Source organism: Cyanistes caeruleus, chromosome 36, assembly GCF_971803275.1.
Source record: "Cyanistes caeruleus chromosome 36, bCyaCae1.hap1.1, whole genome shotgun sequence".
In the NCBI taxonomy this organism is placed as follows: domain Eukaryota; kingdom Metazoa; phylum Chordata; class Aves; order Passeriformes; family Paridae; genus Cyanistes; species Cyanistes caeruleus.
In genome coordinates this window covers 614,124-1,566,623 of record NC_141737.1, presented here as the reverse complement: position 1 = coordinate 1,566,623, position 952,500 = coordinate 614,124, and the positions used below count along the sequence as shown (strand labels likewise).

General features: G+C 55.4%; 37 protein-coding genes, 4 long non-coding RNA genes and 4 other non-coding genes across 67 annotated transcripts in view; 19 read left to right on the top strand and 26 right to left on the bottom strand.

Moving 5' to 3' along the window:
• The window catches only part of LOC111942327 (uncharacterized), a 31,712-nt gene extending 7,386 nt beyond the window's left edge, over nt 1-24,326 (bottom strand). The window contains exons 1-10 of the mRNA XM_086871557.1: nt 24,258-24,326; nt 16,533-16,914; nt 15,226-15,428; nt 13,608-14,145; nt 7,403-7,669; nt 5,292-5,390; nt 3,485-3,511; nt 2,768-2,794; nt 1,911-1,937; nt 793-819 (exon numbers count right to left, since the gene is read on the bottom strand). Of these exons, the coding sequence (XP_086727683.1) occupies nt 793-819; nt 1,911-1,937; nt 2,768-2,794; nt 3,485-3,511; nt 5,292-5,390; nt 7,403-7,669; nt 13,608-14,145; nt 15,226-15,428; nt 16,533-16,914; nt 24,258-24,326 (1,666 nt within the window). The remainder of the gene's footprint in view (nt 1-792; nt 820-1,910; nt 1,938-2,767; nt 2,795-3,484; nt 3,512-5,291; nt 5,391-7,402; nt 7,670-13,607; nt 14,146-15,225; nt 15,429-16,532; nt 16,915-24,257) is intronic.
• A 4,319-nt stretch (nt 24,327-28,645) lies between these two features.
• On the bottom strand, nt 28,646-35,007 carry LOC111940593 (uncharacterized). The gene is given in 6 exon segments (XM_086871556.1): nt 28,646-28,765; nt 29,040-29,195; nt 29,509-29,934; nt 29,937-30,241; nt 30,243-33,740; nt 34,880-35,007. Coding segments are annotated over 5 exon segments (4,497 nt in total). The 5' UTR covers nt 33,733-33,740; nt 34,880-35,007.
• A 146-nt stretch (nt 35,008-35,153) lies between these two features.
• On the bottom strand, nt 35,154-47,493 carry LOC147647570 (scavenger receptor cysteine-rich domain-containing group B protein-like). Its single transcript, XM_086871650.1, has 11 exons — nt 47,465-47,493; nt 46,768-46,839; nt 45,557-45,610; nt 45,272-45,304; nt 44,554-44,877; nt 43,748-43,809; nt 43,397-43,504; nt 41,675-41,870; nt 40,144-40,458; nt 37,789-37,914; nt 35,154-35,324 (listed from the first exon to the last, which is right to left on the bottom strand). The coding sequence occupies exons 2-11, from the start codon at nt 46,832-46,834 to the stop codon at nt 35,278-35,280; spliced, it is 1,332 nt and encodes a 443-aa protein (XP_086727776.1). The 5' UTR covers nt 46,835-46,839; nt 47,465-47,493; the 3' UTR covers nt 35,154-35,277.
• Nucleotides 47,494-47,705: 212 nt separating this feature from the next.
• Nucleotides 47,706-66,735, top strand: LOC111922193 (scavenger receptor cysteine-rich type 1 protein M130-like). The gene is made up of 21 exons (XM_086871555.1): nt 47,706-47,792; nt 51,778-51,816; nt 52,346-52,669; nt 53,186-53,195; nt 53,435-54,429; nt 55,688-56,017; nt 56,594-57,045; nt 57,572-57,581; nt 57,660-57,701; nt 58,013-58,096; nt 58,208-58,240; nt 58,332-58,364; nt 58,521-58,553; nt 58,741-59,076; nt 59,864-60,181; nt 61,160-61,287; nt 62,509-62,727; nt 63,005-63,458; nt 64,363-64,683; nt 65,278-65,379; nt 65,457-66,735. The coding sequence occupies exons 1-21, from the start codon at nt 47,720-47,722 to the stop codon at nt 65,555-65,557; spliced, it is 4,437 nt and encodes a 1,478-aa protein (XP_086727681.1). The 5' UTR covers nt 47,706-47,719; the 3' UTR covers nt 65,558-66,735.
• A 2,473-nt stretch (nt 66,736-69,208) lies between these two features.
• Nucleotides 69,209-70,002, top strand: LOC147647569 (uncharacterized). Of its 2 annotated transcripts, none has more exons than XR_015281496.1 (5): nt 69,209-69,248; nt 69,349-69,444; nt 69,629-69,660; nt 69,749-69,782; nt 69,861-70,002. It is a non-coding gene; the product is annotated as an uncharacterized LOC147647569 (long non-coding RNA). The 2 variants fall into 2 exon arrangements; XR_015281495.1 differs by having other exon boundaries at nt 69,829-69,876.
• A 230-nt stretch (nt 70,003-70,232) lies between these two features.
• On the bottom strand, nt 70,233-73,782 carry LOC147647568 (uncharacterized). 2 transcript variants are annotated; one of them, XM_086871639.1, is made up of 3 exons: nt 73,755-73,782; nt 70,457-72,290; nt 70,233-70,276 (listed from the first exon to the last, which is right to left on the bottom strand). In XM_086871639.1, exon 2 carries the CDS (start codon nt 72,280-72,282, stop codon nt 70,696-70,698), a length of 1,587 nt encoding a protein of 528 aa, XP_086727765.1. In that variant the 5' UTR covers nt 72,283-72,290; nt 73,755-73,782; the 3' UTR covers nt 70,233-70,276; nt 70,457-70,695. The 2 variants fall into 2 exon arrangements, with proteins under 2 accessions (XP_086727765.1, XP_086727766.1); XM_086871640.1 differs by lacking the exon at nt 73,755-73,782 and having other exon boundaries at nt 70,574-73,702.
• A 1,136-nt stretch (nt 73,783-74,918) lies between these two features.
• TRNAS-GCU (transfer RNA serine (anticodon GCU)) lies at nt 74,919-75,000 on the bottom strand. Its single transcript has one exon. It is a non-coding gene; the product is annotated as a tRNA-Ser (tRNA).
• Nucleotides 75,001-77,350: 2,350 nt separating this feature from the next.
• Nucleotides 77,351-77,422, top strand: TRNAM-CAU (transfer RNA methionine (anticodon CAU)). Its single transcript has one exon. It is a non-coding gene; the product is annotated as a tRNA-Met (tRNA).
• A 5,055-nt stretch (nt 77,423-82,477) lies between these two features.
• On the top strand, nt 82,478-82,551 carry TRNAT-AGU (transfer RNA threonine (anticodon AGU)). Its single transcript has one exon. It is a non-coding gene; the product is annotated as a tRNA-Thr (tRNA).
• A 232-nt stretch (nt 82,552-82,783) lies between these two features.
• Nucleotides 82,784-82,855, bottom strand: TRNAE-CUC (transfer RNA glutamic acid (anticodon CUC)). Its single transcript has one exon. It is a non-coding gene; the product is annotated as a tRNA-Glu (tRNA).
• Nucleotides 82,856-86,457: 3,602 nt separating this feature from the next.
• JOSD2 (Josephin domain containing 2) lies at nt 86,458-96,158 on the bottom strand. Its single transcript, XM_086871554.1, has 5 exons — nt 96,117-96,158; nt 94,182-94,390; nt 93,114-93,239; nt 89,133-89,327; nt 86,458-87,057 (listed from the first exon to the last, which is right to left on the bottom strand). The coding sequence occupies exons 1-5, from the start codon at nt 96,156-96,158 to the stop codon at nt 86,958-86,960; spliced, it is 672 nt and encodes a 223-aa protein (XP_086727680.1). The 3' UTR covers nt 86,458-86,957.
• Nucleotides 96,159-96,432: 274 nt separating this feature from the next.
• ASPDH (aspartate dehydrogenase domain containing) lies at nt 96,433-109,076 on the bottom strand. The gene is made up of 8 exons (XM_086871674.1): nt 109,040-109,076; nt 106,214-106,271; nt 104,652-104,793; nt 102,415-102,499; nt 100,645-100,794; nt 98,957-99,189; nt 96,658-96,809; nt 96,433-96,554 (listed from the first exon to the last, which is right to left on the bottom strand). The coding sequence occupies exons 2-8, from the start codon at nt 106,266-106,268 to the stop codon at nt 96,517-96,519; spliced, it is 855 nt and encodes a 284-aa protein (XP_086727800.1). The 5' UTR covers nt 106,269-106,271; nt 109,040-109,076; the 3' UTR covers nt 96,433-96,516.
• Nucleotides 109,077-120,291: 11,215 nt separating this feature from the next.
• Nucleotides 120,292-127,772, top strand: LOC147647565 (uncharacterized). Its single transcript, XM_086871553.1, has 4 exons — nt 120,292-120,370; nt 125,479-126,738; nt 126,838-126,953; nt 127,713-127,772. The coding sequence occupies exons 1-4, from the start codon at nt 120,292-120,294 to the stop codon at nt 127,770-127,772; spliced, it is 1,515 nt and encodes a 504-aa protein (XP_086727679.1).
• Nucleotides 127,773-128,110: 338 nt separating this feature from the next.
• On the bottom strand, nt 128,111-143,512 carry LRRC4B (leucine rich repeat containing 4B). Its single transcript, XM_086871627.1, has 2 exons — nt 143,158-143,512; nt 128,111-130,212 (listed from the first exon to the last, which is right to left on the bottom strand). Exon 2 carries the CDS (start codon nt 130,138-130,140, stop codon nt 128,125-128,127), a length of 2,016 nt encoding a protein of 671 aa, XP_086727753.1. The 5' UTR covers nt 130,141-130,212; nt 143,158-143,512; the 3' UTR covers nt 128,111-128,124.
• Nucleotides 143,513-145,877: 2,365 nt separating this feature from the next.
• On the bottom strand, nt 145,878-176,811 carry SYT3 (synaptotagmin 3). Its single transcript, XM_086871552.1, has 12 exons — nt 176,770-176,811; nt 173,091-173,247; nt 168,059-168,470; nt 165,191-165,354; nt 164,063-164,090; nt 162,738-162,826; nt 161,217-161,806; nt 157,124-157,244; nt 154,264-154,435; nt 150,134-150,263; nt 147,790-147,861; nt 145,878-145,981 (listed from the first exon to the last, which is right to left on the bottom strand). Exons 2-11 carry the CDS (start codon nt 173,242-173,244, stop codon nt 147,793-147,795), a joined length of 1,929 nt encoding a protein of 642 aa, XP_086727678.1. The 5' UTR covers nt 173,245-173,247; nt 176,770-176,811; the 3' UTR covers nt 145,878-145,981; nt 147,790-147,792.
• A 5,167-nt stretch (nt 176,812-181,978) lies between these two features.
• Nucleotides 181,979-185,802, bottom strand: LOC147647563 (uncharacterized). Its single transcript, XM_086871683.1, has 2 exons — nt 185,728-185,802; nt 181,979-183,410 (listed from the first exon to the last, which is right to left on the bottom strand). Exon 2 carries the CDS (start codon nt 183,405-183,407, stop codon nt 182,649-182,651), a length of 759 nt encoding a protein of 252 aa, XP_086727809.1. The 5' UTR covers nt 183,408-183,410; nt 185,728-185,802; the 3' UTR covers nt 181,979-182,648.
• On the bottom strand, nt 183,405-285,934 carry SHANK1 (SH3 and multiple ankyrin repeat domains 1). The gene is made up of 25 exons (XM_086871550.1): nt 285,856-285,934; nt 269,124-269,362; nt 264,126-264,329; nt 262,449-262,520; nt 261,123-261,231; nt 259,315-259,472; nt 255,958-256,125; nt 252,351-252,467; nt 250,978-251,055; nt 249,341-249,407; nt 246,762-247,038; nt 244,148-244,326; nt 231,557-231,670; nt 229,205-229,280; nt 214,883-214,965; nt 210,515-210,639; nt 205,655-205,790; nt 202,817-202,900; nt 201,217-201,236; nt 199,251-199,299; nt 196,871-196,992; nt 193,507-193,606; nt 191,728-191,883; nt 189,499-191,584; nt 183,405-186,270 (listed from the first exon to the last, which is right to left on the bottom strand). Exons 2-25 carry the CDS (start codon nt 269,343-269,345, stop codon nt 185,724-185,726), a joined length of 5,349 nt encoding a protein of 1,782 aa, XP_086727676.1. The 5' UTR covers nt 269,346-269,362; nt 285,856-285,934; the 3' UTR covers nt 183,405-185,723.
• A 3,537-nt stretch (nt 285,935-289,471) lies between these two features.
• On the bottom strand, nt 289,472-345,683 carry TBC1D17 (TBC1 domain family member 17). Of its 8 annotated transcripts, XM_086871612.1 has the most exons (18): nt 345,628-345,683; nt 342,899-342,982; nt 341,190-341,252; nt 338,470-338,539; nt 331,440-331,623; nt 326,431-326,512; nt 322,955-323,065; nt 320,324-320,431; nt 318,080-318,201; nt 314,143-314,237; nt 310,380-310,469; nt 305,858-305,958; nt 303,154-303,244; nt 298,278-298,369; nt 296,184-296,375; nt 292,921-293,146; nt 290,618-291,192; nt 289,472-290,546 (listed from the first exon to the last, which is right to left on the bottom strand). In XM_086871612.1, the coding sequence occupies exons 1-18, from the start codon at nt 345,652-345,654 to the stop codon at nt 290,286-290,288; spliced, it is 2,574 nt and encodes an 857-aa protein (XP_086727738.1). In that variant the 5' UTR covers nt 345,655-345,683; the 3' UTR covers nt 289,472-290,285. The 8 variants fall into 8 exon arrangements, with proteins under 8 accessions (XP_086727738.1, XP_086727736.1, XP_086727737.1 ...); XM_086871610.1 differs by having other exon boundaries at nt 289,472-291,192; XM_086871611.1 differs by having other exon boundaries at nt 289,472-291,192; nt 305,861-305,958.
• A 1,517-nt stretch (nt 345,684-347,200) lies between these two features.
• AKT1S1 (AKT1 substrate 1) lies at nt 347,201-364,670 on the top strand. The gene is made up of 4 exons (XM_086871659.1): nt 347,201-348,569; nt 351,990-352,070; nt 356,419-356,546; nt 360,843-364,670. The coding sequence occupies exons 1-4, from the start codon at nt 347,672-347,674 to the stop codon at nt 360,966-360,968; spliced, it is 1,233 nt and encodes a 410-aa protein (XP_086727785.1). The 5' UTR covers nt 347,201-347,671; the 3' UTR covers nt 360,969-364,670.
• Nucleotides 364,671-364,873: 203 nt separating this feature from the next.
• Nucleotides 364,874-381,874, bottom strand: NOSIP (nitric oxide synthase interacting protein). 2 transcript variants are annotated; one of them, XM_086871671.1, is made up of 8 exons: nt 381,624-381,873; nt 381,412-381,517; nt 379,733-379,814; nt 375,178-375,313; nt 373,635-373,720; nt 370,802-370,995; nt 367,919-368,027; nt 364,874-365,223 (listed from the first exon to the last, which is right to left on the bottom strand). In XM_086871671.1, the coding sequence occupies exons 1-8, from the start codon at nt 381,691-381,693 to the stop codon at nt 365,152-365,154; spliced, it is 855 nt and encodes a 284-aa protein (XP_086727797.1). In that variant the 5' UTR covers nt 381,694-381,873; the 3' UTR covers nt 364,874-365,151. The 2 variants fall into 2 exon arrangements, with proteins under 2 accessions (XP_086727797.1, XP_086727799.1); XM_086871673.1 differs by lacking the exons at nt 364,874-365,223; nt 367,919-368,027 and adding an exon at nt 368,035-369,056 and having other exon boundaries at nt 381,624-381,874.
• A 766-nt stretch (nt 381,875-382,640) lies between these two features.
• On the top strand, nt 382,641-445,827 carry PRR12 (proline rich 12). Its single transcript, XM_086871549.1, has 15 exons — nt 382,641-382,773; nt 390,439-390,551; nt 399,012-399,173; nt 400,796-404,246; nt 404,769-404,835; nt 409,254-409,783; nt 414,550-414,934; nt 420,200-420,316; nt 424,984-425,114; nt 426,541-426,872; nt 431,875-432,000; nt 435,275-435,372; nt 437,077-437,205; nt 438,907-439,002; nt 444,787-445,827. Exons 1-15 carry the CDS (start codon nt 382,688-382,690, stop codon nt 444,925-444,927), a joined length of 5,964 nt encoding a protein of 1,987 aa, XP_086727675.1. The 5' UTR covers nt 382,641-382,687; the 3' UTR covers nt 444,928-445,827.
• Nucleotides 445,828-449,760: 3,933 nt separating this feature from the next.
• Nucleotides 449,761-484,840, bottom strand: LOC111922613 (uncharacterized). 2 transcript variants are annotated; one of them, XM_086871619.1, is made up of 21 exons: nt 483,677-484,840; nt 480,220-480,293; nt 478,485-478,616; nt 476,618-476,697; nt 471,159-471,273; nt 466,331-466,414; nt 463,715-463,819; nt 463,445-463,604; nt 463,281-463,375; nt 460,719-460,868; nt 460,429-460,577; nt 460,069-460,210; nt 459,841-459,978; nt 457,737-457,913; nt 455,032-455,187; nt 451,887-451,988; nt 451,677-451,779; nt 451,517-451,576; nt 450,403-450,615; nt 450,104-450,267; nt 449,761-450,024 (listed from the first exon to the last, which is right to left on the bottom strand). In XM_086871619.1, exons 1-19 carry the CDS (start codon nt 483,792-483,794, stop codon nt 450,473-450,475), a joined length of 2,283 nt encoding a protein of 760 aa, XP_086727745.1. In that variant the 5' UTR covers nt 483,795-484,840; the 3' UTR covers nt 449,761-450,024; nt 450,104-450,267; nt 450,403-450,472. The 2 variants fall into 2 exon arrangements, with proteins under 2 accessions (XP_086727745.1, XP_086727744.1); XM_086871618.1 differs by having other exon boundaries at nt 450,104-450,230.
• On the top strand, nt 460,503-463,788 carry LOC147647560 (uncharacterized). 2 transcript variants are annotated; one of them, XR_015281493.1, is made up of 4 exons: nt 460,503-460,592; nt 460,761-460,818; nt 463,250-463,618; nt 463,705-463,788. It is a non-coding gene; the product is annotated as an uncharacterized LOC147647560 (long non-coding RNA). The 2 variants fall into 2 exon arrangements; XR_015281492.1 differs by having other exon boundaries at nt 460,761-460,853.
• Nucleotides 484,841-489,155: 4,315 nt separating the features above from the next.
• SCAF1 (SR-related CTD associated factor 1) lies at nt 489,156-516,098 on the top strand. The gene is made up of 10 exons (XM_086871548.1): nt 489,156-491,164; nt 492,954-492,999; nt 494,461-494,519; nt 496,225-496,283; nt 497,939-498,063; nt 501,246-504,458; nt 506,283-506,365; nt 508,051-508,308; nt 512,755-512,883; nt 515,602-516,098. The coding sequence occupies exons 1-10, from the start codon at nt 491,039-491,041 to the stop codon at nt 515,833-515,835; spliced, it is 4,332 nt and encodes a 1,443-aa protein (XP_086727674.1). The 5' UTR covers nt 489,156-491,038; the 3' UTR covers nt 515,836-516,098.
• Nucleotides 516,099-520,900: 4,802 nt separating this feature from the next.
• MYBPC2 (myosin binding protein C2) lies at nt 520,901-611,010 on the top strand. 4 transcript variants are annotated; one of them, XM_086871606.1, is made up of 30 exons: nt 520,901-520,949; nt 526,318-526,470; nt 528,634-528,651; nt 529,770-529,847; nt 532,651-532,799; nt 535,963-536,080; nt 539,671-539,719; nt 540,759-540,818; nt 544,312-544,511; nt 547,581-547,713; nt 551,474-551,598; nt 552,420-552,525; nt 556,179-556,345; nt 560,462-560,627; nt 565,233-565,339; nt 566,500-566,529; nt 567,192-567,331; nt 571,307-571,466; nt 572,871-572,975; nt 576,509-576,697; nt 578,747-578,881; nt 581,747-581,914; nt 584,218-584,306; nt 587,248-587,440; nt 595,473-595,612; nt 598,663-598,822; nt 604,872-605,008; nt 607,998-608,184; nt 610,398-610,423; nt 610,908-611,010. In XM_086871606.1, the coding sequence occupies exons 1-29, from the start codon at nt 520,931-520,933 to the stop codon at nt 610,406-610,408; spliced, it is 3,492 nt and encodes a 1,163-aa protein (XP_086727732.1). In that variant the 5' UTR covers nt 520,901-520,930; the 3' UTR covers nt 610,409-610,423; nt 610,908-611,010. The 4 variants fall into 4 exon arrangements, with proteins under 4 accessions (XP_086727732.1, XP_086727733.1, XP_086727731.1 ...); XM_086871607.1 differs by having other exon boundaries at nt 610,398-610,428; XM_086871605.1 differs by lacking the exons at nt 607,998-608,184; nt 610,398-610,423; nt 610,908-611,010 and adding an exon at nt 606,939-607,187.
• Nucleotides 611,011-621,379: 10,369 nt separating this feature from the next.
• On the bottom strand, nt 621,380-638,752 carry FUZ (fuzzy planar cell polarity protein). The gene is made up of 11 exons (XM_086871663.1): nt 638,340-638,752; nt 638,135-638,256; nt 636,952-637,030; nt 635,462-635,530; nt 634,786-634,890; nt 633,108-633,335; nt 630,183-630,278; nt 628,712-628,794; nt 627,398-627,456; nt 625,862-625,954; nt 621,380-623,357 (listed from the first exon to the last, which is right to left on the bottom strand). Exons 1-11 carry the CDS (start codon nt 638,427-638,429, stop codon nt 623,191-623,193), a joined length of 1,191 nt encoding a protein of 396 aa, XP_086727789.1. The 5' UTR covers nt 638,430-638,752; the 3' UTR covers nt 621,380-623,190.
• A 158-nt stretch (nt 638,753-638,910) lies between these two features.
• Nucleotides 638,911-694,425, top strand: MED25 (mediator complex subunit 25). Its single transcript, XM_086871547.1, has 20 exons — nt 638,911-639,010; nt 639,139-639,297; nt 640,152-640,197; nt 643,566-643,690; nt 647,189-647,287; nt 653,288-653,408; nt 654,844-655,003; nt 656,739-656,863; nt 656,972-657,062; nt 660,438-660,631; nt 665,436-665,570; nt 667,614-667,699; nt 671,328-671,385; nt 673,196-673,303; nt 677,225-677,413; nt 679,302-679,391; nt 680,231-680,290; nt 681,451-681,657; nt 684,835-685,036; nt 690,670-694,425. Exons 2-20 carry the CDS (start codon nt 639,164-639,166, stop codon nt 690,777-690,779), a joined length of 2,340 nt encoding a protein of 779 aa, XP_086727673.1. The 5' UTR covers nt 638,911-639,010; nt 639,139-639,163; the 3' UTR covers nt 690,780-694,425.
• A 4,921-nt stretch (nt 694,426-699,346) lies between these two features.
• Nucleotides 699,347-705,538, bottom strand: LOC147647557 (uncharacterized). The gene is made up of 2 exons (XM_086871689.1): nt 704,940-705,538; nt 699,347-702,740 (listed from the first exon to the last, which is right to left on the bottom strand). Exons 1-2 carry the CDS (start codon nt 705,014-705,016, stop codon nt 702,269-702,271), a joined length of 549 nt encoding a protein of 182 aa, XP_086727815.1. The 5' UTR covers nt 705,017-705,538; the 3' UTR covers nt 699,347-702,268.
• Nucleotides 705,539-710,763, bottom strand: LOC147647556 (uncharacterized). Its single transcript, XM_086871546.1, has 3 exons — nt 710,751-710,763; nt 705,734-707,053; nt 705,539-705,582 (listed from the first exon to the last, which is right to left on the bottom strand). Exons 1-2 carry the CDS (start codon nt 710,761-710,763, stop codon nt 705,855-705,857), a joined length of 1,212 nt encoding a protein of 403 aa, XP_086727672.1. The 3' UTR covers nt 705,539-705,582; nt 705,734-705,854.
• A 162-nt stretch (nt 710,764-710,925) lies between these two features.
• On the bottom strand, nt 710,926-714,126 carry LOC147647555 (myeloid-associated differentiation marker homolog). The gene is made up of 2 exons (XM_086871670.1): nt 713,126-714,126; nt 710,926-712,508 (listed from the first exon to the last, which is right to left on the bottom strand). Exon 2 carries the CDS (start codon nt 712,498-712,500, stop codon nt 711,631-711,633), a length of 870 nt encoding a protein of 289 aa, XP_086727796.1. The 5' UTR covers nt 712,501-712,508; nt 713,126-714,126; the 3' UTR covers nt 710,926-711,630.
• A 112-nt stretch (nt 714,127-714,238) lies between these two features.
• On the bottom strand, nt 714,239-718,244 carry LOC147647554 (uncharacterized). The gene is made up of 8 exons (XM_086871688.1): nt 718,108-718,244; nt 717,345-717,464; nt 716,750-716,832; nt 715,780-715,912; nt 715,035-715,192; nt 714,870-714,931; nt 714,692-714,773; nt 714,239-714,520 (listed from the first exon to the last, which is right to left on the bottom strand). Exons 2-8 carry the CDS (start codon nt 717,403-717,405, stop codon nt 714,452-714,454), a joined length of 648 nt encoding a protein of 215 aa, XP_086727814.1. The 5' UTR covers nt 717,406-717,464; nt 718,108-718,244; the 3' UTR covers nt 714,239-714,451.
• A 2,339-nt stretch (nt 718,245-720,583) lies between these two features.
• LOC147647553 (epithelial membrane protein 3-like) lies at nt 720,584-727,816 on the top strand. Of its 2 annotated transcripts, none has more exons than XM_086871686.1 (5): nt 720,584-721,136; nt 721,242-721,326; nt 722,161-722,263; nt 723,767-723,907; nt 726,342-727,816. In XM_086871686.1, the coding sequence occupies exons 1-5, from the start codon at nt 721,048-721,050 to the stop codon at nt 726,587-726,589; spliced, it is 666 nt and encodes a 221-aa protein (XP_086727812.1). In that variant the 5' UTR covers nt 720,584-721,047; the 3' UTR covers nt 726,590-727,816. The 2 variants fall into 2 exon arrangements, with proteins under 2 accessions (XP_086727812.1, XP_086727813.1); XM_086871687.1 differs by having other exon boundaries at nt 726,013-727,816.
• An 8,278-nt stretch (nt 727,817-736,094) lies between these two features.
• On the top strand, nt 736,095-762,395 carry LOC147647552 (glutamate receptor ionotropic, NMDA 2D-like). Its single transcript, XM_086871545.1, has 13 exons — nt 736,095-738,142; nt 739,371-739,963; nt 741,663-741,777; nt 744,091-744,302; nt 746,002-746,158; nt 747,435-747,588; nt 751,688-751,813; nt 752,441-752,670; nt 754,517-754,677; nt 757,541-757,728; nt 759,389-759,618; nt 760,944-761,404; nt 762,311-762,395. Exons 1-13 carry the CDS (start codon nt 737,735-737,737, stop codon nt 762,393-762,395), a joined length of 3,120 nt encoding a protein of 1,039 aa, XP_086727671.1. The 5' UTR covers nt 736,095-737,734.
• Nucleotides 762,396-762,410: 15 nt separating this feature from the next.
• On the top strand, nt 762,411-764,681 carry LOC147647551 (uncharacterized). Its single transcript, XR_015281497.1, has 2 exons — nt 762,411-762,881; nt 762,957-764,681. It is a non-coding gene; the product is annotated as an uncharacterized LOC147647551 (long non-coding RNA).
• A 288-nt stretch (nt 764,682-764,969) lies between these two features.
• LOC147647550 (voltage-gated potassium channel KCNC1-like) lies at nt 764,970-781,086 on the bottom strand. 2 transcript variants are annotated; one of them, XM_086871634.1, is made up of 5 exons: nt 780,469-781,086; nt 774,003-774,951; nt 770,299-770,508; nt 768,691-768,727; nt 767,593-767,705 (listed from the first exon to the last, which is right to left on the bottom strand). In XM_086871634.1, exons 1-4 carry the CDS (start codon nt 780,979-780,981, stop codon nt 768,711-768,713), a joined length of 1,689 nt encoding a protein of 562 aa, XP_086727760.1. In that variant the 5' UTR covers nt 780,982-781,086; the 3' UTR covers nt 767,593-767,705; nt 768,691-768,710. The 2 variants fall into 2 exon arrangements, with proteins under 2 accessions (XP_086727759.1, XP_086727760.1); XM_086871633.1 differs by lacking the exon at nt 768,691-768,727 and having other exon boundaries at nt 764,970-767,705.
• A 622-nt stretch (nt 781,087-781,708) lies between these two features.
• On the bottom strand, nt 781,709-796,840 carry LOC147647549 (cathepsin D-like). Its single transcript, XM_086871662.1, has 9 exons — nt 796,758-796,840; nt 794,311-794,428; nt 793,133-793,256; nt 792,496-792,614; nt 790,629-790,828; nt 787,335-787,457; nt 785,065-785,230; nt 784,249-784,347; nt 781,709-782,784 (listed from the first exon to the last, which is right to left on the bottom strand). The coding sequence occupies exons 1-9, from the start codon at nt 796,838-796,840 to the stop codon at nt 782,623-782,625; spliced, it is 1,194 nt and encodes a 397-aa protein (XP_086727788.1). The 3' UTR covers nt 781,709-782,622.
• Nucleotides 796,841-797,877: 1,037 nt separating this feature from the next.
• GYS1 (glycogen synthase 1) lies at nt 797,878-838,193 on the bottom strand. Of its 4 annotated transcripts, none has more exons than XM_086871623.1 (17): nt 838,010-838,193; nt 836,419-836,536; nt 833,867-834,048; nt 829,921-830,112; nt 825,686-825,871; nt 824,343-824,487; nt 819,747-819,864; nt 816,402-816,522; nt 815,277-815,383; nt 812,403-812,462; nt 812,207-812,285; nt 809,935-810,048; nt 808,236-808,362; nt 808,037-808,132; nt 803,606-803,769; nt 801,203-801,283; nt 797,878-798,405 (listed from the first exon to the last, which is right to left on the bottom strand). In XM_086871623.1, the coding sequence occupies exons 2-17, from the start codon at nt 836,534-836,536 to the stop codon at nt 798,226-798,228; spliced, it is 2,070 nt and encodes a 689-aa protein (XP_086727749.1). In that variant the 5' UTR covers nt 838,010-838,193; the 3' UTR covers nt 797,878-798,225. The 4 variants fall into 4 exon arrangements, with proteins under 4 accessions (XP_086727749.1, XP_086727750.1, XP_086727751.1 ...); XM_086871624.1 differs by lacking the exon at nt 838,010-838,193 and adding an exon at nt 837,374-837,486; XM_086871625.1 differs by lacking the exon at nt 838,010-838,193 and adding an exon at nt 837,233-837,271.
• RUVBL2 (RuvB like AAA ATPase 2) lies at nt 837,567-846,245 on the top strand. Of its 2 annotated transcripts, none has more exons than XM_086871637.1 (15): nt 837,567-838,199; nt 838,888-838,936; nt 839,194-839,249; nt 839,337-839,478; nt 840,657-840,786; nt 841,529-841,595; nt 841,715-841,821; nt 842,583-842,676; nt 842,753-842,876; nt 843,033-843,127; nt 843,445-843,563; nt 843,644-843,763; nt 844,362-844,491; nt 845,285-845,399; nt 846,145-846,245. In XM_086871637.1, exons 1-15 carry the CDS (start codon nt 837,966-837,968, stop codon nt 846,168-846,170), a joined length of 1,608 nt encoding a protein of 535 aa, XP_086727763.1. In that variant the 5' UTR covers nt 837,567-837,965; the 3' UTR covers nt 846,171-846,245. The 2 variants fall into 2 exon arrangements, with proteins under 2 accessions (XP_086727763.1, XP_086727764.1); XM_086871638.1 differs by having other exon boundaries at nt 838,179-838,269.
• On the bottom strand, nt 846,229-857,232 carry PNKP (polynucleotide kinase 3'-phosphatase). Its single transcript, XM_086871642.1, has 16 exons — nt 857,007-857,232; nt 856,289-856,335; nt 854,726-855,004; nt 853,686-853,765; nt 853,548-853,605; nt 852,734-852,841; nt 852,574-852,645; nt 850,367-850,415; nt 849,940-850,010; nt 848,383-848,475; nt 848,179-848,272; nt 847,507-847,568; nt 847,277-847,386; nt 847,044-847,131; nt 846,879-846,940; nt 846,229-846,418 (listed from the first exon to the last, which is right to left on the bottom strand). The coding sequence occupies exons 1-16, from the start codon at nt 857,122-857,124 to the stop codon at nt 846,289-846,291; spliced, it is 1,521 nt and encodes a 506-aa protein (XP_086727768.1). The 5' UTR covers nt 857,125-857,232; the 3' UTR covers nt 846,229-846,288.
• A 1,994-nt stretch (nt 857,233-859,226) lies between these two features.
• Nucleotides 859,227-866,267, bottom strand: KCNA7 (potassium voltage-gated channel subfamily A member 7). Of its 2 annotated transcripts, none has more exons than XM_086871647.1 (3): nt 865,198-866,267; nt 863,649-865,094; nt 859,227-860,066 (listed from the first exon to the last, which is right to left on the bottom strand). In XM_086871647.1, the coding sequence occupies exons 2-3, from the start codon at nt 864,159-864,161 to the stop codon at nt 859,227-859,229; spliced, it is 1,353 nt and encodes a 450-aa protein (XP_086727773.1). In that variant the 5' UTR covers nt 864,162-865,094; nt 865,198-866,267. The 2 variants fall into 2 exon arrangements, with proteins under 2 accessions (XP_086727773.1, XP_086727774.1); XM_086871648.1 differs by having other exon boundaries at nt 863,649-865,445; nt 865,560-866,267.
• An 816-nt stretch (nt 866,268-867,083) lies between these two features.
• Nucleotides 867,084-881,771, top strand: SNRNP70 (small nuclear ribonucleoprotein U1 subunit 70). The gene is given in 12 exon segments (XM_086871651.1): nt 867,084-867,170; nt 867,684-867,841; nt 868,551-868,613; nt 868,943-868,997; nt 869,104-869,168; nt 869,311-869,373; nt 870,636-870,717; nt 877,936-878,037; nt 879,849-879,936; nt 881,074-881,506; nt 881,508-881,592; nt 881,595-881,771. Coding segments are annotated over 11 exon segments (1,293 nt in total). The 5' UTR covers nt 867,084-867,170; nt 867,684-867,694; the 3' UTR covers nt 881,705-881,771.
• LOC147647545 (uncharacterized) lies at nt 876,048-877,600 on the top strand. The gene is made up of 2 exons (XR_015281491.1): nt 876,048-877,318; nt 877,481-877,600. It is a non-coding gene; the product is annotated as an uncharacterized LOC147647545 (long non-coding RNA).
• Nucleotides 881,772-883,700: 1,929 nt separating the features above from the next.
• Nucleotides 883,701-895,562, top strand: LIN7B (lin-7 cell polarity scaffold B). The gene is made up of 6 exons (XM_086871696.1): nt 883,701-883,763; nt 884,331-884,449; nt 885,196-885,267; nt 886,768-886,977; nt 893,626-893,786; nt 894,909-895,562. Exons 1-6 carry the CDS (start codon nt 883,724-883,726, stop codon nt 894,928-894,930), a joined length of 624 nt encoding a protein of 207 aa, XP_086727822.1. The 5' UTR covers nt 883,701-883,723; the 3' UTR covers nt 894,931-895,562.
• A 1,609-nt stretch (nt 895,563-897,171) lies between these two features.
• On the top strand, nt 897,172-942,927 carry PPFIA3 (PPFI scaffold protein A3). The gene is made up of 30 exons (XM_086871544.1): nt 897,172-897,237; nt 900,629-901,575; nt 903,870-903,971; nt 905,167-905,331; nt 906,227-906,301; nt 907,267-907,341; nt 910,349-910,519; nt 912,477-912,623; nt 914,213-914,347; nt 916,277-916,360; nt 917,574-917,705; nt 919,762-919,824; nt 919,955-920,034; nt 920,588-920,711; nt 921,361-921,539; nt 924,126-924,348; nt 925,495-925,739; nt 926,450-926,598; nt 927,813-927,906; nt 929,123-929,204; nt 930,918-931,118; nt 933,120-933,182; nt 933,873-933,899; nt 935,169-935,344; nt 936,921-937,018; nt 937,995-938,170; nt 938,927-938,995; nt 940,446-940,608; nt 941,778-941,841; nt 942,730-942,927. The coding sequence occupies exons 2-29, from the start codon at nt 900,670-900,672 to the stop codon at nt 941,837-941,839; spliced, it is 4,266 nt and encodes a 1,421-aa protein (XP_086727670.1). The 5' UTR covers nt 897,172-897,237; nt 900,629-900,669; the 3' UTR covers nt 941,840-941,841; nt 942,730-942,927.
• A 610-nt stretch (nt 942,928-943,537) lies between these two features.
• Nucleotides 943,538-949,006, bottom strand: HRC (histidine rich calcium binding protein). Its single transcript, XM_086871649.1, has 7 exons — nt 948,926-949,006; nt 946,456-947,508; nt 946,271-946,371; nt 944,930-944,998; nt 944,728-944,782; nt 943,797-943,833; nt 943,538-943,665 (listed from the first exon to the last, which is right to left on the bottom strand). Exons 2-7 carry the CDS (start codon nt 947,498-947,500, stop codon nt 943,629-943,631), a joined length of 1,344 nt encoding a protein of 447 aa, XP_086727775.1. The 5' UTR covers nt 947,501-947,508; nt 948,926-949,006; the 3' UTR covers nt 943,538-943,628.
• Nucleotides 949,007-952,500: the final 3,494 nt, after the last annotated feature.

The window sequence follows — 952,500 nt, the reverse complement described above, 5'->3', positions numbered from 1 at the left end:
TAAATATATATTTTTATTTATATTATTTATTCATCGAAATACTTATTTATATTATTAATTCTAAATATTCTTAATTCTAAATATTCTTATTCTAAATAAGAATTCTAAATATTATTAATTCATTAATAATATTAATGAATTCTATTCATTAGAATAGAAAATTCTAAATTCTAAATATTATTAATTCATTATTCTAAATATTATTAATTCATTATTATAGAATTAATAAATAATAAAGTAATGAAAAATAAATTAATAGATTATGAATGTATTCTTATTCAATCGTTGTTTGGTAAATAGTAACGATTAATTGATTTAATTAATTATGAAGAATAAATAATAATTAATAGAAAATAATTAATCTAATAATTTATAGTTGATTATAATATAAAATAATATATTATGCTAATTTTATTAATCTTTAATATTTTTCTTAAAAGAATGATTCATAACAACATAATTATCCTATTAATACTAATAAATAATTAATTATTACTAATATCATCGAGTTATAATTTTCTAAGGAGTCGACCAAATACAAGAGATATTTATTACTTAATAAATTAATATTATTTAGTAAATATTTCTGCCATTAATAGAATTAATTGTTCCCATAAATAGAACGAATATATAATAATTATAATAATAGTAATAGTAATAGCAATAATATGGAATTAATTAATTGCTGAATTAATAACTCCTTAATTAATCAGCGGAATCAACAATTCCTGAGGGATTTGCCTCCAAAATCCCGGAATTTTTTCCCAAATCTCGCGGATTTGGAATTTTTACCCCTCTGCAATTTTGCAATCTCCTCCTCTGGAAAAGAACAGAGCAAAAATCACTCATTAACCACTAATAAATCATTAGTCCTGATTAATTAATTATTACACGATTATTTACTATTTATAACTTAATTATTAATAAATATAAATATTTTATTTAATAAGAATAAATGTTATTAATAATAAGAATTAATTGCTGCAAGCTCATAAAGAAATATCTCCGAATTATTTGAAATATTAGAGGCTATTAATTAGTCCCCGTGATAATTCTGTTATGCCTAATAAAGAATTAATTAAAAAATAAATACATGAAATAATATAATAATAATAGTATTAATAATAGTAATAGTAGTAATAGTAGTAATAGTAGTAATAGTAGTAATAGTAGTAATAGTAGTAATAGTAGTAGTAGTAGTAGTAGTAGTAGTAATAATAATAATAATAATAATAATAATAATAATAATAAAAAAAAAAAATTAATTTACTGAATCTAATAATTGCCAGAATTCTGGTAAATAATTAATCCAAGTCTAATTAAACTAATTCAAATTAATCAAATAACAATATTTAAATTAATCGAATCAATAATTAGTGCAATAAACAATTGGTGCAAGTCTAATCATTAGTGTCTAATAATTAATCAAAATTTAATAAGCAATTAATCCAAGTCAAAGAAATGTCCAGTCTGAGTAGCATGAATAATTAGTCTAATAAACAATTATTCTAATAATTAGTGCCACTCTAATAAACTAACAGTTTAAAGCTTATAAAAAATTGGTTGAAGGCTAATAACTAATTAATTAGAGGCTAATAAATCATTCATTAGGTGCTAATAACTAATAATTATAGTCTGATAGCTAATTAGCGGCTAATAACGGATGAATTAGAGGCTTATATATCATTAATGAGATGCTAATAATAAATAATTAGCTTCTGATATCTAATTAGAAGTTAAAAAATCATTAATTAGATGCTAATAACTAATTACAGATTCATAAATCATTAATGAGATGCTAATAAGGAATACTTTGAGTCTGATAGCTAATTAGGTGCTAATAACTATTTAATGAGACGCTAATCATTAGTTGGCGGTTGATCATTAATTAATTAATCATTAATTATTACCCAGCTCCATCTTGAGCTCCTCGATCTCTGCAGGAAATGAGAACCGGAAGTGACGAAATCCCCTTTTCCCGCTTTCCCCGGGGGATTTCCGGGAATTCCGGGGGAATTTTGGGAATTTCGGGAGATTTCTGGGAATTCTTGGAGATTTTTGGGAATTCCGAGGGAATTTTGGGAATTCCGGGGGATTTCCGGGAATTCCGGGGGAATTTTGGGAATTCTGAGGGATTTCCGGGAATTCTGGGGGATTTTTGGGAATTCTGACGGGATTTCTGGGAATTCCGGGGGAATTTTGGGAATTCCGGGGGATTTCTGGGAATTTTAAGGGGATTTCTGGGAATTTCAAGAGGATTTCCGGGAATTTTAAGGTAATTTCTGGGAATTCTGGGAGATTTCTGGGAATTCCGGGGGATTTTTGGGAATTCCGGGGGATTTCCGGGAATTTTAAGGGAATTTCTGGGAATTTCAAGGGGATTTCCGGGAATTTCAAGGGGATTTCCGGGAATTTTAAGGGGATTTCTGGGAATTTCAAGGGGATTTCCGGGTGTTTTAAGGTAATTTCTGGGAATTCTGGGAGATTTCTGGGAATTCCGGGGGAATTTTGGGAATTTCAAGAGGATTTCCAGGAATTTTAAGGGGATTTCTGGGAATTCTGGGAGATTTCTGGGAATTCCGAGGGATTTTTGGGAATTCCGGGGGATTTCCGGGAATTTTAAGGGAATTTCTGGGCATTTCAAGGGGATTTCTGGGAATTTTAAGGTAATTTCTGGGAATTCTGGGAGATTTCTGGGAATTCCGAGGGATTTTTTAGGGATTCTGGTGGGATTTGGGGATTTTAGGGACGGAAATTCTCCGCTCACCCTCCTGGATCTCCCGCTGGTTTTTTCCTGGGAAAAACGACAGGAAATGGAAATTACAAAAAATTCCAGGAGCAGCAAAAAATCCTTTGGAATTCTTTGGAATTCCAAGATTTATTTTATGTGATTTTTCTATATTTGATTTTAATTTTTATTTTCTTTTATTTTACTTTATTTAATAGTATTGTATTTTAGTTTATTTAATTTTGCATTATTTTTCTTTGTTTATTTTATTTTATTTTATTTTATTTTACTTTATTTTATTTTATTTTATTTTATTTTATTTTATTTTATTTTATTTTATTTTATTTATTTTATTATTTTACTTGATTTTAAATAATAATGATAATGATAATAATGATAATGTTAATAATAATAATAATAATAATAATAATAATAATAAAATAATTCAGTAATAATAATTCAATAATAATAACATTTTAAAAGACATTAATATTATTTAAGAATAATAATATTTTATAAATAAATATTATTTCATATCCATATTTAATTCAAGATATATCGAATAATATTTCATCCATAAATAAATATTAATTTTATAAATAATAAAATTCATATCAATTAATAATTCCAATTCCGGCCAAAATCCCTCCTCAAACCTCCCCAAATCCCGGCTGAAGCCTTAATTGGGGATCTTAATTAATGACCGGCACTTCTTCAAGTAATGAATTAATTAATGAATGAAAGAATTGCACTCACGCTCCTGAGCCAGGATCCGGCTGTTCCCTGGGAGAGAAGGGGTAATTAATGGGTAATTAATGGGTAATTAATAGAGAGTTAATGGGTAATTAATGGGTAATTAATAGAGACTTAATGGGTAATTAATGGAACATTAATAGAGAGTTGATGGGTAATTAATGGAACATTAATAGGTAATTTATAAGCTATTAATTGAGAATTAATGGATCATTAATGGGTAATTAAGGGGTCAATAATGGTCCAATAATGGGTTATTAATAGAGTTAATGGGTAACTAATTTGTAATTAATGGGTAATTAATGGACAATTAATGGCTTATTAATGCGTCATTAACGTGTAATTGAAGGGTTATTAATGAGTAACTACTGTGTTGTTAATGGGCTCTTAATGAGCAATTAGGGGTATATCAAAAGGTAATTAATTGGCAATTAATGGGTTATAAAAGAGTATTTATTTCGTTATTAATTGGTTATTATATGGTATTAATGTGTAATTAATGGATCATTAATGAGTTATTAGTGGGTAATTAATCGGTAGGTAATAGGTTATTGACGGGTAATAAATGGGGAAGTTATTGATAATTTATGTAATTAATGGATAATAAATGGGTAACTAATGGTTAATTAGCCGGTTTTTAACGGGTAATTAATGCGTAATTAATCGTTTTTTAATGGGTTAGTAATGGGTAAAATTTGGGTAAATGATGGTTAATGAATTGGTAATTAATTGGTAATCAATGGGTAATTACCGGGTGTTGAATGGATAATGAATGGGTCGGGGGGAATTTTTTTGGGAATTTGGGGGGAAATTTTTGGGAATTTTTGGGGAATTTTGGGGGAATCTTTGGGGATTTTTTTGGGAATTTTTTGGGAATTCTGTGGAGTTTTGGGGGAATTTTTAAGGAAATTTTTGTGGAATTTTTTGTGAATGTTTTTGGGAATTTTGGGGGGGTTTTTTTTAATTTTCGGGGAATTTTTAGGGAATTTTAGGGGAATTTTGGGGGATTTTTTGGTGGGATTTTTGGGAATTTGGAGGGTAATTTTTTGCGGAATTTTGGAGAATTTTTTTTGTGGAATTTTTTGGGAATGTTGGGGGAATTTTTGTGGAGTTTTGGGTGAATTTTGCGGATTTTTGGGGTAATTTCTTAGAAAATTTTTGTGGAATTTTTTTGGATTGTTTAGGGGAATGTTTTGGGGAATGTTTTTGGAATTTTAGGGAAATTTTTGGGGGGAATTTTTTGGAAATTTTTTGGGAAATTTTTTTGAATTTTTGGGAAATTTTTTGGGAACTTTTAGAGAGTTTGGGTGGAAATTTTGGGATTTTTTTTGGAATTTTCGAGTAATTTTTTGTGTATTTTTTAGGAAATTTTTGTGGAATTTTTTTGGAATTTTTGGGGAATGTTTGGGGATTTTTTTTTAATTTTGGGGAATTTTGGGGTATTTTTGGAATTTTAGGGAATTTTTTTAAAAATTTTTTGGGAATTTTTGGGGGGAATTTTTGGGGATTTTTTTTTGGGAACTAATTTTTTGGGAATTAATTTTTGGGGAATTTTTTGAGAATTTTGTGGGAATTTGGGGGAGTTTTTGGGAATTTTTTGGGAATCAATTTTTTGGGAATTTTGGGTGATTTTGGGGGGAGTTTTGGGGGAATTTTGGGGAACTTTTGGGGGAATTTTGGGGGATTTTTTTGGGAATTTTTGGGGATTTTTTTTTTTAATTTTGGGGAAAATTTTTTGGAATGTTTTGGGGATGTTTTGGGGATGTTTTGGGGATGTTTTGGGGATGTTTTGGGAATTTTTGTGGCTCACAGCGCAGTCGGAGCGCGGCCGCCAGCAGCAGGAACAGCGCCAGGGTGAGGAGCAGCGCCAGGGCCGGGATCCAGGGGGAGGCGGCCGGGAAAAATTCCTCTGGAAAAGGAATCCCGGGAATTCACTGCAGAAACCGGGAATTCCCAACACCCCCCGAACTGGGAATTCCCTCCAAAAACTGGGAATTCCCAACCCCAAACTGGGAATTCCCAACCCCAAACTGGGAATTCCCTCCAAAAACTGGGAATTCCCAACACCCCCCGAACTGGGAATTCCCTCCAAAAACTGGGAATTCCCAACCCCAAACTGGGAATTCCCAACCCACCCCCAAACTGGGAATTCCCTCCAAAAACTGGAAATTCCGAACCCCAAATTGGGAATTCCCTCCAAAAACTGGGAATTTCCAACCCCAGACTGGGAATTCCCTCCAAAAACTGGGAATTCCCACCCCCAAACTGGGAATTCCCTCCAAAAACTGGGAATTCCAGCCCCAAACTGGGAATTCCCAACCCCAAACTGGGAATTCCCTCCAAAAACTGGGAATTCCCTCCAAAAACTGGGAATTCCCTCCAAAAACTGGGAATTCCCAACCCCAAACTGGGAATTCCCAACCCCAAACTGGGAATTCCCTCCAAAAACTGGGAATTCCAGCCCCAAACTGGGAATTCCCAACCCCAAACTGGGAATTCCCTCCAAAAACTGGGAATTCCCAACCCCAAACTGGGAATTCCCTCCAAAAACTGGGAATTCCCAACACCCCCCAAACTGGGAATTCCCTCCAAAAACTGGGAATTCCCTCCAAAAACTGGGAATTCCCAACCCCAAACTGGGAATTCCCTCCAAAAACTGGGAATTCCCAACCCACCCCCAAACTGGGAATTCCCTCCAAAAACTGGGAATTCCCAACCCCAAACTGGGAATTCCCTCCAAAAACTGGGAATTCCAGCCCCAAACTGGGAATTCCCTCCAAAAACTGGGAATTCCCAACCCCAAACTGGGAATTCCCACCCCCAAACTGGGAATTCCCTCCAAAAACCGGGAATTCCAGCCCCAAACTGGGAATTCCCAACCCCAAACTGGGAATTACCTCCAAGAACTGGGAATTACCTCCAAGAACTGGGAATTCCCAACCCCCTCCTAAATGAGAATTACCTCCAAAAACCGGGAATTCCAGCCCCGAACTGGGAATTTTAAATGTCTAAAGTGGGAATTTTCTATCCCTAAACTGGGAATTTCTGGTCTTTAAAACCGGAATTCCATCCCCAAACTGGGAATTTCCCATCCCGACTGATCCCTTATCCCACGGAAAACCATCCCGGCCAATTTGGGATCTTCCCACCCCTCAAAACCCCAGGAAAACCCAGGAAATCCCCGGGAAAAGCCAGAAAAATCCCAGGAAAAAGCCAGGAAATCCCAGGAAATCCGAGGAAAAATCCCAGAAAATCCCAGAAAAAAAACAGGAAAACCCAGGAATTCCCAGGAAATCCCAGGAAACCCCAAGAAAAAGCCAAGAAATCCCAGGAAAAAGCCAGGAAACCCCAGGAAACCCCAGGAAACTCCAGGAAATCCCAGGAAAACCCAGGAAATGCCTGGAAAACCCAGGAAATCCCAGAAGAAACCCAGAAAATTCTAAGAAATCCCAGGAAAATCACAGGAAATCCCAGGAAATATCAGGAAAAACCCAAGAATTCCCAGGAAATCCCAGGAAAACCCCAGGAAAACCCAGAAAAAACCCAGAAAATCCCAAGAAAAAACCAAGAATTCCCAGGAAATCCCAGGAAAAAATGAAAATCCATGAAAAACCAAGGAAATCTTGGTAAAAACCAGGAAATCCCAGGAAATATCAGGAAAAAACCAAGAATTGCCAGGAAATCCCAGAAAAAAACCAGAAAATCCCAAGAAAAAACAAAAAAATCCCAGGAAATCTCAGGAAAACCCCAAGAAAAACCAGGAAATCCCAGGAAAAAACAGGAAATCCCAGGAAAAAAACAAGAAACCCCAGAAAAAAACCCAGAAAATCCCCAAAAACCCCAACCCCTATCAGATTTTCCCGCTAAAATCCATATTCCCAAAATTCCAGAGGGAGAATTCCCACCGTTCCAGGCTCTCACCGGCGATGACCACGGCGGATTCGGTGTCCGAGCTGCTCCAGGGCTCCAGAATCCGACAGGCCGCGGCGTTCCCGGCTCCCGGCCGGAGCAGCACGGAGCTGCCGCCTTTCCCGGAATCCCGAGGCTCCGGAATTCCCGACAGGTTGCGGCCGTTGCCGTCGCTCCAGAGCAGGCGAATGTTGGGAATGTTCCGCTCCGAGAGGCAGCGCAGGCGGATCCCGGCTCCGTCCCGGCCCTCCAGGATCAGCAAAGGCTCGTGGAGGTTCCCTGGAAAATCCCGGAGTTCCCGATCAGACACGGCTGGGAGAGCCTGGGATCGATATTCCCGAATTTTCTGGGATCGATATTCCCGAATTGTCTGGGATCAATAACCCATGGATTGTTTGGGATCGATATTCCTGAATTGTATGGGATCAATAACCCATGGATTGTTTGGGATCGATATTCCTGAATTGTCTGGGATCGATCACCCATGGATTGTTTGGGATCGATATTCCTGAATTTTCGGGGATCAATAACCCAGGATTGTTTGGGATCGATATTCCTGAATTTTCGGGGATCAATAACCCATGGATTGTTTGGGATTGATATTCCCGAATTGTCTGGGATTGATAACCCAGGATTGTTTGGGATCGATATTCCTGAATTGTCTGGGATCAATAACCCATGGATTCTTTGGGATCGATAATCCTGAATTGTCTGGGATCAATATTCCCAAATTGTCTGGGATTGATGTTCCTGAATTGTCTGGGGTTGATAACCCATGGATTGTTTGGGATTGATATTCCCAAACTGCCTGGGATTGATATTCCCGAATTGTCTGGGATCGACATTCCCGAATTATCTGGGATCGATAACCCAGGATTGTTTGGGATCGACATTCCTGAATTGTCTGGGATCGATATCCTGGGATTGTTTGGGATCAATATTCCTGAGTATTCTGGGATTGATATTCCCGAATTGTCTGGGATTGATATTCCCAGATTTTCTGGGATCGACATTCCCGAATTGTCCGGGATCGATAACCCAGGATTGTTTGGGATCAATGTTCCTGAATTGTCTGGAATTGATATCCTGGGATTGTTTGGGATCGATATTCCCAAATTTTCTGGGATCAACATTCCTGAATTTTCTGGGATTGATAACCCATGGATTATTTGGGATTGATATTCCCAAACTGCCTGGGATTGATATTCCCGAATTGTCTGGGATCGACATTCCCGAATTATCTGGGATCGATAACCCAGGATTGTTTGGGATCGATATTCCTGAATTGTCTGGGACTGATATTCCCAAATTTTCTGGGATTGATATCCTGGAATTAACTGGGATCGGTATTCCCAAATTTTCTGGGACTGATATCCCAGAATTTTCTGGGATCGGTATCCCGGGATTGTTTGTGTTTAAAATTCCCGAATTTTTGTTTTCAATATCCCTGGAATTATTTGGGTTTGATATTCCAGGATTTGTTTTCAATATCCTGGATTTTTTTGGGGCTCCATATCCCAGAATTTCTGGGTTCAGCATCCCGGAATTGTTGGGATTTAACATTCCTGGAATTTCCTGGATTTAACATTCCTGGAATTTCCTGGATTTAACATTCCTGGGGATTATTTGGGTTCAATATTCAGGATTTTTTTGGATTTGACATTCCCGAATTTCAGAGCTTCCATATTACCAAACCATTGGGAATCCCGGAATTCTTTGGGAACACCTCCGTTATTCCCGAATTTTTTGGGTTCCGTATTCCAGGATTTTTTTTCCCCCGACATTCCCGGGATTTTTTTGGGTTCTTTTCCCATCCGAGCGATTCCCGATCCCAAAAACTCACCTTCCACGGGACGGAATCCGCGGGAATGGAGCGCGGAGAGAACCGGGAGCAGCAGCGGGATCGGAATTCCCGATCCCATTCCTGATCCCATTCCTGATCCCGATCTGATCCTGATCCTGATCCCGATCCTGATCCGATCCTGATCCTGATCCGATCCTGATCCTGATCCGATCCTGATCCCGATCCGATCCTGATCCTGATCCGATCCTGATCCGATCCTGATCCGATCCTGATCCCGATCCGAATCTGATCCTGATCCTGATCCTGATCCTGATCCTGATCCGATCCTGATCCTGATCCGATCCTGATCCTGATCCGATCCTGATCCCGATCTGATCCTGATCCCGATCCTGATCCTGATCCCAATCCTGATCCCGATCCTGATCCTGATCCTGATCCTGATCCAATCCCGATCCGAATCTGATCCTGATCCCGATCCAGATCCTGATCCTGATCCAATCCTGATCCTGATCCCGATCCGATCCTGATCCTGATCTTGGTCCTGATCCCGATCCCGATCCGATCCTGATCCCAATCCCGATCCCGATCCGATCCCGATCCCGATCCTGATCCTGTGGGGAAGAAGAAATTCCAGGGATTGGGGTCGGGAATTCCTTGGGAAGGGCTTGGGGTGGGTGTGGAGAATCCCGGGAAAAGTTGGGAAATGGGAGAGGGGAAAGCGGGAATGGGATGGGAGAGGGAAAATGGGAAAGGGGAAAAAAGGGGGGAAAAGGGGGAAAAACGGGAAAAAAGAGGGGAAAAGATAAAGGGAAAAACGGGAAAAGGGAAAAGGGGGAGAAGGAAAAACGGGAAAAGGGGAAGGATCCAGGAAAGTTCCGGATTTCCCACCGGATCCAAACTCCAAACCCACAAATCCGATGAAATCCCTGGAAAAGCAGCCGGCTTCCAGGGAGGGAGGGAGGCGCCCGCCGGATTCCCACCGGAATTCCCAAAAATCCACCGGGATCAAGGGAATATTCCCAAAAATCCACTGGGATCCAGGAAATATTCCCAAAAATCCACTGGGATCCAGGGAAATATTCCCAAAAATCCACCGGGATCCGGGAAATATTCCCAAAAATCCACCAGGATCAGGGAAATATTCCCAAAAATCCACCGGGATCCAGGGAAATATTCCCAAAAATCCACTGGGATCAGGGAAATATTCCCAAAAATCCACCGGGATCAGGGAAATATTCCCAAAAATCCACCGGGATCCGGGGAAATATTCCCAAAAATCCACCGGGAACAGGGAAATATTCCCAAAAATCCACCGGGATCAGGGAAATATTCCCAAAAATCCACCGGGATCAGGGAAACGCTCCCAGCCGGAGCCGCCGCCCGCTCCGGGAACCTTTGGACCCGGAATTCCCGGATTTTTCCAAGGGTCACCCAGCAGAGAAAAGTGGGAAGGGCCCAGGATTTGTGGAATTTGCCTTAAAAATTCCCCGGGATTGGGGAAAAGTCGGGATTTTTTTTTTTTTTTTTTATTTTCCCCAGGAAAAGCGCTCGGAATTTTCCGGGGTTTTTGTGGGAAATCGGCCTCTGGAATTTAGGGATGCCAAAAAAGTGGGAATGAGGAATTTTTGGTGTTGATTCGGTGGGAAAAAAAATTGGGATTTTGATCCTTTCAATCCTTAAAAATTCCTTTAAAATTCCATAAAAATTCCCTTTAAATTCCATAAAAATTCCCTAAAAATTCCTTAAAAATTCCCTTTAAATTCCTTAAAAATTCCCTAAAAATTCCTTAAAAAATCCCTTTAAATTCCTTAAAAATTCCCTAAAAATGCCTTAAAAATTCCCTTTAAATTCTTTAAAAATTTCCTTTAAATTCCCTTTAAATTCCCTTTAAAATCCTTTAAAATTCCCTAAAAATTCTTTTAAAATTCCATTATAATTCCTTAAAAATTCCCTTTAAATTCTTTAAAACTTCCATTTTAATTCCTTAAAAAATCCCTTTAAATTCCTTAAAAATTCCCTTTAAATTCACTTTAAATTCCCTTCAAATTCTTTAAAAATTCCCTTTAAATTCCTTAAAAATTCCCTAAAAATTCCTTAAAAAATCCCTTTAAATTCCTTAAAAATTCCCTAAAAATGCCTTAAAAATTCCCTTTAAATTCTTTAAAAATTTCCTTTAAATTCCCTTTAAATTCCCTTTAAATTATTTTAAAATTCCCTTTAAATTCCCTTTAAATTCTTTAAAAATTCCCTAAAAATTCCTTAAAAATCCCCTAAAAATCCCCATTAAATTCCTTCCAAATTCCCGAGCGGCCCCAGGGGATCCCAAGAAAAACGGGATCAGACCCTGCACAAGGAGATTTGGAGGAATTCCCAAGGAATGAATGAATTCCCATGGAATCCTTCTGGAATTGGGCATTTCCCGGGATAAACCCTCGGGAATTTAACCCCCCCAGGTTGATCATTAACCCAAATCCAACGGGAATTCCTCAATTCCCGCATTTTTCCATCTTTTCCCACCATTTCTGGCAATTCCCACCTTTTCCTGACACTTTTTCCCATCATTATCCCGCCGTTTTTCCCAAATTTTCCACTTTTTTTTTGTCTTTTCCCTACCATTTTCCCGTCTCTTTTCCACAATTTCCGTCATTTTCCACCCTTTCTCCTCCCTTTTCCCACATTTTTTCCCTCTCTTTCCCACTTTTTCCTCCCTTTTCCCACCTTTCCCCTCATTTTCCCCACCTTTTCCTCATTTCTCCCAAATTTTCCCACTTTTTTCCCACCTTTTCCTCATTTTTCCCACTTTTTTCCCTTTTTTCCCATCATTTTCCTCCCTTTTCCCACTTTTCCATCTTTTCCCCACCTTTTTTTCCTCTATTTCCCGCCTTTTTTCCTCCTTTTTCCCACTTTTCCCTCCCTTTTCCCACATTTTTCCCTCATTTTTCCCACCTTTTCCTCATTTTTCCCAATTTTTTTCCCACCTTTTTTCCCTCTTTTTCCCACCTTTTCCTCATTTTCCCCGCCTTTTTTCCCATCTTTTCCTCATTTTTCCCACTTTTCCCCCTCTTTTCCCGCCTTTTTCCCTCTTTTCCCGTTTCCCGCCAATTTCCCCGCCCCTCCCCCACCCCGCCAGCCCCAAACTGGGAGAAAAAAAACACCAAAAAGACAAAAAATAAAGAAAAAAAAGGCAAAATCCCGGGAATTTTATTGAATTATCCCAGGTGTGTCCAGCACCTGGCCAGGTGTGTCCAGCCCATCTCCAGGTGTCTCCAGGTGTTTCTATCCCATCTCCAGGTGTTTCCCTCACCTGTCCAGGTGTTTCTATCCCATTCCCAGGTGTCTCCAGGTGTCTCCATCCCATCTCCAGGTGTCTCCACCCCATCTCCAGGTGTATCCAGCCCATGTCCAGGTGTTTCCCTCACCTGTCCAGGTGTTTCTATCCCATCTCCAGGTGTGCCCAGGTGTGTCCATCCAATCTCCAGGTGTGTCCAGGTGTTTCTATCCCATCTCCAGGTGTTTCCCTCACCTGTCCAGGTGTATCCACCCCATTCCCAGGTGTCTCCAGGTGTTTTTATCCCATCTCCAGGTGTTTCCATCTCCCCCCAGGTGTTTCTATCCAACTTCCACCTGTTTCCCTCACCTGTCCAGGTGTCCCCACCTCACTGCTGGGGGACCCAGAGTCACCTGTGGGGCTCACCTGTCCCCACTCACCTGTGGAGCTCACCTGTCCCCACTCACCTGTGGGGCTCACCTGTCCCCACTCACCTGTGGGGCTCACCTGGCTGCTCTCACCTGTGGGGCTCACCTGTCCCCACTCACCTGTGGGGCTCAGCTGTCCCCCGTCACCTGTGGAGCTCACCTGGCTGCTCTCACCTGAGGGGGATCCCTGGCTGCTCTCACCTGTGAGGCTCACCTGTCCCCTCTCGCCTGTGGGGCTCACCTGTCCCTGCTCACCTGTGACTCTCACCTGTCCCCACTCACCTGTGGGGCTCACCTGTCCCCACTCACCTGTGGGGCTCACCTGTCCCCACTCACCTGTGGGGCTCACCTGTCCCTGCTCACCTGTGGGGCTCACCTGGCTGCTCTCACTTGTGGGGCTCACCTGTCCCCGCTCACCTGTGGGGCTCACCTGTCCCCGCTCACCTGTGGGGCTCACCTGTCCCTGCTCACCTGTGGGGCTCACCTGTCCCCGCTCACCTGTGGGGCTCACCTGTCTCCACTCACCTGTGGGGCTCACCTGTCCCTGCTCACCTGTGGGGCTCACCTGTCCCCACTCACCAGTGGGGCTCACCTGTCCCCGCTCACCTGTGGGGCTCACCTGTCCCACCTCACCTGTGACTCTCACCTGTCCCCCCTCCCCCCCCTCAGCCCTCACCTGTCCCCCCTCACCTGTGGGGTTCACCTGTCCCCCCTCACCTGCCCAGGGCCTGCCCAGGTACCTGAGCACCTCCCCGGGGGGGCAGCGCCTGGCGGGCCGGGGGTGGAGCAGCCCCCGCAGCATCCGGAGCGCCGCCTCCCCCAACCCCCGCCAGGTGCGCGGGGGCCGGGCCGGGGCCTCACCTGGGCAGGTGCGGCCGTGCCAGGTGCGGAAGCGGCGGAAGGCGGGGTCGGAGCGCTCAGGTGAGGCCCAGGGGAAGGAACCGGTGAGGAGCGCGAAGAGCAGAACGCCGAAGGCCCAGGTGTCCAGCGCGGGCCGCAGGCGGAGCTCACCTGAGCGCAGGTGACACAGCTCAGGTGCGGCGTAGGGGGCGGCGCCCGGCGCGGGCCGCACCTGCCAGCCCTGGACCCGCGTCAGGCCGAAGTCGCCCAGCTTGACCAGGTGACACTCGGGGTCAAAGGTCAGGACGTTGTCCAGCTTCAGGTCGCGGTGAACCAGGGCGTGGCCGTGCAGGTAAGACAGGGCTGAGGACACCTGGGCGGCGCAGCGCTTCACCTGGGGCTCCGGGAGACCCACCTGGGGACAGGTGACACAGCTGGGGTCACCTGGGGTCACACCTGGGGTCACACCTGGGGACAGGTGACACAGCTGGGGTCACCTGGGGTCACAGCTGGGGTCACACCTGGGGACAGGTGACACAGCTGGGGTCACACCTGGGGACACAGCTGGGGTCACACCTGGGGACACAGCTGGGGTCACACCTGGGGACACACCTGGGGACAGGTGACACAGCTGGGGTCACCTGGGGTCACACCTGGGGTCACACCTGGGGACAGGTGACACAGCTGGGGTCACCTGGGGTCACAGCTGGGGTCACAGCTGGGGTCACACCTGGGGACAGGTGACACAGTTGGGGACACACCTGGGGACACATCTGGAGGCACCTACGGGGTCACTCAGGGTCACCTGGGGACAAGGACACACCTGGGGACACTCAGCAGTGTCTCCCACCTGTGCTGTGTCACCTGAGAGGTCACCTGGGGGGTCACCTGTGCACACCTGCCCTCCCACCCAGGTGTGCATGGCTCTCCCCTTCCCTCACCTGTCCTCACCTGTCCCCCATCCCCACACCTGTCCCTCTGTCCCTCACCTGTCCCCCACCTGTCCCTCTGTCCCTCTCCTGTCCCCCTTTCCCATCACCTGTCCCACCTGTCCCTCACCTGTCCTTCCATCCTCTCACCTGTCCCACCTGTCCCTCTGTCCCTCACCTGTCCCTCTGTCCCTCACCTGTCCCCCATCCCCTCACCTGTCCCCCATCCCCTCACCTGTCCCTCTGTCCCTCACCTGTCCCCCATCCCCTCACCTGTCCCTCTGTCCCTCACCTGTCCCCCATCCCCTCACCTGTCCCCCATCCCCTCACCTGTCCCTCTGTCCCTCACCTGTCCCCCATCCCCTCACCTGTCCCTCTGTCCCTCACCTGTCCCCCATCCCCTCACCTGTCCCCCATCCCCTCACCTGTCCCTCTGTCCCTCACCTGTCCCCCATCCCCTCACCTGTCCCCCATCCCCTCACCTGTCCCTCTGTCCCTCACCTGTCCCCCATCCCCTCACCTGTCCCTCTGTCCCCCCCCAGTCCCACCTGTCCCAGGTGACTCACGCCAGGTGTGAGGAGCCCGCACAGGTCCCCGGCAGGTGCGAGCTCCTGGGCGAAGCCGAACTCGGTGGGGGTCTCGAAGGCGAGCGGCAGCACCTGCAGACAGGTGCGCGCCCCCCGCAGGCACAGGTGAGTGCAGAACTCGCGCAGGAACGCGCACCTGGCCGTGCGCTCCTTGGACAGCAGCTTCAGAGCCACCCGCGCACCTGCACAGGTGAGGCTGGGTCAGGGACACACCTTGGGGACAGGGGACACACCTGGGACACACCTGGGGACACACCTGGGGACACACCTGGGGCATGGGGACACACCTGGGGACAGGGGACACACCTGGGACACACCTGGGGACAGGTATGGACACACCTGGGACACACCTGGGGCATGGGGACACACCTGAGACACACCTGGGGGCTGGGGACACACCTGGGGACAGGTATGGACACACCTGGGACACACCTGGGGCATGGGGACACACCTGGGGACGGGTATGAACACACCTGGGACACACCTGGGGACACACTTGGGACACACCTGGGGACAGGTATGGACACACCTGGGACACACCTGGGGACAGGGGACACACCTGGGACACACCTGGGGACAGGTATGGACACACCTGGGACACACCTGGGACACACCTGGGGACAGGTATGGACACACCTGGACACACCTGGGACACACCTGGGGGCTGGGGACAACCTGGGACACACCTGGAGCATCTGGGACAGGTAACACACCTAGGGAGAGGGACAAGTAACCACACCTGGGTCAGGGACACACCTGGGAACAGGTAACCACACCTGGGGTCAGGTACAGCCACATCTGGGGTCAGGGACACACCTGGGACAGGTAACCACACCTGGATCAGCTGGGGCAGGTACAGCCACACCTGGCTCAGGTAACCTGGGACACCTGGGGACACCCAGGAGACAATGACCCAGGTGATCTCCAGGTGCACTCAGGTGTGCCCAGGTGTGTCCCCAGGTGTGTCCCCAGGTGTCCCCAGGTGTGCCCAGGTGTCCCCAGGTGTCCCCAGGTGTGCCCAGGTGTCCCCAGGTGTCCCCAGGTGTGTCCAGGTGTGTCCCCAGGTGTGCCCAGGTGTCCCTAGATGTCCCCAGGTGTGTCCAGGTGTGTCCCCAGGTGTCCCCAGGTGTGTCCCCAGGTGTCCCCAGATGTCCCCAGGTGTGTCCCCAGGTGTGCCCAGGTGTCCCCAGATGTCCCCAGGTGTCCCCAGGTGTCCCCAGGTGTGTCCCCAGATGTCCCCAGGTGTCCCCAGGTGTGTCCCCAGGTGTGCCCAGGTGTCCCCTCACCTCCGTGCCGGGGCCGTGCCAGCAGCACGCGTCCGTAGGTTCCGGTTCCCAGTTCTCCCAGTACGTCCCAGTCCCGCGTCAGCTCCTGCTGGGGCAGCTCCCGCCCCACGCGCCCCATCAGCGCCTGCAGCAGCCGCTCCTGCGCCCGCGCCACCTCCTCCTCATCTTCATCATCCTCATCCTCATCATCCTCATCTTCATCTTCATCCTCATCTTCATCTTCGTCCTCCTCTTCCTCATCCGCCTCCTTCTCCGCACCCTCAGCTTCCTCCCCCGCTTCTTTCGCATCCTCCGCGTCCCCCTTTGCATCTTCCTCCTCCTCCTCCTCTTCCTCCTCTTCCTCCTCCCCCTCTGCACCTTCCTCCTCTTCTTCCTCCTCCCCCTTTGCATCTTCCTCCTCCTCTTCCTCTTCTTCCTCTTCCTCCCCCTTTGCTTCTTCCTCCTCCTCTTCCTCCTCCTCTTCCTCCTCTTCCTCCTCCCCCTCTGCACCTTCCTCCTCTTCTTCCTCTTCCTCCTCTTCTTCCTCTTCCTCCTCTTCCTCCTTCCCTTTTTCCTCCTCCTCCTCCTCTTCCTCCTTCCCTTCTTTCTCTTCCTCCTCCTCTTTCACTTCTTCCTCTTCCTCTTCCTCCTCCTCCTCCTCAGCGGCGCCTTCGTCCTCATCAGCTGGCGAGGGAGTCTCCATGGCCTGCGCACCAGTATGGACCAGTATAAACCAGTATGCACTGGTGTACAGCAGTATAGACCGGTATAGACCGGTATGGACCAGTATGGACCAGTATGGACCAGTATAGATCAGTATAAACCAGTATGGACCAGTATGGACCAGTATGCACTGGCGTACACTGGTATAGACTGGTATAGACCAGTATGGACCAGTATGGACCAGTATGGACCAGTATGGACCAGTATGCACTGGTGTACAGCGGTATAGACCGGTATAGACCAGTATGGACCAGTATGGACCAGTATGGACCGGTATGGACCAGTATGGACCGGTATGGACCAGTATAAACCAGTATGCACTGGTGTACAGTGGTATAGACCGGTATAGACCAGTATGGACCAGTATAGACCAGTATAGACCAGTATAGACCAGTATGGACCAGTATGGACCAGTATGGACCAGTATGCACTGGTGTACACCGGTATAGACTGGTATAGACCAGTATAGACCAGTATGGACCAGTATAAACCAGTATAGACCAGTATGCACTGGTGTACACTGGTATAGACTGGCATAGACCAGTATAGGCCAGTATGGACCAGTATGGACCAGTATAAACCAGTATGAACCAGTATGGACCAGTATAAACCAGTATGCACTGGTGTACACCAGTATGGACCAGCATAGATCAGTATAGACCAGTACAGACCAATAAAAACCAGTGTAAACCAGTATAAACCAGTGCAGACCAGTACAGATAGGTAAAGACCACTATAGACCAGTATAAACCAGTATGTACTAGTGTGCAGTGGTATGGACCGGTATAGACCAGTACACACCAGTATGGACCAGTATGGACCAGTATAGACCAGTATAAACCAGTATGCACTGGTGTACACTGGTATAGACCAGTATAAACCAGTACAGACCAGTGTAAACCAGTATAAACCAGTATGCACTGCTGTACAGTGGTATAGACTGGTATAGATCGATATAAACCAGTATGGACCAATATAAACCAGTATAAACCAGTATGCACTGGTGTACAGCGGTATAGACCAGTATGGACCAGTATAGACCAGTACAGATCAATAAAAACCAGTGTAAACCAGTATAAACCAGTATAGTTCAGTACAGACCAGCACACACCATTATAGATTGGTATAGACCAGTATAGACCAGTATAAACCAGTACAGACCAGTATAAACCAGTATGCACTGCTGTACAGTGGTATGGACCGATATAGATCAGTATAGACCAGTATGGACCAGTATAGACCAGTATAAACCAGTATGCACTGGTGTACAGCGGTATAGACCAGTATGGACCAGTATAAACCAATATAAACCAGTGTAAACCAGTATAAACCAGTACAGACCAGTATAGATCGGTATAGACCAGTATAGACCAGTACACACCAGTATAGACCAGTATAGACCAGTGTACAGTGCAAACCTGCATGCACCAGTATAAACCAGTATACACCAGTGTAAACCAGTATAAACCAGTATGCACCAGTATACAGTGGTATGGACTGGTATACACCAGTACAGACCAGTGAAAACCAGTACACACCAGTATAAACCAGTATACACCAGTATAAACCAGTATAAACCAGTATAGACCAGTATGAACCAGTATACACCAGTGTAAACCAGTATAAACCAGTATAGACCAGTATGAACCAGTATAGACCAATATACACGAGTATAAACCAGCATACACCAGCACAGCCCAGTATAACCCAGCACAGCCCAGTATAACCCAGTACAGACCAGTATAACCCAGTACAGCCCAGTATAACCCAGTACAGACCAGTATAACCCAGTATAACCCAGTATAACCCAGTACAGACCAGTATAACCCAGTATAACCCAGCACAGAGCAGTATAACCCAGTACAGACCAGTATAACCCAGTACAGCCCAGTATAACCCAGTACAGCCCAGTATAACCCAGTACAGACCAGTATAACCCAGTATAACCCCAGTATATCCCAGTCCATCCCAGTTCAATCCCAGTTCAATCCCAGTTCAATCCCAGTTCAATCCCAGTCCATCCCAGTTCAATCCCAGTTCAATCCCAGTTCAATCCCAGCTCAATCCCAGTTCATCCCAGTTCATCCCAGTTCAATCCCAGTCCATCCCAGTTCATCCCAGTTCATCCCAGTCCATCCCAGTCCATCCCAGTTCATCCCAGTTCATCCTAGTTCATCCCAGTTCAATCCCAGTTCAATCCCAGTCCATCCCAGTTCATCCCAGTCCATCCCAGTTCAATCCCAGTCCATCCCAGTCCATCCCAGTTCAATCCCAGTTCTATCCCAGTTCTATCCCAGTCCATCCCAGTCCATCCCAGTTCCATCCCAGTTCAATCCCAGTCCATCCCAGTCCATCCCAGTCCATCCCAGTTCAATCCCAGTTCATCCCAGTCCATCCCAGTTCATCCCAGTTCAATCCCAGTCCATCCCAGTCCATCCCAGTCCATCCCAGTTCAATCCCAGTTCAATCCCAGTCCATCCCAGTTCAATCCCAGTCCATCCCAGTTCAATCCCAGTTCAATCCCAGTCCATCCCAGTCCATCCCAGTTCAATCCCAGTTCTATCCCAGTTCTATCCCAGTCCATCCCAGTCCATCCCAGTTCCATCCCAGTTCAATCCCAGTCCATCCCAGTTCAATCCCAGTTCAATCCCAGTTCATCCCAGTTCAATCCCAGTCCATCCCAGTTCAATCCCAGTTCAATCCCAGTCCATCCCAGTCCATCCCAGTCCCTCCCAGTCCATCCCAGTTCATCCCAGTCCATCCCAGTTCAATCCCAGTCCCTCCCCTCCCCCCCCCGCACCTGTTCCCCTCCCCCCGCTGCCCCCCCCCGCTGTCCCCGGTGCCACCTGGCCCTGACCCGGCTGCTCCGAGTGTCCCCAAGGGTCCCCAAAGGGCCCCCAAAGGTCCCCAAAGGGTCCCCAAAGGGTCCCCAGCTGTCCCGGGGGGGCCCCGAGTGTCCCCAAGGGTCCCCAAAAGGTCCCCAAAGGTCCCCACAGGGTCCCCAGCTGTCCCTGGGGTGGCCCCGAGTGTCCCCAAAGGTCCCCAAAGGGTCCCCAAAGGGTCCCCAGCTGTCCCTGGGGTGGCCCCGAGTGTCCCCAAGGGTCCCCAAAGGTCCCCAAAGGGTCCCCAAAGGGTCCCCAGCTGTCCCTGGGGTGGCCCGAGGATCCCCAAAGGTCCCCAAAAGGTCCCCACCTGGCCCTGCTCCAGCTGCCCCGGGGGGCCCAGGTGGCCCTGAGGGGACCCAGCTGTCCCCGAGCGTCCCCAAAGGGCCCCCAGCTGTCCCCAGAGGGCCCCCAGCTGTCCCCAGAGGGTCCCCAGCTGTCACCGGAGTGCTCCGAGCGTTCCCCACCTGTCCCCGGGCTGGCCCAGCTGTCCCCAAGGGGTGCCCCAAGGGTCCCCACCTGTCCCCAAAGGGTGCCTCAGGGTCCCCAAGGGTCCCCAGCTGTCCCCAAGGGGTGCCCCAAGGGTCCCCAGCTGTCCCCAAGGGTCCCCCACCTGTCCCCGGGGTGTCGCAGCATGGCCCAGCTGTCCCCAAGGGTCCCCAAGGTCCCCCAGCTCCCCCAAGGTCCCCCAGCTGTCCCCAAGGGTCCCCCACCTGTCCCCAGGGTGCCTCAGGGTCCCCAGGTGTCCCCAGGGTGGCCCAGCTGTCCCCAGGGGTCCCCCAGCTGTCCCCAAAGGGTGCCCCAAGGGTCCCCAGCTGCCCCCACGGTCCCCCAGGGTGGCCCAGCTGTCCCCAAGGGTCCCCAGCTGTCCCCAGGGTGTCTCACCCGTGCCGGAGCTGGCGCTGGCCGCTGTCCCGTGTCCCTCTGTCCCCGTGTCCCTCTGTCCCCGTGTCCCGCTGTCCCCGTGTCCCGCTGTCCCGTGGTCTCCGAGTCCCGCTGGCCCCTGTCGCGGTGTCCCCGTGTCCGTCTGTCCCCTGTCCCTCTGTCCCTCTGTCCCCTGTCGCGGTGTCGTGACTCAGAGTTTCCCGTGGCCGCGGCGCCACCGCCCCGCCGAGCTCCTGTCACCTGCGAGGGGACAGCGACAGCGAGGGGACAGCGAGGGGACAGCGAGGGGACAGCGAGGGGACAGCGAGGGGACAGCGAGGGGACACGGGGGGGACAGCGAGGGGACACGGGGGGGACAGCGCGGGGACAGCGAGGGGACAGCGAGGGGACACGGGGGGGACACGGGGGGGACAGCGCGGGGACAGCGAGGGGACACGGGGGGGACAGCGAGGGGACAGGAGGGGACAGGAGGGGACACGGGGGGGACAGCGAGGGGACACGGGGGGGACACGGGGAGGACACGGTGGGGACACGGGGGGGACACGGTGGGGACACGGGGGGGACAGCGAGGGGACACGGGGGGGACACGGTGGGGACACGGGGGGGACACGGGGGGGACACGGGGGGACACGGGGGGGACAGCGAGGGGACAGGAGGGGACACGGGGGGACAAGGGGGGGACAGCGCGGGGACACGGGGGTGACACGGGGGGGACACGGGGGGGACAGGAGGGGACACGGGGGGGACACGGGGGGGACAGCGCGGGGACAGCGAGGGGACACGGGGGGGACAGCGAGGGGACAGGAGGGGACAGGAGGGGACACGGGGGGGACAGCGAGGGGACACGGGGGGGACACGGGGAGGACACGGTGGGGACACGGGGGGGACACGGTGGGGACACGGGGGGGACAGCGAGGGGACACGGGGGGGACACGGTGGGGACACGGGGGGGACACGGGGGGGACACGGGGGGACACGGGGGGGACAGCGAGGGGACAGGAGGGGACACGGGGGGACAAGGGGGGGACAGCGCGGGGACACGGGGGTGACACGGGGGGGACACGGGGGGGACAGGAGGGGACACGGGGGGAGACTGGGATGGACTGGGAGGCACCCGAAGGGCACTGGGATATACTGGGAGGGGATTTGGGGACACTGGGATGGACTGGGATATACTGGGATATACTGGGAGGGGATTTGGGGACACTGGGATGGACTGGGATATACTGGGAGGGGATTTGGTGACACTGGGATATACTGGGATGGGATTTGGGGGAACTGGGATATACTGGGAGGGGATTTGGGGACACTGGGATATACTGGGAGGGGATTTGGGGACACTGGGATATACTGGGAGGGGATTTGGGGGAACTGGGAGGAACTGGGACGGTGTCACTGGGGCCGTACTGGTCCATACTGGTCTATACTGGTCCATACTGGTGTCCCCCAAGCCTGTGCCAAGGACTGGGCTCGTCCCAGCACCTCCCAGTGCCCCCCCAGTTCATCCCAGTTCATCCCAGTATAAACCCAGTTCATCCCAGTATAGCCCCAGTACATCCCAGTTCATCCCAGTATAACCCCAGTTCATCCCAGTATAGCCCCAGTTCATCCCAGTGCCCTCCCCAGTTCATCCCAGTATAAACCCAGTACATCCCAGTATAAACCCAGTACATCCCAGTATAAACCCAGTTCATCCCAGTATACCCCCAGTACATCCCAGTTCATCCCAGTTCATCCCAGTATAGCCCCAGTACATCCCAGTTCATCCCAGTTCATCCCAGTGCCCCCCCAGTACACCCCAGTTCATCCCAGTTCATCCCAGTTCATCCCAGTATAGCCCCAGTACATCCCAGTTCATCCCAGTTCATCCCAGTGCCCCCCCAGTTCATCCCAGTGCCCCCCCAGTTCATCCCAGTATAGCCCCAGTACATCCCAGTTCATCCCAGTATAGCCCCAGTTCATCCCAGTTCATCCCAGTATAACCCCAGTACATCCCAGTATAGCCCCAGTTCATCCCAGTTCATCCCAGTGCCCCCCCAGTACATCCCAGTATAGCCCCAGTCCCTCCCAGTGCCGCTCCCTCCCCTCCCCCCCCGCACCTGTCGTGGTCGCTGCCCTTCCCCCGTAATTAATCCCTGCGCTAATTAACCCCTGCGGGCAGCTCAGCGTCCCCGCTCATTAATCACCCCCGGGTCATTAATCACCCCCGGGTCATTAATCATTCCCGGGTAATTAATCATTCCCGGGTCATTAATCTTCCGCGGGTCATTAATCACGCCCGGGTCATTAATCACGCCCGGGTCATTAATCACCCCGGCAATCAATCAATCAATCAATCATCGCTAATTAGCGCAGCCACAGGTGGCCGGGGGGGGGAGGGGCGGGCCCGAATTCCTCCCGGGTCACAGCGGGCCCGGCCCAGCGCTCCCAGTTCCGACCAGTCCGGACCAGTTCAGACCAGTTCGGACCAGTTCAGTGTGCCCAGCGCTCCCAGTTCCGACCAGTTCCGACCAGTCCGGACCAGTTCAGACCAGTTCAGTGTGCCCAGCGCTCCCAGTTCAGAGCAGTCTGGACCAGTTCGGACCAGTTCAGTGTGCCCAGAGCTCCCAGTTCCGACCAGTCCGGACCAGTTCGGACCACTTCAGACCAGTTCAACCCAGTGCTCCCAGTTCAGACCAGTTCGGACCAGTCCAGACCAGTTCAGTGTTCCCAGTGCTCCCAGTTCAGACCAGTTCAGTGTTCCCAGTGCTCCCAGTCTGGACCAGTTCAGACCAGTTCAGACCAGTTCGGACCAGTTCAGCCCAGTGCTCCCAATTCGGACCAGTTCGGACCAGTTCAGTGTTCCCAGCGCTCCCAGTCTGGACCAGTTCAGACCAGTCCGGACCAGTCCAGACCAGTTCAGTGTTCCCAGCGCTCCCAGTCTGGACCAGTCTGGCCCAGTTCAGACCAGTCTAGACCAGTTCAGTGCTCCCAGCGCTCCCAGTCCAGACCAGTCCAGACCAGTTCAGTGTTCCCAGCGCTCCCAGTCTGGACCAGTTCGGACCAGTTCGGACCAGTCTGGCCCAGTTCAGTGATCCCAGCGCTCCCAGTCTGGACCAGTTCGGACCAGTTCGGACCAGTCTGGCCCAGTTCAGTGTTCCCAGCGCTCCCAGTCTGGACCGGTTCAGACCAGTTCGGACCAGTCTGGCCCAGTTCGATGCTCCCAGTTCAGCCCAGTCCCCCCCGCCCCTCCCCCCCCGCCCCTCCCCCCCCGCACCTGTTCCCGCACCTGTCGGGGCCGGTAATGAACGCCCGAGCCAATTAACCCTGCCCTGTCATTAATCATCCGGGTAATTAACCCTGCCCTGTCATTAATCATCCGGGTAATTAACCCTGCCCTGCTCATTAATCACCCGAGCCAATTAACCCTGCCCTGCTCATTAATCACCCGAGCCAATTAACCCTGCCCTGTCATTAATCACCCGAGACAATTAACCCTGCCCTGTCATTAATCATCCGGGTAATTAACCCTGCCCTGTCATTAATCACCCGAGCCAATTAACCCTGCCCTGCTCATTAATCACCCGAGCCAATTAACCCTGCCCTGTCATTAATCACCCGAGCCAATTAACCCTGCCCTGCTCATTAATCACCCGAGCCAATTAACCCTGCCCTGTCATTAATCACCCGAGCCAATTAACCCTGCCCTGCTCATTAATCACCCGGGTAATTAACCCTGCCCTGTCATTAATCACCCGAGCCAATTAACCCTGCCCTGTCATTAATCATCCGGGTAATTAACCCTGCCCTGTCATTAATCACCCGAGCCAATTAACCCTGCCCTGTCATTAATCACCCGAGCCAATTAACCCTGCCCTGCTCATTAATCACCCGAGCCAATTAACCCTGCCCTGTCATTAATCATCCGGGTAATTAACCCTGCCCTGTCATTAATCATCCGGGTAATTAACCCTGCCCTGTCATTAATCACCCGAGCCAATTAACCCTGCCCTGCTCATTAATCACCCGAGCCAATTAACCCTGCCCTGCTCATTAATCATCCGGGTAATTAACCCTCCCCTGCTCATTAATCACCCGAGCCAATTAACCCTGCCCTGCTCATTAATCATCCGGGTAATTAACCCTGCCCTGTCATTAATCACCCGAGCCAATTAACCCTGCCCTGCTCATTAATCACCCGAGCCAATTAACCCTGCCCTGTCATTAATCATCCGGGTAATTAACCCTGCCCGGTGATTAATCACCCGAGCCAATTAACCCTTCCCTGTCATTAATCACCCCCCGGTAATTAACCCTGCCCTGTCATTAATCATCCGGGTAATTAACCCTGCCCTGCTCATTAATCACCCGAGCCAATTAACCCTGCCCTGTCATTAATCATCCGGGTAATTAACCCTGCCCTGCTCATTAATCACCCGGGTAATTAACCCTGCCCTGCTCATTAATCACCCGAGCCAATTAACCCTGCCCTGCTCATTAATCACCCGAGCCAATTAACCCTGCCCTGTCATTAATCACCCGAGCCAATTAACCCTGCCCTGTCATTAATCATCCGGGTAATTAACCCTGCCCTGCTCATTAATCACCCGGGTAATTAACCCTGCCCTGCTCATTAATCACCCGAGCCAATTAACCCTGCCCTGCTCATTAATCACCCCCCGGTAATTAATCATGCCCGGGTAATCAATCATTCCCCATTTAAATTAATTATCTCCGGGTAATTAACCATAATTCCCGGTAATTAGTCACGCCCGTAATCAATCCCGCCGCTCATTAATCACCCCCGGGTAATTAATCATTCTCGGGTAATTAATCTTCCGCGGGTCATTAATCACGCCCGGGTCATTAATCTTCCGCGGGTCATTAATCACGCCCGGGTCATTAATCATTCCCGGGTCATTAATCACGCCCGGGTCATTAATCACGCCCGGGTCATTAATCACCCCGGCAATCAATCAATCAATCATCGCTAATTAGCGCAGCCACAGGTGGCCGGGGGGGGGAGGGGCGGGCCCGAATTCCTCCCGGGTCACAGCGGGCCCGGCCCAGCGCTCCCAGTTCCGACCAGTCCGGACCAGTTCAGACCAGTTCAGTGTGCCCAGAGCTCCCAGTTCGGACCAGTCCGGACCAGTTCGGACCAGTTCAACCCAGCGCTCCCAGTTCGGACCAATTCGGACCAGTTCGGACCAGTGGTCCCAATTTGGATCACTTTGGACCAGTTCAGTGTGCCCAGTGCTCCCAGTTCAGTGTTCCCAGTTCAGCCCAGTGCTCCCAGTTCAGCCCAGTGCTCCCAGTTCACACCAGTGCTCCCAGCCCAGCGCTCCCAGTTCAGCCCAGTGCTCCCAGTTCAGTGCTCCCAGTTCAGCCCAGTGCTCCCAGTTCAGTGCTCCCAGTTCAGCCCAGTGCTCCCAGTTCAGTGCTCCCAGTTCAGTGTTCCCAGCTCAGCCCAGTGCTCCCAGTTCAGCCCAGTGCTCCCAGTTCACACCAGTGCTCCCAGTTCAGCCCAGTGCTCCCAGTTCAGTGCTCCCAGTTCAGTGTCCCAGTCCAGCCCAGTGCTCCCAGTTCAGTGCTCCCAGTTCAGCCCAGTGCTCCCAGTTCAGCCCAGTGCTCCCAGTTCAGCCCAGTGCTCCCAGTTCAGTGCTCCCAGTTCAGCCCAGTGCTCCCAGTTCAGTGTTCCCAGTTCACACCAGTGCTCCCAGTTCAGTGCTCCCAGTTCAGCCCAGTGCTCCCAGTTCAGCCCAGTGCTCCCAGTTCAGTGCTCCCAGTTCAGCCCAGTGCTCCCAGTTCAGTGTTCCCAGTTCAGCCCAGTGCTCCCAGTTCAGCCCAGTGCTCCCAGTTCAGTGTTCCCAGTTCAGCCCAGTGCTCCCAGTTCAGCCCAGTGCTCCCAGTTCAGCCCAGTGCTCCCAGTTCAGTGCTCCCAGTTCAGTGTCCCAGTTCAGCCCAGTGCTCCCAGTTCACACCAGTGCTCCCAGTTCAGTGTTCCCAGTTCAGCCCAGTGCTCCCAGTTCAGCCCAGTGCTCCCAGTTCAGTGTTCCCAGTTCAGCCCAGTGCTCCCAGTTCAGCCCAGTGCTCCCAGTTCAGCCCAGTGCTCCCAGTTCAGTGCTCCCAGTTCAGTGTTCCCAGTTCAGCCCAGTGCTCCCAGTTCAGTGTTCCCAGTTCAGCCCAGTGCTCCCAGTTCAGTGCTCCCAGTTCAGCCCAGTGCTCCCAGTTCAGCCCAGTGCTCCCAGTCTCTCCCAGTGCCCCGGGCCTGGCCGGGTGGGGGAGGGGCCGTGGCGCGGGGCCCGGGTGGGGGAGGGGCAGGGACAGGTGCGGGGGGCCCGAAATAACCGGGGGGGGGGGGAGGGGAGCTGGGGGCACTGGGGGGAACTGGGGGGAACTGGGAAGGGAGCCCAGGGAACTGGGAGGGGGTCTGGGAGCACTGGGATATACTGGGATGTACTGGGAGGGGGTTTAGGGGGCACTGGGATGTACTGGGAGGGGGTTTAGGGGGCACTGGGATGTACTGGGAGGGGGTTTAGGGGGCACTGGGATGTACTGGGATGTACTGGGAAGGGGTTTGGGAGCACTGGGATATACTGGGATGTACTGGGAAGGGGTTTAGGGGGCACTGGGATATACTGGGATATACTGGGAGGGGGTTTAGGGGGCACTGGGATGTACTGGGAGGCACTGGGATATACTGGGAGGGACTGGGAAGGACTGGGAGGGGGTTTGGGAGCACTGGGATATACTGGGATATACTGGGAGGGGGTTTAGGGGGCACTGGGATATACTGGGAGGGGGTTTGGGAGCACTGGGATATACTGGGAGGGACTGGGAGGGGGTTTGGGAGCACTGGGATATACTGGGATATACTGGGAGGGGGTTTAGGGGGCACTGGGAGGCACTGGGATGTACTGGGACGGAGTTTGGGAGCACTGGGATATACTGGGACGTACTGGGAGGGGGTTTGGGAGCACTGGGATATACTGGGACGTACTGGGACGGAGTTTGGGAGCACTGGGATATACTGGGATATACTGGGAGGGGGTTTAGGGGGCACTGGGATGTACTGGGAGGCACTGGGAATGGCTGTGAGGGGACTGGGAGGAGATTGAGGGGGCACTGGGATATACTGGGAGGGACTGGGAGGGGATTTCAGTGTACTGTGAGGGGACTGGGATGGACTGGGCCATACTGGGGGTTACTGGGGCCATACTGGGAACAACTGGGGCCATACTGGTGCCATACTGGGGGTTACTGAGGCCATACTGGGGGTTTCTGGGGCCGTACTGGGAACGACTGGGGCCATACTGGGAATCACCGGGGCCATACTGGGGGTTACTGGGGCCATACTGGGAACACTGGGGGTTACTGGGGCCATACTGGGAACAACTGGGGCCACCATACTGGGAATCACCGGGGCCATACTGGGACCAACTGGGGCCATACTGGTGTCACACTGGGGGTTACTGGGGCCATACTGGGAACGACTGGGGCCATACTGGGATGGACTGGGCTATACTGGGGCTAGACTGGGAATCCCTGATGCCATACTGGGAACACTGGTGCCATACTGGGAACAACTGGGGCCATACTGGGACCAACTGGGGGTTACTGGGGCCATACTGGGAATGACTGGGGCCATACTGGTGCCATACTGGGCTATACTGGGGCCATACTGGGGGTTACTGGTGCCATACTGGGAACACTGGTGCCATACTGGGAACGACTGGGGCCATACTGGGACCAACTGGGGCCATACTGGGAACGACTGGGCCCATACTGGGAACGACTGGGGCCATACTGGTGCCATACTGGGCTATACTGGAGCCATACTGGGGGTTACTGGTGCCATACTGGGAACGACTGGGGCCATACTGGGACCAACTGGGGCCATACTGGGAACGACTGGGGCCATACTGGGAACGACTGGGGCCATACTGGTGCCATACTGGGCTATACTGGGGCCATACTGGGAATCACCGGGGCCATACTGGGAACACTGGTGTCATACTGGGGGTTACTGGTGCCATACTGGGCTATACTGGTGCCATACCGGGAACACTGGTGCCATACTGGGAACGACTGGGGCCATACTGGTGCCATACTGGGCTATACTGGGGCCATACTGGGGGTTACTGGGGCCGTACTGGGAACGACTGGGGCCATACTGGGACCAACTGGGGCCATACTGGGAACGACTGGGGCCATACTGGGAACGACTGGGGCCATACTGGTGTCACACTGGGGGTTACTGGTGCCATACTGGAAGATAAAACTGCCCCCCCCACCCCTTGGCCCCTCCCCCTCCCGGAAACAACAAAACCAAAGGGGAAGGGGGGAGGGGCGCCTTTATTGACACGGGGGAGGGGCGGGAACGGCCTCAGGTGAGGCCAGGTGAGCTCAGGTACCCCCAGGTGTCCCCCAGGTACCCTCAGATACCCCCAGACACCACTCAGGTGTCCCCAGGTACCCCTCAGGTACCCCCAGGTGTCCCCAGGTACCCCCAGGCCCCGCCCACCCACAGTCCCAGGTGTGCAGTTGCCCCCCCCCCGGCATTTGGGGGTCTCCAGGTGAGACCTGGGCACCTTCAGGTGGGTCCTGGGCACCTCCAGGTGAGACCTGGGCACCTCCAGGTGAGACCTGGGCAGCTCTGATGTCACCAGGAGGACATCGGTCACCTCCATGGTCTCCAGGTGGGACATGGGCACCTCTGACATGTCCAGGTGGGCCCTGGGCAGTTCCAGGTGGGCCCTGGGCAGTTCCAGGTGGGACCTGGGCACCTGTGTGGTCTCCAGGTGGACACTGGGAACCTCCTCAGAAGTCTCCAGGTGGGCCCTGGGCAGCTCTGATGTCTCCAGGTGGGCCCTGGGCACCTCCAGGTGAGATCTGGGCACCTCCAGGTGGGTCCTGGGCACCTCCAGGTGGACACTGGTCATCTCCAAGGTGTGTCCAGGTGGACACCAGGCACCTCTGACATGTCCAGGTGGGCCCTGGGCACCTCCAGGTGGGCCCTGGGCACCTCCAGGTGGGTCCTGGGCACCTCCAGGTGGGCCCTGGGCACCTCCAGGTGGGTCCTGGGCACCTCCAGGTGGGCCCTGGGCACCTCCAGGTGGGCCCTGGGCACCTCCAGGTGAGACCTGGGCACCTCCAGGTGGGCACCGGGCACCTCCAGGTGGACATTGGTCATCTCCAAGGTGTGTCCAGGTGGCCAGAGGGCACCTCCAAGGTGTGTCCAGGTGGACACCGGGCACCTCCTAGGGCGGGTCCAGGTGCACCTCTGTGGGCTCCAGGTGGCCACCGGGCACCTTTGATGTGTCCAGGTGCAGACCGGGCACCTCCAGGTGGACATCGGTCACCTCACAGGGCTCCAGGTGGGCACCGGGCACCTCCAGGTGGACATCGGTCATCTCCAAGGTGTCTAGGTGGGCGCCGGGCACCTCCAGGTGGTCAGAGGGGATCTCTGAGGTCTCCAGGTGGACATTGGTCACCTCCAGGTGGTCAGAGGGGACCTCTGAGGTCTCCAGGTGGGCGCTGGGCACCTCCTCCATGGTCTCCAGGTGGACGCTGGGCAGCTCTGAGCTCTCCAGGTGGACATCGGTCACCTCCACGGTCTCCAGGTGGACACTGGGCACCTCCTCCATGGGCTCCAGCTGGATGCTGGTCATCTCGGTGGCCTGGAGGTGGACACCGGTCACCTCAGGTGGCGGTGGCAGCACCTGGAGCTGGACATTGGTCACCTCAGTGGCCTGGAGCTGGACATTGGTCACCTCAGTGGCCTGGAGATGGACACCGGTGCCACCTGAGGGTGGTGGCAACACCTGGAGCTGGACATTGGTGACACCTGAGGTGAGCGGCAGGGCCTGGAGATGGACAGTGGGGACTTCGGTGGCCTGGAGATGGACACTGGGGACCTCGGTGGCCTGGAGATGGACGTTGGGGACCTCGGTGGCCTGGAGATGGACATTGGGGACCTCGGTGGCCTGGAGATGGACGTTGGTCACTTCACCTGCACGGAGCTGGACATTGGGGACCTCAGGTGGTGCTGGCAACACCCGGAGCTGGACATTGGTGATGTCCGAGGGCACCGGCAGCACCTGCAGCTGTACCCCTGTGACACCTGTGACACCTGTGACACCTGTGACACCTATACCTGGGACACCTGACACACCTGTGACCCCTGACACCCCTGTCACACCTGTGACACCTGTGGCACCTACACCTGTCACCGCTGTCACATCCCTGCCTTGCACCTGGACTTTGGGGACCTCTGGGGCCACCGGCACTACCTGGAGCTGGACACCTGTGACACCTGTGACACCTGTGACACCTGACACACCTGTGACCCCTGATAAACCTGTGACACCTGATAAACCTGTGACCCCTGATAAACCTGTGACACCTACACCTGTGACACCTACACCTGTGACCCCTGACACACCTGTGACACCTGATAAACCTGTGACACCTGACACACCTGTCACATGTGCCACACCTGTCATGCCTGTCACACCTGTGACCCCTGACACACCTGTGACACCTGTGACCCCTGACACACCTGTGACACCGGTCACACCTACACCTGTCACACCTATACCTGTGACACCTGTGACCCCTGACACACCTGTGACCCCTACACCTGTGACACCTGTGACACCTGTGACACCTGACACACCTGTGACCCCTACACCTGTGACACCTGTGACACCTGACACACCTGTGACACGTGAAACACCTGTGACCCCTGTGATGCCTGTCACCCCTGTCACCCCTGTCACACCTGTCACACCTGTCACCCCTGTCACTCCTGTCACACCTGTCACACCTGTCACCCCTGTCACACCTGTCACTCCTGTCACTCCTGTCACCCCTGTCACACCTGTCACTCCTGTCACCCCTGTCACACCTGTCACACCTGTCACCCCTGTCACACCTGTCACTCCTGTCACCCCTGTCACACCTGTCACACCTGTCACTCCTGTCACCCCTGTCACACCTGTCACACCTGTCACCGCTGTCACCTCCGCCACCTGCAGCCTCACCCCCGTCCCCGCCCCCCCCCTCCCGCTCCCTGGCACCACCAGGACGCTCTGCCAGCCGCGCTGTCCCCTCCCCACCTGCGCCAGGTGCGCGGGGGCGGGGCCGGCCAGCAGCAGCACCTTGCGCTGGGCGGGGCCCCCGGGCAGGATCCGCAGCCCCTGCGGCGCCGGCAGCACCAGGTACGCCGCGGCCGGCGCAGGTGAGGCGGCGTCGGGCGCGCGGCCGTGCGTGCGCAGGTGCCGCCGCAGGTAAGCGGCCACGGCGAAAGCTTTGGGGCAGGCGGGGCAGCGGAAGGGCCGCGCCGCCGAGTGCGTGCGCCGGTGCAGGTGCAGGTTGGAGGAGTGCGTGAAGCTCTTGCCGCAGGTGCCGCAGGTGTAGGGCCGCTCCCCCGTGTGCACCCGCAGGTGCTGCCGCAGGTTGGCCGCCTGCGCGAAGCCCTTCCCGCAGGTGCCGCAGGTGTGCGGGCGCTCGCCCGTGTGGGTGTGGCGGTGCCGCCGCAGGCTGGACGAGTTCTTGAAGGCCTTGGGGCAGGTGGGGCAGCGGTAGGGCCGCTCACCTGAGTGCTGCCGCAGGTGGTACTGGTAGTGCGACGCCCACTTGAAGGTGAGGCCGCACTGGGCGCACCTGAAGGCGCGCAGCCCCGTGTGCACGCGCAGGTGAGTCTGCAGCAGCGAGGAGCGCTTGAAGCTCTTGCCGCAGGTGGCGCAGGTGTAGGGCCGCTCACCTGTGTGGTCGCGCAGGTGGTAGCGCAGCCCCGAGGAGCCCTTGAAGGCTTTGCCGCACTCGCCGCACCTGTACGGCCGCTCGGGCGGCGCCGCGGCGGCGGCCGCCTCACCTGGCGGGGGCGGGGCCGCGCACCTGAGCCGCTCGTGGCCGGGCAGGTGCCGCGCCAGCCCCGAGCCGTTCTTGAAGCTCTTGCCGCAGGTGAGGCAGCGGTGGGGCGGGGCCGCCGGCACCTCTTGCTCGGCGCAGGTGACCCCCAGCGGCCTCCAGAGCGGCTCAGGTGAGGCGGCGTCGGGGGCGGGGTCCCGCAGGTGCCGCCGCGGGCAGGCGCGCGAGGGCGCGGCGCAGGTGGGGCACTGCGGGGCGGGGCCGTGCGTGCGCCGGTGCAGGTGCAGGTTGGAGGAGTGCGTGAAGCTCTTGCCGCAGGTGCCGCAGGTGTAGGGCCGCTCCCCCGTGTGCACCCGCAGGTGCTGCCGCAGGTTGGCCGCCTGCGCGAAGCCCTTCCCGCAGGTGCCGCAGGTGTGCGGGCGCTCGCCCGTGTGGGTGTGGCGGTGCCGCCGCAGGCTGGACGAGTTCTTGAAGGCCTTGGGGCAGGTGGGGCAGCGGTAGGGCCGCTCACCTGAGTGCTGCCGCAGGTGGTACTGGTAGTGCGACGCCCACTTGAAGGTGAGGCCGCACTGGGCGCACCTGAAGGCGCGCAGCCCCGTGTGCACGCGCAGGTGAGTCTGCAGCAGCGAGGAGCGCTTGAAGCTCTTGCCGCAGGTGGAGCAGGTGTAGGGCCGCTCACCTGTGTGGCCCCGCAGGTGGTAGAGGAGGGCGGAGGAGCCCTTGAAGGCTTTGGGGCACTCGGGGCATTTGTAGGGTCGCTCACCTGTGTGGCTGCGCAGGTGATGCGCCAGGCGCGAGGACCAGCGGAAGGATTTGCCGCATTCCCGGCAGGTGAAGGGGTGCTCGGGGGCACCTGCGGGGGGCGTCGCGCCCGCCATGGCCACACCTGAGGGGGACACGAGCACAGGTGAGAGCCCAGAGCTGGGACAGGTGAGAGCCCAGAGCTGGCATAGGTGAGAGCCCAAACCTGGCACAGGTGAGAGCCCAAACCTGGGACAGGTGAGAGGCCAGAGCTGGGACAGGTGAGAGCCCAGAGCTGGGACAGGTGAGAGCCCAAACCTGGCACAGGTGAGAGCCCAGATATGGAACATGGGGGACAGGTGAGACCCCGAGATGAGACACAGAGTCAGGTGAGAGCCCAAACCTGGGACTGGTGAGAGCCCAGAACTGATACAGGTGAGACCTCAGACCTGGCACAGGTGAGAATCCAAACCTGGCACAGGTGAGAGCCCAGAGCTGGCACAGGTGAGCGCCCAAACCTGGGACAGGTGAGAGCCCAGATATGGAACATGGGGGACAGGTGAGACCCCGAGATGAGACACAGAGTCAGGTGAGAGCCCAAACCTGGGACAGACAAAAGCTCAGACTGAAACATGGGCAGCAGGTGAGAGTCCAGGTGGGAGCCACAGGGTCAGGTGAGAGCCCAGACCCAAAACACGGGGCCAGGTGAGAGCCCAGACCCAAAACACGGGGCCAGGTGAGACCCCAGACCCAACACTGCAGGGACCTGGGGACAGGTGAGACCCCAAACCCGACACAGGGGGGCCAGGTGAGACCCCAAACCCCCCCCGGAGGGGCCAGGTGAGACCCCAGACCTGACACAGGGGGCCAGGTGAGACCCCAGACCCATCCCAGGCACGCAGCTGAGACCCCAGACCCAAAACATGGGGCCAGGTGAGACCCCAGACCCGACACAGGGGACCAGGTGAGACCCCAGACCCAAAACATGGGGCCAGGTGAGACCCCAGACCCGACACAGGGGACCAGGTGAGACCCCAGACCCATCCCAGGTGCGCAGCTGAGACCCCAAACCCGACACGAGAGCGGCCAGATGGGGGCGTGGCCAGGGCGCAATAAACCACGCCCCTCCACACAGGCCCCGCCCCTCACCGACCTCAGGCCCCGCCCCCTTTCCCCTCAGCCCCTGCAGGCCCCACCTCCTCCAGGCCCGCCCCGCGCAGGCGCCGCCGCCGCGGCCCCGCCGCTTCCTCCTCCTCCTCCTCCTCTCCCCCGCTCCCCGCTCACCTGCCGGGCTCCCGGAGGCTCTACCGGGGCCAGACCGGGGCAGGACCGGCTTAGAACCGGGGCAGGGCCGGGCCCGGCGCCGCCGCCGCCGCCGCGCAACGCCCGGGCCGCGCCGCTTGGCCAAGCCACGCCCCCTCCGCCTCACGAGGCCACGCCCCTTCACATTCCCGCCTTCGCCGCCTCTCTGAGGCCACGCCCCCTCCGCGGCCAGGCCACGCCCATTCCGCCCTCCCGCGCGCGGTGCGTGCTGGGTAATGTAGTCGGGCTGTACTGGTTCTTACTGGTTCTTACTGGTTTTTATTGGTTTTTATTGTTTTTCACTGGTTTTTACTGGTTTTTACTGGTCTTGGGGGGTATTTCACGGTAGTTCCGAGGTGATTTGGGGGTGTCCCGGGCTCCTACAGCTCAGGGGAGCGCGGGGGCTGCTCTGGCAGCAGGGGCTCACCTGGGGAATGGGGGAGGGGTCGGGGGGGGCAGGAATTTGGGGGGTCCCCAGAACCTCCCCAAAACCCTCCGGACCCCCCCAGGACACCCCAAATTCCCCGGGATCCCCCCAAATCCACCCCAAATCCACCCCAAATTCCCCAAGATCCCGCCAGAACCCCCCAAATCCACCCTAAATTCACCGGGATCCCCCCAAATCCACCCCAAATTCCCCAAATCAACCCCAAAATCCACCCCAAATTCCCCCCAAATCCATCCCAAATTCACCGGGATCCCCCCCAAATTCCCCAAGAACCCCCCAAGACCCCCCAAATCCACCCCAAATTCCCCAAATCCCCCCCAAAATCCACCCCAAATTCACTGGGATCCCCCCCAAATTCCCCAAGAACCCCCCAGGACCCCCCAAATCCACCCCAAATTCCCAAAATCCCCCCCAAAATCCACCCCCAGACCCCCCCAGGGATCCCCGGAATTCCCCAAATCCCCCCCGGGACCCCCCAAAACTCCCCCCAACCCCCCCCGAGACCCCCCCAGCACCCCCCGAGGGGATTTGGGGGTCCCTGGTGGATTTGGGGGGGATTTGGGGAATTTGGGATGGATTTTGGGGGATTTGGGGAAGATTTGGGGGTGGATTTGGGGGTCCCAGGTGGATTTGGGGAAGATTTGGGGGATTTGGGGTGAATTTGGGGGATTTGGGGGTGGATTTGGGGGTCCCTGGGGGATTCTGGGGGGTCCCTGGGGAATTTGGGATGGATTTGGGGGGTCCTGGGGGGATTTGGGGTGGATTTGGAGGGAATTTGGAGGATTTGGGGAAGATTTGGGGGTGGATTTGGGGGTCCCAGGTGGATTTGGGGGGGATTTGGGGGGGATTTGGGGAAGATTTGGGGGTGGATTTGGGGGTCCCAGGTGGATTTGGAGGGGATTAAGGGGAATTTGGGATGGATTTTGGGGGGTCCTGGGGGGATTTGGGGTGGATTTGGAGGGAATTTGGAGGATTTGGGGAAGATTTGGGGGTGGATTTTGGGGGGTCCCAGGTGGATTTGGGGGGGATTTGGGGGATTTGGGATGGATTTTGGGGGGTCTCTGGGGAATTTGGGGTGAATTTGGGGGTCCCTGGGGAATTTGGGATGGATTTGGGGGGTCCTGGGGGAATTTGGGGGGGATTTGGGGGATTTGGGGAAGATTTGGGGGTGGATTTTGGGGGGTCCCTGGGGAATTTGGGGTGAATCTGGGGGTCCCAGGTGGATTTGGAGGGGATTAAGGGGAATTTGGGATGGATTTTGGGGGGTCCCTGGGGAATTTGGGGTGAATTTGGGGGTCCCTGGGGAATTTGGGATGGATTTGGGGGGTCCTGGGGGAATTTGGGGGGGATTTGGGGGATTTGGGGAAGATTTGGGGGTCCCAGGTGGATTTGGGGGAGATTAAGGGGAATTTGGGGGTGGATTTGGGGGTCCCAGGTGGATTTGGGGTGGATTTGGGGGATTTGGGGGTGGATTTGGGGGGTCCCAGGTGGATTTGGGGTGAATTTGGGGGATTTGGGGGTGGATTTGGGGGTCCCAGGTGGATTTGGGGGGGATTTGGGGGATTTGGGATGGATTTTGGGGGGGCCCCGGGGGAATTTGGGATGGATTTTGGGGGGTCCTAGGGTGGATTTGGGGGGGTCCTGAGGGGGCTCAGGAGCTTCTGAGGGGTCACCTGAGGGATTTTTGGGGGGCTTTTGGGGTCACTTGGGGGGTTTTGGGGTCACCTGAGGGATTTTTGGGGTCACCTGAGGGATTTTGGGGGGGTTTTGGGGTTTTTTTGGGGGGGTTTTGGGGTCACCCCGGGGGTTTTGGGGGGGTTTTGGGGTCACCTGGGGGTTTTTGGGGTTTTTTGGGCGGGATTTTTGGGGTTTTTGGGGTCACCCGGGGGATTTTGGGTTTTTTGGGGGGATTTTGGGGGGTTTTGGGGGGGTTTTTGGGGTCACCCGAGGGATTTTGGGGTTTTTTTGGGGGGTTGGGGTCACCTGAGGGATTTTTGGGGGTTTTTGGGGGGGTTTTGGGGTCACCTGGGGGTTTTTGGGGTTTTTGGGGGGATTTTGGGGTCACCTGGGGTTTTTGGGATTTTTTGGGGTCACCCCGGGGATTTTGGGGGTTCTGGGGGGGTTTTGGGGTCACCTGAGAGATTTTGGGGTCACCTGTGGGGTTTGGGGGGGTTTTGGGGGTTACCTGGGGTTTTTTGGGGGGTTTTGGGGGTGTTTTGGGGGGGTTTTGGGGTCACCCGGGGGATTTTGGGGGTTTTTTTGGGGGATTTTTGGGGGTTTTTGGGGGGTTTTTGGGGTCACCTGAAGGATTTGGGGGTCACCTGTGGGGTTTGGGGGGGTTTTGGGGGTTACCGGGGTTTTTTGGGGGGGTTTTGGGGTCACCCGGGGGATTTTTGGGGGGTTTTGGGGTTTTTTGGGGTCTCCCGGGGGGTCCCGGCCGTACCTGTGCGGCGCCAGCCCCGGCGGGGCGGGGCACACCTGGCGCACAGGTAAAGGCCCAGCAGGGCCCCGCAGAGCCCCGCCCCCACCCCCAGCAGAGCCTCCAGCACCGAGCAGGAGCCGGGAACGGCTGGACAGGTGAGACAGGTGAGTGACAGGTGAGTGACAGGTGAGTGACAGGTGAGACACGGACAGGTGAGACAGGTGAGACAGGTGAGACGGACAGGTGAGACATGGACAGGTGAGAGACAGGTGAGACAGGTGAGACAGGTGAGACAGGTGAGACAGGTGAGACAGGTGAGATATGGACAGGTGAGACAGGTGAGACAGGTGAGACAGGTGAGACATGGACAGGTGAGACACAGACAGGTGAGACAGGTGAGACGGACAGGTGAGACATGGACAGGTGAGACATGGACAGGTGAGACATGGACAGGTGAGACACGGACAGGTGAGACATGGACAGGTGAGACACGTGAGTGACAGGTGAGTGACAGGTGAGACAGGTGAGACAGCTGAGACGGACAGGTGAGAGACAGGTGAGACAGGTGAGACAGGTGAGACACAGACAGGTGAGACGGACAGGTGAGACAGGTGAGACAGGTGAGACATGGACAGGTGAGAGACAGGTGAGACAGGTGAAGTGGACAGGTGAGACAGGTGACGGGTGGGACAGGTGAGACACAGACAGGTGAGACAGGTGAGACAGGTGAGACGGACAGGTGAGACATGGACAGGTGAGACAGGTGAGACAGGTGAGACAGGTGAGAGACAGGTGAGAGACAGGTGAAACATGGACAGGTGTGAGACAGGTGAGACAGGTGAGACACGGACAGGTGAGACAGGTGAGTGACAGGTGAGTGACAGGTGAGACAGGTGAGACAGGTGAGACGGACAGGTGAGAGACAGGTGAGACAGGTGAGACAGGTGAGACACAGACAGGTGAGAGACAGGTGAGACAGGTGAGACAGGTGAGTGACAGGTGAGACAGGTGAGGAACAGGTGAAGTGGACAGGTGAGACAGGTGAGACAGGTGAGACAGGTGAGACACGGACAGGTGAGACAGGTGAGACAGACAGGTGAGACATGGACAGGTGAGACAGGTGAGACACGGACAGGTGAGACAGGTGAGACAGACAGGTGAGACATGGACAGGTGAGACAGGTGAGACACGGACAGGTGAGACATGGACAGGTGAGACAGGTGAGACACGGACAGGTGAGACATGGACAGGTGAGACATGGACAGGTGAGACACGGACAGGTGAGACAGGTGAGACAGGTGAGACATGGACAGGTGAGACAGGTGAGACATGGACAGGTGAGACATGGACAGGTGAGACATGGACAGGTGAGACACGGACAGGTGAGACAGGGACAGGTGAGACAGGTGAGACACGGACAGGTGAGACATGGACAGGTGAGACAGGTGAGACACGGACAGGTGAGACAGGTGAGATATGGACAGGTGAGGAACAGGAGAAGTGGACAGGTGAGACACAGACAGGTGTGATAGGTGAGTGACAGGTGAGTGACAGGTGAGACGGGTGAGACATGGACAGGTGAGACAGGTGAGAGACAGGTGAGATGGACCGGTGAGACAGGTGAGACGGGTGAGACACGGACAGGTGAGAGACCGGTGAGATGGACAGGTGAGAGGTGAGACAGGTGAGATAGGTGAGACAGGTGAGACATGGACAGGTGAGGGACAGGTGAGACAGGTGAGACAGGTGAGACAGGTGAGACACAGACAGGTGAGAGAGGTAAGACATGGACAGGTGAGACAGGTGAAGTGGACAGGTGAGACACGGACAGGTGTGACAGGTGAGATCCAGCCAGGTGAGTGACAGGTGAGTGACAGGTGAGTGACAGGTGAGACAGGTGAGATCCAGCCAGGTGAGTGACAGGTGAGAGACAGGTGAGTGACAGGTGAGTGACAGGTGAGAGACAGGTGAGAGATGGACAGGTGAGACAGGTGACGGGTGGGACAGGTTGGACAGGTGAGACATGGACAGGTGAGGCACAGGTGGGGCAGGTGAGGGGTAGCAGAGGCAGGTGAGGAAGGCAAGGGTGAGGGAGAGGTGAGATGGGCAGGTGAGACAGGTGAGGTACAGCCAGGTGAGGAACAGGTGAGACAAGGACAGGTGACAGGACAGGTGAGGGACAGGTGAGGGTACAGGTGACAGGACAGGTGAGACACAGGTGAGGGACAGGTGAGGGTACAGGTGACAGGACAGGTGAGACACAGGTGAGGGTACAGGTGACAGGACAGGTGAGACACAGGTGAGGTTCCACCTCCCCCACCTGGCCCAGCAGACCCCACCCTCAGCCAGGTGAGCACAGCTGAGCCCCTCCCTCACCTGGCAGCTCCTCGCAGGCCACGGCGGCGGTCACACCTGTGGGGCAGGTACCTGCCTGCAGCCCCCGGCACTCGAGCAGCAGCTCCTCGCTCCCCCGGCAGGTGAGCCCGGCCAGCCACGCCCCCCCCGGCAGGTGCGGCCCCACAGGTGCGCTGAGGGCGGGGCCGCAGCCCAGCTGCCGGCACAGCACCTGAGCCTCGGGCAGCCCCCAGGTGAGGCCGCACACCTGCAGCCAGGTGCGGTTCAGCCTCACCTGCACCTGCCCCGCGCAGGGCCCGGGGCCGCCCAGCAGCCGCACCTGGGGGGGGTCGGGACCTGCGGGAGGGGGAGGGGTGAGGCACACCTGGGCACACCTGGGCACACCTGGGTACACCTGGGATATACCTGGGCACACCTGGGCACACCTGGGCACACCTGGGATATACCTGGGTACACCTGGGCACACCTGGGCACACCTGGGTACACCTGGGTACACCTGGGCACACCTGGGATATACCTGGGCACACCTGGGCACACCTGGGCACACCTGGGTACACCTGGGATATACCTGGGCACACCTGGGATATACCTGGGTACACCTGGGCACACCTGGGCACACCTGGGCACACCTGGGATATACCTGGGTACACCTGGGCACACCTGGGCACACCTGGGTACACCTGGGGTACACCTGGGCACACCTGGGCACACCTGGGCACCCACCTTGGCCCCTGCAGAGCTCACCCGTTACCTGAGCACACCTGAGCCCCCCCCCCATTCTCCATCACCTGAGGCTCACCTGTCCCCCCCCCCCCGTGCCCCACCTGGGGCTCACCTGAGCTCACCTGAGCTCACCTGAGCACACCTGAGCCCCACCCAAACACACCTCAGCACACCTGAGCTCACCTGAGCTCACCTGAGCGCACCTGAGCCCCACCCAAACACACCTCAGCACACCTGAGCGCACCTGAGCCCACCTGAGCCTCACTCGAGCTCAGCTGAGCCCCACCCAAACACACCTGAGGACACCTGAGCCCCACCCAAACACACCTGATCTCACCTGAGCCCCACCTGATCTCACCTGATCTCACCTGAGCCCCATCCAAGCTCACCTGAGCTCACCTGAGCCCCACCTGATCTCACCTGTCCCACCCGAGCTCACCTGTCCCACCCGAGCTCACCTGATCTCACCTGAGCCCCACCCGAGCTCACCTGAGCACACATGAGCCCCACCCAAACACACCTGATCTCACCTGTCCCACCCGAGCTCACCTGTCCCACCCGATCTCACCTGAGCCCCACCCGAGCTCACCTGTCCCACCCGAGCTCACCTGAGCCCCACCCGATCTCACCTGAGCCCCACCCGAGCTCACCTGAGCCCCACCCGAGCTCACCTGAGCCCCACCCGAGCTCACCTGTCCCACCCGAGCTCACCTGAGCCCCACCCGAGCTCACCTGTCCCACCCGAGCTCACCTGTCCCACCCGAGCTCACCTGAGCCCCACCCGAGCTCACCTGTCCCACCCGAGCTCACCTGTCCCACCCGAGCTCACCTGAGCAGACGACGCCGGCGTCCTCGCTGTGGCCGCAGTTGTGCTCCCCCCAGGTGTGCAGGTGGCACTGGCTCAAGGTGAGCTCCTCACCTGTGCAGTGCGTCCCGTCCAGCCAGATCGGGTCCCGCCCCTGCCCGAAGTGGGCGTGGCCAGGTGCGGCCAGGGCGGTGCCGCAGCCCAGGTAACGGCAGATCACCTGTGCAGGTGAGAGCTGTGAGCCTGGCACAGGTGTGAGCCCGGCCAGGTGTGAGCCCAGCCAGGTGTGAGCCCGGCACAGGTGTGAGCCCGGCCAGGTGTGATCCCAGCACAGGTGTGAGCCTGGCACAGGTGTGAGCCTGGCACAGGTGTGAGCCCGGCACAGGTGTGAGCCCGGCCAGGTGTGAGCCTGGCACAGGTGTGAGCCCGGCCAGGTGTGAGCCCGGCCAGGTGTGAGCCTGGCACAGGTGTGAGCCTGGCACAGGTGTGAGCCCGGCCAGGTGTGAGCCCGGCACAGGTGTGATCCCAGCACAGGTGTGATCCCAGCACAGGTGTGAGCCTGGCACAGGTGTGAGCCTGGCACAGGTGTGATCCCAGCACAGGTGTGAGCCCGGCCAGGTGTGATCCCAGCACAGGTGTGATCCCAGCACAGGTGTGATCCCAGCACAGGTGTGAGCCCAGCAGAGGTGTGAGCCCGGCACAGGTGTGAGCCCGGCACAGGTGTGAGCCTGGCACAGGTGTGAGCCTGGCACAGGTGTGAGCCCGGCACAGGTGTGAGCCCGGCACAGGTGTGAGCCTGGCACAGGTGTGAGCCTGGCACAGGTGTGAGCCCGGCCAGGTGTGAGCCTGGCACAGGTGTGAGCCCGGCACAGGTGTGAGCCCGGCACAGGTGTGAGCCCGGCCAGGTGTGAGCCCGGCACAGGTGTGATCCCAGCACAGGTGTGATCCCAGCACAGGTGTGAGCCTGGCACAGGTGTGAGCCTGGCACAGGTGTGAGCCTGGCACAGGTGTGATCCCAGCACAGGTGTGAGCCTGGCACAGGTGTGATCCCAGCCAGGTGTGAGCCCGGCCAGGTGTGAGCCCGGCCAGGTGTGAGCCTGGCACAGGTGTGATCCCAGCACAGGTGTGAGCCCGGCACAGGTGTGAGCCCGGCCAGGTGTGAGCCTGGCACAGGTGTGAGCCCGGCACAGGTGTGAGCCCGGCCAGGTGTGAGCCTGGCACAGGTGTGAGCCTGGCACAGGTGTGAGCCCGGCACAGGTGTGAGCCTGGCACAGGTGTGAGCCCGGCACAGGTGTGAGCCTGGGTGTGTCCCAGGTGAGCCCCAGGTGTGTCCCAGGTGTGATCACCACCCCCAAGTGTGTCCCAGGTGTCCCCAGGTGTGTCCCAGGTGTGTCCCCAGGTGTGTCCTGGGTGTGTCCCAGGTGTGTCCCCAGGTGTTCCCCAACCCCAGGTGTATCCCCAGGTGTGTCCCAGGTGTCCCCACCCCCAGGTATGTCCCAGGTGTGTCCCAGGTGTGTCCCCAGGTGTTCCCCACCCCCAGGTGTGTCCCCAGGTGTGTCCCAGGTGTGTCCCCAGGTGTTCCCCACCACCAGGTGTGTCCCCAGCTGTGTCCCAGGTGTGTCCCAGGTGTGTCCCCAGGTGTTCCCCACCCCCAGGTGTGTCCCCAGCTGTGTCCCAGGTGTGTCCCAGGTGTGTCCCAGGTGTGTCCCCAGGTGTTCCCCACCCCCAGGTGTGTCCCCAGCTCACCTGTGCATCCGCCATGTCCCAGGTGTCGTCGCAGACCGAGCCCCACCTGTGCTTGTGCAGCACCTCCACCCTGCCCACACACCTGGAGGAGCCGTTCACCAACCGCACCTGGGGACACACCTGGGGTCACCTGGGGACACCTGGGGACACCTGGGGACACCTGGGGACAGCTGGGGACACACCTGGGGACACCTGGGGACACACCTGGGGTCACCTGGGGACAGCTGGAGACACCTGGGGACACACCTGGGGACACCTGGGGACACACCTGGGGTCACCTGGGCACACCTGGGACACACCTGGGGACACTTGGGGACACCTGAGATCACCTGGGCACACCTGGGGCCTTACCTTCAGCTGTGTCTGGGTGTCCACCTGTGGATTCACCTGGGGCTGCATCAAGGGATCCGCACCTGGGGGGGGAACACGGGAACACCTGAGCGCACCTGGGGTCACCTGGGGTCACCTGAGCGCACCTGGGGACACACCTGGGGTCACCTGAGCTCACCTGAGCTCACCTGGGGTCACCTGGGGTCACCTGGGGTCACCTGAGCGCACCTGGGGACACCTGGGGTCACCTGGGGTCACCTGGCCCTGCTCAACTGAGCTCACCTGTCCATACCTGAGCTCACCTGAGCTCACCTGGGGTCACCTGGGGTCACCTGAGCGCACCTGGGGTCACCTGGGGTCACCTGAGCTCACCTGGGGTCACCTGGGGTCACCTGGGGTCACCTGAGCTCACCTGGGGTCACCTGAGCGCACCTGGGGTCACCTGGGGTCACCTGAGCTCACCTGGGGTCACCTGGGGTCACCTGGGGTCACCTGAGCTCACCTGGGCTCACCTGGGGTCACCTGGGGTCACCTGGCCCTGCTCAACTGTTCCCCCCGTCCCCTCACCTGTCCCCTCACCTGTCCCCACCTGTCCCCTCACCTGTCCCCTCACCTGTCCCCACCTGTCCCCTCACCTGTCCCCTCACCTGTCCCCACCTGTCCCATCACCTGTTCCCTCACCTGTCCCCACCTGTCCCCTCACCTGTCCCCTCACCTGTTCCCCCGTCCCCTCACCTGTCCCCTCACCTGTCCCCTCACCTGTCTCCACCTGTCCCCTCACCTGTCCCCACCTGTCCCCTCACCTGTCCCCACCTGTCCGGGCTCACCTGCGCACACGACCCCCGCGTCCTCTCCGTGGTGGCAGTTGTGCTGTCCCCAGGTGTGGGCGGGGCAGAGCTCCAGCGCCGCCTCCGAGCCCTCGCAGGTGACCTCGTCCAGCCAGATGGGGCCCTCACCTGGCCCGAACTCACCTGAGCCCGCCAGCGCCAGGGCGGGGCCGCAGCGCACCTGGCGGCAGCTCACCTGCGCGTCCGGCAGCTCCCAGCCGTCGTCGCACACCGTGCCCCACCTGCCCGCGTGGAACACCTCGACGCGCCCCGCGCACCTGTGCGGGCCCCCGGCCAGGCGCACCTGGCCCTCCTGGGGCGCACCTGGGACACGCAACGGGGACAGGTGAGCACACCTGGGGCTCACCTGGGGCTCACCTGGGCACCAGGACCTCACCTGGGGGCACCAGGGGCTCACCTGAGGGTGCCAGGGGCTCACCTGGGCACCAGGAGCTCACCTGGAGCTCACCTGGGCACCAGGGGCTCACCAGGGCTCACCTGGAGCTCACCAGGGACTCACCTGGAGCTCACCTGGGGGCACCAGGGGCTCACCAGGGCTCACCTGGAGCTCACCTGGAGCTCACCAGGGGCTCACCTGGAGCTCACCTGGAGCTCACCTGGGCACCAGGGGCTCACCTGGAGCTCACCTGGGCACCAGGGGCTCACCTGGAGCTCACCTCAGGGTACCTGGGGGCACCTGGGGGTGTCACAGACTCACCTGAGGGTGCTGGGGTCGCACCTGGGGGCACACCTGGAACACAGAACATGGACAGGTGAGCTCACCTGGGCACCCCAGGAACTCACCTGGGGCTCACCTGGAGCTCACCTGGGCACCAGGGGCTCACCTGGGGCTCACCTGGGGGCACCTGGGGGTGTCACGGACTCACCTGAAGTTGCCAGTGTCGCACCTGGGGGCACACCTGGAACACAGAACATGGACAGGTGAGCTCACCTGGGCACCTGGGGCTCACCTGGAGCTCACCTGAGGGCGTCAGGGGCTCACCTGGGGGTCCTGGGGTCGCACCTGAGGGCGGCATTGCTGCACCTGGGGGCACACCTGAACATGGAACACGGACAGGTGAGCTCACCTGGGCTCACCTGAGGGTGCCAGGGTCCCCTCACCTGTCCCCATCACTTGTCCCAACCCCCCTCACCTGTCCCAACCCCCCTCACCTGTCCCAACCCGCTTCACCTGTCCCAACCCCCTCACCTGTCCCAACCCCCTCACCTGTCCCCATCACCTGTCCCACCCCCATCACTTGTCCCAACCCCCATCACCTGTCCCAACCCCCTCACCTGTCCCAACCCCCTTCACCTGTCCCAACCCCCCTCACCTGTCCCCATCACCTGTCCCACCCCCATCACCTGTCCCAACCCCCCTCACCTGTCCCAACCCCCCTCACCTGTCCCCATCACCTGTCCCACCCCCCTCACCTGTCCCAACCCCCCTCACCTGTCCCAACCTCCCTCACCTGTCCCACCCCCCTCACCTGTCCCAACCCCCTCACCTGTCCCAACCCCCTTCACCTGTCCCAACCCCCCTCACCTGTCCCAACCTCCCTCACCTGTCCCACCCCCTTCACCTGTCCCAACCCCCTCACCTGTCCCAACCCCCTTCACCTGTCCCAACCCCCTCACCTGTCCCACCCCCCTCACCTGTCCCAACCCCCTCACCTGTCCCCCTTCACCTGTCCCAACCCCCTCACCTGTCCCACCCCCCTCACCTGTCCCAACCCCCTCACCTGTCCCCCCTCACCTGTCCCACCCCCCTCACCTGTCCCAACCCCCCTCACCTGTCCCAACCTCCCTCACCTGTCCCCCCTCACCTGTCCCCATCACCTGTCCCACCTCCCTCACCTGTCCCAACCCCCCTCACCTGTCCCAACCCCCTTCACCTGTCCCCATCACCTGTCCCAACCCCCTTCACTTGTCCCACCCCCCTCACCTGTCCCAACCCCCTTCACTTGTCCCACCCCCCTCACCTGTCCCAACCCCCCTCACCTGTCCCAACCTCCCTCACCTGTCCCCCCTGACCTGTCCCCATCACCTGTCCCAACCCCCTCACCTGTCCCAACCCCCTCACCTGTCCCACACCCATCACCTGTTCCCCCCCACCTGTCCCCCCTCACCTGTCCCACCCCCCTCACCTGTCCCCCCTCACCTGTCCCCCCTCACCTGTCCCCCCTCACCTGTCCCCCCCCCAGTCCCACTCACCGCAGAGCCACAGGTGCAGGAGCAGCCCCAGGTGAGCCCACAGGTAAAGGGGACCCCAAATCCTCATGGCAGCTGAGACAGGTGAGGACAGGTGGGGACAGGTGGGAACAGGTGAGGGGTCAGGACAGGTGAAGGGTCAGGACAGGTGAGGGGCCCCCCAGTGGATTAAAGTCCCCCCACACCTGAGCCAGGTTTCCCTCCCCAGGTGTCCCCAGGTACCCCCAGGTGTGTCCCCAGGTGTCCCCAGGTGTCCCCAGGTGTCCCCAGGTGTCCCCAGGTACCCCCCAGGTGTCCCCAGGTGTCCCCAGGTGAGCTTTACCTGCTCTCTCTCCCCCCCAGGTGTCCCCAGGTGTCCCCAGGTGTCCCCAGGTGAGGTTTACCTGCTCTCTCTCCCCCCCAGGTGTCCCCAGGTGTCCCCGGGTGTCCCCAGGTACCCCCCAGGTGTCCCCAGGTGTCCCCAGGTGTCCCCAGGTACCCCCCAGGTGTCCCCAGGTGTCCCCAGGTGTCCCCAGGTGAGCTTTACCTGCTCTCTCTCCCCCCCAGGTGTCCCCAGGTACCCCCCAGGTACCCCCCAGGTGTCCCCAGGTGTCCCCAGGTGTCCCCAGGTGTCCCCAGGTGAGCTTTACCTGCTCTCTCTCCCCCCCAGGTGTCCCCAGGTGTCCCCAGGTGTCCCCAGGTGTCCCCAGGTGAGCTTTACCTGCTCTCTCTCCCCCCCAGGTCCCTCCCGGGCCGTTCCCGCTTTTTTTTTTTTTTTTTTTTTTTTTTTTTTCCCGGGAACGGCTCTGACGCAACCGCGCCCCTCCCCCCTCCCCTCCCCCCACCCCCGGAGAGGGGGGGGGGGGGGTCACCTGAGGTGGGGGGAGGGGCGGGGGTCACCTGAGGTGGGGGGAGGGGCGGGGGTCACCTGAGGTGGGGGGAGGGGCGGGGGTCACCTGCAGGCTCCGGAGCGGCCATGGCGGCTCCAGGTGCGCTCAGGTGCGCCCGGGGGGGGCTCGCGCTCACCTGGGGGCTGCTCTACCTGGCAGGTGAGTGACGTCATCGGGGGGGAGGGGAGGGGGAGTCCCGGGTTTTGGGGGGGGAGGGGGGGGGTTCGATCCCAAAAAATTGAGGAATTTTATTCGGAAAAATTGAAGGATTTTGGGGCCGAAATTGAAGGATTTGATCCCAAAAAATCGAGGGATTTGATCCCAAAAAATTGAGGGATTTGGGGCCGAAAAATTGAAGGATTTTATCCAAAAAAATCGAGGGATTTGATCCCAAAAAATCGAGGGATTTGATCCCAAAAAATCGAGGGATTTGGGGCCGAAAAATTGAAGGATTTTGGGCCAAAATTGAAGGATTTTATCCAAAAAAATCGAGGGATTTGATCCCAAAAAATTGAGGGATTTGGGGCCGAAAAATTGAAGGATTTTGGGCCAAAATTGAAGGATTTTATCCCAAAAAATCGAGGGATTTGGGGCCAAAATTGAAGGATTTTATCCAAAAAAATCGAAGGATTTGATCCCAAAAAATTGAGGGATTTGGGGCCGAAAAATTGAAGGATTTTGGGCCAAAATTGAAGGATTTGATCCCAAAAATTGAGATTTTTTTTTTTTCAAAAAATTGAAGGATTTTGGGCCGAAAAATTGAAGGATTTGATCCCAAAAAATTCAGGGTTTTTTTTTTTTTCAAAAAATTGAAGGATTTTGGGGCCGAATTTGAAGGATTTTATCCCAAAAAATTGGGGGATTTAGGGTCGAAAAATTGAAGGATTTTGGGCCAAAATTGAAGGATTTGATCCCAAAAAATTGAGATTTTTTTTTTTTTTTTCAAAAAAATTGAAGGATTTTGTGGCCGAATTTGAAGGATTTGATCCCAAAAAATTGGGGGATTTAGGGTCGAAATTGAGGGATTTGGGGCCGAAACTGGGAGATTTTATCCCAGAAAATTGAGGGATTCTATCCCAAAAATTTGAAGGATTTGGGGCTGAAATTGAAGGGTTTGATCCCAAAAAATCGAAGGATTTTGGAGCCAAAATTGAGGAGTTTGATCCCAAAAAATCAAAGGATTTTGGAGCCAAAATTGAGGGGTTTGATCCCAAAAATTTGAAGGATTTAGGCTTGAAATGAAAGGATTTTATCCCAAAAAATGGAGACGTTTAGGGCTGAAATTGAAGGATTTTCCCAAAAATCGAGGGATTTCCCCCAAAATTGTGGGATTTAGGTCCAAAACACAGCGACTTTGCCCAAAAATCGACATTTTTGCCCCCAAATCGGCCAATTTTGCCAAAAAAAAATCCTCATTTTTTGCCTCCCGATCGATGATTTTGGACCCAAATCACAGAAATTTCCCCCAAAATTTGAAGCTTCTGCCCCAAAATTGCAGAATTTTACCTCAAAATCGCCTTTTTTGCCCTCAAATCCTCAGGTTTTACCCGAAATTCCAGGGATTTTCCATAAAATTGTCGGATTTCACCTCAAAATGGAGGAAACTGACCCCAAAATTGTGCGATTTGACCCCAAAATTGAAGGATTTGATCCCAAAATCGACATTTTTGGCCCCAAATGGAAAAGATTTCCCCTCAGATTTTGGGATTTGGCCCCGAATTTTAAGATTTTCTCCCCAAATTCTGCAATTTTAACCCAAAAATCACCATTTTTTTACCTCCCAAATCCCGGAATTCTCCCCAGATTCCCCCTCCCCCTTTCCCCCGTCATTCCCAACCCTCCAAAATTCGGGATTTTCCCCCATTCCCGCCCCCTTTTTTTTTTTTTTTCCGGGAATTCTGGGGCGGCCTCGTCCTTTGAGGCCGGGATCGATTTTTGGGGGCAAATTCCCGGATTTTGGCGCATTCTGGGATTGCGCCACCAGGGGCGACCTTCGGCTTTTCCCCATTTTCCCAATTTTCCCCCCAGAATTCCCCGCTTTTCCCCTCCCCCCTTCTCCCTTCGCATTTTTCCCCAATTTTTCCCCATTTTTCCCCCATTTTTCCCAAATTTTTCCCAATTTTTCCCAATTTTTCCCTGATTTTCCCCAATTTCTCCTCTCCTTTTTCCCACATTTCCCCCATTTTCCCGATTTCCCCCCAATTTTTCCCTCCTTTTCCCCATTTTTCCCCATTTTTCCCCAATTTCCCCCCAATTTTTCCCAATTTTTCCCCATTTTCCCCAATTTTTCCCCATTTTTCCCATTTTTCCCCATTTTTCCCGATTTTTCCCCATTTTCCCCCAATTTTTCTCCAATTTTCCCCTGATTTTTCCCAATTTCTCCTCTCCTTTTTCCCACATTTCCCCCATTTTCCCAATTTCCCCCCAATTTTCCCAATTTTTCCCCGTTTTCCCCAATTTTTCCCAATTTTTCCCCATTTTCCCCAATTTTTCCCCACTTTTCCCAATTTTTCCCCATTTTTCCCATTTTTCCCCACTTTTCCCCATTTTCCCCATTTTTCCCAATTTTTCCCAATTTTCCCCAATTTCTCCTCTCCTTTTTCCCACATTTCCCCCCATTTTCCCGATTTCCCCCCCAATTTTCCCCATTTTTCCCCATTTTTCCCAATTTTTCCCTCCTTTTCCCAATTTTTCCCCATTTTCCCCAATTTTTCCCCATTTTCCCCATTTTTCCCAATTTTTCCCTCCTTTCCCCATTTTTCCTCATTTTCCCCATTTTTCCCCAATTTTCCCAATTTTTCCCCATTTTTCCCAATATTTCCCCATTTTCCCCCAATTTCACCCCAATTTTCCCAATTTTTCCCCATTTTTTCCCCATTTTCCCAATTTCCCCCCAATTTTCCCCATTTTTCCCCATTTTCCCCAATTTTTCCCCATTTTTCACCATTTTTCCCCAATTTTCCCAATTTTTCCTAATTTTTTCCCTATTTTTCCCAATTTTTCCCAATTTCCCCCATTTTCCCATTTTTTTCCCATTTTCCCCAATTTTCCCAAATTTTCCCTCCTTTTCCCAATTTTTCCCCATTTCCCCCAATTTTTTCCCCATTTTTCCCCATTTTTCCCCATTTTTTCCCCATTTTTCCCCAATTTTCCTTCTCTTTTTCCCCATTTTCCCAAATTTCCAAACATTTTCCGCAATTTTCCCCTTTTCCCCCAATTTTCCCAATTTTCCATTTTTTTCCCCATTTTTCCCAATTTTCCACGAATTTTACCCAGTTTTTCGGGTTTCCCCCTCCTTTTTCTCAGATTTTCCCCCTTTTCCTAATTTTCCCTAATTTTTCCTGTTTTTTCCTAATTTTTCCTGATTTTTCCTGAGTTTTCCTGATTTTTCCTGATTTTTCCCAATTTTTCTTATTTTTTTCTTAATTTCTCCTAATTTTCCCTAATTTTTCCTGATTTTTCCCAATTTTTCTCAATTTTTCCCAATTTTCCCAATTTTCCCTAATTTTTCTCAATTTTTCCCAATTTTTCCTGATTTTTCCTGATTTTCCCAATTTTTCCCAACTTTTCCCAACTTTTCCCCAATTGTTTCTAATTTTTCCCAATTTTTCCTAAATTTTCCCAATTTTTCCTAAATTTTCCCAATTTTCCCTAATTTTTCCTAATTTTTCTCATTTTTTCCTGATTTTTCCTAATTTTTCCTGATTTTTCCTAATTTTTCATCATTTTTCCCGATTTTTCCCATTTTTTCCCAACTTTTTCCAATTTTTTCCCCAATTGTTTCTAATTTTTCCCCAATTTTTCCTGATTTTTCCTGATTTTCCTGATTTTTCCAATTTTTTCCCAATTTTTCCCAATTTTTCCAATTTTTTCCCATTTTTTTTCCCAATTTTTCCGAATTTTTTCCCAATTTTTCCCAATTTTTCCCGATTTTTCCCGATTTTTCTGAATTTTTTCCCAATTTTTCCCAATTTTTCCCAATTTTTCCCAATTTTTCCCAATTTTTCCTGATTTTCCCAATTTTTCCCAATTTTTCCCAATTTTTCCCGATTTTTCCCGATTTTTTTCCCAATTTTTCCCAATTTTTCCCGATTTTCCCCGATTTTTCCCCCTGTCCCCTCACCTGTCCTTTCCCTCTCCCCAGGTGTGCTGTGCTCAGCTGAGCCGGGACAGCCGCGCTCAGGTGAGGGGGGTGGGGCGGAACGCACCTGGGCAGGTGACACAGCTGGGGACACCTGGGGACACCTGGGGACACACCTGGGACACCTGGGGACAGCTGGGAACACCTGGGGACAGCTGGGGACACCTGGGGACACCTGGGGACACCTGGGGACAGCTGGGGACACACCTGGGGACACCTGGGGACACCTGGGGACACCTGGGGACACACGTGGGGACACCTGGGGACACACGTGGGGACACCTGGGGACACCTGGGGACACCTGGGGACACACCTGGACACAGCTCGGACACACCTGGGGACACCTGGGGACACAACTGGGGACACCTGGAGACACACCTGGGGATACCTGGGGACAGCTGGGGACAGCTGGGGACACCTGGGGACACCTGGGGACACACCTGGGGATACCTGGGGACACCTGGGGACACACCCGGGACACACCTGGGGACACACCTGGGAACTCCAGCACACACCCGTGCCACACCAGTCCCCCCCAGGTGAGCTCACCTGTCCCCGTTGCGTGTCCCAGGTGCGCCCCAGGAGGGCCAGGTGCGCCTGGCCGGGGGCCCGCACAGGTGCGCGGGGCGCGTCGAGGTGTTCCACGCGGGCAGGTGGGGCACGGTGTGCGACGACGGCTGGGAGCTGCCGGACGCGCAGGTGAGCTGCCGCCAGGTGCGCTGCGGCCCCGCCCTCTGGGCGCCAGGTGCGGCGCAGTTCGGGCGGGGCTCAGGTGAGATCTGGCTGGACGAGGTCACCTGCGCCGGGAACGAGACTCACCTGGCCGAGTGCCACGCCCAGCCCTGGGGACACAACGACTGCTTCCATGGAGAGGACGCGGGGGCCGTGTGCGCAGGTGAGGGGATGGGGGGACAGGTGGGACAGGTGAGGGGACAGGGGGGACAGGTGAAACAGGTGGGACCGGTGAGGGGAAAGGGGGAACAGGTGAGCACGGACAGGTGAGGGGACAGGTGAGCACCAGTGAGCATGGACAGGTGTGCTCAGGTGTGTCACAGGTGTGCTCAGGTGTGCTCAGGTGTGTCACAGGTGTGCTCAGGTGTGCTCAGGTGTGTCACAGGTGTGTCACAGGTGTGTCACAGGTGTGTCACAGGTCTGCTCAGGTGTGCTCAGGTGTGCTCAGGTGTGTCAGGTGTGTCGCAGGTGTGTCACAGGTGTGCTCAGGTGTGTCACAAGTGTGTCACAGGTGTGCTCAGGTGTGTCACGTGTGTCACAGGTGTGTCACAGGTGTGCTCAGGTGTGCTCAGGTGTGTCACAGGTGTGTCACAGGTGTGCTCAGGTGTGTCACAGGTGTGTCACAGGTGTGTTCAGGTGTGTCACAGGTGTGTTCAGGTGTGTAACAGGTGTTTCACAGGTGTGTTCAGGTGTGGCACAGGTGTGTCACAGGTGTGCTCAGGTGTGTCACAGGTGTGTCACAGGTGTGCTCAGGTGTGTCAGGTGTGTCAGGTGTGTCACAGGTGTGTCACAGGTGTGCTCAGGTGTGTCACAGGTGTGTCACAGGTGTGCTCAGGTGTGTCAGGTGTGTCAGGTGTGTCAAAGGTGTGTCACAGGTGTGTTCAGGTGTGTCACAGGTGTGTTCAGGTGTGTAACAGGTGTTTCACAGGTGTGTTCAGGTGTGGCACAGGTGTGTCACAGGTGTGCTCAGGTGTGTCACAGGTGTGTTCAGGTGTGTAACAGGTGTTTCACAGGTGTGTCACAGGTGTGTCAAGTGTGCTCAGGTGTGTCACAGGTGTGCTCAGGTGTGCTCAGGTGTGTCACAGGTGTGTCAGGTGTGCTCAGGTGTGTCACAGGTGTGCTCAGGTGTGTCACAGGTGTGTCAGGTGTGTCACAGGTGTGCACAGGTGTGCCCAGGTGCGCTGTGTGCAGATAGAGACAGCTGTGCTCACCTGTGGGGGGAGGAGCTGCAACCTGAGGTTACCTGGGGAACACCTGGGGGTACCTGGGGACACCTGGGGGTACCTGGGGAACACCTGGGGGCACCTGGGGGTTACCTAGAGGTACCTGGGGATTACCTGGGGTTATCCAGGAACACCTGGGGGTACCTGGGGGAACACCTGGGGGTGCCCGGGTTACCTGTCCTGAGGAGCTCAGGTGTTGCAGACTCTCTGGAGCCGGAGCCGCCTCACCTGCGCCTGGCCGGGGGCCGGCACCGCTGCGCGGGCAGGGTGGAGCTGCTGCACCTGGGCAGGTGGGCCGGGGTCTGCGGCCACACCTGGGGCCCGCGGGAGGCTCAGGTGGTCTGCAGGTACCTGGGCTGCGGGACCCCCCTGGCCGACGCACCTGGGGACGCACCTGGGGACGCACCTGGGGACGCACCTGGGGACGCACCTGGGGACGCCCCCGGGGACGCACCTGGGGACGCACCTGGGGACGCACCTGGGGACGCACCTGGGGACGCACCTGGGGACGCACCTGGGGACGCACCTGGGGACGCCCCCGGGGACGCCCCCGGGGACGCACCTGGGGACGCACCTGGGCAGGTGTGGCTGGAGCAGGTGAGCTGCGAAGGCACCGAGAGGGACCTGAGGCACTGCAGGGCGGGGCCCTGGCGGGAGCGCACCTGCGAGCAGGGGGGCGTGGCCAGCGTGGCGTGCTCAGGTGGGTGTGACGTCATCAGCACCTGCATGTGTGTGTCTGTGTGTGACGTCATCCTCACCTGCGGGGGGGGGGACGTCATCCTCACCTGCGGGGGGTGTGTGACGTCATCCTCACCTGCGGGGGGGGTGTGACGTCATCCTCACCTGCGGGGGGGTGACGCAGGTGGGGGGGGATGGGCCAGGTGTGCTCAGGTGGGTCTGAGAGCTTCACCTGCCCAGGTCACACCTGAGCCCTCTCCCCATCCTCTCACCTGTCCAAATTCAGCCCCTCTCCCCAGGTAACCTGGGCCCTCACCTGAGCCCTTCCTCACCTGCCCGGGTCACACCTGACCCCCCCCACCCTCCTCTCACCTGTAACCCCTCACCTGCCCACACCTGACCCCCCCTGCTCTCACCTGAGCCCCCTCCCCTCCTCTCATCTGAGCCCCTCCCCTGCTCTCACCTGACCCCCCTCACCTGCCCAGCTCTCACCTGAGCCCTTCCTCACCTGCCCAGGTGTCACCTGACTCCTCCCCATCCTCTCACCTGAGCCCCCCCTCACCTGCCCGGGTCACACCTGACCCCCCCCCCCTCACCTGAGCTCCCCTCACCTGCCCACACCTGACCCCCCCTCACCTGCCTGGGTCACACCTGATCCCCCTCACCTGCTCTCACCTGACCCCTCTCACCTGCCCACACCTGACCCCCCCCTCCTCTCACCTGAGCCCCCCCCTCATCTGCCCACACCTGACCTCCCTCACCTGCCCAGCTCTCACCTGAGCCCCCCCTCCCCAGCTCTCACCTGACCCCCCTCACCTGCCCAGCTCTCACCTGAGCCCTTTCTCACCTGCCCATACCTGACCCCCCCTCCCCTCACCTGAGCCCCTCCCCAGCTCTCACCTGACCCCTCTCACCTGCCCAGCTCTCACCTGAGCCCTTCCTCACCTGCCCACACCTGACCCCCCCCTCCCTTCACCTGAGCCCCTCCCCAGCTCTCAGCTGGTCTCCCCCTCCTCTCACCTGCCCACACCTGAGCCCTCCCCAGCTCTCACCTGAGCCCTCTCACCTGCCCAGGTCACACCTGACCCCCCTCCCCAGCTCTCACCTGAGCCCTCTCACCTGCCCAGGTCACACCTGAGCCCTCCCCAGCTCTCACCTGAGCCCCTCCCCAGCTCTCACCTGACCACCCTCACCTGCCCAGGTCACACCTGAGCCCCCCTCACCTGCCCACACCTGACCCCCCTCCCCAGCTCTCACCTGAGCCCCTCCCCCTCCCCCAGGCTCCGCGCTGGCCACGCCCCCCCAGGTGCGCCTGGCCGCGGGCCCGCACAGGTGCGTGGGCCGTGTGGAGGTGTTACACCTGGGCAGGTGGGGCACGGTGTGCGACGACACCTGGGCGTTCCCCGCGGCCGCCGTGGTGTGCCGCTACCTGGGCTGCGGACAGGTGATCGCGGCCCCGCCCCGCGCGCGCTTCGGGCCCGGCCGCGGCCCCGTGTGGCTGGACGGGCTCACCTGCACAGGTGAGGAGGCCGCGCCCTCCGAGTGCCGCCACAAAGGGTGGGGAGTGCACACCTGTGAGCACAGCGAGGACGCCGGAGTGGTGTGTGCAGGTGAGGGGGACAGGTGGGGACAGGTGAGGGGGGACAGGTGGGACAGGTGAGGGGGGACAGGTGAGGGGGGACAGGTGGGAAAGGTGGGACAGGTGTGCGCAGGTGAGGGGGGACAGGTGGGACAGGTGAGGGGGGACAGGTGAGGGACAGATAAGACATGTGAGGACAGGTGAGATAGGTGGGACAGGTGAGACAGGTGAGGGGGGACAGGTGAGGGACAGATGAGACAGGTGGGACAGGTGAGATAGGTGGGGCAGGTGGGGACAGATGAGACAGGTGGGGCCAGGTGGGCTCTGACCAAAGCCCCTCACCTGTTCCCACCCTCACCTGTCTCCCTCTCACCTTTGTCCTCTCACCTGTTCCTCCTTTCCCCTCACCTGTGCTTACCTGTCCTACAATCCTCACCTGTCCCCACCTGTCCCCTCACCTGTCCCCACCTGTCCCCTCACCTGTCCCCTCACCTGTCCCCTCACCTGTCCTACAATCCTCACCTGTCCCCACCTGTCCCCTCACCTGTCCTACAATCCTCACCTGTCCCCACCTGTCCCCTCACCTGTCCCCACCTGTCCCGGGCAGGTTCCGGCCTGGCTGACCTGACTCACCTGCGCCTGGCCGAGGGCCCGCACAGGTGCGCCGGGCGGCTGCAGGTGCTGCACGAGGGGCGCTGGGGCGGGGTCTGCGGCCTCACCTGGGCGCTGCCCGCCGCCCACGTCACCTGCCGCTACCTGGGCTGCGGCCCCGCCCTGCGGGCCGGCCAGGTGAGCGTCGGGAGGGAGGAGCTCACCTGGGTGGAGTCGCTCAGGTGTAACGGCAGCGAGTGGAGCCTGCTCGAGTGCCAGGTGAGGCTGTGGGGCGCCCCCTACTGCCCGCACGCCACCCTCACCTGTGCGCAGCCAGGTGAGTCACCTGTGGGAGCCTGCCGCGGCACACCTGGGGACACCTGGGGACAGCTGAGACACACCTGGGCGTACCTGGGGATACACCTGGGGACACCTGGGGGTACCTGGGGATACACCTGGGGACACCTGGGGACACACCTGGGGACAGCTGGGGACACCTGGGACACACCTGGGGGTACCTGGGGATACACCTGGGGACAGCTGGGGACACCTGGGACACACTTGGGGATACCTGGGGACAGCTGGGGACACCTGGGGACACCTGGGGATAACTGGGGATACACCTGGGGATAACTGGAGATACACCTGGGGACACCTGGGGACACACCTGGGGACACCTGGGGGTACCTGGGGACACACCTGGGCACACCTGGGGACAGCTGGGGACACCTGGGCATACCTGGGCACACCTGGGGCACACCTGGGACACACCTGGGGACACCTGGGCATACCTGGGCACACCTGGGCACACCTGGGACACACCTGGGGACACCTGGGCACACCTGGGACACACCTGCCCAGCCCCCCTGTGGGCTCAAGTGAGGACCCAGCGCCACCAGGTGAGTCCCTGACACCCCCAGGTGTCCCCAGGTGTCACCAGGTGAGCCCCAGGTGTCCCCAGGTGAGCTCCAGGTGAGCTCCAGGTGAGCCCCAGGTTTCACCAGGTGAGGCACCAGCCCACACCTGGCTGAGGTGGGTGTGGCCCCGCAGGTGAGCGCACCTGCCCACGCTTTGTGTTCCAGGTGAGGCCCTGACACCTTCAGGTGTGACCACGGTGCCCTCAGGTGAGCTCCTGGCACACCCAGGTGAGCCCCTGGTGACCAGGTGAGCTCCTGGTGCCCTCAGGTGAGCCCCTGGTGCCCTCAGGTGAGCTCCTGGCACTCCCAGGTGAGGCCCAGGTGAGCCCCTGGTGACCAGGTGAGCTTCTGGCACTCCCAGGTGAGCTCCTGGCACTCCCAGGTGAGGCCCAGGTGAGCCCCTGGTGCCCTCAGGTGAGCTCCTGGCACACTCAGGTGAGGCCCAGGTGAGCCCCTGGTGCCCAGGTGAGCCTCTGGAGCGGCCAGGTGAGCTCACCTGTCCATGTTCCGTGTTCCAGATGAATCCCAGCTGCATCCAGGTACGACCCTGGCACCCCCAGGTGTGCCCCAGGTGTCTCCAGGTGTGCCCCAGGTGTCTCCAGGTGAGCTCCTGGCACCCCCAGGTGAGGTGGGGCTGCTGCTCAGTGCCCACACCTGGCTGGGGCGGTGTTCCCTGCCCAGGTGAGCTCACCTGTCAGTGTTCCGCATTCCAGGTGTGCCCCCAGGTGCGAGCCCGGAACCCTCAGGTGAGCTCCTGCTGCCCAGGTGAGGCCCTGGTGCCCAGGTGAGTTCCTGGGGTGCCCAGGTGAGTTCACCTGTCCGTATCTCATGTTCCAGGTGTGCCCCCAAGTGCGACCCCGGCACCCTCAGGTGAGTCTGTGACACCCCCAGGTGAGCCCCTGGAGCCCAGGTGAACCCCAGGTGAGCCCCAGGTGAGGTCCTGGTGCCCATGCGAGCTCCAGGTGAGCTCCAGGTGAGGTCCTGGGGTGCCCAGGTGAGCTCACCTGTGCATGTTCTATGTTCCAGGTGTGCCCCCAGGTGCAACACTGGCACCCTCAGGTGAGTCTATGTCACCCCCAGGTGCCCCCAGGTGAGCTCCAGGTGAGCCCCAGGTGAGCTCCTGGTGCCCAGGTGAGCCCCTGGCACCCTCAGGTGAGCCCCTGGTGCCCCCAGGTGAGGTCCTGGTGCCCAGGTGAGCTCCAGGTGAGCCCCAGGTGTGCTCACCTGTCCCCGTTGCGTGTCCCAGGTGCGCCCCAGGAGGGCCAGGTGCGCCTGGCCGGGGGCCCGCACAGGTGCGCGGGGCGCGTCGAGGTGTTCCACGCGGGCAGGTGGGGCACGGTGTGCGACGACGGCTGGGAGCTGCCGGACGCGCAGGTGAGCTGCCGCCAGGTGCGCTGCGGCCCCGCCCTCTGGGCGCCAGGTGCGGCGCGGTTCGGGGAGGGGGCGGGGCCCATCTGGCTGGACAGGTTGAGCTGCGCAGGTAACGAGGCTCACCTGGCCGAGTGCCCCTCCCGGCCCTGGGGCGTGCACGCCTGCAGCCACCGGGAGGACGCCGGAGCCGTGTGCGCAGGTGAGGGGACAGGTGAGAGATCAGGGGCGGGACAGGTGAGAGAACCTGGGGACACCTGGGGACACCTGGGGACACCTGGGGACACACCTGGGACACACCTGGGGCTCACCTGGGACACACCTGGGGGTGGGATCACACCTGGGACACACCCAGGACACACCCAGGACACACCTTGCTGAGGATACACCTGGGACACACCTGGGGACACACCTGGGGACACACCTGGGGACACACCTAGGGCTCACCTGGGGCTCACCTGGGGACACACCTGTCCCTGCCCCACACCCCTGCCCCTCACACCTGTCCCACACCTGTCCCCGCCCTCACACATGTCCCACACCTGTTCCTCACCTGTTCCTCACCTGTCCCCACCCCCACACCTGTCCCTCACCTGTTCCTCACCTGTCCCACACCTGTCCCCACCCCCACACCTGTCCCCACCTGTCTCACACCTGTCCCCACACCTGTCCCGTCACCTGTCCCACACCTGTTCCTCACCTGTCCCACACCTGTTCCTCACCTGTCCCCACCCCCACACCTGTCCCCACCTGTCCCCACCTGTCTCACACCTGTCCCCACCCCCTCACCTGTCCCTCACCTGTTCCTCACCTGTCCCACACCTGTCCCTCACCTGTCCCCACACCTGTCCCACACCTGTCCCCACCCCCTCACCTGTCCCTCACCTGTTCCTCACCTGTCCCACACCTGTCCCCGCACCTGTCCCACCCCCAGGTGACCCCCAGGTGACCCCCCCATCTGACCCCTCCCCCTCTCCCCTCCCCCCCAGCTCCCGGCGCAGACGCGGCTCCCCAGGTGCGGCTCTCAGGTGCGCCCGACAGGTGCGCGGGGCGCGTGGAGGTGCTGCACGCTCACCTGTGGGGCACCGTGTGCGACGACGGCTGGGGCCTGCGGCAGGCTCAGGTGCTCTGCGCTCACCTGGGCTGCGGCCACGCCCTGGAGGCGCCGGGGGCCGCCAGGTACGGCCCGGGGGCGGGGCCCATCTGGCTCGATGACGTCACCTGCACGGGAAAGGAGCGAGACTTCTTCAGGTGCGCCCACCGCACCTGGGGGGAGAACAACTGCCGGCACGGGGAGGACGCGGGGGTGGTGTGCGCAGGTGAGCCCCGACAGGTGTGTGCAGGTGAGCCCTGACAGGTGTGAACAGGTGTGAACAGGTGTGTGCAGGTGTGTGCAGGTGAGCCCCGACAGGTGTGCGCAGGTGAGCCCCGACAGGTGTGCACAGGTGTGAACAGGTGTGCGCAGGTGAGCCCCGACAGGTGTGTGCAGGTGAGCCCTGACAGGTGTGAACAGGTGTGAACAGGTGTGTGCAGGTGTGCGCAGGTGAGCCCCGACAGGTGTGAACAGGTGTGTGCAGGTGTGTGCAGGTGTGTGCAGGTGTGTGCAGGTGAGCCCCAACAGGTGTGCGCAGGTGTGAACAGGTGAGCCCTGACAGGTGTGTGCAGGTGTGTGCAGGTGAGCCCTGACAGGTGTGTGCAGGTGTGAACAAGTGAGCCCCAACAGGTGTGAACAGGTGTGCGCAGGTGTGTACAGGTGTGAACAGGTGAGCCCCGACAGGTGTGAACAGGTGTGTGCAGGTGTGCTCAGGTGAGCCCTGACAGGTGTGTGCAGGTGTGCACAGGTGAGCCCTGACAGGTGTGTGCAGGTGTGAACAGGTGAGCCCTGACAGGTGTGCACAGGTGTGAACAGGTGAGCCCCGACAGGTGTGCACAGGAGTGAACAGGTGTGCACAGGTGAGCCCTGACAGGTGTGTGCAGGTGTGCGCAGGTGTGAACAGGTGTGAACAGGTGTGCACAGGTGTGCGCAGGTGAGCCCCGACAGGTGTGAATAGGTGTGCGCAGGTGAGCCCCGACAGGTGTGCTCAGGTGTGCACAGGTGTGTCCAGGTGTGCTCAGGTGTGTCCAGGTGTGCTCAGGTGAGGCAGGGGCTCCTTTAAGACAGGCACCGGGCTCTCACCTGTGCACCCCCCACAGGTAACTCCAGCCCAGGTGAGCCTCACCTGTGCACCCCCCACAAGTAACTCCAGCCCAGGTGAGCCTCACCTGCTGCCGGGCTCTCACCTGTGCACCCCCCACAGGTAACTCCAGCTCACCCGAGGTGCGGCTGGCGGCCGGGCCGCACCTGTGCGCAGGTAGGGTGGAGGTGCTGCACGAGGGGCGCTGGGGGACGGTCTGCGACCACGGCTGGGACCTGAGGGACGCCCAGGTGAGCTCAGGTGGGGACAGGTGAGCCCAGGTGGGGACAGGTGAGCTCAGGGGGGGACAGGTGAGCCCAGGTGGGGACAGGTGAGCTCAGGGGGGGACAGGTGAGCCCAGGTGGGGACAGGTGAGCCCAGGTGGGGACAGGTGAGACTGGGGCGGGACAGGTGAGCCCAGGTGGGGACAGGTGAACTCAGGTGTGTCACTGGGCTTACCAGGTGTGTGTTTACCTGTCCCCAGGTGTGGTTTAGGGTCCCCCAGGTGTGGTTTATCGCTCTCAGGTGTGTTTACCTGTCCCCAGGTGTGGTTTAGGCTCACCCAGGTGTGTTTACCTGTTCCCAGGTGTGGTTTATCGCTCTCAGGTGTGTTTACCTGTCTCCAGGTGTGGTTTATCCCACCCAGGTGTGGTTTATCGCTCTCAGGTGTGTTTACCTGTCCCCAGGTGTGGTTTATCCCACCCAGGTGTGGTTTATCGCTCTCAGGTGTGTTTACCTGTCCCCAGGTGTGGTTTATCCCACCCAGGTGTGTTTACCTGTCCCCAGGTGTGGTTTATCCCACCCAGGTGTGTTTACCTGTCCCCAGGTGTGGTTTATCCCACCCAGGTGTGTTTACCTGTCCCCAGGTGTGGTTTATCCCACCCAGGTGTGTTTACCTGTCCCCAGGTGTGTTTTATCCCACCCAGGTGTGTTTACCTGTCCCCAGGTGTGGTTTATCCCACCCAGGTGTGTTTACCTGTTCCCAGGTGTGGTTTATCGCACCCAGGTGTGTTTACCTGTCCCCAGGTGTGGTTTATCACACCCAGGTGTGTTTACCTGTCCCCAGGTGTGGTTTAGGCTCACCCAGGTGTGTTTACCTGTCCCCAGGTGTGGTTCAGACCCACCCAGGTGTGTTTACCTGTCCCCAGGTGTGGTTTATCCCACCCAGGTGTGTTTACCTGTCCCCAGGTGTGGTTTATCCCACCCAGGTGTGTTTAGGGTCCCCCAGGTGTGGTTTAGGCTCACCCAGGTGTGTTTACCTGTCCCCAGGTGTGGTTTATCTCACCCACGTGTGTTTACCTGTTCCCAGGTGTGGTTTAGGGTCCCCCAGGTGTGTTTACCTGTCCCCAGGTGTGGTTTAGGCTCACACAGGTGTGTTTACCTGTCCCCAGGTGTGGTTTAGGTTCACCCAGGTGTGCTTACCTGTCCCCAGGTGTGGTTTATCTCACCCAGGTGTGTTTACCTGCCCACAGGTTATCTGCCGCCAGCTGGGCTGCGGGGAGGCGCTGGCGGCTCCTGGCCACGCCCACTTCGGGCAGGGCTCGGGACAGGTGTGGCTGAGCGACCTCACCTGTTCGGGCCGTGAGCGACACCTGGGGCACTGCCCCGCCCCCCCCTGGGGCAACAACACCTGCGGGCACGAGGAGGACGCGGCGGTGGAGTGCGCAGGTGAGGACAACAGGTGGGAACAGGTGTGGACAGGTGAGAACCACAGGTGAGAGCCACAGGTGTGGACAGGTATGGACATCTGTCCATCCCTCACCTGTCCATCCCTCACCTGTCCCTCACCTGTCCCTCTCTCACCTGTCCCTCACCTGTCCCTCACCTGTCCATCCCTCACCTGTCCATCCCTCACCTGTCCCTCACCTGTCCCATCCCTCACCTGTCCCTCACCTGTCCCACCCCTCACCTGTCCCATCCCTCACCTGTCCCTCACCTGTCCCACCCCTCACCTGTCCCTCACCTGTCCCTCACCTGTCCCTCTCTCACCTGTCCCATCCCTCACCTGTCCCTCACCTGTCCCTCACCTGTCCCTCACCTGTCCCTCTCTCACCTGTCCCTCTCTCACCTGCAGCCCCTCACCTGTCTGTTCCCACCCGCTCTCCAGAGCCCCTCCAGGTGCGCCTGGTGGCGGGGCCGGGCAGGTGCGCGGGCCGCGTGGAGGTGTTACACCTGGGCAGGTGGGGCACGGTGTGCGACGACACCTGGGACCTGCAGGCGGCCCGGGTCACCTGCCGGCACCTGGGCTGCGGCCCCGCCCTCAGCGCACCTGGCGGTGCCCGCTTCGGGCCCGGCCGCGACCCCGTGTGGCTGGACCAGGTGCGCTGCTCAGGTGAGGAGCTCACCTTGGACAGGTGCGAGCTGCGCCAGTGGGGAGAGCACGACTGCGGCCACGAGGAGGACGCGGGGGTGGTGTGTGCAGGTGAGTCCTGCAGGTGTGTGCAGGTGTGTGCAGGTGTGCGCAGGTGTGCGCAGGTGTGCTCAGGTGTGCGCAGGTGAGTCCTGCAGGTGTGCTCAGGTGTGCGCAGGTGAGCCCTGCAGGTGTGCTCAGGTGTGTGCAGGTGAGTCCTGCAGGTGTGAACAGGTGTGTGCAGGTGAGTCCTGCAGGTGTGAACAGGTGTGTGCAGGTGAGTCCTGCAGGTGTGAACAGGTGTGTGCAGGTGAGTCCTGCAGGTGTCCTCAGGTGTGCTCAGGTGTGCGCAGGTGAGTCCTGCAGGTGTGCGCAGGTGTGTGCAGGTGTGTGCAGGTGTGAACAGGTGTGTGCAGGTGAGTCCTGCAGGTGTGCGCAGGTGTGAACAGGTGTGCTCAGGTGTGCTCAGGTGTGAGCAGGTGTGTGCAGGTGTGAACAGGTGTGTGCAGGTGAGTCCTGCAGGTGTGCTCAGGTGTGAACAGGTGTGTACAGGTGTGCTCAGGTGTGTGCAGGTGTGTGCAGGTGTGAACAGGTGTGCGCAGGTGAGTCCTGCAGGTGTCCTCAGGTGTGCTCAGGTGTGTGCAGGTGAGTCCTGCAGGTGTGCGCAGGTGTGAACAGGTGTGAACAGGTGTGTGCAGGTGAGTCCTGCAGGTGTGTGCAGGTGTGCGCAGGTGTGCCCAGGTGTATCCCAGGTGTATCCCAGGTGTGCCCAGGTGTACCCAGGTGTGCCCAGGTGTGCCCAGGTGTATCCCAGGTGTACCCAGGTGTGCCCAGGTGTGCCTAGGTATATCCCAGGTGTACCCAGGTGTGTCCAGGTGTACCCCAGGTGTACCCAGGTGTGCCCAGGTATATCTCAGGTGTACCCCAGGTGTACCCAGGTGTACCCAGGTGTGCCTCACCCCTCCCCCTCCCGCAGGTCCCGACCCCCCCCAGGTGCGGCTGCTGGGCGGCCCCGGGCCCTGCGCGGGGCAGGTGCAGGTGAGGCTGAACCGCACCTGGCTGCAGGTGTGCGGCCTCAGCTGGGGGCTGCCCGAGGCTCAGGTGCTGTGCCGGCAGCTGGGCTGCGGCCCCGCCCTCAGCGCACCTGTGGGGCCGCACCTGCCGGGGGCGGAGCCTCACCTGGCCGGGCTCACCTGCGACGGCTCCGAGTCGCAGCTCCTCGAGTGCCTGCGCGGGGGGGCGGGGCCCGGCACCTGCACAGGTGGGGCCGCCCAGGTGCGCTGCGCCATGCCCGCAGGTGAGTGGGGGGGGGGAGGGGACACGGGTGAGGGGGGAGGGGCCTCAGCTGTGGGGGAGGGGCTCCAGGTGAGCCCCAGGTGTGGGGGGAGGGGCCAAAGGTGTAGGGGGAGGGGCTCCAGGTGAGCCCCAGGTGTGGGGGGAGGGGCCAAAGGTGTGGGGGGAGGGGCTCCAGGTGAGCCCCAGGTGTCAGGGAGGGGCTCCAGGTGTGGGGGAGGGGCCTCAGGTGACCCCAGGTGTGGGGGGAGGGGCCAAAGGTGTTGGGGGAGGGGCCAATGATGTGGAGGGAGGGGCCTCAGGTGTGGGGGGAGGGGCCTCAGGTGACCCCCAGGTGTGGAGGGAGGGGCCTCAGGTGTGGGGGAGGGTCTGAAGGTGAGCCTCAGGTGTGGGGGGAGGGGCCCAGGTGAGCCAGGACAGGTGGGACAGGTGAAGGTGGGACAGGTGAGAAGGGTGGGACAGGTAAGGACAGGACAGGTGAGAAGGGTGGCACAGGTGAGAAGAACCAGGACAGGTAAAGCCAGGCCAGATGAGAAGAACCAGGCCAGGTAAGGACAGGTGCGAAGCCTCCCCCCGACCCCTCACCTGTCCCCCCCAGGTGCGGCCCCCAGCTGCGCTTACCTGGTGGCGCTGCTGGTGCTGCTGACGTCGGTGGGCGGGGCCCTGCTCTGGCTCACCTTGAGGGCCAGGTGTGTCCCAGGTGAGTCCAGCCCCCGCCCCGCCCCCTCCCCCAGGTGCCAGCCAGGCCACCCCAGGTAACGGCAGGTGTGTCCCCAGCTCACCTGGACACCCCCAGGGCCCCCAGCGCCATTTACCTGCCCAGGAGAGCCTCACCTGGTGAGGCCGAGGCGCTGCAGCTGATGGACGACGCCCCCTGAACTCACCTGGTGCAGCTCACCTGGAGCTCACCTGGAGGAGCCTAGAGATCACCTGGAACCCCTCACCTGGAACCCCTCACCTGGTGGAGCTCACCTGGTGGAGCTCACCTGGGACTCACCTGGTGGAGCTCACCTGGAACCCCTTATCTGGAATCTTCACCTGGAACTGCTCACCTGAGCCTCCTCACCTGGCCAGTCTCACCTGGAACCCCTCACCTGGAATCTTCACCTGGCAGAGCTCACCTGGAGCCCCTCATGTCTCACCTGGCTGCTCTCACCTGAACCTCACCTGGAATCACTCACCTGGAACCCCTTACCTGGAATCTTCACCTGAACCTCCTCACCTGAACCTCACCTGGAACCCCTCACCTGGAACTGCTCACCTGGAACTGCTCACCTGGAACTGCTCACCTGGAACCCCTCACCTGGAACTGCTCACCTGGAACTGCTCACCTGGAACTGCTCACCTGGAACCCCTCACCTGGAACTGCTCACCTGGAACTGCTCACCTGGAACTGCTCACCTGGAACCCCTCACCTGGAACTGCTCACCTGGAACTGCTCACCTGGAACTGCTCACCTGGAACCCCTCACCTGGAACTGCTCACCTGGAACTGCTCACCTGGAACTGCTCACCTGGAACCCCTCACCTGGAACTGCTCACCTGGAACTGCTCACCTGGAACTGCTCACCTGGAACCCCTCACCTGGCTGCTCTCACCCGGAACTGCTCACCTGAGCCTCCTCACCTGGCCTCTCTCATCTGGAACCTCTCACCTGGAATCTTTACCTGGAGCTGCTCACCTGGCTGCTCTCACCTGGAGCTGCACACCAGGAACCCCTCACCTGGCAGAGCTCACCTGGAATTCCTCACCTGGAATTCCTTACCTGGAATCTTCACCTGGAACCGCTCACCTGGCTGCTCTCACCTGGAACCCCTCACCTGGAATCTCTCACCTGGAACCCCTCACCTGGCTGCTCTCACCTGGAACCCCTCACCTGGAACCTCTCACCTGGAACTGCTCACCTGGCTGCTCTCACCTGGCCGCTCTCACCTGGCCGCTCTCACCTGGCCGCTCTCAGCTGGCCCCTCCCCCACCGCCCCTCCTTGGCAGTACCTGAGGGTCTCAGGTGTCCCCGCACACCTGGGCAGGTGAATAAATCCAAAATGGCGTCTGGAGCCTCCAGGTGTGCACGTGGAATTGTTTTGAGTTGCGCCCAGGTGGGACAGGTGGGGATTTCAGGTGTTCCAAGCTCCCCAGGTGGGACAGGTGTGGTTGGGAGGGTCCCGACTCCCCAGGTGTGAATTTTGGGGTCCCACATCCCCCCAGGTGGGACAGGTGTGAATTTTGGGAGGTTCCCAACTCCCCAGATGTGAACTTTGGGAGGTTTCCGACTCCCCAGGTGTGAATTTTGGGGTCCCACTTCCCCCAGGTGTGACAGGTGGGAATTTTGGGAGGGTCCCAACTCCCCAGGTGTGAATTTCAGGTGTTCCCAACCCTCCAGGTGTGACAGGTGTGGATTTTGGGAGGTTCCTGACCCCCCAGTTGTGACAGGTGTGGAATTTTGGGGGTCCCGTGTTCTCCAGGTGTGAATTTTGGGAGGTTCCCGACCCCCCCAGGTGTGAATTTCAGGTGTTCCCGACCCCCCCAGGTGTGACAGGTGTGGATTTTGGGAGGTTCCCACTCCCCCAGGTGTGAATTTCAGGTGTTCCAAACCCTCCAGGTGTGACAGGTGTGGATTCCAGGAGAGTCCTGACCCCCCAGGTGTGAATTTTGGGAGGTTCCCAACTCCCCAGGTGTGAGTTTCAGGTGTTCCCGACCCCCCAGGTGGGACAGGTGTGAATTTTGGGAGGGTCCTGACCCCCCAGGTGTGACAGGTGGGGATTTTTGGGGGGTCCCACTTCCCCCCAGGTGTGACAGGTGTGGATTTTGGGAGGTTCCCACTCCCCCAGGTGTGAATTTCAGGTGTTCCCAACACCCCCAGGTGGGACAGGTGTGGATTTTGGGAGGTTCCCGACTCCCCCAGGTGTGAATTTCAGGTGTTCCCGACCCCCCCAGGTGGGACAGGTGTGGATTTTGGGAGGTTCCCGACTCCCCCAGGTGTGAATTTCAGGTGTTCCCAACACCCCAGGTGCGACAGGTGTGGATTTTGGGGGTTCCTGTGTCCTCCAGGTGTGAATTTGGGAGGGTCCTGACCCTCCAGGTGGGACAGGTGTGGATTTTGGGAGGTTCCCACTCCCCCAGGTGCGAATTTCAGGTGTTCCCGACCCCTCCAGGTGTGACAGGTGTGGATTTTTGGGGGTCCCGTGTTCTCCAGGTGTGAATTTGGGGGGTCTCCCACGCTCCAGGTGTGGATTTTGGGAGGGTCCCAACCCCCCCAGGTGTGAATTTCAGGTGTTCCCGCCCCCCCAGGTGGGACAGGTGTGGATTTTGGGAGGTTCCTGACTCCCCCAGGTGCGAATTTCAGGTGTTCCAAACCCTCCAGGTGTGACAGGTGTGGATTTTTGGGGGTCCCGTGTTCTCCAGGTGTAAATTTGGGGGGTCTCCCACGCTCCAGATGTGGATTTTGGGAGGGTCCCAACCCCCCCAGGTGCAAATTTCAGGTGTTCCCGACCCCCCCAGGTGTGAATTTCAGGTGTTCCAAACCCCCCAGGTGGGACAGGTGTGAATTTTGGGGGTTCCTGTGTTCTCCAGGTGTGACTCAGGTAAGATTGGCGATGACGTCATCAATTAGCGATCCTTTAATGAACGATCCAGGTGTGCCCCGCCCCCTCCCCCCCCAGCGCTACAAGTACCGCCCAAAAAGGTGAGCCCAGGTGAGCTCAGGTGAGCTCAGGTGAGCTCCAGGTGTGCTCAGGTGAGCCCCAGGTGTGATCAGGTGAGCCCCAGGTGAGTTCAGGTGAGCTCAGGTGAGCCCCAGGTGTGCTCAGGTGAGCCCAGGTGAGCTTCAGGTGAGCCCAGGTGAGCTCAGGTGAGCCCCAGTTGAGCCCCAGGTGAGTTCAGGTGAGCTCAGGTGAGCCCCAGGTGTGCTCAGGTGAGCCCAGGTGAGCTTCAGGTGAGCCCAGGTGTGCTCAGGTGAGCCCCAGGTGAGCCCCAGGTGAGCTCAGGTGAGCTCCAGGTGAGCCCAGGTGTGCTCAGGTGAGCTCCAGGTGAGCCCAGGTGAGCCCCAGGTGAGTTCAGGTGAGCCCCAGGTGTGCTCAGGTGAGCCCAGGTGAGCCCCAGGTGAGCTCAGGTGAGCCCCAGGTGAGCCCCAGGTGAGCTCAGGTGAGCCCCAGGTGTGCTCAGGTGAGCCCAGGTGAGCCCCAGGTGAGCTCAGGTGAGCCCCAGGTGTGATCAGGTGACCCCCAGGTGTGCTCACCATCATCCAAGGGGACAAACCCAGGTACTGAGAAGGCCCCGCCCACCCAGGTGTGCACCTGGAGCACCCCAAAAATCCATCCCGAGCTCAGGTGAGGGCTCAGGTGAGTCCTGGCAGGTCTGGGGTCACACCTGGCCACAGGTGAACCCCGGGGGTCTCCCAGTTCTTCATCCGCTGTCGGTGACGTCACAGCTCAGGTGTGACCACGCCGGGGCCTCACCTGGAGCCCAGGTGCTGCAGTTCGGGGTTCACACCTGGAGTTCAGGTGCTGCAGTTCGGGGTTCACACCTGGAGTTCAGGTGCTGCAGTTCAGGGTTCACACCTGGAGCTCAGGTGTGGCAGTTTGGGGTCCACACCTGGAGCCCAGGTGTGGCAGTTCGGGGTTCACACCTGGAGCCCAGGTGCTGCAGTTCGGGGTCCACACCTGGCTCAGGTGTTGCAGTTTGGGGTCCACACCTGGCTCAGGTGTTGCAGTTTGGGGTCCACACCTGGCTCAGGTGTTGCAGTTTGGGGTCCACACCTGGCTCAGGTTCTCTCACCTGGAGCTCAGGTGTTGCAGTCCAGGTGTTACAGTTTGGGCTCCACACCTGGAGCCCAGGTGTGGCAGTTCGGGGTTCACAACTGGAGTTCAGGTGTTGCAGTCCGGGTGTTATGGATCAGGGTCCACACCTGGCTCAGGTTCTCTCACCTGGAGTTCAGGTGTTGCAGTCCAGGTGTTGCAGTTTGGGGTCCACACCTGGCTCAGGTACCCCCACCTGTCCAGGTGCTGAAGCTTTTTGGAGCCCACACCTGTCCTGGCTCACAGGTACAGGACCCCCTCACCTGGGGCTCAGGTGTTGCAGTTCAGGGTCCACACCTGGAGTTCAGGTGTTGCAGTCCAGGCGTTGCAGTTTGGCCTCCACACCTGGCTCAGGTGTTGCAGTTTGGGGTCCACACCTGGTTCAGGTGTTGCAGTTTGGGGTCCACACCTGGAGCTCAGGTCTTACAGTCCGGCTGTTACAGTTTGGGGTTCACACCTGGCTCAGGTTCTCTCACCTGGAGCTCAGGTGTTGCAGTTCAGGTGTTGCTGCTGCAGCTTTTTGGGGTCCACAGGTGATTTTGGGGGGCTCCACACCTGTCCTGGCTCACAGGTACCGAATCCTCCACCTGAAGCTTCATCCACCAGGTGCTCCAGGTGTTCCAGCTGCAGGTGCTGCAGATTTTTGGGCTCCACACCTGGCCTGGCTCACAGGTACTGGCTCCCCTCACCTGGGGCTCAGGTGTTGCAGTCCAGGTGTCACTGCTGCCGTTTTTTGGGGTCAAAACCACAATTTTGGGGGGCTCCACACCCGTCCTGGCTCACAGGTGCTGGCTCCCCTCACCTCAGGGGCTCAGGTGTCGCGGTGCACGCGCCGGTGCTGCAGCAGGTTGGACGGGTGCGCGAACCCCTTGGCGCACACCCCGCACTTGTAGGGCGTCTCCCCCGTGTGCACCTTCTCGTGCACCGCCAGGTACGCCAGGTCCTTGAAGAACTTGTGGCTCACAGGTATCGAATCCTCCACCTGGGGCTCAGGTGTTGCAGTCCAAGCGTTGCTGCTGTCATTTTTTTGGGGTCAAAACCACAATTTTGGGGGGCTCCACACCTGTCCTGGCTCACAGATATCGAATCCTCCCCTCACCTGGGGCTCAGGTGTTGCAGTCCAGGTGTCACTGCTGCCGTTTTTTGGGGTCAAAACCACAATTTTGGGGGGCTCCACACCCGTCCTGGCTCACAGGTGCCGGCTCCCCTCACCTGAGGGGCTCAGGTGTCGCGGTGCACGCGCCGGTGCTGCAGCAGGTTGGACGGGTGCGCGAACCCCTTGGCGCACACCCCGCACTTGTAGGGCGTCTCCCCCGTGTGCACCTTCTCGTGCACCGCCAGGTACGCCAGGTCCTTGAAGAACTTGTGGCAGTGCCCGCACTGGTGCGGCCTCACCTGGCTGTGCACCCGCCGGTGCTGCAGCAGCAGCGAGGGCCGGGCGAACGCCTTCCCGCACGCCTCGCAGCCGTAGGGCCGCTCGCCCGTGTGCGCCCGCTGGTGGATGGCCAGGTAGGACGACTGCTTGAAGGCCTTGCCGCAGGTGCGGCAGGCGAAGGGGCGCTCGCCCGTGTGCACGCGCTCGTGCGAGGCCAGCGCGTTGCTCTGCTTGAAGGCCTTGCCGCAGAGGCCGCAGCGGAAGGGCCGGTCGCCGGTGTGCACGCGCTCGTGCACCTTCAGCGAGTGGCCGTAGGTGAAGCGCTTGCCGCAGACGCCGCAGGCGTGCGGCTTGTCCCGGCAGCGCTGCCGCCGGTGCAGCAGCAGCGCGTTGGCCGCCGGGAAATCCTTGCCGCACTCGCCGCAGCGGAAAGGTTTGTCGCTCACCGCCGCCAGGTGGGTGAGGGCGTGGCGCTGGCGCTCGTAGGGCGTCTTGAAGGCTTTGGCGCACCTGGGGCAGGTGAAGGGGCGCTCGCCGCTGTGGATGCGGCGGTGCTCCTGCAGGTTGGAGGAGCGCTTGAAGCGCTTCCCGCACAGCTCGCAGCGGTGCGGCCGCTCCTCCGTGTGCACCAGCCCGTGGCTCTTGAAGTCCGAGTGGCGCTTGAAGGTGGCCTGGCACAGGTGGCAGGTGTAGGGACGCGCCTCGGTGTGCACCACCTGGTGGCTCAGCAGCTCCCAGGCGCGTTTGAAGCCCTTGTGGCACGCCGGGCACTGGAAGGGTTTGTCGGCCACGATCACCCGGCGGATCTCCAGGTGAGCGGCGCCCTCAGGTGTTTCTTCTTCATCCTCATCCTCCTCCTCCTCCTCCTCACCCGGCACCAGCTTGGCCGTGGAGTAGACGCCGCGCTCGTCGATGAGGTGGACGAAGGCCCCGCCCGCTTCGGGTGAGGGGTGGGAGCTCACCTGGTCCCAGGGGCTCAGGTGGGAGGGGCCCGGCTCGTCCGGCGCCGGGCGGGGCCGCAGGTAAAGGCGGGGCCGGCGAGGAGCGGGGAGAACCTGGAGGGATCCAGGTGGGTCTTCCTGGGCTGCGTCTTCATCCTCGCCGGGGTCTTCCTCACCTGGGTCTTCATCCTCACCTGGGTCTTCATCACCTGGGTCTTCTTCATCTTCACCTGCTTCTTCCTCACCTGGCTCCTCCTCACCTGGTTCTTCCTCACCTCCATCTTCATCCTCACCTGGGTCTTCAACCTCAGCTGCTTCTTCCTCACCTGGTTCCTCCTCACCTGGATCTTCCTCCTCACCTGGCTCCTCCTCCTCACCTGGCTCTTCCTCCTCACCTGGCTCCTCCTCCTCACCTGGCTCCTCCTCCTCCTCCTCGGACAGGGCTGGAATGTTCCGGGCACAGGGGGGGTCCCGGCCCCGCAGCCCCTCCATGGCCACGCCTGGGGAAGGGGTGAGTAAGGGGTGAGTAAGGGGTCAGTAACAGGTGAGTAAGGGGTGAGTAAGGGGTGAGTAAGGGGTCAGTAACGGGTGAGTAAGGGGTGAGTAAGGGGTGAGTAAGGGGTGAGGAACGGGTGAGGAACGGGCGAGGAACGGGTGAGTAATGGGTGAGGAACAGGTGAGGAATGGGTGAGTAACGGGCAAGGAACGGGCGAGTAACGGGTGAGTAAGGGGTGAGTAATGGGTGAGTAAGGGGCAAGGAACGAGTGAGGAACGGGCGAGGGACGGGTGAGGAACGGGTGAAGAACAAGTGAGTAAGGGGTGAGTAACGGGCGAGGAACGAGTGAGGAACAGGTGAGTAACGGGTGCGTAACGGGTGAGGAACGAGTGAGGAACGGGTGAGGAACGGGCGAGTAACGGGTGAGTAAGGGGTGAGAAACGGGTGAGGAACAAGTGAGGAACGAGTGAGGAACGGGCGAGTAACGGGTGAGGAACGGGTGAGGAACGGGTGAGTAATGGGCGAGTAACAGGTGAGTAATGGGCGAGTAACGGGTGAGGAACGGGTGAGTAACAAGTGAGTAACGGGTGAGGGGACAGGGAATTCCCAGCAGGATTTGGGGATCCAAACAACCCAAGGAAGGACCAAAACCAACCCAAAACCCTCGGGAATTCCAAGGAATTTGAGCGGAAATCCCAAAATCCCAGATCCCAAAAGCGCTGCGGGATTTTCCCGTGCCGGGAGGGAAAGGAATCCCAGAGGGAGCCGGGCCGGGATCGGAATTCCGGGAATTCCGGGAATTCCGACGCCACCGAGGAGGCCCCAAAATCCCCAAATCTGGGATCAGAATTCTGGGAATTGGGGAGGAAAATTCCCGGTTTTTGGGTCACCCGGCTGATCCCGGCAAATAAATGAGATTGTGAATATGCAAATGAATCATTTGCATCTCATTAGCGGGGCGGGGAGGGGATTCCTGGGAAAAGGAGCCCCGGGAATTGGGAATTCCCTTCCTGGGAGCCCTGGGATGGGTTCGGGGTCCCCTCAGGGATCCCAAAATTCGGGATTTGGGATCTGCCGGGAAAGCCCCAAAATTTAGGATTTAGGATCCACCTGGGAATGCCCCAAACTGGGATTGGGGATCCCCTGGGGACCCTCCCAGTTCATCCCAGTTCAATCCCAGTTCATCCCAGTCCATCCCAGTTCAATCCCAGTTCATCCCAGTCCATCCCAGTTCAATCCCAGCTCAATCCCAGTTTATCCCAGTCCATCCCAGTTCAATCCCAGTTCATCCCAGTCCATCCCAGTCCATCCCAGTTCATCCCAGTTCAATCCCAGCTCAATCCCAGTTCAATCCCAGTTCATCCCAGTTCAACCCCAGTTCAATCCCAGTTCAATCCCAGTCCCCCCCAGTCCCTCCCAGTTCAATCCCAGTTTATCCCAGTCCCTCCCAGTCCCCCCCAGTTCTCACCGGGCGCCGCCGCCGCCCCCGGAGCCTTTTCCGGCCGCGCTCGCGCGCGATGACGTCACCTCCGGAAAAAAGGGGGCGGGGCCAGGGCGGGAACTGGGCGGGATTGGGGGGGGACTTTAAAAGGGGAATTTTTGGGGGAGGGGGATTCCAAAATTGGGGTGTTCTGCCCCAAAAAGCAGCTCCGGACAGGCTGGGGCTGGGATTGGGGAATTTGGGGTCACCCCCCGAAAAAAGGGGAATTCCGGATTTTTCCCCCAAAAATCAGCTCCTGACCAGGGTGGGATTCCAGGATTGGGGTCGCCCCCAAAAAGGGGAATTTTCAGGAGAAAGGGGTTCCAAAATTGGGGTGTTCTGCCCCAAAATCAGCTGCGGACAGGGCTGGGATTGGGAAATTTGGGGTCACCCCCAAAAAAAAGGGAATTCCGGGATTTTTCCCCCAAAATCAGCTCCGGACAGGGCTGGGATTGGAGAATTTGGGATCACATCAAGAAAAGGGAATTCCGTGTTTTTTCCCCCAAAAATCAGCTCCGGACCAGGGAGGGATCCCAGGATTGGGGTCACCCCCAAAAAAAGGGAATTCCGGGATTTTCCCCCAAAAAAGCAGCTGCGGACAGGGCGGGGATTGGGGAATTTTGGGTCATCCCAAAAATAACGGGATCCCACCCCAAAAAACGGGGATTTTCTCCCCAAAACCGCATTTCCCAAAAGGGAATTTTAAGGAGAGAGGGGTTCCAAAATTGGGGTGTTCTGCCCCAAAAAGCAGCTCCCAGCAGGGCTGGGATTGGGGAATTTGGGGTCACATGAAGAAAAGGGAATTTCGGGTTTTTTCCCCCAAAAATCAGCTCCTGATCAGGGTGGGATCCCAGGATTGGGGTCACCCCCCAAAAAAGGGAATTCCGCGGTTTCCCCCCCAAAATCAGCTGCGGACAAAGCTGGGATTGGGGAATTTGGGGTCACATGAAGAAAAGGGAATTTCGGGTTTTTTCCCCCAAAAATCAGCTCCTGATCAGGGTGGGATCCCAGGATTGGGATCACCCCCCAAAAAAGGGAATTCCGCGGTTTCCCCCCCAAAATCAGCTGCGGACAAAGCTGGGATTGGGGAATTTGGGGACCCCCCCCCAAAAAAAGCCAATTCCGGGTTTTTTTCCCCCAAAACTGGGATCCCGACGAGGGTGGGATTCGAACCCACGCGTGCAGAGCACAATGGATTAGCAGTCCATCGCCTTAACCACTCGGCCACCTCGTCCGCGGCTGCGCGGCCGCGCCCGGCCGCCAAGGGGAGCGCGAGGGGGGCGTGGCCAGCGTGAGGGGGCGTGGCCAGCGTGAGGGGCGTGGCCTGGACGGGGCTCCACCTCCAAATCCGCGGGTTCGAATCCCGGCCCCGCCAAATCGCGGGAGGGGGAGAAATTTGGGGGGGTTGGAGGGGGAGGGGGGTTCTGCCCCTCCCCCACCCTCAACCGAACCCCCTTTTCACGCTGTTTCCCCTAAATTTCCTTTTTTTCGGGTTTTTGATTCCCCTGGTTTTCCAGGGTTTTTTTATTCCCTGGTTTTCTCTCAATTTCCGCGTTTTTCCCTCCGTTTTCTCTTCTTTTTTCTCAATTTTTCTCCTTTTTTCCCATTTTTTTCCCCCTTTTTCCCCCACATTTCTCCTTTCTCCCCTATTTTTTTCTCCCAATTTTCTCCTTTTACCCCTGATTTTCTCTATTTTTCCTCAATTTTCTCTTTTTTTCCCCCCAATTTTCTCTTTTTTAACCAGTTTTTTTCCCCCAATTTTCTCCGCACTCCTCATTCTCTCTCTTTTTCCACAATTTTCTCCATTTTCCCCCCATTTTTCTCTTTTTTAACCAAATTATTTTATTTTTTCCCCCAATTTTCTTCTTTTTTTACCCAATTTTCTCATTTTCCCCCCAATTTCCTCCCTTTTTTACCAAATTTTCTAATTTTCCCCACAATTTTCTTCTTTTTTCCCCCGATTTTCTTCTTTTCCTCCCAAATTTTCTCCTTTTTACCCAATTTTCTCCCTTTTTCCCAATTTTCTCGATTTTTTCCCCAATTTTCTCCTTTTCCGCCCTGATTTTCTCTTTTTTAACCCATTTTTTCCTTTTTTTCCCCCAATTTTCCCCCCAATTTTCTCCTCTTTTCCCCAATTTTCTCATTTTTTCCCAATTTTTCTCTTTTTTAACCAAATTATTTTCCTTTTTCCCCACTTTTCTCATTTTTCCTCCAATTTTCTTCTTTCTCCCAATATTCTCTATTTTTTCCCCAATTTTCTCTTCGATTTTTCCCAATTTTTAATTTTTTTAACCAAATTATTTTCCTTTTTTCCCCAATTCTCTCCTTTTTTCCCCCCATTTTTCTCTTTTTTAACCAAATTATTTTAATTTTTCCCCAATTTTCTCTTTGTTTTTCCCCAATTTTTAATTTTTTCCTGATTTTTCTCTTTTTTAACCAAATTATTTTCCTTTTTTTTCCCAATTTTCTCCTTTTTTCCTCCAATTTTCTCCTTTTTATCCCCAATTTTCTCTTTTTAAACCCATTTTTTCCTTTTTTTTCCCAATTTTCTCATTTTTTCCCCATTTTTCTCTTCGTTTTTTCCCAATTTTTTAATTTTTTCCTCAATTTTCTCTTTTTTAACCAAATTCTTTTCCTTTTTTCCCAATTTTCTCCTTTTCCGCCCCAATTTTCTCTTTTTTAACCCATTTTTTCATTTTTTTCCCCCAATTTCCCCCCCAATTTTCTCATTTTTTCCCCATTTTTCTCTTTATTTTTTCCCAATTTTTAATTTTTTCCACATTTTTCTCTTTTTTAACTGAATTATTTTCCTTTTTTTTCCCAATTTTCTCCTTTTTTCCTCCAATTTTCTCTTTTTAAACCCATTTTTCCTTTTTTTTCCCCAATTTTCTCATTTTTTCCCCAAATTTCTCTTCGTTTTTTCCCAATTTTTTAATTTTTTCCTCAATTTTCTCTTTTTTAACCCATTTTTTCCTTCTTTTTCCCCAATTTCCCCCCAATTTTCTCCTTTTTTCCCCAATTTTCTCTTTGTTTTTTCCCAATTTTTAATTTTTTCCCCCATTTTTCTCTTTTTTAACCAAATTATTTTCCTTTTTTCCCCAATTTTCTCCTTTTTCCCCCCGAAATTTCTTTTTTTTTCCTCCAACTCCCCCCTCGCTTTTCCCCTCAAAAAAAAAAATTCTGATTTTTTTCTTCCAGTTTTTCTCTTTTCCCCTCATTTTTTCCCTTTTTCCCCTCAACTTTTCCTCCTTTTTTTCCCTCTCTCGCATCCCGGAATTTCCTAAATCCTCCCCTCCCATCCAAAACTTTTTAATAAAAATAAATTAAATATTAAAAAAAAAATGCAAAATTAAAAAAAAAAAAAATCAAAAAGGTGGAAAAAAAACGGGAAAAAAAATGAAAAAAAACCTAAAAAAAACCCCTCAAAAATAAATTTAAAATTGAAATTAAATTTAAAATACGGGGGGAAAAAAATCAAAATAAAAAAGCGGCGCCACCCAGGGGAGAAAACCCGAGATTTTTTTAGCAGCGATGACGTCATGAGAGGTTAATTAGGTGATAATTAATGAGGTTTTGGCAGGAGCAGCAGAGTGGCGCAGCGGGAGCGTGCTGGGCCCATAACCCAGAGGTCGATGGATCGAAACCATCCTCTGCTAAATCCCATTTTTTCCGATTTTTTCCCGCTTTTCCCCATTTTTTTCCCGTTTTTCCCCATTTTTTCCCGTTTTCCTCTCAATTTATCCCTTTAATTTCAATTTTCCCCCCCAATTTATCCCTTTAATTTCATTTTTTCCTCTCAATTTATCCCTTTAATTTCAATTTTCCCGATTTTTTCCCCATTTTTCCCTCTTTTTTTATACTTTTAATTTCATTTTCCCTCTTTTTTTCCCATTTTCCCTCAATTTATTCCATTAATTTCATTTTTTCTACTCAATTTATCCCTTTAATTCCATTTTTCCCATTTTCCCCTCACTTTATCCCTTTAATTTCATTTTTCTCTCTTTTTTCCCCATTTTCCCCTTATTTTTCCCCTTTAATTTCAGTTTTCTCCCTCAATTTATCAATTTAATTTCATTTTCCCCTCCTTTTTCCCATTTTCCCCTCATTTTATCCCTTTAATTTCAATTTTCCCTCGTTTTTTCCTGTTTTCCCCTGAATTTATCCATTTAATTTCAATTTTTCCCCTCAATTTATCCCTTTAATTTCAATTTTTCCGATTTTTTTCCCACTTTTTCCTCTTTTTTTCCCATTTTCCCCTCAATTTATCCCTTTAATTTCAATTTTTCCGATTTTTTTCCCACTTTTCCCGATTTTTTTCCCGTTTTCCTCTCAATTTATCCATTTAATTTCATTTTTCCCCCCAATTTATCCCTTTAATTTCATTTTTCCCCCCAATTTATCCATTTAATTTCAATTTTTCCCGATTTTTTTCCCACTTTTTCCGATTTTTTCACATTTTTCCCCCGAATTTATCCCTTTAATTTCATTTTTTCCCTATTTTTCCCCATTTTTCCCCTCACTTTATCCCTTTAATTCCATTTTTCCCTCATTTTTTCCCATTTACACCTTATTTTTCCCTTTAATTTCATTTTTTCTACTCAATTTATCCCTTTAATTCCATTTTTCCTTTTCCCCTCACTTTATCCCTTTAATTTCATTTTTCTCTCTTTTTTTCCCATTTTCCCCTTATTTTTCCCCTTTAATTTCAGTTTTTCCCCCCAATTTATCCCTTTAATTTCATTTTTCTCTCTCAATTTATCCCTTTAATTTCATTTTTTCCTCATTTTTCCCCATTTTTCCCCTCGATTTATCCTTTTAATTCCATTTTTCTCCCTCAATTTATTCCTTTAATTTCATTTTTCCCTCATTTTTTCCCATTTTCCCCTCAATTTATCCCTTTAATTTCATTTTTCCCGATTTTTTTGCCATTTACCCCTTATTTTTCACTTTAATTTCATTTTTTCCCCCCAATTTATCCATTTAATTTCATTTTTTCTGCTCAATTTATCCCTTTAATTTCATTTTTTCCCCTCAATTTATCCCTTTAATTTCAATTTTTCCGATTTTTTTCCCGTTTTTCCCCATTTTTTCCCGTTTTCCTCTTAATTTATCCATTTAATTTCAATTTTTCCCCCTCAATTTATCCCTTTAATTTCATTTTTCCCGATTTTTTCCCAAATTTCCCCTCAATTTTCCCCCTTTTCCACCCCAAATTTTCGATTTTCCCCCTCAATTTTCCCATTTTCCCTCAATTTTCCCTCAATTTTCCAATTTTCCCTCAATTTTCCCATTTCCCCTCAATTTTGGATTTTCCCCTCAATTTTCCCATTTTTCCCTCTTTTCCCCTCATTTTTTTCCGTTGAAATTCGGGTTTTTTTTGGTCGGGAAAAAGGAAAAAAAAAAAGGCGAAAAAATGGAAAATAATTGGAAAAACTGAAGAAAAGCGATGGAAATAAAGAAAAAAAAAATGTTTAAAAATAACGGAAAAAAATGTTTAAAAAACTGTGAAAAAATAAAATAAAACCAGGAATAATATGTAATAAACATAATAAATATAATAAATATAATAAAATTAATATTGAATAATAAACATAATAAAGATAATAAATATAATAAATATAATAAAATAAATATTAATATAATATAATATAATATAATATAATATAATATAATATAATATAATATAATATAATATAATATAATATAATATAATATAATATAATATAATATAATATAATATAATCAAAATAAAATAAAGTAAAATAAAATAAAATAAAATAAAATGAAATGAAATAAAATAAAGTAAAATAAAATAAAACAAAACCAAATAAAATAAAATAAAATAAAATAAAATAAATAAAGCAAATGAAATGAAATGAAATGAAATAAAATAAAATAAAATAAAATAAAGCAAAATAAAACAAAATAAAAGAAAATGTAATATAATATAATATAATATAATATAATATAATATAATATAATATAATATAATATAATATAATATAATATAATATAATATAATATAATATAATATAATATAATCAAAATAAAATAAAATAAAATAAAATGAAATAAAGTAAAATAAAATAAAATAAAACAAAACAAAACAAAACAAAATAAAATAAAATAAAGCAAAATAAAGCAAAATAAAGCAAAATGAAATGAAATGAAATGAAATAAAATAAAATAAAATAAAATAAAATAAAATAAAATAAAATAAAATAAAATAAAATAAAATAAAATAAAATAAAATGAAATAAAATAAAGTAAAATAAAATAAAACAAAACAAAACAAAATAAAATAAAATAAAATAAAATAAAATAAAATAAAATAAAATAAAATAAAGCAAAATAAAGCAAATGAAATGAAATGAAATGAAATAAAATAAAATAAAATAAAATAAAATAAAATAAAATAAATTAAAATAAAATAAAATAAAATAAAATAAAATAAAATAAAATAAAATAAAATAAAATAAAATAAAATAAAATAAAATAAAATAAAATAAAATGAAATAAAGTAAAATAAAATAAAACAAAACAAAATAAAATAAAATAAAGCAAAATAAATCAAAATAAAGCAAAATAAAGCAAAATGAAATGAAATGAAATGAAATGAAATGAAATAAAATAAAATAAAATAAAATAAAATAAAATAAAATAAAATAAAATAAAATAAAATAAAATAAAATAAAATAAAGTAAAATAAAATGAAATAAAATAAAGTAAAATAAAATAAAACAAAACAAAACAAAACAAAACAAAACAAAACAAATAAAATAAAATAAAATAAAATAAAATAAAATAAAATAAAATAAAATAAAATAAAATAAAATAAAATAAAATAAAATAAAATAAAATAAAATAAAATAAAATAAAATAAAATCAACTCCGCGGGTGCCGCCGGGACTCGAACCCCTGACTCGAACCCGGGTCTCGGCCTTGCGGGGCGGGGCCGATCCCGCTGCGCCACCGCGGGGGGGGGGGGGCGCGGGGGCGGCTGGGACCCCCATAAAGGCACGCGGGGAGACTGGAGGGGGAATTTTGGGGTCACCAAAAATCCGGGGGGGATTTTGGGGAAAATTCGAGGGTTTTTGGGGTCTTTGCGGGGATTTTCGGGGGGTGAGGGGGTGTTAGGAGGATTCTGGGGAAGTCCTGGGGAGATTTTGGGGGGATTTAGGGGGATCTGGGGACATTTTTGGGGGTGAGGGGATTTCAGGGGGATTTTGGGAGGATTTTAGGGAATCCCTGGAGAGATTTTGGGGGCGATTTGAAGGTTTTTGGGGGGATTTTCGGGGTCTTTGGAGGATTTTCGGGGGGTGAAGAAGTTTTAGGAGGATTTTGGGTGGATTTTGGGGGGATGAGAGGGTTTTAAGGGAATTTTGGAGAATTCCTGGAGAGATTTTGAGAGGGATTTGAAGGTTTTTGGGGGAATTTTCGGGGGGTGAGGTGGTTTTGGGGGGGATTTTGGGGGGATTTGGGGGGTTGAGGGTGTTTGGGGAGAATTTTGGGGGGGTTTCGGGGTGTGAGGGAATTTCAGGGGGATTTTGGGGAATCCCTGGGGAGATTTGGGGGCGATTTGAGGGTTTTTGGGGGCATTTTCTGGGGGTGAGGGGATTCCAGGGGCATTTTTGGGGGGATTTTGGGGAATCCCAGGAGTGATTTTGGGGGGATTTGATGTTCTTTGGGGGGGATTTTCGGGGTCTTTGTGAGGATTTTGGGGGGTAAGGGGGTTTTAGGAGGATTTTGGGGAGTATTGAGGGGTTTTAGGGGGATTTTGGGGAATCCTTGGGGAGATTTTGGGGGGATTTGAGGGGTTTGGGGGGGATTTTGGGGAATCCTTGGGGAGATTTTGGGGGGATTTGAGGGGTTTTAGGGGAATTTGCGGGGGTCGAGGGGCTTTAGAAGGATTTTTGGGGGGATTTTCGGGGTCTTTGGGAGGATTTTCGGGGGCTGAGGGGGTTTTAGGAGGATTTTGGGGGGAATTGAGGGATTTTGGGGGGATTTGAGGGGTCTTTGGGGGAATTTTCGGGGGGTGAGGTGGTTTTGGGAGGGGTTTTGGGGGGATTTGGGGAGGTGAGGATGTTTTGGGAGGATTTGGGGGGGATTTTGTGGGGTGAGGATGTTTTGGGAGGATTTTGGGGGGATTTTGGGGGGATTTTGTGGGGTGAGGATGTTTTGGGAGGATTTTGGGGGGATTTTGGGGGGATTTGGGGAGGTGAGGTGGTTTTGGGGGGGGATTTGGGGGGGATTTGGGGGGGTGAGGATGTTTTGGGAGGATTTTGGGGGGATTTTGGGGGGATTTGGGGAGGTGAGGTGGTTTTGGGGGGGGATTTTGGGGGGATTTGGGGAGGTGAGGTGGTTTTGGGGTGGGATTTTGGGGGAATTTTCGGGGGGTGAGGTGGTTTTGGGGGGGGATTTTGGGGGGATTTTGTGGGGTGAGGATGTTTTGGGAGGATTTTGGGTGGATTTTGGGGGGATTTCACCACTCGGGGGGGTCCCGGGACACGCGAGGAGAGAGTGGGGGAGGGGATTTGAGCTGGAATTCGGGCGTTTTTGGGGGGCGGGGTCCCCTGAACCGGGGGTTTTGGGGTCTCCCCTTTTTGGGGGGAGGGGAAATGGGGGGGTTTGGGGGTCTCCCCGTTTTTGGGGAGGGGTGGGGGAGGGGCTGGGGGGGTGATGGGGGTTGAGGGCGGCGCGGAGAGCGCGCGGGCGCCGTGGCTTAGTTGGTTAAAGCGCCTGTCTAGTAAACAGGAGATCCTGGGTTCGAATCCCAGCGGTGCCTCAGCTCTGTCGCGGCCATATCGCGACAGCACCGCCCGGTTTTATTTTTATTATTATTTTTCTAAGTTTTTTTTAAATTCATCACATCACCCGTTTAATTTTTTTAAATCAAATAAATTCCTTTCACGCTAAATATGGGGGAGAAGGAAAAGAGGGCCCGCGAGGCGTTGGAAAAAAGGGGAAAAGGGGAAAAAAAAATTAATAAATATAAAATAAATCAGGCCAGTTTTTATTTCCCTGACCGGGAATCGAACCCGGGCCGCGGCGGTGAGAGCGCCGAATCCTAACCACTAGACCACCAGGGAGAGCCGCGAGCGCCACAGCGCCGGCGCCACCAGAGGCGCAAAGCCGCGTCCTGATTGGCTAGCCAGGCTCTGACGGGCTGTCAATCAAGCTGGAGAACCAATCAGAGCGCGTCTCGGGGGCGGTCGCGCCGCCGCCTCAGGTTTCCCGCCTCACCGCGCTGTGCCCTGTGGGGGGAGAATTTCGGGGGTTTTGGGGTAGAATTTGGGGGTTTCTTTGTAGGATTCGTGTGTTTTGAAGGGAATTGGGGGATCTTTGAACGAAATACGATGATTTTGGGGCAAAACTTGGGTATTTCGGGTGTTAATTCGAGGATTTTGAACTCCGACAGCGACGAATCCTACCCACTAGAACACCAGGGAGACCCGAGAGCGCCATTGCGCCGGCGCCACCAGAGGGGCAACGCCGAGTTCTGATTGGCTAGACAAGCTCTGAGGGGGTGTCAATCAAGCTGGAGAACCAATCAGAGCGCGACTCGCTGCCGCCTCAGGTTTCCCGCCTCACCGCGCTGTGCCCTGTGGGGGGAGAATTTCGGGGGTTTTGGGGTAGAATTTGGGGGTTTCTTTGTAGGATTCGTGTGTTTTGAAGGGAATTGGGTGATCTTTGAGCGAAATACGGTGATTTTGGGGCAAAACTTGGGTATTTCGGGTGTTAATTCGAGGATTTTGAGCTGCTCCGAGCTGACTGTCTGGGCGGGTGAGGAGAGGGTGTCAATCACAGTGGAGAGCCAATCAGAACGCCGTTGTGGGGTGGTCACGCCCTCCGCCTCAGGTTTCCCGCCTCTCCCGTCCGGCAATGCGCGGAGGAAATTTGGGGATTTTTGGGGTGAAATTCGGAGATTTTGGTGAAAATTTCGGTGTTTTAGGGGTGGAATTCTCGGGTTTGGGGGGGAAATTCGGGGATTTGCGTGCGAAAGGCGGAGATTTTGGGGAGAAATCCGGGGATTCTGAGCCGCACTCTCCGAACACCGCGCCGCGCGCTGATTGGCTGCGCGTGATGAACGCAGCTGTCAATCAAAGCGGAGAACCTATCAGAATACAATTGCGATGCTTGGTAACGCCCCCGTCCCGGCTTTCCCGCCCCCGGCGCTGAGGGGGAGAAAAGCGGGAATTTTGGGGTTAAATTTGGGAATTTTGGGGTTAAATTTGGGGATTTTGGGGTTAAATTTGGGGATTTTGGGGCGGAATTCGGGAATTTTGGGGATAAATTTGGGGCTTTTGGGGCGGAATTTGGGGATTTTGGGGCAGAATTTTGGAATTTTGGGGTTAAATTCGGGAATTTTGGGGCGGAATTTGGGGATTTTAGGGCGGAATTCGGGAATTTTGGGGTTAAATTCGGGAATTTGGGTGCGGAATTCGGGAATTTTGGGGTTAAATTTGGGAATTTTGTGTTAAAATTTGGGAATTTTGGGGCGGAATCTGGGAATTTTGGGGTTAAATTCGGGAATTTGGGTGCGGAATTCGGGAATTTTGGGGTTAAATTTGGGAATTTTTGTGTTAAAATTTGGGAATTTTGGGGTGGAATCTGGGAATTTTGGGGTTAAATTTGGAAATTTTGGGGTTAAATTTGGGAATTTTGTGTTAAATTTGGGAATTTGGGGGCGGAATTCGGGAATTTTGGAGTAAAATCGGGGAATTTTGGGGTGAAAATCAGGGATTTGGGGTGGAATTGGGGCATTTTGGGGATGAAATTTGTGGATTTGGGGTGAAAATCAGAGATTTGGGCTGGAATTTGAGGATTTTGTGGCAAAATTTGGGGATTTTGGGGTGAAATTTGGGGATTTTGGGGCAAAATTTGGGGATTTTGGGTGAAATTTGGGGATTGTGGGGTAAAATTGGGGATTTTGGGGTGAAATTTGGGGATTTGGGGTGAAATTTGGGGATTTTGGGGTGAAAATCAGGGATTTAGGCTGGAATTTGGGGATTTGGGGTGAAACTTGGGGGGTTTGTGGCAAAATTTGGGGATTTTGGGGTGAAAATCAGAGATTTGGGGTGAAACTTGGGAATTTTGGGGTGAAAATCAGGGATTTAAACTGGAATTGGGGCATTTTGGGGTGAAATTTGTGATTTTGTGGCAAAATTTGGGGATTTTGGGGTGAAAATCAGGGATTTGGGGTGAAATTGGGGATTTTGGGGATGAAATTTGTGGATTTGGGGTGAAAATCAGAGATTTGGGCTGGAATTTGGGGATTTTGTAGCAAAATTTGGGGATTTGGGGGATGAAATTTGGGGATTTTGGGGATTAAATTTGGGGGTCTGGGGTGAAATTTGAGGATTTTGGGGTGAAATTTGGAGATTTTGGGGCAAAATTTAGGGATTTTGGGGTGAAAATCAGGGATTTGGGGTGGAATTGGTGGATTTGGGGTGAAATTTGGGGATTTTGGGGATGAAATTTGGGGATTTTGTGGCAAAATTTGGGGATTTGGGGTGAAATTGGGGATTTTGGGGATGAAATTTGTGGATTTGGGGTGTAAATCAGGGATTTGTGGTGAAATTTGTGGATTTTGTGGCAAAATTTGGGGATTTTGGGGTGAAATTTGGGGATTTTGGGGGCAAAATTTAGGAATTTGGGCTGGAATTGGACCATTTTAGGGAGGAATTTAGGGATTTTGGGGATTAAATTTGAGGATTTGGGGTGAAATTTGGTGATTTTGGGGTGAAATTTGGGGATTTTGGGGATTTGGGGTGAAATTTGAGGATTTGGGGTGAAATTTGGTGATTTTGGGGTGAAATTTGGGGATTTTGGGGATGAAATTTGGGGATTTTGGGTTGTAAATCAGGGATTTGTGGTGAAATTTCTGGATTTTGTGGCAAAATTTGGGGATTTTGGGGTGAAAATCAGGGATTTGGGGTGAAATTTGGGGTGAAATTTGGTGATTTTGGGGTGAAATTTGGGGATTTTGGGGTGAAAATCAGGGATTTGGGGTGAAATTTGGGGATTTTGGGGTGAAAATCAGGGATTTGGGGTGAAATTTGAGGATTTGGGGTGAAATTTGGTGATTTTGGGGTGAAATCTGGCGATTTCCAAACCACCACGAGGACACAAAGCTCCCAACCATCGCTTCTGTTCCCTTTCCCTCCGGAATTGCAAAGCAGAGACAGCCCAGGACCCGCAGAAACACCCGGAACAACCCCAAAACTGCACGGGGGTCACCCAGGGGTCACCCAGGGGTCACCCGGGGGTCACCCAGGGGTCACCCAGGGGTCACCCAGGTGTCCTTCAGGTGTCACTTGGTGCCACTCAGGTGTTCAGGTGTCACTCAGGTGTCCATCAGGTGTCACTCAGGTGTCACCCAGGGGTCACCCAGGGGTCACCCAGGTGTCCCTCAGGTGTCACTCAGGTGTCACCCAGGGGTCACCCAGGTGTCACCCAGGGGTCACTTGGTGCCACTCAGGTGTTGTTCAGGTGTCACTCAGGTGTCACTCAGGTGTCAGGTGTCACTCAGGTGTCCTTCAGGTGTCACTCAGGTGTCAGGTGTCACTCAGGTGTCATTCAGGTGTTGTTCAGGTGTCACTCAGGTGTCACTTGGTGCCACTCAGGTGTCAGGTGTCACTCAGGTGTCCATCAGGTGTCACCCAGATGTCATTCAGGTGTCACTCAGGTGTCAGGTGTCACTCAGGTGTCACTCAGGTGTCCATCAGGGGTCACTCAGGTGTCACTCAGGTGTCACTCAGGTGTCCCGCAGGTTTTGTTCAGGTGTTGTTCAGGTGTCACCCAGGTGTCACTCAGGTGTCAGGTGTCATTCAGGTGTCGTTCAGATGTCGTTCAGGTGTCACCCAGGTGTCGTTCAGGTGTTGCTCAGGTGTCCTTCAGGTCTTGTTCAGGTCTTGTTCAGGTGTCACTCAGGTGTCACTTGGTGTCACTCAGGGTTCAGGTGTCACTCAGGTGTCACCCAAGTGTCCCTCAGGGGTCACTCAGGTGTCACTCAGGTGTCAGGTGTCGCTCACATGTCGTTCAGGTGTCACCCAGGTGTCGTTCAGGTGTTGTTCAGGTGTCCCTCAGGGGTCCCTCAGGTGTTGTTCAGGTGTCACTCAGGGGTCACTCAGGTGTTGTGCAGGTGTCACCCAGGTGTTGTTCAGGTGTCACCCAGGTGTCCCTGAGGTGTCACTCCGGGCTCAACCACGTCCCCTCCTCCTCCACCTCCCGCGGCACCACCAGGAACAGCTCCGAGCTCCCCTCATCCAACACCCGCTGCAGGAACTCCCTGCAGGTGACACCCCCGGTGAGACCCCCAGGTGAGACCCCCCAGGTGAGACCCCCCAGGTGACACCCCCAGGTGAGACCCCCCGGTGAGACCCCCAGGTGAGACCCCCCAGGTGACACCCCCCAGGTGAGACCCCCCAGGTGACACCCCCAGGTGAGACCCCCAGGTGAGACCCCCAGGTGAGACCCACAGGTGGCACCCCCTGGTGAGACCCCCAGGTGAGACCCCCAGGTGAGACCCCCCGGTGAGACCCCCCAGGTGAGACCCCCCCAGGTGACACCCCCAGGTGACACCCCCAGGTGACACCCCAAGGTGAGACCCCCAGGTGACACCCCCAGGTGAGACCCCCAGGTAACACCCCCCAGTGAGACCCCCAGGTGAGACCCCCAGGTGAGACCCCCCAGGTGAGACCCCCCAGGTGAGACCCCCCCGGTGAGAACCCCAGGTGAGACCCCCAGGTGAGACCCCCCAGGTGACACCCCCAGGTGACACCCCCAGGTGAGACCCCCAGGTGAGACCCCCAGGTGACACCTCCAGGTGAGACCCCCAGGTGACACCCCCAGGTGAGACCCCCAGGTGACACCCCCAGGTGACACCCCCCAGGTGACACCCCCCAGGTGACACCCCCAGGTGAGACCCCCAGTGAGACCCCCCAGGTGAGACCCCCCAGGTGAGAGCCCCCAGGTGAGTCCCCAAGGTGAGACCCCCAGGTGAGACCCCCAGGTGAGACCCCCCAGGTGAGACCCCCCAGGTGAGACCCCCCCAGGTGACACCCCCCAGACCCCCAGGTGAGACCCCCAGGGGAGACCCCCAGGTGACACCCCCAGGTGACACCCCCAGGTGAGACCCCCCAGGTGACACCCCCAGGTGAGACCCCCAGGTGAGACCCCCAGGTGACACCCCAAGGTGACACCCCGTGGTGACACCCCCCAGGTGAGACCCCCCAGGTGAGACCCCCCAGGTGAGACCACCCAGGTGACACCCCCCGGTGAGACCCCCCCAGGTGACACCCCCCAGACCCCCAGGTGAGACCCCCAGGGGAGACCCCCAGGTGACACCCCCAGGTGACACCCCCAGGTGAGACCCCCCAGGTGACACCCCCAGGTGAGACCCCCAGGTGAGACCCCCAGGTGACACCCCAAGGTGACACCCCGTGGTGACACCCCCCAGGTGAGACCCCCCAGGTGAGACCCCCCAGGTGAGACCCCCCAGGTGAGACCACCCAGGTGACACCCCCCGGTGAGAGCCCCAGCACCCGGGAGCCCACCTGAGAGCCCACCTGACCCCACCTGACCTCACCTGAGAGCCCCCCTGATCCCACCTGAACTCACCTAATCCCACCTGACCCCACCTGAACTCACCAGAGCCCACCTGACCCCACCTGAGAGCTCACCAGAGCTCACCTAAGCCCACCTGGGAGCCCACCCGAGCCCACCTGAGCTCACCTGTGACACACCTGAGCCCACCTGAGCTCACCTGGGAACTCACCTGAGCCCACCTGATCCCACCTGAGCTCACCTGGGAACTCACCTGAGCCCACCTGAGCCCACCTGGGAACTCACCTGAGCCCACCTGAGCCCACCTGACCTCACCTGTGACACACCTGTGACACACCTGAGCCCACCTGATCCCACCTGAGCTCACCTGTGACACACCTGTGACACACCTGATCCCACCTGATCCCACCTGACCTCACCTGACCTCACCTGTGACACACCTGTGACACACCTGAGCCCACCTGAGCCCACCTGTGACACACCTGAGCCCACCTGTGACACACCTGTGACACACCTGTGACACACCTGATCCCACCTGACCTCACCTGTGACACACCTGAGCCCACCTGATCCCACCTGAGCTCACCTGGGAACTCACCTGATCCCACCTGACCTCACCTGTGACACACCTGTGACACACCTGATCCCACCTGACCTCACCTGTGACACACCTGTGACACACCTGATCCCACCTGACCTCACCTGTGACACACCTGATCCCACCTGAGCTCACCTGTGACACACCTGTGACACGCCTGTGACACACCTGATCCCACCTGAGACCCCACCCGTTCTCACCTGAGCTGGGGCTCGCTGCCGATGGCGGTGGGCGTGGCCAGTTTGGAGTCCAGGTTGTAGAAGGTGTGGCCCAGGCGCCGCACGCTGAGCCAGTGGGGCCGGGCCAGCGGCAGCTGCAGCGCCCCCAGGCGGGGCCGCGAGGGAACGTTCAGCAGGAACCCGAGCACCGGGGACACCGAGAGCCGCTCCAGGGGGCTGGGGACACCCGGACACACCCCTAATTAACTGGGGTTCGTTAATTAACACCCCTAATTAACTGGGGTTTGTTAATTAACACCCCTAATTAACTGGGGTTCGTTAATTAACACCCCTAATTAACTGGGGAGGGAACGTTCAGCAGGAACCCCAGCACCGGGGACACCGAGAGCCGCTCCAGGGGGCTGGGGACACCCGGACACACCCCTAATTAACTGGGGTTCGTTAATTAACACCCCTAATTAACTGGGGTTAATTAATTAACACCCCTAATTAACTGGGGAGGGAACGTTCAGCAGGAACCCGAGCACCGGGGACACCGAGAGCCGCTCCAGGGGGCTGGGGACACCCGGACACACCCCTAATTAACTGGGGTTCGTTAATTAACACCCCTAATTAACTGGGGTTCGTTAATTAACACCCTGAATTAACTGGGGTTCGTTAATTAACACCCCGAATTAACTGGGGAGGGAACGTTCAGCAGGAACCCGAGCACCGGGGACACCGAGAGCCGCTCCAGGGGGCTGGGGACACCCGGACACACCCCTAATTAACTGGGGTTCGTTAATTAACACCCCTAATTAACTGGGGTTTGTTAATTAACACCCCTAATTAACTGGGGTTCGTTAATTAACACCCCTAATTAACTGGGGGTAATTAATTAACACCCCTAATTAACTGGGGTTCGTTAATTAACACCCCTAATTAACTGGGGTTCATTAATTAACAACCCTAATTAACTGGGGTTCGTTAATTAACACCCCTAATTAACTGGGGTTCGTTAATTAACACCCCTAATTAACTGGGGAGGGAACGTTCAGCAGGAACCCCAGCACCGGGGACACCGAGAGCCGCTCCAGGGGGCTGGGGACACCGAGACCACACCCCTAATTAACTGGGGTTCATTAATTAACACCCCTAATTAACTGGGGTTCGTTAATTAACACCCCTAATTAACTGGGGTTCGTTAATTAACACCCCTAATTAACTGGGGAGGGAACGTTCAGCAGGAACCCGAGCACCGGGGACACCGAGAGCCGCTCCAAGGGGCTGGGTACACCCGGACACACCCCTAATTAACTGGGGTTCGTTAATTAACACCCCTAATTAACTGGGGTTCGGTAATTAACACCCCTAATTAACTGGGGAGGGAACGTTCAGCAGGAACCCCAGCACCGGGGACACCGAGAGCCGCTCCAGGGGGCTGGGGACACCGAGACCACACCCCTAATTAACTGGGGTTCGTTAATTAACAGCCCTAATTAACTGGGGTTCGGTAATTAACACCCCTAATTAACTGGGGAGGGAACGTTCAGCAGGAACCCCAGCACCGGGGACACCGAGAGCCGCTCCAGGGGGCTGGGGACACCGAGACCACACCCCTAATTAACTGGGGTTCGATAATTAACACCCCTAATTAACTGGGATTAACTAATTAACACCCTGAATTAACTGGGGAGGGAACGTTCAGCAGGAACCCGAGCACCGGCGACACCGAGAGCCGCTCCAGGGGGCTGGGGACACCCGGACACACCCCTAATTAACTGGGGTTCGTTAATTAACACCCCTAATTAACTGGGGTTCGTTAATTAACACCCCTAATTAACTGGGGTTTGTTAATTAACAGGGGGGGACACCAAGACAACACCCCAAATTAATTGGGGAGGGGGTGTTAATTAACAAGTTGGGGATGCCCAGACCACACCCCAAATTAATTTGGGTTAATTAATTAACACCCCAAATTAATAGGGGCTAATTAATTAACACCCCAAATTAATAGGGGGCATTAACGGGGGGGGGGAGGCACTGAGACCACACCCCAAATTAACTGGGGTTCATTAATTAACACCCCAAATTAATTGAGGTTAATTAATTAACACCCCAAATTAATAGGGGAGGGGGCATTAATTAATGGGGGGACACCGAGAGCCGCTCCAGGGGGCTGGGGACACCGAGAACACACCCCTAATTAACTGGGGTTCGTTAATTAACACCCCTAATTAACTGGGCTTAGTTAATTAACACCCCGAATTAATAGGGGAGTGGGCGTTAATTAACGGGGGGGAGGCGCTGAGACCACACCCCAAATTAATTTGGGTTAATTAATTAACACCCCAAATTAATTGGGGAGTGGGTGTTAATTAACGGAGGGGGCGCTGAGACCACCCTCCTAATTAACTGGGGTTCATTAATTAACACCCCAAATTAATTTGGGTTCATTAATTAACACCCCAAATTAATAGGGGGGGAGTTAATTAACAGGGGGACCACCGAGACCACACCCCTAATTAATAAGGGTTCATTAATTAACACCCCAAATTAATAGGGGTCAATTAATTAACACCCAAAACTAATTGGGGAGGGGGTGTTAATTAACAGGGTGGGAACATCACGACCACACCCAAAATTAATTGGGGAGGGGGCGTTAATTAACGGGGGGGGGGCACTGAGGGTCGTGGCAGAGTTGGGGGAGGGGAGGGGGCAGAGATTGGGGGGTGGGGGGGGCTGGAATTGGGGTGGGGGTGGCTGGGGATTTGGGGAGGGGTCTCAAGTGATCGGTTTGGATTTGGGGAGGGGTCTCAAGGGGTCTGGGGATTTGGGGAGGGGTCTCAAGGGGTCGGTTTGGATTTGGGGAGGGGTCTCAAGGGGTCTGGGGATTTGGGGAGGGGTCTCAAGGGGTCGGTTTGGGTTTGGGGAGGGGTCTCAAGGGGTCGGTTTGGATTTGGGGAGGGGTCTCAAGGGGTCGGTTTGGATTTGGGGAGGGGTCTCAAGGGGTCGGTTTGGATTTGGGGAGGGGTCTCAAGGGGTCTGGGGATTTGGGGAGGGGTCTCAAGGGGTCGGTTTGGGTTTGGGGAGGGGTCTCAAGGGGTCGGTTTGGATTTGGGGAGGGGTCTCAAGGGGTCGGTTTGGATTTGGGGAGGGGTCTCAAGGGGTCGGTTTGGATTTGGGGAGGGGTCTCAAGGGGTCTGGGGATTTGGGGAGGGGTCTCAAGGGGTCTGGGGATTTGGGGAGGGGTCTCAAGGGGTCGGTTTGGGTTTGGGGAGGGGTCTCAAGGGGTCGGTTTGGGTTTGGGGAGGGGTCTCAAGGGGTCGGTTTGGATTTGGGGAGGGGTCTCAAGGGGTCGGTTTGGGTTTGGGGAGGGGTCTCAAGGGGTCGGTTTGGGTTTGGGGAGGGGTCTCAAGGGGTCGGTTTGGGTTTGGGGAGGGGTCTCAAGGGGTCGGTTTGGGTTTGGGGAGGGGTCTCGGATCGATCGTGGGCACTGCAGGCACTGAAATGGGTGGGGGGGAGAGATTTGAGAGGTGCCAAATTTGGGTCTGGGGTCTCAGAGAAGTCACAGATTTGGGTGGGGGGTCCCGGGAGGGGTCCAGAATTTGGGTCTGGGGTCTCGAGGCTCCATCCCAAATTTGGGGAGGGGTCTCATTGGCTTTTGTCCCAACATACCCCAGGAGAAAGGAGAGATTTGTGAGTTTCCTATTGGGTTGAGGGTCCAGAATTTGGGTCTGGGGTCTCGGTGAAGCCCCAGATTTGGGTGGGGGGTCCCGGGAGGGGCGCAGGATTTGGGTCTGGGGTCTGTGGGAATTTGGGGAGGGGTCTCATTGGCTTTTGTCCCAACACACCCCAGGAGAAAGGAGAGATTTGAGAGGTCCCAAATTTGGGTTGGGGGTCTCAGAGGGATCCCAAATTCGGGTCTGGGGTCTCGGTGAAGCCCCAGATTTGGGTGGGTGGTCCCGGGAGGGGCGCGGGATTTGGGTCTGGGGTCTGTGGGAATTTGGGGAGGGGTCTCACCGCCGCTTGTCCCACCAGACGGCCGCCAGCCCCAGCGTGGCCAGCGCTGCCATCACCACGTTGATGTCGTAGTTGCCCGTGCCCAGGGGGCTCCGGTGGGGGTTGGGCCGCGAGTTGGGGGCCAGCCTGGGGGAGACCCCTCCCCAAATTAACCCCTGAGACCCCTCCCCAAATTAACCCAAACATCCGAGACCCCTCCCCAAATTAACCCCAAGACCCCTCCCCAAATTAACCCCTGAGACCCCTCCCCAAATTAACCTTGAGACCCCTCCCCAAATTAACACAAACACCAGAGACCCCTCCCCAAATTAACTCGAGACCCCTCCCCAAATTAACACAAACACCCGAGACCCCTCCCCAAATTAACCCCTGAGACCCCTCCCCAAATTAACCCCGAGACCCCTCCCCAAATTAACCCCCAAGACCCCTCCCCAAATTAACCGGAGACCCCTCCCCAAATTAACCCGAGACCCCTCCCCAAATTAACCCCTGAGACCCCTCCCCAAATTAACCCCGAGACCCCTCCCCAAATTAACCCAAACATCCGAGACCCCACCCCAAATTAACCCCTGAGACCCCTCCCCAAATTAACCTGAGACCCCTCCCCAAATTAACCCAAAGCCCCGAGACCCCTCCCCAAATCCAGGAAACCCCCCCCGGGACCCCTCCCCAAATTCAGGACCCTTTCCCCCATCCCCGAGGCCCCCTCCCCACCCCCAGAGACCCCCTCCCCAAATTCAGGAAACCCTCCTGAGACCCCTCCCCAAATTCAGGAAAACCCCCTGAGACCCCTCCCCAAATTCAGGAAACCCCCATGAGACCCCCAGACCCCTCCCCAAATTCAGGAAACCCTCCTGAGACCCCTCCCCAAATTCAGGACCCCTTCTCCCATCCCCTGGGACCCCTCCCCAAATTCAGGAAAACCCCCCCAGGGACCCCTCCCCAAATTCAGGACCCCTTCCCCCACCCCCCGGCCCCCCTCCCCCACCCCTGGAGACCCCTCCCCAAATTCAGGACCCCTTCCCCCACCCCCCGGGCCCCCTCCCCGAATTGGGTCTGGGGTCTCACCGGCGGCAGATGCCGTCGGCCGCGGCTTTGCTGAGCCAGGGCCGCTGCAGGAGGTTGTTGAGGGCGTGCAGGGCGCAGAGCTCCAGGCGCTGCCGCTCGTGGTACAGCCCCCCCGAGACCCCCGACCCAAATCCCGCCCCCGGACCCCCCCCCAAATCCCCCCGCGCCCCCGAGAGCCCCCCCGGCTCCGGTGGGGGGGAGGGGGAGGCCTGGGGGGCTGCGGGGAGAGAGGGGAGGGGTCTCAGGCAGCTCCCGGAGCTGCCAAATTGGCTCGAAGCCTCCTCTGAGACCCCTCCCCAAATTTGTGGTGTCACACAAATCCCCCCCCCGGGACCCCAAAATTCTCACAAATTCCCCCCGGGACCCCCAAATCCCCCCTCAGGACCCCCCAAAATCCTTCCCAGAGACCCCCAAAATCCTTCCCAGAGACCCCCCCAGGATCCCCAAAATCCCCCCCAGACCCCTCCCCAAATTAGTGGTGTCCCTCAAATTCCCCCCCAGGACCCCAAAATTCCCACAGAATCCTTCCCAGAGACCCCCAAATCCCCCCCAGGACCCCAAAATTCCCACAAAATCTTCCCAGAGACCACCCAGGGTCCCCAAAATCCCCCCCAGACCCCTCCCCAAATTCGTGGTGTCCCCTCAAATCCTCCCCGGGACCCCAAAATTCCCCCAAAATCTGCCGGGACCCCCAAATTCCCCCTCAGGACCCCCAAAATCCTTCCCAGAGACCACCCAGGACCCCCAAAATCCCTCCAGACCCCTCCCCAAATTCGTGGTGTCCCACAAATCTTCCCCCAGGACCCCAAAATTCCCACAAAATCCTTCCCAAAGACCCCCAAATTCACCCGGGACCCCCAAATTCCCCCTCAGGATCCCACAAAATTCACCCAAAATCCTTCCCAGAGACCCCTAAATTCACCCGGGACCCCCAAAATCCTTCCCAAGGAACCCCCAGGATCCCCAAAATCCCCCCAGACCCCTCCCCAAATTCATGGTGTCCCACAAATCCCCCCTCAGGACACCAAAATTCCCACAGAATCCTTCCCAGAGACCCCCAAATCCCCCCCAGGACCCCAAAATCCTTCCCAGGGAAGCCCCAGGATCCCCAAAATCCCCCCCAGACCCCTCCCCAAATTCGTGGAGTCCCACAAATCCCCCCCAGGACCCAAAAATTCACCCGGGACCCCCAAATTCCCCCTCAGGATCCCACAAAATTCCCCCAAAATCCTTCCCAGAGACCCTCAAATTCACTCGGGACCCCCAAAATCCTTCCCAGGGAACCCCCAGGGTCTCCAAAATCCCCCCCAGACCCCTCCCCAAATTCATGGTGTCCCTCAAATTCCCCCCCAGGACCCCAAAATTCCCACAAAATCCTTCCCAGAGACTCCCAAATCCCCCCCAGGACCCCAAAATTCCCACAAAATCTTCCCAGAGACCACCCAGGGTCCCCAAAATCCCCCCCAGACCCCTCCCCAAATTCGTGGAGTCCCACAAAGCCCCCCCAGGACCCCAAAATTCACCCGGGACCCCCGAAATTCCCCCAAAATCCCTCCCAGAGACCCCCAGGATCCCCAAAACCCCCCAAAATCCCCCCCATATTCCATCAAATCTCCCTCAGAACCCCCAAATTTCCGCAAAATCCCTCCCAGAGACCCCCAGGGCCCCCAAAATTCCAGGCACCCCCAAATTCTCCCCCCAGATCTCTTCAGGACCCCCAAGCCCTCCCACAAGACCCCCCCAAGTTTCTTCAAATCCCCCCAGGACCCCCCGATCCCCCCAAGGCCTTCCCAGCCCTTCCCCCTCACGGGCCCTCGGCGCGGCCTTCGCCTCCCTCCCCCCCAAACCCCCTCCTGCCCCCCAAAAAACCCCTCCGAGCCCCTCCTGCCCCCCCCAAGCCCCCCCAGAACTCCTCAGGACCCCCCAAAATCCGGCCCCGGCTTCCCCTTCCTCACCCAGCTCGTCCTCCGGGGCCATGGCGGCCACTGCCCCCTCAGGCCGCAACTACAACTCCCGTCATGCTCCGCACAACACTGACCAATTAGAGCACGCCGACCTCCTCCCCATGGCGCCTCGCGCGCGGCGCTAGCCAATCAGCGCCTCGACCTTCCTCCCATAACGCTTTGCTCCCCGCCTCCGCCAATCAGCGGAGAGAACCCTTCCTCCCGTCGCGCCCCGCGCGAGGTCTCCACCAATCACATCGCGCCCCTCTCCCTGCCGCCATGACAAGAAGGGCGCCACCACCACCGGGCCCAGGCAGGCTTTTTATTGTCCCCAAAGTGTCCCCAAAATGTCCCCGAGGTGGGGGAAGGGGAGAGGTTTCCGGTGCTCCGGCTCAGCAGAACTTGACGCAGCCGCCGTGTCCGGTGCAGTCTGCGGGGAGGGGACAGCGTGAGGGAGGGGAGGACGCTGAGGGGACACCGAGGTGACACCGAGGTGACACTGAGGGGACACTGAGGGGACACAGGTGACACACCCTGCAGGCTGATCCAGAAGCTCTGCAGGGTGGCCCTGCCCGTGACGTCGCCGTGGCCCGCGGGGTTGCGGCGGCTGCTGGTGACGGTGAGGGCGCGGCCGCCATCGGTCACCGCTGTCACCTCCACCTCCAGCAGGTGCCAGTCCGGGACACTGAGGGGACAATGGGGACAATGAGGGGACACTGAGGGGACAGTGGGGACACGGCCACCATCGGTCACCGCTGTCATCTCCACCTCCAGCAGGTGCCAGTCCGGGACACTGAGGGGACACTGAGGGGACATTGGGACAGTGGGGACACTGAGGGGACACTGGGGACACTGAGGGGACACTGAGGGGACAATGGGGACACTGAAGGGACAGTGAGGGGACAGTGGGGACACTGAGGGGACACTGAGGGGACATTGGGACAGTGGGGACACTGAGGGGATACTGAGGGGATGGGGGGTGACAATGAGGGGACATTGGGGACACTGAGGGGACGGGGGGGTGACAATGAGGGGACAGTGAGGGGACATTGGGGACACTGAGGGGACATTGGGGACACTGAGGGGACGGGGGGTGACAATGAGGGGACACTGGGGGTGGCACAGGGAGGTGACACACAGGTGACACTCAGGTGACACAGAGGTGACACTCAGGTACCCCCCCAGGCGTGACACGGGTGACACAGGTACCACACAAAGTGCCACAGGTGTCACACCCCCCCAGGTGACAAAAACGACCCCCAGGTACCCCCCAGGTGACAGAAGTGACCCTCCAGGTGACAAAAGTGACCCCCATGTCCCCCCAGGTGCCCCCATGTCCCCCAGGTGACAAAAGTGACCCCCCAGGTGACACAAGTGTCCCCCATGTCCCCCCAGGTGACACAAGTGACCCCGAGATGCCCCCAGGTACCCCCAGGTGACACAAGTGTCCCCCCAGGTGACAAAAGTGACCCCCATGTCCTCCCGGATACTCCCCATGTCCCTCCAGGTGACACAAGTGACCCCCAGGTGACCCCCAGGTGCCCCCCAGATACCCCCAGGTGACACAAGTGACCCCCAGGTGACACAAGTGACCCTGAGATGCCCCCAGGTGCCCCCCAGGTGACACAAGTGTCCCCCCATGTCCCCCCAGGTGCCCCCCGTGTCCCCACCTGGGCTGGGCCAGCAGGCGGGCGGTGACGCGCTCGAAGCCCAGGTACCCCCAGGTGATCCCCAGGTGACCCCCAGGTGACCCCCAGGTGACACAAGTGGCCCCCAGGTGACCCCCAGGTGACCCCAGGTGACACAAGTGACCCCCAGGTGACACAAGTGGCCCCCAGATGACCCCCAGGTGACCCCCAGGTGACACAAGTGTCCCCACCTGGGCTGGGCCAGCAGGCGGGCGGTGACGCGGTCAAAGCCCAGGTACCCCCAGGTGACCCCCAGGTGACCCCCAGGTGACCCCCAGGTGACACAAGTGACCCCCAGGTGACACAAGTGACCCCCAGGTGCCCCCCGTGTCCCCACCTGGGCTGGGCCAGCAGGCGGGCGGTGACGCGGTCAAAGCCCAGGTACCCCCAGGTGATCCCCAGGTGACCCCCAGGTGACACAAGTGACCCCCAGATGACCCCCAGATGACCCCCAGGTGACCCCCATGTCCCCCCAGGTGACACAAGTGTCCCCCATGTCCCCCCAGGTGACACAAGTGTCCCCACCTGGGCTGGGCCAGCAGGCGGGCGGTGACACGGTCGAAGCCCAGGTACCCCCAGGTGACCCCCAGATGACCCCCAGGTGACCCCCAGGTGACCCCCAGGTGACACAAGTGACCCCCAGGTGACACAAGTGTCCCCACCTGGGCTGGGCCAGCAGGCGGGCGGTGACGCGCTCGAAGCCCAGGTACCCCCAGATGACCCCCAGATGACCCCCAGGTGACCCCCAGGTGACCCCCAGGTGATCCCCAGGTACCCCCAGGTGACACAAGTGTCCCCACCTGGGCTGGGCCAGCAGGCGGGCGGTGACGCGCTCGAAGCCCAGGTACCCCCAGGTGATCCCCAGGTGACCCCCAGATGACCCCCATGTCCCCCCAGGTGACACAAGTGGCCCCCAGATGACCCCCAGGTGACCCCCAGATGACCCCCATGTCCCCCCAGGTGACACAAGTGTCCCCACCTGGGCTGGGCCAGCAGGCGGGCGGTGACGCGCTCGAAGCCCAGGTACCCCCAGGTACCCCCAGGTACCCCCAGGTGACCCCCAGGTGACCCCCATGTCCCCCCAGGTGACACAAGTGACCCCCAGGTGACACAAGTGACCCCCAGGTGACACAAGTGTCCCCACCTGGGCTGGGCCAGCAGGCGGGCGGTGACGCGGTCGAAGCCCAGGCTCGGCGCGGCCAGCGCGGCGGCCGCCATGGCGTTGCTGTTGTTGGGGGCCAGCGCGCACAGCGGCCGCAGCGGCCCCCGGTACAGCTCCGTGAGCGTCCCCGCGGCCACCGCGGCCACCAACTGCTCCCGCAGCTGGCCCTGCGGCCGCAGGCTGGCCGGGGACACCGTCAGGGACACCGTCAGCGACTGCGGGGACACGGGGACAGTCGGGGACAGGGGGACAGTGAGGGACAGTGAGGGACAGTGAGGGACAGTGAGGGACAGGGGGACAGGGGGACAGTGAGGGACAGTGAGGGACAGTGAGGGACATGGGGACATGGGGCCACCAACTGCTCCCGCAGCCGGCCCTGCAGCCGCAGGCTGGCCGGGGACACCGTCAGGGACACCGTCAGCGACTGCGGGGACACGGGGACAGTCGGGGACAGTCAGGGACAGTGAGGGACAGGGGGACAGTGAGGGACAGTGAGGGACAGGGAGGGACAGGGAGGGACATGGGGACAGTGAGGGACAGGGGGACAGTGAGGGACAGGGGGACAGGGGGACAGTGAGGGACAGTGAGGGACAGTGAGAGACATGGGGACATGGGGCCACCAACTGCTCCCGCAGCCGGCCCTGCGGCCGCAGGCTGGCCGGGGACACCGTCAGGGACACCGTCAGTGACTGCGGGGACACGGGGACAGTGAGGGACAGGGGGACAGTGAGGGACAGTGAGGGACAGGGGGACACGGGGACAGTGAGGGACAGGGGGACATGGGGACAGTGAGGGACACGGGGACAGTGAGGGACAGATGGACATGGGGACAGTGAGGGACAGTGAGGGACAGTGAGGGACAGGGGGACAGTGAGGGACAGGGGGACATGGGGACAGGGGGACAGTGAGGGACAGTGAGGGACAGGGGCACATGGGGACAGTGAGGGACAGGGGGACAGTGAGGGACAGGGGGACAGTGAGGGACAGTGAGGGACAGGGGGACATGGGGACAGGGGGACAGTGAGGGACAGTGAGGGACAGTGAGGGACAGAGGGACAGTGAGGGACAGTTAGGGACCAATGGACATGGGGACAGTGAGGGACATGGGGACAGGGGGACAGGGAGGGACAGGGGGACACTGAGGGGACAACTGGACATCAGCTGGACATGGGGACAGCAGTGACAAGGTCAGGATCTCTCCCCAGTGTCCCTACACAGTCCAGCCTGGCGATGTCCCCAATGTCCCCAATGTCACCTGCAGTGTCCCCACGCAGTCCAGCCTGGCGATGTCCCCAGTGTCCCCAGTGTCCCCGATGTCCCCGATGTCCCCAATGTCACCTACAGTGTCCCCAATGTCACCTGCAGTGTCCCCGCCCGGTCCAGCCTGGCGATGTCCCCAGTGTCCCCAGTGATGTCACCTGCAGTGTCCCCACGCAGTCCAGCCTGGCGATGTCCCCAGTGTCCCCAATGTCACCTGCAGTGTCCCCAATGTCACCTGCAGTGTCCCCGCCCGGTCCAGCCTGGCGATGTCCCCAATGTCCCCAGTGTCCCCGATGTCCCCAGTGTCCCCAATGTCCCCAGTGTCCCCGATGTCCCCAATGTCACCTGCAGTGTCCCCGCCCGGTCCAGCCTGGCGATGTCCCCAATGTCCCCAGTGTCCCCAGTGTCACCTGCAGTGTCCCCGCCCGGTCCAGCCTGGCGATGTCCTCGCAGCCCCACAGGGCCCCCCTGGGCACGTACAGGGTGTGGCCCCCCTGTGCCACCGCGGCCCGGAGCCGCCGCTCGGTGTCCGCGTCCGCCAGCGCCGACGGGGACCCCACCTGGGGACACGGGGACAGCATTGGGGACACGGGGACAGCATTGGGGACAGCATGGGGACAGCATGGAGACATGGGGACATCATGGGGACAGCATTGGGGACATGGGGACATCATGGGATATCATTGGGGACATCATGGGGACAGCATTGGGGACATGGGGACATCATGGGGACATGGGGACAGCATTGGGGACAGCATGGGGACATCATCGGGGACATCATGGGGACAGCATTGGGGACACGGGGACAGCATTGGGGACATCATGGGGACATCATGGGGACATGGGGACATCATGGGGACAGCATTGGGGACATGGGGACATCACTGGGGACATCGTGGGGACATCATCAGGGACATGGGGACAGCATTGGGGACAGCATCGGGGACATCATGGGGACATGGGGACATGGGGACAGCACTGGGGACATGGGGACATCACTGGCGACAGCACTGGGGACAGCACTGGGGACATGGGGACATCATGGGGACATGGGGACATCATTGGGGACAGCACTGGGGACATGGGGACATTATGGGATATCATTGGGGACATCATCGGGGACATCATGGGGACATCATGGGGACATCATGGGGACATGGGGACATCATGGGGACAGCACTGGGGACATGGGGACATTATGGGATATCATTGGGGACATCATCGGGGACATCATGGGGACATCATGGGGACATGGGGACATCACTGGGGACATCCTCAGAGACATGGGGACATCATCAGGGACACGGGGACATTATGGGGACATTATGGGGACATCATGGGGACATGGGGACATTATGGGGACATGGGGACATTATGGGGACATCACTGGGGACATCAGGGGACATCACTGGGGACATGAGGACCACCGGAGACCCCAGCTGGGACATGGGGACATGACAGGAGAAAAAGGGGACATCATGGGGACAACATCGGGGACACGGCGGGGGTTGGGGACATCGGGGACACCGGTATTGGGGTCAATGGGGACATTGGGGACACTGGGTGGCATTGGGGACATTGGGGACATTGGGTGGTATTGGGGACATCAGGGGACATTGAGGGCGCTGGGGACATTGGGTGGCATTGGGGACATTGAGGGCATTGGGGACATTGGGGACATTGGGTGGCATTGGGGACATTGGGTGGGATTGGGGACATTGGGGACATTGGGGACATTGGGTGGGATTGGGGACATTGGGGACATTGAGGGCATTGGGGACATTGGGTGGCATTGGGGACACTGGGTGGGATTGGGGACACTGGGGACATTGGGTGGGATTGGGGACATCAGGGGACATTGAGGGCGCTGGGGACATTGGGGACATTGGGGGGACATTGGGGACACTGGGTGGGATTGGGGACATTGGGGACATTGGGGACACTGGGTGGCATTGGGGACATTGGGTGGGACTGGGGACATCAGGGGACATTGAGGGCGTTGGGGACACTGGGTGGGATTGGGGACATCGGGAGACACTGAGGGCATTGGGGACACTGGGGACACTGTACGGGTGGCCCAGCCCCTCCCCCCCGCGGTGTCCCCGCGGTGTCCCCGCGGTGTCCCCGCGGTGTCCCCGAGGTGTCCCCGCGGTGTCCCCGCGGTGTCCCCGAGGTGTCACCATCAGGTCCGCGTGCTGCAGGATGTCCTCGCCGTGCTCCTGGACCACGCAGGGATGGGCCACCTCCACCACCAGGTGCACCCCGCTGGGGACAGGGGGACAGCGGTGGGGACATGGGGACAGCGGTGGGGACATGGGGACAGCATTGGGGACAGGGGGACAGCGGTGGGGACAGGGGGACAGCGTTGGGGACATGAGGACAGGATTGGGGACAGGGGGACAGCGGTGGGGACATGGGGACAGCGGTGGGGACAGGGGGACAGCGGTGGGGACATGGGGACAGCGGTGGGGACAGGGGGACAGCGGTGGGGACATGGGGACAGCGGTGGGGACAGGGGGACAGCGTTGGGGACATGGGAACACTGGGGACAGCGTTGGGGACATGGGGACATGGGGATGGACATGGGGATGGACATGGGGACAGCGTTGGGGACATGGGGACAGGACTGGGGACATGGGGACAGCGTTGGGGACATGGGGACATTGGGGACATGGGGACAGTGTTGGGGACAGGGGGACATTGGGATGGACATGGGGACATGGGGACAGTGTTGGGGACATGGGGACAGGACTGGGGACATGGGGACAGCGTTGGGGACATGGGGACAGTGGTGGGGACATGGGGACAGTATTGGGGACATGGGGGCAGCGTTGGGGACGTGGGGACAGGACTGGGGACATGGGGACAGTGTTGGGGACATTGGGGACAGCGGTGGGGACACTGGGGACATGGGGATGGACATGGGGACATGGGGACAGGATTGGGGACATGGGGACATTGGGGACAGCGTTGGGGACATGGGGACATGGGGACAGTGTTGGGGACATGGGGACAGCATTGGGTACATGGGGACACTGGGGACAGCGTTGGGGACATGGGGACACAGGGATGGACATGGGGACATGGGGACAGCGTTGGGGACATGGGGACAGCAGTGGAGACATTGGGGACAGTGTTGGGGACATTGGGGACAGTGTTGGGGACATGGGGACATGGGGACATTGGGGACAGTGGTGGGGACATGGGGACACGGGGATGGACATGGGGACATGGGGACAGCTTTGGGGACATGGGAACACAGGGACATGGGGACAGTGGTGGGGACACTGGGGACACGGGGATGGACATGGGGACATTGAGGACACTGGGGACAGTGATGGGGACACAGGGACAGCAGCAGGGACATGGGGACATTGGGGACACGGGGACAATACTGGGGGATTTGGGGACATTTGGGGTGAATTTGGGCCATTTTGGGATGAATTTGGGTCATTTTGGGGTGAATTTTGGCCGTTTTGGGGTGAATTTGGCCATTTAGGGGTGAATTTGGGTCATTTTGGGGTGATTTTGGCCGTTTTGGGATGAATTTTGGCCGTTTTGGGGTGATTTTGGCCATTTTGGGGTAAATTCGGGCCGTTTTGGGGTGATTTTGGCCATTTTGGGATGAATTTGGGTTGTTTGCAGTGAATTTTGGCCGTTTTGGGGTGAATTTGGCCATTTTGGGGTGATTTTGGGTCATTTTGGGCTGATTTTGGGTCATTTGGGGTGATTTTGGCCGTTTTGGGGTGATTTTGGGTCATTTTGGGGTGATTTTGGGTCATTTTGGGGTGATTTTGGTCGTTTTGGGGTGATTTTGGGTCATTTTGGGGTGATTTTGGGTCATTTGGGGTGATTTTGGGTCATTTTGGGGTGATTTTGGGTCATTTGGGGTGATTTTGGGTCATTTTGGGCTGATTTTGGTCGTTTTGGGGTGATTTTGGGTCATTTGGGGTGATTTTGGCCGTTTTGGGCTGATTTTGGGTCATTTTGGGGTGATTTTGGGTCATTTTGGGGTGATTTTGGCCGTTTTGGGCTGATTTTGGGTCATTTTGGGTGAATTTGGGTCATTTTGGGGTGAATTTTGGCCGTTTTGGGGTGAATTTGGGTCATTTTGGGGTGATTTTGGGTCATTTTGGGTTGATTTTGGGCCATTTTGGGGTGATTTTGGGTCATTTTGGGGTGATTTTGGCCGTTTTGGGGTGATTTCGGGCTGTTTTGGGGTGATTTTGGGTCATTTTGGGGTGATTTTGGGTCATTTTGGGCTGATTTTGGGCCATTTTGGGCTGAATTTTGGGTCATTTGTGGTGATTTTGGGTCATTTTGGGGTGATTTTGGGTCATTTTGGGGTGATTTTGGGTCATTTTGGGCTGATTTTGGGTCATTTTGGGGTGATTTTGGGTGATTTTGGGTGTCTCACGTGGCGGGCAGCTGCCGCAGGTCGGTGAGGCGCAGGGCGGGGGGCAGCGGCTCCAGGGCCCCCCCGCGCCGGGCCCAGACAAAGGCCAGGGCCAGCCCCAGGGAGGGGCCCTGGGACAGGAGCTGGGAGGCCAAAAACTGTCCTGGGGACATTGGGGACATCGTGTGTCACCTCCCTGTGTCACCTCCTGTCACCTCCTGTGTCACCTCCCCTGTGTCACCCCAGGGCCAGCCCCAGGGAAGGGCCCTGGGACAGGAGCTGGGACGCCAAAAACTGTCCTGGGGACATTGGGGACATCGTGTGTCACCTCCTGTCACCCGGTGTCACCTCCTGTGTCACCTCCCCTGTGTCACCCCCGGGGACAGCCCCAGGGAGGGGCCCTGGGACAGGAGCTGGGAGGCCAAAAACTGTCCTGGGGACATTGGGGACATCGTGTGTCACCTCCCCGTGTCACCTCCTGTCACCTCCTGTCACCTCCTGTCACCTCCTGTGTCACCCCCTGTGTCACCTCCTGTGTCACCTCCTGTCACCTCCTGTCACCTCCTGTGTCACCTCCTGTGTCACCACCTGTGTCACCCCCGTGTCACCTCCTGTCACCTCCTGTGTCACCTCCTGTGTCACCCCCTGTGTCACCCCCTGTGTCACCTCCTGTGTCACCTCCTGTCACCCCCTGTGTCACCTCCTGTCACCCCCTGTGTCACCTCCCCTGTGTCACCTCCTGTCACCTCCTGTCACCTCCTGTCACCTCCTGTGTCACCTCCCCTGTGTCACTTCCTGTCACCTCCTGAGTCACCCCCTGTGTCACCTCCTGTGTCACCCCCTGTGTCACCCCCTGTGTCACCTCCTGTCACCTCCCCTGTGTCACCCCCGGGGACAGCCCCAGTCCCCCCAGTGTCCCTTCCCAGTTCAATCCCAGTTCAATCCCAGTTCCCTCTGAAACCGCCCCAAACCTCCCCAAAATCACCCCAAAATCACCCCCAGTTCAATCCCAGAATAACCCGGTTCAATCCCAGTTCAATCCCAGTTCAATCCCAGTTTATCCCAGTCCATCCCAGTCCATCCCAGTTCAATCCCAGTCCATCCCAGTTCAATCCCAGTTCAATCCCAGTTCAATCCCAGTCCATCCCAGTCCATCCCAGTTCATTCCAGTTCATCCCAGTCCATCCCAGTTCAATCCCAGTCCATCCCAGTTCAATCCCAGTTCAATCCCAGTTCAATCCCAGTCCATCCCAGTCCATCCCAGTTCATTCCAGTTCATCCCAGTCCATCCCAGTTCAATCCCAGTTCAATCCCAGTTCATCCCAGTCCATCCCAGTTCATCCCAGTCCATCCCAGTCCATCCCAGTCCCCTCCCAGTTCAATCCCAGTTCAATCCCAGTTCATCCCAGTCCATCCCAGTCCATCCCAGTTCAATCCCAGTCCCTCCCAGTCCATCCCAGTATAACCCAGTTCAATCCCAGTTCAATCCCAGTCCATCCCAGTTCAATCCCAGTTCAATCCCAGTCCCCCCCAGTCCATCCCAGTCCATCCCAGTCCATCCCAGTTCCCCCAGTTCCCCGTACCCAGTTTTCCGTATCCCAGGATCCCGACCCGCCGGGGCTGCGGCTGCTCCGCCATGGCCTGGGGGCAGCAATTAGCGCTAATTAACACCAATTAGCGCTCATTAACCCCCAAACCGCCCTAATTAACCCCAAAACAGCCCTAATTAACCCCAAACTGCCCTAATTAACCCCAAAACAGCCCTAATTAACCTGCACACCGCACTAACTAACCCCCAAACTGCCCTAATTAACCCCAAAACCGCCCTAATTAACACCAAAACAGCCCTAATTAACCCCCAAACCGCCCTAATTAACCCCAAAACAGCCCTAATTAACCCCCAAACCGCCCTAATTAACCCCAAAACAGCCCTAATTAACCCCCAAACCGCCCTAATTAACCCCCAAACCGCACTAATTAACCCCAAAACAGCCCTAATTAACCCCCAAACCGCACTAATTAACCCCCAAACCACACTAATTAAGCCCCAAACCCCACTAATTAACCCCAAAGCACCCTAATTAACCCCCAAACCGCCCTAATTAACCCCAAAACAGCCCTAATTAACCCCAAACCGCCCTAATTAACCCCCAAACCACACTAATTAAGCCCCAAACCGCCCTAATTATCCCCCAAACCGCCCTAATTAACCCCAAAAACAGCCCTAATTAACCCCCAAACCGCACTAATTAACCCCAAAACCGCCCTAATTAACACCAAAACAGCCCTAATTAACCCCCAAACCGCACTAATTAACCCCAAAACAGCCCTAATTAACCCCCAAACCACACTAATTAAGCCCCAAACCCCACTAATTAACCCCAAAGTACCCTAATTAACCTGCACACCGCACTAATTAACCCCCAAACCGCATTAATTAACCCCCAAACCGCACTAATTAACTTCAAATCCTCCTAATTAACCCTAAAACCACCCCAATTAACCACCAAATCTCGATAATTAAACCTCAAATCCCCCTAATTAACCCCAAAACCCACTGATTAACCCCCAACGCCTCTAATTAACACCTAAAACCCCCTAATTAAACCCCAACCCCCCCTAATTAACCCCAACCCACCCCAATGAACCCCCAAACCGCACTAATTAAGCGCAAAACGCCCTAATTAACCCCAAACCACCCTAATTAACCCCCAAACCGCACTAAATAACTTCAAATCCCCCTAATTAACCCCCACACTGCCCTAATTAACCCCCAACCCCTCTAATTAACACCTAAAACCCCCTAATTAACCCCCAACCCTCCTAATTAACCCCAACCCGCCCCTAATTAACCCCCCAATTACCACCCCCGCCCTAATCACCCCTTAATTAACGCCCCCCACCCCCCCAATTAACCCCGCACCCCTTCATTACCGCCCAAATTAACCCCAAACTCACTAATTAGCAGCAAATTAACTCCAAACTCACTAATTAGCGGCAAATTAACCCCTAACTCCCTAATTAGCACCCAAATTAACCCCAAACTCACTAATTAGCACCCAAATTAACCCCAAACTCACTAATTAGCGCCCAAATTAACCCCAAACTCCCTAATTAGCACCCAAATTAACCCCAAACTCACTAATTAGCGCCCAAATTAACCCCAAACTCACTAATTAGCACCCAAATTAACCCCAAACTCACTAATTAGCACCCAAATTAACCCCAAACTCACTAATTAGCACCCAAATTAACCCCAAACTCACTAATTAGCGGCAAATTAACCCCAAACTCACTAATTAGCACCCAAATTAACCCCAAACTCACTAATTAGCGGCAAATTAACCCCAAACTCACTAATTAGCACCCAAATTAACCCCAAACTCACTAATTAGCGCCCAAATTAACCCCAAACTCCCTAATTAGCACCCAAATTAACCCCAAACTCACTAATTAGCACCCAAATTAACCCCAAACTCACTAATTAGCACCCAAATTAACCCCAAACTCACTAATTAGCGGCAAATTAACCCCAAACTCACTAATTAGCACCCAAATTAACCCCAAACTCACTAATTAGCGGCAAATTAACCCCAAACTCACTAATTAGCGCCCAAATTAACCCCAAACGCCCTAATTAGCACCCAAATTAACCCCAAACTCACTAATTAGCACCCAAATTAACCCCAAACTCACTAATTAGCCCCCAAATTAACCCCAAACTCACTAATTAGCACCCAAATTAACCCCAAACTCACTAATTAGCACCCAAATTAACCCCAAACTCACTAATTAGCACCCAAATTAACCCCAAACTCACTAATTAGCGCCCAAATTAACCCCAAACTCACTAATTAGTACCCAAATTAACCCCAAACTCCCTAATTAGCACCCAAATTAACCCCAAACTCCCTAATTAGCACCCAAATTAACCCCAAACTCACTAATTAGCACCCAAATTAACCCCAAACTCACTAATTAGCCCCCAAATTAACCCCAAACTCACTAATTAGCACCCAAATTAACCCCAAACTCCCTAATTAGCACCCAAATTAACCCCAAACTCACTAATTAGCACCCAAATTAACCCCAAACTCACTAATTAGCCCCCAAATTAACCCCAAACTCACTAATTAGCACCCAAATTAACCCCAAACTCACTAATTAGCCCCCAAATTAACCCCAAACTCACTAATTAGCACCCAAATTAACCCCAAACTCACTAATTAGCACCCGAATTAACCCCAAACTCACTAATTAGCCCCCAAATTAACCCCAAACTCACTAATTAGCACCCAAATTAACCCCAAACTCACTAATTAGCACCCGAATTAACCCCAAACTCACTAATTAGCACCCAAATTAACCCCAAACTCACTAATTAGCGCCCAAATTAACCCCAAACTCACTAATTAGCGGCCGTTCCCCTCCCCCACCGGCCCCGGGCGCCCTTTGCCCCCCCCCGCCCCTCCCCCACCCCCACTCCGGGAACTTCCGGGGGGGGGAGGGGCGGGGGGAGGGACCAAGTCAAGGTTTTGGGGAGGGGTCCCCAAATTTTGGAATGCTCCATTTTTTGGGGGTGGTCGCTCCTTTGGGACCCCAAATTTTGGGGGGGGGGTCTCATTTTTTGGGGGGGGGTCGCACCCCTGGGACCCTTTTTTGGGGAGGGGTCCCCAAATTTTGGAATGGTCCAATTTTTTGGGGGGGTCGCACCTATGGGACCCCAAATTTTGGGAAGGTTCCATTGTTTGGGGGGAGGGGCGCTCCTTTGGGTCCCGTTTTTGGGGGGTTCCATTTTTTGGGGGGGGGATTCGCTCCTTTGGGTCCCTTTTTTGGGGAGGGGTCCCAATTTTTTAGGGAGGTTCCAAATTTTCGGGGGGGGGGTCGCACCCCTGGGACCCTGTTTTGGAATGGTCCAATTTTTAGGGGGGAGGGTCGCTCCTTTGGGACCCCAAATTTTGGGGGGGGGGGGTCTCATTTTTTGGGGGGGGTCCCACACCTGGGATCCGTTTTTGGGGAAGGGTCCCCAAATTTTGGAATGGTCCAATTTTTTTGAGGGGGGGGTCGCACCTTTGGGACCCCAAATTTTGGGAAGGTTCCATTTTTTTGGGGGAGGGGCGCTCCTTTGGGTCCCGTTTTTGGGGAGGGGTCCCCAAATTTTTTAGGGGTGTTCCATTTTTTGGGGGGGGTCGCAGCCCTGGGACCCTTTTTTGGAATGGTCCAATTTATTTGGGGGGGGGTCGCTCCTTTGGGACCCCAAATTTTGGGGGGGGGGGTCTCATTTTTTGGGGGGGGTCGCTCCTTTGGGATCCTTTTTTGGGGAGGGGTCCCCAAATTTTGGAATGGTCCAATTTTTTGGGGGGGTCGCACCTATGGGACCCCAAATTTTGGGAAGGTTCCATTGTTTGGGGGGAGGGGCGCTCCTTTGGGTCCCGTTTTTGGGGGGTTCCATTTTTTGGGGGGGGGATTCGCTCCTTTGGGTCCCTTTTTTGGGGAGGGGTCCCAATTTTTTAGGGAGGTTCCAAATTTTCGGGGGGGGGGTCGCACCCCTGGGACCCTGTTTTGGAATGGTCCAATTTTTAGGGGGGAGGGTCGCTCCTTTGGGACCCCAAATTTTGGGGGGGGGGTCTCATTTTTTGGGGGGGTCGCTCCTTTGGGATCCTTTTTTGGGGAGGGGTCCCCAAATTTTGGAATGGTCCAATTTTTTTGGGGGGGGTCGCTCCTTTGGGACCCCAAATTTTTGGAAGGTTCCATTTTTTTGGGGGGGGATTCGCTCCTTTGGGTCCCGTTTTTGGGGAAGGGTCCCCAAATTTTTTGGGAGGTTCCATTTTTGGGGGGGGTCGCACCCCTGGGACCCTTTTTTGGAATGGTCCAATTTTTTGGGGGGGGGTCGCACCTCTGGGACCCCAAATTTTGGGGGGGGGTCTCATTTTTTGGGGGGGGGTCGCACCCCTGGGACCCTTTTTTGGGGAGGGGTCCCCAAATTTTGGGATGGTCCAATTTTTTGGGGGGGTCGCACCTTTGGGACCCCAAATTTTTGGAAGGTCCCATTTTTTTGGGGGGGGATTCGCTCCTTTGGGTCCCGTTTTTGGGGAAGGGTCCCCAAATTTTTTGGGAGGTTCCATTTTTGGGGGGGGTCGCACCCCTGGGACCCTTTTTTGGAATGGTCCAATTTATCTGGGGGGGTGTCGCACCTTTGGGACCCCAAATTTTGGGGGGGGGGGTCTCATTTTTTGGGGGGGGTCGCTCCTTTGGGATCCTTTTTTGGGGAGGGGTCCCCAAATTTTGGAATGGTCCAATTTTTTGGGGGGGTCGCACCTATGGGACCCCAAATTTTGGGAAGGTTCCATTGTTTGGGGGGAGGGGCGCTCCTTTGGGTCCCGTTTTTGGGGGGTTCCATTTTTTGGGGGGGGGATTCGCTCCTTTGGGTCCCTTTTTTGGGGAGGGGTCCCAATTTTTTAGGGAGGTTCCAAATTTTCGGGGGGGGGGTCGCACCCCTGGGACCCTGTTTTGGAATGGTCCAATTTTTAGGGGGGAGGGTCGCTCCTTTGGGACCCCAAATTTTGGGGGGGGGGGTCTCATTTTTTGGGGGGGTCGCTCCTTTGGGATCCTTTTTTGGGGAGGGGTCCCCAAATTTTGGAATGGTCCAATTTTTTTGGGGGGGGTCGCTCCTTTGGGACCCCAAATTTTTGGAAGGTTCCATTTTTTTGGGGGGGGATTCGCTCCTTTGGGTCCCGTTTTTGGGGAAGGGTCCCCAAATTTTTTGGGAGGTTCCATTTTTGGGGGGGGTCGCACCCCTGGGACCCTTTTTTGGAATGGTCCAATTTTTTGGGGGGGGGTCGCACCTCTGGGACCCCAAATTTTGGGGGGGGGTCTCATTTTTTGGGGGGGGGTCGCACCCCTGGGACCCTTTTTTGGGGAGGGGTCCCCAAATTTTGGGATGGTCCAATTTTTTGGGGGGGTCGCACCTTTGGGACCCCAAATTTTTGGAAGGTCCCATTTTTTTGGGGGGGGATTCGCTCCTTTGGGTCCCGTTTTTGGGGAAGGGTCCCCAAATTTTTTGGGAGGTTCCATTTTTGGGGGGGGTCGCACCCCTGGGACCCTTTTTTGGAATGGTCCAATTTATCTGGGGGGGTGTCGCACCTTTGGGACCCCAAATTTTGGGGGGGGGGTCTCATTTTTGGGGGGGTCGCACACCTGGGACACTTTTTTGGGGAGGGGTCCCCAAATTTTGGAATGGTCCAATTTTTTTTTGGAGGGGGGTCGCACCTTTGAGAACCCAAGTTTTTGGGGGGGGGGGGTCGCACCCCCAGCTCCCATTTTCGGGGTCCCATCCCCACCCCAGATCCCATTTTTTCGGGGGGGGGGGGGTGAATTCCCGCTCTCCGCGCTGTTCCGGTTGCCATGGGTACCGCCCCTTCTGTTACCATGGGAACCGCTGTTCCCGCTGTGTTCACCCCTCCCCGCGCCTCTCCCGTTACCATGGGAACCGCTCTTCCCGCCCCTCTCCCGTTACCGTGGCAACCGCTGTTCCCGCCGCGTTCACCCCTCCCCGCCCCTCTCCCGTTACCATGGCAACCGCTCTTCCCGCCCCTTTCCTGCTGCCATGGGAACCGCTGTTCCTGCCACTCCCCGCGCCGCTCCCGTTACCATGGCAACCACCGTTCCTGCAGCCGCGCCTGCTCCCTCCGTGCCGCCGTCGCCATGGCAACGCCGCAGTGCCCTCCCCCTCCCCCCGCGCAGTTTCCATGGCAACGGCGCATCCGCAGCGCGCTCCCCCCGTTCCCATGGCAACGGGAACAGCGGGGGGAGGGGACGCTCCCCCCCCCGGGATTTGGGGGGGGGTTGGAGGCGTTTTTGGGGCATTTTGGGAATATTTGGGAAATTTTGGCGGGGATTCGGGCGATTTTGGGGTATTTGGGGGTTATTTTGGGGGGATTCGGGTGGGTTTGGGGTATTTTGGGTTTATTTGGGTTATTTTGGGGGGGGTTCGAGTGGTTTTGGGGCGTTTTCAGGATATTTTGGGCTGGCTTTGGGGGATTTGGGGAGAATTTTGGTGGTTTTGGGCATTTTAAAGGGATTTTTAGGGGGGGTTTGGGCAGCTTTTGGGTATTTTGGGGTGGTTTTGGGTTTTTTTTGTGTTTTCTGGGGATTTTAGGGTAATTTTGGGCTGTTTTGGTGCAGTTTTAGCGAGTTTTTGGGGTAATTTTGGGATATTTTAGGTGTGGCTTTTGGGGAGTTTTTGGGGTAATTTTGGGGGGATTTTCCTGGAGTTTGGGGCCGTTTTTTAGGGTTTTTTTTGGTATTTTTTGGGTGTTTTGGGATAATTTGGGGTGGTTTCAATGAGGGTTTGGGGGGGAATTTTTGGGGGTAATTTGGGGTATTTTTGGTGCTGTTTTCCAGCATTTTGGGGGGATTTTTGATGTGGATTTTGGGGTATTTTTGGGGTATTTTTGGTGCTGTTTTGAAGTTTTTTTTGGCGAGATTTTCGGGTAGTTTTGAAGTGGATTTGATGTCGGTTTTGGGGCGATTTTGGGGTATTTTCGAAGCGGTTTTTTTGGGTGAAGTTTTGGGGTGTTTTGGGGGTGATGTTGGTGTGGTTTTGGCGACGTTTTGGGGGCGTTTCTGGAACATTCTCCGGTCCAGGGTCATTCACACCGGCAAAAAAAACCCCCAAATTCATTAAAAACCACCCGAACCCACCCAAAACCACCCAAAATCACCCCAAAACCGACCCAAAATCACCCAAATCCATCCCAAACCATCCCCAAGCCACCCAAACCCACCCTCCACCCTCCTAAAACCAGCAAAAAAAAACCAAAATCAGCCAAAAACCACCCCAAAACCACCCAAAACCACCCAGCTGAACCCAAAATCACCCCAAACCCATAAAAAACATCCCAAAATCACCCCAAAATCACCCCAAAACCATCCGAAATTGAGCCAAAGCCGTCCAAAATCTCCCCAAACCATCCCTAAAACCACCCCAAAACGCCTCAAACCCATCTGGAATCAGCCAAAACCACCCCAAAGCACAAAAAAATCACCCCAAAACAACCCAAATCCACCCCAAACCCACCCCAAACCTGGCTTAAACCACCCCAAACCCATCCTAAACCACCCCAAACCCCCAAAAATCACCCAAAACCCCTTAAACCCACCCCAAACGTGTCCTAAATCAACCCAAAACCCCTTAAACCCACCCCAAACCTGGCTTAAACCACCCCAAACCCCCAAAAATTCACCCAAAATCCCACTAAAAACACCCCAAACCTGTCCTAAATCACCCCAAAACCCCTTAAATCCTCCCCAAACCTGGCTTAAATCACCCCAAACCCATCCTAAACCACCCCAAACCCCCAAAAAATCACCCCAAACCCCCTAAAATCATCCAAACTCACCCCAAACCCATCCTAAACCACCCTAAAACCCCTAAAACCACGCTGAATCTGTCCTAAAGCACCCAAACTCTCAAAAAATCACCCCAAACCCCAGTAAAACCACCCCAAACTTGTCCTAAATCACCCCAAAACCCCTTAAACCCACCCCAAACTTGGCTTAAATCACCCCAAAAAGAACCCAAAACTATCCTAAAACACCCAAACCCCCAAAAAATCACCCCAAACCCCACTAAAACCACCCCAAACCTGGCTTAAACCACCCCAAACCCCAAAAAAATCACCCAAAACCCCTTAAACCCACCCCAAACCTGGCTTAAATCACCCCAAAACCCCTTATACCCACCCCAAACCTGGCTTAAATCACCCCAAAAAGAACCCAAAACTATCCTAAAACACCCAAACCCCAAAAAAATCACCCAAAATCACCCCAAACCCATCCTAAAACACCCCAAAACCCCTCAAACCCATCCCAAACCTGTCCTAAATCACCCAAAACCCCTTAAACCCATCCTAAATAACCCCAAACCCCTCAAACCCATCCTAAACCTGTCCTAAATCACCCAAAACCCCTTAAACCCATCCTAAATAACCCCAAACCCCTCAAACCCATCCTAAACCTGTCCTAAATAACCCCAAACCCCTCAAACCCATCCTAAACCTGTCTTAAACCCCCCAAAAACATCCTAATCCACCCCAAAACCCCTCAAATTCTTCCTAAACCACCCTAAAACCACCCAAAACCCCCAAAACCTCACCCCAAACCCGTCCTAAACCACCCCAAAACCCCCAAAACCTGTCTTAAACCCGGCTTAAATCACCCTAAACCCATCCTAAACCATCCAAATCCCCCCAAACCCTCCCCAGACCCCCCAAAATCCCCTGGAATTCCCGAATTTCCCCCCGAAATCCCCAAATTTTGCCCCGGAATTCCCAAATTTTCCCAAAATTCCCAAATTTTCCCTGGAATTCCCGAATTTTCCCCAAAAATTCGCAAATTTCCCCTGAATTTCCTCCCAAAATTCCCGAATTTCCCCCAAAATTCCCCCCGGAATTCCCAAATTTTCCCCCAAATTTTCCCCCGAATTTCTGATTTCCCCTGGAATTCCCGAATTTCCCCCAAAATCCCCAAATTTTCCCCAGAATTCCCAAATTTTCCCCCCAAAATCCCCAAATTTCCCCCAAAATCCCCAAATTTTCCCCAGAATTCCCAAATTTTCCCCCCAAAATCCACAAATTTCCCCCCAACTTCCCAAATTTCCCCCAGAATTTCTGATTTTTTTCTCCCAGAATCCCCAAATTTCCTCCAAATTTCCCCCCAAAATTCCCAAATCTTCCCCCAAAATTCCCGAATTTCCTCCCAAGTATTCCCGATTTCCCCCAGAATCCCCAAATTTCCCCTGAATTTCCCCCGGAATTCCCAAATTTCCCTCCAAAATTCCCAAATTTCCCCGTTTTCCCCCAAAATCCCCGGATTTTCCCCCCAAATTCCCAAATTTTCCCAAAATCCCCGAATTTTTCCCGGAATTCCCAATTTTTCCCAAAAAATTCCCAAATTTCCCCCCAAAATCCCCGATTTTCCTCCAAATTTCCCCCCAGAATTCCCAATTTTCCCCCCAAAATTCCCCAAATTTCCCCCCAAAATCCCCGAATTTTCCCCCAAAATTCCCCCCAAAATTTTCCCCAAATTTTCCCCAAATTCCCGGATTTTCCCCCAAAATTCCCAAATTTCAAAAAAAAATTCCCAAATTTCCCCTGAATTTTCCCCCCAAAATCCCCGAATTTTCTCCCGAAATCCCCAAATTTTCCCCCAAAATTCCCCCCAAAATTCCCCAAATTTTTCCAAAATTCCCCAAAATCCCCGGATTTTCCCAAAATTCCCAAATTTTCCCCAAATTCCCGGATTTTTCCCCAAAATTCCCAAAAAAAATTCCCAAAATTTCCCTGAATTTCCCCCCCCAAAATCCCCGAATTTTCCCCCCAAATTTCCCTCCAAAATTCCCGGATTTTTCCCCAAATTTCCCCCCAAAATTCCCAAATTTCCCTGGAATTCCCAAATTTTAAAAAAAATCCCCAAATTTCCCCTGAATTTCCCCCCCAAAATCCCCAATTTTCCCCCCCAAAATCCCCGATTTTCCCCCAAAATTCCCCGAATTTTCCCAAAATTCCCAAATTTTCCCAAAATCCCCGAATTTCCCCCCCAAAATTCCCCCCAAAATTCCCAAATTTTCCCAAAATTCCCGGATTTTCCCCCAAAATCCCCAAATTTCCCAAAAAAATCCCCAAATTTCCCCTGAATTTCCCCCCCAAAATCCCCGAAATTTCCCCCAAAATTCCCCCGAAAATTCCCCAAATTTTCCCAAAATTCCCCGAATTTTCCCAAAATCCCCGAATTTCCCCCCAAAATTCCCAATTTTCCCCCCAAAATCTCAGAATTTTCCCCCAAATTTCCCCACAAAATTCCCCTATTTTTCCCCCAAAATTCCCAAATTTTTCCAAAATTCCCGGATTTCCCCCCAAAATCCCCGGATTTTCCCGCCGGAATTCCCGGATTTTTCCCGCCGGAATCCCCGGATTTTTCCCGCCGGAATTCCCGGTTTTCCCGCCGGAATTCCCGGTTTTCCCGCCGGAATTCCCGGATTTTTCCCGCCGGAATTCCCGGTTTTCCCGCCGGAATCCCCGGATTTTTCCCGCCGGAATTCCCGGTTTTCCCGCCCCTCTCCCGGCGCCGTTGGAAACACCCGCGGGATTTTTATTAAAGTAGGAAAATTTGCGATTTTCGCTTTTTTCGGCCGCGGCGAATTAAAAAATTCCCCTCCCCCACCCCCGGCCCCGCCCCTCCCCCACCCCCGGCCCCGCCCCTCCCCCACCCGTGGGAACCTCGCTGCCCCTCCCCCCCCCTCCCCCCCCCCAAAAAACCCCAAATTTTGGGGTCCCCCCCCCCAATTTTGGGGCGAAATTTGGGGTTTTTGGGTCAATTTTTGGGGTCCAAATTCGGATTTTTTGGGTCAAATTTCGGGTTTTGGGGTCGAATTTGGGGTTTTGGGGTCAAATTTTGGGGTTTTGGGTCAAATTTGGGGGGTTTTGGGGTCCAAATTCGGATTTTTTGGGTCAAATTTGGGGTTTTGGGGTCAAATTTAGGGATTTTGGGGTCCAAATTTGGATTTTTCAGGTCAAATTTTGGGGTTTTGGGTCAATTTTGGTGGTTTTGGGGTGAAATTTGGGTTCCAAATTTGGATTTTTTGGGTCAAATTTTGGGGTTTTGGGGTCGAATTTGGGGTCCAAATTTGGATTTTTTGGGTCAAATTTGGAGTTTTGGGGTTGAATTTGGGGATTTTGGGGTCGAATTTTTGGGTTTTGGGGTTTTGGGGTCAAATTTTGGGGTTTTTGGGGTCCAAATTCGGATTTTTTGGGTCAAATTTTGGTGGTTTTGGGGTCAAATTTTGGGGATTTTGGGGTCAAATTTGGGGTTTTGAGGTCAAATTTTGGGGTCTTGGGGTCAATTTTTGGGGTCCAAATTCGGATTTTTTTGGGTCAAATTTGGGGGTTTTGGGGTTGAATTTGGGGATTTTGGGGTCAAATTTTTGGGTTTTGGGGTCCAAATTCTGATTTTTCGAGTCAAATTTTGGGGATTTGGGTCAATTTTGGGGTTTTGGGGTCAAATTTGGGGGGTTTTGGGGCCCAAATTCGGATTTTTGGGGTCAAATTTTGGGGTTTTAGTGTTGAATTTTGGGGGTTTTGGGGTTGAATTTGCGGATTTTGGGGTGAAATTTTGGGGATTTCGGTCAAGTTTTGGGGTTTTGGGGTCAAATTTTGATTTTTCGGGTCAAATTTTGGGGATTTGGGTCAATTTTGGTGGTTTTGGGGTCAAATTTGGGTTCAAAATTTGGATTTTTTGGGTCAATTTTGGGGTTTTGGGGTCAAATTTTAGGGTTTTGAGGTCAAATTTGGGAGGTTTTGGGGTCCAAATTCGGATTTTTTGGGTCAAATTTGGGGGTTTTGGGGTCAAATTTTGGGGTTTTGGGGTCGAATTTGGGGATTTTGGGGTCGAATTTGGGGGATTTGGGGTCCAAATTCTGATTTTTCGGGTCAAATTTTGGGGATTTTGGGGTCAATTTTGGGGGTTTTGGGGTTGAATTTGGGGTCCAAATTTGGATTTTTTGGGTCAAATTTGGAGTATTGGGGTTGAATTTGGGGATTTTGGGGTCAAATTTTGGGGGTTTCGGTGTCCAAATTCGAATTTTTTGGGTCAAATTTTGGGGTTTTAGTGTTGAATTTTGGTGGTTTTGGGGTCGAATTTGGGGTCCAAATTCTGATTTTTTGGGTCAAATTTTGGGGGTTTTGGGGTCAAATTTTGATTTTTTGAGTCAAATTTTGGGGATTTGGGTCAATTTTGGGGTTTTGGGGTTGAATTTGGGGGATTTGGGGTCCAAATTCTGATTTTTTGGGTCCAAATTTGGGGTTTTAGGTTCCAATTTTAGGAATTTGGGACAATTTTGGGGCTTTGGGGTGAAATTTTGAGGTTTTGGGGTGAAATTTTGGGGGATTTGGGGTCAAATTTCAGGGATTTGGGGTCCAAATTCGGACTTTTTGGGTCAAATTTTGGGGGATTTGGTGTCATATTTTGATTTTTCGGGTCCAAATTTGGGGTTTTGGGGTCAAATTTTGGGGTTTTGGGGTCCAAATTTTGATTTTTCGGGTCAAATTTTGGCCTTTTGGGGTCAAATTTTTGGGTCAAATTTTGGGGATTTTGGTGTCAAATTTTGGTGTCAAAATTCTGATTTTTTGGGTCAAATTTTGGGGTTTTGGGGTCGAATTGGGGGGGATCAGGGGTCCAAATTCTGATTTTTTGGGTCAAATTTTGGGGATTTCAATCAAATTTTGGGGTTTTGGGGTCAAATTTTGATTTTTGGGGTCAAATTTTGGGGTTTTGGGGTTAAATTTGGCCTTTTGGGGTCAAATTTTGGGGTCAAATTTTGGGGTTTTGGGTTCAAATTTTGGGATTTTTGGCTTCCAAATTCAGATTTTTTGGGTCAAATTTTGGGGCTTTTGGTCAAATTTGGCCTTTTCGGGTCAAATTTTGGGTTCAAATTTGGGGTTTCGGGCTCCAAATTTTGGGGGTTTGGGTCAAATTTGGGGTTTTGGGGTCAAATTTGGACTTTTAAGGTCAAATTTTGGGAGTTTTGGGGTCAAATTTTGGGGTTTTGAGGTTGAATTTGGGGGATTTTGGGGTCCAAATTGGGATTTTTTGGGTCCAATTTTGGGGTTTTGGGGTCAAATTTGGGGTTTCAGGCTCCAATTTTGGGGACAAATTTTGGGGTTTTGGGTCAATTTTTGGGATTTTGGGGTCCAAATTCGGATTTTTGGGGTCGAATTTGGGGTTTTAGGCTCCAATTTTGGGAATTTGGGTCAATTTTGGGGTTTTGGGGTGAAATTTGGCCTCTTGGGATCAAATTTTGGGGTCAAATTTTGGGGTTTTGGGGTCAAATTTTGGGAGTTTTGGGGTTGAATTTCGGGGATTTGGGTCAAATTTTGATTTTTTGGGTCAAATTTCAGGGATTTGGGGTCCAAATTTGGACTTTTTGGGTCAAATTTGGGGTTTTAGGCTCCAATTTTGGGGTTTTGGGTTCCAAATTCGGATTTTTTGGGTCAAATTTTGGGGATTTTGGTCAAACTTGGCCTTTTGGGGTCAAATTTTGGGTGTCAGGCTCCAAATTTTGGGGTTTTGGGGTCCAAATTCTGATTTTTCGGGTCAAATTTCAGGGATTTGGGGTCAAATTTGACGTTTTGGGGTTGAATTTTTTGGGTCAAATTTGGGGGACTTGGGGTCCAAATTCTGATTTTTGGGCTCAAATTTTGGGGGTTTGGGGTCAAATTTGGGGTTTTGGGGTCAAATTTGGGGTTTTGGGGGTAAAATTTGGATTTTTTGGGTCAAATTTTTGGGATTTGGGTCAAATTTGGGGTTTTGGGGTCAAATTTTTGGGTAAAATTTCGGGGTTTTGGGGTTAAATTTGGAGTTTTGGGGTTCAATTTCGGGAATTTCGGGGTCAAATTAGGGGGGTTTGGGGTCCAAATTCTGATTTTTTGAATCCAAATTTGGGGGGTTTGGTGTCAAATTTTGATTTTTGGGGTCAAATTTGGAGAACTTGGGGTCAAATTCTGATTTTTTGGGGCCAATTTTGGGGATTTGGGGTCAAATTTTGGGGTTTTGGGGTCAAATTTTGGGGTTTTGGAGTTGAATTTGGGGGGTTTGGTGTCAAATTATGACTTTTGGGGTCAAATTTGGGGTTTTGGGGTCACATTTGGGGTTTCAGGCTCCAATTTTTTGGGTTTCGTGCTTGAGTTTGGGGTTTTGGGGTCAAATTTGGACTTTTGGGTCCAATTCTGGGGGTTTTGGGGTCAAATTTTGGGTCTCGAGCTCCAATTTTGGGACTTTCAGGGTCAAATTTGGGGTTTTTGGGTCAAATTTGGAATTTTGGGTTCAATTTTCAGAGTTTTGGGGTCGAATTTGGGATTTTGGGCTCAAATTTTCGGGTTTTGGGCTGAAATTTTGGGATTTTGGGGTCAAATTTTGGGAATTTCGGGGTCAAATTTGGACTTTTGGGTTCAATTTTTGGGTTTTGGGGTCAAATCCGGACTTTTGGGTTCAATTTTTGGGGTCAAATTTTGGGATTTTGGGGTCACATTTGGAGGTTCAGGGTCCAATTTTGGGGTTTTGGGGTTGAATTTGGGGGGGTTTGGTGTCAAGTTTTGACTTTTGGGGTCAAATTTGGGGTTTTGATCTCCAGTTTTGGGGATCTGGGTGAAATTTGGACTTTTGGGGTCAAATTTTTGGGTAAAATTTTGGGGTTTTGGGGTTCAATTTTGGGAATTTCGGGGTCAAATTAGGGGGGTTTGGGGTCCAAATTCTGATTTTTTGAATCCAAATTTGGGGGGTTTGGTGTCAAATTTTGATTTTTGGGGTCAAATTTGGAGAACTTGGGGTCAAATTCTGATTTTTTGGGTCCAATTTTGGGGATTTGGGGTCAATTTTGGCCTTTTGGGGTCAAATTTGGGGTTTTGGGGTCACATTTGGGGTTTCAGGCTCCAATTTTTGGGGTTTCGTGCTTGAGTTTGGGGTTTTGGGGTCAAATTTGGACTTTTGGGTCCAATTCTGGGGGTTTTGGGGTCAAATTTTGGGTCTCGAGCTCCAATTTTGGGACTTTCAGGGTCAAATTTGGGGGTTTTGGGTCAAATTTGGAATTTTGGGTTCAATTTTCAGAGTTTTGGGGTCGAATTTGGGGTTTTGGGCTCAAATTTTGGGATTTTGGAGTCAAATTTTGGGAATTTGGAGTCAAATTTTGGGAATTTCGGGGTCAAATTTGGACTTTTGGGTTCAATTTTTGGGTTTTGGGGTCAAATCCGGACTTTTGGGTTCAATTTTTGGGGTGAAATTTTGGGATTTTGGGGTCACATTTGGAGGTTCAGGGTCCAATTTTGGGGTTTTGGGGTTGAATTTGGGGGGGTTTGGTGTCAAGTTTTGACTTTTGGGGTCAAATTTGGGGTTTTGATCTCCAGTTTTGGGGATCTGGGTCAAATTTGGACTTTTGGGGTCAAATTCTGGGGTTAAATTTGGAGTTTTGGGGTTCAATTTTGGGAATTTTGGGGTCAAATTAGGGGGGTTTGGGGTCCAAATTCTGATTTTTTGAATCCAAATTTGGGGGGTTTGGTGTCAAATTTTGATTTTTGGGGTCAAATTTGGAGAACTTGGGGTCAAATTCTGATTTTTTGGGTCCAATTTTGGCCTTTTTGGGTCCAATTTTGGGGATTTGGGGTCAAATTTGGCCTTTTGGGGTCAAATTTTGGGGTTTTGGGGTCACATTTGGGGTTTCAGGCTCCAATTTTTTGGGTTTCGTGCTTGAGTTTGGGGTTTTGGGGTCAAATTTGGACTTTTGGGTCCAATTCTGGGGGTTTTGGGGTCAAATTTTGGGTCTCGAGCTCCAATTTTGGGACTTTCAGGGTCAAATTTGGGGTTTTTGGGTCAAATTTGGAATTTTGGGTTCAATTTTCAGAGTTTTGGGGTCGAATTTGGGATTTTGGGCTCAAATTTTCGGGTTTTGGGCTGAAATTTTGGGATTTTGGGGTCAAATTTTGGGAATTTCGGGGTCAAATTTGGACTTTTGGGTTCAATTTTTGGGTTTTGGGGTCAAATCCGGACTTTTGGGTTCAATTTTTGGGGTCAAATTTTGGGATTTTGGGGTCACATTTGGAGGTTCAGGGTCCAATTTTGGGGTTTTGGGGTTGAATTTGGGGGGGTTTGGTGTCAAGTTTTGACTTTTGGGGTCAAATTTGGGGTTTTGATCTCCAGTTTTGGGGATCTGGGTGAAATTTGGACTTTTGGGGTCAAATTTTTGGGTAAAATTTTGGGGTTTTGGGGTTCAATTTTGGGAATTTCGGGGTCAAATTAGGGGGGTTTGGGGTCCAAATTCTGATTTTTTGAATCCAAATTTGGGGGGTTTGGTGTCAAATTTTGATTTTTGGGGTCAAATTTGGAGAACTTGGGGTCAAATTCTGATTTTTTGGGTCCAATTTTGGGGATTTGGGGTCAATTTTGGCCTTTTGGGGTCAAATTTGGGGTTTTGGGGTCACATTTGGGGTTTCAGGCTCCAATTTTTGGGGTTTCGTGCTTGAGTTTGGGGTTTTGGGGTCAAATTTGGACTTTTGGGTCCAATTCTGGGGGTTTTGGGGTCAAATTTTGGGTCTCGAGCTCCAATTTTGGGACTTTCAGGGTCAAATTTGGGGGTTTTGGGTCAAATTTGGAATTTTGGGTTCAATTTTCAGAGTTTTGGGGTCGAATTTGGGGTTTTGGGCTCAAATTTTGGGATTTTGGAGTCAAATTTTGGGAATTTGGAGTCAAATTTTGGGAATTTCGGGGTCAAATTTGGACTTTTGGGTTCAATTTTTGGGTTTTGGGGTCAAATCCGGACTTTTGGGTTCAATTTTTGGGGTGAAATTTTGGGATTTTGGGGTCACATTTGGAGGTTCAGGGTCCAATTTTGGGGTTTTGGGGTTGAATTTGGGGGGGTTTGGTGTCAAGTTTTGACTTTTGGGGTCAAATTTGGGGTTTTGATCTCCAGTTTTGGGGATCTGGGTCAAATTTGGACTTTTGGGGTCAAATTCTGGGGTTAAATTTGGAGTTTTGGGGTTCAATTTTGGGAATTTTGGGGTCAAATTAGGGGGGTTTGGGGTCCAAATTCTGATTTTTTGAATCCAAATTTGGGGGGTTTGGTGTCAAATTTTGATTTTTGGGGTCAAATTTGGAGAACTTGGGGTCAAATTCTGATTTTTTGGGTCCAATTTTGGCCTTTTTGGGTCCAATTTTGGGGATTTGGGGTCAAATTTGGCCTTTTGGGGTCAAATTTTGGGGTTTTGGGGTCACATTTGGGGTTTCAGGCTCCAATTTTTTGGGTTTCGTGCTTGAGTTTGGGGTTTTGGGGTCAAATTTGGACTTTTGGGTCCAATTCTGGGGGTTTTGGGGTCAAATTTTGGGTCTCGAGCTCCAATTTTGGGACTTTCAGGGTCAAATTTGGGGTTTTTGGGTCAAATTTGGAATTTTGGGTTCAATTTTCAGAGTTTTGGGGTCGAATTTGGGATTTTGGGCTCAAATTTTCGGGTTTTGGGCTGAAATTTTGGGATTTTGGGGTCAAATTTTGGGAATTTCGGGGTCAAATTTGGACTTTTGGGTTCAATTTTTGGGTTTTGGGGTCAAATCCGGACTTTTGGGTTCAATTTTTGGGGTCAAATTTTGGGATTTTGGGGTCACATTTGGAGGTTCAGGGTCCAATTTTGGGGTTTTGGGGTTGAATTTGGGGGGGTTTGGTGTCAAGTTTTGACTTTTGGGGTCAAATTTGGGGTTTTGATCTCCAGTTTTGGGGATCTGGGTGAAATTTGGACTTTTGGGGTCAAATTTTTGGGTAAAATTTTGGGGTTTTGGGGTTCAATTTTGGGAATTTCGGGGTCAAATTAGGGGGGTTTGGGGTCCAAATTCTGATTTTTTGAATCCAAATTTGGGGGGTTTGGTGTCAAATTTTGATTTTTGGGGTCAAATTTGGAGAACTTGGGGTCAAATTCTGATTTTTTGGGTCCAATTTTGGGGATTTGGGGTCAATTTTGGCCTTTTGGGGTCAAATTTGGGGTTTTGGGGTCACATTTGGGGTTTCAGGCTCCAATTTTTGGGGTTTCGTGCTTGAGTTTGGGGTTTTGGGGTCAATTTTGGACTTTTGGGTCCAATTTTGGGGGTTTTGGGGTCAAATTTTGGGTCTCGAGCTCCAATTTTGGGACTTTCGGGGTCAAATTTGGGGGTTTTGGGGTGAAATTTGGAATTTTGGGTTCAATTTTCAGAGTTTTGGGGTCGAATTTGGGGTTTTGGGCTCAAATTTTGGCATTTTGGAGTCAAATTTTGGGAATTTGGAGTCAAATTTTGGGAATTTCGGGGTCAAATTTGGACTTTTGGGTTCAATTTTTGGGTTTTGGGGTCAAATCCGGACTTTTGGGTCCAATTTTTGGGGTTTTGGGCTCAGATTTTGGGGGGGGGGGGGGATCCCCAAATCTTCCATTTTTTGGGAGGCTCCAAATTTCAATTTTTGGGGGGGGGTTCCCCATTTTTGGGGTCTCCGATTTTAATTTTGGGGGGGGTTTCCCCATTTTTGGGCTCTCCGATTTTATTTTTGGGGGGGGTTTCCCCATTTTTGGGCTCTCCGATTTTAATTTTGGGGGGGTTTCCCCATTTTTGGGCTCTCCGATTTTAATTTTGGGGGGGTTTTCCCCATTTTTGGGGTCTCCGATTTTAATTTTGGGGGGGGTTTCCCCATTTTTGGGCTCTCCGATTTTAATTTGGGGGGGGGGGGGTCCCCAAATTCCCTCCCGAATTTTTTTTGGGGTGTGGGGGAGGGGTCAACTCCGAGTCCGCAGAAGGGGGGGGGGGGGAGGGGAGGGTCCCGCGCACCCCAAATTTTTTTTGGGGGGGGGGGGGGTGGGGTCAGTCCAAGTCCGTCTTCTTTTTTTGGGGGGGTGGGGGGGGTCCCACCCCCATTTTTGGGGGTCCCACCCCCATTTTTGGGGGGCTCCTCTTCAGTCCCGCACTTGAGGGGGGGGGTCCCGCACCCCAAATTTTTTTGGGGGGGGGTGGGGTCAGTTCCAAGTCCGTGGGGGTTTTTTTTTTGGGGGGGGGGGGTCTCACCCCCATTTTTGGGGGTCTTCAAGTCCATCCTTCGGGGATTTTGGGGGGGTCCCCCCATTTTTTGGGGGTTTCCCCTCATTTTTTGGGGGGGGGTTTCCTCCATCTCCACAGTTCCAGGGGGGGGTCCCCTAAAATTTTTTTTGGGGGGGGGGGAGGGGTCCCCCAAATTTTTCTGGATTTTTTTGGGGGGGTTTCCCCCCAATTTTTTTAGGGTTTCCTCCATTTTTTTAAGGGTTTCCCCCGCTTTTTTTTTTTGGGGGGGGGGGGGGGTTTCACCACATTTTTGGGGGGTTTCCACACATTTTTTTTTTTAGCTTTTCTTCATCTTTTTTTCCAGGAGTTCCTCCCACATTTTGGGGGGGGGGGGGGTTTCCCCATTTTTTGGGGTTTTTTTCCCCATTTTTGGGGGTTTTTTTCCCCCATTTTTGGGGATTTTTTTCCCCCCCATTTTTGGGTTTTTCCCCCCCATTTTTTGGGAGTTTTCCCTCATTTTTTGGGGGTGCCTCCCCCACATTTTCCAGCGTTTTCCCCCCCAAAATCTCCAAGAGTCTCCCAACATTTTTCCAAAGTCTCTCCGCATTTTCCGGAGCCTCCCCCGACTTTTCCTGGAGCGATTCCCGCGTTTTCCTGGATTTTTTCCAGAGTCTCTCTGCGTTTTCCCGGAGTCTCCCCCCATTTTTCCGGAGTCTCTCCACGTTTTTTTGGAGCCTCCACGAATTTTTCTGGAATTTCCTGGAACTTTTCCGGAATTTCCTGGAATTTTCCCGGAGTTTCCTCCCATTTCTCCGACGTCTCTCCGCATTTTCCTGGAGTTTCCTCCCATTTTTCCGGGATTTTCCCCTCATTTCTCCGGAGTCCTCAATTTTTGGAGTTTCCCCCCATTTTCCTGGAGCGTCTCCACAATTTTTTAGAGTTTTCCCTCATTTTTTTGGAGCCTCCCCGGATTTTTCTGGAGTCTCCCTCCATTTTTCCAGCATCTCTCCACATTTTTTGGAGTTTCCTCCATTTTTCCGGAGTTTCCCTTCATTTTCCTGGAATTTCCTCCCATTTTTCCGGAGTTTCCTCCCATTTTTCCGGAGTTTCCCTTCATTTTTTGGTGTTTTCTCTCATTTTTCCGGAGTCTCCCCCATTTTTCCAGAGTTTCTCCCCATTTTCCTGGAGTTTCCACTCATTTTTCCTGGAGTTTCCCTTCATTTTCCGGAGTTTCCTCCCATTTTCCAGAGTTTCCCTTCATTTTCCAGAGTTTCCTCACATTTTTTTGAGTTTTGCCTCATTTTCCTCAATTTCCCTCCATTTTTCCAGCGTTTCTCCACATTTTTTGGAATTTCCTCCCATTTTTCCAGAGTTTCCCCCCATTTTTCCATCATCTCCCCCATTTTTTGGAGTTTCCTCCCATTTTTTTGGAGTTTCCCCTCATTTTCCGGAGTTTCCTCCCATTTTTTGGTGTTTCCCTTCATTTTTCCGGAGTTTCACCCCATTTTTCCAGCGTTTCCCCCCCATTTTTCCACCATCTCTCCACATTTTTGAGTTTCCCCTCATTTTCCGGAGTTTCCTCCCATTTTTTGTGTTTCCCTTCATTTTCCGGAGTTTCACCCCATTTTTCCAGAGTTTCCTCCCATTTTTCCAGCATTTCTCCACATTTTGGAGTTTCCTCACATTTTTCCAGAGTTTCCTCCCATTTTTTGGAGTTTCCCCTCATTTTACAGAGTTTCCCCCATTTTTTTCCAGAGTTTCCTCCCCATTTTTCCGGAGTCTCCCTCCCTTTTTTCAGCATTTCTCCACATTTCGGAGTTTCCTCACATTTTTCCAGAGTTTCCCCCCATTTTTCTGGAGTTTCACCCCATTTTCCAGAGTTTCCCCCATTTTTCCAGTTTCCCCTCATTTTCCGGAGTTTCCTCCCATTTTTTGGAGTTTCCTCTCATTTTTTGGAGTTTCCCCCCAATTTTCCGGAGTTTCCTCACATTTTTCCAGAGTTTCCCCCATTTTTCCGGAGTTTCCTCTCATTTTCCAGAGTTTCCTCCCATTTTTTTCCAGGGTTTCCTCGCATTTCTCCGGAGTTTCCTTCCATTTTTCCACCATCTCTCCACATTTTCCCGGAGTTTCACCCCATTTTTGGGAGTTTCCCCCCATTTTTCCAGAGTCTCCCCCATTTTCCTGGAGTTTCCCTTCATTTTTCCAGAGTTTCACCCCATTTCCCGGAGTTTCACCCCATTTTTCCACCATCTCTCCACATTTTTCTGGAGTTTCACCCCATTTTTCCAGAGTTTCCCCTCATTTTCCGGAGTCTCCCCCATTTTTTGGAGTTTCCCCCATTTTTCCGGAGTTTCCTCACATTTTTGGGAGTTTCCCCCCAATTTTCCAGAGTTTCCTCCCATTTTTCCGGGGTTTCACCCCATTTTTGGGAGTTTCCCTTCATTTTTCCAGAGTTTCACCCCATTTTCCGGAGTTTCCTCTCATTTTTTGGAGTTGTCCCCCATTTTCCGGAGTTTCCTCTCATTTTTTGGAGTTTCCCCCATTTTTCCATAGTTTCACCCCATTTTTCCGGAGTTTCACCCCATTTTTGGGAGTTTCCCTTCATTTTTCCAGAGTTTCCTCTCATTTTCCAGAGTTTCCCCTCATTTTTCTGGAGTTTCCTCCCATTTTTCCGGGGTTTCACCCCATTTTCCGGAGTTTCCTCTCATTTTTTGGAGTTGTCCCCCATTTTCCGGAGTTTCCCCCCATTTTTCCAGCCTCTCCCCCATTCCTCCAGAGTTCTCCCCTCCCTCTCCGCTCCCCATCCCCCCAAAATCCTCCACACCGCCAACACCCCCCCCCAAAAAACCCCCAAAAAAACCCCAAAAAAACCCCAAAACCCCCCCAAAAAAACCCAAAAACCCCCCTAAATCTGCGTCTCCTGCACGTTCTCCTTGGACGGGCTCTTGAACAGCAGCGGCTCGTGCACCGAGTTGAGCAGCGGCGTCTTCCCGCAGCCCAGCGCCGCCGCCGGCCCGCCGTAGTGCGCGGCCAGCGCCGCGTACCTGTCCAGGTGCTCCCTCTCCAGAGCCGGCAGCGCCAGCCGGTTGTCCCCGCCCGTCCCGGCGCTCCCTCCGGCGCCGCCGCCGCTGCCGCCCGCGGGGCCGCCGGCCAGCTCGTCCTCCACGTTGACGATCTCCACGGCGCGGGCGGGGCCGCCGCGGTGCTTGTGCCGCTGGTGCTGCTTGCGGAGCTTGTAGAAGGCCACCAGCATGACGGCGGCCATGAAGGTGATGGCCACGAAGCAGCCGATGATGATCTTGGTGGTCTTCAAGACGTCGTCCAGATCTTGGAGACCCCCTCCGGCCGCCGCCGCGCCGGCCGCCGCCGTGATGGGCACGGTGAAAGGTTTGCCGGTGGCGCGGGTGGCCGGGGCGGCCGTGGAGGCGCCGGCCGGTTCCCAGCCGGCGGCGGTGGGCGCCGCGGGGGTTTGGGGGGCTTGCTCGTCGCCGCCGGCGCCCTCGGTGGTCTCCACGGTGACGGTGGTGAAGTAGGTGTAACCGGTGGCGGCGGCGGCGGCGGCGGCGGCGGCGGCGGCGTCGGCGGCCGAGACGTTGAGCGTGGCGGTGGCCGTGGTGTTGCCGGCGGCGTTGGTGACCATGCAGGTGTACTGCCCGGTGTCCTGCACGGTGACGTTGGTGAAGTTGAGCGTGCCGTCGTGCAGCACCGAGATCCTCACCCGGTACGAGCCGTGCGTCATCAGCGTCCCGTTGGGCGTCAACCAATTCACCGACGTCATGGCCGTGCCCGTCCGGCACTTCAGCTCGGCCGCCATGCCCTCGGTGACGTTGAGGTCGGCCGGCGGCTCCACGATGACCGGCGCGTAGCAGGTGAAGTGGCCCGGCTCCAGCTCGCCCAGGTAGCGGCCGCGCAGCGCCGGCGGCGCGTGGCAGCGGGCGCAGCAGCTGGTGTTGCTGGGCACCGTCTCCCGCAGCCACCAGCTGAGCCACAGCACGTCGCAGTCGCAGCGCCAGGGGTTGTGGTGCAGGTGGACGCGCTCCAGCCGGTGCAGCGGGGCGAAGAGGTCGTGGGGCAGCGAGGCCAGGTCGTTGTGCGCCAGGTTCAGCTCCTCCAGCGCCTTCAGGTCGTCGAAGGCGTTGCGCTCCACCGCCGCCACCCGCGCGTGCATCAGCCACAGCTTCCTCAGGCTCCCCAGGCCTTGGAAGGAGCCCGGCCGCACCCGGCCCAGGCGGTTCCCGGAGAGCTCCAGCTCCTCCAGCCTCACCAGCGCCGTCAGGTTGGGGATCTCCTTCAGGTTGCACATGCCCAGGTTGAGGTAGCGCAGGTTGACCAAGCCCTCGAAAGCCGCCTCCGAGATGTACTCCAGCCGCTTCAGCTCGCCCAGGTCCAGCCGCCGCAGCGAGGGCACGCGGTTGAAGGCGTAGCTGGGGATGCTCTCGATGGGGTTGTTCCTCAACCACAGCTCCCGCAGCTTGGACAGGTACTCGAAGGCCTGCGTGGGCACCGTGGTCAGCCGGTTGTCGAACAGCTCCAGCGTGTTGAGGTTGGGCAAGCCGTTGAAGGCTCCCACCTCCACCTTCCGCACCAGATTCCTGCTGAGCTGGAGGATCTCCAGGTGCCGCAGGTGCTTGAAGGTGTCGGTGCGGATCACCTGGATGTGGTTCTCCTGCAGGTTCAGGTAGCGGGTGTTGACCGAGATGCTCTGCGGCACCTCCAGCAGCTCCCTCCTGGTGCAGATCACCCGGCTGGCCTGGTTGCTGCAGGTGCAGGCGGCCGGGCAGGGCGTGGGCGCCGCCGCCGCCGCCGCCGGCGGCCAGGAAGCGGCGGTGGCCGGTAGCCGGGCCAGGGCGGCCAGCAGCAGCAGCAGCGGCAGGACGGGAGCCGGGAGCCGCCGGGACGGGCGCCGGGGCGGCCGCGCCATTCCCTCACGGAGGAGCCCGGGCGGCGCCGCCGGGGGCCAGGGGCATCGCCGGCTTCAGCGGCCCGGGTGGTGCTGGAGAAAAAAACGGGGGGCGGGGCGGGGGGGGGAGAAAAGTGGGGAGGGGGAGTCACTGCGGGGGGGCTTGGGGGGAGATTTGGGGGGGTTGGGGGCGGTTTGGGGGGGTTGGGGGGAGATTTGGGGGGGTTGGGGGCGGTTTGGGGGGGTTGGGGGGAGATTTGGGGGGGTTGGGGGTGGTTTCGGGGGGTTGGGGGGAGATTTGGGGGGGTTGGGGGCGGTTTGGGGGGGTTGGGGGCGGTTTGGGGGGGTTGGGGGGAGATTTGGGGGGGTTGGGGGAAGATTTGGGGGGTTTGGGGGAGATTTGAGGGGTTTGGGGATTCCCAGGAGGAGATTTGGGGGGTTTGGGGGAGATTTGGGGGGGTTGGGGGGAGGTTTGGGGGGTTTGGGGGCGGTTTGGGGGGTGTTGGGGGGAGGTTTGGGGGGTTGGGGGGAGATTTGGGGGGGTTGGGGGGAGATTTGGGGGGGTTGGGGGGAGATTTGGGGGGGTTGGGGGAGATTTGGGGGGGTTGGGGGCGGTTTGGGGGGGTTGGGGGGGGATTTTGGGGAGGTTTGGGGGAAGTTTGGGGGGATTTAGGGGTTCCCAGGGGGAGATTTGGGGGGTTTGGGGGAGATTTGGGGGGGTTGGGGGGAGATTTGGGGGGAGATTTGGGGGGGTTGGGGGGAGATTTGGGGGAGGTTTGAGGGGTTTGGGGATTCCCAGGAGGAGATTTGGAGGTGTTGGGGGGATTTGGGGGGTTTGAGGGAATTTGGGGGTTTCCAGGGGGAGATTTGGGGGTTTGGGGGTCCTCAGAGGGAGATTTGGGGGGATTTGGGGGTTTCTAGAGGGAGATTTGGGGGTTTGGGGGGAGATTTGGGGAGGTTTGGAGGGATTGGGGGTTCCCAGGGGGATTTGAGGGGAGATCTGGGGGGTTTGGGGGGATTTGGGGGGTTTGGGTGTCCCTAGGGGGAGATTTGGGGGTTCCCAGGGGGAGATCTGGGGGGTTGGGGTTTCCTAGGGGGATTTGGGGGGAGATTTGGGGGGTTTGGGGGAGATTTGGAGGGATTTGGGGGAGATTTGGGGGGGATTTGGTGGGGATTTGGGGGTGTTGGGGAGAGATTTTGGGGGTTTGGGGGAAGTTTGGGGGGATTTAGGGGTTCCCAGGGGGAGATTTGGGGGGTTTGGGGGGGAGATTTGGGGGGGTTGGGGGGAGATTTGGGGGGAGATTTGGTGGGTTTGGGGGGGATTTTGGGGAGGTTTGGGGGAGATTTGGGGGGGTTTGGGGGTTCCCAGGGGGAGATTTGGGGGGTTGGGGTTTCCTAGGGGGATTTGGGGGGGGGATTTGGGGGCTTTGGGGGGGTTGGGGGAGGTTTTGGTGGGGATTTGGGGGGTTTGGGGGGAGATTTGGGGAGGTTGGGGGAGGTTTGGAGGGATTGGGGGTTCCCAGGGGGATTTGGGGGGAGATTTGGGGGGTTTGGGGAGGTTTGGGGGTTTGGGGGTCCTCAGAGGGAGATTTGGGGGGATTTGGGGGTTTCTAGAGGGAGATTTGGGGGGTTTGGGGGGGATTTGGGGGGGTTGAGGGAAAATTTGGGGAGATTTGGGAGGTTTGGGGGGATTTGGGGGGATTTGGGGGTTTTGGGGGGGACTTGGGGGGTTTGGGGGGGATTTGGGGGTTCTGAGGGGGAGATTTGGGGATTCCCAGGTGGAGATTTGGGGATTTGGGGGAGTTTGGGGAGAGATTTGGGGGGTTTGGGGGGGGGTTTAGGGGGGTTGGGGGTGATTTGGGGGGGGTTTGGGGGGGTTCCCAGGGGGAGATTTTGGGGATTTGGGGGAGATTTGGGGGAGATTTGGGGGTTCCCAGGTGGGGTTTGGGGGGTTTGGGGGGAGATTTGGGGGGTTTGGGGGTTGTTTGGGGGTTTCTAGGGGAAGATGTGGGGGTTTGGGAGGAGATTTTGGGGGGTTGGGGGGGATTTGGGGGTTCCCAGGGGGAGATTTGGGGGGGTTTGGGAGAGATTTGGGGGTTTGGGGGTCCCCAGGAGGAGATTTGGGGATCTCCAGGGGGAGATTTTGGAGGTCTGGGGGAGATTCGGGGTTCTGGGGGTCCCCAGAGGTCCCCAGTGGGACAAAAGTGGCTCAGGGGGGTCCCAGGATGGCTCAGGAGGGTCTGGGGGTCTCAGGGGGGACCCCAAAACCTCCTGGGGAGATTTGGGGGTCCCCAGGAGGAGATTTGGGGGGTCTGGGGTCCCCAAGGGGTCAGGAAGGTTTTGGGGGGGGGGGTCCCTGAGGGGGCTGAATGGTTTGGGGGGTCCCGGGGGGGTTTTGGGGGTCCGGGGGGGTTTTGGGGGTCCCCAGGGGGGTTTTGGGGGTCCCCGGGGGGGTTTTGGGGGTCCCGGGGGGATTTTGGGGGTCCCCGGGGGGGTTTTGGGGGTCCCGGGGGGGGGGTTTGGGGGGAGGGTCCCCGAAAGCTCCGAGATTTTTTTTTGGGGGGGGGTTGGGGGGGGAGGGGCGGGGATTTGGAGCCCCCCCCCCCCCCAAAATCGCGCTCACGCGGGCGTGCAAAGCCCTCCCCCCCCTCCCCCTTTCCCGGCCTTACACGCGCGCCCCTCCCCCCCCCAAAAAATCCCCCCCCCCCCCAATCCCCGCGCGCGCGTGCAAAGCCCCCCCCCCCCCCCAATCCCCTCCCCCACCCCCCCCATCCCCTCCCCCACCCCTGTCCCCTCCCCCCCCAGCCCCGGCCTTACCCCGCACCCCCCCCGGGCCTCGCCGGGGCCGCGCAGCTCCGGCCGCCCCTCCCCCACCCCCTCCCTCCCCCTCCCCCCTCCCCCCTCCCCCTCCTCCTCCTCCTCCGCCCCCTCCCCCTCCCCCGCTCCTTCCTGCCCTCCCCCCCTTCCCCTTCCTGCTCCCCCTCCCCCCGATCCCCGCCCCTCCCCCAGCGCTCCGCGCGCGCCGCCGCAGCCGCGGGACCCCCCCCGGGACCCCCCCCGGGACCGACCGGGACCGACCGGGACCGACCGGAACCGACCGGGACCAACCGGGACCCCCGGAACGGATCCAGAGCCCCTCCGGGACCCCCCCGGGACCGACCGGGACCGACCGGGACCCCCCGGGACCCCCGGAACGGCTCCAGAACCCCCCGGGACCGACCGGAACCAGCCGGAACCACCCGAGACCCCCAGAACGGATCCAGACCCCCCCCAGAACCCCCCGGAACCGACCGGGACCAACCGGAACCACCCGGGACCCCCGGAACGGCTCCAGAGCCCCCCCGGGACCGACCGGAACCGGCCGGGACCCCCAGAACGGCTCCAGATCCCCCCCGGGACCCCCCGGGACCAACCGGGACCGACCGGGACCCCCAGAACGGCTCTAGAGCCCCCCGGGACCGACCGGAACCAACCGGAACCAACCGGGACCGACCGGAACCACCCGAGACCCCCAGAACGGATCCAGACCCCCCCCAGAACCCCCCGGAACCAACCGGAACCGACCGGGACCCCCGGAACGGCTCCAGAACCCCCCAAAACCCCCCCGGAACCAACCGGAACCAACCGGAACCGACCGGGACCCCCGGAACGGCTCCAGACCCCCCCTGGAATCAACCGGGACCCCCCCGGGACCCCCGGAACGGCTCCAGGACCCTCAGAACCCCCCAAAACTCCCCCGAGACCCCCCAGAACGACTCCAGGACCCTCAGAACCCCCCCGGACCCCCCAGAACCCCTCGGAACGGCTCCAGGACCCCCCAAAATCCCCGAGACGGCTCCGAGACCCCCCCAAAATCCCCCAAAAGACCCCCGGGACCCCTCGGATGCTCAAGACCCCCCCAAAAATCCCCTGAGCACCCCAAGACACCCCAAAATCCACTCGGGACCCCCAAAACCCCCCAAGGCACCCCAAAATCCACTCGGGACCCCCAGAAAACTCTGAGACCCCCCCCCAAACACCCCCAAAACTCCCTGGGACCCCCAAAATCCACACGGGGAGCCCCAAAAACCCCAAGGGGAGCCCGAAACGACCCCAGGAGCCCAAAAATTCCACCTGGAGACCCCCAAAATCCACCTGGGGACCCCAAAATTCCACCTGGGGACCCCAAAATGCACCTGGAGACCCCAAAATCCACCTGGGGACCCCAAAACTTCACTGAGGAACCCCAAAATCCACCTGGAGACCCCCAAAATCCACTGAGGAACCCCAAAATCCACCTGGAGACCCCAAAACTCCACTGAGGAACCCCAAAATCCACCTGGAGACCCCCAAAATCCACCTGGGTATCCCCAAAATGCACCTGGGGACCCCAAAATCCACCTGGGGACCCCAAAATGCACCTGGGGACCCCAAAACTCCACTGAGGAACCCCAAAATCCACCTGGGGACCCCAAAATCCACCTGGAGACCCCCAAAATCCACCTGGAGACCCCAAAATCCACCTGGAGACCCCCAAAATCCACCTGGAGACCCCAAAATCCACCTGGGGACCCCAAAACTTCACTGAGGAACCCCAAAATCCACCTGGAGACCCCAAAACTCCACTGAGGAACCCCAAAATCCACCTGGAGACCCCCAAAATCCACCTGGGTATCCCCAAAATGCACCTGGGGACCCCAAAACTCCACTGAGGAACCCCAAAATCCACCTGGAGACCCCAAAATCCACCTGGGGACCCCAAAATCCACCTGGAGATCCCAAAATGCACCTGGGGACCCCAAAACTCAACTGAGGAACCCCAAAATCCACCTGGAGATCCCAAAATCAACTTGAAATCCCAAAATCCACCTGGAGACCCCCAAAAAACTCATCAGAATCTCAAAATCCACCCGGGCACCCCCCAAAATCCACCTGGGGACCCCAAAATCCACCTGGAGACCCCCAAAATCCACCTGAGGGACCCAAAGTCCCCCTTGAGATCCTAAAATCGACCTGGGAATCCCCAAAATCCACCTGAGGAGTCCAAAACTCAACTGAGGAACCCCAAAATCCACCTGAGGGACCCCAAAATCCACCTGGAGATCCCCAAACTCAACTGAGGGACCCCAAAATCCACCTGGAGACCCCCAAAATCCACCTGGGTATCCCCAAAATGCACCTGGGGACCCCAAAATCCACCTGGGGACCCCAAAATCCACCTGGAGATCCCAAAACTCAACTGAAGAACCCCAAAATCCACCTGGAGATCCCAAAATCCACCTGGACACCCCAAAATCCACCTGGAGATCCCCAAACTCAACTGAGGAACCCCAAAACCACGTGGAGACCCCAAAATCCACCTGGAGACCCCAAAATCCACCTGAGGGACCCCCAAAAACTCATCGGGATCTCAAGATCCACCTGGGGATCCCAACCTGGAGACCCCAAAATCCACCTGAGGATCTCCAAAACCACATTGGGACCCCAAAATCCACTTGGAGATGCCAAAATCCACCTGGGGATACCAAAACTCAACTGAGGAACCCCAAAATCCACCTGAGAGACCCCCAAAAAACTCATCGGAATCTCAAAATCCACCTGGAGATCCCAAAAACTCAACTGAGGAACCCCAAAACCACCTGGAGACCCCCAAAATCCACCTGGGGACCCCAAAACTCAACTGAGGAACCCCAAAATCCACCTAGAGATCCCAAAATCCACCTGGAGGCCCCAAAATCAACTTGAAATCCCAAAATCCACCTGGAGACCCCCAAAATCCACCTGGAGACCCCAAAATCCACCTGGGGATCCCCAAAATCCACCTGGAGATCCCAAAATCCACCTGGGGAACCCAAAATCCACCTGGAGACCCCAAAATGCACCTGGGGACCCCAAAACTCCACTGAGGAACCCCAAAATCCACCTGGACACCCCAAAATCCACCTGGGGACCCCCAAAATCCACCTGGGGAACCCAAAATCCACCTGAGGGACCCAAAATCCACCTTGAGATCCTAAAATCGACCTGGGGATCCCCAAAATTCACCTGAGGAGTCCAAAACTCAACTGAGGAACCTCAAAACCACCTGGAGACCCCAAAATCCACCTGGAGATGCCCAAACTCAACTGAAGAACCCCAAAATCCACCTGGGGACCCCAAAACTCAACTGAGGAACCCCAAAATCCAACTGGAGACCCCAAAATCAACTTGAAATCCCAAAATCCACCTGGAGACCCCCAAAAAACTCATCGGAATCTCAAAATCCGCCCGGGCACCCCCAAAAATCCACCTGGACACCCCAAAATCCACCTGAGGGACCCCCAAATCCAACTGGAGACCTCCAAAATCCAACTGAGGGACCCCAAAATCCACCTGAGGGACCCAAAATCCACCTGGGGAACCCAAAACTCCACTGAGGAACCCCAAAATCCAGCTGGAGATCCCAAAATCCACCTGGAGATCCCAAAATCCACCTGGGGATCCCAAAAGCCACCTGGAGATCCCAAAATCCACCTGGACACCCCCAAAAATCCACCTGGAGATCCCAAAATCCACCTGGACACCCCAAAATCCACCTGGGGATCCCCAAACTCAACTGAGGAACCCCAAAATCCACCTGGACACCCCAAAATCCACCTTGGGATCCCAAAATTCACCTCGAGATCCCAAAACCCACCTGGAGATGCCCAAACTCAATTGAGGAACCCCAAAATCCAGCTGGAGATCCCAAAAACTCATCGGGATCCCAAAATCAACCTGGGGACCCCAACCTGGAGACCCCAAAATCCAACTCGAGATCCCAAAATCCACCTGAGGATCTCAAAACTCAAGTGAAGAACCCCAAAACCACCTGGGGACCCCCAAAATCCACCTGGAGACCCCCAAAATCCACCTGGGGACCCAAAATCCACCTGGAGACCCCAAAATCCAACTCGAGATGCCAAAAACTCATCAGGATCCCAAAATCCACCTGGAGACACCAAAATCCACCTGGGGAACCCACCTGAGACCCCAAAATCCACCTGGAGACCCCAAAACTCAACTGGAGACCCCAAAATCCACCTGGAGACCCCAAAAATCCAACTGGAGACCCCAAAATCCACCTGAGGGACCCCCAAAATCCACCTGGGTATCCCAAAATCCAACTCGAGATGCCAAAAACTCATCAGGATCCCAAAATCCACCTGAGGGACCCCCAAAAACTCATCAGGATCCCAAAATCCACCTGAGGGACCCCGAAACCACACTGGGACCCCAAAATCCACCTGGACATCCCAAAAACTCATCGGGATCCCAAAATCCATCTGGAGACCCCCAAAAAACTCATCGGAATCTCAAAATCCACCCGGGCACCCCCAAAAATCCACCTGGACACCCCAAAATCCACCTGAGGGACCCCCAAAATCCACCTGGAGACCCCCAAAATCCAACTGAGGGACCCCAAAATCCACCTGGGGAACCCACCTGAGGACCCCAAAATCCACCTGGGGATCCCAAAACTCAACTGAGGAACCCCAAAATCCACCTGGAGATCCCAAAATCCACCTGAGGACCCCGAAATCCACCTGGAGACCCCAAAACTCAACTGAAGAACCCCAAAATCCACCTGGAGATCCCAAAATCCACCTGGAGACCCCCAAATCCACCTGGAGATCCCAAAAACGCATCAGGATCCCAAAATCCACCTGGAGACCCCAACCTGGAGACCCCAAAATCCACCTGGAGACCCGAAGTCCACCTGAGGACCCCAAAATCCACCTGGGGACCCCAAAATCCACATTGGGAACCCCGAAATCCCTCTGAGGACCCCAACCTGGAGATCCCAAAATCCACCTGAGGGACCCCCAAACTCAACTGAGAAACCCACCTGAGACCCCAAAATTCACCTGGAGATCCCAAAATCCACCTGGAGGCCCCCAGAATCCACCTGGAGACCCCAAAATCCACCTGAGGGACCCAAAATCCACCTGGAGACCCCCAAAAAATTCACCCAGGGATCCCAAAATCAACTTGAAATCCCAAAATCCACCTGGAGACCCCCAAAAAACTCATCGGAATCTCAAAATCCACCCAGGCACCCCCAAAAATCCACCTGGACACCCCAAAATCCACCTGAGGGACCCCAAAATCCACCTGAGGGACCCAAAGTCCCCCTTGAGATCCTAAAATCAACCTGGGGATCCCCAAAATCCACCTGAGGAGTCGAAAACTCAACTGAGGGACCCCAAAATCCACCTGGGGAACCCAAAATCCATCTGAGGGACCCAAAATCCACCTGGGGAACCCAAAACTCAACTGAGGAACCCCAAAACCACCTGGAGACCCCAAAATTCACCTCGAGATCCCAAAACCCACCTGGAGATGCCCAAACTCAATTGAGGAACCCCAAAATCCAGCTGGAGATTCCAAAAATCCACCTGGAGATCCCAAAACTCCACTGAGGAACCCCAAAATCCACCTGGGGAACCCAAAATCCACCTGGGGAACCCACCTGAGACCCCAAAATTCACCTGGGGGACCCAAAACTCAACTGGAGACCCCAAAATCCACCTGGAGACCCCAAAAATCCAACTGGACACCCCAAAATCCACCTGAGGATCCCAAAATCCACCTGGAGACACCAAAATCCAACTGGGGAACCCAAAACTCAACTGGAGACCCCAAAAATCCAACTGGAGACCCCAAAATCCACCTGAGAGACCCCCAAAAACTCATCGGAATCTCAAAATCCACCTGAGGACCCCCAAAAATCCACCTGGGGAACCCAAAATCCACATTGGGAACCCCGAAATCCCTCTGAGGACCCCAACCTGGAGATCCCAAAATCCACCTGAGGGACCCCCAAATCCACCTGGAGATCCCAAAAACGCATCAGGATCCCAAAATCCACCTGGGGAACCCAAAATCCACCTGAGGGACCCCCAAACTCAACTGAGAAACCCACCTGAGACCCCAAAATCCACCTGGGGATTCCAAAATCCACCTGGAGGCCCCCAGAATCCACCTGGAGACCCCAAAAAATTCACCTGGAGGCCCCCAAAACCACATTGGGAACCCCAAAATCCAACTGGAGATCCCAAAATCCAACTGAGGGACCCAAGGTCCACCTGGAGGCCCCCAAAACCACATTGAGAACCCCAAAATCCACCTCGAGATCCCAAAGCTCAACTGAGAAACCCCAAAATCCACCTGGAGACCCCCAAAAACTCATTGGGATCCCAAAATCCACCTGAGAGACCCAAAATCCACCTGGACACCCCAAAATCCACCTGAGAGACCCAAAATCCACCTGGGGAATCCAAAACTCAACTGAGGAACCCCAAAATCCACCTGGAGACCCCCAAAAAATTCACCCGGGGATCCCAAAATCAACTTGAAATCCCAAAATCCACCTGGAGACCCCCAAAAAACTCATCGGAATCTCAAAATCCACCCGGGCACCCCCAAAAATCCACCTGGACACCCCAAAATCCACCTGAGGGACCCCCAAAATCCACCTGAGGGACCCCCAAAATCCACCTGAGATCCCAAAATCCACCTGGAGACCCCAAAATGCACCTGGGAAGTGTGAAAAGGGGCGGGGCCAGAGCTGGGCACACCTGGGGACACCTGGGCACACCTGGGGACACCTTTGCACACCTGTACACACCTGGGGACACACCTGTGACCCCTCTTTGCACACCTGGGCACACCTGGGCACACCCGTGCACACCTGTGCCCCCCCTGTGTACACCTGGGACCCCCGAACACACCTGGGACCCCGCTTTGTACACACCTGTGCACACCTGAGCACACCTGTGCACACCTGTACACTCCTGTGACCCCCACTGCACACCTGTGCACACACCTGAGCCCTACCGTTACACACCTGTACACACCTGTGCACACCTGTACACTCCTGTGACCCCCACTGCACACCTGTGCACACACCTGAGCCCTACTGTTACACACCTGTACACACCTGTGCACACCTGCACGCACCTGTGGCCCCTCTCTTGCACACCTGTGCACACACCTGAGCCCCACTTTTGCACACCTGTGCACACACCTGTACACACCTGTGCACACCTGTACACACCTGCGCACACCTTTGCACACCGTACACACCTGTGACCCCCTCTTTTCCCCCTTTACACACCTGTACACACACCTGTGCACACACCTGTACACACCTGTACACACCTGTGACCCCATTTTTCCCCCCTTTACACACCTGCGCACACCTTTGCACACCTGTACGCACCTGTGGCCCCTCCCTTGCACACCTGTGCACACACCCGAGCCCCACTTTTGCACACCTTTGCACACCTGTACACACCTGTGCACACCTGTACACACACCTGTGCACACCTTTGCACACCTGTTCTGTTCCCCCCTTGCACACCTGTACACACCTGCACACACCTGTACACACCCTTGCACACCCTTGCACACCTGTACACACACCTGAGCCCCACTTTTACACAGCTTTGCACACCTGTGCACACCTTTGCACACCTGTACACACCTGTTCCCCATTGCACACCTGTGCACACCTTTGCACACCTGTGCACACACCTGTGCCTGCCCCCTTGCACACCTGTGCACACCTGTGCACACCTGTGCACACACTTGTACACACACCTGTTCCCCCCCTTGCACACCTGTACACACCTGTACACATGTACACACCTGTACACACCTGTACACACACCTGTTCCCCCCCTTGCACACCTGTGCACAACTGTACACACCTGTACACACACCTGTGCCCCCCCTTGCACACCTGTACACACCTGTGCACACACCTGTACACACCTGTACACACACCTGTGCCCCCCCTTGCACACCTGTGCACACACCTGTTCCCCCCCCTTGCACACCTGTGCACACCTGTACACACACCTGTGCCCCCCCCTTGCACACCTGTGCACACCTGTACACATGTACACACCTGTACACACCTGTGCACACACCTGTACACACACCTGTACACACCTGTACACACACCTGTACACACACCTGTTCCCCCCCCTTGCACACCTGTACACACCTGTACACACACCTGTTCCCCCCATTGCACACCTGTACACACCTGTACACACACCTGTACACACACCTGTACACACACCTGTGCCCCCCCCTTGCACACCTGTGCACACCTGCACACACCTGTGTACACACCTGTACACACACCTGTACACACCTGTACACACACCTGTTCCCCCGCCCTTGCACACCTGTACACACACCTGTGCACACACCTGTGCCCCCCCCTTGCACACCTGTGCACACACCTGTTCCCCCATTGCACACCTGTGCACACCTGTGCACACACCTGTCCCCCCCCCTTGCACACCTGTACACACCTGTACACACCTGTGTACACACCTGTACACACACCTGTTCCCCCGCCCGTGCACACCTGTACACACCTGTGCACACACCTGTGCCCGCCCCTCCCCCTCGGGGCTCTCCCCCAGGCCCGGGGGGTCCCCACAGGAATTTTTGGGGGGGATCGGGGCCAGGCCTCGCCCCCCCCCCCCAAAAATGGGGACCCCCAAACGACCCCCCCAAAACGGGGACCCCCTAAACCCCCCCCAAACGACCCCCAAAATGGGGACCCCCTAAACCCCCCCCAAAAAACGGGACCCCCAAAATGGGGACCCCCAAACTGACCCCCCCAAAATGGGACCCCCAAAATGGGGACCCCAAACTGACCCCCCAAAATTCACAGCCCCAAACTGACCCCCCAAAAAACGGGGACCCCAAAACGGGGACCCCCAAAATGGGGACCCCAAACTGACCCTCCCCCCCAAAATTCACAACCTCAAACGCCCCCCCCCCAAAAATGGGGACCCCCTAAACCCCCCCTCAAAAAACGGGACCCCCAAAATGGGGACCCCCAAAACGACCCCCCAAAATTCACAACCTCAAACGACCCCCCAAAAACGGGGACCCCAAAACGGGGACCCCCAAAACGGGGACCCCCAAAAATGGGGACCCCAAACTGACCCTCCCCCCCAAAATTCACAACCTCAAACGACCCCCCCCAAAAATGGGGACCCCCTAAACCCCCCCCCAAAAAAATGGGGACCCCCAAAATTCACAATCCCAAAACGACCCCCCCAAAATTCACAGCCTCAAACTGACCCCCCAAAAACGGGGACCCCCAAAATGGGGACCCCCAAAACGACCCCCCCAAAATTCAGAGCCTCAAACTGACCCCCCCCAAAATTCACAGCCTCAAACTGACCCCCCAAAATTCAGAGCCTCAAAAGACCCCCCAAAAATGGGGACCCCCAAAATTCACAATCCCAAAACGACCCCCCCCAAATTCACAGCCTCAAACTGACCCCCCAAAATTCAGAGCCCCAACCTGACCCCCCCCAAAACGGGGACCCCAAAACGACCCCCCCAAAATTCACAGCCTCAAACTGACCCCCCCAAAACGGGGACCCCAAAACGACCCCATGGAAGCGACCCCCCCCCCGAGAACCCCCAAAAGGAGCCGGGGCCGAACTGGGATGGACTGGGGGGGTCTGGGGGGGACTGGGGGGGAACTGGGGGGGACTGGGATGGGCTGGGATGGACTGGGAGGGGACTGGGGGGAGGATGCGGAGGGACTGGTCCATACTGGTCCATACTGGTCCATACTGGGAGGGACTGGGAGGGGGATGCGGGGGGGCCGGGGCCGAGCCGGGAGGGGGGATGGGGGTTACTGGTCCGGACTGAGAGGGGGGAAGGGGGTTACTGGGAGGGGAGGGGGGTTACTGGTCCATACTGGGAGGGGGGAGGGGGGTTACTGGGAGGGGGGATGGGGGTTACTGGTCCATACTGGGAGGGGGGAGGGGGGTTACTGGGAGGGGGGATGGGGGTTACTGGTCCATACTGGGAGGGGGGAGGGGGGTTAATGGCGGGGGGAGGGGGGTTACTGGTCCAGACTGGGAGGGGATGGGGGGTTACTGGGAGGGGGGAGGGGGGTTACTGGTCCGTACTGGGAGGGGGGAGGGGGGTTACTGGTCGGGACTGGGGAGGGGGAGGGGGGTTACTGGTCCGTACTGGGGGGGTCCCACTCACCGGGCCGGGCCTCAGCATCGCTCCAGCGGCCGCCGGGGCCCCGCGCCCCCGCCCGCGCTCGGCTCCGCTCGGCTCCGCCTCGGGAGGGTTCGGCCCCTCTTCGGGAGCGTTCGGGCTCGGTTCGGCTCCGCTCGGTGCGGCCTCGGGAGGGTTCGGGCTCGGTTCGGCTCCGCTTCGGCGCGGTTCGGCTGCGTTCGGCCCCTCTTCGGGAGGGTTCGGCTCCGCTTAGGGAGGGTTCGGCTCCGGTTCGGCTGCGCTCGGGCTCGGGCTCGGCTGCGCTCGGCTCCGTTAGAGCTCGGGTTCGGCTCCGTTCGGTTCCGTTCGGCTCCGCTCGGGCTGGGGCTCGGCTGCGCTCGGCTCCGTTAGAGCTCGGGTTCGGCTCCGCTCGGGCTCGGGTTCGGCTCCGTTCGGCTCCGCTCGGGCTCGGGTTCGGCTCCGTTCGGAGCGGGGATGGGGAGGGGGGACACGGGGGGCGGGGACAACGGCAACCCCGCCCCCCCGCGCGGCACCGCCCCCCGCGCGCCCCCTGTCCCCAATGTCCCCCCCGTGTCCCCAATGTCCCCCCCGTGTCCCCAGTGTCCCCCCCGTCCCCAATGTCCCCTCAGTGTCCCCAATGTCCCCCCCGTGTCCCCAGTGTCCCCCCCCGTGTCCCCAATGTTCCCCCCTGTCCAGATGTCCCCTCAGTGTCCCCAATGTCCCCCCCGTCCCCAATGTCCCCTCAGTGTCCCCCAATTTCCCAACCCCCTCCCGTGTCCCCAATGTCCCCTGGGATGTCCCCAATGGCCCCAACGCCCTCAGTGTCCCCCTGTCCCCCTGTCCCCCTGTCCCCCTGTCCCTCTGTCCCTCTGTCCCCATCCCTGTCCCTCTGTCCCCATCCCTGTCCCCCTGTCCCCTGTCCCCCTGTCCTCTGTCCCTCTGTCCCCATCCCTGTCCCCCTGTCCCCCTGTCCCCCTGTCCCCTGTCCCCCTGTCCCTCTGTCCCTCTGTCCCCCTGTCCCCCTGTCCCTCTGTCCCTCTGTCCCCCTGTCCCCCTGTCCCTCTGTCCCCCTGTCCCCCTGTCCCCCTGTCCCCTGTCCCCATCCCTGTCCCCATCCCTGTCCCCCTGTCCCCATCCCTGTCCCCCTGTCCCTCTGTCCCTCTGTCCCTCTGTCTCCCTGTCCCTCTGTCCCTCTGTCCCTTTGTCCCTCTGTCCCTCTGTCCCCTGTCCCCTGTCCCCATCCCTGTCCCCATCCCTGTCCCCCTGTCCCCCTGTCCCTCTGTCCCCCTGTCCCTCTGTCCCTCTGTCCCCATCCCTGTCCCCCTGTCCCTCTGTCCCCCTGTCCCTCTGTCCCCATCCCTGTCCCCCTGTCCCTCTGTCCCCCTGTCCCCCTGTCCCCTGTCCCTCTGTCCCTCTGTCCCCATCCCTGTCCCCCTGTCCCTCTGTCCCCCTGTCCCCCTGTCCCCATCCCTGTCCCCCTGTCCCTCTGTCCCCCTGTCCCTCTGTCCCCATCCCTGTCCCCCTGTCCCTCTGTCCCCCTGTCCCCCTGTCCCCTGTCCCTCTGTCCCTCTGTCCCCATCCCTGTCCCCCTGTCCCTCTGTCCCCCTGTCCCCCTGTCCCCATCCCTGTCCCCCTGTCCCCCTGTCCCCATCCCTGTCCCCTGTCCCCCTGTCCCCTGTCCCCCTGTCCCCTGTCCCCGATGTCACGAGGCTCAGGCCGCTCTGTATTTTTTTTTGGGGGGGGGGAGGGGGGGGTTTATTTTGGGGGGGCTTTTATGGCTTTGGGGACCCCCCCGGCCCCACGCGGACACACAGCGGGGGGAGGGGACACGGAGGGGACACCGCGGGGACACCGGGGGGGCTCCGGGGGTCCCCGGCTCCCTCTGGGGACAAACGAACACGGTGGGGGAGGGGAGGGGGGGCGGGGGGATTTGGGGGGGACGCACACGGTGGGGGGGGGAGGGGGGCGACAGAACCGGGGACCCTTTTTGGGGAGGGGGGGGAGGGGACAAGGGACAAGCCCGGGCTCCTTTTGGGGTCCCTTTTTTTTGGGGGGGGGGGGGACACCCGGGGTCCCTTTTTTGGGGTCCCATTTTGGGGAAGGGGACAACCGGGGTCCTTTTGGGGTCCCTTTTTTGGGTCCCATTTTGGGGGAGGGGACACCCGGGGTCCTTTTGGGGTCCCTTTTTTGGGTCCCATTTTGGGGGAGGGGACACCCGGGGTCCTTTTGGGGTCCCTTTTTTGGGGTCCCTTTTTGGGGTGGGGGGGAAACCCGGGGTCTTTTTTGGGGTCCCTTTTTTGGGGGGTGAAAACCCCGGGGTTCCTTTTTTGGGGTCCCTTTTTTGTGGGGAGACACCCGGGATCCCTTTTTTGGGGTCCCTTTTTTTGGGGTCCCCTTTTGGGGTGGGGGTGACAATCCCGGGCTCCCTTTTTTTTGGGGTGGGGGGGGTGACAATCCCGGGGTCCTTTTTTGGGGTCCCTTTTTTTGGGGTCCCTTTTTTGTGGGGAGACACCCGGGATCCCTTTTTTGGGGTCCCTTTTTTGGGGTCCCTTTTTTTGGGGTCCCCTTTTGGGGTGGGGGCGACAAGGGACATCCCCGCGCTCCTTTGGGCCCGCCCCCCACAACGAACACGTGACACAAAGGGGGGGGTGGGGGGGACCCCTTTTCTGGGGGGGCCCCCCCAAAACACCAACGAGGGGGGGGGGTTGGGGGGGTCCCTCCCCTCCCCCCCCCCCCGGTTTGGGGGTTCACAGTGGGGGGGGGCGGGGCCCCCCCGTGTCTCGGGGGCCGGGGGGGGCCGGGGGGGCCCCTATGGCTTCGGGCCCCGATGGCCCCGGAGGCGCCGGCCCTGCGGAGAGAGCGGCGGCTCCCAGTACGGACCAGTACGGACCGGTATGGACCGGTATGGACCGGTACGGACCGGTATGGACCGGTATGGACCGGTACGGACCGGTATGGGCCAGTACGAACCGGTATGGGCCAGTATGGACCGGTATGGGCCAGTACGGACCAGTATGGGCCAGTATGGACCGGTATGGGCCAGTACGGACCGGTATGGGCCAGTACGGATCAGTACGGACCGGTATGGACCAGTACGGACCGGTACGGACCAGTACGGACCGGTACGGACCAGTACGGACCGGTATGGACCAGTACGGACCGGTATGGACCAGTACAGACCGGTATGGGCCAGTACGGACCGGTATGGACCAGTACAGACCGGTATGGGCCAGTACGGACCGGTATGGACCAGTACGGACCGGTATGGACCAGTACAGACCGGTATGGGCCAGTACGGACCGGTATGGACCAGTACAGACCGGTATGGGCCAGTACGGACCGGTATGGACCAGTACGGACCAGTACAGACTGGTATGGGCCAGTACGGACCAGTACAGACCGGTATGGGCCAGTACAGACCGGTATGGGCCAGTACAGACCGGTATGGACCAGTACGGACCGGTATGGACCAGTACAGACCGGTATGGACCGGTACAGACCGGTATGGACCAGTACGGACCGGTATGGGCCAGTACGGACCGGTATGGACCAGTACAGACCGGTATGGGCCAGTACGGACCGGTATGGGCCAGTACGGACCGGTATGGACCAGTACGGACCAGTACAGGCCAATATGGACCAGTATGGACCGGTACGGGCCAGTATGGGCCAGTACAGACCAGTATGGACCAGTACGGGCTGGTATGGACCAGTACAGACTGGTACAGACCAGTATGGACCGGTATGGACTGTTATGGAATGGTATGGACCAGTATGGACCAGTATGGACTGTTTTGGACCAGTATGGACCAGTACGGACTGGTATGGAATGGTATGGACCAGTATGTACCGGTATGGGCCAGTACGGACTGGTATGGACCAGTACAGACCAGTATGGACCAGCATGGACTAGTACAGACCAGTACGGACCAGTATGGGTTAATATGGACCGGTACAGACCAGTATGGACCAGTATGGAGTGATATGGACCAGTACAGGCCGGTACGGACCAGTATGGACCAGTATGGACCAGTATGGAGCACTATGGAAATGGAAACTCCCAGTCCCTCCCAGCCCCCCCCCCAATCCATCCCAGTTCCCCCCAGTCCATCCCAGTCCATCCCAGTCCATCCCAGTCCATCCCAGTCCCTCCCAGTTCATCCCAGTTCATCCCAGTTCAATCCCAGTCCATCCCAGTCCATCCCAGTCCCTCCCAGTCCCTCCCAGTTCATCCCAGTTCATCCCAGTTCAATCCCAGTCCATCCCAGTTCAATCCCAGTTCAATCCCAGTCCATCCCAGTTCAATCCCAGTTCCATCCCAGTTCAATCCCAGTTCAATCCCAGTTCAATCCCAGTTCAATCCCAGTCCATCCCAGTTCATCCCAGTCCCCCCCAGTCCCCCCCAGTTCCCCCCAGTCCATCCCAGTCCATCCCAGTTCAATCCCAGTTCAATCCCAGTCCATCCCAGTTCAATCCCAGTTCCATCCCAGTTCAATCCCAGTTCAATCCCAGTTCAATCCCAGTCCATCCCAGTTCCCCCCAGTCCCCCCCAGTCCATCCCAGTCCATCCCAGTCCATCCCAGTCCCCCCCAGTTTATCCCAGTTCAATCCCAGTCCATCCCAGTCCCCCCCAGTCCCCCCCAGTTTGGCTCTCACAGCTCACTGGGGGCCCAGGGACTCCCCCAGGGCCGGTTTGTCCCGCGGCGTCGCCTTGGTCAGAGCCTTCTCCTGGGGCGGACGGACGGACAGACGGACAGACGGACGGACAGACAGAGGGACAGACGGACAGACGGACAGAGGGACGGGGATGGGATGGGATGGGGACAGACGGACAGACGGACAGACGGACAGAGGGACGGGGGGACAGAGGGACAGAGGGACGGGGGGACAGGGGGACGGGGATGGGATGGGGACAGACGGACCGGCGGACAGACGGACAGACGGACAGAGGGACGGGGATGGGACAGAGGGACAGGGGGACAGACGGATGGGGATGGGACAGGGGAACAGGGACAGACACATGGACAGGACAGACGGACAGGGACAGGGATGGGACAGGGATGGGACAGGGACAGGGATGGGACAGGGACAGACGGACAGGACGGACAGACAGGGGGACAGACGGACAGACAGACGGGGACAGGGATGGGGACAGGGACAGATGGATGGACAGGGACAGGAACAGACGGACGGACAGGGGGACAGACGGACAGATGGATGGACAGGGACAGGGACGGGACAGGGATGGGACAGGGACAGACGGACAGGACGGACAGACAGACAGGGGGACAGACGGACAGACAGACAGACAGGGGGACAGACAGACAGACGGGGACAGGAACAGGGACAGACGGACAGGACAGGGGGGCAGACGGACAGGACAGACAGACAGACGGACAGACAGACGGGGACGGGACAGGGACAGACGGACGGACAGGGGGACAGACAGACAGGGGGACAGACGGGGACGGGACAGGGACAGACGGACGGACAGGGGGACAGACAGACGGACAGACAGACGGGGACGGGACAGGGACAGACGGACGGACAGGGGACACTGTCAGGGATCCCGAGGTCTCCTTTGGCTTCCCGGGGTCCCCTGCGGGATCTGGGGGGGGGTCCCTGGGGGGTTCTGGGGGTCCTCAAGGGGATCTGGGGGGTCTCCTATGGGGTCCTTATGGGACCTGGGGGGTTCTGGGGGTCCTCAAGGGGATCTGGGGGGTCTCCTATGGGGTCCTTATGGGACCTGGGGGGTTCTGGGGGTCCCTGCGGGATCTGGGGGTCCCCGATGGGGTCCTTATGGGACCTGGGGGGTTCTGGGGGTCCCCTATGGGGTCCTTACGGGGTCTGGGGGAGTCCAGGGGGTCCCCAATGGGATCCGGGGGGTTCTGGGGGTCCTCAAGGGGATCTGGGGGGTCTCCTATGGGATCCTTACAGGATCTGGGGGGTTCTGGGGGTCCCCAATGGGATCTGGGGGTCCCTGTGGGGTCCCTGTGGGATCCTTACGGGATCTGGGGGGTCCCTGGGGGTCCCCAATGGGATCCGGGGGGTTCTGGGGGTCCCTGATGAGATCTGGGGTTTCCCATGGGGTCCTTATGGGATCTGGGGGGTTCTGGGGGTCCCTGGGGGTCCTTATGGGATCCTTATGGGATCCTGTGGGATCCTCATGGGATCTGGGGGGGTTCTGGGGGTCCCTGGGGGTCCCTGTGGGATCTGGGGGGTCCCTGGGGGTCCCTGTGGGATCTGGGGGTGCCTGGGGGTGCCTGTGGGATCGGGGGGTCCCTGCGGGATCCTGTGGGGTCCCTATGGGTTCAGGGGGTTCTGGGGGTCCCTGTGGGATCTGGGGGGTCCCCTATGGGATCCTTATGGGGTCTGGGGGTTTCTGGGGGGATCTGGAGGTCCCTGCAGGATCCTGTGGGGTCCCTGTGGGATCAGGGGGGTCCCTGTGGGATCGGGGGGTCCCTGTGGGATCTGGGGGGTCCCTGGGGGTGCCTGGGGGTCCCTGTGGGATCAGGGGGGTCCCTGTGGGATCGGGGGGTCCCTGTGGGATCAGGGGGGTCCCTGGGGGTGCCTGGGGGTCCCTGTGGGATCTGGGGGATCCCTGGGGGTCCCTGTGGGATCTGGGGGTCCCTGTGGGATCTGGGGGGTCCCTGAGGGTCCCTGTGGGATTGGGGGGGTTCTGGGGGTCCCTGGGGGTCCCTGTGGGATCTGGGGGGTGCCTGGGGGTCCCTGGGGGTCCCTGTGGGATCGAGGGGGTCCCTGGGGGTCCCTGGGGTGCCTGTGGGACCGGGGGGTCCCTGCCGGATCCTGTGGGGTCCTTACAGGTTCAGGGACTCCCTACGGGATCCTTACGGGATCTGGGGGGGCGGGATTTTGGGATCTGGAGAGCTCCTATGGGATCCTGGGGGTTTCTGAGGGGTCCCGAGGGGTTTTTGGGGGTCCCGAGGGGGTTTTTGGGGGTCCCGAGGGGGTTTTGGGGGGTCCCGGGGTGGGCTCTGACCTCCACCAGGGTGTGCCAGTGCTCGATGGGTTTGCGGGGGTTGGCCAACATCTGCGCCCAGTGCTCGCGGCCGGGGCCGTCGGCGTCGCTGCCCACGCGGCACAGCCCGATCACCTCGTTGTGCCCGATGCTGGGAGGGGGTCAGGGGGGTCACGGGGACCCCAAAAACTCCCCAAATCACCCCAAAATACCCCAAAAAAATCCCAGTCTGAGAGACCCCAAAACGACCCCAAAATCCCCCAAAATGACCCCAAATTCAGCTCCATCCACAGCCCGATCACCTCGTTGTGCCCGATGCTGGGGAGGGGTCGGGGGGCTCAGGGGGACCCCAAAAACTCCCCAAATCACCCCAAAATACCCCAAAAAAATCCCGTTCTGAGAGACCCCAAAACGACCCCAAAATCCTTCAAAATGACCCCAAAATCCCTCAAAATGACCCCAAATTCAGCTCCATCCACAGCCCGGTCACCTCGTTGTGCCCGATGCTGGGGAGGGGTCGGGGGGCTCAGGGGGACCCCAAAAACTCCCCCAAATCACCCCAAAATACCCCAAAAAAATCCCATTCTGAGAGACCCCAAAATGACCCCAAAATCCTTCAAAATGACCCCAAAATCCCTCAAAATGACCCCAAATTCGACCCCGTCCACAGCCTGATCATCTTCTCATGCCCAATGCTGGGAGGGGTCAGGGGGACCCCAAAACCACCCCAAATCACCCCAAAAATACCCCAAAAAATCCCGTTCTGAGAGACCCCAAAACAACCCCAAAATCGCCCAAAACAACCCCAAATTCAGCCCCGTCCACAGCCCGATCACCTCGTTGTGCCCGATGCTGGGAGGGGGTCAGGGGGTCAGGGGGACCCCAAAACCACCCCAAATCACCCCAAAAATACCCCAAAAAAATCCCGTTCTGAGAGACCCCAAAACGACCCCAAAATCCTTCAAAATGACCCCAAAATCCCTCAAAACCACCCCAAATTCAGCGCCATCCACAGCCCGATCACCTCGTTGTGCCCGATGCTGGGGAGGGTTCAGGGGGGTCACGGGGACCCCAAAAACTCCCCAAATCACCCCAAAAATACCCCAAAAAAATCCCAGTCTGAGAGACCCCAAAACGACCCCAAAATCCCTCAAAATGACCCCAAATTCAGCTCCATCCACAGCCCGATCACCTCGTCGTGCCCGATGCTTGGAGGGGTCAGGGGGGTCAGGGGGACCCCAAAAACTCCCCAAATCACCCCAAAAATACCCCAAAAAATCCCATTCTGAGAGACCCCAAAACGACCCCAAAATCCTTCAAAACGACCCCAAAATCCCTCAAAACAATCCCAAATTCAGCCCCGTCCACAGTCCAATCACCTCGTTGTGCCCGATGCTGGGAGGGGGTCAGGGGGTCAGGGGGACCCCAAAAACTCCCCAAATCACCCCAAAATACCCCAAAAAAATCCCATTCTGAGAGACCCCAAAATCCCTCAAAATGACCCCAAAATCCCTCAGAATGACCCCAAATTCAGCTCCATCCACAGCCCGATCACCTCGTTGTGCCCGATGCTGGGAGGGGTAAGGGGGCGTCAGGGGGACCCCAAAAACTCCCCAAATCACCCCAAAATACCCCAAAAAAATCCCAGCCTGAGAGACCCCAAAACAATCCCAAAATCCCTCAAAATGACCCCAAAATCCCTCAAAATGACCCCAAATTCAGCGCCATCCACAGCCCGATCACCTCATTGTGCCCGATGCTGGGAGGGGGTCAGGGGGGTCAGGGGGACCGCAAAACCACCCCAAATCACCCCAAAACACCCCAAAAAAATCCCGTTCTGAGGGACCCCAAAACGACCCCAAAATCCCTCAAAACCACCCCAAATTCAGCCCCGTCCACAGCCCGATCACCTCGTTGTGCCCAATGCTGGGGAGGGGTTCGGGAGTGTCAGGGGGACCCCAAAAACTCCCCAAATCACCCCAAAAATACCCCAAAAAATCCCAGTCTGAGAGACCCCAAAACGACCCCAAAATCCCTCAAAACGACCCCAAAATCCCTCAAAATGACCCCAAATTCGACCCCGTCCACAGCCTGATCATCTTCTCATGCCCAATGCTGGGGAGGGGTCAGGGGGGTCAGGGGGACCCCAAAAACTCCCCAAATCACCCCAAAAATACCCAAAAAAAATCCCGTTCTGAGAGACCCCAAAACAACCCCAAAATCCCTCAAAACGACCCCAAATTCAGCCCCATCCACAGCCCGATCACCTCGTTCTGCCCGATGCTGGGGAGGGTTCAGGGGCGTCAGGGGCACCCCAAAACAACCCCAAATCACCCCAAAATACCCCAAAAAATCCCATTCTGAGGGACCCCAAAACAACCCCAAAATCCCTCAAAATGACCCCAAATTCAGCTCCATCCACAGCCCGATCACCTCGTTGTGCCCGATGCTGGGAGGGGGTCGGGGGCGTCAGGGGGACCCCAAAAACTCCCCAAATCACCCCAAAAATACCCCAAAAAAATCCCATTCTGAGAGACCCCGAAATGACCCCAAAATTCCTCAAAATGACACCAAAATCCCTCAAAACGACCCCAAATTCAGCTCCGTCCACAGCCCGATCACCTCGTTGTGCCCGATGCTGGGAGGGGTCGGGGGGGTCAGGGGGACCCCAAAAACTCCCAAAATACCCAGAAAAAATCCCCAAATCACCCCAAAATACCCCAAAAAAATCCCATTCTGAGGGACCCCAAAACGACCCCAAAATCCCTCAGAACGATCCCAAACACCCCAAAACCCCCCAAAATTCCTCATAACGACCCCAAATTCCCCCAAATTCTCCTCAGAACCCCCAGGACCCCCAAAAGCCCTCCCAGTACAAACCAGTACAAACCAGTTCAACCCAACGATGGTGACGCTCTCATGGTGGACATCAACCAGGGGGGTCCCATCGCTCCAGGGTGACCCCAAACACCCCAAATCCCCCCAAAATCCCCCAAAATCTCCCCAAATCACCCCCAAATTCTCCTCAGAACCTCCAGGACCCCCTAAAGCCCTCCCAGTACAAACCAGTTCAACCCAACGATGGTGACGGTCTCGTGGTGGACATCAACCAGGGGTGTCCCATGGCTCCAGGGTGGCCCCAAACACCCCAAAACCCCCCAAATTCCCCCAAAATCCCTCCCAAACATCTTCAGGACCCTCACAAGACCCCAAAAGACCCTCCAAAGACCCCCCAGGATCTCCCAGTACAAACCAGTTCAACCCAACGATGGTGACGCTCTCGTGGTGGACGTCAACCAGGGGTGTCCCATTGCTCCAGGGTGACCCCAAACACCCCAAAACCCCCCAAAATCCTCCAGAATGGCCCCAAATCATCCCCAAACCTCTTCAGGACCCTCGAAAACCCTCCCAGTACAAACCAGTTCAACCCAACAATGGTGAGGCTCTCATGGTGGACATCAACCAGGGGTGTCCCATGGCTCCAGGGTGACCCCAAACACCCCAAAACCCCCCAAATCCCCCCAAAACCCCCAAAATCTCCCCAAATCACCCCCAAATTCTCCTCAGAACCCCCAGGACACCCAAAAGCCCTCCCAGTACAAACCAGTACAAACCAGTTCAACCCAACGATGGTGACGCTCTCGTGGTGGACATCAACCAGGGGTGTCCCATGGCTCCAGGGTGATCCCAAACACTCCAAAACCTCACAAAACCCCCCAAATCCTCTCCCAAACCTCCCAGAATGGCCCCAAATCATCCCAAACCTCTTCAGGACCCTCTAAAGCCCTCCCAGTACAAACCAGTTCAACCCAACGATGGTGAGGCTCTCATGGTGGACATCAACCAGGGGTGTTCCATGGCTCCAGGGTGACCCCAAACACCCCAAATCCCCGAAATTCCCCCCAAAACCTCTCCCAAACCTCCCAGAATGGCCCCAAATCATCCCAAACCTCTTCAGGACCCTCTAAAGCCCTCCCAGTACAAACCAGTTCAACCCAACGATGGTGACGCTCTCATGGTGGACATCAACCAGGGGTGTTCCATGGCTCCAGGTTGACCCCAAACACCCCAAAACCCCCCAAATCCCCGCAAATCCCCCCAAAACCCCCATAATAACCCCCCAGAATGTCCCCCCGCCCCCCGGCGCGCACCAGTCGTAGTCGACGACGGCGATGGTGAGGCTGACGTGGTGCACGCTCTCGTGGGGGACGTCGAAGACCAGCGCCTCGTTGTAGTTGGGGTTCAGGGTGTTCTTCTTGATGGACGTCTTGCGCTTCTTCAGCCGCCGGCCCTCGGCCATCAGCGAGGCCTTCACGTAGGGGTCTGGGCGGGGGGGACGGCGCCGTGTGGGACACTCGGGAACCACGGAGCGGCCGGCGGTGACCCACGGGCCCCAGAACATCCCATAATAACCCATGGAGCCCCATAGAACCCCAGAACATCCCATAATAACCCATGGAGCCCCATACAACCCCGGAACATCCCATAATAACCCATGGGCCCATAGAACCTCACAGCATCCCATAATAATCCACAGAACCCCGGAGCATCCCATAATAACCCACGGACCCCATAGAACCTCACAGCATCCCATAATAACCCATGGAGCCCCATAGAACCCCAGAACATCCCATAATAACCCACGGGCCCCAAAGGACCCTGGAACATCCCATAATAACCCATTGAACCCCGGAGCATCCCATAATAACCCACGGATCCCATAGAACCTCACAACATCCCATAATAATCCATGGATCCCATGGAACCCCGGAGCATCCCATAATAACCCACAGAACCCCAGAACATCCCATAATAACCCACGGGCCCCAGAACATCCCATAATAACCCATGGAGCCCCATAGAACCCCGGAGCATCCCATAATAACCCACGGAACACCTGAACATCCCATAATAACCCATGGAGCCCCATAGAACCCCAGAACATCCCATAATAACCCACAGAAAACCTGAACATCCCATAATAACCCATGGGTCCCAGAACATCCCATAATGACCCATAGATCCAATGGAACCCCTGGAACATCCCATAATAACCCTCAGGCCCCAGAACATCCCATAATAACCTATGGAGCCCCGGAACATCCCATAATAACCCATGGAGCCCCATAGAACCCCGGAACATCCCATAATAACCCATGGAACACCTGAACATCCCATAATAACCTATGGAACCCCGGAGCATCCCATAATAATCCATGGAGCCCCATAGAACCCCAGAACATCCCATAATAACCCATGGAGCCCCATAGAACCCCAGAACATCCCATAATAATCCATGGAGCCCCATAGAACCCCAGAACATCCCATAATAACCCATGGGCCCCAGAACATCCCATAATAACCTATGGAGCCCTGGAACATCCCATAATAACCCATGGAGCCCCATAGAACCCCAGAACATCCCATAATAACCCATGGAGCCCCATAGAACCTCACAGCATCCCATAATAATCCACAGAACCCTGGAACATCCCATAATAACCCATGGAGCCCCATAGAACCTCACAGCATCCCATAATAATCCACAGAACCCTGGAACATCCCATAATAACCCACGGACCCCATAGAACCCCAGAGCATCCCATAATAACCCACGGGCCCCAAAGGACCCTGGAACATCCCATAATAACCTGTGACACACCTGTGACACACCCAGTGACACACCCCTGACACACCTGTCCCCACCTGTCCCCACCCGTGACACACCCAGTGACACACCCAGTGACACACCAGTGACACACCTGAGCACACCTGACACACCCGTGACACACCTGTCCCCACCTGTCCCCACCCGTGACACACCCAGTGACACACCTGTCCCCACTGGTGACACACCCAGTGACACACCTGAGCACACCTGTCCCAACCCCTGACACACCTGTCCCCACCTGTCCCCACTGGTGACACACATGGTAACACTCCTGAGTAGCCGGTGACACACCTGTCCCAACCCGTGACACACGCAGTGACACACCTGACACACCTGTGACACACCTGAGCACACCTGAGCACACCTGTGACACACCTGACACACCTGTGACACACCCGGTGACACACCTGTCCCCACCCGTGACACACCTGTGACACACCTGTCCCCCCGTGACACACCTGTCCCCACCCGTGACACACCCGTGACACACCTGTCCCCACCCGTGACACACCTGTCCCCACCCATGACACACCCGTGACACACCTGTCCCCACCCGTGACACACCCGTGACACACCCGTGACACACCTGTCCCCACCCGTGACACACCTGTCTCCACCCGTGACACACCCGTGACACACCTGTCCCCACCCGTGACACACCTGTCCCCACCTGTGACACACCTGTCCCCCACCTGTGACACACCTGTCCCCACCCGTGACACACCTGTCCCCACCCGTGACACACCTGTGACACACCTGTCCCGACCTGTGACACACCTGTGACACACCTGTCCCGACCTGTGACACACCCGTGACACACCTGACACACCTGAGCACACCTGACACACCTGTCCCCACCCGTGACACACCTGTCCCCCCGTGACACACCCGTGACACACCTGTCCCCCCCGTGACACACCTGTCCCACCCGTGACACACCTGTCCCCACCCGTGACACACCTGTGACACACTTGTCCCCACCCGTGACACACCTGTGACACACTTGTCCCCACCCGTGACACACCTGTTCCAACCTGTGACACACCTGTGACACACCTGTCCCGACCTGTGACACACCTGTGACACACCTGACACACCTGTGACACACCTGTCCCCACCCGTGACACACCTGTGACACACCTGTCCCCACCTGTGACACACCTGTCCCCACCCGTGACACACCCGTGACACACCCGTGACACACCTGTCCCCCCCGTGACACACCCGTGACACACCTGTCCCCCCCGTGACACACCTGTGACACACCTGTCCCCACCCGTGACACACCCGTGACACACCTGTCCCCACCCGTGACACACCTGTCCCCACCCGTGACACACCTGAGTAGCCGGTGAGGTCCATGGCGCGCAGGTTGGAGGCGCGGATGACGGTGACCGTCAGGCGCCCGGCCGTGGGCAGGTAACAGAGAGAGAAATTCACCTCCCCCAGCTCCGCCTTCTCCTGCACGACACCCACAGGTGGGACAGGTGGGGACAGGTGGGGACATGTGGGGACAGGTGGGGACAGGTGGGACAGGTGAGGGGACAGGGACAGGTGGGACAGGTGGGACAGGGACAGGGACAGGGACAGGGACAGGGACAGGTGGGGACAGGTGGGACAGGTGGGACAGGGACAGGTGGGACAGGTGGGACAGGTGGGACAGGAACAGGTGGGACAGGTGGGGACAGAGGGACAGGTGGGGACAGGGACAGGGACAGGGACAGGTGGGGACAGGTGGGGACAGGTGGGACAGGTGGGACAAGTGGGACAGGGACAGGTGGGACAGGTGGGACAGGTGGGACAGGTGGGACAGGTGGGGACAGGTGAGGGACAGGTGGGGACAAGGACAGGTGGGGACAGAGGAACAGGTGAGGACAGGTGGGGACAGGTGGGGACAGAGGGACAGGTGGGACAGGGACAGGTGGGACAGGTGGGGACAGGTGGGACAGGGACAGGTGGGACAGGTGGGACAGGTGGGGACAGGTGGGACAGGGACAGGGACCGGGACAGGGACAGGGACAGGTGGGGACAGGTGGGGACAGGTGAGGACAGGTGGGGACAGGTGGGGACAGAGGGACAGGTGGGGACAGGGACAGGGACAGGGACAGGTGGGGACAAGGACAGGTGGGGACACAGGGACAGGTGGGGACAGGTGGGACAGGTGGGGACAGGTGAGGGACAGGTGGGGACAAGGACAGGTGGGGACAGAGGGACAGGTGAGGACAGGTGGGGACAGGTGGGGACAGAGGGACAGGTGGGACAGGGACAGGTGGGACAGGTGGGGACAGGTGGGACAGGGACAGGTGGGACAGGTGGGACAGGGACAGGTGGGACAGGTGGGACAGGTGGGGACAGGTGGGGACAGGTGGGGACAGAGGGACAGGTGGGGACAGGGACAGGGACAGGGACAGGTGGGGACACAGGGACAGGTGAGGACAGGTGGGGACAGGTGGGGACAGAGGGACAGGTGGGGACAGGGACAGGGATAGGTGGGACAGGTGGGACAGGTGGGGACAGGTGGGGACAGGTGAGGGGACAGGTGGGGACAAGGACAGGTGGGGACACAGGGACAGGTGAGGACAGTTGGGGACAGGTGGGGACAGAGGGACAGGTGGGGACAGGGACAGGGATAGGTGGGACAGGTGGGGACAAGGACAGGTGGGGCAGGGACAGGGACAGGGACAGGTGAGGCACAGATGAGGGGACAGGGACAGGTGGGACAGGGACAGGTGAGGACAGGTAGGGACAGGTGACAACACACAGACAGGAGAACACAGGTGAGGAGGAACAAGGACAGGTGAGGGTGACAGGTGACACAGCGTCACCGCGAGGTCACAACCTGGGGCCAAAGCTCCTCCAGGTGGGACCTCAGGCAGCTCCTCCAGCAGCACCTGCGCCCTCACCTGTCCCCTGACCCTTTTCTGAGGAGTTTTGGGGTCTTTTAGGACCTTTTTGAGGTTCCCCGAGTCCAGAGTCCACTCACCCCTGCCCCCTCCTGGACATCCCTCAGGTGAACATCTCCAGAAGGTTCTCCAGCACCACCTGTCCTCCTCACTTATCCCGTGACCCTTTTTTATGGTGTTTTGGGTTCTTTTAGGACCTTTTTGAGGTTCCCCGACTTCAATGTCCACTCACCCCCATCCCCTCCTGGACATCCCTCAGGTGGCACCTCCAGTGAACATCTCCAGAAGGTTCTCCAGCACCACCTGCTCTCTTCCTGTGACCCTTTTACCCATTTTTATGATGTTTTGGGTTCTTTTAGGACCTTTTTGAGGTTCCCCGAGTCCAGTGTCCACTCACCCCTGTCCCCTCCTGGATGTTCCTCAGGTAAACATCTCTAGAAGGTTCTCCAGCACCACCTGTCCCTTCTCATGACCCTTTTACCCATTTTTATGGTGTTTTGGGTTCTTTTAGGATCTTTTTGAGGTTCCCTGACTTCAACGTCCACTCACCCCCATCCCCTCCTGGACATCCCTCAGGTGGCACCTCCAGTGAACATCTCTAGAAGGTTCTCCAGCACCACCTGTCCCCTCTCACGACCCTTTTCTGAGGAGTTTTGGGTTCTTTTAGGACCTTTTTGAGGTTCCCCAAGTCCAGAGTCCACTCACCCCCGTCCCCTCCTGGACGTCCCTCAGGTGAACATCTCTAGAAGGTTCTCCAGCACCACCTGTCCTCCTCACCTATCCTGTGACCCTTTTTTGTGGAGTTTTGGGTTCTTTTAGGACCTTTTTGAGGTTCCCCGAGTCCAGTGTCCACTCACCCCCGCCCCCTCCTGGATGTTCCTCAGGTAAACATCTCTAGAAGGTTCTCCAGCACCACCTGTCCCCTCTCATGACCCTTTTTAGAGGAGTTTTGGGTTCTTTTAGGACCTTTTTGAGGTTCCCCGAGTCCAGAGTCCACTCACCCCCGTCCCCTCCTGGACATCCCTCAGGTGGCACCTCCAGTGAACATCTCTAGAAGGTTCTCCAGCACCACCTGCTCTGTTCCATGACCCTTTTACCCATTTTTATGGTGTTGTGGGGTCTTTTAGGACTTTTTGGAGGTTCCCTGACTTCAGTGTCCACTCACCCCTGTCCCCTCCTGGACATCCCTCAGGTGGCACCTCCAGTGAACATCTCTAGAAGGTTCTCCAGCACCACCTGTCCTCCTCACTTATCCTGTGACCATTTTTAGTGGAGTTTTGGGTTCTTTTAGGACCTTTTTGAGGTTCCCCAACTTCAGCATCCACTCACCCCCATCCCCTCCTGGACATCCCTCAGGTGAACATCTCTAGAAGGTTCTCCAGCACCACCTGCTCTGTTCCGTGACCCTTTTACCCATTTTTTATGGTGTTTTGGGGTCTTTTAGGACTTTCTTGAGGTTCCCTGAGTCTAGAGTCCACTCACCCCCATTCCCTCCTGGACATCCCTCCAGGTGAACATTTCTAGAAGGTTCTCCAGCACCACCTGTCCTCCTCACTTATCCTGTGACCATTTTTAGTGGAGTTTTGGGTTCTTTTAGGACCTTTTTGAGGTTCCCCAACTTCAGCATCCACTCACCCCCATCCCCTCCTGGACATCCCTCAGGTGAACATCTCTAGAAGGTTCTCCAGCACCACCTGCTCTGTTCCGTGACCCTTTTACCCATTTTTTATGGTGTTTTGGGGTCTTTTAGGACTTTCTTGAGGTTCCCTGAGTCTAGAGTCCACTCACCCCCATTCCCTCCTAGACGTCCCTCAGGTGAACATTTCTAGAAGGTTCTCCAGCACCACCTGCTCTCTTCCTGTGACCCTTTTACCCATTTTTATGGTGTTTTGGGTTCTTTTAGGACCTTTTTGAGGTTCCCCGACTTCAATGTCCACTCACCCCTGTCCCCTCCTGGACATCCCTCAGGTGAACATCTCTAGAAGGTTCTCCAGCACCACCTGCCCCTTCTCACAACCCTTTTTAGTGGAGTTTTGGGTTCTTTTAGGACCTTTTTGAGGTTCCCTGACTTCAATGTCCACTCACCCTCCTGGACATCCCTTAGGTGGCACCTCCAGTGAACATCTCTAGAAGGTTCTCCAGCACCACCTGTCCCCTCCCATGACCATTTCTAGTGGAGTTTTGGGTTCTTTTAGGACCTTTTTGAGGTTCCCCGAGTCCAGAGTCCACTCACCCCCGTCCCCTCCTGGACATCCCTCAGGTGAACATCTCTAGAAGGTTCTCCAGCACCACCTGTCCCCTCTCATGACCCTTTTTAGTGGAGTTTTGGGTTCTTTTAGGACCTTTTTGAGGTTCCCTGACTTCAGTGTCCACTCACCCCCGTCCCCTCCTGGACGTCCCTCAGGTGAACATCTCTAGAAGGTTCTCCAGCACCACCTGCGCTGTTCTATGACCCTTTAACCCATTTTTAGTGGAGTTTTGGGTTCTTTTAGGACCTTTTTGAGGTTCCCCAACTACAACGTCCACTCACCCCCGTCCCCTCCTGGATGTCCCTCCAGATGGGCACCTCCGGCCTGGCCTCGGCCGCCTCCAGCAGATTGTCCAGCACCACCTGCCCGATCAGGTCGTGCCTGGAGAATCGGTCGAAGTCGTAGACGCTGAAGTGCAGCCGCCGCGCCGGCAGCTCGGCGAAGGGCACCCCGAAGCTGAAGGTCTCGTCCCACTCGGGGTTCAGCGTCCGGCGCAGGACCTTGGTCTGGAACTTCTTCTTGCGGTCGGGCAGCAGGTAGATCTTCACGTAGGGGTCGGAGAAGCCGTTGGAGTCCTTGGCCGGGAGGTCGCGGGCGCGGAGGACGCGCACCAGCAGCTGCTGGGAGCCGTAGGAGTAGCGCAGGGAGACGCTGAGGCGGCCGCAGGAGGGGCCGGAGCGGCCGCAGGGGTCGCCGGGGTCACCTCCGGCGGCGCCGGGGCCACCGCGGCCGTCGGCGGCGGCGTCGTAGAGCTCGGGCTGGATCTGGCCCAGGTGAGCCGGGACCTCCTCGGGGACGGGGGGCAGCGAGGAGCTGGGGGGGACAACGGGGGCAGGGTCAGGGGGGAACTGGGGTTTGGGGACAATTTGGGGGATTTGGGGTCAGAGATGGTTTTGGGGTGAAGGACTTGGAGGATTTGGGGGATTTTGGGAATTTTGGGGTGGATTTGGGGTCAGAGACGGTTTTGGGATGGAGGATTTGGAGGATTTGGGGGATTTTGGGATTTTGGGGTGGATTTGGGGTTCAAGACGGTTTTGGGATGGGAGATTTGGGGGATTTGGAGATGATTTTGGGTCAGAGATGGTTTTAGGATGGAGGACTTGGAGGATTTGGGGATTTTGGGGATTTTGGGGTGGATTTGGGGTTTGGGGATTTGGGAATTTTGGAGAGAATTTGGGGTCAGAGACGGTTTTGGGATGGAGGATTTGGAGGATTTGGGGGATTTTGGGAATTTTGGGGTGGATTTGGGGTCAGAGACGGTTTTGGGATGGAGGATTTGGAGGATTTGGGGGATTTTGGGAATTTTGGGGTGGATTTGGGGTCAGAGACGGTTTTGGGATGGAGGATTTGGAGGATTTGGGGGATTTTGGGATTTTGGGGTGGATTTGGGGTCAGAGACGGTTTTGGGATGGAGGATTTGGAGGATTTGGGGGATTTTTGGGTGGATTTGGGGTTCAAGACGGTTTTAGGATGGGAGATTTGGAGGATTTGGGGGATTTGAGGGATCTGGAGACGATTTGGGGTCAGAGACGGTTTTGGGATGGAGGATTTGGGGGATTTGGAGATGATTTGGAGTTTGAGATGGATTTAGGATGGAGGGCTTGGAGGATTTGGGGGATTTGAGGAACTTTGAGAGGATTTGGGGTCAGAGACGGTTTTGGGATGGAGGATTTGGGGGATTTTGGGGGATTTAGGGGGGATTTGAGGGATGATTTGGGGTCAGAGACGGTTTTGTGATGGGAGGTTTGGAGGATTTGGGGTGGATTTGGGGAATTTGGGGGATTTGGGGTTTTCGGGGCCACCGCGGCCGTCGGCGGCGGCGTCGTAGAGCTCGGGCTGGATCTGGCCCAGGTGAGCCGGGACCTCCTCGGGGACGGGGGGCAGCGAGGAGCTGGGGGGGACAACGGGGGCAGGGTCAGGGTCAGGGGGGAACTGGGGTTTGGGGACAATTTGGGGGATTTGGGGTTCGAGATGGTTTTGGGATGGAGGATTTGGAGGATTTGGGGGATTTTGGGGTGGATTTGGGGCTTGGAGTTTGGGAATTTTGGGGTGGATTTGGGGTTTGGGGATTTGGGAATTTTGGAGAGAATTTGGGGTCAGAGACGATTTTGGGATGGAGGATTTGGGGGATTTGGGAATTTTGGGGCGGATTTGGGGTCAGAGACGGTTTTGGGATGGAGGATTTGGGGGATTTAGAGAGAATTGGAGGTTTGAGATGGTTTTAGGATGAAGGACTTGGAGGATTTGGGGGATTTGAGGAACTTTGAGAGAATTTGGGGTCAGAGATGGTTTTGGGATGGAGGATTTGGGTTATTTGGAGATGATTTGGGGTTTGAGATGGTTTTGGGATGGGAGATTTGGGGGATTTGGAGATGATTTGGGGTCAGAGATGGTTTTAGGATGAAGGACTTGGAGGATTTGGGGGATTTGAGGAACTTTGAGAGGATTTGGGGTCAGAGATGGTTTTGGGATGGAAGATTTGGAGGATTTGGGAAGAATTTGGGGTCAGAGATGGTTTTAGGATGGAGGGATTTGGAGGATTTGGGGGATTTGAGGATTTTGGAATGGATTTGGTGTTTGGGAATTTGGGAATTTTGGAGAGAATTTGGGATTCGAGACTGTTTTGGGATGGAGGACTTGGAGGATTTGGGGGATTTGAGGAACTTTGAGAGGATTTGGGGTCAGAGACGGTTTTGGGATGGGAGATTTGGGGGGATTTGGAGATGATTTGGGGTCAGAGACAGTTTTGGGATGGAGGATTTGGAGGATTTGGGGGATTTGGGGATTTTGGGGTGGATTTGGGGTTTGGGGATTTGGGCATTTTGGAGAGAATTTGGGGTTCGAGATGGTTTTGGGATGGAGGATTTGGGGGATTTGGGGGATTTGGGAATTTTGGGGTGGGTTTGGGGTCAGAGACAGTTTTGGGCTGGAGGATTTGGGGGATTTTGGGGGATTTAGGGGGGATTTGAGGGATGATTTGGGGTCAGAGACGGTTTTGTGATGGGAGGTTTGGAGGATTTGGGGTGGATTTGGGGAATTTGGGGGATTTGGGGTTTTCGGGGCCACCGCGGCCGTCGGCGGCGGCGTCGTAGAGCTCGGGCTGGATCTGGCCCAGGTGAGCCGGGACCTCCTCGGGGACGGGGGGCAGCGAGGAGCTGGGGGGGACAACGGGGGCAGGGTCAGGGTCAGGGGGGAACTGGGGTTTGGGGACAATTTGGGGGATTTGGGGTTCGAGACGGTTTTGGGGTGGAGGATTTGGAGGATTTGGGGGATTTTGGGGTGGATTTGGGGCTTGGAGTTTGGGAATTTTGGGGTGGATTTGGGGTTTGGGGATTTGGGAATTTTGGAGAGAATTTGGGGTCAGAGACGATTTTGGGATGGAGGATTTGGGGGATTTGGGAATTTTGGGGCGGATTTGGGGTCAGAGACGGTTTTGGGATGGAGGATTTGGGGGATTTAGAGAGAATTGGAGGTTTGAGATGGTTTTAGGATGAAGGACTTGGAGGATTTGGGGGATTTGAGGAACTTTGAGAGAATTTGGGGTCAGAGATGGTTTTGGGATGGAGGATTTGGGTTATTTGGAGATGATTTGGGGTTTGAGATGGTTTTGGGATGGGAGATTTGGGGGATTTGGAGATGATTTGGGGTCAGAGATGGTTTTAGGATGAAGGACTTGGAGGATTTGGGGGATTTGAGGAACTTTGAGAGGATTTGGGGTCAGAGATGGTTTTGGGATGGAAGATTTGGAGGATTTGGGAAGAATTTGGGGTCAGAGATGGTTTTAGGATGGAGGGATTTGGAGGATTTGGGGGATTTGAGGATTTTGGAATGGATTTGGTGTTTGGGAATTTGGGAATTTTGGAGAGAATTTGGGATTCGAGACTGTTTTGGGATGGAGGACTTGGAGGATTTGGGGGATTTGAGGAACTTTGAGAGGATTTGGGGTCAGAGACGGTTTTGGGATGGGAGATTTGGGGGGATTTGGAGATGATTTGGGGTCAGAGACAGTTTTGGGATGGAGGACTTGGAGGATTTGGGGGAATTGGGGATTTTGGGGTGGATTTGGGGTTTGGGGATTTGGGCATTTTGGAGAGAATTTGGGGTTCGAGATGGTTTTGGGATGGAGGATTTGGGGGATTTGGGGGATTTGGGAATTTTGGGGTGGGTTTGGGGTCAGAGACAGTTTTGGGCTGGAGGATTTGGGGGATTTTGGGGGATTTAGGGGGGATTTGAGGGATGATTTGGGGTCAGAGACGGTTTTGTGATGGGAGGTTTGGAGGATTTGGGGTGGATTTGGGGAATTTGGGGGATTTGGGGTTTTCGGGGCCACCGCGGCCGTCGGCGGCGGCGTCGTAGAGCTCGGGCTGGATCTGGCCCAGGTGAGCCGGGACCTCCTCGGGGACGGGGGGCAGCGAGGAGCTGGGGGGGACAACGGGGGCAGGGTCAGGGTCAGGGGGGAACTGGGGTTTGGGGACAATTTGGGGGATTTGGGGTCAGAGACGGTTTTGGGGTGAAGGACTTGGAGGATTTGGGGGATTTTGGGGAATTTTGGGGTGGATTTGGGGCTTGGAGTTTGGGAATTTTGGGGTGGATTTGGGGTCAGAGACGGTTTTGGGATGGAGGATTTGGGGGATTTGGGGGATTTTGGGGTGGATTTGGGGTCAGAGATGGTTTTGGGATGGAGGATTTGGGGGATTTGGGGGATTTGGGGTGGATTTGGGGTCAGAGATGGTTTTGGGATGGAGGATTTGGGGGATTTGGGAATTTTGGGGTGGATTTGGTGTTTGGGGATTTGGGAATTTTGGAGAGAATTTGGGGTCAGAGACGGTTTTGGGATGGGAGATTTGGGGGATTTGGAGATGATTTTGGGTCAGAGATGGTTTTAGGATGGAGGACTTGGGGGATTTGGGGGAATTGGGGATTTTGGGGTGGATTTGGGGTTTGGGGATTTGGGAATTTTGGGGTGGGTTTGGGGTCAGAGATGGTTTTGGGATGGAAGATTTGGGGGATTTGGGGGATTTTGAGGTGGATTTGGGGTCAGAGACGGTTTTGGGATGGAGGATTTGGGGGATTTGGAGATGATTCGGGGTTTGAGATGGATTTAGGATGGAGGGCTTGGAGGATTTGGGGGATTTGGAGATGATTTGGGGTTTGAGATCGTTTTGGGATGGAGGACTTGGAGGATTTGGGGGATTTGAGGAACTTTGAGAGGATTTGGGGTCAGAGACGGTTTTGGGATGGGAGATTTGGGGGATTTGGAGATGATTTGGGGTTTGAGATGGTTTTAGGATGGGAGATTTGGAGGATTTGGAGAGAATTTGGGGTTCGAGATGGTTTTAGGATGGAGGACTTGGAGGATTTGGGGGATTTGGGAATTTTGGGGTGGATTTGGGGTCAGAGACCCTTTTGGGATCGAGGACTTGGAGGATTTGGGGGATTTGGAGATTTTGGGGTGGATTTGGGGTTTGGGGATTTGGGAATTTTGGGGTGGATTTGGGGCTCGAGACGGTTTTAGGATGGGATATTTGGGGATTTCGGGGATTTGAGGGATCTGGAGATGATTTGGGGTCAGAGATGGTTTTGGGATGGAGGATTTGAGGGGATTTGGAGAATTTGAGGATTTTGGGGAGGATTTGGGGTCAGAGACGGTTTTGGGATGGAGGATTTGGAGGATTTGTGGAATTTGGGGGATTTGGGGGGGTCAGAGACCCTTTTGGGTTGAGGAATTCGGGGTTCAAAGACCCCGAGGAGATGAGGGGAGAAGATTTTGGGATGATTTGTGTTTGGAGACCCCTCTCCCCCCTCCCCAAATCCCCCCCAAATCCCCCCCAAAATCCCCCCAAATCTCCCCCAAATTCCCCTAAATCCCCCCAAATCCCCCCAAACCCCCCCAAATCCTCCCCAAATCCCACAAAATCCCCCCAAATCCTCCCCTAAATCCCCCCAAATCCTCCCCAAAATCCCCCCAAATCCTCCCCTAAATCCCCCCAAATCCTCCCCAAATCCCCCCAAATCCTCCCCAAATTCCCCTAAATCCACCCCAATCCCCCCCAAACCCCCCCAAAATCCCCCCAAATCCTCCCCAAACCCCCCAAATCCACCCAAATCCCCAAAAATCCCACCCAAACCCCCCCAAATCCCCCCAAAGCCCCTCAAATCCCCCCCAAATCCTCCCCAAATGCCCCCAAATCCTCCCCAAATTCCCCAAATCCTCCCCTAAATCCCCCCAAAATCCCTCCCAAATCCCCCCAACTCCCTCCCAAATCCTCCCCAAATCACCTAAACCCCCCCAAATCCCCCTAAATTCCCCCAAATCTGCCCCAAATCCCCCCAAATCTTCCAAATCCTCCCCAAAACCCCCCCAAATCCTCCCCAAATCTTCCAAATCCCCCAAAATCCCCCCAAATTCCCCCAAATCTTCCCCAAATCCTCCCCAAAATCCCCCATAATTCCCCCAAATCCCCCCAAATTCCCCCAAATCCCCCCAAATCCCCCCAAATTCCCCCAAATCCTCCCCAAAACCCCCCAAATCCCCCCAAATCTTCCAAATCCCCCCCCAAAATCCCCCCAAATCCCCCCCAAATTCCCCCAAATCCCCCCAAAACCCCCCCAAATTCCCCCCAAATCTTCCAAATCCCCCCCAAATCCTCCCCCAAATCTCCCCCAAATTCCCCCAAACCCCCCCAACTCCTCCCCAAATCCCCCCAACTCCCCCCCAAATCCTCCCCAAAATCCCCCCAAACCCCCTCAAATCCCCCCAAATCCTCCCCAAACCCCCTCAACTCCCCCCCAAATCCCCCCCAAAATCCCCCCAACTCCCTCCCAAATCTCCCCAATCCCCCCAAAATCCCCCCAAATCGCCCCAAATCCCCCCCAAATCTCCCCCAAATCCCCCCCAAATCCTCCCCAAAACCCCCCAAAATTCCCCCAAATCCCCCCAAATCCCCCCAAATTCCCCAAAATCCTCTCCAAATCCCCCCAAATCCCCCCCAAATCGCCCCAAATCCCCCCCAAATTCCCCAAAATCCTCCCCAAACCCCCCCAAATCCCCCCAAACCCCCCCAAATCCCCCCCCCAACTCCCCCCCAACTCCCCCCCAAACCCCCCCAAAACCCCCCCTTACCTGCCGCCCATCCCCCCCACCAGCTGCTGGGAGGGGGCGCTGGGCAAAGCCGCCCCTCCCCCCCCCCCGCCCTCCCCCCCAAATTCGGGGGGTCCCTGGCAGGGCAGGGGGGTCCCGGCGGGGGGAGGGGGCGCCCCCAGAGCCCTTCCCCCCCCCCCGATCTCAGGGCAGGGCCCCATGTCCAGGTAGCAGCGCTCGGGGGGGGGCTCGGGGTCCCCCCTGTCGGGCAGGGGGTCCCCAAAAGGGACCCCCCCGGGGGTCTGGGGGGGGTCCTTCCTTTGGGGGACCCCCCCGGGACCCCCCTTGTGGCGCCAGGGCAGCCAGCAGAGCTTCCAGGAGACGAAGAGCGAGACCCCCAGGAGGACCAGGCCGCAGAAGGTGACGATGACGGAGAGGAGGCTGACGGAGACCTCTGGAAGGTTCCGGAAAATTCCCGTGGGAAAATTGGGGGGAAAGGAGAAAATTGGGGAGATTTTATGGTGGGGAATAAAAAAATTTAAATTTTTTTGTTGTGGGGAATAATAAAATTTAAATTTTTTGTTGTGGGGAATAAAAAAATTTTAAATTTTTTGTTGTGGGGAATAACAAAATTCGAAATTTTTTCTTGGGGGAAATAAGGAAATTTAATTTTTTTCTTGTGGGAAATAAAATTTAAAATTTTCTTGTGGGAAATAATAAAATTTTAAATTTTTTGTTGTGGGAAATAAGGATATTTAAATTTTTTGTTGTGGGGAATAAAATTTAAAATTTAATTATATCATATATAATATTTATTATTATTAAATAATAAATTATTTATATATATATAAATATATATTATTAATTATCTTTAATAACATATTAAATTATTATTTAATATATTATTAAATATAAAAAATTTATTATATTATATATATAAAAATTATATAAAATTTTTTTTACAAATAAAATTATTTGTGGGAAAAAAAAAAATTAAAAATTTTTCTTGTGGGGAATAAGGAAATTTAAAAATTTTTCTTGTGGGAAATAATAAAATTGAAATCTTTTTCTTGTGGGAAATAAGAAAATTTAAAATTTTTCTTGTGGGAAATAAAATTTAAAATTTTTGTTGTGGGGAATAAGGGAATTTAAATTTTTTCTTGTGGGACATAAAATTTAAAATTGTTTTTGTGAGAAATAAAAAAATTTGAAATTTTTTGTTGTGGGGAATAATAAAATTTGAAATTTTTCTTGTGGGAAATAAAAAAAATTTAAATTTTTTGTTGTGGGGAATAAAATTTGAAATTTTTTCTTGGGGGAAATAAGGAAATTTAATTTTTTTCTTGTGGGAAATAAGGAAATCTAAATTTTTTGTTGTGGGGAATAAAATTTAAAATTTTCTAGTGGGAAATAATAAAATTTAAAATTTTTCTTGTGGGAAATAAGAAAATTTAAAATTTTCTTGTGGGAAATAATAAAACCTTAAATTTTTTTTGTGTGGAATAAAAAAATTTTAAATTTTTCTTGTGGGAAATAAGGAAATTTAAATTTTTCTTGTCGGAAATAATAAAATCTAAATTTTTCTTGTGGGAAATAAAAAAATTTAAATTTTTTTGTTGTGGGGAATAAGGGAATTTAAATTTTTTCTTGTGGGAAATAAAATTTAAAATTGTTTTTGTGAGAAATAAAAAAATTTGAAATTTTTTGTTGTGGGAAATAAAAAAATTTAAAAATTTTTCTTGTGGGAAATAAGGAAATTTAAATTTTTCTTGTCGGAAATAATAAAATTTAAAATTTTTCTTGTGGGAAATAATAAAATTTTAAATTTTTTGTTGTGTGGAATAAAAAAATTGTAAATTTTTTCTTGTGGGGAATAAGGGAAATTAAATTTTTTCTTGTGGGGAATAAAAAAATTTAAATTTTTCTTGTGGGAAATAAAATTTAAAATTTTTGTTGTGGGAAATAAAAAAAATTAAAATTTTTTCTTGTGGGGAATAAGGGAAATTAAATTTTTCTTGTGGGAAATAAAAAAATATTAAATTTTTTCCTGTGGGAAAAAAAAATTTAAAATTGTTTTTGTGGGAAATAAAAAAATTTGAAATTTTTTCTTGTGGGAAATAAGGAAATTTAAATTTTTCTTGTCGGAAATAATAAAATCTAAATTTTTCTTGTGGGAAATAAAAAAATTTAAATTTTTTTGTTGTGGGGAATAAGGGAAATTAAATTTTTTCTTGTGGGAAATAATAAAATTTTAAATTTTTTGTTGTGGGGAATAAAAAAATTTGAAATTTTTTCTTGGGGGAAATAAGGAAATTTAATTTTTTTCTTGTGGGAAATAAGGAAATTTAAAAATTTTTATTGTGGGAAATAAGAAAATTGGAAAAATGGGGAAATAAGGAAATTTAAATTTTTCTTATGAGAAATAATAAAATTTAAATTTTTCTTGTGGGAAATAATAAAATTTTAAAATTTCCCCGAGGGAAATAAACGGTGGGGAATTTTTTTTAAAAAAAAGGGTCTGAAATGCAGGAAAATGCAGAAAAATCGGCATAAAACACCCAAAATTCAACCAAAATCACCCAAATCCACCCAAAATTCACCCAAATTCAACCAAAATTCACCCAAATTCACCCAAATTCACCCAAATTCACCCCAAATTCACCCAAATTCACCCAAATTCACCCAAATTCACCCAAAATCACCCAAATTCACCCCAAATTCAACCAAAATTCAACCAAAATCACCCAAATCCACCCAAAATTCACCCAAAATTCACCCAAAATTCAACCAAAATCACCCAAAATTCACCCAAATTCACCCAAAATCACCCAAAATCACCCAAAATCACCCAAATTCACCCAAAATCACCCAAAATTCAACCAAAATCACCCAAAATCCAACCCAAATTCACCCAAATTCACCCCAAATTCAACCAAAATTCAACCAAAATCACCCAAATCCACCCAAAGTTCACCCAAATTCACCCAAATTCACTTCAAATTCACCCAAATTCACCCAAATTCACCCAAATTCACCCCAAATTCACCCCAAATTCACCCAAGTTCACCCAAATTCACCCAAAATTCACCCAAAATTCACCCAAATTCACCCCAAATTCAACCAAAATTCACCCAAAATCATCCAAATTCACCCTAATTCACCCAAAATTCACCCAAAATTCAACCAAAATCACCCAAAATTCACCCAAATTTACCCAAAATTCACCCAAAATTCAACCAAAATCACCCAAAATTCACCCAAAATTCACCCAAATTCAACCAAAATCACCCAAATTCACCCAAAATTCACCCCGAATTCACCCCAAATTCACCCAAAATCACCCAAAATCACCCAAAATCCACCCGAATTCACCTAAATTCACTCCAAATCCACAAGAAATTCATAAAAATCCACCCAAAATTCACCCAAATCGACCCCAAATTCACCCAAAATTCACCCAAATTCAGCCAAATTCACCCCAAATCCTCACAAATTCACAAAAATCCACCTAAAATTGACCAAAACCGACCCAAATTCAGTCAAATTCACTCCAAATCCACCCCAAATTCACAGAAATTCACAAAAATCCACCAAAATTTACCCGAAATTCACCCAAATCGACCCAAAATTCACCCAAATTCACCCCAAATCCATCGAAATTCACCCAAAATTCACCCAAATTCACCCAAAATTCACCCAAATTCAGCCCAAATCCCCAGAAATTCACAAAAATCCACCCAAAATTGACCAAAAATGACCCAAAATTCACCCAAAACGACCCAAAATTCACCCAAATTCAGCCCAAATCCCCAGAAATTCACAAAAATCCACCCAAAATTGACCAAAAATGACCCAAAATCCACCCAAAACGACCCAAAATTCACCCAAATTCAGCCCAAATCCCCAGAAATTCACAAAAATCCACCCAAAATTGACCAAAAATGACCCAAAATTCACCCAAAACGACCCAAAATTCACCCAAATTCACCCCAAATCCCCAGAAATTCACAAAAATCGACCCAAAATTGACCCAAATCCACCCAAATTCCCCCCAAATTCCCCCCCAGGGACCCCAAATCTCCGGGGTGCCCCAAACCTGGGGGGGTTTTGGGGGATCCCAAACTTGGGGGTCTGAAATTTGGGGGAAGCGGGAAGGTCCCATTGCAGCTGTCCCCAAATGTCCCCAGGTGTGTCCAGGTGTGTCCAGGTGTGTCCTCAGCTGTTCCCAGGTGTGTCCCCAGGTGTCCCCAGGTGTGTCCAGGTGTCCCCAGGTGTGTCCAGGTGTGTCCTCAGGTGTCCCCAGGTGTGTCCAGGTGTGTCCAGGTGTCCCCAGGTGTCCCCAGGTGTGTCCAGGTGTGTCCTCAGGTGTCCCCAGGTGTCCCCAGGTGTGTCCCAGGTGTCCCCAGGTGTCCCCAGGTGTGTCCAGGTGTGTCCCCATGTCCCCAGCTGTCCCCAGGTGTGTCTCAGGTGTCCCCAGCTGTCCCCAGGTGTCCCCAGGTGTCCCCAGGTATCCCCAGGTGTGTCCCCAGGTGTCCCCAGGTGTCCCCAGGTGTGTCCCCAGGTGTCCCCAGCTGTCCCCAGCTGTCCCCAGGTGTCCCCAGGTATCCCCAGGTGTGTCCCAGGTGTGTCCCCAGCTGTCCCCAGGTGTCCCCAGGTGTGTTCAGGTGTGTTCAGGCGTGTCCCCAGCTGACCCCAGGTGTCCCCAGGTGTGTTCAGGTGTGTTCAGGCGTGTCCCCAGCTGTCCCCAGGTGTCCCCAGGTGTGTTCAGGTGTGTTCAGGCGTGTCCCGGTGTCCCCAGGTGTGTCCCGGTGTCCCCAGGTGTGTCCCCGTGTCCCCAGCTGTCCCCAGGTATCCCCAGGTGTGCCCAGGTGTGTCCCGGTGTCCCCAGGTGTCCCCAGGCGTGTCCCCAGGTGTGTCCCCAGCTGTCCCCAGCTGTCCCCAGGTGTGTCCCGGTGTCCCCAGGTGTCCCCAGCTGTCCCCAGGTGTCCCCAGGTGTCCCCAGGTGTGTCCCCAGCTGTCCCCAGCTGTCCCCAGGTGTGTCCCGGTGTCCCCAGGTGTCCCCGCGGTGCCGTACCGGTGTCGGCCGGCCGCGGGTGCCCGCGGTGCCGCAGCAGGTCGGTGAACTCGAGGCAGCGCGCGTGGGGCGGGCGGGCGCGGGGGGCGAAGCAGAGCTCGTGCACCAGGCGCAGGGCGCTGCGGCAAACGTCCTCCTCGTAGTCCCCGGACATGGCCTGGGAATGGGGGAAAAAACGGGGAAATTGGGAAAAAACGGGGGAAAAATCATGGAAAAAATGGGGGAAAAATCATTGAAAAAATGGGGGAAAAACAGGGGAAAAAAATCCTGAAAAAATGGGGAAAATTGGATGAAATATGGATAAAATATGGATAAAATATGGATAAAATATGGATAAAAATACAGGGTGTAAATGTTCTCCTCGTAGTCCCCGGACATGGCCTGGGAATGGGGGAAAAAACAGGGAAATTGGGAAAAAACGGGGGAAAAATCATGGAAAAAATGGGGGAAAAAATCCTGAAAAAATGGGGACAATTGGGGAAAATATTAATAAAATATGGGTAAAATATGGATAAAAATACAGGGTGTAAATGTTCTCCTCGTAGTCCCCGGACATGGCCTGGGAATGGGGGAAAAAACGGGGAAATTGGGAAAAAACGGGGCAAAAATCATGGAAAAAATGGGGGGAAAAAATCCTGAAAAAATGGGGAAAATTGGGGAAAATTTAGAAAAAATATGGGTAAAATATGGATAAAAATACAGGGTGTAAATGTTCTCCTCGTAGTCCCCGGATATGGTCTGGGAATGGGGGAAAAAAGGGGAAAATTGGGAAAAAATGGGAGAAAAATCATGGAAAAAATGGGGGAAAAATAGGGGAAAAATTCCTGAAAAAATGAGAAAAATTGGGGAAAATATGGATAAAATACGGATAAAATATGGATAAAATATGGATAAAAATACAGGGTGTAAATGTTCTTCTCGTAGTCCCCGGACATGGGCTAAAAATTGGGGAAAAACGGGGAAAATTGGGAAAAAATGGGGGAAAAAAAAAGGGGGGAAAATAGAGAAAAAAATGAGGAAAAAATGGGGGAAAATGTGGGAAAAAATAGGCAAAAAAATCCTGAAAAAATGGGGAAAATTGGATAAAATATGGATAAAATATGGATAAAATATGGATAAAAATACAGGGTGTAAAAGTTATCCTCGTAGTCCCCGGACATGGCCTGGGAATGGGGGAAAAAACGGGGAAATTGGGAAAAAACGGGGGAAAAATCATGGAAAAAATGGGGGAAAAAATCCTGAAAAAATGGGGAAAATTGGGGAAAATATTAATAAAATATGGATAAAATATGGATAAAAATATAGGGTGTAAATGTTCTCTTTGTGGACCCCGGACATGGCCTGGGAATGGGGGAAAAAACGGGGAAATTGGGAAAAAACGGGGGAAAAATCATGGAAAAAATGGGGGAAAAAAATCCTGAAAAAATGGGGAAAATTGGGGAAAATATTAATAAAGTATGGATAAAATATGGATAAAAATACAGGGTGTAAATGCTCTTCTCGTAGTCCCCGGACATGGGCTAAAAATTGGGGAAAAACGGGGAAAGTTGGGAAAAAATGGGGGAAAAAATAGGGGGGAAAATAGAGAAAAAAATGAGGAAAAAATGGGGGAAAATGTGAGAAAAAATAGGCAAAAAAATCCTGAAAAAATGGGGAAAATTGGGGAAAATACGGATAAAATATGGATAAAAATACAGGGTGTAAATGTTCTCCTCGTAGACCCCGGACATGGCCTGGGAATGGGGGAAAAACCGGGGAAATTGGGAAAAAATGGGAGAAAAACGTGGGAAAAATGAACTCGTGTTTCCCGGATATCGCGGGAAAAATTGGGAAAAATTGGGAAAAATCTGGATCAAACACAGGTATAAAAATGGCATAAACATTTCCCTTGTAGTCCCTGAACGTGGCTGAAAAACGGGTTGAAAACGAGAAAAATTGGGAAAAAAACGTGGAGAAATTTCCCGGTCGTGATCCCCGCGGACGGGGGAGGAAAAACGGGATAAAAAAAAATGGGAAAAATGTGGGAAAAACATCCAGGTGTGGGCGGGGCCAGAAATGCACACCTGGGCACACCTGGGCACATCTGGCACAAGCCGCTTCCATTCTAGCCCCTCATCCTTTAAGCCACGCCCCCCTTTTAGCCCCTCCCATTTAACCCCTGCCCCTTTAAGCCCCTCCCATTTAAGCCCCGCCCCTTTCAGCCCCTCCCATTTAAGCCATGCCCATTTAAGCCCTGCCCCTTTAAGCCCCTCCCCTTTCAAATTCCACCCTTTTAAGCCCCTCCCCTCTGACCCCACCCCCTTAAGCCCCTCCCCTTTTATATCCCACACTTTTTAAGCCCCTCCCCTTTCACATCCCACCCCCTTTAAGCCCCTCCCACCAGACCCCTCCCCTTCAAGCCCCTCCCCCTTGACCCCACACACTTAAGCCCCTCCCCCTTGGTACCACCCAATTTAAGGCCCTCCCCCTTTGGCCCCACCCCTTTAAGCCCCTCCCTCTTTCACCCCTTTAAGCCCCGCCCACTTTATCCCCTTCTTTTAAGCCCCTCCCCCTCTAGCCTCACCCATTTTAGCCCCTCCCCTTTACCTTTCACCCCTTTAAGCCCCACCCATTTGTTCCCCTCCTTTTTAAGCCCCTCCCCTCGAGCCCCACCCCTTTTATCCCCACCCCTTAAACCCCACCCCTTTAAGCCCCACCCCTTTAAGCTCCTGCCACTCAACCCCACCCCTTTAAGCCCCTCCCCTTCCAAGCCTGTCCCCCTCTATCCCCACCCTTTTTAGCCCCGCCCCTTAAACCCCCCCATTCAATCCCCTCCCCTTTAAGCTCCTCCCACTCAACCCCACCCATTTTAGTCCCTCCCCTTTTACCCGTCACCCATTTAAGCCCCGCCCATTTAAAAATCCTCCCCTTCCAAGCCCCTCCCCCTCAAGCCCCAATTTTAGCCCCTCCCCTTTTAACTTTCAGCCCTTTAAGCCCCTCCCACTCAACCCCACCCCTTTCAGCCCCTCCCCTTCACCTTTCACCCCTTTAAGCCCCTCCCCTTCCAAGCCCCTCCCCCTCCATCCCCACCATTTTTAGCCCCACCCCTTCCCCCCACCCCTTTAAGCCCCTCCCTTTTAAGCCACTCCCACTCAACCCCACCCATTTTAGTCCCTCCCCTTTTCACTTTAACCCCTTCAAGCCCCTCCCCTTTTTGGCCCCACTCCTTTATACCCCTCCCTCAAACCCCTCCAATTTAAGCCCCTCCCCTTTAAGCCCCTCCCCCTTTTACATCCCACCCATTTTAGCCCCTCCCCTCTGACCCCACCCCATTTTAAGCCCCTCCCCTCCACCCCACCCCAGTTAAGCCCCTCCCCTTTAGGGCCCACCCCTTTAAGCCCCCTCAAATCCCTCCCATTTAAGCCCCTCCCCTTTAAGCCCCTCCCCTTGACCTCCCCTCATTTAAGCCCCTCCCCCTTTCACACCCCACCCATTTAATCCCCTCCCCTCCGACCCCACCCCATTTAGGCCCCTCCCCTTTTGGCCCCACCCCTTTAAGCCCCTCCCCCTTTCACACCCCACCCCTTTGAGTCCCTCCCCCTTTCACACCCCTCCCCTTAAGCCCCTCCCCCTTTCACACCCCGCCCATTTAAGCCCCTCCCCTTCAAGCCCCGCCCCCTTCCATCCCTCCCCCGCTCACCTTTGGGGTCTCCCGACTTTTGGGGGGCTCAGAGGGGCCCGGGGGGGGGGAGGGGGGGGCGGGGCCGGGCCATGGAGGGCGGGGCCTGGGGGGGACCCCTCGCGTCACCTGAGGGGGGGGGAGGGGAGACAAAAGTGAGGGGGAGGGGCCCAGGTGGGACCCCCAAATCTGCCCCACACACCTGAACCCCCCAAAATCCGCCCCACAAAATTCCCACCCCAAAATCCAGACCCCAAACCTGCCCTGCTCACCTGAACCCCCAAAATCTGCCCCCCAAAATCTGCCCTACACACCTGAACCCCCCCAAAATCTGCCCCCCAAAATTCCCACCCCAAACCTGCCCCACACACCTGAACCCCCAAAATCTGCCCCCCCAAATCTGCCCCACACACCTGAACCCCCAAAATTTGCCCCCCAAAATCCCCACCCCAAAATCTGCCCCACACACCTGAACCCCCAAAATCTGCCCCACTCACCTGAACCCCCCAAATCTGCCCACCAAAATCCCCATCCCAAATCCGCCCCACACACCTGAACCCCCAAAATTTGCCCCCCAAAATCCAGACCCCAAACCTGCCCTGCTCACCTGAACCCCCAAAATCTGCCCCACACACCTGAACCCCCCAAAATCCAGATCCCAAACCTGCCCCACACACCTGAACCCCCCAAAATCCGCCCCACACACCTGAACCCCAAAATCCAGACCCCAAACCTGCCCTGCTCACCTGAACCCCCAAAATCTGCCCCCCAAAATCCCCATCCCAAACCTCCCCCACACACCTGAACCCCAAAACCTGCACCCCAAATCTCACCTGAACCCCCCAAAATCGCCCCCATCACCTGCCCCCCCTTCACACCTGCACCCCAAAACCTGCACCCCAACACCTGCACCCCAAATCTCACCTGCACCCCAAAATCACCCCCACCTCTGCCCCCCCACACCTGCACCCCAAATCTCACCTGCACCCCAAAATCGTCCCCATCACCTGCCCCCCTTCACACCTGCACCCCAAAATCACCCCCACCTCTGCCCCCCCAACCTGCACCCCAACACCTGCACCCCAAATCTCACCTGCACCCAAAATTTCCCCATCACCTGCCCCCCTTCACACCTGCACCCCAAAATCGCCCCCATCACCTGCCCCCCCACACCTGTCCCTCACACCTGTCCCCCCCAAAACCGCCCCCCAAACCCTCCCCCACACACCTGCACCCCAACACCTGCACCCCAAATCTCACCTGCACCCCAAAATCACCCCCACACCTGCCCCCCCAAAATCTGCACCCCAAAATCGCCCCCATCACCTGCCCCCCCACACCTGTCCCTCACACCTGTCCCCCCCAAAACCGCCCCCCAAACCCTCCCCCGCACACCTGCACCCCAACACCTGCACCCCCCCCACACCTGCCCCCCCCAGCCCTGCCCCCCATCACCTGCCCCCCCAGAAACCGCCCCCCAAAATCCGCCCCCCGCCCCCCCCGGACCCCGCGGTCCCTCCGGCCGGGCCCCGCTCACCTGCCGGCCCGAGCGGAGCCGAACGGAGCCGAACCTCGCCGAGCGGAGCCGAACCGGCCCGAACGAGCGCGAGCGGAGCCGAACCGGCCCGAACGGAGCCGAACCGGCCCGAGCTACCCCGAGAGTCCCCGAGCGGAGCCGAACGGAGCCGAACCGGCCCGAACCGGCCCGAGGGAGGACGGGAAGAGCCGATGGGAGCCGAGAGAGGCCGAGCGGGGCCGGCAGGTGCCGAGGGGGCTTCGGCTCCGCCCACCGGCGGCGGGGGGAGGGGGCTGCGGGGAGGGGGGGGTTATGGGGGGATGTTGGGGGGGATGTGGGGGGATTTTGGGGGTCGTTTTGGGGGGATATGGGGGGGCTGTGGGGGGATTTTGGGGGGTTTATAGGGGGGACTATGGGGGGGATATGGGGGGATTATGGGGGGTCCTTTTGGGGGGGTTTTGGGGGGGTCTAGGGGGGATTATTGGGTGGATTTTGGGGGTCGTTTTGGGGGGATATGGGGGGGCTGTGGGGGGATTTTGGGGGGTTTATAGGGGGGACTATGGGGGGGTCTATAGGGGAATCATGGGGGGTCCTTTTGGGGGGATTTTGGGGGGTTTTGGGGGATTATTGGGGGGATTTGGGGGGTTTATGGGGGGCACTATGGGGGTCTATAGGGGAATTATGGGGGGTCCTTTTGGGGGGATTTTGGGGGGTTTTGGGGGGATTATTGGGGGGGATTTGGGGGGTTTATGGGGGGCACAATGGGGGGTCTATAGGGGAATTATGGGGGGTTCTTTTGGGGGGATTTTGGGGGGTCTAGGGGGTCTAGGGGGGATTATTGGGGGGCTATGGGGTTCTGTGGGGGGTTTATGGGGGGCACAATGGGGGGTCTATAGGGGAATTATGGGGGGTCCTTTTGGGGGGATTTTGGGGGGTTTTGGGGGTCGTTTTGGGGGGATTATTGGGGGGATTTGGGGGGTTTATGGGGGGCACAATGGGGGGTCTATAGGGGAATTATGGGGGGTCCCTTTGGGGGGATTATTGGGGGGATTTGGGGGTCTATGGGGGGACTATGGGGGGTCTATAGGGGAATTATGGGGGGTCCTTTTGGGGGGATTTTGGGGGTCGTTTTGGGGGGTCTAGGGGGGATTATTGGGGGGATTTGTGGGGTTTATGGGGGGCACAATGGGGGGTCTATAGTGGAATTATGGGGGGTTCTTTTGGGGGGATTTGGGGGGTTTTGGGGGTCGTTTTAGGGGGATATAGGGGGGTCTATGGGGGGGTTTATGGGGGGCACAATGGGGGGTCTATAGGGGAATTATGGGGGGTCCTTTTGGGGGGATTTTGGGGGGATTATTGGGGGGTTTTGGGGGTTTTTATGGGGGCACAATGGGGGGTCTATAGGGGAATTATGGGGGGTCCTTTTGGGGGGATTTTGGGGGGTCTGGGGGGATTATTGGGGGGATTTGGGGGGTTTATGGGGGTCTATAGGGGAATTATGGGGGGTCCTTTTGGGGGGATTTTGGGGGGTTTTGGGGGGTCTTTATGGGGGGCGAGGGGCGATTATTTGGGGGACTGTTGGGGGATTATGGGGGGGATTATTGGGGGGGCTATGGGGGAACTGGGGGGCGTGGCTCAAAGGAAGGGACGTGACCCCAAGGGGGCGTGTCCCTAAAGAAGGGGGCGGGGCACCTAAAATAGGGGGGTGGCCCCATAGAAGGAGGTGACACCCCAAAGAAGGGGCGTGGAAAAGGGGGCGTGTCCTCAAATAAACAGGCGTGTCCTCAAGGGAGGGGGCGTGTCCTCAAAGAAGGGGCGTGTCCCTAAATAATAGGGCGTGTCCCCAAGGGAGGGGGCGTGTCCCCAAAGGAGGGGGTGTGTCCCCAAACGAGGGGGCGTGTCCTAAAAGAATGGGCGTGTCCTCAAAGAAAGGGCATGTTCCCAAAGGAGGGGGCGTGTCCTCAATGAAGGGGGCGTGTCCTCGAAGGACATGTCCTCAAAGAGGGGGCATGTCCCCAAGGGAGGGGGCGTGTCCTCAAAGAGGGGGCGTGTCCCCAAAGGAGTGGGCGTGTCCTCAAACAGGAGGCATGTCCCCAAGGGAGGGGGCGTGTCCTCAAAGAGGGGGCGTGTCCTCAAAGGAGGGGGCGTGTCCTCAAAGGAGGAAGTGTGTGCTTAAAGGAGGGGGTGTGTCCTAAAATAGGGCTCGTATCCTAAGAAAGGGGCGTGTCACCAAGGGAAGGGGCGTGTCCTCAAGGAGGGGGCGTGTCCTCAAAGAAGGGGATGTGTCCTCAGAGGGGGCGTGTCCTCAAATGAGGGGGCATGTCCCTAAAGGGGGGGGCGTGTCCTCAGAGGAGGGGGCGTGTCCCCAAAAAGGGGGTGTGTCCTCAAAGAAGGGATGTGTCCCCACAAAAGGGGGCGTGTCCTCAAAGGAGGGGGCGTGTCCCCAAAGGAGGGGGTGTGTCCTTAAGGGAGGGGGCATGACCTCAAAGGGGGCGTGTCCTCAAAGGGGGCGTGTCCCCAAATAGGGGGGCGTGTCATCAAAGGACAGGCATGTCCTTAAAGGAGGGGGCGTGTCCTCAAAGAAAGGGCGTGTCCCCAAAGGAAGGGGGTTGTCCCCAAAGGAAGGGGGCGTGTCCCTAAATAAAGGGGCATGTCCTAAAATAAAGGGGCGTGTCCCCACAGGAGGGGGCGTGTCCCCACAAAAGGAAGCGTGTCCTCAAAGAAGGGGGCGTGTCTTCAAAGGGGGGCGTGGCCAACTCCTCCTGCAGGAGACACCTCCGGGCGGCCAGGGGGCGCTGTCGTCACGTGAGGGGGGCGTGTCCACCAAAGGGCCACGCCCACCCCTCCTTGCACACTCGGCCCCGCCCCTCCCCCAGCCTTTGCATACTCACTTTGCACACTCGGGGGGGGCGGGGCTTGAGGGGGGGAGAGAGGGGCGGGGCTTCCTTGGTGGTTAATATTGGCAAAGAAAACTCCAGAACCGCCGGTGCTCGTTCATTCGTTCATTAATTACTGAATTAATTACCCCGTAATTACACCCGAGCCGCTGCGCGGGGGGAGGGGAAGGGGGGGGGGAGGGGCGAGGAGGAGGTGGGGGAGGGGCAGCTCGGCAGCGTTTTGGGGGGAGGGGTTTAAGGTTTTTTTATTTTTGTGGTTTTTTTTCCTTTCTCTATGGGTGGGGGAGGGGGTTCGAGGTGGGGTGGGGGAGGGGCGTTGGCGGGGGGGGAGGCGGGGCGGGGGGGCGTGGCTCCGCTCCCGCCCCTCCCCCCCACCCCTTTCGCTTTCCGCGGGTCACAGTGAATCGGGGGTGCGCCCCTCCCCCACCCTGGGCGGGGTTCGGGGGGGGGGGATTGGGGGGGAGGGGTTGGGAAGGAGGGGTGGGGGGAGGGGCGCTGGAAGACATTCGAGTGGGGGGTCGTTGCCTTGGGGGGGGGGAGGGGTTTTTTGGGGGTGGGGGGAGGGGCGACGACCCTGAGAGAGCCCTTTGAGAGCCCGGCCTGGCCGGGGGGAGGGGCCCGTGAGCATGCGGGGCACGGGCGGGGGGAGGGGCGGGGGGGGGGGAGGGGCGGCGGGCACGCGCGTGTGCAAAAGTGGTTGGGGGAGGGGGGGAGGGGGGGAGGGGCGGGCGCGGCCGGGCGCGCGCGAGGGAGGGAGGGGTGGGGGAGGGGCGGCGGGCACGCGCGTGTGCAGAAGTGTGTGTGGGGGGGAGGGGGGGGTGTGCGAGGGGGGTGTGGGGGGGAGGGGCGAGTGTGTGAAAGGCGAGTGTGCAAGGGGGTGGGGCTGAGTGTGTGATGAGTGTGCAAGGGGGTGGGGCTGAGTGTGTAACGAGTGTGCAAGGGGGTGGGGCTGAGTGTGTGACGGGTGTGCAAGGAGGGGGTGAGTGTGTATGGCGAGTGTGCAAGGGGATGGGCGGGTGTGTGACAAGTGTGCAAGGAGGGGGTGAGAGTGTGATGAGTGTGCAAGGGGGTGGGGCTGAGTGTGTGAAAGGCGAGTGTGCAAGGGGTGGGGCTGAGGGAGGGGCGTGTGTGCAAGGGGGTGTGGCTGAGTGTGTAACGAGTGTGCAAGGAGGGGGTGAGTGTGTGGCCAAGTGTGCAAGGGGGTGTGGCTGAGTGTGTGAAAGGCGAGTGTGCAAGGGAATGGGCGAGCGTGTGACGGGTGTGCCAAGAGAAGGCCGAGTGTGTAACGAGCGTGCAAGGAGAGGGCCGAGCACACACGCGTGGGCGTGCAAGGCCAAGCCGTGAGCGTTCAAGGCGCTGACCCTGCGAGTGTGCAAGGGGGGGCACGAGAAAGGGGGGAGAGGGGCAACCACGCCACCTTGCACACGCGCGTGCCCCGGGGTAGGGGGGCAGGGCTCAGCCCCATGCCCGCGCCTTTGCACGCCCGCTCACACCCCCACCTCCCCTTGCACACTCAGGGGCTCCCGTTGCACGCCCGGCGCCTCTTGCACGCCTGGCTCCTGCGGCGCCTTCGCCTCCCCTTGCACGCCCGCCGCCTCTTGCACGCTCAGCAGCTCCGCTTGCACGCCCGGCTCCCACTGCACGCTCGCGTCCTGCCCTTGCACGCTCAGCTCCGCTTGCACACCCATCTCCACGTCCCACCGCACGCTCGGGGCCGCTTGCATGCTCAGCTCTGCCTCCCCTTGCACACTCGGCTGCCATTGCACGCCCGGCTCCTGTTGCACGCTCAGCTCCCGTTGCGCGCTCAGCTCCATGTCCTGCGGCACGCTCGGCTCCCATTGCACGCCCGGCTCCTGTTGCACGCTCAGCTCCCGTTGCACGCTCGGCTCCCATTGCACACTCATCTCCCGTTGCACGCTCAGCTCTGCCTCCCGTTGCACGCCCGGCTCCCATTGCACGCCCGGCTCTCGTTGCACACTCATCTCCCGTTGCACACCCGGCTCCCATTGCACGCCCGGCTCTCGTTGCACGCTCATCTCCCGTTGCACACTCGGCTCCCATTGCACGCCCATCTCCAGCTGCCGCCGCACGCTCAGCTCCTGTTGCACACTCAGCTTCCTCTGGATCTCCACCTCTCGTTGCACGCTCAGCTCCTGTTGCACGCTCAGCCTCCTCTGCGCCTCCAGCTCCCGTTGCACGCTCAGCTTCCGCGGCACGCTCAGATCCCGCCGGGCTCCCATGTCCATCTCCTGTTGCACACTCAGCTCCCGTTGCACGCTCGTGTCCCAGCGGATGCCCACGTCCACGTCCCGGCGCCCGCTGTCCACGTCCCGTTGCACACTCAGCTCCCGCCGCACGCCCCGGCGCGCGCCCCGGAGCCCACCCGCGCCCACCGGCACGCCCGGATCGCCTTGCACACTCGGATCTCCTTGCACACTCGGATCTCGGGGTACGCCTGGATCCCGTGGAACACCTGGATCCCGTCACATTCCCGTGTCCGGATCCCCTTGCACACTCGGATCCTGTGGAACACCTGGATCCCTTTGCACACCTGGATCCCTTTGCACACCTGGATCCCACCACATTCCCGTGTCCGGATCCCCTTGCACACTCGGATCCTGTGGCACACTTGGATCCCATGGAACACCTGGATCCCTTTGTACACCTGGATCCTGGGGCACACCTGGATCCTGTGGCACACTTGGATCGTGTGGCACACCTGGATCCCTTTGCACACCTGGATCCCGTCACATTCCCATGTCTGGATCCCCTTGCACACCTGGATCCCGTCACATTCCCATGTCCAGATCTCCTTGCACACTCGGATCTCGTGGCACACTCAGATCCCGTGGAACACCTGGATCCCTTTGCACACCTGGATCCCACCACATTCCCATCTCCAGGTCCCGTGCCACACTCGGATCGCCTTGCACACTCGGATCCCATCACATTCCCATGTCCAGATCCTGTTGCACACCTGGATCCTGTGGCACACTCGGATCCTGTGGCACACCCAGATCCCGTTGCACACTCGGATCCCGTTGCACACTCAGATCCCACCACATTCCAATGTCCAGATCCCCTTGCACACTCGGATCCCATCGCATTTCTGTGTCTAGATCCCCTTGCACACCGGGATCCCATTGGACACCGAAATCCCCTTGCACACCTGGATTCCTTTGCACACTCGGATCCCATCACATTCCCATGTCCAGGTCCCATTGAATCCCCACATCTGGATCCCCTTGCACACTCGGATCCCGTGGCACACTCGGATCCCATCACATTCCCATGTCCAGATCCCTTTGCACACTCAGATCTTGTGGCGCACCTGGATCCCTTTGCACACCTGGATCCCGTCACATTCCCATGTCCAGATCCCTTTGCACACTCGGATCCTGTGGCACACTTGGATCCCCTTGCACACTCAGATCCCATTGCAGCCCCACATCTGGATCGCCTTGCACACTCGGATCCCGTGGCACACTCAGATCCCGTGGCACACTCGGATCCCATCACATTCCCGTGTCCAGATCCCCTTGCACACTCGGATCCCATTGCACGCTCGGATCCTGTTGCACACCTGGACCCCGCTGCATTCCCATGTCCAGATCCCATTGCACACTCGGATCCTGTTCCACACTTGGATCCTCTTGCACGCTCGGATCCCCTTGCACACCTGGATCCCGTGGCACACCTGGATCCCCTTGCACACTCAGATCCCATCACATTCCCATGTCCAGGTCCTGTTGCACACTCGGATCCCGTTGCACACTCAGATCCCATTGCAGTCCCGTATCTGGATCCCGTTGCACACCTGGATCCCCTTGCACACTCGGATCCCATCACATTCCCATGTCCAGGTCCCCTTGCACACTCGGACCCTGTTGCACACTGAGATCCCCTTGCACACCGAGATCGCTTTGCACACTGAGATCCCGTTGCACACTGAGATCTCTTTGCACACCTGGATCCCGTTGCACACCTGGATCCTGCGGCACACCTGGATCCCATTGCACACTCGGATCCCGTTACACACCGAGATCTCTTTGCACACTCAGATCCTATTGCACACTCGCCTCCCCCCTCTCCCCCTCTATCCCCCACACCAGGGGGTCTCACCCCGGTACCTGGGGGTCTCACCCCCACACCTGGGGGTCTCTCCCGGGTACTTGGGGGTCTCACCTCGGTACCTGGGGGTCTCACCCCGGTACTTGGGGGTCTCACCCCCACACCTGGAGGTCTCTCCCCGGTACTTGGGGGTCTCTCCCCGGTACTTGGGGGTCTCACCCCGGTACCTGGGGGTCTCTCCCGAGTACTTGGGGGTCTCTCCCGGGTACTTGGGGGTCTCACCCCAGTGCCCAGGGGTCTCTCCCCCACACCTGGGGGTCTCTCCCGGGTACCTGGGGGTCTCACCCCGGTACTTGGGGGTCTCTCCTCGGTACCTGGGGGCCTCACCCCCACACCTGAGGGTCTCACCCCCACACCTGCACCTCTCCCCCCGGCACCCACCGCCCCCTCCCCTCCCTCCGCCCCTCCCGCGGGGCCTGGCGGCGCCTCCATCACCTCTCGAGGAAGAGGCGGAGGGCGCGGTCGATGTTCATGCGGTGCCCCACGCGGGTGACGCCCAGGTCGATGTAATCCTCCTTGGTCAGCGCCGGCAGGTGAGTCCCGTCGATCTCGTTGTGCAGGAAGCGCGCGCGGTGCTCGCCCAGGTTCAGCGACTCCAGCCAGTCCGCCACGTCGAATTTGCTCCAAAAAGCCAAAGGTTTGGCTCCGAAAGGTTTCCCGGGGGCGGCGGCGCGGGGAGGGGAGAGCGAGCGGGCCGGGGAGGCGTCCGGGAAGGCGCCGCGCAGCTCCAGGTATCCTCCGTACAGGTGAGCCGCAGGTAAGGTGGGCAGGGAGGCGGGGCGGGGGGCGGGGCTGCCGCGGCGTTCCGAGGGGGGAGGGGCGGGGCTGGGGGCGCGGCGGAGGGGGGGGCGCACGTCCAGGTCCCCCCCCACGGCCACGCCCACCCCGCCGGGTTTGGGAGGGGGCGGCCAATGGGGGAAGAGGGCGGCGGTGGGGAGGGGTTTGGAGGAGGTGGGGGGAGGGGCGGAGTCCGGGAGCCTGTGGGGGGAGGGGGGGGAGGGGTTAGTGGGGGTGGGGGGAGGGGGGAGTGAGACCCTCTCCCCTCTCCCCTCCCCCCATCACGCGAGGGGTGATCAGGTGAGAGCGGGGGGGGGGACAGGTGAGGGGGGTGGGGATGGGGGGACAGGTGTGATGACACAGGTGTGACGGGACAGGTGTGATGGGACAGGTGTGACAGGTGTGAAAGGTGTGACGGGACAGGTGTGCCAGGTGTGAAAGGTGTGCCAGGACAGGTGTGCCAGGACAGGTGTGCCAGGACAGGTGTGACGGGACAGGTGTGATGGGACAAGTGTGACGGGTGTGAAAGGTGTGACAGGACAGGTGTGACAGGACAGGTGTGACAGGTGTGAAAGGTGTGACGGGACAGGTGTGACGGGACAGGTGTGACAGGACAGGTGTGACAGGTGTGAAAGGTGTGATGGGACAGGTGTGCCAGGTGTGATGGGACAGGTGTGACAGGACAGGTGTGACAGGTGTGAAAGGTGTGACGGGACAGGTGTGACAGGTGTAAAAGGTGTGATGGGACAGGTGTGCCAGGTGTGATGGGACAGGTGTGACAGGACAGGTGTGACAGGTGTGAAAGGTGTGACGGGACAGGTGTGACAGGTGTGAAAGGTGTGATGGGACAGGTGTGACGGGACAGGTGTGCCAGGTGTGACGGGACAGGTGTGCCAGGTGTGATGGGACAGGTGTGACAGGTGTGACAGGACAGGTGTGCCAGGTGTGATGGGACAGGTGAGTGGGATGGGAATGTGGGGACAGGTGTGACAGGACAGGTGTGGCGGGACAGGTGTGCCAGGTGTGATGGGACAGGTGTGCCAGGTGTGATGGGACAGGTGTGCCAGGTGTGATGGGACAGGTGGGACAGGTGTGACAGGACAGGTGTGCCAGGTGTGATGGGACAGGTGGGACAGGTGTGACAGGACAGGTGTGCCAGGTGTGATGGGACAGGTGAGTGGGATGGGAATGTGGGGACAGCTGTGATGGGACAGGTGTGCCAGGACAGGTGTGCCAGGTATGACAGGGGAGGTGTGACAGGTGTGACTGGACAGGTGTGCCAGGTGTGATGGGACAGGTGTGCCAGGACAGGTGTGCCAGGTATGACAGGGGAGGTGTGCCAGGTGTGACGGGACAGGTGAGTGGGATGGGAATGTGGGGACAGGTGTGAGGGGACAGGTGTGATGGGACAGGTGTGACAGGTGTGATGGGACAGGTGTGACAGGACAGGTGTGCCAGGTGTGATGGGACAGGTGTGACAGGTGTGACAGGACAGGTGTGCCAGGTGTGATGGGACAGGTGAGTGGGATGGGAATGTGGGGACAGGTGTGACGGGACAGGTGTGACGGGACAGGTGTGATGGATGCCACAGGTGCAATGCCCAAGTCCATGCAACAGCTGCCACTGGTGTGCACCAGGTGTGCCACAGGTGTGCCACAGGTGTGTCACAGGTGTGTCACAGGTGCCACAGGTGTGCCACAGGTACACTCCCCCCCAAGCCCATGCAGCGGTGCCAGGTGTGCCACAGGCGTGCCACAGGCATGCCACAGGTGTGCCACAGGTGTGTCACAGGTGCCACAGGTGTGCCACAGGTGTGTCACAGGTGTGTCACAGGTGTGCCACAGGTACACTCCCCCCCAAGCCCATGCAGCGGTGCCAGGTGTGCCACAGGTGCCATCAGTGCCCCAAATCCATGCAGAGAGCGCCAGGTGTGTCACAGGTGTGTCACAGGTGTGTCACACTCAGATCCATGCAGCAGGTGTGCCACAGGTGTGTCACAGGTGTGATGGCCCCAGATCCATGCAGCAGGTGTGCTCAGGTGTGATGGCCCCAGATCCATGCAGCAGGTGTCACAGGTGTGTCACAGGTGTGATGGCCCCAGATCCATGCAGCAGGTGTGTCACAGGTGTGTCACCCCCAGATCCATGCAGCAGGTGTCACAGGTGTGTCACAGGTGTGCTCAGGTGTGCCACAGGTGTGTCACAGGTGTCACCCCCAGATCCATGCAGCAGGTGTGTCACAGGTGTGTCACAGGTGTGATGGCCCCAGATCCATGCAGCAGGTGTGTCACAGGTGTGTCACAGGTGTGCTCAGGTGTGTCACCCCCAGATCCATGCAGCAGGTGTGTCACAGGTGTGTCACAGGTGTGCTCAGGTGTGTCACAGATGTGTCACCCCCAGATCCATGCAGCAGGTGTGTCACAGGTGTGTCACAGGTGTGCTCAGGTGTGTCACAGGTGTGATGGCCCCAGATCCATGCAGCAGGTGTGTCACAGGTGTGATGGCCCCCCCAGTCCATGCAGCAGCTGCAGCGGGTGCAACAGGTGCCAGGTGTGTCACAGGTGCCAGGTGTGATGGATGTCCAGGTGTGATGAATGTCCAGGTGTGATGGATGTCCAGGTGTGATGGGTGTCCAGGTGTGATGAATGTCCAGGTGTGATGGTACCCCATACGTGACAGGTGCCACGGATGTCCCAGGTACCCCAGGTGTGCCCCAGGTGTGATGGATGCCCCAGGTGTGATGGATACCATGGATCAGGTGTCCCAGGTGTGCCCCAGGTGTGACAGACACCCACCCCTGGTGTGATGGACACCCCAGGTGTGATGGACGCCCCAGGTGTGATGGACACTCCACGTGTGACAGGTGTGATGGACACCCCAGGTGTGCCCCAGGTATGACAGGTACCAACCCAGGTGTGACCCCACTCCAGGTGTGACCCTGCCCCAGGTGTGACCCCTCCCCCTCTCACCTGTGACCCCTCCCCAGGTGTGACCCTTTCCCAGGTGTGACCCCACCCCAGGTGTGACCCCACCCCCAGGTACCACACCCACCCCAGGTATGACCCCACCCTCAGGTGTGACCCCTCCCCCTCTCACCTGTGACCCCACCTCAGGTGTGACCCCACTCCAGGTGTGACTCCACCCCCTCACCTGTGCCCCCTCCCCCTCTCACCTGTGACCCCACCCCAGGTGTGACCCCACTCCAGGTGTGACCCCACCACCAAGTGTGACCCCACTCCAGGTGTGACCCCTCCCCAGGTGTGACCCCACCCCCTCACCTGTGACCCCACCCCAGGTGTGACCCCTCCCCCTCACCTGTGACTCCTCCCCAGGTACCACACCCACCCCAGGTGTGACCCCATCCCCCTCATGTGTGACCCCACCCCCTCACCTGTGACCCCACCCCAGGTGTGCCCCCTCCCCCTCTCACCTGTGCCTTCCCCCGAACCCTCCTCCTCCTCCTCCTCCTCCGTCGTGTCCCGCGCGGCTCCACCCGCTGCCCATCCCCCCGCGGGGGTGGGGGTGGGGCGGGGGGGTCTCCTCCCACTCGGGGCGCCCCCTCAGCGCCCCCCTCCCCCGGGGGCGCCTCTCGGGCCCGTCCTGGGGGGGTCCCTCGGCCGCCTCGGGGGGGTGGTCGCTGCTGCTCCGGCTGTCCACCTCCTCGATCCCGGAGTCCGTCACCACCTCGGGACCCTCGGGGGGAGGGGGTCCGGCCCCCCCCGACAGCACCCCCGACACCCCCCCGACCCCTCCCCCTCCGCGGGGCCGGGGGTCGTGGGCGGCGCCCCCCGGCCCGCTCTGGGTCAGCGTGGCCACCTCGCTGTCGTAGGAGGTCAGGCTGGAGGCGGCCGAGTCCCCCGGGGGCGGGGGCGGCGGAGGGGGGGGTCCCTCGCCGGGGTGGGCGGGGGTCTCGAAGCTGTTGGCGAATTCCAGCGGCGGGGGGAGGGGCTCGGCCAGCAGCAGCTCCTCGTCGCCGTCCACCGAGGGGGCGGGGGGGGGCAGAGCCAGGAGACCCCCGCCCCCACCCCCGGCCGAGCCCCCGACCCCCGGAGCCCCCCCCGCCAAGGGGGCGGAGCCGTCGGCGAAGCGGACGCGACCCTCGTGGTGGGGGTGGGGGTGGGGGGCGTGGGGGTGGGGGGGTCCCCAAGGTTCGGCCGGGGATTGGGGGCGGCCCGAGCGGCGGGGGCTGCCCGGGGGGGCCGGCAGTTTTTGGGGAGGGGGCGTTTTGGGGAGGGTGGGGGTGCCGGCGAGGTGCTGTAAGGAGGAGACCCCCCCCAATAAAGGGAGGGAGCGGACCCCTCCCCCTCCCCCTCCCCCGCCACCCCCCCCCAAGGAAGGGAGGAGGGGAGAGGGGGCGGCGGCGTTGGGGGGAGGGGCGTGGAGGGGGGGGAGACCCCCGTGGAGCCCCCCCAGGGGGGGGAAGGGGGAGGGGGGCAGCACGCGGCAGCCGCCGGGGGGGGCGGGGGAGGCGGCGGGGGGGGGAGGGGCGGGGGCCCGGCTCAAGCTGGGATGGAGCGGGCTCAGACTGGGATGGGCGGGGCCGAGCGCGGGGTGGGCGGGGCCGAGCCCGGGGTGGGCGGGGCCCAGGGTGGGGTGGAGCGGGCTCAGGCTGGGATGGAGCGGCGACAAACTGGGATGGAGCGGCGACAAAGCGGGGGCGGCGCCGGGGTGTCCCAGCGAGGCGCTGCCCATACTGGGGTGCCCCGGGGCCATACTGGGATGGACCGGGGCCATACTGGGGTGCCCCGGGGCCATACTGGGGTGCACCGCGCCCATGCTGGGGTGCCCCGCGCCCATGCTGGGGTGCCCCGGGGCGGCTCCCGGGTGGATGGTGGCCGAGCCCGGGTGCAGCGGGGGAGGGGGCGCGCCGCCCCCCGCCCCCACGCTGCTGAAAGCGCTGCCCCTCCCCCCACCCCCTCCCCTCCCCCCCCCCGCCCCCCGATAACCGCGGGTGGGGGCGGGGAAGGGGTCTCCCCCCGCCCCTCCCCCCCCCCCCGCCGCGAACATCCCCTCGTCGATGCTCTTGGAGTGACGCAAGCGGGGGGCGGGGGGACCCCCCCCGGAGACCCCCCCGACTCCCCCCCTCTCCTCCTCCTCCTCCTCGGTGCTGAGGAAGAGCGCGGAGCGCCGCCCCGCCCCCCACTCGCGCCGCGCCGCCCCCACCAGCGCCGCCCCGAACTGCGAGGTGAAATCCAGCCCCGCCCCCACCCCGCCGGCGGGGGGAGGGGCGGCGGGACCCCCGCCCACCTGCGCCCCTCCCCCCGCCCCTCCCCCCGCCCCTCCCCCCTCCGGGGGTCCCCCCGCGCCGCCCCCTCCCCCCCCGCCCCCCGCCTCAGCCTCGACGCTGCTGCCGCGGCTGCTGCGGCCCGAGCTGCTGGTGGAGGGCGCCTTGACGACTATCGTGGGTATCGCGATAGAGCTCTTGTCGGCCCCTCCCCCACCGCCCCCCGACCCCCCTTCCTCCACCTTGGTCTGCTTCACCAGGGGGCCCTTCCGGCGCAGGGGTTTGGGGGGTCCCCCCACCCCCACCACCCCTCCCCCCACGCCCCCTCCTCCTCCTCCTCCTCCTCCCCCCCCGCCCCTCCCCCCCCGCCCCCGCGGGGTCCCCCGCCCCCCCCCAGGTTGTAGAGGCGCCAGGGGCCGCCCCCCCCTCCCCCACCCCCCCTCGGGCTGGGTGGGGGAGGGGCGGTGTAAGGGGGTTCCGGGGGGGAGGTGGTGGGGGGAGGGGGGATCTCGTCCGAGCCCGGCACCGAGAGGCTGCGGCTGAATTTCCCCGCGGGGGGGGCCAGGTAGGGCTTGTCCTCCTCGGGGGCACCTGCGGGGGGAAAAAAAAATAGAGGGGGGAGGGGAAAGGGTTAAAAAAATTTGGGGGGAGAAACCCCTGAAAAAAAAAAAAAACCCAAAAAAAACCCGGTGGAAAAGTCGTAAAAATAAAAAAAAAAAAAAAACCAGCAAAAACCCAGGGGAGGGGAAAGGGTTAAAAAAATTTGGGGGGAGAAACCCCTGAAAAATAAAAAAACCCAAAAAAACTGGTGGAAAAGTCGTAAAAATAAAAAAAACCCGGCAAAAAACAGCAAAAACCCAGGGGAGGGGAAGGGGTTAAAAAAATTTGGGGGGAGAAACCCCTGAAAATAATAAAAAAAAAAACCTGGTGGAAAAGTCGTAAAAATAAAAAAAAAAAAACCAGCAAAAACCCAAGGGAGGGGAAAGGGTTAAAAAAATTTGGGGGGAGAAACCCCTGAAAAAAAACCAAAACCCAATAAAAACCCGGTGGAAAAGTCGTAAAAATAAAAAAAATCCGGCAAAAAACAGCAAAAACCCAGGGGAGGGGAAAGGGTTAAAAAAAATTGGGGGGAGAAACCCCTGAAAAAAAAAAAACCCAAAAAAACTGGTGGAAAATTCGTAAAAATAAAAAAAACCCGGCAAAAAACAGCAAAAACCCAGGGGAGGGGAAAGGGTTAAAAAAATTTGGGGGGAGAAACCCCTGAAAAAAAACAAACAAAAAAAACCCGGTGGAAAAGTCGTAAAAATAAAAAAAAAACCCATTAAAAAACCTCAAAAAACCTCAAAAATCCCACGAAAAAAACCCCAAAATCCCCTAAAAAACCCCCAAAAAGTCCTCAAATGCACTCCAAAAAAACTCAAAAAAAACCCCAAGAATTTACCTAAAAACAGCCCAAAATCCAAGAAAATCACCCCAAAAAATCTCATCAGAAAACCCCGAAAATCCCCTAAAAAACCCCAAAAGGTCCTCAAATGAACATCAAAAAACTCCAAAAAATTACCCAAAAACACCCTAAAATCCAAGAAAATTACCCCATAAATCTCATTAAAAACCACCAAAAATCCCCTAAAAAAACCCCAAAAGGTCTTGAAATGAACATCAAAAAAACTCAAAAAAATTACCCAAAACCACCCCAAAATCCAAGAAAATCACCCCAAAAAATCTCATTTAAAAACCACCAAAAATCCCCTAAAAAAACCCCCCAAAAATCTTGAAATGCACTCAAAAAAACCTCAAAAAAAACCCCTGAAAAATTACGCAAAACTGCCCCAAAATCCAAGAAAATCACCCCAAAAATTCCCATCAAAAAAACCCCCAAAAAACCCCATAAAAAAAAGACCAAAAATCCCTTAAAAACCCCCAAAAAATCCTGAAAAAAATTATCCAAAAACCCCCCAAAAAGCCCCAAAATTCAAGAAAATGCGGCCAAAAAAATCCCAGGAATTTGAGGGATCAAAACCCCCCTGGAAACCCCCAAAAAATAAAAAAAAAGTCCCAAAATCCACCTGGAAACCCCAAAAAAACTCCTAAAGACCCCCAAAAAACGCCCCAAAACCACCCTGGGGACCCCAAAAATCGCTCCAGGGACCCCAGAGGGCCCCGGGGGGATTTTGGGGGGTCCCTGCACCCCAAAAAGGGGCGCCCAGCACCCACCGATGGATTTCTGGCGCAGCATCAGCCCGTGGGGGGGGCCCGTGGGGAGGAAGGGGCGGTCGAAGCCCCCCGGACCCATCCGGTGAGCCTCGAAGGGACCCTGGGGGAGCGAAAAAGGGGTTGGGGGACCCCAAAAATCAATTCGGGAACCCCAAAAACCTCTAAAAACCAACATGGGAACCCCAAAAACCAACCCAGGAACCCCAAAAACCAACCCGGGAACCCCAAAAACCTCTAAAAACCAACCCGGGAACCCCAAAAACCAACCTGGAAACCCCCAAAAAACCCCAAAAACCAACATGGGAACCCCCAAAACCCCAAAAACCAACCCGGGAACCCCAAAAATCAACCCAGGAACCCCAAAAACCTCTAAAAACCAACCCAGGAACCCCAAAAACCCACCTGGGAACCCCAAAAACCTCTAAAAACCAACCCAGGAACCCCAAATATCAACCCAGGAACCCCAAAAATCAATTCGGGAACCCCAAAAACCTCTAAAAACCAACATGGGAACCCCAAAAATCAATTCGGGAACCCCAAAAACCTCTAAAAACCAGCACAGGAACCCCAAAAACCAACCCCGGAACCCCAAAAATCAACCCAGGAACCCCAAAAACCCACCTGGGAACCCGAAAAACCTCTAAAAACCAACCTGGGAACCCCAAAAACCTCTAAAAACCAACCCAGGAACCCCAAAAATCAACCCAGGAACCCCAAAAATCAATTCGGGAACCCCAAAAAACCTCTAAAAACCAACCTGGGAACCCCAAAAACTTCTAAAAACCAACATGGGAACCCCAAAAATCAATTCGGGAACCCCAAAAACCTCTAAAAACCAACCTGGAAACCCCCAAAAAACCCCAAAAACCAACCCGGGAACCCCAAAAACCAACCTGGAAACCCCAAAAAAACCCCAAAAACCAACCCGGGAACCCCAAAAACCAACCTGGAAACCCCAAAAAAACCCCAAAAACCAACCTGGGAACCCCCAAAAAACCCCAAAAAACCAACATGGGAACCCCAAAAACCCCAAAAACCAACCCGGGAACCCCAAAAATCAACCCGGGGAACCCCAAAAACTCCCAAAAAACCAACCTGGGGACCCCAAAAACCATCCCCAAATTTTCCCCAATTTTTGCCTGAATTTCCCCAAAATTTCCCAAAATTTCCCCCAAATTTTCCTCAAAATTCACCTGATTTTGCCCAAAATTCACCCAAATTTCCACCCAATTTCCCCAAATATTCCCCAATTTTTGCCTGATTTTTTCCCAATTTTTCCTGATTTTCCCCCAATTTTTATCCTATTTCCCCCAAAATTTTCCCCCAAATTTTCCCCAAAATTCGCCCAATTTTTGCCCAAATATTCCCCAATTTTTGCCCAATTTACCCCAAATTTTCCCCAATTTTCTCCAAATATTCCCCCATTTTTTTTCCAAAATTCACCCAAATTTCCACCCAATTTTCCCCAAATATTCCCCAATCTTTGCCCGATTTCCCCCCAATTTTCCCCAATTTTTTTGCCCAAAATTCCCCAAATTTTCCCCCAATTTTCCTCCAATTTTTCCCCAATTTTCCCCCAAATATTCTCCAATTTTTACCCGATTTTTTCCCAATTTTCCCCAAATTTCCCCCAAAATTCACCCAACTTTTGCCCAAACATTCCCCTATTTCCACCCAATTTTCCCCAAATATTCCCCAATTTTTGCCTGATTTTTTCCCAATTTTTCCTGATTTTCCCCCAATTTTTATCCAATTTCCCCCAAAATTTTCCCCCAAATTTTCCCCAAAATTCACCCAATTTTTGCCCAAATATTCCCCAATTTTTCCCCAATTTTCTCTAAATATTCCCCCATTTTTTTTCCCAAAATTCACCCAAATTTCCACCCAATTTTCCCCAAATATTCCCCAATCTTTGCCCAATTTCACCCAAATTTTCCCAGATTTTTTACCCAAAATTCCCCAAATTTTCCCCCAATTTTCCTCCAATTTTTCCCCAATTTTCCCCCAAATATTCTCCAATTTTTACCCGATTTTTTCCCAATTTTCCCCAAATTTCCCCCAAAATTCACCCAACTTTTGCCCAAACATTCCCCAATTTTCCCCCAATTTTCCCCCAAATATTCCCCAATTTTTGCCCGATTTCCCCCAAATTTTCCAATTTTTTGTTCCCAAAATTCACCCAAATTTCCACCCAATTTTCCCCAAAAATATTCCCCAATTTTTTCTCGATTTTCTCCCAATTTTTGCCTGATTTTCCCTCAATTTTTTCCCAATTTCCCCCCAATTTTCCTCCAAATTTTCACCAAATATTCCCCAATTTTTACCCGATTTTTTCCCAATTTTTGCCCAAATTTCCCCCAAAATTCACCCAATTTTTGCCCAATTTCCCCCCAAATTTTCACCAAATATTCCCCAATTTTTACCCGATTTTTTCCCAATTTTTCCTCAAATTTCCCCCAGAATTCACCCAATTTTTGTACAAATATTCCCCAATTTTTGCCCGTTTTTCCCCCAATTTTCCTCCAATTCCCCCCAATCTCCCCCCACATTTTCACCAAATATTCCCCAATTTTTACCCAATTTTTTCCCAATTTCTCCCCAAATTTCCCTCAAAATTCGCCCAATTTTTGCCCGAATATTCCCCAATTTTTGCCCAATTTTTCCCCAAATATTCCCCAATTTTTGCCTGATTTCCCCCAAATTTTTCCCCAATTTTTACCCGTTTTTCCCCCAAATTTTTCCCAATTCCCCCCAAATATTCCCCAATTTTTACCCAATTTTTTCCCAATTTCCCCCCAAATTTTCCCCAAAATTCACCCAATTTTTGCCCAAATATTCCCCAATTTTTGCCCGATCTTCCCCAAATTTTACCCAATTTTCCTCCAATTTTTGCCCGATTTCCCCCAAAATTTTCCCCAAAATATTCCCCAACTTTTGCCCAATTTTCCCCCAATTTTTCCCCAAAATTCACCCAATTTTTGCCCCAATTTTTCCCCAATTTCCGCCCAAATATTCCAAATTTTCCCCAATTTTTTTCCTGATTTTTTCCCGATTTCCCCCAAATTTCCCCCAAATTTCCCCCAATTTTTCCCCAAATATTCCCCAATTTTTTCCTGATTTTTTCCCAATTTCCCCCCAAATATTCCCCAATTTTCCCCCAATTTTTACCCAATTTTTGCCCGATTTCCCCCCAAATTTTCACCAAATTTCCCCCAATTTTTACCCGATTTTTCCCCTTTTTTCCCCAAATTTCCCCCAATTTTTGCCCGATTTCCCTCCAATTTTCCCCCAAATATTCCATATTTTTTTTCCCCATTTTTTTCCCCATTTCCCCCCAAATTTCCCCCAATTTCGGGGGTCCCACCTCGGCCCCGAAGAATCCTTTGGGGCGCCCCCCCTTGCCCAGGGGGGGTCCCAGGGGCGCCCCCGGCCCCTCCCCCGCGCTGATGCTCTGCTGCGCCGCCGCCAAAATCTCGTCCAGTTTATCTGGGGAGGGGGAGGGGAGCAATTTGGGGAGGGGTCTCCACCCGGGACCCCCAAAATCCCCACATGGGACCCCCAAAATCCCCCCCAGGACCCCAAAAATCCCCCCAGGACCCCCCAAAATCTCCCCAAAAAGCCCCGAAAAAGCCCCAAAATCCCCCCCAAAATCCCCCCAAACATCTCCAGGACCCCCCCAGAAGACCCCCCAAAATCCCCCCAAGAACCCCCCAAAATCCCCAAGACCCCCCTAGAACCCCCCAAAACCTCTCCAGGACCCCCAAAATCCCCCTCAGGACCCCCTGAAAGACCCCCAGGAATCCCAAAATCCCCCCCAAATCCCACCAGGACCCCCAAAATTCCCCCAAATTCCTCTCAAACACCTCCAGGAGCCCCCCAGAAGACCCCCCAAAATCCCCCCAGGACCCCCCAAAATACCCCAAGACCCCCCCCAGAACCCCCCCAAAACCTCTCCAGGACCCCCAAAATCCCCCTCAGGACCCCCTGAAAGACCCCCAGGACCCCCAAAATCCCCCCCAAATCCCACCAGGACCCCCAAAATCCCCCCAAATTCCTCTCAAACATCTCCAGGACCCCCCCAAAAGACCCCCCAAAATCCCCCCAGGACCCCCCAAAATCCCCCAAGATCCCCCCCCAGAATCCCCCAAAACCTCTCCAGGACCCCCAAAATCCCCCTCAGGACCCCCTGAAAGACCCCCAGGACCCCCAAAATCCCCCCCAAATCCCACCAGGACCCCCAAAATCCCCCCAAATTCCTCTCAAACACCTCCAGGAGCCCCCCAGAAGACCCCCCAAAATCCCCCCAGGACCCCCCAAAATACCCCAAGACCCCCCCCAGAACCCCCCCAAAACCTCTCCAGGACCCCCAAAATCCCCCTCAGGACCCCCTGAAAGACCCCCAGGAACCCCAAAATCCCCCCCAAATCCCACTAGGACCCCCAAAATCCCCCCAAATTCTTCTCAAACACCTCCAGGAGCCCCCCAAAAGACCCCCCAAAATCCCCAAGAGGACCCCCCAAAATCCCCCAAGACCCCCCAGAACCCCCCCAAAACCTCTCCAGGACCCCCAAAATCCCCCTCAGGACCCCCTGAAAGACCCCCAGGAACCCCAAAATCCCCCCCAAATCCCACCAGGACCCCCAAAATCCCCCCAAATTCCTCTCAAACACCTCCAGAACCCCCGCAGAAGACCCCCCAAAATCCCCCCAGGACCCCCCAAAATCCCCCAAGACGCCCCTAGAACCCCCCAAAATCTCCCCAGGACCCCCAAAATCCCCCTCAGGACCCCCTGAAAGATCCCCAGGACCCCCAAAATTCCTCTCAAACATCTCCAGAACCCCCCCAGAAGACCCCCCAAAATCCCCCCAGGACCCCCAAAACCCCCCAGGACCCCCCTAGAACCCCCCAAAACCTCTCCAGGACCCCCAAAATCCCCCTCAGGACCCCCTGAAAGACCCCCAGGAACCCCAAAATCCCCCCCAAATCCCACCAGGACCCCCAAAATCCCCCCAAATTCCTCTCAAACATCTCCAGAACCCCCCCAGAAGACCCCCCAAAATCCCCCCAGGACCCCCCAAAACCCCCCAGGACCCCCCAAAATCCCCCTCAAATCCCACCAGGACTCCACAAAGCCCCCCAGGACCCCCCAAAATCCCCCCAAATCCCACCAGGACCCCCTCAGACCCCCACCAAAAATCCCCCAGGACCCCCAAAAACCCCTCAGGACCCCACAGAACACCCCAAAACCTCTCCAGGACCCCCCAGATCCCCTCAGGACCCCCCAAAATCTCCCCAGGACCCCCCAAAATCCCCCTCAAATCCCACCAGGACCCCCCAAAATCTCCCCAGGACCCCCCAAAATCCCCCTCAAATCCCACCAGGACCTCCCAATTCCCTGAAAAGCCCCCCAGGCACCCCCCAAAAGCCCCCCAGACCCTCCTGGCCCTCCTCAAACCCCCCCAAAATCCCCCTCAGGACCCCCCAAAACCACCCAGGACCCCCCAAAACCCCCCAGGACCCCCCAGAATTCTCCCTGAGACCCCCAAAATCCCCCCCAGGACCCCTCACACCACCGAGACCCCTCCCCAAAGCCCCTCTAAGACCCCCCCAAATCCCTCCCAAACACCCCCAGGACGCCCCAAAATTCCCCCCAGGACCCCCAAAATCCCCCTCAAATCCCACCAGGACCCCCAAAATTCTCCCCAGGACCCCCAAAATCCCCCCCGAGACCCCTCCCCACTCACTGAGGGCCATCTGATAAACCGTCCTCTTCTTCTCGGTGGTCGAGGAGGGGTCGAAATCTGGGGGGGGGAGGGGAGGGGTCGTGGGGGGGTTCCATGGGTGGGGGAGGGGGGAGCAGGGGATTTTGGGGGGATTTTGGGGGAATTTGGGGGGGTTTGAAGGGAATTTGGGGAGGTTTGAGGGGGATTTGGGGGAGATTTTGGGGAATTTTGGGGTTCGAGGGGGATTTTGGGGGGATTTGGGGGGGATTTTGGGGAGGATTTGGGGAGATTTGGGGGAATTTTGGAAGTTCAGGAGGGTTTAGGGTCAGATTTGGGGGAATTTGGGGGATTTTGGGGAGGATTTTGGGGATTTTGGGGGGATTTTGGGGTCAGATTTTGGGGGTTTTGCCGGGGGAGGGGGCGATGAGTGTGCAAAGGGCTGGGCGTGCAATCGACGAGCGTGCAAGAGGCTGGGGGGGGTCGGATGAGCGTGCAAGGCCCCGGGGTGGGGCTGTGAGTGTGCGATGAGTGTGCAAGGGGCGTAAAAACCCCGCGAAGGGTTTTTGATGAGCGTGCAAGGCCCCGTGAGTGTGCAATGAGTGTGCAAGGGGTGTAAAAACCTTGTAAAGGGTTTTTAATGAGCGTGCAAACCCCCTGAAGGGTTTTTGATGAGTGTGCAAGGGTCGTGCAATGGGCTTAAAAAACCCACAAAGGGTTTTTAATGGGTGTGCAAGGGGCGTGCGATGGGTGTGCAAATCCTGTAAAGGGTTTTTAATGGGCGTGCAAGGCCCTGTGAGTGTGCAAGGGAGGTGCAAACCCCACAAAGGGTTCTCGATGAGTGTGCAATGAGTGTGCAAGGGGTGTGCAAGGGGCGTAAAAAACCTCATAAAGGGTTTTTAATGAGTGTGCAAGGCCAGTGCCAATCCTTGCACAAGTGTGCAATGAGTGTGCCATGAGTGTGCAAAGGGTGTGAGAACCCCATAACGGGTATTTAATGAGTGTGCAATGAGTGTGTAATGAATGTGCAAGGAGTGTGCAAGGGGGAGTAAAAACACCGCGAAGGGTTTTTAATGAGTGTGCAATGAGTGTGCAAGGGGCGTGCAAACCCCGTAAAGGGTTTTTAGTGATAGTGCAAACCCCACGAAGGGTTCTCAATGAGTGTGCAATGAGCGTGCAAGGCCCCAGGAGGACCCAAGAGTGTGCAATGAGTGTGCAAACCCCACAAAGGGTATTAAATGAGTGTGCAAGGGCTGTGCAATGAGTGTGCAAGGGGTGTAAAAACCCCATGAAGTGTTTTCAATGAGCGTGCAATGAGTGTGCAAGGCCCCAGGAGGACCCACGAGGGTGCGATGAGTGTGCAAGGGGTGTAAAAACCCCATGACGGGTTTTTAATGAGTGTGCAAGGCGCACGAAGGGTTCTCGATGAGTGTGCAAGGGGTGTGCAATGAGTGTGAGAACCCCATTATAGGTATTTAATGAGTGTGCAATGAGTGTGTAATGAATGTGCAAGGAGTGTGCAAGGGGGAGTAAAAACACCGTGAAGGGTTTTTAATGAGTGTGCAATGAGTGTGCAAAGGGCTTAAAAACACCACAAAGGGTTTTTGATGAGTGTGCAAGGAGTGTGCAAAGGGTGTAAAAACCCCACGAAGGGCTTTTGATGAGTGTGCAATGAGTGTGCAAGGGGTGAGTGTGCAATGAGTGTGCAATGAGTGTGCAAGGGGCACTCACCACTCCGCTTCTTCCAGGGGGAGACTGGGGAGACACGAGAGGCGTTAGGGGGGGACTGGGGGGGATTTGGGGCAAAATTCGGGGATTTGGGGAAAATTCGGGAAAATTTGGGAAAAATTTGGGGGAAAATTGGGAATTTTGGGGGAAAAATTTGGGAAAAATTCGGGAAAAATTCGGGAAAAATTTTGGGGAAAATTGGGGGGAAATTGGGAATTTTGGGGGGTTTTGGGGGAAAATTTGGGGATTTTGGGGGAAAAATTTGGGGATTTTGAGGGAATTCTGGGAAGATTTTGGGGAAAAATTGGGGATTCTGGAGAAAATTTGGGGATTTTGGGAAAAATAGGGGATTTTTGATTAAATTTGGGAAATTTTGGGAGAAAAAATTTGGGAAAATTTTGGGATTTTGAGGGAATTTTGGGAAGATTTGGGGGAAAATTTGGGGATTTTGGGAAAAAATTGGGGATTTTGGGGGAATTTGGGAAAATTTTGGGGGATTTTGGAGGAAAATTTGAGGGTTTTGGGGAGAAAATTTGGAGATTTTGGAGATTTTGAGAAAATTCTGGGAAGATTTTGGGAGAAAAATTGGGAATTTGGGGGTTTTAGGGAAAAATTGGGGATTTTTGATTAAATTTGGGAAATTTTGGGGGGATTTTGGGGGAAATTTGGGGATTTTGAGGGAATTTTGGGAAAAATTGGGGATTTGGGGGGATTTTTGAGGGAATTTCAGGGGATTTGGGGGAAATTTGGGGGAAATTTGGGGATTTGGGGGGAAAAATTCTGGATTTTGGGGATTTTTGAGGAAATTTGGGAAATTTTGGGGGGATTTGGGGAGGTTTTGGGAGAAAATTTGGAGTTTTGGAGGGAATTCTGGGAAGATTTTTGGGGAAAATTGGGAATTTTGGGGGAAAATTTGGGGAATTTGGGGGAGATTTGGGGATTTTGGGGATTTTCAGGGATTTTGCGGGAAATTTTGGGAGATTTTGGGGGGATTTTTGGGATTTTTTGGGGGGGATTTTGGGAGGTTCCCGAAATCCCGAGGGGGGTCCGGAGACCCCCCCCCACTCACCCTTCTCCACTGCGGGGCCGGAGGTCAAAGGTCAAAGGTCAAAGGTCAAAGGTCAGCAAAGAGGTTTCCCCCCCCCCCTTCCCCCACCCTCTCCGGGACCCCTCCCCAAATTCCTCAGTGACCCCAAAATCCTCCTGGGACCCCCAAAATCCTCCCCAGGACCCCCCCAAATCTCCTCGAGACCCCCCAAAATCCTCCCCAAATTCCTCTGGGACCCCAAAATCCCCCCGGGACCCCCAAACCCCCCCAGGACCCCCCAAAACCTCCTCAAATCGCCCCCAAAACCCCCAAGACCCCCCCAGGACCCCCCAAAACTTCCAGGGACCCCCCCAAAAACCCCCCTAAGGACCCCCCAGACCCCCCAAATCCCTCCCAAACCCCCCCGGGACCCCCCAAAACCCTCCCAGGACCCCTCAGACCCCCCCAGGACCCCCCAAACCCTCCTGGAACCCCCCAAAATCCCCCCCAAAACCCCCTGAGGACCCCCCAAATCCCCCCGGGACCCCCCAAAACCCCCCCAGGACCCCCCGGGACCCCCCAAAATGCCCCCCAGGACCCCTCAGGACCTCCCAAAATCCCCCCCAAACCCTTCTGGAACCCCCCAAAATCTCCCCCCAAACCCCCTCAGGACCCCCCAAATCCCCCCCAAAACCCCCCAGACCCCCCCCCTCCGGGACTCCCCGGGACCCCCAAAACCCCCCAGACCCCCCCCGGGACCCCCCAAAACCCCCCAGACCCCCCCCCGGGACCCCCCAGACCCCCCCCCGGGACCCCCGGGACCCCCGCCCCTCACCCATCTCCTCCAGCTCTGACGTCATGGACTTGGAGCGCAGGGAGATGGCGGGGGCGGGGAGGCGCCGCGGCTGGGGGGGGGCGGCTGCGGGGGGAGGGGGCGTCAGACCCCGGGACCCCTCCCCAAATTAACTGAGGGTCCTGAGACCCCTCCCCAAATTAACTGAGACCCCCGGAATTAACTGAGACCCCTCCCCGAATTAACCGCGACCCCCGGGACCCCTCCCCGAATTAACTGAGGGTCCTGAGACCCCTCCCCAAATTAACTGGGACCCCTCCCCAAATTAACTGAGACCCCCAGAATTAACTGAGACCCCTCCCCGAATTAACCGAGACCGCTGGGACCCCTCCCCAAATTAACTGAGACCCCCGGAATTAACTGAGACCCCTCCCCAAATTAACCGCGACCCCCGGGACCCCTCCCCAAATTAACCGCGACCCCCGGGACCCCTCCCCGAATTAACTGAGAGTCCTGAGACCCCTCCCCAAATTAACTGAGACCCCCGGAATTAACTGAGACCCCTCCCCAAATTAACTGAGACCCCTCCCCAAATTAACTGAGAGCTCCCAGAATTAACTGAGACCCCTCCCCAAATTAACCGCGACCTCCGGGACCCCTCCCCAAATTAACCGCGACCCCCAGAATTAACCGCGACCCCTCCCCAAATTAACTGAGAGTCCTGAGACCCCTCCCCAAATTAACCGCGACCCCCGGGACCCCTCCCCGAATTAACTGAGAGTCCTGAGACCCCTCCCCAAATTAACTGAGACCCCCGGAATTAACTGAGACCCCTCCCCAAATTAACTGAGACCCCTCCCCAAATTAACTGAGAGCTCCCAGAATTAACTGAGACCCCTCCCCAAATTAACCGCGACCTCCGGGACCCCTCCCCAAATTAACCGCGACCCCCAGAATTAACCGCGACCCCTCCCCAAATTAACTGAGAGTCCTGAGACCCCTCCCCAAATTAACCGCGACCCCCGGGACCCCTCCCCGAATTAACTGAGAGCCCCCAGAATTAACTGAGACCCCTCCCCAAATTAACCAGGACCCCTCCCCAAATTAACCGTGACCCCCGGGACCCCTCCCCAAATTAACTGAGAGTCCTGAGACCCCTCCCCAAATTAACTGAGACACCCCCACAATTAACTGAGACCGCTGGGACCCCTCCCCGAATTAACTGAGAGTCCTGGGACCCCTCCCCAAATTACCTGAGAGGCCCCCAAATTTACCGAGACCCCCGGGACCCCTCCCTGAATTAAGTGAGACCCCCAGGACCCCTCCCCAAATTAACCGGGACCCCTCCCTGAATTAACTGAGACCCCCGGGACCCCTCCCCAAATTAACTGAGACCCCCCCAGAAGTAACCGAGACCGCCGGGACCCCTCCTCAAATTTACCGAGACCCCCCAGAATTGCCTGAGAGTCCTGAGACCCCTCCCCAAATTAACTGAGACCCCCAGAATTAACTGAGAGCCCCAGGACCCCTCCCCAAATTAACTGAGACCACCGAGACCCCTCCCCGAATTAACTGAGAGTCCTGAGACCCCTCCCCGAATTAACTGAGACCCCCATAATTAACTGAGAGCCCCAGGACCCCTCCCCAAATTAACTGAGAGTCCTCAGAATTGCCTGAGAGCAGCAGGACCCCTCCTCAAATTAACTGAGACCCTCCCCAAATTAACTGAGAGCCTCGGGACCCCTCCCCAAATTAACTGAGACCCTCCCACAATTAACTGAGACCACCGGGACCCCTCCCCAAATTAACTGAGACCCTCCCACAATTAACTGAGACCACCGGGACCCCTCCCCAAATTAACTGAGAGCCTCGGGACCCCTCCCCAAATTACCTGAGACCCTCCCCAAATTAACTGAGACCACCGGGACCCCTCCCCAAATTACCTGAGATACCCCAGAATTAACTGAGAGTCCTGAGACCCCTCCTCAAATTACCTGAGACCCCCCCAAGGTGTCCAGGACCCCTCCCCATTTACCTGAGACCCCTCCTCAGGTGTCCAACCCCCCCTGCCAGGTACCTGAGCCCCCCCAGGAACACCCCAGGTGTCCCCAGGTGTGTCCCCAGGTGTCCCCAGGTGTCCCCAGACACCCTCAGACACCCCCAGGTGTGGCCAGGTGTGTCCCCAGGTGTCCCCAGGTGTCTCCAGGTGTCCCCAGGTGTGTCCCCAGGTGTCCCCAGGTGTCCCCAGACACCCTCAGACACCCCCAGGTGTGGCCAGGGGTGTCCCCAGGTGTCCCCAGGTGTCTCCAGGTGTCCCCAGGTGTGTCCCCAGCTGTCCCCTGGTGTCCCCCAGGAACACTCCAGGTGTCCCCAGGTGTCCCCAGGTGTCCCCAGGTGTCCCCAGGTGTCCCCAGACACCCTCAGACACCCCCAGGTGTGGCCAGGTGTGTCCCCAGGTGTCCCCAGGTGTCTCCAGGTGTCCCCAGGTGTGTCCCCAGCTGTCCCCTGGTGTCCCCCAGGAACACTCCAGGTGTCCCCAGGTGTCCCCAGCTGTCCCCAGGTGTGTCCCCAGCTGTCCCCAGCTGTCCCCAGGTGTCCTCAGGTGTCCCCAGGTGTCCCCAGCTGCCCCAGGTGTCCCCAGGTGTGTCCCAGGTGTGTCCCCAGGTGTCCCCAGCTGTCCCCAGCTGTCCCCAGGTGTCCCCAGCTGCCCCAGGTGTCCCCAGGTGTGTCCCCAGGTGTGTCCCCAGGTGTGTCCCCAGGTGTCCCCAGATGTCCCCAGCTGTCCTCAGGTGTCCCCAGCTGTCCCCAGCTGTCCCTGGCTGTCCCCAGCTGCCCCAGGTGTGTCCCCAGGTGTCCCCAGGTGTCCCCAGGTGTCCTCACCCCTGCGCCGGGGTCCCTCGGGGGGTTCCGGGTGTCGCGTCACCATCACCACCTTGAGCACGAGGCTGTTCCCGCCCTGCCGGATCATGTTCACCACCTGCCGGTGCCCCACCTTCACCACGTTCTGACCGTTCACCTGGACAGACAGGTGTGACAGGTGAGACATCACAGGTGTGACAGGTGTGTGACACACACAGGATCATGTTCACCACCTGCCGGTGCCCCACCTTCACCACGTTCTGACCGTTCACCTGGGCAGGTGAGACAGGTGAGACATCACAGGTGAGACATCACAGGTGAGACATCACAGGTGTGACAGGTGTGACAGGTGTGACAGGTGTGACATCAGAGGTGTGACATCAAAGGTGTGACAGGTGTGACATCACAGGTGTGACAGGTGTGTGACATCACACAGGTGTGACAGGTGTGTGACATCACAGGTGTGACATCACAGGTGTGTGACATCACAGGTGTGTGACATTACGGGTGTGTGACCTCACAGGTGTGTGACATCACAGGGGTGTGACATCACAGGTGTGACATCACAGGTGTCACACCAGGGACCTGGGACAGAGCACAGGGGACACACCCAGACACAGCTGGACAGGTGATCACACACACCTGAGCACACCTGAGCACACCCGTGCAGGTCATCACACACACCTGAGCACATCTGGACACACCTGGACACACCTGAGCACACCTGGACACACCTGAGCACACCTGAGCACACCTGAGCACACCCGTGCAGGTCATCACACACACCTGAGCACACCTGAGCACACCTGAGCTCACCTGTGCAGGTCATCACACACACCTGAGCACACCTGAGCACACCCGTGCAGGTCATCACACACACCTGAGCACACCTGTGCGGGTGTTTACACACACCTGCGCACACCTGGACAGGTGATCACACACACCTGAGCACACCTGGACAGGTGATCACACACACCTGAGCACACCTGAGCACACCTGGACACACCTGAGCACACCCGTGCAGGTGATCACACACACACCTGAGCACACCTGGACATGCCTGAATGTGAAACTACACACCTGGAGTTACACACCTGGGCACACCTGAACACACCTGAGCACACCTGGACAGGTGATCACACACACCTGAGCACACCTGAGCACACCTGTGCACACCTGCAGCTGTGGTTACACATCCACAGACACCTGGCACACCTGGAGTTACACACCTGTGCACACCTGAACACACCTGTGCACACCTGGAGTTACACACCTGTGCACACCTGGCACACCTGGAGTTACACACCTGTGCACACCTGGAGTTACACACCTGTGCACACCTGGCACACCTGGAGTTACACACCTGTGCACACCTGGAGTTACACACCTGGCACACCTGGAGTTACACACCTGTGCACACCTGGCACACCTGGAGTTACACACCTGTGCACACCTGGCACACCTGGAGTTACACACCTGGCACATCTGGAGTTACACACATGGCACACCTGGAGTTACACACCTGCACACCTGGAGCTACACACCTGCACATCTGGAGTTACACACCTGGCACATCTGGAGTTACACACCTGTGCACATCTGGAGTTACACACCTGCACACCTGGAGTTACACACCTGCACACCTGGAGTTACACACCTGTGCACACCTGGAGTTACACACCTGTGCACACCTGGAGTTACACACCTGGCACACCTGGAGTTACACACCTGTGCACACCTGGAGTTACACACCTGGCACATCTGGAGTTACACACCTGTGCACACCTGGAGTTACACACCTGGGCACACCTGGAGTTACACACCTGTGCACACCTGGAGTTACACACCTGGGCACACCTGGCACTCCTGGAGTTACACACCTGTGCACACCTGGAGTTACACACCTGTGCACATCTGGAGTTACACACCTGAGCACATCTGGAGTTACACACCTGAGCACATCTGGAGTTACACACCTGTGCACACCTGGAGTTACACACCTGAGCACATCTGGAGTTACACACCTGTGCACAACTGGAGTTACACACCTGTGCACACCTGGAGTTACACACCTGCACACCTGGAGTTACACACCTGTGCACATCTGGAGTTACACACCTGCACACCTGGAGTTACACACCTGGCACACCTGGAGTTACACACCTGTGCACACCTGGAGTTACACACCTGCACACCTGGAGTTACGCACCTGTGCACACCTGGAGTTACACACCTGTGCACACCTGGAGTTACACACCTGGGCACACCTGGCACACCTGGAGTTACACACCTGTGCACACCTGGAGTTACACACCTGGGCACACCTGGAGTTACACACCTGTGCACATCTGGAGTTACACACCTGCACACCTGGAGTTACACACCTGTGCACACCTGGAGTTACACACCTGCACACCTGGAGTTACACACCTGGCACACCTGAACACACCTGTGCACATCTGGAGTTACACACCTGGGCACACCTGGCACTCCTGGAGTTACACACCTGCACACCTGGAGTTACACACCTGCACACCTGGAGTTACACACCTGTGCACACCTGGAGTTACACACCTGTGCACACCTGGAGTTACACACCTGGCACACCTGGAGTTACACACCTGTGCACACCTGGAGTTACACACCTGGGCACACCTGGCACACCTGGAGTTACACACCTGTGCACACCTGGAGTTACACACCTGGGCACACCTGGAGTTACACACCTGTGCACATCTGGAGTTACACACCTGCACACCTGGAGTTACACACCTGTGCACACCTGGAGTTACACACCTGCACACCTGGAGTTACACACCTGGCACACCTGAACACACCTGTGCACATCTGGAGTTACACACCTGGGCACACCTGGCACTCCTGGAGTTACACACCTGTGCACACCTGGAGTTACACACCTGTGCACATCTGGAGTTACACACCTGAGCACATCTGGAGTTACACACCTGAGCACATCTGGAGTTACACACCTGTGCACATCTGGAGTTACACACCTGAGCACATCTGGAGTTACACACCTGTGCACAACTGGAGTTACACACCTGTGCGCACCTGGAGTTACACACCTGCACACCTGGAGTTACACACCTGCACACCTGGAGTTACACACCTGTGCACACCTGGCACACCTGGAGTGACACACCTGCACACCTGGAGTTACACACCTGTGCACATCTGGAGTTACACACCTGCACACCTGGAGTTACACACCTGGCACACCTGGAGTTACACACCTGTGCACACCTGGAGTTACACACCTGCACACCTGGAGTTACACACCTGGCACACCTGGAGTTACACACCTGTGCACACCTGGAGTTACACACCTGCACACCTGGAGTTACACACCTGGCACACCTGGAGTTACACACCTGCACACCTGGAGTTACACACCTGGCACACCTGGAGTTACACACCTGCACACCTGGAGTTACACACCTGCACACCTGGAGTTACACACCTGTGCACATCTGGAGTTACACACCTGTGCACACCTGGAGTTACACACCTGGCACACCTGGAGTTACACACCTGCACACCTGGAGTTACACACCTGTGCACATCTGGAGTTACACACCTGGCACACCTGGAGTTACACACCTGCACACCTGGAGTTACACACCTGTGCACATCTGGAGTTACACACCTGTGCACACCTGGAGTTACACACCTGTGCACATCTGGAGTTACACACCTGTGCACACCTGGAGTTACACACCTGTGCACATCTGGAGTTACACACCTGTGCACACCTGGAGTTACACACCTGGCACACCTGGAGTTACACACCTGTGCACACCTGGCACACCTGGAGTTACACACCTGTGCACACCTGGAGTTACACACCTGGCACATCTGGAGTTACACACCTGTGCACATCTGGAGTTACACACCTGTGCACAGCTGGAGTTACACACCTGTGCACATCTGGAGTTACACACCTGCACATCTGGAGTTACACACCTGTGCACACCTGGAGTTACACACCTGTGCACATCTGGAGTTACACACCTGCACACCTGGAGTTACACACCTGAGCACACCTGGAGTTACACACCTGTGCACACCTGGCACACCTGGATTTACACACCTGCACACCTGGAGTTACACACCTGTGCACATCTGGAGTTACACACCTGCACACCTGTGCAGGTGTTTACACGCACCTGAGCACACCTGTGTGCACTCACACACACGAGGGGGGTCCCGTGGGTGCCCCCAGGTGTGTCCAGGTGTGTCCAGGTGTGTCCAGGAGCCTCCCGGTGTCCCCAGGTGTGTCCAGAGGGTCCCGGGGGGAGGTTTGGGAGTGCCCAGGTGTGTCCCCAGCTGTCCCCAGCTGTGTCCCAGGTGTGTCCCCATGTCCCCAGCTGTCCCCAGGTGTCCCCAGGTGTCCCAGGTGTGTCCAGGTGTGACCCCAGCTGTCGCCAGTTGTCCTCAGGTGTGTCCCAGGTGTGTCCAGGTGTGTCCCCAGTTGTCCCCAGGTGTGTCCAGCTGTCCCCAGCTGTCTCCAGGTGTCCCCAGGTGTGTCCAGCTGTGTCCAGGTGTGTTCAGGTATCCCAGGTGTATCCCTGGCTGTCCCCAGGTGTGTCCCTGGTTGTCCCCAGGTGTCCCCAGGTGTGTCCAGCTGTCCCCAGGTGTCCCCAGCTGTCTCCAGGTGTCCCCAGGTGTCCCCAGCTGTGTCCAGGTGTGTTCAGGTGTCCCAGGTGTGTCCCTGGCTGTCCCCAGGTGTGTCCCTGGTTGTCCCCAGGTGTGCCCCAGGTGTCCCCAGGTGTGTCCCCAGCTGTCCCCAGGTGTCCCCAGCTGTCCCCAGCTGTCCCCAGGTGTGTCCCCAGGTGTCCCCAGCTGTGGGCGTGGCCTCACCTCGATCAGGAAGTCGCCCATGCGCAGTCCCGCCCTCCAGGCCACGCCCCCCTCATCCACGGACTCCAGGTACTGCAGGGCGGGGAATGCCGGGGTGGGGGTGAACTCCTCGATGGGGGTCTGCGCTGTGGGGGGAGGGGGCGTCAGAGACCCCCCAAAAACACCCAAATCCCACCCAAAAAAATTCACAAATTTAAAAAAAAATTTTAAAAAAAATTAAAAAAAATTTTCAAAAAAAAATTTTAAAAATTGTCCCCGAAAAATGAGAAATTAAATGAAAATTAATGTTGAAATTTGAAATTAAAGCTCCCAAAATGTTCCCCAAAATAATAAAATAATCCCAAAATTCCACCCAAAAAATTCCCGGGTTTTTAAAAAAAATTTAAAATAATTTTAAAAAAAATTTTAAAAAAATTTTAAAAATTGTCCCGGAAAAATGAGAAATTAAATGAAAATTAATTGTGAAATTTAAAATTAAAGCTCCCAAAATGTTCCCAAAAAATTAAAATAATCCCCAAATCCCAACCCAAAATTCCCAGATTTTTAAAAAAATTTTTAAAAAAATTAAAAAAAAAAATTTTAAAAATTGTCCCCAAAAAAAGAGAAATTAAATGAAAATTAATATTGAAATTTAAAATTAAAGCTCCCAAAATGTTCCCCCCAAAAAATAAAATAATCCCCAAATCACACCCCAAAAATTCCCGGGTTTTTAAAAAAAATTAAAAAAAAAAATCAAAAAAATTGCCCCCGAAAAATGAGAAATTAAATGAAAATTAATAATGAAATTTAAAATTAAAGCTCCCAAAATGTTCCCAAAAAATTAAAATAATCCCCAAATCCCACCCCAAAAAATTCCCGGATTTTTAAAAAAAATTAAAAAAAAAAATCAAAAAATCGCCCCCGAAAAATGAGAAATTAAATGAAAATTAATGTTGAAATTTAAAATAAAAGCGCCCAAAATGTTCCCCCAAAAAAATAAAATAATCCCAAAATCCCATCCCAAAACATTCCCAATTTTTAAATAAAAATTTTAAAAAAATTTTAACCAAATCACACCCCAAAAAATTCCCGGATTTTTAAAAAAAAATTTAAAAAAAATTTAAAAAAAATTAAAAAAAAAATCAAAAAAATTGCCCCTGAAAAATGAGAAATTAAATGAAAATTAATAATGAAATTTAAAATTAAAGCTCCCAAAATGTTCCCAAAAAATTAAAATAATCCCCAAATCCCAACCCAAAAAATCCCCAAATCCCACCCCCAAAAAATTCCCAAATTTAAAAAAAAATTTTAAAAAAATTTAAAAAATTAAAAAAAAAATTATCCCTGAATAATGAGAAATTAAATGAAAAATAATATTGAAATTTAAAATTAAAGATCCCAAAATGTTCCCAAAAAAATAAAATAATCCCAAAATTCCACCCCAAAAATTCACGGTTTTTTTAAAAAAATTTAAAATAATTTTTAAAAAAATTTTAAAAAAAATTTAAAAATTGTCCCCGAAAAATGAGAAATTAAGTGAAAATTAATATTGAAATTTAAAATTAAACATCCCAAAATGTTCCCAAAAAATTAAAATAATCCCCAAATCCCAACCCAAAAAATCCCCAAATCCCACCCCCAAAAATTCCCAAATTTAAAAAAAAATTATAAAAAAGTTTTAAAAAAAACTTTCAAAACTGCCCCTGAAAAATGAAAATTTAAATGAAAATTAATATTGAAATATAAAATTAAAGACCCCAAAATGTTCCCAAAAAATTAAAATAATCCCCAAATCCCACCCCAAAATTCCCTGATTTAAAAAGAAAATTTTTTAAGAAAATTTAAAAATTAAAAAAAAAAAAAAAATTAAAAAAAAATTTTAAAAATTACCCCCGAAAAATGAAAAATTAATATTTTTAATTAATTAAAATGTTCTACTTTTGAAAAATAAATAATAAGAATTAAAATTAATAAAAATATAATATAATATAATATAATATAATATAATATAATATAATATAATATAATATAATATAATATAATGTAATATAATATAATATAATATAATATAAATGCAGGTTAAAATTAACATTTTAATTAATTAGAGTTAATATTTCATTAATATAAGTAATGAAAATTAATATTGAAATTTAAAATAAAAGCCCGAATCGCCCCGAAAATGTTCCCAAAAAATTAAAATAATCCCCAAATCCCAACCCCAAAAAATTCCCAAATTTTAAAAAAAAAATTTAAAAAATGTTAAAAAATATTAAAAAATTATTTAAAAAAAAATTTAAAAAAAATTTTAAAAAAAATTTTAAAAAAAATTTTTAAAAAAATTTTAAAAATCGCCCCCGAAAAATGAGAAATTAAATGAAAATTAATGTTGAAATTTAAAATAAAAGCTCCCAAAATGTTTCCCCCCCAAAAAATTAAAATAATCCCAAAATCCCTTCAAAAAATCCCAAAATCCCAAAATAAATTCTCCCCCAAATCCCCAAAATTTCCCCTAAAAATTTCAATAAAATTCCCCAAATCCAACCCCAAAATTCCCAAAATTTCCCCAAAAAATTTAAATAAAATTCTCAAAATTCTCCCCCAAATCCCCAAAATTTCCCCTAAAAAATCTCAATAAAATTCCCAAAATTCTCCCCAAAAATTCCCAAAATTCCCCCCAAAAATTTCCATAAAATTCCCAAAGTTCTCCCCCAAAAACCCAAAATTTCCCCTAAAAAAATCTCAATAAAATTCCCCAAATCCACCCCCAAAATTCCCAAAATTTCCCCAAAAATTTTCAATAAAATTCCCAAAATTCTCTCCAAAAATTCCCAAAATTCGCCCTAAAAATTTCAATAAAATTCCCAAAATTCTCCCCAAAAATTCCCAAAATTTCCCCCAAAAAATTTCAATAAAATTCCCCAAATCCTCCCCAAAAAACCCAAAATTTCCCCCCAAAAATTTCAATAAAATTCCCAAAATTCTCCCCAAAAATTCCCAAAATTCCTCTGGGGCCACCCAGGGACCCTCCAGCACCCCCCAAGTGTCCCCAAGTGTCCCCAAAGTCCCCCCAAGTGTCCTGAAATGTCCCCAAGGAAGGTTCTCAAAGTGTCCCCAATGTCCCCAAATGTCCCCAAAGTCTCCAAGGTCCCCCCACTCTCCCAATGTCCCCCCTGTCCCAAATGTCCCCAAGGTCCCCAATCACCCGCATTGTCCCCAATGTCCCCTCGATGTCCCCCTGATGTCCCCAATGTCCCCCTGATGTCCCCCCAATGTCCCCCCAATGTCCCCAATCCCCCGATGTCCCCAATGTCCCCAGTGTCTCCCCAAGGTCCCCCCGATGTCCCCAATGTCCCCAATGTCCCCTCAGTGTCCCCAGTGTCCCCTCACCCTTGGCCCCCCGCAGCACGAAGCTGAAGCCCTCGCTGTCCCCAGTGTCCCCAGATTTCCCCAATGTCCCCAATGTCCCCTTGATGTCCCCAATGTCCCCAGTGTCCCCGATGTCCCCCCAGTGTCCCCAGATGTCCCCAATGACCCCAATCCCCCCCAGTGTCCCCAATCCCCCTGACATCCCCAGTGTCCCCAATGTCCCCAATGTCCCCCCAAGGTCCCCGATGTCCCCAGTGTCCCCTCAGTGTCCCCTCAGTGTCCCCTCAGTGTCCCCTCACCCTTGGCCCCCCGCAGGACGAAGCCGAAGCCCTCGCTGTCCCCAGTGTCCCCAATGTCCCCATTGTCCCCAATCCCCCCCAATGTCCCCAATGTCCTCAGTCCCCCCAATCCCCCCCAATGTCCCCCCAGTGTCCCCCGATGTCCCCTCAGTGTCCCCTCACCCTTGGCCCCCCGCAGCACGAAGCCGAAGCCCTCGCTGTCCCCAGTGTCCCCAATGTCCCCATTGTCCCCAATCCCCCCCAATGTCCCCAATGTCCTCAGTCCCCCCAATCCCCCCCAATGTCCCCCCAGTGTCCCCCGATGTCCCCTCAGTGTCCCCTCACCCTTGGCCCCCCGCAGCACGAAGCCGAAGCCCTCGCTGTCCCCAATGTCCCCGATGTCCCCCCGATGTCCCCAGTGTCCCCAATGTCCCCCCGGTGTCCCCAATGTCCCCAATGTCCCCAATGTCCCCAATGTCCCCTCAGTGTCCCCCCAATGTCCCCGATGTCCCCTCAGTGTCCCCAATGTCCCCAATGTCCCCTCAGTGTCCCCTCACCCTTGGCCCCCCGCAGCACGAAGCCGAAGCCCTCGCTGTCCCCAATGTCCCCAATGTCCCCGATGTCCCCAATGTCCCCCCGGTGTCCCCAATGTCCCCAATGTCCCCGATGTCCCCAATGTCCCCCCGGTGTCCCCAATGTCCCCTCAGTGTCCCCAATGTCCCCAATGTCCCCGATGTCCCCTCACCCTTGGCCCCCCGCAGGACGAAGCCGAAGCCCTCGCTGTCCTTCTTCTGCAGCAGCACCGTCTTCTCCTTGATGATGTAATCACTGGGGACATCGGGGGAACATTGGGGACATTGGGGACATTGAGGGGACATTGGGGACATTGGGGACATTGGGGACATCGGGGACATTGGGGACATCGGGGACATTGGGGACATTGGGGACAGTGGGGACATTGAGGGGACATTGGGGACATTGGGGACATTGGGGGGATCGGGGACATTGGGGACATTGGGGACATTGGGGACAGTGGGGACATTGGGGGGACACCGGGGACATTGGGGACATTGGGGACATTGGGGACATCGGGGACATTGGGGACATTGGGGACAGTGGGGACATTGAGGGGACATTGGGGACATTGGGGACATTGGGGACAGTGGGGACATTGAGGGGACATTGGGGACATTGGGGACATTGGGGGGATTGGGGACACCGGGGACATTGGGGACATTGGGGACATTGGGGACATTGGGGACAGTGGGGACATTGAGGGGACATTGGGGACATTGGGGACATTGGGGGGATTGGGGACATTGGGGACATTGGGGACATTGGGGACAGTGGGGACATTGGGGGGACATTGGGGACATTGGGGACATTGGGGACACCGGGGACATTGGGGGGACATTGGGGGCATTGAGGGGACATTGGGGGGACACCGGGGACATTGGGGACATTGGGGGGACATTGGGGGCATTGGGGACATTTGGGACATCGGGGACATTGGGGACATTGGGGGGATTTGGGACATTGGGGACATTGGGGGACATTGGGGACACCAGGGACAATGGGGACATTGGGGACATTGGGGGGATTGGGGACATTGGGGACATCGGGGGACATTGGGGACAATGGGGACATTGGGGGGACATTGGGGACATCGGGGACATTGGGGACATTGGGGACATTGGGGACATTGGGGGGATATTGGGGACATTGGGGGACATGGCAGAGATGGGGATGTTGAGGTGGATTTGGGGACATTGGGGCAGATTTGGGGACATTTGAGGCAGATTTGGGGACACCCGGGTGACACAAGGTGGGGACATCGATGGCCCGTGAGGTCACGTGGCCGCCGCGTCCCCTGCCAGCCCCTCCCCCCACACCCGTGTCCCCTCCCCCACCCCCTGTCCCCTCCCCCACCCCCCCCGTGCCACCCCAGGGGACAAACAGCGACAAAGGGACACGAGGGGACACTGGGGGGGACATTTGGGGACATTGGGGGGGTCCTGGGGGGGGACATTTGGGGTCCTGGGGGGACACGAGGGGACATTTGGGGACATTGGGGGGATCCTGGGGGTGACATTTGGGGTCTGGGGGTGACATTTGGGGACATTGGGGGGTCTGGGGGTGACATTTGGGGACATTGGGGGGATCTGGGAGGACACGAGGGGACATTGGGGGTCTGGGGGTGACATTTGGGGTCCTGGAGGGGACATTTGGGGACATTGGGGGGTCCTGGGGGGGACATTTGGGGGGGTGACACAATGGGGACACCCAGGGGGACACTGGGGGGTCTGGGGGTGACATTTGGGGTCCTGGGGGGGACATTTGGGGACACTGGGGGGTCTGGGGGAACACGAGGGGACATTGGGGGGTCTGGGGGCAACATTTGTGGTCCTGGAGGGGACATTTGGGGTCCTGGGGGTGACATCTGGGGTCTGGGGGTGACATTTGGGGACATTGGGGGTCCTGGAGGTGACATTTGGGGTCTGGGGGGTCTGGGGGAACATTTGGGGTCTGGGGGTGACATTTGGGGTCCTGGGGGTGACATTTGGGGTCCTGGGGGGTCTGGGGGTGACATTTGGGGTCTGGGGGGTCTGGGGGTGACATTTGGGGTCCTGGGGGTGACATTTGGGGTCCTGGAGGGGACATTTGGGGACATTGGGGGGTCTGGGGGTGACATTTGGGGTCCTGGGGGGGGCATTTGGGGACACTGGGGGGTCTGGAGGGGACATCTGGGGACATTGGGGGTCTGGGGGTGACATTTGGGGACATTGGGGGGTCCTGGGGGAGGGGGGGACATGGGGAGGGGTCCCGGGGACATTTGGGGTGACACCGGGACCCTGCTGGGGACAGGGGGGGATGGGCTGGGGGGGGGTCCCGGTACCGGGGGGGTCCCGGTGACACGGGGGGGGTCCCGGGGGGGTGGTCCCGGTACCGGGGAGGTCCCGGAGGGTCCCGGGGGAGGGGGTCCCGGTCCCGGGGGGGTCCCGGTGACACGGGGGGGGTCCCGGGGGGTGGTCCCGGTCCCGGGAGGGTCCCGGGGGGGGTGGTCCCGGTCCCGGGGTCCCGGTCCCGGTCCCGGGGGGGTCCCGGTGACACGGGGGGGGTCCCGGGGGGGTGGTCCCGGTACCGGGGGCTCCCGGTGACATTGGGGGGGTCCCGGGGGGGTCCCGAGAGTGACACGGGGGGGGTGGGGGGGTCTCTCCCCACGACCCCTCCCCACATGGGACAGGGATGGATGGGGGGGGGGTCCCGGAGGGTCCCGGGGGAGGGGGTCCCGGTACCGGGGGGTGGTCCCGGTACCGGGGGGGTCCCGGTGACATTGGGGGGGGTCCCGGGGGGTGGTCCCGGTCCCGGGAGGGTCCCGGGGGGGGTGGTCCCGGTCCCGGGGTCCCGGTCCCGGTCCCGGGGGGGTCCCGGTGACACGGGGGGGGTCCCGGGGGAGGGGGTCCCGGTCCCGGGGGGGTCCCGTGGGGGTCCCGAGAGTGACACGGGTGGGGGCGGGGGGGTCTCTCCCCACAACCCCTCCCCACAATGCCGGTGCCGGAGATCCCGCTGCGAGCGGGGGGTGGGGGATGGGCGGGGGTCGGCTCCCGGTCCCGGGGGGGTCCCGGGGGGGTCTCCCCGTACCTGTAGATGTACCAGACGCTGCGGCGGGGGGGTCCCAGCAGGGGCCAGCTGGACGAGAGCGGGGGCGCGGGGGAGGGGGCGGCGGCGCGGGGGGAGGGGGCGCGGCGGCGGGACATGGTGGGGGAGGGGAGGGGGGCGCGGCCGCATCGCCGCAGCCCCCCCGGGGAATTGGGGAGGGGGTCGGGCCCGGGGGGCGCCGCGGCCGGGCCGGGAGGGAGGGAAAGGCTCCGGCTCCGGTTCCGGCTCTAGGACCCGGTTCTGGTTCTGGGAGCGGCCGCGACGGCGGCCGGGCAGGGACAGAGCGGAGAGGGGCAGGAATTGGGGAGGGGGCTGGAATTGGGGAGGGGGCCGGAATTGGGGAGGGGGCAGGAATTGGGGAGGGGGCCCGGAATTGGGGAGGGGGTGCAGGAATTGGGGAGGGGGCTGGAATTGGGGAGGGGGCTGGAATTGGGGAGGGGGCAGGAATTGGGGAGGGGGCCCGGAATTGGGGAGGGGGTGCAGGAATTGGGGAGGGGGCTGGAATTGGGGAGGGGGCTGGAATTGGGGAGGGGGCCCGGAATTGGGGAGGGGGCTGGAATTGGGGAGGGGGCAGGAATTGGGGAGGGGGCCGGAATTGGGGAGGGGGCCGGAATTGGGGAGGGGGCAGGAATTGGGGAGGGGGCCGGAATTGGGGAGGGGGTGCAGGAATTGGGGAGGGGGTGCTGGAATTGGGGAGGGGGTGCAGGAATTGGGGAGGGGGGCTGGAATTGGGGAGGGGGTGCAGGAATTGGGGAGGGGGTGCAGGAATTGGGGAGGGGGCCGGAATTGGGGAGGGGGCCGGAATTGGGGAGGGGGCCCGGAATTGGGGAGGGGGCTGGAATTGGGGAGGGGGCAGGAATTGGGGAGGGGGCTGGAATTGGGGAGGGGGCTGGAATTGGGGAGGGGGCCCGGAATTGGGGAGGGGGTGCAGGAATTGGGGAGGGGGCTGGAATTGGGGAGGGGGTGCAGGAATTGGGGAGGGGGCTGGAATTGGGGAGGGGGCCGGAATTGGGGAGGGGGCTGGAATTGGGGAGGGGGCTGGAATTGGGGAGGGGGCCGGAATTGGGGAGGGGGCTGGAATTGGGGAGGGGGCCCGGAATTGGGGAGGGGGCTGGAATTGGGGAGGGGGCCCGGAATTGGGGAGGGGCCCGGAATTGGGGAGGGGGCCGGAATTGGGGAGGGGGTGCAGGAATTGGGGAGGGGGCTGGAATTGGGGAGGGGGTACAGGAATTGGGGAGGGGGCCGGAATTGGGGAGGGGGCCCGGAATTGGGGAGGGGGTGCAGGAATTGGGGAGGGGGTGCAGGAATTGGGGAGGGGGCCGGAATTGGGGAGGGGGCTGGAATTGGGGAGGGGGTGCCGGAATTGGGGAGGGGGTGCAGGAATTGGGGAGGGGGCCGGAATTGGGGAGGGGGCCGGAATTGGGGAGGGGGCTGGAATTGGGGAGGGGGCTGGAATTGGGGAGGGGGTGCAGGAATTGGGGAGGGGGCTGGAATTGGGGAGGGGGCTGGAATTGGGGAGGGGCAGGCTGGGAATACTGGGGGTACTGGGAGGATTTGGGGAATGGGATTTGGGGATACTGGGGAATACTGGGGGAATTTGGGGAGGGGGATACTGGGGATACTGGGAGGATTTGGGGAGGGGGATACTGGGGGATACTGGGGGTGCTGGGCGAGTTTGGGGAGGGGGATTTGGGGGTACTGGGGATACTGGGGGAATTTGGGGAGGGGGATACTGGGGACACTGGGGAGGGGGATACTGGGGGTGCTGGGGATACTGGGGGATACTGGGGAATTTGGGGAGGGGGAGGGGGATACTGGGGGAATTTGGGGAGGGGGATACTGGGGGATACTGGGGGATACTGGGAGTGCTGGGGGTGCTGGGGGTGCTGGGGGAATTTGGGGAGGGGGATTTGGGATACTGGGGACACTGGGGGTACTGGGAGGATTTGGGGAGGGGGATACTGGGGGATACTGGGGGATACTGGGAGTGCTGGGGATACTGGGGGATACTGGGAGGATTTGGGGAGGGGGATTTGGGGGTGCTGGGGGTACTGGGAAGATTTGGGGAGGGGGATACTGGGGGTACTGGGGAGGGGGATTTGGGGGTACTGGGAGTGCTGGGGGGAATTTGGGGAGGGGAATTTGGGGAGGGGGGAGGGGCGGCACAAGGAGCCGGCGGGGCAGCGGAGCGAGAACTGGAGCGGGACCAGTACGGGACTGGGAGAGACTGGGAGGGACTGGGATGAACTGGGATGGACTGGGATGGACTGGGATTGAACTGGGATGGACTGGGATTGAACTGGGATGGACTGGGATGGACTGGGAGAGACTGGGATGGACTGGGATGGACTGGGATTGAACTGGGATGAACTGGGATTGAACTGGGATGGGCTGGGATGAACTGGGATTGAACTGGGATGGACTGGGAGGGACTGGGATTATACTGGGATGGACTGGGAGGGACTGGGATGGACTGGGATGGACTGGGAGGGACTGGGAGGGACTGGGATGAACTGGGGGGGACTGGGAGGGACTGGGGGGAACTGGGATGGACTGGGGGGGACTGGGATGGACTGGGGGGGACTGGGGGGGACTGGGATGAACTGGGATTGAACTGGGATGGACTGGGATGGACAGGGGTTATACTGGGATGGACTGGGATTGAACTGGGATTGAACTGGGATGGACTGGGATGAACTGGGATTGAACTGGGATGGACTGGGAGGGACTGGGATGAACTGGGATGGACTGGGTTGAACTGGGATTGAACTGGGATGAACTGGGACAGGACGAGCACAAGGACCAAGGGCACTTCCCGCTCCCAGTACGGCACCAGTACACACCAGTACACACCAGTACACACCAGTACAGCTCCCAGTGTGCTCCAGTCCATCCCAGTTCAATCCCAGTTCAATCCCAGTATAACCCAGTCTGTTCCCAGTTCAATCCCAGTCCCCTCCCAGTCCATCCCAGTTCAATCCCAGTTTAATCCCAGTATAACCCAGTCTGTTCCCAGTCCATCCCAGTCCATCCCAGTTCATCCCAGTATAACCCCAGTCCCCTCCCAGTTCAATCCCAGTTCATCCCAGTCTTTCCCAGTTCAATCCCAGTTTAATCCCAGTATAACCCAGTCTGTTCCCAGTTCAATCCCAGTTTAATCCCAGTCCCTCCCAGTATAACCCCAGTCCATCCCAGTCCATCCCAGTATAACCCCAGTCCCCTCCCAGTTCAATCCCAGTTCAATCCCAGTTCAATCCCAGTTCAATCCCAGTTCATCCCAGTCCATCCCAGTTCATCCCAGTTCAATCCCAGTTTAATCCCAGTATAACCCAGTTCAATCCCAGTCCATCCCAGTCCATCCCAGTCCATCCCAGTCCATCCCAGTTCATCCCAGTTCAATCCCAGTTTAATCCCAGTCCATCCCAGTTCAATCCCAGTCCATCCCAGTCCATCCCAGTCCATCCCAGTCCATCCCAGTCCCATCCCAGTCTCTCCCAGTCCATCCCAGTTCATCCCAGTCCATCCCAGTCCATCCCAGTCCATCCCAGTCCAGCTCCCCGCAGCCCCTGAGCACAGGGGGGGACACGGGGGGGGTGACACGGAGACACCCCCAGCCCCAAAACTGCCCCAAATCCACCCAAAATGCCCCAAAATTCCCCAAATCCGCCCCAAAACTCAAAAAACTGCCCCAAAACTGCCCCAAAATTCAAAATCTGCCCCAAATCTGCCCCAAAATTCCCAAATCTGCCCCAAATTGGCTCCAAAACTGCCCCAAAATTCCAAAATCAGCCCCAAAACTGCCCCAAAATTCAAGAACTTCCCCAAAATTGCCCCAAATTGGTCCCAAATCAGCCCCAAAAATGCCCCAAAATTCCAAATCTGCCCCAAAAATTCCAAATCAGCCCCAAAATTCCCCAAATTCCCCCAAATCGACCCTGAAACTGCCCCAAAATTCCAAAACTTCCCCAAATCTTCCCAGATTGGCCCCAAATTTCCCCAAATCGGCTCCAAAATTCCAAATCTGCCCCAAAACAGCTCCAAAAATGCCTCAAATCTGCCCCAAAATTCCAAATCTGCCCCAAATCTCCCCTAAAGTGCCCCAAAAATTCCAAATCAGCCCCAAATCTTCCCAGATTGGCCCCAAATTTCCCCCAAACTGCCCCAAATCGGCTCCAAAATTCTAAAACTGTGTCAAAAGTGCCCCAAAATTGCCCCGAATTGGGCCCAAATCAGCCCCAAAAATGCCCCAAAATTCCAAATCTGCCCCAAAACAGCTCCAAAAATTCCTCAGAATTCAAGAACTCTGCCAAAACTGCCTCAAATCTGCCCCAAAATTCCCAAATCTGCCCCAAATTTGCTCCAAAACTGCCCCAAAATTCAAAATCTCCCCCAAAATTGCCCCAAATTGATCCCAAATCAGCCCCAAAAATGCCCCAAAATTCCAAATCTGCCCCAAAAATTCCAAATCAGCCCCAAAACTGCCCCAAATTCCCCCAAATTGACCCTGAAACTGCCCCAAAATTCCAAAACTTCCCCAAATCTTCCCGGATTGGCCCCAAATTTCCCCAAATCTGCCCCAAATCTGCTCCAAAATTCTAAAACTGTGTCAAAAGTGCCCCAAAATTGCCCCGAATTGGTCCCAAATCAGCCCCAAACTGCCCCAAAATTCCAGATCTGCCCCAAATCTTCCCGGATTGGCCCCAAATTTCCCCCAAACTGCCCCAAATCGGCTCCAAAATTCCAAATCTGCCCCAAAACAGCTCCAAAAATGCCTCAAATCTGCCCCAAAATTTCCAAATCAGCCCCAAATTGGCTCCAAAAATGCCCCAAAATGCAAAAACTGCCCCAAAACTGCCCCAAAATTCCAAACCAGCCTCAAAACTGCCCCAAATTTCCCCAAATCGACCCCTGAAACTGCCCCAAAAATTCCAAATCAGCCTCAAATCTTCCAGGATTGGCCCCAAATTTCCCCCAAACTGCCCCAAATCGGCTCCAAAATTCTAAAACTGTGTCAAAAGTGCCCCAAAATTGCCCCGAATTGGTCCCAAATCAGCTCCAAACTGCCCCAAAATTCCAAATCTGCCCCAAAACAGCTCCAAAAATTCCTCAAAATTCAAGAACTCTGCCAAAACTGCCTCAAATCTGCCCCAAAATTCCCAAATCTGCCCCAAATTTGCTCCAAAACTGCCCCAAAATTCAAATTCTCCCCCAAAATTGCCCCAAATTGATCCCAAATCAGCCCCAAAAATGCCCCAAAATTCCAAATCTGCCCCAAATCTCCCCTAAAGTGCCCCAAAAATTCCAAATCAGCCCCAAATCTTCCCAGATTGGCCCCAAATTTGCCCCAAACTGCCCCAAATTGGTCCCAAATCAGCCCCAAAAATGCCCCAAAATTCCAAATCTGCCCCAAAGCAGCTCCAAAAGTGCCCAAAAAATCTGAAACTGCTGCAAATCTGCCCCAAAATCGACCCCAAAATTCCAAATCTTCCCAGATTGGCCCCAAATCCCCCCAAATCAGCCCCAAATTTCCATAAATCTGCCCCAAATCTGCCCCAAAATTCCAAAACTGCCCCAAATCTGCCCCAAATCTCCCCAAAATCCCCTCAAATTTCCCCCAAACTGCCCCAAATCCCACTCAAAATTCCAAAACTGCCCCAAATCTGCCCCAAATTTACCCCAAATCCCCCAAACTGCCCCAAACCCCCCCAAATTTACCCAAATTTACCCCAAATCCCCCCAAATGTCCCCAAAATTCCCCTAAATCCACCCAGATTTACCCAAATTTACCCAAAACTGCCCCAAATCCCCCCAAATCCTCCCAAATCCCCCAAATCTGCCCCAAATCCCCCCAAATTTACCCCAAATTCCTCCAAATCTCCCCCCAAACTGCCCCAAATCTCCCTCAAAATTCCAAAACTGCCCCAAATTAACCCCAAATCCCCCCAAAATCTTCCCCAAACTCCCCCAAATCTCTCCCCAAACTGCCCCAAATCCCCCCAAAACTGCCCCAAAATTCCAAAACTGCCCCAAATCCCCCCTAAGTCCCCCCAAATCCCCCCCAAATCTCCCCCAAATCCTCCCAAATTTACCCCAAATCCCCCCAAATCTTCCCAAATCTCCCCCAAAATCTCCCCAAATGTCCCCAAAATCTGCCACAAATTTACCCAAATCCCCCCAAATCTCTCCCCAAAATTCCAAATCAGCCCCAAATCTCCCCTAAATCCACCCAAATCTCCCCAAATTTACCCAAAACTGCCCCAAATTTACCCCAAATCCCCCCAAATCTCCACCAAATGCCCCCAAATCCCCCCAAATGTCCCCAAAATCTGCCACAAATTTACCCAAATCCTCCCAAATCAGCCCCAAATCCCCCCAAATTCCCTCTAAATTTACCCCAAATCCCCCCAAACCTGCCCCAAATCCCCCCAAATCCCCCCAAAATTCCAAACCTGCCCCAAATCCCCCCAAATTTATCCCAAATCTCTTGTAAATCCCCCCAAATCCTCCCAAATCCCCCCAGAACTGCCCCAAATCCCCCAAATTTACCCAAAACTGCCCCAAATCCCCCCAAATTTACCCAAAACTGCCCCAAATGCCCCCAAATCCTCCCAAAACTGCCCCAAATTTACCCCAAATCCCCCCAAAACTGCCCCAAATTTACCCCAAATCCCCCCAAATCTCCCCAAATCCCCCCAAATTTACCCCCAAACTGCCCCAAATCCCCCCAAATCCCCCCAAATCTCCCCCCAAACTGCCCCAAATCTGCCCCAAATCTGCCCCAAAATTCCAAAACTGCCCCAAATCCACCCCAAATCCCCCCAAATCTGCCCCAAATCCCCCCAAATCTGCCCCAAATCCCCCCAAAACTGCCCCAAATCTGCCCCAGATTTACCCAAAATTTACCCAAATCCTCCCAAATCTCTCCCCAAAATTCCAAATCAGCCCCAAATCTCCCCTAAATCCACCCAAATCTCCCCAAATTTACCCAAAACTGCCCAAAATTTACCCCAAATCTCCCCAAATCTCCACCAAATGCCCCCAAATCCCCCCAAATGTCCCCAAAATCTGCCACAAATTTACCCCAAATCCCCCCAAACCTGCCCCAAATCCCCCCAAATCTCTTGTAAATCCCCCCAAATCCCCCAAAAACTGCCCCAAATCCCCCCCAAATTTACCCAAAACTGCCCCAAATCCCCCCAAATTTACCCAAACTGCCCCAAATGCCCCCAAATTTACCCAAAACTGCCCCAAATGCCCCCAAATTTACCCAAAACTGCCCCAAATCTGCCCCAAATTTATCCCAAATCTCTTGTAAATCCCCCCAAATCCTCCCAAATCCCCCCAAAACTGCCCCAAATCCCCCAAATTTACCCAAAACTGCCCCAAATGCCCCCAAATCTGTCCCAAATCCCCCCAAATTTACCCAAAACTGCCCCAAATCCCCCCAAATCCCCCCAAAACTGCCCCAAATTTACCCAAATCTGCCCCAAATCCCCCCCAAATTTCCTAAATTTACCCCAAATCCTCCCAAATGTCCCCAAAATTCCCCAAAATTCCCCTAAATCCACCCAAATTTACCCAAATTTACCCAAAACTGCCCCAAATTTATCCCAAATCTCTTGGAATTCCCCCAAATCCTCCTAAATCTCCCCCCAAACTGCCCCAAATCTGCCCCAAAATTCCAAAACTGCCCCAAATTAACCCCAAATCCCCCCAAAACTGCCCCAGATCCCCCCAAATTTACCCCAAATTTACCCAAATCCCCCCAAATCTCTCCCCAAAATTCCAAATCAGCCCCAAATCTCCCCTAAATCCACCCAAATCTCCCCAAATTTACCCAAAACTGCCCCAAATTTACCCCAAATCCCCCAAATTTACCCCAAATCCCCCCCAAATCCCCCCAAAACTGCCCCAAATCTGCCCCAGATTTACCCAAAATTTACCCAAAATCCCCCCAAAATCTCCCCAAATCCCCCCAAAATTCCAAAACTGCCCCAAATTTCCCCAAATCTGCCCCAAATCCCCCCAAATTTAACCCAAATTTACCCCAAATCCCCCCAAATTTACCCCAAATCCCCCCAAATTTACCCCAAAACTGCCCCAAATCTCCCCAAATTTACCCCAAATTTACCCCAAATCTCCCCAAATTTACCCCAAATCTCCCCAAATTTACCCCAAATCTCCCCAAATCTGCCCCAAATCCCCCCCAAATCTGCCCCAAATCCCCCCAAATTTACCCCAAATCTCCCCAAATCTCCCCAAATCTGCCCCAAAACCTCCCAAATCTCCCCAAAATCTGCCCCAAATTTACCCCAAAAGTGCCCCAAATCCCCCCAAATCTCCCCAAAATCTGCCCCAAATTCACCCCAAAATCTCCCCAAATCTCCCCAAATTTACCCCAAATCCTCCCAAATCTCCCCAAATTTACCCCAAAAGTGCCCCAAATCTCCCCAAATTTACCCCAAAAGTGCTCCAAATCCCCCCAAATTTACCCAAATCTCCCCAAATTTACCCCAAATCTCCCCAAATTTACCCAAATCTCCCCAAATCTGCCCCAAATCTCCCCAAATTTCCCCAAAATCTGCCCCAAATTTACCCCAAAACTGCCCCAAATCTCCCCAAATTTACCCCAAATCCCCCCAAATCCCCCCGAATTCGCCCCGAATTTTCCCAAAACCGCCGGAATTTGCCCCAAACCGCCCCCGTCCCCTCCCCCACTCACCCCGGGTCCTGCGGCCCCATCCGAGCCCCCCCCGCGCCCCGCGGCCGCTGCGCCCCGAACCGGAGCGGGGGGAGGGGCGGGGAGGGGGAGGGGCCGGGGGGGTCCCCGGGGGGGGGAGGGGACATTGAGGGGGGAGGGGCCGGGGGGTCCCCAAGGAGGGGGGAGGGGACATTGGGGGGGGGAGGGGCCGGGGGGGTCCCCGGGGGGGGGAGGGGACATTGGGGGGGAGGGGACATTGGGGGGGGGAGGGGCGGGGAGGGGGAGGGGCCGGGGGGTCCCCGGGGGGGGGAGGGGCGGGGGAGGGGGAGGGGCCGGGGGGGTCCCCGGGGGGGGAGGGGCCGGGGGGGTCCCCAGAGGGGGGAGGGGCCGGGGGGAGGGGACATTGAGAGGGGAGGGGGGTGGGGGAGGGGCCGGGGATGTCCCAGAAAAGGGGGGAGGGGCAGGGAGGGAGGGGGGAGGGGTCAGGGGGGTCCCCAGAGGGGGGAGGGGCCTGGGGGGAGGGGACATTGAGGGGGGGGGTGGGGGAGGGGCCGGGGGGGGTCCCCAGAGGGGGGAGGGGCCGGGGGGAGGGGACATTGGGGGGGGAGGGGGAGGGGCCGGGGGGGTCCCCAAGGAGGGGGGGAGGGGAAGGGGGGAGGGGTCCCAAACCGGGACAGGCCCCGGGGGGCGCCCCTCCCCCACCCCCCCCCAGCCCCTGCCCCTCCCCCACCCGCGGGGAGGGGAGATTGGGGGGAGGGGGGATTTTGGGGAGATTTTGGGAATTTTTGGGGAATTTGGGGGAATTTTGGGTAATTTGTGAGAATTTGGGGGATTTTGGGGAATATTGGGGGGATTTTGGGAATTTTTGGAGAATTTTGGGGGGATTTTGGGGGGAATTTTGGGGGGATTTTGGGAAATTTGTGGGAATTTGGGGGATTTTGGGGGGATTTTGGGGGGAATATTGGGGGGATTTTGGGAATTTTTGGGGAATTTGGGGGGATTTTGGGGGGATTTTGGGAAATTTGGGAGAATTTGGGGGATTTTGGGGGGAATATTGGGGGGATTTGGGAATTTTGGGGAATTTGGGGGGATTTTGGCGGGATTTTGGGAATTTTTGGGGAATTTGGGGGGGATTTTGAGAGATTTTGGGGGGGATTTGGGGAATTTTGGGGGATTTTGGGGAATTTTGGAGTATTTTGGGGAATATTGGGGGGATTTTGGGAATTTTGGGGAATTTGGGCGGGAATTTGGGAATTTTGGGGAATTTGGGGGAATTTTGGGGGAATTTGGGGAATTTTGGGGAATTTTGAGGGGAATTTGGGGCAATTTGGAAATTTTGGGGGATTTTGAGGGGATTTTGGGAAGGATTTGGGATATTTGGGGGAATTTGGGGACTTGGAAATTTAGGAGGAATTTTTGGGAATTTTTTGGGGAATTTTGGGGGATTTTGGGGGGTTCTGAGTTGAATTTGAAGCCGATTTTGGGCGGATTTTGGTGAAATTTGGAGGATTTGGGGCAAATTTGGGTCAAATTTGGGCGATTTTTGGGCAATTTGGGGGAATTCAGGAGGAATTTGGGGAAAATCCATGAAAAACTCGGGAATTTTGGGGGGAATTTGGGGGAATTTGGGGGAATTTTGGGGAATTTGGGGAAATTTTGGGATTTTTTTGCCATCTCCAGGATTTTAAGGCTCAAATTCGGGATTTTTTTCCAATTTTTACCAAATTTCTAAATTTTTGGGGGGTTTTTTGGGTTTTTTGGGATGTGGAAAATTCGGGGTTGTTTTTTTTGGGAATTTTTGGGAATTTTGGGAATTTTTGGGGGAATTTTTGGGGGTTCTGAGTTGAATTTGAAGCCGATTTTGGGCGGATTTCGGTGAAATTCGGAGGATTTGGGTCAAATTTGGGTCAAATTTGGGGGAATTCAGGAGGAATTTGGGGAAAATCCATGAAAAACTCGGGAATTTTGGGGGAATTTGGGGGAATTTGGGGGAATTTTGGGGAATTTTGGGGGAATTTTGGGAAATTTTGGAGGAATTTGGGGGAATTTTGGGAAATTTTGGGATTTTTTTGCCATCTCCAGGATTTTAAGGCTCAAATTTGGGATTTTTTCCCAATTTTTGCCAAATATTTTAATATTTTTTGGGGTTTTTTGGGGTTTTTTTGGGTTTTTTGGGATGGGGAAAATTCGGGGTGGAATTTTTTGGGATTTTGGGAATTTTGGGGAATTTTGGGGGGAATTTTTTGGGGTTCTGAGTTGAATTTGAAGCCGATTTTGGGCAGATTTCGGTGAAATTCGGAGGATTTGGGGCCAATTTGGGTCAAATTTGGAGGATTTGGGGCAAATTTGGGGCAAATTTGGAGGATTTGGGGCAAATTTGGGCGATTTTTGGGCAATTTGGGGAAATTCAGGAGGAATTTGGGGGAAATCCATGAAAAACTCGGGAATTTTGGGGGAAATTGGGGAAATTTTGGGGGAATTTTGGGAATTTTGGGGGAATTTGGGGGAATTTGGGGAAATTTTGGAATTTTTTTGCCGTCTCCAGGATTTTAAGGCTCAAATTCGGGGTTTTTTTCCAATTTTTGCCAAATATTTTAAAATTTTTGGGGGTTTTTGGGATGGGGAAAATTCGGGGTTGATTTTTTTGGGATTTTTGGGAATTTTGGGAATTTTTTTGGGGATATTTTGGGGTTTTTGGGGTCTCACCTGGGGGCGTCGAAGCTGTCGTAGGATCCCACGGTGTAGTGACGGAACAGGCGCTTGGCTTTGTCACTGCGCGACTCTGGGGGCGAATTCGGGCGTTTTGGGGGAAATTCGGGGCTTTTTGGGGTTTTTTGGGGTTTTTTGGGGTCTGAGGGGTTCAGGAGGGGTTGAGGGATTTGGGATTTTGGAGATTATTGGGTTTTTTGGGGGGTTTTTTTGGATTTTTTGGGGGTTTTGGGGGGATTTTGGGGGGAATTTTGGGGGGAATTTTGGATTTTTTTTGGTTTTTTCGGGTCTTTTTGGGGGGATTTTGGGGGTTTTTGGGGGGGATTTGGGGTGATTTTGAGGGCATTTTGGGGTTTTTGGGGGGATTTTGGGGGAAATTTTGGGGGTTTTTGGGTTTTTTGGGGTTTTTGGGGTCTGAGGGGTTCAGGAGGGGTTGAGGGATTTGGGATTTGGGGGATTTTTTTTGGAATTTTGGGGTTTTTTGGGTTTTTTGGGGTTTTTGGTGTCTGAGGGGTTGGGGAGGGGTTGAGGGATTTGGGATTTTGGGGATTTTTTTTGGAATTTTGGGGTTTTTTGTGGGTTTTTTGGGATTTTTTGGGAGTTTTTTGGGGATTTTTGGTGTTTTTGGAGGGATTTTTTTTTGTTTTTTGGGGTTTTTTTGGGGCAAATTCGGGCGGTTTTGGGGGAAATTCGGGGCTTTTTGGGGTTTTTGGGGTTTTTTGGGGTCTGAGGGGTTGGGGAGGGGTTGAGGGATTTGGGATTTGGGGATTTTGGGGGTTTTTTTTGGGTTTTGGTGGATTTTTTGGGGGTCTTTTGGGATTTTTTTGGTTTTTGGGGGGATTTTTGGGGGATTTTGGGTTTTTTGGGGTTTTTTGGGGGTTTTGGGGTTTTTGGGGTTTTTTGGGGTCTGAGGGGTTCAGGAGGGGTTGAGGGATTTGGGATTTTGGGGATTTTGGGGGGAATTTTGGGGTTTTTTGGGGATTTTTTGGGAGTTTTTTGGAATTTTTGGGGTTTTTGGGGGGATTTTTTTTGGGTTTTTGGGGATTTTTGGGGGGATTTTGGGGGAAATTCGGGGCTTTTTGGGGTTTTTTTGGGTTTTTTGGGGTCTGAGGGGTTGGGGAGGGGTTGAGGGATTTGGGATTTGGGGGTTTTTGGGGGAATTTTGGGGATTTTTGGGGATTTTTGGGGGTTTTTTGGGGATTTTTTGGGGGTTTTTGGGGGGATTTTTTTTTGTTTTTTGGGGAAATTCGGGGCTTTTTGGGGTTTTTGGGTTTTTTTGGGGTCTGAGGGGTTGGGGAGGGGTTGAGGGATTTGGGATTTTGGGGATTTGGGGGGAATTTTGGGGATTTTTGGGGTTTTTTGGGGTTTTTGGGGGGATTTTTTTTGGTTTTTTGGTTTTTTGGGGGGGGATTTTTGGGGGAATTTTGGGGTTTTGGGGTTTTTTGGGGTTTTTGGGGTCTGAGGGGTTCGGGAGGGGTTGAGGGATTTGGGATTTGGGGATTTTGGGGGGAATTTTGGGATTTTGGGGGGTTTTGGGAGGTTTTTTGGTGGTTTTTGGAGGGGGTTTTGGGGGAATTTGGGGATTTTTTTGGGATTTTTTGGGGTTTTTTGGGGGATTTTTGGGTTTTTTTGGGGGTTTTTTGGGATTTTTTTGGGTCTTTTTGGGGGGATTTTGGGGGGATTTTGGGGGGAATTTTGGGGTTTTGGGGTTTTTTGGGGTTTTTTGGGGTCTGAGGGGTTCGGGAGGGGTTGAGGGATTTGGGATTTGGGGGATTTTTTTGGGAATTTGGGGGTTTTTTGGGATTTTTTTGGATTTTTGGGGGATTTTTGGGGATTTTTTGGGTTTTTTGGGGTTTTTTTGGGGGAGATTTTGGGGGGAATTTTGGGGTTTTGGGGTTTTTTGGGGTTTTTTGGGGTCTGAGGGGTTCGGGGGATTGGGAGGGGATTGAGGGGAACTCGGGAAATTTGGGATTTTTGGGGTTCCAGGGTTGATTTTGGGGTTCCAGGGATGATTTTGGGGTTCCAGGGATGAATTTGGGGTTCCGGGAGGGATTTTGGGGTTCCAGGGGTGATTTTGGGATTCCAGGAGGGTTTTTGGGGGTCCCAGGGGTGATTTTGGGGATTCCAGGGGTGATTTTGGGGTACCAGGGGGTTTTGGGGTACAGGGAGGGTTTTGGGGGTCCCAGGGATGATTTTTGGGGTACAGGGAGGGGTTTTGGGGGTTCCAGGGGTGATTTTTGGGGTACAGGGAGGGGTTTTGGGGGTCCCAGGGATGATTTTTGGGGTACAGGGAGGGGTTTTGGGGGTTCCAGGGGTGATTTTGGGGTGCAGGGAGGGTTTTTGGGGTACCTGTCTTTCCCTCGGGGGTCCGGGGCGGAACCTCCTCCACGCACTCGGACGGGAACCACCCGACCCGGCCTCGGGCCTGGCCCTCCCAAAATCCCCCCTCGCCCACGCTCAGCACTGCGGGGGGAACCCCAAAAATCAGCGACACCCCAAAAAGCACAAAAACCCGAAATTCCCACTCAAAACGCCCCAAAAACCCGAAATTCCCACTCAAAACCCCAAAAACCCGAAATTCCCACTCTGAACCCCCCAAAATCCCCAAAAACCCGAAATTCCCACTCAAAACACCCCAAAAACCCGAAATTCCCACTCAAAAACCCCCAAAAACCCGAAATTCCCACTCAAAACACCCCAAAACCCCCGAAATTCCCACTCAAAACCCCCCAAAAACCCGAAATTCCCACTCAAAACCCCCCAAAAACCCGAAATTCCCACTCAAAAACCCCCAAAAACCCCGAAATTCCCACTCAAAACCCCAAAACCCCGAAATTCCCACTCAAAACCCCCCAAAAACCCGAAATTCCCACTCTGAACCCACCAAAAACCCGAAATTCCCACTCTGAACGCCCCAAAAACCCCGAAATTCACACTCAAAACCCCAAAAACCCGAAATTCACACTCAAACCCCCCCAAAAACCCCGAAATCCTCCCTCTGAACCCCCCAAAAACCCGAAATTCCCACTCAAAAACCCCCAAAAACCCCAAAAACCCGAAATTCCCACTCAAAAACCCCCAAAAACCCGAAATTCCCACTCAAAAACCCCCAAAAACCCGAAATTCCCACTCTGAACCACCCAAAAATCCCAAAATCCCCCCTCGCCCACGCTCAGCACTGCGGGGGGAACCCCAAAAATCAGCGACACCCCAAAAACCCCAAAAACCCGAAATTCCCACTCAAAACGCCCCAAAAACCCGAAATTCACACTCAAAACCCCCCCAAAATCCCAAAAACCCGAAATTCCCACTCAAAAACCCCCCAAAACCCGAAATTCCCACTCTGAACGCCCCAAAAACCCCGAAATTCACACTCAAAACCCCAAAAACCCGAAATTCCCACTCAAAAACCCCCAAAAACCCGAAATTCCCACTCAGAACCCCCAAAAACCCCAAAAACCCGAAATTCCCACTCAAAAACCCCCCAAACCCCGAAATTCCCACTCAAAACCCCCCCAAAATCCCAAAATACCCCAAAATCCTCCCTCAGAACCCCCCAAAACCCCGAAATTCCCACTCAGAACCCCCAAAAACCCCAAAACCCCGAAATTCCCACTCAAAAACCCCCAAAAACCCCGAAATTCCCACTCAAAACCCCCCAAAATCCTCCCTCGGAATCCCCCAAAATCCCAAAATTCCCCCTCAGAACCCCCCAAAAATCCCAAAATTCCCCCTCAGAACCCCAAAAATCCCAAAATTCCCCCTCAGAACCCCTAAAAATCCCAAAAATCCCAAAATTCCCCGTCAGAACCCCCCAAAAATCCCAAAATTCCCAAAATTCCCCAAAATCCTCCCTTGGAACCCCCCAAAAAATCCCAAAATTCCCCCCCCAAATTCCCAAAAATCCCAAAATTCCCCAAAATTCTCCCTCAAAATCCCAAAATCCCAAAATTCCCCATCAGAACCCCCCCAAAATCCCAAAAATCCCCAAATTCTCCCTCAGAACCCCCAAAATCCCCAAATTCCCCCTCAGAACCACCAAAAGTCCCAAAATCCCCACGCAGAACCCCCAAAAATCCCAAAATTCCCCCAAATTCCCCCTCGGAACCCCCCAAAATCCCAAAATTACCCCCCCAAATTCCCAAAAATCCCAAAATTCCCCAAAATTCTCCCTCAAAATCCCAAAATCCCAAAATTCCCCAAAATCCCCACCCAAAATCCCAAAAATCCCAAAATCCTCCCTTGGAACCCCCCAAAATCCCAAAATTCCCCCTCAGAACCCCCAAAAATCCCAAAATTCCCCAAAATTCCCACTCAGAACCCCCAAAAATCCCAAAATTCCCCCAGAACCCCCCAAAAATCCCAAAACTCCCAAAATTCCCCCTCAGAACCCCCAAAAATCCCAAAATTCCCCCTCAGAACCCCCAAAAAACCCCGAAATTCCCACTCAAAACTCCCAAAAATCCCAAAATTCCCACTCGAAACCCCCCAAAAATCCCAAAATTCCCCAAAATCCTCCCTCAGAACCCCCCAAAATCCCAAAATACCCCAAAATCCTCCTCGGAATCCCCCAAAACCCCAAAATCCTCCCACAAAACCCCCAAAAAACCCAAAATTCCCCCTCAGAAACGCCAAAAATCCCAAAATACCCCAAAATTCCCACTCAGAACCCCCCAAAAATCCCCAAAATCCCAAAATTCCCCTCAGAACCCCCAAAAATCCCAAAATTCTCCCTCAGAACCCCCAAAAAACCCCAAAAATCCCACTCAAAACGCCCCAAAAACCCCAAAATTCCCACTCAGAACCCCCCAAAAATCCCAAAATTCCCCCTCAGAACCCCCAAAAATCCCAAAATACCCCAAAATTCCCACTCAGAACCCCCCAAAAATCCCAAAAATCCCAAAATTCCCCCTCAGAATCCCAAAATTCCCCAAAATTCTCCCTCAGAACCCCCCAAAAATCCCAAAAATCCCAAATTTCCCACTCAGAACCCCCAAAAATCCCAAAATTCACACTCAGAACCCCCCAAAAACCCCAAAATTCCCACTCAGAACCCCCAAAAATCCCAAAATTCACACTCAGAACCCCCCAAAAACCCCAAAAACCCGAAATTCCCACTCAGAACCACCCAAAACCCCCAAAATTCACACTCAAAACTCCCCAAAAAACCCCAAAATTCCGACTCAGAACACCCAAAAATCCCAAAAATCCCAAAATTCCCACTCAAAACCCCCCAAAATCCCCGAAATTCCCACTCAAAACGCCCCAAAAATCCCAAAATTCCCACTCAGAACCCCCCAAAAACCCCAAAATACCCCAAAATCCTCCCTTGGAGCCCCCCAAAATCCCAAAATTCCCCCCCCAAATTCCCAAAAATCCCCAAAATTCCCCAAAATTCTCCCTCAAAATCCCAAAATCCCAAAATTCCCCATCAGAACCCCCCAAAAACCCCAAAAATCCCACTCAAAAACGCCCCAAAAACCCCGAAATTCCCACTCAGAACCCCCAAAAATCCCGAAATTCCCCATCAGAACCTCCCAAAAATCCCCAAAATCCTCCCTTGGAACCCCCAAAAAATCCCAAAATTCCCCCTCAGAACCCCAAAAAATCCCAAAATTCCCCAAAATCCCCACCCAAAATCCCAAAAATCCCAAAATTCCCACTCAGAACCCCCCAGAAACCCCGAAATTCCCCCAAATCTTCCCTTGGAACCCCCAAAAATCCCGAAATTCCCCCTCAGAACCCCCCCAAAATCCCAAAATTTCCCAAAATCCCCCCAAAAATCCCAAAATTCCCCAAAATTCTCCCTCAGAACCCCCCAAAAATCCCAAAAATCCCCCTCGGAACCCCCCAAAATCCCAAAATTCCCACTCAGAAACTCCCTAAAAACCCCAAAATTCCCCAAAATTCCCCTCACAACCCCAAAAATCCCAAAATTCTCCCTCAGAACCCCCAAAAATCCCAAAATTCCCCAAAATTCTCCCTCAGAAGCCCCCAAAAAATCCCAAAATTCCCACTCAGAACCCCCAAAAATCCCAAAATTCCCACTCAGAACCCCCCAAAATCCCAAAATTCACACTCAGAACCCCTAAAAATCCCAAAAATCCCAAAATTCCCACTCAGAACACCCCAAAATTCCCAAAATTCCCCAAAATCCTCCCTTGGAACCCCACAAAAAATCCCAAAATTCCCCCCCCAAATTCCCAAAAATCCCAAAATTCCCCAAAATTCTCCCTCAAAATCCCAAAATCCCAAAATTCCCCATCAGAACCCCCCAAAAATCCCAAAATTCTCCCTCAGAACCCCCAAAATACCCCAAATTCCCCAAAATCCCCACCCAAAATCCCAAAAATCCCAAAATCCTCCCTTGGAACCCCCCAAAATCCCAAAATTCCCCCAGAACCCCCCAAAAACCCCAAAAATCCCAAAATTCCCCCTCAGAACCCCCAAAAATCCCAAAATTCCCCAAAATTCTCCCTCAGAACCCCCAAAAATCCCAAAATCCCCACTCAGAACCCCCAAAATCCCCAAAATTCTCCCAGAACCCCCCAAAAATCCCAAAATTCCCACTCAAAAACCCCCCAAATCCTAAAAATCCCCAAAATCCCCGCTCGGAATCCCCCAAAACCCCAAAATCCTCCCACAAACCCCCCAAAAATCCCAAAATTCCCACTCAAAACCCCCCAAAATCCCAAAATTCCCCAAAAACCCCAAAATGAGAAATCCCCAAAATGAGAAATCCCCACCCCCCAAAAAAACCCAAAAAACCCCAAAAGCCCCAAATTCCCCCCAAAAAAACCCCAAAAACGGCCCCAAAGTTTTGGGGGATTTTTGGGATTTTTGGGGAATTTTTTGGGGCAAAATCCCGGGAATTTTGGGGAATTTTTTGGGATGGGAATCCCGGGAATTTTTGGGAATTTTTGGGGCAAAATCCCGGGAATTTGGGGAATTTTTGGGGCAAAATCCTGGGAATTTGGGGAATTTTTTGGGGCAGAATCCCGGGAATTTGGGGAATTTTTGGGGCAAAATCCCGGGAATTTTGGGGAATTTTTTGGGGCAAAATCCCGGGAATTTGGGGAATTTTTTTGGGCAAAATCCCGGGAATTTGGGGAATTTTTTGGGGCAAAATCCTGGGAATTTTGGGGATTTTTGGGGCAAAATCCCGGGAATTTGGGGAATTTTTTGGGGCAAAATCCCGGGAATTTTTGGGAATTTTTGGGGCAAAATCCCGGGAATTTTGGGGTTTTTTTGGGGCAAAATCCCGGGAATTTTGGGAATTTTGGGGGGCAAAATCCCGGGAATTTTTGGGAATTTTTTGGGGCAAAATCCCGGGAATTTGGGGAATTTTTTGGGGCAAAATCCCGGGAATTTTGGGGATTTTTGGGGCAAAATCCCGGGAATTTTGGGGTTTTTTTGGGGCAAAATCCCGGGAATTTGGGGAATTTTTGGGGGCAAAATCCCGGGAATTTGGGGAATTTTTGGGGGCAAAATCCCGGGAATTTGGGGAATTTTTGAGGCAAAATCCTGGGAATTTGGGCAATTTTTGGGGGCAAAATCGCGGGAATTTGGGGAATTTTTTGGGGCAAAATCCCGGGAATTTTGGGTTTTTTGGGGGGGCAAAATCCCGGGAATTTGGGGAATTTTGGGGGGCAAAATCCCGGGAATTTGGGGAATTTTTTGGGGCAAAATCCCGGGAATTTGGGGAATTTTTTGGGGCAAAATCCCGGGAATTTGGGGAATTTTTTGGGGCAAAATCCCGGGAATTTGGGGAATTTTTTGAGGCAAAATCCCGGGAATTTGGGGAATTTTTTGGGGGCAAAATCCCGGGAATTTGGGGAATTTTTTGAGGCAAAATCCCGGGAATTTGGGGAATTTTTTGAGGCAAAATCCCGGGAATTTTGGGGGTTTTTTTTGGGGCAAAATCCCGGGAATTTGGGGAATTTTGGGGGCAAAATCCCGGGAATTTGGGGAATTTTTTGGGGCAAAATCCCGGGAATTTGGGGAATTTTTGGGGGCAAAATCCCGGGAATTTTGGGTTTTTTTTGGGGGCAAAATCCCGGGAATTTGGGGAATTTTTTGGGGCAAAATCCCGGGAATTTGGGGAATTTTTGGGGGCAAAATCCCGGGAATTTTGGGGTTTTTTTGGGGGCAAAATCCCGGGAATTTGGGGAATTTTTTGGGGGCAAAATCCCAGGAATTTTAGGGTTTTTTTCGGAGCGGAATCCCAGGAATTTTGGGAATTTTTTGGGGGTGAGATTCCCGGATTTTTGGGGGTTTTTTTGGGGCAGAATCCCGGGAATTTGGGTTTTTTTTGGGACAGGAAATCGCGATTTTTTGGGGTTTTTTTTGGGGCAGAATCCCTGAAATTTGGGGAATTTTTGGGGAGGGGAATCCTGGGAATTTTTGGGAGCGGGATCCCGGGATTTTTGGGGATTTTTTGGGGCAGGATCCCAGAATTTTTGGGAATTTTTTGGGACAGGAAATCGCGATTTTTGGGGTTTTTTGGGAGCGGGAATCCCGGGATTTTGGGGAATTTTTTGGGACAGGATCCCAGAATTTTGGGGGCGTTTCGGGGCGGTTTTTGGGGGTGTTGGGGGTGGTTTTGGGGCTGTTTTTTTGGGGTATTTTGGGGTGCATTCCCGGAATTTTTGGGGCTGTTTTGGGGCAGGATCCCAGCATTCTTGGGGGCGTTTTGGGGCATTTTTGGGGGTGTTTTGGGGCATTTTTGGGGGTGTTTTGGGGCATTTTTGGGGTGTTTTGGGGCATTTTTTGGGGGTGTTTTGGGGTATTTTTGGGGGTGTTTCAGGGTGATTTTTGGGGGTGTTTCGGGGTGCATTCCCGGGATTTTTGGGGTTTTTTTGGGGCCTCCTCCCGCGATTTTTGCGGGAATTTTGGGGCTCTATCCTGCGATTTTTGGGGATGTTTGGGGGTATTTTTGGGGCTGTTTCGGGGCGGTTTTTGGGGCTGTTTTGGGGTGCATTCCCGGGATTTTTTGGGGCTGTTTTAGGGCAGGATCCCGGTATTTTTGGGGCTGTTTCGGGGCGGTTTTTGGGGGTATTTTGGGGTGTATTCCCGGGATTTTCGGGCTTTTTTTGGGGGCCTCATCCCACATTTTTTGGGGCTGTTTCTGGGCGGTTTTTTGGGGTATTTTTGGGGGCGTTTGGGGGTATTTTCGGGGACGTTTAGGGGTATTTTTGGGGACGTTTGGGGGTATTTTTGGGGGTGTTTGGGGGTATTTTTGGGGCTGTTTCGAGGTGCATTCCCGGGATTTTTTGTGTCTGTTTCTGGGCGTTTTTTTGGGGCGTTTGGGGGTATTTTTTGGGGGTGTTTGGGGGTATTTTTGGGGGTGTTTGGGGGTGTTTTTGGGGCTGTTTCAGGGTGCATTCCCGGGATTTTTTGGGGGTGTTTTGGGGCATTTTTGGGGGTGTTTCGGGGTGGTTTTTGGGGCTGTTTTGGGGTGCATTCCCGGGTTTTTCGGGGTTTTTTTTGGGCCACATCCCGCGATTTTTGGGGCTGTTTCTGGGCAGTTTTTGGGGGTATTTCGGGGCGGTTTTTGGGGCTGTTTCGGGGTGCATTCCCGGGATTTTTTGGGGGTGTTTGGGGGTATTTTTGGGGGTGTTTCAGGGTGATTTTTGTGGCTGCTTCGGGGTGAATTCCCGGGATTTTCGGGGTTTTTTTGGGGCCTCATCCCACATTTTTTGGTGCTGTTTCTGGGCGTTGTTTGGGGGCATTTTTGGGGGTGTTTTAGGGTGATTTTTGGGGACGTTTTGGGGTGCATTCCCGGGATTTTCGGGGTTTTTTTTTGGGCCACATCTCGCGATTTTTGGGGCTGTTTCGGGGCGGTTTTTGGGGGTATTTCGGGGTGCATTCCCGGGTTTTTCGGGGTTTTTTTTGGGCCACATCCCGCGATTTTTGGGGCTCTTTTGGGGCAGTTTTTGGGGGTGTTTGGGGGTGTTTTTGGGGCTGTTTCAGGGTGCATTCCCGGGATTTTTTGGGGGTGTTTGGGGGTATTTTTGGGGGTGTTTTGGGGTATTTTTGGGGGTGTTTCAGGGTGATTTTTGGGGCTGTTTCGGGGTGCATTCCCGGGATTTTCGGGGTTTTTTTGGGGCCTCCTCCCGCGATTTTTGCGGGAATTTTGGGGCTCTATCCTGCGATTTTTGGGGATGTTTGGGGGTATTTTTGGGGCTGTTTCGGGGCGGTTTTTGGGGCTGTTTTGGGGTGCATTCCCGGGATTTTTTGGGGCTGTTTTAGGGCAGGATCCCGGTATTTTTGGGGCTGTTTCGGGGCGGTTTTTGGGGGTATTTTGGGGTGTATTCCCGGGATTTTCGGGCTTTTTTTGGGGGCCTCATCCCACATTTTTTGGGGCTGTTTCTGGGCGGTTTTTTGGGGTATTTTTGGGGGCGTTTGGGGGTATTTTCGGGGATGTTTGGGGGTATTTTTGGGGCTGTTTCGGGGTGCATTCCCGGGATTTTTTGGGGGCGTTTGGGGGTATTTTTGGGGACGTTTAGGGGTATTTTTGGGGACGTTTGGGGGTATTTTTGGGGGTGTTTGGGGGTATTTTTGGGGCTGTTTCGAGGTGCATTCCCGGGATTTTTTGTGTCTGTTTCTGGGCGTTTTTTTGGGGCGTTTGGGGGTATTTTTTGGGGGTGTTTGGGGGTATTTTTGGGGGTGTTTGGGGGTGTTTTTGGGGCTGTTTCAGGGTGCATTCCCGGGATTTTTTGGGGGTGTTTTGGGGCATTTTTGGGGGTGTTTCGGGGTGGTTTTTGGGGCTGTTTTGGGGTGCATTCCCGGGTTTTTCGGGGTTTTTTTTGGGCCACATCCCGCGATTTTTGGGGCTGTTTCTGGGCAGTTTTTGGGGGTATTTCGGGGCGGTTTTTGGGGCTGTTTCGGGGTGCATTCCCGGGATTTTTTGGGGGTGTTTGGGGGTATTTTTGGGGGTGTTTCAGGGTGATTTTTGTGGCTGCTTCGGGGTGAATTCCCGGGATTTTCGGGGTTTTTTTGGGGCCTCATCCCACATTTTTTGGTGCTGTTTCTGGGCGTTGTTTGGGGGCATTTTTGGGGGTGTTTTAGGGTGATTTTTGGGGACGTTTTGGGGTGCATTCCCGGGATTTTCGGGGTTTTTTTTTGGGCCACATCTCGCGATTTTTGGGGCTGTTTTGGGGCGGTTTTTGGGGGTATTTTGGGGTGCATTCCCGGGTTTTTCGGGGTTTTTTTTGGGCCACATCCCGCGATTTTTGGGGCTCTTTTGGGGCAGTTTTTGGGGGTGTTTGGGGGTGTTTTTGGGGCTGTTTCAGGGTGCATTCCCGGGATTTTTTGGGGGTGTTTGGGGGTATTTTTGGGGGTGTTTTGGGGTATTTTTGGGGGTGTTTCAGGGTGATTTTTGGGGCTGTTTCGGGGTGCATTCCCGGGATTTTCGGGGTTTTTTTGGGGCCTCCTCCCGCGATTTTTGCGGGAATTTTGGGGCTCTATCCTGCGATTTTTGGGGATGTTTGGGGGTATTTTTGGGGCTGTTTCGGGGTGCATTCCCGGGATTTTAGGGGCTGTTTCGGGGCGGTTTTTGGGGGTATTTTGGGGTGCATTCCCGGGATTTTCGGGGTTTTTTTGGGGGCCACATCCCGCGATTTTTGGGGCTGTTTCGGGGTGCATTCCCGGGATTTTTTGGGGGTGTTTGGGGGTATTTTTGGGGGTGTTTCAGGGTGATTTTTGGGGCTGTTTCGGGGTGCATTCCCAGGATTTTCAGGGTTTTTTTGGGGCCTCCTCCCGCGATTTTTGCGGGAATTTTGGGGCTCTATCCTGCGATTTTTGGGGATGTTTGGGTGTATTTTTGGGGCTGTTTCGGAGCGGTTTTTGGGGCTGTTTTGGGGTGCATTCCCGGGATTTTTTGGGGCTGTTTTGGGGCAGGATCCCAGCATTTTTGGGGATGTTTTGGGGCATTTTTGGGGGTGCTTCAGGGTGATTTTTGGGGCTGTTTTGGGGCGGTTTTTGGGGCTGTTTCGAGGTGCATTCCCGGGATTTTTGGGGCTGTTTCGGGGTGCATTCCTGGGATCTTTGGGGTTTTTTTTTGGGCCACATCCCGCGATTTTTGGGGCTGTTTCTGGGCAGTTTTTGGGGGTGTTTGGGGGTGTTTTTTGGGGGTGTTTCAAGGTGCATTCCCGGGATTTTTTGGGGGTGTTTTGGGGTATTTTTGGGGCTGTTTCAGGGTGATTTTTGGGGCTGTTTTGGGGTGAATTCCCGGGATTTTCGGGGTTTTTTTGGGGCCACATCTCGCGATTTTTGGGGGTGTTTGGGGTGTTTTTGGGGCTGTTTTGGGGTGCATTCCTGCGATTTTTTGCAGCTGTTTTGGGGCAGGATCCCGGTATTTTTGGGGCTGTTTCGGGGTGGATTCCCGAGATTTTTGGGGCTGTTTCGGGGCGGTTTTTGGGGCTGTTTTGGGGCATTTTTGGGGCTGTTTCGGGGTGCATTCCCGGGATTTTTGGGGCTGTTTCGGGGCGGTTTTTGGGGGTATTTCGGGGTGCATTCCCGGGTTTTTCGGGGTTTTTTTGGGGCCCCATCCCGCGATTTTTGGGGGTGTTTCGGGGTGCATTCCCGGGATTTTTTGGGGGCGTTTGGGGGTATTTTTGGGGGTGATTCAGGGTGATTTTTGGGGATGTTTCGGGGTGAATTCCCGGGATTTTCGGGGGTTTTTTGGGGCCTCATCCCGCGATTTTTGCGGGAATTTTGGGGCTCTATCCCGCAATTTTTTGGGGATGTTTGGGTGTATTTTTGGGGCTGTTTTGGGGCGGTTTTTGGGGCTGTTTTGGGGTGCATTCCCGGGATTTTCGGGGTTTTTTTGGGGCTCTATCCCGCCATTTTTGGGGCTGTTTCGGGGCATTTTTGGGGCTGTTTTGGGGCGGTTTTTGGGGCTGTTTTGGGGTGCATTCCTGCGATTTTTTGCAGCTGTTTTGGGGCAGGATCCCGGTATTTTTGGGGCTGTTTCGGGGTGGATTCCCGAGATTTTTGGGGCTGTTTCTGGGCGCTTTTTGGGGCTGTTTCGGGGCGGTTTTTGGGGGTATTTCGGGGTGCATTCCCGGGTTTTTAGGGGTTTTTTTTGGGCCACATCCCGCAATTTTTGGGGCTGTTTCTGGGCAGTTTTTGGGGGTGTTTGGGGGTGTTTTTGGGGCTGTTTCAGGGTGCATTCCCGGGATTTTTTGGGGGTGTTTGGGGGTATTTTTGGGGGTGTTTCAGGGTGATTTTTGGGGCTGTTTCGGGGTGCATTCCCGGGATTTTCGGGGTTTTTTTGGGGCCTCCTCCCGCGATTTTTGCGGGAATTTTGGGGCTCTATCCCACAATTTTTTGGGGTGTTTGGGTGTATTTTTGGGGCTGTTTCGGGGCGGTTTTTGGGGCTGTTTTGGGGTGCATTCCCGGGATTTTTTGGGGGTGTTTCGGGGCATTTTTGGGGGTGTTTTGGGGCATTTTTTGGGGGTGTTTTGGGGCATTTTTTGGGGGTGTTTTGGGCCTTTTTTTGGGGGTGTTTGGGGGTATTTTGGGGTGCATTCCCGGGATTTTCGGGGTTTTTTTGGGGCCTCATCCCACTATTTTTGGGGCTGTTTCTGGGCGTATTTTTGGGGTATTTTTGGGGGCGTTTTTAGGTATTTTCGGGGATGTTTGGGGGTATTTTTGGGGCTGTTTCGAGGTGCATTCCCGAGATTTTTGGGGGTGTTTCGGGGCATTTTTTGGGGGTGTTTGGGGGTATTTTTGGGGCTGTTTCGGGGTGGATTCCCACGATTTTTGGGGCTGTTTCGGGGCGGTTTTTGGGGCTGTTTTGGGGCATTTTTGGGGCTGTTTCGGGGTGCATTCCCGGGATTTTTTGGGGGCGTTTGGGTGTATTTTTGGGGCTGTTTTGGGGCGGTTTTTGGGGCTGTTTTGGGGTGCATTCCTGCGATTTTTTGCGGCTGTTTTGGGGCAGGATCCCGGTATTTTTGGGGCTGTTTCGGGGCATTTTTGGGGGTGTTTTGGGGCATTTTTTGGGGGTGTTTGGGGGTATTTTTGCGAGTGTTTCAGGGTGCATTCCCGGGATTTTCGGGGTTTTTTTGGGGCCTCATCCCACTATTTTTGGGGATGTTTCTGGGCGTATTTTTGGGGTATTTTTGGGCGTGTTTTTAGGTATTTTCGGGGATGTTTGGGGCGTTTTTGGGGCTGTTTCGAGGTGCATTCCCGGGATTTTTGGGGCTGTTTCGGGGCATTTTTTGGGGGTGTTTGGGGGTATTTTTGGGGCTGTTTCGGGGTGGATTCCCGGGATTTTTGGGGCTGTTTCGGGGCATTTTTGGGGCTGTTTCGGGGCATTTTTTGTGGCTGTTTGGGGGTATTTTTGGGGGTGTTTAGGGGTATTTTTGGGGCGGTTTCGAGGTGCATTCCCGGGATTTTTGTGTCTGTTTCTGGGCGTTTTTTGGGGGTATTTTTGGGGGTGTTTCGGGGCGGTTTTTGGGGGTATTTCGAGGTGCATTCCCGGGATTTTTGGGGCTGTTTCGGGGTATTTTTTGGGGCTGTTTTGGGGTGCATTCCCGAGATTTTTGGGGGTGTTTTGGGGCGTTTTTGGGGCTGTTTCGAGGTGCATTCCCGGGATTTTTTGGGGGCGTTTGGGGGTATTTTTGGGGACGTTTGGGGGTATTTTTGGGGGTGTTTGGGGGTATTTTTGGGGCTGTTTCGAGGTGCATTCCCGGGATTTTTTGTGGCTGTTTCTGGGCATTTTTTGGGGGTATTTTTTGGGGGCGTTTGGGGGTATTTTTGGGGGTATTTTGGGGGATTTTTGGGGGTATTTTTGGGGCTGTTTCGAGGTGCATTCCCGGGATTTTTTGTGTCTGTTTCCGGGCGTTTTTTGGGGGCGTTTGGGGGTATTTTTTGGGGGCGTTTGGGGGTATTTTTGGGGGTGTTTGGGGGTACTTTGGGGGCTGTCTGACCCACCCTTGATGCGCTCGCCCTTGCTGAGGCTCAGCTCGCCCTCGCCCTGGGCCTGGTACGGCCGCACCGCCAGGAACGTCCGTCCGGGCACGGCCGAGTAAAGTTTGCGTTTCACCCCCCGAGACCCCAAAGTGCCCCCGGGGGTCCCCCCCGGGCCGGGGTCGCGGCTGAGGCCGCTGGAGCTGGAGGGGGACAAGGGGGGGGACACGAGTGAGACCCCCGGGAAGGGCAGCGGGGGGCGAAATTGGGGTCTGGGGGTCTCAAATTGGGGTTCTGGGGTCTCAAAATGGGGTCTGGGGGTCTCAAATTGGGGTTCTGGGTCGAAAATTGGGGTCCTGGGGTCTCAAATTTGGGTCCTGGGATCCCAAATTGGGGTCTGGGGGTCTCAAATTGGGGTCCAGGGTCTCAAATTGGGGTCCAGGGTCTCAAATTGGGGTCCGGGGGTCTCAAATTGGGGTCCTGGGATCCCAAATTGGGGTCTGGGGGTCTCAAATTGGGGTCCTGGGTTGAAAATTGGGGTCTGGGGGTCTCAAAATGGGGTCTGGGGGTCTCAAATTTGGGTCCGGGGGTCTCAAATTGGGGTCCGGGGGTCCCAAATTGGGGTCCTGGGATCCCAAATTGGGGTCCCGGGGTCTCAAATTGGGGTCCTGGGGTCCCAAATTGGGGTCCCCGAGCCCAAATTTGGGTCCCGGAGCTCCGATTTGGGGTCTTGGAGTCCCAAATTGGGGTCTCGGGGTCTCAAATTGGGGTCCTGGGGTCCCAGATTGGGGTCCCCGAGTCCCAAATTGGGGTCCTGGAGTCTCAAATTGGGGTCTTGGGGTCTCAAATTGGGGTCCTGGGGTCTCAAATTTGGGTCTGGGGTCTCAAATTTGGGTCTGGGGGTCTCAAAATGGGGTCCGGGGGTCCCAAATTGGGGTCCGGGGGTCTCAAATTGGGGTCTGGGGGTCCCAAATTTGGGTCCGGGGGTCCCAAATTGGGGTCCTGGGGTCTCAAATTTGGGTCCCGGTGCTCCGATTTGGGGTCCTGGGTCCCAAATTTGGGTCCCGGAGCTCTGATTTGGGGTCTTGGGGTCTCAAATTGGGGTCTCGGGGTCTCAAAATGGAGCCCTGGGGTCTCAAATTGGGGTCCTGGGGTCTCAAATTGGGGTCCTGGGGTCTTAAATTGGGGTCTGGGGCGCTCAAATTTGGGTCTGGGGTCTCAAAATGGGGTCCGGGGGTCCCGAATTGGGGTCCCCGAGTCCCAGATTTGGGTCCCAGGGTCTTGATTTGGGGTCCCAAAGACCCAAATTTGAGTCCCGCACCCCCAAAAAGGGGTCTTAGCCCCCAATTCAAAGCTCACAGCCCCCCCAAATCTCTTCAGGACCCCCCAAATCCCCCCCAAATCCCCCCGAGACCCCCCCCAAATCCCCCCAGGTGTCCTCTCCATACCTGGGCCACCCTTGGGGCTCCTCCAGGTGCCTTTTCTGGGGGTCCCGGACCCCAAATCCCCCCAAACCCCCCCCAAATCCCCCCAAAACCCCCCGAGATCCCCCCAAAATCCCTCAGGACCCCCCCAGGTTCCCCCCAGGTGTCCCCCCCGTACCTGGACCACCCTTGGGGCTCCTCCAGGTGCCTTTTCTGGGGGTCCCGGCCCCCAAATCCCCCCCGAGACCCCCCCAAATCCCCACAGGACCCCCCGAGATCCCCCCAAATCCCCCCGAGATCCCCCCAAATCCCCCCAGGTTGCCCCCAGGTGTCCTCTCTATACCTGTGCCACTCTTGGGGCTCCTCCGGGTGCCTTTTCCAGGGGTCCCGGACCCCAAATCCCCCCCGAGACCCCCCAAATCCCCCCGAGACCCCCCAAATCCCCCCGAGACCCCCCCAAATCCCCCCCGTACCTGGGCCTGCCCCTCGGTTGCCTCCGGGGCTCCTCCTGGTGCCTTTTCCAGGGGTCCCGGACCCCAAACCTCCCCCAAACCCCCCCAAATCCCCTCAGGACCCCTCGAGACCCCCCCCAAAACCCCCCGAGATCCCCCCAAATCCCCCCAAGAGCCCCCCAAATCCCCTCAGGTTGCCCCCAGGTGTCCTCTCCATACCTGGGCCACCCTTGGGGCTCCTCCGGGTGCCTTTTCTGGGGGTCCCGGACCCCAAATCCCCCCAAACCCCCCCCAAATCCCCTCAGGACCCCCTGAGACCCCCCCAAATCCCCACGAGACCCCCCAAATCCCCCCAGGTGTCCTCTCCATACCTGGGCCACTCTTGGGGCTCCTCCGGGTGCCTTTTCTGGGGGTCCCGGACCCCAAATCCCCCCCAAACCCCCCCCAAATCCCCCCGAGACCCCCCCAAATCCCCTCAGGACCCCCTGAGACCCCCCCAAATCCCCCCGAGACCCCCCCAAATTCCCCCAAATCCCCACAGGACCACCCCAAATCCCCCCAAACCCTCCCCAAATCCCCCCGAGACCCCCCCCAAATCCCCCCAGGAGTCCTCTCCATACCTGGGCCACCCTTGGGGCTCCTCCTGGTGCCTTTTCAAGGGGTCCCAGACCCCAAATCCCCCCTGAGACCCCCCCAATCCCCTCAGAACCCCCTGAGACCCCCCCAAATCCCCCCGAGACCCCCCCAAATCCCCCCCCGTACCTGGGCCTGCCCCTCGGTTGCCTCCGGGGCTCCTCCGGGTGCCTCCCCCGGGAGGGGGATCGGGCGCGGGCCCCTCGGGGGGAGCTGGAGCTGCGCAGGGTCCCCGAGGGGGGCCGGGGGGCCGGGGGGGCTCCGGGGGGACCCCTCAGGACCCACTCGGGCAGGGCCCCCCCCCCGGTGTCGCTGTTGGCCCGGAGGAGGCGCTGGGGGGGGAGGGGGAGCCCCCGGAGCCCCTCCCGGCGGCGCCCGGCGAACTGGGGGCTCTCCTGGAACGGCACTGGGGGGGCGTCAGGGGGGGTCTGGGGGGGTCTGGAGGGGTTTGGGGGGGTCCGGGAGGGGTTTGGGGGGGATTTGGGGGGGTCTGGGGGGATTTGGGGGGTCTGGGGCTCTCCTGGAACGGCACTGGGGGGGCGTCAGGGGGGGTCTGGGGAGGTCTGGGGGGGTCTGGGGGGGTCTGGGAGGGGTTTGGGGGGGATTTGGGGGGGTTTGGGGGGGATTTGGGGGGTCTGGGGGGATTTGGGGGGTCTGGGGCTCTCCTGGAACGGCACTGGGGGGGCGTCAGGGGGGGCTTGGGGGGGATTTGGGGGGTCTGGGGGGTCTGGGGGGATTTGGGGGGGTCTGGGGCTCTCCTGGAACGGCACTGGGGGGGCGTCAGGGGGGCTCTGGGGGGGTCTGGGGGGGTCTGGAGGGGTCTGGGGGGGGTTTGGGGGGGGGGTTTGGGGGGGTCTGGAGGGGTTTGGGGGGGATTTGGGGGGATTTGGGGGGGATTTGGGGGGGTCTGGGGGGATTTGGGGGATCTGGGGCTCTCCTGGAACGGCACTGGGGGGGCGTCAGGGGGGGTCTGGGGGGATTTGGGGGGGTCCGGGAGGGGTTTGGGGGGGATTTGGGGGGATTTGGGGGGATTTGGGGGGTCTGGGGCTCTCCTGGAACGGCACTGGGGGGGCGTCAGGGGGGGCTTGGGGGGGATTTGGGGGGTCTGGGGGGTCTGGGGGGATTTGGGGGGGTCTGGGGCTCTCCTGGAACGGCACTGGGGGGGCGTCAGGGGGGCTCTGGGGGGGTCTGGGGGGGTCTGGAGGGGTCTGGGGGGGGTTTGGGGGGGGGGTTTGGGGGGGTCTGGAGGGGTTTGGGGGGGATTTGGGGGGATTTGGGGGGGATTTGGGGGGGTCTGGGGGGATTTGGGGGATCTGGGGCTCTCCTGGAACGGCACTGGGGGGGCGTCAGGGGGGGTCTGGGGGGATTTGGGGGGGTCCGGGAGGGGTTTGGGGGGGATTTGGGGGGATTTGGGGGGATTTGGGGGGTCTGGGGCTCTCCTGGAACGGCACTGGGGGGGCGTCAGGGGGGGCTTGGGGGGGTCTGGAGGGGATTGGGGGGGGGTTTGGGGGGGTCCGGGAGGGGTTTGGGGGGGATTTGGGGGGTGGGGAGGGTTTTGGGGGGGTCTGGGGGGATTTGGGGGGTCTGGGGCTCTCCTGGAACGGCACTGGGGGGGCGTCAGGGGGGGTCTGGGGAGGTCTGGGGGGGTCTGGGGGGGTCCGGGAGGGGTTTGGGGGGGATTTGGGGGGTCTGGGGCTCTCCTGGAATGGCACTGGGGGGGCGTCAGGGGGGGTTTGGGGGGGTCTGGGGGGGTCTGGGGGGATTTGGGGGGGTCCGGGAGGGGTTTGGGGGGGTTTGGGGGGGATTTGGGGGGTCTGGAGGGTTTTGGGGGGATTTGGGGGAGATTTGGGGGAGCTGGGGGGATTTGGGGGGTCTGGAGGGGTTTGGGGGGATTTGGGGGGTCTGGGGGGGTTTGGGGGGGTTTGGGGGGATTTTGGGGGGTCTGGGGGGGTTTGGGGGGATTTTGGGGGGGATTTTGGGGGATTTTGGGGGGGTTTGGGGGGATTTTGGGGGGATTTTGGGGGGATTTTGGGGGGGGTCTGGGGGGATTTTGGGGGGATTTTGGGGGATTTTGGGGGGGTTTGGGGGAAGGAAGGGCCGGACCCCCCCCCCCCCCCCCGCGTTCCTCCCATCTCCCCTCCCCCCCGTCCCCAAAGCTCCTCTGTGCCCCGCCCCAGTCCCGTGTCCCCCAAATGTCCCCAGATCCCCCCGGTGTCCCCAAATCCCCCCGGTGTCCCCCCGATGTCCCCCCCGGTGTCCCCAAATCCCCCCGGTGCCCCCCCCGGTGTCCCCTCAGTGTCCCCTCAGTGTCCCCCCAATATCCCCAATGTCCCCCCGGTGTCCCCGCTGTCCCCCCGAGGTCCCCCCAATGTCCCCAAATCCCCCCGATGTCCCCAACACCCCCCCCCCAGTGTCCCCCCGGTGTCCCCCCGGTGTCCCCGATGTCCCCCCAATGTCCCCCCGATGTCCCCTCAGTGTCCCCCCGATGTCCCCCCGCTGTTCCCCCGGTGTCCCCCCGCTGTCCCCTCAGTGTCCCCCCGCTGTCCCCCCGCTGTCCCCTGTCCCTGTCCCCTGTCCCTGTCCCCTGTCCCTGTCCCCTGTCCCTGTCCCTGTCCCCTGTCCCCTGTCCCTGTCCCCTGTCCCTGTCCCCTGTCCCTGTCCCCTGTCGCTGTCCCCTGTCGCTGTCCCCTGTCCCTGTCCCCGCTCACCCACGTCGCTGTCCCGGTGGTTCTTGATGAGCTCCCCCAGCTCGAAATTCCCGGCGATCACCGCGACCTGCGGGACGGACAGACGGACACCGGGACAGACAGACGGACACGGGGACAGGGGACGGACAGACGGACACGGGGACAGACGGACACGGGGACACGGGGACACGGGGACACGGGGACAGGGGACAGACGGACACCGGGACAGACAGACGGACACCGGGACAGGGGACGGACAGACGGACACCGGGACAGACGGACACCGGGACACGGGGACAGACGGACACGGGGACGGACAGACGGACACCGGGACAGACGGACAGAGGGACAGACAGACACCGGGACACCGGGACAGACGGACACGGGGACACCGGGACACGGGGACGGACAGACGGACACCGGGACAGGGGACAGACAGAGGGACACGGGGACAGGGGACGGACAGAGGGACACCGGGACACGGGGACAGACAGACGGACACGGGGACAGGGGACAGACAGAGGGACACGGGGACAGACAGAGGGACACGGGGACAGACAGACGGACACGGGGACAGGGGACAGACAGGGGGACACGGGGACAGACAGACGGACACGGGGACAGACGGACACCGGGACAGGGGACAGACGGACACGGGGACAGGGGACAGACAGACGGACACGGGGACAGACGGACACGGGGACACGGGGACAGACAGAGGGACACGGGGACACGGGGACAGACAGAGGGACACGGGGACAGACGGACACGGGGACAGAGGGACAGACGGACACGGGGACAGAGGGACAGACGGACACGGGGACAGACGGACACGGGGACAGACAGGGGGACACGGGGACAGGGGACAGACAGACGGACACCGGGACAGACAGACGGACACGGGGACAGGGGACAGACAGGGGGACATGGGGACAGACAGGGGGACACGGGGACAGGGGACAGACAGACGGACACGGGGACAGACGGACACGGGGACAGGGGACAGGGGACAGACAGGGGGACACGGGGACAGACGGACACGGGGACAGAGGGACAGAGAGAGAAGGAGAGAGGGACAGGGGGACAGAGATGGGGACACTCACACGGGGGGTCACCCCCTCTGCAGTGTCCCAAATGTCCCCAGTGTCCCCAGTGTCCCCAATGTCCCCAATGTCCCCAATCCCCCCAATGTCCCCAATGTCCCCAATCCCCCCAATGTCTCCAGTGTCCCCAGTGTCACCTGGAACGGCGTCTGCCCCAAATGTCCCCAGTGTCCCCAGTGTCCCCAGTGTCCCCAATGTCCCCAGTGTCCCCAGTGTCACCTGGAACGGCATCTGCCCCAAATGTCCCCAATGTCCCCAGTGTCCCCAATCCCCCCAGTGTCCCCAATGTCCCCAATGTCCTCAGTGTCCCCAGTGTCCCCAGTGTCCCCAGTGTCCCCAATGTCCCCAGTGTCCCCAGTGTCCCCAGTGTCCCCAGCTGTCCCCAATGTCCCCAGTGTCCCCAGTGTCCCCAATGTCCCCAATGTCCCCAGTGTCCCCAGTGTCCCCAGTGTCCCCAGTGTCCCCAGCTGTCCCCAATGTCCCCAGTGTCCCCAGTGTCCCCAATGTCCCCAGTGTCCCCAGTGTCCCCAGTGTCCCCAGTGTCCCCAGTGTCACCTGGAACGGCGTCTGCCCGCTGTTGTTCTTCACCTCCTTGTTGGCCCCTCGGTACAGGAGGATGCGGGCGCAGCTCTCCTGGGGGGGTGGGGGACACACGGGGACACCGATGTCACCCGAGTGTCACCGGTGTCCCCAGAACTCTGGAATGTCCCCATTTCCACACGTCCCGAAACACCAAAATCACCAAAATCACCAAAATCACCAAAATCACCAAAATCACCGAATCCCAAAACCCCAATGTCCCCAGATGTCCCCAAACGTTCTCAATGTCCCCATTGTCCCCAATGTCCCCAATGTCCCCGATGTCCCCAATGTCCCCATTGTCCCTGATGTCCCCAATGTCCCCACTGTCCTCAATGCCCCCGATGTCCCCATTGTCCCCAAACGTTCTCAATGTCCCCATTGTCCCTGATGTCCCCAAATGTCCCCAATGTCCCCGATGTCCCCAATGACCCCAATGTCCCCAATGTCCCCGATGTCCCCATTGTCCCCAATGTCCCCGATGGCCCCGATGTCCCCGATGTCCCCAGTGTCCCCAATGTCCCCGATGTCCCCATTGTCCCCAATGTCCCCGATGTCCCCAATGTCCCCATTGTCCCCAGTGTCCCCAAATGTCCCCACTGTCCCCAATGTCCCCATTGTCCCCATTGTCCCCATTGTCCTCATTGTCCCCATTGTCCCCAGTGTCCCCAATGTCCCCACTGTCCCCAATGTCCCCGATGTCCCCATTGTCCCCAGTGTCCCCAATGTCCCCACTGTCCCCAATGTCCCCGATGTCCCCGATGTCCCCGATGTCCCCAATGTCCCCAATGTCCCCAATGTCCCCAATGTCCCCGATGTCCCCAATGTCCCCGATGTCCCCGATGTCCCCATTGTCCCCAATGTCCCCAGCTGTCCCCGATGTCCCCGATGTCCCCACCTTGTTGTAGAGGGCGCAGATGTGCAGCGCGGTGTTGCCGGACGCGTTCTGCGCCCCAGTGTCCCCAATGTCCCCACTGTCCCCGATGTCCCTGATGTCCCCAATGTCCCCATTGTCCCCAATGTCCCCAATGTCCCCAATGTCCCCATTGTCCCCGATGTCCCCGATGTCCCCAGTGTCCCCACCTTGTTGTAGAGGGCGCAGATGTGCAGCGCGGTGTTGCCGGACGCGTTCTGCGCCCCAATGTCCCCAGTGTCCCCATTGTCCCCAATGTCCCCGATGTCCCCGATGTCCCTGATGTTCCCAATGTCCCCACTGTCCCCAATGTCCCCAATGTCCCCGATGTCCCCGATGTCCCTGATGTCCCCGATGTCCCCAATGTCCCCGATGTCCCCGATGTCCCCAATGTCCCCGATGTCCCCGATGTCCCCGATGTCCCCGATGTCCCCACCTTGTTGTAGAGGGCGCAGATGTGCAGCGCGGTGTTGCCGGACGCGTTCTGCGCCGCCGCCTCGGCCCCGTAGAACAGCAAATGCTCCAAGTGCTGCGAGTGGCCGTGCTGGCACGCCTGGGGACAGTGGGGACATCAGAGGGGACACTGGGGACATCGGGGACAGTGGGGACATCGGGGACAGTGGGGACATTGGGGACATTGGGGACATTGGGGGGGTTGGGGTCATTGGGGACATTGGGGACATTGGGGACATTGGGGGGGTTGGGGACATTGAGGACAGTGGGGACATAGGGGGGATTGGGGACACTGGGGACATCAGAGGGGACAGTGGAGACAGTGGGGACATTGGGGACATTGGGGACAATGGGGACAGCAGGGGAAGTTGGAGGGATTTGGGGACATTGGGGACATCGGGGCCAGTAGGGGACATTGGGGACATCAGAGGGGACATTGGGGGGATTGGGGACAATGGGGGGACATTGGGGACACTGGGGACATTGGGGACATTAAGGACAGTGGGTCATGCTCCAAGTGCTGTGAGTGGCCGTGCTGGCACGCCTGGGGACAGTGGGGACATCAGAGGGGACACTGGGGACATCGGGGACATTGGGGACATTGAGGGGATTGGGGACATTGGGGACATTAGGGGGATTGGGGACATTGGGGACATTGGGGACATTGGGGACAATGGGGACATTGTGGGGGATTGGGGACATTGGGGACATTGGGGACATCAGAGGGGACATTGGGGACACTGAGGACATCACGGACCTCAGCGGGGACATCTGGGGACGTCAAGGGGAATTGGGGACAGCGGGGACATGTGGGGTGTTGGGGACATTTGGGGATGGGGGGGACATCGGGGACCTCAGCAGGGACAGCGGGGACATCTGGGGACAGTGGGGACATCCAGGGGGAACTGGGGACATACTGGGGACATCGGGGACATCTGGGGATGGGGGAACAGCTGGGACCTTGGGGACATCGGGGACAGCTGGGGATGGGGGGACAGCTGGGACCTTGGGGACATCGGGGACATCTGGGGCATTGGGGGTGTTGGGGACATCGGGGACCTTGGGGACATCGGGGACATCGGGGATGTCGGGGGGATTTGGGGACATCCGGGGATGTGGCTGATGGGGTGACACGGTGACATGGCAGAGTGACACCTGACACCGGCGCGGTGATGGCAGTGACACGGTGACAATGTGAGACGGTGACAATGTGAGATGGTGACAATGTGAGACGGTGACACGGTGACAATGTGAGACGGTGACAGGCTGTCACGGTGACACGGTGACAATGTCAGACGGTGACAATGTGAGACAGTGACAGGCTGGCATGGTGGCATGGTGACACGGTGACAATGTGAGACGGCGACGGGCTGGCACGGTGACAGGGTGACAATGTGAGATGATGACAGGCTGTCACGGTGACACGGTGACAATGTGAGACGGTGACAATGTGAGACGGTGACAGGCTGTCACGGTGACACGGTGACAATGTCAGACGGTGACAATGTGAGACGGTGACAGGCTGGCATGGTGACACGGTGACAATGTGAGACGGCGACGGGCTGGCACGGTGACAGGGTGACAATGTGAGATGATGACAGGCTGTCACGGTGACACGGTGACAATGTGAGACGGTGAGAATGTGAGATGGTGACAGGCTGTCATGGTGACACGGTGACAATGTCAGACGGTGACAATGTGAGACGGTGACAATGTGAGACGGTGACACGGTGACAATGTGAGACGGTGACAATGTGAGACGGTGACAGGCTGTCACGGTGACACGGTGACAATGTGAGATGGTGACAATGTGAGACGGTGACAGGCTGTCACGGTGACACGGTGACAATGTGAGATGGTGACAATGTGAGACGGTGACAATGTGAGACGGTGACAGGCTGTCACGGTGACAATGTGACAATGTGAGACGGCGACGGGCTGGCACGGTGACATGGTGACAATGTGAGACGGTGACAATGTGAGACGGTGACAGGCTGGCACGGTGACAATGTGAGACGGTGACAATGTGAGATGGTGACAGGCTGTCATGGTGACACGGTGACAATGTGAGATTTTGACAGGCTGGCACAGTGACAGCAGGATTGGGTGACACGGTGACAACGTGACAGCGACAGTGTGGCAATTTGTACAGGGTGACACGATGACACAGTGACAATGTGACATGGTGACAATGACACGGTGACGCGGCTGTCACCTGGTGTATCTCCTGCCAGCCGTTCTCATCAGCCATGCCGATGTCACACGGTGATGATGTCACACAGTGATGATGTCACATAGGGATGGTATAATGGGATAATGGGGTGACACAATGACACAGTGACACTGTGACGGTGACAGGGCTGTCACCTGGTGTATCTCCTGCCAGCCGTTCTCGTCAGCCGTGCCGATGTCACATCGTGATGATGTCACACAGTGATGATGTCACACAGGGATGGTATAATGGGATAATGGGGTGACACAATGACACAATGACACGGTGACGCGGTGACGGTGACATGGCTGTCACCTGGTGTATCTCCTGCCAGCCGTTCTTGTCAGCCGTGCCGATGTCACACGGTGATGATGTCACACAGTGATGATGTCACACAGTGATGATGTCACACAGGGATGGTATAACGGGATAATGGGATAATGGGGGTGACACAATGACACAATGACACGGTGACAATGACACGGTTACAGGGCTGTCACCTGGTGTATCTCCTGCCAGCCATTCTCGTCAGCCGTGCCGATGTCACACGGTGGTGATGTCACACGGTGATGATGTCACACGGTGATGATGTCACACAGGGATGGTATAACGGGATAATGGGATAATGGGGTGACACAGTGACACAGTGACACGGTGACAATGACACGGTGATGGTGACATGGCTGTCACCTTGTGTATCTCCTGCCAGCCGTTCTCATCAGCCGTGCCGATGTCACACGGTGATGATGTCACACAGGGATGATGTCACACAGGGATGATGTCACACAGGGATGGTATAACGGGATAATGGGGTGACACAGTGACACAATGACACGGTGACACGGTGATGCGGTGACTGACACGGCTGTCACCTGGTGTATCTCCTGCCAGCCGTTCTCGTGAGCTGTGCCGATGTCACACAGTGATGATGTCACACAGTGATGATGTCACACAGGGATGGTATAATGGTATAATGGGATAATGGGGTGACACAATGACACAGTGACACGGTGACGCGGTGACGGTGACAGGGCTGTCACCTGGTGTATCTCCTGCCAGCTGTTCTCGTCAGCCGTGCCGATGTCACACGGTGATGATGTCACACAGTGATGATGTCACACAGGGATGATGTCACACAGGGATGGTATAACGGGATAATGGGGTGACACAATGACACAGTGACACGGTGACGCGGTGACATGGCTGTCACCTGGTGTATCTCCTGCCAGCCGTTCTCGTCAGCCGTGCCGATGTCACACGGTGATGATGTCACACAGTGATGATGTCACACAGGGATGATGTCACACAGGAATGGTATAACGGGATAATGGGGTGACACAATGACACGGCGACGCGGTGACGGTGACAGGGCTGTCACCTGGTGTATCTCCTGCCAGCCGTTCTCGTCAGCCGTGCCGATGTGCGCGCGGTTGTACAGCAGCAGCTCGCAGCACCGCGGGTCCCCGCCCACCATGGCCGTGTGGTACAGGGGGGTCAGGCCCCGACGGTCCTTGTAGTTCGGGGACCCCCCCAGGTCCAGCAGCGCCTGCGGGTGACACTGGTGACACCCTTGGGACACCCCTGGGACACCCTGGGACGCCCTGTGACACCCCCAGACCTCCCCTGTGACACCCCCAGACCCCCCCTGTGACACCCCAGGCCCCCCAGTGACACCCCCAGACCCCCCCAGTGACATCCCCAGACCCCCTGTGACACCCCCAGACCCCCAGTGACACCCCCAGACCCCCAGTGACACCCCCAGACCCCCCTGTGACACCCCCAAACCCCCTGTGACACCCCCAGACCCCCAGTGACACCCCCAGACCCCCCTGTGACACCCCCAGACCCCCCTGTGACACCCCCAGACCCCCTGTGACACCCCCAGACCCCCCCAGTGACACCCCCAGACCCCCGCAGTGACACCCCCAGACCCCCCAGTGACACCCCCAGACCCCCTGTGACACCCCCAGACCCCCCAATGACACCCCCAGACCCCCCCTGCGACACCCCCAGACCCCCTGTGACACCCCCAGACCCCACCCTGTGACACCCCCAGACCCCCTGTGACACCCCCAGACCCCCCTGTGACACCCCCAGACCCCCAGTGACACCCCCAGACCCCCCCTGTGACACCCCCAGACCCCCTGTGACACCCCCAAACCTCCCCTGTGACACCCCCAAACCCCCTGTGACACCCCCAGACCCCCTGTGACACCCCCAGACCCCCTGTGACACCCCCAAACCTCCCCTGTGACACCCCCAGACCACCCTGTGACACCCCCAAACCCCCTGTGACACCCCCAAACCCCCTGTGACACCCCCAGACCCCCTGTGACGCCCCCAGACCCCCCTGTGACACCCCCAGACCCCCCCTGCGACACCCCCAGACCCCCTGTGACACCCCCAGACCCCCCTGTGACACCCCCAGACCCCCTGTGACACCCCCAAACCTCCCTGTGACACCCCCAGACCCCCAGTGACACCCCAAGACCCCCCCAGTGACACCCCCAGACCCCCTGTGACAACCCCAGACCCCCCCTGTGACACCCCCAAACCTCCCTGTGACACCCCCAGACCCCCAGTGACACCCCCAGACCCCCCAGTGACACCCCCAGACCCCCCTGTGACACCCCCAGACCCCCTGTGACACCCCCAGACCCCCAGTGACACCCCCAGACCCCCTGTGACACCCCCAAACCTCCCTGTGACACCCCCAGACCTCCCCTGTGACACCCCCAGACCCCCCCAGTGACACCCCCAGACCCCCCTGTGACACCCCCAGACCCCCCCGTGACACCCCCAAACCTCCCCAGTGACACCCCCAGACCCCCCCAGTGACACCCCCAGACCCCCTGTGACACCCCCAGACCCCCAGTGACACCCCCAGACCCCCCAGTGACACCCCCAGACCCCCCTGTGACACCCCCAGACCCCCTGTGACACCCCCAGACCCCCCCTGTGACACCCCCAAACCTCCCTGTGACACCCCCAGACCCCCAGTGACACCCCCAGACCCCCCAGTGACACCCCCAGACCCCCCTGTGACACCCCCAGACCCCCTGTGACACCCCCAGACCCCCCCAGTGACACCCCCAGACCCCCTGTGACACCCCCAGACCCCCCCGTGACACCCCCAGACCCCCCCAGTGACACCCCCAGACCCCCAGTGACACCCCCAGACCCCCTGTGACACCCCCAGACCCCCCCAGTGACACCCCCAGACCCCCTGTGACACTCCCAAACCTCCCCAGTGACACCCCCAGACCCCCTGTGACACCCCCAGACCTCCCCAGTGACACCCCCAGACCCCCTGTGACACCCCCAGACCCCCCCAGTGACACCCCCAGACCCCCTGTGACACCCCCAGACCCCCCCAGTGACACCCCCAGACCCCCCCTGTGACACCCCCAGACCCCCCCTGTGACACCCCCAGACCCCCTGTGACACCCCCAGACCCCCCCAGTGACACCCCCACACCCCTCCATGGCAACCCCGTGTCCCCTCTGCTCTGTGGGTGTCCCCAGCTGTCCCCAGGTGTCCCCAGGTGTCCCCATGTCTCCAGGTGTGTCCCCAGATGAGTCCAGGTATCCCCAGGTGTCCCCAGGTGTGTCCAGATGTGTCCCCCCATGTCCCCAGGTGTCCCCAGCTGTCCCCAGGTGTCCCCAGGTGTCCCCAGGTGTGTCCAGGTGTGTCCAGGTGTGTCCCCAGCTGTCCCCAGGTGTCCCCAGGTGTGTCCAGCTGTCCCCAGGTGTGTCCAGGTGTCCCCAGGTATGTCCAGGTGTCCCCAGGTGTCCCCAGGTGTGTCCCCAGCTGTCCCCAGCTGTCCCCAGGTGTCCCCAGGTGTGTCCCCAGGTGTCCCCAGGTGTCCCCAGCTGTCCCCAGGTGTCCCCAGGAGTGTCCCCAGGTGTCCCCAGGAGTGTCCCCAGGTGTCCCCAGCTGTCCCCAGCTGTCCCCAGGTGTCCCCAGGTGTCCCCAGGTGTCCCCAGGTGTGTCCCCAGGTGTCCCCAGGTGTCTCACCAGCAGCGCCGGGTACCGCCGCGTGCACACCGCCCGGTGCAGCGCCCTCCCCCTGTCCCCCCATGTCCCCAGGTGTGTCCAGGTGTGTCCCCAGGTGTGTCCCCAGCTGTCCCCAGGTGTGTCCCCAGCTGTCCCCAGCTGTCCCCAGGTGTGTCCCCAGGTGTGTCCCCAGGTGTCCCCAGCTGTCCCCAGGTGTCCCCAGGTGTGTCCCCAGGTGTTCCCCAGGTGTCCCCAGGTGTGTCCCCAGGTGTCCCCAGGTGTCCCCAGCTGTTCCCCAGCTGTCCCCAGCTGTCCCCAGCTGTCCCCAGGTGTCTCACCAGCAGCGCCGGGTACCGCCGCGTGCACACCGCCCGGTGCAGCGCCCTCCCCCTGTCCCCCCATGTCCCCAGGTGTCCCCAGCTGTCCCCAGGTGTGTCCCCAGGTGTGTCCCCAGGTGTCCCCAGGTGTCTCACCAGCAGCGCCGGGTACCGCCGCGTGCACACCGCCCGGTGCAGCGCCCTCCCCCTGTCCCCCCATGTCCCCAGGTGTCCCCAGGTGTCCCCAGGTGTGTCCCCAGCTGTCCCCAGGTGTCCCCAGGTGTCTCACCAGCAGCGCCGGGTACCGCCGCGTGCACACCGCCCGGTGCAGCGCCCTCCCCCTGTCCCCCCATGTCCCCAGGTGTCCCCAGGTGTCCCCAGGTGTGTCCCCAGCTGTCCCCAGGTGTCCCCAGGTGTCTCACCAGCAGCGCCGGGTACCGCCGCGTGCACACCGCCCGGTGCAGCGCGGTGGCTCCGTCGCGGGCGCGGAAATCCAGGTGAGCCCCGCCCAGGCAGAGCAGCCGGATGATCTCAACCTCACCTGGGCCCTCGCGCTGCGCCGCCAGCGTCAGCGGCGTCTCTGGGGACAGCGGGGACACCGTTGGGGACAGCGGGGACACCGATGGGGACACGGGGACAGTGATGGGGACAGCAGGGATGGTGATGGGGACACGGGGACAGCGATGGGGACACAGGGACAGAGTTGGGGACGTTGGGGACAGTGATGGGGACATTGAGATAGCGATGGGGACATTTGTGACATTGGGGACACAGGGATGGCATTGGGGACATTGGGGATGGTGTTGGGGACATTGGGGACAAGTGATGGGGACATTGGGAACACAGGGATGGCACTGGGGACATTGGGATGGTGTTGGGGACATTGGGGACAGTGATGGGGGCATTGGGGACACAGGGATGGCACTGGGGACATTGGGATGGTGTTGGGGACATTGGGGACAGTGATGGGGACATCGGGGATGGTGTTGGGGACATTGGGGACAGTGATGGGGACATTGGGGACAGTGATGGGGACATTGGGAACACAGGGATGGCACTGGGGACATTGGGATGGTGTTGGGGACATCGGGGATGGTGTTGGGGACATTGGGGACGGTGATGGGGACATTGGAGATGGTGATGGGGACATTTGGGACATTGGGGACGGTGATGGGGACATTTGGGGACATTGGGGACACAGTTGGGGACATCGGGGATGGTGTTGGGGACATTGGGACAGCGATGGGGACACGGGGACAGAGTTGGGGACATTGGGGACAGTGATGAGGACACAGGGATGGCGTTGGGGACATCGGGGATGGTTTTGGGGACACAGGGATGGTTTTGGGGACATCGGGGATGATGTTGGGGACATTGGGGACAGTGATGGGGACATTGGGGACATTGGGGACAGTGTTGGGGACATCAGGGATGGCAATGGGGACACGGGGACGGCATCGGGGACATTGGGGACATCGGGGGCCTTGGGGACATTGTGGGGACATTTGGGACACCCGGGGGGCCTTGGGGACCTCTGGGGACATTGGGGGGGGGGGTTTGGGGACATTTGGGGACATTGTGGGGACATTGGGGGTGTCCCCAGGAATTTGGGGGTGTCCCTGAGGATCTGGGGGGGGCCGTGCCTGGGAATTTGGGGGTCCCGGGGGTGTTTTTGGGGTTCCCGGGGGTGTTTTTGGGGGTCCCAGGGCCGTTTTTGGGGTTCCCGGGGGTGTTTTTGGGGTTCTCGGGGGTGTTTTTGGGGTTCCCGGGATGATTTTTGGGGTTCCCGGGGGTGTTTTTGGGGTTCCCGGGGGTATTTTTGGGTGTCCCGGGATGATTTTTGGGGTTCCCGGGGGTGTTTTTGGGGGTCCTGGAGCCATTTTTAGGTGTCCCAGGGTGTTTTTTGGGGTTCCCAGGGGTATTTTTGGGGGTCCTGGAGCCGTTTTTGGGGGTCCCGAGTTGTTTTTGGGGTTCCTGGGGGTGTTTTTGGGGTTCCTGGGGGTATTTTTGGGGGTCCCTGGGGCCATTTTTGGGGGTCCTGGGGGTATTTTTGGGGTCCCGGGGGTGTTTTTGGGGTTCCTGGGGCCGTTTTTGGGGTTCCTGGGGCCGTGTTTGGGGGTCCCAGGGGTTTTTTTGGGGTTCCTGGGTGTATTTTTGGGGTTCCCGGGGGTGTTTTTGGGGTTCCCAGGGTGATTTTTGGGGTTCCCGGGGGTGTTTTCGGGGGTCTCACCCCCCGAGTCCGAGTCGTGGTAGTTGGGGTCCAGCCCCAGCTCCAGCAGCCGCGCCACCTTCTCCGCCGAGCCGTGCTGGACGTAGTCCAGAAACTTCCGCAGCCCCGTCTGGGGACAGCGGGGACGTCAGGGGGGACATCGGGGACATCGGGGGGGTCAGGGGGGACATCGGGGACATCGGGGACATCAAGGGGACATCGGGGACATCGGGGGGGGTCAGGGGGGACATCGGGGACATCGGGGGGGTCAGGGGGGACATCGGGGACATCGGGGGGGGTCAGGGGGGACATCAGGGACATCGGGGGGACGTCAGGGGGGACATCGGGGACATCGGGGGGGGACATCAGGGGGGACATTTGGGGACATTGGAGGGGGTCGGGGGAGACATCGGGGACATTGGGGGGTCAGGGGACATCGGGGACATTGGGGACATCGGGGACATCAGGGACATCGGGGACATCGAGGGGATATTGGGGACATCGGGGACATCAGGGACATCGGGGACATCGAGGGGATATTGGGGACATCGGGGACATCAGGGGGACGTCGGGGACATTGGGGGGACACCGGGGGGGTCGAGGGGGACATCGGGGACATCGGGGGGAGGTCAGGGGGGACATCAGGGGGACATTGAGGACATTGGGGGGGTCAGGGGACACCAGGGGACATCAGGGGGACATCGGGGACATTGGGGACACTGGGGGGTCGGGGGGGACATTGGGGACATTGGGGGGGTCAGGGGACATCAGGGGGACATCGGGGGGACATCGGGGACATTGGGGACACTGGGGGGTCGGGGGGGACATTGGGGACATTAGGGGGGTCAGGGGACATCAGGGGGACATCGGGGGGGTCAGGGGACACTGGGGACATTGGGGACATCGGGGGGGTCAGGGGACATTGGGGACATCGGGGACACCCAGGGACTCCGGGGAGGGGCGGGGCCATGCAGGCTGGGGGGTGTGGCCTGGCAGGAGAGGGGCGTGGCCAAAAGACAAAGGGGCAGAGCCATCATGTCAGGGGTGTTACCAATGCCCGAAAGGGGCGTGGCCACGCCAAAAGGGGGCGTGGCCACTGGTACTCTTGAAGGGGGCGTATCCAAAGAATTCGAGTGGGTGGGGGCGGGGTCAATGGCCGAAGGGGGCGTGGCCTACATGGGGGTGTGAGCAGAGCCTGGGAGGCGTGGCCACTTCTGCGGGGAAAGGGGCGTGGCCAGAGCGAGGAGAGGGCGTGTCCAGGAAATTGGGGCGTGGTCAAGAATGGGAGAGGCGTGTTCAGGAGGTGGAGGGGGCGTGGCCAGGGCGGAGGGGGCGTGTCCCACCCACCTTGGTGTGGAGCTTGGCCAGCTGCTTCTCGTCCAGGTTGGTTTGTTTGTACACCCGGGTCTTGTACCGGAACTGGGGGCGGGGTCAGCACCAGGGCCACGCCCCCCCCCACGCGTGCGGGGGACACGCCCCCCGCCCTGCCCAGACCACGCCCACCCCGTGGGAAATAACATAGAGCCACCCTAAGCCACGCCCACCCCACGAGGACACACCCTAAACCTGTTCCAAGCCACGCCCACCCTGCAGGACACACCCTAAACCTGTAACAAGCCACGCCCACCCACGGGACACGCCCGTTTAAACCCCTCCCCCTTTCTGACCACGCCCCCAATTTATCTCTTTTCCCCCCAAATTTCCCCCCTTTGGCCCCTCCCCAAATTTATGCCACACCTGAGGCCACGCCCACATGACCGCACCCAAACCCTGACCACGCCCACAGGACCACACCCAAACCCTGACCACGCCCACCCCACATCATTTTAACCCAAAATCCGCCACTTTAACCCAGATTCTCCTTCATAAACCCCACCCCAAACCCTGACCACGCCCACAGGACCACACCCAAACCCTGACCACGCCCACCCCATCTCATTTAAACTCAAAATCCGCCACTTTAACCCAAATTCTCCCTCATAAACTCCACCCCAAATGGAGACCACGCCCCCCAGGGACCACACCCACGGTGACCACACCCCCAGGACCACACCCAAACCCTGGACACGCCCATCCATCATCATTTTAACCCCAAATCCGCCACTTTTACCCAAATTCTCCCTCATAAACCCCACCCTAACCCCAAACCACGCCCCCCCAGACCACACCCAAACCCTAACCACGCCCTCAGGACCACATCCAAACCCTGGGCACGCCCACCCATCATAATTTTGACCCCAAATCTGCCACTTTTAATTCAGTTCTTGCCTTTCTCCCACCTAAACCCAAACCACGCCCCCCAGGGACCACACCCGTGGTGACCACGCCCACAAGGCCACACCCAAACCCTGAACACGCCCACTCCATGTAATTATAACCCCAAATCCACCACTTTTACCCAAATTCTTCCCCAAAAACTCCACCCCAAATGGAGACCACGCCCACAGGACCACACCCAAACCCTGGCCACGCCCATAGGACCACACCCAAACCCGACCACGCCCACCCCACCTCATTTTAACCCAAAACCCGCCACTTTAAACCAAATTCTCCCTCATAAACCCCACCCCAAATGGAGTCCACGCCCACAGGACCACACCAAAACCCTGACCACGCCCCCATGACCACACCCAAACCCTGACCACGCCCATCCAGCATCATTTTAACCCCAAATCCACCACTTTTACCCAAACTCTCCCTCATAAACCCCACCCTAACCCCAAACCACACCCCCCGGACAACACCTAAACCCTGACCACGCCCTCAGGACCACACCCAAACCCTGACCACGCCCACCCCACATCATTTTAACCCAAAATCCGCCACTTTAACCCAAATTCTCCCTCATAAACCCCACCCCAAATGGAGACCACGCCCACAGGGCCACACCCAAACCCCGACCACGCCCACCCCACCTCATTTTAACCCAAAATCCGCCACTTTAACCCAAATTCTCCCTCATAAACCCCATCCCAAATGGAGTCCACGCCCCCCCAGGACCACACCCTCGGTGACCACGCCCACCTCCAGGTAGGGCACGCCCTGGTCGAAGCTCTGGGGGTAATCGCGGAGCGGCCGCTCCTCGTCCAGGAACTTGGCGTCGCGGCCGGCGGCCGCGGGCTGGAAGAGGCCGTAGTTGAGGCCGTCGTGGAGGCCCTCGGTCAGCGCGCACAGCAGCTGCTGCTTGGCCGCCCACACCGCCGCCCCCGGGTCGAAACGCAGGCACTTCTGGGGGGGAATCCCAAAAAAAAAACCGGGGTTCAGGGTGGGGGAATCCCGAAAATTCAATGCTGGGAATTTTGGGGTGAGGGGAAGCGAAAAAATCCCTGTGTTTGAGGGTGGATGAATGAGGAAATGGCCCCAAATTGACTCAAAATGACCCAAAATGATGCTGGGATGAGCCCAAAAATGGGAATCCCAAAGATTTTGGGGAGTTTAGGGTGGGGGAACCCCAAAAATTCAATGCTGGGAATTTTGGGGTGAGGGGAAGCAAAAAAATCCCCGTGTTTGAGGGTGGATGAATGAGGAAATGGCCCTAAATTGACTCAAAATGACCCAAAATTGACTCAAAATGACCCTGGGATGATGTAAAAAATGGGAATCCCAAAGATTTTTGGGGTTTGGGACAGGGGAACCCCAAAAATTCAATGCTGGGAATTTTGGGATGAGGGAAACCCAAAAACCCCAAAGTTGAGGATGAATGGGTGAGGAAATGGCCCCAAATTGACTCAAAATGACCCAAAATGATGCTGGGATGATGTAAAAAATGGGAATCCCAAAGATTTTTGGGGTTTGGGACAGGGGAACCCCAAAAATTCAATGCTGGGAATTTTGGGATGAGGGAAACCCAAAAATCCCTGTGTTTGAGGGGGAATGGGTGAGGAAATGGCCCCAAATTGACTCAAAATGACCCAAAATGACTCTGGGATGATGCAAAAAATGGGAATCCCAAAGGTTTGGGGGAATTCAGGATGGGGGAACCCCAAAAATGGGAATCCCAGGAATTTTGGGGTGAGGGAATCCCAAAAATCCCCAAAGTTGAGGATGTGGAGGCCCTCGGTCAGCGCGCACAGCAGCAGCTGCTTGGCCGCCCACACCGCCGCCCCCGGGTCGAAACGCAGGCACTTCTGGGGGGGAATCCCAAAAAAAAACCGGGGTTCAGGGTGGGGGAATCCCGAAAATTCAATGCTGGGAATTTTGGGGTGAGGGGAAGCGAAAAAATCCCTGTGTTTGAGGGTGGATGAATGAGGAAATGGCCATAAATTGACTCAAAATGACCCAAAATTGACTCAAAATGACCCAAAATGATGCTGGGATGATGTAAAAAATGGGAATCCCCAAGATTTTTGGGGTTTGGGACAGGGGAATCCCAAAAATTCAATGCTGGGAATTTTGGGATGAGGGAAACCCAAAAATCCCCAAAGTTGAGGATGGATGGGTGAGGAAATGACCCCAAATTGACTCAAAATGACCCAAAATGACCCTGGGATGATGTAAAAAATGGGAATCCCAAAGATTTTTGGAGTTCAGGGTGGGGGAACCCCAAAAATTCAATCCTGGGAATTTTGGGGTGAGGGAAACCCAAAAATCCCCAAAGTTGAGGATGCGCAAGTGAGGAAATGGCCCCAAATTGACTCAAAATGACCCAAAATTGACTCAAAATGACCCTGGGATGATGCAAAAAATGGGAATCCCAAAGATTTTTGGGGTTTGGGACAGGGGAACCCCAAAAATTCAATGCTGGGAATTTTGGGATGCGGGAAACCCAAAAGTTCCCAGATTCAAGGGTGAATGGGTGAGGAAATGGCCCCAAATTGACTCAAAATGACCCAAAATGACTCTAGGATGGGCCCAAAAATGGGAATCCCAAAGGTTTGGGGGAGTTCAGGATGGGGGAACCCCAAAAATGGGAATCCCAGGAATTTTGGGGTGAGGGAATCCCAAAAATCCCCAAAGTTGAGGATGTGGAGGCCCTCGGTCAGCGCGCACAGCAGCAGCTGCTTGGCCGCCCACACCGCCGCCCCCGGGTCGAAACGCAGGCACTTCTGGGGGGGAATCCCAAAAAAAAACCGGGGTTCAGGGTGGGGGAATCCCGAAAATTCAATCCCGGGAATTTTGGGGTGAGGGGAAGCGAAAAAATCCCCGTGTTTGAGGGTGGATGAATGAGGAAATGGCCATAAATTGATTTAAAATGACCCAAAATGACCCTGGAATGATGTAAAAAATGGGAATCCCAAAGATTTTGGGGAGTTCAGGATGGGAGAACCCCAAAAATTCAATCCTGGGAATTTTGGGATGAGGGAAACCCAAAAATCCCTGTGTTTGAGGGGGAATGGGTGAGGAAATGGCCCCAAATTGACTCAAAATGACCCAAAATGTCCCGGGGATGAGCCCAAAAATGGGAATCCCAAAGATTTTGGGGAGTTCAGGGTGGGGGAACCCCAAAAATTCAATGCTGGGAATTTTGGGATGAGGGAAACCCAAAAAATCCCCAAAGTTGAGGATGAATGGGTGAGGAAATGGCCCCAAATTGACTCAAAATGACCCAAAATTGACTCAAAATGACCCAAAATGATGCTGGGATGATGCGAAAAATGGGAATCCCAAAGATTTTTGGGGTTTGGGACAGGGGAATCCCAAAAATTCATTGCTGGGAATTTTGGGATGAGGGAAATCCCAAATATCCCAAGGTTGAGGATGAATGGGTGAGGAAATGGCCCCAAATTGACTCAAAATGACCCAAAATGACCCTGGGATGATGTAAAAAATGGGAATCCCAAAGATTTTGGGGAGTTCAGGGTGGGGGAACCCCAAAAATTCAATGCTGGGAATTTTGGGATGAGGGAAACCCAAAAATCCCCAAAGTTGAGGATGAATGGGTGAGGAAATGGCCCCAAATTGACTCAAAATGACTCAAAATTGACTCAAAATGACCCTGGGATGATGTAAAAAATGGGAATCCCAAAGATTTTTGGGGTTTGGGACAGGGGAATCCCAAAAATTCAATGCTGGGAATTTTGGGATGAGGGAATCCCAAAAGTTCCCAGATTCAAGGGTGAATGGGTGAGGAAATGGCCCCAAATTGACTCAAAATGACCCAAAATTGACTCAAAATGACTCTGGGATGATGCAAAAAATGGGAATCCCAAAGGTTTTTGGGGTTTGGGACAGGGGAACCCCAAAAATTCAATGCTGGGAATTTTGGGGTGAGGAAAACCCAAAAATCCCCAGGTTTGGGGTGTTTGGTGTGAGAAAATCGCCCCAAATCTTCCCAAAATGACCCCAAAAAACCCCTGGGAATTTTTTGGAATTTTTTCCCAATTTTTTTTCCTTTTTCCTCCCGATTTTTTTGGGTGGAAAATCCCAAATTTTTTGAGACCATTTCCCCAATTTTTTTCCAACATTCCCCAATTTTTTTTTTTAATTTTCTCCCAATTTTTTTCCTTTTTCTCCCCTATTTTTTTGGGTGGAAAATCCCAAATTTTTTGAAGCCTTTCTCCCAGTTTTTAGGATTTTTCCCTCCATTTCTTCAGTCCCCCCAAATTTTTTTTCAAAGATATTCCCAATTTTTTTAGGGGAATATTCCTGATCTTTCCCCAAATTTTTTCCAATATTTCCTAATTTTTTTTGGAATTTTCTCCCAATTTTTTTCCTTTTTTCCCCCAATTTTATTTTGGTTTTTGGGGAGGATTTCCCAATTTTTGGGGGAAAATTTCCCGATTTTTGGGAAGAATTTCCCAATTTTTTGGGGAGAATTTCCCACTTTTTTGGGGAGAATTTCCCGATTTTTTGGGGAGAATTTCCCAAATTTTGGGTTGAATTTCCCGATTTTTTGGGAAAAATTTCCCGATTTTTTGGGGTAAATTTCCCGATTTTTTTGGGGGGGAATTTCCCAATTTTTTTAAGAGAAATTCCCGATTTTTTGGGGGTTGAATTTCCCGATTTTTTGGGAAGAATTTCCCGATTTTTTTGGGGAGAATTTCCCACTTTTTTGGGGAGAATTTCCCAATTTTTTGGGGTGCCTTTCCCACTTTTTTGGGGAGAATTTCCCAATTTTGGGGGAAGAATTTCCCGATTTTTTGGGGAGAATTTCCCAATTTTTTGGGAAGAATTTCCCACTTTTTTGGGGAGAATTTCCCGATTTTTTGGGGAGAATTTCCCAATTTTTTGGGGTAAATTTCACAAATTTTTTAAGAGAATTTCCCAATTTTTTGGGGGTGCCTTTCCCGATTTTTTGGGATGCATTTCCCAAATTTTGGGGTGAATTTCCCGATTTTTTGGGGTAAATTCCTGGATTTTTTTGAGAGAAATTCCTGATTTTTTGGGGGGAATTTCCCAATTTTTTTAAGAGAAATTCTTGATTTTTTGGGGGTGCCTTTCCCGATTTTTTTGGGAAGAATTTCCCACTTTTTTGGGGAGAATTTCCCAATTTTTTTGGGAGAATTTCCCACTTTTTTGGGGAGAATTTCTCAATTTTTTGAGGAGAATTTCCCAATTTTTTGGGGAGAATTTCCCAATTTTTTGGGGAGAATTTCCCAATTTTTTGGGGTAAATTTCACAATTTTTTTAAGAGAATTTCCCAATTTTTTGGGGTGACTTTCCCGCTTTTTTGGGGAGAATTTCCCAAATTTTGGGGGGAATTTCCCAATTTTTTTAAGAGAAATTCCTGATTTTTTGGGGGTGCCTTTCCCGATTTTTTGGGGAGAATTTCCCAAATTTTTGGGGTAAATTCCTGGATTTTTTGAGAGAAATTCCTGATTTTTTGGGGTGAATTTCCCAATTTTTTGGGGAGAATTTCCTGATTTTTTTGGGGGAATTTCCCGCTTTTTTTAAGAGAAATTCCTGATTTTTTAGGGTGCCTTTCCCGATTTTTTGGGGAGAATTTCCCAATTTTTTGGGGAGAATTTCCCAATTTTTTGGGGAGAATTTCCCGATTTTTTGGGAAGAATTTCCCAATTTTTTGGGGTGGAATTCCCCATTTTTTTAGGGTGAAATCCGGCGTTTTTCTTGCTGTTCCCTCACCGTCTGGTGCAGGTCGGGGATGCCGATGCGGAAAACCATCATGCTGAAATGGGCGTCGTCGGGGGCCGGGGGGGGTCTCGGGGGTCCCCGAGGGGTTCGGGGGGGTCCGGGGTTGGTTCCGGGGGGGCCCTCGCGGGAACTCCCCGAATCCGAGTCGCCCTCGGGGTATTCGGAGCCTCGGCCCCCCTCCTCCTCCTCGCTGGAGGCCGGAGTGCGCGGCATCGCGTCACCATCCCAGGCTGGGGGAGAAACAGAGACCAAAAATTGGGAAATCCGCGAAATTTGGGTCAAAATCCACAAAATCTGCCTCAAAATCCACAAAATCTGCCTCAAAATCCACAAAAAATGGCGCAAAATCCACAAAATTTGGCTCAAAATCCACCCAAAGCAGCCCAAAATCCCCCAAAGTGTCTCAAAACCCCCCAAATTTGGCTCAAAATCCCCAAAATTTGGCTCAAAATCCCCCAAAAGTGGCTCAAAATCCTCACAAAGCAGCTCAGAATCCCCTAAATCGCCTTAAAATCCACAAAACCAGCTCAAAATACCCAATAGTGGCTCAAAATTCCCAAAATTTGGCTCAAAATCCCCCAAATTTGGCACAAAATCCCCCAAATCTCCTCAAAATCCCCCAAACCGGCTCCAAATCCCCAAAATGGCTCAAAACTTCCCAAAATTTGGCTCAAAATTTCCCCAAAGTGGCTCCAAATCCCTCAAAAGTGTCTCCAAATCCCCCCAAAAGTGGCTCCAAATCCCCCCAAATCCCCCCAGGAGTGTTGGGGGTGGGGGAGGGGAGGGCATCGCGTCACCATCCCAGGCTGGGGGAGAAACAGAGACCAAAAATTGGGAAATCCGCGAAATTTGGGTCAAAATCCACAAAATCTGCCTCAAAATCCACAAAATCTGCCTCAAAATCCGCAAAATTTGGCTCAAAATCCACCCAAAGCAGCTCAAAATCCCCCAAAATGGCTCAAAATCCACAAAATTTGGCTCAAAATCCCCCCAAATCTCCTTAAAATCCCCCAAAGCGGCTCCAAATCCCCAAAATGGCTCAAAATAACCCAAAATGGCTCAAAATTCCTAAAATTTGGCTCAAAATTCCCCAAATTTGGCTCCAAATCCCCAAAATTTGTCTCAAAATCCCCCAAAGTGCCTCAAAATCCCCAAAATTTGGCTCAAAATCCACAAAATCTGCCTCAAAATCCCCCCAAATCTCCTCAAAATCCCCCAAAGTGGCTCAAAACCCCCAAAATTGGCTGAAAATCCCCCAAAAGTGGCTCCAAATCCCCCCAAATCCCCCCAGGAGTGTTGGGGGTGGGGGAGGGGAGGGCATCGCGTCACCATCCCAGGCTGGGGGAGAAACAGAGACCAAAAATTGGGAAATCTGCGAAATTTGGGTCAAAATCCACAAAATCTGCCTCAAAATCCACAAAATCTGCCTCAAAATCCACAAAATTTGGGTCAAAATCCCCCCAGATTTGGCTCAAAATTCCCAAAATTTGGCTCCAAATCCCCCCAAATCTCCCTAAAATCCCCCAAACCGGCTCCAAATCCCCCCAAATTTGGCTCAAAATAACCCGAAATGGCTCAAAATTCCCCACATTTGGCTCAAAATCCCCAAAATTTGTCTCAAAATTCCCCCAAAGTGGCTCAAAATCAACAAAATTTGGCTCCAAATCCACAAAAGTCGCTCAAACTCCCCCAAATTTGGCTGAAAATCCTCCCAAAGTGGCTCAAAATCCCCCCAAAAGTCGCTGATAACCCCCAAAATTTGGCTCAAAATCCTCCCAAATCTCCTCAAAATCACCAAAGCGGCTCAAAATAACCCAAAAGTGGCTCCAAATCCCCCCAAAATGGCTCAAAATCCACAAAATTGGGCTCAAAATCCCCAAAATTTGGCTCGAAATCCCCCCAAATCTCCTCATAATCACCAAACTGATTCAAAATCCCCCAAAGTGGCTCAAAATCCCCAAATTTGGCTCAAAATTCCCCAAAAGTGGCTCCAAATCCCTAAAATTTGGCTCAAAATCCCCCAAAGTGGCTCAAAATCCCCAAATTTGGCTCAAAATCCCCTCAAATCTCCTCAAAATCACCAAAGTGGCTCGAAATCCCCAAAAGTGGCTCAAAATCCCCCCAAATTGGCCCAAAATCCACAAAATTTGGCTCAAAGTCCCCCCAAAGCGGCTCCAAATCCCCAAAAATGGCTCCAAATTCCTCAAATTTGGCTCCAAATCCCCAAAATTTGGCTCCAAATCCTCCCAAATCTCCTCAAAATCACCAAAGTGGCTCAAAATAACCCAAAAATGGCTCCAAATCCATAAAATTTGGCTCAAAATCCCCCAAATTTGGCTCAAAATCCCCAAAATTTGGCTCCAAATCCCCAAAAATCTCCCTAAAATCACCAAAGTGGCTCAAAATAACCCAAAAATGGCTCCAAATTCCTAAAATTTGACTCAAAATCCCCAAAAGTGGCTCAAACTCCCCAAAATTTGGCTCCAAATCCCCAAATTTGACTCAAAATTTCCCAAATTTGACTCAAAATCCCCAAAATTTGGCTCCAAATCTCCTCAAAATCACCAAAGTGGCTCAAAATAACCCAAAATGGCTCAAAATCCGCAAATTTGGGTCAAAATCCCCCAAAATCTCCTCAAAATTCCCAAAATTTGACTCAAAATCCCCCCAAATCTCCTCAAAATAACCCAAAATGGCTCCAAATCCCCAAAAGTGGCTCCAAATCCCCCAAAACTGGCCCAAAATCCACAGAATTTGGCTCAAAATCCCCAAAAATGGCTCCAAATTCCCCCAAATCTCCCTAAAATCACCAAAGTGGCTCAAAATAACCCAAAAATGGCTCCAAATTCCCCAAATTTGGCTCCAAATCCCCAAATTTGACTCAAAATTTCCCAAATTTGACTCAAAATCCCCAAAAATCTCCTCAAAATCCCCCAAATTTGGCTCAAAATCCACAAAATTTGACTCAAAATCCCCAAATTTGGCTCAAAATCGAATCAAATCTCTTCAAAATCCCCCAAAGTGGCTCAAAATAACCCAAATTTGGCTCCAAATCCTCAAACTTTTGCTCAAAATTCCCCAAAAATGGCTCCAAATCCCCAAAATTTGGCTCAAAATTCCCAAAATTTGGCTCCAAATCCCCAAAATCTCCTCAAAATTCCCCAAATTTGGCTCCAAATCCCCCAAAATTTGGCTCCAAATCCCCAAATTTGACTCAAAATCCCCAAAAATCTCCTCAAAATCCCCAAATTTGGCTCAAAATCCACAAAATTTGACTCAAAATCCCCAAAAATCTCCTCAAAATCCCCAAATTTGGCTCAAAATCCACAAAATTTGACTCAAAATCCCCAAATTTGACTCAAAATTTCCCAAATTTGGCTCAAAATCTCCCCCAAAGTCGCTCAAAATCCACAAAATTTGGCTCCAAATCCCCCAAATCTCCTCAAAATAACCCAAAATGGCTCAAAATCCCCCCAAATTGGCCCAAAATCCACAAAATTTGGCTCAAAGTCCCCCCAAAGCAGCTCCAAATCCCCAAAAATGGCTCCAAATTCCCCAAATTTGGCTCCAAATCCCCAAAAATCTCCCTAAAATCACCAAAGTGGCTCAAAATAACCCAAAAATGGCTCCAAATTCCTAAAATTTGACTCAAAATCCCCAAAAGTGGCTCAAACTCCCCAAAATTTGGCTCCAAATCCCCAAATTTGACTCAAAATTTCCCAAATTTGACTCAAAATTTCCCAAATTTGACTCAAAATCCACAAAAGTCTCTCAAAATCCCCAAAATTTGGCTCAAAATCCCCAAATTTGGCTCAAAATCGAATCAAATCTCTTCAAAATCCCCCAAAGTTGCTCCAAATTCCCCAAATTTGACTCAAAATTTCCCAAATTTGGCTCCAAATCCCCGCAAATCTCCTCAAAATCACCAAAAGTGGCTCCAAATCCCCCCAAATTGGCCCAAAATCCACAAAATTTGGCTCAAAGTCCCCCCAAAGCGGCTCCAAATTCCCAAAATTTGGCTCAAAATCCCCCCAAATCTCCTCAAAATCACCAAAGTGGCTCAAAATAACCCAAAATGGCTCAAAATCCCTCCAAAAATGATTAAAAATCCCCAAAATGGCTCAAAATCCCTAAAATTTGGCTCCAAACTCCCCAAAATTTGGCTCCAAATCCCCGAAAATCTCCCTAAAATCACCAAAGTGTCTCAAAATAACCCAAAAATGGCTCCAAATTCTGAAAATTTGACTCAAAATCCCCAAAAGCGGCTCAAACTCCCCAAAATTTGGCTCCAAATCCCCAAATTTGACTCAAAATTTCCCAAAGTGGCTCAAAATCCCCCAAATTTGGCTCAAAATCCACAAAATTTGGCTCAAAATTTCCCAAATTTGACTCAAAATCCCCGCAAAAGTCGCTCAAAATCCCCAAAATTTGGCTCAAAATCCACAAATTTGGCTCAAAATCGAATCAAATCTCTTCAAAATCCCCCAAAGTGGCTCAAAATTCCCCAAATTTGGCTCCAAATCCTCCCAAATCTCCCTAAAATCACCAAAGTGGCTCAAAATAACCCAAAAATGTCTCAAAATCCCCAAAAGTGGCTCAAAATCCCCCCAAATTCGCCCAAAATCCACAAAATTTGGCTCAAAGTCCCCCCAAAGCGGCTCCAAATCCCCAAAAATGGCTCCAAATTCCCCAAATTTGGCTCCAAATCCCCGAAAATCTCACTAAAATCACCAAAGTGGCTCAAAATAACCCAAAAATGGCTCAGATTTCCCAAATTTGGCTCCAAATCCCCAAAAGTTGCTCAAAATTCCTAAAATTTGGCTCCAAATTCCCAAAATTTAGGTGAAAATCCCCAAATTTGGCTCCAAATCCCCAAAATCTCCTCAAAATCCCCAAAATTTGTCTCAAAATCCCCGAAAATCTCCTCAAAATCACCAAAGTGGCTCAAAATAACCCAAAAATGGCTCCAAAGTCCTAAAATTTGGCTCCAAATCCCCAAAATTTTGCTCAAAATTCCCCAAAAGTGGCTCCAAATCCCCCAAATCTCCTCAAAATCCCCAAAATGGCTCAAAATTTCCCAAATTTGACTTAAAATCCCCAAAAGTCGCTCAAAATCCACAAAATTTGACTCAAAATCCCCAAATTTGGCTCAAAATCGAATCAAATCTCTTCAAAATCCCCCAAAGTGGCTCAAAATCTTCGAAATTTGTCTCAAAAACCCCAAAAATCTCCCTAAAATCACCAAAGCTGCTCAAAATAACCCAAAAATGGCTCCAAATTCCTCAAATTTGACTCAAAATCCCCCAAAGCAGCTCAAACTCCCCAAAATTTGGCTCCAAATCCCCCCAAATCTCCTCAAAATCACCAAAGCTGCTCAAAATAACCCAAAAATGGCTCCAAATCCGCAAATTTGGCTCAAAATCCCCCAAATTTGGCTCCAAATCCCCAAAATTTGGCTCAAAATCTCCCAAATCTCCTCAAAATCACCAAAGTGGCTCAAAATAACCCAAAATGGCTCAAAATCCCCAAAAGTGGCTCCAAATCCCCCCAAAGTGGCTCCAAATCCCAAAATTTGGCTCAAAATCCACAAATTTTGCTGAAAATCCCCCAAAATCTCCTCAAAATCCTCAAAATTTGGCTCCAAATCCCCCCAAATCTCCTCAAAATCACCAAAGCTGCTCAAAATAACCCAAAAATGGCTCCAAATCCGCAAATTTGGGTCAAAATCCCCCAAAATCTCCTCAAAATTCCCAAAATTTGACTCAAAATCCCCCCAAAGCGGCTCCAAATCCCCAAAAGTGGCTCCAAATTCCCCAAATTTGGCTCCAAATCCTCCCAAATCTCCTCAAAATCACCAAAGCGGCTCAAAATAACCCAAAAATGGCTCCAAATTCCTAAAATTTGGCTCCAAATCCTCAAACTTTTGCTCAAAATTCCCCAAAAGTGGCTCCAAATCCCCCAAATCTCCTCAAAATTCCCCAAATTCGCTCAAAATCCCCAAATTTGGCTCAAAATTCCCCAAATTCGCTCAAAATCCCCAAAATTTGGCTCCAAATCCCCAAATTTGGCTCAAAATAACCCAGTGGCTCAAATTCCCCAAAAATGGCTCAAAATCCCCAAAATTGGCTCCAAATCCCCCCCAAATTCCCCCAAATCCCCCCCAAAATTCCCCCCGAAGCCCCCAGACCCATTTGGGACCCCTCACACCCCTCAGAAATGCGTGTGGAGCCCCCAGACCCATTTCTGACCCCTCCCCCCTCACTCGAAGCCCCCAGACCCATTTGGGACCCCCACACAAAGCCCCCAGACCCATTTTTAACCCCCCATCCCCTCGCACACACATTTGAAGCCCCCAGACCCATTTCTGACCCCCCCAAGCCCCCAGACCCATTTCTGGCCCCCTGAAGCCCCCAGACCCATTTCTGACCCCCCCCGAAGCCCCCAGACCCATTTCTGACCCCCCCCCGAAGCCCCCAGACCCATTTCTGACCCCCCCCCGAAGCCCCCAGACCCATTTCTGACCCCTTCCCCCTCACACGAAGCCCCCAGACCCATTTTAACCTCACAGACACGTGTGAAGCCCCCAGACCCATTTCTGACCCCCCCGAAGCCCCCAGACCCATTTCTGGCCCCTCCCCAAAGCCCACAGACCCATTTCTGACCCCCCCGAAGCCCCCAGACCCATTTCTGGCCCCTCACCAAAGCCCACAGACCCATTTCTGACCCCCCCCCTGAAGCCCCCAGACCCATTTGGGACCCCCCGAAGCCCCCAGACCCATTTCTGACCCCCCCACGGAGCCCCCAGACCCATTTCTGGCCCCTCCCCCCCAGACCCATTTCTGGCCCCTCCCCCGAAGCCCCCAGACCCATTTCTGGCCCCTCCCCCCCAGACCCATTTCTGGCCCCTCCCCCGAAGCCCCCAGACCCATTTCTGGCCCCTCCCCCCCAGACCCATTTCTGGCCCCTCCCCCCCAGACCCATTTCTGGCCCCTCCCCCCCAGGCCCGGCCGGGCTGTTTTGGGGGCAGAATTGGGGGTGACACTGAGGGGACGGGGAGGGGACACCGGGGGGGGACACCAGGGGACACTGGGACCCTGGGGGTGACACCGGGGTGACACCGGGACCCCTCTCGTGTGACACTGGAATGACACCGGGTGACACTGAGGTGACACTGGGGGACACCGGGGGTGACACCAAGGACTCCAAGGGTGACACCAGGGGGACACCGAGACCCTGGGGGTGACACCGGGGTGACACCGGGACCCCAGGGGTGACACCAGGTGACACCGGGACCCCTCTCGTGTGACATCAGGTGACACTGAGGTGACACTGGGGGGGACACCGGGACCAAGGGTGACACTGGGGGTGACACTGAGACCCCTCATGTGACACTGGGGGGGACACTGAGACCCTGGGGGTGACACCAGGTGACACCAGGACCCCTCTCGTGTGACACCGGGTGACACTGGGGGACCCTGGGGGACCCTGGGGGTGACACCAGGTGACACCGGGAACCCCAAGGGTGACACTGGGGAACACTGGGGGACAGTGGGGGGACACTGAGACCCCAAGGGTGACACTGGAGTGACACCGGGTGACACTGGGGGACCCCAGGGGTGACACCAGGTGACACCGGGACCCCTCTCGTGTGACATCAGGTGACAGCGGGGGACACTGGGGGGGACACTGGGACCCCTCAGGTGACACTGGGACCCCTCGTGTGACACTGGAATGACACCGGGTGACACCGGGTGACACCGGGTGACACTGGGGGACACCAGGGGTAGCACCGGGTGACATTGGGGGTGACACTGGGACCCTGGGGGTGACACTGGGGGTGACACCGGGGGTGACACCAGGGGACACTGGGACCCTGGGGGTGACACCAGGTGACACCAGGACCCCTCTCGTGTGACATCGGGTGACACCGGGTGACACTGCGGGACACTGGGGGACACCAGGGGTAGCACCGGGTGACACTGGGGGTGACACTGGGACCCTGGGGGTGACACTGAGGTGACACTGGGGGACACCGGGGGGGACACCAGGACCCTGGGGGTGACACCAGGTGACACCGGGACCCCTCTCGTGTGACATCGGGTGACACTGGGGGACACTGGGGGGGACACCGGGACCCCAGGGGTGACACCAGGTGACACCAGGACCGCTCTCGTGTGACATCAGGTGACAGCGGGGGACACCGGGGTGACACTGGGACCCCAGGGGTGACACTGGGACCCCTCGTGTGACACTGGAGTGACATTGGGTGACACCGGGTGACAGCAGGTGACAGTGGGGGTAGCACCAGGTGACATTGGGGTGACACTGGGACCCCAGGGGTGACACTGAGGTGACACTGGGGGACACCGGGGGGGACACCAGGACCCCAGGGGTGACACCAGGTGACACCAGGACCCCTCTCATGTGACATCGGGTGACACTGGGGGACACTGGGGGGGACACCAGGACCCCAGGGGTGACACCAGGTGACACCAGGACCCCTCTTGTGTGACATCGGGTGACAGCGGGTGACAGCGGGTGACAGCGGGTGACACCAGGTGACAATGGGGGACACTGGGGGACACTGGGGGACACCGGGGGTAGCACCGGGTGACATTGGGGTGACACTGGGACCCCAGGGGTGACACCGGGTGACACCGGGACCCCTGTCGTGTGACATCAGGTGACACTGAGGTGACACTGGAGGACCCTGGGGGTGACACCAGGTGACACCAAGGACTCCAAGGGTGACACCGGGACCAAGGGTGACACTGGGGGTGACACTGGGACCCCTCATGTGACACCAGGGGACACCGAGACCCTGGGGGTGACACCAGGGGTGACACCGGGACCCCTCTCGTGTGACACTGGGTGACACTGGAGGACACTGAGACCCCAAGGGTGACACCGGGTGACACCGGGGGACACCGGGGGTAGCACCAGGTGACATTGGGGTGACACTGGGACCCTAGGGGTGACACATAGGTGACACTGGGGGACACCAAAGACTCCAAGGGTGACACCAGGGGGACACCGAGACCCTGGGGGTGACACCGGGGGTGACACCGGGACCCCTCTCGTGTGACATCAGGTGACACTGGGGGACAGTGGGAGGACACTGAGACACCAAGGGTGACACTGGGTGACACCGGGTGACACTGGGGGACCCTGGGGGACACTGGGGGTGACAGCAGGGGACACCAAGGACCCCAAGGGTGACACTGGGACCCCTCATGTGACACTGGAGTGACACCGGGTGACACTGGGGGTAGCATCAGGTGACATTGGGGTGACACCGGGACCCCAAGGGTGACACTGGGTGACACCAGGGGACACCAGGGGTGACACTGGAATGACACCGTGTGACACCGGGTGACACTGGGGGTGACACTGGGGGTAGCACCGGGTGACACTGGGGGTGACACTGGGACCCCGGGAGTGACACTGAGGTGACACCAGGACCCCTCTCGTGTGACACCAGAGGACACCGGGTGACACTGGGGGACCCTGGGGGTGACACCAGGGGACACCAAGGACCCCAAGGGTGACACTGGGACCCCTCGTGTGACACTGGGTGACACCGGGGGACACTGGGGGACACTGGGGGGAGCACCAGGTGACATTGGGGTGACACCGGGGGTGACACCGGGACCCCTCTCGTGTGACATCAGGTGACACTGGGGGACACCGGGGGTGACACCAGGTGACACCGGGACCCCAGGGGTGACACCGGGGGACACCGAGACCCTGGGGGTGACACCAGGCGACACCAAGGACCCCAAGGGTGACACTGGGACCCCTCTCGTGTGACACTGGAATGACACCGGGTGACACCGGGTGACACTGGGGGTAGCACCAGGTGACATTGGGGGTGACACCGGGACCCTGGGGGTGACACTGGGGGTGACACTGAGACCCCTCATGTGACACCCGGGGACACCGAGACCTTGGGGGTGACACCAGGTGACACCGGGACCCCTCTCGTGTGACACCGGGTGACACCGGGTGACACTGGGGGACACTGGGGGTGGGTGACACCGGGTGACACCGGGACCCCTCTCGTGTGACACCAGAGGACACCGGGTGACACTGGGGGACCCTGGGGGTGACACCAGGGGACACCAAGGACCCCAAGGGTGACACTGGGACCCCTCGTGTGACACTGGGTGACACCGGGGGACACTGGGGGACACTGGGGGTAGCACCAGGTGACATTGGGGTGACACCGGGGGTGACACCGGGACCCCTCTCGTGTGACATCAGGTGACACTGGGGGACACCGGGGGTGACACCAGGTGACACCGGGACCCCAGGGGTGACACTGGGGGACAATGAGACCCTGGGGGTGACACCAGGTGACACCAAGGACTCCAAGGGTGACACTGGGACCCCTCTCGTGTGACACTGGAATGACACCGGGTGACACCGGGTGACACTGGGGGTAGCACAAGGTGACATTGGGCTGACACCGGGTGACACTGGGGGTGACACTGAGGTGACACCGGGGGACACCGAGACCCTGGGGGTGACACCAGGTGACACCAAGGACCCCAAGGGTGACACCGGGACCCCTCTCGTGTGACATCAGGTGACACTGGGGGACAGCAGGGCTAGCACCGGGTGACATTGGGGGTGACACTGAGGTGACACTGGGGGACATGGGGGGTGACACCAGGGTGACATTGGGGTGACACCTGGGTGACCCCAGGGGTGTCACCGGGACCCCAGGGGTGACACTGAGGTGACACTGAGGTGACACTGGGGGACACAGGGGGACACTGGGGTGACACCGGGACCCCTCAGGTGACACCAGAGGTGACACCAGGACCCCGGGGGTGGCACCAGGTGACACCAGGAGCCCTCAGGTGACAGCGGGTGACCCCAGCAGTGACACCGGGACCCTGGGGGTGACATTGGGTGACACCGGGTGACACCGGGGGTGGCACCAGGAGCCCCCAGGTGACACCAGGGTGACCCCAGAGATGACACCGGGACCCTGGGAGTGACACCAGAGGTGACACCGGGTGACACCGGGGGTGGCACCAGGACCCCGAGGGTGACATTGTGACCCCCAGGGGTGACCCCGGGGGTGACACCGTGTGACCCTGGGGGACACTGGGGGACACTGGGACCCCTCAGGTGACACTGGGACCCTGGGGGTGACATCAGGGGTGACACTGGGGGTGACACCGGGACCCCGAGGGTGACACTGGGACCCTGGGGGTGACATTGAGGTGACACCGGGACCCCTCAGGTGACACCAGGAGCCCCCAGGTGACACCAGGGTGACCCCAGAGATGACACCAGGACCCTGGGGGTGACATTGAGGTGACACCGGGACCCCTCAGGTGACACCGGGTGACAACGGGACCCTGGGAGTGACACCAGGGGTGACATTGGGGTGACACCAGGACCCCGGGGGTGGCATTGGGGTGACACCAGGATCCCAAGGGTGACACTGGAGGTGACACCGGGACCCCTCATGTGACACTGGGTGACACCGGGGGTGACACCAGGTGACATTGGGACCCTGGTGGTGACACTGGGGGTGACACCGGGACCCTGAGGGTGACACTGAGACCCCGAGGGTGACACCGAGGGTGACACCAGGACCCTGGGGGTGACACCGAGGGTGACACCAGGGGTGACGTTGACACCGGGACCCCTCAGGTGACACCAGGACCCTAAGGGTGACATTGGGGTGACACCGGGACCCCGAGGGTGACACCAAGGGTGACACCAGGACCCAGGGGGTGACACCGGGGGTGACATTGGGAGCCCAGGGGTGACACTGGAGGTGACACCGAGACCCTAGAGGTGACACCGAGGGTGACACCGGGTCCCTGGGGGTGACACTGGGACCCCTCAGGTGACACTGGGTGACACCGGGGGTGACACTGGGGTGACACTGGAGGTGACACTGGGGTGACACTGGGACCCTGGGGGTGACATTGGGTGACACTGGGGGTGACACCAGGACACAGGGGTGACGCTGGAAGTGACACTGTGACCCTGGGGGTGACATTGGGTGACACCAGGGGTGACACCAGGACCTCTTAGGTGACATCGGGGGTGACACCGGGAACCAGGGTGTGACACCGAGGGTGACACCAGGACCCTGGGGGTGACACCGGGGGTGACACCGGGGGTGACACTGGGACCCCAAAGGTGACACCGGGACCCCTCAGGTGACACAAGGACCCCAGAGGTGACACTGGGGGGACCCTGGGGGTGACACTGAGATCCTGGGGGTGACATTGGGTGGCACCAGGGTGACACCAGGACCCAGAGGTGACACTGGGGGGACCCTGGGGGTGACACTGAAACCCTGGGGGTGACACTGGAGGTGACACTGGGACCCCTCGTGTGACACCGGGTGACACTGGGGTGACACCGAGAGCCTGGGGGTGACACCGGGGATGACACAGAGGTGACACTGGAGGTGACACCGGGGGTGACACCGGGGGTGACACCGGGGTGACACTGGGGGGACACCGGGGGTGACATTGACACCAGGACCCCTCAGGTGACACCGAGATCCTGGGGGTGACACCGGAGGTGACATTGGGGTGACACCGGGACCCCGGGGGTGACACTTGGGGTGACACTGAGGGTGACACTGGAGGTGACATTGGGTGACACTGGGGGGACACTGGTGGTGACACCAGGGGTGACATTGACACCGGGACCCCAAGGGTGACACCGAGATCCTGGGGGTGACACTGGGGGTGACATTGGGGTGACACCGGGACCCCTCGTGTGACACCAGGACCCAGGGGGTGACACCAGGGGTGACACTGTGACCCCCCTGTGTGACACCAGGTGACAGCGGGGATGACACTGAGACCCAGGGGGTGACACCAGGGGTGACATTGGGGTGACACTGGGACCCCTCAGGTGACACCGGGACCCCTCAGGTGACGTTGAGGTGACACCAAGACCCTGGAGGTGACACTGGGGGTGACACTGAGGGTGACAATGGGGTGACCCTGGGGGTGACACCAGGGGTGACATTGACACTGGGACCCCTCAGGTGACACCAGGACCCCTAGGGTGACGTTGAGGTGACACCGAGACCCTGGAGGTGACACTGGGGGGACACTGGAGGTGACATTGGGGTGACACCGGGACCTGTCAGGTGACACCGGGACCCGTCAGGTGACACTGGGACCCGGGGGGTGACATTGGGGTGACACTGGGACCACTCAGGTGACACCGAGGGTGACACTGTGACCTCCCGTGTGACACCGGGTGACACCGGGGGTGACACCGGGACCCCTCGAGGGACATTGGGGTGACACCAGGGGTGACACTGGGACCCTGGGGGTGACACCAGAGGTGACATTGGGGTGACACCGGGACCTGAGAGGTGACACTGGGACCCTGGGGGACCCATCGGGGTGACACCAGGGTGACACCAGGGGTGACATTGGAGTGACACCGGGACCCAGGGGGTGACACTGGGGGACCCTGGGGGTGACATTGGGGTGACACCGGGACCCATCAGGTGACACCGAGACCCTGGGGGTGACACAGGGGTGACACCGGGGGTGACATTGGGGTGACACCGGGACCCTGGGGGTGACATTGGGGTGACACTGGGGTGGCACCGGGACCCTTGGGGTGACATTGGGGTGACACTGGGACCCATCAGGTGACACCAGGGGTGACACTGGGACCCTTGGGGTGACACCGGGGTGACACCGGGACCCTGGGGGTGACATTGGGGTGACACTGGGGTGACACTGGGGGTGACATCAGGACCATTGGGGTGACACTGGGGTGACACTGGGACCCTGGGGGTGACACTGGGACCTGTCAGGTGACACCAGGACCCTGGGGGTGACACTGGGGTGACACTGGGGTGGCACCGGGACCCTTGGGGTGACACTGGGGTGACACTGGTACCCATCCGGTGACACCGGGGGTGACACTGGGGTGACACCGGGGGTGACACTGGGACCCTTGGGGTGACACTGGGGGTGACACCGGGACCCTTGGGGTGACACTGGGGTGACACCGGGACCCTGGGGGTGACACCGGGGTGACACCAGGGGTGACACTGGAGGTGACATCGGGGTGACACCAGGACCCTTCGGGTGACACTGGGGTGACACCAGAGGTGACATCGGGGTGACACCGAGGTGACATCGGGGTGACACTGGGACCCTGGGGGTGACACTGGGGTGACACCGGGACCCTTGGGGTGACACCGGGGTGACACCGGGGTGATATCGGGGGTGACATCGGGGTGACACCGGGACCCTTGGGGTGACACCGGGGTGACATCGGGGGTGACATCGAGGTGACACTGGGACCCTGGGGGTGACATCGGGGTGACACCGGGACCCTTGGGGTGACACCGGGGTGACATCGGGGGTGACATCGAGGTGACACTGGGACCCTGGGGGTGACATCGGGGTGACACCGGGACCCTTGGGGTGACACTGGGGTGACACCGCGGCCTCTCCCATTTTTGGGGAGGGGGAGGGGAACCTGACACCGCCCCTCCCCCACCCCAAAAGTGTCCCCAAGTGTCACCGGGGGGGGGGGGGGGGAGGGGCAGGGGAGGTGACACCGCCCCTCCCCCACCCCAAAAGTGTCCCCAAGTGTCACCGGGGGGGGGAGGGGCAGCGACCCAAATCGAGGCCAAAACGAGGCCGCGCCGCCCCTCCCCCACCCCCGGCGGGACACGGGGGGGTAATTAACGGGGGGGCCTTAATTAGGGAGGGGGGGACCTTAATTAGGGAGGGGAGGACCTTAATTAGTGATGGGGGGACCTTAATTAGGGATGGGGGGACCTTAATTAGGGAAGGGGGGACCTTAATTAGGGAAGGGGGGGACATTAATTAGGGAAAGGGGCCATAATTAATTAGGGAAAGGGGGTCGTAATTAGAGAGGGGTTCTTAATTGGGGAGGGTCGTTAATTAGGGACAGGTCTTTAATTAGAGAGGGGCTCAGAATTGGGGAGGGTCGCTAATTAGGGACAGGTCTTTAATTAGAGAGGGGCTCAGAATTGGGGAGGGTCGCTAATTAGGGACAGGTCTTTAATTAGAGAGGGGTTCTTAATTGGGGAGGGTCGCTAATTAGGGACAGGTGCTTAATTAGAGAGGGGTTCTTAATTGGGGAGGGTCGTTAATTAGGGAGGGGGCCTTAATTGGGGAGGAGGCCTTAATTAGAGAGGGGGCCTTAATTAGGGAGGGGTCGTGAAATTGAGGAAGGGGCGCTTAATTGGGGAGGGGTCCATAATTGGGGGCAAGTCCTTAATTAGGGAGGAGTCATTAATTAGGGAAGGGTCCTTAATTGGGGAGGAGACCTCAATTAGAGAGGGGGACTTAATTGGGGAGGGGTCGTTAATTAGGGACAAGTCCTCGATTAGAGAGGGGTCCTTAATTGGGGAGGGGTCCTTAATTAGGGAGGAGTCACTAATTAGGGAGGGATCCTTAATTGGGGTGGAGACCTCAATTAAAGAGAGACCCTTAATTAGGGAAGGGATCTAAATTGGGGAGGGGTCCTTAATTAGGGACAAGTCCTTAATTAGAGAGGACTCCTTAATTACAGAAGGGTCCTTAATTAGGGGGTGGACCCTAAATTGGGGAGGGGTCGCTTAATTAGGGTGGAGACCTCAATTAGGGAGGGGTCCTTAATTGGGGAGGGGTCGTTAATTAGGGACAAGTCCTCGATTAGAGAGGGGTCCTTAATTGGGGAGGGGGTCACTTAATTAGGGACAAGTCCTTAATTAGAGAGGACTCCTTAATTACAGAAGGGTCCTTAATTAGGGGGTGGACCCTAAATTGGGGAGGGGTCGCTTAATTAGGGTGGAGACCTCAATTAGAGAGGGGTCCTTAATTGGGGAGGGGTCCCTGAATCTCCTAATTAGAGAGGAGCCCACAATTAGAGCGGGGTCCTTAATTGGGGAGGGGTCCTTAATTAGGGAAGGGTCCTTCATTAGGGAGGAGTCCTTAATTAGAGCGGCGGGTCATTAATTAGGGGGAAAAAGGGGGGGGGGTCGCCAAATTGAGGGGAGGGGTCCTTAATTAGTGAGCCGGGCCTTTTAATTAGCGCCCGCCTCTTGATTGGGGAGGGGGCGCGGGATTTGGGGAGGGGTCTGGAGGAGGGGGGGGGGAAGGGGTGGGGGGCGGGGTTTGGGTCACGCCCATCCCCCCCCTCCCCCCACGTGTCACTGCAGCGACCCCTCCCCCCCTCCCCAAATTCACGCGCCCGCCCCTCCCCCCCCTCCCCATTTTTCGCACGCCCACCCCTCCCCCCCCCCAAAAAAAAACCCCGCGACCCCTCCCCCCAATTTTCCCACCCCTCCCCCACCCTCCCCCTCCCCCCCCCCCCCTCCACGCGGCCCCGTTCCACCCCTCCCCCCACCCCCCCCTCCCCCGGCGCGCGGCCCCGATTCCGCGACCCCTCCCCCCCCCCCCAAAAAAAAAAAAACCCCCTCCCCCCCCATCGGCGACCCCTCCCCAAATTCCTCCGCGCGCGCCCCACCCCCACCCCCCCCCCCAAAAAAAAAAACCCCCTCCGTCCTCCCCTCCCCCACCCACCCACCGCCGATTGGATGGGGGGGGGGGGGAGGGGGGGGGCTCCAGGTGAGCGCGACCCCTCCCCAGGTGAGCCCGGACCCCTCCCCCCACCCACCCTCCCCCTCCCCCCCCCGGGCCAGGTGAGCGGGGACCCCTCCCCTCCTCCCCTCCCCCCCCCCCCCCGCCGGTACCTGCCGGGGGCTCCGCGAGCGGCGGGGGCGGCCGAGAAACGGCGGAGCTGGAGCGGCGGCTCCGGGCCCCGCCCACCCTCAGGCCACGCCCACAAACCCCCCCCCCTCCCCTCCCCTTCCTCCCCCTCCTCCTCCTCCTCCTCCTCCTTTAGGCCACGCCCACAAAAGGCGGCGAGCGGCCAATGGGAAAAGCCCGGCGGGTTCTGCCTCCCCCTCCCCCCTCGCTCCACGAGAAGCCACGCCCACCTTTGGACACGCCCACGGAGCGAAGATACGCCCAGTGGGTGGGTGGGTGACACGCCCATCGAGCGAAGCCACGCCCCCCAAAAGGGGCGGGGCACGCCCACCGAGTGAAGCCACGCCCACTGAGGGAGGGGGTGCAGGGAATGAGGTGGTGAGGCCACGCCCACCCCGTATAGCCACGCCCCCCGTGAAGTAGGACACGCCCCGAATGATGCGACGAGGCCACGCCCACCCGTAAAAGCCACGCCCACCCCGTAAAAGCCACGCCCACCCCTTAACGCCACGCCCCCCGAGGGAGGTAATGTCAGAAATGAGGGGTGAAGCCACGCCCCCAGTGGAGTAGGACACGCTCGAATGATGCGATGAGGCCACGCCCACCCCTTAGAGCCACGCCCACCCCTTAAAGCCACGCCCCCTGAATGAGGGAGGGGATGAGGCAGTGAAGCCACACCCACGCCGCGAAGCCACGCCCACGTCGTAACAGCCACGCCCCTGAGTGGAGTAGGACACGCCCCGAATGTGCTGAGGCCACGCCCACCCCGGAAAGCCACGCCCCCTGAGTGGGCAAGGATATGTCCAGAATGAGGTGGTGAAGCCACGCCCTCCCGTATAGCCACGCCCACCCCCTTAAAGCCACGCCCCCGAGTGAGGGAGGGGATGTCAGGAATGAGGTCGTGAAGCCACGCCCACCCCGTAAAGCCACGCCCCCTGAGTGGGCAAGGAGACACCCAGAATGATGTGGTGAAGCCACGCCCACCCCTGAAAACCGCGCCCACCCCGTAAAGCCACGCCCCCTGATGGAGGGTATGGTCATAATGAGGTTGTGAAGCCACGCCCACCCCGTGAAGCCACGCCCACCCCAGAAAACCACGCCCCGTGGCTGAGAACACGCCCAGAATATGGTAAAGCCACGCCCACTCCATATAGCCACGCCCCCGAGTGGAGTAGGACACTCCCATTGAGAAAAGCCACGCCCCCGAGTGACCGAGGCCACGCCCACCCCATATAGGCCACGCCTCCGAGGTAGGAAGACACACCCACCCTGTAAAGCCACGCTCCTGATTGGCTGAGGACACACCCACAATGAGGGCATAAAGCCACACCCACCCCGCGAAGCCACGCCCCCAGGGTGTGGCTGAGGACACGCCCAGAATGAGGGGGTGAAGCCACGCCCCCGGGTGGATTAGACCACGCCCACTGGCCAAAGCCCCACCCCTGAGTCAACAAGGGCACGCCCACCCTGCAAAAGTCACGCCCCCTCCGTGGCCACGCCCACTAAGCCATATAAGGGCAGGCCACGCCCACAAACAGGGCGAACCACGCCCCCTTTCAGGCCACGCCCACCGCTCAGCGAAAGACCACGCCCACCACAGCTTGGCCACGCCCCCTCCGTGAGGCCATACATGTATTTATTTATTATAAATTAAATATTTCATTACATTAATTTATTAAATTGATTTATTTAACTTATTAATTAGTTATTAATTCGTTAAAAAGAAAACATTTTATTGCAAATAAAATATTTATTTCTAAATTTATATCCGAGTCCATAAAACAAATTTTTATTTTTAATATGGGAAAAAAAAGTGGTTTTTATTCATTTAACAGTTAATTAACGACGATTAATTAATATCTAGAAGGTATTAATGGTCAGCTAATTAATAAGTGCATTTATTTACATATAATATATAAAATTAATTTCAATTAAAATTTTTATATGAAGCAAATCTGTATCAAAATTAAGATTTATTAATATAAAGTTTATTTCTATGAAACGCTTAATTAATATCTAGAAAGTATTAATGGCCAGCTAATTAATAATTAAACCTATTTGCATCAAATATATTTAGATTTAATTAATTTTAATTAAAAATTTTGATAAGAAACTGATCCATATAATAAGAATTATTAATATAAAATTTATTTCTACCAAAATAAAATTTAATATCTGATTAATTTAATAATTATCTAATAAACATCTATTTAGTTTAATACCTAATTAATTTAATTAATTTAATTTTATCTAATAAATTAATTAATTTATCTATCTAATTTATAGATCTAATTTTATCTAATTTATATATCTAATTATTAATTAATTTATCTAATAAATTAATTTAATTTTATCTAATAAACATTTAATTTATTTAATATGTAATTAATAAAGTTTAATATCTAATTAACATCCAGAAATTTTTAATGTAAAGTTAATTAATAACTACACCTATTTATATCAAATATATTTAGATATATTTAATTATAATTAAAATATTTTATGCAAAAGAATTAAGATTTACTCATATAAAAAATGCTTAATTACTCATTAATTTATGCTAATTAACATGCAGAATATTCCAATTATATCGTCATAATATTAATATTAATTAGCTAATTAACGCATATTAATTACAACACTGTCCTTGTGTCCAGTTGGCCACGCCCCCAAGACTCCCCCAGCAGTTAATTGGTTAATTTGTTAATTAACTCCCAGTTCCCTCCCACTGCTCCCTTAATTGGTTAATTAGTTAATTGGTTAATTGGTTAATTAACTCCCAGTAACCCCTCCCAGTGCTCCCAGTAACCACTCCCAGTGCTCCTTTAATTGGTTAATTGGTTAATTGGTTAATTGGTTAATTAACTCCCAGTGACCTCTCCCAGTGCTCCCAGTTACCCCTCCCAGTGCTCCCTTAATTGGTAATTGGTTAATTAGTTAATTGGTTAATTAACTCCCAGTGCCCTCCCAGTGCTCCCAGTTCTCTCCCAGTGCTCCTTTAATTGGTTAATTGGTTAATTGGTTAATTAACTCCCAGTGACCTCTCCCAGTGCTCCCAGTTACCCCTCCCAGTTAATTGGTTAATTAGTTAATTGGTTAATTAACTCCCAGTGCCCTCCCAGTATCCCCAGTTCCCTCCCAGTGCTCCCTTAATTGGTAATTGGTTAATTGGTTAATTAACTCCCAGTGACCTCTCCCAGTGCTCCCAGTTACCCCTCCCAGTTAATTGGTTAATTAGTTAATTGGTTAATTAACTCCCAGTGCTCCCAGTGCCCTCCCAGTGCCCTCCCAGTATCCCCAGTGCCCTCCCAGTTCCCTCCCAGTTCCCTCCCAGTTCCCTCCCAGTATTCCCAGTATCCCCAGTTCCCTCCCAGTGCCCTCCCAGTTCCCTCCCAGTATCCCCAGTATCCCCAGTGCCCTCCCAGTTCCCTCCCAGTGCCCTCCCAGTATCCCCAGTGCTCCCAGTTCCCTCCCAGTTCCCTCCCAGTATCCCCAGTGCCCTCCCAGTTCCCTCCCAGTTCCCTCCCAGTATCCCCAGTTCCCTCCCAGTATTCCCAGTATCCCCAGTTTCCGCCGAACCCCAAACATCCCCAGACCCCGGCGGGTTCCAACAACTTTAATGGGGCACAACAAGGGGGGGACAAAACCAGTTCAGGCTCCCAGTTTGTCCCAGTTTGGGTTCCCAGTTTGGGCTCCAATCCCAGTTTGTCCCAGTTTGGGCTCCCAGTTTGGGCTCCAATCCCAGTTCGGGCTCCAATCCCAGTTCACACTCCAATCCCAGTCTATCCCAGTTCAGGCTCCCAGTCTGTCCCAGTTTGGGTTCCCAGTTTGGGTTCCCAGTTTGGGTTCCCAGTTTGGGCTCCAATCCCAGTTCACACTCCAATCCCAGTCTGTCCCAGTTTGGGCTCCCAGTCTGTCCCAGTTTGGGTTCCCAGTTCACACTCCAATCCCAGTTTGGGCTCCAATCCCAGTCTGTCCCAGTCTGTCCCAGTTCAGGCTCCCAGTCTGTCCCAGTTCGGGCTCCCAGTTTGTCCCAGTCTGTCCCAGTTTGGGCTCCCAGTCTATCCCAGTCTGTCCCAGTTCGGGCTCCCAGTCTGTCCCAGTTTGGGTTCCCAGTTTGGGCTCCAATCCCAGTTCACGCTCCAATCCCAGTCTGTCCCAGTTCGGGCTCCCAGTTTGTCCCAGTTTGTCCCAGTCTGTCCCAGTCTGTCCCAGTTCAGGCTCCCAGTCTGTCCCAGTCGCTCCCAGTTGCTCCCAGTCCATCCCAGTTTGGATTCCCAGCAGTCCCAGTCCATCCCAGTCCGTCCCAGTCCATCCCAGCTGTCCCAGTCCATCCCAGTCCGTCCCAGTTTGGGTTCCCAGCTGTCCCAGTTGCTCCCAGCCTGTCCCAGTTTGGGTTCCCAGTCACTCCCAGTCACTCCCAGTCCATCCCAGTCACTCCCAGTCGCTCCCAGTCGCTCCCAGTTTGGGTTCCCAGTCCATCCCAGTTTGGGTTCCCAGTTGCTCCCAGTCTCTCCCAGTTTGGGTTCCCAGTCTCTCCCAGTTTGGGTTCCCAGTTGCTCCCAGTTTGGGTTCCCAGCCGTCCCAGTCGCTCCCAGTCGCTCCCAGTCTCTCCCAGTTTGGGTTCCCAGTCGCTCCCAGTTTGGGTTCCCAGTCCATCCCAGTCTCTCCCAGTCCGTCCCAGTTTGGGTTCCCAGCTGTCCCAGCCGTCCCAGTTGCTCCCAGTTGCTCCCAGTCTGTCCCAGTTTGGGTTCCCAGTCTCTCCCAGTTTGGGTTCCCAGTCTGTCCCAGTTTGGGTTCCCAGCTGTCCCAGTCGCTCCCAGTCCATCCCAGTTTGGGTTCCCAGTCACTCCCAGTTTGGGTTCCCAGCTGTCCCAGCCGTCCCAGTTGCTCCCAGTTGCTCCCAGTCCATCCCAGTTTGGGTTCCCAGCCGTCCCAGTCCATCCCAGTTTGGGTTCCCAGTCCATCCCAGTTTGGGTTCCCAGCTGTCCCAGTCACTCCCAGTCTGTCCCAGTTTGGGTTCCCAGCCGTCCCAGTCGCTCCCAGTCTCTCCCAGTTGCTCCCAGTCCATCCCAGTTTGGGTTCCCAGCCGTCCCAGTTGCTCCCAGTCCATCCCAGTTTGGGTTCCCAGCCGTCCCAGCCGTCCCAGTCCATCCCAGTTTGGGCTCCCAGTTGCTCCCAGTCCATCCCAGTTTGGGCTCCCAGTCCGTCCCAGTTGCTCCCAGTCCGTCCCAGTTTGGGCCGGCTCAGGGCCGGGTTTCGGGGGGCGGCTCCGGGGGCCCCCCCAGCCCCAGCAGCTCCCGCAGGGCCGGGGGCAGCTCCTGGGGACAGAGGGGGTCACCTGGGGGTCACTTTGGGGTCACTTTGGGGTCACTTGGGGGTCACCTGGGGGGTCTGGGGTCACCTGGGGGTCACTTTTGGGGTCTGGGGTCACTTTGGGGTCACTTGGGGGTCACCTGGGGGTCACTTTGGGGTCACTTTTGGGGTCTGGAATCACTTTTGGGTTCACCTGGGGGGGCTGGGGTCACTTTTGGGTGGTCTGGGGTCACTTTGGGGTCACCTGGGGGGGGCTGGGGTCACTTTGAGAGGTCTGGGGTCACCTGAGGGGGGCTGGGGTCACCTGGGGGTCACCTGGGGGTCACTTTTGGGGTCTGGAATCACTTTTGGGTTCACCTGGGGGGAGCTGGGGTCACTTTTGGGGTCTGGGGTCACTTTGGGGTCACTTTGGGGGGTCTGGGATCACTTTTGGAGGGTCTGGGGTCACCTGCGGGTCACTTTTGGGGTCTGGGGTCACTTTGGGGGGTTTGGGGTCACCTGGGGGTCACCTGGGGGAGCTGGGGTCACCTGGGAGTCACTTTGGGGTCACTTTGGGGTCACGGGTCACTTTTGGGGGGTCTGGGGTCACCTGGGGGTCACTTTGGGGTCACTTTGGGGTCTGGAATCACTTTTGGGTTCACCTGGGGGGGCTGGGGTCACTTTTGGGTGGTCTGGGGTCACTTTGGGGTCACCTGGTAGGTCTGGGATCACTTTTGGAGGGTCTGGGGTCACCTGGGGGTCACTTTGGGGTCACTTTTGGGGTCTGGGGTCACTTTGGGGTCACCTGGGGGGTCTGGGGACACCTGGGGGTCACTTTTGGGGGATCTGGGGTCACTTTGGGGTCACTTTTGGGGTCTGGGGTAATTTTTGGGGTCACCTGAGGTGTCTGGGGTCACCTGCGGGTCACTTTTGGGGTCTGGGGTCACTTTGGGGGGTTTGGGGTCACCTGGGGGTCACCTGGGGGGGGCTGTGGTCACCTGGGAGTCACTTTGGGGTCACTTTGGGGTCACTTTGGGGTCACGGGTCACTTTTGGGGGGTCTGGGGTCACCTGGGGGTCACCTGGGGGTCACTTTTGGGGTCTGGGGTCACTTTGGGGTCACATGGGGGGGTTTGGGGTCACTTTGGGGTCACCTGGGGGGGGTCTGGGGACACCTGGGGGGGCTGGGGTCACTTTTGGGGGATCTGGGGTCACTTTTGGGGTCACCTGGGGGTCACTTTTGGGGTCTGGGGTAATTTTTGGGGTCACCTGGGGTGTCTGGGGACACCTGGGGGTCACTTGGGGGTCACTTTTGGGGCCACCTGGGGGGGGTTGGGGTCACTTTTGGGGCCATTTTGGGGACACTTTGGGGCAGATTTGGGACACTGAGGACACTTTGGGGACATCTGGTGACATCTGGGGACATTTGGTGACATTTGGGGACACTTTGGTGACATTTAGTGACATTTGGGGACATCTGGGAACATTTGGTGACATCTGGGGACATTTGGTGACATTTGGGGACATTTGGGGACACTTTGGGGACATTTGGTGACATCTGGGGACATTTGGGGACATCTGGGGACAGCGGGCTCTCACCATGGTGGCCGCCAGCTGCAGGAAGATCCCTCTGGGGACACTTTGGGGACACTTTGGGGACATTTGGGGACACTTTTGGGACATTTGGGGACACTTTTGGGACATTTGGTGACATTTGGGGACATTTGGGGACATCTGGGGACAGCGGGCTCTCACCGTGGTGGCCGCCAGCTGCAGGAAGATCCCTCTGGGGACACTTTGGGGACACTTTGGGGACATTTGGGGACACTTTTGGGAGATTTGGTGACATTTGGTGACATTTGGGGACATTTGGGGACATCTGGGGACAGCGGGCTCTCACCGTGGTGGCCGCCAGCTGCAGGAAGATCCCCTCGGCCCTGCTCAGCACCTCCCCCGCCTCCAGCGCCACCGCAGGGGACACCTGGGGACAGCAGGGCCACCCCCGTGTCCCCAACCCCGTCCTGGTGTCCCCAACCCCGCCCTGGTGTCCCCAACCCTGTCCTGGTGTCCCCAACCCCGCCCTGGTGTCCCCAGGGCCACCCCCGTGTCCCCAACCCCATCCTGGTGTCCCCAACCCTGTCCTGGTGTCCCCAACCCCATCCTGGTGTCCCCAACCCTGTCCTGGTGTCCCCAACCCCTCCCTGGTGTCCTCAGGGCCACCCCCGTGTCCCCAACCCCGCCCTGGTGTCCCCAGGGGTCCCCAACCCTGTCCCCAACCTTGTCCCGGTGTCCCCAGTCCTGTCCTGGTGTCCCCAAACCCTCCTTGGTGTCCCCAGCCCTGTCCCCAAGCCCATCCCGATGTCCCCACCGTGTCCCCAACCCCATCCTGATGTCCCCAGCCCCCTCTTGGTGTCCCTGACCTTGTCCCCATCCCCACCCCAGTGTCCCCACCGTGTCCCCAACCCTGTCCTGATGTCCCCAGACCCTCCTTGGTGTCCCCAAACCTGTCCCCAACCCCGTCCTGATGTCCCCAAATCCTTCTTGGTGTCCCCAACCCTGTCCCAGTGTCCCCAACCCCATCCTGATGTCCCCAACCCCCTCTTGGTGTCCCTGACTTTGTCCCCATCCCCACCCCAGTGTCCCCACCATGTCCCCGACCCCGTCCTGATGTCCCCAACCCTGTCCCGGTGTCCCCAGGGCCACCCCCATGTCCCCAACCCTGTCCCCAACCCCATCCCCAGTGTCCCCAACCCTGTCCCAGTGTCCCCAACCCCATCCTGATGTCCCCAAACCCTCCTTGGTGTCCCCAACCCTGTCCTCAACCCCGTCCAGATGTCCCCAACCCCATCCCGATGTCCCCAACCCTGTCCCCATCCCCACCCCAGTGTCCCCACCATGTCCCCAATCCCATCCTGATGTCCCCAACCCTGTCCCCAACCCCGTCCTGATGTCCCCAAGCCCACCCCAGTGTCCCCACAGTGTCCCCAGTCCCATCCTGATGTCCCCAACCCTGTCCCAATGTCCCCAGCCCCCTCTTGGTGTCCCTGACCTTGTCCCCATCCCCACTCCAGTGTCCCCACCGTGTCCCCGACCCCGTCCTGGTGTCCCCAGACCCTCCTTGGTGTCCCCAAACCTGTCCCCAACCTCATCCTGATGTCCCCAAACCCTCCTTGGTGTCCCCAACCCTGTCCCAGTGTCCCCAACCCCGTCCTGATGTCCCCAGTCCCCCAGTCCCTTCTTGGTGTCCCCAACCCTGTCCCCAACCCCACCCCAGTGTCCCCACTGTGTCCCCAACCCTGTCCTGATGTCCCCAAGCCCACCCCAGTGTCCTCACTGTGTCCCCAACCCTGTCCTGATGTCCCCAAATCCTTTTTGGTGTCCCCAACCCTGTCCCAGTGTCCCCAACCCCATCCTGATGTCCCCAAGCCCACCCCAGTGTCCCCAAACCTGTCCCCATCCTCACCCCGGTGTCCCCACCATGTCCCCAACCTCGTCCTGATGTCCCCAACCCCGTCCTGATGTCCCCAGCCCTGACCCCAACCCTGTCCTGATGTCCCCAACCCCTTCTTGGTGTCCCCAACCCTGTCCCCAACCCCATCTTGATGTCCCCAATCCCATCCTGATGTCCCCAACCCTGTCCTGGTGTCCCCAGGGCCACCCCCATGTCCCCAACCCTGTCCCCAACCCCATCCCCAGTGTCCCCAACCCTGTTCCAGTGTCCCCAACCCCATCCTGATGTCCCCAACCCCGTCCTGATGTCCCCAAGCCCACCCCAGTGTCCCCACAGTGTCCCCAGTCCCATCCTGATGTCCCCAACCCTGTCCCAATGTCCCCAGCCCCCTCTTGGTGTCCCTGACCTTGTCCCCATCCCCAGCCCAGTGTCCCCACCGTGTCCCCAACCCCATCTTGATGTCCCCAATCCCATCCTGATGTCCCCAACCCTGTCCCCAACCCCACCCCAGTGTCCCCCCCGTGTCCCCAACCCCGTCCTGATGTCCCCATCCCCACCCCAGTGTCCCCACTGTGTCCCCAACCCTGTCCTGATGTCCCCAAATCCTTCTTGGTGTCCCCAACCCTGTCCCAGTGTCCCCAACCCCATCCTGATGTCCCCAAACCCTTCTTGGTGTCCCCAGCCTTGTCCCCAACCCCACCCCAGTGTCCCCACCATGTCCCCAACCCCGTCCTGATGTCCCCAACCCTGTCCTGGTGTGTCCCCAACCCCATCCCAATATCCCCAATCCCATCCTGATGTCCCCAACCCCTTCTTGGTGTCCCCAAACCTGTCCCCAATCCTGTCCTGGTGTCCCCAAGCCCATCCCGATGTCCCCAACCCTGTCCCCAACCCTATCCTGATGTCCCCAACTCCATCTTGCTGTCCCTGACCTTGTCCCCATCCCCACCCCACTGTCCCCACCGTGTCCCCTACCCCATCCTGATGTCCCCAACCCCATCCCAGTGTCCCCAATCCCATCCCCAGTGTCCCCAACCCTGTCCCCGGTGTCCCCAACCCCATCCTCATGTCCCCAGCCTTTTCTTGGGTGTCCCCAACTCTGTCCCCGACCCCATCCTGATGTCCCCAACCCCCTCTTGGTGTCCCCAGTCCTGTCCCCAAGCCCATCCCAGTGTCCCCAAGCCCATCTCGATGTCCCCAGCCCCACCCCAGTGTCCCCCCCGTGTCCCCACCCTGTCCCCAACCCCAGCCCAGTGTCCCCCCCGTGTCCCCACCTTGTCCCCAAGCCCACCCCAGTGTCCCCCCCGTGTCCCCACCTTGTCCCCAGCCCCACCCCAGTGTCCCCCCCGTGTCCCCACCTTGTCCCCAGCCCCAGCCCAGTGTCCCCCCCGTGTCCCCACCTTGTCCCCAACCCCACCCCAGTGTCCCCCCCGTGTCCCCACCCTGTCCCCAACCCCACCCCAGTGTCCCCCCGTGTCCCCACCTTGTCCCCAACCCCACCCCAGTGTCCCCCCCGTGTCCCCACCTTGTCCCCAACCCCACCCCAGTGTCCCCCCCGTGTCCCCACCTTGTCCCCGTCGCTGTCCTCGCTGTCCGTGTCCCCCTGGGCCGCGTCGCCGTCGCTGTCGCTGTCCCCGGGGTGTCCCCAGGTGTCCCCGGGGTGTCCCCAGGTGTCCCCAGCGCTGTCCCCGAGCAGCTCCAGGAGGGCACAGGTGACCAAGAGGTGGAAATTGGGGCAGGGCAGCCCCGTCCAGAGCACCTGGGGACATCAGGGACAGGGTTGGGGACACCTGGGGACACCTGGGGACACACCAGGGGACACCTGGGGACACCTGGACAGGGTTGGGGACACGCCTGGGGACACCTGGGGACACCTGGGGACACACCTGGGACACCTGGGGACATCAGGGACAGGGTTGGGGACACCTGGGGACACCTGGACAGGGTTGGGGACACACCTGGGGACACCTGGGGACATCAGGGACAGGGTTGGGGACACCTGGGGACACCTGGGGACACACCTGGGACACCTGGGGACATCAGGGACAGGGTTGGGGACACCTGGGGACACCTGAGGACACCTGGGGACATCAGGGGACACACCTGGGGACACCTGGGGACATCAGGGACAGGGTTGGGGACACCTGGGGACACCTGGGGACATCAGAGACAGGGTTGCGGACACCTGGGGACACCTGGACAGGGTTGGGGACACACCTGGGGACAGCTGGGGATACTTGGGGACATCAGGGACAGGGTTGGGGACACCTGGGGACACACCTGGACACAGCTGGGGATACCTGGGGACACTTGTGGACACCTGGACAGGGTTGGGGACACACCTGGGGACACCTGGGGACACACCTGGGGACACCTGGGGACACACCTGGGGACACCTGGGGACATCAGGGACAGGGTTGGGGACACCTGGGGACACACCTGGGGACACCTGGGGACACCTGGACAGGGTTGGGGACACACCTGGGGACACCTGGGGACACTTGGGGACACCTGGGGACATCAGGACAGGGTTAGGGACACCTGGGGACGCCTGGGGACATCAGGGACAGGGTTGGGGACACCTGGGGACACCTGGGGACACCTGGGGACACCTGGGACAGGGTTGGGGACACCTGGGGACACCTGGGGACATCTGGGGACACTTGGGGACAACAGGATGGGAAAAAAATGTCCCCCCAAAAAATCCCAAATTATCCCCCAAAAAATCCCCAAAAATCCCCCAAAAATCACCCAAAAATATCCAAAAAATTCCCAAATGATCCCAAAAAACCCCCAATGATCCCAAATGGTCCCCAAAAATCCCAAAAAATCCCAAATGGTCCCAAAAAATCCCAAATGATCCCCAAAAAAACCCCAAAAAAATAAAAAAAAATCCACAAAAAACCCCCAAAAATGGCAAAAAAATCCAAAAAATCTCCAAAAAAATCCCCAAAAAATCCCAAAAATCCCCCAAAAATCCCAAATGATCCCAAATGATCCCCAAAAATCCCAAAAAATCCCAAATGGTCCCAAAAAATCCCAAATGACCCCCAAAAAACCCCCCAAAAAATCCAAAAAAATAAAAAAAAAATCCACAAAAAATCCCCAAGAAATCAAAAAAAAATCCAAAAAATCTCCAAAAAAATCCCCAAAAAATCCCAAAAAATCCCCCAAAAAATCCCAAATGATCCCAAAAAATCCCCAATGATCCCAAATGATCCCAAACGATCCCAAATGATCCCAAAAAATCCCAAATGACCCCCAAAAAACCCCCAAAAAACATCCAAAAAAATAAAAAAAAATCCACAAAAAATCCCAAAAAATCCCCAAAAAATCCCCAAAAAAATCCCAGACGATCCCAAATGATCCCAAAAGATCCCAAATGATCCCAAATGATCCCAAAAGATCCCAAATGATCCCAAATGGTCCCAAAAAATCCAAAAAATCCCCCAAAAATCCAAAAAAATTCCAAAAAATCTCCAAAAAAATCCCCAAAAAATCCCCCAAAAATCCCAAAAAATCCCCAAAAAATCCCCAAAAAATCCCCAAAAAATCCCAGACGATCCCAAATGATCCCAAAAAATCCCAAATGGTCCCAAATTATCCCAAATGATCCCAAAAGATCCCAAATGATCCCAAAATCCCCCAAATCCCCCGGTACCTCCCAGAGCCGCCGCGTCCCCTCCAATCCCAGTTGCCGCTGGAACCTGAACTGGAGCCACTGGGAGCAGCACCTGCGGGGCCCCCGCGCCTCTGGGGGGGATTTGGGGGGGTCTCAGGGGGGGAAACCCCAAATTTGGGGTCCCCGAGCCCCTCCCAAACACAAATTTGGGGTTTTCCTTTTTTTGGGAATTTTTTCCCATTTTTAGGGATTTTTTTCCCATTTTTTTTTTGTTTTTTTCTCTCATTTTTTGGGGTTTTTTTCTCAATTTTCTCGTGGTTTTTCCCAAATTTTTGGGTTTTTCCCCATTTTTGGGGTCCCCAAGACCCTTCCAAACACGAATTTGGGGTTTTCCTTTTTTTGGGAATTTTTTCCCATTTTTAGGAATTTTTTCCCATTTTTTTTTGGTATTTTTCTCACATTTTTTGGATTTTTTTCTCAATTTTTTTCATTGTTTTTCCCAAATTTCTTGGATTTTTCCCCACTTTTGGGGTCCCCAAGCCCCTCCCAGACAAAAATTTGGGGTTTTCCTTTTTTTGGGAATTTTTTCCCGTTTTTTGGCGATTTTTCCCCATTTTTAGGGATTTTTTTCCCATTTTTTTTTGGTTTTTTTCTCTCATTTTTTTGGTTTTTTTCTCCATTTTTTCATTGTTTTTCCCAAATTTTCAGGTTTTTCCCCACTTTTGGGGTCCCCAAGCCCCTCCCAGACAAAAATTTGGGGTTTTCCATTTTTTTTTGATTTTTTCTCATTTTTTTGATTTTTTTCCCATTTTTAGGATTTTTTTCCCATTTTTTTTGTATTTTTCTCTCATTTTTTTGATTTTTTTCTCCATTTTCTCGTGGTTTTTCCCAAATTGTTGGGTTTTTTCCCCATTTTTGGGGTCCCCGAGCCCCTCCCAAACACAAATTTGGGGTTTTCCTTTTTTTGGGAATTTTTTCCCATTTTTAGGAGATTTTTTTCCCAATTTTTAGGAATTTTTTCCCTTTTTTTTTGGTTTTTTTCTCGCATTTTTTGGGGTTTTTTCTCCATTTTCTCGTGGTTTTTCCCAAATTTTTGGTTTTTTTCCCCATTTTTGGGGTCCCTGAGCCCCTCCCAAACACAAATTTGGGGTTTTCCTTTTTTTGGGAATTTTTTCCCAAATTTTTTTTATATTCCTGTATTTTTTGGGGTTTATTTCCCCATTTTTTTTCATTTTTTCCCATTTTTTGGGTTTTTTTCCCAAATTTTGTTATTTTCCCCCCAAATTTTTGATTTTTCCCCTCAAATTTTGTGATTTCCCCTGAATTTTTACAATTTTTCCCCAAACTTTATTACTTTTGACCGAAATTTTTGGATTTTCTTCCTAAATTTTACTATTTTCTCCTCCAATTTTGGTTTTTTTCCCCCAAATTTTGATTTTTTCCCCCAATTTTTGCTACTTTTTCCCAATTTTTACAATTTTTTCCCAATTTTTTGGGGTTTTTTCCCAAATTTTGTGATTTTCCCCCCAAATTTTTGATCTTTCCCCCCAAATTTTGAGTTTTTTTCCCAAATTTTTGGATTTTCCCCCCAAATTTTTGATTTTTCCCCCCAAATTTTGAGTTTTTCCCCGCAAATTTTTGGATTTTCCCCCAAATTTTGGGATTTTCTCCCCAATTTTTGCTATTTTTTCCCAATTTTTTGGGTTTTTTCCCAAATTTTGTGATTTTTCCCCCCAAATTTTTGATTTTTCCCCTCAAATTTTTGATTTTTCCCCCCAAATTTTGCATTTTCTCCCCAAAATTTTTGGATTTTCCCCCCAATTTTTGCTATTTTTCCCAATTTTTTGTTTTTTTTTTCCCCCCAAATTTTCCATTTTCCCCCCAAATTTTTTCATTTTTCCCCCAATTTTTGCTATTTTTTCCCAAATTTTGGGTGTTTTTTCCCAAATTTTTGGGTTTTCCCCCCAATTTTTGCTATTTTTTCTCCAATTTTTACAATTTTTTTCCAATATTTTTGTTTTTCCCCCAAATTTTTGAGTTTTTCCCCCCAAATTTTACATTTTCCCCCTAATATTTTGTTTTTTCCCCCCATTTTTTTTTATTTTTTCCCAAATTTTGGGTTTTCCCCCCAAATTTTGAGTTCTTCTCCCCAATTTTTGCTATTTTTCCCAATTTTTTGTGTTTTTTTCCCAAAATTTTGTGATTTTCCCCCCAAATTTTTGATTTTTCCCCCCAAATTTTACATTTTCCCCCAAATATTTTGTTTTTTCCCCCCATTTTTTTTTATTTTTTCCCAAATTTTGTGATTTTCCCCCCAAATTTTGAGTTTTTCCCCCCAAATTTTCCATTTTCCCCCCAAATATTTTGATTTTTCCCCCAATTTTTGCTATTTTTTCCCAATTTTTGGGTGTTTTTTTCCCAAATTTTTGATTTTTCCCCCCAAATTTGGGTTTTTTCCCCCTGATTTTTTTTATTTTTTCCCAAATTTTTGATTTTTCCCCCCAAATTTTGCTGTTTTTTCCCAAATTTTTGATTTTTCCCCCCAATTTTTTTTATTTTTTCCCAAATTTTGGGTTTTTCCCCCCAATTTTTCAATTTTTCCCCAAATATTTTGATTTTCCCCCCAATTTTTGCTATTTTTTCCCAATTTTTGGGGGTTTTTTCCCCAAATTTTTGGGTTTTTCCCCCAATTTTTTTTATTTTTTCCCAAATTTTGGGTTTTTCCCCCCAAATTTTGCTGTTTTTTCCCAAATTTTTGATTTTTCCCCCCAATTTTTTTTATTTTTTCCCAAATTTTGAGTTTTTCCCCCCAATTTTTTTTATTTTTTCCCAAATTTTTGATTTTTCCCCCCAATTTTTTTTATTTTTTCCCAAATTTTGAGTTTTTTACCCCAAATTTTTCAATTTTTCCCCAAATATTTTGATTTTTCCCCCCAATTTTTGCTATTTTTTCCCAAATTTTTGATTTTCCCCCCCAAATTTTTGGTTTTTTCCCCCAATTTTTTTTATTTTTTCCCAAATTTTTGATTTTTCCCCCCAAATTTTGCTGTTTTTTCCCAAATTTTTGATTTTTCCCCCCAATTTTTTTTATTTTTTCCCAAATTTTGAGTTTTTCCCCCCAATTTTTTTTATTTTTTCCCAAATTTTGAGTTTTTTACCCCAAATTTTTCAATTTTTCCCCAAATATTTTGATTTTTCCCCCCAATTTTTGCTATTTTTTCCCAAATTTTTGATTTTTCCCCCCAAATTTTGGTTTTTTCCCCCCAATTTTTTTTATTTTTTCCCAAATTTTGGGTTTTCCCCCCCAAATTTTGCTGTTTTTTCCCCAAATATTTTGATTTTCCCCCCAATTTTTGCTATTTTTCCCAATTTTTTGGGTTTTTTTCCCAAATTTTGTGATTTTCCCCCCAAATTTTGAGTTTTTCCCCCCAAATTTTGAGTTTTTCCCCCCAAATTTTTCAATTTTTCCCCAAATATTTTGATTTTTCCCCCAATTTTTGCTATTTTTTCCCAATTTTTGGGTGTTCTTTCCCCAAATTTTTGATTTTTCCCCCCAAATTTTTGGGTTTTCCCCCCAATTTTTTTTATTTTTTCCCAAATTTTGGTTTTTTTCCCCCAATTTTTTTTATTTTTTCCGAAATTTTGAGTTTTTCCCCCCGATTTTTTTTTTTTTTCCCAAATTTTGGGTTTTTCCCCCCAATTTTTCAATTTTTCCCCAAATATTTTGATTTTCCCCCCAATTTTTGCTATTTTTTCCCCAATTTTTGGGGGTTTTTTCCCCAAATTTTTGGGTTTTTCCCCCAATTTTTTTTATTTTTTCCCAAATTTTGGGTTTTTCCCCCCAAATATTTTGTTTTTCCCCCCGATTTTTTTTATTTTTTCCCAAATTTTTGATTTTTCCCCCCAATTTTTGCTATTTTTTCCCAAATTTTTGGATTTTCCCCCCAAATTTTTTTTATTTTTTCCCAAATTTTGATTTTTCCCCCCAAATTTTTGGGTTTTCCCCCCGATTTTTTTTATTTTTTCCCAAATTTTGGGTGTTTTTTCCCCAAATTTTTGAGTTTTTCCCCCCAAATTTTGCTGTTTTTTCCCAAATTTTTGTTTTTTTCCCCCAATTTTTTTTATTTTTTCCCAAATTTTATTTTTTTCCCCCCGATTTTTTTTATTTTTTCCCAAATTTCGGTTTTTTCCCCCCAATTTTTGCTATTTTTTCCCAAATTTTTGATTTTTCCCCCCAAATTTTACATTTTTTTTCCCAAATTTTTGATTTTTCCCCCCAAATTTTTGGTTTTTCCCCCCGATTTTTTTTATTTTTTCCCAAATTTTGTTTTTTTCCCCCGATTTTTTTTATTTTTTCCCAAATTTTGTTTTTTTCCCCCCGATTTTTTTTATTTTTTCCCAAATTTTGAGTTTTTTACCCCCAATTTTTCAATTTTTCCCCAAATATTTTGATTTTTCCCCCCAATTTTTGCTATTTTTTCCCAAATTTTTGATTTTTCCCCCCAAATTTTGGTTTTTTCCCCCCAATTTTTTTTATTTTTTCCCAAATTTTGAGTTTTTCCCCCCAAATTTTGCTGTTTTTTTCCCCAAATATTTTGATTTTTCCCCCAATTTTTGCTATTTTTTCCCAATTTTTTTGGTTTTTTTCCCAAATTTTGTGATTTTCCCCCCAAATTTTGAGTTTTTCCCCCCAAATTTTGAGTTTTTCCCCCCAATTTTTCAATTTTTCCCCAAATATTTTGATTTTTCCCCCAATTTTTGCTATTTTTTCCCAAATTTTTGATTTTTCCCCCCAAATTTTGAGTTTTTCCCCCCGATTTTTTTTATTTTTTCCCAAATTTTGATTTTTCCCCCCGATTTTTTTTTATTTTTTCCCAAATTTCGGGTTTTTCCCCCCAAATTTGGTGTTTCTCACCCAGCAGGGGGCTCAGCCCGGGGTTCAGCACTCGCACCAGCGCTCCCACTTCTCCCAGCTTCCTCTTCAGCCCCGGCCCGAAGTTCTCACCCTGGGGGAAAAACCAGGAGAAATTGGGAATTTTTCCCAAAATTTGGGATTTTCCCCCCAAATTTGGGATTTTCCCAACCAATTTTGTGATTTTTTCCCAATTTTTGGGAATTTTTCCCCAATTTTTGGGAATTTTTCCCCAATTTTTTTGATTTTTTCCTTAATTTTCGGGATTTTTTCCCCCAATTTTTGGGATTTTTTCCCCAAAATTTGGGATTTTCCCCCCTGATTTTTGGGAATTTTCCCCCAAATTTAGGGAATTTTTCCACAATTTTTGGGATTTTTTCCCCAGTTTTGGGAATTTTCCCCCAATTTTTGGGATTTTTTTCCCCAAATTTGGGATTTTCCCCCAATTCTGGGAATTTTTCACAAATTTTTGGGAATTTTACCCCTAATTTTGGGATTTTTACCCCCAAATTTTGGGACTTTTTTCCTGGATTTTTGGGATTTCCCCCCAATTTTTGGGATTTTTCCCCCAAAATTTGGGATTTTCCCCCCTGATTTTTGGGAATTTTCCCCCAAATTTAGGGAATTTTTCCACAATTTTTGGGATTTTTCCCCAAATTTTGGGAATTTTTCCCCAATTTTTGGGATTTCCCCCCAATTTTTGGGGATTTTTTCCCCCAAATTTGGGAATCTTTCCCCCCAAATTTGGGATTTTTTTCCCCTAAAATTTGGGATTTTCCCAACCAATTTAGGGATTTTTCCCAATTTTTGGGAATTTTCCCCCAAATTTGGGATTTTCCCCCCTGATTTTTGGGAATTTTCCCCCAAAATTTGGGATTTTTTCCCCCAATTTTTGGGATTTTTCCCCAAATTTGGGATTTTTCCCCAAAATTTGGGATTTTTTTCCCCAAAATTTGGGATTTTCCCTGAAATTTTTAGGATTTTCCCCCAATTTTTGGGATTTTTCCCCCCAAATTTGGGATTTTTTTCCCCCAAAATTTGGGATTTTCCCAACCAATTTAGGGATTTTTTTTCCCGATTTTTGGGAATTTTCCCCCAATTTTGGGGAATTTTTCCCAAAATTTGGGATTTTCCCCCCTGATTTTTGGGAATTTTCCCCCAAATTTGGGATTTTTTCCCCAATTTTTGGGATTTTTTCCTCAAATTTGTGATTTTTCCCCCCAAAATTTGGGATTTTCCCTAAAATTTTTGGGATTTTCCCCCAATTTTTGGGAATTTTTTCCCCCAAATTTGGGATTTTTTCCCCCAAAATTTGGGAATTTTCCCCCCTGATTTTTGGGAATTTTCCCCCAAATTTTGGGATTTTTTTCCCCAATTTTTGGGAATTTTCCCCCCAAATTTTGGGAATTTTCCCCCCAAATTTTGGGAATTTTTCCCCGGATTTTTGGGATTCTCCCCCCAAACTTTGGGAATTTTTTCCCCAAATTTTGTGATTTTTCCTCTGGATTTTTGTGATTTTTTCCCCCAAATTTTGGGATTTTTCCACCAATTTTTGGGATTTTCCCCCAGATTTTGTGATTTTTCCCCCAGATTTTTGGGATTCTCTCCCCCAAACTTTGGGAATTTTTTCCCCAAAATTCGGGATTTTTCCCCCAAATTTTGTGATTTTTCCCTCCAAATTTTGTGATTTTTCCTCCGGATTTTTGGGATTTTTTCCCCCAAATTTTGGGATTTTCCCCCGAATTTTGTGATTTTTCCCCAAAAATTTTGGGATTTTCTCCCCCCAAAATTTTGGAATTTTCCCGCCCGGATTTTTGGGATTCTCCCCCCAAACTTTGGGAATTTTTCCCCCAAATTTTGTGATTTTTCCTCTGGATTTTTGTGATTTTTTCCCCCAAATTTTGGCATTTTTCCACCAATTTTTGGGATTTTCCCCCCAAATTTTGGGAATTTTCCCCCCCAAATTTTGTGATTTTTCCTCCGGATTTTTGTGATTTTTCCCCCAAACTTTGGGAATTTTTTCCCCAAAATTCGGGATTTTTGCCCCCAAAATTCAGGATTTTCCCCCCCAAATTTCAGGATTTTTTCCCCCCAAATTTTGGAATTTTCCCCCCCAAATTTTGTGATTTTTCCTCCGGAATTTTGGGATTTTTTCCCCCAAATTTTGGGATTTTTCCACCAATTTTTGGGATTTTCCCCCCCAAATTTCAGGATTTTTTTTCCCCCTAAATTTTGTGATTTTCCCCCCCAAATTTTGTGATTTTCCCCCCAAATTTTGGGAATTTTTCCCCCGGATTTTTGGGATTCTCCCCCCAAACTTTGGGAATTTTCCCCCCAAATTTTGTGATTTTCCCTCCAAATTTTGTGATTTTTCCTCCGGATTTTTAGGATTTTTTCCCCCAAATTTTGGGATTTTTCCCCCAAATTTTTGTGATTTTCCCCCCAAATTTCAGGATTTTTTTCCCCCTAAATTTTGTGATTTTCCCCCCAAATTTTTGGGATTTTCCCCCCCAAATTTTGTGATTTTTCCTCCGGAATTTTGGGATTTTTTCCCCCAAATTTTGGGATTTTTCCACCAATTTTTGGGATTTTCCCCCCCAAATTTCAGGATTTTTTTTCCTCCTAAATTTTGTGATTTTCCCCCCAAATTTTGGGAATTTTTCCCCCGGATTTTTGGGATTTTCCCCCAATTTTGGCAGTTCCTCACCACCATCTCCATGAGGCTGCAGAAGGCCCAGAAAGCTTCGACCTCCTCGGGGCTGACGCTGACCAGGGGGGTCAGGACCTCGCTCATCCCCCTCACGTACCCTGTGGGACCCCAAAATCCCCCAAAATCACCCCAAAATTAACATTGCCCAAAAAAAATCCTCATTTTCTACCCCAAAATCACCCAAAATCACCCCAAAATCCCCCAAAATCCCCCCAAAATTAACATTTCCTAAAAAAAATCCTCATTTTTTACCCCAAAATCCCCCAAAATCACCCCAAAATTAACATTTCCTAAAAAAAATCCCGATTTTCTACCCCAAAATCACCCAAAATCACCCCAAAATTAACATTTCCTAAAAAAAAATCCCGATTTTCTACCCCAAAATCCCCCAAAATCCCCCCAAAATTAACATTGCCCCAAAAAAATCCTCATTTTCTACCCCAAAATCCCATTTTTCCCCAAAAAAATCCCAATTTTCTACTCAAAAATACCAAATTTTCCACCCCAAAATCCCAATTTTCCAAAAAAAATCCATTTTTTCCCCCTAAGAAATCCATTTTTTTACCCAAAAATCTCAATTTTCCCCCAAAATTTCCAATTTTCCACCCCAAAATCCCCCAAAATCCCCCCAAAATTAACATTTCCAAAAAAAATCCCATTTTCCCCCCAAAATCCCAATTTTCTCCCAAGAAATCTCATTTTTCTACACAAAAATCCATTTTTTCCCCCAAAAAATTCATTTTTTTCACCCAAAAATCCCAATTTTCCCCCAAAAATTTCCAATTTTCCACCCCAAAATTAACATTTCCCCCAAAATCCCCATTTTCTACCCCAAAATCCCATTTTTCCCAAAAAAATCTCATTTTTCCCCAAAAAAATCCATTTTTCTCCCCCTAAAAAATCCATTTTTTTACCCAAAAATCCATTTTTTCACCCCAAAATCCCAATTTTCCCCAAAAATATTAAATTTTCCACCCCAAAATCCTGATTTTTCACCCCAAAATTAACATTTCCTAAAAAAATCCCAATTTTCTACCCCAAAAATCCCAATCCAAAAAATTCCCCAAAAAATCAAAATAAATCCAAAAAATCACAAAAAATCCCCAAAAAATGCCCAAAAAATCACCAAAATTCCCAAAAAATTCCCAAAATTCCCAAAATTCACGGAATTCTCCCCAAAACTCACCGAGGTCGAAGTTGAACACGCAGAAGGTCATGAGGACACCTCAAATCCCCCCAAAATAACCCAAAAAATCCAAAAAAATCCCAAAAATTCCCCAAAAAATCCCAAAAAATCCAAAAAAATCCCAAAAATTCCCAAAATTCCCCAAAATTCCCAAAATTCCCGGAATTCTCCCCAAAACTCACCGAGGTCGAAGTTGAACATGCAGAAGGTCATGAGGACACCTCAAATCCACCCAAAATCCCCCAAAAAATCAAAAAAAACCCAAAAATGCCCCCAAAAATTCCCAAAATAATAAAAAAAAAATCCTAAAAATTCTTAAAAATTCCCAAAATTCCCCAAAATTCCCAAAATTCCCAGAATTCTCCCCAAAACTCACCGAGGTCGAAGTTGAACATGCAGAAGGTCATGAGGACACCTCAAATCTCCCCAAAATCCCCCAAAAAATCAAAAAAAATCCAAAAAAAATCCCAAAAAAATCAAAAAAAATCCCCAAAAATTCCTAAAAATTCTTAAAAATTCCCAAGATTCCCCAAAATTCCCAAAATTCCCGGAATTCTCCCCAAAACTCACCGAGGTCGAAGTTGAACACGCAGAAGGTCATGAGAACACCTCAAATCCCCCCAAAAATCCCCCCAAAAAATCCCCAAAAATCCAAAAAAATTCCCCAAAAAATCAAAAAAAACCCCAAAAAAATGCCAAAAAATTTCCTAAAAATTCCCAAAATTCCCAAAATTCCCCAAATTCCCGGAATTCTCCCCAAAACTCACCGAGGTCGAAGTTGAACATGCAGAAGGTCATGAGGACACCTCAAATCCCCCCAAAATACCCCAAAAAATCCAAAAAAAATCCAAAAAATTCCCCAAAAAATAAAATAAAAAATCAAAAAAATCCAAAAAATTCCTAAAAATTCCCAAAATTCCCCAAATTCCCAAAATTCCCGGAATTCTCCCCAAAACTCACTGAGGTCGAAGCTGAACATGCAGAAGGTCATGAGGACACCTCAAATCCCCCCAAAAATTCCCCAAAAAATTAAAAAAAATCAAAAAAAAAATCCAAAAAAATCCCAAAAAATCCCAAAAAATGCCAAAAAAATCCCCAAAATTTCCCAAAAATTCCCAAAATTCCCAAAATTCCCAAAATTCCCGGAATTCTCCCCAAAACTCACCAAGGTCGAAGTTGAACATGCAGAAGGTCATGAGGACACCTCAAATCCACCCAAAATAACCCAAAAAATCCAAAAAAAATCCAAAAAAATTCCCCAAAAAATAAAAAAAAAAATCAAAAAAAATCCAAAAAATCCCCAAAAATTCCTAAAAATTCCCAAAAAATTCCCAAAATTCCCCAAATTCCCGGAATTCTCCCCAAAACTCACTGAGGTCGAAGCTGAACATGCAGAAGGTCATGAGGACACCTCAAATCCCCCCAAAATAACCCAAAAAATCAAAAAAAAATCCAAAAAAATTCCCAAAAAATCAAAAAAATCCAAAAAAATCCCAAAAAATCCCCAAAAATTCCCAAAAATTCCCAAAATTCCCCAAATTCCCGGAATTCTCCCCAAAACTCACCGAGGTCGAAGTTGAACACGCAGAAGGTCATGAGAACACCTCAAATCCCCCCCAAAATCCCCCAAAAAATCCAAAAAAAATCCAAAAAAATTCCCCAAAAAATAAAAAAAAATTCCTAAAAATTCCCAAAAAATCTCAAAAAATTCCCAAAAAATTCCCCAAATTCCCAAAATTCCCCAAATTCCCGGAATTCTCCCCAAAACTCACCGAGGTCGAAGTTGAACATGCAGAAGGTCATGAGAACACCTCAAATCCCCCCCAAAATCCCCCAAAAAATCCCAAAAAAATCCAAAAAAATTCCCCAAAAAATAAAAAAAATCCCAAAAAATTCCTAAAAATTTCCTAAAAATTCCCAAAATTCCCAAAATTCCCAAAATTTCCGGAATTCTCCCCAAAACTCACCGAGGTCGAAGTTGAACATGCAGAAGGTCATGAGGACACCTCAAATCCACCCAAAATACCCCAAAAAAATCCAAAAAAAATCCAAAAAATTCCCCAAAAAATCAAAAAAAAATCCAAAAAAATTCCCCAAAAAATAAAAAAAAATCGAAAAAAATGCCAAAAAATTCCAAAAAATTCCAAAAATTCCCCAAAATTCCCCAAACTCCCAAAATTCCCGGAATTCTCCCCAAAACTCACTGAGGTCGAAGTTGAACATGCAGAAGGTCATGAGGACACCTCAAATCCCCCCAAAAATCCCCAAAAAATGCAAAAAAATCCAAAAAAATTCCCCAAAAAATAAAAAAAAATCAAAAAAATTCCCAAAAAATTCCTAAAAATTCCCCAAATTCCCAAAATTCCCGGAATTCTCCCCAAAACTCACCGAGGTCGAAGTTGAACATGCAGAAGGTCATGAGGACACCTCAAATCCCCCCAAAATAACCCAAAAAATCCCCAAAAAATCCACAAAAAATTCCTAAAAAATCCCAAAAAATTCCTAAAAATTCCCAAAATTCCCCAAATTCCCAAAATTCCCGGAATTCTCCCCAAAACTCACCGAGGTCGAAGTTGAACATGCAGAAGGTCATGAGGACACCTCAAATCCCCCCAAAAATTTCCCAAAAAATCCAAAAAAAATCCAAAAAAATTCCCCAAAAAATAAAAAAAAATTCCTAAAAATTCCCAAAAAAATCCTAAAAATTCCCAAAATTCCCCAAATTCCCAAAATTCCCGGAATTCTCCCCAAAACTCACCGAGGTCGAAGTTGAACATGCAGAAGGTCATGAGGACACCTCAAATCCCCCCAAAAATCCCCCCAAAAAATAAAAAAAATCCAAAAAAATTCCCCAAAAAATAAAAAAAAAATCCAAAAAAATCCCAAAAAATTCCTAAAAATTCCTAAAAATTCCCAAAATTCCCAAAATTCCCCAAATTCCCGGAATTCTCCCCAAAACTCACCGAGGTCGAAGTTGAACACGCAGAAGGTCATGAGAACACCTCAAATCCCCCCCAAAATCCCCCAAAAAATCCAAAAAAAATCCAAAAAAATTCCCCAAAAAATAAAAAAAAATTCCTAAAAATTCCCAAAAAATCTCAAAAAATTCCCAAAAAATTCCCCAAATTCCCAAAATTCCCCAAATTCCCGGAATTCTCCCCAAAACTCACCAAGGTCGAAGTTGAACATGCAGAAGGTCATGAGGACACCTCAAATCCCCCCAAAATACCCCAAAAAATCCAAAAAAAATCCAAAAAAATTCCTAAAAATTCTTAAAAATTCCCAAAATTCCCCAAAATCCCCAAAATTCCCGGAATTCTCCCCAAAACTCACCGAGGTCGAAGTTGAACATGCAGAAGGTCATGAGGACGTCGCGGAGCAGCGAGGGAGGAACCGAGGGGGGGCTCCGGGCCAGGTCCCGCTCTGGGGGGAGATTTGGGGAAATTTTGGGGAATTTTGGAGAATTTTGGGGAATTTTTGGGAATTTTGGGGAATTTTGGAAAATTTGGGGGAATTTTGGGGAATTTTGGGGAATTTTGGGGAATTTTGGGGAATTTTTGGGGAATTTTTGGGGAATTTTGAGGGAATTATTTTTGGGATTTTTTGGATGATTTTTGGCATTTTGGGGCATTTTTGGGGGAATTTTTGGGAATTGTTAGGAATTTTGGAGAATTTTGGGGAATTTTGGGGAATTTTGGGGGATTTTTGGAGATTTTTGGGGATTTTGGGGGGATTTTTGGGGTTCTTTTTATTTTTGGGGATTTTTTTTCCTTTTTGAGAATTTTGGGGGAATTTTTTTGATTTTTGGATGATTTTTGGGATTTTGGCACATTTTTGGGGGCATTTTTGGGGAATTTTGGGGAATTTTGGAAAATTTTGGGGAATTTTTGGGGAATTTTTGGGGATTTTTGGGGATTTTTGGGAGATTTTTGGGGATTTTTTTTCTTTTTTTTGAGAATTTTGGGGGAATTTTTTTGGATTTTGGGGCATTTTTGGGGGCATTTTGGGGAAATTTTGGGGAATTCTGGAAAATTTTGGAAAATTTTGGGGAATTTTGCAAAATTTGGGGGAATTTTGGAAAATTTTGGGGAATTTTGGGGGATTTTGGGGATTTTCGGGAGATTTTTTTTGATTTTTGGGGATTTTTTTTCTTTTTTTTGAGAATTTTGGGGGAATTTTTGGGGATTTTGGGGCATTTTTGGGGCATTTTTGGGGGCATTTTTGGGAATTTTGGGGAATTTTGGAAAATTTTGGGGAATTTTTGGGAATTTTTGAGGATTTTCGGGAGATTTTTTTTGATTTTGGGGGATTTTTTTTCTTTTTTTTGAGAATTTTGGGGGAATTTTTTTGGATTTTGGGGCATTTTTGGGGGCATTTTGGGGAAATTTTGGGGAATTCTGGAAAATTTTGGAAAATTTTGGGAAATTTTGGAAAATTTGGGGGAATTTTGGGGGAATTTTGGAAAATTTTGGAAAATTTTGGGGAATTTTGGGGAATTTTGGGGATTTTTGGGAGATTTTCGGAGATTTTGGGTGATTTTTATTCTTTTTTTTGAGAATTTTGGGGGAATTTTTGGGGATTTTGGGGCATTTTTGGGGGCATTTTTGGGAATTTTGGGGAATTTTGGGTAATTTTTGGGGTAATTTTGGGTCAGTTTTGGGTGAATTTGAGGTCAGTTTTGGGTCAGTTTCAGGTGATTTTGGGGTCAATTTTGGGTCAATTTTGGGCCAGTTTTGGGTCACTTTTGGGGTAATTTTGGGGTCAGTTTCGGGTGATTTTGGGGGCAGTTTTGGGGTCAGTTTTGGGTGATTTTGGGGTCAATTTCAGGAGATTTTTGGGGCAGTTTTGGGGTAATTTTGGGTCACTTTTGGGTCAATTTGAAGTCACTTTTGGGTCCATTTTGGGTCAATTTTTGGGGCCATTTTGGGTCAGTTTTGAGGGCATTTTTGGGGTAATTTTAGGCTCAGGTTTGGGGTCAGTTTTGGGGCAATTCTGGGGTAATTTTGGGTCATTTTTGGGGTAATTTTGGGTCAGTTTTGGGTGATTTTGGGGTCAGTTTTGGGTCAGTTTCAGGTGATTTTGGGGTCAATTTCAGGTAATTTTGGGTCATTTTTGGGTGATTTTGGGTCAGTTTTGGGTGATTTTGGGGTCAGTTTTGGGTCAGTTTCAGGTGATTTTGGGGTCAATTTCAGGTAATTTTGGGTCATTTTTGGGTGATTTTGGGTCAGTTTTGGGTGATTTTGGGGTCAGTTTTGAGTGATTTTGGGTCAGTTTTGGGTAATTTTGGGTCAGTTTTGTGGTAATTTTGGGGCAATTTTGGGTCAGTTTTGGGTGAATTTGGGGTCAGTTTTGGGTCAGTTTTGGGGTAATTTTGGGTCATTTTTGGGTCAGTTTTGGGGTAATTTTGGGTCATTTTTGGGTCAGTTTTGGGGTAATTTTGGGTCACTTTTGGGGTCACTTCTGGGTCAGTTTCAGGTCCATTTTGGGGTAATTTTGGTCACTTTTGGGTCACTTTGAAGTCACTTTTGGGTCCATTTTGGATCAATTTTTGGGGCCATTTTGGGGTAATTTTGGGTCAGTTTTGGGTCAGTTTCAGGTGCATTTTGGGATAACTTCGAGTCACTTTTGGGGTAATTTTGGTGAGTTTTGAGGGCATTTTTGGGGTAATTTTAGGTTCAGGTTTGGGGTCAGTTTTGGGGTAATTTTGGGTCATTTTTGGGGTAATTTTGGGTCAGTTTTGGGTGATTTGGGGGGCAATTTTGGGTCATTTTTGAGTGATTTTGGGGTCAGTTTTGGGTCAGTTTTGGGTCATTTTTGGGGTAATTTTGGGTCAGTTTTGGGTGATTTGGGGGGCAATTTTGGGTCATTTTTGAGTGATTTTGGGGTCAGTTTCAGGTGCATTTTGGGGTAATTTTGGGTCACTTTTGGGGTAATTTTGGTGAGTTTTGAGAGCATTTTTGGGGTAATTTTAGACTCAGGTTTGGGGTCAGTTTTGGGGCAATTTTGGGGCAATTTTGGGTCAGTTTTGGGGCAATTTTGGGTCAATTTTTTGGGCAATTTTGGGGTAATTTTGGGTCAGTTTTGGGTGAATTTCGGGAGATTTTGGGGTCAGTTTTGGGTCAGTTTTGGGTCATTTTTTGGGTGATTTTGGGGTCAGTTTTGTGGTAATTTTGGGGCAATTTTGGGTCATTTTTGAGTGATTTTGGGGTCAGTTTTGGGTCAGTTTCAGGTGATTTTGGGGTCAGTTTTGGGTCAGTTTCAGGTGATTTTGGGGTCAGTTTTGGGGTAATTTTGGGTGAGTTTTGGGGTAATTTTGGGTGAGTTTTCGGGTAATTTTGGGGTAATTTTGGGTGAGTTTTGGGGTAATTTTGGTGAGTTTTGGGGTAATTTTTGGCCAGTTTTGGGGCCAGTTTTGGGGTAATTTTGGGTGAGTTTTGGGGTAATTTTGGGGTAATTTTGGGTGAGTTCTGGGGTAATTTTGGGTGAGTTCTGGGGTAATTTTGGTGAGTTTTGGGGAAATTTTGGGTGAGTTTCGGGGTAATTTTGGGTGAGTTTTGGGGTAATTTTGAGGTAATTTTGGGGTAATTTTGGGTGAGTTTTGGGGTAATTTTGGGGTAATTTTGGGTGAGTTTTGGGGTAATTTTGGGTGAGTTTTCGGGTAATTTTGGGTGAGTTTTCGGGTAATTTTGGGGTAATTTTGGGTGAGTTTTGGGGCCAGTTTTGGGGCCAGTTTTGGGGTAATTTTGGGGTAATTTTGGGTGAGTTTTGGGGTAATTTTGGGTGAGTTTTGGGGTAATTTTGGGGTAATTTTGGTGAGTTTTGGGGTAATTTTGGGCCAGTTTTGGGGCCAGTTTTGGGGTAATTTTGGGGTAATTTTGGGTGAGTTTTGGGGTAATTTTGGGTGAGTTTTGGGGTAATTTTGGGTGAGTTTTCGGGTAATTTTGGGTGAGTTTTCGGGTAATTTTGGGGTAATTTTGGGTGAGTTTTGGGGCCAGTTTTGGGGTAATTTTGGGTGAGTTTTGGGGTAATTTTGGGTGAGTTTTGGGGTAATTTTGGGTGAGTTTTGGGGTAATTTTGGTGAGTTTTGGGCTCTCACCCAGCTGTTCCTGGTACCCCCTCAGGATTTTGTTCCTCCGCAGCTGCCCCGGGCTCAGCGAGCGCCACTGGAGCTTCATCCGGAAATAATCGTCCCTGGAACCCCAAAAAACGGCTCGGGAACCCCAAAAAACGGCTCGGGAACCCCAAAAAACATCCCTGGAACCCCAAAAAACATCCCTGGAACCCCAAAAACAGCCCAAAAACATCCCTGGAACCCCAAAAAACGGCTCGGGAACCCCAAAAACGGCCAAAAACCGTCCCTGGAACCCCAAAAAACGGCTCGGGAACCCCAAAAACCATCCCTGGAACCCCCAAAAACGGCTCGGGAACCCCAAAAACCATCCCTGGAACCCCAAAAAACGGCTCGGGAACCCCAAAAAACGTCCCTGGAACCCCAAAAAACTGCTCTGGAACCCCAAAAACAGCCAGAAAACATCTCGGGAACCCCAAAAAATGGCTCGAGAACCCCAAAAAACGTGCCTGGAACCCCAAAAAACGGCTCGGGGATCCCCAAAAACAGCCAAAAACGTCCCTGGAACCCCAAAAAACGTCCCTGGAACCCCAAAAACGGCCAAAAAACGTCCCTGGAACCCCAAAAATGTCCCTGGAACCCCAAAAAACGGCTCGGGAACCCCAAAAACAGCCAAAAAACGTCCCTGGAACCCCAAAAAACGGCTCGGGAGCCCCAAAAAACATCCCTGGAACCCCAAAAACAGCCCAAAAACGTCCCTGGAACCCCAAAACCAGCCAAAAAACGTCCCTGGAACCCCAAAAAACGGCCAAAAAACGTCCCTGGAACCCCAAAAACGTCCCTGGAACCCCAAAAAACGGCTCGGGAACCCCAAAAACAGCCAAAAAACATCTCGGGAACCCCAAAAAACGGCTCGGGAACCCCAAAAAACGTCCCTGGAACCCCAAAAAACATCTCGGGAACCCCAAAAAACGGCTCGGGAACCCCAAAAAACATCCCTGGAACCCCAAAAACCATCCCTGGAACCCCAAAAAACGGCTCGGGAACCCCAAAAAACGTCCCTGGAACCCCAAAAACAGCCCAAAAACGCCCCTGGAACCCCAAAAAATGTCTCTGGAACCCCAAAAACTGCCAAAAAACGGCTCGGGAAACCCAAAAACTGCTCTGGAATCCCCAAAAACAGCCAAAAAACGTCCCTGGAACCCCAAAAAACGTCGCTGGAACCCCAAAAAACGTCCCTGGAACCCCAAAAACTGCTCTGGAACCCCAAAAACAGCCAAAAAACGTCCCTGGAACCCCAAAAACAGCCAAAAAACGTCCCTGGAACCCCAAAAACAGCCAAAAAACGTCCCTGGAATCCCAAAAACGTCCCTGGAACCCCAAAAACAGCCAAAAAACGTCCCTGGAACCCCAAAAAACGGCTCGGGAACCCCAAAAAACGGCTCGGGAACCCCAAAAACAGCCAAAAAACGTCCCTGGAACCCCAAAAACGGCCAAAAAACGTCCCTGGAACCCCAAAAACGGCCAAAAAACGTCCCTGGAACCCCAAAAAACGTCCCTGGAACCCCAAAAGCTGCTCTGGAACCCCAAAAACAGCCAGAAAACGTCCCTGGAACCCCAAAAAACGTCCCTGGAACCCCAAAAGCTGCTCTGGAACCCCAAAAACAGCCAGAAAACATCTCTGGAACCCCAAAAACGGCCAAAAAACGTCCCTGGAACCCCAAAAACGGCCAAAAAACGTCCCTGGAACCCCAAAAAACGTCCCTGGAACCCCAAAAGCTGCTCTGGAACCCCAAAAACAGCCAGAAAACGTCCCTGGAACCCCAAAAAACGTCCCTGGAACCCCAAAAGCTGCTCTGGAACCCCAAAAACAGCCAGAAAACATCTCTGGAACCCCAAAAACGGCCAAAAAACGTCCCTGGAACCCCAAAAACGGCCAAAAAACATCTCGGGAACCCCAAAAACAGCCAAAAATGTCCCTGGAACCCCAAAAACAGCCCAAAAACGCCCTTTAGGACCCCCAAAATCACCCCAACCCCCCCCAAACCCCTCCCAAACCCCCCTTAGGACCCCCCAAACCCTCCCAAAATCACCCCAAACCCCCCCAGACCCGCTTTAGGACCCCCCAAAATCACCCCAACCCCCCCCCAAATCTCCCCACCCCCCTTTAAGACCCCCCAAACCCTCCCACAATCACCCCAAACCCCCCCAAATCCCCCTTTAGGACCCCCCAAACCCTCCCAAAACCTCCCCAAAACCCCCGAAAATCACCCCAAATCCTCCCTTAGGACCCCCCAACCCCCCCCAAACCCCCTTTAGGACCCCCCAAAATCACCCCAACCCCCCCCCAAATCTCCCCAAACCCCCCTTTAGGACCCCCCAAACCCTCCCAAAATCACCCCAAAACCCCCCAAAATCACCCCAAACCCCCCTTAGGACCCCCAAAACCCCCCAAATCCTCCCTTAGGACCCCCCAAACCCCCCCCCGCCCCCCCAAACCCCCTTTAAGACCCCCCAACCCCCTTAGGACCCCCCAAACCCTCCCAAAATCACCCCAAACCCCCCCAAACCCCTTTTAGGACCCCCCAAAATCACCCTTAGGACCCCCCAAAAACTTCCCAAAACCCATTTAGGACCCCCCAAACCCCCCAAATCCTCCCATAGGACCCCCCAAACCCTCCCAAAATCACCCCAAACCCCCCCAGACCCCTTTTAGGACCCCCCAACCCCCCAAAAACCTCCCCAAACCCTCCTTAGGACCCCCCAAAACGCCCTTAGGACCCCCCCAAATCCCCCCAAAACCTCCCCAAAACCCCCCAAAATCACCCCAAATCCTCCTTAGGACCCCCCAAATCTCCCCAAACCCCCTTTAGGACCCCCCAAACCCTCCCAAAATCACCCCAATCCCCCCCCAAACCCCTTTTAGGACCCCCCAAACCCCCCTCAAACCCCCCTTAGGACCCCCCAAAATCACCCCAACCCCCCCCAAATCTCCCCACCCCCCCTTTAGGACCCCCCAAAACCATTTAGGACCCCCCAAACCCCCCTTAGGACCCCCCAAATCCCCCTTAGGACCCCCCAACCCCCCTCAAACCCCCCTTAGGACCCCCCAAAATCACCCCAACCCCCCCCAAATCTCCCCTCCCCCCTTCAGGACCCCCCAAACCCTCCCAAAATCACCCCAAACCCCCCCAGACCCCCTTTAGGACCCCCCAACCCCCCAAAAACCTCCCCAAACCCTCCTTAGGACCCTCCAAAACCCCCTTAGGACCCCCCCAAATCCCCCCAAAACCTCCCCAAAACCCCCCAAAATCACCCCAAATCCTCCCTTAGGACCCCCCAACCCCCCCCAAACCCCCTTTAGGACCCCCCAAAATCACCCCAACCCCCCCCCAAATCTCCCCAAACCCCCCTTTAGGACCCCCCAAACTCCCCCCAGACCCCCAAACCCCCCTTAGGACCCCCCAAATCTCCCCAAACCCCCTTTAGGACCCCCCAAAACCATTTAGGACCCCCCACCCCCCAAACCCCTCCCAAACCCCCTTTAGGACCCCCCAAACCCCCCTTAGGACCCCCAAACCCCCCTCAAACCCCCCTTAGGACCCCCCAAAATCACCCCAACCCCCCCCAAATCTCCCCACCCCCCCTTTAGGACCCCCCAAAACCATTTAGGACCCCCCAAATCCCCCTTAGGACCCCCCAAACCCCCCTTAGGACCCCCCAAACCCCCCTCAAACCCCCCTTAGGACCCCCCAAAATCACCCCAACCCCCCCCCAAATCTCCCCAAACCCCCCTTAGGACCCCCCAAAACCATTTAGGACCCCCCAAACCCCCCTTAGGACCCCCAAACCCCCCCCAAACCCCCCTTAGGACCCCCCAAAATCACCCCAACCCCCCCCCAAATCTCCCCTCCCCCCTTTAAGACCCCCCCCAACCCCTCCCCCCCCCCCTTCCCCCGCTGACCTTTGACCCCCGGGGGTCCCCGGGGCGATTTGGGGGCTCCCCGGGGGTCTCTGGGGGTCCCCCCCCGGTTCCAGCCCCAGCAGGAGCCGCCAGCCCCGAGCCCGAACCTCGGCGCTCAAACCCTGGCACGGACGGACGGACAGACGGACGGACGGACAGACGGACAGAGGGGAGATTGGGGGGGGATTTTTGGGGAGATTTTGGGGGGATTTTGGGATTTTGGGGGGATTTGGGGGGATTTTGGGGACATTTGAGGTCATTTGGGGGAGATTTTGGGGATTTTTGGGGAGATTTGGGGGTATTTGGGGGGAAATTTAGGGGATTTGGGAGGATTTTGGGGGATTTGGGGGGATTTTGGGGAGATTTGGGGGGATTTGGGGCAGTTTTGGGGGGATTTGGGGGATTTTGGGAGGATTTGGGGAGATTTTGGGGAGATTTGGGGGGAAATTTGGGGACATTTGAGGTCATTTGGGGGAGATTTTGGGGAGATTTGGGGGGATTTTGAGGGATTTTGGGGAGATTTGGGGGGATTTTGGGGGATTTTTTGGGAGATTTGGGGATTTTGGGGAGATTTGGGGGGATTTTGGGGGATTTTGGGGGATTTTGGGGAGATTTGGGGAGATTTGGGGAGATTTGGGGAGATTTTGGGGGATTTTGGGGGATTTTGGGGAGATTTGGGTGGATTTGGGGGGGGATTTGGGGGGATTTTGGGGACATTTGAGGTCATTTGGGGGAGATTTTGGGGATTTTTGGGGATTTTTGGGGAGATTCGGGGGATTTTTGGGGAGATTTTGGGGATTTGGGGGGAAATTTAAGGGATTTGGGGGATTTTGGGGGATTTTTGGGGATTTTTGGGGGATTTGGGGAGATTTGGGGGAGATTTTGGGAGATTTGGGGGATTTTGGGGAGATTTGGGGGATTTGGGGCAGTTTTGGGGGGATTTTTGGGGAGATTTGGGGGAGATTTTGGGGGAAATTTAGGGGATTTGGGGGGATTTTGGGGGATTTTGGGGAGATTTGGGGGGATTTTGGGGAGATTTGGGGGGATTTTGGGGGATTTTGGGGAGATTTGGGCAGATTTTGGGGAGATTTGGGGGGATTTTGAGGGAGATTTGGGGGATTTTTGGGGAGATTTGGGGAGATTTGGGGAGATTTGGGGAGATTTGGGAGATTTGGGGGATTTGGGGCAGTTTTGGGGGGATTTTGTGGGATTTTGGGGAGATTTGGGGGAGATTTGGGGGGATTTTGGGGGCTTTGGGGACATTTGAGGTCATTTGGGGGAGATTTGGGGGATTTTTGGGGATTTTTGGGGAGATTTGGGGGGATTTTGAGGAATTTTGGGGGAGATTTGGGAGATTTGGGGGATTTGGGGCAGTTTTGGGGGGATTTTGGGGGATTTTGGGAGGATTTTGGAGGATTTTGGGGGAGATTTGGGGGGATTTTGGGGAGATTTGGGAGGATTTGGGGGGATTTTGGGGGAGATTTGGGGGATTTGGGGGGAAATCTGGGGGATTTGGGATTTAGGGGGATTTTGGGGAGATTTGCGGGGATTTTGGGCACATTTGAGGTCATTTGGGGGAGATTTGGGGGGATTTTCGGGGATTTTTGGGGATTTTGGGGATTTTGGGGAGATTTGGGGATTTTTGGGGAGATTTGGGGGGATTTTGGGGACATTTGAGGTCATTTGGGGAAGATTTTGGGGATTTTGGGGGATTTTGGGGAGATTTGGGGAGATTTGGGGGGAAATTTGGTGACATTTGAGGTCATTTGGGGGGATTTTGGGGGAAATTTAGGGGATTTGGGGGGATTTTGGGAGATTTGGGGGGATTTTGGGGATTTTGGGGGATTTAGGGGGAGATTTGGGAGATTTAGGGGGAGATTTGGGGATTTTGGGGAGATTTGGGAGATTTTGGGGGAGATTTGGGGGGATTTTGGGGAGATTTAGGGGAGATTTGGGGGGATTTTGGGGAAATTTGGGAGATTTTGGGGACATTTTGGGGACATTTTGGGGATTTTAGGGGATTTTGGGGGAGATTTGGGGGGATTTTGGGGGAGATTTGGGGGATTTTGGGGGATTTTGGGGATCTGGAGATCATTTCGGGGACATTCTGGGGACATTCTGGGGACATTTCGGGAATATTTGGGGACATTTGGGGTGGCTGAGAGGGTTTGGGGTCAATTTTGGGGTCCCACCCCTGGCCACGCCCACCCGAGGCCACGCCCACCACAAAGCCCCGCCCCTCACCCCGCGGAAGATTCGCTCCCGCAGCACTTCCGGGTCCAGGCCACGCCCCCATTCCGCGCCAGCCAATGGCGGGCCCCGAACCGGAGAGGGGCGGGGTCCCAGCGTCACCTGAAAGAGGTGGGGTCGATCAAGCCACGCCCTCACTGAAACCCCGCCCCCAAGTACCGCGAGATCTCCGAAATCTCCTCAAAACTTCCCCAAATTCCCCCAAACCGCCCAAAAACTGCCCCAAATCCCCCCAAAATCTCCTTCAAAACCCCCAAAATCTCCTCAAAACCTCCCCAAAACTGCTCAAAATCCCCCCAAAACCGCCCGAAAACCCCCCTAAACCTCCCCAAAACTGCCCCAAATTTCCCTTAAAACCCCCAAAATATCCCCAAACCTCACCAAAACTGCCCAAAAACCCCCAAAACCTCCCCAAAACCTCCCCAAATTTCCCTCAAAACCCCCAAAATTCCCCCAAATCCCCTTCAAAACCCCCAAAACCTCCCCAGATCCCCCAAAATCCCTTAAAATCCCCCCCAAAACTGCCCCAAATCCCCCCAAAATCCCCTTCAAAACCCCCAAAACCTCCCCAAATCCCCCCAAAATCCCCCAAAATCCTCCCAAACCTCCCCAAAACTGCCCAAAATCCCCCAAAATCCCCCCAAACCTCCCCAAATCCCCCCAAACCTCCCCAAAACTGCCCCAAATCCCCCCAAAATCCCTTAAAATCCCCCCCAAAACTGCCCAAAATCCCCCCAAATCCTCCCAAACCTCCCCAAAACTGCCCAAAATGCCCCAAAATCCCCCCAAACCTCCCCTAAATCCCCCAAACCTCCCCAAAACTGCCCAAAATCCCCCCAAAATCCCCCCAAACCTCCCCAAAACTGCCCAAAATCCCCCAAAATACCTTAAAATCCCCCCCAAAACTGCCCAAAATCCCCCCAAATCCTCCCAAACCTCCCCAAAACCGCCCCAAATCCCCCAAAATCCCCTTCAAAGCCCCCAAAACCTCCCCAGATCTCCCAAAATCCTCCCAACCCCCCCAAAACTGCCCCAAATCCCCCAAAATCCCCTTCAAAACCCCCAAAACCTCCCCAAACCTCCCCAAAATCCCCCCAAACCTCCCCAAAACTGCCCCAAATCCCCCCAAAATCCCCTTCTAAACCCCAAAACTTCCCCAAATCCCCCCAAAATCCCCCAAAATCCTCCCAAACCCCCCAAAACTGCCCAAAATCCCCCAAAATCCTCCCAAACCTCCCCAAAACTGCCCAAAATCGCCCAAAATCCCCCCAAACCTCCCCAAATCCCCCCAAAATCCCCTTCAAAGCCCCCAAAACTGCCCCAAATCCCCCAAAATCCCCTTCAAAACCCCCAAAACTTCCCCAAATCCCCCCAAAATCCCCCCAAATCCTCCCAACCCCCCCAAAACTGCCCCAAATCCCCCCAAAATTCCCCCAAACCCCCCCAAAACTGCCCCAAATTTCCCTCAAAACCCCCAAAATTCCCCCAAATCCCCTTCAAAACCCCCAAATCCCCCCAAATCCCCCCAAAACCCCCCAAAACTGCCCCAAATCCTCCAAAACCCTCCCAAATTGCCTCAAAACCGCCCAAAATCCCCCAAAACCTCCTAAAAATCCTCCCAAACCCCCCCAAAACTGCCACAAATCCCCCCAAAATCCCCTTCAAAACCCCCAAAACCTCCCCAAATCCCCCAAAATCCCTTAAAATCCCCCCAAAACTGCCCAAAATCCCCCAAAATCCTCCCAAAACCTCCCCAAATCCCCCCAAAATCCTCCCAACCCCCCCAAAACTGCCCCAAATCCCCCAAAATCCCCCCAAACCTCCCCAAATCCCCCCAAAATCCCCTTCAAAGCCCCCAAAACTGCCCCAAATCCCTTAAAATCCCCCCAAAACTGCCACAAATCCCCCCAAAATCCCCTTCAAAACCCCCAAAACCTCCCCAAATCCCCCAAAATCCCCCAAAATCCTCCCAACCCCCCCCAAAACTGCCCCAAATCCCCCAAAATCCTCCCAAACCTCCCCAAAACTGCCCAAAATCCCCCAAAATCCCCCCAAACCTCCCCAAATCCCCCCAAAATCCCCTTCAAAGCCCCCAAAACTGCCCCAAATCCCCCAAAATCCTCCCAAACCTCCCCTAAATCCCCCCAAACCTCCCCAAAACTGCCCAAAATCCCCCAAAATCCCCTTCAAAACCCCCAAAATCCCCCCAAACCTCCCCAAAACTGCCCAAAATCCCCCCAAAACCCCCCTAAACCTCCCCAAAACTGCCCCAAATCCCCCCAAAATCCCCCAAATCCCCCTCAAACCCCCCCAAACCTCCCCAAAACTGCCCAAAATCCCCCCAAAACCCCCCTAAACCTCCCCAAAACTGCCCCAAATTTCCCTCAAAACCCCCAAAATATCCCCAAACCTCCCCAAACCTCCCCAAAACTGCCCCAAATCCCCCCAAAATCCCCCAAATCCCCCCAAACCTCCCCAAAATCCCCCCAAATCCCCCAAAATTCCTTAAAATCCCCCCCAACCCCCCCCCTGCGGCCCCACCCCTTTAAGCCCCGCCCCCTCCGGTCCCTCCCCGTTAAGCTCCGCCCCCTTTAAGCCCCTCCCCTTTAAGCCCCGCCCACTCACGCAGGTGAGGACCTCGAAGGGGGGCTCGGGCTCGGGGGTCTCCCCCCGGGGCCCCCCCAAAAGGCGGCTGAGCCCCCCCAGGGTGGCGGCGTAGGGACCCTGCAGCAGCCGCTGGGGAGATTTGGGGGGTCAGGGACCCCAAAAACAGCCCCGGGACCCCCAAAAATCATCCTGGGACCCCCAAAAACAGCCCCGGGACCCCCAAAAATACACCCGGGACCCCCGTAAACACCCCCGGGACCCCCAAAAACAGCCCTGGGAACCCCGAAAACAGCCCCGGGACCCCCAAAAACGGCCCCGGGACCCCCGAAATCATCTCGGGACCCCCAAAAATCATCTCGGGACCCCAAAAAATCATCCTGGGACCCCCAAAAACAGCCCTGGGACCCCCGAAAACACCCCCGGGACCCCCAAAAATCGCCCTGGGACCCCCGAAAATCATCCTGGGACACCAAAAACAGCCCCGGGACCCCCAAAAATCAACTCGGGACCCCCAAAAGTCATCTCGGGACCCCCAAAAACACCCCCGGGACCCCCAAAAACAGCCCTGGGACCCCCAAAAACACCCCCGGGACCCCCAAAAATCACCCCGGGACCCCCGAAAATCATCTCGGGACCCCCAAAAACACCCTGGGACCCCCAAAAACAGCCCCGGGACCCCCAAAAACAGCCCCGGGACCCCCAAAAATCATCCTGGGACCCCCAAAATCAACACCGGGACCCCCAAAAACACCCCGGGACCCCCAAAAATCATATCGGGACCCCCAAAAACAGCCCCGGGACCCCCAAAAACACCCTGGGACCCCCGAAAATCATCCTGGGACCCCCAAAAACACCCCCGGGACCCCCAAAAACACCCCCGGGACCCCCAAAAACACCCCCGGGACCCCCGAAAATCACCCTGGGACCCCCAAAAACACCCCCGGGAACCCCGAAAATCATCTCGGGACCCCCAAAAACATCCCCGGGACCCCCAAAAACACCCCCGGGACCCCCAAAAACAGCCCTGGGACCCCCAAAAACAGCCCTGGGACCCCCAAAAATCACCCTGGGACCCCCAAAAACAGCCCCGGGACCCCCAAAAACAGCCCCGGGACCCCCAAAAATCATCCTGGGACCCCCAAAATCAACACCGGGACCCCCAAAAACAGCCCCGGGACCCCCAAAAACACCCCCGGGACCCCCAAAAACACCCCCGGGACCCCCAAAAACAGCCCTGGGACCCCCAAAAATCATCCTGGGACCCCCAAAAACAGCCCCGGGAACCCCAAAAACACCCCCGGGACCCCCAAAAATCACCCTGGGACCCCCAAAAACACCCCCGGGAACCCCGAAAATCATCTCGGGACCCCCAAAAGTCATCTCGGGACCCCCAAAAACATCCCCGGGACCCCCAAAAACAGCCCTGGGACCCCCAAAAACAGCCCTGGGACCCCCAAAAACAGCCCTGGGACCCCCAAAAAATCATCTCGGGACCCCAAAAACACCCCTGGGACCCCAAAAAACACCCCCGGGACCCCCAAAATCCCCCTCCCCCAAATTTTGGGGACCCCCCCCCCATATTTTGGGGTCTCCCCAAGTTTTGGGGACCCCCCCAAATTTTGGGGACCCCCCTGGATTTGGGACCCCCCCCCCTATTTTAGGGACCCCCCCATATTTTGGGGACCCCCCAAATTTTGGGGAACCCCCCCCCATATTTAGGGACCCTCCCAAATTTTAAGGACCCCCATTTTGGGGTCCCCCCCAAATTTTGGGACCCCCCCCCAAATTTCGGGGTCTCCCCAAGTTTTGGGGACCCTCCCAGATTTTGGCACCCCCCTCCCCAAATTTTAGGGACCCCCCCCATATTTTGGGGTCCCCCCCGAGTTTTGGAACCCCCCCCCCAATTTTTGGGGTCTCCCGGACTTTTGGGGACCCCCCCCCCCAAATTTTTGGGTCCCTCCCAGATTTTAGGGACCCCTCCCAAATTTTGGGGTCTCCCCGAGTTTTGGGACCCCCCCCCCATATTTAGAGACCACCCCCAAATTTTAGGGACCCCCCCTATTTTGGGACCCCCCCAAATTTTAGGGACGCCCCAATTTTAGGGATCCCCCCCCAAATTTTAGGGACCCTCCCGGATTTAGGGACCCCCCCCAAATTTTAGGGACCCCCCCCTATTTTGGGATCTCCCGGATTTTGGGACCCCCCCCAAATTTTAGGGACCCCCCAATTTTGGGACCCCCCCCATATTTAGAGACCCCCCCCATATTTTAGGGACCACCCCCAAATTTTAGGGACCCCCCCTATTTTGGGATCTCCCGGATTTTGGGACCCCCCCCATATTTAGAGACCCCCCCCATATTTTTGGGTCCCTCCCCCCAAATTTTGGGACCCCCCCCAAATTTTGGGACCCCCCCCAAATTTTAGGAACCCCCCCCCCCTATTTTGGGATCTCCCGGATTTTGGGACCCCCCCCCAAATTTTAGGGACCACCCCCCAAATTTAGGGACCACCCCAAATTTAAGGGACGCCCCAATTTTAGGGATCCCCCCCCAAATTTTAGGGATCCCCCCCCAAATTTTAGGGACCCTCCCGGATTTAGGGACCCCCCCCAAATTTTAGGGACCCCCCCCTATTTTGGGGTCTCCCGGATTTTGGGACCCCCCCCAAATTTTAGGGACCCCCCAATTTTGGGACCCCCCCCATATTTAGAGACCCCCCCCATATTTTAGGGACCACCCCCAAATTTTAGGGACCCCCCCCCTATTTTGGGATCTCCCGGATTTTGGGACCCCCCCCCAAATTTTAGGGACCCCCCCCATATTTTGGGGTCCCCCCCGAGTTTTGGAACCCCCCCCCCAATTTTTGGGGTCTCCCGGACTTTTGGGGACCCCCCCCCCCAAATTTTTGGGTCCCTCCCAGATTTTAGGGACCACCCCCAAATTTTGGGGTCTCCCCGAGTTTTGGGACCCCCCCCCCATATTTAGAGACCACCCCCAAATTTTAGGGACCCCCCCTATTTTGGGACCCCCCCCAAATTTTAGGGACGCCCCAATTTTAGGGATCCCCCCCCAAATTTTAGGGACCCTCTCGGATTTAGGGACCCCCCCCAAATTTTAGGGACCCCCCCCCCTATTTTGGGATCTCCCGGATTTTGGGACCCCCCCCCGAATTTTGGGGTCCCCCCCATATTTAGGGACCACCCCCCATATTTTGGGGTCCCTCCCCCCATCTTTGGGGACCCTCCCAAATTTTAGGGACCCCCACAAATTTTAGGGACCCCCCCCAAATTTTAGGGACCCCCCCCCCAAATTTTGGAGACACCCCCCCCCCATATTTTTGGGTCCCTCCCCCCAAATTTTAGGGACCACCCCCCATATTTTAGGGACCACCCCCCATATTTTGGGGTCCCTCCCCCCATCTTCGGGGACCCTCCCGGATTTTGGGACCCCCCCCAAATTTTGGGGACCCCCCCCCAAATTTTGGGGTTCACTCACGGTGACCAGGCCGGGCTCGGGGGGGGTCTCGGGGGGGTCCTCGGGGGTCGCCAGGAGCAGCAGCCGGGGGTCCCCGGGACACCTGCGGGGAATTTGGGGAGGGGGCTCCCGAAATTGGGGAGGGGACCCCAAAATTCGGGGAGGGGGACCCCAAAATTCGGGGGGGGACCCCAAAATTTGGGGAGGGGTCTCGAAATTTTAGGGTGGGGGGCACTGGAATTTGGGGAGGGGTCTCAAGGGATATTTTGGGGGGGAAAAATTTGGGGAGGGGTCTCTGGGATTTTGGGGTGGGGAATTTGGGGAGGGGTCTCCCAAAATCTGGGGAGGGGTCTCGAAATTTTGGGGTGGGGGCGCCAGGATTTGGGGTGGGGGAAATTTGGGGAGGGGTCTCTGGGATTTTGGGGGGATTTTTGGGGAGGGGTCTCAGGAATTTGGGGAGGGGTCTCTGGGATTTTGGGGGGGATTTTTGGGGAGGGGGCTCCCAAAATTCGGGGGGAGGGGACCCCAAAATTCAGGGAGGGGTCTCGAAATTTGGGGGGCGAAAATTCGGGGAGGGGTCTCTGGGATTTTGAGGGGGGGCAGAATTTGGGGAGGGGGCTCCCAAAATTGGGGAGGGGGCTCCCGAAATTGGGGAGGGGGCTCCCAAAATTCCTGGGAGGGACCCCAAAATTCGGGGGGGGGACCCCAAAATTCGGGGAGGGGTCTCGAAATTTTGGGGTGGGGGCGCCAGGATTTGGGGTGGGAGGAATTTGGGGAGGGGTCTCTGGGATTTTGGGGAGGGGTCCCCGGGACACCTGTGGGGAATTTGGGGAGGGGGCTCCCGAAATTGGGGAGGGGGACCCCAAAATTCGGGGGGGACACCCCAAAATTCGGGGGGGGGTCTCAAAATTTTGGGGTGGGGGTCCCTGGAATTTGGGGAGGGGTCTCTGGGATTTTGGGGGGGATTTTTGGGGAGGGGGCTCCCAAAATTCGGGGGGGGGACCCCAAAATTCGGGTGGGGGACCCCAAAATTCGGGGAGGGGTCTCTGGGATTTTGGGGGGGGGCAGAATTTGGGGAGGGGGCTCCCAAAATTGGGGAGGGGGCTCCCAAAATTCGGGGGGGGGGCCCCAAAATTTGGGGAGGGGTCTCGAAATTTTGGGGTGGGGGGCACTGGAATTTGGGGAGGGGTCTCAAGGGAGATTTTGGGGTGGGGGAATTTGGGGAGGGGTCTCAGGAATTTGGGGAGGGGTCCCCGGGACACCTGCAGGGAATTTGGGGAGGGGGCTCCCGAAATTGGGGAGGGGGCTCCCAAAATTCGGGGGGGGGCCCCAAAATTCGGGGAGGGGTCTCGAAATTTTGGGGTGGGGGCGCCAGGATTTGGGGTGGGGGAAATTTGGGGAGGGGTCTCTGGGATTTTGGGGGGATTTTTGGGGAGGGGTCTCAGGAATTTGGGGAGGGGTCTCTGGGACACCTGCAGGGAATTTGGGGAGGGGGCTCCCGAAATTGGGGAGGGGGCTCCCAAAATTCGGGGGGGGGACCCCAAAATTCGGGGAGGGGTCTCGAAATTTTGGGGTGGGGGGCACTGGAATTTGGGGAGGGGTCTCTGGGATTTGGGGAGGGGTCTCCGGGATTTAGGGTGTTTTTGGGGTGTTTTTTGGGCTGTTTTGGGTGTTTTTGGGGTGTTTTTTGGGCTGTTTTGGGGGTGTTTTTGGGGAGGGGTCTCAGTGCTATTTTTGGTGGTTTTGGGGGTGTTTTTGGGCTGTTTTCAGGGTGTTTCGGGGGTGTTTTCTGGGTGTTTTCGGGCTGTTTTGGGGCTGTTTTTGAGGTGTTTTTGGGGTGTCTTTGGGGAGAGGTCTGAGGTAATTCTGGGCTGTTTTCGGGCTGTTTTTTGGGGTGTTTTGGGCTGTTTTCGGGGTGTTTTTTGGGGTGTTTTCAGGGTGTTTTCAGGGTGTTTTGGGCTGTTTTTGGGGGTATTTTTGGGGTGTTTTTGGGGAGGGGTCTCAGGTAATTCTGGGCTGTTTTCAGGGTGTTTTTGGGCTGTTTTCAGGGTGTTTTTTCGGGTGTTTTCGGGGTGTTTTTGGAGTGTTTTTTGGGGTGTTTTTGGGCTGTTTTTGGGGGTATTTTTGGGGTATTTTTGGGGAGGGATCTCAGGTAATTCTGGGGTGTTTTCAGGGTGTTTTTGGGGTGTTTTCCAGGGTGTTTCGGGGGTGTTTTCTGGGTGTTTTGGGGCTGTTTTGGGGCTGTTTTTGGGCTGTTTTTGGGGTGTTTTTGGGGAGAGGTCTGAGGTAATTCTGGGCTGTTTTTTGGGGTGTTTTGGGCTGTTTTCGGGGTGTTTTGGGGTGGTTTTGGGGGTGTTTTCAGGGTGGTTTTTGGACGGTTTTTGGGCTGTTTCAGGCTGGTTTTGGGGTGATTTTGGGCTGTTTTTGGGGTATTTTTGGGGTGTTTTCGGGGCTGTTTTTGGGGCTGTTTTTGGGGTGTTTTCCGGGTGGTTTTTGGACAGTTTTTGGGCTGGTTTTGGCTGTTTTTGGGGTATTTTCGGGCTGTTTTCGGGGTGTTTTGGGGTGTTTCTGGGGGTGTTTTCAGGGTGGTTTTTGGACAGTTTTTGGGCTGTTTCGGGCTGTTTTTTGGGGTGTTTTTCAGGCTGTTTTTGGGCTGGCTTTGGGCTGTTTTTGGGCTGTTTTCGGGGTGTTTTTGGGGGTATTTTCGGGGTGTTTTTGGGGGTATTTTCGGGGTGGTTTTTGGGCTGTTTTGGGCTGGTTTTGGGCTGTTTTTCAGGTGTTTTTGGGCTGGTTTTGGGGCTGTTTTCAGGGTGTTTTAAGGCTGTTTTCGGGGTGTTTTTCGGGCTGTTTTTGGGGCTGTTTTTGGGCTGTTTTCGGGGTGGTTTTGGGCTGTTTTCAGGGTGTTTTTAGGCTGTTTTGGGGGTGTTTTTGGGCTGTTTTTGGGGTGTTTTTGGGGGTATTTTCAGGGTTTATTTGGGCTATTTTCAGGTGTTTTTGGGGTATTTTTGGGGCTGTTTTTCAGGAGTTTTCGGGCTGGTTTTGGGGCTGTTTTTGGGCTGTTTTGGGGGTGGTTTTGGGCTGTTTTGTGCTGTTTTGGGGTGTTTTGGGGCTGGTTTTGGGGTGTTTTTGGGGGTGTTTTCAGGGTGGTTTTTGGAAGGTTTTTGGGCTGTTTCAAGGGTGTTTTTGAGCTGTTTTTGGGGTGTTTTCGGGGTGTTTTTGGGCTGTTTTTGGGGTGTTTTTGGGGGTATTTTCGGGGTGTTTTTGGGCTGTTTTTCAGGCTGTTTTTGGGGTGATTTTGGGCTGTTTTTGGGGTATTTTTGGGCTGGTTTTGGGCTGTTTTTCGGGGTGTTTTGGGGCTGTTTTTGGGCTGTTTTCGGTCTGGTTTTGGGCTGTTTTTCGGGTGGTTTTTGGGGCTGTTTTTGGGCTGGTTTTGGGTGTTTTTGGGCTGTTTTTCGGGTGTTTTTGGGCTGTTTTTGGGGGTATTTTCAGGGTGGTTTTTGGGCTGTTTTTGGGCTGTTTTTCAGGTGTTTTTGGGGTATTTTTGGGGTGTTTTCAGGGTGTTTTCGGGCTGTTTTGGGGGTGTTTCGGGGTGTTTTAGGGTGGTTTTTGGGCTGGTTTTGGGCTGTTTTTCGGGTGGTTTTTGGGGCTGTTTTTGGGCTGTTTTTCGGGTGTTTTCAGGCTGTTTCTGTGGCTGTTTTTGGGCTGTTTTTGGGGCTGTTTTGGGGCTGTTTTTGGGGTGTTTTTGGGGGTATTTTCAGGGTGGTTTTTGGGCTGTTTTTCAGATGTTTTTGGGGTATTTTTCGGGTGTTTTCAGGGTGTTTTTGGGCTGTTTTGGGGGTGTTTTCGGGGTGTTTTGGGGGTGTTTTTTGGGCTGTTTTTGGGCTGTTTTCAGGGTGTTTTTGGGCTGTTTTTGGGGGTATTTTTCGGGTGTTTTTGGGCTGTTTTGGGGCTGTTTTTTGGGTGGTTTTTGGGGTATTTTTGGGGTGTTTTCAGGGTGTTTTCGGGCTGTTTTGGGGCTGTTTTTGGGGCTGTTTTTGGGCTGTTTTCAGGGTGTTTTCGGGCTGTTTTGGGCTGTTTTTCGGGGTGTTTTGGGGCTGTTTTTGGGCTGTTTTCGGTCTGGTTTTGGGCTGTTTTTCGGGTGGTTTTTGGGGCTGTTTTTGGGCTGGTTTTGGGTGTTTTTGGGCTATTTTTCGGGTGTTTTTGGGGTGTTTTTGGGGGTATTTTCAGGGTGGTTTTTGGGCTGTTTTTCAGATGTTTTTGGGGTATTTTTCGGGTGTTTTCAGGGTGTTTTTGGGCTGTTTTGGGGGTGTTTTCGGGGTGTTTTGGGCTGGTTTTGGGGGTGTTTTTGGGGGTGTTTTTGGGGCTGTTTTTGGGGTGGTTTTGGGCTGTTTTCAGGGTGTTTTCAGGGTGTTTTCGGGCTGTTTTTCAGGTGTTTTCAGGGTGTTTTTGGGCTGTTTTTGGGCTGTTTTTGGGGGTATTTTTGGGGTGGTTTTGGGCTGTTTTCGGGGTGTTTTTGGGGGTATTTTCGGGGTGGTTTTTGGGGCTGTTTTTGGGCTGTTTTTCAGATGTTTTTGGGGTATTTTTCGCGTGTTTTCAGGGTGTTTTCGGGCTGTTTTGGGGCTGTTTTTGGGGCTGTTTTTGGGCTGTTTTTCAGGTGTTTTCGGGCTGTTTTGGGGGTGGTTTTGGGCTGTTTTGGGGCTGTTTTTCGGGTGGTTTTTGGGGTATTTTTGGGGTGGTTTTGGGCTGTTTTCAGGGTGTTTTTGGGCTGTTTTGGGGGTGTTTTTGGGGCTGTTTTTGGGCTGTTTTCAGGGTGTTTTTGGGGTATTTTTGGGGTGTTTTTGGGGTGTTTTCGGGCTGTTTTTGGGCTGTTTTTCAGGTGTTTTCGGGCTGTTTTTGGGGGTGTTTTTGGGCTGTTTTTGGGGTATTTTTGGGGTGTTTTCAGGGTATTTTGGGGCTGTTTTTGGGCTGGTTTTGGGCTGTTTTCAGTGTGTTTTTGGGCTGTTTTTGGGGTGTTTCGGGGTGTTACTCACGGGCGCAGGCGGGATCCCAGGACCCTGCGGATTTTCCGGAGCCCCCCCCGGGGGAGGTGCAGGGGGGGAGGGGCGGGACCCCCGTCCCGGGGCAGCAGCAGCAGAAAGGGGGGGCTCAGCCCGGGGGGGCCCCGGCGCAGCCCCAGCAGCTCCCCCAGGGCCAGCGAGAAACCCCCGGCCCAACCTGAGGGAAGGACGGGAAAATGAGGGAAAACGGCAAAAAAACGGGAAAAAACGGCAAAAAAATGGGAAAAAATGGCCCAGAAATGGCAAAAAATGGCAAAAAATGGCCAAAAGTGACCCAAAACCAGCCCAGAAATGGCCCCGGCCCAACCTGAGAGAAGGACGGGAAAATGAGGGAAAATGGCCCAAAAATGGGAAAAAACAGCAAAAGAATGGGAAAAAAAGGCCCAGAAATGGCAAAAAATGGCAAAAAATGGCCCAAAAATGGTGAAAAATGGCCCAGAAATGGCCAGAAATGACCAAAAATGGCAAAAATGGACCCAAAACCAGCTCAGAAATGGCCCAAAGTAGGACAGACGGACATGGACAGACGGAAAGTGAACGGAAACAGCACAAAAATGGGAAAAAATGGCCCAAAAATGGGAAAAAACGGCAAAAAAATGGGAAAAAAGGGCCCAGAAATGGTCCAGAAATGGCCCAAAAATGGCCCAAAAATGGCCAAAAGTGACCCAAAACCAGCCCAGAAATGGCCCCGGCCCAACCTGAGGGAAGGACGGGAAAATGAGGGAAAACGGCAAAAAAATGGGAAAAAACGGCAAAAAAATGGGAAAAAACGGCCCAGAAATGGCAAAAAATGGCAAAAAATGGCAAAAAATGGCCCAAAAATGGCCCAAAAATGGCCAAAAGTGACCCAAAACCAGCCCAGAAATGGCCCCGGCCCAACCTGAGGGAAGGACGGGAAAATGGCCCAAAAATGGGAAAAAACGGCAAAAAAATGGGAAAAAATGGCCCAGAAATGGCAAAAAATGGCAAAAATTGGCAAAAAATGGTGAAAAATGGCCCAGAAATGGCCAGAAATGACAAAAAATGGGAAAAAACGGCCCAAAACCAGCTCAGAAATGGCCCAAAGTGGGACAGACGGACACGGACAGACGGAAAATCCCCAAAAAAATCCCCTAAAATTCCCCAAAATTCCCCAAAATCCCCAAAATCCCCAAATTCCCCAAAAATTCCCCAAAATTCCCCCCAAATTCCCCAAAATTCCCCAAAATCCCCCAAAATTCTCCCAAAATTGCCCAAAATCCCCCAAAATCTCCCAAAATTCCCCCCAAAATCCCCAAAATCTTCCCAAAATTCACCAAAATCTTCCCAAAATCTTCCCAAAATTCCCCAAAATCCCCCAAAATTCCCCAAAATCCCCCCAAATACCCCAAAAATCCCAAAAAAATCCCCCAAATTTCCCCAAAATTCCCCAAAAATTCCCCAAAAATCCCCAAAATTCCCCAAATTTCCCCAAAATCTCCCAAAATTCCCAAATTCTTCCCCAAAATTCCACCCAAAAATCCCCCAAAAATCCCCAAAATTCCCCAAAATTCCCCAAAATTCCCCAAAATCCCCAAAATTCCCCAAAAATTCCCCCAAAATTCCCCAAAATCCCCAAAACTCCCCCAAAATCCCAAATTCTCCCCCCAAATTCCCCCCAAAAATCCCAAAAAAACCCCAAAATCCCCCCAAATTTCCAAATTCTTCCCCAAAATTCCACCAAAATCCCCCAAAATTCGCCCAAAATTGCCCAAAATCTCCCAAAATCTCCCAAAATTCCCCCAAAAATCACCAAAATCTTCCCAAAATTCCCAAAATCTTCCCAAAATTCCCCCAAAATTCCCCAAAATCCCCCCAAATCCCCCAAAAATCCCAAAAAAATCCCCCAAATTTCCCCAAAATTCCCCAAAAAATCCCCAAAATTCCCCAAAATCCCCAAAACTCCCCCAAAATCCCAAATTCTTCCCCAAAATTCCCCAAAATCCCCCAAAATTCCCCAAATTTCCCCAAAATCCCCCAAAATTCCCAAATTCTTCCCCAAAATTCCACCCAAAAATGCCCCAAAACTCCCCCAAAATCCCAAATTCTTCCCCAAAATTCCCCAAAATCCCCCAAAATTCCCCAAAATCTCCCAAAATTCCCAAATTCTTCCCCAAAATCCCCCAAAAATCCCCAAAAATTCCCCAAAAATCCCCAAAAATTCCCCAAAAATCCCCAAAAATTCCCCAAAATTCCCCAAAATCCCCCAAAATTCCCAAATTCTCCCCCAAAATTCCCTCCAAAAATCCCAAAAAAATTCCCCAAAAATCCCCAAAAATTCCCCAAAATCCCCAAAACTTCCCAAATTCTTCCCCAAAATCAGCCCAAAAATTCCCAAAACTCCCCCAAAATCCCAAATTCTCCCCCAAAATTCCACCCAAAAATCCCCAAAAAATCCAAAAAAATCCCAAAAATCCCCCCAAAATTCCCCAAAAATTCCCCCAAATCCCCAAAACTTCCCAAATTCTCCCCCAAAATTCCCCCCAAAAATCCAAAAAAAATCCCCAAAATTCCCCCAAATCCCAAAAAAAATCCCCAAAATTCCCCAAAATCCCAAAAAAATCCCCAAAATTCCCCAAAATCCCCCAAATTCCCCAAAAATTCCCCAAAATTCCCCAAAATCCCCAAAACTCCCCCAAAATCCCAAATTCTCCCCCCAAATTCCCCCCAAAAATCCCCCAAATTCCCCAAAATCCCCCCAAATTTCCAAATTCTTCCCCCAAATTCCACCAAAATCCCCCAAAATTCGCCCAAAATTGCCCAAAATCTCCCAAAATCTCCCAAAATTCCCCCAAAAATCCCCAAAATCTTCCCAAAATTCCCAAAATCTTCCCAAAATTCCCCCAAAATTCCCCAAAATTCCCCAAAAATCCCCAAATCCTCCAAAATTCCCACAAAATCTTCCCAAAATCCCCCAAAATACCCCACAATTCCCAAATTCTTCCCCAAAATTCCCCCAAAAATCCCCAAAAAATCCCCAAAATTCCCCAAAATTCCCCAAATTCTCCCAAAATTCCCCCAAATCCCCAAAACTCCCCCAAAATCCCCCCAAAATCCCCCAAAAATCCCCCAAAAATCCCCCAAAATTCCCCAAAATCCCCCAAACTTCCCAAATTCTTCCCCAAAATTCCACCCAAAAATCCCCAAAATTCCCCAAAATTCCCCAAAATTCCCCAAAATTCCCCAAAAATCCCCAAAATTCCCCAAAATCCCCCAAAATCCCCCCAAATTCCCCAAAATCTCCCAAAATCCCCCCAAAATCCCAAATTCTCCCCCAAAATTCCCCCCAAAATCCCAAAAATTCCCCAAAAATCCCCAAAAAATTGCCCAAAATTCCCCAAAAATTCCCCAAAATCCCCCCAAAATCCCCCAAAATTCCCCAAAATTCCCCAAAATCTCCCAAAATTCCACCCAAAAATCCCCCAAAAATCCCCAAAAAATCCCCAAAATTCCCCAAAATTCCCCAAAATCTCCCAAAATTCCCAAAAATCCCCAAAACTCCCCCAAAATACCCCAAAAACCCCCCAGAAATCCCCAAAATTCCCCAAAAATTCCCCCCCAAAATCCCAAAAATATCCCCTAAAATTCCCCAAAAATTCCCCCAAATCCCCCAAATTCCCCAAAAAATCCCCTAAAATTCCCCAAAATTCCATGAAATCTCCCCAAATTCCCCAAAATTCCCCAAAATCCCCAAAATCCCCCCAAAATTCCCCAAAAAATCCCCAAAAATCCCCAAAAATTCCCCGAAATTCCACCCAAAAATTCCCCAAATTCCCCAAAATTCCCCAAAATCCCCCAAACTTCCCAAATTCTTCCCCAAAATTCCACCCAAAAATCCCCCAAAATTCCCCAAATTCCCCAGAAATCCCCCAAAGTTCCCCAAAATTCCCAAAACTCCCCCAAAATCCCAAATTCTTTCCCAAAATTCCCCCCAAAAATCCCCCCAAATCCCCCCAAAATTCCCCCCAAAAATCCCAAAAAAATCCCATAAAATTCCACCCAAAAATTCCCCAAAATTCCACCCAAAAATTCCCCAAAAATCCCCCAAAAATCCCAAAAAAATCCCCAAAAATCCCCAAAATTCCCCAAAATCCCCAAAATTCCCCAAAATCTCCCAAAACTCCCAAAAAAATCCCCCAAAATTCCCCAAAATTCCCCAAAAACTTCCCAAAATTCCCAAAATCTTCCCAAAATTCCCCCAAAATTCCCCCAAAATCCCCCCAAAATTCCCCAAAAATCCCCAAATCCTCCAAAATTCCCCCAAAATCTTCCCAAAATCTTCCCAAAATTCCCCAAAATCCCCCAAAATTCCCCAAAATCCCCCCAAATACCCCAAAAATCTCCAAAAAATCCCCCAAATTTCCCCAAAATTCCCCAAATTCTCCCAAAATTCCCCAAAATCCCCAAAATCCCCAAAACTCCCCCAAAATCCCAAATTCTTCCCCAAAATTCCCCAAAATCCCCCAAAATCCCCCCAAATTCCCCAAAATCTCCCAAAATTCCCAAATTCTTCCCCAAAATTCCACCCAAAAATGCCCCAAAAAATCCAAAAAAATCCCAAAAATCCCCCAAAAATCCCCAAAATTCCCCAAAATTCCCCAAAATCTCCCCAAAATCCCAAATTCTCCCCCAAAATTCCCCCCAAAAATCCCAAAAATTCCCCAAAAATCCCCAAAAAATTGCCCAAAATTCCCCAAAAATTCCCCCAAATCCCCCCAAAATCCCCAAAAATTCCCCAAAATTCCCCAAAATCTCCCAAAATTCCACCCAAAAATCCCCCAAAATTCCCCAAAATTCCCCAAAATTCCCCAAAAAATCCCCAAAATTCCCCAAAATCCCCAAAACTCCCCCAAAATCCCAAATTCTTCCCCAAAATTCCCCAAAATCCCCCAAAATTCCCCAAAATCTCCCAAAATTCCCAAATTCTTCCCCAAAATTTCCCCCCAAAAATCCCCCCAAAAATCCCCCAAAAATCCCCCAAAATTCCACCCAAAAATCCCCCAAAATTCCCCAAATTCCCAAATTCTTCCCCAAAATTCCACCCAAAAATCCCCCAAAAATCCCCAAAATTCCCCAAAAATCCCCCAAAATTCCCCAAAATCCCAACAAATTCCCAAAAATTCCCCAAAAATTCCCCAAAATCCCCAAAACTCCCCCAAAATCCCAAATTCTCCCCCCAAATTCCCCCCAAAAATCCCCCAAATTCCCCAAAATCCCCCCAAATTTCCAAATTCTTCCCCCAAATTCCACCAAAATCCCCCAAAATTCGCCCAAAATTGCCCAAAATCTCCCAAAATCTCCCAAAATTCCCCCAAAAATCCCCAAAATCTTCCCAAAATTCCCAAAATCTTCCCAAAATTCCCCAAAATCCCCCAAAATTCCCCAAAATCCCCCCAAATACCCCAAAAATCCCCAAAAAATCCCCCAAATTTCCCCAAAATTCCCCAAAAAATCCCCAAAATTCCCCAAAATCCCCAAAACTCCCCCAAAATCCCAAATTCTTCCCCAAAATTCCCCAAAATCCCCCAAAATTCCCCAAATTTCCCCAAAATCTCCCAAAATTCCCAAATTCTTCCCCAAAATTCCACCCAAAAATGCCCCAAAAAATCCAAAAAAATCCCAAAAATCCCCCAAAAATCCCCCAAAATTCCCCAAAATCCCCCAAAAATCCCAAAAAAATCCCCCAAATTTCCCCAAAATTCCCCAAAAATTCCCCAAAAATCCCCAAAATCCCCAAAACTCCCCCAAAATCCCAAATTCTTCCCCAAAATTCCCCAAAATCCCCCAAAATTCCCCAAAATCCCCCAAAATTCCCAAATTCTTCCCCAAAATCCCCCAAAAATCCCCAAAAATTCCCCAAAAATCCCCAAAATTCCCCAAAATCTCCCAAAATCTCCCAAAATCTCCCAAAATCCCCCAAACTTCCCAAATTCTTCCCCAAAATTCCCTCCAAAAATCCCAAAATTCCCCAAAGATCAAAAAAAAATTCCCCAAAAAATCCCCCAAAATCCCCAAAACTCCCCCAAAATCCCAAATTCTCCCCCAAAATTCCCCCCCAAAATCCCAAAAATTCCCCAAAAATCCCCAAAAAATTGCCCAAAATTCCCCAAAAATTCCCCAAAATCCCCCCAAAATCCCCAAAAATCCCCAAAAAATCCCCAAAATTCCCCAAAATTCCCCAAATTCTCCCAAAATTCCCCAAAATCCCCAAAACTCCCCCAAAATCCCCCAAAAATCCCCCAAAAATCCCCTAAAATTCCCCAAAAATTCCCCAAAAATTCCCCAAAATCCCCCAAACTTCCCAAATTCTTCCCCAAAATTCCACCCAAAAATCCCCCAAAATTCCCCAAAAAATCCCCAAAATTCCCCCAAATTCCCCAAAATCTCCCAAAATCTCCCAAAATCCCCCAAAATCCCAATTTCTCCCCCAAAATTCCACCCAAAAATCCAAAAAAAATCCCCAAATTCCCCAAAATCCCCAAAACTCCCCCAAAATCCCAAATTCTCCCCCAAAATTCCACCCAAAAATCTCAAAAAAACCCCAAAAATTCCCCCAAATTCCCCGAAATCTCCCAAAATTCCCCAAAAATCCCCCCAAAATCCCCAAAATTCCCCAAAATTTCCCCAAAATCCCCCCAAAATGCCCCAAAATTCCCCAAAAGAATCCCAAAAAATTCCCCAAAATTCCCCAAAATCCCCAAAATTCCCCAAAATCTCCCAAAATTCCCCAAAATCCCCAAAACTTCCCAAATTCTTCCCCAAAATCAGCCCAAAAATTTCCAAAACTCCCCCAAAATCCCAAATTCTCCCCCAAAATTCCACCCAAAAATCCCCAAAAAATCCAAAAAAATCCCAAAAATTCCCCAAAAATTCCCCAAAATTCCCCAAAAATTCCCCAAAATTCCCCAAAATTCCCCAAATTCCCCAAATTCCCCAAATCCCCCAATTTTCCCCAAATGTTCCCGAAATTCCCGGCTTTCGGTACCGGGGTCGGGGCGGGGCCGGGGGGGGCTCAGCACGGCCCAGTCGGGTTCGAAGCCGGGGTCGGGGGGGTCCTGCGGAAATCCCGGAATTTGGGGAAAATTTGGGAATTTTGGGGAATTTGGGGAATTTTGGGGGAATTTTTGGGGATTTTGGGGAATTTTGGGAAGATTTTGGGGGAATTTTGGTGAATTTTTGGGAATTTTGGGGGGATTTTGGGGGAATTTTTGGGGGATTTTGGGGGATTTTGGGGGGATTTTGGGCAATTTTGGGAAGATTTTGGGAGATTTTGGGCAATTTTGGGGGAATTTTGGGGAATTTTGGGGAATTTTGGGGAGATTTTGGGGAATTTTGGGGAATTTTGGGGAGATTTTGGGCAATTTGGGGGGAATTTTGGGGCAATTTTGGGGGAATTTTGGGGGATTTTTTGGGATTTGGGGGGAATTTTGGGGGATTTTTTGGGAATTTTGGGGGATTTTGGGGGAATTTTGGGGAATTTGGGGGGATTTTGGGAAGATTTTGGGGGATTTTGGGGAATTTTGGGGGAATTTTTGGGGATTTTGGTGGAATTTGGGGAGATTTTGGGGAATTTTGGGGGAATTTTTGGGGGATTTGTTCGGATTTTGGGGAATTTTGGGGAATTTTGGGGATTTTGGGGAGATTTTGGGGAATTTGGGGGGATTTTGGGAAGATTTTGGGGGATTTTGGGGAATTTTGGGGAATTTTGGGGGAATTTTGGGGGAATTTTGGGGGGATTTGTTCGGATTTTGGGGAATTTTGGGGAATTTTGGGGATTTTGGGAAGATTTTCGGGGGATTTTGGGGGAATTTTGGGGAATTTGGGGAATTTTGGGGAATTTTGGGGGGATTTTGGGGGAATTTTGGGGGATTTTGGGGGATTTTGAGGGAATTTTGGGGGAATTTTGGGGGATTTTGGGAAGATTTTGGGAGATTTTGGGGAATTTTGGGGAATTTTGGGGAGATTTTGGGCAATTTTGGGGGAATTTTTGGGGATTTTTGGGGGAATTTTGGGGGAATTTTTGGGGATTTGTTCAGATTTTGGGCAATTTTGGGGAATTTTGGGGGATTTTTGGCAATTTTGGGGGAATTTGGGGGGAATTTTGGGGAACTTTGGGAAGATTTTGGGAATTTTGGGAAGATTTTGGGGGAATTTTGGGCAATTTTGGGGGGAATTTGGGGGAATTTTGGGGGGAATTTTGGGGATTTTGGGGAATTTTGGGGAATTTTGGGGGAATTTGGGGGATTTTGGGGGATTTTGGGGAATTTTGGGGAATTTTGGGGAATTTTGGGGGATTTGGGGGAATTTTGGGGGAATTTTGGGGGAATTTTGGGGAATTTTGGGGGAATTTGGGGGAATTTTGGGGAATTTGGGGGGATTTTGGGAAGATTTTGGGAAGATTTTGGGGATTTGGGGGGAATTTTGGGGAATTTTGGGGAATTTTGGGGAATTTTGGGGGAATTTGGGGGGAATTTTGGGGGAATTTTTGGTGAATTTTGAAAAGATTTTGGGGATTTTGGGGAATTTTGGGGAATTTTGGGGGATTTGGGGGGAATCTGGGGAATTTTGGGGGATTTGGGGGAATTTTGGGAAGATTTTGGGGGAATTTTGGGCAATTTTGGGGGAATTTTGGGGAATTTTTGGGAATTTTTGGGAATTTTGGGGGAATTTTGGGGGATTTGGGGGGATTTTTTGGGAATTTTGGGGGATTTTGGGGGAATTTTGGGGGAATTTGGGAAGATTTTGGGAATTTTGGGAAGATTTTGGGAAGATTTTGGGGGAATTTGGGGGGAATTTTGGGGGAATTTGGGGGAATTTTGGGGGATTTTGGGGAAATTTGGGGGGAGTTTGGGGGAATTTTGGGGAATTTTGGGGAGATTTTGGGCAATTTTGGGGGAATTTTGGGGGAATTTGGGGGGATTTTGGGGGAATTTTGGGGGATTTTGGGGAATTTTTGGGGAATTTTGGGGGAATTTTGGGGGAATTTTTGGGGATTTGTTCGGATTTTGGGGAATTTTGGGGAATTTTGGGGATTTTGGGGAGATTTTGTACAATTTTGGGGAGATTTTGGGCAATTTTGGGGGAATTTTGGGGGATTTTGGGGAATTTTGGGGAATTTTGGGGGAATTTTGGGGGAATTTGGGGGGATCTGGGGGGATTTTGGGGGAATTTTTGGGGAATTTGGGGGGATCTGGGGGGGATTTTGGGGGAATTCGGTGGAAATTTGGGAAAATTTGGGAATTTGGGGGGAATTTGGGGGGAATTTGGGGCAATTCGGGGAAAATTTGGGAAAATTTGGGAATTTTAGGGAATTTTAGGGAATTCTGGGGGGATTTTGGGGGAATTTTGGGGTTTTGGGGGGGATTTTGGGGCATTTTGGGGGAATTTTGGGGAATTTTGGGGAATTTTTTGGGATTTTGGGCAATTTTGGGGGTTTTTGGGGGGGATTTTGGGGGGAATTTGGGGGATTTTGGGGGATTTTGGGGTTTTTTGGGGTTTTTTGGGGGATTTTGGGGTTTTTTGGGGGAATTTTGGGGGTTTTGGGGGGAATTTTGGGGGTTTTTTGGGGGATTTTGGGGTTTTTGGGGGGGATTTTGGGGATTTTGGGGTTTTTTGGGTTTTTTTGGGGGATTTTGGGGTTTTTTGGGGGGGATTTTGGGGATTTTGGGGATTTTTGGGGGATTTTGGGGGTTTTTGGGCTCTCACCGCGTCACCGGGGGGCTCCCAGGGCCCCTCCAGGGGTTCCCATTGCAGCACCAGGTCCTGCGGCTGCCAGAAACCAGCACGGACCAGTATGAACCAGTATAAACCAGTATAAACCAGTATAAACCAGTACAGATCGGTACAGACCAGTACAGACCAGTCTAAACCAGTATAAACCAGGATAAAGCAGTATAAACCAGCACGGACCAGTATAAACCAGTATAAACCAGTAAGGACCAGTGGCTGCCCATCCCAGTTCAATCCCAGTTCATCCCAGTTCCATTCCCAGTTCAATCCCAGTATAACCCAGTTCCCCCCAGTTCCCCCCAGTCCCCCCCCAGTCCCCTCCCAGTTCATCCCAGTCCCTCCCAGTTTATCCCAGTTCTATTCCCAGTCCATCCCAGTCCATCCCAGTTTATCCCAGTCCCCCCCAGCCCCCCCCAGTTCACCCCAGTTCATCCCAGTCCCTCCCAGTTCAATCCCAGTCCATCCCAGTTTATCCCAGTCCCCCCAGTTCCATTCCCAGTCCCCCCCAGTCCCTCCCAGTTCAATCCCAGTTCCCCCCAGCCCCCCCAGTCCCCCCAGTCTCACCCCCCAGCCCCCCCAGTTTATCCCAGTCCCATTCCCAGTCCATCCCAGTTTATCCCAGTCCCCCCAGTTTCATTCCCAGTCCCCCCCAGCCCCCCCAGTCCCCCCCAGTTTATCCCATTCCCCCCAGCCCCCCCAGTCTCACCCCCCAGTCCCATTCCCAGTTCCCCCCAGTTCATCCCAGTTTATCCCAGTTCAATCCCAGTTTATCCCAGTTCAATCCCAGTTTATCCCACTCCCCCCCAGTCCCCCCCAGCCCCTCCCAGCCCCTCCCAGTCCATCCCAGTTCCATTCCCAGCCCCCCCAGCCCCCCCAGTCCCATTCCCAGCCCCCCCAGTCTCACCCCCCCGTCCCCCCCAGTCCCCCCCAGTTCAATCCCAGTTCCCCCCAGTTCCCCCCAGTCCCTCCCAGTTTATCCCAGTCCCATTCCCAGTTCAATCCCAGCCCCCCCAGTCCCTCCCAGCCCCCCCAGTCTCACCCCCCAGCCCCCCCAGTCCCCCCCAGTTTATCCCAGTTCAATCCCAGTCCCCCCATTCCCCTCAGTCCCCCCCAGCCACCCCAGCCCCCCCCATTCCCCCCCAGTCCCCCCAGTCCATCCCAGTCCCCCCAGTCTCACCCCCCAGTCCCCCCCAGTTTATCCCAGTTCAATCCCAGCCCCCCCAGTCCCCCCCAGTTCCATTCCCAGTCCCCCCCAGTTTATCCCAGTTCAATCCCAGTTCATCCCAGTCCCCCCAGTCCCACCCCCCAGTCCCATTCTCAGTCCCCCCAGTCTCACCCCCCAGTCCCCCCCAGTTTATCCCAGTTTATCCCAGTTCAATCCCAGTCCCCCCAGTCCCCCCCAGCCCCCCCATTCCCCCCAGTCCCCCCAGTCTCACCCCCAGCCCCCCCCAGTTTATCCCAGTTCAATCCCAGTTCAATCCCAGTTTATCCCAGTCCCCCCAGTCCCCCCCAGTTTATCCCAGTCCCATCCCAGTCCCCCCCAGTTCCATTCCCAGTCCCCCCAGTCCCCCCCAGTTCAATCCCAGTTCAATCCCAGTTCAATCCCAGTCTCCCCCCGTCCCCCCCAGTTTATCCCAGTTCAATCCCAGTTCAATCCCAGTTTATCCCAGTCCCCCCAGTCTCACCCCCCTCAGCACTCGGAGGTTTCCCCTCAGCAGCCGCGGGGGCAGGGACACGGGGACAGCGACCCCGGGCAGGGCCAGCAACACCTGGGGACAGCGGGGGGGACACGGGGTCAGCGGCACAGGGTCACCCTCAGCGGCACTGTCACCGTGTCACCGTGTCACCCCCAGTGGCACCGTGTCACCCTGAGTGTCACTGTGTCACTGTGTCACCCTCAGCGGCACTGTCACCGTGTCACCGTGTCACCCTGAGTGGCACCGTGTCACCCTCAGTGGCACCGTGTCACCCTCAGTGTCACCGTCACCGTGTCACTGTGTCACCGTGTCACCCTCAGCGGCACTGTCACCATGTCACCGTGTCACCCCCAGTGGCACCGTCACCGTGTCACTGTGTCACCGTGTCACCCTCAGTGGCACTGTCACCGTGTCACCGTGTCACCCCCAGTGTCACCGTCACCGTGTCACCCTCAGTGTCACCGTGTCACTGTGTCACCGTGTCACCCTCAGTGGCACCGTGTCACCCTCAGTGGCACCGTGTCACTGTGTCACCGTGTCACCCTCAGAGGCACCGTGTCACCCTGAGTGTCACCCTCAGCGGCACTGTCACTGTGTCACCGTGTCACCCCCAGTGTCACCGTCACCGTGTCACCCCCAGTGGCACCGTGTCACCCTGAGTGTCACCGTGTCACCCTCAGTGGCACCGTCACCGTGTCACTGTGTCACCGTGTCACCCTCAGTGGCACCGTGTCACTGTGTCACCGTGTCACCCCCAGTGGCACTGTCACCATGTCACCGTGTCACCCTCAGCGGCACTGTCACCGTGTCACCGTGTCACCCCCAGTGGCACCGTGTCACCCTGAGTGTCACAGTGTCACCCTCAGTGTCACCGTCACCGTGTCACCCCCAGTGTCACCGTGTCACCCTCAGTGTCACCCTCAGTGGCACCGTGTCACTGTGTCACCGTGTCACCCTCAGTGGCACCGTGTCACCCTGAGTGGCACCGTGTCACCCTCAGTGGCACCGTGTCACCCTCAGTGGCACCGTCACCGTGTCACCCTCAGTGGCACCGTGTCACTGTGTCACCGTGTCACCCTCAGTGGCACCGTGTCACCCTGAGTGGCACCGTGTCACCCTCAGTGGCACCGTGTCACCCTCAGTGGCACCGTCACCGTGTCACCCTCAGTGGCACCGTGTCACTGTGTCACCGTGTCACCCTCAGTGGCACCGTGTCACTGTGTCACCGTGTCACCCTCAGTGTCACCCTCAGTGGCACCGTGTCACCCTCAGCGTCACCGTCACCATGTCACCCTCAGTGTCACTGTCACCGTCACCGTGTCACCCTCAGTGTCACCGGCACCGTGTCACCCTCAGTGGCACCGTGTCACCCCCAGTGTCACCCTCAGTGGCACCATGTCACCCCCAGTGTCACCCTCAGTGTCACCGTCACCGTGTCACCCCCAGTGTCACCCTCAGTGGCACCGTCACCATCACCGTGTCACCCTCAGTGTCACTGTCACCGTGTCACTGTCACCATCACCGTGTCACCCTCAGTGTCACTGTCACCGTGTCACTGTCACCAGCACCGTGTCACCCTCAGTGTCACCGGCACCGGCACCGTGTCACCGGCACTGTGTCACCCTCAATGGCACCGTGTCACCCTGAGTGTCACCCTCAGTGGCACCGTCACCGTGTCACCCTGAGTGGCACTGTGTCACCCTCAGTGTCACTGGCACTGGCACCATGTCATCCTCAGTGTCACCCTGAGTGTCACCGCCACCGTGTCACCCTTAGCTGCACCGTGTCACCCTGAGTGTCACCCTCAGTGGCACCGTCACCCTCAGTGTCACCCTCAGCGTCACCGTGTCACCCTCAGTGTCACTGTCACTGTCACCATGTCACCCTCAGTGTCACTGTCACTGTCACCATGTCACCCTCAGTGTCACTGTCTCTGTCACTTTGTCACCGTCACTGTGTCACCAGCACCGTGTCACCGGCACCGTGTCACCCGGAGTGTCACCGGCACTGTCACTGTGTCACCGTGTCACCCTGAGTGTCACTGTTTCACCAGCACCATCACCATGTCACCATCACTGTCACTGTGTCACTGTCACTGTGTCACTGTGTCACCGTCACCGTGTCACCGTGTCACCATCACTGTCACTGTGTCACTGTCACTGTGTCACTGTCACTGTCACTGTGTCACTGTCACTGTGTCACTGTGTCACTGTCACTGTGTCACTGTCACTGTCACCGTGTCACTGTGTCACTGTCACTGTCACTGTGTCACTGTCACTGTGTCACTGTCACTGTCACCGTGTCACCATCACCGTGTCACTGTGTCACCGTCACCGTGTCACTGTCACTGTGTCACTGTGTCACTGTCACTGTGTCATTGTCACTGTGTCATTGTCACCGTCACTGCGTCACTGCCACCAGCACCAAAAGTGTCACCGTGTCACTGTCACCTGTCACCTGTCACCTGTCACTGTCACCTGTCCCTGTCACCTGTCCCTGTCACCTGTCCCTGTCACCATCACTGTCACTGTCCCTGTCACCGTCACCTGTCACCGTCACTGTCACCACCCCCCCCCAACGCGGCGACACCCGGGGGGACGAGGGGAGGTGACAATGGGGGGGGGAGGTGACAATGGGGGGAGGGGGGAGGTGACAATGGGGGGAGGGGGGAGGGGACAATGAGGGGGGTCCCGGGGGTGGGGGAGGGGAGGCCTCACCCTCCCACCCGCCGCCGCCTCCTCCATGCCGCTCCCGGCGCTTCCGCTTCCGGCCACGCCCCTTTCCTGTCCCATCCGACCAATCAGAGCCGCCGCTTCGCGCCCCTCCCCGCGGAAACCACGCCCATTACCCCGCCGGGTTAGTCCACGCCCACTCCGCCCGCCAACCAATGGGAGACGCGGAGGTCACGTCGATCAAAAATAAACCACGCCCACATTTTCCCGCCGCCCAGCCCTGAGCGCGCTCCCATTGGTTGTTGAGCGGATTGGTCACGCCCATTCCGTGACGTGGCCACGCCTCTTCCGCTGCCGCCATCTTGGGGGCGGCCCCGGGGCCGCCGAGCGGTTCCGGTGGTGCCGTGACCCCCCCCCGGACCCGGGACCCCCAAAAACCGCCCCGGGACCCCCCAAAACCGCTCCGGGACCCCCGAAATCCGCTCCGGGACCCCCAAAAACCCCCCGGGACCCCCAAAATTCCCTTTTTTTCCCCCAAATCCGCGCGTGATCCCCCCGGGACCCTCAACCCCTCCCCCCCCCAAATTCCTTCGGACCCCCCCAAATCCCCCCGGGACCCCCAAAACCCTCCCCAAACCCCCCCGGGACCCCCAAAATCCTCCCCAAACCCCCCCGGGACCCCCAAAATCCCCCCCAAACCCCCCCGGGACCCCCAAAATCCCCCCCAAACCCCCCCGGGACCCCCAAAACCCTCCCCAAACCCCCCCGGGACCCCCAAAACCCTCCCCAAACCCCTCCGGGACCCCCAAAATCCCCCCCAAACCCCCCCGGGACCCCCCAAAATCCCCCCCAAACCCCCCCGGGACCCCCAAAATCCCCCCCAAACCCCTCCGGGACCCCCAAAATCCCCCCCAAACCCCCCCGGGACCCCCAAAATCCCCCCCAAACCCCCCCGGGACCCCCAAAATCCTCCCCAAACCGCCCCGGGACCCCCAAAATCCTCCCCAAACCCCCCCAAACCCCCCCCGGGACCCCCAAAATCCCCTTAAATCCCCCCCAATTACCCGAAACCCCCCCCCAAATCCTCCCATAACCCCCCAAAACCCCTCAGGACCCCCCTAAACCCTCCCTAAACTCCCCCAAATCCCCCCCAGGACCCCCAAATCCCCCCTAAACTCCCCCAAATTCTCTCTAAATCCCCCCCAAATCCTCCTAAACCCCCCCTAAACTCCCCCAAATCCCCCCTAAACTCCCCCAAATCCCCTCTAAATCCCCCCCAAATCCTCCTAAACCCCCCCTAAACTCCCCCAGGACCCCCCAGGACTCCCCAAATCTCCCCAGGACCCCCCAAATCCTCCCCAAATCCCCCCCAGGACCCCTCAAATCCCCCCTAAACTCCCCCAAATTCTCTCTAAATCCCCCCCAAATCCCTCCAGGACCCCTCAAACTCCCCCAAATCCCCCCAGGACCCCCCCAAATCCTCCCCAAACCCCTCCCAGGACCCCCCAAATCCTCCCCAAACCCCTCCCAGGACCCCCCAAATCCTCCCAGGACTCCCCAAATCCCCCCCCAAACCCCTCCCAGGACCCCCAAATCCCCCCCAGGACCCCCCAAATCCTCCCCAAATCCCCCCCAAACCCCTCCCAGGACCCCCCAAATCCCCCCAGGACCCCCCAAATCCCCCCAAATCCCTCCCAAACCCCTCCCAGGACCCCCCAAATCCTTCCCAAACCCCCCCCAAATCCCCCCAGGACCCCCCAAATCCTCCCCAAACCCCTCCCAGGACCCCCCCCAAATCCCTCCCAGGGCCCCCCAAATCCTCCCCAAATCTCCCCAGGACCCCCCAGGACCCCCCATATCCTCCCCAAACTCCTCCCAGGACCCCCCAGGACCCCCCAAATCCTCCCCAAACCCCTCCCAGGACCCCCCAAATCCCCCCAGGACCCCCCAAATCCCCCCTAAACTCCCCCAAATCCCCTCTAAATCCCCCCCAGGACCCCCCAAATCCCCCCAAATCCTCCCCAAACTCCTCCCAGGACCCCCCAAATCCTCCCCAAATCCCCCCAGGACCCCCCAAATCCCCCCCCAAATGTGTTCCCCTCCCCCTCCCGGCTGGGCCGCGCTGCTGGCGGCGGCCGAGGGGTTCCGGGGGGGTCCCGGGGGTCCCGACGTGGCCATTTTGGGTTTTTGGGGGGCTCAGGGAGGGGTCCCCACTTTGATTCATCACGGCCCGGGACCCCTGGGTGAGGCCACCCGAAAATTCCTGCCCCAAATCGCTGCGGCCCACCGGGAGCTGAACCCCCAAAATCCCCCCCAAAATCCTCAAAATCCACCCCAAAATCCACCCCAAAATCCTCAAAATCCCCCCCAAAATCCTCAAAATCCACCCCAAAATCTTCCCCAAAATCTTCCCCAAAATCTTCCCCAAAATCCCCCCCAAAATCCCCAAAATCCCCCCCAAAATCTTCCCCAAAATCCCGATTTTTTCCCCCAAATTCCCCCCCAAAATCCCCAAATTTTCTCCCCAAATCCCCCCCAAAATCCCCAAATTTTCCCCCAAAATCCCTCCCAAAATCCCCAAATTTTCCCCCAAAATCCCTCCCAAAATCCCCAAATTTTCCCCCAAAATCCCTCCCAAAATCCCCAAATTTTTCCCCAAATTCCCTCCCTCCATCCTCTCCTAAATCCCCAAAATCCCCCCCAAAATCCCCCCCAAAATCCCAAAAATCCCCCCCAAAATCCCCCCCAAAATCCCAAAAATCCCCCCCAAAATCCCCCCCAAAATCCCCAAATTCCCCCCCAAATCCCCCCCTTAAATCCCCTCCCAAATCTCCGAATTTCGCCCCAAAATCCCGCCCGGGGCGCCCCAAAATCCTTCAAAACGCCCCCAAATCCCGGCCGGGACCCCCCGAAATCCCAAAGCCCCCCCGGGACCCCCCCCGGGGGGAGGAGGAGGAAGGGGGGGGCGGCTCCCAGTGACGTCACTGGTGAGGGGGGAGGGGAAACGGGGGGGATTTTGGGGGGATTTGGGGATTTTGGGGGGATTTGGGGATTTTGGGAGGGTTTTGGGGGGTCCTGGGGGGATTTTGGGGGGGTTTGGAGGGTTTGGGGAGGGTTTTTGGGGGTTTGGGGGGAATTTGGGGGGGTCCTGGGGGGGTTTCGGGGGGGTTTGGGGAGGGTTTTGGGGGGTTTGAGAGGGATTTTGGGGGGGTTTGGGGGGGATTTTAGGGGGTCCTGGGGGGATTTTGGGGGGTTTGAGAGGGATTTTGGGGAGGTTTGGGGGGTTTTGGGGGGTCCTGGGGGGATTTTGGGGGGATTTGGGGGGAATTTGGGGATTTTGGGGGGGTTTGGGGGGGTTTTGGGGGGTCCTGGGGGGGTTTGGGGGGGTTTTGGGGGGGTTTGGGGAGGGTTTAGCGGGTCCTGGGGGGATTTTGGGGGGTCCTGGGGGGGATTTTGGGGGGTTTGAGAGGGATTTTGGGGAGGTTTGGGGGGGATTTTGGGGGGTCCTGGGGGGATTTTGGGGGGATTTGGGGGGTCCTGGGGGGATTTGGGGGGGTTTTGGGGATTTTGGGGAGGTTTGGGGAGGATTTGGGGGGGTTTTGGGGATTTTGGGGGGGTTTGGGGAGGGTTTTGGGGGGTCCTGGGGGGGTTTGGGGAGGGTTTGGGGGGTCCTGGGGGGATTTTGGGGGGTCCTGGGGGGATTTTGGGGGGGTTTTGGGGATTTTGGGGGGGTTTGGGGAGGGTTTTGGGGGGTCCTGGGGGGATTTTGGGCGGGATTTGGGGGGAATTTGGGGATTTTGGGGGGGTTTGGGGAGGGTTTGGGGGGTCCTGGGGGGATTTCGGGGGGTCCTGGGGTTTTGGGGGGATTTTGGGGGGGTTTGGGGAGGGTTTTGGGGGTCCTGGGGGGATTTTGGGGGGTCCTGGGGGGATTTTGGGGGGAATTTGGGGATTTTGGGGGGGTTTGGGGAGGGTTTGGGGGGTCCTGGGGGGATTTTGGGGGGATTTGGGGGGAATTTGGGGATTTTGGGGGGGTTTGGGGAGGGTTTAGGGGGTCCTGGGGGGATTTTGGGGGGATTTGGGGGAAATTTGGGGATTTTGGGGGGATTTTGGGGGGTCCTGGGGGGATTTTGGGGGGGTTTGGGGGGAATTTGGGGATTTTGGGGGGGTTTGGGGAGGGTTTTGGGGGGTTTGGGGGGGATTTTAGGGGGTCCTGGGGGGATTTTGGGGGGTCCTGGGGGGGTTTTGGGGGGTCCTGGGGGGATTTTGGGGGGATTTTGGGGGGTTTGAGAGGGATTTTGGGGAGGTTTGGGGGGGTTTGGGGAGGGTTTGGGGGGTCCTGGGGGGATTTTGGGGAGGTTTGGGGGGATTTTGGGGGGTCCTGGGGTTTTGGGGGGATTTGGGGAATTTGGGGAGGGTTTTGGGGGGTCTTGGGGGGATTTTGGGGAGGTTTGGGGAGGGTTTTGGGGGGTTTGGGGGGGATTTTGGGGGGTCCTGGGGGGATTTTGGGGGGAATTTGGGGATTTTGGGGGGGTTTGGGGAGGGTTTGGGGGGGTCCTGGGGGGATTTTGGGGGGATTTGGGGGGAATTTGGGGATTTTGGGGGGGTTTGGGGGGGTTTTGGGGGGTCCTGGGGGGATTTTGGGGGGATTTGGGGAGGGTTTTGGGGGGGATTTGGGGAATTTGGGGAGGGTTTTGGGGGGATTTGGGGGTGAATTTGGGGATTTTGGGGGGGTTTGGGGGGTCCAGGGGGGATTTTGGGGGGTCCTGGGGGTTTTGGGGGAAATTTGGGGATTTTGGGGGGGGTTTGGGGAGGGTTTTGGGGGGTCCTGGGGGGGTTTCGGGGGGGTTTGGGGAGGGTTTTGGGGGGTTTGAGAGGGATTTTGGGGAATTTGGGGAGGTTTGGGTGGATTCTGGGGGGTCTTGGGGGTTTTGGGGGGAATTTGGGAGGGTTTGGGGGGGATTTTAGGGGGGATTTTGGAGATTTGGGGAGGGATTTTGGGGGGATTTTGGGGGGTCTGGAGGTGATTTGGGGAGGATTTGGGGTCTTTTGGGGTTCTCAAGGGAATTTTGGGGTGCCTGGAGAGGATTTTGGGGAGGATTTGGGGTCTTTTGATGGGAATTTGGGGGTGTCTGGAGGGAATTTTGGGGTTCTCGAGGGAATTTTGGGGTGTCTGGAGAGGATTTTGGGGAGGATTTGGGGTCTTTTGATGGGAATTTGGGGGATTTTGGGGGGTCTGGAAGGGATTTGGGGGGAATTTGGGGAATTTTGGGGGGTCTGAAGGGGATTTGGGGGAATTTTGGGGGGATTTTGGGGAATTTTGGGGTTCTCGAGGGAATTTTGGGGGGTCTGGAGAGGATTTTGGGGAGAATTTGGGGAATTTTGGGGGGGAATTTGGGGGATTTTGGGGGGAATTTGGGGAATTTTGGGGTGTCTGGAGGGGATTTTGGGGAGGATTTGGGGTCTTGGGGGGGAATTTGGGGGATTTTGGGGGGAATTTGGGGAATTTTGGGGAATTTGGGGGATTTTGGGGAGAATTTGGGGAATTTTGGGGTGTCTGGAGGGGATTTTGGGGAGGATTTGGGGTCTTTTGATGGGAATTTGGGGGATTTTGGGGAGAATTTGGGGGATTTTGGGGAATTTGGGGGATTTTGGGGGGAATTTGGGGGATTTGGGGGATTTTGGGGGGAATTTGGGGAATTTTGGGGTGTCTGGAGGGGATTTGGGGAGGATTTGGGGGATTTTGGGGTGTCTGAAGGGAATTTTGGGGAGGATTTGGGGTATTTTGATGGGAATTTGGGGGATTTTGGGGAATTTGGGGGGAATTTGGGGAATTTTGGGGGTTCTGGAGGGGATTTGGGGAGGATTTGGGGTCTTTTGGGGTTCTCAAGGGAATTTTGGGGTGTCTGGAGGTGATTTGGGGAGGATTTGGGGTCTTTTGGGGGGAATTTGGGGGATTTTGGTTCTGTTTTTGTCTCTGGGGGGAGGGGTCCCGGTGACATTTTGGGGTCCCTGTGACATTTTGGGGTGCCGGTGACATTTTGGGGTCCCTGTGACATTTTGGGGTCCCTGTGACATTTTGGGGTGCCGGTGACATTTTGGGGTCCTGGTGACATTTTGGGGTCCTGGTGACATTTTGGGGTCCCGGGGACATTTTGGGGTGCCGGTGACATTTTGGGGTCCTGGTGACATTTTGGGGTGCCGGTGACATTTTGGGGTGCCCTGTGACATTTTGGGGTCCCGGTGACATTTTGGGGTCCTGGTGACATTTTGGGGTCCCTGTGACATTTTGGGGTCCCGGTGACATTTTGGGGTCCTGGTGACATTTTGGGGTCCCTGTGACATTTTGGGGTCCCGGTGACATTTTGGGGTGCCCTGACCCCGCCCCCCGTGTCCCCTCCCCCCCCCAGGGCTGTTCCTGATGGACGAGGAGTGGGGGAGGGGTCCCGAGGACGACCCCGAGCCCGAATCGGAGCCCGAGAGCCCCGACGGTGGGGGAGGGGCGGGGAAATCGGGGGGGGGGGCGAAATTTGGGGTCTGGGGGCGAAATTTGGGGTCTGGGGGCGAAATTTGGGGTCTGGGGGTGAAAATTTGGGGTTTGGGGGGCGAAATTTGGGGTCTGGGGGCGAAATTTGGGGGAAAATTTGGGGTCTGGGGGTGAAAATTGGGGATTTTTGGGGGATATTTGGGGTTTTAGGGGTTAAATTTGGGGTTTGGGGGTGAAAATTTGGGGATTTTTGGGGGAAATTTGGGGTTTTGGGGTGAAATTTGGGGGTCTGGGGGTGAAAATTTGGGGTCTGGGGGCGAAATTTGGGGTCTGGGGGGCAAAATTTGGGGTCTGGGGGCGAAATTTGGGGTTTGGGGGGGAAATTTGAGGATTTTTGGGGGAAAATTTGGGATTTTTTTGGGAAATTTGGGGTTTTGGGGGCGAAATTTGGGGTCTGGGGGGGAAATTTGGGGTCTGGGGGCGAAATTTGGGGGGAAAATTTGGGGTTTGGGGGGCAAAATTGGGGATTTTTGGGGGAAAATTGGGGATTTTTTGAGGAAATTTGGGGTTTTGGGGGCGAAATTTGGGGTTTGGGGGGAAAATTTGGGGATTTTGGGGGAAATTTGGGGTCTGGGGGCGAAATTTGGGGTTTTGAGGGTGAAATTTGGGGTTTTAGGGGTTAAATTTGGAGTCTTAGGGATTAAATTTGGGTTTTAGGGGTGAAATTTGGGGTTTTTGGGGGTGAAATTTGGGGTTTTAGGGGTTAAATTTGGGGTCTGGGGGCGAAATTTGGGGTCTGGGGGCAAAATTTGGGGTTTGGGGGCGAAATTTGGGGGGAAAATTTGGGGTCTGGGGGCGAAATTTGGGGTCTGGGGGCGAAATTTGGGGGTTGGGGGCAAAATCTGGGGGAAAATTTGGGGTTTGGGGGGGAAAATTGGGGATTTTTGGGGGAAATTTGGGGTTTTGGGGGCGAAATTTGGGGTTTGGGAGTGAAATCTGGGGGGAAAATTTGGGGTTTGGGGGGCAAAATTTGGGGTTTTGAGGGTGAAAAGTTGGGGATTTTGGGGGAAATTTGGGGTCTGGGGGCGAAATTTGGGGGTTAAATTTGGGGTTTGGGGGGGAAAATTGGGGATTTTTGGGGGAAAATTGGGGATTTTTTAGGGAAATTTGGGGTCTGGGGGTGAAAATTGGGGATTTTTGGGGGATATTTGGGGTTTTAGGGGTTAAATTTGGGGTTTTAGGGGTTAAATTTGGGGTCTGGGGGTGAAAAGTTGGGGATTTTGGGGGTGAAATTTGGGGTCTGGGGGCAAAATTTGAGGGAAAATTTGGAGTCTGGGGGTGAAAATTGGGGATTTTGGGGGGAAATTTGGGGTTTGGGGGGAAATTTTGGGGTCTGGGGGCGAAATTTGGGGGAAAATTTGGGGTTTTTGGGGGTGAAAATTGGGGTTTTGGGGGAAAAATTCGGGGTTTTAGGGGCAAAATTTGGGGTTTTAGGGGTTAAATTTGGGGTTTGGGAGGTGAAATTTGGGGGATTTTTTGGGGGAAATTTGGGGTTTGGGAGGTGAAATTTGGGGTTTGGGGGTGAAAATTTGGGGATTTCTGGGGGAAATTTGGGGTTTGGGGGGCAAAATTTGGGGATTTTGGGGAAAATTTGGGGTTTGGGGGTGAAAATTGGGGATTTCTGGGGGAAATTTGGGGTTTTGGGGGCGAAATTTGGGGGGAAAATTTGGGGTTTGGGGGGGAAAATTGGGGATTTTTGGGGGAAAATTGGGGATTTTTGGGGGAAATTTGGGGTTTTGGGGGCGAAATTTGGGGTTTGGGGGGCAAAATTTGGGGTTTTGAGGGTGAAAATTTGGGGATTTTGGGGGAAATTTGGGGTCTGGGGGCGAAATTTGGGGGGAAAATTTGGGGTTTGGGGGTGAAAATTGGGGATTTTTGGGGGATATTTGGGGTTTTAGGGGTTAAATTTGGGGTCTGGGGGCGAAATTTGGGGTTTTGGAGGTGAAATTTGGGGTTTTTGGGGGAAAATTTGGAGTTTTAGGGGTTAAATTTGGGGTTTTAGGGGTTAAATTTGGGGTCTGGGGGTGAAATTTGGGGTTTTTGGGGGAAAATTGGGGGTTTTGGGGGGAAATTTGGGGTTTGGGAGATAAAATTTGGGGTTTTGGGGGGAAAATTTGGGGATTTTGGGGCGAAATTTGGGGTTTGGGGGCCAAAATTTGGGGTCTGGGGGGCAAAATTTGGGGATTTTGGGGGAAATTTGGGGTTTGGGGTTAAATTTGGAGTTTTAGGGGTTAAATTTGGGGTTTTGAGGGTGAAATTTGGGGTTTTGGGGGCAAAATTTGGGGTTTTAGGGGTTAAATTTGAGGTTTTGGGGTTAAATTTGGAGTTTTAGGGGTTAAATTTGGGGTCTGGGTGTGAAAATTGGGGATTTTGGGGGAAAATTGGGGGTTTTGGGGGAAAATTTGGGGTTTTTGGGGTGAAATTTGGGGATTGGGAGGTGAAATTTGGGGTTTTGGGGGGAAATTTGGGACATTTTGGGGGGATTTTTAGCAGAATTTGGGGAGGATTTTTGGGACAATTTGAGGGGATTTGGGGAGATTTTTGGGGTGGAATTTTGGGGTGATTTCAGCAGATTTTGGGGGGATTTTGGGGGGATTTGAGGAGATTTTTGGGACATTTTGAGGGGATTTTTAGCAGATTTTGGGGGAATTTTGGGACATTTTAGGGGTGATTTTTAGCAGAATTTGGGGGGATTTTTGGGACATTTTTAGGGGATTTTAGGGGGATTTTGGGGGGATTTTTGGGACATTTTTGGGGTATTTTTAGCAGATTTTGGGGGGATTTTGGGTGGATTTTGGGGGGATTTTTGGGACATTTCGGGGGGATTTTAGGGGGATTTTTAGCAGAATTTGGGGTGATTTTAGGAGATTTTTGGGGGATTTTAAGGGGATTTTTGGGACATTTTGGGGGGATTTTTGGGACAATTTGAGGAAATTCTTGGGACAATTTGAGGGATTTTGGGGGGATTTTTGGGGTGATTTTAAGAGAATTTTGGGGTGATTTTAGCAGATTTTGGGTGGATTTTTGGGACAATTTGAGGGAATTTGGGGGGGATTTTGGGATGGTTTTAAGAGGATTTTGGGAGGATTTTTGGGACATTTTTGGGGGATTTTTAGCAGATTTTGTGGGGATTTTTGGGACAATTTGAGGGGATTTGGGGGGGATTTTGGGATGATTTTAAGAGGATTTTGGGGGGATTTTTCGGACATTTTGGGGGGATTTTTAGCAGAATTTGTGTGGATTTTTGGGACATTTTGGGGGGATTTCAGCAGATTTTGGGGGGATTTTTGGGACATTTTGGGGGGATTTTGGGGGGATTTTTAGCAGATTTTAGGGGGATTTTGGGGGGATTTTTAGCAGAATTTGGGGGGATTTTTGGGACATTTTGGGGGGATTTTGGGGAGATTTTGGGGGGATTTTGGGGGGATTTTTAGCAGATTTTGGGGGGATTTTTAGCAGATTTTGGGGGGATTTTTAGCAGATTTTGGGGGGATTTTTAGCAGATTTTAGGGGGATTTTTAGCAGATTTTAGGGGGATTTTTAGCAGATTTTGGGGGGATTTTTGGGACATTTTGGGGGGATTTTTAGCAGATTTTGGGGTGATTTTTAGCAGATTTTTGGGGGATTTTAGGGGGATTTTGGGGGGATTTTTGGGACATTTTTGGGACATTTTGGGGGGATTTTTAGCAGAATTTGGGGGATTTTAGGGGGATTTTGGGGGGATTCTTAGCAGAATTTGGGGTGATTTTTAGCAGATTTTAGGGGGATTTTAGGGGGATTTTGGGGGGATTTTTGGGACATTTTAGGGGCATTTTTAGCAGATTTTTGGGGGGATTTTAGGGGGATTTTGGGGGGATTTTTGGGACATTTCGGGGGGATTTTGGGGGGATTTTGGGACAATTTGAGAAGATTTTTGGGACATTTTGGGGGGATTTTTAGCAGATTTTTAGCAGAATTTGGGGGGATTTTTGGGACATTTTGGGTGGATTTTGGGTGGATTTTTGGGACATTTTGGGTGGATTTTTGGGACATTTTGGGTGGATTTTTGGGACAATCTGAGGAAATTTTTGGGACAATTTGGGTGGATTTTGGCTGGATTTTTGGGGTGATTTTTAAGATGATTTTGTGGTGTTTTTAACACATTTTGGGCAGATTTTGGGGTGATTTTAACACATTTTGGGCAGATTTTGGGGTGATTTTAACCCATTTTGGGCAGATTTTTTGGCATTTCCAGCACCTTTTCCCCCCGGGATTTTTTTGGGGGGGTTCTGACCCCTTTCCCCTCCCCCCAGAGAGCCCCCCCGAGGAAGGACCCCCCCAAATTTTGGGGGGTCCCCCCCTGGCTCGGTCCCTGCCGGTGTCGGTGCCCAGCTGGGCCCTGAGAGCCCCCCCCGGACCCCGAGGGGGCTCCGCACACAAGGTGGGGGGGGAGGGGATCTGGGGGGGTCCTGGGGGGGTCTGGGGGGGATTTGGGGGATCCTGGGAGGGGTTTGGGGGGGTCCTGGGGGGATTTGGGGAGGATTTGGGGGGGTCTGGGGGGGATTTGGGGGGGTCGGGGGGGGATTTGGGGGGTTTGGGGGGGGATTTGGGGGGGATTTGGGGGGGTCTGGGGGGGATTTGGGGAGGATTTGGGGGGGTCTGGGGGGGTCCTGGGGGAATTTGGGGGGGTTTGGGGGGGATTTGGGGGGGTTTGGGGGGAATTTGGGGGGGTCTGGGGGGGATTTGGGGGGATCTCATTGGGATTTGGTGGGGCTTGGGGGGCTTTGGGGGGTCCTGGGGGGATTTGGGGGGATCTCATTGGGATTTGGGGGGGTCTGGGGGGGATTTGGGGGGTCCGAGAGGGATTTGGGGGGATTTGGGGGATCTCATTGGGATTTGGGGGGTCCTGGGAGGGGTTTGGGCGGGTCCTGGGGGAATTTGGGGGGGTCTGGGGGGGATTTGGGGGGGTTTGGGGGGAATTTGGGGGGGTCTGGGGGGGATTTGGGGTGTTTGGGGGGGTCTGGGGGGGATTTGGGGGGGTCTGAGAGGGATTTGGGGGGTCCTGGGAGGGGTTTGGGGGGGTCTGGGGGGGATTTGGGGAGGATTTGGGGGGGTCTGGGGGGGATTTGGGGGGGTCTGGGGGGGTCTACGAGGGATTTTGGGGGGATCTCATTGGGATTTGGGGGGGTCTGGGGGGACTTGGGGGGTCCTGGGGGAATTTGGGGGGGATTTGGGGGGGTCTCATTGGGATTTGGGGGGGATTTGGGGGGGTCTGAGAGGGGTTTGGGGGGGATTTGGGGGGTCCTGGGGGAATTTGGGGGGGATTTGGGGGAGTCTGGGGGGGATTTGGGGGGGTCTACGAGGGATTTTGGGGGGGTCTCATTGGGATTTGGGGGGTCCTGGGGGGATTTGGGGGGGTCTGGGGGAATTTGGGGGGAATTTCGGGGGGTTTGAGGGGGATTTTGGGGGGATTTGGGGGATTTTGGGGAGATTTTGGGGGGGTTTGGGGGGCCTGAGAGGGAGTTTGGGGGTCTGAGGGGGATTTGGGGGATTTTGGGGAGATTTGGGGGGGCCTGGGAGGGGTTTTGGGGGGGTTTGGGGGGATTTGAGTGGATTTTGGGGGGATTTGGGGAGATTTGGGGGGATTTGAGTGGATTTTGGGGGGATTTGGGGAGATTTGGGGGGTCTGTGAGGGGTTTTGGGGGGATTTAAGGCGTTTTTGGGGAGGTTTTGGGGGGATTTGAGTGGATTTTGGGGGGATTTGGGGAGATTTGGGGGGATTTTGGGGGGTCTGAGATGGATTTTGGGGGAATTTGGGGGGATTTTGGGCTTTACAACCCCCCAAAAAACCCCAAATTTTGATGTTTTTATGGGGATTATTTAGGATTATTTTGGGATTTAAATAGAATTATTTAGGATAATTTTGGGGATTATTTAGGATTATTTTGGGCAATTATTCAGGATATTTTAATGGGATTATTTAGGATAATTTTGGGGATTATTTAGGATAATTTTGGGGGATTATTTACAATTATTTTGAGGATTATTCAGGATATTTTGAGGATTATTTAGGATAATTTTAGGGATTATTCAGGATTATTTTAGGGATTATTTAGGATAATTTTAGGGTTCAGAATCCCCCAAAAAACCCCAAATTTCAGGGTTTAAAGGGAATTATTTAGGGTAATTTTGGAGATTATTTACGATTATTTTGGGATTTTAATGGGATTATTTAGGATAATTTTGGGGATTATTTAGGATATTTTTGGGATTATTTAGGACAATTTTGGGGATTATTTAGGATAATTTTGGGGGATTATTCAGGATATTTTTGGGATAATTTAGGACAATTTTAGGGATTATTTAGGATTATTTTAGGGATTATTTACAATTATTTTGAAAATTATTTAGGATAATTTTTGGGATTATTTAGGATAATTTTTGGGATTATTTAGGATAATTTTAGGGATTATTCAGGACAATTTTGGGGATTATTTAGGATAATTTTGGGGATTATTTAGGACAATTTTGGGGGATTATTCAGGATATTTTTGGGATAATTTAGGATAATTTTAGGGATTTTTTTAAGATAATTTTAGGGTTCAGAACCCCCCAAAAAACACCAAATTTTGATGTTCTTATGGGGATTATTTAGGATTATTTTGGGATTTAAATAGAATTATTTAAGATAATTTTAGGGATTATTTAGGATAATTTTGGGTGATTATTTACAATTATTTCGAGGATTATTCAGGATATTTTTGGGATAGTTTAGGATAATTTTGGGGATTATTTAGGATAATTTTAGGGATAATTTAGGACAATTTTAGGGATTTATTTAGGATAATTTTAGGGATAATTTAGGACAATTTTAGGGATTTTTTTAAGATAATTTTGGGGTTCAGAACCCCCCAAAAAACACCAAATTTTGATGTTCTTATGGGGATTATTTAGGATTATTTTGGGATTTAAATGGAATTATTTAGGATAATTTTGGGGATTATTTAGGATAATTTTTGGGGATTATTTTGGATATTTTAGGGATAATTTAGGATAATTTTAGGGATTATTCAGGACAATTTTGGGGATTATTTACAATTATTTCGAGGATTATTCAGGATATTTTTTAGATAATTTAGGATAATGTTAGGGATTATTTAGGACAATTTTAGGGATTATTCAGGACAATTTTGGGGATTATTTAGGATAATTTTGGGGGATTATTTAGAATATTTTAGGAATTATTTAGGATAATTTTAGGGATTATTTAGGATAATTTTAGGGATTATTCAGGACAATTTTGGGGATTATTTAGGATAATTTTGGGGATTATTTAGGATAATTTTTAGGGATTATTTAGAATATTTTTGGGATAATTTAGGACAATTTTGGGGATTATTTAGGATAATTTTGGGGGATTATTCAGGATATTTTTGGGATAATTTAGGATAATTTTAGGGATAATTTAGGATAATTTTAGGGATTATTCAGGACAATTTTAGGGATTATTTAGGATAATTTTAGGGTTCAGAACCCCCCAAAAAAACCCAAATTTTGATGTTTTTATGGGGATTATTTAGGATTATTTTGGGGATTATTTACTATTATTTTGGCCATTATTAAGGATATTTTTGGAATAATTCAGGATAATTTTTGGGGATAATTTAAAATAATTTTAGGGATTTTTTAGGATAATTTTAGGGTACAGAACCCCCCAAAAAACCCCAAATTTTGATGTTTTTATGGGGATTATTTAGGATTATTTTGGGATTTAAATGGGATTATTTAGGATAATTTTAGGGATTATTCAGGACAATTTTGGGGATTATTTAGGACAATTTTGGGGATTATTTAGGATAATTTTTAGGGATTATTTAGGATATTTTTGGGATAATTTAGGATAATTTTGTGGATTATTTAGGATAATTTTTAGGGATTATTTAGAATATTTTAGCAATTATTTAGGATAATTTTTGCCGATTATTTAGGATAATTTTGGGGATTATTTAGGATAATTTTTGGGGATTATTTACAATTATTTCGAGGATTATTCCGGATATTTTTGGGATTATTTAGGACAATTTTGGGGATTATTCAGGACAATTTTGGGGATTATTTAGGATAATTTTAGGGATTATTTAGGATAATTTTGGGGATTATTTAGGATAATTTTTAGGGATTATTTAGGATATTTTTGGGATAATTTAGGATAATTTTGGGGATTATTTAGGATAATTTTAGGGATTATTCAGGACAATTTTGGGATAATTTAGGATAATTTTAGGGATAATTTAGGATAATTTTAGGGATTATTCAGGACAATTTTGGGGATTATTTAGGATAATTTTAGGGTTCAGAACCCCCCAAAAATCCCCAAATTTTGATGTTTTTATGGGGATTATTTAGGATTATTTTGAGATTTAAATGGGATTATTTAGGATAATTTTGGGGATTATTTACAATTATTTTAAGAATTATTTAGGATAATTTTGGGGATTATTTAGGATAATTTTGTGGAATATTTAGGATAATTTTTGGGGATTATTTAGGATAATTTTGTGGAATATTTAGGACAATTTTTGGGGATTATTTAGGATATTTTTGGGATAATTTAGGATAATTTTAGGGATTATTCAGGACAATTTTGGGGATTATTTAGGACAATTTTAGGGATTTTTTTAGGATAATTTTAGGGTTCAGAACCCCCCAAAAAACCCCGAATTTTGTGTCCCCCCAGGCCCCCCCGGACCTGGAGCGAATCGCGGCCTCCATGAGAGCCCTGGCGCTGCGGGGAGGGGGCGACGGAACCGAAATGTTTGGGGACCTCCCCCGACCCCGGCTGCTGGCAGGAGACCCCCAGTGACCCCCAAAAATCCAATGGGGACCCCCAAAAAATTCCCCAGAATCCAAAAGGGGGGAAAAGGGGGAAAAAAAAGCAAAAAAAAAATGGGAATTTTGGAGGAAATTATCCCCCAAAAAAATCCCAAAATTTATAGAAAAATCAGAAAAAAAATCCCGAATTCTGTAGAGAAATTGCCTTAAAATGACCCCAAAAAAGGAACTAAAATTGGAAGAAAAATCCCCAAAAAAATCCCAAATTCTGTAGAAAAATTGCCTGAAAATGACCCCAAAAAAGGAACTAAAATTGGAATAAAAATCCCAAAAAATCCCAAAATTTACAGAAAAAAATTCCTAAAAAAAACCAAAAAAGGAACCAAAATTGGAAGAAAAATCCCCCAAAAATCCCAAATTCTGTAGAAAAATTGCCTTAAAATGACCCCAAAAAAGGATCTAAAATTGGAAGAAAAATCCCCAAAAAATCCCAAATTCTGTAGAAAAATTGCCTGAAAATGATCCCAAAAAAGGAACTAAAATTGGAAGAAAAATCCCCCAAAAAATCCCAAAATTTGCAGAAAAAATCCCAAAATCCAAAAGGGGGAAAAAGGGGGAAATAGTGAAAAAAAATGGGAATTTTTGAGGAAATTATCCCAAAAAAATCCCCAAATTTATGGAAAAATCAGCCAAAAAAAGTCAAAAAAAGGAACTAAAATTGAAAGAAAAATCCTCAAAAAAACCCCAAAATTTACAGAAAAATCAGAAAAAAAATCCCAAATTCTGTAGAAAAATTGCCTGAAAATGACCCCAAAAAAGGAACTAAAATTGGAAGAAAAATCCCCCAAAAAACCCAAAATCTGCAGAAAAATCCTCGAAAAACCAAGCAAAATTTACAGAAAAAAATCGCCCAAAAATCCCCAAATTTGCCCAAAAAAATCCCTCCAAAAAATCCCAAAATTTACAGAAAAATCCCCAAAATCCAAAAGGGGGAAAAAGGGGGAAAAAAGCAAAAAAAATGGGAATTTTTGAGGAAATTATCCAAAAAAAATCCCAAATTCTGTAGAAAAATTGCCTTAAAATGACCCCAAAAAAGGAACCAAAATTGGAAGAAAAATCCCCAAAAAAATCCCAAAATTTACAGAAAAAATTCCTAAAAAAACCCAAAAAAGGAACCAAAATCTACAGAAAAATTAAAAAAAAAATCCTAAAATTTGTAGAAAAATTGCCTTAAAATGACCCCAAAAAAGGAACTAAAATTGAAAGAAAAATCCCCCAAAAAATCCAAATCTACTAAAAAAATCTGCTTAAAAATTAATTAAAATTCATATAAAAAACAATTAAAATCTACAAAAAAATTCCCAAAAAACTCCTAAAATCTACCAAAAAAACCCCCAAAATTCAACCAAAATCCACCCAAAAAATTCAAAAAAATTCAATCAAAATCCATCAAAAAAATCCCAAACAACCACAAAAATTCAATCAAAATCCACCCAAAAAATCCCCAAAATTCAACCAAAATCCATCCAAAAAAATCCCCAAAAACCCCAAAAATTCAACCAAAATCCACCGAAAAAACCCCCAAAATTCAACCAAAATCCATCAAAAAAAGCCCCAAAAACCCCAAAAATACAATCAAAATTCACCCAAAAAACCCCAAAAATTCAACCAAAATCCATCCAAAAAATCCCCAAAATTCAATCAAAATTCACCCAAAAAACCCCAAAAATTCAATTAAAATTCACAAAAATACCCCCAAAAATTCAACCAAAATCCACCCAAAAAATTCAAAAAAATTCAACCAAAATCCACCCAAAAAACCCCAAAAATTCAACCAAAATCCACAAAAAAACCCCAAAAATTCAATCAAAATCCACCCAAAAACCCCCAAAAATTCAACCAAAATCCACCCAAAAAACCCCGAAAATTCAAACAAAATCCACCCAAAAAACCCCAAAAATTCAATTAAAATTCACAAAAAAAACCCCAAAAATTCAACCAAAATCCACCCAAAAATCCCCCAAAATTCAACCAAAATCCATCAAAAAAAGCCCCAAAAACCCCAAAAATACAATCAAAATTCACCCAAAAAACCCCAAAAATTCAACCAAAATCCATCCAAAAAATCCCCAAAATTCAATCAAAATTCACCCAAAAAACCCCAAAAATTCAATTAAAATTCACAAAAATACCCCCAAAAATTCAACCAAAATCCACCCAAAAAATTCAAAAAAATTCAACCAAAATCCACCCAAAAAACCCCAAAAATTCAACCAAAATCCACAAAAAAACCCCAAAAATTCAATCAAAATCCACCCAAAAACCCCCAAAAATTCAACCAAAATCCACCCAAAAAACCCCGAAAATTCAAACAAAATCCACCCAAAAAACCCCAAAAATTCAATCAAAAGCCACCCAAAAATTCAACCAAAATTCACCCAAAAAACCCCAAAAATTCAATCAAAAGCCACCCAAAAAACCCCAAAAATCCCCCAAATTCCCCCAAATCTCGAGGCCTCAAAATGAGAATTTTTTGCCCCCTCCTGGAATTTTGGAGAGGATTTTCTGCAGAAATTTGGAATTTTCACCCCAAAAATTTTGGGGTTTTGGATGAAATTTGGGGATTTTCCCAAAATTTGGGGGTTTCAGCTCAAAAATTTGTGATTTTCTGCTGAAATTCAGGAATTTTTCCCCAAAATTTGGGGTTTTCAGTAGAAATTTTGAGTTTTCACCCCAAAAATTTGGGATTTTTACCCCCAAAATTTGGGATTTTCCCCAAAAATTTGGGATTTTCTGGTGAAATTTGGGGATTTTCCCCAAAATTTGGCTTTTTTACCCCAAAAATTTGGGATTTTCTGCAGAAATTCGGGAATTGTCCCCAAAAATTTGGGGGTTTCAGATGAAATTTGGGGATTTTCCCCAAAATTTGGGGGTTTAACCCCAAAAATTTGGGATTTTCTGCAGAAATTTGGGATTTTTCCCCCAAAATTTGGGATTTTCTGGTGAAATTCGGTGATTTTTCCCAAAATTTGGAGTTTTCATCCCAAAAATTTGGGATTTTCTTCAGAAATTTGGGGATTTACCCCCAAAATTTGGGATTTTTGCCTGAAATTTGGAGTTTTCACCCCCAAAATTTGGGATTTTCATGCCAAAAATTTGGGATTTTCAGCTGAAATTCAGGGATTTTTCCCAAAATTTGGCGTTTTCACCCCAAAAAATTTGGGGTTTTTACAGAAATTCGGGAATTTACCCCCAAAATTTGGGATTTTTCGGCTGAAATTTGGGAATTTTCCCCCAAATTTGGGGGGGTTTGAACAAGGGGATCCCCCAAAATCCTCGAGGGGTCCCCAAAAAATCCCAATGGGGGGTGGGGGGTGGGGGGGACCCCCCGAATTTTTGGGGGGAGCCCCTCCCCCCACCAAGTGTCTTATTTTGGGGGGGGGTCCCTCCCCTCCCCCCCTCCCCCCCCCAATTTGCACAAAAAATTCGGGGACCCCTCCCCAAAAAACGGGGGGGGTTCCCCTTTAAGAGGCGTGGCTTAAAAATGGGGGGGCGGAGCCACGCGGAGTTTGATTGACAGCTCCGTGTTTGGCGCGCCCCCCCTTTATTTTGTACCAGATGTGGGCGGGGCTTTAGCAGGCCCCGCCCCCTTTATTTTTGTCCAAAGCTGATTGGGTGCTGCCCGCCGAGGCCACGCCCCTTTTTTTGCCAATAAACGACGTTCGCGTTTTGAGCGCTGATTGGTTGAGGAGCGGGAGGGGGGGCGTGGCTTAAAGCGGCGACGCGCGGGCCCCACCAAGCAGGGAATTAAAAGGGAAACGCCCCAAAATTCCTTAAAATTCCCCAAAATTCCTTAAAATTCCCCAAAATTCCTTAAAATTCCCCAAAATTCCCCAAATTACCGAGGTTTTGGGGGGTCCCAGAAATTTTAGGAGGTTCAGGAAGAAGAAAAAAGTTTATTTTGGGGTGGAAAAAGTTTATTTTGGGGTGGAAAAAGTTTATTTTGGGGGGAAGAAATGAGATTTGGGGTTTTCAGAGGGGTTTTTTTTGGGGGGGGTAAAAGGGATTTTTGGGGGGGGGTTTTGGGTGGGATTTTTGGGGGGATTTTGGGATTTTTTGGGGGGATTTAGGGATTTTTTGGGGGGATTTTGGGATTTTTTGGGGGGATTTTGGGATTTTTTTTGGGGTGGTTTTGGGATTTTTGGGGGTTTCTTCTAGGCCTGCATCACCGGCCGGGATTTTTTGGCTTCCAGGGAGACCCCGGCCCCAGCGAAGCCGGTCCCGCCCTAAGGGGGGAGAAATTGGGGTGAGGGGAGACCCCAAAATCGGCCCCAGATCCCAAAATCGGCCCCAAAACCTTTGGGATCCCCGAAATCCTCCTCGAATCCTGCTGAACCCCCCAAAAAACCTCCTCAAAACCCCCCAAAATCCCCCCAAATTCACCCCAAACCCCTCCCAGCCCCCCAAAATCCTCCTGGAGCCCCCCAAAATTTCCCCAGATCCCACAAAATTCCCTGGAGTCCCTTAAAATCCCCCCCAAAATCCCTCTCAGACCCCTCCAAAACCCCCCAAAATTCCCCTCAGACCCCCCAAATCACTCTCAGACCCCCAAAATTCCCCCCAAATCCTCCCCAAATCCCCCCCAAACCTCCCCAAATTCCCCCCAAATTCCACTCAGACCCCTCCAGATTCCCCAAATCCCCACAAATCCCCCCAAAATGCCCCCAAATCCCCCCAGAACCCCAAAATCCCCCCAAATCTCCCCAAAATTCCCCCCACACCCCTCCAGACCCCCCCAATCCCACCCAAACCCCTCCCAGATCCCCCAAAATCCCCCCAAACCTCCCCAAATTCCACTCAGACCCCTCCAGATCCCCAAAATCCCCACAAACCACCCCAAAATCCCCACAAATCCCCCCAAAATCCTCAGACCCCCCAAAATCTCCACAAATCCTCCCCAAATTCCCCCAAATCTCCCAAAATCTTCCCCAAACCCCTCTCAGATCCCCCCAGACCCCCCAAATCCTCCCTGAACTCCTCTCAACCCTCGAAACCTCCCCAAAATACCCCCAACCCCTCCCAAAATCCCCCCAAATTCCCCAAAATCCCCCCAGACCCCTCCAAACCCCCCCAAAACCCCTCTCAGACCCCCAAAATTCGCCCCAAATCTCTCCAAACCCCCTCTCAAACCCTCCCAAAATCCCCCTCAAACCCCTCCCAGATCCCCCAAAATTCCCCCAAATCCTCCCCAAATCCCCCCCAAACGATCCCAAATTCCCCCAAAATCCCTCCAAACCCTCCCAAAATCCCCCCAAATCCCCCCAAAATCCTCCCAAAATCCCCCCAAACCCCTCTCAGACCCCCCCAGACCCCCCAAATCTCCCCAAATCCCCCCAAATCCCCCCAAAATCCCCCCAATCCCTCCCAAAATTCCCCCAAACCCTTCTCAGACCCCCAAAATCCCCCCAAACCCTCCCAAAATCCCCCAAATTCCCCCCAAAACCCCCCCAAACCCCCCCAGACCCCCCAAATCCTCCCAAATCTCCCCCAAATTCCCCCCAAATCCCTCCAATCCCGTCCAAAATCCCCCCAAAACCCCCCCAAACCCCTCCCAGATCCCCCAAAATCCCCCCAAATTCTTCCCAAACCCTCCCAAATCTCCCCCCAAATCCCCCCAAATTCCCCCCAAAATCCCCCCAAATCCCCCCAAACCCCTCTCAGACCCCCCAAAATCCCCCCAAACCCTCCCAAAATCCCCCAAATTCCCCCCAAAACCCCCCCAGACCCCCCAAATCCTCCCAAATCTCCCCCAAATTCCCCCCAAAATCCCCCCAAACCCTCCCAAAATCCCCCCAAATTCCCCCTAAACCCCTCTCAGACCCCCAAAATCCCCCCAATCCCTCCCAAAATGTCCCCAAATTCCCCCCAAAACCCCCCCAAACCCCCCCCAGACCCCCCAAATCCTCCCAAATCTCCCCCAAATTCCCCCAAAAATCCCCCCAATCTCTCCCAAAATCCCCCCAAACCCTCCCAAAATCCCCCAGAATTCCCCCCAAACCCCTCCCAGATCCCCCAAAATCCCCCCAAATCCTTCCCAAATCCCCCCCAAATGATCCCAAATTCCCCCAAAATCCCTCCAAACCCCCCAAAATCCCCACAAATCCCCCCAAAACCCTCTCAGACCCCCCCAGACCCCCCAAATCTCCCCAAATCCCCCCAAATCTCCCCCAAAATCCCCCCAAATCTCCCCCAAAATCCTCCCAAACCCTCCCAAAATCCCCCCAAACCCCTCCCAGATCCCGCCCAAAATCCCCCCAAATCCCCCCAAACCCCTCTCAGACCCCCAAAATCCCCCCAAACCCTCCCAAAATCCCCCCAAATTCCCCCAAAATCCCTCCAAAACCCCTCCCAGATCCCCCCAAATCCCCCCAAAATCCCCCCAAACCCTCCCAAAATTCCCCCAAATTCCCCCCAAAACCCCCCCAGACCCCCCAAATCCTCCCAAATCTCCCCCAAATTCCCCCAATCTCTCCCAAAATCCCCCCAAAACCCCTCCCAGACCCCCCAAATCCTCCCAAATCTCCCCAAACCCTCCCAAAATCCCCCCAAACCCCTCTCAGACCCCCAAAATCCCCCCAAATCCTTCCCAAACCCTCCCAAATTCCCCCCAAATCCCCCCCAACCCCTCTCAGACCCCCCAAAATCCCCACAATCCCTCCCAAAATCCCCCAAATTCCCCCCAAAACCCCCCAGACCCCCCAAATCCTCCCAAATCTCCCCCAAATTCCCCCCAAAATCCCCCCAAACCCTCCCAAAATCCCCCCAAATTCCCCCAATCTCTCCCAAAATCCCCCCAAATTCCCCCAAAATCCCTCCAAAACCCCTCCCAGACCCCCAAAATCCCCCCAAACCCTCCCAAATTCCCCCCAAATCCCCCCCAACCCCTCTCGGACCCCCCCCGAGCCCCCCGAGCCCCCAGACCCGCTGCAGGACGATGATGTCGTCGTCGGCGAGGGCGGCTCCGCTCAGGGGGTCCCGCATGTCCTTCCTGATGAGCCGGTCAACGCTGGCCAGAGTGACCACTGCCCCCCTGGGGGTCACACAGGGGTCAGGGGTCACCCAGGGGTCACCCAGGGGTCACCCAGGGGTCACTCATGTCCTTCCTGATGAGCCGGTCAACGCTGGCCAGAGTGACCACTGCCCCCCTGGGGGTCACACAGGGGTCAAAGGTCACCCAGGGGTCACCCAGGGGTCACTCAGGGGTCACTCATGTCCTTCCTGATGAGCCGGTCAACGCTGGCCAGAGTGACCACTGCCCCCCTGGGGGTCACACAGGGGTCAAGGGTCACCCAGGGGTCACTCAGGGGTCACCCAGGGGTCACTCATGTCCTTCCTGATGAGCCGGTCAACGCTGGCCAGAGTGACCACTGCCCCCCTGGGGGTCACACAGGGGTCAAAGGTCACCCAGGGGTCACCCAGGGGTCACCCAGGGGTCAGGGGTCACCCAGGGGTCACCCAGGGGTCACTCATGTCCTTCCTGATGAGCCGGTCAACGCTGGCCAGAGTGACCACTGCCCCCCTGGGGGTCACACAGGGGTCACTCAGGGGTCAAAGGTCACCCAGGGGTCACCCAGGGGTCACTCATGTCCTTCCTGATGAGCCGGTCAACGCTGGCCAGAGTGACCACTGCCCCCCTGGGGGTCACACAGGGGTCACACAGGGGTCACTCAGGGGTCAGGGGTCACCCAGGGGTCACTCATGTCCTTCCTGATGAGCCGGTCAACACCGGCCAGAGTGACCACTGCCCCCCTGGGGGTCACACAGGGGTCAAAGGTCACCCAGGGGTCACTCAGGGGTCACCCAGGGGTCACTCAGGGGTCAGGGGTCACCCAGGGGTCACCCAGGGGTCACCCAGGGGTCACTCATGTCCTTCCTGATGAGCCGGTCAATGCTGGCCAGAGTGACCACTGCCCCCCTGGGGGTCACACAGGGGTCAAAGGTCACCCAGGGGTCACCCAGGGGTCACACAGGGGTCAGGGATGGGTCAGGGGTCACCCAGGGGTCACTCATGTCCTTCCTGATGAGCCGGTCAACGCTGGCCAGAGTGACCACTGCCCCCCTGGGGGTCACACAGGGGTCACTCAGGGGTCACTCAGGGGTCACTCAGGGGTCAGTGGTCACTCAGGGGTCACTCAGGGGTCACTCACGATGGCCGCAGCACGGCGCAGGGCGTGGCGTTGCCCAGGGGGTCACCGGTCAGCGCGCACACGTAGCGGTCACTCAGGGGTCAGGGGTCACTCAGGGGTCACTCAGAGGTCACTCAGAGGTCACTCAGGGTCACTCAGGGGTCACTCAGGGGTCAGGGGTCACTCAGGGGTCACTCAGGGTCACTCAGAGGTCACTCAGGGTCACTCAGGGGTCACTCAGGACATTCAGGGTCACTCAGGGTCACTCAGTGGTCACTCAGGGGTCACTCAGGGGTCACTCAGGGTCACTCAGGGGTCAGGGGTCACTCAGGGGTCACTCAGGGTCACTCAGAGGTCACTCAGGGTCACTCAGGGGTCACTCAGGACATTCAGGGTCACTCAGGGTCACTCAGTGGTCACTCAGTGGTCACTCAGGGGTCACTCAGGGGTCACTCACGATGGCCGCAGCACGGTGCAGGGCGTGGCGTTGCCCAGGGGGTCACCGGTCAGCGCGCACACGTAGCGGTCACTCGGGGGTCAGGGGTCACTCAGGGGTCACTCAGGGGTCACTCAGGGGTCACTCAGGGTCACTCAGGGGTCAGGGGTCACTCAGGGGTCACTCAGGGTCACTCAGGGGTCACTCAGGATCACTCAGGGGTCAGTGGTCACTCGGGTCACTCAGTGGTCACTCAGGGTCACTCAGTGGTCACTCAGGGGTCACTCAGGGGTCAGGGGTCACTCAGGTGTCACTCAGGGGTCACTCAGGGGTCACTCAGGGTCACTCAGGGGTCAGGGGTCACTCAGGGGTCACTCAGGGGTCACTCAGTGGTCACTCAGGGGTCACTCAGGACATTCAGGGTCACTCAGGGGTCACTCGGGGGTCAGGGGTCACTCAGGGGTCACTCAGGGGTCACTCAGAGTCACTCAGGGGTCACTCAGGGGTCAGGGGTCACTCAGGGGTCACTCAGGGTCACTCAGGGGTCACACAGGGGTCACACAGGGGTCACTCAGGGGTCACACAGGGGTCACTCAGGGGTCAGGGGTCACTCAGGGGTCACTCAGGGGTCACTCAGGGGTCACTCAGGGGTCACTCAGGGTCACTCAGGGGTCACTCAGTGGTCACTCAGGGGTCACTCAGGGGTCACTCAGGGTCACTCAGGGGTCACTCAGGGGTCACTCAGGGGTCACTCAGGACATTCAGGGTCACTCAGGGGTCACTCGGGGGTCAGGGGTCACTCAGGGGTCACTCAGGGGTCACTCAGGGGTCACTCAGGGTCACTCAGGGGTCAGGGGTCACTCAGGGGTCACTCAGGGGTCACTCAGTGGTCACTCAGGGGTCACTCAGGACATTCAGGGTCACTCAGGGGTCACTCGGGGGTCAGGGGTCACTCAGGGGTCACTCAGGGGTCACTCAGAGTCACTCAGGGGTCACTCAGGGGTCAGGGGTCACTCAGGGGTCACTCAGGGTCACTCAGGGGTCACACAGGGGTCACACAGGGGTCACTCAGGGGTCACACAGGGGTCACTCAGGGGTCAGGGGTCACTCAGGGGTCACTCAGGGGTCACTCAGGGGTCACTCAGGGGTCACTCAGGGTCACTCAGGGGTCACTCAGTGGTCACTCAGGGGTCACTCAGGGGTCACTCAGGGTCACTCAGGGGTCACTCAGGGGTCACTCACGATGGCCGCAGCACGGCGCAGGGCGTGGCGTTGCCCAGGGGGTCGCCGGTCAGCGCGCACACGTAGCGGTCACTCGGCTCTCGGGCCAGCAGCTGCCCCGGGCTCAGGCCGGGCTCGGCCGGAGTGAAGTGGACACTGACCAGCTGGGCCAGGCGGAGCTTCCGGCCGGACATCGGGCACCGGACGCTGCGGTCCTGGCGCAGGGAATGACCGGAAATGACATCACAAAATGTCCCAAAATATCCCAAAATATCCCAAAAGTATCCCAAAATGTCATCCAAAATATCCCAAAAATATCCCAAAATTGTCCCAAAATATCATCCTAAAAATGTCCCAAAATATCCCAAAAATGTCCCAAAATGTCCCAAAAATATCCCAAAAACATCCCAAAATATCATCCTAAAAATACCCCAAAATATCCCAAAATTGCCCCAAAAATGTCATCCAAAGTATCCTAAAATATCCCAAAATTGTCCCAAAAATATCCAAAAATGTCCCAAAATATCCCAAAATATCCCACAATTGTCCCAAAATGTCCAAAAATATCATCCTAAAATGTCATCCCAATATATCCCAAAATATCCCAAAAATGTCCCAGAATTGTCCCAAAATATCCAAAAATGTCATCCCAAAAGTGTCCCAAAATGTCCCAAAATTGTCCCAAAAATGTCATCCAAAGGATCCCAAAATATCCCAAAATTGTCCCAAAAATATCCAAAAATATCCCAAAATATCCCAAAATTGTCCCAAAATATCATCCCCAAAATATCCCAAAATAGCTCAAAATATCATCCCAAAAATGTCCCAGAATTGTCCCAAAACATCCAAAAATAGCCCAAAAGTGTCCCAAAATGTCCCAAAAATATCCAAAAATGTCATCCCAAAAATGTCCCAAAATGTCATCCCAAAATATCCGGAAATATCCCAAAAATGTCTCAAAATTGACCCAAAAATGTCCCCAAACTGTCCCAAAATATCCAAAAATATAATCCTAAAATGTCATCCCAAAATATCCCAAAATATCCTAAAAATATCCCAAAAGTGTCCCAAATTTGTCCCAAAATATCTAAAAATATCATTCTGAAATGTCATCTCAACATATCCCAAAATTGTCCCAAAAATGTCCCAAAAGTGTCCCAAAATGTTCCAAAAATATCCAAAAATATCCCAAAATATCCCACAATTCTCCCAAAACATCATCCCCAAAATATCCCAAAATATCATCCTAAAAATATCCCAAAAATGTCCCAAAATTGTCCCAAAATATCCCAAAATTGTCCCAAAATATCATTCCAAAAATGTCCCAAAAATGTCCAAAAAATGTCCCAAAATTGTCCCAAAATGTCCCAAAATAACATCCCAAAAGTGTCCCAAAAATGTCCCAAAAATGTCCCAAAATTGTCCCAAAAATGTCATCCAAAGTATCCCAAAATACCCCAAAATTGTCCCAAAAATATCCAAAAATATCCCACAATTGTCCCAAAATATCCAAAAATGTCCCAAAAGTGTCCCAAAACGTCCCAGAATTGTCCCAAAAATGTCATCCTAAAAATATCCCAAAATTGTTCCAAAATTGACCCAAAATATCCCAAAAATATCCCAAAATATCCCAAAATTGTCCCAAAAATGTCAAAAATGTCATCCCAAAATATCCCAAAATATCATCCTAAAAATACCCCAAAATATCCCAAAATGTCCCAGAATTGTCCCAAAAGATCCCAAAATTGTCCCAAAATGTCCCAAAATGTCCCCAAATCCCCCAGAAATCCACCCAAGACCCCGGCCCTGGGCAGGGGTCACTCAGGGGTCACTCAGGGGTCAGTCAGGGGTCACTCAGGGGTCAGGGGTCACTCAGGGTCACTCAGGGGTCAGGGGTCACTCAGGGGTCACTCAGGGGTCAGTCAGGGGTCACTCAGGGGTCACTCAGGGGTCAGGGGTCACTCAGGGTCACTCAGGGGTCAGGGGTCACTCAGGGGTCAGTCAGGGGTCAGTCAGGGGTCAGGGGTCACTCAGGGGTCACTCAGGGGTCACTCAGGGGTCACTCAGGGGTCACTCAGGGGTCACTCAGGGGTCAGGGGTCACTCAGGGGTCACTCAGGGGTCACTCAGGGGTCAGGGGTCAGTGGTCAGTGGTCACTCACGGGTCTCTGGAGCCGCTCGGCCGCAGCCTCAGGGGTCAGCGAGGGGATCAGTCAGGGGTCACACAGGGGTCACTCAGGGGTCACTCAGGGGTCACTCAGGGGTCACTCAGGGGTCACACAGGGGTCACTCAGGGGTCACTCAGGGGTCAGCGAGGGGATCAGTCAGGGGTCACTCAGGGGTCACTCAGGGGTCACACAGGTGTCACTCAGGGGTCACTCAGGGTCACTCAGGGGTCACTCAGGGGTCACACAGGTGTCACTCAGGGGTCACTCAGGGGTCACTCAGGGGTCACTCAGGGGTCACTCAGGGGTCAGGGGTCACTCACGGGTCTCTGCAGCCGCTCGGCCGCAGCCTCAGGGGTCAGCGAGGGGATCAGTCAGGGGTCACTCAGGGGTCACTCAGGGGTCACACAGGGGTCACACAGGGGTCACACAGGGGTCACTCAGGGGTCACACAGGGGTCACTCAGGGGTCAGGGGTCACTCAGGGGTCACTCAGGGGTCACTCAGGGGTCACTCAGGGGTCACTCAGGGGTCACTCAGGGGTCACTCAGGGTCACTCAGGGGTCACTCAGGGGTCACTCAGGGGTCACTCAGGGGTCACTCAGGGTCACTCAGGGGTCACTCAGGGGTCACTCAGGGGTCACTCAGGGGTCACTCAGGGGTCAGGGGTCAGTGGTCAGTGGTCACTCACGGGTCTCTGCAGCCGCTCGGCCGCAGCCTCAGGGGTCAGCGAGGGGATCCAGAAGCTCGGGAGGGGCCCGGAGGGGGAGGGGCCGCCTGGGGGGGGAGGGGAGGGGGAGACACTGAGACCCCAAAATCGCCAAAATTCACCCCAAAATCCACCCCGGAAATATCCAAAATTCACCCCAAAATCTGAGCCTAAATCCCCCCAAACCCTCCCCAAACCCCCCCAGGACCCCCCAAACCCCCCCAGGACCCCCCAAAATTCCCAGAGGACCCCAAAATCCCCCCAGAACCCCCCAAACCTCCCCAGGACCCCCCAAACCCCCCCCCAAAATTCCCTGAATTTGCCCCCCAAATCCCCCCAGGACCCCCCCAAATCCCCCCCAGGACCCCAAAATCCCCCCAAATTTCCCCGAATTTGCCCCAAATCCCCCCCAAACCCCCCCCAATCCCCCCGGGACCCCCCAAACCCCCCCCCAAAATTCCCTGAATTTGCCCCCAAAATCCCCCCAGGACCCCCAAACCCCCCCCAGGACCCCCCAAAATCCCCCCCAGGACCCCCCAGAACCCCCTCAAACACCCACAGGACCCCCCAAACCCCCCCAGGACCCCCCAAACCCCCCCCAACCCCCCCCCCAGGACCCCCCAAATCCCCCCCAGAACCCCCAAAATTCCCCCAAAATTCCCCGAATTTGCCCCCAAACCCCCCCAAGGACCCCCCAAGCCCCCCCCAGGACCCCCCCAAACCCCCCCAAATCCCCCCCAGGACCCCTCAAACACCCCCAGGACCCCCCCAAACCCCCCCAGGACCCCCCAAATCCTCCCCAAACCCCCCAGGACCCCTCCCAAACCCCCCCCAAACCCCCCAGAACCCCCCAAACCCCCCCCAAATCCCCCCAGGACCCCCCAAACCCCCCTCAAATCCCCCCCAGAACCCCCAAAATCCCCCCAAAATTCCCCGAATTTGCCCCAAATCCCCCCCAAATCCCCCCCAAATCCCCCCAGGACCCCCCATTATCCACCCAGGACCCCCCAAATCCCCCCCAAATCCCCCCAGGACCCCCCCAAATCCCCCCCAAACCCCTCCCAGGACCCCCTCAAACACCCACAGGACCCCCCCAAACCCCCCCAGCACCCCCCAAAATCCCCCCCAATCCCCCCAATCCCCCCCAAAATCCCCCCAGGATCCCCCAAATCCCCCCCAAATCCCCCCAGGACCCCCCAAACCCCTCCCAGGACCCCCCCAAACCCCCCCCAGGACCCCCCAAACAGCCCCAGGACCCCCCAAAATCCCCCCAGGACCCCCCAAATCCCCCCCAGGACCCCCCCCAGGACCCCCAAACCCCCCAAATCCCCCCCAGGACCCCTCAAATCCCCCCCAAAATTCCCCGAATTTGCCCCCAAACCCCTCCCAGGACCCCCCAAATCCCCCCCAGGACCCCCCAAAATCCCCCCCAGGACCCCCCAAACCCCCCCAAAATCCCCCCCAGGACCCCCCAAACCCCCCCAGGACCCCCCAAACCCCCCCAGGACCCCCAACCCCCTCTCACCGCCGCCGTTCCCGGGGGTCTCCCCCTTCCCCAGGGGGGTCTCGGCCTCCAGGAAGCCCCGCAGGGCTTTGGCCGCCCCCTCCCCCCTGAGCTGCTCCCGCTCCCGGCGCCGCTGCTCCCGCTGCCGCTGCCAGGCCTGCACCCCAAAAACGGCTCGGGGACCCCCAAATCCCCGCGGGGACCCCCAAAAACCTCCCCAAATTCTGGGTTTTACTCAAAATCCCCACGTTTTTATCCCAATTTTCCGGGTTTTTATCCCAAATTTTGGGGTTTTTATCCCAAATTCCCACGGTTTTATCCCAAATTCCTGAGCCCCCTCTAGGCCTGAACCCCAAAATCCCCTCAGGGACCCCAAAATCCCCTCGGGGACCCCCAAAAACCTCCCCAAATTCCGGGGTTTGACCCAAAATCCCCACGTTTTTATCCCAAATTTTGGGGTTTTTATCCCAAATTCCCACGGTTTTATCCCAAATTCTTGAGACCCATCCAGGCCTGAACCCCCAAATCTCCTCAGGGACCCCAAAATTCCCTCAGGGACCCCAAAATCCTCTTGGGGACCCCCAAAAACCTCCCCAAATTCCAGGGTTTTACTCAAAATCCCCACGTTTTTATCCCAAATTTTGGGGTTTTTATCCCAAATTTTGGGGTTTTTATCCCAAATTTTGGGGTTTTATCCCAAATTCTTGAGATGTCTCCAGGCCTGAACCCCAAAATCGGCTCAGGGACCCCCAAATCCCCGCGGGGACCCCCAAAAACCTCCCCAAATTCTGGGGTTTTGCTCAAAATCCCCACGTTTTTATCCCAAATTTCCGGGTTTTTATCCCAAATTTCCGGGTTTTTATCCCAAATTTCAGGGTTTTTATCCCAAATTTTGGGTTTTTATCCCAAATTCTTGAGCCCCCTCCAGGCCTGAACCCCAAAATCCCCTCGGGGACCCCAAAATCCCCGCGGGGACCCCCAAAAACCTCCCCAAATTCTGGGGTTTGACCCAAAATCCCCACATTTTTATCCCAAATTTTGGGGTTTTTATCCCAATTTTTGGGGTTTTTATCCCAAATTTTGGGGTTTTTATCCCAAATTCCAGAGCCCCATCCAGGCCTGAACCCCAAAATCCCCTCAGGGACCCCAAAATCCCCTCGGGGACCCCCAAAAACCTCCCCAAATTCCGGGGTTTTACTCAAAATCCCCACGTTTTTATCCCAAATTTTGGGGTTTTTATCCTAAATTTTGGGGGTTTTATCCCAAATTTTGGGGTTTTATCCCAAATTCCTGAGCCCCCTCTAGGCCTGAACCCCAAAATCCCCTCGGGGACCCCCAAAATCCCATCAGGGACCCCCAAATCCCCGCGGGGACCCCCAAAAACCTCCCCAAATTCCGGCCTTGGACCCAAAATCCCCACATTTTTATCCCAAATTTCGGGGTTTTTATCCCAAATTTCGGGGTTTTTATCCCAAATTTTGGGGGTTTTATCCCAAATTCTTGAGATGTCTCCAGGCCTGAACCCCAAAATCCCCTCAGGACCCCCAAATCCCATCAGGGACCCCCAAAAACCTCCCCAAATTCCGGGGTTTTACTCAAAATCCCCACGTTTTTATCCCAAATTTTGGGGTTTTTATCCCAAATTTCGGGGTTTTTATCCCAAATTTTGGGTTTTTATCCCAAATTCCTGAGCCCCCTCCAGGCCTGAACCCCAAAATCCCCTCGGGGACCCCCAAAAACCTCCCCAAATTCCAGGGTTTGACCCAAAATCCCCACGTTTTTATCCCAAATTTTGGGGTTTTTATCCCAAATTTTGGGGTTTTATCCCAAATTCCTGAGCTCCCTCCAGGCCTGAACCCCAAAATCCCCTCGGGGACCCCAAAATCCTCTCGGGGACCCCAAAATCCCCTCGGGGACCCCCAAAATCCCATCAGGGACCCCCAAATCCCCGCGGGGACCCCCAAAAACCTCCCCAAATTCTGGGTTTTGACCCAAAATCCCCACGTTTTTATCCCAATTTTTGGGGTTTTTATCCCAAATTTTGGGGTTTTTATCCCAAATTCTTGAGACCCCTCCAGGCCTGAACCCCAAAATCCCCTTGGGGACCCCAAAAACCTCTCAGGAACCCCCAAATCCCCGCGGGGACCCCCAAAAACCTCCCCAAATTCCGGGGTTTGACCCAAAATCCCCACGTTTTTATCCCAAATTTCCGGGTTTTTATCCCAAATTTTGGGGTTTTTATCCCAAATTCCTGAGCCCCCTCCAGGCCTGAACCCCAAAATCCCCTCAGGGACCCCCAAATCCCCGCGGGGACCCCCAAAAACCTCCCCAAATTCTGGGTTTTGACCCAAAATCCCCACGTTTTTATCCCAAATTTCAGGGTTTTTATCCCAAATTTTGGGGTTTTTATCCCAAATTTTGGGGTTTTTATCCCAAATTTTGGGGTTTTTATCCCAAATTCCTGAGCCCCCTCCAGGCCTGAACCCCAAAATCCCCTCGGGGACCCCAAAATCCCCTCAGGGACCCCAAAATCCCCGCGGGGACCCCCAAAAACCTCCCCAAATTCCGGGGTTTTACTCAAAATCCCCACGTTTTTATCCCAAATTTCGGGGTTTTTATCCCAAATTTTGGGGTTTTTATCCCAAATTTTGGGGTTTTTATCCAAAATTCCTGAGCCCCATCCAGGCCTGAACCCCAAAATCCCCTTGGGGACCCCAAAAACCCCTCAGGGACCCCCAAAAACCTCCCCAAATTCCGGGCTTTGACCCAAAATCCCCACGTTTTTATCCCAAATTTTGGGGTTTTTATTTTGGGGGATTTGGGGGAATTTTGAGGAATTTTGGGGAGATTTTGGGGGATTTTGGGTAATTTTGGGAGATTTTTTTTGAATTTTGGGGGAATTTTGGGAGATTTTGAGGAATTTTGGGAGATTTTGGGGAATTTTGGGGAATTTTGGGGGATTTTTGGGAGATTTCGGGGTGGATTTGGGGGGATTTTTGAAGGAATTTGGGGGGATTTTTTTGGGATTTTGGGGGAATTTCGGGGGATTTTGGTGGATTTGGGGTGATTTTGGGGATTTTGGGGGTTTTTGGGTGATTTTGGGGTGATTTGGGGGATTTTTGGGGGGATTTTGGGGGATTTTGGGGGATTTTGGGGGGATTTGGGAGAATTTTGGGGAATTTTGGGGGGATTTTGGGGAGATTTTGGGAATTTTGGGGGGGAATTTTAAGGGATTTTGGGGGAATTTTGGGGGATTTGGGGGAATTTGGGGGGATTTTGAGGGATTTTGGGGAATTTTAAGGGATTTTGGGGGCATTTTGGGGGATTTTGGGGGATTTTAGGGAATTTTGGGAGGATTTTTTTGAATTTTGGGGGAATTTTGGGAGATTTTGAGGAATTTTGGGGAATTTTGGGGAATTTTGGGGGATTTTTGGGAGATTTCGGGGTGGATTTGGGGGGATTTTTGAAGGAATTTGGGGGGATTTTTTGGGATTTTGGGGGAATTCCGGGGGATTTTGGTGGATTTGGGGTGATTTTGGGGATTTGGGGGGTTTTTGGGTGATTTTGGGGTGATTTGGGGGATTTTTGGGGTGATTTTGGGGGAATTTGGGGGGATTTTGGGGGGATTTGGGAGAATTTTGGGGAATTTTGGGGCTATTTTGGGGAGATTTTGGGAATTTTGGGGGGGAATTTTAAGGGATTTTGGGGGGATTTTTGGTAATTTTGGGGGATTTGGGAGGATTTTGGGAGATTTTGGGGGAATTTTGAGGAATTTTGGGGAGATTTTGGGGCATTTTGGGAGATTTTGGGGGAATTTTGGGGAATTTTGGGAATTTTGGGGAATTTTGGGGAATTTTGGGGGATTTTTGGGAATTTTGGGGGATTTTTGGGAGATTTCGGGCTGGATTTGGGGGGATTTTTGAAGGAATTGGGGGAGATTTTTTTTGGAATTTTGGGGGATTTTTGGAGGGATTTTGGGGGAATTTTGGGCATTTCAGGGATTTTGGGCGATTTTGGGGGATTTTGGGGGGATTTTTTCAAAATTTTGGGGGGATTTTTTTGGAATTTGGGGGGATTTTTTGGGATTTTGGGGAAATTTCGGGGGATTTTGGTGGATTTGGGGTGATTTTGGGGGTTTTGGGGTGTTTTGGGGGATTTTGGGGGTTTTTGGGTGATTTTTGGGGTGATTTTCGGGGATTTTGGGGGATTTTGGGGTGATTTTGGTGGTTTTTGGGGTGTTTTGGGGGTTTTTGGGGTGATTTTGGGGGTTTTTGGGGTGATTTTGGGGGTTTTGGGGTGTTTTGGGGTGATTTTGGGGCGTTTTGGGGTGATTTTGGGGTGTTTTGGGGTGATTTTGGGTGATTTTGGGGTGTTTTGGGGTGATTTTGGGGGTTTTTGGGGTGATTTTGGGGGTTTTTGGGGTGATTTCAGGGATTTTGGGGTGTTTTGGGGCGTTTTGGGGTGATTTTGGGGTGTTTTGGGGTGATTTTGGGGTGATTTTGGGGGTTTTGGGGCATTTTGGGGTGATTTTGGGCTGTTTTTGGGGTGATTTTGGGGGTTTTGGGGCGTTTCCCACCTTGTTTTGCCGGGCTATTTTGCATTTCTGCTGCAGCAGGAAGGTGACGATGGCCTCGCGCTCGAACAGGAACCCGTCGGGGCTGCCGGAATTCGGGGGGGTCAGGGGGGGACCCCAAATCTGGGGGGGTTTGGGGTGGATTTGGGGCGGTTTTGGGCTGTTTTGGGGTTGTTTTGGGGCTGTTTTGGGCTCAGTTTTGGGCTGTTTTGGGGTTGTTTTGGGGCTGATTTTGGGGCAGTTTTGGGCTGTTTTGGGGTTGTTTTGGGGCTGTTTTGGGGCTGATTTTGGGGCAGTTTTGGGTCCATTTTAGGGCTCATTTTGGGCTGTTTTGACTCCATTTTGGGGTTGGTTTTGGGCTGTTTTGGGGCTGATTTTGGGCTCAATTTTGGGCTGTTTTGGGGCTGATTTTGGGGTCAGTTTCGGGCTGTTTTGGGGTTGTTTTGGGGCTGTTTTGGGGCTGATTTTGGGGCAGTTTTGGGTCCATTTTAGGGCTGATTTTGGGTCCATTTTAGGGCTCATTTTGGGCTCTTTTGACTCCATTTTGGGGTTGGTTTTGGGCTGTTTTGGGGCTGATTTTGGGGTCAGTTTTGGGCTGTTTTGGGGTTGTTTTCGGGCTGTTTTGGGGCTGATTTTGGGCTCAATTTTGGGCTGTTTTGGGGCTGTTTTGGGGCTGATTTGGGGCTCAATTTTGGGCTGTTTTGGGGCTGATTTTGGGCTCAATTTTGGGCTGTTTTGGGGTTGTTTTCAGGCTGTTTTGGGGATGATTTTGGGCTCAATTTTGGGCTGTTTTGGGGTTGTTTTCAGGCTGTTTTGGGGATGATTTTGGGCTCAATTTTGGGCTGTTTTGGGGTTGTTTTCGGGCTGTTTTGGGGCTGATTTTGGGCTCAATTTTGGGCTGTTTTGGGGTCAGTTTTGGGCTGTTTTGGGGCTGATTTTGGGCTCAATTTTGGGCTGTTTTGGGGTTGTTCTGGGGCTGTTTTGGGGCTGATTTTGGGGTCAATTTTGGGCTGTTTTGGGGCTGATTTTGGGCTCAATTTTGGGCTGTTTTGGGGTTGTTCTGGGGCTGTTTTGGGGCTGTTTTGGGGCCAGTTTTGGGCTGTTTTGGGGCTGATTTTGGGGTCAGTTTCGGGCTGTTTTGGGGTTGTTTTGGGGCTGATTTTGGGCTCAATTTTGGGCTGTTTTGGGGCTGTTTTGGGGCTGATTTTGGGCTCAGTTTTGGGCTGTTTTGGGGCTGATTTGGGGCTCAGTTTTGGGCTGTTTTGGGGCTGTTTTGGGGCTGATTTTGGGCTCAGTTTTGGGCTGTTTTGGGGTCAATTTTGGGCTGTTTTGGGGCTGATTTTGGGGTCAATTCTGGGCTGTTTTGGGGTTGTTTTCGGGCTGTTTTGGGGTCACTTTTGGGCTGTTTTGGGGCTGTTTTCGGGCTGTTTTGGGGCTGATTTTGGGCTCAATTTTGGGCTGTTTCAGGGTTGTTTTCGGGCTGATTTTGGGCTCAATTTTGGGCTGTTTTGGGGTTGTTTTCGGGCTGTTTTGGGGCTGATTTTGGGGTCACTTTTGGGCTGTTTTGGGGTTGTTTTCGGGCTGTTTTTGGGCTCAGTTTTGGGCTGTTTTCGGGCTGTTTTGGGGCTGATTTTTGGCTCAATTTTGGGCTGTTTTGGGGCTGTTTTGGGGCTCTCACTCACGTCACCACAGGATCCCTGCAGGGCTGCAGGGACAAACAGCAACAATCGAAATCCTTGATGGCGTCGCGGCCCACACGAACCCGCTGCGTCCCGTAACCCGAAGCCGCTGCAAAAACAACCCAAACACCATCACCACCACCCCCAAAAACTCCTCAAAACACCCCAAAACACCCCAAAAAACCCCAAAAAACCCTCCCGCCCTCAGCCGCCACCTGTGTCCTTCTTCCTCTCGTGGTAGCTGTACACGGCCCCCGCCGTGCAGTTCTTGCCGTGCCGCGTCATGGCAGCGCCAAGAGCTCCTAAAACCCCTAAAACAACAAAAAAATACAAATTCCAGGGGTTTTCGGGAGGTTTTTTGGGGGGTCCTGAGGGGGTTTTGGGCCCGAGCCTCCCTCAGCGCCCGCTCCGGCGCTGAGGCGGAAGCCGGAAGTTGGGAGGCGGAAACCGGAAGTTGGGAGGCGGAAACCGGAAGTGGCCGAGCGGAAACGCGCGCCGCCTCAAAGGGTCCGGGTTGGGGGGGGGGGAAGCGGCGTTTTGGTTCCGCCCCGTGGGAAGGGATTGGTTTGGGCTCCCAGTATCCACCAGTTTGTCCCAGTATCCCCTTGCAGCGCCTCTTCCTCGCTTTTTCCAAGGAGAATTCCAACCCCGCCCCTTTAGGGGTAAAGCCACGCCTCTTTTTCGTGTATAAGCAATGCAGGGCCACGCCCTTACCCCGCCCCTCCCCGCGCTCCCTTCCCCTATAGAAAAGCCACGGCCACGCCCCTTTCCACGCCCCTTTCTCCCTATAGATTCTCTCTGGCCACGCCCTCTCAGGGCTCCCGCCACAGCGTGGCCACGCCCCATTTCCATATATGGAAACAAATGACTCCGCCCCCTTCACCGCCTATAGACGCTACTTGGCCACGCCCCCTCCGGGCTCCCGCCACTGTTTGCCCCGCCTCTTTTCCCATATATGGCGGCGCTTAGCCCCGCCCCCTCCCTCGCGCCGTTGCCATTGTCCTTTAGCCCCGCCCCTTTTCCCTTTTACGGCCACGCCCCCTCCCGTTTCCTATTGGCTGCTCTTCCGCCCCGCCCCTCCCGCCGCGCTCCCGCCGCCGCGCGCTCCCCCCTCCCCTCCCTTCGCGCGGTGCACTGTGGGAGGAAGCGGCGGCGCGCGGCCCCGCTCCATCATGGCGGCTCCGTGAGCGCCTCTCCCCGCCCGGCCGCCCCCCCCCGGCCTCCCCCCCCCCGGTCCCCTCGATCCCCTCCCGGTCCGGCCCCGGGGGGCGCCGCCCCCATGGACAGGAACTACCCGGCCGCCGGGTTCGGGGATCCGCTGAGCGCCGGGCCCGGCTGGAGCTACGAGCGCTCGGCCAAGGCCAGGTGAGGGGAGGGGGGGGGCGGTTTGTGAGGGGAGAGGGAACGGCGGGAACGGCGGGGGGGCGGCTCTGAGGGGGGATGGGGGGAGGGGGTCGCGGTTTGGGGGTTCGGGGGGGTTTGGGGGGTGGGGGAGGGAATTTGGGGGGTCCCCGGTGGGGTGGGGGGTACGGGGAGGGGAGCTGGGGTCCCGTTATACCGGGAATTTTGGGGTGTACGGGGAATTTTGGGGTGCTGGGATCCCGTTATACCGGGAATTTTGGGGTGTACGGGGAATTTTGGGGTGTCTGGTCCCGTTATAACAGGAATTTTGGGGTGTCTGGTTCGGTTATAACAGGAATTTTGGGGTGTAGATGGAATTATTGGGGTGTCTGGTCCCGTTATAGCGGGAATTTTGGGGTGTAAATGGAATTTTGGGGTGCTGGGGTCCCGTTATACCGGGAATTTTGGGGTGTACATTGAATTTTGGGGTGTCTGGTCCCACTATACTGGGAATATTGGGGTGTCTGGTCCTGTTCTAATGGGAATTTTGGGGTGTAGATGGAATTTTGGGGTGTCTGGTCCTGTTTTAATGGATATTTGGGGGTGTACATTGAATTTGGGGTGCTGGGATCCCATTGTAATGGGAATTTTGGGGTGTAGATGGAACTATTGGGGTGTCTGGTCCTGCTCTAATGGGAATTTTGGGGTGTAGGTGGAATTTTGGGGTGTCTGGTCCCGTTATACCGAGAATTTTGGGGTGTAGATGGAATTTTGGGGTGTCTGGGTCCCGTTATACCGGGAATTTTGGGGTGTACATTGAATTTTGGGGTGCTGGGATCCCGTTATAACGGGAATTTTGGGGTGTACATTGAATTTTGGGGTGTCTGGTCCTGTTTTAATGGAAATTTTGGGGTGTAGGTGGAATTTTGGGGTGCTGGGATCCCGTTATAACAGGAATTTTGGGGTGTACCGGGAATTTTGGGGTGTCTGATACCGTTAGACCGGGAATTTTGGGGTGTAGATTGAGTTTTGGGGTGTCTAATCGCATTTCACTGGGAATATTGGGGTGTCTGGTCCCGTTATAATGGGAATTTTGGGGTGTAGATGGAACTATTGGGGTGTCTGGTCCTGTTCTAATGGGAATTTTGGGGTGTACATTGAAGTTTGGGGTGCTGGGATCCCGTTGTAACGGGAATTTTGGGGTGTCCCAGCAATACTGGGGTGCTGGGATCCCATTATACCGGGAATTTTGGGGTGTCCTGGCTCTGTTGGGCTGTTGGGATCCCGTCATACCGGGAATTTTGGGGTGTATGTGGAATTTTGGGGTGCTGGGATTCCGTTCTAATGGGAATTTTGGGGTGTAGATGGAATATTGGGGTGTCTGGTCCTGTTCTAATGGGAACTTTGGGGTGCTGGGGTCCTGTTATGACGGGAATTTTGGGGTGTAGGTGGAATTTTGGGGTGTTTGGTCCTGTTCTAATGGATATTTGGGGTGTACATTGAATTTTGGGGTGCTGGAATCCCGTTATACCGGGAATTTTGGGGTGTAGATGGAATTTTGGGGTGCTGGGATCCCGTTATAATGGGAATTTTGGGGTGTCTGGTCCCGTTAGAATGGGAATTTTGGGGTGTAGATGGAATTTTGGGGTGTCTGGTCCCGTTAGAATGGGAATTTTGGGGTGTACATTGAATTTTGGGGTGTCTGGTCCTGTTCTAATGGGACTTTTGGGGTGTAGATGGAATAATTGGGGTGTCTGGTCCTGATTTAATGGGAATTTTGGGGTGCTGGGGTCCCGTTGTGACGGGAATTTTGGGGTGTACGTGGAATTTTGGGGTGTTGGGATCCTGTTATAGTGGGAATTTTGGGGTGTAGATGGAATAATTGGGGCGTTGGGTTCCGTTATTCTGGGAATTTTGGGGTGTCTGGTCCCGTTATACCGGGAATTTTGGGGTGTAGATGGAATTTTGGGGTGCTGGAATCCCGTTATAACGGGAATTTTGGGGTGTAGATGGAATTTTGGGGTGTCTGGTCCTGTTTTAATGGATATTTGGGGGTGTACATTGAATTTGGGGTGCTGGGATCCCATTGTAATGGGAATTTTGGGGTGTAGATGGAACTATTGGGGTGTCTGGTCCTGCTCTAATGGGAATTTTGGGGTGTAGGTGGAATTTTGGGGTGTCTGGTCCCGTTATACCGAGAATTTTGGGGTGTAGATTGAATTTTGGGGTGTCTGGGTCCCGTTATACCGGGAATTTTGGGGTGTACATTGAATTTTGAGGTGCTGGGATTCCGTTCTAACGGGAGTTTTGGGGTGTAGATGGAATTTTGGGGTGTCTGGTCCTGTTCTAATGGGAATTTTGGGGTGTACATTGAATTTTGGGGTGCTGGGATCCCGTTATAACAGGAATTTGGGGGTGTAGATGGAATTTTGGGGTGTCTGGTCCCGTTATACCGGGAATTTTGGGGTGTACATTGAATTTTGGGGTGCTGGGATTCTGTTCTAATGGGAATTTTGGGGTGTACATGGAATTTTGGGGTGTCTGGTCCTGTTTTAATGGATATTTGGGGGTGTACATTGAATTTTTGGGTGCTGGGATCCCGTTATAACAGGAATTTTGGGGTGTAAATGGAATTTTGGGGTACTGGGATTCTGTTCTAATGGGATTTTTGGGGTGTACATTGAATTTTGGGGTGTCTGCTCCCGTTATACCGGGAATTTTGGGGTGTAGATGGAATTTTGGGGTGTCTGGTCCTGTTTTAATGGATATTTTGGGGTGTAGGTGGAATTTTGGGGTGCTGGGATCCCGTTATAATGGGAATTTTGGGGTGTACAGGGAATATTGGGGTGTCTGATACCGTTGTACCGGGAATTTGGGGGTGTAGATTGAGTTTTGGGGTGTCTGGTCCCACTACACTGGGAATATTGGGGTGTCTGGTCCCGTTATACCGGGAATTTTGGGGTGTACGTGGAATATTGGGGTGCTGGGATCCCGTTATAACGAGAATTTGGGGGTGTACGGGGAATTTTGGGGTGTCTGGTCCCGTTACAATGTGAATTTTGGGGTGTAGATGGAATTATTGGGGTGTCTGGTCCTGTTCTAATGGGAATTTTGGGGCGTACATGGAATTTTGGGGTGCTGGGAGTCTGTTAGATTGGGAATTTTGGGGTGTAGATGGAATTTTGGGGTGTCTGATACCATTATAATGGGAATTTGGGGGTGTACATTGAATTTGGGGTGTTGGGATCCCGTTACAATGGGAGTTTTGGGGTGTACATTGAATTTGGGGTGCTGGGATCTCCTTACACCGGGAGTTTTGGGGTGTCCCAGCCCTGCTGGGGTGCTGGGATCCCGTTACAATGGGAATTTTGGGGTGTACATTGAATTTTGGGGTGTTTGGTCCCATTATAACAGGAATTTTGGGGTGTAGATGGAATTTTGGGGTGTCTGGTCCTGTTTTAATGGATATTTGGGGGTGTACATTGAATTTTGGGGTGCTGGGATCCCATTGTAATGGGAATTTTGGGGTGTAGATGGAATTATTGGGGTGTCTGCTCCCATTATAACGAGAATTTTGGGGTGTACGTGGAATTTTGGGGTGCTGGGTTTCTGTTCTAATGGGAATTTTGGGGTGTACATGGAATTTTGGGGTGTCTGGTCCCGTTTTAATTGGAATTTTGGGGTGTAGATGGAATTTTGGGGTGTCTGGTCCCGTTTTAATTGGAATTTTGGGGTGTAGATGGAATTTTGGGGTGTCTGGTCCTGTTTTAATGGATATTTGGGGGTGTACATTGAATTTTGGGGTGCTGGGATCCCGTTGTAATGGGAATTTTGGGGTGTACATTGAATTTTGGGGTGCTGGGATCCCATCACAATGGGAATTTGGGGTGTAGGTGGAATTTTGGGGTGTCTGGTCCTGTTTTAATGGATATTTTGGGGTGTACATTGAATTTTGGGGTGCTGGGAGTCTGTTAGATTGGGAATTTTGGGGTGTAGATGGAATTTTGGGGTGCTGGGATCCCGTTATAACGGGAATTTTGGGGTGTCTGGTCCCGTTACAATGTGAATTTTGGGGTGTACATTGGATATTGGGGTGTCTGGTCCTGTTCTAATGGGAATTTTGGGGTGTACATTGAATTTGGGGTGCTGGGATCTCGTTACAATGGGAGTTTTGGGGTGCTGGGGATGGCAGCACTGGGATTTGGGGTGTTCAGGATTTGGGGTGTTCAGGATTTGGGGTGTTCTGGATTTGGGGTGTTCCAGGATTTGGGGTGTTCAGGATTTGGGGTGTTCTGGATTTGGGGTGTTCAGGATTTGGGGTGTTCCCAGATTTGGGGTGTACCAGGATTTGGGGTGTTCAGGATTTGGGGTGTTCAGGTTTTGGGGTGTTCAGGATTTGGGGTGTTCAGGATTTGGGGTTTTGGAGGATTTGGGGTGTTCAGGATTTGGGGTTTTGGAGGATTTGGGGTGCTCCAGGATTTGGGGTGTTGGGATCCTGTTGTATCGGATTTTGGGGTTCCGGAGGATTTGGGGTGTTCAGGATTTGGGGTGTTCAGGATTTGGGGTGTTCTGGGATTTGGGGTGTTCAGGATTTGGGGTGTTCAGGATTTGGGGTGTTCCAGAATTTGGGGTGTTCAGGATTTGGGGTGTTCTGGATTTGGGGTGCTCAGGATTTGGGGTGTTCAGGATTTGGGGTGTTCAGGATTTGGGGTGTTCAGGATTTGGGGTGTTCAGGATTTGGGGTGTTCTGGGATTTGGGTGTTCAGGACTTGGGGTGTTCTGGGATTTGGGGTGTTGGGATCCTGTTGTATCGGATTTTGGGGTTCTGGAGGATTTGGGGTGTTCAGGACTTGAGGTGTTCAGGACTTGAGGTGTTCGAGGATTTGGGGTGCTCCAGGATTTGGGGTGTTCAAGATTTGGGGTGTTGGAAGATTTGGGGTGTTCAGGATTTGGGTGTTGCAGGATTTGGGGTGTTCCCGGATTTGGGGTGCTCCGGGATTTGGGGTGTTCAGGATTTGAGGTGTTCAGGATATGGGGTGCTCCGGGATTTGGGGTGTTCAGGATTTGGGGTGTTCAGGATATGGGGTGCTCCGGGATTTGGGGTGTTCAGGATTTGGGGTGTTCCAGGATTTGGGGTGTGCAGGATTTGGGGTGTTGGGATCCTGTTGTATCGGATTTTGGGGTTCCGGAGGATTTGGGGTGTTCTGGGATTTGGGGTGTTCGGGGATTTGGGGTGTTCTGGGATTTGGGGTGTTCTGGGATTTGGGGTGTTCTGGGATTTGGGGTGTTCAGGATTTGGGGTGCTCCGGGATTTGGGGTGTTCAGGATTTGGAGTTCTGGAGGATTTGGGGTGTTTAGGATTTGGGGTGTTCGAGGATTTGGGGTGTTCCCAGATTTGGGGTGTTCCCGGATTTGGGGTGCTCCAGGATTTGGGGTGTTTGGATCCTGTTGTATCGGATTTTGGGGTTCTGAAGGATTTGGGGTGTTCAGGATTTGGGGTGTTCCCAGATTTGGGGTGTTCAGGATTTGGGGTGTTCAGGATTTGGGGTGTTGCAGGATTTGGGGTGTTCAGGATTTGGGGTGTTCAGGATTTGGGGTGCTCAGGATTTGGGGTGTTCAGGATTTGGGGTGTTGGGATCCTGTTGTATCGGATTTTGGGGTTCTGGAGGATTTGGGGCGCAGCAGGAGCTGAGTGTGTCACACCTGTGTGTGTCACACCTGTGTGTGTCACACCTGTGTCTGTGTCACACCTGTCTGTGTCACACCTGTGTCACACCTGTCTGTGTCACACCTGTCTGTGTCACACCCATGTCACACCTGTGTGTGTGTGTGTCACACCTGTCTGTGTCACACCTGTGTGTGTCACACCTGTGCCTGTGTCACACCTGAGTGTGTCACACCTGTGTGAGTGTGGCTGTGTCACACCTGAGTGTGTCACACCTGTGTGAGTGTGGCTGTGTCACACCTGTGCCTGTGTCACACCTGTGTGTGTCACACCTGTGTGAGTGTGGCTGTGTCACACCTGTGCCTGTGTCACACCTGTGTGTGTCACACCTGTGTGTGTCACACCTGTCTGTGTCACACCTGAGTGTGTCACACCTGTGTGAGTGTGCCTGTGTCACACCTGTGCCTGTGTCACACCTGAGTGTGTCACACCTGAGTGTGTCACACCTGTGTGAGTGTGGCTGTGTCACACCTGTGCCTGTGTCACACCTGTGTGTGTCACACCTGTGCCTGTGTCACATCTGTCTGTGTCACACCTGAGTGTGTCACACCTGTGCCTGTGTCACACCTGAGTGTGTCACACCTGAGTGTGTCACACCTGTGCCTGTGTCACACCTGTGTGTGTCACACCTGTGCCTGTGTCACACCTGTGTGAGTGTGGCTGTGTCACACCTGAGTGTGTCACACCTGTGCCTGTGTCACACCTGTGTGTGTCACACCTGAGTGTGTCACACCTGTGCCTGTGTCACACCTGTGTGTGTCACACCTGTGCCTGTGTCACACCTGTGTGTGTCACACCTGAGTGTGTCACACCTGTCTGTGTCACACCTGAGTCTGTAACAATTGTGTGTGTCACACCTGTGTGTGTAACAACTGTGTCACACCTGTCTGTGTCACACCTGACTGTAACAATTGTGTGTGGCTGTGTCACACCTGAGTGTGTCACACCTGTGCCCGTGTCACACCCGTGTCGTGCCTGTGTGTGGCTGTGTCACACCTGTGTGTGTCACACCTGAGTGTGTAACAACTGTGTGTGGCTGTGTCACACCTGAGTGTGTCACACCTGTGTGTGTCACACCTGTCTGTGTCACACCTGTGTCACACCTCTCTGTGTCACACCTGAGTGTGTCACACCTGTGTGTGTGTGTGTGTCACACCTGTGTCACACCTCTCTGTGTCACACCTGTGTGTGTCACACCTGTCTGTGTCACAGCTGTGTCACACCCATGTCACACCTGTGTGTGTCACACCTGTGTCTGTGTCACACCTGTCTGTGTCACACCTGTCTGTGTCACACCTGTGTCACACCTGTGTGTGTCTGTGTCACACCTGTGTCACACCTGTCTGTGTCACACCTGTCTGTGTCACACCCATGTCACACCTGTGTGTCTGTGTCACACCTGTGTCACACCTGTCTGTGTCACACCTGTCTGTGTCACACCTGTCTGTGTCACACCCATGTCACACCTGTGTGTGTCTGTGTCACACCTGTGTCACACCTGTGTCACATCTGTCTGTGTCACACCTGTCTGTGTCATACCCATGTCACACCTGTGTGTGTGTGTGTGTCACACCTGTGTCACACCGGTCTGTGTCACACCGGTCTGTGTCACACCTGTCTGTGTCACACCAGTCCCTATCCCTGGCCTGGCGTACGGGGGAGTTTTGGGGCAGGTGACAATCCCGTGTGCCACCCCCCATGTCCCCAGTGGGTGTGGGGAGGTGACACCTGTGACACCTGTCACCCTAAAGGGTGTGGGGAGGTGACACCTGTGACACCCCTGTGTGTCCCCAATGGCTGTGGTGTGGGGGAGGTGACACCTGTGTACCCAGAGGGTGGGGGGGGGTGACACCCGTGTCCCCAAAGGGTGTGGTGGGTCCGGGGGAGGTGACACCTGTGTCCCCCACACCAGTGTGGCCCGTGCCACTCTCATGTGACACCGCTGTCCCCTCTTGTGTCCCCAGCCTGGTGTACGGGGGCTCGCGAGGGTCACACCCCGACCCCGACCTGCTGCACCGGCAGCCCTACGGAGCCCCCCACCCGCTGCAGGGCTATGCGGCCAACCACCACCCGCCAGGTACGGCTGTCACCTGTGTGTCACCTGTGTGTCACCTCCTGTCACCGCCTGTCACCTCCTGTCACCTCCTGTCACCTCCTGTCACCCCCCTGTCATTTCCTGTCACCCCCCTGTCACTTCCTGTCACCCCCTTGTCACTTCCTGTCACCCCCCCGTCACCCCGACCCACCCTAACCCCAGCTCCCTGTGTCACCTTGTCACTGCCGCCTGTGTCACCCTGGGACGTTCGGTCCCCTCACGTTTCCCGCTCTTTTTCTCCCCTCACATTTCCCGCTCTTTTCTCCCCTCACGTTTTCCCGCTCTTTTTCTCCCCTCACATTTCCCGCTCTTTTCTCCCCTCACATTTCCCGCTCTTTTCTCCCCTCACGTTTCCCGCTCTTTTCTCCCCTCACGCTTTCCTTTTTTTTCTCTTACATTTCCCACTCTTTTCACCTCACATTTCCACCCTTTTCCCCTCACATTTTCCACCCTTTTCTCCCCTCACATTTCCTACCATTTTCTCCCCTCACGTTTTCCCTCTTTTCTCCTCGTATTTTCTACCCTTTCTCTCACATTTCCACCCTTTTTCCTTACCATTTTCCACCCTTTTCTCAGCTCGCATTTCCCGCTCTTTTCACCTCACATTTCCACCCTTTTCCTTCCGTGTTTCCCGCTCTTTTCTCCCCTCACGATTCCCGTCCTGTTTCTCCTCACCTTTTCCGCCTTTTTCCCCTCATGTTCTTTGCTGCTTTCACTTCATGTTTCCACCCTTTTCCCCTCACATTCCTGCTTTTTTCACCTCACATTTCCACCCTTTTCCCTTCCCATTTTCCACCCTTTTCTCCCCTCACATTTCCTACCATTTTCTCCCCTCACGTTTTCCCTCTTTTCTCCTCGTATTTTCTACCCTTTCTCTCACATTTCCACCCTTTTTCCTTCCCATTTTCCACCCTTTTCTCAGCTCACATTTCCCGCTCTTTTCACCTCACATTTCCACCCTTTTCCCTTCACATTTCCCGCTCTTTTCACCCCTCACGATTCCCATCCTGTTTCTCCTCACCTTTTCCGCCTTTTTCCCCTCATGTTCTTTGCTGCTTTCACTTCGTGTTTCCACCCTTTTCCCCTCACGTTTCCCACTCTTTTCACCTCACATTTCCACCCTTTTCCCCTCACATTTTCCACCCTTTTCTCCCCTCACATTTCCTACCATTTTCTCCCCTCACGTTTTCCCTCTTTTCTCCTCGTATTTTCTACCCTTTCTCTCACATTTCCACCCTTTTTCCTTCCCATTTTCCACCCTTTTCTCAGCTCGCATTTCCCACTCTTTTCACCTCACATTTCCACCCTTTTCCTTCCGTGTTTCCCGCTCTTTTCTCCTCTCACGATTCCCATCCTGTTTCTCCTCACCTTTTCCGCCTTTTTCCCCTCATGTTCTTTGCTGCTTTCACTTCGTGTTTCCACCCTTTTCCCCTCACATTTCCTGCTCTTTTCCCCTCACATTTCCACCCTTTTCCCTTCCCATTTTCCACCCTTTTCTCCCCTCATGATTCCCACTCTCTTCTCCCCTCACATTTTCTGTTCTTTTCCCGTCATGTTTTCTACTCTTTTCACCTCACATTTCCACCCCTTTCCCCTCACGTTTCCCGCTCTTTTCTCCCCTCACATTTCCCACTCTTTTCCCCTCACATTTCCCACTCTTTTCCCTTCACATTTTCCACTCTTTTCCTCTCACATTTTCCACCCTTTTCCCCTCACATTTTCCACTCTTTTCACCTCATATTTCTCGCCCTTTTTTCCCCTCACATTTTCTGCTCTTTTCCCGTCACGTTTTCTACTCTTTCCCCCTCACATTTTCCACTCTTTTCCTTTCACATTTTCCACTCTTTTCCTTTCACATTTCCCACCCTTTTCCCCTCACATTTCCACTCTTTTCCTCTCACATTTTTCAATCTTTTCCCCTCACGTTTCCCACTCTTTTCCCCTCACATTTTCTGCTCTTTTCCCATCACGTTTTCTACTCTTTTCACCTCACATTTCCACCCCTTTCCCTTCACATTTCCCACCCTTTTCTCCCCTCACGTTTTCCTTCTCTTTTTTCCTTGTGTTTTCTACCCTTTTTACCTCACATTTCCCACTCTTTTCCCCTCACATTTCCCACTCTTTTCCTCTCACATTTTTCACTCTTTCCCCCTCACATTTGCTGACCTTTTCCCCTCACATTTTCTGCTCTTTTCCCATCACGTTTTCTACTCTTTTCCTCTCACATTTCCACTTTTTTCCCTTCACGTTTCCTGCTTTTTTCTCCCCTCACAATTCCCGTCTTGATTCACCTCACCTTTTCCTCCTTTCTCCCCTCACGTTTTCCCGCTCTTTTCCCCCTTGTATTTTTTACCCTTTTTACCTCACATTTCCCACTTTTTCCCCTCACATTTTTCACTCTTTTCCCCTCACATTTTCCACTCTTTTCCCCTCACATTTTCCACTCTTTTCCTCTCACATTTTTCACTCTTTTCCCCTCACATTTTTCACTCTTTTCCCCTCATATTTTCCACTCTTTTCCCCTCACATTTCCCACTCTTTTTCCCTCACATTTCCCACTCTTTTTCCCTCACATTTCCCACTCTTTTCCCCTCACATTTTCCACTCTTTTCCTCTCACATTTTTCACTCTTTCCCCCTCACATTTGCAGACCTTTTCCCCTCACACTTTCTGCTCTTTTCCCGTCACGTTTTCTACTCTTTTCCTCTCACATTTCCACCCCTTTCCCTTCACGTTTCCTGCTTTTTTCTCCCATCACAATTCCCGTCTTGTTTCCCCTCACCTTTTCCTCCTTTCTCCCCTCACGTTTTCCCGCTCTTTTCTCCCCTCACGTTTTCCCGCTCTTTTCCCCCTTGTATTTTCTACCCTTTTCCCCTCACATTTTCCACTCTTTTCCCCTCACATTTTCCACTCTTTTCCCCTCACATTTTCCACCCTTTTCCCCTCACATTTTCCACTCTTTTCCTTTCACATTTTCCACCCTTTTCCCCTCACATTTCCACTCTTTTCCCCTCACGTTTCCCACTCTTTTCCCCTCACATTTTCTGTTCTTTTCCCATCACGTTTTCTACTCTTTTTACCTCACATTTTCCACCCTTTTTCCTTCACGTTTCCCGCTCTTTTCTCCCCTCACGTTTCCCGACCTTTTCTCCCCTCACCTTTTCCCTCTCTTTTCTCCTTATATTTTCTACCCTTTTTACCTCACATTTTCCACCCTTTTTCCTTCACATTTTCCACTCTTTTCTCCTCACATTTTCCACCCTTTTCCCGTCACATTTTCCCCCCTTTTCTCCTCTCACAGTTCCCGTCTTGTTTCCCCTCACCTTTTCCACCTTTTTTGCTTCACATTTGCCGCTTTTCTCCCCTTACGTTTCCCGCCCTTCTTCCATCACATGTCCCATCCTTTCCTCTTCGCATTTCCCACTCTTTTCCCCTCACATTTCCCACTCTTCTCCACTCACATTTCCCACTCTTCTCCCCTCACATTTCCCACTCTTTTCCCCTCACATTTTCCACTCTTTTCCCCTCACATTTTCCACTCTTTTCCTCTCACATTTTTCACTCTTTTCCCCTCACATTTGCTGACCTTTTCCTCTCACATTTTTGCTCTTTTCCCTTCACGTTTTCTTCTCTTTTCCTCTCACATTTTCCACCCTTTTCCCCTCACATTTCTCGCCCTTTTTTCCCCTCACATTTTCCACCCTTTTCCCCTCACATTTGCTGCCCTTTTCCCCTCTCATTTCTTGCCTTTTTTTCCCTTCACATTTTCTGTTCTTTTCCCATCACGTTTTGTACTCTTTTCACCTCACATTTCCACCCCTTTCCCTTCACATTTCCCGCTCTTTCCTCCCCTCACCTTTTCCCTCTCTTTTCTCCTTATATTTTCCACCCTTTTTCCTTCACATTTTCCACTCTTTTCTCCTCACATTTTCCACCCTTTTCCCGTCACATTTTCCACCCTTTTCTCCTCTCACAGTTCCCGTCTTGTTTCCCCTCACCTTTTCCACCTTTTTTGCTTCACATTTGCCGCTTTTCTCCCCTTACGTTTCCCGCCCTTCTTCCATCACATGTCCCATCCTTTCCTCTTCGCATTTTCCACTCTTTTCCCCTCGCATTTCCCACTCTTTTCCCCTCACATTTCCCACTCTTTTCCTCTCACATTTTCCACCCTTTTCCCCTCACATTTCCCACTCTTTTCCCCTCACATTTTCCACTCTTTTCCCCTCACATTTTCCACTCTTTTCCCCTCACATTTCCCACTCTTTTCGCCTCACATTTCCCACTCTTTTCCCCTCACATTTTCCACTCTTTTCCTCTCACATTTTTCACTCTTTCCCTCTCACATTTTCCACTCTTTTCCCCTCACATTTTCCACTCTTTCCCCTCACATTTCTCGCCCTTTTTCCCCCTCACATTTTCTGCTCTTTTCCCATCACGTTTTCTACTCTTTTCCTCTCACATTTCCACCCCTTTCCCTTCACGTTTCCTGCTTTTTTCTCCCATCACAATTCCCGTCTTGTTTCCCCTCACCTTTTCCTCCTTTCTCCCCTCACGTTTCCCGCTCTTTTCTCCCCTCACGTTTTCCCTCTCTTTTTTCCTTGTATTTTCTACCCTTTTTACCTCACATTTTCCACCCTTTTTCCTTCACATTTTCCACTCTTTTCCCCTCATATTTTCCACTCTTTTCCTCTCACATTTTTCACTCTTTTCCCCTCATATTTTCCACTCTTTTCCCCTCACATTTCCCACTCTTTTTCCCTCACATTTCCCACTCTTTTCCTCTCACATTTTCCACTCTTTTCCCCTCACATTTCCCACTCTTTTCCCCTCACATTTTCCACTCTTTTCCTCTCACATTTTTCACTCTTTCCCCCTCACATTTGCTGACCTTTTCCTCTCACATTTTTGCTCTTTTCCCATCACGTTTTCCACTCTTTTCCTCTCACATTTTCCACCCTTTCCCCTCTCATTTCTCACCCTTTTTTCCCCTCACATTTTCTGCTCTTTTCCCATCATGTTTTCTACTCTTTTCACCTCACATTTCCACCCCTTTCCCTTCACATTTCCCGCTCTTTTCTCCCCTCACGTTTTCCTTCTCTATTTTCCTTGTATTTTCTACCCTTTTTACCTCACATTTCCCACTCTTTTCCCCTCACATTTCCCACTCTTTTCCCCTCACATTTCCCACTCTTTTCCCCTCACATTTTCCACTCTTTTCCTCTCACATTTTTCACTCTTTCCCCCTCACATTTGCTGACCTTTTCCTCTCACATTTTTGCTCTTTTCCCATCATGTTTTCCACTCTTTTCCTCTCACATTTTCCACCCTTTTCCCCTCACGTTTCCCACTCTTTTCCCCTCACATTTTCCACCCTTTTCCCCTCACATTTCCCACTCTTTTTCTCTCACATTTTCCACCCTTTTCCCCTCACATTTTCTGTTCTTTTCCCATCACGTTTTCTACTCTTTTCACCTCACATTTCCACCCCTTTCCCTTCACATTTCCCGCTCTTTTCTCCCCTCACGTTTTCCCGCTCTTTTCTCCCCTCACGTTTCCCGCTCTTTTCTCCCCTCACGTTTCCCGCCCTTTTCTCCCCTCACGTTTCCCGCTCTTTTTCTCCCCTCACGTTTCCCGCTCTTTTTCTCCCCTCACGTTTCCCGCTCTTTTCTCCCCTCACGTTTCCCGCTCTTTTCTCCTCCTTTTCCCCCATTTCTCTCCCTCCCACCTTGCCATCCCAGCCCACCCCTGTGTCCCTGTCACCCCTTTGTCCCCTGTGTCACCCTGTCCCCCCACTGTCACCCCTTTGTCCCCTGTGTCACCCTGTCCCCATCATGTCACCCCTTTGTCCCCTGTGTCACCCTGACCCCATCGTGTCACCCCTTTGTCCCTGTGTCACCCTCACCCCCCCACTGTCACCCCTTTGTCCCTGTGTCACCCTGTCCCCATCATGTCACCCCTTTGTCCCTGTGTCACCCTGTCCCCCCCACTGTCACCCCTGTGTCCCCTGTGTCCCCACGCTGTCCCCAATGTCCCCAATGTCCCAGTGTCCCCAATGTCCCCAATGTCCCCAATGTCCCCAATGTCCCCAATGTCCCCAACGTCCCCAATGTCCCCATGATGTCCCCAGGTCTGTCAGGGCTGTTTGACACCGGGCTGCACCACGCTGGGGGTGCGGCTCCCGATGCCTCGGTGATGAATCTGATACCACAGTGTCCCCAATGTCCCCAATGTCCCCACTGTCCCCAATGTCCCCAATGTCCCCAATGTCCCCATGATGTCCCCATGTCCCCAATGTCCCTGATGTCCCCAATGTCCCCGATGTCCCCGATGTCCCCAATGTCCCCATGATGTCCCCATGTCCCCGATGTCCCCAATGTCCCCAGGTCTGTCAGGGCTGTTTGACACCGGGCTGCACCACGCTGGGGGTGCAGCTCCCGATGCCTCGGTGATGAATCTGATACCACACTGTCCCCAATGTCCCCATGATGTCCCCAATGTCCCCAATGTCCCCAATGTCCCCAATGTCCCCGATGTCCCCAATGTCCCCAATGTCCCCAGGTCTGTCAGGGCTGTTTGACACCAGGCTGCACCACGCTGGGGGTGCAGCTCCCGATGCCTCGGTGATGAATCTGATACCACACTGTCCCCAATGTCCCCAATGTCCCCAATGTCCCCAATGTCCCCGATGTCCCCAATGTCCCCAATGTCCCCATGATGTCCCCAGGTCTGTCAGGACTGTTTGACACCGGGCTGCACCACGCCGGGGGTGCGGCTCCCGATGCCTCGGTGATGAATCTGATACCACACTGTCCCCAATGTCCCCAATGTCCCCAATGTCCCCAATGTCCCCAATGTCCCCACTGTCCCCAATGTCCCCAGTGTCCCCAATGTCCCCAATGTCCCCACGATGTCCCCAATGTCCCCAATGTCCCCAATGTCCCCACGATGTCCCCAATGTCCCCAATGTCCCCAATGTCCCCAATGTCCCCATGATGTCCCCAATGTCCCCAATGTCCCCAATGTCCCCATGATGTCCCCAATGTCCCCATGATGTCCCCAGGTCTGTCAGGGCTGTTTGACACCGGGCTGCACCACGCTGGGGGCGCAGCTCCCGATGCCTCGGTGATGAATCTGATACCACACTGTCCCCAATGTCCCCAATGTCCCCGATGTCCCCATGATGTCCCCATGTCCCCAATGTCCCCAATGTCCCCGATGTCCCCAATGTCCCCAATGTCCCCAATGTCCCCAATGTCCCCAATGTCCCCGATGTCCCCAATGTCCCCAATGTCCCCGATGTCCCCAATGTCCCCGATGTCCCCAATGTCCCCAATGTCCCCGATGTCCCCAATGTCCCCAATGTCCCCAGGTCTGTCAGGGCTGTTTGACACCAGGCTGCACCACGCTGGGGGTGCAGCTCCCGATGCCTCGGTGATGAATCTGATACCACACTGTCCCCAATGTCCCCAATGTCCCCAATGTCCCCAATGTCCCCAATGTCCCCATGATGTCCCCAATGTCCCCAGGTCTGTCAGGGCTGTTTGACACCGGGCTGCACCACGCTGGGGGTGCGGCTCCCGATGCCTCGGTGATGAATTTGATACCCCAATGTCCCCAATGTCCCCAATGTCCCCATGATGTCCCCATGTCCCCAATGTCCCCAATGTCCCCAATGTCCCCAATGTCCCCAGTGTCCCCGATGTCCCCAATGTCCCCAATGTCCCCAATGTCCCCACTGTCCCCAATGTCCCCAGTGTCCCCGATGTCCCCAATGTCCCCAATGTCCCCAATGTCCCCAATGTCCCCACTGTCCCCAATGTCCCCAGTGTCCCCGATGTCCCCAATGTCCCCAATGTCCCCAATGTCCCCATGATGTCCCCAGGTCTGTCAGGACTGTTCGAGACCAGGCTGTCCCCAATGTCCCCAGTGTCCCCAATGTCCCCAATGTCCCCAATGTCCCCAGGTCTGTCAGGGCTGTTTGACACCGGGCTGCACCACGCCGGGGGTGCGGCTCCCGATGCCTCGGTGATGAATCTGATACCACACTGTCCCCAATGTCCCCAATGTCCCCAATGTCCCCATGATGTCCCCATGTCCCCAATGTCCCCAATGTCCCCGATGTCCCCAATGTCCCCATGATGTCCCCAATGTCCCCAGGTCTGTCAGGGCTGTTTGACACCGGGCTGCACCACGCCGGGGGTGCAGCTCCCGATGCCTCGGTGATGAATCTGATACCCCAATGTCCCCAATGTCCCCAATGTCCCCAGTGTCCCCAATGTCCCCATGATGTCCCCAATGTCCCCAGGTCTGTCAGGGCTGTTTGACACCGGGCTGCACCACGCTGGGGGTGCGGCTCCCGATGCCTCGGTGATGAATCTGATACCACACTGTCCCCAATGTCCCCAATGTCCCCAATGTCCCCAATGTCCCCAATGTCCCCAGGTCTGTCAGGGCTGTTTGACACCGGGCTGCACCACGCTGGGGGTGCGGCTCCCGATGCCTCGGTGATGAATTTGATCTCGGCTCTGGAGTCCCGGGGTCCCCAGCCCGGCCCCTCGGCCTCGTCGCTGCTCTCCCAGTTCCGCACCCCGTCCTGGCAGACTGGTGAGACTGGGAGCGCCCTGGGGGGGAATTTGGGGGGGTTTGGGGGGGTTTTTGTTCCTGGTTGGGATTTTTTGGGGGTCTTTTTATTCCTGGTTTGAATTTTGGGGGGGTTTTGGGGGTCTTTTTATTCCTGGTTTTAATTTTGGGGGGGTCTTTTTATTCCTGGTTGGGATTTTGGGGGGATTTTTGTTCCTGGTTTGAATTTTTTGGGGGGATTTTTATTCCTGGTTTTGAATTTTAAAACCAGGTTTTATTCCTGGTTGGGCTTTTGGGGGGTTTGGGGGGTCTTTTTGTTCCTGGTTGGGATTTTTTGGGGCGTCTTTTTATTCCTGGTTGGGATTTTGGGGGGGTTTTGGGGGGATTTTTATTCAAGGTTTTAGTTTTAGGGGGGTCTTTTTATTCCTGGTTTGAATTTTGGGGGGGTTTTATTCCTGGTTGGGATTTTGGGGGGGATTTGGGGGTCTTTTTGTTCCTGGTTTGAATTTTGGGGGGGATTTGGGGGGTCCTTCTCTGGTTTTTATTTACCCACTGACCCCAAACTGTCCCCACTGACCCCAAACTGTCCCCATTGACCCCAAACTGTCCCCAAATCACCCCAAACTGTCCCCACTGACCCCAAACTGTCCCCACTGACCCCAAACTGTCCCCACTGACCCCAAACTGTCCCCATTGACCCCAAACTGTCCCCATTGACCCCAAAGTGTCCCCAAATCACCCCAAACTGTCCCCATTGACCCCAAACTGTCCCCATTGACCCCAAAGTGTCCCCATTGACCCCAAAGTGTCCCCATTGACCCCAAACTGTCCCCATTGACCCCAAACTGTCCCCACTGACCCCAAACTGTCCCCATTGACCCCAAACTGTCCCCACTGACCCCAAACTGTCCCCAAATCACCCCAAACTGTCCCCAAACTGTCCCCATTGACCCCAAAGTGTCCCCATTTACCCCAAAGTGTCCCCACTGACCCCCAGGGGATCCCAAATCCCCCCAAACTGTCCCCAAATCCCCCCCAAACTGTCCCCAAATCTCCCCAAACTGTCCCCATTGACCCCAAACTGTCCCCAAATCCCCCCAAACTGTCCCCAAACCCCCCAAACTGTCCCCATTGACCCCAAACTGTCCCCACTGACCCCCAGGGGATCCCAAATCACCCCAAACTGTCCCCAAACTGTCCCCACTGACCCCAAACTGTCCCCAAATCCCCCCCAAACTGTCCCCATTGACCCCAAACTGTCCCCACTGACCCCCAGGGGACCCCCAAACTGTCCCCAAATCACCCCAAACTGTCCCCAAACTGTCCCCACTGACCCCAAACTGTCCCCAAATCCCCCCCAAACTGTCCCCACTGACCCCAAACTGTCCCCAAATCACCCCCAGGGGATCCCAAATCACCCCAAACTGTCCCCAAATCCCCCCCAAACTGTCCCCACTGACCCCAAACTGTCCCCAAATCACCCCCAAACTGTCCCCATTGACCCCAAAGTGTCCCCAAATCCCCCCAAACTGTCCCCAAATCCCCCCAAACTGTCCCCAAATCCCCCCAAACTGTCCCCAAATCCCCCCAAACTGTCCCCAAATCCCCCCAGACCCCTCTCACCCCTGTCTCCCCTCTCTCCCCAGCCATGCACACTCCAGCCCCGGCCGAACTCTTCATCTCGGGCGCCCTCCCCGCATCCGGAACCTTCCCTTCCTCCTCTGCCCTGGGTCCCTACCAGCACCCGGCCTCCTTCGGCAGCCGCAGCTTCCCGGTGGGATCCCCGCTCAGCCTCCCCGAGGCCGCCTTCAGCCCCGGCTCCAACGGGCTGCTGTCCCCGCACGAGCCCCTGCTGCACATCAAGCCCAGCCAGCCCTCGGTGCCCTCCTCGCTGGGCTTCGAGCGCCTGGGCTCGGCCGTGCTGGGCTCGGCGTTGCCGGCCCAAACGCCGCCCTACCGCCCGGCGCCCGCTTCCTCGCAGTTCAACCTGCTGTCGGCGCCGCTGCCGGCCGAGCAGCCGCCGCAGCTCTACAACGCGCCCGTGTTCGGCGGTTCTGGAGGAGGAGGAGGAGGTGGAGGTGGTGGAGGAGGTGGAGGAGATCGCGCCATATCGCGACAGGACAGCGTGATCAAGCATTACCAGCGACCCGGCGGGGGTCAAGCGCAGCTGGCGCCGGCGCCGGGGCTGCAGCACTACCTGAGCTGCGGCGCTTCGTACCAGCAGGTAGCGGCGCACCGCGCCCCGCTGTCCTGCAGCCCGCTGGGGGAGCAATCGCCGGCAAGCTCCGAGGGATCGCAGCAGAACCCCAAGAACCCGCCGGCGGCTCCTCGCGCCGAGCCCGCTTACCGGCCCATCATCCAGTCGCCGGCTTATTCCGGTAACGGCAACGGCGGGGCGGCCGGCGGCGGGGCGGGCGCTAAATCCAAGAGTTACTCGGCGTCGCGGCAGCCGCCGCCGCCGCGTTCCACCAACACGCCCAAGTGTCAGAGCGGCTACACGCCCAGCACGCCAAAAGCCAGCTCCGTCATCGCCAGCCAGTCGCCGGCTTACTCGCCGGGCCAGCCGCCCCAAAGCCTGCTGGCCATGGGGGGAGCTCCGGCCTACAGCGCGGCAGCGGCGGCGGCGGCGGCGGCGGCGCCCCAAAGTTTGGCGGGGGCCGCGCAGCCCTCGGCGGGGTTCAGCGGCGGCCAAGGCGGGGAGCTGGCGGGGAAAAGCGGCGGCTACCAAGGCGGAGGGCAAAGCGGCGGGCAGAGCGGGCTACAAGGCTGCGGTACCTACTCGCCCGAGCAGCTGCAGGCCTTGCCCTACGGCGTGCAGCCCGAGGGGGGACAGGCCGGGGCTTACGGACCCCCGGCTCCCTCGCAGGGTTTGCCCACGGCCAGCCCCTCGTTGAGTTACAGCACCGGGCACTCTCCGGCCATGCCGGGGCCGCCGTTGCCCTACGGGGGTTTGGGGGGGTCCAGCCCTTCTCCCATCATCCGGCCGCTGCAGTCGCCGCCGGCCGGGCGGCCGCAGAGCGGGGCGTCCCCGGGGCAATCCCAGAAATATTTGGGCTCGGTGCTGTCGCCGTCTTTCATGGCGCCGCAGGGATACGGAGCGGCCGGAGGGATGGAGCGGCCGCCGGCCGCCCCCGGAGCGCCGCCGCCGGCTTTCGGCAAAGGAGGGAAGGGAGAAGCGGAGCTGCTGGCGGCGGAACGCAGCGAGGACGAGGATTTCCTGATCCAGCACCTCCTGCAGGCGCCCAGCCCGCCCCGAGAGGGTTTGGGGGGATGCGAGGAGCGCCCCAAAAGCATGGCCGGCTACGGAGGGGCGCTGGGCAAGGAGGAGCGCTACCAACTGCAGAGCGTCATCCGGCCCAACTCCAACCTGGAGGCTCCGCTGGAGCTGGCGCTGCTGAAGGAGAAGAAAAAACCGGAGAGAGGCAAAGAATTCCGGGGGGCCGGCGGCGGAGGGGCCGGAGGAGGGGGCGAGGGGCTGGCGGCCACCTCGGTGGTCCACTACGGCCACCAGCCGCCCCCGACGCTGGAGTCGTACGAGCTGAAGAAAGCTCCGGAACATTTATCGGGGGGCAAGGAGTTGGGGCAGCCGCCGCCGCCGCCGCCGCCGTCGCACTCGTACCTGCCCAAAACCCCCGAGCACGGGCGGTTGGTGGGTGAGGGTCCTCCCCTGGAGCCCCACAACCTCCTGCTGGACCCCTCCCCTGAATTAGGGGGGTCTCTGCTGCCCTCGGTGCTGACCCACACGCAGAGCCAGCTGCACGGGCGGCCCAAGGGCAGGCTGGACGTTCACCTGCTGGAACAGCAGAGGATGCCTCCTCCTCCTCCTCCTCCTCCTCCTCCTCCTCCGCCTCCTCCTCCTCCTCCTCCGCCGCCCCCCGCGCCCCCCTCGGCCGCCCCGGCCCCTCCGGCCGCCCCCTCCCCGCAGCTGCTGCTGGAAGCTCACCTGCACCAGGTGCGCTCGCAAGGGCTGGACCCTCAGGCCCCGCCGCCGCTTCCCCCGGACTCCATGGAGGTGTTGCCCCCTCCCCAAGAAATCCAGGATTTCCTGGAGCCCCCGCTGGGTTTGGAACCTCACCTGGGGCAGAGCGCCGGGGTCCAAGGCGCGGCCGGACACCTGCTGGACCCCGAGGCCGGGGTGCCGGCCGTGGCCAGCGAAGCCAAGGATCAGTTTGCCGAAGGGGGGAGCCCGGCCGGGGGCAAGGGGCGTTTCGTTCCCCTCACCTCCATCTGCTTCCCGGACGCTCTGCTGCAGGACGAGGATCGCGGCTTCTTCCCCGGCATGGAGGACATGTTCGGGCCGCCGCCCGAGGATTTCCCCAAGGCCGGCGAGGAAGAGGAGGAGGAGGACGGCAGCAACGCCGGGGCCGGGCTGGAAGGGCGAGGAGAAGGCCTGAAACCCCCTCCTCCGTACGACATGGGGCAGAGCTACCCCTCCTTCTGCCCCCAGGACGGAGGAGCCGGCGGGGACCCCCCTCAGCTGGGCTTGGAGCCCCCCAAACACGAGCTGCCCTCGACGGTCAACGCGGAGCCGCTGGGTTTGATCCAGAGCACGGGCGAGGGGGGTCCCAAACCCCCTCCTCCTCCTCCTCCTCCTCCTCCTCTCAGCACCCCTTTATTCTGCTCCTCCAAACCCAAAAAGCTGCTGAAAACCTCCTCCTTCCACCTGCTGAGGAAGAGGGACCCCTTCCCGCCCCCCAAAAAAACCTACGCGCAGGAGTACGAGTTCGAGGACGACGAGGACAAGGCGGACGTGCCGGCCGACATCCGCCTCAACTCGCGGCGTCTCCCCGACCTCCTCCCCGACCTCATCTCCAGCTGCCGCCGGCCCCCGCTGACGCCCATGGGCGACATCGATTTCTGTCCCCACCCCGGAGCTCACGCCGCCCCCAAAAAGAGAGGGAGGAAACCCACCAAGCCCAAGAGGGAAGGACCCCCCAGGCCGCGGGGGAGGCCGAGGATTCGGCCCCTGGAGCCGCCCGGTTTCCCCGACGGAGCCAAGAGGCCGAGGGGGAGAGGGAGAGGAAGGGGGAAGAAGGGAGGAGAGGAGGGAGAAGGGATGGAGCCGCTGAAGCCGCTCAAGGTGAGAGGGGTTGGGGGGTTTGGGGTGCTTGAAATGGTCCTAAAATTGCCCAAATTTGGGTTATTTGTGGTCTGGGGGCCCTGAGGATGAGGATTTGGGGGGATTTGGGGAGGTTTGAGGGCTCCAAATGGTCCCAAAATGCCCCAAATTTGGGTTATTTGTGGTCTGGGGACCCTGAGGATGAGAATTTGGGGAGGTTTGAGGGGGTTTGAGGGCTCCAAATGGTCCCAAAATGCCCCAAATTTGGGTTATTTGTGGTCTGGGGGCTCTCAGGGGAGAGGGAGAGGAAGGGGGAAGAAGGGAGGAGAGGAGGGAGAAGGGATGGAGCCGCTGAAGCCGCTCAAGGTGAGAGGGGTTGGGGGGTTTTGGGGAGGTTTGAGGGGTTTATTCTGCTCCAAATGGTCCTAAAATGACCCAAAATTGGGTCTGGGGGCTCTTGGGGTGAGGATTTGGGGGGTTTTGAGGGGGTTTGAGGGCTCCAAATGGTCCTAAAATGACCCAAATTTGGGTTATTTGTGGTCTGGGGGCTCTCGGGGGAGAGGGAGAGGAAGGGGGAAGAAGGGAGGAGAGGAGGGGGAAGGGATGGAGCCGCTGAAGCCGCTCAAGGTGAGAGGGGTTAGGGGGTTTTGGGGAGGTTTGAGGGGGTTTGAGGGCTCGAAATGGTCCTAAAATGACCCAAAATTGGGTCTGGGGGCTCTTGGGGTGAGGATTTGGGGGGTTTTGAGGGGGTTTGAGGGCTCCAAATTGTCCCAAAATGTCCCAAATTTGGGTTATTTGTGGTCTGGGGGCTCTCAGGGTGAGAATTTGGGGAGGTTTGAGGGGTCCAAATGCCCCTAAAATGACCCAAAATTGGGTCTGGGGGCTCTTGGGGTGAGAATTTTGGGATTTTAGGGGGGTTTGAGGGCTCCAAATGGTCCTAAAATGTCCCAAATTTGGGTTATTTGTGGTCTGGGGGCCCTGAGGATGAGAATTTGGGGAGGTTTGAGGGGGTTTGAGGGCTCCAAATGGTCCCAAAATGTCCCAAATTTGGGTTATTTGTGGTCTGGGAGCCCTGAGGATGAGAATTTGGGGAGGTTTGAGGGGGTTTGAGGGCTCCAAATGGCCCTAAAATGACCCAAAATTGGGTCTGGGGGCTCTTGAGGTGAGGATTTGGGGGGTTTTGAGGGGATTTGGGGGGTTTTGGGGAGGTTTGAGGGCTCCAAATGATCCCAAAATGCCCCAAATTTGGGTTCTTTGTGGTCTGGGGGCTCTCAGGATGAGAATTTGGGGAGGTTTGAGAGCTCCAAGTGATGCTAAAATGACCCAAAATTGGGTCTGGGGGCTCTCGGGATGAGAATTTGGGGGGTTTTGAGGGGATTTGGGGGGTTTTGAGGGGGTTTGAGGGCTCCAAATGGTCCCAAAATGCCCCAAATTTGGGTTATTTGTGGTCTGGGGGCTCTTGGGGTGAGAATTTGGGGGTTTTGGGGAGGTTTTGACCCCATTTCCTCCCCATAAATCAACTGGGAGGGGTCAGAGGGGCTCCAGTACAAACCAGTACAAACCAGTATGAACCAGTACAAACCAGTATGAACCAGTATGAACCAGTACAAACCAGTACAAACCAGTGACCCCCATAGATCAAACTGGGAGGGGTCACAGAGGGGTCAGAGGGGTTCCAGTATAAACCAGTACAAACCAGTATGAACCAGTGACCCCATAAATCAAACTGGGAAGGGTCACAGAGGGGTCAGAGGAGTTCCAGTACAAACCAGTATGAACCAGTACAAACCAGTACAAACCAGTACAAACCAGTACAAACCAGTACAGACCAGTACAAACCAGTATGAACCAGTATAAACCAGTGACCCCATAAATCAAACTGGGAGGGGTCACAGATGGGTCAAAGGGGTTCCAGTACAAACCAGTACAAACCAGTACAGACCAGTACAAACCAGTACAAACCAGTACCCCATAAATCAAACTGGGAGGGGTCAGAGGGGCTCCAGTACAAACCAGTATGAACCAGTACAAACCAGTATGAACCAGTGACCCCATAAATCAAACTGGGAGGGTCACAGAGGGGTCAGAGGTGTTCCAGTATAAACCAGTATGAACCAGTACAAACCAGTACAAACCAGTAACCCCCATAAATCAAACTGGGAGGGTCACAGAGGGGTCAGAGGGTTTCCAGTATAAACCAGTATGAACCAGTATGAACCAGTGACCCCCATAAATCAAACTGGGAGGGGTCATGGAAGGGTTCCAGTACAAACCAGTACAAACCAGTACAAACCAGTACCCCCATAGATCAAACTGGGAGGGGTCATGGAAGGGTTCCAGTACAAACCAGTACAAACCAGTACAGACCAGTATAGACCAGTATAGACCAGTGACCCCCATAAATCAAACTGGGAGGGGTCAGAAGGGTTCCAGTATAAACCAGTACAAACCAGTACAAACCAGTACAGACCAGTATGAACCAGTGACCCCCATAAATCAAACTGGGAGGGGTCATGGAAGGGTTCCAGTACAAACCAGTACAAACCAGTACAAACCAGTACCCCCATAGATCAAACTGGGAGGGGTCATAAATGAGTCAAAGGGGCTCCAGTATAAACCAGTATGAACCAGTATAAACCAGTATGAACCGGTAACCCCCATAGATCAAACTGGGAGGGGTCAGGGGGGTTCCAGTATAAACCAGTATGAACCAGTACCCCCATAAATCAAACTGGGAGGGGTCACAGAGGGGTCAGAGGGGCTCCAGTACAAACCAGTACAGACCAGTATGAACCAGTAACCCCCATAAATCAAACTGGGAGGGGTCAGAGGGGTTCCAGTACAAACCAGTACAAACCAGTACAAACCAGTGACCCCCATAAATCAAACTGGGAGGGGTCATGGAAGGGTTCCAGTACAAACCAGTACAAACCAGTATGAACCAGTAACCCCCATAGATCAAACTGGGAGGGGTCAGAGGGGTTCCAGTATGAACCAGTACAAACCAGTACAAACCAGTACAGACCAGTAACCCCCATAGATCAAACTGGGAGGGGTCAGAGGGGTTCCAGTACAAACCAGTATAAACCAGTACAGACCAGTAAGAACCAGTACAGACCAGTACCCCCATAGATCAAACTGGGGGGGGTCACAGAGGGGTCAGAGGGGCTCCAGTACAAACCAGTACAAACCAGTATAAACCAGTACAAACCAGTACAAACCAGTACAGACCAGTAACCCCATAAATCAAACTGGGAGGGGTCATGGAAGGGTTCCAGTACAAACCAGTATGAACCAGTACAAACCAGCGACCCCATAAATCAAACTGGGAGGGGTCAGAGGGGTTCCAGTATAAACCAGTACAAACCAGTATGAACCAGTAACCCCATCAATCAAACTGGGAGGGGTCAGAGGGGCTCCAGTACAAACCAGTACAGACCAGTATGAAGGGTTCCAGTACAAACCAGTATAAACCAGTACAGACCAGTACCCCATAAATCAAACTGGGAGGGTCACAGAGGGGTCAGAGGGGCTCCAGTACAAACCAGTACAAACCAGTATGAACCAGTACAAACCAGTGACCCCATAAATCAAACTGGGAGGGGTCATGGAAGGGTTCCAGTACAAACCAGTACAAACCAGTATGAACCAGTACAAACCAGTGACCCCATAAATCAAACTGGGAGGGGTCATGGAAGGGTTCCAGTACAAACCAGTACAAACCAGTACAAACCAGTACCCCCATAGATCAAACTGGGAGGGGTCATAAATGAGTCAAAGGGGCTCCAGTATAAACCAGTATGAACCAGTATAAACCAGTATGAACCGGTAACCCCCATAGATCAAACTGGGAGGGGTCAGGGGGGTTCCAGTATAAACCAGTATGAACCAGTACCCCCATAAATCAAACTGGGAGGGGTCACAGAGGGGTCAGAGGGGCTCCAGTACAAACCAGTACAAACCAGTATGAACCAGTAACACCCATAAATCAAACTGGGAGGGGTCAGGGGGGTTCCAGTACAAACCAGTACAAACCAGTATGAACCAGTACAGACCAGTGACCCCCATAGATCAAACTGGGAGGGGTCACAGAGGGTTCAGAGAGGTTCCAGTACAACCCAGTACAAACCAGTACAAACCAGTACAGACCAGTGACCCCATTTTCTCCCCATAAATCAAACTGGGAGGGGTCACAGAGGGGTCAGAGGGGCTCCAGTACAAACCAGTACAAACCAGTATAAACCAGTGACCCCATAAATCAAACTGGGAGGGGTCATGGAAGGGTACCAGTATAAACCAGTACAAACCAGTACAAACCAGTACAGACCAGTACAGACCAGTACAGACCAGTACAGACCAGTGACCCCCATAGATCAAACTGGGTGGGGTCACAGAGGGGTCAGAGGGGCTCCAGTATAAACCAGTACAGACCAGTACAAACCAGTATGAACCAGTGACCCCATAAATCAAACTGGGAGGGGTCAGAGGGGCTCCAGTATAAACTAGTATAAACCAGTACAGACCAGTACCCCATAAATCAAACTGGAAGGGGTCACAGAGGGGTCAAAGGGGTTCCAGTACAAACCAGTATGAACCAGTACAAACCAGTGACCCCATAAATCAAACTGGGAGGGGTCAGAGGGGCTCCAGTACAAACCAGTACAAACCAGTACAGACCAGTACAAACCAGTGACCCCCATAGATCAAACTGGGAGGGTCACAGAGGGGTCAGAGGGGTTCCAGTACAGACCAGTACAAACCAGTACAGACCAGTATGAACCAGTGACCCCATCAATCAAACTGGGAGGGGTCAGAGGGTGTCAGAGGGGTTCCAGTACAAACCAGTACAAACCAGTATGAACCAGTAACCCCCATAAATCAAACTGGGAGGGGTCAGGGGGGTTCCAGTACAAACCAGTGACCCCATAAATCAAACTGGGAGGGGTCAGAGGGGCTCCAGTACAAACCAGTACAAACCAGTACAAACCAGTACAGACCAGTACAAACCAGTACAAACCAGTAACCCCCCCCTTTTCTCCCCGCAGATCAAACTGGCCGTCTCCAAAGCCGACACCGCCCCTCCCCCTCCTCCCTCCGCCCCTCCCCCGCTGCCCCCCACCCCCTCCCCCTTCCCGGGGGTCTCGGAGCCGCCCCCGGACCCCTCGCAGAGCCGGATGAAGCAGAAGCTGCGCGAGGTGGAGGAGAAGCAGCCCGAGATGAAGTCGGGGTTCATGGCCTCCTTCCTGGACTTCCTGAAATCCGGGAAGCGCCAGACCCTCCCCCCCAGCCCCTCCAAACCCCCCAAAAGCGGCGGGGGACCCCCCAACTTCCCCCCGGCGGTGCTGGGGGGGGCTCTGGAGGCGGGGGAGGGCGAGGGGCTGGTGATGGCGTGTCCTTCGCCCTGCAAGCGCCTGGACGAGGAGCTGAAGAGGAACCTGGAGACGCTGCCCAGCTTCTCGTCCGACGAGGAGGATTCGGTCAGCAAGAACCAGGACCTGCAGAAGAGCATCAGCTCGGCCATCTCGGCCCTGGATGAGCCCCCCGAGCGCAGGGAGCCCGAGCCCCACGGTGAGCTGCCAGGACCTGGGGGAGCTGGGGGGGTATTGAGCTGCCAGGACCTGCAGAAGAGCATCAGCTCGGCCATCTCGGCCCTGGATGAGCCCCCCGAGCGCAGGGAGCCCGAGCCCCACGGTGAGCTGACAGGACCTGGGGTGGGTACTGAGCTGACAGGACCTGGCAGGGCTGGGGGGGTCACAGGACCTTGGATGGTACTGAGCTGACAGGACCTGGGGGAGCTGGGGGGCACTGTGAGCTGCCAGGACCTGCAGAAGAGCATCAGCTCGGCCATCTCGGCCCTGGATGAGCCCCCCGAGCGCAGGGAGCCCGAGCCCCACGGTGAGCTGACAGGACCTGGCAGGGCTGGGGGGGTCACAGGACCTTGGGTGGTTCTGAGCTGCCAGGACCTGGCAGGGCTGGGGGGGTATTGAGCTGCCAGGACCTGCAGAAGAGCATCAGCTCGGCCATCTCGGCCCTGGATGAGCCCCCCGAGCGCAGGGAGCCCGAGCCCCACGGTGAGCTGACAGGACCTGGGGTGGGTACTGTGAGCTGACAGGACCTGGGGGAGCTGTGAGGGGCACTGTGAGCTGACAGGACCTGGGGGAGCTGGGGGGCACTGTGAGCTGACAGGACCTGCCAGGACCTGGGGGCACTGTGAGCTGACAGGACCTGGGGGAGCTGGGAGGGTCACAGGAGCTGGGGGGCACTGTGAGCTGACAGGACCTGGCAGGGCTGGGGGGGTATTGAGCTGCCAGGACCTGCAGAAGAGCATCAGCTCGGCCATCTCGGCCCTGGATGAGCCCCCCGAGCGCAGGGAGCCCGAGCCCCACGGTGAGCTGACAGGACCTGGGGGAGCTGGGGGGCACTGTGAGCTGCCAGGACCTGGGGGAGCTGGGGGGCACTGTGAGCTGCCAGGACCTGGGGGAGCTGGGGGGCACTGTGAGCTGCCAGGACCTGGGGGCACTGTGAGCTGCCAGGACCTGGCAGGGCTGGGGGGGTCACAGGACCTTGGGTGGTACTGAGCTGACAGGACCTGGGGGAGCTGGGGGGGTATTGAGCTGCCAGGACCTGCAGAAGAGCATCAGCTCGGCCATCTCGGCCCTGGATGAGCCCCCCGAGCGCAGGGAGCCCGAGCCCCACGGTGAGCTGACAGGACCTGGCAGGGCTGGGGGGGTATTGAGCTGCCAGGACCTGCCAGGACCTGGGGTCACTGTGAGCTGCCAGGACCTGGGGGCACTGTGAGCTGACAGGACCTGGGGGAGCTGGGGGGGGCACTGTGAGCTGACAGGACCTGCCAGGACCTGGGGGCACTGTGAGCTGACAGGACCTAGCAGGGCTGGGGGGGTCACAGGACCTTGGGTGGTACTGAACTGACAGGACCTGGGGGAGCTGGGGGGCACTGTGAGCTGACAGGACCTGGGGGAGCTGGGGTCACTGTGAGCTGCCAGGACCTGGGGTGGGTACTGAGCTGACAGGACCTGGCAGGGCTGGGGGGGGTCACAGGACCTTGGATGGTACTGAGCTGCCAGGACCTGGCAGGGCTGGGGGGGTATTGAGCTGCCAGGACCTGCAGAAGAGCATCAGCTCGGCCATCTCGGCCCTGGATGAGCCCCCCGAGCGCAGGGAGCCCGAGCCTCACGGTGAGCTGACAGGACCTGGGGTGGGTACTGAGCTGACAGGACCTGGGGGAGCTGGGGGGTACTGTGAGCTGACAGGACCTGGGGTGGGTACTGAGCTGACAGGACCTGGGGGAGCTGTGAGGGGCACTGTGAGCTGACAGGACCTGGGGGCACTGTGAGCTGACAGGACCTGGGGGAGCTGGGGGGCACTGTGAGCTGACAGGACCTGGGGGCACTGTGAGCTGACAGGACCTGGGGGAGCTGGGGGGCACTGTGAGCTGACAGGACCTGGGGGCACTGTGAGCTGACAGGACCTGGGGGAGCTGGGGGGCACTGTGAGCTGACAGGACCTGGGGGAGATGGGGGGCACTGTGAGCTGACAGGACCTGGGGGCACTGTGAGCTGACAGGACCTGGGGGAGCTGGGGGGCACTGTGAGCTGACAGGACCTGGGGGCACTGTGAGCTGACAGGACCTGGGGGAGCTGGGAGGGTCACAGGACCTGGGGGGGTACTGAGCTGCCAGGACCTGGCAGGGCTGGGGGGGGCACTGTGAGCTGACAGGACCTGCCAGGACCTGGGGGCACTGTGAGCTGACAGGACCTGGCAGGGCTGGGGGGCACTGTGAGCTGCCAGGACCTGGGGGAGCTGGGGGGCACTGTGAGCAGCCAGGACCTGGCAGGGCTGGGGGGCACTGTGAGCTGACAGGACCTGGCAGGGCTGGGGGGCACTGTGAGCTGACAGGACCTGGGGGAGCTGGGAGGGTCACAGGACCTGGGGGGATACTGAGCTGACAGGACCTGGGGGAGCTGGGAGGGTCACAGGACCTGGGGGGGTACTGAGCTGCCAGGACCTGGCAGGGCTGGGGGGCACTGTGAGCTGACAGGACCTGGGGGAGCTGGGGGGCACTGTGAGCTGACAGGACCTGGGGGGGGAAACACTGCGCTGACAGGACCTGGGGGGCACAGGGAGCTGCCAGGACCTGCCAGTGGCCATCCAGGGGTATGCAGGGAGCTGCCAGGACCTGCGGGGAACTGCCAGGGGTTCACAGGGACCTGCCAGGTCCTTCCAGGGGTTCATAGTGATCTTCCAGGACCTGTGGGAGGTTCACAACATCTATCCGAGGTTCATGGGGACCTGCTGGGGTTCATAGTGACCTGCCAGGACCTTCCAGGGGTTCATAGGGACCTTCCAGGACCTGTAGGAGGTTCATTACAACCTATTAGGACTTCACAGTGACCTGCCAGGACCTTCCAGGGGTTCACAGTGACCTGCCAGGACCTTCCAGGGGTTCATAGGGACTTCCAGGGGTTCACAGTGACCTGCCAGGACCTTCCAGGGGTTCATAGGGACCTTCCAGCACTTGTAGGAGGTTCATAGTGACCTGCCAGGACCTGCCAGGGACACAAAGTGATCTTCCAGGGGTTCATAGTGACCTTCCAGTACCTGTGAGGGGTTCATAGTGACCTTCCAGGACCTGTGGGGGGTTCACAGTGATCTGCCAAGGGTTCATAGTGACCTTCCAGGGGTTCATAGTGACCTGTCAGGACCTGTGGGGGGGTTCATAGTGACTTGTCAGGACCTGTGGGAGGTTCACTGTGCCCTTCCAGGACCCTAACCCCCCCTTTCCCCCCTCCCCAGCCGCCCTTCCACCCGAGGAGCCCCCCCCGAGCCGCCCATCCAGGACCTGCCAGGGACACGTAGTGACCTGCCAGGACCTGTGGGGGTTCATAGGGACTTATCAGGGGTTCATAGGGATGTGCAAAGGGTTCATAGTGACCTGCCAGGACCTGTGGGGGGTTCATAGTGACCTTGTTGGGGTTCATAGTGACCTGCCAGGACCTGTGGGGGGTTCATAGTGACCTTCCAAGGGTTCACAGTGACCTTCCAGGACCTGTGAGGGGTTCATAGTGAACTTCCAGCACCTGTGAGGGGTTCATAGTGACCTGTCAGGACCTGTGGGGGGGGTTCATAGTGACCTTCCAGGACCTGTGGGGGGTTCCTAGTGACCTTCCAGGTGTTCATAGTGACCTGTGAGGACCTGCCAGGGACACAAAGTGACCTTCCAGGGGTTCATAGTGACCTTCCAGGACCTGTCAGGGGTTCATAGTGACCTTTCAAGGGTTCATAGTGACCTTCCAGGACCTGTGAGGGGTTCATAGTGACCTTCCAGGACCTGTGAGGGGTTCATAGCGACCTGCCAGGACCTGTGAGGGGTTCATAGTGACCTTCCAGGACCTGTAGGAGGTTCACAGTGACCTGTCAGGACCTTTGGGGGGGTTCATAGTGATCTTCCAGGACCTGTGAGGGGTTCATAGCGACCTGTCAGGACCTGTGGGGGGTTCCTAGTGACCTTTCAAGGGTTCATAGTGACCTTCCAGGGGTTCATAGTGACCTGTCAGGACCTGTCAGGGGTTCATAGTGCCCTTCCAGGACCTGTCAGGGGTTCATGTGCCCTTCCAGGACCCTAACCCCCCCTTTCCCCCCTCCCCAGCCGCCCCTCCACCCGAGGAGCCCCCCCCGAGCCCCCCTCCGGCCCCTGCGGAGCCCCCCCAGCCCGAGCCGCCCTTCCAGGACCTGCCAGGGACACATAGTGACCTGCCAGGACCTTTGGAGGGTTCATAGGGACTTATCAGGGGTTCATAGGGATGTGCAAAGGGTTCATAGTGACCTGCCAGGACCTGTGGGGGGTTCATAGTGACCTTATTGGGGTTCATAGTGACCTTCCAGGACCTGTGGGGGGTTCATAGTGGCCTTCCTGGGGTTCATAGTGACCTTCCAGGACCTGTGAGGGGTTCATAGTGACCTTCCAGGGGGTCATAGTGACCTTCCAGGACCTGTGAGGGGTTCATAGTGACCTTCCAGGGGGTCATAGTGACCTTCCAGGACCTGTGAGGGGTTCATAGTGACCTGTCAGGACCTGTGGGGGGGGTTCATAGTGACCTTCCAGGACCTGTGAGGGGTTCCTAGTGACCTTCCAGGACCTGTCAGGGGTTCATAGTGACCTTTCAAGGGTTCATAGTGACCTTCCAGGACCTGTGGGGGGTTCATAGTGACCTTTCAAGCGTTCATAGTGCCCTTCCAGGACCTGTGAGGGGTTCCTGGTGACCTTCCAGGACCTGTGGGGGGTTCATAGTGACCTTTCAAGGCTTCATAGTGCCCTTCCAGGACCTGTCAGGGGTTCACCGTGCCCTTCCAGGACCCTAACCCCCCCTTTCCCCCCTCCCCAGCCGCCCCTCCACCCGAGGAGCCCCCCCCGAGCCCCCCTCCGGCCCCTGCGGAGCCCCCCCAGCCCGAGCCCCCCGTCCCTCCCAGCCCCGGGGCCGGCCCGGGGGGGGTCCCGGGGGGCTCCCCCAGCCCGGGGGGGGTCCCGGGGGGCTCCCCCAGCCCCGGGCCCGAGGCGGGGGCGGCTCGGCCGCTGCACCTGGCGCAGAAGCAGGGCTCGGCCGCCGTCTGCGGGGACACCAGCGACGAGGAGGAGAGCGGGGGAGAGGGCATCTTCAGGGAGAGGGACGAGTTCGTGGTGCGGGTGGAGGATATCCCTGCGCTCAAGGTGGGGTTTGGGGGGGTTTGGGGGGTTTTGGGGGGGTCTGGGATTGAGTGGGGGTCTCTGGGGGTCTGGGGGTGTCTGGGAGGAGAGCGGGGGAGAGGGCATCTTCAGGGAGAGGGACGAGTTCGTGGTGCGGGTGGAGGATATCCCCGCGCTCAAGGTGGGGCTGGGGGCGGTTTGGGGGGTCTGGGGGTGTTTTGGGGAGTCTGGGATTGAGTGGGGGTCTCTGGGGGGTCTGGGGGGAGAGGGCATCTTCAGGGAGAGGGACGAGTTCGTGGTGCGGGTGGAGGATATCCCCGCGCTAAAGGTGGGGCTGGGGGCGGTTTTGAGGGGTCTGGGGGTGTTTTGGGGGGGGTTTGGGGGGTTTTGGGGGGTCTGGGATTGAGTGGGGGTCTCTGGGGGGTCTGGGGGGAGAGGGCATCTTCAGGGAGAGGGACGAGTTCGTGGTGCGGGTGGAGGATATCCCCGCGCTAAAGGTGGGGTTTGGGGGCGGTTTGGGGGGTTTTGGGGGGGTCTGGGGGGTTTTGGGGGGTCTGGGGGCGATTTGGGGGGTCTGGGGGCGATTTGGGGTGTCTGGGATTGAGTGGGGGTCTCTGGGGGGTCTGGGGGGAGAGGGCATCTTCAGGGAGAGGGACGAGTTCGTGGTGCGGGTGGAGGATATCCCCGCGCTAAAGGTGGGGTTTGGGGGCGGTTTGGGGGGTTTTGGGGGGGTCTGGGGGGGCTTTGGGGGGTCTGGGGGGAGAGGGGGGTCTGGGGGGAGAGGGCATCTTCAGGGAGAGGGACGAGTTCGTGGTGCGGGTGGAGGATATCCCCGCGCTCAAGGTGGGGTTTGGGGGGGTTTGGGGGGTTTTGGGGGGGGTTTGGGGGTCTGGGGGCGATTTGGGGTGTCTGGGATTGAGTGGGGGTCTCTGGGGGGAGAGGGGGGTCTGGGAGGAGAGCAGGGGAGAGGGCATCTTCAGGGAGAGGGACGAGTTCATGGTGTGGGTGGAGGATATCCCCGCGCTAAAGGTGGGGTTTGGGGGCGGTTTGGGGGTTTTTGGGGGGTCTGGGGGTGTTTTGGGGGGGGTTTGGGGGGTCTGGGGGTGTTTTGGGGGGTCTGGGGGCACTGGGAGGAGAGCGGGGGAGAGGGCATCTTCAGGGAGAGGGACGAGTTCATGGTGCGGGTGGAGGATATCCCTGCGTTAAAGGTGCGGCTGGGGGCGATCTGGGGGTTTTTGGGGGGTCTGGGGGTGTTTTGGGGGGGCTTTGGGGGGTCTGGGGGGAGAGGGGGGTCTGGGGGGAGAGGGCATCTTCAGGGAGAGGGACGAGTTCGTGGTGCGGGTGGAGGATATCCCCGCGCTAAAGGTGGGGTTTGGGGGCGGTTTGGGGGGTTTTGGGGGGGTCTGGGGGGTTTTGGGGGGTCTGGGGGCGATTTGGGGTGTCTGGGATTGAGTGGGGGTCTTGGGGGTCTGGGGGCACTGGGAGGAGAGCGGGGGAGAGGGCATCTTCAGGGAGAGGGACGAGTTCGTGGTGCGGGTGGAGGATATCCCCGCGCTAAAGGTGGGGTTTGGGGGGGTTTGGGGGGTCTGGGGGTGTTTTGGGGGGTCTGGGGGGTTTGGGGGGGTCTGGGGGCGATTTGGGGGGGTCTGGGAGGGACTGGGACAGACTGGAGGAGCGTGGAAGGCACTGGGATGGAACTGGGAGGGAACTGGGATGGAACTGGGATGGAACTGGGAGGGACTGGAGGGAACTGGGAGGGACTGGGACAGACTGGGAGTGAGTGGGAGGAACTGGGAGGGAACTGGGGGCACTGGGAAGGAACTGGGATGGAACTGGGACAGACTGGAGAAGGAGTGGGGGGCACTGGGATGGAACTGGGGGGGAACTGGGAGCACTGGGATGGAACTGGGATGGAACTGGGAGGGAACTGGGAGGGAACTGGGACAGACTGGGAGAGGAGTGGGAGGGACTGGGAGGGAACTGGGGGGGAACTGGGAGACCGTGGGGGGCACTGGGAGGGAACTGGGACAGACTGGGAATGAGTGGGGGGCGCTGGAAGGGAACTGGGGGCACTGGGAGGGAACTGGGACAGACTGGGGAGGAACTGGGGGGCACCAGGAGGGAGTGGGGGGCACTGGGATGGAACTGGGGGGTGCTGAGGGGGCACTGGGAGGGAACTGGGGGGCACTGGGATGGAACTGGGATGGACTGGGACAGACTGGGGAGGAACTGGGGGGGCACTGGGAGGGACTGGGAGGGAACTGGGACAGACTGGGAATGAGTGGGGGGCACTGGGATGGAATTGGGGGGGAACTGGGGGGTGCTGGGGGGGCACTGGGAGGGGACTGGGAGCACTGGGATGGACTGGGATGGAACTGGGATGGAACTGGGATAAACTGGGATTGAACTGGGATGGAACTGGGATAAACTGGGATTGAACTGGGATGGACTGGGATGGAACTGGGGGGCACTGGGGGGGCACTGGGACAGACTGGGAGCACTGGGATGGACTGGGATGGAACTGGGATGGAACTGGGGGGAACTGGGAGCACTGGGATAAAACTGGGGGGAACTGGGATGGAACTGGGGGGGCACTGGGAGGGAACTGGGATGGACTGGGAGGGACTGGGATGGAACTGGGATGGAACTCGGATGGAACTGGGATGGAACTGGGAGGGACTGGGAGCACTGGGAGGGAGTGGGGGGCACTGGTGTGAACTGGTTCTGACTGGGAGATTTTGGGGGTCTCTGATTTTGGGGGGGCTCTCCCAACTGGGGGATTTGGGGTGAATTTTTGGGGTTCAGGACCCCCCAAACCCCATTTTTGGGGGAATTTTGTGGGATTTTGGGGGGGATTTTGAGGATTTTGGGGGGAATTTTGAGGGAATTTGGGGGGGATTTTGGGGGTCTCGCTCTGGGGGATTTGGGGGGGATTTGGGGTGAATTTTTGGGGTTCAGGACCCCCCCAAACCCCATTTTTGGGGGAATTTGAGGAGTTTTGAGGGAAATTTTGAGGAATTTCAGGGGGATTTTGGGGGGATTTTGGGGGGATTTGAGGGATTTTGATGAATTTGGGGAGGATTTTGGGGGGGATTTTGGGGGTCTCTGTAATTTTGGGGGGGCTCTCCTGACTCTGGGGGATTTGGGGTGAATTTTTGGGGTTCAGGACCCCCCAAAACCCCATTTTTGGGGAAATTTGAGGGATTTTTAGGGGAATTTTGAGGGATTTTGGGGGGGATTTTGAGGATTTTGGGGAGGATTTTGGGGGTCTCTGATTTTGGGGGGGCTCTCCTGACTCTGGGGGATTTGGGGGGAATTTTTTCGGGTTCAGGACCCCCCAAAACCCCATTTCTGGGGGGGATTTGGGGAGGATTTTGATGAATTTAGGGGGGATTTTGGGGAGAATTTTGAGGGATTTTGGGGGGGATTTTGGGGGTCTCGCTCTGGGGGATTTTGGGGGGGATTTGGGGTGAATTTTTGGGGTTCAGGACCCCCCGAATTTCCCCCAGCTGCCTCTGCAGACGGGCCTGAGACCCCTTTTTTATGGGATTTTGGGGGGGATTTTGGGGGTCTCTGTAATTTTGGGGGGGGTCTCGCTCTGGGGGATTTGGGGGGAATTTGGGGTGAATTTTTGGGGTTCAGGACCCCCCAAACCCCGTTTCTGGGGGGGATTTTGGGGGGGATTTTGAGGGATTTTGAGGAATTTGGGGGGGATTTTGGGGGGGATTTTGAGGATTTGGGGGGGATTTTGGGGGTCTCGCTCTGGGGGATTTGGGGGGGGTTTGGGGTGAATTTTTGGGGTTCAGGACCCCCCAAAACTCCATTTTGGGGGGAATTTTGTGGGGTTTTGAGGAATTTTGGTTGAATTTTGGGGGGGATTTTGGGGATTTTGGGGGGGATTTTGGGGGTCTCTGTAATTTTGGGGGGGGTCTCGCTCTGGGGGATTTTGGGGGGGATTTGGGGTGAATTTTTGGGGTTCAGGACCCCCCAAACCCCATTTTTGGGGGAATTTGAGGGATTTTTAGGGGAATTTTGAGGGATTTTGGGGGGAATTTTGAGGGAATTTGGGGGGGATTTTGGGGGTCTCGCTCTGGGGGATTTGGGGGGGATTTGGGGTGAATTTTTGGGGTTCAGGACCCCCCAAACCCCGTTTCTGGGGGGGATTTTGGGGGGGATTTTGAGGGATTTTGAGGGATTTTGAGGAATTTGGGGGGGATTTTGGGGGGGATTTTGAGGATTTTGGGGGGAATTTTGGGGGTCTCGCTCTGGGGGATTTGGGGGGGGTTTGGGGTGAATTTTTGGGGTTCAGGACCCCCCGAATTCCCCCCAGCTGGCTCTGCAGACGGGCCTGAGACCCCTTTTTTATGGGATTTTGGGGGGGATTTTGGGGGTCTCTGTAATTTTGGGGGGGGGTCTCGCTCTGGGGGATTTGGGGGGAATTTGGGGTGAATTTTTGGGGTTCAGGACCCCCCAAACCCCGTTTCTGGGGGGGATTTTGGGGGGGATTTTGAGGGATTTTGAGGAATTTGAGGGGAATTTTGGGGGGGATTTTGAGGGAATTTGGGGGGGATTTTGGGGGTCTCACTCTGGGGGATTTGGGGGGGATTTGGGGTGAATTTTTTGGGGTTCAGGACCCCCCAAACCCCCATTTTTGGGGGAATTTGAGGGATTTTTAGGGGAATTTTGAGGGATTTTGGGGGGGATTTTGAGGATTTTGGGGGGGATTTTGGGGGTCTCTGATTTTGGGGGGGCTCTCCCGACTCTGGGGGATTTGGGGTGAATTTTTGGGGTTCAGGACCCCCCAAACCCCGTTTCTGGGGGGGATTTTGGGGGGGATTTTGAGGGATTTTGAGGAATTTGAGGGGAATTTTGGGGGGGATTTTGAGGGAATTTGGGGGGGATTTTGGGGGTCTCGCTCTGGGGGATTTGGGGGGAATTTGGGGTGAATTTTTGGGGTTCAGGACCCCCCAAACCCCATTTTTGGGGGAATTTGAGGGATTTTTAGGGGAATTTTGAGGGATTTTGGGGGGGATTTTGAGGGAATTTGGGGGGGATTTTGGGGGTCTCGCTCTGGGGGATTTTGGGGGGAATTTGGGGTGAATTTTTGGGGTTCAGGACCCCCCAAACCCCATTTTTGGGGGAATTTGAGGGATTTTTAGGGGAATTTTGAGGGATTTTGGGGGGGATTTTGAGGGAATTTGGGGGGGATTTTGGGGGTCTCGCTCTGGGGGATTTTGGGGGGGTTTGGGGTGAATTTTTGGGGTTCAGGACCCCCCGAATTTCCCCCAGCTGGCTCTGCAGACGGGCCGGGAGCCGCCCCCCATCTGGAGGGTGCAGAAAGCTCTGCTGCAAAAATTCACCCCCGAGATCAAGGACGGGCAGCGGCAGTTCTGCGCCACCAGCAACGTGAGTGGGACCCCCAAAACGCCCCAGAAACACCCCAAAAACACCCCAAAAATACCAGGGGGGACCCCAAAAAACACCTGGGGGGACCCCAAAAACCACACCCAGAAAAACAGCCCAAAAACACCCGGGGACCCCAAAAAATACCCCAAAAACACCTCAGAAACAGCCCAAAAACACCCGAAAACAGCCCAAAAACACCCCAAAAATACCAGGGGGACCCCAAAAAACACCCCCAAAAACACCCGGGGGGACCCCAGAAACCACACCCAAAAAAACAGCCCCAAAAACCACTCAGGGACCCCAAAAAGCACCCTAAAAACACCCGGGGGGACCCCAAAGACCACACCCTAAAAAACAGCCCCAAAAAACACTCGGGGACCCCAAGAAACACCCCAAAAACCACCAAGGAACCCAAAAAACACCCCAGAAACAGCCCAGAAACACCCGGGGGGACCCCAAAAAAACACCCAGAAAAACAGCCCCGAAAAACACCCGGGGACCCCAAAAAACACCCCAAAAACACCTCAGAAACACCCCAAAACCAGCCCAAAAACACCCGAAAACACCCCAGAAACACCTGGGGGGACCCCAAAAAACACCCCCAAAAAAACAGCCCCAAAAAACACCCGAGGACCCCAAAAAACACCCCAAAAACCACCAAGAAACACAAAAAACACCCCAAAAACACCCCAAAACACCCCAGAAACAGCCGAAAACACCCGAAAACACCCCAGAAACACCCCAAAAATACCAGGGGGACCCCAAAAACCACACCCAAAAAAACAGCCCCAAAAAACAGCCCCAAAAACCACCAAGGAACCCCAAAAAACACCCCAGAAACACCCCAAAACACCCGAAAACACCCCAGAAACGCCCCAGAAACACCCCAGAAACACCCGAAAACACCCCAGAAACACCCGGGGGACCCCAGAAACACCCGGGGGGACCCCAAAAAGCAGCCCCAAAAACCACCAAGGAACCCCAAAAAACACCCCAAAAACACCCCAAAACACCCCAAAAATACCAGGGGGACCCCAAAAAACACCCCCAAAAAAACAGCCCCAAAAAGCAGCCCCAAAAACCACCAAGGAACCCAAAAAACACCCCAAAAACACCCCAAAAACAGCCCAAAACACCCCAGAAACAGCCGAAAACACCAGAAAACACCCCAAAAACACCCGAAAACACCCCAGAAACAGCCCAAAAACACCCCAAAAATACCAGGGGGACCCCAGAAACACCCCCAAAAAAAACAGCCCCAAAAACCACCAAGGAACCCAAAAAACACCCCAGAAACAGCCCAAAACACCCGAAAACACCCCAGAAACGCCCCAGAAACACCCCAGAAACACCCGAAAACACCCCAGAAACACCCGGGGGGACCCCAAAAAGCAGCCCCAAAAACCACCAAGGAACCCCAAAAAACACCCCAAAAACACCCCAAAACACCCCAAAAATACCAGGGGGACCCCAAAAAACACCCCCAAAAAAACAGCCCCAAAAAGCAGCCCCAAAAACCACCAAGGAACACAAAAAACACCCCAAAACACCCCAGAAACAGCCGAAAACACCCCAAAAACACCCCAAAAACACCCAAAAACACCCCAAAAACACCCCAAAAAACACCCCAAAACACCCCAAAAACACCCCAAAAACAGCCGGGGGGACCACAAAAAAAACACCCTAAAAAACAGCCCCAAAAAACAGCCCCAAAAACCACCAAGGAACCCAAAAAACACCCGGGGGGACCCCAGAAACACCCCAAAAACAGCGGGGGGGACCCCAGAAACACCTGGGGGGACCCCAAAAAAAAACACCCAGAAAAACGGCCCCAAAAAACAGCCCCAAAAATACCAGGGGGACCCCAAAAAACACCCCAGAAACACCCCAAAAACACCCCAAAAACACCCCAAAACAGCCCAGAAACACCCAAAAACACCCCAAAAACAGCGGGGGGGACCCCAGAAACACCTGGGGGGACCCCAAAAAACAGCCCCAAAAAAACAGCCCCAAAAAACACCAAGGAACCCAAAAAACACCCCAGAAACAGCCCAAAAACACCCCAAAAACAGCCGAAAACACCCCAAAAACATCCGAAAACACCCCAAAAACACCCCAGAAACACCCCAAAAACACCCGAAAACACCCCAGAAACGCCCCAGAAACATCCCAGCTATTTTGGGGTGGATTTTGGTTATTTTGGGGCCCCTGGGATGATTTTGGGGTGATTTTTGGGGTTTTTGGGGTCCCTGGGATGATTTTGGGGTGAATTTGGGTATTTTGGGGTGGATTTTGGGGGTCCCTGGGGTGATTTTGGGGTCCCCCTGAGCCCCTTTCCCGCCCCCCGCAGTACCTGGGCTATTTTGGGGTGGATTTCTGGGTATTTTGGGTATTTTGGGGTGATTTTGGGGGTTTTTGGGGTCCCTGGGATGATTTTGGGATGATTTTGGGGGTTTTTGGGGTGGATTTTGGGGTCCCTGGGGTGTTTTTGGGGTGATTTTGGGGGTTTTTGGGGTCCCTGGGGATGATTTTGGGGTGATTTTGGGGGTTTTTGGGGTGGATTTTTGGGTATTTTGGGGTCCCTGGGATGATTTTGGGGTGGATTTTTGGGTATTTTGGGGTGGATTTGGGGGGTTTTTGGGGTCCCTGGGATGATTTTGGGGTGATTTTGGGGGTTTTTGGGGTCCCTGGGATGATTTTGGGGTGGATTTTGGGGGTTTTTGGGGTGGATTTTGGGGGTTTTTGGGGTCCCTGGGGTGATTTTGGGGTGATTTTGGGGTTTTTTGGGGTCCCCCTGAGCCCCTTTCCCGCCCCCCCGCAGTACCTGGGCTATTTTGGGGTGGATTTGGGCTATTTTGGGGTGGATTTTGGGGGTTTTTGGGGATTTAGGGGTCCCTGGGATGATTTTGGGGTGGATTTGGGCTATTTTGGGGTGGATTTTTCGGTAATTTGGGGTGATTTTGGGGGTTTTTGGGGTGGATTTTTGGGTATTTTGGGGTGGATTTTGGGGGTTTTTGGGGTCCCTGGGATGATTTTGGGGTGATTTTGGGGGTTTTTGGGGTCCCTGGGATGATTTTGGGGTGGATTTTTGGGTATTTTGGGGTGATTTTGGGGGTTTTTGGGGTCCCCCTGAGCCCCTTTCCCGCCCCCCGCAGTACCTGGGCTATTTTGGGGTGGATTTTTGGGGATTTTGGGTATTTTGGGGTGGATTTTGGGGTTTTTGGGGTCCCTGGGATGATTTTGGGGTCCCTGGGATGATTTTGGGGTGGATTTTGGGGGTTTTTGGGGTCCCTGGGGTGTTTTTGGGGTGATTTTGGGGGTTTTTGGGGTGGATTTTGGGGGGTTTTGGGGTCCCTGGGGTGATTTTGGGGTGATTTTGGGGGTTTTTGGGGTCCCTGGGATGATTTTGGGGTGATTTTTGTGGGTTTTGGGGTCCCTGGGGTGATTTTGGGGTCCCTGGGGTGATTTTGGGGTGATTTTGGGGGTTTTTGGGGTCCCTGGGGTGATTTTGGGGTGGATTTTGGGGGTTTTTGGGGTCCCTGGGATGATTTTGGGGTGGATTTTGGGGGTTTTTGGGGTCCCTGGGGTGATTTTGGGGTGATTTTTGGGGTTTTTGGGGTCCCTGGGATGATTTTGGGGTGATTTTGGGGGTTTTTGGGGTCCCCCTGAGCCCCTTTCCCGCCCCCCGCAGTACCTGGGCTATTTTGGGGTGGATTTTGGGTATTTTGGGGTGGATTTTGGGGGTTTTGGGGGATTTAGGGGTCCCTGGGATGATTTTGGGGTGGATTTGGGCTATTTTGGGGTGGATTTTTCGGTAATTTGGGGTGATTTTGGGGGTTTTTGGGGTGGATTTTTGGGTATTTTGGGGTGGATTTTGGGGGTTTTTGGGGTCCCTGGGATGATTTTGGGGTGGATTTTTGGGTATTTTGGGGTGATTTTGGGGGTTTTTGGGGTCCCCCTGAGCCCCTTTCCCGCCCCCCGCAGTACCTGGGCTACTTTGGGGTGGATTTTTGGGTATTTTGGGTATTTTGGGGTGGATTTGGGGTATTTTGGGGTGGATTTTGGGGGTTTTTGGGGTCCCTGGGATGATTTTGGGGTCCCTGGGATGATTTTGGGGTGGATTTTGGGGGTTTTTGGGGTCCCTGGGATGATTTTGGGATGATTTTGGGGGTTTTTGGGGTGGATTTGGGCTATTTTGGGGTGGATTTTGGGGGTTTTTGGGGTCCCTGGGATGATTTTGGGGTCCCTGGGGTGATTTTGGGGTGATTTTGGGGGTTTTTGGGGTCCCTGGGATGATTTTGGGGTCCCTGGGATGATTTTGGGGTGATTTTGGGGGTTTTTGGGGTGGATTTTGGGGGTTTTTGGGGTCCCTGGGATGATTTTGGGGTGATTTTGGGGGTTTTTGGGGTCCCTGGGATGATTTTGGGGTGATTTTTGTGGGTTTTGGGGTCCCTGGGATGATTTTGGGATGATTTTGGGGGTTTTTGGGGTGGATTTGGGCTATTTTGGGGTGGATTTTGGGGGTTTCTGGGGTCCCTGGGATGATTTTGGGGTGATTTTGGGGGTTTTTGGGGTGGATTTTGGGGGTTTTTGGGGTCCCTGGGATGATTTTGGGGTCCCTGGGGTGATTTTGGGGTCCCCCTGAGCCCCTTTCCCGCCCCCCGCAGTACCTGGGCTATTTTGGGGACGCCAAGCACCGCTACCAGCGGCTGTACGTGAAGTTCCTGGAGAACGTCAACAAGAAGGATTACGTGAGGGTGTGCTCCCGGAAACCCTGGCACCGCCCGCTGGCCCTCAGGTGAGGGACACACCTGGGGACACCTGGGGACAGCTGGGGACAGCTGGGGACACACCTGGGGACAGCTGGGGATACCTGGGGACACACCTGGGGACAGCTGGGGATACCTGGGGACACACCTGGGGCAGCTGGGGGCAGCTGGGGACAGCTGGGGACACACCTGGGGACACCTGGGGCAGCTGGGGACACACCTGGGGATACCTGGGGACAGCTGGGGACACACCTGGGGACACACCTGGGGCAGCTGGGGACACCTGGGGACACCTGGGGATACAGCTGGGGACACACCTGGGGACAGCTGGGGACACCTGGGGACACCTGGACACATCTGGGGACACCTGGGACACCTTGGGGACACTTTGGGAACACCTGGGACACACCTGGGGATACCCGGGGGCACCTGGGGATAGCTGGGGACACACCTGGGGACACCTGGACACACTTGGGGACACCTGAGCACACCTGGGACACACCTTGGGGACACCTGGGACACACCTGGGGACACCTGGGGACAGCTGGGGACAGCTGAGGACACCTGGGGACACCTGGACACACCTGGGGACAGCTGGGGACACACCTGGGGACAGCTGGGGGCAGCTGGGGATACCTGGGGATGGCTGGGGACACCTGGGGACACACCTGGGACACACCTGGGACACACCTGGGACACACCTGGGGACACCTGGGGACAGCTGGGGACACACCTGGGACACACCTGGGGACACCTGGGACACACCTGGGGACACCTGGGGACACTTTGGGAACACCTGGGACACACCTGGGGACAGCTGGGGATACCCGGGGACACCTGGGGACACCTGGACACACTTGGGGACACCTGAGCACACCTGGGACACACCTTGGGGACACCTGGGACACCTGGGACACACCTGGGGACACCCTGGGGACAGCTGGGGACACCTTGGGGACACCTGGCCACACCTGGCCACACCTGGGACACACCTGGGGACACCTGGGACACCTTGGGGACACTTTGGGGACACCTTGGGGACACCTTGGGGACACCTGGGCACACCTGGGGACACCTGGGACACAGCTGGGAGCACTTGGGGACACACCTGGGGACACCTGGACACACCTGGACACACCTGGGGACACCTGGGAACACCTGGGGACACCTGGGGACACTTTGGGAACACCTGGGGACACCTGGGAGCACTTGGGGACACTTTGGGAACACCTGGAACACACCTGGGAGCACTTGGGGACACCTGGGACACACCTGGGACACACCTGGGGACACCTGGGGACACCTGGGACACACCTGGGCACACCTGGCCACACCTGGGGACACCTGGGGACACCTGGACACACCTTGGGGACACTTTGGGGACACCTGGGACACACCTGGGGACACCTGAACCCCACCCCCCCCTCATTTAACCTTTCCTCTCCCCTCCCCCAGGAGACAAAACCACCCCAAACCCAGCGCCCCCAAACCCCCTCCCCCCCCCAGATCCGACCCCGCGGAGAAAGCCCCGAAACCCCCAAAAACCGAGAAAAACCCCAAAAGCGAAAAACCCCAAAAAGCGGAGAAACCCCCCAAAAACGAGCCCGCCCCTCCCCCCCCCGCGCCGGCCGCGGGGCCCCCCCGGGCCCCCCCCGGCCCCCCCCGGGCCAAGGCCAAGCCCCCCAAGGTGAAGGCGGAGCCGCCCCCCAAGAAGAGGAAAAAGTGGCTGAAGGAGGCGGCGAGCAGCTCGGAGTCAGAGTCCAGCCCGGACCCCCAGAGCGAGGAGGGTGAGGGGGCAGGGGGAGGGGGGGGGTTTGGGGGAGGGGGGATTTGGGGAGGGGGATTTGGGGGATTTGGGGAGGGGGATCAGGATTTGGGGAGATTGGGGGATTTGGGGAGGGGGATTTGGGGAGGGGGATCAGGATTTGGGGAGGGGGATCGGGATTTGGGGAGATTGGGGGATTTGGGGAGGGGGATTTGGGGAGGGGGATCAGGATTTGGGGAGGAGGATTGGGGAGATTGGGGATTTGGGGAGGGGGATCAGGATTTGGGGAGGGGGATCAGGATTTGGGGAGGGGGATTTGGGATACAGAATTTGGGGAGGGGGATCAGGATTTGGGGAGGAGGATTGGGGAGATTGGGGATTTGGGGAGGGGGGAATTTGGGGAGGGGGATCAGGATTTGGGGAGGGGGATTTGGGGAGGATTTGGGGAGGGGGATCAGGATTTGGGGAGGGTGAGGGGAGATTGGGGGATTTGGGGAGGCGGAGGGGAGATTGGGGGATTGGGGATTTGGGGAGGGGGATCAGGATTTAGGATGAGGAATTTGGGGAAGGGGATTTGGGAAGGGGGATCAGGATTTGGGGAGGGGGATTTGGGATGGGGGATTTGGGGAGAGGGATTTGGGGAGGGGGATCGGGATTTGGGGAGGGGGATCAGGATTTGGGGAGGGGGATCGGGATTTGGGGAGGGGGGATTTGGGAGGCGGAGGGGAGATTGGGGGATTGGGGATTTGGGGAGGGGGATTGGGGAGATAGGGGGATTGGGGAGGGGGATTTGGGGAGGGGGATCGGGATTTGGGATGGGGGATTTGGGGAGGGGGATCAGGATTTGGGCAGGGTGAGGGGAGATTGGGGGATTGGGGAGGGGGATTTGGGGATTTGGGGAGGGGGATTTGGGGATTTGGGGAGGGGGATCGGGATTTGGGGAGGGGGATCGGGATTTGGGGAGGGGGATCGGGATTTGGGGAGATTGGGGGATTGGGGAGGGGGATCGGGATTGGGGAGGGGGATTTGGGGAGGGGGATTTGGGATACAGAATTTGGGGAGGGGGATCGGGATTTGGGATGGGGGATTTGGGGAGGGGGATCAGGATTTGGGGAGGGGGATCAGGATTTGGGGAGGGGGATCAGGATTTAGGATGAGGAATTTGGGGAAGGGGATTTGGGAAGGGGGATCAGGATTTGGGGAGGGGGATCGGCGTTTGGGATGGGGGATTTGGGGAGAGGGATTTGGGGAGGGGGATCGGGATTTGGGCAGGGGGATCAGGATTTGGGGAGGGGGATTTGGGGATTTGGGGAGGGGGATCAGGATTTGGGGAGGGGGATCGGGATTTGGGGAGGGGGGATTTGGGAGGCGGAGGGGAGATTGGGGGATTGGGGATTTGGGGAGGGGGATTTGGGGAGGGGGATTTGGGGAGGGGGATCGGGATTTGGGAGGGGGGATTTGGGAAGGGGGATCAGGATTTGGGAAGGGGGATCAGGATTTGGGGAGGGGGATTTGGGGAGGGGGATCGGGATTTGGGGAGGGGGATCAGGATTTGGGGAGGGGGATCAGGATTTGGGGAGGGGGATCGGGATTTGGGGAGGGGGATTTGGGGGGATTTGGGGAGGGGGGATTTGGGAGGCGGAGGGGAGATTGGGGGATTGGGGATTTGGGGAGGGGGATTTGGGGAGGGGGATCAGGATTTGGGGGATTTGGGGAGGGGGATCAGGATTTGGGGAGGGGGATTTGGGATACAGAATTTGGGGAGGGGGATCGGGATTTGGGGAGGGGGATTTGGGAAGGGGGATCAGGATTTGGGGAGGGGGATCAGGATTTGGGCAGGGGGATTTGGGGATCAGGATTTGGGGAGGGGGATCAGGATTTGGGGAGATTGGGGATTTGGGGAGGGGGATTTGGGGAGGGGAATCAGGATTTGGGGAGGGGGGATTTGGGGAGGGGGATCGGGATTTGGGCAGGGGGATTTGGGGAGGGGGATCAGGATTTGGGCAGGGGGATTTGGGGAGATTGGGGGATTGGGGAGGGGGATTTGGGGAGGGGGATCAGGATTTGGGGAGGGGGAGGGGAGATTGGGGGATTTGGGGATTGGGGATTTGGGGAGGGGGAGGTCAAATTTGGGGAGGGGGATCGGGATTTGGGCTGGGGGATTTGGGCAGGGGGATTTGGGATACAGAATTTGGGGAGGGGGATCCGGATTCGGGGAGGGGGATTGGGGAGATTGGGGGATTGGGGAGGGGGATTTGGGGAGGGGGATTTGGGATTTAGGATGAGGAATTTGGGGAGGGGGCTCAGGATTTGGGATACAGAATTTGGGGAGGGGGATCGGGATTTGGGGAGGGGGATCAGGATTTAGGATGAGGAATTTGGGATGGGGGATTTGGGATTTGGAATTTGGGGAGGGGGATCGGGATTTGGGGAGGGGGATTTGGGGAGATAGGGGGATTGGGGAGGGGAATTTGGGGAGGGGGATCAGGATTTGGGGAGGGGGATCAGGATTTGGGGAGGGGGATCAGGATTTAGGATGAGGAATTTGGGGAAGGGGATTTGGGAAGGGGGATCAGGATTTGGGGAGGGGAATTGGGATTTGGGCTGGGGGATTTGGGGAGGGGGATCGGGATCAGGATTTGGGATTTGGGGAGGGGGCTCAGGATTTAGGATGAGGAATTTGGGGAGGGGGCTCAGGATTTGGGATTTGGAATTTGGGGAGGGGGATCGGGATTTGGAATTTGGGGAGGGGGATCGGGATTGGGGAGGGGGATCAGGATTTGGGATACAGAATTTGGGGAGGGGGATCGGGATTGGGGAGGGAGCCCTAAAATTGGAGGTGAGAACCCTGAAAAGGGGGCGTGGCTCTCCCTTAAGAGGGCGTGGCTACCCCAAAATGATATCACTCCCTTAAGGGGGCGTGGCCATCCCTTAAAGCAATATGGCTCCTTTAAAGGGGCGTGGCCATCTCTTAAAGCAATATGACTCCTTTAAAGGGGCGTGGCCATCCCTTAAAGTGCTATAACTACTTTAAAGGGGCGTGGCCATCCCTTAAAGCAATATAACTCCTTTAAAGGGGCGTAGCCCTCCCTTAAAGGGGCGCGGCCATTCCTTAAAGTGCTATAACTCCTTTAAAGGGGCGTGGCCCTCCCATAAAGGGGCGCGGCCATCCCTTAAAGTGCTATAACTCCTTTAAAGGGGCGTGGCCCTCCCATAAAGGGGCGCGGCCATCCCTTAAAGTGCTATAACTCCTTTAAAGGGGCGTGGCCCTCCCTTAAAACGACATGACTCTTTTAAAGGGGCGTGGCCATCCTTTAAAGCAATATAACTCCTTTAAAGGGGCGTGGCCATCCCTTAAAGCAATATGACTCCTTTAAAGGGGCGTGGCTATCCCCAAGGGGGCGTGGCCATCCCTTGAAGTGATATAGCTCCTTTAAGGGGGCGTGGCCTTCCCTTAAAGGGGCGTGGCCATCCCTTAAAGCAATATAACTCATTTAAAGCGGCATGGCCCTCCCTGAAAGGGGCGTGGCCATCTCTTAAAGTTATATCAGTCCTTTAAAGGGGCGTGGCCATCCCTTAAAATGCTATAACTCCTTTAAAGGGGCGTGGCCATCCCTTAAAGCAATATAACTCCTTTAAAGGGGCGTGGCCATCCCTTAAAGCAATATAACTCATTTAAAGCGGCATGGCCCTCCCTGAAAGGGGCGTGGCCATCTCTTAAAGTGATATCAATCCTTTAAAGGGGCGTGGCCATCCCTTAAAGCAATATAACTCCTTTAAAGGGCGTAGCCCTTCCTTAAAGGGGCGTGGCCATCACTTAAAGTGCTATAACTCCTTTAAAGGGGCGTGGCCATCCCTTAAAGTGCTATAACTCCTTTAAAGGGGCGTGGCCATCCCTTAAAGTGCTATAACTCCTTTAAAGGGGGCGTGGCCATCCCTTAAAGCAATATAACTCCTTTAAAGGGGCGTAGCCCTTCCTTGAAGGGGCGTGGCCATCCCTTAAAGCACTATAACTCTTTAAAGGGGCGTGGCCCTCCCTTAAAGCGATATGACTCCTTTAAAGGGGCGTGGCCATCCCTTAAAGCGATATGACTCCTTTAAAGGGGCGTGGCCATCCCTTAAAGTGCTATAACTACTTTAAAGGGGCGTGGCCATCCCTTAAAGTGCTATAACTCCTTTAAAGGGGAGTAGTCCTCCCTTAAAGGGGCGTGGCCATCCCTTAAAGTGCTATAACTCCTTTAAAGGGGCGTAGCCCTTTCTTAAAGGGGCGTGGCCATCCCTTAAAGCAATATAACTCCTTTAAAGGGGCGTAGCCCTTCCTTGAAGGGGCGTGGCCATCCCTTAAAGCAATATAACTCCTTTAAAGGGGCGTAGCCCTTCCTTAAAGGGGCGTGGCCATCCCTTAAAGTGCTATAACTCCTTTAAAGGGGCGCGGCTCTCTTAAAAGGGCGTGTCCCTCCTTAAATGGGCGTGGCTCTCTTAAAGGGGCGTGTCCCTCCCTTAAAGTGCTATAACTCCTTTAAAGGGGGCGTGGCCATCCCTTAAAGCAATATAACTCCTTTAAAGGGGCGTAGCCCTTCCTTAAAGGGGCGTGGCCATCACTTAAAGTGTTATGACTCCTTTAAAGGGGCGTGACTCTCTTAAAAGGGCGTGTCCCTCCTTAAATGGGCGTGTCTCTCTTAAAGGGGCGTGTCCCTCCCTTAAAGTGCTATAACTCCTTTAAAGGGGGCGTGGCCATCTCCTTTAAAGGGGCGTAGCCCTTCCTTAAAGGGGCGTGGCCATCCCTTAAAGCAATATAACTCCTTTAAAGGGGCGTGGCTCTCTTAAAAGGGCGTGTCCCTCCTTAAATGGGCGTGTCTCTCTTAAAGGGGCGTGTCCCTCCCTTAAAGGCGCCGCGCTCCTTTTCCCCACCCCTCCCCAACCCCGGCGGGGGGTGGGGGGAAGGGAGGGGCTGCGGTGTCCCGTTGTGGGCGGGGCTCTTTGGGCGTGGCCCCTCCCCTAAAGGGGCGTGTCCGGTGGCGCAGAGCGGGCCCCGCCGGGGCGGCTGCTGAACACGAGGGCGATGAAGGAGATGTACCGCAGCTACGTGGAGATGTTGGTCAGCACCGCCCTGGACCCCGACATGATCCAGGCCCTGGAGGACACCAACGGTGAGAGAGAAACCCCCCCAAAAATAAAAATAAAATGAAAAAGTGCACCCCGAAAAATGGGGGGGGAACGACCCGAAAAAACGCCCCGAAAAAACGCGGGGATCGCCCCAAAAAAAATCCCAAAAAATACCAAAAAAAAAAAAAAAATCAAATAGACACCAAAAAAAACACCCCAAAAAAAAACCCCAAATAAATACCCCGAAACTTGTGGGGAACAACCCAAAAAATACCCCAAATAAACACCCTGAAACTTGTGGGGAACAACCCAAAAACACCGCAAAAAACTTGTGGGGAACAACCCAAAAAACCCCCAAAAACCATGGGGATTTCCCCAAAAAACACCCCAAAAAACTGCAGGGAACACCCCAAATAAACACCCCAAAACATGTGGGGAACGACCAAAAAATCACCCAAAAACATGTGGGAAACAACCCAAAAAAACCCAAATAAACACCCCGAAACTTGAGGGGAACAACCCAAAAAAAAGCCAAATAAACACCAAAAAAACCACCCCAAAAAAACCCAAATAAACACCCTGAAACTTGTGGGGAACAACCCAAAAAAAACCCAAATAAACCACGGGGATCGCCCCAAAAAACACCCCAAAAAACTGCGGGGAACACCCCAAATAAACACCCCGAAACTTGTGGGAAACAACCCAAAAAACCCCAAATAAACACCCCGAAACTTGTGGGAAACAACCCAAAAATACCCCAAAAAACCACGGGGATCACCCCAAAAAACACCCCAAAAAACTGCGGGGAACACCCCAAATAAACACCCCAAAACTTGTGGGGAACAACCCAAAAAATCACCCAAAAACATGTGGGAAACAACCCAAAAAAACCCAAATAAACACCCCGAAACTTGTGGGAAACAACCCAAAAATACCCCAAAAAACCACGGGGATCACCCCAAAAAACACCCCAAAATGTGTGGGGAACAACCCAAAAAAAAACCCCAAAAAAACAACAAAAAAAAACCAAACCCAAATAAACACCAAAAAAAACAACCCAAAAAAACCCAAATAAACACAAAAAAACCCACCCCAAAAAAACCCAAATAAACACCCCGAAACTTGTGGGGAACAACCCAAAAAACACCCCAAAACTGCGGGGATCGCCCCAAAAAACACCTCCAAAAACCACCCCGAAACGTGTGAGGATCGCCCCAAAAACCGCGGGAATCGCCCCAAAAAAACACCCAAAATAACCGTGAGGATCACCTGAAAAAAAACCCCAAAAAAACCAAAAAAAGGCCAAAAAAAACCCCCCCAAAAAACCCAAAAAAGCCCCAAAAAGTCCAAAAAACCCCCCAAAGAAACACTAAAAAATCCAAAAAAAAACCCCCAAAAAACACCAAAAAATCCCTAAAAAAACCCCAAAAAAATACCAAAAAATCCCTAAAAAAAACCCCAAAAAACCCAAAAAAACCTCCCAAAAAATACCCCAAAAAACCCCAAAAAATCCAAAAAACCCCCACAAAAAACTCCTAAAAAATCTCCCAAAAAAAGCTAAAAAACCCCAAAAAACCCAAAAAAAATCCCTTAAAAAAAAACCAAAAAAAAACCCAAAAAATCGCAAAAAAATCCCCCAAAAATCAAAAAAAATCCCCCAAAAAATCCAAAAAAACCCCAAAAAAATCCCTAAAAAATCAAAAAAAACCCAAAAAATCCAAAAAAATCAAAAAAATTTTAAAAAAACCCAAAAAAACCCTAAAAAATCCAAAAAAATCAAAAAAAAAACCTAAAAAATCCCCCCCAAAAAATCCCCAAAAATCCCTAAAATATCCCAAAAAAACCCCTAAAAAATCCCAAAAAATCCCCAAATAATAAAAAAAAAGTCAAAAAATCCCCAAAAAAGTCACAAAAAAATCCCCCCAAAAAATCCCAAAAAATCCCGAGAAAACCCGTAAAAAATCCAAAAAAATCCCTAAAAAATCCCTAAAAAGTCCCAAAAAATCCCAGAAAAATCCCAAAAAATCCCAAAAAAATCCCAAAAAAATCCCAAAAAAATCCCCAAGAAATCCCTAAAAAATCCCTAAAAAATACCTAAAAAATCCCTAAAAAATCTCAAAAAACCCCAAAAAAATCAACTTAAAATCCCGAAAAAATCCTCAAAAGATCCCTAACAAATCCCAGAAAAATCCCCCAAAAAATCCAAAAAAATCCCAAAAAAACCCCAAAAAAATCCCCAAAAGATCCCAAAAAATCCCAAAAAATCCCAAAAAAATCCCCAAAAGATCCCAAAAAAATCCCCAAAAAATCCCTAAAAAATCCCCAAAAAATCCCTAAAAAATCCCCAAAAAATCCCTAAAAAATCCCCAAAAAATCCCCAAAAAATCCCTAAAAAATCCCTAAAAAATCCCCAAAAAATCCCCTAAAAATCTCTAAAAAATCCCCAAAAAAACCCTAAAAAATCCCAAAAAAATCCCCTAAAAAATCCCAAAAAAACCCCAAAAAACCCCAAAAAAATCCCAAAAAATCTCAAAAAAATCCCCAAAAGATCCCCAAAAAATCCCCAAAAAATCCCTAAAAAATCCCTAAAAAATCCCCAACAAATCCCAGAAAAATCCCTCAAAAAATCCAAAAAAATCCCAAAAAAACCCCAAAAAACCCCAAAAAAATCCCAAAAAATCTCAAAAAAATCCCCAAAAGATCCCAAAAAAATCCCCAAAAAATCCCTAAAAAATCCCCAAAAAATCCCTAAAAAATCCCAAAAAAATCCCTAAAAAATCCCCAAAAAATCCCCAAAAAATCCCTAAAAAATCCCAAAAAATCCCCTTAAAAATCCCTAATATGTCCCAAAAAATCCCAGAAAAATCCCCCAAAGAATCCAAAAAAATCCCAAAAAACCTCCCAAAAAATCCCAAAAAAATCCCCAAAAAAGTCCCAAAAAAATCCCCAAAAAATCCCAAAAAATTCCCTAAAAAGTCCCAAAAAATCCCAAAAAAATCCCTAAAAAATCCAAAAAAATCCCTAAAAAATCCAAAAATTCCCCCAAAAAATCCCCAAAAAATCCCCTAAAAATCTCTAAAAAATCCCCAAAAAAACCCTAAAAAATCCCAAAAAAATCCCCTAAAAAATCCCAAAAAATCCCCCAAAAAAATCCAAAAAAATCCCTAAAAAATCCAAAAAAACCCCCAAAAAATCCAAAAAAATCCCAAAAAAATCCCAAAAAATCCCTAAAAAATCCCAAAAATACCCAAAAAATCCCAAAACCCCCTAAAACCTCCCCGAAACCCCGGTGACCCCCCGCTGGCGCTGTGCCCCCAGATGAGCTGTACCTGCCCCCCATGCGCAAGATCGACGGGATCCTCAACGAGCACAAGAAGAAAGTGCTCAAGAGGGTGACCCTGAACCCCAGCCTGCAGGTGAGGGGGGCTGCGGGTGGGGAGGGGTCCCAGGAGGGGGCTGGGGGCTTTGGGGAGGGGTCCCGGGGGTTTGGGGGGCTGGGGAGGGGTCTCTGGGGGGGCTGGGGGGTTTGGGGAGGGGTCTCTGGGGTTTGGGGAGGGGTCTGGGGGGCTGGAATGGATCCCAGGAGGGGTTTGGGGAGGGGTCCCAGGGGTTTGGGGGGCTGGGGAGGGGTCTCTGAGGAGGTTGGAGGGTTTGGGGAGTGGTCTGGGGGGGCTGGAATGGATCCCAGGAGGGTTTGGGGAGGGGTCCCAGGGGTTTGGGGGGTTTGGGGAGGGGTCTCTGGGGTTTGGGGAGGGGTCTGGGGGGCTGGGATGGATCCCAGGAGGGGTTTGGGGAGGGGTCCCTGGGGTTTGGGGAGGGGTCCCAGGGGTCTGGAATGGATCCCAGGAGGGGTTTGGGGAGGGGTCCCAGGAGGGGTCCCAGGGGTCTGGAATGGATCCCAGGAGGGGTTTGGGGAGGGGTCCCTGGGGTTTGGGGGGCTGGCGAGGGGTCTCTGGGGGGGTTGGGGGGTTTGGGGAGGGGTCTGGGGGGTCTGGAATGGATCCCAGGAGGGGTTTGGGGAGGGGTCCCTGGGGTTTGGGAGGTTTGGGGAGGGGTCTCTGAGGAGGTTGGGGGGTTTGGGGAGGGGTCTGGGGGGTCTGGAATGGATCCCAGGAGGGGTTTGGGGAGGGGTCCCAGGGTTTGGGGAGGGGTCCCAGGGGTTTGGGGGAATTTGGGGAGGGGTCTGGGGAGTCTGGAATGGATCCCAGGAGGGGTTTGGGGAGGGGTCCCAGGGTTTGGGGAGGGGTCCCAGGGGTTTGGGGAGGGGTTTGGGGGGCTGGGGAGGGGTCTCTGGGGGGTTTGGGGAGGGGTCTCTGGGGGGTTTGGGGAGGGGTCTCTGGGGGGTTTGGGGGGCCTGAGAGGCCCAGGTGATCCCAGGGGTGACCTGAAGTGACCCCGGGGTGACCCCAGGGTGATCTGAGGTGGCCCCCGGTGACACCGTGGGTACCTGAGCTGACATCAGGTGACCCCAGGTGACCCCAGGGTGACCTGAAGTGACCCCAGGTGGCCCCAGGGTGACCCCAGGTGGCCCCAGGTGACACTTTGGGTACCCGAGGTGACCCCAGGTGATCCCAGGGGTGACCTGAAGTGACCCCGGGGTGACGTGAGGTGACCCCAGGGTGGCCCCAGGTGGCCCCAGGGTGACCCCAGGTGGCCCCAGGGTGACCTGAGGTGGCCCCAGGTGACACCGTGGGTACCTGAGGAGACATCAGGTGACCCCAGGTGACCCCAGGGTGACCTGAAGTGACCCCAGGTGACCCCAGGGTGACCTGAAGTGGCCCCAGGTGACCCCAGGGTGACTCCAGGTGACCTCAGGGTGACCCCAGGTGACACTTTGGGTATCCCAGGTGGCCCCAGGTGACCTCAGGGTGGCCCCAGGTGACACTTTGGGTACCCGAGGTGACCCCAGGTGGCCCCAGGTGACCTCAGGGTGACCCCAGGTGGCCCCAGGGTGAGCCGAGGTGACCCCAGGTGACCCCAGGGTGACCCCAGGTGGCCCCAGGGTGAGCCGAGGTGACCCCAGGTGACCCCAGGGTGACCTGAAGTGGCCCCAGGGTGACCCCAGGGTGACCCCAGGTGGCCCCAGGTGGCCCCAGGTGACCCCAGGTGTCCCACCCCAGGAGGCCCTGCACACCTTTCCCCAGCTGCACACCGAGCCCGCCGAGTCCCTGGTGCGGCTGCGCCCGGGGGGAGACCCCTACAACCGCAAGACCCTCAGCAAGGTCAAGAGGAGCGTGGGGAAACCACAGGTGAGGGGCTGGGGGTCACCTGAGGGGTCTGGGGGTGTCCTGGGGGTGTCCTGGGGGGTCTGGGGGTCACCTGAGGGGTCTGGGGGTGTCCTGGGGGTCACCTGGGGGGTCTGGGGGTCACCTGAGGGGTCTGGGGGTCACCTGGGGTGTCCTGGGGGTCACCTGAGGGGTCCCAGGTGGGGTTTGGGGGGTCCCAGGTGGGGTTTGGGGGTCCCCTACAACCGCAAGACCCTCAGCAAGGTCAAGAGGAGCGTGGGGAAACCACAGGTGAGGGGCTGGGGGTCACCTGGGGGGTCTGGGGGTCACCTGAGGGGTCTGGGGGTGTCCTGGGGGTCACCTGAGGGGTCCCAGGTGGGGTTTGGGGGGTCCCAGGTGGGGTTTGGGGGTCCCCTACAACCGCAAGACCCTCAGCAAGGTCAAGAGGAGCGTGGGGAAACCACAGGTGAGGGGCTGGGGGTCACCTGGGGGTCACCTGGGGGGTCTGGGGGTCACCTGGGGTGTCCTGGGGGTCACCTGGGGGGTCCCAGGTGGGGTTTGGGGGGTCCCCTACAACCGCAAGACCCTCAGCAAGGTCAAGAGGAGCGTGGGGAAACCACAGGTGAGGGGCTGGGGGTCACCTGGGGGTCACCTGGGGGGTCTGGGGGTCACCTGAGGGGTCTGGGGGTGTCCTGGGGGGTCTGGGGGTCACCTGGGGGGTCCCAGGTGGGGTTTGGTGAGACCCCTACAACCGCAAGACCCTCAGCAAGGTCAAGAGGAGCGTGGGGAAACCACAGGTGAGGGGTTTGGGGGTCACCTGGGGGTCCTGGGGGTCACCTGAGGGGTCTGGGGGTCACCTGGAGGATCCTGAAGGTCACCTGAGGGGTCCCAGGTGAGTTTTGGGTGGTCCTGGGGGTGTCTTGGAAGTCATCACAGCGGTCACAGGTGAGTTTTAGAGGGTCTCAGGGGTGTCCCAGGTGTGTTTGGGGTGTCCCAGGTGTGTTTTGGGGTGCCCCCAGGTGTGTTTTGGGGTGTCCCAGGGTGCCCCAGGTGTGTTTTGGGGTGTCCCAGATGTGTTTTGGGGTTTCCCAGGTGTGTTTTGGGCTATCCCAGGTGTGTTTTGAGGGATCCCAGGTGTGTTTGGGGTGCCCCAGGTGTGTTTTGGGGTGCCCCAGGTGTGTTTTGGGCTATCCCAGGTGTGTTTTGAGGGATCCCAGGTGTGTTTGGGGTGCCCCAGGTGTGTCTGGGGTGCCCCAGGTGTGTTTTGGGGTGTCCCCAGGTGTGTTTGGGGTGTCCTCAGGTGTGTTTGGGGGTGTCCCCAGGTGTGTTTTGAGGGATCCCAGGTGTGTTTTGGGGTGCCCCAGGAGTGTTTGGGGTGTCCCTGGGTGTGTTTTGGGCTATCCCAGGTGTGTTTTGGGGTGCCCCAGGTGTGTTTTGGGCTATCCCAGGTGTGTTTTGAGGGATCCCAGGTGTGTTTTGGGGTGCCCCAGGTGTGTTTTGGGGTGCCCCAGGTGTGTTTCGGGCTGTCCCACGTGCCCCAGGTGTATTTTGGGGCGCCCCAGGTGTGTTTTGAGGGATCCCAGGTGTGTTTTGAGGTATCCCAGGTGTGTTTGGGGTGCCCCAGGTGTGTTTTGGGGCGCCCCAGGGGTCCCAGGTGTGTTTTGGGGTGCCCCAGGTGTGTTTTGGGGCGCCCCAGGGGTCCCTGACCCCCCGTGTGCCCCTCAGGAGTTCAAGGTGGAGGTGGAGAAGTCGTTCCTGTACACCCTGTACCACTCCCTGCACCACTACAAGTACCACACCTTCCTGCGCTGCAAGGACGAGGTGAGGCCACGCCCCCTGCCCTGAGCCACGCCCCCCCGCACCTGAGCCACGCCCCCTGTCCCCCCCCCGTCCTCCCCCCCATCCCCTGGTGTCACCCCATGTCACCTGCACCTTCCTGCGCTGCAAGGACGAGGTGAGGCCACGCCCCCTGCCCTGAGCCACGCCCCCCCGCACCTGAGCCACGCCCCCCACCTGAGCCACGCCCCCTGTCCCCCCCCTCTGTCCCCTGGTGTCACCCCATGTCACCTGCACCTTCCTGCGCTGCAAGGACGAGGTGAGGCCACGCCCCCTGCTCTGAGCCACGCCCCCCGCACCTGAGCCACGCCCCCTCACCTGAGCCACGCCCCCGCACCTGAGCCACGCCCCTGTCCCCCCCCCCTCTGTCCCCTGGTGTCACCCCATGTCACCTGCACCTTCCTGCGCTGCAAGGACGAGGTGAGGCCACGCCCCCTGCCCTGAGCCACGCCCCCTCACCTGAGCCACGCCCCCGCACCTGAGCCACGCCCCCTGTCCCCCCCTCTGTCCCCTGGTGTCACCCCATGTCACCTGCACCTTCCTGTGCTGCAAGGACGAGGTGAGGCCACGCCCCCTGCCCTGAGCCACGCCCCCCGCACCTCAGCCACGCCCCCGCACCTCAGCCACGCCCCCTGTACCCCCCCATCCTCCCCCCCATCCCCTGGTGTCACCCCATGTCACCTGCACCTTCCTGCGCTGCAAGGACGAGGTGAGGCCACGCCCCCTGCCCTGAGCCACGCCCCCCCGCACCTGAGCCACGCCCCCCCACCTGAGCCACGCCCCCTGTCCCCCCCATCCCCTGGTGTCACCCCATGTCACCTGCACCTTCCTGTGCTGCAAGGACGACGTGAGGCCACGCCCCCTGTCAATCACCTGGGCCACATCCCTGTCAATCACCCCCACCACGCCCCTGGCAATCAGCTGGGCCATGCCCCTGTCACTCAGGCCACGCCCCTGTCAATCACCTAGGCCACACCCCTGTCACTCAGGTCACGCCCCTGTCAATCACCTAGGCCACACCCCTGTCACTCAGGCCACACCCCTGTCAATCACTCAGGCTACATGCCTGTCAATCACCTGGGCCACGCCCCTGTCAATCACTCAGACCACGCCCCTGTCACTAACTCGGGCCATCCCCTCACACCCGGGCCACGCCCCTGTCACTCACATCACGCCCCTGTCAATCACCAGGGCCACATCCCTGTCAATCACCTGGGCCACGCCCCTGGCAATCACTCAGACCCCGCCCCTGTCACTCAGGCCACACCCCTTTCAATCACTCAGGCCACACCCCTGTCAATCACCCAGGCCACACCCCTGTCAATCACTCAGGCCACACCCCTGTCAATCACTCAGGCCACGCCCCTGTCAATCACTCAGGCTACACTCCTGTCACTCACCCCGGCCACGCCCCTCACACCCGGGCCACGCCCCTGACACTCACCTGGGCCATGCCCCTGTCAATCACTCAGGCCACGCCCCTGCACCTGTGCCCCTCCCCCTGCTGGTGCTGGTGCTGGCAGTCACTCAGCGGTCACTCAGTGGTCACTCAGTGGTCACTCAGTGGTTTCTCAGTGGTCACTCAGTGGTCACTCAGTGGTCACTCAGCGGTCACTCAGTGGTCACTCAGTGGTCTCTCAGTGGTCACTCAGTGGTCACTCAGTGGTCACTCAGTGGTCACTCAGTGGTCACTCAGCGGTCACTCAGCGGTCACTCAGGGGTCACTCAGGGGTCACTCAGTGGTCACTCAGCGGTCTCTCAGTGGTCACTCAGCGGTCACTCAGCGGTCACTCAGTGGTCACTCAGTGGTCTCCCAGTGGTCACTCAGTGGTCACTCAGTGGTCACTCGGTCACTCAGTGGTCACTCAGTGGTCTCTCAGTGGTCTCTCAGTGGTCACTCAGCGGTCACTCAGTGGTCTCTCAGTGGTCTCTCAGTGGTCACTCAGTGGTCACTCAGTGGTCACTCCCCTCGTTGGTGATGTGTCCGTGCTGCTGAGCCGGGTGTCCACACACTGACCATTCCTACTGACCACACACTGACCATCACCCCTGACCCACTGACCACACACTGACCATCACCTGTGTCCCACTGACCACTCACTGACCATCACCTGTGTCCCACTGACCACACACTGACCATCACCTGTGTCCCACTGACCACACACTGACCATCACCTGTGTCCCACTGACCACACACTGACCATCCCTGACCCACTGACCACACACTGACCATCACCCCTGACCCACTGACCACACACTGACCATCACCTGTGTCCCACTGACCACACACTGACCATCACCTGTGTCCCACTGACCACACACTGACCATCCCTGTCCTACTGACCACACACTGACCATCCCTGACCCACTGACCACACACTGACCATCCCTGACCCACTGACCACACACTGACCATCACCTGTGTCCCACTGACCACACACTGACCATCACCTGTGTCCCACTGACCACACACTGACCATCACCTGTGTCCCACTGACCACACACTGACCATCACCTGTGTCCTACTGACCACACACTGACCATCACCCCTGACCCACTGACCACACACTGACCATCACCCCTGACCCACTGACCACACACTGACCATCCCTGTCCCACTGACCACACACTGACCATCACCTGTGTCCCACTGACCACACACTGACCATCACCCCTGACCCACTGACCACACACTGACCATCCCTGTCCCACTGACCACACACTGACCATCACCTGTGTCCCACTGACCACACACTGACCATCACCCCTGACCCACTGACCACACACTGACCATCCCTGACCCACTGACCACACACTGACCATCACCTGTGTCCCACTGACCACACACTGACCATCACCCCTGACCCACTGACCACACACTGACCATCACCCCTGACCCACTGACCACACACTGACCATCACCTGTGTCCCACTGACCACACACTGACCATCCCTGACCCACTGACCACACACTGACCATCACCTGTGTCCCACTGACCACACACTGACCATCACCTGTGACCCACTGACCACACACTGACCATCCCTGACCCACTGACCACACACTGACCATCACCCCTGACCCACTGACCACACACTGACCATCACCTGTGTCCTACTGACCACACACTGACCATCACCTGTGTCCTACTGACCACACACTGACCATCACCTGTGTCCTACTGACCACACACTGACCATCACCTGTGTCCCACTGACCACACACTGACCATCACCTGTGTCCTACTGACCACACACTGACCATCACCTGTGTCCCACTGACCACACACTGACCATCACCTGTGTCCTACTGACCACACACTGACCATCACCTGTGTCCCACTGACCACACACTGACCATCACCCCTGACCCACTGACCACACACTGACCATCCCTGACCCACTGACCACACACTGACCATCACCCCTGACCCACTGACCACACACTGACCATCACCTGTGTCCCACTGACCACACACTGACCATCACCTGTGTCCCACTGACCACACACTGACCATCACCCCTGACCCACTGACCACACACTGACCATCACCCCTGTCCTACTGACCACACACTGACCATCACCTGTGTCCCACTGACCACACACTGACCATCCCTGTCCCACTGACCACACACTGACCATCACCTGTGTCCCACTGACCACACACTGACCATCACCCCTGTCCCACTGACCACACACTGACCATCACCTGTGTCCCACTGACCACACACTGACCATCACCTGTGTCCCACTGACCACACACTGACCATCACCCCTGACCCACTGACCACACACTGACCATCACCTGTGTCCTACTGACCACACACTGACCATCACCTGTGTCCCACTGACCACACACTGACCATCACCTGTGTCCTACTGACCACACACTGACCATCACCTGTGTCCCACTGACCACACACTGACCATCACCCCTGACCCACTGACCACACACTGACCATCACCTGTGTCCCACTGACCACACACTGACCATCCCTGTCCCACTGACCACACACTGACCATCACCTGTGTCCCACTGACCACACACTGACCATCACCTGTGTCCCACTGACCACACACTGACCATCCCTGACCCACTGACCACACACTGACCATCACCTGTGTCCCACTGACCACACACTGACCATCACCTGTGTCCCACTGACCACACACTGACCATCACCTGTGTCCTACTGACCACACACTGACCATCACCTGTGTCCCACTGACCACACACTGACCATCACCTGTGTCCCACTGACCACACACTGACCATCACCTGTGTCCCACTGACCACACACTGACCATCCCTGACCCACTGACCACACACTGACCATCACCTGTGTCCTACTGACCACACACTGACCATCACCTGTGTCCCACTGACCACACACTGACCATCACCCCTGACCCACTGACCACACACTGACCATCACCTGTGTCCCACTGCCCACACACTGACCATCACCTGTGTCCTACTGACCACACACTGACCATCACCTGTGTCCCACTGACCACACACTGACCATCACCCCTGACCCACTGACCACACACTGACCATCACCTGTGTCCCACTGACCACACACTGACCATCACCTGTGTCCTACTGACCACACACTGACCATCACCTGTGTCCCACTGACCACACACTGACCATCCCTGACCCACTGACCACACACTGACCATCCCTGTCCTACTGACCACACACTGACCATCACCTGTGTCCCACTGACCACACACTGACCATCCCTGTCCTACTGACCACACACTGACCATCCCTGTCCCACTGACCACACACTGACCATCACCTGTGTCCCACTGACCACACACTGACCATCACCCCTGACCCACTGACCACACACTGACCATCACCTGTGTCCCACTGACCACACACTGACCATCCCTGTCCCACTGACCACACACTGACCATCACCTGTGTCCCACTGACCACACACTGACCATCACCCCTGACCCACTGACCACACACTGACCATCACCTGTGTCCCCACTGACCACACACTGACCATCACCTGTGTCCCACTGACCACACACTGACCATCACCCCTGACCCACTGACCACACACTGACCATCACCTGTGTCCCCACTGACCACACACTGACCATCACCTGTGTCCTACTGACCACACACTGACCATCACCTGTGTCCCACTGACCACACACTGACCATCCCTGACCCACTGACCACACACTGACCATCACCTGTGTCCCACTGACCACACACTGACCATCCCTGTCCCACTGACCACACACTGACCATCACCTGTGTCCTACTGACCACACACTGACCATCACCTGTGTCCCACTGACCACACACTGACCATCACCTGTGTCCCACTGACCACACACTGACCATCACCTGTGTCCCACTGACCACACACTGACCATCACCCCTGACCCACTGACCACACACTGACCATCACCTGTGTCCCCGCTGACCGCTGCCCGTGTCCCCTCACTGACCGCTGCCCATGTCCCCGCTGACCGCTGTCCGTGTCCCCTCACTGACCGCTGCCCGTGTCCCCTCACTGACCACTGCCCGTGTCCCCTCACTGACCGCTGTCTGTGTCCCCTCACTGACCGCTGCCCGTGTCCCCGCTGACCACTGCCCGTGTCCCCGCTGACCGCTGCCCGTGTCCCTGCTGACCACTGCCCATGTCCCCACTGTCCGTGTCCCCGCTGACCGCTGCCCGTGTCCCCTCACTGACCGCTGTCCGTGTCCCCGCTGACCGCTGTCCGTGTCCCCGCAGACGACGGCCATCGAGGGCCGCGCCGAGGACCTGGGGCAGGAGGAGGTGGTGCAGCGCTGCATGCGCAACCAGCCCTGGCTCGAGCGCCTCTTCGACTCCTTCAGCGACCTCCTGGCCCAGGCGCGCGCCAAGTGCGCCTGACGCCCCCGAAACACCCCGAAAACACGGGGAACCCCCCCGAAACACCCCAAAACCACCCCCGAAACACGGGGAACCCCCCCAGAACACCCCAAAAACACCCCAAAAACATGGGGAACCCCCCCAGAACACCCCAGAAACACCCCAAAAACACGGGGAACCCCCCAAAAACAGCCCAAAAACACGGGGAACCCCCCCAGAAACACCCCAAAAACACCCCAAAAACATGGGGAACCCCCCCAGAACACCCCAAAAACATGGGGAACCCCCCCAGAAACACCCCAAAAACACAGGGAACCCCCCCAGAAACACCCCAGAAACATCGGGAACCCCCCCAGAAATACCCAAAACATGGGGAACCCCCCCAGAAACACCCCAAAAACATGGGGAACCCCCCAGAAACACCCCAAAAACACCCCAGAAACACGGGGAACCCCCCCAAAACACCCCAAAAACACCCCAAAACACGGGGAACCCCCCTGAAACACCCCAAAAGCACCCCGAAAACACGGGGAACCCCCCCAGAAACACCCCAAACCTGGGGACCCCCCAAAAACACGGGGAACCCCCCCAAAAATACCCAAAAACATGGGGAACCCCCCCGAAACACCCCAAAAACATGGGGAACCCCCCCAGAAACACCCCAAAAACACGGGGAACCCCCCCAGAAATACCCCAAAAACACCCCAAAAACATGGGGAACCCCCCCGAAACACCCCAAAAACACCCCAAAAACATAGGGAACCCCCCCGAAACACCCCAAAAACACCCCAAAAACACGGGGAACCCCCCAGAACACCCCAAAAACACAGGGAACCCCCCCAGAAACACCCCAAACCTGGGGACCCCCCAAAAACACGGGGAAACCCCCCCGAAACACCCCAAAAACACGGGGAACCCCCCTGGAACTCCCCCCAGAACACGGGGGGGACCCCCAGAACACCCCAAAACCTGGGGAACCCCCCTGGAACTCCCCCCAAAACCACGGGAACCCCCCCCAGAACACCCTAAAACCTGGGGACTCCCCCCAGAAACACCCCAAAACCAGGGGACCCCCCCAAAACACCCCAAAAACAGGGGGAACCCCCCCAGAAACACCCCAAAACCCGGGGACCCCCCCATGAAAAGCTGGGATGGAAGTTCCCGCAGGGATGGGGATGGAGCCGGCCCTGCCTCCCCCTCCCCAAAATGGGGGGGGGGGACACCCCAAAATATTCGGGGGGAGTCACCCCAAAATAAGGAGGAGTCGTCCCTAAAATAGGGGGGGGACACGCCCCAAAATCTGGGGGGAGTCACCCCAAAATGTGGGGGGGTGGACCCTTAAAATATGGGGGAGTCACCCCAAAATGTGGGGGGGACTCACCCCAAAATCTGGGGGGGTGGACCCCTAAAATCTGGGGGGGGACACCCCAAAATCTGGGGGATGGACCCCAAAATCTGGAGGGGAGTCACCCCAAAATCTGGGGGAGTCACCCCAAAATATGGGGGAATCACCCCAAAATCTGCTGGGGGATGGACCCCAAAATCTGGCGAGGAGTCACCCCAAAATATGGGGGAATCACCTCAAAATATGGGGGGGACACCCCAAAGTCTGGGGGGTTGGACCCCAAAATATGGGGAGGGACACCCTAAAATCTGGGGGAGTCACCCCAAAATATGGGGGGGATGGGCCCCAAAGTCTGGGGGGGATGGACCCCAAAATATGGGGGAGTCACCCCAAAATCTGGGGGGGTGGACCCCAAAATCTGGAGGGGACACCCTAAAATCTGGGGGGGATGGACCCCAAAATCTGGGGGAGTCACCCCAAAATCTTGAGGGGAATCACCCCAAAATATGGGGGAGACACCCCAAAATCTGGGGGGGAGTCACCCCAAAATATGGGGGAATCACCCCAAAATCTGGGGGGGGTGGACCCCAAAATATTGGGGGAGCCACCCCAAAATCTGGAGGGGAGTCACCTCAAAATATGGTGGAGTTACCCCAAAATCTGGGAGGGGTGGACCCCAAAATCTGGGGGAGTCACCCCAAAATCTGGGAGGGGTGGACCCCAAAATCTGGGGGAGTCACCCCAAAATCTGGCGAGGAGTCACCCCAAAATATGGGGGAATCACCCCAAAATATGGGGGGGACACCCTAAAATATGGGGGAGTCACCCAAAAATCCGGGGGGGAGTCACCCCAAAATATGGCGAGGAGTCACCCCAAAATCTGGGGGGGGTGGACCCCAAAATCTGGAGGGGAGTCACCCCAAAATTTTGGGGACCCCTCCCCAAAACCGCAGCGGGACCATCCCAAAATCTCCCTGGGAATGGGGGGGAGGGGATCCCGGGATTTGGGGTGCCCTAAAATTTGGGGGGGGACCCCCCCTTAAAAATCCCGGGGGGGGGGCGTCCCCAAAGGAGGGGGAGTGGGAGGGAAATCCCTGAAGGGTGGGAGAGCACCCCAAAAACGGGGGCACCCCAAAAAACGGGGGCACCCCAAAAAAACCGGGACCACCCCCCCAAAAATTGGGGGACACCTCCCCCTCCCCCACCCACCACAAATCTGGGGATCCCCCTCTTTTTGGGGGGGCACCTCTTTATTCGGGACCCCCCCCCAAAAATGGTTTTGTGTCCCGACCCCCACCCCAAAAAAAAAGGGGGGGGCCCCCCAAAAATGCCCCTCCCCCACCCCTATTTATATATATGTATAAATGTCTATTAGCCCCCCCCATCTCTGCCTGGGGGGGGAGGGGCGATTTTGGGGGTGGGGGGGGGTCCCTAATTTGGGGTGTGGGGGAGGGGACCCCCCCCCTCAAGCCGATTTTTTGGGGGGGCGTGGTTTGGCCAAAATTTGCCCCTCCCCCCCCTCACCGGGACCACCCCTCATTCCCCTCCCCCCCCCCTTCTGGAGGGGGAATTTGTATATAAATTTGGGGGGGGGGGAGGGGCAGAAATGAGGGGGAGGGGCTCTGCCAAAATGGGGGGGAGGGGTCCCCAAAATCACCATCAGCCCCCTCCCCCTTCCCCTCCCCCCTCCGCCCCTCCCCCCACCGAGCTATTTATTGCCAAGTCGCCCCCACCCCCCACCCCCGGATGAATTTGGGGAGGGGGGGGGCGTTAAAAGGGAGTGGAAAAACTCTCCCCTCCCCCCACCCTGGGGTTTTTTTTTTTTGGGGGGTGGGGGGAGGGGTGGGAGGACCCCTCCCCTCCCCCCCCCTCCTTTATCCCACCCCTCCCCTCCCCCCCCCCCGGGATTTTGGGGAGGGGGCTGTAAATAGTGTACATGGTCAAAGTCTCTATGTATCATATTGTATTTGCCCCCCCAAACCCCTCCCCCCACCCCCCGGGGGGGGTCGCATTTGCCCCCCCCTCCCCCACACCCCCCCCGGGGCAGTTTCCCCTCCCCCACCTCCCGGGGCATTTATACCCCTCCCCCCCTCAATTTGCCCCCCCTGGGTGGGGTCGAATTTCCTCCCCTCCCCCCCTCCCAGGTATCCAAAACAGCCCCTCCCCCACCCTTGGGGGGGGGGGGGGAATTTACCCCCCACCCCCCCCCACCCTCAATTTTGGGGGGGGGGGGGGCTTCTCTCCTCCCCTCCCCATTTTTTTTTGTTCATTTCGGGGTTTTTTTTAATTATTATTATAATTATTATTATATATATTTGGGGGGGGGGGAGGGGCGCCCCTTTCCCCCCCCTCCCCCCGATCCGCCCCTCCCCCCCCCTTTTTTCCCCTCCCCCCCCCCCCCGCGGGGTTTTTTTTGGGGGGGGGGCGGGGTTTGAGGGGTTCTTTCCCCCCCCCCCTCTCCCCGAAACCCCCTCCCCATTTTCTACGGTGTATCGTGACGGGCGTGTCGTGGGTGTTGCCGAGACCTTTTTATCGTTCCCGAGGCTCCGCGAGTTTTTTTGGGGTGAAAACGGGGGAATTTGGGGTTTGGGGGGGGGGGAGTGTGGGGTCAGATTTTTGGGGGGATTCGCTCAAATTTTGGGGGGTCAAATTTGAGGGTCCCGTCGCTGGCCAAGGGGGGTTCGGAATTTGGAGAGATGGTGGGAATTGGGTTCAGATTTTGGGGGGTTTACAAGAGTTTGGGGGTCTGATTTTTGGGGGGGGGGGGGTTCACACAATTTTGGGAGGGGATTAAAATTTCACAGTTCGTATTTGGGAGGGTTCGGATTTTGGGGGATTCTCAGGATTTGTGGAGAGGGAGGCCCGGGATTCCCAAAATACACAAACACACACCCAAGCAAGGACCCCAAAATTCCTGAGGGGAGCAAACAGAGACTGAACCACCCAAAACACTTTTCTCGCCATTTTTTCCCTTTTTTACTCTCATTTCCCACCCTTTTCCCCTCAAGTTTCCTCTCACATTTCCCTTCACTTTCGGCCTCACATTGCCTGCTTTTTTTTCCCCCGCTTTTACACCCGTTTTCCCTTCCATTTCCCATCTTTTTCCCCTCATTTTTTTTCCCTTTCCTCCCCTTCCGTTTCATACCTTTTCTTCCTCTCGTTTCCCGTCCTTTTCCCCGTCCATTTCCTGCCTTTTCTCCCCTCACGCTCCCCGCCATCTTGTCCCCTCACGTTTTCCCGCCCTTTTTCTCCCCTCACGTTTTCCCGCTCTTTTCTCCCCTCACGTTTTCCCGCCCTTTTTCTCCCCTCACAATTCCCACCCTTCTCACATTTCCCACTCAAAATTCTCACTTTCTCCCCCAAAATCTCCCTGCAATTTAACATAAATTGCCTCCAAAACGACGCACTTTGCTCGTACCCGTGTGGTGCAGCCGTTTTCTTACAGTCAATTAAAGCAGGTTACTCTCTTTAAAAAAGCTAATACAGGTCTAAGTAATACATACAAAATGTATTTTTAATACATATAATTTATATTTATAATATATATAACTCGTTTATATTTACATATGTAAAATATATACATAAGGGAATGAACTTTTTAGAGCTGTAGTTGGTACTAAAAGCCACACCGAATCATCTCCAAGCGTTTTGAGCCCTCAGGATTCTCCTCTCTGGCCCTCAACATTTCAAATTCTGAGATTGAATCATCTCCAAGCGTTTTAGACAGTTTGAGCACCCGGGATTCTCCTCTCTGGCCCTCAATATTTTAAATTCTGTGACAAAAGCAAAGCCCAAATGAGCCCCGGGGATGATGAGAACGGGGGGGATTCGCCCCACCACCAAAGCTCTGACCTTTCTTGAGCTCCAAGCGGGCACATCCAGAGCCATAAAACTGCATTTTCCTTCTAAAATGGCGTGAAAAACAATCCCAGCAGCTTCCCCAGGCCTGGGGGGCGTCTCTCCACCTTTCATTTTGAGTCTGGGGGAGGCACGAGGAGAAGGCCTGAGGAGGAGGCCTGAGCAGGAAGCCTGAGGAGGGCGGGCAGCTCCGCCATTTTGGGGCGGGCCAGGAGCCCGGGGTTAATCCCGACCGCGCCTCGGGTGGAGGTTTTGGGAATCCCAAAAAGGGAAAAGGAGTTTTGGGAAATCACCTCGGGAAAGGAGGGCGGGCTTTCCACAGCCGAGGAGGATCCGGCGGGTGTCGGCGTCCCCCGTCGCGGCTCAGCGGCACCAGCGGCACAGCCCGCGCAGGAACCCGCGCGGTGGCCGCCGCCGCTGCCTCAGGGAGTCGAGAAGCAAAGCGGTCTGAGCCGCCAGGCAGCGGATGGAGGCGTCCCTGTCCAGCGTCTTCATCCGGTCCAGGGCTCCAGGAGGAAGGGAGAGAGCACGGATGAGACCCCTCAGAAACCAATGAGATCCCTCAAAAAACCCTGAGACCCCTCAGAGACCCCCTCAGAAACCCGTGAGACACCTCAGAAACCTCTCAGAGATCCCTGAGACCCCTCAGAGACCCCTCAAAAACCACTGAGACTCCTCTGAAACCCCTCAGAGACCCCCTGAGACCCCCAGAAACTCCTCAGAGACCCCAGAGACCCCTCAGAGACCCCGAGACCCCTCAGAGACCCCTGAGATCCCTCAGAGACCCCTGAGACCCGTCAAAAACCTCAGAGACCCCTCAGAGACCCCTCAGAAACCACTGAGACCCCTCAAAAAAACCTCAGAGATCCCCTGAGACCCGTCAAAAACCTCAGAGACCCCTCAGAGACCCCTCAGAACTCTCAGAGACCCCTCAAAGACTCCTGAGACTCCTCAGAGACCTCAGAGACCCCTCAGAGACCCCTGAGACCCCTCACAGACCCCTCAGAAACCACTGAGACCCCTCAAAAAAACCTCAGAGACCCCTGAGACCCCTCAGAGACCCCTCAGAACTCTCAGAGATCCCTGAGACCCCTCAGAGATCCCCTGAGACCCCCAGAGACCCCTCAGAACTCTCAGAGGCCCCTCGGAGACCCCTGAGACCCCTCAGAGACCCCTCAGAAACCCCTCAGAGACCACTCAGACCCCTCAGAAACCACTGAGACCCCTCAGAGACCCCTCAGAGAACCCCGAGACCCCTCAGAGACCCCTGAGACCCCCCAGAGACCCCTCAGAAACCCCTCAGAGACCACTCAGAGACCACAGAAACCACTGAGACCCCTCACAGACCCCTCAGAGATCTCTCAGACCCCTCAGAGACCCCCCAGAGACCCCTGGCTCCCCACTCACCCAGCAGAACCTCAGCCAGAGTCTCCTCACTCCTCTCCGTCAGGTGCCGCGCCGCCATCCCTGCACCCACAAATCAAAGGTGGCCACCAAAACCACCCGCGTGGCCACCAGGGGAGACCCCCCCCGCGTCCCAAGAGGAGCCCGAGGTTCGTGGACTCACCGACGAACCTGAGGGCCGCTTCTCTCACCGGAGCCTGCGGGTTGAGCAGGTAGGGCTGGCCGGCCCACACGAAGCGCTCGGCCCCGCCGCTGCGCTTGGCCAGCTGAGGAGAGAACGAGGCCGCGGCCACCTCAGCCGCGCCTCAGTGGCCTCACTCCCTCCGGCGAGGGACGGCGACAGAAATCGCCTCAGCCCCCGAGGTGTCCTCACCAAACACTCGGCCATCCTCCACGTCTGCTCGGTCTCCGCCAGCTCCTTCAGCTCCTTCCACCTGAGGAGCTCCGCCACGGCCATCACGGCGTCCTTGGAGGCCTGAGGGAGGCGAGCCGTGAGGGGAGAGGGGGTAGGCCTCGCCCCTGAGGGTCAGCCATGTTTCTGAGGGTCAGGCTGCTGATTTTTTTATTTTTTTTTTTTCTTTCTAAAAAATATTTTTTTTAAAATATTTAAAATATTTTTAAAAAATATTTTTGTTTCTCTATTTTTTTTTTTTTCGGTATTTTTATTTTTTTTTTCCTTGGGTTTATTTTGGATTGGGGTTTTTTTGGGGTTCGTCCTTGGTGGGGAGCTCTGCTTATCTCAGTTTTTATGATTCGAAAAAAAAACTCTAAAGAGCTCGTTAAAATCTTGTTTTTCGTGTTTATTAAAAGGTGATCACAAAAATTAATAAGTGTCTCCAGGCTACACGAGGTTAATCTTTGCAATTGTACAAATTTCTACAATTTGTACATTTTTTTTTCTTCTGATGGTACAAACAAGGCCTTGTGGCACACTTCATGTCTGATAAACCAAATGGCCCCGAAATGCACATATATTTTAATAATATAATTAATTTAACAACTAATTGTAATTAAATAATTATTATAAATAATATACAAAATCTATATTATTAATAATTATTAATTATTAATTAATTATTAATTCTATAAATAATTAATTTATCATTATATATACTATATTATGTAATAATGTATATAGCATGTAATTATATCTTATAATTATATATAATTTATATATTTAATTATAATTAAAGAATATAATTAATTTAATAATTAATAATATGAAATTCACGGGCGGGTTTTCACGGTGATACACGAAAATAAATATTAAAGTTAAATAATAATATGAATTTAAATAATAATATGAAATTCATGGGCGTGTTTTCGTGGTGGTACATGAAAATAAATGTTAAAGTTAAATAATAATAAATGTTGAAGTTAAATAACAATACTAAATTAAATAATAATATGAAATTCACGGGCGGGTTTTCACGGTGATACACGAAAATAAATATTAAAGTTAAATTATTATTATTTATCATACATTATTATTTAACTTCACATTATTATTTAACTTCATATAGTTATTTAACTTCACATTATTATTTAACTTTAACATTTATTTTCATGTGTCACCTCATGATTTTCATATTATTATTTAACTTCACATTATTATTTAACTTTAACATTTATTCTCATGTATCACCTCATGAATTTCATATTATTATTTAACTTCATATTATTATTTAACTCCATATAATTATTTAACTTCACATTATTATTTAACTCCACATTATTATTTAACTCCACATTATTATTTTACAGCTGAATTTCATAAAGAAGGGCCCAGAAAATCTGAATTTCCAGGCCGTACCTTGGCCACGCCGGGGGCCTGGTCGCTCATGTGCAGCACCAGCTGCAAACACAGCCGTGAATTTCACATTATTATTGAACTTTAACATTTATTTTCATGTGTCACCCTGTGAATTTCATGTTATTATTTAACTTCATATTATTATTTAACTTTATATTATTATTTAACTTTAACATTTATTTTCATGTGTCACCCCATGAATTTCATGTTATTATTTAACTTCATATTATTATTTAACTTTATATTATTATTTAACTTTATATTATTATTTAACTTCATATTATTATTTAACTTTATATTATTATTTAACTTTATATTATTATTTAACTTTATATTATTATTTAACTTCATATTATTATTTAACTTTATATTATTATTTAACTTCATATTATTATTTAACTTTAACATTTGTTCTCATGCATCACCATGAAAACACAGCCGTGAATTTCATATTATTATTTAACTTTAACATTTATTTTCATGCATCACCTCGTGAATTTCATATTATTATTTAACTTCACATTATTATTTAATTTTAACATTTATTCTCATGTGTCACCTCATGAATTTAATATTATTATTTAACTTCATATTATTATTTAACTTTAACATTTATTCTCATGCATCAGCTCGTGAATTTCATATTATTATTTAATTTTAACATCTATTTTCATGCGTCACCTCGTGAATTTAATATAATTATTTAACTCCACATTATTATTTAACTCCACATAATTATTTAACTTTAACATTATTATTTAACTCCACATTATTATTTAACTCCACATTATTATTTAACTCCACATTATCATTTAACTCCACATTATTATTTAACTCCACATTATTATTTAACTCCACATTATTATTTAACTCCACATTATTATTTAACTCCACATAATTATTTCACTCCACATTATTATTTTACAGCTGAATTTCATAAAGAAGGGCCCAGCTCATGTGAATTTCCAGGCCGTACCTTGGCCACGCCGGGGGCCTGGTCGCTCATGTGCAGCACCAGCTGCAAACACAGCCGTGAATTTCACATTATTATTGAACTTTAACATTTATTTTCATCTGTCACCTCGTGAATTTCACATTATTATTTAACTTCATATTATTATTTAACTTTAACATTTATTTTCATGCGTCACCTCGTGAATTTCACATTATTATTGAACTTTAACATTTATTTTCATCTGTCACCTCGTGATTTTCACATTATTATTGAACTTCATATTATTATTTAACTTTAACATTTATTCTCATGTGTCACCATGAAAACACGCTCGTGAATTTCATATTATTATTTAATTTTATTTTATTATTTAACTTTATATTATTATTTAATTTCATATTATTATTTAATTTCATATTATTATTTAACTTTAACATTTATTCTCATGCATCATGATGAAAACACACCCGTGAATTTCATGTTATTATTTAACTTCATATTATTATTTAACTTCATATAATTATTTAACTTCATATTATTATTTAACATTTATTTTCATGTGTCACCTCGTGAATTTCATATTATTATTTCATTTTAACATTTATTCTCATGCGTCACCTCGTGAATTTAATATTATTATTTAACCTCATATAATTATTTAACCTCATATAATTATTTCACTCCACATTATTATTTTACAGCTGAATTTCATAAAGAAGGGCCCAGCTCATGTGAATTTCCAGGCCGTACCTTGGCCACGCCGGGGGCCTGGTCGCTCATGTGCAGCACCAGCGGCACCAGAACGTTCCAGGAGTTTCTGCGGACGGCGCTGCCGTCGCTCCAGGCCGTTTTGCCCAGCAGCTCTCGGAAGAGGCGGATGGAGCGCTCCCGCACGCGCTCCTGCTCCTGGCGAGGGACAGGGGATAAAAACAGGGCTGAGGGCTGAGGGGCTGGGGGTCTGCAGGGCACCAGAGGCCAGGGGAGCTCCCAGGGGGGGTTTGGGGTGGCCTCAGGTGTGTTTGGGGTGTCCTCAGGTGTGTTTTGGGGTTCCCCAGGTGTGTTTTGGGGTGCCCCAGGTGTGTTTTGGTCTGTCCCAGGTGTGTTTGGGGTGCCCCAGGTGCGTTTTGGGGTGTCCTCAGGTGTGTTTGGGGTGTCCCAGGTGTGTTTGGGGTGTCCCCAGGTGTGTTTGGGGTGTCCCTGGGTGTGTTTGGGGTGTCCCCAGGTGTGTTTGGGGTGCCCCAGGTGTGTTTTGGGGTGTCCTCAGGTGTGTTTTGGGGTGTCCCAGGTGTGTTTGGGGTGTCCCAGGTGTGTTTTGGGGTGTCCCAGGGTGCCCCAGGTGTGTTTTGGGGTGTCCCAGGTGCGTTTTGGGGTGTCCCAGGTGTGTTTGGGGTGTCCCTGGGTGTGTTTTGGGGTGCCCCAGGGTGCCCCAGGTGTGTTTTGGGGTGTCCCAGGGTGCCCCAGGTGTGTTTTGGCGTGTCCCAGGGTGCCCCAGGTGTGTTTTGGGGTGTCCCAGGTGCGTTTTGGGGTGTCCCAGGTGTGTTTGGGGTGCCCCAGGTGTGTTTGGGGTGTCCCCAGGCATCCCAGGTGTGTTTTGGGGTGTCCCAGGTGTGTTTTGGGGTCTCCTCAGGTGTGTTTTGGGGTGTCCCAGGGTGCCCCAGGTGTGTTTTGGGGTGCCCCAGGTGTATTTTGGCGTGTCCCAGGGTGTCCCAGTTCTGTTTTGGGGTGTCCCAGGTGTGTTTTGGGTGTCCCAGGTGTGTTTTGAGGGATCCCAGGTGTCTTTTGGGGTTTCCCAGGTGTGTTTGGGGTGTCCCAGGGTGCCCCTGGTGTGTTTTGGGGTGTCCCTGGGTGTGTTTGGGGTGTCCCCAGGCATCCCAGGTGTGTTTTGGGGTGCTCCAGGTGTGCTTGGGGTGTCCCTGGGTGTGTTTTGGGCTATCCCAGGTGTGTTTGGGGTGTCCCCAGGTGTGCTTGGGGTGCCCCAGGTGTGTTTGGGGTGCCCCAGGTGTGTTTTGGGCTGTCACTGGTGTGTTTTGGGGTGCCCCAGGTGTGTTTGGGGTGTCCCAGGTGTGTTTTGGGGTGCCCCAGGTGTGTTTGGGGTGTCCCAGGTGTGTTTGGGGTGCCCCAGGGTGCCCCAGGTGTGTTTGGGGTGTCCCAGGTGTGTTTTGGGGCACCCCAGGTGTGTTTGGGGTGCCCCAGGAGTGTTTGGGGTGTCCCTGGGTGTGTTTTGGGCTATCCCAGGTGTGTTTGGGGTGTCCCAGGTGTGTTTGGGCTGTCACTGGTGTGTTTTGGGGTGTCCCAGGTGTGTTTGGGCTTCCCCTTGGGTGTGTTTTGGGTGTCCCAGGTGTGTTTTGAGGGATCCCAGGTGTGCTTGGGGTGCCCCAGGTGTGTTTTGGTCTGTCCCAGGTGTGTTTGGGGTGCCCCAGGTGTGTTTGGGGTGTCCCCAGGTGTGTTTTGGGGTGTCCCTGGGTGTGTTTTGGGGTGCCCCAGCTGTGTTTGGGGTGTCCCAGGTGTGTTTTGGGGTGTCCCTGGGTGTGTTTTGGGGTGTCCCAGGGTGTCCCAGGTGTGTTTGGGGTGTCCTCAGGTGTGTTTGGGGTGTCCTTGGGTGTGTTTGGGGTGTCCCCAGGCATCCCAGGTGTGTTTTGGGGTGCTCCAGGTGTGCTTGGGGTGTCCCTGGGTGTGTTTTGGGGTTTCCCAGGGTGCCCCAGGAGTGTTTGGGGTGTCCCAGGTGCGTTTTGGGGTGTCCTCAGGTGTGTTTGGGGTGTCCCAGGTGTGTTTGGGGTGTCCCAGGTGCGTTTTGGGGTGTCCCAGGTGTGTTTGGGGTGCCCCAGGTGTGTTTGGGGTGTCCCCAGGCATCCCAGGTGTGTTTTGGGGTGTCCCAGGTGTATTTTGGGGTGTCCCATGTGTGTTTTGGGATGTCCCTGGGTGTGTTTTGGGGTGTCCCAGGGTGCCCCAGGTGTGTTTTGGGGTGTCCCTGGGTGTGTTTTGGGGTGTCCCAGGGTGCCCCAGGTGTGTTTTGGGGTGTCCCATGTCTGTTTTGGGGTGTCCCCGGGTGTCCCAGGGGTGTTTTGGGGTGTCCCTGGGTGTGTTTTGGGCTATCCCAGGTGTGTTTTGGGGTGTCCCAGGTGTGTTTGGGGTTTCCCAGGTGTGTTCGGGGGTGCCCCAGGTGTGTTTTGGGATGCCCCAGGTGTATTTTGGGTGTCCCCAGGGGTCCCAGGTGTCTTTTGGGGTTTCCCAGTTGTGTTTGGGGTGTCCCAGGCGTCCCAGGTGTGTTTTGGGGTACCCCAGGTATGTTTGAGGTGTCCCAGGTGTGTTTGGGGTTTCCCAGGTGTGTTTTGGGCCATCCCAGGTGTGTTTTGGGGTGTCCCAGGTGTGTTTTGGAGGCTTCCCGTGTGATCCAGAAGCCAGGAAGAAGCCAGAGGAGCTCCCAGGGCTGCCGGGCTCCCACATCACAACCTTACCGCGTCGAAGAGCCGCCAGAGGTTCTGCACCACCTTGGCAACCACGGGGCTGGCCTCGCTGCTCCTCAGCTGGCCCAGCACGTTCAGGCAGGTGTCCATGGCCATCACCGAGACGTCCCAGGACCAATGCCAAAGGAATTTCAGCAGCTCGGGGAGGAGGCCTCTCATTTTCCTTGCCTGCGTAAAAAAGAGTTTCTGTTGTTCTGTGAGAGCTTCCGTCGCTGGAGGAGGCGAAACAGAAGAGTGGATTCGAAATCACAGCAGCAGAGGTTTTTATTCCTGAGGAGCCTTTATTTCGGGGTTTTCAGCCCCTTTTATGAGGTGTTCTGATAAAGGTTTAACATGATTGGTAAGAGGAACAAGAGAAAAACACATTCGGAACATTTCTGGGCTGCTGTTTTGGGAAACAAAACCCTATTTACAAAACAGTAACCCTTTCCCGTCATTTTCTCCCCTCACGTTTTCCCGCCATTTTCTCCCCTCACGTTTTCCGCCATTTTCTCCCCTCACGTTTTCCCGCTCTTTTCTCCCCTCATGTTTTCCGCCATTTTTTCCTCTCACAATTCCACTTTTTCTCCTCTCACATTTCTCATTTTTTACCTGTTTTCAACCCTTTCTTCCCCTCACGTTTTCCCGCTCTTTTTCTCCCCTCACGTTTTCCCGCCCTTTTCTCCCCTCATGTTTTCCGCCATTTTTTCCTCTCACAATTCCACTTTTTCTCCTCTCACATTTCTCATTTTTTACCTGTTTTCATCCCTTTTCTCCCCTCACGTTTTCCCGCTCTTTTTTCTCCCCTCACGTTTTCCCGCCCTTTTCCCCCTCACGTTTTCCGCCATTTTCTCCCCTCACGTTTTCCCGCCCTTTTCTCCCCTCATATTTCTCTTTCCCCCCTCACGTTTTCCCGCTCTTTTCTCCCCTCACGTTTTCCCGCTCTTTTTCTCCCCTCACGTTTCCCGCCCTTTTCTCCCCTCACGTTTTCTGCCATTTTTTCCTCTCACATTTCCACTTTTTCTCCTCTCACATTTCTCATTTTCTGCCTGTTTTCAACCCTTTTCTCCCCTCACGTTTTCCCGCTCTTTTTCTCCCCTCACGTTTTCCCGCTCTTTTCTCCCCTCACGTTTTCCGCCATTTTCTCCCCTCACATTTTCCTGCCCTTTTCTCCCCTCATGTTTTCCGCCATTTTTTCCTCTCACAATTCCACTTTTTCTCCTCTCACATTTCTCATTTTTTACCTGTTTTCAACCCTTTCCTCCCCTTACGTTTCCCACCCTTTCCTCCCCTCACGTTTTCCTGACCTTTTTTCCCCCTCATATTTCCCTTTCCCCCCCTCACGTTTCCCGCTCTTTTCTCCCCTCACGTTTTCCCGCCCTTTTCTCCCCTCATGTTTTCCGCCATTTTTTCCTCTCACAATTCCACTTTTTCTCCTCTCACATTTCTCATTTTTTACCTGTTTTCAACCCTTTTCTCCCCTCACGTTTCCCACCCTTTCCTCCCCTCACGTTTTCCTGCCCTTTTTTCCCCTCATATTTCCCTTTCCCCCCTCACGTTTCCCGCTCTTTTCTCCCCTCACATTTTCCCGCTCTTTTTTCTCCCCTCACATTTTCCACCATTTTCTCCCCTCACGTTTTCCCGCCCTTTTCTCCCCTCATGTTTTCCACCATTTTTTCCTCTCACAATTCCACTTTTTCTCCTCTCACATTTCTCATTTTTTACCTGTTTTCAACCCTTTTCTCCCCTCACGTTTCCCACCCTTTTCTCCCCTCACGTTCCCCATTTTCTCCCCTCACGTTTCTCATTTTTTACCTGTTTTCAACCTTTTTCTTCCCTCATGTTTCACACTCTTTCCTCCCCTCACATTCCCCACCATTTTCTCCCCTCACATTCCCCACCATTTTCCCCCCCTCACATTTTCTCCCCTCACATCCTTGAGACACAAAACTTTCCCAAAAAACACTTTCCCTTGGGAACCACCTCTGGACAGGCTGGAAACTCCCTCAGGCTCAGAAAATCACGGCTCCCCATGGGAAGCACCAGGCCACAGCACTGCAGGGAATCCGGAACATTCCAAGCGCCACATCCTGCCCCTGCCAGCGGCCTTGCTCACCGTCTCGGCACCCTCCGACAGCGTCACCAGGGCCCTGAGCACCAGAGGAACCATCTCAATCCTTGAAGACCTCAGAAGATTCAGGCTCTTGTACAACGAGCCCACTTTCTTCTCCAGCACGTCTCCAGAGGCCAACATCTGGAAGGAAGCAGCAGAGAGCCCGGGCGGAGCTGGCGTGGAAAACAAAAAACCCCACGTGGAGTTTTGGAATTTCAGCTGGTGACTCACAGCCAAGAAAGCGAAGCAGGACTTCTGCTGCTGAGTGAAGACTTCCTTCTGGTGGTCCCAGAGTTTCATGTGCAGCTCCTTCAGAACCTTCTCCAGAGACTGGCGCACGGAGAACATGGCCTCCCACAGACAGACTTTATCGCTGCGAGGCAGGGCAAGGTCAGCATGGCTGCCTCGGTCACCCCAGCACAGCTCGGGCAGGGTTTGGGGCGCCTGGGGAGCTCTCCGTGGGGCTGGGAGAAGCTTTGGGAAGCGTGGTGGGATGGAGGGCGGCTTTTGGGGGTTCCTCGGGCCCGGCAGCCGGAGAATCTCGGGGTTCCCACACAGGGAAGAAGCGCTCCAGGCTGTCATGGCCGGTACCTGAGTATCGGCGCGGCCTCCAGAGCTGTGGTGACGACCAGCCCGGGCCACAGGTCGGCCATGAGGGCGAGCAGGGCATGGAAGCAGCGAGCAGTTGTGGCGTTTTTCTCGTCGCAGTAGGTGAAGATGTGTCTCACCACCTTTGGCACCTGGAGGGAGCGCAGGTGAGGGCGGTGCTCGCTCAGGCAGGTGTGGGGAAGCCTCGAGGCGGCTTCACACCCCTGGATTTGGGAGGGAGGGAGGCAGGAACGCGGCTCGGGAGCGGGGCAATCCCGCCACAGGCCGCTTACATCCACCAGCCACAGCTCAGGGGATTTCATGGCCACCTCCAGGAACTCCATTGGCACCCGCTTGTCCAGGAGGCTGGAGCGTCCCAGGATCTCGATGGCGGTGAGGATGATGTCTGTCCTCTCAGCAGGCCTGAGGTATCTCCCAAAGGCCTGTGGTGGGAAGGAAGGGAGCAGAGGCTGCTGACCCTGACCCAAAACTGCTCAGCCCTGGGCAGGGGAGGATGAGGAGGGCCCCGGGGCAGGGAGGAAGGCTGGGGCCCTACAGAGACACCAGGGTTTGCTGGTGGCCGGCAGGGCTGGGGAGCTGCTGCTGGGCCACCACAGAGATCCCTGCTGGGGACAGCGGGAACCCTTCGCTGCCCCTCTCTCCCCTCACGTTCCCCACCATTTCCTCCCCTCATGTTTCCTGCTCTTTTTCTACTCACATTTTCTGCCATTTTCTCCCCTCACGTTTTCCCGCTCTTTTCTCCCCTCACGTTTTCCCGCTCTTTTCTCCCTTCCCATTTCCTGACCTTTTCCCCTCACACTCCCCACCTTTTCTCCTCACATTTCCACCCTTTTCCCCTCACATTTTCCATCCTTTTCCCCTCACATTTCCCACCCTTTTCTCACCTCACATTTCCTGCCCTTTTCTCCCCTCACGTTTCCTGACCTTTTCCCCTCACATTTCCACCATTTTCCCCTCACATTTCCATCCTTTTCCCCTCACATTTTCCACTCCTTTCCCTCACATTCCCACCCTTTTCCCCTCACATTTCCACCCTTTTTTCCCCCTCACATTTCTTACTTTTTTCCCCTCACATTTCCCACCCTTTTTCCTTCATATTTCCTGTTCTTTTCCTCTCACATTTTCTACTCTTTTCTCCTCACATTCCCACCCTTTTCCCCTCACATTTCCCGCTCTTTTCTCCCCCTCACATTCCCACCCTTTTCCCTTCACATTTCCACCCTTTTTTCCCCTCACATTTCTCCCTCTTTTCCCCTCACATTCCCACCCTTTTCCCCTCACATTCCCCACCCTTTTCCCCTCACATTTCTCACTCTTTTCTCCTCACATTTCCACCCTTTTCCCTTCACATTTCCTGACCTTTTCCCTTCACATTTCCTGACCTTTTCCTCTCACATTTCCACCCTTTTTCCCCTCACGTTTCCCGCCCTTTTCTCCCCTCACGTTTCCTGACCTTTTCCCCTCACATTTCCATCCTTTTCCCCTCACATTTTCCACTCCTTTCCCTCACATTTCCCCCTTTTCCTCTCACATTTCCACCCTTTTCCCCTCACGTTTCCCGCCCTTTTCTCCCCTCACATTTCCTGACCTTTTCCCCTCACATTCCCCACCCTTTTCCCCTCACATTACTCACTCTTTTCTCCTCACATTCCCACCCTTTTCCCTTCACATTTCCTGACCTTTTCCTCTCACATTTCCACCTTTTCCCCTCACGTTTCCCGCTCTTTTCTCCCCTCACATTTCCCGCCCTTTTCTCCCCTCACGTTTCATGACCTTTTCCCCTCACATTTCCACCATTTTCCCCTCACATTTCCATCCTTTTCCCCTCACATTTTCCACCCTTTTTTCCCCCTGACATTTCTCACTTTTTTCCCCTCACATTTCCCACCCTTTTTCCTTCATATTTCCTGCTCTTTTCCTCTCACATTTTCTACTCTTTTCTCCTCACATTCCCACCCTTTTCCCCTCACATTTCCACCCTTTTTTCCCCTCACATTTCTCCCTCTTTTCCCCTCACATTCCCCACCCTTTTCCCCTCACATTTCTCACTCTTTTCTCCTCACATTTCCACCCTTTTCCCTTCACATTTCCTGACCTTTTCCTCTCACATTTCCACCCTTTTTCCCCTCACGTTTCCCGCCCTTTTCTCCCCTCACGTTTCCTGACCTTTTCCCCTCACATTTCCATCCTTTTCCCCTCACATTTTCCACTCCTTTCCCTCACATTTCCCCCTTTTCCTCTCACATTTCCACCCTTTTCCCCTCACGTTTCCCGCCCTTTTCTCCCCTCACATTTCTCACTTTTTTCCCCTCACATTTCCCACCCTTTTTCCTTCATATTTCCTGCTCTTTTCCTCTCACATTTTCTACTCTTTTCTCCTCACATTCCCACCCTTTTCCCCTCACGTTTCCCGCCCTTTTCTCCCCTCACGTTTCCCGCCCTTTTCTCCCCTCACGTTTACTGACCTTTTCCTCTCACATTTCCACTCCTTTCCCTCACATTCCCACCCTTTTCCCCTCACGTTTCCCGCCCTTTTCTCCCCTCACGTTTCCCGCCCTTTTCTCCCCTCACGTTTACTGACCTTTTCCTCTCACATTTCCACTCCTTTCCCTCACATTCCCACCCTTTTCCCCTCACGTTTCCCGCCCTTTTCTCCCCTCACGTTTCCCGCCCTTTTCTCCCCTCACGTTTCCCGATCTTTTCTCCCCTCACATCCCCACCCTTTCCCCCTCACACTCCCCACCCTCCATTCCTCTCCACCCTCATTTTCTCCATTCCCCCGCCCCTCCGCACACGCAAACAGGTGACAACAGCACAGGTGACAACACCCTCACCTGAACCGTCCAGCTGCTGGGCATATCCAGGTAGGAAGCGATCTCCGCTTCCCAGAACGCCGGGAGCTCCGCGTGCACCTCTGGCAGCTTGGTGCCTGAAGAGAAGGGACGGCAACATGGAGGACGCGCGGAACTTTCCAGAATTCCCTCAGCCAATTCCTTACGTTTCTGCCGGGAGAGGAAGGTCATGAGCGAGCAGAGGATCTCCACCACCGTCCCGCTGCTCTCCTCTTTCCTCAACAACTTCAAGAAGAGATGGCCCAGCAGCTTGCCCAGCGCCGGGATCTCTCCGCCGGCAGCGCCGCTCTCCTCCTCCCCACCCGTCTGCAGGAAAACGGGTGAGTGAAAAATTAAAAAAAAAAATAAATTTAAAAAATGAAAGGTGTGGGATTTGAGGTTTGAAGGTGTTTTTGGGGGGGTCCAGGGCCTTTTACCTGCACGATGGAAGAGTCGGACAGAAAACGGCTCAGCACTTTAATCCTGCCCATCACTCTTTCCTGCACGGCCGCGGTGTCGAAGAAGAAATACTCCAGCAAAACCTGGCCAAAAATAAAAAATAAGTTGGGATTATAATAAATAATAATAATAAATAATGATAAATAGTATTAATAATATTAAATAATAGTAAATATTAATATACTAAATATATATAATTAATATATATATGCTATACTATAAATACATATATATAGTTATATATATAATTTATATACATTATTATATTATATATATAATATATATATTATATTTAATATATATAATACAATATATATATAATATAAATAATATATACATATAATATATATAATATATATATAGTTATATATATAATTATACTAAATATATAATAAATATTATTATATATATTTATTAGATATTATTATATTTGGTAATTAAATATTAAAATAATATTGAAATAATATTAAATAGTATTAAATAGTATTAAATAATATTAAATAGTATTAAATAATATGAAATAATATGAAATAATATGAAATAATATGAAATAATAAATAAATAACAAATAATAAAAAATTGTTGGGATGAGACACAAAAAAACTTCTTTGAGGTTTTTTTATATTATCCAATTAACAAATGGCAATAAATTATTTTTGTTAGCGGCCCTGTGTGCTGAACTGTGGCGTTTTCTATCCAATGGAAATAAAACTTCAGGGGGTTTGGGGGTGCTGGGACCCCCCTGAGGGGATTTGGGGGGGCTGGAACCCCCCTGAAGGGTTTTTGAGGGGAGATTTGGGGGGCTGGGACCTCTCCTGAGGGGATTTGGGGGGGCTGGGACCCCCTTGAGAGGGTTTTGGGGGGGCTGGGACCCCCTTGAGGGGTTTTGGGGGGAGATTTGGGGTACTGAGACCCCCCTGAGGGGATTTGGGGGGGCTGGGACCCCCCTGAGGGGTTTTGGGGGAGGTTTTGGGGTACTGAGACCCCCCTGAGGGGGTTTTGGGGGGAAATTGGGGGGGCTGAGACCCCCCTGAGAGGGTTTTGGGGGCAGATTTGGGGTACCGGGACCCCCCTGAGGGGATTTGGGGGGGCTGGGACCTTCCTGAGGAGGATTTGGGGGGGCTGGGACCCCCCTAAAAAGGTTTTGGGAGGGCTGGGACCCCCTTGAGGAGGTTTTGGGGGGAGATTTGGGGTACTGGGACCCCCCTGAGGGGATTTGGGGGGGCTGGGACCCGGACCCCCCCTGAGGGGTTTTGGGGGAGGTTTTGGGGTGCTGTGACCCCTCTGAGGGAGTTTGAGGGGTACTGGGACCCCCCTGAGGGGGTTTTGGGGGAGATTTGGGGTACTGAGACCCCCCTGAGGAGGATTTGGGGTGCTGAGACCCCCCTAAAAAGGTTTTGGGAGGGCTGGAACCCCCCTGAGGGGATTTTGGGGGGAGATTTGGGGGGGCTGGGACCTCTCCTGAGGGGATTTTGGGGTACTGAGACCCCCCTGAGGATGTTTTTGGGGGGGTTTTGGGGTGCTGTGACCCCCCTGAGGATGTTTTTGGGACGTTTTGGGGTGCTGTGACCCCCCTGAGGAGATTTTGGGGGTTTTTGGGGTGCTGTGACCCCCCTGAGGATGTTTTTGGGGTTTTGGGGTGCTGTGACCCCCTGAGGAGGTTTTTGGGTAACTGTGACCCCCCTGAGGATGTTTGGGGGAGGTTTTGGGGTGCTGTGACCCCCCTGAGGAGATTTTGGGAGATTTTGGGGTGCTGTGACCCCCCTGAGGAGATTTTGGGGTGCTGTGACCCCCCTGAGGAGATTTTAGGGGTTTTTGGGGTGACTGTGACCCTCCTGAGGAGATTTTGGGGGAGGTTTTGGGGTGCTGTGACCCCCCTGAGGAGATTTTGGGGGTTTTTGGGGTGACTGTGACCCCCCTGAGGATGTTTGGGGGAGGTTTTGGGGTGCTGTGACCCCCCTGAGGAGATTTTGGGGGTTTTTGGGGTGACTGTGACCCCCCTGAGAGGGTTTTGGGGTGACTGTGACCCCCCTGAGGATGTTTTGGGGGAGGTTTTGGGGTGCTGTGACCCTCCTGAGGAGATTTTGGGGGAGGTTTTGGGGTGACTGTGACCCCCTGAGGATGGTTTTGGGGTTTTGGGGTGCTGTGACCCTCCTGAGAGGGTTTTGGGGTGCTGTGTTCCCCCGGAGGATGTTTTGGGGGGGGTTTTGGGGTGCTGTGACCCCCCTGAGGAGATTTTGGGGGGGTTTTGGGGTGCTGTGACCCTCCTGAGGATGTTTTTGGGGGAGGTTTTGGGGTGACTGTGACCCCCTGAGGACGTTTTTGGGGTTTTGGGGTGCTGTGACCCCCTGAGGATGTTTTTGGGTAACTGTGACCCCCCTGAGGATGTTTGGGGAGGTTTTGGGGTGCTGTGACCCCCCTGAGGAGATTTTGGGAGATTTTGGGGTGACTGTGACCCCCTGAGGAGGTTTTGGGGTGCTGTGACCCCCCTGAGGAGATTTTGGGGGTTTTTGGGGTGCTGTAACCCCCCTGAGGATGTTTTTGGGGTCTCTCCAAAGCCCCCCCGTGTCCCTCCCAGCAGCTCCAGGTCTCACCTCCAGCACATCCTGGAGAACGGCGCCGGCGCGGGGAGAGCCCAGCAGCATCTCCTGCAGCATGGTGTCCATGGCCTGCAGCGTCTGCCGGGAAACAACAGCTCAAATCATCAAATTCGGGGTGAAAAACACCCAAAAACTCCAAAAATCAGCAAATTCGGGGTGAAAAACACCCCAAAAACTCCTCAAATCAGCAGATTCGGGGTGAAAAACACCCAAAAACTCCAAAAATCATCACATTCGGGGTGAAAAACACCCAAAAACTCCAAAAATCAGCAAATTCGGGGTGAAAAACACCCAAAAACCTCCTGAAATCACAGATTTGGAGTGAAAAACACCCAAAAACTCCAAAAATCAGCAAATTCGGGGTGAAAAACAACCCAAAAACTCCTCAAATCAGCAAATTCGGGGTGAAAAACACCCAAAAACTCCTCAAATCAGCAGGTTCAGGGTGAAAAACACCCAAAAACTCCAAAAATCATCAAATTTGGGGTGAAAAACACCCAAAAACTCCTCAAATCATCAAATTTGGGGTGAAAAACACCCAAAAACCTCCTGAAATCACAAATTTGGGGTGAAAAACACCCAAAAACCTCCTCAAATCATCAAATTCGGGGTGAAAAACACCCAAAAACTCCTCAAATCAGCAAATTTGGGGTGAAAAACACCCAAAAACTCCAAAAATCATCAAATTCGGGGTGAAAAACAACCCAAAAACTCCTCAAATCACAGATTTGGAGTGAAAAACACCCAAAAACTCCAAAAATCAGCAGATTCGGGGTGAAAAACACCCAAAAACTCCAAAAATCAGCAAATTTGGGGTGAAAAACACCCAAAAACTCCTCAAATCATCAAATTTGGAGTGAAAAACACCCAAAAACTCCAAAAATCATCAAATTCAGGGTGAAAAACACCCAAAAACCTCCTGAAATCACAGATTTGGGGTGAAAAACACCCAAAAACTCCTCAAATCGCAAATTTGGGGTGAAAAACACCCAAAAACTCCTCAAATCATCAAATTTGGGGTGAAAAACAACCCAAAAACTCCTCAAATCATCAAATTTGGGGTGAAAAACACCCAAAAACTCCTCAAATCATCAAATTTGGGGTGAAAAACACCCAAAAACTCCTCAAAACGCAAATTTGGGGTGAAAAACAACCCAAAAACTCCTCAAATCATCAAATTTGGGGTGAAAAACACCCAAAAACTCCTCAAATCATCAAATTTGGAGTGAAAAACACCCAAAAACTCCTCAAATCATCAAATTTGGGGTGAAAAACACCCAAAAACTCCAAAAATCATCAAATTTGGGGTGAAAAACACCCAAAAACTCCTCAAATCATCAAATTTGGGGTGAAAAACACCCAAAAACTCCTCAAATCATCAAATTTGGGGTGAAAAACAACCCAAAAACTCCTGAAATCCCAAATTTCGGGTGAAAAACATCCAAAAACTCCAAAAATCATCAAATTTGGAGTGAAAAACAACCCAAAAACTCCTGAAATCCCAAATTTCGGGTGAAAAACACCCAAAAACTCCAAAAATCATCAAATTTGGAGTGAAAAACACCCAAAAACTCCTCAAATCATCAAATTTGGGGTGAAAAACACCCAAAACTCCTCAAATCACAAATTTGGGGTGAAAAACACCCAAAAACTCCTCAAATCAGCAAATTTGGGGTGAAAAACACCCAAAAACTCCAAAAATCATCAAATTTGGGGTGAAAAACACCCAAAAACTCCAAAAATCATCAAATTCGGGGTGAAAAACAACCCAAAAACTCCTCAAATCACAGATTTGGAGTGAAAAACACCCAAAAACTCCAAAAATCAGCAGATTCGGGGTGAAAAACACCCAAAAACTCCTCAAATCAGCAAATTTGGGGTGAAAAACACCCAAAAACTCCTCAAATCATCAAATTTGGAGTGAAAAACACCCAAAAACTCCAAAAATCATCAAATTCAGGGTGAAAAACACCCAAAAACCTCCTGAAATCACAGATTTGGGGTGAAAAACACCCAAAAACTCCTCAAATCGCAAATTTGGGGTGAAAAACACCCAAAAACTCCTCAAATCATCAAATTTGGGGTGAAAAACACCCAAAAACTCCTCAAATCATCAAATTTGGGGTGAAAAACACCCAAAAACTCCTCAAATCATCAAATTTGGGGTGAAAAACACCCAAAAACTCCTCAAAACGCAAATTTGGGGTGAAAAACAACCCAAAAACTCCTCAAATCATCAAATTTGGGGTGAAAAACACCCAAAAACTCCTCAAATCATCAAATTTGGAGTGAAAAACACCCAAAAACTCCTCAAATCATCAAATTTGGGGTGAAAAACACCCAAAAACTCCAAAAATCATCAAATTTGGGGTGAAAAACACCCAAAAACTCCTCAAATCATCAAATTTGGGGTGAAAAACACCCAAAAACTCCTCAAATCATCAAATTTGGGGTGAAAAACAACCCAAAAACTCCTGAAATCCCAAATTTCGGGTGAAAAACATCCAAAAACTCCAAAAATCATCAAATTTGGAGTGAAAAACAACCCAAAAACTCCTGAAATCCCAAATTTCGGGTGAAAAACACCCAAAAACTCCAAAAATCATCAAATTTGGAGTGAAAAACACCCAAAAACTCCTCAAATCATCAAATTTGGGGTGAAAAACACCCAAAACTCCTCAAATCACAAATTTGGGGTGAAAAACACCCAAAAACTCCTCAAATCAGCAAATTCGGAGTGAAAAACACCCAAAAACTCCTCAAATCATCAAATTTGAAGTGAAAACACCCAAAAACTCCAAAAATGATCAAATTTGGGGTGAAAAACACCCAAAAACTCCTCAAATCATCAAATTTGGGGTGAAAAACACCCAAAAACCTCCTGAAATCAGCAAATTTCGGGTGAAAAACACCCAAAAACTCCTCAAATCATCAAATTTGGGGTGAAAAACACCCAAAAACTCCTCAAATCAGCAAATTCGGAGTGAAAAACACCCAAAAACTCCTCAAGTCATCAAATTTGGGGTGAAAAACACCCAAAAACCCCTCAAATCATCAAATTTGGGGTGAAAAACACCCAAAAACTCCTCAAATCTCAAATTTGGGGTGAAAAACACCCAAAAACTCCTCAAATCATCAAATTTGGGGTGAAAAACACCCAAAAACTCCTCAAATCATCAAATTTGGGGTGAAAATAAATATTAATAAATAATAATAAATAGAATAATAAACTTTAATAAATGATCAATTGAATAATAAGTGTTAATAAATAATAATAAATAGAATAATAAACTTTAATAAATGATCAATTGAATAATAAGTGTCAATAAATAATAATAAATAGAATAATAAACTTTAATAAATGATCAATTGAATAATAAGTGTTAATAAATATTAATAAATGGAATAATAAACTTTAATAAATGATCAATTGAATAATAAGTGTTAATAAATAATAATAAATAGAATAATAAACTATAATAAATGATCAATTGAATAATAAGTGTTAATAAATAATAATAAATAGAATAATAAACTTTAATAAATGATCAATCGAATAATAAGTGTCAATAAATAATAATAAATAGAATAATAAACTTTAATAAATGATCAATCGAATAATAAATGATAATAAATAATAGTAAATAGAATAATAAATAATAATAAATGATAATAGAATAATAAATGATGATCAATCGAATAATAAATGTTGATAAAAAATAATAAATAGAATAATAAATAATTATAAATTATAATGGAGAGGATAATAATTGATAATAAATAAATTAAACCGTAATAGGTAATAATAAATTGAATAATAAATAATAATAAATGATAATAAATAGATTAATAAATAATAATAAATTATAATAGCGAGAATAATTAATAATAATAAATGATAATAGGTTGAATAATAAATTATAATAAATGATAATAAATGATAATAAATAAGTTAAACCGTAATAGATAATAATAAATAGAATAATAAATGATAATAAGCAACAATAAAAGGAAAAAAAAATTATAATAAATGATAATAAATAATAATAAATTAGAATAAATGAGAATAAATAGAATAATAAATAATAATAAATGATAATTAATGATAATAGATAATAAATAGAATAATAAATAGAAAAATGAATGATAATAAATGATAATAAATAGAAAAATAATTGATAATAAATATTAAATAGAATAATAAATGATAAATAATGATAATAAATAATAATAAATTAGAATAAATGAGAATAAATAATAATAAATAGACTAATAAATGAGAATAAATAATAATAAACAGAATAATGAATAAGAAATAATAATAAATAGAACAATAAATAATAATAAATAATAAGTAGAATAGTAAATGATAATAAGTAAGAATAAATAGAGTAATAAATTACAATAAATGATAATTAATAATAATAAACTATATTAAATAATATTAAATAGAATAATAAATAATAATAAATAGAATAATCAATAAAATAATAAATTATAATAATAAATAGAACAACAAATAACTATAAATAGAATAATAAAATAATAAATGATAATAAATAATAAATAGAATAATAAACAATAATAAGTAGAATAATAAAAATAATAAATAAAATAATAAATAATAATAAATTATGATAAATAATAATAAATATAATAATAAATTATAATAAATGAGAAGTAATAATAAATAGAATAATAAAGAGAATAATGAATGAAAATAACTGATAAAATAATGACAATAAATAACAATAAATGTTAATAAATAGAGTAAGAAATAATAAGAAATAATAAGAAATAATAAGAAATAATTATTAAGTACCCTTGTGTAGAGGTGCCCTTCCAGGACCTGCATCTGCTCCCGGGGCCGCAGGAAGAAGGCGCTGTCGAAGCAGGTCCTGAGCGCCGCCCGGCCTTCCGGAACATTCCCCAGGGAGCTGTGGGTCAGAACCAGGACCTTGGGTCAGAACCTTCCCGGCCTTCCAGAACCTTCCCGGCCTTCCAGAACATTCCCCAGGGAACTGAGGAGAGACAGCAGAACCTTCGGGTCAGGTCAGAACCTTCCCGGCCTTCCAGAACCTTCCCGGCCTTCCAGAACATTCCCGGCCTTCCAGAACATTCCCCAGGGAGCTGAGGAGAGACAGCGGCACCGCGGGTCAGAACCTTCCCGGCCTTCCAGAACCTTCCCGGCCTTCCAGAACCTTCCCCAGGGAACTGTGGGGAGACAGCGGCACCGCGGGTCAGAACCTCAGAACCTTCCCGGCCTTCCAGAACATTCCCCAGGGAGCTGTGGGGAGACAGCGGCACCGCGGGTCAGGTTAGAACCTTCCCGGCCTTCCAGAACCTTCCTGGCCTTCCAGAACCTTCCCGGCCTTCCAGAACCTTCCCGGCCTTCCAGAACATTCCCGGCCTTCCAGAACCTTCCCAGCCTTCCAGAACCTTCCCAGCCTTCCAGAACATTCCCAGCCTTCCAGAACATTCCCCAGGGAACTGTGGGGAGACAGCGGCACCGCGGGTCAGGTCAGAACCTTCCCGGCCTTCCAGAACATTCCCAGCCTTCCAGAACATTCCCCAGGGAGCTGTGGAGAGACAGCGGGACCGCGGGTCAGAACCTTCCCGGCCTTCCAGAACATTCCCGGCCTTCCAGAACATTCCCAGCCTTCCAGAACATTCCCCAGGGAGCTGAGGAGAGACAGCGGCACCGCAGGTCAGAACCTCAGAACCCTCCCGGCCTTCCAGAACATTCCCCAGGGAGCTGTGGGTCAGAACCGGGACCTTCGGGTCAGGTCAGAACCTTCCCGGCCTTCCAGAACCTTCCCGGCCTTCCAGAACATTCCCAGCCTTCCAGAACATTCCCCAGGGAGCTGTGGGGAGACAGCGGCACCGCGGGTCAGAACCTTCCCGGCCTTCCAGAACCTTCCCGGCCTTCCAGAACCTTCCCGGCCTTCCAGAACATTCCCCAGGGAACTGAGGAGAGACACCGGGACCACGGGTCAGAACCTCAGAACCTTCCCGGCCTTCCAGAACCTTCCCGGCCTTCCAGAACATTCCCCAGGGAGCTGTGGGTCAGAACCAGGACCTTGGGTCAGAACCTTCCCGGCCTTCCAGAACCTTCCCTAGGGACCTTCGGGTCAGAACCTTCCCGGCCTTCCAGAACATTCCTGGCCTTCCAGAACCTTCCCCAGGGAACTGTGGGGAGACAGCGGGACCGCGGGTCAGGTCAGAACCTTCCCGGCCTTCCAGAACCTTCCCGACCTTCCAGAACATTCCCCAGGGAGCTGTGGGGAGACAGCGGCACCGCGGGTCAGAACCTCAGAACCTTCCCGGCCTTCCAGAACCTTCCCCAGGGAACTGTGGGGAGACAGCGGGACCGCGGGTCAGGTCAGAACCTTCCCGGCCTTCCAGAACCTTCCTGGCCTTCCAGAACCTTCCCGGCCTTCCAGAACCTTCCCCAGGGAGCTGCGGGGAGACACCGGGACCGTGGGTCGGAACCGGGACCTTTGGGTCAGAACCAGAACCAGAACCGGTTTTGGGTCGGTACCAGAACATTTTGGGTTGGAACCGGAACCAGAACCTGTTTTGAGTCGTTACCAGAACCAGAACCTGTTTTGGGTTAGAACCGGAACCGGTTTCGGGTCAGAACTGGAACCAGAACCTGTTTTGGATCAGAACTGGTTTTGGGTCAGAACCGTTTCGGGTCGGAACCAGAACCATTTTTGGATCAGAACCAGTTTCAGGTCAGCACCGTTTCGGGTCAGAACCGGTTTGGGGTCAGAACCAGAACCTTTTGGGTTAGAACCAGAACCTTTTGGGTTAGAACCATTTCCAGAACCATTTTTGGATCAGAACCAGAACCGGTTTCGGGTCAGAACCAGAACCATTTTTGAGTCAGAACCGTTTTTGGATCAGACCCAGAACCATTTCGGGTCAGAACCAGAACCGTTTTTGGATCAGAACCAGCACCGTTTCGGGTCAGAACCAGAACCGCTTTTGGATCAGAACCAGAACCGTTTCGGGTCAGAACCAGGACCGTTTCGGAAGGTTCGGAACCGGAACCGTTTCGGATCAGACCCAGAACCATTTTGGATCAGAACCATTTTGGATCAGAACCATTTTGGATCAGAACCAGCACCGTTTCAGGTGGGAACCGTTTCGGGTGGGAACCAGAAGCATTTCGGAAGGTTCGGAACCGGAACCGTTTCGGGTCAGACCCAGAACCGTTTTTGGGTCAGAACCATTTTGGATCAGAACCAGCACCGTTTCGGGTGGGAACCGTTTTGGGTCAGACCCAGAACCGTTTTTGGGTCAGAACCGGAACTGTTTCGGGTTGGAACCAGAACCTTTTGGGTCAGAACCGTTTCGGGTCAGAACCAGAACCGGTTTTGGATCAGAACCGTTTCAGGTCAGAACCGGAACCATTTCGGGTCAGACCCAGAACCATTTTGGATCAGAACCATTTTGGATCAGAACCAGCACCATTTCGGGTGGGAACCGTTTCGGGTCAGAACCATTTCGGGCCAGAACCGTTTTTGGGTCAGAACTGGAACCGGTTTTAGGTCAGAACCATTTCGGATCAGAACCATTTTGGATCAGAACCAGAACCGGTTTTGGGTCAGAACCATTTCAGGTCAGAACCATTTTGGATCAGAACCAGAACCACTTTTCGGTCAGAACCAGAACCATTTTTGGGTCAGAACCGGAACCGGTTTCGGGTCAGAACTGTTTCAGGTAGGAACCAGAACCGTTTCGGGTCGGAACTGTTTCGGATCAGAACCATTTCGGGTCAGACCCAGAACCATTTTGGATCAGAACCATTTTGGATCAGAACCAGCACCATTTCGGGTGGGAACCGTTTCGGATCAGAACCATTTCGGGTCAGAACCGGTTTTGGGTCAGAACCGGAACCTTTTCGGGTCAGAACCAGAACCATTCCGGGTGGGAACCGTTTCGGGTCAGACCCAGCGCGGTTCTGGGTCAGAACCAGAACCGTTTCGGGTCAGACCCAGCGCGGTTCTGGGTCAGAACCAGAACCATTCCGGGTCAGACCCAGCACGGTTCCGGGTCAGAACCAGAACCATTCCGGGTCAGACCCAGAACCATTCCGGATCAGAACCAGAACCGTTCCGGGTCAGACCCAGCACGGTTTCAGATCAGAACCGGAACCGTTCCGGGTCAGACCCAGCACGGTTCTGGGTGAGCGCGGTTCCGGGTGCGTACCTGAGCCTGGGAACCGTTTCGGGTCAGACCCAGCACTGTTCCGGGTCAGAACCAGAACCATTCCGGGTCAGACCCAGAACCGTTCCGGGTGGGCGGTTCCGGGCCGTACCTGAGCCTGGGAACCGTTTCGGATCAGAACCAGAACCATTTTGGGTCAGAACCGGAACTGTTCCGGGTGAGCGGTTCCGGGCGTGTACCTGAGCCTGGGAACCGTTCCAGGTCAGACCCAGAACCATTCCGGATCAGAACCAGAACCGTTTCGGGTCAGACCCAGCACGGTTCCGGGTCAGAACCAGAACCATTCCGGGTCAGACCCAGCGCGGTTCCGGGTCAGACCCAGCACGGTTCCGGGTCAGAACCAGAACCATTCCGGGTCTGACCCAGTGCGGTTCCGGGTCAGACCCAGCGCGGTTCCGGGTCAGACCCGGTGCGGTTCCGGGTGAGCGGTTCCGGGTCAGACCCAGCACGGTTCCGGATCAGAACCAGAACCATTCCGGGTCAGAACCAGAACCATTCCGGGTCAGACCCAGCACGGTTCCGGGTCAGAACCAGAACCATTCCGGGTCAGACCCAGCACGGTTCCGGGTCAGAACCAGAACCATTTCGGGTCAGACCCAGCACGGTTCCGGGTCAGAACCAGAACCGTTTCGGATCAGAACCAGAACCATTTCGGGTCAGACCCAGCACGGTTCCGGGTGGGCGGTTCCGGGCCGTACCTGAGCCTGGGAACCGTTTCGGATCAGAACCAGAACCGTTTCGGGTCAGAACCGGAACCGTTCCGGGTCAGACCCAGCGCGGTTCCGGGTCAGAACCAGAACCATTCCGGGTCAGACCCAGCGCGGTTCCGGGTCAGAACCAGAACCATTCCGGGTCAGACCCAGCGCGGTTCCGGGTGAGCGGTTCCGGGTCAGACCCAGCACGGTTCCGGGTCAGAACCAGAACCATTCCGGATCAGAACCAGAACCGTTTCGGGTCAGACCCAGCGCGGTTCCAGGTGAGCAGTTCCGGGTCAGACCCAGCGCGGTTCCAGATCAGAACTGGAACCGTTCCGGGTGGGCGGTTCCAGGTGAGCGGTTGCGGGCCGTACCTGAGCCTGGGAACCGTTCCAGGTCAGACCCAGAACCATTTCGGGTCAGACCCAGAACCGTTCCGGGTGAGCAGTTCCGGGCGTGTACCTGAGCCTGGGAACCGTTTCGGATCAGAACCAGAACCATTTTGGGTCAGAACCGGAACCATTCCGGGTGAGCAGTTCCGGGCGTGTACCTGAGCCTGGGAACCGTTCCAGGTCAGACCCAGAACCATTTCGGGTCAGACCCAGAACCATTCCGGATCAGAACCAGAAGCGTTTCGGGTCAGACCCAGCACGGTTCCGGGTCAGACCCAGCATGGTTTCGGATCAGAACCAGAACCATTTTGGGTCAGAACCAGCGCGGTTCCAGGTGGGCGCGGTTTCGGGTCAGACCCAGCACGGTTCCGGGTCAGAACCAGAACCATTCCGGGTCAGACCCAGCACGGTTCCGGGTCAGACCCAGCACGGTTCCGGGTGAGCGGTTCCGGGTCAGACCCAGCGCGGTTCCGGGTGAGCGGTTCCGGGTCAGAACCAGAACCATTCCGGGTCAGACCCAGCACGGTTCCGGGTCAGAACCAGAACCATTTTGGGTCAGACCCAGCGCGGTTCCGGGTGGGCGGTTCCGGGTCAGACCCAGCACGGTTCCGGGTGAGCGGTTCCGGGTGAGCGGTTCCGGGTCAGACCCAGCACGGTTCCGGGTCAGAACCAGAACCATTCCGGGTCAGACCCAGCACGGTTCTGGGTGAGCGGTTCCAGGTCAGAACCAGAACCGTTCCGGGTCAGACCCAGCACGGTTCCGGGTGGGCGGTTCCGGTTCAGACCCAGCGCGGTTCCGGGTCAGACCCAGCACGGTTCCGGGTGAGCGGTTCCGGGTCAGACCCAGCACGGTTCCGGGTCAGACCCAGCACGGTTCCGGGTGAGCGGTTCCGGGTCAGAACCAGAACCGTTCCGGGTCAGACCCAGCACGGTTCCGGGTGGGCGGTTCCGGGCCGTACCTGAGCCCGGCCAGGGCCAGCATGGCGAGCGGCCGCACCCGGCTGCAGATCTCGTACCTGGGCTCCAACCTCAGCAGCACCTGCGGGGATCGGGCAGCTTTGGGGGGTTTGGGGAATTTTGGGGGGATTTTGGGGGGTTTGGGGGGATTTGGGGGATTTGGGGGGGTTTGGGGGTGATTTGGGGGGTTTGGGGGGGTTTGGGGGGGTTTGGGAGGGTTTGGGGGGATTTTGGGGGGATTTGGGGGATTTTGGGGGGATTTGGGGGGTTTGGGGTGGTTTTGAGGTGATTTGGGGAGGTTTTGGGGGGATTTTGGGGGGATTTGGGGGATTTTGGGGGGATTTGGGGTGGATTTGGGGGGTTTGGGGTGGTTTTGGGGGGATTTTGGGGGGTTTGGGGTGGATTTGGGGGGTTTGGGGGGGTTTGGGGAGGATTTGGGGGGTTTGGGGTGGTTTTGAGGTGATTTGGGGAGGTTTTGGGGGGATTTTGTGGGGTTTGGGGGATTTGGGGGGGTTTGGGGGGGTTTGGGGGGTTTGGGGTGGATTTGGAGGGATTTTGGGGGGTTTGGGGAGGTTTTGGGGGGTTTGGGGGGATTTGGGGGGGGTTTGGGGGGTTTGGGGTGGTTTTGAGGTGATTTGGGGAGGTTTTGGGGGGATTTTGGGGGGATTTGGGGGATTTTGGGATGGTTTGGGGTGGTTTTGGGGGATTTTGGGGGGTATGGGGTGGTTTTGGGGGTTTTTTTCTTTCTGCCACCTGAGGAGGTCCTGATGTCACCTGGGGGGTCCCTGAGGTCACCTGGGGGGTCCCTGATGTCACCAGGGGGGGGTTCAGGATCACCTGGGGGGGTCTCAGGGTCACCTGAGGGGGTCTCAGGGCCATTTGGGAGTCTCAGGGTCACCTGGGGGGGTTCAGGGTCACCGAGGGGGTCCCTGATGTCACCTGGGGGGTCCCTGATGTCACCTGGGGGGTCTCAGGGCCATTTGGGGGTCTCAGGGTCACCTGGGGGGTCCCTGATGTCACCTGAGGGGTCCCTGATGTCACCTGGGAGGTCCCTGATGTCACCTGGGGGGGTCTCAGGGTCACCTGGGGGGGTCTCAGGGCCATTTGGGAGTCTCAGGATCACCTGGGGGGGTCCCTGAGGTCACCTGGGGGGTCTCAGGGTCACCTGGGGGTCTCAGGGTCACCTGGGGGTCCCTGATATCACCTGGGGGGGGGTCCCTGATGTCACCTGAGGGGTCTCAGGGTCACCAGGGGGGGTCTCAGGGTCACCAGGGGGGGGTCTCAGGGTCACCTGGGGGGGGTCTCAGGGTCACCTGAGGGGTCTCAGGGTCACCTGGGGGGTCTCAGGGCCATCTGAGGGGTCCCTGATGTCACCTGGGGGTCTCAGGATCACCTGGGGGGTCCCTGATGTCAGCTGGGGGGGTCCCTGATGTCAGCTGGGGGTGTCCCTGATGTCACCTGGGGGGGGTCCCTGATGTCACCTGGGGGTCCCTGATGTCACCTGGGGGGGTCTCAGGGTCACCTGGGGGTCTCAGGGTCACCAGGGGGTGTCCCTGATGTCACCTGGGGAGGTCCCTGATGTCACCTGGGGGGGGTCTCAGGGCCATCTGGGGGTCTCAGGGTCACCAGGGGGGGTCTCAGGGTCACCTGGGGGTCCCTGATGTCACCTGAGGGGTCCCTGATGTCACCTGGGAGGTCCCTGATGTCACCTGGGGGGGTCTCAGGGCCATCTGGAGGTCTCAGGGTCACCTGGGGAGGTCCCTGATGTCACCTGAGGGGTCTCAGGGTCACCTGGGGGTTCAGATGTCACCTGAGGGTGTCCCTGATGTCACCTGGGGGTCTCAGGGTCACCTGGGGGTCCCTCCTCACCTGCACCACCTCCCCCAGCCGCTGCCCGTGGCAGAAGCGGCGCAGCTCCCGGCAGCAGCCGCCGCTGCGGGCCTGGCGGCACAGGGAGCAGACACCGAGCAGGAACCGCAGCTTCCGCTCCTCGTCCTGCAGCTGGGGGGACACGGGGACAGGAGGGGACAGCCGGAGCTGGGGGGGGACACGGGGACAGGAGGGGACACCTGGAGCCTCAGGGTGACACGGGGACAGGAGGGGACACCTGGAGCCTCAGGGTGACAGGGGGACACGGGGACAGGAGGGGACACCTGGAGCCTCAGGGGGGACACGGGGACAGGAGGGGACACCTGGAGCCTCAGGGGGGACACGGGGACAGGAGGGGACACCTGGAGCCTCAGGGGGGGACACGGGGACAGGAGGGGACAGCCGGAGCCTCAGGGGTGACAGGGGGACGGCCGGAGCTCGGGGGTGACACGGGGACACGGGGACAGGAGGGGACACCTGGAGCTCTGGGGGGACACGGGGACACGGGGACAGGAGGGGACACCTGGAGCTCTGGGGGGGACACGGGGACAGGAGGGGACACCTGGAGCTCTGGGGGGGACACGGGGACAGGAGGGGACAGCCGGAGCCTCAGGGGGACACGGGGACACGGGGACAGGAGGGGACACCTGGAGCTCTGGGGGGACACGGGGACAGGAGGGGACACCTGGAGCTCGGGGGGGGACACGGGGACAGGAGGGGACACCTGGAGCTCGGGGGGGGACACGGGGACAGGAGGGGACACCTGGAGCCTCAGGGTGACAGGGGGACAGCCGGAGCTCGGGGGGGACACGGGGACAGGAGGGGACACCTGGAGCTCAGGGGTGACAGGGGACACGGGGACAGGAGGGGACACCTGGAGCCTCAGGGTGACACGGGGACAGGAGGGGACACCTGGAGCCTCAGGGGGGGACACGGGGACAGGAGGGGACAGCCGGAGCTCGGGGGGGACAGGGGGACAGGAGGGGACACCTGGAGCTCGGGGGGGACACGGGGACAGGAGGGGACAGCCGGAGCCTCAGGGGGACACGGGGACAGGAGGGGACACCTGGAGCCTCAGGGGTGACAGGGGGACACGGGGACAGGAGGGGACAGCCGGAGCTCGGGGGGGACACGGGGACAGGAGGGGACACCTGGAGCTCTGGGGGGACACGGGGACAGGAGGGGACAGCCGGAGCTCTGGGGGGGACACGGGGACAGGAGGGGACACCTGGAGCCTCAGGGTGACAGGGGGACACGGGGACAGGAGGGGACACCTGGAGCTCTGGGTGACAGGGGGACACGGGGACAGGAGGGGACACCTGGAGCCTCAGGGTGACAGGGGGACACGGGGACAGGAGGGGACACCTGGAGCCTCAGGGTGACAGGGGGACACGGGGACAGGAGGGGACACCTGGAGCTCTGGGGGGGACACGGGGACAGGAGGGGACACCTGGAGCTCTGGGGGGACACGGGGACAGGAGGGGACACCCGGAGCTGTGGGGGTGACGGGGGACAGCCGGAGCTGTGGGGGTGACAGGGGACACCCGGAGCTCGGGGGTGACAGGGGACACCCAGAGCTGTGGGGTGACAGGGGGACAGGAGGGGACACCCGGAGCTCAGGGGTGACAGGGGGACAGGAGGGGACAGCCGGAGCTGTGGGGTGACAGGGGACAGCCGGAGCTCGGGGGTGACAGGGGACACCCGGAGCCTCAGGACACCCCAGCCCCGGGGTTACCTGCTCGGGGCTGCTGAGGAAGCTCTGGATGAAGCTCAGGGCTCCCCGGGCGTGAGCAGGAGCCCAGGCGGCGTCTGCAGCGTGGGGAGAGGAGACGGCTGAGGAGAGCAGGGCAGGAGCTGCAGCCCCTCGGGTGTGCCCCTTCCTCGGCCTCGGCATCTTCCTCATCCTCAGAACCTTCCTCATCCTCAGCATCTTCCTCATCCTCGGCATCTTCCTCATCCTCACAACCTTCCTCATCCTCAGAACCTTCCTCATCCTCAGCATCTTCCTCATCCTCGGCATCTTCCTCATCCTCACAACCTTCCTCAGCCTCAGAACCTTCCTCATCCTCGGCATCTTCCTCATCCTCACAACCTTCCTCAGCCTCGGCATCTTCCTCATCCTGAAACCCTTCCTCGGCCTCAGAACCTTCCTCATCCTCAGAACCTTCCTCATCCTGAAACCCTTCCTCATCCTCACAACCTTCCTCATCCTCGGCATCTTCCTCATCCTCACAACCTTCCTCAGCCTCGGCATCTTCCTCATCCTGAAACCTTTCCTCATCCTCACAACCTTCCTCATCCTCGGCACCTTCCTCATCCTGAAACCCTTCCTCAGCCTCGGCATCTTCCTCATCCTGAAACCCTTCCTCATCCTGAACCCCTTCCTCATCCTCAGCACCTTCCTCATCCTGAACCCCTTCCTCATCCTCAGCATCTTCCTCATCCTGAAACCCTTCCTCATCCTGAACCCCTTCCTCATCCTCAGCACCTTCCTCATCCTGAACCCCTTCCTCGGCCTCAGAACCTTCCTCATCCTCAGCACCTTCCTCGGCCTCAGAACCTTCCTCATCCTCAGAACCTTCCTCATCCTCAGCATCTGTCTTCATCCTGAAACCCTTCCTCAGCCTGAGAACCTTCCTCATCCTCAGAACCTTCCTCATCCTGAAACCCTTCCTCGGCCTCAGAACCTTCCTCATCCTGAAACCCTTCCTCATCCTCAGCATCTTCCTCATCCTGAGAACCTTCCTCATCCTGAAACCCTCCTCATCCTGTTCCTCATCCCGTCCCCTTCCTCATCCTCGCACCTTCCTCATCCTGAGAACCTTCCTCATCCTGAGAACCTTCCTCATCCTGAGAACCTTCCTCAGCCTGAACCCCTTCCTCATCCTCAGAACCTTCCTCGGCCTCAGAACCTTCCTCATCCTCACAACCTTCCTCATCCTGAAACCCTTCCTCAGCCTCGGCATCTTCCTCAGCCTCGGCACCTTCCTCATCCTCAGCATCTTCCTCATCCTCAGAACCTTCCTCATCCTGAACCCCTTCCTCGGCCTCAGAACCTTCCTCATCCTCAGAACCTTCCTCATCCTCAGCACCTTCCTCATCCTCAGAACCTTCCTCATCCTGAACCCCTTCCTCGGCCTCAGAACCTTCCTCATCCTCAGCACCTTGCTCATCCTGTTCCCTTCCTCATCCTCAGCATCCGTCTTCATCCTGAACCCCTTCCTCGGCCTCAGAACCTTCCTCATCCTCGGCACCTTTCTCATCCTCAGCACCTTCCTCATCCTGAACCCCTCCTCATCCTCTCCCGTTCCTCATCCTGTTCCCCTTCCTCATCCTGGACACCTTCCTCATCCTGAGAACCTTCCTCATCCTCAGCATCTTCCTCATCCTCAGCACCTTCCTCAGCCTTGGCACCTTCCTCATCCTCGCACCTTCCTCATCCTGAGAACCTTCCTCATCCTCAGCACCTTCCTCATCCTCAGCACCTTCCTCATCCTGAGAACCTTCCTCATCCTCAGAACCTTCCTCATCCTGAGAACCTTCCTCATCCTGAAACCCTCTCCTCATCCTCGGCATCCCTCCCAGCCCTGAGATCCCATTTACCTGATCCCAGTACGGAACCGGTTCAGGGATCCAGTCCCAGCCCTGAGATCCCAGTTCAGAATCCTGATCCCAGTTTAGAATCCTGATCCCAGTTCAGAATCCTGATCCCAGTTCAGAATCCTGATCCCAGTATGGAACTGATCCCAGTATGGAACTGGTCCCAGTTCAGAATCCTGATCCCAGTATGGAACTGGTCCCAGTTCAGAATCCTGATCCCAGTATGGAACTGGTCCCAGTTCAGAATCCTGATCCCAATATGGAACTGGTCCCAGTTCAGAATCCTGATCCCAGTACGGAACTGGTCCCAGTTCAGAATCCTGATCCCAGTTCAGAATCCTGATCCCAGTATGGAACTGGTCCCAGTTCAGAATCCTGATCCCAGTTCAGAATCCTGATCCCAGTATGGAACCGGTCCCAGTTCAGAATCCTGATCCCAGTATGGAACCGGTCCCAGTTCAGAATCCTGATCCCAGTATGGAACCGGTCCCAGTTCAGAATCCTGATCCCAGTTCAGAATCCTGATCCCAGTATGGAACTGGTCCCAGTTCAGAATCCTGATCCCAGTTCAGAATCCTGGTCCCAGTTCAGAGTCCTGATCCCAGTATGGAACCGGTCCCAGTACGGAACTGGTCCCAGTTCAGAACCCTGATCCCAGTACGGAACTGGTCCCAGTTCAGAATCCTGATCCCAGTATGGAACTGGTCCCAGTTCAGAATCCTGATCCCAGTATGGAACTGGTCCCAGTTCAGAATCCTGATCCCAGTACGGAACTGGTCCCAGTTCAGAATCCTGATCCCAGTTCAGAATCCTGATCCCAGTATGGAACTGATCCCAGTACGGAACTGGTCCCAGTTCAGAATCCTGATCCCAGTACGGAACTGGTCCCAGTTCAGAATCCTGATCCCAGTACGGAACTGGTCCCAGTTCAGAATCCTGGTCCCAGTTCAGAATCCTGATCCCAGTTCAGAATCCTGATCCCAGTACGGAACTGGTCCCAGTTCAGAATCCTGATCCCAGTTCAGAATCCTGATCCCAGTATGGAACTGGTCCCAGTTCAGAATCCTGATCCCAGTACGGAACTGGTCCCAGTTCAGAATCCTGATCCCAGTACGGAACTGGTCCCAGTTCAGAATCCTGATCCCAGTATGGAACTGGTCCCAGTTCAGAATCCTGATCCCAGTTCAGAATCCTGATCCCAGTATGGAACTGATCCCAGTATGGAACTGGTCCCAGTTTAGAATCCTGATCCCAGTTCAGAATCCTGATCCCAGTATGGAACTGGTCCCAGTTCAGAATCCTGATCCCAGTTTAGAATCCTGATCCCAGTATGGAACTGGTCCCAGTTCAGAATCCTGATCCCAGTTCAGAATCCTGATCCCAGTATGGAACTGATCCCAGTATGGAACTGGTCCCAGTTTAGAATCCTGATCCCAGTTCAGAATCCTGATCCCAGTATGGAACTGGTCCCAGTTCAGAATCCTGATCCCAGTTTAGAATCCTGATCCCAGTTCAGAATCCTGATCCCAGTATGGAACTGGTCCCAGTTCAGAATCCTGATCCCAGTACGGAACTGGTCCCAGTTCACTCACCGCGCCGCAGCGGCCGCGCCGTCGTCACCTCGCCGGGTTCCTCCGCAGCTCCTCTCTCCTGAGGCGTCCCCACCTCCTCCCAGGCCACCCTGGGCCTTCTCGGGGGTCTCTTCTCCATTTTACAGCCAAACCCAGAAAGGATCCGGGTGTAAAGAACCGGAAAAGTTCTGTCAGGTGAATACCTGAGGGTTGGTTCCGACCCAACAAAACCTGGGAGCTGTTGCCAGGGGAGGGTGGCGTGTCACAACCGGCCCTTTGTGACATTGTCCCCAAGATGCCACCAAAAGCAACACTCGGATTCCCCTCTGGCTCCTGCTGAGGGATGGAGAGGAGAACCGAGGGTAAAAAACAGCCCCAGGTTGAGTTAAAAACGATTTGATTAAAACAACAATAAAACAAAGCAAAGCGTGTGGATGAGAGGGGAGAGCGAGGCCTGTGGTGACGCAGAGACACCCGGCACAAGCGGAAAATTCAACAGGAAAAGGCGGATTTGAGAGGGGGAAGAGTGAGGGGGGAAAAGGGAGGGATCAGGAGGGGAAAAAAAGTGGGAAATGTGAGGGGGGAAAGGGCGGAAAAAGTGAGGTAAAAATGGGAAACGTGAGGGGAGAAAATGGTGGGAAACGTGAGGGGAGAAAAGAGCGGGAAACGTGAGGGGAGAAAAGAGCGGGAAACGTGAGGGGAGAAAAGAGCGGGAAACGTGAGGGGAGAAAAGAGCGGGAAACGTGAGGGGGAAAGGGTGTGGAGTGTGAAGGGAAAAGGGTGGGAAACGTGAGGGGAAAAGGGTGGAAAGGTGAGGTAAAAATGGGAAATGTGAGGGGAGAAAAGGGAGGGATCAGGAGGGGAAAAAAAGTGGGAAATGTGAGGGGGAAAGGGTGGAAAGGTGAGGTAAAAATGGGAAATGTGAGGGGAGAAAAGAGCGGGAAACGTGAGGGGGAAAAGGGTGTGGAGTGTGAGGGGAAAAGGTGGAAATGTGAGGTAAAAATGGGAAATGTGAGGGGAAAGGGTGGGAAATGTGAGGGGGAAAGGGTGGAAAGGTGAGGTAAAAATGGGAAACGTGAAGGGAGAAAAGGGCAGGAAACGTGAGGGGAAAAGGGTGGTAAACATGACAGGGAAAAGGGTTGAAAACAGGTAAAAAATGCGGGAAACGTGAGGGGAGAAAAGGCGGAATTTTGAGAGGAAAAAATGGCGGAAAATGTGAGGGGAGAAAAGAGCGAGAAACGTGAGGGGGAAAGGGTGTGGAGCGTGAAGGGAAAAGGGTGGGAAACGTGAGGGGAAAAGGGTGGAAAGGTGAGGTAAAAATGGGAAATGTGAAGGGAGAAAAGGGTGGGAAACGTGAGGGGGAAAGGGTGTGGAGTGTGAGGGGAAAAGTGTGGAAAAAAATGAGGTAAAAATGGGAAGTGTGAGGGGACAAAATGGTGGGAAATGTGAGGGGAGAAAAGGGAGGGATCAGGAGGGGGAAAAAAGTGGGAAATGTGAGGGGGAAAGGGCGGAAAAGGTGAGGTAAAAATGGGAAATGTGAGGGGAGAAAAGAGCGGGAAACGTGAGGGGGAAAAGGGTGTGGAGTGTGAGGGGAAAAGGGTGGAAAGGTGAGGTAAAAATGGGAAATGTGAAGGGAGAAAAGGGCAGGAAACGTGAGGGGAAAAGGGTGTGGAGTGTGAGGGGGAAAGGGTGGAAAAAAATGAGGTAAAAATGGGAAATGTGAGGGGAAAGGGTGGGAAATGTGAGCAGGAAAGGGTGAAAAGGTGAGGTAAAAATGGGAAGCGTGAGGGGACAAAATGGTGGGAAATGTGAGGGGAGAAAAGGGAGGGATCAGGAGGGGAAAAAAAGTGGGAAATGTGAGGGGGAAAGGGTGGAAAGGTGAGGTCAAAAATGGGAAACGTGAAGGGAGAAAAGGGCAGGAAACGTGAGGGGAAAAGGGTGGTAAACATGACAGGGAAAAGGGTTGAAAACAGGTAAAAAATGCGGGAAACGTGAGGGGAGAAAAGGCGGAATTTTGAGAGGAAAAAATGGCGGAAAATGTGAGGGGAGAAAAAGGGCGGGAAACGTGAGGGGGAAAAGAGCGAGAAACGTGAGGGGGAAAGGGTGTGGAGCGTGAAGGGAAAAGGGTGGGAAACGTGAGGGGAAAAGAGTGGAAAGGTGAGGTAAAAATGGGAAATGTGAGGGGAGAAAAGGGTGGGAAACGTGAGGGGGAAAGGGTGTGGAGTGTGAGGGGAAAAGGGTGGAAAAAAATGAGGTAAAAATGGGAAGCGTGAGGGGACAAAATGGTGGGAAACGTGAGGGGAGAAAAGAGCGGGAAACGTGAGGGGAGAAATGAGCGGGAAACGTGAGGGGGAAAGGGCGTGGAGTGTGAAGGGGAGAAAAAGGTGGGAAATGTGAGGGGAAAAGGGTGGAAATGTGAGGTAAAAATGGGAAATGTGAGGGGAGAAAAGGGAGGGATCAGGAGGCGAAAAAAAGTGGGAAATGTGAGGGGGAAAGGGCGGAAAAAGTGAGGTAAAAATGGGAAATGTGAGGGGAGAAAAGGGTGGGAAACGTGAGGGGAGAAAAGGGTGTGGAGTGTGAGGGGAAAGGGTGGAAAAGTGAGGTAAAAATGGGAAGTGTGAGGGGAAAGGGTGGGAAATGTGAGGGGAGAAAAGGGAGGGATCAGGAGGGGAAAAAAAGTGGGAAATGTGAGGGGGAAAGGGTGGAAAGGCGAGGTAAAAATGGGAAACGTGAGGGGAGAAAAGGGCAGGAAACGTGAGGGGAAAAGGGTGGTAAACATGACAGGGAAAAGGGTTGAAAACAGGTAAAAAATGAGAAACGTGAGGGGAGAAAAGGTGGAATTTTGAGAGGAAAAAATGGTGGAAAACCTGAGGGGAGAAAAGAGCGGGAAAACGTGAGGGGAGAAAAGAGCGGAAAACATGAGGGGGAAAGGGTGTGGGTGTGAAGGGAAAAGGGTGGGAAACGTGAGGGGAAAAGGGTGGAAAGGTGAGGTAAAAATGGGAAATGTGAGGGGAGAAAAGGGTGGGAAACGCGAGGGGGAAAGGGTGTGGAGTGTGAGGGGAAAGGGTGGAAAAAAATGAGGTAAAAATGGGAAGCGTGAGGGGACAAAATGGTGGGAAACGTGAGGGGAAAAGGGTGGAAAGGTGAGGTAAAAATGGGAAATGTGAGGGGAGAAAAGGGAGGGATCAGGAGGTAAAAAAAAGTGGGAAATGTGAGGGGGAAAGGGTGGAAAAAGTGAGGAAAAAATGGGAAATGTGAGGGGAGAAAAGAGCGGGAAACGTGAGGGGGAAAGGGTGTGGAGTGTGCGGGGAGAAGGGTGGAAAGGTGAGGTAAAAATGGGAAGCGTGAGGGGACAAAATGGTGGGAAATGTGAGGGGAGAAAAGGGAGGGATCAGGAGGGGAAAAAAAGTGGGAAATGTGAGGGGGAAAGGGCGGAAAGGCGAGGTAAAAATGGGAAACGTGAGGGGAGAAAAGAGCAGGAAACGTGAGGGGAGAAAAGAGCGGGAAACATGACAGGGAAAAGGGTTGCAAACAGGTAAAAAATGAGAAACGCGAGGGGAGAAAAGGTGGAATTTTGAGAGGAAAAAATGGCGGAAAACGTGAGGGGAGAAAAAGGGCGGGAAAACGTGAGGGGAGAAAAGGGCGGGAAAACGTGAGGGGGAAAGGGTGGAAAGGTGAGCTAAAAATGGGAAATGTGAGGGGAGAAAAGGGTGGGAAACGTGAGGGGGAAAGGGTGTGGAGTGTGAGGGGAAAGGGTGGAAAAAAATGAGGTAAAAATGGGAAATGTGAGGGGAAAGAGTGGGAAATGTGAGGGGGAAAGGGTGGAAAGGTGAGGTAAAAATGGGAAATGTGAAGGGAGAAAAGGGCAGGAAACGTGAGGGGAAAAGGGTGGTAAACATGACAGAGAAAAGGGTTGCAAACAGGTAAAAAATGAGAAACATGAGGGGAGAAAATGTGGAATTTTGAGAGGAAAAAATGGCGGAAAACGTGAGGGGGGAAAAAGGGCGGGAAAACATGAGGGGAGAAAAGAGCGGGAAACGTGAGGGGAGGAAAGGTCAGGAAATGTGAGAGAAAAAGGGAAAACTGCAAGACAAATGAGAGGAGCTCAAGGGTTTTATGGTCAGGGTCCCACTTGGGCTCAGCGGTTCAAAATGTTTCTGTGTTACTGCACCGTAATGGGGGGATTTAGAGGTGTTGGAAGGGACTTGGGGTGTAAATGGGGGAATTTCGGTGTGAGAAGGAGAAATTTGGTGTGCAGGGAGGGAATCTGGGGGCTTGGGAGTAAGATTTGGGGTTCAAAAGCAGCTCCATGAGGTCGAAAAGCACGATAAAGTGTTAAATTTGGATTTGGCAGGGGGGGAAAAAGAAAGGGAGGGGGGCAGAAAAGGAAGTTTTGGGCTGGGGAGCAGTTAGGGGGGCTCAGAGCCCATGAGGGAGGTTTCAGGGTGGGAATTGGGGGGATCCCCCCTTTTTTACCGTGCATCGTGAACATGTCATGGATGTCACCGAGATCCTTTAATTGCTCCCGAGGCTCCACGAGTTTCTTTTCTAGGGGGGCGGAATTTGAGGGGTCGGCAGAGGCGTAGGGGGTGTTTGGGAGAGGTCGTGAGGGCGGAATTTGGGGGGAAAAGAGGCAGGACCGGAGGATAATTTGGGACCGGAGGGGGTCTTACAAATTCCGGGCAATCACGGCAATAGAAGGAATCAAATTTTGGGAAGCTCCGACCCTCCAAATCCCAAATCTCCTTTTAGAGCTCTCCAAAACCAGAACTCCCTCAAAAAAATCCTTTCGCGCGGCCCTTAAATACCCGCCCCGCCCAGGAGGCGTGGTCTCTCCCTAATTTATGCAAGCCCCGCCCCTTGCTCTGCGCATCTTCCCTATGAGGGGGCGTGGTCAAGGAGAGGGCGAGGTTTAAGGTGAGGCGGCGTGGTTTAATATGAGTGGGCGTGGTTAAGGAGGGGGCGTGGCCACGCTGGCGTCGTCGCCTGGCAACGGCGCGCGGCGCGGGTCCTCCCCCCCGGTAGGCGGCGCTACCCGTCGTGCCCCGCGCGGCGCCGCCCCCCAGCGGAGGGAGCGGAGGGAGCCGCGGTAAAATGGCGGCGGGGCCCGGGCGGGGGTCGGGGGGGATCGGGGCGGTTTTGGGGGGTCCTGAGGGGGTCTGGAAGGGCGAGGGGAGCCGGGAGGGGGAGCTCGGGGTGGGGAGAGGGGGTTGAGGGGGGTCGGTGGCGGTTTGGGGCGGGATTTTGGGGGGTTTGGGGGTGGGGGGTGTGAGGGGAGGGGGCGTGAGGGGAGGGGAGGTGTGAGGGGATTTGGGGGGGATCGAGGGGATTTGAGGCGGGAAAAGGGGGGATTTGAGGGGGGATCGGGAGATTTGGGGGAAAAAAGGAGGATTTGGGGTACGGGGAGGGGATTTGGGAAGGAAAATGAGGATTTTTTTTGGGGGGGGGTGCGGGGTTAAAAGGATTTGGGTTAAAAAAAGGCGATTTTGGGATGCGGAGATTGGGGTTTGGGGGGCGGGGGGGAGGAATTTGGGGGTGAGGGGAGGAGATTTGGGGTGAGGGGAGGGAATTTTGGCTGGGAAATTGAGGATTTTTGAGGAAAAACCGAGGATTTTGGTGGTGAAATTGAGGATTTTGGGGGTGAAATTGAGGATTTTGAGGGTAAAATTGAGGATTTTGAGTTAAAAATTGAGGATTTTGGGGCAAAATCGATGATGATGGGGGTGAAATTGAGGATTTTGAGGTAAAACCGAGGATTTTGGGGGTGAAATTGAGGATTTTGGGGGTGAAATTGAGAATTTTGAGGGTAAAATTGAGGATTTTGGGGGTGAAATTGAGGATTTTGAGGTAAAATTGAGGATTTTGAGGGAAAAATTGAGGATTTTGGGGCAAAATCGATGATATTGGGGGTAAAATTGAGGATTTCAGGGGTGAAATCGATGATTTTTGGGGTAAAATTGAGGATTTTGGGGTTGAAATTGAGAATTTTGAGGTAAAATTTAGGATTTTTGGGGTAAAATCGATGATTTTGGTGGTGAAATTGAGGATTTTTGGGGTAAAATCGATTTTGGGGTGGGAAATTGAGGATTTTTGAGGTAAAACCGAGGATTTTGAGGGTAAAATTGAGGATTTTGAGGGTAAAATTGAGGATTTTGAGGTAAAAATTGAGGATTTTGGGGCAAAATCGATGATATTGGGGGTAAAATTGAGGATTTCAGGGGTGAAATCGATGATTTTTGGGATGAAATTGAGGATTTTTGGGGTAAAAGCGATGATTTTGGGGGTGAAATTGAGAATTTTGAGGTAAAATTGAGGATTTTTGAGGTAAAACCGAGGATTTTGGGGGTGAAATTGAGGATTTTGAGGTAAAATCGATGATTTTGGGGTAAAACCGATGATTTTGGGGGTGAAGTTGAGGATTTTTGTGGTAAAATCGATGATTTTGGGGTGAAATCGATGATTTTTGAGGTAAAACCGAGGATTTTGGGTGGGAAATTGAGGATTTTTGGGGTAAAATTAGGGATTTTGGGGTAAAACCGATGATTTTGGGGGTGAAATTGAGGATTTTGGGGTTGAAATTGAGGATTTTGGGTGGGAAATTGAGGATTTTGAGGTAAAATTAGGGATTTTGGGGTAAAATCGAGGATTTTTGGGATGAAATTGAGGATTTTTGGGGTAAAAGCGATGATTTTGAGGTGAAATTGAGGATTTTGGGGTTGAAATTGAGAATTTTGAGGTAAAATTTAGGATTTTTGGGGAAAAATCGATGATTTTGGTGGTGAAGTTGAGGATTTTTGGGGTAAAATTGAGGATTTTGGGGTAAAATCGATGATTTTTGGGTTAAAACTGAGGATTTTTGGGGTAAAATTATGGTTTTTGAGGTAAAAATCGAGGATTTTGGGGTAAAACCGATGATTTTTGGGGTAAAACCGATGATTTTGGGGGTGAAATTGAGGATTTTTGGGTAAAATTAGGGATTTTGTGGTAAAATCGATGATTTTTGGGGTAAAATTGAGGTGTTTGGGGTAAAACTGAGGATTTTGGTGGTAAAATCGATGATTTTTGGGTTAAAACCGAGGATTTTTGGGGTAAAATTACGGTTTTTGAGGTAAAAATCGAGGATTTTGGGGTAAAATCGATGATTTTGGGGGTGAAATTGAGGATTTTTTGGGTAAAACCGATGATTTTGGGGGTAAAATTGAGGATTTTTGGGTTAAAACCGTGGATTTCGGAGGAGAATTTCGATGCAAAAATTGAGGATTTTTGGGGGGTAAAAAGGAAATAAACCCCGGGAAAAGCAGGAAAAGGGGGATGGAAGATGAAGAACGGAGATTTTTGGGGTAAAATCCCCTTTTTTCCCCATTTCCAGGCCGTCGCCGTCCCATGGAGGAGGAGGAGAAGCCCCCCCGGGGGGGGGAGGACCCGGCAGGGCCGGGCGAGGACGGGGGGGGACCTGGGGGGGCCCCCCCAGAACCTGAGGGGTCCCTGAGACCCAGCCAGGGGCTGCTGGTGAGACTGGGAGGGGCTGGGACCCCCCCCGAGGGGATTTTGGGGAGCTGAAACCCCCCAGATGGATTTTGGGGTCATTTTTGGGGGGCTGGGACCCCACTGAGGGGATTTTGGGGGGGATTTGGGACCCTCAGGATGGATTTTGGGGGGATTTGTTACCCCCTGAGGGGATGTTGGGGTCAATTTTGGGGGGCTGGGACCCCGCTGAGGGGATTTGGGGGGGGTTTGGGACCCCCCCTGAGGGGATTTTGGGGGGCTGGGACCCCCCTGAGGGATTTTGGGGTCATTTTTGGGGGGCTGGGACCCCCCCGAGGGGATTTTGGGGGGATTTGGGACCCCCCAGATGGATTTTGGGGTCATTTTTGGGGGGCTGGGACCCCCCTGAGGGGATTTTGGGGTCAATTTTGGGGGGCTGGGACCCCCTGAAGGGATTTTGGGGGGATTTGAGACCCCCTGAAGGGATTTTGGGGGGGTTTGGGACCCCCATGAGGGGATTTTGGGGGGTGTTTGGGTCCCTTCCGATGGATTTTGGGGGGATTTGGGACCCCCTGAGGGGATTTTGGGGTCATTTTTGGGGGGCTCAGAGCCCCCTGAGGGGATTTTGGGGGATTTGGGACCCCCCAGATGGATTTAGGGGTCAATTTTGGGGGGCTGGGATCCCCCTGAGGGGATTTTGGGGTCATTTTTGGGGGGGTTTGGGACCCCCTGAGGGGATTTTGGGGAGCTGGGACCCTCTTGAGGGGGTTTTGGGGGGGCTGGGACCCCCCTGAGGGATTTTGGGGGGGTTTTTGGGTGATTTTGGGGTGGGTTTGGGTGGTTTGGGGTGGTTTTTTGGGGTGTTTTGGGGTGTTTTGGGGTGTTTTTGGGGTGTTTTTGGGGTGTTTTGGGGTGTTTTTTGGTGTTTTTTGGGTTTTTTTGGGGTGTTTTTGGGTGTTTTGGGGGTTTTTTGGGTGTTTTTTTGGGTGTTTGGGGTGTTTTTGGGGTGTTTTGGGGTTTTTTGGGGTGTTTTGGGTGTTTTTGGGTGTTTTGGGATGTTTTTTTGGGTGTTTTTCGGTGTTTTTGGGTGTTTTGGGGTGTTTTTGGGGAGGTTTGGGATGATTTTGGGAGGTTTTGGGTGGTTTTGGGATGATTTTGGGTGTTTTTTGGGTGTTTTGGGGGTTTTTTGGGTGTTTTTTTGGGTGTTTGGGGTGTTTTTGGGGTGTTTTTGGGAGGTTTGGGATGATTTTGGGGTGATTTGGGGAGGTTTGGGATGATTTTGGGAGGTTTTGGGTGGTTTTGGGGTGTTTTGGGGTGTTTTTTGGGTTTTTTGGGTGTTTTGGGGTGTTTTTGGGTGTTTTTTGGGGTGTTTTGGGGTGTTTTTTGGGTGTTTTTGGGTGTTTTTGGGGTGTTTTGGGGTGTTTTGGGGTGTTTTTGGGGTGTTTTTTGGGTGTTTTGGGGTGTTTTGGGGTGTTTTTGGGGTGTTTTTGGGTGTTTTGGGGTGTTTTTGGGTGTTTTTTGGGGTGTTTTGGGGTGGTTTTGGGTGTTTTTTGGGGTGTTTTTGGGGTGTTTTTTGGGTTTTTGGGGTGTTTTTGGGTGTTTTTGGGGTGTTTTGGGGTGTTTTGGGGTGTTTTTTGGGTGTTTTTGGGTGTTTTTTGGGTGTTTTGGGGTGTTTTTGGGGTATTTTTCGGGTGTTTTTTGGGTGTTTTTGGGTGTTTTGGGGTGTTTTGGGGTGTTTTGGGTGTTTTTGGGTGTTTTGGGGTGTTTTTTGGGGAGCTTTGGGATGATTTTGGGGTGTCCCCTCCCCCCACAGAAGGCCCTGCAGCGCCTGGTGAGCGGCGGCTTCGTCTGGGGACAAGGTGAGGGGTCCTGGTGTCACCTGGTGTCACCTGGGGGGTCCCTGATGTCACCTGGGGGGTCCCTGATGTCACCTGGTGTCACCTGGGGGGGTCTCAGGGTCACCTGGGGGGTTTTAGGGTCACCTGGGGGGGTCTCAGGGTCACCTGGGGGGTCCTGATGTCACCTGAGGGGTCCCTGATGTCACCTGAGGGGTCCTTGATGTCACCTGAGGGGTCCTGGTGTCACTTGGGGGGGTCTCAGGGTCACCTGAGGGGTCCCTGATGTCACCTGGGGGGTCCCTGATGTCACCTGGGAGTCCCTGATGTCACCTGAGGGGTCCCTGATGTCACCTGGTGTCACCTGGGGGGGTCTCAGGGTCACCTGGGGGGGTCCCTGATGTCACCTGGGAGTCCCTGGTGTCACCTGGTGTCACCTGGGGGGGTCTCAGGGTCACCTGGGGGGTCCCTGATGTCACCTGGGGGTCCCCATTGCCTCTGGGTGCACCCCCAGTCCCCCCCAGTCCCTCCCAGTCCATCCCAGTCCCCCCCAGTCCCCCCCAGTCCCTCCCAGTCCCCCCCAGTTCAATCCCAGTCCCTCCCAGTCCATCCCAGTCCCTCCCAGTCCATCCCAGTCCCCCCCAGTCCCCCCCAGTCCCTCCCAGTCCCCCCCAGTTCAATCCCAGTCCCTCCCAGTCCATCCCAGTCCATCCCAGTCCATCCCAGTCCATCCCAGTTCAATCCCAGTTTATCCCAGTCCCCCAGTCCCATCCCAGTCCCCCCCAGTCCCCCCCAGTCCCTCCCAGTCCCTCCCAGTCCCTCCCAGTCCATCCCAGTCCATCCCAGTCCCTCCCAGTCCCTCCCAGTCCCCCCAGTCCCCCCCAGTCCCCCCAGTTCTCATTGTCTGTCTCTGCAGAGCACCCCTGGAAGCCCCCCAGTCCCCCCCAGTTCCCTCCCAGTTCAATCCCAGTCCCCCCCAGTCCCTCCCAGTCCATCCCAATCCAATCCCAGTTCAATCCCAGTCCCTCCCAGTCCCTCCCAGTCCCCCCAGTCCCCCCAGCTCTCATTGTCTGTCTCTGCAGAGCACCCCTGGAAGCCCCCCAGTATCCCCCAGTTCAATCCCAGTCCATCCCAGTCCCCCCAGTTCTCATTGTCTGTCTCTGCAGAGCACCCCTGGAAGCCCCCCAGTATCCCCCAGTTCAATCCCAGTCCATCCCAGTCCATCCCAGTCCCTCCCAGTCCATCCCAGTCCATCCCAGTTCAATCCCAGTCCCTCCCAGTCCCCCCAGTTCTCATTGTCTGTCTCTGCAGAGCACCCCTGGAAGCCCCCCAGTATCCCCAGTCCCTCCCAGTCCCTCCCAGTCCCCCCAGTTCTCATTGTCTGTCTCTGCAGAGCACCCCTGGAAGCCCCCCAGTATCCCCCAGTCCATCCCAGTCCCTCCCAGTCCCCCCAGTCCCCCCAGTTCTCATTGTCTGTCTCTGCAGAGCACCCCTGGAAGTCTCCGCGGCAGCGCCGGTGCTGGGGAGCCCGGCCCGAGGCCCCGGTGAGTGACCAGTTCAGACCAGTTCAGACCAGTTCAGACCAGTTCAGACCAGTTCAGACCAGTTCAGACCAGTTCAGACCAGTTCAGCCCAGTATGGCCCAGTTCAGCCCAGTATGGCCCAGTTCAGCCCAGTATGGCCCAGTTCAGCCCAGTATGGCCCAGTTCAGACCAGTATGGCCCAGTATGGCCCAGTATGGCCCAGTATAACCCAGTTCATCCCAGTTCATCCCAGTATGGCCCAGTTCATCCTGATTCCATCCCAGTTCATCCCAGTTCATCCCAGTTCAGCCCAGTATAACCCAGTTCATCCTGATTCCATCCCAGTTCATCCCAGTATGGCCCAGTATGGCCCAGAATAACCCAGTTCATCCCAGTTCAGCCCAGTATGGCCCAGTATGGCCCAGTTCAGCCCAGTATAACCCAGTTCATCCCAGTATGGCCCAGTTCAGACCAGTTCAATCCCAGTTCATCCCAGTATGACCCAGTTCATCCCAGTATGGCCCAGTTCAATCCTAATCCCATCCCAGTTCAATCCCAGTTCAATCCCAGTTCAATCCCAGTCCATCCCAGTTCATTCCCAGTATGGCCCAGTTCATCCCAGTTCATCCCAGTTCAATCCCAGTTCAATCCCAGTCCATCCCAGTCCATCCCAGTCCCTCCCAGTTCATCCCAGTCCATCCCAGTCCATCCCAGTCCATCCCAGTCCATCCCAGTCCATCCCAGTCCATCCCAGTCCCTCCCAGTTCATCCCAGTCCATCCCAGTCCATCCCAGTCCATCCCAGTCCATCCCAGTCCATCCCAGTTCAATCCCAGTCCATCCCAGTTCAATCCCAGTCCCCCCCAGTTCATCCCAGTTCAATCCCAGTTTATCCCAGTCCCTCCCAGTCCATCCCAGTCCCTCCCAGTCCATCCCAGTCCATCCCAGTCCATCCCAGTCCATCCCAGTTCAATCCCAGTCCATCCCAGTCCATCCCAGTCCATCCCAGTCCATCCCAGTCCATCCCAGTTCCCCCCAGTTCAATCCCAGTCCATCCCAGTCCATCCCAGTTCCCCCCAGTTCAATCCCAGTTCAATCCCAGTCCATCCCAGTCCATCCCAGTCCATCCCAGTCCATCCCAGTTCAATCCCAGTCCATCCCAGTTCAATCCCAGTCCCCCCCAGTTCATCCCAGTTCAATCCCAGTTTATCCCAGTCCCTCCCAGTCCATCCCAGTCCCTCCCAGTCCATCCCAGTCCATCCCAGTCCATCCCAGTCCATCCCAGTTCAATCCCAGTCCATCCCAGTCCCTCCCAGTCCATCCCAGTCCATCCCAGTCCATCCCAGTCCATCCCAGTCCATCCCAGTCCATCCCAGTCCATCCCAGTCCATCCCAGTCCATCCCAGTTCAATCCCAGTCCATCCCAGTCCATCCCAGTCCATCCCAGTCCATCCCAGTCCATCCCAGTCCATCCCAGTTCAATCCCAGTTCAATCCCAGTCCATCCCAGTCCATCCCAGTTCAATCCCAGTTCAATCCCAGTCCATCCCAGTCCATCCCAGTCCATCCCAGTCCATCCCAGTCCATCCCAGTTCATCCCAGTCCATCCCAGTCCATCCCAGTCCATCCCAGTCCATCCCAGTTCAATCCCAGTCCATCCCAGTCCATCCCAGTCCATCCCAGTTCCCCCCTGACCCAAATCCGGGTTTTTTCCCCCCAAATTCGCAGCTCGGGGAGGCCTCGGGGGCCCCGGGGGCGGCTCTGGAGCAGCAGCTGCAGCTCAGCGGGTGAGTGGGGACCCCAAAAACCCCGGGGGGACCCCAAAATCACCCGGGGGACCCCAAAAACACCGGGGGACCCCAAAAACACCGGGGGGACCCCAAAATCACCCAGGGGACCCCAAAAACCCCGGGGGGACCCCAAAAACCCCGGGGGGACCCCAAAATCACCGGGGGGACCCCAAAAACACCCAGGGGGGACCCCAAAAACCCCGGGGGGACCCCAAAATCTGAGTGGGGACCCCAAAAACACCGGGGGGACCCCAAAATCTGAGTGCAGACCCCAAAAATCCGGGGGGATCCCAAAAACCCCAGTGGGACCCCAAAAACACCCAGGGGGACCCCAAAATCTGGGGGTTCAGTTTTAGGGGATTCCCCAAACCCCAGGGTTGATTTTTGGGGTCCCAGGGTGATTTTGGGGTCCCATGGTGATTTTGGGGGTCCCACGGTGATTTTGGGGTCCCCTCCGGGGGTCCCATGGTGATTTTGGGGTCCCTTTTTGGGGGTCCCAGGCTGATTTTGGGGTCCCTTTTTGGGGGTCCCAGGCTGATTTTGGGGGTCCCTTTCGGGGGTCCCATGGTGATTTTGGGGTCCCAGGTTGATTTTGGGGGTCCCTTTTGGGGTCCCAAGCTGATTTTGGGGTTCCTTTCGGGGGTCCCATGGTGATTTTTGGGGTCCCATGGTGATTTTGGGGTCCATTTCGGGGGTCCCAGGATGATTTTTTGGGGTCCCAGGCTGATTTTGGGGTCCCATGGTGATTTTGGGGTCCCAGGCTGATTTTGGGGGTCCCTTTTGGGGTCCCATGGTGATTTTTGGGGCCCCATGGTGATTTTGGGGGTCCCAGGCTGATTTTGGGGGTCCCAGGGTGATTTTGGGGTCCCTTTCGGGGGTCCCATGGTGATTTTGGGGTCCCATGGTGATTTTGGGGGTCCCAGGCTGATTTTGGGGGTCCCAGGGTGATTTTTGGGGTCCCAGGGTCATTTTTTGGGGTCCCAGACTGATTTCGGGGGTCCCAGACTGATTTCGGGGGTCCCAGGGTCATTTTTTGGGGTCCCAGGCTGATTTTGGGGGTCCCTTTTGGGGTCCCAAGCTGATTTTGGGGTCCCTTTCGGGGGTCCCACGGTGATTTTTGGGGTCCCATGGTGATTTTGGGGTCCCCTCCGGGGGTCCCAGGTTGATCTTGGGATCCCAGGCTGATTTTGGGGGTCCCCATGGTGATTTTGGGGTCCCTTTCGGGGGTCCCACGGTGATTTTGGGGTCCCCTCTGGGGGTCCCAGGCTGATTTTGGGGTCCCCTCCGGGGGTCCCATGGTAATTTTGGGGTCCCTTTCGGGGGTCCCAGGCTGATTTTGGGGTCCCAGGGTCATTTTTTGGGGTCCCAGGCTGATTTGGGGGTCCCTTTTGGGGGTCCCATGGTGATTTTGGGGTCCCCTCCGGGGGTCCCAGGCTGATTTTTGGGGTCCCATGGTGATTTTTGGGGTCCCCATGTTGATTTTGGGGTCCCACGGATTTTGGGGTCCCCTGCGGGGGTCCCAGGGTGATTTTGGGGTCCCTTTCGGGGGTCCCATGTTGATTTTGGGGTCCCATGATGATTTTGGGGTCCCTTTTGGGGGTCCCACGGTGATTTTGGGGTCCCCTGCGGGGGTCCCGGCCGTGTCCCCGCAGTGGGGAGGGGTCTCCCGAGGACGAGGAGCTGGAGTTGGTGGCCGAGGTTCGCCTGGCGGATCTGGGGGGGCTCGCGGCCGCCTCGGGGCTCCTGCGCCGGGACCGGCCCTGGAGGGTCCCCAAAGGTGGGGAGGGGTCCCGGGGGGGTTTTGGGGGGTCCTGGGGGGATTTGGGGGGTCCCGGGGGGGTTTTGGGGGGTCCTGGGGGGGTTTTGGGGGGAATTTGGGGGGGATTTTGGGGGGATTTTGGGGGGTCCTGGGGGATTTTGGGGGGTTTGGGGAGGGGCTCCTGCGCCGGGACCGGCCCTGGAGGGTCCCCAAAGGTGGGGAGGGGTCCTGGGGGGGTCCTGGGGGGATTTTGGGGGGGATTTGGGGGGATTTTGGGGGGTCCTGGGGGGATTTTGGGGGGTCCCGGGGGGATTTTGGGGGGGATTCGGGGAATTTGGGGAGGGTTTTGGGGGATTTGGGGGGTTTGGGGAGGGGCTCCTGTGCAGGGACCGGCCCTGGAGGGTCCCCAAAGGTGGGGAGGGGTCCCGGGGGGGTCCTGGGGGGATTTTGGGGGGATTTTTGGGGGGTCCCGGGGGGGTTTTGGGGGGGTCCCAGGGGATTTTGGGAGGGATTTTGGGGGGTCCTGGGGGGATTTTGGGGAGTCCCGGGGGGGTTTTGGGGGGTCCCGGGGGGGTTTTGGGGGGATTTTGGGGGGTCCTGGGGGGATTTTGGGGGGTCCCGGGGGGGTTTTGGGGGGTCCCAGGGGATTTTGGGAGGGATTTTGGGGGGTCCTGGGGGGATTTTGGGGGGTCCCGGGGGGGTTTTGGGGGGATTTTGGGGGGTTTTGGGGGGGTTTTGGGGGGTCCCGGGGGGGTTTTGGGGGGATTTGGGGGGTCCTGGGGGGATTTTGGGGGGTCCCGGGGGATTTTGGGGGGTCCCGGGGGGGTTTTGGGGGGTCCCAGGGGGGTCCTGGGGGGAATTTGGGGGGTCCTGGGGGGATTTTGGGGGGTCCCGGGGCGGTTTTGGGGGGTCCTGGGGGGATTTTGGGGGGTCCTGGGGGAATTTGGGGGGGTTTTGGGGGGGGTTTTGGGAGGATTTTGGGGGGTTTGGGGAGGGGCTCCTGTGCTGGGACCGGCCCTGGAGGGTCCCCAAAGGTGGGGAGGGGTCCCGGGGGGGTCCCGGGGGGGTTTTGGGGGGTCCCGGGGGGGTTTTGGGGGGTCCTGGGGGGATTTTGGGGGGATTTTTGGGGGGTCCTGGGGGTTTTGGGGGGATTTTGGGGGGTTTGGGGAGGGGCTCCTGCGCCGGGACCGGCCCTGGAGGGTCCCCAAAGGTGGGGAGGGGTCCTGGGGGGGTCCTGGGGGGATTTTGGGGGGGATTTGGGGAATTTGGGGAGGATTTTGGGGGGTTTGGGGAGGGGCTCCTGTGCCGGGACTGGCCCTGGAGGGTCCCCAAAGGTGGGGAGGGGTCCCGGGGGGATTTGGGGGGTCCTGGGGGGGTCCCGGGGGGGTTTTGGGGGGTCCTGGGGGGATTTTGGGGGGTCCTGGGGGGATTTGGGGGGTTCTGGGGGGGTCCTGGGCGGATTTTAGGGGAATTTGGGGGGGTTTGGGGGCGATTTTGGGGAGATTTTTGGGAGACTTTGGCAGAATTGGGGAGGATTTTGGGTCAAAACCTCGGGATTTTGGGGTAAAACCTGGGGATTTTGGGGTAAAATCTCGGGATTTTGGGTTAAAACCTCGGGATTTTGGGTGTAAACCTCGGGATTTTGGGTTAAAACCTCGGGATTTTGGGTTTAAACCTCGGGATTTTGGGGTAAAACCTCGGGATTTTGGGTTAAAACCTGGGGATTTTGGGTTAAAACCTCGGGATTTGGGTTAAAATCTCGGGATTTTGGGTGTAAACCTCGGGATTTTGGGTTAAACCTGGGGATTTTGGGTGTAAAACCTGGGGATTTTGGGTTAAAACCTCGGGATTTTGGGTTAAAACCTGGGGATTTTGGGGTAAAACCCTGGGATTTTGGGTCAAAACCTCGGGATTTTGGGTTAAAACCTCGGGATTTTGGGTTAAAACCTGGGGATTTTGGGTGTAAAACCTCGGGATTTTGGGTCAAAACCTCGGAATTTTGGGTTAAAACCTGGGGATTTGGGTTAAAACCCCGGGATTTTGGGTTAAAACCTCGAGATTTTGGGTTAAAACCTCGGGATTTTGGGTTTAAACCTCGGGATTTTGGGTTAAAACCCCGGGATTTTGGGTTAAAACCTCGGGATTTTGGTGTAAAACCCCGGGATTTTGGGTTAAAACCTGGGGATTTTGGGTTAAAACCTCGGGATTTTGGGTTAAAACCTCGGGATTTTGGGTTAAAACCTCGGGATTTTGATGTAAAACCTCGGGATTTTGGGTTAAAACCTCGGGATTTTGGGTTTAAACCCCGGGATTTTGGGTTAAAACCTGGGGATTTGGGTTAAAACCCCGGGATTTTGGGGTAAAACCTCGGGATTTTGGGTTAAAACCTGGGGATTTTGGGTTAAAACCTCAGGATTTTGGGTTAAAACCTCGGGATTTTGGGTTAAAACCTCGGGATTTTGGGTTTAAACCTCGGGATTTTGGGTTAAAACCCCGGGATTTTGGTGTAAAACCTCGGGATTTTGGGTTAAAACCTTGGGATTTTGGGTTAAAACCCCGGGATTTTGGGTTAAAACCTCAGGATTTTGGGTTAAAACCTGGGGATTTTGGGTTAAAACCTCGGGATTTTGGGTGTAAACCCCGGGATTTTGGGTGTAAAACCTCGGGATTTTGGGTTAAAACCTCGAGATTTGGGTTAAAATCTCGGGATTTTGGGTTAAAACCTCGGGATTTTGGGTTTAAACCCCGGGATTTGGGTTAAAACCCCGGGATTTTGGGTTAAAACCTCGGGATTTCGGTGTAAAACCTCGGGATTTTGGGTTAAAACCTCGAGATTTGGGTTAAAACCTGGGGATTTTGGGTTAAAACCTCGGGATTTTGGGTTAAAACCTGGGGATTTTGGGTTAAAACCTCGGGATTTTGGGGTAAAACCCCGGGATTTTGGGTTAAAACCTCGGGATTTTGGGTTAAAATCTTGGGATTTTGGTGTAAAACCTCGGGATTTTGGGTTAAAACCTCAGGATTTTGGGTTAAAACCTGGGGATTTTGGGGGATTTTGGGTTAAAACCTCGGGATTTTGGTTAAAACCTCGGGATTTTGGGTTAAAACCCCGGGATTTTGTGGGATTCTCTCCCCAGTTTCCCAGGGCAGGGGGAGGGGGTCTCACTCTGTTTCCCCCCTCCCCAAATTTCCCCCCCCAGGCCACCTCCCCGGCTCCTCCTCCCGCCGCTGCCGCGTCCCCCCCTCCCCCCCCGGCCCCCCCGCCGGCGCCCCCCCTCCCCCTCCTCATCCTCACCGCCCCCCCCGCCGCGCCCCTCCCCCCACCCCCACCCCCCCCCGCCCCCGCCGCCCCCGGGGACCCCGAGCGGCCGCTCCGGGGGGTCCGGGGGGACCCCAACAACAACAACAGCGACCCCCCCAACCTCCCCCCGCCCCTCGGGACCAACCCTCCCGCTCCCACCCTCCGGAAAAAGCCGATTCTTCCTCTTCCTCCTCTTCCTCTTCCTCCTCCTCCTCCTCCTCCCGCTCTTCCTCCGCCTCTTCTTCCTCTTCCTCCTCCTCCTCCTCCTCCTCGGGCCCCCCGCCCGTCTCCGCCCGGCCCCGCTCGCCTTCCCTGGATATTTATGATCCTTTCCACCCCACGGACGAGGAGAACCCGGCTTTGGGGGGCGCCGCCGGGAACCCCCCGGAATTCGGCTACGGCAACGCCGGCAACGCCGGCGGCACCGGCAACGCCACCGGAACCGCCGCCGGCACCGGCACCGGAACCGGAACCGGCGCCGCCTCCTCTTCCTCGCCGGGCAAAGAGGCCGAAGGGCGGCAGGACCAGAAGTACGACCCCTTCGACCCCACGGGCTCCAACCCCAGCTCGTCCCCCAGCAGCCCCGAGGAGGAGGAGGAGGAGGAGGAGGAGGAGGAGGAAGAGGAAGAGGAGGAGGAAGAGGAAGAGGAGGAAGAGGAGGAGGAGGAGGAGGAAGAGGCGCCGGCGCTCGCCGACGTTTCCCACAGCATCCGAGAGACTTTGGCCGGCATCTACGACGACAACAGCCTGAGCCAGGACTTCGAGAAAGATCCGGAACCGGGACCCCCCAAAACTCCCCCCAACCCGCCCGGCGCCGACTCCACGCTGCCCGAGGAGGAGGAGGAGGAGGAGGAGGAGGAGGAGGAGGAAGAGGAAGAGGAGGATGAGGAGGAGGAAGAGCGGGACGAAGGCTCCTCCGCCCCGCCGGAGCCGCGCCGCCGCGTCTTCGTGGTGGATCTGGGCGGCAAAGGCCGCGCCGAGAGCGAGGCTCACCCCAAATTCGACGGCAAACTCTCGCTGGAGGTGGTGACCCCCGGCAACCCCAAACCTCCCCAAATCCCGCCGGCCCCGCCCCAAAAAACCGCCGGATCCGGCGGCGGCGGCGGCGGCGGCGGCTCGGGCGCGGCGGCCAAAGCGGCGCGGCACCGCGGCCGCCGGGAGTGGAACGCGCCGGGGGACTCGGAGATCGAGGAGGGCGAGATCGTGCAGCCGGAGGAAGAGCGCTTCAGCCCTCCCCGCGCCTTCCGCGGCGCCGCCGGCGGCGTCACCGGCACCACCGCCGCCCGCGGCCGCGCCGCCGAGCCCCGCGCCGCTCGCCTCCCCGAGGGCGGCGACGATTTCCTGTCGCTGCACGCCGATTCGGACGAGGAAGGCGATTTCGGCGCCGAATCCCAACCGGATCCGCGGTGGAAAAGCGGCGCCGGCGGCGCCGGCACCGGTTCCGACCTGCGGCGGAAAATCCTCAGCCAACGCCGGCTGCGCGCGCCGCCGTCGCCGCGCTCGCCCTCGGCCGCCTCGCGGAAGAAACCCAAACGCTCCCGCGAACGCGCCGGCGGCACCGGCGGCACCGGTTGGGCCAAGAAAGCTCCGGAAGCGATGCCGAAACCCAAAGAGCGTCACCGCCGCCGCGCCTCCCGCTCCCGCTCCCGCCGGCGCTCGTGGTCGCGGCGCTCCCGCTCGCGCTCCAAGCGGCGCTGCCGCCGCTCGGGCAGCTCGGCGCGCTCGCGGCACAAGGAGAAACACCGCGGCGAGAAGAAGAAGAAGAAGCAGCGCTCGCGCTCGCGGGATCGCCGGGCGGCGCGGCGCGACGGCAAAACCGACAAGAGCGGCGGTGGCGACGCGACGTCGTCGTCGCGGCGTCGCGAGGCCAGGGCGGTGGTGCCGCCCTCGGTGCAGGAGTTGAACGATTCGGATCTTTTCGCCATCAAAAGGACCATCACGGTGAGCCGGCGCGGCGGGGCGACGCCGGAAGCCAAACGCGAGGTTCTCTACGATTCCGAAGGGTTGAGCTTCGAGGGTTTCTCGGACCGCGAGCACGCCGAGGCGCCGGCGCGGAAAAACGAGGCGCGGCCGGAGAGCGGCAAGAAGGAGAAGGAGCGGAAACGCGGGCGCGGCGAGGAACGAGCGACGACAACAACAGCAACAACGAGGGAAAAATACAAGAAAAAATTCAAGGAATACCCGGAAAACACCGAGAAAAACAAGGAGAAACAACGGGAAAAATCGGCGAGGAAAGCCAAGGCGGCGGCGGCGGCGGAAACGGCGGCGCCGAAAGCGGCGGCGACGGCGGCGGCGCCGCGGAAGGTGAAGCTCCAATCCAAGGTGTCGGTGTTGATCCGGGAAGGCGTCAGCTCCACCACGGCGGCGGCGGCGGCGGCGGCGGCGGCCGGGAAGGAAAGCGGCGGCGCCGGCATCGCGGTGAAATTCGCCCGCGACGCCGAGAGCCGCGCTCCCTTCTTAAAAACCGAAGAGAAACAAGCGGAAAAAACAACCCAAAAAACCGAGGGGACCCCCGGCGGCGCCAAAACCCGCAAGGCGAAACCCCCCAAAACCAAGGGAGGGGCGAAGAAGACGAAGGCGAAGACCAAGGGCGAAACTCGCAAGAAGAGGAAAACCAAAACCAAAACGGCGCTGAAGAAATCCAAGGCCGACAGCTGCAGCCAAAACCCCTCCACCCCCACCCTGCGCCTCCCCCAAAAAGCCGAAACCCTCTGGTCCGGCTCGGAAAAATCCGCCGGGGGTACCCCCAAACCCCCAAGCCCGACGGTTGTGACCCCGAAACAAGCGGCGGCGGTTGTTGCCGCGGCGGCGGCGGCGGCGCCGGCCGAGCGGGAGTTGACGCCGGATTCGCAGACGGTGGACAGCAGCTGCAAGACGCCCGACGTGTCCTTCCTCCCCGAGGAGGAGGAGGAGGAGGAGGAAGGGGCCGGAGGAGCCCAACAGGCGGCCGGGGAGGAAGGGACAGGCGGAGGGGAGGCGGCGGGAGGGGAGCCGGAGGCCGACAGTCGGTGCCCGGGGAAGGAGGAGGCGGCGAGGCCGGCGGTGCCGGCGGTGCCGGGGGGATGGAGCCTGCAGGGAGGAGTGGATTGCGCCGCCAGCGGGGTGTTGGCACGTAGGTGACGGGGTGGTGACGGGGTTTTTGGGGTGTTTTTGGGGGTTTTGAGTTTTTTTGGGATTTTTTTGGGGTTTTTTTGGGGTTTTTTTGGATTTTTTGGGGGATTTTTTTTATTTTTTGGGGTGTTTTTTGGGGTGGTTTGGGTGGTTTTGGGGTGGTTGGGGTGGTTTTGGGGTGTTTTTGGGGGTTTTGGGGTTTTCTGGATTTTTTGGGGATTTTTTTGGATTTTTGGGGGATTTTTTTGGGGTTTTTTGGATTTTTTTGGGGTTTTTTTGGGTTTTTTTTTTTTATTTTTCGGGGATTTTTTTTATTTTTTGGGGTGTTTTGGGTGGTTTTGGGGTGTTTTGGGGTGTTTTTGGGGGTTTTGGGGTGTTCTGGGGTTTTTTGGGATTTTTTGGGGGTTTTTTGGATTTTTTGGGGATTTTTTTGGGGTTTTTTTTTATTTTTTGGGTTTTTTTTTTATTTTTTGGATTTTTTTTGGGTGTTTTGGGGTGTTTTGGGTTTTTTGGGGATTTTTTTGGATTTTTTTGGGGTTTTTTTGGGTTTTTTTTTGATTTTTGGGGGGATTTTTTTTTTTTTTGGGTGTTTTGGGGTGTTTTTTGGGGTGGTTTGGGTGGTTTTTGGGGGTTTTGGGGTGTTTTGGGGTGTTCTGGGGTTTTTTGGGATTTTTTTGGGGGAATTTTTTGGGGATTTTTTTGGGGTTTTTTGGGGATTTTTTTTTTGTTTTTTTGGGGTTTTTTTGGATTTTTTGGGGGATTTTTTTTATTTTTTGGGGTGTTTTGGGGGGTTTTGGGGTGGTTTTGGGGTGGTTTGGGGGTTTTTGGGGGTTTTTGGGGTGTTCTGGGGTTTTTTGGGGATTTTTTTGGGATTTTTTTGGGGTTTTTTTTTATTTTTGGGGGGATTTTTTTTTTATTTTTTGGGGTGTTTTGAGGTGTTTTGGGGTGTTTTTTGGGGTGGTTTGGGTGGTTTTGGGGTGGTTGGGGTGTTTTTGGGGGTTTTGGGGTTTTTTGGGGTTTTTTTGGAATTTTTTTTTATTTTTTTTTTTATTTTTTTGGGGTTTTTTTTGATTTTTTGGGGTTTTTTTTATTTTTTGGATTTTTTTGGGGTGTTTTTTGGGGTGGTTTGGGTGGTTTTGGGGTGTTTTGGGGAGGTTTTGGGGTTTTGGAGTATTTTGGTTGTTTTTGGGCTGTTTCGGGGTGTTCCGGGGTGTTTTTGGGCGGTTCCGGGGTGTTTTTGGGCTCTTTTTGGGCTGGTTTTGGGCTGTTTTGGGCTGTTCCGGGGTGTTTTTGGGGTGTTCAGGGGCTGTTTTGGGCTGTTTCGGGGTGTTTTTGGGCTGTTTTGGGCTGTTTTTGGGTGTTTTGGGGCTGTTCCGGGGTGTTCCGGTGTGTTTTTGGGCTGTTCCGGGGTGTTTTTGGGCTGTTTTGGGGTGTTTTTGGGCTGTTTTCGGTGTGTTCCGGGGTGTTTTGGGCTGTTTCAGGGTGTTTTGGGCTGTTTTGGGGCTGTTTCAGGGTGTTTTGGGCTGTTCCGGTGTGTTTTTGGGCTGTTTTTGGCTGTTTTGGGGCTGTTCCGGGGTGTTCCGGTGTGTTTTTGGGCTGTTCCAGGGTGTTTTGGGCTGTTCCGGGGTGTTTTGGGCTGTTTTGGGGTGGTTTTGGGCTGTTCCGGGGTGTTTTGGGCTGTTTCAGGGTGTTTGGGGCTGTTTCGGGGTGTTTTTGGGCTGTTTTGGGCTGTTTCAGGGTGGTTTTGGGCTGTTTTGGGGCTGTTCCGGGGTGTTCCGGGGTGTTTTTGGGGTGTTCAGGGGCTGTTCCGTGTGTCCCCCGGCAGTGACGGCGTTGTTGTTCAAGATGGAAGAGGCCAACCTGGCCAGCAGGGCCAAGGCGCAGGAGCTGATCCAGGCCACCAACCAGGTGGGGAGGGGACCCCAAAATCCGGGGCTGGGACCCCCAAAATCCGGGTCTGGGACCCCCAAAATCCGGGGCTGGGACCCCCAAAATTGGGGAGTGGGATCCCCAAAATCCGGGGGGTGGGACCCCCAAAATTGGGGGGTGGGATCCCCAAAATCCGGGGGTGGGACCCCCAAAATCCGGGGCTGGGACCCCCAAAATCCGGGGCTGGGACCCCCAAAATCGGGGGGTGGGATCCCCAAAATCGGGGGGTGGGACCCCCAAAATTGGGGGGTGGGACCACCAAAATCGGGGGGTGGGACACCCAAAATCGGGGGGTGGGACCACCAAAATCGGGGGTGGGATCCCTAAAATTGGGGGGTAGGACCCCAAAATCCGGGGCTGGGACCCCCAGAATTGGGGGGTGGGATCCCCAAAATCGGGGGGTGGGGCCCCCAAAATCGGGGGGGAGAGGGGGCGGGGGGAGCCCTAAAATTTTGGGGTGGGATCCCCAAAATCCGGGGCTGGGACCCCCAAAATTGGGGAGTGGGACCCCCAAAATCGGGGGGTGGGATCCCCAAAATCGGGGGGCGGGGCCACCAAAATCGGGGGGCGGGGGGAGCCCTAAAATTGGGGGGGGAATCCCCAAAATCCGGGGCTGGGACCCCCAAAATCCGGGGCTGGGACCCCCGAAATTGGGGGGGAGAGGGGGCGGGGGGAGCCCTAAAATTGGGGGGTGGGACACCCAAAATCGGGGGGTGGGATCCCCAAAATTAGGGGGCGGGGGAGCCCTAAAATAGGGGAGGGGGATCCACAAAATCCGGGGCTGGGATCCCCAAAATCGGGGGGAAGAGGGGGCGAGGGAAGCCCCAAAATTGGGGGCTGAGAACCCCAAAATTGGGGGGTGGGATCCCCAAAATCGGGGGGGAGAGGGGGCGGGGGGAGCCCTAAAATTGGGGGGTGGGACACCCAAAATCGGGGGGTGGGATCCCCAAAATTGGGGGGTGAGAACCCCAAAATCCGGGGCTGGGACCCCCAAAATCGGGGGGTGGGATCCCCAAAATCTGGGGCTGGGATCCCCAAAATCGAGGGGAAGAGGGGGCAGGGGAAGCCCCAAAATCAGGGGGTGGAATCTGCAAAATCCGGGGGTGGGACCCCCGAAATTGGGGGGTGGGATCCCCAAAATTGGGGGGCGGGGGAGCCCTAAAATCGGGGAGGGGGACCCCCAAAATTGGGGGGTGGGATCACCAAAATTGGGGGGTGGGACCCCCGAAATTGGGGGCTGAGAACCCCAAAATCGGGGGGTGGGACCCCCGAAATTGGGGGGTGGGACCCCAAAATTGGGGGGTGGGACCCGCAAAATCGGGGGGTGGGACCCCCAAAATTGTGGGGGAGGGGAAACTGGGACCCCCCCCCCCCAAACCGGGGTGGGGGGGGATGGGGGAGGGGATTGTCCAGGTACCCCAAAAAAAAGGCTGAGACCCCCCCAAAAATTACAGGGACCCCCCCAAAAATTACAGGGACCCCCCAAAATTACGGGGACTCCCCCAAAAATTACGGGGACCCCCAAAATTTACGGGGACCCCCCCCAAAATTTACGGGGACCCCCAAAAATTACAGGGACCCCCCAAAATTACGGGGACCCCCAAAATTTATGGGGACCCCCCAAATTTACAGGGACCCCCCCCCCCAATTTTATTTTTTGGCAGATCCTGAGCCACACCAAGGCCGCCCCTCCCCCCCTGGGCCCCCCCGGGGCCCCCCCGGGACCCCCGGGCCCCCCCCACGCCCCTCCCCCCTTCCTGCTGCCCCTCGGGGGGGGCCCCCCCGCGCCCCCCACCCCCACCCTGCCCGGCTTGGGGGGCGCGGGGGGGCCCGGGGGGGGCGCGGGGGGAGCCCCCCCCCTGTACGGAGCCGCGGCCGGAGGGGACAGGAGGGACAGCGAGGGCAGGGGGGACAGCGACAAGGTCAGGGGGGGCACTTGGGGGGTCCTGGGGGGCGTTTGGGGGGCATTTGGGGGGTCCTGGGGGTGTTTGGGGGGGCGTTTGGGGGGTCATAGGGGGCATTTGGGGGGTCCTGGGGGGTCCTGGGGGGCGTTTGGAGGGTCCTGGGGGGCACTTGGGGGGTCCTGAGGGTGTTGGGGGGTCCTGGGGGTGTTTGGGGGGCTCAGGAGGGACAGCGAGGGCAGGGGGGACAGCGACAAGGTCAGGGGGGGCACTTGGGGGGCACTTGGGGGGTCCTGGGGGGCGTTTGGGGGGGTCCTGGGGGGCGTTTGGGGGGTCCTGGGGGGCACTTGGGGGGTCCTGGGGGGCATTTGGAGGGTCCTGGGGGGCACTTGGGGGGACAGTGAGGGCAGGGGGGACAGCGACAAGGTCAGGGGGGGCACTTGGGGGGTCCTGGGGGTGTTTGGGGAGGATTTGGGGGGTCCTGGGGGGTGTTTGGGGGGTCCTGGGGGGTCCTGGGGGGCGTTTGGGGGGTCCTGGGGGGCGTTTGGGGGGTCCTGAGGGTGTTTGGGGGGGTCCTGGGGGGTATTTGGGGGGTCCTGGGGGGTCCTGGGGGTGTTTGGGGGGTCCTGGGGGCGTTTGGGGGGTCCTGGGGGGCGTTTGGGGGGGTCCTGGGGGTGTTTGGGGGGTCCTGGGGGGGTTTGGGGGGTCCTGGGGGGTGTTGGGGGGGTCCTGGGGGGTCTTTGGGGGGTCCTGGGGGGTGTTTGGGGGGCGTTTGGGGGGTCCTGGGGGGTCTTTGGGGGGCTCGGGAGGGACAGCGAGGGCAGGGGGGACAGCGACAAGGTCAGGGGGGGCACTTGGGGGGTCCTGGGGGGCATTTGGGGGGGTCCTGGGGGGTCCTGGGGGTGTTTGGGGGGTCCTGGGGGGCACTTGGGGGGTCCTGGGGGGCGTTTGGGGGGTCCTGGGGGGCATTTGGAGGGTCCTGGGGGGCACTTGGGGGGTCCTGAGGGTGTTGGGGGGTCCTGGGGGGTATTTGGGGGGGTCTTTGGGGGGCACTTGGGGGGACAGTGAGGGCAGGGGGGACAGCGACAAGGTCAGGGGGGGCACTTGGGGGGTCCTGGGGGGCGTTTGGGGGGTCCTGGGGGGCGTTTGGGGGGTCCTGGGGGGTGTTTGGGGGGTCCTGGGGGTGTTTGGGGGGGTCCTGGGGGTGTTTGGGGGGGTCCTGGGGGGACAGTGACAAGGTTGGGGGCACTGGGGGGGTGATGGGGGTCACAGGGGTGGGGGGAGGGGCTGCTGGGGTTACCCCAGGTTGGTTCAGATGACCCCTGAGTGACCCCCACGTGACCCTGAGTGACCCCTGAGTGACCCCCGCGTGACCCTGAGTGACCTCTGTGTGACCCCTGAGTGACCCCTGCGTGACCCTGAGTGACCCCTGAGTGACCCCGTGACCCTGAGTGACCTCTGTGTGACCCCTGAGTGACCCCCACGTGACTGAGTGACCTCTGTGTGACCCCCATGTGACCCTGAGTGACCCATGTGTGACCCCTGTGTGACCCCACGACCTTTGCGTGACCCCGTGACCCCTGAGTGACCTTGTGACCCCTGAATGACCCCATGACCCCTGTGTGACCCCATGACCTTTTCGTGACCCCTGAATGACCCCCGTTTAACCCCTGCAGTACCTGAAGAAGCTGCACACGCAGGAGCGGGCGTGTGACCCCTGTGTGACCCCTGTGTGACCCCATGACCCCTCAGTGACCCCGTGACCCCTGAATGACCCCGTGACCCCTGAGTGACCCCTGTTTAACCCCTGCAGTACCTGAAGAAGCTGCACACGCAGGAGCGGGCGTGTGACCCCGAGTGACCCCATGACCCCTGAGTGACCCCATGACCCCTGAGTGACCCCATGACCCCTGAGTGACCCCGTGACCTTTGCGTGACCCCATGACCCCTGAATGACCCCTGTTTAACCCTTGCAGTACCTGAAGAAGCTGCACACGCAGGAGCGGGCGTGTGACCCCGAGTGACCCCATGACCTTTGTGTGACCCCGTGACCCCTGAGTGACCCCGTGACCCCTGAATGACCCCGTGACCCCTGAGTGACCCCTGAATGACCCCTGTTTAACCCCTGCAGTACCTGAAGAAGCTGCACACGCAGGAGCGGGCGTGTGACCCCGAGTGACCCCATGACCTTTGCGTGACCCCATGACCCCTGACTGACCCCGTGACCCCTGAATGACCCCTGAATGACCCCTGTTTAACCCTTGCAGTACCTGAAGAAGCTGCACACGCAGGAGCGGGCGTGTGACCCCTGAGTGACCCCGTGACCCCTGTGTGACCCCGTGACCCCTGAGTGACCCTGTGACCCCTGAATGACCCCTGAATGACCCTCGTTTAACCCCTGCAGTACCTGAAGAAGCTGCACGCGCAGGAGCGGGCGTGTGACCCCTGAGTGACCCCTGTGTGACCCCATGACCCCTGTGTGACCCCGTGACCCCTGACTGACCCCGTGACCCCTGAGTGACCCCGTGACCCCTGAATGACCCCTGAATGACCCCTGTTTAACCCCTGCAGTACCTGAAGAAGCTGCACACGCAGGAGCGGGCGTGTGACCCCTGAGTGACCCCGTGACCCCTGAGTGACCCCGTGACCCCTGTGTGACCCCTGAGTGACCCCATGACCCCTGAGTGACCCCATGACCCCTGTGTGACCCCTGTGTGACCCCATGACCTTTGCGTGACCCCGTGACCCCTGAATGACCCCTGAGTGACCCCGTGACCCCTGAGTGACCCCGTGACCTTTGCGTGACCCCATGACCCCTGTGTGACCCCGTGACCCCTGAATGACCCCCGTTTAACCCCTGCAGTACCTGAAGAAGCTGCACACGCAGGAGCAGGCGTGTGACCCCGAGTGACCCCATGACCCCTGTGTGACCCCGTGACCCCTGAGTGACCCCGTGACCCCTGAATGACCCCTGTTTAACCCTTGCAGTACCTGAAGAAGCTGCACACGCAGGAGCGGGCGTGTGACACTGAGTGACCCCATGACCCCTGTGTGACCCCGTGACCTTTGCGTGACCCCGTGACCCCTGAGTGACCCCCGTTTAACCCCTTGCAGTTCCTGAAGAAGCTGCACACGCAGGAGCAGGCGTGTGACCCCGAGTGACCCCATGACCCCTGTGTGACCCCATGACCTTTGCGTGACCCCGTGACCCCTGAGTGACCTTGTGACCCCTGAGTGACCCCATGACCCCTGAGTGACCCCGTGACCCCTGAGTGACCCCTGAATGACCCTTGTTTAACCCCTGCAGTACCTGAAGAAGCTGCACACGCAGGAGCGGGCGTGTGACCCCGAGTGACCCCTGTGTGACCCCTGTGTGACCCCATGACCCCTGAATGACCCCGTGACCCCCGAATGACCCCTGTTTAACCCTTGCAGTACCTGAAGAAGCTGCACACGCAGGAGCGGGCGTGTGACCCCTGTGTGACCCCATGACCCCTGTGTGACCCCGTGACCCCTGAGTGACCCCATGACCCCTGACTGACCCCATGACCCCTGAGTGACCCCTGAGTGACCCCTGTTTAACCCTTGCAGTACCTGAAGAAGCTGCACACGCAGGAGCGGGCGTGTGACCCCGAGTGACCCCATGACCTTTGCGTGACCCCATGACCTTTGCGTGACCCCATGACCTTTGCGTGACCCCTGAGTGACCCCGTGACCCCTGAGTGACCCCTGTTTAACCCCTGCAGTACCTGAAGAAGCTGCACACGCAGGAGCGGGCGTGTGACCCCGAGTGACCCCTGTGTGACCCCATGACCCCTGAGTGACCCCATGACCCCCGAGTGACCCCGTGACCCCCGAATGACCCCTGTTTAACCCTTGCAGTACCTGAAGAAGCTGCACACGCAGGAGCGGGCGTGTGACCCCCGAGTGACCCCATGACCTTTGCGTGACCCCGTGACCCCTGAATGACCCCGTGACCCCTGAATGACCCCTGAGTGACCCCCGTTTAACCCCTGCAGTACCTGAAGAAGCTGCACACGCAGGAGCGGGCGTGTGACCCCTGTGTGACCCCGTGACCCCTGAGTGACCCCATGACCCCTGTGTGACCCCATGACCTCTGTGTGACCCCGTGACCTTTGCGTGACCCCGTGACCCCTGAATGACCCCTGTTTAACCCTTGCAGTACCTGAAGAAGCTGCACACGCAGGAGCGGGCGTGTGACCCCGAGTGACCCCATGACCCCTGTGTGACCCCATGACCCCTGTGTGACCCCGTGACCCCTGAATGACCCCTGTGTGACCCCGTGACCCCTGAATGACCCCCGTTTAACCCTTGCAGTACCTGAAGAAGCTGCACACGCAGGAGCGGGCGTGTGACCCCTGTGTGACCCCTGTGTGACCCCGTGACCCCTGTGTGACCCCGTGACCCCTGAGTGACCCCTGAATGACCCCTGTTTAACCCTTGCAGTACCTGAAGAAGCTGCACACGCAGGAGCGGGCGGTGGAGGAGGTGAAGCTCGCCATCAAACCCTTCTACCAGCGCAAGGACATCACCAAGGACGAGTACAAGGACATCCTGAGGAAGGCCGTGCACAAGGTGGGGCCGGAATTGGGGAGAAAAAGGGGGAAAACGGGAAAAAACGGTGAAAAAATGGGAAAAATCGGTGAAAAAATGGGAAAAATCGGACAAAAAATGTGCAAAATGTGCCCAAAAATGGGTAAAACGTCCCCAAAATGGACATCCTGAGGAAGGCCGTGCACAAGGTGGGGCCGGAATTGGGGAGAAAAAGGGGGAAAACGGGAAAAAACGGTGAAAAAATGGAAAAAATCGGTGAAAAAATGAGAAAAATCGGATAAAAAATGGGTGAAATGCACCCAAAAATGGGGAAAATCAGCCCAAAATGGAGAAAATCAGCCCAAAATGGCCATCCTGAGGAAGGCCGTGCACAAGGTGGGGCCGGAATTGGGGAGAAAAAGGGGGAAAACGGGAAAAAACGGTGAAAAAATGGGAAAAATCGGCGAAAAAATGAGCAAAATTGGACAAAAAATGGGGAAAATGTGCCCAAAAATGGGGAAAACGTCCCCAAAATGGCCATCCTGAGGAAGGCCGTGCACAAGGTGGGGCCGGAATTGGGGTGAAAAAGGGGAAAAACAGGAAAAAACGGTGAAAAAACGGGAAAAATCAGTGAAAAAATGGGAAAAATCGGCGAAAAAATGGGAAAAATCGGCGAAAAAATGAGCGAAATTGGACAAAAAATGGGGAAATTATCCCCAAAATTGAGAAAATTGGCCCAAAATGGAGAAAATCAGCCCAAAATGGACATCCTGAGGAAGGCTGTGCACAAGGTGGGGCCGGAATTGGGGAGAAAAAGGGGAAAAATGGGAAAAAACGGTGAAAAAATGAGCAAAATCGGATAAAAAATGGGGAAATTATCCCCAAAATAGAGAAAACTGGCTCAAAATGGAGAAAATTGGCCCAAAAATGAGCAAAATGTGCCCAAAAATGGGGAAAACGTCCCCAAAATGGCCATCCTGAGGAAGGCCGTGCAGAAGGCGGGGCCGGAATTGGGGTGAAAAAGGGGAAAAACGGGAAAAAACGGTGAAAAAGTGGGAAAAATCGGCGAAAAAATGGGAAAAATCGGTGAAAAAATGAGAAAAATCGGATAAAAAATGGGGAAAATGTGCCCAAAAATGGAGAAAATTGGCCCAAAATAGAGAAAATCAGCCCAAAATGGCCATCCTGAGGAAGGCCGTGCACAAGGTGGGGCCGAAATTGGGGAGAAAAAGGGGAAAAATGGGAAAAAACGGTGAAAAAATGGGAAAAATAGGTGAAAAAATGGGGAAATTATCCCCAAAATAGAGAAAACTGGCCCAAAATGGAGAAAATTGGCCCAAAAATGAGCAAAATGTGCCCAAAAATGGGTAAAACGTCCCCAAAATGGCCATCCTGAGGAAGGCCGTGCACAAGGTGGGGCTGAAAATGGGGAGAAAAAGGGGAAAAATGGGAAAAAACGGTGAAAAAATGGGAAAAATCGGACAAAAAATTCCCAAAAAATCCAAAAAAAATCCCAAAAAATCCCAAAAAATTCCCAAAAATTCCAAAAAAATTCCCAAAACTTTTTATTTATCCCCAATTTCTTTTTTTTCCCTCCCCTCCCCAGATCTGCCACAATCCCAAAAAATCCCCCCCAAATCCCCAAAAAGATCCCCAAAAAAACGCTGAAAAATCCCCCAAAAATCTCCAAAAAATGCCCCAAAAAACCCTAAAAAATCCCCAAAAAATGCCAAAAAAACCCCCAAAAAATTCGTAAAAAATCCCCCAAAAAATATCCAAAAAATCCCAAAAATCCCAAAAAAAATCTCAAAAAATTCCTAAAAATTCCCCAAAAAACCCCCCAAAAATCCCCAAAACATTCCCAAAAAACGCCCAAAAAATCCCAAAAAATCCCCAAATATTCCCAAAAAATCCAAAAAAAATTCCTAAAAAGTCCCCAAAAAACCCCAAAGAAATCCCCAAAACATTCCCAAAAAACGCCCAAAAAATCCAAAAAAAATCCAAAAAATAACCTAAAAAATTCCCAAAAAATCCCCAAAAAATCTCAAAAAATTAGCAAAAAACCGCTAAAAAAATCCCAAAAAATTCCCAAAAGTTCCCCAAAAAATCCCAAAAAATCCCCAAAAAATTCCCAAAAAAAACCCCCATAAAATCCAAAAAAATTCGCAAAAAATCCCAAAAAAATACCCAAAAAACCAAAAAAAAAATCCCAAAAATTCCCCAAAAAAATCTCAAAAAATTCCTAAAAATTCCCCAAAAAACCCCCCAAAAATCCCCAAAACATTCCCAAAAAAACGCCCAAAAAATCCCAAAAAATCTCCAAAAAAACCCTAAAAAATTCCCCAAAAATCCCCAAAAAATCCCCAAAAAACCCCCAAAAGATCCTAAAAAATTCTCCAAAAATCCCCCAAAAAACCCCCCGAAAACCCCAAGAAATCCCCAAAAAAACCCCAAAAAATCCCAAAAAATCCCCGAAGAAATCCCCAAAAAACCCCCCAAAACCCCCCAAAAAATCCTGCAAATCCCACCAAAAATTCCCAAAAAACCCCCAAAAAATAAATAAAAAACTCCCCAAAAAACTCCCCAAAAAATTCCAAAAAAACTCCTAAAAAATTCCCAAAAAATCCCAAAAAAATCCCAAAAAATCCCAAAAAATCCCAAAAAAATCCCAAAAAAATCCCCAAAAAATCCCAAAAAAAATCCCATAAAATCTCCAAAACTTTTTATTTATCCCCAATTTCTTTTTTTCCCCCTCCCCAGATCTGCCACAGCCGCAGCGGCGAGATCAACCCCGTCAAGGTGAACAACCTGGTGTGCGCCTACGTCCAGCGCTACAAATACTTCCGGAAGCGCGGCCGCAAGGGGGGAGGGGCGGGCGGGGGAGGGGCGGCAGGACCCCCCCCCGAAGATTCCGGGGGACCCCCCACTCAAGGTGGACCCCCGAAAGATTTAGGGGATAAACCCCCCCCAATCCTTCCCCTCCCCCCGCTGTAAATACCCCAAAAATCCCCTCCCTCCCCCCTCCCCCGGATAAAAAATGGTATCGCCCATTTTAGCATGGATTTTGGACAGCCCCTCCCCCCCACCCGTAAAAAATCCCGGTTTTTTCCCCAAAATTCCCGTTTTTTCCGAGCTGGAATTTCCTCCTTGGAGTTTTTTTTTTTCCTCCCCACCCTCCCCCACCCCCTCTCATCCCATCCCCCACACCCCCAAAAAACAAATTAATTCTGTGATAAAATCGCCTTTAGCCACGCGGAGCCGCTGTCCTGATTTCGGGGGAATCGGGGCTGGGGGGGGCACGAGAGTTGGGGGGGAAAAGTGGAAAAATTGGGAGGGGACGCCTGGAAAAAATTGGGGGGGAAAGGTGTGAAAATTGGGTGAAAAATCTGCAAAAATTGGGGTGGGAAACGGTAAAAATTGGGATTAAAAACCCCAAAAATTGGGGTGGGAAACGGTAAAAATTTGGATTAAAAACCCCAAAAATTGGGGTGGGAAACAGTAAAAATTGGGATTAAAAACCCCAAAAATTGAGTTTAAAAACACCAAAAATTCGGGTAGGAAACCCCAAAAATTTGGGTGGGAAACGGCAAAAATTTGGATTAAAAAGTCCAAAAATTGGGTGAAAAATCTGCAAAAATTGGGGTGGGAAACCCCAAAAATTTGGGTGGGAAACGATAAAAATTGGGATTAAAAACCTCAAAAATTGAGTTTAAAAACACGAAAAATTGGGTGAAAAAACTCCAAAAATTGGGGTGGGAAACGGTAAAAATTGGGATTAAAAACCCCAAAAATTGAGTTTAAAAACACCAAAAATTGGGGTGGGAAACGGCAAAAATTTGGGTGGGAAACCGTAAAATTTGGATTAAAAAGTCCAAAAATTGAGTTTAAAAACACCAAAAATTGGGTGAAAAGTCTCCAAAAATTGGGATTAAAAACCCCAAAAATTGGGTGAAAAATCTGCAAAAATTGGGGTGGGAAACGGTAAAAATTGGGATTAAAAACCCCAAAAATTGAGTTTAAAAATACCAAAAATTGGGTGAAAAATCTCCAAAAATTGGGTGAAAAATCTCCAAAAATTGGGATTAAAAACCCCCAAAATTGGGGTGGGAAACGGCAAAAATTGGGATTAAAAACCCCAAAAATTGAGTTTAAAAACACCAAAAATTGGGATGGGAAACGGTAAAAATTGGGATTAAAAACCCCAAAAATTGAGTTTAAAAACACCAAAAATTGGGGTGGGAAACCCCAAAAATTTGGGTGGGAAACGGTAAAAATTGGGATTAAAAACCTCAAAAATTGAGTTTAAAAACACCAAAAATTGGGGTGGGAAACCCCAAAAATTTGGGTGGGAAACGGCAAAAATTTGGATTAAAAAGTCCAAAAATTGAGTTTAAAAACACCAAAAATTGGGTGAAAAATCTCCAAAAATTGGGGTGGGAAACGGCAAAAATTGGGATTAAAAAGTCCAAAAATTGGGTGAAAAAACCCCAAAAATTGAGTTTAAAAACACCAAAAATTGGGGTGGGAAACGGTAAAAATTGGGATTAAAAACCCCAAAAATTGAGTTTAAAAATACCAAAAATTGGGTGAAAAATCTCCAAAAATTGGGTGAAAAATCTCCAAAAATTGGGTGAAAAGTCTCCAAAAATTGGGGTGAAAAGCTGCAAAAATTGGGGTGGGAAACGGTAAAAATTGGGATTAAAAACCCCAAAAATTGAGTTTAAAAACCCCAAAAATTGGGGTGGGAAACGGCAAAAATTTGGGTGGGAAACGGCAAAAATTGGGATTAAAAACCCCAAAAATTGGGGTGGGAAACGGCAAAAGTTTCGGTGGGAAACGGCAAAAATTGGAATTAAAAACCCCAAAAATTGAGTTTAAAAACTCCAAAAATTGGGAAAAAAATCTCCAAAAATTGGATTAAAAACTCTAAAAATTGCGGTGGGAAATTCCAAAATTTGGGTGAAAAATCTCCAAAAATTGGGGTGGGAACCCTCAAAATTTAGGGTGAAAAATTCCAAAAATTGAGGTGGGAAACGGCAAAAATTGGGGTGAAAATGCCAAAAATTTGGGGTGAAAACTCCAAAAATTGGGGTGGGAACCCTCAAAATCCTGGATGAAAAATTCCAAAAATTGGGGTGAAAAGCCGCAAAAATTGGGGTGGAAAATGGTAAAAATTCGGATTAAAAACTCCAAAAATTTGGTGAAAAATCTCCAAAAATTGAGGTGAAGATCTCCAAAAATTGGGGTGAAAAATCTCAAAAAATTTGGATTAAAAACTCCAAAAATTGGGTGAAAAAATCTCCAAAAAAATTGAGGTGGGAAACTCCAAAATTCGGGTTGAAACCCCCAAAAATTTGGGTTGAAAATGTCCAAAAATTTGGGTTGGACCCCCCCCAAAAATTGGGGTGAAATCTCCAAAATTTGGGGTGAAAATGTCCAAAATTTGGGTTGAAAATGTCCAAAAATTTGGGGTGAAATCTCCAAAAATTGGGGTTGGAACCTCCAAAAATTGAGGAGAGACCCCAAAAATTTGGGTTGGACCCCCCCAAAATTTGGGGTGAAATCTCCAAAAATTTGGGGTGAAAATGTCCAAAATTTGGGGTGAAAATGTCCAAAATTTGGGGTGAAATCTCCAAAATTTGGGGTGAAAATCTCCAAAATTTTGGGTGAAAACCTCCAAAATTTGGGGTGAAAATGTCCAAAATTTGGGGTGAAAATCTCCAAAAATTTGGGTTGGACCCCCCCAAAAATTGGGGTGAAACCTCCAAAATTTGGGGTGAAAATCTCCAAAATTTGGGCTGAAAATGTCCAAAATTTGGGGGTGAAAATGTCCTAAAATTGGGGGTGAAAATCCCTAAAATTGAGGTGAAAAACCCCCAAAAATTTGGGGTTGAAACCCCAAAAAATTTAGGTTGAAAATGTCCAAAAATTTAGGTTGGACCCCCCCAAAATTTGGGGTGAAAATCTCCAAAATTTGGGGTGAAAATGTCCAAAATTCGAGGTTGGAACCTCCAAAAATTGAGGAGAGACCCCAAAAATTTGGGTTGGACCCCCCCAAAAATTGGGTTGAAAATGTCCAAAATTTGGGGTGAAAACCTCCAAAATTTGGGGTGAAAATGTCCAAAATTTGGGGTGAAAATCTCCAAAATTTGGGCTGAAAATGTCCAAAATTTGGGGGTGAAAATGTCCTAAAATTGGGGGTGAAAATCCCTAAAATTGGGGTGAAGAAAACCCAAAAATTTGGGGTTGAAACCCCAAAAAATTTGGGTTGAAAATGTCCAAAAATTTGAGTTGGACCCCCCTAAAAATTGGGGTGAAAACCTCCAAAATTTGGGGTGAAAATGTCCAAAATTCGAGGTTGGAACCTCCAAAAATTGAGGAGAGACCCCAAAAATTTGGGTTGGACCCCCCCAAAAATTGGGGTGAAATCTCCAAAAATTTGGGGTGAAAACCTCCAAAATTTGGGGTGAAAAGCTCCAAAATTTGGGGTGAAAATCTCCAAAATTTGGGTGAAAATCTCCAAAATTTGGGGTGAAAACCTCCAAAATTTGGGGTGAAAATGTCCAAAATTTGGGGTTGAAAATGTCCAAAATTTGGGGTGAAAATCTCCAAAATTTGGGGTGAAAATGTCCAAAATTTGGGGTGAAAATGTCCAAAATTTGAGGTGAAAATCTCCAAAATTTGAGGTTGGAACCACCAAAAATTTGAGGAGAGACCCCAAAAATTGGGGTTGTACCCCCCCAAAAATTCATGTTGAAAATGTCCTAAAATTGGGGGTGAAAATCCCTAAAATTGGGGTGAAAAAAACCCAAAAATTTGGGGTTGAAACCCCAAAAAATTTGGGTTGAAAATGTCCAAAAATTTGGGTTGGACCCCCCCCAAAAATTGGGGTGAAACCTCCAAAATTTGGGGTGAAAATGTCCAAAATTTGAGGTTGGAACCTCCAAAAATTGAGGAGAGACCCCAAAAATTGGGGTTGGACCCCCCCCAAAAATTGGGGTGAAAATCTCCAAAAATTGGGGTGAAATCTCCAAAAATTGGGGTGAAATCTCCAAAAATTTGGGGTGAAAATCTCCAAAATTTGGGGTGAAAATGTCCAAAATTTTGGGTGAAAACCTCCAAAATTTGGGGTGAAAATGTCCAAAATTTGGGGTGAAAAGCTCCAAAATTTGGGGTGAAAATCTCCAAAATTTGGGGTGAAAACCTCCAAAATTTGGGTTGAAAATGTCCAAAAATTTGGGTTGGACCCCCCTAAAAATTGGGGTGAAACCTCCAAAATTTGGGCTGAAAATCTCCAAAATTTGGGGTGAAAACCTCCAAAATTTGGGCTGAAAATGTCCAAAATTTGGGGTGAAAATGTCCAAAATTTGGGGTGAAAATCTCCAAAAATTGGGGTTGGAACCTCCAAAAATTGAGGAGAGACCCCAAAAATTTGGGTTGGACCCCCCCAAAAATTGGGGTGAAATCTCCAAAAATTTGGGGTGAAAACCTCCAAAATTTGGGGTGAAAACCTCCAAAATTTGGGGTGAAAATGTCCAAAATTTGGGGTGAAAATCTCCAAAATTTGGGTGAAAATCTCCAAAATTTGGGGTGAAAATCTCCAAAAATTTGGGTTGGACCCCCCCAAAAATTGGGGTGAAATCTCCAAAATTTGGGCTGAAAATCTCCAAAATTTGGGGTGAAAACCTCCAAAATTTGGGGTGAAAATGTCCAAAATTTGGGGTGAAAATCTCTAAAATTTGGGGTGAAATCTCCAAAAATTGGGGTTGGACCCCCCCAAAAATTGGGGGTGGGGCTGAGACCCCCCGAAATTGGGGGAGGGGGGAGGGGAGGGGGTTTGGAACCCCCCAAAAATGTGGGGGAGGGGGAGAATCGAGGACCTGGAATGTTCCATTGGAGGAGGGGGGTGGGGGAGGACGGGGATTCCCCCCTCCCTCCCTGTGAGTGGGAGCGGCTTGGAGGGGGCGTGGCGTGGAGGGGGCGTGGCTTAGAGGGGGCGTGGCTTGGAGTGGGCGTGACCAAATGGGGTTTAAAAGGGGGGTCCGGGGGGGGAGGGGACATTTGGGACCCCCCCCCCTGAATCGCCGCCATGCCCGAGGCCAAGGCTGGTAATTAACGGGGGGGGGGGTAATTAATTAATTAACGGCGGGAATTAATTCTGGGGGTAGGGATTTATTTAATTTCTTTATTTTTATTTTGTTCTTATTTTATTTCTATTCTTATTATATTTTTTTATTTTTATTTTATTTTATTTTTATTTTTTTGTTTTATTTTTATTTTTTATTTTATTTTTATTTTCTTTTATTTTGATTTTATTTTGATTTTATTTTGATTTTTTTTTTAATTCTTATTTTTATTTTTTCATTTCATTTTGATTTTATTTTTATTTTATTTTTTAAATTTAATTTTATTTTTATTCTATTTTATTATTTTATTTTTATTTTAATTTATTTTTATTTTTATATTTGATTTTGATTTTGATTTTATTTTTTAATTTAAACTTCATTTTTATTTTACTTTCTTTTATTTTTATGTTGGTTTTTTATTTTTTATTTATTTTTATTCTTATTCTTATTTTATTTTTAATATATTTTTATTTTATTATTTTATTTTATTATTTTATTATTTTATTTTTATTTTTATTTTTAATTTTAATTTTTATTTAATTTTATTTTTTATTTATTTATATTTTGTTTTATTTTTATTTTTATTTTATTTTATTTTGATTTTGATTTATTTTTATTCCATTCATTTTGATTTTATTTTATTTTTATTTCTTTTATTTTGATTCCTTTATTTTGATTCCTTTTATTTAATTAATTCACCGTTGTTAATTATCGTGGTAATTAATTAGTTGGGGGGGCTAATTTAATTAATTAAATTAATTTTTAAAATTTATTTAATTTATATAATTTACTTTATTTTATCTATTTAATTTATTTATTCTATTTATTTAATTTGCTTATTTAATTAAATTTATTTAATTTAATTTACTTAACTTATTTAATTAACTTTATTTAATTTAACTTCCTTAATTAATCAACTTTATTTATTCAACTTCTAAATTTACTTTAATTTTTAAAAATTTAATTACTCCATTTAATTCCCTTATTTACAATTTCTCTAATTGACCTTCAATTAATTTATTCACTCATTAATCCACTCAATTAATTAAATTAATTCCACCTTTAATTACCGGAGTGGGGGGGAAAAAATTAATTCCCATAATTAATTCCCTTAATGAATTCTCCATTAATTACCTCGGCAGCAATTAATTAACGAGCAGAGATTAATTAACAGAGAGGGAATTAATTACCGGGGGGTGGGGGAGGGGCGAAACCTGAGCCGGACCCGGGGGGGGGAGGGGAATTTTGGGGTGGGGGAGGGGAATTTTGGGATAATTTTGGCGCGAGAATTTTTGGGGGGGGGTCAAAATTTGGGGGGGGGGGAATTTGGGAGAATTTTTGGGAATTTTGGGACAATTTTTGGGGTGAGAATTTGGGATTTTGGGACAAATTTGGGGGATTTTGGGTCAATTTTTGAGGGATTTTTGGTGAATTTTGGGGGGATTTTGGGGCAAATTTTGGGGGGTTTTGGATAAATTTGGGGGATTTTGGGTCAATTTTGGGGTGAGAATTTTGGGGGATTTTTGGGACAAATTTTGGGGATTTTGGGTCAATTTTGGGGGGAAAATTTGGGATTTTGGGGCAAATTTTGGGGAATTTTGGGACAATTTTTGGGATTTTGGGACAAATTTGGGGGATTTTGGGTCAATTTTGGGATGAAAATTTTGGGGAATTTGGGGCAATTTTTGGGGTGGGTTTGGGACAAATTTGGGGGATTTTGGGTCAATTTTGGGATGAGAATTTTGGGGGGATTTGGGAAAATTTTTGGGGTGGATTTGGGATAAATTTGGGGGGTTTTGGGACAAATTTGGGGGATTTTGGGTCAATTTTGGGGGGATTTTTGGTTAATTTTGGGGGGATTTTGGGGCAAATTTGGGGGTGGATTTGGGATAAATTTGGGGGATTTTGGGTCAATTTTGGGATGAGAATTTTGGGGCATTTTTGGGACAAATTTTGGGGATTTTGGGTCAATTTTGGGGGGAAAATTTGGGATTTTGGGGCAAATTTTGGGGAATTTTGGGACAATTTTTGGGGTGAATTTGGGATAAATTTGGGGGATTTTGGGTCAATTTTGGGATGAGAATTTTGGGGGGATTTGGGGCAATTTTTGGGGTGGATTTGGGATAAATTTGGGGGATTTTGGGTCAATTTTGGGATGAGAATTTTGGGGGGATTTGGGGCAATTTTTGGGGTGGATTTGGGATAAATTTGGGGGGTTTTGGACAAATTTGGGGGATTTTGGGCCAATTTTGGGGTGAAAATTTGTGATTTTGGGACAAATTTTGGGGAATTTTTGGACAAATTTGGGGGATTTTGGGTCAATTTTGGGGTGAGAATTTTGGGGGATTTTTGGTGAATTTTGGGGGGATTTTGGGACAAATTTTGGGGGATTTTTGGGACAATTTTGGGGGATTTTGGGTCAATTTTGGGATGAGAATTTTGGGGGGATTTGGGACAATTTTTTGGGGTGAATTTGGGATAAATTTGGGGGATTTTGGGTCAATTTTGGGGTGAAAATTTGGGATTTTTGGACAATTTTGGGGGATTTTGGGTCAATTTTGGGGTGAGATTTTGGGGGGATTTGGGAAAATTTTTGGGGTGAAAATTTGGGAATTTTGGACAATTTTTCGGGATTTTGGGTCAGTTTAGGGGTGAGAATTTGGGATTTTGGGACAAATTTGGGGGATTTTGGGTCAATTTTTTGGGGATTTTGGGTCAATTTTGGGGTGAGAATTTTGGGTGGATTTTGGGACAAATTTTGGGGAGTTTTGGACAAATTTGGGGGATTTTAAGTCGATTTTTGGGGCAAATTTTAGGGGATTTTGGGACAATTTTTGGGGTGAAAATTTGGGATTTTGGGACAAATTTTGGGGAATTTTTGGACAAATTCGGGGGATTTTGGGTCAATTTTGGGGTGAGAATTTTGGGGGATTTTTGGGACAATTTTGGGGGATTTTGGGTCAATTTTGGGATGAGAATTTTGGGGGGATTTGGGACAATTTTGGGGGGGTTGGGACCATTTTTGGGGTTTTATGTCAATTTTTAGGAGTTTTATGTCAATTTTTAGGGGTTTTATGACAATTTTGGGGGGATTTGGGACCATTTTGGGGGTTTGGGGACAATTTTTGGGGGGTTTTATGACAATTTTGGGGTTTTATGTAAGTTTTTGTGAATTTTATGTCAATTTTTGGGGGGTTTCTGACAATTTCGGGGGATTTTATGTCAATTTTGGGATTTTATGTCAATTTTGGGGGAGTTTTACGACAATTTTGGGAGGATTTGGGACCATTTTTAGGCTTTTCTGTCAATTTTGGGGGTTTTATGACAATTTTTGTGTATTTTATGTCAATTTTGGGAGTTTTATGACAATTTTGGGTGATTTTATGACAATTTTTAGGGTTTTATGTCAATTTTTGGGGATTTTATGTCAATTTTGGGAGTTTTATGACAATTTTGGGTGATTTTATGACAATTTTTAGGGTTTTATGACAATTTTTGGGGATTTTATGTCAATTTTGGGGGATTTTATGACAATTTTGGGGGATTTTATGACAATTTTTAGGGTTTTATGTCAATTTTGGGGAGTTTTATGTCATTTTTTGTGTATTTTATGTCAATTTTTTGGGATTTTATGACAATTTTGGGGGGTTTGGAAAAATTTTTGGGGACTTTATGACAATTTTTAGGGTTTTATGTCAATTTTTAGGGGTTTTATGACAATTTTGGGAATTTTATGACAATTTTTGGGTATTTCTGACAATTTTGGGGGATTTTATGACAATTTTGGGGATTTTATGACAATTTTGGGGGGATTTTGGGTCGGTTTTGGGGATTTTATGACAATTTGGGGGGATTTAAGGCAATTTTGGGTGATTTTATGACAATTTTTAGGGTTTTATGTCAATTTTTGAGAGTTTTATGTCAATTTTGGGGGATTTTATGTCAATTTTGGGAGTTTTATGACAATTTTGGGGGATTTTATGACAATTTTTAGGGTTTTATGTCAATTTTTGGGGATTTTATGTCATTTTTTGGAGGTTTCTTTCAATTTTGGGAGGATATGGGACCATTTTGAGGGTTTTACGTCAATTTTGGGAATTTTATGTCAATTTTTGGGTATTTTATGAGAATTTTTGGGTATTTCTGACAATTTTTGGGGATTTTTATGACAATTTTGGTGATTTTATGTCAATTTTTGGGGATTTTATGTCAATTTTGTGTATTTTATGACAATTTTGGGGGGTTTATGACAATTTTTGGGTATTTCTGTCAATTTTGGGGGGTTTTATGTCAATTTTTGGGGTTTTATGTCAATTTTGGGGGGTTTCTGACAATTTTGGGGGGTTTTATGAATTTTTTTTGTGGTTTTATGACAATTTTTGGGGTTTTATGTCAATTTTGGGGGGGTTTATGTCAATTTTTGGGTATTTTATGACAATTTTTGGGTATTTCTGACAATTTTGGGGGATTTTATGACAATTTTTAGGGTTTTATGTCAATTTTTGGGGATTTTATGTCAATTTTGGGAGTTTTATGACAATTTGGGGGGGTTTCTGACAATTTTTGGGGGTTTTATGAATTTCTTTGGTGGTTTTATGACAATTTTGGGTGATTTTATGACAATTTTTAGGGTTTCATGTCAATTTTTGGGGATTTTATGTCAATTTTGGGAGTTCTATGACAATTTTGGGGGAGGTTTTGGGACCATTTTAGGGGATTTCTGGCAATTTTTACTGATTTCATGTCAATTTTTTGGGTTTTCACGCCAATTTTTGGATATTTCCACCAACTTCCAAAACCACAATTTATTTTTTTTTTTGGGGGGGGGAGGGAGGGGCAGGACCCACCTTAAAAAACCCCAAAAAAACCCCAAAAATTCCATTTTTTTCCCTTTAAAACCCCCCAAATTTTTTTTTTTTAAATTTTTTTTTATTTTTAGCTTGGAGTGGGGGATGGGCTCGGGGTGGGGGAGGGGTTTGGGGGTGTCCCCATTCCCCCCCACCCCAAAAATCCGTCACCCGACCCCCTCCTGTCACCCGAACCCTCCGCCTGTTTTATTTTTGGGGGGGTCGTGACCCCAAACCTCACCTTAAATAGACCCCCCCACCCCTCCCCCACCCCAAATTTGCCCCCCCTGGTATTTCCCACCCCTCCCCCCACCCCCCCCCAGAGTTATTTTTATCCCCTCCTCAAATTTAAGATTTTATTTTTAATTTATTTTTTATTTGTGGGGGGGAGGGGAGGATTTGGGGGGGGGGGGGGGTTCCACCCCTCCCCCACCCCCTCCCCTCCCCCCCACATTTTTTGGGGTTTTTTTGGTTTTTTTTGGGTTTTTTTCCCCCTCCCCCAGCTGCCAAAAAAGAGGCGAAAAAGGAGAAAAAAGAGGAGAAAAAAGAGAAAAAAGAGGAGAAAAAAGAAGAGGAGAAAAAAGAGGAGAAAAAAGAGGAAAATGGGCAAAAAGAGGGAGAGGCGGTGGGGGAGGGGCAGGCGGAGCCCCCCAAAGGTGAGGGGGAGGGGGGGATTTGGGGGGGTGGGGGAGGGGATTTGGGGCGATTTTGGGGGTTTTTTGGGGGATTTTTTGGGGTTATTTTGGGGGAATTTTGGATGTGGTTTTTGGGCATTTTTGGGGTATTTTTGGGGGATTTTTGGGGCATTTTTGGGGGATTTTTGGGGTATTTTTTAGGGATTTTTGGGGTATTTTTTGGGCATTTTTGGGGTATTTTTGGGGGATTTTTGGGGCATTTTAGGGGAATTTTTGAGGTATTTTTGGGGAATTTTTGGGGTATTTTTTGGGCATTTTTGGGGCATTTTAGGGGAATTTTTGAGGTATTTTGGGGGAATTTTTGAGGTATTTTTTGGGCATTTTTGGGGCATTTTAGGGGAATTTTTTGGGCATTTTAGGGGAATTTTTGAGGCATTTTTTGGGCATTTTTGAGGTATTTTTTGGGCATTTTTGAAGTATTTTTTTGGCATTTTTGAGGTATTTTTTTGGAATTTTTGGAGGAATTTTTGAGGCATTTTTGTTGAATTTTTTGGCATTTTTGGGGTATTTTTTTGGAATTTGGGGGTATTTTGGGGGAATTTTTGAGGTATTTTTTTGGCCAATTTAGGGGCATTTTTATGGAATTTTTGGGGCATTTTTGGGGTATTTTGGGGGGAATTTTTAGGAAATTTTTGAGAATTTTTAGGGGCATTTTTAGGGTTTTTTGGGGGCATTTTTGGGGTATTTTTGAGGTATTTTTCTGGAATTTTTGGAGGAATTTTTGAGGCATTTTTGGGGGTGGTTTTGGAGAATTTTGGGGGTATTTTAGGAGAATTTTTGAGGCATTTTTGGGGTATTTTTATGGAATTTTTGGGATATTTTTGAAGCCTTTTTGGGGCATTTTTTGGGGTATTTTGGGGGTATTTTTGGGGCATTTTAAGAGAATTTTTGAGGGGTTTTTGGGGTTATTTTTGAGGCATTTTTGATTAATTTTGGGCCATTTTTGGGGTATTTTTTGGCCATTTTTTGGGTTATTTTTGATGAATTTCGGGACATTTTTTGGGATATTTTTGGTGTATTTTAGGCCATTTTTGGTGTATTTTTTGGGTTATTTTGGGCCATTTTTGGTGATATTTTTGGGGCTTTTTTGGGCCATTTTTGGGGTATTTTTTGGGGCATTTTTGGGGCACTTTGGGGCATTTTAGGAGAATTTTTGAGGGTTTTTTGGACATTTTTGGTGTATTTTGAGCCACTTTTGTGGTTATTTTTTGAGGTATTTTTGATGTATTTTGAGCCATTTTGGGGGGATTTTTTGGGTTATTTTTGATGAATTTTGAGTCTTTTTTTGGGTTATTTTTGAGACTTTTTTATGTATTTTGAGCCATTTTTTGGGTTATTTTTGAGGCATTTTTGGTGCATTTTGGGCCAGTTTTGGGGATATTTTTGATGCATTTTGGGTCATTTTTAAGGTTATTTTTGGTGTATTTTGGGCCATTTTTTAGGTTATTTTTGGTGTATTTTGGGCCATTTTTTGGGTCATTTTTGATGCATTTTGGGCCATTTTTTTTGGATATTTTTGGTGTATATTGGGCCATTTTTGGGGTATTTTTGGTGCTTTTTTTTCGTGTATTTTGGGCCATTTTGGGTAATTTTTTGGGATTTTTTGGGGGTATTTTTGGGATATTTTGGGCCATTTTTGGGTAATTTTTTGGGGATATTTTTGGGGTATTTTTGGGGTATTTTGGGCCATTTTTTTGGTTATTTTTTGGGGTATTTTTGGGGTATTTTTCGTGTATTTTGGGCCATTTTGGGTAATTTTGGGGGGATTTTTTTGGGGTACTTTTTGTGTATTTTGGGCCATTTATTGGTTATTTTTTGGGGTATTTTTTGGGTATTTTGGGGGTATTTTTGGGGTATTTTGGGCCATTTTTGGGTAATTTTTTGGGGTATTTTTGGTGTATTTTGGGCCATTTTTGGGTAATTTTTTGGGGTATTTTTGGGATATTTTGGGCCATTTTTGGGTAATTTTTTGGGGATATTTTGGGTATTTTTGGGGTATTTTGGGCTCCAGGTAACGATTTTTGGTTGGGATTTTTTGGGGGGGGTCTGGGGGGGGGGGGGGGTCACGATAAATTTTTGGGGTCCCCCCTTTGACCCCTCCCCCTTTTTTTATTCCCCTTCCAGAGCCCAAAGACGATTTAGGTGAGTCCCGCCCCTCCCCCCACCCAAAATTTTTGGGTTTTCCCCTCCCCCCACCCAAAATTTTTGGGGTTTTCCCCTCCCCCACCCAAAATTTCAGGGTTTTTCCCCTCCCCCCACCCAAAATTTTGGGGTTTTTTCCCCTCCCCCCACCCAAAATTTCGGGGTTTTTTCCCCTCCCCCACCCGAAATTTTGGGGTTTTCCCCTCCCCCACCCAAAATTTCGGGGTTTTCCCCTCCCCCCACCCAAAATTTTGGGGTTTTTCCCCTCCCCCCACCCAAAATTTTCTGTTTTTCCCCTCCCCCACCCAAAATTTCGGGGTTTTTTCCCCTCCCCCCACCCAAAATTTTTGGGGTTTTCCCCTCCCCCACCCCAAATTTTCTGGTTTTTCCCCTCCCCCCACCCAAAATTTTAGGGTTTTTCCCCTCCCCCACCCCAAATTTCTGGGTTTTTCCCCTCCCCCCACCCAAAATTTCGGGTTTTTCCCCTCCCCCCACCCAAAATTTCGGGTTTTTCCCCTCCCCCACCCAAATTTCGGGGTTTTCCCCTCCCCCACCCAAAATTTTGGGTTTTTCCCCTCCCCCACCCCAAATTTTTTGGGTTTTCCCCTCCCCCACCTAAAATTTTTTGGTTTTTCCCCTCCCCCACCCAAAATTTTGGGGTTTTTTCCCCTCCCCCCACCCAAAATTTCGGGTTTTTCCCCTCCCCCACCCAAAATTTTTGGGTTTTTCCCCTCCCCCCACCCAAAATTTTTGGGTTTTTCCCCTCCCCCACCCAAAATTTTGGGTTTTTCCCCTCCCCCACCCAAAATTTCGGGGTTTTTCCCCTCCCCCACCCAAAATTTCGGGGTTTTCCCCTCCCCCACCCCAAATTTTTTTGGTTTTTCCCCTCCCCCACCCAAAATTTCAGGGTTTTCCCCTCCCCCCACCCAAAATTTCGGGGTTTTTCCCCTCCCCCCACCCAAAATTTTCGGGTTTTCCCCTCCCCCACCCAAATTTTTGGGTTTTCCCCTCCCCCACCCAAAATTTTGGGTTTTTCCCCTCCCCCACCCAAAATTTTTTGGTTTTCCCCCTCCCCCCAATTTGGGGAGGGGTCTCTGACCTTTCCTCGCCCCCCCCAGATGAAATCAACCCCCCCGAACCCCGAGATCCCGACGGGCTCTTCCTCAGCAAACCCCAAAATGTCCTGGTGGAGAGCGGTGAGGGGGGAGGGGCGGCTTGGGGGGATTTGGGGGGGATTTTGGGGGTCCTGGGGGGGATTTGGGGGGTCCTGAGGGGTCCTGGGGGGGATTTTGGGGGTCCTGGGGGGATTTGGGGCAGATTTGGGGGGTCCCGAGGGGGATTTGGGGGGTCCTGAGGGGTCCTGGGGGGGATTTGGGGGGTCCTGAGGGGGATTTTGGGGGCCCTGGGGGGGATTTGGGGGGTCCTGAGGGGGTTTGGGGGGGGTCCTGGGGGGGTTTGGGGAAGACCTGGGGGGTTCTGGGGTGATTTTGGGGGGTCCTGGGGGTCCTGGGGGGATTTGGGGGGTCCTGAGGGGATTTGGGGGGGTCCTTGGGGGGATTTTGGGGGGTTTGGGGGGGATTTGGGGGGTCCTGGGGGGATTTTGGGGGGTTTGGGGAAGACTTGGGGGGTCCTGGGGGGGATTTTGGGGGGTCCTGGGGGGATTTTGGGGGGTTTGGGGGGGATTTGGGGGGTCCTGGGGGGATTTTGGGGGGTTTGGGGAAGACTTGGGGGGTCCTGGGGGGGATTTTGGGGGGTCCTGGGGGGATTTTGGGGGGTCCTGGGGGGATTTTGGGGGGTTTGGGGAAGACTTGGGGGGTCCTGAGGGGGGATTTTGGGGGTCCTGGGGTCCTGGGGGGGATTTTGGGGGGTCTTGAGGGGGATTTGGGGGGTCCTGGGGGGATTTTGCGGGGTCCTGGGGGGATTTGGGGGGTCCTGGGGGGATTTTGGGGGGTCCTGAGGGGATTTTGGGGGGTTTGAGGAAGACTTGGGGGGTCCTGAGGGGGATTTGGGGGGTCCTGGAGGATTTGGGGGATCCTGGGGGGATTTGGGGGGTCCTGGGGGGGATTTTGGGGGGGTCCTGGGGGGATTTTTGGGGGGTCTTGAGGGGATTTTCGGGGGTCCTGAGGGGATTTTGGGGGGTTTGGGGAAGACTTGGGGGGTCCTGGGGGGATTTTGGAGGTTCCCGGGTGATTTTCAGGGTTCCCGGGGTGATTTTCGGGGGTTCCCGGGTGATTTTTGTGGTTCCCGGGTGATTTTCGGGGGTTCCCAGGTGATTTTCGTTGTTCCCGGGTGATTTCTGGGGGTTCTCGGGTGATTTTCGGGGTTCCCGGGTGATTTTTGGGGGTTCCTGAGGGGATTTTGGGGGGTTTGGGGAAGACTTGGGGGGTTCTGGGGGGGATTTGGGGGGTCCTGAGGGGATTTTTGGGGGTTTGGGGGGGATTTGGGGGGTTCTGAGAGGGATTTTGGGGGTCCTGGGGGTCCTGGGGGGGATTTTGGGGGGTCCTGAGGGGATTTGGGGGGGATTTGCGGGGTCCTGGGTGGGAATTTAGGGGGTCCTGGGGGGGATTTTGGGGGGTCCTGGGGGGATTTTTGGGGGTTCCCAGGTGATTTTTGGGGTTCCCGGGAGATTTTTTGGGGTTCCCAGGTGATTTTCGGGGGTTCCCGGGTGATTTTCGTTGTTCCCGGGTGATTTCTGGGGGTTCCCGGGTGATTTTCGGGGGTTCCCGGGTGATTTTCGGGGTTCCCGGGTGATTTTTTGGGGGTTCCTGGGTGATTTTTGGGGATCCCGGGTGATTTTTGGGGGGTCCTGAGGGGATTTTGGGGGGTTTGGGGAAGACTTGGGGGGTTCTGGGGGGGATTTTGGGGGGTCCTGAGGGGATTTGGGGGGTCCTGGGGGTGATTTCTGGGGGTTCCCGGGTGATTTCTGGGGGTTCCCGGGTGATTTTCGGGGGTTCCTGAGGGGATTTTGGGGGGTCCTGAGGGGATTTTTGGGGGTTTGGGGGGGATTTGGGGGGTTCTGAGAGGGATTTTGGGGGTCCTGGGGGTCCTGAGGGGATTTTGGGGGGTTTGGGGAAGACTTGGGGGGTCCTGGGGGGGATTTGGGGGTTCCCGGGTGATTTTTTGGGGTTCCCGGGTGATTTTTGGGGGTTCCTGAGGGGATTTTGGGGGGTCCTGAGGGGATTTTGGGGGGTCCTGGGGGGGATTTTGGGGGGTCCTGGGGGGATTTTGGGGGGTCCTGGGGGGGATTTTTGGGGGTCCCGGGGGGATTTTGGGGGTTCCCGGGTGATTTCTGGGGGTTCCTGGGTGATTTTTTGGGGGTTCCCGGGTGATTTTCGTTGTTCCCAGGTGATTTTTGGGGTTCCCGGGTGATTTTTTGGGGTTCCCAGGTGATTTTCGGGGGTTCCCGGGTGATTTTCGTTGTTCCCGGGTGATTTCTGGGGGTTCCCGGGTGATTTTCGGGGTTCCCGGGTGATTTTTGGGGGTTCCTGGGTGATTTTTGGGGATCCCGGGTGATTTTTGGGGGGTCCTGAGGGGATTTTGGGGGGTTTGGGGGGGATTTGGGGGGTCCTGGGGTGATTTTTGGGGTTCCCGGGTGATTTTTTGGGGTACCCGGGTGATTTTTGGGGGTTCCCGGGTGATTTTTGGGGATCCCGGGTGATTTTTGGGGGTTCCTGAGGGGATTTTGGGGGGTCCTGAGGGGATTTTGGGGGATCCTGGGGGGGATTTTGGGGGGTCCTGAGGGGATTTGGGGCGGTTTGGGGGGGATTTTGGGGGTCCTGGATGATTTGGGGGGTCCTGGAGGGGTTTGGGGGTTCCTGAGGGGATTTTGGGGGTTCCCGGGTGATTTCTGGGGGTTCCTGGGTGATTTTTTGGGGTCCCGGGGTGATTTTTGGGGTTCCCAGGTGATTTTCGGGTGTTCCCGGGTGATTTTCGTTGTTCCCGGGTGATTTTTGGGTGGTCCCCATTGACTCATCCTTTATTTTGGGGTGGGGTCCGCAGGGGGGGACGTGCTGGTGGTCGCCCGCGTGGACGGGGCGCAGCTCCCAGTTAAACCCAGCATCAAATGGTTCAAGGGCAAATGGGGGGAACTGGGAGCCAAGAGCGGGGCCCGGTTCCAGTTCCGGGAGAGCTGCGAGAAGGAGACAAAGGTGGGAACTGGGATGGACTGGGATGGACTGGGATGGACTGGGATTGGATTGGGATTGAACTGGGATGGACTGGGATGAACTGGGATTGAACTGGGAGCCAAGAGCGGGGCCCGGTTCCAGTTCCGGGAGAGCTGCGAGAAGGAGACAAAGGTGGGAACTGGGATAGACTGGGATGAACTGGGATAAACTGGGATTGGATTGGGAGGGACTGGGATAAACTGGGATGGACTGGGATGGACTGGGATTGAACTGCGATGAACTGGGATTGAACTGGGATGGACTGGGATTGAACTGGGATGGACTGGGATGGACTGGGATGGACTGGGATTGAACTGGGATGGACTGGGATTGAACTGGGATTGAACTGGGAGCCAAGAGCGGGGCCCGGTTCCAGTTCCGGGAGAGCTGCGAGAAGGAGACAAAGGTGGGAACTGGGATGGACTGGGATGGACTGGGAGAGACTGGGATGGACTGGGATGGACTGGGATGGACTGGGATGGACTGGGATGGACTGGGATGGACTGGGATAAACTGGGATGGACTGGGATGGACTGGGAGGGACTGGGAGGGACTGGGATGGACTGGGATGGGAACTGGGATGGACTGGGATGGACTGGGATAAACTGGGATAAACTGGGATTGAACTGGGATGGACTGGGATGGACTGGGATGAACTGGGATTGAACTGGGCGTGGTCTCCGCTGTCTCGGCCTTCCTGTCCCCAGTGTCCGCCTGTGCCCCGGTGTCACCTGTGCCCATGTCACACCTGTCCAGGTGTTCACGGTGTCCCTTCACCCGTCCAGGTGTTCATTCCCAATCTCACCTGTCCAGGTGTTCACCTTCCAGCTGTTCCAGGTGTTCACAGTCTCTGTCTCACCTGTCCAGGTGTTCACAGTCTCTTGTCTCACCTGTCCAGGTGTTCATTCTGTCTCACCTGTCCAGGTGTTCATTCTGTCTCACCTGTCCAGGTGTTCACAGTCCCTCACCTGTCCAGGTGTTTACCATCTCTGTCTCACCTGTCCAGGTGTTCATTCTCTGTCTCACCTGTCCAGGTGTTCATTCTGTGTCTCACCTGTCCAGGTGTTCATTCTCTATCTCACCTGTCCAGGTGTTCATTCTCTGTCTCACCTGTCCAGGTGTTCACCTTCCAGCTGTTCCAGGTGTTCATTCTCTGTCTCACCTGTTCCAGGTGTTCACAGTCCCTCACCTGTCCAGGTGTTCATTCTCTGTCTCACCTGTCCAGGTGTTCACAGTCCCTCACCTGTCCAGGTGTTCACCATCTCTGTCTCACCTGTCCAGGTGTTCACAGTCCCTCACCTGTTCCAGGTGTTCACAGTCCCTCACCTGTTCCAGGTGTTCACAGTCCCTCACCTGTCCAGGTGTTCATTCTCTGTCTCACCTGTCCAGGTGTTCACAGTCTCTGTCTCACCTGTCCAGGTGTTCACCATCTCTGTCTCACCTGTCCAGGTGTTCACAGTCTCTTGTCTCACCTGTCCAGGTGTTCACCATCTCTGTCTCACCTGTCCGGGTGTTCACAGTCTCTTGTCTCACCTGTCCAGGTGTTCATTCTCTGTCTCACCTGCCCAGGTGTTCACCTTCCAGCTGTTCCAGGTGTTCATTTTGTCTCACCTGTCCAGATGTTCACAGTCCCTCACCTGTCCAGGTGTTCACAGTCCCTCACCTGTCCAGGTGTCTCACCTGTCCAGGTGTTCATTCTCTGTCTCACCTGTCCAGGTGTTTCACCTGTTCCAGGTGTTCACCGTCTCTGTCTCACCTGTCCAGGTGTTCACAGTCTCTTGTCTCACCTGTCCAGGTGTTCACGGTGTCCCCTCACCTGTCCAGGTGTTCATTCTCTGTCTCACCTGTTCAGGTGTTCATTCTGTGTCTCACCTGTCCAGGTGTTCACAGTCCCTCACCTGTCCAGGTGTTCATTCCCTGTCTCACCTGTCCAGATGTTCACAGTCCCTCACCTGTCCAGGTGTTCATTCCCTGTCTCACCTGTCCAGGTGTTCACAGTCCCTCACCTGTCCGGGTGTTCACAGTCTCTTGTCTCACCTGTCCAGGTGTTCATTCTCTGTCTCACCTGTCCAGGTGTTCATTCTCTGTCTCACCTGTCCAGGTGTTCATTCTGTCTCACCTGTCCAGGTGTTCATTCTCTGTCTCACCTGTCCAGGTGTTCATTCCCAATCTCACCTGTCCAGGTGTTCATTCTCTGTCTCACCTGTCCAGGTGTTCATTCTCTGTCTCCCCTGTCCAGGTGTTCACCTTCCAGCTGTTCCAGGTGTTCACAGTCTCTCTCACCTGTCCAGGTGTTCACGGTCTCTCTCACCTGCCCAGGTGTTCACCTTCCAGCTGTTCCAGGTGTTCACAGTCTCTTGTCTCACCTGTCCAGGTGTTCACAGTCCCTCACCTGTCCGGGTGTTCACAGTCTCTTGTCTCACCTGTCCAGGTGTTCATTCTCTGTCTCACCTGTCCAGGTGTTCACCTTCCAGCTGTTCCAGGTGTTCACAGTCTCTCTCACCTGTCCAGGTGTTCACCTTCCAGCTGTTCCAGGTGTTCACAGTCTCTCTCACCTGTCCAGGTGTTCACGGTCTCTCTCACCTGTCCAGGTGTTCACCTTCCAGCTGTTCCAGGTGTTCACAGTCTCTGTCTCACCTGTCCAGGTGTTCACCTTCCAGCTGTTCCAGGTGTTCACCGTCTCTGTCTCACCTGTCCGGGTGTTCACAGTCTCTTGTCTCACCTGTCCAGGTGTTCATTCTCTGTCTCACCTGTCCAGGTGTTCACCTTCCAGCTGTTCCAGGTGTTCACAGTCTCTCTCACCTGTCCAGGTGTTCACAGTCCCTCACCTGTCCAGGTGTTCACCATCTCTGTCTCACCTGTCCAGGTGTTCACAGTCTCTTGTCTCAGCTGTCCAGGTGTTCACAGTCCCTCACCTGTCCGGGTGTTCACAGTCTCTTGTCTCACCTGTCCAGGTGTTCATTCTCTGTCTCACCTGTACAGGTGTTCATTCCCAATCTCACCTGTCCAGGTGTTCATTCTCTGTCTCACCTGTCCAGGTGTTCACCTTCCAGCTGTTCCAGGTGTTCACAGTCTCTCTCACCTGTCCAGGTGTTCACCTTCCAGCTGTTCCAGGTGTTCACAGTCTCTTGTCTCACCTGTCCAGGTGTTCACCTTCGAGCTCTCCATCTCCAAGGTGGTCCCCGGTGACCGGGGCGATTATCGCTGTGAGGTCACGGCCAAGGACAAGAAGGACAGCTGCTCCTTCAACATCGACGTCGAGGGTATGCCCCAAAAACCCCCAAATCACCCCCAAATCACCCAAAAACTCACCTGGGAACCCCAAAATCAACCTGGGGACCCCAAAATCCACCCCAAAACTCACCTGGGGACCCCAAAACTCACCTGGGGACAGGGGTGAGGTCACAGCCAAGGACAAGAAGGACAGCTGCTCCTTCAACATCGACGTCGAGGGTGCACCCCAAAAACCCCCAAAATCACCCCAAAATCCACCTGGAGACCCCAAAACACACCTGGGAACCCCAAAATCAACCTGGGGACCCCAAAATCCACCCCAAAACTCACCTGGGGACCCCAAAACTCACCTGGGGACAGGGGTGAGGTCACGGCCAAGGACAGCTGCTCCTTCAACATCGACGTTGAGGGTACGCCCCAAAAACCCCAAAAATCACCCCAAAATCACCCCAAAATCACCCCAAAACTCACCTGGGGACCCCAAAATCCACTTCAAAACTCACCTGGGGACCCCAAAACTCACCTGGGGACAGGGGTGAGGTCACAGCCAAGGACAGCTGCTCCTTCAACATCGACGTCGAGGGTACACCCCAAAAACCCCCAAATCACCCCAAAATCCACCTGGGAACCCCTAAATCCACCTTGGGGACCCCAAAATCCACTTGGGGACCCCAAAATCCACCCCAAAACTCACCTGGGAACCCCAAAACTCACCTGGGGACCCCAAAACTCACCTGGGGACAGGGGTGAGGTCATGGCCAAGGACAGCTGCTCCTTCAACATCGACGTCGAGGGTACACCCCAAAAACCCCCAAATCACCCCAAAATCCACCTGGGAACCCCTAAATCCACCTTGGGGACCCCAAAATCCACTTCGGGACCCCAAAATCCACCCCAAAACTCACCTGGGGACAGGGGTGAGGTCACAGCCAAGGACAAGAAGGACAGCTGCTCCTTCAACATTGATGTCGAGGGTACGCCCCAAAAACCCCCAAATCACCCCAAAATCACCCCAAAACTCACCTGGGACCCCAAAATCCACCTGGGGACCCCAAAATCCACCCCAAAACTCACCTGGGAACCCCAAAACTCACCTGGGGACAGGGGTGATGTCACGGCCAAGGACAAGAAGGACAGCTGCTCCTTCAACATTGATGTCGAGGGTACGCCCCAAAAACCCCCAAATCACCCCAAAATCCACCTGGGAACCCCTAAATCCACCTTGGGGACCCCAAAATCAACCTGGGGACCCCAAGATCCACCCCAAAACTCACCTGGGGACCCCAAAACTCACCTGGGAACCCCAAAACTCACCTGGGGACAGGGGTGAGGTCACGGCCAAGGACAGCTGCTCCTTCAACATCGATGTCGAGGGTGCGCCCCAAAAACCCCCAAAATCACCCCAAAATCCACCTGGGAACCCCTAAATCCACCTTGGGGACCCCAAAATCCACTTCGGGACCCCAAAATCCACCCCAAAACTCACCTGGGGACCCCAAAACTCACCTGGGGACAGGGGTGAGGTCACAGCCAAGGACAAGAAGGACAGCTGCTCCTTCAACATCGACGTCGAGGGTACGCCCCAAAAACCCCCAAAATCACCCCAAAATCTACCTGGAGACCCCTAAATCCACCTTGGGGACCCCAAAATCCACCTGGGGACCCCAAAATCCACCCCAAAACTCACCTGGGGACCCCAAAACTCACCTGGGGACCCCAAAACTCACCTGGGGACAGGGGTGAGGTCACGGCCAAGGACAAGAAGGACAGCTGCTCCTTCAATTTCCATGTCGAGGGTGCACCCCAAAAACCTCCAAAATCACCCCAAAATCCACCTGGGGACACCAAAACTCACCTGGGAAACCCAAAATCCACCTGGGAACCCCAAAATCCACCCCAAAACTCACCTGGGGACAGGGGTGAGGTCATGGACAAGGACAGCTGCTCCTTCAACATCGACGTCGAGGGTACGCCCCAAAAACCCCCAAATCACCCCAAAATCACCCCAAAATCACCCCAAAACTCACCTGGGAACCCCAAAATCCACCTGGGAACCCCAAAATCCACCCCAAAGCTCACCTGGGGACCCCAAAACTCACCTGGGGACAGGGGTGAGGTCACGGCCAAGGACAGCTGCTCCTTCAACATCGACGTCGAGGGTACACCCCAAAAACCCCCAAATCACCCCAAAATCCACCTGGGAACCCCTAAATCCACCTTGGGGACCCCAAAATCCACTTGGGGAACCCAAAATCCACCCCAAAACTCACCTGGGGACCCCAAAACTCACCTGGGGACAGGGGTGAGGTCACAGCCAAGGACAAGAAGGACAGCTGCTCCTTCAATATCGACGTCGAGGGTACGCCCCAAAAACCCCCAAATCACCCCAAAATCACCCCAAAATCACCCCAAAACTCACCTGGGAACCCCAAAATCAACCTGGGGACCCCAAAATCCACTTCAAAACTCACCTGGGGACCCCAAAACTCACCTGGGGACAGGGGTGAGGTCACGGCCAAGGACAAGAAGGACAGCTGCTCCTTCAACATCGACGTCGAGGGTACGCCCCAAAAACCCCCAAATCACCCCAAAATCACCCCAAAATCACCCCAAAACTTACCTGGGAACCCCAAAATCCACCTGGGAACCCCAAAATCCACCCCAAAACTCAGCTGGGAACCCCAAAACTCACCTGGGGACAGGGGTGAGGTCACGGCCAAGGACAAGAAGGACAGCTGTTCCTTCAACATCGACGTCGAGGGTACGCCCCAAAAACCCCCAAAATCACCCCAAAATCACCCCAAAATCACCCCAAAACTCACCTGGGAACCCCAAAATCAACCTGGGGACCCCAAGATCCACCCCAAAACTCACCTGGGGACCCCAAAACTCACCTGGGGACAGGGGTGAGGTCACAGCCAAGGACAAGAAGGACAGCTGCTCCTTCAACATCGATGTCGAGGGTACGCCCCAAAAACCCCCAAAATCACCCCAAAATCCACCTGGAAACCCCAAAACTCACCTGGGAACCCCAAAATCAACCTGGGGTCCCCAAAATCCACCCCAAAACTCACCTGGGGACCCCAAAACTCACCTGGGGACAGGGGTGAGGTCACGGCCAAGGACAGCTGCTCCTTCAACATCGACGTCGAGGGTACACCCCAAAAACCCCCAAATCACCCCAAAACTCACCTGGGAACCCCTAAATCCACCTTGGGAACCCCAAAACTCACCTGGGAACCCCAAAATCAACCTTGGGACCCCAAAATCCACTCCAAAACTCAGCTGGGGACAGGGGTGAGGTCACGGCCAAGGACAGCTGCTCCTTCAACATCGACGTCGAGGGTGCGCCCCAAAAACCCCCAAAATCACCCCAAAATCCACCTTGGGGACCCCAAAATCCACCTGGGGACCCCAAAATCTACCCCAAAACTCACCTGGGGACCCCAAAACTCACCTGGGGACCCCAAAATCCCCCTGGACACCCCCAAAACCCCCCCTGGATGCCCCAAAATCCACCGGGGACCCCAAAAACTCCTCCAGGACCCCCCCCCCCCGAATTTGGGGTTCAGGGTTGGGGGTCCCGGGGGGTCTCACACCCCTCTCCCCCCCCCCACAGCCGGACGCCCCTCGGGCTCGGACAACGTCCTGCAGGCCTTCAAGAGATCGTGAGTGTGGAGACCCCTCCCCAAAATCCCACCGGGGACCCCCAAAATCCCACCTGGGACCCCCAAAATCCTGCCTGGGACCCCAAAAACCTCCTCAAAATCCCACCTGGGAGCCCCAAAATCCCACCTGGGAGCCCCAAAATCCTGCCTGGAACCCCCAAAAACCTCCTCAAAATCCCCCCCAGGACCCCAAAAAACTCCTCGGGACCCCCAAAATCCTGCCTGGGACCCCAAAAACCTCCTCAAAATCCCCCCCAGGACCCCAAAAAACTCCTCGGGACCCCCAAAATCCTGCCTGGGACCCCAAAAACCTCCTCGAGACCCCCAAAAACCCCCCAAAAAATCCCCAAAAATCAAAAAAAATCCCCAATAATCCCCAAAAATAAAAAAAAATCTCCAAAAATCCCCAAAATTCCCAAAAAATCCCAAAATCCCAAAATCCCCCCAAAATCTCCCAAAATTCCCCCAAAATCCCCGAATCCCTCTTAGACCTCATCAAAATCCCTTCAAAACCTCCCCAAAATTCCCAGAAATCCCCCCAAAAATCCCCCAAAAAATAAAAAAAATCTCCAAAAATCCCCAAAAAATTCCCAAAAAATCCCAAAATCCCCAAATCCCCCCAAAATCCCCCCAAATTCCCCCAAAATCCCCGAATCCCTCTTAGACCTCATCAAAATCCCTTCAAAACCTCCCCAAAATTCCCAAAAATCCCCCCAGAAATCCCCCCAAAAATCCCCCCAAAAATCAAAAAAAATCCCCAAAAATCCCCAAATCCCAAAATCCCCCCAAAATCCCCCAAAATCCCCCAAAATCCCCCAAAATCCCCCCAAAATCCCTGAATCCCTCTTAGACCTCATCAAAATCCCTTCAAAACCTCCCCAAAATTCCCACAAATCCCCCCAAAAATCAAAAAAAAATCATAAAAAAATCCCCCCAAAAATCCAAAAAAATCGCCAAAATTCCCCAAAAATCCAAAAAAAATCCCCCAAAATCCCCAAAAATCCCCAAATCCCCCCAAAAATCCGGGTCCCCCCTCCAGGGACGACTCCAAGGATGAAATGGCCGGAGAGCTGGACTTCAGCGGGCTCCTGAAAAAGAGGTGAGGAGGAGGAGGAGGAGGGGAGGAAGAGCAGGAGGAGGAAGAGGAGGAGAAGGAGGAGGAGGAGGAGGAGGAAGAACAGGAAGAGGAGGAGGAGGAAGAGCAGGAGGAGGAGGAAGAGGAGGAGGAGGAAGAGCAGGAGGAGGAGGAAGAGGAGGAGGAAGAGCAGGGGGAGGAAGAGAGGAGGAAGAGGAGGAGTAGGAGGAGGAGGAGGAGGAGGAAGAACAGGAGGAGGAGGAAGAGCAGGGGGAGGAAAAAGAGGAGGAAGAGGAAGAGGAAGAGGAGGAGGAAGAACTGGAGAAGGAGGAGGAGGAGGAGGAAGAGGAGGAGGAGGAAGAGAGGAGGAAGAGGAGGAGCAGGAGGAGGAGGAGGAAGAGCAGGGGGAGGAAGAGGAGGAGGAAGATGAAGAGGAGGAGGAGGAGAAGAAGGAGGAGGAGGAAGAGGAGGAAGAGGAAGAGGAGGAGGAGGAAGAACAGGAGAAGGAGGAGGAGGAGGAGGAAGAACAGGAAGAAGAGGAAGAGGAGAAGGAGGAGGAAGAGGAAGAGGAGGAAGAGGAAGAGGAGGAAGAGCAGGAGGAAGAACAGGAGGAGGAAGAGGAGGAAGAGCAGGAGGATTAGGAGGAAGAGGAAGAGGAAGAGGGGAGGAAGAGTAGGGGGAGGAGGAGGAGGAGGAAGAAGAGGGGAGGAAGAACAGGAGGAGGAGGAAGAGCAGGAGGGTTGGGGTTGGGATGAGGATGATGAAGATGAGGATGGGGATGGGACGAGGATGATGAAGGAACGAGGATGAGGATGATGAAGACGAGGATGGGGATGATGAGGATGATGAAGATGAGGATGATGATGATGATGAGAATGACGAAGATGAGGATAAGGATGATGATGATGAGGATGATGAAGGAACGAAGATGAGGATGGAGATGATGATGAGGATGATGAGGATGGGGATGGGACAAGGATGATGATGAAGATGAGGATGGGGATGATGATGAGGATGATGAAGATGAGGATGATGAGGATGATGATGGAGATGAGGATGGAGACGATGAGGATGATGAAGATGATGATGAGGATGGGGAGGATGATGATGAAGATGAGGATGGGGATGATGAAGAGGATGAGGATGATGAGGATGATGGGGATGGAATGAGGATGAGGATGATGAGGATGATGAGGATGAAGATGAGGATGATGATGGAGATGAGGATGGGGATGATGAAGATGAGGATGAGGATGATGATGATGATGATGAGGATGATGAAGATGAGGATGGGGATGATGAAGAGGATGAGGATGATGGGGATGGAACGAGGATGAGGATGATGAGGATGAAGATGATGATGAGGATGATGATGGAGATGAGGATGGGGATGATGATGATGAGGATGAAGATGATAGGGATGATGATGATGATGATGAAGGAACAAAGATGAGGATGGGGATGGAACGAGGATGATGATGAAGGTGATGAAGATGATGAAGATGAAGATGGGGATGATGATGATGAGGATGATGATGAGGATGATGAAGATGGGGATGTGCATGGGACGAGGATGATGATGGAGATGAGGATGGGGACGATAAGGATGATGAAGATGACAATGAGGATGATGAGGATGATGATGAAGATGAAGATGAGGATGGGGAGGATGATGATGAAGATGGGGATGGGGATGATGATGAGGATGATGAAGATGAAGATGAAGATGAGGATGGGGATGATGAAGGAATGAGGATGGGGATGATGAAGATGACGATGAGGATGATGAAGATGAGGATGAGGATGATGAAGGAATGAGGATGTGGATGATGAAGATGACAATGAGGATGATGATGATGAGGATGACGAGGATGATGATGGAGATGAGGATGGAGACGATGAGGATGATGAAGATGACGATGAGGATGGGGAGGATGATGAAGGAATGAGGATGGGGATGATGAAGATGACGATGAGGATGATGAAGATGAAGATGATGAGGATGAGGATGATGATGATGGAGATGAGGATGGGGAGGATGAGGATGAAGATGAGGATGGGGATGATGATGAGGATGATGATGAAGATGAGGATGGGGAGGATGATGAAGGAATGAGGATGGGGATGATGAAGATGACAATGAGGATGATGAAGATGATGATGATGAGGATGATGAAGATGAAGATGAGGATGGGGATGACGATGACGAGGATGATGATGGAGATGAGGATGGAGACGATGAGGATGATGAAGATGACGATGAGGATGGGGAGGATGATGAAGGAATGAGGATGGGGATGATGAAGATGACGATGAGGATGATGAAGATGAAGATGATGAGGATGAGGATGATGATGGAGATGAGGAGGATGATGATGAAGATGGGGATGGGGATGATGATGAGGATGATGATGAAGATGACGATGAGGATGGGGATGATGATGAAGGAATGAGGATGGGGAGGATGAAGATGACGATGAGGATGATGAAGATGAGGTTGAGGATGATGATGATGGAGATGAGGATGGAGATGACGATGAAGACGATGAGGATGGGGATGGGACGAGGATGAGGATGAAGATGAGGATGGGGATGAGGATGATGAGGATGATGATGAAGATGACGATGAGGATGGGGAGGATGATGATGAGGATGATGAAGATGAGGATGGGGAGGATGATGAGGATGACGAGGATGATGACGGAGATGAGGATGGAGATGATGAGGATGATGAAGATGAAGATGATGAGGATGATGATGGAGATGAGGATGGAGATGATGAGGATGATGAAGATGAAGATGATGAGGATGGGGAGGATGATGATGAGGATGGGGATGATGATGAAGACGATGAGGATGGGGATGGGACGAGGATGAGGATGAAGATGAGGATGGGGAGGATGATGATGAAGATGAGGATGGGGATGAGGATGATGAGGATGATGAAGATGAGGATGGGGAGGATGATGATGAAGATGGGGATGGGGATGATGATGAGGATGATGAAGATGAAGATGAGGATGGGGATGATGATGGAGGAATGAGGATGGGGATGATGATGATGAAGATGAGGATGGGGAGGATGATGATGAAGATGGGGATGCGGATGATGATGAGGATGATGAAGATGAAGATGAGGATGGGGATGATGATGAAGGAATGAGGATGGGGATGATGGGGATGACGATGAGGATGATGAAGATGGGGATGAGGATGATGATGAGGATGGGGACGATGAGGATGATGAAGATGACGATGAGGAGGATGATGATGAAGATGGGGATGGGGATGATGATGAGGATGATGAAGATGAAGATGAGGATGGGGATGATGATGATGAAGGAATGAGGATGGGGATGATGGGGATGACGATGAGGATGATGAAGATGAGGATGGGGAGGATGATGATGAGGATGGGGATGATGATGATGAAGATGAGGATGGGGATGAGGATGATGAGGATGATGGAGATGACGATGAGGATGATGAAGATGAGGATGAGGCTGATCCCCCGCAGGGAGGAGCAAGCGGAGGAGACGAGGAGGAAGAAGAAGGACGATGAAGAAGACACCATCCCCCCCGAGATCTGGGAACTGCTCAAGGGCGTCACCAAGAAGAGCGAGTACGAGCGCATCGCCTTCCAGTACGGCATCACCGACCTCCGCGGCATGCTCAAGCGCCTCAAGAAGATCAAGGTGGAGCCCAAGAAGAGTGAAGGTGGGAAAATCCGGGAATTCGGGAATTTTGGGGAATTTTTGGGAATTTTTTGGGAATTTTTTTGAATTTTTTTGGATTTTTTTAAAATTTTTTAAGGATTTTTTTGGGGGTTTTTTGAGTTTTTTTGAGGGTTTTTGGGAATGGGAGCGGCTCAAGCACCTCAAGAAGATCAAGGTGAAGCCCAAGAAGAGCGAAGGTGGGAAAATCCGGGAATTTGGGGATTTTGGGAATTTTTGGGAATTTTTTGGATTTTTTTTAGGATTTTTTATGAATTTTTTGGAATTTTTTGGGATTTTTTTTTTTATTTTTTATGAATTTTTTATGAATTTTTGGGAGATTTTTTAAGGGTTTTTGGGGGATGGGAGCGGCTGAAGCGCCTCAAGAAGATCAAGGTGGAGCCCAAGAAGAGCGAAGGTGGGAAAATCCGGGAATTCGGGAATTTTGGGAATTTTTTGGGAATTTTGGGGAATTTTTGGGGATTTTTTTTAATTTTTTAAGGATTTATTGAGCAATTTTTGGGGTTTTTTTGAGGGTTTTTGGGAATGGGAGCGGCTGAAGCACCTCAAGAAGATCAAGGTGAAGCCCAAGAAGAGCGAAGGTGGGAAAATCCGGGAATTCGGGAATTTTGGGGAATTTTTTGGGATTTTTTGGAATTTTTTTTGGAATTTTTTGGAATTTTTTGGGATTTTTTGGGATTTTTTTTTTTATTTTTTATGAATTTTTTATGAATTTTTGGGAGATTTTTTAAGGGTTTTTGGGGGATGGGAGCGGCTCAAGCGCCTCAAGAAGATCAAGGTGGAGCCCAAGAAGAGCGAAGGTGGGAAAATCCGGGAATTCGGGAATTTGGGGAATTTTTTGGGAATTTTTGGGAATTTTTGGGAATTTTTTGGGATTTTTTTGGAATTTTTTGGAATTTTTTGGGATTTTTTTTGGAATTTTTTAGGATTTTTTTAGGATTGTTTTATGAATTTTGAGGGAATTTTGGGGGGATTTTTTGGGGTTTTTTGAGGTTTTTTGGGAATGGGAGGAGCTCAAACACCTCCAGAAGATCAAGGTGGAGCCCAAGAAGAGCGAAGGTGGGAAAATCCGGGAATTCGGGAATTTTGGGAATTTTTGGGAATTTTTGGGGAATTTTTTAAGATTTTTTATGAATTTTTTGAGCATTTTTTGGGGGTTTTTTGAGGTTTTTTGAGGGTTTTTGGGAATGGGAGCGGCTCAAACACCTCAAGAAGATCAAGGTGGAGCCCAAGAAGAGCGAAGGTGGGAAAATCTGGGAATTCGGGAATTTTTAGGAATTTTTTGGGATTTTTTGGGAATTTTTTTGGAATTTTTAATAATTTTTTAGGGAATTTTTTAGGATTGTTTTTTTGAGGTTTTTGGGGTTTTTTGGGGGGATGGGAGCGGCTCAAGAGCCTCACCTGAGCTCACCTGAGCACATCTGGGGCTCACTTGAGCTCACCTGGGGCTCACCTGAGCCCACCTGGAGCTCACCTGAGCACATCTGGAGCTCACCTGAGCTCACCTGAGCTCACCTGAGCACATCTGGAGCTCACCTGAGCTCACCTGAGCTCACCTGAGCACATCTGGAGCTCACCTGAGCTCACCTGAGCTCACCTGAGCACATCTGGGGCTCACTTGAGCTCACCTGGGGCTCACCTGAGCTCACCTGAGCTCACCTGAGCTCACCTGGTGCTCACCTGAGCACATCTGGGGCTCACCTGAGCTCACCTGAGCCCACCTGAGCTCACCTGAGCTCACCTGGAGCTCACCTGAGCTCACCTGAGCCCACCTGGTGCTCACCTGAGCTCACCTGAGCCCACCTGGAGCTCACCTGAGCCCACCTGAGCTCACCTGAGCCCACCTGGAGCTCACCTGAGCACATCTGGAGCTCACCTGAGCCCACCTGGTGCTCACCTGAGCCCACCTGGTGCTCACCTGAGCACATCTGGAGGTCACCTGAGCCCACCTGGAGCTCACCTGAGCTCACCTGAGCCCACCTGGAGCTCACCTGAGCTCACCTGGTGCTCACCTGAGCACATCTGGAGCTCACCTGAGCCCACCTGGAGCTCACCTGAGCACATCTGGAGCTCACCTGAGCCCACCTGGAGCTCACCTGAGCTCACCTGAGCACATCTGGAGCTCACCTGAGCTCACCTGAGCCCACCTGGAGCTCACCTGAGCACATCTGGGGCTCACCTGAGCTCACCTGAGCACATCTGGAGCTCACCTGAGCCCACCTGGAGCTCACCTGAGCTCACCTGAGCTCACCTGAGCTCACCTGGTGCTCACCTGAGCCCACCTGGAGCTCACCTGAGCACATCTGGAGCTCACCTGAGCTCACCTGAGCCCACCTGAGCACATCTGGAGCTCACCTGAGCTCACCTGAGCTCACCTGAGCCCACCTGGAGCTCACCTGAGCACATCTGGAGCTCACCTGAGCCCACCTGGAGCTCACCTGAGCTCACCTGAGCCCACCTGGAGCTCACCTGAGCACATCTGGGGCTCACCTGAGCTCACCTGAGCACATCTGGAGCTCACCTGAGCCCACCTGGAGCTCACCTGAGCTCACCTGAGCTCACCTGAGCTCACCTGGTGCTCACCTGAGCCCACCTGGAGCTCACCTGAGCACATCTGGAGCTCACCTGAGCTCACCTGAGCCCACCTGAGCACATCTGGAGCTCACCTGAGCTCACCTGAGCTCACCTGAGCCCACCTGGAGCTCACCTGAGCACATCTGGAGCTCACCTGAGCCCACCTGGAGCTCACCTGAGCCCACCTGGTGCTCACCTGAGCTCACCTGAGCCCACCTGGAGCTCACCTGAGCACATCTGGGGCTCACCTGAGCTCACCTGAGCACATCTGGGGCTCACCTGAGCCCACCTGGAGCTCACCTGAGCTCACCTGAGCACATCTGGAGCTCACCTGAGCCCACCTGAGCTCACCTGAGCTCACCTGAGCACATCTGGAGCTCACCTGAGCCCACCTGAGCTCACCTGAGCTCACCTGAGCCCACCTGGAGCTCACCTGAGCCCACCTGGAGCTCACCTGAGCTCACCTGTGCATCCCCAGCCTTCATCCGGAAGCTGGACCCGGCCTACCAGGTGGACAAGGGCAACAAGATCCGGCTGATGGTGGAGCTGAGCAACCCCGACCTGCCCCTGAAATGGTACAAGAACGGTCAGCTGATCAAACCCAGCAACAAGTGAGTGCCCAGGTGTGCCCAGGTGTGCCCAGGTGTGCCCAGGTGTGTCCAGGTGTGACCCCAAACAGCCCCAGGTGCCCCTGAAATGGTACAAGAACGGTCAGCTGATCAAACCCAGCAACAAGTGAGTGTCCAGGTGTGCCCAGGTGTGCCCAGGTGTGCCCAGGTGTGTCCCCAGACCCCCCCAGGTGTGTCCAGGTGTGCCCAGGTGTGCCCAGGTGTGCCCAGGTGTGCCCAGGTGTGACCCCAAACAGCCCCAGGTGCCCCTGAAATGGTACAAGAACGGTCAGCTGATCAAACCCAGCAACAAGTGAGTGCCCAGGTGTCCCCAGGTGTGTCCAGGTGTGCCCAGGTGTGCCCAGGTGTGCCCAGGTGTGCCCAGGTGTCCCCCCAGGTGTCCCAGGTGTGTCCTAGGTGTGCCCAGGTGTGCTCAGGTGTGCCCAGGTGTCCCCAGGTGTAGCTCAGGTGTGCCCAGGTGTGCCCAGGTGTGCTCAGGTGTGTCCCCAGGTGTCCCCAGGTGTGTCTCAGGTGTGCCCAGGTGTCCCCAGGTGTGCCCAGGTGTGCCCAGGTGTGCTCAGGTGTGTCCCAGGTGTGTCCCAGGTGTGTCCCAGGTGTCCCAGGTGTCCCCAGGTGTGTCCCAGGTGTCCCCAGGTGTGTCCCAGGTGTCCCCAGGTGTGCTCAGGTGTCCCCAGGTGTGCCCAGGTGTGCCCAGGTGTGCTCAGGTGTCCCCAGGTGTGTCCCAGGTGTGCCCAGGTGTGCTCAGGTGTGCTCAGGTGTCCCCAGGTGTGTCCCAGGTGTCCCAGGTGTCCCCAGGTGTGTCCCAGGTGTGCCCAGGTGTGCTCAGGTGTCCCCAGGTGTGTCCCAGGTGTCCCCAGGTGTCCCCAGGTGTGTCCCAGGTGTCCCCAGGTGTGCCCAGGTGTGCTCAGGTGTGTCCCAGGTGTGCTCAGGTGTGCTCAGGTGTGCCCAGGTGTGCTCAGGTGTGCTCAGGTGTGTCCCCAGGTGTCCCCAGGTGTCCCCAGGTGTCCCCAGGTGTGTCCCCAGGTGTCCCCAGGTGTGTCCCCAGGTGTCCCCAGGTGTGCCCAGGTGTGTCCCAGGTGTGTCCCCAGGTGTGTCCCAGGTGTCCCCAGGTGTGCCCAGGTGTGCCCAGGTGTCCCCAGGTGTCCCCAGGTGTGCCCAGGTGTGCTCAGGTGTGTCTCACAGGTACGTGTTTGAGAACGTGGGCCTGAAGCGCATCCTGACCATCAATAAATGCTCCCAGACACCCCCAGGTGTGCTCAGGTGTCCCCAGGTGTGCTCAGGTGTGTCCCCAGGTGTCCCAGGTGTGCTCAGGTGTGCTCAGGTGTGCTCAGGTGTGTCCCCAGGTGTGTCCCAGGTGTCCCCAGGTGTGCTCAGGTGTGCCCAGGTGTGTCCCAGGTGTGTCCCAGGTGTCCCCAGGTGTCCCCAGGTGTGTCCAGGTGTGTCCCAGGTGTGTCCCAGGTGTCCCCAGGTGTGCCCAGGTGTGCCCAGGTGTGCTCAGGTGTCCCCAGGTGTGCCCAGGTGTGCTCAGGTGTGTCCCCAGGTGTCCCCAGGTGTCCCCAGGTGTGCCCAGGTGTGCTCAGGTGTGTCCCCAGGTGTCCCCAGGTGTGCTCAGGTGTGTCCCAGGTGTGTCCCAGGTGTCCCCAGGTGTCCCCAGGTGTCCCAGGTGTGCCCAGGTGTGCTCAGGTGTGTCTCACAGGTACGTGTTTGAGAACGTGGGCCTGAAGCGCATCCTGACCATCAATAAATGCTCCCAGACACCCCCAGGTGTAGCTCAGGTGTCCCCAGGTGTGCCCAGGTGTGCTCAGGTGTCCCCAGGTGTGCCCAGGTGTGCTCAGGTGTGTCCAGGTGTGCCCAGGTGTGCTCAGGTGTGTCCAGGTGTGTCCCCAGGTGTGCCCAGGTGTGCCCAGGTGTGTCCCAGGTGTCCCAGGTGTCCCCAGGTGTCCCCAGGTGTGTCCTAGGTGTGCCCAGGTGTGCCCAGGTGTGTCCCAGGTGTCCCAGGTGTCCCAGGTGTCCCCAGGTGTGTCCCAGGTGTGCCCAGGTGTGTCCCCAGGTGTGCCCAGGTGTGCCCAGGTGTGTCCCAGGTGTGCTCAGGTGTGTCCCAGGTGTCCCCAGGTGTCCCCAGGTGTGCCCAGGTGTGCCCAGGTGTCCCCAGGTGTGCCCAGGTGTCCCCAGGTGTCCCCAGGTGTGCCCAGGTGTGCTCAGGTGTGTCCCCAGGTGTCCTTAGGTGTGTCCCAGGTGTGCCCAGGTGTCCCCAGGTGTCCCCAGGTGTGCCCAGGTGTGCCCAGGTGTGCTGACAGGTGTCTCACAGGTACGTGTTTGAGAACGTGGGCCTGAAGCGCATCCTGACCATCAATAAATGCCCCCAGACACCCCCAGGTGTAGCTCAGGTGTGCTCAGGTGTGTCCCAGGTGTGCTCAGGTGTCCCCAGGTGTGTCCCCAGGTGTGCTCAGGTGTGTCCCCAGGTGTCCCCAGGTGTCCCCAGGTGTCCCCAGGTGTGCTGACAGGTGTCTCACAGGTATGTGTTTGAGAACGTGGGCCTGAAGCGCATCCTGACCATCAATAAATGCCCCCAGACACCCCCAGGTGTGTCTCAGGTGTGCCCAGGTGTGCTCAGGTGTGTCCAGGTGTGTCCCCAGGTGTCCCCAGGTGTGTCCCAGGTGTGCCCAGGTGTGTCCCCAGGTGTGCCCAGGTGTGTCCCAGGTGTCCCCAGGTGTGCTCAGGTGTGCCCAGGTGTGTCCCAGGTGTCCCCAGGTGTCCCCAGGTGTGTCCCAGGTGTGTCCAGGTGTCCCCAGGTGTGTCCAGGTGTGCTCAGGTGTGTCCCCAGGTGTCCCCAGGTGTGCTCAGGTGTGCCCAGGTGTGCTCAGGTGTGTCCCCAGGTGTCCCAGGTGTGTCCCAGGTGTCCCCAGGTGTGTCCCCAGGTGTCCCCAGGTGTGCCCAGGTGTGCTCAGGTGTGTCTCACAGGTACGTGTTTGAGAACGTGGGCCTCAAGCGCATCCTGACCATCAATAAATGCCCCCAGACACCCCCAGGTGTAGCTCAGGTGTGCTCAGGTGTGCTCAGGTGTGTCCAGGTGTGTCCCCAGGTGTCCCAGGTGTCCCCAGGTGTGTCCCAGGTGTGCCCAGGTGTGTCCCCAGGTGTGCCCAGGTGTGCCCAGGTGTGTCCTAGGTGTGCTCAGGTGTGCCCAGGTGTGTCCCAGGTGTCCCCAGGTGTGCTCAGGTGTGCCCAGGTGTCCCCAGGTGTCCCCAGGTGTGTCCCAGGTGTCCCCAGGTGTCCCCAGATGTCCCCAGGTGTGCCCAGGTGTGCCCAGGTGTGCCCAGGTGTGCCCAGGTGTGTCCCAGGTGTCCCCAGGTGTGCTCAGGTGTGTCCCCAGGTGTCCCCAGGTGTGCCCAGGTGTGCTCAGGTGTGTCTCACAGGTACGTGTTTGAGAACGTGGGCCTCAAGCGCATCCTGACCATCAATAAATGCCCCCAGACACCCCCAGGTGTAGCTCAGGTGTGCCCAGGTGTGTCCCAGGTGTGCTCAGGTGTGTCCCAGGTGTCCCCAGGTGTGTCCCCAGGTGTCCCCAGGTGTGCCCAGGTGTCCCCAGGTGTGCTCAGGTGTGTCTCACAGGTACGTGTTTGAGAACGTGGGCCTGAAGCGCATCCTGACCATCAATAAATGCTCCCAGACACCCCCAGGTGTGCTCAGGTGTCCCCAGGTGTGCTCAGGTGTGCCCAGGTGTGCTGACAGGTGTGTCTCACAGGTACGTGTTTGAGAACGTGGGCCTCAAGCGCATCCTGACCATCAATAAATGCTCCCTGGCCGACGACGCCGCCTACGAGTGCCGGGTGAACGACGAGAAGAGCTTCACCGAGGTGTTCGTCAAGGGTCAGTGACACCTGGGGACACCTGGGGACACCTGGGGGGGGCTGGAAACACCTGGGGACACCTGGGGGGACACCTGGGGGGACATGGGGACACACCTGGGGACACCTGGGGACACCTGGGGGGACATGGGGACACACCTGGGGGGGGCTGGGGACACCTGGGGGGATATGGGGACACCTGGGGACAGCTGGGGGGGTCAGTACTCACCTGGGACACCTGAGGGGACATGGGGACACACTTGGGGGGTGCTGGGGACACCTTCAGACACCTGGGGGTGGCTGGGGACACCTGGGGACACAGCTGGGGACAGCTAGGGGGGGTCAGTACTCACCTGGGACACCTGGGGGGTCATGGGGACATGGGGGGACACCTGTGGACACACCTGGGGGGACACCTGGGGACATCTGAGGGGGGGTTTTGGGGTGGCTTGGGGACCCCCTGGAGTCACCTCACCTGTCCTCACCTGTCCTCACCTGTCCCTCACCTGTCCCCTCACCTGTCCCTCACCTGTCCTCACCTGTCCCCTCACCTGTCCCTCACCTGTCCTCACCTGTCCCCTCTCACCTGTCCCTCACCTGTCCTGTGTCCCCTCACCTCTCACCTGTCCCCTCACCTGTCCTCACCTGTCCCCACCTGTCCCCTCTCCTCTCACCTGTCCCCTCTCCTGTCCCATGTCCACACCTGTCCCCTCTCACCTGTCCCCTCACCTGTCCCCACCTGTCCCCTCACCTCTCACCTGTCCCCTCACCTGTCCCCTCACCTGTCCCATGTCCACACCTGTCCCCCTCACCTGTCCCTCACCTGTCCGCACCTGTCCGCAGAGCCGCCGGTGACGATAGTGAAGGGTCCCGAGGACCAGCAGGTGCTGGTGGGCGAGCGAGCGGTGCTGGAGGCCGAGGTGTCCGAGGAGGGCGCCCAGGTCATGTGGTACGGACGGACGGACGGACGGACGGGCGGGTGGACATCTGGGTGTCCGTGTGTCCATCTGTGTCTGTGTGTCCGGCCGTGTGTCCATCTGTGTGTCCGTGTGTCCATCCTGTGTGTCTGGCCGTGTGTCCGTGTGTCCATCCGTGTCCGTGTGTCCGGCCGTGTGTCCGTGTGTCCATCCTGTGTGTCTGGCCGTGTGTCCGTGTGTCCATCCGTGTCCGTGTGTCCGGCTGTGTGTCCATGTGTCCGTGTGTCCATCTGGGTGTCCGTGTGTCCGGCCGTGTGTCCATCTGTGTGTCCGTGTGCCCGGCCGTGTGTCCGTGTGTCCATCTGTGTCCATCCTGTGTGTCCATCTGTGTGTCCATCTGTGTGTCCGTGTGTCCATCTGTGTGTCCATCTGTGTGTCCATGTGTCCATCTCTGTGTCCATGTGTCCGGCCGTGTGTCCGTGTGTCCATCCTGTGTGTCTGGCCGTGTGTCCGTGTGTCCATCCTGTGTGTCCGGCCGTGTGTCCGTGTGTCCATCCGTGTCCGTGTGTCCGGCCGTGTGTCCGTGTGTCCATCTCTGTGTCCGTGTGTCCGGCTGTGTGTCCATGTGTCCGTGTGTCCATCTGGGTGTCCGTGTGTCCGGCCGTGTGTCCATCTGTGTGTCCGTGTGCCCGGCCGTGTGTCCATGTGTCCGTGTGTCCGGCCGTGTGTCCGTGTGTCCATCTGTGTCCATCCTGTGTGTCCATCTGTGTGTCCATCTGTGTGTCCGTGTGTCCATCTGTGTGTCCATCTGTGTGTCCATGTGTCCATCTCTGTGTCCGTGTGTCCATCTCTGTGTCCGTGTGTCCATCTGTGTCCATCCTGTGTGTCCATCTGTGTGTCCATCTGTGTGTCCGTGTGTCCATCTGTGTCCGTGTGTCCGGCCGTGTGTCCGTGTGTCGATCTGTGTCCATCCTGTGTGTCCATCTGTGTGTCCGTGTGTCCATCCTGTGTGTCCATCCTGTGTGTCCATCTGTGTGTCCGTGTGTCCATCCTGTGTGTCCATCCTGTGTGTCCATCTGTGTCCGTGTGTCCATCCTGTGTGTCCAGCCGTGTGTCCGTGTGTCCATCTGTGTCCATCCTGTGTGTCCATCTGTGTCTGTGTGTCCATCCTGTGTGTCCATCTGTGTCTGTGTGTCCGGCCGTGTGTCCGTGTGTCCATGTGTCCATCTGTGTCCGTGTGTCCATCTGTGTCCATGTGTCCGGCCGTGTGTCTGTGTGTCCATCCTGTGTGTCCAGCCATGTGTCCGTGTGTCCATCTGTGTCCATCCTGTGTGTCCATCCTGTGTGTCCATCTGTGTCCGTGTGTCCAGCTGTGTGTCCATCCCCTGTGTCCATCCTGTGTGTCCGTGTCTCCATCTGTGTCCATCCTGTGTGTCCGGCCGTGTGTCCGTGTGTCCATCTGTGTCCATCCTGCGTGTCCGCGTGTCCGGCTGTGTGTCCATCTCCAAATCCACCCCATGTCCACCCCACGTCCACCCTGTGTCCACCATGGGTCCACCCCACCTCCACCCCATGTCCACTCTGTGTCCACCCCATGTCCACCTCATGTCCATCTCCAAATCCACCCCATGTCCACCATGTGTCCACCCCACGTCCACCTCGTGTCCACCCCATGTCCACTCTGTGTCCACCTCGTGTCCATCTCCAAATCCACTCCACGTCCACCATGTGTCCACCTCGTGTCCACCCCATGTCCATCTCCAAATTCACCCTGTGTCCACCATGCATCCACCTTGTGTCCACCCCGTGTCCACCTTGTGTCCATCTCCAAATCCACCTTGTGTCCACCATGTGTCCACCTTGTGTCCATCTCCAAATCCACCCCATGTCCATCATGTGTCCACCCCGTGTCCACCCCACGCCCACCGGGTGTCCACCCCATGTCCACCCTGTGTCCACCCTGTGTCCACCTTGTGTCCATGTCCAAATCCACCCTGTGTCCACCCCACACCCACCTTGTGTCCACCTGTGTCCACCCTGTGTCCACCTCGTGTCCACCCCATGTCCATCTCCAAATTCACCCTGTGTCCACCCTGTGTCCACCATGCATCCACCTTGCGTCCAGCCCATGTCCACTCTGTGTCCACCTGTGTCCACCCCGTGTCCACCTTGTGTCCATCTCCAAATCCACCCCATGTCCACCATGTGTCCACCCCACGCCCACTGGGTGTCCACCTTGTGTCCACCTGTGTCCACCCCATGCTCACCTTGTGTCCACCCCACACCCACCTTGTGTCCACTCTGTGTCCACCTGTGTCCACCCCGTGTCCACCCCACGCCCACCGTGTGTCCACCCCACACGCACCCCGTGTCCACCCCGTGTCCACCCCGTGTCCACCCCACACCCACCGTGTGTCCACCATGTGTCCACCCCGTGTCCACCCCACGCCCACCGTGTGTCCACCCCGTGTCCACTCTGTGTCCACCTTGTGTCCATCTCCAAATCCACCCTATGTCCACCCCGTGTCCACCCCACGCCCACCTTGTGTCCACCTGTGTCCACTCTGTGTCCACCCCGTGTCCACCTTGTGTCCATCTCCAAATCCACTCCACACCCACCATGTGTCCACCTGTGTCCACCCCGTGTCCACCCTACACCCACCATGTGTCCACCTGTGTCCACCCCGTGTCCACCTGTGTCCACCCCACGCCCACCTTGTGTCCACCTGTGTCCACCCCACGCTCACCTTGTGTCCATCTCCAAATCCACCCTATGTCCACCTGTGTCCACCCCATGCCCACCTTGTGTCCAACCCACGCCCACCGTGTGTCCACCCCGTGTCCACCCCGTGTCCACCCCACGCCCACTGGGTGTCCACCCCGTGTCCACCCCACGCCCACCTTGTGTCCACCTGTGTCCACCCCGTGTCCACCCCGTGCCCACCCCGTGTCCACCCCGTGTCCACCCCACGCCCACCGTGTGTCCACCCCGTGTCCACTCTGTGTCCACCTTGTGTCCATCTCCAAATCCACCCTATGTCCACCTGTGTCCACCCCACGCCCACCTTGTGTCCACCTGTGTCCACTCTGTGTCCACCCCGTGTCCACCTTGTGTCCATCTCCAAATCCACCCCATGTCCACCATGTGTCCACCTTGTGTCCATCTCCAAATCCACCCTATGTCCACCCCGTGTCCACCCCACACTCACCTTGTGTCCACCTGTGTCCACCCCGTGTCCACCCCGTGTCCACCTGTGTCCACCCCACACCCACCCTGTGTCCAACCTGTGTCCACCCCACGCTCACCTTGTGTCCATCTCCAAATCCACCCTATGTCCACCTGTGTCCACCCCACGCCCACCTTGTGTCCACCTGTGTCCACTCTGTGTCCACCCCGTGTCCATCTTGTGTCCATCTCCAAATCCACCCCATGTCCACCATGTGTCCACCTTGTGTCCATCTCCAAATCCACTCCATGTCCACCTGTGTCCACCCCACGCCCACCGTGTGTCCACCCCGTGTCCACCCCGTGTCCACCCCGTGTCCACCCCACGCCCACCGTGTGTCCACCTGTGTCCACCCCGTGTCCACCTGTGTCCACCCCGTGTCCACCCCACACCCACCCCGTGTCCACCCCATGTCCACCCCGTGTCCACCCCGTGCCCACCGTGTGTCCACCCCTCAGGACGAAGGACGGCGTGGAGCTGACCCGCGAGGACGCCTTCAAGTACCGCTTCAAGAAGGACGGCAAGAAGCACTTCCTGATCCTCAACGAGGCCACCAAGGAGGACACCGGCCGCTACCGCATCCTCACCAACGGCGGCGAGGCCGAGGCCGAGCTCATCGTGGAAGGTGGGACCTCCTGGGACCTCCTGGGACCTTCTGGGAGCTTCTGGGACCTCCTGGGACCTTCTGGGAGCTCCTGGGAGCTCCTGGGACCTTCTGGGACCTCCTGGGACCTCCTGGGACCTTCTGGGAGCTCCTGGGAGCTCCTGGGACCTCCTGGGACCTTCTGGGACCTCCTGGGACCTCCTGGGACCTTCTGGGACCTCCTGGGACCTTCTGGGAGCTTCTGGGAGCTCCTGGGACCTTCTGGGAGCTCCTGGGACCTTCTGGGAGCTTCTGGGACCTTCTGGGAGCTCCTGGGACCTTCTGGGACCTTCTGGGAGCTCCTGGGACCTTCTGGGAGCTTCTGGGAGCTTCTGGGAGCTCCTGGGATCTTCTGGGACCTTCTGGGACCTCCTGGGACCTCCTGGGACCTTCTGGGAGCTCCTGGGACCTTCTGGGACCTTCTGGGAGCTCCTGGGACCTCCTGGGACCTTCTGGGAGCTTCTGGGAGCTCCTGGGACCTCCTGGGACCTCCTGGGACCTTCTGGGACCTCCTGGGACCTCCTGGGACCTTCTGGGAGCTTCTGGGACCTTCTGGGACCTTCTGGGAGCTCCTGGGACCTCCTGGGACCTTCTGGAGATGTTTGAGGGACACCTTGGAGAAGGTTCTGGAGATCTCCAGAAGGTCCAGGGGGATCTGGAGGGTCCTGGGACCTCCTGGGACCTCCTGGGACCTTCTGGGAGCTCCTGGGACCTTCTGGGACCTCCTGGGACCTTCTGGGACCTCCTGGAGATGTTTGAGGGACACCTTGGAGAAGGTTCTGGAGATCTCCAGAAGGTCCAGGGGGATCTGGAGGGTCCTGGGAGCTCCTGGCACCTCCTGGGACCTCCTGGGACCTCGTGGCACCTCCTGGGACCTCCTGGAAGCTCCTGGAGATGTTGGAGGGACACCTTGGAGAAGGTTCTGGAGATCTCCAGGAGGTCCAGGGGGATTTGGATGGTCCTGGAAGGTTCTGGAGATGTTGGAGGGTCACCTTGGAGAAGGTTCTGGAGATCTCCAGGAGGTCCAGGGGGATTTGGATGGTCCTGGAAGGTTCTGGAAGCTCCTGGGAGCTCCTGGAGATGTTGGAGGGTCACCTTGGAGAAGGTTCTGGAGATCTCCAGAAGATCCAGGGGGATCTGGAGGGTCCTGGGACCTTCTGGGACCTCCTGGGACCTTCTGGGAGCTCCTGGGAGCTCCTGGGATCTTCTGGGACCTCCTGGGACCTCCTGGGACCTCCTGGGACCTTCTGGAGATGTTTGAGGGACACCTTGGAGAAGGTTCTGGAGATCTCCAGAAGATCCAGGGGGATCTGGAGGGTCCTGGGACCTCCTGGGACCTCCTGGGACCTTCTGGGAGCTCCTGGGACCTTCTGGGACCTTCTGGGAGCTCCTGGAAGCTCCTGGGACCTTCTGGAGATGTTTGAGGGACACCTTGGAGAAGGTTCTGGAGATCTCCAGAAGGTCCAGTGGGATCTGGATGGTCCTGGCACCTCCTGGGACCTCCTGGAGATGTTTGAGGGACACATTGGAGAAGGTTCTGGAGATCTCCAGAAGGTCCAGGGGGATCTGGATGGTCCTGGCACCTCCTGGGACCTCCTGGGACCTCCTGGGACCTCCTGGGACCTCCTGGCACCTCCTGGAAGCTCCTGGAGATGTTTGAGGGACACCTTGGAGAAGGTTCTGGAGATCTCCAGGAGGTCCAGGGGGATTTGGATGGTCCTGGAAGGTTCTGGAAGCTCCTGGGAGCTCCTGGAGATGTTTGAGGGACACCTTGGAGAAGGTTCTGGAGGATTTTGATGGTCCTGGAAGCTCCTGGAGATGTTGGAGGGTCACCTTGGAGAAGGTTCTGGAGATCTCCAGAAGGTCCAGGGGGATTTGGATGGTCCTGGAAGCTTCTGGAGATGTTTGAGAGACATCTTGGAGAAGGTTCTGGAGATCTCCAGAAGGTCCAGGGGGATCTGGAGGGTCCTGGGACCTTCTGGGACCTCCTGGAGATGTTTGAGGGACACCTTGGAGAAGGTTCTGGAGATCTCCAGAAGGTCCAGGGGGATTTGGATGGTCCTGGAAGCTTCTGGAGATGTTTGAGGGTCACCCTGGAGAAGGTTCTGGAGATCTCCAGGAGGTCCAGGGGGTTCTGGAAGGTCCTGGGAGCTCCTGGCACCTCCTGGGAGCTCCTGGAGGTGTTGGAGGGTCACCTTGGAGAAGGTTCTGGAGATCTCCAGAAGGTCCAGGGGGATCTGGAGGGTCCTGGGACCTTCTGGGACCTCCTGGGACCTCCTGGGACCTTCTGGGACCTCCTGGGACCTTCTGGGACCTTCTGGGATCTTCTGGGACCTTCTGGGACCTCCTGGGACCTCCTGGAAGCTCCTGGAGATGTTTGAGGGACACCTTGGAGAAGGTTCTGGAGATCTCCAGGAGGTCCAGGGGGATCTGGAGGGTCCTGGGACCTCCTGGGACCTCCTGGGACCTTCTGGGACCTCCTGGGACCTTCTGGAGATGTTTGAGGGATACCTTGGAGAAGGTTCTGGAGATCTCCAGGAGGTCCAGGGGGATTTGGATGGTCCTGGAAGGTTCTGGAAGCTCCTGGGAGCTCCTGGAGATGTTTGAGGGTCACCCTGGAGAAGGTTCTGGAGATCTCCAGAAGGTCCGGGGGGATCTGGAGGGTCCTGGGACCTTCTGGGACCTTCTGGGACCTCCTGGGACCTCCTGGGACCTTCTGGGACCTTCTGGGACCTTCTGGGACCTCCTGGGACCTCCTGGAAGCTCCTGGAGATGTTTGAGGGTCACCTTGGAGAAGGTTCTGGAGATCTCCAGGAGGTCCAGGGGGATTTGGATGGTCCTGGAAGGTTCTGGAGATGTTTGAGAGACATCTTGGAGAAGGTTCTGGAGATCCCAGGAATCTTCAGGAGAATTTGGGAGATCCAGGGCATCTCAGGAGGTTCTCCATGGGTTCCTCTGGGTTCCCCTGGACATTTATGGATTCCCATGGACATTTTTGGTGTCCACGATGATTTTGGGGTCTCCTGACCCCCCATTTCCCCCCCTCAGAGAAGCAGCTGGAGGTCCTCCAGGGCACCTCAGGAGGTTCTCCATGGGTTCCTCTGGGTTCCTCTGGACATTTATGGATTCCCATGGACATTTTTGGTGTCCACGATGATTTTGGAGTCTTCCCAAGTAGCTCCTGAAGGTTCTCCAGGGCATCTCAAGAGGTTCTCCATGGGTTCCTTTGGGTTCCTCTGGGTTCCCATGGACATTTATGGATTCCCAAGGACATTTTTGGTGTCCACGATGATTTTGGGGTCTTCCTAAGTAGCTCCTGAAGGTTCTCCAGGGCATCTCAAGAGGTTTTCCATGGGTTCCTCTGGGTTCCCTTGGACATTTATGGACTCCCATGGATTCCCATTGACATTTTTGGATTCCCAAGGACATTTTTGGTGTCCACGATGATTTTGGGGTCTCCTGACCCCCCATTTCCCCCCCCCAGAGAAGCAGCTGGAGGTCCTCCAGGGCATCTCAGGGGGTTCTCCAGATGTTCCTATGGGTTCTCCATGGGTTCCTCTGGGTTCCCCTGGACATTTTTGGATTCCCAAGGACATTTTTGGTGTCCACGATGATTTTGGGGTCTTCCCAAGTAGCTCCTGAAGGTTCTCCAGGGCATCTCAAGAGGTTCTCCATGGGTTCGTATGGGTTCTTCATGGGTTCCTCTGGGTTCCTCTGGACATTTATGGAGTCCCATGGACATTTTTGGATTCCCATGGACATTTTTGGTGTCCACGATGATTTTGGAGTCTTCCTAAGTAGCTCCTGAAGGTTCTCCAGGGCATCTCAAGAGGTTCTCCATGGGTTCCTTTGGGTTCCTCTGGGTTCCCATGGACATTTATGGATTCCCAAGGACATTTTTGGTGTCCACGATGATTTTGGGGTCTTCCCAAGTAGCTCCTGAAGGTTCTCCAGGGCATCTCAGGAGGTTCTCCAGATGTTCCTATGGGTTCTCCATGGGTTCCTCTGGGTTCCCATGGACATTTATGGATTCCCAAGGACATTTTTGGTGTCCACGATGATTTTGGGGTCTCCTGACCCCCCGTTTCCCCCCCCCAGAGAAGCAGCTGGAGGTCCTCCAGGGCATCGCCGACCTGACGGTGCAGGCCACCGAGCAGGCGGTCTTCAAGTGCGAGGTGTCGGACGAGAAGGTGACCGGCCGCTGGTTCAAGAACGGCGTGGAGGTCCGGCCGTCCAAGCGGATCCACATCTCCCACACGGGCAGGTGAGGAGCAGGAGACATCCCGGGAAAAACCTGGGGGGGTTTGGGGACATCTGGAGAAGGTTTGGGGACACCTGGGGGGGTTTGGGGACATCTGGGGGGGGTTTGGGGACATCTGGGGGGGGTTTGAGGACATCTTGAGGGGGTTTGGGGACATCTGGAGAAGGTTTGGGGACATCTGGAGAAGGTTTGGGGACACCTGGGGGGGTTTGGGGACATCTGAAAGGGGGGTTTGGGGACACCTGGGGGGGGTTTGGGGACATCTGGGGGGGTTTGGGGACATCTGGAGAAGGTTTGGGGACATCTGGAGAAGGTTTGGGGACACCTGGGGGGGTTTGGGGACATCTGGGGGGGGTTTGGGGACACCTGGGGGGGTTTGGGGACATCTGGGGGGGGTGTGGGGACATCTGGGGGGGTTTGGGGACATCTGAGAGGGGGTTTGGGGACATCTGGGGGGGGTTTGGGGACATCTGGGGGGGTTTGGGGACACCTGGGGGGGGTTGGGGACATCTGGGGGGGGTTTGGGGACACCTGGGGGGGTTTGGGGACACCTGGGGGGGGTTGGGGACACCTGGGGGGGGTTGGGGACACCTGGGGGGGGTTTGGGGACACCTGGGGGGGTTTGGGGACATCTGGGGGGGGGTTTGGGGACATCTGGGGGGGGGTTTGGGGACATCTGGGGGGGGTTTGGGGACATCTGGGGGGGGTTTGGGGACACCTGGGGGGGGTTTGGGGACATCTGGGGGGGGTTTGAGGACATTTGGAGAAGATTTGGGGACATCTGGGGGGGGTTTGGGGACATCTGGGGGGGTTTGGGGACACCTGGGTGGGGGTTGGGGACACCTGGGGGGAGGTTGGGGATATCTGGGGGGGGTTTGGGGACATCTGGAGGGGGTTTGGGGACATCTGGAGGGGGTTTGGGGACATCTGAGAGGGGGTTTGGGGACACCTGGAGGGGGTTTGGGGACATCTGGGGGGGGTTTGGGGACACCTGGGTGGGGGTTGGGGACACCTGGGGGGGGGTTGGGGACACCTGGGGGGGTTTGGGGACATCTGGGGGAGGTTTGGGGACATCTGGAGGGGGTTTGGGGACATCTGGGGGGGGTTTGGGGACACCTGGGGGGAGGTTGGGGACATCTGGGGGGGGTTTGGGGACACCTGGAGAAGGTTTGGGGACATCTGGGGGGGGTTTGGGGACATCTGGAGGGGGTTTGGGGACATCTGGGGGGGGGTTTGGGGACATCTGGGGGGGGTTTGGGGACATCTGGGGGGGGTTTGGGGACACCTGGGGGGGGTTTGGGGACAGCTGGGGGGGGTTTGGGGACACCTGGAGAAAGTTTGGGGACATCTGGGGGGGTTTGGGGACATCTGGGGGGGGTTTGGGGACACCTGGGGGGGTTTGGGGACATCTGGAGAAGGTTTGGGGACATCTGGAGAAGGTTTGGGGACACCTGGGGGGGGTTTGGGGACACCTGGGGGGGTTTGGGGACACCTGGGGGGGTTTGGGGACACCTGGGGGGGGTTTGGGGACACCTGGAGAAGGTTTGGGGACACCTGGAGGGGGTTTGGGGACATCTGAGAGGGGGTTTGGGGACACCTGGGTGGGGGTTGGGGACACCTGGGGGGGGTTTGGGGACAACTGGGGGGGTTTGGGGACATCTGGAGGGGGTTTGGGGACACCTGGGGGGGTTTGGGGACAACTGGGGGGGGTTTGGGGACACCTGGGGGGGTTTGGGGACATCTGAGAGGGGGTTTGGGGACACCTGGGGGGGGTTTGGGGACATCTGGAGAAGGTTTGGGGACACCTGGGGGGGTTTGGGGACACCTGGGGGGGGTTTGGGGACATCTGGGGGGGTTTGGGGACATCTGGAGAAGGTTTGGGGACATCTGGAGAAGGTTTGGGGACATCTGGAGAAGGTTTGGGGACACCTGGGGGGGTTTGGGGACATCTGGGGGGGGTTTGGGGACACCTGGGGGGGTTTGGGGACATCTGAGAGGGGGTCTGGGGACACCTGGAGGGGGTTTGGGGACATCTGAGAGGGGGTTTGGGGACACCTGGGGGGGTTTGGGGACATCTGGGGGGGGTTTGGGGACACCTGGGGGGGTTTGGGGACATCTGAGAGGGGGTTTGGGGACATCTGGGGGGGGTTTGTGGACACCTGGAGAAGGTTTGGGGACATCTGGGGGGGGGTTTGGGGACATCTGGAGAAGGTTTGGGGACATCTGGGGGGGTTTGGGGACATCTGGGGGGGGTTTGGGGACACCTGGGGGGGTCTGGGGACATCTGGGGGGGGGTTTGGGGACATCTGGAGAAGGTTTGGGGACACCTGGGGGGGGTTTGGGGACACCTGGGGGGGGTTTGGGGACATCTGGGGGGGGCTTGGGGACACCTGGGGGGGGTTTGGGGACACCTGGGGGGAGGTTGGGGACATCTGGGGGGGGTTTGGGGACATCTGGGGGGGGTTTGGGGACACCTGGGGGGGGTTTGGGGACACCTGGGGGGGTTTGGGGACATCTGGGGGGGGGTTTGGGGACACCTGGAGAAGGTTTGGGGACACCTGGAGAAGGTTTGGGGACATCTGGGGGGGCTTTGGGGACATTTTTCAGGATTTTGGGATTCCTGGGTGGGGATTTTTGGGAATTTTGGGTTCATTTTTAGGGATTTTGGGGTTCCTGGGTTCTATTTTTTGGATTTTGGGAATTTTGGGTTCATTTTTGGGGTTTTTGGGATATTTGGGGTTGAATTTTTTGGGAATTTTGGGGTTCCCGGGTTTGGATTTTTGGGAATTTTGGGGTTCCTGGGTTTGGATTTTTGGGAATTTTGGGTTCATTTTTTTGGGATATTTGGGTTCATTTTTGGGAATTTTGGGATATTTGGGTTCGTTTTTTGGGGGATTTTGGGGTTCCTGAGTTCAGATTTTTGGGAATTTGGGATTCCTGGGTTCGGTTTTTTGGGAATTTGGGACCCCTGGGTGGGATTTTTTGGGAATTTCAGATACCTGGGTGGGATTTTTGGGACCCCTGGGTGGGATTTTGGGGACCCCTGGCTGTTTCTGGGTGGGATTTGGGACCCCTGGTGGGAATTTTGGGGGAATTTGGGACCCCCAGGTGTTTCTGGATGGTTTTTTGGGGACCCCTGGGTGGATTTTTGGGTGGGATTTGGGGACCCCCGGCAGTTTTTGGGACCCCCGGGTGGGTTTTTGGGACCCCCGAGTGGATTTTTGGGACCCCTGGGTGGGATTTTGGGGACCCCTGGCTGTTTTTGGGTGGGAATTTGGGACACCTGGATGGGAATTTTGGGGTTTTTGGGACCCCTGGGTGTTTTTTTGGGACCCCTGGGTGGGTTTTTGGGACCCCTGGGTGTTTTTTTGGGACCCCTGGGTGGATTTTTGGGCCTGGGTGTGGATTTAGGCCCCCTGAGTGGGTTTTTGGGACCCCCGGGTGGGTTTTGGGGACCCCTGGCTGTTTTTGGGTGGGAATTTGGGACCCCTGGGTGGGAATTTTGGGGTTTTTGGGACCCCTGGGTGTTCCTGGGTGTGGATTTGGGGACCCCTGATGGTTTTGGGTGGGATTTGGGACCCCTGAATGGATTTTTGGGACCCCTGGATGGGAATTTTGGGGGAATTTGGGACCCCTGGGTGTTTCTGGGTGGGTTTTTGGGCCCCCCGGGTGGGTTTTTGGGCCCCCTGGGTGTTTCTGGGTGGGTTTTTGGGCCCCCTGGATGGGATTTGGGACCCCTGGATGGGAATTTTGGGGTTTTTGGGACCCCTGTGTGGATTTTTGGGACCCCTGTGTGGATTTTTGGGACCCCTGGGTGGGATTTTGGGACCCCTGGGTGTTTTTTGGGACCCCTGGGTGTTTCTGGATGGTTTTTTGGGCCCCCTGGGTGGGTTTTTGGGGGCCCCCGGCTTTTTTTGGGTGGGAATTTGGGACACCTGGGTGGGAATTTTGGGGTTTTTGGGCCCCCCGGGTGGATTTTTTGGCCCCCCGGGTGTTTTTTTGGGCCCCCCGGGTGGATTTTTGGGCCCCCTGGGTGGGTTTTTGGGCCCCCTGGATGGATTTTTGGGCCCCCTGGGTGGATTTTTGGGCCCCCTGGATGGATTTTTGGGCCCCCTGGGTGGATTTTTGGGCCCCCTGGGTGTTTTTTTGGGCCCCCTGGGTGGGTTTTTGGGACCCCTGGGTGTTTCTGGGTGGGTTTTTTGGCCCCCTCGGTGGATTTTTGGGCCCCCTGGGTGGGTTTTTGGGGTCCCCTGGGTGTTTCTGGGTGGATTTTTGGGCCCCCTGGGTGGGTTTTTGGGACCCCTGGGTGTTTCTGGGTGGATTTTTGGGACCCCTGGGTGGGTTTTTGGGACCCCTGGATGGGAATTTTTGGGGAATTTGGGACCCCTGGGTGTTTCTGGGTGGATTTTTGGGCCCCCTGGATGGGATTTGGGCCCCCTGGGTGGGTTTTTGGGACCCCTGGGTGTTTCTGGGTGGGTTTTTGGGACCCCCGGGTGGATTTTTGGGACCCCTGGGTGTTTCTGGATGGTTTTTTGGGACCCCTGGGTGTGGTTTTTGGGGTCCCCCGGCGGTTCTGGGCCCCCCCGAACGCTGCTGGCGGCCCCCCAGGATCCACAAGCTGGTGATTGACGACGTGCGGCCCGAGGATGAGGGCGATTACACCTTCGTCCCCGACGGCTTCGCCCTCACCCTCTCGGCCAAGCTCAACTTCCTCGGTGGGGCGGCTCGGGGGGCACTCGGGGGGCACTTGGGGGGCGCTGGGGGTGCTGGGGGGTGTTTGGGGGGCGCTGGGAGCACTTGGGGGGCGTTTGGGGGGCGTTTGGGGGGCGCTGGGGGGCACTTGGGGTCACTTGGGGGGCACTGGGGGGTGTTTGGGGGCACTTGGGGGGCACTTGGGGGGCGTTTGGGGGGCGCTGGGGGGCACTTGGGGGGCACTGGGGGTACTTGGGGGGGCACTGGGGGGTGTTTGGGGGCACTGGAGGGGCGTTTGGGGGGCACTGGGGGTGCTGGGGGGTGTTTGGGGGCACTTGGGGGGCACTTGGGGGTCACTTGGGGTCACTTGGGGGGCACTGGGGGGAACTTGGGGGCACTTGGGGGGTGTTTGGGGGCACTTGGGGGGAGCCAGGGGGCACTTGGGGGGTGCTGGGGGGCACTGGGGGGTGCTGGGGGGTGTTTGGGGGGCGCTGGGGGGCACTTGGGGGGTGCTGGGGTTGTTTGGGGGGCACTTGGGGGGCACTTGGGCGGCTTGGGGGTCACTTGGGAGGCACTGGGGGTCACTTGGGGGTCACTTGGGGGGCACTTGGGCGGCTTGGGGGTCACTTGGGGGTCACTTGGGGGGCACTGGGGTCACTTGGGGTCACTTGGGGTCACTTGGGGGGCACTGGGGGTCACTTGGGGGTCACTTGGGGGTCACTTGGGGGTCACTTGGGGGTCACTTGAGGGTCACTGGGGGGCACTTGGGGTCACTTGGGGGTCACTTGGGGGGCACTGGGGGTACTTGGGGGTCACTTGGGGGGCACTTGGGGTCATTTGGGGGTCACTTGGGGGCACTGGGGTCACTTGGGGGTCACTTGGGGGTCACTTGGGGGTCACTTGGGGGTCTCTTGGGGGGTACTGGGGTCACCTGGGGGTCACTGGGGTCACTTGGGGGGCACTTGGGGGTCACTGGGGTCACTTGGGGTCACTTGGGGGTCACTTGGGGTCACTTGAGGGTCACTTGGGGGTCACCAATGACGTCACCGGGGGAGGGGTTTAAATGACGTATGGGGGGAGGGGGTTCTGGATTACGTCATCGGGAGGGGGTGGATGACGTCATCGGGGAGGAGTTTGGGGGTCTCTGACGTCACTAACCCTTCCCCCCGCCCCTCCCCCACAGAGATCAAGGTGGAGTACGTGCCCAAACAAGGTGAGGGGGGAGGGGACACCTGGGGGGGGGAGGGGACAGGTGGGGGGACACCTGAGGAGGGGGAGGGGACACCTGAGGGGGGGGAGGGGACACCTAGGTGGGGGAGGGGACACCTGGAGGGGTCAGAGGACACCTGGGTGGGGGAGGGGACAGGTGGGGGGACACCTGAGGAGGGGGAGGGGACACCTGAGGAGCTCAGAGGTCACCTGAGGAGGGGGAGGGGCCAGGGGACACCTGAAGAGGTCAGGGGTCACCTGAGAGGGGGGAGGGGACACCTGAGTGGGGGAGGGGACACCTGAGGGGGGGGAGGGGACACCTGAGAGGGGGGAGGGGACACCTGGAGGGGGTCAGAGGTCACCAGAGGAGGGGTCACCTGAGGAGGGGGAGGGGCCAGGGGACACCTGAAGAGGTCAGGGGTCACCTGAGAGGGGGGAGGGGACACCTGAGAGGGGGGAGGGGACACCTGAGAGGGGGGACGGGACACCTGAGGAGGTCAGAGGTCACCTGAGGAGGGGTCACCTGAGGAGGGGGAGGGGCCAGGAGACACCTGAAGAGGTCAGGGGTCACCTGAGTGGGGGAGGGGACACCTGAAGGGGGTCAGGGGACACCTGAGGAGGGGGGAGGGGCCAGGGGACACCTGTGTCAGCCCCACCTGTCCCCAGAGCCCCCCAAGATCCACCTGGACTGCTCGGGGCGGGACACGGAGCAGACGCTGGTGGTGGTGGCCGGCAACAAACTGAGGCTGGACGTGCCCATCTCGGGGGAGCCGCTGCCCACGGTCACCTGGAGCAAGGACGGACAGGTGAGCACACCTGAGTGTCACCTGTGTCACCTGTCTGTGTCACCTGTGTCACCTGTGTCACCTCCTGTGTCACCTCCTGTGTCACCTGTGTCACCTGTGTCACCTGTGTGTGTCACCCCATCTCGGGGGAGCCGCTGCCCAGCGTCACCTGGAGCAAGGACGGACAGGTGAGCACACCTGTGTCACCTGTCTGTGTCACCTGTGTCACCTGTGTCACCTGTGTCACCTGTCTGTGTCACCCCATCTCGGGGGAGCCACTGCCCACCGTCACCTGGAGCAAGGACGGACAGGTGAGCACACCTGAGTGTCACCTGTCTGTGTCACCTGTGTCACCTGTGTCACCTGTGTCACCTCCTGTGTCACCTGTGTCACCTGTGTCACCTGTGTCACCTGTCGGGGTCACCTGTGTCACCTGTGTCACCTGTCTGTGTCACCTGTGTCACCTGTGTCACCTGTGTCACCTGTGTGTGTCACCCCATCTCGGGGGAGCCACTGCCCACGGTCACCTGGAGCAAGGACGGACAGGTGAGCACACCTGTGTCACCTGTCTGTGTCACCTGTGTCACCTCCTGTGTCACCTGTGTCACCTGTGTCACCTGTGTGTGTCACCTGTGTCACCTGTGTGTGTCACCTGTGTGACCTCCTGTGTCACCTGTGTCACCTCCTGTGTCACCTGTGTCACCTGTCTGTGTCACCCCATCTCGGCGGAGCCACTGCCCACCGTCACCTGGAGCAAGGACGGACAGGTGAGCACACCTGTGTCACCTGTGTCACCTCCTGTGTCACCTGTGTCACCTGTCTGTGTCACCTGTGTCACCTGTGTCACCTGTGTCACCTGTGTCACCTCCTGTGTCACCTGTGTCACCTGTGTCACCTGTGTCACCTGTGTCACCTGTCTGTGTCACCTGTGTCACCTGTGTCACCTGTGTCACCTGTGTGTGTCACCCCATCTCGGGGGAGCCGCTGCCCACGGTCACCTGGAGCAAGGACGGACAGGTGAGCACACCTGAGTGTCACCTGTGTCACCTGTGTCACCTGTGTCACCTGTGTCACCTGTCGGGGTCACCTGTGTGTGTCACCTGTGTGTGTCACCCCATCTCGGGGGAGCCGCTGCCCACGGTCACCTGGAGCAAGGACGGACAGGTGAGCACACCTGAGTGTCACCTGTGTCACCTCCTGTGTCACCTGTGTGACCTGTCTGTGTCACCTGTGTGACCTCCTGTGTCACCTGTGTCACCTGTCGGGGTCACCTGTGTCACCTGTGTCACCTGTGTGACCTGTCTGTGTCACCTGTGTCACCTCCTGGGTCACCTGTCTGTGTCACCTGTGTCACCTGTGTCACCTGTGTCACCTGTGTGTGTCACCCCATCTCGGGGGAGCCGCTGCCCAGCGTCACCTGGAGCAAGGACGGACAGGTGAGCACACCTGAGTGTCACCTGTGTCACCTGTGTCACCTGTCTGTGTCACCTGTGTCACCTGTGTCACCTCCTGTGTCACCTGTGTCACCTGTGTCACCTGTCTGTGTCACCTGTGTCACCTGTGTCACCTGTGTGTGTCACCTGTGTCACCTGTGTGTGTCACCTGTGTCACCTCCTGTGTCACCTGTGTGTGTCACCTGTCTGTGTCACCTGTGTCACCTGTGTGTGTCACCTGTGTCACCTGTGTCACCTGTGTGTGTCACCTGTGTCACCCCCGGAGCGCTGTGACCAGTCTGTCCTCACCTGTCCCAGGTGTTCTCAGGTGTTCCCAGGTGTTCCCAGGTGTTCCCAGGTGTTCTGTCTCACCTGTCCCAGGTGTTCCCAGGTGTTCTCAGGTGTTCTCAGGTGTTCTCAGGTGTTCCCAGGTGTTCCCAGGTGTTCTCAGGTGTTCCCAGGTGTTCTCAGGTGTTCTCTCTCACCTGTCCCAGGTGTTCCCAGGTGTTCCCAGGTGTTCTCAGGTGTTCCCAGGTGTTCTCAGGTGTTCCCAGGTGTTCTGTCTCATCTGTCCAGGTGTTCCCAGGTGTTCCCAGGTGTTCCCAGGTGTTCCCAGGTGTTCCCAGGTGTTCTGTCTCACCTGTCCCAGGTGTTCCCAGGTGTTCCCAGGTGTTCTCAGGTGTTCCCAGGTGTTCTCAGGTGTTCCCAGGTGTTCTGTCTCACCTGTCCAGGTGTTCCCAGGTGTTCCCAGGTGTTCCCAGGTGTTCCCAGGTGTTCCTAGGTGTTCTCAGGTGTTCCCAGGTGTTCCCAGGTGTTCTCAGGTGTTCCCAGGTGTTCCCAGGTGTTCCCAGGTGTTCCCAGGTGTTCCCAGGTGTTCCCAGGTGTTGTGTCTCACCTGTGCAGGTGTTCTCGGTGTCGGAGGGGCGTGTCCGTCTGGAGGAGAAGCACGGGCTCAGCAGCCCCCACCTGTCCCAGGTGTTCCCAGGTGTTCCCAGGTGTTCTCACCTGTCCCAGGTGTTCCCAGGTGTTCCCAGGTGTTCCCAGGTGTTCCCAGGTGTTGTGTCTCACCTGTCCAGGTGTTCCCAGGTGTTCCCAGGTGTTCTCAGGTGTTCCCAGGTGTTCCCAGGTGTTCTCAGGTGTTCCCAGGTGTTCTCAGGTGTTCTCAGGTGTTGTGTCTCACCTGTCCAGGTGTTCTCTGCCCTCGAGGGGCGTGTCCGTCTGGAGGAGAAGCACGGGCTCAGCAGCCCCCACCTGTCCCAGGTGTTCCCAGGTGTTCTCAGGTGTTCTCAGGTGTTCCCAGGTGTTCCCAGGTGTTCTCAGGTGTTCTCAGGTGTTCCCAGGTGTTCCCAGGTGTTCCCAGGTGTTCTCAGGTGTTCCCAGGTGTTCCCAGGTGTTCTCAGGTGTTCTCAGGTGTTCTCAGGTGTTCTCTCTCACCTGTCCAGGTGTTCCCAGGTGTTCCCAGGTGTTCCCAGGTGTTCCCAGGTGTTCTCAGGTGTTCTCAGGTGTTCCCAGGTGTTCCCAGGTGTTCTCAGGTGTTCCCAGGTGTTCCCAGGTGTTCCCAGGTGTTCCCAGGTGTTCTCACCTGTTCTGTCTCACCTGTGCAGGTGTTCTCGGTGTCGGAGGGGCGTGTCCGTCTGGAGGAGAAGCACGGGCTCAGCAGCCCCCACCTGTCCCAGGTGTTCCCAGGTGTTCCCAGGTGTTCCCAGGTGTTCCCAGGTGTTCTCAGGTGTTGTGTCTCACCTGTGCAGGTGTTCCCAGGTGTCGGAGGGGCGTGTCCGCCTGGAGGAGAAGCACGGGCTCAGCAGCCCCCACCTGTCCCAGGTGTTCCCAGGTGTTCCCAGGTGTTCCCAGGTGTTCTCACCTGTCTGTCTCACCTGTGCAGGTGTTCTCAGGTGTTCCCAGGTGTTCTCAGGTGTTCTCAGGTGTTCTCTCTCACCTGTCCAGGTGTTCTCAGGTGTTCCCAGGTGTTCCCAGGTGTTCCCAGGTGTTCTCAGGTGTTCTCTCTCACCTGTCCCAGGTGTTCCCAGGTGTTTCCAGGTGTTCTCAGGTGTTCCCAGGTGTTCTCAGGTGTTCCCAGGTGTTCCCAGGTGTTGTGTCTCACCTGTGCAGGTGTTCTCGGTGTCGGAGGGGCGTGTCCGTCTGGAGGAGAAGCACGGGCTCAGCAGCCCCCACCTGTCCCAAGTGTCCCCAGGTGTCCCCAGGTGTTCCCAGGTGTTCTCAGGTGTTCTCTCTCACCTGTCCAGGTGTTCCCAGGTGTTCCCAGGTGTTCCCAGGTGTTCTGTCTCACCTGTCCCAGGTGTTCTCAGGTGTTCCCAGGTGTTCTCAGGTGTTCTCAGGTGTTCTGTCTCACCTGTCCCAGGTGTTCCCAGGTGTTCCCAGGTGTTCCCAGGTGTTCCCAGGTGTTCTCACCTGTCTGTCTCACCTGTGCAGGTGTTCTCGGTGTCGGAGGGGCGTGTCCGTCTGGAGGAGAAGCACGGGCTCAGCAGCCCCCACCTGTCCCAGGTGTTCCCAGGTGTTCCCAGGTGTTCCCAGGTGTTCTCACCTGTCTGTCTCACCTGTGCAGGTGTTCTCGGTGTCGGAGGGGCGTGTCCGCCTGGAGGAGAAGCACGGGCTCAGCAGCCTGCTGGTGGAGAGCGCCGAGCGCGGTGACGAGGGGCGCTACGAGATCCGCGTCACCAACCCCGCCGGGGAGGACACGGCCGCCATCACCATCCGCGTCGTGGGTCAGCACCTGAGCACACCTGGGCACACCTGGGGGGCATGGGGGACGTGGGGACACACCTGGGGGGACGTGGGGGGACATGGGGACACACCTGGGCACACCTGGGGGACATGGGGGGACGTGGGGACACACCTGGGGGAACGTGGGGGGCATGGGGACACACCTGGGGGGACATGGGGGGGCATGGGGACACACCTGGGCACACCTGGGCACACCTGGGGGGATGTGGGGGGACCTGGGGACACACCTGGGCACACCTGGGGGGCATGGGGACACACCTGGGGGGCATGGGGACACACCTGGGGGGCATGTGGGGACGTGGGGGGACGTGGGGGGACCTGGGGACACACCTGGGCACACCTGGGGGGCATGGGGACACACCTGGGGGGCATGGGGGGACGTGGGGGGACATGGGGACACACCTGGGCACACCTGGGGGGCATGGGGACACACCTGGGGGGCATGGGGGGCATGGGGGGACATGGGGGGGCATGGGGGGATACCTGGGGATACCTGGGGATACCTGGGGACACACCTGGGCACACCTGGGGGGACGTGGGGGGACATGGGGACACACCTGGGCACACCTGGGGGGCACGGGGGGACACGGGGGGACATGGGGACACACCTGGGGACACACCTGGGCACACCTGGGGGGACGTGGGGGGACCTGGGGACACACCTGGGCACACCTGGGGGGCATGGGGACACACCTGGGGGGCATGGGGGGACGTGGGGGGACATGGGGACACACCTGGGCACATCTGGGGGGACGTGGGGGGACATGGGGACACCTGGGGACACACCTGGAGGACACAGGTGAGCTCAGGTGTGTCCCAGGTGAGCTCAGGTGTGTCACAGCTGAGCTCAGGTGTGCCCAGGTGAGCTCAGGTGTGCCCAGGTGAGCTCAGGTGTGTCACAGCTGAGCTCAGGTGTGCCCAGGTGAGCTCAGGTGTGTCACAGGTGAGCTCAGGTGTGCCCAGGTGAGCTCAGGTGTGCCCAGGTGAGCTCAGGTGTGTCACAGGTGAGCTCAGGTGTGCCCAGGTGAGCTCAGGTGTGTCCCAGGTGAGCTCAGGTGTGTCACAGCTGAGCTCAGGTGTGTCCCAGGTGAGCTCAGGTGTGCCCAGGTGAGCTCAGGTGTGTCACAGCTGAGCTCAGGTGTGTCCCAGGTGAGCTCAGGTGTGTCACAGCTGAGCTCAGGTGTGTCCCAGGTGAGCTCAGGTGTGTCACAGCTGAGCTCAGGTGTGCCCAGGTGAGCTCAGGTGTGCCCAGGTGAGCTCAGGTGTGTCACAGCTGAGCTCAGGTGTGTCCCAGGTGAGCTCAGGTGTGTCCCAGGTGAGCTCAGGTGTGCCCAGGTGAGCTCAGGTGTGTCCCAGGTGAGCTCAGGTGTGTCCCCTCCCCGCAGACGTCCCCGACCCCCCCGAGGCCGTGCGCGTCACTCAGGTGGGCGAGGACTGGGCCGTGCTCGTCTGGGAACCCCCCAAGTTCGACGGGGGACAGCCGGTGACAGGTGAGGGACACACCTGGGCACACCTGGGCACACCTGGGGACACCTGGGGACACCTGGGGGGGCACCTGGGGACACCTGGGAGGGGCTGGGGACACCTGGGGGGGCACCTGGGAGGGGCTGGGGACACCTGGGGGACACCTGGGGACACCTGGGGGGACAGGTGAGACCCCTGGGGGACACCTGGGGACACCTGGGGGGACCTGGGGGACAGCCAGTCACAGGTGAGACCCCAGTGAGACCCCACACCTGGGGGGGGAGTCGGTCACAGGTGAGACCCCACACCTGGATTTAACTGGGGGGACCTCACCTGTCCCCTCACCTGTCCCCTCACCTGTCCCCTCACCTGTCCCCTCACCTGTCCCTCACCTGTCCCCTCTCACCTGTTCCTCACCTGTCCCCTCACCTGTCCCCTCACCTGTCCCTCACCTGTTCCTCACCTGTCCCCTCACCTGTCCCCTCACCTGTCCCCTCACCTGTCCCCTCACCTGTCCCTCACCTGTCCCCTCTCACCTGTTCCTCACCTGTCCCCTCACCTGTCCCCTCACCTGTCCCTCACCTGTCCCTCACCTGTCCTCACCTGTCCCCTCACCTGTCCTCTCACCTGTCCCCACACCTGTCCCTCACCTGTCCCCTCACCTGTCCTCACCTGTCCTCACCTGTCCCCTCACCTGTCCCCTCACCTGTCCTCACCTGTCCCTCACCTGTCCTCACCTGTCCCTCACCTGTCCTCACCTGTCCTCTCACCTGTCCCCTCACCTGTCCTCACCTGTCCTCACCTGTCCCCTCACCTGTCCTCTCACCTGTCCTCACCTGTCCTCTCACCTGTCCCCTCACCTGTCCTCACCTGTCCTCTCACCTGTCCCCTCACCTGTCCTCACCTGTCCCTCACCTGTCCTCACCTGTCCCTCACCTGTCCTCACCTGTCCTCTCACCTGTCCCCTCACCTGTCCTCACCTGTCCCTCACCTGTCCTCACCTGTCCCTCACCTGTCCTCACCTGTCCCCTCACCTGTCCCTCACCTGTCCCTCACCTGTCCCCACCTGTCCTCACCCATCTCACCTGCCCCACACCCACCCCATACCTGCCCGACACCTGCCCCACACCTCTCACACCCACCCCACCCACCCCCATCTCACCTGCCCCACACCTGCCCCGCCCCACCCCACACCTGTCCCCACCTGTCCCCACCTGCCCCACACCCATCTCACCTGCCCCACACCTCTCACACCCCGCACCTGTCCCCGCCCCGCCCCACACCCATCTCACCTGTCCCCACATCCACCCCACACCTGCCCCACACCTCTCACACCCCACATCTGCCCCATCTGCCCCACACCTGCCCCACACCCATCTCACCTGCCCCACATCCATGTCACCTGTCCCCACACCTGCCCCACACCCATCTCACCCATCCCACACCTGCCCCACACCTGCCCCACACCTCTCACACCCCGCACCTCTCCCACCCACCCCACCTGCCCCACACCCATCTCACCTGCCCCATCTGCCCCACACCTGTCCCCACCTGCCCCACACCTCTCACACCCACCCCACCCACCCCACACCTGCCCCATCTGCCCCACACCTGCCCCATCTGCCCCACACCCATCTCACCTGTCCCCACACCTCTCACACCCAACACCTGCCCCACACCTGCCCCACCCCCGCCCCACACCTGCCCCACACCCATCTCACCTGTCCCCACCTGCCCCACACCTCTCACACCCCACCCCTGCCCCACACCCATCTCACCTGTCCCACACCCACCCCACACCCATCTCACCTGTCCCACACCCACCCCACACCCATCTCACCTGCCCCACACCCGCCCCACCCCCGCCCCACCCCCGCCCCACACCTCTCACACCCCACACCTGTCCCCGCCCCGCCCCACACCCATCTCACACCTGCCCCACATCCACCCCACACCTGCCCCACCTGCCCCACACCCGCCCCACACCCATCTCACCTGTCCCCACCTGCCCCAACCCCCCCCACATCCATCTCACCTGCCCCACATCCACCCCATACCTGCCCCACACCCGCCCCACATCTCTCACACCCCACACCCCTCACACCCCACCACCCATCTCACCTGCCCCACACCTGCCCCACCCCCTGCCCCACACCCATCTCACCTGTCCCCACCTGCCCCACACCCATCTCACCTGTCCCCACCTGCCCCACACCCATCTCACACCCAACACCTGTCCCCACCTGCCCCACACCCATCTCACCTGCCCCACATCCACCCCACACCTGTCCCCACCTGCCCCACACCCGCCCCACCTGCCCCACACCCATCTCACCTGCCCCACCCCTGCCCCACACCTGTCCCACACCTCTCACACCCCGCACCTCTCCCACCCACCCCACCTGCCCCACACCCATCTCACCTGCCCCACATCCACTCCACACCTGTCCCCACCTGCCCCATCTGCCCCACCCCCACCCCACACCCATCTCACACCCCACACCTGCCCCACACCCATCTCACCTGCCCCACACCTGCCCCACACCTGCCCCACACCTGTCCCACACCTCTCACACCCCACACCTGTCCCCGCCCCACACCCATCTCACCTGTCCCCACCTGCCCCAACCCCCCCCACATCCATCTCACCTGCCCCACATCCACCCCATACCTGCCCCACACCCGCCCCACCTGCCCCACACCCACCCCACACCCATCTCACCTGCCCCACATCACCCACCCCACACCTGCCCCACCTGCCCCACCCCCGCCCCACACCCATCTCACCTGTCCCCACCTGCCCCACACCTCTCACACCCCACCCCTGCCCCACACCCATCTCACCTGTCCCCACATCCACCCCACACCTGCCCCACACCTCTCACACCCCGCACCTCTCCCACCCACCCCACCTGCCCCACACCCATCTCACCTGCCCCATCTGCCCCACACCCACCTCACACCCATCTCACACCTGCCCCACACCTCTCACACCCCACACCTGTCCCACACCCATCTCACCTGCCCCACACCCGCCCCACACCCATCTCACATCTGCCCCACATCCACCCCACACCTGCCCCACCTGCCCCACACCTACCCCACACCTCTCACACCCCACACCTGTCCCCACCTGCCCCACACCCATCTCACACCTGCCCCACATCTCTCACACCCCACACCCCTCACACCCCACCACCCATCTCACCTGTCCCCACCTGCCCCACACCCATCTCACCTGCCCCACCCCCGCCCCACACCTCTCACACCCCACACCTGCCCCACACCCATCTCACCTGCCCCACACCTGTCCCCACCTGCTGCCCCACCCCTGCCCCACATCCACCCCACACCTGTCCCCACCGTCCCCACACCTCTCACACCCCACACCTGCCCCACACCCACCCCACACCCATCTCACACCCACCCCACACCCGCCCCACACCCATCTCACCTGCCCCACACCCGCCCCACCTGCCCCACCCCCGCCCCACACCCATCTCACCTGTCCCCACCCCCGCCCCACACCTGTCCCCGCCCCGCCCCGCCCCTGGGGCAGGTTACCTGGTGGAGAGGAAGAAGAAGGGCTCCCACCGCTGGATGAAGCTCAACTTCGAGGTGCTGCCGGCGCTGAGCTTCGAGTCCACGCGCATGATCGAGGGGGTCCTGTACGAGATGAGGGTCTTCGCCGTCAACGCCATCGGGGTCTCGGCCCCCAGCCTCAACACCCCCCCCTTCATGCCCATCGGTGAGCTGGGGGGGTCTGGGGGGGTTTGGGGGGGGCTGGGGGGGTCTGGGGGAGGTTTGGGGGGGGATTTGAGGGGTCCTGGAGGATTTGGGGGGGAATTTGGGGGGGATTTGGGGGGGATTTAGGGGGGGTTTGGGGGGGATTTGGGGGGGATTTGGGGGGGTCTAGGGGGGATTTGGGGAGGAGTTGGGGGGGAGTTGGGGGGGGTTTGAGGGTTTTTGGGGGGGATTTAGGGGGGGTTTGGGGGGGATTGGGGAGGAGTTGGGGGGCGTGGGGAGGGGGCAGGAGGGGGTTGAGGGTGTTTAGGGGGGCTTTGGGGGGGCTTTGGGGGGGTTTTGGGGGGGATTTGGGAGGGGTTTGGGGGGGTTTGGGGGGTGTGGGGGGGATTTGGGGGGGTTTGGGGGGGAGTTGGGGGGTTTTGGGGGATTTGGAGGAGGATTTGGGGGGGTTTTGGGGGGGTTTGGGGGGGATTGGGGAGGAGTTGGGGGGTTTGGGGGGGTTTTGGGGGGTTTGGGGGGGATTTGGGGGGTTCGGGGGGGATTTGGGGGGGATTTGGGGGGATTGGGGAGGGGTTAGTGGGGATTTGGGGAGGATTTGGGGGGGTTTGGGGAGGATTTGGGGGGGTTTGGGGGGATTTTGGGGGGGCTTGGGGGGGTTTGGGGGGGGATTTGGGGAGCATTTGGGGGGATTGGGGGGATTTGGGGAGGGGTTAGGAAAGGATTTGGGGGGTTTTGGGGGGGTTTTGGGGGGATTGGGGGGATTTGGGGGGTTTTGGGGAGGATTTGGGGGGTCCGGGGGGATTTGGGGGGGTTTGGGAGGTTTGGGGGGGTTTGGGGGGGAGTTGGGGGGGATTTGGGGAGGATTTGGGGGAAATTTGGGGGGTTTGGGGGGGATTTGGGGAGGAGTTGGGGGGTTTGGGGGGGATTTGGGGGGATTTGGGGAGGATTTGGTGAGGATTTGGGGGCTTTGGGGGGGTTTGGGGGGATTTTGGGGAGGATTTGGGGGGTTTGGGGGGGAGTTGGGGGGATTTGGGGGGTCTGGGGGGATTTGGGGGGGATTTGGGGGGGTTTTGGGGGATTTGGGGGATTTGGGGAGGATTTGGGGGGGTTTGGGGGGATTTTGGGGGGGTTTGGGGGGTTTTGAGGGGGTTTTGGAGGGGGTTTGGGGGAGGATTTGGGGGGGATTTGGGGAAATTTGGGGGATTTTGGGGGGGTTTGGGGGGGATTTGGGGAGGGTTTGGGGGGGTTTGGGGGGGGATTTGGGGAGCATTTGGGGGGATTGGGGGGATTTGGGGAGGGGTTAGGAAAGGATTTGGGGGGTTTTGGGGGGGTTTTGGGGGGATTGGGAGGATTTGGGGGGTTTGGGGGAGGATTTGGGGGGTTTGGGGGGGTTTTGGGGAGGATTTGGGGTGTCCTGGAGGGATTTGGGGAGGGGTTAGGGGGGATCTGAGGGGATTTGGGGGGGTTTAGGGAGGGTTGGGGGGGATTTGGGGGGATTTGGGGGAGGATTTTGGGGTCCTGGAGGGATTTGGGGGGATTTGGGGGGTCCTGCAGGGATTTGGGGAGGGGTCCTAGGAGACCTCTGGAGACATCTGGGGGGTCCTGAGGGGGATTTGGGGGGGATTTGAGAGAATTTGGGGAGATTTGGGGGGGATTTGGGGAGGATTTGAGGGAATTTGGGGGAGATTTGGGGGGGATTTGAGGGAATTTGGGGGAGATTTGGGGGGGATTTGAGAGAATTTGGGGAGGATTTGGGGGAATTTGGGGGAGATTTGGGGGGGATTTGAGGGAATTTGGGGAGATTTGGGGGGATTTGGGGAGGATTTGAGGGAATTTGGGGGAGATTCGGGGGGTCCCGAGGGGGATTCGGGTGAGATTCAGGTGAGATTTTGATTTTTGGGCTGAATCCCATTGAATTTTGTGACAATCCCGCGGATAATTTTGGGGATTCCTGGGATATTTTTTTTTTGGGGGGGGTTCAGGGGATATTTTTTGGGGGGTCCCCAAATCTGATTTTGGTTTTTTTTTGGGGGGGGGTCTCTCCCCGAAGCCCCCACGAGCGAACCCACTCACCTGAGCCTGGAGGACGTCACCGACACCACGGCCACCCTCAAGTGGCGCCCGCCCGAGCGCCTGGGGGCGGGGGGCATCGACGGCTACCTGGTGGAGTGGTGCCGAGAGGGGGGTAAGGGGCACCCCAAAAAATCGGGGGGACCCCAAAAATTTGGGGGGACCCCAAAAAAATCCGGGGGAGATCCGAAAAAATTCGAGGGAGATCTGAAAAGTTTGGGGGAATCTGGGAAATTTGGGGGGGAATCGAGGGGTGCCTGGTGGAGGGGGGGGGCCCTGAAATTTGGGGGGGGTCCAAAAATTTGGGGGGGGTCCAAAAATTTGGGGGTCCCCAAAAAAATCGGGGGGACCCCAAAAAAATTCGAGGGAGATCCGAAAAGTTTGGGGGAATCTGGGAAATTTGGGGTCGTCCCCAGCCCCAAAACCACAAAATGTGGAGCTGCCCCTGCCCCATAGCTCGGTCCCTGCCCCATAGCTCGGTGTCTCCTGCCCCATAGCCCGGTCCCTGCCCCATAGCCCGGTCCCTGCCCCATAGCTCGGTCCCTGCCCCATAGCTCGGTGTCTCCTGCCCCATAGCTCGGTCCCTGCCCCATAGCTCGGTCCCTGCCCCATAGCTCGGTCCCTGCCCCATAGCCCCCAGCCCCATAGCCCGGTCCCTGCCCCATAGCCCGGTCCCTGCCCCATAGCTCGGTCCCTGCCCCATAGCTCCCAGCCCCATAACCCCCTGCCCCATAGCCCCCTGCCCCATAGCCCGGTCCCTGCCCCATAGCTCGGTGTCTCCTGCCCCATAGCTCGGTCCCTGCCCCATAGCCCCCTGCCCCATAGCTCGGTCCCTGCCCCATAGCCCGGTCCCTGCCCCATAGCCCCCAGCCCCATAACCCCCTGCCCCATAGCCCGGTCCCTGCCCCATAGCCCCCTGCCCCATAGCCCGGTCCCTGCCCCATAGCCCCCTGCCCCATAGCTCGGTCCCTGCCCCATAGCCCGGTCCCTGCCCCATAGCCTGGTCCCTGCCCCATAGCTCCGTCCCTGCCCCATAGCTCGGTGTCTCCTGCCCCATAGCCCCCTGCCCCATAGCCCGGTCCCTGCCCCATAGCCCCGTGCCCCATAGCCCAGTCCCTGCCCCATAGCCCGGTCCCTGCCCCATAGCCCGGTCCCTGCCCCATAGCTTGGTCCCTGCCCCATAGCTCGGTCCCTGCCCCATAGCTCGGTCCCTGCCCCATAGCCCCCAGCCCCATAGCCCGGTCCCTGCCCCATAGCCCAGTCCCTGCCCCATAGCCCCCAGCCCCACATCTCCTGCCCCATAACCATCTGCCCCACATCTCCTGCCCCACAGATTCCACCTGGACCCCCGCTAACACGGAGCTGGTGGAGCCCCCAGCCCCATAACCCCCAGCCCCATAACCCCCAGCCCCATAACCCCAGTGTCTCCTGCCCCATAACCCCCAGCCCCATAACCCCCAGCCCCATAACCCCCAGCCCCACATCTCCTGCCCCACAGATTCCACCTGGACCCCCGCTAACACGGAGCTGGTGGAGCCCCCAGCCCCATAACCCCCAGCCCCATAACCCCCTGCCCCACATCTCCTGCCCCACAGATTCCACCTGGACCCCCGCCAACACGGAGCTGGTGGAGCCCCCAGCCCCATAACCCCCAGCCCCATAACCCCCAGCCCCATAACCCCTGGTTCTCCTGCCCCATAACCCCCCAGCCCCACATCTCCTGCCCCACAGATTCCACCTGGACCCCCGCTAACATGGAGCTGGTGGAGCCCCCAGCCCCATAACCCCCTGCCCCATAACCCCCTGCCCCATAACCCCAGTGTCTCCTGCCCCATAACCCCCAGCCCCACATCTCCTGCCCCACAGATTCCACCTGGACCCCCGCTAACACGGAGCTGGTGGAGCCCCCAGCCCCATAACCCCCAGCCCCACATCTCCTGCCCCATAGATTCCACCTGGACCCCCGCTAACATGGAGCTGCTGGAGCGCTGCGGGCTCCCAGCCCCATAACCCCCAGCCCCATAACCCCCAGCCCCACATCTCCTGCCCCACAGATTCCACCTGGACCCCCGCTAACACGGAGCTGGTGGAGCCCCCAGCCCCATAACCTCCAACCCCATAACCCCCAGCCCCACATCTCCTGCCCCATAACCTCCAACCCCACATCTCCTGCCCCACAGATTCCACCTGGACCCCCGCTAACACGGAGCTGGTGGAGCCCCCAGCCCCATAACCCCCTGCCCCACATCTCCTGCCCCACAGATTCCACCTGGACCCCCGCTAACACGGAGCTGGTGGAGCCCCCAGCCCCATAACCCCCTGCCCCACATCTCCTGCCCCACAGATTCCACCTGGACCCCCGCTAACACGGAGCTGGTGGAGCCCCCAGCCCCATAACCCCCTGCCCCACATCTCCTGCCCCACAGATTCCACCTGGACCCCCGCTAACACGGAGCTGGTGGAGCCCCCAGCCCCATAACCCCCTGCCCCATAACCCCCAGCCCCATAACCCCAGTGTCTCCTGCCCCATAACCCCCAGCCCCACATCTCCTGCCCCACAGATTCCACCTGGACCCCCGCTAACACGGAGCTGGTGGAGCCCCCAGCCCCATAACCTCCAGCCCCATAACCCCCTGCCCCACATCTCCTGCCCCATAACCATCTGCCCCACATCTCCTGCCCCACAGATTCCACCTGGACCCCCGCTAACACGGAGCTGGTGGAGCCCCCAGCCCCATAACCCCCAGCCCCATAACCCCAGTGTCTCCTGCCCCATAACCCCCAGCCCCATAACCCCAGTGTCTCCTGCCCCATAACCCCCAGCCCCACATCTCCTGCCCCACAGATTCCACCTGGACCCCCGCTAACACGGAGCTGGTGGAGCCCCCAGCCCCATAACCCCCAGCCCCATAACCCCCAGCCCCATAACCCTGGGTTCTCCTGCCCCATAACCCCCAGCCCCACATCTCCTGCCCCATAGATTCCACCTGGACCCCCGCTAACACGGAGCTGGTGGAGCGCTGCGGGCTGACGGTTCGGGGGCTCCCCACGGGGGAGAAGCTCCTGTTCCGCGTGGTTGGGGTGAACATCGCGGGGCGCAGCCCCCCGGCCACCATGGCCCAGCCCGTCACCATCCGCGAGATCGTGGGTGAGACCCCCGGGGGGACCCCAAAATTCCGGGGGGAACTGGGGGGGGAACCCCAAAATTCTGGGGGGAACTGGGGGGGGAAACCCCAAAATTCTGGGGGGAACTGGGGGGGGAAACCCCAAAATTTGGGGGGGAATTCGGGGGGGAAACCCCAAAATTCTGGGGGGAATTGGGGGGGGAAACCCCAAAATTCTGGGGGGATTTGGGGGGAAACCCCAAAATTCTGGGGGGATTTTGGGGGGGACACCCCGGAATTTTGGGGGGATTTTGGGGGGGACACCCCAAAATTCTGGGGGGAACTGGGGGGGGAAACCCCAAAATTTGGGGGGGATTTGGGGGGGACACCCCAAAATTCTGGGGGGAAACCCCAAAATTCTGGGGGGAATTGGGGGGGAAACCCCAAAATTCTGGGGGGAAACCCCAAAATTTGGGGGGGATTTGGGGGGGACACCCCAAAATCCTGGGGGGAAACCCCAAAATTCCGGGGGGAATTGGGGAGGAAACCCCAAAATTTGGGGTGGATTTGGGGGGAAACCCCAAAATTTGGGGGGGATTTGGGGGGGACACCCCAAAATTCTGGGGGGATTTGGGGGGAAACCCCAAAATTTGGGGGGGAATTGGGGGGGAAAACCCCAAAATTCTGGGGGGATTTGGGGGGGACACCCCAAAATTCTTGAGGGATTTGGGGGGGACACCCCAAAATTCCGGGGGGAATTGGGGAGGAATCCCCAAAATTTGGGGGGGATTTGGGGGGGACACCCCAAAATTCTGGGGGGAAACCCCAAAATTTGGGGGGGATTTGGGGGGAAACCCCAAAATTCTGGGGGGATTTGGGGGAAAACCCCAAAATTCTGGGGGGACACCCCAAAATTCTGGGGGGAATTGGGGGGGGACACCCCAAAATTCTGGGGGGAATTGGGGGGGACACCCCAAAATTCTGGGGGGAATTGGGGGGGACACCCCAAAATTCTGGGGGGAAACCCCAAAATTTGGGGGGGATTTGGGGGGGACACCCCGGAATTCTGGGGGGATTTTGGGGGGGACACCCCGGAATTTTGGGGGGTGGGGGATGGGGGGAAATGGGGGGGGTTTGTAAGTGGGGGGGTCCCTAAAATCAGGGGGGGTAAATTAAAGGGGGGGTCCCTAAAATGAGGGGGGGTCCCAAAAATAGCGGGGAGCCCAAAAATGGGGATGGGAAGCCAAAAATGGGACCCCAAAAATGAGGAGGGGACCCCAAAAATGGGGAGGGGACCCCAAGAATGGGAGGGGTCCCAAAAATGGGGGGAGGAACCCAAAAACGGGACCCCAAAAATGAGGAAGGGACCCCAAAATTGGGATCCCAAAAATGGGGAGGGGACCCCAAAAATGGGGAGGGGACCCAAAAACGGGACCCCAAAAATGGGGGGAGAAACCCAAAAATGGGACCCCAAAAATGGGGAGGGGACCCCAAAAATGGGGGGAGAATCCCAAAATGGGACCCCAAAAATGGGGAGGGGACCCCAAGAAGGGGAGGGGACCCCAAGAATGGGAGGGGTCCCAAAAATGGGGGGAGGATCCCAAAAACGGGACCCCAAAAATGGGGAGGGGACCCCAAAATTGGGGAGGGGACCCAAAAACGGGACCCCAAAAGTGGGGAGGGGACCCCAAAAATGGGGAGAGGACCCCAAGAATGGGAGGGGTCCCAAAAATGGGGGGAGAAACCCAAAAACGGGACCCCAAAAATGTGGAGGGGACCCCAAAAATGGGGGGAGAATCCCAAAATGGGACCCCAAAAATGGGGAGGGGACCCCAAAAATGAGGAGGAGATGCCAAACATGAGGAGAGGACCCCAAAAATGGGAAGGGGATCCCAAAAACGGGACCCCAAAAGTGAGGAGGGGACCCCAAGAATGGGGAGGGGATCCTAAAAACGGGACCCCAAAAATGAGGAAGGGACCCCAAAATTGGGATCCCAAAATTGGGGAGGGGAACCCCAAGAATGGGAGAGACCCCAAAAATGGGGAGGGGACCCCAAGAATGGGGAGGGGACCCAAAAACGGGACCCCAAAAATGGGGGGAGAAACCCAAAATGGGACCCCAAAAATGGGAAGAGAAACCCAAAAATGGGACCCCAAAAATGGGGAGGGGACCCCAAAAATGGGGGGAGGAACCCAAAAACGGGACCCCAAAAATGAGGAAGGGACCCCAAAATTGGGGAGGGGAACCCCAAGAATGGGAGAGACCCCAAAAATGGGGGGCGGGGGCTTCTGCCCCATAGATTCCACCCCCCCCCCCACCCCCCAAATATCTCCCGACCCCCCCCAGAGCGCCCCAAAATCCGCCTGCCCCGGCACCTGCGGCAGACGTACGTGAGGAAGGTGGGGGAGCAGGTGAACCTCGTCATCCCCTTCCAGGTGAGAGCGGCACCCCAAAATCTATAGGGACGGCTCTGCCCCATAGATTCATCGGGGTGATTCAGCCCCATAGATTCATCGGGGTGATTCAGTGCTATAGGGACGGCTCTGCCCCATAGATTCATTGGGGTGATTCAGTGCTATAGGGACGGCTCTGCCCCATAGATTCATCGGGGTGATTCAGCCCCATAGATTTATTGGGGTGATTCAGCCCCATAGTTTTATCGGGGTGATTCAGCCCCATAGTTTTATCGGGGTGATTCAGCCCCATAGATTCATCGGGGTGATTCAGCCCCATAGATTTATCGGGGTGATTCAGCCCCATAGATTCATTGGGGTGATTCAGCCCCATAGATTTATCGGGGTGATTCAGCCCCATAGATTCATTGGGGTGATTCAGCCCCATAGATTTATTGAGGTGATTCAGCCCCATAGATTCATCGGGGTGATTCAGCCCCATAGATTTATCGGGGTGATTCAGCCCCATAGAGACGGCTCTGCCCCATAGATTCATTGGGGTGATTCAGCCCCATAGATTCATCGGGGTGATTCAGCCCCATAGATTTATTGGGGTTACTTGGCCCCATAGGGACAGCTCTGCCCCATAGATTCATCGAGGTGATTCAGTGCTATAGGGACAGCTCTGCCCCATAGATTTAATGGGGTGATTCAGCCCTATAGGGACGGCTCTGCCCCATAGATCCATCGGGGTGATTCAGCCCCATAGATTTAATGGGGTTATTGGCCCCACAGGGACGGCTCTGCCCCATAGATTCATTGGGGTGATTCAGTGCTATAGGGACAGCTCTGCCCCATAGATTCATCGGGGTGATTCAGCCCCATAGAGACGGCTCTGCCCCATAGATTCATTGGGGTGATTCAGCCCCATAGATTTATTGGGGTGATTCAGCCCCATAGATTCATCGGGGTGATTCAGCCCCATAGATTTAATGGGGTGATTCAGCCCTATAGGGACGGCTCTGCCCCATAGATTCATTGGGGTGATTCAGTGCTATAGGGACGGCTCTGCCCCATAGATTCATCGGGGTGATTCAGTGCTATAGGGACAGCTCTGCCCCATAGATTCATCGGGGTGATTCAGCCCCATAGATTTAATGGGGTGATTCAGTCCTATAGGGACAGCTCTGCCCCATAGATTCATCGGGGTGATTCAGCCCCATAGATTTATTGGGGTGATTCAGCTCTATAGGGATGGCTCTGCCCCATAGATTCATTGGGATGACTCGGCCCCATAGATTCATCGGGGTGATTCAGTGCTATAGGGACGGCTCTGCCCCATAGATTCATCGGGGTGATTCAGCCCCATAGATTCATCGGGGTGATTCAGCCCCATAGAGACGGCTCTGCCCCATAGATTCATTGGGGTGATTCAGCTCTATAGGGACGGCTCTGCCCCATAGATTCATCGGGGTGATTCAGCCCCATAGATTTATTGGGGTGATTCAGCTCTATAGGGATGGCTCTGCCCCATAGATTCATTGGGATGACTCGGCCCCATAGATTCATCGGGGTGATTCAGTGCTATAGGGACGGCTCTGCCCCATAGATTCATCGGGGTGATTCAGCCCCATAGATTCATCGGGGTGATTCAGCCCCATAGGGACAGCTCTGCCCCATAGATTCATCGGGGTGACTCGGCCCCATAGTTTTATCGTGGTGATTCACCCCATAGATTCATCGGGGTGATTCAGCCCCATAGATTTATTGGGGTGATTCAGCCCCATAGATTTATTGGGGTGATTCAGCCCCATAGTTTTATCGGGGTCATTCAGCCCCATAGATTCATTGGGGTGACTCGGCCCTATAGGGACGGCTCTGCCCCATAGATTTAATGGGGTGATTCAGTGCTATAGGGACGGCTCTGCCCCATAGATTCATTGGGGTGATTCAGCTCTATAGGGACGGCTCTGCCCCATAGATTCATTGGGGTGATTCAGCTCTATAGGGACGGCTCTGCCCCATAGATTCATTGGGGTGATTCAGCCCTATAGGGACGGCCCAGCCCCATAGATCCCACAGGGAGCTCTTAGCCCCACAGCCCCATAGATCCCATAGACCCCATAGGGATAACTGAACCCCACAGCCCCACAGATCCCACAGCCCCACAACCCCATAGATCCCACAAATCCATAGATTCCACAGCCCCACAGATCCATAGATCCCCACAGCCCCATACACCCCACAACCCCACAGCCCCATAGATCCCACAAACCCATAGATCCCACAGCCCCCACAGCCCCATAGATCCCATAGATCCCACAGCCCCATAGATCCCATAGATCCCACAGCCCCATAGATCCCACAGATCCCACAGCCCCATAGATCCCACAGCCCCATAGATCCCATAGATCCCACAGCCCCATAGATCCCATAGATCCCATAGACCCCACAGCCCCATAGACCCCCCAGCCCCATAGACCCCATTGATCTCACAGCCCCATAGACCCCATAGACCCCACAGATCCCCTAGACCCCACAGCCCCATAGATCCCACAGCCCCATAGACCCCATAGATCCCACAGCCCCATAGACCCCACGGCCCCACAGATCCCACAGCCCCACAGCCCCATAGATCCCATAGACCCCACAGCCCCATAGACCCCCCAGCCCCATAGACCCCAAAGATCCCACAGCCCCATAGACCCCACAGCCCCATAGACCCCACGGCCCCACAGATCCCACAGCCCCACAGCCCCATAGATCTCACAGCCCCATAGACCCCACAGCCCCATAGACCCCATAGATCCCATAGACCCCATAGATGTCACAGCCCCATAGACCCCCCAGCCCCATAGACCCCATTGATCCCACAGCCCCATAGATCCCATAGACCCCCCAGCCCCATAGACCCCATAGACCCCATAGACCCCCCAGCCCCCCACCCCCACCTCTCAACAAGCCCCTCCCCCTTTCCCCGCAGGGCAAGCCCCGCCCCCAAGTGACGTGGACGAAGGAGGGCGGGGCCCTGGGCGAGGACGTGCACGTGCGCACCTCGGAGCGCGACAGCGTGTTCTTCATCCGCGCCGCCGCCAGGGGGCACTCGGGGCGCTACGGGCTGAGCGTGCGCATCGAGGGCATGGAGGACACGGCCGACATCAGACTGCGCGTCGTTGGTAACTGGGATAAACTGGGATAAACTGGGATGGGTTACTGGGAGCACTGGGGTTGGTTACTGGGAGCACTGGGAGCACTGGGATTGGTTACTGAGAGCACTGGGATTGGTTACTGGGAGCACTGGGATTGGTTACTGGGAGCACTGGGAGCACTGGGAGCACTGGGAGCACTGGGAGCACTGGGATTGGTTACTGGGAGCACTGGGAGCACTGGGAGCACTGGGAGCACTGAGAGCACTGGGATTGGTTACTGGGAGCACTGGGAGCACTGGGATGGGTTACTGGGAGCACTGGGAGCACTGGGATGGGTTACTGGGAGCACTGGGAGCACTGGGAGCACTGGGAGCACTGGGAGCACTGGGATTGGTTACTGGGAGCACTGGGAGCACTGGGAGCACTGGGAGCACTGGGATTGGTTACTGGGAGCACTGGGGGCACTGGGCTGAGCGTGCGCATCGAGGGCATGGAGGACACGGCCGACATCAGACTGCGCGTCGTTGGTAACTGGGATAAACTGGGATGGGTTACTGGGAGCACTGGGAGCACTGGGAGCACTGGGATTGGTTACTGGGAGCACTGGGATTGGTTACTGGGAGCACTGGGAGCACTGGGATGGGTTACTGGGAGCACTGGGATTGGTTACTGGGAGCACTGGGATTGGTTACTGGGAGCACTGGGAGCACTGGGCTGAGCGTGCGCATCGAGGGCATGGAGGACACGGCCGAGATCCGGCTGCGCGTCGTTGGTAACTGGGATAAACTGGGATAAACTGGGATGGGTTACTGGGAGCACTGGGAGCACTGGGATTGGTTACTGGGAGCACTGGGAGCACTGGGCTGAGCGTGCGCATCGAGGGCATGGAGGACACGGCCGAGATCCGGCTGCGCGTCGTTGGTAACTGGGAGGGACTGGGAGGGACTGGGAGGGACTGGGATGAGATTGAGAGGGACTGGGATTGGATTGAGAGGGACTGGGATGAGATTGAGAGGGACTGGGAGGGACTGGGATGGGATTGAGAGGGACTGGGATGGACTGGGATTGAACTGGGATGGGATTGAGAGGGACTGGGATGGACTGGGATGGACTGGGATGGACTGGGATAAACTGGGAGCACTGGGATGGGTTACTGGGAGCACTGGGAGCACTGGGAGCACTGGGATGGGTTACTGGGAGCACTGGGAGCACTGGGATTGGTTACTGGGAGCACTGGGAGCACTGGGCTGAGCGTGCGCATCGAGGGCATGGAGGACACGGCCGAGATCCGGCTGCGCGTCGTTGGTAACTGGGATGAACTGGGAGGGACTGGGATGGACTGGGATGGGTTACTGGGAGCACTGGGATTGGTTACTGGGAGCACTGGGAGCACTGGGAGCACTGGGATTGGTTACTGGGAGCACTGGGAGCACTGGGCTGAGCGTGCGCATCGAGGGCATGGAGGACACGGCCGACATCCGGCTGCGCGTCGTTGGTAACTGGGATAAACTGGGATGGACTGGGATGGACTGGGATGGACTGGGATGGACTGGGAGCACTGGGATTGGTTACTGGGAGCACTGGGAGCACTGGGATGGGTTACTGGGAGCACTGGGAGCACTGGGAGCACTGGGCTGAGCGTGCGCATCGAGGGCATGGAGGACACGGCCGAGATCAGACTGCGCATCGTTGGTAACTGGGATGGACTGGGATGGACTGGGATGGACTGGGATGGGATTGAGAGGGACTGGGATGGACTGGGATTGAACTGGGATGGACTGGGATGAGATTGAGAGGGACTGGGAGGGACTGGGATGGGATTGAGAGGGACTGGGATGGACTGGGATTGAACTGGGATGGACTGGGATGGACTGGGATGGACTGGGAGCACTGGGATTGGTTACTGGGAGCACTGGGATTGGTTACTGGGAGCACTGGGAGCACTGGGAGCACTGGGATTGGTTACTGGGAGCACTGGGAGCACTGGGCTGAGCGTGCGCATCGAGGGCATGGAGGACACGGCCGAGATCAGACTGCGCGTCGTTGGTAACTGGGATAAACTGGGAGGGACTGGGATTGGTTACTGGGAGCACTGGGATGGGTTACTGGGAGCACTGGGGTTGGTTACTGGGAGCACTGGGAGGGACTGGGATTGGTTACTGGGAGCACTGGGATTGGTTACTGGGAGCACTGGGAGCACTGGGAGCACTGGGAGCACTGGGATTGGTTACTGGGAGCACTGGGAGCACTGGGATTGGTTACTGGGAGCACTGGGAGCACTGGGATTGGTTACTGGGAGCACTGGGATTGGTTACTGGGAGCACTGGGAGCACTGGGATTGGTTACTGGGAGCACTGGGAGCACTGGGATTGGTTACTGGGAGCACTGGGAGCACTGGGATGGGTTACTGGGAGCACTGGGATTGGTTACTGGGAGCACTGGGAGCACTGGGGTTGGTTACTGGGAGCACTGGGAGCACTGGGATTGGTTACTGGGAGCACTGGGAGCACTGGGATGGGTTACTGGGAGCACTGGGAGCACTGGGAGCACTGGGATTGGTTACTGGGAGCACTGGGATTGGTTACTGGGAGCACTGGGATTGGTTACTGGGAGCACTGGGATTGGTTACTGGGAGCACTGGGATTGGTTACTGGGAGCACTGGGATTGGTTACTGGGAGCACTGGGAGCACTGGGCTGAGCGTGCGCATCGAGGGCATGGAGGACACGGCCGAGATCCGGCTGCGCGTCGTTGGTAACTGGGATAAACTGGGAGGGACTGGGATGGACTGGGATGGGATTGAGAGGGACTGGGATGGACTGGGATTGAACTGGGATGGACTGGGATGAGATTGAGAGGGACTGGGAGGGACTGGGATGGGATTGAGAGGGACTGGGATGGACTGGGAGGGACTGGGATGGGACTGGGATGGGTTACTGGGAGCACTGGGAGCACTGGGATTGGTTACTGGGAGCACTGGGATTGGTTACTGGGAGCACTGGGAGCACTGGGAGCACTGGGATTGGTTACTGGGAGCACTGGGAGCACTGGGATTGGTTACTGGGAGCACTGGGATGGGTTACTGGGAGCACTGGGATTGGTTACTGGGAGCACTGGGAGCACTGGGAGCACTGGGAGCACTGGGATTGGTTACTGGGAGCACTGGGATGGGTTACTGGGAGCACTGGGAGCACTGGGATTGGTTACTGGGAGCACTGGGATTGGTTACTGGGAGCACTGGGAGCACTGGGGTTGGTTACTGGGAGCACTGGGATTGGTTACTGGGAGCACTGGGAGCACTGGGGGCACTGGGATGGGTTACTGGGAGCACTGGGATTGGTTACTGGGAGCACTGGGATTGGTTACTGGGAGCACTGGGAGCACTGGGCTGAGCGTGCGCATCGAGGGCATGGAGGACACGGCCGAGATCCGGCTGCGCGTCGTCGGTAACTGGGATAAACTGGGATGGACTGGGATGGACTGGGAGGGACTGGGATTGGATTGAGAGGGACTGGAATGGGACTGGGATGGACTGGGATGGACTGGGATTGAACTGGGATGGGATTGAGAGGGACTGGGATGGACTGGGATGGACTGGGATAAACTGGGAGCACTGGGATGGGTTACTGGGAGCACTGGGAGCACTGGGAGCACTGGGATGGGTTACTGGGAGCACTGGGAGCACTGGGAGCACTGGGATTGGTTACTGGGAGCACTGGGATTGGTTACTGGGAGCACTGGGAGCACTGGGCTGAGCGTGCGCATCGAGGGCATGGAGGACACGGCCGACATCCGGCTGCGCGTCGTTGGTAACTGGGAGGGACTGGGAGGGACTGGGAGGGACTGGGAGGGACTGGGATGGACTGGGATTGAACTGGGATTGAACTGGGATTGAACTGGGATGGACTGGGATGGACTGGGAGGGACTGGGATTGAACTGGGATGGACTGGGATGGACTGGGATGGACTGGGATGGACTGGGAGGGACTGGGATTGAACTGGGATGGACTGGGATGGACTGGGAGGGACTGGGATTGAACTGGGATGGACTGGGATGGACTGGGATGGACTGGGATGGACTGGGATTGAACTGGGATTGAACTGGGATTGAACTGGGAGCACTGGGAGCACTGGGATTGGTTACTGGGATGGACTGGGAGCACTGGGAGCACTGGGAGCACTGGGATTGGTTACTGGGAGCACTGGGATTGGTTACTGGGAGCACTGGGAGCACTGGGATTGGTTACTGGGAGCACTGGGATTGGTTACTGGGAGCACTGGGATTGGTTACTGGGAGCACTGGGAGCACTGGGAGCACTGGGATTGGTTACTGGGAGCACTGGGATTGGTTACTGGGAGCACTGGGAGCACTGGGCTGAGCGTGCGCATCGAGGGCATGGAGGACACGGCCGACATCAGACTGCGCGTCGTTGGTAACTGGGATAAACTGGGATGGACTGGGATTGAACTGGGATGGACTGGGATGGACTGGGATTGAACTGGGATGGACTGGGATGGACTGGGAGGGACTGGGAGGGACTGGGATGGGATTGAGAGGGACTGGGATGGACTGGGAGGGACTGGGATGGGACTGGGATGGGTTACTGGGAGCACTGGGAGCACTGGGATTGGTTACTGGGAGCACTGGGATTGGTTACTGGGAGCACTGGGAGCACTGGGATTGGTTACTGGGAGCACTGGGATTGGTTACTGGGAGCACTGGGAGCACTGGGATTGGTTACTGGGAGCACTGGGAGCACTGGGATGGGTTACTGGGAGCACTGGGATTGGTTACTGGGAGCACTGGGAGCACTGGGATTGGTTACTGGGAGCACTGGGAGCACTGGGATTGGTTACTGGGAGCACTGGGAGCACTGGGAGCACTGGGATTGGTTACTGGGAGCACTGGGATTGGTTACTGGGAGCACTGGGAGCACTGGGCTGAGCGTGCGCATCGAGGGCATGGAGGACACGGCCGAGATCAGACTGCGCGTCGTTGGTAACTGGGATAAACTGGGATGGACTGGGATGGACTGGGATGGGAACTGGGATGGACTGGGAATGGTTACTGGGAGCACTGGGAGCACTGGGAGCACTGGGATTGGTTACTGGGAGCACTGGGAGCACTGGGAGCACTGGGATTGGTTACTGGGAGCACTGGGATTGGTTACTGGGAGCACTGGGAGCACTGGGATGGGTTACTGGGAGCACTGGGATTGGTTACTGGGAGCACTGGGGTTGGTTACTGGGAGCACTGGGATTGGTTACTGGGAGCACTGGGAGCACTGGGATGGGTTACTGGGAGCACTGGGAGCACTGGGCTGAGCGTGCGCATCGAGGGCATGGAGGACACGGCCGAGATCAGACTGCGCGTCGTTGGTAACTGGGATAAACTGGGAGGGACTGGGATGGACTGGGATTGAACTGGGATTGAACTGGGATTGAACTGGGATGGACTGGGATGGACTGGGAGGGACTGGGATGGACTGGGATGGACTGGGAGGGACTGGGATGGACTGGGATGGACTGGGATGGACTGGGATGGGATTGAGAGGGACTGGGATGGACTGGGATTGGTTACTGGGAGCACTGGGAGCACTGGGATTGGTTACTGGGAGCACTGGGAGCACTGGGATTGGTTACTGGGAGCACTGGGATTGGTTACTGGGAGCACTGGGAGCACTGGGATTGGTTACTGGGAGCACTGGGAGCACTGGGATTGGTTACTGGGAGCACTGGGATTGGTTACTGGGAGCACTGGGAGCACTGGGATTGGTTACTGGGAGCACTGGGATTGGTTACTGGGAGCACTGGGAGCACTGGGATTGGTTACTGGGAGCACTGGGAGCACTGGGATTGGTTACTGGGAGCACTGGGATTGGTTACTGGGAGCACTGGGAGGGACTGGGATGGACTGGGATTGGTTACTGGGAGCACTGGGAGGGACTGGGATTGGTTACTGGGAGCACTGGGATTGGTTACTGGGAGCACTGGGATTGGTTACTGGGAGCACTGGGATTGGTTACTGGGAGCACTGGTCAGTTTTTGGGGTTATTTTGGGTCAGTTTTGGGTCAGTTTTTGGGGTTAATTTGGTCAGTTTTGGGCAGTTTTGGGTCAGTTTTGGGTCAGTTTTTGGGGTTAATTTGGGCAGTTTTGGGTCAGTTTTTGGGGTTAATTTGGGCAGTTTTGGGTCAGTTTTTGCTGAGTTTTTTGGGGTTATTTTATCCAGTTTTGGGTCAGTTTTGGGCAGTTTTGGGTCAGTTTTGGGTCAGTTTTTGGGGTTATTTTATCCAGTTTTGGGTCATTTTTTGGGTCAGTTTTGGGTCAGTTTTTGGGGTTATTTTGGCCAGTTTTGGGTCAGTTTTTTGGCCAGTTTTGGGTCAGTTTTTGGGTCAGTTTGGGTCAGTTTTGGGTCAGTTTTTGGGGTTATTTTGGGCCGTTTTGGGTCAGTTTTCGGTCAGTTTTTGGGGCCGTTTTGGGTCAGTTTTTTTGGGTTAATTTGGCCAGTTTTGGGTCAGTTTTGGGTCAGTTCTGGGTCAGTTTTGGGTCAGTTTTTGGGTCAGTTTTTGGGGTTATTTTATCCAGTTTTGGGTCAGTTTTGGGTCAGTTTTGGGTCAGTTTTGGGTCAGTTTTTGGGGTTATTTTGGGCAGTTTTGGGTCAGTTTTGGGTCAGTTTTTGGGGTTATTTTGGACAGTTTTGGGTCATTTTTTGGGGTTATTTTGGCCAGTTTTGGGTCAGTTTTTGCTGAGTTTTTTGGGGTTATTTTGGCCAGTTTTGGGTCAGTTTTTGCTGAGTTTTTTGGGGTTATTTTGGCCAGTTTTGGGTCAGTTTTTGCTGAGTTTTTGGGGTTATTTTGGGCAGTTTTGGGTCAGTTTTTGCTGAGTTTTTTGGGGTCCCCCAGAGCGCCCGGGGCCCCCCCGGAAGGTGCAGGTGAAGGAGGTTTGGGGTCACTTTGGGTCAGTTTTTGGGGTTATTTTGGCCAGTTTTGGGTCAGTTTTTGGGTCAGTTTTTGGGTCAGTTTTGGGTCAGTTTTGGGTCAGTTTTGGGTCAGTTTTGGGTCAGTTTTGGGTCAGTTTTGGGTCAGTTTTTGGGGTTACTTTGGCCAGTTTTGGGTCAGTTTTTGCTGATTTTTTGGGGTTATTTTGGCCAGTTTTGGGTCAATTTTTTTGGCCAGTTTTGGGTCAGTTTTGGGTCAGTTTTGGGTCAGTTTTTGCTGAGTTTTTGGGGTTATTTTGGGCAGTTTTGGGTCAGTTTTTGGGTCAGTTTTGGGTCAGTTTTTGCTGAGTTTTTGGGGTTATTTTGGGCAGTTTTGGGTCAGTTTTTGGGTCAGTTTTGGGTCAGTTTTTGCTGAGTTTTTGGGGTTAATTTGGCCAGTTTTGGGTCAGTTTTGGGTCAGTTTTGGGTCAGTTTGGGTCAGTTTTGGGTCAGTTTTTGGGGTTAATTTGGTCAGTTTTGGGTCAGTTTTGGGTCAGTTTTTGCTGAGTTTTTTGGGGTTATTTTGGCCAGTTTTGGGCCAGTTTGGGGTCAGTTTGGGGTCAGGTTTTGGGGTTATTTTGGGTCATTTTTTGGGGTTATTTTGGTCAGTTTTGGGTCAGTTTTTGCTGAGTTTTTGGGGTTATTTTGGCCAGTTTTGGGTCAGTTTTGGGTCAGTTTTTGGCCAGTTTTGGGTCAGTTCTTGCTGAGTTTTTGGGGTTATTTTGGGTCAGTTTGGGGTCATTTTTTGGGGCAGTTTTGGGTCAGTTTTTGCTGAGTTTTTGGGGTTATTTTGGCCAGTTTTGGGTCAGTTTTTGCTGAGTTTTTTGGGGTTATTTTGGCCAGTTTTGGGTCAGTTTTTGCTGAGTTTTTGGGGTTATTTTATCCAGTTTTGGGTCAGTTTTTGCTGAGTTTTTGGGGTCCCCCAGAGCGCCCGGGGCCCCCCCGGAAGGTGCAGGTGAAGGAGGTTTGGGGTCACTTTGGGGTCAGTTTTTGGGGTTAATTTGGGCAGTTTTGGGTCAGTTTTTGGGGTTAATTTTGGGTCAGTTTTGGGTCAGTTTTTGCTGAGTTTTTGGGGTCCCCCAGAGCGCCCGGGGCCCCCCCGGAAGGTGCAGGTGAAGGAGGTTTGGGGGTTCAATGCCCTCCTGGAGTGGGAGCCCCCCGAGGACGACGGCAACGCCGAGATCACCGGCTACACCGTCATGAAGGCTGACAAGAGAACCATGGTGAGGGGCTGGGACCCCGAAATCACCTCAGGGGACCCCAAAAACACCCAAAAACACCCCGGGGACCCCAAAAACACCTCGGGGACCCCAAAACACCCTGGGGACCCCAAAAACACCCAAAAACACCCCGGGGACCCCAAAAACACCTCGGGAGAGCCCCAAAACCCCAAAAAACCCCTCAGGGACCCCCAAAAACAACCCAGAAAACCCCAAAAACACCTCGAGGACCCCAAAAACACCCCGGGAGACCCCCAAAACCCCAAAAAACCCCTCAGGACACCCCAAAACCCCCTCAGGACCCCCCAAAAACCCCTGAGGACCCCCCAAACCCCCTCAGGACCCCCAAACCCCCTCAGGACCCCCAAACCCCCTCAGGACCCCCCAAACCCCCCTCAGGATCCCCCCAAAAACCCCTGAGGACCCCCCAAACCCCCTCAGGACCCCCCAAAAGACCCCCAGACCCCCTGAGGACCCCCCAAAACCCCCTCAAGACCCCCTCAGGACCCCCCAAAACCCCCTCAGGACCCCCCAAAAGCCACTGAGGGCCCCCCAAAACCCCCTCAGGACCCCCAAAACCCCCTCAAGACCCCCTCAGGACCCCCAAATCCCCCTCAGGACCCCCAAAAAACCCCTGAGGACCCCCCAAACCCCCCTCAGGACGCTCAAAACCCCTTGAGGACCCCCCAAAAACCCCTTGAGGACCCCCCAAAAACCCCTCAAGACCCCCTCAGGACCCCCCAAAAGCCCCCCAAAGCCCCCCAACACCCCTCTCCCGTGCCCAGGAGTGGTTCACGGTGTACGAGCACAACCGGCCGCTGCGCTGCACCGTGACCCCCCAAACCCCCTCAGGACCCCCCAAAAACCCCCTCAGGACCCCCCAAAACCTCTTGAGGACCCCCCAAAAACCCCTCAGGACCCCCCAAACCCCCTCAGGACGCTCAAAACCCCCTCAGGACCCCCCAAACGACCCCCAAACCCCTTGAGGACCCCCAAAAGACCCCCAAACCCCCATCTCCAGGAGTGGTTCACGGTGTACGAGCACAACCGGCCACTGCGCTGCGCCGTGACCCCCCAAACCCCCTGAGGACCCCCCAAAACCCCCTCAGGACACCCCAAAAAAATACCCAGACCCCCCTAAAACCCCCTCAGGACCCCCCAAAACCCCTCAGGACACCCCAGAAACCTCTCAGGACCCCCTAAAGACCCCCCAAAACCCCCTCAGGACCCCCCAAAAACCCCTCAGGACACCCCAGAAACCTCTCAGGACCCCCTCAGGACACCCCAAAAACCCCTTGAGGACACCCCAAACCCCCTCAGGACCCCCCAAAACCCCCTCAAGACCCCCTCAGGACCCCCCAAACCCCCTCAGGACCCCCCAAAACCTCTTGAGGACCCCCCAAAAACCCCTCAGGACACCCCAGAAACCTCTCAGGACCCCCTAAAGACCCCCCAAAACCCCCTGAGGACACCCCAAACCCCCCTCAGGATCCCCCAAAACCCCTTGAGGACCCCCCAAAACCCCTCAGGACCCCCAAACCCCCTCAGGACCCCCCAAAAACCCCTGAGGACCCCCCAAAAACCCCTTGGGGACCCCCCAAAACCCCTCAGGACCCCCTCAGGACCCCCCAAAAGACCCCCAGACCCCCCCAACACCCCTCTCTGGTCGGCAGGAGTGGTTCACGGTGTACGAGCACAACCGGCCGCTGCGCTGCACCGTGACCCCCCAAACCCCCTCAGGACCCCCCAAAAACCCCCTCAGGACCCCCCCAAAACCCCCTCAGGACCCCCCAAAACCCCTTGAGGACCCCCCAAAAACCCCTCAGGACCCTCCAACAACCCCCAAACCGCCCCCAGGACCCCCCAAAAGACCCCCAAAGCCCCCCAACACCCCTGTCTGGTCGGCAGGAGTGGTTCACGGTGTACGAGCACAACCGGCCGCTGCGCTGCACCGTGACCCCCCCAACCCCCTCAGGACCCCCCAAACCCCCCTCAGGACCCCCCAAAACCCCCTCAAGACCCCCTCAGGACCCCCCAAAAACCCCTCAGGACCCCCTCAGGACCCCCCAAACCCCCTCAGGACCCCCCAAAAACCCCTCAGGACCCCCTCAGGACCCCCCAAACCCCCTCAGGACACCCCAAAAACCCCTCAAGACCCCCTCAGGACCCCCCAAACCCCCTCAGGACACCCCAAAACCCCCTCAGGACCCCCCAAAAGCCCCCCAAACCCCCTCAGGACCCCCCAAAAACCCCTCAGGACCCCCCAAATCCCCCTCAGGACCCCCAAAAAACCCCTGAGGACCCCCCAAACCCCCCTCAGGATCCCCCAAACCCCCTCAGGACGCTCAAAACCCCTTGAGGACCCCCCAAAAACCCCTCAAGACCCCCTCAGGACCCCCCAAAAGACCCCCAAACCCCCATCTCCAGGAGTGGTTCACGGTGTACGAGCACAACCGGCCGCTGCGCTGCGCCGTGACCCCCCAAACCCCCTGAGGACCCCCCAAAAACCCCCTCAGGACCCCCCAAACCCACCTCAGGATCCCCCAAAACCCCTCAGGACCCCCCAAAACCTCTTGAGGACCCCCCAAAACCCCCTGAGGACCCCCCAAAACCCCCTCAGGACCCCCCAAAACCCCTTGAGGACCCCCCAAAACCTCTTGAGGACCCCCCAAACCCCCTCAGGACCCCCCAAAACCCCCTCAGGACCCCCCAAAAGCCACTGAGGGCCCCCCAAAACCCCCTCAGGACCCCCCAAAACCCCCTCAGGACCCCCCAAAACCCCCTCAAGACCCCCTCAGGACCCCCAAAACCCCTTGAGGACCCCCAAAACCCCCTCAGGACCCCCCAAAACCCCCTCAGGACCCCCCAAAACCCCCTCAGGACCCCCCAAAAGACCCCCAAACCCCCTCAGGACCCCCCAAAACCCCTCAGGACCCCCCAAAACCCCTCAGGACCCTCCAACAACCCCCAAACCGCCCCCAGGACCCCCCAAAACCCCCTCAGGACCCCCCAAAAGACCCCCAGACCCCCCCAAACCCCTCTCTGGTCGGCAGGAGTGGTTCACGGTGTACGAGCACAACCGGCCGCTGCGCTGCACGGTGTCGGAGCTGGTGATGGGTAACGAGTACCTGTTCAAGGTGTTCAGCGAGAACCTGTGCGGGCTGAGCGAGACACCGGGGCTGTCCTGCAACACCGCCGTCATCCCCAAAGCCGGTACAGCCCATCGGGGGGGTTTCTGGGTGTTTTTTGGGTGTTTTTTTGGTGTTTTTTGGGTATTTTTTCGGTATTTTTGGAGGATTTTTTGGGTGTTTTTAAAGTATTTTTTGGGTGTTTTTTTGGTATTTTTTTGATATTTTTGGGTGTTTTTTGGGTATTTTTTGAGGATTTTTTGGGTGTTTTTTGGGTGGTTTTTGGGTGTTTTTTTAGGATCTTTTGGGTGTTTTTTGGGTATTTTTTGAGGATTTTTCGGGTGTTTTTTGGGTATTTTTTCGATATTTTTTGAGGATTTTTTGTGTATTTTTGGGTGTTTTTTGGGTGTTTTTTGGGTGTTTTTTGGGGATTTTTTGGGTGTTTTTTGGGAGTTTTTTGAGGATTTTTTGGGTATTTTTAAAGTATTTTTGGGGTGTTTTTTTGGTTTTTTTTGGTAATTTTGTGTATTTTTGTGTATTTTTTGGGTGATTTTTGGGTGTTTTTTTGGTGTTTTTTGGATATTTTTGGGTGTTTTTTCGGGATTTTTTGGTGGTTTTTGGGTGTTTTTTTGGGTATTTTTTGGGTATTTTTTGGGTATTTTTTGGTGTTTTTTGGGTGTTTTTTGAGATGGTTTTGGGTGATTTTGGGGGGGTTTGGGTGTTTTGGGGCTGTCCTGCAACACCGCCGTCATCCCCAAAGCCGGTACAGCCCATCGGGGGGGTTTGGGGGGGTTTGGGGGTGGTTTTGGTGTTTTTTGGGTGTTTTTAGGGTGTTTTTTGAGGATTTTTTGGGTATTTTTTGGGTGTTTTTTGGGTGTTTTTTGGGTGTTTTTTGGGGTTTTTTTGGGTGTTTTTTGAGGATTTTTTTGATATTTTTGGGTGTTTTTTGGGTGTTTTTTGAGGATTTTTTGTGTATTTTTGGGTGTTTTTTGGGTGGTTTTTGGGTGTTTTTTGGGTGTTTTTAGGGTGTTTTTTGGGTAATCTTTGGGTGTTTTTTGGGTATTTTTTGGGTGTTTTTTGGGTATTTTTTCGGTATTTTTTGAGGATTTTTTGGGTATTTTTTAAGTATTTTTGGGGTGTTTTTTTGGTATTTTTTGGGTGTTTTTTGGGGATTTTTTGGGTGTTTTTTGGGAGTTTTTTGGTGTTTTTTGGGTGTTTTTTGGGTATTTTTGGGGTATTTTTTTGGTATTTTTTGAGGATTTTTTGGGTATTTTTAAAGTATTTTTGGGGTGTTTTTTTGGTATTTTTTTGGTATTTTTGTGTATTTTGGGGTATTTTTTGGGTGTTTTTTGGGTGTTTTTCCGGTATTTTTTGGGTGTTTTTTGAGGATTTTTTTGGTGTTTTTTGGGTATTTTTTCGTTATTTTATGGTATTTTTTGGGTGTTTTTTGGGTGTTTTTTGGGTATTTTTTGAGGATTTTTTTTGTATTTTTGGGGTATTTTTTTGGTGTTTTTTGGGTGTTTTTTGAGGATTTTTTGGGTGTTTTTTGGGTGTTTTTAGGGTATTTTTTGAGGATTTTTTGGGTGTTTTTTGGGTATTTTTTGGGTGTTTTTTGAGGATTTTTTGGGTGTTTTTTGGGTCTTTTTTGGGTGTTTTTTGGGTATTTTTTGGGTGTTTTTTGAGATGGTTTGGGGGGTTTTGGGTGATTTTGGGGTGTTTTTTGGGGTATTTGGGTGTTTTGGGGCTGTCCTGCAACACCGCCGTCATCCCCAAAGCCGGTACAGCCCATTTCAACGCGCTTTGGGTGTTCTGGGGGGGTTTCAGGGGTTTTGGTATTTTTTTGGTATTTTTTTGGTGTTTTTTGGGTGTTTTTTGGGTGTTTTTTGAGGATTTTTTTGGTGTTTTTTGGGTGGTTTTTTGGTGTTTTTAGGGTATTTTTTGGGTGTTTTTAGGGTGTTTTTTCGGTATTTTTTGAGGATTTTTTGGGTATTTTTTAAGTATTTTTGGGGTGTTTTTTTGGTATTTTTTGGGTGTTTTTTGGGGATTTTTTGGGTGTTTTTTGGGAGTTTTTTGGTGTTTTTTGGGTATTTTTTTGGTGTTTTTTCGGTATTTTTTGAGGATTTTTTGGTGTTTTTTGGGTGTTTCTTTGGGTATTTTTTGGGTATTTTGGGTATTTTTTGGTGTTTCTTGGGTGTTTTTTGAGGTGGTTTTGGGGGTGTTTGGGTGTTTTGGGGCTGTCCTGCAACACCGCCGTCATCCCCAAAGCCGGTACAGCCCATCGGGGGGGGTTTGGGGGGTTTTTGGGTGGTTTTTGGGGGTTTTTTGAGGATTTTTTGGGTGTTTTTTGGGTGTTTTTTGGGTATTTTTGGGTGTTTTTTTGGTGTTTTTTGGGTGTTTTTTGGGTGTTTTTTGGGTATTTTTTGGGTGTTTTTTGGGTGTTTTTTGAGGATTTTTTGGTGTTTTTTGGGTGTTTTTTGTGTGTTTTTTGGGTATTTTTTGGGTGTTTTTTTGGTGTTTTTTGAGGATTTTTTGGGTGTTTTTTTGGGTATTTTTGGGTATTTTTTCGGTATTTTTTGAGGATTTTTTGGGTACTTTTTGGGTGTTTTTGTGTGTTTTTTGGGTATTTTTTGGGTGTTTTTTGGGTGTTTTTCCGGTATTTTTTGGGTGTTTTTTGGGTGTTTTTTGGGTGTTTTTCCGGTATTTTTTGGGTGTTTTTTGAGGATTTTTTTGGTGTTTTTTGGGTATTTTTTCGTTATTTTATGGTATTTTTTGGGTGTTTTTTGGGTGTTTTTTGAGTATTTTTTGAGGATTTTTTTGGTATTTTTGGGGTATTTTTTTGATGTTTTTTGTGTGTTTTTTGAGGATTTTTTGGGTGTTTTTTGGGTATTTTTTGCGTGTTTTTTGAGATGGTTTGGGGGGTTTTGGGTGATTTTGGGGTGTTTTTTGGGGTATTTGGGTGTTTTGGGGCTGTCCTGCAACACCGCCGTCATCCCCAAAGCCGGTACAGCCCATTTCAACGGGTTTAGGGTGTTTTGGGGGGGTTTTTTGGGTGTTTTTTGGGTGTTTTTTGGGTATTTTTTGAGGATTTTTGGGGTATTTTTAAAGTATTTTTGGGGTTTTTTTTGGTATTTTTTGGGTATTTTTGGGGTTTTTTGGGTATTTTGGGGTATTTTGGGGTATTTTTGGGGTATTTTTGGGGTGTTTTTTAAGTATTTTTGGTGTGGTTTTTTGGTATTTTTTTGGTATTTTTGGGTGTTTTTGGGGTATTTTTTTGGTGTTTTTCGGGTGTTTTTTGGGTATTTTTCAGGGGGTTTTTTGGGCATTTTTGGGGTATTTTTGGGTGTTTTTTGGGTGCTTTTTGGGTGTTTTTTGGGTGTTTTTTGAGGATTTTTTGGGTATTTTTGGGGTATTTTTTTGGTGTTTTTTGGGTATTTTGGGTATTTTTTGCGTGTTTTTTGGGTGTTTTTTTAGGATCTTTTGGGTGTTTTTGGGGGGTTTTTTGAGGATTTTTTGGGTGTTTTTTGGGTATTTTTGGGTATTTTTTCGGTATTTTTTGAGGATTTTTTTGGTATTTTTGGGGTATTTTTTTGATGTTTTTTGTGTGTTTTTTGAGGATTTTTTGGGTGTTTTTTGGGTATTTTTTGGTGTTTCTTGGGTGTTTTTTGAGATGGTTTGGGGGGTTTTGGGTGATTTTGGGGTGTTTTTTGGGGTATTTGGGTGTTTTGGGGCTGTCCTGCAACACCGCCGTCATCCCCAAAGCCGGTACAGCCCATCTGGGGGGTTTGGGGGGTTTTTGGGTGTTTTTTGGGTATTTTTTGGGTGTTTTTTATGTGTTTTTTTGGTGTTTTTTGAGGATTTTTTGAGGATTTTTTGGGTGTTTTTTCAGGATTTTTTGGGTGTTTTTAAAGTTTTTTTTGGGTGTTTTTTTGGTATTTTTTTGATATTTTTGGGTGTTTTTTGGGTGTTTTTTGGGTATTTTTTGAGGATTTTTTGGGTGTTTTTTGGGTGTTTTTTGGGTATTTTTTTGGTGTTTTTTGAGGATTTTTTGGGTGTTTTTTGGTGTTTTTTGGGTGTTTTTTTAGGATCTTTTGGGTATTTTTTGGGTATTTTTTGAGGATTTTTTGGGTATTTTTTGGGTGTTTTTTGGGTGTTTTTTTGGTGTTTTTTTGGTGTTTTTTGGGTGTTTTTTGGGTGTTTTTCGGGGGTTTTTGGGGGTTTTTCGGGTGTTTTTTGGGTGTTTTTTTGGTATTTTTTTGATATTTTTGGGTGTTTTTTGGGTGTTTTTTGGGTATTTTTTGGGTATTTTTTTGGTGTTTTTTGGGTGTTTTTTTAGGATCTTTTGGGTGTTTTTTGGGTATTTTTTGAGGATTTTTTGGGTGTTTTTTGGGTATTTTTTGGGTATTTTTTGGTGTTTTTTGGGTGTTTTTGAAGGATCTTTTGGGTGTTTTTTTGGGTATTTTTTCGATATTTTTTGAGGATTTTTTGGGTACTTTTTGGGTGTTTTTGTGTGTTTTTTGGGTATTTTTTGGGTGTTTTTTGGGTGTTTTTTGGGTATTTTTTGGGTGTTTTTTGAGATGGTTTTGGTGTATTTTTGGGGTGTTTGGGTGTTTTGGGGCTGTCCTGCAACACCGCCGTCATCCCCAAAGCCGGTACAGCCCATCTGGGGGGGTTTGGGGGATTTTTGGGTGGTTTTGGGTGTTTTTTGGGTGGTTTTTTGGTATTTTTTGGGTGTTTTTTGAGTGTTTTCTGGGTGTTTTTAGAGGATTTTTTGGGTGTTTTTAAAGTATTTTTTGGGTGTTTTTTTGGGTATTTTTTTGGTGTTTTTTGGGTATTTTTTGGGGTTTTTTTGGGTGTTTTTTGGGTATTTTTGGGGTATTTTTTCGGTATTTTTTGAGGATTTTTTGAGGATTTTTTGGGTATTTTTTAAGTATTTTTGGGGTGTTTTTTTGGTATTTTTTTGGTATTTTTGTGTATTTTTGGGTATTTTTTGGGTATTTTTTGGGTGTTTTTTGAGTGTTTTTCCGGTATTTTTGGGGTGTTTTTTGGGTGTTTTTTCGGCATTTTTTGAGGATTTTTTGGGTGTTTTTTGGGTATTTTTTCGTTATTTTATGGTATTTTTTGGGTGTTTTTTGGGTGTTTTTTGAGGATTTTTTTGGGATTTTTTGGGGTGTTTTTTGGGTGTTTTTTCGGGTTTTTTTGAGGATTTTTTTGGTATTTTTTTGGGGTATTTTTTTGGTGTTTTTTGGGTGTTTAAGTATTTTTTGGGTGTTTTTTTTGTGTTTTTTGGGTGTTTTTTGGGTGTTTTTGGGGTAATTTGGGGTGTTCTTTGGGTATTTTTTTGGGTGTTTTTTGGGGTATTTTTTTGGTGTTTTTTGAGGATTTTTGGGTATTTTTGGGTATTTTTTGGGTGTTTTTTGAGATGGTTTTGGGGGTGTTTGGGGGTTTTGGGGCTGTCCTGCAACACCGCCGTCATCCCCAAAGCCGGTACAGCCCATCGGGGGGGTTTGGGGGGTTTTTCGGTGTTTTTTGGATATTTTTTGGGTGCTTTTTGGGTGTTTTTTGGGTGTTTTTTGGGTGTTTTTTCGGTATTTTTTGAGGATTTTTGGGGTGGTTTTTGGGTATTTTTTGGGTATTTTTTGAGGATTTTTTGGGAGTTTTTTAAGTATTTTTGGGGTGTTTTTTTGGTATTTTTTGGGTATTTTTGGGTGTTTTTTGGGGTATTTTTGGGGTGTTTTTTAAGGATTTTTTGGGTGTTTTTGGGGTGTTTCTTGAGGATTTTTTGAGGATTTTTTGGGTGGTTTTTGGGTGTTTTTTGGATATTTTTGGGGTGTTTTTTGGGTATTTTTTGGGTGTTTTTTGGGTGTTTTTTGGGTGTTTTTTGGGGTGTTTTTGGGGGATTTGGGGTGTTTTGAGGGGATTTGAGGTGATTTTGGGCTGATTTTTTGGGTCTTTTGAGGCGTTTTTGAGGCGTTTTTTGGGTGAGATCAAAGGGAATTGGGCCAGCCCCGTGACCCCGAAAAAACCCCAAAAAAACCCCAAAAAACCCCCAAATTTCAACCCAAACTAATTTTTTTTTTTAATTTTTTTTTTTTGGGGTGTCCCTGCCTGTTTTTGGGGACCCCCCCCACCCCCAGAGCTGCGTTTGAAGCCCCCCCAGTTCCAGGAGCGGGATCTGCGCTCGGCGCCGCAGTTCCTGACGCCGCTGGTGGATCGCAGCGCCGTGGCCGGCTACTCCACCGCCCTCAACTGCGCCGTCAGGGGACACCCCAAGGTCTGGGGGGACCCCCTGGGCATGAACACCCCAAAAAACGGGGTCCTGGGGGGTCCTAGGGCATGAACACCCCAAAAAACGGGGTCCTGGGGGGTCCTGGGGGGTCCTAGGGCATGAACACCCCAAAAAACAGGGTCCTGGGGGGTCCTGGGGGAGTCCTGGGGGGGGATTTGGGGGATATTTGGGGTCCTGGGGGGGTCCTGGGGGGGTCCTGGGGGGGTCCTAGGGCATGAACACCCCAAAAAACGGGGTCCTGGGGGGTCCTAGGGGGGGATTTGGGGTTTCTGGGGGGGGATTTGGGGTCCTGGGGGGAGATTTGGGGTCCTGGGGGGGTCCTAGGGCATGAACACCCCAAAAAACGGGGTCCTGAGGGCAGATTTGGGGGAGATTTGGGGGAGGTTTGGGGGAGGTTTGGGGTCCTGGGGGGTCCTGGGGGGGTCTTTGGGGGAGATTTGGGGGTTCTGGGGGAGATTTGGGGGGGATTTGGGGGTCCTGGGGGGGTTTTTGGGGGGAGATTTGGGGGTCCTGGGGGAGATTTGGGGGTCCTGGGGGGGTCCAGGGGGGAGATTTGGGGTCCTGGGAGGTCCTGGGGGACCCCGTGGGCATGAACACCCCAAAAAACGGGGTCCTGGGGGGTCCTGGGGGGGGATTTGGGGGAGATTTGGGGGTCCTGGGGGGGTCCTGGGGGGGTCCTGGGGGGGTCCTAGGGCATGAACACCCCAAAAAACGGGGTCCTGGGGGGCTCTTAGGGGCGTCCTGGGGGAAGATTTGGGGTCCTGGGGGGGATTTGGGGGAGATTTGGGGTCCTGGGGGGGATTTGGGGGGGTCCTGGGGGGGAGATTTGGGGGTCCTGGGGGGGATTTGGGGGAGATTTGGGGTCCTGGGGGAAGATTTGGGGGGGTCCTGGAGGGGATTTGGGGTCCTGGGGGGGATTTGGGGGAGATTTGGGGGAGATTTGGGGGGATTTGGGGGGGTCCTGGAGGGGATTTGGGGTCCTGGAGGGATTTTGGGGTGTCCCAATAACACAGAACCCCAGGTGTGGGAGTTTTTGGGGTGTTTGGTTTTGGGGTGTTTTCAGGGTGTTTTTAGGGTGCTTTAGTTGGTTTTTGGGGTGTTTTTGGGGTGATTTTGGTGTGTTTTGGTTGATTTTTGGATGATTTTGGGGTGTTTTTGGGTGATTTTGGGGTGTTTTGGTTGATTTTTGGTGTATTTTGGGTGATTTTGGTGTGTTTTGGTTGATTTTTGGATGATTTTGGGGTGTTTTGGGGTGATTTTGGGATGTTTTGGTTGATTTTTGGGTGATTTTGGGGTATTTTGGGGTGATTTTGGTTGATTTTTGGGTGATTTTGGTGTGTTTTTGTGTGTTTTTGGTGTGTTTTTGGGTGATTTTGGGGTGGTTTTGGTTGATTTTTGGTGTATTTTGGGTGATTTTGGTGTGTTTTGGTGTGTTTTGGGGTGTTTTAGTGTGTTTTGGGGTGTTTTGGTTGATTTTTGGGTGATTTTGGGGTGTTTTGGGGTGATTTTGGGATGTTTTGGTTGATTTTTGGTTGATTTTTGGGTGTTTTGGTGTGTTTTGGTTGGTTTTTGGGTGATTTTAGTGTGTTTTTGTGTGTTTTGGGGTGATTTTGGGGTGTTTTTGGGGTGTTTTTGGTTGATTTTTGGTTGATTTTTGGGTGATTTTGGGGTGTTTTGGTGTGTTTTGGTTGGTTTTTGGGTGATTTTGGTGTGTTTTTGGTTGATTTTTGGCTCTTTTGGGGTGATTTTGGGGTGTTTTAGTGTGTTTTGGGTGATTTTTGGCTGTTTTGGCGTGATTTTGGGGTGATTTTGGGGTGTTTTCGTTGATTTTAGTGTGTTTTTGTGTGTTTTTGGTGTGTTTTTGAGCGATTTTGAGCAACACTCACCTGTCCAGGTTTAACCCCTCGTCTCCCAGCCCAAAGTGGTGCGGCTGAAGAACCAGGGCTGGGCTCCAGCTGAGAACCCCGGGAAGGGATTTTGGGGTGGTTTTTGGGTGTTTTTGGGGTGTTTTGGGTGTTTTTGGGTGGTTTTTAAGTGTTTTTGGGGTAATTTTTGGGGTGTTCTGGCTGCTTTTTGGGGTGTTTTGGTCGGTTTTGGGGTGTTTCGGGTGTTTTTTGGTTGGTTTTTGGATGTTTTTAGGGTGCTTTAGTTGGTTTTTTAGGTGTTTTTTGGGGTGTTTTGGGTGTTTTTTGAGTGTTTTTGGGGTGTTTTCAGGGTGTTTTTGGGGTTTTTTTTTGGTTTTGGGGTGTTTTTGGTTGGGTTTTGGGTGGTTTTTAAGTGTTTTTGTGTGTTTTTGGTGTGTTTTGGGATGTTTTGGGGTGATTTTGGTGTGTTTTGGGGTGATTTTGGTTGATTTTTGGGTGATTTTGGTGTGTTTTGGTTGGTTTCTAGTGTGTTTTTGGGTGATTTTGGGGTGTTTTGGGGTGATTTTTTGTTGGTTTTTAAGTGTTTTTGGGGTGATTTTGCTTGATTTTGGGGTGATTTTGGTGTGTTTTGGGGTGATTTTGGGGTGTTTTAGTGTGTTTTGGGGTGATTTTGGTTGATTTTTGGGTGATTTTGGGGTGATTTTGGGTGATTTTGGTGTGTTTTGGTTGATTTTTGGATGATTTTGGGGTGTTTTGGGGTGATTTTGGGATGTTTTGGTTGATTTTTGGGTGATTTTGGGGTGTTTTGGTTGGTTTTTGGGTGTTTTTGGTGTGTTTTGGGGTGATTTTTCAGTGTTTTGGGGTGATTTTGGGGTGTTTTGGTTGATTTTTGGGTGATTTTGGGGTGTTTTGGTTGGTTTTTGGGTGTTTTTGGTGTGTTTTGGGGTGATTTTTCAGTGTTTTAGTGTGTTTTGGGGTGTTTTGGGGTGATTTTGGGTGATTTTGGTGTGTTTTTGTGTGTTTTAGTGTGTTTTTGGTGTGTTTTTGTGTGTTTTTTGAGCGATCTTGAGCAGCACTCACCTGTCCACATTTAACCCCTCGTCTCCCAGCCCAAAGTGGTGTGGCTGAAGAACCAGGTGGCCATCGGGGAGGACCCCAAGTTCCTGGCCCGGCACAGCCAGGGGGTGCTGACCCTCCTGATCCGCAAGCCGGGGCCCTTCGACGGCGGCACCTACGCCTGCCGCGCCGTCAACGAGCTGGGCGAGGCCCTGACCGAGTGTCGCCTGGAGATCCGCGGTGAGGGGGGACCCCAACACTCCCCGGGGGGAACTGGGGGGGTTTCAGGCAATTTGGGGCAGTTTTGGGAAACTTTGAGTCAATTTGGGGCAGTTTTCGGGGAGTTTGGGGCAGTTTTGGAGCAGTTTTGGGGGGTTTTAGTCAATTTGGGGCAGTTTTGGGAAACTTTGAGTCAATTTGGGGCAGTTTTCGGGGAGTTTGGGGGAGTTCTGAGGGTGTTTTGGGGCAGTTTTGGGGGAGTTTCAGGCAGTTTTGGGAAACTTTGAGTCAATTTGGGGGAGTTTGGGGGGGTTTGAGTCAATTTGGGGTCATTTTGGGCAACTTTGAGTCAATTTGGGGCAGTTTTGGGGCAGCTTTGGGGCAGTTTGGGACAATTTGGGGCAGTTTTGGGAAAGTTTGGGGGGGTTTGAGTCAATTTGGGGGAGTTTTGGGAAACTTTGAGTCAATTTGGGGCAGTTTTGGGGGAGTTTGGGGCAGTTTGGGGGGAGTTTGGGGGGAGTTTGGGGGGGTTTGGGGACACTTTGGGGGAGTTTTGGGAAACTTGGAGTCAATTTGGGGCAGTTTTGGGGAGTTTGGGGGGGTTTGAGTCAATTTGGGGTCATTTGGGGGCGGTGAGGGGGGACCCCAACACCGCCCGGGGGGAAACTGGGGGGGTTTCAGGCAATTTGGGGCAGTTTGGGGGGGTTTCAGTCAATTTGGGGCAGTTTTGAGGGAGTTTGGGGGCTTTGAGTCAATTTGGGGCAGTTTTGGGGCAGTTTTGGGGGAGTTTGGGGCAATTTGGGGGAGTTTGGGGGGGTTTGAGTCAATTTGGGGGAGTTTGGGGGGGTTTGAGTCAATTTGGGGGAGTTTTGGGGCAGTTTTGGGGCAGTTTTGGGGGAGTTTGGGGAAACTTTGGGGCAGTTTTGGGGGGGGTTGAGTCAATTTGGGGTCATTTTGGGGCAGTTTTGGGGGAGTTTGGGGGAGTTCGGGGGAGTTTGGGGAAGTTTGAGTCAATTTGGGGTCATTTTGGGAAACTTTGAGTCAATTTGGGGCAGTTTTGGGGCAGTTTTCGGGGAGTTTGGGGCAATTTGGGGGAGTTCTGAGGGTGTTTTGGGGCAGTTTTGGGCAGTTTTGGGGTAGTTTGGGGGGCTTTGAGTCAATTTGGGACAGTTTTGGGGCCGTGCGGGGGGACCCCAACACCGCCCGGGGGAGTTTAGGGGGGTTTGGGGGGGTTTGAGTCAATTTGGGGAAGTTTTGGGGCAGTTTGGAGGAGTTCTGAGGGTGTTTTGGGGCAGTTTTGGGCAGTTTTGGGGGAGTTTGGGAGGCTTTGAGTCAATTTGGGGGGGTTTGAGTCAATTTGGGGTCATTTTGGGGAACTTTGAGTCAATTTGGGGCAGTTTTGGGGCAGTTTTGGGGGAGTTTCAGAGAATTTGGGGGAGTTTGTGGCAGTTTTGTGGCAGTTTTGGGGGAGTTTCGGGCAGTTTTGGGCAACTTTGAGTCAATTGGGGGCAGTTTTGGGGCAGCTTTGGGGCAGTTTGGGACAATTTGGGGCAGTTTTGGGAAAGTTTGAGGGGGTTTGAGTCAATTTGGGGGAGTTTTGGGGGAGTTTGGGGCAGTTTTGGGGGGGTTTCAGTCAATTTGGGGCAGTTTTGGGGGAGTTTTGAGGGAGTTTTGGGGGGGTTTGAGTCAATTTCGGGTCATTTTGGGAAACTTTGAGTTAATTTGGGGGAGTTTGGGGGGGTTTGAGTCAATTTCGGGTCATTTTGGGAAAGTTTTGGGGGAGTTTGGGACAATTTGGGGCAGTTTTGGGGGAGTTTGGGGAAACTTTGAGGGAGTTTGGGGCAGTTTGGGGAAAGTTTGTGGGGGTTTGAGTCAATTTGGGGTCATTTTGGGGCAGTTTTGGGGGATTTTGGGGCAGTTTTGGGAAACTTTGAGCCAATTTGGGGTCATTTTGGGGCAGTTTGGGGCAGTTTTGAGAACCTTTGGGAGAGTTTGGGGCAGTTTGAGGAAATTTTGAGAAACTTTGGGACAATTTTGGGGCAGTTTGGGGTAGTTTGGGGGGAGTTTGAGGCAGTTTTGGGGGAGTTTGGGGCAGTTTTGGGGGAATTTGGGGCAGTTTTGTGGTGGTTTGAGGGAGTTTGGGGCAGTTTTGTGTCACTTTGGGGGAGTTTTGGAAAACTTTGGGGAAGTTTGAGGATCTCAAGCCCCCCCCTCAATTAATTCTCTCTCCACAGTGCCCCAGTGATGGCAACACAGAATGGTGAGGTGGGCATTTAATTAAGGGGGAAATATTAATTATTAATTATTAATCAGAGTGGTTTTAATTAGGGGGCTTGATTGGGAAGTTTAATTGGGGTATTTCTAGTTGGGGGGGGTTTGATTGGCTGGATTAATTGGGGGGGGTTTAATTGAGGGGTTAAATAGGCCTTTACTTGGGTTTAGCTGTGTTTTAACTGAGGGTTTTAATTAAAGAGTTTTAATTGATGGGTTTGATTGGGGTGGGTTAAGTGGAGATGTTAAATTTGGGGTCTAATTAGAGGCGTTAATTTTGTAGGGTGGGGGGGGAATCTTTAATTGAGGGAGTTAACTGCTGACCTTGGGGTCTTGAATCCGGGAGTTTGAATCAGGAGATCTTTAATTAGGGGGTATTTAATGGGAGGGTGTTTAATTACTGGGGGGAGGTCGCTTTTGAGGGGTTCCCCGTTATTTTTGGGGTTTTTTCCCACCTTTGCCACCTGCACCAGGCCAGCACAATCCTGCACAGCCAGAAACCCGTGATGGCGAGGAAAAAGAGGCCGCCCAGTACCCCTGGAACCCCCAGAAAAATAAATTATCTGAGCAATCCCACAGAGTCTGCAACTCATTTTGGGGAGGGGGCACCCGAGGAATTGAGGAGGGCATCTCCTACCTTTTTACCGCTTGTTTTCTTCCCTGTTCCTTCCGTGTTTCTTGGCTCTTTTTCCACTCGTAGTTCTTGCTCTTTTCTCCCCTCACGCTTCCCGCCCTTTTTGTCCCCTCACGCTTCCCGCCCTTTTTGTCCCCTCACGCTTCCCGCCCTTTTTCCCCTCACAATTTTGCTCTTTCTCCCCTCACAATTTTGCTCTTTTCCCCCTCACAATTTTGCTCTTTTTCCCCTCACAATTTTGCTCTTTCTCCCCTCACAATTTTGCTCTTTCTCCCCTCACAATTTTGCTCTTTCTCCCCTCACAATTTTACTCTTTTTCCCCTCACAATTTTGCTCTTTCTCCCCTCACAATTTTACTCTTTTTCCCCTCACAATTCCTGCTCTTTTTCCCCTCACAATTTTGCTTTTTCCCCTCACAATTTTGCTCTTTCTCCCCTCACAATTTTGCTCTTTCTCCCCTCACAATTTTACTCTTTTTCCCCTCACAATTCCTGCTTTTTTTCCCCCTCACAATTTTACTCTTTTCCCCCTCACAATTCCTGCTTTTTTTCCCCTCACAATTTTGCTCTTTTTCCCCTCACAATTTTGCTCTTTCTCCCCTCACAATTTTGCTCTTTTCCCCCTCACAATTTTGCTCTTTCTCCCCTCACAATTTTACTCTTTTTCCCCTCACAATTTTGCTCTTTCTCCCCTCACAATTTTGCTCTTTTCCCCCTCACAATTTTGCTCTTTTCCCCCTCACAATTTTGCTCTTTTCCCCTCACAATTTTACTCTTTTCCCCTCACAATTTTACTCTTTTTCCCCTCACAATTCCTGCTTTTTTTCCCCTCACAATTTTGCTCTTTCTCCCCTCACAATTTTGCTTTTTCCCCTCACAATTTTGCTCTTTTTCCCCTCACAATTTTGCTCTTTTTCCCCTCACAATTCCTGCTTTTTTTCCCCTCACAATTTTGCTCTTTTCCCCCTCACAATTCCTGCTTTTTTTCCCCTCACAATTTTGCTCTTTCTCCCCTCACAATTTTGCTTTTTCCCCTCACAATTTTGCTCTTTTTCCCCTCACAATTTTGCTTTCTCCCCTCACAATTTTACTCTTTTTCCCCTCACAATTTTGCTTTCTCCCCTCACAATTTTACTCTTTTTCCCCTCACAATTTTGCTCTTTTTCCCCTCACAATTCCTGATTTTTTTCCCCTCACGCTTCCCGCTCTTTTCCCCCTCACAATTCCTGCTTTTTTTCCCCTCACAATTTTACTCTTTCTCCCCTCACAATTTTACTTTTTTCCCCCTCACAATTTTGCTCTTTCTTCCCTCACAATTTTGCTTTTTCCCCTCACAATTCCTGCTCTTTTTCCCCTCACAATTTTGCTCTTTCTCCCCTCACAATTTTGCTCTTTTTCCCCTCACAATTTTGCTCTTTCTCCCCTCACAATTTTGCTCTTTTCCCCCTCACAATTCCTGCTTTTTTTCCCCTCACAATTTTGCTCTTTTTCCCCTCACAATTTTGCTCTTTCTCCCCTCACAATTTTACTCTTTTTCCCCTCACAATTCCTGCTTTTTTTCCCCTCACAATTTTGCTCTTTCTCCCCTCACAATTTTGCTCTTTTTCCCCTCACAATTTTGCTCTTTTTCCCCTCACAATTTTGCTCTTTCTCCCCTCACAATTCCTGCTTTTTGTCCCCTCACAATTTTGCTCTTTTCCCCTCACAATTTTGCTCTTTTTCCCCTCACAATTTTGCTTTTTCCCCTCACAATTTTGCTCTTTTCCCCTCACAATTTTGCTTTTTTCCCCCTCACAATTTTGCTCTTTCTCCCCTCACAATTTTGCTCTTTTTCCCCTCACAATTCCTGCTCTTTCTCCCCTCACAATTTTGCTCTTTTTCCCCTCACAATTTTGCTCTTTCTCCCCTCACAATTTTGCTCTTTCTCCCCTCACAATTTTGCTCTTTTTCCCCTCACAATTTTGCTCTTTTCCCCCTCACAATTTTGCTCTTTTTCCCCTCACAATTTTGCTCTTTTCCCCCTCACAATTTTGCTCTTTTTCCCCTCACAATTCCTGCTTTTTTTCCCCTCACAATTTTGCTCTTTCTCCCCTCACAATTTTGCTCTTTCTCCCCTCACAATTTTGCTTTTTCCCCTCACAATTTTGCTCTTTTCCCCTCACAATTTTGCTCTTTCTCCCCTCACAATTTTGCTCTTTTTCCCCTCACAATTTTGCTCTTTTTCCCCTCACAATTTTGCTCTTTTTCCCCTCACAATTTTGCTCTTTTTCCCCTCACAATTTTGCTCTTTCTCCCCTCACAATTTTGCTCTTTTTCCCCTCACAATTTTGCTCTTTTTCCCCTCACAATTTTGCTCTTTCTCCCCTCACAATTTTGCTCTTTCTCCCCTCACAATTTTACTCTTTTTCCCCTCACAATTCCTGCTTTTTTTCCCCTCACAATTTTGCTCTTTCTCCCCTCACAATTTTGCTCTTTTCCCCCTCACAATTTTGCTCTTTTTCCCCTCACAATTTTGCTCTTTTTCCCCTCACAATTTTACTCTTTTTCCCCTCACAATTCCTGCTTTTTTTCCCCTCACAATTTTGCTCTTTCTCCCCTCACAATTTTGCTCTTTCTCCCCTCACAATTTTGCTTTTTCCCCTCACAATTTTGCTCTTTTCCCCTCACAATTTTGCTCTTTCTCCCCTCACAATTTTGCTCTTTTTCCCCTCACAATTTTACTCTTTTTCCCCTCACAATTTTACTCTTTCTCCCCTCACAATTTTGCTCTTTTCCCCTCACAATTTTGCTCTTTTTCCCCTCACAGTTTTACTCTTTTTCCCCTCACAATTCCTGCTTTTTTTTCCCCTCACAATTTTGCTCTTTCTCCCCTCACAATTTTGCTCTTTTCCCCCTCACAATTTTACTCTTTTTCCCCTCACAATTCCTGCTCTTTTTCCCCTCACAATTTTGCTCTTTTTCCCCTCACAATTTTACTCTTTTTCCCCTCACAATTCCTGCTTTTTTTCCCCTCACAATTTTGCTCTTTCTCCCCTCACAATTTTACTCTTTTTCCCCTCACAATTTTGCTTTCTCCCCTCACAATTTTACTCTTTTTCCCCTCACAATTTTACTCTTTTTCCCCTCACAATTTTGCTCTTTTTCCCCTCACAATTCCTGATTTTTTTCCCCTCACGCTTCCCGCTCTTTTTCCCCTCACAATTCCTGCTTTTTGTCCCCTCACAATTTTGCTCTTTTCCCCTCACAATTTTGCTCTTTTTCCCCTCACAATTTTGCTCTTTTTCCCCTCACAATTCCTGCTTTTTTTCCCCTCACAATTTTGCTCTTTTTCCCCTCACAATTTTGCTCTTTTCCCCCTCACAATTTTGCTCTTTTCCCCCTCACAATTTTGCTCTTTTCCCCTCACAATTTTGCTCTTTTTCCCCTCACAATTTTACTCTTTTTCCCCTCACAATTCCTGCTTTTTTTCCCCTCACAATTTTGCTTTCTCCCCTCACAATTTTGCTCTTTCTCCCCTCACAATTTTGCTCTTTTCCCCCTCACAATTTTGCTCTTTCTCCCCTCACAATTTTGCTCTTTTTCCCCTCACAATTTTACTCTTTTTCCCCTCACAATTCCTGCTTTTTTTCCCCTCACAATTTTGCTCTTTCTCCCCTCACAATTTTACTCTTTTTCCCCTCACAATTCCTGCTCTTTCTCCCCTCACAATTTTGCTCTTTTCCCCTCACAATTTTGCTCTTTCTCCCCTCACAATTTTGCTCTTTTTCCCCTCACAATTTTGCTCTTTCTCCCCTCACAATTTTGCTCTTTTTCCCCTCACAATTTTGCTCTTTTTCCCCTCACAATTTTGCTCTTTTTCCCCTCACAATTTTGCTCTTTTCCCCCTCACAATTTTACTCTTTCTCCCCTCACAATTTTGCTCTTTTTCCCCTCACAATTTTGCTCTTTCTCCCCTCACAATTTTGCTCTTTTTCCCCTCACAATTTTGCTCTTTTTCCCTCACAATTTTGCTCTTTCTCCCCTCACAATTCCTGCTTTTTTTCCCCTCACAATTTTGCTCTTTCTCCCCTCACAATTTTGCTCTTTCTCCCCTCACAATTTTGCTTTTTTCCCCTCACAATTTTGCTCTTTTTCCCCTCACAATTCCTGATTTTTTTCCCCTCACGATTCCCGCTCTTTTTCCCCTCACAATTCCTGCTTTTTGTCCCCTCACAATTTTGCTCTTTTCCCCTCACAATTTTGCTCTTTTTCCCCTCACAATTTTGCTCTTTTTCCCCTCACAATTCCTGCTTTTTTTCCCCTCACAATTTTGCTCTTTTTCCCCTCACAATTTTGCTCTTTTCCCCCTCACAATTTTGCTCTTTTCCCCCTCACAATTTTGCTCTTTTCCCCTCACAATTTTGCTCTTTTTCCCCTCACAATTTTACTCTTTTTCCCCTCACAATTCCTGCTTTTTTTCCCCTCACAATTTTGCTTTCTCCCCTCACAATTTTGCTCTTTCTCCCCTCACAATTTTGCTCTTTTCCCCCTCACAATTTTGCTCTTTCTCCCCTCACAATTTTGCTCTTTTTCCCCTCACAATTTTACTCTTTTTCCCCTCACAATTCCTGCTTTTTTTCCCCTCACAATTTTGCTCTTTCTCCCCTCACAATTTTACTCTTTTTCCCCTCACAATTCCTGCTCTTTCTCCCCTCACAATTTTGCTCTTTTCCCCTCACAATTTTGCTCTTTCTCCCCTCACAATTTTGCTCTTTTTCCCCTCACAATTTTGCTCTTTCTCCCCTCACAATTTTGCTCTTTTTCCCCTCACAATTTTGCTCTTTTTCCCCTCACAATTTTGCTCTTTTTCCCCTCACAATTTTGCTCTTTTCCCCCTCACAATTTTACTCTTTCTCCCCTCACAATTTTGCTCTTTTTCCCCTCACAATTTTGCTCTTTCTCCCCTCACAATTTTGCTCTTTTTCCCCTCACAATTTTGCTCTTTTTCCCTCACAATTTTGCTCTTTCTCCCCTCACAATTCCTGCTTTTTTTCCCCTCACAATTTTGCTCTTTCTCCCCTCACAATTTTGCTCTTTCTCCCCTCACAATTTTGCTTTTTTCCCCTCACAATTTTGCTCTTTTTCCCCTCACAATTCCTGATTTTTTTCCCCTCACGCTTCCCGCTCTTTCTCCCCTCACAATTCCTGCTTTTTTTCCCCTCACAATTTTGCTCTTTCTCCCCTCACAATTTTACTCTTTCTCCCCTCACAATTTTACTCTTTTTCCCCTCACAATTTTACTCTTTTTCCCCTCACAATTTTGCTCTTTCTCCCCTCACAATTTTGCTTTTTTTCCCCTCACAATTTTGCTCTTTCTCCCCTCACAATTTTGCTCTTTTTCCCCTCACAATTTTGCTCTTTCTCCCCTCACAATTTTGCTCTTTTTCCCCTCACAATTTTGCTCTTTTTCCCTCACAATTTTGCTCTTTTTCCCTCACAATTTTGCTCTTTTTCCCTCACAATTTTGCTCTTTTTCCCCTCACAATTTTGCTCTTTTTCCCCTCACAATTTTGCTCTTTTTCCCCTCACAATTTTGCTCTTTTTCCCCTCACAATTTTGCTCTTTTTCCCCTCACAATTTTGCTTTTTCCCCTCACAATTCCTGCTTTTTTCCCCCCTCACAATTTTGCTCTTTTCCCCCTCACAATTTTGCTCTTTTTCCCCTCACAATTTTGCTTTTTCCCCTCACAATTCCTGCTTTTTTTCCCCTCACAATTTTGCTCTTTTTCCCCTCACAATTTTGCTTTTTCCCCTCACAATTTTACTCTTTTTCCCCTCACAATTTTGCTCTTTCTCCCCTCACAATTTTGCTCTTTTTCCCCTCACAATTTTGCTCTTTTTCCCCTCACAATTTTGCTCTTTCTCCCCTCACAATTCCTGCTTTTTTTCCCCTCACAATTTTGCTCTTTCTCCCCTCACAATTTTGCTCATTTTCCCCTCACAATTTTGCTCTTTTTCCCCTCACAATTTTGCTTTTTCTCCCCTCACAATTTTGCTCTTTCTCCCCTCACAATTTTGCTCTTTTTCCCTCACAATTTTGCTCTTTCTCCCCTCACAATTTTGCTCTTTTTCCCCTCACAATTTTGCTCTTTTTCCCCTCACAATTTTGCTCTTTCTCCCCTCACAATTCCTGCTTTTTTTCCCCTCACAATTTTGCTCTTTCTCCCCTCACAATTTTGCTCTTTCTCCCCTCACAATTTTGCTTTTTTCCCCTCACAATTTTGCTCTTTTTCCCCTCACAATTCCTGATTTTTTTCCCCTCACGCTTCCCGCTCTTTCTCCCCTCACAATTCCTGCTTTTTTTCCCCTCACAATTTTGCTCTTTCTCCCCTCACAATTTTACTCTTTCTCCCCTCACAATTTTACTCTTTTTCCCCTCACAATTTTACTCTTTTTCCCCTCACAATTTTGCTCTTTCTCCCCTCACAATTTTGCTTTTTTTCCCCTCACAATTTTGCTCTTTCTCCCCTCACAATTTTGCTCTTTTTCCCCTCACAATTTTGCTCTTTCTCCCCTCACAATTTTGCTCTTTTTCCCCTCACAATTTTGCTCTTTTTCCCTCACAATTTTGCTCTTTTTCCCTCACAATTTTGCTCTTTTTCCCTCACAATTTTGCTCTTTTTCCCCTCACAATTTTGCTCTTTTTCCCCTCACAATTTTGCTCTTTTTCCCCTCACAATTTTGCTCTTTTTCCCCTCACAATTTTGCTCTTTTTCCCCTCACAATTTTGCTTTTTCCCCTCACAATTCCTGCTTTTTTCCCCCCTCACAATTTTGCTCTTTTCCCCCTCACAATTTTGCTCTTTTTCCCCTCACAATTTTGCTTTTTCCCCTCACAATTCCTGCTTTTTTTCCCCTCACAATTTTGCTCTTTTTCCCCTCACAATTTTGCTTTTTCCCCTCACAATTTTACTCTTTTTCCCCTCACAATTTTGCTCTTTCTCCCCTCACAATTTTGCTCTTTTTCCCCTCACAATTTTGCTCTTTTTCCCCTCACAATTTTGCTCTTTCTCCCCTCACAATTCCTGCTTTTTTTCCCCTCACAATTTTGCTCTTTCTCCCCTCACAATTTTGCTCATTTTCCCCTCACAATTTTGCTCTTTTTCCCCTCACAATTTTGCTTTTTCTCCCCTCACAATTTTGCTCTTTCTCCCCTCACAATTTTGCTCTTTTTCCCTCACAATTTTGCTCTTTCTCCCCTCACAATTTTGCTCTTTTTCCCCTCACAATTTTGCTCTTTTTCCCCTCACAATTTTGCTCTTTCTCCCCTCACAATTCCTGCTTTTTTTCCCCTCACAATTTTGCTTTCTCCCCTCACAATTTTGCTCTTTCTCCCCTCACAATTTTGCTCTTTCTCCCCTCACAATTTTGCTCTTTTTCCCCTCACAATTTTGCTCTTTTTCCCCTCACAATTTTGCTCTTTTTCCCCTCACAATTTTGCTCTTTTTCCCCTCACAATTCCTGCTTTTTTTCCCCTCACAATTTTGCTCTTTCTCCCCTCACAATTTTGCTCTTTTTCCCCTCACAATTCCTGCTTTTTGTCCCCTCACAATTTTACTCTTTTTCCCCTCACAATTCCTGCTTTTTTTCCCCTCACAATTTTGCTCTTTCTCCCCTCACAATTTTACTCTTTTTCCCCTCACAATTTTGCTTTCTCCCCTCACAATTTTACTCTTTTTCCCCTCACAATTTTACTCTTTTTCCCCTCACAATTTTGCTCTTTCTCCCCTCACAATTTTGCTCTTTTCCCCTCACAATTTTGCTCTTTCTCCCCTCACAATTTTGCTCTTTTCCCCTCACAATTTTGCTCTTTCTCCCCTCACAATTTTGCTCTTTTTCCCCTCACAATTTTGCTCTTTCTCCCCTCACAATTTTGCTCTTTTCCCCCTCACAATTTTGCTCTTTCTCCCCTCACAATTTTGCTCTTTCTCCCCTCACAATTTTACTCTTTTTCCCCTCACAATTTTGCTCTTTCTCCCCTCACAATTTTACTCTTTTTCCCCTCACAATTCCTGCTCTTTTTCCCCTCACAATTTTGCTTTTTCCCCTCACAATTTTGCTCTTTCTCCCCTCACAATTTTACTCTTTTTCCCCTCACAATTCCTGCTTTTTTTCCCCCTCACAATTTTACTCTTTTCCCCCTCACAATTCCTGCTTTTTTTCCCCTCACAATTTTGCTCTTTTTCCCCTCACAATTTTGCTCTTTCTCCCCTCACAATTTTGCTCTTTTCCCCCTCACAATTTTGCTCTTTCTCCCCTCACAATTTTACTCTTTTTCCCCTCACAATTTTGCTCTTTCTCCCCTCACAATTTTGCTCTTTTCCCCCTCACAATTTTGCTCTTTTCCCCCTCACAATTTTGCTCTTTTCCCCTCACAATTTTACTCTTTTCCCCTCACAATTTTACTCTTTTTCCCCTCACAATTCCTGCTTTTTTTCCCCTCACAATTTTGCTCTTTTCCCCCTCACAATTTTGCTCTTTCTCCCCTCACAATTTTGCTCTTTTTCCCCTCACAATTTTGCTCTTTCTCCCCTCACAATTTTGCTCTTTTCCCCCTCACAATTTTGCTCTTTCTCCCCTCACAATTCCTGCTTTTTTTCCCCTCACAAATTTACTCTTTTTCCCCTCACAATTCCTGCTTTTTGTCCCCTCACAATTTTGCTCTTTTCCCCCTCACAATTTTGCTTTTTCTCCTCACAATTTTGCTCTTTTTCCCCTCACAATTTTGCTCTTTTTCCCCTCACAATTTTGCTCTTTTTCCCCTCACAATTTTGCTTTTTCCCCTCACAATTCCTGCTTTTTTCCCCCCTCACAATTTTGCTCTTTTCCCCCTCACAATTTTGCTCTTTTTCCCCTCACAATTTTGCTTTTTCCCCTCACAATTCCTGCTTTTTTTCCCCTCACAATTTTGCTCTTTTCCCCCTCACAATTTTGCTCTTTCTCCCCTCACAATTTTGCTCTTTCTCCCCTCACAATTTTGCTCTTTTCCCCCTCACAATTTTGCTCTTTTTCCCCTCACAATTTTGCTCTTTTTCCCCTCACAATTTTGCTCTTTTTCCCCTCACAATTTTGCTCTTTTTCCCCTCACAATTTTGCTCTTTCTCCCCTCACAATTTTGCTTTTTTCCCCCTCACCTTCCTCTCCCTTTCCCCCTCATTTTCCCTTCGTGTTCCCCCCTCACATTTCTCCGTCGCACCCCAAAACAAGCTCCGTAAATTCAACGCGTTTAATTCTCCAGGTCAGCGCCGTGGCTCTCGGGGGGTTTGGGGTGGTTTTTGGGGGTCTCGGGGGCGTTTTTGGGGTGGGTTTTGGGGGTCTCGGATTTTTGGGGGTCTCGGGGGGGTTTGGGGTGGTTTTTGGGGTGGTTTTTGGGGTGGTTTTTGGGGTCTCAGGGGGGTTTGGGGTGATTTTTGGGGCTCTCAGGGGGGATTTTTGGGGTGATTTTTGGGGGTCTCAGGGGGGTTTGGGGTGGTTTTGGGGGGTCTCAGGGGGGTTTGGGGTGGTTTTGGGGGGTCTCGGGGGGTTTGGGGTGGTTTTTGGGGGTCTCGGGGGATTTTTGGGGTGATTTTTGGGGGTCTCAGGGGGGTTTTGGGGTGGTTTTTGGGGCTCTCGGGGGTTTGGGGTGATTTTTGGGGGTCTCGGGGGCGTTTTTGGGGTGATTTTTGGGGGTCTCAGGGGGGGGTTTTGGGGTGGTTTTTTTGGGTGGTTTTTGGGGTGGTTTTTGGGGTGACTTTTGGGGGTCTCAGGGGTGATTTTTGGGGGGTCCCGGGGGTGATTTTTGGGGTGATTTTTGGGGGGTCTCAGGGGTGATTTTGGGGGTGATTTTGGGGCCTCTCAGGGGTGATTTTTGGGGTGATTTTGGGGTGATTTTTGGGGGGTCTCAGGGGTGATTTTGGGGTGATTTTTGGGTGATTTTTGGGGTGATTTTTGGGGTGATTTTTGAGGTGATTTTGGGGGGTCTCAGGCGCAGCCCAGCGCGCTCAGGACCCTCAGGGCCGTGGGGTTCAGGGGGGGTTTTGGGGTGATTTTGGGGTGATTTTTGGGGGTGTCAGGGGTGTTTTTTGGGGTGATTTTGGGGCCTCTCAGGAGTGATTTTTGGGGTGATTTTGGGGTGATTTTTGGGGTGATTTTTGGGGGTCTCAGGGGTGATTTTTGGGGTGATTTTGGGGTGATTTTTGGGGGCTCTCAGGGGTGGTTTTTGGGGTGATTTTTGGGGTCTCAGGCGCAGCCCAGCACACTCAGCACCCTCATTGCCGTGGGGCTGAGGGGGTCCCGGGGGTGATTTTGGGGGGTCTCAGGGAGGTTTTTGGGGTGATTTTGGGGTGATTTTGGGGGTGATTTTTGGGTGATTTTTGGGGGCTCTCAGGGGTGATTTTGGGGTGACTTTGGGGGGTCTCAGGGAGGTTTTTGGGGTTATTTTTGGGTTGATTTTTGGGGGCTCTCAGGGGTGATTTTGGGGGGTCTCAGGGGTGATTTTGGGGGTGAATTTTGGGGTGATTTTTGGGTGATTTTTGGGGTGATTTTTGGGGCCTCTCAGGGGTGATTTTTGGGGTGATTTTGGGGGGTCTCAGGGGTGATTTTGGGGTGATTTTTGGGGGTCTCAGGGGTGATTTTGGGGTGATTTTTGGGGGTCTCAGGGGTGATTTTGGGGTGATTTTGGGGGTGATTTTTGGGTGATTTTGGGGGGTCTCAGGGGTGATTTTGGGGGGTCTCAGGCGCAGCCCAGCACACTCAGCACCCTCATTGCCGTGGGGTTGAGGGGGTCCCGGGGGGTCCCGGGGGTGATTTTTGGGGTGGTTTTGGGGTGATTTTTGGGGATCTCAGGGAGGTTTTTGGGGTGATTTTTGGGGTGTCAGGGGTGATGTTGGGGTGATTTTGGGGGGTCTCAGGGGTGATTTTGGGGTGATTTTGGGGGTGATTTTGGGGTGATTTTTGGGGGGTCTCAGGCGCAGCCCAGCACGCTCAGGACCCTCATTGCCGTGGGGTTCAGGGGGTCCCGGGGGGTCTCAGGGAGGTTTTTGGGGTGATTTTGGGGTGATTTTGGGGGGTCTCAGGCACAGCCCAGCACGCTCAGGACCCTCATTGCCGTGGGGTTCAGGGGGTCCCGGGGGGTCCCGGGGGTGATTTTTGGGGTGATTTTTGGGGGTCTCAGGGAGGTTTTTGGGGTGATTTTTGGGGTGATTTTGGGGTGATTTTTGGGGTGATTTTGGGGTGATTTTTGGGGGTCTCAGGGGTGATTTTTGGGGTGATTTTGGGTGATTTTGGGGTGATTTTTGGGGGTCTCAGGGGTGATTTTGGGGTGATTTTGGGGCCTCTCAGGGGTGATTTTGGGGTGATTTTGGGGGTGATTTTTGGGTGATTTTGGGGGGTCTCAGGGGTGATTTTGGGGGGTCTCAGGCGCAGCCCAGCGCACTCAGCACCCTCATTGCCGTGGGGTTCAGGGGGTCCCGGGGGGTCCCGGGGGTGATTTTGGGGTGATTTTTGGGGTGATTTTGGGGTGATTTTTGGGGTGATATTTGGGGTGATTTTTGGGGTGATTTTGGGGTGATTTTTGGGGTGATTTTGGGGTGATTTTGGGGGGTCTCAGGGGTGATTTTGGGGGGTCCCGGGGGTGATTTTGGGGTGATTTTTGGGGTGATTTTTGGGGGTGATTTTGGGGGGTCTCAGGGGTGATTTTGGGGTGATTTTTGGGGGTCTCAGGGAGGTTTTTGGGGTGATTTTTGGGGTGATTTTTGGGGTGATTTTGGGGGGTCTCAGGGGTGATTTTGGGGTGATTTTTGGGGTGATTTTTGGGGGGTCTCAGGCGCAGCCCAGCACGCTCAGCACCCTCATTGCCGTGGGGTTCAGGGGGTCCCGGGGGGTCCCGGGGGTGATTTTGGGGTGATTTTTGGGGTGATTTTTGGGGGTGATTTTGGGGGGTCTCAGGGGTGATTTTTGGGGTGATTTTGGGGGGTCTCAGGGGTGATTTTTGGGGGTCTCAGGCACAGCCCAGCACGCTCAGCACCCTCATTGCCGTGGGGTTCAGGGGGTCCCGGGGGGTCCCGGGGGTGATTTTTGGGGTGATTTTGGGGTGATTTTGGGGGGTCTCAGGCACAGCCCAGCACGCTCAGCACCCTCATTGCCGTGGGGTTCAGGGGGTCCCGGGGGGTCCCGGGGGGCAGCAGCAGCAGCAGCAGCAGCTCGGGCCGGAGCAGGCAGCAGCCGGTGTGGGTGGGCAGCGAGACGTAACACAGCCTGAGCCCGGGGGGGCACCCTGGGGGCACCCCAAAATCAGACTGTACCCCAAAACCTCATCAAACCCCCCCTGTGACACAGCCTGAGCCCGGGGGGGCACCCTGGGGGGCACCCCAAAATTACTGTGTACCCCAAAATCCCCAAAACCCCCCCTGGAACACAGCCTGAGCCCGGGGGGGCACCCTGGGGGCACCCCAAAATTATTGTGTACCCCAAAATCCCCAAAACCCCCCCTGTGCAACCCTGGGGGCACCCCAAAATTATTGTGTACCCCAAAACCCCCCCTGTGACACAGCCTGAGCCCGGGGGGGCACCCTGGGGGCACCCCAAAATCAGACTGTACCCCAAAACCCCCCCTGGAACACAGCCTGAGCCCGGGGGGGCTCCCTGGGGGCACCCCAAAATCAGACTGTACCCCAAAACCTCATCAAACCCCTCCTGTAACAGAGCCTGAGCCCGGGGGGGCACCCTGGGGGCACCCCAAAATTATTGTGTACCCCAAAACCCCCCCTGGAACACAGCCTGAGCCCGGGGGGGGCACCCTGGGGGCACCCCAAAATCAGACTGTACCCCAAAATCAGACTGTACCCCAAAATCCCCCCTGTGACACAGCCTGAGCCCGGGGGGGCTCCCTGGGGGGCACCCCAAAATTATTGTGTACCCCAAAATCCCCAAAATCCCCCCTGGAACACAGCCTGAGCCCGGGGGGGCTCCTGGGGGCACCCCAAAATCAGACTGTACCCCAAAATCACCCCCAGACCCCCCCAGCCCCCAAAATCACCCCTTGGAGCACCCCCAGCCCCCAAATCACCCCCCAGACACCCCCAGATCCCCAAGTGCCCCCCCAAACCCTCCCCAGCCCCCCAAATCACCCCCCAGACCCCCCAAATCACCCCCCAGACACCCCCAGACCCCCGAATCACCCCCAGCCCCCCCAAATCACCCACTGAGCACCCCCAGCCCCCCAAAATCACCCCCCAGACACCCCCAGCCCCCCAAATCACCCCCAGACCCCCAAATTACCCCCCCCAGACATCCAAAATCACCCCCCAGACCCCCCAAATCACCCCCCAGACACCCCCAGACCCCCAAATCACCCCCTGGAGCACCCCCAGCCCCCCAAAATCACCCCCCAGACCCCCCCAAATCACCCCCCAGACCCCCCAAATCACCCCCAGACCCCCAAAATCACCCCATTGAGCACCCCCAGACCCCCAAACCCTCCCCAGACCCCCAAAATCACCCCCCCGAGCACCCCCAGACCCCCCAAATCACCCCCCCAGCCCCCCAAAATCACCCCCCAGACCCCCTAAATCACCCCCCCGAGCACCCCCACACCCCCAAATCTCCCCCAGACCCCCCAAAATCCCCCCCCCTGGAGCACCCCCAGACCCCCAAAATCACCCCCCAGACACCCCCAGACCCCCAAATCCCCCCCTGGAGCACCCCCAGACCCCCAAAATCACCCCCCAGACACCCCCAGACCCCCAAATCACCCCTTGGAGCACCCCCAGACCCCCAAGTGCCCCCCCAAACCCTCCCCAGCCCCCCAAAATCACCCCACTGAGCACCCCCAGCCCCCCAAATCATCCCTTAGCCCCCCAAATCACCCCCCAGACACCCCCAGACCCCCAAATCACCCCCCAGACCCCCTAAATCACCCCTTGGAGCACCCCCAGACCCCCAAATCATCCCCCAGCCCCCCAAAATCACCCCCAGACCCCCCCAATATCACCCCCCAGACCCCCTAAATCACCCCCCCGAGCACCCCCACACCCCCAAATCACCCCCAGACCCCCAAATCACCCCCCAGACCCCCAAAATCATCCCCTGGAGCACCCCCAGCCCCCCCAAATCACCCCCCAGACCCCCTAAATCACCCCCCCGAGCACCCCCACACCCCCAAATCACCCCCAGCCCCCCAAAATCATCCCCCAGACCCCCCAAAATCACCCCCTAGACCCCCAAAATCCCCCCCCGAGCACCCCCAGCCCCCCAAATCACCCCCCAGACACCCCCCAGACCCCCAAATCCCCCCCTGGAGCACCCCCAGCCCCCCAAATCACCCCCCAGCCCCCCCCAAAGCCCCCCAAAATCACCCCTTGGAGCACGCCCAGCCCCCAAATCACCCCCCAGCCCCCCAAATCACCCCCCAGACACCCCCCAGACCCCCAAATCACCTCCTGGAGCACCCCCAGCCCCCAAATCACCCCCCAGCCCCCCAAATCACCCCCCAGACCCCCCAAAATCACCCCCTAGACCCCCAAAATCCCCCCCCCGAGCACCCCCAGACCCCCAAATCACCCCCCAGACCCCAAAATCACCCCCCAGACCCCAAAATCACCCCCCAGACCCCCAAAATCATCCCCTGGAGCACCCCCAGCCCCCCCAAATCACCCCCAGACCCCCTAAATCACCCCCAGACCCCCTAAATCACCCCCCAGCCCCCCCAAAATCACCCCCCCAGCCCCCCCCAAATCCCCTCGGGGACCCCAGCCCCCCATTTCCCCCCCCCTCACTCACCCCTGCCCCCCAGCTCGGGGCAGTATCGGGGGGCCAGGAGCTTCCGCAGCTTCCGGAGGGCGTCAGCTCGGAGATGGGGGGGCAGAGACCCTCCTGGGGGGCCCCAAAAATCGGGGAGGGGTCCCCAAAAAATCGGGGAGGGGTCCCCAGAAAAACGGGGGGGTCCCCAAAATTTTTTGGGGTTTTTTTGGGGTTTTTTTGGGGGGGTTTGGAGCGAATTTGAAAGGATTTTTGGGGGGTTTTTGAGGGGATTTTGGGGAGATTTTGGGAATTTGGGGAGGGGGCTCGGGGGTTTTGGGAATTTGGGGAGGGGGCTCGGGGGTTTTGAGGGGTTTGGGGTGGGGTCAGAGGTCAGGTTTTGGGGTTTTGGGGGTTTTTTGGGGGGATTTTGGGGGGATTTGGGAATTTGGGGAGGGGGCTCGGGGATTTTGGGGGGGATTTTGGGAATTTGGGGAGGGGGCTCAGGGGATTTGGGGGGGATTTGGGGAGGGGGCTCGGGGTTTTTGGGGGGATTTTGGGGGATTTTGGTAATTTGGGGAGGGGGCTCAGGGGTTTTGGGGGTTTTTGGGAATTTGGGGAGGGGGCTCGGTGACTTGGGAGGATTTGGGGGGATTTTGGGGTTTTTTGGGGGGATTTTGGTGGATTTTGGGAATTTGGGGAGGGGGCTCAGGGGTTTTTGGGGGGATTTAGAGGGGATTTTGGGGGGATTTGGGGAGGGGGCTCAGGGGATTTTGGTGGATTTTGGGAATTTGGGGAGGGGCCTCGGGGTTTTTGGGGGGGATTTTGGGGGGATTTGGGGAGGGGGCTCGGTGATTTTGGGGTTTTGGGGGGATTTGGGAATTTGGGGAGGGGGCTCGGGGGATTTTGGGAATTTGGGGAGGGGGCTCGGTGATTTTGGGGTTTTGGGGGGATTTTGGGACTTTGGGGAGGGGGCTCAGGGATTTTGGGGGGAATTTTGGGGGGAATTTGGGGAGGGGGCTCGGGGGTTTTGGGGGGATTTTGGGGGGATTTTGGGAATTTGGGGAGGGGGCTCGGTGATTTTGGGGGATTTTGGGAATTTGGGGAGGGGGTTTGGGGGTTTTGGGGGTTTTGGGGTTTTTTGGGGGGATTTTGGGGGGATTTTGGGAATTTGGGGAGGGGGCTCGCTGATTTTGGGGGGAATTTTGGGAATTTGGGGAGGGGGCTCGGTGATTTTGGGGTTTTGGGGGGATTTGGGAATTTGGGGAGGGGGCTCGGCGGTTTTTGGGGGGATTTTGGGGAGGGGGCTCAGGGGATTTTGTGGGGATTTTGGGGGGAATTTGGGGAGGGGGCTCGGGGATTTTAGGGGGAATTTGGGGAGGGGGCTCAGGGTTTTTGGGGGGAATTTGGGGAGGGGGCTCGGGGGATTTGGGGGAATTTGGGGAGGGGGCTCAGGGTTTTTGGGGGGATTTTGGGGGGATTTTGGGGGGATTTTGGGGAGGGGGCTCAGGGGATTTTGGGGGGATTTGGGGGGATTTTGGGGAGGGGGCTCAGGGTTTTTGGGGAGGGGTCTCCTACCCTGCCCCGCCCCTTTGGCGACCCCGCTCTGGGTCTGGCCCCGATGGATCAGGAGGTACCTGGGGGGGGGGGGGAAAGAACTTGGGGACCCCTCCCCAAATTGGGGGGTCCCTCCCCAAATCCCCCTCCCCAAATTGGGGGGTCCCTCCCCAAAAGCCCCCTCCCCAAATAAAAGGGACACACCTTCAGACCCCTCCCCAAATTGGGGGGTCCTTCCCCAAATCCCCCTCCCCAAATAAAGGGGTTCAGGACCTCTCATTCATTCAGCCCCCTCCCCAAATTCGGGGGGTCCCTCCCCAAATCCCCCTCCCCAAATAAAGGGGTTCGGGACCTCTCATTCATTCAGCCCCCTCCCCAAATTCGGGGGGTCCCTCCCCAAATCCCCCTCCCCAAATTGGGGGTCCCTCCCCAAATCCCCCTCCCCAAATAAAAGGGGTTCAGGGCCTCCCATAGGTTTGGACCCCCTCCCCAAATTGGGGGGTCCCTCCCCAAATCCCCCTCCCCAAAACAGGGGGTTCAGGGCCTCTCACACCTTCAGCCCCCTCCCCAAATTGGGGGTTCCCTCCCCCAAATCCCCCTCCCCAAATTTGGGGGGTCCCTCCCCAAATCCCCCTCCCCAAATTCGGGGGTCCCTCCCCAAATCCCCCTCCCCAAATAAAGGGGGTTCAGGGCCTCCCATAGGTTCAGACCCCTCCCCAAATTCGGGGGTTCCCTCCCCAAATCCCCCTCCCCAAATCGGGGGGTCCCTCCCCAAAACCCCCTCCCCAAATAAAAGGGCTTCAGGACTTTCCATTGGCTCAGACCCCTCCCCAAATCGGGGGGTCCCTCCCCAAATCCCCCTCCCCAAATCGGGGGGTCCCTCCCCAAATCCCCCTCCCCAAATTCAGGGTTCCCTCCCCGAATCCCCCTCCCCAAATTCAGGGTTCCCTCCCCAAATCCCCCTCCCCAAATTTGGGGTTCCCTCCCCAAATCCCCCTCCCCAAATCGGGGGCTCCCTCCCCGAATCCCCCTCCCCAAATCGGGGGCTCCCTCCCCGAATCCCCCTCCCCAAATCGGGGGCTCCCTCCCCAAATCCCCCTCCCCAAATCGGGGGCTCCCTCCCCAAATCCCCCTCCCCAAATCGGGGGCTCCCTCCCCAAATCCCCCTCCCCAAATTGGGGGGTCCCTCCCCGAATCCCCCTCCCCAAATCGGGGGTTCCCTCCCCGAATCCCCCTCCCCAAATTCGGGGGTCCCTCCCCAAATCCCCCTCCCCAAATTCAGGGTTCCCTCCCCAAATCCCCCTCCCCAAATTCGGGGGTCTCCCCCAGACTCACCCCAGCACCTCGGGGGGCAGCGGGGGGGGGCGGGGGCAGCCCCGGAGCTGCTCCAGGACGGGACCCCAAAAATGGGGCACGAGCTGGGGGGAGGGGAGGGGTCCTGGGTGGGGGAGGGGATTCGGGGGGTGGGGGAGGGGATTTTGGGGGTGGGGGAGGGGATTTGGGGGTGGGGGAGGGGATTTTGGGGGGATTTGGGGGGGTCAAGGATGGATTTGGGGGTGGGGGAGGGGATTTGGGGGGGTCAGGGATGGATTTGGGGGTGGGGGAGGGGGATTTGGGAGATTTGGGGGGGTCAGGGATGGATTTGGGGGGGGGTCAGGGATGGATTTGGGGGTGGGGGAGGGGGATTTTGGGGGGGAGGGGGATTTTGGGGAGGGGGAGGGGACGGATTTGGGGGTGGGGGAGGGGGATTTGGGGGTGGGGGAGGGGATTTTGGGGGGTTTGGGGGATTTTGGGGAGGGGGAGGGGACGGATTTGGGGGTGGGGGAGGGGATTTGGGGGGAGGGGGATTTTTGGGGGGACAGATTTAGGGGGGAGGGGACAGATTTTGGGGTGGGGGAGGAGATTTTGGGGTGGGGGAGGAGATTTTGGGGTGGGGGAGGGGGATTTTGGGGGTTCAGGGATGGATTTTGGGGTGGTTTGGGGCAGTTTTGAGGGAATTTGAGGAAGTTTTGGGGCAGTTTTGGGGGAGTTTGGGGGAATTTGGGTCACTTTGGGTCAGTTTGGGTCAGTTTGGGTCACTTTGGGTCACTTTGGGTCAGTTTTGGGTCACTTTGGGTCACTTTGGGTCACTTTGGGTCACTTTGAGGCACTTTTGGGTCACTTTGGGTCAGTTTTGGGTCACTTTTGGTCAGTTTTGGGTCACTTTTGGTCAGTTTTGGGTCACTTTGGGTCAGTTTTGAGTCAGTTTGGGTCACTTTGGGTCACTTTGGGGCAGTTTGGGTCACTTTGGGGCAGTTTTGTGTCAATTTGGGTCACTTTGGGTCAGTTTGGGGTCTGTTTTGGGTCACTTTGAGGCACTTTTGGCCAGTTTTGGGTCACTTTGGGTCAGTTTTGTGTCAATTTGGGTCACTTTGGGTCAGTTTTGGGTCAGTTTTGTGTCAATTTGGGTCACTTTGGGTCAGTTTTGGGTCACTTTTGGGTCACTTTTGGTCCGTTTTGTGTCAATTTGGGTCATTTTGGGTCACTTTGGGTCAATTTTGGGTCACTTTGGGTCACTTTGGGTCACTTTGGGTCAGTTTTGGATCAATTTTGGGTCAGTTTGGGTCAGTTTGGGTCAGTTTTGGGTCAGTTTTGTGTCAATTTGGGTCACTTTGGGTCAGTTTGAGGCACTTTCGCCCAGTTTTGTGTCACTTCTGGCCCGTTTTGTGCCATTTTTTTGAGGAATCTTTAGGAATTCAGATATTTACAATTCGAGGAGGGGGATTTGGGGCAGCCCCCTCCCCAAATTAACCCTTCCAGCGCTGACCTGAGCGAGCAGGAGCTGCAGGGAGGGGCGGGGGCCGCAGAGCAGAGCCAGCAGCGCCCCCGGCCGCAGCCGCAGCAGCAGCAGCCGGTGAGGGACCTGCGGGGGAAATGGGGCAAATTCTGGGCATTTCGGGAAAATTGGGGGAAATTGGGAAATTTCGGGAAAATTGGGGGAGTTTGGGGCAGTTTTGGGGGAGTTTGGGGCACTTTGGGGTCAGTTTTGGGGGAGTTTTGGGGGAATTTTGGGATTTTTGGGGAGAATTTCGGGCTTTTGGGGGGGAATTTGGGGAAATTTGGGGGAGTTTGGGGAAATTTGGGGGAGTTTGGGGCAATTTTGGGGAAATTTGGGGGAATTTGGGGGGAATTTCGGGCTTTTGGGGGGGAGTTTGGGGAAATTTGGGGGAATTTGGGGCAATTTTGGGGGAATTTGGGGAGGTTTGGGTCAGTTTTGGGGGAGTTTTGGGGAAATTTGGGGCAATTTTGGGGGAATTTGGGGAGTTTTGGGGAGTTTTGGGGCAGTTTTGGGGAAATTTGGGGGAATTTGGGGAAAATTTGGGGATTTTTGGGGGGAATTTCGGGCTTTTGGGGGGGAGTTTGGGGAAATTTGGGGGGAGTTTGGGGAAATTTGGGGGAATTTGGGGCAATTTTGGGGGAATTTGGGGAGGTTTGGGTCAGTTTTGGGGGAGTTTTGGGGAAATTTGGGGCAATTTTGGGGGAATTTGGGGAGTTTTGGGGAGTTTTGGGGCAGTTTTGGGGAAATTTGGGGGAATTTGGGGAAAATTTGGGGATTTTTGGGGGGAATTTCGGGCTTTTGGGGGGGAGTTTGGGGAAATTTGGGGGGAGTTTGGGGAAATTTGGGGGAATTTGTGGCAATTTTGGGGGAATTTGGGGAGGTTTGGGTCAGTTTTGGGGGAGTTTTGGGGAAATTTGGGGCAATTTTGGGGGAATTTGGGGAGTTTTGGGGAGTTTTGGGGCAGTTTTGGGGAAATTTGGGGGAATTTGGGGAAAATTTGGGGATTTTTGGGGGGAATTTCGGGCTTTTGGGGGGGAATTTGGGGAAATTTGGGGGAGTTTGGGGAAATTTGGGGGTGTTTGGGGCAATTTTGGGGGAATTTGGGGGAGTTTGGGGGAGTTTGGGGGGAATTTGGGGGAGTTTGGGGGCAGTTTTGGGGGAAATTTGGGGAAATTTGGGGGAATTTGGGGAAAATTTGGGGATTTTTGGGGGGAATTTTGGGCTTTTGGGGGGGAATTTGGGGAAATTTGGGGGAGTTTGGGGCTTTTTGGGGGAATTTGGGGAGTTTTGGGTCAGTTTTGGGGGAGTTTGGGGCACTTTGGGGTCAGTTTTGGGGGAGTTTTGGGGAAATTTGGGGGAATTTGGGGAAAATTTGGGGATTTTTGGGGGGAATTTCAGGCTTTTGGGGGGGAATTTGGGGAAATTTGGGGGAGTTTGGGGAAATTTGGGGGTGTTTGGGGCAATTTGGGGAAAATTTGGGGATTTTTGGGGGGAATTTCAGGCTTTTGGGGGGAATTTGGGGAAATTTGGGGGAGTTTGGGGCTTTTTGGGGGAGTTTTAGGAAATTTGGGGGAATTTGGGGGGAATTTCGGGCTTTTGGGGGGGAATTTGGGGAAATTTGGGGGAGTTTGGGGAAATTTGGGGGTGTTTGGGGCAATTTTGGGGGAATTTGGGGGAGTTTGGGGAAATTTGGGGGGAATTTGGGGCACTTTGGGGTCAGTTTTGGGGGAGTTTTGGGGAAATTTGGGGGAATTTGGGGAAAATTTGGGGATTTTTGGGGGGAATTTCAGGCTTTTGGGGGGGAATTTGGGGAAATTTGGGGGAGTTTGGGGCTTTTTGGGGGAATTTGGGGAGTTTTGGGTCAGTTTTGGGGGAGTTTTGGGGGAGTTTGGGGCACTTTGGGGTCAGTTTTGGGGGAGTTTTGGGGGAATTTGGGGGAATTTTGGGGAAAATTTGGGGATTTTTGGGGGGAATTTGGGGCTTTTGGGGGGGAATTTGGGGAAATTTGGGGGAGTTTGGGGCAATTTTGGGGGAATTTGGGGAATTTTGGGACAGTTTTGGGACAGTTTTGGGGGAATTTGGGGAAAATTTGGGGGGAGTTTGGGCAGTTTGGGGGAGTTTTAGGAAATTTGGGGGGAGTTTGGGGCAATTTTGGGGGAATTTAGGGAAATTTGGGGGAATTTGGGGGAGTTTTGGGGCAATTTGGGGGGAATTTGGGGGAGTTTGGGGCAGTTTTGGGGGAGTTTTGGGTCAGTTTTGGGTGGTTTTGGGGTCAGTTTTGGGTAATTTTGGGGTCATTTTTGGGCCATTTTTGGGTAATTTTGAGATCAGTTTCGGGCCAGTTTTGGGTCAATTTCAGGTGATTTTTGGGTCATTTTTGGGTGGTTTTGGGGTCAATTTTGGGTAATTTTGGGGTCAGTTTGGGGTCAATTTTGGGTAATTTTGAGATCAGTTTCGGGCCAGTTTTGGGTCAATTTCCAGTGATTTTGGGGTCAGTTTTGGGTAATTTTGGGGTCAGTTTTGGGTGGTTTTGGGGTCAGTTTTGGGTCAGTTTTGGGTAATTTTGGGGTCAGTCTTGGGTCAATTTTGGGTGATTTTGGGGTCAGTTTTGGGTAATTTTGGGGTCAGAATTGGGTCAATTTTCAGTGATTTTGGGGTCAGTTTTGGGTCAGTTTCGGGTGATTTTGGGGTCAGTTTTGGGTCAGTTTTGGGTGATTTTGGGGTCAATTTTGGGTGATTTTGGGGTCAGTTTTGAGTCAATTTCAGGTAATTTTGGGGTCAGTTTTGGGTCAATTTCCAGTGATTTTGGGGTCAGTTTTGGGTCAGTTTTGGGGTCAGTTTTGGGCCAGTTTCGGGTGATTTTGGGGTCAGTTTCGGGGGGGCGGGGCCAGTGCTGCGATCACGTGACCTCACCTGCGGGCTGCTATTGGGCAGGAACACCGGCAGGTCCCGCGCCGCCGGGCCCTTCCCATTGGCTGCCCCCGATGACGTCACCAGCAGCGCGCGCAGGGGGGCGGAGTCAGCGCCCGGCAGCGCCCCCCAGCGGGGGGTGCCCAGCAGAGACCCCCCGAAGCCCCCAGACCCAAAATAGAGGCAGCCCAAATCCGTCTGCGCCGCCCCCGCGAAACGCTGCAGCCGCTCCTGGGGGAGGGGAGGGGTCAGGGAGAGACCCCCACCCAAATTGGGGAGGGGGGGAGGGGTCAGGGAGAGACCCCCACCCAAATTGGGGAGGGGGGAGGGGTCAGGGAGAGACCCCCACCCAAATTGGGGAGGGGGGGAGGGGTCAGTGAGGGACCCCCACCCAAATTGGGGAGGGGGGGAGGGGTCAGTGAGGGACCCCCACCCAAATTGGGGAGGGGTCAGTGGGGACCCCCACCCAAATTGGGGAGGGGGGAGGGGAAAGGTTGGGGGACCCCCACCCAAATTGGGGAGGGGGGAGGGGTCAGTGAGGGACCCCTGAAATGGGGGAGGGGTCAGTGAGAGACCCCCACCCAAATTGGGGAGGGGTCAGTGGGGACCCCCACCCAAATTGGGGAGGGGGGAGGGACCCCCGAAATGGGGGAGGGGTCAGTGAGGGACCCCCACCCAAATTGGGGGAGGGGGGAGGGGTCAGTGAGGGACCCCCACCCAAATTGGGGAGGGGGGAGGGGTCAGCGAGGGACCCCCACCCAAATTGGGGAGGGGGGAGGGGTCAGTGAGGGACCCCCACCCAAATTGGGGGAGGGGGGAGGGGTCAGTGAGAGACCCCCACCCAAATTGGGGAGGGGTCAGGGAGGGACCCCCACCCAAATTGGGGGAGGGGTCAGTGAGAGACCCCCACCCAAATTGGGGAGAGGGGGAGGGGTCAGTGAGGGACCCCCACCCAAATTGGGGAGGGGGGGGAGGGGTCATTGAGGGACCCCTGAAATGGGGGAGGGGTCAGTGAGAGACCCCCACCCAAATTGGGGGAGGGGGGGAGGGGTCAGTGAGAGACCCCCACCCAAATTTGGGAGGGGGGGAGGGGAAAGGTTGGGGGACCCCTCCCCAAATTGTGGGAGTGATGGTTAAAGCATGGAGACCCCTCCCCAAATTATGGGGACCCCTCCCCAAATCACTGCAGAACCCCCTGAGACCCCTCCCCAAATCGTGGGAACCACCCCCAATATATGGAGACCCCTCCCCAAATTGTGGAGACCCCTCCCCAAATCACTGGAACCATCCCCAGAGGGGTCCTGGGGGAACTCTGGGGGTCCTGGGGGGGATTTGGGGGTCCTGGGGGGGATTTGAGGGTCCCAGGGGGAGATTTGGGGGTCCCAGGAGGGGATTTGGGGGTCCCAGGGTGGATTTTGGGGGGATTTGGGGGTCCCAGGAGGGGATTTAGGGGGGATTTGGGGGTTCCAGGGATGAATTTGGGGTCCTGAGGGAATTCTGGGGGTCCTGGGGGGGGATTTGGGGGTCCCAGGGGTGGATCTGGGGGGGATTTGGGTGGATTTTGGGGGTCCCAGGGTGGATTTTGGGGGGATTTGGGGGTCCCAGGGTGGATTTTGGGGGGATTTGGGGGTCCCAGGGTGGGTTTTGGGGGTGATTCGGGGAATTTGGGGAGGGGTCTCACCTGCAGGGCGTCGCGGGGCGTGGCCGGGGGGAGGGGGCAGCAGGGGGGGCCCAGCCCCCAGCCCCATTGGGGTTTGAGGAGGGCGTCAATGAGAGCGAAACAGCTCTGGGGGAGGGGGGCACAGCTGGGACCCCCCAAAAACACCCAAATACCCCCCGGGACCCCCCAAATACCCCCCAAATACCCCCCAGGACCCCCCAAAACCCACCCGGGACCCCCCAAATACCCCCCAGGACCCCCCAAAACCCACCCAGGACCCCCCAAATACCCCCTGGACCCCTCAAATCCCCTCCAGGACCCCCCCAAACCTCTCCAGGATGCCCAAATCCTTCTGGGACCCCCCAAAACCCCCCAAATCCCCCCAGGACCCCCCAAATCTCCCCAGGACCCCCAAAACCCCTCTGGGACCCCCCCAAACCTCTCTGGGGCCCCCCCAAACCCACCCAGGTCGCCCCAAACCCCCCCAGGACCCCCCAAATCCCATCCAGGACCCCAAAATCCTCTCCAGGTTCCCGAAAACCTCTCTGGGACCCTCCAAAACTCCTCCAAGACCCCTCAAAACCCACCCAGGACCCCCCCAGGACCCCCCAAATCCCCCCAGGACCCCCCAAATCCCCTCAGGACCCCCCAAAACCCCTCTGGGACCCCCCCAGGACCCCCCGGGACCCCTCCTCACCCTCAGGTCGCGCTTGAGCCGCTCCACGTTGCGGACGGGCACCAGCTCATCCAAGCCCAGCACCAGCACCTGCGGGACTGGGATGGACTGGGAGGGACTGGGAGAGGGACTGGGATGGACTGGGAGGGACCGGGAGAGGGACTGGGAGGGACTGGGAGGGACTGGGAGAGGGACTGGGAGGGGCTGGGAGCACTGGGATGGACTGGGATGGAACTGGGGAGCACTGGGAGAGGGGCTGGGGGCACTGGGAATGGGGCTGGGAATGGGGCTGGGGGCACGGGGGGACTGGGAATGGGGCTGGGACAAACTGGGATTGAACTGGGATGGACTGGGATGGACTGGGATTGAACTGGGATGGACTGGGATTGAACTGGGATGGACTGGGATGGACTGGGATGAACTGGGATGGACTGGGATTGAACTGGGATGGACTGGGATGGACTGGGATGAACTGGGATGGACTGGGATTGAACTGGGATGGACTGGGAGGGACTGGGATGGACTGGGAGGGACTGGGATGGACTGGGATTGAACTGGGATGGACTGGGATTGAACTGGGATGGACTGGGATGGACTGGGAGGGACTGGGATGGACTGGGATTGGACTGGGATGAACTGGGATGGACTGGGAGGAACTGGGATGGACTGGGATTGAACTGGGATTGAACTGGGATTGAACTGGGATGGACTGGGACGAACTGGGATGGGCTGGGATTGAACTGGGATGGACTGGGATGGACTGGGATTGAACTGGGACAAACTGGGATGAACTGGGATGGACTGGGATGGACTGGGAGGAACTGGGAGGGACTGGGATTGAACTGGGATGGACTGGGATGGACTGGGATTGAACTGGGATGGACTGGGATGAACTGGGATTGAACTGGGATGGACTGGGATTGAACTGGGATGGACTGGGATTGAACTGGGACGAACTGGGATTGAACTGGGATTGAACTGGGACAAACTGGGATTGAACTGGGACAAACTGAGATTGAACTGGGATTGAACTGGGATAAACTGGGATTGAACTGGGATAAACTGGGATGGACTGGGATTGAACTGGGATTGAACTGGGACAAACTGGGATTGAACTGGGACGAACTGGGATGAACCGGGACAAACTGGGATTGAACTGGGATTGAACTGGGACAAACTGGGATTGAACTGGGATGAACCGGGACAAACTGGGATTGAACTGGGATAAACTGGGATTGAACTGGGACAAACTGGGATGAACTGGGATGGACTGGGACAAACTGGGATTGAACTGGGACAAACTGGGATTGAACTGGGATGAACCGGGACAAACTGGGATTGAACTGGGATGAACCGGGACAAACTGGGATTGAACTGGGACAAACTGGGATTGAACTGGGACAAACTGGGAGTTGCGTGCTGGTTCATGCTGGGGTGGGGGGAGGGGCAGCGCTCCGTACTGGGAACACTGGGGCCATACTGGTCCATACTGGGAGGGGGCGGGGTCTCACCATGGCGCCGAAGGCGGAGTCGAGGATCCGGGTGGGGGCGGGGCCGGGGGGGGCGGGGCCGAGCAGGATCAGGGAGATGCTGCAAATTCCCGCCAAAATTCACTCCAGATGACCCCAAATTCCCCAAAATGACCTCAAATTCCCCAAAATGACCCCAAAATTCCTCAAAATGACCCCAAATTCCTCAAAATGACCCCAAAATTCCTCAAAATGACCCCAAAATGACCCAAAATTCCTCAAAATGACCCAAAATGACCCAAAATTCCTCAAAATGACCCCAAATTCCCCAAAATGACACCAAAATGACCCAAAATTCCTCACAATGACCCCAAAATTCCTCAAATTTCCTCAAAATTACTTAAAATGACCCCAAAATTCCTCAAAATGACCCAAAATGACCCAAAATTTCTCAAAATGACCCCAAAGTTCCTCAAAATGACCCCAAAATGACCCCAAAATTCCCCAAAATGACCCAAAATTCCTCAAAATGACCCCAAATTCCTCAAAATGACCCCAAAATTCCTCAAATTTCCTCAAAATTACTTAAAATGACCCCAAAATTCCTCAAAATGACCCCAAAATTCCTCAAAATGACCCCAAAATTCCCCCCAAATCGCCTCAAAATCCCCAAAACTCTTCAAAAATCCCCAAATTCTCCAAAATTCCCCCAAATTCACCAAAAATTTCCCCAAAATTCCCCCCAAATCCCCTCAAAATCCCAAAAAAAACATCAAAATCCCCAAATTTCCCCCAAATTCCCTCAAAATCCCCAAAAATCTTCAAAAATCCCCAAATTCTCCAAAATCCCCCCAAATTCACCAAAAATTCCCCCCAAATTCCCCCCAAAATTCCCCGAATCCCTCCCAAATCCCCTCAAATTCCCTCGAAATCCTCAAAAATCCTCAAATTTTCCCCAAATCCCCCAAAATTTCCCCAAAATCCCCCAAAATCCCCTCAAAATCCCAAAAAAAATCATCAACATCCCTGAAAATCTTCAAAAATCCCCAAATTTTCCCCAAAAATTCCCCGAATCCCTCCCAAATCCCCTCAAATTCCCTCGAAATTCTCAAAAATCCTCAAATTTTCCCCAAACTCCCCAAAATTTTCCCCCAAATCCCCAAAAATCCTCAAAATTCCCCCAAAATTCGCCCAAAATTCCCCCCTGACCCCGTCTGACCCTCACCTGTTGCCGTAGTTTGCCCAGGTCACGTGCGCAGTGGGCGTGGCCGCCTCCCGAAGCTCCGCCCCCTCCACCGCCCCGAACAGGTGAACCCCGTGCAGGGCCCCGACCAATGAGAACGGGACCTGGGGGGCGGGGTCAAAGGTCACGTGATGGGGGGCAGGGGTCAAGGGTCACATGGGGAGGGGTAAAAGGGGCGTGGCCTCACCTGGGGGCGGGGCGGGCGGCAGAACAGGGGGAGCCCGCTGGCCGTGGCCAGGCACAGCAGGCAGGGGGCGCCCTCCTCATCCTCGGGCATGGGCACGCCCCCTTTTTCCCCTCAGGACACGCCCCTTTTCTCCGTTAAGCCCCGCCCCTAAGCCCCACCCGCTGCCACACCCTTCTAAACCACGCCCCTTTTAGATTCCCGCCCTCTTAAGCCCCGCCTCCCTGTCCCGCCCCTCAGCGCCCGCCGCGGCCTCAGCTCAGTTCCCGCCGTTCGCCGCCATGGCCCGCGCGGGGCACGCCGGGAGCGCCGCGGTTGCCCCGGCAACGGTGGGGCGTGGCGGGGCTTTTGCTGCAACGCCATTGGTTAAAGCCCGGTTGCTGCGGCAACGGCGGGAAGGGCGGGGCTTCCCCGCAACGCGATTGGTCGATGAGCGGTTGCCGCGGCAACGGAGGAGGGGCGAAGCTTCCTCTGCAACGTGATTGGTTAAAGCGCGGTTGCCCCGGCAACAGTCAGGCGGGAGGGGGCGTGACCCCAGCCCCTCGCCGCTGATTGGCTACGTCTCGCCGTTGCCGCGGCAACGCGGGGTTTCCCCGCCCTTCCCCGCACGCGCTGTCGGGAGATCACGTGAGGGGGGAAGGAAAACACTTCCGGTCCGGCGGGACCCGCTGCCGGTATTGGGGGTGGGGGTGTCCCGGGTGGGTTTTGGGGTCCCGGGTGGGTTTTTGGGCCCCAAATTTGGGATTTCTGAGGGAAATCGGGGGTTGAAATTGAGTTTGGGGGCGTTCTCGGTGTTCTCCAGCCCGTCCGGAGCCCCCTGAGGGGCGATGGTGGTGCCGGCGCTGGAGCCCCCCGCGCCCCCCGCCATGGTGGCCGACGTCGTGTTCGTCATCGAGGGCACCGCCAACCTCGGGCCGTACTTCGAGTCCCTGCGCAAGCATTACCTGCTGCCCGCCATCGAGTGAGGAAAAAAAAACCCCCGGGACCCCTCCCCAAAGCCCCGGGACCCCTCCCCAAACCCCCGGGACCCCTCCCCAAATCCTCCCCGAACCCCCGGGACCCCAAACCTGAGCCCCGGTTTTGGGTTTGAGTCACCGGGAGCCTCCCGAGAGCCACAAAAGTTTTGGAATCCGGCCCGGGTCTATCGGGGAGACCCCACTGAGGAGCCCCACTGTGGTTCATGAGCATTTTGGGGTCCTAAACCCACTCAGGACCCTCCAAAAACACCTCAGGACCCCCCAAAACCCTTCAAGATCACCCCCAAAACCACTCAGAATGCCCTAAAACCCTTCAGGACCCTCCAAAACTCCTCAGGACTCCCCAAAAACACCTCAGGACCCCTCAAAAACCCCTCAGGACCCCTCAAAACCCCTCAGGACCCTCTCAAAACCCTTCAGGACCCTCCCAAAACTCCTCAGGACCCCCCAAAAGCCCCTCAGGACCCCTCAAAACCCCTCAGGACCCCCCAAAACCCCTCAGGACCCCCCCAAAATCTTTTTGGACCCCCCCAAATCCCTTCAGAGTCCCCCAGAACCTCTCAGGACCTTCTTAAACCACTTAGGAGCCCCCCAAAACCACTCAAGACCCCCCCCAAAGCTCCTCAGGACCCCCCAAAACCTTCAGGACCCCCCAAAACCCCCCAGGACCCCCCCAAAACCTTTCAGGACCCCCCAAAACCCCTCAGGACCCCCCCAAACCCCTCAGGACCCCCAAAATCTCTCAAACCCCCTCCCAAACCACTCAGGACCCCCCAAATCCCCCTCAGGACCCCCCAAAATCTCAGAGCCCCCCCAAACCCCTCTCCTCCTCCTCCAGGTACTTCAATGGGGGCCCCCCGGCCGAGACCGACTTTGGGGGTGACGTGAGTGGGGTTTGGGGGGTCTGGGGGGGTTTTGGGGGGTCCTGGGGGGGTCCTGGGGGGTTTTGGGGGGTCCTGGGGGGGTTTGGGGGGGTCCTGAGGAGTTTTGGGGGGTCCTGAGGGATTTTGGGGAGGTTTTGGGGGGTCCTGAGGGGTTTTGGGGGGGTTTTAAGAGGTTTTGGGGGGATCTTGAGGGGTTTTGAGGGGTGTTCTGAGGAGTTTTGGGGAGGTTCTGAGTGGTTTTGGGGGGTCCTGAGTGGTTTTGGGGTGTTCCTGATGGGTTTTGGGGATGTTTTTGGCGCTCCTGGGAGATTTTGGGGAGGTTCTGAGAACATTCCCGTGGGTTTTTCCATCCTGGGGTTGCCCTGGGAGGTTTTGGGGGGTCCTGAGGAGTCCTGGGGGGGTTTAAGAGGTTTTGGGGGGGTCCTGAGGAGTTTTGGGGGGTCCTGAGAGGGGTTTGGGGGGTCCTGAGGGGTTTTGGGGAGGTTTTGGGGGGTCCTGAGGAGTTTTGGGGGGTCCTGAAGGGTTTTAGGGGGGTTTTGAAGGGATTTTGGGGGGTCTTGAGAGGTTTTGGGGAGGTTTTGGGATGTCCTGCGAGATTTTGGGGAGGTTCTGAGAACATTCCCGAGGATTTTTCCATACTGGGGTTACCCTGGGAGGTTTTGGGGGGTCCTGAGGGGATTTGGGGAGGTTTTGAAGGGATTTTGGGGAGGTTTTGAGAGGTTTTGGGGGTCCTGAGGGGTTCTGGGGGGGTCCTGAGGGGTTTTGGGGGGGTCCTGGGGGGTTTTGGGGAGGTTCTGAGAGGTTTTGGGGGGTCCTGAGTGGTTTTGGGGTGTTCCTGATGGGTTTTGGGGCTGTTTTTGGATCTCCTGGGAGATTTTGGGGAGGTTCTGAGAACATTTCTGGGAGTTTCATCCTCCCCTGAGGCCTCTGGGGTTGCCCTGGGAGGTTTTGGGGGGTCCTGAGGGGTTTTGGGGGGGTTTTGAATGGATTTTGGGGAGGTTTTGAGAGGTTTTGGGGTGTCCTGAGGGGTTTTAGGGGGGTTTTGAATGGATTTTGGGGAGGTTTTGGGGTGTCCTGCGAGATTTTGGGGAGGTTCTGAGAACATTCCCGTGGATTTTTCCATCCTGGGGTTGCCCTGGGAGGTTTTGGGGGGTCCTGAGGGGTTTTGGGGGGTTCCTGAGGGGTTTTAGGGGGGTTTTGAAGGGGTTTTGGGGGGGTTTTGGGGGGTCCTGAGGAGTTTTGGGGGGTCCTGAGGAGTCCTGGGGGGTCTTGAGAGGTTTTAGGGGGGTTTTGAAGGGATTTTGGGGGGGTTTTGGGGGGTCCTGAAGGGGTTTGGGGAGGTTTTGAGAGGTTTTGGGGGGTTCTGAGTGGTTTTGGGGGTGTCCTGAGGGGTTTTGGGGGGGTTTTGAAGGGATTTTGGGGGGGTTTTTAGAGGTTTTGGGGGTTCCTGAGGGGTTTTGGGGGGGTCCTGAGGAGTTTTGGGGGGTCCTGAAGGGTTTTAGGGGGGTTTTGAAGGGATTTTGGGGGGTCTTGAGAGGTTTTGGGGAGGTTTTGGGATGTCCTGCGAGATTTTGGGGAGGTTCTGAGAACATTCCCGTGGATTTTCCCATCCTGGGGTTGCCCTGGGAGGTTTTGGGGGGTCCTGAGGGGTTTTGGGGGGTCCTGAAGGGTTTTATGAGGGTTTTGAAGGGATTTTGGGGGGGTTTTGAGAGGTTTTGGGGGGTCCTGAGGGGCTTTTTGGGGGGTCCTGAGGAGTCCTGAGGGGTCTTGAGAGGTTTTGGGGAGGTTTTGAAGGGATTTTGGGGAGGTTTTGGGGTGTCCTGAGGGGTTTTGGGGAGGTTTTGGGGGGTCCTGAGGAGTTTTGCGGGGGTCCTGAGGAGTTTTGGGGGGTCCTGAAGGGTTTTAGGGGGGTTTTGAAGGGATTTTGGGGGGTCTTGAGAGGTTTTGGGGAGGTTTTGGGGTGTCCTGCGAGATTTTGGGGAGGTTCTGAGAACATTCCCGTGGATTTTCCCATCCTGGGGTTGCCCTGGGAGGTTTTGGGGGGTCCTGAGGGGTCCTGGGGGGGTTTTGAAGGGATTTTGGGGAGGTTCTGAGAGGTTTTGGGGCTCCTGAGGGGTTTTGGGGGGTCCTGAGGGGTTTTAGGGGGGTTTTGAATGGATTTTGGGGAGGTTTTGGGGGGTCCTGAGGAATTTTGGGGAGGTTTTGGGGTGTTCCTGATGGGTTTTGGGGATGTTTTTGGATCTCCTGGGAGATTTTGGGGAGGTCCTGAGGACATTTCTGGGAGTTTTATCCTCCCCTGAGGCCTCTGGGGTTGCCCTGGGAGGTTTTGGGGGGTCCTGAGGGGTTTTGGGGGGTCCTGAGGAGTTCTGGGGGATCTTGAGAGGTTTTGGGGAGGTTTTGGGGTGTCCTGCAAGATTTTGGGGAGGTTTTGAGAACATTCCCATGGGTTTTTCCATCCTGGGGTTGCCCTGGGAGGTTTTGGGGGGTCCTGAGGGGTTTTGGGGGGTTCTGAGGGGTTTTAGGGGGGTTTTGAAGGGGTTTTTGGGGGGTTTTGGGGGGTCCTGAGGAGTTTTGGGGGGTCCTGAAGGGTTTTATGAGGGTTTTGAAGGGATTTTGGGGGGGTTTTGAGAGGTTTTGGGGGGTCCTGAGGGGTTTTGGGGGGTCCTGACGAGTCCTGGGGGGTCTTGAGAGGTTTTAGGGGGGTTTTGAAGGGATTTTGGGGGGGTTTTGGGGGGTCCTGAAGGGGTTTGGGGAGGTTTTGAGAGGTTTTGGGGGGTTCTGAGTGGTTTTGGGGGTGTCCTGAGGGGTTTTGGGGGGGTTTTGAAGGGATTTTGGGGGGGTTTTTAGAGGTTTTGGGGGTTCCTGAGGGGTTTTGGGGGGGTCCTGAGGAGTTTTGGGGGGTCCTGAAGGGTTTTAGGGGGGTTTTGAAGGGATTTTGGGGGGTCTTGAGAGGTTTTGGGGAGGTTTTGGGATGTCCTGCGAGATTTTGGGGAGGTTCTGAGAACATTCCCGAGGATTTTTCCATACTGGGGTTACCCTGGGAGGTTTTGGGGGGTCCTGAGGGGATTTGGGGAGGTTTTGAAGGGATTTTGGGGAGGTTTTGAGAGGTTTTGGGGGTCCTGAGGGGTTCTGGGGGGGTCCTGAGGGGTTTTGGGGGGGTCCTGGGGGGTTTTGGGGAGGTTCTGAGAGGTTTTGGGGGGTCCTGAGGGGTTTTGGGGTGTTCCTGATGGGTTTTGGGGATGTTTTTGGATCTCCTGGGAGATTTTGGGGAGGTTCTGAGAACATTTCTGGGAGTTTTATCCTCCCCTGAGGCCTCTGGGGTTGCCCTGGGAGGTTTTGGGGCGCCCCCAGCCGCGTTCTGCCCTCAGTTTGGGGGTACCCAGTACAGCCTGGTGGTTTTCAACACGGTGGACTGCGCCCCCGAGTCGTACGTGCAGTGCCACGCGCCCACCAGCAGCGCCTACGAGTTCCTCACCTGGCTGGACAGCATCCAGTGAGGGGGGAATTGGGTCTGGGGGGGAAATTTGGGGTCTGGGGGAAAAAATTCGGGGTTTGAGGGTTAAAATTTGGGGATTTAGAGTAAAAATTTGGGGTTTGAAGGTGAAAATTTGGGGTCTGGGGGAGGAGATTTGGGGTCTGGGGGGGAAATTTGGGGTCTGGGAGGGGGGATTTGGGGTCTGGGGGGTGAGATTTGGGGTCTGGGAGGGAAATTTGGGGTCTGGGGGAAAAAATTTGGGGCTTTAGAGTCAAAATTTGGGGTCTGGGGGGAGAAATTTGGGGTCTGGGGGGGAATTTGGGGTCTGGGGGCAAAAATTTGGGGATTTAGAGTAAAAATTTGGGGTCTGGGGGGAGAAATTTGGGGTCTGGGGGGGAATTTGGGGTCTGGGGGCAAAACCTCAGGATTTTAGGGTGAAAATTTGGGGTTTCAGGGGGGGATTTGGGGTCTGGGGGGGAAAATTTGGGGTCTGGGGGAGGAGATTTGGGGTCTGGGGGGGGAAATTTGGGGTCTGGGGGTGGAAATTTGGGGTCTGAGAGCAAAAATTTGGGGATTTAGAGTAAAAATTTGGGGTCTGGGGAGGGAAATTTGGGGTCTGGGGGGGGGGATTTGGGGTCTGGGGGGGGGAATTTGGGGTCTGGGGGGGGAATTTGGGGGTTTAGAGTAAAAATTTGGGATCTGGGGGTGGAAATTTGGGGTCTGGGGGGGGAATTCGGGGATTTAGAGTCAAAATTTGGGGTCCGGGGAGGGAAATTTGGGGTCTGGGGGTGGAAATTTGGGGTTTGGGGGGGGAATTTGGGGTCTGGGGGGAGAAATTTGGGGTCTGGGGGGGGGGGGAATTTGGGGTCTGGGGGGAGAAATTTGGGGTTTCAGGTGAGGATTTGGGGTTTGAAGGTGAAAATTTGGGGTTTGGGGGGAGAAATTTGGGGTTTCAGGGGGGAATTTGGGGTCTGGGGGTGGAAATTTGGGGTCTGGGGGGGAGATTTGGGGTTTGAAGGTGGAAATTTGGGGTCTGGGGGGGAAATTTGGGGTCTGGGGGGGGAATTTGGGGTTTGAAGGTGAAAATTTGGGGTCTGGGGGGAGAAATTTGGGGTTTGGGGGGGGAATTTGGGGTCTGGGGGGGGGATTTGGGGTCTGGGGGGGGGGAATTTGGGGGTTTAGAATAAAAATTTGGGGTCTGGGGGTGGAAATTTGGGGTCTGGGGGAAAAAATTTGGGGTCTGGGGGGAGAAATTTGGGGTCTGGGGGTGGAAATTTGGGGTCTGGGGGAAAAAATTCGGGGTTTGAGGGTTAAAATTTGGGGATTTAGAGTAAAAATTTGGGGTCTGGGGGGGGAATTTGGGGTCTGGGGGTGGAAACTTGGGGTTTTGGGGGGAGAAATTTGGGGTCTGGGGAGGGAAATTTGGGTCTGGGGGGGGAATTTGGGGTCTGGGGGAAAAAATTTGGGGACTGGGGGGGGGAAATTTGGGGTCTGGGGGTGAAATTTGGGGTCTGGGGGAAAAAATTCGGGGTTTGAGGGTTAAAATTTGGGGATTTAGAGTAAAAATTTGGGGTTTGAAGGTGAAAATTTGGGGTCTGGGGGAGGAGATTTGGGGTCTGGGGAGGGGGATTTGGGGTCTGGGGGGAGAAATTTGGGGTCCGAGGGGGGAGATTTGGGGTCTGGGGAGGAAATTTGGGGTCTGGGAGGGGGGATTTGGGGTCTGGGGGAAAAAATTTGGGGATTTAGAGTAAAAATTTGGGGTCTGGGGGGAGAAATTTGGGGTCTGGGGGGGGAGATTTGAGGTCAGGGGGCAAAAACTCAGGATTTTAGGGTGAAAATTTGGGGTTTCAGGGGGGGATTTGGGGTCTGGGGGGAGAATTTGGGGTTTGGGGGGGGAATTTGGGGTCTGGGGGGGGAAATTTGGGGTCTGGGGGTGGAAATTTGGGGTCTGAGAGCAAAAATTTGGGGATTTAGAGTAAAAATTTAGGGTCTGGGGAGGGAAATTTGGGGTCTGGGGGGGGAGATTTGAGGTCAGGGGGCAAAAACTCAGGATTTTAGGGTGAAAATTTGGGGTCTGGGCGGGGAAATTTGGGGTCTGGGAGGGGAATTTGGGGTCTGGAGGTGGAAACTTGGGGTCTGGGAGGGGAATTTGGGGTCTGGGGGTGGAAATTTGGGGTCTGGGGGGAGAAATTTGGGGTCTTGGGGGGGGAATTTGGGGTCTGGGGGGAGAAATTTGGGGTCTGGGGGTGGAAATTTGGGGTTTCAGGTGGAAATTTGGGGTTTGAAGGTGAAAATTTGGGGTCTGGGGGTGGAAATTTGGGGTCTGGGGGGGAATTTGGGGTTTGGGGGTGGAAATTTGGGGTTTGGGGGGGGAGATTTGGGGTTTAGGGTGGAAATTTGGGGTCTGGGGAAAAAATTCGGGGTTTGAGGGTTAAAATTTGGGGATTTAGAGTAAAAATTTGGGGTCTGGGGAGGGAAATTTGGGGTCTGGGGGCAGAAACTCAGGATTTTAGGGTGAAAATTTGGGGTCTGGGGGTGAAATTTGGGGTCTGGGGGTGGAAATTTGGGGTCTGGGGGGGAGATTTGGGGTCTGGGGGTGAAAATTTGGGGTCTGGGGGGAAAAACTCAGGATTTGAGGGTGAAAATTTGGGGTCTGGGGGAGAAATTTGGGGATTTAGAGTCAAAATTTGGGGTTTGGGGGGGGGAATTTGAGGTTTGGGGGGGGGAATTTGAGGTTTGGGGGGGGAATTTGGGGTTTGGGGGAAAAAATTTGGGGTCTGGGGGGGAAAATTTGGGGTCTGGGGGCAAAAACTCAGGATTTGAGGGTGAAAATTTTGGGTCTGGGGGTTAAAATTTGGGGTTTGAGGGTGAAAATTTGGCGTTTGAAGAGGAAATTTGGGATTTTAAAGAGGAAATTTGTGGTTTTAGAGTAGAAATTTGACGTTTCAGATGAAGATTTTGGGGTTTGAGGAATAATTTGAGATTTTAAAGTAAAAATTTGAGGTTTTAAAGTAGAAATTTTGTGTTTGAGGTGAAGATTTTGGGGTTTGAGGAATAATTTGAGATTTTAAAGTAGAAATTTGGGATTTTAAAGTAGAAATTTGGGATTTTAAAGTGGAAATTTGGGATTTAAAAGTAGAAATTTGATGTTTTAGATGAAGATTTTGAGGTTTTGAGCCATAATTTGGGATTTTAAAGTAGAAATTTTATGTTTTAGGTGAAGATTTTGGGGTTTAAGGAATAATTTGAGATTTTAAAGTAGAAATTTGGGATTTTAAAGTAGAAATTTGATGTTTTAGATGAAGATTTTGAGGTTTTTGAGCCATAATTTAGAATAAATTTGACAAACAAATTTTTACCAACCACAATAAACCCAGAAACCCAAAAATCCCCAATTTCCCAACCAAACCAGATTTTTGAGAGGGGTAAAAAAATAATAAAAAATTAAAAAAAAGGGGGTTGGGGCAGCTGTGGGGGAGGGGTTTGAAGCCCCCTCCCCAAATTTCTCCCCCCCAGGTTCGTGGGAGGGGGCGGCGAGAGCTGCAGCCTGATCGCCGAGGGGCTCAGCACCGCCCTGCAGCTCTTCGACGACTTCAAGAAAATGAGGGAGCAAATGTGAGAGCTTTGGGGCATTTTGGGGATTTTTGGGGATTTTTGGGGATTTTTGGGGATTTTTTGGGATTTTTTTGGGATTTTTTTGGGATTTTTTTTGATTTTTTTTTGATTTTTTTTGATTTTTTTAGGATTTTTTGGATTTTTTATGATTTTTTTATGATTTTTTTAGGAGCAAATGGGAGAGGTTTGGGGCATTTTGGGGACTTTTGGGGACTTTTAGGATTTTTTGGGGATTTTTTGGGATTTTTTTGGGATTTTTTTGGGATTTTTTTTGATTTTTTTAGGGTTTTTTTAGGATTTTTGATGATTTTTTTTTTATTTTTTATTACGTTTTTTAGGATTTTTAGGATTTTTTTAGGAGCAAATGTGAGAGGTTTTGGGGCATTTTGGGGACTTTTGGGGACTTTTAGGATTTTTTGGGATTTTTGGGGGATTTTTTTTGGATTTTTTTAGGGTTTTTTTATTTTTTATGATTTTTTTAGTATTTTTTATGATGTTTTTAGGATTTTTAGGATTTTTTTAGGAGCAAATGTGAGAGGTTTTGGGGCATTTTGGGGATTTTGGGGAATTTTTGGGATTTTTTGGGATTTTTTTGGGATTTTTTTTGAATTTTTTTTGATTTTTTTTGATTTTTTTAGGATTTTTTGGATTTTTTATGATTTTTTTATGATTTTTTTTAGGAGCAAATGGGAGAGGTTTGGGGCATTTTGGGGACTTTTGGGGACTTTTAGGATTTTTTGGGGATTTTTTGGGATTTTTGTGGGATTTTTTTGGGATTTTTTTTGGATTTTTTTAGGGTTTTTTTTTATTTTTTATGATTTTTTTAGTATTTTTTATGATGTTTTTAGGATTTTTAGGATTTTTTTAGGAGCAAATGTGAGAGCTTTGGGGCATTTTGGGGACTTTTGGGGACTTTTAGGATTTTTTGGGGATTTTTTGGGATTTTTTGGGATTTTTTTAGGGTTTTTTTTTATTTTTTTTTTTTTTTGATTTTTTTAGGATTTTTGGGGATTTTTTAGGATTTTTAGGATTTTTTTAGGAGGAAAAGGGAGAGGTTTGGGGCATTTTGGGGACTTTTGGGATTTTTGGGAATTTTTTGGGATTTTTTGGGATTTTTGGGATTTTTTTGGATTTTTAGGGGATTTTTTTAGGGGTTTTTTTGATTTTTTTTTATTTTTTTAGGTTTTTTTTAATTTTTTATGATTCTTTCAGGAGCAAATGTGAGAGGTTTGGGGCATTTTGGGGACTTTGGGGATTTTTGGGGAATTTTTGGGGATTTTTAGGGATTTTTTTGGATTTTTTTTTTATTTTTTTAGGGATTTTTTAGGGATTTTTTAGGCGTTTTTTGGATTTTTTTAGGGGATTTTTTGATTTTTGATGATTTTTTTAGGACTTTTAGGATTTTTTTGGACCAAATGTGAGAGGTTTTGGGGCATTTTGGGGACTTTTGGGGACTTTTGGGGACTTTTAGGATTTTTTGGGATTTTTTGGGATTTGGGGTTTTTTTTGGATTTTTTTAGGGTTTTTTTATTTTTTATGATTTTTTTAGTATTTTTTATGATGTTTTTAGGATTTTTAGGATTTTTTTAGGAGCAAATGTGAGAGCTTTGGGGCATTTTGGGGACTTTTGGGGATTTTTGGGAATTTGGGATTTTTTTGGAATTTTTTTGGGATTTTTTTTGGATTTTTTTTTATTTTTTTAGGGATTTTTTTTATTTTTGATGATTTTTTTAGGATTTTTAGGATTTTTTTAGGAGCAAATGGGAGAGGTTTGGAGCATTTTGGGGATTTTTGGGGAATTTTGGGGATTTTGGGGATTTTTTTGGGAATTTTTTAGGGGTTTTTTTGGATTTTTTTTTTATTTTTAGGGGTTTTTTTTTTATTTTTTAGGGTTTTTTTAGGAGCAAATGTGAGAGGTTTTGGGGCATTTTGGGGACTTTTGGGATTTTTGGGGATTTTTTGGGATTTTTTTGGGATTTTTTTGGGATTTTTTTTGATTTTTTTTTTATTTTTTAGGGTTTTTTTTTATTTTTTATGATTTTTTTAGTATTTTTTATGATGTTTTTAGGACTTTTAGGATTTTTTTGGACCAAATGTGAGAGGTTTTGGGGCATTTTGGGGACTTTTGGGGACTTTTAGGATTTTTTGGGATTTTTTGGGATTTTTTGGGATTTTTTTTTGGATTTTTTTTGGATTTTTTTTGGATTTTTTTGGGAATTTTTTAGGGGTTTTTTTGGATTTTTTTTTTATTTTTAGGGGGTTTTTTTTGATTTTTTAGGAGCAAATGTGAGAGGTTTTGGGGCATTTTGGGGGATTTTGGGGAATTTTTGGGGATTTTTTGGGATTTTTTGGGGATTTTTTTGGGATTTTTTTGGGATTTTTTTAGGGTTTTTTTTTATTTTTTATGATTTTTTTAGTATTTTTTATGATGTTTTTAGGACTTTTAGGATTTTTTTGGACCAAATGGGAGAGGTTTTGGGGCATTTTGGGGGATTTTGGGGCATTTTGGGGACTTTTGGGATTTTTTGGGATTTTTTGGGATTTTTTTTGGATTTTTTTTTGATTTTTTTTTATTTTTTTTGGATTTTTTTGGATTTTTTTTTTAGTTTTTTAGGGGTTTTTTTGATTTTTGATGATTTTTTTAGGATTTTTAGGATTTTTTTAGGAGCAAATGGGAGAGGTTTGGAGCATTTTGGGGATTTTTGGGGAATTTTGGGGATTTTGGGGATTTTTTTGGGAATTTTTTAGGGGTTTTTTTTGATTTTTTTTTTTATTTTTAGGGGTTTTTTTTTATTTTTTAGGATTTTTTTAGGAGCAAATGTGAGAGCTTTTGGGGCATTTTGGGGGATTTTGGGGATTTTTGGGGATTTTTTGGGATTTTTTGGGGATTTTTTTGGGGATTTTTTTGGGATTTTTTTAGGGTTTTTTTTTATTTTTTATGATTTTTTTAGTATTTTTTATGATGTTTTTAGGACTTTTAGGATTTTTTTGGACCAAATGGGAGAGCTTTGGGGCATTTTGGGGACTTTTGGGGATTTTTTGGATTTTTTGGGATTTTTTTGGAATTTTTTGGGGATTTTTTGGGATTTTTTTTGGAATTTTTTAGGGTTTTTTTTGGATTTTTTTTTATTTTTAGGGGGTTTTTTTTGATTTTTTATGATTTTTTTAGGAGCAAATGGGAGAGCTTTGGGGCATTTTGGGGACTTTTGGGATTTTTTGGGATTTTTTGGGATTTTTTGGGGATTTTTTGGGATTTTTTGGGATTTTTTTTGGGATTTTTAAGGGGTTTTTTTGAGGTATTTTAAGGATTTTTAAGGGATTTATTTGAGATATTTTAGGGAATTTTAAGGGTTTTATTTGAATTTTTTTAGGGAATTTTGGGGTGGTTTTTAGGGATTTTTAAGGGGTTTTTTTGGGGTTTTTTAAGGATTTTTAAGGGATTTATTTGAGATATTTTAGGGATTTTTAAGGGGTTTTTTTGGGGTATTTTAGGGATTTTTAAGGGTTTTATTTGAATTTTTTTAGGGATTTTTGGTGTGGTTTTTAGGGATTTTTAAGGGTTTTATTTGAGATATTTTAGGGAATTTTAAGGGTTTTATTTGAATTTTTTTAGGGATTTTTGGGGTGGTTTTTAAGGATTTTTAAGGGATTTATTTGAGATATTTTAGGGATTTTTAAGGGGTTATTTTGGGGTATTTTTAGGGATTTTTAAGGGATTTATTTGAATTTTTTTAGGGATTTTTTGTGTGGTTTTTAGGGATTTTTAGGAGTTTTATTTGAGATATTTTAGGGATTTTGAAGGGTTTTATTTGGGGTTTTTTAGGGATTTTTAAGGGTTTTATTTGAGGTATTTTAGGGATTTTTGGGGGATTTTTTTGAGGTTTTTTAGGGAATTTTTGGGCGAATTTTTAAGATTTTTTCAGGGTTTTTTTAGGGGTTTTTGGGGATTTTTTGTGTGGTTTTTAGGGATTTTTAAGGGATTTATTTGAGGTATTTTAGGGATTTTTAAGGGTTTTATTTGAGGTATTTTAGGGATTTTTGGGGGATTTTTTTGAGGTTTTTTAGGGAATTTTTGGGCGAATTTTTAAGATTTTTTCAGGGTTTTTTTAGGGGTTTTTGGGGATTTTTTGTGTGGTTTTTAGGGATTTTTAAGGGATTTATTTGAGGTATTTTAGGGATTTTTAAGGGTTTTATTTGAGGTATTTTAGGGATTTTTGGGGGATTTTTTTGAGGTTTTTTAGGGAATTTTTGGGTGAATTTTTAAGACTTTTTCTTGGTTTTTTTAGGGATTTTTGGGGATTTTTGGGGTGGTTTTTAGGGATTTTTAAGGGTTTTATTTGAGGGATTTTAGGGATTTTTAAGGGATTTATTTGAATTTTTTTAGGGATTTTTTTGTGTGGTTTTTAGGGATTTTTAAGGGTTTTATTTGAGATATTTTAGGGAATTTTAAGGGTTTTATTTGAATTTTTTTAGGGAATTTTGGGGTGGTTTTTAGGGATTTTTAAGGGGTTTTTTTGGGGTTTTTTAAGGATTTTTAAGGGATTTATTTGAGATATTTTAGGGATTTTTAAGGGGTTTTTTTGGGGTATTTTTAGGGATTTTTAAGGGTTTTATTTGAATTTTTTTAGGGATTTTTTGTGTGGTTTTTAGGGATTTTTAGGAGTTTTATTTGAGATATTTTAGGGATTTTGAAGGGTTTTATTTGAGGTATTTTAGGAATTTTTGGGGGGATTTTTTTTGAGGTTTTTTAGGGAATTTTTGGGTGAATTTTTAAGATTTTTTCAGGGTTTTTTAGGGATTTTTGGGGATTTTTGGGGTGGTTTTTAGGGATTTTTAAGGGTTTTATTTGAGGGATTTTAGGGATTTTTAAGGGTTTTATTTGAGGTATTTTAGGGATTTTTGGGGGATTTTTTTGAGGTTTTTTAGGGAATTTTTGGGCGAATTTTTAAGATTTTTTCAGGGTTTTTTTAGGGATTTTTGGGGATTTTTGGGGTGCTTTTTAAGGATTTTTAAGGGATTTATTTGAGATATTTTAGGGATTTTTAAGTGGTTTATTTTGGGGTATTTTTAGGAATTTTTTGTGTGGTTTTTAGGGATTTTTAAGGGTTTTATTTGAGATATTTTGGGGATTTTTAAGGGATTTATTTGGGTTTTTTTAAGGATTTTTTGTGTGGTTTTTAGGGATTTTTAAGGGTTTTATTTGAGATATTTTAGGGATTTTTAAGGGTTTTATTTGAATTTTTTTAGGGATTTTTGGGGTGGTTTTTAAGGATTTTTAAGGGATTTATTTGAGATTTTTTGGGGATTTTTAAGGGGTTTTTTTGGGGTATTTTTAGGGATTTTTAAGGGATTTATTTGAATTTTTTTAGGGATTTTTTGTGTGGTTTTTAGGGATTTTTAAGGGTTTTATTTGAGATATTTTAGGGAATTTTAAAGGTTTTATTTGAATTTTTTTAGGGATTTTTTGTGTGGTTTTTAGGGATTTTTAGGAGTTTTATTTGAGATATTTTAGGGATCTTTTGGGTGAATTTTTAAGATTTTTTCAGGGTTTTTTTAGGGATTTTTGGAGTGCTTTTTAAGGATTTTTAAGGGATTTATTTGAGATTTTTAAGGGTTTTTTTGGGGGTATTTTTAGGGATTTTTAAGGGATTTATTTGAATTTTTTTAGGGATTTTTAAGGGTTTTATTTGAGGTATTTTAGGGATTTTTTGGGGTAATTTTCAAGGGTTTCCTTCAGAATTTTTTGTACGATTTTAATCCGGTTTTTTTTCTTTTTTTCCCTATTCCCCCACCCCATTCCCAATCGAATTCCTTGATTTTAATTTTTTCCCCCTTTTTTTTTAACTTTTAACTAAATCAATTAATTTAATTTTAATTAATTTCCCTTTAATTCAATGAATCCCGGTTTTAATTTTTTTTTTTCCCCATTCGAATTTTTTTTTTTCCTTAAATAAATTTGAATTTATTTTATTTTTTTTTATGGAATGATTTTTGGAGCAGAGGACAAACCCACAAAGTTTGTGTCCTGATCTGTAACTCCCCTCCTTACCTCCTCCCCGCCGTGGAGAGCACGACCTACTCCGGGTACAGCACCGAGAGCCTGGTGCAGAGGATCGCCGAGGTGAGAAGGGAAAAATGAAATTAAAATTGGGTTAAAAGTTAAAAATGAAAATTTTAAAGGTTGGAGATTTTTGGGGGATTTTTTGGGGTTTTTTGGGATTTTTTTGGGATTTTTTTGGGATTTTTTGGGATTTTTTGGGGGGATTTTTTTTGAGATTTTTGGGGATTTTTTGGGGATTTTTTGAGATTTTTTGGGGATTTTTTTGGGATTTTTTTGAGATTTTTTGGGGTTTTTTTGGGGATTTTTTTGGAATTTTTTTGAGATTTTTTTGGGATTTTTTTTTTATTTTTTGGGGATTTTTTGGGGGTTTTTTGAGGATTTTTTGGGATTTTTTGGGGGATTTTTTGAGATTTTTTGGGGATTTTTTTGGATTTTTTTTGAGATTTTTTGGGGATTTTTTTGAGTTTTTTGGGGATTTTTTGGGATTTTTTGGGGGTTTTTGGGGATTTTTTTAGGGGTTTTTTGGGGGTTTTTGGGATTTTTTTGGAGATTTTTTGGGGGTTTTTTGGGGATTTTTTGGGGATTTTTTTGGGTTTTTTGGGGATTTTTTTAGGGTTTTTTGGGGGATTTTTTGGGGATTTTTTTGTGATTTTTTGGGATTTTTTTGAGATATTTTGGGGATTTTTTTGAGATTTTTTGGGGATTTTTTGGGGATTTTTTTGAGATATTTTGGGTGTTTTTTTGAGATATTTTGGGGATTTTTTTTATTTTTTAGGGAATTTTTGGGGGGATTTTTGGGGTTTTTTGAGGTTTTTTGGGGATTTTTGTGGAATTTTTTTGGGGTATTTTGGGGATTTTTTGGGGATATTTGGGGATTTTTTGGGGATATTTTTGAGATATTTTGGGGATTTTTTTGGGGGATTTTTTTGGATTTTTTTGAGATATTTTGGAGATATTTTTGAGATATTTTGGGGATTTTTTTGTGATATTTTGGGGGATTTTTGGGGATTTTTTGAGATATTTTAGCATTTTTTTGAGATTTTTTGGGGATATTTTTGGGGGTTTTTTTGAGATATTTTGGGGATTTTTTTTGGGATATTTTGGAGATTTTTTGGAGATATTTTGGGGATTTTTTTTATTTTTTAGGGAATTTTTGGGGGGATTTTTTTGGGGATATTTTGGAGATTTTTTGGGGATATTTTTGGGTGTTTTTTTGAGATATTTTGGGGATTTTTTGGGGATTTTTTTGAGATAGTTTGGGGATTTTTTGGGGATTTTTTTGAGATATTTTGGGGATTTTTTGGGGATTTTTTTGAGATATTTTGGGGATTTTTTGGGGATTTTTTTGAGATATTTTGGGGATTTTTTGGGGATTTTTTTGGGATTTTTTGGGTGTTTTTTTGAGATATTTTGGAGATTTTTTGGAGATATTTGGGGATTATTTTTTTTTTTCAATTTTCCCTAACCCTGTGTTTTTTGCCCCATTTTTCCCCAGCGTGGGATCCACTTCTCGGTGGTCTCCCCGCGGAAGCTTCCGGCGCTGCGGGCGCTGTTTGAGAAGGGGGCTCCCCCCGGCAGCCTGGAGCCCCCCCAGGGCAAAGAGTGCGGCCAGGACCCCCGGCACATGGTGCTGGTCAGGGGGGTGGCACTGCCAGGTACCCTGGGGACATCTGGGGACACTGGGGACATTGGGGACATTGGGGGTGTTGGGGACATTGGGGGTGTTGGGGACATTGGGGGTGTTGGGGTCACTGGGGTCATTGGGGTCACTGGGGTCATTGGGGTCATTGGGGTCACTGGGGTCATTGGGGTCACTGGGGGGACAGGACCCCCGGCACATGGTGCTGGTCAGGGGGGTGGCACTGCCAGGTGGGGACACTGGGGACATCGGGGACACTGGGGTCACTGGGGTCACTGGGGTCACTGGGGGGACATTGGGGTCACTGGGGTCAATTGGGGACATTGGGGTCACTGGGGTCATTGGGGGTGTTGGGGTCATTGGGGTCACTGGGGTCATTGGGGTCACTGGGGTCATTGGGGACATTGGGGTCATTGGGGTCACTGGGGTCATTGGGGTCACTGGGGGGACAGGACCCCCGGCACATGGTGCTGGTCGGGGGTGGCACTGCCAGGTGGGGACATTGGGGACATTGGGGTCACTGGGGTCATTGGGGTCACTGGGGACATTGGGGACATTGGGGTCACTGGGGTCATTGGGGTCACTGGGGTCATTGGGGTCACTGGGGTCACTGGGGGGACAGGACCCCCGGCACATGGTGCTGGTCAGGGGGGTGGCACTGCCAGGTACCCTGGGGACATCGGGGACACTGGGGACATTGGGGACGTCGGGGTCATTGGGGGTCATTGGGGTCACTGGGGTCATTGGGGACATTCGGGACATTGGGGGTCACTGGGGTCATTGGAGACATCGGGGACATTGGGGACATTGGGGACGTTGGGGGGATTGGGGACATTGGGGACACTGGGGACATCGGGGTCACTGGGGTCATTGGGGTGACAGGACCCCCGGCACATGGTGCTGGTCAGGGGGGTGGCACTGCCAGGTGGGGACACTGGGGACACTGGGGACATCACAGGGGACACTGGGGACATTGGGGGTGTTGGGGTCATTGGGGGTGTTGGGGACAGTGGGGTCATTGGGGACATTGGGGGTGTTAGGGTCACTGAGGTCACTGGGGTCACTGGGGACATTGGGGACATTGGGGGGCCAGGACCCCCGGCACATGGTGCTGGTCAGGGGGGTGGCACTGCCAGGTGGGGACACTGGGGTCATTGGGGTCATTGGGGTCATTGGGGACATTGGGGTCATTGGGGTGTTGGGGACATTGGGGTCATTGGGGACACTGGGGGTGTTGGGGTCACTGGGGACACTGGGGACACTGGGGACATTGGGGACATTGGGGGTGTTGTGGTCACTGGGGTCACTGGGGACACTGGGGTCATTGGGGTCACTGGGGTCATTGGGGGGACATTGGGGTCACTGGGGTCAATTGGGGACACTGGGGTCACTGGGGTCATTGGGGACACTGGGGACATTGGGGACATTGGGGTCACTGGGGGGACATTGGGGTCACTGGGGACATTGGGGTCACTGGGGTCATTGGGGGGACACTGGGGTCACTGGGGTCATTGGGGGGACACTGGGGTCACTGGGGACATTGGGGGGACATTGGGGACATTGGGGACATCGGGGGGATTGGGGACATTTTGGGGTCATTTGTGACATTTTGTGTCCATTTAGAACATTTTAACCTCCATTTTTCCCCCATTTCCCATCATTTTCTAATATTTCTTTTTCCATTATTTTTTTTTTTTTTTTTTGGGGGTGCCCCCCACCCCAATTTCGGGGTCCCCCCCCCCCCTCCTCAGGCAGCACCAGCGGCTCCTCCTCGCTGCCCCCCAAAACCTCCAGCGCCCCTCCCCCGCTGCCCCCCAGCGCCCCCCAACTGCCCCCCACCCCCCCCCAGCCGCCCCCAGGACCCCAGCCCTACCAGGTAACCCCAAAATCCGGGATTTTGGGGGGGGGGGGGTTATTTTTTTGGGGGGGGGGGTGTCCCCAAAAGTGGGGGTGACCCCTCCCTGTGCCCCCTCCCCAATTCCAGGTGCCCCCCCCGGGGGCGCTGAACGCGGCGCAGGCGGCGGCGCAATCGGCCGTGGAGGCGGCCAAGAGCCAGAAGAGCCTGGCGGGGAGATGTGAGGGACTGGGGGGGTCTGGGGGGGACCCCAAAATGGTTTGGGGTTTGGGGAGGGGGTTTGGGGAGGGGTCTGGGATTTGGGGTTTGGGGTTTGGGGTTTGGGGTTTGGAGGTGGCCAAGAGCCAGAAGAGCCTGGCGGGGAGATGGGAGGGACTGGGGGGACCCCAAAATGGTTTGGGGTTTGGGGAGGGGTCTGGGGGAGGGGGTCTGGGGTTTGGGATTTGGGGTTTGGGGAGGGGGTTTGGGGTTTGGGGTTTGGAGGCGGCCAAGAGCCAGAAGAGCCTGGCGGGGAGATGTGAGGGACTGGGGGGACCCCAAAATGGTTTGGGGTTTGGGGAGGGGGTTTGGGGTCTGGGGAGGGGGGAGGGGGGAGAGGGAAGGGGTTTGGGGTCTGGGGTTTGGGGTTTGGGATTTGGGATTTGGGGTTTGGGAGGGGGCAGAGGGAGGGGGTCTGGGGTTTGGGGTTTGGGGAGGGGGGGATTTGGGGAGAGGGAGAGGATTTGGGGAGGGGATTTGGGGAGGGGGTTTGGGGAGGGGTCAGGGATTTGGGGTTTGGGGTTTGGGGTTTGGGGTTTGGGGTTTGGGGAGGGGGAGGCGGCCAAGAGCCAGAAGAGCCTGGCGGGGAGATGTGAGGGACTGGGGGGGTCTGGGGGGGACCCCAAAATGGTTTGGGGTTTGGGGAGGGGGTTTGGGGTTTGGGGTTTGGGGAGAGGATTTGGGGAGGGGGAAGAGGGAGGGGGTTTGGGGAGGGGGTTTGGGGTTTGGGGTCTGGGGTCTGGGGTTTGGGGTTTGGGGTTTGGGGAGAGGATTTGGGGAGGGGGTTTGGGGTCTGGGGTTTGGGGGTTTGGGGGTTTGGGGTCTGGGGTTTGGGATTTGGGGTTTGGGATTTGGGGAGGGGGTTTGGGGTTTGGGGAGGGGGAGGCGGCCAAGAGCCAGAAGAGCCTGGCGGGGAGATGTGAGGGACCGGGGGGGTCTGGGGGGGACCCCAAAATGGTTTGGGGTTTGGGGAGGGGGTTTGGGGTTTGGGGTTTGGGATTTGGGGTCTGGGGTTTGGGGAGGGGGTTTGGGGTTTGGAGGCGGCCAAGAGCCAGAAGAGCCTGGCGGGGAGATGTGAGGGACCGGGGGGACCCCAAAATGGTTTGGGGTTTGGGGAGGGGGTTTGGGGTCTGGGGTTTGGGGTCTGGGGTTTGGGGTCTGGGGTTTGGGGAGGATTTGGGGTTTGGGGTTTGGGGTCTGGGGTTTGGGGGTTTGGGGAGGGGGTTTGGGGTCTGGGGAGGGGGTTTGGGGTTTGGGGTTTGGGGTCTGGGATTTGGGGAGGGGGTTTGGGGTTTGGGGAGGGGGGAGAGGGAGGGGGTTTGGGGTTTGGGGAGAGGATTTGGGGAGGGGGTTTGGGGTTTGGAGTTTGGGATTTGAGGTTTGGGGAGGGGGGATTTGAGGAGGGTTCTGGGGTTTGGGGTTTGGGGAGGGGGTCTGGGGTTTGGGGAGGGGGTTTGGGGGTTTGAGGTTTGGGGAGGGGGTTTGGGGTCTGGGGTTTGGGATTTGGGGTTTGGAGGCGGCCAAGAGCCAGAAGAGCCTGGCAGGGAGATGGGAGGGACTGGGGGGGTCTGGGGGGGACCCCAAAATGGTTTGGGGTTTGGGGAGGGGTCTGGGGAGGGGGAGAGGGGTCTGGGGTCTGGGGTTTGGGGTCTGGGGTTTGGGGTTTGGGGAGGGGGTCTGGGGTCTGGGGATTGGGGAGGATTTGGGGTTTGGGGTCTGGGGTCTGGGGTCTGGGGTTTGGGGTCTGGGGTTTGGGGTCTGGGGTTTGGGGAGAGGATTTGGGGAGGGGGTCTGGGGTTTGGGATTTGGGGTTTGGGGAGGGGTCAGGGATTTGGGGTTTGGGGTTTGGAGGCGGCCAAGAGCCAGAAGAGCCTGGCGGGGAGATGTGAGGGACTGGGGGGACCCCAAAATGGTTTGGGGAGGGGGTTTGGGGTCTGGGGTCTGGGGTCTGGGGTTTGGGGTTTGGGGTTTGGGGTCTGGGGTCTGGGGTTTGGGGTTTGGGGGCAGAGGGAGGGGGTTTGGGGAGGGGGTTTGGGGTTTGGGGAGAGGATTTGGGGAGGGGGTCTGGGGTTTGGGGGTCCGGGGTTTGGGATTTGGGGACGGGGTCTGGGGTTTGGGGAGGGGGGAGAGGGAGGGGGTTTGGGGAGGGGGTTTGGGATTTGGGGTTTGGGGTTTGGGAGGGGGCAGAGGGAGGGGGTTTGGGGTTTGGGGTCTGGGGATTGGGGAGGGGGTTTGGGGTCTGGGGTTTGGGGTTTGGGGAGGGGGGGATTTGGGGAGAGGGAGAGGATTTGGGGAGGGGGTTTGGGGAGGGGGTTTGGGGAGGGGTCAGGGATTTGGGGTTTGGGGTTTGGGGTCTGGGGATTGGGGAGGGGGTCTGGGGTCTGGGGTTTGGGGTTTGGGGTCTGGGGTCTGGGATTTGGGATTTGGGGAGGGGGTTTGGGGTTTGGGGTCTGGGGTCTGGGGATTGGGGAGGGGGGAGAGGGAGGGGGTTTGGGGTTTGGGGAGAGGATTTGGGGAGGGGGTTTGGGGTTTGGGGTTTGGGGAGGGGGAGGCGGCCAAGAGCCAGAAGAGCCTGGCGGGGAGATGGGAGGGACTGGGGGGACCCCAAATAATTTGGGGAGGGGGTTTGGGGTCTGGGGTTTGGGGAGGGGGGAGGGGGGAGAGGGAAGGGGTTTGGGATTTGGGGTCTGGGGTCTGGGGTTTGGGATTTGGGGAGAGGATTTGGGGAGGGGGTTTGGGGAGGGGTCTGGGGTCTGGGGTTTGGGGAGGGGGAGAGGATTTGGGGAGGGGTCAGGGAATTTGGGGAGGGGTCTCAACCCCATTGGAATTTGGGGGGGGGGGATCAAACCATTTTTGGGGGGGGACAGGGGGGTCTCAGAGGAGTATGGGGGGAGGGGCTCAAACCATTTTTGGGGGGGGGTCTCAGAGGAATTTGGGGTGGATCAAACCATTTCTGGGGGGGGTCTCAGAGGAATTTGGGGTGGATCAAACCATTTCTGGGGGGGGTCTAAGAGGAATTCGGGGTGGATCAAACCATTTCTGGGGGGTATCTCAGAGGATTTTGGGGTGGATCAAACCATTTTAGGGGGGTCTCAGAGGAATTTGGGGTGGATCAAACCATTTTTGGGGGGTGTCTAAGGAATTTGGGGTGGATCAAACCATTTTTGGGGGGGATCAAACCATTTTTGGGGGGGATCAAACCATTTTTGGGGGGGATCAAACCATTTCTGGGGAGGGGGTGGATCAAACCATTTCTGGGTGGGGGGGGGTCTCAGGAATTTGGGGAGGGGTCAGCACCCCCCTGACCCCTCCCCCCCCCCGTTTTTCTCCCCCCCAGTCCCCTCCCTGCCCCCCCTGCAGCCCCCCTTCAGCCAGACCCCCCCCCAGCCCCTCCCCCCGGGCCCCATCGCGCCCCTCCCCCCCAAGCTGCCCCCCCCCAGCCAGCCCGGCCCCTCCCCCACCCCGGGGCTGCTGCCCCCTCCCCCCCCCAACCCCGGCCCGGGACCCCCCCAGAGCGGAGCCCCCCCCATGGTGAGTCCGGGGGGGGAGGGGAACTGGGGGGAAATGGGGGAAAAATGGGGATTTTGGGTAAAAAACGGGGATTTGGGGGGAAAAAAATTGAATTTTGGGGTTAAAAATGGGATTTTTGGGTAAAAAAATGGGGATTTGGGGGGAAAAATGGGATTTTGGGGGAAAAAAAATGGGATTTTTGGGTAAAAAATGGGATTTTTGGGTAAAAAAATGGGGAATTGGGGGGAAAAAATGGGGATTTTGGGGGGAAAAATGGAATTTTTGGGGGAAAAAATTGAATTTTTGGGGGTTAAATGTTGATTTTCGGGGGTAAAAATGGGGATTTTGGGGTAAAAATGGAGAATTTTGGGTAAAAATGGGGATTTGGGGTAAAAAATGGGGATTTTTGGGGGTTAAAAGTTGGATTTTTGGGGGTTAAATGTCGATTTTTGGGTAAAAAATGGGGATTTTGGATAAAAAAAGGGGAATTGGGGGGGAAAATTGAATTTTTTGGGGTTAAAAATTGGATTTTTGGGGTTAAAAGTTGGATTTTTGGGGGTTAAATGTCGATTTTTGGGTAAAAAATGGGGAATTTGGGTAAAAAATGGGGAATTTTTTGGGGGGGAAACAGGGATTTGGGGGAAAAATGGGGAATTTGGGGGAAAAAAATTGAATTTTGGGGTTAAAAATGGGATTTTTGGGGATAAAAATGGGGATTTGGGGGAAAAAAAATGGGGGTTTGGGGGAAAAAATGGGATTTTTGGGTAAAAAATGGGGATTTTTGGGTAAAAAAATGGGGAATTTGGGGGGAAAAATGGGGATTTTGGGGGGAAAATGGGGATTTTGGGTAAAAAATGGGGATTTTGGGGGTTAAAAGTTGAATTTTTGGGGGTTAAATGTCAATTTTTGGGGGTAAAAATGGGGATTTTGGGGTAAAAATGGAGAATTTTGGGTAAAAATGGGGATTTTGGGTAAAAAACGGGGATTTGGGGGTTAAAAGTTGAATTTTTGGGGTTAAATGTTGATTTTTTGGGGAAAAAATGGGGATTTTGGGGTAAAAAATGGGGAATTGGGGGGGAAAATTGAATTTTTTGGGGTTAAAAATTGGATTTTTGGGGTTAAAAGTTGGATTTTTGGGGGTTAAATGTCGATTTTTGGGTAAAAAATGGGGAATTTGGGTAAAAAATGGGGAATTTTTTGGGGGGGAAACAGGGATTTGGGGGGAAAAATGGGGAAATTGGGGGGAAAAAATTGAATTTTGGGGTTAAAAATGGGATTTTTGGGGATAAAAATGGGGAATTTGGGTAAAAAAATGGGGATTTTGGGGTTAAAAATGGGATTTTTGGGTAAAAAAATGGGGAATTGGGGGGAAAAATGGGGATTTTGGGGTAAAAAATTGAATTTTTTGGGGGTTAAATCCCCATTTTGGGGTAAAAATGGGGTTTTGGGTAAAAAAATGGGGATTTTTGGGTAAAAAATTGGATTTTTGGGTAAAAAATGGGGATTTTGGGGTAAAAGATTGAATTTTTTGGGGGTTAAATCCCCATTTTGGGGTAAAAAATGGGATTTTTGGGTAAAAAAATTGGGTTTTTGGGTAAAAAATGGGGATTTTTGGGTAAAAATGGGAATTTTTGGGGGTGAAAATGGGATTTTTGGGGTTAAAAATGGGATTTTTGGGGGTTAAATGTCGATTTTTGGGTAAAAAATGGGGATTTTGGGGTAAAAAATGGGGAATTGGGGTTAAAAATTGAATTTTTTGGGGTTAAATCCCCATTTTGGGGTTAAAAATGGGATTTTGGGTAAAAAATGGGATTTTGGGGGAAAAAATGGAATTTTTGGGGGTTAAAAGTTGAATTTTTTGGGGGTTAAATGTGGATTTTTGGGTAAAAAATTTGGATTTTGGGTAAAAAATGGGGATTTTGGGGTAAAATGGGGATTTTGGGGGGAAAAATGGAATTTTTGGGGTAAAAAATGGAATTTTTGGGGGTTAAATGTGGATTTTCGGGGGTAAAAATGGTGATTTTGGGGTAAAAAATGGGATTTTGGGGGGGAAAATTGAATTTTTGGGGGTTAAAAGTTGAATTTTTGGGAGTTAAATGTCGATTTTTGGGTAAAAAATGGGATTTTTGGGGGTTAAATGTGGATTTTTGGGGGTAAAAATGGAATTTTTGGGTAAAAAAATGGGGATTTTGGGTAAAAAATGGGGAATTTGGGTAAAAAATGGGGAATTTGGGGGGAAAAATGGGGAATTTGGGGTAAAAAAATTGAATTTTGGGGTTAAAAATGGGATTTTTGGGGATAAAAATGGGGATTTGGGGGGGAAAATGGGGATTTTGGGTAAAAAAATGGGATTTTTGGGGTAAAAAATGGAATTTTTGGGGGTTAAAAGTTGAATTTTTTGGGGGTTAAATGTGGATTTTTGGGGGTAAAAATGGGAATTTTGGGTAAAAAATGGGGATTTTGGGGTAAAATGGGGATTTTGGGTAAAAAATTGAATTTTTGGGGTAAAAAATATAGTTTTTGGGGGTTGAATGTTGATTTTTGGGGGTAAAAATGGGGATTTTGGGGTAAAAATGGAGAATTTTGGGTAAAAAATGGGGATTTGGGGTGAAAAATGGGGATTTTGGGGGTTAAAAGTTGAATTTTTGGGGGTTAAATGTCAATTTTTGGGGGTAAAAATGGGGATTTTGGGGTAAAAAATGGGGAATTGGGGGGGAAAATTGAATTTTTTGGGGTTAAAAATTGGATTTTTGGGGTTAAAAGTTGGATTTTTGGGGGTTAAATGTCGATTTTTGGGTAAAAAATGGGGAATTTGGGTAAAAAATGGGGATTTTTTTGGGGGGAAATGGGGATTTGGGGGGAAAAATGGGGAATTTGGGGGGAAAAAATTGAATTTTGGGGTTAAAAATGGGATGTTTGGGGATAAAAATGGGGATTTTGGGTAAAAAAAATGGGGATTTGGGGGTTAAAAGTTGAATTTTGGGGTTAAAAATTGAATTTTTTGGGGTTAAATGTGGATTTTTGGGGGTAAAAAATGGGGATTTTGGGGTTAAAAATTGAATTTTTGGGGGTTAAAAGTTGAATTTTTGGGGGTTAAATGTCGATTTTTGGGTAAAAAATGGGGATTTTGGGGTAAAAATTGAATTTTTGGGGTTAAAAATGGGATTTTTTGGGGTTAAATGGGGATTTTTGGGGGTAAAAATGGGGATTTTTGGGTAAAAAATGGGATTTGGAGGGAAAAAAATGGGGAATTTGGGTAAAAAATGGGGAATTTGGGGGGAAAAATGGGGAATTTGGGGTAAAAAAATTGAATTTTGGGGTTAAAAATGGGATTTTTGGGGATAAAAATGGGGATTTTGGGTAAAAAATGGGGATTTTGGGTAAAAAATGGGGATTTTTGGGTAAAAAATGGGGATTTTGGGTAAAAAATGGGGATTTTGGGGGAAAAAATTGAATTTTTCGGGGGTAAAAATGGGGATTTTGGGGTAAAAAATGGGGAATTTGGGAAAAAAATTGGATTTTGGGGGGTTAAATCCCCATTTTGGGGTAAGAAATTGAATTTTTTGGGGGTAAAAAATTGGATTTTTGGTGTTAAAAATTGAATTTTGGGGTTAAATGTCGATTTTTGGGTAAAAAATGGGATGTTTTTGGGTTAAATGTCAATTGTTGGGGGTAAAAATGGGACTTTGGGTAAAAAATGGGGATTTTGGGTAAAAAATGGGGATTTTGGGGGGGAAAAATGGAATTTTTGGGGTAAAAAATTGGATTTTTGGGGTTAAAAATTGAATTTTTGGGGGTTAAAAGTTGAATTTTTGGGGGTTAAATGTCGATTTTTGGGTAAAAAATGGGGATTTTGGTAAAAAAATGGGAATTTTATTTTGATGATTTTACCCCAATTTTGATGATTTTAATCCCAATTTTATCGATTTTAACCCCAATTTTATCGATTTAAATCCCAATTCTGATGATTTTAATCCCAATTTTATCGATTTTAATCCAAATTTTATCGATTGTAATCCGAATTTTATCGATTTTAATCCCAATTTTGGTGATTTTAATCCCAATTTTAACGATTTTAACCCCAATTCTGACGATTTTAATCCCAATTTTGGTGATTTTTACCCCAAATTCGATGATTTTAACCCCAATTCTGATGATTTTACCCCAATTTGGATGATTTTAACCCAAATTTTATCAATTTTACCCCAATTTTATCGATTTTAACCCAATTTTATTGATTTAACCCCAATATTATACATTTTAACCCCAATTTTATCGATTTTTACCCCAATTTTATAGATTTTAACCCCAATTTTGATGATTTTAACCCCAATTTTATCGATTTTTACCCCAATTTTATCGATTTTAATCCCAATTCTGATGATTTTTACCCCAATTCTATCGATTTTTACCCCAATTTTATCGATTTTAACCCCAATTCTGATGATTTTAACCCAATTTTGGTGATTTTAACCCCAATTTTGATAATTTTAATCCAAATTTTATCGATTTTAATCCAAATTTTATCAATTTTACCCCAATTTTATCGATTTTAACCCCAATTTTATCGATTTTAACCCCAATTCTGATGATTTTAACCCCAATTTTATCAATTTTTACCCCAATTTTATCGATTTTAACCCCAATTTTATCGATTTTAATCCCAATTTTATAGATTTTAACCCAATTCTGATGATTTTACCCCAATTCTGATGATTTTAACCCAATTTTATCAGTTTTTACCCCAATTTTATCGATTTTAACCCCAATTTTGCTGATTTTACCCCCAATTCTGATGATTTTATTCCCATTTCCCCTCCCCCAGCCCTCGGGGGGTCCCCCCAGCTCCGTCCCCCCCCAGGGGACCCCTCCCCAATTGGGGGCTCCCCCCTTGGCCGGACCCCAACAATCGGTGGGGAACAAAGTCCTGGCCTGGAGCGGCGTCCTGGAGTGGCAGGAGGTGAGGAGGGGGCTTTGGGGGGGTTTGGGGGGGATTTGGGGGGGTCTGGGGGGGTTTGGGGGGGATTTGGGGGGGTCTGGGGGGGTTTGGGGGAGTCTGGGGGGGATTTGGGGGGATTTGGGGGGATTGGGGGGATTTGGGGGGGTTTGGGGAGGATTTTGGAGGAGATTTAGGGGGGTCTGGAGGGGATTTGGGGGGATTTGGGGAGGATTTGGGGGGGTTTGAAAGGGCTTTGGGGGGATTTTGGGGGGTCTGGGGGGGATTTGGGGGGTCCCGAAGGGATTTTGGGAGGGCCTGGGGGGGCTGGGGGGGATTTGGGGGGGATTTGGGGGGGCTGGAGAGGCTTTGGGGGCGTCCTGAAGGGATTTTGGGGGGTTTGGGGGGTCTGGGGGGGGTTTGGGGGGGGTTTGGGGGGACCTGAAGGGATTTGAGGGGGGGCTGGGGGGTCTGGGGGGGGTTTGGGGGGGCTGGGGGGGGGTTGGGTGGGATTTGGGGGGGCTTTGGGGGGATTTGGGGGGTCCTGAAGGGATTTTGGGGGGCTGGGGGGGGTTTGGGGGGGTTTGGGGGGGATTTGGGGGGGTCCTGCAGGGATTTTGGGGGGATTTTGGGGGGGCTGGGGGGGGTTTGGGGGGAATTTGGGGGGATTTGGGGGGATTTGAGGGGGCATTGGGGGGGTTTGGGGGGGATTTGGGGGGAACTGAAGGGATTTTGGGGGGGCTGGGGGGGATTTGGGGAGGATTTGGGGAGGATTTTGGGGGGGATTTGGGGGGGATTTGGGGGGGCTGGGGGGGATTTGGGGGGGTTTGGGGGGGATCTGGGGGGGTTTGGGGGTTATTTGGGGGGTTTGGGGAGGATTTGGGGGGTCCTGAAGGGATTTTGGGGGGCTGGGGGGGGTTTGGGGGGAATTTGGGGGGGGTTTGGGGGGGATTTGGGGGGGCCTAGGGGCGTCTGGGTGGGTTTGGGTGGGATTTGGGGGGGCTGGGGGGATTTGGGGGGTCCTGAAGGGATTTTGGGGGGGGCGGGGGGGGCTGGGGGGGTTTGGGGGGATTTGGGGGGGCTGGGGGGGATTTGGGGAGGCTTTGGGGGGTCCTGGGGGAGAATTTGGGGGGATTTTGGGGGGTCCTGAAGGGATTTGGGGGGGGCTGGGGGTCCTGGGGGGGATTTTGGGGAAGATTTGGGGGGATTTTCGAGCAATTTTGGCGGATTTTGGGACATTTTCGAGATTTTAGGGAAATTTGGGGGGGTTTGGGGAGGATTTTGGGGCATTTTGGGGCATTTTAGAGATTTTGGGGAGGATTTGGGGGCGTTTTGGGGCATTTTAGGGAATTTTGGGGGGGGTTGGGGAGGATTTTGGGGCGTTTTGGGACATTTTAGAGATTTTGGGGGGATTTGGGGGAGGATTTTGGGGGATTTTGGGACATTTTCAACATTTTAGGGAAATTTGGGGGGGTTTGGGGAGGATTTTGGGGCATTTTAAAGATTTTGGGGAGGATTTTGGGACATTTTGGGGCATTTTAGAGATTTTGGGGGGGTTTTGGGGCGTTTTGGGACATTTTAGAGATTTTGGGGGGGTTTTGGGGGATTTTGGGGCATTTTAGGGATTTTGGGGAGGATTTTGGGTGATTTTGGGACATTTTAAAGATTTTTTGGGGGGTTTGGGGAGGATTTTGGGGCATTTTGAGGCATTTTAGAGATTTTGGGGAGGATTTTGGGGGATTTTTGGACATTTTAGAGATTTTGGGGAGGATTTTGGGGCGTTTTGGGGCATTTTAGAGATTTTGGGGGGGATTTTGGGGCATTTTAGGGATTTTGGGGAGGATTTTGGGGTGTTTTGGGGCATTTTAAAGATTTTTGGGGGGAATTTTGGGGCGTTTCAATTGAATTTTGTGAGTTCTCCACCGATCCCTGCGAGGAACAAACCAACAACTCCAAAAACAACTTTAGGACCCCCTCCCCCCAAAAAAAATCCATCCTGGGACCCCAAATCTTTTTTGGTGACCCCCAAAATCCCCTCGGGGACCCCAAAATTCCCCAAAATTCCAGAAACCCAAACCGGCCCTGGTGGATTCCAGCACGAAGCTGACGCGGTCCCTGCCCTGCCAGGTCTACGTCAACGCTGAGGAAAACCTGTGAGTTTGGGGGGAATTTGGGGGGTTTTGGGGTTCTGGGGATTTTTGGGGGTTTTGGGAATTTTTGGGGAATTTTTTGGGAATTTTTTTGGATTTTTTTTGGATTTTTTTGGGATTTTTTGGGATTTTTTTCGGATTTTTTGGGGATTTTTTTAAAGGATTTTTTGGGAATTTTTGGGGGATTTTTTGGGATTTCTTGGGAATTTTTAGGGGATTTTGGGGGGGATTTTTTGGGATTTTTTGGGAATTTTGGGGGGATTTTGGGGGATTTTTTTGGGATTTTTTTGGATTTTTTAAAGGATTTTTTGGGAGATTTTTTGGGATTTTTTGGGAATTTTGGAGGGATTTTTGGGGGGATTTTTTGGGATTTGGGGAGAAATTTTTGGGATTTTTTTCAGATTTTTTTGGGATTTTTTGGGATTTTTTAAAGGATTTTTTGGGAATTTTGGGGGGATTTTTTTGGAATTTTTGGGGGAATTTGGGAGGATTTTGGGGGGATTTCTGGGGTCTACGTCAACGCTGAGGAAAACCTGTGAGTTTGGGGGGAATTTGGGGGATTTTGGGGTTCTGGGGATTTTTGGGGATTTTAGGAATTTTGGGGAATTTTTTCAGAATTTTTTCAGATTTTTTGGGGATTTTTTTTTTATTTTTTTGGGATTTTTTCGGATTTTTTTTGAGATTTTTTGGGGATTTTTTGGGATTTTTTGGGATTTTTTGGGGGGATTTTGGGAGGATTTCTGGGGGATATTTTGGGGGAATTTTTGGGGATTTTTTGGGATTTTTGGGAATTTTTGGGGATTTTTTTTTTTTATTTTTTTGGGGATTTTTTGGGATTTTTTAAAGGATTTTTTAAAGGATTTTTAGGATTTTTTAAAGGATTTTTTGGGAATTTTGGGGGAATTTTGGGTGATTTTTTGGGGAATTTTTTTTGGATTTTTTGGGGATTTTTTGGGATTTTTTTCGGATTTTTTTGAGATTTTTGGGGGATTTTTTTCGGATTTTTTAAAGGATTTTTAGGATTTTTTAAAGGATTTTTTGGGAATTTTGGGGGATTTTTTGGGATTTTTTTGGGGAATTTTTGGGGATTTTTTGGGATTTTTTTCGGATTTTTTGGGGATTTTTGGGATTTTTTTGGGATTTTTTTGAGATTTTTGGGGGATTTTTTTCAGATTTTTTGGGGATTTTTTGGGGATTTTTTTTGGATTTTTTGGGATTTTTTGGGAATTTTTGGGGGATTTTTTTGGGAATTTTTTGGGATTTGGGGGGATTTTTTGGGGATTTTTTTTGGATTTTTTTGGATTTTTTTGGGATTTTTTGGAATTTTTGGGGGAATTTGGGAGGATTTTGGGGGGATTTCTGGGGTCTACGTCAACGCTGAGGAAAACCTGTGAGTTTGGGGGGAATTTGGGGGGTTTTGGGGATTTTTGGGGATTTTGGGGGATTTGGGGGATTTTTTGGGGATTTTTTGGGGATTTTTTGGGAATTTTTGGTGATTTTTTGGGGGGATTTTTGGGGGGATTTTTTTGGGATTTTTTGGGATTTTTTTGGGATTTTTTTTTAAGATTTTTGGGGGATTTTTTCCGGATTTTTTAAAGGATTTCTTGGGAATTTTGGGGGATTTTTGGGTGATTTTTTTAGGATTTTTTTGGGAATTTTTGGGGGATTTTTTGGGGATTTTTTGGGAATTTTGGGGGGATTTGGGGTGATTTTTTGGGGGGATTTTTTGGGATTTTGTGGGGATTTTTTGGGATTTTGGGGGGATTTTTTTAGGATTTTTTTGGGAATTTTGGGGGGATTTTTTGGGGAATTTTGGGGGGTTTTTTTGGGAATTTTTGGGAATTTTTTTGGGAATTTTTGGGAATTTTGTGGGATTTATTTCGCATTTTTTGGGATTTTTGGGGGATTTTGGGGGGATTTTTGGGGGTCCCATCGGAGTTCTGGGCTCGTGTTGCAATTTTGGGGTGGGGGGAACCCCCAAATCTCCCCATTTTTCCCCATTTTTCCCCATTTTCCCCATTTTTGCCCATTTTTCCCCATTTTTCCCCATTCTGTTGATCATTTTTTATCATTTTTTATCATTTTTTCCCCGTTTTTTCCCATTTTTCCCCATTTTTTTATCATTTTTCCCCATTTTTGCCCATTCTGTTGATCATTTTTGATCATTTTTTATCATTTTTGATCATTTTTCCCCATTTTTCCCCATTTCTCCCCATTTTTCCCCATTTTTCCCATTTTTTCCCATTTTTCCCCATTTTTGCCCATTTTTCCCCATTTTTCCCATTTTTCCCATTTTTCCCCATTTTTCCCCATTCTGTTGATCATTTTTAATCATTTTTAATCATTTTTTCCCCATTTTTTCCCATTTTTTCCCCATTTTTTCCCCATTTTTCCCCATTTTTCCCCATTCTGTTGATCATTTTTTATCATTTTTTTATCATTTTTCCCCATTTTTCCCCATTTTTCCCCTTTTTTCCCCATTTTTTCCCATTTTCCCCCATTTTTTCCCATTTCCCCCCATTTTTTTCCCGTTTTTTTCCCATTTTCCCCCATTTTTCCCCATTCTGTTGATCGTTTTTTATCATTTTTTTATCATTTTTCCCCATTTTTCCCCATTCTGTTGATCATTTTTCCCCTTTTTTCCCCATTTTTTCCCCATTTTCCCCCATTTTCCCCCATTTTTTTCCCATTTTCCCCCATTTTGGCTCATTCTGTTGATCATTTTTTCCCATTTTTTCCCATTTTTTCCCATTTTTCCCCATTTTTCCTCATTTTTCCTCATTTTTCCCCATTTTTCCCCATTTTCCCCATTTTTCCCCATTTTTTTCCCATTTTTCCCCATTTTTCCCCATTTTTCCCATTTTTCCCCATTCTGTTGATCATTTTTTATCATTTTTTTATCATTTTTCCCCATTTTTCCCCATTTTTTCCCATTTTCCCCCATTTTTCCCCATTTTTTCCCATTTTTCCCCATTTTTTCCCCATTTTTCCCATTTTTCCCCATTTTTCCCCATTCTGTTGATCATTTTTTATCATTTTTTTATTATTTTTCCCCATTTTTTCCCATTTTTCCCCATTTTTCCCCATTTTTCCCCATTTTTCCCCATTTTTTTCCATTTTTGCCCATTCTGTTGATCATTTTTTATAATTTTTTATCATTTTTTATCATTTTTTATCATTTTTTCCCCATTTTTTATCATTTTTCCCCATTCTGCTGATCATTTTTCCCCATTTTTTCCCCATTTTTTCCCCATTTTTTCCCCATTTTTTTCCATTTTTCCTCATTTTTGATCATTTTTCCCCATTTTTCCCCATTTTTCCCCATTTTTCCCCATTCTGCTGATCATTTTTCCCCATTTTTCCCCATTTTTCCCCATTTTTTCCTCATTTTTCCCCATTTTTCCCCATTTTTGATCATTTTTCCCCATTTTTCCCCATTTTTCCCCATTTTTTCCCCATTTTTTATCATTTTTCCCCATTTTTGATCATTTTTGATCATTTTTGCCCATTCTGCTGATCATTTTTTCCCATTTTTTCCTCATTTTTCCCCATTTTTTCCCCATTTTTCCCCATTTTTTCCTCCTTTTTCCCCATTTTTGATCATTTTTCCCTATTTTCCGTGTTTTCGCAGCAAAACCGATCAGTGGCCGCAGAAGTTGATCATGCAGCTCATCCCACAGCAGCTCCTGGTGGGGAATTTGGGGCATTTTGGGGGGATTTGGGGTTTTTTGGGATTTTTGGGGATTTTTGGGATTTTTGGGGGGATTTTTGGTCATTTTTGGGGGGGATTTTTGGTCATTTTGGGGGATTTTTGGTCATTTTGGGGATTTTTGGTCATTTTGGGGATTTTTGGGGTTTTTTGGGATTTTTGGTCATTTTTTGTGGGATTTTTGGTCATTTTTGGGGGGGATTTGGGGTCATTTTGGGGGATTTGGGGTCATTTTTTGGGGGATTTGAGGTGATTTTTTGGGCATTTTTGGGGTTTTTTGGGATTTTTTGGTCATTTTGGGGGATTTTTGGTCATTTTTGGGGGGATTTGGGGTCGTTTTTTGGGGGAATTTGGGGTCATTTTGGGGGATTTTTTGGTCATTTTGGGGGATTTGGGGACATTTTGGGGGATTTTTGGTCATTTTTGGAGGGATTTGGGGTCATTTTTGGGGTTTTTTGGTCATTTTGGGGGATTTTTGGGGTTTTTTTTGGGATTTTTGGTCATTTGGGGGATTTGGGGACATTTTGGGGGATTTTTGGTCATTTTGGGGATTTTTGGTCATTTTTTGGAGGGATTTGGGGTCATTTGGGGGGGATTTGGGGTCATTTTGGGGGATTTTTGGTCATTTTTTGGGGGATTTTTAGTGGGGTTTTTTGGGATTTGGGGTGGTTTTTTGGGGGATTTTTGGGGGTTTTGGGGGATTTTTGGGGTTTTTGTGGGATTTGGGGTCGTTTTTATGTAATTTGGATTTTTTGGGGGTTTTGGGATGGGGTTTTTATGGGATTTGGATTTTTTTTTATTTTGGGATGGGGTTTTTATGGGATTTGGGGTCACTTTTTGTGGGATTTTGATTTTTTTTGTGTTTTGGGATGGGGTTTTTATGTGATTTGGATTTTTTTTGGGTTTTGGGATGAGGTTTTTGTGGGATTTGGATTTTTTTTTGATTTTGGGATGAGGTTTTTTATGTAATTTGGATTTTTTTTGGATTTTGGGATGGGGTTTTTATGGGATTTGGATTTTTTTTGGGTTTTGGGACGGGGTTTTTATGGGATTTGGATTTTTGGGGGGGGGTTTTGGATTTTTTGGGGTTTTGGGATGGGGTTTTTATGGGATTTGGATTTTTTGGGGGTTTTGGGATGGGGTTTTTATGGGATTTGGGGTCACTTTTTATGTAATTTGGATTTTTTGGGGGTTTTGGGATGGGGTTTTTATGTAATTTGGATTTTTTTTGGGTTTTGGGATGGGGTTTTTATGGGATTTGGGGTCACTTTTTGTGGGATTTGGATTTTTTTGGGGGGGTTTTGGATTTTTTGGGGTTTTTGGGATGGGGTTTTTATGGGATTTGGGGTCACTTTTTATGTAATTTGGATTTTTTTTGGGTTTTGGGATGGGGTTTTTATGGGATTTGGGGACATTTTGGGGGATTTTTGGGGTTTTTTGTGGGATTCAAAGCATTTTTTTTGGGTGATTTGGATTTTTTTGGGTTTTGGGATGGGGTTTTTGTGGGATTTGGATTTTTTGTGAGATTTGGATTTTTTGGGGGGTTTTGGGATGGGGTTTTTATGGGATTTGGGGTCACTTTTTATGTAATTTGGATTTTTTTTGGGTTTTGGGATGGGGTTTTTCTGGGATTTGGATTTTTTAGGGTTTTGGGATGGGGTTTTTATGTGATTTGGATTTTTTTTGGATTTTGGGATGGGGTTTTTATGGGATTTGGATTTTTTTTGGATTTTGGGATGGGATTTTTATGGGATTTGGGGGGTCCTGACCCCTTTTTTTGGCCCCACCAGACCACCCTGGGTCCCCTTTTCCGGAATTCCCGGATGGTTCAGTTCCATTTCACCAACAAGGACCTGGAGTCGCTCAAGGGGCTCTACAGGATCATGGGCAACGGCTTCGTAAGGACCCCAAAATCACCTCAGGGACCCCAAAAATCAACTCAGGGACCCCAAAAATCAACTCAGGGACCCCAAAAATCAACTCAGGGACCCCAAAAATCACCTCAGGGACCCCAAAAACACCTCAGGGACCCCAAAAATCACCTCAGGGACCCCAAAAACATCCAAAAACCACCTCAGGGACCCCAAAAATCAACTCAGGGACCCCAAAAGTCAACTCAGGGACCCCAAAAATCACCTCAGGGACCCCAAAATCATCTCAGGGACCCCAAAAACACCTCAGGGACCCCAAAAATCACCTCAGGGACTCCAAAAACACCTCAGGGACCCCAAAAATCACCTCAGGGACCCCAAAAATCAACTCAGGGACCCCAAAAATCAACTCAGGGACCCCAAAAACACCCTAAAACCACCTTCAGGGACCCCAAAATGACCCTCAGACACCCCAAAAACCACCTTTAGAGACCCCAAAAACACCTCAGGGACCCCAAAAACACCTCAGGAAACTCAAAATCATCTTTAGGGACCCCAAAAATCACCTCAGGGACCCCAAAAACACCTCAGGGACCCCAAAAATCACCTCAGGGACCCCAAAAACACCTCAGGACCACCCTCAGCGACCTTTTAACCACCCACAGAGACCCCAAAACCACTTCAGGAACCCCAAAATCTCCTACAGAAACCCAAATTGACCCTCAGAGACCCCAAAACCACCTTTAGAGACCCCAAAAATCACCTCAGGGACCCCAAAATCACCTCAGGAAACTCAAAATCATCTTCAGGGATCCCAAAAACACCTCAGGGACCCCCAAAATCACCTCAGGGACCCCAAAAACATCCTAAAACCACCTTCAGGGACCCCAAAATCACCTCAGGGACCCCAAAAATCAACTCAGGGACCCCAAAAATCATCTTTAGAGATCCCAAAATCACCTCAGGGACCCCAAAAATCACCTCAGACACCCCAAAACCATCTTTAGGAACCCCAAAACCACCTCAGGGACCCCAAAACCACCTCAGGGACCCCAAAATCACCTACAGAAACCCAAATTGACTCTCAGACACCCCAAAACCACCTTTAGAGACCCCAAAAATCACATCAGGGACCCCAAAATCACCTCAGGGACCCCAAAAATCAACTCAGGGACCCCAAAAATCAACTCAGGGACCCCAAAAATCACATCAGGGACCCCAAAAATCACATCAGGGACCCCAAAAACACCTCAGGGACCCCAAAATCATCTCAGGGACCCCAAAAACACCTCAGGGACCCCAAAAATCACCTCAGGGACTCCAAAAACACCTCAGGGACCCCAAAAATCACCTCAGGGACCCCAAAAATCAACTCAGGGACCCCAAAAATCAACTCAGGGACCCCAAAAACACCCTAAAACCACCTTCAGGGACCCCAAAATGACCCTCAGACACCCCAAAAACCACCTTTAGAGACCCCAAAAACACCTCAGGGACCCCAAAAACACCTCAGGAAACTCAAAATCATCTTTAGGGACCCCAAAAATCACCTCAGGGACCCCAAAAACACCTCAGGGACCCCAAAAATCACCTCAGGGACCCCAAAAACACCTCAGGACCACCCTCAGCGACCTTTTAACCACCCACAGAGACCCCAAAACCACTTCAGGAACCCCAAAATCTCCTACAGAAACCCAAATTGACCCTCAGAGACCCCAAAACCACCTTTAGAGACCCCAAAAATCACCTCAGGGACCCCAAAATCACCTCAGGAAACTCAAAATCATCTTCAGGGATCCCAAAAACACCTCAGGGACCCCCAAAATCACCTCAGGGACCCCAAAAACATCCTAAAACCACCTTCAGGGACCCCAAAATCACCTCAGGGACCCCAAAAATCAACTCAGGGACCCCAAAAATCATCTTTAGAGATCCCAAAATCACCTCAGGGACCCCAAAAATCACCTCAGACACCCCAAAACCATCTTTAGGAACCCCAAAACCACCTCAGGGACCCCAAAACCACCTCAGGGACCCCAAAATCACCTACAGAAACCCAAATTGACTCTCAGACACCCCAAAACCACCTTTAGAGACCCCAAAAATCACATCAGGGACCCCAAAATCACCTCAGGGACCCCAAAAATCAACTCAGGGACCCCAAAAATCAACTCAGGGACCCCAAAAATCACATCAGGGACCCCAAAAATCACATCAGGGACCCCAAAAACACCTCAGGGACCCCAAAATCATCTCAGGGACCCCAAAAACACCTCAGGGACCCCAAAAATCACCTCAGGGACTCCAAAAACACCTCAGGGACCCCAAAAATCACCTCAGGGACCCCAAAAATCAACTCAGGGACCCCAAAAATCAACTCAGGGACCCCAAAAACACCCTAAAACCACCTTCAGGGACCCCAAAATGACCCTCAGACACCCCAAAAACCACCTTTAGAGACCCCAAAAACACCTCAGGGACCCCAAAAACACCTCAGGAAACTCAAAATCATCTTTAGGGACCCCAAAAATCACCTCAGGGACCCCAAAAACACCTCAGGGACCCCAAAAATCACCTCAGGGACCCCAAAAACACCTCAGGACCACCCTCAGCGACCTTTTAACCACCCACAGAGACCCCAAAACCACTTCAGGAACCCCAAAATCTCCTACAGAAACCCAAATTGACCCTCAGAGACCCCAAAACCACCTTTAGAGACCCCAAAAATCACCTCAGGGACCCCAAAATCACCTCAGGAAACTCAAAATCATCTTCAGGGATCCCAAAAACACCTCAGGGACCCCCAAAATCACCTCAGGGACCCCAAAAACATCCTAAAACCACCTTCAGGGACCCCAAAATCACCTCAGGGACCCCAAAAATCAACTCAGGGACCCCAAAAATCATCTTTAGAGATCCCAAAATCACCTCAGGGACCCCAAAAATCACCTCAGACACCCCAAAACCATCTTTAGGAACCCCAAAACCACCTCAGGGTCCCCAAAACCACCTCAGGGTCCCCAAAACCACCTTTAGAGACCCCAAAAATCATCTTTCGAGATCTCAGAGTCACCTCAGGGACCCCAAAAATCACATCAGGGACCCCAAAAACACCCTAAAACCACCTTCAGGGACCCCAAAATGACCCTCAGACACCCCAAAACCACCTCAGGGTCCCCAAAACCACCTCAGGACCACCCTCAGGGACCTTTTAACCACCCACAGAGACCCCAAAACCACTTCAGGAACCCCAAAATCTCCTACAGAAACCCAAATTGACCCTCAGAGACCCCAAAACCACCTTTAGAGACCCCAAAAATCACCTCAGGGACCCCAAAATCACCTCAGGAAACTCAAAATCATCTTCAGGGATCCCAAAAACACCTCAGGGACCCCCAAAATCACCTCAGGGACCCCAAAAACATCCTAAAACCACCTTCAGGGACCCCAAAATCACCTCAGGGACCCCAAAAATCAACTCAGGGACCCCAAAAATCACCTCAGACACCCCAAAACCATCTTTAGGAACCCCAAAACCACCTCAGGGTCCCCAAAACCACCTTTAGAGACCCCAAAAATCATCTTTAGAGATCCCAGAGTCACCTCAGGGACCCCAAAAATCACATCAGGGACCCCAAAAACACCCTAAAACCACCTTCAGGGACCCCAAGATGACCCTCAGACACCCCAAAACCACCTCAGGGTCCCCAAAACCACCTCAGGACCACCCTCAGGGACCTTTTAACCACCCACAGAGTCACCTCAAGGACCCCAAAAATCACCTCAGGGACCCCAAAAAACACCTGGAGAGACCCCAAAAATCACCTTCAGGAATCCCAAAACCACCTCAGGGACCCCAAAACCACCTTTAGAGACCCCAAAACCTCCTGGAACAACCCCAAAACCCCTCCCACCCCATCCCCACCCCGTTCCCGGTTTTCCCCCCAGGCCGGCTGCGTGCACTTCCCTCACACGGCTCCCTGCGAGGTGCGGGTGCTGATGCTGCTCTACTCCTCCAAGAAGAAAATCTTCATGGGCCTCATCCCCAACGACCAGAGCGGCTTCGTCAACGGCATCCGCCAGGTCATCACCAACCACAAGCAGGTGCAGCAGCACAAGATGGACCAGCAGCGTGGGGTGAGCCCCCCCAAAAACACCCCAAAAAAAACCCCTCAAAACCACCCCCAAAATCCCGCGGGCCCTCAGGGATTTCTCCTACCTTCAACCCTTTTATGTGCTGGGTCGCTCTTTTCTTCCTTCACAAGTGCCGCCATCTCCTTTTTGAGGTGTTGTTTCTGTCACCCCACTCTTTTTTGGGGTGTTTTTGATGTTCCAAATCAGATTTTTTATCTTTTTTTCTTTTCCCGCTCTTTTTCTCTCCTCATGTTTCCCCCCCTTTTCTCCCCTCACGTTTCCCGCTCTTTTCTCCCCTCACGTTTCCCCCCCTTTTCTCCCCTCACGTTTCCCGCTCTTTTCTCCCCTCACGTTTCCCGCTCTTTTCTCCCCTCATGTTTTCTACTCTTTTCCCCTCACGTTTCCCACCTTTTTCCCCTCTCATTTCCCATCCTTTTCCCCTCACATTTTCTACTCTTTTCCCCTCACATTTCCACCCTTTTCCCTTCATGTTTCCCACTCTTTCTCCTCTCGTGATTCCCGTCCTGTTTCTCCTCACCTTTTCCACCTTTTTCCCCTCAAGTTTTCCCGCCCTTTTCTCCCCTCACGTTTCCCACTCTTTCCCTCTCACGTTTTCTACTCTTTTCACCTCACTCTTCCCACCCTTTTCCCCTCTCATTTCCCACCCATTTCCCCTCACATTTCCCACCCTTTTTCCTTCACGGTTCCCACTCTTTTCCTCTCACATTTTCTACCCTTTTCCCTTCATGTTTCCCACTCTTTTCTCCTCTCACGATTCCCGTTTCTCCTCACCTTTTCCGCCTTTTCCCCTCACGTTTCCCGCTCTTTTCTCCCCTCACGTTTTCCCGCCCTTTTCTCCCCTCACATTTCCCACCCCTCAACCCTTTTATGTGCTGGGTCGCTCTTTGCTTCCTCCACAAACGCCACCATCTCTTTCTTGAGGGGTCCTTCCTGTCCCCCCACTCTTTTTGGGGTGTCTTTGATGTTCCAAATTAGTTTTTTTATCTTTTTTTTGTTTTCCAGCTCTTTTTCTCCCCTCATGTTTCCCCCCCTTTTCCCCTCACGTTTCCCGCTCTTTTCTCCCCTCACGTTTCCCGCTCTTTTCCCCTCATGTTTTCTACTCTTTTCACCTCACATTTCCACCCTTTTCCCTTCATGTTTCCCACTCTTTCTCCTGTCGTGATTCCCGTTCTGTTTCTCCTCACCTTTTCCACCTTTTTCCCCTCACGTTTCCCGCTCTTTTCTCCCCTCACGTTTCCCACTCTTTTCCTCTCACGTTTTCTACTCTTTTCACCTCACACTTCCCACCCTTTTCCCCTCTCATTTCCCACCCTTTTTCCTTCACGGTTCCCACTCTTTTCCTCTCACATTTTCTACCCTTTTCCCTTCATGTTTCCCACTCCTTTCTCCTCTCACGATTCCCGTTTCTCCTCACCTTTTCCGCCTTTTCTCCCCTCACGTATTCCCGCTCTTTTTGTCCCCTCACGCTTCCCGCTCTTTTCTCCCCTCACGCTTCCCGCTCTTTTCTCCCCTCACGTTTCTCGCTCTTTTTGTCCCCTCACGCTTCCCGCTCTTTTCTCCCCTCACGTTTTCCCGCTCTTTTCTCCCCTCACGTTTCCCGCTCTTTTCTCCCCTCACGTTTCCCGCTCTTTTCTCCCCTCACCTTTTCCGCCTTTTCTCCCCTCACGTTTCCCGCTCTTTTCTCCCCTCACGTTTCCCGCTCTTTTCTCCCCTCACATTTCCCACTCCTCCACCCTCAGCGCCACCATCTCTTTCTTGAGGGGTCCTTCCTGTCCCCCCACTCTTTTTGGGGTGTCTTTGATGTCCCCAAATCTCTTTTTTGGGGTGTCTTTGCTGCACCCCCAGACCCCAAATTTTCCTTTCCCCACAGCTGGGGGGCTCGGCCCCTGTTCCTGGGGCTCCCCCATTCCTGCCCAAGCAGCCGGGGACCCTCCCCGTCACCTCGGGGGTTCAGCCGCAGGTAAGGGGGGATTTGGGGTGGTTTTTGTGGGATTTGGGGTGTTTTTTGTGGGATTTGAGATGGTTTTTGTGGGATTTTGGGTGGTTTTAGTGGGATTTGGGGTGGTTTTAGTGGGATTTGGGGTGGTTTCTGTGGGATTTGGGGTGGTTTCTGTGGGATTTGGGGTGATTTCTGTGGGATTTGGGGTGATTTTTGTGGGATTTGGGGTGATTTCTGTGGGATTTAGGGTGATTTTTGTGGGATTTGGGGTGATTTCTGTGGGATTTAGGGTGATTTTTGTGGGATTTGGGGTGGTTTTTGTGGGATTTGGGGTGTTTTCTGTGGGATTTGAGGTGTTTTTTGTGAGATTTTGGGTGTTTTTTGTGAGATTTTGGGTGGTTTCTGTGCAATTTGGGGTGTTTTTTATGGGATTTCGGGTGTTTTCTGTGTGATTTGGGGTGTTTTCTATGGGATTTTTGGTGTTTTTTATGGGATTTTTGGTGTTTTCTGTGTGATTTTTGGTGTTTTTTATGGGATTTTTGGTGTTTTTTATGGGATTTCGGGTGTTTTCTGTGTGATTTGGGGTATTTTTTATGGGATTTTTGGTGTTTTTTATGGGATTTTTGGTGTTTTCTGTGTGATTTTTGATGTTTTTTATGGGATTTTTGGTGTTTTTTATGGGATTTTGGGTGTTTTCTGTGTGATTTTTGGTGGTTTTTGTGGGATTTTTGGTGTTTTTTATGGGATTTTTGGTGTTTTTTATGGGATTTTTGGTGTTTCTATGGGATTTTTGGTGTTTTTGATGGGATTTGGGGGTCTCATCCCTGTTTCCCCCCTGACCCCCCGTGTCCCCGTCCCAGGTGAGCCCAGGCCTGGCTCAGGTCGGGATCATGGAGGAGCAGCAGCGGCAGCAGAGCCTGGTCTGGGGGAGATTCTGGGGGGATTTGGGGGGGATTTGAGGCTTGGGTTGGGATTTTGGGGGGATTTGGGGGGATTTGAGGCTTGGGTTGGGTTTTTGGGGGGTTTTTGGGGGGATTTGAGGTTCAGGGCTTGGGTTTTAGGGGGGATTCGAGGCTTGGGTTGGGTTTTTGGGGGGGATTTGGGGGGGATTTGAGGCTTGGGTTGGGTTATTGGGGGGATTTGGGGGGGATTTGGGGGATTTGAGGTTCAGGGGTTGGGTTTTAGGGGGGATTCGAGGCTTGGGTTGGGTTTTTGGGGGGATTTTGGGGGGATTTGGGGGGATTTGAGGCTTGGGTTGGATTTTTGGGGGGATTTGGGGGGATTTGAGGCTTGGGTTGGGTTTTTGGGGGGATTTGAGGCTTGGGTTGGATTTTGGGGGGGATTTGGGGGGATTTCAGGCTTGGGTTGGATTTTTGGGGGGATTTGGGGGGATTTGAGGCTTGGGTTGGGTTTTTGGGGGGATTTGGGGGGGATTTGAGGCTTGGGTTGGGTTTTTGGGGGGTTTTTGGGGGGATTTGAGGTTCAGGGCTTGGATTTTTGGGGGGATTTGAGGCTTGGGTTGGGTTTTTGGGGGGATTTGGGGGTCTCTAAGGATGGTTTTGGGATTCCTGAAAGTGGTTTTGGGACCCTGATGTGGTTTTGGTGTCCCTGAGGGAGGTTTGGGGTCTCTAAAGTTGGTTTTGGGGTCCCTGAGGGTGGTTTGGGGTCTCTCCAGGTGGTTTTGGGGTCTCTCCAGGTGGGTTTGGGGTCTCTCCAGGTGGTTTTAGCGTCTCTAAAGTTGGTTTTGGGGTCTCTAAAGTTGGTTTTGGGTCTCTAAAGTTGGTTTTGGGGTCTCTCCAAATGGTTTTGGGGTCTCTAAAGTTGGTTTTGGGGTCTCTAAAGTTGGTTTTGGGGTCTCTAAAGTTGGTTTTGGGGTCTCTCCAGATGGTTTTGGGGTCTCTAAAGTTGGGTTTTGGGTCTCTCCAGATGGTTTTGGGGTATCTAAAGATGGTTTTGGGGTCTCTAAAGACGGTTTTGGGGTCTCTAAAGTTGTTTTTGGGGTCCCCGAGGCTGTTTACCATCTCCCTCTGGAGCATTTTTGGCGTCTCCCCAACACCCATTTCTCTTTCCCCTCCCCCAGTTACAGCTCCGAGCCCAACAACAGCAACAAGCACAACCCCCCCCTGCTCCCCCCACGGCCCCAGCGCCTCCCCCAGCCCCCCAAAACCCGGCAGCCCCCCAGGCCGGACCCCCCCAGGCCAGCCAGGCCGGGGGGGGGGCCCTGCTGCGCCCCCAAAACCCGGGAGCCAACCCCCAACTGCGGAGCCTCCTGCTGAGCCAGCAGCCGGTGAGTGACGGGGCCCAATTAAATAAACAGGACAAAAATGGGGGATTGTACCCCAAAAAATGGGGGTTAACACCCCAAAAAATCACCCAAAAAATGGGGGTTTGTACCCCAAAAATCACCCAAAAAATGGGGGTTAACACCCCAAAAAATCACCCAAAAAATGGGGGTTTGTACCCCAAAAATCTCCCAAAAAATGGGGATTATCACCTCAAAAAATCATCCAAAAAATGGGGGTTTGTAGCCCAAAAAATGGGGATTATAACCCAAAAAATGGGGGTTTGTACCCCAAAAAATGGGGGTTACCACCCCAAAAAATCACCCAAAAAATGGGGATTATAACCTGAAAAATCACCCAAAAAATGGGGGTTTGTACCCCCAAAAATGGGGGTTAACACCCCAAAAAATCACCCAAAAAATGGGGATTATCACCTCAAAAAATCATCCAAATAATGGGGGTTTGTACCCCAAAAAATCACCCAAAAAATGGGGATTATAACCTGAAAAATCACCCAAATAATGGGGGTTTGTACCCCAAAAAATCACCCAAATAATGGGGGTTTGTACCCCAAAAAATCACCCAAAATATGGGGGTTTGTACCCCAAAAAATGGGGGTTTGTACCCCAAAAAATGGGGATTTACACCCAAAAAAATGGGGATTTATACCCCAAAAAATGGGGGTTACCACCCCAAAAAATCACCCAAAAAATGGGGATTATCGCCTGAAAAATCACCCAAAAAATGGGGGTTTGTACCCCAAAAAATCACCCAAAAAATGGAGATTATAACCTGAAAAAATCACCCCAAAAATGGAGATTATAACCTGAAAAATCACCCCAAAAATGGAGATTATAACCTGAAAAAATCACCCAAAAAATGGGGATTTTCACCCCAAAAAATGGGGGTTACCACTCCAAAAAATCACCCAAAAAATGGGGGTTTGTACCCCAAAAATGGGGGTTTGTACCCCAAAAAATGGGGGTTAACACCCCAAAAAATGGGGGTTTACACCCCAAAAAATCACCCAAAAAATGGGGATTATCACCTCAAAAAATGGGGGTTTGTACCCCAAAAATGGGGGTTTGTACCCCAAAAAATGGGGGTTAACACCCAAAAAAATGGGGGTTTACACCCCAAAAAATCACCCAAAACATGGGGGTTTGTACCCCAAAAATCACCCAAAAAATGGGGGTTAACACCCCAAAAAATCACCCAAAAAATGGGGATTATAACCCCAAAAATGGGGATTATAACCCAAAAAATCACCCATAAAAATGGGGGTTTGTACCCCAAAAAATGGGGGTTTACATCCCAAAAAATCACCCAAAAAATGGGGATTATAACCTGAAAAATCACCCAAAAAATGGGGGTTTGTACCCCAAAAAATGGGGGTTTGTACCACAAAAATCACCCAAAAAATGGGGGTTTTCACCCCAAAAAATGGGGATTTATACCCAAAAAAATGGAGATTATCACCCCAAAAAATGGGGGTTTGTACCCCAAAAAATCACCCAAAAAATGGGGATTATAACCCCAAAAAATGGGGATTTATACCCCAAAAAATCTCCCAAAAAATGGGGGTTTGTACCCCAAAAAATGGGGATTATTACCCAAAAAATGGGGGTTTGTACCACATAAAAATGGGGGTTTACACCCAAAAAATCACCCAAAAAATGGGGATTTTCACCCTAAAAAATGGGGGGTTGTACCCCAAAAAATGGGGGTTTGTACCTAAAAAATGGGGGTTTGTACCCCAAAAAATCACCCAAAAAATGGGGGTTTACACCCCAAAAAATGGGGATTATAACCTGAAAAATCACCCAAAAAATGGGGGTTTGTACCCCAAAAAATGGGGGTAGGTACCCCAAAAAATGGGGGTAGGTACCCCAAAAAATCACCCAAAAAATGGGGATTATAACCTGAAAAATCACCCAAATAATGGGGGTTTGTACCCCAAAAAATCACCCAAAATATGGGGGTTTGTACCCCAAAAAATGGGGGTTTTCACCCTAAAAAATGGGGATTTACACCCAAAAAATGGGGATTTTCACCCCAAAAAATGGGGATTTTCACCCCAAAAAATCACCCAAAAAATGGGGGTTTGTACCCCAAAAAATGGGGGTTTGTACCCAAAAAATCACCCAAAAAATGGGGATTTTCACCCCAAAAAATGGGGGTTACCACCCCAAAAAATGGGGATTATAACCCAAGAAAATGGGGGTTTTCACCCCAAAAAATGGGGATTTACACCCAAAAAATGGGGATTATCACCCCAAAAATGGGGATTTACACCCAAAATAATTCGGGATTTTGGGGAATTTTGGGGCCTTTCCATGGGAATTTGGGGCCGGAATTTTCAGGGGAAGGGAAAAATTTGGGATTTTGGGGAATTTTGGGGCTGGAATTTTCCAGGGGAAGGGAAAAATTCGGGATTTTGGGGAATTTTTGGGTTCTTTCCATGGGAATTTGGGGCCGGAATTTTCAGGGGGAGAGAAAAATTCGGGATTTGGGGGAATTTTGGGGCCTTTCCATGGGAATTTTGGGGTTGGAATTCAATATTTTTGGGAATTACCCCTAAAAATTTGGGATTTTGGGGCCTTTCCACGGGAATTTGAGGCTGGAATTTAGGATTTTTGGGAATTATCCCTAAAAATTTGGGATTTGGGGAATTTTTGGGGCCTTTCCACGGGAATTTGGGGCCGGAATTTTTGGGCTGGGGGGGAAATTTGGGATTGGAATTTACAATTTTGGGAACTATCCCTAAAAATTCGGGATTTTGGGGAATTTTTGGGTTCTTTCCATGGGAATTTGGGGCCGGAATTTTCAGGGGAAGGGAAAAATTTGGGATTTGGGGGAATTTTGGGGCCTTTCCACGAGAATTTGGGGTTGGAATTTAGGATTTTTTGGGAATTATCCCTAAAAATTTGGGATTTGGGGGAATTTTGGGGCTGGAATTTTCCAGGGGAAGGGAAAAATTTGGGATTTTGGGGAATTTTGGGGCCTTTCCACGAGAATTTGGGAATTCTGGGATGTTGGGGGGGGGGAGGGGTCTCTAAAAATCACCCCCAAAATTCCCATTTTGAGTGGGGGGAGGGGCATTGAGCGGGGCCGATTTTTGGGGTGCCCCTCCCCCCCCCCATTTCTAACCCCTCCCCCCCCTTTTTTTGTGTCTCCCCCAGCCCCAAGGGGGGGTTCCCCCCCCAGCTCAGCCCCTCCATCACCTGCAGCCCCCCCCGGGACCCCCCCAGGCCCAGCCTCTGCTGCCCCCTCCCCACCAAGGGCTGGGGGGGGGAGGGGCGGGGCAGCTGCCCCTCCTCCACCCTCCCCCACCGGGCCAGCCCTGGCCGGGGCAGCTGGGGGGACCCCGAGCCCCAATTCCAGGTGAGTGAGAGACCCCCTCCCCAAAAAAAAAAAATCCCCCTGACCCCTCCCCCCACTTCCCAAAAATCCCCCTGACCCCTCCCCCCACTTCCCAAAATATCCCAAAAATCCCCTGACCCCTCCCCCAAAAAAATCCCCCTGACCCCTCCCCCACTTCCCAAAAAATCCCAAAAAAAACCCCCAAAAAATCCCCCTGACCCCTCCCCCCACTTCCCAAAAAATCCCAAAAATCCCCCTGACCCCTCCCCCCACTTCCCAAAAAATCCCAAAAATCCCCCTGACCCCTCCCCAAAAAAAAAAAATCCCCCTGACCCCTCCCCCCCACTTCCCAAAAATCCCCCTGACCCCTCCCCCCAAAAAAATCCCCCTGACCCCTCCCCCCACTTCCCTAGAAAAAATCCCCAAAAAATCCCAAAAAACCCAAAAAAAATCCCCCTGACCCCTCCCCCCACTTCCCAAAAATCCCCTGACCCCTCCCCCCCAAAAAAATCCCCCTGACCCCTCCCCCCCAAAAAAATCCCCCTGACCCCTCCCCCACTTCCCAAAAAATCCCCCAAAAAATCCCCCAAAAAATCCCCCCAAAAATACCAAAAAATCCCAAAATAATCCCAAAAAAATCCCTTCATGGACCCCTCCCCCACTTCCCAAAAAATCCCAAAAATCCCCCTGACCCCTCCCCCACTTCCCAAAAAATCCCAAAAATCCCCTGACCCCTCCCCCCCACTTCCCAAAAATCCCCCTGACCCCTCCCCCACTTCCCAAAATATCCCAAAAAATCCCAAAAAAAACCCCCAAAAAATCCCCCTGACCCCTCCCCCCACTTCCCAAAAATCCCCCTGACCCCTCCCCCACTTCCCAAAAAATCCCCAAAAAATCCCAAAAAAAAAACCCAAAAAATCCCCCTGACCCCTCCCCCCACTTCCCAAAATATCCCAAAAATCCCCTGACCCCTCCCCCAAAAAAATCCCCCTGACCCCTCCCCCCCACTTCCCAAAAATCCCCCTGACCCCTCCCCCACTTCCCAAAAAATCCCAAAAATCCCCTGACCCCTCCCCCGCTTCCCAAAAATCCCCCTGACCCCTCCCCCACTTCCCAAAAATCCCCCTGACCCCTCCCCCAAAAAAATCCCCCTGACCCCTCCCCCACTTCCCAAAAAATCCCCAAAAAATCCCAAAAAAAACCCCCAAAAAATCCCCCTGACCCCTCCCCCCACTTCCCAAAAAATCCCAAAAATCCCCCTGACCCCTCCCCCCCACTTCCCAAAAAATCCCAAAAATCCCCTGACCCCTCCCCCGCTTCCCAAAAATCCCCCTGACCCCCTCCCCCACTTCCCAAAATATCCCAAAAATCCCCCTGACCCCTCCCCCGCTTCCCAAAAATCCCCCTGACCCCTCCCCCACTTCCCAAAAATCCCAAAAATCCCCTGACCCCTCCCCCCCACTTCCCAAAAATCCCCCTGACCCCTCCCCCCCAAAAAAATCCCCCTGACCCCTCCCCCACTTCCCAAAAAATCCCCCAAAAAATCCCCCAAAAAATCCCCCAAAAAATCCCCCAAAAAATCCCCCCAAAAATACCAAAAAATCCCAAAATAATCCCAAAAAAATCCCTTCATGGACCCCTCCCCCACTTCCCAAAAAATCCCAAAAATCCCCCTGACCCCTCCCCCCCGCTTCCCAAAAATCCCCCTGACCCCTCCCCCGCTTCCCAAAAATCCCCCTGACCCCTCCCCCACTTCCCAAAAAATCCCAAAAATCCCCCTGACCCCTCCCCCAAAAATATCCCCCTGACCCCTCCCCCCAAAAAAAATCCCCCTGACCCCTCCCCCACTTCCCAAAAAATCCCAAAAATCCCCTGACCCCTCCCCCCCAAAAATCCCCTGACCCCTCCCCCCACTTCCCTAGAAAAAATCCCCAAAAAATCCCAAAAAACCCAAAAAAAATCCCCCTGACCCCTCCCCCCACTTCCCAAAAATCCCCCTGACCCCTCCCCCCCAAAAAAATCCCCCTGACCCCTCCCCCCCAAAAAAATCCCCCTGACCCCTCCCCCACTTCCCAAAAAATCCCAAAAATCCCCTGACCCCTCCCCCGCTTCCCAAAAATCCCCCTGACCCCTCCCCCAAAAAAATCCCCCTGACCCCTCCCCCCCACTTCCCAAAAATCCCCCTGACCCCTCCCCCCCAAAAAAATCCCCCTGACCCCTCCCCCCCCAAAAAATCCCCCTGACCCCTCCCCCACTTCCCAAAAATCCCAAAAATCCCCTGACCCCTCCCCCCCAAAAATCCCCCTGACCCCTCCCCCCCAAAAATCCCCTGACCCCTCCCCCACTTCCCAAAAATCCCCCTGACCCCTCCCCCACTTCCCAAAAATCCCATCATGGACCCCTCCCCCCACTTCCCAAAAAATCCCAAAAATCCCCTGACCCCTCCCCCCCACTTCCCAAAAAATCCCAAAAATCCCCTGACCCCTCCCCCCCACTTCCCAAAAATCCCCCTGACCCCCTCCCCCACTTCCCAAAAAATCCCCAAAAAATCCCAAAAAAAAACCCCAAAAAATCCCCCTGACCCCTCCCCCCACTTCCCAAAATATCCCAAAAATCCCCCTGACCCCTCCCCCCACTTCCCAAAATATCCCAAAAATCCCCTGACCCCTCCCCCAAAAAAATCCCCCTGACCCCTCCCCCCCACTTCCCAAAAATCCCCCTGACCCCTCCCCCCCAAAAAAATCCCCCTGACCCCTCCCCCCACTTCCCAAAAAATCCCAAAAATCCCCTGACCCCTCCCCCACTTCCCAAAAAATCCCAAAAATCCCCCTGACCCCTCCCCCCCAAAAATCCCCTGACCCCTCCCCCAAAAAAAAATCCCCCTGACCCCTCCCCCGCTTCCCAAAAATCCCCCTGACCCCTCCCCCACTTCCCAAAAATCCTATCATGGACCCCTCCCCGCCAAAAAAATCCCCCTGACCCCTCCCCCACTTCCCAAAAAATCCCAAAAATCCCCTGACCCCTCCCCCCCAAAAATCCCCTGACCCCTCCCCCCACTTCCCTAGAAAAAATCCCCAAAAAATCCCAAAAAACCCAAAAAAAATCCCCCTGACCCCTCCCCCCACTTCCCAAAAAATCCCAAAAATCCCCTGACCCCTCCCCCCCAAAAAAATCCCCCTGACCCCTCCCCCCCAAAAAAATCCCCCTGACCCCTCCCCCACTTCCCAAAAAATCCCAAAAATCCCCCTGACCCCTCCCCCGCTTCCCAAAAATCCCCCTGACCCCTCCCCCAAAAAAATCCCCCTGACCCCTCCCCCCCCAAAAAATCCCCCTGACCCCTCCCCCCCCAAAAAATCCCCCTGACCCCTCCCCCCTCCCCAAAAAAATCCCCCTGACCCCTCCCCCCACTTCCCAAAAAATCCCCCAAAAAATCCCCCCAAAAATACCAAAAAATCCCAAAATAATCCCAAAAAAATCCCTTCATGGACCCCTCCCCCACTTCCCAAAAAATCCCAAAAATCCCCTGACCCCTCCCCCCCACTTCCCAAAAATCCCCCTGACCCCTCCCCCACTTCCCAAAAATCCCCCTGACCCCTCCCCCACTTCCCAAAAATCCCCCTGACCCCTCCCCCACTTCCCAAAAAATCCCCAAAAAATCCCAAAAAAAACCCCCAAAAAATCCCCCTGACCCCTCCCCCCACTTCCCAAAAAATCCCAAAAATCCCCCTGACCCCTCCCCCAAAAAAATCCCCCTGACCCCTCCCCCCCACTTCCCAAAAATCCCCCTGACCCCTCCCCCACTTCCCTAAAAAAAAATCCCCAAAAAAATCCCCCCAAAACCCCCCCTGGGACCCCAAAACCCCTCTGGGAACCCCAAAATCAATCCTGGGACCCCTCAAAACCCCCCCTGGGAACCCCAAAACTGCCCCTGGGACCCCAAAACCCCTCTGGGAACCCCAAAACCCCTCTGGGAACCCCAAAATCAATCCTGGGACCCCCAAAACCAATTCTGGGACCCTCAAAACCCCTCTGGGAACCCCAAAACTGCCCCTGGGACCCCCAAACCCCCTCTGGGACCCCCAAACCCCCCCTGGGACCCCAAAACCACCCCTGGGACCCCTGAAACTCTTATGGGACCCCCAAAACCTCCTCTGGGACCCCCAAAACCCACTCTGGGAACCCCAAAACTGACCCTGGGACCCCAAAACTGCCCCTGGGACCCCAAAACCCACTCTGGGAACCCCAAAATCAATCCTGGGACCCCAAAACTGCCCCTGGGACCCCCAAAACCCCTCTGGGACCCCAAAACCCCTCTGGGAACCCCAAAATCAATCCTGGGACCCCCAAAACCCCCCCTGGGAACCCCAAAATCAATCCTGGGACCCCCCCCCCCCCAAAACCCCCCCTGGGACCCCCCAAAACCCAGTCTGGGAACCCCAAAATCAATCCTGGGACCCCCCCCCCCCCCAAAACCCCCCCTAGGACCCCCCAAAACCCCTCTGGGAACCCCAAAATCAATCCTGGGACCCCCCCAAACCCCCCCCTGGGAACCCCCAGAACTGCCCCTGGGACCCCCAAAACCCACTCTGGGAACCCCAAAATCAATCCTGGGACCCCTCAAAACCCCCCCTGGGAACCCCAAAACTGCCCCTGGGACCCCAAAACCCCTCTGGGAACCCCAAAACCCCTCTGGGACCCCAAAACTGCCCCTGGGACCCCAAAACCCACTCTGGGAACCCCAAAATCAATCCTGGGACCCCCCAAAACCCCCCCTGGGACCCCCAAAACCCCCCCTGGGACCCCCAAAACCCCCCCTGGGACCCCCAAAACCTCCCCTGGGACCCCCCAAAACTGCGCTGGGACCCCAAAACCCCCCCTGGGACCCCAAAACCCCTCTGGGACCCCCCAAAACTGCCCCTGGGATCCCAAAGCTGCCCCTGGGACCCCCAAAACCCCCCCTGGGACCCCCAAAACCTCCCCTGGGACCCCCCAAAACTGCGCTGGGACCCCAAAACCCCTCTGGGACCCCAAAACCCCTCTGGGACCCCCCAAACCCCCCCTGGAACCCCAAAATCAATCCTGGGACCCCTCAAAACCCCTCTGGGAACCCCAAAATCAATCCTGGGACCCCTCAAAACCCCCCCTGGGACCCCAAAATCAATCCTGGGACCCCAAAACTGCCCCTGGGACCCCCAAACACCCCCTGGGACCCCCAAAACCCCCCCTGGGACCCCCAAAACCTCCCCTGGGACCCCCCAAAACTGCGCTGGGACCCCAAAACCCCTCTGGGACCCCAAAACCCCTCTGGGACCCCCCAAAACTGCCCCTGGGATCCCAAAACTGCCCCTGGGACCCCCAAAACCCCCCCTGGGACCCCCAAAACCCCCCCTGGGACTCCAAAATCAATCCTGGGACCCCCCAAAACTCCCCCTGGGACCCCCAAAACCCCCCCTGGGACCCCCCCAAAACCTTCCCTGGGAACCCCAAAACTCCCCCTGGGACCCCCAAACACCCCCTGGGACCCCCAAAACCCCCTGTGGGACCCCAAAACCAATCCTGGAACCCCCAAAACTTCTCTGGGACCCCCAAACACCCCCTGGGAACCCCCAGGGTTTTGGGGTCCCCCCTGACCCCCCCCTTTCCCCCCCCCCCAGGGCAGATGCTGCTGCCCCCCGGCCCCAGGGGTCCCGTCCCCCCGGGGGGGCTCCAGCCCGTGCAGACCCCCAGCGTGATGGAGGAGGACATCCTGATGGACCTCATCTAGGGGGGGACCCCAAAAACAACCCCAGGAACCCCAAAAACAACCCCAGGAACCCCAAAAACAACCCCAGAAACCCCAAAAACACCTCAAAATACCCCCAGAAACCCCAAAAATACCCAGAAAAATCCACAAAACACCCCAAAGTTACCCCAAAAATCTCCCAGGAACCCCCAAATTTGGGGTCTCCAGACCCTCAGGGGTGGTGGAGGAGAACATCCTGATGGACCTCATCTAGGGGGGGACCCCCAAAAATGGGGTCTGGGAACCCCAAAAACCCCAAAAACAACCCCAAAAACACCCCAAAATACCCAAAAATACCCCCAAAATACCCCAAAATACCCCCAAAAATCCCCCAGGAACCCCCCCAAATTTGGGGTCTCCAGACCCCTTGGGGTGGTGGAGGAGAACATCCTGATGGACCTCATCTAGGGGGGGAACCCCAAAAACAACCCCAGGAACCCCAAAAACAACCCCAGAAACCCCAAAAACACCCAAAATTACCCCAAAAAATCCCCCAGGAACCCCAAAACACCCCAAAAAAACACAGGAACCCCCCCAAATTTGGGGTCTCCAGACCCTCAGGGGTGATGGAGGAGAACATCCTGATGGACCTCATCTAGGGGGGGACCCCAAAAATGGGGTCTGGGAACCCCAAAAACAACCCCAGGAACCCCAAAAACACCCAAAAACCCCAAAACAACCCAAAATTACCCCAAAAATCCTCCAGGAACCCCAAAATACCCCCAAAAATCCCCCAGGAACCCCCAAATTTGGGGTCTCCAGACCCTTGGGGTGATGGAGGAGAACATCCTGATGGACCTCATCTAGGGGGGGAACCCCAAAAACAACCCCAGGAACCCCAAAAACACCCCAAAATACCCCCAGGAACCCCAAAAATACCCCCAGAAACCCCAAAAATACCCAAAAAAACCCCAAAACAACCCCAAAATACCCCCAAAAATCCCCCAGGAACCCCCAAATTTGGGGTCTCCAGACCCCTGGGGTGATGGAGGAGAACATCCTGATGGACCTCATCTAGGGGGGGACCCCAAAAATGGGGTCTGGGAACCCCAAAAACAACCCCAAAAACACCCCAAAATACCCAAAAATACCCCCAAAATACCCCAAAATACCCCCAAAAATCCCCCAGGAACCCCCAAATTTGGGGTCTCCAGACCCCTTGGGGTGGTGGAGGAGAACATCCTGATGGACCTCATCTAGGGGGGGACCCCAAAAACAACCCCAGGAACCCCAAAAACAACCCCAGAAACCCCAAAAACACCCCAAAATACCCCCAGAAACCCCAAAAACACCCAAAAAAAACCCAAAATACCCCCAAAAATCCCCCAGGAACCCCCAAATTTGGGGTCTCCAGACCCTCAGGGTGGTGGAGGAGAACATCCTGATGGACCTCATCTAGGGGGGGAACCCCAAAAACAACCCCAGGAACCCCAAAAACACCCCCAGAACCCCCATAAACACCCAAAAATACCCCCAAATTACCCAAAAAATCCCCCAGGAACCCCAAAACACCCCAAAAAAACACAGGAACCCCCCCAAATTTGGGGTCTCCAGACCCCTTGGGGTGGTGGAGGAGAACATCCTGATGGACCTCATCTAGGGGGGGACCCCAAAAACAACCCCAGGAACCCCAAAAACACCCCCAGAAACCCCAAAAACACCCCAAAATACCCCCAGAAACCCCAAAAATCCCCCAGGAACCCCCAAATTTGGGGTCTCCAGACCCTCAGGGTGGTGGAGGAGAACAACCTGATGGACCTCATCTAGGGGGGGAACCCCAAAAATGGGGTCTGGGAACCCCAAAAACCCCAGAAACAACCCCAGAAACCCCAAAAATACCCAAAAAAACCACCCCAAAAATACCCCAAAAATCCCCCAGGAACCCCAAAATTACCCGAAAAATCCCCCAGGAACCCCCAAATTTGGGGTCTCCAGACCCCTTGGGGTGGTGGAGGAGAACATCCTGATGGACCTCATCTAGGGGGGGACCCCCAAAGACAACCCCAGGAACCCCAAAAACAACCCCAAAAACCCCCAAAAACACCCCAAAATTACCCCAAAAAATCCCCCAGGAACCCCAAAACACCCCAAAAAAACACAGGAACCCCCCCAAATTTGGGGTCTCCAGACCCCTTGGGGTGGTGGAGGAGAACATCCTGATGGACCTCATCTAGGGGGGAACCCCAAAAATGGGGTCTGGGAACCCCAAAAACCCCAAAAACAACCCCAGAAACCCCAAAAAACCCCCCCAAAACAACCCAGAATTACCCCAAAAATCCTCCAGGAACCCCAAAACACCCCAAAAACACACAAGAACCCCCCAAAATTTGGGGTCTCCAGACCCTTGGGGTGATGGAGGAGAACATCCTGATGGACCTCATCTAGGGGGGAACCCCAAAAACAACCCCAGGAACCCCAAAAACAACCCCAAAAACCCCCAAAAACACCCCAAAACACCCAAAAAAACCCCCAAAAAATAAAAAAAAAAATCCTAAAAAATTAAAAAAAAATTCCTAAAAAATTTTTAAAAAATCCTAAAAAATTCCAAAAATTCCCAAAAAATTCCCAAAAAATAAAAATTAAAAAAGAATCCCCAAAATTTAAAAAAAAATAAAAAAAAAAATCCCAAAAAGTTCCCAAAATCCCCTCCAAAAAATAAAAAAAAAATTCCTAAAAAATTCCCCAAAAAAATCCCAAAAAAATTCCCCAAAAATTCCCAAAAAACTCCCAAAAGGTCCCCCAAAAAAAATCCCAAAAAAATCCCAGAGAATTCCCAAAAAAATTCCCAAAAAACCCCCAAAAACTCCCCAAAAAATCCCCAAAAACTCCCAAAAACCCCAAAAATTAATCCCAAAACGTTCACAAAAAAACCCCAAAAATCCACAAAAAAACCCCCAAAAACTCCCAAAAAAACCCCCAAAAAATCCCAGAAAATTAAAAAAAAAATTAAAAAAAAACCCCCAAAAACTCCCAAAAAAATCCTAAAAAACCCCAAAAAATCCCCCAAAAAATCCCAGAAAATTCAAAAAAAATCCCCAAAAAATCCTAAAAAATCCCCAAATAAATCCCTAAAAAAATTCCCAAAAAATCCCCAAAAAATCCCTAAAAAATCCACAAAAACCCCCAAAAAATCCCAGAAAATTCCCCAAAATTTCCCAAAAAACCCCAAAAAACTCCCAAAAAAATAAAAAAAAATCCAAAAAAATCCCTCAAAAAATCCCAAAAAAACCCAAAAAAAATCCAAAAAAAATCCCCAAAATCCACAAAAATCCCCAAAAATTCCCCAAAAAAATCCCAAAAAATCCCAAAAAAATTCCAAAAAAGTCCCCAAAAAAACCCAAAAAAAACCCCAAAAAATCCCAAAAAATTCCAAAAAAACCCCCAAAAAATCCCAAAAAAAACCCCAAAATATCCAAAAAAATCCCAAAAAAATCCCTAAAAAATTCCCAAAAACCCCAAAAAATCCCCAAAAATTTCCCCAAAATCCCCCCAGGACCCCCCAAATTTGGATCAATTATTCGAGAGATCTTCCCCAAAATTTGGGAATTCCCTCCCTAAAAAAAAAATTCCCAATTTTTTGGTTTATTTTTGTGGCTCGGCTGAATAAAACGGGAATTTTTGCACTTGATCCGTGTGGAATAAAAAAATGGGAATTTTGGGAGGGAAATTTGGGATGAGGGAGGGAAATTTGGGATGAGGGAGGGAAATTTGGGATCGAGGGAGGGAAATTTGGGATCGAGGGAGGGAAATTTGGGATGAGGGAGGGAAATTTGGGATGAGGGAGGGAAATTTGGGATGAGGGAGGGAAATTTGGGATGAGCGGGATCCGCGCTCCGGGAATTTTTTTGGAAGGAATTTTCCCCGTTTTTCCATGGATAAAAAACCAGATTTTTCCTCATTTTCCACTGATAAAAAATCCCAATTTTTCCTCATTTTTCATGGATAAAAAATCTCATTTTTCCCAATTTTTTATGGATCCAAAATCCCATTTTTCCCAATTTTTTATGGATCAAAATTCCCATTTTCCATGGACCAAAAATCCCATTTTTCCCAATTTTCCATGGATAAAAAATCCCAATTTTCACATTTTTCCACGGATCCAAAATCCCAATTTTTACATTTTCCCATGGATCAAAATTCCCATTTTCCCTGATTTTCTGTGGATTAAAAATCCCATTTTTCCCAATTTTCCATGCATCAAAAACCAGATTTTTCCCCATTTTCCAGGAATCCAAATTCCCATTTTTCCCAATTTTCCACAGATCAAAATCCCCCTTTTTTCCCCAATATTCCACAGATCAAAAATCCCAATTTTTTCCATTTTTTCATGGATAAAAAAATCCCATTTTTCCCAATTTTTTATGGACCAAAACCCCCATTTTCCATGGACCAAAATCCCAATTTTCCCCATTTTCCATGAACCAAAATTCCCATTTTTTCCCAATTTTCCACAGATCCAAAATCCCAATTTTCCCATTTTTCCATGGATAAAAAAATCCAATTTCCCCCAATTTTTTATGGATCAAAATTCCCATTTTCCCTGATTTTCTGTGGATTAAAAATCCCATTTTTCCCCATTTTCCATGGATCAAAAACCAGATTTTCCACGGATCCAAAATCCCATTTCTATGGAATTCTAGAAGTTTCTATGGAGGTTCCAGAGGTTTCTATGGAGGTTCCAGAGGTTTCTATGGGGATTCTAGAAGTTTCTATGGAGGTTCCAGAGGTTTCTATGGAGTTCTAGAAGTTTCTATGGAGGTTCCAGAGGTTTCTATGGGGTTTCTAAAGGTTTCTATGGAGATTCTAGAAGTTTCTATGGGGGTTCTACAGGTTTCTATGGAGTTCTAGAAGTTTCTATGGAGGTTCCAGAGGTTTCTATGGAATTCTAGAAGTTTCTATGGAGGTTCCAGAGGTTTCTATGGAGGTTCCAGAAGTTTCTATGGAGGTTCCAGAGGTTTCTATGGAGTTCTAGAAGTTTCTATGGAGGTTCCAGAGGTTTCTATGGAGGTTCCAGAGGTTTCTATGGAGTTCTAGAAGTTTCTATGGAGGTTCCAGAGGTTTTTATGGAATTCTAGAAGTTTCTATGGAGGTTCCAGAGGTTTCTATGGAGTTCTAGAAGTTTCTATGGAGGTTCCAGAGGTTTCTATGGGGTTTCTAAAGGTTTCTATGGAGATTCTAGAAGTTTCTATGGGGGTTCTACAGGTTTCTATGGGGGTTCTAGAAGTTTCTATGGAGTTCTAGAAGTTTCTATGGAGGTTCCAGAGGTTTCTATGGAATTCTAGAAGTTTCTATGGAGGTTCCAGAGGTTTCTATGGAGGTTCCAGAAGTTTCTATGGAGGTTCCAGAGGTTTCTATGGAGTTCTAGAAGTTTCTATGGAGGTTCCAGAGGTTTCTATGGAGGTTCCAGAGGTTTCTATGGGATTTCTAAAGGTTTCTATGGAGATTCTAGAAGTTTCTATGGGGGTTCTACAGGTTTCTATGGGGGTTCTAGAGGTTTCTATGGAGTTGTAGAAGTTTCTATGGAGGTTCCAGAGGTTTCTATGGAATTCTAGAAGTTTCTATGGAGGTTCCAGAGGTTTCTATGGAGTTCTAGAAGTTTCTATGGAGGTTCCAGAGGTTTCTATGGAGATTCCAGAGGTTTCTATGGAGTTCTAGAAGTTTCTGTGGAGGTTCCAGAGGTTTCTATGGAGGTTCCAGAAGTTTCTATGGAGGTTCCAGAGGTTTTTATGGAATTCTAGAAGTTTCTATGGAGGTTCCAGAGGTTTCTATGGAGTTCTAGAAGTTTCTATGGAGGTTCCAGAGGTTTCTATGGAGGTTCCAGAGGTTTCTATGGAGTTCTAGAAGTTTCTATGGAGGTTCCAGAGGTTTTTATGGAATTCTAGAAGTTTCTATGGAGGTTCCAGAGGTTTCTATGGAGTTCTAGAAGTTTCTATGGAGGTTCCAGAAGTTTCTATGGAGGTTCCAGAGGTTTCTATGGAGTTCTAGAAGTTTCTATGGAGGTTCCAGAGGTTTCTATGGGGATTCTAGAAGTTTCTATGGAGGTTCCAGAGGTTTCTATGGAGTTCTAGAAGTTTCTATGGAGGTTCCAGAGGTTTCTATGGAGATTCTAGAAGTTTCTATGGGGGTTCTACAGGTTTCTATGGGGGTTCTAGAAGTTTCTATGGAGTTCTAGAAGTTTCTATGGAGGTTCCAGAGGTTTTTATGGAATTCTAGAAGTTTCTATGGAGGTTCCAGAGGTTTCTATGGAGATTCTAGAAGTTTCTATGGGGGTTCTACAGGTTTCTATGGGGGTTCTAGAAGTTTCTATGGGGTTCTAAGAGCATTTATGAGGTTCTACAGGTTTTTATGGGGTTTCTAGAGCTTTCTATGGAGGTTCTAGAAATTTCTATGGGGTTTCCAGAGGTTTCTATGAGGTTTCTAGAAGTTTCCATGGGGGTTCTAGAGGTCTCTATGGGGTTCTAGATAGTTCTAAACGGCTCTAAAGAGCTCTAGACCGTTCTAGAGGTTCTAGAAGGTTCTAGAGGTTCTAGAAGGTTCTAGAGGTTCTAGACTGTTCTAGAGGTTCTAGAGGTTCTAGAGGTTCTAGAAGGTTCTAGAAGGTTCTAGAGGTTCTAGACTGTTCTAGAGGTTCTAGAGGTTCTAGAAGGTTCTAGAGGTTCTAGAGGTTCTAGACTGTTCTAGAGGTTCTAGAGGTTCTAGAAGGTTCTAGAGGTTCTGGACTGTTCTAGAGGTTCTAGAGGTTCTAGAGGTTCTAGAAGGTTCTAGAGGTTCTAGACTGTTCTAGACCGTTCTAGAGGTTCTAGAGGTTCTAGAAGGTTCTAGACTGTTCTAGACTGCTCTAGACTGTTCTAGATGGTTCCATGGGGTTCTAGGTGGTTCCAGGTGGTTCCATGGGGTTCTAGACGTTTCTATGGGGTTCCAGAAGCATCTTTGGGGTTCTGACTGTGTTATGGGGTTCTTCTGTGGGGTTCTAGAAGTTTCTATGGGATTCTACAGGAACCTGTGGGGTTCTAGAAGCATCCATGAGGTTCCTATGGGGTTCTTCTATGGGGTTCTAGAAGTTTCTATGGGATTCTTCAGGAACCTGTGGGGTTCTAGAAGCATCCATGAGGTTCCTATGGGGTTCTTCTGTGGGGTTCTAGAAGTTTCTATGGGATTCTACAGGAACCTGTGGGGTTCTAGAAGCATCCATGAGGTTCCTATGGGGTTCTTCTATGGGGTTCTAGAAGTTTCTATGGGATTCTACAGGAACCTGTGGGGTTCTAGAAGCATCCATGAGGTTCCTATGGGGTTCTTCTATGGGGTTCTAGAAGTTTCTATGGGATTCTTCAGGAACCTGTGGGGTTCTAGAAGCATCCATGAGGTTCCTATGGGGTTCTTCTGTGGGGTTCTAGAAGTTTCTATGGGATTCTTCAGGAACCTGTGGGGTTCTAGAAGCATCCATGAGGTTCCTATGGGGTTCTTCTGTGGGGTTCTAGAAGTTTCTATGGGATTCTACAGGAACCTGCGGGGTTCTAGAAGCATCCATGAGGTTCCTGTGGGGTTCTTCTGTGGGGTTCGAGATGTTTCTGTGGGGTTCTAAAAGCATTTATGAGGTTCTGGAGGTTTCTATGGGGTTCTGGAAGTTTCCGTGGGGTTCTAGAAGCATTTATAGGGTTTCTGGATGTTCCTATGGGGTTCTAGAAGATTCTATGAGGTTTTAGAAGCATCTATGAGGTTCCTATGGGGTTTCTATGGGGTTCCAGAAGCATCTATGGGGTTCTAGAAGCATCTGTGAGGTTCTTATGGGGTTTCTATAGGGTTCTGGAAGCATCTATGGGGTTCTAAAAGCATCTATGAGGTTCCTACGGGGTTTCTATGGGGTTCTAGATGTTTCTGTGGGGTTCTAGAAGCATCTGTGAGGTTCCTAGGGAGTTTCTATGGGGTTCTAGAGACATCTATGAGGTTCTAAAAGCATTTATGGGGTTTCTGGATGTTTCTATGGAGTTCTAGAAGATTCTATGGGGTTCTAGAAGCATTTGTGGAGTTCCAGATGTTTCTATGGGGTTCCAGAAGCATCTATGGGGTTCCTATGGGGTTTCTATGGAGTTCTAGAAGCATCTATGGGGTTCTGAAGGTTTCAATGAAGTTCGAAAAGCATTTATGAGGTTGTAGAGATTTTTATTGAGTTCTAGAAGCATCTATGGGGTTCCTATGGGGTTCCTATGGGGTTCTACCAACATCTATGGGGTTCCAGAAGCATCTATGGGGTTCTGACAGCATCTATGAGGTTCCTATGGGGTTTCTATGGGGTTCCAGAAGCATCTATGGAGTTCTAGAAGCATTTAGGAGGTTCCTGTGTGGTTCCTATGGGGTTCTAGAGACATCCATGGGGTTCCAGAAGCATCTATGAAGTTCCTATGGGGTTTCTATGGGGTTCTGGATGTGTCTATGGAGTTCTAGAAGCATCTATGAGGTTCCTATGGGGTTTCTGTGGGGTTCTAGAGACATCCATGGGGTTCTAGAAGCATCTATGGGGTTCTGGAGGTTTCTATGAAGTTCTAAAAGCATTTATGAGGTTGTAGAGATTTTTATTGAGTTCTAGAAGCATCTATGAGGTTCCTATGGGGTTTCTATAGGGTTCTAGACGTTTCTATGGGCTTCTGACAGCATCTATGGGGTTCCAGAAGCATCTATGGGGTTCCAGAAGGATCTGTGAGGTTCCTATGGGGTTTCTATGGGGTTCTGGAAGCATCTATGGGGTTCTAAAAGCATCTATGAGGTTCCTACGGGGTTTCTATGGGGTTCTAGATGTTTCTGTGGGGTTCTAGAAGCATCTCTGAGGTTCCTATGGGGTTTCTGTGGGGTTCTAGAGACATCTATGAGGTTCTAAAAGCATTTATGGGGTTTCTGGATGTTTCTATGGAGTTCTAGAAGATTCTATGGGGTTCTAGAAGCATTTGTGGAGTTCCAGATGTTTCTATGGGGTTCCAGAAGCATCTATGAGGTTCCTATGGGGTTTCTATGGAGTTCTAGAAGCATCTATGGGGTTCTGAAGGTTTCAATGAAGTTCGAAAAGCATTTATGAGGTTGTAGAGATTTTTATTGAGTTCTAGAAGCATCTATGAGGTTCCTATGGGGTTCCTATGGGGTTCTAGAGACATCCATGGGGTTCTAGAAGCATCTATGGGGTTCTGGAGGTTTCTATGAAGTTCTAAAAGCATTTATGAGGTTGTAGAGATTTTTATTGAGTTCTAGAAGCATCTATGAGGTTCCTATGGGGTTTCTATGGGGTTCTAGAAGCATCTATGAAGTTCCTATGGGGTTTCTATAGGGTTCTAGACGTTTCTATGGGGTTCTGACAGCATCTATGGGATTCCAGAAGCATCTATGGGGTTCTAGAAGCATCTATGGGGTTCCAGAAGCACTCATGGGGTTCCAGCTGCATCCAGAAGCTTCTGGAGACACCTCCAGCTGCCTGAGGCCTCCGCTCCTCACCTCTCCTGGTAGTGCCTCCCCGAGCCCGACCTCTCCAGCCACCCATCCTGTCCCTCCAGCACCACCCTGAGCACCGAGTCGGTGGCCCTGGACATGGTGGCCGTCACCTTGACGGGCCCGGCGCTGACGCTGGCGCTGCCGTGGCCCTTGCCCAGGGTGACGCGGTGGAACTGGAGGTCCACCTCGGAGCTGGAGCAGGAACCCCCGGCGTTCCTGGGGTTCTGGATGTGTCTGCGGGGTTCTGGAGGTTTCTGTGGGGTTCTGAAAGGATTTACGGGGTTTCTGGAGGTTTCTATGGGGTTCTGGATGTGTCTATGGAGTTCTAGAAGCATCTATGAAGTTCCTATGGGGTTCCTATGGGGTTCTAGACGTTTCTATGGGGTTCTGACAGCATCTATGGGGTTCTAGAAGCATCTATGGGGTTCTAGAAGCATCTATGAGGTTCCTATGGGGTTTCTATGGGGTTCTGGATGTGTTTATGGAGTTCTAGAAGCATCTATGAGGTTCCTATGGGGTTTCTGTGGGGTTCTAGAGACATCCATGGGGTTCTAGAAGCATCTATGGGGTTCTGAAGGTTTCAATGAAGTTTGAAAAGCATTTATGAAGTTGTAGAGATTTTTATTGAGTTCTAGAAGCATCTATGAGGTTCCTATGGGGTTTCTATGGGGTTCTAGAAGCATCTATGGGGTTCCAGAAGCATCTATGAGGTCCTTTGGGGTTTCTATAGGGTTCTGGACGTTTCTATGGGCTTCTGACAGCATCTATGGGGTTCTACCAACATCTATGGGGTTCCAGAAGCATCTATGGGGTTCTGACAGCATCTATGAGGTTCCTATGGGGTTTCTATGGGGTTCTAGAAGCATCTACGGGGTTCCTATGGGGTTTCTATAGGGTTCTAGACGTTTCTATGGGGTTCTGACAGCATCTATGGGATTCCAGAAGCATCTATGGGGTTCTAGAAGCATCTATGGGGTTCTAGAAGCATCTGTGAGGTTCCTATGGGGTTTCTATGGGGTTCTAGATGTTTCTGTGGGGTTCTAGAAGCATCTGTGAGGTTCCTATGGGGTTTCTGTGGGGTTCTAGAGACATCTATGAGGTTCTAAAAGCATTTATGGGGTTTCTGGATGTTTCTATGGAGTTCTAGAAGATTCTATGGGGTTCTAGAAGCATTTATGGAGTTCCAGATGTTTCTATGGGGTTCCAGAAGCATCTATGGGGTTCCTATGGGGTTTCTATGGGGTTCCAGAAGCATCTATGGGGTTCCTATGGGGTTTCTATGGAGTTCTAGAAGCATCTATGGGGTTCTGAAGGTTTCAATGAAGTTCGAAAAGCATTTATGAGGTTGTAGAGATTTTTATTGAGTTCTAGAAGCATCTATGAGGTTCCTATGGGGTTCCTATGGGGTTCCAGAAGCATCTATGGGGTTCCTATGGGGTTTCTATGGAGTTCTAGAAGCATCTATGGGGTTCTGAAGGTTTCAATGAAGTTCGAAAAGCATTTATGAGGTTGTAGAGATTTTTATTGAGTTCTAGAAGCATCTATGAGGTTCCTATGGGGTTTCTATGGGGTTCTAGAAGCATCTATGGGGTTCCTATGGGGTTTCTATGGGGTGCTAGAAGCATCTATGGGGTTCTAGAAGCATCTATGAGGTTCCTATGGGGTTTCTATAGGGTTCTAGACGTTTCTATGGGGTTCTGACAGCATCTATGGGATTCCAGAAGCATCTATGGGGTTCTAGAAGCATCTATGGGGTTCTAGAAGCATCTATGAGGTTCCTATGGGGTTTCTATGGGGTTCTGGAAGCATCTATGGGGTTCTACCAACATCTATGGGGTTCCAGAAGCATCTATGGGGTTCTGACAGCATCTATGAGGTTCCTATGGGGTTTCTATGGGGTTCTAGAAGCATCTACGGGGTTCCAGAAGCACTCATGGGGTTCCAGCTGCATCCAGAAGCTTCTGGAGACACCTCCAGCTGCCTGAGGCCTCCGCTCCTCACCTCTCCTGGTAGTGCCTCCCCGAGCCCGACCTCTCCAGCCACCCATCCTGTCCCTCCAGCACCACCCTGAGCACCGAGTCAGTGGCCCTGGACATGGTGGCCGTCACCTTGACGGGCCCGGCGCTGACGCTGGCGCTGCCGTGGCCCTTGCCCAGGGTGACGCGGTGGAACTGGAGGTCCACCTCGGAGCTGGAGTAGGAACCCTTGGCCATGCGCTCGTAGGTGCTCTCCAGGGGGTTCAGGTGGGCTTTCTCCAGGGACAGCTCCAAGCCCAGCTCCGTGGAGAACTTGTTGTAGTCGATGGGGTTGGAGAAGTAGACGGCCAAGGTGAAGGACTCGGATTCGTAGACCAGGATCCCGGCCACGCCCCAGAAGGGGAAGCTACCCGGGAAGGTGCAGCTGTCCCTGGAGCCGGGGGACAGCTCGTGGAGGGGCGGAGACGAGCAGCGGCCGCACTCCAGGAAGGTCCTGGGGGCAGGAACGGGCTGGGGTCAGCAGGAGAAACCGGTGGGATCAGGGGGAGAAGCTGGTAGGAGCAGGGAACGTTGGTGGGATCAGGGGGAGAACATGGTGGGACCAGCAGGAGATGTTGGTGGGACCAGGAGATGTTGGTGGGATCAGGAGACATTGGTGGGATCAGGGAACGTTGGTGGGATCAGGAGACGTTGGTGGGACCAGGAGATGTTGGTGGGATCAGGAGACGTTGGTGGGACCAGGAGAGGTTGGTGCAATCAGGAGACGCTGGTGGGATCAGGAGAAGCCGGGGGGATCAGGGGACATTGGTGGGATCAGGGGATGTTGGTGGGATCAGGAGAAGCCGGTGGGATCAGGGGATGTTGGTGGGATCAGGAGATGTTGGTGGGACCAGAAGATGTTGGTGGGATCAGGAGATGGTGGGATCAGGAGAAGCCGGTGGGATCAGGGAATGTTGGTGGGACCAGGAGATGTTGGTGGGATCAGGAGAAGCCGGGGGGATCAGGAGATGTTGGTGGGATCAGGAGAAGCCGGGGGGATCAGGAGATGTTGGTGGGACCAGGAGAAGCCGGGGGGATCAGGGAATGTTGGTGGGATCAGGAGACGTTGGTGGGATCAGGAGATGTTGGTGGGATCAGGAGATGTTGGTGGGATCAGGAGAAGCCGGGGGGATCAGGAGACGCTGGTGGGATCAGGAGATGTTGGTGGGATCAGGAGATGGTGGTGGGATCAGGAGAAGCCGGTGGGATCAGGAGAAGCCGGTGGGATCAGGAGAAGCCGGGGGGATCAGGAGATGTTGGTGGGATCAGGAGAAGCCGGGGGGATCAGGAGAAGCTGGTGGGATCAGGAGATGTTGGTGGGATCAGGAGATGTTGGTGGGATCAGGAGATGTTGGTGGGATCAGGAGAAGCTGGTGGGATCAGGAGAAGCTGGTGGGATCAGGAGATGTTGGTGGGATCAGGAGAAGCCGGGGGGATCAGGGAATGTTGGTGGGATCAGGAGAAGCCGGTGGGATCAGGAGACGCTGGTGGGATCAGGAGATGTTGGTGGGATCAGGAGAAGCCAGGGGGATCAGGAGATGCTGGTGGGATCAGGGGATGTTGGTGGGATCAGGGGACGTTGGTGGGATCAGGAGAAGCTGGTGGGATCAGGAGAAGCTGGTGGGATCAGGAGATGTTGGTGGGATCAGGAGAAGCCGGGGGGATCAGGAGAAGCCGGGGGGATCAGGGAATGTTGGTGGGATCAGGAGAAGCCGGGGGGATCAGGAGACGCTGGTGGGATCAGGAGAAGCCAGGGGGATCAGGGGACGTTGGTGGAATCAGGAGATGTTGGTGGGATCAGGAGAAGCCGGTGGGATCAGGAGAAGCCGGGGGGATCAGGAGAAGCCGGGGGGATCAGGAGATGTTGGTGGGATCAGGAGATGTTGGTGGGATCAGGGAACGTTGGTGGGATCAGGAGAAGCCGGGGGGATCAGGAGAAGCCGGGGGGATCAGGGGACGTTGGTGGGATCAGGAGAAGCCGTGGGGATCAGGAGATGTTGGTGGGATCAGGGGACATTGGTGGGATCAGGAGAAGCTGGTGGGATCAGGAGATGTTGGTGGGATCAGGGGACATTGGTGGGATCAGGAGAAGCCGGGGGGATCAGGAGAAGCCGGGGGGATCAGGGAATGTTGGTGGGATCAGGAGAAGCCGGGGGGATCAGGAGAAGCCGGTGGGATCAGGAGAAGCCGGGGGGATCAGGGAATGTTGGTGGGATCAGGAGAAGCTGGTGGGATCAGGAGACGCTGGTGGGATCAGGGGATGTTGGTGGGATCAGGAGAAGCCGGGGGGATCAGGAGAAGCCGGTGGGATCAGGGGACGTTGGTGGGATCAGGAGATGTTGGTGGGATCAGGAGAAGCTGGTGGGATCAGGAGATGTTGGTGGGATCAGGAGAAGCCGGGGGGATCAGGAGATGTTGGTGGGATCAGGAGAAGCCGGGGGGATCAGGAGAAGCCGGGGGGATCAGGAGATGTTGGTGGGATCAGGAGAAGCCGGGGGGATCAGGAGAAGCCGGTGGGATCAGGAGATGCTGGTGGGATCAGGAGACGCTGGTGGGATCACCATGGGCTGGAGTTGATCCCTCTCCTGCCCCTGACCCCTCCATGGGTGGAAGGTCCCACCCGGAGCTGCCCCGAGGGTCCCCCCGGTCCCACCTGGGTCTCTGCAGGGAGATGTTCCGGGTGTTGTTGGAGATCTCGATCTGCACCGAGCGGCTCAGCAGCGACCCCATCCTCGGCTCGGGGGTCTCCTTGGGTCTGGGGTCTCCTTGGGTCTGGGGTCTCCTTGGGTCTGGGGTCTCCTTGGGTCTGGGGTCTCCTCGGGTCTGGGGTCTCCTCAGCTCCGGGGTCTCCTCGGCTCGGGGATCTTCTCGGCTCGGGGGTCTCCTTGGGTCTGGGGTCTCCTCGGTTCTGGGGTCTCCTCGGTTCTGGGGTCTCCTCGGCTCTGGGGTCTCCTTGGGTCTGGGGTCTCCTCGGCTCGGGGGTCTCCTCGGGTCTGGGATCTTCTCGGCTCTGGGGTCTCCTCAGCTCCGGGGTCTCCTTTGGTCTGGGGTCTCCTCAGCTCCGGGGTCTCCTCAGCTCCGGAGTCTCCTCGGCTCGGGGATCTTCTCGGGTCTGGGGTCTCCTTGGGTCTGGGGTCTCCTCGGCTCGGGGGTCTCCTCAGCTCTGGGGTCTCCTTGGGTCTGGGATCTCCTCTGGTCTGGGATCTCCTGCCCCACTCCGGACCCCCCTGCCCCACTCCAGACCCCCCTGCCCCACTCCGGACCCCCCTGCCCCACTGCAGGATCTCCTGCCCCACCTCAGGATCTCCTGCCCCACCTCAGGATCTCCTGCCCCACTCTGGGATCTCCTGCCCCACCTCAGGATCTCCTGCCCCACCTCAGGATCTCCTGCCCCACCTCTGCCCCACTCCGGGATCTCCTGCCCCACTCCGGACCCCCCTGCCCCACTCTGGGATCTCCTGCCCCACTCTGGGATCTCCTGCCCCACCTCAGGATCTCCTGCCCCACCTCAGGATCTCCTGCCCCACTCTGGGATCTCCTGCCCCACTCTGGGATCTCCTGCCCCACCTCAGGATCTCCTGCCCCACTCCGGGATCTCCTGCCCCACTCTGGGATCTCCTGCCCCACTCCGGGCTCTCCTGCCCCACTCTGGGATCTCCTGCCCCACTCCGGGATCTCCTGCCCCACTGCAGGATCTCCTGCCCCACTCTGGGATCTCCTGCCCCACCTCAGGATCTCCTGCCCCACTGCAGGATCTCCTGCCCCACTGCAGGATCTCCTGCCCCACTCTGGGATCTCCTGCCCCACTCTGGGATCTCCTGCCCCACTGCAGGATCTCCTGCCCCACTCTGGGATCTCCTGCCCCACTCCGGGATCTCCTGCCCCACTGCAGGATCTCCTGCCCCACCTCAGGATCTCCTGCCCCACTCCGGGATCTCCTGCCCCACTCTGGGATCTCCTGCCCCACTGCAGGATCTCCTGCCCCACTCTGGGATCTCCTGCCCCACCTCAGGATCTCCTGCCCCACTCTGGGATCTCCTGCCCCACTGCAGGATCTCCTGCCCCACTCTGGGATCTCCTGCCCCACTCTGGGATCTCCTGCCCCACTGCAGGATCTCCTGCCCCACTCCGGGATCTCCTGCCCCACTCCGGGATCTCCTGCCCCACTCTGGGATCTCCTGCCCCACTCCGGGATCTCCTGCCCCACTCTGGGATCTCCTGCCCCACTCTGGGATCTCCTGCCCCACCTCAGGATCTCCTGCCCCACTCTGGGATCTCCTGCCCCACTCTGGGATCTCCTGCCCCACCTCAGGATCTCCTGCCCCACTCCGGGATCTCCTGCCCCACTGCAGGATCTCCTGCCCCACCTCAGGATCTCCTGCCCCACTCTGGGATCTCCTGCCCCACTGCAGGATCTCCTGCCCCACTCTGGGATCTCCTGCCCCACCTCAGGATCTCCTGCCCCACTCCCGCCCCACCCCTGCCCCACTCCTGCCCCACTGCAGGATCTCCTGCCCCACTCCGGACCCCCCCGCCCCACTCCTGCCCCACTGCAGGATCTCCTGCCCCACTCCTGCCCCACCCCTGCCCCACTCCGGTCTCCCCCCCGCTGTTCCCGGCCCACCCGTGCCCGTTTCTCTCCAAAGCCCCCAAAGTTGATTTCTCTTTGTCCCCGCTCGGAGCTTTCGCTTTCACCCGGCCCGGCCCGGCCCGGCCCGGCCCGGCCCTTCCTGCCCGAGCCCGGCGGGATTTCCCGGAATGGGGGAACTGGGAGGGACTGGGAGGGACTGGGGGGGACTGGGAGGGACTGGGATGGACTGGGAGGGGCTGGGGGGATTGGGGGGACTGGGGGGACTGGGGGGGCTGGGAGGGGCTGGGGGGGACTGGGGGGGCTGGGGGGATTGGGGGGACTGGGGGGGGCTGGGGGGATTGGGGGGGCTGGGAGGGGATTGGGGGGACTGGGATGGACTGGGAGGGACTGGGGGGGACTGGGGGGATTGGGGGGGACTGGGGGGGCTGGGGGGACTGGGGGGATCGGGGGGGACTGGGAGGGACTGGGGGGATTGGGGGGACTGGGGGGGCTGGGAGGGGCTGGGGGGGCTGGGATGGACTGGGATGGACTGGGGGGACTGGGGGGACTGGAATGGGATTGGGAGGGACTGGGAGGGACTGGGATGGACTGGGAGGGGATTGGGGGGAACTGGGAGGGACTGGGAGGGACTGGGGGGACTGGGGGGACTGGGGGGGCTGGGAGGGACTGGGGGGACTGGGATGGGACTGGGGGGACTGGAGGGGACTGGGAGGGACTGGGGGGACTGGGGGGACTGGGAGGGACTGGGGGGGGCTGGGGGGGACTGGGATGGGACTGGGGGGGACTGGGGGGACTGGGGGGATTGGGGGGGCTGGGAGGGGCTGGGGGGGACTGGGGGGACTGGGGGGACTGGAATGGGATTGGGAGGGACTGGGGGGACTGGGGGGACTGGGGGGATTGGGGGGACTGGGGGGACTGGGGGGACTGGGATGGACTGGGGGGGACTGGGGGGGCTGGGGGGGCTGGGAGGGACTGGGGGGGACTGGGATGGACTGGGAGGGACTGGGAGGGACTGGGTTGGGACTGGGATGGACTGGGATGAACTGGGATGGACTGGGGGGGACTGGGGGGGACTGGGAGGGACTGGGGGGGACTGGGGGGACTGGGGGGACTGGGATAGGACTGGGATAGGACTGGGGGGATTGGGGGGACTGGGGGGATTGGGGGGGACTGGGATGGACTGGGAGGGGATTGGGGGGAACTGGGATGGACTGGGGGGACTGGGAGGGACTGGGGGGACTGGGAGGGGCTGGGGGGACTGGGATGGGACTGGGGGGATTGGGAGGGACTGGGGGGACTGGGAGGGACTGGGAGGAACTGGTTTAATTCTCCAATGTAACCGGTTTAACCGGGGGAAGCTGGTTAGACTGGTTTCATGCTCCAGTATAACTGGTTTCACTGGTGTAACTGGTTTAGTTCTCCAGTATAACCGGTTTAACTGGGGGGAACGGGGAGGAACTGGGGGGAACTGGTTTAACTGGTTTAACTGGTGTAACTGGTTTAATTCTTCAATATAGCTGGTTTAACTGGTGTGACTGGTTAGACTGGTTTAATTCTCTAATATAACTGGTGTAACTGGTTTAATTCTCAATTATAACTGGTTTAACTGGTTTAGTTCTCCAGTATAACTGGTGTAACTGGTTTAATTCTCAATTATAACTGGTGTAACTGGTTTAGTTCTCCAGTATAACTGGTGTAACTGGTTTAACTGGTTTAATTCTCCAATATAACTGGTGTAACTGGTTTAACTGGTTTAATTCTCAATTATAACTGGTTTAACTGGTTTAATTCTCAATTATAACTGGTTTAACTGGTTTAGTTCTCCAGTATAACTGGTTTAACTGGTTTAGTTCTCAATTATAACTGGTGTAACTGGTTTAGTTCTCCAATATAACTGGTGTAACTGGTTTAACTGGTTTAATTCTCCAGTATAACTGGTGTAACTGGTTTAATTCTCAATTATAACTGGTGTAACTGGTTTAACTGGTTTAGTTCTCCAGTATAACTGGTTTAACTGGTTGAGTTCTCCAGTATAACTGGTGTAACTGGTTTAATTCTCAATTATAACTGGTTAGACTGGTTTAATTCTCCAATATAACTGGTGTAACTGGTTTAACTGGTTTAGTTCTCCAGTATAACTGGTGTAACTGGTTTAATTCTCAATTATAACTGGTTTAACTGGTTTAATTCTCCATTATAACTGGTGTAACTGGTTTAATTCTCCAATATAACTGCTGTAACTGGTTTAACTGGTTTAGTTCTCCAGTATAACTGGTTTAACTGGTTTAATTCTCAATTATAACTGGTGTAACTGGTTTAATTCTCCAATATAACTGGTGTAACTGGTTTAACTGGATTATAACTGGTTTAACTGGTTTAATTCTCCAATATAACTGGTGCAACTGGTGTAACTGGTTTAGTTCTCCAGTATAACTAGTGTAACTGGTTTAATTCTCAATTATAACTGGTTTAACTGGTTTAATTCTCAATTATAACTGGTGCAACTGGTTTAACTGGTTTAGTTCTCCAATATAACTGGTTTAACTGGTTTAATTCTCAATTATAACTGGTTTAACTGGTTTAGTTCTCCAATATAACTGGTGTAACTGGTTTAATTCTCCAATATAACTGGTGTAACTGGTTTAACTGGTTTAGTTCTCCAGTATAACTAGTGTAACTGGTTTAATTCTCAATTATAACTGGTTTAACTGGTTTAATTCTCCATTATAACTGGTTTAACTGGTTTAATTCTCCAATATAACTGGTGTAACTGGTTTAATTCTCAATTATAACTGGTTTAACTGGTTTAGTTCTCCAGTATAACTAGTGTAACTGGTTTAATTCTCAATTATAACTGGTTTAACTGGTTTAATTCTCAATTATAACTGGTGTAACTGGTTTAACTGGTTTAGTTCTCCAATAGAACCGGACCCCCAAGTTTGGGGTCCCCCCCCCAATGACACACAGCACCCCCTGGTGGCCACAAGGTTTTATTAAACCCCCCCCAAAAAAAATCCCATAAATTTTGGGGGGGTCCCAAACCCGGGGGGATTCAGGACCACCCCCCCTAAAATGAGGGTCGGTCTCTTCTCTATAGGGACCCCCAAATGTCCCCCAAAATTCTCTGCAAACCCCCCCCCAAATCCCCCAAGAACCCTCCTACATCCCCTAAAATCCCCCAAAATCCTCCCAAAATTTCCCCAAAATCCCCCCCAAAATCACCCCAAATTCCCCTAAATCTCCCCCAGAAGCCCCCGCAGGCAATGGCGGTCAGGGCTCAGCACTGTGGGCACTTCTCCAGCGCCACCGTCACGTTCATAATGGGATTTGAGGTGGTTTGTGTGGGATTTGGGGTGTTTTTTGTGGGATTTGGGGTGGTTTTTGTGGGATTTTTGCTGTTTTTTGTGAGATTTGGGGTGGTTTGTCTGGGATTTGGGGTGGTTTCTGTGGGATTTGAGGTGATTTTTGTAGGATTTGGGGTGGGTTTTGTGGGATTTGGGGTGGTTTTGGTAGGATTTGGTGTCGTTTTTGTAGGATTTGGGGTTGGTTTTTGTAGGATTTGAGGTGGTTTTTGTGTGATTTTTGGTATTTTTTGTGGGATTTGGGGTGTTTTCTGTGGGATTTGAGGTGGTTTTTATAGGATTTGGGGTGGATTTTGTAGGAAAAACCCTGGATGGGTTTTTTCACGTGTCCTACCTTTTTGTCTCCTTGTGTTTTCTGCCTTCTTTCTCCTCTGTTATCAACCCTTTTTCCTTCCCTTTTCTCCCCTCAGGTTTCCCGCCCTTTTTTCCCCTCACGTTTCCCGCCCTTTTCTCCCCTCACGTTTTCCCGCTCTTTTCTCCCCTCAGGTTTCCCGCCCTTTTCTCCCCTCACGTTTCCCCACCATTTTCCCCCACATTTCACCCTTTCCCCCTCACATTCCCACCCTTTCCCCCTCACATTTCCCCCTTTTCCCCTCACATTTCCCTTTTCCCATTTCCCCCCCTTTTCCCCTCACGTTTCCCCACTCTGCCCCCACCACATCCCCTTACAAACACTCAGCCACTCATTAAGAAGCAGAAACATCCCTTTAATGACACTGCACTCCCCCCAAACCCCCCCAAATTAAGGCCTCAGCGGTGTCCCCCTCCCCAAGCCCCCCCGGTGGTCCCGATATCCCATCGGGAGGGGTCCCTCAGGCACTTGATCCCATTTCAGGGTGAGGCTCCGGCCCCACAGAGGATCCAGGACAGGTTTGGGCACCTGAGCCCACCCCAGACCCCCATTAGGATTGGGGTGTCCCCCTGGGGACCCCTGACCCCAATAAGAGCCAGACCCTGCCCCACAGGGGACCCAAGGCTGGCATTAGAGGCTCCATCTTAAGGGGGGACCCCAGACTCTCGTAGCATCCAGATCCCACCCTGGGGTGACCCCCAGACCCCCATCAGGGGTTCGGTGCTGCCCTATAGAGGATCCAGGACCCCAGCTGGGGGTGAGGGGACACCAGACCCCAGTTAGGGTCCCCTACCCCCTCAGGGGGCCCCCAAGACCCCCATTGGGATGCCAGGAAGGGACCCCAGACCCCTCCTAGGTTCTGCCCCATAGAGGATCCAGGACCCCTTTGGGAGCCTGACCCCACCCCAGCAGAGCACCCAGACCCCCACAAAGGCCCTGACCCCAACCTGAGGGAGACCCCAGACCCTCATTAAGGTTCTGACTCCCCCCAAGACCCCCCACCCACCCACCCACCCCCCACTCACCTGGGAGTGCCCCCTCAGGCCCTCAACAGCACCAACCTGCCCGTCTGCCCCAAATCCACCCCGAACGCCACCAGGTTGAGGCCGCTGAGCACGGCCACCAGCACCCTCCTGTCCCAGGAGCAGGTGGCGGGACACCCGTAGGGTCTCCGGGACTGGCCCCCCATGTCGTCCGAGAAGCTGTAGAGCGCCCACAGCACCGTGGCCGCCCCGTAGGCCACCACCCCCAGCCCCGCGTAGACCCCCAGCCCCCAGCGCAGCCCCTCGGGGTCCCGCATCCAGCCGCACCACCCCCAGCCCAGCAGGCACCCCCCGACCAGCAGCACCCCCAGCACGAAGGACACGCAGTAGATGCCCAGGCACCAGCGCAGGGCCGCGGCTCCCGACGCCGCTCCCAGCTCGGCCGACAGCCCGAGGAGGAGGAGGGCGAGGAAGGCTTCGGCCACCTTGAGCAGCCCCGAGGGGGTGGCCAGGTACGGGGCGGCCTCGCCGGGCCTCGCCCGGTCGCGGGTCACCTCGGCGGCGTAGGCCAGCGTGGCGATGGCCGAAGCGGCCGTGGCGGCGGCGCGGAGGGCACGGGGGCGGCTGTGGCCACCCTCCTGTCCCCGGAGGTGGCCCAGCGGCCACAGGACGGTGGCGGTGGCACAAGCCATGGCGGCGGCGGTGGCCAGGGCCAGCGGCAGGTCGCGGCGGGGCGGCGGGCGGCGGAAGGCGTCGTTGAGGAGGAGGAGGAGGGTGAAGACGAAGGACAAGGCCCAGGCGGACAAGCAGCCGTCGCCCTCGCCGGGGTTCCAATAGCCGGGGGCCGCCGCCAGCGCCAGCGCCAGGAGGGCACTGAGAGCCTGGACACAGCGGAGAGGGGACGGGGGGCGGCACGGAGGGGGCATCCTGGGGGCTGCGGAGAGATGGGGGGGTCATCAGGGGGGTTTTGGGGCTGGGGGCTGCTGGGGGGGCTTGGGGATGTTGGCAGAGAGCAGCACAGCAGGGGCAGCCCAGAGACTGGGGAGGAATTTGGGTTAGTGGGGTGCTGAGGAGGGGGATTCCCTGCGTTCGGGGGATCCCGGGAATGCCGGGGGTCACCAGGAGGGGGTCCCGGGGGGGCTTGAGGCTACTGAGGGGACACGGGCGGCACAGCAGGGGCTGTGGAGAAATGGGGCTGTTGGGGTCATTGGGGGATTCCCTGCCTTCGGGGAATCCCGGGAATGCCGGGGGTCACCAGGAGGGGGTCCCAGGCATGGCGGGGGTGGGGGCGCTCAGGGCTGTGCCCATATAAGGCTTTGGAGAATCTTCCTCCTCCTCCTCCTCCTCCCTCCGCCCCCCCCACCCCCCCCATGCTGGGCGCTGGTCACATCCTGTGGGTGAAGGGGGGGGAGAGGTCCCGGGAACCCGGGGGAGACCCCAGAGGGGACCCCAAGGGTCCGGGGGAGGGGGCTGGGCTGGGGCACCCCAGGACCCCCCACCCTGTGTCCCCCTTCCCCACAGCAAGACCCCAGGGTGGGTCCCGGCACTCACCCGAGCGGGTTCGGGTTTTTCCGGGCGAGTTCGGGTGGGTTCTGGGCTGAGTTCGGGTCCCCTCAGGCGAGTTCGGGTTCCTTGGCGCGGGACGTTCCCGCTTCGGCTGTTTCGGGACCGGTGTCTCGGGACACCGGTCCGTTGGTGTCTGTTGGTTCTGTTTGGTTCTGTTCCTCCCAATTCGGGTTCCCCAGCGCGGGCTCGGCTTCCCTCAGGGAGGTTCGGATCCCTTCAGGGAGGTTCGGGTCCCCTCAGGGAGGTTCGGGTCCCCTCACGCGGGTTCGGGACCCCTCAGGGAGGTTCGGGTCCCCTCAGGGAGGTTCGGGTCCCCTCACGCGGGTTCGGGACCCCTCAGGGAGGTTCGGGTCCCCTCAGGCGGGCTCGGATCCCTTCAGGGAGGTTCGGATCCCCTCAGGCGGGTTCGGGTCCCCTCAGGCGGGCTCGGATCCCCTCAGGAAGGCTCGGATCCCTTCAGGAAGGCTCGGATCCCCTCAGGCGGGTTCGGATCCCTTCAGGCGGGTTCGGATCCCCTCAGGAAGGCTCGGATCCCCTCAGGGAGGTTCGGGTCCCCTCAGGGAGGTTCGGATCCCCTCAGAGAGGCTCGGATCCCTTCAGGCGGGTTCGGATCCCTTCAGGCGGGTTCGGATCCCCTCAGGGAGGTTCGGATCCCCTCAGGCGGGTTCGGATCCCCTCAGGGAGGTTCGGATCTCCTCAGGGAGGTTCGGGTCCCCTCAGGCGGACTCGGATCCCCTCAAGGAGGCTCGGCTTCCCTCGGGCGGGCTCGGCTCCCCTCGTGCGGGACGCTCCCGGTTCGGGGCGGTTCGGGTGTGTCCGTAGCGGTTCGGGCCCCCTCGGGCGGGTCCCCTCGGGCGGGTTCGGGTGTCTCCGCCGGGCCGGTCCCAGCCGTGTCACTCCGGGCGGTGCCCACCGGGGCGTGGCCAGGGTGTGACGTCAGGGGGTCCCGGGGAATGACGTCAGGGCATCACCACGCCCGGGGGGGGCTCTGGGGGGGCCCCTGGGGTGTCCCCGGGGGGGGGAGGGGCACCCACGTGTGTCCCCAACCCGCGGGTGGGTGACACGGGGGGGGCAAAGGGCGGTGCCCCCACCCCTCCCCCCACTTCCCCCTCCCCCCGAGGCTCGTTTTGGGCCGTTTTGGGCCGTTTTGGGCCGTTTTGGGCTGTTTTGGGAAGTTTTGGTCGTTGCCGGGGGTAACGCGACCGCGAGCGAACCAAATATTTATCCGGTTTCCGTGGCAACGGGGTGGGGGAGGGGACAGGAACGTGGGTGGGGGGGACCCCGACAGGGTCCGGTGGGGGAGGGGCGGGCTCAGGGGGGTCTCGGGACCACCCCCAAATCCAAGCGGGGGGTGGGGAGGGGTCCCTCGCGGCTCAGCACCTGTGGGAATAACGGGAATAAAGGGGGGGGACCCCGCCCGGGGGGCTGGGACCCCCACCCATGGTCTGGGACCCCCAATCGTGGGGCTGGGACCCCCACCCATGGTCTGGGACCCCCAATTGTGGGGCTGGGACCCCCCACCCATGGTCCGGGCCCCCCCCCCGTCCCCACCTCTCTCAGGACCCTCTCCCGCAGCTCGCCGGGGCTCAGGGGTCTCTCCTCCTCCTCCTCCTCCCCGGCCGGGGGCTCCTCCCTGGGGGGTGTGGGGGGCACCCATGGGTGCTGAGACCCCCCCTCACTGCCGGGGGGGGGTTCTGGGGGTCACGGGGGGGTTTGGGGGGGGTCTCACCTGGGGCTGGGGGGGCGTGGAGGGGGGGGTCGGCTCCAGACGGCCTCGTTCCCTGCCAGGACCTGGGAGCAGCGAGGACCCCAAAGCCAAATTAATCCCCCCCAAACCCCCCTGGGACCCCAAATCCCCCCTAGAACCCCCCCAAGCCCCCCGAGCCCCCCTCACCGGCGTTTGGGGGTCCCGCAGCAGCAGCCGGGTCACCCCAATTTCCAGGCGCCGCAGCTGCTCCCACAGGGGGTGCCCTGGGGGGTCCCCTGGGGGGTCCTGGGGGGGCTCGGGGTCCCCCTGCCCCTCCTCCAGCTCGGCCAGCAGCGCCTCCAGCCCTGGGGGGACCCCAAAACCCCCGGCTCACAGACCCCACCCCCCCCAAACCCCAAATTACACCCTCAGGACCCCCCCAAATCACAAATAAACCCTCCCGAGCCCCCCCAAATACCCCTGCAGCACCCAAAATCAACCCCCAGACCCCAAATTTATCCCCCCGACCCCAAATTTGCCCCCCCCAGACCCCAAATTTGCCCCCCCCAGACCCCAAATTTCCCCCCCCAGACCCCAAATTTGCCCCCCAGACCCCAAATTTCTCCCCCCGACCCCAAATTTCTCCCCCCAGACCCCAAATTTGCCTCCCCAGACCCCAAATTTCTCCCCCCGACCCCAAATTTCCCCCCCGACCCCAAATTTCTCCCCCCAGACCCCAAATTTCTCCCCCCAGACCCCAAATTCCCCCCCCGGACCCCAAATTTCCCCCCCCAGACCCCAAATTTGCCCCCCAGACCCCAAATTTTTCCTCCAGGACCCCAAATTTCCACCCCCAGACCCCAAATTTCCCCCCCAGACCCCCATTAACCCCTTCCATACCCTCCCCAAACCTCTGGGTGCCCCCCCCGCAGTTTCGGGGTCCCCCCCGTACCTGCCCCCAGCTCCTGCAGCTGCTCCCTGCCCCTCCGCTCCTGCTCCCGCAGCTCCTGCACCTCAAATTGGGGGTCCCCCGGGGGTCCCCCCGGCTCCTGGGGGGTCTCTGCTGCTGCCACGGCCGCCCGGAGCTGGGGAGGGGGATTTGGGGGGGGGCAAAAAGTCCCAAATTCCCCAAATCCGCAGGAAAATCACCCCGAAAATCGCTCCAGAAATAACCGGGAATCACCCCAAAGCCGATTTCGGCACCGCCCCCCCCAAAAATCCGCATCAAAAAAGTCAAGAATCGCCCCAAAACCCCCACAATCGGATTCGGCGACCCCAAAAACATCAAAATCGTCTCAAGAAACTCCAAAAATTGTCCCCAAAACTCACAAAATCATCCCAAAACCTTCAAAATGCGCCCAAAATCGGGTTCGGCATGCCGAAACCGCCCCAAAAAACACCAAAATCGCCCCAAAAACCTGCGAAATCACCCCAAAACTGTCCAAAATCGGCTCGAGCATCCCCAAAAGCTCCCAAAATCAGCCCCAAACCCCCCGAAATCGCCCCAAAACCCCCCAAAATCGCCCCAAAACCCCCCGAAATCGTCCCCAAACCCCCCAAAATCAGCCCCAAACCCCCCCAAATCGCCCCAAAATCGCCCCAAAACCCCCAAAATCAGCCCCAAACCCCCCAAAATCGCCCCAAACCCCCCAAAATCAGCCCCAAACCCCCAAAATCGCCCCAAAACCCCCGAAATCGCCCCAAAACTCCCGAAATCAGCCCCAAACCCCCCCAAAATCGCCCCAAAACCCCCCAAATCGCCCCAAAACCCCCAAAATCGCCACGAACGCCCCAGAAAAAGCCCCCAAACCGCAGGGAATCCCCCCAAAGTGAGGCTGGGGGAGGTTTTGGGGTCCCTGAGGAGGGGATTGGGGGTCCCGGGGGATTTGGGGGTGTCGGGAGGGGTTTTTGGGGGGTCGCACCTGCTCCAGCTGCTGCTGCAGCTCCTGAAGCTGCCGGTGCTGCTCCGTCAGCAGCAGGAACTGCGAGAAGCTCTGCGCCTCCCCTGCACCCCAAAAATCATCCTGGGAACCCCAAAATCACCCCGGGAACCCCAAAAATCATCCTGGGAACCCCAAAAATCACCCCAGAACCCCAAAAATCACCCTGGGAACCCCCCTGAACCCCAAAAATCACCCCGGAACCCCAAAAATCATCCTGGGAACCCCCGGGAACCCCAAAAATCACCCCGGGAACCCCAAAAATCACCCTGGGAACACCAAAATCATCCTGGGAACCCCAAAAATCATCCTGGGAACCCCAAAATCACACCGGGAACCCCAAAAATCATCCTGGGGAACCCCAAAAATCACCCCGGGAACCCCAAAAATCATCCTGGGAACCCCAAAATTCACCCTGGGAACCCCCGGGAACCCCAAAATTCACCCGGGAACCCTCCCGAGACGCCGGTGCACCCCAAAATTCAACATGGGGACCCCCCTGAGACCCTCCCTGCACCCCAAAACCTCCCCGGGACCCCCCCGGGACCCCCCAAACCCCCCCCGGGCCCCCCCTCACCGTCCATCCAGGTCTCCTCCTCCTCCTCCTCATTTTTGGGGGGCTCCAGCCCCTCCCCCATCCCCTCGGGGGGGTCCGGGGGGGTTTCTGGGGGGTCCAAGGTGCGCGGGTGGGGCCGGGCTGGGGGGGACACGGGGAGGGGACAGGTCTGGGGGGGCACCCGGGGACCCCCAAATCCTCAACCCAGGGCACCCGGGGACCCCCAAACCCCACCCGCGTCACACAGGGCGGGTCTGGGGGTGCTCCCAGGTACTCCCCAGGTACCCCCAGACACTCCCAAAACACCCCCAGGTACCCCCCAGACACCCCCAAACACCCCCAGGTGCCCCCCAAATACCCCCAGACACCTCCAGGTGCCCCCCAAGTGCCCCCCAGGTACCCCCCAGACACCCCCCAGGTACCCCCCAGACACCCCCAGGTGCCCCCCAGGTACCCCCAAACATCCCCAGGTACCCCCAGGTGCCCCCCAGGTACCCCCAAACATCCCCAGGTGCCCCCCAAATACCCCCAGACACTCCCCAGACACCTCCAAGTGCCCCCCAGGTACCCCCCAGACACCCCCCAGGTTCCCCCCAGACAGCCCCAAACACCCCCAGGTACACCCAGCTGCCCCCCAGGTACCCCCAGACACCCCCAGGTTCCCCCCAAACATCCCCAGGTGCCCCCCAGGTACCCCCAAACCCCCCCAGGTACCCCCAGACACCCCCAGGTTCCCCCCAAACCCCCCAGGTGCCCCCCAGGTACCCCCAAACCCCGCCGGTACCGGGCCGGGGCCGGGCTCTCTCCTTGGTGGCCACGAAGCTCCTGAGTCGCCGCTGCTGCTCCCGGAGCCGCCCCCGCCCGGGCTCGTCCTGAGCCCCCCGGGACCCCCGAGACCCCCGGGACCCCCGAGACCCCCGGGGAGCCCTGGGGGGACACGGGGGGTCAGGGGAACCCCGGGATTCGGGGGGGTTTTGGGGATGTTGGGGGGGCGTCAAGGGGAGGTCAGGGGGGTCCTGGGGGGGATTTTGGGGGTTTAAGGGGATTTTGGGGGGTTCCAGGGGGGGTTTTGGGGGGATCCAGGGGGGTTTTGGGGGTTTCAGGGGATTTTGGGGGGTTCCAGGGGGGGTTTTGGGGGGTTCCAGGGGGGATTTTGGGGGGTTCCAGGGGGGTTTTGGGGGTTTAAGGGGATTTTGGGGGGATCCAGGGGGGTTTTGGGGGGTTCCAGGGGGGATTTTGGGGTTTCCAGGGGTTTCAGGGAGGTTTTGGGGGGATTTTAGGGGGTTTTGGGGGTCCCCACCTGTCGCTCTGGGCCGTGGCCGCTCGCTCCAGCTCGGCCTCAATCTCCCGCTGGGTCTCCTCCAGCTCCTGCAGCCAATCAGAGCCCTCCGTCAGCCCAGGCAGCCAATCAGAGCTCTCTGTCAGCCTGGGATCCACTCCCCAGCCAATCAGAGCCCTCTGTCAGCCTGGGATCCACTCTCCAGCCAATCAGAGCCCTTCGTCACCCTGGGATCCACTCCCCAGCCAATCAGAGCCCTCCGTCAGCCTGGGATCCACTCCCCAGCCAATCAGAGCCCTCCGTCAGCCTGCGATCCACTCCCCAGCCAATCAGAGCCCTCTGTCAGCCCAGGATCCACTCCCCAGCCAATCAGAGCCCTCCGTCAGACTGGGATCTACTCTCCAGCCAATCAGAGTCATCCATCACCCTGGGATCCACTCCCCAGCCAATCAGAGCCCTCCGTCACCCCCAGTGCCACCCCCTGGCCCCTCCTGGGGACACTGGGGAGGTTTTGGGGGGATTTTGGGGAGGTTTGGGGGGTTTTTGGGGGTCTCTCACCTGCAGCCGCCGCCTCAGGAGCCGCCGCAGCCGCCGCCGCTCCCCCCGCAGCCCCTCCAGCTCCCGGCGCAGGCGGGGCAGGACCCCCAGGGACCCCCCCAGAGCCGCCCCCGCCTGCGGGACACCCCCAGAATGGGTCAGGGACCCCCCAAAATGGGCCAGAGACCCCCAGGGACCCCCCCAGAGCCGCCCCCGCCTGCGGGACACCTCAGAATGGGTCAGGGACCCCCCAAAATGGGCCAGGGACCCCCAGGGACCCCTCCAGAGCCACCCCCGCCTGCGGGACACCCCCAGAATGGGTCAGGGACTCCCGGGAACCCCCCAAAATGGGTCAGGGACCCCCCAAAATGGGCCAGAGACCCCCAGGGACCCCCCCAGAGCCGCCCCCGCCTGCGGGACACCCCCAGAATGGATCAGGGACCCCCCAAAATGGGCCAGAGACCCCCAAGGACCCCCCCAGAGCTGCCCCCGCCCGCGGGACACCCCCAGAATGGATCAGGGACCCCCCAAAATGGGCCAGAGACCCCCAGGGACCCCCCCAGAGCCGCCCCCGCCTGCGGGAGACCCCCAGAATGGGTCAGGGACCCCCAGGAACCCCCCAAAATGGGTCAGGGACCCCCCCAAATGAGTCAGAGACCCCCAGGGATCCCCCAAAATGGGTCAGGGACCCCCGGGAACCGCCCAAAATGGGTCAGGGACCCCTAAGAACCCCCCTAAATGGGTCAGAGACCCCCCAGAACTGCCCCCGCCTGCGGGACACCCCCAAAATGGGTCAGAGACCCCCAGGAACCCCCCCAAAATGGGTCAGAGACCCCCCCCCCAGTCAGAGAAATTCCAGCTGAGGGACCCCCATGGCTCTGAGACCCCCTCCCCATATCCTGGGGGTCTCACCCTCTGCAGCTCATCCTGCAGCCGCTCCAGCCTGTCCATCGGGGGGGGAGGGGCACCGGGACCCCCCCCATCGATGGGTCCGGGACCCCCCCCCAGCCCCCGCCACGGCTCCCGCGGCTCCCCCATGGCTGCGGAGGATTTCTGGGTGGCAACCGAGGGGGCAACCGAGGGGGCAACAACCCCCTCCCCAAAATCACCCCCCCTCAGCCCCACACCTACCCCTAAACACCCCAAATACCCCCAAAATGGGGCCCAAATACCCCCGGAATGGGGTCCCCACCCCCCCAAATACCCCTGGAATGGGGTCCCCACCCCCCGGAATGGGGTCCCCACCCCCCAAATACCCCCGGAATGGGGTCCAAACACCCCAAATACCCCCGGAATGGGGTCCCCACCCCCCCAAATACCCCCGGAATGGGGTCCCAGACCCCCAAATACCCCCGGAATGGGGTCCCCAAGCCCCCTCATCTCCCACCCCCCCAATTTCCGCCCCCCAGGACCCCCAAATTTCCCCTCCCGGCTCTGACCGTGGTCACGTGACCCCCGCCGCCGACGTTGCCATGGAGCCGCTCCAGGGGGCGGGGCCTCGCGCTAACCACGTGACACGGGGAAAGGGGGCGTGGCGGCGCTTTGGTCACGTGATGCAGGATTTCTCCACCTCAGCGTGAATCAACCAATCAGAGGCTGGGCGGGGCTCGGGCTTGTAGCCAATCACAAACAGGGCGCGGTCCTTGTACCGACAGCCAATCAGAGACTGTTCTTTTACCCCTAAACCCCGCCCCTTTGCTTCTCGACCAATGAGAGTGCAGCGCTGCGGAAGGAGAGGGGGGAACCCCAAAAAAACCGCGAACCAATCACAGCCAGCCAAAGTTTTCAGCCAATCAGGCGCCACCCCAAAATCAGCGACCAATCAGAAGTCAGGATTGGGGGGGTGGGCGTGGTCAGGCATGGGTGTGACCGTTCGTGGGTGTGGTCGCGATATGGGTGTGGTCGTTTATGGGGGGCGTGGTCTGGAAGTGGCGAGGCCACGCCCACTCGGTAACGGAGCGAGCGGAGCCGCGGGAAGAGCGAGACCCCAAAACAGGGTGGGGGAAAAGGGGGAGGGGCTCTCGGGGGGGGGTTTTTGGGGGGGGTTTTGGGGGGTTTTGGGGGGTCGGGGGTCCCGCTGACCCCCCCCGAACCCCCCCCAGCCCCACCATGAGTCTCCTCCCGGCCGCCGTCACCGCCCTTCATCTCCTCGTCCTCCTCCTCCTCTTCGTGGCCACCCTGGATAAGGTGGGGGGGGGCGGGACCCCCGACCCACGGCGGGACCCGAATGGTTTGGGGGGTCCCGGGGGGTATTTGGGGGGTCCCGGGGGTTTTGGGGGGGTCCCGGTGGTGTTTGGGGGGTCCCAGGGGGGGGTTGGGGGGTCCCAGGGGGTGTTTGGGGGGTCCCGGGGGTGTTTGGGGGGGTCCCAGGGGCTGTTCTGGGGGTTCCGGGGATGTTTGGGGGGGTCCCGGGGGTGTCTGAGGGGTCCCGGGGGGGTATTTGGGGGGTCCTGGGGTTGTTTGGGGGGTCCTGGGGTTGTTTGGGCGGTCCCAGGGGGTGTTTGGGGGGGTCCCAGGGGGGGTTTTAGGGGGTCCCGGGGGTGTTCAGGGGGTCCCGCGGGTGTTTGAAGGGTCCCAGGGGGTTTTTAGGGGGTGTCCGGGGGGTCCCAGGGGCTGTTCTGGGGGTCCCGGGGGTGTTTGGGGGGTCCCAGGGTGTATTTGGGGGTCCCAGGGTGTATTTGGGGTGTATCTGGGGGGTCCCGGGGTGTGTTTGGGGGTCCCAGGGTGTGTTTGGGGGTCCCAGGGTGTATTTGGGGTGTGTTTGGGGGTCCCAGGGTGTGTTTGGGGTGTTCAGGGGGTCCCAGGGTGTATTTGGGGGTCCCAGGGTGTATTTGGGGTATATTTGGGGGTCCCAGGGTGTGTTTGGGGGGTCCCAGGGTGTGTTTGGGGTGTGTTTGGGGGTCCCAGGGTGTGTTTGGGGGTCCCAGGGTGTGTTTGGGGGTCCCAGGGTGTATTTGGGGTATATTTGGGGGTCCCAGGGTGTGTTTGGGGGTCCCAGGGTGTGTTTGGGGTGCCCCCCAGGGCTGGTGGGTGCTGCCGGAGGCGCAGGCGCTGAACCTGTGGTACGACTGTGCCCCCCAAAACCGCTCGCAGGGCTGGCAGTGCCGCAGCCTCGGGCTCAGCCGTGAGTGGGGGTCCCCCCGGGGGGTCCAGGCCGTTTTGGGGGGGGTACGGAAAGGTTTGGGGGGGCTGTGGGGGCCAATGGTGGTTTTGGGGGGGCTGTTGTTGGTTTGGGGGGGGTCTGAAGGGGCTGGGGTCAGTTTTGGGGGGGCTGGGGTCAGTTTGGGGGGGGCTGGGGTCAGTTTGGGGTGGGCTGTGGTCAGTTTGGGGGGGGCTGGGGTCAGTTTTGGGGTGCAGTGGTCAATTTTGGGGGTTCAGTGGTCACTTTTGGGGGTGCAGTGGTCACTTTTGGAGGTTCAGTGGTCAGTTCCGGGGTGCTGTGGTCACTTTTGAGGGTTCAGTGGTCACTTTTGGGGGTTCAGTGGTCAGTTTTGGGGGTTCAGTGGTCACTTTGAGGGTTCAGTGGTCACTTTTGGGGGTGCAGTGGTCACTTTGGGGGTTCAGTGGTCACTTTTGGGGTTCAGTGGTCACTTTGGGGGTGCAGTGGTCACTTTTGGAGGTTCAGTGGTCACTTCCGGGATGCAGTAGTCACTTTTGGGGGTTCAGTGGTCACTTTTGGGGGTTCAGTGGTCACTTTGGGGGTGCAGTGGTCACTTTTGGGGTTCAGTGGTCACTTTGGGGGTGCAGTGGTCACTTTTGGGGGTTCAGTGGTCACTTTTGAGGGTTCTGTGGTCACTTTGAGGGTTCAGTGGTCACTTTTGGGGGTTCAGTGGTCAGTTCCGGGGTTCAGTGGTCACTTTTGGGGTTCAGTGGTCACTTTTGGGGGTTCAGTGGTCAGTTCCGGGGTGCAGTGGTCACTTTTGGGGGTTCAGTGGTCAGTTTTGGGGAGCTGTGGTCACTTTTGGAGGTTCAGTGGTCACTTTTGGGGGTTCAGTGGTCACTTTTGGGGGTTCAGTGGTCACTTTTGGGGGTTCAGTGGTCAGTTCCGGGGTTCAGTGGTCACTTTTGGGGGTTCAGTGGTCACTTTTGGAGGTTCAGTGGTCACTTTTGGGGTTCAGTGGTCACTTCCGGGGGTTCAGTGGTCAGTTTTGGGGGTTCAGTGGTCACTTTGGGGGTTCAGTGGTCACTTTTGGGGTTTAGTGGTCACTTCGGGGGTTCAGTGGTCACTTTGAGGGTTCAATGGTCACTTTGGGGGTTCAGTGGTCACTTTGAGGGTTCAGTGGTCAGTTCCGGGGTTCAGTGGTCACTTTTGAGGTTCAGTGGTCACTTTGGGGGTTCAGTGGTCAGTTCTGGGGTGCAGTGGTCACTTTTGAGGGTTCAGTGGTCAGTTTTGGGGTTCAGTGGTCAGTTCCGGGGTTCAGTGGTCACTTTTGAGGGTTCAGTGGTCACTTTTGGGGTTCAGTGGTCAGTTTTGGGGGTTCACTGGTCAGTTTTGGGGGTTCAGTGGTCAGTTCCGGGGTTCAGTGGTCACTTTTGGGGTTCAGTGGTCAGTTTTGGGGGTTCACTGGTCAGTTCCGGGGTTCAGTGGTCACTTTTGGGGTGCTGACCGGGTGTCCGTGTCCCCCAGCGCTGCTGAGGGGGGTCCAGGGGTTGATGGTCACCTCCCTGCTGCTCTCGGCCTTCGGCCTCCTCCTCTTCCTCTGGCAGCTGCTGGGGGCTCCCCGCGGCCGCCTCTTCCTGCCCTCGGCCGCTGCCCAGCTGCTGGCAGGTGAGTGACCCCCAAAACCGGGGCTCCCCAAAACCCCGGCCTGCCCCTCACAGCCCCCCCAAAACCCCCCGGGACCCCTCCCCAAAATGATCTGGGGTCCTCCAGAACCCCCCCCGTACACCTGAGACCCCCCCAGGGCAGTTAGCCTGAGTCCCCAGGGACCCCCAAACCCCCCTCAGAGTCCCCAGGGACCCCCAAATTCTCCTCAGGGCACCCCAGGACCCCCAAACCCTCAATTCAGGGCACCCAGGGACCCCCAAACCCCCCTCAGGGCACCCCGGGGACCCCCAAATCCCCCTCAGGGCACCCGGGGACCCCCAAATCCCCAACCCAGGGCACTCAGGGACCCCCAAACCCCCAACCCAGGGCACCCAGGGACCCCCAAAACCCCAACCCAGGGCACTCAGGGACCCCCAAATCCCCCTCAGGGCACCCTGGGACCCCCAAATCCCCAACCCAGGGCACCCTGGGACCCCCAAATCCCCAACCCAGGGCACCCTGGGACCCCCAAATCCTCAACCTAGGGCACCCAGGGACCCCCAAACCCTCAATTCAGGGCACCCGGGGACCCCCAAACCCCCCTCAGGGCACCCGGGGACCCCCAAACCCCCCTCATGGAACCCAGGGACCCCCAAACCCCCCTCAGGGCACCCCAGGACCCCCAAATCTCCAACCCAGGGCACCCCAGGACCCCTAAATCCCCAACCCAGGGCACTCAGGGACCCCCAAACCCCCCTCAGGGCACCCTGGGACCCCCAAATCACCCTCAGAGCACCCAGGGACCCCCAGATCCCCCTCAGGGCACCCTGGGACCCCCAAATTCTCCTCAGGGCACCCCAGGACCCCCAAACCCTCAATTCAGGGCACCCTGGGACCCCCAAACCCCCCTCAGGGCACCCCGGGGACCCCCAAATCCCCCTCAGGGCACCCGGGGACCCCCAAATCCCCAACCCAGGGCACTCAGGGACCCCCAAATCCCCCTCAGGGCACCCAGGGACCCCCAAACCCCCCTCAGGGCACCCTGGGACCCCCAAATCCCCCTCAGGGAACCCGGGGACCCCCAAACCCCCCTCAAGGCACCCTGGGGACCCCCAAATCACCAACCCAGGGCACCCTGGGACCCCCAAACCCCCCTCAGGGCACCCGGGGACCCCCAAATCCCCCTCAGGGCACCCTGGGACCCCCAAACCCCCCTCAGGGCACCCTGGGACCCCCAAACCCCCCTCAAGGCACCCTGGGACCCCCAAACCCCCCTCAGGGCACCCGGGGACCCCCAAATCCCCCTCAGGGCACCCTGGGACCCCCAAACCCCCCTCAGAGCACCCTGGGGACCCCCAAATCCCCAATTTTGGGCACCCTGGGACCCCCAAATCCCCCTCAGAGCACCCAGGGACCCCCAAACCCCCCTCAGGGCACCCTGGGACCCCCAAATCCCCCTCAGAGCACCCTGGGACCCCCAAACCCCCCTCAGGGCACCCTGGGACCCCCAAATCCCCAACCCAGGGCACCCTGGGACCCCCAAATCACCCTCAGGGCACCCTGGGACCCCCAAATCCCCCTCAGGGCACCCAGGGACCCCCAAATCCCGTTCAGTGCACCTGGGGACCCCCAAACCCCCCTCAGGGCACCCGGGGACCCCCAAATCCCCCTCAGAGTCCCCAGGGACCCCCAAACCCCCCTCAGAGTCCCCAGGGACCCCCAAATTCTCCTCAGGGCACCCCAGGACCCCCAAACGCTCAATTCAGGGCACCCTGGGACCCCCAAATCACCCTCAGGGCACCCTGGGACCCCCAAATTCTCCTCAGGGCACCCCGGAACCCCCAAATCCCCCTCATGGAACCCAGGGACCCCCAAATCCCCCTCAGAGTGCCCAGGGACCCCCAAACCCCCAACCCAGGGCACCCTGGGACTCCCAAATTCCCTCAGGGCACCCTGGGACCCCCAACCCAGGGCACCCTGGGACCCCCAAACCCCCCTCAGAGCACCCTGGGACCCCCAAATCCCCCTCAATGCACCCAGGAGGGCTCTGGGGTGTGTCCCCTCCCCGGTGTCCCCTCCCCGGTGTCCCCCCCGGTGTCCCCGGGTGTGACGCGGTGTCCCCGCAGGGCTGGCGGCGCTGTTGGGGGCGGGGCTGTTCGTGGCCAGCGGTGGCCGTGCCGGCGGTGGCCGTGCCGGGCACTGCCCGGTGCTGGCCGGGCTGGGGGGAGCCCTGGCGCTGGCCAGCGGGGGAGGGTACCTGCGCCTCCGGACACGGGACTGAGCCGGGACACGCCCACCCGGGACACGCCCACCCGGGACACGCCCACCCCGGGACACACCCATTGGATACAACAACTGGACACACCCATCCGTGACACGCCCACCCCCGGGACACGCCCACCCGGGACACGCCCACCCGGGACACGCCCACCCGGGACACGCCCATTGGATACAGCAACTGGACATGCCCATCCTGGACACACCCATTGGAAACAGCAACTGGACACACCCACCCGGGACACGCCCACCCGGGACACGCCCACCCGGGACACGCCCATTGGATACAGCAACTGGACACGCCCATCCTGGACACACCCATTGGACACAGCAACTGGACACACCCACCCGGGACACGCCCACCCGGGACACGCCCACCCCGGGACACACCCATTGGATACAACAACTGGACACACCCATCTGTGACACGCCCAACCCCGGGACACGCCCACCCCCGGGACACGCTTACCCCCGGGACACGCCCACCGCCGGGACACGCCCATTGAATACAGCAACTGGACACGCCCATCCTGGACACACCCATTGGAAACAGCAACTGAACACGCCCATCTGGGGACACGCCCACCCGGGACACACCCATTGGATACAGCGACTGGACACGCCCATCCTGGACACACCCATTGGAAACAGCAACTGGACACGCCCATCCGGGACATGCCCATTGGCTATGCCCATTGGACACGCCCACCCAGGACACACCCATTAGCTACAGTGACTGGACACGCCCATCCGGGACACACCCACCCCGGGACAAGGCCATTGGATACTGCGACTGGACACGCCCACCCCGGGACACACCCACCCAGGACACGCCCACCTGGGACACACCCATTGGATACAGCGACTGGACACGCCCACCCCGGGACACGCCCATTGGACACAGCAACTGGATATGCCCATCCGGGACACGCCCATCCGGGACACGCCCATCTGGGACACGCCCATTGGATACAGCAACTGGACACGCCCACCTGGGATATGCCCACCCCCGGGACACACCCACCCAGGGTGTACCCATTGGATACAGCTGGACACACCCACCGGGCACACCCATCTGGGACACACCCACTGGACACACCCATTGGACCTCTCTTTGGACACGCCCACTGGACAATATTCCCCCCCCAGCCCAAACAATGATCCCCCCCAATGACATCATCATGTGGCCACCTATGATGTCATCATCGATGTGGCCGATGACATCATCAAACACGGCCGATGACGTCTTTGGTGGTGCTGGCACAGGCAATGACGTCATCGGTGACAAGGGCGTATCCAATGAGGGCGCTGACGGCGTCGATGACGTGATCAGCGAGATGGGTGTGGCCAATGACATCATCAGCACGGTCGCTGACATCACCAGCGAGATGGGCGTGTCTCGTAATGTCAATGACGTCATTGGCGGGCAGAACTGACGTGGCCAATGACATCATCTGTGGGATAGGTGTGGCCAATTACATCATCTGTGGGATGGGTGTGGCCAATGACATCATCAGCGGGGTGGGTGTGACTGATGACTTCATCAGCAAGGCAGGCACGAGCAATTACATCACCGATGCGGGTGGTGATGTCATTGACGGGATGGGCGTGTCCAATGACATCACTGCAGTGTCAACATGACCAGTGACATCATTGGTGTGGCTAATGACGTCATCGCCGTGGCGCTCCACGGGGGGACAGGGCTGCCGTGGGGCGCTATGGGGTCCATAGGGTGGGTGGGGGTCCCCAGGGGTCTCTATAGGGTGCTGGGGGTCTCTCTGGGGCTCTCTGAGGGTCTCCGTGGGGCGCTATGGGGTCCATAGGGTGGGTGAGGGTCTCTATAGGGTCCTGGGGGTCTCTGTGGGGCGGTATGGGGTCCATAGGGTGGGTGGGGGTCCCCAGGGGTCTCTATAGGGTGCTGGGGGTCTCTGTGGGGCGCTCTGAGGGTCTCTGTGGGGCGCTGCCCGGTGCCACCGAGGGTGCTGTGTGCTCCTAGGGACTGCTATAGGGCACTATGGGGCTCTATAGGGCGCTGCAGGTCTCTATAGGGCACTGCAGGTCTCCATAGGGCTCTATAGGGCTGTATAGGGCACTGCAGGTCTCCATAGGGCACTGCAGGTCTCCATAGGGTTCTATAGGGCTCTATAGGGCCCTATAGGGCACTGTAGGTTTCCATAGGGCGCCATAGGGCTCTATAGGGTGCCCTATGGCCACGCCCCTTCCCCGTAGGCCACGCCCCCCGCCTCGCGCCGGGCTGAGGCGCACGAGGAAAAGGGGGCGGAGCCTCGCTGAGGGCGCGGCCAATCAGGCGCGGGGCGCCCCCCAGCGGCCGTGAGGGAAGGAAAAGGGCGGGAAAGCGCTGAGGGGAGCGAGGGGGTGGAGGCGGGAGAGACCCCTCAGGAACCCCAAACCTCCCTCGGGACCCCCAAACCTCCCTCGGGACCCCCAAACCTCCCTCGGGACCCCCCAAACCTCCCTCGGGACCCCCAAACCTCCCTCGGGACCCACCAAACCTCCCTCGGGACCCCCCAAACCTCCCTCGGGACCCACCAAACCTCCCTCGGGAACCCCAAACCTCCCTCGGGACCCCCCAAACCTCCTTCGGGACCCCCAAACCTCCCTCGGGACCCCCCAAACCTCCCTCGGGAACCCCAAACCTCCCTCGGGACCCACCAAACCTCCCTCGGGAACCCCAAACCTCCCTCGGGACCCCCCAAACCTCCCTCGAGACCCCCCCAAACCTCTTCCGAGACCCCCCCTGAACTTGAATACCGGGCTCTCTAGCGGTGAGTGAGCCCCCGGCTCTGGGGTTTGGTCATGGCGGGCTTCCCTCACTCCCCTCCCCTCATTTGCGTGGGCTCCCCCCTCAGCTCTGAGGGTCCCGACATGGCGGGGGGTCCCCTGTTTCCCTCAGCCACCTCCCCTTATCCCTCCGTGGGGAGCTCCATCATGACAGGGCTCCTGTCCCCGCCGCGTCCCTTTTCCCCTGGCGCTGCTGTCACGGTCACCCAAGCGTGGCCCGGGGACTGGAAGCGGCTGCTGGACACACAGGTGATTAACGGGGTTCATTAGCGCATGGCCGCGGGCCCGGGCCTGTCCCCAAGCTGCCACCTGGCTCTGTCCTCCCACCTGTCCCCAAGCCACCACCTGGCCACTGCCGGTAGCTGCCGGCCACCGGCTGTCTCTGTCTCGGTCCCCTCACCTGGCCCTGTCCCCAGCTGCCGCCCGGCCTGAGGCAACCGCCTGGCCCTGTTCCCCCGAGCTGTGCTCGTCCCCATCCCCTGAAGTGTCCCCGCGGCCACCACAACCCTCCCAGGGCTGCCCCTCAGTCTCCCCTCCTGTCCCACAGACCCCAAAGCCTGCCCCCCACCCCCCAAAACCTGCCCCCCACCCCCCAAAACCTGCCCCCCACCCCCTACTGCTGCCCCATAACTCCCCCGGGGGGTTCTGAGGGGTGTGAAGGGGTTCGGAGTGGTTCTGAGCGGTGTTAAAGGGGTTCGGGGGAGGTTCTGAGGGGTGTTAAAGGGTTCGGGGTTGGTTCTGAGGGGTGTGAACGGGTTCGGGGTTGGTTCTGAGCGGTGTTAAAGGAGTTCAGGGTTGGTTCTGAGGGGTGTGAAGGGGTTCGGGGAGTTCTGAGGGGTGTGAAGGGGTTCGGGGTTGGTTCTGAGGGGTGTGAACGGGTTCGGGGTTGGTTCTGAGGGGTGTTAAAGGGTTCGGGGTTGGTTCTGAGGGGTGTGAACGGGTTCGGGGGAGGTTCTGAGGGGTGTTAAAGGGTTCGGGGGAGGTTCTGAGGGGTGTTAAAGGGTTCGGGGGGTTCTGAGGGGTGTGAAGGGGTTCGGGGTTGGTTCTGAGGGGTGTGAAGGGGTTCGGGGGAGGTTCTGAAGGGTGTGAAGGGGTTCGGGGGAGGTTCTGAGGGGTGTGAAGGGGTTCGGGGTTGGTTCTGAGCGGTGTTAAAGGGTTCGGGGTTGGTTCTGAGGGGTGTGAACGGGTTCGGGGGAGGTTCTGAGGGGTGTGAAGGAGTTCGGGGTTCTGAGGGGTGTGAAGGGGTTCGGGGTTCTGAGGGGTGTGAAGGGGTTCGGGGTTGGTTCTGAGCGGTGTTAAAGGGTTCGGGGTTGGTTCTGAGGGGTGTTAAAGGGTTCGGGGTTGGTTCTGAGGGGTGTGAACGGGTTCGGGGAGTTCTGAGGGGTGTGAAGGGGTTCGGGGGAGGTTCTGAGGGGTGTTAAAGGGTTCGGGGTTGGTTCTGAGGGGTGTGAAGGGTTCGGGGTTCTGAGGGGTGTGAAGGGGTTCGGCACGGTTCGGAGCGGTGTTAAAGGGGTTCGGGGCGGTTCTGAGCGGTGTTAAATGGGCTGCAGAGGCTTGAGGTGTCGGGGGGCGCTCCCCGTCTCTGTCACGATCTGGTGCCGGGCTCTGAACCCAAATGATCCCCGGGAAAGGAGCGGGGTTCGGCCCGTCCTGGTCCCCGGGCGGTACCGGGAGGAGCGGGGCCGGTACCGAGAGGGGCGGAGCCAGTACCGCAGGGGGCGGGGCCGGTACCGAGAGGGGCGGAGTCTGTACCGGGAGGGGCGGAGCCGGTGCCGGGAGGGGCGGGGCCGGTACCGGGAGGGGCGGAGCCGGTACCGGGAGGGGCGTGGCCGGTACCGCAGGGGGCGGGGCCGGGCCGGTGTGTCCCAGTGACCGGCGGCGGCAGCGGCGGGGATGCGGCGGGGAGTGTGAGCGGTGAGCGCCGGCCGGGGACCCCTCCCCACAGACCCCCCCCACCCTCGGGACCCCCTCCTCAACACCCTGACGGACCCCCCCGGTACCGAGAGACCCCCCGCTATCCCTCGAGACCCCCATAGCCCCCCCCGAGAGCTCCTCACAATCCCCCGACACCCCCCAGGACCCTCCCGCGCCCCCCTGAGGACCCCCCCTCAACACCCCCACACCGTGACAGTCCTCCCCCAGACCCCCCCGGGACCCCTGACCCCCACCCAGCCCCCCCAACAACCCCACAGAGCCTCAGCACCACCCCCTGGGCCCCCCCAGAGCTCTGTGACACCCCCAGGGCCCCCCAACACCCCACAGGACACCCCTGGGAAAGCCCCCCCCCGACACCCTGAGACCCTCTGAGGACCCCCCCTGCGGACACCCAGCTGCCCCTCGCACCCCCTGGGACCACCCAACAGCCCCCAACACCCCCCGAGACCCCTCCCAGAATTCTCCAACACCTGCAAACCTCCCCAGCACCCCAGGACACCCCAACACTTCAGACCCCCCCAATACCCCACCACAGCTCCCCGACACCCCCAAACCCCCCCCCGGGGAACCCCCCAACAACCCACAGAGCCCCTCAACACCACCCTGCCACCCCCCGGGCACCTCCCGACACCCCCAAACCCCCCCCCCCAGCACCTCCCGACACCCCAAACCCTCCCCGCTCTCCCCTCTCCCCTGGGGCTGGGCCGGCGGGACGCGGGGACAGGGACAGACGGACGGACAGACGGACAGACGGCCCCGCCGCACCGCCCGCCTGCCCTATTAGTATTCTGCGAGCGGCAGCGGGTGCTGCAGGGCGGGGGGGGAGCGGCGGGGCCGGACTGGGGGGCACTGGGAGGGACTGGGGGGCACTGGGGGAGACTGGGAGGGGATGGGGGGCAGGGGGTGCCAGCTGGGGGAGCCGGGGGTCCGAGTGGGGGGGACTGGGGGGGTTTGGGGGAGGAATAGGAGATGTTGGGGTGTCGTCGCAGGGGACTGGGAGGGGATGGACGGGGAGCCGGGAGCCAGTTTGGGGGGACTGGGGGGACTGGGAGGGGATGGAGAGGGAGCTGGGAGCCGACTGGGGGGACTGGGAGGGGTCTGGGGGAACTGGGAGGGGTCTGGGGGAACTGGAAGGGGATGGAGGGGGAGCTGGGAGCCAGTTTGGGGGACTGGGAGGGGACTGGGGGGACTGGGAGGGACTGGAGAGGGAGCCGGGAGCCAGTTTGGGGGGACTGGGGGGACTGGGAGGGGATGGAGAGGGAGCTGGGAGCCGACTGGGGGGACTGGGAGGGACTGGGAGGGGGAGCCGGGAGCCAGTTTGGGGGGACTGGGAGGGGACTGGGGGGACTGGGAGAGGACTGGGGGGACTGGGAGGGGATGGAGAGGGAGCCAGGAGCCAGTTTGGGGGGACTGGGGGGACTGGGAGGGGTCTGGGGGGACTGGGAGGGACTGGAGAGGGAGCCAGGAGCCAGTTTGGGGGGACTGGTGGCACTGGGAGGGGATGGAGAGGGAGCCAGGAGCCAGTTTGGGGGACTGGAGGGACTGGGGGGACTGGGAGGGACTGGAGGGGGAGCCAGGAGCCAGTTTGGGGGGACTGGGGGAACTGGGAGGGGACTGGGGGGACTGGGAGGGGATGGAGGGGGAGCCAGGAGCCGACTGGGGGGACTGGGATGGGGGGAATGGGGTAACTGGGGAGGGCTGAATGAGGAGTGGAAGGGGGTGGGGGCCAACTGGGAGGGACTGGGATGGGAGGGGGGGAACTGGGAGGGACTGGGAGCGGCTGGGATGGGACTGGGGGGAACTGGGAGGGACTGGGAGCAGCTGGAATGGGACTGGGGGGGAACTGGGAGGGACTGGAATGGGACTGGGGAGGGACTGGGAGCGGCTGGAATGGGACTGGGGGGGAACTGGGAGGGACTGGGGGGGAACTGGGAGGGACTGGGAGCAGCTGGGATGGGACTGGGGGGGAACTGGGAGGGACTGGGAGCAGCTGGGATGGGACTGGGGGGAAAGGGGAAGGCTGGGGTCTCATGGTGAGGCACTGGGAAGGGACTGGGAGGGGATGGGGATGAACTGGGATCCAGCTGGGGGGGCTGGAATGGGATCTGGGGGAACTGGGAGGCTTTGGGGACAGAATGGGGGAACTGGGAGGGACTGGGAGGAACTGGGAGGAACTGGGGGATGTGGGGTGGGGCTGGGGGGGAGACTGGGGGGTGACTGGTGACCAGTTCGGGGGACGTGGAGGGACTGGGATCCGGTTGGGGGTGTCAGAGTGAAACTGGGGGTGCTGGGATCCAACTGGGTGAACTGGGACTGGACCGGGGGGGCCCAGGGTGAACCCACTGGGGAAACTGGAGCCCCCGCTGGGGCTTGGAGAGCTGGGGGAGGGGGGGTTGTGATATTTTGGGGGAAATTTGGGGGGTTCTGGGATTTTGGACCCCCCCTCACTGTCCCCTCCTCCCCCAGGTGCAGCCACCGACCCAACCCCCCCCAGTGTGTGTGTCCCCAACCCCCCCAGTGTCCCCAACCCCTGTCAGTGTCCCCAACCCCCCCAGTGTCCCCAAACCCCCCAGTGTCCCCAACCCGTCAGTGTCCCCAACCCCCCCCAGTGTCCCCAAACCCCCCCCCAGTGTCCCCAACCCCCCCAGTGTCCCCAACCCCCCCAGTGTCCCCAAACCCCCCCCAGTGTCCCCAACCCCCCAGTGTCCCCAACCCCCCCAGTGTCCCCAAACCCCCCCCAGTGTCCCCAACCCCCCAGTGTCCCCAACCCCCCCCAGTGTCCCCAAACCCCCGCCCAGTGTCCCCAACCCCCCACAAGTGTCCCCAACCCCCCCAGTGTCCCCAACCCCCCCCAGTGTCCCCAAACCCCCGCCCAGTGTCCCCAACCCCCCCCAAGTGTCCCCAACCCCCCCAGTGTCCCCAACCCCCCCCAGTGTCCCCAAACCCCCACCCAGTGTCCCCAAACCCCCCCCAGTGTCCCCAACCCTCCCAGTGTCCCCAAACCCCCGCCCAGTGTCCCCAACCCCCCCCAAGTGTCCCCAACCCCCCCCAAGTGTCCCCAACCCCCCCAGTGTCCCCAACCCCCCCAGTGTCCCCAACCCCCCCCAGTGTCCCCAACCCTCCCCTGTGTCCCCAAACCCCTGTCAGTGTCCCCAAACCCCTGTCAGTGTCCCCAGACCCCTGTCAGTGTCCCCAAACCCCTGTCAGTGTCCCCAACCCTCCCCCAGTGTCCCCAAACCCCCCAGTGTCCCCAAACCCCCCCAGTGTCCCCAACCCCCCCCAGCCGAGATGAGGCAGAGCCCCCCGGAGCGGAGCTTGGGCCAGGTAGGACCCGGAGGGGACACGGAGGGGACACGGAGGGGACACGGCGGGGTTGGGGACACCGGGGGTGTCACCAGGGGGTGGGGACAGCAGGGGGGGACACGCTGGGGGCGGGGACATGGGGGGCGGTGAGGACACTGAGTTGTCACCCCGTTGTCACGGGGACGGTGACACAGCTTTGTCTCCTGCTGGCGTGGGGACAATGACAGCGGGGTTTGTGTCCCCCACGGGGACAGGGACAGTCTGTCCTCGCTGCTCTGGGGACTGGGGACAGTGACAGGGGACTGGGGACACTGACAGGGGTGTGGGGACACTGACAGGGGTGTGGGGACAGTGACAGGGGTGTGGGGACAGTGACGGGTTTGGGGACAGTGACGGGTTTGGGGACAGTGACAGGGGACTGGGGACACTGACAGGGGTCTGGGGACACTGACAGGGGTTTGGGGACAGTGACGGGTTTGGGGACAGTGACAGGGGTGTGGGGACACTGACAGGGGTGTGGGGACACTGACAGGGGTTTGGGGACACTGACAGGGGTTTGGGGACACTGACAGGGGTGTGGGGACAGTGACAGGGGTGTGGGGACACTGACAGGGGTGTGGGGACACTGACAGGGGTTTGGGGACACTGACAGGGGTTTGGGGACAGTGACAGGGGTGTGGGGACAGTGACAGGGGTGTGGGGACACTGACAGGGGTGTGGGGACACTGGCAGGGGTTTGGGGACAGTGACAGGGGACTGGGGACAGTGACAGGGGTGTGGGGACACTGACAGGGGTGTGGGGACAGTGACAGGGGACTGGGGACACTGACAGGGGTGTGGGGACACTGACAGGGGTGTGGGGACACTGACAGGGGTGTGGGGACACTGACAGGGGTCTGGGGACACTGACAGGGGTGTGGGGACACTGACAGGGGTGTGGGGACAGTGACAGGGGTTTGGGGACAGTGACAGGGGTCTGGGGACACTGACAGGGGTCTGGGGACAGTGACGGGTCTGGGGACACTGACAGGGGTGTGGGGACACTGACAGGGGTGTGGGGACAGTGACAGGGGTGTGGGGACAGTGACAGGGGTCTGGGGACACTGACAGGGGTGTGGGGACACTGGCAGGGGTTTGGGGACAGTGACAGGGGTCTGGGGACAGTGACAGGGGTGTGGGGACACTGACAGGGGTGTGGGGACACTGATGGCTTTGGGGTCACTGATGGCTTTGGGGACAGTGATGGCTTTGGGGACAGTGACAGGGGTCTGGGGACAGTGACAGGGGTGTGGGGACACTGACAGGGGACTGGGGACACTGACAGGGGTCTGGGGACACTGATGGCTTTGGGGACAGTGACAGGGGTCTGAGGACAGTGATGGCTTTGGGGACAGTGACAGGGGTCTGAGGACAGTGATGGCTTTGGGGACAGTGACAGGGGTCTGGGGTCACTGATGGCTTTGGGGACAGTGACAGGGGTCTGGGGTCACTGATGGCTTTGGGGACAGTGACAGGGGTTTGTCCCCTGTTTTGGGGATGGCAGTGGTTCTGTGCTGGGCGGTTTCTGGTGAGCACCAATATCTCCATGTCTGACCCTCCCCTGGCACTGGGTGGTCACTGCTGGTTACTGCGTGGTTCCCAGTGGTTCCTGCTGGTCACTGGTTGTTCCCGGTGTTTCCCGGTGGTCACTGGTGGTTCCTGGTTGTTCCTGGTGGTCACTGGTGGTTACTGGTGGTTACTGGTGGTTACTGGTGGTCACTGGTGGTCACTGGTGGTTACTGGTGGTTACTGGTGGTCACTGGTGGTTCCTGGTGGTTACTGGTGGTCACTGGTGGTCACTGGTGGTTCCTGGTGGTTCCTGGTGGTCACTGGTGGTTCCCGGTGGTTCCTGCTGGTTCCTGGTTGTTCCCGGTGTTTCCTGGTGGTTACTGGTGGTTACTGGTGGTTATTGGTGGTTACAGGGTGTTACTGGTAGTTCCTGGAGGTTCCCGGTGGTTCCCGGTGGTTCCCAGTGGTTGCTGGAGGTTATTGGTGGTTACTGGAGGTTCCTGGTGGTTACTGGTTGTTCCCGGTGTTTCCCGGTGTTTCCTGGTGTTTCCCGGTGGTTCCCGGTGGTTTCTGCTGGTTTCTGGTGGTTACTGGAGGTTATTGGTGGTTACTGGAGGTTCCTGGTGGTTACTGGAGGTTCCTGGTGTTTCCCGGTGTTTCCCGGTGTTTCCCGGTGTTTCCTGGTGTTTCCTGGTGGTTACTGGTGGTTCCCGGTGGTTCCTGCTGGTTCCTGGTTGTTCCCGGTGTTTCCTGGTAGTTACTGGTGGTTATTGGTGGTTACAGGGTGTTACTGGTAGTTCCTGGAGGTTCCCGGTGGTTCCTGGTGGTTCCCAGTGGTTTCTGCTGGTTTCTGGTGGTTACTGGTGGTTACTGGTGGTTACTGGTGGTTGCTGGTGTTTCCCGGTGTTTCCTGGTGTTTCCTGGTGGTTACTGGTGGTTATTGGTGGTTACTGGAGGTTACTGGTGGTTATTGGTGGTTATTGGTGGTTATTGGTGATCACTGGTGGTTACTGGAGGTTACTGGAGGTTATTGGTGATTCCTGGTGGTTATTGCTGGTTACTGCTGGGCACTGGCGGTTCCCAGTGTTTCCCAGTGTTTCCTGGTGGTTCCTGGTTGTTCCTGGTTGTTCCCGGTGTTTCCCGGTGGTTACTGGTGGTTCCCGGTGGTTCCTGGTTGTTCCCGGTTGTTCCTGGTTGTTCCCGGTGTTTCCTGGTGGTTACTGGTGTTTCCTGGTTGTTCCTGGTGGTTACTGGAGATTACTGGTTGTTCCTGGTGGTTCCCAGTGGTTCCTGGTTGTTCCTGGTGGTTCCTGGTGATTACTGGTGATTACTGGAGGTTCTTGGTGGTTCCTGGTTGTTCCTGGTGGGCACTGGTGGGCACTGGTGGTTCCTGGAGATTACTGGTGTTTCCTGGTTGTTCCTGGTTGTTCCCGGTGTTTCCTGGTGGTTATTGGTGGTTACCGGTGGTTACTGGTGGTCACTGGTGGTCACTGGTGGTTACGGGTGGTCACTGGTGGTTACTGGTGGTTACTGGTGGTCACTGGTGGTTATGGGGTGTTCCTGGTGTTTCCTGGAGGTTCCTGGAGGTTCCCGGTGTTTCCTGGTGGTTCCCAGTGGTTTCTGCTGGTTACTGGTGGTTACTGGAGGTTATTGGTGTTTCCTGGTGGTTACTGGAGCTTACTGGTGGTTACTGGTGGTTACTGGTGGTTATTGGTGGTTACTGGTGGTTATTGGTGATTATTGGTGGGCACTGGTGGTTACTGGTGGTTACTGGTTGTTCCTGGTGTTTCCTGGTTGTTCCTGGTGTTTCCTGGGGGTTCCTGGTTGTTCCTGGTTGTTCCTGGTGTTTCCTGGGGGTTCCTGCTGGGCACTGGTGGTTCCCGGTTGTTCCCGGTTGTCCCCGGTGTTCCCCGGCGCTCCGTTGACGCCGTGTCCCCGCCGTGTCCCCGCCGTGTCCCCGCAGGGCGCAGCGGCGCTGGCGCGATGAGCCCCGCGGTCGCCGTCCCCGCCGGCAGGATGCTGCTCGCCCTGGCCCTGGCCTGCGCCAGCCCCTTCCTGGAGCCGCCGGCGGCGCTGCGCCGCACGCTCAACGTGGCCGTCATCCTCAGCGGGGCCTCCTACGGCCCCGCCGGGCCCCGCCTGGCGCCCGGAACCTTCCAGAACTTCTCCCTGGAGGTGAACCCGGTGGGGGTGGTGCTGAACGACACCAACCCGCGCAGCCTGATCGTGCGGCTGTGCGACGTGCTGTCCTCGCTGCGCATCCACGGCGTCGTCTTCGAGGACGACACGCGCTCCGAGGCCGTGGCGCAGATCCTCGACTTCATCTCGGCCCAGACCTCCGTGCCCATCATCGGCGTCAACGGCGGCTCCGCCATCGTCCTCACGCCCAAGGTGACGCCCCCGCGTCCCCAGCGCCGGCCCCGGCGCGTTTAGGGACGCGGAAATGTCCCCAAACGGAGCTGGAACCCGCCGAGGGTCCTCGAGGCAGCTGTGTCTGCAACCCCAGCCCTGCCTAGGGTCACCCAAGTGTCCCCAGCTGTCCCCAAGCCAATCCTAACCGTGTCCAGAGCCACCTCAGTGTCCCCAACCCAACCCCAACCATGTCTGGAGTCACCCAAGTGTCCCCAGCCGTGTCCAGAGCCACCTCAGTGTCCCCAACCCAACCCCAACCATGTCTGGAGTCACCCAAGTGTCCCCAACCATGTCCAGAGCCACCTCAGTGTCCCCAACCCAACCCCAACCCTGCCTAGGGTCACCCAAGTGTCCCCAGCTGTCCCCAAGCCAATCCTAACCGTGTCCAGAGCCACCTCAGTGTCCCGAACCCAACCCCAACAATGTCTGGAGTCACCCAAGTGTCCCCAGCCGTGTCCAGAGCCACCTCAGTGTCTCCAACCCAACCCCACCTGTGCCCACACTCACCGGAATGTCCCCAAACCCACCCGTGTCTGGTGTCACCCAGCTGTCCCCAAACCCAACTGTCCCCAAACCCAACTGTCCCCAAACCCCAACTGTGTCTGGTGTCACCCAACTGTCCCCAAACCCAACTGTGTCACCCAGTGGTCCCCAAACCCCAACTGTCCCCAAACCCAACCGTGTCTGGTGTCACCCAACTGTCCCCAAACCCAACTGTCCCAAACCCAACTGTCCTCAAACCCAACTGTCCCCAAACCCAACTGTCCCCAAACCCCAAATGTCCCAAACCCAACCGTGTCTGGTGTCACCCAGCTGTCCCCAAACCCAACTGTGTCTGGTGTCACCCAATGGTCCCCAAACCCCAACCCCCCATCCCAACCCCCCTTGACCATCCCTGAGCATCCCTGTCCCCAGCCGTGTCACCCGGCCGTCCCCAGGCCGTGTCCCCAGCCCTGTCATGCCGTGTCCCCAGCCCTGTCACGCCGTGTCCCCAGCCCCGGCACACCGTGTCCCCAGGCCTGGCACGCCGTGTCCCCAGCCCTGTCACGCCGTGTCCCCAGCCCTGTCACGCCGTGTCCCCAGCCCCGGCACGCCGTGTCCCCAGGCCTGGCACGCCGTGTCCCCAGCCCTGGCACGCCGTGTCCCCAGGCCTGTCACGCCGTGTCCCCAGGCCTGGCACGCCCTCCCCGTTGTCCCCCCACCGCAGGAGAAGGGCTCCACCTTCCTGCAGCTGGGCTCCTCCACCGAGCAGCAGCTGCAGGTGATCTTCGAGCTGCTGGAGGAGTACGACTGGACCTCCTTCGCCGTGGTCACCACGCTGCTGCCGGGCTACGAGGACTTCGTGGACTACGTGGAGGTGCTGACCGACAGCAGCTTCATCGGCTGGGAGCACCGCGGCGTGGTCACCCTGAACCTGACCGACGACCCCGAGGGCGCGCGGACGCGCCGGCAGCTGCGCGAGGTGACGGCGCAGATCCGGCTGCTCTACTGCTCGCGCGACGAGGCCGAGGCCGTGTTCCGCGCCGCGCGCGACGCCGGCCTGGCCGGGCCGGGCTACGTCTGGTTCGTGGTGGGCACCAACCTGGGGGGCAGCGAGCAGCTGCCCGAGCACGTCCCCGCCGGGCTGTTCGCCGTGCTGTCGGCCGGCTGGCGCGACGACCTGCAGCACCGCGTGCGCAACGGCGTGGCCATCGTGGCCAAGGGCGCCGAGGCGCTGCTGCGCGACTACGGCTTCATCCCCGAGTTCAACAACGACTGCCGCGCGCCCAACCTCAGCCAGATCAACGACAACCTGCACAGGTGGCAGGGACGGGGGATTGGGGACACTCGGGGGGCTCTGGGTGTGCTGGGGACACTCGGGGGGCTCTGGGTGTGGGGATTGGGGACACTCAGGGGCTCTGGGTGTGCTGGGGACAGGGGCCATGGGGACACTCAGGGGCTCTGGGTGCGCTGGGGAAAGGGGACAGGGGACGGGGGGACACTCAGGGGGCTCTGGGTGTGGGGATTGGGGACACTCAGGGGGCTCTGGGTGTGGCTGGGGACAGGGGACAGGGGCCATGGGGACACTCAGGGGGCTCTGGGTGTGCTGGGGACAGGGGACAGGGGCCATGGGGACACTCAGGGGCTCTGGGTGCGCTGGGGAAAGGGGACAGGAGACGTGGGGACACTCAGGGGGCTCTGGGTGTGCTGGGGACACTCAGGGGCTCTGGGTGTGCTGGGGACACTCAGGGGCTCTGGGTGTGCTGGGGACAGTGGGACAGGGGCCATGGGGACACTCAGGGGCTCTGGGTGCGCTGGGGACACTCAGGGGCTCTGGGTGTGCTGGGGACACTCAGGGGCTCTGGGTGTGCTGGGGACAGGGGACAGGGGCCATGGGGACACTCAGGGGGCTCTGGGTGTGCTGGGGACAGTGGGACGGGGGCCATGGGGACACTCAGGGGGCTCTGGGTGTGCTGGGGACAGGGGACAGGGGCCATGGGGACACTCAGGGGGCTCTGGGTGTGCTGGGGACACTCAGGGGGCTCTGGGTGTGGGGATTGGGGACACTGAGGTGACTCAGGGTGTGGGGATTGGGGACAGGTGTACTGGGGACATTCAGGTGGCTCTGGGTGTGGGTGGGGACAGTTGGGTTGGGGACATTCAGGTGTTTCTAGGCAAGGCTGGGGTTTGGGGCGGGGTTGGGGACACTGAGGTGACCCCAGACACACTCAGGATGGGGTTGGGGACACTGAGGTGACCCCAGACATCGGTGTGGGGCTGGGGACACTGAGGTGACCGCACCGTGACACCGGTGTGGGGTTGGGGACGCTGAGGTGACCCCAGACACCGGTGTGGGGCTGGGGACACTGAGGTGACCCCAGACACACTCAGGCTGGGTTGGGGACACTGAGGTGACGGCACTGTGACACCGGTGTGGGGTTGGGGACACTGAGGTGACCCCAGACACTCGGTGAAGGGTTGGGGACACTGAGGTGACCCCAGACACCGGTGTGGGGCTGGGGACACTGAGGTGACCCCAGACACTCGGTGAAGGGTTGGGGACACTGATGTGACGGCACCGTGACACCGGTGTGGGGTTGGGGACACTGAGGTGACCCCAGACACACTCAGGCTGGGTTGGGGACACTGAGGTGACGGCACCGTGACACCGGTGTGGGGCTGGGGACACTGAGGTGACCGCAGACACACTCAGGTGGGGTTGGGGACACTGAGGTGACCGCACTGTGACACCGGTGTGGGGTTGGGGACACTGAGGTGACCCCAGACACACTCGGGCAGGGTTGGGGACACTGAGGTGACGGCACCGTGACACCGGTGTGGGGTTGGGGACACTGAGGTGACGGCACCGTGACACCGGTGTGGGGTTGGGGACACTGAGGTGACCGCACTGTGACACCGGTGTGGGGTTGGGGACACTGAGGTGACGGCACTGTGACACCGGTGTGGGGTTGGGGACACTGAGGTGACGGCACTGTGACACCGGTGTGGGGTCACTCAGGTACTTCATGAACATCACGTGGGGACAGAAGGATTTCTCCTTCAACGAGGACGGCTACCTGGTGAACCCCTCGCTGGTCGTGCTGTCCCTCAACAAGGAGCGCAGCTGGGAGGTGGTGAGTGTCCCCAGGGGACAGTGACACCCCCGGTGCCACCGCTGAGTGTCCCCAGGGGACAGTGACATCCCCGCTGCCACCGCTGAGTGTCCCCAGGGGACAGTGACACCCCAGTGCCACCACCACTGTGCCATCCCCAGTGCCACCACTGAGTGTCCCCCAGGGGACAGTGACATCCCCAGTGCCACCACCACTGTGCCATCCCCGGTGCCACCGCTGAGTGTCCCCAGGGGACAGTGACACCCCAGTGCCACCACTGAGTGTCCCCCAGGGGACAGTGACATCCCCAGTGCCACCACCACTGTGCCATCCCCGGGGCTGGGTGCTGAGTGTCCCCAGGGGACAGTGACACCCCAGTGCCACCACTGAGTGTCCCCAGGGGACAGTGACATCCCCAGTGCCACCGCTGAGTGTCCCCAGGGGACAGTGACACCCCAGTGCCACCACCACTGTGCCATCCCCGGGGCTGGGTGCTGAGTGTCCCCCAGGGGACAGTGACATCCCCAGTGCCACCACCACTGTGCCATCCCCAGTGCCACCGCTGAGTGTCCCCCGGGGGACAGTGACATCCCCGGGGCTGGGTGCTGAGTGTCCCCCAGGGGACAGTGACATCCCCAGTGCCACCGCTGAGTGTCCCCCAGGGCACAGTGACATCCCCGGTGCCACCACCACTGTGCCATCCCCGGGGCTGGGTGCTGAGTGTCCCCCAGGGGACAGTGACGTCCCCAGTGCCACCGCTGAGTGTCCCCAGGGGACAGTGACACCCCAGTGCCACCGCTGAGTGTCCCCAGGGGACAGTGACACCCCAGTGCCACCGCTGAGTGTCCCCCAGGGGACAGTGACGTCCCCAGTGCCACCGCTGAGTGTCCCCCAGGGGACAGTGACATCCCCAGTGCCACCACCACTGTGCCATCCCCGGGGCTGGGTGCTGAGTGTCCCCCAGGGGACAGTGACATCCCCGGTGCCACCGCTGCCCTGTCCCCAGGGCCGGGTGCTGAGTGTCCCCCAGGGGACAGCCATGTCCCCAGTGCCACCACCCTGCTGTCCCCAGGGCTGGCTGCCATCTGCTCCTCACGCTGTGTTGTCACAGCAACGCGACACCTGGGCGGTGACACCTGGGCGGTGACACCTGGGCGGTGACACCTGGGCGGTGACGGGGACGCGGCCGGGTGACACCTCGGCCAAGGTGATCCTGTCCTTGTCCCCAGCAGTGATGTCACATCGTGGTGACACCGTGGCCTGTCACCCTCTGGGTGTCCCCAGGTGTCCTCCAGGTGTCCCCCACCTGTCCCCACATGTCCCCCATGTGTCCCCATGTGTCCCCCAGGTGTCCCCAGGTGTCCCCACCTGTCCCCACCTGTCCCCACCTGTCCCCCACGTGTCCCCACATGTCCCCACGTGTCCCCCACCTGTCCTCCACCTGTCCCCCATGTGTCCCCCAGGTGTCCCCCAGGTGTCCCCACCTGTCCCCACCTGTCCCCACCTGTCCCCACCTGTCCCCCACGTGTCCCCACGTGTCCCCACGTGTCCCCACCTGTCCCCCACGTGTCCCCACGTGTCCCCCACCTGTCCCCACGTGTCCCCAGGTGTCCCCACCTGTCCCCACCTGTCCCCACCTGTCCCCACCTGTCCCCACGTGTCCCCAGGTGGGCAGCTGGGAGCAGCAGGTGCTGAGGCTCAAGTACCCGGTGTGGTCACACCATGGCTGGTGACATCCCATCATGTCCCCACCTGTCCCCAGGTGTCCCCACCTGTCCCCACCTGTCCCCACCTGTCCCCCACGTGTCCCCACCTGTCCTCACCTGTCCCCACGTGTCCCCCACGTGTCCCCACCTGTCCCCCACGTGTCCCCACCTGTCCCCACCTGTCCCCATGTGTCCCCACGTGTCCCCCACCTGTCCCCACGTGTCCCCACGTGTCCCCACCTGTCCCCACGTGTCCCCACCTGTCCCCACGTGTCCCCCACGTGCCCCCACCTGTCCCCACGTGTCCCCACGTGTCCCCACGTGTCCCCACCTGTCCCCACCTGTCCTCACCTGTCCTCACCTGTCCCCACGTGTCCCCACCTGTCCCCACCTGTCCCCACCTGTCCCCCACGTGTCCCCACCTGTCCCCACCTGTCCCCACGTGTCCCCACGTGTCCCCACGTGTCCCCAGGTGGGCAGCTGGGAGCAGCAGGTGCTGAGGCTCAAGTACCCGGTGTGGTCACACCATGGCTGGTGACATCCCATCATGTCCCCATGTGTCCCCACCTGTCCCCACGTGCCCCCACGTGTCCCCACGTGTCCCCCACGTGTCCCCACGTGTCCCCAGGTGGGCAGCTGGGAGCAGCAGGTGCTGAGGCTCAAGTACCCGGTGTGGTCGCGCTACGGGCGGTTCCTGCAGCCGGTGGAGGACGGGCGGCACCTGACGGTGGCCACGCTGGAGGAGCGTCCCTTTGTCATCGTGGAGAACATCGACCCCGCCACCGGCACCTGCATCCGCGACTCGGTGCCCTGCCGGCGCCAGCTCAACCGCACCGCCAGGTGAGCACAGCTGGGATGGGTGGGGACAGCTGGGGACAGCTGGGGACACCTGGGGACAGGTGAGCACAGCTGGGATGGGTGGGGACACCTGGGACAGCTGGGGACAGGTGAGCACAGCTGGGACAGCTGGGGACAGCTGGGGACAGCTGGGATGGGTGGGGACAGCTGGGGACACCTGGGGACAGCTGGGACAGCTGGGGACAGCTGGGGACAGGTGGGGACACCTGGGGACACCTGGGACAGCTGGGGACACCTGGGACAGCTGGGGACAGCTGGGGACAACTGGGACAGGTGGGGACAGCTGGGGACACCTGGGGACAGCTGGGGACACCTGGGACAGGTGGGGACAACTGGGACAGCTGGGGACAGCTGGGGACAGGTGAGCACACCTGGGACAGCTGGGATGGGTGGGGACACCTGGGGACAGCTGGGGACACCTGGGACAGGTGGGGACAACTGGGACAGCTGGGGACACCTAGGACAGGTGAGGACACTCAGGACAGGTGAGGGACAGGTGAGGGACAGGTGAGGGACAGGTGAGGGACAGGTGAGGACAGGTGGGACAGGTGAGGGACAGGTGGGAGAGGTGGAGGTGACACTGCCAAGGTGGGGGTGACATTGCTCAGGTGGGGGACACTCAGGACAGGTGAGGATGGCACTGCCCAGGTGGGGGACACACCTGTGTCCTGGAGGTGTCACTGTCACCCTGAGGGTGATGCTTCGGCCCTGGGGGTGTCCCCACCACCCTTTGGGGTGTCCCCACCACCCTTGGGGTGTCCCCACCACCCTGGGGGTGTCCCCACCATCTCTGGGGGTGTCCCCACCACCCTGGGGGTGTCCCCACCACCCTTTGGGGTGTCCCCACCACCCCTGGGGTGTCCCCATCACCCTTTGGGGTGTCCCCACCACCCTTGGGGTGTCCCCACCACCTCTGGGGGTGTCCCCACCACCCTTTGAGGTGTCCCCAGCACCCTTTGGGGTGTCCCCACCACTCTTGGGGTGTTCCCACCACCCTTGAGGTGTCCCCACCACTTCTGGGGTGTCCCCACCACCTCTGGGATGTCCCCATCACCCTTTGGGGTGTCCCCATCACCCTTTGGGGTGTCCCCACCACCCTTGAGGTGTCCCCACCACTTCTGGGGTGTCCCCACCACCTCTGGGATGTCCCCATCACCCTTTGGGGTGTCCCCATCACCCTTTGGGGTGTCCCCACCACCCTGGGATGTCCCCACCACCTCTGGGATGTCCCCACCACCCTTTGGGGTGTCCCCACCACCCTTTGGGGTGTCCCCATCACCCTTGGGGTGTCCCCACCACCCTGGGGGTGTCCCCACCACCTTTGGGGTGTCCCCACCACCCCTGGGGGTGTCCCCACCACCCTGGGGGTGTCCCCACCATCTCTGGGATGTCCCCACCACCCTTGGGGTGTCCCCATCACCCTTGGGGTGTCCCCATCACCCTTGGGGTGTCCCCACCACCTTTGGGGTGTCCCCATCACCCTTGGGGTGTCCCCATCACCCTTGGGGTGTCCCCACCACCTTTGGGGTGTCCCCATCACCCCTGGGGGTGTCCCCACCACCCTTGAGGTGTCCCCACCACCTCTGGGGCTGTCCCCACCACCTCTGGGATGTCCCCACCACCCTTTGGGGTGTCCCCACCACCCTGGGGGTGTCCCCACCACCTCTGGGGTCCCCTGCAGCCCCCCACCCTTCGAGAAGAAGTGCTGCAAGGGTTTCTGCATCGACATCCTGAAGCGCCTGGCGCGGGCCCTGGGCTTCACCTACGACCTCTACCTGGTCACCAACGGCAAGCACGGCAAGAAGATCGACGGCGTCTGGAACGGCATGGTGGGCGAGGTGGGACCCCGAAAACAGCCCTCTGCACCCCAAAAACACACTTCTGCACCCCAAAAATACACCTCTGTGACCCAAAAACAGCCCTCTGCACCCCGAAAACACTCCTTTGTGACCCAAAAACAGCCCTCTGCACCCCGAAAACACTCCTTTGTGACCCAAAAACAGCCCTCTGCACCCCAAAAATACCCTTTTGTACCCCAAAAATACACCTCTGTGACCCAAAAATACACCTTTGTACCCCAAAAACAGCCCTCTGCACCCCAAAAATACACCTTTGTACCCCAAAAACAGCCCTCTGCACCCCAAAAATACACCTTTGTACCCCAAAAACAGCCCTCTGCACCCCAAAAATACCCTTTTGTACCCCAAAAATACACCTCTGTGACCCAAAAATACACCTTTGTACCCCAAAAACAGCCCTCTGCACCCCAAAAACAGCCCTCTGCACCCCAAAAACAGCCCTCTGCACCCCGAAAACAGCCCTCTGCACCCCAAAAACACACCTTTGTGACCCAAAAATACCCTTTTGTACCCCAAAAATAGCTCCCTGTGCCCCAAAAACAGCCCTCTGCACCCCAAAAATACCTCCCTGTACCCCAAAACACCTCCCTGTACCCCAAAACACCTCCCTGAACCCCAAAAATACCCCTTTGTACCCCAAAACACCTCCCTGTACCCCAAAACACCTCCCTGAACCCCAAAAATACCCCTTTGTACCCCAAAACACCTCCCTGTACCCCAAAACCACATCCCTGAACCCCAAAACACCTCCCTGTACCCCAAAAATACCCCTTTGTACCCCAAAACCACCTCCCCATACCCCAAAACACCTCCCTGTGCCCCAAAACACCTCCCTGCGCCCCAAAAATACCCCTTTGTACCCCAAAAACACCTCCCTGAACCCCAAAACACCTCCCTGTACCCCAAAAACACCTCCCTGAACCCCAAAACACCTCCCTGAACCCCAAAACCACATCCCTGAACCCCAAAACACCTCCCTGAAACCCAAAACACCGCCCTGAACCCCAAAAACACCCCTTTGTACCCCAAAACACCTCCCTTAACCCCAAAAATACCTCTCTGAACCCCAAAAATACCCCTTTGTACCCCAAAACCACCTCCCCGTACCCCAAAACACCTCCCTGAACCCCCAAACCACCCCAGAACCCACCAGGGGCCCCGCCCGGCCCCGGGGGCGGGTGGGAAGAGCCCCCCGGGCGCGGGCAGAGCCCCCCGGGGGAGGTGGGACCTTCCGGAAGGTTCCGCGTCCCCGCAGGTGTTCTACCGGCGCGCGGACATGGCCATCGGCTCGCTGACCATCAACGAGGAGCGCTCCGAGATCATCGACTTCTCCGTGCCCTTCGTGGAGACCGGCATCAGCGTCATGGTGTCCCGCAGCAACGGCACCGTGTCGCCCTCGGCATTCCTGGGTACCCCAAAAACCCCAAAAACCCCAAAATCCCGACCGGGAACCCCAAAAACCCCAAAATCCCCAAAATCACACCTGGGAACCCCAAAAACCCCAAAAACCCGATCGGGAACCCCAAAAACCCCAAAATCCCAACCGGCATCAGCGTCATGGTGTCCCGCAGCAACGGCACCGTGTCACCCTCCGCCTTCCTGGGTACCCCAAAAACCCCAAAAACCCCAAAATCACACCCGGGAACCCCAAAATCCCAGCTGGGAACCCCAAAATCCCAACTGGGAACCCCAAAATCCCAACCGGGATCACCCAATCCCAACCGGGATCAGCGTCATGGTGTCCCGCAGCAACGGCACCGTGTCACCCTCGGCATTCCTGGGTACCCCAAAAACCCCAAAAACCCCAAAATCCCGATCGGGAACCCCAAAAACCCCAAAATCCCGATCGGGAACCCCAAAATCCCAACTGGGAACCCCAAAATCCCAACCGGGATCACCCAAATCCCGACCGGGATCACCCAATCCCAACCGGGATCAGCGTCATGGTGTCCCGCAGCAACGGCACCGTGTCACCCTCGGCATTCCTGGGTACCCCAAAATCACAATCGGGAACCCCAAAAACCCCAAAAACCCGATCGGGAACCCCAAAAACCCCAAAATCCTGATCGGGAACCCCAAAAACCCCAAAATCCTGATCGGGAACCCCAAAATCCCAACCGGCATCAGCGTCATGGTGTCCCGCAGCAACAGCACCGTGTCACCCTCGGCATTCCTGGGTACCCCAAAAACCCCAAAAACCCCAAAATCCCGATCGGGAACCCCAAAAACCCCAAAATCCCAGCTGGGAACCCCAAAATCCCAACTGGGAACCCCAAAATCCCAACCGGGATCACCCAATCCCAACCGGCATCAGCGTCATGGTGTCCCGCAGCAACGGCACCGTGTCGCCCTCGGCATTCCTGGGTACCCCAAAAACCTGATCGGGAACCCCAAAAACCCCAAAATCCCGATCGGGAACCCCAAAAACCCCAAAATCCCGACCGGGATCACCCAATCCCAACCGGCATCAGCGTCATGGTGTCCCGCAGCAACGGCACCGTGTCACCCTCGGCATTCCTGGGTACCCCAAAAACCCCAAAATCCCGATCGGGAACCCCAAAAACCCCAAAATCCTGATCAGGAACCCCAAAATCCCAACCGGGATCAGCGTCATGGTGTCCCGCAGCAACGGCACCGTGTCGCCCTCCGCCTTCCTGGGTACCCCAAAAACCCCAAAAACCCCAAAATCCTGATCGGGAACCCCAAAAACCCCAAAATCACAATCGGGAACCCCAAAATCCCAACTGGGAACCCCAAAATCCCAACCAGGATCACCCAAATCCCAACCAGGATCACCCAATCCCAACCGGCATCAGCGTCATGGTGTCCCGCAGCAACGGCACCGTGTCACCCTCGGCATTCCTGGGTACCCCAAAAACCCCAAAAACCCCAAAATCCCGATCGGGAACCCCAAAAACCCCAAAATCCCAGCTGGGAACCCCAAAATCCCAACTGGGAACCCCAAAATCACAACCGGGATCACCCAATCCCAACCGGGATCAGCGTCATGGTGTCCCGCAGCAACGGCACCGTGTCACCCTCCGCCTTCCTGGGTACCCCAAAAACCCCAAAAACCCCAAAATCCCGATTGGGAACCCCAAAAATCCAGCTGGGAACCCCAAAATCCCAACCGGGATCACCCAAAATCCCAACCGGGATCACCCAATCCCAACCGGCATCAGCGTCATGGTGTCCCGCAGCAACGGCACCGTGTCGCCCTCGGCATTCCTGGGTACCCCAAAAACCCCAAAATCCTGATCAGGAACCCCAAAAACCCCAAAATCCCCAAAATCACACCCAGGAACCCCAAAAATCCAACTGGGTACCCCTAAATCCCATCCGGCATCAGCGTCATGGTGTCCCGCAGCAACGGCACCGTGTCACCCTCGGCATTCCTGGGTACCCCAAAAACCCCAAAAACCCCAAAATCCTGATCGGGAACCCCAAAAATCCAACTGGGAACCCCAAAAACCCAGCTGGGAACCCCAAAATCCCAACCGGGATCACCCAATCCCAACCGGCATCAGCGTCATGGTGTCCTGCAGCAACGGCACCGTGTCACCCTCCGCCTTCCTGGGTACCCCAAAAACCCCAAAAACCCCAAAATCCCGATCGGGAACCCCAAAAACCCCAAAATCCCAGCTGGGAACCCCAAAATCCCAGCTGGGAACCCCAAAATCCCAACCGGCATCAGCGTCATGGTGTCCCGCAGCAACGGCACCGTGTCACCCTCCGCCTTCCTGGGTACCCCAAAAACCCCAAAATCACAATCGGGAACCCCAAAAACCCCAAAATCACACCTGGGAACCCCAAAAACCCCAAAATCCCCAAAATCACACCTGGGAACCCCAAAAACCCGACCAGGATCACCCAAATCCCAACTGGGAACCCCAAATCCCAACGTCCCTCCCTGCCCAAAGAGCCTTACTGCCCCCCATGTCCCCTAATGTCCCCGTGTGTCCCCGTGTGTCCCCGTGTCCCCTCGTGTCCCCTGACGCCCCGGTGTCCCCATGTCCCCTCACCCCGGTGTCCCCGCAGAGCCCTGTGTCCCTGTGTCCCCCCGTGTCCCCTGACCCCATGTCCCCGTGTCCCCCTGTGTCCCCATGTCCCCTGACCCCGGTGTCCCCTCACACCCCAGTGTCCCCACAGAGCCCCGTGTCCCCCCGTGTCCCCGTGTCCCCCCATGTCCCCTGACCCCGGTGTCCCCGCAGAGCCCTGTGTCCCCGTGTCCCCTGACGCCCCGGTGTCCCCGTGTCCCCATGTCCCCTGACACCCCGGTGTCCCCGCAGAGCCCCATGTCCCCGTGTCCCTGTGTCCCCATGTCCCCTGACCCCGGTGTCCCCGCAGAGCCCTGTGTCCCCTCGTGTCCCCTCACACCCCCGTGTCCCCTCATGTCCCCCTGTGTCCCCTCACCCCGGTGTCCCCGCAGAGCCCTGTGTCCCCGTGTCCCCATGTCCCCTGACCCCCCGGTGTCCCTGCAGAGCCCTGTGTCCCCGTGTCCCCGTGTCCCCTGACCCCGGTGTCCCCGCAGAGCCCTGTGTCCCCTCGTGTCCCCCCGTGTCCCCTGACCCCGGTGTCCCCGCAGAGCCCCGTGTCCCTGTGTCCCCGTGTCCCCTGACCCCGGTGTCCCCGCAGAGCCCTGTGTCCCCTCGTGTCCCCCCGTGTCCCCTGACCCCGGTGTCCCCGCAGAGCCCCGTGTCCCCGTGTCCCCGTGTCCCCTCACACCCCGGTGTCCCCGCAGAGCCCCGTGTCCCCTCGTGTCCCCTCACACCCCCGTGTCCCCGTGTCCCCGTGTCCCCTGACACCCCGGTGTCCCCGCAGAGCCCCGTGTCCCTGTGTCCCTGTGTCCCCGTGTCCCCTGACCCTGGTGTCCCCTCACACCCCAGTGTCCCCACAGAGCCCCATGTCCCCGTGTCCCCGTGTCCCCGTGTCCCCTGACCCCGGTGTCCCCGCAGAGCCCCGTGTCCCCTCGTGTCCCCGTGTCCCCGTGTCCCCTCGTGTCCCCGTGTCCCCGTGTCCCCTCACCCCGGTGTCCCCGCAGAGCCCCGTGTCCCTGTGTCCCCGTGTCCCCTGACCCCGGTGTCCCCGCAGAGCCCTGTGTCCCCGTGTCCCCCCGTGTCCCCTGACACCCCGGTGTCCCCGCAGAGCCCCGTGTCCCCATGTCCCCCCGTGTCCCCGTGTCCCCTGACCCCGGTGTCCCCGCAGAGCCCTGTGTCCCCGTGTCCCCGTGTCCCCTGACCCCGGTGTCCCCGCAGAGCCCTGTGTCCCCTGACCCCCTGTGTCCCCTGACCCCGGTGTCCCCTCACACCCCAGTGTCCCCACAGAGCCCCATGTCCCTGTGTCCCCCGGTGTCCCCATGTCCCCTGACCCCGGTGTCCCCGCAGAGCCCTGTGTCCCCTCGTGTCCCCTCACACCCCCGTGTCCCCCCGTGTCCCCGTGTCCCCTGACCCCGGTGTCCCCGCAGAGCCCCGTGTCCCCCCGTGTCCCCTGACCCCGGTGTCCCCGCAGAGCCCTACAGCCCGGCCGTGTGGGTGATGATGTTCGTCATGTGTCTCACCGTGGTGGCCGTCACCGTCTTCATCTTCGAGTACTTCAGCCCCGTGGGCTACAACCGCAGCCTGGCCAGCGGCCAGCGTGAGTCACCCCTGTCACCCTCCTGTCACCTCCTGTCACCCTCCTGTCACCCTCCTGTCACCTCTGTCACCCTCCTGTCACCCCCTGTCATCTCTGTCACCCCCTGTCATCTCTGTCACCTCCTGTCACCTCTGTGTCACCCCTGTCACCCCTGTCACCCCCTGTCATCATCCCTTGTCACCTCCTGTCATTCCTGTCACCCCCTGTCCCCCCCATCCCTTCCTGTCCCTTCCTGTCACCTCCTGTCATCCCCTGTCCCCTCCTGTCCTCCCTCGGTGTCCCCAGGCGCGGGGGGCTCCACCTTCACCATCGGCAAGTCCATCTGGCCATGGTGTCCCCTGTCCCTGGGTGTCCCTGGGTGTCCCCAGCTGTCCCCAGCTGTCCCCAGGTGTGTCCCCAGCTGTCCCCAGCTGTCCCCGGGTGTGTCCCCAGCTGTCCCCAGCTGTCCCCAGCTGTCCCCGGGTGTCCCCAGCTGTCCCTCGGTGTCCCCAGGCGCGGGGGGCTCCACCTTCACCATCGGCAAGTCCATCTGGCCATGGTGTCCCCTGTCCCTGGGTGTCCCTGGGTGTCCCCAGGTGTGTCCCCAGGTGTCCCCAGCTGTCCCCAGCTGTCCCTCGGTGTCCCCAGGCGCGGGGGGCTCCACCTTCACCATCGGCAAGTCCATCTGGCTGCTGTGGGCGCTGGTGTTCAACAACTCGGTGCCGGTGGAGAACCCCAAGGGCACCACCAGCAAGATCATGGTGCTGGTCTGGGCCTTCTTCGCCGTCATCTTCCTCGCCAGCTACACCGCCAACCTGGCCGCCTTCATGATCCAGGAGGAGTACGTGGACACCGTGTCCGGCCTCAGCGACCGCAAGGTGACACCGCGGGGACAGCACGGGGACAGCATGGGGACATCGCGGGGACACCATGGGGACACCAAGGGGACACCAAGGGGACATCACGGGGACAGTGGGGGACATCATGGGGACACCACGGGGACAATGGGGGACATCATGGGGACACCACGGGGACAATGGGGGACACCATGGGGACACCAAGGGGACATCGCGGGGACACCAAGGGGACACCACGGAGACATTGCGGGGACAATGGGGGACACCAAGGGGACACCACGGGGACACCAAGGGGACAATGGGGGACACCAAGGGGACACCACGGGGACACCAAGGGGACAATGGGGGACACCAAGGGGACACCACGGGGACAATGGGGGACACCAAGGGGACACCATGGGGACATCACGGGGACAATGGGGGACACCAAGGGGACATTGCGGGGACACCACGGGGACACCAAGGGGACACCATGGGGACAATGGGGGACACCAAGGGGACATAGCGGGGACAATGGGGGACACCAAGGGGACACCAAGGGGACAATGGGGGACACCACGGGGACATCATGGGGACACTGCAGAGACACCGCAGGGACACCACGGGGACACCAAGGGGACACCAAGGGGACAATGGGGGACACCAAGGGGACACCACGGGGACACCATGGGGACACCAAGGGGACATCGCGGGGACAATGGGGGACACCAAGGGGACACCATGGGGACACCAAGGGGACAATGGGGGACACCAAGGGGACACCACGGGGACAATGGGGGACACCAAGGGGACATCGCGGGGACAATGGGGGACACCAAGGGGACACCAAGGGGACAATGGGGGACACCAAGGGGACACCAAGGGGACACCAAGGGGACAGTGGGGGACACCAAGGGGACATCACGGGGACATCACGGGGACACTGCAGAGACATCACAGGGACACTGCAGAGACACCGCGGGGACACCACGGGGACACCACGGGGACAATGGGGGACACCGCGGGGACACTGCAGAGACACCGCAGGGACAGCATGGGGACATCGGGGACAATGGGGGACATCACGGGGACATGGGGGAGACATCACGGGGACACTGCAGAGACACTGCGGGGACACCACGGGGACACAGCGGGGACAATGGGGGACACCAAGGGGACATCACGGGGACACTGCAGAGACACCACGGGGACACCAAGGGGACATCGGGGACAATGGGGGACACCAAGGGGACATCACGGGGACACCACAGGGACACTCCGGGGACACCAAGGGGACACTGGGGGGACAATGGGGGACATCACGGGGACACTGCAGAGACACCGCGGGGACATCGGGGACAATGGGGGGACAGTGGGGGACATTGGGGGGACATTGGGGGACACCACAGGGACACTGGGAGGACACCAAGGGTTACTGCGGGGGTTTTCGGGGTTTCTGAGGCGTTTTTCGGTGGTTTTGGTGTTTCTGAGTTGGTTTTTGGGGTTGCTGAGGCGATTTTGGGGTTTCTGAGTTGGTTTTTGGGGTTACTGAGGCATTTTTGGGGGGGTTTTGGGGTTTCTGAGTTGGTTTTTGGGGGTTTTTGGGGTTTCTGAGTTGTTTTTTGGGGTTGCTGAGGCATTTTTTGGGGGTTTTTGGGGTTTCTGAGTTGGTTTTTGGGGTTGCTGAGGCATTTTTGGGAGGGTTTTGGGTCACTGAGTTGGTTTTTGTGGTTTCTGAGTTGGTTTTGGGGTTTCTGAGTTGGTTTTCGGGGTACCTGAGTTGGTTTTTGGGGGTTTTTGTGGTTTCTGAGTTGGTTTTTGGGGGTTTTTGGGGTTCCTGAGTTGGTTTTCGGGGTTTCCGAGCCGTTTTGGGTGTTTTCGGGCGCAGTTCCAGCGGCCCCAGGAGCAGTACCCCCCGCTCAAGTTCGGCACGGTGCCCAACGGCAGCACGGAGAAGAACATCCGCAGCAATTACCCGGCCATGCACAGCTACATGGTGCGCTACAACCAGCGCGGCGTGGAGGACGCGCTGCAGCACCTCAAAACCGGGTAAAAACCGGGGGAAATGGGAAAAACGGGGGGAAAACGGGAAAAAACAGCGCTGCAGCACCTGAAAACCGGGTAAAAACGGGGGAAAACGGGAAAAAACGGGGGGAAAACGGGAAAAAACTGCGCTGCAGCACCTCAAAACCGGGTAAAAACCGGGGAAAACGGGGAAAAACGGGGGGAAAACGGGAAAAAATGGGGGAAAATGGGAAAAAACAGCGCTGCAGCACCTCAAAACCGGGTAAAAACCGGGGAAAACGGGAAAAAACGGGGGGAAATGGGGAAAAAACTGCGCTGCAGCACCTGAAAACCGGGTAAAAACCGGGGAAAACGGGAAAAACGGGGGAAAATGGGGAAAAAACTGCGCTGCAGCACCTCAAAACTGGGTAAAAACCGGGGAAAACGGGAAAAACCGCGCTGCAGCACCTCAAAACCGGGTAAAAACCGGGGAAAACGGGGAAAAAACAGGGGGAAAACGGGAAAAAACTGCGCTGCAGCACCTCAAAACCGGGTAAAAACCGGGGAAAACGGGAAAAAACGGGGGGAAATGGGGAAAAAACTGCGCTGCAGCACCTGAAAACCGGGTAAAAACCGGGGAAAACGGGAAAAACGGGGGAAAATGGGGAAAAAACTGCGCTGCAGCACCTCAAAACTGGGTAAAAACCGGGGAAAACGGGAAAAACCGCGCTGCAGCACCTCAAAACCGGGTAAAAACCGGGGAAAACGGGGAAAAAACAGGGGGAAAACGGGAAAAAACTGCGCTGCAGCACCTCAAAACCGGGTAAAAACCGGGGAAAACGGGAAAAACCACGCTGCAGCACCTCAAAACCGGGTAAAAACCGGGGAAAACGGGAAAAAACGGGGGAAAATGGGGAAAAAATGGGGGAAAATGGGAAAAAACAGCGCTGCAGCACCTGAAAACCGGGTAAAAACCGGGGAAAACGGGAAAAACCGCGCTGCAGCACCTGAAAACCGGGTAAAAACCGGGGAAAACGGGAAAAACCGCGCTGCAGCGCCTCAAAACCGGGTAAAAACCGGGGAAAACGGGAAAAACCGCGCTGCAGCACCTCAAAACCGGGTAAAAACGGGGGGAAACGGGAAAAAACGGGGGGAAATGGGGAAAAAACCGCGCTGCAGCACCTCAAAACCAGGTAAAAACCGGGGAAAATGGGAAAAAACGGGGGAAAATGGGGAAAAACGGGAAAAAACCGTGCTGCAGCACCTCAAAACCGGGTAAAAACCGGGGAAAACGGGAAAAACCGTGCTGCAGCACCTCAAAACCGGGTAAAAACCGGGGAAAACGGGAAAAAACGGGGGAAAATGGGGAAAAAACTGCGCTGCAGCACCTCAAAACCGGGTAAAAAACGGGGAAAATGGGAAAAACGGGGGAAAACGGGGCAAAAACAGGGGGAAATGGGGGAAAATGGGAAAAAACAGCGCTGCAGCACCTCAAAACCAGGTAAAAACCGGGGAAAACGGGAAAAACCGCGCTGCAGCACCTCAAAACCGGATAAAAACCGGGGAAAACGGGAAAAAACGGGGGAAAATGGGAAAAATCTGCGCTGCAGCACCTCAAAACTGGGTAAAAACCGGGGAAAACGGGAAAAACCGCGCTGCAGCACCTCAAAACCGGGTAAAAACCAGGGGAAAAACGGGGGAAAATGGGAAAAAACGGGAAAAAACCGCGCTGCAGCACCTCAAAACCGGGTACGGGGGGGGAAACGGGGGAAAATGGGAAAAAACGGGGGAAAACGGGGAAAAAATGGGGAAAAATGAGGTTGGGGGATGGGGGCGTGGCCATGGGACTGGGGGCGTGGCCATGGGCGTGGTTTGGGAGAGGAGGGGCCTGGTAGTGACTTGTGGGCGTGGCTTAACGGTGGGAAGGGCTTGGGTGGGTGTGTCTTTGGCTCGGGTGAGAAGAGGGTGGGGCTTATTGAATATTAGATAATGTGGGTGTGACTTCAGGAGTGGTGGGCGGGGTTTGTGTATTATGGGCGGGGCTTAGATGTAGTGTCAGGGTCCTGAGTGGTGTTGTGGGCGGGGCTTAGTGAGGGCATGGTCTGTGAATGACAGGCGTGGTTTATACACAATGGGCGGGGCTTAGGAGATGAATGACTGAATCATCATGTGGGCGGGGCTTAGGCTGTGTGGGCGTGGTCTGTACTCTGTGGGAGGGGCTTAGGGGTGGCAGCGGCCTCACACCTGAGTCTGTGGGCGGGGTTTAGCACACAGGTGAGTCTGTGGGCGGGGCTTAGCAAACAGGTGAGTCTGTGGGCGGGGCTTAGCACACAGGTGAGGCTGTGGGCGGGGTTTAGGCCCCGTGGGCGTGGTTTATCACACAGGTGAGTCTGTGGGCGGGGTTTATCACACAGGCGAGGCTGTGGGCGGGGTTTAGGCCCCGTGGGCGTGGTTTATCACACAGGCGAGTCTGTGGGCGGGGTTTATCACACAGGTGAGTCTGTGGGCGGGGTTTAGGCCTTGTGGGTGGGGTTTAGCACACAGGTGAGGCTGTGGGCGGGGTTTAGGCCCCGTAGGCGTGGTTTATCACACAGGTGAGTCTGTGGGCAGGGTTTAGCACACAGGTGAGTCTGTGGGCAGGGTTTAGCACACAGGTGAGTCTGTGGGCGGGGTTTATCACACAGGCGAGTCTGTGGACAGGGTTTATCACACAGGTGAGTCTGTGGGCGTGGTTTATCACACAGGTGAGTCTGTGGGCGGGGTTTATCACACAGGTGAGTCTGTGGGCGTGGTTTAGCACACAGGTGAGCCTGTAGGCGGGGTTTAGGCACCATGGGTGGGGTTTAGGCACCATGGGCGTGGCTTAGGCCCCGTGGGCGTGTCTGAGTGCGGTGGGCGTGTCCCACAGGAAGCTGGACGCCTTCATCTACGACGCGGCGGTGCTGAACTACATGGCCCGCAAGGAGGAGGGCTGCAAGCTCGTCACCATCGGCTCCGGAAAGGTCTTCGCCTCCACGGGCTACGGCATCGCCCTGCAGAGGGGATCCCGCTGGAAACGCCCCGTGGACCTGGCCCTGCTGCAGCTGCTGGGGGACGGTGATTTGGGGGGGTTTTGGGGGAGTTTTGGGGGGGTTTGGGGGATTTTGGGGGGATTTTGGGGGGATTTGGGGTCCCTACGGCATCGCCCTGCAGAGGGGATCCCGCTGGAAACGCCCCGTGGACCTGGCCCTGCTGCAGCTGCTGGGGGACGGTGATTTGGGGGGGTTTGGGGGGGTTTTGGGGGATTTTGGGGGGATTTGGGGGGATTTGGGGGGGTTTGGGGTTCCTACGGCATCGCCCTGCAGAGAGGGAATCCCCTGGGAGCTCCCCATGGACCTGGCCCTGCTGCAGCTGCTGGGGGACGGAGATTTGGGGGGGTTTGGGGGGGTTTGGGGGGGATTTTGGGGGGGTTTGGGGGGATTTGGGGGATTTTGGGGGGGTTTTGGGGGGGTCCTAGAGGGGTTTTGGGGATGCTTGGGAGGTTTTCAACACCCTGAGCTTATCCCCAGCCCTCCCAAATCACCCTCTAGCACCTCAAAACAATCCCTCAACCCGTCCAGATGACCCCAAAGCCCCCGAGATGATCCCAAACACCCCAAAATGAACATTGAACACCTCAAAACGACCCCTCAGCCCCTCCAGCTGCCCCTCAGCCCCCCAAAATGAACATTTAACACCTTGAAACGACCCCCCAACCCCTCCAGCTGCCCCCCAACCCCCCAAAATCACCCTCTAACACCTCAAAATGACCCCTCACCCTCTCCAGATATCCCCCTAAGCCCCTGAAATGATCCCAAACCCCCCAAAATCACCCTCTAACACCTGAAAACGACCCCCCAACCCCTCCCGCTGCCCCCCAGCCCCCCAAAAGGAACATTTAACACCTCAAAATGACTTCTCAGCCACTCCAGATGACCCCAAATCCCTTGAGATGGCCCCCAGCCCCCCAAAATCACCCTCTAACACCTGAAAACGACCCCCCGACCCCTCCCGCTGCCCCCCAGCCCCCCAAAATGAACATTTAACACCTGAAAACGACCCCTCAACCCCTCCCGCTGCCCCCCAGCCCCCCAAAATCACCATTGAACACCTGAAAACGACCCCCCAACCCTTCCTGCTGCCCCCCAGCCCCCCAAAATGAACATTTAACACCTGAAAACGACCCCCCAACCCCTCCCACTGCCCCCCCCAGCCCCCCCCAAATCACCCTCTAACACCTTGAAATGACCCCTCAACCTCTCCAGATGACCCCAAAGCTCCTGAGATGACCCCCAGCCCCCCAAAATCACCCTCTAACACCTGAAAACGACCCCCCAACCCCTGCCCGCCCCCCCCAGCCCCCCAAAATGAACATTGAGCACCTTGAAATGACCCCCCAACCTCTCCAGATGACCCCAAATCCCTTGAGATAACCCCCAGCCCCCCAAAATCACCCTCTAACACCTCAAAACAACCCCCCAACCCCTCCCACTGCCCCCCAGCCCCCCAAAATGAACATTTAACACCTTGAAATGACCCCTCAACCCCTCCCGCTGCCCCCCAGCCCCCCAAAATCACCCTCTAACACCTTGAAATGACCCCCCAACCTCTCCAGCTGCCCCCCAGCCCCCCAAAATGAACATTTAACACCTGAAAACGACCCCCCAGCCCCCTGCCCGCCCCCCCCAGCCCCCTGCCCGCGCCCCCCAGCCCCCCTGAGCCCGGTGTCCCGCCGCAGACGAGATCGAGATGCTGGAGCGGCTGTGGCTGTCGGGGATCTGCCACCAGGAGAAGCTGGAGGTGATGAGCAGCAAGCTGGACATCGACAACATGGCCGGGGTGTTCTACATGCTGCTGGTGGCCATGGGGCTGAGCCTGCTGGTCTTCGCCTGGGAGCACCTGGTGCACTGGAAACTGAGGCACCTGGGCACGCCCGGCCGGCTGCGCTGCCTGCTGGCCATCAGCAGGGTACGGGGACACGGGGGGGGACACTGGGGACAATGGGGGGGACATTGGGGACACTGGGGGGATTGGGGGAAATGGGGACACTGGGGACACTGGGGGGGACACTGGGGACAATGGGGGGATTGGGGACACTGGGGACACTGGGGACACTGGGGGGGACACTGGGGACAATGGGGGGATTGGGGACATTGGGGACATTGGGGACACTGGGGGGGATTGGGGACATTGGGGGGGATTGGGGACATTGGGGACATTGGGGACATTGGGGGGGATTGGGGGAAATGGGGACATTGGGGGGATTGGGGACACTGGGGGGATTGGGGGAAATGGGGACACTGGGGACACTGGGGGGGAGACTGGGGACAATGGGGGGATTGGGGGAAATGGGGACACTGGGGACACTGGGGACACTGGGGGGGACACTGGGGACAATGGGGGGATTGGGGGGATTGGGGGATTGGTGATATTGGGGACACTGGGGACACTGGGGGGATTGGGGACATTGGGGACATTGGGGACATTGGGGACACTGGGGGGATTGGGGACATTGGGGACATTGGGGACATTGGGGGGGATTGGGGACACTGGGGGGATTGGGGGAAATGGGGACACTGGGGACACTGGGGGGGACACTGGGGGGGACACTGGGGGGATTGGGGACATTGGGGACATTGGGGGGATTGGGGGATTAGGGACAATGGGGGAATGGGGGGGATTGGGGACATTGGGGGCATTGGGGACAATGGGGGGATTGGGGGATTTGGGACATTGGGGGGACATTGGGGGGGATTGGGGACATTGGGGGAGTTGGGGACACTGCAGGGGGAATTGGGGACATTGGGGGGGATTTGGGACAATGGGGGGACATTGGGGACATTGGGGGGGATTGGGGACATTGAGGGGGATTGGGGGGATATTGGGGACATTGGAGACATTGGGGACACTGCGGGGGGACATTGGGGGGGATTGGGGACATTGGGGGGATTGGGGACATTGGGGGGATTGGGGGAATTGGGGACACTGCAGGGGGACATGGGGGGGATTGGGGACATTGAGGGGACACTGTGGGGGGACACTGGGGGGACATTGGGGACACTGCGGGGGGACATTGGGGGGGACATTGGGGGTGTTGGGGGGACATTGTGGGGACACTGGGCAATATGGAGGCACTGGGAGACATTTGGGGACATTGGGGGTCAAAGGGGCATTGGGGGCACAGAAGGGCACGGGAGCATTTGGGGACATTTGGGGACATTTGGGGACAGGGTGGGCACACCCCGCCCCTCCCCCGCCCCCAATGTCCCCGTGTCGCTGTCCCCTCCCCCCAGGGCATGTACAGCTGCTGCAGCGCCGAGGAGCCCCCGGCCCCCTCCCCCCACCCCCTGCGCGCCCCCCCCTGCGCGCCCCCTCCCCCCACCCCCCCCGCCCTCCCCACCCCCACCCCCCCCCGCGACCGCCGCCCCCCCCCCGAGCGCTGCCGCCCCCCCCGCACGCCCCCTCCCCCCCGCCGGGGCCCCCCCGAGTCCTTCCACCGCTTCTACGGCCCCATCGAGCCGCAGGGGCTGGCCCGGGGGGGGGGTCCCTGCCCCCGCTCCCCTCCCCCCCGCACCCCCCCCGCCCGCTTCCCGCCCCTCCCCCCCGAGCCCTTCACCCCCCCCTGGCCGCGCCGCCCCTCCCCCCGCGGGCCCTACGAGCCCCTGGGGGGTCCCCCCGAGCCCCCCTTCGCCTACGCGCGTTTGGCCTTCGAGGACGAGCGCGGCCCCCCCGCCCCTCCCCCACCCCGCGAGCGGCCCCCCCCCCGCCGCCCCCCCCCCCGCGGGATGGCTGGGGGTGGGGGAGGGGCGGGGGACCCCGAGGCTCAGCCCCTGCTGCGGCCCCACCCCCCGCCCCGCCCCCCCCCGCACCTCTGCCGGGGCCACTTCGCGCCCCTCCCCCACCACCCCCCGCACCACGCCCACCACGCCCCTCCCCCCCCCCCCGCGCTCTACCCCGACGGCTCCGACTCGGACTCGGAGAGCTGCGACCCCGCCCCTCCCCCACCCTCCGCCGCCTCGCCCCCTCCCCCCCGCACCCCCCCCCTGCTGCCCCCTCCCCCTCCCCCCTCCGCGGGGCCCCCCCCCCCGTGCTGGTGCGGGCCCCTCCCCCCCCCCCATTTCTGCACCGTCCCGGGCCGCGAGCGGGGGCCCCTCCCCCCCCCGGGGCGCTGCTGGTCGGCCGAGAAGTTGGGGGGGCCCTGGGGGGGCTACCCCGGTGGGGGAGGGGCGGCCTGGGGCAGCCTGGAGTTTTTGGGGTCCCCCCCGCCGCCGCCGCCCCTCCCCCACCACTACGCGCCCCTCCCCCCGCTGCCGCCCCTCCCCCCCCGCTGCCGCAGCTGCTCGGCCGAGCGGCTCCGGGACTGGGGGGACCCGCCGGGGGGGGGAGGGGCGCGCTGGGGACCCCCCCCCCCGGGATATTGGGGGGGTCCCTGGGTGGGGGGGGGGGGAGGGTTTTGGGGGGCGCCCCTCCCCCACCGCCGGCACGGCCCCCCCTGCGCGCGCCGCCCCCCCCCGGCCTCGCGCAGCCTGGAGGACCTGAGCGCCTGGGGGGGAGGGGCGGGGGGGCCCTGGGGGGCGGGGCCCTGGGGGGGGGGGGGGTTCTGGGGACACCCCCACCCCCACCCGGAACCCCCCTCCCCTCCCCCGCCCCCACACCACAGCTGCGGGGGGGGGCGCGGGGGGGCGGAGCCGCTGGGGGCCAGGAGAGGCTCCGCCCACTTCTCCAGCCTGGAGTCCGAGGTATGACCGGGGGGGGGAGGGGAGGGGACACGGGGACACCCCTGGGGACATCCTGGGGACAGCCCTGGGGACATCCCCAGACACCCCCAGGGACACCCCTGGGAACACCTGGGGACACCCCTGGGACACCCCTGGGACACCCCTGGGACACCTGGGGACACCTGGACACCCCCAGGGACACCTGGGGACACCCCTGGGACACCTGGGGACACCTGGGGACACCCCTGGGACACCCCTGGGACACCTGGACACCCCCAGGGACACCTGGGGACACCCCTGGGACATCCCCGGACACCCCTGGGGACACGCAGGGACAGCTCCCAGTGGCCCCGTGGTGACGGCAGCGAGGACAAGGACAGGGGGTGGCACCTGCTGTGACAACAGGGACGAGGACACGGAGGGGTCCCTGTGGCCCGTGTGGTGACACCGGAGAGGAGGAGGAAGAGGATGTCACCGGGGCCAGGACAGCGAGGACAAGGACTGGTGGCACCGGTGACACTGAAGAGGACAGGGACTGGTGACACTGAAGAGGACAAGGACAGGTGACACTGGAGAGGACAAGGACAGGTGGCACCGATGGTGACACTGAAGAGGACAAGGACTGGTGGCACCGGTGACACTGAAGAGGACAAGGACCGGTGGCACCGGTGGTGACAAGGCCAGGCCCGTGTGGCAGCAGGTGACATCGAGGACAGCGCTGACGCGGTCCCTGTGACACCGGCGAGGCCGAGGGCGGCTCTGGTGGCACCTGAGGTGACACCGGCGGTGACCGGGATGAGGACGGTGACACCTGGACGCGTTTTGTCCCCAGAGTGGCACCACCAGGATGATCTGTGTCACCCTGTCCCCAAGGGTGACAGCACGGCCACCAACGCAGCCCCAGGGGACAGCTCCGGGTGGCCATGTGACCCTGTGACCCCATGGGTGACCCTGTGACCCCGTGGGTGACACTGTGACCCCGTGGGTGACACTGTGGTGACCCTGTGACCCCACAGGTGACCCCGTGACCCTGCAGGTGACACTGTGACCCCGTGGGTGACACTGTGACCCTGCAGGTGACCCCGTGACCCCACAGGTGACACTGTGACCCCACAGGTGACACTGTGACCCTGTGGTGACCCTGTGACCCCACAGGTGACCCTGTGACCCTGCAGGTGACACTGTGACCCCGTGGGTGACCCTGTGACCCCACAGGTGACCCTGTGACCCCATGGGTGACCCCCACATCGCTGTGGGTGACGCCACAACCCCATGGGTGACCCCACGTCCCCATGGGTGGCACTGTGACCCCAAGAGTGGCACTGTGACCTTGTGGGTGACCCTGTGACCCCAGGGGTGACCCCGTGAGTGACCCCCACCGCCACGGAGGCCACGCCTGGTCCCCAAGGGTGGCACTGTGACCTCGCAGGTGACCCTGCAGGTGACCTCGCAGGTGACCCCGTGACCTCGCAGGTGACCCCATGACCTCACGGGTGACCCTGTGACCTCACAGGTGACTTCACAGGTGACCCCATGGATGGTACTGTGACCTCACGGGTGACCCTGTGACCCCATGGGTGACCCCGTGACCTCACAGCTGACCCCATGGATGGCACTGTGACCCCGCAGGTGACCCCACAGGTGACCCCATGGGTGGCACTGTGACCTCACAGGTGACCCCACCGCCACGGAGGCCACGCCCGGTCCCCGAGGGTGACACTGTGACCCCCCCCAGCCCCCCGAGGACACCGCGCCGGCTCTTGGGGACACTCCTGTCCCCTCCCCCCTCCCCCCCGTGGGGGATGGGCTGGCACCATCCGCTGTCCCCGCGTCCCCTCCCCCGCCCCGCGCTGCTGATGAGGTTTTTAATTAATTAATTAATCAGTTCATTATCCGGGGGGGGAGGGGAAGACGAAACTGTGAGTGACGGTGACACCGCGGCACCGTGACATCGCCACACCGCGACTGTGACCCCTGTCCCCACCCCTTGTCCCTGTGTCCCTGTCCCCACCCCGTGTCCCCGTGTCCCCTCGTCCCTGTGTCCCTGTCACCTCCCATCTGTCCCCTCCCTGTGTCCATGTCCCCGTGTCCCTGTCACCTCCCCTGTCCCCCCCATTGCCACCCTGTCCCCTCCCCATGTCCCTGTCACCCCCCACCTTGTCCCTGTCATCCCTGCGTGTCCCCTCCCTGTGTCCCTGTCCCCCCCGTGTCCCCCCCCACTGTCACCCTGTGACTCCCCCATTGTCACTTTGTCCCCTCCCCGTGTCCCCGTGTCCCCCCCTTGGTTAATAAAAGCTTTTCTATTCCTGCTCAGCCGCGGCCTCGGCCCTGGGGACCCCCGGGGTGGGGGAGGGGACACTGCGGTGACACCCGGGGACCCCTCCCCTCCCCTCCCCTCCCCCAAACCCCTCCCCCACTTTAAAGCCATTTTCACCTTTTTTTTTGTTTTTTTGTTTTTTTTTTTGTCGCTTTTTATTTCGCGGCCAAATTCAATTCCCCGCGTGAAAAAATAGCTCTGAGCCCCTCCCCCACCCACCCCTCCCCCCCACCCCCCGCGGGGCCCCCGCCCCTCCCCCCCCACCCCACGGGGGCCCCCCCCGTTTGGCACAGCCCCTCCCCCCCCCTTCCTGAGTCAGAGACCCCCCCCAAAACGGGGGGCGCACCCCTCCCCCCCCCCAAAAAAAACAACCCCGGAGACAACGGGGGGGGGAGGGGAGGGGGGATTGCACCGATCCCAGGGGAGGGAGGGGGGTCATGAATATTCATGAGGTGTTAATAAATAGTAATTAAAGGGGGGAGCTCGTTACAGCGCAGCCCGGGGGGGGAGGGGCTGGAGACCCTCCCCCCCAAAAAGCACGAGGCGAGGGGGGGCCCCCCCAAACATGCAGCGAATTGGGGGGGGGGAGGGGGGAGAGAGAGCGGCCAGGGAGCAATTAGTCCTCATTAGCATCTCATTTGCATAGGAGTCATTGCATAAAGCTCCCGTCGCGCTGGGGAGGGGGGGATGGAGCGGGGGGGGGGAGGGGGAGGGCGGGTTTGGGTCAATTCAGGGGGTTTTGGGGTGGGTTTTTTTGCATATAACAATAAATACCGGCGGGTCGGACATGCAGACATGCTGGTCGGGGGTGGGACGCCCAGGGGGGCCCCACCCCCAAACTGCCGCCCCCAGGGACCCCCCCCCGGGGGGGGGGGGGGAGAACAGGTTTGGGGGGGTCCCGGCCCCCCCCAAAGGGGGCAAGGCCTGTTTTGAGGGCTCTGGCCTAGTCCTATTGCCATGGAAACGCAGCCTGGCATCGCAGTGAGGGCACAGGCCTGCTCCCATTACCATGGAAACGCAGCCTGGCCTCGCAGTACAGCTCGGGCCTGCTCCTGTTACCATGGAAACGCAGCCTGGCCTTGCAGTGGGGGCTCAGGCCTGCTCCCGTTACCATGGAAACACGGCCTGACCTCACAGTACAGCTCGGGCCTGCTCCTGTTACCATGGAAACACAGCCCAGCCTCACAGTGGGGGCTCAGGCATAGACCCGTTACCATGGAAACACAGCCTGACCTCACAGTGGGGGCTCAGGCATAGACCCGTTACCATGGAAACACAGCCTGATCCCACAGCGAGGGCTTGACCTACTCCTGTTACCATGGAAACACAGCCTGGCCTGGTTGTGAGGATTCTGGCTTGATCTTGTTGCCATGGAAACAGCCTAATCCTGCAATGAGGACTTGGCCTAGTCCTGTTACCATGGAAACGCAGCCTGGCTTTGCAGTGTGGACTCAGGCCTGCTGCCATTACCATGGAAATGCAGCCTGGCCTCACAGTACAGCTCAGGCCTAGTTCCACTGCCATGGAAACAGAGCCTGCCCTTGCAGTGAGAAGCCAGGCCTAATCCCATTACCATGGAAATGCAGACTGGCCTTGTAGTGAGGATTCTGGCTTGATCTGGTTGCCATGGAAACATAGCCTGGCCTCACAGTAGAACTCAGGCCTACTCCCGTTACCATGGAAATGCAGCCTGGCCTCGTAGTAGGGCTCAGGCCTAGTCCCGTTACCATGGAAACGCAGCCTGGCCTTGCAGCAGAGTTCAGGCCTAGTCCTGTTACCATGGAAACGCAGCCTGGCCTTGCAGCAGAGTTCAGGCCTAGTCCTGTTACCATGGAAACGCAGCCTGGCCTAATAGTAGGGCTCAGGTCTAGTCCTGTTACCATGGAAACGCAGCCTGGCCTCGCAGTGAGAACTCAGGCCTGCTCCCGTTACCATGGAAATGCAGCCTGGCCTCGCAGTGAGAACTCGGGCCTAGTCCCGTTACCATGGAAACGCAGCCTGGCCTCGCAGTACGGCTCAGGCCTGCTCCCATTACCATGGAAACAGAGCCTGCCCTTGCAGTGAGGAGCCAGGGCCAGTCCTGTTACCATGGAAACGCAGCCTGGCCTCGCAGTGAGAACTCAGGCCTGCTCCCGTTACCATGGAAACACAGCCTGGCCTTGCAGTAGAGCTCAGGCCTAGTCCCGTTACCATGGAAACACAGCCTGGCCTCAGAGTGGGGCCGGTTTCCCCCCCTGTCCCCCTCTTTTGGGGTGACGGTGCCACCACAGGGGGACAGAGGGGACACCCGGCTGGGGCCCTACCTCCGCCGTCGTCCTCCGCCATCGGCGCGTCCGGCGGCTCCAGTTATTGCTTGGAGGGGTGTGGGGAGCCCGGGAGGGGGGACACGAAGGGTGGGGAGGGACAGACATGGGGGACACAGAGGGGACACACGAGGTGAGGTGACACCAATTTAGGGAGGGCTCCCCAAGTCCTGAGTGATCATGGAGGAGGAGGGGGACACACACACGGGGGTGGGGAACAACAGGGACACCCAAACCCCCCCAAAACCGGGGTGGGCTCGGGGGAGGGGACCCCAAATTTGGGGTGGGGATAAGGGAGGGGAGGGGGGGACGACACCCAGTCCAGAAAGTGCAGTGCAGCCTTTGGGGTGACATCGGGGCGGGGGGGTCCCCTTGTCACCCCCTTTCACAGTCTCTTAGGGGGGCACCCCTCCATTTGGGGGGGGTCTCCAGTCCCTCACAGCGAGGTGGGGGAGGGGGTGTCCCCAAAATCACCCCCCCCCACCGGGGCGCCCCCTCCCCCCATTGCCACTGATGAGTTTTTTTTCCCCCAGGGTGGGGGTGGGGCAGGAAAAGGGGGGTGCGGGGGTGGGGGAGGGGCCGCCCCTCCCCCCCCTCAGAGGATGGAGGGGATGGGGGAGCGGGGGCGCCGGGGGGGGCTGGGGGAGCTGAAGGGGGGCGCGGCGGGGGCCACCCGCACCCCCGTGATGCTGTTGAGGCTCCGCGACTTCTCGTAGCCTTGGGGGGGAGACAAAAATGGGGGGGAGAGGGGGGTCAGCACCCCAAAAAAAAACCCCCAGACCCCAAAAAAACCCTCCAGACCCCCCCGTTTCACATCCCACACCACCCCCGACCCCCCAAATTTGGGATTTTTCCCCCCCCTCCCCCTCCAGGAGAGCGCGACCCCGGGAATGTGGGACCCCACCCCAAAATTTGGGGACAACCCCCTCCCCTCCCCCACAAGGGGTTTAGGATCTCTCCCCACCCCCCCCCAAAAAATTGGGGACCCCACCCCCCGCCCCCCCCCCCAAGAGTCGGGACCCCTCCCCCCTCCGGGATCGGGGACCCCCAAAGATTTTGGGACAAATCCCCAAAAACTGAGGACCCCACGAAGAGATGGGGGAGGGGGGACCCCTCCAGTTTAGGACCCTCCCTCAAATGTGGGACCCCCCCCTCTCCCCTCCCCACCCAGGATTTGGGGTTGTCTCCCCAAAATTTGGGGCCACCCCCCCAAGAAATTTGGGAATCCCCCAGGGGGTCCTGAGGGGGCGTTTGGGATTCCCAGATCTTTCTTGGGGGGTCTCTGGGTGTTTTTTGGGAGTTTTTGGGTGGTCCGCGGGTAATTTTGGGGGGATCCCAGATGTTTTTTAGAGGATCCTAGATGTTTTTTGGGGATCCCAGATTTTTTTGGGGGTCCCAGGTGTGTTTTTGGGGGTCCCAGGTGTGTTTTTGGGGGTCCCAGATGTGTTTTTGGGGGTCCCAGGTGTGTTTTTGGGGGTCCCAGGTGTGTTTTTGGGGGTCCCGGGTGTTTTGGGGGTCCCAGGTGTGGCTTTTGGGGGGGGTCCCAGGTGCCCCCCATCCCCCGTTGAAGCAGCGCCGCGGTGCGGGGGCGGGGATTGCGCATGCGCAGCGGTGCGGAGTGGGCGGGACCAGACGCGCGGAAAGGGGGCGGGGCTAAGGGCGGGGGGCGTGGCCAGGATGAGGGCGCCCCCTCGCGGCTGACCTGCGGCGCCGTCGGGGGTCTCAGGCGGTGACGAGCGCTGGGGACAAAAGGGGAGAGGGGAGGGGTCACCCCGGGGCAGGGACCCCCTGATGGGGACAGGGACCCCGTGTGGGGCTGGGGACCCCCTGATGGGGCTGGGGACCCCCTGATCGGGACAGGGACCCCCTGATGGGCCTGGGGACCCCCTGATGGGGACAGGGACCCCCTGATGGGCCTGGGGACCCCCTGATGGGGCTGGGGACCCTCTGTGGGGCTGGGGACCCTCTGTGGGGCTGGGGACCCCCTGATGGGGACAGAGACCCTCTGTGGGGCTGGGGACCCTCTGTGGGGACAGAGACCCTCTGTGGGGCTGGGGACTCTCTGTGGGGACATAGACCCCCCCTTGATGGGAACGGGGACACCCCCTGATGGGGACAGGGACCCCTTAATGGGGACAGAGACCCCCCTGTGGGGACGGGGACCCTCTATGGGGACAGAGACCCCCCCTTGATGGGGACAGGGACCCCCTGTGGGGCTGGGGATCCCCTGATGGGGCTGGGGACCCTCTATGGGGACAGGGACCCCCCCCCCTCTATGGGGACAGGGACCCCCTGATGGGGACAGTGACCCCCCTGACACGGGGACAGGGACCCTCTATGGGGACAGGGACCCCCTGATGGGGACAGGGACCCCCCCTCTATGGGGACAGGGACCCCCTGATGGGGACAGTGACCCCCCTGACACGGGGACAGGGACCCTCTATGGGGACAGAGACCCCCCTGACACGGGGACAGGGACCCTCTATGGGGACAGGGACCCTCTATGGGGACAGAGACCCCCCTGACACGGGGACAGGGACCCCCGGGCCCCCCCAGCCAGCCCCACCCCTTGCACGCGCGTGTGCAAGGGGCTCCCAGAGCCCCCCAGCGCCGGGGGGTCTGTGCAAGCTCTGCCCCCCCCCCAGTTCTCTCCCAGTCTGCCCAGTTTGGGGACGGGGGCGGGGCTGGGGGGACATGCAGGAAGGGGGAGGGAGGATTTGGGGACCCCCAGGGGGGATGGAGGGGGTTTTGGGGACCCCCCCACCCCCAGAGGGGGAATAGGGGGGGTTTGGGGGACCCCCAGGGGTATCATGGGGGTGACGTGGGGGGGAGACATGGAGGGGAATTTGGGGACTCCCGGGATTTTGGGGTGCCCGGGGGGGGCTTTAGGAGCCCCAGGGGTTTTTTTTGGGGGGGTTCCCGGTACCCCCAGAGTTTTTTGGGGGGGGGTTCCCGGTACCCCCAGGGTTTTTTGGGGGGGTTCCCGGTACCCCCAAAATTTCAGGGTTTTTTTGAGGGGGGTTTCCCGGTATCCCCAGGATCTCGGGGTTTTTTTGGGGTGGGTTCCCGGTACCCCCAGAGTTTTTTTGGGGGGGGGGGTTTCCCGGTACCCCCGGGGTTTTTTTGGGGGGGGGGGTTCCCGGTACCCCCAGGGTTTTTTTGGGGGGGGGGGTTCCCGGTACCCCCAGGATTTTGGGGTTTTTTTGGGGGGGGTTCCCGGTACCCCCAGGGTTTTTTGGGGGGGGGGGGGGGGGGTTCCCGGTACCCCCAGGACCCCGGGGTTTTTTTTGGGGGGGCTCTCAGCACCCACCTTTGCGCAGGGGCCCCTCGGGGGGGGGCGCGTAGTCGGGGCCCAGCAGGAAGCAGGCCCTGTCGCGGCCGCAGCGCTCGCGGCCCCCCCCGGCCCCGGCGGAGTTTGGGGGGCCCCCCCCGCGCTCCTCGGGGGACAGGGGCTGGTCGATGGGGGGACAGTCCTCCTGCGCCAGCGCCGCCCGCCCCGCCTCCCCGTTGGGGCGCGATTCTGCACCGGGGGGGGGGCACCCAAATTGGGCTGGGAACGCCCCCAGATTGGGGTACAGCCCCCCCCACAACGCGACAGTGCACGGGGGAGACCCCCGGATATGGGGGGAGCACCCCAGATATGGATGGAGTCCCCCCAGAAAGGGATGGACCCCCCCAGGAAAGGATGGACCCCCCTCAAACATCCCAAACTCTCCCTAAAATAACCCAAAGTCCCCCCAAAATGCCACAAATTCACCCCAAAATGCCACAAATTCCCCCCAAAATGCTTCCAATTCCCCCAAAATGCTACAAATTCACCCCAAAATGCTCCAAATTCCCCCAAAATGCTACAAATTCACCCCAAAATGCTTCAAATTCCCCCAAAATGCTCAAAATTCACCCCAAAATGCTCCAAGCTCCCCTCAAAATGCTCCAAGTTGCTCTAAACTCCCCCCAAAATGCCCCAAATTCACCCCAAAATGCCTCAAATTCCCCCAAAATGCTACAAATTCACCCCAAAATGCTCCAAATTCCCCCAAAATGCTACAAATTCACCCCAAAATGCTTCAAATTCCCCCAAAATGCTACAAATTCACCCCAAAATGCTTCAAATTCCCCCAAAATGCTCAAAATTCACCCCAAAATGCCACAAATTCACCCCAAAATGCTCCAAACTCCCTCCAAAATGCTCAAAATTCACCCCAAAATGCTCAAAATTCACCCCAAAATGCTCCAAGCTCCCCTCAAAATGCTCCAAGTTGCTCTAAACTCCCCCCAAAATGCCCCAAATTCACCCCAAAATGCCCCAAATTCCCCCCAAAATGCTCAAAATTCCCTCCAAAATGCTCAAAATTCACCCCAAAATACCACAAATTCACCCCAAAATGCTCCGAACTCCCCCCAAAATGCTCCAAACTCCCTCCAAAATGCTCCAAATTCCCCCCAAAATGCTCCAAATTTCCTCCAAAATGCTCCAAATTCACCCCAAAATGCTCCAAACCCCCCAAATGCACCCAAGTCCTTTCAAAATATCCAAAACTGATCCCAAAAGACCCCAAACTGACCCCTAAATGCATCAAACTCCTCTCAAAATACCCCAAACTCCCCCCAAAATATCCCAAACTGACCCCAAATACCCCAAACTCCTCCCAAAATGTCCCTAAAGTACCTCAAACTCCCCCAAAATGCACCAAACTCCTCTCAAAATATCCCAAACTGACCCCAAAATATCCCAAACTGACCCCAAAATATCCCAAACGGACCCAAAATATCCCAAACTGACCCAAAATGCACCAAACTCTCCCCAAAATATTCCAAACTCCCCCCAAAATAGACCAACCCTTCCAAAATACACCAAGCTCCCCCCCAAATAGTCCAAACTCTTCCCAAATCCCCCAAAATATCCCCCAAAACACACCAAGCTCTCATGAAATATCCCTAAATAAATGTTCTCCCACATCTTCCCCCCCAAAATTCCCCCAAGACTCCCAAATTCCACAAAACTCCCCCAAAATCCACCAAACCCCCTTCAAACTCCTCCAAAAATCCACTAAACCTCCCCAGACCCCTTCAGGCTATGCCAGAACCCCAAAAAGTTCCCAAAAATCCCTCTCAGGAACCTCCAAAATCCACTGATACCCCACAAAATCCACCAAAGCGCCCCCAAAACCCACTGAGCTCTGCCAAAACCCCTTCAAACCCACCAGAACTCCCCCAAATCCCCTCCAAACTCCACCAAGATCCCCTAAAATCCACTAAACTCCTCCCAAACTCCCCCCAAACCCTTCTAAGCACCCCTAAACCTCACTGAAACCACCCCAAACCCATCCAAACCACCCCTAAACCCCACTGAAACCACCCCAAACCCCTCCAAACCACGCCTAAACCTCACTGAAACCACCCCAAACCACCCCTAAACCTCACTGAAACCACCCCAAACCCATCCAAAACTCAGCCTGAACCTCACTGAAACCACCCCAAACCCATCCAAACTCAACCAAAACCCGTTAAATCCACTGAACCTACCCCAAACCACCCCTAAACCTCACTGAAACCACCCCAAACCCATCCAAAACTCAGCCTAAACACCCTAAACCTCACTGAAACCATCCCAAACCCCTACAAACCACCCCTAAACCTCACTGAAACCACCCCAAACCACCCCTAAACCTCACTGAAACCACCCCAAACCACCCCTAAACCTCACTGAAACCACCCCAAACCCATCCAAACTCAACCAAAACCCGTTAAATCCACTGAACCCACCCCAAACCCCTCCAAACCACCCCTAAACCTCACTGAACCCACCCCAAACCCATCCAAAATTCCACCAAACCCCTCCAAACCCTACCAAGACCCCCCAAACCCCACTGAACCCACCCCAAACCCCTCCAAACCACCCCTAAACTCCACTGAACCCAACCCAAATCCATCCAAAATTCCATCAAACCCTCCCCAAACCCTACCAACCACCCCTAAACCCACCCCAAAGCCCTCCAAACTCAATCAAGACCCCCCAAACCCCACTGAGCCCATCCCAAATCCCTCCAAACTCAACCAAGACCTCCTAAACCCACCCCAAAGCCCTCCAAACTCAATCAAGACGCCCCAAACCCCACTGAGCACATCCCAAACCACTCCAAAACTCAGCCTAAACCCCCTAAACTCCACTAAACCCATCCCAAACCCCTCCAAACCCTACCAAGACCCCTAAACCTCACTGCAACCAACCCAAACCCATCCAAAATTCCACCAAACCCCCTCCAAACTCAACCAAGACCCCCCAAACCCCACTGCACCCACCCCAAACTCAACCAAGACCCCCCAAACCCCACCGAACCCACCCCAAACCCCTCCAAACCACCCCTAAACCCCACTAAACCCACCCCAAACCCTACCAAGACCCCCCCAAACCTCACTAAACCCACCCCAAACCCATCCAAGACCCCCCCAGACCCCACTGAACCCACCTCAAACCCCTCCGAACCCAAGACCCCTAAACCTCACTGCACCCACCCCAATCCCCTCCAAACTCAACCAAAACCCCCCAAACCCCACTGAACTCACCCCAAACCCCTCCAAACCACCCCTAAACCCCACTAAACCCACCCCAAACCCTACCAAGACCCCCCCAAACCTCACTGAACCCACCCCAAACCCATCCAAGACCCCCCAGACCCCACTGCACCCACCCCTAACTCAACCAAAACCCCCCAAACCTCACTGCACCCACCCCAAACCCCTCCAAACCACCCCTAAACCTCACTGAACCCACCCCAAACCCCTCCAAACTCAACCAAAACCCCCCAAACCCCACTGAACCCACCCCAAACCCTACCAAGACCCCCCAAACTCTACTGAACCCACCCCAAACCCTACCAAGACCCCCCAAACCTCACGAAACCCACCCCAAACCCATCCAAGACCCCCCAGACCCCACTGAACCCACCCCAAACCCATCCAAGACCCCCCCAGACCCCACCGCACCCACCCAGCGGGGGTTGCCCCACTCACCGGCCCGGTTGATCTCCACCACCTCCTCCTGGGCCAGGGGACAGGCCGGGGGTCTCCGCGCGGCGCGGGGGCTGCCGGGGGCGTTGGGGCCGGAGCCCGGCGATCCGTAGCCGGGCGAGCCGGGCTGGGGAGGCCTGGGGATGTGTTTGTTCTTCTTCTTGGGCAGCTTCTGCTTGGCCATGGCCAGCGAGTAGTACATGCCGAAGTTGTTGACGATGACGGGCACGGGCATGGCGATGGTCAGCACGCCGGCCAGGGCGCACAGCGCGCCCACCAACATCCCCGACCACGTCATGGGGTACATGTCACCGTAACCCAGCGTGGTCATGGTCACCACCGCCCACCAGAAGCCGATGGGGATGTTCTTGAAGTAGGTGTGGCGGCTGCCGGTGACGTCGTCGGGGTCGGCGCCGATGCGCTCGGCGTAGTAGATCATGGTGGCGAAGATGAGCACGCCCAGGGCCAGGAAGATGACGAGCAGCAGGAACTCGTTGGTGCTGGCGCGCAGCGTGTGGCCCAGCACGCGCAGCCCCACGAAGTGCCGCGTCAGCTTGAAGATGCGCAGGATGCGGACGAAGCGCACCACGCGCAGGAAGCCCAGCACGTCCTTGGCCGCCTTGGAGGACAAGCCCCGCAGCCCAACCTCCAGGTAGAAGGGCAGGATGGCCACGAAGTCGATGATGTTGAGGCTGCTCTTGATGAAGTCGCGCTTGTCCGGGCAGAAGCTGACGCGCATGAGGAACTCGAAGGTGAACCACACCACGCACAGCCCCTCCACGTAGGTGAGGAAGGGCTCGGTCTCCACCTCCACGGCCACCTGCGTGCCCGTCTCGTTGCCCGTGGTCACCGTCTCCGTCTTGTTGATGACGCGGTTGAAGGCCTCGTGTGTCTCCAGGCAGAAGGTGGTGATGGAGATGAGGATGAAGAAGAGCGAGGCGAAGGCCACGTACTGCGGTGGGGAGGGGGGAGATGGTGAGACCCCCCCCCAAAAAAAAAAACCTCATCCATATGGAGTGACCCCCCGCCACGGGGGAGCGCTGAGGGAATGGGGTGAGACCCCCCCCCAATTCATGGATAACGCCCCCCACCCAAAGAACTGGACCCCCAGAGGGATGGGGGGGTCTGGGGGTCTGAATTCTGACCCCCCCCCAAATCACTGACACCCCAATAAATTCATTGGGGAGGGGTCAGGGGGTCTGAATTCTGACCCCCCCCAATCACTGACACCCCAATAAATTCATTGGGGAGGGGTCAGGGGGTCTGAATTCTGACCCCCCCCAATCACTGACACCCCAATAAATTCATTGGGGAGGGGTCAGGGGGTCTGAATTCTGACCCCCCCCAATCACTGACACCCCATAAATTCATTGGGGGGGTCACAGGTCTGAATTCTGACCCCCCCCCAATCACTGACACCCCAATAAATTCATTGTGGGGTCACAGGTCTGAATTCTGACCCCCCCAATCACTGACACCCCATAAATTCATTGGGGGGGGTCACAGGTCTGAATTCTGACCCCCCCCCAATCACTGACACCCCAATAAATTCATTGGGGGGGTCACAGGTCTGAATTCTGACCCCCCCCCAATCACTGACACCCCAATAAATTCATTGTGGGGTCACAGGTCTGAATTCTGACCCCCCCAATCACTGACACCCCATAAATTCATTGGGGGGGGTCACAGGTCTGAATTCTGACCCCCCCAAATCACTGACACCCCATAAATTCATTGGGGGGGTCACAAGTCTGAATTCTGACCCCCCCAAATCACTGACACCCCATAAATTCATTGGGGGGGTCAGGGGTCTGAATTCTGATCCCCCCAAATCACTGACACCCCAATAAATTCATTGGGGGGGTCAGGGGTCTGAATTCTGACCCCCCCCAAATCACTGACACCCCATAAATTCATTGGGGGGGTCAGGGGTCTGAATTCTGACCCCCCCCAAATCACTGACACCCCAATAAATTCATTGGGGGGGTCAGGGGTCTGAATTCTGATCCCCCCAAATCACTGACACCCCAATAAATTCATTGGGGGGGTCAGGGGTCTGAATTCTGACCCCCCCAATCACTGACACCCCAATAAATTCATTGGGGGGGTCAGGGGTCTGAATTCTGATCCCCCCAAATCACTGACACCCCAATAAATTCATTGGGGGGGTCAGGGGTCTGAATTCTGACCCCCCCCAAATCACTGACACCCCATAAACTCATTGGGGGGGGTCTGGGGGTCTGAATTCTGACCCCCCCAAATCACTGACACCCCAATAAATTCACTGGGGGGTCACAGGTCTGAATTCTGACCCCCCCAATCACTGACACCCCATAAATTCATTGGGGGGGGGTCACAGGTCTGAATTCTGACCCCCCCAAATCACTGACACCCCATAAATTCATTGGGGGGGGTCTGGGGGTCTGAATTCTGACCCCCCCAAATCACTGACACCCCAATAAATTCATTGGGGGGGTCTGGGGGTCTGAATTCTGACCCCCCCCAAATCACTGACACCCCATAAATTCACTGTGGGGGTCACAGGTCTGAATTCTGACCCCCCCAATCACTGACACCCCATAAATTCATTGGGGGGGGTCACAGGTCTGAATTCTGACCCCCCCAAATCACTGACACCCCAATAAATTCATTGGGGGGCTCAGGGGTCTGAATTCTGACCCCCCCCCAACCACAAATGGGGGCTCAAGCTCCTGACCCCCCCCCCAAAAACCACTGACCCCCTGTAGAATAATGGGGGGGGGGGGGGGGGGCACACCCAGATGTCCTGACCCCCCCCCCCCCAAAAACGCTGAACCCCCAAATAATCACGGGGGGAGGGGGGGACGCACTGAGGTGTCCCCTGGTCCTTGACCCCCCCCCAAAAAATATCACTGACACCCCCAAATCGAGAGGGAGGGGGGCGCAGTTTGAGGGGGGGGACGGGGATGGAACCCAGGGGACAGCAGGGGGGGTTTGGGGACATCGTGGGGCGGGGGCGCAGGACAATATTTAGGCCATGGGGGGGGAGGGGGGGGATATTTGGGGACATTGTGGGGGACACGGGGGGAGGGGGGGGATATTTGGGGACATTGTGGGGGACACGGGGGACACGGGGGGGGGATCTAGGCCATCTGGGGGGGTTTGGGGGGACACAAGGGACAGCGGGGGGGGGGATCTAGGCCAGGCTGGGGGGGTTTGGGGACGCGATTTAGGCCAGGAGTGAGGGGGGGGGGGTGACACGGAGGGAGGGGGGCCCCGGGGGGGGGAGGGGATGTAGGACAGGCCGGGGGGGGGCGGGGGAGGGGGCACCGCAGTGCGGTCCCGCTCCCCCCTCCCCTCCCCCCCCCGGCCCCGCTGCGGCAGGATCGGGGCCAGCGGCTGCGGGGGGGGGAGGGGGACACCGGGGACATCGGGGGGGGGGGCGCTGGGGACACGGGGGGGAGGAGGGGACAGAGCGGGGGACACGGGGGGGAGGGGAGGGGGGGACAGAGCGGGGGACACGCACAGCGCACCGCCCCCCCCCCCATCCCCGTGTCCTCCCGGTACCCCCCGTGTCCCCCCCTCACCCCCCCGCCATGTCCCCTGTCCCCCCCCCCGCGGTGTCCCCGAGACCCCAAGAGTTCTGCTCACCCCCCCCCCCCCCCCCCCAAAATCAGCCCGGAGCCCCCCAAGACCCCTCAGAGGCTCCGATCACCTCAGGCCCCCCCTAAACCTCCTCAAGAGACCCCTCAAGTCCCTCACGGACCCCAAAGAGCATCTCAGAGACCCCCAAACCTCCTGGCAGACCCCCCAAAACCCCTCAGAGACCCCCTAAACCCCTCAGACACCCCCAAAACCCCTCTGAGACCCCCAAAACCCCTCAGAGACCCCCTAAACCCCTCAGAGACCCCTAAAACCCCTCAGAGACCCCGAAAACCCCCTCAGAGACATCCTAAACCCCTCAGAGACCCCCTAAACCCCTCAGAGACCCCCAAAACCCCCCTCAAAGATGCTCTAACCTCCCTCTGACCCCCTGAACCCCTGGCAGCCCCCCCTAAACCCCCTCAAGTAACACTCAACCCCCCCCCAGACCCCCAAGACCCCCTCACGGACCCTCTCAAGTCTCTCCCAAACCCCCCCAAACCCTCTCACAGACCCCCAAACCCCCTCAGAGATGCTCCAAAATCCTCACGGACCCCCCCAAACCCCTCAAGCCCCCCTTTCAGAGATGCCCTGAGCCCCCTCTAAGCTGCCCGAGACCCCTCAAATTCCCTTCAGAGCTCCCCTAACACCCCCCCAGACCCCCTCAAAGACCCCCTAAACCTCTTGAGAGGTGCCTTAACCCCCTCACAGACCCCCCTAAGCCCCCTCAAAAATGCACTGAACCCCCTCGGAGCCCCCCCAGGACCCTCTCAGAGCCTTCTTAAACCTGAGAGACGCCCACAAAACCCCTTTAACCCCCTCAGGGCCCCCCTAACCCTGTCAGAGACCCCCCCCCGCACCCTCAAAATCACTGTAACACCTCCTAAACTCCCTCAGGGATGTCCTTAACTCCCTCAGACATCCCAAACTCCCCTCTGGAATGTCCTAAACCTTCTCAGAACCCCCCTAAACCCCCTCAGAGGTGCCCTAAAACCCTCAGAGCCCCCCTAAACCCCCTCAGAGGTGCCCTAAAACCCTCAGAGCCCCCCTAAACCCCCTCAGAGGTGCCCTAAAACCCTCAGAGCCCCCCTAAACCCCCTCAGAGGTGCCCTAAAACCCTCAGAGCCCCCCTAAACCCCCCTCAGAGGTGCCCTAAAACCCTCAGAGCCCCCCTAAACCCCCTCAGAGGTGCCCTAAAACCCTCAGAGCCCCCCTAAACCCCCTCAGAGGTGCCCTAAAACCCTCAGAGCCCCCCTAAACCCCCTCAGAGGTGCCCTAAAACCCTCAGAGTCCCCCAAGATCCCCTCTGAGCCCACTTAAACTCAGTCCCATTCCCCCCAAAACCACCCCAGAGCTGCCCTAACCCTCTCACATCCGTCCTAAACCCCTCCAGGGCCCCCTTAACCGCCTCAAAAGCCTCCCTGAAACCCCCCAGAGTTTCCCAAACCCTCCTCAGACCCCTCAGATCCCCCCTAAACCCCCCCTGAAGTCTCTGAGTCCCCCAAGGGCCCCTGAGAGAGGCCCCAAACCCCTTCACAGCCCCCCTAAACCCCTCAGAGGTGCCCTAAATGCTGTCACAGTGCCCCGAGACCCCCTCAGAGCCCTCCTGACACCCCTGGATCCTCCTGAGAGACCCCCTAAAGCCCTCACATCCCCCCTGACCCTCCTCGGACACCCCTAAACCCTTCCAGAGGCTCCCTAAAACCTCTCGGACACCCTGAAACCCCCTCACATCCCCCCTTAACATCTCCCTTAACTCCTCTCTGAACGTCTGCAGCCTAAAAACTGCCCCTAAAAACTCCCGATCCCCCTCAGAGCCCTCTAAACCCCCTCAAAGCCCCACTCACCCCACTAAACTCCCTCAGAGCCCCCCAACACCTCTCAGACCTCCCCTACTGCCCTTCAGAGCCCTCGCAGACACCCTCAGGCACCCTCAAACCCTCTCGTATCTCCTCTAACAGACCCCAAAACCCCTCAGAGCTGCCCTAAACCCCTCTAGAGCCCCCCTAAACCCCTATAGAACCCCTCTAAACCCCCTCACAGCCCTCAGGACCCCTTCAGAGCTGCCCTAAACCTCTCTAGAGCCTCTCTAAACCCCCTCAGAAATGCCCTAAACCCCTCTAGAGCAGCCTTAAGCCCCCCAGGACTCCTTCAGAGATGCCCTAAACCCCTCTAGAGCCCCTCTAAAGCACCTCAGAAATGCCCCAAACCCCTCTAAAGCCCCCCTAAATCCTCTCATATCCCCTCAGAACCCCTTCAGAGCTGCCCCAAACCCCTCTAGACCCCCTGAGATCTGCCCTAAACCCCTCAGAACCCCCTCAGATCTGCCCTAAACCCCTCTAGAGCCCCTGAAATCTGCCCTAAACCCCTCAGAACCCCCTCATATTTGCCCTAAACCCCTCTAGACCCCCTGAGATCTGCCCTAAACCCCTCTAGACCACCGAGATCTGCCTTAAACCCCTCTAGACCCCCTCAGATCTGCCCTAAACCCCTCTAGACCCCCTGAAATCTGCCCTAAACCCCTCAGAACCCCCTCAGATCTGCCCTAAACCCCTCTAGACCCCCTGATAACAGCCCTAAACCCCTCTAGACCCCCTGAGATCTGCCCTAAACCCCTCTAGACCCCCTGAGATCTGCCCTAAACCCCTCAGAACCCCCTCATATCAGCCCTAAACCCCTCTAGACCCCCTGAGATCTGCCCTAAACCCCTCTAGACCCCCCTCAAGCCCCTCCTCACAGCCCTCAGGACCCCTTCAGAGCTACCCCAAACCCCTCTAAACCCCCTCAGAGCCCTCCAAAACCTCTCCAACTCCCTCCTAGCAGCCTCCCCCCGTCCCAAGCCCCTCACCCTGGCCATCCGCGATGAGTAGGGGTCCTCGAAGAGCGCCCAGAGCCGCGGCCTCCAGCGCCTCCACCAGCTGGCGGGCCGGCCCTCCTCCAGGCACAGCCGCTTGGGCTCGGCGGGCTCGGGCGGGCCGGGCCCCTCGGGGCTCTCGAAGCTGTCCAGGGCCTCCTCGGCGTCGCGGTGCTGCCGGTAGTTCATCCAGCAGCAGGCCTCCACGTCCGTCTCGTCGATGCCCCAGAAGGCCAGCTCCTCCTCGAACAGCGGCCCGCACACGTCGGCCGGGCAGTGCAGCTTGCCGGTGCGGTAGTAGTTGAGCACGTAGGCGAACACGGCCGGGTGCCGGTCGAAGAAGAACTCGCCGGCTCCGGCATCGTAGTCGAAGCGGGCGGCGGCGCCCGGCTCGGCCAGCCCGGCCAGGCGGGTGCCGGGCAGCGTCTGCAGGGTGCTGCGGTAGGTCTCATGGCGGACGCCGCCGACGTTGATCACCACTTTGTCGCGCTCGGCTTGCCAGCCCATGGCGACAGGCGCGACAGGAGGAGGGGGCGAGAGTCGCGATAGGAGGAGGGGGCGAGGGGAGGGAGCGGGGACGGCGGGTGCCGCATCCCGGCGCGGCGGGGCGGGCGCGGGGGGCGCAGGCGCGGCGGGGACGGGCCCGCACTGAGGGGAGGCCACGCCCGCTCTGAGGGGAGGCCACGCCCACTCTGAGGGGGAAAGCCCGCCTTTTTGAAACCACGCCTACTGTGAGGGGAAGCCACTCCCACTCTGAGGGGAAAAGCCCGCCTTTTTGAAACCACGCCTATCGTGAGGGGAAGCCACGCCCACTCCGATGGGTGACGGCCCCCCCTCCCCCTCCCCGTTGATCACCACTCGCGATAGTCGCGATAGTCGCGGGGGGGGGGGAGTGTTGGGACACGCCCACCGTGAGGGGAAACCGCGCGGAAACTGAGCAATGGACACGCCCATACAGCGAAACCACGCCCACATGGCGGAGACCCCGCCCACACAGGTGCTCAAGCCCCGCCCACCAGGCGCGCCCCTCATTCCCCACAGGTGAAGCCACGCCCATGGGCGGAGCGGGGGCTACTGGGGGGCACTGGGGGCTATTGGGGGGCACTGGGGGCTACTGGGGGGCACTGGGGGCTACTGGGGGGGCACTGGGGGCTACTGGGGACAAAGCCCCGGGGGCCTGGGGGTGTCCGGGAGTGGGGAGGGGTCTCCCAAGGGAACAGCCAGCGCCAGGAGCCCCCAGACCAGCAGCTTTATTGGAGACCCCCCAAAAGGGGACCCCGAAATGGGGGGTGGGCCCAGACAGGACCCTGGGGTCACTCAGGTGGGGACACCTGGAAGGGTCACCTGGGGCAGGGGGGGTCCCTGGAGGGGTGCAGGGGTTGGGGGTCCCCAGGGATCCTTGGTGTGGGCGGCCAGGTGGTCCCCAAGCGGATCCAGGTGGTCCCCAAGGGCACTCAGGTGGCTCCCAGGTGCCCCCCAGGTGTCCCCAGGTGTTCTTGGGGGTCCTGGGGTGTCACCAAGGCCCCCCAGGTGTCCCCAGGTGTCACTTGCTGGGGATCCAGCTGTCCCCAGGTGTCCCCAGGTGTTTCCCCAGGTGTTCCCAGCTGTCCCCAGGTGTTCCCAGGTGTCCCCAGGTGTCCCCAGCTGTCCCCAGGTGTTCCCAGGTGTGTTCCCAGGTATCCCCAGGTGTCCCCAGGTATCCCCAGGTGACTCCCAGATGTTCCCCAGGTGTCCCCAGGTATCTCCCAGCTGTCCCCAGATGTCCCCAGGTGCCCCCAGGTATCTCCCAGGTGTCCCCAGCTGTTCCCAGGTGTGCCCAGGTGTCACTTGCTGGGGATCCAGGTGTCCCCAGGTGTCTCCAGGTGTCCCCAGGTGTTCCCCAGGTAACTCCAGGTATCCCCAGGTGTGCCCAGGTGTCACTTGCTGGGGATCCAGGTGTCCCCAGGTGTCCCCAGGTGTGTCCCCAGGTGTCCCCAGGTGTGTCCCCAGATGTCCCCAGGTGTCCCCAGGTGTCTCCCAGGTGTCTCCCAGGTGTTCCCCAGGTGTCCCCAGGTGTCCCCAGGTGTCACTTGCTGGGGATCCAGGTGTCCCCAGGTGTCTCCCAGGTGTCCCCAGGTGTCCCCAGGTGTCCCCAGGTGTCCCCAGGTGTCACTTGCTGGGGGCCAGCCCCACGCGGGCGCGGTCCCGGTCGAACACGGCGTAGTGACGCGCCAGGAAAACGTCCCCGAGGATCCAGAGGGGACCCGCGGGCGGGGGGACATCGAGGGCCATGAAACCGCTGACACACGTGGGGGTCCCCCACTGTGACACCTGCGGGGACACGGACAGCCTCAGGGGACAGGGGAGAGGGACAGGGGACAGGGACAGGGGACAGGGGACAGGGACAGCCTCAGGGACAGGGGACAGGGACAGGGGACAGGGGACACAGGACAGCCTCAGGGGACAGGGACAGGGGACAGGGACAGGGGACAGGGGACAGGGACAGCCTCAGGGACAGGGGACAGGGACAGGGGACAGGGGACAGGGGACACGGACAGCCTCAGGGGACAGGGGACAGGGGACAGGGGACAGGGGCAGGGACAGGGACATGGGGACACGGACAGCCTCAGGGGACAGGGACAGGGGACAGGGACAGGGGACAGGGGACATGGGGACAGGGACATGGGGATAGGGGACAGCCTCAGGGGACAGGGACAGGGGACATGGGGACAGGGACAGGGGACAGCCTCAGGGACAGGGACATGGGGACAGGGACAGGGGACAGGGACAGGGGACAGGGGACAGGGACAGGGGACAGGGGACAGGGGGACACAGGACAGCCTCAGGGACAGGGACAGGGGACATGGGGACAGGGACAGGGACACGGGGACATGAGTGGGGACACAGGACAGCCTCTGGGACACGAGTGGGGACATGGGACAGGGACAGGGGACAGGGGACAGGGACATGGGGACAGCATGAGGGGACACGGGTGGGGGCATGGGGACAGGGATGGGGACAGGGACACGGGACAGCCTCAGGGGACAGGGACAGGGGACAGGGACATGGGGACAGGGACACGGGGACATGGGACAGCCTCAGGGTCACAGCTGGGGACAGGGGACAGGGACATGGGGACATGGGGACAGGGATGGGGACAGGGGTGGGGACAGCAGGGATGGGGAAGTCAGGGAGGGACATGAGGGGAAAAAAGGATGGGGGTGACACAGAGGGGACATAGGGGTGACACAGGTGACACTCAGGTGACACAGGTGACACACAGGTGACACACAGGGATGACACACAGGTGACACAGGTGACACACAGGTGACACAGGTGACATACAGGTGACACAGGTGACACTCAGGTGACAGAGGTGACACTCAGGTGACATACAGGTGACACACAGGTGACACACAGGTGACAGAGACGACACACAGGTGACACAGGTGACACTCAGGTGACACTCAGGTGACACACAGGTGACACAGGTGACACAGGTGACACAGGTGACACACAGGTGACAGAGCTGACACAGGTGACACACAGGGGTGACACACAGATGACACAGGTGACACAGAGGTGACACAGGTGACACACAGGTGACACATGTGACACACAGGTGACAGAGGTGACACTCAGGTGACACACAGGGATGACACAGGTGACACAGGTGACACACAGGTGACACTCAGGTGACAGAGGTGACACTCAGGTGACACAGGTGACAGAGGTGACACTCAGGTGACACTCAGGTGACACTCAGGTGACACTCAGGTGACACGGGGGTCACACCTGCAGCACGTAGTGCCGGGGGTCGAGCGTGAACTCCTTCCCGCCCAGGACGAAGGTGACGTTGGGCAGGGACGGGACCTTGTCACAGTCCAGCAGGTACTGGGGGGACAGGGGACACTCAGGGACCCCCCACCCCCCAAATGGGGACACTCAGGGATCCCCCCCAAATGGGGACAGGGGACACTCAGGGACCCCCCCAAATGGGGACAGGGGACACTCAGGGACCCCCACCCCCCAAATGGGGACAGGGGACACCCAGGGACCCCCACCCCAAATGGGGACAGGGGACACTCAGGGACCCCCCCAAACTGACACGGGGACCCCCCCCAAATGGGGACAGGGGACACTCAGGGACCCCCACCCCAAATGGGGACAGGGGACACTCAGGGACCCCCCCCCAAACAGGAACAGGGGACACTCAGGGACCCCCACCCAAATGGGGACAGGGGACACTCAGGGACCCCCACCCCAAGGGACACTCAGGGACCCCCACCCCAAATGGGGACAGTGGAGACTCAGGGACCCCCTCCCCAAACAGGGACAGGGGACACTCAGGGACCCCCCCCAAATGGGGACAGGGGACACTCAGGGACCCCCACCCCAAATGGGGACAGGGGACACTCAGGGACCCCCCCCAAACTGACATGGGGACCCCACCCCAAATGGGGACAGGGGACATTTAGAGACCCCCCCCCCAAATGGGGACACCCAGGGACCCCCACCCAAAGAGGACCTGGGGGGACATTCAGGGACCCCCACCCCAAGGTGTCCCAGGACCCTGAGGGTGACAGGGGGAATTTGGGGAGGGGTCCTCACCTGCCCCCCCGCCGTGCGGGACCCCCCCAGCGCCCGGTGCAGCGCGGCCACCTCTGCGCTGGGCCCGGTGATCAGCGATGTCCCCGTGTCCACGATGGCCTCGCAGCCACCCCCGCACAGGGGGGGGTCCCGGCACCCCGCGACCCCCGGGGACCCCACGGACAGCCTGGGGGGGAGGGGAGCGGTCGGGGGGGGCAGTTGGGGGGGATTTGGGGGCAGTTGGGGGGGATTTGGGGACAGTTAGGGGATTTGGGGGCAGTTGGGGGGATTTGGGGGCATTTAGAGGGGATTTGGGGGGATTTAGGGGGGATTTGGGGGCAGTTAGGGGGGATTTGGGGGCATTTAGAGGGGTCGGGGGGCTTTTAAGGGGGGATTTGGGGGCAGTTAGGGGGGATTTGGGGGATTTGGGGGGGATTTGGGGACAGTTGGGGGGATTTGGGGGGATTTGGGGACAGTTGGGGGGGTCAGGGGGCAGTTGGGGGGGTCAGGGGACAGTTGGGGGGATTTGGGGGGGATTTGGGGGGATTTGGGGACAGTTAGGGGGAATTTGGGGGCAGTTAGGGGGGATTTGGGGGGGATTTGGGGGCAGTTGGGGGGGATTTGGGGGCAGTTGGGGGGGATTTGGGGGGATTTGGGGACAGTTGGGGGGGATTTGGGGACAGTTAGGGGATTTGGGGGCAGTTAGGGGGGATTTGGGGGCAGTTAGGGGGGATTTGGGGGCAGTTAGGGGGGATTTGGGGGCTTTTAAGGGGGGATTTGGGGGCAGTTAGGGGGGATTTGGGGGGAATTTGGGGGCAGTTAGGGGGGATTTGGAGGGGATTTGGGGGCAGTTAGGGGGGATTTGGGGGCAGTTGGGGGGGGTCAGGGGGCAGTTGGGGGGATTTGGGGGAGATTTGGGGGGGATTTGGGGGGATTTAGGGGGGATTTGGGGGCAGTTGGGGGGATTTGGGGGCATTTAGGGGGGATTTGGGGACAGTTGGGGGGGTCAGGGGGCATTTAGGGGGGATTTGGGGGCATTTAGAGGGGTCGGGGGGCTTTTAAGGGGGGATTTGGGGGCATTTAGGGGGGCTTTGGGGGCAGTTGGGGGGGTCAGGGGGCAGTTGGGGGGGATTTGGGGGGGATTGGGGGGGATTTGGGGGCAGTTAGGGGGGATTTGGGGACAGTTGGGGGGGTCAGGGGGCAGTTGGGGGGATTTGGGGGGGATTTGGGGGGATTTGGGGGCATTTAGGGGGGCTTTGGGGGCAGTTGGGGGGGTCAGGGGGCAGTTGGGGGGGATTTGGGGGGGATTTGGGGGGGATTTGGGGGCGGTTCAAGGGGTCGGAGTGGATTTGGGGGAGATCTGGAGGGATTTGGGGGTTCTCGGGGGGGATTCAGGGGGGATTTTGGGGGGGATTGGGGAGGATTTTGGGGGGGATTCAGTGGAATTCGGGGGGATTTTGGGGGGGATCTCGGGGGGGATTTTAGGGGGATTTTGGGGGGAATTTGGGGGAATTTTAGGGGGATTTGGGGGGGGATTTTGGGAGGATTTTTGGGGTATTTTGGGGGGGATTTTAGGGGGATTTAGAGGGGAATTTTAGGGGGATTTCAGGGGTGATTTGAGGGGGATTTCGGGGGGACTTTAGGGGGATTTTGGGTAGAATTTGGGGGGGATTTGGGGAGGATTTTTGGGGAAATTTGAGGGGGATTTTGTGGGGATTTTTGGGGAAATTTGAGGGGGATTTTGTGGGGATTTTTGGGGGAATTTGAGGGGGATTTTGGGGGGCATTTTAGGGGGATTTTGGGGGGTATTTGGGGGGCATTTTAGGGGGATTTTTGGGAGGATTTTGGGGGGTATTTGAGGGGAATTTGGGGGGATTTGGGGAGGATTTTTGGGGAAATTTGAGGGGGATTTTGTGGGGATTTTTGGGGGAATTTGAGGGGGATTTTGGGAGGATTTTGGGGGGGATTTGGGGGGATTTTGGGAGGATTTAGGGGGGAATTTGGGGGGATTTGGGGGGATTTAGGGGGATTTTGTGGGGATTTTTGGGGGAATTTGAGGGGGATTTTGTGGGGATTTTTGGGGGGATTTTGTGGGGATTTTTGGGGGAATTTGAGGGGGATTTTGGGAGGATTTTGGGGGAATTTGAGGGGGATTTGGGGGGGATTTTGGGGGGGATTTTGGGGGGATTTTGGGGGGAATTTGAGGAGGATTTTAGGGGGATTTTGTGGGGATTTTGGGGAGGATTTGAGGGGGATTTGGGGGGATTTTGGGGGGATTTGGGGGGTCTCACCTGTCCATGTGCACCTGCCAGTAGCTCTTTCGGGACACGGGGATGTAGTGCAGGGGTCCCTGGAACTGTCCCTCGTCGATGCCCCCCAAAAGCAGCTCCCCCCCGTCGCCCTCCGACGCCCCACTGCGCCCCCCGGGCAGAATTTGGGGGGCGTCAGGGGGGGCTTGGGGGTCCCGGGGGGGATTTGGGGGTCCCAGGAGGGGTCATGGGGGGGATTTGGGGGGTCCCAGATGGGGATTTGGGGGTCTCAGAGGAGCCCCAGGGAGGATTTGGGGGTTCCAGAGGGGTCCCAGAGAGGATTTGGGGGTCCCAGGGGGGATTTGGGGGTCGCAGGAGGGGTCCTGGGGGGGATTTGGGGGTCTCAGGGGTAATTTTTGGGTAATTTCAGGATGTTTTGGGTGTATTTGGGGTGTCTCAGAGGTAATTTTTGGGTAATTTCGGGATGTTTTGGGTGTATTTGGGGTGTATTTGAGGTAATTTTGGGGTAATTTCAGGACATTTCAGGGCTCAGTTTGGGTGTCTCAGGGGTGTTTTTTGGGGTAATTTCAGGACATTTCGGGGCTCAGTTTGGGTGTCTCAGGGGTGTTTTTTGGGGTAATTTCGGGATGTTTTGGGGCTCAGTTTGGGTGTCTCAGGGGTAATTTTGGGGTAATTTCGGGACGTTTCGGGGCTCAGTTTGGGTGTCTCAGGGGTGTTTTTTGGGGTAATTTCGGGACGTTTCGGGGCTCAGTTTGGGTGTCTCAGGGGTGTTTTTTGGGGTAATTTCGGGACGTTTTGGGGCTCAGTTTGGGTGTCTCAGGGGTGTTTTTTGGGGTAATTTCGGGACGTTTCGGGGCTCAGTTTGGGTGTCTCAGGGGTATTTTTTGGGGTAATTTCAGGATGTTTTGGGTGTATTTGGGGTGTATTTGAGGTAATTTTGGGGTAATTTCGGGACGTTTCGGGGCTCAGTTTGGGTGTCTCAGGGGTATTTTTTGGGGTAATTTCGGGATGTTTTGGGTGTATTTGGGGTGTCTCAGTGGTGTTTTTTGGGGTAATTTCGGGACGTTTCGGGGCTCAGTTTGGGTGTCTCAGGGGTGTTTTTTGGGGTAACTTCAGGATGTTTTGGGTGTATTTGGGGTGTATTTGAGGTATTTTTTGGGATGTTTTGGGTGTATTTGGGATGTCTCAGGGGTTTTTTGGGGTAATTTCAGGATGTTTTGGGTGTATTTGGGGTGTATTTGAGGTAATTTTGGGGTAATTTCGGGACATTTTGGGGCTCAGTTTGGGTGTCTCAGGGGTGTTTTTTGGGGTAATTTCGGGACGTTTCGGGGCTCAGTTTGGGTGTCTCAGGGGTGTTTTTTGGGGTAATTTCGGGATGTTTTGGGGCTCAGTTTGGGTGTCTCAGGGGTATTTTTTGGGGTAATTTCGGGATGTTTTGGGTGTATTTGGGGTGTCTCAGTGGTGTTTTTTGGGGTAATTTCGGGACGTTTCGGGGCTCAGTTTGGGTGTCTCAGGGGTGTTTTTTGGGGTAACTTCAGGATGTTTTGGGTGTATTTGGGGTGTATTTGAGGTATTTTTTGGGATGTTTTGGGTGTATTTGGGATGTCTCAGGGGTTTTTTGGGGTAATTTCAGGATGTTTTGGGTGTATTTGGGGTGTATTTGAGGTAATTTTGGGGTAATTTCGGGACATTTTGGGGCTCAGTTTGGGTGTCTCAGGGGTGTTTTTTGGGGTAATTTCGGGACGTTTCGGGGCTCAGTTTGGGTGTCTCAGGGGTGTTTTTTGGGGTAATTTCGGGATGTTTCAGGGCTCAGTTTGGGTGTCTCAGGGGTATTTTTTGGGGTAATTTCGGGACGTTTCAGGGCTCAGTTTGGGTGTCTCAGGGGTATTTTTTGGGGTAGTTTCGGGATGTTTTGGGTGTATTTGGGGTGTATTTGAGGTAATTTTGGGGTAATTTCGGCATGTTTCAGGGCTCAGTTTGGGTGTCTCAGGGGTGTTTTTTGGGGTAATTTCGGGACGTTTCGGGGCTCAGTTTGGGTGTCTCAGGGGTGTTTTTTGGGGTAATTTCGGGACGTTTCGGGGCTCAGTTTGGGTGTCTCAGGGGTGTTTTTTGGGGTAATTTCGGGACATTTCGGGGCTCAGTTTGGGTGTCTCAGGGGTGTTTTTTGGGGTAATTTCGGGACGTTTCGGGGCTCAGTTTGGGTGTCTCAGGGGTGTTTTTGAGGTAATTTCAGGATGTTTTGGGTGTATTTGGGGTGTATTTGAGGTAATTTTGGGGTAATTTCGGGACGTTTCGGGGCTCAGTTTGGGTGTCTCAGGGGTGTTTTTTGGGGTAATTTTGGGATGTTTCAGGGGTCAGTTTGGGTGTCTCAGTGGTGTTTTTTGGGGTAATTTCGGGATGTTTTGGGTGTATTTGGGATGTCTCAGGGGTATTTTTTGGGGTTATTTCGGGATGTTTCAGGGGTCAGTTTGGGTGTCTCAGGGGTGTTTTTTGGGGTAATTTCGGGACGTTTTGGGGCTCAGTTTGGGTGTCTCAGGGGTGTTTTTTGGGGTAATTTCGGGACGTTTCGGGGCTCAGTTTGGGTGTCTCAGGGGTGTTTTTTGGGGTAATTTCAGGATGTTTCGGGGCTCAGTTTGGGTGTCTCAGGGGTGTTTTTTGGGGTAATTTCGGGACGTTTCAGGGCTCAGTTTGGGTGTCTCAGGGGTGTTTTTTGGGGTAATTTCGGGACGTTTTGGGGCTCAGTTTGGGTGTCTCAGGGGTGTTTTTTGGGGTAATTTCAGGACATTTCAGGGCTCAGTTTGGGTGTCTCAGGGGTGTTTTTTGGGGTAATTTCGGGATGTTTCAGGGCTCAGTTTGGGTGTCTCAGGGGTGTTTTTTGGGGTAATTTCGGGATGTTTCAGGGCTCAGTTTGGGTGTCTCAGGGGTGTTTTTTGGGGTAATTTCGGGATGTTTCAGGGCTCAGTTTGGGTGTCTCAGGGGTGTTTTTTGGGGTAATTTCGGGATGTTTTGGGGCTCAGTTTGGGTGTCTCAGGGGTGTTTTTTGGGGTAATTTCAGGATGTTTTGGGTGTATTTGGGGTGTATTTGAGGTAATTTTGGGGTAATTTCGGGATGTTTCAGGGCTCAGTTTGGGTGTCTCAGGGGTGTTTTTTGGGGTAATTTCGGGATGTTTTGGGTGTATTTGGGGTGTATTTGAGGTAATTTTGGGGTAATTTCGGGACGTTTTGGGGCTCAGTTTGGGTGTCTCAGGGGTGTTTTTTGGGGTAATTTCGGGACGTTTCGGGGCTCCGTTTGGGTGCCCCAGGTGTGGTCGGTACCTGCGCAGGCGGAAGGAGAAGACGTTGTCGCGGAACAGCCCCTGCTCCATCATGTTGTCGAAGACCGGGCGCGCGGGGCCGGCGGCGGCGCCGGGGAACGCCAGGCCCAGGACGCCATCGAAACGCGCGGCCGCGAACGCCAGGCCCGGCAGGGCCACGGCCTCGGCAAACGTCTGGTTGGGCACCGAGACGTTGGACACCTGGGGACAGGGACAGTGACACGGTGACACAGGGACACGGCCTTGGCAAACGTCTGGTTGGGCACCGAGACGTTGGACACCTGTGTGGGGACACGGTGACACGGTGACACAGGGACATGGGGACATGGGGACACAGTGACACGGCCTCGGCAAACGTCTGGTTGGGCACCGAGACGTTGGACACCTGGGGACAGGGACAGTGACATGGTGACACGGTGACATGGGGACACGGTGACACAGTGACAGTGACATGGCTTTGGCAAACGTCTGGTTGGGCACCGAGACGTTGGACACCTGTGTGGGGACACGGTGACATGGTGACACAGGGACACGGTGACACGGCCTCGGCAAACGTCTGGTTGGGCACCGAGACGTTGGACACCTGTGTGGGGACACGGTGACACGGTGACACAGGGACACGGGGACACGGGGACACGGGGACACGGTGACATGGCCTCGGCAAACGTCTGGTTGGGCACCGAGACGTTGGACACCTGGGGACAGGGACAGTGACACGGTGACACAGTGACATGGGGACACGGTGACACAGTGACACGGCCTCGGCAAACGTCTGGTTGGGCACTGAGATGTTGGACACCTGGGGACAGGGACAGTGACATGGTGACACGGTGACACGGGGACATGGGGACATGGGGACACAGTGACACGGCCTCGGCAAACGTCTGGTTGGGCACCGAGACGTTGGACACCTGGGGACAGGGACACAGTGACACAGGGACACAGGGACACAGTGACATGGTGACACAGGGACAGTGTCTGGTTGGGCACCGAGACGTTGGACACCTGGGGACAGGGACAGTGACACGGTGACACGGTGACATGGGGACACGGTGACACAGTGACAGTGACACGGCTTTGGCAAACATCTGGTTGGGCACCGAGACGTTGGACACCTGTGTGGTGACACGGTGACACAGTGACACGGGGACACGGTGACACGGCCTCGGCAAACGTCTGGTTGGGCACCGAGACGTTGGACACCTGGGGACAGGGACAGTGACACGGTGACACAGGGACACAGGGACATGGTGACACGGTGACATGGGGACACGGTGACACAGTGACATAGTGACACAGGGACAGTGTCTGGTTGGGCACTGAGACGTTGGACACCTGGGGACAGGGACAGTGACACAGGGACACGGTGACATGGGGACATGGGGACACGGTGACACGGCCTTGGCAAATGTCTGGTTGGGCACCGAGACGTTGGACACCTGGGAACAGGGACACAGTGACACGGTGACACAGGGACAGGGACACGGTGACACAGTGACATGGTGACACGGTGACACGGTGACACAGTGACACAGGGACAGGGACAGGGACACAGTGCCACCCACTCAGCCTGTGTCCAGCACCCTGAGGGTCTCGGTGCTCAGGGACCCTCGGGACCCCTCCCCACAGGGACCCCAGCCCACCGTCAGGGTCTCGGTGCTCAGAGACCCCTCCCCACATTGAGCCCAGCCCACCGTCAGGGTGTCGGTGCTCAGGAAGCCCCTGAGACCCCTCCCCACAGGGACCCCAGCCCACCGTCAGGGTGTCGGTGCTCAGGAAGCCCCTCCCCACAGGGACCCCAGCCCACCGTCAGGGTGTCGGTGCTCAGGAAGCCCCTGAGACCCCTCCCCACAGGGACCCCAGCCCACCGTCAGGGTGTCGGTGCTCAGGAAGCCCCTCAGGCTGCCGCTGCCGTAGCTGATGGCGAAGGCGGTGCCGTTGGCCCGGTGGGTGCAGGACAGCCCGGGCTGGTAATGGGGGTGCAGCCCTGAGGGGAGGGGGGACACGGGGGGGGGGCCACGGTCAGTCCCCTCGGGCCACGCCCACTCCGCGCAGACCACGCCCACTCCGCGCAGACCACGCCCACTCCGCTTAAACTGCGCGCATTCCCCTCAGACCACGCCCACTCCTCTTAAACTGCGCGCATTCCCCTCAGACCACGCCCACTCCTCTTAAACTGCGCGCATTCCCCTCAGACCACGCCCACTCCTCTTAAACTGCGCGCATTCCCCTCAGACCACGCCCACTCCTCTTAAACCGCGCGCATTCCCCTCAGACCACGCCCACTCCTCTTAAACCGCGCGCATCTCCCTCAGACCACGCCCACTCTGCCTGAATAATTCCCGTGCCCCTCAGGCCACGCCCACTCCATAACCCCGCCCCTCCAGACCCCCACTCGGCCTTTAACCGCGCCCTGCCCCAGACCACGCCCCCGAGCCAAACCACGCCCATTCCCCCCAGACCACGCCCGCCCGTGCCCCGCCCCCCGGAAGCCCCGCCCCTCACAGCAGGCCAGGTAGAGCAGGCAGCAGCGCGAGGAGGGCACCCACAGATCGGCCGAGCCCGTGTCGAAAATGACGCGGAAATTTTGGGGAGGGGTCCCCAGCGAGATGGTCCCGTAGTACTGGGCCTGGGGAGGGGGGGAGGGGGGGGACAGGCACGCGCCGTCACCTGGGGGTGTCCCCCCGAGGTCCCCAAACCAGCCCCGCCCCCCCCTCACCACCACCACCCCGAGATGTCCCCAAGGTCCTGGGACCCCTCCTCGATCCTGGGACCCCCCCCCATCTCACTCTCCCCCACCCCCCCCCGTGTCCCCAAGGACCCCGGGACCGCCCCGCGATGTCCCCAAGGACCCTGGGACACCCCCCCATGTCCCCCGAGACCCCCCCCATGTCACTCTCCCCCACCTCCCTCGATGTCCCCAAGGACCCCGAGACCCCCCCCTCGATGTCCCCAAGGTCCTGGGAACCCCCCGCGATGTCCCCAAGGACCCCGAGACCCCCCCCCGGATGTCCCCAAGGTCCTGGAACCCCCAGCCTCGATGTCCCCAAGGACCCCGAGACCCCCCCCATGTCACTGTCCCCCACCCCTCCCGATGTCCCCAAGGACCCTGGGACCACTCCCCGCGATGTCCCCAAGGTCCCGGGACCCGCCCCTCGATGTCCCCAAGGTCCTGGGACCCCTCTCGATCCTGGGACCCCCCCCCATCTCACTGTCCCCCACCCCCCCCATGTCCCCAAGGACCCCAAGACCCCCCCCCCCCCATGTCCCCAAGGACCCCGAGACCCCCCCATGTCACTCTCCCCCACCCTCCCGATGTCCCCAAGGTCCCGGGACCCCTCCCCGATGTCCCCAAGGACCCTGGGACCCCCCCCCCCATGTCCCCAAGGACCCCAAGACCCCCCCATGTCACTGTGCCCCACCCTCCCCATGTCCCCAAGGACTCCGGGACCCCCCCTCGATGTCCCCAAGGACCCTGGGACCCCTCCCCGATGTCCCCAAGGACTCCGGGACCCCCCCTCGATGTCCCCAAGGACCCTGGGACCCCTCCCCGATGTCCCCAAGGACCCCGGGACCCCCCCCTCGATGTCCCCAAGGTCCCGGGACCCCTCCCCGATGTCCCCCTCACCTGTGTCCCCCCCCCCCCCCGGGGGTCCCTGTCCCCCCGCCCCTCCCCCACTCACGTCCATGTAGTTGTGGAGCCGCGCGGGAGCCGCCGCCCCTCCCCCACTGCGGCTGCGGGGGCCCCCCCCGCTCCCCCAAAATTTGGGGGGCACCCAGGGCCCCCTCTCCAGGGGGATGCTGCGGGGGAGAGGGAAGGGTTAACGGGGGGGGGGGGCCCCACCGCAGAGTTAATGAGCCTAATGAGCTTAATGAGCTTAATGGCAGCAATTATGCTAATGAAGGGGAGCGCTGGGCGGGGCGGGGGCGGTTAATGAGGGGCTCGCGGAGCCGCCTCCCCCGGGCTTTAATTGGGGTGCGGGGGGGGGGGAGGGGGTTAATGGAGGTGTGGGGGAGGGGAGGGTCCCCCCAAATTGTGGAGGCACCCCCAGGGTGACCCCCGGGGTCAGAGGTCACGGGGAGGGGTCGCGCCCTGGCGGGTGGGGCCGGGGCCGAGCGGGTCCGACCGGCTCCTGCCCCCGCCCGGCCTCACCTGGGAGCCCAAAGCTCACCTGGGGGATTCAGGTGTGCGGGGAACCCCAAAATCCCCCCCCAGAACCTCACCTGGGGGATTCAGGTGTGCGGGGAACCCCCAAATTCACCCCCCAAACCTCACCTGGGGGATTCAGGTGTGCGGGGAACCCCAAAATTCACCCCCAGAACCTCACCTGGGGGATTCAGGTGTTTGGGGAACCCCCAAATCCCCCCCCAAACCTCACCTGGGGGATTCAGGTGTGCGGGGAACCCCCAAATTCACCCCCAAAACCTCACCTGGGGTATTCAGGTGCTGGGGAACCCCCAAATTCACCCCCAGAACCTCACCTGGGGGATTCAGGTGTGCGGGGAACCCCAAAATTCACCCCCAGAACCTCACCTGGGGGACCCACGGAGCCGGGGAACCCCCAAATCCCCTCCCAAACCTCACCTGGGGGATTCAGGTGTTCGGGGAACCCCAAAATCCACCCCCAGAACCTCACCTGGGGGATTCAGGTGTGCGGGGAACCCCCAAATTCACCCCCAGAACCTCACCTGGGGGATTCAGGTGTGCGGGGAACCGCCAAATTCACCCCCAAAACCTCTCCTGGGGGATTCAGGTGTGCGGGGAACCCCCAAATCCCCCCCCCAAACCTCACCTGGGGGATTCAGGTGTTCGGGGAACCCCCAAATTCACCCCCAAAGCTCACCTGGGGGATTCAGGTGTGCGGGGAACCCCCAAATCCCCCCCCAAACCACACCTGGGGGATTCAGGTGTTCGGGGAACCCCCAAACCTCACCTGGGGGATTCAGGTGTGCGGGGAACCCCCAAATCCCCCCCCAAACCACACCTGGGGGATTCAGGTGTGCGGGGAACCCCCAAAATCCCCCCCAGAACCTCACCTGGGGGATTCAGGTGTTCGGGGAACCCCGAAATTCACCCCCAAAGCACACCTGGGGGGACCCACGGAGCCGGGGAACCCCCAAATTCACCCCCAGAACCTCACCTGGGGGATTCAGGTGTGCGGGGAACCCCCAAAATCCCCCCCAAACCTCACCTGGGGGCACCCAGGTGTTCTGGAACCCCTCACCTGAGGGGCACCTGGACATCCCCAAACCCCCAACGCCACCGAACCTCCCCAAGCGGGGAAGAATGGGGGGTTCGGGGACCCCCAAATTCCTGCCAGCCCCTCACCTGAGGGCCACAGGTGTTCGGGAAAGCCCAAATTCCCTCTCCAATCCTCACCTGGGGGGATCCAGGTGTCGGGCACCCCCCAAATCCCCACCCAGAGAGGCCCCAGGTGTAGAGAAACCCCCCCAAATCCAGCCCCAAACACCCCCCAGGTGTGGGGGGACCCCCCAAATTCCCTCTCCAATCCTCACCTGGGTGTCCGGCACCCCCCAAACCCTCACCTGGGTTGCTCAACGCCCCAAATCCAGCTCCAGGTGACACCCAGGTGTGGGGGACCCCCCAAATTCCCTCTGCAATCCTCACCTGGGGGGATCCAGGTGTCGGGCACCCCCCAAATCCCCACCCAGAGAGGCTCCAGGTGAGTCTCCAGGTAGAGAAACCCCCCCAAACCCCCACCTGGGTTGCTCAACGCCCCAAACCCTGCTCCAGGTGACACCCAGGTGACACCCAGGTGTGGGGGAACCCCCAAATTCCCTCTCCAATCCTCACCTGGGGGGATCCAGGTGTCGGGCACCCCCCAAATCCCCACCCAGAGAGACTCCAGGTGAGTCTCCAGGTAGAGAAACCCCCCCAAACCCCCAACTGGGTTGCTCAACACCCCAAATTCAGCCCCAGGTGACACCCAGGTGTGGGGGAACCCCCCAAATTCCCTCTGCAATCCTCACCTGGGGGGATCCAGGTGTCCGGAGGAGCCCCCCAAACCCCCACCTGGGTTGTTCAGCCCCCCAGATCCAGCCCCAGGTGACCCCCAGGTGTGGGGGACCCCCCCAAATCCCCCCCGGGACCCCTCCCCGGGTGTCTCACCGCAGCATCGCTCCCGCTCCAGCCACGAGCAGCAGGAGGGGCCCGATCCTGGGACCCCCCATGGCCGCTCCGAGCCCCCCCATGGCCGCTCTGAGCCCCCCCAGCCCCGCGCCGGCGGGGGAACCCCCGCGGGCCCCGCCCCCTCCGCTAAACCACGCCCCCCGCCACTCATAACAACGGGGAAGCCCCGCCCCTTCGTTGGGAGCCACGCCCCCTCGTGGCTATAAATGGTTCGCTCGGTCACGCCCCTTTCATTGATAAACACCACGCGGCCACGCCCCCCGTTGACCATAAATGGTCTGCTCAGCCACGCCCTCCCCTTGGTGACGTCATGGCGGGGGCGGGGGTGACTCAGGGGGCGCGGGAACCCCAAAACCGCCCCCCCACATCCGGGGGGGTCCCTTAAAACCACCCGGTAATTAACAGAGACCCCCTAATTAGGGGGGGAGATCCCTTAAAACCACCCGGTAATTAACAGAGACCCCCTAATTAGGGGGGGTCCCTTAAAACCACCCGGTAATTAACAGAAACCCCCTAATTAGGGGAGGGGGGGGTCCCTTAAAACCACCCGGTAATTAACAGAGACCCCCTAATTAGGGGGGGGGTCCCTTAAAACCACCCGGTAATTAACAGAGACCCCCTAATTAGGGGAGGGGGGGTTCCCTTAAAACCACCCGGTAATTAACAGAGACCCCCTAATTAGGGGGTGTCCCTTAAAACCACCCCACAACTGGGACCCCCCCCCAAAACCGCCCCATAACCGAGACCCCCCCCTCGTTGTGGGGGGTCCCCATAATTTGAGGGGGGTCCCAATAATTTGGGTGGGGGTCCCCATAATTTGGGGGTGTCCCCATAATTTGGGTGGGGGTCCCCCATAATTTGGGGGTGTCCCCATAATTTGGGGAGGGGTCCCCCATAATTTGGGGGGGGGTTCCCATAACTTGGGAGGGTCCCCCATAATTTGAGGGGGGGTCCCCATAATTTGGGGAGGGGTCCCCCATAATTTGGGGGGGGGTTCCCATAATTTTGGGAGGGGTCCCCCATAATTTGGGGAGGGGTCCTCATAATTTGAGGGTGTCCCCATAATTTGGGTGGGGGTCCCCAAAACCTCAGCGGGGGGGGCTGTGAAGCACCTTTATTAATCCGTGGGGGGCGGGGGGGGTCGGACGGATGCGGGGCCCCCCCCCCCCGGCCCCACATTTGGGGGGGCGGAGTGTGAGTGTGGGGGAGGGGCGGGGACAAGCAGAACTGCCCCTCCCCCCCCCCAAAACGACCCCCCCCCCCCCCCAAAAAAACCCCCCCCCCCTCCCCACCGAGGGGGGGGGCGGAGCCCAGGCACTGAATGAGCGAGGTGGGGAGGGGGCGGGGTGGGGTTTTTTTTTTGGGGGACCCCCACCCCAAAATGAGCCTGAGGAAGCGCTGGGGGAGGGGAGGGGAAGGGGGAGACCCCTCCCCGGGTTTGGGGGGGTCAGTTGCGGGTGGGGGGCAGCCCCGGGGGGCTCGGGGGGCGGCGGATGTTGGCGCGGTCCTTGGCCGCCTCCTCCTCCTCGTCGTAGCGCTCGTCCTCGTCGTCGCTGTGTCGCGGGCTCGATAATCGCGATAGGGCCGGGGAGGGGGGAACCGAGGCGGGGCGGGGGTAGCGGAAACCCTGCGGGGAGAGACCCCCCCCCCAAAATAAAAAATAAATACTAATATAATAATAATAATATACTAATAATAATAATAATACTAATATAATAATAATAATAAATACTAAATAACGGGATTGGAAATGGGGAAAAAAGGGGGGGAAAAAGGGGGGGAAATGGGGAAAAAAGGGGGGGAAATGGAGGGAAAAGAAGGAAAAGTGGGGGGAAGAAGGGGGGAAAAGTGGGGGGAAAATAAGGGGAAAGGAATGGAAAAAGGGGGGAAAAGTGGGGGGAAGAAGGGAGAAAATTGGGGGGAAAAGGGAAAAAAGGAGGGAAAAAAGGGGAGAAAAGGGTGGAAAAGTGGGGGAGAAAATAAGGGGAAACAAGGGAAAAAGGGAAAAAAAAGTGGGGGGAAAGGAAAAAAATGGAGGGAAAAGAGGGAAAAAGGGGGGAAAAAAGGGGGGAAGTGGGGGAGAAAATAAGGGGAAAAGAGGGAAAAAATGGGGGGAAAAGAGGGGGGAAATGGGGGAAAAATGGAGGGAAAAGGGGGAAAAAGGATGGAAAAAATGGGGAAAAGTGGGAGAGAAAATAAGGGGAAAGGAATGGAAAAAGGGGGGAAAAGTGGGGGAAGAAGGGAGAAAAGTGGGGGGAAAAAGGGAAAAAAAGGGGGGAAAAAAGGGGAGAAAAGGGTGGAAAAGTGGGGGAGAAAATAAGGGGAAAAGAGGGAAAAAGGGAAAAAAAGGGGGGGGAAAAGGGAAAAAAATGGAGGGAAAAGAGGGAAAAAGGAGGGAAAAAAGGGGGGAAGTGGGGGAGAAAATAAGGGGAAAAGAGGGAAAAAAAGGGGGAAAATGGGGGAAAAATGAAGGGAAAAAGGGGGAAAAGTGGGGGAGAAAATAAGGGGAAAGGAATGGAAAAAGGGGGGAAAAGTGGGGGGAAAAAGGGAGAAAAATGGGGTGGAAAAGGGAAAAAAAGGAGGGAAAAAAGGGGAGAAAAGGGTGGAAAAGTGGGGGAGAAAATAAGGGGAAACAAGGGAAAAAGGGAAAAAAAGTGGGGGGGAAAGGAAAAAAATTGAGGGAAATGAGGGAAAAAGGAGGGAAAAAAGGGGGGGAAGTGGGGGAGAAAATAAGGGGAAAAGAGGGAAAAAATGGGGGGAAAAGAGGGGGGAAATGGGGGAAAAATGGAGGGAAAAGGGGGAAAAAGGATGGAAAAAATGGGGAAAAGTGGGAGAGAAAATAAGGGGAAAGGAATGGAAAAAGGGGGGAAAAATGGGGGGAAAAGGGGAAAAAAAGGGGGGAAAAAAGGGGAGAAAAGGGTGGAAAAGTGGGGGAGAAAATAAGGGGGAAAGAGGGAAAAAGGGAAAAAAAGGGGGAGGGAAAAGGGAAAAAAATGGAGGGAAAAATGGAGGGAAAAAGGAGGGAAAAAAGGGGGGAAGTGGGGGAGAAAATGAGGGGAAAAGAGGGGAAAAAAAGGGGGAAAAATGGAGGGAAAAGAGGGAAAAAGGGGGGAAAGGGAGGGAGAAAAAAAAGAGGAAAAAATGGGGAAAAAAGGAGAGAAAAAAGGGAAAAAAGGGGGGAAAAGTCAGGAAGAAAGGGAGAAAAAAGAGGGGGAGAAAAAAGCAGAAAAGGGGGGGAAAAGTGGGGGAAAAAAAGGGGGAAAAAGAGGGGGGGAAATTGGGGAAAAAAGGAAAAAAAGGGGGAAAAAAGAGGGGAAAAAAGGGAAATAAAGGGAGAAAAAATAGGGGAAAAAGGAGGGGGGAGAAAAGGGGAAAAAAAGGGAAAAAGGGAAGAAAGGGGAGCCCCAAAAAGAGTGGGGGGCTCAGGGGGGTCCCCCCGGGGGTTTTGGGGGGGTTTTGGGGTTTTTGGGGTTTTTTTTTTGGTTTTTTGGGAGGTTTGGGGTTTTGGGGGGAGAATTTTTGGGTTTTTTTGGGGGGTTTTTGGGGTTTTTTTGGGGAGGATTTGGGTTTTTCTGGGGGGGTTTTGGGGGTTTTTTGGGGGGGTTTGGGTTTTTTGGGGGGTTTGGGGTTTTTTGGGGTTTTTTTGGGTATTTTGGGGTGGTTTTTGGTTTTTCTGGGGGGGTTTTGGGGTTTTTTGGGGGTTTTTTGGGGGGGTTTTGGGTTTTTTGGGGGGTTTGGGGTTTTTTTGGGGGGTTTTGGGGGTTTTTTGGGGGTTTTGGGGCGTTTTTGGGGTGGTTTTGGGTTTTTCTGGGGGGTTTTGGGGGTTTTTTGGGGTTTTTTTGGGTATTTTGGGGTGGTTTTGGGTTTTTCTGGGGGGTTTTGGGGGGAGTTTTGGGGTTTTTTTGGGGGGATTTTGGGGTTTTTTGGTTTTTTGGGGGGATTTTGGGGTTTTTTGGGGGTTTTGGGGGGGTTTTGGGGTGGTTTTGGGTTTTTCTGGGGGGTTTTGGGGGGAGTTTTGGGGTTTTTTTGGGGGGATTTTGGGGTTTTTTGGTTTTTTGGGGGGATTTTGGGGTTTTTTGGGGGTTTTGGGGGTTTTTTTGGGGTGGTTTTGGGTTTTTCTGGGGGGTTTTGGGGGGAGTTTTGGGGGTTTTTGGGGGTTTTTTTGGGGGGATTTTGGGGTTTTTTGGTTTTTTGGGGGGATTTTGGGGTTTTTTGGGGGTTTTGGGGCATTTTTGGGGTGGTTTTGGGTTTTTTTGAGGGGAGTTTTGGGGGTTTTTTGGGTTTTTTTAGGGTTTTTTTGGGTTTTTTTGGGGGGTTTTTGGGGTTTTTTGGGGGGATTTTGGGGTTTTTTGGGGGGTTTTTGGGGTTTTTTGGGGGGTTTTTTGGGGGTTTTTTGGGGTTTTTTGTGGGTTTTGGTGACTCACAGCCGCCGCCTCGGGGGGCTCGTAGGTGAAGCTCTCGGGGAAGGCCTTGGCCAGGGCCATGCGCCGGGCGAAGGTGTAATACTGGGGAGGGGGCACGGGGGTCAGGAGACCCCCAGAGACCCCCCCAGAGACCCCTCCAGCCCCTCCTGGCACCTCCAGGACCCCAAAACTTCACCCGGACACCTCCAGGGACTCTGGGGGATCTCTCCAGGCCCCCGGAGCTGCCTCCAGAAGCTCCAAATTCCTCTGAGATGGCTCAAAAAAAAACCCCAAAAAGCTCTCAAGGACCTCCAGGAACCTCTCCAGGACTCCCAGAGACCCCCAAACCCCTCTGAGACACCCCAAAACCTCTCTGAGACACCCCCAAATCCCCCTGAGACACCCCCAAACCCCCCTGAGACACCCCCAAACCCCCAGAGACCCCCAAACCCCCCTGAGACACCCCCAAACCCCCTGAGACACCCCCAAACCCCCCTGAGACCCCCAAACACCCTGAGACACCCCCAAACCCCCCTGAGACACCCCCAAACCCCCCTGAGACACCTCCAAACCCCCTGAGACACCCCCAAACCCCCCTGAGACACCCCCAAACCCCCCTGAGACCCCCAAACACCCTGAGACACCCCCAAACCCCCCTGAGACACCTCCAAACCCCCTGAGACACCCCCAAACCCCCCTGAGACACCCCCAAATCCCCTGAGACACCTCCAAACCCCTCTGAGACACCTCCAAACCCCCCTGAGACACCCCCAAATCCCCTGAGACACCCCCAAACCCCTCTGAGACACCTCCAAATCCCCTGAGACACCCCCAAACCCCTCTGAGACACCTCCAAACCCCCCTGAGACACCCCCAAATCCCCTGAGACACCTCCAAACCCCTCTGAGACACCTCCAAACCCCCTGAGACACCCCCAAACCCCCTGTGACACCCCCAAACCCCCCTGAGACACCCCCAAACCCCCTGAGACACCCCCAAACCCCCTGAGATGCCTCCAAACCCCCTGAGACACCCCCAAACCTCCCTGAGACCCCTCCAAACCCCCTGAGACACCCCCAAACCTCTCTGAGACCCCCAAACCTCTCTGAGACACCCCCAAACCCCTCTGAGACACCCCCAAACCCCCCTGAGACCCCCAAACCCCTCTGAGATACCCCCAAACCCCCTGAGACACCCCCAAAGCCCCTGAGACACCCAAACCCCCCTGAGACACCCCCAAACCCCTCTGAGACACCCCCAAACACCCTGAGACACCCCAAAACCCCCCTGAGACACCCAAACCCCCCTGAGACACCCCCAAACCTCTCTGAGACACCCCCAAACCCCCTGAGACACCCAAACCCCCTGAGACACCCCCAAACCCCCCTGAGACCCCCAAACCCCCTGAGACACCCCCAAATCCCCCTGAGACACCCCCAAACCCCCTGAGACACCCCCAAACCCCCTGAGACACCCCCAAACCTCTCTGAGACACCCCCAAACCCCCCTGAGACACCCAAACCCCCTGAGACACCCCCAAACCCCCCTGACACCCCCAAACCCCCCTTAGACACCCCCAAACCCCTCTGAGACACCCCCAAACCCCCCTGAGACACCCCCAACCCCCCTTAGACACCCCCAAACCCCTCTGAGACACCCCCAAACCCCCCTGAGACACCCCCAACCCCCCTGAGACACCCCCAAACCCCCCTGAGACACCCCCAAACCCCCCTGAGACACCCCCAAACACCCTGAGACACCTCCAAAGTCCCAAGGAACCTCTCTGGGACCCCCAGAGTGACCCCAGGGTGACTCCAGAGTGACCCCAGAGTGACCCCAGGGTGACCCCAGAGTGACCCCAGGACCCCCAGAGTGACCCCAGGGTGACCCCAGGGTGACCCCAGGGTGACCCCAGGACCCCCAGAGTGACCCCAGAGTGACCCCAGGGTGACCCCAGGACCCCCAGAGTGACCCCAGGGTGACCCCCGAGTGACCCCTGAGTGACCCCAGAGTGACCCCAGCCCCATCTCACCCTGCCCAGGTATTTCCAGTCGAGCAGGTCCGAGAGGCGCTCGGTGCGGTTGCGCTGCACGATGCGCTGCCGGCCCCGCTCGGGACCCCCCGAGTGACCCCCGAGTGACCCCAGAGTGACCCCAGGGTGACCCCCGAGTGACCCCAGAGTGACCCCAGAGTGACCCCAGGACCCCCGGGGGTCTCACCCTGCCCAGGTATTTCCAGTCGAGCAGGTCGGAGAGGCGCTCGGTGCGGTTGCGCTGCACGATGCGCTGCCAGCCCCGCTCGGGACCCCCCGAGTGACCCCCGAGTGACCCCCGAGTGACCCCAGAGTGACCCCAGGGTGACCCCAGGACCCCCAGGGTGACCCCAGGACCCCCAGAGTGACCCCAGGACCCCCGGGGGTCTCACCCTGCCCAGGTATTTCCAGTCGAGCAGGTCGGAGAGGCGCTCGGTGCGGTTGCGCTGCACGATGCGCTGCCGCCGGCTCTGCTGGCAGAAGCCGTACAGGAACGCCGTCAGCTGCGCGCACGACTCCTCCGGAGCGCGGAAACGCCGGTCCACGATGTAGATCCCTGCGGAACAGACACGGCAGGATCGGGATTGGGATCGGGATCGGTCCACGATGTAGATCCCTGCGGAACACACAGCGGGATTGGGATCGGGGATCGGGATCGGGATCGGGGATTGGGATCGGGGATCGGGATTGGGATCGGTCCACGATGTAGATCCCTGCGGAACAGACAGCGGGATTGGGATCGGGGATTGGGGATTGGGATCGGGGATCGGTCCACGATGTAGATCCCTGCGGAACACACAGCGGGATTGGGATCAGGATCGGGATTGGGATCGGTCCACGATGTAGATCCCTGCGGAACAGACACGGCAGGATCGGGATTGGGATCGGGATCGGTCCACGATGTAGATCCCTGCGGAACAGACACGGTGGGATTGGGATCGGGATCGGGGATCGGGATCGGTCCACGACGTAGATCCCTGCGGAACAGACACGGTGGGATTGGGATCGGGGATCGGGGATTGGGATCGGGGATTGGGATCAGGATCGGGATTGGGATCGGTCCACGATGTAGATCCCTGCGGAACACACACGGCGGGATTGGGATCGGGGATTGGGGATCGGGATCGGGGATCGGGGATCGGGGATTGGGATCGGGGATTGGGATCGGGGATTGGGATCGGGGATTGGGATCGGTCCACGATGTAGATCCCTGCAGAACAGACAGCGGGATTGGGATTGGGATCAGGGATTGGGATTGGGGATCGGGGATTGGGATCGGTCCACAATGTAGATCCCTGCGGAACAGACAGCGGGATTGGGATCGGGATCGGGATTGGGATCGGGATTGGGATCGGTCCACGATGTAGATCCCTGCGGAACACACAGCGGGATTGGGATCGGGGATTGGGGATTGGGATCGGTCCACGATGTAGATCCCTGCGGAACAGACACGGCGGGATTGGGATCGGGGATTGGGATCGGGATCGGGGATTGGGATTGGGATCGGGGATTGGGATTGGGATTGGGATCGGGGATTGGGATTGGGATCGGGGATTGGGATTGGGATCGGGATCGGGATTGGGATCGGGATCGGGATTGGGATCGGGATCGGGGATTGGGATCGGGATCGGGATTGGGATCGGGATTGGGGATTGGGATCGGGGATTGGGATCGGGGATTGGGATCGGTCCACGATGTAGATCCCTGCGGAACAGACACGGCGGGATTGGGATCGGGATCGGGGATTGGGATCGGGATCGGGATCAGGGATTGGGATTGGGATCGGTCCACGATGTAGATCCCTGCGGAACACACAGCGGGATTGGGATTGGGATTGGGATCGGGGATTGGGATCGGGGATCGGTCCACGATGTAGATCCCTGCGGAACACACACAGCGGGATTGGGATTGGGGTGGGGATCAGGGATCAGGGATTGGGGATTGGGATCGGGGATTGGGATCGGTCCACGATGTAGATCCCTGCGGAACAGACAGCGGGATTGGGATCGGGATTGGGATTGGGATCGGGGATTGGGATCGGGATTGGGATCGGTCCACGATGTAGATCCCTGCGGAACACACAGGGGGATTGGGATCGGGGATTGGGATCGGGGATTGGGATTGGGATCGGGGATTGGGATTGGGATCAGGGATTGGGATCGGTCCACGATGTAGATCCCTGCGGAACAGACACGGCGGGATTGGGATCAGGATTGGGATTGGGATTGGGATCAGGGATTGGGATCGGTCCACGATGTAGATCCCTGCGGAACACACAGCGGGATTGGGATCGGGGATTGGGATCGGGATCGGGGATTGGGATCGGGATTGGGATCGGGGATTGGGATCGGGGATTGGGATCAGGATTGGGATTGGGATTGGGATCGGTCCACGATGTAGATCCCTGCGGAACAGACACAGCGGGATTGGGATCAGGATTGGGGATTGGGATTGGGATCGGGGATTGGGATCGGGATTGGGATCGGGGATTGGGATCAGGATTGGGATTGGGATTGGGATCGGTCCACGATGTAGATCCCTGCGGAACAGACACAGCGGGATTGGGATCAGGATTGGGGATTGGGATCGGGGATCGGGGATTGGGATCGGGGATTGGGATCGGGATCGGGGATTGGGATCGGGATTGGGGATCGGGATCGGTCCACGATGTAGATCCCTGCGGAACAGACACGGCGGGATTGGGATTGGGATTGGGATCGGGGATTGGGATCGGGGATCGGGGATTGGGATCGGGGATTGGGATCGGGGATCGGGATTGGGATCAGGATTGGGATCGGGATTGGGATTGGGATCGGTCCACGATGTAGATCCCTGCGGAACCGACACGGCGGGATTGGGATCGGGGATCGGGATTGGGATCGGGGATCGGGGATTGGGATCGGGGATTGGGATCGGGGATTGGGGATTGGGGATTGGGGATTGGGATCGGGGATCGGGATCGGGGATTGGGGATTGGGGATTGGGGATTGGGATCGGGGATCGGGATCGGGGATCGGGGTTCGGGGATTGGGATCAGGGATCGGGATCGGGAGCGGGGATTGGGATCAGGATTGGGATCGGGGATTGGGATCGGGGATTGGGGATCGGGGATTGGGAATTTGGGATGGGAATTTGGGGTGGGGACAGGGACAAGGACAGGGATGGGACAGGGGACACGGGGAATGGGGACACGGGGAATGGGGACAGGGACACGCAGGGAATCAGAGACCCCAAGAAACCCAGGACACAGAAAATCAGGGGACTGGGGACCCCCCCCGATATCAGTGACCCCCCCCAGCTCTCGGTGACCCCTCCCCAGATATCGGTGACCCCTCCAGGTCACGGTGACCCCTCCCCAGGTCTCCAGGACCCCTCCCCAGCTCTCGGTGACCCCTCCCCAGATATCACTGACCCCCCCCAGGTCTCCAGGACCCCTCCCCAGATATCACTGACCCCCCCCCAGCTCTCAGTGACCCCTCCCCCGATATCGGTGACCCCCCCCCAGCTCTCGGTGACCCCTCCCCAGATATCGGTGACCCCTCCTCAGCTCTCAGTGACCCCTCCAGGTCACGGTGACCCCTACCCAGGTCTCAGGGACCCCTCCCCAGATATCAGTGACCCCTCCCCATGTCTCACTGACCCCTCCCCAGGTGTTGTGAACCCCCCCCAGCTCTCAGTGACCCCTCCCCATGTCTCGGTGACCCCTCCCCAGGTGTTGTGAACCCCTCCCCATGTCTCAGTGACCCCTCCCCATGTCTCAGTGACCCCTCCCCATGTCTCGGTGACCCCTCCCCAGGTGTTGTGAACCCCCCCCATGTCTCGGTGACCCCTCCCCAGATATCACTGACCCCTCCCCATGTCTCAGGGACCCCTCCCCAGATATCAGTGACCCCTCCCCAGGTGTTGTGAACCCCCCCCCAGGTCTCCAGGACCCCTCCCCAGATATCACTGACCCCCCCCAGGTCTCCAGGACCCCTCCCCAGATATCACTGACCCCCCCCAGGTCTCCATGACCCCTCCCCAGGTGTTGTGAACCCCTCCCCATGTCTCAGGGACCCCTCCCCAGCTCTCAGTGACCCCTCCCCAGATATCAGTGACCCCTCCCCATGTCTCACTGACCCCTCCCCATGTCTCACTGACCCCTCCCCAGGTGTTATGAACCCCCCCAGGTCTCGGTGACCCCTCCCCAGGTGTTGTGACCCCTCCCCATGTCTCGGTGACCCCTCCCCAGGTGTTGTGACCCCTCCCCATGTCTCACTGACCCCTCCCCAGCTCTCAGTGACCCCTCCCCAGGTGTTGTGAACCCCCCCCAGGTCTCAGTGACCCCTCCCCAGATATCGGTGACCCCTCCCCATGTCTCACTGACCCCTCCCCAGCTGTTGTGAACCCCCCCCAGCTCTCAGTGACCCCTCCCCAGGTGTTGTGAACCCCTCCCAGGTCTCGGTGACCCCTCCCCAGATATCACTGACCCCTCCCCATGTCTCAGTGACCCCTCCCCAGCCCCCAGGGACCCCTCCCCAGGTGTTGTGAACCCCCCCCAGGTCTCAAGGACCCCTCCCCAGCTCTCAGTGACCCCTCCCCAGCTCTCAGTAGCCCCTCCCCATGTCTCACTGACCCCTCCCCAGCTCTCAGTGACCCCTCCCCAGGTGTTGTGAACCCCCCCCAGGTCTCAAGGACCCCTCCCCAGCTCTCAGTAGCCCCTCCCCATGTCTCACTGACCCCTCCCCATGTCTCAGTGACCCCTCCCCAGGTGTTGTGAACCCCCCCATGTCTCAGTGACCCCTCCCCAGCCCCCAGGGACCCCCCAGCCCCCCGGTGCTGACCGTAGGCCGAGGGGTCGGCGATGTGCTCCTCCATGAAGCAGCCGAAGCCCGACAGGTTGGTGGAGACGCTGGGGATCCCCATCACCGTGCACTCGGCTGGGGGGACACACACACACACACGGGGGGGGGGTTATTTGGGGAGGGGTCTCCAGGAGGGGTTTTGGGGGGTCACAAACCCCCCCCCGAGGGCGGTTCTTACCCGGGGTGTACCCCCAGGGCTCGTAGTAGGAGGGGAAGACCCCCAGGTGGCAACCGCGGACGAACTCCTCGTAGTCCACGGGCAGGAGGGGGCTGGTGGAGGACAGGAACTCGGGGTGGAAAATGATCTTCAACGGGAAAAAGAGGGGTGTGAACCCCAAAAACCCCCCTGAGCATGCCCAAAACCCCCCCAAATCCCCCCAAATCCCCCCCAAAACCCTCTCAAATCCCCCCAAATCCCCCTCAAACTCCCCAAAAACCCTCTCAGACCCCCCCAAAAGCGCCCCCGCCTTGACCCTGTCGTTGCTGCTGTTGAAGAGCTCCGGACACCCCAAAACCCCCTCAAATCCCCCCAAATCCCCCTCAAATCCCCCCCAAATTTCCTCAAATCCCCCCCAAATCTCCTCAAATCCCCCCAAAACCCCCCCAAAACCCCCTCAATTCCCCCCAAAACCCTCTCAGACCCCCCAAACCCCCACCCTGACCCTGTCGTTGCTGCTGTTGAAGAGCTCCAGACACCCCAAACCCCCCTGAGCACCCCCAAAACCCCCTAAAACCCCCCCAAAACCCTCTCAGACCCGCCAAAACCCCCACAAACCCCCACCTTGACCCTGTCGTTGCTGCTGTTGAAGAGCTCCGGACACCCCAAAACCCTCTCAAATCCCCCCAAATCCCCCCCAAACCCTCTCAGACCCCCCAAAATCCCCCCCAAAACCCCCCCAAAACCCCCCCAAAGCCCCCCAAACCCCACCTTGACCCTGTCGTTGCTGCTGTTGAAGAGCTCCAGACACCCCAAAAGCCCCTAAAACCCCCTCAAATCCCCCCAAAACCCCCTCAAATCCCCCCAAAACCCCCCCAAAACCCCCTCAAATTTCCTCAAATCCCCCCAAAACCCTCTCAGACCCCCCAAAATCCCCCCAAATCCCCCACAAAACCCCGTCAGACCCCCTCAAACCCCCACCTTGACCCTGTCGTTGCTGCTGTTGTAGAGCTCCAGACACCCCAAACCCCCTCAAATCCCCCCAAATCCCCCCCAAATCTCCTCAAAACCCCCTCAAATCCCCCCCAAATCTCCTCAAATCCCCCCCAAACCCTCTCAGACTCCCCCAAAACCCCCCCAAAACCCCCTCAGACTCCCCCAAACCCCCCAAACCCCCCACCTTGACCCTGTCGTTGCTGCTGTTGAAGAGCTCCAGACACCCCAAAATCCCCTAAAACCCCCCCAAACCCTCTCAGACCCCCCAAAACCCCCCCAAAGCCCCCCCAAACCCTCTCAGACCCCCCAAAATCCCCCCCAAACCCTCTCAGACCCCCCAAAACCCCCCCCAAAGCCCCCCAAACCCCACCTTGACCCTGTCGTTGCTGCTGTTGAAGAGCTCCAGACCCCAAAACCCTTTCATAGCCCCCCTGAGCACCCCCAAAACCCCCCCAAACCCCCTCAAACCCCCCCAAAACCCCCTCAAATCCCCCCCAAACCCTCTCAGACCCCCCCAAACCCCCCCAAACCCCCCCAAACCCCCACCTTGACCCTGTCGTTGCTGCTGTTGAAGAGCTCCAGACCCCAAAACCCTTTCATAGCCCCCCTGAGCACCCCCAAAACCTCCTCAAATCTCCTCAAATCCCCCCAAAACCCTCTCAGACCCCCCAAAATCCCCCCCAAACCCTCTCAGAGCCCCCCAAAAGCCCCCCAAACCCCCCACCTTGACCCTGTCGTTGCTGCTGTTGAAGAGGCCGATCCTGCGGATCGTGGTCAGGATGGGGTCGGTGGCGTCGTCCAGCATGTTGTGAGTGCACACCGGGGGGAACGACTGACGCTGGGGACACCGAGTTTGGGGGTTCAGCACCCCAAAATCCCCTCAGCACCCCCAAAAAACCTCTCAGCACCCCCGAAAACCCCCTCAGTACCCCCAAAAACCCCCTCAGCACACCCGAAAATCCCCTCAGCACCCCCGAAAATCCCCTCAGCACCCCCAAAAACCCCCTCAGCACCCCCAAAACCCCCTCAGCACCCCCGAAAACCCCCTCAGTACCCCAAAAAATCCCCTCAGCACCCCCAAAAATCCCCTCAGCACCCCCAAAAACCCCCCTCAGCACCCCAAAAAACCCCCTCAGTACCCCCAAAAACCCCCTCAGCACCCCCAAAAAATGGGACACCCGGTTCGGGGGTTCAGCACCCCAAAAATCCCCTCAGCACCCCAAAAACCCCTCAGCACCCCCAAAAATCCCCTCAGCACCCCAAAAACCCCTCAGCACCCCAAAAACCCCCCTCAGCACCCCAAAAAACCCCTCAGCACCCCCAAAAACCCCCTCAGCACCCCAAAAAACCCCCTCAGCACCCCAAAAAATCCCCTCAGCACCCCAAAAACCCCCTCAGCACCCCAAAAACCCCCTCAGCACCCCAAAAAAACCCCCTCAGCACCCCCGAAAATCCCCTCAGCACCCCAAAAACCCCCTCAGCACCCCCAAAAAATCCCTCAGCACCCCCAAAAAACCCCCTCAGCACCCCCAAAAACCCCTCAGCACCCCCCGAAAAATCCCCTGACACCCAAAAAATGGGACACCCGGTTCGGGGGTTCAGCACCCCAAAAATCCCCCTCAACACCCCAAAAAATGGGTACCCGGGAAGGGCTGAGTCTTCTTTATAACACCCCCAAAAAAGGGGGTCCCAGCCCCCCAAAATGGGTCCCCGCCCCCCAAAAGTGATCCCAGCCCCCCAAATAGGGGGTCCCACACCCCCAAAAACGGGTCCCAGCCCCCCAAAAGGGGTCCCAGGTATTTCCACACCCCAAAGTGCTCCCAGCCCCCCAAAAATGGATCCCAGCCCCCCCAAAAGGGGGTCCCAGCCCCCCAAAAGTGATCCCAGCCCCCCCAAAAATGGATCCCAGCCCCCCAAAAAGTGATCCCAGCCCTCCCAAAGTGATCCCAGTCCCCCAAAAAAGGGATCCCAGCCTCCCAAAACCGGGTCCCAGCTGTTCCAGCCCCCCAAAAGGGATCTCAGCCCCCCCCAAAAGGGGGTCCCAGCCCCCCAAAAATGGATCCCAGCCCCCCAAATAGGGGGTCCCACACCCCCAAAAGGGGTCCCCGCCCCCCAAAAATGGATCCCACCCCCCCAAAAGTGATCCCAGCCCCCCAAAAAGGGGGTCCCACACCCCCAAAAAGGGGGTCCCAGCCCCCCAAAAGTGATCCCACCCCCCAAAAATGGATCCCACCCCCCAAAAAGGGGGTCCCACACCCCCAAAAATGGATCCCAGCCCCCCAAAAGGGGGTCCCAGCCCCCCAAAAAAGGGGGTCCCAGCCCCCCAAAAATGGGTCCCAGCCCCCCAAAAAGGGGGTCCCAGCCCCCCAAAAAGTGATCCCAGCCCCCCAAAAGGGGGTCCCAGCCCCCCAAAAAAGGGGTCCCAGCCCCCCAAAAAGTGTTCCCAGCCCCCCAAAAGGGGGATCCCACCCCCCAAAATGGGTCCCAGCCCCCCAAAAATGGATCCCAGCCCCCCAAAGTGCTCCCAGCCCCCCAAAAGGGGTCCTAGCCCCCCAAAGTGATCCCAGCCCCCCAAAAGGGGTCCTAGCCCCCCAAAAGGGGGTCCCAGCCCCTCAAAAAGTGATCCCAGCCCCCCAAAAGTGATCCCAGCCCCCCAAAAGGGGTCCCAGGTATTCCCACACCCCCAAAAGTGTTCCCAGCCCCCAAAAAAGGGGGTCCCACACCCCCAAAAGGGGATCCCACCCCCCAAAAATGGATCCCAGTCCCCCAAAAAGGGGATCCCACCCCCCAAAAAGGGGGTCCCAGCCCCCCAAAAAGGGGTCTCAGGTGTTCCAGCCCCCCCAAAGTGCTCCCAGCCCCCCAAAAATGGATCCCAGCCCCCCAAAGTGCTCCCAGCCCCCCAAAAGGGGGATCCCACCCCCCAAAAATGGATCCCAGCCCCCCAAAATGGATCCCAGCCCCCCAAAAAGGGGGTCCCAGCCCCCCAAAAGCGGCACCTGGGTGGCGAAGATGGCTCTCTTCATCATGGTGAAATCCTCCCTGTCCAGCATCTTGTTCATGTCCGGGAGGTTCCCCCTGGGAATTTGGGATTTGGGGGCGCGGGAGATTCCCCCCGGAGCCCACAGAGGGGTCCCCCCAAACTCTGGGGGGGTTTTTGGGGGGTCTTTTGGGGGTTTTTTGGGGGGTTCTTACACCAGCAGAGACTCGTAGAGCTTCTTCCCGAATTTCTCCTTGACGGCGTTGGCCGTGTCCCTGCGGGGGGGGCAGGGTTGGGGGGGCTGGGGGGGTTTTGGGGGGTCCTGGGGGGGTTTGGGGGGTCCCGGGGGGTCCCGGGGGGGTTTGGGGGGTCCCAGAGGGGTTTGGGGGGGTCCCGGGGGGGTCCCGGGGGGGTTTGGGGGGGTCCCGGGGGGGTTTGGGGGGGATTGGGGGGTCCCAGGGTGGATTTGGGGGGTCCCAGGGGGGGTTTGGGGGGTCCCTGAAGGGTTTTGGGGGGGTCCTGGGGGGGTTTTGGGGGGGTCCCGGGGGGGTTTGGGGGGTCCCTGAAGGGTTTTGGGGAGGATTTTGGGGGGTCCCGGGGGGTTTTGGGGGGTCCTTGAGGCATTTTGGGGGGTCCCGGGGGGGTTTGGGGGGTCCCTGAAGGGTTTTGGGGGGGTCCCGGGGGGTTTGGGGGGCCTGGGGGGGTTTGGGGGGGGCCCGGGGGGGTTTGGGGGGGGCCCGGGGGGGTTTGGGGGGGTCCCAGGGGGGTTTGGGGGGTCCCGGGGGGGTTTGGGGGGTCCCTGAAGGGTTTTGGGGGGGGTCCCAGGGGGGTTTGGGGGGCCTGGGGGGGTTTGGGGGGTCCCAGGGTGGATTTGGGGAGATTGGGGGGGATTTGGGGGGTCCCAGGGGGGGTTTGGGGGGTCCCAGGGGGGGTTTGGGGGGTCCCTGAAGGGTTTTCGGGGGTCCCGGGGGTTTTGGGGGGCCTGGGGGGATTTTGGGGGGGGGCCCGGGGGGGTTTGGGGGGGATTTTGGGGGGTCCTTGAGGGATTTTGGGGGGTCCCGGGGGGTTTGGGGGGTCCTGGGGGGGTCTTAGAGGGTCCCAGGGGGGGTTTGGGGGGGCCCTGAAGGGTTTTGGGGGGATTTTGGGGGTCCCAGACGGGTTTTGGGGGTCCCTGAGAGATTTTGGGGGGTCCCTGAAGGGTTTTGGGGGTCCCTGAAGGGTTTTGGGGAGGATTTTGGGGGGTCCTGGGGGTTTTGGGGGGTCCCTGAAGGGTTATGGGGGGGTCCCGGGGGGCTTTGGGGGGCCTGGGGGGGTTTGGGGGGTCCCTGAAGGGTTTTGGGGGGTCCCGGGGGTTTTGGGGGGTTCCGGGGGGTTTTGGGGGGTCCTGGGGGGGTTTGGGGGGGGTCCCAGGGGGAGTTTGGGGGGTCCCGGGGGGGTTTGGGGGGGGTCCCAGGGGGGTTTGGGGGGCCTGGGGGGGTTTAGGGGGTCCCTGAAGGATTTTGGGGGGATTTTGGGGGCCCTCGAGGGATTTTGGGGGTCCCAGACGGGTTTTGGGGGTCCCTGAGAGATTTTGGGGGGTCCCTGAAGGGTTTTGGGGGGGTCCCGGGGGGCTTTGGGGGGCCTGGGGGGGTTTGGGGGGTCCTAGGGGGGTTTTGGGGGGATTTTGGGGGTCCTTGAGGCATTTTGGGGGTCCTCGAGGGATTTTGGGGGATCCCTGAAGGATTTTGGGGGGATTTTGGGGGGATTTTGGGGGTCCTTGAGGGATTTTGGGGGTCCTCGAGGGATTTTGGGGGTCCCTGAAGGGTTTTGGGGGGATTTTGGGGGGTCCCAGACAGGTTTTGGGGGTCCCTGAGAGATTTTGGGGGGTCCCTGAAGGGTTTTGGGGGTCCCTGAAGGGTTTTGGGGAGGATTTTGGGGGGTCCCGGGGGTTTTGGGGGGTCCCTGAAGGGTTTTGGGAGGGTCCCGGGGGGTTTTTGGGGGGTCCTTGAGGCATTTTGGGGGGTCCCTGAAGGGTTATGGGGGGGTCCCAGGGGGCTTTGGGGCGCCTGGGGGGGTTTGGGGGGTCCAAGGGGGGTTTTGGGGGGATTTTGGGGGTCCTTGAGGGATTTTGGGGGGTCCCTGAAGGGTTTTGGGGGGATTTTGGGGGGTCCTCAAGGGATTTTGGGGGTCCCAGACAGGTTTTGGGGGTCCCTGAGGGATTTTGGGGTGCATTTTATTGTTTTTGGGGTGAATTTGGGGGTTTTTGGGGTGAATTTGGGGGTTTTTGGGGTGAATTTTGTGTTTTTTGGGGTGAATTTGGGGGTTTTTGGGTGAATTTTGTGTTTTTTGGGGTGAATTTGGGGGTTTTTGGGGTGAATTTGGGGGTTTTTGGGGTGAATTTGTGTTTTTTGGGGTGAATTTGTGTGGTTTTTGGGGTGGATTTGGGGGTTTTTGGGGTGAATTTGGGGGTTTTTGGGGTGAATTTGGAGGTTTTGGGGTGAATTTGGGGTGATTTTTGGGGTGAATTTGTGTTTTTTGGGGTGAATTTGGGGGTTTTTGGGGTGAATTTGTGTTTTTTGGGGTGAATTTGGGGGTTTTTGGGGTGAATTTTGTGTTTTTTGGGGTGAATTTTGTGTTTTTTGGGGTGAATTTGGGGGTTTTTGGGGTGAATTTGGGGGTTTTTGGGGTGAATTTTGTGGTTTTTGGGGTGAATTTTGTGGTTTTTGGGGTGAATTTGTGTTTTTTGGGGTGAATTTGGGGGTTTTTGGGGTGAATTTGTGTTTTTTGGGGTGAATTTGTGTTTTTTGGGGTGAATTTGGGGGTTTTTGGGGTGAATTTGGGGGTTTTTGTGTGGTTTTTGGGGTGAATTTGGGGGTTTTTGGGGTGAATTTTGTGGTTTTTGGGGTGAATTTGTGTTTTTTGGGGTGAATTTGGGGTTTTTGGGGTGAATTTTGTGTTTTTTGGGGTGGATTTGGGGGTTTTTGGGGTGAATTTGGGGGTTTTTGTGTGGTTTTTGGGGTGAATTTGGGGGTTTTTGGGGTGAATTTTGTGTTTTTTGGGGTGAATTTTGTGGTTTTTGGGGTGAATTTGGGGGTTTTTGGGGCTCCCACCAGAGCTGCTTGCGCACGGCCTGGCCCTTGAGCGACTCCACGTTGAAGTTGTTGGTCCTGGCGGGCATGATGAAAAATGCCACCACTGTCACCTCGCTGCCATTCACCTGCAGGGGGTCCCCAGCTGTCACACGGGGTCCCCAAAGGTCACCAAAGGTCACCTGGGGACCCCAAAGCTCCCTAAAACCGCCCCCAATTACCCCTAAATGTCCCCAAATGTCCCCAAATGTCCCAAACATTCCCAGTTTCCCCAATGTCCCCAATGTCCCCCAACACCCCAATGTCCCCGATGTCCCCAGTGACCCCAACGACCCCAATCCCCCAATGACCCCAATGTCCCCAATGTTCCCAGTGTCCCCAATGTCCCCAATGTCCCCCAGTATCCCAAATGTCCCCAATGTCCCCAATGTCCCCTCAGTGTCCCCCCAATGTCCCCAATGTCCCTGATGTCTCCAACACCCCCAATGTCCCCTCAGTGTCCCCAGTGTCCCCAATGTCCCCAATGTCCCCAATCCCCCCGATGTCCCCAATGACCCCAATGTCCCCAGTGTCCCCAATGTCCCCAATGTCCCCAATGTCCCCAATGTCCCCCCAGTGTCCCCAATGTCCCCGATGTCCCCAACACCCCCAGTGTCCCCAGTGTCCCCTACCCCCCCGGTGTCCCCGGTGTCCCCTCAGTGTCACCCTCAGCAGGTAGTTGAGCCGGGCCAGCGCCTCCAGGAAATGCCCAATGTCCCCAATGTCCCCAATGTCCCCAATGTCCCCAATGTCCCCGATGTCCCCGATGTCCCCAATGTCCCCAACCCCCCCAATGACCCCAATGCCCCCGATGTCCCCGATGTCCCCAATGTCCCCAATGTCCCCAATCCCCCCAATGTCCCCAGTGTCCCCAATGTCCCCAGATGTCCCCAATGTCCCCAACCCCCCCGATGTCCCCGGTGTCCCCCCTGGCAGTGTCACCCTCAGCAGGTAGTTGAGCCGGGCCAGCGCCTCCAGGAAATGCCCAATGTCCCCAATGTCCCCAATGACCCCAATGACCCCAGTGTCCCCAGTGTCCCCCCAATGTCCCCAGTGTCCCCAACCCCCCCGATGTCCCCGGTGTCCCCGGTGTCCCCTCAGTGTCACCCTCAGCAGGTAGTTGAGCCGGGCCAGCGCCTCCAGGAAAATGTCGGCGCCTTTGTTGGAGAACTCGTAGCGGCCGGCGATGAAGAAGAAGAGCGTCTTGTCCAGGTCGAAATCCAGGTGTCTGCAGGGGGAGCTCACCTGGGGAGCCCGGAACAGCCCCAAAACAGCCCCAAACAGCCCGAAACACCCCAAAAACAGCCTGAAACAGCCCAAAACAGCCCTGAAACAGCCCAAAAACAGCCCGAAACACCCAAAAACAGCCCGAAACAGCCCAAAACACCCCCAAAACAGCCCAAAAACAGCCCCAAAACAGCCCCAAACAGCCCAAAACACCCCAAAAACAGCCTGAAACAGCCCAAAACAGCCCCAAAACAGCCCCAAAACAGCCCAAAAACCACCTGGGGAACCCGGAACAGCCCCAAAACAGCCCCAAACAGCCAAAAACAGCCCCAAAACAGCCTGAAACAGCCCAAAACAGCCCCAAAAACAGCCCAAAACCACCTGGGGAACCCGGAACAGCCCCAAAACAGCCCCAAACACCCTAAAACAGCCCAAAAACAGCCTGAAACAGCCCAAAACAGCCCCAAAACACCCCAAAAACAGCCCGAAACAGCCCAAAACAGCCCCGAAACAGCCTGAAACAGCCCGAAACACCCCAAAACCAGCCCAAAACAGCACCGGACGGCCAAAAACAGCCCAAAAACAGCCCGAAACAGCCTGAAACACCCCAAAACACCCCCAAAACAGCCCGAAACACCCAAAAACAGCCCGAAACAGCCCCAAACACCCAAAACCAGCCCCGAAACAGCCCAAAACACCTGGGGAACCCCAGAACAGCCAGAAAACAGCCCAGAACAGCCCCAAAACAGCCCGAAACACCCCAAAACTGCCCAAAACACCCCAAAAACACCCCGAAACAGCCCAAAACAGCCCAAAACAGCCCAAAACAGCCCCAAACACCCAAAAACAGCCCAAAACACCCCAAAACAGCCTGAAACAGCCCCAAAACAGCCCCAAAACAGCCCCAAAACAGCCCCAGAACACCCCCGAAACAGCCCAAAACACCCCCAAAACAGCCCCGAAACACCCCAAAAACACCCCGAAACAGCCCCGAAACAGCCTGAAACAGCCCAAAACAGCCCAAAAACAGCCCGAAACACCCCAAAAACAGCCCAAAACCACCTGGGGAACCCCGGAACAGCCCCAAAACAGCCCAAAACCACCCCCAAAACACCCCCAAAACAGCCCGAAACAGCCCAAAAACAGCCTGAAACAGCCCAAAACAGCCCCGAAACAGCCCCAAAACAGCCCAAAAACCACCTGGGGAACCCGGAACAGCCCCAAAACAGCCCCAAACGCCCAAAAACACCCCCAAAACAGCCCCAAACACCCAAAAACAGCCCGAAACACCCCCAAAACAGCCCAAAAACCACCTGGGGAACCCGGAACAACCCCAAAACAGCCCCAAACAGCCCCAAAACACCCCAAAACACCCCAAAAACAGCCCAAAACAGCCCAAAACAGCCCAAAACAGCCCAAAACAGCCCAAAACAGCCCAAAACAGCCCCAAACACACCCAAAAACACCCCCAAAACAGCCCAAAACGGCCCAAAACAGCCCCAGAACACCCCCGAAACAGCCCGAAACACCCCAAACAGCCAAAAACACCCCCAAAACAGCCCAAAACAGCCCGAAACAGCCCAAAACAGCCTGAAACACCCCAAAACAGCCCCAAAACAGCCCAAAACACCCCAAAAACAGCCCAAAACACCCCAAAACAGCCCAAAACAGCCCCAAACACACCCAAAAACACCCCCAAAACAGCCCGAAACACCCAAAAACAGCCCAAAAACCACCTGGGGAACTCGGAACAGCCCCAAAACAGCCCCAAACACCCAAAAACAGCCCAAAACACCCCAAAACAGCCTGAAACAGCCCCAAAACAGCCCCGAAACAGCCCCAAAACAGCCCAAAACACCCCAAAACAGCCTGAAACAGCCCCAAAACAGCCCCGAAACACCCCAAAACAGCCCAAAACACCCCAAAACAGCCTGAAACAGCCCAAAAACAGCCCCGAAACAGCCCAAAACCACCTGGGGAACCCCAGAACAGCCCCAAAACAGCCCCAAACACCCAGAACAGCCCCAAAACAGCCCCAAAACAGCCCAAAACAGCCCCAAAACAGCCCGAAACAGCCCAAAACACCCCCAAAACACCCCCAAAACACCCCCAAAACAGCCCCAAAACAGCCCAAAACCACCTGGGGAACCCCAAAACAGCCCGAAACACCCCAAAACACCTGGGGAACCCCAAAACAGCCCCAAAACAGCCCCAAAACAGCCCAAAACCACCCCCAAAACAGCCCCGAAACAGCCTGAAACAGCCCGAAACACCCAAAACAGCCCCAAAACAACAGGGGAACCCCGAAACAGCTGGAAAACAGCCCAAAACAGCCCCAAAACAGCCCGAAACACCCCAAAACTGCCCAAAACACCCCAAAAACACCCCGAAACACCCCAAAACTGCCCAAAACAGCCCAAAAACACCCCGAAACAGCCCAAAACAGCCCAAAACAGCCCCAAACACCCAAAAACAGCCCGAAACACCCCAAAAACACCCCGAAACAGCCCAAAACAGCCCAAAAACAGCCCCAAAACAGCCCCAAAACAGCCCAAAACACCCGGGGAACCCCAAAGTGTCCCTGGACGAATTCCCGGCTCCCCAGCCCCAGGGGTTTGGGTCCATTTTGGGGTTTTTGGGGTCCATTTTTGGGTCCCTTTTGGGGTTTTTGGGGTCCATTTTTGGGTTTTTCGGGGTCCCTTTCACATTTCCGGGGTCCCTTTTGGTGTTTTGGGGTTTTTGGGGTTTTGGGGTCCCTTTTGGGGTTTTTGGGGTCTCTTTTGGGTTTTTTTTGGGGTTCATTTTGGGGTTTTGGGGTTCCTTTTCAGGATTTTTGGGTCCATTTGGGGTTTTTTGGGGTCCCTTTTGGGGTTTTTGGGGTCCCTTTCAGGTTTTTGGGGTCCCTTTTGGGGTTTTGGGGTCCATTTTTGGGTCCCTTTTGGGGTTTTTGGGGTCCATTTTTGGGTTTTTGAGGTCCCTTTTTGGGGTTTTTCGGGGTCCCTTTCACGTTTCCGGGGTCCCTTTTGGCGTTTTGGGGGTTTTTGGGGTCCCTTTTGGGGGATTTTTGGGGTCCCTTCTGGGGATTTTGGGGTCCATTTTTGGGTTTTTCGGGGTCCCTTTCACGTTTCCGGGGTCCCTTTTGGGGTTTTGGGGGTTTTTGGGGTCCATTTTTGGGTTTTTTGGGGTCCCTTTCACGTTTCCGGGGTCCCTCTTGGGGTGCCGGACCCGTAGAAGTGTCCCCGGACGAACTCCTGGACGCGGGCCTTGCTCTGGGCGTGAAGGTTCTGGAACTCGTGCATGGCCGAGAACTTGCGCACGTTCAGCCCGTTGGGGGTCACCAGGTCTGGGGGGGTCCCGGGGGGGTCAGGGGACCCCAAAATCCCCCCAGACACCCTAAAAATCCCCCAGACACCCCAAAAACCCCAAAATCCACCCAGACACCCCAAAAATCCCCCCCAGACACCCCAAAAACCCCCCAGACACCCCAAAACTCCCCCAGACACCCCAAAACCCCCCCAGACACCCCAAAACTCCCCCAGACACCCCAAAAACCCCCCCAGACACCCCAAAAAACCCCCCAGACACCCCAAAACCCCCCCAGACACCCCAAAACCCCCCCAGACACCCCAAAAAACCCCCAGACACCCCAAAAACCCCCCCAGACACCCCAAAAAATCCCCCAGACACCCCAAAATCCCCCAGACACCCCAAAAACCCCCCCAGACACCCCAAAACCCCCCCAGACACCCCAAAAAATCCCCCAGACACCCCAAAATCCCCCAGACACCCCAAAACCCCCCAGACACCCCAAAAATCCCCCCAGACACCCCAAAAACCCCCCAGACACCCCAAAAATCCCTCCAGACACCCCAAAAACCCCCCCAAAATCCCCCCAGACACCCCAAAAACCCCCCCAGACACCCCAAAAACCCCCCAGACACCCCAAAAACCCCCAGACACCCCAAAAACCCCCCAAAAACCCCCCAGACACCCCAAAAACCCCCCCAGACACCCCAAAAACCCCCCAGACACCCCAAAATCCCCCCAGACACCCCAAAAACCACCCCAGACACCCCAAAAATCCCCCCAGACACCCCAAAATCCCCCCAGACACCCCAAAAACCCCCAGACACCCCAAAAACCCCCCAAAAACCCCCCAGACACCCCAAAACCCCCCCAGACACCCCAAAAACCCCCCAGACACCCCAAAATCCCCCCAGACACCCCAAAAACCCCCCCAGACACCCCAAAAACCCCCCAGACACCCCAAAAATCCCCAGACACCCCAAAAACCCCCCAGACACCCCAAAAACCCTCCCCAGACACCCCCAAAATCCCCCCAGACACCCCAAAAACCCCCCCAGACACCCCAAAAACCCCCCCAGACACCCCAAAATCCCCCCAGACACCCCAAAACCCCCCCAGACACCCCAAAATCCTCCCCAGACACCCCAAAAACCCCAAAATCCCCCCAGACACCCCAAAAACCCCCCAGACACCCCAAAAACCCCCCCAGACACCCCAAAAACCCCCCCAGACACCCCAAAAATCCCTCCAGACACCCCAAAAACCCCCCCAAAACCCCCCCAGACACCCCAAAAATCCCCAGACACCCCAAAAACCCCCCAGTCACCCCAAAACCCCCCCAGACACCCCAAAAATCCCCCCAGACACCCCAAAAACCCCCCCAGACACCCCAAAAACCCCCCCAGACACCCCAAAATCCCCCCAGACACCCCAAAAATCCCCAGACACCCCAAAAATCCCCCCAGACACCCCAAAACCCCCCCAGACACCCCAAAACCCCCCCAGACACCCCAAAAACCCCCCCCAGACACCCCAAAAACCCCCCAGACACCCCTAAAACCTCCCCAGACACCCCAAAAACCCCCCAGACACCCCAAAAACCCTCCCCAGACACCCCAAAACCCCCCCAGACACCCCAAAATCCCCCCCAGACACCCCAAAATCCACCCAGACACCCCAAAAAATCCCCAGACACCCCAAAAACCCCCCAGACACCCCAAAATCCCCCCCAGACACCCCAAAATCCACCCAGACACCCCAAAAAATCCCCAGACACCCCAAAACCCCCCCAGACACCCCAAAAACCCCCCAGACACCCCAAAACCCCCCCCCAGACACCCCAAAAAATCCCCCAGACACCCCAAAATCCCCCCAGACACCCCAAAAACCCCCCCCAGACACCCCAAAAACCCCCAGACACCCCAAAACCCCCCCAGACACCCCAAAAACCCCCCCAGACACCCCAAAATCCCCCCAGACACCCCAAAAACCCCCCCAGACACCCCAAAATCCCCCCAGACACCCCAAAAATCCCCAGACACCCCAAAATCCCCCCAGACACCCCAAAACCCCCCCAAAACCCCCCCAGACACCCCAAAATCCCCCCCAGACACCCCAAAAACCACCCCAGACACCCCAAAAACCTCCCCAGACACCCCAAAAACCCCCCAGACACCCCAAAACCCCCCCAGACACCCCAAAATACCCCCAGACACCCCAAAAAGCCCCCCAGACACCCCAAAAATCCCCCCAGACACCCCAAAAACCCCCCCAGACACCCCAAAAACCTCCCCAGACACACCAAAACCCCCCCCAGACACCCCAAAAACCCCCCAGACACCCCAAAAACCCCCCCAGACACCCCAAAATCCACCCAGACACCCCAAAAACCACCCAGACACCCCAAAAACCCCCCCAGACACCCCAAAAACCCCCCCAGACACCCCAAAATCCCCCAGACACCCCAAAAACCTCCCCAGACACCCCAAAATCCCCCGACACCCCAAAATCCCCCCAGACACCCCAAAACCCCCCCAAAACCCCCCCAGACACCCCAAAATCCCCCCCAGACACCCCAAAAACCCCCCCAGACACCCCAAAAACCACCCCAGACACCCCAAAAACCACCCCAGACACCCCAAAAACCCCCCCAGACACCCCAAAAATCCCCAGACACCCCAAAAACCCCTCCAGACACCCCAAAAACCCCCCAGACACCCCAAAATCCCCCCAGACACCCCAAAACCCCCTGCAGATCCCCCGGGGATTTTGGGGAGGGGTCTTTTGGGTTTTTGGGGTCTCCAGGTGTCGGAGGGGGACCCCAAAATCCTCAGGGAACACCCAAAAAATGTCCCCCCGAATTCTGGGAGGATTTTGGGGGGATTTGGGGTGTTTTGGGGGTGTTTTGGGGTGTTTTGGGGTATTTTGGGAAATTTTGGGGTGTTTTGGGGTATTTTGGGGAGTTTTGGGCTGTTTTTGTGAGGATTTGGGGGTGTTTTGGGGTGTTTGGGGTGTTTTGGGGTGTTTTTGTGGGTGTTTTGGGGTGTTTGGGGTATTTTGGGGTGTTTTGGGGTGTTTTTCTGAGGATTTTGGGGTGTTTTGTGAGGATTTTGGTGTGTTTTGGGGGTATTTTGGGGGTGTTTTGTGAGGATTTTGGGGTGTTTGGGGTATTTTGGGGTGTTTTGGGGTGTTTTTCTGAGGATTTTGGGTTGTTTTTGTGAGGATTTTGGGGTGTTTTGGGAAATTTTGGGGTGTTTTGGGGGTGTTTTGGGGTATTTTGGGGGTGTTTTGTGAGGATTTTGGGGTGTCCAGGTGTGATTTTGGGGTGTCCAGGTGTGATTTTGGGGTGTTTTTGTGAGGATTTTGGGGTGTCCAGGTGTGTTCAGGATGGTCTCACCTGGTTTGCGCTTGAGCAGGTGCTCGGCCTCGGCTGCGGTGACGTGGGACACGCTGGGGTTGGGGTGTTTTGGGGTATTTTGGGGTATTTTGGGGTATTTTTGGGGTGTTTTGTGAGGTTTTTGGGGTGTCCAGGTGTGATTTTGGGGTGTCCAGGTGTGTTCAGGATGGTCTCACCTGGTTTGCGCTTGAGCAGGTGCTCGGCCTCGGCTGCGGTGACGTGGGACACACTGGGGTTGGGGTGTTTTGGGAAATTTTGGGGTATTTTGGGGGTGTTTGGGGGATTTTGGGGTGTTTTGGGGGTGTTTTGGGGTGTTTGGGGTGTTTTGGGGTGTTTTGGGAGGATTTTGGGGTGTTTTGGGGTGTTTGGGGTGTTTTGGGAGGTTTTGGGAGGTTTTTGGGGTGTTTTTGGGGTGTTTTGGGAGGTTTTTGGGGTATTTTGGGGAGTTTTGGGGTATTTTTGGGGTGTTTTGGGGGTATTTCGGGGTGTTTTGGGGTATTTTTGGGGTGTTTTGGGGTATTTTTGGGGTGTTTTGTGAGGATTTTGGGGTGTCCAGGTGTGATTTCAGGATGGTCTCACCTGGTTTGCGCTTGAGCAGGTGCTCGGCCTCGGCGGCGGTGACGTGGGACACGGTGGGCTTGGGGTGTTTGGGGTGTTTGGGGTATTTTTGGGGTGTTTTGGGGTGTCCAGGTGTGATTTTGGGGTGTTTTGTGAGGATTTTGGGGTGTCCAGGTGTGTTTCCGGGGCGGTCTCACCTGGTTTGCGCTTGAGCAGGTGCTCGGCCTCGGCGGCGGTGACGTGGGACACGGTGCGGTTGGGGTGTTTGGGGTGTTTTGGGGTGTTTTGGGGTGTTTTTGGGGTGTTTTGGGGGTATTTTTGGGTGTTTTGTGAGGATTTTGGGGTGTCCAGGTGTGATTTCAGGATGGTCTCACCTGGTTTGCGCTTGAGCAGGTGCTCGGCCTCGGCGGCGGTGACGTGGGACACGCTGGGGTTGGGGTGTTTGGGGTGTTTTGGGGTATTTTGGGGTGTTTTGGGGTATTTTTGGGGTGTTTTGGGGTATTTTTGGGTGTTTTGTGAGGTTTTTGGGGTGTCCAGGTGTGATTTCAGGATGGTCTCACCTGGTTTGCGCTTGAGCAGGTGCTCGGCCTCGGCGGCGGTGACGTGGGACACGGTGGTCAGCACGTGGGCGCAGTGCGCGGCCGCGCGCTCCAGGCAGTAGCGGTGATAGATCTGCCGCTCGCCGGCCTCCTTGTCCACGTCAAACTGCGGGGAGGAGCTCACCTGGGGTCACCTGGGCACACCTGGGGGCACCTGGGGTCACCTGGGGTCACCTGGGGTCACCTGGGGTCATCTGGGGTCACCTGGGCTCACCTGAGCTCACCTGGGGTCACCTGGGCTCACCTGGGGTCACCTGGGGTCACCTGGGGTCACCTGGGGTCACCTGGGCTCACCTGGGGTCACCTGGGGTCACCTGGGCTCACCTGGGGTCACCTGAGCTCACCTGGGCTCACCTGGACACACCTGGGGTCACCTGAACTCACCTGGGGTCACCTGGGGGCACCTGAGCTCACCTGGGGTCACCTGGGCTCACCTGAGCTCGCCTGGGGTCACCTGGGCTCACCTGGGGTCATCTGGGGTCACCTGAGCTCGCCTGGGGTCACCTGGACACACCTGGGGGTCACCTGAACTCACCTGGGGTCACCTGGGCTCACCTGGGGTCACCTGGGGTCACCTGGGGGTTACCTGAGCTCACCTGGACTCACCTGGGGTCACCTGAGCTCACCTGGGGTCACCCAAATCCCCAGAGTGAGCCCTGAGCCCCAGGTGTGTCCCCAGGTGTGTCCCCAGGAATGTCCAATTGTCCCCAGGTGTGTCCCTGACCTTCACAGGTGTGGCCCCACATCTCCAGGGGTGTCCCAGGTGTGTCCCCATGTCCCCAGGGGTGTCCCAGGTGTGTCCCAGGTGTGTCCCCATGTCCCCAGGTGTGTCCCAGGTGTGTCCCCACGTACCCAGGATGCACTCAGGTGTGTCCAGGTGTTTCCCTGACATTCCCAGGTGTGTCCCCATGTCCTCAGGTGTGTCCCAGATGCATCCCCAGGTGTGTCCCAGGTGTGTCCCAGCCCCCCAGCTGTCCCCAGGTGTCCCCAGGTGTGACTCACGCTGTGCAGGTTGTTGTAGAAGTCCACGCTCCCGGCGCACAGGTACCGACCCCTGTCCCCAGGTGTGTCCCCATGTCCCCAGGTGTGTCCCCATGTCCCCAATGCCCCAGGTGTGTCCCCAGGTGTCCCCAGGTGTGTCCCCAGGTGTGTCCCCAATGCCCCAGGTGTATCCCCATGTCCCCAGGTGTGTCCCCAGGTGTGTCCCCAGGTGTGTCCCCAGGTGTCCCCAGGTGTCCCCAGCTGTGTCCCCAGGTGTCCCCCCATGTCCCCAGCTGTCCCCAGGTGTCCCCAGGTGCACTCACGCTGTGCAGGTTGTTGTAGAAGTCCACGCTCCCGGCGCACAGGTAGCGGCCCAGCAGGGTGGCGTGCGTGGTGAAGATGGTGGCCACGGGCAAGCGCCGGGCGCGGCTCAGCACCAGCCCCAGCCCCGCCAGCCACTCGTGGAAGTGACCCACGATGAACGGCCGCTCCTCGCTCTGCGCCGCAAACTGACCGCGGGGACACACGGGCACAGGTGGGCACAGGTGGCACTCAAAGTCACCACCGAGCCACCACGGGGCACTCAAGGTGTCCCCAGAGCCCACCTGAAAACCCCCCGGTGCCACTGTCGCTGTCACCAGGGGTCACCAGGTGTCACCAATGGTCACCAGGTGTGCACAGGTGGGCACAGGTGAGCACAGGTGGGCACAGGGGGCACCCAAAGTCACCACGGGGCACTCAAAGTGTCCCCAGAGCCCACCTGAAAACCCCCCGGTGCCACTGTCGCTGTCACCAGGTGTGCACAGGTGAGCACAGGTGGGCACAGGCGGCACCCAAAGTCACCACCGAGCCACCACGGGTGTCACCACCACACCTGGTGTCCCCAGAGCCCACCTGAAAACCCCCCAGTGCCACTGTTGCTGTCACCAGGGGTCACCAGGGGTCACCAGGTGGGCACAGGTGGGCACAGGTGAGCACAGGTGGGCACAGGGGGCACCCAAAGTCACCACCGAGCCACCACGGGGCACTCAAAGTGTCCCCAGAGCCCACCTGAAAACCCCCCGGTGCCACTGTCACTGTCACCAGGGGTCACCAGGTGTGCACAGGTGAGCACAGGGGGCACCCAAAGTCACCATGGGACACTCAAAGTGTCCCCAGAGCCCACCTGAAAACCCCCCGGTGCCACTGTCGCTGTCACCAGGGGTCACCAGGTGTGCCCAGGTGTGCACAGGTGAGCACAGGTGGCACTCAAAGTCACCACCGAGCCACCACGGGTGTCACCACCACACCTGGTGTCCCCACAGCCCACCTGAAAACCCCCTGGTGCCACTGTCGCTGTCACCAGGGGTCACCAGGTGGGCACAGGTGTGCACAGGTGGGCACAGGTGGGCACAGGTGGCATTCAAAGTCACCACCGAGCCACCATGGGGCACTCAAGGTGTCACCACCACACCTGGTGTCCCCACAGCCCACCTGAAAACCCCCCAGTGCCACTGTCGCTGTCACCAGGTGTGCACAGGTGGCACCAGGTGGGCACAGGTGAGCACAGGTGAGCACAGGTGAGCACAGGTGGCACTCAAAGTCACCACCGAGCCACCATGGGTGTCACCACCACACCTGGTGTCCCCACAGCCCACCTGAAAACCCCCCGGTGTCACTGTCGCTGTCACCAGGTGTCACCAGGGGTCACCAGGTGTGCCCAGGTGGGCACGGGGGGCACAGGTGGGCACAGGTGGGCACAGGTGGCACTCAAAGTCATCATGGGGCACTCAAGGTGTCCCCACAGCCCACCTGAAAACCCCCCAGTGCCACTGTCACTGTCACCAGGTGTCACAAGGTGAGCACAGGTGGCACTCAAAGTCACCATGGGGCACTCAAGGTGTCCCCACAGCCCACCTGAAAACCCCCCAGTGCCACTGTCGCTGTCACCAGGTGTCACAAGGTGAGCACAGGTGGCACTCAAAGTCACCACGGGGCACTCAAGGTGTCCCCAGAGCCCACCTGAAAACCCCCCAATGCCACTGTCACTGTCACCAGGGGTCACCAGGTGTGCACAGGTGAGCACAGGTGGGCACAGGTGGGCACAGGTGAGCACAGGTGGCACCCAAAGTCACCATGGGACACTCAAAGTGTCCCCAGAGCCCACCTGAAAACCCCCCGGTGCCACTGTCACTGTCACCAGGTGTGCACAGGTGGGCACAGGTGGGCACAGGTGGCACCAGGTGTCACTGTCACCCACACAGATCCCACAAGAGGGACCCCAAACACCCTTGGGACCCCAAAACCGCTCTGAGTGACCCCAAAATCCCAACAGGGACCCCAAAAGCCCCAGGAGTCCCCAAAATCCCATCTCAAAAACCCAATCAGGGACCCCAAACCCCCTCAGGGACACCAAAAACCCCCTGAGGAACCCCAAATCCCCTCAGGGACACCCCAAATCCCACCAGGGCACCCCAAATCTCACCAGGGACCCCAAAACCCCCTGAGGGACCCCAAAATTCAATCTGGGACCCCCAGACCCACCTCTCCCAGGAACCAGGCCACCAGGAAGCCGAAAAGCACGGCGTCGTTGGCCTCGCGGTCGTACCAGGGCACCCCAAAACCGCCCCAAGCCTCCCCAAAACCCCCTGAGGAACCCCAAAACCCCCTGAGGGACCCCAAAACCCCCTGAGGGACCCCAAAATCCCCCCAGGGACCCCAGACCCACCTCTCCCAGGAACCAGGCCACCAGGAAGCCGAAGAGCACGGCGTCGTTGGCCTCGCGGTCGTACCAGGGCACCCCAAAACCGCCCCAAAACCCCTCTGTGACACCCCAAACCTCCCCAAAACCACCCCAAACCTCCCCAAAACCCCACCAGGGACCCCAAAACCCCCTCAGGGACCCCAAAATTCAATCTGGGACCCCAGACCCACCTCTCCCAGGAACCAGGCCACCAGGAAGCCGAAGAGCACGGCGTCGTTGGCCTCGCGGTCGTACCAGGGCACCCCAAAAACGCCCCAAATCCATCCCAAACCTCCCCAAAACCCCCTGAGGGACCCCAAAACCCCCTGAGGGACCCCAAAACCCCCTGAGGGACCCCAGACCCACCTCTCCCAGGAACCAGGCCACCAGGAAGCCGAAGAGCACGGCGTCGTTGGCCTCGCGGTCGTACCAGGGCACCCCAAAACCGCCCCAAACCTCCCCAAAACCATCCCAAACCTCCCCAAATCCCCTCAGGGACCCCCCAAATCCCACCAGGGACCCCAAAACCCCCTGAGGGACCCCAGACCCACCTCTCCCAGGAACCAGGCCACCAGGAAGCCGAAGAGCACGGCGTCGTTGGCCTCGCGGTCGTACCAGGGCACCCCAAAACCGCCCCAAACCTCCCCAAAACCATCCCAAACCTCCCCAAATCCCCTCAGGGACCCCCCAAATCCCACCAGGGACCCCAAAACCCCCTGAGGGACCCCAAAATTCAATCTGGGACCCCAGACCCACCTCTCCCAGGAACCAGGCCACCAGGAAGCCGAAGAGCACGGCGTCGTTGGCCTCGCGGTCGTACCAGGGCACCCCAAAACCACCCCAAATCCACCCCAAACCTCCCCAAAATCCCACCAGGGACCCCAAAATCCCACCAGGGACCCCAAAACCCCCTGAGGGACCCCAGACCCACCTCTCCCAGGAACCAGGCCACCAGGAAGCCGAAGAGCACGGCGTCGTTGGCCTCGCCGTCGTACCAGGGCACCCCAAAACCGCCCAAAAACCTCCCCAAAACCCCTCAGGGACACCCCAAACCTCCCCAAAACCCCTCAGGGACACCCCAAAACCCCCTGAGGGACCCCAAAACCCCCTCAGGGACCCCAAAATTCAATCTGGGACCCCCAGACCCACCTCTCCCAGGAACCAGGCCACCAGGAAGCCGAAGAGCACGGCGTCGTTGGCCTCGCCGTCGTACCAGGGCACCCCAAAACCGCCCCAAACCTCCCCAAACCTCCCCAAAACCCCCTGAGGGACCCCAAAACCCCCTGAGGGACCCCAAAACCCCCTGAGGGACCCCAGACCCACCTCTCCCAGGAACCAGGCCACCAGGAAGCCGAAGAGCACGGCGTCGTTGGCCTCGCGGTCGTACCAGGGCACCCCAAAACCGCCCCAAACCTCCCCAAAACCATCCCAAACCTCCCCAAATCCCCTCAGGGACCCCCCAAATCCCACCAGGGACCCCAAAACCCCCTGAGGGACCCCAAAATTCAATCTGGGACCCCAGACCCACCTCTCCCAGGAACCAGGCCACCAGGAAGCCGAAGAGCACGGCGTCGTTGGCCTCGCGGTCGTACCAGGGCACCCCAAACCTCCCCAAAACCCCTCAGGGACACCCCAAATCCCACCAGGGACCCCAAAACCCCCTGAGGGACCCCAGACCCACCTCTCCCAGGAACCAGGCCACCAGGAAGCCGAAGAGCACGGCGTCGTTGGCCTCGCGGTCGTACCAGAGCACCCCAAAACCGCCCCAAAACCCCTCAGGGACACCCCAAATCTCACCAGGGACCCCAAAATCCCACCAGGGACCCCAAAACCCACCTCTCCCAGGAACCAGGCCACCAGGAAGCCGAAGAGCACGGCGTCGTTGGCCTCGCGGTCGTACCAGGGCACGCCGATGGCGCAGCTCTCCCACAGCTCGCCCTTCCAGCGCTCCAGGCTCCAGGCCGTGGCCCCCACGTCCAGCAGCACCACGGCCGGGCTGCCCTCGATCAGCCAGCGCCCAAAATGCACCTGGAACCCCAAAATTGGGGGGGTCCCCCAAAAATTCAGCACCCCAAAATGTCACTTTGGGGTTTCTTTTTGTTGTTCTGGGGCTGAAAATGGGGAAATCCCAAATTCCAGGGAGACCCCAAAGTTGATTTTTGGGGCCTGTCACATCAGGAAATGCCCAAAATGAACCTGGAATCCCAAAATTTGGGGGTTCCCCAAAAATTCAGCACCCCAAAATGTCACTTTGGGGTCCCCTTTTGTCACTTTGGGGTCTCCTTTTGTCACTTTGGGGCTCAAAACGCGGAAATCCCAAATTCCAGGGGGACCCCAAAGATGAGTTTGGGGGTAATTCCCATCAGGGAATGCCCAAAATGAACCTGGAATCCCAAAATTGGGGTCCTCAGCACCCCAAAATGTCACTTTGGGGTTTCTTTTGTCATTTTGGGGTCCCCTTTTGTCACTTTGGGGCTGAAAACGGGGAAATCCCAAATTCCAGGGGCACCCCAAAGTTGATTTTTGGGGCCTGTCACATCAGGAAATGCCCAAAATGAACCTGGAATCCCAAAATTTGGGGTCCTCAGCACCCCAAAATGTCACTTTGGGGTCTCTTTTGTCACTTTGGGGTCCCCTTTTGTCATTTTGGGGCTCAAAACGGGGAAATCCCAAATTCCAGGGGGACCCCAAAGTTGATTTTTGGGGTCTGTCCCATCAGGAAATGCCCAAAATGAACCTGGAATCCCAAAATTGGGGGGTCCCCCAAAAACTCAGCACCCCAAAATGTCACTTTGGGGTCCCCTTTTGTCACTTTGGGGCTGAAAACGGGGAAATCCCAAATTCCAGGGGGACCCCAAAGTTGATTTTTGGGGTTTGCCCCATCAGGGAATGCCAAAAATGAACCTGGAACCCCAAAATTTGGGGTCCCCAGCACCCCAAAATGTCACTTTGGGGTCCCCTTTTGTCATTTTGGGGCTGAAAACGGGGAAATCCCAAATTCCAGGGGGACCCCAAAGATGAGTTTGGGGGTAATTCCCATCAGGGAATGCCCAAAATGAACCTGGAACCCCAAAATTTGGGGTCCCTGAACACTCAGCACCCCAAAATGTCCCAGGAGAGTTCCCTAAAAGAAGGTTAAGAACCCCAAAACTGGGTTAGCACCCCCAAAATTGGATAAAATTCCCAAAAATGGAATAAATGGCCCCAAAAATGGAATAAATGACCCCAAAATGGAATAAATTACCCTAAAATGGAATAAATGACCCTAAAAATGGAATAAATGACCCCAAAAATGGAATAAATGACCCTAAAAATGGAATAAATGCCCCTAAAATGGAATAAATGGCCCCAAAAATTGAATAAATGACCCAAAAATGGAATAAATGACCCTAAAAATGGAATAAATGCCCCTAAAATGGAATAAATGGCCCCAAAAATTGAATAAATGACCCAAAAATGGAATAAATGACCCTAAAATGGAATAGATGTCCCCAAAAATGGAATAAATGGGCCCAAAAATGGAATAAATGACCCTAAAATGGAATAAATGACCCCAAAAATGGAATAAAATCCCAAAAATGGAATAAATTACCCTAAAATGGAATAAATGGCCCCAAAAATGGAATAAATGACCCCAAAAATGGAATAAATGACCCTAAAATGGAATAAATGACCCTAAAAATGGAATAGAAGTCCCAAAAATGGAATAAATGGCCCCAAAAATGGAATAAATGGCCCCAAAAATGGAATAAAAGACCCTAAAATGGAATAAAAGTCCCAAAAATGGAATAAATGACCCTAAAAATGGAATAAATGTCCCCAAAAATTGAATAAATGACCCTAAAATGGAATAAATGACCCTAAAATGGAATAAATGTCCCCAAAAATTGAATAAATTACCCTAAAATGGAATAAATGACCCTAATAAAGGAATAAAAGTCCCAAAATGGAATAAATGTCCCCAAAAATGGAATAAATGACCCTAAAATGGAATAAAAGTCCCCAAAACTGGAATAAATGACCCTAAAAATGGAATAAATGACCCCCAAAATGGAATAAAAGTCCCAAAAATGGAATAAATGACCCAAAAATGGAATAAATGACCCTAAAAATGGAATAAATGACCCTAAAATGGAATAAAAGTCCCAAAAATGGAATAAATGGCCCCAAAAATGGAATAATTGTCCCCAAAAATTGAATAAATGACCCTAAAATGGAATAAACACCCCTAAAAATGAGATAAAAGTCCCCAAAAATGGAATAAATGACCCCAAAAATGGAATTAATGTCCCCAAAATTGGAATAAATGTCCCAAAAATGGAATAAAAGTCCCTAAAAATCCAATGAACGACCCCAAAAACGCCCCTAAAATGTGAGCAATGTCCCTAAAAAGGGGGTGGGTGACCCCAAAATGCCTGGAGTGACCCCAAACGGGTCCCGAGCCCCCCTGGAGGGGCCCCTCCCCCTCTTTTGGGATTTGGGGCCGCCCTGACCTTTGCTGGCCGTGGGGGGAGGGGCGGGGGGGCTAAAAATAGACCCCACGTGCCCTGGGGGGGGGAGGGGCGGCTTCGGGTGTCCCCAACCCCCCCCAGGGCCCTTCTGGCCCCTCCCCCACTGTCCCCAACCCCCCCCAGCCACAGGTGACCCCAATTCTTGGGATCCCCGACCCCAAAATTCCTCCCCTGACCCCAAAATTCCCTCCCTGACCCCAAAACTCATTCTGTGACCCCAAAACTCCTTCTCTGACCCCAAAATTCCCCCCCTGACCCCAAAACTCCCCCCAGGTGTCCCCAGGTGTGTCCCCAGCTGTCCCCAGGTGTCCCCAGGTGCCCCCCAGCTGTCCCCAGGTGTCCCCAGGTGTGTCCCCATGTGTGTCCCCAGCTGTCCCCAGGTGTCCCCAGTTGTGTCCCCAGGTGTGTCCCCAGGTGTCCCCAGGTGTCCCCAGCTGTCCCCAGGTGTCCCCAGCTGTCCCCAGCTGTCCCCAGGTGCCCCCCAGCTGTCCCCAGGTGTCCCCAGGTGCCCCCCAGCTGTCCCCAGGTGTCCCCAGGTGTCCCCAGGTGTGTCCCCAGCTGTCCCCAGCTGTCCCCAGGTGTCCCCAGGTTTGTCCCCGGGTGTCCCCAGCTGTCCCCAGGTATCCCCAGGTGTCCCCAGGTGTCCCCAGGTGTGTCCCCAGCTGCCCCCCAGGTGTCCCCAGGTGTGTCCCCAGCTGTCCCCAGCTGTCCCCATGTGTCCCCAGCTGTCCCCAGGTGTGTCCCCAGCTGTCCCCAGGTGTCCCCAGGTGCCCCCCAGCTGTCCCCAGGTGTCCCCAGCTGTCCCCAGGTGTCCCCAGGTGTGTCCCCAGCTGCCCCCCAGCTGTCCCCAGCTGTCCCCAGCTGTCCCCAGGTGTGTCCCCAGGTGTCCCCAGCTGCCCCCCAGCTGTCCCCAGGTGTGTCCCCAGCTGTGTCCCCAGCTGCCCCCAGGTGTCCCCAGCTGTCCCCAGCTGTCCCCAGGTGTGTCCCCAGTTGTCCCCAGGTGTCCCCAGCTGTCCCCAGCTGTCCCCAGGTGTCCCCAGGTATCCCCAGTGTCCCCAGGTGTCCCCAGGTGTCCCCAGGTGTCCCCAGGTGTGTCCCCAGCTGTCCCCAGGTGTCCCCAGGTGCCCCCCAGCTGTCCCCAGCTGTCCCCAGCTGTCCCCAGCTGTCCCCAGGTGTCCCCAGGTATCCCCAGGTGTCCCCCATGTGTCCCCAGCTGTCCCCAGCTGTCCCCAGCTGCCCCCAGGTGTCCCCAGGTGTCCGCAGGTGCCCACCTTGCAGCCCTGGGCGTTCATGGCCGCCAGGGTGCGGCGCAGGGCGGGCTGGGGCGGCTCCAGCAGCTCCACCTGGGTGCGGACGCTGCTCTCCACGTAGGGCCCCACCAGCACGTAGCTCTCGCCCCACTCGTCGGCCGTCACCCGCGCCTTGGTCTGCAGCACCGTGTAGATCCCCCCCACTGCACGGCCCGGGGGGAAACGGGGTTCAGGGGCACCCCACACACCTGGGACACCCCAAATCCCAGCCCAGGAACCCCCAAATCCCAGCCCAGGACACACCTGGGACACCCCAAATCCCATCCTGGGACCCCAAATCCCAGCCCAGGACACACCTGGGAACCCAAAACCCCACACACCTTCCGTGGATCAGCCACGGGGCAGCACCGTGTAGATCCCCCCCACTGCGCCAGCCGGGGGAAAACGGGGTTCAGGGGCACCCCAAACACCTGGGAACCCCCAAATCCCAGCCCAGGAACCCCCAAATCCCAGCCCAGGACACACCTGGGAACCCCAAATCCCATCCTGGGACCCCAAATCCTGCCCAGGACACACCTGGGGCTCTCAGGATCAGCCACGGGGCAGCACCGTGTAGATCCCCCCCACTGCACGGCCCGGGGGGAAACGGGGTTCAGGGGCACCCCAAACACCTGGGAACCCCCAAATCCCAGCCCAGGAACCCCCAAATCCCAGCCCAGGACACACCTGGGAACCCCAAATCCCATCCTGGAACCCCAAATCCCATCCTGGGAACCCCAAACACCTGGGACACCCCCAAATCCCAGCCCAGGACACCTGGACACCCCAAATCCCCTCCTGGGACCCCAAATCCCAGCCCAGGACACACCTGGGAACACCAAAACCCCACACACCTCCTGTGGTTCGAACCGTGATGAACCCCCTGAATTTGGGGGGGTCAAAAAGGGTTCAGGGACCCCAAAAAGGGGTCTCAGGGACACCCCAAACACCTGGGACACCCCAAATCCCAGCCCAGGACACACCTGGGACACCCCAAATCCCCTCCTGGGACCCCAAATCCCCTCCTGGGACCCCAAATCCCAGCCCAGGACACCTGGGACACCCCAAATCCCCTCCTGGGACCCCCCTGGACCCCTCCAGAACACCTGGAACCCCCCCAAAACCCCCACCCCAAAACCCCTCCTGAGCCCCCTCCCAAATTTGGGGGTGCCCCGGTGCATTGTGGGACATCCCATCGTGCCCCCGGAGTTTCCCACAATGCCCCGCGGGAAGCGCTGGACCAGGCCCCGGAGTATCCCAGGGTGCACCGCGGCAGGAAACGCTCCCACAATGCACCTCGGCCGGGGGGGGGGGTGGGGGGGATGCTCTCGGAGTTTCCCACAATGCACCGCGGCTCCCGTTTAACCCTCGATGCACCGCGACCCTCCTCAAATCCCAATTTGGGGGGGTCCCAGGGGTCTGGGGGGAATCCAGGGGGGCTCAGGAGGGATTTGGGGGGTCCCAGGGGGGCTCAAGAGGGATTTGGGGGGTCCCAGGGGGGCTCAAGAGGGATTTGGGGGGTCCCAGGGGGGCTCAAGAGGGATTTATGGGGGTCCCAGGTTATCCAGGGAGAGCTTGGGGAAAAATTTGGGGTGTCCCAGGGGTCTGGGGGGAATCCAGGGGGGCTCAGGAGGGGTTTTGGGGGGGTCCCAGGGGTTTGGGGGGAATACAGGGGAGCTCAGGAGGGATTTGAAGGGAATCCAGGGGGTCCCAGGAGAGATTTGGGGGGTCCCGAGGGGGCTCAGGAGGGATTTGGGGGGGTCCCAGGGGTTTGGGGGGAATCCACGGGGTCCCAGAAGGGATTTGGGGGACCCCAAGAGGAGCTCAGGAGGGATTTGGGGGGTCCCAGATCATCCAGGGAGAGTTTTGGGGAAAATTTGGGGGTCCCAGGTGTCCATGGGGTGGTCCCAGAGGTTTGGGGGGAATCCAGGGGGTCCCAGGAGGGATTTGGGGGAACCTAAGGGGTGTTCAGGAGGGATCTGGGGGGTTCCAGGAGTTTGGGGGGAATCCAGGGGGGCTCAGGAGGGATTTGGGGGGGGTCCCAGGGGTTTGGGGGGAATCCAGGGGGGCTCAGGAGGGGTTTTGGGGGGTCCCAGAGGTTTGGGGGGAATCCAGGGGGGCTCAGGAGGGATTTGAGGGGAATCCAGGGGGTCCCAGGAGGGATTTGGGGGGTCCCGGGGGTGTTCAGGAGGGTTTTGGGAGGGTCCCAGAGGTTTGGGGGGAATCCAGGGGGGCTAAGGAGGGATTTGGGGGGGGTCCCAGGAGTTTGGGGGGAATCCAGGGGGGCTCAGGAGGGGTTTGGGGAGGGTCTCAGGTGTCTGAGGGGATCAGGGCGGGTCCAGGGGGGATTTTGGGGGGTCTCAGGTGCCTGGGAGAGTCCCAGGGGCTCCAGCTGACCCCAAATATCAGCGGGGTGGGGGGGTCAGGAGAGGTTTTCGGGGGGTCCCAGAGATCCCAGCAGTTCCCTGGGAATTCCTGGAGGATCCCAGGGGGGGATTTGGGGGTTTTTTATCATTTTTGGGGGGGGGTCTCACCTTTGTTGGCCACCTCCCAGGCCACCTCGAAGAGCACGACGTTGTCGGGGGCGCCGGGACCCCCCCAGTCCTCCAGCCCCGGCAGGGAGCTCACGGACACACTGCGGGCCAGCGGCATCTGCCGGACCCCCAGACTCCGTCAGGACCCCCAAAACCGGCTGGGGGGGTCATTTGGGGAGGGGGAGGGGGCTCAGAACTCCGAGAAACCCCAAAATAGGGGTTGGGATTGGATTTGGGTGGGGGTCCCCACAGCGGAAATCTCCTATGGGGTGACTCCCACCCATGGGACCCCCCCCAAAAAGGACCCCATAACCCCCCCCGGGACCCCCCTCACCCATGGGATCCCCCAAAAAGGACCCCATAACCCCCCCCGGGACCCCCCTCACCCATGGGACCCCCCAAAAAGGACCCCATAACCCCCCCCAGGATCTCCCCTCACCCATGGACCCCCCAAAAAGAACCCCATAACCCCCCCCCCGGGACCCCCCTCACCCACAGGACCCCTCCCCATGACCCCACGACTCCCCCAAACGCCACGAGAACCCCCCCAGGACCCCCCCACTCTCATGGGACCCCCCCCAGAAGCCCCCGCAGCCCCTCCCAGGCTCTCTTCCCATATCGCCCCCCCCCAAAAACTCCCATTTGGGACCCCCCCTCACTCATGGGTGACCCCCTGTCCTCATCCCCCCCCCCCCACCCCCGTCCAGGACCCCAAGAGACCCCCAGGACCCCCCCTCAGGCCTCTGAGACCCCCCTAAGGACCCCCCCCAACTCTTGGGACCCCCCCCAAGGGAGCCCCCCCACCGCTACAAACTTCTCCAAGAGCACGAGGACCCCCCCCGGGGACTCCCCCACCCTCATGGGACCCCCCCCAGGAGGGGACCCCTCCCCGTGGGGGGGTCCCGGGGGGGGTTCCTTGCTCCGGGGGGGGTCCCTTTGGCCGCCCCCCCCTCACCTCCCCGCGCTCCCGCAGCTGATCGCGGACTGACCCCTCCCGCCCCCCGTCCGCACAGGCCACGCCCACTCCCCCCGCCGAGGCCACGCCCCCCGGCGCTGATTGGTCGAGGCGGGGGTGAGAGGGGGGACGGGCGGGAGGGGCGGCACGCGGGGGGCGGGGGGGGCCGCTTAAAGGGGCAACGTCGCCTTAAAGGGGCAACGGCAGGGTCAGGGAGGCGGGGGAGGGGCGGGGTGTGGGGCTGATTATGGGGGGGCTCTAGGGCAGGTTGTGGGGGGCTAAGGGGGGGCCATGGGAGGGTTTATGGGGTGCCTGTAGGGCAGGATATGGGGCAGAGTTATGGGGATGGTTGTTGGGAGCCTCTGCGGCAGGTTAGGGGGTAGGTGCGGGGCAGGTTATGGGGCAGGCTGGCGCTATGGGGCAGCTCTAGGGCTGTTGTTGGGCTGCGGGATGTGTGTGGGGCAGGGTGTAGCACAGCTATGCGGTTACAGAGCGCCTATGGGGCTGTTTATGTGCTTGTGGGGCGGTTCTGAGGAAGGTCACGGGGCTCGGGGGGCAGCTCGGTTCCGTGGGGCAGGTTACGAGGCCGATTATGGGGCAGTTATGGCAATGCGAGCCATCTATGGGGCAGCTTACGTGGCTATGGGGCAGGTTACGAGCACGTTCTCGGTCCGGCGTTGAAGTTCTGGGGTCGAATTTGGGGTTCTGGGGCCGCCTTTGGGGCGCCCCCCCACAAGGGGCCCCCCGGCGGTGCTGGAGGACCGAGCGCCATCGAGAGGCCCGGCCAGAGCGGCCGCTCCCGCCTTTGCCCCGCCCCTCCGGCCCCGTACGTCACTTCCGGCCGGGAGAGCGCGAGGGCAGCGCGGGAGCGAAGCGGCGCCGCCATGGCAACGGCGGTGGGGGAGGGGAACGGGGGGCTCTGGGGGGTTTTGCGAGGGGTCTGAGGGGATGGGAGGGTCCTGGAGGGGCTTGAGGGGAGTCCTGGGGGTGTTTGGGGGGTCCTGGGGGCGGTTGGGGGTCCCAGGAGCGTTGTGGGGGGATGCCGTGAGGGGATGGGGGAACATCGTGAGGGGACGGGGGAATCGCTGAGGGTGTTCTGAGGGGTCTCTGAGGGCACTGAGGGGCTGCGGGATGTCCTGAGGGGCCGGGAGGTCTGGAGGGGGGTCCCGGAGAGAGATGAGCGGTTTGGGAGAGTCCCTGAGGGAGATCTGGGGGAATCTGAGGAGGTTGTTGGGATCGCGGGCAGGATTAGAGGATCCTGAAGGCTTCTGAGGGGACAAGGGTCGGTCTGAGGAGGATTTGCGGGGTCTAAGCGGGTTCTGAAGGGAATTAGGGGAGGTCAGGAGAGAGTTTGGGGGGGTCTCTGAGGGGTTTGGGGACTCGTGAGGGGTTTGAACGTGGCTCGGTGGGAATGAGGGGGTCCGGAAGGGCCCAAAAGAACCGGGGTGTCCCTGAGGGTCGGGGGGTGCTGAGCTCAGGAGTTTGTGACCCCAAATCCCCCCATTCCCTCCCAGACCCCCAAAGTTCCGGAGGTTCGGGATGTCACCCGCATCGAGCGGATCGGTGAGACGCGACCCCCTCGCTTTGGGGGGGGTCTCCCCTTTTTGGGGAACCCCCCCCACCCCATTTTGGGGATTCAATCCCGCTTTTGGGGAGGTTTGGATGCTCTCCGGTTTGTCTGGGGATATCCTAAAATTGGGAAAAAGGGGGTCAGAAGGAGTCAGAAATTTGGGGGATCACTCCTAACTTTTTGGGGGGAGTTGAGGGGGTCCCCAAAATGTGGGGGACCCTTTGTAACCCCCCCAAATTCCTTTTCCCAGGCGCCCACTCCCACATCCGCGGGCTGGGCCTGGACGATGCCCTGGAGCCGCGACAGGTACGAGGACCGGGGAGGTTTGAGTCTTCTGGGGGGGGTCTGCACCCCCGGAATTTGGGGGTTCACCGCCCCCCGTGGCCCCCCCAGGTGTCCCAGGGCATGGTGGGGCAGTTGTCCGCCCGCCGCGCCGCCGGCGTCATCCTGGAGATGATCAAGGAGGGGAAAATCGCCGGACGCGCCGTCCTGATCGCCGGGCAGCCCGGGACGGGGAAAACGGCCATTGCTATGGGTTTGTGACCCCCAAAAACCCCCAAATCCCACCCAAAAATGTCCCCAAATCCCTGTCCTGATCCCCAGGCACCCCAGACAGGGAAAACTGTCGTTGCCGTGAGTGGGTGACCCCAAAATCCTGCCTGAATTTTCCCCCTATCCCCCCAAATCTCTCCCAAGCTCACCCCTGACTCATCCAATCCACCCTAAATCCCCCAAACTCACCCTAAATTCTCCCCAAACTCATCCCTGACTCTTCCAACCCCCCTAAATCCCCCCTCAAACTCACCCCTGACCCCGAAATCCTCCCAAATCCCTCCTCAAACTCACCCCTGACCCCTCCAGCCCCCCAAAATCCCCCCAGATCCCCCCTCAAATTCACTCCTGACCCCTCCAACCACCCAAAATCCCCCCAAATCCTCCCTCAAACTCACCCTGACTCCTCCAGCCCCCCAAAATCCCCCCTCAAACTCACCCCTGACCCCTCCAGCCCCCCAAAATCCCCCCAGATCCCTCCTCAAACTCACCCCTGACCCCCAAATCTCCCCAAATCCCCCCTCAAACTCACCCCTGACCCCAAAATCCTCCCAAATCCCCCCTCAAACTCACCCCTGATCCCTCCAGCCCCCCTAAATCCCCCCTCAAACTCACTGCTGACTCCTCCAGCCCCCCCAAATCCCCCCCTCAAACTCACCCCTGACCCTTCCAGCCCCCCAAAATCCCCCCTCAAACTCACCCCTGACCCCTCCAGCCCCCCAAAATCCCCCCAGATCCCTCCTCAAACTCACCCCTGACCCCTCCAATCCCCCCAAATCCCCCCTCAAACTCATCCCTGACCCCTCCAATCCCCAAAAATCCCCCCAAATCCCCCCTCAAACTCACCCCTGATCCCTCCAGCCCCCCTAAATTCCACCTCAAACTCACTGCTGACTCCTCCAGCCCCCCCAAATCCCCCCCTCAAACTCATCCCTGACCCCTCCAATCCCCAAAAATCCCCCCAAATCCCCCCTCAAACTCCCCCCTGACCCCCAAATCCCCCCAAATCCCCCCTCAAACTCACCCCTGACCCCTCCAATCCCCAAAAATCCCCCCAAATCCCCCCTCAAACTCACCCCTGACCCCCAAATCCCCCAAAATCCCCCCTCAAACTCACCCCTGACCCCCAAATCCCCCCAAATCCCCCGTTTTTCGCCGCAGGGATGGCGCAGGCGCTGGGCCCCGACACGCCGTTCACGGCCATCGCCGGCAGCGAGATTTTCTCCCTGGAGATGTCGCGCACGGAGGCGCTGACCCAGGCCTTCCGCCGCTCCATCGGCGTCCGCATCAAGTACGGCCGCCGTTTCGGGGCTCCCACGCCGCTTTTTGGGGTCCCCACGCCTTTTTTAGCTCCTCTGCCTGCTCGTGTTGCTCGTCTGCTTTAAGTTCTCTTTGGTTTTCGCTCCGTTTCCAGGGCGCTCTTGTCAAATTTTGGCGTTTTGGTGTCAAATTTTGAGGTTTCCACCCAAATTTCAGGGTCCTCACCTGCTTCATTTTGGGGTCCCTACCACATATTTTTGGTTTTACTCCCCATTTTCCTTTCAGCTTTCAGCTTTTTTGCGGGCTTTCTCTTTAATTTGGTTTTTTTCCACCTAATTTCAAGTTTCTTCACAATTTTGGGCTTCTCCATCCTAATTTAAGGGTGCCCCTACTTCAGATTTAGGATCTTCCCCCCTCACAAATTCCAGAATCTGCCCCTTCATTTTCGGTCTCTCCGCCACATTTTGTGCTTCCCATTCCCCATTTTCTTCTTTTGAGCTCAAGTTAATATTTTCTCCCTGATTTGGGGTCCAACACAGCAATTTTAAGGTTTCTTCCTAAATTTTGGGGTTCTATCTCAATTTTGAGGTCCCCTTGCCTCGTTTTGGGGTTCCCATATCCTGTTTTGTTACTCTGGTAGAGTCTGCACCCCCCGGATTTCACTCTCCACCCCAATTTTGGGCTTCTTCCACCCCATTTAACGTCCCAACAACTAAATTTTGGGGTTCCCCCCTCATTTTTGGGGTGTTTCCCCCCCTTTTTTTGCCTTACAGGGAAGAGACTGAGATCATCGAGGGGGAGGTGGTGGAGATCCAGATCGACCGCCCGGCCACCGGCACGGTGAGGGGGGACCCCAAAACCTTCTTTAAACCCCCAAAATCCCCTCGGGGCACCCCAAAATCCCCTCGAAGCCCCCCCCAGAATTTCCAGGGCCCCCCAAACCTTGAGTTTCCTCACAGGGAACCAAAGTGGGGAAGCTGACGCTGAAAACGACGGAGATGGAAACCATTTACGATTTGGGGGCGAAGATGATCGAGGCTCTGAGCAAGGAGAAGGTTCAGGCAGGGTGAGTGAGGGTCCCCCAAATTGGGGAGACCCCAAAACTTGAGAGATGCCCAGAAATCGGGGCGAGGATCTCAAAATTTGGGGGGTGAGGGGTGGAATTGGGGTGGGAAATGATTTAAAAGTTGGGGGTAAAGAGAGTAGGGGGCTAAGCAGGGAGGAGGGACAGGGAGGGTGAAGTGGGGGGACCCCAAAATCAGGGTGAGGGACCCTGGAATTGGGGTGGGGATCCTGAAATCTGGGGGGAGAGGGTGGGAAATGTGAGGGGAGAAAAGAGCGGGAAACGTGAGGGGAGAAAAGAGCGGGAAACGTGAGGGGAAAAAAGGGCGGGAAACGTGAGGGGAGAAAAAGAGCGGGAAACGTGAGGGGAGAAAAGGGCGGGAAACGTGAGGGGAGAAAAAGAGCGGGAATCGTGAGGGGAGAAAAGAGCGGGAAACGTGAGGGGAGAAAAGAGCGGGAAAACTTGAGGGGAAAAAGGTGGAAAAGGTGAGGAGAAATGGGAATCGTGAGAGGAGAAAAGAGTGGGAAACATGAAGGGAAAAGGGTGGAAATGTGAGGTGAAAAGAGTAGAAAATGTGAGGGGAAAAGGATGGGAAATGAGAGGGGAAAAAGGTGGGAAATGTGAGGGGAAAAGAGTAGAAAACATGAGGGGAGAAAAGAGCGGGAAACGTGAGGGGAGAAAAGAGCGGGAAATGTGAAGGGAGAAAAGAGCGGGAAACGTGAGGGAAGAAGAAAAATACCAAAATATTCTGTTCCTGTCCCCAGGGACGTCATCACCATCGACAAGGCCACGGGGAAGATTTCAAAGCTGGGGCGCTCCTTCACCCGGGCGCGGGACTACGACGCCATGGGAGCACAGGTGAGGTTTTTGGGGGTCTCAGGGGGGCACAGGGGGGTTTTGGGGTGACTCTGACCCCCTGAGTTCTCCCCCCCAGACGAAATTCGTGCAGTGCCCCGACGGGGAGCTGCAGAAGCGGCGCGAGGTCGTTCACACGGTGTCGCTGCACGAGATCGACGTCATCAACTCCCGCACCCAGGGCTTCCTCGCCCTGTTCTCAGGTACCCCCCGACCCCAAAACTGACCCCAAAACCCACAAACTGTCCCTCACGCCAACCCAGAGCTTCCTCGCCCTCTTCTTGGGTATCCCCAGACTCCCAAAACTGCCCCTGGGACCCCCAAAACTGCCCCTGACCCCCCCCAAACCCCAAATCCAGGTGACACAGGTGAGATCAAGCCGGAGGTGCGGGAGCAGATCAACGCCAAAGTGGCCGAGTGGCGTGAGGAGGGCAAGGCCGAGGTCATCCCTGGGGTAAGCCCTGACCCCCAAAACTCCTGGGAACCCCCAAACCCCCTCAGAGAACCCCATAATCCCATGGGGACCCCCAAACCCTTCCTAGGACCCTCCAAACCCCCTCAGAAGCCCCCAAAAATTCATCTGTTTGAGGAACCAGGTGACAAACAAGCTGCACCAGGATCCCCCAGACCTCCTTGGGGCCCCCAAAACCCCCTCAAGGATTGCCAAGAACACCCCATGACACCCCAAAGCCTCTCAGGGATCACCGAGAGCACCCCATGACACCCCAAAACGCCCTCAGGGATCACCAGGACCCCTCCAATACCCCCCAGGTGCTGTTCATCGACGAGGTTCACATGTTGGACATCGAGAGCTTCTCGTTCCTCAACCGCGCCCTGGAGAGCGACATGGCCCCCGTGCTGATCATGGCCACGAACCGCGGCATCACCAGGTACCTGAGCAACACCTGGGCAACACCTGGGCACCCCCAAACCTCCCCTGACCCCCCCCTCATCTCCACCTGTCCCTCAGGATCCGAGGCACTTCCCACCGCAGCCCCCACGGGCTCCCGCTGGATCTGCTGGACCGGCTGCTGATCATCGCCACGGCCCCGTACGGCGACAAGGAGACACGGCAGATCCTCAAAATCCGGTGGGACACCCCAAAAATACACCTGGGCACCCCTAAATCCTCCTTGACACGGCCCAGATCGCACCCTGGCACACCCCAAAAACCACCACCACCACCACGGCCCTGTGCGGGGAGAAGGAGACCCAGCAGATCCTGAAATGGTGGCGGGGACTCCTAAAAATCATTTCTGACACCCCAAACACACCTGGGCACCTCTCAGAATCAACCTGAACCCCGAAACCCATCTGGACACCCAAAATACCCTGAGCCTCGAACATGGCTGGTCCCGCTCAACACACCTGGGGTGCCCTATAACCCTAAGCAGGTTATCTCCAAAATCCTTGTCACCCCAAAAGCCTCCATAACTCTCTCCAGGTGCCCTGATCAACCTTGGGGTGCACCTTAACTTGCTTAGGGTCTCCCCAGACACCCCAAAACTGCTCTGGGCCACCCCAACCTCCTCAGGGTGGCTTCAACCCCTTAAGGCACCCCCCATCACCCTCCTGGGTACCCCATGACCCCACTGCGGTGCCCCCAGGCCCCTTTTAGGTGTCCCCCTGCCCATTTCTGGGGACCCCTCGCCCGTTTTGGGGTCCCCCTGACCGTTTTTGGGGCGCAGGTGTGAGGAGGAGGACGTGGAGATGACGGAGGACGCGTACGCGGTGCTGACGCGCATCGGGCTGGAGACGTCGCTGCGCTACGCCATCCAGCTCATCACCGCCGCCAGCCTGGTGGCCAGGAAACGCAAGGTGGGCGCCCCAAATCCCACAGGAACCCCGACATTCGGGGGGGTGGGACCCCAAAACTGCAGTCAGGAGGTGGGGTGGGATCCCAAACTGGGGGGGTGATGTTGTGAGGCGCTGAGGGAGCTTCGGGGGGCTCTGGGGGAGGTTTGGGGGGAGGCCAGTGTGGATTTGGGGTGCTCGTGATAGTCTGGGGTTACACGTGACCATTGGGAAAAGGGCGGGAATCGTGAGGGGAGAAAAGAGCAGGAAAATGTGAGGGGAGAAAAGAGCGGGAAAACGTGAGGGGAGAAAAGAGCGGGAAACGTGAGGGGAGAAAAGAGCGGGAAACGTGAGGGGAGAAAAGAGCGGGAAACATGAGAGGAAAAAGGCGGAAAAGGTGAGGAGAAACGGGAATCGTGAGAGGAGAAAAGAGTGAGAAACATGAAGGGAAAAGGGTAGAAAATGTGAGAGGAAAAGAGTGGGAACCATGAAGGAAAAATGGTGGGAAATGTGAGGGGAAAAGGGTGGGAAATGTGAGGGAAAAAGGGTGGGAAATGTGAGGGAAAAAGGGTGGGAAATGTGAGGGAAAAAGGGTGGGAAATGTGAGGTGAAAAGAGTAGAAAACGTTGAGAGGAAAAGAGTGGGAATCGTGAGGGGAGAAAAGGGCGGGAAACGTGAGGGGGGAAAATGGTGGGGAAACGTGAGGGGAGAAAATTGCAGAAAACTGAGGGGGGAAAAAGGCAGGAAATGGGGAAAGAGGGTGTGAAAATCAAGGTGAAGAACTTTGGGATGTCTCCTGACGTTTGTGCCCTGCCAGGGCGCGGAGGTGGGGGTGGAAGACATCAAACGCGTGTATTCGCTGTTCCTGGACGAGTCGCGCTCCACTCAGTACATGAGGGAGTACCAGGAGGCCTTTCTGTTCAACGAGCTCCGTGAGCACCTGGGGACACTGGGGGGGACACGGGGGGGACACGGGGGTCTCCAAAACAGGGTGGGTAACACGGGACGTGGCGCGGGAGAACCTGGGGGGAGCAGGGAGGTGTAAAAACGGCGGCAAAATGGGGATAAACGGCCAAAAATTAGGCGATGGGGAAACAGAAGGAATGGAGGAAAAATAAAGAGAATTGGGAAAAATAGCAGGGAAAAATGGTAAAATATTGCTGGAATTTGGCAAAACAAGGGTAAAAGGGGCAAAAATGGAAGAAATAGAGGAAGAGATGTGCCAAATCAGGCAAAATTTGAGAAATGAGGTAAAAAATGGGGAAATGTACAGCAGGGAGAAAGGGAAAGATGTTATGGAATTAGGGCAAATAGAAGTTGAGTGTGAATGGGTCAAGAATCAAAGAGAATGCAGTGCAAAATGAAAAAATATGGGAGAAAGGGGGAAACTTGGGCAAAAATAAAAGGAGGAATTGAACAAAAATTGGATAAAAAGGGGAGAAATAGGGAAAAAATGGAACCAAACTTGAAGGCAAAGGGATGAAAGTGGGAAAGATTAGGTGAAAATTGGGGAAATCACACCAAAAAAATGGTAAAATTATGTAAAAGGAAGGAATTGGGACAAAAATAAGTGGAAATGGGATGGAAATCAGGTAAAAATGAAGGGATTGGGGCAAAAACGGGGCAGAGTGAGGATTTGGGGACACTGACCCAGCCCCTTCCCCCTTCTCTCCGCAGAGGGTGAATCCATGGAAACGCCGTGACCCCCTCCCCACTTTCCCTCCCCACCTTTGTACAATAAATGTGATTTGGAGCCAAAAATATCCCAAAAACTCAAATGGGGAGGGGCAGTGCCTTTATTTGGGGGTTCAGTGGGGGTCTTCATCCATCGCTGAACTGGAAGAAGAGGCGCTTTCGTTGGGGGTCTGGGGGGTCCCCAAAATGGGGCACAAAGGGGATCCGGAGGATTTGAGAGAAGCCTTCAGAGAGGTCAGGGGCCACAAAGTGTTTCCTGAGGGGGAGGAAATGGGGGAAAATCACCTGAAATTGGGTAAAGTGGGAGGAAAACCAGCAAAAATGGCAAATCCAAGCGAGGTAGAAGAGGAAGAAAGGCAAAAGCCCACCCAAAATGAGGAAGGGAATAGAATAGCAAAGAAACCCTCACAGAATCGGGAAGGAGGCAAAAATAGGGAAAACCGAACAAAAAAAAAAAATAAAATTAATGAGGATAAATAATGGAAAGGGAAAAACCTCCAAGCCAGCCCCAAATTCCCCCAACCTTCCAAAGCTTCTCCAAACTATCCCAAAACCCCTCAGATGCCCCAAAATCCCCCCGAGCCCCTTCAGATCCTTCCCAGGGATTCCCCAAAATGCCCCAGATCCCCCCAAATTCCTCCTGTCCCCCCCCAGACACATCCAAATCACTGCAGACCCCCCCAAAACCCTCCCAGCGCCCCCCAGACCCCTCTCACTTGTAACTGAACAGAACAGCGTCGGTGACGGGGACGTGGCCGCTCTGTGTCATATCCCGGAACTTTTTGGGGTGAAAAATCCCAAGAAAGGGGTTCACGGGGTGCTGAGGGCTCACCCTCAACCCCTCGGGAGGAGGGTCAGGACCCCCTCAGACCCCTCCTCACCCTGCAGTTGTGCCGTGCCTGCTCCAGACTGGCCGTGAACAGGAGGCACCGACACGGCACCGCGGCCTCCCGGGCACAGGACACGAACCTGGGGGCACAGGCTGGGTCAGGGGGTCCCCAAAACAAAGGACGTAGGGCTCAAAACCCCAGAAAAGGGGTCCTGAGGGCTGGGGGGAGCAGTTCCCAGTGCCCTCCCAGTGCCCTCCCAGTTCCCTCCCAGTTCCCAGACTGGCCTTTGCCGCGATTCGGGGTCGGGGTTGGTGTTGTCGACGACAACGGGGCGGCCCCGAGCCAGGGCGGCCGAGCAGGCGGAGACGCAGCGCTGCCACGAGCCCAGCGTGTCCTGGGGATAACCGGGGGTGTCTCAGAGCTCGCTCTGGGCCAGGCTGCCCGAACAGCCACAGACACAGCATGGCCGTCAGCCCACAGCGCCCTGGAGCTCACACGGGGGTCAGCAGCTCACCCTGTTCACGTACTCATATCCTGCGGGAATCAGGTGCCGCTTCACGAAAGTGGATTTGCCGGCTGAAGGGAAAAAAAAATCTTCCTTTTTCCTCTCACATTTCCTACAATTTTCCAGTTTTCAACCTTTTTTTCCCTTCTCACGTTTCCCACATTTTTCCCCTCACATTCCCCCTTTTACCCCTCACATTTCCTACCTTTTTCTCCCCTCACGTTTCCCGCTCTTTTCTCCCCTCACGTTTCCTGCTCTTTTCTCCCCTCACGTTCCCCACCATTTTCTCCCCTCACGTTTCCCGCTCTTTTCTCCCCTCACGTTCCCCACCATTTTCTCCCCTCACGTTTCCCGCTCTTTTCTCCCCTCACGTTCCCCACCATTTTCTCCCCTCACATTTCCCACCCTTTTCCCCACCTCACGTTTCCCGCCCTTTTCTCCCCTCACGTTTCCCGCTCTTTTCTCCCCTCACGTTTCCCGCTCTTTTCTCCCCTCACGTTTCCCGCTCTTTTCCCCCCTCACGTTTCCCGCTCTTTTTCCCCCTCATGTTTCCTGCTCTTTTCCCCCTTCACGTTTCCTGCCATTTTTAACTCCTTTTCCCTCTCTTTCCAGCAGTTGGGGATCAGAAGCCAGCGCTGGCTCAGTGGTCAGTGCAGGGGTCAGAGATCAGTGGTCACTCACCCCCAGGGAAGCCGACGGTCAGCAGCACCTCAGGCCTGTCCGACACCAGCTCGGCCTCGGGGGGTTCCGGGGGGGCTTCGGGGTCCAGGACACGCTGGGGACAAAGGTCAAAGGTCAGGATTGGGGACAGGCTCAGGGGTCACTTGTGGGCTCAGGGGTCATTTGTGGGCTCAGGGGTCATTTGTGGGCTCAGGGGTCACTCACGGGGTCGAAGGCCGGGAGGTCAAAGGGCGCTGGGGCCCAGCCCAGGAACTTTTCCTCAGGAGTCAGAAACCGCAGCCCCGCGTTGAGAGCGAACTGGGAACACTGGGGTCAACTGGGGGCACTGGGGGTCAACTGGGGGCACTGGGGGGAACTGGGGGCACTGGGGGGGTGAACTGGGGGCACTGGGGGGGAACTGGGGGCACTGGGGGGGGAACTGGGGGCACTGGGGGGGGAACTGGGGGCACTGGGGGGGTGAACTGGGGGCACTGGGGGTGAACTGGGGGCACTGGGGGGGAACTGGGGGCACTGGGGGTGAACTGGGAACACTGGGGGGGAACTGGGGGCACTGGGGGGGGAACTGGGGGCACTGGGGGGGTGAACTGGGGGCACTGGGGGTGAACTGGGGGCACTGGGGGGGTGAACTGGGGGCACTGGGGGGGAACTGGGGGCACTGGGGGGGTGAACTGGGGGCACTGGGGGGGGAACTGGGGGCACTGGGGGGGAACTGGGAACACGGGGGGAACTGGGGGCACTGTGGGTGAACTGGGGGCACTGGGGGTGAACTGGGAACACTGGGGGGGAACTGGGGGCACTGGGGGGGGAACTGGGGGCACTGGGGGTGAACTGGGGGCACTGGGGGGGTGAACTGGGGGCACTGGGGGGGAACTGGGAACACTGGGGGGGTGAACTGGGGGCACTGGGGGTGAACTGGGGGCACTGGGGGGGAACTGGGGGCACTGGGGTCAACTGGGGGCACTGGGGGGGAAATGGGAGGGACTGGGGGTGAACTGGGGGCACTGGGGGGGTGAACTGGGGGCACTGGGGGTGAACTGGGGGCACTGGGGGGGGAACTGGGGGCACTGGGGGGGTGAACTGGGGGCACTGGGGGGGTGAACTGGGGGCACTGGGGGGGAACTGGGGGCACTGGGGGGGAACTGGGGGCACTGGGGGGGAACTGGGGGCACTGGGGGGGAACTGAGGGCACTGGGGGGGAACTGAGGGCACTGGGGGGGTGAACTGGGAACACTGGGGTCAACTGGGGGCACTGGGGGGGAAATGGGAGGGACTGGGGGGTACTGTGGGCACTGGGGAGGTGAACTGGGAACACTGGGGGTGAACTGGGGGCACTGGGGGGGAACTGGGGGCACTGGGGGTGAACTGGGGGCACTGGGGGTGAACTGGGGGCACTGGGGGGGTGAACTGGGGGCACTGGGGGTGAACTGGGGGCACTGGGGGGGTGAACTGGGGGCACTGGGGGTGAACTGGGGGCACTGGGGGAACTGGGGGCACTGGGGGTGAACTGGGAACACTGGGGGTAAATGGAAGGGACTGGGGGCACTGGGGGGACACAGGAGACCCCAGGGTCATGAACTGGGGGGGACTGGGAAGGGCACAGGGTGGAGCTGCAGGGATTTGGGGGTGTCAGGGGGGATCCCCAGGGATTTGGGAGGGTCCCAGGGATTTGGGGGGGTCCCAGGGGATTTGGGGGGGTCCCAGGGGATTGGGGGGGGGTCCCAGGGGATTGGGGGGGTCCCCAGGCAGGTTTTGGGGTCCCACCAATCGGTCGCTGCAGGAGAAATCCTTTTTCTTCCTCCCCGGGGCCCAGTTCGGGGGGCGTCCAGCGGCGTCTGGGGGGAAATGAGAGGTTGGGGAAGTGCTGGGACCCCAAAAATGCACCCAGAACCCCAAAACCCCTCCCAGGGCCTCCTGTGAACCCCCAAAACCCCCCCAGGATCCCCCTGGGTCCCCTCTGAGCATCCCAGTCCCACCCCAGTGACCCCAAAACCCCCCAGGATCCCCCTGGGTCCCCTCTGAGCATCCCAGTCCCACCCAAAAACCCCCAAAACCCCCCCAGGACCCCCAAAACTCCCCCAAAATCCCCCCCGGGCCCCCTCTGAGCATCCCAGTCCCACCCCAGTGACCCCAAACCCCCCCAGGACCCCCAAAACCCCCCCAGGACCCCCCAAATCCCCCCTGTGCTCACCCCCCACGTAGAAACTGTCGGGCACCGACACCGTCACGTCCCCGTTCGCCTGCGGGACCCAAGCGGTGATCCCAGTTCACACCAGTTCACACCAGTTCAGTTCACACCAGTTCACACCAGTTCACACCAGTTCACACCAGCTCACACCAGTTCACACCAGTTCACACCAGCTCACACCAGCTCACACCAGTTCACACCAGCTCACACCAGCTCACACCAGTTCACACCAGCTCACACCAGCTCACACCAGCTCACACCAGCTCACACCAGTTCAGTTCACACCAGTTCACACCAGTTCAGTTCACACCAGCTCACACCAGTTCAGTTCACACCAGTTCACACCAGTTCACACCAGCTCACACCAGTTCACACCAGTTGCTCACAACAGCTCACACCAGTTCACACCAGCTCACACCAGTTCACACCAGTTCACACCAGCTCACACCAGCTCACACCAGTTCACACCAGTTCACACCAGTTCACACCAGCTCACACCAGCTCACACCAGTTCACACCAGTTCACACCAGTTCAGTTCACACCAGCTCACACCAGTTCACACCAGTTCACTTCACACCAGTTCACACCAGTTCACACCAGTTCACACCAGTTCACACCAGCTCACACCAGCTCACACCAGTTCACACCAGTTCACACCAGTTCACACCAGTTCAGTTCACACCAGCTCACACCAGTTCACACCAGTTCACACCAGTTCACACCAGCTCACACCAGCTCACACCAGTTCACACCAGTTCACACCAGTTCACACCAGCTCACACCAGCTCACACCAGTTCACACCAGTTCACACCAGTTCACACCAGCTCACACCAGTTCACACCAGTTCACACCAGCTCACACCAGCTCACACCAGCTCACACCAGTTCACACCAGTTCACACCAGCTCACACCAGCTCACACCAGCTCACACCAGTTCACACCAGTTCACACCAGCTCACACCAGCTCACACCAGCTCACACCAGTTCACACCAGTTCACACCAGTTCACACCAGCTCACACCAGCTCACACCAGTTCACACCAGCTCACACCAGTTCACACCAGCTCACACCAGTTCACACCAGTTCACACCAGTTCACACCAGCTCACACCAGCTCACACCAGTTCACACCAGTTCACACCAGCTCACACCAGCTCACACCAGTTCACACCAGCTCACACCAGTTCAGTTCACACCAGTTCACACCAGTTCACACCAGCTCACACCAGCTCACACCAGTTCACACCAGTTCACACCAGTTCACACCAGCTCACACCAGCTCACACCAGCTCACACCAGTTCAGTTCACACCAGTTCACACCAGTTCACACCAGCTCACACCAGCTCACACCAGCTCACACCAGCTCACACCAGCTCACACCAGTTCACACCAGCTCACACCAGCTCACACCAGCTCACACCAGCTCACACCAGTTCAGTTCACACCAGCTCACACCAGTTCACACCAGTGACCACCCCCCAACAGCTCACAGCCCCCTCCCAGTGCCCCCAGTCTGTTCCCAACAGCCTCCCAGTAACTCCCAGTCCCTGCCAATCCCTTCCTGATCCCTCCCAGTAACTCCCAGTCTCTCCCAGTTCCCTCCCAGTTCCCCCCAGTCCCCCGAAATCCCCCCCAGTGCCCCCCAGTCCCCCCCCAGTCCCCCAAAATCCCCCCCAGTCCCCTCCCAGTGCTCCCCAGTCCCCTGAAATCCCCTCCCAGTGCCCCCCAGTCCCCCCCCAGTCCCCCAAAATCCCCCCCAGTCCCCCAAAATCCCCTCCCAGTCCCCCAAAATCCCCCCCAGTCCCCCAAAATCCCCCCCAGTCCCCCCAGTCCCCCAAAACTGGCTCCCGGCTCCCTCTCCATCCCCTCCCAGTCCCCTCCCAGTCCCCCCAGTCCCCCGAAATCCCCCCCAGTCCCCCCCCAGTCCCCTCCCAGTCCCCCAAAATCCCCTCCCAGTCCCCCCCAGTCCCCTCCCAGTCCCCCAAAATCCCCCCCAGTCCCCCAAAATCCCCCCCAGTCCCCCAAAATCCCCCCCAGTCCCCCCCCAGTCCCCTGAAATCCCCTCCCAGTGCCCCCCAGTCCCCCCCCAGTCCCCCAAAATCCCCCCCAGTCCCCCCCCAGTCCCCTGAAATCCCCTCCCAGTGCCTCCCAGTCCCCCCCCAGTCCCCCCAAATCCCCCCCAGTCCCCCCAGTGCCCCCAGCCCCACCTCCTGGCACAGGTGGTCCCACATCCCCAGCACGGGTTTCCTGTAGACCCCCGGCCCCGTGGCCACCAGCACCTGAACCGAGAGGGGCGGGGGGCTCAAACCAAGCCCTGCAGGGGGGATCCCCGAGTTTGGGGAGGGGGTTTTGGGGGTCCCCCCACACCTGCAGGGCCACCCCGAGCTGCTGCGTCACCGCCTCCACCTTGGCCTGGAAGATCTCGGGGCGCAGCCGCCCCCGGGAGATCCCCAGCTGGTTGGTGAAGACCACGAGCTGGGGGCAGGCAGAAAAGGGGGTTCAGGGGGGTCACCCCAATGTTCAGGGGGGTTTTGGGGAGTCGGGGAGGGGGATTGGGGGGGATCTGGGGGGGTTTGGGGGAGCTCTGAGGGGTTTGGGGGAGCTCTGAGGGGTTTGGGGGAGCCCTGAGGGGTTTGGGGGAGCTCTGGGTGCTCAGTGGGGTGGTGGGGAGGAACTTGGGGGGTCCCCAAGAGGTTTTGGGGGGTGCTGGGATGAGCTGGGGGGAGGAAAAGGGATTTGGGGGGGATCTTAAAGGGTTGGGGGGTTCCCAGGGTGGGATTTTGGGGAGCCCTGAGGGGTTTGGGGGAGCTCTGGGTGCTCAGTGGGGTCATGGGGAGGAACTTGGGGGGTCCCCGAGAGGTTTTGGGGGGGTTTGGGGGGGTTTGGAATGACCTGGGGGGAGGAAAAGGGATTTGAGGGGGGTCTTAAAGGGTTTGGGGGTTCCCAGGGTGGGATTTTGGGGAGCCCTGAGGGGTTTGGGGGAGCCCTGAGGGGTTTGGGGGAGCCCTGAGGGGTTTGGGGGAGCTCTGGGTGCTCAGTGGGGTCACGGGGAGGAACTTGGGGGGTCCCCGAGAGGTTTTGGGGGGGTTTGGAATCACCTGGGGGGAGGAAAAGGGATTTGGGGAGGGGTCTTAAAGGGTTTGGGGGGTTCCCAGGGTGGGATTTTGGGGAGGGGTCTCACCTTGTACCCCTCATTCTGCAGCTGCTTCAGCTTCTTGGGGATCTCAGGGTACAAAATCCTGCGGGGGGGGGAGGGGGAACAGTGAGTGGGACCCCCAAAAACGGCCCCCAGGACCCCCCAAAAGCCCCCTCCCCTCACCTCCAGTCGTCGGGGCTGGTGGGAAACACCTTCCCCGAGCGGGTGGTGATGAGGGTCCCGTCCAGGTCGAACCCCGCGATCTGGGGGGGTCCCCAAAAACAAGAGGAGGGGTCTGGGGGGGTCCCCGGGGGGGGCTGGGGGGAGTTGGACCCCCTGGGAGGGGGAGTTTGGGGGGGAGGGGGGGATTTGGGGAAGGTCTGAGAGGATTGAGGGGATTTGGGGTGGGGATTTGGGGGTCCTGGGGGGGATTTGGGGGTCCTGGGGGGAATTTGGGGTGGGATTTGGGGGTCCTGGGGTGGGCTGGGTGGGTGGGGGGGGGATTTGGGGGTCCTGGGGGGGATTTAGGGGGGAGCTGGGTGGTCCTTGGAGGATGGGGGGGGTCCAGAGGGGATTTGAGGGGTTCTGGGGGTACCCCTGGGGAGTCCCCAAATTGGAAAGGGGGGCACAGGAACCCCCCCAAAGCTGGAAGGGGGGCGCAGGACCCCTCCCCAAACCCCCCCAAGTTGGAAAGGGGGGCACACGACCCCCCCCAAAGCCAGGAGGGGGGCATGGGACCCCTCCCCAAACTCCCCCAAATTGGAAAGGGGGACACAGGACCCCCCCCAAACCCCCCCCAGGTTGGAAAGGGGGACACAGGACCCCTCCCCAACCCCCCCAAATTGGAAAGGGGGGCACGGGACCCCTCCCCAAACCCCCCAAATTGGAAAGGAGGGCACGGGACCCCTCCCCAAACCCCCCAAGATGAAAAGGGGGGCACGGGACCCCTCCCCAAACCCCCCCAAGATGAAAAGGGGGGCACGGGACCCCCCCCAAGTTGGAAAGGGGGGCACGGGACCCCTCCCAAACCCCCCCAAGATGAAAAGGGGGGCACGGGACCCCTCCCCAACCCCCCCAGGTTGGAAAGGGGGGCACGGGACCCCTCCCCAACCCCCCCAAATTGGAAAGGGGGGCACGGGACCCCCCCCAAAGCTGGAAGGGGGGCATGGGAACCCCCCAAGATGAAAAGGGGGGCACAGGACCCCTCCCCAACCCCCCCGTACCTTGGTGCTGGGCCGGAGCCCCGCGGGGGTGAAGGTGAGGAGGGGTCCCCGCTTCTGCCAGCCAGCCCGGGGTGGGGGGGGGCCGGGGGGGGCTCTGCGGGCCGGGGGGGGCTCCCGGGGGGGGCTGGCCGGGCGTTTTTTGGGGAGGGGGGACCCCTCCAAGTGCAGCACCAGGGGGTACCTCCCGTTCACCAGCAGCAGCGTCTGCCCGGGGCCGAGGGTCCCGCAGCCCCCCCGGGCCAGCACCGACCCCCCCACCGAGCTGGGGTTCACCCCGAGCTGGGGAGGAAAGGGTTAAAAGACCCCTCCCCCTCCCCCCAAAAAAAAAAAAAAGAGTCCCGGGGGTCTCATTAAACCCCCTCCCCCTCCCCCCCAAAAAAAACGGGGTTCGGTTGGTGCTGGGGGGGGGCAGGGGGAGCCAGCAGCGCCCGAAATGATCCTCAGGGACCCCCAAAATCTCCTCAGGGACCCCCAAAATCTCCTCAGGGACCCCCCAAAACCTCCTCAGGGACCCCCAAAATCTCCTCAGGGACCCCCAAAATCTCCTCAGGGACCCCCCAAAACCTCCTCAGGGACCCCCAAAACCTCCTCAGGGACCCCCAAAAACCTCCTCAGGGACCCCCAAACCCCCTCAGGGACCCCCAAAACCTCCTCAGGGACCCCCAAAACCCCTCAGGGACCCCCCAAAACCTCCTCAGGGACCCCCAAACCCACTCAGGGACCCCCAAAACCCCCTCAGGGACCCCAAAAACCTCCTCAGGGACCCCCAAAACCCCCTCAGGGACCCCCAAAACCTCTCAGGGACCCCCAAACTTCCTCAGGGACCCCCAAACCCACTCAGGGACCCCCAAAACCTCCTCAGGGACCCCCAAACCCACTCAGGGACCCCCAAAATCTCCTCAGGGACCCCCAAAATCTCCTCAGGGATGCCCAAACCTCCTCAGGGACCCCCAAAACCCCCTCAGGGACCCCCAAACCCCCTCAGGGACCCCCAAACCTCCTCAGGGACCCCCAAAACCCCCTCAGGGACCCCCAAACCTCCTCAGGGACCCCCAAACTTCCTCAGGGATGCCCAAACCTCCTCAGGGACCCCCAAAACCCCCTCAGGGACCCCAAAAACCTCCTCAGGGACCCCCAAAACCCCTCAGGGACCCCCAAACCTCCTCAGGGACCCCCCCCAAAAACCCCTCAGGGACCCCCAAACCCCTCAGGGACCCCCAAAACCTCCTCAGGGACCCCCAAACCCCCTCAGGGACCCCCAAACTTCCTCAGGGATGCCCAAACCTCCTCAGGGACACCCCCCAAACCCCCTCAGGGACCCCCAAACCTCCTCAGGGACCCCCAAAACCCCCTCAGGGACCCCAAAACCCCCTCAGGGACCCTAAAATCGGTCTGAGACCCCTCCTCACCTCCATGGGACCCCCCAAACCCCCTCAGGACCCCCCAAAATCGGTCTGAGACCCTTCCTCACATCGATGGGACCCCCCCAAACCCCCTCAGGACCCCCCAAGACCCCTTTAAGCCCCCCCAAACCCCCCCAGGACCCCCCAAAGCCCCCCAGACCTGCGTGACCCGCGCCGTGCCCTCGGCGTAGTTGGCCACGATCTCCACTGTGGGGAGGGGTCACATTTGGGGACCCCCGGAGCCCCCCAAAAATCGGAGAGGGGAGGGGGAACCACCAAGGGGACCCCAGGCCCTGCGGGGGGGGGGGGGGGGGGGTGGGGGGGTTTCCGGGGGGATTTGGGGGGAATTTGGGGGTCCTGGGGGGAATTTTGGGGGTCCTGGGGGGGACTTGGGGGTCCTGGGGGGAATTTTGGGGGTCCTGGGGGAGTTTGGGGGTCCTGGGTGGAATTTGGGGGTCCTGGGGAGAATTTTGGGGGTCCTGGGAGGAATTTGGGGGTCCTGGGGGGGAGTTTGGGGGTCCTGGGGGGAATTTTGGGGTTCCTGGGGGGAATCTGGGGGTCCTGGGGGGAATTCTGGGGGTCCTGAAGGGAATTTTGGGGTCCTGGGGGGGAGTTTGGGGGTCCTGGAGGGAATTTTGGGGTTCCTGGGGAGAATTTTGGGGGTCCTGGGGGGGAATTTTGGGGTCCTGGGGGGGAATTTGGGGGGTCCTGGGGGGAATTTGGGGGGTCCTGGGGGGAATTTGGGGCAGTTTCCGTGCCCCGGGGGTGAGCGGGGTTGCCGGTGTCCCACAGCCGAGGGCACGGGGGGGTTCCTGGGGGGGTTCCTGGGGAGGTTCCGGGGGGGTCCCGGCGGTTCCGGGGGGGTTCTCGGTACCCACCCTGCTGCCGGGAGCACTTGCGGTCGGTGACGCCGGTGAGCGGCCCCCGGCCCAGCAGCACGGGCTGCCCGTCGGGCAGCGGCACGGGCCCGGCCAGGCCCCGCAGCTCGGCCCGCATCGCTGCGGGAGCGGAGACCGAACCGGGCCGAGCACCGGGACCCCGACCCGCTCCCGGTTCCGCTCCTTCCTGTCTGATTACGTCACTTCCGCCACACCGGCCCGCCTGACTCTATGGTAACTTCCGGTCATGCTACGCCGCCGCTTCCGCTGGGGTGAGCGGCAGCGCGCCCCCTGGCGGTGGAGGACGCGGCGGGTCCTCCCAGGGTGGGTGGGAGAACTGGCGGGAACTGGGGAGCGCTGGGAGAGGTTTGGGGGGCACTGGGAGGGACTGGTTTGGACTGGGGAGAGGGGAGTCGGGGGCCCGAGCTGTCCCCACCCCTGCTGAGGTCCCAAAATATCGACCTGCTGACTCAGCAGTGCCGCGGCCGGGTCCTGGGACCCCCCTGGACCCTTCAAGACCCCCCAGGAACCCTTCTGAGACCCCCCTGGGACCCCCTGGACCCTCCAGAACCCCTCTGGGACCCCCAGGACCCCCCTGGGACTCCCCTGGGACTTCCCAGGACCCCCCAGAACCCCCCAGGACCCCCCCAGGACCCCCTCTGTGCCACCAAGTGTCGCCTTTATTGCCCGCTGGGGGTGGGGTCGCCTCGTGTCCCCCTCCCCAAAATCCCGGGGGAGTCCCAGGGGGTGTCACAACGTGTCCTCGGGGTGTCCTCGGGGTGTCCCTGGTGTCCTCGGGGTGTCCCCGGGGTGTCCCTGGTGTCCTCGGGGTGTCCCCGGGGTGTCCTCGGGGTGTCCCCGGTGTCCTCAGGGTGTCACGACGTGTCCTCGGTGTCCTGGCGCGTCCTCGATAACCTCGGGCGTGAGCTCTTGTGCCCCCCCAGTTCATCCCAGTGCCCCCCAGTTGGTCCTGGTGCACCCCTGGTTTGTGCTCGTGCATTCCAGTTCATCCTGCTGCGCTCCCAGTCCATCCCAGTGCACCACCAGTTCATCCCAGTGCACCACCAGTTCATCCCAGTTCATCCCAGTGCACTCCCAGTCCATCCCAGTGCACCACCAGTTCATCCCAGTTCATCCCAGTGCACCTCCAGTTCATCGTCCTTCGTTACAATCCATCCTGGTGTGCTCCCAGTTCATCCCAGTGCACTCCCAGTTCATCCCAGTGCACTCCCAGTTCATCCCAGTGCACCTCCAGTTCATTGTCGTTCGCTCCAGTCCATCCTGGTGCACTCCCAGTTCATCCCAGTGCATCCCAGTGCACCCCCAGTTCATCGTCCTTCGTTACAATCCATCCTGGTGTGCTCCCAGTTCGTCCCAGTTCGTCCCAGTGCACTCCCAGTCCGTCCCAGTGCACCTCCAGTTCATTGTCCTTCGCTCCAGTCCATCCTGGTGCGCTTCCAGTTCATCCCAGTTCATCCCAGTGCACCACCAGTGCATCCCAGTGCACCACCAGTTCATCGTCCTTCATTACAATCCATCCTGGTGTGCTTCCAGTTCATCCCAGTGCATCCCAGTGCACCCCCAGTTAATCCTAGTCCATTTTAGTGTGCTCCCAGTTCATTCCAGACCATCCCAGTGCACTCCCAGTTCATTCCAGTCCATCCAAGTGCGCTCCTGGTCCATCCCAGTCCTTCCCAGTGCACTCCCAGTTCATCCCAGTTCATTGGTCTTTGTTCCAGTCCATCCTGGTGCACTCCTTGTTCATCCCAGTGCGCCCCCAGTTCATCCCAGTTCATTCCAGTGCACTCCCAGTCCATCCCAGTTCATTCCAGTGCACTCCCAGTCCATCCCAGTCCATCCCAGTTGATTCCAGACCATCCCAGTGCACTCCCAGTCCATCCAGGTGCACTCCCAGTCCATCCCATTCCATCCCAGTTCATCCAGGTGCACTCCTGGTCCATCCCAGTCCATTCCAGTGCACTCCCAGTCCATTCCAGTCCATTCCAGTTGATTCCAGTCCATTCCAGACCATCCCAGTGCACTCCCAGTCCATCCCAGTGCACTCCCAGTTCATTCCAGTCCATCCCAGTACACTCCTGGTCCATCCCAGTCCATCCCAGTGCACTCTCAATCCATCCAGGTGCACTCCCAGTCCATCCCAGTCCATCCCAGTTCCCCCCAGTCCATCCTTCTGCCCCTCCATCCCCCCCAACCCCTCCCTCACACCTCGGTCACCAACCTCCCCCCTCCCCACGCCTTCTCCCCTCCCGCCTCCCCGTCCACCCCCCAGCCCTCCCCGCGCCCCCCGCCCGCCTTGGCCTCGCTTTCCCCGGGGCTGTCGGGGTGGTGCGGGCAGGGCGAGGCGGGCGCGGCGCCGCCGGGCTCCTCGCCGCGCAGCTCCCGCCGGTAGAAGTAGGAGAAGTTGGAGACGATGACGGGCACGGGCAGGGAGATGGTGAGGACGCCGGCGATGGCGCACAGCGAGCCCACCAGCTTGCCGCCCACCGTCACCGGCGCCATGTCCCCGTAGCCCACCGTGGTCATGGTGACCACCGCCCACCAGAAGGCCTGAGGGATGGACGTGAAGGCCGTGGCCGCGTCCTCGGCCTCGGCGAAGTAAACGGCGCTGGAGAAGAGCACCACGCCGATGAGGAGGAAGAAGATGAGCAGGCCCAGCTCCCTCATGCTGGCCTTGAGCGTCTGGCCCAGGATCTGCAGCCCCGTGGAGTGGCGCGACAGTTTGAAGACGCGGAAGACGCGCACCAGGCGGATGACGCGCAGGACGGCCAGCGACATGGCGGGCTGGCCGATGCCGCGCTGCTGCGCCAGCTCCGTGCCCAGCGCGATGAAGTAAGGGGCGATGGCCGCCAGGTCGATGAGGTTCATGGCGCTGCGGAAGAAGGCCGCCTTGCTGGGGCTGGCCACCAGCCGCACCAGCAGCTCCAGAGAGAACCAGCAGATGCAGACGGTCTCCACCAGGAAGAAGGGGTCGGTCAGGCCCGAGCGGTGGGGAGGGGGCGCGGTGGGGGCGGTGGTGTTGGTGGGGGTGGGCGAGGGGGGCTGTGGGGAGAGAGGAGAGAGGTGTGGGGGGGTTAATTTGGGGGGGGTTAATTGGGGGGGTGTTAATTGGGGGGTTAATTGGGGGGGTTAATTGGGGGGATTGTTGAGGATGGGGGGGGTTGGTGGGGTGGGAAATGGCACGGAATGGGTTAAATGGGGGGAGGGGTCACCCGAACCGTCAGAGTGACCACGCGGTGTGGGGGATGGGGAGTGCACTGTGGGTTTGTGGGGTGGAGAGCACCCAGACCCCCAAAGTGACCACCCAGACCCCCAAAGTGACCACCCAGACCCCAAAATGACCACCCAGACCCCCAAAGTGACCATCCAGACCCCAAAGTGACCATCCAGACCCCCAAAGTGACCACCCAGACCCCAAAATGACCACCCAGACCCCCAAAGTGACCATCCAGACCCCAAAGTGACCATCCAGACCCCCAAAGTGACCACCCAGACCCCAAAATGACCACCCTGACCCCCAAAGTGACCATCCAGACCCCAAAGTGACCACACAGACCCCAAAGTGACCACACAGACCCCAAAGTGACCACCCAGACCCCCAAAGTGACCACCCTGACCCCAAAGTGACCACCCAGACCCCAAAGTGACCACCCAGACCCCCAAAGTGACCATCCAGACCCCAAAGTGACCACCCAGACCCCAAAGTGACCACCCAGACCCCCAAAGTGACCATCCAGACCCCAAAGTGACCACCCAGACCCCAAAGTGACCATCCAGACCCCCAAAGTGACCACACAGACCCCAAAGTGACCACCCGGACCCCCAAAGTGACCACCCAGACCCCCAAAGTGACCATCCAGACCCCAAAGTGACCACCTGGACCCCCAAAGTGACCATCCAGACCCCAAAGTGACCACCCTGACCTCCAAAGTGACCACCCAGACCCCAAAGTGACCACCTGGACCCCCAAAGTGACCATCCAGACCCCAAAGTGACCACCCTGACCTCCAAAGTGACCACCCAGACCCCAAAGTGACCACCTGGACCCCCAAAGTGACCATCCAGACCCCCAAAGTGACCACCCAGACCCCAAAATGACCACCCAGACCCCCAAAATGACCACCCAGACCCCAAAGTGACCACCCTGACCCCCAAACTGACCACACAGACCCCCCGGTGCCATGGCAAGGGCCCAGGAGGAGGAAGAGGAAGAGAAGAGGGCTGAGGGTGGCGAGGAAGGTGAGGATGAAGATGAGAAAGGTGAGGAAGGTGAGGATGAAGAGGATGGTGATGACGATGAAGCTGAGGATCATGAGAATGAAGATGAAGACCATGAGGATGAGAACGGTGAGGACGGTGAGGATGATGAGGATGATGAGGATGAGGAGGGTGAGGAAGGTGAGGATGAAGATGAGAAGGATGAAGATGAGAAGGATGAAGATGAGAAGGATGAGGAGGAGGAGGATGAAGAGGATGGTGACGATGATGAAGCTGAGGATCATGAGGATGAAGACGAGTACTATGAGAACGAGGAGGATGAGGAAGGTGAGGATGAAGATGAGAAGGGTGAGGAAGGTGAGGATGAGGATGAGAAAGATAAGGAAGAAGATGGTGATGATGATGAAGCTGAGGATCATGAGGATGAAAGATGAAGACCATGAGGATGAGGAGGGTGAGGAAGGTGAGGATGAAGACGAGAAGGATGAAGATGAGAAGGGTGAGGAAGGTGAGGATGAAAAGGATGGTGATGATGATGAAGCTGAGGATCATGAGAATGAAGATGAAGACCATGAAGATGAGGAGGGTGAGGAGAACGAGAATGATGAGGATTGTGATGATGATGAAGCTGAGGATTGTGAAGATGAAGATGAAGGCCATGAGAATGAGGACGGTGAGGATGAGGGTGTTGAGGATGAGGACAGTGAGGAAGGTGAGGATGAGAAGGATGAAGAGGATGGTGATGAGGATGGTGATGATGATGAAGCTGAGGATTGTGAAGATGAAGATGAAGACCATGAGGATGAGGATGGTGAGGAAGGTGAGGATGAGAAGGATGAAGAGGATGGTGATGAGGATGGTGATGATGATGAAGCTGAGGATCATGAGGATGAAGACCATGAGGATGAGGAGGATGAGGAAGGTGAGGATGAGGGTGTTGAGGATGAGGAGGGTGAGGAGGAGGAGGACGGGGATGGTGACAAGGAGAATGCAGCTGGTGAGGATGAGGAGTGTGAGGATGAAGATGAGAATGGCGAGGATGAGGAGAAGGGTGAGGATGAGGACACTGGGATGGAAGAGGATGAAGATGATGAAGATGAGGATGATGAAGATGGTGAGAAAGGTGAGGATGAGGACCCTGGGATGGAGGAGGATGAGGATGATGAAGATGAGGATGATGAAGATGAGGATGATGAAGATGAGGGTGATGAAGATGCTGATAAGGGTGAGAAGGAGAACACTGGAAGAGGCTGAGGAGGCTGAGGATGAGGATGGTCACAATGAGACCGAGAGTAGTGAGGGTGAGGATGATGAAGATGAGAATGATGAAGGTGAGGATGATGAAGGTGAGGATGATGAAGATGAGAATGATGAAGGTGAGAATGATGAAGGTGAGAATGATGAAAGTGAGGATGATGAAGGTGAGGATGATGAAGATGAGAATGATGAAGGTGAGAATGATGAAGATGAGGATGATGAAGATGGTGAGAAAGGTGAGGATGAGGACCCTGGGATGGGAGAGGATGAGGAGGGTGAGGACGAGGATGATGACAACGACACCAAGAGTGGTGAGGGTGAGGATGGTGAGGCTGAAGACCACAGGGATGAGGATGATGGGGCCAAGGATGATGGTGAGGATGAGGAGGACGAAGGCTGAGGACCGTAAGGAGGACGATGGGGCCAAGGATGATGGTGAGGATGAGGATGGTAAAGCCAAGGATGATGGTGAGGATGAGGATGATGAGGCTGAGGACCACAGGGATGAGGATGAAGATGGTGAAGCCAAGGATGATGGTGAGGATGAGGATGGTGAGGCTGAAGACCATAAGGATGAAGATGATGAGACCGAGGATGATGGTGAGGATGAGGATGATGGGGCCAAGGATGATGGTGAGGATGAGGATGATGAGGCTGAGGACCATAAGAAGGAAGATGATGAGACCAAGGATGATGGTGAGGATGAAGATGGTGAAGCCAAGGATGATGGTGAGGATGAGGATGATGACGCTGAAGACCATAGAGATGAGGATGATGAGGCCGAGGATGATGGCGAGGATGAGGATGGTGAGGCTGAAGACCATAGAGATAAGGATGATGGGGCCAAGGATGATGGTGAGGATGAGGATGATGAGGCTGAGGACCATAAGAAGGAAGATGATGAGACCAAGGATGATGGTGAGGATGAAGATGGTGAAGCCAAGGATGATGGTGAGGATGAGGATGATGAGGTTGAAGACCATAGGGATGAAGATGATGAGGCCGAGCATGATGGTGAGGATGAGGATGACAACAACGAGGACACCGAGGACGGCCACCACGAGGACACCGAGAACCCGGAACACGACCGCGAGCGCGGCGAGGATGAGGAGGACGAAGGACACCACCACCCCCACCACCGCTCCCTACCTCTCCCTCCTCTCCGGGCCGGAACTGCGGCAGCGTCTCCAGGCAGAACACCACGATGGACACCAGGATGACCAAGACGGACAGCAGGGCCACCACGCGGGCGGCGGGCGAGCTCTCGGGGTGCTCGCACAACAACCACGCCCGGCGCCTCAAACCCCCGCGCGGCAACGCCGGCGGCTCCTCCACCGAGAAACCTTCGGCCTCGCGCAGCCGCTCCTCCGCTTCCTCCCCGAGCTGGTAGAACCTCATCTCCTCCAAGAAGACGTCCAGGGGGACGTCGGGGGGTCTCCGCAGCCGCCCCCCGGACTGGTAATAGTAGAGCACGGCCCCGAAGGCGCCGCGGTGGCGGTCGAAGAAGTACTCGCGGCGCTGGGGGTCGAAGAAGCGGCGCCGGCGCCGGGGGTCCCCCAGGAGGGTGTCGGGGAAGCGCCGCAGCGTCCGCACCAAGGTCTCGAAGCGCCGGCCGGCCACGTTGATGGCCACGCGCTCGCAGCAGCCCCGCGGCTCCCCCATGCCCGCGGAGCCCCCGGGACGGGGCACGGGCGGGGCCGAGGGCACCGAGGGCAGCCTGGGGGTTTTGGGGGGTACCCCGGGGGTCCTGGGGGGCGTCAGAGGGGAGGGGGGAGCTTTTGGTGGTTCTACGGAGGGACTTTGAGCGTTTGGGGAGACCAAAAAACTCTTGGGGGGACCCTGAAAATATTTGGGGTCCCAGTGGGACTCTGAGGACTCAGGGGAACCCTAAAATATTGGGGGGGACCCAATGTTGGAGGACCCCAAACTTTTGGGGGTCCCGCGCTGGGTCTACAACGCTGGAGGAACCTCAGAACCTCAAGGTCCTTCAGCGTTGGGGACACCCCAAAATCCTTGAGGGGACCCCTAAAATATTTGGGGTGTCCTAATGGGATCCTAAAGATTTGGGGGAACCCCAAAATATTGGGGGGGACCCAATGTTGGAGGACCCCAAACTTTTGGGAGGAAACCTCAAACGTTGGAGGAAGCTCAGAACCTCAAGGTCCTTCAGCGTTGGGGACACCCCAAAACTCTTGAGGGACCCCTAAAATATTTGGGGTCCCAATGAGACCTTAAAGATTTGGGGGGACCCTAAAATATTGGGGGGGTCTGCAATGGTGGAGGACCCCAAACTTTTGGGGGTCCCACGGTGGGTGGGCAGGGTTGGAGGAACCTCAAGGTCCTTCAGCGCTGGGGACACCCCAAAACCCTTGAGGGGACCCCAAAAATATTTGGGGTCTCAATGGGACCTTAAAGACTTGGGGGACCCCTAAACTCGGGGTGTCCCCCTGTGTCACTGGGTCCCCCCAAAGCTGTCGCTGGTGTCCCCAAGCCACCTGACCCCTGTCACCAGGTGTCCCCTGTCCCCCAGACCCCGTCCCCCCCCCTGCCCAAATGTCCCCCAGTGTCACCCGGATGTCCCCAAGCCACCTGACCCTGTCACCGGGTGTCCCCTGCTTGTCACCGGGTGTCCCCGGCCCTCCTGACCCTGTCACTGGGTGTCCCCTGCTTGTCACCGGGTGTCCCCGACCCTCCTGACCCTGTCACCGGGTGTCCCCCGCTGTGTCACCGGGTGTCCCCGACCCTCCTGACCCTGTCACCGGGTGTCCCCCACTTGTCACCAGGTGTCCCCGCCTGTCACCGGGTGTCCCCGACCCTCCTGACCCTGTCACCGGGTGTTCCCCGCTTGACACCGGGTGTCCCTCGCTTGTCACCGGGTGTCCCCCGCTTGTCACCGGGTGTCCCCAACCCTCCTGACCCTGTCACCGGGTGTCCCCCGCTTGTCACCTGGTGTCCCCTGCTTGTCACCGGGTGTCCCCGACCCTCCTGACCCTGTCACCGGGTGTCCCCGCTTGTCACCGAGTGTCCCTCGCCTGTCACCGGGTGTTCCCCACTTGTCACCGGGTGTCCCCGCCTGTCACCGGGTGTCCCCGACCCTCCTGACCCTGTCACCGGGTGTCCCCGGTTGTCACCGGGTGTCCCCGACCCTCCTGACCCTGTCACTGGGTGTCCCCCGCCTGTCACCGGGTGTCCCCGCCTGTCACCGGGTGTCCCCGGCCCTCCTGACCCTGTCACCGGGTGTCCCCCGCTTGTCACCGGGTGTTCCCCGCCTGTCACCGGGTGTCCCCGGCCCTCCTGACCCTGTCACTGGGTGTCCCCGGTTGTCACCGCGTGTTCCCCACTTGTCACCGGGTGTCCCCGCCTGTCACCAGGTGTCCCCGACCCTCCTGACCCTGTCCCCCGTGGGTTCCCCGCTTCTCCTGCCCTCTGTCCCCAGCGTGTCCCGTGTCACCGGGGGGTCCCCGGCACCTGTCCCCGGCCTGTCCCCTGTCACTGGGTGTCCCCAAACCCCGGCCCTGCTGTCCCCAACCCTCCTGACCCTGCCCCCAGCGGCTCCGCTGGCACCCGGTGACCCCAACCCCTGTCACCGTGGGGGAGGGGGTCCCTAACCCCTGTCCCCGAGCTGTCCCCAACCTGTCCCCGACCTGTCCCCGACCTGTCCCCAGCCTGTCCCCGACCCTCCTGACCCCTGTCCCCGGCGGCGGGGGAGGGAGGGAGGGGGGTGGGGTGTCTGTGTGTGGGGGGGGGGATCCTTCCTGTCCCCCCTGTCACCACCAGCTGTCCCCAAGCCCTTCGCCCCCCTCCCACGTCACCCGGGTGTCCCCAACCCCCCCCTGCCCGTGTCACCGGGTGTCCCCGGCCCGCCGTCCCGCTGTCACCGCCGCTGTCCCGTAAACAGGGTGACAGGGTGGCCCCGCGGTGTCGGGTTCCCCCCCGCGCTAAAAATAACGGGGGGGGGGGGGTGGGGGGGGTGGGGGGGGTGACCGGACACCCGGGTCCTCCCCCCCCCCTCCCCCCCCTCCCTCCGGGGTCATCCGGTCACCCGCGGTCCCCTGGGGGGGGGGGACACACACACGGGGGGGGCACTCGGGTGTCCCGTGGGGTTTGGAGGGGGGGGGGGGGTGACACTCTGGTTGTCATGGCAACGGGACGGGGTGTGTCCCCCCCCTCCCCTGGCGGTTACCGGGGGGGGGGGGGAGCGACATCGCGGTTGCCGTGGCAACGGGAGGGGATGTGACATGGGGGGGGGGGGGTCCGCTCGGTTGTCATGGCAATCGCACGGGCCGCCTCACCCCGGTTACTAAGGGAGGGGTGGGCGTTAACCTGGTTGCTATGGCAACGAGACGGGCTGTTCCCCCTACACGTTGCTATGGGGGGGCACAGAGGATGTCCTCGGTTGCCATGGCAACCCTCGCCTGTTAGCAGGCCCCGCCCACGTTGCCAGGGCGCGCGGCGGGAGGCGTGGCCGCGCTGTTACCACGGCCAGGCCACGCCCTCTCTACGGGCCACGCCCCCTTTCTCCTTTGGCCACGCCCCCTTTGGCCGCGCCTCGCGGAGCCGTTACCGGCCACGCCCCCGTCTCGCCGCCACTTCCGGTGTTTTCCTCACTTCCGGCCGCGCATGCGCGGGGGGGAGGCGCGCGCGGAGCGGCCGGGCCGGAGGGAGCGCGGGGTCCGTGAGGGCCGGGGGGGGCGGGGACGGGCCCTGAGGGGCTCCGCGGGGTCCCGGGGGCAGAACGGGGCGGGAAGAACCGGGGGAGGGACGGGGAAGAGGCCCGGAAGGGTGGGGGGGGGTCTGGGGTGGGTCTGTGAGGGTGTGGGGGGGGGCTGCTGTGGGGTTTTGGGGGTCTGAGGGAGGCTGCGGGTGTTGGCGGAGGAGTTGTGTGAGGCTCTGAGGGGATTTGGGGGGGTCCGGGAGGGTCTCGGGGTGGGGTTGTGGGGGTCCGGAGCGGCTCTGGGGTTGTTGGGGTGCGCGGGGTGTTCGGGGGTCTCTGCAGGGGGTTCTTGGGGGGCTCAGGGAGGATTTGGGGGGGGTCCAAGGTGGGGTTGAGGGGGTCGGGGTGGGTTTTTGGGGGGTCCGGTGTGGGATAAAGTGGCTGCAGCGAGGGCGGATTTGGGGCATTTTTGGGTGTGTGGCGCTCGGGGTGATCCTGACCCACCCTGTGCCCCCTCCCCACCCCTGCAGAGCCCCCCAGGATGACGCAGTTCCTGCCCCCCAACCTTTTGGCCCTTTTTGCCCCCCGGGACCCCATCCCGTACCTGCCCCCCCTCGAGAAGTTACCCCACGAGAAGCACCACAACCAACCCTACAGCGGCATCGCCCCCTACATCCGCGAGTTTGAGGTACCCCAGACCCCCAAATCCCCCTCCCAGACCCCCAAACACCCCCAGACCCCCAAATCCCCCTCCCAGACCCCCAAAACACCCCCTAGACCCCCAAATCCCCCTCCCAGACCCCCAAACCTCCCCCTCCCAGACCCCCCCAAACACCCCCAGACCCCCAAATCCCCCTCCCAGACCCCCAAACCTCCCCCTCCCAGACCCCCAAACCTCCCCCCCAGACCCCCAAACCTCCCCCCAAACCTCCCCCCCAGACCCCCAAACCTCCCCCCAAACCTCCCCCCCAGACCCCCAAACCCTCTGCCAGACTCCCAAACCTCCCCCCTCCCCCCCAGACCCCCAAACCCTCTGCCAGACTCCCAAACCTCCCCCCTCCCCCCCAGACCCCCAAACCCTCTGCCAGACTCCCAAACCTCCCCCCTCCCCCCCAGACCCCCAGACCCCACCCCCAGACCTCCAAACCCCACCCCCAGACTCCCAAACCTCCTCCCCAGACCCCCAAAACACCCTCAGACCCCCAAACCCCCACACCAGAATTCCCCAAAACCACTCTGGACCCCCGTAATTCTCCCCTGCCTTCCCCCACATCCCCCAATCACCCTCAGAACCCCATTCTGGACCCCCCCCAGACCCCCATAACCCTTCCCCAAACCCCCAAAACCCCCCAGGACCCCCCCAAAACCCCTCTGTGACCCCCCCCGTGTCCCCCCAGGACCCCCGCGATGCCCCGCCGCCGACGCGCGCCGAGACGCGCGAGGAGCGCATGGAGCGCAAGGTACGTCCAGAACCCCCCAAAACGGGGGGGGAACCCGCCCAAAATGGGGTGCAGCCCCCTCCAGGGGGGCTCAGCCCCTTCCCCACGAGGCTGGGACTGCTCTGGGGGTCCCCAAAACTGGCACCAGCGGGGCGTTGTCCCCCCAGATCTCAGCTTAGGCGGGGTTTTAGGGGATCCCCCCGGGTTCTGTCCTCTCCTGTTGGGATTCTTGGGGTTCCCCACAGATCTTGGGGGGCTGTGGGTGGAGCCTGTGGGTTTGGGGACCCCCTGAGGTCACCCCAACCCCTGTTTTTGGGTCACTTTTCCCCCTTTTTTTCCCCTCCCCACAGCGGCGGGAGAAGATCGAGCGAAGGCAGCAGGAGGTGGAGTCTGAGCTCAAGCTCTGTAAGTTGGGGAGGGGGATCCTGTGGGGCTGGGGAGGGTCTCGTGGGGCTGAGAGGGGTCCCCCCTTTTCCTCTGACCCCTCCTCACCCCCTTTTTATCCCCCCAGGGGACCCCCACAACGACCCCAACGCTCAAGGAGATGCCTTCAAAACCCTCTTCGTGGCCAGAGTGGTGAGTGCTGGGGGGAGGAAACGGGGTCCCCCCCCCAATTTGGGGGGACTCCCACCGGTTTTTGGGGTCCTTGGGGGTCCCTTCAGGTTTTGGGGAACCCCCCCAGCAGAATTTGGGGTCACCCCTGTGGTTTTGTTCCCAGAATTACGACACGACGGAGTCGAAGCTGCGCCGGGAGTTTGAGGTTTACGGCCCCATCAAGAGGGTGAGTGGGGGGGGTCACCCCCAAAAAACACCCCCTGACCCCCCCATTCCTGTCCAGGGGGGTCACACCTGTCCCCCTGCCCGTTTTGGGGTGTCACACCTGTCCCTCAGCCTGTTTTTGGGGTGTCACACCTGTGTCACACCTGTCCCCCAGCCCGTTTTTGGGGCGTTACACCTGTCCCCTCACCTGTGTCCCCACACCTGTCCCACATCTGTGTCCCCACACCTGTCCCTCACCTGTCCCTCACCTGTCCCCCCTCACCTATCCCTCACCTGTCCCCCCACACCTATCACATGTCCCACACCTGTCCCCCCTCACCTGTCTCCACCTGTCCCACACCTGTCCCTCACGTGTCCCACATCTGTCCCTCACCTGTCACCTGTCCCCACCTGTCCCCACACCTGTCCCTCACCTGTGTCCCTGTCTCCCCTCATCTGTCCCCACCTGTCCCCACACCTGTCCCTCACCTGTGTCCCCACCTGTCTCCCCTCATCTGTCCCCACCTGTCCCCACACCTGTCCCTCACCTGTGTCCCTACCTGTCTCCCCTCATCTGTCCCCACCTGTCCCCACACCTGTCCCCACACGTGTCCCACACCTGTCTCTCACCTGTCCCTCACCTGTCCCTCACCTGTGTCCCCACCTGTCTCCCCTCATCTGTCCCCACCTGTCCCCACACCTGTCCCTCACCTGTGTCCCTGTCTCCCCTCATCTGTCCCCACCTGTCCCCACACGTGTCCCACACCTGTCTCTCACCTGTCCCTCACCTGTCCCTCACCTGTTCTATGTCCCCACACCTGTGTCCCCACACCTGTGCCCTCACCTGTCCCACACCTGTCCCCTGTCCCTCACCTGTCCCTCACCTGTCCCCTGTCCCTCACCTGTCCCTCACCTGTTCCCTGTCCCTCACCTGTCCCTCACCTGTCCCTTACCTGTCCCCTCACTTGTCACCTGTCCCCTCACCTGTCCCCTCACCTGTTCCCACCTGTGCCTCACCTGTCCCCTCACCTGTCCCCTCACCTGTCCCTCACCTGTCCCCTCACTTGTCACCTGTCCCCTCACCTGTCCCCACCTGTCCCTCCCCTGTCCCCACACCTGTCCCCTGTCCCGCACCTGTCACCTGTCCCCTCACTTGTCACCTGTCCCCACCTGTCCCCACCTGTCCCTCCCCTGTCCCTCACCTGTCCCCACCTGTCCCTCCCCTGTCCCTCACCTGTCCCCACCTGTCCCTCACCTGTCCCTCACCTGTCCCCTGTCCCCCAGATCTACATGGTGTACAACAAGCGCTCGGGGAAGCCGCGGGGCTACGCCTTCATCGAGTACGAGCACGAGCGGGACATGCACTGTGAGTACCCCCGCCCCCGCCCGGACCCCCAACCTCCCCCAGCCCCCCCAGTCCGCATGTCCGACCTCCCACCCACCCCCACCCACACCTGGGGGGGCCCGGCCCCGCCCGACAGGTAAGTAGCGGGGGCGGGGCGTGCGGCTACAGGCGGCCAAAGGTACCGCTAGCCGAGGTACAGGTGGACAAGGCTACAGGCGCAGAGGGTTCGGGTGGCCGAGGCTACCGAGAGGCCAGGTGCAGGTAGCCAAGGGTACAGGCGGACAGCGCTCAGGTGGCCGAAACGGCGAGCGGTCAGGGCTACAGGCGGCCATCGGTGTTGGTGGCCGGAGTACAGGTGGACAGGGCTACCAGCAGCAGGGCTGCAGGTGGCCGAGGCTAGGGACGGCCCTATTTAGGTAGCCAAGGCTGCAGGAGGCCGAGGTGCAGGTCACCGACCAGCTCCAGCTGCTGGCCGAGGCTACAGGCGCAGGGCCAGCTGGACCGAGGTTCAGGTAGCCCAGGCTACAGGCGCAGGGCCAGTGGCACGAAGGTTCAGGTAGCCCAGGCTACAGGCGCAGGGCCAGCTGGACCGAGGTTCAGGTAGCCCAGCAGACCGGTGGCCAGGGCTCCGGGTGGTCAGTCGGTCACCGAGGCCGCCGTTGGCCAGCGGTCCCGGTAGCCCAGCGATGGCCGAGGGTTCGGTCGGTCAGTCTGGTGTTGGCCCGTGGCGTGGTTGGCCAAAGGTGAGCCAGGCTACCGTTGGCCAGGGCTGCCATTGGCCACCGCTCCAGGTAGCCAGGGCTACCATCGGCCGAGGCTTTGGTTGCCATTGGCCGAGGCTTTGGTTGCCATTGGCCAGCCTACCATTGGCCGAGGCTCTAGCTGGCCAAACTCCCAGCAGCCATGGCTACCATTGGCCTAAGCTGTGATTGGCCAAGGCTGTGATTGGCCAAGGCTGTGATTGGCCAAGGCTGTGATTGGCCAAAGCTGTGATTGGTCAAAGCTGTGATTGGCCCAAGCTGTGATTGGCCAAGGCTGTGATTGGCCAAGGCTGTGATTGGCCTAAGCTTTGGTTAGCCAATCTACCATTGGCTAAATTAATTAGCCAAATTACCGGCAGCCCCGGCTACCATTGGCCAACCTACCACCGGCCAAGGCTTCGGGTGACCGAGGCTACCACTGGCCAAACTCCAGTTGACCAGAAGGCTACAGCTGGCCAAGGCTACAGTTGGCCAATGACCGAACTCGCCATTGGCCAACGTCCAGGTGGCCGAGGTTGTGGCCAGAGCTACGATTGGCCGAGCCTTCCGTTGACCAAATTTCTCATTGGCCACCGAGGTTGTGGCCAGAGCTGCGATTGGCCGAGCCTTCCGCTGACCAAACTGGCCACTGGCCGATGTCCAGTTGTGGCCGGAGCTGCGATTGGCCGAGTGTGCGCGCAGAGGAGCCGTTGGCCAGTGTCCAGTTGGCCGAGTCCATCCTGCGGCGGGCGCGTCGTGCCGGCGCCGCTCTCTGTCCGTCTCTGACCCTGCACCCCTCCCTCGGGACGGGCGAGCCGGGGACACCCCAAATCTGGGGTGTCCCAAATCCGGGGTGTCCCAAATCCAGGGTGTCCCAAATCCAGGGGTGTCCCAAATCTGGGGTGTCCCAAATCTGGGGTGTCCCAAACCTGGGGGCACCCCAAATCCGGGGTGTCCCAAATCCGGGGTGTCCCAAATCTGGGGTGTCCCAAATCCGGGGTGTCCCAAATCTGGGGTGTCCCAAATCCGGGGTGTCCCAAATCCGGGGTGTCCCAAATCCGGGGTGTCCCAAATCTGGGGTGTCCCAAATCCGGGGTGTCCCAAATCTGGGGTGTCCCAAATCCAGGGGTGTCCCAAATCTGGGGTGTCCCAAATCCAGGGGTGTCCCAAATCTGGGGTGTCCCAAACCTGGGGGCACCCCAAATCCAGGGTGTCCCAAATCCGGGGTGTCCCAAATCCAGGGTGTCCCAAATCTGGGGTGTCCCAAATTTGGGGGTGTTCCAAACCTGGAGTGTCCCAAATTTGGGGGCACCCCAAATTTGGAGTGTCCCAAATCCAGGGTGTCCCAAATCCAGGGATGTTCCAAACCTGGAGTGTCCCAAATCTGGGGGCACCCCAAATTTGGAGTGTCCCAAATCCGGGGTGTCCCAAATCCGGGGTGTCCTAGCTTCAGGGTTACCCCAAACCTGGGGGTGTCCCAAATCTGGGCTGTCCCGGTTCTGGGGGCTCCCCAAATCTGGGGTGTCCCAAATCCGGGGTGTCCCAAATCCGGGGTGTCCCAAATCTGGGGTGTCCCAAATCCGGGGTGTCCCAAATCCGGGGTGTCCCAAATCGGGTATCCTAAATCTGGGGTGTCCTGGATCTGGGGATATCCCAAATTGGGGTGTCCCAGCTCTGGGGGTACCCCAAACCTGGGGCTGTCCCAGTCCAAGGCTGTCCCGGTTCTGGGGGTGTCCCTGCTCCGGGTGTCCCCACTCTGGGTGTATTCCCGTTCCAGGTGTATCCCGCCTCCGGGTGTCCCCACTCCGGGGGTGTCCCGGTTCCTGGGATACCCCAAACCCCAGGGTGTCCCCACTCCGGGGGTGTCCCCGCTCCGGGGGTGTTCCGGTTCCTGGGATATCCCGGCTCCGGGTGTCCCTGCTCCAGGTGTAACCCTGCTCCGGGTGTCCCAGCTCCCAGGATATCCCCGCTCTGGGTGTCCCCAGTCCAGGTGTAACCCCGCTCCGGGTGTAACTCCACTCTGGGTGTAACCCCGCTCCGGGTGTTCCCCGGCTCCGGGTGTAACCCTGCTCCCAGGATATCCCCGCTCTGGGTGTCCCCACTCGGGGTGTATCCCCGTTCCAGGTGTAACCCCGCTCTGGGTGTATCCTGGCTCCTGGTGTAACCCCTCTCTCGGTGTTCCCTGGCTCCTGGGATATCCCAGCTCCGGGTGTCCTGTCTCTGGGTGTTTCCCCTCTCCGGGTGTTCCCCGGCTCCTGGGATATCCCCACTCCAGGTGTATCCCTGCTCCGGGTGTCCCCTCTCCGGGTGTTTCCCTCTCCGGGTGTTCCCCGGCTCCAGGGATATCCCCACTCCGGGTGTTCCCCGGCTCTCCGGGTGTTCCCCGGCTCCTGGGATATCCCCGCTCCGGGTGTATCCCCACTCCAGGTGTATCCCCGCTCCAGGTGTATCCCCTCTCCGGGTGTTTCCCCGGCTCTCTGGGTGTTCCCCGGCTCTCCGGGTGTTCCCCGGCTCCGGGGATATCCCCACTCCGGGTGTTCCCCGGCTCTCCGGGTGTTCCCCAGATGCAGGGGTGTCCCCTCTCCGGGTGTTCCCCGGCTCTCTGGGTGTTCCCCGGCTGCAGGGGTGTTCCCTGGCTCTCCGGGTGTTCCCTGGCTCTCCGGGTGTTCCCCGGCTGCAGGGGTGTCCCCACTCCGGGTGTTCCCCGGCTCTCCGGGTGTTCCCCGGCTCCGGGGATATCCCCACTCCGGGTGTTCCCCGGCTCTCCGGGTGTTCCCCGGCTCTCCGGGTGTTCCCTGGCTGCAGGGGTGTCCCCACTCCGGGTGTTCCCCGGCTCTCCGGGTGTTCCCCGGCTCTCCGGGTGTTCCCTGGCTGCAGGGGTGTCCCCACTCTGGGTGTTCCCTGGCTCTCCGGGTGTTCCCCAGATGCAGGGATGTCCCCTCTCCGGGTGTTCCCCGGCTCTCCGGGTGTTCCCCGGCTGCAGGGGTGTCCCAGCTCCGGGTGTTCCCCAGCTCTCCGGGTGTTCCCCAGATGCAGGGATATCCCCTCTCCGGGTGTTCCCCGGCTCTCCGGGTGTTCCCCGGCTCTCCGGGTGTTCCCCGGCTGCAGGGGCGTGCGGCGGGGCGGGAGCGAGGCCGGTGTCCGGGGCCGGGGTTGTATTAACACTGTTTTATTGTCACTGCAGCCACCTTTGTGATGGCTTTTGCCACTGCTGGCTTGCAGCTGATCCTAATGCTCCCCCCTCCACACCTCAGTCTATGGTTGGTATAAGGGTTTGTATCCTGGTAAGACACCTTCCATACCCCCCTCCCACCCAAAAACAACACCCGAACAACACCCGAACGCACCCAAAACCACCGCCCGGGGCAGGACGGGGGAGGGGGGATTGGGGGGTGGGGGAGCCCCTGAGCGCTCCCCTCCCCCTCCCCGCCTTTCCCGGACCCCTCCTGTGTCCCCCACCCCCCTCCTCTTTTTTAAGGAGGAGTTTTTTTGGGGGGGGGGGTTTGGATTTTGGGGGAGACCCCTCCTCTCGCAGCCGGGCGTGGCCGGGCTGGGGGCGGCAGGGTCGGAGCCCCGCCCCCCTCCCCACCTGAGCTTTATCTGCCCCTCCCCCCCTTTAATTTATCGACCCCTCCCCCCCTCGTGTTTTTTTGGGGGGGGGGGTCCCCACACCCCCACCCCACCCCCACCTCATGGACCCCCCCCCTTCCCAGCGCGGGCAGGGAGCGATTCCCACCTGGAATTCCCAAATTTCCGAACCCCCCCTGCCCCCTCCCCCCATCCCCTCCCCCACTCAGTCTCTGCTGAGCTGGGGACACGTGACCCCACCCCCACCCCCACCCCACGCAGATTTTGGGGGAGGGGCCCTCAAGGACCCCCCACCCCCCCCCCAAATTGGGGGTGTCAAGGCAGGACCCCCCCCACCCCAAAGGTGCCCCCCCCGCGTTTGTTGAGGAGGAGGAGGAGGAGGAGGAGGAAGGGGAAAGGGGGGAGGGGGCTCCGAGCGCCCCCTCCCCACGTGGGTCCCGGGGAGGGGGAGGTGCCCACGGCGCCCCCCCCCCACCCCCCAAAAATGAACATTTTGGGGACCCCCGCCCCCCCCAGGAGCCTGGATGTTCGTGTAGGAGGGGGGGGAGGGGACAGCTCCCTTAGCGGGGGGGGAGGGGCGGGTTTGGGGGGGGGCGGGAATTTGGGGAGGGGGGGGGGGGCTCAGCCCCCCCCCACCCCCAACCCAGGATTTGGGGTGCGACCCCTCCCCGGTCCCAGCGACCGAGGGGGGGGCGCGGTGGGGGAGGGGGGGGTTAAAGAGGCGTTTTGGGGGAGGGGGGGGGCGGGGGGGCTCAGCCCCTCCCCCACACCCCAGCCCGGTTTTTTTTTGTGGGGGGTGGGATGCGGGGGTGGGGGGGGGTTTATTTTGGGGAGGGGGCTGTGTGAGGTAGGACGGGTCTCAGGTAAGGCCCCAGCGCCTGTCCAGGACCGGCTTCGTCTGGAGGGGCCCCCCCCGGCCGGGGGGGGGGGGACACGGACCCGCCCCCCACCGCACCCAGGACTCGAACGGGAGAGTGGGGGGGGAGGGGGGAGGGGGAGGGGAGGGGGGGGGGGAGGGGAGATTTGGGGAGGGGGGGGCAGGAAGAGGGTCAGGGGGTGAGGGGGAGGGGGCCCGAATGGCGGTGCCCCCCCCCCAAATTAAATTAAACAATGGGGGAGGGGGGGGGTGAGCTCAGGTAAGGCAGCGCTGGGGGGGGGGACCCCTCCCCAAATTATGGGGGGGGGGGTGTTTAACAGGTTAAAGAGGAGACCCCCCCCCAAAATGAGGTGTTGGGGGGGTCAGCTACAGGTGAAGGGGGTGAAACCCCCCAAAATTTAATTGGGGGGGGGGGGGCAATGTGTAGGTAAATGAGGTGACCCCCCCCCCAAAAAAATGGGGGTGTCAATCTACAGGTGAAGGGGGTGAAACCCCCCAAAATTTAATTGGGGGGGGGCAATGTGTAGGTAAATGAGGTGACCCCCCCCCAAAAAAATGGGGGTGTCAATCTACAGGTGAAGGGGGTGAAACCCCCCCCCCCAAAATTAGGGTGGGGGGGGGGGTGAGTGTGCAGGTGGAGGGGGTGACCCCCCCCCCCAAAATGAATCTGAGGGGGTTGAGAAACAGGTAAAAAAGGTGAAGCCCCCCCCCCAAAAAAAATGGGGTGTCGGGGGGGTCAGTGTCGGGGTGAAGGGGGTGACACCCCCAAAAATGTCGGTTTGGGGGGGTCCTTACCAGGTAAAGGAGGAGACCCCTCCCCAAAAACCGATCCAGGTGTGTGTGGGGTCGGTGACTGGATAAAGGGGGTGACCCCCCCCCAAAAAAATTCATCTTGGGGGGGGTCCTAACCAGGTAAAAGAGGTGACCCCTCCCCAAAAATGTCGGTTTGGGGGGGTCGTAATCAGGTAAAGGAGGAGACCCCTCCCCAAAATATCGGTTTGGGGGGTAAAGGAGGAGACCCCTCCCCAAAAGCCAATCCAGGTGTGTGTGGGGTCGGTGACTGGATAAAGGGGGTGACCCCCACCCCAAAAAAATTCATTGGGGGGGGTCATAACCAGGTAAAAGAGGTGGCCCCTCCCCAAAATATCGATTTGGGGGGGTCGTAATCAGGTAAAGGAGGAGACCCCTCCCCAAAATATCGGTTTGGGGGGTAAAGGAGGAGACCCCTCCCCAAAAGCCGATCCAGGTGTGTGTGGGGTCGGTGACTGGATAAAGGGGGTGACCCCCCCCCAAAAAAATTCATCTTGGGGGGGGTCATAACCAGGTAAAAGAGGTGACCCCTCCCCAAAAATGTCAGTTTGGGGGGGTCGTAATCAGGTAAAGGAGGAGACCCCTCCCCAAAATATCGGTTTGGGAGGTAAAGGAGGAGACCCCTCCCCAAAAACCGATCCAGGTGTGTGTGGGGTCGGTGTCCGGGTGAAGGGGGCGACCACCCCAAAAAAATTCATCTGGGGGGGGTCTTAACCAGGTAAAAGAGGTGACACCCCCAAAAATGTCAGTTTGGGGGGGTTATAACCAGGTAAAGGAGGAGACCCCTCCCCAAAATATCGATTTGGGGGGTAAAGGAGGAGACCCCTCCCCAAAAACCAATCCAGGTGTGTCGGTGTCCGGGTGAAGGGGGTGACCCCCCCCCCCAAAATTCCGTGCCATTGGTTTGGGGGGGGATTAATTTTTTTTTGGGGGGGGGTCTCACACTCCCTAACCCACCTTTCCTTTACAGCCAGCTCATTTCTGGGGGTGGGGGGCACCCCTTGAAGCCCCCCCCCCATTTATTTTCTCCCATCCCGGGGCTGCCTCAGCCCTTTGGAATTGGGGGGGGGGGGGAAATTTTGGGGTGGGATTTTTTTGGGGGGAGGGGAGGGGAGGGGGGTGATTTTTTTGGGGAGGGGGAGGGCGGGCTGACCCGGCCCCGCTGTGGCTGACCCCTCCCCCTTTTCCTCCCCCCTCGGGACCCCCTCCCCGAATATTTTGCAGCCGCCTATAAACACGCGGACGGGAAGAAAATCGACGGGCGCCGGGTGCTGGTGGACGTGGAACGGGGCAGGACCGTCAAGGGCTGGCGGCCCCGGCGCCTGGGTGAGACCCCTCCCCAAATTAAATCCACCCCCCTCCTCAAATTAAACCCCACTTTCTCAAATTAAACCCACCCCCCTCCCCAAATTAAACCCCACCTTCTCAAATTAAACCCATCCCCCTCCCCAAATTAAACCCCCCCTCCCCAAATTAAACCCCACTTTCTCAAATTAAACCCACCCCCCTCCCCAAATTAAACTCCCCTTCTCAAATTAAACCCACCCCCCTCCCCAAATTAAATCCACCCCCCTCCTCAAATTAAACCCCACTTTCTCAAATTAAACCCACCCCCCTCCCCAAATTAAACTCCCCTTCTCAAATTAAACCCACCCCCCTTCTCAAATTAAATCCACCCCCCTCCCCAAATTAAACCCCATTTTCTCAAATTAAACCCCTCCTCCCCAAATTAAACCCCCCCTCCTCAAATTAAACCCACCCCCCTTCTCAAATTAAATCCCCCCCTCCCCAAATTAAACCCCTTCCCAAATTAAACTCCCCCTTCTCAAATTAAACCCACCCCCCTCCCCAAATTAAATCCCCCCTCCTCAAATTAAACCCACCCCCCTTCTCAAATTAAACCCCTCCTCCCCAAATTAAACCCCCCCTCCCCAAATTAAACCCCCCGTCCCCAAATTAAACCCACCCCCTCCTCAAATTAAACCCCACCTTCTCAAATTAAACCCACCCCCCTCCCCAAATTAAACCCCCCCTCCGCAAATTAAACCCCCCCTCCTCAAATTAAACCCCTCCTCCCCAAATTAAATCCCCCCTCCCCAAATTAAACCCCTCCTCCCCAAATTAAACCCCCCTCCCCAATATAAACCCCCTTCCCCCCTCCCCAAATTAAACCCACCCCCCTCCCCAAAATCCAGGCCTAAAACCCAGTTTCAACCTCGATTCGGGGCTTTATTTTTGGGTTTGAAGTTGGGGATTTTGGGGTTTTTTTTGGGGTCTCCCGGGTTTGGAGGATTTGGAATTTCGGGGCTGGTTCTGGATCCTGAATGAGGACCCCTGAATTTGGGGGGTTTTGTGCCCTTAGGAAAGAGTTTCACCCCCAGTTTGGGGGGGTTTCTCCTTGAAATTGGGAGGGGTCCTTGTGCAAGTTGGGGGCTCTTGGGGCTCAGGTTTGGGGTCAGTTTGGGGTCAGTTTGGGGTCAGTTTTGGGGTCAGTTTAGGGTCAGTTTTGGGGTCAGTTTGGGTCTGTTTTGGGGTCCCCCTGACCCCTCTCTCCCTTCAGGCGGCGGTTTGGGGGGTCTCAGGTTTTGGGGTCCCCCTGACCCCTCTCTCCCTTCAGGGGGCAGTTTGGGGGGTCTCAGGTTTGGGGTCAGTTTGGGGTCAGTTTTGGGTCAGTTTTGGGGTCCCCCTGACCCCTCTCTCCCTTCAGGGGGCGGTTTGGGGGGTCTCAGGTTTGGGGTCAGTTTTGGGGTCCCCCTGACCCCTCTCTCCCTTCAGGGGGCAGTTTGGGGGTCTCAGTTTGGGCTCAGGTTTTGGGTCAGTTTGAGGTCATTTTGGGCTTGGGTTTGGGTCAGTTTTGGGGTCAGTTTGGGGTCGGTTTTGGGGTCCCCCTGACCCCTCTCTCCCTTCAGGGGGCGGTTTGGGGGGTCTCAGGTTTGGGGTCAGTTTTGGGGTCCCCCTGACCCCTCTCTCCCTTCAGGGGGCGGTTTGGGGGGGCTCAGGTTTGGGGTCAGTTTTGGGTCAGGTTTGGGGTCAGTTTTGGGGTCCCCCTGACCCCTCTCTCCCTTCAGGGCGCGGTTTGGGGGGTCTCAGGTTTGGGCTCAGGTTTTGGGGTCCCCCTGACCCCTCTCTCCCTTCAGGGGGCGGTTTGGGGGGCACCCGGCGCGGCGGTGCCGACGTCAACATCCGGCACTCGGGAAGGGACGACACCTCCCGCTACGACGAGCGGTGAGTGGGGGGGTCCTGGGGGGCTTTGGGACCCCCGGGGAGGGGACAGGGGACCCCGGAGACCCACGATGTCACCTTTGGGACCACCGGGACACCTCAGGGACCCCCTGGAATGGGTCAGGGACCCCTGGGACACCTCAAGGACTCTCTTGGGACCCCCTGGAATGGGTCATGAACCTCAGGGATTCCCCCAGGACATCTCAGGGACCCCCTGGGACACCTCAGGGACCCCCGTGACCCCTCTGTGACCTCAGTGACCCCTCAGTGACCCCCCATGACCCCTCCATGACCTCCTGTGACCCCCGTGACCCCTCCATGACCCCTCCATGACCTCCGTGACCCCTCAGTGACATCCATGACCTTTCCGTGACCCCCTCTGTGACCCCTCCATGACCCCTCTCTGACCTCTGTGACCCCTCCGTGACCCCCATGACCCCCGTGACCCCTCTCTCCTTTAAGGGACCGCGAGCGCGAGCGCCAGGAGCGTTCCCGGGAGCTCTCCATGACCCCTCCATGACCCCTGTGACCCCTCCATGACCCCTGTGACCCCTCCATGACCCCGGTGACCCCTCGGTGACCCCTCATTGACCCCTGTCTCCTCTCTCTCTCCTCTCAGGGACCGCGAGCGTGAGCGCAAGCGCCGGGAGCATTCCCGGGAGCTCTCCATGACCCTGCCATGACCCCTGTGACCCCTCTGTGACCCCTCCATGACCCCTCGGTGACCCCTCGGTGACCCCTCATTGACCCCTCTCTCCTCTCTCTCTCCTCTCAGGGACCGCGAGCGCGAGCGCCGGGAGCGTTCCCGGGAGCTCTCCATGACCCCTGTGACCCCTCTGTGACCCCTGTGACCCCTCCATGACCCCTGTGACCCCTGTGACCCCTCGGTGACCCCTGTGACCCTGCCATGTCCCCTGTGACCCCTGTGACCCCTCGGTGACCCCTGTGACCCCTGTGACCCCTCACTGACCCCTGTCTCCTCTCTCTCCCGTTTCAGGGACCGCGAGCGTGAGCGCGAGCGCCGGGAGCGTTCCCGGGAGCTCTCCGTGACCCTGCCATGACCCCTGTGACCCCTCCGTGACCCCTGTGACCCCTCGGTGACCCCTCACTGACCCCTCTCTCCTCTCTCTCCCGTTTCAGGGACCGCGAGCGTGAGCGCGAGCGCGAGCGCCGGGAGCGTTCCCGGGAGCGCGAGCGGCGCCGTTCCCGTTCCCGGGAGCGGCGGCGGCGGACGCGGAGCCGGGAGAAGGAGGAGCGCGAGCGCAAGCGCGGCGGCAGCCGGGAGCGCAGCAAGGACCGGGAGCGCGAGCGCGAGCGCAAGCGCCGCTCCCGCTCCCGCGAGCGCAAGCGGGAGCGCGACAAGAAGGAGGAGAGCGGGCTGGAGCCGCCCGAGACCCCCGAGGAGCTGGGGGGCGGCGGGGGGGAGGCGGGGGGCGCCGAGGGGATGGCGGGGGAGGCGGAGAAGAGGGAGAGGGAGCGGGAGCGGCGCCGCGGGCACCGGGAGAGGGAGCGGAGGAGGGAGAGGGACAGGGAGAGGGAGAGGGAGCACAAGAGGGAGAGGGAGAGGCGCGATGAGAGAGCGGCGGGAGGAGGAGGAGGAGGAGGAGGAGGAGCAGGAGGAGAGGGAGGAGGAGGAGGAGGAGGAGGAGGAGGAGGCGATGCCGGAGCCGCCGGGGACTCGGAGATGTTCCTGCCCGGGGAGGGGATGCAGGCCCCCGATGGCTACCTGGGGGCGGAGAATGGCTACCTGCTGGAGCCGCCCATGGAGTGAGCGGCCGCGAGTTTAATAAAGGGTTTTATTGGGAAAAAAAAAAAAAAAAAGTTATGGAAAAAATGTGGAATTGTGGTTTTTTTTTATGGGGTTTGGGAGGGGGGTTATAGAAAAATCCCTATTAAAAAATCCTATTAAATTTATATGTTAAATTATATATTTTTTATATTTATATATATATTTATATCTATATTTTTATATATATATTACATATATTATTTATATATTAAATCCTATTAAATCCTATTAAAATTATATATATATGATTTTAATATATAAATATTAAATCATATATATATGATTTTTATATATATATATTTATAATTATAATTATATATAATTATAATGTGATAATTAGACACACTGTTAATATGATGTATTCTAATACTAATAATATATTATTAATATAATAACATAATCATAATACTAATTATAATTTTATTAATATAGTATAATACAATGTAATGTAATATAACATAATATAACATAATATAATATAATATAATATAATATAATGTAATATAATATAAAGTGTAATATAATATAATATGATATAATATAATATAATATATAGTGTAATATAATATAATGTAATATAATGTAATATAATGTAATATAATACAATATTATGTTATATAATAATTAATATAATATTATATAACATATAATATGGTATAATACAATATACTAATAGTTTATTATCTTATACTAATAATATGTTCTAGTATATATATATTCTGAAAAACACATTAAAAAGTTTGGGGTTTTTAGGATGGGTGGGTGGGGGATGGTTTATAGAAAAATCTATTGAAAATAATATTTAAAAAATATATATATATATTAAAACAGTATATGTTAATGGTAATTAGATATATTATTAATATATTCTAATAATAATATATAATTAATATAATAACATATAATATTAATTACAATTATGTATTAATATAATATTACTACATTATAAATATAACAATATAATATAATACGATATTTTATTACTATGCTAAAAATACATTCTAATATATATATATACTAAAAAATACGTTAAAAACTTTGGGGTTTTTAGGATGGGTGGCTGGGGGACGGTTTATAGAAAAATCCGTATTAAAAATCCTATAAAAATATATATACAAAAATATATATATTTTCTAAAATATTTAAAAATATTAAAAAAAATTTGGTTTTTCTTTCCTTCTCTGAAAATGGGGATGGTGGCAAATTGAGAAATTTTTTTTCGGATTTAAGGCTTTTTAGGAAATGAAAAATTTTCATTTTAGGGTTTTTAAAATAACTAAATTTACCAAAAGCTGCTAAAAGCCTTAAAAAATAACATCCCCCTATTGAGGAACAAAGTTAACTTAGGTTAATAAAATTATTAAGTTAAATAAATAGATAATAAATAGATAAATCAATCAATCAATCAAATTAAACAAATTAATTAAATTGAATTCATTAAATCTGAAGTTTAATTTTAAAATTATTTTAGGATATAAATATATTTTAGATATAGGTACATGAGTGGAAATTTAGGAATTATAAATTATTATAAATTAAAATTATTTTGAGGATTTAGGAATTTTTAAGAAATTAAAAATTTAGGAACTTTTGGGGCTTCCTTGTGTTCTCCCCTGGATTTTGGGGTAATTTGGGTGCTCAATTTTTGGGTTTATTTTTAAATTTTTGGGGTAATTTGGGACCTCCCCCCAAATTTGGGGTCCCCCCCCCTGCCCATTTTACCCCCCCATATTTGGGACCCCCCCCCACCCCCAAATTTGGGGTCTCCCGCGTTCTGCGCATGCGCCGGGGGCGCGAGCGGCTCCTCCCGAGGGGGCGTGGCCACCTCAACCCGCTCTGAGTGGGCGTGGTCTCCGCTCTCCCAAATAAGGGAATGGGCGTGGCCACGCCGCAGGAGACGTGACCTGGAGCGGGGCGGGGGCGTGGTCTGGATACGGCGGGGGCGTGGCTTGCGCTGCGCGGGGGGGGCGTGGCCAGCGGGGTGGGCGTGGCCGGGCGAAGATGGCAGCGCTGAGCGGGGACGCGCTGGGGCTGGAGCGGGGTACGGGGGGGATTTTGGGGGGGTCTGGGGGGGTCTGGGGGGGTGCGGAGGGGGGGGGAGGGGAGGGGGAGGGGCCGAGAGGCCGAGGGAGTGGGGGAGGGGCTCCGGGGGGGGTGTGGGGGGTTAAAAAGGGGCTTGGAGCGAGATACGGGGGGGTCCTGGGGGGGTTTTGGGGGGTCCTGGGCGGGTTTTGGGGGGTCCTGGGGGTTTTGGGGGGTCCCGAGGGGGGTCCCGGAATTCTGGGGAGGGGTGTGAGGGGTGGGGGAGGGAAGGGGAGCGAGGGAGGGGGCGGCAAGGGGGGGGGCTGGGGGGGTTTTGGGGGTCCTGGGGGGTTTGGGGGGTCCTGGGGGAGACACGGAGGAAGTTTTGGGGTTCGGGGGGTGATTTTGGGGTGATTTTGGGTGAATTTTGGGGTGATTTTTGGGTGATTTTTGGGTGATTTTTGGGTTATTTTTGGGTGATTTTTAGGGTGAATTTTGGGTGATTTTTGGGGTGATTTTGGGTGATTTTTGGAGTGATTTTGGGGTGTTTTTGGGGTGATTTTGGGTGATTTTTGGGGTCCCCCAGACGTGTCCCGGGCCGTGGAGTTGCTGGAGCGGCTCCAGCGCAGTGGGGAGCTGCCCCCCCAAAAACTGCAGGCGCTGCAGAGGGTCCTGCAGAGCAAGTTCTGCTCTGCCATCCGCGAGGTGACCCCAAAACCCACCCGGGAACCCCAAAACCCACCCCAAAACCCACCTGGGAACCCCAAAAACCACCCCAAAACCCACCTGGGAACCCCCAAACCCACCTGGGAACCCCAAAAACTACCCCAAAACCCACCCCAAAACACACCCGGGAACCCCAAAATCCACCCCAAAACCCACCTGGGAACCCCCAAACCCACCTGGGAACCCCAAAAGCCACCCGGGAACCCCAAAAACCACCTGGGAACCCCAAAACCACCCCAAAAACCACCTTGGAACCCCAAAATCCACCCCAAAATCCACCTGGGAACCCCAAAACCCACCCAGGAACCCCAAAACCACCCCAAAATCCACCTGGGAACCCCAAAACCACCCCAAAAACCACCCGGGAACCCCAAAAACCACCCGGGAACCCCAAAACCACCCCAAAACCCACCTCGGAACCCCAAAATCCACCTGGGAACCCCAAAACCCACCCAGGAACCCCAAATCCACCCCAAAACCCACCTGGGGAACCCCAAAACCCACCTGGGGAACCCCAAAATCCATCCAGGGGACCCCAAAATCCCACGTGGCCCCACAAACCCCTCCCCGATTTCGCCCCAACTCCCCAAAATCTCCCCCAAAATCCTTCCTGCGACCCCTCCCCCCAATTTGGGGTCCCCCCAAATCTCTCTGCTGCCCCTCGGGGGGTTTGGGGGAGCTGCCCTGGGGTTTTGGGGTCCCCCCCAATCCTGGGGTCCCCCCAGGTCTATGAGCAGCTCTACGACACCTTGGACATCGCGGGGACCCCCGAAATCCGCGCCCACGCCACGGCCAAGGTACCCCAAAACCACCCTGGGGACCCCAAAATAGCCCTGGGGACCCCAAAACCACCCTGGGGACCCCAAAACCACCCTGGGGACCCCAAAATCCCTTCCTGGGGACCCCAAAACCACCCTGGGGACCCCAAAACCACCCTGGGGACCCCAAAAACCCTTCCTGGGGACCCCAAAACCACCCTGGGGACCCCAAAATACCCCTGGGGACCCCAAAATCCCTTCCTGGGGACCCCATAACCCCCCCTGGGGACCCCAAAACCACCCTGGGGACCCCAAAAACCCTTCTGGGCTCCAATGTCCCCAGTGTCCCCAATGTCCCCAAATGTCCCCAGATCCTCCCCATTGATCCCAATCCCCCCCGATGTCCCCAACACCCCAAATGTCCCCAAATGTCCCCAAATGTCCCCAAATGTCCTTCCAAATATTCTCCAATGTCCCCAACACCCCAAATCCCCCCAATCCCACCAATGTCCCCCATGTCCCCAAAGGTCTCAGTGTCCCCAACACCCCCAATGTCCCCCCCAATGTCCCCCCAATGTCCACAATGTCCTCCGTGTCCCCAACACCCCAAATCCCCCCAATGTCCCCCCAATTCCCCCCAAATGTCCCCAAAGGTCACAATGTCCCCACCACCCCCAGTGTCCGTAATGTCCTCAGTGTCCCTAACACCCCCAATCCCCCCAATCCCCCTCAATGTCTCCCCAATGTCCCCTCAATGTCCCCAATGTCCCTGCTGTCCCCAGTGTCCCCAATCCCCCCAAATCCCCCCAATGTCTCCCCAACGTCCCCCCAACGTCCCCCCAATGTCCCCAGTGTCCCCAATCCCCCCAATCTCCCCAACGTCCCCCCAACATCCCCCCAATGTCCCCCCAACGTCCCCCCAATGTCCCCAATGTCCCCAACGTCCCCCCAATGTCCCCCCAATCCCCCCCAATGTCCCCCCAATGTCCCCTCAATGTCCCCAATGTTCCCAATATCCCCAATCCCCCAATCCCCCCCAGTGTCCCCAATGTCCCCAATCCCCCCGAATGTCCCCGAATGTCCCCAATGTCCCCAATGTCCCCAATCCCCCCGAATGTCCCCCCACTGTCCCCAATCCCCCAATGTCCCCAATGTCCCCAGTGTCCCCAATGTCCCCCCGCTGTCCCCCCGCTGTCCCCAATGTCCCCCCAATGTCCCCAGTGTCCCCAATGTCCCCCCGCTGTCCCCAATCCCCCAATGTCCCCCCAATGTCCCCAGTGTCCCCAATGTCCCCACTGTCCCCACTGTCCCCAGTGTCCCCAATGTCCCCAATCCCCCCGAATGTCCCCGAATGTCCCCAATGTCCCCAATGTCCCCAATGTCCCCAATGTCCCCCCGCTGTCCCCAATGTCCCCAATATCCCCAATCCCCCAATCCCCCCCAATGTCCCAAATGTCCCCAATGTCCCCCCGCTGTCCCCAATCCCCCAATGTCCCCAGTGTCCCCAATGTCCCCCCGCTGTCCCCCCGCTGTCCCCAGGCCACGGTGGCGGCGTTTGCGGCCAGCGAGGGCCACGCCCACCCGCGGGTGGTGGAGCTGCCCAAAACCGAGGAGGGTTTGGGCTTCAACATCATGGGGGGCAAGGAGCAGAACTCGCCCATCTACATCTCCCGCGTCATCCCCGGCGGCGTGGCCGACCGCCACGGGGGGCTCAAGAGGGGGGACCAGCTGCTGAGCGTCAACGGCGTGGTGAGGATCGGGGGTTTGGGGTGGATAAATTGGGGTTTGGGGTGGATAAATTGGGGTTTGGGGTGGATAAATTGGGGTTTGGGGTGGATAAATTTGGTTTTTGGGGTGGTTTGAGAAGGTTTGGGTGGGATTTGGGCGTGGCCGACCGCCACGGGGGGCTCAAGAGGGGGGAGCAGCTGCTGAGCGTCAACGGCGTGGTGAGGATCGGGGGTTCGGGGGGGTTTGGGGGGGTTAAATTGGGGTTTGGGGTGGCTGAATTGGGGTTTGGGGTGGATAAATTGGGGTTTGGGGTGGATAAATTGGGGTTTGAGGTGGATAAATTGGGGTTTGGAGTGGATAAATTGGGGTTTGGGGTGGATAAATTGGGGTTTGGAGTGGATAAATTGGGGTTTGGAGTGGTTAAATTGGGGTTTGGGGTGGATAAATTGGGGTTTGGAGTGGATAAATTGGGGTTTGAGGTGGATAAATTGGGGTTTGGGGGGGTTAAATTTGGTTTTTGGGGTGGTTTGAGGAGGTTTGGGTGGGATTTGGGCGTGGCCGACCGCCACGGGGGGCTCAAGAGGGGGGACCAGCTGCTGAGCGTCAACGGCGTGGTGAGGATCGGGGGTTCGGGGGGGTTTGGGGGGGTTAAATTGGGGTTTGGGGTGGCTGAATTGGGGTTTGGGGTGGATAAATTGGGGTTTGGGGTGGATAAATTGGGGTTTGAGGTGGATAAATTGGGGTTTGGAGTGGATAAATTGGGGTTTGGGGTGGATAAATTGGGGTTTGGAGTGGATAAATTGGGGTTTGGAGTGGTTAAATTGGGGTTTGGGGTGGATAAATTGGGGTTTGGGGTGGATAAATTGGGGTTTGGGGTGGATAAATTGAGGTTTGAGGTGGATAAATTGGGGTTTGGATGGATAAATTGGGGTTTGGGGTGGATAAATTTGGTTTTTGGGGTGGTTTGAGAAGGTTTGGGTGGGATTTGGGCGTGGCCGACCGCCACGGGGGGCTCAAGAGGGGGGACCAGCTGCTCAGCGTCAACGGCGTGGTGAGGATTGGGGGGTTTGGGGGGTTTGGGGGGGTTAAATTGGGGTTTGGGGTGGATAAATTGGGGTTTGGGGTGGATAAATTTGGGTTTGAGGTGGATAAATTGGGGTTTGGGGGGGTTAAATTTGGTTTTTGGGGTGGTTTGAGGAGGTTTGGGTGGGATTTGGGGGTGGCCGACCGCCACGGGGGGCTCAAGAGGGGGGACCAGCTGCTCAGCGTCAACGGCGTGGTGAGGATCGGGGGTTTCAGGGGGTTTGGGGGGGTTTGGGGTGGATAAATTGGGGTTTGGGGTGGATAAATTGGGGTTTGGGGTGGATAAATTGGGGTTTGGGGTGGATAAATTGGGGTTTGGGGTGGATAAATTTGGTTTTTGGGGTGGTTTGAGGAGGTTTGGGTGGGATTTGGGGGTGGCCGACCGCCACGGGGGGCTCAAGAGGGGGGAGCAGCTGCTGAGCGTCAACGGCGTGGTGAGGATCGGGGGTTCGGGGGGTTCGGGGTGGATAAATTGGGGTTTGAGGTGGATAAATTGGGGTTTGGAGTGGTTAAATTGGGGTTTTGGGTGGATAAATTGGGGTTTGGAGTGGTTAAATTGGGGTTTGGGGTGGATAAATTGGGGTTTGGGGTGGATAAATTGGGGTTTGGGGTGGCTGAATTGGGGTTTGGGGTGGATAAATTGGGGTTTGGGATGGATAAATTGGGGTTTGGGGTAGATAAATTGGGGTTTGAGGTGGATAAATTGGGGTTTGGGGTGGATAAATTGGGGTTTGAGGTGGATAAATTGGGGTTTGGGGTGGATAAATTTGGTTTTTGGGGTGGTTTGAGAAGGTTTGGGTGGGATTTGGGCGTGGCCGACCGCCACGGGGGGCTCAAGAGGGGGGACCAGCTGCTCAGCGTCAACGGCGTGGTGAGGATCGGGGGTTTGGGGTGGATAAATTGGGGTTTGGGGTGGATAAATTGGGGTTTGGGGTGGATAAATTTGGTTTTTGGGGTGGTTTGAGGAGGTTTGGGTGGGATTTGGGCGTGGCCGACCGCCACGGGGGGCTCAAGAGGGGGGACCAGCTGCTCAGCGTCAATGGCGTGGTGAGGATCGGGGGTTTCAGGGGGTTTGGGGGGGTTTGGGGTGGATAAATTGGGGTTTGGGGTGGATAAATTGGGGTTTGGGGTGGATAAATTTGGTTTTTGGGGTGGTTTGAGAAGGTTTGGGTGGGATTTGGGGGCGGCCGACCGCCACGGGGGGCTCAAGAGGGGGGACCAGCTGCTCAGCGTCAACGGCGTGGTGAGGATCGGGGGGTTCAGGGGTTTGGGGGGGTTGGGGTGGATAAATTGGGGTTTGGAGTGGATAAATTTGGTTTTTGGGGTGGATAAATTGGAGTTTGAGGTGCTTAAATTGGGGTTTGGGGTGGATAAATTTGGGTTTGGAGTGGATAAATCGGGGTTTGAGGTGGATAAATTGGGGTTTGGGGTGGATAAATTGGGGTTTGAGGTGGATAAATTGGGGTTTGGGGTGGATAAATTGGGGTTTGGGGTGGATAAATTGGGGTTTGGGGTGGATAAATTGGGGTTTGGATGGATAAATTGGGGTTTGGGGTGGATAAATTGGGGTTTGAGGTGGATAAATTGGGGTTTGAGGTGGATAAATTGGGGTTTGGGGTGGTTAAATTGGAGTTTGGGGTGGATAAATTGGGGTTTGGGGTGGATAAATTGGGGTTTGGGGTGGATAAATTGGGGTTTGGGGTGGTTTGAGAAGGTTTGGGTGGGATTTGGGCGTGGCCGACCGCCACGGGGGGCTCAAGAGGGGGGACCAGCTGCTCAGCGTCAACGGCGTGGTGAGGATCCGGGGTTTGGGGTGGATAAATTGGGGTTTGAGGTGGATAAATTGGGGTTTGGGGTGGATAAATTGGGGTTTGGAGTGGTTAAATTGGGGTTTGGGGTGGATAAATTGGGGTTTGGGGTGGATAAATTTGGTTTTTGGGGTGGTTTGAGAAGGTTTGGGTGGGATTTGGGGGCGGCCGACCGCCACGGGGGGCTCAAGAGGGGGGACCAGCTGCTCAGCGTCAACGGCGTGGTGAGGATCGGGGGGTTTAGGGGTTTGGGGGGGTTGGGGTGGATAAATTGGGGTTTGGAGTGGATAAATTGGAGTTTGGGGTGGATAAATCGGGGTTCGGGGTGGATAAATTGGGGTTTGGGGTGGATAAATTGGGGTTTGGAGTGGTTAAATTGGGGTTTGGGGTGGATAAATTGGGGTTTGGGGTGGATAAATTGGGGTTTGGGGTGGATAAATTGAGGTTTGAGGTGGATAAATTGGGGTTTGGATGGATAAATTGGGGTTTGGGGTGGATAAATTTGGTTTTTGGGGTGGTTTGAGAAGGTTTGGGTGGGATTTGGGCGTGGCCGACCGCCACGGGGGGCTCAAGAGGGGGGACCAGCTGCTCAGCGTCAACGGCGTGGTGAGGATTGGGGGGTTTGGGGGGTTTGGGGGGGTTAAATTGGGGTTTGGGGTGGATAAATTGGGGTTTGGGGTGGATAAATTTGGGTTTGAGGTGGATAAATTGGGGTTTGGGGGGGTTAAATTTGGTTTTTGGGGTGGTTTGAGGAGGTTTGGGTGGGATTTGGGGGTGGCCGACCGCCACGGGGGGCTCAAGAGGGGGGACCAGCTGCTCAGCGTCAACGGCGTGGTGAGGATCGGGGGTTTCAGGGGGTTTGGGGGGGTTTGGGGTGGATAAATTGGGGTTTGGGGTGGATAAATTGGGGTTTGGGGTGGATAAATTGGGGTTTGGGGTGGATAAATTGGGGTTTGGGGTGGATAAATTTGGTTTTTGGGGTGGTTTGAGGAGGTTTGGGTGGGATTTGGGGGTGGCCGACCGCCACGGGGGGCTCAAGAGGGGGGAGCAGCTGCTGAGCGTCAACGGCGTGGTGAGGATCGGGGGTTCGGGGGGTTCGGGGTGGATAAATTGGGGTTTGAGGTGGATAAATTGGGGTTTGGAGTGGTTAAATTGGGGTTTTGGGTGGATAAATTGGGGTTTGGAGTGGTTAAATTGGGGTTTGGGGTGGATAAATTGGGGTTTGGGGTGGATAAATTGGGGTTTGGGGTGGCTGAATTGGGGTTTGGGGTGGATAAATTGGGGTTTGGGATGGATAAATTGGGGTTTGGGGTAGATAAATTGGGGTTTGAGGTGGATAAATTGGGGTTTGGGGTGGATAAATTGGGGTTTGAGGTGGATAAATTGGGGTTTGGGGTGGATAAATTTGGTTTTTGGGGTGGTTTGAGAAGGTTTGGGTGGGATTTGGGCGTGGCCGACCGCCACGGGGGGCTCAAGAGGGGGGACCAGCTGCTCAGCGTCAACGGCGTGGTGAGGATCGGGGGTTTGGGGTGGATAAATTGGGGTTTGGGGTGGATAAATTGGGGTTTGGGGTGGATAAATTTGGTTTTTGGGGTGGTTTGAGGAGGTTTGGGTGGGATTTGGGCGTGGCCGACCGCCACGGGGGGCTCAAGAGGGGGGACCAGCTGCTCAGCGTCAATGGCGTGGTGAGGATCGGGGGTTTCAGGGGGTTTGGGGGGGTTTGGGGTGGATAAATTGGGGTTTGGGGTGGATAAATTGGGGTTTGGGGTGGATAAATTTGGTTTTTGGGGTGGTTTGAGAAGGTTTGGGTGGGATTTGGGGGCGGCCGACCGCCACGGGGGGCTCAAGAGGGGGGACCAGCTGCTCAGCGTCAACGGCGTGGTGAGGATCGGGGGGTTCAGGGGTTTGGGGGGGTTGGGGTGGATAAATTGGGGTTTGGAGTGGATAAATTTGGTTTTTGGGGTGGATAAATTGGAGTTTGAGGTGCTTAAATTGGGGTTTGGGGTGGATAAATTTGGGTTTGGAGTGGATAAATCGGGGTTTGAGGTGGATAAATTGGGGTTTGGGGTGGATAAATTGGGGTTTGAGGTGGATAAATTGGGGTTTGGGGTGGATAAATTGGGGTTTGGGGTGGATAAATTGGGGTTTGGGGTGGATAAATTGGGGTTTGGATGGATAAATTGGGGTTTGGGGTGGATAAATTGGGGTTTGAGGTGGATAAATTGGGGTTTGAGGTGGATAAATTGGGGTTTGGGGTGGTTAAATTGGAGTTTGGGGTGGATAAATTGGGGTTTGGGGTGGATAAATTGGGGTTTGGGGTGGATAAATTGGGGTTTGGGGTGGTTTGAGAAGGTTTGGGTGGGATTTGGGCGTGGCCGACCGCCACGGGGGGCTCAAGAGGGGGGACCAGCTGCTCAGCGTCAACGGCGTGGTGAGGATCCGGGGTTTGGGGTGGATAAATTGGGGTTTGAGGTGGATAAATTGGGGTTTGGGGTGGATAAATTGGGGTTTGGAGTGGTTAAATTGGGGTTTGGGGTGGATAAATTGGGGTTTGGGGTGGATAAATTTGGTTTTTGGGGTGGTTTGAGAAGGTTTGGGTGGGATTTGGGGGCGGCCGACCGCCACGGGGGGCTCAAGAGGGGGGACCAGCTGCTCAGCGTCAACGGCGTGGTGAGGATCGGGGGGTTTAGGGGTTTGGGGGGGTTGGGGTGGATAAATTGGGGTTTGGAGTGGATAAATTGGAGTTTGGGGTGGATAAATCGGGGTTCGGGGTGGATAAATTGGGGTTTGGGGTGGATAAATTGGGGTTTGGGGTGGATAAATTGGGGTTTGGAGTGGTTAAATTGGGGTTTGGGGTGGATAAATTGGGGTTTGGAGTGGATAAATTGGGGTTTGAGGTGGATAAATTGGGGTTTGGAGTGGATAAATTTGGGTTTTGGGGTGGTTTGAGGAGGTTTGGGTGGGATTTGGGCGTGGCCGACCGCCACGGGGGGCTCAAGAGGGGGGAGCAGCTGCTGAGCGTCAACGGCGTGGTGAGGATCGGGGGGTTCAGGGGGTTTGGGGGGAATAAATCGGGGTTTGGGGTGGTTTAATTGGGTTTGGAGTGGTTAAATTGAGGTTTGGATGGATAAATTTGGGTTTGGGGGTGTTTGGAGTGGTTGAATTGGGGTTTGGAGTGGTTAATTTTGGATTCTGGGAGGGGTTTGTGTGGAATTTTGGGTCCCAGGCAGATTTCGGGCAGGATTTTGAGTCCTGGGCAGATTCCGGGCAGGGTTTTGGATCCTTGGCAGCTTTTGGGCAGGATTCTGGTTTTTGGGCAGGATTTTGAGTCCTGGGCAGGGTTTGGGCTGATTTCGGGCAGGATTTTGGGTCCCGGGCAGGGTTTTGGGTCCTGGGCAGATTTTGGGCAGGGTTTTGGGTCCTGGGCAGATTTTGGGCAGGGTTTTGGGTCCTGGGCAGATTTTGGGCAGGGTTTTGGGTCCTGGGCAGATTTTGGGCAGGGTTTTGGGTCCTGGGCAGATTTTGGGCAGGGTTTTGGGTCCTGGGCAGATTTTGGGCAGGATTTTGGGTCCCGGGCCGGTTCCAGGCAGGGTTTGGGCTGCAGGCGGGTTTTGGGCAGGTTTTGGGCAGGTTTTGGGCAGGTTTTGGGCAGGTTTTGGGCAGGTTTTGGGTCCCGGGCAGGTTTTGGGCAGGTTTAGGGCAGGTTTTGGGCAGGTTTTGGGCAGGTTTTGGGTTCCGGGCAGGGTTTGAGCTGCAGGCGGGTGTTTTTGGGGCGCAGAGCGTGGAGGGGGAGCAGCACGAGCGCGCCGTGGAGCTGCTGAAGGCGGCGCAGGGCTCGGTGAAGCTCGTGGTGCGCTACACGCCGCGCGTGCTCGAGGAGATGGAGGCGCGCTTCGAGAAGCTGCGCACGGCCCGGCGCCGGCAGCACAACAGCTACTCGTGAGCTCCCAAAATCCCCAAATCCCCAAAATCCCTGTGTCCCCAAATCCCCAAATCCCCAAATCCCTGTGTCCCCAAATCCCCAAATCCCCGTGTCCCCAAATCCCAAATCCCAAATCCCAAAATCCCTGTGTCCCCAAATCCCTGTGTCCCAAATCCCAAATCCCCAAAATCCCTGTGTCCCCAAATCCCAAATCCCAAAATCCCCAAATCCCTGTGTCCCCAAATCCCCAAATCCCAAATCCCCAAATCCCTGTGTCCCCAAATCCCAAATCCCCAAATCCCCAAATCCCCAAATCCCCAAATCCCAAAATCCCCAAATCCCAAATCCCCAAATCCCCGTGTCCCCAAATCCCAAATCCCCAAATCCCCAAATCCCTGTGTCCCCAAATCCCAAATCCCCAAATCCCTGTGTCCCGAAATCCCAAATCCCCAAATCCCCAAATCCCTGTGTCCCAAATCCCAAAATCCCTGTGTCCCCAAATCCCTGAGTCCTGAAATCCCTGAGTCCCAAATCCCAAAATCCAAAAATCCCTGTGTCCCAAATCCCTGAGTCCCGAAAATCCCTGAATCCCCAAATCCCAAATTCCCAAATCCCCGTGTCCCAAATCCCTGTGTCCCCAAATCCCTGTGTCCCGAAATCCCAAATCCCAAAATCCCTGTGTCCTGAAATCCCTGAGTCCCAAATCCCGAAATCCCAAAATCTCTGAGTCCTGAAATCCCTGTGTCCCCAAAATCCGAGTCCTGAATCCCTGAGTCCCAAATCCCAAAATCCCCAAATCCCAAAACACCAAAATCCCAAATCCCAGTGTCCTAAAATCCCTGAGTCCTGAATCCCTGAGTCCCAAATCCCCAAATCCCAAAACCCCAAAATCCCAAATCCCAGTGTCCTAAAATCCCTGTGTCCCAAATCCCAAAATCCAAAAATCCCAGTGTCCCAAATCCCTGAGTCCCCAAAATCTCTGAGTCCCAAAAACCCCTGAGTCCCAAATCCCAAAATCCCTGAGTCCTGAAATCCCCAAGTCCTAAAATCCTAAAAAACCCCAAAAAATCCTCGAATCCTTCAGCCCCCCCCAAATTCCACCCCAATTTCACTGACCCCACCCCAATTTCACCCCACAGGTCGCTGGAATCGAGGGGGTAGAACCCCCCAGGACCCCCCGGGAACCCCCAGGACCACCCGGGACCCACCTGGGACCCCACGGGACCCCCCAGGATCCCCCTGGGACTCCTCGGGACCACCTGGGACCCCCCCAGGACCCCCCAGGATCTCCCCGGGACCACCTGGGACCCCCCCAGGACCCCCCAGGATCTCCCCGGGACCACCTGGGACCCCCCAGGACCCCCCGGCAACCCCCAGGATCACCTGGGATCCCCCAGGATCTCCCCAGGACCCCCCAGGACCACCTGGGACCCCCCTGGGACCCCCCAGGACCCCCCAGGATCTCCCCGGGACCACCTGGGACCCCCCCAGGACCCTCCAAGACCCCCCTGGGATCCCTCGAAACCACCTGGGACCCCCCAGGATCTCCCCGGGACCACCTGGGACCCCCCCAGAACCCCTCAAATACTCCCTGGGACCCCCCAGGACCCACTTGGGACCCCTCGGGACCACCTGGGACCCCCCCGGGACCCCCCTGGGATCACCTGGGACCCCCCGGGACCCCCCCAAGCCCCCCCTCTGTATATTTGGGATATTTATGGGGCGTGGCCCCCCCTGTACAGTATTTATTGGCTCCTATTTAAAGGTGTGGCCCAGGTGGGTCACCTGTGTCACCTGAGTGTCACCTGTGTCATCTGAGCGTCACTTGCGTCACCTGTGTGTCACCTGTGTGTCACCTGTGTGTCACCTGTGTGTCACATGTGTCACCTGAGTGTCACCTGAGTGTCACCTGAGTGTCACCTGTGTGTCACCTGTGTCATCTGAGCGTCACTTGTGTCACCTGTGTGTCACCTGAGAGTCACCTGTGTGTCACCTGTGTGTCACATGTGTCACCTGAGTGTCACCTGAGTGTCACCTGTGTCATCTGAGCGTCACTTGTGTCACCTGTGTGTCACCTGAGAGTCACCTGAGTGTCATCTGAGGGTCGTGTGAGGGTCACCTGTGTCACCTGTGTGTCACCTGAGAGTCACCTGTGTGTCACCTGTGTCACCTGTGTCATCTGAGGGTCATGTGAGGGTCATGTGAGGGTCACCTGTGTCACCTGTGTGTCACCTTTGTGTCATCTGAGAGTCACTTGTGTCACCTGTGTCACCTGAGAGTCACCTGTGTCATCTGAGGGTCACTTGTGTCACCTGTGTGTCACCTGAGGGTCAGCTGAGTGTCACCTGTATCACCTGTGTGTCACCTGAGGGTTACCTGCATCATCTGAGTGTCATCTGAGGGTCACGTGAGGGTCACGTGAGGGTCACCTGTGTCACCTGTGTATCACCTGTGTGTCACCTGAGTGTCACCTGTGTCACCTGAGGGTCACGTGATGACGTGGGGGGGGAGGAGGATTTGGGGTTGTCACCATGGCAACAGGAAGTGGGGGGAGGGATGTGGTTGCCATGGGAATGGGGGGGGGGTGCTGTCTCCATGGCAACGGAGTTGAGTGAGGTGGTCCAGCCCCATGGCAACTGGAGGGGGGGAAATCGTTTCCATGGCAACGGACAGGGATGGGGGAGGGGCGGTTCCCATGGTGACAGGGATGGGCGGGGCGGTTTCCATGGTAACGCACACCGGGATGGGGGAGGGGTTTCCATGGTAACACACACCGGGATGGGGAGGGGTGTTTCCGTTCCGTCTCCATGGCAACGGGCCCTGTCGCCGCTCCATCCCCCGCGCTGCCCCGTCTCCATGGCAACGCGGGGCGGTTTCCATGGCAACGCGCCCGGCGCTCTCCATCCCGTTGCCATGGGGGGGGGGGATGCAGGGACCCCGTTGCCATGGGGGGGATCCCGTTGCCATGGTGACGCACGCGGGGATGGGGGGGGGGGTTGGTCCATCCCCACGGCAACGCGGGGGGGGCGGGGGGGAGGGGGCGGGGCCGTCTCCGTGGCAACGCGCACGCGCGGCCGCCCCGGCCCGATGACATCACCCCGCCGAGGCCCCGCCCCCTCCGCCCGCGCCCATTGGCCGGCGCCGCTGGGGCCACGCCCCCTCCCACACCCGGCGCGGGGGCGGGGCTCGCGCGCCGCCGGGGCCTCGGGGCGCGCTCCTATTGGTCGGCGCGGCCGTCAATCAGCGCCGCTCTTAAAGGGCCCGCGCAGCGTTTTGCGGGGCCGGCCGGGGGGGGGGTTCGGTACCGGGGGGGGGCGGGCGGCGGCCGCGGGGCTCGGGCGGGCCCGGGGCGCGCTGGGGGCCTGAACCGGAGCGGGGGCGGCGGGCAGAGACCCCCCCCCGGGGCCCCCCCTCCCCGCCGGGCCGCCTCCCTCCGCCGGAGCTGCCGCAGCGCCGCTCGGAGCCCAGGTAGGAGCAGGGCCCGAGACCCCCCCCGGGACCCCCGGGACCCCCGGCCCAGCCCCGGCATCCGCATCCCAAAATCCGGCATCCGCATCCCAGACCCGGCATCCCAAAATCCGGCATCTCCATCCCAAAACCCGGCATCTCCGGCATCCCAAAATCCGGCATCCCAAAATCCGGCATCTCCATCCCAAAATCCGGCATCTCCGGCATCCCAAAATCCGGCATCTCCATCCCAAAACCCGGCATCTCTATCCCAAAATCCGGCATCCCAAAATCCGGCATCCTCATCTCAAAATCCGGCATCTCCATCCCAGACCCGGCATCCCAAAATCTGGCATCCGCATCCCAAAATCCGGCATCCCAAAATCTGGCATCTTCATCCCAAAATCCCGCATCCCAAAATCCGGCATCTCAAACCAGGCATCTCCATCCCAAAATCTGGCATCTCCGGCATCCCAAAATCCGGCATCCCAAAATCCGGCATCTCCATCCCAAAATCCGGCATCCTCATCCCAAAATCCGACATCCGCATCCCAGACCCGGCATCCCAAACCCGGCATCCTCATCCCAAATCTGGCATCTCCATCCCAAAATCCGGTGTCTCCATCCCAAATCCGACATTCCAAACCCGGCATCCTCATCCCAAATCCGGTGTCTCCATCCCACCTCCGGCAGCCTCATCCCAAATCCCATCCCCGGCATTCCCATCCCCCCCCCGGCGTCCCGACCCCCCCACTCCAAACCCCCCATCCCGACCCCAAATCCCCCACTCCAAACCCCCCTATCCCGACCCCAAACCCCAAACCCCAAACCCGGCCCCTCATCCCCACCCCAATCCCAAATCCCCCACTCCAAACCCCTCCATCCCGACCCCAAACCCCAAACCCCAAACCCGGCCCCCTCATCCCCATCCCAAATCCCCCACCCCCATCCTGATCCTGAGATCCCAAACCCCCATCCCGATCCCAAATCCCCCACCCCAAACCCTCCCATCCCGACCCCAAATCCCAAACCCGGCCCCATCCTGATCCTGAGATCCCAAACCCCCATCCCGATCCAAAATCCCCCACTCCAAACCCCCCTTCCCGGCCCCAAACCCCAAACCCAAACCCAAACCCAAACCCGGCCCCTCATCCCCATCCCAATCCCAAATCCCCCACTCCAAACCCCTCCATCCCGACCCCAGACCCCAAACCCCAAATCCCAAACCTGGCCCCCCCACCCCCAAATCCCCCACCCCCATCCTGATCCTGAGATCCCAAACCCCCATCCCGATCCCAAATCCCCCACTCCAAACCCCTCCATCCCGACCCCAAACCCCAAACCCGGCCCCTCATCCCCACCCCAATCCCAAATCCCCCACCCCCATCCTGATCCTGGATCCCAAACCCCCATCCCGATCCCAAATCCCCCACTCCAAACCCCTCCATCCCGACCCCAGACCCCAAACCCCAAACCCCAAACCCCCACCCCCATCCCAATCCTGGATCCCAAATCCCCATCCCGATCCCAAATCCCCCACTCCAAACCCCCATCCCAATCCCAAATCCCCCACTCCAAATCCCCCACTCCAAACCCCCCATCCCGGCCCCAAACCCAAACCCCAAACCCCAAACCCGGCCCCCTCATCCCCATCCCAAATCCCCCACCCCCATCCCGATCCTGGATCCCAAATCCCCATCCCCATCCCAAACCCCCCACTCCAAACCCCCCATCCCGACCCCAAATCCCAAACCCCCCCATCCCGACCCTGAGATCCCAAACCCCCATCCCGACCCCAAATCCCCCACTCCAAACCCCCCATCCCAAACCCCCCCATCCCGACCCCAAACCCAAACCCCAAACCCAAACCCCAAACCCCAAACCCCAAACCCCAAACCCCCCATCCCGATCTCAAACCCCCCATCCCAACCCCCCCACCCCCATCCTGGACCCCAAACCCGCCCCCCCATCCCCTCCCCCACCCCATTTCATCCCACCTGGACCCCCCCTTTGGACCCCCAGTGCCCCCCAGTTCATCCCAGTTCATCCCAGTTCATCCCAGTGCCCCCCCAGTGCCCCCCATCACCTGAGGGACCCCCCCGGGGATTTTTGGGGGATTTTTGAGGGGTCTCAGGTGTGCCCAGGTGTGTCCAGGTGTGTCCCAGGTGTGTCCAGGTGTGCCCCAGGTGTGTTCAGGTGTCCCCAGGTGTCCCCAGGTGTGCCCAGGTGTGTCCAGGTGCGTCCAGGTGTGTCCAGCTGTACCCCAGGTGTCCCCAGGTGTGTCCCAGGTGTCCCCAGGTGTGCCCAGGTGTGTCCAGGTGTGTCCAGGTGTGTTCAGGTGTGTTCAGGTGTCCCCAGGTGTGTCCCAGGTTTGTCCAGGTGTACCCCAGGTGTGTCCAGGTGTGTCCAGGTGTGCCCCAGGTGTGTTCAGGTGTGCCCAGGTGTGTCCAGATGTCCCCAGGTGTGCCCAGGTGTGTCCCAGGTGTGTCCAGGTGTGTCCAGGTGTGTCCAGCTTTGCCCAGGTGTGTCCAGGTGTGTCCCAGGTGTGTCCCAGGTGTGTCCCAGGTGTGTCCAGGTGTACCCCAGGTGTGCCCAGGTGTGTCCAGGTGTGCCCAGGTGTCCCCAGGTGTGCCCAGGTGTGTCCAGGTGTGTCCCAGGTGTCCCCAGGTGTCCCCAGGTGTCCCCAGGTGTGTCCAGGTGTGTCCAGGTGTGTCCAGCTGTACCCCAGGTGTGTCCAGGTGTGTCCAGGTGTGTCCAGGTGTGTCCCAGGTGTGTCCAGGTGTGTCCAGCTTTGCCCAGGTGTGTCCAGGTGTGTCCCAGGTGTGTCCCAGGTGTGTCCAGGTGTACCCCAGGTGTGTCCAGGTGTGCCCAGGTGTCCCCAGGTGTGCCCAGGTGTGTCCAGGTGTGCCCAGCTGTGCCCAGGTGTGTCCAGGTGTGTCCAGGTGTCCCCAGGTGTGTCCAGGTGTGCCCAGCTGTGCCCAGGTGTGTCCAGGTGTGTCCAGGTGTCCCCAGGTGTGTCCAGGTGTGCCCAGCTGTGCCCAGGTGTGTCCAGGTGTGTCCAGCTTTGCCCCAGGTGTGTCCAGGTGTGCCCAGGTGTGTCCAGGTGCCCCAGGATGACATTCCAGGTGCTGCCCATCATCAACAAGGACCATCAGAGGGGTTTGGGACCCCTCAGGATGTGTCAGGACCCCCCAGAATGGATCAGGACCTCCCAGGACCCCTCATTCTGACCCCTCTTACCTCAGTTTCCCCCGCAGTGTCCCAGGTGCGCACCCAGGTGCGCGCAGGTGCGCCAGGATGATGTGCGAGGTGCTGCCCACCATCAGCGAGGACCCCCAGGATGGCTCAGGCCCCCCCAGGATGGGTTCACCCATACCCAGCTTACCTCAGTTTCCCTCACAGGTGTCTCCAGGTGTCCCAGGTGCGCGCCCAGGTGCGCGCAGGTGCGCCGGGATGATGTGCGAGGTGCTGCCCACCATCAGCGAGGACCCCCAGGATGTGTCAGGACCCCTCAGGACCCCTCAGGACCCCCCAGGATGGCTCAGGACCCCCCAGGACAGATCCATCCCTGCCCCCTCTCACCTCAGTTTCCCCCGCAGGTGTCCCAGGTGCGCGCCCAGGTGCGCGCAGGTGCGCCGGGATGATGTGCGAGGTGCTGCCCACCATCAGCGAGGACCCTCAGGACGTGTCAGGACCCCTCAGGATGGGTTCACCCATACCCAGCTTACCTCAGTTTCCCCCACAGGTGTCTCCAGGTGTCCCAGGTGCGCGCCCAGGTGCGCGCAGGTGCGCCGGGATGATGTACGAGGTGCTGCCCACCATCAGCGAGGACCCCCAGGATGGATCAGGACCCCTCAGGACCCCTCAGGATGGGTTCACCCATACCCCTCTTACCTCAGTTTCCCCCGCAGGTGTCCCAGGTGCGCGCCCAGGTGCGCGCAGGTGCGCCGGGATGATGTGCGAGGTGCTGCCCACCATCAGCGAGGACCCCCAGGACATGTCTGGACCCCCAGGATGTGTCAGGACCCCCCAGGACAGATCCATCCCTGCCCCCTCTTACCTCAGTTTCCCCCACAGGTGTCTCCAGGTGTCCCAGGTGCGCGCCCAGGTGCGCGCAGGTGCGCCGGGATGATGTGCGAGGTGCTGCCCACCATCAGCGAGGACCCCCGGCGGGGCTCGGGCGCGGCCGAGGAGCCGGGGCTGGAGCAGCTGATGGTGCAGATGCTGCGGGAGCGCGAGCGGCTGCTGGAGACGCTGCGGGACACGCAGGAGGGGCTGGCCACGGCTCACCTGCGCCTGCGCGACCTGGCCCACGAGAGGGACCTGCTGCAGAGACAGCTCAACAGCGCCCTGCCGCAGGTGGGCCCGGGGGCGGGGCTAAGCGGGGAGGGGCTGAAATGGGCGGGGCCAAAAGGGGAGGGGCTAAAATGGGCGGGGCCAAAAGGGGAGGGGATTAAATGGGTGGGGAAACTGGGAAGGAAGGGGTTAAAGTGGGTGGGGCATTGTAGGGGAGGGGCTAAAATGGGTGGGGCCAAAAGGGGAGGGCCTGAAATGGGCGGGGCCAAAAGGGGAGGGGCTGAAATGGGTGGGGAAACTGGGAGGGAAGGGGTTAAAGTGGGTGGGGCATTGTAGGGGAGGGGCTAAAATGGGCGGGGCCAAAAGGGGAGGGGATTAATTGGGTGGGGCCAAAAGGGGAAGGGGTTAAACTGGGTGGGGAAACTGGGAGGGAAAGGGGTTAAACTGGGTGGGGCATTGTAGGGGAGGGGTTAAAATGGGCGGGGCCAAAAGAGGAGAGGCTGAAATGGGCGGGGCCAAAAGGGGAAGGGGTTAAACTGGGTGGGGAAACTGGGAGAGAAGGGGTTAAAGTGGGTGGGGCATTGTAGGGGAGGGGTTAAAATGGGCGGGGCCAAAAGGGGAGAGGCTGAAATGGGCGGGGCATTGCGGGGGGAGAGGTTAAACTGGGTGGGGCATTGTAGGGGAAGGGTTAAAATAGGCGGCGCCAAAAGGGGAGGGGCTAAAATGGGTGTGGTTAAGGGAGAGGTTAAACTGGGGTGGGGGAACTGGGAGGGGAGGAGTTAAAATGGGTGGGGCCAAAAGGGGAGGGACTAAAATGGGTGGGGCAAAAAGGGGGAGGGGCTAAAATGGGTGGGGAAACTGGGAGAGGAGGGGTTAAAGTGGGTGGGGCATTGTAAGGGAGGGGTTAAAATAGGCGGTGCCAAAAGGGGAGGGGCTAAAATGGGTGTGGTTAAGGGAGAGGTTAAACTGGGGGGGGGAACTGGGAGGGGAGGAGTTAAAATGGGTGGGGCTAAAAGGAGAGGGGCTAAAATGGGCGGGGCATTGCAGGGGGAGGGGTTAAACTGGGTGGGGAAACTGGGAGGGAAGGGGTTAAACTGGGTGGGGCATTGTAGGGGAGGGGTTAAAATGGGCGGGACATTGTGGGGGAGGGGATAAAATGGGTGTGGTTAAGGGAGGGGTTAAAATGGGTGGGGAACTGGGAGGGGAAGGGTTAAACAGGGTGAGGCCAGGGGGCGGGGCCAAATGGGGCAGGGGAGGGGCTAAAATGGGTGGGGCATTGTGGGGGGAGGGGTTAAAATGGGTGGGGAACTGGGAGGGGCGGGGTTAAACCGGGTGTGGTCAGGGAAGGGCGGGGACAGGAACTGGTCAGGTGTGGCCAGGTGTGAGGGGCGTGGCCAGCACAAGGGGCGGGGTTTAACAGGGCGTGGCATTTAGAGGCGTTGCCCCAATGGCCCCAATGTCCCCAGTGTCCCCAGTGTCCCCAATGTCCCCAAATGTCCCCCAATGTCCCCAGTGTCCCCAATGTCCCCAAATGTCCCCCAATGTCCCCAGTGTCCCCAATGTCCCCAGTGTCCCCGTGTCCGTCCCCGTGTCCCCTACGCTGTCCCCGTGTTCCCGTGTCCCCAACTCTGTTCCTGTGTCCCCGTGTCCATCCTCATGTCCGTCCCTGTGTCCCCAATGTTGTCCCCATGTCCCCAGTGCTGTCCCCATGTCTGTCCCAATGTCCCCAACGCTGTCCCCAATGTCCCCAGTGTTGTCCCCATGTCCCCAGGAGCTGGCAGCCCTGACCAAGGAGCTGTCCCCATGTCCCCAACGCTGTCCCCATGTCCCCGTGTCCATCCCAATGTCCCCAATGCTGTCCCCAATGTCCCCAACACTGTCCCCAATGTTGTCCCCATGTCCCCAGGAGCTGGCAGCCCTGACCATGGAGCTGTCCCCATGTCCCCAGTGTTGTCCCCAATGTCCCCAATGTCCCCAATGTCCCCAGGAGCTGGCAGCCCTGACCAAGGAGCTGTCCCCAATGTCCCCAATGTTGTCCCCAATGTCCCCAATGTCCCCAATGTCCCCAATGTCCCCAATGTCCCCAATGTCCCCAGGAGCTGGCAGCCCTGACCAAGGAGCTGTCCCCAATGTCCCCAATGTTGTCCCCAATGTCCCCAATGTCCCCAATGTTGTCCCCAGGAGCTGGCAGCCCTGACCAAGGAGCTGTCCCCAATGTCCCCAGTGTTGTCCCCAATGTCCCCAATGTCCCCAATGTTGTCCCCAGGAGCTGGCAGCCCTGACCAAGGAGCTGTCCCCAATGTCCCCAATGTTGTCCCCAATGTCCCCAATGTCCCCAATGTCCCCAATGTCCCCAGGAGCTGGCAGCCCTGACCAAGGAGCTCAACCTGTGCCGGGAGCAGCTCCTGGAGCGCGAGGAGGAAATCGCCGAGCTGAAGGCTGAGCGCAACAACACCCGGGTGAGCACCTGGGGACACCTGGGGACAGCTGGGGACACCTGGGGATACCTGGGGACACCTGGGGACACCTGGGGACAGCTGGGGAACACCTGGGGACACCTGGGGACAGCTGGGGACAGCTGGGGACACCTGGGGATACACCTGGGGATACACCTGGGGACACCTGGAGACACACCTGGGGACACCTGGGGATACACCTGGGGACACCTGGAGACACACCTGGGGACACCTGGGGACACCTGGGGAACACCTGGGGACACCTGGGGACACCTGGGGACACCTGGGGACACAACTGGGGACACCTGGGGACACCTGGGGACACCTGGAACACACCTGGGGACACCTGGGGACAGCTGGGGACACCTGGGGACAGCTGGGGACACCTGGGGACACACCTGGGGGCACTGGGACACACCTGGGGACACATGGGGACACCTGGGGACACCTGGGGGTACTTGGGGGGTACCTGGGGGGTGCCTGGCACTTGTCACTTGTGGCATCTGTCACTTGTCCCCTGACACCTGTCATGTGACACCTGAAAACTGGTGACCCAAATGTCCCCAATGTCCCCGATGTCCCTGATGTCCCCAATGTCCCTGATGTCCCCACTGTCCCCAATGTCCCCACTGTCCCCAATGTCCCCAATGTCCCCAATGTCCCCACTGTCCCCAATGTCCCCGATGTCCCCAATGTCCCCAATGTCCCTGATGTCCCCAATGTCCCCGATGTCCCCAATGTCCCCACTGTCCCCAATCCCCCCGATGTCCCCAATGTCCCCAATGTCCCCAATGTCCCCAGCTGCTGCTGGAGCACCTGGAGCACCTGGTGTCGCGGCACGAGCGGTCACTGCGGATGACCGTGGTCAAACCCCTCGATGTCCCCAATGTCCCCTGGGTGTCCCCGATGTCCCCAATGTCCTCAATGTCCCCAATCCCCCCAATCCCCCCAATCCCCCCAATGTCCCCAATGTCCCCACTGTCCCCAATGTCCCCAATGTCCCCACTGTCCCCAATCCCCCCCAATGTCCCCAATGTCCCCAATCCCCCCAATGTCCCCAATGTCCCCAATCCCCCCCAATGTCCCCAATGTCCCCAATCCCCCCAATGTCCCCAATGTCCCCAATGTCCCCCAATGTCCCCAATGTCCCCAATGTCCCCAATGTCCCCAATCCCCCCGATGTCCCCAATGTCCCCAGCTGCTGCTGGAGCACCTGGAGCACCTGGTGTCGCGGCACGAGCGGTCACTGCGGATGACCGTGGTCAAGCGCCAGGCGCAGTCCCCGGCCGGGGTCTCCTCCGAGGTCGAGGTGCTCAAGGCCCTCAAGTCGCTCTTCGAGCACCACAAGGCCCTGGATGAGAAGGTTTGGGGGGTCCTGGGGGGGTCCTGGGGGGGTTTGGAGTGTCCTTGAGGGGGTCCCAGGGGGGGTTGTGGGGTCCCTGAGGGGGTTTTGGGGGGTCCTGTGGGGTCCCTGGGGAGGTTTGGGGGGTCCCTGAGGGGGCTTGGGGTGTCCTGGGGGGGTCCTGGAGGGTCCTGGGGGGTTTGGGGTGTCCTTGAGGGGGTCCTGGGGGGGTTTTGGGGGTCTTGGGGGGGTTTGGGGGGTCTTGGGGGGGGTTGGGGGTCCTTGAGGGGGTCCTGGGGGGTCCTGGGGAGGTTTTGGGGGTCCCTAGGGGGGTTTGGGGGGTCCTGGGAGGTGCCTGAGGGGATCCCGGGGGGGGTTTGGGGGTCCTTGAGGGGGTCCTGGAGGGTCCTGGGGGGGGTTTGGGGGATACTTGAGGGGGTCCTGGGGAGGTTTGGGGGGTCATGAGGGGTCCTGGGGGGGTTGGGGGGTCCCTGAGGGGTCCCTGGGGGGCTTTGGGGGGGTTTCAGGGTGACCTGGTGGGACCTAAATGGGTCTCAGGAAGGTTCTGGGGGTCCCTGGGGGGGTTTTGGGGGTCCCTGGGGGGGTCCCTGAGGGGTCCTGGGGTGACTTAGGGGGTCCCTGGGGGGGTTTTGGGGGTGACCTGGTGGCACCTGGTGGCCCTCACAGGGCTCCTGGGGGTTCCTGGGGGGACCCGAAGGGGTCCCGGGGGGGTTTTGGGGTCACCCGGGTGGCTCTGGGGACATCCCGGGGGGGTTCTAGTGTCCCCTGGTGTCCCCCCGGTGTCCCCCTGGTGTCCCCCGATGTCCCCCGGTGTCCCCTCAGTGTCCCCTCAGTGTCCCCTCAGTGTCCCTCGGTGTCCCCCCGATGTCCCCTCAGTGTCCCCCGCTGTCCCCAGGTGCGGGAGCGGCTGCGGGTGGCCCTGGAGCGCGTGGCCGTGCTGGAGGAGGAGCTGGAGGTGTCCAACCAGGAGGTGGGGACACCTGGGGACACCTGGGGACAGCGTGGGGACAGCTGGGGACAGCTGGGGGGCAGCTGGGGACAGCTGGGGACAGCGTGGGGACAGCGTGGGACAGCGTGGGACAGCGTGGGGACAGCAGGGGGTGGCACTGGGGGACACAGGGGGTGGCACCAATGGGTGACACTGGGGGGACAGCGGGGGGTGGCACCAGGGGGTGGCACCAATGGGTGAGTGTCCTTTGGAGGGTGACACCTGTCACCTGTCCCTGAGGGTGTCACCTGTCACCTGTCACCTGTCGGTGTCCCCTGTCCCTGGGGGTGACACCTGTCACTGAGGGTGTCACCTGTCCCTGAGGGTGTCACCTGTCACCTGTCACCTGTCCCCTGGTGTCCCCTCAGTCCCTGTCCCTACGGGAGCAGCTGTCACCTGTCCCTGAGGGTGTCACCTGTCCCTGAGGGTGTCACCTGTCCCTGAGGGTGTCACCTGTCACCTGGGGGTCTCACCTGTCACCTGTCACCTGTCACCTGTCCCCTGGTGTCCCCTCAGTCCCTGTCCCTATGGGAGCAGCTGTCACCTGGGGGTGTCACCTGTCACCTGTCGGTGTCACCTGTCCCCTGTCACCTGTCCCCTGGTGTCCCCTCAGTCCCTGTCCCTACGGGAACAGCTGTCACCTGGGGGTGTCACCTGTCACCTGTCGGTGTCACCTGTCCCCTGGTGTCCCCTCAGTCCCTGTCCCTACGGGAGCAGCTGTCACCCGTCCCTGAGGGTGTCACCTGTCACTGAGGGTGTCACCTGTCACCTGGGGGTCTCACCTGTCACCTGTCGGTGTCACCTGTCCCTGGGGGTGTCACCTGTCGGTGTCACCTGTCCCCTGGTGTCCCCTCAGTCCCTGTCCCTACGGGAGCAGCTGTCACCTGTCGGTGTCACCTGTCACCTGTCACCTGTCACCTGTCACCTGTCCCCTGGTGTCCCCTCAGTCCCTGTCCCTGCGGGAGCAGCTGTCCCGGCGCCGCTCGGGCCTGGAGGACGCGGCCACCGACGGGGACACGGCGGTGAGGGGACAGCGGGACAGGGGTCACCTCGGGGTCATCTCGGGGTCATCTCGGGGTCATCTCGGGGTCATCTCAGGGTCATCTCGGGGTCACCTCGGGGTCATCTCGGGGTCATCTTGGGGTCACCTCGGGGTCATCTCGGGGTCATCTCGGGGTCACCTCGGGGTCACCTTGGGGTCATCTCGGGGTCATCTCGGGGTCATCTTGGGGTCACGGGGTCATCTCAGGGTCATCTCAGGGTCATCTCGGGGTCATCTTGGGGTCATGGGGTCACCTCGGGGTCATCTCGGGGTCATCTTGGGGTCATCTTGGGGTCACGGCGGTGAGGGGACAGCGGGACAGGGGTCACGGGGTCATCTCGGGGTCATCTTGGGGTCATCTCGCGGTCATCTCGGGGTCATCTTGGGGTCATGGGGTCACCTCGGGGTCATCTCAGGGTCACCTTGGGGTCACCTCGGGGTCATCTCGGGGTCATCTCGGGGTCATCTCGGGGTCATCTTGGGGTCATCTTGGGGTCATCTTGGGGTCACGGGGTCATCTTGGGGTCATCTTGGGGTCATGGGGTCATCTCGGGGTCATCTCAGGGTCATCTCGGGGTCATCTTGGGGTCATCTCGGGGTCACCTCGGGGTCATCTTGGGGTCATCTTGGGGTCATCTTGGGGTCACGGCGGTGAGGGGACAGCGGGACAGGGGTCACGGGGTCATCTCGGGGTCATCTTGGGGTCATCTTGGGGTCATCTTGGGGTCATCTTGGGGTCATCTCAGGGTCACCTCGGGGTCACCTTGGGGTCACCTCAGTGTCATGGGGTCATCTCGGGGTCACCTCGGGGTCACCTCGGGGTAATTTTGGGGTCATCTCGGGGTCACAGGGTCATGTTGGGGTCACGAGGTCATCTCAGGGTCATCTCGGGGTCATCTTGGGGTCACGGGGTCACCTCGGGGTCACGGGGTCATCTCGGAGTCACGGGGTCATCATGGGGGTCATGGGGTCACAGGGTCATTTCAGGGGCCATTGGGGTCACCTCAGGGGTCATTGGGGTCACCTCGGGGTCATTGGGGTCACCTCGGGGTCAGGGGTCACCTCAGGGGTCATAGGGGTCACCTCGGGGTCATTGGGGTCACCTCGGGGTCATTGGGGTCACCTCGGGGTCAGGGGTCACCTCAGGGGTCACGGGGTCACCTCAGGGTCACAGTGGGTCCAGTTTGGGGAGTTTGGGGTCCTGGGGGGGGCAGAGGTGAAGTGACCCCAGGCCAGAGTGACCAGAGCTGTGAGTGACCGTCACCATGAGTGACCAGAGCTGTGAGTGACCATTGCTGTGAGTGACCAAATGACCATCACCATGAGTGACCATCACCATGAGTGACCAGAGCTGTGAGTGACCAAATGACCATCACCATGAGTGACCAGAGCTGTGAGTGACCATTGCTGTGAGTGACCATTGCTGTGAGTGACCAGGCTGTGAGTGACCAGTCCTATAAGTGACCAAATGACCATCACCTTGGGTGACCGGTGCTGTGAGTGACCATCACAGTGAGTGACCATCACCATGAGTGACCATCACTGTGAGTGACCATCACCGTGAGTGACCGGTGCTGTGAGTGACCATCACCATGAGTGACCAAATGACCATCACCATGAGTGACCATCACCGTGAGTGACCATCACCGTGAGTGACCAGAGCTATGAGTGACCATTGCTGTGAGTGACCAAATGACCATCACCATGGGTGACCACCATGAATGACCATTGCTGTGAGTGACCAGTCCCATGAGTGACCAAATGACCATCAGCATGAGTGACCATCACCATGAATGACCAGAGCTGTGAGTGACTGGTGCTGTGAGTGACCAAATGACCATCACCATGAGTGACCATCACCATGAGTGACCAGAGCTGTGAGTGACCATTGCTGTGAGTGACCAGGCTGTGAGTGACCACCATGAGTGACCAGAGCTGTGAGTGACCGGTGCTGTGAGTGACCATCACCATGAGTGACCATTGCTGTGAATGACCACCACCATGAGTGACCATCACCATGAGTGACCATTGCTGTGAGTGACCGGTGCTGTGAGTGACCGGTGCTGTGAGTGACCACCACCATGAGTGACCAGAGCTGTGACCATTGCTGTGAGTGACCGGTGCTGTGAATGACTACCATGAGTGACCATCACCATGAGTGACCATCACCATGAGTGACCGGTGCTGTGAGTGACCAGTGCTGTGAGTGACCACCACCATGAGTGACCAGAGCTGTGACCATTGCTGTGAGTGACCAGGCTGTGAGTGACCACCATGAGTGACCATTGCTGTGAGTGACCAAATGACCATCACCATGAGTGACCACCATGAGTGACCAGAGCTGTGACCATTGCTGTGAGTGACCAGTGCTGTGAGTGACCACCATGAGTGACCATCACCATGAGTGACCATTGCTGTGAGTGACCAGTGCTGTGAGTGACCACCATGAGTGACCAGAGCTGTGAGTGACCAAATGACCATCACCATGAGTGACCAGAGCTGTGAGTGACCATCACCATGAGTGACCATTGCTGTGAGTGACCAAATGACCATCACCATGAGTGACCACCATGAGTGACCAGAGCTGTGAGTGACCAAATGACCATCACCATGAGTGACCAGAGCTGTGAGTGACCATTGCTGTGAGTGACCAAATGACCATCACCATGAGTGACCACCATGAGTGACCAGAGCTGTGACCATTGCTGTGAGTGACCAATGCTGTGAGTGACCACCCCCACGAGTGCCCCCCCCACGAGTGACCAGTGCTGTGAGTGACCAAATGACCACCCCCACGAGTGACCACCCCCAGGAGTGACCACCCCAGGAGTGCCCCCCCCTGGAGTGACCACCCCCAGGAGTGCCCCCCCCACAAGTGACCACCCCCAGGAGTGACCACCCCCAGGAGTGACCACCCCCAGGAGTGCCCCCCCCAGGAGTGACCACCCCCAGGAGTGACCACCCCCAGGAGTGACCGCTGTCCCCAGGCCGTCCCCGAGCGCCGTCGCGAGGCCGAGCTGGAGGCGTCGCTGGGCCGGCACCGCGTGGCCGCTCTGTGCCGCCAGCTGGGCCGGCTGCAGGACGAGGCCAGCGCGGCCCAGAGGGAGCTGGCCCGGGCCCACGAGGCGGGGGCCAAACTCCAGAGGGACCTCAAGGAGGTGGGAATGGGGAAAAAACGGGGGGAAACGGGAAAAACGGGAAAAAATGGGAAAAAACGAGAAAAAACGGGAAAAAACGGGATAAAAACGGGAAAAAAACGGGATAAAAACGGGAAAAAATGGGATAAAAACGGGAAAAAACAGGAGAAAAACCCTCAAATTGGGAGGTTTGACCCCAAACTGGGAGGGTTTGACCCCAAACTGGGAGGGTTTAACCCCAAACTGGGAGGGTTTGACCCCAAACTGGGAGGGTTTGACCCCAAATTGGGAAGGTTTGACCCCAAAATGGGAGGTTTGACCCCAAACTGGGAGGTTTGACCCCAAACTGGGAGGTTTGATCCCAAACTGGGAAGGGTTTGACCCCAAACTGGGAGGGTTTGACCCCAAACTGGGAAGGGTTTGACCCCAAACTGGGAAGGGTTTGACCCCAAACTGGGAGGGTTTAACCCCAAACTGGGAGGTTTGACCCCAAACTGGGAGGTTTGGCCCCAAACTGGGAGGGTTTGACCCCAAACTGGGAGGGTTTGACCCCAAACTGGGAGCTGGCCCGGGCCCACGAGGCGGGGGCCAAACTCCAGAGGGACCTCAAGGAGGTGGGAATGGGGAAAAAACGGGGGGAAATGGGAAAAACGAGAAAAAACGGGAAAAAAATGGGAAAAAAATGGGAAAAACGGGGAGAAAATCGCATTGAAATGAGAGGGAATGGCTGTCCCCAAATGTCCCCAAATGTCCCCAAATCCCCCCAATGTCCCCAAGGTTCCCAAGAGCCCTGATGTCCCCTGATGCCCCCAATGTCCCCAATCCCCCCCAATGTCCCCAATGTCCCCGCAATGTCCCCAATGTCCCCAGTGTCCCCAATCCCCCCCGATGTCCCCAATGTCCCCTGGGTGTCCCCAATGTCCCCCCAATTTCCCCAGTGTTCCCGTGCTGTCCCCAGTGTCCCCAGTGTCCCCAGTGTCCCCAGTGTCCCTGTGCTGTCCCCAATGTCCCCAGTGTCCCCAGTGTCCCCAGCTGTCCCCAATGTCCCTGTGCTGTCCCTGTGCTGTCCCTGTGCTGTCCCCAGTGTCCCCAATGTCCCCAATGTCCCCAGCTGTCCCCAGTGTCCCCAGCTGTCCCCAGTGTCCACAATGTCCACAATGTCCACAATGTCCCCAATGTCCCCAACGTCCCCAGTGTCTACAATGTCCCCAGTGTCCCTGTGCTGTCCCCAGTGTCCCCAATGTCCCCAATGTCCCCAATGTCCCTGTGCTGTCCCTGTGCTGTCCCAGCTGTCCCCAATGTCCCCAATGTCCCCAATGTCCCCAGTGTCCCCAGTGTCCCCAGTGTCCCTGTGCTGTCCCCAGTGTCCCCAGCTGTCCCCAGTGTCCCGTGTCCCTGTGCTGTCCCCAGCTGTCCCCAGTGTCCCCAATGTCCCCAATGTCCCTGTGCTGTCCCTGTGCTGTCCCCAGTGTCCCCAATGTCCCCAGTGTCCCCAATGTCCCCAGCTGTCCCCAGTGTCCCCAGTGTCCCCAGTGTCCCCAGTGTCCCCAATGTCCCCAATGTCCCTGTGCTGTCCCTGTGCTGTCCCAGGTGTCCCCAGTGTCCCTGTGCTGTCCCCAGTGTCCCCAGTGTCCCCAGCTGTCCCCAGCGTCCCCAGCTGTCCCCAGTGTCCCCAGCTGTCCCCAGTGTCCCTGTGCTGTCCCCAGTGTCCCCAATGTCCCGGTGCTGTCCCCAGCTGTCCCTGTGCTGTCCCTGTGCTGTCCCAGCTGTCCCCAGTGTCCCCAGTGTCCCCAGTGTCCCTGTGCTGTCCCCAGTGTCCCCAATGTCCCGGTGCTGTCCCCAATGTCCCCAGCTGTCCCCAGTGTCCCCAGTGTCCCCAGTGTCCCCAATGTCCCCAGTGTCCCCAGCTGTCCCCAGCGTCCCCAGCTGTCCCCAGTGTCCCCAGCTGTCCCCAGCTGTCCCCGTGCTGTCCCCGCAGGCGCTGGCGCAGCGCGAGGACATGGAGGAGCGCATCACGACGCTGGAGCGGCGCTACCTGAGCGCCCAACGCGAGGCCACGTCCCTGCACGACGCCAACGACCGGCTGGAGAACGAGCTGGCCAGCAAGGAGTCCCTGTACCGGCAGGTGACACACCTGGGGACACCTGGGGACACCTGGGGACACCTGGGGACACACCTGGGGACACCTGGGGACACCTGGGGCATTGGGGATACACCTGGGGACACACCTGGGTACATGGGGACACACCTGGGGACACACCTGGGTACATGGGGACACACCTGGGGACACACCTGGGGCATTGGGGACACACCTGGGGACACCTGGGGACACACCTGGGGCATTGGGGATACACCTGGGGACACCTGGGGACACACCTGGGGCATTGGGGATACACCTGGGGACACCTGGGGACACACCTGGGGCATTGGGGATACACCTGGGGACACCTGGGGACACACCTGGGGCATTGGGGATACACCTGGGGACACCTGGGGACACCTGGGGACACACCTGGGGCATTGGGGACACACCTGGGGCATTGGGGACACACCTGGGGACACACCTGGGACACCTGGGGACACCTGGGACAGCTGGGGACACCTGGGGCATTGGGGACACACCTGGGTACATGGGGACACACCTGGGGACACACCTGGGGCATTGGGGACACACCTGGGACATTGGGGACACACCTGGACACACCTTTGTGTCCCCATTGATGTCCCCCCCACCAGTTGATGTTGTCCCCCCCCATCCTTGTCCTTCACCCCGATGTCCCCAGTGTCCCCAACACCCCAAATGTCCCCAACACCCCAAATGTCCCCAGTGTCCCCAACACCCCCGATGTCCCCGATGTCCCCGATGTCCCCGATGTCCCCTGTGATGTCCCCACTGTCCCCAGAGCGAGGAGAAGGGCCGGCAGCTGCAGGAGTGGCTGGAGGACGCCAAGGCCCCAATGTCCCCAATGTCCCCAACACCCCAAATGTCCCCGATGTCCCCGATGTCCCCAACACCCCCAATGTCCCCAATGTCCCCGATGTCCCCAATGTCCCCAACACCCCCAACACCCCCGATGTCCCCGATGTCCCCTGTGATGTCCCCACTGTCCCCAGAGCGAGGAGAAGGGCCAGCAGCTGCAGGAGTGGCTGGAGGACGCCAAGGCCCCAATGTCCCCAACACCCCCGATGTCCCCAATGTCCCCAATGTCCCCAACACCCCAAATGTCCCCGATGTCCCCAATGTCCCCAACACCCCCAATGTCCCCAATGTCCCCAATGTCCCCAACACCCCAAATGTCCCCAATGTCCCCAACACCCCCAATGTCCCCAGTGTCCCCAATGTCCCCAACACCCCCAACACCCCCAATGTCCCCAATGTCCCCAATGTCCCCAACACCCCAAATGTCCCCGATGTCCCCAATGTCCCCAACACCCCAAATGTCCCCAATGTCCCCAATGTCCCCAACACCCCCAAATGTCCCTAACACCCCCAATGTCCCCAATGTCCCCAATGTCCCCTGTGATGTCCCCTGTGATGTCCCCACTGTCCCCAGAGCGAGGAGAAGGGCCGGCAGCTGCAGGAGTGGCTGGAGGACGCCAAGGCCCCAATGTCCCCAACACCCCAAATGTCCCCAATGTCCCCAACACCCCCAATGTCCCCAACACCCCCGATGTCCCCTGTGATGTCCCCTGTGATGTCCCCACTGTCCCCAGAGCGAGGAGAAGGGCCGGCAGCTGCAGGAGTGGCTGGAGGACGCCAAGGCCAAGCTGCAGCTGACCCTGCAGAAGGCCGAGACCCTGCCCGAGATCGAGGCCCAGCTGGCCCAGAGGGTGGCAGCGCTCACCAAGGTGGGCCCGGGGGGGCTTTGGGGGGTCCTGGGGGGGGTTGGGGATTTTGGGGGATTTTGGGGATTTTTGGGGATTTTTGGGGATTTTTGGGGATTTTTTTGGGATTTATTTTAAATTATTTTTTTATTTTTTGGGGATTTTTTTTGGGATTTTTGGGGATTTTTTGGGATTTTTTTGGGAATTTTTGAGGATTTTTTGGGGGGATTTTTGGGAAATTTTGAGGATTTTTTGTGAGATTTTTTGGGGCTTTTTGAGGATTTTTTTGGGGATTTTTGTGGAAGTTTGGGGATTTTTTTGGGATTTATTTTAAATTTTTTTTTATTTTTTGAGGATTTTTTTGGGGATTTTTGGGGATTTTTTGGGATTTTTTTGGGAATTTTTGAGGATTTTTTTGGGGATTTTTGAGGATTTTTTGGGGGATTTTTGGGGATTTTTTGGGGATTTATTTTAATTTTTTTTTTATTTTTTTGGGATTTTTTTGGGGATTTTTGGGGATTTTTTGGGATTTTTTTGGGAATTTTTGAGGATTTTTTTGGAGATTTTTGAGGATTTTTTTTGGGATTTTTGGGGGATTTTTGTGGAAGTTTGGGGATTTTTTTTGGGATTTCTTGGGGGATTTTTGGGGAGATTTTTTTGGGATTTTTGGGGGATTTTTGGGATTTTTGGGGATTTTTTGGGATTTTTTTGGGATTTATTTTAAATTTTTTTATTATTTTTTTGGGATTTTTGGGGGGATTTTTAAGGATTTTTTGGGGATTTTTGGGAGATTTTTGTGGAAGTTTTGGGATTTTTTTTGGGATTTCTTGGGGAATTTTGGGGAGATTTTTTTTGGATTTTTTGGGGATTTTGGGAATTTTTGGGGATTTTTGGGGATTTTTTTGGGATTTATTTTAATATTTTTTTATTATTTTTTTGGGATTTTTTGGGGGATTTTTGAGGATTTTTTGGGGGATTTTTGGGAAATTTTGAGGATTTTTTTTGGGATTTTTGGGGGATTTTTGAAGATTTTTTGGGGGATTTTTGTGGAAGTTTGGGGATTTTTTTTGGGATTTCTTGGGGGATTTTTTGGGGGAGATTTTTTTTGGATTTTTTTGGGATTTTTGGGATTTTTTTTTGGATTTTGGGGGATTTTTTAGGGGATTTTTGGGGAGATTTTTTTGGACATTTTTTGGGGATTTTTTGGGTATTTTTTTTTGATTTATTGGGGGATTTTTTGGGATTTTATTGGGATTTTTTGAGGATTTTTGGGAGATTTTTCGGGAGTTTTTTTTGGCATTTTTTAAAGTTTTTTTTATTTTTTGAGGTATTTTTGAGGATTTTTTTGAGATTTCTTGGGAATTTTTGAGGGGATTTTTTGGGGATTTTTTTAGGGTTTTTATTATTTTTTGAGGGATTTTTGAGGATTTTTTGGGATTTTTTACATTTTCTTTGGATTTTTTGGGATTTTTTTTTTATTTTCTTGGGATTTTTTGGAGATTTTTTTGTGATTTTTTGGGATTTTTTTATTTTTGGGAGGATTTTTTGGGATTTTTGGGGGGATTTTTTTTTTTGATTCTTTTAGTGGGTTTTTTTTTATTTTTTCAGGGATTTTTGAGGATTTTTTGGGATTTTTTGTGGGTTTTGGGGGGATTTTTTTTGGCAATTTTGGGGGGATTTTTTAAAAAATTTTTTTTTAGGATTTTTTGGGGATTTTTGGGGATTTTTTTGGAATTTTTTGGGATTTTGGGGGATTTTTTTGGAATTTTTTGGGATTTTTGTGGGATTTTTGGGGGATTTTTTTGGGGTCTGGGGGCATCGTCCTCCCCCCAAATCTCCCAAAATCTCCCCAAATCTCCCCAAATTTCCCGAAATCTCCCAAAATTTCCCCAAATTTCCCCAAATCTCCCCAAATTTCCCAAAATATCCCAAAATTTCCCCAAATTTCGGCAGGCCGAGGAGCGCCACGGGAATTTCGAGGAGCGGCTCCGGCAGCTCGAGGCTCAACTGCAGGAGAAGAACCAGGAGCTGCAGAGGGTGGGAACCCCAAAAATGGGAAAAAAAATCAAAATTCGGGTGCCCCCAAAACGGGAAACCCCAAAAATGGGGGGAAAACCAAATTCGGGCACCTCGAAAATGGGAAAAAACCAAAATTTGGGTGCCCAAATTAAGGAAAACCCCAAAAATGGAGGAAAAAAACCAAATTTGGGAACCCCAAAAATGGGAAAAAACCAAATTTGGGAGCTCCAAAAATGGGAAAAAATCAAATTCTGGCACCCCAAAAATGAAAAAATCCCAAAATTCGGGCACCCCCGAAATGGGAAACCCCAAAAATGGGGGAAAAAATCAAATTTGGGAGCTCCAAAAATGGGAAATCCCCAAATTTGGGCACCTAAAAAATGGGAAAATCCCAAATTCGGGCACCCAAATGAAGGAAAACCCCAAAAATGGGGAAAAAAACCCCAAATTCGGGCACCCCAAAAATGAGAAACCGCAAAAATTGAGGGAAAACCCCCAAATTTGGGAGCTCCAAAAATGGGAAACCCCAAAAATTGAGGGAAAAACCCCAAATTTGGGCACCCCAAAAATGGGAAACCCCAAAAATGGGGAAAAAACCCCAAATTTGGGCACCCAAATTTAGGAAAACCCCAAAAATGGGGAAAAAAACCCAAATTCGGGCACCCAAATTTAGGAAAACCCCAAAAATGGGGAAAAAACCCCAAATTCGGGCACCCCAAAAATGGGAAACCCCAAAAATGGGGGAAAAACCCCCAAATTCGGGCACCCCAAAAATGGGAAACCCCAAAAATGGGGGAAAAAAACCCAAATTCGGGCACCCCAAAAATGGGAAACCCCAAAAATGGGGAAAAAACCCCAAATTCGGGCACCCCAAAAATGGGAAACCCCAAAAATGGGGAAAAAACCCCAAATTCGGGCAACCCAAAAATGGGAAACCCCAAAAATGGGGAAAAAAACCCAAATTCGGGCACCCCAAAAATGGGAAACCCCAAAAATGGGGAAAAAAACCCAAATTCGGGCACCCCAAAAATGGGAAACCCCAAAAACTGAGCTGGAATTCATTCCAAATTTCCCCAAAAAAATCATTAAAAACTCAATTTCCGCCCCGTTTCGAGGCGAAAACCCCCGGGTTTGGGATCCTCCCTTGGAGTTTTGGGGTCCCCCCGGAGTTTTTGGGGTGATCCCGCTGGAATTTTGGGGGGATTTTGGGGATTTTTGGGGTTTTTTGCAGGCGAGGCAGAGAGAGAAGATGAACGATGAGCACAACAAGCGGCTCTCGGAGACCGTGGATCGGCTGCTGAGCGAGAGCAACGAGCGGCTCCAGCTGCACCTCAAGGAGAGGATGGGGGCGCTGGAGGAGAAGGTGGGGGGTCCCCGAATTTGGGGAGGGGTCCCCCAAAAAATTGGGGGGTCCTGGGAGGGATTTGAAGGGATTTGGAGGGGATTTTGGGGAATTTGGGGGGTCCTGGGGGGGTCCGGGATGGCTCCAGCTGCACCTCAAGGAGAGGATGGGGGCGCTGGAGGAGAAGGTGGGGGGTCCCCGAATTTGGGGAGGGGTCCCCGAATTTGGGGAGGGGTCCCCCAAAAAATTGGGGGGTCCTGGGAGGGGTTTGAGGGGATTTGGGGGGTCCTGGAAAGGATTTGGGGGGAGTTTGGGGGGTCCAGGATGGCTCCAGCTGCACCTCAAGGAGAGGATGGGGGCGCTGGAGGAGAAGGTGGGGGGGTCCCCGAATTTGGGGAGGGGTCCCCCAAAAAATTGGGGGGTCCTGGGAGGGATTTGAGGGGTTTTGGAGGGGATTTGGGGGGTCCTGGAAGGGATTTGGGGGGTCTGGGATGGCTCCAACTGCACCTGGAGGAGGGGATGGGGGCCCTGGAGGAGAAGGTTGGGGGTCCCCGAATTTGGGGAGGGGTCCCTGAATTTGAGGAGGGGTCCCCCAAAAAATTGGGGGGTCCTGGAAGGGATTTGGGGGGATTTAAAGGGGATTTTGGGGGAGTTTGGGGGGTCCTGGGGGATCTGGGATGGCTCCAGCTGCACCTCAAGGAGAGGATGGGGGCGCTGGAGGAGAAAGTGGGGGGTCCCCGAATTTGGGGAGGGGTCCCCTCAAAAAATTGGGGGGTCCTGGGAGGGGTTTGAGGGGATTTGGGGGGTCCTGGAAAGGATTTTGGGGGAGTTTGGGGGGTCCGGGATGGCTCCAGCTGCACCTCAAGGAGAGGATGGGGGCGCTGGAGGAGAAAGTGGGGGGTCCCCGAATTTGGGGAGGGGTCCCCCAAAAAATTGGGGGGTCCTGGGAGGGGTTTGAGGGGTTTTGGAGGGGATTTTGGGGGGTCCTGGAAGGGATTTGGGGGGTCTGGGATGGCTCCAGCTGCACCTGGAGGAGAAGGTTGGGGGTCCCCGAATTTGGGGAGGGGTCCCTGAATTGGGGGAGGGGTCCCCGAAAAAACTGGGGGGTTCCTGGGAGGGGTTTGAAGGGATTTGGAGGGGATTTGGGGGGTCCTGGAAGGGATTTGGGGGAGTTTGGGGGGTTTTGGGGGGTCCGGGATGGCTCCACCTGCACCTCAAGGAGAGGATGGGGGCCCTGGAGGAGAAGGTTGGGGGTCCCCGAATTTGGGGAGGGGTCCCCGAAAAAATTGGGGGGTCCTGGGAGGGATTTGAGGGGTTTTGGAGGGGATTTTGGGGGTCCCAGGGGGAGTTTAGGGGGTCCTGGGGGGTCTGGGATGGCTCCAACTGCACCTGGAGGAGAGGATGGGGGCCCGGGAGGAGAAGGTGGGGGGTCCCCGAATTTGGGGAGGGGTCCCCCAAAAAATTGGGGGGTCCTGGGAGGGGTCTGAGGGGATTTGGGGGGTCCTGGGAGGGGTTTGGGGGGAGTTTGGGGGGTCTGGGATGGCTCCAGCTGCACCTGGAGGAGGGGATGGGGGCGCTGGAGGAGAAGGTTTGGGGTCCCCGAATTTGGGGAGGGGTCCCCGAATTTCGGGAGGGGTCCCTGAAAAAATTGGGGGGTCCTGGAAGGGGTTAGGGGGGATTTGGAGGGGATTTGGGGGGTCCTGGAAGGGATTTTGGGGAATTTGGGGGGTCCTGGGGGGGTCCAGGATGGCTCCAGCTGCACCTCAAGGAGAGGATGGGGGCCCTGGAGGAGAAGGTGGGGGGTCCCCGAATTTGGGGAGGGGTCCCTGAATTTGGGGAGGGGTCCTTGAAAAAATTGGGGGGTCCTGGAAGGGATTTTGGGGGGGTCCTGAAAGGTCCTGGAAGGGGATCAGGGCATCCTTGCGGAGTTTGGGGCAGTGCCGGGAGGGATTTGGGGGGTCTGGGGGTCTCCTGGTGGTCTGGGGGAGCTCGTGATGGATTTGGGGGGGTCTGGGGGGGGTCCCCGGATGGTTTTGGGGTCCCCCCGGGGCTGAGCCCCCTCCCCAATTTCCCCCAGAACTCGCTGAGCGAAGAAATCGCCAACATGAAGAAGATGCAGGACGAGCTCCTGCTCAACAAGGTTTGGGGGGGTTTGGGGGGGTTTGGGGGGATTTTGGGGGGGTTTTGGGGGTTTTGGGGGGGTCCCCAGCACTGAATCCCCCTCCCCAAATTCCCAAATTGCCCAAAATTCCCGAATTTGCGCCCCTCAGGAGCAGCTGCTGGCGGAGATGGAGCGGATGCAGCTGGAGCTGGACCAGCTCCGGGGGCGCCCCGGCTCTTCCTACTCCAGGTACCCCCCAAAAAAACCCCCAAAACACCCCAAAAACCCCCAAAAACCCCACAAAATAACCCCAAAAACCCCAAAATCACCCCAAAACCCCACAAAATCACCCCAAAAACCCCAAAATCACCTCAAAATCACCCCAAAATCACCCCAAAACCACCACAAAATCACCCCAGAACCCCCCAAAATCACCCCAAAACCCCACAAAATTACCCCGAAATCACCCCAAAAATCCCCCAAACCCCCAAAATCACCCCCAAACCCCCCCAAATCTCTCCCAAGACCCCCAACACCCCCCAAATCCCTCCCAAACCCCCTCAAATCCCCCCCAAATCTCTCCCAGGACCCCCAAATCCCCCCAGGACCCCCCAAACCCCCCCAAAATCTTTCCCAGGACCCCCAAATCCCCCCAGGACCCCCTAAATCCCCCCCAAATCTTTCCCAGGACCCCCAAATCCCCCCCAAATCTCTCCCAGGCCCCCCCAGTTCCCCCCCAGCCCCCCCTGAGTTGTCTCTGGGGGTCCGGGGGGGTCTCGCCCCCCCCTCTTTGTGTCCCCAGGTCCCTCCCGGGCAGCGCCCTGGAGCTCCGGTACCCCCAGAGCCCCCTCGGGGGGACCCCCCTGGACCCCCACGCCCCCCCCCGCCGGCCCAGGAAGGGGCGCTGGGCCCCCCCCAAAGAGGAGGTGGGGGGTCCTGGGGGGATTTGGGGGGGTCCTGGGGGGATTTGGGGGGGGTCCTGAGGGGATTTGGGGCATCCTGGGGAGATTTGGGGGAGATTTGGGGGGTCCTGGGGGGACTTTGGGGGTCCTGGGGGGGATTTGGGGGGTCTTGGGGTGATTTTGGGGGGGTCCTGGGGGGATTTGGGGGGTCCTGGGGGGTCCTGGGGGGATTCAGGGGGGAATTGGGGGTCCTGGAAGGGTTTTGGGGGTATTTAGGGGGGTCGTGGGGGCTTTGGGGGGGGGTTAGGAGGGATTTGGGGGGGATTTGGGGGGTCTTGGGGTGATTTTGGGGGGGTCCTGGGGGGTCCTGGGAGAGATTTGTGGGGGATTTGGGGAGTCCTGGAGAGGCTTGGGGATTTGGGGGGATCCTGGGGGGATTTTGGGGTCGATTTGGGGGGGTCCTGAGAAGATTTTGGGGGGATTTTGGGAGGATTTTGGGGGGATTTTGGGGGGATTTTGGGGGGGATTTTGGGGGGATTTTGGGAGGATTTTGGGGGGATTTGGGGGGGATTTTGGGGGGGATTTTGGGGGGATTTTGGGGGGATTTTGGGGGAATTTTGTTGTTTTATTGAATTTTGGGGAGGGGTCTCTAATTCCTCCCCCCCCCCCGCAGGACTGGGAGAGGGGGGGGCTCCCCCCGGAGGGTCCCCCCGAGGGTTCGGACGAGGAGGAGCCTCGGGGGGGGGTCCCGGGTGGGGGGGACCCCCCAAAATCCCCGGGGGGACAGACGGACGTGCAGACCCTGGCGTTCATGCTCCAGGAGCAGCTGGAGGCCATCAACAAGGAGATCAAGTCAGTGAAATTCCCAAAAAAATCCCAAATTCGGGACCCCCCGGGACCCCCCAAAAATCCCCCAAATTCAGGGAGTTCCCAGAAACCCCAAAAATCCCCAAAAATCCCCAAATTCTGCCCCAAAATCCCCCAAAAATCCCGAAATTCTGCTCCAAAATCCAGGGATTTCACCCTAAAATCCTGAAGTTCTGCCCCCAAATTCCCCAAAATCCCGGGATTCTGCCCCAAATTCCCGCTCCAGGAGCAGCTGGAGGCCATCAACAAGGAGATCAAGTCAGTGAAATTCCCAAAAAAATCCCAAATTCGGGACCCCCCGGGACCCCCCAAAAATCCCCCAAATTCAGGGAGTTCCCAGAAACCCCAAAAATCCCCAAAAATCCCCAAATTCTGCCCCAAAATCCCCCAAAAATCCCGAAATTCTGCTCCAAAATCCAGGGATTTCACCCTAAAATCCTGAAGTTCTGCCCCCAAATTCCCCCAAATCCCGGGATTCTGCCCCAAAATCCAGGGATTCCATCCCCAAATCCCCCAAAATCCCGGGATTCTGCCCCAAAATGTTGAAATTCTGCCTCAAAATCCCCCAAAATCCCAAAATTCTGCCCCAAAATCCCAAAATTCTGCCCCAAAAATCCCAAAATTCGGCCCCAAAATCCCAAAATTCTGCCCCAAAATCCCCCAAAATCCCGGGAATTTGCCCCAAAATCCCAAAATTCTGCCCCAAAATCCCCCAAAATCCTGGGATTCTGCCCCAAAATCCTGGGATTTCACCCCAAAATCCCCCAAAATCCTGAAATTCCACCCCCAAATCCCCCAAAATTCCCCAAAATCCCAAAATTCTGCCCCAAAATGTCCCAAAATTCAGAGATTCTGCCCCAAAATCTTGAAATTCCTCCCCCGAATTCCCCAAAATCCCGCCCTAAAATTTGAAAATTCTGCCCCAAAATCCAGGGATTTCACCCCAAAATTCCCCAAAATTTCTCCCCCAAAATCCCCAAAAATTCCCCAAAATTTCCCCAAAAATTCCCCAAAAATCCCAAAATTCCCCCCAGGAAAAAAAAAAGGGAAAAGGAAATTTTGGGGGATTTTGGGGCCATTTTGGGGTGAAAAATTGGAATTTTGGGGTGAAAAATTGGAATTTTAGGGTAAAAAATTGGGATTTTGGGGGGACTTTTTGGATTTTAATTCCCGAATTTTTTGGGGTGAAAAATTGGGATTTTGGGGTGAAAAATTGGAATTTTGGGGTGAAAAATTGGGATTTTGGGGTGAAAAATTGGAATTTTGGGGTGAAAAATTGAGATTTTGGGGTGAAAAATTGGAATTTCGGGGGATATTTTGGGTTTTAATTCCCGAATTTTTTGGGGTGAAAAATTGGAATTTTGGGGTGAAAAATTGGGATTTTGGGGGGATTTTTTGGGTTTTAATTCCCGAATATTTTGGGGTGAAAAATTGGGATTTTGGGGTGAAAAATAGGAATTTTGGGGTGAAAAATTGAGATTTTGGGGTGAAAAATTGGGATTTTGGGGTGAAAAATTGGAATTTTTTTGGGGTGAAAAATTGGGATTTCGGGGGGATTTTTTTTGGGTTTAATTCCCGAATTTTCGGGGTCCCCCCCAGGCTGATCCAGGAGGAGAAAAAACCACAAAAATTGAGATTTTGGGGTGAAAAATTGGGATTTTGGGGTGAAAAATTGGGATTCTGGGGTGAAAAATTGGAATTTTGGGGTGAAAAATTGGGGTTTTGGGGTGAAAAATAGGAATTTTGGGGTGAAAAATTGGGATTTTGGGGGAATTTTTTGGGTTTTAAATCCCGAATTTTTTGGGGGTGAAAAATTGGGATTTTTGGAGTGAAAAATTTGGATTTTGGGGTGAAAAATTGGAATTTCGGGGTGAAAAATTGGAATTTTGGGGTGAAAAATTGGGATTTTGGGGTGAAAAATTGGGATTTTGGGGGGATATTTTGGGTTTTAATTCCCGAATTTTTTGGGGTGAAAAATTGGAATTTCGGGGGGACTTTTTGGGTTTTAATTCCTGAATTTTTTGGGGTGAAAAATTGGAATTTTGGGGTGGAAAATTGGGATTTTGGGGGGATTTTTTTTGGGTTTAATTCCCGAATTTTCGGGGTCCCCCCCCAGGCTGATCCAGGAGGAGAAAAAACCACAAAAATTGGGATTTTGGGGTGAAAAATTGGGATTTTGGGGGGATTTTTTTGGTTTTAATTCCCGAATTTTTTGGGGTGAAAAATTGGGGTTTTGGGGTGAAAAATTGGAATTTTGGGGTGAAAAATTGAGATTTTGGGGTGAAAAATTGGGATTTTGGGGGGATTTTTTGGGTTTTAATTCCCGAATTTTTTGGGGTGAAAAATTGGAATTTTGGGGTGAAAAATTGAGATTTTGGGGTGAAAAATTGGGATTTTGGGGGGATATTTTGGGTTTTAATTCCCGAATTTTTTGGGGTGAAAAATTGGAATTTTGGGGTGAAAAATTGGAATTTTTTTGGGGTGAAAAATTGGAATTTTTTTGGGGTGAAAATTTGGGATTTCGGGGGGATTTTTTGGGTTTAATTCCCGAATTTTCGGGGTCCCCCCCAGGCTGATCCAGGAGGAGAAGGAGAGCACGGAGCTGCGGGCGGAGGAGCTGGAGAGCCGCGTGGGGGGGGGGCTGGAGGGGGGGACCCCCAAATTCCGGGGGGGTCCCTCGGCCCCTCCCCCCGCCCCTCCCCCCGCGCTCAGCGGCCCCGCCCTCGCCAGCCCCTCCCCCCCCAGCAGCGGCCGCTCCACCCCCCGCCCCGCCCCCCCCAGCCCCGCCCGAGAGGTGAGACCCCCGAATTGGGGAGGGGGGGTGGGGAGACCCCCCCCAAAAAAAAAAATGGGGGGAAAATCCCAAAATTGGGGGGAAAATGGCAAAAATTGGGGGGAAAATGGCAAAAATTGGGGGGAAAATCCCAAAAATTGGGGAGGGGGATTCCCAAATTGGGGAGGGGGGGATGGGGGAGGGGTGGGGAGACCCCCCCCCAAAAAAAAATGGGGGGAAAAATCCCAAAATTGGGGGGAAAATGGCAAAAATTGGGGGGAAAATCACAAAAATTGGGGGGAAAAACCCAAAATTGGGGGGAAAATCCCAAAAATTGGGGAGGGGGATTCCCAAATTGGGGAGGGGGAGATGGGGGGAGGGGTGGGGAGACCCCCCCCAAAAAAAAATGGGGGGAAAAATCCCAAAATTGGGGGAAAAATGGTAAAAATTGGGGGGAAAATGGCAAAAATTGGGGGGAAAAACCCAAAATTGGGGGGAAAATCCCAAAAATTGGGGAGGGGGATTCCCAAATTGGGGAGGGGGAGATGGGGGGAGGGGTGGGGAGACCCCCCCCCAAAAAAAAATGGGGGGAAAAATCCCAAAATTGGGGGAAAATGGTAAAAATTGGGGGGAAAATCACAAAAATTGGGGGGAAAATCCCAAAATTGGGGGGAAAATCCCAAAATTGGGGAGGGGGATTCCCAAATTGGGGAGGGGGGGATGGGGGAGGGGTGGGGAGACCCCCCCCCAAAAAAATGGGGAAAAAAATCTCAAAATTGGGGGAAAAATGGCAAAAATTGGGGGGAAAATGGGAAAAATTGGGGGAAAATCCCAAAAATTGGGGAAAAAATCCCAAAAATTGGGGGGAAAATCCCAAAAATTGGGGAGGGGGGGATGGGGAGACCCCCCCCCAAAAAAAAATGCGGGAAAAAAACCTCAAAATTTGGTTAAAAATCCCAAAAATTGGCGGGGGAAATCCCAAAATTGGGGGGAGGGGAAAATTCCGAAAAATTGGGGAGGGGGAGGCAAAAATGGGGGACCCCCGAATTGGGGAGGGGGAGGATGGGGGGAGGGGTGGGGAGACCCCCCCCCCAAAAAAAAAAAAAATGGGGGAGGGGGAGGGAAAAATGGGGGAAAAAAATCCCAAAATTGGGGGAAAAAAAAATCCCAAAAATTGGGGAGGGGGAGGGGAGCCATAAAATGAGGAGGGGCCGCCCCAAAACTTTCCGGGGACCCCTCCCCAAATTTCCCTTGCAGAATCACGTCCCGAAGGAGGAGCCGCGGGGGGGGGCGGAGGAAAAGGGGGGGGGTCCCGGGGACCCCCCCGCCCCCACCCGAACCCCCCGAAGCGAGCGGGGGGGGGGAGGGGCGGCCCCGGCCGGGCTGGAGGAGGGGCGGGACCCCCGAGCGGGGTCAGTTTGGGGGGTCCTGGGGGGGTTTGGGGGGTCCTGGGGGGATTTGGGGAGGATTTGGGGGGGTTTGGGGGGTCCTGGGAGGATTTGGGGGGTCCTGGGGGGGATTGGGGGGTCCTGGGAGGGTTTGGGGGGTCCTGGGGCGGATTTGGGGCGGATTTGGGGGGGTCCTAGGGGAATTTGGGGGGTCTGGGGGGATTTCGGGGGTCCTGGGGGGTTTTGGGGGGGTCCTGGGAGGGTTTGGGGGGTCCTGGGGCGGATTTGGGGGGGATTTGGGGGGTCCTGGGGGGGATTTGGGGGGTTCTGGAGGGGATTTGGGGAAGATTTGGGGGGTCCTGGGGGGGTTTGAGGGGTCCTAGGGGAATTTGGGGGGGTCTGGGGGTCCTGGGGGGGATTTGGGGAGGATTTGGGGAGTCCTGGGGGCATTTGGGGAAGATTTGGGGGGTCCTGGGGGGGTTTTGGGGGGGTCCTAGGGGAATTTGGGGGGGGTCTGGGGGGGATTTAGGGGGTCCTGGGGGGTCCTGGGGGGATTTGGGGAGGATTTGGGGGGTCCTGGGGGGTTTTTGGGGGGGTCCTGGGGGGTTTTGGGGGTCCCTGATGGGATTTGGGGAGGATTTGGGGGGTCCTGGGGGGTTTTTGGGGTTCCTGAGTGTTTTTTGGGGTGCATTTGGGGGGTCCCGGGGGTGACGCCCCCTCCCCAAATTGCCCAGGCTGGTCCCCGAGGGTCCCGGAGCCCCCCCAGACCCCCTGCACAAGACCCCCCCCAAAAAGAAAAGCATCAAATCCTCCATCGGCCGCCTCTTCGGCAAGAAGGAGAAGGGGAGGCTGGGACCCCCCCCGAGGGACGCCCCCTCCCTGGGTGAGACCCCTCCCCAAATTACCGCGACCCCTCCCCAAAAAAACCCCGAAAAAACCCCGAAAATTGGCAAAAAATGGGGGAAAAAATGGAAAAAAACCACCCAAAAAATCCCCCAAAAATCCCAAATTCCCCCCGAGGGACGCCCCCTCCCTGGGTGAGACCCCTCCCCAAATTACCGCGACCCCTCCCCAAAAAAAACCGAAAAAACCCAAGAAAATTGACAAAAAATAGGGAAAAAATGGAAAAAAACCACCCAAAAAATCCTCAAAAAAATCCCCCAAAAAATCCCAAAAAATCCCCAAAAATCCCAAATCCCCTCCCGAGGGGCGACCCCTCCCCGGGTGAGACCCCTCCCCAAATTACCGCGACCCCTCCCCGAAAAAACCCGAAAAAAACCCGAAAATTGGCAAAAAATGGGGGGAAAAATGGAAAAAAACCACCCAAAAAATCCCCAAAAAATCCTCAAAAAATCCCAAAAAATCCCCAAAAATCCCAAATCCCCTCCCGAGGGGCGAGCCCTCCCTGGGTGAGACCCCTCCCCAAATTACCGCGACCCCTCCCCATAAAAACCCCTAAAACCCCGAAAAATGGCAAAAAATGGGGAAAAAAATGGAAAAAAACCACCCAAAAAATCCTCAAAAAATCCTCAAAAATCCCAAATCCCCTCCCGAGGGACGACCCCTCCCTGGGTGAGACCCCTCCCCAAATTACCGCGACCCCTCCCCAAAAAACTCCAAACTCCCCCCCCAAAAACCCAAAACATTTTGGGATTTGAGGATTTCCCGTGGAATTTTTGCGGGTTTTTTTTGGGAATTTCTCTGATTTTTTGGGGGGAATTTGGGGAGGGGTCTCCCGGGATCCCGATTTTGGGGTGGGGTCCCCATTTTGGGGTGGGTTCTCCGTGATTTTGGGGCGAATTCCCACGGATTTGGGATGGTTTTTGTGGGAATTTCGGGGATTTTTTTTAAAAGGAATTTTGGGAATTTCGGGGAGTTTTTTTTTAGGAATTTCGTGGAATTTGGGGAGGGGTCTCACCCTGAGAGCTGAGACCCCCCCCGGATCTTTTTTTGGGGGGTGGTCCCGATGGATTTTGGGGGGGTTTCCTACAGAATCGGGGCTTTCCCGTGGAATTTTTTGGCGGGAATTTTTTTTGGGGGGGGATTTGGGGACTTTGGGGAATTTGGGGAGGGGTCTCACCTCTTCCCCTCCCCCAGCCGGGACCCCCTCGGACGAGCTGGGCCCCCCCGAGGCGCTGGGCCTGGCCAAGCTCCCGGGGGGGGTGGACAAGGACCGGAGGAGCAAGAAAAAGTGAGGAGGGGGAGACCCCAAAATTTGGGGAGGGGGCGTCGGGGGAGGGTGGGGGAGGGGCTTTGGGGGGATTTGGGGGAGTTTTGGGGGAGGATTTGGGGGGTCCCGGTTAATTTGGGGCAGGTTTTGGGGGTCCCGGGTTAATTTGGGGCAGGTTTTGGGGGTCCCGATGAATTTGGGGAAGGTTTTGGGGGTCTCAGATTAATTTGGGGCAGGTTTTGGGGGTCTCAGATTAATTTGGGGCAGCTTTTGGGGGTCCCGGTGAATTTGGGGCAGGTTTTGGGGGTCTCAGGTTAATTTGGGGCAGGTTTTGGGGGTCCCAGGTGAATTTGGGGCAGGTTTTGGGGGTCCCGGGTTAATTTGGGGCAGGTTTTGGGGGTCCCGGGTTAATTTGGGGCAGGTTTTAGGGGTCCCGGGTTAATTTGGGGCAGGTTTTGGGGGTCTCGGGTTAATTTGGGGCAGGTTTTAGGGGTCCCGGTGAATTTGGGGCAGGTTTTGGGGGTCTCGGGTTAATTTGGGGCAGGTTTTGGGGGTCCCGGTGAATTTGGGGCAGGTTTTGGGGGTCCCGGTTAATTTGGGGCAGTTTTGGGGGTCTCGGGTTAATTTGGGGCAGGCTTTGGGGGTCTCAGGTGAATTTGGGGAGGGGTCCCGGGGGTCTCAGGTTAATTTGGGGAGGGGTCCGGCAGGCACGAGCTGCTGGAGGAGGCCTGCCGCCAGGGGCTGCCGTTCCCTGCAGGGTTTGGGGGTCCCGGGTTAATTTGGGGCAGGTTTTGGGGGTCTCAGGTGAATTTGGGGAGGGGTCCGGCAGGCACGAGCTGCTGGAGGAGGCCTGCCGCCAGGGGCTGCCGTTCCCTGCAGGGTTTGGGGGTCCCGGGTGAATTTGGGGAGGGGTCCCGGGGGTCCCGGGTGAATTTGGGGAGGGGTCCCGGTTAATTTGGGGAGGGGTCCGGCAGGCATGAGCTGCCTGCCGCCAGGGGCTGCCGTTCCCTGCAGGGTTTGGGGGTCTCAGGTGAATTTGGGGAGGGGTCCCGGGGGTCTCGGGTTAATTTGGGGCAGGTTTTGGGGGTCTCAGGTGAATTTGGGGAGGGGTCCCGGGGGTCCCGGGTGAATTTGGGGAGGGGTCCCGGGGGTCTCAGGTGAATTTGGGGAGGGGTCCCGGGGGTCCCGGGTGAATTTGGGGAGGGGTCTCAGGTTAATTTGGGGAGGGGTCCGGCAGGCACGAGCTGCTGGAGGAGGCCTGCCGCCAGGGGCTGCCGTTCGCCGCCTGGGACGGGCCCACCGTGGTCTCGTGGCTCGAGGTGAGGGGAGGGGGCGGCGAATTGGGGCGGGGGGCGAGCCCCGGGATTGGGCGGGAAAAACCCGAAATTTGGGCGGGAAAAACCCGAAAATTGGGCGGGAAAAACCCGAAATTTGGGCGGGAAAAACCCGAAATTTGGGCGGGAAAAACACGAAATTTGGGCAGGAAAACCCCAAAATTTGGGAGGGAAAAACCGGAAATTTGGGCGGGAAAAACCCGAAAATTGGGCGGGAAAAACCCGAAATTTGGGCGGGAAAAACCCGAAAATTGGGCGGGAAAAACCCGAAATTTGGGCAGGAAAACCCCAAAATTTGGGAGGGAAAAACCGGAAATTTGGGCGGGAAAAACCCGAAAATTGGGCGGGAAAAACCCGAAATTTGGGAGGGAAAAACCCGAAAATTGGGCGGGAGAAACCCAAAATCTGGGAGGAAAAACCCGAAATTTGAGAGGGAAAAACCGGAAATTTGGGCGGGAAAACCCCTTGGGATTTGGAGGGGAAAATACCCGGGAATTTTGGCGGGAAAATCCTCGGGACTGAGTGTGAAAAACCCAAAATTTGGGCGGGAAAAAGACCCGGGATTTGGGCGGGAAATCCCCGCGAGTTTTGGCGGGAAAACCTTCAGAATTTGGCGGGGAAAGGACTCGGGAATTTTGGCGGGAAACCCCCCAAAATGTTGGCTGGAAAACCCTCGGAATTTGGGCGGGGAAACCCCAAAATTTGGGCGGGAAAACCCTCGAAATTTGGCGGGAAAATACCCGGGAGTTTTGGCGGGAAAATCCCTGGGATTTTGGGTGGGGAAAACCCTCAAAATTTGGCGGGAAAACGCTCGGGATTTGGGCGGGAAAAACCCATCTTTAGAGACCCCAGACCCATTTCAGGGGCTTCAAACCCATTTTTAAGCCCCCAGCCCCCTTTGGGCAGCCCCCAGCCCCATTTTTACAGCCCCCAGCCCCATTTCCGAAGCCCCCAGCCCCATTTTTGATGGTTCCAGCCCCATTTTTACAGCCCTCAGCCCCATTCTAGAGCCCCCAGCCCCATTTCCGAATCCCCCAGCCCCATTCTAGAGCCCCCAGCCCCCTTTGAGCACCCCCAGCCCCATTTCCGAAGCCCCCAGCCCTATTTTTACAGCCCCCAGCCCCATTTCCGAAGCCCCCAGCCCATTTTTACAGCCCCCAACCCCATTTCCGAAGCCCCCAGCCCCATTCTAGAGCCCCCAGCCCCATTTGGCCACCCCCAGCCCCATTTCCGAATCCCCCAGCCCCCTTTGGGCACCCCCAGCCCCCTTTGGGCACCCCCAGCCCCATTTCCGAAGCCCCCAGCCCCATTTCCGAAGCCCCCAGCCCCATTTTCACAGCCCCCAGCCCCATTTTCACAGCCCCCAGCCCCATTCTAGAGCCCCCAGCCCCATTTGGCCACCCCCAGCCCCCTTTGGGCACCCCCAGCCCCATTTCCGAATCCCCCAGCCCCATTCCAGAGCCCCCAGCCCCCTTTGGGCACCCCCAGCCCCATTTCCGAAGCCCCCAGCCCCATTCTAGAGCCCCCAGCCCCATTTGGCCACCCCCAGCCCCATTTCCGAAGCCCCCAGCCCCATTTCCGAAGCCCCCAGCCCCATTTTTGATGGTTCCAGCCCCATTCTAGAGCCCCCAGCCCCATTTCCGAATCCCCCAGCCCCATTTCCCAAGCCCCCAGCCCCATTTTGGTGCCCCCCGGCAGGTCTGGGTGGGGATGCCGGCCTGGTACGTGGCCGCGTGCCGCGCCAACGTCCGCAGCGGGGGGGTCCTGGCCAACCTGTCGGACCCCGAGATCCAGCGGGAATTGGGGATCTCCCACCCCCTGCACCGGCTGAAGCTGCGGCTGGCGGTGCGAGAGATGGTGTCACTGACCAGCCCCTCCGCGCCCCCCTCCTCACGGACCGTGAGTGGGATTTGGGTGGGAAAATGGGGAATTTGGGGAGGGGGATTTGGGGGGAATCCATGGGGAAATGGGGAATTTGGGGAGGGGGATTTGGTGTCACTGACGAGCCCCTCCGCGCCCCCCTCCTCACGGACCGTGAGTGGGAAACGGGAATTTGGGGAGGGGGATTTGGGGGGAATCCATGGGGAAATGGGGAATTTGGGGAGGGGGATTTGGTGTCACTGACGAGTCCCTCCGCGCCCCCCTCCTCACGGACCGTGAGTGGGATTTGGGTGGGAAAATGGGGAATTTGGGGAGGGGGATTTGGTGTCACTGACCAGCCCCTCCACGCCCCCCTCCTCACGGACCGTGAGTGGGAAATGGGGAATTTGGGGAGGGGGATTTGGTGTCACTGACCAGCCCCTCCGCGCCCCCCTCCTCACGGACCGTGAGTGGGATTTGGGTGGGAAAATCGGGAATTTGGGGAGGGGGATTTGGGGGGAATCCATGGGGAAATGGGGAATTTGGGGAGGGGGATTTGGTGTCACTGACCAGCCCCTCCACGCCCCCCTCCTCACGGACCGTGAGTGGGAAACGGGAATTTGGGGAGGGGGATTTGGGCAGAATCCATGGGGAAATGGGGAATTTGGGGAGGGGGATTTGGGATTTGGGGAGGGGGATTTGGGGGGAATCCATGGGGAAATGGGGAATTTGGGGAGGGGGATTTGGGCAGAATCCATGGGGAAATGGGGAATTTGGGGAGGGGGATTTGGGATCTGGGGAGGGGGATTTGGGGGGAATCCATGGGGAAATGGGGAATTTGGGGAGGGGGATTTGGGATTTGGGGAGGGGGATTTGGGGGGAATCCATGGGGAAATGGGGAATTTGGGGAGGGGGATTTGGTGTCACTGACGAGTCCATCCGCGCCCCCCTCCTCACGGACCGTGAGTGGGAAACGGGAATTTGGGGAGGGGGATTTGGGCAGAATCCATGGGGAAATGGGGAATTTGGGGAGGGGGATTTGGAATTTGGGGAGGGGGATTTGGGGGGAATCCATGGGGAAATGGGGAATTTGGGGAGGGGGATTTGGTGTCACTGACCAGCCCCTCCGCGCCCCCCTCCTCACGGACCGTGAGTGGGATTTGGGAATTTGGGGAGGGGGATTTGGGGGGAATCCATGGGGAAATCGGGAATTTGGGGAGGGGGATTTGGGAATTTGGGGAGGGGGATTTGGTGTCACTGACGAGTCCCTCCGCGCCCCCCTCCTCACGGACCGTGAGTGGGAAATGGGAATTTGGGGAGGGGGATTTGGGGGGAATCCATGGGGAAATGGGGAATTTGGGGAGGGGGATTTGGTGTCACTGACCAGCCCCTCCGCGCCCCCCTCCTCACGGACCGTGAGTGGGAAACGGGAATTTGGGGAGGGGGAGTTGGGATTTGGGGAGGGGGATTTGGGAGGAATCCATGGGGAAATGGGGAATTTGGGGAGGGGTCCTCACAAACCGTGAGTGGGGATTTGGGTGGGAAAATCGGGAATTTGGGGAGGGGGATTTGGTGTCACTGAGCAGCCCCTCCGCGCCCCCCTCCTCCCTTTAATGAGCGGTTTTAATTGAGGGGGATTTAATTAAGGAGAATTAAATTCGGTCTTTAATGAGGGGGATTTAATTGAGGGGGATTTAATGAGGGGGGTTTAATTAAGGAGGGTTTAATTGGGGGGGATTTAATTGGGGGGGATTTAATGAGGGGTTTAATAAGGGGGTTTAATTAAGGAGGATTTAATTGAGGAGGCTTTAATGAGGGGGATTTAATTGGGGGGGCTTTAATGAGGGGTTTAATGGGGGGGTTTAATTAAGGAGAATTTAATTAAGGAGGATTTAATTGGGGGGGGTTTTACCCGGGGGGCCTCACCCAGGGGTTGGGGGGGGCGGGTTCCCCATGACATCACCCCCATCCCCATGACGTCACACCCCCTGCGATGACGTCACCCACGGCTCCCGATGACGTCATTTCCCCTCCCCCCAGTGCACGGGGAACGTGTGGATGACGCACGAGGAGATGGAATCGCTCCCGGCCACGCCCAACGCGGTCAGCGCCGGATTTGGGGGGGATTTGGGGGGGATTTGGGATTTCGGGACCCCTCCCCAAAAGGATTTGGGGCGATTTTGGGACCCCCTGACCCATCCAGGGGGGATTTTTTTGGATTTTGGGGGGATTTTTTTGGATTTTGGGACCCTCTGGACTCTCCGGGGTGGATTTTGGGGAGATTTGGGGGGGATTTGGGATTTTGGGACCCCTCCCCAAAAGAATTTGTGGCAATTTTGGGACCCCCTGACCCATCCAGTGGGAATTTTGGGGAGATTTTGGGGGGATTTTTGGGGATTTGGGGACCCTCTGGACTCTCCAGGGCGGATTTTGGGGAGATCTGGGATTTTGGGACCCCTCCCCAAAGGATTTGGGGCGATTTTGGGAACCTCTGACCCCTCCAGGGGGGGATTTTGGGGGGATTTGGGACCCCTAACCCTTCCTGAAAGGAAATTTGGGACCCCCTGGACTCTCCAGGGAGGATTTTGGGGAAATCTGGGGGGATTTTGGGACCCCTGACCCCTTCAGGATGGATTTTGGGTGGATTTTTGGGATTTTGGGACCCCCTGGACCCTCCAGAAGGGGATTTTGGGTGGATTTTTTGGGATTTTGGGACCCCTGACCTCTCCAGGGCGGATTTTGGGTGGATTTTTTGGGATTTGGGGACCCCTGACCCCCCATTTTTCCCCCCAGGAGCCGCGCGAGATCAGCTGGGAACAGGTAGGGGCGGGGCTTAACAGGGGGCGGGGCTTAAACAAATAGTATTTGCATAAACGGGCGTGGTTTGTACAAGGGGCGGGGCTTGCAAGGCGTTTGCGTTGGGCGGGGTTTATTAACAGGGGCGTGGTTTAAACGAGGGGGCGTGGCTTGAGCGGGGTCCTGGCAGGGTTAAAATGGGAAGGGGCTGAAAGGGGGGGGAGCAGCCAGGTCCTGGCAGGGATATAAAAATTTGGGGTGCCATAATCGGGTCCTGGCAGGGCTATAAAGGTCTGGGGTGCCATAACCGGGTCCTGGCAGGGATATAAAAATTTGGGGTGCCACACCCCGGTCCTGGCAGGGCTATAAAGGTCTGGGGTGCCATAACCAGGTCCTGGCAGGGACATAAAGGTCTGGGGTGCCATAACCGGGTCCTGGCAGGGATATAAAAATTTGGGGTGCCATAATCGGGTCCTGGCAGGGACATAAAGGTCTGGGGTGCCATAACCGGGTCCTGGCAGGGATATAAAAATTTGGGGTGCCATAATTGGGTCCTGGCAGGGCTATAAAGGTCTGGGGTGCCATAACCGGGTCCTGGCAGGGATATAAAAATTTGGGGTGCCATAATCAGGTCCTGTCAGGGACATAAAGGTCTGGGGTGCCATAACCGGGTCCTGGCAGGGATATAAAGGTGTGGGATACCGTAGCCAGGTCCTGGCAGGGCTATAAAGGTCTGGGGTGCCATAACCGGGTCCTGGCAGGGATATAAAAATTTGGGGTGCCACACCCCGGTCCTGGCAGGGACGTAAAGGTCTGGGGTGCCATAACCAGGTCCTGGCAGGGATATAAAGTTGTAGGATAACATAGCCAGGTCCTGGCAGGGATATAGAGGTCAGGGGAGTTTTGGGGTGTCCCCAGCGTGTCCCCCTGCCCCAGATCCTGGCAGGGCTATAAACTTGGGGGTCTCAAAGCTGGGTCCTGGCAGGGATATAAAGGTGTGAGATACCATAACCGGGTCCTGGCAGGGATATAGAGGTGTGAGATGCCATAACCGGGTCCTGGCAGGGATATAGAGGTCAGGGGAGTTTTGGGGTGTCCCCCCCCGCAGATCCTGGCCCACGGGGACATGAACCACGAGTGGGTGGGGGTCTCACAGCCAGGTCCTGGCAGGGATATAGAGGTGTAGGATACCATAACCGGGTCCTGGCAGGGATATAGAGGTGTAGGATGCCATAACCGGGTCCTGGCAGGGATATAGAGGTCAGGGGAGTTTTGGGGTGTCCCCCCCCGCAGATCCTGGCCCACGGGGACATGAACCACGAGTGGGTGGGGAACGAGTGGCTGCCCAGCCTGGGGCTGCCCCAGTACCGCAGTTACTTCATGGAGTCGCTGGTGGACGCGCGGATGCTCGACCACCTCAGCAAGAAGGAGCTGCGGGGGCAGCTGAAGATGGTGGATTCCTTCCACCGGTGAGAGGGGGGGAATTTGGGGGGAAAACGGGGGGAAATGGGGAAATTTGGGGGGAAATGGGGAAATTTGGGGGAAAAATGGGGGGAAAATGGGGAAATTTGGGGGAAAAATTGGGGGAAATTTGGGGGAAAATGGGGGGAAATGGGGGAAAAATTGGGGGAAATGGGAGAAAAAATGGGGGGAAATGGGGGAAAAATGGAGGGAAATGGGGAAATTTGAGAGGAAATGGGGGAAAATGGGAGGAAATGGGGAAATTTGGGGGAAATGGGGAAAAAATGGGGGGAAATAGGGAAAAAATGGGGGGAAAATTTGAGAGGAAATGGGGGAAAATGGAGGAAATGGGGAAATTTGGGGGAAATGGGAGAAAAATGGGGGGAAATGTGAAAATTTGGGGGAAAAATGGGGGGAAATGGGGAAATTTGGGGGGAAAAATTGAAAATTTGGGGAAAAATGAGGAAAAAATGGGGTGAAATGGGGAAGAAATGGGGGAAAAATGGGGGGAAATGGGAAGAAAATTGAAAATCTGGAGGGAAATGGGGAAAAAAATGGGGGGAAAATTGAAAATTTGGAGGGAAATGGGGAAAAAATGGGGGAAACAGGAAAAAAATGGGGGGGAAATTGAAAATTTGGGGGGAAACGGGGAAGAAATGGGGGGAAATGGGGAAAAAATGAAATTCTGGGGGAAAATGGGAAAAAAAAGGAAGGGAAATGTCAAGAGTTTGAGGGGAACCGCAAGAGTTTGAGGAAAATGTTAAAAGTTTGAGGAAAATGTGAAAAGTTTGTGGGAAAAACCTCGAATTTTAGGGCTGGAGTAGAAATGTGGGGAGGGGTCACAAAACGATCCTGGACCCTTTCCCGGGGGCACTTTGGGACTTTTGGGGTGACCCCAGCCCCCCCTAAATGACCTCAGGACCCCCGGGGTGACCTCGGGGTCATCTGGGGACCCCCGGGGTGAACCCAGGACCCTCAAGGTGACCCCAAGACCCTCGGGGTGACCCCAGGACCCCCCAAATTCTCCCCAACCTCCCCTAAAAAACGACCCCGGCCCCTCTCCCACGGCCACTTGGGGACTTTTGGGGTGACCCCAGCCCCCCCTAAATGACCTCAGGACCTCCGGGGTGACCTCGGGGTCATCTGGGGACCCTCGGGGTGACCTCAAGACCCCCGGGGTGACCCCAGGACCCTCAGGGCCACCCCAGGACCCCCCAAATTCTCCCCAACCTCCCCTAAGAAACGACCCCGGCCCCTCTCCCACGGCCACTTTGGGACTTTTGGGGTGACCCCAGCCCCCCCCAAATGACCTCAGGACCCCCGGGGTGACCTCGGGGTCATCTGGGGACCCCCGGGGTGACCCCAGGACCCTCAAGGTGACCCAGGGACCCCCGGGGTGACCCCAGGACCCCCCAAATTCTCCCCAACCTCCCCTAAAAAACGACCCCGGCCCCTCTCCCACGGCCACTTTGGGACTTTTGGGGTGACCCCAGCCCCCCCTAAATGACCTCAGGACCTCCGGGGTGACCTCGGGGTCATCTGGGGACCCCCGGGGTGACCCCGGGACCCCCAAATTCCCCCCAGGGTGAGCCTGCACTACGGCATCATGTGCCTCAAGCGCCTCAACTACGACCGCAAGGAGCTGGAGCGGCGGCGGGAGGAGAGCCAGGGGGGCACCTCCGGTATTTGGGGAGGGGTCCCAGGGGGTCTCAGGGGGGGTCCCGAGGAGGTTTATGGGGTCCCGAGGGGGTTTAGGGGGGATCTCAGGGGGTTTGGGGGGGTTTGGAGGGGGTTTTGGGGGGGTTTGGGGAGGACTTGAGGGGGTTTGGGGAGATTTTGAGGGGCTTTGGGGGGATCTCAAGGGGGTCCTGAAGGGTTTGGGGGGTCCTGAAGGGTTTGGGGGGTTCTCAGGGAGTTTTGGGGGGGTCCTGAGGGGTTTGGGGGGTTCTCAGGGGGTTTTGGGGGGGTCCTGAGAGGTTTGGGGGGGTTCTCATAGGATTTTTTGGGGGGTCCTGAGAGGTTTGGAGGGGTTCTTGGGGTCAGAGTTAAGGGGAGAACATTTGGGTGGGGGGGGGATCTGGGGGGGGTTTGGGGCATCCCGAGATTTTTTTGGGGGGGGTCCAGGGAGTTCAGGGCTGTTTTGGGGGCTCGGGGGGGATCTGGGGAGGGGTCCCGGGGGGATTTGGGGTTTTTTTGGGGGGGGTCCTGGAGGGATTTGGGAACCCGGGTGGTTTTTTGGGGGGTCCCGGGGGGATTTGGGGTTGTCCCGGGGGGTCTTGAGCCCACCCAGATGTGGGGGGGGGTCCCGCTCATTGAACCGGGGGCTTTGGGGAGGTTTTGGGGGGGTTTGAGGGGATTTTGGGGTTGATTTTGGGGGTCTGGGGAGGTTTGGGGGGATTTAGGAGCACGGGGGGGATCTGGGGATTTTTGGGTTGGTTTTGGGGGGTCTCAGGGAATTTGGGGGGGTCTCGGGGGGTCTCGAGCCCACCCAGATGTGGCGGTGAGTGGGTCAGAGCCTGGGTGAGCAGCGTGGGGGGTTTGGGGGGGATTTTGGGATGGAATTTGGGGGGTCCTGGGGGATTTAGGAACCCGGGGGAATTTGGGGTTTTTTTAGGGGGTCTCAGGGGAATTTGGGGGGGTCTCGGGGGGTCTCCCCAGATGTGGTGGTGTGGTCCAACGAGCGGGTCAGCGCCTGGGTGAGCAGCGTGGGGCTGCGCGAGTTCGCCCCCAACCTCGGCGAGTCCGGCGTGCACGGGGCGCTGCTGGCGCTGGACGACACCTTCGACTGGGCTGACCTGGCCCTGCTGCTCCAGATCCCCACCCAAAACTGCCAGGTGGGCACTGGGATGGACTGGGATGGACTGGGATGGACTGGGATGGACTGGGAATGGGATTGGGATGGACTGGGAGGGACTGGGATAAACTGGGACACACCTTCGACTGGGCTGACCTGGCCCTGCTGCTCCAGATCCCCACCCAAAACTGCCAGGTGGGCACTGGGGGCACTGGGATGGACTGGGATGGACTGGGATGGACTGGGATGGACTGGGAGGGACTGGGAGGGACTGGGAATGGGATTGGGGGGCACTGGGATAAACTGGGATGGGACTGGGGGGCACTGGGATGGACTGGGATAAACTGGGATGGGACTGGGAAGGGAACTGGGGGGGACTGGGATCATCAACCCCGCCCAATCCCCCGAATCCCCACCGTGTCCCCAAATTCCCCCCAAAATCCCCCCAAATCCCCCCAAATTCCCCCCAAATTTCCCCCAAATTTCCCCCAAATTCCCCCCAAATTCCCCCAAATTCCCCCCAAATTCCCCCAAATTCCCCCCAAATTCCCCCCAAATTTCCCCCAAATTTCCCCCAAATTCCCCCCAAAATCCCCCCAAATCCCCCCAAATTCCCCCCAAATTTCCCCCAAATTTCCCCCAAATTCCCCCCAAAATCCCCCCAAATTCCCCCAAATTCCCCCCAAATTTCCCCCAATTTTTCCTCCAATTTCCCCCCATCCCCCAAACCCCCCAAAACCCCCTCAAGACCCCCCCAAGACCCCCCAAGACCCCCCAATCCCCGCTGTGTCCGCAGGCGCGGCAGCTGCTGGAGAAGGAATTCAGCGCTTTGATCTCGGCGGGCACCGAGCGGCGCCTGGATGAGGTGGGGGCGGGGCGGGACCCCCGAGACCCCCCCCGGGACCCCCAAAATCCCCCTTAAACCCCCCCCCGAAATTCCAGCCCAAATCCCCCCCCAAATCCCCCTAAATTTCCCCAAAAATCGCCCCTAAAATCCACCCAAATCCCCCCGAAATTCCACCCAAATTCCCTCCAAAATCCCCCCCAAATCCCCCTAAATTTTCCCCAAAATCCCCCCCAAATCCTCCCAAATTCCCCCCAAAATTCTACCCCAAAACCCCTCAAATTTCCTTCCAAAATCCCCCCTAAATCCCCCTTAAACTTCCCCTAAATTCCCCCCAAAATCCCCCCCAAATCCCCCCCCAAATCCCCCGTAAAATCCCCTCAAATTCTGTCCCAAAATCCCCCCAAATCCCCCCAAAATTCCACCCAAAATCCCCCCACCCTAAATCCCCCCAAGACCCCTCCCCAAATCCCCCCCGAACCCAACGGGGGCCCCCAAAACCCCAAAAAATCCCCAAAATCCCATTTAACCCCCCCAAATCCCCCCCAAATCCCCTCCCCCAGGCCTGGGGAGGGGTCTCTGATTTCGGGGACCCCCCCAGGACGCCCCCAGACCCTTCAGCCGCTCCCCAAAACCCCCCAAATCCCCCCAAAACCCCCCAAAATCCCATTTAACCCCCCCAAAACCCCCCCAAATCCCATTTTATCCCCCCAAATCCCCTCCCCCGCCCCTGGGGAGGGGTCTCTGATTTCGGGGACCCCCCCCGGACGCCCCCAGACCCTTCAGCTGCTCCCCAAAACCCCCCAAATCTCCCCAAAATCCCCCCAAAATCCCATTTACCCCCCCCCAAAATCCCATTTATCCCCCCCAAACCCCCCAAAACCCCCCCAAATCCCCTCCCCCAGGCCTGGGGAGGGGTCTCTGATTTCGGGGACCCCCCCCAGGACGCCCCCAGACCCTTCAGCCCCTCCCCAAAACCCCCCAAATCCCCCCCAAATCCCCCCAAAATCCCATTTACCTCCCCCAAATTCCCCCCCAAAACCCCCCCAAACCCCCCCAAATCCCCTCCCCCGCCCCTGGGGAGGGGTCTCTGATTTCGGGGACCCCCCCAGGACGCCCCCAGACCCTTCAGCCGCTCCCCAAAACCCCCCAAATCCCCCCAAAATCCCATTTACCCCCCCCCCCAAAACCCCCCCAACCCCCCCCCCAAATCCCCCCAAAATCCCCCCAAAATCCCATTTAGCCCCCTCAAATCCCCCCAAATCCCCTCCCCCGCCCCTGGGGAGGGGTCTCTGATTTCGGGGACCCCCCCAGGACGCCCCCAGACCCTTCAGCCCCTCCCCAAAACCCCCCAAATCCCCCCAAAATCCCCCCAAAATCCCATTCACCTCCCCCAAATTCCCCCCCAAACCCCCCCAAATCCCCTCCCCCGCCCCTGGGGAGGGGTCTCTGATTTCGGGGACCCCCCCAGGACGCCCCCAGACCCTTCAGCCGCTCCCCGTCCTGGCGGAAGCTGTTCCGGGAGAAGGAGCTGCGGGGGGGGGGTCCCGACGCCGCCGAGATGTTGCCCCCCAACTTTCGGGGGGGACCCCTGGGGACCCCCCCCCTTCCCCTGCGCAAGGTCCAGCCCGAGGGTGAGGAGGGGGCGAGGGGGGTTTGGGGAGGGGTCTCGGGGGGGTTTGGGGGGGTTTTGGTGTTGATTTTGGGGGTCTGGGGGGGATTTTGGGGGATTTTGGGGGGGGTTGAGGGGATTTTGGGGGGTCTGGGGGAGGTTGGGGGGATTTTGGGAGGATTTTGGGGGTCTTGGGGGGGTTTGAGGGGATTTTGGGGGGATTTGGGGTTGATTTTGGGGGTCTGGGGGGATTTGAGGGGATTTTGGGGTTGATTTGGGGGGGTCTTGGGGGGGTTTGGGGGGTTTTGGGGTTGATTTTGGGGGTCTGGGGGGATTTTAGGGGGATTTTGGGGGGATTTGGGGTTGATTTTGGGGGTCTGGAGGGGGTTTTGGGGGTCTTGGGGAGGGTTTGAGGGGATTTTGGGGGGATTTGGGGTGGATTTCGGGGGTCTGGGGGGGATTTGGGGGGGTTTGGGGGGGTTGAGGGGATTTTGGGGTTGATTTTGGGGGTCTGGGGAGGGTTTGGGGGGATTTGGGGTTGATTTTGGGGGGTCTGGAGGGGGTTTTGGGGGTCTTGGGGAGGGTTTGAGGGGATTTTGGGGGGATTTGGGGTGGATTTCAGGGGTCTGGGGGAGATTTGGGGGGGTTTGGGGGGCTTGAGGGGATTTTGGGGTTGATTTGAGGGGTCTGGGGGGGGCTGGGTGTATTTTGGGGGAATTTGGGGTTGATTTTGGGGGTCTGGGGGGGGTTTGAGGGGGTTTAGGGTGGATTTTGGGGGTCTGGGGGGACACTTGGGTTGATTTAAGGAGGGGTCTTGGGGGTCTCGGGGGGTTTGGGGGGGTTTTGGGGTTGATTTTGGGGGTCTGGGGGGGTTTTAGGGGGATTATGGGGGGGGTTGAGAGGATTTTGGGGGGATTTGGGGGGTCTTGGGGGGTTTTTGGGGGTCTTGGGGGGGTTTGAGGGGATTTTGGGGGGATTTGGGGTTGATTTTGGGGGTCTTGGGGAGGATTTTGGGGGTCTGGGGGTGTTGGGGGTTCTCGGGGGGATTTGGGGAGGGGTCTCAGGTGGTTTTGGGGGGATTTTGGGGGATTTTGGGGCTCCGGGGTTATTTTGGGGAGGGGTCTCGGGTGACTTTGGGGGGTTCATTTTTTGGGGGGGGGTCCTGACCCCTCCCCTCCCCCCCCCCCCCAGGGAATTCGCTGCCCCCCCCGAGGGGGGATGGGGGGGTCTCGGTCCGGACCTACTCCTGCTAACGGTGAGGGGGGGTCCCCAAAATTGGGGAGGGGTCCCCAAAACCCGGGGGAGGGGCTCAAAATTGGGGAAGGGTCTCCAAGATCGGGGGGGTCCCCAAAATTGGGGAGGGGTCTCCAAAATTGGGGAGGGGTCCCCAAAACCTGGGGGAGTGGCCCAAAATTGGGGAGGGGTCTCCAAAATTGGGGGGGTCTCCAAAATTGGGGAGGGGTCCCCAAAATTGGGGAGGGGTCTCTAAAATTGGGGAGGGGGTCTCCAAAACCCGGGGGAGGGGCCCAAAATTGGGGAGGGGTCTCCAAAATTGGGGAGGGGTCTCCAAAATTGGGGAGGGGTCTTCAAAACTGGGGAGGAGTCTCCAAAATTGGGGGGGTTCCCAAAATTGGGGAGGGGTCTCCAAAACTGGGGAGGGGTCCCCAAAATTGGGGAGGGGTCTCCAAAATTGGGGAGGGGTCCCCAAAATTGAGGGGGTCCCCAAAATTGGGGAGGGGTCTCCAAAATTGGGGAGGGGTCTCCAAAATTGGGGAGGGGGTCCCCAAAACCCGGGGGAGGGGTCTCCAAAATTGGGGGGGTCCCCAAAACCTGGGGGAGTGGCCCAAAATTGGGGAGGGGTCTCCAAAATTGGGGGGGTCTCCAAAATCTGGGGGAGGGGGTCTCCAAAACCCGGGGGAGGGCCCCAAAATTGGGGAGGGGTCTCCAAAATTGGGGAGGGGTCTCCAAAATTCGGGATCGCCAAAATTGGGGAGGGGTCCCCAAAATCGTGTGGAGGGGGGAGGGGAATTGAGGAGGGGACCGAGAAATTTGGGGAGGGGGTCTCCATGATGGGGGGAGGGGTGAGAAATTTGGGGGGACCCCCCCCCCCCCCTCATTTCTCACCCCTCCCCCACCCCCGCAGGGTCCCTGACCTGACGGACGAAGCCTGGGGGGGGGGGAGGGGCGACCCCCCCCCCAAATCCCCCTCCCCAAATTCCCCCCCCCCCCCCCGCGATCTGTTCCGGGTGGGGGAGGGGAATTTTGGGGACCCCCCCCCAAATTAAAAACCCGCTGAGCCCCGAGGGGGTGGGGGAGGGGCTCTGTCTCTGCTGCTATAAAAGGGGGGGGGGGGGGGAGGGGGGGATTTTGGGGGGGGGGCGGGGGGGTTCCTCTCCCCTCCCCCCCTCCCCTCCCCCCCTTTTGCGCCCCCTCCCCATTTTAACCCCCCGGCGCGGGGGGGGGTCTGCATGGAAAAATAAAAATTAAAAATTAAAAAAAAAAAAAAAAAAGGAAAATTTGGAATTATTTGCGACCCCCTCCCCAAATTAAAAAAGGGTTGGGGTCTCTCAGGACCCCTCCCCAAATTAAAAAAGGGTTGGGGTCTCTCCGGACCCCTCCCCAAATTAAAAAAGGGTTGGGGTCTCTCAGGACCCCTCCCCAAATTAAAAAAGGGTTGGGGTCTCTCAGGACCCCTCCCCAAATTAAAGGGTTGGGGTCTCTCAGGACCCCTCCCCAAATTAAAGGGTTGGGGTCTCTCAGGACCCTCCCCCCTCCCCCTCCCCAAATTAAAAAGGGTTGGGGTCTCTCAGGACCCTCCCCCTCCCCAAATTAAAAAGGGTTGGGGTCTCTCAGGACCCCTCCCCCCTCCCCAAATTAAAAAAGGGTTGGGGTCTCTCAGGACCCTCCCTCCCCTCCCCCACCCCAAAAAACGCCGCCCCCTCCCCCCAAAATCCTTTCCAAACTTTTATTCCCCACCAAATTTGGGGAGGGGGCACAAAATGGGTGGGGGGAGGGGTCTTCAAACCCCCTCCCCAAATTCCTTCAGGGCTCGGGGGGCTCCAGGAACCTGGCGAGTGACCTGGGGGGGGGAGGGGGGAGGGGTTAAATTGGGTCTGGGGGCGTCCCCGGATGGAGGTGGGGGAGGGGTCGGTGATGGGGGAGGGGGAGACCCCTCCCCCCCCCTCAATTTGGGGAGGGGGCGGCACTCACTGCAGCAGCGCCCCCGAGAGCTCGTCCACGAGGCTGCCTGGGAAATGTGGGGAGGGGGCGTCAGGGGGGCTGGGGGAGGATTTTGGGGGGTCCTGGGGCTGATTTGGGGGGTCCCGAGGGGGTCCCGGGGGGGATTTGGGGGTCCTGAGGGGGATTTTGGGGGTCCCAGGGGGGATTTGAGGGTCCCGGGATGGATTTGGGGGTCCCAGGGTGAATTTTGGGGGTCCCGGGATGGATTTTGGGGGTCCCAGGGTGAATTTTGGGGGTCCTGGGGCTGATTTTGGGGTCCCGGGGGTGATTTTGGGGTCCTGGGGGGGATTTTGGGGGTCCTCAGGGGGTCCGGGCGGGATTTTGGGGGTCCCAGAGTGAATTTGGGGGTCCCAGGATGGATTTGGGGGCCTCGGGGGTGAATCTTGGGGGTCCCGGGTGGATTTTGGGGGTCTCAGGATGGATTTTGGGGTCGCGAGGATGATTTTTGGGGGTCCCAGGGGGGATTTGGGGGTCCCAGGGGGGATTTGGGGGTCCCGGAGTGGATTTTTGGAGTCCCGGGATGGATTTGGGGGGTCTCGGGGATGAATTTTGGGGGTCCCGAGGCTGATTTTGGGGGTCCCGGGCTGGATTTTGGGGGTCCCGGGGGTGATTTTGGGGGTCCCGGTGTTGATTTTGGGGGTCCCGGGGCTGATTTTGGGGGTCCCGAGGGGGTCCCGGGGCGGATTTTGGGGGTCCCGAGGGGGTCCCGGGGCCGATTTTGGGGGTCCCGGGGGTGATTTTGGGGGTCCCGGGGCTGATTTTGGGGGTCCCAGGGGTGATTTTGGGGGTCCCGGGCTGGATTTTGGGGTCCCGGTGTTGATTTTGGGGGTCCCGGGGGTGATTTTGGGGGTCCCGGGCTGGATTTTGGGGGTCCCGAGGGGAATTTGGGGAGGGGTCTCACCTGGCCGGCAGGCGGTGTCGCACAGGAGGGGACACAGGTAACAGAACTGGCAGCCCTGGGGGGGTTTTTGGGGGTCATTTTGGGGGGGATTTGGGGGGTCCCGGGGGTCCCCAGAGGGTCCCCAGGGGTTTTTTGGGGTTTTTGGGGTTTTTTGGGGTTTTTGGGGTTTTTTTGGGGGGGTTTTGGGGGGTTTTGGGGTCACCTGGCAGGGGGGGCAGGGGTCGCTGGGGTCCCCCTCGGTGCAGGGGCAGCGGGAGCAGAGCCGGCAGTGCTGGGGAGGGGTCGCGGGGGGGTCAAAACCCCCCCAAAACCCCCCCAAAATCCCCCCAAAATCCCCCCAAATCCCCCCAAAAATTCCCTCTAAAACGCCCCCAAAAAACTCCCCCCAAATCCCCCCCAAAATCTCCAAAATCCCCCCCAAAAACCCCCAAAATTCCCCCCAAACCCCCCAAAAACCCCCAAAATTCCCCTAAAATCCCCCCAAAAACCCCCAAAATTCCCCCAAACCCCCCCGAACTCCCCAAATTCCCCCGAATTCCCCAAAATTTCCCTAAAATCCCCCCCCAAAACTCCCCAAATTTCCCCCTAAACTTCCCCAAATCCCCTCCAGACCCCCCCAAAACTCCTCAAATTCCCCTAAAATCCCCCCAAAATTCCCCCAAATCCCCCTCAGATCCCCCAAACCCCCCAAAAATTCCCCCAAATCCCCCGAATTCCCCCCAAAAACTCCCTCCAAATCTCCCCAGATCCCCCAAATTCCCCAAAATTTCCCTAAAATCCCCCCCAAAACTCCCCAAATTTCCCCAAAACCCCCCGAACCCCCTCAAAATCCCCCCCAGACCCCCCAAAACTCCTCAAATTCCCCTAAAATTCCCCCAAATCCCCCAGACCCCCCCAAAATCCCTCCAAACCCCCCAAAATCCCCCCAAATTTCCCCAAAATCCCCCCCAAAACCTCCTGAATCCCCCCCAATCCCCCCCAAATCCCCCCAGACCCTTCAAATTCCCCCAAATTCACCCCAAAAAACCTCCCAGACCCCCCCAAAATCCCCCCCAGACTCCCCAAAATCCCCCAAAATCCCCCAAAATCCCCCCAAAATCCCCCCAAAATCCCCCCAGACTCCCCAAATTTCCCCAAATTCCCCCAAATCCCCTAAAATCCCCCCCAAAATCCCCCCAAATCCCCCCAAATCCTCCTGAACCCCTCAAAATCCCCTCCAGACTCCCCAAATTCCCCAAAATTTCCCCCAAAATCCCCCCCAAATTTCCCCCGAACCCCCCCAAATCCCCCCCAGACCCCCCAAATCCCCCCAAATCCCCCCCCAAATCCCCCCAAATCCTCCTGAACCCCACAAAATCCCCCCTGACTCCCCAAATCCCCCCAAATCCCCCCCAAAATCCCCCCCAAATCCCCCCAGACCCCCCAAATCCCCCAAAATCCCCCCCAAATCCCCCAAAATCCCCCCAGACCCCCCAAATCCCCCAAAATCCCCCCCAAAATCCCCCCCAAATCCCCCCGGACCCCCCCAAATCCCCCTCCCCACCTTGCAGGCTCTGCAGTAGCGGCAGACGGAGCCGGGCCGGTACCGCCCTTCGGCCTCACCTTCCTCATCCTCCTCCTCCTCCTCCTCCTCTTCCTCACCCCCTGCATTTTGGGGAGGGGTCGTTGGGGGGGGTGGGTGGGGGAGGGGTCCCCCCCCCTCCCCCCCAAAAAAAACCCCAATCCCACCTTCCTCTTCCTCCTCTTCCTCCTCTTCCTCGGAGCTTTCTTCATCTTCATCATCATCATCATCATCCTCGGGGCTGGGGGAGGGGCTGCGGCCTTGGTGGGGGAGGGGCTGGCCTTCATCCTCCTCATCCTCATGGGGGCGGTGGCCTTCATCCTCCTCTTCGTCACCGTGGCCTTCATCCTCCTCTTCGTCACCGTGGTGGCCTTCATCATCTTCGTCACCGCGGTGGCCTTCATCATCCTCGTGGTCGTCATGGCGACGGCGCTGGCCTTCATCGCTCTGGTGGCCTTCATCATCCTCATCATCGTCGTCACGGTGACGGCGCTGGCCTTCATCGCTCCGGTGGCCTTCGTCACCCTCGTCACCCTCGTCGCCGTGGCGATGGCCTTCCTCGCCCCGGTGGCCTTCACCATCCTCATCGTCATGGCGACGGCGGTGGCCTTCGTCATCCTCGCCCTGGCGGCCTTCCTCCCCCTCCTGATGGTGATGATGGTGAGGATGATGATGGTGAGGATGATGATGGTGGTCCGGGGGCTCTTCCTCCCCCTCCTCCTGCTGATGAGGATGATGATGGTGAGGATGATGATGATGATGATGGTGACCCAGGGGCTCTTCCTCCCCCTCCTCCTGCTGATGATGAGGATGATGATGGTGGCGGTCGCCGGCGGAGCCTTCATCCCTCCGCTGCTGCTGCTGCTGCTGCTGGTGATGATGATGATGATGATGGTGGTGATGGTGATGAAGGCTCTGCTCTTCCTCCCCGCCCCCCTCCTCGTGCTCTCGGGGGGGGCTGCGGCCTTCCTCCCCCGGCCGAGGATGATGAGGGTGATGAAGGTCAGGCTGCGGCTCTTCCTCCCGAGGACGAGGATGATGAGGATGATGATGATGATGAAGGTCAGGCTGTGTCTCTTCCTCCCGAGGATGATGAGGATGATGAGGATGATGATGATGGAGGTGATGAAGGCTCTCCCGGGGGTCCCCCTGAGACCCCCCCGGGTCCCCCCGGAGCAGCAGCAGAGCCACGAGGAGCCAGGGCCGGAGCATGAGTGACCCTGAGTGACCAGTGAGTGACCACTCACCGGAGTGACCACTCACCGGAGTGACCACCGAGTGACCCTGAGTGACCACTGAGTGACCCTGAGTGACCACTGAGTGACCACTGAGTGACCACTCACCGGAGTGACCACCGAGTGACCACTGAGTGACCACCAAGTGACCACTCACCTGAGTGACCACTGAGTGACCAGTGAGTGACCACTGAGTGACCCTGAGTGACCACCGAGTGACCACTCACCAGAGTGACCACTGAGTGACCACTGAGTGACCACTGAGTGACCACTGAGTGACCACTCACCAGAGTGACCACTCACCTGAGTGACCAGTGAGTGACCACCGAGTGACCCTGAGTGACCACCGAGTGACCACTCACCTGAGTGACCACTCACCTGAGTGACCACTGAGTGACCACTGAGTGACCCTGAGTGACCAGTGAGTGACCACTCACCTGAGTGACCACTGAGTGACCACCCACTGGAGTAACCACTGACCTGAGTGACCACTCACCTGAGTGACCCTGAGTGACCCTGAGTGACCACTGAGTGACCACTGACTGACCCTCAGTGACCACTGAGTGACCACTCACCTGAGTGACCACTGAGTGACCCTCAGTGACCACTGAGTGACCACTCACCGGAGTGACCACTCACCTGAGTGACCACTGAGTGACCCTCAGTGACCACTGAGTGACCACTCACCTGAGTGACCACTGAGTGACCCTCAGTGACCACTGAGTGACCACTCACCTGAGTGACCACTGAGTGACCCTCAGTGACCACTGAGTGACCACTCACCGGAGTGACCACTCACCTGAGTGACCACTGAGTGACCCTCAGTGACCACTGAGTGACCACTCACCGGAGTGACCACTCACTGGAGTGACCACTGAGTGACCCTGAGTGACCACTGAGTGACCACTCACCTGAGTGACCACTGAGTGCCCACTCACCGCTGAGTGACCACCGAGTGACCACTCACCTGAGTGACCACTGAGTGCCCACTGACCACCGAGTGCCCACTCCCCGGAGTGACCGCTCCGAGTGACCACCGAGTGACCACTGAGTGACCACTGAGTGCCCACTCACCTGTGCCCACTCACCTGAGTGACCACCGAGTGCCCACCGAGTGCCCACTCACCGGAGTGACCGCTCCGAGTGACCACTGACCACTCACCGGAGTGACCACTGAGTGACCACCGAGTGCCCACTCACCTGAGTGACCACTGAGTGACCAATGACCAGTGAGTGCCCACTCACCTGAGTGACCACCGAGTGCCCAGCGAGTGTCCACTCCCCGGAGTGACCGCTCCGAGTGACCACTGACCACTCACCGGAGTGACCACTGAGTGACCACCGAGTGCCCACTCACCTGAGTGACCACTGAGTGACCACTGACCACTGAGTGCCCACTCACCTGAGTGACCACCGAGTGCCCAGCGAGTGTCCACTCCCCGGAGTGACCGCTCCGAGTGACCACTGAGTGACCGCAGCAGCTGCCGCCCCTCCCCCACCCCCACCAACCCCGGGGTGGGGGAGGGGCGAGAGAAATTTGGGGCCCAAACCCCCAAAATTCAACATTTCGGAGCCGTTTGGGGCGTTTGAACCAAATTTCGGGGTTTTTAACCCAAATCCTGAAGGTTTTAAAATCAAATTTGAAGTTTTTAATCAAATTTTAAGTTTTTAAATCCAATTTTGGGGGGTTTTAATCCAATTTTGGGGGGTTTTAATCCAATTCTGGGGGGTTTTAATCCAATTTTGGGATTTTTTTAAATCAAATTCGGGGGAGTTAAATAAAATTTGGGGTTTTTTAATGGAATTTTGGGGGTTTTTAACCAAATTTTGGCGTTTTAGAGGGCAAAAATCCAAATTTTTTTCCCATTTTGGGAGATTTTTTCCTCACTTTTGGGGATTTTTCCTCGTTTTTGGGGAGATTTTCCCGATTTTGGGGAGTTTTCCCCAATTTTCGGGGATTTTTTTTTTTCCCCTTTTCTTTGAGGTTTTTTCCCATTTTTTGGGGGATTTTCCCCCATTTTTTGGGGAGGGTTAAAAATTGGGGGAGGGGCTCCTCCCGGGGGAGGGGGAGGGGCGGATTCATTTTGGGGGAGGGGTCCCCAAATTTGGTTTTTTTGATATTTTTTAGGGGGTGGGGGAGGGGCGGAAATCGGACCCCGGGAGCTAAAAATAACCCCGGGGTGGGGGAGGGGCGGCTCAGAAGGGGTGGGGGAGGGGTCGGGAGGCGCCGCGGGGGATTCTGGGAACCCCCCCCCCCTTTTTTTGGGGGGGGGGGGTGTCAAGGACAATTTGGGGAGGGGGATGGGGGGGGGTTGTGCCCCTCCCCCCACCCCCGCACGGCCTTGGGGGAGGGGATAAAGGGGGGACCCCTCCCCCACCCCGCGAGGAGCCGCTCGCGCCGCGCCATGGGGGGGGCGCAGGTGAGGGGGGGGGGGAGGGGAGACCCCTCCCCAAATTATGGGCGGGGGGGGGGGGAGGGGAAGCAAAGGGACCCCCAAATTTTGGGGAGGGGGCGCGGTTAAAACCGGAATTGGGGGAGGGGGAGACCCGAATTAGGGGGGGAGGGGCCCCGGTTATGGGGGGGGGGCACAAATTGGGGAGGGGGCGTGGGGGGACCCCGAATTATGGGGTGGGGGGACCCCAATTTTGGGCGGGGGGACCCAAATTATGGGGAGGGGGCTCCATTAAAACCCGAATTAGGGGCGGGGGACCCCCAAATATTGAAGTGAGGACCCCGAATTTGGGGAGGGGGCGTGCGAGGCCCCCAAATTATGGGGAGGGGTCTCCATTAAAACCCGAAATTTGGGGAGGGGGCTCCATTAAACCCCAAATTAGGGCGGGGACCCCCAAATATCGAAGTGAGGACCCCAAATTTGGGGAGGGGGCGAATGGAGACCCCAAATATCGGAGTGAGGACCCCGAATTTGGGGAGGGGGCTCCATTAAAACCCAAATTATGGGGAGGGGGGACCCAAATTGGGGAGGGGGCTCCATTAAAACCCGAATTAAGGGCGGGGGACCCCCAAATATCGAAGTGAGGACCCCGAATTTGGGGAGGGGGCTTCATTAAAAACCCGAAAATTGGGGAGGGGGGCTCCACTAAACCCCAAATTATGGGGAGGGGGGACCCAAATTGGGGAGGGGGCTCCACAAAACCCGAAATTAGGGGAGGGGGCTCCATTAAAACCCGAAGTGAGGACCCCGAATTTGGGGAGGGGGCTCCACTAAAACCCGAAATTTGGGGAGGGGGCTCCATAAAACCCCAAATTAGGGGGCGGGGCACCCCCAAATATCTCAGCGAGGACCCCGAATTTGGGGCGGGGGTCTCCAATTTTCCACCGGGGGGGGGTTTCCAGGAGCCCCCTCCCCACGGCTCAGAGCCCCCTCCCCAAATTCCCCCAGCTGCTGCTGCTCCTGCTGCCCCTCCTGGCGACCCCCGCGGATTTGGGGACCCCCGGCTCGCTCCGCGCTCTGCCCGGGGGGGTCCCGGCGGATTTGGGGGGGGTCGCGGTGGATCTGGGGGGGGTCGCGGTGAATTTGGGGAGGGGTCGCCCCCGTGCCGGGCCGTGAACGTGACGGTGGCGCTGGAGAAGGAGCAGTGCCCGCAGTGCCGGGCCGTGACCGCCACCGCCTGCGGGGGCTTCTGCCGCACCCGGGTGAGGATTTGGGGGGTCCCGGGGGGTCCCGGGGTGAATTTGGGGGGTCCTGGGGGGGTCCTGGGGGGTCCTGGGGTGAATTTGGGGAGGGGTCTGGGGATCTGAGTGGGTTTTGAGAGGGTTTCGGGGAGGTTTAGGGGATGTGGGAGGGGTCTGGGGGGATTTGGGGAGGATTTGGGGGGTCCCGGGGGGTCCTGGGGGTGAATTTGGGGGGTCCTGGGGGGGTCTTGGGGGGTCTGGGGTGAATTTGGGGAGGGGTCTGGGGATCTGAGTGGGTTCTGAGAGGGTTTCGGGGGAGGTTTAGGGGATGTGGGAGGGTTCTGGGGGATTTGGGGGGTCCTGGGGGGTGCTGGGGGGGTTTTGGGGGGTCCTGGGGTGAATTTGGGGGGTCCTGGGGGTCCTGGGGGGGTCTTGGGGGGTCCTGGGGTGAATTTGGGGAGGGGGTTTGGGGATCTGTGTGGGTTTTGAGAGGGTTTCAGGGGAGGTTTAGGGGATGTGGGAGGGGACTGGGGGATTTGGGGGGTCCTGAGGGGGTTTTGGGGGGGTCTTGGGGGGTCCTAGGGGGGTCCTGGGGGGTCCTGAGGGTGAATTTGGGGGGTCCTGGGGGGGGTCTTGGGGGGTCCTGGGGTGAATTTGGGGAGGGGTCTGGGGGGTTTTGGGGGGCTTGGGGGGGTTTGCGATGCTTTCGGGGGAGGTTTAGGGATGTGGGAGGGGTCTGGGGGATTTGGGGAGGATTTGGGGGGTCCTGGGGGGCCCCGGGGGGGTCTTGGGGTGGTTTTGGGGGGTCCTGGGGGGGTCCTGGGGTGAATTTGGGGGGTCCTGGGGGGGGTCTTGGGGGGTCCTGAGGGTGAATTTGGGGGGTCCTGGGGGGGTTTTGGGGGGTCCTGGGGTGAATTTGGGGAGGGTCTGGGGGGGTTTTGGGGGGCTTGGGGGAGTTTTGAGAGGGTGTCGGGGGAGGTTTAGGGGATGTGGGAGGGGTCTGGGGGGATTTGGGGAGGATTTGGGGGGTCCTGGGGGGTTTTGGGGAGTCCTAGGGATGAATTTGGGGGGTCCGGGGGTGAATTTTGGGGGTTCTGGGGGAATTTGGGTGACTTTTGGGGGGTTTCTGAGGGGTTTTTTGGGGGGGTTTTAGGGGATGTGGGAGGATTTGGGGAGGATTTGGGGGGTCCCGGGGGGATTTGGGGGGTCTGGGGATGAATTTGGGGGGTCTGGGGGTGAATTTGGGGGGGTTTGGGGGGGTCTGAGGTGCTTTTGGGGCAGATTTTGGTGAGGATTTTTCTGGGAATTCCCCAAATTTGGCTCTTTGGAGCCTCCGGGATATT

Coding starts and splice junctions, on each gene's coding strand:
- LOC147647565 (XM_086871553.1), top strand. CDS start 120,292: ATGACTTTTGGGGTCAAATTTGGGGTTTTGGGGTCACATTTGGGGTTT. Junction 126,739..126,837: donor CCCCATTTTTCCAGCGTTTC/CCCCCCATTTTT, acceptor TTCCGGAGTTTC/ACCCCATTTTTCCAGAGTTT. Junction 126,954..127,712: donor GTTTCCCCTCATTTTACAGA/GTTTCCCCCATT, acceptor CATTTTTTGGAG/TTGTCCCCCATTTTCCGGAG.
- PRR12 (XM_086871549.1), top strand. CDS start 382,688: ATGGACAGGAACTACCCGGCCGCCGGGTTCGGGGATCCGCTGAGCGCC. Junction 399,174..400,795: donor CACCCCGTCCTGGCAGACTG/GTGAGACTGGGA, acceptor CTCTCTCCCCAG/CCATGCACACTCCAGCCCCG. Junction 439,003..444,786: donor TCCTGCGCTGCAAGGACGAG/GTGAGGCCACGC, acceptor GTGTCCCCGCAG/ACGACGGCCATCGAGGGCCG.
- SHANK1 (XM_086871550.1), bottom strand. CDS start 269,345: ATGCCGCGCACTCCGGCCTCCAGCGAGGAGGAGGAGGGGGGCCGAGGC. Junction 249,408..250,977: donor GCGGGCAGACGCCGTTCCAG/GTGACACTGGGG, acceptor TCCGTCCCGCAG/GTCGCGGTGATCGCCGGGAA. Junction 186,271..189,498: donor GGGTTCGGGGGAAGGCACAG/GTGAGAGGGGGA, acceptor CTCCCCCCACAG/GCTCCCGGACTCCGCCCCTC.
- LIN7B (XM_086871696.1), top strand. CDS start 883,724: ATGGCAGCGCTGAGCGGGGACGCGCTGGGGCTGGAGCGGG. Junction 885,268..886,767: donor GCGCCCACGCCACGGCCAAG/GTACCCCAAAAC, acceptor CGCTGTCCCCAG/GCCACGGTGGCGGCGTTTGC. Junction 886,978..893,625: donor TGCTGAGCGTCAACGGCGTG/GTGAGGATCGGG, acceptor TTTGGGGCGCAG/AGCGTGGAGGGGGAGCAGCA.
- MYBPC2 (XM_086871605.1), top strand. Junction 566,530..567,191: donor GGAGTACGTGCCCAAACAAG/GTGAGGGGGGAG, acceptor ACCTGTCCCCAG/AGCCCCCCAAGATCCACCTG. Junction 605,009..606,938: donor CCGTCAGGGGACACCCCAAG/GTCTGGGGGGAC, acceptor CTCGTCTCCCAG/CCCAAAGTGGTGCGGCTGAA.
- SYT3 (XM_086871552.1), bottom strand. CDS start 173,244: ATGTCCGGGGACTACGAGGAGGACGTTTGCCGCAGCGCCCTGCGCCTG. Junction 162,827..164,062: donor TGCCCCCCGTCCCCGAGGAG/GTCCCGGCTCAC, acceptor TGTCCCCCCCAG/CTCCTCGCTGCCCCCCGTCC. Junction 150,264..154,263: donor GCCGTCGTCGACTACGACTG/GTGCGCGCCGGG, acceptor ACCCCCTCCCAG/CATCGGGCACAACGAGGTGA.
- AKT1S1 (XM_086871659.1), top strand. CDS start 347,672: ATGTGTTCCCCTCCCCCTCCCGGCTGGGCCGCGCTGCTGGCGGCGGCC. Junction 348,570..351,989: donor GGCTCCCAGTGACGTCACTG/GTGAGGGGGGAG, acceptor TCCCCCCCCCAG/GGCTGTTCCTGATGGACGAG. Junction 356,547..360,842: donor GAGGGGGCTCCGCACACAAG/GTGGGGGGGGAG, acceptor GTGTCCCCCCAG/GCCCCCCCGGACCTGGAGCG.
- PPFIA3 (XM_086871544.1), top strand. CDS start 900,670: ATGATGTGCGAGGTGCTGCCCACCATCAGCGAGGACCCCCAGGATGTG. Junction 914,348..916,276: donor GGGTGGCAGCGCTCACCAAG/GTGGGCCCGGGG, acceptor AAATTTCGGCAG/GCCGAGGAGCGCCACGGGAA. Junction 924,349..925,494: donor CCCCCAGCCCCGCCCGAGAG/GTGAGACCCCCG, acceptor GAAAAAAAAATC/CCAAAAATTGGGGAGGGGGA.
- ASPDH (XM_086871674.1), bottom strand. CDS start 106,268: ATGGCGGAGCAGCCGCAGCCCCGGCGGGTCGGGATCCTGGGATACGGA. Junction 102,500..104,651: donor CTGCGGCAGCTGCCCGCCAC/GTGAGACACCCA, acceptor CCCTGTCCCCAG/CGGGGTGCACCTGGTGGTGG. Junction 96,810..98,956: donor CGCCTGCTGGCCCAGCCCAG/GTGGGGACACTT, acceptor TTGTCCCCTCAG/TGTCCCGGACTGGCACCTGC.
- LOC147647550 (XM_086871633.1), bottom strand. CDS start 780,981: ATGGGCTGGCAAGCCGAGCGCGACAAAGTGGTGATCAACGTCGGCGGC. Junction 774,952..780,468: donor ACTCATCGCGGATGGCCAGG/GTGAGGGGCTTG, acceptor TCCCCACCGCAG/TACGTGGCCTTCGCCTCGCT. Junction 770,509..774,002: donor GGTGGAGATCAACCGGGCCG/GTGAGTGGGGCA, acceptor CCCCCGGTGCAG/AATCGCGCCCCAACGGGGAG.
- FUZ (XM_086871663.1), bottom strand. CDS start 638,429: ATGCCCGAGGATGAGGAGGGCGCCCCCTGCCTGCTGTGCCTGGCCACG. Junction 635,531..636,951: donor ACTCCGCCTTCGGCGCCATG/GTGAGACCCCGC, acceptor CCAGTCCCGCAG/GTGCTGGTGCTGGGCTTGGA. Junction 623,358..625,861: donor CCCCGAGCTGGGGGGCAGGG/GTGAGTGAGGGG, acceptor GGGTGCCCCCAG/GGTGCCCCCCCGGGCTCAGG.
- TBC1D17 (XM_086871610.1), bottom strand. CDS start 345,654: ATGGAGGAGGCGGCGGCGGGTGGGAGG. Junction 338,540..341,189: donor GGGAGCCCCCCGGTGACGCG/GTGAGAGCCCAA, acceptor GGATTTCCGCAG/GACCCCCCCGACCCCGGCTT. Junction 291,193..292,920: donor TGCAGCTGGCGGCCACCACG/GTGAGAGCCCGC, acceptor CTCTGTCCCCAG/GAGCTGCCCCCGGCCCTGCG.
- LOC147647570 (XM_086871650.1), bottom strand. CDS start 46,834: ATGAGGATTTGGGGTCCCCTTTACCTGTGGGCTCACCTGGGGCTGCTC. Junction 40,459..41,674: donor CGCCGGCGTCGTCTGCTCAG/GTGAGCTCGGGT, acceptor CCCCTCCCGCAG/GTCCCGACCCCCCCCAGGTG. Junction 37,915..40,143: donor GGCCTGCGAGGAGCTGCCAG/GTGAGGGAGGGG, acceptor TCACCTGTCCAG/CCGTTCCCGGCTCCTGCTCG.
- LOC147647563 (XM_086871683.1), bottom strand. CDS start 183,407: ATGGACATGGGAGCCCGGCGGGATCTGAGCGTGCCGCGGAAGCTGAGC.
- NOSIP (XM_086871671.1), bottom strand. CDS start 381,693: ATGACGCGGCACGGCAAGAACTGCACGGCGGGGGCCGTGTACAGCTAC. Junction 381,518..381,623: donor CGAGAGGAAGAAGGACACAG/GTGGCGGCTGAG, acceptor TTGTTTTTGCAG/CGGCTTCGGGTTACGGGACG. Junction 375,314..379,732: donor AAATAGCCCGGCAAAACAAG/GTGGGAAACGCC, acceptor TTTGGGGTGCAG/GCCTGGCAGCGGCAGCGGGA.
- LOC147647549 (XM_086871662.1), bottom strand. CDS start 796,840: ATGGGGGGGCTCGGAGCGGCCATGGGGGGTCCCAGGATCGGGCCCCTC. Junction 794,429..796,757: donor GGAGCGGGAGCGATGCTGCG/GTGAGACACCCG, acceptor TCTCCCCCGCAG/CATCCCCCTGGAGAGGGGGC. Junction 782,785..784,248: donor CCCGGCACTACGTGCTGCAG/GTGTGACCCCCG, acceptor GTGTCCCCGCAG/GTGTCACAGTGGGGGACCCC.
- MED25 (XM_086871547.1), top strand. CDS start 639,164: ATGGTGGTGCCGGCGCTGGAGCCCCCCGCGCCCCCCGCCATGGTGGCC. Junction 639,298..640,151: donor TACCTGCTGCCCGCCATCGA/GTGAGGAAAAAA, acceptor CTCCTCCTCCAG/GTACTTCAATGGGGGCCCCC. Junction 655,004..656,738: donor CAGGGGGGTGGCACTGCCAG/GTACCCTGGGGA, acceptor CCCCCTCCTCAG/GCAGCACCAGCGGCTCCTCC.
- SCAF1 (XM_086871548.1), top strand. CDS start 491,039: ATGGAGGAGGAGGAGAAGCCCCCCCGGGGGGGGGAGGACCCGGCAGGG. Junction 494,520..496,224: donor GAGCCCGGCCCGAGGCCCCG/GTGAGTGACCAG, acceptor CCAAATTCGCAG/CTCGGGGAGGCCTCGGGGGC. Junction 498,064..501,245: donor GCCCTGGAGGGTCCCCAAAG/GTGGGGAGGGGT, acceptor TTCCCCCCCCAG/GCCACCTCCCCGGCTCCTCC.
- KCNA7 (XM_086871647.1), bottom strand. CDS start 864,161: ATGGGGGAGCCGCGGGGCTGCTGCGAGCGCGTGGCCATCAACGTGGCC. Junction 860,067..863,648: donor GGCCCGGAGAGGAGGGAGAG/GTAGGGAGCGGT, acceptor CTCTCCCCACAG/CCCCCCTCGCCCACCCCCAC.
- LOC147647553 (XM_086871686.1), top strand. CDS start 721,048: ATGGGGGGCGTGGTCTGGAAGTGGCGAGGCCACGCCCACTCGGTAACG. Junction 722,264..723,766: donor CCGCAGCCTCGGGCTCAGCC/GTGAGTGGGGGT, acceptor CGTGTCCCCCAG/CGCTGCTGAGGGGGGTCCAG. Junction 723,908..726,341: donor CGCTGCCCAGCTGCTGGCAG/GTGAGTGACCCC, acceptor CATTGGATACAG/CAACTGGACATGCCCATCCT.
- LOC147647557 (XM_086871689.1), bottom strand. CDS start 705,016: ATGGGGTCGCTGCTGAGCCGCTCGGTGCAGATCGAGATCTCCAACAAC. Junction 702,741..704,939: donor ATCTCCCTGCAGAGACCCAG/GTGGGACCGGGG, acceptor TCCTGCCCCCAG/GACCTTCCTGGAGTGCGGCC.
- LOC147647552 (XM_086871545.1), top strand. CDS start 737,735: ATGAGCCCCGCGGTCGCCGTCCCCGCCGGCAGGATGCTGCTCGCCCTG. Junction 752,671..754,516: donor CCGGCCTCAGCGACCGCAAG/GTGACACCGCGG, acceptor TTTCGGGCGCAG/TTCCAGCGGCCCCAGGAGCA. Junction 761,405..762,310: donor CCTCCCCCACCCCGCGAGCG/GCCCCCCCCCCG, acceptor CCCACACCACAG/CTGCGGGGGGGGGCGCGGGG.
- RUVBL2 (XM_086871637.1), top strand. CDS start 837,966: ATGGGGCAGTTATGGCAATGCGAGCCATCTATGGGGCAGCTTACGTGG. Junction 842,877..843,032: donor CTTCCTCGCCCTGTTCTCAG/GTACCCCCCGAC, acceptor CCCCAAATCCAG/GTGACACAGGTGAGATCAAG. Junction 843,128..843,444: donor AGGCCGAGGTCATCCCTGGG/GTAAGCCCTGAC, acceptor AATACCCCCCAG/GTGCTGTTCATCGACGAGGT.
- LRRC4B (XM_086871627.1), bottom strand. CDS start 130,140: ATGGCGCGGCCGCCCCGGCGCCCGTCCCGGCGGCTCCCGGCTCCCGTC.
- LOC111922613 (XM_086871619.1), bottom strand. CDS start 483,794: ATGGAGAAGAGACCCCCGAGAAGGCCCAGGGTGGCCTGGGAGGAGGTG. Junction 463,376..463,444: donor CTTCCTCTCCCGGCAGAAAC/GTAAGGAATTGG, acceptor CCTTCTCTTCAG/GCACCAAGCTGCCAGAGGTG. Junction 457,914..459,840: donor TGTCGGAGGGTGCCGAGACG/GTGAGCAAGGCC, acceptor TTTTTTACGCAG/GCAAGGAAAATGAGAGGCCT.
- LOC111922193 (XM_086871555.1), top strand. CDS start 47,720: ATGGCGGCTCCAGGTGCGCTCAGGTGCGCCCGGGGGGGGCTCGCGCTC. Junction 60,182..61,159: donor CGCGGGGGTGGTGTGCGCAG/GTGAGCCCCGAC, acceptor CACCCCCCACAG/GTAACTCCAGCTCACCCGAG. Junction 62,728..63,004: donor AGGACAACAGGTGGGAACAG/GTGTGGACAGGT, acceptor CCCTCACCTGTC/CCTCACCTGTCCCTCTCTCA.
- PNKP (XM_086871642.1), bottom strand. CDS start 857,124: ATGCGGGCCGAGCTGCGGGGCCTGGCCGGGCCCGTGCCGCTGCCCGAC. Junction 856,336..857,006: donor CAAGTGCTCCCGGCAGCAGG/GTGGGTACCGAG, acceptor CCCTCCCCACAG/TGGAGATCGTGGCCAACTAC. Junction 852,842..853,547: donor TGCAGAATGAGGGGTACAAG/GTGAGACCCCTC, acceptor GCCTGCCCCCAG/CTCGTGGTCTTCACCAACCA.
- LOC147647568 (XM_086871639.1), bottom strand. CDS start 72,282: ATGGAGGGGCTGCGGGGCCGGGACCCCCCCTGTGCCCGGAACATTCCA.
- JOSD2 (XM_086871554.1), bottom strand. CDS start 96,158: ATGGCCCCGGAGGACGAGCTGGGTGAGGAAGGGGAAGCCGGG. Junction 94,391..96,116: donor GTGAGGAAGGGGAAGCCGGG/GCCGGATTTTGG, acceptor GCAGCCCCCCAG/GCCTCCCCCTCCCCCCCACC. Junction 93,240..94,181: donor GCCGACGGCATCTGCCGCCG/GTGAGACCCCAG, acceptor GGTCTCCCCCAG/GCTGGCCCCCAACTCGCGGC.
- LOC147647555 (XM_086871670.1), bottom strand. CDS start 712,500: ATGCCCCCTCCGTGCCGCCCCCCGTCCCCTCTCCGCTGTGTCCAGGCT.
- LOC147647554 (XM_086871688.1), bottom strand. CDS start 717,405: ATGGGGGAGGGGCTGGAGCCCCCCAAAAATGAGGAGGAGGAGGAGGAG. Junction 716,833..717,344: donor GGAGGAGACCTGGATGGACG/GTGAGGGGGGGC, acceptor TTTGGGGTGCAG/GGGAGGCGCAGAGCTTCTCG. Junction 715,913..716,749: donor TGCAGCAGCAGCTGGAGCAG/GTGCGACCCCCC, acceptor CCCCCTCCCCAG/CTCCGGGCGGCCGTGGCAGC.
- GYS1 (XM_086871623.1), bottom strand. CDS start 836,536: ATGCCGCTGGCCCGCAGTGTGTCCGTGAGCTCCCTGCCGGGGCTGGAG. Junction 830,113..833,866: donor TGAACGCCCAGGGCTGCAAG/GTGGGCACCTGC, acceptor TTGGGGTTCCAG/GTGCATTTTGGGCGCTGGCT. Junction 819,865..824,342: donor CCTGCTCAAGCGCAAACCAG/GTGAGACCATCC, acceptor GGACCCCCCCAG/ACCTGGTGACCCCCAACGGG.
- HRC (XM_086871649.1), bottom strand. CDS start 947,500: ATGCTCCGGCCCTGGCTCCTCGTGGCTCTGCTGCTGCTCCGGGGGGAC. Junction 944,999..946,270: donor GCTACTGCAGAGCCTGCAAG/GTGGGGAGGGGG, acceptor ACCCCTCCCCAG/CACTGCCGGCTCTGCTCCCG. Junction 943,834..944,727: donor CGACACCGCCTGCCGGCCAG/GTGAGACCCCTC, acceptor CACATTTCCCAG/GCAGCCTCGTGGACGAGCTC.